Raw genomic sequence first — 1153433 nt, forward strand, 5'->3', positions numbered from 1 at the left:
TTCCTGTCTCTGACAGAATTACAATGTCGTCGGCAAACCTCAAAGTTTTTATTTCTTCTCATGGATTTTAATACCTATTCCGAATTTTTCTTTTGTTTCCTTTACTGCTTGCTCAATACACAGATTGAATAACATCGGGGATAGGCTACAGCCCTGTCTCACTCCCTTCCCAACCACCACTTCCCTTTCATGACTCTCGACTCTTGTAACTGCATCTGGTTTCTGTACAAATTCTAAATATCCTTTCGCTCCCTGTATTTGACCCCTGCCACCTTCAGAATTTCAAAGAGATTATTCCAGTCAGCATAGTCAAAAGCTTTCTCTAAGTCTGCAAATGCTAGAAACGTAGGTTTGCCTTCCCGTGCTTGAAAATTACTTTCCGGCTTTAGCCCAATTGTATGATCTTCTGAGGATAGCAAATTAATTTGTCGAAATTAGTCAAGAAGTTAATTTAATAAAAATTTGTGTAGCTGATGACTGCTTATTTCTGTTCTTCAGATGTGCGTCACAATTGCTGAGTAACAGCTACGAATAAAATTTTAAAGCTGTGCCTTCTGATACATGATGGTCTCCTTGCCGATAAGCTAAGAAAACTGACGAGTTCATTAAGAGTGATTTTGCCAAATTGAATGTCATTTTGCCAACCCTATGACGAATGCTTTTACTGAGACGTGAAAAATTAAAGTACCCCGTTACAAAAGTGCACTCTCCTCATCTCGCAGCAAACGGAAACCACACGTAGAAGAATTAATAAAATACACGCCTCGATCCGTATTCAGTCGCTGGCTCCACTACTACACCACAGCTAATACCAATACTAAGAAAGCTTCACAAAATTATTAGCTAAAACCAAAACTTCTAGCGGTCACAGGAACAGTCAACGAAGTTAAACCACTGAATGAAAATTTTACTGATATATTTCACTAGAAATAAGAAGAAACGTCAGCTGAAAACTTACTAAACGACTTCAACGCACAGAAAACTCTAAAAAACAGTGTGAGCGAACATATCCAAAAGTTTATTAAATCGTTATTTTGCCACAAACAGCACGAAACACCGCTGAAAACTATTAAATTTAATAATTGTATAACAGTGCACAAATAACTTCGTCAGTAATTAGCTTTATAACCGCTACAGCTGCAAATGCACGCCGCAAAATGTAAACAAACTACTAAGGCGCGACGCTTGGTTCAAATGGCTCTGAGCACTATGGGACTTAACATCTGTGGTCATCAGTCCCCTAGAACTTAGAACTACTTAAACCTAACTAACTGAAAGACATCACACACATCCATGCCCGAGGCAGGATTCGAACCTGCGACCGTAGCGGTCTCGCGGTTCCAGACTGAAGCGCCTAGAACCGCACGGCCACACTGGCCGGCGCGCGAGGCTTGGACGAACGACGTAAGCACACTCACGAATAATAGACCAACACATGATATTAGCAAAGCTATGTATCATACAATGCCAGCTAAATCACGCGCGGAATCGTTCTATACTGTACTGCGTTCGTATGTTGAAGTGCACAACGACGTTGATTCAGTAGGCGAATGCTGTTGTATTTTGGTTTTGTACAGGTTTCAAGTGACTTACAATATTTGCCTCTAAACATGTGTATCTCAGGCATATTTCAAAATTTCAAGATTGCAGTACAACAAGTACATGATCTTGGCAGTATTTGTAAGCTGGTTCTTGTCGTCGTCGTCGTCGTCGTTGTTGAGTAGCATGCAGCTCTGCATGCTACTGTATCCTGTGCAGGCGTCTTTCTGAATCTATTTACTGTATTTATCGCTTGGTCTCCTAAGATTTTTACCCCCAACCCCCCTCCTACACACACAGACCAACCCCTCCAACACTAAATTGCTGATCCGTTGATGTTTCAGAATGTGTGCTATCAACCGACACCGTCTTCTGGTCAGGTTGTGCCAGAAATTTCTTTTCTTCTCAGTACCACCTCATAAGTGATACGATCTACCCATCCAATCTTCAGCATTCTTCTGTAACACCACATTTAAAAAGCTTCTATTCTCATTTTCTCTAAACTGATAGCGTCCATATTTCACTTCCGTACGTCACTACACTCCTTACAAATAGTTTCATGAAGGACTTCGTGACACACACATCAAAACACGATGTCAACAAATTTCTCTCCGTCAGAAACACTTTCCCTGTTGTTGGCAGTCTGCGCTTTACATTCTTTCTAGTTCCCGCATCGTCAGTTATTTTGCTGCCCATATAGCAAAACTCATCTACTATTACAAATGTCTCATTTCCTCATCTAATTCTCTCAGCATCAACTGATTTAATTCGATTACATTCCATTACACTTGTTGATGTTCGTCTTATACCCATTTTTGAATGTATATATGTCTTTTATTTTTGAGTCATCATTCTTCTGACTGGTTTGATGCGGCCCCCCACGATTTCCTCTCCTGGGTCAACCTCTTCATCTCAGAATAGCACGTGCAGCCTACGTCCTCACTTACTTGCTAGAGGTATTCCAGTCTCTGTCTTAATCTACAGTTTTTACCTTCTACTGTTCCCTTACTCTAGTACCATGGAAGTTTCACCCTATTGTCTTAACAGATGCCCTATCGTCCTGTCCCACCTTCTTGGTAGCTTTTTTCACATATTATTTTCCTCTCATATTTTGCGCAGAACCACCTCATTCCTTACCTTATCAGCCCATCTAATTTCCTACATTCGTCTGTAGCACCACATCTCTAATGTTTCGAGTCTTTTCCGTTCCGGTTTTCCCACAGTCCATGTTTCACTACCGTACAATGCTGTGCTCCAAACGTACATTCTCAAAAATTTCTTCCTCAACTTAAGGCCTATGTTTGATACTGGTAGACTTCCCTTGGCCAGTGCTAGTCTGCTTTTTATGCCGTCCTTGCTCCGTCCATCATTGATTATATTGCTGCCTAGGTAGCAGACATCTTTAGTGTTATCTACTTCGTGACCATCAGTCCTGATTTTAAGTTTCTCGCTGTTCTCATTTGTGATACTTCTCATTACTTTCGTCGTTCTCCGATTTATTCTCAATTCATATGTCATTTAATATTGTCTACTCATTAGACTGTTAATTCTAAGATCATGTAATGCTTCTTCACTGTCGCTGAGGATAACAATGTTATCAGTGAATCGTATCATTGATATTCTTTCAACTTGAATTCTAATTCCACTCCTGAACCTTTCTCCTATTTCAGTCATTTCTTCTTCGATGCATAGATTGAACAGTAGGGGGCGAAAAACTATATCCCTGTCTTGCACCGTTTCTAATCCTAGCACTTCGTTCTTGGTCATCATCTCTTATTATTTCCACTTGGCTTACCCCCACTTTCCACAAAATTTCGAACATCTTGCTTCCATTATCAGTCGCAACGTCAGAATTGGCTCACCGATGCCTTTACATTTCCTAAAGGGAAGCTGATCTCATCGAACACATCCTCAATTTTCTTTTTCTTTCTTCTGCATATTATTCTTACCAAAAACTTGAATGCATGAGCCGTTAAGCAGATTATGCGATAATTCTCATATTTCTCTGCTCTTGCAGTCTTCGGAATTGTGTGGATGAAATTTTCCCGAAAGTCAAAAGTACATCGCCAGACTCATACATTCTAAACACCAACGTGAATATCGTTTTGTTGCCACTTCCCCCCATCGATTTTGGAAATTCTGATGAAATTTAATCTATCCCTTCTGGTGTATTTGATCCTAAGTCTTCCAAAGATATTTTAATTCAAATGGTTCAAATGGCTCTGAGCACTATGGGACTTAACATCTGTGCTCATCAGTCCCCTAGAACTTAGAACTACTTACACCTAACTAACCTAAGGACATCACACACATCCATGCCCGAGGCAGGATTCGAACCTGCGACCGTAGCAGTCGCGCGGTTCCGGACTGAGCGCCTAGAACCGCTAGACCACCGCGGCCGGCAAAAGATCTTTTAAATTCTGATTCAAATACTGGATGCCCTATCCCTTCTGTACCGACTCCTGATTTTTCTTTTATCGTATCAGATAAATCGTCCCCCTCACAGAAGACTTCAATTTACTATTTCCACCTATCCGCTCGCTCCTCAGCATTTATCAGTGGAATTCTTATTGCGCTTTTATTGCTACCTACCTTGCTTTCACTTTCACCGAAACTTGTTTTGTCTTTTCTTTATGCTTACTCAGTCCTTCCTACAATCATTTCTTTTTCGATTTTTCACATCTTTCATGCAGCCATTTCGTCTTAACTTCCCTGCACTTCCTGCTTATTTCATTCCTCAACAACATTTTTGTACTTTCTTCTTTCATCGATCTACTGATGTATTTCTTCTGTTGCCCATGGTTTCTTCGCAGTACCTTCTTTGTACTTATATTTTTAGTTTTCTTTGGAACTTCAGGGATTGTTCTTTTTAGAGATGCCCATTGCTTATCAACTGCACTACCTACTGAGCTATTCGTTATTGCACTATCTGCAGCCTCAGAGAACTTCAAGCGTACCTCTGCATTCGTCAGCACTCCCGTGTCCCAATTCTTCGCGTATTGATTCTTCCGGACTAATCTCTTAAACTTAATCTCCTCTTCATCACCACTCCATTGTGATCTGAGTCTATATCTGCTCCTGCGTACGCTTTACAATCCAGCTTCATCTCTATTGATCACTAACAGCCGGCTGGAGTGGCTGAGCGGTTCTAGGCGCTACAGTCTGGAACCGCGCGACCGCTACGGTCGCAGGTTCAAATCCTGCCTCGGGCATGGATGTGTGTGATGCCTTTAGGTTAGTTAGGTTTAAGTAGTTCTATGTGTAGGGGACTGATGACCTCAGATGTTAAGTCCCATAGCGCTCAGAGCCATTTTTTTGAGACACTATCTATCAAGAAAAGGATCGAGAAATATGTTACAAATTACTATATACATGGACTAAGTTTCAACACGACAATCGTACACTTCATGCTAAAATCTAGTACTTTCCATTTGTGCTCTAACCTAGCAGGTTCTGTGTTGCTGATAATCGGTGTCTTCTCTACCATTTAACATCTAAACTCGCTTACACATTGACGACGTCAACAGCTCTCCATCGTCACCAAGCAAGTTTCGATAGTTGACATTTGTAGAGACTTAAAAAAAAAAAAAAAAAAAAAAAAAAAAAAAAAAAACAATTTCCACCCGAACAGGCCTTGAAGGTCCAATGGTACCGACCGGCCACCGTTTCCTCCTCACTATATAGGCGTCATTTGATGCGGATATGGAGGGGAATGTGGTTAGCACACCGCTCTCTCTCTCTCGGCCGTATGTAGATTTACGAGACCGAGTACAGATTTAAACATTTTTAAATCCGATGGAGTGGTAGGTAGACGTTGATGTTTATTTAAATACGCTACAAATGGTACGACATACGATAAGTAAGTTCTGACTTCGAAATTATCAGCTCAGCAAGGCTGTGCCAACGAGTCTCTCTCGTCTCCACAGAGTCTAATTTACTTTTTCGATCGAAAATTCTATATGGCAAGTCTCCGATATTTTATCGATTGCTTATCTGATCGAAAAAATTCAGAACTGCATTACAGAACATACAATAGCGAGGTACATTTTACGAGACGTCGCTACTGTGCAGTGTGTGAGTGAGCGAGAGCGAGAGAGAGAGAGATAGAGAGAGAGAGAGAGAGAGAGAGAGAGAGAGATTGTACTGTATGTTATGTGAAATCAGCTGATAGCCCTTCTTTTTGTAAAAGCCTAGCGTCAACGTATAAAAGCATCTCTCTGGAGACTGCGCTTCCTACATAGTGCGGAACCTCACACTCCCTACATTAAGCAAACGACCGCTGGTGGTTAATTGGCAGTGTGATACAACCACCATGTATCTCACCAGATTTCGTCACTAAAAAAAAATTCGTCATTTTCACATACTATAAAGTCACTTCGCAATGTCGCTATGCGAAATCTATTGGTATGGAGATTCGAGAATAAAATAAAGTCTAGCACAACACATTTAGCTAAGTTAGTTATGGTCCCCTCACTACAGACCACAGACCTATAATCGAGAGCATTTTGCCTGAGAGCTGTGGAGCCCCAAGGCGATTGCCAGAGAGCCTGCTGATATTGGTGTGTCGCAAGTGACAGACGTAAACTGGTGGAAGGCAAGGGAGAGGAGTGACCTTCAATGTAACAAGCACAATTCGCTCAGCGGAATGTGAGACGTCACCAGTTCCTGGAATACCAAAATGTGCTGTCATCAATGCTCTTCCTGGAACGCGAACACCAAAAAGGTGCTGACATCAAAGATTTTCTACCAAAATGCCCACTGCTGCCTTACTAACTGTGTATGAAGAAAAATATTTGAAAATTTACAGTTTAGTGGGGATAAAATGGATAAGAAACACCAGCAGCTGTTATAAATTTTCGCCTCCTGCAGTTTCTATTCTGTAATTGGAGTTAAGGTGTTAGTTCATTAAACAAAATAAAAGAATCAAGGAGAAATGACAGCACTGTTTCTTGCACATTAGCTGGACTTATTTTAGATTCTGTGAAGAAATAATTCCGACTCTACACTGAAGTGTGGTCTGCTGGGAATCTCCTGAGAGGTTCTATGCTACACAGAGACATAAAGTCGTCGGACCTTGGGCTTTGAACGGGAAGGCTAGTACCATCCAAAATACCTCGACACTTCTCTTGGGCCACAAACCAGCTGTCTCCGACTTCTCGAATCCTTCACTTCTGTTGCTCGACTGACAATACTGGAAGAAGCTTTTTCCCCAACTTGAAAGCTGCACCCCTCAGAAGTGCGGGTAGTGAAGCGCATGGAGCTGGATTCGACACGCAGTCCAGAACTCTGTTTTAATATCTCAGGAAGGTACAATCCAGTGTCATACTGTTGAGGTCTACGGCTGTGCTTTAATACCGACTGAGTGGTTAAAATACAGCAGTCTTATTCAACAGGTTTAGTATCTTCTTTCTTCTCTAAGTCGAGTGAGATGAAAATTGGAATGGTCGTTTATTAAGATGGTTTCAGATCTACTGATCCAACATGTTCTAATCTTGATGCTGGTTTCATTTATAGTGAAGTCGTCATGGTTAGGACGTTAAATCCTAATCATCGTTCATTCCTTTATTTCTGTATATGCGTGATTGGTGTTATCAGGTACGCTTGTGATTCGACCTTTAAATTCACTCCTTGCGCAGATGAAGGTTTCTTACCGATTTCACAGAAGTTAGTTAAGAATAGAAATGCCCAAATGATAAAGGGTACACTCCAGCGAGAGGAGAAAGGTCTAAGATCACAGTGCCGTCGACTCTGGCCCGCAGTTGTGGGAATGCGTCTGTTATTTAGTGCGCTGTTCCCCAAGCGCTAATGCGACAGCGAATTAAAGTCGCATCTGGGCCACGCCGTTAAGGCAATAACCGGAAACCGCGCTGGCTGTCTCTGCAATTCTCAAGGCTGCCCTCCACAGTCGTTAAGGGCGGCCCAGTGCTCTCTTCACCATTTAGCGACAGCGGCACATCGCAACCACACTGTCCGGCTGGTTTGAATTAAAAACTTGGCTGACTGCACGGAAGCTTCTCAGTTCCGTGTAACTTGTGGAATTTTTGTTGTTGCCGCGTCGCTTTCAAATTTCCTGAAGCGAAAAAAACAAATTTATCATTTTTCTTATATCGTACAGAGTTGCATATAAGTACCTCTGGCGTTTCAGAAGATGACTGCGCGCGAAGAAGACATACAAAAAATACAGGGTGTCCAGAAAAGGACTCCCTGATTTCAAAACTAAATACCTCGAAAACAAAGATCGATAGAGGAATGCAGTAAACGGTATGTTTATTGTGAAAGCTGTAAGAAGTTTATACAGCAGTTTGAAATAATAGTTACAAAAGCTGCTAACAGATGGCGCTGTACGCTGCACAACTCATATCAGCATACATAAGTGAAATAATCGTATGAAAACAATCTTTGCAAACAATCACATCACAATGTTTTCAAAATGTTCACCATTGGCACTACAGAGGTGGCGCAAACGAAGAATGAAACTCGCCATCACATTTCGTAGTGTCTCAACCGAAATGGATTCACATGCCACAGAGATCGCCGATTCAAGCTTGTCCAGCGTGGCGGGATGCTTCGGGTAGACCATGTCTTTCACTGTGCCCCGCAAAAAAGAGTCACAGGGAGTCAAATCCGGCGAATCTGGAGGCCAATCCGTGCCTGCACCAGTAAATTTGGGATATTCGAAAGCAATGACTCGATTCCCGAAGTATTCCACAAGAAACCGAAACACTTGTTCGATCCGATGTGGTCGGGCTCCATCTTGCATAAACCATTCAGTACCTGGTCGATCCTCTAACGCTTGCTGTGTGGCGACAATTTGTTCCGAAATTGCAACGTGACGTGCACCAATGACCGTTTCTCGAATGAACAAAGGGCCAATAATGCGTCTGCTGCATACTGCAGCCCACACAGTAACTTCAGGAGAATACAGGGGTTTCGCTTCACACCAATATGGCTTTTCGGAACCCCAAAATCGCCAGTTTTGCATTTTCACGTATCCATGCAGGTGGAAGTGTGCTTCATCTGTATACCAGATGCAGCCAACATCAAATCCTTCACTATCAATCATTGTGAGCATCTGATTAGCAAAGGCAACCCTTTGTTGCACAGCTCGTACGGGTGCTGGAACGCTTCAAACCAGTCTCAGATGCAATTCTACGGACGGATGACATTGGATTTCGCTGAATAACTCCAGAAACTGTGGCGATATTTTCAGGCGTAACTGCGGTTTGCTTGCGGCCAACATGCCCCACTAGATCGTCAGTTACGCTGCCTGTTCGTTGAAATTTTGCGAAGAGCGTACGAATGGTTTTCGTATCGGGTCCTTTTGGAACATTAAATCGTGCTTGAAAACTTCGCCTTGTTGCCGTAGGACTCTCTCCTAACCTGTGGTACTCTAGCACCAGAAAAACGCGTTGTTCAATGGAGTACATGGTTTTAATCTCTTCCTTCGGTACGCTAACCTCCTTTAACGTTTCAATAGTGGAACTGATCGCTCTGGGCTTCGGATCACTATTTATACTAGGCATTACGTATGGCGATTACAGCGCCATCTGTTAGCAGCTTTTGTAACTATTATTTCAAACTGCTGTATAAACTTCTTACAGCTTTCACAATAAACATACCGTTTACTGCATTCCTCTATCGATCTTTATTTTCGAGATATTTAATTTTGAAATCGGGGAGTCCTTTCCTGGACACCCTGTAGATACATGTCAGCGGAAAGAGCATCTCCCCACGTGTTTAACTCGCATTACACGTGCGCAATATGGTCACTGTGGCTCGGCAGAGTGCCATACTAACGGACACGATTTGACTGGGTTGCCTATCTACAGGCGCGAAGCATTTCGAAGCGATAATATCAGCGGATGATTTGTTTGTATGTTCTGACACGCCTGACCGCTAGTGCACCTAGGCGACTGACAGATGGGCTCTGCCCAATGACACGTGTCATTTTTCTGTATGTCTTGTTTTCAGTGTAGTCGACTTCTGAAACCCAGGAGTTGCTTAAGAATAACCTTACATTTGCTTGCCCTCATTTGAGTCTATATTTTCTTTCCGAGATATTTTACTTAGTTTGTAGATTTCCTGTGCGATTTATTTTTCTATAGTCCGCTTTCGGAAAGACAAGTTTTTGTACTACTCTCGAACAAATGAACGTTTTCAAAATTTAAACCTAGCTACATGTACACACTCCAGAAGTCACTGTACACCACGCGCAGTAACACACTTTGTACTAGTATTAGCCAATTTTCTATCTTACTGCATTCGCATCCTGTACAGCCCTTAATCCATCTGATATTGGGCGGTCGCATGTTCGAATCGTGCCTCGGGCATGGATGTATGTGATATCCTTAGGTTAGTTAGGTTTAAGTAGTACTAAGTTCTAGGGGACTGATGATCCCGGATGTTAAGTCCCATAGAGCTCAAAGCCATTTGAACCTCTGATATTGTTGTCATGATCGCTACAAGAGATACACATTGGTGGCAAGGGAGCTGCCGCACGCTCTCCAAATGTGCCAAACAGGTATTCTGCAGGAAGAACACTGCCTTTGTTCCAGGGATTTATGTTTGTTCCCGGAATATTTCGTTATACTTCCGCGTGGGCTGTACTTTTTGAGATCCTAGCAGCGCGTGTCTCAAATAGTTCGGGATGTTTTGTTGTGCCTGCTTGATAAGGGCCAAAATCGCTGCAACAATGGAGTTGAACGTACTTGCCTCTTGCATGAGGTATCCTTCATAGATGCTTTACTTTTCCCCAAAAACCTTCCAATAAATATGGCTTTCAATAGCATTCCCTGTTACTCATCTTATGTATTTGTCTCATTTTATATCGCTTGTTAGTGCTACCCCTAAATACACTAACGTGCTGTGACTAGCTCCAGTTCTTTCTGTTTGTTACAGGTATTGTCTTCTACTCGCCCACATCCAAAGAGAGTTGCAATTCATTAACGAAATAAAATGTTAGTCCAAAGCTTTCTGCAAATGCCTACAATTTTTGTAAATGGGACAGCCCCATGGTTGTCATCATCATCATCTTGGACAGTTTCCAGCCACTGGCTGGGTCTGTCGGGAACACAAGCCTCTCCATCGTGTTCTGTCTTTCCACCATTCCCCCTCTTCCACCTTCGTCCAGTTCTCTCCTCTTCTCGTCACACATTTCTTCACTCCCTTCACCCATCTATCTCTTGGTCTTCCTCTGGGCCTTTTCCCCTCCAGTTGCAGATCAAACATCCTCTTTGGAATTCTTCCCTCATCCATTCTCTTCATGTGTCCATACCACTGCAGTCTTGATTTTTCCATCCTGTCCTGTACTGGTTCCTCCTTTAGTCTTTCCCTCACATACATATTTCGCAATCTGTCTCGTCTTGTTACACTCAACCTGCTCCTCTGGAACTTCATTTCACTAGCCTGTATTCTACTTTTGTCGCTTTTGTGCATTACCCATGTCTCACTTCCGTATGCCAATATGGGGACAAAGCAGGTTCGGTATATAATTCCCTTGGATTTCTGTGGCACCTCCTTGCTCCAAATAAGCCCCCTAATGCATTTGTAGAACTGCCCTGCTTTTCTGCACCTTTCATTTATTTCCATTGCGTTTCCCCCCTTACTTTCAATCATGCTTCCCAGGTACTTGAAGTTCTCTACCACTTGTAGTTTTTCCCCTCCACAAGTTATATCCACATTTGGCCTATTCTTCTTCCTTGTTGTGACAATTATTTCACTTTTCTTTGCAGAGAAATGCATTCCATATTGTGCTGCCGTTGCCTCCCATACATCTAACTGCTCTTGCACCTCCTTCTCGCAATTTCCCCATAACATCAGGTCATCGGCAAAAAGCACCGCTTTCGTTTTATGATCTCCAATTGCATCTGATACTTGCTGTAGGATTTCATCCATAACAATAATAAACAATAAAGGCGAAAGTGCACTTCCCTGTCGCAGCCCATTTTCCAGCTTGAACCATGCAGTACGTTCCCTCCCCACTTTCACACAACTCTCACTTCCCTCATACATTTTTCTGACTTTTCGTGTTATCTCTTCATCTATCCCTTTTGCGTTCAGCACATCCCAGAGCTTGTCCCTACAGATACTGTCATACGCCTTCTCAATATCTAAAAAGGCCATGATTAAGTCCTTCCCGTACTCATAGTGCCTTTCCTGCAGTTGCCTTACCGCAGATATGAGGTCCGTTGTTGATCTTCCCGGTCTGAAACCATACTGCTCCTCTTGCAGTCTACTTTCAATACTGCTTCTTATTCTCTTCTCCAGGATCTTTTCATAGATTTTTCCACAGTGGCATAGCAGGGTGATTCCTCTGTAGTTCTCACATCTCCTTTTATCCCTTTCTTGAAGATCGGGACTATAATTCCTTTCTTCCAATCCTCAGGAATTCTGTTCTCCTTCCACACCACCCTCAGCACTCTGTATAGCCACTGGGTTCCTACTTCTCCTGCTGCTCGTATCACATCCACTGTTACTTCGTCCCAACCTGGTGCCTTGCCCCCTTTCATCCTCTTTATGGCTTCTTCCACTTCATTCCAAGTTAGATCATCAATTTCCCCACTATTATAATCGTCTGCTGCCTTAGGCTCTCCATCGCTGTTATTTACCCGCTTGGCGGCATTCAACAGATCTTCAAAGTACTCCTTCCAAATCTTTTTGAGCTCATGCATTTCCTCCACAACTCTTCCATTATTATCCATGATCCTCAGGCACTCGCTTCCGTCGTTCCTCTTATTTCTTACCATGGTGTAAGGTACTTTTTTGTTCCCTTCACTGTCCTCTTCTAACATTCTTGTCCATTTTTCCATCCACTACTTCTTCTCCGCCCTTACTATGGTCTGTGCCGCTTTCTTGCTTTCCTTATATTTTATCCTAGCTTCCTCTGTTCGGGTCTGGAACCATTCTCTGAAGGCTTTGTTCTTTCGAAGTACTGCCTCTTTACATATGTTGTTCCACCATGGGGTTTCCTTACTTCTCCTCTTTGTGCTAGTTCTTCCGCACACAGTCTCGGCTGCCTCAACTAGAGCCCTCTTAAAATCTCCCCATTCTTCTTCCACTGTTCTCTGATCTTCCTTTGGCAGCTTCTTCCTGATCAGTGTCTGGTACTGGGTCCTCCGTTCATCCTCTTTCAGCATCCATGTCTTCAACCTTTTCTCCTGTATATCTGTTGCCCTCCTATCTTTTTTCTCTCTGTTTGGCTACCAACAGCCGATGGTCACTGTCTAAGGCCTCAGATGGAATGACCTTAACATCTGTGAGGCTGCTCATCATCTGCCTATCCACTAGTACATAGTCTACTACTGAAGTTTGGGACCAGTCTCCACTGTACCAAGTTATTTTGTGGCTACTTCTCTTCTTGTACCAGGAATTTGCGATCGCCAGCCCATTCCTCTTGCAGAATTCCAGCAACAATTTTCCTTCACTATTTCGGTTCCCCCAGCCCTCTGGTCCCATTATCTCCTCGAATCCTTTCCTGTCTGTGCCAACATGTGCATTGAGGTCCCCTATTATAATCTGATTACCTTCATTTAGCTGCTTTTGCATGTCATCTTCAAATTCCTCCTTCTCCTTTTTTGTACACCCCATCTGTGGGGCATATGCTTGGGTGATTTCAATGCTTTTTCCTTTCACTCGTACTCTGGCTGTTATCATTCGATCATTGATACCTTTCACCTCCTCCTGCAGACCCTCTCTAACCACTATTGCCACTCCATTTCTTCCCCTCTCATTCCCTATCCAGTACAGTTTACATCCTTTACTTAGTGGTTTTTCACCAACTCCTCTCCACCTAGTCTCAGCAAGTCCCAAGATGTCCAATTTCCTCCTTTCCATCATTTCTACAATTTCTTCTAACTTCCCAGTTAGAGTCCTTACGTTTAAGGTGCCCAGTCGTAAACCATCTCGTAATCCTTTTCCATTGCTTGGTCGGTTTCCTTTAAATCCGTTCCCTGATCCGAGGCATGTTCCCTTTTTAAAAGCAGTTGATTATCCACTACTGGCTTGCTAGGCCTATCGCAGCTTGTTGTCATTGTTCCTAATTAGTCCTGGACATCTTTTTCTCTGCCGTATTGCTCGTCCCATCTCTCTTCTAAATAGTTGTCTTAGAAGCAGACTGTAAGTAACTTCCACGGTATTATCACTTTATTCTAAGTAATTTCGTTCATCCTTACTGTAAGGTCCATAATATCACATATTAGGTTAAAGGATCTTAGACATTCGCGACTGGACAGAATCGTGAGTTTTTGCAGAATCATTCTCATCTTTTTTTCTTGTGCGATTCACGACGTATGAAATTGTTTTCAGTGCAATTTTGAAAAATACTCCAAGCAGTCAGAGAACGTGTTAGATGTCCTATAAACTAATAGAAGTGAACTTTTAAAGTTAGCTAACGTAGGAGAGTGAATCACTGACTCTGACGTTGTTATAGCATTAATGACTCCAACTGTTGAAATAAATATTTACAGACGTAGAAAAATTAGTGTGTTCAGCAAGTGTGACAGGAAACAGCTTGGCAAATGGTTGAAATGACTCTGAGCACTATGGGACTTAACATCTTAGTCATCAGTCCCCTAGGACTTAGAACTACTTAAACCTAACTAACCTAAGGACATCACACACATCCATGCCCGAGGCAGGATTCGAACCTGCGACCGTAGCAGTCCCGCGGTTCCGGACTGCAGCGCCTAGAACCGCACGACCACCGCGGCCGGCTGAAACAGCTTGCAGAGAAATTGTGCAGTCAACACCAGCCATTGAAATCTGGGGGCGAAGATGCGTAGTACCACTGAGTAGAATTGAACAGTATTGTACTGACATACATGTGCCGAGCAAGGTTTTGCATAGTGGAAGAAGTCGCCGAGGTAACAAAAGATATTACTAAAACAAAATAGCTTTATGATGGATCCAAGCGAAGTTAAAACCGTGTTAAGAAGCAAAAGCTCAACAAAGCCTAAATGATCGTAAGGTGAGCAACGCGAAAGGTATGTTCGATAAAATCGAAAGTAAAATATTTTAGTCTTATCTAAAAGCAGTATGGATATTTCATAACTTCGCAAAAACTATAAAACGTAGAAATTACTTAAGAGGTCTGCAGCGTGTAAGCAAGTGAGTAAATAGAAGTACATTCAGAAGCTAAATGGGAAAAACCCTTCCCAGTCTGCTACTGATAACGCGAGCACCCACGTAACTGTTTTGTGTCCGGAAAGTGATCTAGCGGTCAACTTGCCCTCACACTTGCAGGCATAATTATCAATGGCATTTCGCTCAATCACTGCTATTGGTATCAAGTTACAGGAGCTGAAGGCAGTTGGAGCGGTTGCAGAGATACAAAAATAAGTCGTAGACAGACTCGAATAAACAGAGAACGCTGATTAAGACCGACACATACAAGATACAAGAAGCTCATTTAGTTAATGTGATAGCGCTGAAATGATAGGCAAGGCTTTCGTATACTGCTCAATTTACACAAGCTTTTGGACTGACAGTCAGTTCTCAGTCAAAGGAGAGAATCACACCCAACAAATGTTGAACTACGAGAAAGCGTAAACGAGCGGGAGAAAAACGACGTTACGGTGGCAGGAGAACTTCAACTGTTACACATGCGGCAGCAAGGATGACTCAGAGTTTCGGTTATAATCGTACTTACGATCTATCGAATTGTCACGAATAGTGAGCAACAAGATTTTCAAATCACTGGATGTCCATCGGGTTTCGGGACTCGGCTGTTAGACAAAGGATGTCAAATTAAACACCTTTCAGCCATCTTTTTTCCAACCTTATTTTATTTGGCAACCCATTTCAGCGTTTTACTACGCCATTTTCAGGCCCTGACCGACATGTAGGAAGATTCTACCTCGGTTGTGGTCGACGATGGGATTTTTGTGGATGCCAGCAGATGATGGTTGAAATGCTCGCCATAGCAAAAATCTGCTAATACCAGTACTGCTGGCCTCTGTTTTGATCACAACCGCGGGGTCTTCCTACACGTCGGCCAGGGGCCTGAAGATGGCGTAGCAAAACACTGAAACTGATTGCCAAATAAAATAAGGCTGTAAACTAGAAGGCTGAAAGGTGTTTAAGATCTTTGATGGATGTTCTCGTTGGAACACTGCCGCAACATGGCACGGAAGCTGCTGGTGCATGTGGTTCGGAGGTGTACCGTACCTGTCACGGAAACGCCAGTTCATTTCTTGACGGAGGTGAAAAACGTGAGACCCAGTGCTCAATTTGGGTGATACTTAATGTCTAGCCTTCCACAAGAGTTGGTATACTGGGCTCGCATTCGGAAGGACGACGGTTCAAATCCCCGTCCGGCTATCGTGATTTAGATTTTCCGTGGTTTCGCTAAATAGCTCCACACAAATGCAGGCACGATTTCTTCGAATGGGATGCCTGATTTCCTTCACCATTGTTGAAAGAATCCGAGCTTGTGCTCCTTCTCTAATGACCTCGATGTCCATGGGACGTTAAACGTTAATCTTCCTCCCTTCCCAAAGAAAGCAGTGCCGTTTACGGACGAAAGAGGGACTGCTATTTGTGGCCAATGTAACTATGTCTGCCACAGCAGTTCTCAAGTACCACTGGGAGGTTCGGTGGCAATGCGCGGGCGCCGCTCAGCGGCCAGGTTCACTTTGCAGGTGCATCCCTGCGCATGAAGCCGTCTAAGTTCGTACGAACACCTGATTTTAACGGAAGTGCTCTCTTCGTGATAAATAGAAACTTCTAGGCGCTACAGTCTGGAACCGAGCGACCGCTACGGTCGCAGGTTCGAATCCTGCCTCGGCCATGGATGTGTGTGATGTCCTTAGGTTAGTTAGGTTTAATTAGTTCTAAGTTCTAGGCGACTGATGACCTCATAAGTTAAGTCGCATAGTGCTCAGAGCCATTTGAACCATTTAAAATAGAAACTTATCAACACAATCAGGCGTTGACTCATAGAAATCGGGGAAAAAGTTCTATAAACCTACGTATTATAATTTGCTGTTCATCGGTTCTCGTCCGCCCTCACGCGCCTATGCTTGATTTGCAAATTTGCTCATTAACTAATTACTGAAATCTCCGAATTAATTTTAGCGTCGAGTGCATCATTTTCTTCAGATTAAAATATTCGAAAATTTTATTGATATCTCTCGAAGGTGAGGCATCACAGGTAATGAAAATCCACGTTCGTTCTATACCCGTAAATGGAAGACGAAATGAAGACGTCTGAAATGCCTGTGCAGCTGCAAGTACTTCCACTGGTGGCCAATAACCTGTGCGCAGACGACGGTCTCCCTGATAGCTCGTACGCAGCGGAGGACGAACGGCGGCAGGCCGTTCCTCGCCGTGCCTTGTCGCCGGGCGCCCTGCGAGCAAACTCAATTCCCGGCCGGGCGAGGGCGGACTAAATAATCGAACAATCCCCCGGCGGGGTGCTGCTCGCTGCCAAATTGAAAACAGATCGCAATGAAATTCCTCGGCGGGACCACGCTTGCACCCGTCGCTGCTCGCAAACCACTTTATAAGACTTCTTAGCGGCACCGTTTAAATTGGATCCGCGCTTTCTTTCTGGTGCTGTTGTCCGTGTCCCGCCCCCCCCCCCCCCCCTTTCTTGCTGCCGGCTGCAGCGGTCGTATTGCCGAAACCGAACACGAAATGTGCCGACTTGGAAAGGAAGTGCGACACGTGTTTATTATTCCGCGACGTCGCCTCGCCCCCTCCTGGATGCTATGCGGCAGCTAACGCATCACTGTTACACAAACTTCTTCGTTCAGTTACGTTTCTTGAACGATATATTTCCCTGACATGCTCCTTGTCGGTATTCAATAATCTCTTTTATTACTATGGAGTGGTTAGGTTGAAGACCTTGTAACCCTCAAATGTTTCTATACGCTCTTCACCGTGCGAGCGTAAAAGTGTCATTATGATGCCTGATCGAAGAGGAAGGTATACAAGAACTCTACATCTACACTTAGCGAGCTACTTTACGGTGTGCGGCTGAGGGTACTCTTCCTTGTTAAATTCGTGAACGGTGTGTGGAATGAATGACTGTCGATAAACTCCGTATTAGCTCTGCTTTCTCGAAATTTCTCGGTGTGCTCATTTCCGGCAACGTGCGTGGGAGACGTGCTCACCTCCCAGTGATACACAGTACCCCACTTGTAGCCAGCTACTGCCACCTGACTTCTTTAACCATCTCAATCTTACCAACCGAGATTGCGGCTACAATCTCAGCAAGGCTTGGGACCCGGCATTGAATGTAATTAAGGAGACTCTCAGCAAGAAGTGTGACTGGCGACCAGGGCGGACGTAGCAAGCACATCGACGCTACGACAGATTCCGACGCCCACGTCTTCGCGACCGCCGGTGCGCGAGCGCGGACGGCGAAGAGAGCGGCCCGCGGGGGAAGGGGATTTAAATCGGCCGCCCACCCTCAGGAGCTCAGTTCGTCAGCGCACCTGACGATGGCGACATGTCTGATCGCCGAAATATTGTGTCCGTTGGACACTATGAACCGACAGTACACCCGTGGGCTGTTCGAGCATCTCCGTAATTGTCTCGCGATCACAGAAACGAATCCGTGAAGAGACACATCTCTCTTCGTTGGAACTTGACTGCCTCCTCTATTAATCCATCTGTGACGGGTCCCATACTAATGAACAATACCCAAGAATATAGCCGCCCGATGTGGCCGAGCGGTTCTAGGCGCTTCAGTCCGGAACTGCGCTGCTGCTACGATCGCAGTTCCGAATCCTGCCTCGGGCATGGATATGCGTGATGTCCTTGGGTTAGGTAGATTTAAGTAGTTCTAAGTGTAGGGGACTGGTGACCCTCAGACGTTAAGTCCCGTAGTGCTCAGAGCGTAAGCCACTTCCTTTGTGAATGAATTACATTAACATTATTTCTATGAACTGCAGTGTAACAACTGGTTTTCCAACTCTTTGTTTTACGTCGTCATTTCACTTTACAGTGAGGCGAAAATGTCGTGGTACATTCCCTAATACCGTGTCGGAGCTCCTTTTGCCCGTATTAGTGCAGCAACTCTAGGTGGCATGAACTGAACAAGTTGTTCGAAGTCCCCTGCAGAAATATTGAGCCAAGCCTCTATAGCCACGCCCTTATAGCCGTCCATAACTCCGAAAGTCTTGTCGGTGCAAGGTTTTGTGCAGCAACTGACCTCCCGATTCTGTCCCAAAAATGTTCGATGGGATACATATCGCGCTAACTGGTTGGCCATACATTCGTTCGAATTGTCCAGAATGTTCATCAATCCAATTGCGAACAATTCCGGCCCGGTGACATGACGCATTGACATCCACAAAAATTCCATCGTTGCTTGGGACACGAAGTCCATGAATGGCTAAAATGGTCGCCAAGTAGCCAACATCCAGAGGACCCTGTCAATTCCATGTAGACACTGCCGGCACCATTATGGAGCCATCACCAGCTTGCGTAGAGCCTTGTTTACAATTTGGTGACATGGCTTTGTGGGGCCTGCGGCACATTCGAAACCTACCATCAGCTCTTACCAACTGAAGCTGGGACACATGTGACCAGTCCACTGTTTTCCAGTCATCTAGGGTTCAACCGATGGCCGTGACCCCAGGAGAGGCGCTGCAGGCGACGTCGTGCCGTTAACAAAGGCTCTCGCGTCGGTCGTCCCCGACCGTCGCCCATTACCGCCGAATTTCGCCGCACTGTCCTAACGGGTATGTTCGTCGTACGTTCCACATTGATTCCTGCGCCTTATTTCACGCAGTGTTGCTTGTCTGTTACCACTGAAAACTCTACGCAAACGGCTCTGCTGTCGGCTGTTAAGTTATGGCCGTCGGTTACTGCCTTGTCCGCGGTGAGCTGTAATGCCTGAAATTTGGTATTCTCAGCACTCTCTTGACATTGTGGGCCTCTGAATATTGATTTCAATAACGATTTCCAAAATGGAGTGTCTCATGCTTGTAGCTCAAACTACCACTCCGTGTGCAGAGTCTGATAATTCTCGTCGTGCGGGCCCAATCACGACGGAGATCCTTTCACCTGAATCACCTGAGTGCAAATGACATAGCCGGCAGTGTACTGCACCTTTACGTCTTGTATACGCAACACTCTAGCGCTCTGTCGCTATCACGTGACTTCCGTCACTTCATTGTAATTCGCTCTGAATGTTTTTATTCGGTAAACGACCGTGCAGAAGTTTACCAAACGCCTTCCTGAAGTCACAAAACACGGTGCCAACTTGAGCGCCGATGCCTACGTCTTTTTCAATCTCTTTAACGAACACCGCGAGCTGGTTTCGCAAGATCTCTGTTTCCAGAATCCGTGTTGATTTTTGTAGAGATTGTCGTTCTCCAAAAATGTCTTGATAATACTATGTTAAATTTCTCGTCACGCGATTTAAAAAGGAACTCGACGTAGTGAAATCGAACTTGACTGAGACAGCCACAGAACAAAACTGAAAATTCTGATGCCTCAGAGAATCTCGAAGTGCGTGAATGAATCACCGTCACCCGTCCAACAGGACAACATTTTTGGTTAAGTTATTGCTTATTCGTATCGTGATAGTCACTCATTCTGAAGGAATTACTTGCAGTGCGCAGCTAGAAGAGTCTGTATAAAAGTCTCCAATAGATTTGATTTTATCCTTCGAAATTTTAAACAGCAAACTAATAATGAAGAAATAGTTGCAGATACTGTAATTAACTGGCAAAATAGTGATAATATAGGGCTGCGCATTAACAGTGGACTTTCTTAATTCCACAGTAACGTTTAGTTTCAGATATTTCGTCAATAACTGTTTTAATCAGTATGGTGGACTCCGTTAACCCTGCGTCTCTCCGTTATCACTTCCTCTCGATTCTCGACATGTACCGGGGCCTTGAAGTTGTTTACACCGACGGCTCGATGGCTGATGGTCACGTAGGCTTTGCGTATGTTCGTGGAGGACATATTGAGCAGCACTCCTTGCTAGATGGCTGCAGTGTTTTCAGTGCAGAGCTGGCGGCCATATCTCCTGCTCTTTAGCACATCCGCTCCTGCCCAGGCGGGTCATTTCTCCTTTGTACTGACTCCTTGAGCAGCCTGCAAGCTGTCGACCAGTGCTGCCCTCGCCATCCTTTGGTAGCGTCCATTCAGGAGTCCATCTATGCCCTAGAACGGTCCCGTCGTTCAATGGTGTTTGTGTGGACCCAAGGACACGTGGAATCCCAGGCAACGAACTTGCCGTCAGGCTGGCGAAACAGGCTACACGGAAACCGCTTCCGGAGATGAGCATCTCCGAAAATGACCTACACCGCAGGATTCTCCGGCTTTGGGAGACGGAATGGCATAACGGTACGCACAAGAAACTGCGTGACATTAAGGAGACTACGAATGAGTGCATGTTTTCCATGCGGTCCTCTAGCAGGGAAGCAGTTGTCCTCTGTCGTCTCCGCATTGGCCATACGTGGCTAATTCGTGGTTACCACCTCCGTCGCGAGGACCCACCTCGGTGTTGCTGTGGCTCACAAATGACGGTCGTCCACCTCTTGGTGGACTGCCCACTTTTAGCCGCTCTGCGGAGGACTTTTAACTTTCCCAGCACACTACCTTCGGTGTTGGTCGACAATGACTCAACAGCAGCTTTAGTTTTACGTTTTATTTGTGAGGGAGGGTTTTATCATGTAATATAAGTTTTAGCGTATGTCCTAGTCCCTCTGTATCGTCCACCCTAGTGGTTCTAGGATGGCGGTTTTAATGTGTTGCAGAGTGGCTGCCTTCTCACTTTTATTCTCATGATCAGCCAGCCATGGCGATCTGCTCTTTTGTTTTGATCTCTTCTACATGTTTCTTGGGCGCCTCTGTGGTATTCTTGTCCGATTTTGTGCATTTTAGTGTTTGTTGTCTTTGGGTCATTTTTGTGGTTTTTCTCCTTTCTCCCAGTTGTATTTTTTTGTATGTCTCTATTATTTTACTGCCACCCTTGTGGAATTATTTGGCACGAGGGACCGATGACCTAGCAGTTAGGTCATTTCCGAATCCAACTTGCATTACATATCGAATTTTCCGAAAGGTGAAATAAATACTAAGAACACGTAACGAAACAGAAATCTCCCCAATATTAATTTTACCAGAAGTGACCGTGCGCATGTAAAAAAACTTAGAAATAAAATAATCAGTCCATTACATTGTAACAGAATTTAATACAAAAAGATATTAAAAGTGTAGGGAACATAACTACAATAATGAAATTTGAACTGAATTAATTAAATACTGCACCCATTCTGAATCGATTGTTAATGTTCACCAAGAAAATTAGCAGAGCCCCACATTGGCTGTGGAACACCATAATATGACAAATACTGATGCGTAAATAAGTGCCGTGCAACACACATGTGTCAGCCTCTACGTGGGCTGTAGACTTCATCATAGAAAACACAACTACTCTGTTCTGACTGGCTGCATCCAACTGACTTAATGACGCGCACTACACGTGCATTTTACTCGTACTTTGGAAAAAACACATTTTTACCCGTAATTTGTGTAAACGTGCAAGAAACGGGAGTAGCGCTCATGGGCTCTGTAATTACACATTTATATGTAGGAAAAAAAGGAAAACAGAAACTGGAAAATTCTGTTTCATGGCAGATAAAACTCAGTACACGTAAATGCTACTAGAATGAAAATAGTGCCGATATGTAAAGTATTCTCGAAAATATATCATCTGCTCTGGAAAGTCATTCTCCAAGAGAAGAGCTTCCTATCACTTATAAAGTCCGATGAACAATCAGTTAGCTGAGGAAACTGGCGTGTCGTCCTCTCACGTTGGCGGTCCATGAACCGCTAGTGCGATCCTCATTAGCAGTTTCTGGTGTAATGGTCGTCTTGCACATGACCACTCATCTAATAAATGCTAATTTTGAAGTGCGATATTTGCAACGTCCTCTTGATCAAAGTATGTGTAGTCTGCGACGCAGACCGAACGTGCTCCACAAACAAACAACTCATGTTGATAAATGTCATAGTCCTCCCCAGCACGAACTTTTTAGTTTCGTATCAGATTATTGCGAAAAGCACTTCATATATCACAGTCCGCAACGTGCTCCAGAAACCGTTCATTTCTTAAATGCCTTGCTTTACAGTCCCAACGTTATAGTGTCGCGATTATTATTTCTGCAATGCTCTTACGAAGCATTCAGCTAGGTATAACTGTCTCTTCTTTGTCCCGACTGACAGCTTTTCACTACATTAGGTTACGACACAGCAAGTTGTAATAGAATCACTGGGATATGTACGTTCATTAAGTTTACAGTTGACTCGGCTCAGTGAAAACTGCCCATTCGGGAAACACCGCACTGTCCGCACATCGTGTCTTACAAGTGCAATTGGTGAGACTACTGTCCACGTTTTGATAGTACTGTAACATGTTTGGATTTAATCGAAACAGTTTGTGCTGAACGAACCGAAAAACATATACTTCGCAGACGGAACAGCATGTTACCAAGTTTTGTTTTTGAGGTATTAGTCCACGAAATGACACACTGTAATAAGTTTAGTTTTTAGTGTCATCGTCCGCTGTATGTATCATAATCGTATGTGCTACACCAAAAGAAAAGTCTCAAAGACTGCGGTCACTATCACACATCTCAGCCGCTCGCACAAGATATGACACTCAGTTTCTCTCGGCTCTTCAAAGACCTTCGTTACCGTTTCACTTGTCCATATTTCATCACATTTTTAAAGCTCGACTTCCCTCGCAGAATATTTTGCAAATTACGATGTTTTTACACTTTTACGCGAAACCACAACTTCAAATTTATAAACAATAATTTGTATTTAGAAACATTTTAAATGCATGCCATGTGGAAACGACAAATAGAAATTCTACAATTTGGCAATTACAAAACGTCTACAAAAGAAACAAAAAAACCTGCGCTTCTGTCGCTCCCTTCAGTGTGAAAGGAGACCGAAAAAATCAAGAGAAGAAAGGAAAAAAAGAAAGAACTACATGGTAGTATATAGTTATCTTCACAAGCAGATAACGCATATATAAAGATTCATCCGATTGTACGAGGCTGTATTTTCTATGTGAATACAGACAGAAGCTATGTATGAACGGGAACCGGGAACTTGTTCATCGAAACTAAAAGCTTACGTTGGCGCCTGTTGTAAATAGCCAGTTTATGTGGTTGCTTGCCTCACTCGTTTCTTTGTCGATGTGCGTAGAGTCGAGATGGCGATTACACTAGGAATAAAACAGTGTATTGCGTTCTCCGTTTCGGCACGTGCAAAAGAGCTACAATCGTACGGCTTGGTTTTCGTCGAGAGTACGACGCTGCAGCTAGAGCGCAAAACATTGGACGATGGTAGCAGAACTCCAGGTCGCCTGTCTCACTGTTCGTCACGTTTTGCGTTCAGAATTGTGGAACGAGTTCGACTATCGTCGGGATGATTGTTTAGCGTCCTGTGAAGTGACGTTGAAAATTCAGAATGATAAATGAAAACTTTGGTCCTTATTATTGGACCATGAGGTTGCAACACTACGGCCCATTACTGTTATATTATAACTTCAAAGCTGGAGGCAGTTCGTATAACGAAATTATTTTTATTAAAACAATTTCACCATAAAGAAGCAGAGCAGTGTTACCCTCTGAAAGGTATTTTGTTGTTTTGACCTTGATGTACCTAACGGAGGTGGCTTATCGAAAGTGAAAGTCAGAATTACGTAAATATTTAAACAGTAAAAAACAATATTTTGCCTATCCACACTGTCCAATTGAAAAAGAAAACAGTCGCCAGCCTAATTAGGCGTAAGAGTAACAAACAATTTTGTTCAAGAAACTAAATATATGTAACTGCAATGGAAAGATCCAACCTATACTTTGTCACACCAAGAGTTCAACGAACTCTGGCACAAGCATATGTTAACGTTAAAGACGGACCTCATAGTCAGAGCAGAACAAAGCTATTCGCATAAGTACAATATATAATGACATAAACTTTTGCCTTCAAGGCTTGGTAAAACTGAATGGTTTCAATAATATTACTATTAAAGTGCACTTTAGGATTATACAATTAAGCATAGATTTTGTCTCACTTTTCAAATACTTTCCTATCTGACATGAAATGTGAATACGGTTCACTGCATAGTTACGTATTGTGCATATATTAAGTCTCTTTCTACTAAATACTGTCCTACGTAGCATGAAAGTTAAATGGAGTTCACTAGCAAACACTTTCTCACAGCCTTTGAATAAAAGAAGTTACTGTTTTCATAGGTAGTGGTCTTTCTGTCAAATGTTATCTAGCACGAGCACAATAGACCAACTGTGGATCCTATTACATTATAAATATGCACTTTCAATACACGAGAGGAACAAGCACTTAGCAAGCATGAGTGTATTACTTCCCACAGTTACAGTTCTCAACCTTTACTGCAGAGAGCCACAAAGTTGACATATTTATAAGATACTGACTGACCTTTTGCAATTTACAACAGCCAGCACTATGAGCATTTACTAAGCAAAACTTTATAACCCTCAGTTTTAAGAAGTAAGTTTGAAGTTGACAGCAAACTGTTTTAATACCTTTTTTTATTACTGTATTACTTTAAATTATATTTTTCACTTTAGTTTTTTAGCAAGCCCACAAACTTTTAATAAACAGTTTTAATGGCAAAATTACTTTGAGCAAACATTATTTACTTTAGCACACTCTTTTGCCACATTAACTTTAACTTTCTTTTTACTATGCTCAAGAGGAATTAATTAGTAAAACACTGGGCTTTAATGTTGTTTCAATAAGGACACTCGGTAAGCAATTCAGCATGGGAAGGACCCTAAGTGGATATGTGACTGAGGATAAATCAAGGTAAGTTTTCATAGATAGTCTTTTTGTTTACCTTATTATTAAAAACAAATAAATCATCTACATGAGCTGATCCTTCACTGTACACTTCTACAATTCCTTGGTTCCATTAAAGTGATTGCGCAACGTGGTGGCAAGTGCATGTTGGTGGGTGGATTTACAAGCGGAAATGCTGAACTCTGTCATTTCTTGGTGGCGATGATAGATACCAATTCCAGAATAGTTCCAGCTATTTATCCATCCATCCGAGGCTTTGGCACATTGGAAAACGGCACGATAAACCTCTTTGGGCTCCAGCACAAAACACAACTTTAACACGAGTGGTTGCGGTCATCAGTCATTACTTACGCGATCTACCTACGCAATTTTTGGCATTCTTCTATAGCAAAATATCTCGGAAGTTTGTCTTCTTGTCTAACCTTCTTACCGTCCACATTTCACTTCCATACAAGGCTACACTCCAGACAAATACCTTCTGAGAAGATTTCTTAACATTTAAATTAATATTAGATGTTATCAACTTCCTTCTTTTTCAGAAATGCCTTCTTACTATTACCAGTCTCCATTTTATATCCTCTTTACTTTCATACTTCATCCATAAGCAATTACTTTGCTTCGCAAATGGGAAAACTGTTCTTATATTTCTAGTATCTCATTTGCTAATCTAATTCCCTCAGTATCACATGATTTAATTCGACTGCACTGCATCATCCTTGATTCACATTTGTTCGTTTTCACCTTACAATTTCTTTTCAAGACACTCTACGTCCCATTCAGTTGTTTTCCTTAGTCCTTTGCTGCCTCTGACACAATTACTATATGCTCGACAAGCCTCAAACGTTTATTTCTTCTCCCTAAATTTTAATTCCCTCTTCAAATTTGTCCTTTTTTTTTTTTTTTTTTTTTTTTTTTTTTTTTTTTTTTTTTTTTTTTTTTTTTTACTGCTGCTGCAGAGCGAATGATGTCAGGGACAGGTTACAACTCTCTCTCTCTCTCTCTCTCTCTCTCTCTCTCTCTCTCTCTCTCTCTCTCTCTCTCATTTCTCCTCCTTCCCAACCATGGCATTCCTTTTATGTCTTCCAACTCCTACAAATGCAGTGAGGATTCTGTGAAAGTTGTAAATAACCTTTCGCTCCCTATATTCATGCCTGCAACCTCCAAAACTTCAGAGTGTAGTGCAGTCTACATGGTCAGAAATGTTCTATAAATCCAAAAATGCTGTAAACGGACGTTTGCCTTTCCTCAGCGAGTCGTCTGGGACAGGCATTTGCGGAACACAAACTGAGCGTCCCCGATATCGGTCTCCACCAGATTTTCCATTCTTCTGTAAATAATTCGGGTGAGCGTCCTGCAGCCATGATTTATTAAACTGATGGTTCAGTAGTATCCACCCTTGTCAGCACTTGTATTCCATGAAATTAGAATTACAACATTCTTCCTGAAGTCTGAGGGTATTTCGCCTTTCTCATGTATCTTCCATACAAGGTGGAAGAATTTTCTCATGACTCACTATCCGAAGGACATGAATACTTAAGGGGATGCCGTCTCCTGCAAGGGCTTTGTTTCAACATAGATCTTCCAGTTCTGTGTCAAATTCTTCTCACAGTATCACGTCTCCAATTTCATCTTCAATAGTTTCACGTACAGGAAACAGATCACATGTATGGAGTTCAAGTAGTTTACACAGATAATACTCTTGTTTATGATGAAAGTTTTAACATATAAAATGTATCAGGTTGTATGGCTGACGAAAAAAAGTGAAGCATCCAGAAGGAGAGGAGGAAATGAAACGAAGTTTCTAGGGTAGAGAGTGTATGCGATGTTACTGCAGTGACCGGAAAATCGAGTCAAATTTGCGATGAACTCGGCACTATAAGCCAATAATCAGTACGACGCTGCACTACTTCTGGCCTGACTGCATCCACTGATTCGTCTGGGAAGGGTATCATGAGCCCTTCATGCTCTCTCCTGAAGCAAGCTGGCTCATACCTGTGTAACTCGTCAATGATATCCCGGATTGCCTTACGAGCTGGTTCCACAGATGTTACGTCAGGGACATATCTGGGGATCTCGCTGGAAAACCGAATATCTCAGCATCACACAGATCGTTCATACGTAAACGTATCATTTGTGGACGAGCATAGTCCTGTTGAAAAATAGCACAACGATACACAGTCGGATGAGAGGTAAACGTGACGAAATAGGTTGTCGTTGAGTACGGTTGCGCCGTCAGAATTTGTCAGTACCACAAGTGACCTGAAGTCATTCCCGATGGCTCCCCACACAATGACCACAGAAGTAACACTGATGTGCTTCTCCAGACTATCGTAAAAGTGGGTCCTCTCCCGGGGTCGCCGCAATACTCGCATGCGATCCATTGGGGGGTAGTGTCAGTATCGTGATTCACGACTGAAGACAATGTGACACCATTCATCACCAGCCCGTGCTGCCCGGTCGCTTCACGACAGCAAACGGAGACGTTCCTGTTGTGCTTTTAACGGTAGCTCTAGAAAATGGTTAAAATGGGTCTGAGCACATTGGTACTTAACATCTGAGGTCATCAGTCCCCTAGAACGTAGAACTACTTAAAGCTAACTAACCTAAGGACATCACATTCATCCATACCCGAGGCACGATTCGAACCTGCGACCGTAGCAGTCGCGCGGTTCCAAACTGAAGCGCCTATAACCGCTCGGTCACAGCGGCCGGCTAACGGTAGCCTACACGTGAGACGGTAATTAGCTAGCAGTTGCTGCTGTTACTAATCTCTGACCAGTGGTGCGGGAGGGGACAGAATGTAATAGATGTCCGTTATTTGTTCTGAAATGGCAGGCTCGAGATTTGAAGTAGCTACTAATTGTTTGGTGCAGAGGACGGCGTCCCTCCATTAGGGTAATAAGACGTCGTTGACCCGGACCTTGACGACGAATAGGCTTCCCCCCACTTTCACACGCAGTCTAATGTCGGGCTACCACAAATGTGGATTTTTTTGTGATTGAACCAGTCGGCCAATAAAATAATGAGGCCCATTTTAAACTCTGCCACGTGCTGATAACGGTGTCTCACACGAGTACGCGGCCTGTTCGTGTTTCACAGTAATCACTCAAGACGTAACGCTGGTCACACCCCTTACATACCCCACCAGACCTGGTAACAACACTCAACAATTGCGGTGGCCGTTCTACTTATCACAGAGAATTGAAAGTCAAGCAATGTTCATATCAACCGATAGTTTGTATGTGTGCGATGTTACATTGACATCGGAGCATGTGCTCTGGGTGATGGGCGTTGTCAGGATGTCTAGATGTTCAGGTTGCACACGTCGAATACCGTGGTTTGTATTATAAACGTGGTTGTTTTGTGTCATGCGGGCCTGCTGACTTGCTTGGTAATAAGACATTCTCTCTACAGCTATTCTGCGTTTCAGTGGTATTCGTAAGAGTGACTGTTAGTGATAAAAAGTATTCGCATCCAGAGATACTGTTGCTGATTGTCACAGACGGTGGTCCTAAGCTGAAAAGAACGTGGTGATCTCAGTTAGCGCGCTGACTTGAAAATGCTGGGAACCTGCATCCCATCCTGTGGTACAGTCAGCGAGGCGCGAGGCGGCTCCAGGGCGGCGGCCCGGGTGCCGCCCCCGCACTTGACTGCGGGAGGACCGCGGATCGTGGAGCGTGGACCGGGAGTGGCAGGCGCGGAAGTCTGGACGTGGCCACAAAGCGCGGCCCAGCAACAGGTGGCTGGAGAATACAGGCAGATAAAAACCGGCCGGCCGGCAGCCGATAGAAGGCGGCTCAAACAGACCGGCGAGGGCTGGCAGAGGCGGGCCCGTATAGCCGCGGGGGAGCTGGCCGGGCCAGAGGCGCCGGCCTCTGCAATAGGCGCACAGTATCTCCGAAAAATAACTGCAGCGTACCCAGGACTGTACCTGCCACGTTCTGAACTACAAATACCAGCTCCTTACAGATTATATAGCACTTATGTGAGGCTACTGCAGCAGTTCAACCTTCAAATTTCGGCCCAATTAGTACCTTCTCTTGTACGTTACATTAAAATGTATTATGCCTTGCAATCTTAATGCCATTGTGATTTTATTCTGTGAACTTGCCCCCCTATGGCTGTTGTTGTTGTTGTGGTCTTAAGTCCGAAGACTGGTTTAATGCAGTTACCCATGCTACTATATGCTGTACAAGCCTCTACATCTCCAAATAACTACTGCAACCCACATCCCTCTTAATGTGCTTGCTGTGCCTATTTCTACGTTGCCCTTTACCATTTTCAGCCCCCCTCCCCACATCACTCCAACGACAAATTCATGATGCCTCAAAATGTGTCCTGTCAACCGATCCCTTCTTACAGCCAAGTTATGCCATAATTTTTTCTCCACAGTTCTCTCCAGTATCTCCTCATTGTATTGTGTTGTATTGTATGTTAACCGGGGACCTAGAAACGATGGAGAGGCTCCGTCCCCGCCGCAGCCGCAGTGGTCCACAACCCCACGACGACTACCGCAGTCCACTTCACCCCTGCGCCGCCCCACACCGAACCCAGGGTTATTGTGCGGTTCGGCCCCCGGTGGTCTCCCCAGGGAAAGTTTCACACCGTACAAGTGTACCCCTTATGTTTGCGTGGTAGAGTAATGGTGGTGTATGCGTACGTGGAGAACTTGTTTGCGCAGCAATCGCTGACATGGTGTAACTGAGGCGGAATAAGGGGAACCAGCCCGCATTCGCCGAGGCAGATGGAAAACCGCCTAAAAACCATCCACAGACTGGCCGGTTCACCGCACCTCGACACAAATCCGCCGGGCGGATTCGTGCCGGGGACCAGGCGCTCCATCCCGCCCGGAAATCTCCTCATTAGTTACATTATCTACTCACCTAACTTTCAGCAGTCTTCTGAAGTATCACATTTCAGAAGCCTCTGTTGTCTTCTTATCTAAACTGTTCGTCGTCCACGTTTCACTTACGTACAGGGCTACACACTACAGACAAATACCTTCAGACAACACTTCCTAACACTTGAAGCTACGATCTTAATAAATTTTTCTCGAGAAACGCTTATTTTGCCATTGCCAGTCTACATTTTATATCCCATGTACTTCGGCGTCAGCTATTGTAATGCCTAAATAGCAAAACTCATCTACTACTTCTAGTGTCTCACTTCCTCATGCAGTTCCCTTAGCGTTACCTCACTTAATTCGACTACATTCCATAAGCCTCGTTTTGCTTTTGTCGATGTTCATCTTATGTCCTCGTTTCAAGACGGTGTACAATCCATTCAACTACTCTTCCAAAACCTCTGCCGTCTCTGGCGGAATTATAATGTCATCGGCAAACCTCAGAGTTTTTATTTCTCTCCCTGAACTTTAATTTCTACTCCAAATTTCTAGTTTGTTTCCTTACTGCTTGTTCAATGTACAGATCCAAATGGCGTCAAAAATATATCACTTCTTCCCTCTCGAGCCCCTCGTCTCTTGTAGTTGTCGTCTGGTTTCTGTACAAGTTTTAAACAGCCTTTAGCTCCCTATATTGCATCCCTCCTACCTTCAAAATTTTAAGGACTAAATTCCAATAAACGCTGTCAAAAGCTTTCTTTAAGTCAGTAAATCCTAAAACGTAGATTCGCCCTTCCTTAACCTATCCCCTACAAGGAGTAGTAGGATTAGTGCTGGCTCACGCGTTGCTAAATTCTTCTAGAATCCAAACGGATCGTCACCGAGGTACCATTCTTTTGTACATAATTCGTGTTAGTATTTTGTAATCGTCACTTTTTAAATCGTTAGTTCAGCAATATTCACACTGTGGCCCCGTAGACTTTCCAGGCGTAGTAACTGATGGCATTCATATCGGATCTCCAGTCGGACACAATATTTGAGCGGTCCACCTAGCCGCCATCTTCAGTTGAGCAGGCCGCCGCACTAACTCGCCGGAACTGACATCAAACGCGTCGCGGTGGCTCCTTTATGCACCGCCCGTGATTCCACCTGGCGTGCGCGAACATAACTGCCCTTTGGCAGAAGGCACAACAGCGCACCGGTGGTGAAAACTCGCGGAAACGACAAATTGATATCAAACGCTGTTGATAGCTTTTGATGACCGAAACAAAGACCGTTTTCTTTTAAGAACAAGCAAAGCAGGGTTCCAACTCTTACTTAAGAGAATCTCTTATCTCTGTTTATAATATAGTCAGATAGCCGAATTTCGGTGGCTTATTTCACTAAATTATCCCACTACCCCGTCGCAGGGGCAATCACTTCTAACTCATCGTACAACATTTTATGTGCTTCAGTAAGACAATGTTTCGGAACTGTGGCGATGGTGCTCCACGCGTCGATCCTGGACCATCCGAACCATTTGTAATATGGGGGTTCCCACAATGGCAGGGGATTTCGTAGACTCCAGACTTCCTCAAACCGAAATAATCCTTCACGGAGTCGAGTCTTAGCTGGCGGACGGAATACACTTCTAATATCAATTTTGCGAGAACTATTCGTGACTTTGGGATAAAAATGGCCAACAACATTAAGAAGCATGCTTGTTTACCTTAGTAAGGGACACCATTCGTTTTACACTTAGACAACTGGATTTCATATCCGAGGATTTATGTCATTTGCATTTGGAAGTTTCGGCGTTGCTGTCTGCTGCATCCTGGAATTGACCTGACAGTTCATCCTGGACAATATCAGACTGGGACCATGCAAATGCCGTCAGTAGGCAATCCTCGAAGTTTTAACACCTTTCTTCTCAGTCGACAATATCAGCTGATGACACCCGTTGACTTGCTGTGATCAGTCTCACAACCAAACAACTGGACGATGCTAAGCTGACAGTATTGGAAAAGGGATTGAATTTTGCGCCTACACCCAGGAATGTTCCCATTAGGGAATTCATTCCCGCCGTTGAACAATCGGTGTCCCAGATTTTGCCGACGGTCTGGCTGATGAAGTTAGGTAAGAGGTCTCGTATACATTGCGTCGGGTGCCATGCCCGCGAAGTTAAGATATTCTCGCGTGAAAGAGCCGCGATCGGGTCCATCAGAGAAGGTCAGCATTTAATAATTATACCAGTACACCACGTAAAAGCAACGGTTCTTCATTCGCGGGACGATTATGTGAGTAAAATGGATCTTTTCTGTCTCGGCATACCGAAGATTACAGAACGGTCCAACTGAACGTATAAAACGCAAGACGCTTTCACTTTCGAAGAAGAGTTCATTACCTGTCGATGTTATTAAAATGTCGACCTGGTGCTGCAGTCCCGCCGAGATTACACTGTTTGCCTAAGGTGCACAAGCAAGGAATTCCTATTCGACCTATTGTTAGCAATTTGGGCGCTCCTACTTACAACTTAGACAAGTAATTAGTATCCATTCTCACTCCCCATGTCGGAAAATGCGAACATCATATTTCCAATTCTCTGCTTTCTATTCAACGTTTGAAGTATGTGTGTTTCGGTCCCACGGACTGATGCTGTGTCTCTTTTTACCAGAGTTCCTCTTGAAGATTCTTTGCCGTTAGTAGGTGAAAAATTGGACGAACAAACAACTAAGCTTTGTTGCCATGCCTTGACGTCGATATTTTTTTTATTTAATGACAATTACTTTGAACAAACTGACGGGCTGGATATGGGGAGTCCATTACCCTCCATAGTCGGCAGTTTGTTTATGGTTAAATTTTGAGGACATGGCACTAAAGACGGCTTTCTTGAAACCAACTTGTTTTTGGAGATATGTCAACGGTGCTTTTATGGTATGGCCACATGGGAGGGATCCTCTGGATAGTTTCCCCAGATCATTTTAATAATCTGTATCCCAATATTACGTTCACGATGGAAGTAGAAAAGGATGGAAAACTTCCGTTTTTAGATCTCTTGGTCCACAGGACGGATGATGGAACATTAGGACACAGTATTCATTGTAAGCCCACGCATACAGATATCTTCAAGCATCAAGTTGTCATCCATCGTACCACAGCAAAGGGGTCCTACGGAACTGGATCATATAAATGCTGTGTTCAAGCAGAATGACTGTACTGACAATCAGATCCGTCGTGCTCTATAGATTGGACCTTCGCGGGAACAAACAGTAGATGCAAGCAAATCAGTGGCATTCCTGCCTTTCGCGGGAAGCATCTCTTAAAAAAATAGGAAGAACTTCTAAGAAATTTGATAATAAAAATGTATTCCGTCCGCTGCTTTGCTGGGCTCATTAAAGGATAATTTGGGTTTGAGGAAGCCCGATGTCTACAAAATTCGCCGCTTTTGCGGGAAAGCCTATATTAGACAAACGATTCGTACGGTCCACAATCGATGCGTGGAGCACCATCGCCACAGACGTTTATTCCAGAGAGAAAAATCTGCAGTTGCGAAATATTGCCTTACTGAAGCACATAAAATGTTCTACGATGGGACAGAAGTGGTTGCCCGTGCGTCGCATTATTGAGACCGTGTAGTGAAAGAAATCATTGAAATCCAGCTATCTGACAATATTATGAACAGAGATAAGGCATATCTCTTAAGTAAGAGTTGGAACCCTGTTTTGCTTGACATTAAAAAACAATGGTCTGTGTTTCGGTCATCAAGAGCTGTCAACAGTGTTTGATATCGATTTATCGTTTCCGCGAGTTTTCACCACCGGTGCACTGTTGTGCCTGCAGCCAGAGGGCAGTTCGCTCATGCGCAGTGGACCTACTGCGACGTGTTTGGTTTCAGTTCCGGCTGGTTAGTGCGGCGGCTTATTCACGTGAAGATAGCGGCCAGCTGGACCGCCGAAATATTGTGTCAACATGGCGATATATTCCGGCTGGAGACCCGACATGAATATCATCAATATTCACATTTCTCAGAACCTGGTTTCTTTGGAATTGGAATTATTACATTCCTGTTGAAGTCTGAGGGTGTTTCTTTTGTCTCACATATCTTGCAGACCAGCTGAAGTATCAGTAGTTCTAAAGAAATTTTCTCTGTTCTAGAAGCCTTGTTCCCATTTAAGTCTTTCAGTGCTCCGTCAAATCTTTCTCGTAGTATCAATAACTCCCATCTCGTATTCATCGGCTTCCCCTTTCCTTCCGCCTTCCAACCATTCTTTCTTAGCTTTGAACTGGTTTTCCTTCTAGATATTCGTACAGCTGCTTCTCTTTCTTCGAAAAGCCTCTTCAATTTTCCTGTACGCGGTATCAATCTTTGCAGTATTTATATATTCTTATGCATCCTTGTAGCTCTCCTCTCGCCTTTCTGCTTAGCCATTTTGTGTCAGCCTCATTTTTTAGACGTTTCTATTTCTATTGGTTGGCTTCATTACTGCAATTTTAAATTGTCTCCTGTCATATCCAAGAATTTGTGCTAGGCCTTTTTTTACCTATTTAATCCTCTCAAAGGTATCCATTCGTATTCTACTGTATTCCTTTTCCCTGATTCAGTCAATCGTTGCGTAATGGTCCCTCTGAAGCTCACATCATCATCATCGTCTGATTCTTTCAACGTATCGAGATCTCCTCTTCTTAATTTCCCACCATTTTGAATTTCTTCAGTTTTAGGCTACAGTTCATAAGCAAGAAACTGTGGTCAGAGTCCACATCTGCCTCTGAAAATGTCTTTCAATTTAAAATCTGGTTCCTACATCCCTGTCTATTCATTATATAATCAACCTGAAACCTTTCGGTGACTTAAGTGCTAGTGATAATGAAATTAGCCTCTTTACAAAATTTCAGCAGGCGGCTTCATATGTCATTCCTTTCCCCCAGTCCATGTTCACTTACTATTCTTCCTTTTCTACCGCCGAACTCCAATCACCTATCGCAGTTAAGTTCTCCTCTCCCTTAACTATCTGAATAATTTCTTTAATCTTATTCTAGATTCTTTCAGTTCAACGCTAATGTTTTCACTATGCTGCTCGTAGCAGCTCACACTCATCCCTGTGCTCTTATTCATTATTAGACCTTCTTCTGCATTACATATATTTTATTTTGAAATTATGAGCCTGTGCACATTTGATTAGAAGTCCTGTTCATCCTGCCACCGAACTTCGTTAAGCTCCGCTACATGTAACTCCAATTTATCCGTTTCCCTTTTGAGATTTTCTAAGCTATCTAACCGATTAAGGATGTAACAATCCACGCTTTGATCCGTAGTATGCGAGTTTCGTTGAGCAGTTCCCGCCAGAAAATCAGAATGAAGGACTACTTTACCTCAGGAATGGTTTACCTCAGAGCAGGTCATAATCATTTAAACATAAAGTAGAGCTGCCTGTCATTGGGAAAAGTAACAACTATAGTTTCTACTTGGTTTTAGCCGTTCGCAGTACCACAACAGCAAGATCGTGTTGGTTGATGTTACAAGGCCTATTAATCGATCAGTCATGCGGACAGTAGGTCCTTCAACTACTGAAAAAGCTGCTTGCCCCTCTTCAGGAACCACATGTTTGTCAGGCTTCTCAATAGATGTCGTTGGACCTACAGTATGGATATCAGTTTCGTTGAGGTGTACAAACCAGCCTGCCATGCCAAGGTCCATGGTTCATGGGTTTTGAATTTGGCCCGGGTCGTTAGGTATCACATATCCCCGACATATTGTCGAGGTAACGCCGTCCAATGTAGGCCATCTCCTGGCACGCGGTCGTCACGCTTGCTGCAGTACTCGACACACCTACTTGGAAAGGAAGCGTGACGACTGTCTGCCAGGGGATGGCCTGAGGATGGTACTGCTACCGAACGGGTAGGCAGTGGGCAAAATAAATAAATCGTTACTGTGGACACTAACATGCACTTTTCCATTACGTATCCATGAATCCATGACCGACCTCGGCCTGGAACTCTTTGTAGTCATCTTACATTATAGTAAAAGGGGCATTACTGTGAAATGTGTTTTAAAATATTTGGAAGCTGCTTACAATGATGTCAAAAGTATAGACTTTACGTTGGGAAAACTGAATTTCCTTTTCTCTACCTGGGGGCCTTGGCTGCTTCTGGCCCACTGCATCTTAATATCTTCACAAATCATATTTATTTTAACTTCACTTCAACTAAAAACTCAACTGGCTGTCCAACGGCCCTTGTCCAACGAATTGGGCCGATCTTTTCTCTCCTTCCCTCTGCCTTTTACTTCACACTCTGCCTCAGACGATGTCACAGAGGTTAACTTATTATTATTATTATTTTCGATTATTCCCATTTAAGAGAGCGTTTGAACTTGAATTTCTTTATGATCATTGTTTATGTTTTTTCTGAGCCCAAATTTTCTTCATGTGTTCACTGTGTTGTTTCTTTCGCTCCGCTGTCCATTTGCATCCTGGTCTCTTCTGTGTTGTGGTGTCAAATTTATGTTTTTTGATGTTCCTGAATTCAGTTCTATTTTCTGCATCGTTTACTGTTATGTGTGCTTGTCTGAGGTCCTCTTCAACTTCTTTTATCCATTTTGTTTTTCCCCTGCCTGAGTTGATGACTTTAAGAATTCGCTTTGAAATTCTGTTTTCATTCATCCTGTGGATATGTCCGTAGAACTGCATTCTTCTTTTCCTTACTGTATCCGTAATCTTGTCTGTGTATTTATATAATTCTGATGTTGGTCTCTTCTTCCAGATTCCTTGCTCTTGTATCGGGCCAAAAATTTTCCTCAGAATTTTCCTTTCTTGTTTCTCTATTTCTTTGATTTTAGTTTGCACACCTATTTGTGTTGTTTCAGATGCATACAGTGCCTCCGGAAGTACGACAGTGTTGTAGTGCCTCAATTTTGCGTTAGTGGATATGGACTTTTTGTTATAATAGTTCCACGTGAGTTTATATGCTTTCTGTAGTTTTTTTATTCTTTCCTCATTGGCCTTTAGGTTGATCCCTGATGGCTGGATGATTTCTCCCAGATACTTAAAATGTGGTACTTGTAAGATTTTCCCATGGGTTGTCACAATAGGCAATTTGTCTTGTGGCACTCTTTCTATGTACTGGGTTTTCTCATATGAAATTGCAGGCCAGTTCTTTGTGCAATTTCATGTAACTGCTCTATGGCGTTAGTGGCTTCTTTTCTATTATTTGTGAGGATTGCAAGGTCATCCGCAAAAGCTGAACACTTCACATTGAATCTATTATCTTTTCTAATGCCAATTTGGATTCCTTTGACTTCTTTTTCCCATGTCCTGATAATTTTTTCAAGAATGATATTAAAGAGTAATGGTGAAAGTCCGTCACCCTGTTGCACTCCACTTTGGATTTCAAATGGTTCCGAGATATCCCCCATAAATTTAGCCTTGGAGACTGTGTCAGTTAATGTTTCCCGAATGATTGCTCTTGTCTTTCTGTCAATGCTGAATTCTTCCAGCGTCTTGCAGAGCGCTACCCTGTCTATTGAGTCGTAGGCCTTTTTAAAATCTACAGAAGTAACCACTGTGTTTCGGGTGTTTCTCGTCTGGAGAATCATTTTCAGATTCCAGATCTGCTCTATGCATGATCGTCCCTTGCGAAAACCAGCCTGGTATTCTCCTATTTGTGGGTCAGCTTGTTCTTCTAATCTATTCATGAGAACTTTTGATGGGATTTTATATGTGACCGGCACGAGTGAGATACCCCTGTAATTATTTGGTTCAGTTTTGTCCCCTTTTTTGTGGAGTGGATGGATGAGTGCGCATTTCCATTCAGAAGGGATCTGTTCTGTTTTCCAAATGTTTAATATGATTTTGTGAATTTTTCCTGTTAATCTTTCATCATTTAGTTTCCATAGTTCTGCAATAATTCCATCTTCTCCTGGGGCTCTATTGTTTTTCAGTGTCTTGATAATTTCTACTATTTCGTTGATGGTTGGCGGTTTAGCGTCAGGATTTGGTGTAGACGTCTCGTAGTGAATATCCTCTGTTGGTCTTTCGCAGTTGAGAAGTTTGTTGAAATAGTCTGCGAGGTTTTGGCAGTTATTCTTCGTATTAGTTTCTAGTGAACCATCCGGTTTCTTGAAGCAAAGATTGGGTGGCTGGTATCCTGCAATATGTTCTTTAAACGTCTTATAAAAATTCCTGGTGTTGTTCTTCTTAAAGTCATGTTCTATCTCATCTAGTCGTCGTTTGTCATAATTTCTTTTTTCCCTCCGAATAGTTTTCGATGTTTGTTTTCGGATCACTATGAATTGTTGCCATTTTTCTGATGTTTTGTGAGTATTGAAGTTTTTCCAGGCATTGGTCTTTTCTTCTATTGCTTGCTCATATATTATATTCCACCACCTGTGTTTTCTCCTTCTTGGGGGTTGACCCAGTTTCATCGTGGATTTGAGGACGTCCACAAGTTCTGTCCAGTTTGTGGTGTTTGTCTGACTAATTTCCTGTAAGATGTTTTCCTTGTTGAGTTTTATGTATTCGGGGTCTGGTCTCAGCACTTTGTTTAGTTTTGGCTTTTTTCTATTGGGTTGTAATCTGGTCTTTATCTGTAGATGATGGTGGTCTGAGTCAAAAACTCCTCTTCTCGTTTTCACATTCAGAATTTCTGCTGTGTTACTCTTGGAAATGGCCACATGGTCTATCTGGAATTCACCCAACATTGTGTTGGGCGACTTTCAAGTATACAGTTTCTTGTTGGGTTTTTTGAATTGTGTTGACATAATTACGAGGCCTAAATTGTCGCAAAAGCTTATCAATCTTTCCCCGTCCTTGTTAGTTCTCTTGTGAGTTGTATGGATTCCGGTGATTTTCCTGTATTTTCTCTCTTTACCGAAGTGTGCGTTAAAGTCGCCTGACAAGATTATTACATGGTGTTTGGCAATTTTGTTTGTCGTCTCTTCAAGGTCATTCCAGAAGTCATCCACTTTCTGGCGGTTCTTCTTGTTATAGTTATTTGTGGGTGCGTGTGCGTTGATCAAGGTATATGCTTTGTTGGCCGATTTGACGGAGAGCGTTGATATACGTTCTGAGGCAGACTGGAAGTCAATGACAGAGTCGCTGATAGATTTGTGGACTGCAAATGCTGTGCCAAACTGTTTCAGTCCTTTCCCATTAGTTTTAACTGCTGGTTTTCCTTTGTAGATCCTGTAGTTGTCTGTATCAAAATGGTTTTCGTCCGTAAATCGTGTTTCCTGGATTGCAAGGATTTTGATCTGGAATTTTTGCAGAACGTCTGTAAGTTGTTTGATCTTGCCCAGTTTGAAAAGAGTATTAGTATTAAGTGTACCGATGAGGTGTCTTTGTTTTGTGTGTAATAATTTCGACGTCGTCTGGTTATCAACCTTAGACGTAACATGATACTCCTGGTCCCCCGGAATCCGATGACCAGGTAAAGCCAGCCTTGCAACTGGTGCCCGGGGTAGTGGATTCATTCCTTGTGTTATCATCATGTTTGGTTTTCAAGTTGAAAACTAACTTGGTGGTGGTCCTTCCGAGGAAAGATCACGAGGAATACGACATGATTGTTGAGATCAACAAGGTTGCTGCAGCCACACCATCTAGGCGAACAGACGCTGACCCCTAACCGCTGGATACCAGGCAGACGTTAGTGGATTTCGGTTGATAGTTTTGGTCCACCCCGGGTATTTTATTTCCCCGGTACCCACCATATCTGGAGAGCATTCCCCTATCCGCCACCTGGGGAGGCGCACGATGGGAGACTATAAACTCCAAACGGGATTATTATTATTATTATTATTATTCCCAAGTTATCAAGAACACCTAAGAGGCAGTCTGTCCCTTGGTGGAATTATGGGTGTCGTTCTGCCCTCAGGGGCACGAAGGCGGAAGTTTTTTAGTCATCAATCTGCTGACTGGTTTGATGAGTCCCGCCACGAATTCCTCTCCCGTTCCAACTTTTTTTTTTTTATCTCGGAGTAGCTATTGCAACATACATCCTCAATTATTTGCTAGATCTATTGCAACGTCTGTGCAAAGGTACCATCGGTGCTCTGTGGATGGAACCCGATGGGAAAGATAACTCCTACCGAACAGGCCTCGGAAGGTCCAACGGTACCGACCGACCTCCGTGTCATTCTCAGCGTACAGGCCTCACTGAATGCGGATATGGAGAGGCAAGTAGTCACCACACCGCTCTCCCGGCCGTTGTCAGTTTTCGTGACCGCAGCCACTACTTGTCAGGCAAGTAGCTCCTCAATTGGCCTCACAAGGGCTGAGTGAACTCCACTTGTCAACAGCACTCTGCAGACCCCGACGGTAATCCACACAAATGCTAGCCGAGCCCGATAGCGCTTAACTTGGGTGATCTGACGGGAACTGGTGTTACCACTGGGTCAAGGCCGTTGGATCGAAAGTAAAGGCGCGGAGAATAATTCCAGAGAGTAATAGATGGTGTTAGCGACAGTTGCTAAGCTTCAGCGGTAATTCGGCACCCGAAAATGAAATATGTATAGCCATTAGAAGGATTTCTAGGCGGAACTCATGACCACCAATAGCAGTTCTACGGGAGCAAAGATGTTTCGTAACTGTGCCGGAGACATCGCTCGGAGATAGACTAACTTTCGTGAGACAGTTAAGGCTGTATCTAGCCGGTATTCAGCTTCCTGTCGTTATCATGCGGCAGAGGAAAGGGCTGGTTTTGATTTCCCTTCTACCAAATTGGAGAAATACAAGCTCTCTCTCTCTCTCTCTCTCTCTCTCTCTCTCTCTCTCTCGCTTACAATTTAAAATCTGTTTCCTACATCCCTGTCTGTAGCTCGTATTCTGCACCAGAGAACCACCTGATAACGTAAAGCATGTTAAAGCACCCTTCAACTTTTTGATGAAACACAGGCGACAGATTATTTCCCAAACCATAGAAGGAAAGGATTTCGGTCTCGATTTTACATTCAAGGAAGGATCGTAATAACCGCAGTAGCTATCGCAGCGTCAGTCTGTGATGTTGCTTCCTCTTTTGGGATACTAAGTTTGATAATTACGTATTGTTTTAAGATTTAAAACAGGATAATCAGCGTTACATAGTTTTCTGCAAGAGCGCAATTAATGTTCAAATTGTTAAACAGTTTAGAATGACGTACTTTATCATCAAGTGATGTATTTTCTATAGTGCAGATCATAATTCATTCCATGGGATTACCAGACGCTTGGGTAGTACAGTGGCAGGTATTGTCGTTGGAAAGTTGGAAGACTGGTGACATAAAACGGGATTAATGTTAAGTTTCAATGCAGTGAAGCTTTTCGAAAGATAACAATAATAATAGTACTTCCTAAACATATTAGAGTGCGGGCTCGCCACGTAAATGTTCAAATGCTAAGACGTAGCACGCGATCGTTGCGTCATCAAACCGGCCTCTTCCAGTGTACTTAACAGAATGAAAAGACACACAAAATGTTGATCCGTGGAATGCGATTGTAATCGTCTTTCGCTAAATAAAACATGATTTATTTTGAACATGTAATTATTATTTCAGCGTAAGATTACAACAACAAATTCTGCAGGAACTTTTCATGTGACGGTCAGAGCAAGAAAAAAGGAGACGACAAAGCAGCGTACTTCACTTCTTACAAAACAATCTAGACTCAAATTTTACAAAGAAATACTGATTATGATATAAATGTAAGCTTTGCACGTGGCAAAAAATTACATCGCTGACTTGGCGAATTGTAATGGTTCGCAACACTGCCCTCTTGAATGGAGGAGAAAATGTCTGTCACAGATTTAGGAAACTTCGTTCAATCACATCATTCTGGGCCTTAACGGTAAGTATTGTTGTTATGGTCTTCAGTCTGAAGACTGTTTTGATGCCGTCTCCATGCTACCATATCCTGTGCAAAGCTCATCATCTCTTAATACTACTGCAACCTACGTCCTTCTGACTCTGCTTACTGTATTCATCTCTTGGTCTCCCTCTACGGCTTTTACCCCCCGCATTTCGCTAAAATACTTAATTGGTGATCCCTTGGTGATTCTGTCAAACGATCCCTTATTTTAGTCGAGCCATGATGTCTCGCAATATGTCCGCTCAATCGAGCCCTCCTTCTAGTCAGGTTGTGCCACAAATTTTGTTTTCTCCCCAATTCTATACAGTACCATCTCATTAGTTACGCGATCTGTACAATTAATCTTCAGCACTCTTCTGTAGCACCACATTTCGAAAGCTTCTATTATCTTCTTGTCTAAACTGTTTATCGCCTGTGTTTCACTTCCATACATGTCTATACTCAACACAAAAACGTGAAACTACGCTTCCTCAGGACTTCAAACGTCCTCAAATGTGCCAGTCATAGCTTTTGTGGAGCCGACAGGGCATGTCTGCATCAATTTTATAAAGCCTTTGTGTGACCCCGACTAGAATACAGACGCCAGATTTATGCATCAACCTCATAATGCTGGAAGAAACATCAAAAAGCCGGATGCAGTTCTCTACGATCGTATTAGGCCTCCAAGGAGCCTAACACGAGAGTCTAGCTTGAGTGCAGAGCCAGGTGTGCCTCCACTGTCTGTTCGCCGCTTCACTTCGTGGTACTCCATCCGTATAGAACTCAGTCTGTTCCAAAATCGCCAGCATCCATCTCCGTTATCCAGTCACCACTGAAACCTCCCTTTCGTAACTGCCCATGGGCAACGAGGCCGTTTGGGATCCGTGCGATTGAGAGCCTCGAGTTACTACAGATAGAGGATATTGTGATCCGAAGCTATGCGTGGAGTAGGCGATCCCCCTCGATACTAAAGAGATAACTTTTTGAACTGAATGGCTACAGGAAGCGTTGCATCCCACATTATAGTTTTAAAACTAAATTTTATGAGTATTTAAATCATCACCAGGATTTTATTAATATTTACACTGATAAGTATAAGCAGGAAGACTTTCCCAGCTGCTCCGTCTCGTTGACAAAATTTGTCTTTAGAATTGGGCTTCCGTTTACTACGTGAAACTGTTCACTACCCTGAGGGCTGCGACGCAGATGGGACACCGTCGTGGCAAGAAATTCATCATCTGCTCAGAGCCCCAAAGTGTCCTTTTTGCTATTGATCAGATGTGCCCTCGGATAGGGTGGTGCAAGAAATCAAGGACATCCTCCTCCTCTTGTAAAGATAAGATAAGAAAAGGAAATAATTTTGTGTTGGGTCGAGGGCACACAGGAATCCGGGACAGTGAACTCGCAGATACGGCAGCCAAGACTTGTTACCTTTCAGCTCCTATTCGCTGTTCAGTCCCCCTACAGGCTGTTACCAAACACGTGGCCTGGAAAACCATGTGTCGTTGAGAGTATCAGTGGCTGTAAGTGAGGAATAATAAACTGCGGTCTGTTAACCTTCACTGCGACTATGGCGTATCTTCTTGCGACCACTGAAGAAGTAGATCTTGTAAGGCTGACAGAGGGACACAGCCCGACGACACGCGTTTTTTTCTTACGTCGCGAACAGCCAGCAGTGTGTCGCAGATGCGGAACACAGCTGTCGATACGACGTATTTCACTTCAGTGTTTTTCATACGACCAGCTGAGGGTAGACCTGGGTCTACCTGCCTTTTATTTTAACCGGTAATGAGGCGAGTTTCGTTCGTATTTTAAGATTCGTGTACTGTCATGACCCGTTCCATAAACATTGGGAGGAGATTTTAATGTATCACAGAGGACCTTGGTAACCCGTTACTTTTAAGTAATCTAGGGACTTTTCAATGTATCTGTGGTATTTTATTCTTGATCTGATCTTGTTACACTGCTGCGTTTTACCTACGTTTTATGGTTGGTGTTACATGAATCTCTGGGGGACTGATGACCTTCGCTGTTTAGTCCCCCTTAAACATACCAACAACCACCACCACATGAATCTCAAAATGTCAGCGCTGTATTTTAAGTGCTTGTTTGTTGATACAGCTTGCTTTTAAAATCTGTCGTTACTCTTCTCTGTATATCCTGCAATGGCGCTCTTTAGCCTCAAAAAACACTAAATAATAATAATAATAACAATAATAATAATAATAATAATAATAATAAAGGTCGCTACACTATGCACGCATTGACTACCAAAAAGCTTTTGATAGTGTACCCCACTCAAGGTTACTACAAATATTGGAAATATACAAAGTAGACCCTAAATTGATACAGTTCCTAAACATAGTAATGAAAAACTGGAAAACCAGACTTAATATCCAAACAAATTCAAATATTATCACATCACAGCCAATACAGATTAAGCGTGGAATATACCAAGGAGATTCATTAAGTCCTTTCTGGTTCTGCCTTGCACTGAACCCACTATCCAACATGCTAAATAATACAAATTATGGATACAATATTACTGGAACATACCCACACAAAATCACACATCTGCTATACATGGATGATCTAAAACTACTGGCAGCAACAAATCAACAACTCAACCAATTACTAAAGATAACAGTAGTATTCAGCAATGATATAAATATGGCTTTTGGAACAGACAAATGTAAGAAAAATAGCATAGTCAAAGGAAAACACACTAAACAAGAAGATTACATATTGGATAACCACAGCGACTGCATAGAAGCGATGGAAAAAACAGATGCCTATAAATATCTAGGATACAGACAAAAAATAGGAATAGATAATACAAATATTAAAGAAGAACTAAAAGAAAAATATAGACGAAGATTAACAAAAATACTGAAAACAGAACTGGCAGCAAGAAACAAGACAAAAGCTATAAATACTTATGCTATACCAATATTGACCTACTCATTTGGAGTAGTGAAATGGAGTAACACAGACCTAGAAGCACTCAATACACTTACACGATCACAATGCCACAAATATAGAATACATCACATACATTCAGCAACTGAAAGATTCACATTAAGCAGAAAGGAAGGAGGAAGGGGATTTATCGACATAAAAAACCTACATTATGGACAGGTAGACAATTTAAGAAAATTCTTTATAGAACGAGCAGAAACTAGCAAAATACACAAAGCAATCACTCATATAAATACATCGGCTACACCACTGCAATTTCATAACCACTTCTACAACCCTTTGGATCACATAACATCAACAGATACGAAGAAAGTAAATTGGAAAAAGAAAACACTACATGGCAAGCACCCGTATCATCTAACACAGCCACACATCGATCAAGACGCATCCAACACATGGATAAGAAAAGGCAATATATACAGTGAGACGGAAGGATTCATGATTGCAATACAGGATCAAACAATAAACATCAGATATTACAGCAAGCATATTATTAAAGATCCCAATACCACAACAGATAAATGCAGACTTTGCAAACAACAAATAGAAACAGTAGATCACATCACAAGCGGATGTACAATGCTAGCAAATACAGAATACCCCAGAAGACATGGCAATGTAGCAAAAATAATACATCAACAGCTTGCCTTAAACATAAACTTATAAAACAACATGTTCCCACATACAAGTATGCACCACAAAATGTGCTGGAGAACGATGAATACAAATTATACTGGAACAGAACCATTATAACAGATAAAACAACACCACGTAACAAACCTGACATCATACTCACCAATAAAAAGAAGAAATTAACACAATTAATCGAAATATCCATACCCAATACAACAAATATACACAAGAAAACAGGAGAAAAAATTGAAAAATACATCCAACTGGCCGAGGAAGTCAAGGACATCTGGCATCAGGATAAAGTTGACATTATACCAATTATACTATCAACTACAGGAGTCATACCACACAATATCCACCAGTACATCAATGCAATACAGCTATATCCAAATATATATATATATATATACAGAAATCCGTAATTATTGATACATGTTCAGTTACCCGAAAGTTCCTAAATGCAATGTAACATACACCGTACAGTTAAAAGGAAGTCACGCTTGATCAAAGTCCGCGTCACTTTCCATTTTTGACCAGACATAACGTCTGAGAAAAGAAAGAAAGAATAATAATAATAATAATAATAATAATAATAATAATAATAATCTGCCTCTCGATTCAGCGGAGGAGCACCTCATTCTTATCAATCCTCGTAGCTTTGAACATCCACTTATAGCACCACATCTCAAACGATTCGATTTTCTGCTTTCAGTCCATGATGCGCTTCCCTACAACGCGGCTTTCCACACGTACAGTCTCACAAGTTTATTCTTCAAGGCCGATATTTGATACTGGTAGACTACTTTTGGCGAATAACGCTCTCTTAACCTGTGCTAGACTGCTTATATATCTTCCTTGCTTCGTTCGTCGTGTTTTATTTTGCTTCTAAGGTAGGAAAATTCTTTAACTTGGTCTACTTCATGGTCCCCAGTTTTGATGGTGTTTCACTACTCTCATCTCTCCTACTCCACAGTACATCCTTTAGTTTACTCTCACTCTACATTTTGTCCTCATTAGACTGTTGCTTCCATTCAACAGTTCCGGCTGTTCTTTCTCACATTAACTGAGGATAGCATCCCAGAATCTAATGACTATTTTAATCCCACAGCGCGAATCATTTTTATTTGCGTCATTGCTCGTTAGATGTTCATGCTTAGTTTTTGATGCGAGCATTTCTTGTTGTTACATTTTGAGTGTTATTCATACGCTTTGTTACTCACTTCCCCTACGATTTAAACTTACTTTTCTGAAAATTTTACATATGTTATTCCATTTTCTTGTTATGAAAAACTGGTTCTACCGTAGATCTGTAAACCTTGTACAAATGTCTTAAGTGTCCTTAAGTTTTGCATTCATTATCATTGGCAAGAATAATAGACAGAGGAATGGAAAAGAAAGTTGACGGTCTCTTAGATGACAATCAGTTTTGCTGCAGTAAAGGCTTTGGGGAGGCATTCCGGACACTGCACGTGATAACGGAAGCAAGATTCAAGAAAACTAAATACACGCTTATATGATTTCCCGACGTGGAAAAAGCGTTCGACGATGTAAAATGGTGCAAGATGTTCGAAATTTTGAGAAACATAGGAGTAAACTATAGGGAAAGATGGGTAATATACAATGCATACAAGGACCAAAAGGGAATAATAACTCTGGAATACCAAGAACGAAACACTTGGACAAAAAAGACTGGAAGGCGGGGATGTAGCCTTTTGCCCCTACTCTTCAGTCTGCTCGTCGAAGAAGCAACGACTAAAACATTCGGTGATGACGTTGCTATCCTTAGTGAGGGCGAATACCGCTTACAGGCTCCGTTGAATGGAATTACGAGTCCAATGAATACAGTGTATGTGGACCGGAAGTAAACAGAAAAAAGAAATGAGAGGTAGCAGAAATGTGAACGGCGAGAAACTTAACATCAAAGTTGTTGGTGATCATGAAGTAGATGAAGTTACGGTATTCCCTACACTGAAACCAAAACAACTAGAGACGAAAAAAGCAAGTAAAACACAAGAAGTAAAGAGGACATTTTTAGCCAAAAGAATTTTACTAGTATCAAACATAGGCATTTGTTGGATGAAGAAACTTTCAAGAATATAAGTTTGGCGCACAGCATTCTATGGTAGTGAATCATGGACAGTGGGAAAACCGGAACAGAAGAGAATCGAAGCATTTGAGATGTGGTGCTACAGATGTTAAAAATTTGGTGGAGTGGTAAGGTAAGAAATGAGGTGGTTCTCCGCAGAATCGGCGAGGAAATGAATATATAGGAAACGCTGACAATAAGAAGGGACAGAGCTACGGGATCTCTGTTAAGACGTCAGGGAATGACTTCGATGGTACTAGAGGGATCTGTAGAGGGCGAAAACTGTAGAGGAAGACAGAGAGTGGAATACATCCAGCAAATAACTGAGGATGTATGTTGCAAGTGCTACTCTGAGATGGAGAGGTTGGCACAAGAGGGGAATTGGCGGGGGGCGAGGGTGGAGGGCTGCATTAAAATCTTACGCGAAGCCAGAAATGCAACCATGGTGCTTCTACCTATCTGTAACCTAAATTGATGGTCACCTAACAAATTGTCTTTTCCAGAATGAGATTTTCACTCTGCAGCGGAGTGTGCGCTGATATGTAACTTCCTGGCAGATTAAAATTGTGTGCCGGACCGAGACTCGAACTCGGGTCCCGAGTTCGAGTCTCGGTCCGGTACACAGTTTTAATCTGCCATGAAGTTTCAAATTGTCTTTTCCTTTATTCTGTGTGTTGTTGTGGTCAGGAACTTAGATGTGTGAGATGTTAAGTTGATCGTGCGATAGTTGTCGCATTTATTTACCCTTGTAATCGTCGGGATTTTTTGTATAATTTCGTCCGATAGTCCGACAGTATATAACCAGCGCAATCGATTCTGCACATTAACTTAAAAAAAAATTATTCAAGAAATTCCGAACAATGTTTTCCATCCTTTTTTTTTCTTTTCCTGATAGAAAACCTTACGGACCCCTCTCAGTCTTCTACTCTAATAGTTCCAAATAGCTAATCGTCCCTTTTTCATGACGTCAGCAGACAATTCTGCACCTCGTAGAGACTCTTAATGCCTCGGAAATACATAAAACTGGAAGTGTGTGCCTGTGGAAGTACCCCATAATATCGACGCCCAAGGGAAATAAATGTGTGGAGAGCTGTGATAACTGGTGAACGTCGGACGTCAGAGGTCGCCATAAATACCGGAGAACGTTCCTGGGTACGACTAAGCTGCTGGCGGACGGGGAGGGCTGTTGAACTCGAATAAAGAAGTCTTATTTTCTTTTTTAGCTCTGTGAAATTTTTACTGCTTATTTTTGAATGTGAGTAATTCACTTTGAAAGTTACGAAGATGGCAGCGTGTCCTATCGAAAAACGTCTGCGCTAATGCGAACTGCGTTCATTGTATGTTTAGATTTGAATTATAGATTTTAATAAAGGAAGACAACAAATCCAAAGGACATGGACAAACACAACATTAAAATGTATTAAGTACAACATGTCAGTCAGCACAATGAAATTACTTGAAAGAAGTAAGTTTCCTGCAACGCTATTTATTTCGGTTTTATTTTTATTTCCGATACTCCGACGTGTCCGCTGTGTAGCAACACTGACGGAAAGAATATTGCAACACCAAAAAATAATAAATGTAGAGTAACTAAATCTCGTGAAAACATTCGTCTAGGTGATATATGTGAACGATCAACATTGCAAGATCACAGCTTAATGTAAGCGCGAGATAAGCCATTGCAAATATGAAATGCTGGTACATTAATTACTGCCAGAATGTTGAATGCAAGCAAGCAAACGTGCTTGCATTGTGTTGTACAGGTGACAGCTGTCAGATTGCACTTGGTCGGTCAATACAGGGACAGTTAATGCTTATTGTAGATGAAGCTTGAATTGTCATCCGACGATGTCCCGTAAGTGCTCGGTTGGGGGACAGCTCTGCTGATCGAGCAGGCCGGGAAAACATGTCGATCCTCTGCAGACCGTGTAACTGTGGACAAGAAGTATATACGCAGGAATGTAAAAGGAAATTGAGGACCTGTTAGATGACGGTCAGTTTAGCTTTAGGAAAGTTAAGATAATGGAAGCATGACTGAAGAAAAATTGACACGTTCATAGGATTTTTCGATCCGGAAAAACCATTCGACAGTGTCAAATGGTGCAGGTTCGAAATTTTGAGATGAATAGGGCTAATTTCCAGAGAAAGTCGGGGCAATACACAGTATGTACAAGAACTATGATGGAGCAATACGTCTGGAGGGCCAATTACGAAGTACTCGCATTAAAAACTGTGTAAGGCATGGATGTAGCCTTTCGCCCCCACAATTCAGTCTTAAAAGAAAGGTTGGGGAGTGCGATCAAAACTCATGGTACGTGAATGATAAGACTTCCTGATGACATTACTATCCTCAGTGAAAGTGCTAACGAATTACAGGACGTATTAAATGAAATGAATAACTTAATGAATACAGATTATGGAGCGAAAGTAAACTGAAGAAAGACGAAAGAAATGAGGGGCTGAAGGAATAAGATTTTACTTAGCGGCGAAATAGGTGGTCACAAAGTAGAGGAAGTTAAGTAATTCTGCTTCCTTCCAAATAAAGTACGAGTGGCATAGCTAGAGGGCATCCCTCAGCAAAACAAGTCTGGAAATGTAAAAGATCGGTCTCAATCTAAGAGAGAAATTTCTCAGAATGCACAACTGGAGCAAAACATGGTATGGTAACAAAAATCATTTTATTTATTTATTTATTTAATTAAATTTTACACGACTAGTTCCGTAGGACCAAATTGAGAAGCAAATTTCCATCGTCATGGTACGTGTCAGTACATGAAATTACAAACTGGAAAGTAATAACAGATAAAATAACATGTTAATGAATCCGAAAAAGACGTCAGGCAATAAGTTTATGTAAACGCAATCAACAGTAACTTGGGAATCAGCTTAATTTTTCAAGGAAGTGCTCGACAGAATAGGAGGTGTGAGCCATGAGGAAAGACTTTAGCTTAGATTTGAAAGCGCGTGAATTACTGCTAAGATCTTCGCATTTTTACGGTAGCTTGTTTAAAATGGATACAGATGAATACTGCACGCCTTTCTGCACGATAATCAAGGAGGTGCGATCAAAATGCAGACTGGATCTTTGTCTAGTATTATCTGAGTAAATATTGTTAACGAGAAAGACAGTAAAGAAGAAAATATATACGTGTATAATTAACAAAGGTCGACAAGAGGTACGCGAATTAACACTGCTTACTGCACGAACCGCCCATTTCAGAGCCAAAAATACCTTTTGAGACTGGGAAGAGTTACCCCAAAATATAATTTCATACGTCATAAGCGAATGAAAATAAGCAAAGTAGACCACTTTTAGTGTTGTACTATCACTTACTTCAGATACCGTTCTAAAAGTAAAAATTGCAGCATTAATTCTTTGAACAAGATCATGAACATGGGCTTTCCATGTGCCGCGGGAGCACTGTAAAAGAAGAGAATCGAAGGTTTTGCGATGCGGTGGGATAGAAAGCTGTTGAAAATTCGGTGTACTGACAAAATAAGAAATGAGGTGATTGTCCACCGATTCTGCGAGGAAAGGAACACTGACAAGGAGGAACGACAGGATAACAGAGCATGTCTCCAGAGGTTAAGGAATAATTTCCATGCTACTAGAGGGAGCTGTAGAGAGTAAAAACTATAGGGGAAGACAGAGATTGGGATACACGAAACAAAAATTCTTGTACTCGTGAGCTGAGGAGGTTGGTACGAGAGAGTGATGAGTTGCGGTCCAAGCAAACCAGTTGGAAGAGCGATGACTCGAGAAAAATGGCCCATTAAACATTTCGTTTCATCTAGTTGACTATGATGGAGGTCCGTAATAGAGCGCCGCCTACCGTTGCCATTCACCACCGATCATCATTACCAGCATCAGTTGACTATTTGCAAGTCCAGGATCGATATCTTCAAGGTGCCTCAGATATGGTAAAGGAACTAATCAGAGGGCCTACGATCAGTATTTGCTGTGGTGATTTAGTACTGTTCGATCGCTTATCTCGTCATATGCAGGAAATGTCAAACTCCTCACATTGCTGTCGATTTATTATTATGGAGTCGGGGAGTAAAGCGAAATAGCGCTGACAGTGCTCTCTGAACGACCGTGGCATTTAACCAGCAACTTACAGGTTTACATTAAGGACAGACTACAAACACGCAATTGCAACGATATTGTGACCGGCCAGGCCGTCGTACACGAATTAAGTCAGATCATTCATGAGGAAGTCGTTATCAGGAGAAAGAAAACTGGTGTTCTACGGATCGGAGCTTAGAATGTCAGATCCCTTTATCGGGCAGGTAGGTTAGAAAATTTAAAAAGGGAAATGGATAGGTTAAAGTTAGATATAGTGGCAATTAGTGAAGGTCGGTGGCAGGAGGAACAGGACTTTTGGTCAAGTGAATACAGGTTTATAAATACAAAATCAAATATGGGTAATGCAGGAGTAGGTTTAATAATGAATAAAAAAATAGGAGTGCGGGTAAGCTACTACAAACAGCATAGTGAACGCATTATTGTGGCCAAGATAGATACGAAGCCCACGGCTACTACAGTAGTACAAGTTTATATGCCAACTAGCTCTGCAGATGATGAAGAAACTGATGACATGTATGTTGAGATAAAAGAAATTATTCAAGTAGTGAAGGAAGACGAAAATTTAATAGTCAAGGGTGACTAGAATTCGAGAGTAGGAAAAGGAAGAGAAGGAAATGTAGTAGGTGAATATAGAATGGGGGTAAGAAATGAAAGAGGAAGCCGCCTGGTAGAATTTTGCACAGAGCATAACTTAATCATAGCTAACTCTTGGTTGAAGAATTATGAAAGAAGTTTGTATATACGGAAGAAGCCTGGAGATACTGGAAGGTATCAGATAGATTATATAACGGTAAGACAGAGATTTAGGAATCATGTTTTAAACTGTAAGACATTTCCAGGGGCAGATCTGGACTCTGACCGCAATCTATTGGTTATGAACTGTAAAAAAAAGTGGTTCAAATGGCTCTGAGCACTATGGGACTTCTGACGTCATCAGTCGCCTAGAACCTAGAACTAATTAAACCTAACTAACTTAAGGACATCTCACACATCCATGCCCAAGGTAGGAATCGAACCTACGACCGTAGCGGTCGCTCGGTTCCAGACTGTAGCGCCTAGAACCGCACGGCCTCTCTGTAGATTAAAACTGAAGAAACTGCAAAAAGGTGAGAATTTGAGGAGATAGGACCTGGATAAACTGACTAAACGAGAGGTTGTACAGAGTTTCAGGAAGAGCATAAGGGAACAACTGACAGGAATGGGGGAAAAGAAATACAGTAGAAGAAGAATGGGTAGCTTTGAGGGATGAAATAGTGAAGGCAGCAGAGGAAAAAGTAGGTAAAAAGACGAGGGCTAGTAGAAATCCTCGGGTAACAGAAGAAATATTAAATTTAATTGATGAAAGGAGAAAATATAAAGTGCAGTAAATGAAGCAGGCAAAAAGGAATACAAACGTCTCAAAAATGAGATCGACAGGAAGTGCAAAATGGCTAAGCAGCGATGGCTAGAGGACTAATATAAGGATGTAGAGGCTTACCTCACTAGAGGGAAGATAGGTACTGCCTACAGGAAAATTAAGGAGACCTTTGGAGAAAAGAGAACCACTTGTATGAATGTCAAGAGCTCAGATGGAAACCCAGTTCTAAGCAAAGAAGGGAAAGCAGAAAGGTGGAAAGAGTATATAGAGGGTTGGTAGGACATGTTCTGAGGCATCAAGGGATGACCAATTTAGTATTGGAAGGCAGCGTGGAGGGTAAAAATCGTAGAGGGAGACCAAGAGATGAATACACTAAGCAGATGCAGAAGGATGTAGGTTGCAGTAGGTACCGGGAGATGAAGAAGCTTGCACAGGATAGAGTAGCATGGAGAGCTGCATCAAACCAATCTCAGGACTGAAGACCACAACAACAACATTCAGCCGTTCCAATGACATCGCTTCAGAACTTGTTCCAAAAGCAGGCTTACTGCAGACACTGCCTTCAATGATCTCGATATCAGCGGGTTGTAGAAGTCCACTCTTTTCCAAACACGACACGGTTATAAATTCATCGTTTTAGAGCCGCCCGGCGCCGGTACGGAGACTGCAGCATCTCGATAGGCGCGGCGGACGCAGCCCGCGCCGGGGTCGGTGCGCCGGCTTAACGTGTGTAATTGGCAATCCTGCGGCGGGGCAGCGAGCAAATACCGCGCCGCGGCACGGCGCGCGGAATTACAAGTCCGCAAGCAGCGCCCCGCGCCACGGTACAGCCGTGGCGGAGAAAAAAATGGGGGCGGGGGACCACGGTGACTGTGTGCACGCGCATGCGCACGAGCACTGTCGACACGCCGCCGATCTCCGCAGAAGCGCTCGCTGTTTCGCGAGTTTGGCTCGGTTTCAATATACTTCACCAAGCTGGCGACGAACGAAACCTTGGACTCGTACTGAATAACGGATTGGTGTAGTGCTGGAAAAACTACATTTTAAGCTGGCATGAGGCGATTCAGTTGAGTAAGCAGTTTTTATAAAGACAATGCAGCTGTGATTTCTAACGTTCGTTGTGGCGCCCATCGGATGAGTCCACATTCTGAAAATCTTCCGAAAGGACTTCAGCTATTCTCCCTGAAATTTTGTGGCCATTTGTCTAATTCAACGACGTCAGTTGAAGGCAGAGTCACGTAAGATGCATATTGTTGTATGTACCGAAAGTGCCCGCATCTCGTGGTCGTGGGGTAGCGTTCTCGCTTCCCACGCCCGGGTTCCCGGGTTCGATTCCCGGCGGGGTCAGGGATTTTCTCTGCCTCGTGATGGCTGGGTGTTGTGTGCTGTCCTTAGGTTAGTTAGGTTTAAGTAGTTCTAAGTTCTAGGGGACTGATGACCATAGAAGTTAAGTCCCATAGTGCTCAGAGCCATTTTTTTGTACCGAAAGTCTGCCGTTAGCGTCGCATTTTTTTCTTTAGAGCGCAGTCGGTGGGGGCTGCCCCCAGAAGTGGTTGTTTGGATACCCCGATGTCGATATGCACCAGGATTTTAGAACATATATTATGTTCGAACATTATGAATTACCTCGAAGGAAACGGTCTACTGACACAGAGTCAACATGGGTTTAGAAAACATCGTTCCTGTGAAACACAACTATCTCTTTATTCACATAAAGTGCTAAGTCCTATTGACAAGGGATTTCAGATCGATTCCGTATTTCTGGATTTCCGGAAGGCTTTTGACACTGTACCACACAACCGGTTCGTAATGAAATTGCTTGCTTACGGAGTATCGTCTCAGGTATGTGACTGGGTTTGTGATTTCCTGTCAGAGAGGTCACAGTTCGTAATAATTGACGGAAAGTCGTCGAGTAAAACAGAAGTGATTTCTGGCGTTTCCCAAGGTAGTGTTATAGCCTCTTTGCTGTTCCTTATCTATATAAACAATTTGGGAGACAATCTGATCAGCCGTCTTCGGTTGTTTGCAGATAACGCTGTCGTTTATTGACTAATAAAGTCATCAGAAGATCAAAACAAACTGCAAAGCGATTTAGAAAAAATATCCGAAATTTGTGAAAAGTGGCAGTTGACGCTAAATAACGAAAATTGTGAGGTCATCCACATGAGTATGTACATCTGCATCTACATACATACTCTGACATCCACCATACGGTGCGTGGCGGAGGGTACCTCTTACCACAACTAGCATCTTCTCTACCTGTTCCACTTGTGGCGTCGCAACTAGTGCGCGATCGCCCATTTGTCTATTAAAAGCTTTACTTCAGAATGTATTTGGGCTGCAATGTAAGCCGGTAGAGTATTATACGGTCAGTAAGGCCGGTATTACACTATCAAATTTCTTTGTCAAAGATTTGATCAAAGATGTGATCCTATATTCCGTCCAATATATTTGACAAAGATCTTTGACGTAGCGCTAGAAGGGGTATAACACTGTCATCAAATTTTTCGTCAAAGTTCAAGATGGCTGACAACAACTTGTTATTTAACCGCAGCAGTTCTACGTACTCCAATTGCATTGTGTGCACATGCGGAAAAGAAGTGTGGGGAAAAAATGGAACCATACATACGAGGTTGACAGTCTTAAAAGTCCTGGGATTACAACTTGATAATAAATTCAGTTGGGAGGAGCACACCACAGAACTGCAGAAAGGCCTTAACAAATCTGTATTTGCAATTCGAGTGTTAGCAGACATAGGCAACATAAATATGAAAAAGCTTGCGTACTTTCATTCCATAATGTCATATGGGATAATATTTTGGGGGTAAATCTTGAAGTCAAACAAAAGTTTTCAAGGTCGAAAATCGTGTAATATGTATTATTTGTGGAGTAAATTCACGGACCTCCTGCAGAAACCTCTTCAAAGAACTGGGTATACTAACTACTGCCTCTCAGTATATTTACTTCTTAATGAAATTTGTCGTAAATAATATATCTCTTTTTCCAACAAACAACTCAGTTCATACATACAATACCAGGAACAAAAATGATCTGCACAAGGACTTAAAAGCACTTACTTTAGTTCAAAAAGGGGTCCACTACTCAGGAACACTCATCTTCAATAATTTTCCAGCAAACATAAAAAATTTAGTTAGAAATAAAGATCAGTTTAAAAGGAGCCTGAAAGACTTACTACTGGCCAACTCCTTCTACTCCATTGGCGAAATTTTTATAGAAACAAATGATGTATTTATTCATACTATTAGTATTGTTATTTCAGCTTAAAAAATCGACATGTTCCACATCCATAAGGATCTCCTCAGCACGGATCTATGGAACGAAAAACTAATCTAATCTGGGTGAAGCCGTGGGTTTTACGATGGCACGATAAAAGCATTCAACAAAACTTGTTACGTGAGCTTACAGTGGAAGACGTCAAGTCGTACATCAATTACTTAAGAATGGATGAGCATACATTTCTGTATGTGCTCAATGAAGTGTATCCTCATATCACAAAGCACAATATTCACTTAAGAACTGCTACATCTTCAGAAGACAGGCTCACTATAACACTCCGATTACTTGCTACAGGAGAGGGTTATGTTAGGTTAGGTTGGGTTAGGTTGGGTTAGGTTAGGTCTCCAATCTTCTTAATCTATTTTTGTATTCAGGGTGCCTCACGTTATAAAGCACCTCATCAGCTTCAGACATCTCTATTAATTTTGTAGTTGTCGGCACACACCAATTGTATTTACCGGCAATGGTTATAAAAACACTACAGACGACAGAACGCTGCAGCGATGCTAGCGCTCCATGTGGTAACATGTCACATTGCAGTGAACAGAAGACAAGCGGTTTCTTTGATCAAATATACAGCGAGACCCTAGATTTGATCAAATATTGGACGACATTTGACAAAGTCCCTATTACACTATCAAATATCTTTGACAAAGATATTGGACAAAGAAATATGATAGTGTAATACCGGCCTAACGCACGAGTTGTGTCCTGCAGATTGACGTCACGACCATCTGTTGCAGCTGCGCGTGTGAAAGCAGTGGAGTAGCGCTGGCAGGCCACTTACATTATACGAAACTAAAAATATTAGTAACTAATAAAGGAATAACCTGAGGAACGTCATATTTGATGTACATCCTTCTGTTGTGAAAAGAAACAATATGTCAAAATCTGAGGTCAAAAATAGTTGTATTTTGGAAGTTAGTAAAATTACATAGAAAAACGTAATTTTCCGACAGTCAAGAAGTTAAATAAATACAGTGATGTAATAATTCACCTTCAGTGACTATGTACGATGATCTGATAACATTTTCAGAGTTCATATATAAATTTGGAAAGTTTTTTGTTTCAGAAAACCTCTGAGACTTTTCTATAATAATAATTTCAAGAATTCTAAGTAAATATGTGTTTTGTGTGTTAGGGTGCGTGTGAATGAGAATGCGTGCTTGAGAGTATGTGGGACGTTCGGAATTATTAAAAATCATTCGTGTAATTCTCTACAGGAACTGGCTAGTGTTCCAACTCTGTAACGTGGGAATAAGTCCGCTAGTGGTTCCCCTGCTAGTGAATGTCGGATGTCCAAGTATGTATATTTATGTATAAGACAGCCAGAACATTCGCGACTACATAATAAATTTCCAGATGTAGAGTAAAGCTTATAGTTCATTTTGTTTTGTTTATTTAATTAGAGAGTTTTGTGTTACTTAATTTGATGACGTCAATGAGCCTAGGGAAGTGGTTGGTGCTTGCTAGATTTTGGCGCGAGTCGCGCCCTGGAAGTGAGTTCTCATTGGTCGTAAGTGCTGTCAGCCAATCAGAAGCGAGACGGTTGGCCGCCTAGCGAGGAGATATAGTTTTGAGTGTGGGAGAGTGTGGGAGGAGTCGCGAGTTAGCTTTGATTGGAGGCGGTTATGCTGGATGTGACTTTTCACATTATGTGTAAGATGAAGTCTTGCGATGACTTCCCCGTTATGGTCTAGTGTTAATGGTATCTGGTAGTGACCAGAAACTGTTTATGAAAGCTTTAGAGTGTTGTGATAATTCGTTCCGACGAAAATCGCGAGTGAACTTTGAATTATATAGCGTGGCGGTACTGAGTTTATTCTTACTGAGTATTTTATGGCGAGCATAAACTTTAACTAAAGACAACCACTGAATATCGTGTTCAGAAGTAATTGGCCGATCATTGACTGTGTTACAAGTAATTGGTTTCGGAATTTGGGAAGGTAAAAGTTCTGGCTGTTTTAGGTATGGTGATAACTGTGAGCAGAAACTTTAGTAATTTTCGTAAGTGTGGGCTGATGATCTTGCATGACGACAATAAAGATCTATTGAAGGTTTAAATTTGAGCTTCATGTTTAAAGTACGAGTGACATCCCCTTTCCGAATCATTTCTTTAAAGAACATAGACAATTTTCAGCAAATTTTACTTATAGCGGCCTCCGGCTTGTAGCTATCAGGTTACAGTTTCCTCAACACTGCTTTTCTGTGATCTCGTAAGTAGCCGCAGTCAGGAGTTTACGTGCGAAGATCTACCGTTGTAAAGAGGTAGGTGAACAAAAATTCTAAAAGAAATTGCATTGCAGCAGCAACGTATAATCCGTCGCAATTGGTGCATCGCACGCACGCACGTAAAAATCCGTCGCACACTCCCAAACAGAACGAGGGAAAAATGACTGCCTGTATGCCTCTGTACGAGCCCTAATCTCTCTTACCTTATCTTTGTGGTCTTTCCGCGAAATATAAGTTGGCTGCAGTAAAATTATACTGCAGTCAGCCTCAAATATTGGTTCTCTAAATTTCCTCAGTAGCGATTCACGAAAAGAACGCCTCCTTTCCTCCAGAGACTCCCACCCGAGTTCCTGAAGCATTTCCGTAACACTCGCGTGATGATCAAACCTACCAGTAACAAATCTAGCAGCCCACCTCTGAACTGCTTCTATGTCCTCCCTCAATCCGACCTGATAGGGATCCCAAACGCTCGAGCAGTACTCACGAAGAGGTCGTATTAGTGTTTTATAAGCGGTCTCCTTTACAGATGAACCACATCTTCCCAAAATTCTACCAATGAACCGAAGACGACTATCCGCCTTTCCCACAACTGCCATTACATGCTTGTCCCACTTCATATCGCTCTACAATGTTATGCCCAAATGTTCGTTAAACTTCGGTTACACGATAAATCAGTCTAATCTAGAAGCCGTAAATTCAACTAAATTGCTAGGTATTACAATTACGAACAGGTTAAATTGGAAAGGACACACAGAAAATGTTGTGGGGAAAGGCTATCCAAAGCTGCGTTTTATTGGCAGGACACTTAAAAAATGTAACAGACTTACTAACTGCCTACACTACGCATGTCCGTCCTCTTTTAGAATACTGCTGCGCGGTGTGGGTTCCTTACCAGATAGGACTGACGGTGTACATCGAAAATATAAAAAGAAAGGCAGCTCGTTTTGTATTATCGCGAAATATGGGAGAGAGTGTCACAGAAATGATACAGGATTTGGGCTGGAAATCATTAAAAGAAAGGCGTTTTTCGTTGCGACGGAATCTTCTCACGAAATTCCATTCACGAACTTCCTCCTCCGAATGCGAAAATATTTTTTTGACGCCGACCTTTATAGAGCGGAACGATCACCACGATAAAATAAGGGAAACCAGAGCTCGTACGGAAAGATATAGGTGTTCATTCTTTCCGCGCGCTATACGAGACTGGAATAATAGAGAATTGTGAAGGTAGTTCGATGAACCATCTGCCAGGCACTTGAATGTGATTTGCAGAGTATCCATGTAGATATAGCTGTAGATGTAAAATCGTGTCAACCGCTCGTCGGAACACTGAGCGGGGAGTGAAGTTCAAAGTTTTATTTGGTGGGAAGTGGCAGTTATTCGGTGTTGTGTTGTAACGGTACAGATATCGATTCGATACTTGAAGGATCGAATGTACCATTATGCTCTTTGTTACATCACAGCGGCATCGCTGACGTGGATACACCTTCGTTCTAGAAGGGAGGGTTCGGCGCCTGGAGATCTTTGGGCGCGGAGTAGTGAGTCCCCTGGCATCCTGCTCCGGGAATCGCGCGTAAAAAAAAAAAAGTGAAGTAGTTTTGTGACACTACGGAATATGATCAGTTCAGCCGGAGCATGCTTACAAGGCAGATTCAGAGTCGAGCATAAAAGGGGAGACTTATAGTCGAACCAGAGTTCGAATGCGAGTAGAACGCGTGTTTGTATGAGCAAAGTTCGAATTTTGAAGCTCAGAATTATATTTCGTATCCGGGAGAAACATCACGAAATGAAAAGGCGATCGTGCCGTAATAAACAGGCTATGGTAAACTCATAAAAACGCATGATAAATCGGTGACTGCAGTTCCAGTGTGAATGCAATCTGAACCAGCAGGAACGTGTTATTTGAATTTAAAATGGAATAAATGAGCTTTATCGTACAAAAGTGTTCACATATTGCAACACCTTCATTATTAGTAGCATGTTTTGGAAGGGATAGAATCGTGGAACAGTGTGTTATAGCCTCAAGGTCAGAACTTCAATTATCGGCACATGTACTTCGGGAGTAAGTTCGTCCTCTATAACTGGGTACTTCGTGATATACGATGCCTAATTTTACTAAGCAGCCAGGCTGCAGCAAGTATTAAATAACTACAGCATATTCACTGAAAAAACAGTAGGGGTGCTTACAGTGCGTACGTGTGCGCCGCGCAGTACTGCAGAAGATCATTCAGTGCACAATTTAAGCGAATTCGTGGACGTTAACACTTGTAATCGGATACATCCGTCGAGCCGCGTCGACGGAAATAGGAAGAACGTGATAACGATCACGAGAAAATGATTAGTACTTGACAGATTTGGCTGTGAAAATTATTAACGTTTTTGTATGAGAATAGCATGTGAACAACGCAGCCCTGGGAAAAAAGACATTTTAGCAGAGTTCATTACTGAAACTGTGTTGCTTTGATTGGTATAACAACCCGCGTTCCCTTCGTGACGAACTTTTACATTTTGCTGAAACATCGCAGCATCTCTACAAACGACACTGTGTTGAAGCTTCAGGTAGCTGACATAGGTCACGACCGTAAAACTAACGCTTCTATCACCTACCGTGGTGAAGAGTAAAGAATATTACGTTAATATTGTACTAGCCAGGCCGCTAACAGCATTTTAGTTCATCTTGCCTTGTAAGTGCTGCAGTCGTCCCAGGCAGTTGACAACGTGCCTATTTCCAGCTACATCGCTGACAAGGCTACAAATGGTCTTCGCAGTACGTGGAACGAAGGGCAGTTCCATACAACATAGCCGCTGAATGAAGAGGTTAATATAACATTTACAATACTATTAGTGATCATGCCAATCAGAATTCGAACACGTGTATATGAAAATTAGCCCTCGTTTCCTCGGTGACTGGACGTGTACGGGTATGGAGACAACATCATGTTTCCGTAGACCCTGCATTTCAGAAGGAGACTGTTCAAGGTTGTTGAAGCTCTGTAATAGTGTGAGGCGTGTGCAGTTGGAGTGTTATGTTACCCCTGATACGCCTATATAGAACTCTGACAGGTGACACGTACTTAAGCATCCCATCTGATCACCTGCATCCATTCATGCCCACTGTGCATTCCGACGGACTTGGGCAATTCCAGCAGGACATTGCGACACCCCACACGTCCAGAATTGCTACAGAGTGGCTCCAGAAATACTCTTCCGTGTTTCAACTCTTTCGCTGGCCCCTAAACTCCCCAAACTTGAACATTATTGAGCATATCTGTGATACCATGCAAGAGATTTCCACCCCTTCGTACTCCTACGGATTTATGGACAGCTCTGCGGGATTCATGGTGTCAGTTCCCTCCAGCGCTACTTTAGACATTATTCGAGTCCATGGTAAATCGTGCTGCTGCACTTCCGCGTGCTTGCGGGGCCCTACACAATATTACGCAGGTGACCAAGTTCTTTTGGCTCTTCAGTGTAAATTAATATCATCGTAAAAATGATTGGCTGTATCTGTAAAGTTCTTTAAAAGTAAATAATAAGTAGGTCGCTATGGCTTTCTGTCAAAATACTAGTAAAAAGCACTTAGTACATTGAAGATTTAATTGCGAGTCTCTCTAATCTAAATGTTGGAAAAAACATTATGTTAGCATGACATATTACCAAGTATCTTTAAGTCGATTGTATTCCGCTGCCTACATCATTCTAAAAGGTTGTGCTGAAAGGCAGTGCCTCCGAATTTTTATATGAAAATTGATAAATTTTAAAGTTTTTTTAGTTTTTTAAATGAAACGAACGTTATTAACATTCTACATCTTTATTCCTCACGTCTATATTGCTCAGTAGACACCATACCGTCGCTGTAGGGTGTTTGACTTTATTGGCGAGCCACAAACTCACCTGTTTGCACCACTTCATCCCTATTAAAGTGAAGTCCTCGAAGGTGTTCTTAAAGTTTTGGAAACAGATAAGAGGGGATGGGCCCAAGCAGGGACCGTATGGTGGACGATCTTCGACAGTGAACCGAAAGTGTCGGATTATTGCATATACCTAAGCCCTCGTGCGTGGTCCGGCGTTGACATGCTGAAGGAGGTGTTCCATGTATGACGAATCTTAGAATTCGTGCTTTCTGTTTTTGTTTCTCTCCATCCACCGACATAGTTATGTTACACACCGCCATGTTTCGGAGCCCTCTAAGAGCACAGGTTTGCAGCTTCCGTCAGCGAAACGGAAAACTCGATCCAGTAATGTGCATGTAATACCTCAACCGATATTGAGAACAAAATAAAAAATTCGGAGGCATTACTTTTCAGCAAGCTCTCGTATCTAATACGTATATCCAACACCTCTACAACAGCAAATCTATAAAAAAAATCTGCAAGTGCTTACGGAACTGAAACATCTATTTGCATGTACGGTTTGGTCAATAAGAAAATCACTTAAGAACCACCTATGTGCTATAACGGCAAGAGATAGAACCAGAAGTGATTGGATCATGAAAAAGGCACACTCTTAGTAACGGAAGGCAGACTGAGCAAACATCAGGATACCTCCATGGCAGTTGTGGACCTAGGGAAATCCATCGACAGTGTAAGGTGGAGTAAAGTGTTGCATAATCCTTAAAATGTAAGCACATATACATACGCTCTAGAATATCTACAAAACACAAGTTGGAATAATAAAATTGGAAAGACGGGAGAGATCAGTTCGTTTTACGGAGGGAACAAGGTAGATTTTCTGCTTATCGCAAATTTTGCTGAACTTTTACCCCAACGAAGCAATGAATTAAGTGAAATGGAATTTCGGTCCAAAAATAAATACCGAAAGGGAACAGATGCCAATGTAAAAAGTTCGGAGTCGACTTAACTTTTGTAGCCGGATGTGAGCGATGGAGGAGACTTGTTGAAAGAATTAACTCCAAATATGGCACGAGGATAAGCAGAAGAATGACGAAAATTATAAAGAGTAGTAGAAAAGAGAATATCAAGTTAACATCAGAAGTGAGTAGTGCAATAAGTGAAAGTATTGTATCCAGGGAGCAAGATAACAAAAGATGGCCGAAGCAAAGAATAACGGAACAGGAGAAGAAAGTTTTCTTCAATAAAAGAGTGTTCTGTTGATGGCAGATATTGAGTCATGAACAAGTAGATGCTGAAAATGAAGTGAAAAATGAATCATGGAAAATTCAGAGAAATAGTATTGTAGGCATCTGAAATGTTGAGCTACTCAATAAAGTTACATACAAAGTAAACAAAGTGACAAAAGTAGTACCGAAAATAATAGGTGAGAGAAAGGAGTTAGTGGAGAACCCGTACCACGAGTAGGTATGGTATAATGGGATACTCCCTGGGACATCCAAGAATAGGTAGCCTGTCAGTGGTAGAAGCAGTGTGATGAATTGAACCAGACAAAGACTACAGAATATTCCAACAAATGGTAGAGGACGTTGTATTTAGTAGTTACGTAGAGAGGACAGGGAAAGATGAAAGACAGCAACAAAGCAGCCGGCTAAGGACTTGAAAAACATATTAAACAAAAACTGCATCTTCCCATTTTCCTGTACTGACTGAAAAGGAGTAGCGAGATTCTTAACGTAGAACCAACGTATTATGTAATCTAAACTGAACGTGGAAGCTGCCGATTCTAGTGATGTCAACGCTTAAAAAACGAATACAATGCTCTCCTGCCCGTAGCTCACCACCTTGAGCACGTAACAGTTCATCTCATAGAATTCCGAGTTCGATTTTCTGACCAGAACTTGTGTAGGAGTGACATGTTCGCAATCCTGACCTGTTGATAGCCGCGCGGAGTAGCGGTCTGAGGTGCGCTGTCACGGTTCCAATCCGCTCCCCATCGGAGGTTCGAGTCCTCCCTCGGGCATACGCGTGTGTGTGTGTTGTCCTTAGCGTAAGTTAGTTTAAGTTAGATTAAGTAGTGTGTAACCTTAGGGACCGACGACCTCAGCAGTTTGGTCCAATAGGAACTTATCACTACGTGACCTGTCGATAGCATTTCAGCAGGAACCGCATTGTACGTCTGGTACACAGCTCTTTTAGACGTCAACAATAGCGCAGTACATTGCTACACATACTAGGTTTTCTTGTTCTGTTGACAGTCATTGTATTCACGTTCCTTGTGGCAAACAATACGTATCCATTTTCAGGATTTCAGGTACATTTGAAGTATGTATATCTCCATTGGGACCCACTGATGATGTGCAATGGCTGAAACTCTGGAATCGCATTCGGGACTGGAGTGAAGCGTATTCCCGTATGGCCTTTCAGAATTTTTTTACTGTGTTTCAGTTCTTTCGCGTCGTTGTTACGGTTTAGATAGTTTCACTAAGAAATAAGTTTACAGTTTAACCCAACGCTAGATATCCTTGACGTACCTTTTATCACAGATCTGATCATGATAATGATAAAACGCGCTATAAATACACCACCTGACAAATAAATGTGAAGCATCCACAAGAGACGGTAGGATATCAATGTAACTTCGTACCCTACACACTATAGGCAGGTATTTAAACGATTGTTGTTGAAATTCTGGCAGGTAGAACTTCCACCAGTGAGCATTAGTGTTGTCACCAGACCTGGTGAAGAATCGAAGGTGCCTGAATTACGTAAGATGTGGAGTGATCACTGTCAAGGACACGGAGATGTCTTGTACTCGTTGAGGCAACTTTATCAGCACCTGACAGGTTTGGAAAGGTGTCTAGCTGTGCGTCTCCTTTTGGCCGGCTGGTGGAATCGTGCAATGTCCGGGCCTGTTTTTGCACAGGGTGGCAACGTGAGGGCAGGCATACCCTACGACAACGTGCGACCACCACAAGGGAGGATCACCGAAATGTGCACCAAGCACATCCTAACCACCTCACATCTGCGTCTGCCGTCCGAGAACAAGTAACACACTCCCTGAAACAATCTGTCACCTCGCACCGTTGATTGGAGACCAGCAGCAGCCACACGGGGGAACTGCCGACCCATGCGTAGCCTCCCATTAAAGCCAGAACACAAACGACTGAGTTTGGGGTGGTGCCGTGACTGGGAAATATGGACTGCTGACAAATGAGATCGCACTGTGTTCAGAGATGAATCGTGGTTCTGCACTACGTCAGATGTCCATCTTTGGCGAGTACGGAGGCTGCCATGGAGAGCTCCCATTCTTCCAGTGTTTTGGAGTGTTACTCCTGGCGTGGCGTCATGGAGTGGGGGAGCCGTTGGGTATAGCTGCAGGTCACAGATTGTAGTGATCTGGCGGCACAATAGGACATCACAGACTCCTTCCGCCATCATGTGTTGCCTCAGATGAGGTTTTTTAAACAGGACAATGCTCATCCACACTCGGCATTTGTCACTTTTGTCACTTTGAAGTGTCTGCATGATGCTGAGGTACACCCCTGGCGATTACGCTCCCAAGATCCCTCTCCGACAGAACATACATGGCACCATCTCAGACACCATCTCCGTCCCAATGCTCGAACCAAAGAAATCTTAACGACAGTTGTAGGCCATCTTACCCCTCAGGAGAGGATACAATGGTTTTATGACACCGAATTAGCGCGTGTACCCAGGCCAAAGGTGATGCAGTGTCATATTGATAAATAAGCTCATACTGCCAGGGTTTTTTTTTTGTTTTTGTAAATTGGACTCAGTTTTGTAATCACAGGTGTAATATCACATACCTTCTCAAAACGTGAAGTTACATTTCGTTTCTCCTCCTGGGTGCTTCACTTCTTTGACAGACAGTGTAGACTAAGGGAGACTGAATAAAAAAAATGGTTCAAATGGCTCTGAGCACTATGGGACTTAACTTCTGAGGTCATCAGTCCCCTAGAACTTAGAACTACTTAAACCTAACTAACCTAAGGACATCACACACATTCATGCCTGAGGCAGGATTCAAACCTGCGACCGTAGCTGTTGCGCGGTTCCAGACTGTAGCGCCTAGAACCGCTCGGCTACACAGGCCGGCGACACTGAATAAAAGTTAGACTACATGATACAGCAATAATTTATAAGTCAACGATACGGAAGATCATTTTGGGTTCCGGAGAAACGTTGCAACACAAGATGAGTCGTTAATCTTATGACTTACCTCAGTAGATGGGCCGAATAAAGGCAATTCTACGTTTGTAGCATTTGTAGAGTTGCTGAAAGCTTGTATTACATTATCTTTTCTACTACTGGCAGGATAATGAATTAGTTTTTGAATTGGAAATATTTTGACTTTTAACTGTGAAGTCAAACGAAATGTTTTTTACGGACGGCTGCCGAACAGGCATCATCAAACATACGTGAAATAAACTTTCTAGTAAATCGAATAGTAAATGTTCTTAGTTTTTTTCTTCTCAGAGGCAAACTCTACCTCTTCTTCCTGCTGCGATGGCAGCCTCGAATACAGCAACCGTAGAATTTGCTAATTGTTGACCACGTCCCCTAATGAAACAAACTCATATTTCGATGTGGTGAGATGAACAGTTTGTCAGATAAATAGACAGGCATTGTAATTCACTTCACGTTGTCTATATTAGCCCAAAATCCAATTTATTAACAAACCTATTACAATAGGAAGAGCGATGAAATGTACGCGTTCTCTCTTCATCAAGACGCACCGCAGACTTCTCTCTTTTCGCTTAAAAAAAGTGACAGTCACAACTCTCTCATCTAACAGCAACTCTGCAGCAGCGCTTCGCTTCCTTGTTTTATCTTACGTGTACCTCTTTGGAAGCATCTAGGAAGTGCCATTACAGCTGCCCCCTGCTGTGGGTTGTGGATTCATGTACATAGCACACGCTACAAAATGTTCTTTTCTTATTAATTTATACAAATTTTTGCATTTTATATTTTGTACGCAGAGGGGCAAGGTGCAGTCATCTGTTTTCATAGCCTATGGACCAGAAACCTTTATATTGGCCATTCAACCATTGGCATATTTGTCTAGTAATCTTTAACATAGTATTTCACTAATGAGTGTCAGCTATGTGGGAACCTCGTTTTTATCAAATTCTTTATATGTCATATATTTTATCAAACATTTTCTTACACTAAATTAAAATCACAAATAAATCACTTACTTTACACATATGAGGAAAATATTACAAATTTTGTTTCGCATCATGTAGTCCTTTTTCACAGTCAGTTAAATATTTATCTTTCTTTATTTACATGTATAACAACTGCGTGTCTCTCCTTTAGTTTGCAACAAAAATTTGCGTCGTCTCTGTTCTTTGTCTTTCTATTGTCGCGGAGTCGTCCGCGTGAGCTGGCGTCATTGTTTGTAGTTCTTTGCGGCTATTGTTTTCCGCACCGCGTAGACCATTATTCCAGCGCGTGATGCAGTGTGATTTACACCTATCTACGAATTCCGTAAGCTACAACGGTCTCCACTGCATCGAGAGGCCGAAGGACCTTACTGGACCAGTTACGTCCGGATGAAATCTTCGTCGATATTTGGGGTGGGGGTTCGCCTTTCAGTTAGCACGTACCTCCATTGTTCCGCTTATTTAACTCGGCACTGCACATTTATTTAACTTTCTGCATTCCAGGCGATGAACCACTTCGCGATTGCGAACTTGAATCGTCGCACAGCACTTTCTTTAACCACTAGGTGGCAACTCCACATATTTGAGCTACGTTGCGTAACTTACGTAGCACTCTTTCACACGTATTTGTACTTTCTAATACGTCTGATGTCGCCTAAGATCCGTTTTCACTGGTTTATAAAATATACTGGAACATATTTTACAGAGACATGAAACAAATAAATGTCTCACCACCACATTTACAAGAAAATCTTATCTATATTCTAATTGTAGGTTCTTCGTAATTAATTTTTCCTGACACCTTCATTTTTACCTCTAAGATTTTTTTTTTAACTTTCAATGAGTGAAGAAATAAGTTCTCAAAATCTTTACAGCTCCTGCAACAAACTGAAAACTGATAACTGATATTATCGTCAATACAATCAAGAGCAATATCAGCACCATACGAGGAAAGGAAAAGCATAGGAATTACATCAGGAACTTCTGTTTAAAATAATCATCTTACTGAAACTTCCTGGCAGATTAAAACTGTGTGCCCGACCGAGACTTGAACTCGGGACCTTTGCCTTTCGCGGGCAAGTTGGTAGAGCACTTGCCCGCGAAAGGCAAAGGTCCCGAGTTCAAGTCTCGGTCGGGCACACAGTTTTAATCTGCCAGGAAGTTTCATATCAGCGCACACTCCGCTGCAGAATGAAAATCTCATTCTGGAATCATCTTACTGCTTCTTATACTAGTGTTTGTTTTCACAAACTATTTTTGCTACTTGATAAAAGGGCAGTTAAAATACTGCTGATAAGTCCGGTTTTGCTCACAGCATAGTGAGTGTTCCTCATATTCCTATCTATGTCTCAAAATCCTTTGTTTAATATTACACAGGATTCTCAAAAATAATGTTAAAAAATCATAACTATTATTTTATTTGAGGTATGTGCATGAGCAACGTACCGTTGGAAAGAGCAAACTCTACAGTTGTCCATGGTTTCCGGGGGTAGCAGCAGTGTGCGCCCAATTCAGTTCTAGTAAAAATGGTGTCGGGGCAACAGTAACCGTTTTGTGTTCTACGTTTTGAGCAGTGCGGATTAGCAATAACTGTTCAGCGCTTCTTTCGTGCTAGGTATGGTGTGGATCCCACTACAGCACAGAACATTAGACGATGGCATGAACAATTCCGAGAAACAGTTTGTTTGTGTACAGTCCACGAGTGTCTGATATAGATGTCGAGCGCATCCTCCATAGTTTCACAAGGAGTCCGCAGAAATCCGTTCGCCGTGCAGCTCGACAACTTAACATGCCCCCGATGTCCGTCTGGCATGTGGTGCGTCGACGTTGACGCATGAAACCACACAAAATTCAGCTTCTGCAAGCTCTTCGTGAAGGTGACAAACAACGAGTGGAATTCTGTAATTTCTTTCTTGGCAAGATGAAGGATGACAGATTTCTTAGACACGTAGTGTCTAGTGACGAGGCAACATTCCAATAAAATGGAAAGGTAAACCTTCATAATGTGAGATTATGGGATACGGAACAACCACATGAAGTTGTACATGAGAGGGACTCTCCAAGATTTAATGTGTTTTGTACAGTTTCACGGGGAAAAGCAGTACGGTCCATTTTTCTTTGCCGAGAACACTATTACAGGAGGCACATATCTCGATATGCTTGAGAACTTTTTTCCCCACAGTTGGAGACTGATTCGGACGACTTCATTTACCAACAGGACGGGGAACCGCCACATTGGCATCTGGAAGTGCGGGAGTTTTTAAACTAAAGGATTATTGAACGACGGATCGGTCGCACTGGACCAAATGATTCAGCCTTACATTACTGGCTTCCGAGGCTGTATGTGATAATTTTTCGTGGGACTTTGTAAAAGACTTTGTGTGTCTCCGTTACCCAGAACAATGACTGAACAGAGATACGCAGAACAGCAGCTGTGGAAGATATAGCTCAAGACATGCTCACTGCATTGTGGGAACAATTTGAATACGACAGTGACATACGACGTGCATCTCAAGGGGCTCGTATTGAACACCTATGAAATGATATGAAAAAAACTTTTTGGGTTTCCCGTTCACCAAAAAACAAAATTCATTGTGTATGTTTATTAGTTTCAGAAATATAGACGTTCCAAATCGGATGATTCTTTTTGATACATCCTGTATTTTTCACTCAGCTAATCACTGTCGAAACCGTCTTTGTATACTACAAACCGATATATATGTACACAGCTTTCATTGCGTTTTATGTTCAGGTTCACTGGTAACTTTGTCTCTGAACATAGCGTTCAAGTGTTTCTATAACGCTAGTTTTTTTATTACTCTTTGAACAACTTGAGCGTAAGTGTTGATTTACCCTCAGATGAGGCTTGCATATCCATGTAAGATAAAAAAAGGAAGCGATGCTTTGCTGCAGAGTTCCTGTTAGGTGAGAAAGTTGTGACTGTCACTTTTTTTTTAAGTCGGTGAAAAGAGAAAAGTCTGTGGTGCGTCTTTCATTGGACATAGCACTCAAAGGTTTACGTAATCGCTTAGGCCATTCCGTGTGTTCATTCACACATACGCATAACGTACAACTCGTTACATGTAATACTTTTGCTAATAACGTTTCAACTACATACCTCTCAGAGTATATATTTATCAGTATTTGATATTAACTTATGCACTCTTTGATAGTGACTTGCCAGGTTTTACTGTGTTTGGGTAACTAACGCTTGTTTACCATAATGAACCTTAACTCACCTTGAGGCTTGTAGTTGCTAGCCATGCAAAGCTTTTGCCATTCTAATCACGTGTACCTAATTTTATTTTTTTCCTTCCTATACAGTACATCAATTTATACAGTACATAGTTTTTCGTATTCACTTTAATGGAGAGATATTTTTCAATATAATAGTGTAAAGTATTGTATAATCGTCATAGATTATCGGTTGTTGTTTTATATAAATAACGTGATTCTTTTTTTGTTGTAAGTAGCTATAGCTAACGTAATATAAATTGCAATTAATTTTAGTAACATCACTATATTCATTACACTGTTTCTCGTAGTAGCCTAATCGATAACATTTGCCTTACGTATTACTTTAGTATAATCGTAACCTTTTTGTAAGTAGTTCTTACCTCGCACGCGTTAGCTCTTACTGCGTAAAAAAACTCTTTTGTATGTATAACTTCTTACTCTGATATATCTTTCTTCTTGTACATAGTCCTAAATCTACGTACGGTCGTATTTGTGAAGTTGATTTTGAAGTGCGTCTCATAATGACGTGGCAAAACGGACATGTCATTAGATAATATGTTTCATACTATCAAATTTTTTGTTACGATACTCAATATACATGTTTATTCTTATGGTTAATACACTGGCTAGCGATACGGGTTATCAAATATACTTTTTGTTCCTATGATTAGTTGTACACGTAACGTGGAAAATTTGCTACTTCATCTGTTCCAGTTTCTAGTAATTTGGTCTTAGGTATGTGTCAATGTTTACTTAATACGGTTTATTCATAGTATTTCCTTTGTGAAATTAAGTATTATTTTGTCATTTTCACTAGTTAATGTTTGAATGGCGCGCTTTGTCTCTTACATCCAAACACTGTTCGTTAAGCAGCGCGGTGACCCGTTGCGTATGTGCTCATGCGAGAATATGGTCACTGCAGACTTTCAAAAGTGAGAAGAGGAGAGGGGAGAAATGTTACCACCCGTGACTCGGCAACTCTTCCTCTCTCGCTGCGCCATGCACAGGCTGCCAGACAGTGTTGTTGTAGTTCGTATTCACTGTTTTCAAAAATGTATTTAACGTACAGTTTGTATATTGGCACTTCGCTCTGAATAGAATAACAAAATTTTCATAATAGGTTTCCAAGAATCTCCGTACTTACCTTGGATTATACCTAGTCTAACTTTCCTTAAGAGATTCACCAATTTGTTTTAAAAATAATATGGATATTTTGCGTGTAGTGAAGCTAGGCGCTGAAGTGCTAGAGATGCAGTGACCTCTTATGTTTAGCGTATAAATTCTTTGAAATCTTTATGTGGATATAACCCATGTATTTTCCCTGTTTTTGAGTTGCTCAATAAGTTGCATCCAGGGTGTGGTGCTCCGTGTATACTGCACGCTTCTGTGTATAACTACTGCCGTTTTTTGTTAAGCTTTTTGTGTTTGGTCAATTAACGATGTGTGCGTGATTGCACCACCACCTGTTAGGACTGCCGTATGTAGCTGGGATGTCGTCGGGACACTTCGAAATTGGGGAGTAGAAATGAAGTAAAAAATTTATTTAAGATAATTGCTTTTCATTCGGACACAGTTAGAAGAACTTGTTGCGGCAGAAGTATTTGGTACACTATTTCTCGGAAGAGTTCATCTTTCTACTACCATTCTTCCAATTCATGGTTGGTTTCAAAAAAGCTCTTCAGATAAATATATCCCTGAAAATAATTCTCGCTTGAAATCATCGCACAATTTTTAGCCAGGTTTAAAATAGTGTTTTCAGTCATCATCCAATCTGGGGTTTCAGATAGTCATCAAATCAAATACTTGATATTTATTAAAAGGAATAGCCTCTTTCTCTAAGTAATCAAATACTTTGGTGTTTCTTATTTCAGTTATCGAGACTTTATTATTCTTCTTCTTCTTCTTTTATTTCAAACAGAGCCAAATGTGGTTGTGGAAACATGAAGCAAATTTCACTGATCGGACTACTGAAAAAAATGGTTCAAATGGCTCTGAGCACTATACGACTTAACTTCTGAGGTCATCAGCCCCTGGAACTTAGGACTACTTAAACCTAACTAACCTAAGGACAACACACACATCCATGCCCGAGGCAGGATTCGAACCTGCGACCGTAGTGGTCTCGCGGTTCCAGACTGAAGCGCCTAGAACCGCTCGGCCATACCGGCCGGCTTGCAATTGTTCTATGCATTCGGAAACGTAGTGTATTTTTAACAATCGCTATAGCTGTGGTCCTGGCTGTAGACCTCTTTGCGGCAGTTAGGAGTCGGGATACATTGTGGCATTCAGTTTTACGGTACATTGAAGAGAACTGATGGATTGATATTGCCTGACAACTTCATAACTTGTTGTTAGTTCTGCAGAAGCAACGAGCAGATCTTCCTGGGTATCTTCTTTAATCACTAATGTAGAAATAGTCTTTGATGTCGCTGCTACCGCAAATCTGTTTCTATGATTCTTCGTAGAAATGCGATGTCTTACATCTGCCTTATCTCCGTGAGTTACTGAGATGTAACACCTACAGATCTCACACAATGCTTCCTGAACCGAACGTCCTTTCTTGACGAAAGACCACTCTTTTGTGCAATCATCCGAAAAGTGACACTATCTATTTCCATCCTTAGGCATTTTCGTAGGCTATAGGTTTATTAGACGGTAGACAGTCGACAATAGTACTGTAGTCATCGAAGTACGCGTCAGTATTCTCTTCACGACCTATATCCCTGCAGTAAAAACTTCAAACATTACTAACTTGAACTCGCTGTTCGTATTACGTTTAGAAAGAAGCTTCTTATCAGATCGCTATGCAAATGGGAACTACCCGATTCTTCCGCGTGGCGCTGCTTAAATAGTTCCAGACCTGTACTACTGGAGAAGTCTGGTATTTTCTCGAATGATGGACCTGAATCGAGAAGGTACTTGCATCGTCAACACAATGCACGCAACATGCAAAGCCACCTGTGAGACGGCCTTGCCAACATGAATTTGCTGACATAAATAAAACTAACCGAGCCTGCGTTTACGTTGTGCGCTAAAAGATGGCGTTAATTTTAGAATTTGGGCCAAACTCGTAATAGTACTATGCAAAATCCGGAAAACGTTGGGTCTTGTTGGGATGTTGGGACAAGAAGGTCCATATCCGTGACGCTCCCTATAGATCAAGACGGATGGCAACTCTACTGCCTGTCCAACGTGAAAAGTAGTTGTGCGACCTATTCTTTTATCATACTGTTTTTTCCTGGCTTGTACCTTTGCTTTCAACGCTTTTAAGACTTGTCTAACCTTTTCTTCTAACGGTCTCTCTTTCTCAGAAAATGTAGGTAAGGATTTAACCTAGTCGTCTATTTTATACTCCTCGTACGTTAATTCGATTGGTGTAAAACCTGCAGACGAGTGTGGCAAATTATTTACTATTTGCTGAAAGGGCGTCACGTATTCAACCCAATTAGTGCGTGTGTTTGGTGTATGAATTCTGATAAATCTGTTAAGCTCACGAAATACCTGTTCTTCTGGGCTTTATCGGGGATAAAAGAAGGATATATGTTATGTGACATGGCAAATTCTCTCGACTTGGCACATGCGAAGTTAGTTGCATTATCAGTCAGAATAGCTTTTGGTTTACCAACTCTTACAAAATATGTTCTCACGATTCACTTGGTTATAGGCCCTGCCGTTAGGGCTTAGTTGGCAACAGCTGCACATACTAAAAAAAAAAAGTCATAGAAGGCTGTTACGTATTTCACTCCTCTCCTTGCCGTCGGAAAAGGTCCTGCGGCATCGACTGATTCGAAATCAAAGGACTTCACTAGTATAATAGGAATGTAATTCATTGAAGCGTGATCTGTTTTTAGTGTCTGGTCTTTATATATATATCTTGAAGACCTGTTGTACTCTACGTCTAATGTTAAGGAAATAGTAGTATGACATTATTTTCTGAGCGTACTTGACTTCACTATAGTGCCCCACGAGTTATGTGTATACCTGACAAAGCTGTCTACATATGCTTCGGGTTAACAAACCCACCAGCTACCAGACTGAGGCGTTCGACAATAAAACAAAAGTCTATTACGTAACTTATAACGTGTTCTCAAGCCTCCCATCGTCAGTACTTGTTAGTTGTTGTCTTATCTTGTTCCATCGAGTATCTTCTTCTTGAAGCTGACTCATTTTTACATAATTTCTCATAATAGGAACTATATGTACCATCGTACATGAGTAGAATCCTGAAGTCGGATGTTTGTTTTTCTAATTCTGTATGTTCATTTAATCGTTTTGGAAGTGTAGAGAGGGCATTTGCCAAAGTATTCTCTCCACCTTTATATAAATTACCTCACAACCGAACTTTTGAAGAAAAAGACACCATCTGGGTAATCTTTTGTCCAATGGCTTACATGTAAGTAAGAATGAAAGTGGTTGATGATCACAATGTACTTTATGATCACAATGTACTTTTGTGTGATTTCCCCATACGATGTACTGGAATTTGCGGAATGTCCATACTACTGCTAGCGCTTCGTGCACTGTTTACCGTCTCCCGCCGGAGGTTCGAGTCCTCCCTCGGGCATGGGTGTGTGGTTTGTTCTTGGTACAAGTAGTGTGTAAGTCTAGGGACCGATGACCTCAGCAGTTTGGTCCCTTAGGGATTCACACACATTTGAACATTTTGAACACTGTTACGAAATAAGCGCCTTCATATTCTGTCAGTGTGTGACTAGTAAAACCGATTGTACTTCCATTCTGATTTTCATTATAGTGGTTCATCTTGAACAGTGATACCCCCAGACCCTGGAAGGACGCATCGGTACTGAGGCAAAATTAGTGTGTCATATCAGGATATACCAGTACTTCAGCGTTTACCAAAGCTTGTTTTATGACATCAAGGTCTTCCTCCAATTTTCTGTCCGCAGCCAGGTGCGGTTTTTCGTCAAAAGATTGAGCAGTGCGTCACTATTTAGTAGTTGGTGAGGCACATACACTTTTTTTTTTTTAATTTGTGGGATAGAAAAGTGTCTGAAGGCGTCTAGTTTGTGTGGAAAAGTTCGAATATCTCGTGCTGAAATAATGTGACCCGAGAAATTAATCTCCTTTCTGGCAATTTCTGATTTCTTTGTCGTATCTTAAATAATTATTTATTAGCTTCGTGCCCCGACACTCCCATTTTCGATCGGTGGTGTGAGGTCGAGGCCGACCGATTGCCGTTTACAGTCTGGCGCTCCTGTCGGTCACTTGTGCAATTTTTATAACTTGATCGGTATTTTGCCGTGTTCTACTCTGCGCATAATTTGGGGCCGCGTTTAACTGACGTTGGTTTATGCCACTCCCATAACCGCTGTTTTCATAACTGTGATATATGCATCGGCGATCATTCCTGTTCCTATACCACTGTTGCCTATAATCGCCGGGACCGCAACAATTATTCCAGCCATCACAGTTGCTTCTTGATGGTGAGCCACAGTACCCTGCATTGTAATTTCTACTATTTCTCTCTTGGAAACTGTTACTTTGACGATTTCGAGTACTGCGTTGCCGCTATACCTCAGTGAGAAGCCTGGAAGTCGCCTATGTTTTATTAGATCCTTGTCATTTATGACTGACCATAGGCCAGGCACTAGTCAACAGATTGCGGCGCCGTCCTACGCGTTTTCGAAAGCGGTAATGCTGCGAATGGAGACCCTAGCACATTTCATTGCGAACTGTCCTGCTTCGCTTTCCTCGCAATTTGTTTTTGGTGAAACTGTTCTGAATAGCTGCGGAAGGCGGTTCGTTCGAACTATCTCTTTCGCTGATAAGTTCGGAACGAATCTTACCGTCTATTCCTTTCATATCACTATTCGTTTTAGCGAGAATTTTATATTCTTTTTCATTTGTGATCTCTTCAACCCCGTCAACGTGTTTTTTTTTCCCTTACGCACTTCTAAACTCCGGTCTCAGCTCTCTCATTTAATCTTTTTACATCCATATTGATACATTCGTACTCAATATTCAAAAAATTATGTCCTGAAGTCAGAAATTCTAAGTCTTGCATGAGTTTTTGTACAACTTTGGGCAAATTTTCGCACGGAGACTTCATTTCAAGCTAGAGCTTGAGCTAAGCTTTCATGTGAGCTTTGTAAACTACCGTGCGCCGTTGCAAGTTCCTCAAATTGGCGTGCACTTTGACCTTGATCTCCACCGCACTAGAAAATGTTTCGTCTAGCTGATGGTAGATAGTAGTAAATTTTATATTAAATTTATTGGTTGTATCTGTCAACTGTATGTTCAAGGCAGTACGCAAATTTTCGCAGTCGTTCCAAAATGTCGTGACGTTTTTTGTCTAAGACCAGAGGGCACATTTGGGATTTTTTTTTTACTCAAGTCTGTACGTAACTCAATATTCATTTGTATTAATTGCTGAAAGCGTTCTTCTATCGTTGATACCTGCAAATGGTATTGTCTTAAGTGCCTGTAGGCTGAGTATGTGTGTGTGTCATTTCCGTTCACCAAATATCGAGATCGGAAAATTTCCTACGCCTGTTGTGTTGTTTCTGTCCAAATTATTTTGAAAATACATATGTCCTATTGGGAACTGTGAATTAATCTCATCGACTGTTAACCACGTGACATCATTTAGTCTAACATTCTGTTCATTCATTGCACCTGAGTTCGGGTGTACATAGTTTTCGATTGTGACATGCCATACTGCTGCGATGAATTCTCATTTTCATTATCCTGTATATTAGGTTCTGATTCAATATTTTCGTGACCACTATTGTTGGTATTAATTTTCTCATTGACATTTGATTCCATTTTTACTGACAGTAAATGTACACACTGTAAATGAATTATTGAAATCAATAGAAACTCAATTGTTGTGGAAAATTTCACTCGTCATGCACATTCGCAGCAAGATGAGTTCTCATTATTGTCACTGTTACATATATGAAAATCGTTTACTACTGCAATGAAAAATCAGCTGTACCATAACACTCGTTAAAATTCTGACTATAGCTCAGATAAAATACGGGGATCGAAATTTTACCTAAATCTTGTACAGAAATCAGACAGTAGTAATAAGAATCGAAGAAAATGAAATGGAAACAATAATTGAGAAGGTAGTGAGACAGGGTTGTTACTTACTCCTGATGTTATCCAGTCTGTTTAACAAGCAGTAAAGGAAACCAATGAAAAATTTTGAACGGGAGTTAGTTTATGGAGAACAAATTAAAACTTAGATTTGCCGATGACATCGTAATTCTGTAAGAGAGATGGAAGAGCAGTTGAATGGAATGAATTGTGAGACAGTGGAGGAATAACTTAGAAAATGGGATACTAAAGCCAGTGTGCTACTTGGGAAGCAAAATAACTGATGATGGCTGAAGTACGAGCGTATAAAACGTAGACTGGCAATACCTAGCGATACATTACCGAAAGAGAAATTTGCTATTGAATACAAATTTAAATATTAGCAAGTCTCTTTGGAACATATTTATCTGGAGTGTAGCCGTGTGTGGAAGTGGAACGCGGATGACAAACAGTTACGAGAAACAGAGGAGCTGTTTAACGTGGTGCTACAGGAGATTTCTGAAGATTAGATGTGCCAACAGGACAACTGACAAGGAGGTACTGAATTGAAATAGGGAGAAGAGAAATTCGTGGCGTAACTTGACTGATCATTTGAAATATTTTTTTATCGAAATGATATGGAATGAGTCATCTTCAACTTTTGTGTCAGTTTACACGGTGTGTATAAATGGTGAGTTTCAGTAGATAGCTAAATGTTCTGTATCTGAAAGCTCCTGAATGGCACATTTACCTAAATTAATGAACATATACATGCAACTATAATTTTTTTCTTTTCACTAGCTACACGTTTTTAAATAAAAATTCGTCTTTGGAACAGGAGTTGTCCAGAAGAAATGATTTTCGGCTTGATATGAAACATAAAGTACAACGTGCAAGACATGTTATTGCACAAAAATGATCAATAGTTTTCGTTGATGCACATTGAACTTCGTTCTGAGTCACTGACAGTTTTGCTAATGAATCCTGAAGGTGATTTTTTCTTCTAGTGTTGTACATATACACATCATTATTCTTCTCAAATTGTGATGGATTTTATATGAGCAATTCATATTCTGAAGGTATTGTTAAAACGCCAAACACCTTGAAGAGGTACCTACAAGATGAACGAGGGTGAATATCATACATTATTCTTGCTGCTGACTTTTGTGCAGTCATTACTTTCTTCAGTTACCTCCAAGAATTATTTGAGAAGACTTGCAGTCATAACAGGGGTCTGTCCTAATAGTCGTCAAGCATTTCTTCTAATGTTTCGGCAGATATTTGCAATTTCATTTTTTTTTTTTTCGGTTTGTAGCTGGATTCATCCGAAACAAATGCTGTTCGTCACATCTTTCATGCGACTCCCAGTGTCGACTTAGAGCATTAGTTTATTTCCCGTTTAAAACAAAATGATATTTAATTCGGAGTTTTACTTGCCCATTAGATTCAGCGGTCCCAGCTTAGTCTAGTGGGATTTTCTTGTTATTGGTACGTCTCAACAGTAAAACATGACTCCAGCAGAGGTGGCACTGCCCTGGCCCACGCTGACTGCTAGCACCACGCAACAGCGCTGCTTAGTAGCTGTCGGAGTACTGCTTATTCTTCGTGCCTTGCTGTCCCAGTTAATACATATCCATAACACGAATATCGCAATTTAAGACCGCTCTGGCGAATGGGATGTAAAATTGCCCTTTAAAATCATTTTGTCTGCAATGGCAAACAAACGGACGATTTCCGTCCACACTGGACGTCGCACGAAAGATGTGATGAGCAGTATTTGTTTGGACTGACTCCGGCCACGCACTGAAATAACGAAATTGCAAATGTCTGCCGAAGCACCAGAGGAAATGCGCCTGAAGACTCTTGAGGCCGTTTCTCGCAATCCCACATCGAACGTAAGGACTTCTGAACAAATTGTAACTTCAAACTTCTTCGTTTGGTATCCACCTGTATTTCATTTTTTCCATTGTGCACAGGCTCTTCTTCTGTTTATCTTTTACTGAGGTAGCCAATATAGTGCATTTTTCTCCTCCCTTCATCTCTAAATCTCATCTCATGCCCTACCGTTGTGAACGCCGTTTTTCCGTCTCTTCGGTCACGTGCGCGGGAGTTTTAATTTTCTTTTTGATTTCTTTGTTTCGGATCTTCTGTCGCCTTGAAACTACACAACTTTTTCACAAAAAATCCATTTGCGCTGGTGTGGATTATGGGCTGGTGGTTATGCAATCGTGGGTTCAGTATTACTAACAATGTATTGAACATGCGTAGTAGTATCACTATATAAAATAGAAATTACTGGGGGAAAACAATAAAATTCTTTGTTGTCCGAATAATAACACGAAATTTTCTCTTTAAAATAACAGTATAGAATAAACATTCTGGCCCTACAACAGGCAGTCAGTACAGCGTTACACGGCACTTCCAGCCGACGGCTTTGAGTAGTCGTGACACTATCAAGTGATACTAAAAATATTCACTTTACTAGGAAATAATAACTAATACAACCACTAACTACTGCTGATTACGTCAGCTACCAACAATGCTACCAACCTACTCACGCTTATGTCTAAATGATCAATAATGCAGTTACACTTATGATAAATCTGTCACGTAAGCCACATTTTCAGCACAATTAAGTGTATCACTGGTTCAATAAAACAAAATCCATGCACGATTCAGGATCACTGTTTACTGAACAGAACCATTGTTGTAATAGAAACAATGCCTGTTCAGTGCGACTTCGTACACAACGGTAAGGAGAAGTGGGCTACAGAGTGATTTGGCAACTGTCGTATTAGGAAATGTGGACAGGAGCAGAAATGTTTAGCGAACAAGTCAACACAATAAATACAAGAATTACTTGATTTGTATGTGTCCAAGTGTAGGAAGGCTCATTAAAAATAATGCAGCAAGAAATAAAGTCCAGCTTTCAATGTCAACAAGGATGAGGCTCTCTGAAGTGAAGCACAAACCATGGTGTCGGAGCAGCGACCAGGAGCCACTGTGTAGTGTCGCGTAAAGCAAAGGCTCCAAGTGACCCCTGTCACTGACGCTGGCCATCCTGTATTGTAGGGCAAGAGGCCAGAGGCGCCGCTCAGCGGTCGTGCACCATAGCGTCTCCCGATGTCGAAGTCTGAAGGAAACCTGCAATTCCATTACCAACTTTGACGCTCGTGGGATGGTTTCGATACATGATACCACAATTTGAACTCTCATTCAATCAGTACAGTTTAGCGCTCAGCGTTACTGACTTAACACAAGTGCTTACTAACATAACATTCACAGTTGTGCAACAGTGGAATCCATAAACCGCCATTACAGAAGGTTCACAAATTCCTGTAGTACAGTGAATTACAGTTGATGATATTTCCTGCATTCAGTTCTGTAGAACACTGTGCTTCGACTTGAACCAAAGGTCAACACTGTACCAACATTAACTCCGAAAGCACTTTGCCTGTGCTCTTTATAATCTGCTGAGGCCGTTACTTGCCTTCGCTGTAGTCTTGTTCATGTAACTGGAGAAGACAGCACCCACTACCTCATTTTGTCGTCCACAGGACAGCCGTCCGTGCTTATAGTTCCCACATCAACTCATTGAGGCCCCTCGGGCTTCTCTCAGACCAGTTTTGTTCGTGCCTCCCAAGAAACTGACTGCTCTCGTGGCGACCAAGCCAAAGCGCCAAACAAATACGGCCCATTGGTTATACCTTGAGGTGGCGAAAGTCATGGGATACAGATACACTCCTGGAAATTGAAATAAGAACACCGTGAATTCATTGTCCCAGGAAGGGGAAACTTTATTGACACATTCCTGGGGTCAGATACATCACATGATCACACTGACAGAACCATAGGCACATAGACACAGGCAACAGAGCATGCACAATGTCGGCACTAGTACAGTGTATATCCACCTTTCGCAGCAATGCAGGCTGCTATTCTCCCATGGAGACGATCGTAGAGATGCTGGATGTAGTCCTGTGGAACGGCTTGCCATGCCATTTCCACCTGGCGCCTCAGTTGGACCAGCGTTCGTGCTGGACGTGCAGACCGCGTGAGACGACGCTTCATCCAGTCCCAAACATGCTCAATGGGGGACAGATCCGGAGATCTTGCTGGCCAGGGTAGTTGACTTACACCTTCTAGAGCACGTTGGGTGGCACGGGATACATGCGGACGTGCATTGTCCTGTAGGAACAGCAAGTTCCCTTGCCGATCTAGGAATGGTAGAACGATGGGTTCGATGACGGTTTGGATGTACCGTGCACTATTCAGTGTCCCCTCGACGATCACCAGTGGTGTACGGCCAGTGTAGGAGATCGCTCCCCACACCATGATGCCGGGTGTTGGCCCTGTGTGCCTCGGTCGTATGCAGTCCTGATTGTGGCGCTCACCTGCACGGCGCCAAACACGCATACGACCATCATTGGCACCAAGGCAGAAGTGACTCTCATCGCTGAAGACGACACGTCTCCAATCGTCCCTCCATTCACGCCTGTCGCGACACCACTGGAGGCGGGCTGCACGATGTTGGGACGTGAGCGGAAGACGGCCTAACGGTGTGCGGGACCGTAGCCCAGCTTCATGGAGACGGTTGCGAATGGTCCTCGCCGATACCCCAGGAGCAACAGTGTCCCTAATTTGCTGGGAAGTGGCGGTGCGGTCCCCTACGGCACTGCGTAGTATCGTACGGTCTTGGCGTGCATCCGTGCGTCGCTGCGGTCCGGTCCCAGGTCGACGGGCACGTGCACCTTCCGCCGACCACTGGCGACAACATCGATGTACTGTGGAGACCTCACGCCCCACGTGTTGAGCAATTCGGCGGTACGTCCACCCGGCCTCCCGCATGCCCACTATACGCCCTCGCCCGAAGTCCGTCAACTGCACATGCGGTTCACGTCCACGCTGTCGCGGCATTCTACCAGTGTTAAAGACTGCGATGGAGCTCCGTATGCCACGGCAAACTGGCTGACACTGACGGCGGCGGTGCACAAATACTGCGCAGCTAGCGCCATTCGACTTCCAATACCGCGGTTCCTGGTGTGTCCGCGGTGCCGTGCGTGTGATCATTGCTTGTACAGCCCTCTCGCAGTGTCCGGAGCAAGTATGGTGGGTCTGACACACCGGTGTCAATGTGTTCTTTTTTACATTTCCAGGAGTGTATTTGCACATATCCAGATGGAGGTAGCATCGCGTACACAAGGTGTAAAACGGCGATGGATTAGCGGAGCTGTAATTTGGAAGCAGGTGATTCATCTGAAGAGGTTTCCGATTTCATTCTGACCACACGACGGGAATTAAGGCTTTGAATGCGGAATGGTAGTTGGAGCTACATGCTTGGAACATTCCGTTTCGGAAGCCGTTAGGGAACTCGATATTCCGAGATCCACAGCGTCAAGAGTGCGTCGAAAATACCAAATTTCAACGTGGACAACGCAGTGGTTGAAGACCTTCACTTAACGACCAAGAGCAGCGACCTTCACGTGTTGTTGTCAGTGCTAACAGACAAGTATCACTGCGTAAAATAACCGCAGAAATCAATGTGGGGACGTACAACAAACGTATTCGTTAGGACAGTGCGGCGAAATTTGGCGTTAATGGACTGTGGCAGCGGACGATACAAGCGTGTGCCTTTGTACACAGCAGGACATCGCCTTCAGCGACTGTCCTGGATTCGTGACCATAGACCATAGACGACTGGAAAGTAGTGGCCTGGTCAGATAAGTCCCGACTGCAGTTGGTAAGAGTTGATGGTAGAGTTCGAGTGTGGCGCAGACCCCACGAAACCATGGATACAAGTTGTCAACAAGGCACTGTGTAGGCTGGTGGTGGTTCCGTAATTGTGTGGGCTGTGTTTACATGGAATGGAATGGGTTCCTTGGTCCAACTGAGCTGATTATTCGCTGGATATAATTCTATTCGGCTACATGGAGACAATTTGCAGCCGCTCAAGAACTTCATGTTCCTAAACAACGGCGGAATTCTTACGGATGATGATGCACCATGTTACCGAGCGACAATTGTTCGCGATTTCTTTGAAGACCATTCTGGACAGCTCGAGCGAAATGTTTCGCCATCCTGATCACCCGACATGAGTCCCAGTGAACATTCATGGGTCATAATCGCGAGGTGATTTCATGCACAAAATTTTGCTCAGACAGCACTTGCGCAGTTATGTATTGCTATAATAGGGCTTGGCTCAACATTCCTGCAGGGAACTTGTAGCGACGTATTGAGTCCATGCCACGCCGAGCTGCTGCATTACACCGCCCCTGCCCCGTTGCCCGACTTGTCAGCTTCTACCTGCAGCGCCCTCTGCCGCTGGCTCAAGTTGAAGCTGCCGCTTCCTCTCGGTGGAGCCGGCTCTCCCTGACTCCCATCTCCTGCAGGCTAGCCAACACGCCGATCGGACAACCTCGGCCGTCACGCCAGTACGTCACCCGTCCCCGTCCCCCTCATCTGCCCTGCACAGTCCGCCGGACTGCTAGCCGCTTTCACCGCGTCATCAGTGCTATCCTCCGGCAGATGAGAGTTCCTAATCGTACTACAGACTCAACCAGCGCCGGCCGGGCACGCTCACGGCGGTCGCATGTCCCGCAGCAGCCGCGCTCTGGCTACACCAGTGGCACATACCAAAGAACATGACCGCTGGCTCCGGGAAAATAGTCGTGCCATTTGACTTCAATTCTGTTCTTACCTGTCTAATGGACTTCACTGTAAGATCAGTACTGTCTAAAAAAAATCCATATATCCTTGATGAATATTAAGTCGTTTATCCACACATGTAACGATTATGGACGACATAGAAATAACCATCCCTGGGGTAAAGAAACAAGTGAATGATTTGAAAGTAAGTAAATCACCAGGTCCGGGTGGAATCCCAGTCAGCTTTTACAGAGAGTACAACACGGCATTGGTTCCTTGCCTAGCTTGCATTTATCTTGACTCTCTCGCGCAGCGCGGAGTCCTAAGCGACTGTAAAAAGACGCAGGTGACTGCAGTATAAAAGAAGGAAGAAAAGAACGAAACCGCAAAATTGCAGACCAATATCCCTAACTTTTATTTGCTGCAGAATACTTGAACGTATTCTCAGTTCGAATACGATAAACTTTCTTGAGACTGAGAAGCTTATCTCCACCAATCAGCATGGTTTTATAAAGCATCGTTCGTGCGAAACTTAGCTTGCGCTTTCCTCACATCATATACTGCGAACTATGGATTCCGATTTCCGTAAAGCATTCGACACGTTTAATAATTCTTTCATAATACGGAGCCACAGCCATAATATATTTCTTTAAAGTCAATACCGCCATTAGACTTGTTTATTTTCAGTGTTACATTTACACTTACACGGTCATGATTTCGGCTTCAAAGTGCCATTATCAAGTGTTTTAAGTGTTATACAGTGCCTAAGATGGCATACTCTCTTTGACCAAGACAATTTGACACTTATCCAACTGTCATTCAGTCAAGATAGTATACTCAGTGATGAAACAACGCAGTAGGCTTTACCAGAAATATCGACCCTTACACAATGTGTCTAATAGTGTATTTTAGATACGAGAGTATGCCATCTTAGGCACTGTATAACACGTAAAACACGTGATAATGGCACTTTGAAGAAATTCGACACTTTGCCCCACTGTAGACTGTTATGGAGTAAGTTCACAGGTATGTGAGTGGCTCCGATACTTCTTAAATAGTAGAACCCAGTATGTTGTCCTCGACGACTAGTGTTCATCAGAAACAGTGGTATTGTCAGGAGCGTCCCAGGGAAGTGTGATACGACTGCTGCTGTTCTCTGTATACATAAATGATATCGTGGACAGGGTGGGCAGTAATATGCAGTTTGCTAATGATGCCGTGGTGTACCGTAACGTGTTGAAGTTGAGTGGCTGTAGGAAGATACAAGACGACTTAGATAAAATTTCCATTTGGTGCAATGGATGGCAGCTAGCCCTGAATGCGGAAAAATGTAAGTTAATATGGATGAGTAGGAAGGTCATACCTGTTGTGTTCGGACACAGCATTAGTAGTGTCCTGCCTGACACAGTCAGGTCTTTGAAATATCTGGACATAACGTTATCAAGCGATATGAGGCGGGACGAGCATGTGACAACTGTGGAAGGGAAGGCGAATGGTCGGCTTCGGTTTTCTGCAAGAATTTTAGGAAAGAGTGGTTCACCTGTAAAGCAGACCACGTATAGGACGTTGGTGCGACTTGTTCTTGAGTGCTACTCCAGTGTTTGGGTTCCGCACCAGGTCGGGTTGGACGAAGACATCGAAGCAGTTCAGAGGCGGGCTGCTAGATCTGTTATCGGCACTGAGATGCTTTGGGAACTCAAGTGAGAAACCCCGCTGGGAAGGCGACGTTCTTTTCTAGAAACATTATTGAGAGAATTTAGAGAACCGGCATTTGAAGCTGACTGCCGAACGATTGTACTGCCGCCAACATACACTGCCCTTAACCCTTCGGTGGGCGCAGCTTTCATACTTCCATGAGTGGGCGCGGTGCGGCATTTGCACCGCAATTAGTTTTACATTTTGAAACATCCCCTTTGAACAATTATACATGACTGTGCTTAAACTGACACACAATATTTTTTAGCGCGACGCAATCTGACTTTCAATAATCCCTACAAGAAATGGCCCTGACTAAATTAACCTATACGCTTCACAAATCACTTACCTCACAAAAATCTTCGTTACTCAAACTACTGCAATACAGCGAGCGCCAATACTGCTAGCTAAATAAAAGATTCAAACTACGGAAGGCACTAACTACTGATAGGCATAGTTAGCAAATGATAGATTTTAGTAGAGAACAAACAATGTATTTACCTTAATAGTCATCATATATATATCAGTTCGTGACAACCATTCTTACAAATGTAGTGTTTCTGATGGACACACATCCAGATTATCCGCTCTCAAAAATCCGCCATCTCACTTCCCCACATCCACCACTGCTGGCGGGTCACCTCCAACTGCGCAACGCTACGCGCTGTTAACAGCCAACTGCCCAACACTACAATAGCCAACAACAATGCAAACCAGCCACAGACTGCACGCAGCACAGCCAGCAGCACAGCCAGTGATTTTCATACAGAGCGCTACGTGGCGGTGGCGTTACCAACATAAGAACCTAAACAGCTTACTTACAATTTTTAACCTAAAGAAAAATAACCATCCCATCAATAATAAATAGGTAAAATGCATCAATTTCTTTTTCCGTAATTTCAGCACTTGCTTTTGGACCTGGCAAAACTTTTAAGGCCACGCGGTATTAGCCGAGCGGTCTCAGGCGCTGTAGTCATGGACTGTGCGGCTGGTCGCGGCGGAGGTTCGAGTCCTCCCTCGGGCATGGGTGTGTGTGCTTTTCCTTAGGATAATTTAGGTAAAGTAGTGTGTAAGCTTAGGGACTGATGACCTTGACCGTTAAGTCCCATAATATTTCACACACATTTGAACATTTGAAACATTTAGGATGTTCTTGGCCTTGCTTTTAGGGGAAGAATGAAGCGGTTCACTTATCGAAATAGTTTCTTTATCTTTTCCTACGTAAAATCGGTAATTCTCTGTTTGTTGTCTCCCCTCTTCAACCAGGTGGTCATGTGTTTCTTCTGTTGACTGTTCGGAGACACTGCTGTGGTTTTCTTCTTCAATAACTTCGTGTTCGGACTCAGATTGATATGAATCTGACAATCCTTGTAATTCTTCTTCTGGCAGTTCTCGTAGTACTTTCTCATAGTCTTCAGGACGTACAGTTAGACGGTGCCTGTCAAATGCCTTGATTTTCTCCATTTCCACGCATTTATGAGACCTAATAAACACAAGTCTTCGTAAAAGTAATATATTCTAGCAAATCAATATCCAAGACTGTAAAAAGTAATGAAAATTGGACATAGGAACTTTGATTCGATTCGAATATACATTATATACTAATATAAAAGAAAGTACGCGGCAAACACACCCCAACCGCAACACTCACGTTTCAAACAACAATAGTGACCAAACTTCTGGAAGCATGAATAGCGCAAATGTAGTAAGTTGTGACATTCGTTGAGAAAAACAAATACGTATCTGGACGTGGACGCAACTGTAATGCTATCTCTGATAATAACAGAAAACTAAATTTTGCGGCTATCTGCCGCAGGCGCGCCCACCAAAGGGTTAAGGAACACAAAGATGAGAGAAATTAGGGCTCATACGGTGTCATCTAGACGGTCGTTTTCCCCTCACTGTATTTGCGAGTGAGACAGAAAGGGAAACGACTGATAGTGGTACAGAGTACCCTCCGCCACGCACTATACTGTGGATTGCGGAGTATCTATGCAGATGTAGATGTAGATGACTGGACCCAAAATTGAACCCCGTGGGATTCCGCGATTTCTTCCCAATTCTAAAATACTCCATCGTTACCACACAGTTAGAATTCTTCAGCGCTACTTGCCGGCTTCTGTTTGTTACGTGTGATTCAAATTAGTTGTTACGCAGTGATGCGTAGACTCGTGCATGACAGAACTACGTGCAGTGCTGCACCTGATCAGTTTTTCGCACTGAAGACCACAACAGGCAACAGTGTATTACTACCATACAGTAAAAAAGAAGGAAGGCCTGCAATGCTGTTGACACGACGGCCCATAAACACGTTTCACGCGAAAGTGTTAAAATGTGGTTGAGAGCAGCTCTGACGTGGGCGCGGGCACACGCGTACAGCGGCGCACGGTGCAGTCGCTGGTCTGTCCCCTGAGACTGCGGCCGTGCGCAGTGCGACGCCCGACGCTTCCAGCCTGCGGTTACTGGCCACGGGGCCGCAACTACTTGCGGCACTGCGTTCCTTTCCGACCGCTGATTGCCACCTCGATTTCCGCCACTGTTCCATCATTTTAACATACCTCATCTACGCCACGCGCAGGGATGCCACCCTAGTTACGCGCATTGGTCCACTGCCTGTGCCGAGGAAATACTTAGCATAGCTAGTAGGACACACACACTGTAACACGGCCGGGGGTACAAATAGGGGTGGGGGACCCTTAAACTGGTTGTCGCTTCTGCTTTTCTAGACCGGCCGCCCTGTCCACGCCACGTACCTGACTATCCGCGGCGGTCGTACTGTTCTGCTTCATACTGCTGCTCGCTTGCCTGAAATTATCTACCGAAATATACAGGCGGGTTTACGGGAGTCACTCAACGTTAAAACATAACACAGTCCTACGTCTGCTATGAACATCTGTATTCTGAGACGATAGGAAATCACAGGTTGCACTGTTTACACTCTAAGTCGTAAATGTTATTCCCAATTGACAGTCTTGATGATTATCTCTCCCCAGTATCGCTTGGACGAGCGTACGCGTACCGAACACGGCGCTGATGATTGTTGATGATGCGAAAGCTGAATAATCGAACGAAAGTTCTTACGCTCGTTACACATACACAGATTTCTGGTACCAGTCCTCCTTGACAGTAGTAATGATATTTTAACACTGTTCACAAAGTTAAATTTACAGTTCACAGTTCTTAGTTGGAGGAGCGTGCGCGTAACCGACGCGGCGCGGTCGATTATTGATAATGCGGAAACGCGATGATCGAACGCACGTCCTCACGGTCGCTACAAGACACTGGCACTTAAATGCTCTCTTTTGTGGTAAATAGTATTACTGATTCACATAAGTTCATTCTTGGAGACCGAACACGGCGCGGATGATTGATACTGTACGGTACGACACGCAACGAGAGGATACACAAATACGTTATCGGCGGCACTGCTCGTCTTTTAATTACTTCTTGACGCACTTTCCTCTGAATCATTTCCATATTTCATCACTTTACTGTAATAGCACTTCTAGCAACACAACTTCCATACTAACAATGCCTCTCACATGCAGAGCTACCCACAACACAACTTAACAGTTTCATGTCCCGTGCTCGACACTACAGACGCGGCTGCCCGCAAAGATACTCCACAACTAAGCCAGCGATATGACAATACGCTTACAACACACACACACACACACACACACACACACACACACACACACACACACACTCTCTCTCTCTCTCTCTCTCTCTCTGTCCGTAAATATGGAATCTGGAAGATGATTCCTAGTTGGTAAAATAAAGGACATTCTCAGTTTCAACAAGTCTCTCACAGTCAAGGAGAACCTCACTACAATTTTCCTCAGAACTAAGGATTTGGAACGCCATTCTTTGCTCGGTCAGGACTGACGCAGTCAAACATACGACGGGTGTTCAACAACGCAACACTGTTCTCTTGAAAGCAGGTTGGTTTCATTCGGGTTTCCTGTACACCACGTTATACCCCACTCGTTTTGGCTACAAAGCCTCATTTGTCAACATAATCTCCGTTCAATGCGACAGCCTTACACCACCTTGCTGGGGGGGGGGGGGGGGGCCCTGTATGTTCGCATGGTACCCACCACTCTACTGGTCGATTCCGGAGCCAATGTCTTGCTGGATCAATAACCTCCTGATAATCCGTGTGTTACCTCCCGCTAATTGCATCCTTCACTGGGCCAAACTGATGGCAGTCGGAAGATTCAAGGTCCGGGCTGCAGCGTGAATGAGAAAGAACATTCCAATGAAGTTTTGTGAGCTCCTATAGGTTGCGCAGATTTGTAAGAGGCCTTGCGTTGTCATGGAGAAGTTGGTTTGCATTTTTATGTTTACGGACACGCTGAAGCCATTTCATTAATTTCCTGAGGCCAGCATAATAGCTACAGGGTTGTTCGTTGCGCCATGAGGAAGGACATCAGACAGTTAACCCCTTCAGAGTCCTAGAAGACAGTCTCCATGACTTAACTGGTTGAAGGTTGGCTTTTTACTTTTTCTTCGGAGAAGAGGTGGTGTGGCGCCACTCAGTGCATTGTCGTTTTGTTTCCGGTTCGAAGTTACAAAGCTGTGTTCCATCACCAGTGTCGATGTTCGACAAGAAATTGTCACTATTAGCCTCGTAACCCACAAGCAATTCTTCGTTGTTCTTTTCGGTTTTCTGCTAGGCGGCGAAGAACCCAGCGGGCACACACCTTTGAGTGATATAACTAGTGGATGAGCTTGTCAACAACACCAACAGAGACGTACAATTGTACGGCGACGTGTTTGACTGTGATCCGTCGATCACCACAAATGAGTGTGTGTGCACGTTCCAGCAATGCAGGTTCACAGCAGCGCGCGGCCGGCCGGAACGGGGGAGATGGGACAGGTTTCCACGACCTTGTTGCTATGACGACAGACGCCTCGCACAACGACGCACCGTGCTTTTATTCACTGCCAAGTCTTCTTAGACATTCTGCAAGTGACTATGAATACGTGCGACGCTCACATTTTCTGATAAAAGAGACTCAATAACAGCTCTCTGCTTGGAACGCAAATTGGTTCCAGACGCAATTTTGAAGGCTACTTGTAGCTCCGCAATCTGCCGGAACCTCATGAAACTGTTGCGGCTGAAGGGGGAATATTCCACAATATCCCACAGCAAATTCCTGATTTTTTTCGAACGAATTTGGTTAAGAACAAAAATGTGTTGCATTACTTATTGAACACCCCCTCGTATTTATGTACTCTAATCTCACTGCCTGTAGCGGTTGTACGTTGAAACGTAAAGTGTACCTGCCCGGCAGAGTCTGTTATGGCATTTAGCCATTTTCCTTACAACCAAGCGAAACTTTTCGTTACCTTTAGTAGCAAACGCGGAACTGGATTGTTCTGGGAGAACGTAACGGGGCACCATTCCTTTCAAGGAGCTTCATTATATTTCAGTGCCACTTCCATTCCATAACATCAATATTGCGAAATGTCCGTGTGCCACAGTTGATATATGTGTATGCTGTTTACGTTTGAATTCTTTATGGTACCACGCAGAAGTACATAAGGACCAAAATGAGACAAAAGGCAGTCTATAACAAATGTAAGTGCCCGGAACTCGCCCACTTTAAACGTTTTCAGTTGGATGCACTTGAGCAACTTTTTCTCTGTTATAAAACAGTGTCAGACTATACTATGCCACTCTGATTAGAAGGGGAAAATAGCCCGAAACAGGTCGTGGTAATAACATAAGACTTCTTAAAAGTATCTGTGTTCCTCCTTGCCAGTCCTTAACTGAGTAACAACTACGGAGCAAAGTAATAATTTTATTTTTTTTCTCGATAAATATTTCACAAACAAAAAAAATTGCTAAAGTTTTGTACCTCTTGCACATCTTCAAAAGCTTGTGAGCCTAAATTCGTGGGAGCAGGAGATGAAAGTGTACATTGAAGAAATTCAGTAAACAACTTTAACGTAGAATAAAAACCGAACGATTGCCAGAACACAGGAATTCGGCTCGAAATTGCACACCCGTGTAATCCAAATTTTCCGATCACCCCAGTGGTTGAATCTTCTTTGGCACACTCTCTACAAAGTGATCTATCCCGTGCTGTTCAGGCCTGCCACCTTCCTGAGGTCATCCAATGTCTAAGAGATGTAAACAGACACAGCAGGGTACTCCAGTCGCTTGAATCCTGCCCCTCGAACGAACGTGTCGACGAAGTGGGAGCGGCGTGCTTACGCAGTATCGTCTCGAACTATGATTTCATCACCGAAGTGCTGATTGCAGTATCAGCTCAGTGCCTCGAACCTGTTGCCCAGCTTACACAGTCAATACTCTGTCTAGGGACGAGAAACGTCAGACATCGATACAAGGCATCTGTCTAAAATATGGCTGATTCACTTGCCTGCCGATCACTTGAGAGAGCGTGTGTAAGACGTGCCTTGATACCTGGCCGCCCCCATCCCGTCTACGATGACTAACAGAAGTAAGATAAATCCGGCACTCGTTAGTGAAGGAAGCCAGATGTCAATCCAAGTTACGAAACGTCATAACAACTAACAATTTGAAATTTCCATATGCCGCTTTTGGATAACGTAGCAAGACATCTCCGGACACGAATGTTCTGTTGTCAACTACTCCTAAAAATTCAAAGATGTGTCTTCTGCGTACAAAGTGATGCTCAAAAGTCGTTTTTCGACGCCTATGTCCGGTACTCATCGAGTTCCTCGAGCATGGAAAAATCATTAAGTGACATATACTCTGAGAGACTCCGTAGCCTACGCAAGTCCATCGAGAGCAAATGTCTTTGCCTGCTCACGGAGGGAGTGGTTCAGCTCCACGATAACGTGCGCTCCACCCGTCTCCGAGGTCACACACGGTGTAATGGCCACAGCTTGAGCATCCGCACTGCAGCACGGACATGCAGCTCTGCGACTCCTCTGTGTTACGTCCACTACGCAAACATCTCAGAGGGAAGCACTTCAACTCGGACAACTAACTGAACGACACAGTGTAGAACTGGCTCCTGTTACAGCGACAGGTATTCCGGAAGCAGGGAGTCCTTCTGCCCTTGAATCAGTGGGGTAGTTGTCCTCAGGCGCCTCGTGATAACTTTTTACCCGTAATGTTGTTAGGTGCCTTTTGTTTCGACCACCCCTCGCAGTTCGCGACACGCCTTGCTTCCCGCGTCGCCCACCAGCTGCTTTGGGGCTACTCTCGCACTAGCGCTTGCATAAGCGACGCGGTTGGCGGCGTGTGTGCCGCTGCTGGCAACGCTCCGAGTTTGGCGGGGCAGAAAATATTCTTCGTGACAGTATAGAAATGATAACGAAACAGGACTTAATTTACATCTCTATACAGTTCTTGAAGGCAGAGCCCAATAAGAGAGTAATAATAGAGTAAGAATAACATATAGAATCGGACCAACAACAATAATAACTTACGGATGTCGCCGAAATAATTTGAACGAAAATCCAGTCAACGGGTCATTTAGTTGTGGAGCGTAGTAGAGTGCGGAACGATGGTATTTGTGGTAAGATTGCTTGGGTAGTAATGAGAGAACGAAATACTTGCTTTTTGAGCACGAGAGCGGAATACTGTAACAACATATATTAAATAAAATAGGCAATTGCCATATTTATAGACCAAGGGAGAAACTATCTTACAAACATCCTATAATAACTCTGTGTTTAATTACACGAAAAGTAAAAGTTGTGCAAAACAGTGACTAGCTTATTGGTGTGAAAACAGCGTAAGGAGGCAAGAAGTTTGTGGACATTCTAATACTTAAATTCAATCTTCGCACGTGTTTGGCCTGAAAAATATTATATGCCACTCGGCATGAATTTTTGATTACGTTTCTGTTTAGTACGGCGCAGAGTTAGTCGATAGGAGTTTTGGAATTACGCCATTTCACCAGTGTCTTTCGGATAATATACGTAGCTACTGTAATTTAAGACATAAGTGAGGTCATGGACATGAAATATCTAATATGGAAAAGGGCATGAAAATTATTATTGCATTGAACAATAATAACAAAAACCTCCAGACATTGCGGGAAAACTTTCATATACAAAGACTCTTTCAGTAATAACTATCGAATCAGTATAAGCAATAACGCAGTTATTATGTTAGCTATTAAAACAACAACAAACAGAAATGTAAAACATAACTAGAATAAATAATTAACCAATGTCTCCAACCCCCCCCCCCCCCCCTCTCTCTCTCTCTCTCTCTCTCTCTCTCTCTCTCTCTCTCTCTCTCTCTCTCTCACACACACACACACACACACACACACACACACACACACACACACACACACACACACCTCAACAACAACATCAAAGGACAAATATCAAACCACACCATAGACACAAACACAAGTTCAACTTAAAGCGAAAATTGCAAATGAAGTGTTGTAATCAATGTGGGTGCACAAACGCTGAAAATCGGCCATCTTGACCGATTAAACACATCTCCAGGACGACACGCGCGTTCTAGGAAAACTTGAAATCGTAATGTCGAACGATAATTTAAACTCGGGAAACTTGTACTGCAAAAGTTGATGCTAACCTGGAGAACAAAGAATAACATGAGAAGTAACATATTTGTAACTACTACATAATGCAATACCATATATATGTAAAAACAGACGTGGATTACAGGATACTGACGATCTTCGCAAATAAAAGAAGCGAAAAGCGGAATGCAAAAAACAAACCATTTTTTAGTCGCAAAGACGGAATATATCGCCATGAAGTCATGAGAGTTTTGTAGAAATTCTTCAGTTCAAGATGACAGTAAAATTCGTTGCCTCGAATCAACATAAATTAATGCATTCTTCCCAGTTATTCAGTACGGCTTCATCACAATGTACTAGTCACATCTTCCACATTACGCAGATTTCTTTTCAGCCAATAAGCGCTGCATATACGAGGAAAAAAGAGTATACTGTGTATCAGTATAATATGGGAATAAAGTGGTGGCTACATTATGTGACCGACCGCAGATAGCTGCCAAACACACCACATCAACATCTATATTCCTCTATGAAGTTGTTTCACTTTGACGATTTCCGAAATCCAGAGTTGCCACACTGCTCCGTATAAATTATTTTAGCGGGGTAAAGGGGAAGAAGGCTAAAAGAATAATTTAACCGGAGTATTCTTAATGTTTTAGTCAACAGTGTAGATTGCATTAAACGTAGTTGAAATGGCGGTCTAATGTTATTCTTGTAGAAAATGGGCATAGCACGCAGCCGGCGGAGAAGGAAGTAATTACATAATAAACTAATTTTTACAATTTGCTTAACAACTTACTTGGAAAACAAGTGGTGAGAACAGTCTTTACAGTACGTTGTAGTAGTAGTAGTAGTAGTAGTAGTAGTAAGAGGTGAAGTCGAATTGCATATTTATTGTGTGAGTATGTTCTCTTCACTGCAGTATTACAATGAAAATTCTTGCTGGCATGAGAGATTCAGGAAACAAAGTAGTCTGAATATAAAACTTCTTGACGGATTAAAACTGTGTGGACTCCTGGAAGAAAGGATTTTGGGGAGATATGGCTTAGCCACAGCTTGGGGGAAGTTTCCAGAATGAGATTTTCACTCTGAGTGTGCGCTGATATGAAACTTCCTGACAGATTTAAAACTGTGTGTCGGACCGAGACTCGAACTCGGAGCGCTAGTTCTACAAGGTTCGCAGAACAGCTTCTGTGAAGTTTGGAAGGTAGGAGACGGGTCGTGAGTCGTGCTTGGGTAGCTGAGATAGCAGAGCACTTGCCTGCGAAAGGCAAAGGTTCCGAGCTCGAGTCTCGGTCCGGCACACAATTTTAATCTGTCAGAAAGTCTCATATCAGCGCACACTCCGCTGCAGAGTGAAAAATCTCATTCTAGTCTGAATACAGCTTATCGACGGTCTTGTATAGGAGTGGATCACTACCACAGGTATAGATCAAAAACTTAGAAATTAATTAAAGAAGCTTTGCCATGAACTGCGTGAAAAATTTCATAACTCTGGGATAAAAACGAATGAGTACTATTTATAAGTTATTAATCAAGAATGTTCCAACGCAAAAAGAAAAGATTCAATGCGGAAATGGAAAAGTGATCTCGAGAGAGTGAGGGGATCATGTAAGCACTAAAACGCAATGCTGTATCTTATTGGTGAAGTGGCTGCAGAAACGTCGTCATTGGTTTGACGATGGTGTTTCGGCAGTGGAGCCTGCTGGATTTTACTGAGTGATAAGTTTGTCTGTTTTCGTACGTGACGTGGGCCCATAGTGGAGCGGGGCCGTAGAGAATTACGGCGTCGCTCCCTAACGCCCGCCATTGCTCAGAGGCAGCACGGCCGGGCTCTGCTGTGCGGCGGCGCAGCATCCGCAGGGGCAGCCGGAGGTAACGACGCCGTAATGTCTGGGATTATGCGGCCTGCAGCTGCCAGCGGCAAGAAGTCGGACAGGCCGGAGCTCCCGCCGACCAGCAAAAACACCAGCCGTCTCTCTCTCTCTCTCTCTCTCTCTCTCTCTCTCTCTCTCTCTCTCTCTCTCTCGTCACGTTACACAAACAGGAACTTCAGACAATGAAGATGAAGTGACGAATATAAACCCTACCATACATGAACGTCACAGAATTCTTATTATTGTATGGGACAGTGGACAACATAGCGCCAGAAATAAATTAGAATAGTCCCAGTCCAACGAAGTTTCTGGGATGCTTCGCTTCCCAGCTTGCTGCGAAATTTGGCTGGAAGGAACAGCGCTTGTGTAAAGGGCCTGATCTGAAAGAGCCCATTCTGCTGCTTCTAGTAGAGACTGAAAAAAAAAGCGAACAACTGCAATATCTTTATATGGTTGCTACCCTTTACGGCTTGCTTGCATTTGTGTTTGAGTAAATATGAGGGACTGAAATGAGCTTAAACCACGAATAAGGTGCAAGTGACAATGAACTAATGATAAGGATTATGAAATAGTTCACAATCTGTAAACTTGAGACTTAACTCTGCTCCAAAATCTCCACATTCTACAGTCAAAGGCTCTAATGAAGATAACATACAATCAGACTTCGAAAAATTCTTGTCTAACCTACTCCAAGAGCTGCTAATAAATAATTATTTTGAACTAGTCTTCATTGTGAGGTAACACAAAAGTAGCTACAATAGCCTTCATGGCAACGTTATCACTGTGGCGTCAAATAAATTAAAAAACATAAAGGTTCACGGCCAGCAATACTTAAACGTAACATCACAGATAATCAGACATAATGTACTGCCAAAAAAACGTCATTGCCCTATTTCATAAGGTGCCCCCACCCCTATCATAATGCTGCTCGCACATGCCATAAGTTCGATTTTGTTAATGGAGTAGCAGTGCGAAACTGTATCGGACGGGTATATGGAACGACGACATTTTCGATACGCAACTGAGGCGCGATAATTTATTCCACCATCAGTTTCGTTCTGCAGCCATTTCAAGTGATCTTTAAGCGCCTTGACCGTCAGGCACTTCGAAATGCGTATTGAAAGTGCTCCATGCCAGAGTCGATAGTGTAATAAAATATCACGAATTCGTGGTTGAGCCGTTCTCGCTTTCGATATGTAATCGAAAGCGCTATTCAACCTCTCTGCACGTAGCTAAGCAACGGCCTTCTTGGCGTCGCGCCAGAGGACACACTCGATCTGTCGCGTCGGCTTAACACCGCCCTGTGTCAGCTTGTGATCGGTTGTTGCCGATCGATAACAGGAGGCAGCTTCTTGTAGTTATGTGGGACATGGACGCTGCGAACAACTGCCGGAACTGAACAGCACATTGAGCCAAAGTCTGAATTGCCCATCTGCCAGTTCACATGCCTGAGAGACCTGACGGCTTCGTGTTACGTCTACTGTTTGTTATCTCCGGGAATAGCAGGAAAGATGGAATGAATGAGCTATATGGCCTTTCTTGGCGACCGCGTTCATGTATACACTGCAGTATTGGGGGCACGAGGACAATTTTGATATCGAATTGATATGGAAATTAATAAAATGATATAATTACCACCACCCTCACACCACGATGACGTCATGTGTTTTCCTCATCCTTCAGGTGGGTCCCCGCCCCCACCCCTGTCCCACCTTTTCCTCTATCGTATTTGTGAGAAATAAGAATTTTGGCGGGAAATCTGAATTTTTGTGGGTATTTCAAAAACGGAGGGAATTTCTTTGTCCAAGGGCTGAGCTGACGTCCCATCCCCACCCGCTCCACCTGGGAATTGGCGGGAAATTAAAAATAGCAGTGCCGTTTCCGGGACTCGAACCCTGGTCCTTCTGGATGGAGTGCCCAAGTGCACCCCCAGCACATGGAAACTGTCCAGATGCAGAAGGTGGTTACATAAGTGTACTGTACTGAAGTTAATATTGGTCGTAATTATGTAATCTTAATTACACAACTGTATGCATAGCCCTACACAACTCAGCTCAAAAATTGCCGATGTTATACAACTGGTGTTACCGCACTGGGAAAAAATTTCACAATACCACTCGCAAAGAGTGGCAGACGTACTCAAACTCTATTCTTCACCTACAAGCTGTTGGCAAAAAGGCTGAAGTAGGAGGTACTATCTCTCTTTTTTTTGGTTGAAATTATCTTCAACTGACGAAATGCTGATGTTGGACAGAGAGGAGTTTGATAAGTGTACCCGTAAGCATACAGCTGAGGACGGCATCTATCACTGTTTACTGTCGGAGTTCGTTACAGACGCCTGCTCGATAATCACTGTACATACCAAATAATTGAAGCCAATACATGCTACTACAACTAATCGAAAAACCTTCGTTTTTCTAATTACACATCGAAACTGCCGTGAAAAAAAAAACAGCACTTTTAATCAACTGGTCATAATACAACACAGGTACTGGAAAAAATTGTGGTTCTAAAATGTAAAACCCCAGTCTTATTTTATAGCTTGTTTGAAAACGCATGAACCGGTTGTCAGTGTATGCGGCCTGTACGTATGAGCTATATATATTTCGCATAAATTCAGTAGATTACTAATAAGCCTGGTTAAATATTGCACTTATTTTTAGGTTCTAATATGACATTTCTTTTGTATTGTTATAGAATCTGAAGATAGTTATTGTATGGCTGAAAGCGGTTATGACTCTGCCATAAGAATTTGATTGCGTCTATAAATAAACAAAAAAAATTCAAAATAATCAATCTCCCACTCCATTGACAAAATGTCGTTTTCTCCAAAAAAACTGTGTTGTTCTGATTGTAAGATTAAATTCTAATATGTTAATTTCTCAAATTACAGAAGTGCAAGAAAAGTGTATTCGTTACTGATGTTCTATCGTTGACCTACTTGTCAGTATGAGTCACCTCCTTGGGTGAACGGTTTTGAAGACTGCGCATCAGCTGTAATTGCTGCAAGCGTTTCAAGGTTGCAATTTGTAGCATACTTTGAGAATCATACGGAAAAACAGTTTACAAAAATATTTCCTAAAATGTATTTCAGTTGTGCACGGATGTTCTCGAACTTCGGATGGCCTGATTGGTGGTACCTAGCACCGAAAGCTGTTGTCATTTGACAAAGTGAAAATGCTTCCGTAGATAAATGCATTTTTTGCCACTGGTAGTGAGATAAGTTTGTAGTTCTGTGCGTATGTTCTACGATCTTCAGTGGAGAGACATGCGCCTTTGTCGAGTCACGATGGATGCTTCGTTTTTCCAGGAATCGGCGGTAAACTGTGGCTAGAACAGATCCGAAAAGTAACTTCAAAGCACAGCAGCCCCGCTGCCGCTAAGATGGCTCGCAGCCACCGAGTGGCCCGCATTTGGCCGCGGGTGGCCGGCCGTGGCCACCCACGCGCCAACCCGCCGCTAGCCGGCCTCCGGATGTAGTGGAAAGCCGCTGCAGGGGCGCCGCGGGCCGCAGCACACAAAACTCAATTCGGCGCGCAGCGTGTGGTTTGGCTCTCGTGCGGACTCCGGGCTGCGGGCCGATCGTTAATGCTGCAAATTCGCCGGCGCAAAGAGTCGGCCCCTCCAGTAACGAGCCATGTTTGAGCACCGGTATCGTATTTATCTCTCGTGAGCCTATCTGTACGTGAGAGCACATCATCATGTCGCACTCCTAACGAACAAACAGAGATATGCAATACCAATTCGGTCTTTCTAAAGATGTGTGTCCACATGCTCTACCTTAAAAACTAGAAACGAAAATTCTGTTGACATTCAAACATTCAAGTATTTACCTAATATCATTTCTGACTCTCAAACGTAATCTCTTATTAATCACTTTAACATTGTCATAGATTATTCCCATATTCAATAAATTAAAATAAGTAGTCATAAAGCTGAAAGTACCCATTCCTTCTAATACATTCTAATACGAAAAAGGGTGCACCACGAAGGGTACAAACAAATGGTCCATTTCAGACGGACAGGATGAATTATTCAAGAGAAAGAGCTTTACAAATTGAGCAAGTCATAAATGCATTGATCAGTCTTTGACACTCTCGCAATCACTTATTCGGCTTGGCATTGATTGACAGTTGTTGTATGCCCTCCTGAGGGATATCGTACCAAATTCCGTCCAGTTGGCGCATCAGATCGTCAAAATTCCAAGCTGGTTGGAGAACCCTCCCCATAGTGCTCCAAACGTTCTCACTTGGGAGAGATCCGGTGACCTCGTTGGTCAAGGTTGGCTTTGGCAATCATGAAGACCAACAATAGGAACCGTCCCTGTGTCGGTCCCTGTGTCCGGGTGGGGCGTAGAATGTCGTCAATGTACTTCTGTGCTGTGCTGTAAGGGTGCCGCCGGCCGGGGTGGCCGAGCGGTTCTAGGCGCTACAGTCTGGAACCGCGAGACCGCTACGGTCGCAGGTTCGAATCCTGCCTCGGGCATGGGTGTGTGTGATGTCCTTAGGTTAGTTAGGTTTAAGTAGTTCTAAGTTCTAGGGGACTGATGACCTTAGAAGTTAAGTCCCATAGTGCTCAGAGCCATTTGAACCATTTGTAAGGGTGCCGTGAATTACGACCAACAGGGCCCTACTATGAAAGGAAATGGCACTCCAGACTATCACTCTTGGCTGTCGTGCCGTATGGCAAGCGGCACTCAGGTTGGTATACCTGTCGAAAAACATCTCCAGACACAACTTGAGCCTGATAGCTCACTGACCGAAGCAGAACCGCTCTGCGAATTCCCGCAAAGTTTCCAGTATTTCTGAGAAACGAGTCCGTACGCGGGAACCTGGCGACATTCGTTTCCCATTTCCCTATACATATATCTCATTGGCGAATACATCTTTAACTTTGTCGTGAGAGATAGGGAACGGATTTACAGACTCCTGATTGGAGGAGCAGTTTGGCCCTTTCTGGGGTCGGCCAGAAAATAATATGCCGGGTGCCTTTCCGAGGTCTGAAAGTAAGATACCAAAAGCTGAGAGAGGTATTCGTATCCAGATTGGTATGGGTTTTCTGATTCGAACTTCTCCTTGTTGATGCTACTCTGAACTCAGCGCTCGTACGTGTTTTTCTCGAGTTCAGCCCTCTGGCAAGTCTTTAAAGTTTCACTTTGAAGTTACGCGCACCCGCGGCGAGTAATCACGAAAACGATGAGATCCGCGATATTCAGCCGCATCACTTCGGCTCAGCCCACCAACAGCAGCGGCCGTAATTCGGCACATCCCGACTTGTCGGCAACCACCTCAGTGGCAGTCATGGTAAGGTGGCATTAGCAACGCACACTCTCGACTTCCGAAATCGCGATATATCGGGGGAAAAGGAGCTCATTCATGATTTCTGTATTTTAGTATTCGAAACTTGATGTACGCCCTTCACGCACTGTTGTGCAAGTTTTTCTGAAATCTGATTCTAGATTGAAATGAGATTCTTTTCGTAGCCATATGTGTTTCCTTTCGTAATAGACTTAACGCATTGGAGATGATCCGTCAAACGACGTTTCTTTCTGATTGTCGGTTTATTCATTGATCTGTTGTGTGTTTCCGTTTGAATTCATACCTTTTCGCGTAATTACATAATTTTTCAATCACTGTTGAAAACTTAATTGGTGTTATTTATGTACCTGGACACCATCTCAATCGTAATTGTTCAGCATCATGCTGTTGGCAACCATAGCAATCTTTTACTTTCTTATGGCTTTTCTTTTTTAATTATGTAAATTCATTATCAAATTGTTTTATAACCTCGACGTTTATGTGTCATGAGTGATTTTTACACACAGTTTGAATAAATATTATTTTAACAGATCAAACTCTGTCACTCAGCAACCATTAAAGTAAATTATTCTATTGAATAATCCTCAACCCATAAGCAATAGGCGAGGCCCCCTGTTGGGTTCAGGAACCTATCAAATAACGTTTTCCGATGTGAGCGGATGTTGTTTTTTTTAAAAAAAAATTATTTTCTCTCTCTCTCTCTCTCTCTCTCTCTCTCTCTCTCTCTCTCTCTCTCTCTCTCTCCGGCTACTCCATTTGCTTCCTGATGTAATCCGTAATCTATCATTCTGTATGATCTTGGGTGGTAGGTTCAGCATCAGTCAAATCTGCACCCACGAAGCACCTGATGAACAAGAGGTCGTGATCATAGCACACAGCTTCTGGGAACTAGTGTTGCAGCCACAGGATACTAGTAACGGGCGCCACTGATCTCCGAACGCCAGCCGTTCAGCTTGTCACGCCATCTCTCTCGTGTTGTCGTCCATTCCACCAGTCCGTTCTCCTAGCGCTTCCTGGCCGCGTTCCAGCTGCGCGCGTAGTATACATGCACCGCCCGCTATATGTATTGCCAACAGAATCAGGCGATGATGGGGTTCGCCACACCAATATGACGCACTTTAGTCCAATGGCCATAAAGCGCGGGTCATGCATCTTACAGAAACACTGTTAGCATGTTGCGCGCCATTTGCGTCGCTGTTACAACGGGCGAGTCACAATTAGTATCGAAAACTGACACGGGAGAAAGTGCGTGATAAGAGAAGGAATAATCTTCCCAGCAAACATGGGTCCGCAAAGCATCAATTTTCAAGATAACGGTGAAATGGTGATTACGAGACGCTAGTGATTGAGTTCATAATATCATTCGGTTATCTCCACCTGACTTTTCATCCATGGACCATCTTAACAGGAAATACAATACTACTTCAGCACGTTACACCCTGTAATTTACTGTGCACACTTATCATTCAAACAAGCATTTCCACCCGTCGTCCTCGCATTTAGATGCAAGTAGTGACCGCCCCGGTTTCTCACGGTTAGGACTAAGTATCAAGGACCGGCCGCCTTGGCTGGCGTAGCGGCAAACCTTTCTCGTGAAACAGCTTTTATACCAGTATTTCTTGAGATTAGTCTTCACATACAGAGAGAAAAACGTGGCGGGGGAATTCAGTTAATCATAGTTCAGCTAATTTTCACGAAATATTTATAAATTATTTACACAAACCTTTGTCGTCAATATTTTTACTAGTGAAAATCGTACCAAAATCCTAAGGTAGTTCCTGAGATTAACCTTGTGTACATGCAGACAGTAAAACGCGGCAGGGGGCATTAATTTATAGTAATATGTCTAGATATATGTAGAGTTTGGTGGAACTCAACGGTTTCTCTGCAGTTGCGGGCTCTGTCTACTGCTTTTCCCGCCAGATACCGCCTCCTGTTTAACTCACCATCTCGTAGCTCTCATCAATGCCTCGAGATGTCACTCTAAACGCCAGTTAAATATGAAACCGAGAATAATAAATACATTACATACTTAACATAGCTATAATAAGGAATGGAATGGAAATGAAGTCCCATGCTTCTTTACAGAGCGTAGGGGAACGATGCGGGAGACCCGCACCGCCTTACTAGGCAAGGTCCTAATGGAGGTGGTTTGCCGTTGCCTTCCTCCGACCGTAATGGGGATGAATGATGATGATGAAGACGACACAGCAACACCCAGTCATCTCGAGGCAGGAAAAATCCCTGACCCCGCCGGGAATCGAACCCGGGACCCCGTGCTCGGGAAGCGAGAACGCTACCGCGAGACCACGAGGGCGGACATAATAAGGAATAGTAAAATGAAAATTGCAGAGATGGGAAAAAGTAAATAACATGTTTATTATTTCGTCATAACTATTAATATACACTTATTCCCCTGTGAGACAAGACAGTCAGTACCTACAGGGAAAAAAATGTTCCCGGTTGACTACGGAAACCCAGGCAGACCCACATGTTGCCAAAGTGCTTTTCGATTTCGCTGCAGAGGTTCCGGGGGGAAACCCTTACACACCCTCCATGCGATTTTCGTATTATTGCAGCCCTGAAGGAAGTCATTCGTGGCCATTGATTTGCGTTGGACGAACTGGTCGACGCCTGGGTACAATCATACCTAGGCAACCGCAGACATTTTACATCTTGTCTCACAGTGGAATAAATGTAGGGTCTATTAATTTTTATGGCGATTACTTTTGAAATACTAAACAGTTCATTTACTTTTTTCTATCTGTCTCGTCTTCATTTGACTGTCCCTAAGTGAATCAGTCCGTTAGTGAAAGCTGTACAAAAATTTCCACAGTAGTTCCAGAAATTAGCCTTTACGTAGAGAGAGAAAAACCCAGCGGGTTACTTACATTTAGTAATATGTACACACACTGCACTCCTCTCCACAGTGAGTTGCGAAGTCTTCCAAACATTTCCAGATAATCTTGCGAACATTGAACCATATCATCAGCAGAGCTGTGCACTTCGGTTTCGATATGAGCCCTGACAGAAATCCGCAGGTCAGACTAAGTTGAAGGGCAAGCTATAGGCTTCGCTCGACCCATCCATCTTCGAACGCATGGGTGCGTTAGCTGTTGTCTTATGTAATTACAAAAATACACTTTAAGAAAAAAGACAAAGACGCATCATAAAGGAAGTGTCCGAATGGGGCGAATATCGGTAGAGATGATATACAGGGTGGTCCACTGATAGTGACCGGGCCAAATATCTCACGAAATAAGCATCAAACGAAAAAACTACAAAGAACGAAACTCGTCTAGCTTGAAAGGGGAAATCAGATGGCGCTATGGATGTCCCGATAGATGGCGCTGCCATAGGTCAAACGGATATCAACTGCGTTTTTTTAAATAGGAACACCCAAAATGGCTCTGAGCACTATGGGACTTAACTTCTGAGGTCATCAGGCCCCTAGATCTTGGAACTACTTAAAGCTAACTAACCTAAGGACATCACATACATCCATGCCCGAGGCAGGGTTCAAACCTGCTACCATAGCGGTCGCGCGGCTCCAGACTGTAGCGCCTAGAACCGCTCGGCCATTCCGGCCGGCTAGGAACCCCCATTTTTATTACATATTCGTTTAGTACGTAAAGAAATATGTATGTTTTAGTTGGACCACTTTCTTCGCCTTGTGATAGATGGCGCTGTAATAGTCACAAACATGGTATCACGTAACACTCCGCCAGTGCGGACGGTATTTGCTTCGTGATACATTACCCGTTTTAAAATGGACCGTTTACCAGTTGCGGAAAAGGTCAATGTCGTGTTGATGTATGGCTATTGTGATCAAAATGCCCAACGGGAGTGTGCTATGCATGCTGCTCGGTATCCTGGACGACATCATCCAAGTGTTCCGTCCGTTCGCCGGATAGTTACGTTATTTAAGGAAACAGGAAGTGTTCAGCCATATGTGAAACGTCAATCCCGACCTGCAACAAATGATAATGCCCAAGTAGGTGTTTTAGCTGATGTCACGGCTAATCCGCACATCAGTAGCAGACAAACAGCGCGAGAATCGGGAATCTCAAAAACGTCGCTGTTGAGAATGCTACAGCAACATCGATTGCACCCGCACCATATTTCTATGCACCAGGAATTGCATGGCGACGACTTTGAACGTCGTGTACAGTTCTGCCACTGGGTACAAGAGAAATTACGGGACTATGACAGATATTTTGCACGCGTTGTATTTAGCGACGAAGCGTCATTCATCAACAGCGGTAACGTAAACCGGCATAATATGCACTATTGGGCAACGGGAAATCCACGATGGCTGCGACAAGTGGAACATCAGCGACCTTGGCGGGTTAATGTATGGTGCGACATTATGGGAGGAAGGATAATTGGCCCCATTTTATCGATGGCAATCTAAATCGCGCATTGTATGCTGATTTCCTACGCAATGCTCTACCGATGTTACTACAAGATGTTTCACTGCATGACAAAATAGCGATGTACTTCCAACATGATGGATGTCCGGCACGTAGCTCTCGTGCTGTTGAAGCTATATTGAACAGCATATTTCATGACAGGTGGATTGGTCATCGAAGCACCATGCCATGGCCCGCACGTTCACCGGATCTGACGTCCCCGCATTTCTTTCTGTGGGGAAAGTTGAAGGATATTTGCTATCGTGATCCACCGACAACGCCTGACGACATGCGTCAGCGCATTGTCAATGCATGTGCGAACATTACGGAAGGTGAACTACTCGCTTTTGAGATAAATGTCGTTACACGTATTGCCACATGCACTGAGGTTGACGGACATCATATTGAGCATTTATTGCATTAATGTGGTATTTACAGGTAATCACGCTATAACAGCATGCGTTCTCAGAAATGATAAGATCACAAAGGTACATGTATCACATCGGAACAACCTAAATAAAATGTTAAAACGTGCCTACATTCTGTATTTCAAATTAAAAAAACCTGCCTGTTAACCAACTGTTCGTCTAAAATTGTGAGCAATGTGTTTGTGACTATTACAGCGCCATCTATCACAAAGTGAAAAACGTGGCCCAACTAAAGCATCCATATTTCTTTACGTACTACACGAGTATGTGATAAAAAATGGAGGCTCCTATTTTAAAAAAACGCAGTTATATCCGTTTGAACTATGGCAGCGCCATCTAGCGGGCCAACCATAGCGCCAACTGGGTTTCCCCCTTCAAGCTAGACAAGTTTCGTTCTTTGCAGTTTGGCCGGCCGGTGTGGCCGTACGGTTCTAGGCGCTTCATTTTGGAACCGCGTGACCGCTACGGTCGCAGGTTCGAACCCTGCCTCGGGCATGGATGTGTGTGATGTCCGTAGGTTAGTTAGATTTAAGTAGTTCTAAGTTATAGGGGACTGTTGACCTCAGATGTTGAGTTCCAGAGTGCTTTGACGCTTATTTCGTGAGATATTTGGACCTGTCACTATCAATGGACCACCCTATATGAGCCCTACTCGCACTTGGCCAGGTTTTCGATACCCAGGACAGTATTTCTTATTGAAGACAGTGGCGTCCTGGAGTCGTGGTTGTTTCGCAAGCCCTCTGTGTTTTCGGAATTAATTTCGCTACATCCTATATTAACCAGTGATGAACGTGGCGCTTTGCAGTCACCGTGCCTCACGATTATTTCCGTCGGTCTCCTGTGGCTGCAGCTACGTAGAGGTCGTTGTTCCGTGGCGCAGCGCTGTGTTAGGCGCGGAGTGCCCGCCCGCTACGGGCAGTGATGCAGCGCAGGAACGCCAGCGGGCGCCAAGAATAGTCGGCGTGCGTCACAGCGGGCCGGCCTGCACTCCCGGATATTATGCCGCCCCCGCAGCCGGCGCCGCGCCGCCCCGCGCCGGCTTCCGGGCCCCTCACGAGGTATTTTTCGCTCTCCGGCCCCTCTCACTTGCTCCCTACGCCTTCCTTCCCGCCGGCATCGGCATCCTGTTTACTGGCCGGCCGGATCTTGATGCCCTGCACACGTTCGGGGTAGATGCGACGCGTTCTGGACCAATCGATGGTACCGTGAGTCGCTAGTCAGTGTTCACTGACACGGCACACTAACCTAGGGTCTGATTACCGTAGGGCGTGATACATGCCAGTAGTATTGTACTTTGTGTTCTCAGCATAAACATAGAGGCACCTATGTTAGCGTAATCGTATTCTACATCTACATTTATACTCCGCAAGCCACCCAACTGTGTGTGGCGGAGGGCACTTTACGTGCCACTGTCATTACCTCCCTTTCCTGTTCCAGTCGTGTATGGTTCGCGGGAAGAACGACTGCCGTAAAGCCTCCGTGTGCTCTCGAATCTCTTAATTTTACACTCGTCATCTCCTCGGGAGGTATAAGTAGGGGGAAGCAATATATTCGAAACCTCGTTTCCTCTCGAAACCCGGACAGCAAGCTACACCGCGATGCAAAGCGCCTCTCTTGCAGAGTCTGCCACTTGATGTTGCTAAACATCTCAGTAACGCTATCACGCTTACCAAATAACCCTGTGACGAAACGCGGCGCTCTTCTTTGGATATTCTCTGTCAACCCGACCTGGTACGGATCCCATACTGATGAGCAATACTCAAGTATAGGTCGAACGAGTGTTTTGTAAGCCACCTCTTTTGTTGATGGACTACATTTTCTAAGGACTCTCTCAATGAATCTCAACCTGGCACCCGCCTTACCAACAATTAATTTTATATGATCATTCCACTTCAAATCGTTCCCTACGCATACTCGTAGATATTTTACGGAAGTAACTGCTACCAGTGTTTGTTCTGCTATGATATAATCATACAGTAAAGGATCCTTCTTTCTATATATTCGCAATACATTACATTTGTCTATGTTAAGTGTGAGTTGCCACTCCCTGCACCAAGTGCCTATTCGCTGCAGATCTTCCTGCATTTTGCTACAATTTTCTAATTCTGCAACTTCTCTGTATACTATAGCATCATTCGCGAAAAGCCGCATGGAACTTCCGACACTATCTACTAGGTCATTTATATATATATTGTGAAAAGCAATGGTCCCGTAACACTCCCCTGTGGCACGCCAGAGGTAGTATGAAGTGCAGTGGCTTATTCTTTAGCTTTTGAATGTGTAAGTGTGGCCCCCCTTCTGTGGTCGGAGAGGGAAAGGGTGTACTGTACATGTATTATACTCTGCAGTTACAGCGTCCGTGTAACTCGGTAAAAGCCAGGATTCCTTTAATTTTTGCATAAATCTTTCAAATTTAAGTGGAGAGTACGCTTTCGTGCAACGACGACTGAAGCTAATTGTTAGGCTGGGGTTCGCACACAGACCGTTCCCTTCGCTATCAATGCTTTCGCCTACTGACACATCGACTTGGCGTGTACCTTCGTTAATAAGCCGTATTTTGTCGTCTGCATGTCCAGCCAATTTCTATAAAACTTTCATTACAACTCTTCGTTTTCGCAATCGAAAATGCATAACGCGAACCTTTTGTTTCGTCTGTATTTGTCGTATTCCTAACAATGTGTGTAGTATATAAAACTGTATGTTGTTCGTAAGGTACTAATGTAAATGCTATAATTTTTCGGTAATCTCACTGTTATATAATAAGCAAATACGGACACAGAGGAGTCAGTTACAAGATCCTTACGATGAAGGTTTGCGCTTAAAGTCGGGAGGACATGAATTGGAGATCTCGGAAACGTTTACAGAAGTACTGTCTCTTCAGAACATTTTATCCCGAAATAACAGCAACGGAAACAAGCTTGTACTGATGTTCTGTCGCGAAAGCTCAAGTGTGTACGGCTATCACATGAAACTGTAGAAGCAGTTGAGCTGCAAGAGCATTGCTGTTTCCAGATTACAGGAAAAGCTCGCGTATGCCATTCAAGTCTGTCGTCCAAATGCACAAATGGAGAGACTAAGGAGGAAAATTAACGACAACGTAAAAGTGTTGTGTTAGAAAGAAACCTACAAAATGCCAATACAGTAGTTTAAATGAAAGCGTAATAGATCGTAGATTTTCGTCACGCAACGTCTGCAGTTTCTTCCTAATCTTTTGTAAATTTCTAGAACGTTTACTCATAGAGAAACAAATGTCCATACCCTCTCTGTCAACTTCATCTGCATGTTTGTTTCCTCAGAACGTGCTTTGCTGTGAAAAATGGCGAATTTTGTGCTGCGAAATTCTCCCTAATGCGCACTGAATATGACGTCAAAAGAACAGCGTACGACATAGCTGTCTTAGTATGCGCCAGATTGCAACTCAACAGTCTCTTCGTATATGTTAAAGCATTCACCGGATTTCGATCCCGCCACATTCTTAAATAATAACAATGAATACGATTTCTGATAGACGCTAAGCTCGAAGAAATGCCAGTATTTTACACGTGTGCTCTTGCGGTATGTAATCGGAATCGCGATTCAGCCTCCTTGCCTGCTCAGCGACCAATCAGAGGGCACACGCGCCGTTTGTCGCATCGACTTAACGCAACCCCGGATCAGCTCTGCCTCGTTTGTTGCCGAGCGATGACAGGAGGTTTGCCATAACGGCAGCAGCTGGTGCTTATGTGGTGCACGGAACATTATTTTCAGTGAAAGTCTGCATTGCCAATGTGTCACTCTACAAGTAGTAACCTCCCCCTTCCTAATCGGCCTACTGGATTGCGATATAACTGACCGTGATTGCATATGCCCAATGAAATTTTACGGTGATGCCATCTTTACCGAAGGAAAATAACGCCGGTTAGTTGCAGGAAAGTGTACAATAGCCTCTTCTGAAGGAAGAATCTGTTCTAAATACTGTTGATAATTTTGAATGGGCGGAGTATAGTGCAATCTCTCAAGGACCGCACAGGGGGAAAAAGGGTACTACGTAATATTTACTACAAAAATCACTAATGACACAAAGAAAACACTGATTAGCAAAAAAGACTTGACGATCGCCAGCCCGTTAGGGCCACGAATTTCCAGGATCGTGAGAAAGACAATGGCAAAGAAATTTAAGCAAATAATCACTGCCGTGGCAACAGAAAGTTGTCACTCTTTTCTACAGCACAACAGTTAACTCGAAAAGAAATGAATCAGAAAGCACTGAAATACTAAATTTTGAAAGTAAAATTGAATGGAGTTACTAGTTAAATGAACGACTGGCTTAATTTAAACTTTGTTACGTAAAAAACTGACCATCCGTAACCTCAGTATAATGTAATGCAAAATTTAGAAAAAGGCAAGCAGTTTCCTTTTCATTATTGAAAGACTGAATTGAATTTACTTTATGCAAACGATCAACTGATTTTACTTTTAAAATAACAACAATAAAATACATATCAAGCTAGCAGAAGTCACTCGCTAAACTAAACACAGAGTAAATGAAATTGCGCACTCTTAATTTGCCCTTATCTTTAGATGTAAGTCTTGGCAGTGACGTTTTACTTTACTTTAAGTGGCCTCTGTTATGCAATACAAGAATGAGCAGTTACTGAGGCAGGAAATTTAGACTAAAACTGGTCATTAGCAAACACACAAAATTAGCAGTAAATAGTTAATCAATTTTTATATTCTTACGACATTTGGTGATTACATGGAAAGGAAAGGGACCCTGCTTGGTAAAAATGTCTTTGGAGAATGACAACACAGGTGCCCTACAAGTTTTAAGTATTGCAGGTTATTATTCAGGTTAGCCATACTTTGTGAAGGGAACGTTGCTGGGTAGTTTATAATTCTTCGCTTAACAGTCTTACGATGTTTTAGTTGTTCGGACGGCGAAGAATGTGTCTGACGACAATGCTGAGCTGCCGTTGTTGCTGCTGCTGCTGCTGCTGCTGCTGCCGTCGCCGTTGCTGTTCGGTGATAGCCCCCAGTGATCTCCAGAGCCACAGATAATTATGGGACAGGCAACAGTTGGAACTGCAGCTTCCTCAGCCCGTCCACTCCTAGCGTGCTCTCAGTACCTGCAGGTTAATGAATCAGGCGCATCTACACTGGCGGATGGTGCGAGCATAGCTGCACACCGAGTCGGCGGGAGCGCCCAACAGACACTTCCGCACTCTTTCATGACTCAAGCTGCTCTGCCTCCTCTCTGCTCGCAAGGCGCCAGAAAGTCTCCATACGCAAAGATAAACAACGTGTAGGGCGGCTGGTTAATTATCGTATTGATAAATCCTTCATTAGCGATAGGAGGAAATTGGAATTACTGTAAATATTGTGGTGTTCAAAGCTTTCCCGGCGTACTGATTGTTCCCTGAAGACACGGAACTGCCGGATATCAGTAACGTCCTGCCACGATATTTCGGCGCAGAGTCTTCTGGCCATCTTCAGGTGAGTGCCACTGTAGTAGTACTGGCGAGTACGTTCTGAGCTCCGCTATTTAAAGCCATACTGAGGTGGCATTGCGCATGCGCTGCTCAGCGTGCGCGTTCATAACAGCTCCGTGCGCTGCGCCTCGCGCCCCCCACGGTGAAAGCTTGGTGTATCGATATGAGGTCGATGTTCATATAACTACTTTGACTACGAAGTTTCTCTATAACAGGATTCCAAGCAGAGTTTAGCTGATAACCGCTATCTCGATTGATGAGAGTCTCGTTGTCAGACAATCTTATTTTCACAGATTCATTGATAATCGAGCTCCAAAAGCTTGATGTATGGGCCAAAATTTTTGTGTCGTTGTAATTCATGGAATGGTCTGTGGAAATACAATGTTCGGCGATTTCGGACTTGGTGGGTTGGAGAAGGCGAGTACGCCGTTGGTATTCCACAATGCGTTCCTGCACAGGTAAGTTTGCAACATAGTAGTCATGGCAGGGGGCGCTTACACCGGATTGGCTGACGTCATTTGACATCTGCCCTATCGTTCGAGCCTCATTCATTTGTCTGCGAGTGGTAGAGGTGATATGGAGGTGGTCTGGGTGCACTTATTGTTCATCCACATCATACCAGACGGTGCTGGGAGCAGTTGCTCGCGTACTCGCTGATGAGGTACGGCCTCTTCTAGTTCTGGCGTGCGGCGTGCGTTGGAGTAACACAGTTACACCTCCTGACGACGGTGAAAGTACCCCTTTCCTGAAGCCGTTCACTAATGCGATGGACTCTGACGTTTTACATCATGATATTGATAAAGGCGACGAGCAGTTTTACCATCACCATGAGATACGCCACACAGAAGCATCATGTCGGTGTATTTTGCAAATGCGTACTCATCCGTGTTGCTCTAAGGATCTCACAGACACGAGAATGAGGATCGAACGAGGTCAGAGAGATAGTACGGGTGTCAAGGGACATCGGTCCCCCTACACACACACACACACACACACACACACACACACACACAGTGGCTAGCCTGTTGCAATACTATCCCGCAAACATATTTTCAAACATCTACAGCACGGAAAGGGTACGGGGGTTCCATTTCAAAATATTATGTACTCACTCCCCTCTGCAAGTCCTAGAAGTCTGTGACGGGAATTTCCGAACACCTTGCATACCGGCGGAAGAACCTGCTATAGTAATCTCATAGGATATTCAGGACGCGGAGGAAGGATGTTAGAAGTCCTTTATTGGTGTTTGCATTATTTCTTGTCACTGCAGGAAATAAACATTCGTGATTAGTGTTTGCTTAATCGCTGGACACTGGTGGACATGTCGGAATGAGAACCGAGCGGCATTTGTGACGTAGCGCAGTTTACTTGCTGCTACTGCCAGTACTATGCGTACGTGCGGCCGCTGCGGTGTCCCGTGCGTCTACATATTGACGATGCGGTCACATATCCAGAACAATTTTACTGACTGTGAGAACGGCCGCGGAAATCAAGGCTCATACGAGGGGCGTCTGAAAAGTCCATGCAAAAATACAAACTACTTACGTGTTTGGGCTAAACTTTATTTTTCGACATAGTCTCCTTTTAGACTTCCATACTTCGTCCAATGCTGTTCTAATTTGTTGATCCCTTCCGAATAAATAGTAATTGTGCAAGTCTGCAAAAAGTTATTAGTTGCTGCAATCACCTCCTCGTTTGAATAAAATCTTTGTCCTGCCAGCCATTTCTTCAAACTGGGGAACAAACAGTAGTCCGAGGGAACCAAGCCTGGAGAATAGGAGACATGTGAAACGAGTTGGAATCAAAATTTTCCATTAATTTTGCGACCACAACTGCTGAGGTGTGTGCTGGTGCATTATCGTGATGGAAAAGGACTTTTTATCGGTCCAATCGCAGGCATTTCTCTTGCAGCTCGGTTTTCAAACGGTTCAGTGAAGATGAATAATATGCACCTGTAATAGTTTCACCCTTTTCCAGGTAGTCGATGAGGACTATCCCTTGCGAATTCCAAAAGATAGTCGCAATAACCTTTCCGACCGGAGGAATGGTCTTCGCCTTTTTTGGTTCAGATTCTCCCTTGGCAACCCATTCTTTATATTGTTCTTTGGTCTCAGGAGTATAGTAATGTATCCATGTTTCATCTACAGTGACGAAACGACGCTTAAAGTCCTGCAGATTCTTCCTGAACAGCTGCAATCCATCCTTGCAACACTTCACACGATTCCGTTTTCGGTCAAGCGTGAGCAATCGCGGAGCCCATCTTGCGGATAGCTTTCTCATGTCCAAATGTTTATGCAAAATATTATGCACCCGTTCATTCGAGATGCCCACAGTACTAGCAATCTCACGCACCTTAACTCTTCTGTCACCCATCACCATATCATGGATTTTATCAATGATTTCTGGAGTCGTAAACTCCACAGGGCGTCCAGAACGTTCAGCATCACTTGTGCCCATATGGCCACTCCGAAAATTTTGAAACCACTTCGTTCTAATCGAAGGTGCAGAGTCACTGTAATGTTTATCAAGCTTCTCTTTAGTCTCCTGAAGCATTTAGCCTTTCATAAAGTAATGTTTAATGACCACACGAAATTCTTCTTCGTCCATTTTTTGGCAATCACTCGACTTCCTTGATTCACGCGAGTGCAAACACAAAGAAATAGACCAATATGGCTGAAACTTGGTGTGCGTTCTTTCCAAAGATGCTACTAACTAAACATGACCTCGATACGCGCCGGTGGTGCCACTCTCTGACTTTGCACGAAATTTTCAAACGGCCCTCATATGAAGCGAGTAATTGGATGGAATCTTATGGTTTCAAACGCAGAAACTGATTGCACCATGTTCTATTGTCTCATCTAGTGGCGTTCTACGGAACTATGGTCAAAGATTTCAATGTGTACCAGGAATGCAGACATGTACGATGTAAAGAAATAAAATTAATTATGTTACATTATTTCTTCGTGGGCGGAATTAGAACTTTCATAGAGTGTACCGTAATACACAGTGTACGTACTTCGATGGTTACCACATCTTAAATTTCATATCTACACTGCCCAAAGCAGCTGCGCGGAGAAGTTTTCTATAAAACAAGCGAAACGGTCAAGAGGAGTGTCAGGCAGCGAAGGTGATTAGCTTTGACCACCTCTTCAGGTGATCCCGATCTACACTGTTGCGCGGCAGGTGATAACTCAGCGGCGGCCACCCCGCAGTTGCGCCCAGAACGAGAGACGCAGCAGCGGCAGCTGCAGGCCGCGAGGCGTGGAGCAGGTAATCCAGGCCGGGCAGGCCAGGGCAGCCGGGGTAATCCCAGCCCATTAGCGCCACGCGCCGCTTTGTCTGGGCGCGGCCGTCGCGGGACCAATTACCCGGGCAATTGTTGGCACCCCTGCAGCTGACACCGACGCCTCCGCCCCGATACCCGCCGTTCCCGCACCGCCGAGGCAGGGCAGCCACCACTCTGTCCTGTCAGAATACGCGGTTATCCCGCTGTTCCTCCAAGCTTCCCTATTTCCCCATCACGACTGTGCAACATTTGCAAGAATGCACGGTGTTTGTTATTTCGGACAAGTGCGAAAGAACTGACACAACGCGGAACCCGCAGCTGTGATACATATTATGTAATTGAAACATAGAAGGTGGAGGAGGGAAGAGGAAGGAAAGGAAAGGGACTAATGATATCGGCTGCATCGGGACTTTGTGGGGAATCAGCGCCGACGAGTGAAAATTTGTGCCGAACCGAGATTCGAACTCGGAATCTGCTGTTTAATAGACAGTTACGTTAACCACTGTGCCATCTGGACAAAGGGTTTATTGCAAATGCTCTGAATATTTCGACATGCCCCAGCCGACTCACATTCCCAGCTAATGTTACCTATCCTCAGTCGCTTTACATGTCCTCCATGTGGTCTAAGTTTAGATTCCTGCTGGAGGTCGAACTAAAGTTACATCCACACCCATGGGCAGTTAAGTCCATACCTTCAGTGTGTATGCACGTTCCATTCGAACACCAGCGGGAATCTAAAATTAGCATTGAGGACGTGGACGAGCAATGCGAATAGGTGGCGCTAAGTGGGAATGTGAGTCGGCCGGGCAGCGACTGTGTCCAGATGGCGCTGTGGTTATCGTAATGCCTAGTAACCAGGAGATCCTCGGTTCGCATCATAGTCTGGCACACATTTTCATTTCGTGATGCTGATTCCGCACGAAGTCCTGATGGAAATGATATCATTAGCTCCTTCCCTTTTCTTTCTCTCATCTCCTCCTTCAGTTACACAATATTTAAAAGAGGGTCGAAATGACAATGGCCCATACCAGTCAATAGAGAGTCGACCCACGTCTGCTTCGGCATCTGCGCAGTCAATGTGACAGATTGCTAACGGAAGGGTCCAGTGTTCACTTCCTGGCCGGGTATGAGATTTTGTCCTTTCAGAAACTGGGTGCTGTGTTGTCCTTACGTTTGTATCGTCATAATTGACATTGCTGTCTTGAGATGACTGTGTGGGCATGCCCCGAAATCTAATAAAAAAAAATACGATTGAAGTATTTTCAACGTATGGTTACACAGCCAACCGGTTACACATAACTGGTAGGTACATCGACATTAGGGGTGTCTTCATCAGAATGAAATTATGTTAAATCGTAATACTAAATTTCTAAGAAGCAATGGTCAGAATTTTCAAGTGATAGTGCACGATAAAGTGCGTCAATGCTTATCGCTCCTTTTAAGAGCACACTCTTCGTGTCAGTCACAAATTCCGTGTGTGTAAAAAGTGAGAACTTACGCAAGGTGTTTCCGCTCTCCCTACTTGGGAGTTTCATGCAACCTGCATCACTTTCAAAAAGCACATGCAAGATTTTCTCATTCTCTCGCTCCCTACACACAAGCTTTTAGACGTACAGAAAAACGAGCAAGACCTTTTTGCATGGAATTTAATGCAGTTAAATTTTGTACTGGGTTAAACTTTCGCTGTAGGCCACAGTTTTCGAGTCATGCAAGAAAAACACGTGTGAAGGTCACTTTTGTACATTTTTCTTGAATAGTTCAAAACTACGGCCTCTAGTGAAACTGTATCCAACTACAGAATTTAACTGCATTAAATTTCCAGCAAAAATGAGCTGTTCATTTTTTCTGTAGGACTAATAGTTTACATGAAGGAAGCGAGAGAATGCGAAAACCAAATGTGCTAATTACTATCGAATTGCTATTAGCTGCACACATGCACTACCTGATCAAAAGTACCTGTACACCTGTTAATGGACTTTAATATGAGTTGTGTCCACTCTTCGTCTTTATGAAGGCCTGAACTCACTGTGGAGATTTTCAGTAAGGTGTCTGAATGTCTGTGAGTGGCAGCTCATTCTTCCTCAAGAGGTGAAACCATAGAGGGTAAGGACGGATTCTGGAGTCTGCAGCGAAGTCATCGTTCTAACTCGTGCCAAAAACTTTCAGGTCGGGACTGAGGGTTCATTTCAGGAATGTTATTGTCCGCATGCCATTGTCTCAGAGAGGTTGCTTATGACAGGGTGCATTGTCATGCTAACTGTTCCGCTAGAGTATGCAGTACGTGACGGTGTAAAATATGTTCGTATCCTCCCCCATTTAGCGTTCACGTAAGTGCAGTAAGGGAAGCACACTATAATCACGGGAAACACGTCCGCACCGTAACTCCAACTCCTGTGTACTTCACTGTTGGCGTCAGGTAACGTTCTCCAACCCGAGCGCTTCCATCGGTTTGTCACAGCGTATAATGTGAGATTTTTCACTCCAAATCACCATCCACTGTCCAGTGGCGTCACTGTTTACGTCTCCTCAAGCGTCGCTTAGCACTGACTGAGGAGATGTGCGGCTAGTGAGGTGTCCGCCCCCATGCTTTTTAACTCCCTATGCACAAGCATTGTGCTGGCAGGACTACTAGCAGCACTTAGGAGCTCATGAGTGATTCTTTGCACTAGATTCATTAGATTTTTCACAACCACCTTCCGCAATGCTCGACGCATCCTACCAGCCAGTGCACGAGTTCGATCTGGTCTTGGTGTAGCTGTGGTTGTTCTTTCGCGAATTAACATAACAGTCACATCACTCACAGTCGAATTCCGCAGCTTTACAATTATTGTGGGCAAGATAGACATGAAGCCCACGCCTACTACAGTAGTACAAGTTTATATGCCAACTAGCTCTGCAGATGACGAAGAAATTGAAGAAATGTATGATGAAATAAAAGAAATTATTCAGATAGTGAAGGGAGACGAAAATTTAATAGTCATGGGTGACTGGAATTCGTCAGTAGGAGAAGGGAGAGAAGGAAACGTAGTATGTGAATATGGATTGGGGCTAAGAAATGAAAGAGAAAGCCACCTGGTAGAATTTTGCACAGAGCCCAACTTAATCATAGCTAACACTTGGTTCAAGAATCATAAAAGAAGGTTGTATACCTGGAAGAATCCTGGAGATACTAAAAGGTATCACATAGATTATATAATGGTAAGACAGAGATTTAGGAACCAGATTTTAAATTGTAAGACATTTCCAGGGACAGATGTGGACTCTGACCACAATCTATTGGTTATGAACTGTAGATTAAAACTGCAAAAAGGTAGGAATTGAAGGAGATGGGACGTGGATAAACTGACTAAACCAGAGGTTATACAGAGTTTCAGAGAGAGCATAAGGGAACAATTGACAAGAATGGGGGGAAGAAATACAGTAGAAGAAGAATGGGTAGCTTTGAGGGATGAAGTAGTGAAGGCAGCAGAGAATCAAGTAGGTAAAAAGACGAAGGGCTAGTGGAAATCCTTGGGTAACAGAAGAATTACTGAATATAATTGATGAAAGGAGAAAATATAAAATTGCAGTAAATGAAGCAGGCAGAAAGGAATACAAACGTCTCAAAAATGAGATCGACAGGAAGTGCAAAATGGCTAAACAGAGATGGCTAGAGGACAAATGTAAGGATGTAGAGGCTTATCTCACTAGAGGTAAGATAGATACTGCCTACAGGAAAATTAAAAACCTTTGGAGAAAAGAGAACCACTTGTATGAATATCAGGAGCTCAGATGGAAACCCAGTTCTAAGCAAAGAAGGGAAAGCAGAAATGTGGAAGGAGTATATAGAGGGTCTATACAAGGGCGATGTACTTGAGGACAATATTATGGAAATGGAAAAGGATGTAGATGAAGATGAAATGGGAGATACGATACTGCGTGAAGAGTTTGACAGAGTACTGAAAGACCTAAGTCGAAACAAGGCCCCGGCGGTAGACGACATTCCATTAGAACTACTGACAGCCTTGGGAGAGCCAGCCCTGACAAAACTCTACCATCTGGTGACCAAGATGTAAGAGACAGGCGAAATACCCTCAGACTTCAAGAATAATATAATAATTCCAATCTCAAAGAAAGCAGGTGTTGACAGATGTGAAAATTACCAAACTATCAGTTTAATAAGTCACGGCTGCAAAATACTAACGCGAATTCTTTACAGACGAATGGAAAAACTAGTAGAAGTCGACCTCGGGGAAGATCAGTTTGGATTCCGTAGAAATGTTGGAACACGTGAGGCAATACTGACCCTACGACTTATCTTAGAAGCGAGATTAAGGAAAGGCAAACCTACGTTTCTAGCATTTGTAGACTTAGAGAAAGCTTTTGACAATGTTGACTGGAATACTCTCTTTCAAATTCTGAAGGTGGCAGGGGTAAAATACAGGGAGCGAAAGGCTATTTTCAATTTGTACAGAAACCTGATGGCAGTTATGAGAGTCGAGGGACATGAAAGGGAAGCAGTGGTTGGGAAGGGAGTGAGACAGGGTTGTAGCCTCTCCCCGATGTTATTCAATCTGTATATTGAGCAAGCAGTGAAGGAAACAAAAGAAAAATTCGGAGTAGGTATTAAAATCCATGGAGAAGAGATAAAAACTCTGAGGTTTGCCGATGACATTCTAATTCTGTCAGAGACAGCAAAGGACTTGGAAGAGCAGTTGAACGGAATGGACAGTGTCTTGAAGGGAGGATATAAGATGAACATCAACAAAAGCAAAACGAGGATAATGGAATGTAGTCGAATTAAGTCGGGTGATGCTGAGGGAGTTATATTGGGAAATGAGACACTTAAAGTAGTAAAGGAGTTTTGCTATTTGGGGAGCAAAATAACTGATGATGGTCGAAGTAGAGAGGATATAAAATGTAGACTGGCAATGGCAAGGAAAGCATTTCTGCAGAAGGGAAATTTGTTAACATCGAGTATAGATTTAACTGTCAGGAAGTCGTTTCTGAAAGTATTTGTATGGAGTGTAGCCATGTATGGAATTGAAACATGGAATATAAATAGTTTGGACAAGAAGAGAATAGAAGCTTTCGAAATGTGGTGCTACAGAAGAATGCTGAAGATTAGATGGTTAGATCACATAACTAATGAGGAAGTATTGAATAGGATTGGGGAGAAGAGAAGTTTGTGGCACAACTTGACTAGAGGAAGGGATCGGTTGGTAGGACATGTTCTGAGGCATCAAGGGATCACCAATTTGGTATTGGAGAGGAGCGTGGAGATTAAAAATCGTAGAGGGGGACCAAGAAATGAATACACTAAGCAGATTCAGAAGGATGTAGGTTGCAGTAGGTACTGGGAGATGAAGAAACTTGCACTGGATAGAGTAGCATGGAGAGCTGCATCAAACCAGTCTCAGGACTGAAGGCCACAACAACAACACCAAAGGTTGAAATGTCGCGGATATGTTACTTACAGTGACGTCCAATGATTGGTTCTTGAGTTCTCCCGACCGACTCATTCTACTATTGCTGTTTTTCCACTTACGACGCGATACTTCCAGAGTGTTAGGATACACACACACACACACACACACACGCACACGCACACACACACACACACACGCAGTTGTATTATGATGACTGATGAAGAGAAAGGAACCTGTTGTGCGTGCAGTTATGCCAACTGCCCTCATGTGTGTGCCTATTCGGGTAAGCATAGCTCGTGTTGTTTGCCCCCCCCCCCCCCCTCCCTGCCCACAACTACCCCAACGCATGACGACGCAACACGCACACTGTGGTAGTTAACTTCTCCGTCAGGAACGGCAGACGGCGAACAGTATCAAGTTCATCAGGCGAAGACGGTCATCTCAGGTACATGTTTGACTGGTTCGTACACAGTTCTGGAGTATCTAGGACATAGATTCGCTACAGTATCGTTATCATGAAATTGAGTGCTATTACTGTCAACGCCATCGATCCCAGTGATCAACTCCTTGAGAGCAATGGCTCCCAAGGGAGCTAAGGTGAGGCTATGACGCTACCGCATGAGTCGTCCTTATTCTGCTGTATCCGCTTAACAGGCTCTTAACTTCTGTAAAGGTCCTTTGATACCGCTTCTTATGAAATGGGTACAGCTTGTTTCGACATCTCTTATGAGCTAACGATCAGGCGTGTCACGTTCCCGTTGGTTTTCGGTTTCGTGCTATTTCCTGCTTGAACCTGTCCTCTCTCTCCTGACCCATTCGCGACATACTTCTTACTTCTGTCCTTGTCTCTGGTGTGACAGCACTTTGCTTATAGCAAGGTGAATGAGTTTTAATAAAATTTTCTAATTTTTCAGCCCCTTGCTATTCTGTGCTGTAACAGCACAGCCTTCTATTCGGGAGTCTACAGACGTAGCACCCAACGGGCATAAACAGCAGTCATATTGAGATGATCGTGCATAATCGTAAAGACACTGCTATATAAATTTCTTAGTAGTTCACTGAGGCCAGGTGGTGTTATCCTCAGATCTTCAGACATTCGCAGCAGCTACACTCGCAGAAAAGGCAGAGACGCCAGGTTCACATTGCTTAACACAGACGAGTCGGCCTTCTTCGAAGTCCTTGCACGCTAAACATTGTTTCAACGAGATAATGCGTCTTCACTGTACGATTTCTGCAGTTTTTCGTAAGTTTCAGTGGTTGTATAATTTGAGCAAAAACGGAATTTCAATGCCCCGTGCTGCTTCTGTCACATCACCTTCATATTTTGGTATGCGAAATGGAAACAGCGTCTGCAAAATGGAGCATTATTACCAATCTGCCTATACGAGAGTACTGCCGCCTATGAACATTGCACATGAAACCCGCTCTTTTTAAATATTCATTTCCCTAAATCTCTTCAGGCAAATTCCGGGATTGTTCCTTTGAAAGGGCATGACCGATTTCCTTCCCCATCCTTCCCTAATCCGAGACCCATCTCTAATGACCCTGTTGCTGGCGGGACGTTAAACATTGATCTCGTCCTCCTCAAATATTCGTGGTACAGACCGCAAACTGTTCCCGAAACTCCAGGGAAAAATCAGTCTCCGTCTTTGTTGATCAGCCCTCGTAGTAGGTAACCCATAAAGAACGCAATTTTTAATTTAATAATAAAACACATAATTTATCTGAAAATTTCTAGTATTTTTATATCAATATGAGACACGAAGTCTGCGATATAACACGAATTAAAATATTGGGTAAATGTCCTCCACGGCATCATCTGCACACATCGACTGTGTGGACAAAATTTTCGACGACTCTAGAGCAAAGTTCGGCCGGCAGATGACACGTCTAATTTCTACCTTGAGTTGAGGGATGCTTCGAGGATTGTTCACATAAACACAAGATTTGACATACCCCCACAAAATTGTCAACGGTGTCAGATCACAGGATCTCGGTGACCTGTTCTGAAGAGCAGCGAATCTTTTTCTCAGCGTTGTTGTTGTTTCAGCGGCAGTTTGGCAGGGCTAGAGCCGCATGTGCTACACATTCAATTCTTGCAGTTGCGACCATAAAAACTGAGTTATCATGTAGCGATAACGATCACTAGTCACTGTTACTGCTTTTCCAGTCTCGTCTTCAAAAGAGTACAGCCCAACTACTTCGCCAGTCCATAACGCGCACCAAAGAGTTACTCGTTCTGGATAAAGACACTTCTCACGAATCCCGCAAGGATTCTTCGAGCCCCACATCTGGCAGTTCCGTTTATTCACATAACCACTAAGCTGCAAGTGTGCCTCGTCACTGGAGATTATTTTCTTACGAGAATCACTATCGAATTCTCGTTTTATTAATACCGAATCGGCAAATGTTCGACGCTTCAGATGGCCCATCTCCTTCAGCTCTTGCGTTAGATGGATCGTAATAGGGTACAAATGCAGATCTTTTGTTGAAATTTGACGCAAACAGCTTCTCGCAATGGCTAACCGTTGAGAGCGGCGGTGAATTGACTTCACTGGACTTGAAGCGACACTCTCTCTGACGAGAACGACATTCTCTGCCGATTGACGAGAACGAGGATGCCCAGGTGATTTGATGTTCACTGTCGCTCCTGTATCTTCAAATTACCTTACCCGTCTCTGGGCAATTGACATATTAGGCGCATTGCGCCGACCGGGAATTAGACGAAGTCTTCGAAAGGTCTCTGAATAGCACTCATGGTACATGAAATGCACATTCAAAATCTGGATGCGTTGATCCGTCGTGTATCTCTGATAACAATACGCACAAATGACAATTGACAATGGAAATCGGTAACCAGAGTATTAACAGACAACAGGAGCTTAAGTTCCAGATACGGTAACCTAACAAACGGAAAGAAACGCTCTATTTAAAATTGCGTTCTTTTTCGAACACCGTGCAGTAGTCGTGGTGTTATTATCATTATTTATTGCTCGTGGGGAAGTCTAGTTAGGTATAGGCAGAGTCAGGAAAAAATCGTTTTAATTTAAGGCCAAATTTGATGTTATTTTTGGGCATATTCGGTGTTATTTTTTTTGCCAAATTCGGTGTTTATCGTTACATTCACTGCGGTTTTTTGCCAAATTCGGTGTCCTCTTTGCCAAATTCGAAGTTACTTTTTGAAAAATTCGGTTTTACTTGCCTATTAGGGTTTTTTTTCATGTACGAATTGTTTTACGCCGAATTCGGTGATTTTTTTTTGGATTGTTTTTCCCAAATTCTGTGCTGTCTTTTCCCAAATTAAGCGTTTTTGGCATATTCCGTGGGTTTCTTTGCCAAATCTAGCGTCGTTTAATTTGCGAAATACGATGTTGTTTTATGTCAAATTTGGTGTTTTTTGCTAAAATCCGTCTTTTTTCGATTTAGGTGGTGTTTTATGCCAAATCAGGTGTTCTTTTTTCGCCGAATTGTACTTTTTTTTGCCGAATTGTACTTTTTTTGCCGAATTGTACTTTTTTTGCCGAATTGTTCTTTTTTTGCCGAATTGTTCTTTTTTTGCCGAATTGTTCTTTTTTGCCGAATTGTTCTTTTTTTGCCGAATTGTTCTTTTTTTGCCGAATTGTGGTGTTTTTTGCCGAATTGTGGTGTTTTTTGCCGAATTGTGGTGTTTTTTGCCGAATTGTGTTTTTTGCCGAATTTGGTGTGGTGGTGTTTTTTGTTGAATTGAGTGTCGTTTTTCGAATTCTGCGTCTTCCCCAAATTATCAGCTGTTTTTGCAAAATTCGGATGCTTTGGGAAACTCGTTTTTTGCAAATTTCTCAATTTGTCGAATTTTGTATTTTTTGCTAAATAATGTTTGTTTAATTCGATGTTATATTTGTTTAATTCGATGTTATATTTGCATAATTTAGTGTTATATTTGCATAATTTGGTGCTGTTTTCCCCGGTTCGGTGTATTTTTGCCAAATTAGGGATTCTTTTTGCTAAATTAAGGGTTGCGTTTGCTAAATTAAGGATTGCGTATGCTATGTTTGGTGTTGATTTTCGCCAAATTTGGCTTTTTTTGTTAAATTCTGTACTGTTTTTGTCGTCCTATCTGACTTCATTACGCGGGAATAGAACTGTTTTTTAAGATGACACATGAACTTCAGCCTCACGGTGATCAGAACTCAAAATGCTGTTTTAACAGCCAGTAACTGTCAGCTACGAATATTAGTAAAATTACATTCTCAGATTTACAAACCGTTTATAATGGAAAACATTGCAAATCTTCGTCACATCTCGTAAAAATCTCTGAATCGCGCTACTTCGCTAAAAGCCGCTAAGTCGCGTTATTTTTCGCAGTTTCGTTTTCGCGAAATTTTCCTGGCTCTAGGTGTAAGCGAATGAATGCCCTAATGATGTCAGGGGAAATAAATGCGCAAATAAGTAGATTCGAAAGAGAGAGAAACGTATTGAGCTGGTGGAGCTACGCCCTATGTGCTGGCTGGCCATTAGGCGGTGGCTCACGTGGGCGGCCGCTGTCGCTTGACCTGGAAGCGCCCGGCTCGCACCTGGCTGCACTCTGAAGGCGCGCTACGTGCTGCAGGCGCGGCGCAGCCTGAATAATGGATGCGGCCGTAATTAGGCGGGGTGTCCCGTCGCGCCGCCGGTCTCGGGCAGGCCTCGGCAGCCAGTCGCGGGCTGTACAGGCTAGCAACCTGCGTAGCTTTGCAGAGGCCGCTGCAGCAAATGCTGGCGTACCGTTCCAAATCGCAGCGGTCTACTGTCGCGGTGGAATAGGCTGCTACACACTGTAGCAATGTGACGGGCAGCACACCTGGCCAGATCGTAGCTCAGCCGGTTGCAGGACTTCCGTCTGCACAGTCTCAGTCCGATGTACAGAGAAGTGGCCACACATTCATCGAGCAACGCGCTCTGTTAGGGAAAGCCCGTCGGGTGGCTACACCTGACGCTGCCGCCAGTACTGCAAAGTGCCCGGTTGGACTCGAGCGTCTGCTCTCCCCCGCCAGCAGTCTTGTTCCGCAGTTCAGTCGTAAGCTCCCCGTACTGCGGAGCTCACCCAATCGTCTTTGCTTCAGCGAGGCCCAGTCGCTGCTATTGCGGTTACGCCGCTGCCTCCGCGGACTCCTTCCCTGTCAGTATCAACCGTTAATCAACTGCACACTGAGACCACAAAAGTCATTGGACTGTCTTATGCACATACGCTGTCGGCGGTAGTATCGCGTACACAGGGTACAAAAGGGCAGTGCATTGCCGGAGCTGTCATTTCTACTCAGGTCACTCATGTGGAAACGTTTCCGACGTGGCTATGTCCCCTCGACGGGAGCTAACAGACTTTGAACGCAGAATGGTAATTAGTGCTAGACAAATCGGACATACGAGTTCGGGAATCGCTAGGGAATTTATTATTGCAAGATCCACAGCGTCAAGAGAGTATCGAGAATCACAAATTTGAGGCATTACGTCTCACCACGAACAATGCAGTTTCCGACGGTCTTCACGATCGATAGCAGTGGCATTTGCGTATAGTTGTCAGTGGTAACGGACAAGCAACACTGCGTGAAATAACAACAGAAGTAAATGAGGCATGTGCGACGAACGAACGTATCCATTAGGGCAGACCGGCGACATTTGGCGTTAATGGACTATGGCAAAATGTGGGACGTGTGACGAACGAAAGTATCAATCAGGACAGTGCGGCGAAATTTGGCGTTAATGGCCGGCCGGTATGGCTGAGGGGTTCTAGGCGCTTCACTCTGGAACTGCGCTACCGATACGGTCGCAGGTTCGAATCCTGCCTCGGGCATGGATGTGTGAGATGTCCTTAGGTTAGTTAGGTTTAAGTAGTTCTAAGTTCTAGGCGACTGATGACCTCAGATGTTAAGTCCCATAGTGCTCAAAGCCATTTGAACCATTTGGCGTTAATGGGCTGTGGCAGCAGACGACCGACGCGAGTGCCTTTGTCAACAGCACATCACCTGCAACGCCTCTCCTGGGCTCGTAACCATGTAGATTGGACCCTAGACTACTGAGAATCGTGGGCTACTCAGGTGAGTTCCGACTTCAGTTGGTAAGAGCCGACTGTAGGGCTCGCGTGTGGCTCAGACCCCCACGAAGCCATAGAGCAAAGTTGTCAACAAGGCATTGTGCACGCAGGTGGTGGCTCCATCATGGTGTGGGCTGTGTTTACATGGAATCCACTGGGTCCTCTGGTCCAATTTAACCGATTATTGGCTCAAATGGCTCTGAGCACTATGGGACTTAACAGCTGCGGTCATCAGTCCCCTAGAACTTAGAACTACTTAAACCTAACTAACCTAAGGACATCACACACATCCATGCCCGAGGCAGGATTCGAACCTGCGACCGTAGCAGTCGCGCGGTTCCGGACTGCGCGCCTAGAACCGCTAGACCACCGCGGCCGGCAACCGATTATTGACTGGAAGTGGTGATGTACGGGTGCTTCGAGACCATTTGTTCCCAAACAACGATGGAATTATTTGGGTGACAGTGCGTCATTGTAAGGTGGCTATCATTTCGCACCTTACAAGCATTCATCCACATACTTTGCCGTGAAGTACAACCATAATAAGATATGATTTGATAGGATGTACATCGTGTTGTTCTCTCAACTAAATAAAGACGCGAAATGTGAAGAAGCAGTCAACCGAACAATTTACATGGGAGAAAGTAATGGCCCAGTGCAGACATTGGTCAAAATTGAATCTTCTCAAATTTTCACTCGATTCTGAAAGCTGTCCAACATATACTGATTATTAGTTCACTATTTAGCCGTCTAGAGGACTACACGGTTAAGTCAGCTACATTCCTTCTCTCCAACAGGCCGTTCCATTCGGACAGCTCCTACCGTTAACCAGAAACGTGAATCATTCCCGTCACTGGCGCTGCATGCCATGCATGCTTAGGCAGAATCATCCTAGAAAACAGGTCACATATATATTTTATCACTGTACTTACAATTAAATGTTACGATTGCGGTCTCAATTGATCGACATTCGACAATGAACAAAGTATCGGAATTACACCCTGCTGACGGTTGTGGCTCTGGAAATAGAAATATCTGTACCATTGTTATGACCTGACATACTCTTCCCTTTGCTGTCACTGTATTCCACGTCAAATCCATACCTTCCTTTGCACACGTCTGAACACAAACACGTACTTTATAAGCCTGATGCCCTATCATGCACCCTATCATGCACCCCCTTCTACTAAGTATAATACTTCGTCAATAACTGATTGCCTACGATATGAAATAATGCTGACCGAAAATCAACGATAGGTGGACATATCTCAAGTTTTTCTTGCGAGTGCTAGCACCGTGTCTTAGAAAGAGAGGTTTAAACGTCTTACAAACCGGCAGATGTTAAAAAAAAGCCAATCCCACAACTACTGTATGTTAGTGTCACAAGCAATCTTGGTTCTACAGGTGCACACAAGTATACAAGTTAAACGCTATATCTGCTTTATAAATCCATGCATACCATTACCTACGAATCACGTGGTTTATCCAGACAAATACCGAGATGGTGATCGTAGGAGTGTATATTATCAGACCAGCAGTTCAGTTACACGTGGCCCACAGTGCAACCTCGTCATAAAATCGCAGAATTTTGAAAGTGATTCGGCTAAGGAGAGTGGATGAAACCGGTTTTTGCAATTCCCTCACGTCGCTGTCGCTAGGTATTTCTCCAGTATTTGTAAAGCATTCTGTCTCGATGCAATGTCAAAGGGTCGGTGATACATCCACCGGGCCATAGGCAGTGGTTGATTGAGAAAGATCACAGACAGTAGACGGTGTGATGTTTGAGGTCGTAAGAAATGTACACTAGCTTTTCAGATCTCTAATGCCACGCTTTCCGCTAGAAATGCTGTCTGGGACTCGGAATCAAGTTCCTCCATTCAAGCACGTACCTGCGTTGGATCCTGTGGAGAAGTCTTTTAATGATTACAGCCACTACTGAACCATATTTCTGACAGTCTCATACCTCGAAACGAGTCACATTTCCCGAATCTGTGTGCTACAGTAAAATGACGGGGAATAGATATAAATTGACCGAATATACACCGAAATGCGGGAAAAATTGAGGAAGTACTTACGTACCTTCTGATTCGTGCAGAAGGATTTGTACATGGGAAAAAGTATGCGACAGCAAGAGGAATCCGAGAAAACGTCGGCATGGAAGCGAAGGGAATCAGGGAAGCAGTCAATTTTTCTCCGTCGAGCAAGCATTATACTGTATGTCTATTGAGGTACCAGTGATACACGCGAGTCTACCACTGTACTTGACGCTTTTCAGGAAGGCAGAGAACCATCCGCGTGTGTTACAGAGCGGACACAGCAAAAAATGAAACAGCCGACTTATGTGTCAGTAATGTTGACTGATTTAAGTACCTCACTATGTTTATACAAGTCCACACGGCAGAACTACTTCTAAAAAAGTCAAATTTAGTAACTGCCTAGTGATAGTTACTTGGGTTTCTGTGTGTGTTATTCCTTAATCGTCGATGTCAGCGTTTATTAAACCACTAAAAAGACAATGAAGTCATTTTTTTTCAAAATCGACATAATTGACAATTGTACCTTCGTATCGAGACATGAGCAGCACCGTCTGGAAATTTTTTTTGGAAATGTGAAATAAAAACTATGTGCTAATTGTGGACTACATGAAAACGCACCCGAGAACATTGAGTTGATTACAGTTATGTAAGGGCTGTGGTACGACGCGCGTATAGAGTGGCAGGTGTTGCTTCCTCACGATCTGAGGTAAGTGCACTTTTTCTGACGAAATGTCCCATTGCTGTGAACTAAGACTACAGTGTAGTTACATTGAATGCGCAACGTCACCTGAAGCAATCCAACTACTGATTAAAAATAGCAGCCAACACCAACAGCAAGCAGGCGGGTGAAGAAGGTTAAGCTAGGATAGTTTTTTTAAATTTTAGAGCGAACAGATATCTGATGTTTCACAGTTAGACACTAGGTAATGGGTGAAGCTCAGAAACACGTAGTGCAATGCTCTTTCATCGCCTGTAAAAACATAGGAATTAATAATACAGGGGCTTCAAAAAGAGTGATCCGATTTCAGAAGACTATTATGTTCTACGTAGAAACTTGAGACAAACTTGCGGATGAAACCAAACTTTAACCGTGGCTCATGTTGTAAGTTATCTATGCCAGCCGCGGTGGTCGTGCGGTTCTAGGCGCTGCAGTCCGGAACCGCGGGACTGCTACGGTCGCAGGTTCGAATCCTGCCTCGGGCATGGATGTGTGTGATGTCCTTAGGTTAGTTAGGTTTAAGTAGTTCTAAGTTCTAGGGGACTGATGACCTAAGATGTTAAGTCCCATAGTGCTCAGAGCCATTTGAACCATTTTTTTAAGTTATCTATTCGTGTCGTTGCTGGTACGGGTGCAGCTAGATCGCTCGATCGCCATGTAAGAGCATTCCTTAACAACCAGCTGCCTCACTGCCTAAGCGATAGGTTGACCGTAAGGAGCGTACGGCTCTCGCATTGTAGCATTGGAATGCTAGGTCGCTTGATTTCAAACAACGTGATTGTCCTTGTGCGTATTTGTGTAAGATTCCTTGAATGTTCCTCACCTTCCAACAACTCTGGGTAAACTGCGACACTGCATAATAGCAGCACTAGCTACAAGAACCCCAGATCTGCTCGCAGAAGTGTGGGACGAATCACGAATCTATCGTTCGATGGAGACCACTATGAGGATTTGCGAAACTATTTGGTTTGATCCTGTAAGTAAAAATGGTTCAAATGGCTCTGAGCACTATGAGACTTAACATCAGTGGTCATCAGTCCCCTAGAACTTAGAACTACTTAAACCTAACTAACCTAAGGACATCACACACATCCATGCCCGAGGCAGGATTCGAACCCGCGACCGTAGCAGTTGCGCGGCTCCGGACTGAGCGCCCAGAACCGCGAGACCACCGCGGCCGGCTCCTGTAAGTAATTGCAAAGTACACTAGTTAAACATATAATCACGAAAACACCACAATTAAAAGAGAGAAGAAAAGCAATTGCTGAGAAACACCGGAAACATTTATCTACAAACCCTACTTGTTCGCTCTGTATAGGAAAGGGGTGTTCTGTGCTGTGAACAGCGGCATAAACTCAAGGTAAAGACAAGCAGTACATGAGACCACGCATGTCTGCACACTACGAACGAAGAAACAAGAGACAGTGTGTGATCTCTTGCAGAGGTTAACGTAACGCCACAAAGACGCCATTTGGACCCTGTTTTGCGGGGTAGCATACTCGGCCGACTGAAAGTGCACAAGGGAGAGACCGAAGCCTCAGCATCCTTGGTTGTGCTACAGAGTGTTGTTTCGATGCTTTGACGACGGTGTCGAGACAGATGTTCGTCATAGGTCAGTTAAAGATCGACCAAGAATAACCACTCCACAGCAGGACTGATATTTGGACGTAGCTGCCGACGAAATCTGAGCACACCTGCAAGGCAATTGGCTGAAGAGCTTGCAACTGCCTCAGGCGTTCACAGCAAGCTGTACGTCGGAAGCTCCGAACAGCAGGGCTGTTTGCCAGGCGTCCAGCCGTATATATCCCGCTCACTCCACCACAGAGACCGGCCTGTTCTGAAGTCGGCAGCATGAAGATTAGGCCACGAAACAACTAATGAATGGATAGATGAATGTCCTCTTCACGTATGAATCCTCCTCCAGTTTGCAAAGTAATTCTCGTAGCACATTTCTCTGGAGAGAACTTGGTAGCCGATACGACCCCAGGAGGATCTTGGAAAGAAACAGGTTTGGTGATGATGGGGTCATAGTGTGGAGAGGCGTCATCTTGCCATACGGAGCCGCACATCTTCGTTACTGGTCGGAGGAACACTGTAAGCGCTCAGAGGTAGAGACGTGATGTACTGCTACCACATGTTCTGCTTTACACAGATGAAGCCAGTCCAGAGTTCTACTTTATGGACGATAACTTTCGTCCTCATCGAACTGTTCTGGTGGATGTATTTCTTGAAGGCGAAGACATCGGTCGCATTGATTAGCCAGCGAGGTCCTTGGATTTGAATACTATAGAACATGCTTGGGGTGAGTTAGGGAAACGAAAGGCGTCCCTCAGCCTCTACCAAGACCACTTCCAGACTTCCTCACCGCTTTTGCTGATGAATGGATTCGACTGCCAAGATAGTTCTTCAGCAGTCTCGTAGAGAGCATGCCACGTCGTTGTGAAGCATGTGTGGCTGTTACAGATAACCATGTAGCCCATTAAGAGCTTCTTTTGGTTCGGAAGAGATTTCACAACCATTTATTTATTTATTTATTTTTCAAATGTGTAGCTTAGCTATCAGAACTTCTCTAACATACTTTTTCGGACACTGCTGTGTGGTCAAGCTGTAGCTTGTTCAGTAATCCTTCCGACATCCTAATAATGCACTATGTCCTCTTTTCGTGATTATGCTTAGATTTTGGATAGTAGTGTACTCCACTGTAGCATGCTCATGCTTCTAAAATCGATGGTTCCTTTGAAAATTAAAACTTTGTTGTCCATTGCGTAAGTTAAAATTTACTTACAGTTTCCATCTTCGTTAATGCAGACGATAGTCTTGCGAAATAGGATTAACATTTTTTAAAGACCCTATCTTATTTGACAATTTACAGAGCCAAACATTCAGTCACAATTTCTTCACGGACGATCAGGAGTCAGCATGATGCACGCTTTTTGTACAGACGGGAAATCGTTAGAAACTCAAGTTGAAACCGTTTTCAGTTGTGGTCAGGTTAAGCTCGGTATTGGAGGAATTTCTTTCAGTTAAGAACGTAATAACAAAGGCGAGTGTACCTGTATTTCCGCCAACAGCTGCAAGCGGTGCCAGTCGCTAGTATCCACGGTACTACGGTAGACGTGTCGCGCTCAGGCCCCTGGGTAATCTCAGCTGGCGCGCCTTCATTTGAGCTCTCACGCTATCGACGTCACATAGCAGCTCGTACCCCTCCCTTTACCCTGCTTCCCTCTCTCCCCCATCAGTCTCCGTCTATAAAGCAAATGACTCGGCTGGGGGTCATGTGGAGCTCTGATGGACTGCCTGCGAGGCCATCCATCAGTATCCCCGTAATCACAACCCTGTTGGCAACTGTTGCCTATGCAGGTTTCGGCGAAGTGCAGCGGCGACAGGTGTGCGAACTCTCTTTGACCCTGAGACGAGGCATTCGCCGTGTGTTTCACTGCTGCATCAGATCGTAGTTCTAAGCACGTTTCTTGAACCATGTCACAGAAAATTACTTCAGACATCCGCCAGAAATGCAGCTTAATGCTGTGTCAGTCACAACTATTATCTCAAATGACCCCCATCCTACGCGGGAGTCCTTTTGTGGTATGATGTGATTTTAGATTACTCTTTAGTTGGTGATACTTACCTTTACTGAGTTATCTTTTGCCGTAATCCGGACGACCAGCTATTTCATAAAGCATCGACAGGTCTTGAATTGAATTAATACCCACGTCCTGCGAATATCAGTTATTCATGCATAAAAAGTTCTCGGTTTACTTGCCGCGTCAAATTTGGATAAAATCCCAAGCCTTCGATGACTACCTCCGTCATCATCGTCAGGGGTAAAACTGACTGTCGTGGACCGGTGAGTCTTCCACTTTTATAAGCAGTGGACCTCTTCTCATGACTGGATGACGTCACGGTGAAAACGGCACGTACAGAGGTGGCGCTTTATCCAGCGTTGCTTGCAGCGCCATCCATCGCAACAGGCGGAGAACTGCGGGGAACGTAAGAAGTCTCCCTCTGCGCTCTTTCTTTATCAACTGCGCGCTTCCATGCATTGCTGAGTGCATATCCGGAGTCTCTGTTGAAATTATTGTTACACAGTGTAATTTCAACTGCTACCCTGATGACAGAGTCCCAATACTTTGAAGCGTGAGCAAGTATTCTTGTTTCATCGAATAAAATCTTATGTTTATTTAACAAACTGTGTTCAGCCACCGCTGGTTTTTCTAGATACCTGTATTTCAGGTGACACTGATGTTCCACACAGCGATCGGCAACAGTTCTTATAGACTTGCCCACATAATTTTTCCCACAGTCGCAAGGAATGCTGTAAATTCCCGGTACTCTCAGGCCGAGATTATCTTTCACGGGTCGCAACATTTCCTTAATCTTCCTGGGTGGCCGGAAGACTGGTCTGTTTCCCTGCCGGCTCAGGACTCTGGCGATCTTGCTGGTCGTTGCACCGCAGAATGGTAGCCGCGCGATGTGTTGGTGCTCTTGATCTGTTCGAACAGCGTCCGTCCTAGGTTTCTTCGCCAGAGTAGATCTGATATCACGATCAGAATATCCATTTTTTTCTGAATACCGTCGTCACATGGTTAATCTCGGAGCCGAGGTGGCCCTTGTCCGAAATAATTTTTTCTCTGTGTACCAAGGTATTTAGCATAGCTCTCGTCTGAGCTCGGTGGTGAAAACTACGCGCGTTTAGAGATATATCTGTATGCGTCGGTTTTCTGTACACACAATGTCCGAGACGTCCATCTGATTTTCGCTCCACCAGCACATCTATGAAGGGTAACTTCCCATCCTTCTCCACCTCCACTGTAAATCTTATGTTCTGATGTATACCATTCAAATGATCAACAAACTGCTGCAGTGCCTCATTGCCATGTGGCCAGATTAAAAATGTATCGGTCAACATACCTGAAGAAGCAGGATGGACACAAGGGAGCACTGTTCAACGCTCGTTCTTCGAAGTCCTCCACGAAAAAGTTAGCTATGGCTGGTGATGGTGGCTAACCCATGGCTGTTCCGTCAGTCATTTCATATTCAGTTCGACAGATAACACACAAAATCGCTTTTGTTACGTGTAGCCAGTATGGGCATCGGTAATTCATCATTTCCCTTACCGTATGTAATGAGCTACTATTCCAGTGTCTGTTATGTATGGTCAAAGTGATTATTAGAAATGATACTGAGAATAGACAGTAATCCACAAAAAAAGTAAAGTATGAAAGGCCTAGCTATACTTGCTTATCACAGCACTAAACAGTTGAAATTTTTCTGCGCAACATACCTTAAGTTTGAAAAAATCATTTTCCTGGGAGTGACGGTAGACAGTTGGCTGGGGAAAGTTCCAGTTCCACGGGAAGAGAGAATCACGTATCACAAACTAATCACGTTGCATTGTTGAGCAATAACAAAGATATTTTGTTTTGTCACATTATATTACAAATGACTTACAAATTAGCGGTTTACTTATGTATTAATTCAAGCTTATAGTGCCTCCTGTCTAATATTCTTACATTTTGTCATTGTCAACAATATGATTTAAGGAATACGCAGCGGACGTAATGAAAGTGACTGTACACAAGAGAAAACAAGGAAAATAGTACATTCTTGAATCGAATGAAGCAACAAATCTTATAGTAACTGATTGGTTAGCGGAACAAGAGAGTCGGACGTCACATTTCTTCTCGGAAAGAGCGGTAATCGGACATCAATGTGGCAATACTGATTATAGTCTTTGACAGTTCCAAGAAGCTGCTAAGATTTTGTCTTCAACTGAGCTCCTGTCGCTGAGGTCTTTGTTAAAAGCGAGGGGTTGTTCGGTCTCTATTATTGTCGCTGTGAACATTAATAAAGTCGTAAAACTAATACTTGCGGTACAATAAATATAAATTCCTGTAGTTCGACAATTCCAAGAGGCTATCCAAGAAACGTAAACTGAAGAGCCAAAGAAACTGGTACACCTCTCTAGTATCATGTAGGGCCCCTGCGAGCACGCAGAAGTGCCGCAACACGACGTGGCCTGAACTCGACTGATGTCTGAAGTAGTGCTGGAGGGAATTGAGACCATGAATCCTGCAGGGCTGTCGATAAATCCGTAAGAGTACGAGGGGGTGAAGATCTCTTCTGAACAGCACGTTGCAAGACATCCGAGATACGCTCAATAATGTCCATGCCTGGGGAGTCTTGTGGCCAGCGGAAGTGTTTAAACTCAGAAGAGTGTTCCTGGAGCCACTCTGTAGTAATTGCGGAAGAGTTGAGAGTCGTATTGTCATTCTGGAATTGCCCACGTCCATTGGAATGCACAATGGACATGAATGGATGCAGGCGATCAGATAATTTGCGTACGTACACGTGTCACCTGCCTGAGTCGTGTCTAGACTTATCAGATGTCCAATATCAGTCCAGCTGCACGCGACACGTGCCATTACAGAGCCTCCACCAGCTTAAACAGTCCCCTGAGGCCTTGCAGGGTCCATGGATTCATGAGGTTGTCTCCATACCCGTACACGTCCATCCGCTCGATGCAATTTGATACGAGACTCGTCCGACCAGGCAACATGTTTCCAATCATCAACAGTCCAATATCAGTGTTGAGGGGTCCACGCGAGGCGTAAAGCTTTGTGTCGTGCACTCATCAATGTTACATGGGTGGGTCTTCGGCTCGAAAAGCCCATATCGGTGAGGTTTAGTTAAATGTTTCTGATGCTGGCACTTGCTAATGGCCCTGCACTGAACTCTGCAGCAGTCTGCGGAAGGGTTGCACTTCTGCCACGATTCTTTTCAGTCGTCATTGGTCCCGTTCCTGCAGGCTCGTTTTTCCGGCCGCAGTGAAGTCGGAGATTTGATGTTTTACCGGATTCCTGATATTCACGATACACTACGTTCATCCTCACTTAAATCTTGACAACCTGCCACTGTAGCTGCAGTAACCGATCTAACAACTCTATCAGACACTTGTTGCCTTATATAGGCGTTGCCGACCGCAGAGCCGTATTCTGCATGTTTACATATTTCTCTAATTGAATACGCATGCCTATAACAGTTTCTTTGGTGCTTCAGTGTATATTCCATGCGATATGAGAGGGAAGCAATATTGTTGGCTGCTGAATTATTCAGATTAGAGAAGACGCCGTAATATTGGATCGCCAATATGGGCGCAGATGCTGCCAGTTCCCTGTGGAAACTGAAGTTCACTATATTGTAACGAGATCATTAAGGGTCTTGCGTTGTATGTGCGTTACAAGTAGATCTTGTACAGTACTTCAAGGGAATTTTGAATAATAACGGTGTTTCCGGTTGAATCATATTGGGTTACTATAATTTACCGGAATTACATTACGGAGATGTAAACATTTCCTGTGGGAGTAGCACGCAGAATTTCATGGAAAAACTGGTAAACACGTTTTCTGGATAAATAAGGCGTACGTAGCGAGGGTCATGGGAGAGCAGTGTCCCTCCCCACATCCTTCTTAAATAAAAAAAAAATAAAAAAAAAAAAGTTGCATCTTGTCCCTGCAGACTGCCAGACCAGACCTAGAGACGTTCCTGAGACGTATGAAGCAAGTGGAAAAGCCTCAGCATCTGTCCGAATGAAATTGAAATTACGTTTTCAATGTAGGATTAGTATTGCTTTGGTAGTCACGAGTTCAGTAATAATGATAACTGGCCTAGAAATCAATCAATTAAAAGGCCAATGAAATTACTCAGTCAATTTATTCATTAAACCAATTTTCCCCGGGTTTCAGAAACAAAGATGGCTCGTCTGAGTAGAGGACCATTGAATGTTGGGGGAGGAGCACTTTGTGTTCACCGGTCAATTAGTCAAAAAAATTCACAAAATGGCGAAAATCTGTGTAAATTGGGAGCCGTTACTGTCAGATTGAAGCTGCAGCCACATCGACGCGTGACACTCACAAAACTGGTGGCACCACAGGGGCACAAACGTGAACATAGCGAGCCCGAGCTGCCCCTCAGGTCGATATCAGAGGAACTGTTTGCATTGTTGCCGACCAGTAATGTTGGCTGTAGCGACATATTTGTTTCGCTGGAGGCACGTTGCTCTGCTGCAACCGAGGTCATAAAACTACAGACACACTCACTCCCAGCCCCATTTCGTTGCAGGTTGTAGTGGGCTTACTTCGTTATTAGCAGTAGTGGGGGAGCTGCCGTCATTTTATTGTACATACAGGGTGAAAAGTATTTAAACCGACATACTCTGGGAGGTTGTAGGGGGACTTCAAAACAAATACTTATCCCTAATGTCATTTTTTCCTATGAGGATTATTTAAGCCAGTGGAGGCCATATTAAGCTCTTCAGTTGTTAGAGGCCGTATTATGCTTTCAGTTGTAGGCAACTGATGTCTACCAGTGTAATAGCGCATTGTCTCTGTTTACCAATGGATCCCTACACCTGGAGTGAGTACACTGATATGGTTGGTGCGTACTACGTAGCACACCAGAACGGGTAAGCTGCACAGCGGGTTTATCAACAACAATATCCTAATCACCGTATCCCGCATCATACGACCTTTGCTGCTGTGTACCAACGTCTGCGTGAGACCGGGTCATTTAGCAGATTACCTGGACAGGGACGCCGTCGCACGGTAAGAACGCTGCGATTTGAGGAAACCGTCTTGCAGCATGTCGAGCGGGATCCTTCAGTCAGCACTTACGCAATTGCACCTAACAAGGGGACGAATCAGACGAATGGACGAATGTAAGAACAATCCTTCGAGAGCAGTTGTTACGTCCATTTCACTTACAGCGTGTCCACAACCTGGAACCAGTTGATTATCCACCCAGAGCAAAGTTTTCGCAGTGTTACCTGGAACAGTGTGAAATGCACCCTACATTTCCATCCTCTATGTTGCTTACCGATGAATCAACGTTCGGGCGTGATAGAGTCTTCAACATGCACAATTCGCATGTTTGGAGTGAGGATAACCCACATGCAACAGTTACTAGCGCTCATCAAGTGCGGTTCTTCGTTAATGTGTGGGTCAGTGTTGTAGGGGAGTGTTCAATTGGGCCGTATCTGCTACCTAGGCCATTAAATGGCAGACACTATTACAATTTTCTCTCCAGAGCATTGCCAGAATTGCTGGAAGACGTCGCGCTCCCTACAAGACAACACATGTGGTTCCAACATGACGTGGCGCCGGCACTTCAGTCGTCGTGTGCGTCGATTCCTGGACCGACGGTTCCCAGAAACGTGGACTGGTAGAGGTGGTGCTGTACCATGGCGTGCTCGATCCCCAGATATGTCACCTCTTGACTTTTTTGTGTGGGGAGAGGTGCGCAATTTTGTTTACGCAACTCCTGTTGCATCAGAAGAGGATCTGGTTGGCCGGATAGTAGCAGCAGCAAGAACAATTCAGGATACTCCTGTGGTTTTTTTCCCTGTCAGACAGAACATGATCCGACGGTGTAACCTTTGTTTACGTGTCAATGGAGGCATGTTTAAAAATCTACTGTAATTGAAATTGGGTTGTGTTAATGTGTTGTCTCTTGGTCATAAAAAAAATGGAAACGTGTTTGTTGGTTTAAATAATTTGCCGCCAGATAAATCTTCCTCTACCGGTTTAAATACTCCTCATAGGAAAAAATGACATAGGGAAAAATATTTGTTTTGATGTCCCCTACAACCTCCCAGAGTTTGTCGGTTTAAATGATTTTCACCCTGTATGTAGGCTTCCATCATACTGAAGCAACGACGTTCGGATCCAGTCAACTTTAGTCAAGCTGTGCGCGAAACAACGCTCCTGACAATTTGGTCCATGATCAAGAAGCAAATACGCTGTTTATATCGCGAGAAACTGTCATTGCGATTCCATCGATGCCAAGACGGTAAGCTTTGTCGCATTGCTCCCGTATGTGTCCGTGTTACGCGACTCCTGATGGCTAATAATTTTCTTTCGTGATTCTCAGTTTACAAAATTCATCCCAGTTTCTGCGATTACCAATCTCTAGCGATTAGATGAGATATCATTGTTTCTAGTTCGTCCTTTTTTTTGTCATGTGTGTTTCGTCTCTTACAGTGAGCAAGCAGTTCGTCATATACTGTAGAACTGTGAGTTGGTTAAATTCCATTCTTTCTGCCAGACTATTCACATTTACGTCTTTTTATGTCTAATATATTTAAATTGAATTAACTGACGGTTACTGGTCTGCAGTTTTCGTATTGTACCCATCATTAATTGCGTCATTTATCCAGGCAATGGACTCCGCTGCTGTAGGTTAAGAAAGGCTGATGTGTCAACAATTCAGGCAGCAAATAAGAAAACAGCGACAGGCAGTGTGTCTCATTTCACTACGATAAACCTACAGCCCGAAAACAAAACAAACAATATCGATCTATTAATTCAGTGTCACTTTGTAGGACATTGACTACTAACAAGCCTACGCAAAGTTGCTTTCCGTGAAGTCTCGAAATAATTTAGTCATTCATCATGCGAACTAACGCGTGTTCCCCCTCCCCCACCCCTCGCAGATCAGATGCTGGATATTCTCTTTCTGGAAATCATTTTATCATATTGAACAATCGGTTGACAGTACACATATTCCGTAGACAACAACCGCCAGGTTGCTGTTGCCGCTATAGCAGTTACTAATTTTTAAAGAAGTGTAAGAAGCGCACGAGGCTCTTTCTGTCTGGGATGGCGTACTGACAAGTGAATGCTTACAATATCACGAACGCGCACGAGGCTCTTTTTGTCTGGGATGGCGTACTGACAAGTGAATGCTTACAATATCACGAACGATGTGGAACTGTGGTCAGTACCGCACCGGTTATCCGTGATTTCCCTAAATTAAAGGAACTACCATGTAGGTCTTTAAAATAAAGACGCGCCTGATTTCGTTCCATATTAACCTTCAACGCAAGACAGTCTTCATTCTCTAGAGACCTTTTCGTCGAAGCTCGTCGTCGACGGGGCGTTAAACCTTAATCCTTCTCCTCCTCTACAATAATCATTCGGCTTTGGGGATAAAACATGATGAATTTATAACTTAAATTAGCGTGTATCGATAATTCTGAGACCTAAAACGTTTACAGTAGCATTGCATGAAAAGCAAGATACTGAATGTTCTGTTAAGGTTTAAGAGGAGAGTAAAATGCTTCCTAAAGGAAAAGGAGAACTGCTAAACAAGTATCTAAGTGGCTACGCTAGAACCGTTCAGACAAATTAATAACAAAATTATACCAATTACCGTCACTCTTTGGCATTGCGTCAGCGGTACAAGTGAGCTTGTTTGTTACTTACGTCTCATTATTTGTCATATTGGTAAAAGACGTTATGATGCCCTTATTTACTGTAACGAATGTCGGAGTGTGCAAGTACGAAACACTGGGTTTATTATCGCCACATAGGTAACACCACACAGTTGAAAATCATCGTAAAAGGGACTGGACTATGTACTTCTCTCGTTCCATAGTTTGTCGATTGACACATCACTTGTGTAGATTGAAAAGATTGTATGATACATCTACATCTACATGATTACTCTGCAATTCACATTTAAGTGCTTGGCAGAGGGTTCATCGAACCACAATCGTACTATCCCTCTACCATTCCACTCCCGAACAGCGCGCGGGAAAAACGAACACCTAAACCTTTCTGTTCGAGCTCTGATTTCTCTTATTTTATTTTGATTAGCATTCCTACCTATATAGGTTGGGCTCAACAAAATATTTTCGCATTCGGAAGAGAAAGTTGGTGACTGAAATTTCGTAAATAGATCTCGCCGCGACGAAAAACGTCTTTATTTAATGACTTCCATCCCAACTCGCGTATCATATCTGCCACACTCTCTCCCCTATTACGTGATAATACAAAACGAGCTGCCCTTTTTTGCACCCTTTCGATGTCCTCCGTCAGTCCCACCTGGTAAGGATCCCACACCGCGCAGCAATATTCTAACAGAGGACGAACGAGTGTACTGTAAGCAGTCTCTTTAGTGGACTTGTTGCATCTTCTAAGTGTCCTGCCAATGAAACGCGACCTTTGGCTTTGTAATGCGGTGCCAGAACGACAGAGCGGTCTGTAAGTCATATTCAGAGCTGCATTCCGATGGTACTTGATAACCGCAAATTTTTCTGCGGCTGCCCTAACCATTAGTAGATATTTCTGTACTGGCACTGAACGCATATTTATTGGATTAGAAAAACCAAACACAGGTCGAAACTTTTTTTTTACAGCCCAAACTCGTACCACAGTAATCCCTGCTTTGTCAGCTCAAGAACGTCAAAATGGCTGATTAAGAGTTAGATGCTGTTGAGTTGAAAATTGGTTAATGACTTTCCCGTCCGTTGGAAGCTGAAAGTGTTAAGGATGTGAGGGTCTGGCAGTGGTAAACTACTAGGCACAGACTGAGAGAAATTGAACAATTTTTTTTAAGGACCATAAATTTACAACAAGACACGCTGATAACCTGAGCATTTTTAGTTTACTCATACTGAGTATGAAGGGGCTACCTGTATTTACTTTCTTAGGAGAAGAAAAACTTCTTAGCTAAGATCCCAATGAAACACCGTATTGTGGATGACCGGTTTCGGTATACTATGTTACCGTCATCAGATATTCGTACAAGATGTTTGTAATAACCTGTGCGAAGATCTAATGGCGGTAACATAGTATACCGAAACTGGTCATCCACAATACAGTGTTTCATTGCGATCTTAGCTAAGAAGTTTTCCTTCTCCTAAGACTGAACAATTCTAGTAAAGTAATACAATTACTGCACTGTAACGCTCCAAAATCAAAATATTTCTAAGGCGCCGATATGGAACAATATGAAAGAATTGTTTAAATGCGCCCAACACAAGTAAATACACCTCACGCATACGATGTTTCTATCTCTGACCAGAATACAAAATAGTTTCAGAGACGCCAAGAAGTAACTGTATCATAGAATTACCTTAATGGCCGCAAAAACAACTCAGGCCACTTACCTGAATCATTTTTAAAACATCAGTAATGCAAAGTAATTCAAATTACAACACAGGTTTACCGACGAAGATGTCCAATGGCTCGGCCTGAAAATACGATCAGAGGCCGGTATTTACATTCGACGTAGGGAGACAAACGCCATCCCACCAGTTTTATATGGCCCCCAAACAAAAACATAGCAACGTTAACATACGTAAAGGAGAATTTTAAGTAAATACGTAAGATAAGGTTCCATTCTCCCCCCTTTTCCTTTTACCGTTTAAGAACGCAAATGAATTTACCAAATCAACCGAGTGCCACTTCAAAGGATAAAGCATCAAAACAGCCTAATCTAAGATGCCACCTAGACAGTGCATAGTTACAGTTACTACAAACACCAGCCGTCCGCTGCGGCCGACCGGTTCTAGGCGCTTCAGTTTGGAACCACGCTGTTACTACGGTCGCAGGTTCGAATCCTACCTCGGGCATGGATGTGTGTGATGTCCTTAGGTTGGTTAGGTTTAAGTAGTTCTAAGTCTAGGGGACTGATGACCTCAGATGTTAAGTCCCATAGTGCTTAGAGCCATTTGAACCATTTCTGGGAATGACTAACAACTACTGCACACGTATAATAATTTGCTAAGGTGATGCTCGAGTCAATTTACAACAGATGTTCACTCCGCCATTAGCCTCGTTGCAGACTCCATGCCTATGCAGTAATGAGTTGCCAGCTCCCTCGGGCTCGGTAGACCTCTGTTCCATATCATAAAACACAATACCTATTCGGAAAGACAGCTGAGCTCCAATAGCAATTGGAGTAACGTACACTACACTAAAATTCTGACAGGCTCTAAAAAGACATAAAAGTAGGGCCGTTACATCGAGAGAACTCGCTGGAGGCGCAACAGATCCACTTCTATCTATCCAACAGTTACCTGTCTCGTACATCTACCCGGAAATATTAAGGGGCTAGATCAAACAGTTTTTTCAAACCAGTGAGTGCAGTCGTTAGAGGATCAAGTCGTTATTCGTTGCAGAAGATCTTTCCACAAAGTTTGAATCACAGTATTTCTCCTGCGAATGCGAAAATATTTTGTTGACTCCCACCTGCACAAGGAGAAATGACTATCGCAATTAAATAAAAGATATGAGAGCTCGCTCGCGGAGATTTAAATCATTTATTCCATGTGCTATTACAGAGTGGAACTGTTGAGAAATTCTCTGAAATTGTTTCTGTGAACAATCTGCCAGGCACTTGAATTTGAATTTCAGGGTAGTGATGTAGACGCAGAATCAGAGGTGTCTGTGCCGCAGTACCGTAAGTGTAGCAACTAGTGGTAACCTTCTTGGCAGGTTTACGTGTCCTAGATACTGATTCCAACTATACTAGTACAAATGGTTATAGAAAAATTATTTTAGAGAGATCTCCAGCAATCGCATGAGGATTCCCACAGACCCAGATATGACCATTCCGACGCTTAAAGAAACTGCCACATATTCCTTAGGCCGCTTCTGTCAATAAGAGGCGTATGTAGGAGATAACATCGGTAGTATTTTATTGTGAAAACAATCTCCGTAAGACGAATAAAAGTCTTTCTTTCTTGTATCAGCACCTTCTGAAGACAATAGCGCACCATCTGTTTCTAAAGTTCCCTCCAAACAATTGCTAGAGCTGTGTCCATAAAACATGACAGAGTATGTGTATTGCTTGAAGGTGCATTACTGTAAGTCTCTATGATGGATTCTCCAAACTCGTGTCTTGACGCATAACGACTTCAGTCGTCAGAATCGCCAGATTGAAGGATTTCCTGTTTTACGAATGCGTGGCCAAAGTATAGCAACGGTACTGTATTGTTGGTGTCTCGTGTTAGGAAATCAATGTTTACAGATACGATGACGCTTTTTCTGTTGCTGTTCGCACCACCGTGACACACAGTCATGACACTGATCCACTGCCAGATTCCTAACGTCACATATAAACAACAATATTAGATAAGGCACGTTGATGATATGGACGCAGAAGCGGATCACAAGTTGTCTACACTGACTAACATGTTTCTTAACAAACACTCTTCCATTGTGTGATTAATAAGTTCTTCAAATTTCGTCATAAAGGTCCTCAGTCACGTCATATTCCCCTTACCTCACTTTATTGTAGAGTTTTGGAACACAGTTGTTTATGTAAGCGTATGTGAAACTGCTGTTTCATAGAAAGCAGCCTCGAATCGGAGAGAAGCGTATGTGTTACACGAAAAACACTTTCCGCTTTCAGACGCCTCTTGGAGTGTGCAGGTAGCGCCACTGGTATTCACACTGTTTTCCATGAATTATTGGAAGGCTACACTAAAAGCACACTGTTGCTTAGCAACCAATTGCAAAATCACTGATCGCACGCTATGACTGACGGTAAACGTTCTAGAAAAAACAGCGTGCGGTTCTCGTTGGAAAGATCCACTAGACGTCAGAAGCGAAGTCTACGTAGGTTGTAAGACATTTATATTTGCGTCTACATTTCCGCACTCCACAGTACGACCTGTTTGCGGGGGGTTACTGGTTACGGTTTATGTAAATGACAGCATCTATGGTGATAGCTGTTTGAGACTGCCGTAAAATTAAACTACAGTTTACAGAGAGACGTTATCAAAAGAGTTCCTTTAATTTTCTGCCGCTAAACACGAATTTCAAGTTGATAGTGCATCGTACGTGTACTGTAACCTCCCCGCACAAATTAAAGAAAATAATTAAATGAGAATGGACATCGTGCTAAACGTAACCTCCCAGTAGAAATAAAAGAAAAGTCTGTGATAATGAAAACGAGCCAAATATTTGGTCCCCACAAAAATTATAGAATAATAATGACCCAAATGTAAACTCGACACAAAAATTGAGAAATGAAATTTAATCATTAAACCGACAATAATAGGGCAGCATCGCTGACCTTAGGCCCTGTGCAATAATTAACCTGATAAATTGATTCTGGGAGGAAAAGCATAGGAAATATTGTTTCAATTGGAATGATTCTTTTCTCAAAGACGATTGCTTTGAAAACAAAATTATTATTGGGGCATTTCTTGAACAAATTAATTACAATTAACATACATTACATTATCAGATGTGCGCAATGCTGCTTCATTACCTTATTTAACAATATACCTCGTCCCGAACCATGACCAGAGACCCATGTCGACGCCCGCCGACTCCTCACACACAACTTCCTACTCGCAATTGAACTCTCGCGCGGTCAAGCGCAGACTAGCAACGATAAACAACTCTCTGGTCAGAGATTCTGTCATGCCTCGCCATCGCTGGTACTGAATACATACGCGTTTCAGTACGTACTAAAAATTCGCATCATTCTGCTCCCCACATTGAACGTTAAGTCCTCTTAGAACTGCCAGAGCAAGCTGATTCGTTTTAAAATATGAGGACGTACATACTACCTCCAATACGAAACCGCCATGAAAGTACTGCCATCTTGAAACCGACCCTATTTATCTGATGCTGTGTGTTAAAGGAAAATTCTATCTACAGATACAGGTATATCAATAAGTAACATGTACGGGAATTTCATGAAAGTTTTCATACAGTACGGCATTTGTGCGACATTCTGGTTTGTTAAATAGCGTTGTAAATCACACCCTTCGTAGAAATTTCTACTGAGCTCCAGTGAGAGACAATGAGGGTGGAGTTTACTAACAGAAAAATCAGGAAATTATATATGTTGCACGGCAGATGAACCAGTGCGTCTTAGCAGCGTTCTTATTGTATTTATTTATTTGCAGTTTTCTCTAATCACTCGCTTCTCTGCTTTTGTTCCAGCAGAAGAGAATGGCGTCATGTCGACCATACCGGACAGACCCGTGGAGTTGTCACACTTCACCAAACTGTGCGAACAGCGTCGCAAGTTCCCGGTGCTGTACAAGGTCGAGTTCCAGGTGAGTCTCTCAACTGCGTGCTGGCTTCTAATCCTTATAATTTTTCACTCTGCTGCGAAGAGGGTGATCAGGCAGTGGATATGGTGTTCCCTGTAGCAAACTTCAATATATTGTTAGCGACAGGGAGAGCTCTACGTGCAGAACGGGTCTTATTGATATTTGCTATTTTCTTGTTAGCGCTAAACAGCAGCAAGTGAAAAGTTTCAGGTTACAGCTTCTGATCTCCACAGATGCGAAACGCAGTGACATTCCAACTGGCCGGACATACACAATGTGATTTTTCCACCGTGTACAAACTCTGGGGATTGATAAGTGAGAGGATACGGATCGAAAGAGATCTAATGAACTTACATCCAGAAATGCATGGTTTCCATGGTAGAGACCATTTATTCAATAGTATTTTGTTACACAGGCTGCGGTCTAATACCCGTTTTAGTATGCACCCACAATTGCAGTATGTATCGTTTCCTCCTAGAGGGTGGCACTGTTCCTGTTACGTCATGCCCTAGCGCACTCACCTGCCATAGTAACTGGTAATGTTGTGTCCGATTCACTTCTCTTGCTGACTCACCTTGTAGTGGATTTGATACAGCGTTGTACACAATGGTTCCGATTCGAGCGGGCAGAAAAGTTGTATCAGGAGACCTATCCCCTGTTTGCAGACGACCGTGTGGAACATTCTCCATGACAATTGTTACTACCCTTATCACTTAAAGCGTGTGCAGGGCTTATTAGCGACATACTTTCAACATCCGAAGCAGTTTTGTCACTGGTTTCTTCACCAGGCAACCACGATTCCGGGATTTGTGTTATCCGTCTCATTCACAGATGAGACTACCTTTACGCTGAGTGGTATCTGCCGGCCATTGTTGCCGAGCGGTTCTAGGCGCTTCAGTCTGGAACCGCGCGACCACTACAGTCGCAGGTTCGAATCCTGCCTCAGGCATGGGTGTGTGTGATGTCCTTAGGTTAGTTAGGTTTAAGTAGTTCTAAGTTGTAGGGGACTGATGACCTCAGATGTTGAGTCCCGTAGTGCTCAGAGTCATTTGATTTTTTTTGAGTGGTATCTTTAGGTTTCACAATAGTTTGGGATAGTATGCAGAACCTCCGTGGTATGACGACAGCGTATCATCAGCATGGGAGCAGCCGGAATGTGTAGGCCGGGGTAATGGGCGACCGTGTTTTTGGACCAGTCATCCACCCACGTCGCGTAATAGGCCGAAACTATCGGCGGTTCTTGCGGGTGACTTTGCCTCCCTTGCTGGAAGAAGTGCCATTGATGATTCGAAGGGTTATGTGGCTGTTATGTGATGGTGTTCCAGACCACATCGCCGCTGACGTCCGGACACAGCTTCCCTGGTCGATGGTTCGGACCAGGGGGTCCAATTGCATGGCCTGCTCGTTCATCGGATCTCAACCCGTGCGATTTCTGGTTTTGGGGCCATCTCAGAAGTATCGTGCATGCAGAGCCCATTGCAGATGTGGAGACACTGGAGCAGCGTATTCATACTGCCTTTAACGCTGTTCGTAAGCAGTGTGGCCGATGTGAACGTGTGAGACAGAACATGCTACGACGCATACAAGCATGCGTTGAGGCACATGGAAACCATTTGCAGTATATACTGTAACTGCCGCTGCATGGTATAGTGCGTATAAACCGTAGTCTGTGTAACAATGTATGATTGAATAAATTTTCTCTTGCATGGAAACCATGCACTTTCGGACATAAGTTCATTAGACATTTCTTGTACAGTATCCTGTCATTGATCAATGCGTACAGTTTGTGCACAATGGAAAAAATTACCCTACATATCACACTACGTGACTCTTGTCTTTCATTTCTCATCATTGAATGGCTGATGATGCAAAACACATAGGTAACAGCGATTGTACAAAGAATACACAAAGAAATAATTTACATATACTTTCAAATTTTGAAAAAGCGGAATTGTTCAACATTGAAAACCCCTAAGACGATTTTCAGCATTATGAATTATGTGTTACTAGTTGCTTACGGTGGAAATAGCGCCTCATCCCGTGATTCTTCAAGTTTGTGGGTGTTTTCAGCCATGTTATCATTTGTTGTACCATAAAACGCACCCATTAGTCTACGAAATTTGCCTGTCACCCTAATAGAGTTGTAACATAGTAACTAAAATACTTATCAAAATATGTATTGTTCAATACAAAAGCAGATAAAATGATTCACGGCAAAAATAGTGTCCTTCAGTAGGAGAAAGCTTTTAAAATTCCGTTAAACTGTGTCGTGCACAGGCTTCGGTGCATCGGCTGGCGGAAGAAAATTATGGCTGTGTGTTAATGCGCAAATCAGCGTCCATCCGCTTGCATTCAGCGTAATTGCACACGTAAATCAGTGACGTAATCGTTCAGCACATAATCGCTACTGACGTAATCCCCCGTTGATCAACACGCACTGTTGTATTAGCAGAGCCGCTCGCAGATTCTGCTTCAAATCGTTATATCGGGAGCTTTCCAAGCTCACAGAACATCAATTATTTATGTATGTATCTTTAGTTGACACACGATTTTGAACAGTGCAAACAGTCACAGACAAGCATGTAACACCCTTGTCTTAGTCTTATGATTGCATTTCTGCACTGTTTTGTTTTGTTTAAACGTGCCTAAATGATAGGGTGATTGGCGTAAAGAAGACAATTGAAACATCTATACGTATGAAGATGAACTTGAAATTATTAACAAACGTCATACTTCAATAACTTAGAATATATGTGACATAAGAAGTTAGGTAGGGAGAGGAAAAGAAAGAAAGGAGAAAGAAACTCCGTGAAAATGCCGAATCGATTGCGAACTATAAAATAAACTAAACAAGAGTCTGTTCGTAAAAGTGGAATAAGTGTAGAGGTAAATTACACGGTACTCGTAACGCCTGCTCATCGGCAAAAACAAGGCTCGCTACTAAATGTCTCGAGGTGTGTGTGTGTGTGTGTGTGTGTGTGTGTGTGTGTGTGTGTGTGTTTGATAGAACAACGGTGAGAATTGCTGCTACATAGGGAGATTCTGAGGCAGGTGCTAATTGACAGGATTGCTTCCGAAATAACTTTTGACGGTATTTTATGGAGTCTGTGGGAAGGTAGGGAAACCAGGGACACTAAAATAGTGTGCTGTACATTCATTGAGAGTAATGGATGTTCGAAACGTGCAGTACCCCTGCACCTGGAAAAAGGCCCCATTCTGTTTATGAAAATACTCCAGTAAAGAACTCTTATTGATTCCCACTGAGCGAAATGGCCCAGTGTTTACTGGAGCATGATGGTTAACATCACATTCTTAGCCAAAAACTGTCCAACACAGATAGCTGTGGGTGTAGGTGCAATGTCTTGGTGGACGAACCAGTCTCCTGTCTGCCACAAATTAGGTCTTTCTTGACGAACACTGTTGCACTATCTACTTAAAACGTCCAAATAAAAGTTATGATTGATGGCCAAGCTTGCGAGAACAAACCTTGAATGAAATAACACTTTGGCATCAAAAAAGCAAATCAGCATTGTTTTGATGTTTGATTTGACTTGACGACATGCTTTTTGATGGCGTGATGGTGATGCCTTCCATTGGCTTGACTGTTGCTTTGTTTATTGGTCGTAACCATAGCACCATGACTCTTCAACTCGAAGTTCCTTTTGATTTTCACTCAGGACCCGACGAATAAACTTGACAGCAACCCTTTTCATTCCCTAATCTTCCGTTAAAATTCGCTGAATCGAGCTCCAAGATAATCCACTAATCTCTGACAGTTGATCAATTGTCTGCCTACATCTACGTGGATACTCTGCAAATCACATTTAAGTGCCTGGCAGAGGGTTCATCGAACCACCTTCACTATTCTCTATTATTACAGTCTCGTATAGCGCACGGAAAGAACGAACATCTATATCTTTCCGTAGGAGCTCTGATTTCCCTTAAATTGATCGTGGTGATCGTTCCTCCCTACGTAAGTGGGTGTCAACAAAATATTTTCGCATTCGGAGGAGGAAGTTGGTGATTGGAATTTCGTGAGAAGATTCCGTCGCAACGAAAAATGCCTTTCTTTTAATGATTTCCAGCCCAAATCCTGTGCCATTTCAGTGACACACTCTCCATATTTCGCGATAATACAAAACGTTCTGCCCTTCTTTGAACTTTTTCGATGTACTTCGTCAATTATATCTGGTAAGGATCCCACACCGCGCAGCAGTATTCTAAAAGAGGACGGACAAGCATAGTGTAGACAGACGCCTTAGTAGATCTGTTACTTTTTCGAACTATCCTGCCAATAAAACGCAGTCTGTGAGCTCAAGCTCTCGTATTTTTTTCAATGTTTTTGTCGATTCATGCACCTGATGAAACGCCCAGAACGAGGCTCGTCATCATCCGACATGTTGCCATTTTAAAATCGAGCAAACCACACTTACATTTGAATTTTTCCCATAGCGTTATCTTAGTAAGCTGTTTTCAACATTAAAACAGTTTCAGCAGCATTTTTACGGAGAAGAAAACAAAATTTCACAGCTGCACGTTTTTCACTTGAACTTGCCACCATAAAAAACGAAACAAGAACAAAACAGCGCTAGCAAAAGCAATCACTGTAGATGAAGAGAACAAGCCAGGTTGACAACATAGGCGGCACTGAAATGTCTAGCGGCAGAAGTGCGAACTACACAAGCTACGCCCACGCCATTGTCATTCCAGTGTTCCCTCGTACTGTGAGCAAATTGGCTTTGTTTCTGGCTCTGAACGCTATCTCCCTAAAGGGCTCCATAGCACTACTAAAGTCGCCCATTTACAGCCCAACTTTTCGGCCGCACCCCTCCAGCTGAGTGGGTCCACGACCCCTCTGACTGTGTGTGGGCACATTGCGACTGCATGGTTGACCCTACCTGCCTGCGCTAAAGGAGTGCGAGATGGTAGGTAGCGGTCGCAGCAAGCGAGTCCATCAAGTCCACAACAAACCATGACACCCAGAACACGGACCCAACTGCCTACAAAATAGCCAACACAAAGACGAACGTGTCGAGATATTGGAAGGGGGTGGGGGGGGCGGGGGAGGGGGCGGCCTACTGGTCAGCCTGTTTATGGGAGTCTTAACATTGGCGTTCCCAACAACTAGCAAACCGCTCTACCTGTGTGCCTGCTTGGAAGCGGATGGAGTAGTCTCCCGTCATAGCGTGAATGAGAGAAGCCAGACGGCCAGTCTCTTCATTGACCCTCTGACTCGAGTGACACGAACCCGTTACCACCCAACACTCACCGTACGGTGAGCCGGATCAACCGCTTTGGGTGCACTGGAAGGTGTCTCACCATCAGAGCCCGTGGGCAACACTAGTGACACCTGGGGTTAGCCATGTGATGAGCCAGATTCTCCATAAGCGCTACACCCCGAGGCGACAGCCTGAAGATGGCTGACCATAGCCAAAGGCACCTTCAGCTGTTTGTAAACTGCGCCCAGCTATCACAAAGCACGCACACATCCTATCCATTCTAGCACGACTAACTTAAGAAGTAAACTGTAAACGCACGCAGCTAAAGCCAAACATAAATCTGTTATGCTCCTGACGTGTCACCTGTGGAAGCTGACACTGCTGAACTGTGTACCTGGCCACTCAAAGGAAATAACGACTGTGCTGAAAAACATGCACAGCATATATAAATTAAACTACGAAGAAAACACAGAAAAAACTAAGTGCATAATACTGGTGCGTAGGGAACCTACCACTCTGTTGGTTGTTTCATGTCCCTTTGCACCTGTACTGAAAGAGGCCTCGAAAAATTTGTAGCTAGTTTATGCCAGTTTTTTCACTTCTATAGTCAGAGTTATTCTGACTGCGTCGTCGAATTCAGTTTTAGTTGTTGCTGTTGCTGCTGCTACAGATTGTCGGGGCTGTGTCCTACTCTTCATGGTTTCGTTAATCCCAACAAAACACACCTTTTGTTTCGAATCCACGTGGCCTCTTTCCTAGGAAAATTATGATGGAGAATGTCTTACTGTAGCGTGGTGAAAGTTCTGCCGTTATCAATCAGTTCGAAACAGTATAATGCCCTGTCGAGTGCAGTTTCATTTCCACCTTCACACAGAAAGAAGGAACATTTTCACCAGACGGTATTGCAAATAACGTTTTCTAAAAGCCACAGGAGCATCCTCATTTCGACACAGTATTTTTCAAAACATTGTGACATAGTTTAAAAATATAAATAAAGAGGGCAGGTCGCCTCCAAGGTGCCAGAGGCTAATAAATACATCCATTCAGTAGCACACAAAGATCCTGTGTCGTTTGTCGGAGGCTGACGTATAGGAAACCACTTTCCGTCCCACTTTATTTTTCACCACAGGGCGAAATCTCAGTAGAACCCTGTGATCAAACGTGATTCCTCACTTTGTATAATTTTGTGTGTTTTCGAACCCTGCCGTCGACGTGTAGCAACATGTACCATGATTGGTCTAAATGAGCTTTTACCATTCTTCGAGCGTCCATTGATTTTTCTCACATCTAAATACACCCATTTCACCGTTGACATGATTGCACGAGTTACGTTGCGTGTTACCAGCACGAACTCAGTGTCCCCGCACACGGCATCCACCGAGCGGGATAGCGCAGTGGTTAGAACATTGGACTCGTTTCCGGGAGAACGATGGTTCAAACCTCCGTCCTGCCGTGCTGATTTACGCTTTCTGTGACTTCCCTAAATCTATTAAGGTAAATGCTGGCGTGGCTTCTTCGAAAGGGCACGGCTGTTTTCCTTCTCCATCCTTCCCCAATACGAGCTTGTGCTCCGTCTCTAATGACCTCGTTGTCGACTGAACGTTAAACACTAATCTCCTCCTCCTCGACCCCGGAATCCAACATAGGTTAGATCTAGTGCGGTGATACTTCGATTATCTTTCTGTGCTAACTGATCTTCGTGCAACTTAACATTTCAACTCTGTAGATATCTACGAGCGCTGTTGTTTTTGATCGCGCTCTGAAAAATTTGTAGGTATTCCACATCTTTGCCTACGCAATACGATATGGTATGAACTTGTTCTATCTCCGGTGTAAGAGTAGTAGTAAAGTTTCACCTATAACCACGAAAAAATAAAGTTAGTTACTCGATTTTTGTTCGGTCGTTCTTACTTGTCTGCATTTCGGGTACACATTGAAATCCCAGCTCCACGGTACCGTAGCAAATAGATAGAGAAGCCAGAACAAAACGGAGTAGCCCACTGATACCGTCAACTACAGTGCGGTAATTTGTTTTAAACGGCGACGGAGATTTTGCAGCTGGTCAGGCCTGGCCAGACGTCTAAAGAAGCCAACTCCGTGGCGACCTCACGTACACTGCTGTGGCGGGTCTGCTACTGTGTTGAATAATTTCAGAAATGTTCGGGTTCTGTAAAAATTTTGAAGTTTTTTTATTCCTCTGGTGAATCGACCTATTAGGGGTGTAACATAAACATATACCCATATTATAAATGTTCCAGCGAAAAACTCACTTTGCTCAAAAATATGCGATCTGACTGTGTACTGCCGGCCGCTGTAGCAGAGCGGTTCTAGGCACTTCAGTCTGAAACCTCGCTGCTGCTATGGTCGCTGGTTCGAATCCTGCCTAGGGCATGGATGTGTGTCATGTCCCTAGGTTAGATAGGTTTAAGTAGTTCTAAGTTCTAGCGGACTGATGACTTCAGATGTAAAGTCCCATAGTGCTCCGAGCCGTCTGAACTATTTGACTGCTCACAACAACAATCAACTTCTGCCTCTCCGGGCAACTAATAAAGCCAAGGGTAGCTAATACTCCACTAAACTAAGAATTAATAACTCGCCCACCTTCATACAGCAATTGCTAATAAAAAAACCAATATCGCGTAGTCACACACTGTCAATATGTAGAAAGGGAACGACGAATTACTTGCGCAAATTGATTCTACGTATAACTTATTCCGTTAAAATCGATACATTCATTGTGGCTCGTAATACTTTATTAATAACTTCCTTTAAAACGAAATCGTATAATATTAATGGCAACAATTTCGACTATCTGGCACCACTCAAACAATACGTCAGTCAGGGATGTATACAGAATAAATCTGATAGAATACAATGAATTTCTTGTTCTTTATTCATTAGGAAACATCGGCTGGTTATCATCGCCGCTTTTCTTGTTCCGCAAACACTGTTGTGCGCCACCGTTGTATCTTTATTGATCTTGCGGAAACTCGTCCTCCGAGTTATGATGGTATTCGGCGGCTTTATAGTCTAAATGCAACAGTTCCTAACAAGATGGTGGTTGTTGTTGTTGTTGTTGTTGTTGTTGTGTTCAGTCCGAAGACTTGTTTGATGCGGATCTCACTCCTTCTCTCTCGTCAGCAATCCAGTTCATCTCAGAATAACTGATGTTACTAACATCCATTTGAACCTGCTTCCTGTGTTCATCTTTTGGCCTTTATCAACAATTTTTCCTCTCCCCCTTTGCTTATAAAAACTCAAATGGTGATCACTTTATATCTCGGAATGTCTTGCATCAACCAGTCATTTCTTTTACTCAAGTTATACCAGAAATTTCTTTTCTCCTGTATTCTGTTCAATGGCTCCTCACTAGTTACACAATCTATCGACCTTATCTTCAGCTTTCTTCTGTTTATCGTTCGTGTTTCCCTTTCGTACAGTGCTACGCTTCAGACAAATACCTTCAGAAAACAATTCCGACACTTAATTGTACATTCGATATTAACAAATTCCTGGTTATCAGAAACGGTATTCTTGCTGTTGTTATTGTTCATTTAAACATGATCTGTAGGAAGGGGAAGGAAAGGGGAAGGATGGGTGGGAAAGCTTGCTGGCTAGCCTCACAGAGCATTGTTCTAATGCAGTGGCGAAAGTTGAAAATTTGTTCCGGACCCGATTCATCGCTTCTCACGAACGGTTGCCTTAACACATTCGGCAATTCGGACACGGTTCCTGACCGACTCAAATTTCCAGCTTATCGCATACTGCAATGCAGCGTCCCTCGACCATGCAACTCACTATTAACAAATCCTGATCCCTGTAGGAGTTAGGATGATAATTGTGCTTTCGTACTGAAACAAACGTCGAGGAACCGTCCCCCTGGTTTTTTTTTTTTCAGAAATATGTGTATTTGAACGTTCTCTCTTCTGTCGGACATGTGACAGAACAGACACCTCTCAAATGTATACAGTTCTACAATTTATATCCACTCTACTTCGCCCATCATCGGATATTTCGCTGCGCGATTCGTACATCATTTCCTAACCTAATCCTCCCATTGCCACCTGCCGGCCGGTGTGGCCGTGCGGTTAAAGGCGCTTCAGTCTAGAACCGCGTGACCGCTACGGTCGCAGGTTCGAATCCTGCCTCGGGCATGGATGTGTGTGAAGTCCTTAGGTTAGTTAGGTTTAATTAGTTCTAAGTTCTAGGCGACTGATGACCTCAGAAGTTGAGTCGCATAGTGCTCAGAGCCATTTGAGCCATTGCCACCTGCTTTAATTTGACTACATTCCATTAGCCGTGTTTTCATTTTGTTAATTCTCATGTTGTATTCTCCTTTCAAGACCCTGTTCATTCCGTTCAACTGCTTTTCCAAGTTCTTTACTGTCCCAGACGGAATTGCAACCTTATCGATAAACAGCAAAGTCTTTTATTTCTTCTTTCTGATTTTTTATCAAATTTCTCCTTGATTTTCTTTCCCACTTGCTTGTTATACGGATAGAAAAATACCGGGATAAGCGACAACCACCTCCTCAACAACTGATTTCCTTTCATGCCCTTAAATTTATACAATTGCCGTCTAGATACTGTACATGTTGTACTACTTTTTATCCTTGCTACCTTCAGAAATTTAAAGTGTGTGTTCCTGCCATCAATGTAAGGAACTTTCTGCAAATCTACAAATGGCATAAACGTAGGCCGTTCCTTAACCTATCTTCTAAGATAAGTCAGTATTGCCTCGCGTGTTCCAAAATTTCTCCGAAACCAAACTGATCTTCTCCGAGGTCAAATCCAACACTTCTCTCATTCTTTGGTAAATAATTAGTGTCAGTAATTTGCAGCCGTGAATAATTCACTGATAGTTGTGTAATATTCACATCTGTGAGAATCTCCTTACTTTGTAATTGGAATTATTACATTCTTCTTGAAGTCTGTGGCTAGTTCTCCCGTCTCATTCCTCTTGAACTATGAGGGTAGTGTTTCTGCCTCATACATTTTGCACAAGAATTAGGATAGTTCTGTCATGGATGACTGTTACAAAAAAATTAGTAATTTTGAGGGAATGTCGTCTGCTTCTGGGGCCTTGTTTCGGCTTAGGTCTTCAGTGCTATGTCAAGTTATTCTGGGAGTATCATGTCTCCCATCACATCTTCATCCATGGGCTCTTCCCTTTCCTCAAGGTGTTTGAGAATTCCTATTTCAGGCTTATAGTGCTTAAAGAGGGTCTAGTACACTCGAGTTGAGAAAAAAGAGAACATCTTGAACGACAAGAGATCGGACGTTCAAATTCACAGGACATGTACGTTAGTATGTTCTGCAGAAGTGATTAGCATTTCACTCATTTCGGTTCAGCATGTGTTCAGATGCCTAGTAGGAACAGGGTCCGCCACGGTTCCTGATAATTTGTTCCATGCTTGGTGACATCGACGCGTATAAGGCGCGAATGGCGTCCTGTGACTGAGCCACCCACGTTGCACTCCCCTGGTTCCAGTGTAATTTTCAACTGTGGTGACTGGCACTGGGTCACAGCACTGTACCTGTCGTATGACCATTTTTTTTTTCGTCAGTCTTCTGACTGGTTTGATGTGGCCGCCCACGAATTCCTCTCCTGAGCTAACCTCTTCACCTCTTCATCTCACACTAGCACTTTCTGGATGTATTCCAGTCTCTTTCTTCCTTTACAGTTTTTGCCCTCTACAGCTCCCTCTAGTACCATGGAAGTCATTCCCTCATGTCCCTCCGCCAAACACCGTTGGGTGGCTTGCGGAGTATAAATGTAGATGTGGATGAATACATGCCCTGTCATCCTGTCCCTTCTACTTACCAGTGTTTTACATATATTCCTTTCCTCTCCGACTCTGCGTAGAATTTCCTCATCCCTTACCTTATCAGTCCACCTAATTTTCATCATTCGTCCGCAGCACCACATCTGAAATGCTTCGATTCTCTTCTGTTCCGGTTTTCCCACAGTCCACGTTTCCCTACCATGCAATGCTGTACTCCATACGTACATTCTCAGAAATTTCTTCCTCAAATTAAGTCCAATATTTGATATTTGTAGACTTCTCTTGGCCAGCAATGCCCTTTTCGCCATTGCTAATTTGATTTTGATGTCTTCCTTGCTCCGTTCGTCATTGGTTATTTTGCTGCCTAGGTAGCAAAATTCCTGAACTTCATCTACTACGTGACCATCAATCCTGATGCTAAGTTTCTCGCTGTTCTTATTTGTACTGTTTCTCATTACCTTCGTCTTACTTCGATTTACTCTCAAACCATACTGTGTACTCATTAGATTGTTCATTCCGTTCAGCAGATCATTTAATTCTTCTTCACTTTCACTCAGAATAGCAATATCCTCAGCGAATCGTATCATTGATATCCTTTCACCTTGAATTTTAATTCCATTCCTGAACTTTCCTTTTATTTCCATCATTGCTTCATCGATGTACAGATTGACCAGTAGGGGTGAAAGGCTACATCCTTGTCTTGCACCCTTCTTAATACGAGCACTTCGTTCTTGGTTGTCCACTCTTATTATTCTCTCTTGGCTGTTGTACATATTGTATATGACCCGTCTCTCCCTATAGCTTACCCCTATTTTTTCCAGGATTTCGAACATCTTGCCTCATTTTACATTGCCGAACGCTTTTTCCGGGTCGACAAATCCTAAGAACGTGTCTTGATTTTTCTTTAGTCTGGCTTCCATTATTAACCGTAACGTCAGAATTGCCTCTCTCGTGCCTTTACTTTTCCTAAAGCCAAACTGATCGTCATCCAGCGCCTCCTCAGTTTCCTTTTCCATTCTTCTGTGTATTATTCTTGGAAGCAACTTGGATGCATGACCTGTTAAGCTGACTGTGCGATAATTCTCGCACTTGTCAGCTCTTGCCGTTTTCGGAATTGCGTGGATGATGGTTTTCCGAAAGTCTAATGGTATGTCGCCAGACTCATATATTCTACACACCAACGTGAATATTCGTTTTGTTGCCACTTCCTCCAATGATTTTAGAAATTCTGATGGAATGTTATCTATCCCTTCTGCCTTATTTGATCTTCAGTTGTCCAAAGCTCATTTAAATTCTGATTCTAATACTGTATTCTTTATCCCTTCTTCTATCATATCAGACAAGTCTTCCCCCTCATAGAGGCTTTCAGTGTACTCTTCCCATCTATCTGCTCTCTCCTCTGCACTCTTAATGTTACCGTCCATAGCTCGTGGTCTCGCTTCCCGAGCACGGGGTCCCGGGTTCGATTCCCGGAGGGTTTGCGATTTTCACCTGCCCCGAGATAACTGGGTGTTTGTGTTGTCCTCATCATTTCATTATCATTCATACAAGTGGCAAGATTGGACTGAGAAAAGGTTGGGAATTTGTACGGGCGCTGATAACCGCGCTGTTGAGCGCCCCACAATCCAATCATCATCATCGTCATCATCTTCATCATCATCATCTTCTTCTTCTTCTTCTTATTCTTCTTCTTAATGTTACCACCCTTGCTTTTAATGTCACAGTAGGTTGTTTTGGCTTTCCTGTATGCTGAGTCTGTCCTTCCGACAGTCATTTCTTTTACTGTGCCTTCAAATTTTTCCTGCAGCCATTTCGTCTTACCTTCCCTGCACTTCTTATTTATTTCACTCCTCAGCGACTTGTATTTCTGAGTTTCCCGGAACATTTTTGTACTTCCTCCTTTAATCGACCAATTGAAGTATTTCTTCTATTACCCTTGGTTTCCTCGCAGTTTCTTTCTTTCTAGCTATTGTTTCCTTCCCAACTTCTGTGACTGCCCCTTTTAGAGATGTCCATTCGTCTTCAACTGTACTGCCTACTGAGCTATTTCTTTATCGCTGTATCTATAGCTTTAGAGAACGTCAACCGTATCTCGTCATTCTTTAGTACTTCCGTATCCCACTTCTTAGCGTATTGATTCTTCCTGACTAATGTCTTAATCTTCAGCCTACTTTTCATCACTACTACAGGGTGATCTGCGTCTGTGTTTGCTCCTGGATACACCTTACAATACAGTATGTGATTTTCGAATCTCTGTCTGACCATGACGTAATATAACTGAAATCTTCCTGAATCACTTGGCATTTTCCAAGCATACCTCCTCCTCTTGTGATTCTTGAATAGGATATTCGCTATTACTAGCAGAAACTTGTTACAGAACTCAATTAGTCTTTCTCCTCTCTCATTCCGTGTCCCAGTCCATATTCTTCTGTAACCTTTTCTTCTACTCCTTACCCTACAAGTGCATTCCAGTTCCCCATGACTATTAGGTTTTCACCTCCCTTAATATACTGTATTACCGCTTCAGTATCCTCATACACTTTCTCTGTCTCTTCATCTTCAGCTTGAGGCGTCGGCATATGTAGCTGAACCATCGTTGTCGGTGTTCGTTTGGTGTCGATTCTGATACGAACGACCCTGTCGCTGAACTGCTCACAGAAACACACTCTCTGCCTACCTTGCAATTCGTAACAAATCCTACTTCCGTTATACCGTTTTCTGCTGCTGTTGATATTACCCTATATCATCTGACCAGAAATCCTTTTCTTTTTTCCATTTCACATCACTGACCCCTACTATACCTGTATTGAGCCTTTGCATTTCCGTTTTCAGATTTTCTGGATTTCACCATATCCCACACGTTTTCGATTTCCCATAAGTCTGGTGATCTGGGGGGCCAAGGCGAAAGGCTGACATCCTGTGACACCAAGAAGCACGTGTTCGTGCAGCAAGATGTGGTCGTGCATTGTCTTGCTGAAATATGACATCTGGGATGTTATGTAGAAAGGGAATGACTGCGGGTCGCAGGATGTCATTCACGTGGTCACACGGGTCACAGTGCCCTGGACACGCACCAACTGTGATTTGTGGTTGTACCCAGATGAACGCCACACCATAAGGCGTTGAGTTGGTGCTGTATGTCTCGTGCGAATGCAATCACTGTGATGCAGCTCCCCCTACCTGCGGTGAACCAAAACGCGGTCATCATTTTCAAACAAAAAGAACCTGGATTCTTCCGGAGACACTATTGGTACACTATCTGATGCCATTCCTGTCCACAGTGACGTCGTTCCAGACACCATTGCCATCTAGCATGTTTCTGCACATTCGTCAAAGGTATGCGGAGAAGTGGACGACTCGCACGTAAGCCATACCGTAATAAAGGACAACGGACCGTCACCGCTGTTAGTATAACATGTGTTACACTGTTGCATCAGAGCCGGCCGGGACTGCCGAGCGGTTCTAGGTGCTACAGTCTGGAACCGCGCGACCGCTACGGTCGCAGGTTCGAGTCCTGCCTCGGGCATGGATGTGTGTGATGTCCTTAGGTTAGTTAGGTTTAAGTAGTTCTACGTTCTAGGGAACTAATGACCTCAGAAGTCAGGTCCCATAGTGCTCAGAGCCATTTTGTTGCATCAGAGCCGAGGAGGAAACAGATCTTTCCTGCAATTCCATCGGATGAGGTGTCGATCTTCTCTGGGGTTGATCTGGGTCGTCCGGCCTGATCCATCTTGTCGTGTTCTGCGGCTTTCCGTGAAACATTCTACACAGACTCGTATCACTGCCGAAACATTTCGTCCAAGACAAGCTACGGTTTCGCGGATGGATGGGGTCACATTCTCTCATGCCAATAATGCACCCTCTTTCAAACTCATTGATTTGACGGTACTGTTAGCGCATACATCTGTGAGGCAACCTGTACGTCTGGTCATGTCACACTGATCCATTACCTTCGGTTTACAGCGACAACGAGAACCGCAGGCACATTTTACCGGTAGGCGGTGTTCCGCCGCGACATCGATGTTAACATTGACCGGCGGGCCGACATGGTTCAAATGCTAATCATTTCTGCAAAACGCACCAATGTACGTGTCCTATGAATAGGAACGTCGTATCTCTAGTTGTTCAAAGTCTTTCGTTTTTCTCTGAACATCAGTCTGGATAAAATTTTCACAAGCAACCCTTTTCGCGAAAGGTACCATTTGTATATACAATAGTCTGAAGATCCGATCGTTTTCGAATTTCCCGTTTCCCGCTACGCACGCAAGCAGAGGAGAGGGCGCCATCGTCAGTCCCTGTTGTAAATGTGAAATCACGTTCGATGTTCGTGGGGCTACAACAACGGCTGCAGGAAACTGGTAGGATGTCGACTAGGTGAGTTGACTACACAGCTCCACGGAACTCGCAGCACTCGCGGCTTTGGAAGGACGCCTTCCGTCTCGTAGAAGAGAACCCGACAACGAGTACCCTAAACACTGCCATTGTAGTGGCAGAGCCCGCAGTTCCGAGCTCATTGTCTCCGCTGTGTGCGTACAGTGAAGCGGGAGATTTGAAAGTGATCCGATATCTGAATTAGAAGTTAGTATAATAATGCGTTCAAGTTCATTTTCCTTGTACAGTCCCTCTATGCATTTCTTCCACCTTCAGCCTTCCTATCCTTGTTTAGTACGGATTTTCTGTCTGAGCTACCTTGATATTCATACAGCTCCTTCTCTTTCCTCCAAACGCCTCTTTAACTCTCCTGTAGGCGATATCTATTTCTCTCCTAGTGAAATATGCTTCCTAATCCTTAAATTTGTCACCTATCCATTCCTGGCGAGCAGTTTTTCATTTCCTATCAGTCTCGTTTGTTAGACGCGCATATGTCCTTTCACTTCTTCATTGACTGCGTTTTTATATTTTCTTATTTCGTCAGTTAAGTTCAAAATCTCTTGTGTTATCCAAGGATTTCTACTAGGCATTGTCTTTTTATCTATTTGGAACTGCACGCATCAAAAAAAGTTTGGCGTCTCCCCAGTTCCCAGAACTCCTGAAGATAGACGTTGACTGTGGATATTGTATCTCAGACACAGTCTCTTTGACTGTTAAGAGATGTCACTAAATCCGCCCAAAGATGTAAACAACCACTCATGAGCAGCGCCTATTAGACGGAGAGGGTCCGACAGCCGATCACTTCCAGTTATTCCACCAGAAAGGAGGTACATGACTCGTGTTATCTGTAGTTCAACCATACCTAGACAGTAAGTACCGTGGTTCGATCGCGTCCGCATTGTTAATCTGTGCCAGGAAGGGCCCTCAACAAGGGAAGTGTCCAGGCGTCTCGGAGTGAACCAAAGCGATGTTGTTCGGACATGGAGGAGAAAGGCTGCTACTGCAGTGGATGACCGCTGCATACGGATTATGGCTCGGAGGAACCTTGACAGCAACGTCACCATGTTGAATAATGCAGCCACAGGATGTAGTGTTACGACTTAAACTGTGCGCAATAGGCTGCCTGATGCGCAATTTCGCTTCCGACGTCCATGGCGAGGTCCATCTATGTAACCAGTACACCATGCAGCGCGGCACAGATGGGCCCAACAACATGCCGAATGGACTGCTCAGGATTGGCATCACGTTCTTTTCGCCGATGAGTGTCGCATATGCCTTCAACCAGACAATTGTCGGAGAAGTGTTTGGAGGCAACCCGGCCAGGCTGAACGCCTTAGACACATTGTCCAGTAAGTGCAGCAAGGTGGAGGTTCCCTGCTGTTTTGGCGTGGCATTATGTAGGGCTGACATACGCCGCTGTTGGTTATGGAATGCGCCGTAACGGCTGTACGATACGTAAGATCCATCCTCTGACCAATAGTGGAACCGTATCGGCAGCATATTAGCGAGGCATTCCTCTTCATGGACGTCAGTTGGCGCTCCCATCGTGCACATTTTGTGACTTCCTTCAGGATAATGACATCGCTCTACTAGAATGGCCAGCATGCTCTCCAAACATGATCCCTACCGAACATGCCTGGGATATACTGAAAACATCGGTTTATGGACGACGTGACCCACCAACTACTCTGAGGGGTCTGTCGCCGAATCGCCGTTGAAGAGTGGGACAATCTGGACCAACGGTGCCTTGATGATCTTGTGGATAGTATGCCACGACCAATACAGGCATGCATCAATTCAAGAGGACGTGTTTCTGCGTATTAGAAGTACCGGTGTGTACAGCATTCCGGACCACCTGTATGGTGGTACAACATGCAATGTCTGGTTTTCATGGGCACTAAAAAGGCCGGAAATGATGATTATGTTCTGTACGGAACCGATGTGATGCAAAAGCTTTGCCGGCCGTTGTGGCCGAGCGGTTCTAGGCGCTTCAGTCTGGAACCGCCCGACCACTACGGCCGCAGGTTCGAATCCTGCCTTGGACATGGTTGTGTGTGATGTCCTTGGGTTAGTTAGGTTTAAGTATTCTAATTTCTAGGGGAATGATGACCTCAGATGTTAAGTCCCTTAGTGCTCAGAGCCATTTGAACCATTTGCAAAACTTTTTTTGATGTGTGTAGTTGGCATATAAACTTGTACTAGTGTGGTGAGTGTTGATTTTGTGTCCATCTTGGCTACGATAATACGTTCAGTATGCCACCCGTAGTACCTTGCTCGCTCTCTTGTTTCCTTATCCATTGTTAGACCTGTTCCAGCTTTACCTCTGTTTGATTTTGTATTTATAACCGTGTACTTACCTGACCAGAACTGCTGTTTCTCCGGCCACCGAACTTCAGTAAGTTCCGCTATATATTTCAACTTATTCATTTCCGCTTTCAAATTTTGTAATCTACCTATCCTATTAAGGGATCTAACATCCACGCTCTTATCCGCAGAACGCCAGTTTTGTTTCTTCTGATAACGATGTCCTCCTGTGTAACTCCCTCCCGGAGATCCGAATAGGGGTCTATTTTACCTCCGGAATATTTTACCCAAGAGGATGTCATCATCTTTTAACCATACAGTATAGCTGCATGGCCTTGGAAAAAATGAGGGCTGTAGTTTCATCTAGCTTTCAGCCGTTCACAGTACCAGTACAGCAATGCCTTGTTGGCTGATGTTACTAGCGCAGATCAACCATCCAAACTGTTGCCCCTGAAACTACTTCACAGATAACTCACCGCTATTGTTGCTTTGTGGTGCGGATTTCTGTGTTGCCGAGGCTGTGCTTCATGGAACATACAAAATGATAAATGATTTTCTTCCCACTTGCCCCTCTTCTCCCATCACTTAGCAAACATATTTAATAAATCATTCTAGTTTTACATGTTGAATTAATGCACTGCCAGGGAATAAAAAGGCGAATGTAACCCACTATTATTATATTGTATTTATTGTCGAGTCCAATATTTTCATTAAAGTTTTTAAGTAAATAAAATATCTGCCTATGGAGAAAGTTGGCGTCGCATTTTATTAGATATCAATGATCAGGCCAAGATGATTACAAGTAGTATAATTATTTGGCAACTTAGATATACTATCGTTTCATGGTAATATCGGTTGCTCCCTCTTCTTTTGTGCCATTTTGTAGCGTTACTTTGCCTGACATTCTGAGTTTACATTTCGAATCGAGTACAATCTGCTGATATGAAAACGTTTAGAGAAGACCGTCAAACTAGGCGTTCGGGCTTACATCAACGGTTTTTCGATCCATTTACGTGATTGACAATTATCACACTTTTTGGAAAAAGCAGGTTTTTATGCTAGAATTGTCTTTCTGATGTAAGATTTCGATGTGTTTGTGATTCATTCTCTCCCCAGCAGCAGCGAAGTCGGACGTGGCTGATGGTCGGCGGCAGATGGCTCGATGTTGTCTTTAGCCCACAGCAAACACGACACACTTTGGTAGAGTGCCTGTTTCCTTGTGCGTTTGCTCAAGAGCGTGGGCGCTTTCTCCCGCATTTCTCATCACATTGGAATCGCTTCTGTACGTTACGATCCACACTGACTCCCTAATCACGGTAGCCGAGATGCAGGAAGGTGTGAACTCACTTGTTTTCACAGTCGCTTGCTACCTGCTAGGGAATATTGCGTTGTGTAACGTTACACGGTTTAGTTATTATGTTACATATTTCGAACATTAACAGTAGCTTAATGTTACGAAAGCCAGATTATAAGTTCTGTCTTCATTTTGAAGACAGTTATCATCCATACGTGCTTGCATGACCTGATTATAAAACTACTGCATGTTTTGATTAAGAAACCAATGTTCTTTCTTAAATTATTTCTGAATTAACTATACGCAGACATAAGACTCGATCGTGTGGATGACGTTTCTTTTTTTTTTTTCGTTTAACTTACGTTACAAATAAATTCTTGCAAGATCAAACACCGTATAATCCATTGTCATAAATGAAATGCATGTCTATTTTTGATCCAAAAAGTTCGATTGTGAGCTGACAGTTTGGAAGATGGAATTTGAAGGGTTGATTGAGTAACGTTGGTTATTAATTTGCAATGCCTGAATTGAGTAAATGGTTCTCCAGTGACTTTCTCATGGGAATCATTACGAAAAGAAACATAGTAACATTGTTCTCTCCCCATATAGTAACTACTGAATAATAGTTCTGTCAGATTAGTCACGATTTTTAAAGAGATTGTTAGCCATCTCGATCGGCTGCGGAAGATTATTAAAACTTACAAACGGAAGGCAGGTGACTGACAGCGCGCTACAGCTTCAGGCGACAAACACAAGGACGATGGTTCAATCCCGCGTCCGCCCATCCTGATTTAGGTTTTCCGTGATTTCCCTAAATCACTCCAGGCAAATGCCGGGATGGTTCCTCTGAAAGGGCACGGCCGACTTCCTTCCCTATCCTTCCCTAATTCGATGAGACCGATGACCACGCTGTCTGGTCTCCTTCCCCAACCAACCAACCAACAAACACAACAGCAGGTATTGCTACGTTAGCGACATCTGTGTTGCTGCCTGTCTTTCGCAGAAACTGGCGACGTTTGAATTCAAACGTGTTTGAATCTTGTCGCTGCATCACGCGCAAAAGAGAGCGACAGCCACGTGTCTTCTCAGCAAAGCAGTGGAGTGGATGCGACGACAGCTATGAATTACTTAACATCGGATTTTAAGAAAACTGTTCGGTAAAAAAAAAAATCATTCTTCCGCATATTATAGCTTGATATCTTTAAACGATAAAGGTCTGAATTTATTTTCGTTATTCCTCATAGTGACTGTGCTAAACGAAATTTTTAAGAATTTGCAGAGGTAAAATCACATTGCATAGACTTTACGTATGGTTCATTTAAGGTCATACGTTATTGCATATGAAATGTAACCAATATATCTAAATTGTATTTAAAGTTGAGACCGGAATGATCTCTTTTCTCTTTCTTGAGATATTGGTTGTTATATACGCGGACTGGTCGCTCACGGCGCGTCCGAACCTTTCCTGCGCTTCGGGACTCAGTTGGTCGTAAAAATGGTCGTATCTCATAAACAGTTCAAGATATCGAAACGACAATTTCTGGAAATGACAGCACGCAGAGGGGACTATTTTATCGTATGATTAACACTCGATACGTGTTTGTAAACGCGTGAGCAGAGCGGAAACAAGACTCCCTATAAATTACACCATGAGGTGATGTCCCAATACTCATAGGCAAACAAAGAGAGAGAAACCGGTAAACGGGGTATCAAAGTGACCAGCGTGGGGTCTAGTTTTGTATGAAAATATTTAACTGCTTGAAAGTAATCAGGGTAATTAACGGAAACTTAATTAATGAGTTGAGGGAAAATTGAAATATTTCACGAAAAGCTGCTGCCAAGCTACATAAATAAAGTGTCAAAAATTTCATCTGTTCAAGGCCTAGCTATTTTGCACTTAAATACCGCACCAATCTACCTTTTTAAGTGTCTAAAAGGCTTCCATCGAATCAAATAAGTTAGGCAACCAAACGAGGAGTCGGTAAGATCATGCTTTCTGAATAAAATGTGAAAATAAAAAAAATGAAAGAAATCAGTAAAATATTTTATGAAATGATTTGTGTAAAAGAAATAAGTAGATCAGAGAAACGTTCTACGTGATTTTGAATGATTCTCGAAATCCTGAATAGAAAATGAAGTGCACCAAACGTTTCCCTAATAATTTTCATTTGATACTTTTAGACAAATCATTTCACAAAACGTTTCACTTTATTTCAAAAAATTTTGTATGCTTTGCTTTCAGACTATTTAGCTTAATTGAAACTCTTCACCTTACCACTGACTGCTGATGAATTACGTTCGCAACATCAAATAACTGTAAAATTTCACGGTTCATTGCAATTTGTTAGGAATTTAATGTGTGTGATATACTGGGGTATGTGTGTATACATTTAGAGGTAAAGTACTTTGGCAGTACTTTAAAAATATACTTAGCGCCGTAGCGTAAACACTATACATAAAACTTAGTACACAGAACTGTAACTGAGTCAATTAAAATATAAGAAGTCAATTAAAATAATAGAAATTAACTGGGATCGAACCTAGGACCTTTAATTACTGCATGTAAAGCTAGCACTACACCACAGTTAGATTACGCTCAATGGTATCAATCTGGTATCTACAGTAGTCAGTCATTCTTCCACCTATATTGGCTGTTAAAAGTTCTTGGTCATGTAAAAAATATCCCTCTTTAATTTATTGATGAGATAGTCGAATTCTCCTCTGCTCATTCAAGCATTTACCTGTATGCGAGGAATTTGTTTGGTGATCTTCGTAGCTGATGATGTAAATCATGATATTCTCCATGGAGATTCTCCCTTTGTAAATTTCATGCACAGCATTCCTTTTCGGTTTATTTTCTTAAGTAAGCCTAATTCTGTAGCCTTACTCTCCAGCTACAGTATTCTACAGGTTAGGGGCGCCGTTTTATAGAAACAACTTGTTGCCTCTAAGCATCCATCTTGTAGCGCGACATGGTCGCTCGCGCGCAGGACACCCGAGCTTTTCGCCCGATGCTGCTGCTTGTCGCTGGAGTGTCGCGTATCCAGAAGTCGCTCGCTGTCGGTCGCTTCTGTCGCTCACATAGGACACGGCGTTAGAGTTAAACGTTTCGTTCGCATGTTTGTCACTGCAGGTGGAGAGCTAGCTCAACAGGAAAGGGTGGCGCAGGAAATCGTAGTGTAGCTCATCTATGGATGATGAGGAACTTAAATTGAACGAATTGTTAATTGTAACCGATTATAAGAGACAAAACCAGGACAATTCGATTCACAAGCAAACCATGATCTGAGCCATCCTGACACATGTTACGGGCCTGCATCAGTCTCTTTCCTTCTTCCTAGTTCCTGAAACTTCACATAGATCTCTCATAGTGAAAGAGCTCCTCCAGTAAAAGAACTCTTACACTGAAATAACAGTGGTATTCCAAGATCTACACTACTGGCCATTACAATTGCTACACCATGAAGATGACGTGCTACAGTCGCCACATTTAACCGACAGGAAGAAGATGCTGTGATATGCTAAAGATAAGCTTTTCAGAGCATTTACAGTACATTGGCGCCAGTGGCGACACCTACAACGTGCTGACATGAGGAAAGTTACCTACCGATTTCTCATACACAAACAGCAGTTGACCGACGTTGCCTGGTGAAACGTTGCTGTGAAGCCTCGAGTAAGGAGGAGAAATGCGTACCATCACGTTTCCAAATTTGATAAAGGTCGGATTGTAGCCTATCGCGATTGCGGTTTATCGTATCGCGACATTGCTGTTCGCGTTGGTCGAGATCCAATGACTGTTAGCAGAATATAGAATTGGTGGGATCAGGATGGTAATAAGGAACGCCGTGCTGGATCCCAAAAGCCTCGTATCACTAGCAGTCGAGATGACAGGCATCTTATACGCAATGTAACGGATCGTGCAGCCACGTCTCGATCCCTGAGTCAACAGATGGGGACGTTTTCATGACGACAACCATCTGCACGAACAGTTCGACGACGTTTGCAGCAGCATGGACTATCAGCTCGGAGACCATGGCTGTGGTTACCCTTGACGCTGCATCACAGGCAGGAGCGCCTGCGATGGTGTACTCAGTGACGAACCTGGGTGCGCGAATGGTAAAACGTCATTTTTTCGGATGAATCCAGGTTCTGTTTACAGCATCGTCATGGTCGCATCCGTGTTGGCGAAATCGCGGTGAACGCACATTGGAAGCGTGTATTCGTCATCGCCATACTGGCGTATCACCCTGCGTGATGGTATGGGGTGCCATTGGTTACACGTCTCGGTCACCTCTTGTTCGCATTGACGGTACTTGGAACATTGGACGTTACATTTCAGATGTGTTACGACCCGTGGCTCTACCCTTCGTTCGATCCATGCGAACCCCTACATTTCAGGAGGATAATGCAGGACCGCATGTTGCAGGTCCTGTATGGGCCTTTCTGGATACAAAAAATGTTCGACTGCTGCCTGGCCAGCACATTCTCCAGATCTCTCACCAATTGAAAACGTCTGGTCAATGGTGGCCGAGCAACTGGCTCGTCACAATACGCCACTCACTTCTCTTGATGAACTGTGGTATCGTGTTGAAGCTGCATGGGCAGTTGTACCCGTACACGCCATCCAAGCTCTGTTTGACTCAATGCCCAGGCGTATCAAGGCCGTTATTACGGCCAGAGGTGGTTGTTCTGGGTACTGAATTCTCAGGATATGCACCCAAATTGCGTGAAAATGTAATCACAAGTCAGTTCTAGTATAATATATTTGTCCAATTAATACCCGTTTATCATCTGCATTTCTTCTTGTTGTAGCAATTTTAATGGACAGTAGTGTAATTTTCGTATTTTTTTCCAGCATTTCCAATTTCACAGATGAATCCTTCGATAATCTGTTTCGTCGTATTGGCTTTTTTCTTCTGATTGGATCTCGATCCCCAAGCCTATAAGATTTGTAAATAGATTTTAAATCATTTTTGTTCCCCTCGGTGACTCTTTTCAAAATATACGTGTCACTTGTTTGCAAAATATCATTTCCCTAGAAGAGGAGGAGGAGACGGAGGTGGAGGAAGAGGAGGAGGAAGAGAAAAGGTGGGGGGCGTTCGTCATGTGAGCAGGTCTTGTTATTTGTTGTTTACCGCATGTGCAATAAGAAATGGGGCTGGAGAGTCAGTAAGACTGTTTTCGTCGTTCAGAAGTCAGTGCGTTTGTCAAGCAGAACTATGATTCATTCGCTGGTACCGAATAGGATTTTTCTTTAATGTGAGGCACTGAACCTTGCGATAAGCTGAATAATTAGCGTCTCTAGTTCCAAAATCCGGTATCAACAGCCAGTAAAGCAGTTTTCTGACGACGTATTCGTATGGTAGTGCCATTTAGTCACACTGAAAGAGGGAGCGCGACAGCGGACGCATGTCCAGCAATTTCTCTGGATAAATTTCTACAACTGAGAACGTACATACAATAGGCGTTCCTGCCTGAAACATTGTCTTCGAAACAGAATAAAAGTAGTCCCAATCCCTGTATTGCTCCCAACGGTTTTGGGATGTGGCGGTAAAATCTATTGTGTCGTATTTCTCTTCAGACTTGTTTAAGGAACAACGTTTCGACCCTCTGCTGAAGACCTGCCGTCAAGGCCACCAGTGGAATCCCGCGGTGCCCGCAGAGGGACCGAAACATTGCTCATTGAAGACGTTTTAAGTGTAACATGACGTCGCTCGAGGGCGCAGAAGATTTTGCCATTGATAAAAAATGCCACGAGAACTCGCAATCTTTTTCTCGGAAATAAAATAAAGTGGAAATCGTCTGCGAAATGTTCTCATGTGGAAAAGTATTTAGCTCCCTTTCGGCTTAGATTTGGCTAATTGTAACCGAGTTCTTCATTGTGCCCTATGTAAAACAACCTGCCGTGAACAGCAGGATAGGAAGTAACATCTTGTTAAAAACTTTTTTCTTTAAATAAGTATGTTGTGTTTCCAATTTCCCTTCCACTCCAACCGCCTGTTTCCCTTATCGACTGTTCAGAAGAAAAACATGGAACCTATAACCGAGTAACGAAGCTGGAAGAGAGAGATAACAGTAGCATTATTGGTATTTGTTTTTATCGGCCACTGAGTTGCTGACGCAGGCGGACTAATGGGGGCAGTTGCCGTTCTGTTGCCGTTCTGCGTGTTCGCCACAGTCGCCGCAGAATCCGGCCCTGGGCGCCGTGGGCCAAAATACACGAGTTCGCCGGCAGGAGCGGGACGGCCGGCAAATGCCCAGGGCAATTAGTGATGGCTAAATGCGATTACGAGAGCAAATGAACGCGTCGTGCAAACGAGGCGAATTGGAATAATTGCGTTTATAAAGTCTGCGGGACGCGGCCGCTGCTGGCGCAGCACAGCGCAGCCTGGGCCGACAGAAGGCAAGAGACAGAAGAGTGCGCAGTGAACCTCGCCGCGCCGTGCTGTGCTGTGCGGGTGCCGTCACTGGCGCCAGTGTGTGTGTGGCGCCAGCACGCCGCCGCGTCCCTGTCGCTGTCCCCGTCCCTACGCGCAACAGGCTGCCGCTCAGCTGCGTGTCGGGGTCGCCAATCTCGCCTCGTAGATCAATAGTCCCGCCGTGGCGCCGCCACCCTCACGTGCCACCCGACCACTGATTCACGTCTCTGCCGCCAGCACTCTCTGATCAGGTGCCGGTTATAAAAGATTGGTGTGGGGGGGGGGGGGGGGCAGGAGACACAAAAGTTCCGACAATGCGAACTCCGTCGTTAATTGGGTTGTCAGGAACACAGTCGTATGATTAATTAGGACAGAAACAAATTGCCGGTAGCTAACCCTTTAAGAGTTTGGACTATCAGACCAAGTGTGTGACTGGAAGGAAGAGTACCTAGATAACAGAACGGAGCATGTCATTCTCAATGGAGAGAAGTCGCCCGAAGAAAGAGTGATTTCAGGTGTGCCGCAGGGGAGTGTCGTAGGACCGTTGCTATTCGCAATATATATATAAATGACCTTGTCGATAACATCGGAAGTTCACTGAGGCTTTTTGCGGATGATGCTGTAGTATATCGAGAGGTTGTAACAATGGAAAATTGTACCGAAATGCAGGAGGATCTACAACGAATTGACGCATGTTGCAGGGAATGGCAATTGAAACTCAATGTAGACAAGTGTAATATGCTGCGAATACATAGAAAGAAAGATCCTTTATCATTTAGCTACAATATACCAGGTCAGCAACTGGAAGCAGTTAATTCCATAAATTTTCTGCGAGTAGGCATTAGGAGCGAATTAAAATGGAATGACCATACAAAATTAATCGTCGGTAAAGCAGATACTAGACTGAGATTCATTGGAAGAATCCTAAGGAAATGCAATCCGAAAACAAACGAAGTAGGTTACAGTACGCTTGTTCGCCCACTGCTTGAATACTGCTCAGCAGTGTGGGATCCGTACCAGGTAGGGTTGACAGAAGAGATTGAGAAGATCCAACGGAGAGCAGCGCGCTTCGTTACAGGATCATTTAGTAATCTCGAAAGCGTTACGCAGATGATAAACTCCAGTGGAAGACTCTGCAAGAGAGACGCTCAGTAGCTCGGTACGGACTTTTGTTGAAGTTTCGAGAACATACCTTCACCGAAGAGTCAAGCGGTATATTGCTCCCTCCTACGTATATCTCGCGAAGAGACCATCAGAATAAAATCAGAGAGATTAGAGCCCACACAGAGGCATACCGACAATCCTTCTTTCCACGAACAATACGAGACTGGAATAGAAGGAAGAACCGACAGAGGTACTAAAAATACCCTCCGCCACACACCGTCAGGTGGCTTGCGGAGTATGGATGTAGATGTAGATATAGATATAGAAGAGGGTTCGTCCGCAACGCCTATGGCTTGTAGCTAATTGGAATGACGAGTTTGACCTCAGCAGGTGTTACAACAATACTACTTAATGCTTCTTCCGCTAGGAGTCAAGATCATCTGTTATTGGCAGATAACGTTTTTCATTCTTTATACGTGAAAGGATTCAAATTACAGCATTCGCTCTTTTGGAAACAGAATAACTTCTCGAAATGTTTTGTTGCTGCTCATTTCCTCGGAAAGGGTTATCATACGAGAGGCTTTAAATAAGTAATGAAATAATTTTTTTCCTGAAAGCAGATTGGGTTTTATTTGGGTTTCCAGCACAGTACATTACTCCACATTCTTTTGGCTACAAAACCCTATTCTTCAACATAGTCTCTGTTTAATGCGACGACTTGGATCCCTTACTGGAAGGGCCTGTATGCCCGTATGCTACCACTCCGCTGGTCGACGTCGGATCCAACGTCTCGCTGCATCAATAACCTCCCCATAATCCACGTACTGCTTCTCTCTGAGTGCATCCTTCATCGGGCCAGGTACATGGAAGTCGGAAGCTGTAGGATGCGGGCTGTAGGAATGACACTCCAGAAACGTTTCAACAGCTCATCTCGGGTGCGCAGACTTGTGTAAGATACTGCGTTGTCGTGGAAAGCGAGAAGTTCGTTTGCATTTTTGTGGCGACGAGCACGAATCACGTGGAATGAGTGTGTCCGCACATTCCAACATTGCAAGAGTCACAGCTGTGTGCGGACGGCTAGCACGCCGAAGATGGGACAGCTTTGCACGACCTTGTTGCGACGATGACTGGTGCCTCGCCTAATGACTCACCGAGCTTTTGATCACTGTCAGGTCCCTGTAGACATTCTGCAAGGCCTATGAATAATATCTATAATGCCCTGATTTTCTGCCAAAAGAAAATGACAGCTCTCGGCTTGAAAAGCTCGTCCATTACAGACGCCATTTTGAAGGCTACGTATAGCGCCGCCACCTATCGGAACTTCATGAAACTACAGACGCTGAAGCGGGAAAATTTCACGATGTCCCACAACAAATTCCGCATTTTACAGCGGAAACTATCTGCCAAAAAAATGTGTAGCTTTACTTTTTAAACGCTCCTCGTATTTATTTAGACAGTGATACACTAATCCAGGTTTTGCTTACGAACGAGAAAGAACATCGCTGACGGAGCACTCTCAGAAACTTGGTACGTTGACAGAACATCTTGTTTATTTGTAACATTAATAAAATTACCTCAATTTCAAATCACAAGTAATAATACAGAATTCACAATTAAAATTTAAAAAAATGGTATCGCCAAAATGTTGAGGGGGAAAAAGCCATGTTATTTATAGTTTTTCACAGAGCTCTTGCTCAGCCTCCGCGGAACACTAGTGTTCCACGCAACACAGTTTGGGAAACACCACTGTAACCGCAATATGTCAAAATAGAAAGCAGTACAACGATTTTATGAAGAAGGACCAATACGTAACGGAGAACAGAAACAAGCAGATATCGATGAAGTGGAAGGACAAGAGAGACTTCGTGAGGATCAGCACATTCCACGACGCTACATTTCAAGACGTAAATTCAAAGAATGACGTCGAACAAAAGCCAAGTGTTGTCATCGAATTCAACGAAAATATCGAGGCTTTGGTAGGAGCGTTTCCCAGTTGCAAAGAAACCAAATGGCCAGGAGTAGACTAAAAAAAAGTTATCAGAAAATTTTTCATTTATTGGAGGTTTCATGTTTCAATGCACATGTTTTGTAGGGGGAAAATACGGCGACGGAAAAAGCAGTTTCGAACTCACAATAGCCGGCCGCTGTGGCAGAGCGGTTCTCTAGGCGCTTCAGTCCACAACCGCGCTCCTGCTACGATCGCAGGTTCGAATCCTGCTTCCGGCATGGATGTGTGTGATGTCCTTAGGTTAGTTAGGTTTAAGTAGTTCTAAGTATAGGGGACTGATGACCTCAGATGTTAAGTCCCATAGTGCTCTGAGCCATTTGAACCATTTTTTGAACTCACGATAACCTCGAGGGAGCAGTTGAACATACCCTATCCAGAAGAAGGGCCGTCAATCGGACGCCAACGAAGAACATCAACTCGTCTTCAAGGAAAACATTTCCGAGAATGTTTGCCAAGCACAAAAGAAAGACCATCAAGAAGGTTTGGAATATGGCGGAGGAGATGACTTCGGAAACAGACATCTTGTTCGTTAATTTCCTCTCCTTGCAGCACTGTGTTTCAAAATATTTTGCACAGAAAAGGACCTGTAATTGTGTGAAAATCTAATTTGATTTTCTTCTCTAACAAGTTCTATTCCTTCCCAATTAAGTTTACTTTTGTTCTGTAATCTAAAATAAACAGAGAAATATCTTAATGAACGAGCAAGGCACTTGGCGGGACTACTCCAGTGAGCGCCAGGGCAAAGAAATTCCCATGTAAGTTGCTAAACGCCCTTCATTTTATTCTACTATGATCGATTTCAACGCCTCAGGCTCCATCACCGGATAGAGGAGACGACCCACAACTGAGACGCATAATAAATCAGTGCAATACATAATACAATTAAATTAAATATTTTGTATGTTCGAAAAAAGTCATTGCTGTCTTCTGGCCGCAATGAATCAATGATCTCGACGCTCATATCAAGACAATACATGGATTAAGTTGTGTATAGCTTCTGACAAGTGAAATTTATGAAGTGATGTGTAACTCCCGTATTGGTAATAGCCACAGCCAGATGCAATCGCGTGTCCTGTTTCAGAGGAAACCTCTCAGCCTGCAAGATCCGGGCAACTAAAAAGGGTGTTAGTATTGGTAGTTCGGAGCTCCAATATTTCGCGCATCGACATGGCTGCAAAGGTGGGGGAGAAAGCCAATGTGCACTTCGTGTGCCTACTGGGTGGAGTCATTCCACACTTGAGCGGGACCTTCAGGATGCCTTCAAGAGTACACGTGCAGCCAATTGCAGGTGCTGGCTCACGTCGATACCACTTATATGTGTCAAGAGATGCTCGTCGCTGGTTTCGAGCGGCTATCAGAAGTGGTAAAAGATTACAAGGGTTGCTTGCGAGATGTAAGCAGAGCTCACCATTTTTCAGCATAGTAGACAGGACCGATTCCGGATCTCTGGCTCAAAGCCAATTGGAGGGTGTGAATCAAACGGTTCTGCGACAGTGTAGGCTGCAGATTCTGTTACATGCACCATAGGGTGGTGGGGTGTCGGGTTCAACTAAATAGGTTAGCAGTCCATTACGCGCAGGAGGCTGCTACACGGGTAGCAAGGGCTGCGTGGCCTGGATGGGGCGGTTTTTTAGGTTAAAGGGTATCGCGGAAACATAAAAAGGGTTTCAGTCTCAAAGGGTGCAGTCCGAACGTAGGAAGAACGTAGATCTAAGAACCATCGGTGTAACAGTTGTGAGTTGTCGCAGCTATCTTCGGAAAGTATCAGAGCTCAAAGCGCTAATAGAAACCCCTGACGCTCTTATTGTTATTGGCACTGAAAGCTGGCTAAGACCGGAGGTGAGTTCGGCCGAAATTTTTGCGAAGGACCAAACTGTGTTCAAAAAGGATAATCTAAAAGCAGTTGGCGGTGACGCGTTTATTGGAAGTAGTTTATCTTGTAGGGAAATTGAAGTAGGTAGCTCCTGTGAGTTAGTGTGAGTAGAAGACATTCATGGCAACCGAAATAAAATAACAATTGGATCCTTTTACCGACCTCCTAGCTCAGATGACACATTTGTGATTTTTGAATTCAGTTTGAAACACGTACCCAACTCACATAATTATAGTTGATGGTGACTTTAATTTATCCTCGATTTGTTGGCGTTAATAAATGTTTAAATCCGAAGGTACGAATAAAACATCATCAGAAATTGTGCTAAACGCGTTCTCTGAAAATTATTTCGAGCAATTGGTTTCATGAGCCCACTAGCATAGTAAGTCGTTGTAAAAACACGCTTGAACTCTTAGTAACAAATAATCCTGAGCTGATAACGAGAATCAAAATGGCTTCAAAGGTTAGTAAACAAGGGGTTGTCGTATCGAGACTGTATACCGTAGCTCCCAGAAGCTCCAAAAATAAACGAAAAGCATATGTAATCAAAAAAGCAGATAAAAATTCGCTTGACGCCTTCTTGAGGGACAATCTCCACTACTTCCCAATTAACAATACAAGTGTAGCCCCGATGTGACTTGAGCTCAAAGTAGTAGTATAGATAGCAATTGAGAAATTTATACCAAATAAATCGACAAATGACGGAACTGATTTCCATGGTACACAAAACAGATCAGAGCTCTTGCAGGAACAACGAAAAAAGTATGCTAAATTTAAATGAACGTAGAAAACCCAAGATTGTTGATATTTTGTAGAAGCTCGAAGTTCAGCGCGGACTTCAACGCGAGATGCATGTAATAGTTTCCACAACGAAACTTTGTCTCGAAACCTGGCAGAAAATCCAAAGAGGTTGTGATCGTATGTGAAGTATGTTAGCGGCAAGACACAATCAATGCCTTCTCTGCGCGATAGCAATGGAAATACTATCGATGACAGAATTGCTAAAGCAGAGTTACTAAACACAGTCTTCCGAAATTCCTTCACCAAAGAAGATGAAGTACATATTCCAGAATTCGAATAAAGAACAGTCGCCAACATGAGTAAGTTAGAAGTAGATATCTTCAGAGTAGTGAAGCAACATAAATCTCTTAATAAAAGGTAGTCTTCCGGTGTAGATTCTATACCAATTAGGTTCCTTTCAGAGTATCCTGATGCAATTGCTCCGTACTTAAGTCATATACAAACGCTCGCGCCGGCCGCGGTGGTCTCGCGGTTCTAGGCGCGCAGTCCGGAACCGCGCGACTGCTACGGTCGCAGGTTCGAATCCTGCCTCGGGCATGGATGTGTGTGATGTCCTTAGTTTAGTTAGGTTTAAGTAGTTCTAAGTTCTATGGGACTGATGACCACAGCTGTTAAGTCCCATAGTGCTCAGAGCCATTTGAACCATCTGAACCAACCGCTCGCTCGACGGAAGATCCGTAACCATAGAGTGGAAAGTTACACAGGTCACACTAACATTAAATAAAGGCAATAGGAGTAACCTACTAAATTACAGGCCCACATTCTTAACGTCGATATGCAGCAGGACTTTGGAACATTTGTTGTCTTCGAAGATTATGAATTACTTCGAAGTGAACATGGATTTAGAAAACGACGTTCTTGTGAAACACAACTAGCTCTTTACTTGCACGAAATGTTGAGTGTTATCGACAAGAGATTTCACATTGATTCTGTATGTCTAGATTTCCAGAAGGCTATCGACACTATACCTCTCAAATGACTTATAATCAATTTGGATGCTTATGGAATATCGTCTCCGTTATGCGACTCAGTTCACGGTTTCATATCAAAGAGGTCACAGTTCGTAGTTATTGATGGAAAGTCATCGAGTAAAACAGTAGTGATTTCTGGCGTTCCACAAGGCAGTGTTACAGCCCCTCTGCTATTCCTTTTCTTTATAGACGATTTAGAGGCCGGCCGGTGTGGCCGAGCGGCTCTAGGCGCTTCAGTCTAGAATCGCACGACCGCTACGATTGCAGGTTCGAATCCTGCCTCGGGCATGGATGTGTGTGATGCCCTTACGTTAGTTAGATTTAAGTAGTTCTAAGTTCTAGGCTACTGACGACCTCAGATGTTAAGTCCAATAGTGCTCAGAGCGATTTGAATTTTTATTTAGAAGACAATCTGAACAGCCGTCTTAGGTTGTTTGCATTGTCGCTAACTGTGTAGTACGTAAATTCACTAACACAAATTGCAAAAGACTGCTGAAAAGATATTTGCGTGGTGTGAAAACTGGCAATTGATCCTAAAAAATGAAAAGTGTGAGGTTAGCCACATGTGTGCTAAAAGTAATCTGTTAAACTGGACGATAAATCAGTCAGGTCTGAAGGCCATAAATTCTGTTAAAGAGCCAGGAATTACAACTTAAATTGGAAAGGACACACAGGAAATGTTATGGGGAAGGCGAACCAGCGACAGCGTTTTATTAGCAGAACACTTAGAAGACGCAACAGATCTACTAAAGAGAATGTCGACTGCACGCTTGTCCGTCGGATTTTGGAGTACTGCTGGGTTAACGGAGTACACCGAGAAAGTTCAAAGAAGGGCTGCACGTTTTGTTTTATCAAGAAATAGGGGAGTGTGTGGCACTGACATGATACAGGATTTGGGGTGAACATCATTGAAAGAAAGGTGTTTGTCGTTGCGAGTGGATCTTCTCACGATCAGTCACCAACTTTCTCCTCCGAATGCGGAAATTTTTTGTTGGCACCGACCTACATAGGGAGAAACGATCATCATACAAAAAGGGAAGTCAGAGCTCGCATGAAGAGATATAGGTGTTCGTTTCTTCCGGGCGCCGTTCGAGAGTGGAGTAGTAGAGAAACTGTGAAGGTGGTTGGACGAGCATCTGCCAGGCACTTCAGTGTGATTTGCAGAGTATCCACACAGATGTACATTAACCTATCAGTATTGGCAAGACGTTTATGCCTTAACTTAATAAAAAATCCCGTTTTATCTTCTAGCCCCAAACATATACACATACATCTGTGCGCCGAAAGCCATCATACGGTGTGCGGGAGAGGGTACTTCTGATACCATCATCATTTTCCCCCTCCTCTACTCCATTCACTAACGGTGCGTGGGAAGAAAAAATGTTTATAAACTCCCGTATGAGCCCTGACTGGTTTCTGTGGCTTTCCGGCCGTGCTCATTTCGCGAGACATGCTTGGCAGGACGTAATATGTTTCCTTACTCTTCTTCGAAGGTGCGCTCTCGAAATTTCAGCCGCAGACCTCTCCGTGACACAGAACGATTCTCTTGTGGCGACTGCCACCGAGATTTTTGAGCGTCCTCATCACACTAGCTCGCCAACTAAACGATCCCGTGATGAAACGTGTCGCTCTTTGTCGAAATTCCCCAACTTCTATAATAATCGTACTTTGCACTGGTAAACAGTGCTCAAGAATTAGTTAAGCAAGTGTCTGTAAGCCACTTCTTTCAAGGAAGATTTAAGTTTTCTAAATGTTCCTCCAAAAAGCTTCAGTCTGTCATCTATTTTTCCTACAATTAACTCAGTGTGGTCATTTCACTTAGGGTATCTCCGGGCAGTTATTCGTAGATATTTTGCGAATTTTACTATTTCCAGTAATGTTTCGCCAATAACGTAATCGAAGAGTTACAGTGTCAAAAACGCAGGACTACTGAGGTAATTACTATGAAACAATTTATTATTCTGTAATAAAAGGAACAAAAACTTACCTGTCACTCAGTTTAAACTTATAAGTTACCATTGGGAACCATCTACTATTAAAATGTTGAAGATACCTATAAACCGCAGATAACCATATTTACCTTATGCCATTACATCACATCAGCAGGACACATCCGTGACGGGATTAAACGTGCTATCATGCATAGTACGTGATCTCAAACGTTGCAGGCTAAAATTAGATGTTCTCCTGGGACGTCATGTGTAGGATGTATAAAGTAGTTACTAAAAATATCATTGAGACGCCCTGCTAAACCCGCAGGACAGGACAGGTAGTTTATGTTGTGGAAAGGGGCCAAAATAAGCTGCAGTCAGTTACACTCTAACATAAAACCTTTTATTTGATCAAACATTACAAATGCCAAGAAAAATTTTAAAAAAACACAGCTTTAGTTTTGGAACTTAATTAGCAGCTGCAGCTGAAATCGAAACTTGATCTCAGGAACAATTTTCTATAAACGGATTTTTGTGTGTGTCTCCCAAATGCGTCAAGTGAAGTATCGCACAGTCATAAAATTATTCGTTGTGCAGATTACCAGCGGAATTTGAACAAAAGTTAGTGAAAGTTAGTAATGCACTTATATCGTTTCTTTCAACAGCTAAAAACTGGCAGTACACGTTAAAACTGGTCATTCTTCCCTGGCTTTTCCACAGTCGAGGATTCGGTTTTATTCAGTGCTGTGCAGCAGACATATGCTCGCTTTCAGAAACTTCATATTCTTTTGCATGCCAGTATATGATGCCATGAGATTTCTCCCGTTGAGAAAAACTTTATTTGCTTTCGTTAAGTCTACTTCGACTGTGTTCCAGAGAAAAAACTGAAAGTAAGCCATGACATCTGGCCAGGCTAAAGAATTTTTCTTAGAGTTTATTGAAGGGACGACTTGAAGTCAGCTCGCTTGTATAATGTGTACTGTGCCTGCACGGATTCTTAGATGACAATGTAGATGAGAGCTACTCACAAGTTCACTTTAACTTTGAAACGAGGCTACCCAGTGTTTCGTGGAGCCGTCGTCGCTCTCGTTTCAGGCAAATGCCGGGATGGTTCCTTTGAAAGGGCACGGCCGATTTCCTTCCCAATCCTTCCCTCACCCGAGCTTGCGCTCCGTCTCTAATGACCTCGTTGTCGACGGGACGTTAAACACTAACCACCACCACCACCACCGTCGTCGCTCTGTTTGCCGGAGTCTGTACCCAAGGCAGGCTGACCGCGAAGCTCGTGTACAGCGTGGGTTGCATAACGCAGGCTTTGGTGGCGCTCTAGCATCGTGGAGGTTTCCACGCCTGGATTGCCACTGGCTTCCCCGCTGAACACAATAAATCCGAGGTCCCGTGCAGCGAGATCCCGGATTATAACTCGATATTTCTAAACGATAATGTGCGTGCCCCAAGGGAACAGAAGGATGTATTCACTGATGTCTGTAAAGATTTCAGTACGTTGTCGTTATTCGATCAGAAGTGGATCGCAGGCGGAGAAATGTCATTGATGAATCATGAAGCAAATCAGTACATCGGTCTTTCGTTATTTGCCCTCCGGTTTTCTTCTTCTTCATAGCTCTCTTGTTCCGTTTCTCTTTATTCCCATCCGCATGTTCCCCAAAAAGACCTACCCCTTTTCTCCGCCTTCGTATTTTGCCTCTAATGTCAGTCAAGCCACTGTTAAATGTTGTAGCTGCAAATTAGTCGTTTAAGAAGTTGACTTTTAGTGTAGGTAGTTGTTTTTCCTCTGTCGCGTCACGTACTGCAGGGAGTTTTCTTCTGCATATTAGAGTCCCACACGTCAAAAGGTAATCTTTCGTCTAAGTACTATCTAAAATCAGAAGATACATAGGAAGGAAAAAAGTAGGTTTTCCCTGGTTTTGGAGCAATAGCGCAACTACATTTGGTAAATAGTGACGACAGAACAGAACAGGCGCTTCACATAAGGTATTTCACCTCCACTAACATCAGTTGAAAGTCATAGTGAGACCATCTGTTGAAAATTCTTGAGAAAACAAAACTGAGCACCAGACCAACACTACATCCAAGATGTAGGCATGGAAGATTACTCAGTTCACAGATTCACTCGATGAGATTCCTCACAGCTTAAACACTGTTTCTGAAAAGTGAGTTCCGCTTTTGAAATTACTTTTTTATTGAATTTACCAAGCTGAGGATGCTTAGTGTAACACCTCCGATTTATGTATCCCGCTCGATCGGGATCTGAATAGCAGCCCACATAAATATTAATTAATGTGACCGTGTACCTAATGGGGCTGGCAATCGGATTTGACTGCTACGTAGTTGTTACATTCCATTTTGTCCTTCTCAAATGCTGTAATAATGAAATGTCTGGTGACAAGAAGAACGCCAACACAGCTTCACAAATCAAGACCTATATTCGTCTCAAAAACACAAGAAAAAGGAGACAGCCACTGCCTTCGTCATACATATTTAATTACGGCTAATCTCAGCACAGGCTTCTTCGTTATTCATTATTGTCACACGCAAATTCAATCACTGCAATCCAAATGATGCCGGCGCGGTAGACGCGAAACCACAAATATCGACACAGAAATATCACTGATCACTCTCGTAATTATACTTTTTCACTTTCCCGTATTATTCTAACACAAAGGGGTTAAACCGCGGCGATGGCCACTCCCTTTGTCGGTAAAACATGCATTACATCAACAGGCCTCCACACGGCACGGCCCGCAACCTGGGAACTGACTGACTCAACTCTCACTCGTTCTCGCAACCCGACACTATCGATTGTTTGCCCTTTCGACCTGTGCCGAGTGCAAACTTATAGTAAGGGCCTACGGACCCCTTACATTAGTTATGAACGAATTCGATGAAGACTTTTATTTTATAGCTGCCTCTTTGAAATCCCAAAATGTAAACTACAACCTTACTTATTGCTGACATACTTTCTCATTTGTTTGCGAATAGAACAGGGACTCCGTGGTTTGGGAATGTTAATCTTACAGCTGCGGATGTTCAGTTCCCACTAATGAATTTAAAGACTCTGGAGCAACTCGTAAAATGCCCAAGAAAACTTCTTCATCAGGGAAACAGAGTCCAAACGACTTATTTCCCGATTTCAATGTTTGATATTGCGACCATACCACCAATATCAACGAATGTTGCATAATTGGTTTCAGGAATATTGCCATTCGTTGAATTTGATAATATCAAATGAAGCAGACATCATACTAAGTAAATGATAAAGTCGATCAAAACGTGGGGAAATTCAACGCCGCTCCTCCGTCTTCGTTCACCGGATGTCTGCTGAAGTTCAAAACCACTAACGAAAAGACAACAATAATCTTCATATCTCCATTCTTCGATATCGTAATAAAATGACATACATCGCCGTATATTGTTTTTATAAGTTAATGAAACTTACGATTTCGTTTACTTCAATTTGAAATAAGTGCAACTACTCTTTACAGATGAAGCTCCTGTAAATTATAAAACTTTCATCAAAACTCCAGTAGTGGTTTTCATGAAAACACTAACTTACAGTAACTGGCGAACTGAAACCAGTGATATTGCACAAAAGTCAGTTGACACATTCTGTTGTACTGTTTGAAGTCTTAACGTATTCTTTGTTAATATTTTTAATTACCAGGTGCGCTAGTTTTTCATTTTCACTTTTTGGAGAGACTGTCATTGTTTTTTTTCCTTTTTTAGCATCCCGTCAATAAAGAGCTCATCAAAAAGCAGCAACAGCTCAATTGAAATATCACAAGTTCATCGTTGATAGCTAAGCAATAAAGTATCTACAGAGACAAGTAATGTCTGGCGCTGTACAAATTACACCCAGTTCTGTGCAAGTGTTAACACATTATTCGAATGCATAGCCTCGGCGTCTATTACGTTAAAAACCAGAATCTGTCGCTACCAAGTCCTACCGTGCTTGGTGAAGTAATCTCAGTTGCATTACACCTAATTTGTGCCATTAATGTTCATTGCACCACACAATGATGTAGACTTTGGAATTCATTCTAGTCTTAGTCATTTAACAGTTAATTTGGGTAATATAAGGATGTTTAATCTCCTAAAAATTCATGGAATAACCCGTCAGATCTTGACAAATCAGCATAGCGCAAAGATTGGTGTACTGCTTTTAATGTAGAGTACTTTATTGTTGTGCACTTTACCAAGAGAAAAATGGTATTAACGAATGACAACTAAAATCAGCAATGTCATTTTAGAATAAAGTGAGTAAAAACAAGATGTAAGAGGGCTACATTTGTTCCTTTGTACATAAAGCAAACTGAACGCTCGATACGATACTGGAAACCGCAGTTTGTCGATAACGAAGATTTTCTACAGAATACTTTGACGGTCTATGCTGGAACACTGTTTAGTTGTGTGACGCTGTGATCATATTGGACCAACAGCAGGAATGGAGGGGAAGAGAATCGTAACGGGTTTCTTTGATTTTCCGAAGGCGTAACAGAAATCCTGAAATATCGTAGCTAGCAGGCACTCGAAGAGTGCAACACAGAAGTGCGACTGCAGAATTCTTGACTGTAACTGCGAACACATGAGGCACTAGTGAGCGGTAAGAGTAGTGCCGAGTTACGAGGGGAAGGCGACAGTAAGTTATGTAGAGAACTACCGAGGAGTAATTTCACGGGTTGGACTGCAGCTGTGGCCCCGGCTCGTCCTATCCACCACAATCGGCTCCCCGCGCCGAAGGCAGCTGCGGCCACGTCGCGTCTTAGGAGCACGCTGCGCCTCCTTAATGGAGCCTGCCCGCTCAATCAAATCACGCTGCCGAATGGAGCGGTTACTGTTCTAATCACGGCGGCGCGCGCAGTGCTGAGCGACAGTCAGGAACACATTCTCTGAGGCACGCAGCTACCAAGCTCCTAGCACAGAATGAGATTCATTCTGAAAATAATGGATCCGCTCTATGACCCAGTATCTCGTTCATCATTCACATTCGATTAATGTTGTGAGACTGTCTTCATTTTCTTCATTAAGCACTTAAAAACAGTGTGATTAATATATTCCACGTCTCAGTATTTACAGTTCAGGCTGTCTGTTCTGTGCAAAGGACGTCCGCGTTCGCATACAAAACCTGAAGATCCTCCGCAGTATAGAAAGTTCTCTGGCAAAACAAATTGGGGATTCGGAAGAACTCTGTAAGTACAGCTTAATAGTGTCTTTTTTTCAAGTCTACAGTCTTCAGACTTGTTGGAGGCTGTGCTCCATCCTACACAGATCTTTTCATCTCTGTATAACTACCACTTTCAATGTCCTCCCTAATGTGTTTGGCATGTTGTAGTCTTGGTCTACCTCAAATGATTCTCCCATTCTCCCCATCTACTGCCGCACGCAGTTGCAGTTCTCCCACTAACCTATCACTTTTTCCGGCAAGTATTTTCCATGGACTCCTATCCTCACCTGATCTTTTTGGTACAACTTCATTTCCTACTTTATCAGTCTACTTTATTTTTATAATTCTTCGATAACACCATATATCAAATGCCTTTTCTCTTTTAAATTCCGTATTTCTGATGGTCCCTGTTTCACTTCCATGCTATTTTCTGCTCAAGACTTTCACTTTCAGGAACGATTTCTTCAATTTCACATCGATATCTCATACCGATAGAGCTATTTCATAGAAGTCAGTTTTCTTCAATAGTGCCAGCCTACTCCTTATATCTTACTTCATTGGGCTATCCTATATTATCTTGTTTTCCAGATCAGACAAATTTTTTCACTTCCTTTATTACTGTGTTGGTAGTTAATCTCATTCGTGCTATCTTTTCTCACCTCAACTCTAAAGCGACTTTTAATGAAACTGTTATCCATTTCTTTCAAATCATTTTCAAGTCTTCATTCGATCCCAAAAGAAAGGCGACATCTGTTCCCTTAAATTTTATTTCTCTTTCGAAATTTTTACGTTGTTCCACCTTTATCAGTACAACTTGTGTTTCATAGATATTATAACGAACATAATTTGTCAGCCTGTGTGCTTTACCACCAATCTACCAACGACTCTCAACATTCTGTTGGACATTATACTGTCTAATACTGGATCCATACAACCTGTAAGGATATTAAAATTTTTCTTCAGTCTGCCACCATTATTAAGAACATTGTTTCTGTGGTGCCGTAGCACTTCCTGAACCAAATCCATCTTCCCCCACCAGGTCTTCACTATTTATTTTTAAATTTATGTATATTATTACAGTCAGCGAGACTTGTCAGACACATACTCCCATAATTTTTACATATACTTGTATCACAGACAGTGATACAATGTTTTTCTGGAAATCTGATGGTAGTCACCCGTTTCATAGATTTTTTTATACACATTAATTCGTAACAAAACTTTTTGACTTACTTAGAGTGGTCACAACAACACTGTTTGACTTACTTAAAGAGTAGTCAATGCAGACATCTCAAGATGTTAGCAACAAATCTGAATCGTAGCAGTAACAAATCTGAATTCGTTCATATGACTGGCATGTAGGGAGCTGTCGTTTCTTCCTCCTCCTCCTCCTCCTCTTCACCATTCTTTCGATTGGCTGGCAGCTCTCCATCTGGATCTATCAGAAAATAATTTCTTCATTTTTGCATAATTAAAGACTCCTGCATTATGTATAACGTTTCTTAAAAATGACAATCGTGATCTTCCTCGTGCTACCTTCCCTTTTAATGTTCCTTCTAGAAAATTAAAGAACGGCTTGTGTAGTGTTACATGACCACTCGTGTCTTATTCTCTTCATTGTTGTCCTAAAATGACCTTTCTTCGCAAATTCTTTGGATGGTGGTTTTATCTGTCCACTTTAACAGGCGTCTCTAGCACCGTACCTTAAATGTTTCAAGCCATTTCATTTAATTTTTGCAGCCCGCATCTCGTGGTCGTGCTGTAGCGTTCTCGCTTCCCACGCCCGGGTTCCCGGGTTCGATTCCCGGCGGGGTCAGGGATTTTCTCTGCCTCGTGATGGCTGGGTGTTGTGTGCTGTCCTTAGGTTAGTTAGGTTTAAGTAGTTCTAAGTTCTAGGGGACTGATGACCATAGCTGTTAAGTCCCATAGTGCTCAGAGCCATTTAATTTTTGCCTGTTATCCATGTTTCACAGCCATACAGTGCTACGTCCAAACGCAGCTCTGAACGACTTTTATCCTCACTTTAATATTTATGTTGTTTAAACATAGCTCTTTCCTTTATGAACGTTGCTTTCGCTTCTGTAACATTTTGACTTCTGTCTTCTTCAGCTTTTATCTTCAGTTACATTACCCCCTGTTTATATGGTTTTTGGAGGACATGATTATTTTTATTTTTTTTATTTTTCATGTTTTCCTCTTCTCTTACTACTATATTCATAACGTCTGAGAGTCTTTGGTGACTTCTTTCATGAAGAGCTATTGCACCTATGGCATTCGCGAAACTAGTAATCGTACTCTTCCTCTGTTTATTCTGGCGCCTGTACAGTACTCTTAACACTATTTACTGCGTGTTCTATGCAGATATTGAATAGATGTGACGATAGATTGCACCATTGTCTAACGCTGTTTGTTTTAGTTTCTTTGTGTGTTTCTTATCTTTGCTATTGCTGGTTGTTTTTGTATATTTCCGTAATTGTCTTTTTATCTCTAAACTTTAATCATCTTCAGAATTCCCAGTAGTTTGTTGAATACTTGAAAATGCAGTACATTTTCTTGAAGTCTACAAAAATTGTATAAATTTTCATGTTGATGTTAAAGCTTTCTTCAGTTGTACTGTGAAGGCGTAGGATAGCTTCTCTTGTGCTTCTGCATTCTCAGAACCCAAATTGGCCTTTAGCTCAATTGGCTTCAGTTTTGTTCTTGAATAGTCTGTGTACTGTTCTTGTTAATATTTTCGAACCGCGAATTAGAATGCTGGAAGTCCTGTGATTTTCACATGTGGCTGCTATGTTATGTTTTGGAATCGTTGTCATCACGATTTTCTTAAAGTCTTCTCGAAAAACACCAGTTTAATTTGTATTTTGTATCCGGAAAATTTAGTATCAAATAGACACATCACAGATACAGATGATTTACTGCAGTGAGATGATTTACATGGCGGCTTCTCCTTGATTTTTAGCTGTAGTCAGTAGGGAAGTGTTGCTACCCAATCGTAGGCTAGTTTTCTGAGGTCCGCCCAGAGTATTTAAATTCCTGAGTACCCCCTCCATCAGGGACATATTCCCCTATCCGCCATCTGGGGAGGCGCGAGAATGATTTCAGCGTCAACAACTTTTTATATTTTTGGAATCGTGAGCATAATTGCTTTCTAAAAACCACCGTGTGTTTGTGTTTTTGTAATTTAGTGTTACCTTTTTCCACTGTAGATGTTCCGCACGATAGACTCCTATTTGAAAAGTGCAGCTTGTGGGGCGGCGGGTGGAATAATTGTATAAATGTTTTGTATTTATGCTGTTTGCCGTTCTCAACACTGGCTCTCTAACTACAATATTGGCAACCAGAAAGTGATTAGCAAAACGTGAAGCCTGTAATTAGAATTCCTAGTGCCCACTTCATCTGAGAAATACATTTATAGCTACAGCTTATAGCTCTGAGGAATTAGGAGATTGTCCGGGATTCATAATCAAAAACCATTCTCTCTAAAATGTTCACTACATTCTGAAAGTCACAGCCCAAAAAGAATCCACACAATCCAACTAACAGAGCAGTTCAGAGTCTAATGCGCTGATGCCACAATAACTGTTCAAATTAAATGTTTAAGTGAATGCTCGCCATAATTTGATGATGTTCATCAAACGCCACGCTAATAATGGTAGAATGTCTGTCCTGTGGCGGCACGTGAAAATACGACAAACACAAACTAAAGATAGATCAATAACGTCATCCCAAAATTAACACTTCACTCGAAAACGATTTCATGGTTACGCGTATCCCGAGTAACTTATTACTGAATCCGAGGCTGTTTATATCAACGATACCGACGCGAAGCGACTCCCGGCACAGGTGGTGCACTAATCAGCGTCTGGAGAGAACTGGGGCCTTCCTCTTCACGCAGCTTTCTTAATATAAAGCCGCGGTGCGGACGGCTAAGGGAACGCCTGATCAAATCTGCTCTCCCAACTAGCCGCTGGGCTAGTAATGCACCACTTCAAGTTATCGAATAAATCATTGCTTCCTTTGCTGATGGCGGATGAAGCTCTCAATTTAAATGTGCGATCAGCACACAGGTAAGTAATGATAATAAAAGTCTGACGTGGCTAAGTCAAATATTTTGGGCGAGATAATTAATTTAATTACACTACACACAGTAGACGAGCTCTGAACTTGCCCTTTGGAGATACGCTATCGCTACAGTTTTATAGTTACTCAGTTGAAACTTCTCACATCTTTATGATTATAGCGGATCTTCCTTCTACTTAAATTTAAACATCCTAGCTTTATTTATTCGCTTACTTAATCTATCTTGCTTCCTTAATTTTTAAGATAAAAACCAGAAAATCATGAATTTCAACTAAAATTTTAATTTGTGAGATCCAGAATATTGTTTCTACTAAATTATTATGCAAAAGGAATCTAAATACAAATTTTTAAGTTTCTAGCTCTTTTCTGTTGCGCCAATGGTTTTTACAGAAAAATGTCCAAATTTCGAAAATGGTTAAAGTTATTGAACTGATATCCAACACACATTGATTTAGTATTACTCCTGACTTGCTAGAAACGTTAAGGTTATTGACTTGATTTTTAAAGTATTTTGCCACATTTATGATGTCAGAGCGGACTGGCTGGCACACAATGGAAAGACTGATGTGAATATTATAAGGCGTGAGTAGGCTGCTTCCCTACATCACCCTCTACTTAATTTTTTTGAATGTAAATGAAACAAAGTTAATTACAAAAAAATGGCTCGGAGCACTATGGGACTCAACATCTTAGGTCATTAGTCCCCTAGAACTTAGAACTACTTAAACCTAACTAACCTAAGGACATCACACACACCCATGCCCGAGGCAGGATTCGAACCTGCGACCGTAGCAGTCCCGCAGTTCCGGACTGCAGCGCCAGAACCGCTAGACCAGTTAATTACAAAAAGGGAAGCAAGAGTACAGGTTAACTCTCTATGAAAAATTAAAATTGAAATGTAAACATATAGAAATATTAAAAGAAAACTTATTACCTACTTCAATTATTTAAATTGCCGGGATGTTCACTGCCCCTCAAGCAACATTATCACTCAAAATTTAAGCAAAAATCAATAAAACACTTTGGCATACATATTGCCTTAGACAAACACAAAAATATGTAAAATTATGAAAATCTTAAATTCATTAAATTGTAAATATTTTTTTTACATACATAAATTCAAAGAAAATAACACGGTTATTCAAGATATATAAACAGAAAATTATATCTTAGCAGTCTTTTCTAAACCTAAAAGGAAATTTCACAAACCATGACAATTTCATTTTTCCACACGTGGTTGTAGCCACTTTGGCTGGCGTTCTACACTTCCATTCACAAGGGTAGAGGGGGGGATGTTGCTATGGTGTGCGTCCTTCACGTCCACTCTAACTTACATGGGGAAAGGGGAGGGGTCTCTATGAGTGGTGTCCAAGTCACTCCACGCTTTCACTCAACTACCAGGCTGCCATTATCTGGTTTGTCCTGTAGAACAAACAAAAAGAGTGCCTCAGACTCTGTTCATTTAAAATCTAAGGGTGGGTCACAATGAAATGGGGATATATATACATTTTATCATTCAATATGTTGCTGGAACAAAGTTAACAGAACTTTTTCAATTTTACTCTTGCGGTTACTTAACTGTCATAAAATCTGTAAACAAATGGCTCAAAACGCCGTTAGTCACCTACTAGAGAAAATTTATGCTCAAGGCATACAATCATGAATCCTATTTAATCTCAATTTATTATTTCTGGGCCAGAACACTGAACCAATGCTCGGTACATTCTTGATACATTTGTATTTTATTTACTTAGCTGACTCATCTTCGGTTACCTTATTCTTAGAGATAGTATGAGTATATTTGATTAGTAGTTGTCTTCTCAGCTTCTTTGTACATGTGAGTAACTTGTGGTAATAGTACAGTTCTGAGTGTTCAAAACACACTACGTTTAGTTGACTACTAAATCCACTTATTGGTCTTCTGCTGCTGTGTCAGTTCCACATCTGCAATTATGTACTTACTTACTTTGCTAGTGTATGAACTTAAGTAATACTCACTCCATTAAAATTTAAAGCATAGGATAGCACATTTATTTCATATCTATAGTGTATTGCAGCTGATCAGTTTGCTCACGTTGCAATCTATTTCCACTTGATTGGATGCTGAAACCACAGGTAGTCTCTCTCGGCCTACCACCAAAGTGCATTAAGTAATTATGGCCGAGCGTAATGCTAAATTCCTTAAACCTATAGGACACCGCGAGCTGCTCTGTCTCATCTAACATAAGGGTACCTATGATCGCATTCACGCCTCCAACTCATAACCTCAATACGTGTAGGTGTGTCCTGTCACACACTACACCAAATAACGGCCAGCTCCAACCTTATAAATATTTCAAGGACGTGTCCTTCACGTCTCAACCACAAACACTGTTCAATTCTATTACACTTACATTCCTTGCTACACAAGGTGAGTTCATTCTTACAACTTATCTGCATATTTTTCATAACACTAAGCAATTTCTTTTACTATCAATTAGTTAGCTCTACAGCATACAATAGGTTTCACTGCCACTTCAGATCCTACTTGTACACGAATTTGTGTATCTTTTTAAATAACTGTTGGTGGACCATTTCCAATAAAACAACTACTATGTACTTATAATATTACCAGGGTTCTATACATACTTGTTACTCAATTACCTTTGTATCTTAATTACATCATACTTCTGTGTTGTTTATGTCACTGTTAGGTTTGTTACATTTGGTATCTTCTTCACTAATCGGTGGATAGAATGGTTACAGAACTCGTGGCTTGATAGCCATGACGGAAAATTTTTGTATTGCAAAGGAGGAGTCGAAACTTTGGTGGATAGGAAAGATGAAGATAGAGTGAGACCTGAAATGGGAAAGAAGATCTCACCGAGCTGGGACTGCACAGCTGCCACACTGTGTAGAGGTTACAGAACAACCTCCTCCCTACAGAATTCATTCACTACCTATGAACTTCTTTAGGTCGATCACGTCCCTGAGACCGAATAGCTTTTTACTCTTAGGGTACTCTAGCCTATATGTATTGGCATGTGGTTTTCCTATGATCCTGAAAGGTCCTTGGTATTCGAACATGAATCTCTTTGTTTCTGCATTTATTTTCTTTGATTTTTCCTTGGTTTTGACAAGGACTAACTGACCTATTTCAGAACTGGTGGGTACAGCTTTTGCGTCATGACGCTTCTTTCTTTCTAATGTTCTTTTCCTTATATTTGCCCTAGCCCTTAACTTCTTTTCGTCTGTGGATATTTGCGTTAGAATAGGGAATTCTACAATATCTGCAATCACATTGTGTGGTTCTTGGCCAAACATCAATTCGCAAGGCGCAAACCCAGTTGCATCATGCCTTAAGTTGTTAATTACATTCTCAAAATACTTCATGTGCTCTGCCCAACTTGAGTGTTTCCGAGCACAATAAGTCCTGCAAAGCCTATTCAGTTCTCTCATAATACGTTCACTCATATTTCCTTGGGAGAAATAAGCAGATATTTTCAGATGTTTCACTCCGGTCTTATCCAGACATTCTTTAAATCTATCAGAAGTAAATTGAGGCCCATTGTCTGAGAGCAAATTCCTCGGAACGCCAACGATCACGAAGAAATCTTTTTCGGACTTTTCTACCAACGTTTTTGCATTTGCTCTTTCAATTGAGTATAGCTTAACATATTTACTAAATCCATCCACAACAACAAAAACATGGGTGCACCCACCTCTCCAAGCAGGAAGAGGGCCAAACAAATCACAAGCCAGTAATTCTAGGGTTTCAGTTGGCTCTACTGAATACATATCCCCTTGTATTCTGGTGTTAGCAGCACGGACTTTCTGGCACACTACACAAGATGCTAGACGCTTGGCAACACGGCGGTACATGTTGTCAAACACAACCTTATCTTTTAATTTGGCAATGCACTTCTTTGCACGGTAGTGTCCATACCTCAGGTGTACATAGTCGATTAGTAAGTCTACATGTTGTGAGGGAAAGCACAGCTTCCAATATGAAACTCCTACATTTTTCCTTCTAAACAGAATACATTTAAGCAGACAATAGTATTGCGAAACCTTAGGATAGTTCGCATTTCCTAAATAGCTCTTCACTAATTTCAGCTGGTCTTCTGCATTCTGCTCACGTCTCAAGTTCTTAATCACCCTCTTTAATGCACTTTCTTCCTTTACTTCGCGCAACGCAAACATTCGTACTTCACTTAGGTCTGTTGCTGTAATTCCCGCGTCATCACAGAGCTCCGCACTTCTAGATAACCCATCAGCTATCAGATTGTCTTTCCCTTGAATATATCTAACCTCAAGGTCAAACTGCTGGAGATACAATGGCCATCTTACCAAACGAGCATTCCTCAACTTACAGGTCTTCAAAAGGTCAACGCCTTATGGTCACTGTAAACAATTATCTTGTGACCTAATAGATACTGCTCAAATTTCTGTACCCCAAATACAATTACCAGTGCTTCCAGTTATGAGATGCCATAATTTCTCTCTGCTGCCTGTAAAGATCGACGCGAAAGTTATAGTCTTGTGCACTTCTTGTTCATTCTCTATTTCTACTTGGAATATCTCCACAGCTATACCATAGCCACCAGCATCAACAGACATACAGAATGGTTTTTCAATATCAGGATGATGTAAAATAGAACTGTTAATTAAAGATTGTTTAAGCACCTCGAACGCTTGTTGGCATTCTTCTGTCCAAACCCAAGGGGTATTCTTTTTCAGCAGGAGGTGAAGACAGGGTGCATTAAAAGCCTGATCACTAACAAAACGCCTATAGAAGCCGAAAAGACCGAACATCGATCTCAACTGCTTCTTGTTTCTGGGAGCCTCAAATTTTTCAATGAGTGCTAGCTTGCCTGGGTCAGCCAGAATATCTTTTCCACTTATCATATATCCCAAGAAACCTATTTCCTCTTTAACGCACTCTGTCTTTTCAATCTTCAGTTTCATGCGACCTCTCTCAATAGCCTCTAACACTTCCTCTAATAAAACTATGTGTTATTCCCAGGTAGGAGTTGCTATTAACAGATCTTCTGCGTAGATTGTTATCTTATTACTTAAGGCTGGTCCTAAAACATGGCACATCCCACGTACGAAGGCACAAACAGAGATATTAAGTCCGAAAGGTACCACACGGTATTGGTAACAAACTCCTTCGTACAAGAAAGCTGAGTACTTCCTTGAACTTTCCGCCAGTGGCAAAATCCAATATACACACGTGATGTCCATAGAGGTTAAGAATTTTACTCCCCGAAATTTTTGCAATAACTCGTCCATGTTCTGCGGTCTATCACTTTCCCTAACCACTATTTCATTCAACCAACGAGCGTCCAAGACTAGTCTGACACTCCCGTCTCTTTTTGGTACAACAACAAGAGGATTATTGTACTCACTGACCGCCTTTTCAATCACACCCCACTCTAGCATTCTCTGTATCTCCTTTCGAACCGCCTCCTTCCTAGCTACATGTATTTGGTATGGCTTCCTGAAAAACACTTGCCCAGGTTTCACCTTTAATTGACATTCATAGCCTTTGACCACGCCAGGTCGATTTGAAAATACCTTTTGATGCCTTTTTAAAACCTGTCTCAGTTCTTCCTTCTGATTAGCTGAAATTTTATCGATTTCCTGCAATTTAGCCTCTATTTTGTCCAAAATAATTGCTTCTTCTGCTTCTTCTTCTTCTTCTTCTTCTTCTTCTTCTTCTTCTGTGTTTAGCTTACTTTTACTAAGATTAACACCTTCGTCCCAATATCTCCTATTTTTCAGAACTCGTATAGGCAGCTCCCAAGTTTCATCATTAGTTACTACATGTTTATCAATGAAAGGTACCGTAATTACTCCGGTTATCGGCAAGACCAGTCTTAACTGGCTTCTTTCAAAGTCAACAACACTATGATATTTCGACAAGAAATCTATGCCAATTAAAACCTCAATACAGAGATTGTTTACAATTAAGCATGGATGATCAATTAAATTACCATTAATATCAAAGGGCAGTAAAGCTTCTTGCTTTACCGTTTTTGACACCTTGCCAGTAGCACCAATTATTCTTAGTCCTGATACCCTCATTACGGTAAGCTTGTCTTTACTAGGTAATGCATCAAAGGAGGACTGAGATATCGCACTCACCTCACTTCCACTGTCTAAGAGACAACGTACATTGATACCCAACATATTCACTATTATTATAGGGTGTCTTATTCTAGGTTGTACAGGTGGTTCCTCAAACTCATCCAATACTTCCTTTTGGATTTGTCTCCAACTAAAGTGATCGACATCTGTCTTTATTACATTTAGGTCAAAGTGTGTAGGGGTTTCCTGAATTACATTTACAGCTGCCTTTTTCAGTCGGTCTATTAATTTTCAAATCGAAACACCGCACGCCTTCATTACATTTAGGTTGCTGAACATGACCCAAATTACTGTAGTCTGAGCGATTCTTCGCCTCCAGATCGGGCATAACACTAGTTACAGCTAAACCACTTTCACTATTATCGTCGGGTCCCTTCTCCAGTGACAACTGGTCGCAGCTACTGGGTTCATCGACCCCAAACAGGCTATCCTCTACATTCTCACTTACCTCCTGTCCTAAATCTATTAGTACAGTATCAACATCCTGCACAGGCGCTTTAGATAAGAGCACACCATCCTCATCGTAAATATAAGCATGAACTACTTCTGCTTCTTCACCTGACAATTTAGTATTTTGTAGCTCTTCCCTACCATTACACTGCTGCGCCTTCTCTTTCTCTTCCCACTTAGAAAGCGTCTCTAACACGGTATCTATCAAATACTGTGAGTGGTTTAATATTTTTGCAGTATCATTGGATGCTACCGACCCATCATCCACATGTTCAGTCTGAGTATACTGATCTGTCGTACCAATTACTGTAAACACTGGCTTAGGAAAAGTAACCGCCTGGTGAGCGCCAGTGTCCTCATAGACGGGAACTAGTTTTCCTGCCTCGGCCTACTACTATTTCCTTTATTTCCATTATAGTTAACTGGCACAGCATTGCTTTCCGCACTGTTGTTTACCTGCATAATTTTGTTCGGAACAAAATTACTATCATTTGGATGCCATTGTTGGTTCTGATAATTATTTCTCCAATTCCTACCTCTCTTAGGATAGCGAACATCAACTGTTCTGATGTTTACATTGCCATTCTGCTCGTTCTTAAAATTACTACTAGTGTTATTACCATTTCTGTTATTACGTGCTTGCTCCTCATTGGCAGCAACACGCTCTACACGTTCCAAATACTCAATGAAACGATCAAGATTGTCTCTAGGGGCAGATATAATTCTAGTTTGCCAATACCATGGCAGTTTGGCTTCAAGACCTAGTATTATCATTTCAGGTTTTAGCTTTTCGGCCAAATGTGACAAACGTGAGATCCATGACCTGACAAACTCTTTAATAGATTCCTTGCCTGCATTGAAGCGTTTTCCACTCCAAAATTCTCTCAACACTTCATTTTGCTTATTATTAGACCAATACTCATTAACGAAAGCTGTTTTAAATTCCGCTAATGTTTTACACTTCAACATAACATCAGCTGACCAACGCATGGCGTCACCCGCTAAATGGCTTCTAATAAATGAGATTTTCTCTCGTTCAGACCAAGTTGGTGGAATCACATCTTCAAAATCGTTCCAGAAATGTAGCGGTTGGATATTTTTATCTTGATCGAACCGCAAGAACTGCCGACACCCGATAAAAGCGGCGTTTGCAGCTACAACTTGTTGCATACTACCATTACCAGAAGTTACTGAAGCTACTTTACTCGCAATGTTAGCAATGTTGGACTCTAATTTATTGCCCATTGCCTCAAACCGGTTATTAAAATTGGTTTGGCTGGCCACAATCCTGTTATTTACCTCAATTATATCAGATTTTCACTCAGCTGTCATTCTAGCATTACGGGCTGACATTTTTCCATTACAGGCAGCTATTGCTTGTAATATTACATTTAAATCAATAGCCCCAGTATCTTAGGGTTGCTCACTAGCTGGCTTTTTATCCCACTCAGGTGACGAAAAACTAGCTCCAACACCAGAATCATCAAAACTAAATGACACTTCTGATTGATCAGTCATATCTAACTCCTCCTTTTTAAACTCTACCATCTCTGATGACCGTTTCATTTTTAATTCATCAGAGAAACTATCATCCAATAACTTAACACTTTCTGATTTCTGCTTTACTACAGGGGTCTCTGCAATTGAATCGTTGCCCTTTTTCACACTACTGTCAGGAGACAATAGTTCGGATTTCACTTAACATTACTATTTTCATCCATATTTACACTTGAACCGTTGTCTGGATTTACAGTTCCTTCAACAGACATAGGTCCTGATTTAGGTTTAACTTCTGTTTCTTTTTTCGGTTCCATCGCCGACAGTCTTTTAGTGCAGGTTAGTAAAAGTTTTAACAGCTTTTCACTTAACTTAATTCCTTCTGCACGACGTATGGCGTTGCCGGCGCGGCGTACCAGGTTTACTGATGTGACGCGGCACGTTGAACTTCAGACGGCACCTCGACAACTGCTGTGTTGTGGGCGTAGCCCGCAACAGCAGACGCGGCTCCGGTCGCTCCGACGGATGACTGCGGTGTGGCGAGACTGACTTTTCGCGATGCCAGCAGTGCAGCTACACTCAGCGCCAGCTCTGTCAGTCCAGACGCGTTATTAATCCAGTTGCGTCGTCCACATGCACACGTAACACCGTCTATCACTGTTCCATTGCTCAGTTGCGTGTCCCATTTCACTTCCTAATCCGAATATTTAAAAATCACTTTCACTTTTACTCAGTTTGTTTCCCGGCCGAGCCGGCCGTGCGGTTAAAGGCGCTGCAGTCTGGAACCGCAAGACCGCTACGGTCGCAGGTTCGAATCCTGCCTCGGGCATGGATGTTTGTGATGTCCTTAGGTTAGCTAGGTTTAACTAGTTCTAAGTTCTAGGGGACTAATGACCTCAGCAGTTGAGTCCCATAGTGCTCAGAGCCATTTGAACCATTTTTTTCCCAGCCGATTAGCAACATATGTGGGGCGGCGGGTGGAATAATTGTATAAATGTTTTGTATTTATGCTGTTTGCCGTTCTCAACACTGGCTCTCTAACTACAATATTGGCAACCAGAAAGTGATTAGCAAAACGTGAAGCCTGTAATTAGAATTCCTAGTGCCCACTTCATCTGCGAAATACATTTGTAGCTACAGCTTATAGCTTTGAGGAATTAGGAGATCGTCTGGGATTCATAATCAAAAATCATTCTCTCTAAAATGTTCAATACATTCTGAAAGTCACAGACCAAAAAGAATCCACACATTCCAACTACCAGAGCAGTTCAGAGTCTAATGCGCTGATGCCACTATAACTGTTCAAATTAAATGTTTAAGTGAATGCTCGCCATAATTTGATGATAATGTTCATCAAACGCCATGCTAATAATGGTAGAATGTCTGTCCTGCGGCGGCACGTGAAAATACGACATACACAAACTAAAGATAGATCATTAACGTCATCCCAAAATTAACACTTCACTCGAAAACGATTTCATGGTTACGCGTATCCCGAGTAACTTATTACTGAATCCGAGGCTGTTTATATCAACGATACCGACGCGAAGCGACTCCCGGCACAGGTGGTGCACTAATCAGCGTCTGGAGAGAACTGGGGCCTTCCTCTTCACGCAGCTTTCTTAATATAAAGCCGCGGTGCGGACGGCTAAGGGAACGCCTGATCAAATCTGCTCTCCCAACTAGCCGCTGGGCTAGTAATGCACCACTTTAAGTTATCGAATAAATCATTGCTTCCTTTGCTGATGGCGGATGAAGCTCTCAATTTAAATGTGCGATCAGCACAAAGGTAAGTAATGATAATAAAAGTCTGACGTGGCTAAGTCAAATATTTTGGGCGAAATAATTAATTTAATTACACTACACGCAGTAGACGAGCTCTGAACTTGCTCTTTGGAGATACGCTATAGCTATAGTTTTATAGTTGTTCTGTTGAAACTTCTCACATCTTTATGATTATAGCGGATCTCCCTTCTACTTAAATTTAAACATCCTAGCTTTATTTATTCGCCTACTTAATCTATCTTGCTTCCTTAATTTTTAAGACAAAAACCAGAAAATCATGAATTTCAACTAAAATTTTAATTTGTGAGATCCAGAATACTGTTTCTACTAAATTATTATGCAAAAGGAATCTAAATACAAATTTTTAAGTTTCTAGCTCTTTTCTGTTGCGCCAATGGTTTTTACAGAAAAATGTCCAAATTTCGAAAATGGTTAAAGTTATTGAACTGATATTCAACACACATTGATTTAGTATTACTCCTGACATTCTAGAAACGTTTGTTGACTTGATTTTTAAAGTATTGCGCAACATTTATGACGTTAGAGCTAGTTACAGCGGACTGGATGGCACACAATGGAAAGACTGATGTGAATTTTATAAGGCGTGAGTAGGCTGCTTCCCTACAAGCTCTTAGACCAGGGAACACCTGAACAGCAAACGCCTGAAGGTCGCTTCTACTGACACCTGATGTATACTTGTGAACAGGTAGCCGGTGTCCCTTGCCGGACGAGGCGAACTGTGAGGACGAATATATTTCCGCCCCTCGTCGAATTTGAAGTTAGAAAACACAGAGGACAAACTCATTTGGACTGGGATGGGCTTGTTTGATCGAACTACTGAAGGATTTTTCCCCTGGAGACCTAAAACTAGACGACTTATCAAGTCAAACTCCAGTGTCTTGACTGCTGCACTGCTTGCCATCTATAAAACAGCTTTAAACGTCTGATCACAAATGAGTCACTGTGTTAATTATTTGACTTATAAAATGTAGGCAAGAAAAAGTTTTGTAAATGTTTGAAATTATGTGTAAAGTTTGCTGTAAGTCGCAAAGTCCTCTCATACTCAATACTGGACGAATAAAGTTCCGATATTTGCGCGCGATCGTTTACGCTGTCACAAGGTGAACGTACAGTTTAGGATTTTAGTATTCGCCTGACTGTGTTAAAAGTTTAGCATCAGATTAAACCTCTTAATGACTGGAATTTGAAAGCATTTTAAATTTTTAAACTCGGTTAAAAATTACGTGAAGCAGTGAAAATAACATTTTTGTTGCTTGTGAAAGCCCTCAACTGGTACTGGATTCTGAGATAGTGGTTTAGTAACATGGATACTTGACAGATTCGTGTGCGTGAAACAGATTTTTTTTTTTTCGTCTCATTCGTCGGATTCCTAATGGCTTGATGCAACCCGTCCAGATTTCTCTCCTTTACAGACGTTTTTGTCTCAGATCAGTTTTTACATCCAACTATTACAGTGATTAGTGTTATGTAGTTATGTCTTCCACGTGTGAATTGTACATTTCCCTCTAGTGCCACGAAAGGACCTCTGCTTATGAATTAACACATGTTGAATCAAATTATCCTTTCTTCTACTCCAAGTTTTCCACATATTCTTATTCTCTTCGAACCAGCAAAGTGTCATATAGCTGTAAAAGTAGTCACCGCTTGCGCCATAAATAGTTTGGGTTATTTCAGTATTAAATTTTTTTATCTCGCTATAAGAAACGCATACACCACGTTTGTTCCAGTTTTTATTGTATATTACTTTTAAGAGATGCCTTGTTACACTATTTTTGAGTAGTAATTTTTTAAACATAAATTGTTATTTTTGTGCACATAAAAATACTTATTGGTAATCACAGAACGTAGGGGCTGATAGTCGAGAATATTACCGACCAATGAGGTGTTGCAAAATACTGACATGCGTTGTTGGCAATAGAAAGAAAAGGCTGCTATAGACTTATCTCGGTTAGAGCAGTTGACCTTTCGGAGAAATGAGGACAACAGGAGGCAATATTGACTCTGCGACGTACCTTCGAAGATAATGAAAGGTAAAGCTACCTTCATAGCATGTGCATATTTAGAATCAGCTTTTCGCAATGCTGGCTGGACTGTAGAAATTAAAATTCTAAATGTAGGAGAAATAAAATGGATAGTGTCTTGAAATATAAATGAAATTAAAAGAAAGGTAATGCAATTTACTCGAATTACATCGGTCGATACTAACGGAAGTACAATAGAAAATGAGAAAGTAGAAACAGTAGATGAGTTTTGCTGTTTGGATGTAAAAATGACAGACACTCTGGGGAAGCTGCGTTACACCGGTGTCGACATTGTGAACTGATGTGAAAACGTTTGCAGCAAGGGCTGTTATAGCGCGTAGAATCACATAATGGCGTCACAGACGAGTGAAGAAACACAAATTCCACCTGTGCGTGCACGTGTGTGTCATCAGACTCTGGAGTTGATCGGGCCGACGACAAGCGCCAGATATAACGTGTGCCGAGCAAAGCGGAGAAGAGAAGAAGGCCGCCATTGTTTGCTGCCGCGTCAGCAGCGCGCCTGTTCGAGTGGGGCGGCCGCCTCCTCCTCCTCCTCCTCCGCCGCCGCGAATATCATTAGGCCAGGCCGGCCTGCGGGTGTGCAGTGCCGCGCCGCGCTCTGACGCAAGCACAAGCACGCCCGCGTCACCATGGAGACGCAGCCCTCCTCTCCACCCCCTGCCCACCACCTGCTAATTTATTCAGGTCTCTAAACAATCCCCGTCTCGCAATTGACCCACAACTCATGCGTGTACGTGCAGTGAGTGGGGAGGGGTTCCTCGCGCAGGTCTTGTGATCTCTGTTTTCATCTTTGGTTTTGGTACGTATCCTGGAGTAACTGGCGCCGAGGGCAAGAGAAGTTGTATAAATTTTCATCTTTTTTTTTCATCAGTCTACTGACTGGTTTGATGCGGCCCGCCACGAATTCCTTTCCTGTGCTAACCTCTTCATCTCAGAGTACCACTTGCATCCTACGTCCTCAATTATTTGCTTGACGTATTCCAATCTCTGTCTTCCTCTACAGTTTTTGCCCTCTACAGCTCCCTCTAGTACCATGGAAGTCATTCCCTCACTTCTTAGCAGATGTCCTATCATCCTGTCCCTTCTCCTTATCAGTGCTTTCCACATATTCCTTTCCTCTCCGATTCTGCGTAGAACCTCCTCATTCCTTACCTTATAAGTCCACCTAATTTTCAACATTCGTCTATAGCACCACATCTCAAATGCTTCGATTCTCTTCTGTTCCGGTTTTCCCACAGTCCATGTTTCACTACCATACAATGCTGTACTCCAGACGTACATCCTCAGAAATTTCTTCCTCAAATTAAGGCCGGTATTTGATTTTAGTAGACTTCTCTTGGCCAGAAATGCCTTTTTTGCCATAGCGAGTCTGCTTTTGATGTCCTCCTTGCTCCGTCCATCATTGGTTATTTTACTGCCTAGGTAGCAGAATTCCTTAACTTCATTGACTTCGTGACCATCAATCCTGATGTTAAGTTTCTCGCTGTTCTCATTTCTACTACTTCTCATTACCTTCGTATTTCTCCGATTTATTCTCAAACCATACTGCGTACTCATTAGACTGTTCATTCCGTTCAGCAAATCATTTAATTCTTCTTCACTTTCACTCAGGATAGCAATGTCATCAACGAATCGTATCATTGATATCCTTTCACCTTGTATTTTAATTCCACTCCTGAACCTTTCTTTTATTTCCATCATTGTTTCCTCGATGTACAGATTGAAGAGTAGGGGCGAAAGGCTACAGCCTTGTCTTACACCCTTCTTAATACGAGCACTTCTTTCTTGATCGTCCACTCTTATTATTCCCTCTTGGTTGTTGTACATATTGTATATGACCCATCTCTCCCTATAGCTTACCCCTACTTTTTTCAGAATCTCGTACAGCTTGCACCATTTTATATTGTCGAACGCTTTTTCCAGGTCGACAAATCCTATGAAAGTGTCTTGATTTTTTTTTAGCCTTGCTTCCATTATTGGGCGTAACGTCAGAATTGCCTCTCTCGTCCCTTTACTTTTCCTAAAGCCAAACTGTTCGTCACCTAGCGCATTCTCAATTTTCTTTTCCATTCTTCTGTATATTATTCTTGTAAGCAGCTTCGATGCATGAGCTGTTCAGCTGATTGTGCGATAATTCTCGCACTTGTCAGCTCTTGCCGTCTTCGGAATTGTGTGGATGATGCTTTTCCGAGAGTCAGATGGTATATCGCCAGACTCATACATTCTACACACCAACGTGAATAGTCGTTTTGTTGCCACTTCCCCCAATGATTTTAGAAATTCTGATGGAATGTTATCTATCCCTTCTGCCTTATTTGACCGTAAGTCCTCCAAAGCTCTTTTAAATTCCGATTCTAATACTGGATCCCCTATCTCTTCTAAATCGACTCCTGTTTCTTCTTCTATCACATCAGACAAATCTTCACCCTCATAGAGGCTTTCAATGTATTCTTTCCACCTATCTGCTCGCTCCTCTGCATTTAACAGTGGAATTCCCGTTGCACTCTTAATGTTACCACCGTTGCTTTTAATGTCACCAAAGGTTGTTTTGACTTTCCTGTATGCTGAGTCTGTCCTTCCGACAATCATATCTTTTTCGATGTCTTCACATTTTTCCTGCAGCCATTTCGTCTTAGCTTCCCTGCACTTCCTATTTATTTCATTCCTCAGCGACTTGTATTTCTGTATTCCTGATTTTCTCGGAACATGTTTGTACTTCCTCCTTTCATCAATCAACTGAAGTATTTCTTCTGTTACCCATGGTTTCTTCGCAGCTACCTTCTTTGTACCTATGTTTTCCTTCCCAACGTCTTTGATGGCCCTTTTTAGAGATGTCCGTTACTCTTCAACTGTACTGCCTACTGCGCTATTCCTTATTGCTGTATCTATAGCGTTAGAGAACTTCAAACGTATCTCGTCATTCCTTAGTACTTCCGTATCCCACTTCTTTGCGTATTGATTCTTCCTGACTGATGTCTTGAACTTCAGCCTACTCTTCATCACTACTATATTGTGATCTGCGTCTATATCTGCTCCTGGGTACGCCTTACAATCCAGTATCTGATTTCAGAATCTCTCTCTGACCATGATGTAATCTAATTGTACTTTAATAATGATTTATTATCCAAAAACTTTGAATAACTATTTTACCCACTTAGCGGCTGAATTACCAAAAATGCTGAAACACACTGAATAAGAAACGAAACAGCAGTTTTCGTAGTTATAGCTTAAAAATTTCGTTAATAGCGACATACTTTCAAAAGGTCTTTCAGCCTCCTATTTCATCCCCTTAGGGGTTGAATTTCAAAAGAAAGTGAAATAACTATTATGTTTCGTTCCTAACAGAGGAGTCAAGTACAAATTTTCATAGTTTGGTTCAAATGGTTGTGAGCACCATGTGACTTAACATCTGAGGTCATCAGTCCCCTAGAGCTTAGAACTAGTTAAACCTAGTTAACCTAAGTACGTCAGACACATCCATGCCCGAGGCAGGATTCGAACCTGCGACCGTAGCGGTCTTGCGGTTCCAGACTGAAGCACCTAGAACCGCTCTGCCACCGGCCGGCGGCGAAGATTGTAGGAGAAGACAACAGACTGAGTACAGTATGGATATGCAAATGGATGGAGATGAAGAGAGAATAAAATAGCATGTAGCGATGTATCAAACTAATTTTCGGACTGAAGAAGAAGAAGAAGAAGAAGAAGAAGAAGATGATGATGATGATGATGATTAAAAAATCTCATGCTTGCATAATGAAATCTTTCCATAAAACTTTAATCCCCTATTTCACTCCCATAGTTGTTGAATTTCGAAAACCAGGAACGTACGTGTTTTTTTTTTTTTTTATTTCTAACCGAGAAGCCAAATTCAGATTTAATTTTCACAAGTATGGCTTTAAAAATGCTTTCATGGTGAAATATTTGATAAAACAACTTAATCGCCTACTTCGCCACCTTACGGGATGAAGTCCCAAAAACGCCCACACACACATTTTTTATTTGTAACCGAGAAGACAAATATAAAATTTTCATAGATGTAGCTTTAAAAATGCTTTAACATTTCTTTAACAATAATTCAAGCTAAGAAAACTTTCTCCCACTTTTTCACCCCTGTAGGAGTTAAATTTTATTTCTGACTGAGAAACCAAATAACGATTTTTGTAGGCCTAGCTTCCAAATTGCCTTAATAGCGACATTTTCAAGTAAACCTTTCATCTCCAATTTCGTACCCTTAGGGATGGAATTTCGAAAAATTCGTTCTTAAATGACGCCTAAGGTATACGATCAACCCCCTCAGTAAATTTCAAGTTTCTTTCCTCAGTAGTTTGGGCTGAGCGATGATGAGTGAGTGAGTGAGTGAGTGAGCCCGTCAGCCGGAACATTGAATTATGCTGTGCTGGGGTGGATGGTCTACATGGGAGCACGGACCATGACAGCAGCGGAAGTTTTCTGCAGTAACGGGCTCTTTTCCTACCCTGAAAACGAAGATGCAAAAAAGTTGAAACTGTTCACGGAATCTCGTTTCAATTCCAGAAATACAGCGGCTTCGATGTCAGCAACAGATTACGGCCAGTATCCATTAGTCTGCTCGAAGTATGAGCGCGCCGTTACGTGCGGCGCAGTAATTTGTGGGGAGCTTAATAGCGGGTCGTGTTGCGTGTCGCGCGGGGCCGTTGCCTGCTCAGTGCCGTGACGGCGACCTGTTGAATATTCCTATTTGCATTCCTTTTATTAGCTGGAGTTATTGTGCAGATCAACAGGTACACAGTAAAGCGTGAAATAGAATGCAACCCCAATAAGTGCGCCCATCAGCGGAGTCTGTAAACAGTCCTAACCAGTTACAGAATGTCAGGTCACTTTCAAAATCAGTAATACACTCCTAGCGCAAACTTCGTGTCCAATTGAACACGGGGAATGTGAGGTACTGCCGGACATCTATTATGTGGCTCAAATGGCTCTAAGTACTATGGAACTTAACATCTGAGGCCATCAGTCCCCTAGACTTCGAAGTACTTAAGCCTAACTAACCTAAGGACATCACACACATCCATGCCCGAGGTAGGATACGAACCTGCGACCGTAGAAGCAGCGCAGTTCCGGACTGAAGCGCCTAGAACTGCTCGGCCGCAGTGGCCGGTAGCCATTTTGTCTTGGGACTTCAGATATGTGATTAGCTTTTGGAACTCTAGTTTTCTGTACATCCACATTCCAATAGATCATGGAACTAAATCTGCTGCTATATCTTCATTTAGTAGGTTTTATAGCTTCAGATGTAACTGTACGGGTTATTTTATTTGTAGTCGATTTCGGTGTTACATCACGCTTTCTTGAGACCCCTCTACGATATGCTTTATCCACATGAGGCCCCTGGTATTCTGTCAGCCGAGTAAAAACCTCGTCGTGAGTAACGTTCCGATAGCTTCCCTAATCGCCATCTTTGCCATAAGATGACAAGTAGGGCATTTGTCGAATTGTTGTTTCCAAAAGCCACAGTTAGTTGGGTGACAAACCTCGAGGTTTTTATGACTTATTTAATGACACTGACAATTTTCAGCAACAGTACATTGAAATACGAAAATAGGCGTGGGCATATAAACCAGATTTTGTTGCAGTTACTTGAGGATTGGTATTTTATTGATATTTTTGACGCTCGAGTATGATTTTTGTTTTACTATTATGTCACTTTAACTCACACCTAAACTTCCAGATGCCAGACACTCAGAACGGCACCAAATGTTGTGTGTCGATAGAGAATCAGTCAAAACACGGATTTGGTTCGTGCTGTGTGCTGTCGTCCAGAATAACATGGGTAAATGGTAATTAAAAGTAATACGGAGTATAGGATAATCGTATCTGTGAGGAGATTTCTGGTAGGTGAGTTGGTAGTGTCCGAGGTCGTTCCCCGAGTTGCAAATCCATTGATAACGGATTTTTTTAAACAATTTATGCTTCAAATTGTTGTATGGGAGAGCATTTTTCTGACATGTAGATGGACGCTTCGGAGTTTGTAGCACTGTTCTTTTGGTAGTCTGCTTTTGCTTCATTAGTTGAAAGTAGCGAACCTTTAGAGTTCATTTTTGTACATATGTGTGGTATTATCTATACAAATGTACGCTATAGGTTTGCTGCTTTCAACTAATGATGCGAAAGCAGACTGCCAATAGCACAGTGATACAAACTTCGAAACGTCCTTTTATATGTCAGAAAAATATTCTACCACATAACAATTTCACGGGTAAACTATTAAAAAAAATTCGCCACCAATGGGCTTCGTTCTCGAGACCTTTGGTACGACGACCTAACACTCTGTCAGAAATTCCATGCCAGGTCCTCATAGATACGCTTTTCCTGTACTCCGTAGTTATGGTGTTACTTTTAATTACCATTTACACATGTTCTACTGGACGACAGCGTACAGCACGAGCTAAATCAGTGTTTTGGTTGATACTCTATCGACACACAACTTTTGGTACCGATCTGAGTGTCTGAAATCTGAGATCTGGAGGTTTGGGTGTCAGCGACGTGCTACCATACTAATGACCCACTGGAACGGTTTAATCATTCGTATGATGCCTGCAGTAGTCTACATGAAGTGCTTTAGAAACAAAACCTCAAACAGAACGCTTTCGAAATATTTGCCATCGCAGAAATTTGGTGACCAGCCACAGAATGCTACTTACACTACTGGCCATTAAAATTGCTACACCAAGAAGAAATGCAGATGATAAACGGGTATTCATTGGACAAATATATTATACTAGAACTGACATGTGATTACATTTTCACGCAATTTGGGTGCATAGATCCTGAGAATTCAGTACCCAGAACAACCACCTATGGCCGGTATAACGGCCTTGATACGCCTGGGCATTGAGTCCAACAGAGCTTGGATGGCGTGTACAGGTACAGCCGCCCATGCAGCCTCAACACGATACCTGAGTTCATCAAGAGTGATGTCTGGCGTATTGTGACGAGCTAGTTGCTCGGCCACCATTGACCAGACGTTTCCAATTAGTGAAAGATCAGGAGAATAATCTGGCCGGGGCAGCAGTGAGACATTTTCTGTATCCAGAAAGTCCCGTATACGACCTTCATCATGCGGTCGTGCATTATCCTGCTGAAATGTAGGGTTTCGCAGGGATCGAATGAAGGGTAGAGCCACGGGTCGTAACACATCTGAAATGTAACGTCCACTGTTCAAAGTGCCGTCAATGCGAACAAGATGTGACCGAGATGTGTAACCAGTGGCACCCCATATCATCACGCCGGGTGATGCGCCAGTATGGCGATGACGAATACACGCTTCCAATGTGCGTTCACCGCGATGTCGCCAAACACGGATGCGACCATCATGGTGCTGTAAACAGAACCTGGATTCATCCGAAAAAATGACGTTTTGCCATTCGTGCACCCAGATTCGTCGTCGAGTACACCATCGCAGGCGCTCCTGTCTGTGATGCAGCGTCAAGGGTAACCGCAGCCTCGTTCTCCGAGCTGATAGTCCATGTTGCTGCAAACGTCGTCGAACTGCTCGTGCAGATGGTTGTTGTCTTGCAAACGTCCCCATCTGTTGACTCAGGGATCGAGACGTGGCTGCACGATCCGTTATGGCCATGCGGATAAGATGCCCGTCATTTCGACTGATAGTGATACGAGGCCGTTGGCATCCAGCACGACGTTCCGTATTACCCTCCTGGACCTACCGATTCCATATTCTGGTAACAGTCATTGGATCTCGACCAACGCGAGCAGCAATGTCGTGATACGATAAACCGCAATCGCGATAGGCTACAATCCGTCCTTTATCAAAGTCGGAAACGTGATGGGACACATTTCTCCTCCTTACATGAGGCATCACAACAACGTTTCACCAGGCAACGTCGGTCAACTGCTGTTTGTGTATGAGAAATCGGTTGGAAACTTTCCTAGTGCCAGCACGTTGTAGGTGTCGCCATCGTCGCCAATCTTGTGTGAATGCTCTGAAAAGTTAATCATTTGCATAGAACAGCATCTTCTTGCTGTCGGTTAAATTTCGCGTCTGTAGCACGTCATCTTCGTAGTGTAGCAATTTTAATAGCCAGTAGTGTAAAAACTGCGTAGGGTACAAATTGTGCAACAGTGTAATAATAAACTAAAGGTGAACAGCTGAAACCAGCACGGAGTAACTTCACAGCTTGGGTTTGATTGCCGTTACCACAGACTTACCCAAACTCGACTGCAGAGGAATTTTTTGTAGCTTCCGTAGGGTACTTTCCGGATGCTGTATAATGGACATGGACCGGGAGGCAGGTGTTCAGACGCATGTGGCGGCTTTAATGGAGCGCGCCAGGAAGTAGATGCAGGGCGCGGCCTGGCCGCACGCCGCACAGTTTTCCGGAGCGCCTGCTGAATATGCAAACCGCGCCACGTGGCGCCCCGGCCAGCCGGGCCCGTCCCTGTAGCGGGCCTGCCCTGGCGCCAATACGCGGTACGCCGCGAGATTGCCAATTACGCGCGTTAGCGGCACGGGCTGAGGGCGCCGCCACCGGCCTGCAGCACCATCTCGGCCTCAAATGCTGACACGAATCACTGTCCGTGGCTTCCACTGAGTAGCGCCCTCCGCGAGCCGGTGGTGCCACCAGAAGCGGCTATGTGCCGTCCCAGGGGCTTTAAAAATCGAATCGGCTCCTGGCATTCAGGCTCGCTGTAATACTGAAGTACTTGACATCACTCACTTACCAGAGCCACACCTTGCTTTTAAACGTACACGTCTCACAAACATGAAGTTTAAACTATTGTAGTCTTCAGTCGGAGGGTTTTTAAAGTGCGTCTTTCAGAGCACTTTACAAATTATGATGCGGAGTTATATGGCATTCTGATGGCACTGGAGAGAGTTCACAGACCTCACCGTACGTGTTGTCTTATCTGTTCCGACTCTTTTAGTGCACTGCAAGCACTATACTGTGTCTGGTAGATCCGCTGATTCAGCTCATCCGTGACTCCTTACAGCGGTTCCAACACTGTGCCAAGGAGGTGATCTTTTGCTGGGTACCTAGCCACATTGGGATACAGGATAACGACAAGGCCGACAAAGCTGCCAAGAATGGATCTACATCCATCTACATCCATACTCCGCAAGCCACCTGACGGTGTGTGGCGGAGGGTACCTTGAGTACCTCTATCGGTTCTCCCTTCTATTCCAGTCTCGTATTGTCCGTGGAAAGGAGGAGTGTCCGTATGCCTCTGAGTGGGCTCTAATCTCTCTGATTTTATCCTCATGGTCTCTTCGCGAGATATATGTAGGAGGGAGCAATATACTGCTTGACTCCTCGGTGAAGGTATATTCTCGAAACTTCAACAAAAGCCCGTACCGAGCTACTGAGCGTCTCTCCTGCAGAGTCTTCCGCTGGAGTTTATCTATCATCTCCCTAACGCTTTCGCGATTACTAAGTGATCCTGTAACGAAGCGCGCTGCTCTCTGTTGGATCTTCTCTATCTCTTCTATCAACCCTATGGTACGGATCCCACACTGCTGAGCAGTATTGAAGCAGTGGGCGAACGAGCGTACTGTAACCTACGTCCTTTGTTTTCGGATTGCATTTCCTTAGGATTCTACCAATGAATCTCAGTCTGGCATCTGCTTTACCGACGCTCAACTTAATATGATCATTCCATTTTAAATCACTCCTAATGCGTACTCCCACATAATTTATGGAATTAACTGTTTCCGGTTGGTGTCCTGCTATATTGTAGCTGAATGATAAGGGATCTTTCTTTCTATGTATTCGCAGCACATTACACTTGTCTACATTGAGATTCAATTGCCATTCCCTGCACCATGCGTCAATTCGCTGCAGATCCTCCTGCATTTCAGTATAATTTTCCATTGTTACATCCTCTCGATATACCACAGCATCATCCGCAAAATGCCTCAGTGTACTTCCGATGTCATCCACAAGGTCATTTATGTATATTGTGAATAGCAACGGTCCTACGACACTCCCCTGCGTCACACCTGAAATCACTCTTATTTCGGAAGTCTTCTCTCCGTTGAGAATGACATGCTGCGTTCTGTTATCTAGGAACTCTTCAATCCAATCACACAATTGGTCTGATAGTCTATATGCTCTTACTTTGTTCAATAAACGACTGTGGGGACCTGTATCGAACGCCTTGCGGAAGTCAAGAAACACGGCATCTACCTGGGAACCCGTGTCTATGGCCCTCTGAGTCTCGTGGACGAATAGCCCGAGCTGGGTTTCACACGATCGTCTGGGATAGTGTTGTCCATCCCGTTGTACGCCACCATCTCATTTTCTGACAGATGCGTCATGCGTCAGTTGGAGACTGAATGGTTGCAGGAGACAGATAACTGCGTCTGCGTAAATCGACCATAAGGCTTGGCGGAATTCATGTCAGCCTCACCGCTGGAAGGAGGTTTTGCTTACCAGACTGCGCATCGGGCGTAGCCCTTTCACACGTGGCTTCCTCCTCAGGCGGGAGGATCCACCACTCTGTGAAGTATGTGGCGTCCCACTTTCAGTTCAGCACACTGTGGCTACATGTGTCCTATATACTGATATTAGGGCAGCCCTCGGTCTCGCTGGAGATCTGCCCACCATCCTTGCAGATAGCGATGCCAGTGTTAAGAGTGGTGAAATATTTTGAGCCGTCAGGCCTCCTCCGTAAATTGGTGGGAAAGGGCGGCAACCTTCAGTACGCTATAAACTGCTCCGCATGTGGGGACAGACTTCGACCCCACCCATGAGATTTTTTAATCATCATCATCATCTTCTTCTTCTTCTTCTTCTTCTTCTTCTTCTCCAGTCCGAAAATGCTACTTCATTCTCTCTTCATCTCCATCCATTTGCACGTCCATACTGTACTCAGTCTGTTGTCTTCTCCGGCCGGAGTGGCAGAGCGGTTCTAGGTGCTTCAGTCTGGAACCGTGCGACCGCTACGGTCGCAGGTTCGAATCCTGCCTCGGGCATGCATGTGTGTGATGTCCTTGGGTTAGTTAGGATTAAGTAGGTCTAAGTTCTTGGGGACTGATGACCTCAGAAGTTAAGTCTCATAGTGCTCAGAGCCATTTGAACCATTTGAACAATCTTTCCCCTCCGCACACTTACACGCATCTCCTTCCGTTACCAAATGGACAATTTCTTGATGAGTTTGGATGTATCCAGTCAACAAGTTCCATTTTTAGTCACGTTTTGTTAAAAACCTGCCTCGACGCCGATACAATTGAGAACCTCTTCAATATGTATTCAATTTACCCATCTAATTTTCACTATTATTCTGAAGAACTTTCAAACGCTTACATACTTTTGTTATCTGAACTGCTAATCGATCATGTTTACTCCCGTACAAGGTTACTTACACGACAAGTACTTTTAGAGAAGACTCCGTAATACAGGGTGTATCAAAAAGAATCATCCGATTTACAAAACAACTCATAACTTTTATGTTATTTGAGATGTGTGCGCGAACAACGTACTGTTGGAAAAAGCCAACTATAGAGTTCTACATGGTTCCCGATAGGCAGCATCAGTATGTGCCCACTTCAGTTCCAGCAAAAATGGTGTCGGGACAACAGAAAGCATTTTGTGTTTTACGTTTTGCGCAGTGCGGACCAGTAATAACTATTCAGCGCTACTTTCGTACTAGGTATGGTGTGGATCCCCCTACAGTACAGATCATTAGACAATGGGAGGATCAGTTCCGAGAAACAGTTTGTTTGTGTAATGGCAAATTGCCGGGCCGCCTCCGAGTGTCTGACATAGACGTCGAACGCACTCACCATTGTTTCACAAGGAGTCCGCAGAAATCCGTTCGCCGTGCAGCTCGACAGCTGAACATGCCCCCGATGTCCGTTTGGCCTGTGTTGCGTCGACGTTTACACGTGAAACCACACAAAATTCAGCTACTGCCAGTTTTTCATAAAGGTGACAAACATCAACGTGTGGAGTTCTGTAATTTCGTTCTTGGCAAGATGGTGGATGACAGTTTTCTTCGACACTTAGTGTGTAGTGACGAGGCAGCATTCCATTTAAATGGAAAGTTGAATAGCTATAATGTGAGATTATGGGGTACGGAGCAACCACATTTGTACAATATGAGAGGGACTCTCCAAGATTTAAGGTGTTTCCGCAGTTTCACGGGAAAAGCTGTACGGTCCATTTTTCTTTGCCGAAAACACTGTTACAGGAAGCACATATCTCGACATGTTTGAGTACCTTTTTCCCCACAGTTGGAGACTGATTCGAACGACTTCATTTACCAATAAGACGGGGAACCGCCACACTGGCATCTGGAAGTGCGGTAGTTTTTAAACCAAAGGGTTATTGAACGACAGATCGGCCGCACCAAATGATTCAGCGTTACAGTACTGGCCTCCAAGGTCACAGGACGTGGCTGTATGTAATAATTTATTGTGGGGGTTTATAAAGGACTCTGTTTATGTGCCTCCGTTACCAACAGCAATGAATGAACTGAGACATCGCGTAACACAAGCTGTGGAGGCTGTAACTCGACTCGTGCTCACTGCGTTGTGGGAACTATTTGAATCGCGCATTAACATATGTCGTGCATCTCAAGTGGGGCGTATTCAGCACTTCTGAAAACGTATGAAAAAAAAAATTTTTGAGTTTCCCGTTCATCAAAAGACAAAATTCATCTTATATGTTTATTAGTTTCAGAAATATAGACGCGCCAAACCGGATGATTCTTTTTGATGCACCCGGTGTACATTACTTTGGTATCACCACGTTTGCCCTTTTCAGAAACTTTTTTGCGATTTTGTATTTTATGTTTCTTTTTTATTTCTGCCGTCGTCAGTTACGTATTTCTCCCAGTAGCAAATTTAATCTTGTTGTTACCCTCAGTCCGAATCTGATTTGATGCAGCTCCCCACGACACTCTATCCTGTGCAAGCCTCTTCATCTCCTAATAACTACTGCAACCTACATCCTTCTGAATCTGCTTACTGCAGTCAAGCCTTGGTCTCGCTCTACAATTTTTACTCCTCGACCTACCCTCTGATGGTAAATTTATAATCCTTTGTTTTCTAGTCAGTCTGTGCCATAAGTTTGTTTTCTCTCCAATTATGTCGAGGATTTCCTCATAACTTACCTGATCAACCCGTCTAATACTCAGGATTGTTCTGTAGCGCCACTCGTCTTGTCTGAACTGCTTATCGTACACGTTTCACATTCATTCAAGGTCACTCTCTCTTGACAAAATCAGGCTTCCTAACACTTAAACCTATGTTAGATAATAACAAATTTATTTCTCTCAGAAATGTTTTCCTGCTGTAGCCAATGTTGCATTTTACATCCTTGCTTTACTGACCAAATACCAAAACTCAGCTACTACGTCTAGTGAACTGAACATTGATGATGAACATGGGTATGTCGTTCCATGCTGATTCAACACTCAGCCAGAGTTCAGCGGTCAGTAGGAGCCGCCATTCCCAGGCTGGAAACTACTACTGATCTGTCAGAATACGTGCCTAAGGACCTGTGGTGTGTCGTTTGACACAAGTAAAACAAGGTTAGTTACTAATGTACTGATTTTAATGTTAAATATATATCTCGTAGCTGTGGCCTCACTGATGATCAGTTGCTGCGTAGGCCACAGTGGAATCTGTTGTTCTCAGTGGCACTCTCACGGCCCCCCGCCCATAGGTCGCTGTACTAGCCCCTAGCGTAGGCTGGCGGCTTGTGGTCTGGCGGGTTGCCGCAGGCCGGTCCGCAGGCGCTTCCCCTGCTGCAAATCCGCTGCGAAGGAGACGAGACCGCGGTGCACGTGTGAGTGACGCACACGTCGCCCTGAGAGTTCTCTGTCCCTCTCTGGTCATTGCTCGAATTGTCCCATCAAGGTGGACCGCAGAGTCGGGTGCCGTGATGTCTCCTATCGTGATGTACGCTGGTTCTGTCCCGTTGGTTTGGTCGGCCCCCTAGTCCGCAAGAAGCTGAAGTGTCAGAGCAGCTCGTGCCTTGAACTGGAGTGGTGTTGCTGGACCCATGGAGCACCCACCAGTCGCAGCTTCTGTCCTGGACTCCGACATTAGTTGTTCGTGGTTACGGAACTTCTGTCAGTACGCCAGGCAGTGAGAGCATGACTGCTAGAGTGTGATGGAATGGAAATGAGCGTTTGGCGTCATTGGCCGGGAGGCCCCTCGCGGGGCAGGTCCGGCCGCCATATCGCAGGTCTTATTACATTCGGCGCCACATTGGGCGACCTGCACGCCGGATGGGGATGAAATGATGATGAACACAACACAACACCCAGTCCCTGAGCGGAGAAAATCTCCGACCCAGCCGGGAATCGAACCCGGGCCCAGAGGACGGCAATCCGTCACGCTGACCACGCAGCTACTGGGGCGGACCTAGAGTGTGATAAAACTGGAACAATCTTAAACAACATATTACAATACATCCTAGGCTGAACGAAACATGCCACTGATGCTACTGACAGACTATCTCAAAGCTAGCTGGTCTGGGTATTCACATTGAACTGAGGAGAGGCTATGCTGTGGGAAGTCATTCGTAAAGACTGAACTGGTCCACTTTATTGCGAGTGGTTGGTGGTCTCTGGCCTACTACGTTTGTTTAATCAGTTTGTTCCAGAACCATAAATGCTCCCCTCGGTCATGATAGACGTTGTTGCAATCTATCTCGTGTATCCTCCTTAATGTTACGAGAACAACGCAAGCAGTTCGGTGTACGCTTGTCTTAAACATTTCCACTGAGCTCATTCGCACACCCTCACAGAAATGACCAGTCGCGTATATTATCGTGATTGTCAGGGGATTGTTGTCATTAACAAAATTATGTACAGTTGCTGAGTTGGATGTTTAATCAAGAAATTGATTTGTTAAATATCTGGCGGCAGGTGTTGGGAGGCTGTGGAAACGTTGGCATGAGTGGTTGGCGCCTCTAATTACCTTAATTGCAGTTGACACAGAGAACATCATTATCTTGAAAAATGGTGTAGAAGTTATTACCAAGCGATGTATTTTCATTTGTTAGCTATTTTTATGCCCTCCTCTGCAATTAATATTCTTTGTAATTACATTTCTAATTAACTCTCCAATTGTTTACATCGCACAGTTTTCCTATTTTCAGAATTTGAGGCCTTGTTTGTAAGTTTTGCATATGTGGTTAGATAAAGCACGAGATTTGTACTGTCGTGGAATGTTAGTAACCGGATCCAAACTGTAATTAATTACATAACTAAAATAGTACAAGAGACATTATTTTAATTAAAGTTCAGATTGATTTTATATTTAAAACTACAGACAATACTAAAAAATTTATGCAATTCTATATTGTATTTTATACCTTATTCGGCTGTAACATCAGTTCAGTCAGTCAAAGAGATCTGCGAAGTATGCCTGTCAGTGTTTTGTTAACGTGACGAGTATGCAGTTCAGTTGTCAATAAATTTTGTGGAGTTGGAAACTGTTATATTCTTTCATCAAATGAACTCCAGGCAATAGAAAGTTACGTTAATGTAACGATGCGAGAAGAAAGTTTTAGTACTACCAAAAAACACCTCTCCAAACTCCACTATATGATAAAATGTATAATTTGTTCTTCTGCTAAAACTGATTTCTGTCTCCTCCACAAAAAATCCAGAGTAGTAACTAGTCCATTAGGTTCTCGTGCTCTGCAGCTACAATTATTAGTGTTTGAAGCTTTGTACATTTAAAGGGAAAAGTCAGCATGTTAAACTTAACTCCATTCAAACTGATTCTAATAACAATTCCCACATATACGATAAAGGTATCATGGAAAAAAAGTCAATATGTGATGATTACTGTGAGGGACGATGGCCTTCGGCGCGTTACAGCTTGTGACCAGATATTCGATAGCGCAGCTTGTTTTAAAAGGCGTCACACATTGTGCCTATGATCAGTCATTATATGAAAAGAGAAAAATGAAATTTCTATAGTAATCAAAGATAGATGAATCTAAGTCAAAACATAGCAAAAACGTGAATGAAATGTGTCGGCGGTTGCGAAAAAAAACGAATGTCACTAATTTGTGACAGTACATGCATCAGGAGAATCTTCAACAATGGTCTTCGTGCTGATAGTTCTTGGTGCTCCAGAGGCCGTCGCACCGTGCGTCTGGATGCTTGTCTTGCTGTCAACAAACAGATACTTCCCGGCTAGAGGAACTCGAGTGCCTGTGCATAACTGCATGGTTGAGCGAACAGCGTAGCTGTCATCTCGAGCGCTAGTCGGTCACTGCCTGCATAGTCTCGAGCATCTCTTTCCTGAACTGATTGATTATATTCGCATGACAGAAGCAATAACGCCGAACGATAAAGTGCAGCCTCATTAAGCCACAATTCTGCCACGTGCTGGTAGATATTTCTCCTCTTTACGCAATGCGTAATACGAGGGATGGAGCTTCAATAGTGGAAACTATTTATTTACAGCTCGTACAAAATAGATACGTATATCAAAGTTTTACCGACCTTCAAAGTAGTCACCAGCACAGTGTATAACCCGTTGCCAGCGCTATGGAAGCCGTAGGATACTCTTAGCAGTGCCAGTTGTGTTGACAGTTCGAGCGGCGCGGTCTATTGGCCGACAAATTTGTAGCAGTTCAGAAGCGAATGCCGTCAAGTGCTTCCTTCAGTTTAGAAATAGAGTTGAACTTAGGAGGGCTTAAGTCAGGGGAGTGCAGTAGGTGGTATAGCACTTAGCAACCCCATCAGTCAAGCAAATCAGTAACAGCTTGCACTGTACGAGCTTGAGCATTGTCCTGCAAGATGATGGTCAGGTCCTGCAGAAAGCGTCATCACTTCTCTCTCTAAGCTGGTCGTAGGTTGTGTTCCAAAAATGAACAGCATAAAAACAGAAGTGATGACACTTTCGGTAGGACCTGACCATCATTTTGCAGGACAATGCTCAAGCACGTACAGTGCAAGCTGTTACTGATTTGTTTGACTGATGGGGCTGCTAAGTTCTATATCACCTACTACACTCCCCTGACTTAAACGCTCGTGTGTTCAACTAGATTTCTAAACTGAAGGAAACACTTCACGGAATTCGCTTCAGAACTGCTACAAATTCATCGGGCAATAGACCCCGCTGCTCGAACTGTGTACACAACTGAAAGTGCTGAGAGTATCCTACGACTTCCACATCGCTGGCAACGGGTTATACACAATGCTGGTGACTACTTTGAAGGTTAGTAAAACTTTGAAACACTATCAATTTTCTACGAGCTGTAAATAAATAGTTGCCATTAAAGTTCCAACCCTCGTACCGTCTTCTCAGAATCTAATCCCAGATGCGATTTCCGAATGAGAAACTTTCATTATATACAGAATACAGCTGGCATTGCTTTTATCTACTCTGTAGGTCTGCACTGAAATGTTAATCATTTACATATCCAGAGGTGTTGTACACTTCATGTCAATTTGAGGTTTGCTTCATGCCGCCTCCAAGGGGTTGCAGTTTCAGTGCCCTACTTTGTATGTTTCACGTCTAGATCACACAGATGTTAACAACATTTTGGCAGAGCTGTCTTCAGATGCCAGTTTAACATAGAAAGTAGAGTCGACTAAGATATGCAAATTTAAGTGACTCCTTGTTTTACTGGCACGTTAAAACACCTGAAGGAAGATACCTATTACGGTGGTGAAATTGACTATATTACTCTCACATTATATTGGGATTTTTCTTTATGTGGGCTTGTCCCAGGGCTGCAATGCTAACTCATGATTTTCCAGTTACTTTTGTTATTACCCAGCAGCTCGGTGTCCTTCCATAAGTTTCTCTCAGGGATAGAGTTAAATGCGCCATTTTTTGGCGATACGTGTCTTGCTTTCTTTCATGTGTGAGAAAGAAGTGAGAACGATTTGAATTACTTATCAGCCGACAGTGTCAAAACTGTTTCCCAAGAATGGTCAACAACGTGTACGGACAATTAACAAAGAAAAATGTATTTTAGCGAAAAGGGAAGTAACGTATTCCAGTGACCACCTCTGGATTAAGTAAATGACAGAACTTCGGTGTAAGTGTACGGATGCCTTGTAACTATTGTTTTTCTATTCGAATCATTCGTTCTTAATTCAAATTTTTCGAATTTTTCTTCCATGAAGACATGGAACGTCTTTCATGTCTACGAAATTTGCTGCTGTGGGATCAGCTGTGTTTCTCGGGCATCAAGGTGAACTGTAGCGGCACTTGGAGCTACAGTCCGATCCACGTACGATGGTGGTCCGCGCATGGCGACGCCCAGACGAGGATTGTAGTGTTGCCGCTTTCAAGCGCCTGGTTGAGATACGGGCATAGAAGGGCGTTGAGCTTGAAGAAAGAGTGTATCTTGGAAATTATGTCTCGCGCTTGCTTCTGTAGAATTTATCGCTTACCACCATCATCAGACGTGGCAACTCCCAGCAAACGGAATAAAAATAAACTAACTGGCTTGGATCAAGTTTAATGCTCGCAAGATTTGCTACCACGTTCACAGCAGAGCGCTCACAACGTTACTAAAATCTCGTTGGCAGTCATCATGCCAGGTATGAAGAAGTTGCCTTACCTCGACCGCTGTCGCTATAGCCAAGGAGCCGCTCCGCGAGGGACTGGCCCTGCTGTTCGTGCGCTATTGGCTTCGTCCGCGCCTCGCCCCGGCGGGCTGCGATATTTCTTCCCGGCTCTATAAGACAAAATTCTCGCGTCACTCGACTTCTCGGGCGCCCGTCCTCTCGATTTCTCACTCTTAGCGTCCCTCCCTCTCCCCTGCAGCTTCTTCTCTCCGGCAAGTGAATCGAAGCGAATCACTTGATAGGGGAGCGAGGGGGAAGCAGGGCGAGGCGGGGCGAGGCGAGGCGAAGCGCTGCCCGCCGCACGAGATAGCGCCCGCTCCATACATCTCCACGGCGCGGCGTGGCACGACAGGGCTTGGCGATGCGCCCACTCGGAACGCCGGATAACGCACCCCGATAGTCGGCCCAGGCCGCATTCGTTCTCTTCTTCGGTAGTCGGTCGTCAACAGAATTTTTTCCACTCTCCACAGACCGTAGCTCTCATGACAGATTTATAAACCCATCTGTCACCGTCAAGACTTTCATTAACACGGATATTGTAAATATTCTTACATGAGTGTATGTCGATAGATGAGGAAAGTAAAGCAGAAATCAGTCAGCTGGCTGATTCGAGTGTCAGTTTTTCGTCTTATTCGTGGTGGAAATGGGGGTTGAAATGGGGTTGATTGCAACCATCCTCTGTCGTGGGGAACGGTGCATCCATCATAACATGGAATGCGAATAACGATACGATGTGATACTCTCCTCAGAACTCTTACAGTCTCCACAAACGGAAGGGAAACAAATGGTCTCGAGCCACCTACTTGGCCGGAACGTGACCCTTCGTATTTTTGCTCTTGACACCCGCAATCTGATCGGGTCGTCTCCTCTATGTAAGCTGCACCATATACTTGGATCATTACTTTCGTTAAGCACGACTAAAATCGGGTTGAGTTGTCCAAAAAAACCTTTTTTTGTTACCTCATGTCGCCACGACTTATATTTTCTCTTTTGTTCTAAATCTGGGTTAGCCATGTTTGCCCTTTATTCGACAGATGTTGCTGCATTTATTTTAAAATACCTTGAGGAGTGTTTCTGCTTAGCACTTGCGGAAGTTAAACAGCGCTTCGAACCCTTTCCGTGACACACATTATTTATTTCAGATTCATTCAGTGGCGAAGTTTTGATTTCTGTTAGCCCAAAAAGATTAATGTAAAAATTTACAAATAAATAAATATTTTCAATTACTTGCTAAACATTTTCTCATGTGCAACCCGCACTACATTACTAAAACGCAATTAAAATGTGTAAAAATTTGTTTCTTCCTCCGATTTAGGTCTGCATCCGGATGCACATTTCTAAAGACACTGATGGCAGACGGTATGGCTTACACTATTTAATTCGCAAACTGAGCGAGGCGAAAGTTAATCACAGTATGCAACCTACCACGCCTTTATTTCTCTTATTCTACGAGAAATGTACGATGGTGGCTGAAGTGTTCTTCGAATACAGGTCGTCTCCATTTACCCTGTAGGGTTTCTTGAGAACAACGTCGCTTTATTATTATTATTATTATTATTATTATTATTTTAAGTTCCCATTTATATTCTCGACCAACTCAGTCAGATTTTATGGTATTACTTTATTTTTCTTTCTTTTGCTATCTTTGATTTTTGTATCAATAGTTCAGAAGTTTTTTAATTTATTTGTGTCAGATAAATTATATAGTTATGTACCGTGTCGCCCCTGACTTGGAATATGGAATACCATAACAATACATTGTTGGACCTCTTTGGATATAGGAACGAAATTATTTTGTAGTAATAACACACAGAAGACACAAAATAACTTTCCTTAATGCCATTATCCTCGTTCATAACATTATGCTCTTCCATTCAAATGGATTTCTTCTCTTATAAAAATGATAAGTACCCCGCTACTTTCATATGCAATCTTGTGACTGTGGATGTTTGATAACGGCGGAACAGTTAACATAAAGCATCTTAATGCTTTCAAAGGCAAACTAAAATTCCCTGGCTTCGTATTCGTTTCGTCGAGTGGGAGACAAAGGAATGCATTGACGTACAATAATGTGAAACTTTGCCTTACTTTATCGTAGGTGGTAAAATATATTTAATACTTCAATATCGATATCATTTTTTACTACGTTGGAAGCAAAAAAGCTCACTAAAAGTTGCACATTGGCTGTATTGATCTATTATAATTCTAACAGCCGATGTGTAGGGTAATTTGATGATGGTACCATGCTATAGTGGTAAGGATTCCAAACGCCGGAACAGGTTTCTACAAATCGTCCCGTCTTGGGTGCAGGATACTTGTAAACGGATACTTTCCGGTTATTTCGCCTTTTTATGGGCGTTATCTTCCATTTTGTACAGAAACCAGATGGCAGTTATAAGAGTCGAGGGGCATGAAAGGGAAGCAGTGGTTGGGAAAGGAGTGAGACAGGGTTGTAGCCTCTCCCTGATGTTATTCAACATGTATATTGAGCAAGCAGTAAAGGAAACAAAAGAAAAATTCGGAGTAGGTATTAAAATTCATGGAGAAGAAGTAAAAACTTTGAGGTTCGCCAATGACATTGTAATTCTGTCGGAGACAGCAAAGGACTTGGAAGAGCAGTTGAATGGAATGGACAGTGTCTTGAAAGGAGGATATAAGATGAACATCAACAAAAGCAAAACGAGGATAATGGAGTGTAGTCAAATTAAATCGGGTGATGCTGAGGGGATTAGATTAGGAAATGAGACGCTTAAAGTAGTAAAGGAGTTTTGCTATTTAGGGAGTAAAATAATTGATGATGGTCAAAGTAGAGAGGATATAAAATGTAGACTGGCAATGGCAAGGAAAGCGTTTCTGAAGAAGAGAAATTTGTTAACATCGAGTATTGATTTAAGTGTCAGGAAGTCGTTTCTGAAAGTATTTGTGTGGACTGTAGCCATGTATGGAAGTGAAACATGGACGATAAACAGTTTGGACAAGAAGAGAATAGAAGCTTTCGAAATGTGGTGCTACAGAAGAATGCTAAAGATAAGGTGGGTAGATCACGTAACTAATGAGGAGGTATTGAATAGGATTGGAGAGAAGAGAAGTTTGTGGCACAACTTGACTAGAAGAAGGGATCGGTTGGTAGGACATGTTTTGAGGCATCAAGGGATCACAAATTTAGCATTGGAGGGCAGCGTGGAGGGTAAAAATCGTAGAGGGAGACCAAGAGATGAATACACTAAGCAGATTCAGAAGGATGTAGGTTGCAGTAGGTACTGGGAGATGAAAAAGCTTGCACAGGATAGAGTAGCATGGAGAGCTGCATCAAACCAGTCTCAGGATTGAAGACCACAACAACGACATCTTCCATTTATAAATAGAACCATTCAATGCACCTAGTGTAAATACTAAGTCATTCAGCATTTCCTTACAGTCATCTATTGATCATACTTTCGTGACGACAACATTATTAGCGAACAATTTGATAGTGCTGTTGATACTCCGTGGTGAATACTTCATGTACACTGAGAAGACTAGTTTTCCTGTTGCGTTTCACCTGACACAGCCGATGTTATTTTAGACTCGGTTTAACATTCTCCGGCCGCTTTAACATACTGGAATCTGTTATTCAAAAATTCTTCGAGTCTTTCGCACATGTCTGCATGTACTTCGATTGGTCGTATCTTGCTTATCAGATGACAATGATATTTGACGTGGAACACCATTCTAAAATATAGGGAAAGCTCGTACATTAAATAATTTTTGGTGATTAACATACCGTAATAACTTTATTTCCTTTGGAAAGACTTCTCATCCCCAATGAAAAATTCGTTTCGAAACAACCCGGTCATTAGATTCGTTGTGGAAAAAAATAGCTTATAATTATTGCTGACGTAATACTCACGTTTTTCCCTGCTCGAAATCATCCATACCACTCATATATATCGAGAAATTGCACGGTGTATTCGCAGTTTAGCTTCTATGACACTAGATGGTGATTTTCATTGGCTGACACCTGAATCTGTATGCGTTCCTACGCGCAGTCGGCCTTTGAAGTCTCAGTTTTGTAAGTCGCCTGTTGGCGTGTCACCTAGAGCACGGATGTGGTTTTTAAACGTATGTAATACGTAGAGAGAGAGAGAGAGAGAGAGAGAGAATGAATTTTAAAAAGCAGTGAACTAAAGAAAACGGTACCATCAATTATACTGACAATATCGGGGAATGTATAATACAAAATGGACAATAGCCAACATGTGCTAGCTCGGCTACAGTAACGTGATGCTACCTATGAACACATGACTATTTTTCCACCGAGATTTCGTTAATTAAAGCATATGCTTCAAACATAACCACTGCCGTCCACAAATTGGTGGTACCTTGTTTACATTTTTGTTAGCGCTGTTTTACATTATTATGCACGTATGACAATACAGCACATGAACCTTAATCACTAGCTGATTCTTCTGTGGTGTCATTATCTATGTGCTAAGTAGAGCAATGGGGCGACGAGAAGCACAGCATGCGTGAGAGAGAATTATTTTGTGCACTGGTTTACTGTAAAGATAATTATCTAAGAAGTCATTCATTGCGTGTCAACACTTAATTTGTTCGCCTGGTACACTCACATGATTGTAGCTGACTTAATTTAGGCGACGAGGTTTCGTAGTCTCATTTCATTTACTACCAACAAGATGTTTACTGAATACAGCGTCACTGAGCACTAAAATTAAACTCGCGGGTCGAAACAAATCCCTGTCCGTGCTGATGATAACTATCACTCTATAATAACCTCTGTGCAAAGAAGATATCCATTGCCGACCGACTTCTTGGAAATAGGTACTTATCATCAAACTAATGGACTAACACTGTGCACTTCTAAATTTGTATTCCCTTTGTTTCATGGTGATATATTTCCCATCGCGAATTATTAGCATTAATTGAAATGTAAGCAAGATACCCGTAAGCTGTAACTGGTGGCTCTTAGCAATGTAATTAGGTGTATGGTTGTTGGGATAGGGTTCAAATCATTAAAGTGTGTCGATGTTTTGACAGCCCGCATCTCGTGGTCGTGCGGTAGCGTTCTCGCTTCCCACGCCCGGGTTCCCGGGTTCGATTCCCGGCGGGGTCAGGGATTTTCTCTGCCTCGTGATGGCTGGGTGTTGTGTGCTGTCCTTGGGTTAGTTAGGTTTAAGTAGTTCTAAGTTCTAGGGGACTTATGACCACAGCAGTTGAGTCCCATAGTGCTCAGAGCCATTTGATGTTTTGACAACATATACGGTAGAGCCGGTCGTTGTGGCCGAGTGGTTCTAGGCGCTTCAGTCCGCTGCTGCTGCTGCTGCTGCTGCTACGGTCGCAGGTTCGAATCCTGCCTCGGGCATGGATGTGCGTGATGTCCTTATGTTAGTTAGGTTTAAGTAGTTCTAAGTCTAGGGGACTGATGACCTCCGATGTTAAGTCCCTTAGTGCTCAGAGCCATTTGAACCATATACGGTAGACTTGTAACAGTGAAACTGTACGTTATATACAAGACGTAGGTCCTTCATCGGTCTTCAGTCGTAACTAACTGAAATTGATTTATCCTGCATGAAAGTATGAACAAACAATGGCGGCATCTGGAGAAACGCTACTGCGAAATCTTGCCAATTCTGTTTTTGTTGATGTATAGGAATGGGCCGTTTAGTATCGTCAAACATTTACTTAGGACGTCTATTATTTTACTGAAAACCACAATAATAAGTAAGAATGTACGATTTTAGTGAGTGAAAACTGAGAAAATACTTGTTACACAATAAACTGAAAATTGCCCTGAATCTGATGTGCGATCACATTAAACATCTACAAATTACGGTAAATAATAGGTCACTCATTTGTTACCATTTCTTGTTTTCAGCTGAAACATTGCTAGGCGCATGTCTGTGAAATGTGACTTGAAGTGCGACTGAGTTTATTTGGAAATGCTTCGACCTTCAATTCTAGAGTGCAACGTAAAAATTTAAAAGTTTTCGTCTGCTGAACCAGCACTATCATAAAAATCCCTGGAAATATTAATGTTCCAGCACAGCAATCTTGACCGAGGCCCTAAATATGAATCTGACTGCTTAATGAAATGCTGAACTTCCTGCGACAGCAAAGTTCCACCGCACCGGGCGTGAGTCGCAGAAGCAGAGAACACTCCATCGCAAAACTAAGACCAAATTAATCACGCTGCTTTACTCTTTACATTAACTGATTAAAATTAAGACAACAGCTTCGTAAATATAATCACTTGTTAAAAGACACAAATGTCTCCAGAAAATGTGAGCTATATTCGTGACAAAAGTTACAGCTAGTGCTGCTTGTATGGTTACACTCGTGACTTTTAATAGAATAGATTACCGGCATATCAGCAAACCCATGGCCCAATGATAATCAGGTCAGTTTAGAAAAGGCACAAAATTACGACTGCTGAGAAACAATTTTTTGCAAAACAACGGATGGCTGTCGACGACACATCTCGCCCCTATTTTCCCCTAACTATTGTGGTGCTCCTCCGCTGTATCTTATTGGTCAGCGTGGCGGATTGCTAACCGAAGTACTAGTGTCCGATTCCCGGCGGGGTCGGAGATTTCCTGCGCTAGGGAACTGGGTGTTGTGTTGTGTTCTTAGTTCGTATAGCCGTAACTGACATTGCACTATTGAGATGGCTGTACGAGCACGTCCCGAAAGCTACAGGGTGGCGATGCTGCGTGGCGGCTCGTATGTTCTTATACATGCAACAGATTGCCACAAAAATGAATGATAGAAACATTTTCCTCCCACTTGCTGCCCTACTCCCACCACTCAGCAAACGTTTGCAAATACGCTATCCTAATTTTGCGATTAGAACTTATACGTCAGGCAGGCTTTTTTGAAAAAGGGTTGTACTGCAGCGTTACAGTAGTAGTAGTAGTAGTAGTAGTAGTAGTAGTAGTAGTAGTACTTAGGCCCAGCTCAGAGTGACAGCTACTTCAGGGTGAACAAATCATAGCAAAATAAAAAAATGTAGAACATAAAATGTGATACCTTTCAAATGCATGATATTACAATGCTGCTTCTTCTTACTAAACAGGCAGCAGCAAGGTGGGATAAAGAATAATGCACACTATAATGAGAACCGAATTCCTCACATTTTTTATAGTTTTCACGAGCGTTTCTGACACCCAGAAGGCGAACGATCAACGTCAATTTAAAAAAAAAAAAATAGCTGTGGCTGAATCAAAAAAGTATCTCATTTCACCAAAATTGAACTTGCTGAATTTTTCAGTTCAAGAAAGTTAAAACGCTAAAAACACTGGCGGTAAAAAATGTGGTACTACCGACCATTGTGTTCGGCTTGTGGCGTGGTGCATCGCACTTACAACTAGAGCAACAACTGATATCACAGTGACACAACCGTTTACTACAAGGACAGCCGCGATCCAGACGGCTTGTAGCATACATTCCACTGAAACCAAACCATCATCATTTACGATTTCAGTTGCGTCAAGCGAGAGCTCATTGGATGCCAGGGTGGAGGGGTCTTGTGTTTTCTAATGAAAGCTGGATCTGCGTCGGTGTCAGTGAAGCCTGTGTGTTGGTTAGGAGGAGGTCAGTCGAGGGCCTAACATCAATCTGCCTGCTTGCTAGACACACTGGACCTACACCTGTGTAAGTAGGCTATTTAAGTTTTTATATCAGTAGGTTGTTTAAGTTTTTATGTAAATAGGCTGTGCTCTGTATGAAAATCACTGACTGTGCTGTGTGCAGTCTATAGGTGATTAGTATTGTTCGAATATTCGCTATTGTAGTGTTGGGCAGTTGGATGTGAACAGCGCGTAGCGTTGTGCAGTTGGAGGTCAGGCGCCAGCAGTGGTGGATGTGGAGAGAGAGAGATGCCAGAGTTTTGAGAGGTGGACGATCTGGACGTGTGACCGCCAGACAAAGGAAATTTGTAAAGATGGATGTCATGAATTGATATATATATATATATATATATATATATATAATGTTGTTGTCTTCAGTCCTGAGACTGGTTTGATGCAGTTCTCCATGCTACTCTATCATGTGCAAGCTTCTTCATCTCCCAGTACTTACTGCAACCTACATCCTTCTGAATCTGCTTAGTGTATTCATCTCTTGGTCTCCCTCTACGATTTTTACCCTCCACGCTGCCCTCCAATGCTAAATTTGTGAACCCTTGATGCCTCAGAACATGTCCTACCAACCGGTCCCTTCTTCTTGTCAAGTTGTGCCACAAACTCCTCTTCTCCCCAATTCTATTCAATACCTCCTCATTAGTTATGTGATCTACCCATCTAATCTTCAGCATTCTTCTGTAGTACCACATTTCGAAAGCTTCTATTCTCTTCTTGTCTAAACTATTTATCGTCCATGTTTCACTTCCATACATGGCTACACTCCATACAAATACTTTCAGAAACGACTTCGTCACACGTAAATCTATACTCGATGTTAGCAAATTTCTCTTCTTCAGAAACGCTTTCCTTGCCAGTGCCTGTCTACATTTTATATCTTCTCTACTTCGACCATCATCAGTTATTTTGATCCCCAAATAGCAAAACTCCTTTACTACTTTGTCTCATTTCCTAATCGAATGCCCTCAGCTTCACCCGACTTAATTCGACTACATTCCATTATCCTCGTTTTGCTTTTGTTGATGTTCATCTTTTATCCTCCTTTCAAGACACTGTCCATTCCGTTCATCTGCTCTTCCAAGTCCTTTGCTGTCTCTGACAGAATTACAATGTCATCGGCGAACCTCAAAGTTTTTATTTCTTCTCCATGGATTTTAATACCCACTCCGAATTTTTCTTTTGTTTCCTTTACTGCTTGCTCAGTATACAGATTGAATAACATCGGGGACAGGCTACAACTCTGTCTCACTCCCTTCCCAACCGCTGATTCCCTTCCATGCCCCTCGACTCTTTTAACTGCCCTCTGGTTTCTGTACAAATTGTAAATAGCCTTTCGCTCCCTGTATTTTACCCCTGACACCGTTAGAATTTGAAAGAGAGTATTCCAGTCAACATTGTCAAAAGCTTTCTCTAAGTCTAAATATCCTAGAAATGTAGGTTTGCCTTTCCTTAATCTATTTTCTAAGATCAGTCCTAGGGTCAGTATTGCCTCACGTGTTCCAACATTTCTGCGGAATCCAAACTGATCTTCGCCGAGGTCGGCTTCTACCAGTTTTTCCATTCGTCTGTAAAGAATTCGCGTTAGTATTTTGCAGCTGTGACTTATTAAACTGATAGTTCGGTCATTTTCACATCTGTCAACACCTGCTTTCTTTGGGATTGGAATTATTATATTCTTCTTGAAGTCTGAGGGTATTTTGCCTGTCTCATACATCTTGCTCACCAGATGGTAGAGTTTTGTCAGGACTGGCTCTCCCAAGGCCGTCAGTAGTTCCAATGGAATGTTGTCTACTCCCGGGGCCTTGTTTCGACTCAGGTCTTTCAGTGCTCTGTCAAACTCTTCACGCAGTATCGTATCTCCCATTTCATCTTCATTTACATCCTCTTCCATTTCCATAATATTGTCCTCAAGTACATCGCCCTTGTATAGACCCTATATATACTCCTTCCACCTTTCTGCTTTCCCTTCTTTGCTTAGAACTGGGTTTCCATCTGAGCTCCTGATATTCATACAAGTGGCTCTCTTTTCTCCAAAGGTCTCTTTAATTTTCCTGTAGGCAGTATCTATCTTACCCCTAGTGAGATAGGCCTCTACATCCTTACATTTGTCCTCTAGCCATGCCTGCTTAGCCATTTTGCACTTCCTGTCGATCTCATTTTTGAGACGTTTGTATTCCTTTTTGCCGGCTTCATTTACTGTGTTTTTATATTTTCTCCTTTCATCAATTACATTCAGTATTTCTTCTGTTACCCAAGGATTTCTACTAGCCCTCGTCTTTTTACCTACTTGATCCTCTGCTGCCTTCACTACTTCATCCCTCAGAGTTACCCATTCTTCTTCTACTGTATTTCTTTCCCCCATTCCTGTCATGTTCCCTTATGCTTTCCCTGAAACTCTGTACAGCCTCTGGTTTAGTCAGTTTATCCAGGCCCCATCTCCTTAAATTCCCACCTTTTTGCAGTTTCTTCAGTTTTAATCTACAGTTCATAACCAATAGATTGCGGTCAGAGTCCACATCTGCCCCTGGAAATGTCTTACAATTTAAAACCTGGTTCCTAAATCACTGTCTTACCATTATATAATCTATCTGATACCTTCTAGTATCTCCAGGATTCTTCCATGTATACAACCTTCTTTCATGATTCTTGAACCAAGTGTTAGCTATGATTAAGTTATGCTCTGTGCAAAATTCTACCAGGCGGCTTCCTCTTTCATTTCTCTCCCCCAATCCATACTCAGCTAATACGTTTCCTTCTCTCCCTTTTCCTACTCTCGGATTCCAGCCACCCATGACTATTAAATTTTCGTCTCACTTCACTACCTGAGTAATTTCTTTTATCTCATCATACATTTCATCAATTTCTTCATCATCTGCAGAGCGTATATATATACAAGAGGACGTTACACCTGGTGTTATGGTGTGGGGGGAGGGGGGCGATTTCGTACGACAGCTGGAGCACACTCGTAGTTATCTCGTACACCATGGCTGCTAATTTCTACATCGGTCTCGGGATTCGACATGTTGTACTGCCATTCATGGACGGCATTGCAAGAGGTGTCTTCCAACAGGATAACGCCCGCCCACATGCCGTTGTTGTAACCCAACATGCCATACAGAATGTCGACATGTTGCCTTGGCCTGCTCTATCACCAAATATATCTCAAATCGAGCACATACGGGACATAATCGAAAGACAACTCCAGCGTCATACACAACCAGCGTTAACCGTCCCTGTGTTGGTTGGTTGGTTGGTTTGGGGAGAAAGGGGGCAGACTACAGGGTCATGAGCCCCTCCATGTATTGACCAGCCTAGTGCAACAGGCATGCATCTCCATGCCACAAACTGACATCCGGCACCTGTACGACAGAATATATGCACGTCAACATGCTAGCATTCAACATTCTGGTGGTTACACTGGTTATTAATGATTCAGCATTTTACATCTGTAATAGCATACCTCACGCTTACATTGACAAGCGATCTCGCATTGTTAATCACTTAAATAGTTTACCTAGACAAATACATTCCCAAAATTTCGCTACTCCACATTAATTATTTTTTGGTGTCGCGATTTTGTTCCGTCAGTTTGTATTTAACACAGACGTCATAACAGGTTTCCACCTGTAGTGGCAACTTGCAACTTACATTAAAACTTGTGACTACGTGGGCTTCCCTGGCATAGTAATTCTTGGTACTCTCGACGGGTCTGCTGTCGGATTTTAGGATCTCGGCAACAAAATCGAGGAGACTGTCTACATTGAAACACATTTGTTAATGCTATGATAGCAGAATGGTTGACTTGGGTACGTGACGTTAGCTCTCGTTGCTGGGTAACAGCGGCTGTTGTGGCTAATTTAATAACAAGGTAATATGGAGGGGGAGAGCTGGTCTCTGGATGGGGCAGTCATTCCGCGACTGGAGTTCCACTCGGCTGCGACGTTTCAATCGCAGCTGACAAATAGCCTTTAGTCTCTCTCTCTCTCTCTCTCTCTCTGTTTCTGTCTCTCTCGCCGGGCCGCACCCCGCGCTGCACCAGCGCACACCAGAAAACCAGACTGTAGCTCATTAGGCGACGCCGGGCCCTCCAGCGCTGGAGTGTGCTCCAGGTTCCGGGCGCCTCGCCCGCTCTCGGCTCGCTTTGCTGATCATCGGACAGCGGGCAAGGTCGCGCACCCCGACCCCTGGCGCTCTGTCTGCTCCTCTAGAGGGAGAGCCAGCAAGCAGGAACGGTGGCGAGGGGTCTCAAAGCGTCTCTAACAAACAGCGGAATCCTTTCGACAAAAAAGTGTAGGCCTTGAAGCGCTGACGTGTATTTTAAAGGGGTAAGAACCACTTTTAACGCCGACACCATTATTTTGCGTAATAAAGAAGAAGGGACAGAGAGGTACATGCATTCTTAGATGACGCTTCTTTAGTGCGAGAAAATACTTCCGGCTTCATTTAGTCACTGCGTGCTTTTCTCTTAACCTGTCACCAAACATACAATTCAAATAACGTTCTGTGGAGGTATTCCATGAAAGACAACATTTTTCATTGATCTTAGGATTATTTTTGTTGGTAATACATTGTCAGGCACAATATTTTACTTTTCAGCTCCTTTCGGAGTTAGCACTTCATTTTCGAATACGATATTGGCATGCACTGGTAGGACGTCAATATGGTCTTTGGAAGTGGAGTTGTAGCCGCGAAACGAGTTGGGATACAACAGGTAAAGAATAGTGGCTGCAAACGTGTAATATTTCTGCCTTAGTCAGCCATCATATTAGGTTCAAATGGCTCTGAGCACTATGGGACTTAACTTCTGAGGTCATCAGTCCCCTAGAACTTAGAACTACTTGAACCTAACTAACCTAAGGACGTCACACACATCCATGCCCGAGGCAGGATTCGAACCTGCGACCGTAGCGGCCGCGAGGTTCCAGACTGTAGCGCCTAGAACCGCTCGGCCACAACGGCCGGCCATCATATTACGCTCCAAGAAGCTGTCCCCAGAGCAGTGGAGATGGAAGAAGTATATAGGTGACGAAATGTGGTATGAGGTGCCTGTGACAGATGTTTGATTCGGTACCATTCGTGAGAAAGACCGCTCTGTGATTGGCTGCTGTGTTCGGAGCGAGGGCGCCAAACGTTAAAGTATAGTTCTTATTATTAGTTAAACTACACATTGGAATGACTTCACTTTTTAATATAAATATCTCTCAACAGCTGACTATCAATAAGTCATTTTAGAATTATTAAAACAATTTAAATCAAAAACAAAATATTGACGAAATTGCAGGCGAAGCACTTCGGAAGCCTTCGGGCCACGCCTTTTCTGGTATGGCGCGCAAAGTGTTTCGGGCTGTTCGTCACTCTGCATTAGGCAGTCGATATGTAGAGTCATGTTGTCTGTGGAAGGATGTGTTTGCCAGTATTGAGTATTAAAAGATTCATTCCGGTAGTCATGAGGCACAGACACGTGCCACAAATAGTATAAAGATACATTTTCGTAAACATTGTGTTTGATCATGTACTCTGCTGTATCAGAAGGTGTTGTATTAAGATCATATAGTCTTCTCCTGTGGCTATATTAAAATACGCGAGTGGCATCCCAAAGAAATGGTACATTATTTCAGAACAGAACCTCGCTAAAAGTCAGTTTCAGCCTCAAGATACGTAACCTACGATCTGCGTGCTGTTTTCCGCGCTGGGGACTTCAACTTGAAGACGGCTGGTTAGTGAACTATAACAGAATCTTCGTATTCCACACAGTGCAGTGTAAACAACTAGGCCCCTCACGTGTACTGCATGCACAGAACTAATGTGCTCAGTGACGCGTCATCTGCAGTAATCCAGAGGAGGTAAAGGAGGATGATGGTTATTAACGCCAACAATTAATTCATTCTTCCTTTCTTGCCGTAAACGATGTATTAGTAGAAATTGACTAAATGTCCCTAATAATTTTTCGTGGAGATACATTCCTATAAAAAATAGTTTTCTGTTGAGAGCAAGTCGCAGCTGAAGTAATCCATGTTTCTGAAATAAACCACTTACAGCGATATACGAACTTTCACAGGAACACGACCGGTTTCATCATGTCAAATCACATCTTCATGTATATATAAGTCAGTAAAAAAGTTTAAACCCTGATATGGGAAGACTCAGCCTTCTCAAAATAAAATACTGTTTCCCGCAATAAGCATGGCGTCATAGTTCAGAATGACTGACACGTTAAAGGCGCGTTTAATGCATACCAGGAAGCGGCATACAACAACCCTCAAACCACCTCGCCGTGCAGGGCGTGACTGCTAGTCATTGTGCTCATGTGTGAAACAGAGGCACTATCGCCTCCATACACATAGCGAGGAAAGTCACAAACATTTTCGCCCGTATCAAAATATTGTGGGAATGATTCAGCGTAAAAGTCATTAAAAATAGACTAGATGCTACGACATTAACAACAAGGCCATTGTTTGACTGCCAGATCGTTGACCCTGGGCCTGTTATATGCATCGCCCGGATCTTGTTCGGGTACCGGTGTAAGACAGACCACAAAACCATGCGCACTGTTGACCGTGGAATGGCCAAGTGTCGTGACACTGCACTGTGCGGGCCACTGGGTGCGTGGTCATTTACAGCTACAGCGACCACTCCAATGACTACCACCGAGGTAAGACGACATACTCTTCAATGTGCCACGCAAGCTCACTCGTATTTTAGAATTTTTCAGTTTCTCTAAACCATTTAATGACATCGAGCCTGTCCTCAGACACTTTTAGGCAGTGATTCTCAGTGCAGCACTGCAGTTGCTGGCTTTCATATGAAACAGTTTCACAAACAACGCACGGTCTCCCATCTCGATAGCCACTCTGTTCACTCATGGTATGGCTTGTCAAATGACAGGTCTTCAGCCCTAACTGACGCCTCTTGGATCTTTATATATGGCATGTTACCCATCTTACCTTACGGCTACTTCTGTTTTGTTTTTTTTCAAAATTTCGAACATCTTGCAGTATTTTGCATTGTCGAACGCTTTTTACTGGTCGACAAACCACATGAATGTCTTGATTTTCTTCAGTCCTGCTTCTATTGTCAACCGTAACATATTAACTGCCCCTCTGGTGCCTTTACCTTTCCTAAAGCCAAACTGATTGTCATCTAACACATCTTAAAATTTCTTTTCCATTCTTCTGTATATTGTTCTTGTCAACAACTTGGATGCATAAGTTGCTAAGCTGATTGTGCGATAATTCACTAACATATCAGCTCTTTGCAATCTTCAGAACTCTGTGGAGCAGTGAAAACGTGTCTAGTGGTCAGATGAATCACGTTTTGCCGGCCGCGGTGGTCTAGCGGTTCTAGGCGCGCAGTCCGGAACCGCGCGGCTGCTACGGTCGCAGGTTCGAATCCTGCCTCGGGCATGGATGTGTGTGATGTCCTTAGGTTAGTTAGGTTTAAGTAGTTCTAAGTTCTAGGGGACTGATGACCACAGATGTTAAGTCCCATAGTGCTCAGAGCCAATCACGTTTCTTGTTACACCAGACCAATGGTTGTGTCGGGTGTGCCAGATTCCTCTGATCTGAACCCATAGGGACACCTAATGAAACTGTATCGTCCCAGTCTAAAACATCCATCATATACAGATTGTTCCATTGATAGTCACCGGGCCAAATATCTCACGAAAAAAGCATCAAACGAAAAAACTACAAAGAACGAAACTCGTCTAGCTTGAAGGAGGAAACCAGAAGGCGCTATGATGGGCCCGCTAGATGGCGCTGCCATAGGTCAAACGGATATCAACTGCGTTGTTTTTTTTAAAAATAGGAACCCCCATTTTTATTACATATTCGTGTAGTACGTAAAGAAATATGAATGTTTTAGTTGGACCACTTTTTTCGCTTTGTGATAGATGGCGCTGTAATAATCACAAACGTATAAGTACGTGGTATCACGTAACATTCCGCCTGTGCGGACGGTATTTGCTTCGTGATACATTACCCGTATTAAAATGGACCGTTTACGAATTGCGAAAAAGGCAGATATCGAGTTGATGTATGGCTATTGTTAACAAAATGCCCAACGGGCGTGTGCTATGTATGCTGCTCGGTATCTTGGACGACGTCATCCAAGTGTCCGGACCGTTCGCCGGATAGTTACGTTACTTAAGGAAACAGGAAGCGTTCAGCTACATGTGAACGTCAACCACGACCTGCAACAAATGATGATGCCCAAGTAGGTGTTTTAGCTGCTGTCGCGGCTAATCCGCACATTAGTAGCAGACAAATTGCGCGAGAATCGGGGATCTCAAAAAAGTCGCTGTTGAGAATGCTACATCAACATTGATTGCACCCGTACCATATTTCTATGCACCAGGAATTGCATGGCGACGACTTTGAACGTCGTGTACAGTTCTACCACTGGGCACAAGAGAGATTACGGGACGCAGATAGATTTTTTGCACGCGTTCTATTTAGCGACGAAGTGTCATTCACCAGCAGCGGCAACGTAAACCGGCATAATATGCACTATTGGGCAACGGAAAATCCACGATGGCTGCAACAAGTGAAACATCAGCGACCTTGGCGGGTTAATGTATTGTGCGGCATTATGGGAGGAAGGAAAATTGGCCCCCATTATCGATGGCAATCTAAATGGTGCAATGTATGCTGATTTCCTGCGTAATGTTCTACCGATGCTACTACAAGATGTTTCACTGCGTGACAGAATGGCGATGCACTTCCAACATGATGGATGTCCGGCACATAGCTCGGGTGCGATTGAAGCGGTATTGAATAGCATATTTCATGACAGGTGGATTGGTCGTCGAAGCACCATACCATGTCCCTCACATTCCTCGGATCTGAAGTCCCCGGATTTCCATCTGTGGCGAAAGATGAAGGATATTTGCCATCGTGATCCACCGATAACGCCTGACAACATGCGTCAGCGCATTGTCAATGCATGTTCGAACATTACGGAAGGCGAACTACTCGCTGTTGAGAGGAATGTCGTTACACGTATTGCCAAATGCATTGAGGTTGACGGACATAATTTTGAGCATTTATTGCACTAATGTGGTATTTACAGGTAATCACGCTGTAACAGCATGCGTTCTCAGAAATGATAAGTTCACAAAGGTACATATTTCACATTGGAACAACCGAAATAAAATGTTCAAACGTACCTGCGTTCTGTATTTTAGTTTAAAAAACCTACCTGTTACCAACTGTTTGTCTAAAATTGTGAGCCATGTGTTTGTGACTATTACAGCGCCATCCATCCCAAAGCGAAAAAAGTGGTCAAACTAAAACATTCCCTTCAAGCTAGACAAGTTTCGTTCTTTGTAGTTTTCCGTTTGACGCTTATTTCGAGAGAATTTGGCCCGGCCACGATCAATGGGCTACCCTGTATATACTGACTGAAGCAACGACTGAAATTTTGTACCAAGGCCAGGATTCGAACCCTGTCTCCTGCTCACTGGGCAGATATGATGACCACTACATTACAGCCGTATAGATTGCTCTCGGTGGCATCCGTCTGAGTGTAAATATGCCGGCCTCTGTGGCCGGTGGTTCTAGGCGCTACAGTCTGGAACCGCGTAACCGCTACGGTCGCAGGTTCGAATCCTGCCTCGGGCATGGATGTGTGAGATGTCCTTAGGTTAGTTAGGTTTAAGTAGTTCTAAGTTCTAGGGGACTGATGACCTCAGATTGTAATTCCCATAGTGCTCAGAGCCATTTGAACCATTTGAGTGTAAATATCTGGTGCCACGCACATCCGGACACCTACCAAGGACTTCTCGAATCGGTGCCAAGCACAATCGCTGCTGTATTGCGTTCCAGAGGTGGACCAACACACTATTATGCAGACGGCCATAAGATTTTGGTTCTTCAGTATAAACAGCCTATTCCAGTTCTGAGTGTAGCACAGTACCTCGAGAATTTTCTTTCACCTTAGTTTGCCCGTCAGGTCAACGCATAACCAAGTAGAATTTGCAAAGTGAAATCCTTCTGACGCAGTTTAACTTACAATTTATCACTCTACTACAGAAGTATGGCTGCTAATACCACCCCCGGACAGGTAGGAATGTACTGTGCAATGCAATAAACATTCCGTTTCCAGCTTAAGAGCTGGAGCCATTTTGGGGACTGTGCTGCCTGTGTAATAACGCGGCTTGATAATATTAAGTAATTACTCAGCGCGCTGAGGCCGCAGTCAACAGCTGTAATGAGATTACATTGGAAAAGTCGCTTAAAGAGTGCAACAGAACGAGATGAAAAGCACGGCTAATTGAGTTACTCGAGAATAATCGCGAGGCTGCTGAAGAGAGCAAGGCAGCCTCTAGCCGAAGGTAACAATGATAAATATTGTTTCAAAAAAATCTACGTAAAACAATGTGGTAGCTAAAAGCAGATTTCATGTGGATTGAAGATACCCGAACCTTATCTGACAACTCGTATCTAAAATTATAGTTCTGATAACAGTATTATCAATTACTTAACAATAATCAAAGTCTTTTGAAAGCAAAATACATGCTGAAAGTTCCAATATTTTATTTATGTGAAGCACATAAGTACGTCAGTTATAATTGTGCCACTTACAGACATTATTAAAAGTGGTTTCAGGCAACAATTCGATCAGTCTTTCTAAAACTGTTGCCTACAAGTAATCTTACCAACATATGTATATTTCGCTCACAAATTACGCATGACTTTGACCGACGATCGTCTTCTTTCAGCCGGGGAGACCTCATATGAACAATCCTTGGTTGTGTCCTTCGCTGCTCCACAGATCTTTATGTATCTGTTCCAAGTTTTCCTCGTTATGAATATCACACAAATTTGCACCTGATCATCTAAGAACAATTCTCCCTAGGCAGCGCAGGAACAGAAGTCTGAAAGATTTTTGTTGTTGTTAATCGCTCTTTTTCATTTCTTAATTATTGATTGTTGTAGCTCCAGTTGCACATATTCACACATGATTAATAGTTTCGTTCATAAGCAGTGATTATCTCCATATCTAAAAACTTAAAAGAATAGTTATCTCTTTAGATGATATAGATAGAAAAATATTCTAAACTAAAGACGTTATAATTGCAACTGCATATTGAAATTACGTAGATCGACACTGTTTAAAATTTGAAATAACGGTACTTCATTACCCACGAGTAGAGAAAACTCACCGTTCTTCAAACAACATAAAATTACGCTTATGAATCCGTTCTATGGCATCATGCATTATATTGAACCCACCATGCAAGATGCAAAGTGAATGGTGAGGAATATGGGAGGTGAGAGGAAATCCTGATACCTGCTTTCTTAAAAATATAACGCGTCATTCATGACGTATGGATTTGCATCCGACACCGTTGGTTCAGTATAATTTTTGATGCCATGGAATATGCTCAGAAGCGTACTCTTGTACTGCTTGTTACCTTTATTGTAAAACTTTGTGTTGTTCTCTTTGAAGACTGGTTACCTTCACTACTCGTTATTAATGAGGTAGTGTTTTAAAAAGTTTATATTCTAAACAATATCAGTCCATCTATACGTAGGTAGAGTTCTATCGTCCGTAACATTAAATATTTTTCTGTCCATGCCATCTAAAGAAATAGCTATATATTAATGTTTTTGCTTACGATGGAAAATAGTAATCCAGAGGGAATATGTGCAACTGAAACTGTAACAACAAATATTTTTAAAAAAATTGAAGAGTTTCGGAACCTCTCGGAGAATGTCATCCACTATATAAATTCCTCTTCATGTAGAAAGTATTACCGTTCTGTTGTCACGCATGCTTAAGACTACAGATAGTCAAAGCGCGTACGGCAAACGCCAGGGTGGTTCCTTTGACGCGTTCGTGTCCGATTTCCTTCTTCTGTGAGCTTGTGTTCCATCCCTAATGACATCCTTGTCGACAGGGCGTTAAAACGTTGTTAAATATGTAGAATTAAAAATAGCTGCTGTAGTGAACAATTATTAGCAGACTAAATTGCTGGCACCACGGATGATGTAGTTTTCCACGTTGTTTGAGGTCATAAACTCTGAAAACAGTCAGAGTCAAATTGTATCTTATCTGAGCAGTGTCTTTGAATGAAGCGTAACGTCGTTTGTCACAGTGATATGAACAAAAGAGATCGCTTTTTCGGCAAAACAATGTGCCACGCTGGTGCCCCGAATTGTGCCAGTGCTTTGAGGAACTTGTGTGTGATGTGTGTGTGTGTGTGTGTGTGTGTGTGTGTGTGTGTGAACGCGTTGCAGTTCAGCACAAAATGAGAGTCCGGGTCTGCTTGCAACGGCAGCTTGTGAGGGGTTCATGAACACCCTGGCCCTACGTCTGCAGCCAGTCAACATTCAGGTATGCGAAGGTGGCTAGCGAATTCAAGTGCGGAGATATCCTTCCCATAGGCAAGGGACACGGTAATTTTTACATATAACACCAAACAGCTGCTATAAAACTGCACTTTGTTGTATCCAATTTTAACTACGGATATTTAAAGCTTTAGATGATACATGCTACATATCCACAAGTGGATATGTGTTTAGCATTGTAAGCCTTAAAGTCTGCCACACGATAACTTTTTGCAGAGCAACAGTTTCATAGCAGCTTTTTGGTGGCATATTTAAAAAATACCTTTTATCGAAAGAGCACAGCATAAAACAATACCATGTCTAATTAATATTCTTAGATCTCCATATTCGGCGCGATATTGACGTCCACTGTAACAGCACCGAACACAATGTCACTTTTAAGACAAGGGTGTCCCAGGAGAAATGGCCAATATTCAGGAATACAACATGAAAGATCATTCGAAACGGAAACGTCTAGTACACAAAGGCTGTAAAAACCATGGCTTAAGAGTTACAGTCTGTGGGTACTGCCTCTGATTAGTAACCATAACGGTCTCGGTCGCGGCATCGGGTCCCGCCATCGCTTAAATTTTGAATAATAATCAGCATTGGCGACCGAAGACTGGTATAACAAATCATTTGTCAACGGCCTTGTCAAAGAGGGCGGAGGAGCGGACAGAGGTTCAGGGCATTCCTTTGCTCCTAAAGGCGGAAGAATCAGCAACGATCAACGGGATGAGGATGTAGTAGGCAATGGAAACCACCGAATTAAAGACACATAATTTATATCCACGGGACATGACGCCTGCAGCTGAAAAAGTGTCATGGTCATCTCTCCACCGGCAAAAGATTCGGACCTTCGGGAGGAACTGCTAAGGGGGAAGTGACCACGAGAAAGAGACTGAATATCCAACGAAGGGATGACGTTCTAAGAGTCGGGTCGTGGAACGTCATAAGCTTGGACGTAGTAGGGAAGCTAGAAAATTTGAAAAGGTACGTGCAAAGGCTCGATCTAGATATAGTGGGGATCAATGAAGAGAAATGTAAAGAAGACAAGGATTTCTGATCAGATGCAGCAATACCAGCAACAGCAAGAAATGGTATAACAGGAGTAGGATTCATTATGAATAGGACGTCAGGGCAGACAGTGGGTTACTGTGAACACTCCAGTGATAGGTTGTTCTCTTCAGAATCGCCAACAAACCAACACCGGATACAGAGAAACTAGTATACTGAACGGGTAATGAATATTTAAAAGGAGATGAAAATCTAATCGTCATGGGGGACTGGAATGCGGGTGTAGGGGAAGGAGTAGAAGAAAGGGTTACGGGAAAATATGGATTTGGTACAAGGAAAGAGAGAGGAGAAAGACTAATTGTTTCGTAACAAGTTTCAACTAGTGGTAGCAAATACTCTGCCCAAGAATCGCAAGAGGAGGTGGTATACTTGGAAAAGACCGGGTGATACGGAAAGTATTCTGTGCGATTACATCATGCTCAGACAGAGATTCCGAAATCACATACTGGATTGTAAGGTGTACCCAGGAGCAGACATAGACTCCGATCACCATGGAGTAGTGATGAAGAGTAAGCTGAAGTTTAAGGCATTAGTCAGGAAGAATCAATACGCAAAGAAGTGGGATACGAAAGTACTAAGGAATGACGAGATACGCTTCAAGTTCTCTAAGATTACAGATACTGCCGTTAGGAATAGCTCAGGAGGCAGTACCGTTAAAAGCATCTCTACAAAGGGCAATTACAAAAGTTGAAAAGAAAAGCGTAAGTACAAAGAAAATAGCTTCGAAAATACCATGGTAACAGAAGAAATACTTCAGTTGATCGATGAAAGATGGAAGTATAAAAATGTCCAGGGAAATTTACAATACAAATCGCCGAGGAATGAAATAAATAGGAAGCTCAGGGACGCTATGACGAAATGGCTGTGTGAAAAATGTGAGTCTTCGGTGAAATTAAAAGCAGGGGTGGTAGGATAACACGTGCAACGGGAATTCCACTATTAAATGCAGAGGAGCGAGCGGATTTGTCTGATGTGATAGAAGAAGAAACAGGAGTCGATTTAGAAGAGACAGGGGATCTAGTATTAGAATCAGAATCAGAATGTAAAAGAGCTTTGGAGGACTTAAGATCAAATAAGGCAGAAAGGATAGATAACATTCCGTCAGAATTTCTAAAACCATTTCGGTGGGGAGTGGGAGGGATGGCAATAAAGCGACTGTTCATGTTGGTGTATAGAACGTATGAATCTGGCGATATACCATCTGACTTTCGGAGAAATATCATCCACACAATTGCGAAGACTGCAAGAGCTGACAAGTGCGACAGTTATAGCACAATCAACTTAACACGTCTTGCATCCAAGATGCTGAAAAGGATAATACAGAAAAGAATGGAAAAGGAATTTGAATATGTGTTAGATGTCAATCAGTTTGGCTTTAGGAAAGGTAAAGGCACCAGAGAGGTAATTCTGAGATTGCGGTTCATAATGGAAGCAAGACTAAAGAAAAATCAAGACACGTTCATAGGATTCTTCAACCTGAAAAAAGCATCTGACGGCGTAAAATGATGCAAGATGTTGCTAATACTGAGGAAAATAGGTGTAAGCTATAGGGAGAGACAGATAATATACAACATTTACAAGTACCAAGAGGGAATAATAAGTATGGAAGACCACGAACGAAGTGCGCGGATTAAAAATGGTGTAAGACAATCAATCCGTACATCGAAGAAGCAATGATGGAAATAAAAGAAAGGTTCAGGAATGGATTTAAAATTAAAGGCGGAAGGATATCAATGATACGATTCACTGATGACATTGCTATCCTGAGTGAAAGTGAAGAAGAATTACAGGATCTTCTGAATGGAATGAACAGTGTAATGAGTACAGAATATGAATTGAGAGTAAACCGAAGAAAGACGAAAGTAATGAGAAGTAGCAGAAATGAGAACAGCGAGAAACTAAACATTAGGATTGATGATCACGAAGTAGATGAAGTTAAGGAATTCTGCTACCTAGGTAGTAAAATAACCAATGGCGGTCGGAGCAAGGAGGAACCGGAACAGACGAGAATCGAAGCATATGAGCTACTGCAGACGAATGTTGGAAATTAGATGGACTGATAAGGTAAGGAATGCGGAGGTTCTGCGCAGAAGCGGAGACGGATGGACTATGTGGCACCGACAAGGGGAAGGGACAGAATGATCGGACATCTGCTAAGACATGAGGGAATGACTTCCTTGTTACTGAAGGGAGCTGTAGAGAGCAAAAACTGTATAGGAATACAGAGATTGGAATACATCCAGCAAACAATTGAGGACGTAGGTTGCAAGTACTTCTCTGAGGTGAAGTGGTTGGCACAGGAGAGGAATTCGCGGCTGGTCGCATCAAACCAGAGCTACAACGTGAGCACTTACCCTGTACGAGAGATGTGTTTCACAGTATCGAAGATGTAATATGTTTTGTACATAGTTCCGCGTAGTCAGCGCGTACACAACTTTCCCACCAGAGCACGCCCCGCTAAGCACAACAGCGCAGGCGCAGCGCTCGTCCGTCTCCGCACTACGAGATGGCACTGTCTTCCGCCGATCCGCGTATTAATATGTAACGCAGCCAATGAGATTGCTGCTAACGTAGAACCTTTTCTCCTCGCGGAACACACTCGCGCAGTGATACCTGAACGCGCGAGGTATTATAACGAGTGTACAGACCTCCGATCAGCCAGTCTGCGTCAGTCTGCATTAGTCTGCAGTCAAGTTTCAGTCTGCGCCTAATAAGATTATCATATTCCTGAACATAACCATGAAGATAAATGTATAGACACTTTGTGAAGTATTAGAGATATGTGAGAATAAGATTAACGTATCAAGACCAAAGGAACTACAGACTGTCAATTGTAAATAGCATCCAGAACCAAATTAAGTTATTTTCAGTCAATCTGCTACTCTAAGCGTGCAAGTGGCATTTCTATCGTCTGACCTTACGGTAGGAGACAAACTCGCCACGATAAGACCAAGAGACATATTGCTGACACTCGCCTACTTCGTTAGAGCGACAAGTCAAATAATCTGATGGTGTGTGTACCGAAGGTCTTACAGTACGCACACCACATAATAGTACTCATAGTTCTTAAGGTACACATTTTAGAGCCTATGTTAATAGACGTTTTTGTTTCGAATGATCGTGCCTGTCATATTTCTCAGTATTAGTCATTCCTCCTGGGACACCCTGTATGCTTACCTTATTGCCATGCCCCTGCTGAAGAGATAACGTGCGCAGTTGCTTTACTTTACGCGGTCGCCCGCGTATAATGAACAAGTAAGACAACGAAAGATCTAACAACGCTGTCGCTGACGAATATCATGAAACAAACGCGCTGGCCATCGCTCACAGTATCAGCTGATTTCTCCGATAAAGCAAATACGTTATCTGTATCTGTTTTCAACCTACAGTGCGCTTCATTCATGAACTATATGTAGAGATTCAAGGCTCCTGGGATAGTTTACTCGTACAACAACTGTCACACCTGATGAGTGGGATGTGCCATTTGCGTGACTAAGAGGTCATTGGATGTTATCTTCAGCATCCTCTTCCCCATGGCAGATTTCAGTTCGTATCGAAGCACACTTCTCTGTACAACAAAGAGAGTCGCTACGCATTTAGGCGATCACTAGAACAGCGCTAATGTTACACATAAGAAACACTTCTATTCAGAAATTGCTGTATGGTTCATGATACCCAACGCTCTTTAATGTACTAGCAGTAAAATTTCCTGAACTGTACATAATGTTTCATCCACTCTAATGCCTAACACCCCACTCATTTTGCGTCAATTTCAATGACAATCTTTTTAAGGCATAAAATTTTTCAACGGCTCTTCGTCTTCAGAAAAATTTCAGTGGAGACTATGAAAGGAGCTACCAAGTACCACAGGTTCTAATGATTTGCTTCGCCGGTACAGCTAGAGTATAATATCTAATAGATACGGCCCCTTGCTGATGATTAACCGAAACATCGCTTTTCCACGGATCGGAAATATAAGATGAATGCTAGACGTCGTTTATACGAATGCCCTGTTTCCGACCCGGAGTTTGTGAAAACATAGTGCCTGGTCTCTGTACGAGTTTCACTCGCAGTATCGAGTTAATTGAATATCGGTTTAAGTGACGGGAAAAATACACGTTTTTTGCAGCTGCTACAAGAGAAGAGAGTTTCCATCTGCGGCTGCGTCCGTACCGCGGGAGGCTCCCCAGGGCACGCCACGGCTTAACTCGCCCTCTGGCTTCCGCCTGCAATCTCTGCGCCGATAAATCGCGGAGCTAGCGGGGCACAGGTGACGTCACGGGCCTGATAACACAGTTACAAGGGCGGCGCCGGGAGCACAATGCCGAAATAAAAATCCCTCCTCTGTCTGCGAGTCGCGCGCGTGCGCTATTGTGGGGCGTGGCGGAAGCTGCAAGGTGGGGGTGGGGGGGGGGGGAGAGGGAGAGGAGGAGAGAGAGAGAGAGAGAGAGAGAGAGAGAGAGAGAGAGAGAGAAAGGGGGGGGGGGAGATGGACTGGCGGCCGCATGTGGGCAGGTGATTTGCAAGTGCCGCGGAACAGATACTGTCTCCAGTTGCAGAGCATTCACGACATTCTTCACAGAAGCTGCGTACGCTTCTGTAGAATCTACATCGTTCTTTGGTAATATACTGGGTATCAGTAACTCAATCAGTGGGTCATGTTCATTCTGGAATTTAATCCTTCCTTTTAGAAAGCGTGAAACTAGTCCAATAACTGAAATCATAAAGTTACTGCGACAGTTGTGCTTTCTCATGTCTATCACAACGCGATTCAGAAATTTATTTTTGTTGCTCTTGCAGTGAACACCCTTTTATCATCATTTCTACGGGTGAATTGTATTGCGTCTTTCCCTGCAGTCTTGTATGTTCTTCTTATCAACGGAAAAAAAGATCTTTATACAGGGGAAAATTACATGGAGATGTTACAGGATGATGCTTCTGTATGGTAATTATGCCTCCTTCATCATGCAGAATTTCATACTCATTTCAAGTATTTGTTTACGTTAAATGAAAACCTAATAAAAAAAGGTTACGATGATGTTGGTTGCCAGAGTCAGGGTACAATCAAAAGTAGTACATTTATGGGATTACATTTTTATTTGCATTAAAATTCCGCTAACAGCTGCTGTTAGTAACTGTGAGAACTGTTATTAAATAAAGATAACGTTATCCAATAATATTTTCTAGTATTATATTACATAAGTTCTTTACTTTGTAGCTGAGTTCAGTTTACACGAGGAAGAGATTTTTCTACGGGTTCAGAATTTTTCGCCCAAAACTTTTTATGATGCACAAAAATTTCTAATGTGTATTTGACCCATTGCTTCATATTTCTGAAGGTGATGGAGTTCATTAAGATCGCCGTGTTTATGAGTGGGTTTACAGCTTCTTTTATGTTTGTTGCAATTGATGGTTTTGTAAATTGATTCTATGTGTAATAACTGACATGTCGAGTGTACCGAGTGTGAAAGTTTCTGCCAGTCGAGCCCATGCTTTTTCTTCAGCAAAGTTTTCAAGTGGCTTTACATATGACCAAGTCTACCCTAATTTCTACTGCCATTCTCAAATACAGTATGATTTCTTATGCTGACTGGAACTGCTGTGAAAGTAGGCAAATATTTCTGCATACTGTACAGTTTTCTCTTGAGAGAAGGTGAACTTCTTAGCCAAGATGGCTTCTAAATAATTTTTATTGTCGATAACTGGTACCGGTAAGCATGGTTGCCGTCTTCAGATCTCTGTGAAAGGTTATTACGTGCCTCTTCCGTCACTTGTACGAGTGCTTTTCCTAAAACATTGCCATATGTGTGAGGAACGAAATCAACGATTTATTCTAGTGGTGCCCTGGATGCAATGAAGTGCAGAGTAGTCTGTGGCATGGGACACGAGCATTTGTCGTTTTAGTCTGTATATTTTGGTTCCAACGTAAACGTGCCGATGCATCGTTCATCGCGTCCCTCACATACCCAACAACGTTTTAGAAAGAGTACTTGTGCAGTTGGTAGAGGAGACATCAAGATCTAAAGATGGTAACCATGACTACAGAAACCGGTAATCAATAATAAAGGTTGTTTACAAATGATCTTGGCTAAGAACACCTTCTCTCATATAATTATTACAGGTCGCTCCGCGGTTTGAGGCGTCATGTCACTGACTGCGTGAAGGTTCGAGTTCTCCCTCAGGCGTGGGTGTTTGTGTTGTTGTTAGCATAAGTTTGTTTAAGCAGTGTGTAAGTCTAGAGACAGATTACCTAAGCAGTTTGATCCCTTAGCCAATTCACACACATTTGAGCATTTGAACAGGTCGTTCCCTTACAGTTCCAGATCCAGATGAGTAAACTACTGGCTGCGGTATTTGTTGCGCAGTCGCTCTGAGGTGACATCCATTCGCAGCTAAGTTAATAAATCTCCAGAGTGGTGCTGGCCCAGGAAATGAACTCGTTACTTGAAATGAAACCGCCTACTATTACTTGCACTTGCACAGTGTGTAGGGATTATCCTCCATGAGAAAGGATTTTGTTGAGACTTTCGCAACAAGTCATTATCATTGAAGGATTTCGTTAATCATTGAAGGAGTCGTCTCGAGTTAAGACACGAGCTCAACAGGGATGGTGATAATTACTAGCATGTGGAAAATAATCGCTACCTATACATAGCGCCAGCTTCCAGTTCATCATAGATGTTTGGGAGATATTACCGGGTCCCACGCTGCTCTTAAGCGACTGAATGAGCAAAAGTGTGTTGTTACCTTCAGAAGGTTTTGACTTTTGTGGTCGAATATGTTCCTTGCAAGTATCGGTACTGCAGGTCATGAGACTGAAGTACATTGATCACCTGCCCACTTACGTGTTATCGTTCATAAACTTCTCAATTAAATAAAAAGAAACGTATGGATCTACTCGCTCATAGAGCCAGAACGTTAGCGTTGGAATCTCTTTCATCTTCGAACTCATCACATGTTTGATTTAGTTGCCACGACTGTTTTTAGTTACGTTTTGTTTGAATTCTACACACGCGGAAGTCTTCCACAGAGAAGGGTTGTTTAGAACCTACAAATTGACCTGTCCAGAATAACCTTCCGTGTCTGCGTCCATCCAATTTCACTGCTTCCAGCCAGTTGGCACAATGCAGTAAATACCTTCGAGGATCCATTTACGTCCGTGCAGCGTGTTACCCACAGCCGCCCTCTGTAGTCACACAGCTTTGCTAATCCGGCCACCCCTCCCAGCATTTCGTTGTGTAACTATAAACATTGCTTATTTGAATTATAGACGCCACGCCTGAAATTCGATAAATCGTATGAAACATTGCTCTAATAAGTTTTCTAATAGGGAGACTAGTGGTAAATTGTTGCACAGTCCACAGAATCGAACACTATGGTGCTCCTCACACCACTGTAACACGATTCTCGCTCCGAGACACGGACAGTTATACTGCTGAAAGATCACATCGCCGTCGGGGAAGACATCAAGCGTGAAGAAATGCAGGTGGTTTGCAGCTGTTAGTCTGTCTTCGATTACTATTTAGTCTCATGCATAGCGTAATACGGCTCCCACCAGCCCGCGTCCGTGGCGCGTAGCACTTTTCGAACCGCCGTTTACCTCGACGACGGCGTTTGTGGAGACGACGATAGACCTAGTGTAGCAAAAATGTGAATCACCTGAAGAGCTGAGACGTTTCCATTGATCGACGGTCGAATCCCGATGGTTCCGTGCCCCCTGCAGTCGTAACTGACGAAGTCGTTGGGTCAACATGTGAACACGTAGGGGTGGTCTGCTGCGGAGCTCCATATTCAACAATGTACGATGAACTGTATACTCCGAAACGCTCGTGCACCAGCAATGTGCTCTTTCTGCAGATATGCCACAGATCACAATCTATCCTATTTTACAGAGCAGACAAGCCACCGAACCCCAAATTCCGTGAAGAGTCGTGGACATCAAAACATTTAGCGTCGTTTGGTAATTTCACTATCCTTCTACCTGTTTCCGTAGATTTTCACAACACTAGCACGTGAACATTCGACCACCTCGCCATTTCCGAGATACTTGTTCACAGGCTCTGTGTAATAATAATCTGCGTTTTGTCAAAGTCGCTTAACTCAACGGATTTTTGTATTTGCAGCCCATATCTTCACTAGGGTGGGCCCCCGTCCATGTCTGCTCCGTTCACATACTTTTACTACCGCATCTCGTGCCCACATCGCTACCAGGCGGTATTTTTGTATTTGCAGCCCATATCTTCACTAGGGTGGGCCCCCGTCCATGTCTGCTCCGTTCACATACTTTTACTACCGCATCTCGTGCCCACATCGCTACCAGGCGGTATTCGGCGTCGTGGTGGGTAGTGGTTATAATATTTTTGGCTGATCAGTAAATTGGTCAGCTTTCTCATTCCCCACACTCCCAGCATGGCCCTTGATCCACCCATGTGGTATCCCCATTCGCTTCTGTGCAGTTTTGATGCAGCAGCAATATCTGTTGAGTATTGAAGGTAACACCTCCATTTGACCTCACCAACTGATGTCAGTGTTAACACATCGGAGTGGCCTGCACTCTTCCGTTCAGCAATATGATACGCATACATGGTACTCCCGCGCATTTTCTGATGCGACATTCGGTTGTCTCATTCTTTTCTTATCGCTTGGAATACATGAAGTACTTCCTTGGTTAAAGGCGCTGCAGTCTGGAACCGCAAGACCGCTACGGTCGCAGGTTCGAATCCTGCCTCGGGCATGGATGTTTGTGTGATGTCCTTAGGTTAGTTAGGTTTAACTAGTTCTAAGTTCTAGGGGACTAATGACCTCAGAAGTTGAGTCCCATAGCGCTCAGAGCCATTTGAACCATTTGAACTTCCTTGGCCACCTACTATCCGTTCACATTGAAACGTCCCCTTTGAACAATTATACACGACTGTCCTTAACCTGACACACAATATTTTTAGCGCAACGCAATCTGACTTTCAGAATTCTCTACAAAAGAATGGCCCTGACTAACATTAAACTATACCTTTCACAAATCACTTACCTCACAAAAATCTTCGCTGCTCAAGCTACTGCAATACAGCAAGCGCCACTACTGCCAGCTAAATAAAAGATTCAAACTACTGAAGGCACTAACTACTGATAGGGATAGTTAGCAAATGAAAGATATTAATAGAGAACAAACAATGTATTTACCTTGATATCATCATATATAAATATATCAGTTCATGAAAAATTACAAAACTCCGCCATCTCTCTCCCCACATCCACCACTGCTGGCGGCTCACCTCCAACTGCGCGACGCTACGCGCTGTTCACAGCCAGCTGCCGCTGCCCAACACTACAATGGCAGACAACAATGCAAACTAGCCACAGACTGCACACAGCACAGCCAGTGATTTTCATATTGAGCGCTACGTAACGTTGCCAATAAGAAAACATAAACAGCCTACTTACATAGAGAAAACATAAACAGCCTACTTACATAGAGAAAACATAAACAGCCTACTTACATAGAGAAAACATAAACAGCCTACTTACATAGCCCCCATGCTCCCCACAAAAATTTTTACAAATGGTGTTGGGCACTGGCCAATACAGATTTGACAAAAATTTTTCACAATTACAGTAACAAAGATATAAAATGCGCACACTTATTGATACATTGTTGGTCAAAAGCTAAAAATTTCTCACAGTCCATAAAGACAGTCCACATTGTTCATCACAGTGAAACTGCCGTTTCTTTTCTCAAAGTCTGAGCAGTAAAAGACAATGCACACAGAAGTAGTGGATTTCCATGCAGTCTTGAAGAAGTAGTGTTGTCCTTCCAATGGAAAGACAGTGCTGACTCTTGACATGCTGACAGGTAATGGGCCACAATGGAGCAAACCCACAGCAGAGTCATTCGAAGTTTTGAAGAATATTGGTAGGTAGGTCATCACAGAGCAGACCCACTGGAGTCCTGGTAGAGATTGTGGTATTGGTGGGCCACCAGAGGTGCAGACCCACTGTAGTCCTTGTAGAGATGACCAGCAGCCATCTGTTGCGATTGTGCAGGTGCACATTCACCATCGAAGAGTCTTGCGGAGAATATAGCAAGTCCATAAACCATCACTTGTGCACTCACAAAGTTTTTGGAATTGTCCTTAGAACCAGCAATGCTGTTATCCAGTCCCTTGCAGAATTATTAACAAACGTGCAAACACTAACAGTCCCTACTTCTCACATATTGTCCATGTACTATGACCAACAGAAACGTGTGCAGTGAAATGTAACTTACATGTTAATAATATCATGAACTGGTGACAATTACAATTTTATAACATAAGAATACAATAACAAAGGTACAAAATACATTATTAAAAACATAACAATACAGATAACATTTGTAGTAAAACAGGCTTTACAAAAGAATAGAAATAAACATATACATCAATGTTACAGGAATTATGACATAAGTACATACATAGATCAGAATAATTATTGAAACATCAACTTTACACATGAGCATTAAAACAAAACAATAAACAATGTCTAAACATCTTTACAAAGTAAATAACACATTATTAATGCCAATTGTATTTGAGGATAACAGTATTCCTCATCATAGTGAATGTAGCTTAATATTAAAAGAAAAAATTCTATGAAATTACACAGAGACAGGAAGAAAACAAATACACAAGGGTACACACACACATAGTGGGATAACACCAATAGGAAAGGACAGGGTTCGTTTTCAGTGTAACATTTGGTACTGCAGTCCAACCCAAAACTTCATATATCTTTCTTCTTATTTCATCCTTTGTTTCCACCAAAAAAAATTCTAACTAAGCATGCTTTCTGTGTTTATATGTTCACACATCTCTTACCTCATTTTTATTTTCCATTATCTTATCTCATCATTTATTTCCAAGAAAATCCTACCTAAACCTGTTTTCTCAATGCATTTCTTCCAATTCATCGCAACTCATTCTCTTAGAGGCTACCCCCTCTTAAGCTAACTTAAATCTACTGAGCTCAGATGCTAAACTAAGGGACGAGGCAATGCAGCATCACATAACAAATCAACACAAACAGCAATGCAAAAAATGCAAATTGGCAAAGCTAGCAGCATAAATGAGCAAAAGTCAAATTCAATAACACTATGCCTGGCAAACAGCAGCAACTTATACCTAAACATGACATAGCGCAAGCAGAAAAAATATTACACTAAACAACAATGCAGATAAGGGAAATGTATCATCTTAATGTCTATGTAATTAAAGTGGTGCACCACAACAACTGATTGTAAAAAGAAATATTACCATGTACTTGAAAAGAAAATTATAGATGCAGTTACTGGTATTAGTCCCTTCTTATTGTTCTTTCCTTTGCAAGTGCTCCTTTTTTAAAGAATGTGGATCATAAAATAATTATTTAATAGATCTGTTGACAGAAAGTGTTCACATTAGCAAATGCATTTTATTTTATAAAAGCAATGCTGCAACACAGCTGGAAACCAGATATCAAGTGAAATAAGCAATTACGCAAACCAAAGCATAAAAACATCATTCAATAGTCATGTGGCATTTCGTAAGTCAGTAGCTCTCAACTCTCATAGAAAGACACTTGTCATAATCAGGTGTGCAGATGTACGAATATTTCCCATCAATTCATAAGCATTTCAGCAATTAGCACAAAGTGCGAGTAATCATATGTTTTCAAGTAACGAGGGTGTCGCATTAGCGATGAAAGGTACACCCTAATGGCTTGTTCTCCAGGTGTTTTCCTGTGCTCTGAAAGGCACGCGCTAATGGCTTTTTCTCCAGGCGTCTGACACAGCTGGGTGCCCACGACGCATTATGTGTAGGTGGTCCGTTAACTTTCTTACGGAAATATTTACGACAGCAGTTTCCGCTACAGAGACAGTCGCATATAAAAATATTTCACAGGTCAAGAATTTGCGTTACAAATCTGTAGAAACAAAATGCTATTGATATAACAGTGTCCAAAAAAAATTTTCGTCTGCATTGTAATACATTCACGAATATACACACACATTTCATAACTCTTAAAGTACGATTCTTGGTTTCCAACAACCTTTTCATAAATCAGAGTCCCTAACCCCTACTCCTTATTCCTTACCTTATTACACATATACATATTCATATTCATCAACACGTCTTCAATATTTCATCATAATAGCTACATAGCATAATCAGATTCCTCATATAGCATCAGCTTATTTATCATAAACATACCTCAACAGCATAGTACACATCGTCGTCGTAATAATAACATCATAACACTTCAGTCAAATCTCAAAATCGTCGTAACTTCCTCCAATAATTTCAAAACGTAAAAAAAATTCTCTGCTCATTTCAATAGTGTCATCTACCTCAAACGTACTTTAAAATCATGCTCCCTTACCAAATATATCATTCAAATCTCTCATAGTATCACAATGGTTCCGAAAAAATATGAACAGTTTACAAAGTACAGACAAAATACAGTTTCATAAGTGTGAAGTTATCCAACTGTGTATTTGCGTAAACATGTGTCACTGATGTAGTAAAATAAATGTTTGTCTCTCTCAGTTAAATGATCAGATAGCTGTGTAATTTGTGTGTTAGAGAAATATAGTACCGATGTGTAAAGTTGTATAAGCAAATACCATATTAGCTAGGGTTCCTTGTGGTTGCCACACACATGGTACACAAAGTAAGTGTGTACCCCCCTGAGGATTAATGTAATTATACCCTCAGGTGTTACAGATTACAGCAATGAAATGAAATGTATCACTGAAAACTTTCTTTGTAATTCAAAAATCTTTAAAAATAAATGTTTTAAGTACAAAATTAATCACTGAAATGCGTGTCCTGTAGCGCTAAATGTGCATATTGTTGTAAGATAATCTCTGTGAAAGTGTCGTAGTTATTTTCCTCCAAAAGCTAAGTTCTGCAGAAGCCAATGTACTTACCTCATGATAAACAAAAGTGAAATGCTTTGCGTAGAGATATCTTAGTTATTACGCTTATTGTTGTGATGATGAAAGTACTGTGCTGTAACGTATTGTTGTGCTATGGAAAAGGCTGTCTCCTTGTAGCTATACCACAAAAGTTACTAATAAAACATGTTTTGATTTCCAGAAGAATTCAGAAAACTGTGCAGATATAAAACAGATACACCGCAAAAGCAACATTGTAAATTGTCACTCATTAGTAGCGTCGTGATAAAAATCGTGTAGCTGTCACATAAACTAACCTCTGTGTCATCTGGTATCTTTCAGAAAGCACTTTAAATTCAGAATGTATTTTCAAATAAACCAAAATGTTGCATTAAAATCTCATTAGCAGTACTGGTAAATGTTCTAAGTATGTGAGCCTTATAGTCGTTACGTAATCGTGCAACAAACAAGCAAGAATGTACACACACAATAACACTGTGACGTCTGTTTACTATAACAATGCATTCGTCATTTCTGTTTAAATAAGTTCTCTTGGTTCTTGATTGGATATTTAACTTCAAACATTGTTGCATGGTAACAGTTTCTAAAGCATACTAGTAACGTGAAGTGAAACGTTTTATGGCAAAGACAAAGTTAAAAGGCAGATTATCTGTCAATAAATGGTTTTACATGAGAAATGTGGTGTAAACCTTTACTCTTCCTAGTACGCAGAGTTTCAACTTCAACGCAATTATCATGTGGTATACGTCGGATTCTGTAAGGTCCATTGTAAACTAGAAAGAATTTGTGACTCAAGTGTTTCTTCTTATGTGACAATGAATGAGCTTTAATGAGAACTTTCTGACCAATATACAATTTCTTTGCATTTGCTTTACCGTGTAGTTTTCTCCTTTTGTCTGCTGCAGATTTTATATTTTTAAGAGCCAAATCAATTATGTCTTTGTGTCGAAGTTTACGTGTATTCGGGAAAGGTACAAGCTCTCTGATTCTGTTCGGTGGTTCTTCATTCTTCAGTACAAGAGTAGGTGGTAAAGCAGTGGAGTCGTGAGGCATTTCATTCAGCACGTTTTGAAATAAGTGTAAATATCTGTCCCAATGCTGATGCTTTCTGTGACAATAAAGTCTGCAAAGCTTATTGATTTCTTTCATAATCCGTTCAGACGGGTTGCAATGTGGTGAGTACAATGAAATAAAAACAGGTTTGATTTTATGGTTGCGAAGCATGCGTGACCAAACAGCAGATCTGAATTGCGGTCCGTTATCTGAAATGACTTTACTAACGTGTCCAACTTCACGTAAGAAATTTTTAACAAAGGCGTTGGATACAGACCGTCCAGTGGCTTTACATAACGGAGTGAAAGAAACAAATTTTGAAGTAAGTTCAACAGCGACTAGAACGTACGAAAATCCATTGGATGTTCTGACAAGCGGTCCCAAGAGATCAACAGCAGCAAATTCTTTTAATTTAGCAGGAATAATAGGAAACAACGGAGCACGATGTGAGACAGTAGATGGTTTCGCCTTTTGACAAAGTTTACAAATAGACAAGACTCTTCGAATTCGCTTTTCCATATTGTTAAAATAACAAGTCGTTCGAAGAATATGATAACATTTTCGTGGGCCAAAATGTGCGTAGCTGAAATGAATGTACCAAATGAGCTTATTAACAAAATCGTCTGGAATGCAAAGTACCCATAGCTTGTCATCAACAGTGCAGCGTTTGAAGAGTATGTTGTTTCTAACCAGGTAATAATGCCGAATCTGTGTGTGTGTCTTTTCATGCCATTTGCTCTTGATGTCTTTCCAAATCGGATCTTTATCTTGTTCATGAGCAATGTCCTTTAAAGATGTGGTGATGAAGTTTTCAAAGGCGACTTTCTGAATGTAAAGAATACTGAAATTTTTCTCGAGGTTGCCTTCTGTGGTACTTTTCTCAAGCCCAGCCGGTGCGCGTGACAGTGCGTCCGCAACAATGTTCTCCTTGCCGGGAATGTAGACTATTGTGAAGCGGAATTCTTGCAGAAACAATGCCCAACGTTTTAACCTGTCATGATTTAATTTTGAAGACATAAGAAATTGTAATGCACGATGATCACTGTATACTTTTACGTGCTTACCAGAAAGAAAGAAACGGAATTTGTTAAATGCCCAAACGATAGCTAAAGCTTCTAATTCAGTAACGGAATAATTTTTTTCAGATTTTGTTAGCACTCGGCTAGCAAAAGCAATGGTTTTCTGAACGGTAGTGTCATTTTCTATGGCTTCTTGAAATAAATGGGCACCAAGACCGACTTTAGAAGAATCCGTACTAAGGCAGAAATCTTGTGACAGATCAGGATGAGCTAGTATTGGCGCGTGAAGTAACGCTTCTTTCAAAGAATTGAATTCCAACTGTGCTTGTTCGTCCCAGTTCCAAATAGTATTTTTTCCAGTGAGAGAACAAAGTTTTGGTGTAACTAGAATTTGCATATTCAGAAAACGACGGTAAAAATTTACGAGACCTAGAAAACTGCGGACTTGTCTTTTTGTGGATGGAACTGGAATGGCTCTGATTGCTTCTAACTTTTCAGGATCCGGCTGAATGCCTTCAGAAGAAATAATATGTCCCAAAAACCTCACCTTTGACCTACCGAATTCAGACTTTTCCAAGTTAACTGTAATTCCAGATTCTGCAAAAATACGTAACAGACTGTTGAGGATGCGATTATGTTGTTCCCATGAAGCTTCCGCTATTAGAATATCGTCCACATATAAGGTGATGTGACGTTTTAAGAACTCAGGTAATATGGAATTTAGCCCGCGAATAAATGCTGCTGAAGAAATGTTCAAACCAAAGGGAAGTTTCCGAAACTGATAACAAACGCCGAAACAAAGGAAAGCTGTGTATTTTCTGCATTCTGGATGAAGTTCGATCTGATAAAAGCTGGATCTGAGATCAATGGAAGACAACACTTTTACACCATTAAAATTTTGAAGAAGTTCTTCCATCGTCTGCGGCCTGTCTGTTTCAGGAATAATGATAGTATTGATTTGTCTCGAATCTAAGACAAGTCTGATCGATCCATTTTTCTTTTCAACAACATGTAATGGATTGTTGTATGAGCTTACTGCAGGCTCAATAATGCCCTCGTCAAGCATAGATTGTATTTCTGTTCTAACACGGTCCCTATAATGTGCTGGAATTACATATGGTCTAACACAAAATTTAGTATGCTCACGAACACGAAATTGGTATTGAAATCCCTTGATTGTTCCTGTTTTATGAGTAAAAACTGTGGAATGTGCTTGTAAAATCTCAAAAAGGTCCTGCCTATCAGTGTCATTACAATTCTCAATTGTTTGAATTTTATTCTGAATTAACTTATTAATGTCAAATGCGCCGTCGATATCATCCCTGTCAGTACTTGCAGAGTGATTGTTAGTGTCTAGTTCCGTAGAAAAGTCCGAACTGTTGTCTAACAGAAGGTAAAGCCGATTAATTTCCTCGTCATGGTTTGAGACCCAGTCTTCAAATTTCAAAGTTATTGACTTACCTTCTTTCTCTAAACTTATTTCAGCATCGTGAAAGCTTAAGATTGCTTTGTATTCATTCAAAAAGTCTACTCCCAATATAATTTCCGTCGACAATAATGGAACAATAAGAAAGTTTATAGAGAAGCTGTGGCTTTGACAAAAGAATTCTAAATTGGTTTGCAGGCGTACATCTACACTTTTTCCAAAGATTGCACCTTGTAATTTAATCTTACGTAACGGAAGTGTAGGGCAATCGTTCGATTTGTTACATTTGCTAAAGGCTGTTTCACTAATTACTGAGATGGGACTGCCAGAGTCAAGTACTGCCGTAAATTTTACGTCATTTACTGTAATGTGAATCACAGGATATGCAATATTGTTATGTTTTATGTCGTGTTCCTGGAGTAAGATGTCCCTAATGTCTTCCATTTTTACGTAATTACTAGCTACGGCAGCTGCGTCGTTAGTGTCATAAGAACGTTTTGTGGCTGCCATCGGTGTGAGTCATTGCCTATTGTCTCTTTGTTGGCGCGCGTCGTTATTGGGATTTGGAAACCTAACTTCTACAAATTCACCGTGACGAGAGGGCCCTGCTCTGTTTGAATCCCGCCAGTTCTGATGCAGTTCAGGTCTATCGTTACGATCATATCGTCTGTCGTCATGTCGGTAGATGCCATAGTTTCTTTCTTGTCGGTCACGTGGTGGAGAATTTCTCCCTGAATCGAAACTGCGCGCTGGACCGTTGCGTCTAAAGTTATTCTGTCTCCCCTGATAATATTTATTTTGGTTCCCATATTGTCTGTTTCTCTGATTGTCTCTGTGATAGTCATTACCACGGAGAGGTGATCTTTCCCTGTAGTTATTACTACTCTGCCAACGGTTGTCATACGGGTGTTGTCTATTTTGGTCACGATTTGTGTTGTGAGAATAGCCTTGTCGTGTCCAGTTATTACTTCTTTCATCGCGGATTTGCGACGGATGTGACCTGTAATTGTTGTGTTCCTGGTTTCGCGTTCCGCGATTGTCAGTGTCAATTTCTAATTCTTGTAACAGTCCCTGAAAAGCTTCAATGTCGTCTTTGCAACGTCCTGCTAAAATAATATGTCGTAAATGTTTAGGCAGTTTGATTAAGCAAATGCGGATGAGTTCTGAGGGGCTGTATGGGTTTGACAGGTATTGATTCTTGTGCAACATGTCTTCAAAATATTTCACAAGACTGGAAAATTCAGATTGTTCGAAGTGTTTCATCATTATGATGTTATGTTTTACACGGTCTTGTGTAGCTTGAGACCAATATGCTGAGAGGAAGGCATGGTAAAATTCTCCCTCACTGTGGCAATCGTGAATGACCGATCGCATTCTTACAGCTGGTTCATTCTCTAAGTAGCCACACATAAATTCTAATCTGTGTTCTAACGACCAGTTGGGAGGAAAACAATGAGAGAATTGATGGAGCCATGCTTGTGGATGAATGTCGTTGCCAGAATTCTTAAATGTTTTGAATTTACGTGTAGTAATGAACAGCTTATAGTCAAAATCATCATGTCGGCGAGTCGCATATCGGTCATTGTTAGGTCGTGTCGGCCGTTCCATCTCAAAATTCGGTGCACATTGCCAATTTCTTTCATAACTTCCGAAATGCCCTGTGTTATTATTTTGTGTCTGTTCCGTATTTGTATGTCCCTCTTCCCGTATTGGGGCGCGAGTGTCCTCAGAAATACGTAATTCTTGTACTACTTGTGCCAACTGATCTTGCACTTCCCGGATTTCTCTTTTGTACTGTGTATTGATTTGATTTTGATTTTGTTTGAATTTTCTAATTTGTTCATACTCTTCAGTGTCCATGAAAGCTACAGGTGTTGTGTCATTCAGATCATCATCTACCTTTGTAGATAAGTTAGTGAACTGATCTGAAAGTTCGGCTACTTTATCCGATAGTGAAATCATTTCCTCTCTATGTTTTTCTGAACCAAGTTTCAGAGTGTCCACGCCATATGAAACGTCCCCTTTGAACAATTATACACGACTGTCCTTAACCTGACACACAATATTTTTAGCGCAACGCAATCTGACTTTCAGAATTCTCTACAAAAGAATGGCCCTGACTAACATTAAACTATACCTTTCACAAATCACTTACCTCACAAAAATCTTCGCTGCTCAAGCTACTGCAATACAGCAAGCGCCACTACTGCCAGCTAAATAAAAGATTCAAACTACTGAAGGCACTAACTACTGATAGGGATAGTTAGCAAATGAAAGATATTAATAGAGAACAAACAATGTATTTACCTTGATATCATCATATATAAATATATCAGTTCATGAAAAATTACAAAACTCCGCCATCTCTCTCCCCACATCCACCACTGCTGGCGGCTCACCTCCAACTGCGCGACGCTACGCGCTGTTCACAGCCAGCTGCCGCTGCCCAACACTACAATGGCAGACAACAATGCAAACTAGCCACAGACTGCACACAGCACAGCCAGTGATTTTCATATTGAGCGCTACGTAACGTTGCCAATAAGAAAACATAAACAGCCTACTTACATAGAGAAAACATAAACAGCCTACTTACATAGAGAAAACATAAACAGCCTACTTACATAGAGAAAACATAAACAGCCTACTTACAACATCAGTACAAACGCTGTTCCACCCATTTCATCTTAATTACGGGCATAATTAAGTTTTTCATTGCAGTAGCCTCTTCCCTGATCGATTTTATAGTCTTCATGCCTCTCGAAGTGAATACCGACATGCATCTCCCACTGATCGCTGACCATCTCTCTGGCAGTGAACATTTTCCACATGTGAAGTCCATATCACACTGACATATGACAAGATTGGTAATACACACCAATAATTATTTTTCAGTTTCAGACGTAATGGAAGCTATTTTTTGAAAACTTGGTTCACTTTAGCAAAATCAGTCCACGTCATTTTTACTTTTAGGCTCATTTCTTTTGCTGTCCCTCTAAGAGCAGTACTCGTATTTATCATTATTAATAAACGTCAGTGGTCAAGAATTTTGTGGATTTATAAAATCGAGTTGCAAATGCCCGGACTCTGAGAACATTTTCAGTGAATAAAGGAATATTTTCTGTCAGTGAAATTAAAGCTTAAGTTTAATTTCGTGGACTCTGCAAGGACAACACATTAGTTAGAAATATTTAGCCTTGTAGTTAGTGGAGAGTATCGATTGTTGTCTAAAAAGCCTTAAAAATATTATTTCAGTACCACAGCTTCATGATGTGAAAAGTATATCACCACTCGTTACCAATGGAAATAAAAATGAACAGCAACTCGGAGTACGACTTACAATGCACTCTGCGTGCACCAAACCGAATACGGGAAATGGAATATGAACTAGGCAGCATCGAAAATCTCGTTCTCTCGATATTTGTTAGTTTAATAAGAATACTACAATATTTGTGACCTTTTCAGTTTTGAAATCAATTAGTGTGAGTGCCACTCGTAATAGCTGGTAGCAGATCGCTTCTTTGGTCTAAAACGTCTCAGAAATGTCCATGGTCCCGTGCAATGTCTGTGCGCATACCTCTTTCTTGCCGACATGGCTCCCAGCCCGGCGGTGTTAATTATTCGACTTACTTGAAAACCGACCTCCCTCCTCGTCCGCAGCGTTAATGTCGTTAGCTCTCGTCTCGTTGCAGCTGATATTGCTCTGTGCTCCCATGCCAGAGAGTTGACTTTTCAGTGAGTTTTAAAAGTTTCAGTAGATCGTTGGCTTCACGGTTTTGCTCGTTAACTGCAGAGCAGCGCACCGGGCGAGGCAACTTTGTTTGCGAAGTCCAGTAAGGACACATTTTGTAAGCCAAAGTGGCAGTTCGCACCCGGTTTCGTGTTGCTTAATTTCATTGTACTGAAGGAACACAGTTTCATCAATTAATTGTATTCAAGCGTAGAATGCTATGTGCGTGACAACTCCTTTTTATATTTTTCACCAGTTCGCAATCCTATCCCAAAAAAATTACTGACACCTCCCCAAAAATAATAGTGATTCCAAAAAGTTCTTGTATGAAATACAATTATAAAATTTTACGTTTAAAAACTGGTTTTTGCGAAGATGTAATTAGGTGATGCTTATCGAATTAGACTGAGAAATGAAATGTCGATGAGTTTCTTTTTCTCTCTCTCTCTTCTCTTTGGGTAGAAAAATAATTCACGATTGCGAAAGTGAAGAGGGTATTATAGACAGACAGCCAATAACAAGAAAAGCATTTTTAAAGGGAAGGCAAAGATATTAAAATCTCTTTTATATGTATTATAAAGCTGGGAAGTACTTTCTGAACGTAATTATAGAGGGCAGCATTTTACGGAGGCGAATCGACGAGATAAGTAGTACAGACAAGAAGAAAACAAAAGCCTTTCAAACTGATGTTACAGAAGAATACCGAAGTTTAGATGAACGGGTACTGAATATAACTGAGAGGAAAAGAAATTTAACTAAAGGAAGCTATCGACAGATAAGACACTTCCTGTGGCGTCAAGAAATAATAAATTTTGTAATAGGGGAAGTGCGTGGTGGCAAAAATTGTAGAGAAAGTCAAACGACTGATTGCGGTAAGCAATTTGAAATAGGAGTAGGTTTCGTTAGTTACGTAGAGATACGAAGTTCGTACAGGGTGATCAGTATGGAGAACTGTATCAAAGCAGTCTTCGGAATGAAAACAACTTGAATTTTTTGAGATTACTATACTGTAATATTGTTGATACTCTTGTGCCGTTCAAGCTTGTGGAGAATGGGGAATTGAGGCGCACAAAATGCTTCCACGTTTCTGATTCAAAACTGGTTTATCAGTTTATAAAAGCAGGTTTCACAGTATAATAGCTATATTCTGCCAGTGTCTAGTAGTTTAAATAATTCAATTGGCAAGTAAGAATGCTATTGTCATAAATCATTCAGCACCTGTACCATCCCCATTGTGTACATTCTGTTTTTTGCTTTGCGCCTGTTCGGCGAGTGTTGTATACATCCAGGGAAAAGCGTGAACAGGGCATTGATAATTAAACTACCGCTATTTGAGACGGCCCCCATGTAAAACGAGCAATAGTAGGACAACGAAACTTCGTGCAAACATTTGTAAGGAAATGCGGAAGAGAAATAACGAATAAACCATTGAAAGAAACATATTTTAATTTTCACATGAGAGGCTAACATTTGCTACTTTCGTACGATGTTTAGGTTCCAGCTAATTGTGACGCTCATCTGCGTCCACAACAGCCTGGAATCGCACTAGAGATAGCTCTATTGCTGCCCCAAACTTCTTAGACGCGATGTTTGCTACCTCCCTCGCCATGCTCATCTTCAACTTCCACAGTGTGTTAAGGTCCCGTTAATAACCACCGTCCTTCATGTAACGCCACAGCCAGAAATCACGCGGGTTCAAATCTGGTGATCGTGATGGCAACGCAGTTAGGAACGATCAGTCTATGAGTTGGTTTCTCCCAAACCTGTTACGGAGTAGTAGCGATCTTTAATTCGACGATACTCGGGAAAAGCAGCAGTAGTGTTAACATCATTCCTATAAAGTTAGATCTCCAATGGTAAGTAGTTTTCCGTCTACATTGGACCAAGTAGCGAAAGTTTAATTACGAGGGTTGCCCAGAAAGTAATGCACTGCATTTTTTTTTCTCATCCGAAAACAATGCCACGAATGCGAAACGTTACATATCCATTATTTGAAGTCTCCTGAGTGAGCGCCCCAACTTCCCGTCACTTTCACCAGCTAGCTGCAGGGCAGTTTCAAAATGGCGTATGTAGGCGATGTAGTTACAAGTGACCAGCCGTCATTGAATTTCTCACTGCAGAGAAAGAACCTGTGGGGAATATACAGGGTGATTCAAAAAGAATACCACAACTTTAGGAATTTAAAACTCTGCAACGACAAAAGGCAGAGCTAAGCACTATCTGTCGGCGAATTAAGGGAGCTATAAAGTTTCATTTAGTTGTACATTTGTTCGCTTGAGGCGCTGTTGACTAGGCATCAGCGTCAGTTGATGCTAAGATGGCGACCGCTCAACAGAAAGCTTTTTGTGTTATTGAAGTGAATCGACGACAGTTGTTCAGCGTGCATTTCGAACGAAGTATGGTGTTAAACTTCCTGATAGGTGGTGTATTAAACGTTGGTATAAACAGTTTACAGAGAATGGGTGTTTGTGTCATTTCAGACAATAAAGTTTTTGGTCCCTTTTTCTTCGAAGGTGCTACTGTAACTGGACTACAGTATCTGGAGATGTTAGAGAATTGGCTGTTCCCTCAGCTCGAACAAGAAGCACAACAATTCATATTTCAGCAGGATGGAGCGCTACCACATTGGCACCTATCTGTCCGTAACTACCTGAACGTCAACTACCCGAGGCGATGGATCGGCCGCCAGGCAGCCCGTGACAGAGCACTTCATCACTGGCCTCCAAGAAGCCCTGATCTTACCCCCTGCGATTTTTTCTTATGGGGGTATGTTAAGGATATAGTATTTCGGCCACCTCTCCCAGCCACCATTGATGATTTGAAACGAGAAATAACAGCAACTATCCAAACTGTTACGCCTGATATGCTACAGAGAGTATGGAACGAGTTGGAGTATCGGGTTGATATTGCTCGTGTGTCTGAACATCTCTGAACTTGTTTTTGAGTGAAAAAAAACCTTTTTAAATACTCTTTGTAATGATGTACAACAGAAGGTTATATTATGTTTCTTTCATTAAATACACATTTTTAAAGTTGTGGTATTCTTTTTGAATCACCCTGTATACTAACGCTTGTGCACAGTCTATGGGGCATCTGTTGACGTGAGTACAGTTAGTCGCTGGGCACAGAGGGTGAGCCATCAGAAGGCGGTTCGGCGGAGCCCCACCATTTGCATCGGTCGGGGAGACCATCTATGGCAGTCACACGTGGTATACATGACCTAGCCACGTCAGACTTCCACTTGTTTCGGCCATTTAAGGATGCCATTCGTGTAAGAGATTTTGAGGACGATGAGGAGGTGACTCACACAGTGAAGCACTGGCTCAACCACCTGGACAAGGATTGGTACCGACAGGGAATGCACCCCCTTGTTTGCCGCTGGAGGTTAGGCCATAGAACGGGATGGACATTACGTGGAAAAATATGATGTGTAGATAAAACACCATTCTTCCGTGTGTGTAATTCTCATTATGTTCAATAAAGAATTGATGAAGAAAAAAATGCGGTGCATTACTTTCTGGGGAACCCTCGTATAACCATTCTTTGTTTTGTAACGGCTTTTGCCAATGCATCTGCAAAAAGATCTTTGCGCGAAGCATACAATAACTACCACCGCCATACTTACCGAAAGATCTTGCCCAGAACACGAGAAAATTCTAGTCCGCCGTGAAATAGCTAAGCAGATCGAAGGTTTCTATCCAGTCACTAGTTGATCTGTCTGGTGGGGCAACAGAAGAGAGCAAAAAGAAATTGGCGTTCTTAAATGTCGCGTTAAAGAAATCGTTCACGGGCGAAGACTGTACAAATACAGCCTCGTTTGACCATCGCACAGACTTCCGTGTAGAGGACGTTGTAATACGAATCTGTCTGGAAATCTGTATTTAGCTCCTGTGGAACCCAACTGCAGAGGTCATCGGTCCCTAAGCTTACACACTACTTAATCTAACTTACGCTAAGGACAACAGCTCACCCATGCCCGAGGGAGGACTCGAACCTCCGGCGGCGGAAGCCGCCCGTGCCGTGACAAGGCGCCAGAGACCACGCGGCTACCCCGCGCGGCTAATAGCAATCCCTGCCTGAGAGAAGCACCTGAAAGAGTTGAAAATAAATAAGTAGCCATTCCCGGATGGAATCCCAGTTCGGTTTTACAAAGAGTACTCTACGCCATGTTCCCCTTACTTAGGTCCGCATCTCGTGCTCTAGTGGTCAGAGTTGCTGCCTCTGAATGGTGGGCTCCCGAATTCGATTCCCGGCCGGGTGAGGGGTATTCTCCGTCAGGGGACTGGATGTTTATGTTGTCCTCATCATTTCTCATTATTGAGGAAAATGGCGAAACTTGACAGTGAGAATTTGTACAGGTGCTGATAACCATACCATTGAGCGCTCCACAAATCAAAACCACAACCACCATCCTTCCTTAGTTTATTCCGAACCTCTCGCCCAGTGCAAAGTCCCAAGTGACTGGAGAAAAGTGCAGGTATACAGGGTGGTCCATTGATCGTGAACGGGCCAAATATCTCACCAAATAAGCATCAATCGAAAAAACTACAAAGAGCGAAACTCGTCTAGCTTGAAGGGGGAAACCAGATGGCGCTATGGTTGGCCCGCTAGATGGCGCTGCCATAGGTCAAACTGATATCAAGTGCGTTTTATAAATACGAACCCCCATTTTTATTCCATATTCGTAAAGAAAATGAATGTTTTAGTTGGAACACTTTTTTCGCTTTGTGGTAGATGGCCAAGCCACTTCTACTGAGAATCAATATTCTTTCCTAGAAATTTTGCATTTGTTACACAGTCTATGGAGGTGCCATCTACATTTAATTTAACATTGTCATTTTTCCTCTTCAATCTGAAATTCATGGCGTTAGTTTTCTGTGTGTTCAATGTCACTTTATTGCTTATTGACCAATCACAAACTTCCCTGAGAGTTTCATTTGCTTTCTCGTCTTTTTCATCATACTTCTTGCAACAGTGGCTCAGCACGGGAGACTACTCTCCTTTCTACATCCATTCTCGTAGGGAACGCGGCAACAATGTTAAATTCCTCTGTCCGTGCTGCAGTTAATCTAATCTTACCCTCACTATCTCTGTTGGAGCGATATGCAGGGCGTGGTAATATATTCAGAGTGTCATCATTTAAAGCCGGTTCTTGAACTTCTTATGTATGCTTCCCCGCTCTATTTTACGTCTTTCTTCACGAGTCTGTCAGTTCAGTTCTTTCAGCGTCTTTGTGACTCTTTCCCGCGGGTCAGGCAAAAATGTGACTATTCGCACTGCCCTTCTCGGTATAAGTTCAGTATCCCCTGCTAGTCGTGTCCCACACAGTTGGGCAATATCCCAGACGAGGTTGCACGAAAATTTGTATTCAGTCTCCTGTGTAGATTAATTGCATTTCCATAGTGTTGTTCCAATGAACCGCCGCACTCTGCTCTCTGCTTTATCTACGATTGTCTGTGTGATCGTTCCATTTCATATTCCTACAAAGTGCTACACCCAGTTAATTGTATGAGTTGACCGATCCAGATTACGATTCGTTGATACTTTTTTTACAGAACTGTGTAGTACATAGTTTTAAGTTTGTGAATACTATAGCAAGTTACACAACTTTGGACCATATTGAAATTTTATCAAGGTTTAACTGAATATTTGTTCAGCTTACCTCAAACTGTACTTCGATGTAGATAATTGCATCATCTGCGAAGAGTCTAAGGTTCCTATTAATATTCTCCATGTGTTGTTGTTGTGGTCTTCAGTCCTGAGACTGGTTTGATGCAGCCCTCCATGCTGTTCTATCCTGTGCAATCTTCTTCATCTCCCAGTACCTACTGCAACCTACATCCTTCTGAATCTGCCTAGTGTATTCCTCTCTTGGTCTCCCTCTACGATTTTTACCCTCCACGCTGCCCTCCAATACTAAACTGGTGGTCCCTTGATGCCTCAGAACATGTCCTACCAACCGATCCCTTCTTCTAGTCAAGTTGTGCCACAAACTTCTCTTCTCCCCAATCCTATTCAGTACTTCCTCATTAGTTAAGTGATCAACCCATCTAATCTTAAGCATTCTTCTGTAGCACCACATTTCGAAAGCTTCTATTCTCTTCTTGTCCAAACTATTTATCTTCCATGTTTCAATTCCATACATGGCTACACTCCATACAAATACTTTCAGAAACGACTCCCTGACAGTTAAATCTATACTCGATGTTAACAAATTTCTCTTCTTCAGAAATGATTTCCTTGCCATTGCCAGTCTACATTTTATATCATCTCTACTTCGACCATCCTCAGTTATTTTGCTCCCCAAATAGCAAAACTCCTTCACTACTTTAAGTGTCTCATTTCCTAATCGAATTCCTTCAGCATCACCAGACTTAATTCGACTACATTTCATTATCCTTATTTTGCTTTTGTTGATGTTTATGTTATACCCTCCTTTCAAGACACTGTCCATTACTTTCAACTGCTCTTCCAAGTCCTTTGCTGTCTCTGACAGAATTAGAATGTCATCGGCAAACCTCAAAGTTTTTATTTCTTCTCCATGGATTTTAATACCTACTCCGAATTTTTCTTTTGTTTCCTTCACAGCTTGCTTAATATAGAGATTGAATAACATCAGTGAGAGGCTGCAACCCTGCCTCACTCCCTTCCCAACCACTGCTTCCCTTTGATGTCCCTCGACTCGGACTCGCATTCGGGAGGACGACGGTTCAATCCCGTCTCCAGCCATCCTGATTTAGGTTTTCCGTGATTTCCCTAAATCGTTTCAGGCAAATGCCGGGATGGTTCCTTTGAAAGGGCACGGCCGATTTCCTTCCCCATCCTTCCCTAACCCGAGCTTGCGCTCCGTCTCTAATGACCTCGTTGTCAACGGGACGTTAAAACAACACTAACCTAACCCTCGACTCTTATAACTGCCATCTGGTTTCTGTACAAATTGTAAGTAGCTTTTCCCTCTCTGTATTTTACACCTCCCACCTTCAGAATTTGAAAGAGAATATTCCAGTCAACATTGTCAAAAGCTTTCTCTAAGTCTACAAAGGCTAGAAACGTAGGTTTGCCTTTCCTTACTCTTTCTTCTAAGATAAAACTGAAATGCTAAACACCTTTCTCCAAAGCTGTTTCACAGAGGAAGACCGCACTGCAGTTCATTCTCTAAATCCTCGCACAAACCAAAAAATGGCTGACATCGAAATAAGTGTCCAAGGAATAGAAAAGCAACTGGAATCACTCAACAGAGGAAAGTCCACTGGACCTGACGGGATACCAATTCGATTCTACACAGAGTACGCGAAAGAACTTGCCCCCTTCTAACAGCCGTGTACCGCAAGTCTCTAGAGGAACGGAAGGTTCCAAATGATTGGTAAAGAGCACAGGTAGTCCCAGTCATCAAGAAGGGTAGTCGAGCAGATGCGCAAAACTATAGACCTATATCTCTGACGTCGATCTGTTGTAGAATTTTAGAACATGTTTTTTGCTCGAGTATCATGTCGTTTTTGGAAACCCAGAATCTACTCTGTAGGAATCAACATGGATTCCGGAAACAGCGATTGTGTGAGACCCAACTCGCTTTATTTGTTCATGAGACCCAGAAAATATTAGATACAGGCTTCCAGGTAGATCCTATTTTTCTTGACTTCCGGAAGGCGTTCGATACAGTTCCGCACTGTCGCCTGATAAACAAAGTAAGAGCCTACGGAATATCAGACCAGCTGTGTGGCTAGATTGAAGAGTTTTTAGCAAACAGAACACAGCATGTTGTTCTCAATGGAGAGACGTCTACAGACGTTAAAGTAACTTCTGGCGTGCCACAGGGGAGTGTTATGGGACCATTGCTTTTCACAATATATATAAATGACCTAGTAGATAGTGTCGGAAGTTCCATGCGGCTTTTCGCGGATGATGCTGTAGTATACAGAGAAGTTGCAGCATTAGAAAATTGTAGCGAAATGCAGGAAGATCTGCAGCGGATAGGCACTTGGTGCAGGGAGTGGCAACTGACCCTTAACATAGACAAATGTAATGTATTGCGAATACATAGAAAGAAGGATCCTTTATTGTATGATTATATGATAGCAGAACAAACACTGGTAGTAGTTACTTCTGTAAAATATGTGGGAGTATGCGTACGGAACAGTTTGAAGGGGAATGATCATATAAAATTAATTGTTGGTAAGGCAGGTGCCAGGTTGAGATTCATTGGGAGAGTCCTTAGAAAATGTAGTCCATCAACAAAAGAGGTGGCTTACAAAACACTCGCTCGACCTATACTTGAGTATTGCTCATCAGTGTGGGATCCGTACCAGATCGGGTTGACGGAGGAGATAGAGAAGGTCCAAAGAAGAGCGACGCGTTTCGTCACAGGGTTATTTGGTAACCGTGATAGCGTTACGGAGATGTTTAACAAACTCAAGTGGTAGACTCTGCAAGAGAGGCGCTCTGCATCGCCACGTTTCGAGAGGGTGCGTTTGTGGATGAGGTATCGAATATATTGCTTCCCCCTACTTATACCTCCCGAGGAGATCACGAATGTAAAATTAGAGATGTTAGAGCGCGAACGGGGGCTTTCAGACAGTCGTTCTTCCCGCGAACCATACGCGGCTGGAACAGGAAAGGGAGGTAATGACAGTGGCACGTGAAGTGCCCTCCGCCACACACCGTTGGTTGGCTTGCGGAGTATAAATGTAGATGTAGATCTAGATAAGTCGTAGGGTCAGTATTGCCTCACGTGTTCCAACATTTCTACGGAATCCAAACTGATCTTCCTCGAGGTCGGCTTCTACCAGTTTTCGTGTTAGCATTTTGCAGTCGTGGCTTATTAAACTGATAGTTCGGTAATTTTCACACCTGTCAACACCTGCTTTCGTTGGGATTGGAATTATTATATTATTCTTGAAGTCTGATGGTATTTCGCCTGTCTCTTACATCTTGTTCACCAGATGGTAGAGTTTTGTGAGGACTGGCTCTCCCAAGTTCTAATCGAATGTTGTCTACTGCCGGGGCCTTATTTCGACTCAGGTCTTTCAGTGCTCTGTCAAACTCTTCACGCAGTATCATATCTCCCATTTCATCTTCATCTACATCCTCTTCCATTTCCATAATATCTTCCTCAAGTACATCGCCCTTGTACAGACCCTATATATACTCCTTCCACCTTTCTGCTTTCCCTTCTTTGCTTAGAACTGGGTTTCCATCTGAGCTCTTGATATTCATACAACTGGTTCTCTTTTCTCCAAAGGTCTCTTTAACTTTCCTGTGGGCAGTATCTATCTTATCCCTAGTGAGATAAGCCTCTACATCCTTTCATTTGTCCTCTAGCCATTTTGCACTTCCTGTCGATCGCATTTTTGAGACGTTTGTATTCGCTTTTGCCTGCTTAATTTACTGCATTTTTATATTTTCTCCTTTCATCAATTAAATTCAATATTTCTTTTGTTACCCAAGGATTTCTACTAGCCGTCGTCTTTTACCTACTTAATCCTCTGCTACCTTCACTACTTCATCCCTCAAAGCTACCCATTCTTCTTCTACTGTATTTCATTCCCAGCCTCCTTGTCAATTGTTCCCTTATGCTCTCCCTGAAACTCTGTACAACCTCTGCTTTAGCCAGTTTATCCAGGTCCCATCTCCTTAAATTACCACGTTTTTGTAGTTTCTTCAGTTTTAATCAACACTTCATAACCAATAGATTGTGGTCAGAGTCAACATCTGCCCCTGGAAATGTCGTACAATTTAAAACCTGGTTCCTAAATCTCTGTCTTACCATTATATAATCTATCTGAAACCGGTCAGTATCTCCAGGTTTTTCCATGTATACAACCTTCTTTTATGATTCTGGAACCGAGTGTTAGCTATGATTAAGTGGTGCTCTGTGCAAAATTCTATCAGACGGCTTCCTCTTTCATTTCTTAGCCCTAATCCATATTCACCTACTACGTTTCCTTCTCTCCATTTTCCTACACTCGAATTCCAGTCACACATGACTATTAAATTTTCGTCTCCCTTCACTACCTGAATAATTTATTTTATTTCATCATACATTTCTTCAATTTCTCCGTCATCTGCAGAGCTAGTCGGCATATAAACTTGTACTACTGTGGTAGGCGTGGGCTTCATATCTATCTTGGCCACAATAATGCGTTCACTATGCTGTTCGTAGTAGATTACCCGCATTTCTATTTTCCTATTCATTATTAAACCTACTCCTGCATTACCCCTATTTGATTTTGTGTTTATAACCCTGTAGCCCGCATCTCGTGGTCGTGCGGTAGCGTTCTCGCTTCCCACGCCCGGATTCCCGGGTTCGATTCCCGGCGGGGTCAGGGATTTTCTCTGCCTCGTGATGGCTGGGTGTTGTGTGATGTCCTTAGGTTAGTTAGGTTTAAGTAGTTCTAAGTTCTAGGGGACTGATGACCATAGATGTTAAGTCCCATAGTGCTCAGAGCCATTTGAACCATAACCCTGTAGTCACCTGACCAGAAGTCTTGTTCCTCCTGCCACCGAACTTCACTAATTCCCGCTATATCTAACTTTAACGTATCCATTTCCCTTTTTAAATTTTCTAACCTACCTGCCCGATTAAGGGATCTGACATTCCACGCTCCGATCCGAAAACGCCAGTTTTCTTTCTCTTGATAATGAAGTCCTCTTGAGTAGTCCCCGCCCGGAGATCCGAATGGGGGACTATTTACCTCCGGAATATTTTACCCAAGAGGACGCCATCATCCTTTAACCATACAATAAAGCTGCATGCCCTCGGGAAAAATTACGGCTGTAGTTTCCCGTTGCTTTCAGCCGTACGCAGTATCAGCACAGCAAGGCCGTTTTGGTTAGTGTTACAAGGCCAGATCAGTCAATCATCCAGACTGTTACCCCTGCAACTACTGAAAAGGCTGCTGCCCCTCTCCAGGAACCGCACGTTTGTCTGGCCTCTCAACAGATACCCTTCCATTGTGGTTGCACCTGTGGTGTCACCGCCAGACACCACACTTGCTAGGTGGTAGCTTTTAAATCGGTGTCCGCCGCTCGTGGTCTCGCGGTAGCGTTCTCGCTTCCCGAGCACGGGGACCCGTGTTCGATTCCCGGCGGGGTCAGGGATTTTCACCTGCCTCGAGATGACTGGGTGTTTGTGTTGTCCTCATCATTTCATCATCATCCAGGAAAGTGGCGAAATTGGACTGAGCAAAGATTGGATAATTGTACGGGCGCTGATAACCACGCAGTTGAGCGCCCCACAAACCAAACATCATCATCATCTTTAAATCGGCCGCGGTCCATTAGTATAGGTCGGATCCGCGTGTCGCCACTGTCAGTGATCGCAGACCGAGCGCCACCACACGGCAGGTCTAGAGAGACGTACTAGCACTCGCCCCAGTTGTACAGCCGACTTTGCAAGGAACGGTTCACTGACAACTACGCTCTCATTTGCCGAGACGATAGTTAGCATAGCCTTCAGCTGCATTTGCTACGACCTAGCAAGGCGCCGTATCCAATTGATATTGAGATTCTATTAATGTATCATCAAGAGCGATGTTCTACAAATGTGGATTAAAGTTAAGTATTCCAGAAGCTACGTACTTTTCTTTATAGCATTCATTACTTAGCCTGTTTCAGACCTCACGCCAGCCTGCGTGAGTTTAAGCGCGTGCCTTTCGGCTTCCTCTCATTGTATCTAGGCTGTCTTGTCTAGACGCAACAGCACCTACGGTACGACTATCTGTATCGCTGAGGCACGCAAGCCTCCCCACCAACGGCAAGGTCCATGGTACATGGGTGGGGGGCGGGGGGGGGGGGGGAGGAATATTCTCCATAAGGTCATTAATATATAACACATACCGCAAGAGACCGAGCACACTTCCCTGGGGAACACCCGAATTTACTTCTACATCTGTCGAGGGCTCTCGATCCAAGATAACATGTTGTGTCCTTCTTACCAAGAAATAATCCGCAGTTCGTGGTCTAGTGGCTAGCGTTGCTGCCTCTGGATCAAGGGGTCCCAGATTCTATTAGCGTTGGGGATTTTCTCTGCCCGGGGACTGGGTGTTTGTGTTGCCCTCATCATTTCATCATCATTCGTGACCGTGGCTCCATTTGACTGCGTAAAAAAGAATTGGACTGTGTAAGAACTGGGACTTTGTACGGGCGCCGATGAACGCGCTGTTGAGCGCCCCACAAACCAAACATCATCATCCCTACCAAGAAATCCTGAAACCAGTCACAAATGTCGCTTGATACCCCGTACGATTGTACTTTCGGTAATAAGCGTAGATGTGGTGCTGAGTCTAATGATTTCCGGAGACCGAGGAATACTGCGTGTACCTGACTGCCATGATCCGTGGCTTTCTGTACGTCATGTGAGAAAAGTGCTGGTTGGGGTGAAGGTCATCATTCCGTTAGAGGTACCTCATCACCTTTGGGATCGCAATATGATCTAAGATCCTACAACAAATAGATGTCAGACACATTGCACAGTCGTTTTTTGGATCGCTTCCGTTACCGTTCATGTGGACAGGCGTTATCTGTGCTTTCTTCCATCTACTGGGCACGATTTTCTGTCCAAGGAATCTATGGTATAGTTAAAAGAGAGGCTGACTCAGCAGCAAGTTGAATACAAAATCTGATTGAGGTTCCATAGAGTCCTGGACCTTAGTTCAATTTTGACGATTTCAGCTGTCTCTGTGTCACTGACATTATCCTTCCCACCGAGAACAAATGGAAAGATTTTAGCGCTAGCGGAACGCACCCGTACGTTCGTCTCGGAACGTCTTTCTACTTCTGGCTGTTCATTTGCTTCGCACGAGAGATAGCGTTCATTTTACAGTGCTCCCCCCCCCCCCCCCGCCCCCCACCCCCTTTCCCGGCCGCGCCTAGCGTCGTGTCTGGGACGCGGCTGAGGGGTTATGGCAGGTGCTGACAAAAGGGCTGGCGCTCCCTCTTCGCAGACCCGAGCTCGGCACTCATTTCCGTCGCTAACTCTGCAGGTAATTGCGCCAGCCTGGTCTCCAGCGATGAAACACTGCAGGTCTGCTGCTACTCTGCAGATCGCGCACTCTCTGACGCTTCTGCATATTTTAAGGCATGCGCTTCCTTTCTGAACTTCACATATTTCCCTGCCACTGCAGCCTGTTATTTCTTGCCTAAGGTACGTACAGGCTACCAAAGAAGTACTGTATTGCCAGATTAAAGGACTTACTCTTGCGAAAATGAAATTGGGAAGCAACGGAGATATGCGGTATTATGGAACTTAAAATTGTCGTCATAGATATCTTCTTAAATCAGATTTGTCACAACAGAGTAATGTGTATTGTTGTTTTACATCCACGAAATAAACAGAGTAGTTTATCAAGAGAATTAATGCGCAGAAGACCCATTAATTCGTATAGTATGCGACTGCAGATAACGATGTTCGTTAACACTGTATGAACATAGTGTAATATAGAGTTTTGAAGTAAATTTACATTCGTACAAAGATGAACTACTCTGTTAATGTATCTCTCCAAGTGTGTGTTTTTCATTAAACAAAGAGAAATTTTCGGTAGTAGAAATATAACCGTTTACAGAATCTTATCACTGCTGGTTACCTCTCTTACGAGGCTAGTAGTTAAATAAAGGTTTCTCCTGACATGGCGTGAATAACAGTTTGTTTGTGTGGCCATCCTCCGCAGCAAGCATATAAATACATGTTTTGCAAATCAAACTGCCTTTTCCTGCTGCTAGTTACTTTATTTATCCCATACGCATTTCGCCTTCTCCTGAGGAAACGCAGATCAGCAAATCGTAAGTAATTACTTTTTTACAAAAAATCGCGAAGTGAACTGTTTGATAATCTATGATTAACAAAACTGTATCGTTATAGATTCCACTGATGATGCCTTAGAACAGGAGAAGGCGAAACGCATATGGGATAAATAAAGTAAATAGCAGCAGGAAAAGGCAGTTTGATTTGCAAAACAAAGGTTTCTCCGTTAACGATATTTTCAAGTTTCAACGAAGTTCACGTAGAAACTGTTATTGTTATAATAACGGTTTTCTGGCTACTGATGGTGGAGGTCGATGATTACAGAAGTAGATGTTACATCTTCAGTTGCACAAGAGACAAATGTGTAAATAATCCAATATTAAGCAGAGATATAAGAATAGAACTGACCAAAAAATACGAATGTGGTACCTAGGAGAGATGCGGAAGTTTATTATGTCTCCGTTGGTTTGGATGTAGGGGAAGAGTCTATGCAAAGTCGAAAAGATTATTAATTAGGTGCGGATGTGGTGCATTTTATCTGTGGCGTCGAGAAGAGTGAGGGAGAATCTTTGGCGGAGGAGCCGCCGTGGCGCTGCCGGTTGACCTAGTTGCTCCCTTAGCTGGCAAGTAGAAGCTTGCGCTCCGTAACGGCCTACACGTGCGGCGATGGGCGGCGTCTGAACCCACATCCTGCCGCTTCTGGAGTACGCTGTAGCGTAAGGATGTGCAGATTTTCTATCGTTTTCCACGGATCTAAAAAGAACTAGATTAGTGTCTTTCACATGTAAAGGATAAACTTTTATACACCAAACAATGATAAAACAGGATCTTGTATTGATTTTTGCGGTACACCAGTAGTGATTTCGGGCCATTTTCAAGAGTGTGAATCATCATTCACATTCCGTATAGTTGTGTACGTTAGCTGTCACGATGTACTGCTGCAAAATACGTTTTCAGCTACTCCGTTTTCTGCATGTTCTTTCTTATTCCTTTTCAGTAATGATGTACCACCTTTTGTTACAATGTGCTGGCTACGTGGTATGTAAGGCATCCGCCAATAAAAGAGGATGTAAGAAGATAGCCACAACAACAGTGTCTCTTCCCCCGGTATTCACGTATACAACAGCTTGTCGATCAGTAACATACACTACTGGCCATTAAAATTGCTACACCAAGAAGAAATGCAGATGATAAACGGGTATTCATTGGACAAATATATTATACTACAACTGACATGTGATTACATTTTCACGCAGTTTGGGTGCATAGATCCTCAGAAATCAGTACCCAGAACAACCACCTCTGGCCGTAATAACGGCCTTCATACCCCTGGACATTGAGTCAAACAGAGCTTGGATGGCGTGTACAGGTACAGATGCCCATGCAGCTTCAACACGATACCACAGTTCATCAGGAGTAGTGACTGGCGTATTGTGACGAGCCAGTTGCTCGGCCACCATTGACCAGATGTTTTCAATTAGTGAGAGATCTGGAGAATGTGCTAGCCTGGGCAGCAGTCGAACATTTTCTGTATTCAGAAAGGCCCGTACAGGATCTGCAACATGCGGTCGTGCATTATCCTGCTGAAATGTAGGGTTTCGCAGGGATCGAATGAAGGGTAGAGCCATGGGTTGTAACACATCTGAAATGTAGCGTCCACTGTTCAAAGTGCCGTCAATGCGAACAATAGATGACAGAGACGTGTAACCAATGGCAACCCATACCATCACGCCGGGTGATACGCCAGTATGCCGATGACGAATACACGCTTCCAATGTGCGTTTTCCGCGATGTCGCCAAACACGGATGCGACCATCATGATGCTGTAAACAGAACCTGGATTCATCCGAAAAAATGACGTTTTGCCATTCGTGCACTCAGGTTCGTCGTTGAGTACACCATCGCAGGCGCTCTTGTCTGTGATGCAGCGTTAAGGGTAACCGCTGCCATACTCTCCGAGCTGATAGTCCATGCTGTCGCAAACGTCGTCGAACTATTCGTGCAGATTGTTGTTGTTTTGCAAACGTCCCCATCTGTTAACTCAGGGATCGAGACGTGGCTGTACGATCCGTTACAGCCATGAGGATAAGATGCCTGTCATCTCGACTGCTAGTGATACGAGGCCGTTGGGATCCAGCACGGCGTTCCGTATTACCCTCCTGATCCCACCGATTTCATATTCTGCTGACAGTCATTGGATCTCGACCAACGCGAGCAGCCGGCCGCGGTGGTCTAGCGGTTCTGGCGCTGCAGTCCGGAACCGCGGGACTGCTACGGTCGCAGGTTCGAATCCTGCCTCGGGCATGGGTGTATGTGATGTCCTTAGGTTAGTTAGGTTTAAGTAGTTCTAAGTTCTAGGGGACTTATGACCTCAGATGTTGAGTCCCATAGTGCTCAGAGCCATTTGAACCAACGCGAGCAGCAATGTCGCGATACGATAAACCGCAATCGCGATAGGCTACAATCTGACATGTATCAAAGTCGGAAACGTGATGGTACGCATTTCTCCTCCTTACAGGAGGCATCACAACAACGTTTCACGAGGCAACGCCGGTCAACTGCTGTTTGTGTATGAGAAATCGGTTGGAAACTTTCCTCATGTCAGCACGTTGTAGGTGTCGCCACCGGCGCCAACCTTGTGTGGATGCTCTGAAAAGCTAATCTTTTGCATATCACAGCATCTTCTTTCTGTCGGTTAAATTTCGCGTCTGTAGCACGTCATCTTCGTGGTGTAGCAATTTTAATGGTCAGTAGTGTATTTGTGTTCGCAGACATTAACAACACTTACGACGAGGGCGCTCACGTTGGCTGCTACAATCAATCGCCACTGTAGGTTTAGAAATTTTCGTCACGGACATGCTGTTAGTAATCACTGATTAGTGATATATTCTTAGTAAAATCGCAGTTCCATTACACCGTCCAATATTTTGTAATTACGCGATTGTCTCGTAAGTATTTTTATTCCATGATAAATGACTGAGGGCTTCGTTTACGGACCTTTCGCTTTACGGTTGTTAGTCTTGTGCTCAGCGACTCACAGTGTGCTCGACATCATGCACCTGGACCCATGTCCGCTGCTGTACTTCAGAGAGTCGTCCCGTGGAAAGTACCGAGCGCCGAAGAGAACAGAATGTTTCTGTGACTCGTGTCGCACTTTTGCATTCAGTTCTCCTTTCGCTCTATGTAAAGAGTGGAACAGCTAAGGTCGCACGCCGGCGCCGCTCGCTGTCTGCGAGTCACACGTCGTCTGCCCCGTGGTCTTAACAGAAGCGCTGGCGGCTTGGCGACGGCACCCGCTGTTGCTAAGCGCCGTGCAACGACACCAGCGCAGCAGCACGCGTCTCTGCTCGGCAGCTAGCTGTCTGCCCGCACTGTAGTAAAAGCTACCACACACAAAGTTACAGATTGACGCCATTTTTAATACAGAGAGCGCTACGAGAAGTTACAATGTTAGTATTCAAACAGGCAAGTACCTAGAATAAGGTGACATTTAGACATGTCATTATGTGAAATATAGGCGTGCGCCCCTGCCCAACCATTAGTTTTTGTATATGTGATGTCTGTCCTTTCGGACGTGCCCGATAGGGCACCACGTGTATAATTAAGGCAAGACTGACCTATGAACTCTTCAGTGCAGATGCATACCACACTCGAACTCTTACGGGAAACGGCGAAACGCCGTGAGTAATGAGGATAATTGGCAGGGGCTCTACGTCAGTAACGTGTGGATAAATGGAGAATTTGGGTGTGACGAGAGGCGTGATAGAGTATTCCGTGTAGTCGCGATGATCACCGTGTCCGAATGGCTTAGTGGTCAGAGGATCTGCCTGGAGAGTAGGACACCAGGCACCGAATCCCCGTCCGACACAAATTTTCGACGTTCTCCATTGATCAAAATCAGTGGCCGATAACAGTTAAATATCACTTAATTCCATCGTCTATTTGTTTGTACCAAATAAAAATCGGCAAACAGCCGGATTCTTTTTTCAAAATCTCGAAGACTTGAGTTGCTGTACACACTCCACAAAAAAATCACGGAATCCAGGTATTGATGACTTCGGTTTACATGCAACTGTGTATCTGATCATCTATACATGGAGTGCAGTCCTGATATTAAGTTCCTCGCTATTATCATTTCTGCTACTTGACATTGTTGTGTGTGTTTGTGTGCGTGTATACTAAACCGGGGACGTAGAAACGACGGAGAGGCTTCGTCCCGCCGTAGCCCTCAGTGGTGTGGTGGGATCCGCATCAGGTGAGACTGAGGGATGACATCGAAAAAGTACAAAGAAGGGCAGCTCGTTTTGTATTATCGCGAAATAGAGGAGATAGTGTCACAGACATGATACGTGAATTGGAGTGGCAATCATTAAAACAAAGGCGTTTTTTGTTGCGACGGGATCTCCTCATGAGATTTCAATCACCAGTTTTCTCCTTCAATTGCGAAAACATTTTGTTGGCACCCACCTACATAGGGAGGAATGATCTTCATGATAAAATAAGATAAATCAGGGCTCGCGTGCCGTTCGAGAGTGAGACGGTAGAGAGACAGCATGAAGGTGGTTCATTGAACCCTCTGCCAGGCACTTTATTGTGAATAGCAGAGTAATCATGTAGAAGTACATGTAGATGGTTCACAACCCCACAACAGGCCACCCACCTCACCGCCACCCCACACCGAACCCAGGGTTATTGTGCGGTTCGGCCCCCAGTGGACGCTCCCCCCTCCCCCCTCCTCCCCTTCCGCCCCCCTCCCCCTCCCCCCTCCGCCCCCTCCCCCACCACCGTCCTCCTCCCCCCTCCCCCGCCCCCTCCCCCTCCCAGACGAATCTGACCCCAAATGTATGCGTGGTAGGGTAATGATGGTGCACTCGTACGTGGAGACAGTGTTCGCGCAGCATTCGCGGACATAATGTAACTAAGGCGGAATAAGGAGAACCAGCCCGGATTTGCGGAGTCGATGGAAAACTGCCTTAAAAACCACCCACAGACTGGCCGGCACACCGGACCTCGCCACTTACAGGCCGGGCGTCTTCGTGCCGGAGACCGGCACGCCTTCCCACTCGGAAAGCAGCGCGTTAGACCGCGCGGCTAGTCGGGCAGGCATAACATTCCTGTACTCAATACACAGTTAATTTCATCCAACAGATCCTGCCAGTCTTCAAAGATCCCGTAAATCTCTTTGACTCTCACTAGGGATACCAATGTCATTAGCGAATCTTATCATTGATATCCTGTCACCTGAATTATAACCTCATTTTCAACCCCTCTTTCATTTACGTCATTGCTTCTTCGATGTATAGACTGCAGAGGAGTAGCGAAAGCTTGCATCTCTTACAACTTTTTTAAACCAGTCTTATTGTTTCCTTTTGGTTCTTGAACACACGGTATATCACTCACCTTTCCCTACAGCATACTCTTATTCTTCTCAGAATTTGCACCGTTTTACATCGTCGAGCGCTTTTTCCGGGTCGTCAGATCCTATGAACGTATCTTGATTTTGCTTCAGTCTTTCTTTTGTTATAAAGCGCAACGTCGCAACTGCCTATGGTAGCTTTACCTTTGCTAAAGCCAAACTGGTCATCATCTAGCAGATTCTCTGCTTTCTTTTGCAGTCTTCTGTGTATTATTTTGTCAGCAAATTCGACGCATGAGCTGTTAAGCAGCGTGTCAGATAACTCTCGCACTCGCCTGCTTCGCTACCTTCGGAATTGTGTGGATCATATTTATTTCTGAAAGTCCGATGGTTTGTCACCAGTCTTATAGAATCTACACACTAGCATGAATATTTTTTGTGTGTCCATCCTTCGGATTGAATGTTTGAAGGACTTCGGCCGTTCAGTTATGTAATAAAATGGAATACTTCAAGCTGTCCTTTCGATGTCATTGTTACCAGTTTCGGTAATTTACTCACCACCTTCAGGCCTTAACTGAAGCTGAGGCGCTGAACTCAATCTTATACACGATCCCATTAGTGATAGTTGTTGGCGGCTGACGGGGTCGTGTATACGACTGGAGTTCATCCCCTCAGCGTCAGTTGAGGCATGGAGACGGTGTGCTGAATCACTGACATTGGTAGCCATACAACAAATAACATCGAAAGGACAGCTGCAGGTGTTCCATTTTATTACAAGTTTGGTAGTCGTTAGATTACAAGTTCCCCCAATGACTTAAGATATTCCGATCGAATGTCATCAGTCTCTTCTGCCTTCATTGATCTCAAGTCTTCCATATAGATTCCAATTTCTTCTATAACGTCATTAGCCAAGTCCTCCCGCTCATAAAGACCTTCTATGTGCTCTTTCCACCTATCCGCTCTCTCTTCTGTAAAAATGCAAGTGCCATTGCACTCTTCATGTTACCACTCCCACCCAAGGCTGTTCTGACTTCTCTGTGTGCTGAGTCAGTCCTACTGACGATGATTCCTTTTTCGATTTCTTCACTTTTTTCCTGCAGCCGTTTCGCCTTGGCTTCCCTGCACTTCCCATTTATTTAATTTCTGACGGATTTATATCAAGTTTCACGGACAGGTTCAGATTCATTAGGGTTAGATGTAACGAAGTTATCTTGGTTTTCCAGAAGGTAAGGATTAATTAAGCGTAATACAATTAATGACGATGTTATTAATACAAATATAATGGCATCCTTGAATGTGAAATATGAGTGAAATGGAATTTGACCAATAGGAATTCATTCTTTTAATCCCATACAAATTCCTCTTCTTAATACCAATGTTCTACTTGCATCAGGAGTAACAGTAGCATGAGCACATCTCACACTTGCAGAATCTAATCACACTCAAGCATTACTAGGACCAAAACAAAAAAAAGTCCGGTAAACGTGGCTTCTAAAATGCATCCCTTAGGAGCTATGAGCACTTATTCATCCTCGCTCGTGTAAAACACGTCTCCTCTATTGAACAAGTGCTCTTGCCTCTTAAGATACACATTTTAGAATCCATGTTTACTGGACTTCTTTTTTCTGATTTGGTGTAAGGATGCTGCCCGTAAAGCTTCTCTTTTTTTGAAGGGGGGGGGGAGGGGTGCGGGGGACACTCCGTATAAACACGTGCCGTGTCGGCGGCCAGTCGCATCCGTCGTTCCCTCGACGGCTGTACACAGCTTCCTCGCTCGCGACTACTGCCGACCGCGCCTCACGTAGCAGCGCAGTGCCAATGACAAACAGCCCGTCGCGTCCCACACGGTACCCCGCCCTCATCTGCTGGCCGTTATTAACGGCCACCGCCATTTCAGCTACCACTAGTCCAATTCAGGACGCTGTTCTTATTACAAGACGCCAAGGACAGTAAATTGCTCTATCATAGGTCGTAGCAAACGGCGCCTTTTTTCTTGCTCCCCTGTACCTCTGATTCTAGCGGCATTGTCCAAATTAAAACCGTGAATCATGGCGGTTTTTCTGCTTTAAAGCTCCGCTTTGCTGATATACACACATCAAAAAAAGTTTTGCATCACGCCGGTTCCCTGAGCTCCTGAAGATAGACGTTGACTGTGGATATTGTATTACAGACACAGTCCCTTTGACTGTTCAGTGATGTCACTAAACCTGCCTAAAGATGTAAACAACCATGCGTGAGCAGCACCTGTTAAAAATGTTCAAATGAGTGTGAAATCTTATGGGATTTAACTGCTAAGGTCATCAGTTCCTAAGCTTGCACACTACTTAACCTAAATTATCCTAAGGACACACACACACACACACACACACACACACACACACACACACACACACACACACACACACACACCCGAGAGAGGACTCGAACCTCCGCCGGGACCAGCCGCACAGTCCATGACTGCAGCGCTTTAGACAGCTCGGCTAATCCCGCGCGGCAGCGCCTGTTAGACGGAGGGCTCCGACAGCCGATCAGTTCCAGTCATTCCACCAGGAAAGAGGTACACGGCTCGTGTTGTCTGTAGTTCAACAATGCGTAGACGGTCAGTACCGCGGTTCGATCGCGTCCGCATTGTTATTTTGTGCCAGGAAGGTCTCCCTACAAGGGAAGTGTCCAAGCGTCTCAGAGTGTACCAAAGCGATGTTGTTCGGACATGGAGGAGATACAGAGAGACAGGAACTGTCGATGACATGCCTCGCTCAGGCCGCCCAAGGACTACTGCTGCAGTGGATGGCCGCTACCCACGGATTATGGCTCGGAGGAACCCTGACAGCAGCACAATCTTGTTGAATAATGCTTTTCGTGCAGCCATATGACGACCTGTTAGGACTCAAACTGTGCGCAAGAGGCTGCATGATGCGCAACTTAACTCCCGACGTCCATGGCGAGGTCCATCTATGCATGCACGACACCATGCAGCATGGTACAGATGCAACAACAAGCCGAATGGACCGCTCAGAATTGGCGTCACGTTCTCTTCACTGATGAGTGTCGCATATGCCTTCAACCAGACAATTGTCGGGGTTGTGTTTGGGAGTAACCCGGTCTGGCTGAACGCCTTAGACACACTGTCCAGCGAATGCAGCAAGGTGGAGGTTCCCTGCTGTTTTGGGGTGGCATTAAATGGGGCCGATGTACGCCGCTGGTGATCATGGAAGGCGCCGTAAAGGCTGTACGATACGTGAGTGCTATCCTCCGACCGATAGTGCAACCATATCGGCAGCATATTGATAAGGCATTCGTCTTCATGGACGGCAATTCGCACCTCCCATCGTGCACATCTTGTGAATGACTTCCTTCAGGATAACGACGTCGCTCGACTAGAGTGGCTAACATGTTCTCCGGACGTGAACCCTACCGAACATGCCTGGGATAGACTGAAAATGGCTGTTTATGGACGACGTGACCCACCAACCACTCTGAGGGATATACGCCGAATTGCCTTTGTGGAGTGGGACAATCTCGACTAACAGTGCCTTGATGAACTTGTGATTAGTATGCCGCAACGAATACAGGCATGCATCAATGCAAGAGGACGTGCTAGTGGCTATTAGAGGTACCGATGTGTACAGGAATCTAGACCACTTGCTCTGATGGTCTTGCTGTATGGTGGTACAACATGCAGTATGTAGTTTTCATGACAATAAAAATGGCGGAGAGAAGTTTATGTTAATCTCTATTTCAGTTTTCTGTACAGATTCCGGAACTCTCTGAACCGAGGTGATGCTAAACTTCTTTTGATGTGTGTATTAAAGGAACAACCGTCCTTGTCGGCCGAGCTAGTGAAATTACTGAAATGAAATGTATCAGACATGTACCCAAAAATCCGTGTGCAGTGCATAATTGACCAGCCAGTGTAAAAGGAGGCGGGGAGTACTATGTTGTTAGTAGAAATGCAGTTAAGAGTAGCGTGGGTCGATTGGGGGCTAGTCGTTGGATGCTATCTGACTAACAGATCCATTTGACTAATTTCAACCTTTCTAAAGCTGCCCAACTGTAGGTGGTGTTATTGTGAAGTGGTTCGAGAAGGATCAGGCAGACTTGTTATGTTGACAAACAGGGACCTCCGAAAATTACGGTGGGTGCCCGTAAAAAGCAGCATGAAATAACCGAAAGAAATCGCTCGTTAGGCCAGCAGGGCTACCAATTGTCCAGCTAGCACAACGACTGTGCGTGCGTAGGGACTAAGAAAGAACTGCGTACAGTGGTCGAGCCACTCCTAATAAGGTGCACATGACTGACCCTTGAATTGGCGTAAAGAGCGACGCCGGTGGACAGTGTGATGTGGACTCGTGATCATACTGTACCCTATGGCCAAGCGATGGAAGGATTTCGGCTTGTCGAATACGTAGACAACGTTACCCATTTTGAAAAATGAAGAAACTGCAGAAAAGTTGCTTAGTTCACAATCTTTTATTGGGTACATGACCGGTTTAGGAACAGTTACAGTTCCATCATCTGGTGTAAAAAATAAAATCACTTAATCATCTGAGGTCATCCTCACTCCAATGTTTTCATGGAACCAAAGGTTACTTTACCTATTGTCGTATGCAGTGCCAACATTGAAGTAAGGAGGAGGTGGTGGCTATAGGGAGCGGCCATAGGTGGTCCCGATATTGCAGTTCAGAAAACGCTAATGCGGGAGAACTTCAAGATGTTCCACAGCATTGTGTACTGCGTACAGTTCAGGGACGTTTCTGAGACGGTGAGCCATTGTATGATGCATCTGTGAGACAGCTGTTAGTAGAAAATAATATTCCTGAAGTCGACAAGTCTGCCCTAAGTACCGACATCTACCAAATAAGTACACTGAAGAAGCGATGACGGAAATGAAAGAATGGTTCAAGAGTGAGATTAAAATTCAAGGTGAAAGAACACCAATGATAAGATTCGCTAATGACATTGCTGTCCTTAGTGAGGGTGAAGAATGTTTACAGGAAATGATTAATGGAGTGAACAGTGTAATGAGTACAAAACCTAGAATGGAACTAGAACGAAGAAAGGCGAAAATAATGTGAAGTAGCAGAAAATTGGTGATCACAGAGTAGATGAAGTTGAGAAATTCTGTTACCTAGGCAGCAAAAACCCCATAACTGACGAAGCAAAGAGGACATGAAAAGCAGACTAGCACTGGCAAAAAGGACATTCCTGGCCAAGAGAAATCTATTATTCTCGAACACAGGCCTTAATCTGAGAAAGAAATTTTTGAGAATGTGCTTTTGGAACAAAGCGTTGTACGGTAGTGAATCATAACTGAGGCGAAACGGAAATAAAGAGAATCGAAGCAATTCAGATGTAGTGTTACAGAACAATGTTGAAAATTAGGTGGAGTGATAGTGAGGAATGATGAGGTTCTTCACAGAATCAGCGAACAAAGGAATATGTAGAAAACACTGACTAGAAGAACGGACAGAATGATAAAATGGCTCTGAGCACTATGGGACTTAACTACTGAGGTCATCAGTCCCCTAGAACTAAGAACTACTTAAACCTAACTAAGCTAAGGACATCACACACATCCATGCCCGAGGCAGGATTCGAACCTGCGACCGTAGCGGTCACGCGGTTCCAAACTGAAGCGCTTAGAACCGCACGGCCACACCGGCCAGCAGAATGATAGGACGTGTGTCAAGACATCAGCGATCAACGTCCCTGGTACTAAGCAGAACTGTAGACGCCCCACAACAGCAAGTGCCAAAGTGTCGTCTGCACGTAGACCAACGTCGACCAGATTTGCACTTCGATCTCTGGGATGAATCTGAACTTAGATTTAGCATCAATGCCCAACATCACTACCTTCTATGGTATCAGTTCTTGCAGAAGAACAGGTTGCCAAGCCTCCACACACATTTAGAGACCGCACTGTAAGTATCCCTAGCAGAATTCAAGGCGTCATAAATGCGAAGGGTGGACACATTCCATATTAATACTCATTAGACGAATGGAAAGACTGGTAGGTCGATTTATGTTCCCCGCTAAGTGTAAGGGCACGCGAAACAACACCGATGCTACTGCTTACCTTATAGGAAAGTCTGAAGAAAGGTAAACCAGCGTCCACTGCATATGAACATTTAAGCAGTGGAACATGAGTTAAATATAATACGAAGCAGACGACGTCACTAGCCGTATGACACTGCTAAATTCGAATGAAATGAAACTGGAAAGAATGGAAAGAACATGCTGCTGCTCGAGTTCTTTGTGCTACATTGTACCGGAAGGAGTAGAAATCAGTTTCACATAACGGACCTCAACACTCGTTCGAGAGACTAGTTACACACATCAAAACAGACCCCTTGAAGACTGTTTCATAGAATATCTATCACCAGCCACCGAATCTGAAATTTCTAGCCCAGCTATTAGCACAACTACGCTCTGCGGACATTCGGATTCCCCCCCCCCCCTCCCCCCTTCTCTCTCTCTCTCTCTCTCTCTCTCTCTCTCTCTCTCTCTCTCTCTCTCTCTCTCTATCTCAACTTTTCCCGCTGATCATTTTGTTTCGTTTTTTAGAATCTTAATAGATATTATTTGTGCGTGTGTAATTTCCGCAAAGTGTTCGTACCGAATACTATGGGGCAACTTGTGAAGAGGTCGATGGGACAATGTGTTATACCTTTGATTACCTGGGTTCAAATGGCTCTGAGCACTATTGGACTTAACATCTTTGGTCATCAGTCCCCTAGAGCTTAGAACTACTTAAACCTATCTAACCTAAGGACATCACACAACACCCAGTCATCACGAGGCAGAGATAATCCCTGACCCCGCCGGGAATCGAACCCGGGAACCCGGGCGTGGGAAGCGAGAACGCTACCGCACGACCACGAGCTGCGGACTTTGATTAGCTATGAGCCTTTGACTAACAAGGGACACTGCTGCAACATTTTCCTGAAATTTGTTATCTGCAGTTGGGTGAGCTATAATTCCAGTTACAGAAATGGAGAATCGTTACTGAATAACCTTTAGCCGTCAGACTATGAATTAATCTTCAGTGAGACTTCTATTCGTGAGTGCTTAATATTGGTAAACTAGTAACCACAACGTAAGCTGCATAGAAATGCATCCTGTTGTATCGAAAGTCTTCTTAATATTTCTCAAATTACAAGGTAATGTTGAACTCGATCAAATTTTCAACCTAGTTCAGTGCTATTGATGTCACAACAGCGTCACTGAGACATAGGCCTGTAAATCTGACGTCCAGGACACGGGTTAATGTTAGTGAGTATTTTTCTAAGTCCACGGATTGTAGCTCGATCGCCATCAGTCTTCGGCCTTTCTTTGAAAAATGTCTAATCCTTGCCCTCCTCAGACTTGGTTCTGTGTGTGTTCAGCTTACAAGAGCGAGTTCTTAGACTCAAGACTCTTCATGCAAATTGCAATTGCGCTTTGTTTTGTCTGCCAGATCGTCTCGGTGGCAGTTTTTGGCTCCAGTTGTTCTAAGTATGTTTGGCTGTTTCTCCAGACGCTTTCGTTGATAGCGGCTTTTCTCCAGACGGCGTTCTGTGGTATCCATATGAAATAGGAGAGAAGGAATTGTGTTATTCCACCAGCAGATGTTGTCCCTCCATTATCTGCCTCCATGCACACCATACACAGGTATTATACCGTTTCGGTACACGTTTATGCCATACAAGGCATATTATCTATAATTACACCAGAATGAACAAGCTGAAGCGCTGATCAGAATTGTTCCAGCGACGTAATCCTTATCCTATTAGATTTTCTACTAAAGGCTTAACAAAAATACTCATTTCATACTTTTTAGCAAATGAAACATATGTGTTTTAATTTCACGCAATCCGTAACAAGTCAAATTAATTGAGATAAATAACGTACTCCGGTATATCGCTGTAATGGAAAGCGTTAAATATTCATCAGACGAACCGCCCTGACACAAAGGCAGAGGCAGAAATTCCAACACTTGCAGAATATTCCAACAACGATGGTCAGCAATGATGTAAGTCTTCGCGATACAGAAGTAAGTTCATACCAGTGTCACTGTGTGCAAGTTGGTCACCGGTCTGTCACCTGCGTCGTGCATTGCCGATGCGAAAAAAAAAAGTTTCATCTGCGACAGAAGCCCTGAGTGAGGTGAACACCTCGTTTGACGTAACATGCATGTTACCTGTTTTCGACGTGCTGCGTTCTGTAAGTGTGTTTGCGCTATGCTCTGAATAGAACAATAAATGCAGAGCGTCAGAATTGTAGTAGAAGCAGCAGCAGCGGCGGCGGCAGCATAGGGAGAGCATATAAAGACTCCCAGCTATGGTTAATACTGGTAAAATGGAGTGAATCCGTCTAGCCCCGGACCTTGGTATAGTTTAACGCGGCCTTGCAAATATAAGCGATTAAATCACCCACGCAAAGAATGTTTTAATATTGATAAATAATACTTATGTCATCGGTTTCTATTCCTGGTGTGCTTTAAACATACACTAAGTTCAGATTTCATTCGTTGTAGCGTGACAGATGTAGCACTAGTTGTGTTATATTTACCTTGCAGTGTTACACCACCCAATTAATGTCTGTTAAAAACTGAACACAGCATAGTGCAGACTGCAGCTGCTTCTGTAAACGCAATTAAATAACAATCGCCATTATCAAATGGTTCAAATGGCTCTGAGCACTATGGGACTCAACTGCTGAGGTCATTAGTCCCCTAGAACTTAGAACTAGTTAAACCTAACTAACCTAAGGACATCACAAACATCCATGCCCGAGGCAGGATTCGAACCTGCCATTATCAATGACTTATTTCAAGACAATAATACGGCCACGCAATACACCCTGCGTTTATTGGAACGTAACGGCAAGTTTCCATGTATGACTAGAACAGCGACAGGCATTCGTTAGAAATGTCGTAGTTCTAGAAAATAAACATTACTCATTCGTGACATGTGGACGTTCAAAATGTTTTCTTTCCATTTTGTTACGGCTAAACCAGAAAATGATATGAACATTAAAATACGTGAACCGATAAGCATATATTTTTATATGTCGTAAGACAATTTAACACACATTATTATGAGGTTCGTGATGTTTTCGACAGCCTATATCACTGTGCCATTCCTGTCCATTTTCAGTGAAAGTCTCCAACTTGTGAATGTCCTAACGTGTTTCCGAATAGTCAATATAAATTGGGAAATTGAAATCATTTGTAATTTATTTTTTGGACAATGTTGTTCGCTGTTTAGTAACCTGTTCATTAAACCTAGTACAATGTAATATGTGCAAATCGTGTAATGAGAGACGGCTGGTTCGTTTTTGATTGTTTCTATCCTATCGCGACGGATGATCTCTGCGTCACAGTTTCCGCCGATTCTCTTGTGTCCGACTAAGTTGTTCCCAGGTCACAATAAAAACTTGCGTGTCATGATAAATATTCTGCAAGTTAATTAGTGGGAAATAGCATCTGGTCCCTACAGCAAATAGCCGACAACGTAGGTTCTTCATCTGAAAAGGTTTCAAAACTTGCCTCGCTCTGCAGCGCCGCCGGAAAATTCAAGTTGGACGGTGCCGTGCCTATCACGATACGGTCTGTGATCTTCCTGTCACCTTACCAGTGTACCGTGTAAACTTAGCCCAGTTATGCGGTATTTCGCTTTCGTCTCGCTTGCAGTATTGAGACGTTCGTGGCAGCTTTCCACGTGAATACAAGCGCTGCCATCGTTGTAACCTTCAGTGCATTCATTTGACGTAAAAGAGAAACACAAAAAGTCCTCCCTCCTTTCACTCGATATGAAGGTCGTACTTTTTTCAAGTATAAGAACGACTGGTAGTTTTATTCATGGAGTAGCGTCATTACAGATATAATATTTAAATATAACCAATTAGTTACAGTACTTCTTTTACAGATACACTATCAGTTCAAGCAAGACTTTTAGGTACAGATTAAAGTTCTGGCAGAAGATCTGCAAAAGCCATATCGTTGACGCTTTTCTACGTCGTTATACGGTTACAAAAGATGGCGATTTCGTTCGACTGCACAGCCCAAAGACTGGTCCGGCGGACTAATATCTTTACCAGCGAACTTTGAAGTGCCTAGGAGTGCGATTTAAATACTCACTAAATGAGTTTCTTAGACGGTGCTTGAGGTGCACCGAGTTTTAACTGACAGAAGTTGCACTTGTTTCCAATGAACTCATATTTTGCTGTAATTGTTTTCAACAATATTGAGCTCTCAGATTCGTCTCTCTGTATATGGACTCAATCAGTGTAAGATACTTTAGTACATCATCTTGAAGACAAGGTGGAGATTAGCCTTCAGTCGGCAGTTCCATCGCTCTTTCCTCTCTCTCTTGTCCTTTATCCCGTATCGTCATGGAGTCGGCATTTTGTTACTGGTCTGTCGGTAGTAGTGGTGGCAGTTTCCGCCGTCCCATCCCCTCCTTCCCCCTCAGTATCACCCCCTCCCCCACCGCCCACTCCCCAGAACGGAACGTGTGCGCCCCAAGTGTCAGCTCATAGTATTGTCCCACGTGGAAGTGTGCGAACGTTTTCTAATATTTGTGAATCGAGCTAGAGAGATGGGACGTGGGTAACAGCCCGGTATTCACGTAGTCTTCTGTGGTAAACCGCCCAGAAACGACATGCAGGCTGTGGAGCACACCAATCCTGCTCGTTAATCAATTATTGAGTGATTAATGTTGCAAGATCATAGGTTAAGGCTATGTGTGAGAAAAGCCTTTGCAGTTGCGAAATTCTGGTAAGTTAATAACTGTTATAACCACGAAAATGTTGAATTCAAGCACCCAAATGCCCGTGCAGTGTGTCAGATGTCAGTATGTGGGACTGAGTTCCAAGCCAGTTGCACTTGTGCGGTCATTACAGGCACAGTTAATGCTGGTCATGGATTCGATCCGTAACCAGCGGGCCTCCCCCGACTCCCAGATTCGGCTTGCTAACGCGCAGATATTCAGGTGGATCAGTCATCAATTCCATCAGAAACAGCAATTTTTGGCAGCCTTTAGAACAGTAAAAGAAAATTATATTCCAAGAAAATTATCGCTGCCGCGAAACATAGTGAAGTTCTCTCCAAGGGGGAAAACTTGGTCGCAGGTTCGTTTGAAGTGGTTAAAAATACTGAGTATATAAAGAATTAAAGAAAGGAGCACATCGCGACAAGAGATAAAGGATACGGGAATATTATATAAAACCGCAATTGCAGCGCATAATTTAGCTAGTGAGTTAAGAGCTCCTATAATCCAGCTGATCTTGAGTTTAACGAGACCGCAGACGACAGGGAAAGTCATAGCCTCTTGTAGAGAAGCTGAGCCAGTGGTACGGCGTGGTAATTAAGGGATAAGCGCTCGACGATAACAGCGTAATATGCACTGCTGCGATCTACTTTTACGGCGGGGCGGTAAAAATTCTTTCTTCTAAAGGATGATCTCTTACTGTTAGCTCCGCTTGACGATGCACTGCCTCTGGCATGCCCTTTTTCATCCACTCAACGCCAAATACACACTTGCACCCAAACGTCCATGTCGGAAGTTATATTCCTACTCTGTGTCGTAAGTTCTGGCACGTAAAATTTTTTATGCTCTGGCGGGACAGTATCCAATAGCTCACGCCACGACAGCCAAGCGAATACTTAAGAAAATCAGCCTGTGCCGTATCTCCCAGCCACTAAGACATTTAAAATGACTCCATGTAAAACATGAGTGAGTGATCAGTATACTTGGGGGATGGGAGGGAAGGGGGGGAGAAGAGTGCGAAATAATTTTTAATACAATAAGATTTTTATGATCAGCAATTTTAATTTCCTCAGCGGTTCTTGTACTCACTCATTTTCCTGTTTTTTGGCAGCCACCGTCAGGTGGATTTGGGAAAACGATAACTTTCGCAATTTGTCTGTTCGTTTTCCTTTCAGACTTATTGCAATTTTGACTGCGTAGTCAATTTCAAGTGTTTTTACAATAACCGCATACATTTCACCGTTCATACCTTGTCACAACGTTATTACACCAAGAAAAGTCGCAAGGAGTGTACTATCGATCGTCAACGTACGTGATGAGCTACGTTTCATCACGTCAACTTCACTTACGTAGTATACGGGATGCAGAAAAATATCGAAACACTGCCATAGATGCCTGGTTAAACATAAATGAAGACGTTAGAGAAGCCTGCAGGTTTCACTGTTGTATGTAACAACGAACGGCACGGCGCCTACGCAATGCCCTCAATACGTTGCAAGTGCCTGTCATAGTCAGAACGATGTTCTGTGCAGTTGTGACTAGGATATGGCGGAGCCAACTGAATTGTAACGTGGGTAAATTGTTGTTACTCGTATGATGGGGGTACTTCCGAACCAAATTAATCGAAGTGTACGGCGTCTCAAGGACACCGTATCGAAGATTTATACCACGTACATAAAAAAAAAAGCGGAGAAACATCATCCGCTAAGTCATGACGCGGGTGAAAGTGTGTTCTGAGTGATCGCGACAGACGAACACTGAAGAGGAAAGCTGCGTAAGCCACTGCAGAACTGAATGTCGCACTCTTGAACTCTGTTAACACTAAAACAGCGTCAGGGAGAATGAGATTTTCACTCTGCAGCGGAGTGTGCGCTGATATGAAACTTCCTGGCAGATTAAAACTGTTTGCCGGACCGAGACTGGAACACGGGACCTTTGCCTTTCGCGGGCAAGTGCTCTAGCATCTGAGCCACCCAAGCACGACTAACGACCCGTCCTCACAGCATTACTTCTGCCATTATCTGGTCTCCTACCTTCCAAACTTTACAGAAGCTCTCCTGCGAACCTTACAGGATATTGCTGGGACATGGATTAGCCACAGCCTGAGGGATGTTTCCAGAATGAGATTTTCACTGTGCAGCACCTTTGCTTTTCGCGGGCAAGTGCTCTTCAATCTGAGCTACCCAAGCACGACTCATGCCCCGTCCTCACAGCTTTACTTTTGCCAGTATATCGTTCGCAGGAGAGCTTCTGTTAAGTGTGGAAGGTAGGAGACGAGGTACTGGCAGAAGTAAAGCTGTGAGGACGGGGCGTGAGTCGTGCTCGGGTAGCTCAGATTGAAGAGCACTTGCTCGCGAAAGCAAAGGTCCCGAGTTCGAGTCTCGGTCCTGCACACACTTTTAATCTGTCAGGAAGTTTCAGCACGAGGGAGTCTCTTAAGCAGAGAACCGCAGAGGGAGCGGGAATTCCAAAACCACTTATCAGTGATGCAAATGCGCGTATCAGAAGACAGTGGTGCCAAAGCCATGAAACGTGGCTATGGAACAATGGAAGAATGTCGTTTTGGCGGAGGAATCTTACTGCACATTCTTTCCAACTTCTGACCGAGTTTGTCTCAAGAGTGAACCACGGCGAAACTTCGGCAATGATTTCGACAACCATATCGTGGTATTCCATGGATCCCATAGATACTTTGCAAGTTCACCTTACAGTCAAGGATCGTGTGACCATTTTGGCGCATCAGATCCATCTTACAGTACTACAGCAGAGCCGGATGGCGGCAGGGTGGCTACGTTGTTCAAATGGTTCTAATTACTATGGCACTTAACATCTGAGGTCATCAGTCCCCTAGACTTAGAACTACTTAAACCTAACTAACCTAAGGACATGAGACACATCCATGCCCGAGGCAGGATTCGAACCTGCGACCGTTGCAGCAGCCCGGTTGCAGACTGAAGCGCCTAGAACCGTTCGTCCACAGCGGCCGGCCGGCTACGTTGTCAAGATGTCTAATGTCTAATGGCTGAGGGTTGAGGCAAGGGCGCCAGGCGAATAAAGGCTGAGACGGAAGCGGCTGTTAAAATCAGTACGCCATTTTGTACTTGTACATCAGCACTGCGTCGATATGGGGAGGCGACCACGCCTGCAAACAGAGTGCCGGTAGCTGGCCAGGCGGCTGTTAGTGCGAGGGCACATGAGCGGCCGAAGCGTGCAGCGAAAAGAAGTACCCACCGCGTTGCCATGAGGCAGCTACTTTGTCCGGGGTCGACCCGCTGCTCCTAGACACAAGTCTGTCTGCTGCAGTGAGCCGGGAAGCCCCGCCGCGCTAGGGCACCAAATGTGCAGGGCGTACCTGGTGCAGGAAGTTGCTACAGCGACACACTCTCGAACTCGTAGCTCCTTCTGGAGGCTCCATATAGCCTGCTTACCTGGCATAGCTCCTTCGTCCTGATAGACTGCTGGGCTGTGAATGATTCTGCTACGAAATCGATAGCTATTTACCGGGGGTAGGCAAAATAATGTGACCTCCTGTAGTTACTTGGGAATGGTTTATTAATAAGGGGTCGGAACCTCATTTGGACGTAATACAGCAACGGATCTTCTTGGAATACTGGCATGCAATGATTGTATAGTCTCCAGTGGAGTGTTGCGTCACTCTTCGATGGGAACCGCTTTCAACTCTTGTAGTGACGAAGGAGGCGGCAATCTGGGCTCCGGAGACTACGCTCCAATACCGCTCACAAGGGTTCGATAATGTTCAAGTCCGTGGACTGTGCTGGCTAGGGAAGACGCTGCAGTTCAGTTGCATGCTCCTCATACCACGATTGTACTGTCCTTGCTGCGTGAGTGGGTGCATTATCGTCCTGAAATATGGCGTCATTGCTAGAGAACAACATTTGAATCGTGTGTGCACCTGATCACCTAAAACGTTCACATATTCGATGGCTGTAACACGGCCTTTGAGAGTAATGATAAGACCAGCAGAATATCATGATATGGGTGCCCACACCATCACACTTCGACCTCCATGCCTAACCGTTGGGATCAGGCAATCAGGATTGGAGGCTTCTTTTGGCGTTCTCCAAACGTAGACCCGGCCCGATGTTGGAAATAACGAAAACATTGACTCGTCGGACCATATGACGTGTTTCTAGTAATCAGCAAATCCAGAGCAGGCCGCTGTGGCCGAGCTGTTCTAGGCGCTTCAGACCGGAAACGCGCTGCTGCTACGGTCGCAGGTTGGAATCCTGCCTTAGGCATGGATTTGTGAGATGTCCTTCGGTTAGTTAGGTTTAAGTATTTCTAAGTAGTTTCAAGTCTTGGGGACCCATGACCTCAGATGTTAAGTCCCATAGTACCTAGAACCATTTGAGGAAATCCAGGATTTATGCTCCTCCCACCATGTTTTACGCTTCTTTGCGGTGGTTGTCGTCACTAATGGTTTCGGTATAACAGTTCGTCCACGAATAATGCGCTTTATAGAGTTCGCGGCGGACAGTGCCGATAGATACAGGGTGTCGAAGATAGCTATTGAGCTCCACAGTCACTTTAGCCTCCGTAGTTTTGTGTTGTTTTGTCACAATTCGTGTTAGCGTACGACGACCTCTGCCATTTAGTTTTGATGTGTAGGCTGTCATGACTGTTGAAACATTTGCTCTTGAAACATTCAACAAGTTTGCTGTCTAGGTTACTGATGCTCTAGCTAATCGGGCGCCCACAATCTGCCCTCTTTGGGACTCTGTCAAGTCTTTCATTGCACGTCGGCCTCAGACTCTGACTGCAAATACGAAGTGTGCACTACTCTTCAACAACCTGCACTGATGCATAGTCTATACTCAACACGCACAGTCCAGCGCGACACTTGCCTCACCTGCGTTGTTGACCCTCAAACGAAACCATCCCATTACTATCACTTCTCGCATTATTTTGCCTATCCCCTGTACTTCATGTAGCAGCGCAACCGTTACGCCAATGCACCACTTCTGGTCACGTAATCGCCAACACCACCGAAACCTGATGATGGAGAATTCCCCTCGCCTATGTCGTGCATTACCGCTGGGATGGAAGTATACACTGAGCGAGCCCAGCCCACCCCGCAATAAATCAATATTATTATTGCCTCAGCCCGAATAAGGACGCACCGTGCTCACCAGCTACCGGCGACTAAAGCAATATAGCACAGAACCTTCTTACATTATTTATTCATTTTATTCACCGCATGTCGATACATATAGGAAGATTAGAAAACTAGTATATTTCAGCATTCAAAGCTCTCCAGCATAACACCAGTGACAACAGCTATATGCAGATATTAAGGTCTTTGATGTATTTTATCACATCACTCGTTGCTGTCAGGAAACTTTCGAGAGGACCCTTGCAGGCACGTGCGGGTGATATTCATATAACACGAGCAACTGTATGTTTTTCTCCACCAGAGTCACACGATGGTGATGAAAATTTTCCCCACTTGCAGAGCGTGTCTGCACATCATCTACGGCCCGTTCCGATGCGGTTCATGCGATCCAAATTCCTAGAGGCTGGTCGAATCCAGGGGGGGGGGGGGGGGGGGTTTCTTCTGCATGCAAGGCAGATCCAGGAATTGTGGAGGACAGTTTTGTTGTCAGCAGTGTTTACATTCACGATTAGTATTGAATTCAGTTTCCTGTGAGAGTCCTGGCTGGAATGACCTGATCTCAGTCCTTTTCGCTCCGCAGAGAATAAACCATTCAGTACTGGAAGGTCGTTGTTCTCGGCAATCTTCTGATATTCCCGCAGTAGCACACTCTTCCGTCTACGATCAAGAGGTGCAATGTTGCTGAAGATAGATAACCAGTATGTGAGAGTGGACCTTATTAGTCCAGGAGCAAATCGCATGGCCTCGTCAAGTTGTACGTCTACCTTTTCTACGTGTGGACTATTAAGCTCAACAGGCGAGCAGTACTATGCTGCGGAATGTATCATCCGACTGTTGCCACCCGAAGTGTGTCTGCTGACGACTCCCAACGGGTGCCACCCAGTTTATGAAGAATGTTGTTTGAGCTAGCTAGATTTTGCCACTAAAATGGCAGCAGCCCTACAGTACAGTGTATGTTCCCCAACGGGGATGCTGTGTTCCAAGACGGAGGGTGGGGGGGGGGGGGGGGGGGCGCTATGTGTACACAACTCGCGCCGTTCAGGAGTGACTTTGCGAACACAAGCATTAATTGTCGCGATTCCACCGGCCGTCAGTCACCAGATATCGCTATTACTGAGCTTTAGTTGTCTGCTTTGAAGAGACGGACGCGTGTCGCTATCTGCCTGCACACTTCGTTATCTTAATTTGCCACTTTTTTGCAGGAAGAATGACAGAAAATTTTCTTCAAAACTATGTAAGACTTGTGTTTATCCATTCCGAGATGACTGGAAGCGGTTTTAATCCCAACGGCTTTCCTACATCACATTAGTCGTGGTAGTGTGTTCTGTTCTTGGTGTTCCCATATTTTTATCCACCAGCATGGAGAGCTGCATCAAACCAGTCTCAGGACTGAAGACCACAACAACAACAACTCTGTATGTGAAACATGTGTTACCTCTGACGCTAGAGGAGGCATGAATGTCACATATGATCTCATTAGAGACGTAACTGTGGTCCTTTTGCATAGCTAGGGGCAAGCTACGGGACTCTTCCACTTCAACCTGTCGGCGATTAAACATGTCTATAGCTATGCCAGGCGTTACAAAACAAGTTGGAGTGATTGTGAGATTGGAGTATTTGAATGTTTTCCGAAGTTTTAAATCTTTCCGTCGGACAATGATGGAAAGATCGCCCAGTGAGAGGATTTACTAGAGTGCACATGTCCATTAGCTTTTGAACATGCTGTGAAATGCTAGGCTGGGAAACCGTACGTAGATGTTATCTCAGTGTAAATTTCTACAGTACCAAGCTAGCAACAGTGAGGTCGAAGTTCCACTCAGATACACTGTGTAAAATGTGAACACACATCACAGATGAAAAATTTATAACCTCGTTTTCTTTACATCACATCCATTACGTAAAAGTAAGACCTGCGCATAATTCAAAATGGCTCTGAGCACTATGGGACTTAACATCTGAGATTATCAGTCACCTAGAACTTAGAACTACTTAAACCTAATAACCTAAGGATATCTCACCAATCCATGCCCGAGGCAGGATTCGAACCCGCGACCGTAGCAGTCGCGCGGTTCCGGATTGAAGCGCCTAGAACCGCTCGGTCACCGCGGCCGGCGTGCATAATTCATTTGTAAATGTACAGCTACAGTTCTGATTCAAGGTAATGGTACAGACAAAATCAATGATCAGTGTTACCATGTGTTGCACGTTAGTAGTCAGCTATTTCCATAATTTATCGTAGTTTAATTTGCTGTTTGCGAAACAGTTAACTCAGTGATGTTGCAAACTATCAATTTAACATTGTATAAGAAATAATTGAATATTTATGTTTCAAATTAACATCAAATGAACGCATGCTCTTGAACCGTTCAGAGAAGATGTCATTCACGTAAATCGGTCAATAGGCTCAGAAATTGTAAATTTTATACTGTAGAGATACGTCACTGGTGACACCGTGGTTGGAAGGGAAGGAGTGAAAGCGGTAGCCAGTGACTGGGTAGGTAGCTGTGACAGCGGGGGAACACAGGGTTGAAGGGCTGGGCGAGGGTTGCTGTTTGGGTATGGGAAACGAGACTTCTTGCTTGTACATGTTTCAGTGAAGGCTACGTGTAGAGTTCCTGGGCGGTATACAATTACTTAAAAGCAACAAGATTTTCGAGAGAATTGAGAGTTAGATGTTGTCTCGAAGTATTTTGCAGTTTGAACACTGTAATTGTCGTCAGGTGTCAAGAGGAAAGGAGTAAGAGGTGTAGAAAATGAAACTTGTTCATTATTTAATAAGATGTCGGTGATCTTCTAGCTTGCGTTGCTATTTCAACATTTTGTAGCCGCAAAAAGACTACTCTTTTTTTATTTGAAAGTACAACCTCGTCTATTTTTAATGAATCACATTGGCTCCATCAACTTTAATTCCTTTTACGCTGCAGTCAACAAATTCTACAAATAAACTTCACGCATTTTAAGTTGAAGAGAAGAACTGTTTCACAAATGGTTCAAATGGCTCTGAGTACTATGGAATTTAACATATGAGGTCATCAGTCCCCTAGACTTAGAACTACTTAAACCTAGCTAACCTAAGGACATCACACACATCCGTGTCCAAGGCAGGATTCGAACCTGCAGCAGCGCGATTCCGGACTGAAGCACCTGGAACCGCTCGGCCACATGGGCCGGCTTAGGAGATTTCTCATAACTTTTTTCACCTCAGTGTATATTACTGAACCACTATTCCAGAATCTGAATACAGTTGCAGGCTGTGTATCTAACGGCTTGCAGGGGCAACAAAAACTTGATTTTTGATATTTCTCGTAGCTATAGACAAAATTTAAAAACTTAAAATGCTGACATAATATACTTATTAAGAGGTAAAATCTTATGTTAAAATTTCAACACAGTAAGACAAGTAATACAATTAGAAACTGCGTGTTTGTCTTTAGGCAGCACACATTGAATCAGAATACCGTAAAAGTGGCCATAAATTAAAAAAGTTAGGAGTCAAAAAGTTTCGTTTGATAGGCTGGCTAGACTAATGATGGGACTATTGAATCCAGGTCCTAGAATATGGAAATCTTTCGGATGAAATGTGTGTATTCAGCGAAATACGATCGACATGGTTGAAAATGAAGGCTATTTTAGAAAGTATGTATGTTATTATGAACAACTTGGTCTTTTTTTTAATTAATTTCTTACAGGAATGCAAGCAAAAAATGTAAAACGAGATAGGTTTTAGATTTCACGACACTCCGGCTTCTTCTTATTTCTGTCTCTAAGAATGTACTATCATCTTCGCGAATCAGCATTAAAATCCAGATAATAGCCGCAACCCCGGCTATGAGCCATCTTTTTAAGAGACAGCTGCAAAATGCCGTTATTTACACCGAGAAAATATAACTGGAAATTTTACGCCATTGCAACGACCAGGTTTTATGTCAAAAGAGTGCATACGGTACAATACGCCTACAGGAGTCCATAGACTCTTAGTCCGCGGACCGCACGTAATTTTTCAACAATTTTACCAATGGGCTAGCTGTCTAAAGGTGCACAGGAATGAACAAACAAGTTAAGCTTTGCCCGAAAGTCTTTTCGCGTGAAAAATGTTGAGAATGTGTTCTGGAGACGTCTGGCAACAATTGATCCCTCATTTAGTCCCTGCGGAAACCATCTCCGAGGAAAGTGAAAACTGTGTCGTCGAAAGCTGTTAGCCTTGTGGTTTCTGCTGCAGAGGTTTGCAAGAAATCAGATGCTGAGGATAGTGAAGAGGATACAAATGTCGGTCAGGAAGAAGATGAAGCAACAGGAAGCACAAAGTGGAAGAAGATGAAGACTTATAAAACTTTCAATTTTTGTTACTAATCTCTCTTTTCTGTAATGAAGACAGTAACAGAGACAGTTTCATAATAAAGTTTAACATTAAAATTATAAATGTTCACGGAAACCCTTTTTTTGTTCGCTTCATTATTTTTTCCCAGATTCTTTTCGCCATATTGACTTTATCAATTTTGGTATAAAAGTCGTTCTTAGAAGGATCATAAACCCCATCGTACCCATTTTTGACCCACTTAGAGCAGATTTTTAAATTTTTTGCCAGGGTTTCAGGGTTCTGGCCCACTGTGCAGCGTCACCGAAGGCGAGCATGTATCTACTAATTGAGTAGGGACTTCCAATAAGCTTTACACATAATACTAAACTTTTACGAAATTTTTTCTCACTGGCCCCGCCACAAAACGGCGAAAGGAAGAACATTAATCACTCACTATACTTTAACTGATCATCCGGTCAAACTTCAGCATCCGGAATGAGACTTTAATTTGTTACTTGTTTACCTCCAATTCTTTTCGCAGACAGTTTGCAGACTGTATCCACATATAACACTGAGAGTGACTGGACAGTTATATCACTGCAAGACACATAGTTCGGGAGATACAACGTCATGTACGTTGAGATGCGTGTAAAGGTAGCTTTTGCTTAAAATGGAGCACAAATTACTCAGACTACACTAGTCCAGCGTGTGACAATGAGAACATTTAGCGACTTGTAACTAACTGAAACGTCGTTTGAAACTGCAGGCTTCTCTCACATGCTTAACGCAAATATTTAACGAATAACCCATTTCTAAAGTAATCAGGGGTTCGAAGATGTTTCATTAATGAGAGTTCGATACATTAAAGAATCGAGGGATTCCAGGTATTGCAAAAAAATTGGTAACGTTGAAAATAGCGGTAGTTGGAAGCTTGCCGTGCTGTAGTGGTAAAAAATGATGCTACGGAGGACGTCCTGTCGCACGAAATCGCAGAGCGTTCATCATCACCCGCAGAGGCGGCAGCAACAGCGACAGAGGGCAGGCGTACTGGCTGCCATTGTACGGATCCTGGCTTGCTTCCAAAACCAATCACGTTTCGCCGCTTGTAATCCATTGCTCGTGTCTCACGTTTTTGCTCGCCTCCATTTTGGCCAATATTTCTCCGCTCTCCACGTTGGCATCGCCTGGCTCTGAAACATATCGCTGTGCAGTGGCTACACCCATACTTGGCAGTGTAGCCTTCATCGCTGTTGGTCCTAAATTTGCTTGACTGCGTTTGCTCTTCTGTATTCAACGTGCACGTAATCAAAGAAGAGCAAGTTTTCTTCACTACTGATAAGGAGACGTTTCCAGATATTAATGGAGTATTCTGATTCGGAATACTAATACAGACTTTGATATCTGATGTTTTACTCTTGGACAGAAAGACGTTATGCTTTCAGTGACTTGTTGATTCCATTATCACCAATTTGGATGACTCCGTGAACCTGACGAATACGAGAAAGTCATCTAAAAATTATACACGATCATGGACTCAGAAAAATACTCTTTACCAATCTTTCCACGCCATTGTCTCGTGGGTTAAGTTTAATTTGCTCACTCTTCTATACTCCTTCACATAATGAAGTATTTGTCTTGTCCTGAATTTACTACGAACTGCGGTTTTTTTTTAATTTTACACAATCAGTTGCGAACATTCAAAATTAAGTTTCACGATTATATTATTTCTCCTAGCAATACTATTATCGGTTGCACCTCCCAAAAATCGTTATCCTGTATTATCCTTTCCGATTGCTCTGCTTATAGGATTTCATTCTCTTTTTTTTCCTACTACTTAGGTTTTCAATAATTCCTCCACACTTCGTTCCCATAAAACTTCATAAATTGTTGTACGCATATTTGCATTTCATACATCCAGTTTCAGAGGATTATGTAGTTCCAAAGCATTTAGCAGTTGTGCTTCCGTTGAACTTCTATATTTTCCTCCGTTTCATTATTTAAGTGCTTATTGTTCATCTTTATAACTAATGCATTCCGTTTATTAATGCTCAATCTGTTTTCGTGCAGATTATTATCTGTTTTCCGTTTAAGGTCTCAAGTGCCTGTGGTGAACTGATAAATATCTCCATTCTGAAAGGTCTTCATTCCTTTTTCTGTCATGTATCTTAGCGTCCCCTAATTGTTCCTCCATGTTAAAATGGATTAAATGCCGCAACTCATAGACAGCCGGATATCAGCCTTGTCCAACGCGTTTTGTGTGGTGACCTGTCTCGCTATAGCGTGTCCACAACCTACGGATGACAGATGGAGATTCATCAGCATGTGCAGTGACAAGACGGAAAGCCCATCTTTTTTGTATCAAACACAGAGCTCTTGCAACATGTATTGCATTAAGATCTCGCATTGAATGTGCTTGACTGAATACAAAGTCCCCAGATGACAACCGACAGCTGTGTACTTCACTAGAAAACAATGGGTCACGGTTACTCACTTGCCTGTCAGAGATCATCTGACACTGTAATGCATGACACAACCAATGACACCGAGTGATTTTAATTTTTACATACACTGAAAGCGTAGATATCAAGCCAGGCTATAAGACTTCACATACCGCTTGTATTGAAATAGACTTCTGACTAGGAAATTAGCACAAAGTTTTATTAGCTTAGTCTTCGACCCAAGATAACACGCAATTTCGTGAGAAACGTACATCCACATTTAATAGTAAAAGAATCCGTACATGATTCAAGTCAAACTGTATCTGTAAGATTAATGAGCAATAAAAGGCTTCTGCTAAGTGAATAAATCAAACAAGTTTGCTTCAAGAAATTAACGAGATACTTTTGGTTCACTGGTATTGACGGAAACAACCCACTGGAGCCTTGGACTCGTAATAACAGTCATGACGACAAAAAATGCAGAACTATAACAGAGAGGAAGAAACATCTTTAAAATTGAGCATTTAGAATGTTAAAACACCAGTTTAAATAAGTGATAAAATCTGGCTATCAAAACACGGGAGGTAACAGTTATACACTTTGCAGCATTTGAGTATTAGAGCAAATATGCATTACAAGAGTTAGGATTAACCCATTAAGTCCCAAATTAATTTTTTTCAAACTGAATTTTTTATTCCTTAATTATAATGTACATAGTGTATGAACCACAAAAGTACAAAAATACCAAAAGAACATTTATACATGCAGATATAAATGCCGTCCTCAAAATAGGACGCTGGAATTTAACAGTATCGTATAGCATACTAAACTGTATTCAAGTCTAAACTATTTATTTTTTGTGAAATGGTACAAAACACTTCACACACAATGTTACACGGTATTTAACACACATTGTTTTTGGTTTGCCGTTGCATTTAGCTCTTACACATCTTGTTTGCGTGCTTCTTTTGTCATATGACCAATTCCATCAAACCTGATGTCTGGTATCACTCTCATCTGACTTGATGGGTATTCCATTGGACGTCCAATATTCGGTCTTCCAGTGTCCAATTTCAGGTATGTAACTGTAACAGTACGCCTGAAATCCAGTACTTCAAAACGGCAGGGTGTTGCACTTGTGTCTTCTTATTTGCTTGTCTACTGTACCGCATAGCTGCTCCCAAAGGTTCAACTTTGTAAAAATTTGTACCAATTGTAGCGCATCTGTTGTCGTGCCATCGAGCAAATAAGATTTCACCACTCCTGTCGAAATGGTAGTCATAGTTTCCTCGAAATGTCTTTCTCAGTTCGTTGCTGCTCAGTAGTGGACAGTCACCAACTCGATTCTCTCTGACAGTCCCAGTTGCTCGAAAATCCAAATTTCTCAGATGAATCAGAAGATCTCTACTAGTGAAGAAATTGTCAAAGTACACAGAACGAAGGCATGACTACATTTAGGACATCATGTTGCGGTGTGAAACAAAATCATTGAGGAGGTCACAGCAAGAGACTAAAGTCTCTCATACGACACCACATAAAGCCGTCACCAAAGATCTGGCGATGTATTCATATAAAGTTACTGCCGTGCAACAGTTACATTATATGGACCATCCGAAACGAATAGCGTATTGTGAATGGTTTCAGCTGTTTGTTAACCGACATTGAACAGGTGTTTTAGATCGAACCTTTTTCACTGATGAGGCTTCGTTTCATCCATCCGGCTACACTAATTCCCAAGTTTCACGAATTTAGTCATCAGAAAATCCACAAGCCTTAAGAAAATTGCCATTATTTTATTAACAGTTGCAGATTTCTCTGACTTACTATCTGTTGTGAATTTATACGCATTCTTCCCATTGTAACGTCACCAAGCGAGGACAGTTGATTGAAAACTCTGTCACCTAAATGCTCCCAACTTCTTACTAACACACAGTCTCACTTTCTCAATATCTCCAGCTTCCTCGAAATACATCTTTTGCACTTGTCTGTCATTATTTATACGCTCTATTCTACAGTTAGTCCTATACACGTAAGTCACTACCTTACTAATTACTACGTTTTCATACTTACTCTTAAAAAATATTAGTTTATCCTTAATATCATATTGCCGAAAAGCCGGGGTCTGTATGGCTTAAGAATCAAAATGACCTGCTGTCTTCTGTCTTCCCACCATAATTAAACGTTTCAAAAACTGTGTCCTCCACCGTACACATGTAGCCCAACCGAATAGCTGTCGCAGTAGGACGTTGACGGCGACTTCATCACCTCCTCCTCCTCCTCCTCCTCCGACGACGACGACGACGACGACGACGACGACGACGATGTACAAGAGTAAGTCACTCATTATCCGTAAAGTGGTTACAAAATTTTATTGCAATCAAACTGGAAACTTACAAGAACATCTTTCGACATAGCCTGCTTCCGTTTCAACGCACTTGGTCCATCGTTGTACAAGTTTCCTGATGTCCTCATAAAAGAAGGTCGTCGGTTGAGCTGCGAGCCAGGAATGCACCGCTTCTTTCACTGCTTCGTCCGAGGCAAATCGACGGCCCCTTAATGCCTGTTTGAGTGGACGAAACAAGTGATAGTCAGAAGGGGCAAGATCGACATTACGTGGAGGATGATCCAATACTTCAAATGTGACTTTCTGGAGCGTTTCAGCAGTGTGGGCTGCAGTATGCGGACGGGCATTGTCGTGCAACACCACAACACTTTTCGACAGCAATTCTCGGCGGTTGCTTCGAATTGTAGGCTTTAGTCTGGCAGTTAGCATCTCACTGTAACGTACATTGTTTACTGTTGTGCCCCTTTCCCCATAATGTTCCAGTACTGGACCTTGTGCGTCCCAAAAAGCCGTAAGCATCAGTTTTCCTGCGGACGGTTGGGTCTTGAACTTTTTCTTGCATGCCGAATTTGGATGTTTCCATTCCATACTCTGCCGTTTACTCTCCGGCTCGTAATGATGGATCCATGTTTCGTCAACAGTAACGACCCTGTCTAAGAAGTTGTCCCTTTCGTTGCCATAGCGATCCAAATGTTTTTTTTCAGATGTCCAAGTGCACTTGTTTATGCAACTGTGTGAGTTGTTTTGGGATCTATCTTGCACAAACTTTATCAAACCCAAGTCTGTTGTGGATGCTTTCGCAGGCAGATCCGTGAATAATTTGCAGACGATGTGCCACTTTGTCAATAGTTAATCGTCTGGGTAAGAGAATCATCTCACGTGAACGCTCAATGGTTTCTTCATTTGTGGCGGTAAACGGTCGTCCGGCTCCCTCACCGTCAGGAGCACTTGCACCAACATTTCGGAATTTTTCAATCCATTCGTAGACAGTCCGTTGTGGCAAAACACTGTTCCCGTATTGTACCGAAAGTCTTCGGTAAATTTCGGCCCCTGATGGTGCTTCCGACCACAAAAAACGATCACTGAACGTTGCTCTTCTTTGGTGAAAATAGACAGCGGAGCAGCCATGATTAACAGCATTGCAGCGATAACGAAACTAACGTAGCAGCTTGAAAACTGCAGAGATATAACAACAAATAAACAAAGCATGCGTCATCAACGTAAAACGACAGTACTACCAAAATAAACAAAAATCTAACTAAATTGCGGATAATAATTGACTTACCCTCGTATCCCAGACCAGGTGGGTTGCCACTATTCGAGCCCGATTTATATGGCCGATCTTTCTCGATATTACAGTCAATTCCGATATCTATTGTTCGCAGATAATTTATTAAATTACTACCTTGCCGAGTGAAAATGAGAGTAATTATTCATTTTTCCAACGAGACAACGCTGCTGCACATAACTTGCACCAGTCCTTACGTCTTTTAGATTAAATCTTTGGAGACAGAGTAATTATGAAGCGTCTCCGGCCCCCGTGCTCGCCGGGGCCGGAGGCTGTTTCCTTTGGGGTGCGGGTAAAACATTTGTGTATCAAAATAACCCAAAGACAATAGATGAACTGAAGTCAGGATAACTGAGTATTTGCATTTGATTGCACGTGCAACAGTGGTAAAGATGCTCACAAATAAATGTATAAGTGTTGAACTACGCCTTCAGGACAGAGGAAAAGCTTTCCACCCCATCCTGTGATATTAGTGAGTGCAGTGTATTTGTTTGTAAATATTATAATTAACTAATTTCGTTCTTGTAACGGTAATAATGTTGAATCCCATCTCCCAGCATGACTGCATCCACTAACCATGAGTCCCGGTCCCTCACTTACGTAGGAACATGAATGTGCTGCCGACCCTAGGTGCCTCGCAAGGCGAGACACGCGGAGCTCGCCCCTGCATAGAGACTTTGCGGATGCACTGTGCATTATTCAGTGTTTGTCATTCGACACACACAGAGAGAGAGAGAGAGAGAGAGAGAGAGAGAGAGAGAGAGAGAGAGAGAGAGAAAATGTTGTCGCTCACAGTAAATCAAACTGATAAACATACACATGTAATATTAACCATGAGAAACAGCAGTCAGTCAATGTTCAGTAGCAGTTATCAGGTGATCCACACAGACAATTTTAAGCGTAAAGTTCTTACCAAATACGCTTTTCCTCTACGATCGTCCTGGACTAGAAGTTTCATAAGCCTCCATGTCGTGTGCTGAAATTGATCCACTTTGGCTAAGTTCGTTCCTAACAAGGGAACCTCCCCATCGCACCCCACTCAGATTTAGTTATAAGTTGGCGCAGTGGATAGGTCTTGAAAAACTGAACACAGATCAATCCAGAAAACAGGAAGAAGTTGTGTGGAACTATGAAAAAAATAAGGAAAATGTACAAACTGAGTAGTCCATCTGCAAGATAAGCCACATCAAGGAGAGTGTGCGATCTGGAGCGCCGTGGTCTTGTGGTTAGCGTGACCAGCTGCAGAACGAGGCGTCCTTGGTTCAAATCTTTCCTGGAGTGAAAATTTTACTTTCACTATTTTCGCAAAGTAATGATCTGTCCGTTCGTTCACTGTAATAAGTTTAGTGTCTGTGTTTTGCGATCGCATCGCAAAACTGCGCGATTACTAGACGAAAGGACGTGGCTATCCAATGGGAACCGAAAGTATTTGATCGCAACGTCATAGGTCAACCGATTCCTCCACAGAAAAACACGTCTGATATTTTCTATACGACACGGGTGACGGCATGTGCGTCACGTGACTGGAATATGTTGTCGACCCACCTAACTTGTACACTTGGCGAATGGGTCAAGAGATTCTTCTACCTTGCCCGATTTAGGTTTTCTTGTGGATGTGATAACCACTCCCAAAAAAGTGATGAAAACATAAGAGTTTGTCATATAAACTGCAACAAATGAATGCTACAGTTTCACAGTCGCACAGTTTTGTCTGTGCTCTGTCAAAACATGTTTTTAACGTTTTCAAATTTTTCCGTGTGTAGACCGCCAAATCCTGCATAGGTCCAAGCAAATCTGAACATATACTGGAATTTTGGAGTGCGAAGTTGATTTTGTGTGAGTGCCTGAACTTTGATAACTGTTTGAAAATAAAAAATTAAAATTTTCACTCCAGGGAAGACTTGAACCAAGGACCTCTTGTTCCACAGCTGCTCACGCTAACCACGGGACCACGGCGATCCTTAGCACTGATTATCCTTGATGTTACATATCTTGCAAATGGACTACTCAGTTTGTATATTTTGCTTATTTTTTTCATAGTTCCACACAACTTCTTCCTGTTTTCTCGATTGATCTGTGTTCAGTTTCTCAAGGCCTATCCACTGTGCCAACTTATGACTAAATGTGAGGGGGGTGCAATGGGGAGGTTCCCTTGTAAGGTGCTTCTCGAAATTGAGAGCCAGACCTGGACTGCGGGAACTGCCCGGAAGGAGGAGGCTCCATGCAGTACTTTCCCATTCGGCTACAACACGGAAGCGATTAGCAGCAAGAGCCTCTAGCCCACCACCGGTGTGTAAATGACCCACTTCACGCAAGCATGTGAGTCACTCAGCGAGCGTGACTGACCATCGAAGCACCAGCTGCCTACTCGTCTTCTACACTGATGGGCCAAAACATTATGAGCATCTACTTGACAGCTTGTTTGTCCGTCTTTGGAACGAAATACATCACTGATTCTGTGTATCAGGGATCCGACTGTTTGTTCGTGGGCTTGTGGAGGAATGTGGCCTTAGAGGTCTACGCACAAGTCGTGTAATTCTCGTGAATAATGCGCCGCTGATACGTGTAAGCGATGATGGCGCCCGATAACCACTCAGATGGGTTCCATATGATTTCCTTCAGACGAATTTGGTCTCCGAGACATCAAAGTGGTTTCACTATAATGCTCCTCAAACCACTGTAGCACGGTTCTGGCTCCGAGACCCGGACAATTGTACTGCTGAAATATGACACCAAGAGTGAAGGGACGAATGTCAGCGTGTCTTCGAGTACTACCGCAGGTCCTACGTAAGCGCTGGTGAATGTCTCCCGTAGCGTAACACTGCTTCCACGAGCCTGCGTTTGTGACGCGCTGCACGTTTCGCGCCGCCGTTCACCTCGATGACGGCGCTTGTGGAGACGACCAGCGACCTAGTGTAGCAAAAAATGTGATTCACCAGAAGAGCCGGCACGTTTCCATTGATCGATTCTCGAATCTCGATGGTCCCATGCCCACTGCAATCGTAACTGACGATGTCATTGCATTAACATGTGAACAGGAAGGAGTAATAACCTAACCCAAGTCAGCTGCAACATTGTACGATGAACGTTGTGCTTCAAAACACTTGCACCGGCATTATGCTCCTTCAGCAGAAATTCCACAGATCACCTTCTGTCCTACTTTAAAGAGCAGACAACCCTCCTGATCCCACGTTCTGTGAAGAGTCGTGGACGTCGAACCATTTAGCGCCTAGTGAAAGTTTTACTGTCCTCCTACCTCCTTCCGTCAATGCTCACGTCAGTAGCACATGAACATTCGGCCACCTTCGCCATTTTCGAGACACTCGTTCACAGGCTCTATGTAATAATAATAATAATAATAATAATAATCTGCTCTTTGTCAAAGTCACTTACGTCTATGGATTTCTCCATTTGTAGCCCACATCTTCACAAGGGTGATTACCTCATCCGTGCCTGCACCGCTTACACTCCTTTGTTATCATGTCACGTGCCCGCAAGGTCGCCAGGCGGTTTCGAACGTCGCGTTGGACAGTGGTCATAACTTTTTGGCTTACCATTGTATGTTGTTCAGAATGCTTCACTGGAAGTATTATATATCTGGACGAAGATGTTGGCGAATTAATCACACCTGAAAATGGGAAACAAGTGCTGAAACTGGTAATTTGAACACTGCAATTTTTAAGTTATCTTGTAAAGAATAAACTAATATATATATGACTGTAGCAGAAATGAGATTAACTATAACGAGGACATCAGAATTGGTAAATAGATAATAGATGAAAATAAGCAATTCTGCTACAATGGAAGCATAATAACGCACAACGGACGAAATAGTGAGGGTTTAATTAGCACGCTGTCACGGAGCATTCCTGACCAAAATAAATCTACTAGTATGCAGTGTAGTCGTAATTTCAGAAAGAAATTTCTGAGAAAGTATGTCTAGAGCACAGCACTGTATGGAAGTGAATCATGGAGTGTGGAATAGCCAAAGAAGAAGAGAATGCAAGTGTCTGAGATGTGGTGTTATGGAAATATGTTGAAAACTACATGGGGTGCTAAAGAATGAGGAGATTTTCGGACAATTGGCAAAGAAAGGAACGTACGGAAAACACCGTCAAGAAGAAGGAAGATAACGCGAGGATGTCTGTTAAGACATCAAGGAATAACCTGCTTTGTGTCCGGGGGGGGGGGGGGGGGGGTTGCGAGAAAATCTGTAGGTGAAGACAGAGTTTGTAACACAGCCAACAGAAGATAATTGAACGTTGGCGCCCCGTGAAACAAGTCAAAAGACTGAAGACCGAAAGAATGAAGCATGATTTCGCAATAAGTTATTACACTCGTCTGTGTGCTCTTGGTTCGCACAACGTCGACAGACAGCACGTGATAGATAGAATGGTCTCAGCGTTTAGAAGTGCGTACAGGCTATCACTTGGTATTTTGCCCACGATATGGGACTGGTCACAGCTGTTGGCCTGTCGCATGTGGTATACGACGGTCGCCCCACCCCCTCCGTCTAACGCTCTTTTTACGGCATCTTTACAACTTGGCCGTAAAAAACGTATCCGTAGCGTGAGGATTAAGCCGTAGTGGGGTGGCTCGCGGGCTGACCGGGAAGTTGCGGCCGCTCGGGTCTTTAGTGGTGCCGTGCCTCGATTAAGGGCCGAATCGATAGCTGTCTGGCGCTCCGGCAACAGCCGCCCGCACCTGCCCGCAATACACCCGGGACTTTGCTGGCAAATTGTGCTAGACAGCGTTCTCACTTGTAGCATACGGCTGATACTCTCCCCACGGCCCAAACTATGCTGAATCATGTTCACAGGTTCACATTTTCTGGACACTCGTGAAAAAAAAAACTTTTGTCGCCATATTAAAACATGCCTTAGCGGAATTACGCTGCAGTTAACGCACTGGATCCACGTAAGAGCGGAGCTTAAATTGATGCCGTGGTTCATGTCTTATGATCGGCAGCAATTTCACTCGGTGAACGAAATACTTTGACGCAAATGCAAACTGCTCATCGTGAAGCACCTGTCCGATATTTATCAAAATTTTGTGGCGATGTTGATCACATAACAACTTTTAAACGATTAAATCTTCATTCCAGTCGTAACTTACAATGAAGGGCCAAAAGAACTGGTATAGGCAAGCGTATTCAAATACAGAGATATGTAAACACGCAGAACACGGCGCTGCGGTCAGCAACGTCTTTACAAGACAACAACTGTCTGGCGCAGTTGGTAGATCGTTACTGCTGCTACAGTGGCAGGTTATCAAGAAATAAGCGAGTTTGAACGTGGTGTTATAGTCGGCGCACGAGTGGTGGGACACAGCATCTCCAAGGTAGCGATGAAGTGGGGATTTTCCCATAGGACCATTTCAGGAGTGTACTGTGAATATCAGGAATCCGGTAAAATATCAAATCTTCGACATCGCTGCCGCCGGAAAAAATCCTGCAAGAACGGGACCAAATACAACTGAAGATAACCGTTCGACGTGACAAAAGTGCAACCCTTCCGCAAATTGCTGCATATTTCAAAGCTGGGCCATCAACAAGTGTCAGTATGCGAAACATTCACCGAAACATCGATATGGGCTTTCGGAGCCGAAGGCACAATCGTGCACCCTTGATGACCGCACTACACGAAACTTTACACCTCGCCTGGCCCGTCAACACTGACCTTGGACTGTTGATGACCGGAAACATGTTGCCTGGTCGGACGACTCTCGTTTCAAATTGTATCGAGTGGATGGACGTGTTTGGGTATGGAGACAACCTCGTGAATTCATGGACCCTGCATGCCAGCAGGGGACTGTACATGCTGGTGGAGGCTCTGTAGTGGTGTGGGGCGTGTGCAGTAACAGTGACATGGGACCCCTGATAGGACTAGATACGACTATGACACGTGACACGTACGTCACGCATTCTGCCTGATCAGCTGCATCCATCATGTCCATTTTGCATTCCGACGCATTTGGGCAATTCCAGCAGGACAATGCGGCACCCCATACGTCCAGAATTGCTACAGAGTGGATCCAGGAACACACTTCTGAGTTGAAACACTTCCGCTGCCCACCAGACTCCCCAAACATAACATTATTCAGCATATCTTTGATGCCTTGCAACGTGATGTTCAGAAGAGATCTCCACCCCCTCGTACTCTTACGGATTTATGGACAGCCCTGTAAGGTTCATGGTGTCAGTTCCCTCCAGCACTACCTCAGACATTAGTCGAGTTCATGCCACGTCGTGATGCGGTACTTCTGCGTACTCGCGGGGGCCCTACACGATATTAGGCATGTGTACCAGTTCATTTAGTTCTTCACTGTATTTCCACTATCAGACAACATTATGAAGTCCGACCTCCTCATAAATACACTCTTGCGTTTCTTGTGGCATGGAAGCAAGCGGCATCCGCATGCCATCTTCAGAAATTTCTTGACAGGCATGGAGGACGTGCTGTGTCAGGTCATTAAGATTTTTGCCTGTAGGCTGATATGAATGTATGTGTCGTCCTACCACATCTCGCAAGGAACCATCACCATCTCGACCTCTTATTTTAAGGAGAAAAAAGTACGCTTGGGAGATACCCGCCCCAGCAATCGACCTCGCGCGAAAAAATGGGCCATAATTTTGACAGCAAGCAGTTATGACCTTCTGAAACTACGGCTTTCAAACGCTCCGACCCACTATTGTCGCTTGATGCTCTAGTTCAAATGGCTCTGAGCACTATGGGACTTAACATCTGTGGTCATCAGTCCCCTAGAACTTAGAACTACTTAAACCTAACTAACCTAAGGACATCACACATATTCATGCCCGAGGCAGGATTCGAACCTGCGACCGTAGCAGTCGCGCGGTTCCGGACTGAAGCTCCTAGAACCGCTCGGCCACCGCGGCCGGCAATGCCCTAGTCCAAAGTACTGTACGGTGGAGTAAGTGGTTGTGAAATTCTGTTTCGACCTTGATAGTATGCTTTGTTCATTGTGTCAAAATGCACGGTTTCCAACCTATAGCTGGTGCTTGAGCTTTCGTTTCCTTGAAGAGTTATTTTGATTCACAAATGGAGTGTAAAGGGATGAAATGAATTAATGTCATTGAAATAGTAGCGTAGCGTTATTTAATTATTGACATCGTTGCTGTGCGTTATTTCCTTTGAATTTTATAGCTGACACTGTTAAAATGAAGTACGTTTACATGAGGTGCACTATTCTTCAACTTTATTGGCGTGGTTAAATTCCAAAACAAAAATCAGTAACTTCATTCCATTATCATTCTTCAGTTGCTTAGGTTTATTTACTTCGATTTTGATGCGTATATATAGCTGAAGAATATTAATACGAAAATATTGTTCAAATAATATTCAACGTGTGCGCGGGAGAGGTTGACATTCTGCGTATCCGCGTCACTCATTTTTCGCTCACAATAACAGATGTCCTGGAACAAAATTTCAAAACACGTTAGGGGGATGTGTCCACTTCCCTCCTCCTCTTCCCTCGTCTTGGACATTTCGCGAATAGGACGACTCTGGTTGTCACCCCACCTGAACATCTAGAATGTCATAAGTGCGTACTATCAGAATTATGGCCTCTAAAGTTTCGTGCGGGATCGATTATTACTGGATCTGATATCTTTTAAATGCCCTTTTTTCTCTTTAAAGTATGAGGTCATGTTGGTAATGTTTCCTTGTCAGACATTCATTACGGGTGAAAGGAAATTGCGGTGTTAATTGCAGTGAGGAGCCTTACACAATCTTCTGGAGTATGCCATTTTGCATGATTCGGTAAAAACTTCATAGGAAATCACGCTTTATTTTTCGGGTCGTCAGTCTTTTGACTGGTTTCTTGAGGCCCCAGGGTGATTTATTTATTAGAAATGCCCCCAGTATCGGTCTTCACCTACAGACAGTGCTCTCTACTGCCCGTCCAGATTTACAGTTGTTGCTTTATCTCTGGATGAACTCCTGCAGTCAGTGTAGTACAGCCAACTCTTAGTGCGACCTGTCGATATGATATTCTGATGTCACTAACTCTAATGATACGACCTTCTTGACTCGGAAAGATGGCGATAAGAGGCACGTGACTTCTTCTGCGCAAACTACATTGCCATTCCCACCGGAACCAGTAACGCTAGACACGACCAGTAGCCATCATGATCTCATGCCGTTCTACATAAGTAGGAATGACTTCTTGTAAACTGAAATGAATCTCGCGTGATGTTGAAATTTTAATCGACGTACCCCAGCCGCATGTCAATAATGTAGTATCAGTTTGATAACGATCGGTGTAACACTTTATTACCACGAGTGTAAGTCCTTCTCACTGGGGAGACATCATGGGAGCCAAAGAAGCAACTAACGCATTCTTGTAATGGCCTGGGACAAAAACAGCTGAAACAAATAGGAAAGCTCTCCCCCCCCTCTCCCGGCCCTGCGGGTCCGGGAATTAGAATAGGCATGAGGTATTCCTGTCCATCGTAAGAGGCGACTAAAAGGAGTCTCTCACATTTTGGCTTTTATGTGATAGTCCACAGTAGGGTTTGACCTCCCTTTTTCAAAATTTTCCCGAAGAGCGAGCCAATTGGGGAAGGGGGCCAACATGTTGCATAGTGTCCATTATGCACTGAGACCTCATGCATCCTTCGTCGACGTGGATCTGCACTTCCGCTCATTCTCAAGCTGTTGGGCGAGGTCACTCGCCTGGGTGCGGTTTCTTCCATCCTCTGTGCGGTATCGTTTTCTGCGCTGTCGACGATAATGGACTTCTTAGCTCGTTTGCCCCCGATATCCAGCACGGTAGCCAGTCCGTTGTGGTGGGGCCACCATGTACCCCGTTGGATGTAGCCCCCTGACCACACAGGGATTGTTCTGCTGATGCCTGCGCCGTTAACTCCCCGCGTATGACAAGGAGTAGATGCCCGTACCCTGGGGCATTGGGACTCTCGACAACGGCCCTCCAGCCAGGTGGTCTCTGCTGCGGCTGGGTGGCGCCCGTGGGGAGAGCTCCTGGTCAGAGTGCGTGGCTTCAGGGCGGATGACACGCCATGAATCGTAGTATTTCATCTCTTGCTGGTGGTCAAACACCAGCAGTGTCTAAGCAGTCAAGGTCTAACTTCAGTGCTAAGAAATATGACCACAAATCGTTCTCTCCCCCCCCCCTTCCCCCCCCCCCTTCCCCGGCCGCACCGTGGGAGGAACGCCAGACGCAGTATGGTAGCGAAGCTTATTCGCCCCGGTACCTCGTATGTACGAGAGTTGATAGTGTCTTTCTTGTCAATGAAACCTCAGTTTTTTGTGGGGCATTTAGAAGACAAGTTTCGGTAGGTGGAGGGCTTGTCCAAAGTGCGGTCAGGGTCGGTCTTGATAAAAACAGCATTCTCTTCCCAGTCAGCAGTAGTACTCGCCTGTGACAAGCTGGGAGATGTTTCTGTTTCCATCACGCTCCATAAGAACTTAAATATGGTCCAGGGTATCATATTTCACCTGTCGGGATTGTGGACGTCCTTCACATCCCAATACTCTGCGCCCCGCCTCCCATCTGTGTCAACTTCGGAGAGCACCGTTTGCCTTGTTCACCAGACTGCAGGATTCTCCAGAAAGAACCCTGGACCAATTGACTTACTGTGCTGCACATGTTAGCCCTGTATTTAGCCATATTTGTAATTTTACCTTTACGAATGATCAGTATCCTGAGCGGTTAAAGTACTCAGTAGTAAAGCTCGCTTTATAAAAAGGGAGAAAGGGATAATGTAGATAATTTTAGACCTATCTCTATGTCATCAGTGTTTGCAAAAGTTATTGAAAAGGCCGTGTATGTAAGGATAATTGATCATTTTATATCACACGATTTGCTATCAAATAACAGTTCGGCTTTAGAAGGCGTTTAACAACAGAAAATGCTATATTCTCTTTTCTGTGTGAGGTACTGGATGGACTAAACAAAAGGTTTCGAACGCTTGGCATGTTTTTTTTCTATTTAACTAAGGCATTTGATTGTGTTGATCGCAAAATGTTGCTCCAGAAGTTGCACCGTTACGGAATACGGGGAGTAGCTCACAACTGGTTCATCTCTTACTTTAACAACAGGAGGCAAAAGCTCATTATTCAAAATGTTGACAACGGCTGTGATGTGGGGTCTGAGTGGGGTACTGTTCCTTATTTGTGTAAATGATATCCCCTCTAGTATTACGGGTAACTCTAAAATATTTCTGTTTGCTGATGACTCTAGCTTGGTGGTAAAGGATGTTATGTGCAACATTGGCTCAGTTTCAAATAGTGCAGTTCATGACGTAAGTTCATGGCTTGTAGAAAAGAAACTAACGCTAAATCACAGTAAGACTCAGTTTTTACATTTCCTAACACGCAGTTCAACAAAAACTGATGTTTTAATTTCACAGAGTGGGCATATGATTAGTGAAATTAAACAGTTCAAATTTCTAGGTGTTCAGATAGATAGTAAACTGTCGTGGAAAGTCCACATTCAGGATCTTGTTCGAAGACTTAGTGCTGTCATTGTTGCTATTTGAACGGTATCTGAAGTGAGTGATCATTCGACACGAAAATTAGTCTACTTTGCTTATTTTCATTCGTTTATGTCGTATGGTATTTTATTTTGGGGTAAATCTTCCCATTCTAAAAGGATATTTTTGGCTCAGAAACGGGTGGTTCGGGCAATACATGATGTGAACACAGGTCGACAAGAGGCTCGTGAAATTACGAGTCTGGATCTTTTGACGTTGGCCCCTCAATATAAATATATTCCTTACTGTCACTTCTTGTTAACAATATTAGCTTATTCCCAAGAATAAGCAGCTTTCACTCGTTTAATACTCAGCAGAAATCAAACCTGCATTTGGATCTGACTCCCTTAACTCTTCTGCAGAAAGCTGTGCAGTATAGTGCTGCATCCATTGTCAATAAGCTACCGCTCGAATTCAAAAATCTTAGCAGTAATCCACGCGCTTTCAAATCGAAACTGAAGAGTTTCCTCATGGATCGCTCCTTCTATTCTGTCGAAGAGTTCGTTGAAAAATTTAGCTGATTCTTGTTGTATTGTTGATTGCGTTTACTTAAACTTATGGACTGACTTTTTTAAGTTTCATGAACATTTATTTTTATCTGTTATTACTTTTATGTTGTAATTTCATGTATTGACAAGTTCCATGACCTTGGAGATTTGCATCTCAATTTGGTCCTACGGAACTTGACGTGTAAATAAAAGAAAAAAAAAATACACTGAGACTAAGAGAAAATATGAGAGGCTACATCCTGTGCATATGACGTCAACATACGCCACCGCTACGACAACGGTTCTAGCATCTTCTGTTCTGCCACACTCAATTGGTTCTCAGTGCCATCAGACTCCACCTGCCCCCTTGATGGTGGGGCAGTTCCCTCCCCGTTGCTCCTGCACAACCTACTTTAGGAGCAACGCACCCGCCCCCTTCCAGCCATGGGGGACGTCACTCCCCACTTCTCAACCTGAGAAGTGTAAGTCTTCTTCGGCTCCTCTCGCAGGAAGGGATCCCTTGGGTCACTCCCTTCCCAGGTTCCTACCAGTGGCAAAGCTGACACCTGCCAGTGGGTGAAGCAACCACAGGTAGCTGGTCGTAGGACGTTGTGGTCCTCGTCAGTCCCTGAGACTGCATCAGTGAAACACTCCCAGGCAGACAAACCTAAGGAGCAGTGAGATAAACCTAAAAAGAAAAAGACTCCCAAGAACTAAGGCACTGTAGTGGCACCCACACCACCACTACCCACAAGCTCTGTGTCTGAAGATGAGATGGAGATTCTGGCGTACGCTGAGGACCCATATCTACCTGGGCCTCGAGACACAATGGATGTCAATCGCACAGGTGCTCACCTGGTGGCAGCAGGTGACCCTGAAACGTAGGCAGACTCACTGGGTGTTTCATGCCTTCCAAGTCTCACGATGACGTAATCCTCCAGTGGAATTGCGGCTGTTTTTTCCACCACCTGGCTGGGCTACGGCATCTGTTAAGCTTTACACCTGCTTTCTGCATTGCCCTCCAGGAAACTTGATTCCCGGCAATGCGGACCCCTACCCTCCGTGGCAGAAGTGACTTTCGGAGTATGGATTCAGTACTTGATTTCTCGAGATCATAAGAAGGCAAGGGGTCAGTGAATAGATTATTCCCATGGATGTTATAAAATCTTGACTGCAGTCGTCTCCGCCACTTCTGAATTCTGATATCATTCTCATAAACGTGGATCTATATTTCGAAATGGTCTCCTGAGACACCCCCAAAGAAGCGTCTTGTAAAGTCTTCAATGACAGATTGGTGTGAAAATCAGCTTGATCGTTCTGGCGCTGCTCTTCTCTGGACCTTCTGTAAGCCCTAATGATACGAGCCCCAGCAATATTCGATCGAAAGAGGGATTTGTATGTACACTGCCTTCTTCATGGGTTTCTTCCAATGGCTGGCAGTTTGGCATCTGCCGTATCAGCGATTAGCTTATGTGGTTGTTCCACTTTAAAGACAAATACTTCGCACGATTCGTTGACAGGCAGTGTACCCGACGTTTCGAGCTTCAAATTAAGGCGACTTAGATGTTTCTGTAATCAGTTATCCGCCATCATCTAGAGACAGCAGTCACAGTCATCGCGGCATGCGTGGATCGTACAGAATGAATTTTTATTCCGCAGCGAAGTGTGCGATGATATGGAATTTCCTGCCACATTGGTGTGCCGGTCCAGGACTCGAAACTGGAACTTTTGCCTTTCACGTGCCGGCGCTATACCGATTGAGCTATCCAAGCACTTCAGGAACTGCCCTCGTGAGTCGTGTGAAGTTAGCACCCCTTTTTCGAGAAATATACATTTTTTTCAGAGTTCTTGATAGATATGGCATAGTTCTAGAGTTCTTTGTACAAAATTTCAATAGTTCTGCAGAATTTAGCGACGAAAACAACAATACTCGAAAAAATTTTCGCATCGAAAACGTTCTTTGGCAATTTCCGCAAAATGTAAATAAGTACAAGAGTTCAGAACACAGTTCTGAACAGAGCTCCAAGAGTTCTTTCGAAAATCCAAGTAACATTTTTTTGTGCAGCTAATAGTTTACGAGATAATTGCATTTTAATGAGAAAATCTTTTCACTTACTGTGAAGTTGGCACCCTTTTTTTCACAAATGTATACTTTTTTCAGATTTCTTGATAGATATGCCATAGTTCTAGAGTTCTTTGTACAAAATTTCAATAGTTCTGCAAAATTTAGCGACGTAAACAATATCCGAAAAAATTTTCTTATCGAAAACATTCTTCGTCTATTTTCGCAAATTGTAAATAAGTACAACAGTTCTGAGCACAGTTCTGAACAGAACTCCAAGAGTTCTATCGAAAACCCAATTAACATTTTTTTGTGCAGCTAATAGTTTACGAAATAATTGCAATTTAAGGAGAAAATCTTTTCACTTACTGTGAAGTTGGCATCCTTTTTTTCAGAAATGTATACTTTTTTCAGATTTCTTGATAGATATGCCATAGTTCTAGAGTTCTTTGTACAAAATTTCAATAGTTCTGCAAAATTTAGCGACGTAAACATTATCCGAAAAAATTTTCGTATCGAAAACATTCTTCGTCTATTTTCGCAAATTGTAAATAAGTACAACAGTTCTGAGCACAGTTCTGAACAGAACTCCAAGAGTTCTATCGAAAACCCAATTAACATTTTTTTGTGCAGCTAATAGTTTACGAAATAATTGCAATTTAAGGAGAAAATCTTTTCATTTACTGTGAAGTTGGCACCCTTTTCTTCAGAAGTGTATATTTCTTTCACAGTTCTTGACAGGTATGCCATAGTTCTAGAGTTCTTTGTACAAAATTTCAATAGTTCTGCAGAATTTAGGGAAGAAAACAACAATACTCGAAAACATTTTTCTATCGAAATCATTTTTTGTCAATTTTCGCAAAAATTAAACTGGTACAACAGTTCTGAGGACAGTTCTGAACAGAACCCCAAGAGCTCTATCGAAAATCCTAATAACATTTTTCTATGGCGATAATAGTTTGTGATAAATTTATTTAATGTGGGAGACACTTTCTCTACAGAAAATATAAATATATTCGTACAACAGTTCTGATGACAGTTCTGGACACCACGTGAAGAGTTCTATCGAAATTCCTAGTAGAATTTTTTAGTGCAGGTAATAGTTTAAGAGGTAATCGCAACTTAATTAAGAACCCCATAAGAGCTCCTACTGTGAAGCTGGCACCCTTTTTTTCAGAAATATATATTTTTTCAGAGTTCTTGATAGATAAGTCATAGTTATAGAGTTCTCGGTACAAAATTTCAATAGTTATGCAGAATTTAGCGAAGAAAACAACACTGTATAACAAAGCTGATTCAGGAACCCTTTCCTTTTGATACAATTCTTCCTGTTGCCACAATAAATCACTTGTGCATAGATTCCAACTGTACTGATGATTACAAAAATACAACCATTGACCAGCGGCGCACATTTCTTGCAGCGTTGTGCAAAGCATTCGGCTTATCCGCTGTGAAAATACCACACTTAACGCTATTTTAAAATTTACGGTGGATGGCTTCCGTTTATCTACAATGTCAGCATCTATCGAATTATCTTCATGCAAACGTGATGCCTGGATCACTCACTTCCCCTTTTAGGTACGGAGGAAACTAGAGTTCAGTCTTGTGGAAGTCAAAAAAGGAAATGTGGGCAGCCCTTCTTTTACTGATAGCAAACTCTAGAGAAATCTCCACACTTGTTTTTCTTCATCATGCCAACAAAAGAAAAACTCTCTGTTCATAGCTCTATTATCATTCCAGTACTAGTAAACCAGTTGTCCGCTTTCACATTTCGACCTGACTGATATATAGGTTTACACAGTCACAGAACAACATCAAATTGTTTATTGCTCTGTTGGTAAATCCTTCTGGTTGCAACACAGCGTATATTTCCAAATTGTACAGGTAAAATACTTAAGAATCCACACTTAAGAATCCATACTCGTTTGTTTTGATTGATACATATTGGCGAAAACTGTACCTTCCACAGAATCCTTCCAGCTTCTTGCCTACTGTAACATTTTCTCCAAGGGTGTAAGATTTGTGGTAGTTGCGTACAAACACAGTAAATATTTCCCGAATAGCTGTTAGCTTGTCTAATTGTCTCCTTTCATCACGAATAGCGCGACTGTAAAATCTAAGTCTCTCCAGAATAAATTTGAAACGTTTTATGTTCGTTTGCGAGGTGAAATTTTTCAATGCCATCACCATCAGTTCCACACAGATCTTCCAGGCTTTATCTGTTACTTTTGTTAACAACAATTAAAAACAAGAGACTGATGAAGGCTTTCAATTCAATATCATCTATTGATTTTACCCCTCTCTCACGCTGAAATGAGGCTTTGATGCTCTCAAAATTCTGATTGGAATACAAAACTACAATAGACAAATATCGTTATCTATGAGGTAATTACAGCATCACAAATGCTGCTTTGGCTGCACCTATTGGTACAGGTAAATTTCGAATAATATTATGCTCTTCGAACAATATGCTTCGAATTTCTTCAACATTATCTAGTACTTCCCACTTAAAATAATAAAATTCCTATAAAACAACGCAACCAGGCGCAGTGTATTAATCTGATATTTGACGTTCAGACAGCGGACACTGACTATTAAACAGTTCAAACAGAATTTAAGTGCAGTTTACATTCTGGATTAGCTTTGTACTAATTACTACGTTGATAAACAAATAAACTAATCGCTGAAATGAAATACGAAAGGGCACAGTGGATAAAAACGAGCAATCGGCTCATATCTCATCAAGAGAGCATTAGCGTCGATACTGAATCATACATACAACAATGAAAGGCACACATGAAGTGTATATTTTTAGAATCAGGAAGAACCAGATGAATTTTATCACGTAAAACAGTAATTGTTTTGAACTCTCATGACATCCAGGACCCACTAACAGCTAAAAATATGCCCAGGACCCTCATGGATGAAAGTTATATTGCAACATCACCAGCCGCTAGGATACATAAAAACATGTGCTGTGTGTAACGAATAAATTTGAAATTGATGTCGTTAATATTGTTGCAAACATTTGTTCTAGTTAGAAAGGAAGTGTGGAAGTTTGATGAGTTACACTACAGGGAGAGTTAAAAGTCTTTACAATGTATAGAAATGTAAGTATATTTACTGAATATATCGTACAAACGAACTAAGTAGTATGTTTAAATCCTAATTCAATACATGACTGATAGAGGTGTTATAATGTTGAGGGGATACAGTATTAAAGTTAATAAGAAGTTCGAAATTTGTAAATAAGAACCTCGTTTATTTGGTCCTCAATAATCCGGATTTCCGGTTTATCCGGATTCATATTTTGTGTCCCTTGGTATTTTTCCCTTTTTTTTCTTATAACACGAAGATGTGTAGTCGGTGAGGTACATAGGCTGCTTATCACCAGGCCGGTAACTTAGTCTAGTACTGAGTGATAAGGAACTCGGAGTGTGTGAATGACATTGTTTCTCAAGTATTGTACATTAATATAACGGTGTATTGATGCCCATCAAGTAAGTTGCATAGTAACCACGCCAACAGCACTCCACCACAGCTCATTGTACCTCTGGTGCGATTCTCGACAGGTGTGACACCATCTGGTTAGTGGCGCGTGTGAATGTATCTGCTCTCTCAGCCATCTGTTTGTTTTGCACTGACGAGCCTTCTCTCCTTGAATCATCTAAGCGTGCACATCCCACGCTTCCACCTACAGTTACTACAGTCAGTCTTAAGAAGGTGTACTGGCATTTGTATAGTGCTGAACATTTAGACTTTTTGTATTTAGTAGAATATACATCCGGTTTTCGATTTTCGGTTTTCCAAAATAAAAGTGAGAATTTACGATCGTACTCATAGCTGTACTTCCAGCAGTACTTCATCTCCTGCGTTCCCAATTTCGTAGAAGTTGTCCTACGAAAATTGCAGAAGAAGCACTCCTGGACGAAAGGATATTGTGACGATATTCTTTGGTCACAGCCTGGGGTTAGAGACCCGGTCCGGCACACAGTTTTTATCTGCCAGTAAGTTTCACATCGGCGCACACCCACTGCAGAGTGAACACACAATCTATTTCATAATCTACTGGCAGCATAAAAATGTTATGAGGGTTTTTAAAAGAACTCTTTCGGTGCTATCCAGAACTGGCAGCAAAAGGGTTGTGCCAATTTATTATTATGTAGACCAAGTGGGTCTCTCGAAAATGCTATTATCTCATTAACTGTTATCCCCACAAAAAATGTTATTACAGTTGTCGGTAGAACTCTTAGGGTCGTATTAAGAAATGCCGTCAGATCTTTTGTACGAATTTATTACTTTTACATGACAAAAGTGAGTCCCACATTAATTATCTCATATAAAGTCATCGTCACAAATAATGTTATTATAGTTTTTGGTAGAACTCTGTGGGTGATATTCAGAACTGTCATCAGAACTATTCTACGAATTTTGCTATATTAGATAAAGTGAGTATCAGATTAAAACAATTATTGTATAAACTATTATCGCCACAAAAATGTTCTTATCATTTTCAATGCAACTCTTCCGGTGCTATCCAGAACTGCCAACAGAACTGTTATACAAATTTATTTTTTCCAAACTGACAAATAATTTTTTACCATACCAAAATTTTGCCGTGTTATTGTTTTCTTCCCGAAATTCTGTAGAACTATTCGTGTTTTGAGCAGGGAAATCTAGAACTATTGCATATATATCAAGAACTGTGAAAAAAATTTATATTTATCGTAAAAGGGGTTCAAACTTCACGGGAAATGCTCATAAGCATTCCTTAATAATGGCAGTTACTACGTAAACAATTACCTGCACAGAATATATTACTAGTTTTTTCGATAGAACTCTTACAATGCTATCCAGAGCTGGCATCAGAGCATACGAACAGACATATTTTTTTTTTTTTTTAGTAAGAGTGCCCCACAATCAATTACCATACAAACTATTACAACCACAAAAAATGTTATTATGATTATAGATAGAAGTCTTGACGTGTTAACCAGAACTGTTCATCAAAACTGTTGAACGAATTTACTTTTTCTGTGGAGAAAGTGGGTCTAACATCAAAGCAGTTACCGTATAAACTATCATCGCCACAAAAAGATGTTATTAGGATTTTCGATAGAGCTCTTGGTGTTCTGTTCAGAACTGTTGTACGAATTTACTTTTTGCGAAAATTGACAAAAAATGTATTCGATACGAAAAATTTTTCGAGTATTGTTGTTTTTTTCGCTAAATTATGCAGGACTATTCAAATTTTGTACAAATAACTCTAGAACTATGACATTTCTATCAAGAACTCTGAAAATATATATATATTTCTGAAGAAAAGGATTCCAACTTCACAGTAAGTGAAGAGGTTCCCTAATTAAATTGCAATTATATCGTAACGTGTTAGCTGCACAAAAAATTGTAATTATGGTATTCTATAGAACTATTGGGGTTCTGTTCAGAACTGCCCTCAGAACTGTTGTCCGAATTTACTTTTTGCGAAAATTAATAACGAATGTTTGCTATACGAAATTTTTTTCGAGTATTGTTGTTTTCTTCGTTAAATTCTGCAGAACTATTGAAATTTTGTACAAAGAACTCTAGAACTATGCCATATCTATCAAGAACTCTGAAAATAATATACATTTCTGAAAAAAAGGGTGCCAACTTCACAGTAAGTGAAAAGATTTTCTCCTTAAATTGCAATTATCTCGTAAACTATTAGCTGCAGAAAAAAATGTTACTTGGGTTTTCGATAGAACTCTTGGAGTTCTGTTCAGAACTGTGCTCAGAACTGTTGTACTTATTTACAATTTGCGAAAATTGACGAAGAATGTTTTCGATACGAAAATTTTTTCGAATATTGTTTTCGTCGCTAAATTCTGCATAACTATTGAAATTTTGTACAAAGAACTCTAGAACTATGGCATATCTATCAAGAAATCTGAAAAAGTATACATTTCTGAAAAAAAGGGTGCCAGCTTCACAGTAGGAGCTCTTATGGAATTTTTAATTAAGTTGCAATTACCTCTTAAACTATTACCTGCACAAAAAAATTTCACTAGGATTTTCGATAGAACTCTTCACGTGGTGTCCAGAACTGTCATCAGAACTGTTGTACGAATATATTTACATTTTCCGTAAAGAAAGTGTGTCCCATATTAAATCAATTTATCTCAAATCATTATCGCCATAGAAAAATGTTGTTGGGATTTTCGATAGAGCTCTTGGGGTTCTGTTCAGAACTGTCCTCAGAACTGTTGTACAAGTTTAATTTTTACGAAAATTGACAAAAAATGTTTTCGATACGAATATTTTTTCGAATTTTTTTGTTTTCTTCGCTAAATTCTGCAGAACTATTGAAATTTTGTACAAAGAACTCTAGAACTATGGCATATCTATCAAGAACTCTGAAAAAAATATATATTTCTAAAAAAAAGGGTGCCAACTTCACAGTAAGTGAAAAGATTTTCTCATTAAAATGCAGTTATCTCGTAAACTATTAGCTGCACAAAAAAATGTTACTTGGATTTTCGAAAGAACTCTTGGAGCTCTGTTCAGAACTGTGCTCAGAACTCTTGTACTTATTTACATTTTGCGGAAATTGCCAAAGAACGTTTTCGATACGAAAATTTTTTCGAATTTTGTTGTTTTCTTCGCTAAATTCTGCAAAACTATTGAAATTTTGTACAAAGAACTCTAGAACTATGCCATATCTATCAAGAACTCTGAAAAAAATATATATTTCTGAAAAAAAGGGTGCCAACTTCACAGTAAGTGAAAAGATTTTCTCATTAAAATGCAATTATCTCGTAAACTATTAGCTGCACAAAAAAATGTTACTTGGATTTTCGAAAGAACTCTTGGAGCTCTATTCAGAACTGTGCTCAGAACTCTTGTACTTATTTACATTTTGCGGAAATTGCCAAAGAACGTTTTCGATACGAGAATTTTTTCGAATATTGTTGTTTTCTTCGCTAAATTCTGCAGAACTATTGAAATTTTGTACAAAGAACTCTAGAACTATGCCATATCTATCAAGAACTCTGAAGAAAATGTATATTTCTCGAAAAAGGGGTGCTAACTTCACACGACTGCCCTCGTGGCTTTACATCCTTCTAGCGGTGGTAGTCCGGCAAGGTAAGCCGAAGAACTTCTGTGAAGTTGGGAAGGTAGGAGACGGGCTAGCGGCGGAAATAAAGGTGTGAGGGCGGGTCGTCAGTCGCGCTTGGATAGCTCAGACGGTAGAGCGCTTGCCAGCGAAAGGCAGAGGTCCCCGGTTCGTCTATCGGTCCGGAACCAAGTTTTAATCTGACAGGAAGTTTCAAACCAGCGCAAACTCCACTGCAGAGGGAAAGTTCATTCAGGAAACAGTGATAGTAATTGTGTCCAGAATTGTGTGAAGGAGGTACTTGTGACGCTATTTTATCCTAAGCGTGAATATCCAGAAACTGTCGTGTGATGCCTTTGAAGTCGACGCTTGGGTTCAAGACGTTGTAAATAGGCTGTTTAGGTTTTTATGTTGGTAACGCCACGCAGCGCTCCGTGTGAAGATCACTGACTGTGCTGTGTGCAGTCTGTGGCTGGTTGGCATTGTTGGAATTTCCACTATTGTAGTGTTGGGCAGTTGGATGTGAACAGCGAGTAGCGTTGTGCAGTTGTAGGTGAGCCGCCAGCAATGGTGGAGGTTTGGAGAGAGATGGCAGAATTTTGAGAGCTGACGTTCTGGACGTGTGTCTATCAGAAAGAGTAAACTTGTAATACTGGATATCATGAACTGATTTTATATATACAGGGTGTTACAAAAAGGTACGGTCAAACTTTCAGGAAACATTCCTCTCACACAAATAAAGAAAAGATGTTATGTGGAAATATGTCCGGAAACGCTTAATTTCCATGTTAGAGCTCATTTTAGTTTCGTCAGTGTGTACTGTACTTCCTCGATTCACCGCCAGTTGGCCCAACTGAAGGAAGGTAATGTTGACTTCGGTGCTTGTGTTGACATGCGACTCATTGCTCTACAGTACTAGCATCAAGCACATCAGTACGTAGCATCAACAGGTTAGTGTTCATGACGAACGTGGTTTTGCAGTCAGTGCAATGTTTACAAATGCGGAGTCGGCAAATGCCAATTTGATGTATGGATTACCAAGGGGCAATAGCCGTGGCGCGGTACGTTTGTATCGAGACAGATTTCAAGAACGAAGGTGTCCCGACAGGAAGACGTTCGAAGCAATTGATCGGCGTCTTAGGGAGCACGGAACATTCCAGCCTATGACTCGCGACTGGGGAAGACCTAGAACGACGAGGACACGTGCAATGGACGAGGCAATTCTTCGTGCAGTTGACGATAACCCTAATGTCAGCGTCAGAGAAGTTGCTGCTGTACAAGGTAAAGTTGACCACGTCACTGTATGGAGAGTGCTACGGGAGAACCAGTTGTTTCCGTACCATGTACAGCGTGTGCAGGCACTATCAGCAGCTGATTGGTCTCCACGGGTACACTTCTGCTGAATGGTTCATCCAACAATGTGTCAATCCTCATTTCAGTGCAAATGTTCTCTTTACGGATGAGGCTTCATTCCAACGTGATCAAATTGTAAATTTTTACAATCAACATGTGTGGGCTGACGAGAATCCGCACGCAATAGTGCAATCACGTCATCAACACAGGTTTTCTGTGAACGTTTGGGGAGGCATTGCTGGCGATGCCTTGATTGGGCCCCATGTTCTTCCACCTACGCTCAGTGGAGCACGTTATCATGATTTCATACGGGATACTCTACCTGTGCTGCTAGAACATGTGTCTTTACAAGTACAACACAACATGTGGTTCATGCACGATGGAGCTCCTGCACATTTCAGTCGAAGTGTTCGTACGCTTCTCAACAACAGATTCGGTGACCGATGTATTGGCAGAGGCGGACCAGTTCCATGGCCTCCACGCTCTCCTGACCTCAACCCCCTTGACTTTCATTTATGGGGGTATTTGAAAGCTCTTGTCTACGCAACCCCGGTACCAAATGTAGAGACTCTTCGTGCTCGTATTGTGGACGGCTGTGATACAATATGCCATTCTCCAGAGCTGCATCAGCGCATCGGGGATTCCATGCGACGGAGGGTGGATGCATGTATCCTCGCTAACGGAGGACATTTTGAACATTTCCTGTACCAAAGTGTTTGAAGTCACGCTGGTACGTTCTGTTGTTGTGTGTTTCCATTCCATGATTAATGTGATTTGAAGAGAAGTAATAAAATGAGCTCTAACATGGAAAGTAAGCGCTTCCAGAAACATGTCCACATAACATATTTTCTCTCTTTGTGTGTGAGGAATGTTTCCTGAAAGTTTGGCCGTACCTTTTTGTAACACCATATATATATGTATATAATTGAGACCTCTCGTGGCAAAACGCCCAGCTGGAACACGTAACAAAGATGCACAGAAATCTCTGGAAGGAGAAAGAGAAACAGGTAAATAATTAGACGGTCTCTTACAACAGCTAAGGCCGGGGGGCTGCGCTGCCTAAATAATCGGTAACCTTCTTCATAATAATTATGATTGCAACAGGCGTTTACCAGCCATGGTATTAGATTGAAGCTGCATGTTTTGGCTAAATTTCTTGTCGGTGTAACTTTCTGCAAACATCTAAAATAAATTGACTGAATTGTCACGACATAGAAAATTAGCTTGAAACGTGCAAGGATGTTTGAGAGGAAAAATGATAGTGCAACGTACTCGTATTTCCAAAAACTAGAAAACCTAATTCTGGTCAAATTGCCAATCTTGAATAGTTTGCTATTGAAAATGAACATGATGAAAGGGGAACGTGTACTGATCACCACCAACAGATCTAGTATTGTCGGGATCAGCTCGGTTCTGATGGATGAAACGCTTCTGAGCTACTGACCAAAGAGTCAGATACGATGCAGAGCAGACCAACTATTGAGATAGTCGGCATCCACGGTAAGTGCACTAGCAAGGTGTGGCTCTTTACGATACTCATCCGAGAAACTTCATCAGTCGTCGGTGGAATCAGAGCCCGCACGAACAACAATAACAAGTAACTGTTTGAGGTTTCGAGTCCCGTGGCTGCGAACTCCGGAAAATCTGTGTTGGCTTTTGTGCGCGTACATATTGTCTGACGAAGTTAAAGGAAGCCAAACAGTCCGTGCTGCGCGAGCCTAACTTGTGTGTTTCATTCGCCAAGTACCTGAAGACTTCTGTGCCCTTCTTTATTCGGAGCGCCCAAGAGCAGGCGAGCAAGCCACTATGTGAGAAGGGGATGGGTGAAGGGGAAGAGGGGAGAGAAGTGAGGGGAGAAAGAGCAGGAGAGGCGGCGGCAGGGGCAGGTAGCAAAGCGACAGAGGGCCGCGGGTTTACGCGGCGCTGTGCTGCTGCTAATCGAAAGCACGGGCTGCAGACTTAGTTCCGTGGCGCGAGCCGTGCTCTGCTGAGCACTCGTGTTCTCAGAGGACCGCCCCGGAACACCGTAATTAACATTCTCCCGACCCCAGAGGCCTGCCGCTAAATCTGAGCAGGATATATATATTGAGCGGTTTATTTGCATTCGGTATTATGTCCCCACTTTGCTTGTTAACGCCCCTCATCCGGCTGCGACCTCGTGGGCGAGATTTAAGCCATTCTCCTATGTCTACGTCGTTTCCGCAAATGGATATTTCCCTCACGTTCTAATTACCGACTTAGTAACTTCTTTCTCAGTTGGCTCTCTGAGTGTTTTTCGTCTGGTCTCCCAATAGTACTACGTACATCATGCGCAATCAACGCAAACTTCGTAGACGGGATGCACCCACATCATTTCTCCCTCTGCTGATACGAGGTGTAGAAGTATGAAACCGAAATTTGGTTGCAATAATTATACGTCTGTTGTTTGAAACTGATAAACAATATTTTATTGGAAATAATCTCCAATGCTATTCATACATTGCCGGCCAGGGTGGCCGAGCGGTTCTATGCGCTACAGTCTGGAACGGCGCGACCGCTACGGTCGCAGATTCGAATCCTGCCTCGGGCATGAATGTATGTGATGTCCTTAGGTTAGTTAGGTTTAAGTAGTTCTAAGTTCTAGAGGACTCATGACTTCAGCAGTTAAGGCCAATAGTGCTCAGAGCCATTTTTATTTATACATTTATCCCACCTCTCCGGCAGGCTATGAGTGACACACCAAAAAAAAAGAAGTTTTTTTTGAAGTGAACCAGTCAGTGAGCCACTTTCGTACATTTTCATAAGAATTGAAGCGTTGTTCAGCGAGAGCGTATCCCAGTGATGCAAATAGATGATAATCGGACGGAGCTAAGTCTGAAGAATAAACCGCATGCCCTAGTATTAACCAACTGAACATCTCGATCACTTCCCTGACCCATGTTGCTGAGTTTGATGGGGCGTTATCATGGAGCAGTATGACTTCTTGTTGCCTTTTCCCAAATTCCGTTCATTTTTCAGGTAATTCTCGATTTAAATCGATCATTTGCTGTTGGTAGCAATCAGTGTTAAAGGTTTCACCAGGTTTTAGTAGCTCGCGATAGATGACACCCTTCTGATTCACATAACACAGAGAACTGTCTCCTTTCCAAATCGATTTGATCTTGCAGAGGATGTGGATTATTTGTCTGGGTTTACCCATGACTTACGACGCTTAGGATTCTCAAATTATATCCATTTTTATCACCTGTCACTATTCGATGGAGAAACAACTTTCTTTTGTATCTGACGAGCAGCATTTCACAAGTGGTCTTTCGATTTGCTTTCTTTCTTTCTTTCATTCAGTTCATGCGGAACCCATTTTCCCCTCATCCGCATCTTTCCCATAGCTTTCAACAGAAGAGAAACGGCTTTCTACGGCACTTTCAGTCGTTCCGCGAGTTCCTATTGAGTTTCAGTATCATCTTCATCCAATGAAGCCTGTAATTCGTCGTCTTAGAACTTTTTCGGTGGTTTCCCTCGCTCGTCGTTTCTCACGTCAAAATCACCAATTTTGAATTTTTTGAACCACTCGAAACACTGTGTTTTCCCAAGAGCATGTTGGCCGAAAGCTTCGACAAGCATTCGATGCGATTCTGTAGTAGTTTTCTCCAAATTGATAACAGAAAACGAATGCTGTCCGCAAATCGTAATTTGTAAGCGCATAACTCGACATGTTTACGGGTTTGAAACAGATGTCGATGTAAGGAACTTGGGTTACTATGTGCCGACATTCGTCGTCAGCCGTTACAGGCAGCAGATGCCGCTGCAGACGCGGTCTCACGGGCCTTACACTGACGGCTAAACCATCCATAGGAAAATTCCGGTTTCATACTACTACACCTGGTAGATCTCACGTGAAAAGTTCAGTTACACGATGTGCACAGACCAATGTGTCAGAGTATGGGACCAACTAGCATACGAGTATAAGTTTAGTGGTAAACTTCGAGAGCCTCACATATTCTATAAATATCCGTAGCTGCATATATTGAATCTATAGAGATCATTAAGATAAAGTCCGAGCCACGTCAGCACGTCGATCATCACCTTCGAAGGAATTAAATGACTCATTTGCCTCATTTTCGCATCTTTTTCATTATTTTTCGGTTCTTAGTTTACCAGTTACTTTCCTTTTTTCAAATTTCCATTTCTGAGACAGTATTCTGCACGAGTTCTCCCGATGAATTGGTCGATCGGATACATTCAAAGCAGCAGTAGGAGTCCTTGTACTGACGTTCTCCAGTAGGAGACATTGCTCTATATCCTTCGAAGGATATGCATAATTTGTCACTTCTTGAAGTTTGAACGCCAATACACTTGCACCTAAACTGACTATAGATGTAAATTCGCCATTACAGTAGAGTTTAAAGAGATTTAGTTGCACCTATATCTTCTGTTCCAAAAGTGACCATTTTCTGAATGAGTTTAGACGCTTTCATGCCGACTTCTGAAGTGCAGACTCTGTATCGCTACTCTCAGCCAGATACATCCCGAAGTATCAGTTTACCACTTTCCTACTGATCGGAACGCCATCTATTCCAATAAAAGGATTTCTGGTTTATACAACTGTTCCTTTAGCAGCACCGGCGGTGTTGTTTGCGGCAATTCTCAATTTGTTTCGCTCACACCAGTGCTGAATCGTGTATAGAGCTGCGGTACATTTTTTCTTATGAGTTCTACAATCTCCTTTAATTACTACGGGGGAATGCAAATATGCTAGCGAACATTGCACTCTGATGTGTCTTTTCCAGTAGTGCGTTGATCACAAGATCCCACAAGTCAGGAGAGAACTAAGACTACTGTAGATTAACTTCTGCTTGTCATTTGATTGTTGGCACACTGCCGCAGCAGTAGTCTCTGAAATACTTAAATAAAAACTAGTGTGATTTCCGTTGACTTACCTTCGCAGACAAAGACGGCCACCAGAGATTATCGAGGGCTCCGGTGATGTCTGTTGGTTCAAATGGCTCTGAGCACTATGGGACTTAACATCTGAGGTCATCAGTCCCCTAGAACTTAGAACTACTGAAACCTAACTAACCTAAGGACATCACACACATCCATGCCCGAGGCAGGATTCGAACCTGCGACCGTAGCGGTCGTGCGGTTCCAGACTGAAGCGCCTTTAACCGCGCGGCCACTCCGGCCGGCTGGTGATGTCTGTTACGATGGCTACTGCGTTATTCACAGAAAATCAACGATTACAGTCGTTTGATTTATAGCGTCGTCGTACGAATTTTCCGTTCCTGAAACGAAGCTGTGGTAGAAGGATTAAGTCTTTTCAGAGTAAACTCAGACAAGAAATGCCTCCGCTTAAAAACGTCCCCATTGTTGGAGACACTTCTCCATGCAGCTTAGAGAAAACAGATTCCATCACAGCAAAAAACTTCTTTATTAGGCAGCATAATCAGAAAGAATCTACAAAGACAAGTATAAATGGACATCTAACGATCTTCTTCATAACATTCAGTCAGCGAAAATAACATACAACAGTACTGACATCTGCAACTTTTGTAATCCTATCTTCCTCAGTTGCGTTTAATATTACGGCATACTGATAATTTTTACTTAGGAACCGTCTGACAGAAACTGAATAAAACACAATTTCAGTGCCACACGCGTTACGCCTTTACTTTCTGCAAGGCATCGTCAGTGGCAGATTGCGTGGACGATTTCCTACATATTACGCTCCTGTTGCGTTTTGGATGTTGTTCTTATAAATGCCGATTTGCGGTTTTTTTTCCACATTTCACAGCACTATGAACTGAACACTTGTTTCGATACAATGTTTTGGTTTCTGAAATGTGGGGAAAAAACCGCAAATCGGCATTTATAAGAAGAACAACAACACCAAAAATGCAACATGAGCGTAATATGTATGAAATCGTCCACGCAATCTGCCACTGATGCTGCCTTGCAGAAAATAAAGGCGAAACGCGTATGGCACTAAAATTGTGTTTTATTCAATTCCTGTCAGACGGTCCATAAGTAAAAATTGTCAATATACCGTAATATACAACAGTTTTTAAACGATACAGTAGTTTGCGTCACAGAATATTGACGTAGAGGTACTGAAATCCAGCACATAACATTATCATTCTACGAGAAGGAAACCTCTTATTATGGTACTTCCTTCACGGGCTTGAGGGGTAGAGACCAATTTTATATATATGGTGAACCAGCTAAGAGTTGTATCGCAGATTTTCTCTGGTCTTTCAGCAGATATTTGCAATTTCTTTTTTGTTCAATGTAGATGGAGTCGTCCCAGACAAATATTGCTCATCGTGTCTTTCAAGTGACTCCCATTGTCGACGGAAAGCGTCAGCCTGTTCGCAGAAACTGTTTTTACAACAGAAATTTACGTCCTTACACGATAGAGCGGTCCCGGATTAGTCTGTTGCGATGTTTGTTTTATCGATACATATTAACAGGAACAGTAGACCCGAAGAATAGACAGTACTCTAGCAGCTAGAGCGCCGCCATTGCCCGCGCTGGCTGCTACCGACAAACATGCAGTGCTACTGAATCCTTGTTAATACACATCGATAAAACCAATATCGAACTAACCTGGGAGCACTATCGAATAGGCACGTCAAATTCTGATTTAAAAGTAATTTTCTTTGTACTGGGAAACAAACAGACGTTTTCTGTTGACACAGGGCGTCCCATGGCATGAAAGACGTGACAAGCAGTAATGGTTTGGGGTGACTCCAGCTACACAATGCAGAAACGAAATTGCAAATATCTGCCAAAACACCAGAGAAAACGCGCCTGGCGACTCTTGGGAGAGACACCGGATATGTTGAGAGGCACCCACATGCCTTGCTCATACTGTGGCATCAAGCAGTCAGGCCTGCAAGATGAGTGGTCTGCCAAGCGAGTGGATTCATTCTTACTTATCGAGTAACATGAACTCTAGTACTCACACTTAAGTTACAAGTTATCCTCCTATATGATTAATACGCAACGGAAACACGCATCTGACTATCAGTAATTTACAGAACTGTGACTGTACACTATGCACTGGCAATACCACATTTTCTTTTTGTCTTTTATTTAACGGCTTTTGTCAACACGTGGCCACCGCACTGAATATGAATGGCGCACACATTATAAATTCGGGACATTATGACAGCATACAATTCGAAGGAAAAGTCCACCAATCTTTTTATTTTCACTATCTTATTTATTCCGATAAATTCTCTAACCTAAACACACAAATTCTACAACCTACAACAATAACACATGAGAAATTCCGCCCAGTGGGCATGGCTTTACAATGGTGAATCTCTATATTATGGTCTCGTAATTATTTTTAACGCTACAGTGCACTTTCTGGATAGGATGGTGGATCTTTTATTATACCTCACACTTCGACTCTTACAATCATCATCACTAAACTATCCTCCAGACCGAGCAGTACAGAAGGAACAAGCATAACCCACTAATCTTTTGAAACTACCTTGCTACTCTCCCATGCAAACCACACATACCCAAATTACATGACATACACCACACTACAACATGAAATACTACACTAAATAGTCACAACACTATCACTTTCAGCTTTCCCACTTCAATTAATATCTATCCCAGTTTCACACGACACTGCCCCACTTCGTAATTCTACTTTCCTACTATGAACTCTGGAGATATTTGCACGTCTTCCTGTGCAATGCAAGCCAAGTGGCGTTGCTGGATAGACGGCCGACTCACCTTGATTCTCTCTCAGAGTTTAAATCTAGTGTAACACGGAATCATATCTCACAATTTAACATTAAGAACATCACACACGCGAGTCCTCAACTGATACCATGGACGAGTACTTCTCTTTATCCTTTGTCTCATACACAGATTGAGACTCACACAGTACTCACCACGTGGAAGTACTCGTCTCTAATTTCAAGTCCTGCACACGCCATTTCTTAAATATTTCAACTTATGGTACACATGCTATTTCTTAAATATTTCAACTTATTGTACACACGCTAGTAATTCAGCTTAACTTAAGCACACGGAAGTATTTCAACTTATTGCTACACGTGGTTTCATTGTGACCGTTGGTCACTTCCGAAGATTACTACAATCCCATTAATATTACCTGCCTGACATTTAATTCTCCCCACAAAAGTTCCTGAAATAGAGAAATTAATATTTCAAACTACTCTTAAATATTCCACATGCATACCATGTCTCCACTCTTTCGTCATTACGGAGCACAACTAAAACAGGTCTTAACAGTACAGGGTCCAGCGGCAGAGTGCTGAAACATGGCCGTTCTCTAGGTCCTCTCCCATCTCTGTCGAGGTGGGGGAAGCACCTTGCTATCGTATTGGTCAGCCACATTTCAAGCGCTCAAAGCTCTGGTAAATTTCATCTCTTTGGTCCCACCAAAGGTGGCCAAAGGATCGACTCAAAGATGATCATATATTCACATTCACTATCTGCGGTTAGCAGACGACCATACATTCATTCATTTCACAGATCTCGCCAAACTGGATGTAGGGATTTACTTTGTGGGAGTGCACATGTGATCAATTAAATAAATAAATTGTCATTCTTTCCCACACTGGTATCCGGCTTTGCTGTATTAATTGAAATTGAGTTATTTTACAAAAAAAATGTGTTGTTCTGGCAAAAATAATGAAGTATGTTGTACCTATTTTCAATGTCGGGCGGTACTGTACCCTTTCAATGTACATCGGAGTATAAGTGCAGATATTGCGATCATTGGTACCTTAAAATGTGTAAACGTGCTAGTTGTTTTTCCCGTGCGTTTAACAGTCATGGCACGTCACGTAATTTATATGGCGGAATGATTTCTGCACCGTAATTACTGCAACACTAAGTGGACTACGCCTGTCAGTGTGGACTACTCGTTTGTGTCCCTGTGCCCACATTCAACACCTGACCTGCTCTCCAGGAGCAAATGAGTGTTAATTCCCCTTATACTTGGAGGTACTAACCAATCTAAAAATACACCACTCCTAATAGCTTGTCCGAAAATGGAGTTGATAGTGACGTAATGTAGTTCAGCTACTGTCCCCACTCACCAATAAAAACAATTTACCATCGACAGCAGCGTCACTGACGACTGTGATACGTTACAAGATTCTATAACCTTTGTTAGGCGAGAACGATTGCCTTTAGTTAATAACCTTGTGAGAGTGTTATGCGCCACCACATTTACAACGAAGAACTTTTATATGCTCGAGTTTACATTTTTGCTGCTTGCTTATTTAATTTTGACTTACGGTAGGTAATACTAAAGGACAACTTTGACAGATTTATAAATGAATTAATGATTAATGTTTCCTTGTTTTATAGAGCTTGATAATGGAATAACGTAGTCACGAAACGTGTTGAATTAAACAAATCACACACATTCGACAAATGGTGCGTAATAATTTCTGTACCGGTTGCTCGTATTCGTTTTCTGTGTCAGCGGTATACCCAGTTGAGGTGTCTGTCAGCACGATAGTCTTCATCTATGTGCCTATTTTGCAGTTTACAGTTAACTATTTGGCAGAAGCTCATAGAACCACTTTCGCCGGCCGAAGTGGCTGTGCGGTTCTAGGCGCTGTAGTCTGGACCAGCGAGACCGCTACGGTCGCAGGTTCGAATCCTCCCTCGGGCATGGATGTGTGTGATGTCCTTAGGTTAGTTAGGTTTAACTAGTTCTAAGTTCTAGGGGACTAATGACCTCAGAAGTTGAGTCCCATAGTGCTCAGAGCCATTTGAACCATACAACCACTTTCAGACCGTTGCGCTCTCCAATAGCACGTGCGAATATTGAACACCTAAATCTTTCAGTTCGATAACTCATATTTTATTACGATAGTGATTTATCTCTAAGTGGAAGAGAGAGAACAAAATATTTTCACATTCGGAGAAGAATGTTGGAGGCAGAAATTTCGTAAAAAGATCCGGCCTCAACTATAAACGCTGTTGTTATAATGAGCGGCACCCCAACTTGTTTATCATATCCGTGACATCCCTTCTTCTATTTCACGATTATACAAAACGAGAGGCCCTTCTTTGAACTTGTCACATGTCCACTGTCAACGCCATTTGGTAAGGATCCATAGGCGCAGCAGTATTCCAGAAGAGTTCGGACATGTAGTCCAGGCAGCCTCTTTAGCAGATTCATTGCTCCTTCTAAGTGTTCGGCCAATAAAATGCAACCTGTGGTTCGCGTTCCCATATAATTTTCTATGTAATGGTTCCAATTTAAGTAATTCGTAATTATAATTCCTAGGTATTTAGTGAAATCGAGAACCTTTAAATTTGGGTGGTTTATCGTGTAACCGAAAGTTAACGGATTCTTTTAATACTGTTATGGACCTAATAATTTTCGTTGTTTCGAGCCAAATGCCATTTTTCACATCATGCGGCTATGCTGTCTACATCATTTTGAAATTCAGTTTGATCTTCTGATTACTTCACTAGTTAGTAAACGAAAGCGTCATCGGCAAACAATCTTACGGGGCTGGTCAGACTGTCTCCTAAATCGTTTGTATAGATTAGGAACAGCAGAGGTCCTGCATCACTTCTTTGGGGAAGCACGTGCCGTCCACGTTTGACAGAGCCGCAGCATGATCGATATCTACGATTTTTGAGTCAAAGGAACCGTGAGCCGAGTGCTCCAGAACTCAGTTCAACGTTAGAAGAGACTACAGGACGCCGCGTATCGCATCCGACTGTTTGGAGATGTGCATATTGTGGATCTTCATCACCCGAGGACAATGGCTGTCATCGCATAGCACACGCCACCACTGTCGACACGGTTACGGACGGCCAAGAAATCGTGCTGAATGGACATCCCAGGATTGACGTCGGATGTTTTCTAAGCACAAATCTCGGATCTGTTAGTACTCCGAAAATCGCAGACAACGTGTTTGGAGACTATCTGGAAATATCGAAAGCCTACAGTAGTATCTCTAACGGGTGAAAAACTGTGACGAGACAGTGATGTTCCGCGGTGGCAGTAAATGGACCCACCGTACACCTCTCGTGGTTGTTGCGGGCAGCCTCACTGCTGTACGGTACAGGGACGAGATACTGCAACCAGTGTGGGACCGTATCGCCAACGTTATGGTGATAAATTCTTCATTGATGACAACTCGCGTGCTCATCATAAAGTCCTTGGGAGCGCTACCGTTCAGCACTCTAGGATCGCCAGTATTGAGTGGCTCGCCTATTTCCCGGACATGAATCCAATTGAGCGTGCTCAGGCTGGAATGAAACGAGCTGTTTTTGGACGTCGACAGCGACCTATGCGGAATCGCCATTGAAGATTGAGATAATTTGGACTAGGCCTGGCTTGATCATCTCATCAATAGTATTCAAGCCTGCATTCGAGGAAGAGGATCTATTTTTTTATATGACTGCGCACTGCTGCTTTGCAGAGCCACTGAAGTGACTAGCCGGGCATCGGGCAGTGGGGTGGGCGTGTCCTCGCCTCGCTTGTTGACGTGACTCATCGATGAAAGCATACACGGTGCCGTGCGGGTAGCCACCCATTGTCCCCGTTCGTTCAACGACGAGCGGGCGCGTATTTCTCCCGGGGTGCGACGCGCGTGTTCAGTTACGAGAGCTGCCGGCACTTTGTGGGCCGCCAGCGACCGAACACGGCCGTTTTTAAGAAAATGCCTCGTGTCCAGCACTGCAGTTTAAATTAATAGCCACTTCTGGCTCTATTAAGTTCGCGGTTCTCGGGCCCGCCACTGGGTCACGTTGTGCAAATCCCGCAGATGTTACTCAAGGCAACTTGCCGATATATTCTGTAGATTCTAATGATTCAAGTGGTTGCTCTAACTGCCTGCTACGAGGCAGCAACGGCTGTTGTCCACACCATTTCCATAAGTCTCACATGAGCGATGAATTTCTTTCCAGACAGAAGCGCTCCCTACTCGAAACTGAGGTGAGGCAGGTAATTGTACGGCACATCCAGAAGACTTTCATGGAATTGTACTCTGATGACGGAAGACTACGCTCGTAGAGGAATTAAAATGTTACAGGAATGAATCGTAAGACATTAAATTTTAAGATATAAAATTGCTGACGAAGACCACAGATTGGGTTCTGTTGATGGAGGCAAAAACACTGTCACAATCTATTCCTTGAAAACGTCAACGATAAAAACGATTGACTATCATTGAGGTATAAGAAGGGTAGGTGGCGCTACTGAATTAAGCTGTATATTGCTTTGAAGCCGGCGCCGCCATGTTAGTAGCCCCTAAATAATAGCAGACTACTGTTTACAATTGCTTCCTCTTCTTAATTTCTGGTGTGTACTTAAAACAGTTGTTTTAAATACTAGATCTTATAGTGCTTCCGTGGATAACAGTGTCAGTAAGGCATTTTCGGACGTTTTTCCGGTCTGTTTGATCCAGTATTACGATACATTGACATCGTTAACATAACTTTCTTTTTGTTACACCTTTAGAATAACCAGGAAGCGAAGTATGTGATGTGAAAAGGCTGCTTCCGTAATCCAACAGTTTCCTTAATACAGAATGACGGAAATGATGTTTCGTATATGTCCCCGAAAATGCTGGGATATTTTGATATGTCCGCACGGTTGGTAATATTTCCTTCTCACAGCGTTCAACCAGAGCGCTCTTCTGGTTGTATCGATAGGAAATCGAAAGTCGTATTACATAAATAAAGTCACTACAGCAATAGTAGCCAGTGCAACTAAAACTTATGTACATAAAGGAAAATAACGCTTGAACAAGTCTACTTACAAATGAAATGCGCTTCCTTTACACTTTAGACTATAAGTAGAACGACTAATACACCTGTAAATGATACAGGCTGGCATTTTTTTATCAAATACTTCCAGCGGATCTAATGTTTGGGTCTACTAACATGTGATGTCATGACAACTTTCCGTATTATACCACCACGATAATTACACAAAATTGTAAGGCTGATGTATTAGCATGAAAAAGATCATCATCAGTCGTTGTTGAAGCGTGCTGTTGCACACTGCACCCTGCCCACTACAGTTTTACTAATGCAGCGAAAACTGATGTCGAGAGAAAACATAGCGTTACCTGTTGTAGATTAAAGTAGCCATTGAACAGACATCTCGTCCAGCCCTACGCAGCAAAAACGCCGTTTAATAAAGCCGTAATTGCTTCATTATCTCGGAAGACGAAAATTTTAGGATTATTAGCCACAGAACAAAATACTTTATTTATATAACATGATATGTTAGAAACGTAATCGCAATAACTCCATCATTTATGAAATATTGAATCCCTGCACACAACTGTGGACATCCTGTGTTTGAAAAGCACATTGTATAGAGTAAGATTTATATGGAACACGGACTGCTCTAAGCTCATCCTCTCTGCAAGCCAGTTGATATGAGCTTCAAATGTTTTCTAACAGATCATTATTTCTTCAGTAATCGTTTATCGCTGTGATCTTTCAGAATTACATTCAATGTAGACGCAGCTAATTGTAAGTTATTTCTAACTACCACCGAGGACTGTAAATCTACACTCAAAAATAAGTCAAAGAACCAGTTTCCACATCAGCCATCACAGGTTCAAACATAAACACAGAAGGACACAGCTCCAAAAAGCGTAAAGGACTCCGTCAGCGCAATCAAAGCACGGACTGCCTCCCTCGAGGCGGCGTCGTTAGTGTGCCGGGCTACCATCATGCACTCTCCAAACTGGACACGACAACTTTAATCATTATCTTCATCTTCTTCTTCTTCTTCTTCTTCTTCTTCTTCTTCTGTGGCGGTCAATCCAAGGATTGGTTTGCAGTAGCTAGAATGGCAGCTTGTCTCCATTCTGTGCGTCTTTCAGCTTTTCTGTTCATTTCTTTATGGGTGTTACATCCCACATCTTTCACGATTTGATCCATGTACCTCAGCCGTGGTCTTCCTTTTGGTCTTTTTCCCTCGACATATCCCTCTATGACTGTGTTCAGGAGTCCTTTATGTCTTAATAGATGGCCTGTAAATTGCACTCTTCTTTTTACAATGAAACTCCAGAAGCTTCTTTTCTCACCTGCTCTTTCCAGAATCACTTCGTTTGTGACCTTATCGATACATTTTATTTTGAGCATGCGTCTATAGCACCACATTTCAAAAGAATTTAGCTTCTGGTCTTCCTCTGTCCCGAGAGTCCATGTCTCACACCCATAGCATGCCACACTCCACACACATTATTTCAAAAATCTTTTCCTGATTTCAAGGCTGATGCTCTTAGATGTTATGATATATTTCTTCTTGTTGAAAGCAGCCTTTGCTTGAGCAATTCTACTTCTCACTTCTGTCTTGGTCCTTCCATCCCTGGTAATATTACTGCCCAGATAAGTTCAAATGGTTCAAATGGCTCTGAGCACTATGGGACCTAACTTCTAAGGTCATCAGTCGCCTAGAACTTAGAACTACTTAAACCTAACTAACCTAAGGACATCACACAAATCCATGCCCCAGGCAGGATTCGAACCTGCGACCGTAGCGGTCCCCAGATAAGTAAATTTATCAACTTGTTCAAGCAGTTCATTGCCTACATGAACTTGGACTTTCACTTGATCTTTTTGTCGCATGCCATTACTTTTGTTTTTGCTTTATTAATTCTCATATTATATTCTTCCCCCATAACTTTATCCATTCTATTCAGTACGACTAAAAGATCTTCTTCACTTTCAGCTAGGACAGTTATATCATCGGCATATCTTATCATATCTATTCGTTGGCCATGAATTACTACATCTGTCTGTGAATTTTCCCTTAATTTTTTCAGCGCCTCTTCAATGTATAGGTTAAAGATATCATGGCGGAATTCCAGACACTGTCATTCGCGCTGCCCTATCTCGCTAGAAATAATAGATGAAATTAATCGTTGAATTTCGTTAGTCAAGCAAACCAGTTGATGTGTAGTCCTCCTAAGGAAACAAAACCACCACGGAGAAACATAACTTTCCATACACAAAAGGCAGTATGGATATAAACTGATTCTTGCCAGAGTTGGGCTCTGACACAACTACGATTCGGTGGTTTTGGTACAGTACATTAAGGGGTAGAAAATTATAGGATTAAGGGAGTTTTCGGTGGCATTGATAGGGAAAGAAATATAAATGAATGTCTAAGGAGAAACGAATAGCCATTTGGTTGGTTGGTTGGTTGTTTGTTTTGCAAATTTTGCATATACTTATTTTGCATATCAATAATTGTTTGCCCATTCTGCATTTTACATCCTTACAGTATAGAAATAGCATTTTATAAGTAATAATAATTAGTTAATGACGTAACTTTTGTGCTTTTTTGTAACCAAACCAATTACTTTCTATGCAAATACATTATACATGCACAAACGTAAAAGAATCTGTGTGATTGTTGTTATTTTGTACTCAAAAAAATGGTTCAAATGGCTCTGAGCACTATGGGACTCAACTGCTGAGGTCATTAGTCCCCTAGAACTTAGAACTAGTTAAACCTAACTAACCTAAGGACATCACAAACATCCATGCCCGAGGCAGGATTCGAACCTGCGACCGTAGCGGTCTTGCGGCTCCAGACTGCAGCGCCTTTAACCGCACGGCCACTTCGGCCGGCTGTACTCAACAGACCGTTATTTATCATGATCAAAGGCAAGAGTCTCTTGTTATTACTGATAAATGCGAAAACGTTTATGAATAAAATTAATATGTTTTATACACTGAAGAACCAAAGAAACTTGTACACCGGCCTATCACCGTGTAGGGCCACCACAAGCACGCAGAAGTGTCGCAACATGACGTGACACGGACTCAACTAATGTTTGAAGTATTGGTGCAGGGAATTGACACAATGAATCCTGCAGGGATGTCCATAAGTCCGTAAGAGTACGAGGGGATGGAGATCTCTTCTGAACAGCACGTTGCAAGGAATTCCAGATATGCTCAATGATGTTCATGTCTTGGGACTTTGTTGGCCAGTGGAAGTACTTAAACTCAGAAGAGTGTTCCTGGAGCCACTCTGTAGCAATTCTTGCACGTGTAGGGTGTCGCATTGTCCTGCTAGAATTGCCCAAATCCGTCGGAAAGCACAATGGGAATGAATGAATGCAGGGTATCAGACAGGATGCTTACGTACGTGTCACGTGCCCGAGTCGTATCTAGACGTATCATGGGTCCCACATCACTCGACCCGCACACGTCCCACACCATTACAGAGCCTCCACCAGCTTGAATAGACCCCGGATGACATTCAGGGTCCAAGGATTCATGAGGTTGCCTCCATATCCGCACACGTCCAACCGCTCGATACAATTCGAAACGAGACTCGTCCGACCAAGCAACATGTTTCCAGTCATCAACAGTCCAATGCCGATGTTGACGGACCCAGGCGAGGCGTAAAGCTTTGTTTCGTGCAGTCATCAAGGGTACACGAGTGGACATTCGTCTCCGAAAGCCCACATCAATGATGTTTCATTGAATGGTTCGCACGCTGACACTTGTTGATGGCCCAGCATTGAAAACTGCAGCAGTTTGCGGAAAGGTTGCACTTCTATCACGTTAAACGATTCTGTCACGTCCAACGATTCTCGTCAGTCGTCAGGATCTTTTTGCGGTCGCAGCGATGTCGGAGATTTGATGTTTTACCGGTTCCTGATATTCACGGTACACTCGTGCAATGGTCGTGAGAGAAAATCCCCATTTTAACGCTACCTCGGAGATGCTTTGTCCCATCGTTGGTGCACTGACCATAACATCACCTTCAAACGTACTTAAATTTTGATAACCTGCCATTTTAGCTGCAGTAACCGCGCCAGACACTTGTTGTCTTACACAGGAGCTGCCGACCGCAGCGCCGTATTGTGCCTGTTTACGAATCTCTGTATTTAACTACGCATGTCTGCGCCAGTTTCTTTGGCGCTTCAGTGTGTAAGTTCAACGAAGTATTGAAATGATGTTATATATATAATGTTCTGTGTTTCTTTATTTTTTATAGGTAATTTGTTTTTCTAGTACTGTATGATTAATCTACATTTTTTAAATTTTTATTACATTATTTGTTTCACACTACAAATTAACAATTTTCCAATAAAATCTGAATTAAACATTAACGATTTCAGTTTTGCTTTGAAAACTTTTTATGTAACAGACAGGAGAATAACTGTATGGAGCAAAAATGTTGTGTAAGTTACACAGCGCTTTGTATATCCTCACTCAGTTACTACACAGTTTGTCGCTTCCGGTTTCTAGGGGAGTTCTGTAAGACACTGATCGCAAACTCCAAGCAAAATGGAGTAAAGCCTAATAGGTATGCAACACGCCTAACGTACATGTAATGCGGCTACGACCTTAACTGACTTCCTTATGACAGTCTACGGCAGTTCCACAACTCGAATTGTTGCTGATTACAGTCAGTAAGCTTCAACACTGAAGCCGGTACTGGAGAGACGAGAGAGGAAATAACGAGGTTTTCGCAGTTCCCGCGATACGTGCGGCCTCTCGGTCCAGCGCAGCCGAAAACCCCGGCGGCTCTGGCGGCGGCCCTACATGAAATGTGGCGCGGGTCGCCGCGTGGCGTAAAATACGGCAGTTTTAAACTGGCGGCGCCACCACCGCCAGCGCGGGAGAGCCATACGTCCGCCGCCCCGTAGGCGGAGGTCTCCCTTCTTCCACCTCTTCCTGCTTCTGCAGCCCCTCGTCTCCTATCCATCCTTCTCTCTCTCTCTCTCTCTCTCTCTCTCTCTCTCTCTCTCTCTCACACACACACACACACACACACACACACACACACACACACACACACACACACCTGGCACGTTTCATGTTATAGTACACACTATAGCTAATGGGAATAAAACACACTATATAATATTTGTCCAGTTTTTATTGTTAGAGAGATGCATCTGTTAGAATATAGCTCAAACAAACATGCACAGGAGGAGTTAAGCAAAGGTAAATCATTAACCTGGCAAATATCTAAATGGGTAAGGTACGTCGACCATGTTGGCCAAGAAACATGACAATTCATGCTGTTCGATCTTCCAGGGAAAGTAAGGTTCGCATTGTTTTGTAAATTAACCGGGGAACTAGAAACGACGGAGAGGCTCCGTCCCCGCCGCAGCCGCAGTGGTCCACAACCCCACGACGACTACCACAGTCCACTTCACCCCTCCGCCGCCCCACACCGAACCCCCAGGGTTATTGTGCGGTTCGGCCTTCAGTGGACGCCCCCCCCCCCCCCCCCCCCCCCCACAGACGAGTGTCACCCCAAATGTTTGCGTGGTAGAGTAATGGTGGTGTACGCGTACGTGGAGAACTTGATTGCGCAGCAATCGCCGACATAGTGTAGCTGAGGCGTAATAAGGGGAACCAGCCCGCATTCGCCGAGGCAGATGGAAAACCACCTACAAACCATCCACAGACTGGCCGGCTCACCGGACCCCGACACAAGTCCGCCGGGCGGATTCGTGCCGGGGACCAGGCATTCCTTCCCACTCCGGAAAACCGTGCTAACTGGGCGGGCTAAGTAAGCTTTAGATAACATGTCAGACGACGACTAGAAAGTACTGGGACCACGTCACACTGTAAGAATATACTCACTCTTGTAGCCAAAGGAACTTCTTCCAGAAATGCTGGAAGCTTTTCTTCTTCTTCTTCTTCTTCTTCTTCTTCTTCCTCTTCTTCTCCTTCAAGGAAGTGTAGATAATGGAACCTTGTAAGACGACACGGCAACACAAGAAACTCAGTCAGCTATCCATGACACAACAACACACGGATACACAGAAGCTATTTTGAAAATGTCCCTCCTCAGTTGCATGGGTTTTCGTCGAACCACACAAGTGAAACTAGCGTCACCTGCCAACAGCATTAATTGGATTATTCGGCGACTTCAAACTAACCAACGACGAAATTCCAATCATCATCTCCTTCTCGACGCTGACGAATGAGCTATAAATGATAACGATACAGGCCGTGAATAGGGTAATATCAGGAATTTTCTTGTATGTGCAGCATCGAGACATGCCGAAATTTTGTTTGTTGGATTACTTTCTACCCAGTGAATAATGTCTGCTACGTAACCCACACACTGTTCATTTGCACAGTCAGATGAAATACGGAGCATTTTCAGAAAGTAGGTTTTATATTTTTTAGCAAAAGTGTCTTTAAAAAGAGTTGCAGAATGTTGCTGACAACTTGTTGACAATTTTTCCATGTAATCGCCATCCCGTTCAAATCATGGAGTGAGCCGTAGCACAGACTTCTGTACACCTTCCTCCATGAACTCTCTCAACATCGCTTTTCCCATTGCGGAATCTCTTTCAGCATCTACTCGTCGGTTGATAATTTAATTCCACGCATGTGTTCCTTCAAGGAGGTGAAAAGATGATAATCTGAAGGCACCAAGTCAAGGAAACAGGGGGGAGGGGTTGGTTCAAACAATCCCAGCCAAGTGGGTCCAAGAGCGCCATGGTAGCTGAGAGACAAAGGGCGTTGCCGTGCAACAAGGATACTACTCTCGTTAGTCTTTCGCTCGTTTTGAATGTATGAATTTTTTCAGGATCTCAGAATGCCGTTTTGTATTGATGATCTACCCATGCAGCAGTAATTCGACAAAATTATGCCCTTTCGGTCCCAAACCATTGATGTCATGATTTTTTTTGCCCAAATTGTGATTTTGAATTTTTTCGCAGATTCGACACTGTGGCGAGCGTGTTTTCGACTCAGGCCTTTAGTGAACCGCCTACGTTTCATTTCGAGTCAAAACAAATCTCAAACAATCCTCGCCTTCCAATCAAAGTCGCTCAAGAAACTTGCGGGTGCTACTGACTCGACTTTTCTTGTGCTGCTCTGTCTGCTGTTTTGGGATGCACCTTGCGCACAGTTCCCGGTATCTCAGCACTTTTTTGGGTGTCTCTTCTCGTATGAGAGAGTCCCGGAAAAATCGCCGAAATTGCATCCCTTGTCAGTCGGCGGTCTTCACGAACAGTTTTCACAAATTTTTGCACCAACTCGTCAGTGAAGACGGGAGATCTTCCACGCCTCTGTTCGTCGTGAACATTTCTTCTGCCTCCACTAAACTCCATACACCGCTTAAACACACTATGTTCACATCATCTTCATCGTAAACTACTAGTTGTTATTCCTTCTGCGAGTAGGAAGACGATCACAGCACGTGGCTCGCACTTGGCTAGATTTCTTACAGACATGTTTCACTCAACTGCACACTGCAACGTGGACTTAAGTGCTACCATGTGCCTGCGATGCTCGCTGTGATCGGGGAGACCCCCTTTACCACTCTAGTAACAGTACATATACTTTCTCAACATGCCCCATACAACTGCTAGACGCTGCATTAGATTGAAGCAGTTTACTAAGAAAATGAGTGAACAATCTTTAATGTGACAATCTGTGGTTAGTAAATCATGTGCCTTGTTCTTTACAAGCAGCGGCACCTCTTCCAATATTAAACCGCCACACTGGTACTGTATCGGCATGCCCAGCATTTTTAAATTTATGCGACATACTTATGTAATACAGAATGAATTGGCCAACAAATCAGAATCAGAGTTGAAAAATTGTCTTAAATAAAATGAAACGCAACTTGAATTTCAAATCAAACATGACAGTCGATAAATAAACCCATAGCAGCTATTGCACCAATACGCGAAATGAAAACTTATCTTTTTAACCAACTGCATCTCTGTAGCCAATGAAAATTGGGCGCTTGTTACATGGAATTTGTTACCTGGACAAGTTTACACTATCACCTCGTAAAATATTTGCTACTCCTCTTGAACCGCCCTGCATATCCAGGAAAGTAAACATATGGGTGTGCGTTGTCGCAGAAGTTTGTGGCAGCCGTTCTCCCAAAGGGCGACAGCGGTGAGTGCCGCTGTTGTCGAGTTACCATTAGATCACATTCCACACGTGTTTTGTCACTAAAGTTCTCCTCGACTGCTCTTACCAGTTGCACACCAAAAGTATATCGAAACAAATAAAACCGTAGATGTGCGTTTGTTCAAAATCTTAAATCTACGCCGATTGCTTTGAAATTTTCACACAACGTTGTATTTAAATACGCGCCTTTTTTATACATCTACTGGAGAGCCATTTAAATATACGTATAAATACGTGTTTAATATAGAAAGGGAAAACTTTGTAACAAAAAATTTCGAAAAGTACTTGACCGATTTACTTCAAATTTTTACATGTAATTTTTTTAAATGTACTCTCTCTCTGAGTACTATGCGACTTAACTTCTGAGGTCATCAGTCGTCTAGAACTTAGAACTAATTAAACCTAACTAACCTAAGGACATCACTCACATCAATGCCCGAGGCAGGATTCGAACCTGCGACCGTAGCGGTCGCTCGGTTCCAGACTGTAGCGCCTAGAACCGCACGGCCACCCCGGCCGGCTTTAAATGTACTAATAGACAAAGACAGCATTGTCTGGGTATTCATTTTACCAATTCTCTATTACAACCGAAAACTAAAAATGAGCTGTGTTTGTTGTGTAATGTCGAAGATATTTCATATCCATGTACTCGTATTCGTGAAAATACCTTTGAAGTTATGAAACAGTCGTACACAGAAAAATACCTACAGTATGCTGGGCAGTTTCTGTACATTGGGCGCAACTGCTCTGCGTGTCTACAAAGCGATTCTGTAAACGTATTTGTGGCAGCGCCTCTTCAGAGCTTTATAGTAGTTTTCGCCTATAGCCGTTTCACTTCTCAGTTGAAAACTACCCAAAGCGCTACCAGGCGTCTGCGATTTCCTTAAATTGGCTCCGCTGTAGGAGTGTCTTATTACTAAAGAATAAATGTACTCGTGTTTAAACTTAACGCACAATGCGGCATTTTTCACACATCTCGGTGTATATGACGTCATATCTCCAGAACTTTGTGCCGTACCGGGATATAATTTTGTAGGTGCACTTAGCGGAATATGTGGCTACTGTCTGCGAAATTCATTACACAGAAGAAACAAACTTTCACGCGTCTCGTTGTTTACGTCATATCTGTTGAACTATGAGAGGTAGTTGAGCCCTATCCCCACAGCGATTATTGCCTGATAGTAGGGAATATGTGAACCAAATTTGGTTGAAATTGTTCCAGTGGGTTGGGAGGAGATGTGAAATACATACATTCACTCAATTCATGTCAAAAACTTATCGAGATGTTTGCTAACAGCGTTTCCCTTTTACATGTTGTATACACATTTATAACTTATATCTACATCTACGTCTACATGGTTACTCCACAATTCACACTTAAGTGCCTGGCAGAGGGTTCATCGAACCATTTTCATACTACTTCTTTACCATTCCACTCTCGAATTGCGCGTGGGAAAAAGGAACACCTAAATCTTTCCGTTCGAGCTCTGATTTCTCTTATTTTATTATGATGATCATTTCTCCCTACGTAGGTGGGTGTCAACAAAATATTTTCGCATCCGGAAGAGAAAGTTGGTGATTGAAATTTCGTACATAGATCTCGCCGCAAAGAAAACCGCCTTTGTTTCAGTGGCTGCCACCCCAACTTACGTATCGTATCAGTGACACTCTCACTCCTATTGCGCGATAACACCTAGGTCATTTAGGTAAATCAGGAACGGCAGAGGGCCTATGACACTACCTTGTGGAAAACTCGATGATTTACCGTCCCTCACTACGAACTGTGACCTCTCTGAGAGGAAATCATGAAACCAGTCACACAACTGAGACGATACTCCATACGCACACAATTTGACTAATAGTCGCTTGTGAGGAATGGTATCAAAAGCCTTCTGGAAATCTAGGACTATGGAATCGATCTGAGATCCCTTGTCCACAGCAGTCAGTTTCTTCAAGCTGATTCATAATGTTCGAGTACAGTATATGCTCCAAAATCCTACTGCAAATTGAGTTCAGTGATATGGGTCTGTAATTCAATGGGTTACTCCTATTTCCTTTCTTGAATATTGGTGTGACCTGTGCTACTTTCCAGTCTTTAGGAACAGACCTTTCGTCAAGTGAGCGGTTGAATATGATTGCTAAGAAAGGCGCAAAGGTGTCTGCATACTCTGAAAGGAACCCGATTGGTATACCATCTGGACCAGAAGACTTGCCTTTCTTAAGTGATTTGAGTTGTTTCGCAACACCTAAGATATCTATTTTTATGTTACTCATGCTTACGGCTGTTCTGGTTTAGAATTTCGGAAAATTTACTTCGTCTTCTTTCGTGAAGGAATTACGGAAAACTGTATTTAGTAACTCCGCATTAGTGGCACCATCATCGGTAACATTTCCATCGCTATCGCGCATATCCATGCGTATTATAGAAGTGGATATATATATGTGCTTCCATAACCTGTTTGAATATAATATATGTAGGTTTATACAATATACAAAAGGGAAACGTTAACAAAAATCTCGAACAAGTTCTTAATATGGATAAAATAAGTGTATTTTAAATTCATATGTAAACTCAGGCTACCTATGTTTTTAAACAAAAATATACAGTTTTTCTGTTAAAACAGACTACAAGAATGAAAACGCTGTGCTTTGCTCCGCTGTGAATATGTGCCGTTTTCTTTTCTTTCTCGCAGTCCATTTTAACTACGATAGTACAGCATGTAAAGCACTAGAAAGATCGTTGCTCCGATAGTAATTCTGTCTCATTATTTATGTTTTTAAACAAAAATTGTATACACAACAATGTGTTGTTTTGTTTTCTTTCCCGCAATCTGTTGTATTTATGGCTTACCTCCTTATGATTATAATGCTACTACGGAATCCGACTTTGCAATAAGAATAAACAACTCTGAAGATCAGACAGAGGGGAGTAGTAGATAGACGGAGAAAGGGGATGAGGAAATTAACACAGAGAGGGGGAAGGAGGAGACGATTAGACAGAGAGAGATGGAGGAGGAAGAGGAGGAAACATACAGAGCAGGGGGGAAGGAGTTGGACAGAAAGAGAGGGAGGAGGATGAGGACATACACAAGGAGAGGAGGAGGAAGAGGAGGAGGAAGTGGACAGAGAGAGGGAAGATAGGAGATTTGGACATATATCCAATTCCCATACGTATTTAGAAATTGTGAATCGTTGCAGGATTCGGTAGTAGCTGTATAAACAAATGAAGCCGATGTCATAGCTTCGCAGTTATTAAGCGTTAAAAATCACTTGGGTGCGTCAGAAAATTAGCCTCACTGTCCGCTACATCTTAACAACAACCGCACATACATGCATGTTTACTCTTACTGGGTACAGGGAGGCCTGCGTCATCTGCCCTGGCTTGCAAATCGTCACGCAATTTCATCGGGCACAGTGTAGTTAACTGAAGCTCTCGTCCGTGCTCTGCTGAGTTTTGCGTGACATTACGACGTGTGTGTGACTAGCCACAGTAATTATGTAAATTGGCCAAACATGACACGCGCGGAACATCAGTACACGCAAAGCAATAATGCGTTCTGAGTCTTTGCCATTGAGAGTTCTTTGAGCTCCTTTGTTGCTGCGATTCCAAAACCAGAAATTTTAGTAAAGCAGTTTTTGACAGGATAGGACGCTGGATGCGGCCTTAGGATGGGGAAGTCTTCGGAGAATGCGTGGTACTATGCAGGGCGTTTGTGTATTGTGCGCGTCAACTACTTTACGAGGCACTATGAAATTGGGTTTAAAATAAAGTATTTTATATAAGTCGTCTTAAGTACTTTCATAACTCTTATAATTTTGAAGTAATACGTCATAACGGCAATGTTTGGGGCATTTCAGTCCCACGGAAACGAAGCTAGAAGCACGCAATCTCCTGTTTATCTCCGTTTCCTAACACTAAGTGCAGGAATATGCCTAAGAATTCATGTACTTCTTTTACTATTAACGTCTGGACTGTGTATTTACTTCATTTTCTATGAGGTAGCGGAAATGTGACACTTCTGACGCCATTCTCAGTTAGCAAGTACTTTGTATTCAAGTGTCTAATGTAACCTATACAAGTAACAGAACGTACATCCTCGATCCTGTGGAAGTAGATATTCTGAAAAAGTGGAACCTTACAGTTTTCGAGCAACAAATCGTATGTGGAACGCAAGTGGTGGAACTGTTCCGACATATAATTGCGACAGTAGTGTGATATCAGAAATAACAGTAAAATGTTAGTGAAATGGTACGGAGTCTGGATGTGCGAGTCGTAAGGTGCTGGCCATACAAGAACCAAACATTTCATACTTTTATTATTATTTTTCTTTTATTCTCAATGTCTAAAAAATGTGATTCCCCAAACATAACAATCATTTAAAAACTTGCTACAGAATCACTCAAGACGATCAACTTTGGTTTAGAGAAAGAAAATCTTTTGAAAGATTAACGCCAGAAACATTTAAGGAAATAGACATTTAAAAGACAATCCACCCAGAGCCGCAATCGATGAATCTCATTACAGTTTCGAAAGAGTGTCACGAAGAACTTTTAATGCAGGCGTAAGAATAACCACAACTGAAATTTAAATTTTTTTTTTTTTTTAGATTCTAAAAATATTTAATTCATGAAATCTTTTAAATTCACTAAGACAACAAAAGTTAACAAGCTAGGAGGATTTTAAGTGATTGATTAACACAAACAAGAAAAGCCTGCACTAATCAGATTCGCACTGTAGTTAAAAGGGAGCTGAAATTTAACACATTAACTGTTGTATTTTTGAATGATGGAACAACAAATAATACAAGGCGTGAGTAATCAACGAGGATATTTCCTCTACAAGTGAAGACAGAAAACAGAATAACACAAGTTCACCGGCTGGGCTAGCACTGCCACTGGCTGGTTGTATACGGTGGCTGGAGTGCCGAGTAGTAGAAATCTAGACGAGGGCGAAACGAATGGTGTGGCGTCGAGGTATAAGCAACAGTGTAAAGTCCAGGACGCGACTGGTGGAGTGAAGTGCCGCATGCGCTTGTAAAGTCCTGCCGACGTAGGAATATGCCCGCCGGCGATGGCGTGGCACCGCGAAACTGGTGCAGTACTGTGGTGCGGCTGTTTGATGATGGCCGGGCGTTGCGAAGTTACCACGGAAGCAGCTATTGGGTTGGTGCATAAGTTCGTAGCGTTTTTCCTTAAGTTTAATGACATACACATGATACAGACTTTAGTCATCATTAATACATTCTCCTTCACTATTTACAACAGTCTGCCAGGAATGGGTCACTTTTCGATCCGTGACTGTAGAAATGATGTTATGAATCGAAGAACTTGTTGAGCTTTGTTCGCAGTGCTTTTTTATCTAGAAAAGAAGCTTCTTGAAACTTATTCGATGTTGTTGTTGTGGTCTTCAGTCCAGAGACTGGTTTGATGCAGCTCTCCCTGCTACTCTATCCCGTGCAAGATTCTTCATCTCCCAGTACCTACTGCAACCTACATCCTTCTGAATCTGCTTAGTGAATTCATCTCTTGGTCTCCCTCTACGATTTTTACCCTCCAATACTAAATTGGTGATCCCTTGATGCCGCAGAATATGTCATACCCGCCGATCCCTTGACAAGTTGTGCCACAAATTTCTCCCCAATTCTATTCAATACCTCCTCATTAGTTCTGTGATCTACCGATCTAATCTTCAGCATTCTTCTGTAGCACCACATTTCGAAAGCTTCTATTCTCTTCTTGTCTAAACTATTTATCGTCCATGTTTCACTTGCATACATGGCCGCACTCCATGCAAATACTTTCAGAAACGACTTCCTGACACTTAAATATATACTCGATGTAAACAAATTTCTCTTCTTCAGAAACGCTTTCCTTGCCATTGCCTGTCTACATTTTATATCCTCTCTACTTCGACCATCATCAGTTATTTTTCTCCCCAAATAGCAAAACTCCTATGCTACTTTAAGTGTGTCATTTCCTAATCTAATTCCCTCAGCATCACCCGACTTAATTCGACTACATTCCATTATCCTCATTTTGCTTTTGTTGATGTTCATCTTATATCCTCCTTCCAAGACACTGTCCATTCCATTCAACTGCTCTTCCAAGTCCTTTGCTGTCTCTGACAGAATTACAATGTCATCAGCGAACCTCAACGTTTTTATTTCTTCTCCATGGGTTGTAATACCTATTCCGAATTTTTCTTTTGTTTCCTTTACTGCTTGCTCAATATACAGATTGAATAACATCTGGGAGAGGCTACAACCCTGTCTCATTCCCTTCCCAACCACTGCTTCCCTTTCATGCCCCTCGACTCTTATAACTGCCATCTGGTTTCTGTACAAATTGTAAATAGCCTTTCGCTCCCTGTATTTTACCCCTGCCACCTTCAGAATTTGAAAGAGAGTATTCCAGTCAACATTGTCAAAAGCTATTCGATAGAGAGTGTAAAAGGTGAAAATTTGAGGGCACAAGATGAGGTGAATAAGGTCGATGCTGAATGACTTCCCAATCCAACTCCTGTGTAGTGATTTTTGTCAGCCTAGTAGAACGCGGGCGCTATCGTGTAGTAACAGTAACATCACTTCACGCTGCCTCCCTGATCGTTGTTCTTTTATTGCGTCTGCAAGACGTCTCAGTTGTTGACAGTAAATACCAGCAGTGATGGTTAAACCTCGGGGAAGCAGCTCGTAAGACAGCACACTGTCGCTGTTCCACCAGATGGATAACATTAACTTTTCTGGATGCGCGCAGGTCATTTATACGGGAAGTTGCTGCTGTGTTGGGGCTCAACCATTCCTTTCTTTTCCTTATGTTGGCATAAAGACACCATTTGTCGTCACCAGGAACCATACAGGGTAGGAATGGTCGGTATTGTTCACGATCCAACTGATGACGAGCAAGCAGAGATACACATAAGAACACCAGTTGATTTCTGTGATTTCGGTTTAGAGCATTCGATGCCCATACACATTCTTGAACCTTCTCCATTGCTTGCAAATGTTGCGAGAGGGTTGAATGATCACAGTTCATCAGATATGTCAGTTGTCCATTACACTGACGTGGATCATTGTGGATTAATGCTTGTAAACTATCTTGAAAGCTTTCTTGAACGTGGAGAGTCACTTACGTCGAAACGATACTCCTTAAAATGACAAACCCGTTTTCTTGTCGTGCTCTGCCCTGTGACATTACCGTACGCACGGCGCAAATATTTCTGGCTGTCTGCGCTGCTGTCACACATCTACTGATCTCAAACAGAAGAGTATGTAGGAAATGTTCCGATTTCTCCACTTGGCATTACATTTTGTAGCGTCAACAAATTTACTCACTATCTCCAAATGACAAGTGAAAACTCAAATAGCAACAGTTAACTACAAAAAAAGGTCACTCGATAAATAAATCCATAGCAACCGGAATACCAACAAGCAAAACAAAAGCACAACGAACTTACGTACCAACCTAATATGTGCAAGGGCCACGCATGCGGTACCTAACGGGGAGGCGTTGCACATGAGTCGGGAAAGGCTGGCCGTCGGCTGTGTGACGTGTGGCCGAGTGGCAGCTGGCACTGACGGTACCACGTCAACCAAGGTAACATTACTGACTTCAGTGAACTGAAGTGAACCACCCATCAAACAGTTGGTTGGTTGGTTCAGCTCAGACTCTAAAACATACGCAAGATGAACATTAGAATTATATAACAAATGCAATTTGCAGATCGCGTGCGGGTGCTTACCCTCGTGGTAACAGAAACTGTGCCTGTTTAGCCCACAGAGCAAATAGACAATTTAACACACAAATATTTCAGAATAATTTCGATTGCTGATCATTCAGAAGGAAATACAGATGTAATTATAAACAATCAACGCACGACTGTAACAAATACGAAAGATAATAAAAGTTTCAACCTTTGAGCGTTCAGAATAAGCCACAGATACATTTAGTAAAGAAACAGTCGCTATACTTAGTGAGGTAATAATGGAACTACGGCCGGCCAAAATGTGTACCCCTTTACAACAGTCTTAAAAGTACTCAGACGTGTTCAGATTACCAAGCATGCCGAACCATCTTAAAAATTGAGGCCAAATAATAACCACTAGCGAGGCCTACACACACACTGTAGGTATGAACCCGACAAAGTCTCACTTAGCAGCTTTCCGCAAATAGCATGTAACACTTAATCCCACGCAAAAAGTGTGCTTTAAGGTGGCTATTTTTTTGATGATGTTACTGTATGTGTTAATACTTGTAAAGGAAAATGACATATTTCAAGAATTGTGGTTAGAGAAACAGTTGTTAGGCAACTGTGTCTGCGATGGCAGCATTGTGGAGCTGTCGAAACTTTGACACTCAGTGGTGAATAGCTGCGGTGCACAGCAGGCGGATTTTTCGTTCAGTGAGTGTACAGTGTAACGCATGGACGCATTTTTGGAAGTAAGTGGTTGGACAGCGTACGGACATAAAAAAGGTTTTAAAATTAAGAACAGGTATTATTTGATGCCGGACGGAGTGGCCGAACGGTTCTAGGCGCTTCAGTCTGGAACTGCGCGACCGCTACGTTCGCAGGTTCGAATCCTGCCTCGGGCATGGATGTGTGTGATGTCCTTAGGTTAGTTAGGTTTAAGTAGTTCTAAGTTCTAGGGGACTGATGACCTCAGCAGTTGTGTCCCATAGTTCTCAGAGCCATTTGAACCATATTATTTGATGACGTAAAAATTTATTTTTATTTTTCTAGACTTGTATTTTTGGTGCTCTTCACCCCCGTCACGAAACCTGTCTTCGGACTGAAGGCAACAGCAACAACAACATACTTAAGTTAAGCTGTGGTCTCCCTCTACAACTTTTAATCCCCACAACTCCCTCAATTACCAAAGTTACAGTTTCTTGATGCCTCAGGATGTATCCTATAAACCGTTCCCTTCTTTTAGTAAAGTTTTCCCCAACATTTCTTCTTTCCCGCATTTGGATTCGACTTTCCCTACAAGACTGAACTCCAGATTGTACATCTCCATGACAGTAAAACTGAGATGTTTGACAGTAAAAGACTGATAGAAAAACAGAAGTACAAAACCCATCGTAGATGCCTCATGAAAATACCTTTCCCGGGTTGTAGGTAGTTCCCACAACAGAGCAGAAAATGGTTCATTATTCACTTCGTACCGTAACAATGAACCAACTAATAGGCAACACACGGCCACATTAACTATGTAACTACTACTACTACACTGCTGTAGGGCCTACAATGTGTTATTAGTGTTATTATTATCGATACTATTGTTATCAGTAGTAGTTGTCAGACACACAGCACTGGCAGCTTCAAGTGCTCCAGTTTCTGCCAGTTCAGAAGTAAGGGGTCAAGCAATCAAGTGATTTGCAAACAGTGGGCCTAAATATAGCGCACACCTTTTAATGTGGTTGTTTTTTAAATGGGGATGCAGTGTGTGGGTGAAGTAAGTGTCGCTAGAGAGAGTAGTGTTACAGAGGCAGCATGTTTCATAACGCCAACTAAGGACAGTTAGCTGTCTTTTCTTGAGAATTGCAGGTATTATTTATGATGCACTGAGAATTGCTTCGTCAGTCTATAAAAATGATTAGAAATAAGCAGTGTCAATTGTCTCATTAGCTGTTAGTTCGTGGTTCAATAAAACACTTACCAAACTAAATATCATTTCTTTCATTTTCAAAACGAAAGTGTTGAAAGAAAATTGTTTCTCACTCTAAAGTTTCGTGAAGCGCTTATGTTCATGGTAATATCTGATTGTACTTACTAGTGTTGTCAGAAAGGTGAAAAGAAAAACGTTCAAATGTGTGTGAATTCCTAAGGTACGAAACTGCTGAGGTCATCGGTCCCTAGACTCACACACACGTTACACTAACTTATGCTAAGATGGAACCGCGCGACCGCTACGGTCGCAGGTTTGAATCCTGCCTCGGACATGGATGTGTTTGATGTCTTTAGGTAAGTTAGGTTTAAGTAGTTCTAAGTTCTAGGGGGCTGATGACCTCAGATGTTAAGTCACATAGTGCTCAGAGCCATTTGAACCATTTTATGCTAAGAACACCACACACAACTATGCCCGAGGCAGGATTCGAACCTGCGACCGTAGCGGTCTCGCGGTTCCAGACTGCAGCTTGGTTCTAGGCACTGCAGTCTGGAACCGCGAGACCGCTACGGTCGCAGGTTCGAATCCTGCCTAGGGCATGGATGTGTGTGATGTCCTTAGGTTAGTTAGGTTTAAGTAGTTCTAAGTGGTCTAGAAGTAGCCATAATCATACTCATAATCAAAACGTCTTCGGTCCCGGGTTCGATCCCCGCCACTGTCTAAATTTTGATAAATAATCAGCATTGGCGGCCGAAGACTTCCGGCATAAGAAGTCAGCCTCATTCTGCCAACGGCCTTGTGAAAGAGGGCGGAGGAGCGGATAGAGGTTCAGGGCACTCTCTTGCCCTAGGGGTGGGAAATTGCCCCTAAAGGCGGAAGAATCAGCAATGATCAACGACATGAGGATGCAGAAGGCAATGGAAACCACTGAATTAAAGACACGGAACGTGTATCCACAGGACATGTGGCCTGTATTTGAAGAAGTGTCATGATGATCTCTCCATTGGCAAAAGATTCCGGAATAGTCCCCCATTCGGATCTCCGGGAGGGGACTGCCAAGGGGGAGGTTACCATGAGAAAAAGATTGAATAATCAACGAAAGGATAACGTTCTACGAGTCGGGGCGTGGAATGTCAGAAGCTTGAACGTGGTAGGGAAACTAGAAAATCTGAAAAGGGAAATGCAAAGGCTCAATCTAGATATAGTAGGGGTCAGTGAAGTGAAGTGGAAGGAAGACAAGGATTTTTGGTCAGATGAGTATCGGGTAATATCAACAGCAGCAGAAAATGGTATAACAGGTGTAGGATTCGTTATGAATAGGAAGGTAGGGCAGAGGGTGTGTTACTGTGAACAGTTCAGTGACCGGGTTGTTCTAATCAGAATCGACAGCAGACCAACACCGACAACGATAGTTCAGGTATACATGCCGACGTCGCAAGCTGAAGATGAACAGACAGAGAAAGTGTGTGAGGATTTTGAATGGGTAATGCAGTATGTAAAGGGAGACGAAAATCTAATAGTCATGGGCGACTGGAATGCAGTTGTAGGGGAAGGAGTATAAGAAAGGGTTACAGGAGAATATGGGCTTGGGACAAGGAATGAAAGAGGAGAAAGACTAATTGAGTTCTGTAACAAGTTTCAGCTAGTAATAGCGAATACCCTGTTCAAGAATCACAAGAGGAGGAGGTATACTTGGAAAAGGCCGGGAGATACAAGAAGATTTCAATTAGATTACATCATGGTCAGACAGAGATTCCGAAATCAGATACTGGATTGTAAGGCGTACCCAGGAGCAGATAGACTCAGATCACAATATAGTAGTGATGAAGAGTAGGCTGAAGTTCAAGACATTAGTCAGGAAGAATCAATACGCAAAGAAGTGGGATACGGAAGTACAAAGGAATGACGAGATACGTTTGAAGTTCTCTAACGCTATAGATACAGCAATAAGGAATAGCGCAGTAGGCAGTACAGTTGAAGAGGAATGGATATCTCTAAAAAGGGCCATCACAGAAGTTGGGAAGGAAAACATAGGTACAAAGAAGGTAGCTGCGAAGAAACCATGGGTAACAGAAGAAATACTTCAGTTGATTGATGAAAGGAGGAAGTATAAACATGTTCCGGGAAAATCAGGAATACAGAAATACAAGTCGCTGAGGAATGAAATAAATAGGAAGTGCAGGGAAGCTAAGACGAAATGGCTGCAGGAAAAATGTGAAGACATCGAAAAAGATATGATTGTCGGAAGGACAGACTTAGCATGCAGTAACGTTAAAACAACCTTTGGTGACATTAAAAGCAACGGTGGTAACATTAAGAGTGCAACGGGAATTCCACGGTTAAATGCAGAGGAGAGAGAAGATAGGTGGAAAGAATACATTGAAAGCCTCTATGAGGGTGAAGATTTGTCTGATGTGATAGAAGAAGAAACAGGAGTCGATTTAGAAGAGATAGGGGATCCGGAATTTAAAAGAGCTTTGGAGGACTTAGGGTCAAATAAGGCATAAGGGATAGATAACATTCCATCAGAATTTCTAAAATCACTGGGGGAAATGGCAACAAAACGACTATTCACGTTGGTGTGTAGAATATATGAGTCTGGCGATATACCATCTGACTTTCGGAAAAGCATCATCCACACAATTCCGAAGACGGCAAGAGCTGACAAGTGCGAGAATTATCGCACAATCAGCTTAACAGCTCATGCATCGAAGCTGCTTACAAGAATAATATACAGAAGAATGGAAAAGAAAATTGAGAATGCGCTAGGTGGCGATCAGTTTGGCTTTAGGAAAAGTAAAGGGACGAGAGAGGCAATTCTGACGTTACGGCTAATAATGGAAGCAAGACTAAAGAAAAATCAAGACACTTTCATAGGATTTGTCGACCTGGAAAAAGCGTTCGACAATATAAAATGGTGCAAGCTGTTCGAGATTCTGAAAAAAGTAGGGGTAAGCTATAGGGAGAGACGGGTCATATACAATATGTACAACAACCGGGAATAATAAGAGTGGACGATTGAGAACGAAGTGCTCGTATTAAGAAGGGTGTAAGACAAGGCTGTAGCCTTTCGCCCCCTACTCTTCAATCTGTACATCGAGGAAGCAATGATGGAAATAAAAGAAAGGTTCAGGAGTGGAATTAAAATACAAGGTGAAAGGATATCAATGATACGATTCGCTGATGACATTGCTATCCTGAGTGAAAGTGAAGAAGAATTAAATGATCTGCTGAACGGAATGACTAGTCTAATGAGTACACAGTATGGTTTGAGAGTAAATCGGAGAAAGACGAAGGTAATGAGAAGTAGTAGAAATGAGAACAGCGAGAAGCCTAACATCAGGATTGATGGTCACGAAGTCAATGAAGTTAAGGAATTCTTCTACCTAGGCAGTAAAATAACCAATGACGGACGGAGCAAGGAGGACATCAAAAGCAGACTCGCTATGGTAAAAAAGGCATTTCTGGCCAAGAGAAGTCTACTAATATCAAATACCGGCCTTAATTTGAGGAAGAAATTTCTGAGGATGTACGTCTGGAGTACAGCATTGTATGGTAGTGAAACATGGACTGTGGGAAAACCGGAACGGAAGAGAATCGAAGCATTTGAGATGTGGTGCTACAGACGAATGTTGAAAATTAGGTGGACTGATAAGGTAAGGAATGAGGAGGTTCTACACAGAATCGGAGAGGAAAGGAATATGTGGAAAACACTGATAAGGAGAAGGGACAGGATGATAGGACATCTGCTAAGACGTGAGGGAATGACGTCCATGCTACTAGAGGGAGCTGCAGAGGGAAAAAACTGTAGAGGAAGACAGAGATTGGAATACGTCAAGCAAATAATTGAGGACGTAGGTTGCAAGTGCTACTCTGAGACGAAGAGGTTAGCACAGGAAAGGAATTCGTGGCGGGCCGCATCAAACCAGTCAGTAGACTGATCACCAAAAAAAAAAGTTATAAGTTCTAGGGGACTAATGACCTCAGAAGTTGAACCATTTTTTGAGGACTCGAGCCTCCAGCGGGAGGGGCCGCACCAGCCGCGACATGGCGCCTCATATCGCACGGCCACAGTAAGGTTGAGAATCACTGTTCTAGATGGTTACTCCTACGTGTTTTACGGAAGTTATTATTTCCAGCGATTTGTCAGTAAAAATGTCATTTTGCTCTAGAGGATTTATTCGCCTACTTACGTGTAGTATGTTGCATATACTTTAGTTCATTGTCAACTGCCAGTCCTTGCATCATCCATCAATCCTCAGCAGATTTGCCTGCAATTCGCTACAGTCTTATAGACAACTGCATCACATACTAAGTCTCATTATGATTCCGACGTTTCCCACTTACGGTGTAAACAGTAACAGTCGTATCACATTTCCTTGGTATAATCCTGAAATTTCCTGCACGTCTGTCTTACTTTGTTGCGTTAAAAAGAGACGAGTTTTATTTGTGAAGAAGCCCTGAATCGAGCCGAAAATGTGGTTCTATACTCGGTATGCTCGTATTTTTTCCTCCGCTAAACGATAGTGTAGCGTTGTATCGGACACCTTCCAGAAGTTAAGGCACACAGCATCAACCTGAGGCTGTGCGCTCTGGATCTCGTACGCCACCAGAGCGAGGTGAGTCTCACAACATCTCTGCCTGCAGAATCCATTTTTATATTCTTAGAGGAGAATTTCGTTCTCCAAAAAAGTCATAGTATGTGAGCATAAAACATATCCCTTAATTCTATAACTGAAGCCAGCGATACAGGCTTATAATCATGTGCATTTGTCCCATGGACTCTCTTGAAAAGTTGGTTAGCTCTTACTCACACCACTAGCAGTGAGTTGAGGCATTATTCTTGATGCAGATTTTATCTGGAAAACGCTTTTCGTGTGCAGAACAGATGAAATGCTCAGTTAAATACAACGGAGCACGCAGAGATGATACTGACATACAAATTAACGAACTGAAGTAGCCACCTGGAATACCAGTGGCGACCCCCTTATAAAGAGCAGCTGGATCTTTCTGCCTCATAGCGGAAACTATGTGAGAGGCAGACCTGTAACGCAAACTTAAAGCGCAGAGCGGGCACAAATTTGCGCGCACACCGACCGTCGAAGCGCCTATTTCACGAGACGTTGAGCGTGACACCAGCCAAAGTTCCGGGCAGCTGGTCAACGACTGTGGCATCAGCCAGGCTTAACGATTCCATCGCTGTCCGTGACGCTACGTCTCTTCGTAAGCCCTCACCACCACCCGACCATTTCCACAGGCTTCCGAGAACACTGTTGCTTTCTGTCATGGAAAATGTGGCTTCATTTGAGTATTTCAGTGATCTCTTGTTCCTTGGAGTGTCAGAATTTTGTTCCTGTAGATAAATTAAAATTTTATATGCAATTATATGATTTACATTTTCTTCTCCTAGCTTGTTACCGAAGAGACAGCAGAACAGAATTAGCGATCCGCTGATGATACAGAATAGTGTATTGGTTCATGGGCATTTGGTGGACCTAGGACTCAGAAACTGGAAAATAATCGTTCATTTACTTTTGTAACTATGAATCACTGATGTACTCCACAAGGGAACAATTCCAAGATACCACAAGAATGTTTTCCCAGACTTCTGTTTTCTTCGATTGGTACTCAGCAGCTCACAATTCATTGTTTTGGCAAAGGATTCACAGACCCCTCTTTCAGACTACTCCCGACCGTTTGGTTCTTAAATAGCGCGTGTGAAACATATACACATTTTTCCGTGCGAAGTGTTATTTCTCTCATTTTATTACGATCATCACTTCTATGAAAGTGAAAGCCAATCTTCGGAAAAGAAAGTTAATGATTGGAATTCCCAGAAAAGATCTCGCCGCAAGGATTGACGTCTGGGCTTGCCCATCATATTTGTGCCATTATCTCCCGTATTTCGCGATAATACAGAACAAGCTGCCCTTCCTTGAGCTTTCCGATGTCCTCCATCAATATTATCTGGTAAGACCCCCATACCGCGCAGCAGTACTCCAGAAATGGACGCACAAGCAGCTCCCCTACTTGACTTGTTGCATCTTATAAATGTTCCGCCAATAAAACCTTCCCCAACAACATTTTGTGAGAGATGATTCCAGTTCAAGTTGTTCTTTATGGTAATCCTTAGATATGTGTTTCCGTAGATAACCTATAAATTTGTGCGATTTATCATGTAACGGAAATTTAAGGGAGTTTTTAGTATTGCTGTGGAAGACATCACAGTTTTCATTATTTAGGGTCAATTGTCATCTTTAACCATGTAGATATCTTTTCTAAATCATTTTACAATTCTTTTTGATTTCTAATAACTTTACTAAGCGGGAAACAACAGCAGTACCTAGCAAGAATCAAAGACTAGTGTTCAGATTGTCTGCTAAGTCGTTTATACTGATTAAGAACAGTTAGCTGTTGGGACTGGTAGTTTGAATTTCTAAAGTAACCATTAGAATGATTTACCATGAGCACCGAGATATGTTGCGCTTTTATATTACTCTGCTCTGCTGCTACCACTATGCTTCCCCTTCTCGTCTTCACTTTTAGAAGCAGTTGAACTCTTACTCCACAGTTCTCGGCTGACCTAACTTTTCCGTGGAGTTATGGCAAATAATCACAGTGATGTCATCAGTATATGCAATGCCACTGTCATTGAATGGACTCTGTTGTCGTATTTTTTTCAGTGATTCGATTTTGTGATATTAAAAAAAAAAAGTTTAAACATCCAGCCCTGTGGGCAAGTTTTTGTGATTTTCCTTGTTAATTTCCCACGGTACTACCCTGCCTTGTCAGTACTGGAAACTACAGTAGAGAAATCATTACCTTACGATGTGCAAACAGAGCAGGCCACCACAAACTCTGAAAGGTTCTGCTTACGTCGATCAAATTTTCCAGTTTTCCACTTATGTTGTCAATAACATTGATGAATCAATTAATCGCATCGTCTGTGGTCTTGCCTTTCCTAAGTCTGGTTGAGACTTCACCAAATCCTTAAAAATTTCTATGACTTTGAAATTTGTTGCACAGAAGTTTTTCTTGGATTTTTCCTAAAGTAGCTTAACAAGCAGTGTTCCCAGGTATTAGGTATTCTTCATTCTTGCGCATTTTTTTTCGATCTTCCATTACCTACTCATGAAGCACAAGAGACGCACATGCTAAAATATGCAGTCGCTTACGTGTTTGTTTGGCCTACTACATCGGCGTATATTGTGTCAAGGCTCGGTGCCTTGCCTCTCCTGAGCTGAGAAACGACTACAGCCACTTCTTTCTGCTCAAATAGATTGACTGCTTCTTCTTCCGCTTAATACGTTTGCATAATTGTCCTGAAATTCGTTCAGCCTTAATTTTCCTCGTCTGTTGCGTCTTTAGAGAGTAGCATCTCAAAGAACTATCCGGCAGAATCGTTCCACTTAGCTGTCACGGAGTTTTCACGTTTCTTAATGGTTCATAAAGTCTAAGATGATTTACCTTTATCAGTTAATATTTTTTTAAAGTAATGAGCTATGTGTTTAACTGTAACTGAATTTGTACATAACCATAGTTCAGTTTTTGTCCGCAAGATTAAATACCTATACTATTTTTCTTGCAGTAAGATTTTTTTTGTAGTCGCCTCTGTTGTTCCAGTCACCCCTCACGTATTTTATTTTGTAATTCTCTCAGTGTTCTTTGGAGTTCTTCCAGCTCCGCACTCCACACTGTTTTAGGCAGTGAGCTGAGTGTTTGGTAGGAATGGTTTATTTTTGTGCATTTTGAGTAATTTTAACTAAGACCTCTGTCATTTGATTTCCATTCATCCGCATTTCGTAAGATCGTGAGATACATTTGATGTCCATTCTCCCTGTAATAAACCGGATTTTCATTCTGAGTGTAGTCCTAATACAGACACGATGAGACGCTGGCGCAGCTACATATACCTGAAGATGATACAGAGAGATGGAAACTAGTCATACTGTAAAAATATGCAAGTGAGACTTGAAAATAAACGATTTACAAAATTCTTTTAAAGTGCACAGTCACTATTTTAAGGTTGTGTACAGTAAAAAACTGTTCTCTCACGAGCCTTAACGAAATACCTAAGCCCTTGTTCTTAGCGTAATACCTTACTACTTCTAGTACATACTTTTTGTATGACATCTAGCACCCCTAGTGGTATCTGTGAACTGCCCAGGAATAACAGAGATAACAGCGCATCTTACAGGATGGGCGAGTCTGGTGTCGGTCTGTCAGCTTTATATAGTGTCCTGTCCTCCACTATTGTGCTAAGCTTTAGATTGTCCACATAATTCCTCTACATATGTCTTCTGACGTTCGCTTTTGTGCATTTTGCAGATACCTAGTGGTTTTTAACATCTCGACCTATCGCAATCGTGGTGAAAATGGCTAGAACGTGGCCGCTTTCGCATACGTTGCTATTACGTGTACAACAAAGGTCTCACATTCCGCTCTCCGCCTCCCTCTGGTACGTAAACAGTTTTTCCCTGGTTGACAGAATACACTTCCTTCCTTTTCTTGTGCATTGAATGCATTTCCATTGCGCCGGTCGTCCGGAAATATACGTATCCTATGACGAGAGTGGCCATAATACGTACAAACTGCTTTAAACAACCGTGTAAGCTGCCCTAGAGGGAGACACAGGTGTAATCAATGTACATCCTTAGCAATAGCTATGGCATGACGGACATAATTCTTCTTTCTGATGCCTCCTTTAAAAAATCGTGTTTCGTTGCAATATGAGTTATATTTTTCTCACACAATCATTCTGCTATCTCCTCTGGCTGTATATCAATACCTAACTGTAACTTCATTTGTATAGGTACCTTTGTGATTGTTACCGAAATAAAGTAAATATATATCGGACCTTGCTTGTCGTATTGCTTTTTAAACTGATTCAGGATGTATGGAAATTTGACAAAATTGCTCCATACACTCCAGTAATAAATGTTGTTTTTAGAACAGATGCAAAGCGGAAAACAGACTACTTTCGCGTTAGGTTCAAAAATGGTTCAAATGGCTCTGAGCATCATGGGACTCAACTGCTGTGGTTATCAGTCCCCTAGAACTTAGAACTAATTAAACCTAACTAACCTAAGGACATCACACACATCCATGCCCGAGACAGGATTCGAACCTGCGACCGTAGCAACAGCGCGGCTCCGGCCTGGAGCGCCTAGAACCGCAAGACCACCGCGGCCGGCTTCGCGTTAGGGATTTTACTTATTACGAATAAATAAATATTTTTAAAATGTTTTTTGATACAACACACATTTATTTCGGATTAAAAAGTATAAAATAATGTCTCCTAGTCCAATTAAGATAGTTCTGCAAACCTATTATTATGAATTTTTAATAACTATGAAAATACTTGTCACTTTTGTGGCGATAAAAGTGGGGCGCATGCAATAGATAGTAGTTAAGTATACTATTTATGCATCAGTTATGTACTGTATGTGATCCTCCTTCATCTTATAAGCCGTACAAACTGATTATGGGGTTCGGAGCGTCTAAGGAAAGAGTAGAAATGATTTTAAACCTTTTACTCCAAGATAAAAAGTGTTATATTAAAAATTCATTTTTATTTAAATAAATTACTTTTTGCTTTTTAGTCCTGTGTGTGTGAGAAATTATTCAGTCCAACTACTGATGAGACTACACCAGAGACATGAGGTAAATACCACATTTATTGAAGTTTCTCTTCACTTGAGTCAACAAATAAATTGTTTGCTTCACTGCATATTGCTCGAGAAGACTGAAGGTAAAAATTAGAGACCTTAGCGTTCACACGGAGGCTTACTAGCAACTTCCTTCCCTCCCGTGAAATATTCGCGCCTGGCAGAGGAAAAGGCGGAATTGGTAGTGGCACACGAAGCACCCTCCGCCACACCCCGGGCAACAAAGCGAATTAATATTGCATTGACATCCAGTTCTGAGTTATGCCGTACGGGTCCTGGCGGTCTTAAAGCCACAGGAATTTGTATTCCAATCTGCAAGTGACACGCGTGCTGAATTTGGTAGAAATTGCTTCAAGCGTGACAGAGGTGCACCTGTAAATCGGAAGAATTGTCGCTGACTCTTTCTGCAGCAGGTACTTTACTCACATTGCTCCTGCAAGGGCTGCGACGCAACCTGCAAAGCACAGCCGTCGTGCAAATACTCGCGGTGATCAGCGCTATGCTTCTTCGTTACCCAGTTCTCATCCATATCCTCACCCCTATTGCAGGTAAGTGGTTCTTACACCCACATTATTTTATTACCATCCAGTCCCGGGCTATTTTTAAAATTTCAATTCTCTATCTCAACGGGAAGTTAGTTTAAAATGAAATGTAAAATCTGTACCAAACAAACAGGCGGAAAAAAAGCTACCAAAAAAACGTGTTAAAAACTGAAGACGCTGCTGCATTTCAGTTGGTTGCTTGTTTATGGATCAACGAGTATAATGAACTGTCAACTACAACACAATATTTAATGAGCAAGTGAACTTCTGTGATCTGCTGCTTCAAAGCAGTGCACAGACTAAACAGCTTTCTCCAATATCTTGTTAGTGAAACCAGCAGGTGATTTAACAACTGTCCAACAATTTAAAAGTCAAGTAAAACGGCATTCCGCCTCCGCAAAAAATGACATTGATCTTTATCGTATCCTAATCTGCTACCCAATCCTAACACTGAGAATAACTGCTATTGCTTCTCACTAAGTTAAACTGTTGAAGTGCACCGCGATTTCTTGATTCTGCTGTTAATAATGTTCAGAGTGGAGGTTTACAGCATATAACATGTGTCTTTCATATAGACACGGTTTATAACAAGACGTTGCTTGATTACATTGTGAAAACTATTATTTGCCTTCATTGGAACTGCTTCCCCAAATCTAGTTGAAGTTTCGCATGCGTATTAATCTGACCAAAGTTATTGGGACAACTTCTTCTTTTTTTTTAGTGATGTTAAGTCCCTTTATTCGGTACGAAATCAGTGGCACTAACTACAGGGAAACAATTTCAAATACAAATGCACCAGTAAGGTTCACAAACATACTCACCTGTAGAAAAGGTGAAGCACTGTTGCCGTCAATCATTTTCAGCAGGATTAATTTCGCAGTAATCTGCTCTTGCATTATCTGGCACTGCTGTGACAGGTTTCCGCAATCTCTAATACTGCCTTCGCGTTAAATTATTCTGGTTATCGTTTTAACCCATTTCCTGCACTAGTAATCGGAGAGTATTGCCATAGAAGCACATTATCCTTTCAGAAATTATCGTCGAAAGCTCTCTCAAATTAAGACCTCCCATTGAATCGCTCATTTCTTGCAATTCTGAATCACGCTGATCGACAGTTCTTTTCTGTCCCATAGTCATAGTAGTAGTTTCCCATCTAGGTCACTTTTATTAGGATTCCATACCTCCACCGGTAAAATGGAATCCTAAGAGGATCACTTCGTTGTCCGTCTGTCTGTCCGTTTGTTAAAAAGACCTTTTTATTAGGAACGAATAAACTTATAAAGTTGAAATTTTTGCCCCATATTAGGTTGAAGTCAGTTACATCTAAAGATACGGCCATTTTATGTCGAATATTTTGATAGTCCAAACACACTTACCAAAACCTAATAGGTACTTTTCGTTGATCTATAATCATGAAATTTGGCAAGAAGCAGTGTTTCACAGTACAGGTAAAAGAAAACATTCAAAAAGTTATAATTTGTAATTATATCGTAAGAAACAATTTTTTTTTGTCATTTTTTTATCCGACTGTCCGTCTGTCTGTCCGCCCGTCTGTTAAGACCTTTTTTTCTCAGTAAAAGCTAAACTTACCAAGTTGACATAAATGTCTCATACTAAGGTCTATAATCCCTTGGTGCTGTAATAAATGTAAGCTCCCAAGTCAACGCAATCAAAAGATATGCCTATTTATCTCACATATTTTGATACACGCAAACTCACTCATCAACACCTGTAGGGTACTTCCCGTTGAACTAGAATCATGAAATTTGGCAACAGGGCAAGTAAAGGGGAAAAATAAGGATATATTACGACTATAAATCAAGAGGCAAAAATTGACGAGTTTCTACATTCCAGTAATGGGTGAACTGTTTGTATGCATAAGTAAGGTTGTACGGAACCCTGAGAGCCCCAGTCCTCCTCACACCTGGCCAATGTTTCCTTTCTCTGTGCGCTGTACAACAGTTCACGTTTGCGTTTCAGATGTCACACATTCCCGTATCGCTTTTCAATATTGCTTAACTGTCCCCGGAAGCTACGTCTATTTTTCCAAAAACAATTTTTTTACAGACTAAAATCATTTAGTTATAGATTCGGTTAGAAACTATCGTATAGCGGAGAAAGTACCAATTTTTTATCATGCTTTTTGCCGGCCGGAGTGGCCGAGCGGTTCTAGGCGCTACAGTCTGGAACCGCGCGAACGCTACGGTCTCAGGTTCGAATCCTGTCTCGGGCGTGGATGTGTGTGTGATGTCCTTAGGTTAGTTAGGTTTAAGTAGTTCTAAGTTCTAGGGGACTGATGACCTCAGATGACAAGTCCCATAGTGCTTAGAGCCATTTGAACTATTTTATCATGCTTTTTGTTTTTTTGTCCAATCGGATCTGTTTCTTTTAGCATTAAGATTCATTTCTTGATTAATTTGTGCCTACTTTTTCGGTATGATTCCTAATTTTCTACAGTTTTCCGAATAATATTGTGTGTTCGATATATAGCAAATCAGTAAGTTAAGCAGCACCCGGGATGAATCTCCTATAGCAACAGACCAAAGAAGAGTGAGAGACTGTGATACAGGTGAAGCTTGAAGTTCCTTTTACGCTGTTACTGTTGCTCACATGTTAGAATCATTTACTGTCGAATTTTTCTTAAACAGCATTTCTCTTAGCAACAATTAAGACTACATCGCTTAGCTAGATTCCGATTCTTTCATGTGTAATATTTATAATCCCTTCTACACATGGGTGCGTGATTATAATTACTTATTCCTAGATACTGTAAAACAATGAGCGTTTTCTCAGATAGTATCTTTGGATTGTGAGATAAGCGAGAAAACAATGACACTGACAAAATTCTAAAAGCTACAGTCACGTTGAGAAATACATTTCGACTGTATCTTCAGGTATACTGTTACAGTGTGAAATGCGGTTTGATGAAACGCAAAAGGAAAGAACCTGATGTTAGACGTCGAAATGTACTAGGAAGTCGAAAGAAAGTTACTGCTCTAGATGGTATTTCTGACACAGAATTCTGAGTAGCAGCAAATTACAGGATTCTTTTTCCTATTCATCTGCATTAATTTACATTTATCTATATTTAGAGTTAGCTGCCATTCCTTACACCAATCACAAATCCTGTCCAAGTCATCTTGTATCCCCCTACAGTCACTCAACAACGACACCTTCCCGTACACCACAGCATCATCAGCAAATAGCCGCACATTGCTATCCACCCTATCCAAAAGATCATTTATGTAGATAGAAAACAACAATGGAGCTACCACACTTCCCTGGGGCTCTCAAGATGATACCCTCACCTCCGATGAACACTCACCATGGAGGACAACGTACTGGGTTCTATTGCTTAAGAAGTCTTCGAGCCACTAACATACTTGGGAACCACTCCCATATGCTCGTACCTTAGTTAGGAGCCTGCAGTGGGGCACCGAGTTAAACGCTTTCCGGAAGTCAAGGAATATGACATCCGTCTGATACGCTTCATCCATGGTTCGGAAGATGTCATGTGAAAAAAGGGCGAGTTGGTTTCGCAGGAGCGATGCTTTCTTAAGCCGTGCTGATGCATGGACAGCAACTTCTCTGTCTCCAGGAAATTCATTATATTCGAACTGAGAATATGTTCGAGAATCCTGCAACAAACCGATGTTAAGGATATCGGTCTGTAATTTTGAGGATCCTGAATACTCCATTGACACAGTCACGTCGATTAAATATTTAGGCGTAACATTGCAGAGCGATATGAAGTGGGACAAGCATGTAATGGCAGTTGTGGGGGAGGCGGATAGTCGTCTTCGGTTCATTGGTAGAATTTTGGGAAGATGTGGTTCATCTGTAAAGGAGACCGCTTATAAAACACTAATACGACCTATTCTTGAGTACTGCTAGAGCGTTTGGGATCCCTATCAGGTCGGATTGAGGGAGGACATAGAAGCAATTCAGAGGGGGGGGGGGGCTGCTAGATTTGTTACTGGTAGGTTTGATCTTCACGCGAATGTTATGGAAATGCTTCAGGAACTCGGGTGGGAGTCTCTGGAGGAAAGGAGGCGCTCTTTTCGTGAATCGCTACTGAGGAAATTTAGAGAACCAGCATTTGAGGCTGACTGCAGTACAATTTTACTGCCGCCAATTTATATTTCGCGGAAAGACCACAAAGATAAGATAAGATAAGAGAGATTAGGGCTCGTACAGAGGCATGTAGGCAGTCATTTTTCCCTCGTTTTGTTTGGGAGTGGATCAGGGAGAGAAGATGCTAATTGTGGTACGATGTACCCTCCGCCACGCGCCGTATGGTGGATTGCGGAGTATGCATGTAGATGTAGATGTACTTGGTAAACGAAGAAAATCACAGAAATATAAATCACTCAGCATGGTGGGAAGTTGCACTAAATATCCATATGATGATTCATTTTGTGACAGAATTTGACGTAATATGTATAGTCGAATTTTTATGGCGAAGTTCAGCCGAGGAGGACATAGGACGCAGGCCTGCATCGGTTTGAGTACGCCGGCCCCCTCAAATATTTAGTGCTCCGTGACGGCTTAGCCGTGAGTGCCGGAGGATTCTCTTCCGCAGCGCGTAGCGGGAATGTGTGCTGCGGTGGAAGTACCGCCAGATAGGCGCTTGCGGGTAATGTTCTGTGGCTACGATTCCCTGCTGCAGGGGAAGTTGCCGCCTCTGTGGAAGGTAATGGCCGGCCGCGGCAGTTGCCGCTCAGGCGGAAACGTCACAGCGCACTCTGGAAGGCGGGCTCTGGTCTCTTTCAGGGTCTACCGCAAACCCCAAACTGCCACTGCAGGCGCTTCCAGTGAGGGCCTCAAGACTACGTTGCCGCAACTCCCACGTCATACTGGCAGGCACTCAAGAGTGTATGCAAAACTTATTAGGACACGTGTATAGCAATATACAAGCCCAGTGTTCAGCGACAGAAGTGCGCTCGCTCTCTCTCTCTCTCTCTCTCTCTCTCTCTCTCTCTCTCTCTCTCTCTCATTAAAACTGGACGTAGAGTCTAGCCAAACAGCTGTATCTTCTATACACATTAGTGGACAATATTAACAGGTGGGTAACATACACTACTGGAAATTGAAATAAGAACACCGTAAATTCATTGTCCCAGGAAGGGGAAACTTTATTGACACATTCCTGGGGTCAGATACATCACATGATCACACTGACAGAACCACAGGCACATAGACACAGGCAACAGAGCATGCACAATGTCGGCACTAGTACAGTGTATATCCACCTTTCGCAGCAATGCAGGCTGCTATTCTCCCATGGAGACGATCGTAGAGATGCTGGATGTAGTCCTGTGGAACGGCTTGCCATGCCATTTCCACCTGGCGCCTCAGTTGGACCAGCGTTCGTGCTGGACGTGCAGACCGCGTGAGACGACGCTTCATCCAGTCCCAAACATGCTCAATGGAGGACAGATCCGGAGATCTTGCTGGCCAGGGTAGTTGACTTACACCTTCTAGAGCACGTTGGGTGGCACGGGATACATGCGGACGTGCATTGTCCTGTTGGAACAGCAAGTTCCCTTGCCGGTCTAGGAATGGTAGAACGATGGGTTCGATGACGGTTTGGATGTACCGTGCACTATTCAGTGTCCCCTCGACGATCACCAGTGGTGTGTGTACGGCCAGTGTAGGAGATCGCTCCCCACACCATGATGCCGGGTGTTGGCCCTGTGTGCCTCGGTCGTATGCAGTCCTGATTGTGGCGCTCACCTGCACGGCGCCAAACACGCATACGACCATCATTGGCACCAAGGCAGAAGCGACTCTCATCGCTGAAGACGACACGTCTCCATTCGTCCCTCCATTCACGCCTGTCGACACCACTGGAGGCGGGCTGCACGATGTTGGGGCGCGAGCGGAAGACGGCCTAACGGTGTGCGGGACCGTAGCCCAGCTTCATGGAGACGGTTGCGAATGGTCCTCGCCGATACCCCAGGAGCAACAGTGTCCCTAATTTGCTGGGAAGTGGCGGTGCGGTCCCCTACGGCACTGCGTAGGATCCTACGGTCTTGGCGTGCATCCGTGCGTCGCTGCGGTCCGGTCCCAGGTCGACGGGCACGTGCACCTTCCGCCGACCACTGGCGACAACATCGATGTACTGTGGAGACCTCACGCCCCACGTGTTGAGCAATTCGGCGGTACGTCCACCCGGCCTCCCGCATGCCCACTATACGCCCTCGCTCAAAGTCCGTCAACTGCACATACGGTTCACGTCCACGCTGTCGCGGCGTGCTACCAGTGTTAAAGACTGCGATGGAGCTCCGTATGCCACGGCAAACTGGCTGACACTGACGTCGGCGGTGCACAAATGCTTCGCAGCTAGCGCCATTCGACGGCCAACACCGCGGTTCCTGGTGTGTCCGCTGTGCCGTGCGTGTGATCATTGCTTGTACAGCCCTCTCGCAGTGTCCGGAGCAAGTATGGTGGGTCTGACACACCGGTGTCAATGTGTTCTTTTTTCCATTTCCAGGATTGTATATCCTGATAACGCGGGAAATACTGGAGAGAAATAAATGAAAATATTTATGTATATAGTTTGTGTGACACTCATTTCTACAAAGCAAGAACTCAAACGCCGTTGATTAGCATGAGTCCAATGTGGTCCAAATCACACGTTGCAAAAGGGCTTTGAAAACGTGGTTACTACGGTGCGTAGTCGCCTCGAGCAGACACGCAGCGTGCGCAACGAGTGACCATACTATCAATAAGCGAGTTCAGCAGAGCCTGTGGAATTTGCACCCACTCCTCCAGAACGTTTTTTAACTCCTAAATGGTTACATGTAAAGTGAAGGTGGATGGAGGGGAAAGGAAAGGAAAGGAAAGGAATTACTGATTTTTCCTTTCCTTTCCTTTCCTTTCCTTTCCTTTCCTTTCCTTTCCTTTCCTTTCCTTTCCTTTCCTTCCTCCCCCCCCCCCCATCCACCTTCACTTTACATATAATGTACCACAGCTGCGGATGCCGCGTGGTATTTGTTCTTTCGGAAACATCGGAAAGAACAGACACCATGCACTCATATCCTGAATGGTTCTGGGTGGGGGTGGGGTTTTGTAACTGTCCTCCCAAGAACACCACAAGCATGGTCAATAGGATCGGGTCAGATGATTTAGCTGGCCAAGCCGTACGGCGAATATCCTAGCTTTGCATATATTCATTAACCTTTGTGGATTTGCATTGTCGTCCATAAAAACTAACTGAGGGCATTTAGCTCCCCTGAAAGGTCGCCCATATGACTGTAGGATCTCCCGCCTGTATCTCTGAGCAGTCACGGAAGCATGCCAAACACGTGGAGCGGTGTGTGGGTATCATGCATCATCCGTGCCCAAATCAGCACACCTCTGCCACAATATGCATCCCTTTCCTAATATTTCGGAGATGGTATCGTGTCCCACCTTCCCCCCAGATGAAGACTTGGCGAGAATCAGTTTGTACACTGAATCTGTACTCATCTGTGAAGAGAACATAAGTCCAATGAAACTGTGCCCACTGTCTATGCTGTGTGCACCATTGTAAATGCTTCTTTTGTGGGAGGAGGTGAGTGGGATGCGCACGGACTGCTTCCTGGCGCACAGCCCTGGCCCATATCGCCTTCTGGTAGCTATTTTCCTGGAAACCGATGCTCCTGTGGCAGCAGCGACGTCACGGTAAGGTTGTGTGGCTGTAGACGTACTCTGGCGGTTGGCTGAAAGCATCAAATGCCGGTTGTCAGTGGCCATTGTGGCTCACGGGCGACCTTATCCTGGTTTTCTGGTCACTGTCCCACTGCTTTTAAACTGCTTCCACAAATTCGAGATGACACTTGGCGTTACATCCTGTTCTCTTGCAACCTGTGCTTGGGACTGTCCAGCCTCAAGCGCATCAGCGTTTCTCCAATTCAAACCGTCGTATTAGCGACGATGTACACTCATTCCACATAAGAAAATAGCTATAAAACAACAATCACTATTATACTGCAGAGTGAACATAGCTGCGCGGACTTACTTACCACCCTCTGGCGTTGGGCCACTCACACTAATACTTAACCTTACCTCAACAACGCCAGCGCCACACTGTTTTTATGAATCACCCCGCAGCCCCGGTTTTGTGTGATTGTTTCGGAGAAAATGGTACCCATCTCTTAATTTTATCCACCAATGTAGCTTGCTGGCGTGGGTCTGAACATGCAAGCTAATCTCAGGAACTGCGCTAGGGATTTGGATCCAATTTTGCAAATTGATACAGTGATTGACGAGGAAGGTTTTTGTATATGCTTTATAAATATTTCGTACAAATTGTCTAAATTATGGTGAATTTATGTTAAATCGTGAAAACGATGCCCCATTGCTACCTATCAAACAGCCGCCGTAACTCGATGGAGCAGTGCACAGCTTACATCGTGAAAGTTGTTTAAAAATAATGATACCCAGTTACATACTGTTGTGCTGTACACGGTGGCCAGAAAACAAAACACGCTATGCTACGCAAGTTCAAAAATGGTTCAAATGGCTCTGAGCACTATGGGACTTAACGTCTTAGGTCATCAGTCCCCTAGAACTTCGAACTACTTAAACCTAATTAACCTAAGGTCATCACACACATCCATGCCCAAGGCAGGATTCGAACCTGCGCCCGGAGCGGTCGCGCGGTTCCAGACTGTAGCGTCTAGAACCGCTCGGCCACAGCGGCCGGCTGGTGTTTGTAGTAACGGTAACTATGCACTGTCTAGGTGGCATTTTACATTAAGCTGTTTTGATGCTTTATCCTTTGAAGTGGCACTCGGTTCATTTGGTAAATTCATTTGCGTCCTTAAACGGTAGTAGGGAAAGGGGCCAAATTGAACCTGGCCGTAGATCCTTAACGCTACCTGTACGAAGGCAGGTAAGGTCGCTTGTTACACTTATACTTTGACTAAATACTATGTACTTCGGTTCAGCAGGCGAAATTCCACCACTGTCTATAGATACTTCTAAATGCGTCTATCACTGATCTTGGAGATTCACATCCTGAAGATAAGCAATAATCCGACAGCCCCCCCTTTCGAGGTTTATTTGGACTATACGCATTTAAAGTAGCTAAGAATTTTAACTTATTTACGCATTTTCTCTTTTTTTATTCTTAGCACCCTTTCACTACTACAACATTCTTTTTCCAATATTGAGTCTAAGGCTGCTGATTATAAATTCGCATCATTACATACACTGAATAGCAGACTACTTGAATGGCGTGGCACATGATTCACATAGTTCGATCATTCTACATCAGTGTCACATATTTGACCATTACTTGGTAGCTGTTCTCAAAACCATCCAGTGAACAGTTTCTGTAAAGGATATTTACACTTCCTTTAGACAGTAACATGGTCATCATCGTAATCAGGATTTCTCTTATCAAGTGATGTGGCTTCGTCAGGTACTGTGTTCAGCTACGTTTACGACTTCTACTTTCGTGTCAGTTTTATTTCATCCGTCTGGCAGTCTTCTTTTTGGTCTGTCTGTCTATCTGTCTCCGGGACTCCATTCCAGCACCGCCGACATGGACAGCCCATGGCCATTTCATAGTGGATGTTTTCTCCATGTTGTCTTTGAAGTCGGTAATTTATATAATGGCCAACGGCCTTGTCGCAGTAGTAACACCGGTTCCCGTCAGATCACCGATGTTAAGCGCTGTCGCGCCGGGCTAGCACTTGGATTGATGACCATCTGGTCCGCCGAGCGCTGTTGGCAAGCGTGGTGCACTCAGCCCTTGTGAGCCAACGGAGGAGCTACTTGAGTGAGAAGTAACGGCTCCGTTCTCGTAAACTGACATACTGCCAAGAGAGCGGTGTGCTGACCACATGCCCCTCCATATCCGCATCCAGTGACGCCTATGGCCTGAGGATGACACGGCGACCCGTCAGTACCTTTGGCCTTGCAAGGCCTGTTCAGACGGAGTGTAGTTTAGTTTTTTAATTTATCTAATGTATACTGTCATTTTTCGTCTTTCGTCTTTCCTTCTATATCCCAAAACAGATCTCTCTGGGCCTCGCTGTTCAATTGCAAGTTTCCATCTTGTACATTCGTGAACTGTTCAGGTGTAACAACCATAGGCCAACATGGGAAGGACACACTGATCAAAACTATTTTTTTAAAATTTTTACTGCCGTGTTGGACATTAACATAGTTGAACTTCTTCCAAATGCTTGCCATCTTACCTTGATAGGTGGAAAGATTTCAATTTTATTTCTCCAGGCACATTTACTAACTGGCCAAAGTAGATTATTCTCTGACAGTGTCCAGTAGTTTATTTTTGAGTTTCTTGCAGTGTCCCATTTATTAGACGTAACTTCTGTCTCGGAAAGGTTTATCTTCAGTCCTACTGCCTGACATTCCGAGGCGAGATTCGATACGTTCCTGTCTTGACGAAAAGTCAGGCACCCCATCCCACCCAACTGACACGGTAAATCAACCGATCTTAATCCGACAAAACGTCTTAAACTATTTGGGCAAACGAAGAAATCATCATCCACGCAGTTTGGTACATCTACGGCAGTTATTTCATCCATACGTGGTATGCCACAAGCAACTAGAGAACTTGCTTTCTCTCACATTGTAGTGACGGTATTAGGCGATATTGGAGCTATGACTGCTGGGAATATTCTTATTCATTCATTGGGAACCGTGGATCAACTAGCCTACTGAAACCACAGAACTTAATCTTAACTAGTTAAGTTCGAACATATATACAGAGGGGTCCAAAAAAATGTATCCACTGTTTAAAAGTCCATAATTGGAAAAGTAATTGACTGAGTTGTCTCATCTTTGGTAGTGTAATAGTTTGTAGTTCCAGCAATCGCCACACAAGCGTTGTATTGCGTTGTTTTGTTTTGTCGTATGATAGTCGCCCGATAGTCAGTGTTTTGTTCTTAGTTGCACCCAGTTATTCGAGTAAACATGGCTGGCGCAAGGCTTACATCTGATGAAAGGAAGTCAGTTTTGAAGTAGTATTTTAAGTACGAAAACATTAATGAGGTTCAATGGCAATGGCGAAATGAGTATCAATCAGAGCCACCGCCACGTTTAACGATTCGTCGCATTCGAGAAAAATTTGAAGCCGAAGGCTGTGTTAAAGATGTACACAAACAACGATCTGGACGACCTGTAACAGTAACAAGTCCAGCTAACTCCCGTCGTGTGTTACAAAAATTCACTCGCTCAACACAGAAGTCTGTGAGACAGTGTGCCCGTGAAACTGGAGTGAGTCGCTCAAGTGTTAGGCGAATTTTGAAGACAGCAAAGTGGAAGTGCTACATCCCACGGTTGCTACACGCAATGAACGAGGACGACCCAGATCGTAGAATGGAGTACTGCGAGTGGTTTACTAAGATGGTGCGCAACGATGAAGAGTTTGCAGAGACGATTGTGTGGTCTGATGAGGCACAGATCAAACTCAGTGGTACAGTAAATCGCCACAATTGCATCTACTGGGCCGCCGAAAATCCGAACGTCCATGTAGACAAAGCCGTGAGTTTGCCAGGAGTAAATGTGTGGTGTGGGTTGTCTTACCGGGGCTTGATTGGGCCATTCTTCTTTGACGGCACAGTTACCGGTGAGCTGTACGTTCAGAAGCTTCAGACATCCAATTTACCTGCCATCCGAGGCTTGTATGGAGACGGAAGAGTTTACTTTCAACAAGATGGTGCCCCAGCCAGCTACCAAAATCGTGTTAGGCCGTATCTCGACGAAAATCTACCAGGAAGATGGATAGGACGTAGAGGTGCTGTGGAGTATCCATCACGTTCCCAAGACCTAACTCCTCTGGACTTTTACCTGTGGGGAACACTAAAGGACGTCGTTTATCAACAAAAACCAAGCACATAGGATGAACTTCCAGAATCCATCGTACATTCATGTGCAAATATCCAACTGAACACGTTGCACTCAGTAGTTCGTGCTGCACTTCAGCGGCATCGTTTATGTGTGGATGTTTCTGGTGACCATTTCGAACACCTACAGTGATATCTTTAAGTTGGACTTTAAGCTACACTTTCACCAAAAATGAGACAACTCCATCAACTGTTTTGCAAGTTATGGACTTTTAAACAGTGGATACATTTTTGAACCCCTCTGTGTCTGTGTGTGTGTGTGACTGAAAGCATCAAATGCCGGTTGTCAGTGGCCATTGTGGCTCATGGGCGACCTTACCCTGGTTTTCTGGTCACTGTCCTACTGCTTTTAAACTGCTTCCACAAATTCGAGATCGCACGCTAAGGCAACAATGCTAAACACACGCTTCTGAAAAAGTTGAATAAATATATTCTGCAGGAGTTGATTACATCACTAACCTCTAGCAGATGCCCGGCGTCATATGAACTCTAAGACAGAACAAACGACGCACCACGAAGTATCTGAATGGGGTGGAAATTGATAGAAGTGATATACATGTACAGTCAAACAAATGGTTACAGTTTCAGAAAAAATTGATGATTTGTTCAAGAGAAAGAGCTTCACAAACTGAGCAAGTCAATAATATAATGATGCATCTGTGGCCCATATGCAAGCAGTTTGAATGATAGAGCTGTTGGATGACCGACCGAGGGATATCGTGACAAATTCTATCCAACTGGTGAGTTAGATCCTTATTGCCTCGAGCTGGTAGAAGGGCCCTGCCCATAATGCTCCAAACATCTTGTTTTGTGGAGAGATCCGGCTATCTTTCTGGCGACTGTGGTGTTTAGCAAGAACAAAGACAGGCAGTAGAAACTCGCGATGTGCGGACGGGAATTATCTTGCTGAAATATAAGCCCAGGGTTGCTTGCCATGAAGAGCAACAAAACGGGGCGTAGACTATCGTAGATGTACCTCTGTGCTGTAAGGGTGCTGCTACGAAGTGAAATGGCACACCAGACAATTATTGCTGGTTGTTGGGAATAAAGGTGGACGACAGTAAGGTTGGTATCCTACCGCGTCCAAGCCATCTTACAAGTTTCGATGATCATCGGGGCTCAAATCGAAGCGGGACTCATCAGTGAAGACAATTCTACTCCAGTCAGTGAGATTCCAGACCGTAGACGTGTTTGTTACATCGACATGCTGCCATTATCTTGCATTGATTTCCGTCTTCGTACGCTAACCGTTAGTTTTGGACCCAAGACGTGAAACAAAGGCGGTTGCGTAAAAACCGTTTTTAATATATATTTTTTTATCTAAAATTTAATAACCTCTCTCACACCGGCCTGATTTAGCTTCACTGATCAGGGTAGTAAAAACATGCGTATGTTAAGGGAATTTTCATTCACAAAGCAGGCTTATTACATTCACACAGTTCAATACTGTTCTGTCCTGATTAAATTCAGCTTAACTTAAATTCCATAAGGCAGTGAAGCAACTTCGAAGTCTCGGTGCGACGAAAATTGTCAGCCGATCTCCTGAAAACATTTGTAATAATTATTAACTTTCGGTGATCACATGGGGAAGACCGGAGATCTGCTGGTAAGACCGTGTTAGCCTATTTATTTGAAGTAACTAGATATCTTGAGCATACAAAACGGCAGGTTCTTCCAGTGTAAATCAGACGTTCCCCACTGATCCCGTGCAACACAGCGTAGTAAGCAGACACTGTCAATAATAATCAGTTAAATAATACGCGAACACACTTACTTTAGTTTAGTTCATGTATTAAATTCCTTCTGGTACAGAATCTCATCAAGATGGCGACTAGCTCAACAATACATACATATACATCCTCCTCCTTTCACGGCTAATCGGCAAGATCTCCTTCAATCTTTTCATTAGAGAAAACGTAGATAGCAGGGAAGCTTTTCCATGGAGTAAATGGACGCTCCAAGGAATAATAGGGCTTGAAACTTCTTTGCATTGATAATCATCGTATATTAAAGTTTAGGAATCTGTAAGATAAGAAGAGATATTTCGAGATATGTACTGAGTTATATAATTTATATAATTTCTGAAAATATCGCGGAGAGACCGCTGCAAGAGGCTTTACACGTTTTAGAAACTAGTGTGGTTTCTGTACAGTGGCAACAGTTTGGATTTGTACAATGTTTAGTCGTGGTGACTTTGCTATGGTCCACAAGGCAAGAAACTTTTAACTATAGGTCATGGTGTCGAACTTGGCTGGTCAAAGTGCAACCTAATCCACACAGAATACCTTTGGAATAGGCGCGACTCGTAGTTAAAGGACCTGAGGCGGAGACGCCTCAAAAGATAAATTATATTTTTAAATATGACAGAATTTCTCAGCAATTCGAATATCTCTCACGTCAATTTAACAATAACAGTCAGCGTTTTTTAGAACAGAGGCATCGAATTATGTTCTTCAAACAAATAGTAGCTAGTCCAAATGCTGCGACATGAAATGTTGCTTTGCTTCATGTAATAGAGGTTAGAGGGCGCGGCTTCTGCAGTGAAGCTCTTATTGGCTTCTAGAAGGCTGATCTAGCTGAGCCTAAGGGAATCTTACAACCTCCACACGATTTTCGCGTCCTGCTCTTACAACGAGAGGATGATGACGAGTCGCTGAACCTCCTTTCTCGATACCCTCTCTCTCTGTACCTCCCACTTGTGGTTTAAAGTGTCGTTAATCGACGTTTAATTGTGACTTTTATTTCCGACATTGGCAATTGTATTCATTGTAGTAGCAGGATGCTACATCTGTAAATGCTAGAGTGCACAAAAATTCGGTAATGGGTCGCCGTCTAGGGAGAGTTTCACGAACGGCACGAAACATGTCATTCCTCTCTGTTACAAACAAGTTCCTTACTTTCAAACGGCGTTTGTTTGCAAAATGTATTACTCCTCGCAAGTTCGTTTTTTGTTTCTTGAGGTGCGTTTCAACAGTTTTCACAATGTAGGTTAGGACGGAACGAAAAGCAGATATTTTGAGAGGTAACTGAGGGGAGCGAAAACGTAGTAGGCCTCTCCGGGCATTCGGGAGTTTGACCAGATTGGTAAAAGCTTTACAACCTCCCCCTGTACGGAATCCGTAAGCCACAACTGATGTGGAAAGACAGGTGTTAGTGCATATTGCTCTAGGACACAACTGACAACTGCTCACCTTGCTAAGTGGACAACAAAATCAAGTGTGAACACATTAAGTAAATTAACGAGAACAGGTAAAATAAATAAAAATTTCGAGTTTATTAAAACATAGAGGAGAACCTTCCCTATATATTAAGCACTTTAAGAGTACCAGAGAGGACTATTGCAAGTTACTAGTTTGGAGCCCATAATAATATGACATGTCCGAGTATTTCGGCTTACATAAACTACTGGCCATTAAAATTGCTACACCAAGAAAAAATGCAGATGATAAACGGGTATTCATTGGACAAATACATTATATTAGAACTGACATTTGATTACATTTTCACGCAATTTGGTTGCATAGATCCTGAGAAACCAGTACCCAGAACAACCACCTCTGGCCGTAGTAACGACCTTGATACGCTTGGGCATTGAGTCAAACAGAGCTTGGATGGCGTGTACAGGTACAGCTGCCCATGCAGCTCCAACACGATACCACAGTTCATCAAGAGTTGTGACTGGCCTATTGTGACGAGCCAGTCGCTTGGCCACCATTGACCAGACGTTTTCAAATGGTGAGAGATCTGGAGAAAGTGCTGGTCAGGGCAGCAGTCGAACATTTTCTGTATCCAGAAAGGCCCGTACAGGACCTGCAACATGCAGTCGTGCATTATCCTGCTGAAATGTAGCGTTTAGCAGGGTACAAATGAAGGGTAGAGCCACGGGTCGTAACACATCTGAACTGTAACTTCCACTGTTCAAAGTGCCGTTAATGCGAACAAGAGGTGACCGAGACATGTAACCAATGGCACCCCATTCCATCACGCCGGGTGATACGCCAGGATGCCGATGACGAATACACGCTTCCAATATGCGTTCACCGCGATGTCGCCAAACACGGATGCGACCATCATGATGCTGTAAACAGAACCTGGATTCATCTGAAAAGATGACTTTTGCCATTCGTGCACCCAGGTTCGTCGTTGAGTACACCATCGCAGGCGCTCCTGCCTGTGATGGAGCGTCAAGGGTAACCGCAGCCATGGTCACCGAATTGATAGTCCATGGTGCTGCAAATGTCGTCTAACTGTTCGTGCAGATGGGTGTTGTCTTGCAAACGTCCCCATCTGTTGACTCAGGGATCGAGACGTGGCTGCACGATCCGTTATAGCCATGTGGGTAAGATGTCTGTCTTCTCGACTGCTAGGTCGTTGGTATCCAGCACGGCGTTCCGTATTACCCTCCTGAACCCACCGATTCCATATTCTGGTAACAGTCATTGGATGTCGACCATCGCGAGCAGCAATGTCGCGATACGATAAACCGCAATCGCGATAGGCTACAATCCGACCTTGATCAAAGTCGGGAACGTGATGGTACGCATTTGTCCTCCTTACACGAGGCATCACAACAACGTTTCACCAGGCAACGCCGGTCAACTGCTGTTTGTGCATGAGAAATCGGTTGGAAACTGTCCTCATGTCAGCACGTTGTAGGTGTCACCACCGGCGCCAACCATGTGTGAATGCTGTGAAAAGTTAATCATTTGCATATCACATCATCTTCTTCCTGTCGGTTAAATTTCGCGTCTGTAGCACGTCATCTTCGTGGTGTAGCAATTTTAATGGCCAGTAGTGTATTAGGTATAAAGATTTATTTTATCTGACAGTCGTTTTAAATGTTGTGTCGTAGGAATTGCTTCAGAAAGTCAAATGATAAAATAAGATCATGAAACAATAGATATTAGGCTCTTCTGACGTTCATACCTTGTTGGCAGATATTCCGACAGTCATCACAGCAACGCACTGGCCATAGCAATACGGACTGAGCCGGTGCGCGGCCACATTTGCTTTGGAAATGTATGTCACTGCACTGCAATTATGACGTTATATGTACAGGGGAGTGCAGAGTAAACAGTAGGTGGGACTGGGAGCGTCGACTCAGGGCAGGCCGGCTGGTTTCTGGCGACTGCTTGCACAATGGGCGGTCCCCACACGCCGCCGGCCGTATTAGCCGGATGTGATTTAAACTGTGTGCGGCGCAGTGCGTCTCTCTCGTTAGTATGCGGCCGGCGGCCGAACCTCGTCCTCTGCATCGCAGCCGCGCCCCGCCCGCATGGCCGCCCCATCCTCCCCTGTCTTAACCCGCTGCGGCTAATAAAACTGCAACAGGCTTCCCAAACGAACTGTTGTCGCAATTATTTTCTTTTCCTGTTGTCATCAGTTTTTCCAACTGCTGGAATCGGCTCTCCTTGTCTTCCAATATTGAATTACTTGTTTCTGCAGGTAACTTGTTCACGTATTGCAGTTTCTGCTAGCCGCTTCGACTACTTCCACTAAACGGGAGGTCACAGGATGTCTTCGTCAGAATTTGTACAGGCTGTTCAGCTATTCCCGTTACAAATTTCGAGGACTTGTAAAGTTTGTTGTTGTTGTGGTCTTCAGTCCTGAGACTGGTTTGATGGCAGCTCTCCACGCTACTCTATTCCGTGCAAGCTTCTTCATCTCCCAGTACCTGCTGCAGCCTACATCCTTCTGAATCTGCTTAGTGTATTCATCTCTTGGTCGCCCTCTACGATTTTTACCCTCCACGCTGCCCTCCAGTACTAAATTGGTGATCCCTTGATGCTTCAGAACATGTCCTACCAACCGATCCCTTCTTCTAGTGAATTTGTGCCACAAATTCGTCTTCTCCCCAATTCTATTCAATACCTCCTCATTAGTTATGTGATCTACCCATCTAATCTTCAGATTTCTTCTGTAGCACCACATTTCGAAAGCTTCTATTCTCTTCTTATCCAAACTATTTATCGTCCATGTTTCACTTCCACACATGGCTACACTCCATACAAATACTTTCAGAAACGACTTTCTGACACTTAAATCAATACTCGATGTTAACAAATTTCTCATCTTCAGAAACGTTTTCCTTGCCATTGCCAGTCTACATTTTATATCCTCCTTACTTCGACCATCATCAATTATTTTGCTCCCCAAATAGCAAAACTCCTTTACTACTTTAAGTGTCTCGTTTCCTAATCTAATCCCCTCAGCATCACCCGACTTGATTTGACTACATTCCATTATCCTCGGTTTGCTTTTGTTGAGTTTCATCTTATATTCCTCCTTTCAAGACACTGTCTATTCCTTTCAGCTGCTCTTCCAGGTCCTTTGCTGTCTCTGACAGAATTACAATGTAATCGGCGAACCTCAAAGTTTTTATTTCTTCCGCATGGATTTTAATTCCTACTCCGAATTTTTGTTTTGTTTCATTTACTGCTTGCTCAATATACAAATTGAATAACATCGTGGATAGGCTGCAACCCCGTCTCACTCCCTTCCCAACCACTGCTTCCCTTTCACGCCCCTCGACTCTTATAAATGTCATCTGATTTCTGTACAAACTCTAAATAGCCTTTCTCTCCCTGTATTTGAACCCTGCCACCTTCAGAATTTGAAAGAGAGTATTCCAGTCAACATTGCCAAAGCCTTCTCTAAGTCTAGAAATGCCAGAAATGTAGGTTTGCCTTTCTTTAATCTATTTCCTAAGATAAGTCGTAGTGTCAGTATTGCCTCACGTGTTCCAGCATTTCTACGGAATCCGAACTGATCTTCCCCGAGGACGGCTTCTACCAGTTTTTCCATTCGTCTGTAAAGAATTCGTGTTAGTATTTTGCATTCGTGGCTTATTAAACTGATAGTTCGGTAATTTTCACACCTGTCAACGCCTGCTTTCTTTGGGATTGGAATTATTATATTCTTCTTGAAGTCTGAGGGTATTTTGCCTGTCTCATACATCTTGCTCACCAGATGGTAGAGTTTTGTGAGGACTGGCTCTCCCAAGTTCTAATCGAATGTTGTCTACTCCCGGGGCCTTATTTCGACTCAGGTCTTTCAGTGCTCTGTCAAACTCTTCACGCAGTATCATATCTCCCATTTCATCTTCATCTACATCCTCTTCCATTTCCATAATATTGTCCTCAAGTACATCGCCCTTGTATAGACTCTCTATATACTCCTTCCACCTTTCTGTTTTCCCTTCTTTGCTTAGATCTGGGTTTCCATCTGAGCTCTTGATATTCATACAAGTGGCTCTCTTTTCTCCAAAGGTCTCTTTAATTTTCCTGTAGGCAGTATCTATCTTACCCCTAGTGAGATAAGCCTCTACATCCTTACATTTGTCCTCTAGTAAGGGCAGTGAGTAAATAACATTGCGAGCTGGAACCGATTTGTTGCAGGTATTTGAAAACATATTGATAATGCGACGACTTTTACAAGTAACTGATTAGGAGTGACCCAGTACATCACTTGTTCTACAGTTCCACTCATTAATGGCCAAAGAAATTGCACGTGTACTTGTTGATGGTTCCTCTTCAACGCCCCTTCGGGTGTGCGGTGTCTTTTAGGAGCACCACAGTCGCACCTGCTGATGATGAAGGTACCTTTTCTCGAAGCTGTCGCGTAATTGTGGCGAAAGGGGCATCCAACGGAGATGGGCGTGGAGAACGATCTTCCATTAACTTGAGCTTCGCCACTCAGAACAATCATGTCGGTGTATTCTGCAAACTTGTACTCAACTACGTTGCTCTAACGCACTCACACACCCTTGAGTGAGGCTCGAACCAGGTCGGAGAGGTAGGACAGACGTCAAATGACAACAGGTGATATGACGTAACCGACTCGTACCACAACTGCCCGGTTGCATAACTTCCTAGCAAAATGGTTCAAATGGCTCTGAGCACTATGGAACTTGACATCTGAGGTCACCAGTACCCTAGAACGTAGAACTACTTAAACCTAACTAACCTAAGGACATCACACTTCCATGCCCGAGGTAGGATTCGAACCTGAACACCCTGTATTTGGTGTGATTAATGGTAGTTTGCTGTAAATGTGGAAAAATGTCACTTAACGCAGATAAGCAGGAGAAATAGCCTTGTAATGATCTAATGCAGTATTAGTGATGTGCTGGCTGACACAGTCACGTCGACTGAATGTTTAGGCGTAACGATGCGAAACGACGTGAAGTGGAACAAGCGCGTATGGTCGTTTGTAGGGATGTAAATGGTCTACTAAGGTTCTTTGGGAGAAATCTAGGAATGTGTAGAACTTCAGTGTGATCCGTTCTTGAGTACTGAATTTTGAGGAAGACATTGAAGCAATTCAGAGGTGTGCTGCTAGATTTGTTACCGGTTCTATCAGCACTCGATTATGACTGTAATTAATGAAAAGCCACTCCATTTGCTCATATACAGGGTGACCGGACGCCGGCTGAATAGCTTGAGAGGATGCAGCAGGGCAGGTTGTGCTGAAAAATAATTGTTGAGAAGAGAAATTTGATACGTTGCGCAGTTTCTGAGTTAATTAGCATTGAAGTTATTCAGTCAGGTCGTTGCGCAAGCGCAAATTCAAGTGGTCTGCCAGAGACCGTGTAGCCAAACGTGTTGTTCCCTTGGTTTCCTAAAAACTAATAAGAAAGATATACAAAAATTGGACATGGGACGGTAGTAAGGACTGAACCGGATTCAAAGGCTGCGTAGTCTCGTGCGCTACCATCTGCGCTCCGAGAACTAATATATTATGTGGCGGGCCACTTGAATTTGCGAGCACAACAGCTTGTTTGGCTAACTTCAGTGCCAATTAACTCGCGAACGGCGCAACGTATTCAATTTTTTTCTTGCCAATCATTCCTTAGACACCCAACCTTCCAACACACTTGTAGGTCTCTGACCACCCTTTATGCTGGACTCGACCGGTTTGGATGAGCGGGCCGTAACAGGTGGTGGGTTTAAATAAATTACAGGGTGCACATATACCGTTCGGGAACATGATCAGTTATTCACATCAATAAAAAGTTTTGTATCACCCCAGTTCCCAGAACTCCTGATGATAGACGTTGACTTTGGATACTCTATCACAGACACAGTCCCTCTGACTATTCAGAAATGTCAGTAAACCAGCCCAAAGATGTAAACAACCATGCATGAGCAGCGACAATTAGACGGAGGGGGTCCGACAGCCGATCAGTTCCAATCATTCCACCAGGAAGAAGGTACATGACTCGGGTTGTCTGCAGTTCCACCATGCCTAGACGGTCAATACCGATGTTCGATCGCGTCCGCGCTGTTACTTTGTGCCAGGAAGGGCTCTCAACAAGGGAAGTGTCCAGGCGTCTCGGAGTGAACCAAAGTGATGTTGTTCGGACATGGAGGAGATACAGAGAGACAGGAACTGTCGATGACATGCCTCGCTCAGGCCGCTCAAGTGCTGCGTGACCTCTACCGACGTATTATGGCTGGGAGGAACCCTAACAGCAATGCCACCATGTTGAATAATGCTTTTCGTGCGGCTATAGGACGTCGTGTTACGACTCAAACTGTGCGCAATAGGCTGCATGATGCGCAACTTCACTCCCGACGTCCATGGCGAGGTCCATCTGTGCAACAATAATACCATGCAGCGAGGTAGTGATGGGCCAAACAACATGCCGAATGGACCGCTCAGGATTCGCATCACGTTCTTTTCACCGATGAGTGTCGCACGTGACTTAACCAGACAATCGTCGGAGACGTGTTTGGAGGCAACCCCGTCAGGCTCAACAGCTTAGACACACTGTCCAGCGTGTGCAGCAAGGTGAAGTTTCCCTGCTGTTTTGGGGTGGCATTATGTGGGACCGATGTACGCCGCTGGTGCTCATGGAAGGCACCGTAACGGCTGTACGATACGTGAATGCCATCCTCCGACCGATAGTGCAACCATATTGACAGCATATTGGCGAGGCATTCGTCTTCATGGACGACAATTCGCACCCTCGTCGTGCACATCTTATGAATAACTTTCTTCAGGATAACGACATCACTCGACTTAGAGTGGCGAGCATGTTCTCCGACATGAATCCATCGAACATGCCTGGGATTGATTGAAAAGGGCTGTTTATGTACGACGTGACCCACCAATCACCCTGAGGGATCTACGGCGAATCGCCGTTGAGGAGTGGGACAATCTGGACCAACACTGTCTTTATGAACTTGGGGATAGTATGCCACGACGAATATAGGCATGCATCAATGCAAGAGGACGTGCTGCTGGGTATTAGAGGTACCGGTGTGTACAGCAATCTGGACCATCACCTCAGAAGGTCTCGCTGTATGGTCGTACAACATAGAATGTGTGTTTTTCATCAGCAATAAAAAGGGCGGAAATGATGTTTATGTTGATCTCTTATTCCAATTTTCTGTGCAGCTTCCGAAACTCTCGGAACCGGGATGATACAAAACTTTTTTTGATGTGTGTATTTATTGCTCAAGATCCAAACATTGTACAGATGTCATACATACGTCAGTTTGAAGAGAAACCCTGAAAGGTATTTCTTTTCGTGTATACCGCCACAGCGTAGTTTGGTAATTTGCCGATTGTCAGCGCTAGTCGTAAACATGGCGAGTTCAATTGCGGAGCGAGCTTTCTGTGTTTTGGAGTTCAACAAAAACGAGTGTGCTACAGCTATTCAACGGATGTTTAGAACCAATTTCGGTAGGAAGCCATCAACAACGAGGGCCATTTACCACTGGCACAACAAATTCGTTATGACGGTTTGCTTATTCCCCCGCCAAACAGAAGCGGACGCCTCAGTGTGAGTGAAGTGAATATGGAGCGCGTACGAGAGACATTCGTAAGGAGTCCAAATAAATCGGTACGTCGTGCATCCTGTGAACTTGAAATGGCATCAATGATAGTGTGGAAAGTCGTGCGACAGAAGCTGTCTGTGAAACCATTCAAATTGGACCTGGTGCAGAAGCTCAATGACGACGATAAAGACAAACGTTTTGAGTTTTGTTCACAGTTGCAACAATTGAATGAGGATGGGTATGGCATTGTTGATGGCTTAATTTTTACCGACGGAGCCACTTTTCACACTAATGGGAAAGTGAACAGGCATAATTATCGAATCTGGGGTACAAAGCATCCACACATGCATTGAATTTGAGCGTGATTCCCCAAAGGTAAATGTTTTTTGTGCCTTGTCACGTTGAAAACTATATGGCCATTCTTCTTCTCCGAAAGCACTGTCACTGGATGCTCCTACTTGGACGTGGTGCAGCAATGGCTGATGCCTCAGATGCAATCGGACTCTCCAATCATCCTTCAGCAGGATGGGGCTCCACCCCATTTCCATCGTGAAGTTCGTGGGTACCTGAACACGGAGCTGCCGCATCGATGGATGGCCGTGCTACAGAAAGAGACAGCTGTTTCATGAAATAGTCTCCCCGACCATAGCAAGAATTCGATTACCGTATTGAGGTCTGCCGTGTCCCTCATGGTTCGCAGTTTCTCTTCAAAATGCAATATGTATGACCTCTGTTTATGGATCCGTGGTCTAGGGGTAGCGTCTTTGATTCACAATCAAAACGTCTTCGGTCCCGGGTTCGATCCCCGCCACTGCCTAAATTTTGATAAATAATCAGCATTGGCGGCCGAAGACATCCGGCATAAGAAGTCAGCCTCAGTCTGCCAATGGCCAAGGGCGGAGGAGCGGATAGAGGTTCAGGGCACTCTCATGTCCTAGGGGTGGGAAATTGCCCCTAAAGGCGGAAGAATCAGCAATGATCAACGACATGAGGATGCAGAAGGCAATGGAAACCACTGCATTAAAGACACGTAACGTGTATCCACAGGACATGTGGCCTGTATTTGAAGAAGTGTCATGATGATCTCTCCATTGGCAAAAGATTCCGGAATAGTCCCCCATTCGGATCTCCGGGAGGGGACTGCCAATGGGGAGGTTACCATTTGAAAAAGATTGAATAATCTACGAAACGATAACGTTCTAAGAGTCGGGGCGTGGAATGTCAGAAGCTTGAACGTGGTAGGGAAACTAGAAAATCTGAAAAGGGAAATGCAAAGGCTCAATCTAGATATAGTAGGGGTCAGTGAAGTGAAGTGGAAGGAAGACAAGGATTTCTGGTCAGATGAGTATCGGGTAATATCAACAGCAGCAGAAAATGGTATAAACAGGTGTAGGATTCGTTATGAATAGGAAGGTAGGGCAGAAGGTGTGTTACTGTGAACAGTTCAGTGACCGGGTTGTTCTAATCAGAATCGACAGCAGACCAACACCGACAACGATAGTTCAGGTATACATGCCGACGTCGCAAGCTGAAGGTGAACAGATAGAGAAAGTGTATGAGATATTGAAAGGGTAATGCAGTATGTAAAGGGGGACGAAAATCTAATAGTCATGGGCGACTGGAATGCAGTTGTAGGGGAAGGAGTAGAAGAAAAGGTTACAGGAGAATACGGGTTTGGGACAAGGGATGAAAGAGGAGAAAGACTAATTGAGTTCTGTAACAAGTTTCAGCTAGTAATAGCGAATACCCTGTTCAAGAATCACAAGAGGAGGAGGTATACTTGGAGAAGGCCGGGAGATACGGGAAGATTTCAATTAGATTACATCATGGTCAGACAGAGATTCCGAAATCAGATACTGGATTGTAAGGCGTACCCAGGAGCAGATAGACTCAGATCACAATATAGTAGTGATGAAGAGTAGGCTGAAGTTCAAGACATTAGTCAGGAAGAATCAATACGCAAAGAAGTGGGATACGGAAGTACAAAGGAATGACGAGATACGTTTGAAGCTCTCTAACGCTATAGATACAGCAATAAGGAATAGCGCAGTAGGAAGTACAGTTGAAGAGGAATGGACATCTCTAAAAAGGGCCATCACAGAAGTTGGGAAGGAAAACATAGGTACAAAAAAGGTAGCTGCAAAGAAACCATGGGTAACAGAAGAAATACTTCAGTTGATTGATGAAAGGAGGAAGTATAAACATGTTCCGGGAAAATCAGGAATACAGAAATACAAGTCGCTGAGGAATGAAATAAATAGGAAGTGCAGGGAAGCTAAGACGAAATGGCTGCAGGAAATATGTGAAGACATTGAAAAAGATAAGATTGTCGGAAGGACAGACTCAGCATACAGGAAAGTCAAAACAACCTTTGGTGACATTAAAAGCAACGGTGGTAACATTAAAAGTGCAACGTGAATTCCACTGTTAAACGCAGAGGAGAGAGTAGATAGGTGGAAAGAATACATTGAAAGCCTCTATGAGGGTGAAGATTTGTCTGATGTGTTACAAGATGAAACAGGAGTCATTTTGGAAGAGATAGAGGATCCAGTATTAGAATCAGAATTTAAAAGAGCTTTGGAGGACTTACGGTCAAATAAGGCAGAAGGGATAGATAACATTCCATCAGAATTTCTAAAATCATTGAGGGAAGTGGCAACAAAACGACTATTCACGTTGGTGTGTAGAATATATGAGTCTGGCGATATACCATCTGACTCTCGGAAAAGCATCATCCACACAATTCCGAAGACGGCAAGAGCTGACAAGTTTGAGAATTATCGCACAATCAGCTTAACAGTTCATGCATCGAAGCTGCTTACAAGAATAATATACAGAAGAATGGAAAAGAAAATTGAGAATGCGCTAGGTGGCGATCAGTTTGGCGTTAGGAAAAGTAAAGGGACGAGAGAGGCAATTCTGACGTTACGGCTAATAATGGAAGCAAGGCTAAAGAAAAATCAAGACACTTTCATAGGATTTGTCGACCTGGAAAAAGCGTTCGACAATATAAAATGCTGCAAGCTGTTCGAGATTCTGAAAAAAGTAGGGGTAAGCTATAGGGAGAGACGGGTCATATACAATATGTACAACAACCAAGAGGGAATAATAAGAGTGGACGATCAAGAACGAAGTGCTCGTATTAAGAAGGGTGTAAGCCTTTCGCCCCTACTCTTCAATCTGTACATCGAGGAAGCAATGATGGAAATAAAAGAAAGGTTCAGGAGTGGAATTAAAATACAAGGTGAAAGGATATCAATGATACGATTCGCTGATGACATTGCTATCCTGAGTGAAAGTGAAGAAGAATTAAATGATCTGCTGAACGGAATGAACAGTCTAATGAGTACACAGTATGGTTTGAGAGTAAATCGGAGAAAGACGAAGGTAATGAGAAGTCGTAGAAATGAGAACAGCGAGAAACTTAACATCAGGATTGATGGTCACGAAGTCAATGAAGTTAAGGAATTCTGCTACCTAGGGCCGGCCGAAGTGGCCGTGCGGTTAAAGGCGCTGCAGTCTGGAACCGCAAGACCGCTACGGTCGCAGGTTCGAATCCTGCCTCGGGCATGGATGTTTGTGATGTCCTTAGGTTAGTTAGGTTTAACTAGTTCTAAGTTCTAGGGGACTAATGACCTCAGCAGTTGAGTCCCATAGTGCTCAGAGCCATTTGAACCATTTGCTACCTAGGCAGTAAAATAACCAATGAAGTACGGAGCAAGAAGGACATCAAAAGCAGACACGCTATGGCAAAAAAGGCATTTCTGGCCATGAGTAGTCTACTAATATGTAATACCGGCTTTAATTTGAGGAAGAAATTTCTGAGGATGTACGTCTGGAGTATAGCATTGTATGGTGGTGAAACATGGACTGTGGGAAAACCGGAACAGAAGAGAATCGAAGCATTTGAGATGTGGTGCTACAGACGAATGTTGAAAATTAGGTGGACTGATAAGGTGAGGAATGAGGAGGTTCTACGCAGAATCGGAGAGGAAAGGAATATGTGGAAAACACTGATAAGGAGAAGGGACAGGATGATAGGACATCAGCTAAGACATGAGGGAGTGACTTCCATGGTACTAGAGGGAGCTGCAGAGGGCAAAAACTGTAGAGGAAGACAGAGATTGGAATACGTAGGTTGCAAGTGCTAATCTGAGATGAAGAGGTTAGCACAGGAAAGGAATTCGTGGCGGGCCGCATCAAACCAGTCAGCAGACTGATGACCAAAAGAAAAAAATGACCCCTGTACAATGTTTAGTTCTTGTGCAATAAATAATTGAATATGTCCCCGAACTTTATGTACTCCCTCCATTTATGAGCAACTGGAGCCGCCTTTGGTTAATTTAATATACAATTGTGTAACAACAGCGTTCTCCTAACATGGAGAAAGTAGTAATACTACAGAAATGCTCTATGAACTCGAACGTGAGGCCCTGGAGGGAAAAGAACGTTCTTTTCGTGAAACACTGTTGAGAATGTTTAGACAACTAGCATTTGTGACAGACTGCAGAAGGATTATACTGCCACCAGCGGTCATACATATCGCGTAAAGACCGCGGAGACAAATATATGGGGGTCGTATGGAAGCATATTATAGCCAGCCGTTATTCCCTCGTTCCACTTGTAAATGGAACAGGAAGACAGGACGACCAGTGGCACAAGGTACATTCTGCCATGGAGAGTATGTTCGTGCGTGGAGACTATTCAGATACAGACGTAGATGCAGTACTGATCTTGTTAGTGGTAATGTAATAGCTTCTGGATGCCTTAGCGTATTTTCAACTAATTTGTCCCTTCTTCTTATACAGACTTCCACAACATTCTGTCGTCGCCTGTTCACACAACAACCACTTCTTTTTCACATCCTCCGTTTGTTTAACTTGTAACATCCTCTTATAACATCACGTTCCAAATGTTTCCAGTTTATTCCTTGCCGAAATTGTCATGGTCCATATCTAGCTTACAAACAATTCTGTACTCAGAATGCCCACTTTCAGGAAACTCCAATCATTGCTTGACAATATTTGATACTGCAGACCTCTCTTGAAATTTCTTGTCATATAAAAACTCTGTTTCGGACCAAGTACCTTGCTTTTTGTGGGAAATGCTATTAGCACGTGGGATATCCAGCCTCGGCTCCTGCCTCATTCTCACAGCTTCACCTTTCTTCTACCTTCCAAACATCACAGATGTTCTCCTCTCTTCTATACATTCTGATGCAGCGAGTTACGCCGGAAACATTCTGTTAAGTCTGAAGGTGGGAGAGAAATATCGGTGGAAGTAAAGCTGTGAGGACGGGATATGAGTTGTAACTAGGTAGCTCAGTGTAAAATAGTTCACGTTTTCGTGGCCTCTTGTTTCGCATTATCTGCTGCCTTTCGTACCGGGAGCCTTGATTTACGTTTGTTTGATAATTTTTATGACCTTTCGCCAGTAAAAGTGGCTGGCCTTGTCAAAGATCCATCCTCTATGGCCGCCGCCGGCACCAGCAGTGGAGGATGGATCTCCAACAATGTCAGCCACTCGTACTTGCGAAACGTTATAAAAATCACTAAACAAACGCCGACCGAAGATCTTGAAACGAAACCTAACGTCATAGCTTAAAACTTCCGGGCTGGTAGGCCGTGGTCGATGTATAAAACTCTCCCTTGACGTTTCGTCACCGCCTGCGGGAGACGTCATCCGAGGGAAAGCGGCGAACTGCAAAGAGAACTCCAGGAAGCGCTGATTGTATCCGTGAGACTGGCTGGAAGAATGTACGGTCCAGTCAGAAGACCGTCCAGAACACCTGCCCACACATTGATACGAAATTTGTGTTGGAATCCCTGGACACGGTTGGCATGTGGGCTTTCGTCTGTCCAAACATGGCTGTTTTGAGAATTGCCAACACAATCGCTAGTAAATTTACATTCAGAATGCGCCGTGGAGACACTAAGTTCTTGTTCATGCAGCGCCGCTGAAACTGCGTACGAACTCAACGCTTGGTGGAATAATGGCTGGCATTAGTGACCCTGTCCTTTAGACTTGATACGGATGTAGTTGTTAGTCAAGCGGAACATACTAGACGGCGGTTGGAGCAATCGATTGCGCAATCCATTGCACGCGCAAGCGCTCGTGTACGCCTTGACGGATTCTCTTCAACGTGATGGAGTATGACTTCTCGAAGTTCGGGTGTGCGGCGTCTCCATCGAGTATCACAGTCACGCATGCTGACAGTGAAGGTACTTCTTTCTCGAAGCCATTACCTAACAGGGGCGGTAAGGGATGCGACGAACTGGGACTTTGTGGATAACGATATTGATAAAGGCGACGAACAGCTCTTCCATTACCGTGAGGTTCGCCATACACAAGGATCATGTCGGTTAATTCTACTAATGTGTACTCAGCCGTGTTGCTCTAACACTCATAGGATCGTGAATGAGGCTCGAATTAGGTCAAAGAGATAGGACAGACGTCAAATGACATCAGTCGAGCCGACGCAGGCAGCCCCTGCCGTGTCCACCCTGTTCCATACCTACCCCGTAAACGTATTTTCAAACGGTTGTAGCACGGGAACGGTACTTTTCGGGACAGGGGTTCCAGTTCAGAATATTGTCTACTCAGACCCATCTAGAAACCCCAGAAGTTTTTAAGGACAATTTTAGAGCACTTTGTGTTTACTGAGTTTTGCAGCGATGGGGAGGGCATCAGATCACTTAATTAACATAATACCAACAACAGACAAAGTACGTGTTGAAAGGTGGCTACACTGAGTCACAGCGCGAGAGATTGCGCCAAAGATTATTATTCCGCCGCCTCCACTGGTGCAGTAGTAGTTCAGAGGTTGCCGAGGGCAGTAGTTCTTGAGAGGATGTCGAGTGCAGTTGTTGTTCTTTTGGGCGAGAGTGTAGTTGCTGTTCGGTTGGTGTAATGTATAGATGGAAGATGTTGCAATGATCACGGTGTATTTTTCGTCAATATATACTGAAGTAAAAAAAATTATTTCACATTTCTTTAATGACAATGCCTCTTGGTCACAGGTTCAGTAAACAAAGCACCTGGCACGTGTTTATGTATTAGACTTGTAATTCTGGATTCTATGTGAAATTATAGTATTTCTGGTTTTTCAATTAGTTCATTGTAAATGGTGGTTAAAATATCTTGTATTGAGGAAGAACCGTGCCAGATACATGTACGTTGAGTCACACTACCACGCACAGAACAGTTACACTTGTTCTTTGTTGTTTCGTAGCTTTTATAGTTGCAGGGAACTTAATTAATCAATTGTGTTAACGGAAGTTTCTTGTCATTCTTTATTTTTATTTTATGCAGTCAGATTGCTTGCTAATACTACTGAGGGCGAACCGGTTACGAGACCGTAGGAAAATTTCAAGAACAAAGGCCTTAAGTAATGTGCGAACTTCAAATGAGTAAAAGCTGAGGACGGTTAACGCAGAATATCATAGTTTCCTAAGGGAAACTGGTGCCACGCGGGGATCCGCCCTTACATTTCCGTTTCTGTTGGAAAGCACGCACCATTTAGGGAGACCTCGCAGTCCCTACGGATGACGGAACTCGTCCACGGTAACGTCACACGACGCTTTGTGCAATGCGGCATACTGTGGTTGTGTAGGCACGGAGATAGTATACAGGGAACGTGGGACCGCGCGGCGCCAGCCTCAGCGTTTCTCGCTGACGAGACGAGGCCAGCAGAGAGCAGCGCACACACACACCGCCCACCAGCCTGTGTGGCGCGCCGCGACGTAAGCCGGCGAGTGCGGCTCGGGCTGTCTGCTTATGCGGGTGCACGTCGCCCACGGCCGCAGACTGGGCGGGCAGCTCTCGAGTCTGTAAGGGCGCGGCATAGCGCGACAGCCAGCTGATGTGGGACTCGCCGGACAAAGGCTGCGTACGTGATGTACGGGATACCGCGCGCGGAAACCTTGCAAACTTTTTGAACTTCCTCGCAGACCGGTTTCGGTAACAAGTATTTCCATCATTAGTCCCAGACTAAACACTCTCGAAATCCGCCACATGCTGCGGTCTGTGTCCAACCGGGGTGCGAATACAATGCGACCAGTCACACACACACAATCTTCTTTCCCTACAAAACACAGTTCTGCAACCAATAAAGGCGTCCACTATGTGGAAATGCATCAAGGTGGATTATATCTCACCTGCGTCTAGCGAGACGATATGTACTAACCATGAACATTGCGCGGAAAAAGACGAAACGTGATTCAACAATTAAAGTTGTTAGGTCTTAACAACATTTACCGTTGCGGCGGCGCGGTTCCTTCCGTCCCTTTGTACGAACCTGCACCTACCTGTGAACTTTGTCTCAGCATATCATCAGTAGGGAAGCCGAGCGAAATGTACTGTACTGGCTGCAATTAAAGTCACTAATCTACGTTTCGGGAGGAAGTTTTCACACGAAATGAAAGGCTGGAAATTTTGTCCTTAATTAATATATTCTGAAACTTGGGTGAACAAGTATCACTGCCAAGCCCGTGCTACTCTTAACACAGTCACTCACAATCCCTTTCACTCACGTTAGCAAGTTTATGGTGTTGCATTTCCCGAAAACGTAATAGCTACAAAAATACGGATTGTTTTTGATTGAGAATGCTCGCCAAATATTAAGTCTGTCGGTATCAAATGCCGTCACAGTTTTTAGCCACCGACCTACTCAATACGCCACGCGGAATTTATGTCTTTTCGCGTCACAAAATTCACTTAAAAATTCCTAAATTTCTACATACCCATCGGAATAATTATGCCGTCACTTTCCAACACTTTTGATGTATGCTAGATCCGGCAACTTATCATTTCCATCGGAACTACTACTGCACACGTCCACACTGTTTCATGGCTAGGCTCCCACTCTTCTCTAGAATACTCTAAGTCTTCTGTACCAGCAGAGAAAGGCGCGTGAAGAATATTGCTTTCCCATTGGTCCGTTTACTCAACAGCCAATAGCAAAACAACATTCTCCCGAGTCAGTCCGCGCTTTTCATCAATAACCAATCGCAAAATAGTAAACCTTGTAACAGGTCCATGATTAAAGAATTTGTTGCTAGCGCACTCGAGCAGATGTAATTTCGATAGATTGCTCACGTGCTGCCTGCGATATGTAAGCTATAAGAGAATCTCGTACCAGAGAGCAGTGTTGTATGTAGTAGGAACTGTGTAGGAGTAGGTAGTTGCTAGCTAGCTGTCGTGGGTGTGGAGTTGGCTGGGCCGGTCGTGGGATCGATGACGATGCCTGAGCGTTGTAGTATAACGTAAAAGCAGCCTCGCGCGTATTTACTATTGTTATATCAAGTCCCATGTAAATGTTTTTTTTAAAAAAATCTCTTAATAATAATCTTTCTTATAAAAATTAACTTTTGATAATCATTCATCTCAATTTAAAGAATTTACTAATTTCTCCAATCCATGGTCATCCCGATTATTGCAAAGAAAAATCAGTAGTTTCTTTTTATACATGACAAATCTATCGGCCAGCATTGCACTGGGCTGTGCCAGAAAAATTTCTTATAGGAGCAGATATATACGCGTTATCCGGCGACCTTATTGAGGTAAGAATTTTCAATTTATTCATAATGATCTTTCAGGGCCACGACGCAGCACTGCTGACGTCCAAAATTTACCGGTTTAAATTCAAAGTCAATTATTGAAAGGTTATAAGTGAGCCACAATTCTATTGAGAGATAAGTCACATTTTATAATTGGTAGGTTACGGAATTTCTTATTGGGAGGTTACGCTGAATGTGAATTATATAATTATATTTTTTACTGTTGGGAGGTTGTTATAAATATTTTTTTTTATCTGTGGGGATCGTACGGGGAGGTTACAACCTAACAACTACACTTCTTACCGATTTAATTATCTAATATGCTGAAGTTTTGTTTATGCATAAAGTTATTTACTATTGTTATTTATATCTGAATTAACGTTCCCTTTACCATAAACTTACTTTACAAATCTATTCTACTAAAATCCCCTTTGTCCACATTCATACTTCTCCGAAATGTTCCCACACTAAATCCCACTACATAACTCGTTAAACAATAATCTTCATATTAACCTTAAACCACACTCACGCATCATTCATGCTGCTAAAACACATTTATAACATTTTACATACCCAAAAAGACATAATAACACTTTATGAAAATACTAGAACAGTTTATGAAAAACATTCTATTACTTTAGTGCACTCTAGTGGGCACAATCGAAACTAAACCACAGTCCCCTATCCAATACTGTCCTCTATCGGCTGATACATAAACTACGTGCGCGTCCAGACGCGCGTCACCATCTGTCACTATGCAGCTCTCAGACACATCTCCCACTTAACCGCCTCCAAGGCAGGATCGGTATACGGCGCTTCGCCTCACCGTGTCTTCAGTATAACGCTTCTGCATTTTGCAAAATGCCCACACTAAAAAATAGACATTTTATTACTGTAGTAATATTAATTTGTATCGAGGAGAATGCCGAAACTTCTTAACAGGATAAAATTGTCTGCCAAGCAGAGAGCAGAACCTCGGACCTCTGCCATTGGCGCGCAAGTGCTCTGCCGACTGGGCCATCCAATCACAACCCCCCCCCCCCCCCCCCCCTACACGGAACCGTACTTGTGCCAGTATATCATCTTATACCTTCCAAACTTCCCAGAAGTTCTTACCTAGTGAGACTATATTCCTGGAAGAAACGATATTGGGGGGAAACGGCTTAACAACAGCCAGTCTGGCACAGTGTTTTAATCTACCAAGAAGTTTCAGATCAGCGCACAATGCACTCCAGAGTGAAAGTTCATTCTCGAAACAATCCCCAAGAGAGTGATGTTTTGATAAATGTATGTGGTTTCAAGTTGTTAACTTCGCGTTGTTCGTAATGTTCAGAGGTGTTAAAGAAGAGAGGATTGCTGTACTAGTATGCGAAACTTACGAACGTTAGATCCATTTCAAGTAGATTTATTTATTCACTTTCTGAAGGCCCATTAATCGAAGGAAATGGGCAATACATACAGATTGGATGGCGAATGTAAAGAACTCACACAGCATTTTATTACAAAAAATGATTCAAATGGTTCAAATGGCTCTGAGCACTATGGGACTGAACATCTGAGGTCATCAGTCCCATAGATCTTAGAACTACTTAAACCTAACTAACCTAAGGACATCACACACATCCATGCTAGGGGCAGGATTCGAATCTGCGGCCGTAGCGGTCGCGCGGTTCCAGACTGAAGCGCCTAGAAATGCCCGGCCACTCTGGCCGGCCATTTTATTACATTTTTTGAAAGCGGCTTCCACTGCATTTGACATCGACTGAAAGGCTCGTGTGATTTAGTACTCCAGTCCTGTGGCATTATCAGCTGTCCATTTCACTGTAACTACTGGGTCCTAAATCATCAACGATGTGCAACTGCGAATTTTAGTAACTACTGTAGTCGCTAAATCTGGCCAGTCATTCGATTTATGTAAGTAGTCAGGCTTTCGTGGCCATTGTAATTGAAGGTAAAGTCTTCGGGGTTGTTAGGGGGTGTCATTATTTCTTCTGTATTATCGACTTTCGACTCCTGTGTTGGACTTCCTTCAGGATCTTGTGGTGTCCACTATAGATTGAGCACTGTCAGAGACCTTATAAATGGTTGTTCCCCAGCGCTTTTGTTGGAGAGGTGGGATTTTTGGCTCCATTGGTTGGCCATTTTATTCCCGCGCTAATGACGAAGAAGGGGGTTATTGGCTAAAACTCTAGTGGGTAACTTTGGTGGGCCAACGTTATTCATTATAAAGAGATTCTACTGCACTTACGCTGGAGGAGGAGGAGGAGGGGGAGGAGATAGATAAGTGTTTAACGTCCCGTCGACAACGAGGTCATTAGAGACGGACCACAAGCCGGAATTAGGGAAACATAGGGAAGGACATCGGCGTGCTCTGTCAAAGGAACCATCGCGGCATTTGCCCGCGTTAGCGTTCTTCTTTCTTAATACGTTCTTAAACAGTCGTCTCCGTTTTGTCTATATACACTTCGCCGCAGCCACACGTCGTTTCTTAGACACCCGCAGTGTGGAGCAGTCAGATGCATCCGTTTTCTGTCGGAAAAAGTGTTTTACTTTTTGACTGAAGAAAGTGGTCTGAATTCAGTTTTTCCGTAGAATTCTGCTTACATCCCAGAAACAAATGGTAACTTAATAGAGATAGAAAGCAGTTCCTCGTCGTTCCTATTAGCGTAATTAATATTTCCCTTAAAAGCCCCGTCTATGGACAAATCGTCACAGCCGTTGGCCTTCAGTGTCTTCGTTAAAAAATCCGATTCCAAGCTGTTGTCATCGCTGATACCGAAGGCTCGTGAAGACAAAGTTGTTGCAGTGCTCCCCCTTCTTCGGCATTACCGCGGGAATACTTCTCTTACTGTCCAATGACAATGGCTCACCAGTGGTAGCCACAAGATTTCTACCACGTAATCTCACTTCTCAACACAAGTGCGGAAAAATCCCTTTTGCAAGAAAAGGATATACTGGTCTCAGACAGCGCTTAATCTACAGTGACATCACAACATCCTGAAGATGATCCCATCAGTGGGGTAGAAATGTCGATCGTTGGAAGAAATATGTCGCGGCCTAACGACCCATCGCTTCCCACGCCCGTGTTCCCGGGTTTGATTCCCGGTCAGGGATTTTCTCTGCCTCGGGATAACTGGGTGTTGTGTGTTGTCCTTAGGTTAGTTGGATTTAAGTAGTTCTAAGTTCTAGGGGACTAATGACCATAGCTGTTAAGTCCCATAGTGCTCAGAGCCATTTGAACCTAACGACCCAGAAGATTTTAATTCCATTCTATTTATAACTTTCTTTGTCATGCTTTACGACGTCTTCATTTCCTACTGTATCAGTACACCTGCCTGCTAAACACCACTTTTAAAAGGCATTTAATCGGTCATTTCTGCCTCTCCCTGCCACATTTTGCACCCTTACAGAACTGCGCTTCAGAACAGCTTTTCATTGAATTCTGTTTCGGGTGTACAAAATTTTGTCTTTTGATGTTAGCAGCCGTTTCTTTTTACAAAAAAATTGTGGAATACTCGCTATTACATATCGCTTGGATCTTGCTTCTTCATACGGTCTACTTCTGAGGTAACATAATTCATCCATATCTCCCGGAGCCTCTTGTCCAGTTTTAACATTTATGCGGTTGTAGAAAGTCCGAAAAATCGCCACTGAACGGATTTATTTATCACACAACGCGTCTCTCAAGTATCTTCACCTTCATGTGTCTTTAGATGCACACCTGAGGATGGAAAATATCTTCCGAAACATGTGAAAAGGAATAAATCAACTCGGTGCCAAATTGCGTCCTATTCTTGTCTACGGAAACGTTTAACGTTTAGCCATCCAGCGTGCCCACCTGCTTTGTGCATATGCTTAGTTCTGTTCTTGGCTGTTCTTGTGTGTGTGCCAGTCACGGACGTCGATTAGCAGGAAGACGCTTAACTCAAGCACCAGCATTTCACGTAAAAGGCTTACGGCGCAATCAGAAGTCATCTGAAATGCCTCATTAGAAAGCTGGGGGAGTGTAGATGTAGAATAATATATTAAAGAACTTCATTTGACTTGTTAATTTGAAGGAGGCAAAAAGAAAAGGAATTGCCTCCCATTTACACTTAGCAAAAGACGGTAACAGTAAAAGCTGACAAATTACGGATACTCACCACCAGTCGCCTTGTCCCTCGCGCTGTTCGCTAATGGAACAGCAAACGAGGGAGAGTGGCGGTTGTTCATCAAGTACGCTCCGCCACACACCGTAAAGTGGCTTCCAGAGTTGAGCTGCAGTTGTAGAATCACACTGTAGATGTCAATCAGAACCACTACTGCTGTATTTAAAGCACGTTTATTACGCCACAGCCCGGCTTCGTTCTAAGCGAACATCTTCAGTTGACATCGAATGTTCACCAACAGCCTTCGTAACTAATTGTCATAAAGTGGCAGGGATGTGTCGGTGTAATTACTTAAAAACTGGCGAAGTGCGAGTAGCACTGGCCACTGAGGATTCCGTGTAAACTTAATTATGTACATAGACAGTTCCTCCTCTCTGGGAATAGAGAATTTCAACGATGTTTGCTTGATATCGATACAGGCAAGATATTGGTCCTGGGAATTTCAAGACCGTATCAAGATCTCGAAAGTACTTCTTCGGATTAGCCTGAACATACTAAAAGAAGCAAGCAGGGAACGTCAGCTTTTATATGTAGCGAGAGAAGATTTAGTAAAAAAATTTATTTTACTTACTAAAACATGACTACAACTTACGTTTTACATTTGCATGCAGTAATATTCGTCTAGTATACTTTTCACGGATGATCAGTGCAATGTATGTTGAAATGACAAAAATATATTTTTGTGTGTTATAATTACAATTTAACAAGTTTCAGATTTTTTATTTTACATGTAATGCGAAACCTTGCTTCTTGCTTTCATGATTCTAGGTTCACAGGAAGCATGCTGTATATTTTCGTGAGTTTTCGAGTTTCAAAAAATATGAGACATAAATGACCGAATCTTTTCATCGCACTGACTTAGAAGCTTAAATCTTTCGCACAGACACCGCCAAGGGGCCGTAGGCGTTAATATGACCTAAATTTGAATTTGACACGCCAGACGGTTCCACAGAAAAGGTTGCTTTAACATAGAACAGACAGACAGAGAGCCAAAACAATGACAAAAATATCTATTTTCGTGTGATGTAATACAAATTAACCAATTTCGAATTTTTCCTTAATCCTGTACTATGAAATCTTACTTCCTGTCGAATATTATGATTCTAGGTCTACGGAGGTACCCTATAGGTTTTGATGAGTTAGTTTGTGAGTTTAAAAATATGTGACATAAATGGAGCTATCTTTAAATTGCATTCACTTTAGATTTTTACATCGCCAATGGACGATAGACCTTAATATGTGACATAAATTTGAACTTGATACGCCAACCTGTTCCAGAGAAAAAGGGTCTTAAACAGACAGACTGGCGAACAGACAGACGGATAAAAAAACATAAATACTTTTTCGTGTTATATAATTACAAATTAAATTAGACTTACAGAAAGCTTTTGACAATGTTGACTGGAATACTCTCTTTCAAATTCTGAAGGTGGCAGGGGTAAAATACAGGGAGCGAAAGACTATTTACAATTTGTACAGAAACCAGATGCTAGTTATAACAGTCGAGGGGTATCAAAGGGAAGCGGTGGTTGAAGGGAGTGAGACAGGGTTGTAGCCTATCCCGATGTCATTCAATCTGTATATTGAACAAGCAGTAAAGGAAACAAAAGAAAAATTCGGAGTACGTATTAAAGTCCATGGAGAAGAAATAAAAACGTTGAGGTTCGCCGATGACATTGTAATTCTGTCAGAGACAGCAAAGCACTTGGAAGAGCAGTTGAACGGAATGGACAGTGTCTTGAAAGGAGGGTATAAGATGAACATCAACAAAAGCAAAACGAGGATAATGGAATGTAGTCGAATTAAGTCGGGTGATGCTGAGGGAATTAGATTAGGAAATGGGACACTTAAGGTAGTAAAGGAGTTTTGCTATTTGGGAAGCAAAATAACTGATGATGGTCGAAGTAGAGAGGATATAAAATGTAGACTGGCAATGCCAAGGAAAGCGTTTCTGAAGAAGAGAAATTTGTTAACATCGAGTATTGATTTAAGTGTCAGGAAGTCGTTTCTGAAAGTATTTGTATGGAGCGTAGCCATGTATGGATGTGAAACATGGACGATTACTAGTTTGGAAAAGAAGAGAATACAAGCTTTTGAAATGTGGTGCTACAGAAGAATGCTGAAGATTAGGTCAACGGGAAGCATCCTAGAGGTTTCAATGAGCGAGTTTTCGAGTATCAAAATATATTACATAAATGGGCTGTCTTTCGATTGCCCTGACTTAGAAGCTTAAGATTTTTGCATCGGCAAGGGGACCATAGATTTTAACATGTGACATCTGATTTGATACGTCTAGCGGTCCCTGAGGAAAAGGAGTCTCGACAGACAGACAACATAGAGTGTCTATAGGGGCTCCTTTTTTACACGTTGAGACACGGAACCCTAAAGGCGGCACATTTCTGCCACTTTGTGAGAATTAGCTACGCAGAATGCTGTTGTAATTGCTGAATGTTATTTAATGCTGGGAGAAAATTCCAGAGAAACGGAAGGCAGCAAGAATTATGGGCATGTGAATGAAAGGATATTAAAAATAATGCTCAAATTATAGAGACATATCCATTTTAAATGCTGGTTGTAAAATCTTTTCGTCTATCATTAAAAAAAACTCAAGAGATGAACCCTGAAGCTTTCGTAAAGGCGGGTCCAGTGCTTCTGAAACATTTGTTCTAAAGAATTGATTAAAAAGAGAAGATAATTCAACAAGCCACTGTTTCTGCTCCTCCTAGACTATGATAAGGTTTACGATAAGGTAGTTAACATGAAATTAAGCCAAGTGCTGACTACAATGTACTTTTAAATTAGGCTAATGTTATTAAATCACGGTACGATAACTCTGAAACTAATGCAAACGAAGAGTTGTTATCTGTAGAACAGGGACTAAAAGAAGGTTGTGGTCTTCCACCAGTCCTTACGTATGTAATCAACAAATTTTTAAAATTATGGAATTCTAAAAACGCTAAGACGGTGTACCATAAAAGGAACAAATTTATTTATACTCTTTTATCTACGGACGATCAGGATCTCGTAGCAGACAGTGAAAGTGCTTTTCAAGGTATTTTAATTAAATTGTATATTTTACAAACTTATCGAGTGGCTATATCTTTAAGTAAAAGTAAACTAATGGCATTGGAAGTGAAACACATAACAAGAGCAAAAATAGGGATAAAACTTAAGATAATAGAACAGATAAATTTATTTAAACATATCGGGACAGGCATATCTGTATTAAAAAAACACAGAGTTAAATATACAAAAATATAACACTATAAACAGATGTTTAAGGAGGTACCTTGGCAGAAATATGAGAAAAGAGAGAACACACAGACTTCGCATCTTGGTGGCTAAACCTGTTCTTATTTATGGTAGTGGACACATTATAGCCGGCCGGAGTGGCTGTGCGGTTCTAGGCGCTACAGCCTGGAACCGCGTGACCGATACGGTCGCAGGTTCGAATCCTGCCTCGGGCATGGATGTTTGTGATGTCCTTAGGTTAGTTAGGTTTAAGTACTTCGAAGTTCTAGGGGACTGATGACCACAGAAATTAAGTCCCATAGTGCTCATGGCCATTTGAACCATTTTTTGACACTTTACACTAAGAAAAGAAGAGCAACAAAAAATTGAAGCAGCTTAGATGAGGTTTCTGGGGATATTTCTTGGACTAGCATTAAAAGAGAGTGCGTAGTGAAGACGTAATACAATAACTAGATGTGAAAACCAAAGTGGTAGATGAGATTAGGCACTACCAAAAGAATGTTATGGTGACATAAAAGAAGATTACCTGAGCGCCCGCGGTGGCAAGGTAGGTGGAATATAAGATGACCAATTAAGTGACAACTGTTCCATTGAACTTCTTTGATTGGAAACGTGCCAGCACCGACGCCTTGAAATGATGATAACGGAGAAGGTGGAGGAGGAGGCCTGTTGGTGAACTTTCAGCGGCATCTGGTTATTGCTCTTAACTGAGTTTCAAGAGCAAAATCGGATGATAAGTACTATGGTTTATTTAGATTCGTAGGGGGGGTATGTATTTGCGTACCGACTGAATGTTACTTGAGACTGTTCTCACGGTTGGTAGCGTCAGCTGCGCTGTGAATCAGAGCGAAGAAAAAACGTAGCCATCCTGAAGGCACCTTGCTATACGGCTGCGTGCCTTACTCCATCGAATGTTATTTCGTATTAACTTGCTACGTCACAAGACCTTTTTGGATGTAAATGAAAAAAAATTAATTATGTGCGATAAATGTTTCTGAATCACATGGGGTCTTTATTGCATGTATCGTGTTCCATTTTAAAACTGCTTGATGTTACGTACCAACAGCAATCTCTAAATCCATCATGATTCGAAACTGGTTCGTTTCTGGAGCATCGTATTTCAGCGGTTCATTGTGATTGTCTTAACTGAAATAAAAGATGTCCGTCCTCCTCTGTCATCAGTATAGAAGCAACAAAGCACTGAAAAGAAGTATTGCGTTTACTTCACTCACTCAAGTACGCAACTAGACAGCCAAACCTAGACCTCGTAATTATCGTCTGCAGCTATAAACAAAACAACTGCAGCCACATTTCGTCAATCGCCAGTTAACTGTGGCTAATTTAAGCTCGGACACAATTTAAATTATGTTAATTCTGCTCCACTGTCAAATTTAATGCCTTTAAATAATTCCCTATTTCTATGAAAGAGCTGAACTGTTGTATTTGGTTGTGAGATTAGTATCGCATGCGGTACTTTGCGCGATACTTTTGAGCAGTTAATGGTCAGCAATAAGTATATGTTTTCTATTTTTTTGTTTTGTATACGAAAATAGACCATACAACTCTGAAGACTTCAGGTTGACCATGAGCCAGCAAACAAATCGGAATCACACAAGTTACATAAAATGTAATCAAATGATAAGTTTCGTAATTAAACCTTCCTGAAAGTGCAAGGGTATTTTGGAACGACTTTACCAATTTATTTTATCAAATTCTTGACATTAAGTAGTAGAAAGCGTTACTAATTCAGGATCTTAGAATATCATGAAAACGACAATGTATATTTTCCTTTTCCCTTTAGGACCTGTGGAACAAAATAGTAGGAGCAGAATCACATATAATAATGAATGCTCTGCGTTCTTAAGATATCAGCTAACGCAATATATTCTCTGAACCACAAAATATGAGATTGTATAATCAAACATTATGACGGCGCTCCCTCCTTTATATAGAGTTATCTTTATTAAACCGTTTGTGATGATAAAATTTCGAAACATTATTTTCTGTAGGTACTCCAAATCTTGAACACGTTTGCATTACCGTAGTCTCCAGATTGTTAGGAAAAAATACAAGTTCTGGGAGATAAAAAAATTGAATATCAGAGCGTAATCAGAAATTTTAGGGACAACAGATGGCAGCACTAGTATTCAACAGATACAGATCAACCCTAAAGTTAAACTCTAAAGTAGGATAGAGGTAAGAGGATATACACAAGATAATACTTCTTACTTGGTCTTCACCTTACGTTCTTAGTAAAACAACTAAAAGGCGAGCGAGGTGGAATCTAAATAACAAGACAGTTAATTCCCATGTATCTCGCCCTAGAACACGTAACAGCAGAGATTTACATAAAATTGTCAAGCGTAGCAGAAGCGAAACAAAGAAACTGTATTGAAAAAGCTAACTGAAAACCGTGCTTAGGAACTTCAGATAGTAAGTCACACTTATCGTCCGACGCTAAAAGTGGTGCATTGATAGAAGAGAGAACATGTTCTGTGTTTCCTGCTGCGGTGTGGATAACAGGTGCATCACAGCGTGCGATTAAAACGTGCAGCACCTCGAAACGTACTCCAGAGTTGGAGTCCTCGGGACAGTACGATTCTTGTGGGTAACACGTCTGCACATAGAGCCACCATGAAATCTGGTGGTGTGTGCACCAAATTCTCCGTCGCGTCCAGTCGTAGAGAAATTGTGCTAAAAGTTTGACCAAAGCCGCACAGAAATGGAAGATACTCCTCTGGGAGGTCTATATTTTGCTTCATTTGACTTTCATATTTTTGGCAAGCTGAAAGAACACCTCGGGGGAAAAAGAGATTTTCCGACGATGAGGACGTTCACACATCTGTTCCCGAATGGGTCCATCACAAAGGACCGGGTTTCTATCGTCCAGAAACTAGGTGATCTGTAGAGCTTTCCGACCTTGTTTGCAGAGACTTAGAGAATACGTTGAAAAAGTCATGTTTCTGAATCACTTTGAAGTGTAGTGCAGCGTTCACTAATTGTTACTTCTCCTTCCATAATAACGTGTAACTTCTTTTTGAAGTCCCATCTTGGTAGTTAGAGATCATAAAATTTTTGCTACCTCTTCTTTGCAATGCTAACATCTACAATAAGATCAAATCATTGGTCTCGCTCTCGGTATGAGCTTTTTGTTGTTTCAAATTCTTACTTGGCCTTCATGTTTTAGGTTTTTCATTGTTTTTCTTCATTGCTACGGCATTGTACCGAAATGGCCCGTCTAATAAAGCACCCGCCTAGTCCTCCTCTATTCATTCCCCATTTGACCGAGACGCTAGAGTTGTATAATCTGAAAACAGATTCAGGTCCTTTTCAACCAACGTATTTCAGATTTTACGTGGGTATTGTACACTGAAGAGCCAAAAAAACTGGTACATCCCCATAAGGTAGTGTAGGGCCCTCGCGAGCGCGCAGAAGTGCCGCAACACGACATGGGATGGACTCGACTAATGTCTGAAATAGTCGTGGAGGGAATTGACACCATGAATCCTGCAGTGCTGACCATAAATCCGTAAGAGTACGAGCGGTTGGAGATCTCTTATGAACAGCACGTTGCAAGGCATCCCAGATATGCTCAATTATGTTCATGTCTGGGGAGTTTGCTGGCCAGAGGAATTGTTTAAACTCAGAAGACCGTTCCTGGAGCCATTCCGTAGCAATTTTGGGCGTGAATTGCCCTGCTGGAATTGCAGTCAGAATGTCCGTCAGAATGCACAATGAACATGCAGGGATGCTGGTGATCAGACAGGACGCTTACGTACGTTTCACATGTCAGAGTCGTACCTAGACGTCCCATATCATTCCACCTGCACATGTCCCACACCATTACATAGCCTCCATCAGCTTGAAGAGTCGGCTGATGACATGCAGTGTACATGGATTCATGAGGTTCTCTCCACATCCGCACACGTCCGTCCTAGCGGTATAATCTGAAACGAAACTCGTCCACCCAGGCAATTTGTTTACAATCATTAACAGTCCAATGTCGGTGCTGACTGGTCCAGGCGAGGCGTCAAGCTTTGCGTCGTGCAGTCATCAATGGTACAAGAGTGGGCCTTCAGCTGCTAAAGCCCATATCGATGATGTTTCGTCGAATGGTTCGCACGCTGACACTTGTTGTCGGCCCAGCATTGAAATCTGCAGCAATTTTCGGAAGGATTGCACTTCTGTGACGTTGAACGATTCTTTTCGGCCGTCATTGGTCCCACTCTTGCAGGATCTTTTTCCGGCCGCAGCGGTGTCGGAGATTTGATGTTTTACTGAATTCCTAATACTCACGGTACACTAGTGAAATTGTGGTACAGGACATTTCTCATTTCATAGCTACGTCGGAGATGCTGTGTCCCATCGCTAGTGCGCCGACTATAACACCACGTTCAAACTCACTTAAATCTTGACAACCTGCCGTTGTAGCATCAGTAACCGGTCTAGCAAATTCGCCAGACACTTGTTTTCTTACATAAGCGTTGCCGGCCGCGGTGCCGTATTCTGCCTGTTTACATATCTCTGTATTTGAATACATATGCCTATACCAGTTTCTTTGCGCTTTGGTGTAAATACGTTCAGTCTAATGTGGATTGGTTCCATAAGCATTACACTGCTGCTTTCCGTCTTTGCCAACTGTCTATTTCGGCAGTGAGCTCGTTGAGGGGGGTAGGAAGTCAAACGGGCTACTTGGAGCAGGAGAGGCACCACAAGACATTTTAATTTCCACTGTCTATTCTTTTACAAATAAATTCATAAAACTTTGTCAGCATGGCCAGGAAGGATTGAGAATTCACACTCATAGGAGTGGCAGTTCGAAAACATAACGAAATGAATTTTTTTTTACATGTGAAATTTCATCATTTTTTTCACCTACTAATGGCAGTATTTGTTTCTATAGGTACACTTTTCTTCATAAGTAAGGGAGAATCTTCGATGAATTTTGCACAGCATACAAACCATACTGAAAGGTGTATGGAACTGGAATTTTCCAAATCTGTTAAAAACTGTTTTAAAAATTGGGGTAATTAACTATAAAATTTGTTTTTTTTTCTAAACATGAAGTTTAAAATATAACACTTCATTCGTTATTTCATAAATTAAATACATTCTAGAGTTTCATACACATGTGAGTATGGTATGTATGCTGTGCAAAATTCATTTAAGAATCTCTCTAACTTATGAAGAAAAGTCTACCTATAACAACAAATGCAGCCATTAGTAACTGAAAAAATGATGAAATTTAACACGTAAAAAAATTATTTTGTTATGTTTTCGAGCTTCGACTGCAATGAATGTGAATCCTGGTGTCTGACAAAGTTTTATGAATTTATTTGTAAAATTATAGACACTGGAAATTAAAATTTCCTGTGATGCCTCTCCTGCTCCAAGTCGGTCCGTTTGACGTCCTAACCCCCCCCCCCCCCTTAAGATCTTGGACGTGTATCCAAAAGGATTAGGGTCTTATACCAATGCGGGCTTTCTTATAAAGATTTTCTGTAGATTTCCCTAGAGCCGGTTCAGTAAAATGCTAAGGGAATTTTGTTAAAGAAGGCCACGGCCGATTTCTTTCCATATCCTTCTTAACTCTAAACTATTGATCTGTCTTCAGTGACCTCGATATTACGAAAACGTTAAGCTTCTTTCTTTACCCTATGCGCTAGACAACACACTGTACCCCAGCTTTCGATCTTTCCTTCTTTCTTTCCGTGCTCTCAGATGTCATTGCTGTGAACGGAACGGTTATTTCTAAAAGTGAACGTTCAGTAATCTCGTTTATTCAAACAAAATTGAGACCCAGAGGGAAGGAGAAAAGTAATTATGAAAAAAAAAGAAGCAGACATGGCTGACGCTGTCGGCGGGACACTGGAAGACGAGGGCGGTGGACGGCGGGTAGCGGCAACAGCAGGCGGCAAGGGCAGCCTTACAGAGCCGTTTGGTGGCGCTCGACGCCAGCCGGCGATCGATAGGCACTCAAGGGAAATGGTCCGAGTATCCGTATTATCTATATTAAAGGCTGCCGTCTGCCGCCCGGTCGGGTCGCGTCGGCTCGGCGACTCAGATAAAAATAATTTCATTTGGGCCCTGGTCGATGGAAACTTGCCTCTCATCCACTCTTTTATTTTTACACACTCTCGGAAACTTCATTCGCTTCTGCTTCAGTGAGTGATTCGGGAAAGGATCAATACACCGCGATTTTTATACTAAACAGCGGAGGTAGAAACACGGTGAGGTTGATACGCAGAGCACGGAATAGTAGTATTACTACACAGTAGGAAATTGTAAAAAGTATACTGACAAGTAGAAAATACCAAAAACTTTCTCCTGACTTTCTAGCGGTTCTAGGCGCTACACTCTGGAACCGAGCGACCGCTATGGTCGCAGGTTCGAATCCTGTCTCGGGCATGGATGTGTGTGATGTCCTTGTTAAGTCGCATAGTGCTCAGAGCCATTTGAACCATTTGACTTTCTAGCAAATAAACATTTGCAATCATTCCATGACTTCACATGTATCAATAAAGTTTAATTAGAGCGGAAGATATTAATTACACCTTCCAAATTCTGTTTCATTCAACCTCCTTCTACCACACATAAAAAGCAATTTATTCCCTTATAGCAGATGATACTGTACGTATTACTTTAAAAAAGTTGGGGACGCTAAATTAAATGAACCACCGTACTTCCCAAATATGTTCAAATGGATCTGAGCACTATGGGACTTTACTTCTGAGGTCATTCCCCTAGAACTTAGAACTACTTAAACCTAGCCGGCCGCTGGTGGCCGAGAGGTTCTAGGCGCTTCAGTCCGGAATCGCGCGACTGCTACGGTCGCAGGTTCGAATCCTGCCTCGGGCATGGATGTGTGTGATGTCCTTAGGTTAGTTAGGTTTAAGTAGTTCTAAGTTCTAGGGGACTGATGACCTCAGATGTTAAGTCCCATAGTGCTCAGAGCCATTTGAACCATTTTGAACTTAAACCTAACTAACCTAGGGACATCACACACACCCATGCCCGAGGCAGGATTCGAACCTGCGACGGTAGCGGTCGCGAGGTTCCAGACTGTAGCGCCTAGAACCGCTCGGCCACCCCGGCCGGCTCCAGATATGTAATTGAGTATATTTTGCACTAGAAGTTAGATAAATTGTGACTTCATTTATTCCATAGGAGAATTCATTTCTGACTACTTTGCGTGAGAACAGGTACGCACTTCAAATTTCCGTCCCCAGGCACCAGTATCGAAAAAATTTCCAAGATAGGTTGGCGCCAACAATACCCAGCAGAGTTCATAGGTTTTGGCAGGTGTATGGTGGCCGTCATCCAACAATAAAGTGATGTAGTCTTTCCTACTACCTACAAGGTGAAGCTAGAGAGCTTGCACTGAAAAACCAGTGTGGCATTTCACATCCCAGTATCGCGAAACTACTAAAAATTGTGGTTGTTACTCTTATTGTTATTATTTATGTTAGTAAACCATTTTACACTAGAATTATTTGCGTTTCCAGACTCCTTCCATATCCAGTATAAGCCGGCCAGAGTGGCCGTGCGATTCTAGGCGCTTCAGTCTGGAACCATGTGACCGCTACGGGCGCAGGTTCGAATCCTGCCTCGGGCATGGATGTGTGTGATGTCCTTAGGTTGGTTAGGTTTAAGTAGTTCTAAGTTCTAGGGGACTGATGACCACAGATGTTAAGTCCCATAGTGCTCAGAGCCATTTGAACCATATCCAGTATAATCATTAAAGTATCATATTTTTAACATTGTAACAAACAAAAAAATATTTCACTTTTGTTTACATGACACTTTTCCTGTCAGTGATAAGTGAACGGGTCAAATAATTAGGAACTTTGATAAACGAGTTTTAGAATAAAACGAATTGAAGCAGTTTCTAAAGAATGAGTTAATTTTCAAAATAAGCGACAACATCAAACTTTGCATGTCTTAAGCTATATACTTACGAACTTCATCAACATTTTATGAATTGTTTCTTTCGGTATTTACTGTATATGATAAAGCTTTTTTACACTCAGGGTGTACGGCAGTATTAAATTTCCCACATCTGCATAGTGTTCTGCGTCCACAACACTTGTATCTTTAATTTGGCTGCTCAATTCTGAACAACCAATGATTCTTGCCATCTTATCTCATGGCAGTGTGAACTTTGAATTTAGGTCCAGTGATTCTCCCGTTAACGCTCTTTCTACGAATTATTTGGAGACAAAGACGTCTTGTGAAGTTCAGTAGAGGATTACTAGACTGACCGAGTATTCTGTGGAGGGGCCATACATTTACAGTTGACGCATTGAGGGCCCAGATGAAGAAATTCCACCTTTTCCTCGCATGATAAGTAACTGTAAACCGGTCATGTGCATTTACAACTCCCATGTGATCATTACACTCAGCAACGCACAAAGTTTGACAAACTTCGATTATCGTTTTTTTCTGGTTGCTCCATGGCCTGCTTTCCTTCCACCATGACCGTAGATGCAGTTAGTCGCAGTTTTAACAGGATTTCCTCCTGTTTCATTTTCTGACATATCAGAATCAACATCAGTTTCTACTTTTGCAGATCAATGAGGAGGAAACAACAACAATATTTACAGTGTGTTTTTATCATTCTCGCCATCACTTGCTTCCAATGTATCAATAATTTCTTGTCTGATAAGCTCCTAGAAAGAACTACCCTTGTTCAGTTATTATAACCAGTCTTATTATAATGAGTATGTTATATGCCGCTGGCAAAAAAATGTCAGACTTAATCAACAATAAACCAAAGCATAACAATGAACAGAAATTGTTATAAACTTTGATATATATCAAAATATTATGTTTAAATATTGCGTTACACGTTTTGGGATTTAACTAAGTGTAAGTTAAGTGACTGAAAATTCTCGTTATACGATATCAAGCTTACGTTATGAAACTAAAAGATATAAACTCTGAGTTTAAGCGCCATTGCAGGCAAAGGTTACAACAGAAATGTCTTGTTGTGTGTTCAGTTCATTCATTATATGCCTGTTGTACAATAATAAACATGTACCAGCTGTACCTGGCAGGAAATCCTGCCACTACTATTAAATTAGCTAACGTCATTTTCATAAATGAATGACCCTATATCCGACGTACTCTTCACGAGACAAATCAGCAACTGTATTGATATTTAAAACAGTTTCAAAATGTCGTTTTTTTACAGTATAGTTGCACATTTTAACGCAGTGTGACTAGGTTTGAGCTCTCTGGATCATCTTCAGATCTCTGCATTTACGTCATCAACCCGAATACCATTCCACATCTGTAGTTCCGATACAGACACGATGCAACTAAACAGATCCGAAAATAATCCACGGAAGTTGAAACTAGTCAAACCATATGAAACATGTGGAAGTGGAACTGAAAATTAGCGATATTTTAAAATCGTTTTAGAATAGAACCAAATAAATCTAAGAGGAATTTTTGCGTGCAGTAGAGCACCACTGATATTTGTAGCACATACAAAAGTGCCTCAGAGATTGGTTGAGTCCATTCAGTACGCGTTCATTGCCTGCCTAGAGAAAGGGTAGACATTAAGTTTTAATTATCACCAGGAAAAACAGTGTTAGGTAATTATCTTTCCGGTTATCTGCAGGTATATGCCTACTGTCGTGGAACACAATGAAATCCCCGCACCACAGTACCGTAGCATGTCGCTAGAGGAGTTAAAAAATGGTGAAATCCGTTAATGGAATATCGTGTGGTAATTCTTATTCTGCATTTGAAACGGAACAGCGCTGCAACAATCCAGCCTGGACTGATTGAAGTGTACGGCAACGACGCACCGTCACTTGGCAAAATGATTAGGTGGCGCAGACTCTTCCAGTGTGGTCAAACAAGTTCTATAAATGTCGAAGAGCGGAGAGACAGATCATCTCTCTGTGAAGAACCGAGAATCACAAGAGGAGAAGAGACTAGCATTACGAAGGTCGCCGCCCCCCTGGTTCAGTGACAGCTCACACTCGTTCAGAAAGCCTGCAGAACGGAAGCAGCAAAGGAGCAAAGGACATCGAAACAATTAAGGTTTATTGGAGCTTATTGAATGCCTTTGGTGACAGACGTAATGATATCTGCAGTTCATCTTTCACGTCCAGGTAGACACTATACTGAAATTTTCTGGCGGATTAAAACCATATGATACAGGGCTCCAACCACGAAATTTTCCTTTCATAAGCAGTGCTCTTACCGCCTGAGCTACATAGGCACGACCCACGACACGGCCTCACAGGTTTAATTCCGCCAAGGCAGGAGGGAGATAAAGGCGTAAGCAAAGTTTTGGGGTATGTCGTAGATAGTTCTGTCGGTAAGAGCATTGCGATAATGCAGCAGGCTCTTCTAAATAACTTCATTATCCGCCAAATCACAATTGAAGAAAGCTGGGCGTAGCACTCTGCGAGACCAAGGAGCAAAACACACAGTGAAATCGGCATCGCAGATAAGGCGAAAGTCCCAGCCGTCATCGGGAAAGGTAATGGTCTCTTCTTCTGCACTTCGTGTATAGGTAAACTGCAAATTCCAACTTCACATGCAGAGTTCTTCCCGTATTTTCCTAGGTCATAGAGGATCTCTTCTTCCATCTTGCTTATAAAGCCTTGCCTGTTTCGGCAATTATCTTCATTCATTTTGTTAATACGTTCTTTCCATTTTCGTACGTAATTGTTCACGCCTCCTCAAAATTATAAACATTAAATTTTGCTCTTCTGTCTTCATTACATATTCTGTCTGATCTTGAGCATATTTTAAACTGTCTTAAAAGCCTCATTTCCACCGTTTGTATCTCACTCGTGTCGTCCTGTGTAGGCACCCAAGTCTCCTTCCCATACATTAAAACTGTCGTTGTCATTACGTAGTAAATTTTGGATCTTTTGTCCTTTCTTGTCTTTTTATTCAAAGTTCTGTTTATAGCACTACTAATGTGTTCGGAACATTCAATCTTAGAGTCTGTTTCTTGATCTTTATTGTAATTTATAGTTGCTCCTAGATAGCAGAAACGACAGATTTATTCTGTGAGTTTTGTGTCGATCATTATCTTTGAACAGACTGGATATTTTCCTTTGAATGCCATTACTCTTATTTTAAAATCCAAAATTTCTAAGTTATATTCTTTAACAGTTTGTTCAAGTCTCTAAAGAAACTTTTGAATATCATTTTCTCTTTTTTGTGTGACTGTAAGATCACTCGCAAAAAGTAAAACTTCTATGCTTGATTATGATTTACTTTCTGTTTTCCATTCATTTACGATATGGTCGTTGTATACGTTAAATAATGTGGATGAAATGCTACATCCTTGTCTTAGTCTCTGAGTAGTCGTTATGCAGTCAGCTGTTTGGTATATTCTTTTTAGTATGTGAATTAAATGGTGAGGGTGTCTTCGTAGACTCATAATTTCCCATAGTTTGGGTCTGTTTACTTTACCGAAGGGTTTTTTTAATTCGCTAAGTGCAATATGAGTTCCTCACTTTTGTTTTAGAGTGAACTTACCAGTGCAAGAAGATCTTTTCTAAAAGTCAGTTATTATTTTAAGCCGTTCATAAATTGTCATAGAATGTACTTCATAGGTGGCGTTGAGAAGGCACCTACAGTTATCGCAGTTATTTCTTTCATCTTTATTAAATATATTACTTTAGCTATAGGCCATGCAAATGGTACGTCACTATTATTCCTACTATCATTTATTTAATGTAACATCTCCTCCCTTACTTTATGAATTTAGTGATTGTTCGGTCTGGGCAGTGAGCTTATGGTTTTCTTTCTTTCTTTCTTTTAGTGCTTGTCTTAAGGTCTTAACTTCAAATTATTTAGTCTACTATATTTGTCTTTTGCACTTTTGATCTCAATGCCCCATAAATCTTTGTAGTAGTTTTTCCACGTTTAAAAATTAATTATATTGAATCTTACCATGTCATTTTCTATTGTATTAAGTGTATTTAGATGTTTACTATTTTGTAGACTATTAATTGTCGCCCATGAATATCATATTGCTTATTTATTACATACCTCTCCCAAGCTTGTTGAACTATTGCAGTTAAAGGTTTTGTTTGATTTCTCTTTTTTTATATTCTTCCTAATTGTATGGAAAAGGTAATTTTAGGTATTTTTATATGCTGTTTGTTTCCCTTTGATATCTTGGTATCTCCTGACGGAGTTTCTGGAGGCCGTGAAGATGAAGCTTATGGAAAGCAACACAAGGAGGTGTCTTTGCTCCTCCTGTGTAGGACATAGCCACACATACTGCTTCTTTGGATAATTAAATTTTCCCTCACCCTCCAGTATTATCCTTACACGACGTCCAGTGACTTCGTCCCCTTTCCCGATATGAAGAAACTGTTGGGTGGCAGGGAGTTCCAGAATGACAACGAGGTGTCTTTGAGGTCGAATGTTCACTGAACAGCCAAAATCCAGTCTTCTACAACAAAGGTCTCCTACAATTCGTCCGTCGTTGGGAAAAATGTGTCGCGTTGAAGGTTGAGTATGTAAAGATGGACTAATACCCTCGCGAAGTTTCTTGGTCGCAGCTCTATTTTGTTGAGGTGATATACTACACCTCGTACTGGCACATCTGTGTAATCCAGCATGCCGAATTTCCTGTTTCTCATTAATAGTTTTGACGTGTAATTTTAATGGTATGTGTCCTTTTTTAAATCAGCTGTACTGATTACCTTCCAACCAAAGAGCCTACGACAGTGTTCGATTTAATGGCATGTGTAATTTCGTATATCAGCTGCCGAAGAGCCTACGACAAATGCGTTGAGAATGTCGAAAGAAAAGTTGTATCAGCCACGAAGTCTGTGTTCTTAGCCACGAGTTGTTAGACGTTGGTGAGTTGCTGACAATGTCCAGCGCAGCCCCTGAGTACGAACGGAGTATGCTGACCCGCGAAACAGGCGCAGCAGCTGTAGGTGCTGCAAGGCGCGGGTGTGGCTGCCGCGGAAAACTAGGTTCTACGTGAGCCCTGACTTTGTGCGCCACGACATCCCAAACGTGCTCTCTGAGAACTATAGTAAACGAATTTACACGTGAGTTTATCAAGTAGACTCTCACCATTTTCCTCAAACAGTAGTAGCATATTTCAGGATTTCTGCCATGTTAGTGAAAAATTCCTTGTCTGATGGGGCAGCTGTCCATCATGATGGTATACTAGTCGATAGTGACGCTGGGTACACCATCTATAGCGTCTTTTGTAAAAATGCAGAACCTTGTGACCCCCAGGTGACCATAGCACAATGCTGGAGCACTAGATCTTCGAATTCAAAGTATGACAAATAGTACGTGACAAGCATAAGTAAGCATATTTCATACAAAGATAATGTATTACATTCAAGTGATTCCTTAAACGCTTGATTTCCATATTTTTACTTTTTTTTATTATACACTACTAGCCATTAAAATTGCTACACCACGAAGATGACGTGCTACAGACGCGAAATTTAACCGACAAGAAGAAGATGCTGTGATATGCAAATGATCAGCTTTTCAGATCATTCACACAAGGTTGGCGCCGGTGGCGACACCTACAACGTGCTGACATGAGGAAAGTTTCCAACCGATTTCTCATACACAAACAACAGTTGACCGGCGTTGCCTGGTGAAACGTTGTTGTGATGCCTCGTGTAAGGAGCAGAAATGCGTACCATCACGTCTCCGACTTTGGTAAAGGTCGGGTTGTAGCCAATCGCGATTGCGGTTTATCGTATCGCGACATTGCTGCTCGCATTGGTCGAGATCCAGTGACTGTTAGCAGAATATGGAATCGGTGGGTTCAGGAGGGTAAACCGGAACGCTGTGCTGGATCCCAACGGCCTCGTATCACCAGCAGTCCAGTTGACAGGCATCTTATCCGCATGGCTGTAACGGTTCGTGCAGCCACGTCTTGATCCCTAAGTCTACAGATGGGGACGCTTGCAAGACAACAACCATCTGCACGAACAGTTCGACGACGTTTGCAGCAGCATGGACGATCAGCTCGGATCCCTTCTTCTAGTCAAGTTGTGCCACAAACTCCTCTTCTCCCCAATCCTGTTGAAATACCTCCTCATTAGTTATGTGATCTACCCATCTAATCTTCAGCATTCTTCTGTAGCACCTCATTTCGAAAGCTTACCCTTGACGCTGCATCACAGACAGGAGCGCCTGCGATGGTGTACTCAACGACGAACCTGGGTGCACAAATGGCAAAACGTCATTTTTTCGGATGAATCCAGGTTGTTCTGAAACTTCCTGGCAGATTAAAACTGTGTGCCCGACCGAGACTCGAACTCGGGACCTTTGCCTTACGCGGGCAAGTGCTCTATCATCTGAACTATCGAAGCACGACTCACACCCGGTACTCACAGCTTTACTTCTGCCAGTATCTCGTCTCCTACCTTCCAAACATTATAGAAGCTCTCCTGCGAACCTTGCAGAACTAGCACTCCTGAAAGAAAGGATATTGTGGAGACATGGCTTAGCCATAGCCTGGGGACGGTTTCCAGAATGAGATTTTCACTCTGCAGCGGAGTGTGCGCTGATAGGAAACTTCCTGGCAGATTAAAACTGTGTGCCCGACCGAGACTTGAACTCGGGACCTTTGCCTTTCGCGGGCAAGTGCTCTACCATCTGAGCTACCGAAGCACGACTCACACCTGGTACTCACAGCTTTACTTTCATATCAGCGCACACTCCGCTGCAGAGTGAAAATTTCATTCTGGAAACTCCCCCAGGCTGTGGCTAAGCCATGTCTCCGTAATATCCATTCTTTCAGGAGTGCTAGTTCTGCAAGGTTCACAGTAGAGCGTCTGTAAAATTTGGAAGGTAGGAGACGAGATACTGGCAGAAGTAAAGCTGTGAGTACCGGGCGTGAGTCGTGCTTCGGTAGCTCAGATGGTAGAGCACTTGCCCGCGTAAGGCAAAGGTCCCGAGTTCGAGTCTAGGTCGGGCGCACAGTTTTAATCTGCCAGGAAGTTTCCTATCAGCGCACACTCCGCTGCAGAGTGAAAATCTCATTCTGAGATCCAGGTTCTACAGCATCATGATGGTCACATCCGTGTTTGGCGACATCTTGGTGAACGCACATTGGAAGCGTGTATTCGTCATCGCCATACTGGCTTATCGCCCGGAGTGATGGTATGGGGTGCCATTGGTTGCTGGCCGGGCTGGCCGAGCGGTTCTAGGCGCTACAGTCTGGAACCGCGCGACCGCTACGGTCGCAAGTTCGAATCCTGCCTCGAGCATGGATGTGTGCGATGTTCTTATGTTAGTTAGGTTTAAGTAGTTCCAAGTTCTAGGGGACTGATGACCTCAGAAATTAAGTCCCATAGTTCTCAGAGCCATTTGAACCATTTTTGCCATTGGTTACACGTCTCGGTCACCTCTTGTTCGCATTGACGGCACTTCGAACAGTGGACGTCACATTTCAGATGTGTTACGACCGTGGCTCTACCCTTCATTCGATCCCTGCGAAACCCTACATTTCAGCAGGATAAGGCAGGTCCTGTACCGGCCTTTCTGGATACAGAAATGTTCGACTGCTGCCTGGCCAGCACATTCTCCAGATCTCTCACCAATTGAAAACGTCTGGTCAATGGTGGCCGAGCAACTTGCTCGTCACAATACGGCAGTCACTACTCTTGATGAACTGTGGTCTCGTGTTGAAGCTGTATGGGTAACTGTACCTGTACATGCCATCCAAGCTGTGTTTGACTCAATGCCCAGGCGTGAAAATGTAATCACATGTCATTTCTAGTATAATATATTTGTCCATTGAATGCACGTTCACTATCTGCATTTCTTCTTGGTGCAGCAATTTTAATGGCCAGTAGTGTATTTTTCATCCTACATTTATCATCAGCATCACGTAGGAAAAAAACTTAAAATATAATATGAAACTCGTTCTTTCACGAAATGGTACTTGGTTATTTCTGGTTTAGTATTAATGCCCATCGGCTTCGTATTAACAAATTCCATGACGGATGGAAAAGAAGAGGTGGATCAGTCCCATAGCTCTATGTTTAGTTTGTGGCTGCGTATTGAAGGCTGTGGCGTACCGAACCTTTTTACAAGATGCCGTTACTGTGGAAGGTTACGAAAGCATATACCATAGTCCAGAGATGCTTCAGCACATACCGGATTTACTGCAATGCAGTGTTGACTATAACAGAAGGTATATTGAACATTTTATATAAGAAAGAGTATCATGTCGTACCCTGATATGTGCGGGTTCTGTGTGTTTCTCATAATGAAAGTTGGAAAAATGCTTTCTATCATGGAAATTGAATCATCTCCCATTATACATGTTGTCGCAGTCATGGTCTCTGCGGCTGGTCCCGGCGGAGGTTCGTGTCCTCCCTCGGGCATGGGTGTGTTTGTCTGTCCTTAGGATGATTTAGGTTAAGTAGTGTGTAAGCTTAGGGACCCTTAAGTCCCATAAGATTTCACACACATTTGAACACATTTATACATATTCCAGGAGTAATGTTCAATACTGAGGAGTGCAACAGCAACGATCATTCGAAGCAATAGTCTAGTAAACATGGGCTCTGAAATACAAACCTTAAGAGCTATGAGAACTTGTTCAGTAGAACAGAAGTGTTTCGCGGAAGTGAAGATACTTAAGTTCGTATAGCTCTTAAGGTACGCACTTTAGTGCTCGTGTATACTGGACATTTTTTTCCTTGTTGTTCGTACTATCACCTCTCAAAATACGGAAAGCAAAGAGCTCACGTCCAAATAACATAATTTTTTTATATTCTGTATGTTTGGAACATGTCCTGAGAGTCGGTAGTATATTTTTGTTATCGCGGTTCATCGTAGTGCGTGTGTAGACGTTCCTCAGGAAGACTGAACGGGAACTGTGATTACTGTGAGCAGGCATCTTGTTCTCATTATTTTGTCTTCGAATCTAATTGTCGCTATGTCCGCTGCAATAAAAAAGGATCGACAGTTTCAGACGCATGGTAGCAGTTTGCAAATCGTTGCAAAACGAAGTCAGTCACGTACTCAGAGAAGATATCCACGTCAAACTAATTGCTGTCTAATAATGTGTTACGTCACGATCTCTTAAGTACACTCCTGGAAATGGAAAAAAGAACACATTGACACCGGTGTGTCAGACCCACCATACTTGCTCCGGACACTGCGAGAGGGCTGTACAAGCAATGATCACACGCACGGCACAGCGGACACACCAGGAACCGCGGTGTTGGCCGTCGAATGGCGCTAGCTGCGCAGCATTTGTGCACCGCCGCCGTCAGTGTCAGCCAGTTTGCCGTGGCATACGGAGCTCCATCGCAGTCTTTAACACTGGTAGCATGCCGCGACAGCGTGGACGTGAACCGTATGTGCAGTTGACGGACTTTGAGCGAGGGCGTATAGTGGGCATGCGGGAGGCCGGGTGGACGTACCGCCGTGGGGCGTGGGGCGTGAGGTCTCCACAGTACATCGATGTTGTCGCCAGTGGTCGGCGGAAGGTGCACGTGCCCGTCGACCTGGGACCGGACCGCAGCGACGCACGGATGCACGCCAAGACCGTAGGATCCTACGCAGTGCCGTAGGGGACCGCACCGCCACTTCCCAGCAAATTAGGGACACTGTTGCTCCTGGGGTATCGGCGAGGACCATTCACAACCGTCTCCATGAAGCTGGGCTACGGTCCCGCACACCGTTAGGCCGTCTTCCGCTCACGCCCCAACATCGTGCAGCCCGCCTCCAGTGGTGTCGCGACAGGCGTGAATGGAGGGACGAATGGAGACGTGTCGTCTTCAGCGATGAGAGTCGCTTCTGCCTTGGTGCCAATTATGGTCGTATCCGTGTTTGCCGCCGTGCAGGTGAGCGCCACAATCAGGACTGCATACGCCCGAGGCACACAGGGCCAACACCCGGCATCATGGTGTGGGGAGCGATCTCCTACACTGGCCGTACACCACTGGTGATCGTCGAGGGGACACTGAATAGTGCACGGTACATCCAAACCGTCATCGAACCCATCGTTCTACCATTCCTAGACCGGCAAGGGAACTTGCTGTTCGCACGTCCGCATGTATCCCGTGCCACCCAACGTGCTCTAGAAGGTGAAAGTCAACTAACCTGGCCAGCAAGATCTCCGGGTCTGTCCCCCATTGAGCATGTTTGGGACTGGATGAAGCGTCGTCTCACGCGGTCTGCACGTCCAGCACGAACGCTGGTCCAACTGAGGCGCTAGGTGGAAATGGCATGGCAAGCCGTTCCACAGGACTACATCCAGCATCTCTACGATCGTCTCCATGGGAGAATAGCAGCCTGCATTGCTGCGAAAGGTGGATATACACTGTACTAGTGCCGACATTGTGCATGCTCTGTTGCCTGTGTCTATGTGCCTGTGGTTCTGTCAGTGTGATCATGTGATGTATCTGACCCCAGGAATGTGTCAATAAAGTTTCCCCTTCCTGGGACAATGAATTCACGGTGTTCTTATTTCAATTTCCAGGAGTGTATATACAGAATGTTCACATTGCTATCTTAAGCTGTGATTAAACCACTAACAAGCTTCGCACAAATATATGACCAATAGAGCTAGGCATCTCGAACATAACTTCACTGAAATATTTTAGGCGACTTCTTTATGTTCGAAGCGCGTAACTATATTTGTTATATCTCTGCAAGAAGGTATTGTTAGTGCATTAATCAGTGTGAAGTTGGTACTACTTGCACCGCTAATGAGAATGTTATATGTATCTAAGCGATCGAGACATAATATATTATTATATTATAAACGTTTTCAAAAATGGTTCAAATGGCTAATAGCACTATGAGACATAACATCTGAGGTCATCAATCCCCTAGAACTTAGAACTACTTAAACCTAACTAACCAAAGGAAATCACACACTTCCATGCCCCAGGTAGGATTCGAACCTGATACCGTAGCAGCTGCGTGGTTCTGGACTGAAGCGCCTAGAACCGCTCGGTCACACCAGCCGGCCGTTTTCATACATTACATACTTCCAGCTGGCAGTGCGTCCGTTTTTACAATTCTGTGAGACTCCTTGACATTGTTGCCAGCCGTCAAGCCATCATGATCTTCGCTTTGTGAAAATCGCTAAAATCAGTGAACAAGAAATTATCCGGAAGAGAACTCATATTTCTATATTCTAAGCAGCTATGCACGTCACACGCATTGCACATGAAAGCTACACCCACAGTAGATGTTCAGCCAGATTTTTATGTACCCTTTCAATTCTCAGTGTTTCCATTTCTTTGCTGATCTCCGTAGTTAGTGGATATGTTGTCAAGATTACAGATATGTGTCGCCTGATGGTTGCCCCGCTGCTCATTAACAGCTGGGCTCTTACTCATCGGAACAAAATCAAAACTGTTTATAACTATTCTTCCGTTCCTGTACGTTGTCTGAGTTAACGGCCCCATATCGTTCACATTATTTCTGCTTCGCTCGATCATACCCTCCGTACACTCATACTAGCCGTTCGGGGCGCTGTATCATAGAGCCATTTGTTGTTGTTGTGGTCTTCCATCCTGAGACTGGTTTGATGCAGCTCTCCATGCTACTCTATCCTGTGCAAGCTTCTTCATCTCCCAGTACTTACTGCAACCTACATCCTTCTGAATCTGCTTAGTGTATTCATCTCTTGGTCTCCCTCTACGATTTTTACCCTCCGCGCTGCCCTCCAATACGAAATTGGTGATCCCTTGATGCCTCAAAACATGTCCTACCAACCGATCCCTTCTTCTAGTCAAGTTGTGCCACAAACTTCTCTTCTCCCCAATCATATTCAATACCTCCTCATTAGTTATATGATCTACCAATCTAATCATCAGCATTCTTCTGTAGCACCACATTTCGAAAGCTTCTATTCTCTTCTTGTCCAAACTATTTACGGTCCACGTTTCACTTCCATACATGGCTACACTCCATACAAATACTTTCAGAAACGACTTCCTGACACTTAAATCTATACTCGATGTTAACAAATTCCTCTTCTTCAGAAACGCTTTCCTTGCCATTGCCAGTCTACATTTTAGATCCTCTCTACTTATGGGCCTCATGATGTACTCAAAAACTAATACTATTCTTGACCGCAGTATTTCTGTTATTCTGCCTCACAGGTTCCGGTCTTACGCCATTCTCAGAGGTTCTACGAGAGAAATAATGAAAAGAATCGTTAAAAAATTAGTACAATTGCATGAAGTATACAACGTAAAAACGGAAGCAGCAAACACACTGTGAAAAAATTGATAAAATTACGTGAAATACACACCTTAAAAATGCCGTAAAAAAGCAAAGCAACAACTTACCAAAATACACTACTGGCCATTAAAATTGCTACACCAAGAAGAAATGCAGATGATAAAAGGGTATTCATTGGACAAATATATTATACTAGAACTGACATGTGATTATATTTTCACGCAATTTGGGTGCATAGATCCTGAGAAATCAGTACCCAGAACAACCACCTCTGGCCGTAAGAATGGCCTTGATACGCCTGGGCATTGAGTCAAACAGAGCTTGGATGGCATGTACAGGTACAGCTGCCCATGCAGCTTCAACACGATACCACAGTTCATCAAGAGTAGTGACTGGCGTATTGTGACGAGCCAATTGCTCTGCCACCACTGACCAGACTTTTTCGATTGATGAGAGATCTGGAGAATTTGCTGGCCAGGGCAGCAGTGGGACATTTTATGTATCCAGAAGGGCCCGTACAGGACCTGTAACATGCAGTCGTGCCTTATCCTGCTGAAATGTAGGGTTTCGCAGGGATCGAATGAAGAGTAGAGCCACGGGTTATGACATCTGAAATGTAACGTTCACTGTTCAAAGTGCCGTCAATGCGAACAAGAGGTGACTGAGACGCGTAACCAATGACATCCCATACCATCACGCCGGGTGATACGCCAGTATGGCGATGACGAATACACGCTTCCAATGTGCGTTCACCGCGATGTCGCCAAACACGGATGCAACCATCATGATGCTGTAAACAGAACCTGGATTCATCCGAAAAATGGCGTTTTGCCATTCGTGCATCCAGGATCGTCGTTGAGTACACCATCGCAGGCGCTCCTGTCGTGATGCAGCGTCAAGGGTAACCGCAGCCATGGTCTCTGAGCTGATAGTCCATGTTGCTGCAAACGTCGTCGAAATGTTCGTGCAGGTGGTTGATGTCTTGCAAGCGTCCCCATCTGTTGATTCAGGGATCGAGACGTGGCTGCACGAACCGTTACAGCCATGCGGATAAGATGCCTGTCATCTCGACTGCTAGTGATACGAGGCCGTTGGGATCGAGCACGGCGTTCCGTATTGCCGTCCTGAACCCACCGATTCCATATTCTGCTAACAGTCACTGGATCTTGACCAACGCGAGCAGCAATGTCGCGATACGATAAACCGCAATCGCGATAGGCTACAATCCGACCTTGATCAAAGTCGGAAACGTGATGGTACGCATTTCTCCTCCTTACACGAGGCATCACGACAACGTTTCACCAGGCAACGCCGGTCAACTGCTGTTTGTGTATGAGGAATTGGTTGGAAGTTTTCCTCATGTCAGCACGTTGTAGGTGTCGCCACGGTCGGCAACCTTGTGTAAATGCTCTGAAAAGCTAATCATTTGCATATCACGGTATCTTGTTCGTCGGTTAAATTTCGCGTCTGTAGCACGTCATGTTCGAGGTGTAGCAATTTTAATGGCCAGTAGTGTGTGTGTAATACATTCATATGTACAACCTAAACCGAATTTGTCAAAGATGGATATAAAGTATCTGATATACAGTACTGACGAACTGTATACGCAAAATATTAGGTAAAGCAGAACACAGAACTATATTGTAGTTATGAAAGTCATATGTATCAAAATTTGGAAGCGTTGATACAGTTAATTAATGTAATATAGTATTGAATGACAAATAATTTTAACAAATATGAACTGTGGGGTTGCTAGTCCCCCATCGGGCGCCTCCCCGGGTGGCGGATTGGGGAATGCTCTCCAGATATGGGTGGTACCGGGGAAATAAAATACCCGGGGTGGACCAAAACTAGCACGGGTAGGGAAGACTCGTTAAGCCATGGTGAAGGCAAATCCCTAGTGGTAGAGTACCCCAAAATCAAGACTCCTGGTCCTCCAGGTTGGGGGTTGTGCAGAGGGCTACCAACCCACTCATGTAAAACAATGGCCGGTCAGGACACTCAAGGTATGCCTCGGAAACAAGACAGAATTTACTGGAACAGAAATTGGCGAAGTTACAAGGATTTCTCTTTTGGCTCGTGGATTGTCAGAAGTCTATACCGCCCAAGAAGCGCACAGATACTAATAAACGAACTAGGAAAATACAAGGTACAACTGGTAGCGCTCCAAGAAATAAGATGGCAGGGAACGGGATCAATGAAAATAGGAGACGGGACAATAATGTATGGAGACTGCGGTCAGCGCCATGAATTTGGAACGGGCTTTTACATTCATAAAACAGCAATTGACACAATAAAGGAATTCAAATCAATTAATAACCGAATATCACACATTACAGTTCAGGCTCAGTGGTTTGATATTACATTTATAAATGTTCATGCACCCACAGAAGATAAGGAAGATGACGTGAAAGAAGAATTTTATAGTCAACTGGAACAGACATATAATTCAATAAGTAGACATAACGTAACAATAGTGTTAGGAGACTTTAATGCCAAAGTAGGAAAAGAAGAAATCTACAAACCAACCATTGGGAATTACAGCTTACATGATGAAAGTTCAGAGAATGGTGTGCGACTCATAAACTTTGCAATGGCAAATGGTCTCACATTAAGCAGCACAAAATTCCAACACAAACGCATTCATTTAGGGACATGGATATCACCAGATGGAAAAGTAGTGAACCAGATTGACCATGTCGCCATCCAAAGACGATTTCAAAACAGTATTAAAGACGTTAGAACTTTTAGGAGAGCAGATTGTGAGACAGGTCATATGTTAATCATAGCTCAAATGAAAATAAAGCTAAAAAAGAAACAAAGTACAAATAGGGTTGAAATTAAAAGGTACGATGTAGAAAATCTGGCAGAAGAAAAAATAAAAGAAAACTTTAGGAAAGAAATGGAAATTAACCTATCGGAATCTAGACTGACACATAGTGACCAGCAAGACGTGGAAAGTAGATGGAGACACCTCAGAAACAGTATTCAAGATGTAGCTTCCAAAACTATAGGTAAAAGAAAACGAACTAACAAAATCTGGTTTAATATAAAGTGCCAAGAAAGAGTACTGGAGAGGCAAAATGCGAGGAAGGCATGGTTACAAGACATGGACAATATTACACTAAAGGAGAGATACTACAAAATCCGCAAGGAAACACAACGAACTCTAAGACAAGAGAAGAGAAAACACTACAACAACATGGTAAGAGAAGCGGAGGATGATTTCAAGCATCACAGAGCAAGGCAGATGTACCAGAATATAAAAAAGTCCTTGGGAAAATTCACTAAAAGGGAACAGTTTGTAAAGGACCATAATGGGAAAATACTTACAAACAAGAATGACATACAAGAAACATGGAAGACATACTTTACACAGCTGCTCAACTGCAATGATCCACAATATTACTTTACATTTGAAGAACCAGATACAGTTGATATACAAGTCACCACACCATCAGTAAATGAAATAAGACAAACAATAAAGAAATTAAAGAACAACAAGGCCTGTGGGGAAGACCAGGTATATGCTGAGCTTTTAAAAAATGGAGGACCACAATTGGAAATAGAACTACATTCCTTAATTGAAACAATTTGGGAGACAGAAAACATACCGGCCGATTGGAAAACTGAAATTATATTCCCCATCTTTAAGAAGAATGATCCCCTCGTCTGTGATAACTACAGAGGAATTGCCCTACTCGATGTCACGTATAAAATTTTGTCGATGTGTATACTACACAGACTGATTCCCATAACCGAAGAACTGATTGGGGACTACCAATGTGGTTTCCGCACTAACAGATCCACTTTGGATCACTTATTCACATTGAGACAAATAAATGAGAAGGCATGGGAATTTAATGTAGATATCCATATTCTATTTATAGACTTCAAGAAGGCCTATGATAGCATACACCGACAGACACTCTTAAACCCCATGAAAGAATTTGAAATACCATTAAAATTAATCAAATTAGTTAAAATGTGTTTGGAAGAAACCATATGCAAAGTTAAGACACCTGCAGGAGAGACTGAAAATTTTAAGGTGTACACTGGACTGAGACAAGGGGATGCCATCTCACCTAATCTATTTAATATTATCTTAGAGAAGATTGATAGAGAATTCACCAAAACTAATCCACAAGGGATACAACTGCAGGGACAGAACATTACTAGACTTGCTTATGCAGATGATGTAGCCTTAATAAGCACTTCAAAAGCTGAATTAATCAGGATGATGCAAAATTATTACAAAATAGCTGAGTAAGCTGGACTTCATGTGAATGAAGAAAAGACAGAATATCTAGTCATAAGTAAAAAACTCCAAAAGAATACACCACTGACCGTAAATGGTCTCACTTTCAAGGCAGTTGACCACTTCAAGTACTTAGGGAGTCTTTTTAGCAGAGACAATAGAGCAGAAATAGAAATAGACGCCCGCCTAGCAGCAGCTAATAGAACTTTTTACAGCAGTATCAAAATTTTAAGGATGAGATCACTTAGTACTGAATTCAAAATCCGTTTTTATCAGTCAACTATTGTACCAGTAGCATTATATGGATGTGAAGCTATTACATTCAGGAAAAAAGATGAAGAAAAACTGTTGATATTTGAAAGAAAAATACTAAGAAAAATATTTGGACCAATCTTCGATGAAAATGTCATGGAGTGGAGGATAAGGAAAAATGAAGAACTACGGGAGCTGTACAAACATAATACCATTGTGGAAATGTTAAAGAAGAGAAGACTGAACTGGGCTGGTCATGTAGCAAGGATGCCAGAGAACAGACTACCCAAAATAGCATCCATTAAGAAATTAGAAGGAAAGAGAAGAAGAGGAAGACCTCGAATTAGGTGGATGGAGAATATCCGGGAAGATGCAGCTAGGATGGGCATCAACTCTGATTGGACAACAATTTCCCTGGATATAAATAATTGGAAGAGGCTCGTAGAGCAGGTGTATGGTCGATAAGGCCTTAGCCACGTGTAAAGCTAAAAAAAAAAATGAACTGATACAAGGAGTTCAGAGAAAATTACCGGTGCTAGAAGACGTCAATAGCGATGCAATTACAATAAGTGAACATCTAGTTGTTCAATCATATTAATTACAGAAGATGAGAAATTTCGCATTCAGAAAAGCATATTAAAAAGTTCTAATCAGTATGTTGGAAATCTAGATCATAACATAAAAAAATTCTGAAGTTACACGCAAAATGCTAGCCTTATAATAAACTATTATTTTAAAAACTTTATATGTATATGAATGCTTCACCCACTGTCCCTGCTGTCGAGACATCTTCGCGGGTACCGGGCGCGGTTGGGCCACCCTCTCCCCAAGGGGAGTGGCGGGTTGGTTCAGCGGCATTCGCGGCTCACGAGGCGGAGGGTAAATGTGGAGGCTGGCCGTGTGGCATCGCCCGCTCTGCCTGTGAGTGGACATGTGGCTGCTCCTTCAGCAAGGTCAGAGCAGGCGCACGGGGGGAGAGGTTTATTAGTTATTGGGAGCTCCAACGTTAAGCGGGTGATGGAGCCCCTTAGGGAAATAGCGGAAAGGTCGGGGAAGAAGGCCAGTGTTCACTCTGTCTGCTAGCCGGGGGTCTCATCCGAGATGTGGAGGAGGCTCTGCCGGCGGCGATAGAGAGCACTGGGTGCACCAAATTGTTGCTCATGTCGGCACCAATGACTCCTGCCGTCTGGGTTCAGAGGTCATCCTCAGTTCGTACAGGCGGTTGGCGGAATTGGTGAAGGCGGAAAGCCTCGCTCGCGGGGTGGAATCAGAACTAACTATTTGTAGTATCGTTCCCAGAACCGATCGCGGTCCTCTGGTTTGGAGCCGAGTGGAAGGCTTAAACCAGAGGCTCAGACGATTCTGCGGAGATCTGGGGTGCAAATTTCTCGACCTCCGCTATCGGGTGAAGGAATGTTGGGTTCCCCTGAATAGGTCAGGCGTGTACTACACGCCGGAAGCGGCTACAAGGGTAGCGGAGTACGTGTGGAGTGCACATGGGGGTTTTTTAGGTTAGAGAATTCCCTCCCTAGGCCCGACAAGACGCCTCCCGAGACGCGGCAAGATAGGAGTAGGCAAAATGCAACAGGGAATAACAATATTAATGTGCTAATAGTAAACTGCAGGAGCGTCTATAGAAAGGTCCCAGAACTGCTCTCATTAATAAACGGTCACAATGCCCATATAGTACTAGGGACAGAAAGTTGGCTGAAACCAGACGTAAACAGTAATGAAATCCTAAACTCAGATTGGGATGTATACCGCAGAGACAGGCTGGAGAGTGAAGGGAGAGGCGTGTTTATAGCGATAAGAAGTGCAATAGTATCGAAGGAAATTGACGGAGATCCGAAATGTGAAATGATTTGGGTCAAGGTCACGGTTAAAGCAGGCTCAGACATGGTAATTGGATGTCTCTATAGGCCCCCTGGCTGAGCAGCTGTTGTGGCTGAGCACCTGAAGAATAATTTGGAAAATATTTCGAGTAGATTTCCCCATCATGTTATAGTTCTGGGTGGAGATTTTAATTTGCCGGATATAGACTGGGAGACTCAAACGTTCATAACGGGTGGCAGGGACAAAGAATCCAGTGAAATTTTTTTAAGTGTTTTATCTGAAAACTACCTTGAGCAGTTAAACAGAGAACCGACTCGTGGCGATAACATATTAGACCTTCTGGTGACAAACCGACCCGAACTATTTGAAACAGTTAACGCAGAACAGGGAATCAGCGATCATAAAGCGGTCACTGCATCGATGATTTCAGCCGTAAATAGAAATATTAAAAAAGGTAGGAAGATTTTTCTGTTTAGCAAAAGTGACAAAAAGCAGATTACAGAGTACCTGACGGCTCAACACAAAAGTTTTGTCTCAAGTACATATAGTGTTGAGGATCAGTGGACAAAGATCAAAACCATCGTACAATATGCGTTAGATGAGTATGTGCCAAGCAAGATCGTAAGAGATGGAAAAGAGCCACCGTGGTACAACAACCGAGTTAGAAAACTGCTGCAGAAGCAAAGGGAACTTCACAGCAAACATAAACATAGCCAAAGCCTTGCAGACAAACAAAAATTACGCGAAGCGAAATGTAGTGTGAGGAGGGCTATGCGGGAGGCGTTCAATGAATTCGAAAGTAAAGTTCTATGTACTGACTTGGCAGAAAATCCCAAGAAATTTTGGTCTTATGTCAAATCGGTAGGTGGATCAAAACAAAATGTCCAGACACTCTGTGACCAAAATGGTACTGAAACAGAGGATGACAGACTAAAGGCCGAAATACTAAAGGTCTTTTTCCAAAGCTGTTCCACAGAGGAAGACTGCACTTCTCACGTCCGTCGGCCGTCGTAATTTAAAATATTATTATTATTGTTGTTATTATTTTTTGATTGTTGCCGACTTACGTGGTGGGCCTTGATAAAAATGATATTTCACTCAATTTTGATTTACGTTTAGATGCTTTTGTGAAGTTCTCCTTTCTAACAATATTAATCTTAAATTATTTATTGGAATAAACTTTTCATATTAATTTCCTCGGCTAGTCAGTTCACTTTAAAGCAAGAAATCTTTAGTTATTAATTACAATTGCGGCCCACACACGCGCGAGAGTGTTTTTTCTTACCTCCGTTAACCATTGCCACGTAGTCGGAGTCCTGGCTCTGGCTGTCGGCTATGGTACTGAAAATAAGAATCTTAAAACTACGTATTTCTGCAACTTCGTGCGGCTGTGGAGAAAAATTATCATGATGTTAATTGCGGGCGAGTATTTCACTTCCGCTAATATCGCCACGTAATGGCGTCGTTGGCGGCATCGGCCGCTGCGATTGTTGAGCTGTAAATTACTTGAATGCCGGTTAATTCAAGGAAGGCGGACATGAAATCGGGATCACTTCTTACAAATTAAAAGTGCACAATAATATTAAATCAATGTATTATCTGCTTAAGTCATACAAATATGCCTACATTTGCCAGCACTCGCAAGATGTCTGTCTACACACAACCAAGACAAGAGAAGAAGACGACTAAAAGATTAACAAAAGAGCGTATCTTGTCGTCTCTTTAGATCACTTTGTTATATTTCTTTGCATTCGAAACTTAGACAGAGAAATTATTGTTTTACGGCTACATGATAAAAATATATTATTCAATTTTTAAATGTCTCTTCTTTATAAATACTGTTTTTTAGGCTTTTCGTAATATAGCACTGGGGACGCTATACACTGTAGTTCCTTCTCTAGATTGTCGTACTGTTGAGAAAATGGTAAATATAGAAATAGACGACAGAGGGATAGAGAAACAATTAAAATCGCTCAAAAGAGGAAAGGCCGCTGGACCTGATGGGATACCAGTTCTATTTTACACAGAGTACGCGAAGGAACTTGCCCCCCTTCTTGCAGCGGTGTACCGTAGGTCTCTAGAAGAGCGTAGCGTTCCAAAGGATTGGAAAAGGGCACAGGTCATCCCCGTTTTCAAGAAGGGACGTCGAACAGATGTGCAGAACTATAGACCTATATCTCTAACGTCGATCAGTTGTAGAATTTTGGAACACTTATTATGTTCGAGTATAATGACTTTTCTGGAGACTAGAAATCTATTCTGTAGGAATCAGCATGGATTTCGAAAAAGACGGTCGTGTGAAACCCAGCTCGCGCTATTCGTCCACGAGACTCAGAGGGCCATAGACACGGGTTGACAGGTAGATGCCGTGTTTCTTGACTTCCGCAAAGCGTTCGATACAGTTCCCCACAGTCGTTTAAAGAACAAAGTAAGAGCATATGGACTATCAGACCAATTGTGTGATTGGATTGAAGAGTTCCTAGATAACAGAACGCAGCATGCCATTCTCAATGGAGAGAAGTCTTCCGAAGTGAGAGTGATTTCAGGTGTGCCGCAGGGGAGTGTCATAGGACCATTGCTATTCACAATATACATAAATGACCTTGTGGATGACATCGGAAGTTCACTGAGGCTTTTTGCAGATGATGCTGTGGTGTATCGAGAGGTTGTAACAATGGAAAATTGTACTGAAATACAGGAGGATCTGCAGCGAATTGACGCATGGTGCAGGGATTGGCAATTGAATCTCAATGTAGACAAGTGTAATGTGCTGCGAATACATAGAAAGATAGATCCCTTATCATTTAGCTACAAAATAGCAGGTCAGCAACTGGAAGCAGTTAATTCCATAAATTACCTGGGAGTACGCATTTGGAGTGATTTAAAATGGAATGATCATATAAAGTTGATCGTCGGTAAAGCAGGTGCCAGACTCAGAGTCATTGGAAGAATCCTAAGGAAATGCAATCCGAAAACAAAGGAAGTAGGTTGTTCGCCCACTGCTTGAATACTGCTCAGCAGTGTGGGATCCGTACCAGATAGGGTTGATAGAAGAGATAGAGAAGATCCAACGGAGAGCAGCGCGCTTCATTGCAGGATCATTTAGTATCGCGAAAGCGTTACGGAGATGATAGATAAACTCCAGTGGAAGACTCTGCAGGAGAGACGCTCAGTAGCTCGGTACGGGCTTTTGTTGAAGTTTCGAGAACATGCCTTCACCGAGGAATCAAGCAGTATATTGCTCCCTCCTACGTATATCTCGCGAAGAGATCATGAGGATAAAATCAGAGAGATTAGAGCCCACACAGAAGCATACCGACAAACCTTCTTTCCACGAACAATACGAGACTGGAATAGTAGGGAGAACCGATATAGGTACTCAGGGTACCCTCCGCCACACACCGTCAGGTCGCTTGCGGAGTATGGATGTAGATGTCTAGCTCATGATGAATAGTGGATCATTAGATCTACGCCAAATCTTGAGATCATGTACAAAATATTATTTCGGTTATTTTATATTCTCAGGTAAATGACTTCATGTGATTGGAGATGACAAGATTTGAATGCAAGTAATTTGCTCTGGTAGATAAAGGAGTAGGAGGTCAGCGTACAGTATCTGCTTTAACGACTAGAGATAAGCACAAAGGTTGTAAGACGTAGTACAATGTGAGCGTACCGTTAAACGCCTAGCAGTATTATATAACAATGTTCAACTTATCACAGAACCAGTACTATATAGTATACCAAGCTAACAGCATATAAAAGTAGGATGTGTTGTTGTTGTGGTCTTCAGTCCTGAGACTGGTTTGATGCAGCTCTCCACGCTACTCTATCCTGTGCAAGCTTTTTCATCTCCCAGTACCTACTGCAACCTACATCCTTCTGAATCTGCTTAGTGTATTCATCTCTTGGTCTCCCCCTACGATTTTTACCCTCCACGCTGCCCTCCAATACTAAATTGGTGATCCCTTGATGCCTCAGAACATGTCCTACCAACCGATCCCTTCTTCTGGTCAAGTTGTGCCACAAACTTCTCTTCTCCCCAATCCTATTCAATACTTCCTCATTAGTTATGTGATCTACCCATCTAATCTTCAGCATTCTTCTGTAGCACCACATTTCGAAAGCTTCTATTCTCTTCTTGTCCAAACTATTTATCGTCCATGTTTCACTTCCATACATGGCTACACTCCATACGAATACTTTCAGAAGTGACTTCCTGACACTTAAATCAATACTGGATGTTAACAAATTTCTCTTCTTCAGAAACGCTTTCCTTGCCATTGCCAGCCTACATTTTATATCCTCTCTACTTCGACCATCATCAGTTATTTTGCTCCCCAAATAGCAAAACTCCTTTACTACTTTAAGTGCCTCATTTCCTAATCTAATTCCCTCAGCATCACCCGACTTAATTAGACTACATTCCATTATCCTTGTTTTGCTTTTGTTGATGTTCATCTTATATCCTCCTTTCAAGACACTGTCCATTCCATTCAACTGCTCTTCCAAGTCCTTTGCTGTCTCTGACAGAATTACAATGTCATCCGCGAACCTCAAAGTTTTTATTTCTTCTCCATGAATTTTAATACCTACTCCGAATTTTTCTTTTGTTTCCTTTACTGCTTGCTCAATATACAGATTGAACAACATCGGGGACAGGCTACAACCCTGTCTTACTCCCTTCCCAACCACTGCTTCCCTTTCATGTCCCTCGACTCTTATAACTGCCATCTGGTTTCTGTACAAATTGGAAATAGCCTTTCGCTCCCTGTATTTTACCCCTGCCACCTTTAGAATTTGAAAGACAGTATTCCAGTCAACATTGTCAAAAGCTTTCTCTAAGTCTACAAATGCTAGAAACGTAGGTTTGCCTTTCCTTAATCTTTCTTCTAAGAAGTAGGATGCAACAGATAAAAGCATACTGAAAATTTTCTGTGATATATAGGCCTTCAGAGATGCACAAAGTAAGGCGCCAATATTTATTTATTTACTTTTAATACTTAAAAGATGTTAACTGGTGCCATATTATATATAATCTGGACGTTGTGTTACGCTGAGCTAACCATGAAAAATAAGATGATCGCTCATTATATTAACTAACAGGTTCTGCACAAAAACGCTGTCTAATAACAAGTGTATCATGGAAAATACTGCAGTTATAACGCCGTACTGACCCATTGGTGACTTCAAAAAATATTCCTGATCTATGACGAATAATTAACATACCAGTATAAATTGCTCGCTGTCAACTGACAGAGGGAATACACAGACACGGTGAACACATGTATGCATCGGACTGCACGTATTTTATGTAGCAAAGGCTATAGATGTTTTGAGAACAAACTAAAGAACCAGTCCTTGGATAAATATGGTCGTTCATTTAATATATTTAAAGGTGGATTTTTCCTATTACAAAATATATAACTGTTCTAGCGTATCATGGAGTCGCCCTTTAGGTGCATTACGTAAAATTTTAAATTCTCGTAAACGTCATCAATAGTATGATTATTGTGCAGTAATTGCTTTTTAACACTACCTTCATTTCTGTACTGCGTATGTTTCCTAAATCTCCTCTTGTATGTCCTACCCGTCTGCCGCACGTAAAAGCTTTCACAAGCGTTACATCTACATGGATACTCTGCAAATCACATTTAAGTGCCTGGCAGAGGGTTCATCGAACCACCTTTACAATTCTCTATTATTCCAATCTCTTTCCGTACGAGCTCTGATTTACCTTATTTTATCGTAATGATCGTTCCTCCCTTTGTAGGTCGATGCCAACAAAATATTTTGGCATTCGGAGGAGAAAGTTGGTGACTGGAATTTCGTGAGAAGATTCCGTCGCAACAAAAAATGTCTTTCTTTTAATGATTTACATCCCAAATCCCGTATCATTTCTGTGACACTCTCTCTCCCATATTTCGCGATAATAAAAAACGTGCTGCCTTTCTTTAAACTTTTTCGATGTACTCCGTCAGTCCTATCTGGTAAGGATCCCACACCGCGCAGCAGTATTCTAAAAGAGGACGGACAAGTGTGGTTCTAGGCCTTACAGTCTGGAACCGAGCGACCGCTACGGTCGCAGGTTCGAATCCTGCCTCGGGCATGGATGTGTGTGGTGTCCTTAGGTTAGTTAGGTTTAAGTAGTTCTAAGTTCTAGGCGACTGATGACCTCAGAAGTTAAGTCGCATGGTGCTCAGAGCCATTTGAACCATTTTTGAACGGACAAGTGTAGTGTAGGCAGTCTCCTTAGTAGGTCTGTTACATTTTCTAATTGTCCTGCCAATAAAACGCAGTCTTTGGTTTGCCTTTTATTTATTCTGTTTACCCCTGAGCTTTCACATTTATCGCGTTTGGCATCGATTGACTGACGTAAATTGTTGTCCTCGTTTTACTGGTTTGTAGCTCTATCTGTACGTTCAGTTTCTTTAAAACGGTTCACTGGCCCCTCGATAAAACTGCCATTATACTTCGCCCGTTTCTTCTTTCTTTTCAATCTGATTAAATGGTTCAAATGGCTCTGAGCACTATGGGACTTAATTTCTGATGTCATCAGCCCCCTAGAACGTAGAACTACTTAAACCTAACCAACATAGGGACATCACACACATCCATGCCCCGTAGCGGTCGCGCGGTTCCAGACTGTAGCGCCTAGAACCGCTCGGCCGCCCCGGCCGGCAAATCTGATTACCTAAAGAAGCCGAAGTCATTAATATCATTTGAGTGAGCTGAGACTGTAACATATACCAAGAAATGCCATGTGGATGTGTCGATGGGTAACTTGACAGTGTTAGGTAGATCAGAACAGCCGGCAGTATCTGTTAGCTTCCCTCGCGAAGATCGCCACGCCATCCGCCACTGGTTCCGAAGTTTGAGCTGCGGACGTGGGATTCCTCGAAAGGCTTCGGTAAACTTTCACATCGACTGGCGAACTCTGCTTTCGCAGGAGTTAGCGCCGCCTCCGCTCCGCCCACGCGCCTAACACGCTGTCGCACCTCGCGGACCACTCCGCCGCCCCCAGGCGGTGATCGGGAGGAGGAGGAGGAGGAGGAGGGGGAGGAGGAGGCTGCTGCTGCGACAGCGAGCTGCCATTAGTCTCGGCTGGCGCCGGCCCCGCTCGATACGTTAACCACCGTTACTTCGCGCAGCACCGAAACCAGCAGGTGTCGCGTTTTTCCCACATTCTGGCGAACCGTATTCCCCGCTCACAAGCTGCCTACAAGCGAAAAAAACGCCTATCTCATCTACGAAAATATGAAATGGTGGTCCCATATTTCTTAATTTACTAGGAAAATTACCTTTTTTTTAAAAAAAAATCATGATACATGGAAACTCCCTTTGACAACAGGATATAGGAGTGTGACCCTTTGAACGGGTCTGACTTGATTGCACGATTCTGGTGTGGAAAGGCGGCTAAGTATGTAACATACCATTTATCTTTCAAAATTTTTACCAGTAGCATGTATCTTCTTTAAATATTAAACACTGCCGCGCGTGATTAGCTGAGCTGTCTAAGGCGCTGCAGTAATGGACTGTGCGGCTGGTCCAGGCAGAAGTTCGAGTCCTCAAAAAATTGGTTCAAAGGCTCTGAGCACTATGGGACTTAACTTCTGAGGTCATCAGTCCCCTAGATCTTAGAACTACTTAAACCTACCTAACCTAAGGACATCACACACATCCATGCCCAAGGCAGGATTCGAATATGCGACCGTAGCGGTCGCGCGGTTCCAGACTGAAGCGCCTAGAAGCGCTCGGCCACTTGGCCGGCGTTCGAGTCCTCCCTCGGGCATGGGTGTGTGTGTTTGCCCTTAGCACAATTTACGTTAAGTAGTGTGTAAGCTTAGGGACTGATGACCTTAGCAGTTAAGTCCCATAAGATTTCACACACATTTGAACATTTATTAAACCCTGAATACAATCCACTCCGATTTCGTAAAGTATACCTTTACAATCCAGCAAAACTGTGGTAAAATAATTAAAATTTTAAATTCCCCTACTTACATCGCTTGATAAGGCTCATAAATTTTAATAATACAGAACACAAAACACAGCGTTGTAATGTCTGCCCCAAACAGAAGTTTCATACATTACTTCGACCAGAAGGGCTAAAGACACAGACTTTATACCCAAAACCAGCTTTAGTCACCAAATTCTCAATCAAATTTAACAACAAATTAAAATGAACTCTCACGGTAATCAGATTGTCTAACTACAGTAGGACAGTTTCAAATACTTATAGCAAATAGCAAAAAAACTGTTTAATATATTCACTCACTCACTCACTCAGCCGGCCGAAGTGGCCGTGCGGTTAGAGGCGCTGCAGTCTGGAACCGCAAGACCGCTACGGTCGCAGGTTCGAATCCTGCCTCGGGCATGGATGTTTGTGATGTCCTTAGGTTAGTTAGGTTTAACTAGTTCTAAGTTCTAGGGGACTAATGACCTCAGAAGTTGAGTCCCATAGTGCTCAGAGCCATTTGAACCATTCACTCACTCACTCACACACACACACACACACACACACACACACACACACACACACACAAAATATGAAGACAATAACATACTTCTTTAATATAATTTACTTTTTATAGGTATCTCAGTATCCTGAAATCTCTCTTCCAGTATTTCTTGAAAGTATAGCAAGCCCCAATCAGTTTAACATACAAATTTGTTCTTGAATGATAGCACTAATAGCCAAGACATCGGGCACCGCGAATTCGCGGGCCCCATGTGCAAGTAAACCGACGCTATCCGAAAAAATCTCCACGGAAAATACATGCAATTATTTCCAAGTTACAAGCACTATATAGTTCAAATACCAGAACTCTACTCATTCATACGTTGAACTATTCTCTCAACTGAGGGTGGAAAAATTGGGAAGTGTTGCCGGTGCACGATTTTGTGCACAAACTGACCGCTCGATTATATCCCAAAAAGTTTGATGGGATTCATGTCGGACGTTCTGGGTGGCTAAATCATTCGCTGGAATTTTCCACAATGTTCTTCAAATCAGTCGTGATTAATTGTGGCCCAGTGACATGATACTGTTGTTTGGGAACGTGAAGTCCGTGTATGGCTGCAAATGGTTTCCAAGCAACTGACCTTAACCGTTTACAGTCAATGATCGGCTCAATTGGACCATAGCAGACAGTCCATTCCATGTAAACGGAGCCCACATCATTATGGAGCTACCAGCAGCTTGCACAGTGTCTTATTGACAACTTGCGTCCATCACTTCGTGTGATCTGCGCCACATTCGAACCCTACCAGCAGCTCTTGCCCAGCTGGAGTCAGGACTTGTGTCACCGTTTTCCAGTTATCTAGGATCCAGCCGATATGGTCACGAGCCCAGAGAGGCGCTGCAGGCGATAGCTGTTATCAAAGACAGTAGCGTCAGTCATCTGCTGCCACAGCCTATTAAAAAAATGTTCAAACGTGTGTGAAATCCTATGGGACTTAACTGCTAAGGTCATCAGTCTCTAAGCTTACACACTACTTAACCTAAATTATCCTAAGCACACACACACACACACACACACACACACACACACACACACACACACACCCATGCCCGAGGGAGGACTCGAAACTCCGCCGGGACCAGCCGCATAGTCCGTGCTGCAGCGCCACAGACCGCTCGGCTAATCCCGTGGGGAATAGCATATTAACGCCCCATTTCGCCGCACTCTCCTAACGGATACGTTCATCGTACGTCCCTCATTGATTTCTACGTGTATTTCACGCAGTATTGCTTGTTGTTAGCACTGACATCTCTACCCGAACGCTGCTTCTCTCGGTCGTTAAATGAAGGCCATCTGCCACTGCGTAATGCTTGGTGAGAGGTAATGTCTGAAATTCGGTACTTTCGGCGCACTCTCGAGGCTGTGGATCTCGGAATATTGAATTCCCCAACAATTTCCGAAATGGAATGCCCCATGCTTCTAGTTCCTATTAACATTTCGTGTTAAAAGTAGGCTATGTTAAGGGGGTACGTTGATGAAAAACACACACCGTTTCAAAAATGCACCAAATCCACAGTTCTGGAGATAGGGTAATGAAATTTTGTACCACGCTTTACATGAAAGTAACACATTTACATATAAAATCCTTTGATTTAATATATTCGACTTTTTTTAATTGAAATTTGAAGTTTTATTTTCAAAAAATAATATACGTTCCTTTTTCTCGGAAAGTATTCAAGAGATTTGTACAAAAATTTCTTTGTTTCATCTCTCTATATGTTGTAAGCTTCTCTCATGTGGTTTTTTGGAATGGGTCAAATAGGAGAATTTTCATGATTTTTTAATTATAGTTCCACAAGTACAATTTTAAATTCATGCAAAATTGCAAGCACTTTGCCTCATATCTCAGAATGCAATCATAATTTCAAAATTTGCTCTTGAGACAACGTTTATTAGGTTTACAGAAATATGTGTACAAAATCTCATTATTGTAGCATTCATAGAATCTGAGGAAAAGGCACATAAACTTTAAAAAACAAACTTTTCAGGAAACGCAATTTAAAGTTCAACCAAACTTTTTTCCTCATGGCACTTCAGAAGGCCCACAATTGTACTCTGGGTCGTCTTTCCCTTCAAGCCTTCTCTTCTAGTTTCTTCTGGGCTGTCTTCTTTCCTTTACCAGGTCTTTAACTGACTTTTCAGCTGCAGAGACGCGCTGTAAATCTATTTTTCTCAGGGTGTCTTAAGTAAAATCTTGTAGCCCATTCTTTCTAATACCTTCATCCTACCGACTTTTCCATCATTAAATACATAACTGCACGATAAGTTGCAATTCTGACAACTGTAGCAAATGCAAATGTGTTTTTAGGGCATCGTTTCCGTATGAGATTATAAGATACAAAGCATAGCCAAAGATGATCTATAAAGCCAAAATGTATGTATCACGGCCTTCTAAATGTATCCCACACACGTTTGCTTGAAAGTAATACACAGAATCGCTATTCACTGAGCTGGTATTGAAGTGCTCCTTCAAAACGAGGGCGTGGCAGGGAGGCCGCGTTACACTTTTAATCAATTTTCAGGTACTTGAGATGCGATTTCAACATTGAAACTGTGGGAACTTATTCTCCGTGAGTTGTACTGACAAATAAAAAATAAATCGAAAATTGACATTTTTGGTCAGTTTCATCATCGCCTTAATTCGCTCTGTGCGACCATAATCACCTCGGAAACCTTTTCATATGAATTACCTGAGAACACACGACAGCTGTGCCAGTGAGCTGCCCTTTTACACCTTGTGTACTCGATAGTGGCGCCATCTTATATGTGCATTTCGTTACGTCATGTCTTTCCTCACCTCAGCGTGTTTACGATAAATTATACGACAGTTCCTTCGCAGAGATTTCTCGAAGTGAACATTAAACTCTTCAAACAAATAATAAATTTTCCACGCTGTCGTTATTTTCTCGCCCCGAGATTGTCTGTGATATACGAAAATTTCGACACACTATTAACAAACAGTCAAGGAATTAGGTTTTTGGAAATGATGCAGCTAAACATCTGTGTGAAAACACTCCATTTCTGTAGACAGAAAGGCCCAAACTAAGCTCCCAGATACTAGCTACGAACTGTACATTCTAGTGCAGAATATTCACTAGATACTGGCGATTCAGAAAAGAAGCCTTATTTCTGTATGGAAATTGGAGATTCTGAGTACTGGAATTTACAAATATTGACACTCTGTCAGTATACTGTAGTCATTGTTTTGTCATTCATCTAACGCCACTGAAAGTTTGCAAAAGCTCGGCTAACAGTTACGCTGCAACTGATCACAGAACACAAGCTGATAAAACAATGCCTCCCTGATCAATTCACGCTGTGTAGTGCTCCCCCCCTCCCCCCATACAAAAGCTTTTTTTTTTCACGCTGAGGAATATTGCCTGTTCCGGATATATGGTGAAAAATCAACCCTTTCTGCTACAGTGGAAAATACTGTAAACAGAAATCGAGGTAATACCGAGACAATAGTGACATGAACAATGAACATACTTGGCAGATATTTGTCTGCAGCGGTCTGTACACAGAGGCGACTGGATGGGTTAATACCAAAATGCATTATGTGTGGAGAGGAACTTCTACAAACTGCTAACTGTAGCACTAATCTGGGCCTCGAATTTTGTTCGGCGCCTGCAGCTGGAACAAATTTTGATTATACACCTTACTCTCTGGCGCACCACTCGCTCGTCTGCTCCACGCCTAGAGTTCATCATTATTGCGTTTCGATGTTTTGGTGAAATTCTAGAAAACGGTATTTAGTATCAATTCAAGAGTTACCTTTACAAAAGATTACTTGTAAAATAGCCTTTCCACAGAGTCCGATATTTTTTACAAAAGTACGAGTCTTCAACACACTACTTTCTCAAAAATCTGAAAACTCTGTTGCCCAGAAACATTATTCAGAAACGATGTCCACCGTGTGGCCGAAATTTGCATTTTCTGGAGATATTTCCTGTTAATACTACTGAGCTAAACCTTCTGCAATACGCGTTTGTATTGCAAAGGCCTTGATGGCTGTCTGTTTCTGTTTAATTCACCTCTGACAGATGTAAATTAAGCGAGCCATTCCAGTTGTAACAACAGGAATAGTAGGATGTGACTGGAACGGCAACGTTTCTGAACTGCTTGCGTGCTTCTTTCATGACAATGTACTGCATTTGACTGACTGCGAACAAACGTAGTTGGGAACTATGGAGATCGACATGAAAACAGGATGCAAAATATCGTGAGAGTCTACGTACGTACTACAGTGTAGCAGTTAGTCTTTCAAATAAACTGGATTAGTCTCGTATCTATGCATCAGCTCATGAAAGAGTGCTGTGAATACGACAGAGAAGCATTCACGTGGTTTCTGCACCCACCCTAACGTCGTCATATCGACGTTAAAAAATTGCATTTGTTCTAATGTATGTATAGCTTTCTCCTGGTTGCCGAAGGGTACCCTTTTCCGAAGTGTTGTGTTATGGGTTCGTAGGAGGAATGGATGAAGGACTGTTGCGCGAGAATCATTAGAAAGCGAGCCGGTGCCTGGGCCGTTGACAAGAATATGTTTCCGCGGCAGAAATGGTCCAGAGGTAGCGTCTTTTACCAGTAATCAAAACGAACAGAGTCCCAGATTCGACCCCTGTCACTGCTTAAATATTTAATAAAAATCATGAGCAACGGCTGCCGAAAACTTCCAACATAAGAAGTCATCCTCCTCCAGCGAATGACATTGTCAAAGAGGGAGGAGGACAGGCCTGCAATTTAAAAAAATATCTTGATTATCTCTCCATGGGCAACAGATTGCAAATTAGTCCCCCATTCGGATCTCCGGAAGGGGAGTACCAAGCGGATGTGGAAGGTAACAATGAGAGAAACAATAGTCGAAAAGGTAACTTCCTACGAATCGGAGCGTAGAACGTCAGAAGTCTGAACATGGTAGAAAAGCTAGAAATCTGAAAAGGAAGTGCAAAGGCCATTGAAGCGAAATAGAAAGACGAAAAGGACTTCTGGTCGGACGAATATAGGGTGACATCAACAATAGCAGAAAACGGTAAAATGGGAATAGGATTCTTTATGAATAGGAAAGTAGGGCAGGGAGTTGGTTTTTTTTGGGGGAAGAGACCAAACAGCGAGGTCATCGGTCTCATCGGATTAGGGAAGGACAGGGAAGGAAGTCGGCCGTGCCCTTTCGGAGGAACCATCCCAGCATTTGCCTGGAGCGATTGAGGGAAATCACGGAAAACCTAAATCTGGATGGCCGGACGCGGGATTGAACCGTCGTCCTCCCGAATGCGAGTCCAGTGTGCTAACCACTGCGCCACCTCGCTCGGTATTAGGGCAGGGAGTGAGTTGCTATGAACAGATTCAAAATGGTTCAAGTGGCTCTGAGCACTATGGGACTTAACATCTGAGGTCATCAGTCCCCTAGAACTTAGAACTACTTAAACCTAACTAACCTAAGGACATCACACACGTCCATGCCCAAGGCAGGATTCGAACCTGCGACCGTAGCTGTCGTGCGGTTCCAGACTGAAGCGCCTAGAACCGCTCGGCCACACCGGCCGGCGCTATGAACAGTTCAGTGGCAGGGTTGTTCTAATCAGAATCGACAGCAAACCAACGCCAACAACAATACTTCAAGTAAAAATGCCGGCTTGGTAAGCGGAAGATGAAGAAATGAGAAAATATATGATTTCAAATGTGTTTTTCTGTGTAAACATCGATAAAAGAAAATCATGAGGCACTGGAACACGGTAGCAGGAGAAGGTATAGAAGACAGAGTTAAGGCAGAATATGGGCTCGGTAGTAGGAATGAGAGAGGAGAAAGACTAGTAGAGTTCTACATAAATTTCAGCTAGATTTAACGAATACACTGTTCAAGAATCACAATGGTACCGGGTACTTATAATTTAACTTTTCCTACTCATCACGTTATAACACGGAAACTAATTATCGTACGAGTACCAAACTTGGTAGCATTAATGTCAAGGACTTGGGGAAAAGAAATAATGCAGAGACAGTTCAGTTAAAATATTTTTAATGTGCAGCTACGGTACATCACACAATTACGTACCAGTACCATTACTGCTACAAAAGGGGCTCAGTATGGCGCCCTCCCGTGCGAATCTCAAAGCGCAGGATTGCATGCTTTACAGCAAAACGAAGCATGTCTGTCGGTATTCTGGCTACCTCTCTTGAAATGCTGTGCTTCAGGTCAGCACATGTGTAAATGTTCCCCTGGTAAACCCTGTCCTTCAGGTAGCCCCACAGCCAGAAACCAAAGGAATGAGATCAGGTGATCCTGCCGACCAAACATTTGGAAACGATCGGCTGATAATTCGATCGTTTCCAAATGTGTTTCGGAGAAGCAGGTGAAATTCACGAGCGATGTGCGCTGGGGCTCCATTTTGCACGAAAACATTTGAATGCAGTTCGTCTCTCTCCTGCAGGGCAGGAATGACATATTGGTGAAGCATATCACAGTAAGCTGGCCAGTCACACTGAACGTCTTCGGCCCTTTAGCGCCAACCTGTTCAAGAAACAAGTGGCCTGTGATGAACGTACCTGTGAAGCCACACCATACGGTGACACGTTTACATACAGGGGAACTTCATGCACTGTGACTGAAGTTGAAGATCCTCCAAGCTCGGCAGTTCTGTGTGTTCACCTCACCCGTCAAATAAAAATGTCTGTCCTTAGGATGATCCAGGGCCAGCCTTCGTCAACTTCAGTCCTTGCGAGAAAGTGGAGAGCAAAGTCAATACGTCGCTGTGCGACCTATGGTGCAAGCTTCTGTAAGATATGGATCTTAGTACGGATACCATTTGAAAACGGTTCGAAGCAATTTCCGTACAGTGGACCACAAGATGTCCAACTGTCGTTACACAGTACGCGCACTGCCTGACGATCGGGAATTGGGTGCAGTGTTGTTTGCCACAGCAACAGCGATTTCGTCAACCACATGTGGTGCAACCGGTCATCGGCCTCTTCCCGGAGCGGCGCCCAGTTCTCCAGTTGATTGGAAATTCTTCTTCATGCTCTTTACTGCAGGTGGAGAAAGAGGACACTTTCGCAATCCTTTCAGCCGGCGAAATTCTCGAAGTGCAGCTACAGCATTAGCGGTGTTTTGATAACAGAACTTCACCAATAATGCCCTGCTCCTTTTGTCGAAGCTCATGTTGACATCTCAACTGGTCAGTTGTGTGAGACTATGAATCACGATGACTGATCACGGCATCTGATGGCCATAGTTGGACGGTGACGCTGTGACGCATGGAAATCGTGCACCCCGTTCTCTGCACATTAATACTACCAAGTTTGGTACTCGTACGGTAATTAGTTCCCGTATTATAAAGTATTAAATAAGGAAAGTTTAATTATAACCACCCGGTATACTGTACACAAATGAAAGGCCCAGGGACACAGGAAAATACCAGCTGTGTTATATCATGGTGAGAGATTCCGAAATAAAGTACAGGATTTTAAAGCGTACCAAGGAGCAGATGTAGACTCAGACCACAATTTAGTGATGATGAAGCATCGACTGAAGTTTAAGAGAAGAACCAGAGTGGAAAGGATTCATATACTGAAGTACTGAGGAATGATAAGATGTTTTGAAATTCCCTAATAGTGTCGATATTATGATAATGAATACCATAGCAGACAATTCATCTGAAGACAAAAGTACGCGTCTGAAAGGGGCAATTACAGAAGTATGACAAGCAAACATAGGTACAAGGGAGGTAACTGCGAATAATCTTTGGGATATAGAAAACTCAAAACAATTTCCGGTGAAATTAAAAGTAAGGGCATCAACATTAATGGCGCAAGAGAAATTCCACTGTAATGCAAGGAGGAGAGAGCAAGTGCATGGAAAAGGTTACGCTGAAGGCATCCACGAGGCGGAAGAACTATCTGATGGCGTGATAGGAGAAGTGGGAGTCGATGTGGAAGACTTACTTAAACTAGTATTATAATCTGATTTTAACAAAGCTTTAGAAGATTTGAGATGTAATAAAGTAAAAGGAGGACATAGGATGGCTTTTTAACGTAATTAAGGGATGGAGCAACCAAAGCACTTCGTATGGTGGTGTGTAGAATCTATGAGACAGGAAACATACAAATACGAAAATTATCATCCACACAATAATGAAAATAACAAGTGCAGGTAAGTGCGACAACTATCGCAGAATTAGCTTAACATGTCATACATCCATTTTGCTAAGAAGAATAACATACAGAAGAAAGAACACTGAGGATCTCTTACATGACAATCAGTTTGGCTTTCACGAAGCGAGGAAAACCAGAGATGCGGTTCTCCTGTTAGGCCTGACAATGGAAGACAAACTACATAAAAATCAATAAATCTTCATAGGCTTTGTCGATCGAGAAAAAGCGTTCGACACCCTGAGAAAAATGGGTGTAAGCTATAAGGAAAGAAGTGTAAAATAGTGTATGTACAAGAACCAAAAGTCCATACGAAGAGCTGGAATGAATACTCTTAAAGAGTACAGAGTATGGATTAACAGTTAACCGAAGAAGTACAATAGCAATGAGGAACAGCAGAAATGACACAATCAATACGCTTTACTTCAAGAATGGAAACAGTGAAGAGGACAAATTTAGGGAATTCTGCTTTCTTGGAAGCAAAACTACACAAGACGGACGAAATAAAGAACGTAATAAGTAGCCCAGGCAAAGAGGATATTCCTCGAAAAATCAGTTATTATTAAACATAAGCCTGAATTTGCAGAAAAAATTTCTGGTAACTTACGTTTGCAGTATAGCATCATATGTTAGTGAATAATGGACTGTGGGAACACCGGAGAAAAGAGAACCTTAGGGTTTGAGACATGGTGCTATTAAAGGATTCTGAAAATTAGAGGAACCGATAATACACAGACGGAAAAAAGATCGCAACACCAAAAAATAATTAATGTAGAGTATTGAAATTTCGGATAAGCGTTCATCTAGGTGCCATATTTAATTGACATCACAAGTTAATATAAGCGCTAGGCAAGCCATTGCAAATGTGAAACGCTAGAGCGTTGAAAGTAAGCATGCAAACGTGTTTGCACAGTGATGTACAGTTACCGAATGTCAGTTTGTGGTTTGGAGTTCCATGCCTGACGCACTTGCTAGGTCAATACTGAGACATTTAATGCTGTTTGTGAACGACGCTGGTGTTGTGGTCCGGTAGTGTCCCATATGTTCTCGGTTGGGGACAGATCTGGGGATCGAACAGGCCAAGGAAACATGTCGACAGTAATGTAGACATGTAGAGCATGTTGGGCCACGACAGTGGTATGTGGGCGAGCGTTACCCTGTTGGGAAACATCCCTTGAAATGCTGTTCAAGAAGGGCAGCACAACAGGTCGAATCACCAGACTGGCGTACAGTTTTGCAGATAAGGAGCGTGGGATAGCCACGAGAGTATTGCTGCTGTCATATGACATCACATCCCAGACCATAACTCCAGGTGTAGGTCCAGTGTAACTAGCAAGCAGGCTCTCAACTGGCCTGTTTCTAGCCAACACACGGCCATCACTGGCACCGGGGCAGAAGTAAATTTCTTCATAAAGCACAACAGTCCTCCACTCTGCCCTACAATGAACTCTCAATTTTAACACCACTGAAGTCACAAATGGCGGTGGTTTGGGGTTAGTGCAATGCATTCTACGGGGCCTCTGGCTCGGAGCTGTCCTTGAATAGCCGATTTGTAACAGTTCAATGTGTCACTGTGTTGCCAGCTGCTGCTCGAATTGCTGCTGAGATGCAGTACGTTGCACCAGAGCTATATGCCGAAAACGATGGTCATCGATCTCGGTAGTACCACGTGACCGTCTGGAGCCCGGTCTTCTTTCATCCGTACATTCTCATGACCACTGCTGCCAGCAGCCTTGTACAGTGGCTACATTCTTGTCAAGTCTTTCTGCAATATCGCAGAAGGAACATCCAGCTTCTCGTAGCCCTATTACACGACCTTGTTCAAACTCAGTGCGTCGTTGATAACGGCGTCTTTGTCGCCTTAAAGACATTATTGGCTAACACAACTCAACACGTCCAGTCTCACAGGTAACTAATGCTCATGACCTTCACAGTGTGTATTTAAAGCAAAACTTGATTTGCATCCACATAGTCGCGCTACTATGGCCACTTTTATGCGATTGGCGCGGAATACGAATAGACATCATCTTTCAGATGTAGAAATACGCCTACTAACTTTCGTTAATGTCGCACAAGTCCTCCTTGGTTTTAGGTTGTTTTTTTTTTCATCCGACAGTGTGTAAGGAGCGATAGGACTCTCGGCAACACTGGCGAAGAAAAGACCTAATGTAAATCACCGACGAGAAAAAGGGATAATAGTATATGAAATTCTGGTCGTATGTAAAGTACACAAGCGGCAAGACGCAGTCAGTACCTTCGCTGCGCAGTGCCGATGGTACTGTTATCGACGACTGCGCCGCTAAAGCGGAGTTATTGAACGCAGTTTTCCGAAATTCCTTCACCAGGGAAGACGAATGGAATATTCCAGAATTTGAAACAAGAACAGCTGCTAGCATGAGTTTCTTAGAAGTAGATACCTTAGGGGTTGCGAAGCAACTCAAATCGCTTGATACGGGCAAGTATTCAGGTCCAGATTGTATACCGATTAGGTTCCTTTCAGATTACGCTGATACAATAGCTCCCTACTTAGCAATCATATACAACCGCTCGCTCACTGATATATCTGTACCTACAGATTGGAAAATTGCGCAGGTCGCACCAGTGTTTAAGAAGGGTAGTAGGAGTAATCTATTGAACTACAGACCTATATCGTTGACGTCGGTTTGTAGTAGGGTTTTGGAGCATATACTGTATTCAAACATTATGAATCACCTCGAAGGGAACGATCTGTTGATACGTAATCAGCATGGTTTCAGAAAACATCGTTCTTGTGCAACGCAGCTAGCCCTTTATTCGCACGAAGTAACGGCCGCTATCGACAGGGGATCTCCGGTTGATTCCGTATCTCTGGATTTCCGGAAAGCTTTTGACACCGTTCCTCACAAGCGACTTCTAATCAAGCTGCGGGCCTATGGGGTATCGTCTCAGTTGTGCGACTGGATTCGTGATTTCCTGTCAGGAAGGTCGCAGTTCGTAGTAATAGACGGCAAATCATCGAGTAAAACTGAAGTGATATCAGGTGTTCCCCAGGGAAGCGTACTGGGACCTCTGCTGTTCCTGATCTATATAAATGACCTGGGTGACAATTTGAGCAGTTCTCTTAGGTTGTTCGCAGATGATGGTGTAATTTACCGTCTAGTAAGGTCATCCGAAGACCAGTATCAGTTGTAAAGCGATTTAGAAAAGATTGCTGTATGGTGTGGCAGGTGGCAGTTGACGCTAAATAACGTAAAGTGTGAGGTGATCCACATGAGTTCCAAGAGAAATCCGTTGGAATTCGATTACTCGATAAATAGTACAATTCTCAAGGCTGTCAATTCAACTAAGTACCCGGGTGTTAAAATTACGAACAACTTCAGTTGGAAAGACCACATAGATAATATTGTGGGGAAGGCGAGCCAAAAGTTACGTTTCATTGGAAGGACACTTAGTAGCTGCAACAAGTCTACTAGAGAGACAGCTTACACTACACTCGTTCGTCCTCTGTTAGAATATTGCTGCGCGGTGTGGGATCCTAACCAGGTGGGATTGACGGAGGATATCGAAAGGGTGCAAAAAAGGGCAGCTCGTTTTGTATTATCACTTAATAGGTAGGAATGATCATCAAAATAAAATAAGAGAAATCAGAGCTCAAAGAGAGAGGTTTAGGCGTTCGTTTTTCCCGCGCGCTGTTCGGGAGTGGAATGGTAGAGAGATAGTATGATTCTGGTTCGATGAACCTTCTGCCAAGCACTTAAATGTGAATTGCAGAGTAATAATGTAGATGTAGATGTGATACGACATGTGTTAGGACATAAGGCAATAACGTCTGTGGTACTGGATGAGACTGCAGAGGGTGAAAACTGTATGGTAAGAGAGAGATTGGATACGTGGAACAAACACTGAGGACTTGTGTGCTGCTGTGAGATGAAGACATTGGCACAAGAGAGGAAATCGTGTCGCGCCCCCTCAGGTCAAACAGAAGATTGACGACTCAAAACAGTGATGTAGTAAGAACCCTGGACGTGATTGGTGACGCATACAACGTAGGAACTCCGATCCTCCGAACACGGTGGCTGTCTTTCCTAGAAGGACAGGACCATGCGGCTTATCTCGTAAGTGGAGTGTCTCCAAGAGCATGACCAAGAGTACAAAGTACCATGCAGCGCACTTCAAAGGACATACATACACTCATACATAGATACACACGCGCACACGTAATACGTATGCTTCCATACACATGCAATAAACTCAGCTTTTTCTCTGGGACAAGGATAAGATTGTCCGAGAAATAAGCCAAAATCTTTTCAATCCCATACCTCAGATCAAGGTTTTTGAGAGACTTACGTCGGTTATGAGACGAATGTTTGAACTGGAAGTACCACTGCAAGTACTATCATTGAGTATTTATTAATGTCTAGGGCAATGGACAGTATTTTTGCAGAAATAAAGTAAAAGCTGTACAAATTCTCCAGTTCCGACAAAAGTAATGGCTGATCTGGTTGATCCGTAATCCGTCTGTTCCCAGCTGGACACCCCTCTGCCCTACGACCACCGCAGCTAGTAATTTGCTGAAAATAATCACCGGTCTCTTTGATGGAATGAATATCAAAATGGTTCAAATGGCTCTGAGCACTACGGGACTTAATTTCTGAGGTCATCAGTCCCCTTGAACTTAGAACTACTTAAACCTAACTAACCTAAGGACATCACACACATCCATGCCCGAGGCAGGATTCGAACCTGCGATCGTAGTGGTCGCGCGGTTCCAGACTGTAGCGCCTAGAACCGCTCGGCCACCCCGGCCGGCTGAATATCAAAGACACATCTATTCCATGCAATAGATGTTCAGGTTGTTTTTACCGCTTGAATCCTTCGCAACGCTCTCGACTACTCTAAGGAACATTGCTTACGGCGTCGTCCGCTATATAGGCCCAAATGCACGGAAACGCTTTTACCTTGAGCAGCTTCTGTACATGCTACAAATGGCAGTTACTCTGTATAGCAGCACAGTGGCGTTATAACGTGGAATGGCAGCGCAGAAATACATGGGTAACTTTGTTCTCGTAAAAAGCAACGACTAGAGGCGCTAGTGTAAGACTACTTTGATGACGGTAGTTGGATAACAAAGCTTTACTGTGCTAAAGTCGATTCTCCAGAGAAGAATAAAGTTATATTGTGAGAGTCCGTCGTTGCTGGTATGAATCTAGTATGCACTTAAAGCAGTCACGAATGCGTTCGTGTTTATTGTGTCGCCAGTTAGCTCATCTGTACATAATCGTAGTGACAAAGAAGTTGTTAATTCCAGGCTGAAACTGTTTAAAATTAAATACTGTACTTTCTTTTGCATGTTCTAAATGTGCAGTTAGTACTGTATATCTTGCAATTTTTTTTAGCGGGGTACTAATGATGAATATAAATTTTCATGACTGTTGGAGTATCTTGTATGCCTCCTGCAATAACGGTCGACTGCAAAAATTAGAAAATCACAAATGAGTTGTAGGCGGTTGTGTTCATCTCGCGTCCTGTGCGCAGACTTTAACTTACCTACAGGGACGTAAAAGGATTCATTGAAGGGAGTTATGGACAGGCAGGGTTGCGAAGCTCTATTCAACACGTTTTCCAAAAACTGTCTTGAGTAGCTAGATTGACAGCCCACTCGTAACTGAAGTATTTTAGACCTTGTAGCTACAAATAGACCTGACCGTATTGACGGTGCAATATACGAGTAGAGACGGGAATGAGAGATAATGATGTCATCATAGTGACGATGGTCACCAAAGTTAATAAACGAGTCAAGAAGGCTAGGAGAGCAATTTTCCTAGAGAGAGCAGGTAAGCAGTTGCTAGCATCCCACTTAGACAATTAACTGATCTCATTTGGTTCCATTATGACTGACGTAGCGAAATTGTGGGCGAAGTTTAAACAGGTTATAAATCTGTAAAAAGATCGATGCACGAAGCATACAACTACCATCGTCATACCTTAGCAAAGGATCTTGCCGAGAACCCGAGAAAATTGTGGTCGTACTTAAAATCGCTAAGCGGGTCTAAGGCTTCTATCCATTCACTCGTTGACCAATCTGAAGTGGCAATAGAAGATAGCAAAATTGAAGTTAACTTTTTAAATTTCACATTGAGTAAATTGTTCACGCAGGAGAACCATTGAACAGACTCCTGTATGGAGAGCGTAGTAATAGGCATCCCTGGCGTAGAGAAGCAGCTGAAAGAACTGAAGACAAGTAAGTTGGCAGGTCCGGATGTAGCCCCATTTCGGTTTTACATAATGGCCCAGAGAACTGTGACAGGACAATATACGGTTAATGCTGTTTGGCCAGCAGCGTGGGCAGCAATCTGGGGTTGTTTGCTGACGATGCTTTGGTGTACGGGAAGGTGACGTCGTTGAATGACTGGGGCAGGATACAGAATGTGTAATTAGTGTGATGAACGGCCCCTAGCTCTAACTGTAGAAAAATGAAGTTAGTGCAGATGAATAGGAAAAAAAAATCCTGTAACGTGCTGCCGGCCGGAGTGGCCGTGCGGTTCTAGGTGCTACAGACTGGGGCCGAGCGACCGCTACGGTCGCAGGTTCGAATCCTGCCTCGGGCATGGATGTGTGTGATGTCCTTAGGTTAGTTACGTTTAAGTAGTTCTAAGTTCTAGGGGACTGATGACCTCAAAAGTTAAGTCGCATAGTGGTCAGAGCCATTTGAACCATTTGAACCTGTAACGTGCTGCTTGACACAGACAGGTTGATGAAATATCCAGGCGCAACGTTGCAACGCCATATGAAAGTGAACGAGCATATAAGGATTGTAGTGGGGAAGACGAATGGTTGACTTCTGTTTATTGGCATAATTTTAGGAAAGTTTGCCTCATCTGCAAAGGGGACCGCATAAAGAACACTAGTGCGACCCATTCTTCAGTAAAGCTTGAGTGTTTGGAAACCCACCCAGCGAGGTGGCGCAGTGGTTAGCACACTGGACTCGCATTCGGGAGGACGACGGTTCAATCCCGTCTCCGGCCATCCTGATTTAGGTTTTCCGTGATTTCCCTAAATCGTTTCAGGCAAATGCCGGGATGGTTCCTTTGAAAGGGCACGGCCGATTTCCTTCCCCATCCTTCCCTAACCCGAGCTTGCGCTCCGTCTCTAATGACCTCGTTGTCGACGGGACGTTAAACACCACTAACCTAACCTTTGGAAACCCCGGAAGGTCGGAAGACATCGGAGCAATTCACAAGCGGGCCTCTGAAGTTCTTACTGGCAAGTTCGAACAAGGCGCAAGTACACACATCAAAAACAGTTTTGTATCACCTCGGTTTCGAGAGTTCCAGAACCTGTCCAGAAAATTGGAATAGAGATCAACATAAACATCATTTCCGCCCATTTTATTGCTCATGAAAACCGCACATTGCATATTGTACCACCATACAGTGACGCCTTCAGAGGTAGAGCTCTACACACCGATACCTCTAATACCAAGTCCCTCGTCCTCTTGCATTTATGCATGCCTGTGTGCGTCGTGGCATACTATCCACAAGTTCATCAAGGCACTGTTGGTCCTGATTGTCCCACTCCTCAACGGCGATTTGGCGTAGTTCCCTCATAGTGGTTGGTGGGTCACATCGTCCATAAACAGTCCTTTTCAGTCTATCACAGGCATGATCAATAGGGTTCATGTCTGGAGAACATGCAGGACACACTAGTCGAGCGATATCATTGTCCCGAAGGAAGTCATTCACAAGATGTGCACGATGAGGGTGCGAATTGTCGTCCATGAACACGAATGCCTAGCCAATATGCTGCCGATATGGTTGCACTATCATCGGAGTATGGCATTCACACATCATACAGCCTTTACGCTGCCTTCCATAACCACCAGCGGCGTACGGCGGCCCCACATAATGCCACCCCAAAACAGAAGGGAACCTCCACCTTGCTGCACTCGCTGGACAGTCTGTCTAAGGCGTTCAGCCTGACCGGGTTGCCTCCAAACACGTCTCCGACGATTGTCTGGTTGAAGGCATACGCGACACTCATCGGTGAAGAGAACGTGATGCCAAACCTGAGCGGTCCATTCGGCATGTTGTTTGGTCTATCAGTACCTCGCTGCATGGTACTGTGGCTGCAAAGACGGGTCGGCATGGACGTCGGGAGTGAAGTTGCGCATCATGCAGCGTCTTGCGCACAGTTTGAGTCGTAACACGAAGTCCTCAGCTGCACGAAAAGCATTATTCAACATGGTGGCGTTGCTGTCAGGGTTCCTCCGAGCCATAATCCGTAGGTAGCGGTCATCCACTGCAGAAGTAGCCTATCTCCGATGTCCGAACAACATCGCGTTGGTTCACTCCGAGACGCATGGAAATCTGCCTTGTTGAGAGCTCTTCCTGGCAAAAAGTAACAATGCGGACATAGTCGAAACGCGGTACTGACCGTCTAGGCATGGTTGAACTACAGACAATACGAGCCGTGCACCTCCTTCCTGGTGCAATGACTGGAACTGTTCGGACCCCCTCCGTCTAATATGCGCTGCTCTGCATGGTTGTTTACAACTGTGGGCGGGTTTAGTGACATCTCTGAACAGTCAAAGGGACTGTGGTTGTGATGTAATATCCACAGTCAACGTCTGTCTTCAGGAGTCCTGGGAACCGGGGTGGTGCAAAACTTTTTTTGATGTGTGTACTATGGAGATGATTCGGAAACTCAAATGTGAGGAATGCTATTGAGAAAGTTTAGAGAATCAGCATTTGAATGTGACTGTAGACTGGTCCTACTGTCGCCAATGTACATTTCGCAACGTGTACTAGGGCTCGTGCAGAAGTGTATAGAAAGTTGTTTTTATCTCGCTCTGTTTGCGAGCGGAACAGAAAGGGAAGTGACTAGTAGCGGTACAACGTACCCTGCGCCACGCAACGTACGGTGGCTTGTGGACTACGTATGTAGATGTAGACAGAGAACGGCGCATACACCACACATGTTAGTAATATGCTTCAAAGACGTTTCAATTCGTGGCTTTACGAATGTTGTGAGACAACCTGGAACTCGGTAGTAGCTAACGCACACTGTCAATCGACAAATCTTCCTAGAGGGTGGACAACCTACTTCCTATGGATCAATCGGAACGAAAATAAAAGTACATCTGAACCGATTTCTAGGTTTTATTCAACCCTGTCATTTGTTAGGCATATTTACAGACCTCTGAACCACCGTTCTTAAAAAGGGACTGTACCCCAGGTCTTCAGTGTTAATGCAACCGACGCCTTTTTGGATTAGAATGTTTAGTCACAGTAAATCTGCTACGGTCTAACAGGTCACTTCTGAATGACGCATGGTGTTTGTCTGATGTAGACCTTAGAATATTGATAAAATGTTCTGTAAACGTTCGCGGGAAAGACTCGGAATCAAAGCCGGCATACATCGATACATCCTTTTCAACATAGTAACTAATGTGTGTGGCGCACGATTATTTTCGACATATGCGGAAAAGGTCCAGAGTATGCACAATGTAGAATTCTTCTGTGCGCTCCGAAGATACGCGCATGGTCAGGAAAAAACAGAACACTTTGAACGATTAGAGATAGGACGTTCATATTGACAGAATACGTACATTAGTATGTTCCGCAGAAATGAAATGCACCATGTCAGTCCGCTGGTAAAAGGTCAACATTGTTATAGCGGCGCAAAACTGCCCACTGGTAAAATTTTCCTTTGGCTCTCGTGGTCGCTATAAACCGAAGGTAATGGATCAGTGTAACTTGAGCAGACGTGCAGGATGCCTCGCGGACGTATGCGCGAACCGTACCGTCAAACGGGAGGATAAAAGAGGGCGTATTATTATCATGAGAGATTGTGATGCATCCATCCGGAAAATTGTTGCTCGTGTGGGACGAAGTGTTTCGGCAGTGCAATGGGTGTGTGCATAATGGTTCACAGAAGGCCGTATAATACAAGGTAGGCCAGGCCACATCACACAGGCCGCCCCCCCCCTCCCCCCCCCCTCCCCCCGCCATACACTTCAGTATTGGCCCTCGTGACGTCATCCAGCGCGTTATCCATTGTCGGAGGGGGGTTCCTGCGACGACGCACTGACAGTTCGCACTGGTTCCGAGCATGCTCAGTTAGGGTCATGGCAACAGACAGCCCAGGTCATTCCATTCAGATGGTTCCTGCCTCCTGAAAGAAGGTGTTTGCGAGCTGAACTCCGTGTGCCATCGTCAAGTACTGACTTAATGGTAGGCTGGAGCATCCTGTCCCAGTACAACATCCATATACTGCACTGGCTACAAATTATCTTCGAGGATGAGGATAGTCGTCTGACAGCCGTATACGATAGCGGCCCAAAACACAGCTGACTCACCATTTTACTCAACCGCTTGGATTGGAAGCAACTATGTACTAATGAACGTCTCAGGGGTGCATACTCTTCTGCAAGGATCACCATGTGCCAGACGATCACTGCTGGCTGGCTGGCTCTGAGCACTATGGGACTTAACTGCTAAGGTCATCAGTTCCCTAGAACTTAGAACTACTTAAACCTAACTAACCTAAGGACATCACGCACATCCATGCCCGAGGCAGGATTCGAACCAGGGACCGCAGCGGTCGCGCGGCTCCAGACTGTAGCGCCTAGAACCGCTCGGCCACTCCGGCCGGCTACGATCACTGCTCATCGGGGAAGAAAATCCCACATGTATCCAGTTTTCACTCCATGTTTTCCATTGCCCATCTTTATCGACCACAACGGGTGCTGGAGAGTTTGTACTGCTGTGTACATTTGATGCCTGGAGACAACGTGGATCGCGTGTAAATGGTTGCGTACTGCCTGAGGTGATATGGCTGTTCCAGTTACGTCTAAGGAGACAGAAGAGAAGTAAGAAACAAACAAAGTGACTCTACAAATCATGAGGATGGTGGGAAAAATTTTTGGAGCTAGTTAGCTATTTGATGAACTATCATTTCAGTTTCGTGCAGTTTTTGTACTGGTTGCTCCGTTTTGTGAATTTTGCACAGAATGAGCAACTCTCTGGATAACTACGAAAGATTCTCAGGCTGCAAGAGACCATGAAGATTTGCACAGACATCTTCCTTAAGCTCCTCCGCTAAGAAATAGTCAACCCTTTAGCAGAATCTTTACGATTTTCTTAACAATGGCGTAGGCTGTACTGGTGCACACCCACCCTCTCGCTTTCCCGGCAGAGGGAAGAAAGCAATGAGCATCATTTGTTACTAAAATATGGAAACTTCATAAAAAGATGCAAATTGTACTTGCAGATCGGTTACAAATTTTATAAGCCGCATAATCATAGTGGGATAATTGTCTTATTTAATAGAGCAAAAACCAGCTTGAATATTACACCAGTAGCGAAGAGCAACTAGCTGCAACGGAGAATGCGTCCAGTTTCTCGATCATACTGATATCCACCGAGAAAGCGTGACCTAGGGCTCGCACCGGCGAGATGAATATTTCCGGACGACCTAGGTACAGTATAACCAGGTGCGTCTGAAAATACCAGGTATAATCCTCAAGCGAGATAATTTTACCAGTGGACATTTCGCTGGTTTTGCTGTACCGGTTTCTCCGGTCAGCATTTCGTGTCACATGCACATCACAGTCAGGTCCGATACTTAAATTAGTAAGCATATTAAAGAGTTGGATGCTGGCTGATGTGCGAGCGCTGCCTGTCATTCTCTGTTCCATATGTTCGAGCAGTTTGTAACTTTTTCCAGAAGAATACTGTTTGATTACATAGCGCCTCCAGCCTCGCGAAATTTCGGCGCCACAGAATATTTGATAAGTTTTCACATACAGAACAAACAATAGCGAAATTAAAACACACATCGCATTATTGCAGTAATTGTCTGTGCGGGAAACTGTCGATTCTACACAGCTGATTTCACCTTGTTTTTAACAGGATGTGCAATGAAATTTCGATGCTCAATTATTCTGTCAGTTTTGCTTCTGTTTACGGAATCCACCTGTTGCTACATGTCACACACACACACACACACACACACACACACACAAACAAACAAACACACAGGAACAGTTATTTTCAACGTGAGCAAAAATTATGTAAAATGATTAAAACTCAAAAATTCATCTTTTTGGGCATTGTTTTTTCCTTTGACTCTTCGTTTAGTTTGAATTGAAATTACGACTTTATTCTGTTTTTCATGTGTAAAATTTCGTTACCATGCACATGTAAAAATGTATAAAGAATCTTGTGCCATACATAAACTTTGCATACTGTAGTCATACACAATTTCTGCACCGTGTACGTTTCTCAAATTTTCGATAATCAGCAAAATATTTAATCTACACCAATTTCAAAATGTAATGAAGAAAAAGGAACTAAACCAAGGAAGTAAAGCCATCTTATCGGTATCAGCTTCGCTAAATGTCATTGGCTCATTACTTGAATCACTACGTTTGGAAATAACTCACATTTAAAGTTCCAGATGAACAAAATGCAGAAACTTCTCTTATATTTTTAACTAAAAAGTTTGCTTCTATTCTCCTGCATATATGCACACGTCCTTAATTTCCTGCTACCCTTGTGATTTAATTAGTTTAAAGCAAAAGTGCTGGCGTTGTCCAGGCACTGTACAGGGTGATTTTTTTTCCACCGTTTACAAACTGTGGAGATTGATCAATGAGAGGATACGAAACAAAACAGATCTAATCAACTTGCGTCCAGAAATTCATGGTTTCCATGCTAAAGACTACTTATTCAATCATACTTTGTTACAGAGACCGCTATCTAAAACGCGCGGTACCACGCAGCCAGATACATTAAGCATGGTTTCGTCTTATAGTGCGAGGCGGCTCCTCATAATCATGTCTTAGCGCCCTCTCCTGCCACAGTCACTGGTAATGCTGTGTCCTATTCACTTCTCTTGCTGAGTCACCTTGTAGTGGATGTGATACAGCGTTGTACACAATGGTTCCGTATTCGAGTAGAGAGCTTGCCGGCATGGTGTTTACTTATCAAAAGGCAAATGGCAAAGGGTGGCGGGCAGCAAAGTTGTATCAAGAGACTTACCCTCGCTGACAACCACCATAGCGTTCTATGTTTGCGACAGTGTTTCGCCCTTTGTCTGAGGCAGTAGTTTCAGGACGCATGAAATCATGATGGACGTACCCGAATGTCTGGGCACCAGACTTAGAGAATAACGTGATTAACACTGGAAGGCGACCGCCGTGCCAGTACCAGGCAGTTGGACCGCCGGTACAGGGTACGCTAGACAACCACGTGGAACATTCTCCATGACAATTGCTACTAGCCTTATTACTTACAGCGTGTCCAGGGCTTACTAGCGACGGCCTTTCGACATTGGGAGCAGTTTTGTCACTGATCTCTTCACCAGGCAACCACGATTCCTGGATTTGTGTCACTCATCCTATTCACAGATGAGGCCACCTTTGTGCGGAGTAGTATTTTCAACTTTCATAACTGTCATCTGTGGGATAGTATGCAGTATAGGAACAGCGAATCATCAGCATCGGTGCAGCCGGAACGTGTGGGCCGGGATAATTGGTGACCGTATTTTGGGAGCAGTCTTCCTCCCACGTCACCTAACAGGCCAGAAATATCGGCGTTTCTTGCGGGTAACTTTGCCTCTGCTGCTTGAAGAAGTGGATTCGAAGCGTTATGTGGCTGCTGCGTGACGGTGCTCCAGTCCACTTCGTCGTTAATAGCCAGACGCATCTCAATCATGTCTGCCCTGGTCGATGGATCGGATGAGGATTCCAGTTGCATGGCTTGCTCGTTCACCAGATCTCAACCCGTGCGATTTCTGTTTAAGGGGTCATCTCAAAAGTGTCGTGTATGCAAAACCCATTCCAAATATGGAGACACTGGAGCATGGTACTCATGCTGCCTTCGACATTGTTCGGATGCAACGTAGCCGATATGAACGCGTGAGACAAAACATGCTACGGCGGGTACACGCATGCCTTGAGGCACATGGAAACCGTTTTTAACACATACTGAAACTGTGGCTGCATGGTACAGCGCGTATTAGACCGCAGCCTCTGTAACAGTGTATGATTGAATAAATGCACTTCCGGACATAAGTTCATTAGATCTTTTTCGTTCCGTATCCTTTCATCAATCAATCCCTATAGTTTGTACGCGGTGGAAAAAATCACCCTGTATGTAAGTTAAATTTAGCAGCTAAATTTTAAATCATAATACGTGCTATAACAGTATTAGACTTAATAAAAGCAAGTCTTCTGGTCCTGACTGTATACCAATTAGGTTACCTTCAGAGTATGCTGCTGCATTAGCTCCATACTGAACAATCATATACAACATTTCGCTCGACGAAAGATCCGTACCCAAAAAACTGGAAATTTGCACAGGTCACACCAATATTCAAGAAAGGTAGTAGGAGTAATTCACTAAATTACAGGTCCATATCATAACGTCGATATGCAGCAGGATTTTGGAACATATATTGTGTTCGAACATTATGAGTTACCTCGAAGAAAACGGTCTATTGATACACAGTCAACATGGCTTTAGAAAACATCGTTCCTCTGAAACACAACTAGCTCTTCATTCACATGAAGTGTTGAGTGCTATTGACAAGGGATTTAAGATCGATTCCGTATTTCTGGATTTTCAGAAGGCTTTTGACACTGTACCACACAGGCCCCTCGTAGTGAAATTGCGTGCTTATGAAATATCGTCTCAATTATATGGCTGGATTTGTGATTTCCTGTCAGAGAGGTCACAGTTCGTAGTAATTGACGGAAGGTCCTCGAGTAAAACAGAAGCGATTTCTGGTGTTCCCCAAGGTAGTGTTATAGGCCCTTTGTTGTTCCTTATCTATATTAACGATTCTGGAGACAATCTGAGCAGCCGTCTTCGGTTGTTTGCAGATGACGCTGTCGTTTACCGACTAATAAAGTCATCAGAAGATCAAAACAAACTGAAAAACGATTTAGAAAAGATATCTGAGTGGGCGAAAAGTGGCAGTAGACCCTAAATAACGAAGAGTGTGAGGTCATTCGCGTAAGTGCTAAAAGGAACTCGTTAAACTTCGGTTACACGATAAATCAGTCTAATCTAAAACCCGTAAATTCAACTAAATAACAAAGTATTACAATTACGAACAACTTCTATTGGAAGGAAGACATATAAAATGTTGTGGGTAAGGCTAACCAAAGACTGTGTTTTATTGGCAGGACACTTAGAAATTGTAACAGACCTACTAAGGGGACTGCCTACACTATGCTTGTCCGTCCTCCTTTAGCATACTGCTGCGCGGTGTGGGATCCTTACCAGATAGGACTGGCGGGGTACATCGAAAAAGTTCAAAGAAAGGCAGCACGTTTTGTATTATCGCGAAATATGGGAGAGAGTGTCACAAAAATGATAGAGGCTTTTGGACTGGACATCATTAAAAGAAAGGCGTTTTTCGTGGCGACGGAATCTTCTCACGAAATTCCAGTCACCAACTTTCTCCTCCGAATGCGAAAATATTTTGTTGGCATCGACCTACAAAGGGAGGAACGATCATTACGATAAAATAAGGTAAATCAGAGCTCGTACGGAAAGAGATTGGAATAATAGAGAATTGTGAAGGAAGTTCGATGAACACACTGCCAGACACTTGCATGTGATTTGCAGAGTATCCACGTAGATCTAGAATTTCCGGACAGAATCGATGTGAAGCAGTGAGGGTAATCCCTTTGGTACTAACGTATCGGATTCGCTTGATGTTTGGGTTATGTAAATGCGAGGACTGTCTAATGATCTAGTTGTTTCACATAATGTATAACGTGAACTTGAGGGTGCATAGAACTTTATGAGGAGAACGGCGACCACATTTACTTCATGTTTTCAATTTAGGTCTCAGAAAGTCTCCCACCAGAAGCAAGTACTGGGACGACCAGTGGGTAACTGGGTACCAAGTCATTCCTCAGTTACGCGATACGCAAACATTTAGAAAAACGTTCGCTTACTTTCACATGGATAACACTGGTCCTGTAAATTTAGATACGTAAGTTCAAATAAAGTATAAAACAGACAAATAGTAACCAGCAGAAAAGTGCTCCTATCGGAGCACCAAAAATGCTAATCAGACTGACTGACAAGTGTGTCACCAGAAGCCTTATTCTACCTTCCTCTGCACCTTTAAAAATATCTCCAAAAATTTTGGAATGTGAACATATTGGCGCTTTTTTTAAAATGCGACTCACCTCAAACTCTCACAATCTCCCCTAACAGTAACTCAGTCACATCGCCTAGTTGATCACTGTAAGTTGATCTAGCCCGTCCTGTCCCAGTTGCCCTTTCTCGCTCACCCTTTCTGTCCAACTTATCGTCCTTATCCATTTGTGTGTGTCTCTCCGTCACTGTCTCCTGTGTCCCACCCACAGTCCCCATCGTTCTGACCAACTACTACAGTCTCCTCTCGCTATCATTACCTCCCCGTTGCTCTCTCTTACTGCTGATGTCTCATTCCTTCCTTCCTTCCAAGAGCTGCTGTTTCTTTTCACTGTCTCTGTCTCCCACACCAACGTTGGCATTGTCATGTACTCCGCCTCCGATTATCAATGGCTCCCACCCAATTCCACCTCCTCTTTATTCCTCCCCCCTCCCCCCCCCCCCCCTCCTCGGCACTGTCTTCTTCACTCTTTTTTTTAGCATTGTTTTGTCACTGTCAACTACGTTCCATTGCCATTGTACCCTTTCTTTTTCTCACCCTGTCACTGTATCCTCCGCTCTTTCGATAACACAACCACTGTCTACTATCTTCCAGTACTTATTACCTTCCCGCCTTTTCCCCACTGCCACTGTCTTTTTCTCTCCCAGTATAAAAAATCGCAAATATATGCGTATGCCAAAATTTTTGGGAAAAGTTTTTAAGGTGCTTGGGGAGATAGAATGAGGCAGCTGGAACCCTACTTTTCAGTCAATCTTTTAAATAAACAGGAACATATTCGCGCTTTCGTGCTCCGATAGGAACATTTTTTCGCTGGTTCCCTTTTCTCTGCTGCAGCAAGGCACGTAACTCATTTGAAAAGAAATGTATTGGTCAGTAAAATTTAGACAGTTTGCTCGTGTGAAACTGAAATAACACCAAACTAATTTTCCACGTCAGACCTGATTTTCATGACAGACAAATTTACACGAGCTTCAGTACTACAATGTGGGGTTTCCGAATGATAACGGCTACACTTTACAGCCTATTTGTCCGTGCTACGTCACTTTATAAACTACGTTTTCTGCTCACACCGGATTGTGCGTGCGGTTTTTACGTGTTCAGGTAGAGTAACTTTGAACCTTTATATCTCGGAAACTGATAAATATATGAAGAAAATTTTTAATGTTGTTAGAGATCGGGATCTTAGGAATACGTCGTAAAAATTAATGCCATTTGCTATACATAGCCGTCTAGGACTCCGCGCTTGAGTTTTAATACCAAAAACAAAGGGGTTTTTGGGGTGTTTCTCGATAATGGATAAAGATTTTTGAAAACGGGAAAATGGTTCTTCTAGATAAGTACCTAGAGAATACGCCGTTAAAATTTGATCAATTTGCTGCCATTTTGTATGGATTTCGATTCATACTGTATTTTAGGTGTAGAAGTCGGGTAACTTTGAACCTAAGTCTCTTGGGAACGGATAAAGATATCAAGAACATTTTCAACTTTGTTCGAGATTGAGACCTTAGAAATATATTGTAAAAATTACAGCCATTTGCTTTGCACAGCCGGTTTGGAATGCTCGTCTGGGTGTTGGTTCGCTGGTGACGGGAAAATATAGTAAAAAAACATTTCTGTCGGGTTTTCCGAGGAACCGTGCACGAACTAGTCGTACCTCCGTAAGTCCCATCAAGTTCACTGTAGACCACATCAAATGCAAAAAAGAATCAACCGATTTGCTCCAGTTTCCTAAACAGGAGAAAGTGCATAATATTCCTAATATGGCCTTGTGCTGTAGGACAGCGACACTAAGACGATCCCTCTGTTGCGCACACAAATGGTCCCCAGTGCAAGGAGTAATCAAAATACTTGACCGTATCTTTTTACCACCAATAAAACCTCGAGGTATGAGCAACGGGAAATCTCGTTTTTATGAGCGGCGCTTTGAAACGTATTAGGTACGCATGCTGTCGCGTGCATACCGATTACTTTGGACCATATTTGCAAATGCAAACTTGTAGTGTAGGAGAGGTCATCGGACAATAAATGTTTAACCACTATTTTAAAAGAACTTGCTTCTTGCACTAAATACCAGAGACCGGTTATTTAAATCTTATTGGTTGCTGAAATCTCTTGTACTTTAAGCAATACGTTCATTTACTTTCATTAACAAACCACAACATTTTACATTTGAAATCAAGTAAACTTTGCAGTGAAACAAATACAAAAACGATGTTAGGTAAGATTGATAATAAATATGAAAACACCAACATTTACGATAAATTAAAAAATACAAGATATCCAAAGTTTATCAGTTAATTTCAATCATTTAAAAAAATGAGCTATTAAATAGCAAACAGGCCAACCGCTTTTACAGTTAGTATAAATCGGGCATCTCGTTTCCAAAAGGAACCCTGTTTGGATGACGGCAGACTTCACCACATAGTAATAGCGCCTGCAACACAGCAACTATTAAGCACTTAAAATAATGTGAATAAAATATTTCTAACCTTGAAACGAGGTAATTGGCAAACTTCAAACAAATAATTAAAGTTACTAAAAATGTTTACTATTTAACAAGAAAATGAACGAAATATGTTAATTAAAAAATCAATTAGAAAATTTAAATATCGATAAACAGCACACCTAAATCACTTGGCTTGCTCCACTCTTTAAATTTGAGGAAAGGTCTTTTACTTCGCGTTATTACACGTTCACTGAAGTTAACTCTGTGTCCGGTAACCTGGATGGCGGAGCTCACACAATCCTACTTTAACACGTATATTTAGAGCAGGCTAGTGCTTCTCAGTAATAAAACTCTCACTACGTCCTCCATCGCTAGTGCTGTAATTTAATTACCATATACACCAGCCACACCTAGAGGCTGATCCTAAAGTGACTGCGTGTCACACACTACAGGTAATAGCTTTCACCATAATCCATATCTGTAACGGTGCTTTCAATAGTAAACAAACAGCAACTGCATTTTCCGAAAGCGTGATACACGCGTGTAACTACTCCGAGCTAGCACGCGCCCAGTGCTAACACTGACGAGGAGAACAAGGCAGGAGCCATCGACCGATTTCCCAGAAACTTTTCACAATGGAAGAGGGATCGAAATAAGCGAACACGTATGTCCGCTTATCCGCGGATACACGATCTTGTCAGAGAATACGACGGCCGACGTTTCCGCTGTCATATAAATGCCTTTTAGGAAGCGATGAGTTCGACCGAAGCTATGGCACAGTAACTAGCGCCGCGGCTTAGCATTTTCGCGCCCAATGTTCTAAACCCGATTATTGTCTTTCTTTTTCCGTTTACCTCACCAAGTCCATAGAAGATTATTACACGAATTTTTCTTATCTAATTATGGCATACAACAGCGTTACATTAAGTGTAAAATTACAACTGGGTTTCACAATAAGTGTTATACCTTTACTACGTAATTATCTATAGTATTTTCAGGGGTTATCATGTTTTTTTTTTTTAATTCTCATGTTCTTATAGTTCAGTCTTATGTAATTAATTCTTACGTTTCATTCTTGTGTTTGTTTTTCAGGGAGATTTCGTGCATTTCCTTGGATGACACCGGTCGTAGAAACATTGAAAATATAGAAATTCCTAACGCCATGAGCATTGTGCAAACTCAGGTTTGCCACAGCGACGTTTCTTCGGATCAATATCACTCGTGAAAGAAACGTTGTTAACGTTGCTGAATAGTCCATGCGTTGGCAATAACTCGCGGCAAACAACGCATAACGGATCACTTTTCGAAAACTGGTGCTTTCAATTGATTATGAATCAAGATGCACTACAGGAAGTTCACCGAACGCAACTTGAAATAATTTTATCATTCATTTATGGTTCTTTCTTTTAAATTCGTTCACCTGAGACACAATTATTAAACAAATAAGTACAATGTTGTTTCAAAATGCATTGGAAAAGATTCTTCTAGTAATCTTCTACGGACATGTGTAGATAAATGAAAAAAATTAAAATCGAAGCAGTAAGCTGATATCGAACACGGGACCCAAAAGTGCGAAGGCTCAACAATACTCGCAATTTCACAGCTTCGGTTACACTTGTTAGGCACTAGAAGGCTTATGAACTACATTAGAAACTTTGACCGCCGTTTTCTCAGAAACGACTGAGCATCTACGGATAAGCCGAGACATGTTTTCGCTTATTTTGACCGCTCTTTCACTGAGCGAAATTTCTGAGAAATGTGGTGAGGGCTCTCTCCGTGTTCTCGTCGCGAGACACAGTGTACTTCGTTTAGCCCGGCAGAACCCAACAGCGGTGCATACGACCGCCAGCGCACGGGGTACACGACACACGGCCCGCGGTCTGTGGCTAGTTGCACGGCGGCTGCACTACTACTACCCACACGGAAGCACTCGCTCCTCGGTGTCACTCTCGCCTCAGTTCCACTGTACTCGTCATTTTAAAACTAGCAGCGCCAGAGTTCCTCTAGCAATCACAACTCGGATTTGGCGCGAGATATCGAACCTAGATAATCACGGAAGCAAAGTCGGCTGCGCCACGGCTCAAACACTATACACGGATTGCAGTTGTTCCAAAGAAAATGCCTTTTACATACTGCAATCGAAATCTTTATTTTTATTTATGCACCCAGACGCGTTCCGCTTTTTTTACAAGGCAGCTTCAGTGGGTGTCAGGTAACTTCTAATTCACTGCATCAAAGCAAACTGCTTTTTCTCATCTGGCAACCAGGTGGACATCTTACAGTTCACTGTTTTCGTTACACATCACTGTAACTGCCATCCTTTTAATATACACGGATATTTGGGGTACACATGATGCGGTGGCCGGGAGGGGGGGGGGGGCGGTGACTGTTTGGCGACAAGTGGAGTACCGCTCACCTCTTACGTCAACCATGACAAATCCGAAATTAACCACGCCGATCCCACGTAGATGCGGGACAAAGGCGAAAGAACAAGGCAAAGAAAGAGAAATCATGCACTAGTGATGCGGCGGAATCTGAACAGAGGAACACTACACAGCATTACCAGGATATCTACGAACGCTGTAGTGGCGGGGAATTAGCGTGTCAGGTACACTCAGAGGGACGAGGGGCTCGGCCTAAGCCTGCAGTCGGTTCGTCAATAAAGTCACGCTTCGCCTTATCTGGGCAACGAAGGCTTGACTCGGAGGCTGCGGTAGCGAGTGGAGGATTTTGGCAAGCGAGTGGCGCTACAACTGTCAGTGGGCTGTAACTCCAGGAGGGCGGCCAGCAAGGAGGTGCGCCCGGGTAATCCAGTCGACGGCGGAGGCCGTGGCGCCGGCTGCAGCGCCGTTCACACTCCATTTAGCGGCGCGTGAAGAACGAGCAGCTGAGCGCGTCTCCCCAAATTATGCCCGGCCGCCTGGAAAATTGCCAGCGCCTGGAGCTGGAGGCTACCGCGCGTGCCGAGGGCCGCGTCAGGGCAGCCCCGACGGCCGCAGCCACTGGCTGGCGTCGCCTGCCCGGCGTCTGAGACTTGACTTCTCCGTTCCGTTCTGCTACGTTACTCTCCAGTTTACACCGATATTCAGCCCGTATTTAGCAGATGATTACATTGTAGTAGCACAAGTGGGAAATAATGTGCCCTACACGATAAGCAAGTTCAGGGAAGCTTAAAGAGGAATGCCGTAAAGCTTGTCCGTAGATGAATCTGATGTAGTGCGAATATTTGACCGTTGGAACGGAAAAATAAAATAATTTGGAGGAGAATGGCGAAGTAATTGCAGGTGTGGGAAAGCCAATATATCTTGTGGTATCACACTACTGGCCATTAAAATTGCTGCACCAAGAAGAAATGTAGATTATAAACGGGTATTTATTGGACAAATATATTATACTAGAACTGACATTTGATTACAGTTTCACGCAATTTGGCTGCATAGATCCTGAGAAATCAGTACCCAGAACAACCACCTCTGGCCGCAATAATGGCCCTGATACGCCTGGGCATTGAGTCAAACAGAGCTTGGATGGCGTGTACAGGTACAGCTGCCCATGCAGCTTCAACACGATACCACATTTCATCAAGAGTAGTGACTGGCGTATTCTGACGAGCCACTTGCTCGGCCACCATTGACCAGACGTTTTCAATTGGTGAGAGAACGTGCTGGCCAGGGCAGTAATCGAACATTTTTTGTATCCAGAAAGGCCCGTACGGGAACTGCACATGCGGTCGTACATCCTGCTGAAATGTAGGGTTCCGCAGGGATCGAACGAAGGGTAGTAACACATCTGAATGTAAGGTCCACTGTTCAAAGTGCTGTCAATGCGAACAAGAGGTGACCGAGACGTGTAATCAATGGCACCCCATACCATCACGCCGGGTGATGCGCCAGTATGGCCATGACGAATACACGCTTCCAATGTGCGTTCACCGCGATGTTGTCAAACACGAATGTGACCATCGTGATGCTGTAAACGGAACCCGGATTCGCCCGAAAAAAATCGCGTTTTGCCATTCGTGCCCCCAGGTTCGTCGTCGAGTACATCATCGCAGGCGCTCCTGTCTGTGATGCAGCGTCAAGGGTAACTGCAGCCATGGTCTTCGATCTGATAGTCCATGCTGCTCCAAACGTAGTCGAACTGTTCGCGCAGGTGGTTGTTGTCTTGCAAACGTCCCCATCTGTTGACCCAGGGATCGATACATGGTTGGACGATCCGTTACAGCCATGCGGATATGATGCCTGTCATCTCGACTGCTAGTGATACGAGGCCGTTGGGATCCAGCACGGCGTTCCCTATTACCCTCCTGAACCCACCGATTCCATATTCTGCTAACAGTCATTGGATCTCGACCAACGCGAGCAGCAATGTCGCAATATGATAAACCGCAGTCGCTATAGGCTACAATTCGACCTTTATCAAAGTCGGAAACGTGATGGTACGCTTTTCTCCTCCTTACACGAGGCATCACAGCAACGTCTCACCAGCAACGCCGGTCAACTGCTGTTTGTGTATGAGAAATCGGTTGGAATCTTTCCTCATGTCAGCACGTTGTACGTGTCGCCACTGGCGCCAACCTTGTGTGAATGCTCTGAGAATCTAATCATTTGCACATCACAGCATCTTCTTCCTGTCGGTTAAATTTCGCGTCTGTAGCACGTCATCTTCGTGGTGTAGCAATTTTAATGGCCAGTAGCGTATTTAATAAACAGGGCACAAGTAATGATGATGTGATTATTTAAGCACGAGCTGTAACAAGGGCAGTGAACTAGCTTCTGTTCTGTATAACATAAATATGTGAAGGGCAGTGCAGAAGAGAATGTGTAAGAGAGTTGCTTTGTACAGAGCGAAAGCCTAGGACGTTAGCAAAATTTAAAAAAATAAAGAAAACTACTTGCCGTTGAGTTGGATTACGTAAGACGAAGCGCAGGCTGTACTTGGATCGATAGCATTAAAAAAAAATGACGTAATCTGGCAAAGGCTGAAAATGGATAGGGATATCCGTGACGACATTCAACAAAAACTGCTCGTGTACGAGGGCTGCCAGAAAGTAATGCAACGCATTTTTTTTCTTCGACAATTCTTTATCGAACATAATGAGAATTTCACACACGAAAGAATGGTGTTTTATCTACACATCCTATTTTTCCACGATATCTCCATCAGGTTCTACGGCCTTCCTCCAGTGCGAAACAAGGGCGTGTACGCCCTGTCGGTACCGATCTTTGACCTGGTGGCGGAGCCAGAGCTTCACTGTGTGAATCATCTCGTCTTGAAAATAACTTCACGAATAACATTCTTTAATGAATGACATCAGCTCGCTGCAATATGTCAGGTGTGACAGCCGTGGATAGTCTCCCCGACCGCTAGAAATCGTGGAGGTCCGCCGAACCGCCTTCTGATGACCTCGCTCGCCGTGCCCAGCGACTAACTGTACTTCTGTCGACAGCAGGTGCTCCATAGACTTTGCACAAGCGTTGGTGAATATTCTCCGCAGTTTATTTCTCTGCAGTGGGAAATTCAATGACGGCACGTTGCTTGTAACACACATCACCTTCAGACGCCACTTTGAAACTGTCCTGCAGCTACGCTATCTGCCGCAAGTGACGGAAACTTGGCGCGCTCACTCAGTAGACTTTAAATAATGCATATGTAACGTTTCGCATTCGTAACATTGTTTTCGCCTGAGAAGAAAAATTCGGTGGAATCTTTCAGGGCAACACTCATAGGTTGGCCATGTAAATAGTATGAATGAAGACAGGATGATATATAGGATACTACAATGGATACCATCCAGGCGGAAGAAAAGGGATCGCCCACGTTACAACTGGCAAGATGATGTGGAGGAAGCAGCGGAAGCAAATAATACGATTGTGTCTGGGGCCAGAGAACCGGCATCGAAAATAGATAATCAACAAGAAGAAGAAGAAGAAGAAGCCCAAGCCCATTCTTTACCATTACACGATAACTCTGTAACATTTCACTGTATTTTGAGCTAAGCGAGATGCAGTGGGAAAATGTATGTTGGCTTCGAGATTTGTCGGTGATTCTGTTGTCAATTGACAGCCTGCCACAGATAACATCAGGAGATGCAGCTTGAACATAAAAACACATTTAAAGTTCTTGCCAATATCCTGTAGCTTGTCGTATTTGCTCATGGGGAAATCCTTCCGTGCAGACAATTTGGCACAAATGTCTAGTAGGATTGACTGTATTTTGAACTTGTCGTTGTAAAAGGTTTCGTTAATAACACTCTACGAAAGAAAATCGTTGTTTTTTAATTTAACTTATCACTCGACTTCAAAATCACTTGTATGGAGACACCTTCATCCCTTTCCAGCTAATAGGAATGCACATGCGTCGAGAAAAAACATATCACTCTGGCATACCCAATATGGTGGCGGGAAGAATCATATCACGAAGGTATGTTTGGAAAATGATTGCTAAGTTTATCACCATTATTTCCCAACTTGTGCTGACAGGGCACTGTGGAGTACAACAAGGAGTGTGCTGCTATTCTTTCTAAAGGTGATCATGGTTTAGTATTTTTCCTTTTTGGTTTGTAGAAATCACAGTGTTGGGGCGAGATTTAGGTACAAAGGAAAACTATAGTCCACGATAATTGTGGAAAATTGTAGATTGAGGCAAGATCACCGGCCGGTAAAGGATTTGGCAAGGGTCGTTGGCCCAGTGGCGATCCCACGTCAGCACTAGGATTTCTGTCGGTAACTTTGTAACTTACCAAGTGTAATTTTCTTTAATATGAATGAAATAATAATAAACTTTACGATATCGCTGAATGAAGACTGATCTGTGGAATGGACACAGAACTCGAATTGTCGTGTGTAGTGTTGTAACTGCAAGTGGTATGCTTTCTCTGTGTTACTGTCAGCAAACTTTACGCGAATCGATCGGGCAATGCAACTCCCAGTACCAATAAAGAAATACAGCCACTGCATAATACATTCAGCCTCTTAAGCACTGAATCCTAAGGCCCTGTTCAAAACTAATAACTTCGGTCCCTGTACACATAGCAAATAAATTAAACTGTCTTACCTCTAAAGCAGCAACGGAGTAACGCAATATATTCTGGTCTCTCATAAAAAAATATGAATATACTAGCTACAGGCTCAGCAGTGTGCAATGCTGTCTGTAATACTTGAAGTGCACATGAAATTCATTTGGCTGATAAACGAGAAAATGTAAGAAAATCCAACTTCTTCGAAAAACATATGACTTGGACTGGGAGGTGGTAGTGGTATGGTGAAAACACTGAATTTTTTTAGCAAAATTGTATTGCTAGTTAAGTTTGACTTTTCAAAAACATCAGGCAACTGAAGTTACATTACTCACAATTGATTCACAAACAATGCGATTTAAACAGCAAGTATTATCTAACTTCGTTAATCCAACATAAATGCAAATCATCAAATTACATATAGCTCTGTTAACAAATCTTAAAAGCACTATAAAAATTAAATATTTAACTAGCCCCTTTATCAAAATCGTTTACCGAGATTCTGGGGTTGGCTCTGCGGTGGCACGCATTCACCGATCCACATTATCGACACTATCACAGACATTCATCGTTTTTAGTATACTAGTTTCGTTTTAGTTTATTAATATTCTTGTCTTATTTTGGTGCCACATACAAGTGTGACCCAGTATACTCCTTTCACAACCAGATGTTTTTGATGTTTTTTAAGCGACACATACAGTGAGCCCCAGTATACTCCTTTCAACTTCTATCACTTCTGGTAATGTTTGTTAATGTGAAGGATACCGAATTGCACCATCGTTGAGAATCCACGATTAGCTGTCGGTCCCCATTGTAAGTTGCTGAAGTAAGGCAATCCAAAGATTGGAAGAGGGCAACGGAATACCATCTCACCAGGAGCCTCTTTAGTGCGACGTTGGAAAACGCCAATGGTGTTTACAGTATTCGACGCACCACGTATTGTCTACCATGCAACGCCAATATTGGCTGCTAATAGCAACAGGGGCGGCATCAGAGGTACTGAGTGGTGAGCATAGCAGGAGGCTGAGAGGGTGTAGCTGAACTGCTTAATCGACGAGTAACACAGCAGTGCTACAGCGCTAATGGAGTTGGCATAAAGCAGATCAATGGCAATGACAAACAATGCAAACATTGCATTAAGTCTACAACAACAGTTACCGAAGCTGAAATTTCGTCATACAGGAACCCGAGGGATTTCGCATAGTGAGAAAGAAGTGGCAGATGAAATACTAGCGTTTCTGCAAGAAGTGTGAGTGAAAAGTATGGTGTCGTGTACGCTCGACTGTGCTGACAATGTAGATGAAGAATACGGTGATGACGATACAAGGTTCAAACAATTACATTGGAACAGGTGTCGAGCCATGTAGTTCATCATCCTTGTCGGACAGGGAGCCACAATCCCGTCTCCAGTGAAACGTAGCAAGGACACTCGTTGTCCAAGGCGCGAGCAAACACCATAAATACGTACATGGAAGATCATCCTCGGCATAGTAAAAAAAAGAAAAAAAAAGATTACGAACAGATTTAGAATAAGTCCACAGCAATATGATTGTGTAGTTCGTAAGACGCACTTGCTCCAAAAACTAGTAGTAGCGCGTTTCAAGGATGCTCGATATAATTTAGGGATATACATGATAGTGACGTACTACGTTATGCACTTCAAATTGCTCTCGACTTTGTATATAGTAATTTCGAGAGCAGCGGTGGATAGTTGTATAACTTCAAACAGTGATACAAAATTGCTAAATGTAAGATAACAAAATGTTGGGTGGAAAGTTATTCATTGCGTTGCAAGAAGTTAGAGGTGCTCTGCACCCAAACATTCTTTCTCCTGTGCTTGATCTTGCAAGGGCAGCAGGGAATATTTAACTGCCGGCCGGTGTGGTCGAACGGTTCTAGGCGCTTCAGTCTGGAATCGCACGACCGCTACAGTCGCAGGTTCGAATCCTGCCTCGGACATGGATGTGTGTGATGTCCTTAGGTTACTTAGGTTTAAGTAGTTCTAAGTTCTATGGGAATGATGACATCAGATGTTAAGTCCCATAGTGCTCAGAGCCATTTGAACCAATATTTAACTCACAGCAAGCAAGAATGGGGAAAATGGGCATAAGAGTGGGACTACTATGGTATGAGCACTGCTTTTGGTCAGTAGCTGGTCAAAATAACTTGCTTTTGCTTGATTCCTGTTCTGCGTATAAAAATTACCCTTCTTCAGAGCGAACGATCCCTCCTGAAAATCGTGCGAAATTGTAATTCATACAACATGGATCCACTCGACAAATTCACCTCTTGATGATTGTGCTTTTCGACCTGTAAAACATATTATTGCACTAACTGTAGCTACGCCATAAAGGATAGCCAGTTTCACGATAAGCTCCTGGACAGACTGTTCTACGTTCGATTGCATACCATCACATTCCATCAGTTCTCATCACCTCATCACCTCATTACACCAATATTATTTTAAATGAATTCCTAAGAGTGGGTACCTAGCTGAACGTCGTACATGATTTGTGACTCCTAAGGAGTTCGCTTTCATTCTTAATGGTGCGAACGTTTGTGATCACTGTGGCGCACCATTTCCCATTCGATGTTCATGGTGCAACTTAATGGTTCATTTCAAGATTTTTTGGGTGTTGACGATGTCCATTTTGTGAAGTGTAATACGTACACCCCCCATAGAATGTGGATCCCTCCGTCTGCCGGGCAGTCATTTTCTCTTGCCCTCCTGATGCACATGGTGCTTTAGCCTTGCTAAAGACTGGACTTTCGACGTCGCACTCAAGCGGTTTCTTGTCAGTAGGGCCATGCATACTAAAGCAATGTGTTGTTCAAAAACTACCGTCGACTTGAAGAATGCATTATTTTTTTATTTTTACAGAATATGACTACCATGTTATGAGAGTTGCACGAAATTAGCATTCGTGAAGAGCTGCATCGACCAAGGCTTAGGATTGAAGACGACAAAACCATTATATTCTGTTTCCTTTCCAGAACAAAACTCGTCGTGTACGTAGACCATATCCATCCAATGAGCATCAACATCGGTATCCGTTGCATCTGACGATAGACTTGTTGTCAGTCGTAGCTAGACTGAAATACTAACTCAGTCGTTCTTATATAGTTACCCTTAATACTTTATTATACAGAGTGCTGTGATATTCCTCTAGTAAGACCTTACTTATAACTTCTCCCAAGCGAGATAATTCGACATCTCTATTTATTTAGCTCTCGGCACAGAGCAAAGGGTTTCTGTGTGCGCAATGCGGGTCCGCGCCGTACATTTTTCGTGAAAACGTCAGGATAAAATCATAAGTGTTTCGTATTAATATGTAATTTAATTGCAGTTTCTGTAATACAATAGTTATAGAGAATCGTGTTATGGTTGCAAAATAGATAACTCACAAGTTTATCACATGCAGCGTCGGTTGACAACACGGCGATATTTGGTTGTCGCCATACATACACATCCCACGCTGTCACATTACTATCTATGTCGATATTATCACTGCTACCGGTACTGCCTTCCAACGACGCCTGCACATCATCCGTAGACGCCACTGACAGCTTTATGCCCGATGAACCAGTTACGTAATCGCTTAGAGCCGTTTTTTCATTTCCTTTTCGACACGGCTGTAGTTCACATTCGCTCGGTACTGGACTTCGTAGGCCTTTTGGTTTCCTTTCGATGCGAGCGTTCCTCCGACTTGCGTTTTCTATAATTTCGATGAATTTACGAATTATATGAGGCAACATCTTTCGTTGTTTTCAACTAAATATCGATTCTCACTTATATTCCGGAGAATATTTTTATCGTCACACTTAGAGTCCTTGTAGTGCTCCGCAAGTTCTTCACAATGTCCTCGCTAAATGCATTTCCACGCTACACCAGTTTCAAATTTTATGCGAAGCTAGTTCGTAATATTCACGTGGATGCGCCTACACTAGTATGACGTCTTAGGCAAAACAAATGCTGCGTGACAAACGCGTCCAAATACAGTGTCTCCGTCGTGAACTCAATCACTGTTTACGCATTAATAACCTCGAATTTGTAGCCATTCGTATCTGACGGTATTTCGTCACACAAGAAAGTTAGACCGACCGTCACTCTAAACAGTATATAGACGTTTTCCCGTCAAAAATTGTTATAGGGAAATTAATAGTTCCAGAACTCTGCCCCGGCTATTAGTAACAGAAATTTCTTCTTCACGATGCCGTATTTAAGTACGGCTTAAGGATTTTATTATGTTAGTGACGGAGAAGTTAATCATGTCATGGATTATTTCTCTGCAGCGACAGAGCTAATGTGGCACTATGCTGGTGCTGGTACCTTATTTATTTCCCATTGATTTCGCACGCTCATTCAATTTGTTTGTAATTAATTCCTTTATGTATTAACTGTGATAACGGTAATATAATCATTACTGCTGTACCGAAGTTAACACTGCACAAACGAATACGCGGCTACGCGATTAGCATAACTGATGACGCGGAATCATGTACAGAAGGATCCACTGCACTGCAGTGCGTTGGTTGGAAGGCACGTTCAGGTAATTATCGGGTGTGAAATCTATACCACTCCCTCGTGTAAACGTGTGATACAGCCTTTCCGAAATGTTAATCAAACTTGCTGAACTGTTAACATCACCTTTACCGAGTGAACGAGTAAATCCGAACACAATGTGGGGCATTAGTTGTAATCGGATTGCGTCTCGTATTCGACTCTTTTTTTTTCGGACAATGTTGAATAATAATACGCCGTGTATACAACAGACTCCACAAAACATTTTGTCTGAGGTGGCCTCGGGTTTGTAAACGACGTGCGCTACTTGATTTGATCTACCTGGTTACTCTGTCGCGCTCCGACCAACAACGGAATCTAAGCGTAGCCAAACATACCTTCATGATAAGATTCTTCCCGCCTCATATTGGGTATGCCAGAGCATTCCTATTAGCTGGAAAGGGAGGAAGGTGTCTCCATACAAGTATTTTTGAAGTCGAGTGATACGTTAAATTAAAAAACAACGATTTTCTTTCGTAGAGTGTTATTATTAACGAAACCTTTTACAATGACAAGTTCAAAATACAGTCAATCCTACTAGACATTTGTGCCAAATTGTCTGCACGGAAGTATTTCCCCACGAGCAAATACGACGGGCTATACGATATTGGTAAGAACTTTAAACGTGTTTTTATGTTCACGCTGCACCTCCTGATGTTCTCTGTGGTAGGCTATTAATTGACAACAGAATCACCGACAAATCTCGAAGCCAACATACATACTCCCACTGCACCTCGCTTAGCTCACAATACAGTGAAATATTTCCCGAGTTATCGTGGAATGGTAAAGAATGGTTCAAATGGTTCAAATGGCTCTGAGCACTATGCGACTTAACTTCTGAGGTCATCAGTCCCCTAGAACTTAGAACTACTTAAACCTAACTAACCTAAGGACATCACACACATCCATGCCCGAGACAGGATTCGAACCTGCGACCGTAGAGGTCACGCGGTTCCAGACTGAAGCGCCTTTAACCGCACGGCCACACCGGCCGACAGTAAAGAATGGGCTTGGGCTGCTTCTTCTTGTGGATTATCTACTTTTGATGGCTGTTCTCCGGCCCCAGACACAATCGTATTCTTTGCTTCCGCTGCTTGCTCCACATCATCTTGCCAGTTGTAACGTGGGCGACCATCATAATTAGGCCTTCCATTCAGCCTGTTCCCTGGCTTAATTGTTTGTTTTCCTGCCTCTCCTAGGATTTCCCATGCTTCTGTAAGTAAATTATTGAGCGATCTAACCTTTTGGCTCGATTTAGCAGTAAATGCTGATTAGTCAAAAATTGTAACACACTCATTGAAAACTTCGTCACACAAGCATCCTAACCACTGTTCTGAAATCTCTCTTTAGATTACCAGAATCACTTTAGGCTATTTTTCTCCTCTGTCTAGTGTCCACCCGAGGTGTGTTCAACTACCCTAAATACAAAAGCATATCAACTAACTCAAAGAATTCTGTTTCTGAAACTTCCTGGCAGATTAAAACTGTGTGCCGGACCGAGACTCGAACTCGGGACCTTTACCTTTCGCGGGCAAGTGCTCTACCATCTGAGCTACCCAAGCACGACTCACTACCCATCGTCACAGCTTCAGTTTTGCCAGTACCTCGTCTCCTACCTCCCAAACTTTACAGAAGCCCTCCTGCGAACCTTGCAGAACTAGCACTCCTGAAAGAAAGGATATTGCGGAGACATGGCTTAGCCACAACATGGGGGATGTTTCCAGAATAAGAATTTCTGTTTGCAGTTTGCTTTTCCTGAGTTCATTATAAATTAGTTTCAAACCCACAGTGCAACTCGTGCTATAAAATGACCCATTCGTTATAGAATATTAATGTGCAGTTGGCTATATGCAAAAAGTGCACCACCATCAGCCAATTGAAAGTGGTTCAAAAACATGTCATTAACGTGTATTCGCAGATTATTGAATTTTGATGAAATGATATTTCCTTCCTTCTTTCTTTCTTCATCCTTCTATTCTGAATTTATGACTGTCATGTTGAAGTCTCATCGAGGCGTTAGCAGTGATGACAGAAATCTTGCGCACCCTAACGTAGACGGAATAAGTGATTTGTTAAAGAGCTATTAGTGTAGATTTTGTTGAAAATGGGTAAAAAGCCTTCTGAAAAATTTGTTGTTTCAATGTAAATTAGGAATTCACAATCTTCACTCCATTGAAAATGGTCCATTATGTTATTTCGATTTGTAAAGCTAGCCTGATCCTATGGTTGGCTGAAATCCAATGTTTACATAGGCGGTTGATGGTAAATTCACTTACACATACCAGAATGGTACTTAAGTATTTAGCTTTTTAGGTCTTATGTTTCTTTTTCTTTCTTTCTTTCTTTCTGGTGAAGTGGAACAATAAAGCGTTATTACTATTCTCGGAATTTTCGTCAGCAGATATTCCATAGTTTATTTTTTAACTTTCCTATCAACATTATTTTTTATTTAATAATCTGAAGGTTACTCTGTACACCAATGACTAGTTTCGGATTCAAATAAAATTATTCTTCACACTTATTCTGCTTAAGAGTAAGTCGTAGATTAGGACAGTTTCCACAAGCCAGTAAAAACTTGCTAAGTTTTGTATCATTTTTTTCTTGCAGCCTTAATCATTCCTGCAGAAACAGCATCGTCCCAAGGTCCTTTTACTTTTTGCTTGCCTCGAAAGAACTTCATTTTGACTCTCACAGCATTTGCGTATTTCAAAATGACGTCCTAGCCCGATCGCTGCTGTAAACGACATCTGCCCCGAGGCTAGTAATTTGAGGAGCAATCAAAATCTATCGTATTATCCTCACCACAATGTGATTTCACCACGGCCCGATTATGTGGGTAGTGTTAAAGGTCGCAAAATACATGTGCCCAAGCAGAGCTTTCAATTCTAGAGTTGTATACTACAGTTCAACATGTATGTTAGCGGAATATACACTGCCTGACAAAAATTTTGAAGCGCCAAGAAGGGGAAAGGAGGAAACGAAATGAAACTTCACAGGTTGAGAGGGCACGCCACGTTGTTTCATCGATTACAGTACGGAGTCAAATTAAAAAAAAAAAATATGCGATCAAGACTGCTTCCAGTTTATTTATAATAATTATAGATTGCTGTTTCCTATAATAAGAACTATGTTCTTTAAAGTGTTAAACTTTACAAAGAACTTGGCAGTATGAGCCCACTTGTCAGTATGCCGTTGTAACCCCTGTGGCTTGGATTCATGCACCGATGCGATTAGGAAGGGTGTCTAAAGCCGTGGTAACCTCTCCTCGGCCAAACTAGCCGACAACTGCTCTAACTGGTCCTTGAACTCCTTAACACTGGCACTGGGACGTAGTTTACATCCGATCTAGTCACACACATTTAAGTTCGCAGGCTTCCCCAGCCAGTGACATTTGGAATGAAACCATTTGGGGTATTAGGTCGACTCATTATAAACACTAAAGCAAATATTTTTTAACTGTCGACGTTTCGACCACCCTGCTGCGGTCCTCTTCAGGTAAATTGATATCCCCGAATAGAACCACTGCAAGTAGGTCGAAACGTCGGCAATTTAGTTGCTGTAGTGTTTACAGTGACTCGGTCTAATATCTAAAACTATTTTATTCGAAATAGCTGCGCACACGTTCTATCGAGGACAGATCTGGGTATCTTGATGGCACGAGAGTACCTGAACGTCATGCAGACAGTTCATAGCGACACGTCACATGTGTTGGACGAGCATTATCCTGTTGATAAATAACACCACAAAAATTTCACGTAGAAGACGGTGTAATTAGATGAATGACGAACACCAATTTCACTTCATGAAGGTTTATTCAGCACTTGCAAATGCAAAGAGCGCGGAGCGAACTGCCGCCTACCAGAACACATACAGTATATATACAGCTACAGAACATACCAGTACAATGATGCTTGACATTTGTGGGTACTTCTAGAATGTACTTGAACCGAATATAGAAATTAAAATTGTGCAGTCCTGGTGAGTTTTGAACTCACGGCCCTCCATGCAACAGTTTATTATCATAGCCACTACACCACGGTCCTACACAACTTCTTCTGCGACATTGCTCATTCCTTACGAGAACAGCGTCTCGGTGTTACGTCCTACTAGGCCGGAAACGAGTCATCGGTCCGGCATACTCCGACTCCCGATGACTGATGCTCCGCCTGACGGTGATCTTCTTAGTACTTCTTTTGCTGATACGCTCTTCGTCACCTTTCCCCTTCTGCCTGTCGCTGGAGTAGGATTTCAGGATCCTTGTACCGCTCCGTTCGAAGGACGTGGACTGTATCTCTGATCTTTCGTCGTCTTGTGTCGGGGTTGAACTCTTCAACTACATACTAACATCAGACAACTGTCTTACAACCTTATAAGGTCCAAAGGAGCGCCTGAGGAGCTACTCAGAGAGACCAATCTTCCGAACAGGAGTGAAGATCCAGACGAGGTCACCAAGCTGGTAGACAACAGGGCGGTGGCTCGCGTCATACCTTCGGCGATCGTTTTCTTGAGCCTGCAGCGTGCGGAGTCGAGCTAACTGCCGAGCTTGCTCAGCTCTGGTTAACACCTGGCCGATGTAGTCGTCTTCCACGTCATCAAGATGTAACGGAAACACAGTGTCTATAAACCAGAAGAACATAAACCAGATTTTCAGGTCTATTTACATCACATACCGAAAATTCATGATAAAAAAAATATAGTCACAAAAATCAAGAATTATTCTTCCTATAACTGTAATAATCTCAACAATAGGATTGGTTTTAACATCAACTTTAATTTCAGTATATGAGAAGTAACACATGAAGTTGGACGATGTCGTGACGTACCGTTGTGCTGTTAGAATTCCCTCAGTCAATACCAGTTGTGGACTGAAGTCATACCCGATGTTTACTACACCATGAGGAGTAACACGGCTCTGCCTCTCTGACACACAGGAAGAATGGGGCTTCTCCCCAGGTCGCCTACATATCCGACGACGGTCAGCAGGGACAGTGCAGAACCGCGATTCATCGTTGAACACAGTGCGACGCCATTCATCGGCATCCACGCTTCCTGGTGACGGAACCGCTGCAGACGCAGCCGTTTGTGTTGTGTTGTTAACGGCAGTCTGCGCTTGGTACGGTAATCCTCTAATCCGGATGGGGCTGTTCTCCAAATAATGGTGCGGGATGACGCAGAATGTTGCTGAGAGTCCATTACTCTCTCTTGAATAATAGGCGCGGTTGTGAAGGGGTTAAGATATGCTTGGTGCAAAGTACAGGAATTCTCCCTTGTTCCGGTCAGACGTGGTCGGTCAGAATTTTGATGACGAGTGAGCCTGCTCTCATGGTCGCGTGCAGTCCAACATCGGGCCACTGCGGTATCCGAAAGACCTACAAATCTGAATACTATCCGAGGCGACCAGCTGTCCGAATGGATATACACAATGAGACTCCCCCCGCCTCCTTAAAACGTTTTCAGGTGCTGATAGCTGCCCCACAGGAGCACGCGCATCTCAGAGTCCTTCAGAGTGATCATTCAATATCCTATGCTGCTCACGTCCCTTAAATACCCTATCACGCCTGGTAACAACTAGAAACAAGAACAAAACTGATGTTCTCTAGAGGTCGTTGTACCTGTCGCAGAGAATTGCACCTCTAATCATTCACATACGCACTGATGGTGTGTACGTGTACGATGTTAGACTGACATCTGGCTGTGCCTTCTGGGTGCCTCACTTTTCTTGTCAAGCATCGTCGATATGTAACTATTTCTGAGGTTATTCCAGTATGACTGACAGACAGACAGAAGACAGATTTCAGAGTTTGGAGGTAGGCGGATGTCTCCATTTCGAGCAATAAGCTTATCTATTCCGTGAGGTTCCGTGACGAAGTTGCTCGCATTTCTAGTTGTCTGGTATGCATTCTTCTGTGTGGTATTTCGAAAAGCGAATCCCAGGCTCCTAACATGAGCAAATACCCTGTCCGCAAATTAGGTCACTTGTCAAAATAGAGTGAAGATTGCAGTGATCAAGCACCACGGATATCCAGAAGAACCATCTTATACATTGTTTGTACGTACTGGTAGAGAACGCGTTTGCAACGGTACAGGAAAACTTTAAATTAAGCAGCAGTGCAGACTTCTACGGTTAGTATTTACATCCTCGGTGATAGTGTCTGTATAGCCACTGGGCGGCTGTGTAAGGGGTGGTCCCGTGCCTGACTTTTCGGCTCTTCCATAGACGCAACGAAGACGTCACTCTCTTCTGTTGCAGATTGTCGAACCTCTCCTTCTGTTACCAACCGTCATCGCTGAATCTACTCCCTTAGTCGGTACGTTAACTATCGATCTTATCCCAAATATTACAACACAACTTATTATTGAGGATGTAAATTCAGTCCGTGAAAGTCTTCATTGCTGAATCAAAAACCTTTATGCGGCGGACGTGTGGAGAAAAGCTAAACTTTAGCATGAACACGGAATATGAAACCGTGTTTACTTAGTTATTTCAACTTGCTGCCGAGACACTTCGACAACATCGAATTTTCTGCGTGTATAAGACAATCATTTCGACAGCATTGCATCCATCAAACGAAACGCGATCTGATCGCTGTGAATTGTAAATTAACGGAGCTGCAAGTTTCGCTCAGTAAGTTGTTGTGTCGAGCTGTTCGGGACGAGATCACACCGAACTATGGAAAGACACTGGTGTACAAAACTTGGAAACCAAAGTAACTTTCATATGAGGCGCCACTGCCAAATAATACAGCTCTACAAAACTTGGACCGTACATAAAAAGAACTGCTACAGAGTAGTATAGAAGGTAAATGAGATAAATACGGAATGAGACGAACATGTATGACACTTTCATTCAAAGACAATAATTACTCAGCAGTCACCGCGATTTATAATGATTCCTTGGACATTACAAAAGACGGGACATGGTAAACATCTACTTGCTACAGTGACCGCTTCAAACATCTACTGTAACAATTAGATATCTACTAAAAACAATACTGCTGGCCCCCCTGCTTCGATCGCAAGCGAGTTAGTTTATTCCTAGACGTCGGTCAGGGAACTGAAGATGGCGTAATAAAGCGCCGAAACTGGTTGCCTAATAAAATAAGGTTGAATATTGACGGCTGAAAGGTGTTTAATTTGACATCCTATATCGAACAGCCGAGTTCCGCGACATACGGGGACTACCACAGGTATTCCTTAACAACGTCATGAACAGCACGGGAGAACGTTACAGGGCATGCAGTGCCGTCCGTGGTGGTTGTGTAAACTACACTACTGGATTAAAATTGCTACACCACGAAGATGAAGTGCTACAGACGCGAAATTTAACCGACAGGAAGAAGATACTGTGCTATGCAAATGATTAGCTTTTCAGAGCATTCACACAACGGTGGCGACACCTACAACGTGCTGACATGAGGAAAGTTTCCAACCGATTTCTCATACACAAACAGCAGTTGACCGGCATTGCCTGGTGAAACGTTGTTGTGAGGCCTCGCGTAAGGAGGAGAAATGCGTACCATCACGTTTCCGACTTTGATAAAGGTCGGATTGCAGCCTATCGTGATTGTTGTTTATCGTATCGGGACATTGCTGCTCGCGTTGGTCGACATCCAATGACTGTTAACAGAATATGGAATCGGTGGGTTCAGGAGGGTAATACGGAACGCCGAGATGGATCCCAACGGCCTCGGCAACGGCATCTTATCCGGATGGCTGTAACGGATCGTGCAGCCACGTCTCGATCCCTGAGTCAACAGATGGGGTCGTTTGCAAGACAACAACCATCTGCACGAACAGTTCGACGACGTTTGCAGCAGCATGGACTATCAGCTCGGAGACCGTGGCTGCGGTTACCCTTGACGCTGCATCACAGACAGGAGCGCCTGCGATGGTGTACTCCACGACGAACCTGGGTGCACGAATGGCAAAACGTCATTTTTTCGGATGAGTCCAGGTTCTGTTTACAGCATCATAGCCGGGCGGAGTGGCCGAGCGGTTCTAAGCGCTACAGTCTGGAACCGCGCGATCTCTACGGTCGCAGGTTCGAATTCTCTCTTTTGTAATGCCCAGGGGACAATCATAAATTTCGATGAATTCAATGTCGTTGTTGCAGTTCTTTCTATATAGGCTCCAAATTTTGTAAAACTATGTTACGTGACAATGACAGTTCCTGCGAAAGTTATCGTTTTTCAGTTTTTCACACCAGTATAGATTCTGTAAGAACGACTACTGTACAGAAGAAGTAGTTCAAAAGTTTGTAAATGAGTAGCTGTAGTCTTCGTTATCCACGTTGTAATGCCCATAAAACCGAAGTGCCCACGGAAGTACCATTGTTTGAGAAACACACAAACCTAGCTTAAGCTGCGTTGCAGAGTGGCGCCGTACATCGAGTCGATCGGCGCACTGCCTCGCGAAGTGGAAGGCACCTCTGGGAGGCGTCGAGCACACCGCCTGAGGCTCAGCTTCCCCCAGGGATGGACGAGGGCGTATCAGGGCGCGCGTCCGCTGGAGAGGAAAGCCCTGTTCCGCCTGGCCCCTTGATGGACTGACGTCGAGGGCCAATTAAGGCGGCGCCGGGCGCTCCGCGCCGCGTCAAATACTGCCTCGCAGGCGACAAACGAAAGCCGCCCTGCCCACCCACGCAGTCAGCCATCCATCCGCACGTCCAGCGCAGCCAGGCCAGCCACGGCCAGCCGCCCTTCTGGTCTCGACACCGATGCGCTATAAAACGTGCCGCCTTTATTAACCGCTACTTCAGTCGCGCCACGGCGCGTATCGGATTCCGATGTACTCGTATATCGTCGCCAGGCGCTCCTCCCCTGGTACGCTCCCAGGTACACGCTGCCAACTCGGGCACGTGTGCTGCCAGTGTTCGAATTGTTTAATGCGTAGACGATTCGCGGCAGTGTTGGATACCTGCAACCTCTACCCTACTTTTCGATTCTATAAAGAATCGATCTTCGACGCAGAAACTAGCTTCAAACGTCAGATTCCTTCACAATCTTCACGAATCTCAATGTTGACGACGTCATATCTCCTATGTGTCGCACATTCGTATAACGTGCATGGGGGCCTAACTAAAAGAATAAACGAATAAATGCAATAATTTTAGTAGCTGCGTGACCGGTTTCGAAGTCTCGTAACCGGTTGGCCCTGACTAGTGTTAGCACGCAATCTGACTGCATAAAATAAAAATAAAGAATGACAAGGAATTTCCATTAACACAATTAATTAATTGCGTCCCCTGCAACTATAAAAGCTACGAAACAACAAAGCACAAGTGTAACTGTTTTGTGTGTCGTAGTGTGACTCAACGTACATGTATCTGGCTCGGTTCCTTCTCAATACGACAAAATATCTTAAACACCATTTACAGTGAACTAATTGAAAAACCAGAAATACTATAATTGCACATAGAAACCACAATTACAAGTCTAATAAATGAACACGAGCCAGATGCTTTGTTGACTGTACCTGTGAGCAAGAGGCATTGTCATTAAAGAAAACTGTAACACCTTTTACCTCATTATATATTGACGAAAATTTTCCATTACACCAGCATCATAAATCAAAAGCCCATCTCCTTTCTCAAATACACTGTGACAATTGCAACTTCTTCCGTCTATACATTACCCCAACCGAACAGCATCTACTCTCTCACCCAACAGAACAACAACTGCCCTCGACATCCTCTCAACTACTACTCCACCAGTGGAGGCGGCGGAATAATAATCTTTGGCGCAGTCTCTGGCGCTGTGACTCAGTGTAGCCACCTTTCAAACTTTACGGGTACATTTAGTGGTACATTTCAGTACCGTCTGCAAAATGTGTTGCGGATAGAGTTAGTAATAAAGAATTAACAAACTAACACATCATGCCTGTTACTCACGTTTCACTTCATTAGCGAAAACGTAGTAAGCAATAAACTCTCTTCTTTAATAATTTTGTGGGGCTATCAGTGAGCAACAGTTTCAAACAAGTTTGAAATTATGTCTGAAGTTTGTTGGAACTCTCTCCTTCTCACCTGCTGGATAAATATACTTGCCCGCGAATGTCAAAAGGTCCCGAGTTCGAGTCTCGGTCCGGCACCCAGTTTTAATCTGCCAGGAAGTTTCGTATCAGCGCACACTCCGCTGCAGAGTGAAAATCTCATTCTGGACACATCCCCAGGCTGTTGCTAAGCCATGTCTCCGCAATACCCTTTCTTTCACGAGTGCTAGTTCTCCTCGGTTCGCAGGAGAGTTTCTGTAAAGTTTGGAAGGAAGGAGACGAGGTTCTGGCAGAAGTAAAGCTGTGAGGACGGGTCGTGAGTCGTGCTTGGGTAGCTCAGTTGGTAGAGAACGTGCCCGCGAAAGGCAAAGGTCGCGAGTTCGAGTCTCAGTCCGGCACACAGTTTTAATCTGCCAGGAAGTTTGATATCAGCACACTCTCCGCTGCAGAGTGAAAAACTCATTCAGATGCTCAATAATGTTCATGTCTTGGGAGTTTGGTGGGCAGCGGAAGTGTTTAAACTCGTAAGAGTGTTCCTGGAGCCACTCTGTAGCAATTTGGGGCGTGTGGGGTAATGCATTGTCCTCCTGGAATTGCTCAAGCCCGTCGGAATGCACAATGGATATGAATGGATGCTTACGCACATATCACCTGTCAGAGTCGTATCTAGATGTATCAGGGGTCCATATCACTCCAACTGCACACGCTCCACACCATTATAGCGTCTGCACGGCTTGAACAGCCCTCTGCTGACATTCAGGGTCCATGGATTCTCCATAGCCGGCCGAAGTGGCCGTGCGGTTAAAGGCGCTGCAGTCTGGAACCGCAAGACCGCTACGGTCGCAGGTTCGAATCCTGCCTCGGGCATGGATGTGTGTGATGTCCTTAGTTTAGTTAGGTTTAACTAGTTCTAAGTTCTAGGGGACTAATGACCTCAGCAGTTGAGTCCCATAGTGTTCAGAGCCATTTTTGATTCTCCATACCCGTACACGCCCATCAGCTCGATACAATTTGAAACGAGACTCGTGCAACCAGGCAACTTATTTCCAGTCATCAACAGTCCAATGTGGGTGTTCACGGGCCCAGGCGAGACGTGGAGCTTTGTCTCATGTAGCCATCAAATTTACATGAGTGGAGCTTCGGCTCGGATATCCCATATCGATGATGTTCCGTTGAATTATTCGCACGCTGACACTTTTTGATGGCCCAGCATTGAAATCTGCAGCAATTTGCCGAAGTATTGCACTTCTGTCACGTTGAATGATTCTCTTCAGTTGTCGTTGGTCCTTTTCTTGCAGGATGTCAGTGATTTGATGTTTCACCGGATTCCTGACTTTGACGATACACTCGTGGAATGGTCGTACGGGAAAATCCCCACTTGACTGCATCCTCGGCGGTGCTGTGTCCCATCGCTCGTGCGCCGACTATAACACCACGTTCAAACTCTCTTAAATCTTGATAACCCGCCATTGTAGCAGCAGTAACCGATCTAACAACTGCACCAGACGCTTCTTGTCTTATAGAGGCGTTGCCGACCGCAGCGCCGTATTCTGCCTGTTTGCATATCTCTTTAGTTGAAACCGCGTGCCTATACCACTTTCTTTGGCTCTTCAGTGTGTGTAGTGTGGATAATTTGCGTGTCGTGAGGTATGATGCCCCAAGATATGTACATAGATTCTAACTTGAATACTTGCCTTACTGTGTTAAACGTCTTAATAAGTAGATTGCCAGTATTTTAAATTTTCAAATTCACCCAATAATTTTATGAGATAGTGAAATTCAAATGCCGACCAGAGTGGCCGAGCGGTTCTAGGCGCTTCAATCTGGAACCGCGCGACGGCTACGGTCGCAGGTTCTAATTCTGCCTCGGGCATGGATGTGTGTGATGTCCTTAGGTTAGTTAGGTTTAAGTAGTTCTAAGATCTAGGGGACTGATGACCTCAGCTGTTAAGTCTCATAGTGCTCAGAGCCATTTTGAAATTCAAATTTTTCTACCCCTGGAAGCCGTTAGGTTGGTAACCAGCAAGTGTAAGTTAGTATTCGCAGCCGTTTAGCGATGTTATGTGAGAATCCTAAGCGTTCCTTGTCCTTTGTAGGCGAGGAAACAATAGCCGTTACTGCCAAGGATTTTTCCGTCGTAGGATGATTGAAAACCTAGTCCACTGACACAGCTGAACGTCTTGAACGAGAGATAGCGGTTTCTGTTTCGACAACTGACACCAACGACCGGGAAGGCGGTATTGTAGCCTCCAGTCATCCCTCACCCCCCACTGCACCCCACCCCCAGCAGTAGGCTTCAGCTGGGACGGTGTTCAGTCATCTTCAACGGGTGACTGTGTGGTGCGTAATTTCCAGCCCGAGTAATCGGTGTGATATTCCCTGATGGCACGGTGACTACCGAACTGTACGTGAAGGTTTTGGTAGATGATTTCATCCTCATAATCCAAGGTGACCCTGATTTCGACAAGACGTGGTTCATGCAAGACGGAGCTCGACTCCAACGAAGCAGGAGAGTGCCGGATGTCCTGGGGACCGCATTCTGGCTCTGGGGTACCCAGAGGCCATTGGCATGGGCCTCTCCGGATCTGAACGGATGTGACTCCTTTTTGTGAAGCTATATTAAAATGTTCAAATGTGTGTGAAATCTTATGGGACTTAACTGCTAAGGTCATCAGTCCCTAAGCTTACACACTACTTAATCTAAATTATCCTAAGGACAAACACACACAACCATGCCCGAGGGAGGACTCGAACCTCCACCGGGACCAGCCGCACAGTCCATGACTGCAGCGCCGTACACCGCTCGGCTAATGCCGCGCAGCAAGCTATATTAAAGCCAAGGTGTATAGCAATAAATCCAAAACCATTGCTGAGCTGAAAACAGCCATTCAGGAGGTTATTGACAGCATCGATGTTCCGACACTTGAGCGGGTCATGTACAATTTCGTGATTCGTCTGTGCCACACCATCGCCAATGATGGTAAGCATATCGAACTTATCTGTAGTGACGTTTACATGTTGAATAAAGTGTGTGCACGCCGTAATTTGTGACTAATTCACGTTTTCTTTCAAATAGTTCAATAATTGTCATTTTGTAGCTGGAAAATATCTCGAAAACTTCGACCGCCATTTTTCCAGAAACGATCGAGTATCTGCGGATAAGAAGAGAAACGTATTTGCTTATTTTGACTCCTCGTTCACTCGGCGAAGTTTCTAGGAAATCGGATGATGGCAGTTGCTGTGTTCTCCTCGTCAGCAGTTAACGTCGAAGATTTTGTAAGTAACGAAAAGGGTTTTCCTCACCCTGTCTGGCTGTCAGATCTACTTGAGACGTCTCTCCCTAAAAGTCAGCGCCGTTGTCAGCTTCTGTGGGTCCAGGCCTCGCGCGCCAGCCATACTCGTGCAGCAGGCAGCGTCGGCCCCTACACGCGGACCGTGTGCCACGCCTCACGTGCGACACTGTGGGGTGGCTTCCGCAGGCGCGCCCGCTGTGGTAGGCGCGCGCTGAATGACGCCGAACGCTGCCTTATCAGCGCCACCCTCGCAAATAGTGGCGCCTGAATGGCTGCTGAGCCTGTGTCTACATTTCGCCGCCAAAGTTTACAGAGGCAACTTCCCCTCGCTGTGTGTCGCCGCTGTCCAGGCCTACGCCGCTACTCCCAAGTTGGTGAATAGTGTCACTCAGCCGCGGCGTGCTTCGCCACTGTGCGGCCTTCGCAACAGCGGCAGGGCCTGGCACCCATCTGCTGCGATGTCACCGTGTGTTTGGCGTTCCAGATAATCGACCACGTGCCGCCTCATTGTGCTCTCTCTGCTCCTACTGGAACTACACGAACGGGTCGACCGATGCCGTCACTGTTGCCGACAAAGCTGGATGCGTCAAGAGTTCTGTCACGATGTGCTGTCCAGGTACCTCCGTTTCTTATTTTGCTTCTAGAGAGGGAAACCGGTCTCTGCCTTAACACCGAAGCAACATGCGGATTCTGTGGGAGAACAATAGAGAAAATCTGTCTCGAAAAATTGTACGAGAACATTAAGTGAAAAACAATAATTGAGGCACACACAGATAAGTATAGCTACTGCACTGCTGGTTGCTGTGAACAGAGCTGTGACGACAGGCTACGTTAATCAGACAAACTGGCCAGGTGCGAGCAGGACTCGCGCACTGAGGCATCCTTATAGACTTAATTATGTACATGCACAGCTCATCCATTCCGGGAATCGAGAATCTCGACAATTTTTGCCTGTTATCGATTTTGATACTGATAGGATACTAGTCCTATGGATTTCAAGACCTTCGAGAATGTTTTAATTTCAAGACTGAAGTCGGAATACAAATGACAAAAGAAATATTTTTTCGTGTGATATGATCAAAAAATTAACAATTTTCTGATTTTTCTCGTTTACTTGTACCGCGAAATCTTTGCTTCTCTCCAAAGTTAATGGCTCGCTGTCAACGGGAAGTACTCTGAAGGATAAAGGGGTGAGTTTGCGACTATCAAAATATGTTACATATCAGGGCGTGTCTTTTGACTGCATTGAGAAGCTTGAATTTCTTACACTGCCGTTTGACGGTAGATTTGAGTTAATGACATAAGTTTCAACTAGGTACATTCGTGACAAGGAGGGGGTTTTGAGATACAGTGACGAAGACGACGACGACGACGACGACGACGACAACACTAACACCAACAAAGTGGTCCTATGAAGGTTCGGTTTCTACCGAACGAGATACGGAACCCTAAAAGACTGAATAGCATCATACAAAAGTGGTCTGAAGCCTTTAATAAATATAGAAAATTACGTCATTTGCGATCAGAAAAGAACGAAATGGAAGACAACATCCAATTTCCAAAACAGTCGTCGTTCTCGATACATTGGAGGAAAGGGCGGGTAAGTATAACAGCTACTGGGCTGTGTAGGACGGACTGGATTTTTCCTTGCATTCGTGTATTGTTCTGGTCATTATTATATAAGCATGCAATATCAAAGATTGTCTCAGAAAAGGAATGTACACAGATCCTGCACTCCAGTATTCGAAGAAAACCGTAATGGGCATCGAAAAATCCTTTGACAGTTAAGGTGGAATTATTTCCAGTAACCGAAATTGCAGTAATACCTGTGGAAATACTGAGTAAATCTTACTGTCCATTCTGTTGCAGTAGTAGGCCGAGGAAATAATGAAAGCATTGGAAAAAAATTGCAGAATGAGAGCAAAAGGGGAAGAGTTAATTCCAATAGCTAAGATTTCCAAGCAAGCTGATCTCTCTCTCTCTCTCTCTCTCTCTCTCTCTCTCTCTCTCTCTCTCTCTCTCTCTCTCCCTCTCTCCCCCTCCCCCCCTCCCCCCCCTCCCCCCTCCCCCTCCCCCCCTCCCCCCCCTCCCCTCCCCTCCCCCCCCTCTTTTATGCTGCCGTGAGAAGTCCGCTGTTTTCCATGATTTGGCAAATTTCACTTTATTTTAACGTTTCGGCCGTGTGGAAGTGTGTGTTGGCCCTTGCTATTCATGTTGCATGTTAATGACGTTGCAGAAATGTCAACAGTAACAACAAACTTTTCGCAAGTAATGGAGTTATTTATAATGAATCACGGTCTGAAAGAAGCTGCAAAATTCTTTGGTCAGGTCTTGATAAGATTTGAACAAGGTAAACAGACTGGCAACTTGCTTAAATAGTTCAAATGGCTCTAAGCACTATGGGACTTAACAGTTGAGGTCATCAGTCCCCTAAACTTAGAATTACTTAAACCTAACTAACCTAAGGACATCACACACACCCATGCCCGAGGCAGGATTCGAACCTGCGCCTAGAACCGCACCACCACCGCGGCCGGCCTTGCTTAAATGTCCAAAAATGTAAAATGTTGCGCTTCACAAAACGAAAAACCGTAGTATCCTGTGGCTTCAGCATCAGAGAGTCGCAGTAAACTCATGTAAATGCGTGGATGTAATACTTTCTACGGACATGAAATGAAATGGAATGAACATACGGTTCAGTCGTGAGTAAACCAGATAAGACTTCGGTTTATTGGCAGGACTCTTGGGTAATGTAATCACTTGTTAATTACACGTGTGATCCATCCTAGAATATTGTTCAAGTGTCTGGTACCCGTACCAGATAGGAATAGCGGGAGATATTGGTGCACCCCCCCCCCCCCCTGTGCTTAAATCGAAAGAACTGCGTAGAAGGTGAGCCGAGCATCTCTTTGGAGACTTCCGGCACTGAAAGCCATGTGATAAATAAGTAATAATCCAAACTGTCCTCGTTTAGGGCCCTTATTTTGTCTGTCGGAACATTCCTTTATGGTGAAAATGATCGTTCTTACATTTCAAGTAGTGACAGGTGCATATTTAAATGAAGAAACCTGAGAAAGTGTAAGGCTGAGCAATTCCAGATCCCTTGCATTTTCGCCATCAAAAATTGTTCTATCTTCTCTAGCGAACAGAGATCTCTTTATTCCAAAAACAGTCACGGTGTCCCAAAAAATTTGTGCTCGTCCATTCCTGATCAACTTCCTCAGCTCAGATCAAGACTGAAAGAAGAAGAGAGTAGAATGACTTCGGAAACTGAAGCGTCATTGGAGCATGATTGTTTCTTAGTGGTTTGCTAAGTGTGGTTTGCCGAAATACAACAGTCCTAACAAGGGAACCTCCCCATCGCACCCCCCTCAGATTTAGTTATACAGTGGATAGGCCTTGAAAAACTGAACACATATCAGTTGCGAAAACAGGAAGAAGTTGTGTGGAACTGTGAAAAAATAAGCAAAATATACAAACTGAGTAGTTCAACGGAAGATAGGCAACATTAAGGATGATGGGAACGCAGGAGTGCCGTGGTCTCGTGGTAACGTGAGCAGCTGCGGAACGAAAGGTCCTTGGTTCAAATCTTCCATCGAGTGAAAAGTTTAATTTGTTATTTTCGGTTTATGTGACAAACTCTTATGTTTTCATCACTTTTTTGGGAGTGATTATCACATCCACAAGAAAACCTAAATCGGGCAAGGTAGAAGAATCTTTTTACCCATTCGCCAAGTGTACAAGTTAGGTGGGTCGACAACATATTCCTGTCATGTGACGCACATGCCGTCACCAGTGTCGTATAGAATATATCAGATGTGTTTTCCTGTGGAGGAATCGGTTGACCTATGACCTTGCGATCAAATGTTTTCTGTTCTCATTGGAGAGGCACGTCCTTTCGTCTACTAATCGCACGGTTTTGCAATGCGGTCGCAAAACACAGACACTAAACTTATTACAGTGAACAGAACGGACAGATAATAACTATACAAAAATAAAGTAAAATTTTCAATCGAGGGAAGACTTGAACCAAGGACCTCTCGTTCTACAGCTGCTCACGCTACCACGGGACCACGGCGTTCCTAAGCTCATGTTGCCCATTATGATGCTTATGTGGCCCATGGACTACTCAGTTTGTATATTTTGCTTATTTTTTCACAGTTACACACAACTTCTTCCTGTTTTCTCAATTGATCTGTGTCCAGTTTATGAAGGCCTATCGACTATGCCAACTTGTAACTAAATCTGAGGGGGGTGCGATGGGGAGGTTCCCTTGTAAGTAACGAAATCATACTTCCGCTTGATGAGAACTCCGAGAACATTGTTCAATAAAATGTTTGTTATTCATGGAAATTTTCAGAACATATGAAAAACACGACTCTTTTTAAGGTCCTCTGTAGCAAATCAAACATCTCCTTTGACAAAATCCTGGTTACGTACTTGATAGAAGGGCGCCAGGTTTGTTTAACCCGCAGGATAGTGTCACGGGGTGCTGAAGAAACTGAACTGGCAGACTCTTGAAGATACACGTAAACGATCCCGAGAAATTCTACTTACGTAGTTTCAAGAACCGGCTTTAAATAACGACTCTAGGAGTATACTACAGCCCCCTACATATCGCTCCCGCAGGAGTCCTGATAGCAAGATTCAGTCAATTAGAGCACGCACAGAGTTATTTAAACAATTATTCTTCCCATGCTCCAACGTGAATGGAATGATAAGAAGCCATAATAACTGGTAGAATGTGGGTACGCTCTGCCGTTCCCTTGACAGTGGTTTGCAAAGTATGAGTGTAGAAGTAGATGTGGATTGCGGACGGAGCAGTGTCGCTGTGGAGAGGGCGCCGCTCGGCGAGTTCGCCACAGCCGAGGGCAGCTTTCGGTTTTTTCCCCGGCCCCCGGGGGCTTCGGCACGTGGGAGGTCATGCGTGGCCGCGCGTGACCCAAAGCCACGTAACAAGCCGGCCTCCGGCCGCCGCCACGGTCTTTGGACTCGATATGATAAAGCGCCACACAGCCTTTGAGTTCCCTGCTGCACGAGCCCGGAACAAATTGCGTGTTTGCGTGGCAACGCGTGTCGGGTGCTGTCAACGCGACAGCAGATTCACTGCTGTGGGGAAAAGATCAGGGAATGTCCCAGTGAAGAGTGTGTTTATTGCAAGGCGATAGTGACTTCCCGCTTTAGGTCATTAATGTTGACCATGATTGCAAACCCACAGTCTCAGTCAAAAGTCAACACCCTCACCCGCCGGCGAGTTGTGGAAACTGTGGAGGACTCACATCTCGCTCTCCTTGGAAAAGTCTTTGCGAATTGTCATAAACTTCTTATGACCAGTCAAGGGATTACCAGTTTCGTGTGGTTTACTATGATGAGTGATTCTATTAGCATTCGTTGTGCTGGTGATGTTATGCTTCAGAGCAGAAATAAAAGAAACATAGACCGTGAAATTGAATTCCATCGCATCGCTTCTTTTCGAAAGGGGTCACAGGATACGTCAAGGTTAAAGTATCTACTCATCTGGAAGATTAACATCAAATATGTCACATGCACAACCTGCTTATAAGGTTTTGGAAAGAATGAAGATTTAATGAAGGACATTGGTGAACATTATAGTAATATGGAACTAGTACTATCACCATTCCTATCCTCACGTGACAAAGTCTGCTGATGAAAATTAGCCCGCGGTTCTCTAGTAGTTTTCTTTTTCCATTGTGTGAGACATGGAGCAAAAGAAGTATTAATATCGCCATTTTACTCATTATGTAACATGCTCTCGGATTTTTAAGAGCAGCATTATTGGTTAACTGAGTAGGTGAGTTAAAGAATTTAAAAAGGGAAATGGATAGGTTGAAGTCAGACATAGTGGAAATTACTGAAGAACGCCGGCCATTGTGGCCGAGCGGTTCTAGGCGCTTCAGTCCGGAACCGCGCTGCTACTACGGTCGCAGCTTCCAATCCTGCCTCGGGCATGGATGTGTGTGATGTCCTTAGGTTAGTTAGGTTTAAGTAGTTCTAAGTTCTAGGGGACTGATGACCTCAGATGTTAAGTCACAGTGTGCTTAGAGCCATTTTTTTGAACTGAAGAACGGTGGGAGGACACCTGTACTTCTGATCAGCTCAGTGCAAGGTTATCAACACAAAATTAAGTAAAGGTAATGCAGGAGTAGACCTAATAATTAGAAAATAGAACTGCAGTTAATTTACAGCATTAATGGAGACAGTTTAGTTGTCGGTGGCTGACTAGAATTCGATAGTAGGGAAAGTGAGAGAAGGAAAAATAGTATAAGATCATGGCGTGGGGAAAATAATGAAAGAGTCGCCTGTTAGAATTGTCACAAAGCATGATTTAATAATCGCTGACACTCGGTTTAAAACTCATAAAAGAAGGGTGTATACGTGGAACAGACCTGGAGACACGGAATGAGGTTAGGGCAGAGATTTAACAACCAGATTTTAAACTCTAAGACATTTCTAGGGGCAGATGTGGACTATGATCGTAATTTACTTGTTATGAACAGCAGGTTGAAACTGAAGAGATTGTAAAAAGGCAGAAAATTAAAGATATGGGGCCTGGATAAACTGGAAGAAGCTGAGTTGGTTGAGAATTTCAGATGGAATACTAGACAAAGATTGACTCAAACGGGGGAAGAAAACTGGTAGAAGAAAAACGGATAGCTTTGAGACACGAAATTGTGAAGACATCAGAGGATCACATGGATAAAATGAAAAGGCCTGGTAGAAATCTTTGGATGACACAGGAGAACCCGAATTTAATTCACGAAAGAAGAAAATGAAGAGTACAGATGGCAGGCTAGTACTAAGCAACGAAGGGGATGCTGAAAGGTCAAACGAATATGTCGAGGGTCTCCATAAGGAAAACAAATAGTAAATAGGTGAATGCGAGGTGAAGAATTTGACAGAATACTGAAAGACCTAAATGAAAACAAGGTTTTTGGAGTAGATGACACTCCTCCAGAAATAATGAGATACTTGGAGGAGCCAGCCTTGACAGAATTATTACACCTGGTGTGCAACGTACACGAAATAGGAGAAATACCCTCAGACTTCAAAAAATATATAATTATTCCAATTTCAGAGAAGGCTGCTGCTGACGTGTGAATATTACCGAAACATCAGGTTAATAGTCATTACTGCAAAATAGACACGAATTATTTGCAGAAGCATGGAAAAATTGATAGAAACCAATCTCGGCAAATATGATCTTGTGTTCCGAAGAAAGGAGGAAGACGCAGTCCTAGGACTTATCTTAGAAGTGATACAGGCACGAAAAGAAGAACTAATAATGCCATTTTACACATCATGCAGCGTGCTCTTGGATTTTTAAGAGGGCGCATACAGACGTATTTGCCAGTACTAGAAATGCTGGCGAGTAGTATTGATGACCCCAAAAATCCTCAATATTGTGAATATATACTGAGCGTAAGAGATTGAAGAAAGGAAAACCTACATTTATAGTATTTGTACATTTAGAGAAAGCTTTTGACGATGCTGACTGGTCTCAAATTTTGAAGGTAGAGGGGATAAAATCCAGGGAGTGAAAGGTTATAAATAACTTCTCCAGAAATTGTGTGTCTACTGACAGGAAAGGGAACCAGCAGTTGAGAAGGGAATTAGACAGGATTCTAGCCTATGCCCGTTGCTTAAAAAATGCTTAATTTGGAAAGGGAATTAAAGTTCAAGAAGAAAAAATAAAAACTTCAGAATCTTCCGATCACACTCTAATTCTGTAAGAGCGGCAAAGAACTTGGAAGAGCAAGTCAACGGAGTGAAAAGAGCTTATAAGATGAAAATCAACAACAAATAAAACAAGGGTGATAGAATGTAGTCAAATAACATCAGGTGATGCTGAGTAAATTAGATGAGGAAATGTGACACTAAAGTAGTAGACGAGTATCACTGTTTGGGCAGCAAAATAGAACTAGAGAGAGGAGGTATGAAACGGAGACTGGCTACAGCAAGCAAAGCATTTCTGAAAAAGAGTAATTTTTTTGCATCTAATATAATTTAGTTTTAGGAAGTCTCTTTCTGAAGACATTTATCTGTAGTATAGCCTGCTATGAAAGTGAATCGTTGACGTTATGCAGTTCAGACAAGAAGAGAATGGCAGCTTTTGAAATGTGTGCTGCAGAAATATGCTGAAGATTAGACGAGTAGATCGCTTAACTAATGAGGAGGTTCTGAATAGAGCAGGGAAGAAAGGAACTCGTGGCACAACTAGATTAAAAGAAAAATTTCGTAAGGGAAGAAAGTGAGGTGAGTAAAAATTGTAAAGGAAGATCTAGGTGCGATTAAGATAGGTGTAGGTTATAGAAATTATTCATAAAATATGGCTCTACGCACTATGGAACTTAACATCTGAGGTCATCAGTCCCCTAGACTTGGAACTAATTAAACCTACCTAACCTAAGGACTTCTCACACATGCATGCCCAAGGCAGGATTCGAACCTGCGACCGTAGCAGCAACGCGGTTCCAGACTGAAGCGCCTAGACCCGCTCGGCCACAGCCGCAGAGAGTTACTGAGAGAGGAAGGGACTTGGACGGGTAGAGTAGCGTGGAGAGCTGCATCAGACCAGTCTTCCGAACGAAGACCAGCGAAACACCGCTACCGCTAACGAGTACTGCCTTTCTTACAGCGTCTTCCTCTGGAGCTCGCATATCGTTACTGCGACGGTCTCACAGGAGCCAGTACTGATCTGTAATAAAGATACGACGTGCCTTACAGTCGATATGAGCAACAATGCTTGGCATTTAAACTTGACAACTACGTAGGAAGAGTAGTACGTCAATGAAAACCAGCGTCCGGGACAGACTGGAACGTCGGCGCATTACAGTTCGGTCTGACCCACACTACCCACATCGCCCTTTGCCAGAGCTCTTCAGCCATCCGCCAGCCACAGCCACGGCCCGCCTCGTGACACAGCAAAACCCTACGATTTGTTGCCGGTCTGCACGTCTCCTCAGCCGTAAACAAAACCCTTGTGCGGTATTCACATCGTTAGTGCGACTACAAACTCCGGATCCACCGCACCGGACGTTTTACTAGGTTCACGATTTTACACAGTGTCGGAACAGAGACTCTACAGCGTTGTTAAAACAATATTGGTGACTGCTTTTGCATGCTCTTGACAAAGAGCCTGCTTTTACGGTGGTAACCAATCCTTGGTCTGGTTAACGAGATACACATGTTCCGGCGTAGCAATTTCAACGTAACTTGGTTCACTTGAGTTACGATACGAGTAAAATAATGCTGTTGCGATTAGACAACCCTACAACCCTAGCACCCTTATTGGTGGGGTGTACTTCTAACATATCCACCTTCTGATTAATTAATTAAACTTCACAACATTTATAGAAATCGATTAACTTAATAATAAGTAGCTTTCAATTTAAATTACCTGTATAACGCTGTCTACTTAGCTTTTATAACGGAAATAACCACCATGTTGCAGAAACTGTACATTGGGATGCATAATCCACTTCCAGATAGTCCGGAGGCCTCAACATGTGAGGATCTGGCGTTTTAAATAAAAGTCAACTCCAGAAAATTTTCGTTTTGACAAATGTATATTTTCTCAAAGAACATCCCTCACACAACAGTAACACAACCTGAACTTTTTTTCCTTTCGTCGGTTTAACAGGCAGCACTGTTGACATACTTTCTTGTCATTACACGTTCTTTTGGTCTCATTGTTTTCAGAATAGATTTATCGCAGGTACAATTAGAAAGTTTCATTAGCAAATATTCTGTCAGCGCAGTTTTTAACCAAAGAAATGTCCGTTTATTATAAATATAGTTTCAGGTATTGGTTTTTAGGTTCCGAGGCGAAAATAAAGCGAATGCCGTTAACAATACTTGACAAAAAATTACACATTTCTTATTAATTACTGAATAACTTAGTTTCGACAAAATCTCATAAAGGTCATATGTTTATATCGGAAATTTGTAGAAGGTATACAGGCATTCTGAGTCTGGCATGATTCCGTAAAATTGTCGTGATACCTTTCGAATTGCATTTACATGAAATCATCGAATTTTAGTGATTCATTGACTAGTTACAAGCTACAATTTGATGCGAACGTTGACACGATATCTTCACTTATTGTTTTCAGAAGTTAGATAATTTTCCGATAACCGTTATCAAAAAATGGTGCAAATGGCTCTGAGCACTATAGGACTTAACTTCTGAGGTCATCAGTCCCCTAGAACTTAGAACTACTTAAACCTAACTAACCTAAGGACATCACACACATCCATGCCCGAGGCAGGATTCGAACCTGCGACCATACCGGTCGCGCGGTTCCAGACTGAAACGGCTAGAACCGCTCGGCCACTCCGGCCGGCTTAACCGTTATCAAACTGCCTATTCCGAAGTAGTGCATTATTGGATAATTACAGATTCTGACTAATTACTTTTATCTTGCGGACTAGTTAAGCTAATTAGTTATACTACATCGTGTACATAATGTATGCAATAGCGTCTGATCATAGATTATGAAGCAAGAGATGTTTCATTACATACTATGTTCTGTGTAATGTGGATCGGATAATATACAGAAAAGCTATCTGTGCGGTATCGAACAGTTCATAAAATGTCGTTCACTATGTCCTATTACAATGTTTGAAGGGGGTGGCGTAAAAACAATCGTAAACGAACTACGTTAGTGTAGAAGAGACACATACTTCATTTCTTTGAGCACCGTAGATAAGACATGAGTTTATGTGCACTAACACGAATCCGTCACGTGATTATGCGTTCACGACAACAATTGTCAACCTTAATGTGGAACAGAAACGAGTGAGGTATCCAGTCATAAAGATATTTCCTCGCATACCCAGTGATGTAAAGAACTTAATTGATACTAAAAACTAGCTTCGAACATAAATAAGTGCAGTCTGTTGTGTGATGTAGAGAATTTAATATATACTAAAAAGCAGCTTCAAACATAATTTAAGTCATCTCTGTTTTTTGTGTGTGTATGTGTGTGTGGAGGGGGGGGGGGGGGAAATTGGTGCAGAGAGAGACAATGTGCAACGACAAAAAAGTAGCTCAAGGCAATCATCGGTCTGCATGTTGCCATACTTTTCACTGTGGTAACGTACTGTAATTGTAAAACTGACTAGTCCCACATCATATCCAGAGACCGTAATTATGACCCATGGAACATACGAATAACCAGCTAAAGCTGAGATTAGTCTTCTCCTAAACTTCGCTTCTGCTAGCTTCCAATGATGATGGTCATCATGTAATTCGGCTACTTGTTAATCAACTGACACACGTGTTATCCCGAGAGTATCTTGTTCTCTATCATTTTCCATTTACCACATGATTGTTATGAAATTTAAGTTCACACGGAATACGTTCGATAGCACAGAGACGCTACTCAGGAGTACGATCAATAATCTCAATACCAGAACGGCATCGGCATACGTTTTTGTGGCGTGTCATATCACGGGGTGAGGTGGCGCCCAAGTTGACAGACCAAAGTCGTATTAAGAAAGGACGCACACGAAGCACAATCACATATACAAGCCAGTTGATGGTACACACATTAACCTGTTATCGGAAAAATACACACAGATTGTCTGCCCATTGAATGTTCGCTCAGTACTCCACAAATTCATCACTTTCAACTATTATTTCTAGGTTACAATTTGTATAACACCCAACGCGGATTTAAATTATTGAGAAAGTGTCACAGTTCACACAGCAAATCCGGAATTTGGCACATTCATCTTTCCGGTCCGTTAATACTTTCCGACATTCCACGATCTTTTTAAGACCGCGATAGCTCAAAATTAAAACATCTATTCTGAGCTGAGGGGTAACACGAAACACGGGTCCGAGCCCCGAACCCTATTGCCTCCATTACGCACTCTGCCTCGCCACACACAATATGCACGAAGGAATTCTCTTCTGATTGGCTGGGACCGATCTTAACCAATGAACTTGCAGTTAAGATCCTCTCTATCCCGCGCCTTCTGCCTTGTACCATAACTTTATCGATATTTCTTTACATAAATTTATTAAGTAATTAGTTTCGGAACAACTAATAATAGCAAATTAAATTCTTCTTCACATAACTAAAATATCGGTGTACGTTTATTGTGTGCTCAATACCGTAACCTGGTGTATTACAAATCTGGAGCGTATGCGTGCGTCAGGTATATGGTCTCAAGGTCACATAATACACGCAATCATACACAGTTACGAAAATTTGTTTGTCACATATACTGTACACCATTCTTACCCCTTTACTCGCTCAATAGTTTGTATTATTTACCATGAAATATAAGGTTAATAACAAACAAATATTCTTTTTTAAAATCAAATAATTTACAGAAATCTGTTAATTACTGAAAAGCTAGATATACCATCGAGATTTTTTTACGAATTATTAGCAATACTTGCAGTTTTACAAGAAGTTACTGGTTCATGTGAGCTTTAAATTCTGCATTTTAGTGTGTTTCCTATCTCTAGCAGCATGTCAAATAGAAGGTTGAAATTTACAATGATGTTAGCCATTGCCATATGAAAATATTGTACACAGCTTTATTCCAGTCGGTCTATGCAAAAGCGCTGCATTCAGTTTACAGTAACGTACGTAATACATCAAAAAAGTTTTGCATCACCCTTGTTCCCAGAACTCTTGAGGATAGACATTGACTGACACAGTCCCTCTGACTGTTCAGAGATGTCACTAAACCTGCCCAAAGATTTAGAGCCGATCAGTTCCCGTCATTCGACCAGGAAGGAGGTACACGGCTCGTGTTGTCTGTAGTCCAACCATGCCTAGACTGTCAATTCCGCGGTTCAATCGCGTCCGCATTGTTACTTTGTGCCAGGAAGGGCTCTCAACAATGGAAGTGTCCAGGGGACGCGGAGTGAATCAAAGCGATATTGTTCGGACATGGCGGAGATACAGAGAGACAGGAACTATCGATGACATGCCCCGCTCAGGCCGCCCAAGGGCTACTGCTGCAGTGGATGACCGCTACCTACGGATTATGGTTCGGAGGAACCCTGACAGAAATACCACCATGTTGAAACATGCTTTTCGTGCGGCCACAGGACGTCGTGTTACGACTCAAACTGTGCGCAACAGGCTGCCTGATGCGCAACTTCACTCCCGACGTCCATCTTTACCACCACGACACCATGCAGCGTGGTAGAGATGGGCCCAGATACATGCAGGATGGACCGCTCAGGATTAGTATCACTTTCTCTTCACCGACGAGTGTCGCATATGCCTTCAACCAGACAATCGTGGGACGCGAGTTTGGAGGCAACCCGGCCAGGCTGAACGCCATAGATACACTGTCCAGCGACTGCAACAGGGTGGAGGTTTCCTGATGTTTTGGGTGGCATTATGTGGGGCCGACGTACGCCGCTGGTGGTCATGGAAGGCGACGTAACGGCTGTACGATACGTAAATGCCATCCTGCGACCGATAGTGCAACCATATCGGCAGCATATTGGCAAGGCATTCGTCTTCATGGACGAAAATTCGCGCCCCCATCGTGCACACCTTGTGAACGACTTCCTTCAGGGTAACGACATCGCTGGACTAGAGTGGCCGGTATTTCTCCAGACATGAACTCTATCGAAAATGCCTGGGATACTCAAAATCGATGACGATAGCGACATGTTCAATCGCCGAAATATTGTGCCCGTTGGACATTATGGACCGGCAGTACACCCGTGGACTGTTTGAGCAAGAAATACGCCGGGAGAAGTTGAAGGATCACATGCCTGGGATAGATTGAAAAGGGCTGTTTACGGACGACGTGACCCACCAACCACTCTGGGGGATCTACGCCGATTCGCCGGTGCGGGGTGGGACAGTCTGGACCAACAGTGCCTTGATGGACTTGTGGATAGTATGTCACGACGAACACAGGCGTGCATCAGTGCAAGAGGACGTGCTACTGGGTATTAGGATACCAGTGTGTACAGCAATCGGACCACCACCACCTCTGGAGGTCTCGCTGTATGGTGGTACAACATGCAATGTGTGGTTTTCATGAGCAATAAAAAGGGCGGAAATGATGTTTATGTTGATCTCTGTTCCAGCTGTCTGTACAGGTTCCGAAACTCTCCGAAGCGAGTGATGCAAAACTTTTTTTGATGTGTGTATTTCGTCGCCTATGTGGTAAGAACAGCCCTGTGCTGGAGCTGCAGGTTGCTAGCAAATAGTTGGCTCACGTGAACGAACATTGCCACGCAAGAGACCTGTCTCGCCACTTGTCTGAAGCTAATTTGTGACGGATTTTGTGAGGGCGCCATATGAGGTTAAGTCACGTTCTTCTCTGAAAGTGTTTGTCTTTAGCCCTACCTTACATGCAAGTGAATCTTACGAAGCGTTTGAAGGGTGGTGTTACAGAAGAACGCTGAAAATTAAACGGGTACTTCGGGCAACTAAAGAAGAGTTCTTGAATCGAATTGGGGAGAAAAGAAAGCTGTGGCAAAGGTTGACTAAAAGAAGGGAGTCGTTGGTAGGATGCATCCTGGGACATCAAGGAACAGTAACCTTGGTAATCTAAGAAAATGTATGTGTTAAAGGGATAAAACATCGTAGAGGGGTCCAAGAGGATGTAAAGTGCAGTCATTGTACAGAGATGAAAAGGCATGCACAAGATATATTGGCATGGAGAGCTACGTCAAATCAGAATGAGATTTTCACTCTGCAGCGGAGAGTGCGCTGATATGAAACTTCCTGGCAGATTAAAACTGTGTGCCCGACCGAGACTCGAACTCGGGACCTTGCCTTTCGCGGGCAAGTGCTCTACCATCGGAGCTACCGAAGCATGACTCACGCCCGGTACTCACAGCCTTACTTCTGCCAGTATCTCGTCTCCTACCTTCCAAACTTTACAGAAGCTCTCCTGCGAACCTTGCAGAACTAGCACTCCTGAAAGAAAGGAGTCTCGGTCGGGCACACAGTTTTAATCTGCCAGGAAGTTTCATATCAGCGCACACTCCGCTGCAGAGTGAAAATCTCATTCTGGAAACATCCCCCAGGCTGTGGCTAAGCCATGTCTCCGCTATATCCTTTCTGTCAGGAGTGCTAGTTCTGCAAGGTTCGCAGGAGAGCTTCTGTAAAGTTTGGAAGGTAGGAGACGAGATACTGGCAGAAGTAAGGCTGTGAGTACCGGGCGTGAGTCGTGCTTCGGTAGCTCAGATGGTAGAGCACTTGCCCGCGAAAGGCATAGGTTCCGAGTTCGAGTCTCGGTCGGGCACACAGTTTTAATCTGCCAGGAAGTTTTACGTCAAATCAGTCTCTGGACTGAGGAGGAGGAGGAGGAGGAGGAGGAGGAAGAAGAAATCAACATTTCTGGTTGCTAGCTGCTACAGTATAGCCACTCGAACACTCGCTAGGAACTGCTGTATCAGCGACATATTCTTTTATTAAGATGGCGCTGTGTATTCTCTCTCTAATTGTTTTGAGTAGCCGTATTGATTGTATTCTCATCGAATTTTTGCATTATTTGAGTGTGAAAGTGTTGGATAAACAGCAGACGACGCTGTTGGGCACGAATATCGCACGCCACAGCCCGGAACTGCAGTCTGTCATGTTCTACGGGTGGGTTGTTCCAGGCTCGAAAAGCTATCATTGGCTTAATATGGAATTCATAGCCCAGCCTCGCAACTTGGACCAACTGTGCTTTGTCTCTGACATAGAGAAGTGTACGAGAAGTTGCATTCGGCGCCTCCCCGCCCACAGTGGAGTCGGAGTCGATATTTGGAGTCGGGGGATGAGTGAGATTCAAACCGCGCACAAGTGTGTGTGTGTGTGTGTGTGTGTGTGTGTGTGTGTGTGTGTGTGTGTGCGGACGCCCGCGCGCGAGCGCCAATAGGTGAGATTGGAAGGTGGAGGCGGGACGTGAAGTGAGGTTGGCGAACAAATGGAATAGAAGAGATGAGAGAGAGCAAGAGCATTGAGAAGTTCAGGGATGTTCAATTTCCGTGCAGTGAGTTTGGGGACGGATGAAAGCTACTGCGCAAGCATTTGCGATTAGTCTCATTTGCCATTTCCATTAATCACTCCAGGCGATCTTCGCGAACACTTAATGAGGCATCGGGGCGTCCTGTCGTGTAAATTCAGCCGTACAGCGTGCTTCACTTCTGAACCTTGTTTAATACTCCATATCTGAAATGGAACGAGCTGCTCAATAATAAGTAGTGAAGTCGTAACAGTAATATTATACTGGAACTAAGATGTGGCTGTTTATGGCTTTAGTCTTCAGGTTTTTTTTTCTCGTTTGAAGCAACCTATCACGAAATCCTCTCTTATGCCAGCTTATTCTTCTCAGTGTAGCGCCTACACCCTATGTTCTCAATTATTTCCTATGTGTATGCCTCTCTCCGTCTTCCTCTACAGTTTTTACCATCTACAACTCCCTCGAGTGCTATCAAATAATAAGTATTGCAATATCGTTGTTGTAGAGCAGTTTAGGATCGCTCTTTTATTATTTATCTACGAACAATTTCTGTGTTAGCACAGAGCAACATCCGCCCACGCAAAGTACACCACAAGATATCGCTGTCTACCACACACCCACACTTAGAGTGAGTAGAACCACTGGCTGGTGGTGTCGGCTGGATAATTTGAATTGCTTCCGTATAGGTTTCGACTTAGTTATCGCTGTCACCACCAGTCTACAGTAGTTAGTTCCAACGCTGCCCCGTGGGGCACAGGGCTCCTAACGTAGGTTCCAGGTACCTCTAATGCACACGTTCTGCCCCTGTACGAGTTATTTGGTCGTCCCTGCCCGCGAGTGTGTAGCCTATGCCGCATAGTCACGAACGCTACAACTTGGCGGCCTGTGCGACAGCTGTTTGCGCAACCTTGCCCACTGCTGGCTGCGAGCGTCTGGCTACCCGCAGCCTACACTACTGGTTGGTTTCAAAAAGTGCCCTGGAAGTTTCAACTTGTTTACCCCCTCGCCACCAACACCACTTTAGTATCAGACGATGATTTCGATTAGCCGCCCATCACAGATATCGATATGGAGGAAATAACAGAAACACTTGGTTCAAAAATGGCTCTGAGCACTATGCGACTTAACTTCTGAGGTCATCAGTCGCCTAGAACTTAGAACTAATGAAACCTAACTAACCTAAGGACATCACACACATCCATGCCCGAGGCAGGATTCGAACCTGCGACCGTAGCGGTCGCTCGGTTCCAGACTAGCGCCTAGAACCGCACGGCCACTCCGGCCGGCCAGATACACTTGGGCAGCACGCCATGACCACAGTTCGCTCCAGTGGAGTGCACCTTCGCAACTGCAGCGACGTCATGTGGACGCATCCAGTGTCCATTAAGTGACTCTGTGGGCTCACACTTCTCCCTTAGTCCCGCTGTTTCATTGAAGCTTTCGACATGTGCCATTGATTAGTATAGTGAATGATTTTTCCTGTGCTTACGTTTGCAGTTTGGATTGCTCCTAAGACTGTTTTTGAATGATTAATACCACTTTTACTACACTCTGCATTTTGCTTCTAGCTAGCCATTCAATTCGTCAACTGCACCATCATCGACCACAGGTAATTCCGTCATTGCAGATGACGCGGTAATCATCGTGACGAGACAGACTACCTTGCAGTTGGCCTAAAATATGTACCACATGTACTTCAGGCTGAAAATTAACGTAACGCACCACATGGGGATTACCATCACCATCTGTGCCATCATACAGGCATGCCGCGTAATGTCAACCATAATAGTTCATGTGGCAGGCAGCACGTCACACATCTTTAGCCCGCCTTAAAGTTGCACACGGTTCTATACGGTAGGCGTATTTTGGATCACAAACCTATAAAGTCAAAATCTGTGACCCTTTCGCCTCGTCTTTCATCAGATCGGTAACCTTACTAAAATAAAGAACAACTGCCTTCAGTCATAATAGTGATTTTATTTCATTGCACTATGGGGTTCGTCTTCAGGTGCTTTGACAATCTACATTTTTTTTCTGAGATGTTGTCACCTAATATGAATTGCAGTCTTCCACCCAGTAAATGAAGATGTCTGTCTCCACATAAAGTAGTGTTCTGCTGTCCGCAGACTACGAACTGAGAAAGTTCCAAGTCACTTATAAGGATTTTATTAACTCTAAACTGCCAACATAATGTCTCTTCTAACACACAAAATAACTGATCCACTGCCCGATACTGAGGCTCATAATAAGGAATGAAAAAAGGAAAAAAATATTGTTGCCGTTATACAACAAAATGGTATCTCTAGACAAAGACGGATGTTCGGCGTTGACAGAAAAGTCAAACAACAAAACAGATACTCGGAGGCTTCTTGATGAGCGCCCCGGTGTAGGAGACTATGTAACCTTACTGGATGCTTGAGGACGTAAAGAGTTGGGTCGCGGTGTGCTTACACGGTGGACTACCCCGCGGTTGCTGCGACGGCACCGGTATAAGCACCTGACCGATGGTGAGCGGAAGATCTCAGATGCCGGCACAGGCGGCTTTCTCGGTGTGAACGCCTTCCGAGTCTCGGTGCGGGGCTGTAGAGGACGCCCGCTCCAGGGTACAATGCGGGCTGTTTCCAGTCACGTGTTGTGCCGAAGAAGTTAGGTCCGTGTACACCGCGATCTCTTGGTGGCGCAGGCCGGCTGCTGGCCGTCGATGAGCGCTGCGCGTACAGGAGGACCTGCAAAGCTGACCCCTACTCGGTCCGGGGCCCGCTTTACAAGTCTTTTGTTGAGCGGGTGGTCGGCGTTGTAGGCGCACGGCCTAGTTTTATTACTTTCTGTCTTCAATATGAGTTAGCGTAAACTCAGAATGAAAGTAGTACATCTGGAGTTTTGATACTGGTAAGTCACATAAAAACAAGCAGGTTTCGTGAACTGTATTGTAACTGTAGGCATCTCTGTAGCCACTAATTCTTCGTGTAAGATGGTAGCACGTTTAAAATTCGGCTGGGAAGTAAATTGTATCGCCCCCAAAACCGATCCCAACGATTGACTAATTTAATTTTACAATATTTTTAAAATTTTTCCCTTGTGTTGCCAAATATCGCGTTGTTCATTAATTTAGAAACAAAAAAATTTCTCAAATGCACAAATGTAAATGGTCTTTTGCATGTCTTTAAATCTATGTACTCTTTCAATCAGGGGCTCTGGTTAAATTGGTAAATGTGAGAGACGCTAATCAGTTCCATACCCAAATTCAGACATTGCTGGAGGTTCCTGTAATGTATAATGTATCTCTTTTTATTCCCCAGCGTTGTCATCAGCATGAGAAGGAAACCACGTCGCGAAACTTGATGCTCTGGGTTTATTAGCAAATAGCTGTGCTTGTCACAAAAACTAGTGGGACACACCTCATGTATCTCCAAGACATATCCTACACCAGAATCATCCGCCACTGTTGAAAAACCAATTACATCATTTTCAGCACGAGTTAGCTACTCAAACCCTCTGAACGGTGGCTACAGGGAATTTCAGGAAGGGCTGGACCAGGAGCTTACAAACCTTCATTCACCTTTTCCTTACACTGTTTTATCGACAACTAAATTTAACAATTTACTCAGTGATTAAATATTTTCGACAAAATGGTCACCAATAAATTTTACAGTATTAATAAATACGCCATAAATTGAGAAACAACCAATTAACATAGAACACACTTAAATACCAATGAAAACAAATCCGGTTAATTTAATCTTCTATAAGAAGCTGGAACAGATTTTTATCATAAAAACAGGCCTTAAGGCTTCGACCCCGTTACAGAACAAACCAAAGTCTAAACTTACCATAGTATAAGCATCAAGGCGGAACAATTTCCGGTATATAGAAACTCGTCAGTACGTGAATATTACGTTGCCATTAATGAACAGGATAATAAGATCGCCAATACAGCTCCCACATAGGGAATTTTAACGTACAGGGAGAACGAGGTAAACAGTGGTCCCAATAAAGGCATACAAACTAATGGCCAAGTTATTTATTGATCTCTTGATACATTAGTACTAGCGGACTCTTGGGCTGCTTGGAATCTAGTGGCTGAAGCGAAAATATCTGAAAAATATCGGGTAAGTAATTTAACTTATATTCCGGAAGTACCAGACGAAATGGCGTGGCTTAGTCTCAAGGAACACGGAAACTCTAGCGCGAGCACAACTCGTCCGCCTCGTAGTCTATTCCGTTCGGCCGGCAAAAAAAAAAAAAAAAGAAAGAAAGAAAAAAAGAAAACAGGAAAGGGAATGCATAGAGAAAGTTCGCCACGGATACGCTAACACCAGTCCGAGCTAGGACTAATGCAGTCGTGAGGCGGCTACATGGCACACAAACCACAGATTAGTAAATTGAAACAACAAAGATCAGATATAACAAACAAGAGCCCACTAGACAATTTATCGTAGTAAATAAATGAAACTGCAACCAGTCTCTTTTTTCAAATAGTTTTTATTATTCCATGAACCGGTTTTCGAGCCTTTTGAGGCTCATCATCAAATGATTTTCCGGAAGTTACGTATCTGTTTCAAACATAATGCTGGGTGCTGGCTCTGTGACAAGAAGATGGAACTTTGGAATTGTTTGAATACATCTGTAAGAGGCGGACATCTGAGTGTATGCAATGCCTTGCATATGCAATTTTCCATTCATGAGGTATCTGATCGCCTTTCAAACATTTTTCAAAGAGCCTTTCCAGAATCTCTCAAAGAATTGTGAATGCAGCTTTAATCTGCTCAATACTGGCATTGCCTGGTCCCGGAGCTTTACCAGTCTCTCTTTGTTTCACTGCACATACTACTTCATCACGACTTGTTGCTGTACCTCATCAGGCCCCCCACTCTCCTGCCCCAATCTTCTGAAGCTTTCATATTTAGCTCTTATCTTCTTGTAACACATCCTGATAATATTACAACAAATGATCCATACATATTGTCCTAACCTGCCCGATACCTCAACTGTATACAATTCCCTTTCCAAATATCTATTTGCAGAACATACAGATTGAATAACATTGGATATAGGTTACAATCGAATCTCAGAAAGATTACTTCCCTAACATGTTCGTCGACTCTTACAACTGCAGTCCGGTTACTGTACCCCTTCTACCTTCAGAGAGCATATTCCAGTCGTTTTCTCAAGAGGTTTCTATAAATCTACGAATACTATAAACGTAGGTTTGCATTTCCTTAGTCTGTCTCCGAAGATAATACATAGCGACACTATTGCCTCGCAAGTTACTACTTTTATGTAGAATCGAAATTGTTCTTCCGCGATCGGAAAATGACTGTGTAATATACACTTTCGATCGCAACGACCTTGTTTGCAACTGTAATTACATCGCTGGACATTAAAACTGCAACACCATGAAGGCAGCATGCAACACAAATCAAACTGGCATTAAGTGTAGTACATTCCTGAAATCGCAAGTAACTGTTTCAGCGCAACCGCGCAAAGTAGGTACTATGGGCGTTCAGTAAGTAATGCAACACATTTTCATTGAATTCCTTTTGGCGGAAGAGCAGAGCATCGTAGATGTTCAAACGCGCTTGCAGAAGGTCTACAAGGACCTGGCAGTGAACAAAAGCACGGTGAGTCCTTGGGCGAGGCGTCTCTCATCATAAAATGCACCCGCAGACCTGTCCAATCTTCCTCGTGCTGGTCGGTCTCGCACACTCATTCGAGGTGATCGACAGATCACGAACAAACACCTCGCTGCACAACTGGAATTCTCTGCTGACTCACTCGTCCACCAGATGGGGTACTCAGAGGTGCTACTCACAGGAAATTGAAGAAACGACTTCAGCGTTTTGGCACAGATACGCAAATGAACTTCTCTTCTACATGACAAGGCAAGGCCTCACGCAAGTCTGCCACCCCAGGAGGAGCTCACAAAACTTCATTGGAATGTTCTTCCTCATCCACCCTACAGTCCTCATGTCGCACCTTTCGACTTCCATCTTTTTGGCCCACTGAGGGTTGCACCCCGCGGGAAGCAGTACGTGGATGATGGGGATGTTAGCGTGGGGAGTAACATGGTGTATTGGAATTCTGAATAAAACCGACCAGCTTTCAGGAACAAAAGTGATTACTTACTGAACGCCGCTCTTAATAGTACGACCACTTATAATCTGAATATAAGGAAAGATTAGTCTGTGCAGGGGATTATTCATTCTCATTGATCCACGAGTGTCATTCGAATATGGAATAGATGACTTCGAAGACTGAACACTAAACAGGGCCTCAATAGCCCTATATTACAAGCGAAGAAGAGGACTGACCTGTTCGATCGACCTAGCGGGATCGTCAACCATTTAAATAAAGTACATGAAGGCAGAAAATGAGATTTTTGCAGAAATTCAAGTATCCACATGGGCAGTGCAACTTCGTCTGGGGCACCGTGGACCTCAGCACGGGAACCATTGTTGCGGCTTCTCTTGATGCCCAATGATAACAATGGCACGTGTGGAATGACGTCCCGCATCAGAAAGGACGTATCAGTGTGTGAAGGCTCTAACGAGAAAGAACATAGCAAGATTTCTTTCGTCATCGTCATCGTCACACGGGACCAGCACAAGACGAGGTGGTCTCGGGGGTTCACATAGCCGGTGATTTGGACAGCAACCGTAAGTTTCTGGCGTGTTAAGCCAAGTAGTACATGTACTATCGTCGAGGTCTTTCTAACGTTATCTTTCAACAGTATAACCAAAGACCGTAAACTGTCGAGCATTCTCTCCTGACCTACCCGGCCAGTACATTCTCCGAATCTCTCGCACATTTAAAACGTTTGTTCGTGGATTGCCGAGACCCTGGTAACGCCACCGCTCGCCAGTCACTTCGGCTGATGAGCTCTTCCGTAGAGTTGAAGCAGCAAAGAACGATAGACCGGTATCAGTCATCCTAGCTCAGTTCGATTCAGTGCCTCAATGTCAAAATTACCTATATGGTAGACAAGGTATTCATTCATTCTTCTTATCTGGTGCTTCATTGAATACGGTCTCAGTCCATTATCTAGAGTGCATCGCTACAACATCATAATATGAAAATATTTAGCCACTAATTAGTAAGTGAAATCAATTATTGCATTGTTCGGGATATAACTACAGTTAAAATTGTAATGCGCTCTCAGAAGCTCTTCTCAGTACACTGTGACGAAAAAACATTGAACAATTTGTAATACGAGGGGCGTTCTATATGTAATCCAGTACACTTTTTTTCTGAAACCAAGTCGGTTTTATTCAGGCTAGGAACCCAACGGGTACTCCTTTAGTACCACAACTGGTGGATGAGTACGTCAGCACTACCATCTGAGACGTCCAGTTGTGCAAAGAAGTGTTTGTTTGTGATCCGTCGATCACCTCGAATGAGAGTGTCCACAAATTCCAAAAATGATGACAGACGCCTCAGCCAATGACTCATCACGCTTTTCTTGACTTGCAGTTCTCCGTAGATATTCTGCATGCAAGCACCTATTAACGCCTGCGATTCTCTGGTTTCCGCCAAAAGAAAGTCAGTGACAGATCTCTGCTTGGAACGCACTTCCATTACAAACGCCATTTTGACGGCTACATACAGCGCCACCACCTATCGTAGATTTATGGAACTATAGGAGCTGAATCGAGAATATTCCGCGATGTCCCACAACCAAACCCGCATTTTTTCAGACGAAATCGGGCGAGAAAGAAAAATGTGTTGCTTTACTTGTTAAACATTCCTCCTGTCTTCAGTGTTTAAAGTTTGATTCACTTGCATACAAGCTTCTTTCGGGTAGCTAATCATTTTTCTCCAAATTTTGGTTGTAACCTAACTCCTCATGGCAACTTTCGCTAAGATCTCACGCGAAATCGTACCTGGAGGGTTAGAAATTTAAGATCTTCAAAGTGCGACGCACTGTTTCTTTTCGTAGTACCGTAACTTTGTTATAACTACGATAAACGGTAGCTTACGCCCTCTGTGTGCTTCTTTCAACATTCATTGCTAGGATTGTAAAAAGTGATGAATTTTTCTCTCCCAAGGAGGAAGTTAACAGAATGTACGGTCACGCCCTGCAGACTTCACCGAAACGTTTAGCTGTTTTTGGTGCGGAGGCCGGCCACGCGACCTTCAGTTACAAAAGACAGCTACTTGCCTTGCCTTCTCCTTGTCACGAGCACCTGCATCCGCTTAGTTGGGCCCGTGTATATTTGTACACTTGACAAAATTAAATATTTTTCGCGATTTACGTTACGTAAAATTTATTGAACTTTTGACCGGTGTTTCTAATGTATGTTCCTAATTTGATAACTCACTGCATAGTATCTAATTTTATCACTAAAGTGCAGAATTGATTGGATGGTTCGATACACGATAGAACACTGCCTTAATCGTCGCAGGAAGTAAAATATGAATGCTTGGTGAGTGCTCTTTCGGAAAGAACAGACACCACTTATTCATATAATTGATTCGCCTCGATTGGCAATGAATCCACCACCCTCACTACGGATGCAAAATTACGTTCGAATTCCTGTGGGAATCTCAAAGTAGCGAGCATGGCAGACATGGACAGGGATAGGTGGCGCTAGGTACAAGTGTGGGTCAGTCGAAAGCCGTGCCGAGATAGTCGGCGTAATTGTGATAAACACTGTGTCCGGATGGCGCAGTGGTTACCGCAACTGTTTAGTAAGGAGAATAATCCTGGGTTCAAATCCCAGTCCGAAACACATTTTCACTCGTCGCTGCTGAGTCCTCATATAGTTCCAATGTAGCTGACATAAGTAGTCCCTTTCCTTTAATTTCCTTTCTCCTCCTTTCCACTCTCCTACTCACTAAGGTACCTTAGGTACATTTCCTGTGCGTTTGTGGTTCCAATCAGCTTCCGCAACAGCGCAACAGACTCGGTGAGATTCAACAAGAGCAGTGACCACTTGCCGTAAGACTTTTCCTGAACAATAGAACTAAAACTACGAAGACGGTCGCGCTCACACTCAAGATGTATAAGGCGACTTTAATTTAATTGTAGCACATTCGAGGCCAATGCAAAACACTATTGCACAACGTGACTTAAAAAGTTTACCATATCATATTAATAATTACTTTTAGATAACTCGGTCAAGAAAATCTAGTTTAACTGGAACATATATCTCAGCAAATTTAAATGAGAAAGGCGACCATAGAATTAATTAACAATTCTTTAGCTCTGATGGAGAGTTCAGCACCGTATTCTTATGATGTTTGTGATGAAAAGGTTTTGTCGTAATCGTGAACTTATGATAAATACTTGTACATTCAGAATTATCACTTAATTTACTTGACTAAAGGAAACCGGAAACTTGTTGTAACCAAGAATTTACAGGCACCCAACTTGAATTACTCTATTTTCCGAGGCTCTCTCAGATATTTTCTAAATTCCGACAGAGCTCTCTGACAATTCTGAAAAACGGTTAACAAAGGTAAGAACTGCCTTGCCTTGAGTATGTAGATAATGAGGTGTTGCTTCTGAGACCAAGTAGCTGATGACTGACGTCTTAATATCGCAGTATGGGTGACCATTATTACAACAAGCCCTTGTGCTTCGTTAACACCATTATGCTTTTGGTAGAGCCACGCAACGTTGCCATCTGTTAGTTCAGAAAATCTTGCATTCTGCAACTTAAATAACAGACGAATTTTTCCTGTGATCTGCTGCTGCCATTTCCGATATCAGAGCTGGTCGCACTAATTCTGAATCCTCAACTTTACTAATACGAGTAGGAACGCTACGCACGTCCGCACCCTCTGTCCACCGAAAGGAAAACCAATGTGAATGCCCTCGTTTACAAAATGACAGTTAAACTATTAGCATTTATTTCATTGCATATCTTCATTCAGATACGTTGCGTTACGTCACTTTCTAGGAGTTGTGGCCTTCTCAGATACGAGCGTACCATTATTATGAGAAATTTATTGGGCAATTTCATTTTATGAAGTATGTAACATTCTGAATATAAATTTAGGTTACGATACATGGTCTATGAATCCAAAAGTGAGTTTAAAATACAAGCAGAACCACAATTAGTGTGATACCATCCCACCAGTAAGAATTAACATTTTGCTACGATTTGTTGTGGGTAGAAAATCTTATAATATCACAGGAATGTTTCTCATATTCACTTAACAGAACAGCGCACGACTTGTGGCTTGAGCGTCATGAACACCGGTGCTTGAGGATCAGAACTGTGTAGTAGTTCCGCTGTCTGTCACACTCGCAAGGACCAGTTCCACGTTGCAAGGGGAAGGGTGATTTTATCCAGCTGGCCTGTCTATCTTCTTAAATGGATGGTTGTCGGGGTCGACGAGGCCGATTTCAAAGGCGAGTAATTCTCACACGACCGCCGGTGTTTTGCCATATACGTTACAGAAAAACTTATGAAAGGCCTAGCAAGAAGAACGTTAGTCTGAACAGACATCGTCAAATGAAAATACCTACCTTCTGCAACTGCTGCTGATTGGTGGAAGATCTGATCTCGCGCAGCCGTTGGGAACTCGAAATAGCAGTCGGCCGCCAGCCTTCATGGGGCTGAAGCGGCGAGTTGTGGGCCCTCTGAAGTGGAGTTTGTCTTTTAAAGTGGTTATTATTTCAGAGGTCTGGAGCCAGTGATTCTTGGCGATCTGCGAGGCTTATTTTCCTATGCGGTGGGCCTACAAAGCATTTGGAAGTGCGTTCCCGTGCGAGGCCGCGGAATTATGCTGAGTCACTTTCCTAATTTTCTTCGTTAGAGTTACGGATTAGTAAACGTTGACTTGGGCTCTAGAAAGAGGCCTCAGAGCAGAGCTTGGAACCTTTAGCTAGATGGAAGCGGTGTTCGGTTTAAGTAACGGACTTAGCTAGCGTTAATTGGTGCCAGTACACTTCTTTCTGTGCAAATTTGAGTCTGGTGCTTTTTGTATGTAACTCTCTCGCAAATGACTTTAAACTGTGTTCCTACTTCAGTGCTCTGAAGATTATCTCCGCAAATCACTGAGAGACAGTTGGAGGATGTGTACGAACTGTTAGCGGTGACGTATTTCATTCTAATGGTCAGATCCCGGAATCTTTCCAGGAAGTAGATAGTTACATCGTTTTTAATTATTGACTTTGGAGTTCTGAGAAGTTTAATCCTGCGCCTCTGGTCATGAAGAGGCTGGTGATCCTTATTTAAACAGATTGGATCCTGTGACAGTTGGGAAAAATTCGTGAATGATGTAGAAGACCATGTATGCGGTAGACAAGACTTTGCCTAAAAATTATTAAAGAATTTAAATAAACCAGAAAGACAGAACACACAAATACACGTGATAACACGTGAAGAATGAACTGTACATTAGAAAAATGTTTTGTTTAACCCGAAGGCAGACTTTTCTACTAATCCTGATGATATGACTGGAGAATTACTAAACAATATTAACTTATTTGCCGTGGGATAGTTAGAGGCAGTAATAAGAAAACAAAAGAACAGAAAAATCACCAGGACCAGATGGCATAAAATAAAGAAATGTGAAGAATGGAGCACTTTCGCTTAAATTCTGCCTTCTTTATCTATTAAACACTTGCTGGCTTGCAATGAAGAATGCCGATATACGGTTAGTGAAACTGTTTCGTCTATATTTAAGAAAGGAGAAAAGAAATAAACCCACGAACCACAAAGGTTTAGGTATATTAAACTATAAGTTGATATTTTAAATAACTTAGTAGAGTCACCCTCCCAAGAAGTACAGAATTGTTTTCGAAAAGGCAGAGCTTGTATTGACAATGCATTTACTTTGAAACGGCTAACAGACGAGAGAAGGAACATAATTTGTCCAGATATCCAGAATTTTTAGATTTAGAGAAAGCCTGTGATAACATAGACAGGCATGAGCTATGGGATATAATGGCTATTGGGGGCTACCCTTAATACATACTAATGTGTATGATAAGTTTACATAACGGCACCTCCTTCAGACTCACTTCATCTGTTTAAGTGGGGAAAATGTAGTTATGAGTCGGGGACTAAGACAACATTGTATATTATCATTCACACTTTTTAACATTTATCTGGATGATATCCTACACAGATGCAAGGATTAAGAACAATATAGAGTTAAATTAGGGTGGAACGCATAGCGCTGAAAATAATCTACAAAGAGCTATTTTGCTGCAGTCATGGACTGTGCGGCTGGTCCCGGCGGAGGTTCGAGTCCTCCCTTGGGCATGGGTGTGTGTGTGTGTGTGTGTGTGTGTGTGTTTGTCCTTAGGATAATTCAGGTTAAATAGTGTGTAAGCTTAGGGACTGATAACCTTAGCAGTTAAGTCCCATAAGATTTCACACACACACACACACACAAGAGCTATTTATTTACTGCATAAGATTTTGAAAGGACATAACTTTAAAATTTCTGCCTCAAAATCAGTAACTACGGTACTTGCGGGAAAATGCTCAATAACAGCAAAAATTATTTTGGCTAACATAATTTTAGAACAGGTTCAACATTTTAATAATTTACGTTTTGAAATCTCGTATGATTACCATAAAGATATAAATACTAAATTAAGGAGATACTGAAAACAATGCTGACCGAAACACAGCTCAAACTATACAAGATGGTGGCAGTGTCGGTTATTCTACGTGGCAGCGACACTTGTGCATTAAGACACAAAGATCGCTGCTACATACAACCAACAGAAGTGAAATTCATTGGGGCTCTACTGAGATGTATACACACTGATGAAATAAAAACCAGAATATACGAATTCAGTTACAAATATTCGCAAATAAGGTTTAAAATGGACGAATATAGAATCAAATGAGGAGCATTTAGAAATAATGGACAAGACAGGGATTCTGAAAATGGCACTTTCATACATACCTGTTGGCCGAAGGGACACACGAAGACCAAGACAAAGGTGGAGTGAAGCTGGAACAGGTCGAAGGCCTAATCCCTGAAAGGATGTAGAGAAGGACGTGGAGGAGGAGGAGGAGAAGGAGGAGGGTGCTGATGGAGGAGGGGGAGGGGGGTGGCAGTTAATAGAAGTAATCTGTCCCGGCAGTAAAAATTTTTGATTAAATCGTGAGAGCTGTACATGGCGTGATTTGTTTCGCATTCTGCACGTCGCTGAGAGAGTGTGGATTCTTCCCATGGTCGATGGTGTGATTCTGAACGGCACAACGTGTGCAGATAACGCGTCAGTGGTATCACAAAATGTAGCTGTATCATACAGAACAGTACCTCCTCGAACATGGACTGAGCTAGAACCGGTCGTATGTAATTATTCGGACTGAAAATACCCCAATCCGTCTCCCTTAAATTTACTGCGCCCAGAAAGTTTAAGATAACTGAAACTAGAAACACACAACTTTTTCCTCATTACATTCATGCATGCAAGTAATTACCCAAAAACATGAACGTTACAAATGATCACCGTTTAACCCAAATCGAAAAGATTACCACTGATAAAATATTTTCCTAAACAAACTGAACAACTCGTGGCGTGTTTCTGCCTACTAATGTGGTTCAAATGGCTCTGAGCACTATGGGACTTAACTGCTGAGGTCATCAGTCCCCTAGAACTTAGATCTACTTAAACCTAACTAACCTAAGGACATCACACACATCCATGCCCGAGGCAGGATGCGAACCTGCGACCGTAGCGGTCGCGCAGCTCCAGACTGTAGCGCCTGGAACCACTCGGCCACTCCGTCCGGCCCTACTTATGTAATAGCGGATAATGGATAGCACACAGACTTCATCGACACAGCATAATAATTCGTACGAGATTAAATGCAGAAGAATAAAGCATGCAAATACACGTTAACACTTGCAAACTACATAAATAAAGAGGCGTTGGAAATTAAAAGCAAATGAAAAGAAACAAAACTTGTTAACTCTTATCTCATTAGTATTCGTAGCTGTTGTTTGCAAAACTGACTGCGTCGGAAATTAGTGGGTTTGCAAAGTTATTATGAAAAGAAATAATTCAGTGAATGAAACCATATTTTATTTACTGTCCTGAATGATACTGAAAGCAAAGTTGAATAGCATTTCAATATGACAATTTAGAATTACATAAAATGAATAACAAAGAAAAGTTATTGTTTCTGTATAAAGAGTTTCTACATCACTGATTAGAACAATGTAGTTCGCGGTGTCTCTTAGACAATGATCCTTCAAAACAGTTTCCACTTCGTTAATGCTGTCGGCGAGTCGTCGACGTGCGCGTTGTTAGGCCACGGTCTCTGAGCGCGTAATCTAGAAACTGGTATTGTCTTGCTGAGCTCCTTGATCGTGGCCGCCTCTTGCGAATATAACAGAAACGCTCTATGTTCGCAGAACTGCTCCCAGTTTTCGTATCCGCATGCAACGGAGAACGTAAAATACGGTTCTTTCCATAACGTTTGTTATACAGTCTGGCCATTGTTTTAAGATTTATGCTTTACGATCGCGGCGCGTCACTTTTCGCATTATATCCGTCCCCATTACGAAAGTAAATGAAGTCAGTTGCATAGTAAACCATCAGTCCGCTGTTTAAACCGAACAATCCGTGCCGTGCACGACTGTCTACGTAATCATTGCAATCGCGTGGCGATCGACACACCGTACGTTCATTGTTCACGTTATTTGTATCAGTATACAACACGACAATGCAATACCATATTTCCTGTTCCATTCCATAGTCCGTGGTACACACTAAACAGTTTGTGTTGACTACAATCGAAAATAATTTCTTCACAGCGTGCGCACAGCTTTTACCCGTCTGCTTATCGAAGCTTCATGCTCAATGAGTCATAATGCAGTTCCAGAAAATGATCAAATCGACATGTAAAGCCACTAGTTCTTTCAATCGCGGTACACATCGAGATCATAAATGTAACACTGTCCAAACACTGATATTTTTCACCGGCCAGGAACACAATGCGTAGCAGTACACGCTCTGCAGGGCAATCACCTCTACTCTTTATGTTCTTCTCACTCCAGATTCTCTATTGATGTTTTCCCTGTCGACCTATCGACGTGTTCTACACCGCTTATACAGCTCGCTTCACCCAACTTGCACTTTAAAAGATTCTGATTATAACGATTCACAGGTTTCCGCATTACCACAGTTTCACAGTACTCTGCTCGTGGGAAATAAATTCAAATAACATGTTAACAAATAAGAAAGCATGCAACATCAGAACAGTTGAAAATGACAATCACGTTCACAACAATGACACTGCGTAAACCAAGACTTAAATTCACAGAACTTATGCTGAGATAATCTTTTCAATGTATGATGAAAGTAAAGCAGGAAATAAGTAAAAGAAACTATAGAAAGAAAGAAAGAAAAAAGTCTATATCGGTCTGTAGTGCTGCCTTCCCTAACGGTAGCTCGGATGACGGACGAAAGGAACGTTTCAAACTGTATTATTTCTGCACAAATTAGGCCACTCTCTGGAACAGGTAAGTAGCAGTCCCTGTCATCTAGTAATAAGGGCGTTATCCAATGTCGATTCATTGCGTGGCGTTTCTCTGTACGACACCAGAATTATTGTGAGTTATATCTGTGGTTGTCCTTGAGAGGGTGTGAGTTGAATACGAGTGGATACTTGCACACGACTATATTGAATGTTCGTATCCTCCCGACGGCATTTTTCCTAATGAATGAAATGGATGGTACGTACCAATCTAATAGCAGCAGCAGCAGCAGCAGCAGTCACCAGAAGGCATTCTCATCACTTTATCCTGCTGGGACACATCACACTGTTAGTGTACGAATCTCATAAGTAGCTACTTTCTGCAGTATTGCTTCCTTGCAAGTGGCACAAGATCTCACTGGCGCAGTTTCAAACGACGTTAGATTGTTTTGTCTCGTGATCTGTATAATTGCTCTATTGTGACTTGTACATCATGGAAGGTATGGAAATTCGCAGCAATATTGTTGGCGGTATCAGGTACGTGATGTACCATAGACCTGTTAGTTATGTAAAGGATATCAGTGTTTTGTTTTACTATTAAAAAAATAAAGCAGTGCAGTAGGTATAATCCTTCCCAACCACGTTGCTCCCTAAGCAGATGACTCCGGGTATTGGTTCTTCATGGCTGAGGTTCATCCATATTTTGACTTGAAATCAAAATTACTAGTTGTATGTTAGACTCTGAGGAACACCTTGTAATATAAAATAAACATCTCGTGTTACGATTGAGTTAAGTAATGTATGTTAGGTATTACTGGGAATTGTGGACTGCCTCAACACCCCGACTACCGTATGAGACGCTTCCCTCAAATCAGTGTAAATCAGGTTAGCGCCGTTAACACAACTGTAGGCGCCTAGGTCAACTAACTCAGCGGAATAATTGAGTTGTTTAATTAGACTTGTTTAGCGTGTGGCACGAGTTCATTTGCAAGAACTTTGAAATTAACCACACACTGGCAAAACAGGTAATGGTAAGGTCAGCAGGAATGTAAACTGCTGGACAGTAACGAAATTACAACACTTCTAAGTGGTCAAACTTGTGGCATTGAACCAACGCCACGTAAGTACGAGCAGCATAGCGCACATTATTAGATATACACTAAACAGGGAATACGTTGACTGATATTCAGATTAGATTAATTGACCTTTTTTTAACTTTTGCCATATTTATATTAGTGAACACAGGGGCTTGTATAGAAGGATTGGATACTATTTAGTGCAATAAATTTTCTAAAATGCAGAGAAAGTAATTGAAACATTGTAGGTGGTCAAAATTAACATGGAATTGGGAATACATTGACCAACCTATTCTTTCACCACGACTGTCAACTACCATTCCATTTGTGGACAATATTTCAGAAATACAATGAAAATTTGACCACTTATAATAAATACACTGATCTAAAATTTTCTTAAGTGCTTTATTAACCCTCATAAAAGAAAAAAAATCCTAGTATAGTACATAAATCAAACAGTCTGATTCATTATCAAAAATACAAAAATATAAGTATAATGAAAGGTACTAGAATGGAGTACCAGACACATTCACTATGTGATCAAAAGTATCCGGACATCTGGCTGAAAATGGCTTACACGTTCGTGGCGCCCTCCATCGGTAATGCTGGAATTCAGTGTGGTGTTGGCCTACCCTTAGTCTTGATGACAGCTTCCACTCTCGCAGGCATAGGTTCAATCAGGTGCTGGAAGGTTTCTTGGGGATTGCCAGCCCATTCTTCACCGAGTGCTGCACTGAGGAGAGGTATCGATGTCGGTCTGTGAGGCCTGGCACGAAGTCGGCGTTCCAAAACATTCCAAAGGTGTGCTATAGGATTCAGGTCAGGATTCTGTGCGGGCCAGTCCATTACAGGGATATTATAGTCGTGTTACCAATCCGCGACAGGGTGTGCATTATGAACAGGCTTCTCTATCGTGTTGAAAGATGCAATCGCCATCGTTGAATTTCTCTTCAACAGTGGAAAGAAAGAAGGTGCTTAAAAATGGCTCTGAGCACTATGGGACTTAATATCTATGGTCATCAGTCCCCTAGAACTTAGAACTACTTAAACCTAACTAACCTAAGGACATCACACAACACCCGGTCATGACGAGGCAGAGAAAATCCCTGACCCCGCCGGGAATCGAACCCGGGAAGGTGCTTAAAATATCAGTGTAGGGCCGTGCTGCGATAGTGCCACTCAACACAACAAGCGGTGCAAGACTCCTCCATGAAAAACACGACCACACCACATCACCACCGCCTCCGAATTTTTCTGTTGGCACGACCCACGCTGGCAGATGACGTTCACTGGGCATTCACCGTACCCACATCGTCCATCGGATCCCCACATTGCGTACCGTGATTCATTACTTCACACAACGTTTTTCCACTGTTCAATCGTCCAATGTTTATACTCCTTACACCGAGCTAGGCGTTGCTTGGCATTTACTGGCGTGACGTGTGGCTTATGAACAGCCGCTCGACTATGAAATCCAAGTTTTTCTCACCTCCCGCCTAACTGTCATAGTACTTGCAGTGGATCCTGATGCAGTTTGTAATTCCTGTGTGATGGTCTGGACAGATGTCTGCCTATTACACATTTCGACCCTCTTCAACTGTCGGCGGGCTCTTTGCGCATCACCGCTTCTTCTCCCCGCACGCAGCCCTCGCTACACACGGTCAAGTCAGCAGCACTGCACTCTCTGTCTACTCTGTCTCCCTCCTCTGCTTCCTTGCCGTTTCCCGCACCTCTACGGGGTCTGAATTTTTGTAGGGATATGGAATCTATGCACCCCATCTTCTTGTGTTCGCAGTAAATCTGTCAGTCAACAGACGAGGTCAGTCTGTACTCTTTTGTGCTGTACGAGTCCCTTCACGTTGTCGCTTCACTATCACATCGGAAACAGTGGACCTAGGGATGTTTATGACTGTGGAAATCTGGCGTACAGACGATGACACAAGTGACGCCCAATCACCCGACCACGTTCGAAATCCGTGAATTCCGCGGAGCGTCCCATTCTGCTCTCTCACGATGTTTAATGACTACTGAGGTCGCTGATACGGAGTACATGGCAGTAGGTGAAAGCAAAATGCACCTATTATGAAAAACGTATGTTTTGGGGGAGTGTTCGGATACTTTTGATCACGTAGTGTAGCTGAAAATTTAGTTGAGCATAATACCTTAAATTTCACCCATCGTAAACATAAATTCTCATTTCAAAACACCCGATGTAGTCAGGACTAAAGTTATTCATTCTTTATTTATCGAGTCGGTATCTGGCACTGGGAAAACAGACTTCATTCCTCGTTTCCGAAGATATCCGACGTTATATGAAGGGCTTATTTCAATAGTGGTACAAGTCCATTACCGCCACTTTTTTGTCTATAATGCTTCTGAAATTAATGAGCCAAGCAAACAGAAAGATAGGTTCAGCTCTATCAAGAAGCCATATGCTTGAATATTTCTGGTATCTCAACTGCAGATTTTTCAGCGCTCATATAACTTTAGGACCCTGTATCTCAATATGAACAAAAATGAACTTGTACCACTACTGAAATAAGCCCTTCATCTGTTGTACCTGAAACACTGCCTGAACCACAACAGCTTGCAATTTCAGCAATATATGACTGACATTGGTTGCAGGCAAATTAACAATTACAAATGAGCCTTCGTCTATATATCGATGGTTAGTGTATGTATTCCTTAGTCCCGCACTGTCATGGGCATCAAGACTGTTTAGTAAACAGAGAAATCGTAATAACTGGCAGACAGATCTATGTGAATACAAAACTAATCAGTGGTCTGTTCTGAGAATTAATCGAGTAACATACTTGGTGCAGTTGGAAACACGGAAGGCTTTTCAGTTAAATGATACTGGTGGATTTTGTACAAGCAGATTTTAATACACATTTTCTTGTGCAGTTACAAATCACAACAGGTTCGCCAACTTTTTCACAAGAAAATCGTCACTACATGGCGCCACCAAGAGTATGCTGATGGAAATATACAACCAAAACTCCCAACTGACAGCCAGCACAGAGCCTTAAAACTTTTGGTGCGTGAGTGGTCGAAGTAACCATGGCGGTCAAAGTACACAGAGTGCACGGTACTTCACAAAAATTGCGGAATAATTTTGTTCATCCGAAATGGAATGTGCCCTGAAATATATTGTGCCCACATGTGTGGTCGTGTTCAGAGGATCGAATGCGAGACGCATTCCTACACTACCTTTCGCGCTTCCCAGTCAACCCTCACTCAATACTTGATCATGCAAATTCCTTTCCCAGACTAATGGTTTCTTCCGGCATAGATGTCACTCCTGTTGAAGAACAGCTTTTATATGAGAGCGGAAAAAATGGCTCTGAGCACTATGGGACTCAACTGCTGAGGTTATTAGTCCCCTAGAACTTAGAACTAGTTAAACCTAACTAACCTAAGGACATCACAAACATCCATGCCCGAGGCAGGATTCGAACCTGCGACCGTAGCGGTCTTGCGGTTCCAGACTGCAGCGCCTTTAACCGCACGGCCACTTCGGCCGGCGAGAGAGGAAAGACATGACACTCAAGTGACAGACATTGTGCAAGACGGTTAGAAACTTCAGGTCTACATTTCAGTAGACCTCTCTTGATAGTTAAGGGAATAAAAAAAAGACATACAAATTTATGCTCAGTAAAGAGTACTTTCCGATATTCTCTCATTTCTGCTTGTTTTTGGTTGACCTTGGAGTAGGAAAGTATATCTAGATAGTGGCCCGATGTTCATATCAGATTCATTTAACATAATAACAGGCGAGCTACAATACCGACAGACAACACGAATTTTTGAAGATCATTCCGAAACATAAACGTTAGTAGCCAGCCAAGTGTACTGTTAACGGGCCGTCTATGATGAAGCTATTATGAGTACAGCAAATGCTGATGATAAATTGACGCATCAACAACGATTCGGCTTCAGGTATAATGGGCGATCAAAAAGTTTCCGTTCGAAGCCCATGCAGTCCAGAATCGCTATGTCATTTAGGCAAAAATCGCCATCCAACCGACGCGTTAGATTGAAGATACCCGTTTGGTAAAACACCCTGTCCTGCTGCGTGAAGAAGTCCGTAATGCCTGCTGCTCATCCTCGACCGAAAGGAATCGTAGACCCTTCAAGCCCTCTTTCAAGGTACCGAAGCCGTGATATTTGCATCTGGAGAGATCAGGACTTCAGGGCGGGTGCTCGAGTGTCCCCCACTTGAGGCTGGCCTCCCAGGTTAACGGCGTCTTGTGTCGAATAGCAATCAGCAAGGGACTTGACACACCATTCTACAATAGTCGTTTTCGACATACATGCTGCCCCATACACAGTCTTCATTCTCCGATGGATGTGTACCGGTGTGGTTCCCTTGGCAGCTAAGGAAAGAATAACAGCACGTTGGTCCTGTTTGGAAGCATTTTGTAATAACTTCGCGAACAGTTTACATTTCGGCATTTACCATACGCACGTCGGAAAGACACGACTGCCACGCTAGCTCCGTGCTTACATGTCGGTGCTTATATACGTGCATAAGTGCATCGGAGCGGCGGTATGTTGTACATGCGCTGCAGTGACGCCCTCAAATGGAAGTTTTTCATCACCTCTTTCTGTAGTGGTGAATATCTGTGGCATTATTTGTTATTCTAGGATACCATTATCGTCAAACCTGTCTGTAATTCCTACAGAAGAATCTGCGTTGCCTCCCTTAGGAAACTGGCGGCTGCTGCGACAGAAAAGGCATCCAGTCACTAAGTTTAACCTAATAAAAGATACATTTACCGATACTTGACTACAGCAGAGTCTGTACTAATCAGGGTAAACGCAAGGAACAGAATAGGGAATAGAGCTAAACTTTTGGCCATGTAGCTAATACATGCAACGAAGGAAGGAAGAAAGATTAGGTCATCGTAGAAGTGGAGTGGGATTTAACGTCTCATGGGCGATGACGTCATTAGAGACGGAACATGCTCTCGAATTGGGGAAAGATGGAGAAGAAAACCAGTATTGTCGTTTTCGAAAGTGATCATTAAAGATGGTGATAAGCTCCGATAGGACAAGGAAGAGGAAAAAGAAATTCTCGTATCCCTTCTTAACATTCACATTTAGGAAAACTTCGGAAAAGATCATTCCGGGTGCTCGGAAAATGATATGAACCACAATGTTCCAGCTTGATAAGCACTACGTCACCTCTCTTGATGTGCAACGTGAACCAGCTATCGTATTACTTTCGATACGATAGCCGTACTGGAACAACGTGCCTTTTAATCTGAGATGCTGTACAGGGACAGGTTGGGATTTTCCAGTGGATGAGGAAATACATTATGACAGTCGCTTGTATTGTATCGCACTGGAGCCCATTTAAAGCTTCTGTTCCAAAATTGATAATGTTAACTTTGTTAGAGTATGCATTTGTCTAGCTGTGCAATAAATGCTCCGCCGTGCGGTTTGAGGCGTCTTGTCATGGCCCACGCGGCTGCCCCCGTCGGAGGTTCGAGTCCTCTCTCGGTCATGGGTGTGTTTGTATGTTGTCCTTAGCGTAAGTTCGTTTAAGTTAGATTAAGTAGTGCGTAAGCTTAGGGGCCGATGACCTCAGCAGTTTGGTCCCATAAGGCCTCACCACAAATTTCCAATAAATGCTCCGTTGTAAGCTCACATCTAGCTCTCTAGTTTCCATTCAGAATGAATTTTGCTCTCTGCAGCGGAGTGTGCGCTGATATGAAACTTAGTGGCAGAATAAAACTGTGTGCCGGGTCGGGACTCGAACCTGGGCAAGTGCTCTACCGACTGAGCTACCTAAACCAGAAAGCGGTATGAGGACGGGTCGTGAGTCGTGACGCTGGGCTTTACGGGCAGATCGTGAGTCGTGCTCCACTACCTTAGTTGGTAGAATGCTTGCCCTTTAAAAACAAAGGTACAGCGTTCGAGTCCCGGTCCGGCATACAGTTTTCATTTGCCACGAAGTTTCTAATCATCCTGTTTAGCTAGTTTGGTTATGTGTTCAATTAGTTCTTTGTACTAACAACATGGAATTAATCAGTTCATAGGCTACTTCATAATATTCACACATAAAAATGGCTCCATTACAAACATTGACCTATGTTTCTGTATGACATTAAACTTACGTACTTTCAGAAGGAAAATAACAATGTAAATTTTTCGCACACCAGTTCTGAGATTTAAAAAAGTTTTTTTTTTTTTTTTTTTTTTTTTTTGGCATAGCAGATTTTCTCAGCAGGAACTAGTGTAGAATGCTATCTGTCGAGCGTTTTGACTCAGTAAGGAAATCATTTAAATTGTCATAGGATCATTAACTCCTCTTTTAAAGCTGAAATTAATTTCATTGAAGAACAACGAAGATTATCTTTTCTTCTGGCGTTATAATTCAGTCAGTCATTGTTCCATTTGACGAGGAATAAATTATTTTCAAAAATTTTCTCGAGAACCCACATCTGCTGATACTGATGATCAAAAGCCTAATTCATTAAAAATTTGTCTACGTGACTTACTCGCATACTACCTTTTTTTACACGCACACAGTTCTCTCTCTCTCTCTCTCTCTCTCTCTCTCTCTCTCTCACACACACACACACACACACACACACACACACACACACACACACACACACACACTCGTACTAATTGTGTTTGAAGTAAATTTTACTACTATCGACTCAATTCTTTACAAGAATGCTCAAAGATTTGTGTGGCTCCACCTCACTCCTTTCTGTGTCACACTGTGGCCGATGCATGGTGGAAATACTTTCTATTTATAGAATTATGAATGTTATTGCTGTTCTGAAACTATAACTGATTGTTGATGACGAATTTCATAAGCGACAAAATGTACAGTAACACTGCAGTCAGTGAGCCAGACTGTTTAAAGAGTTGTCTACAAAAGGCTGTGTGATGGACGCCACTCGTCATCCCTGTTGCACTCTTAGGCGTAACAAACATTTCTTTCTCCAATGATGAGTTGTCCCAGAATAAGACGCCATAAGCCATCTGGGAACGAAATTAGGAAAAGTAAATTAACATTTTTACGTTTTTATCTCCTAAATCTGATATCTGTAACGCAAAAGTTGCAAAGGTATGACGTGTCAGTAACTTACATAAGCAACAGGTAACTTCCACTCCAATATCAGTATAAATATCTAATAATTTGGAATACTCTGTTTAATTTATTGATTTACCTTCATGCACTATTTGTAATGGTGCGATCAGGCCTTGCGCAGTAGCATTACTGAACTGTATGTATTGTGTTTTATTTGTTTTCAATGACAGTCCATATGCAAAGATATTATCTATGAATAGTCAAGAAAATAATATTTGCATGTTCAGATGTTGAAGTTACTCAAACAAGCTTGCTCGTATTAGACTGACGGAAAAAAATCGCAACACCAAAAAAGTAAGTAAGGTAGAGTAATGAAATTTCGGGAATACATTTGACTAGGTAGCATATTTGGCTACAATTGCAAGATCACAGATTAATTTTAACGCGAGATAAGGCATTCCAAATATGAAATGCTGGTACGTTAATAACCAGCGTAACCGCTAGAATTTTGAGTGCAGCATGCAGCCGGCCGGTGTGGCCTTGCGGTTCTAAGCGCTGCAGTCTGGAACCGCGTGCCCGTAACGTCGCAGGTTCGAATCCTGCCTCGGGCATGGATGTGTGTGATGTCCTTAGGTTAGTTAGGTTTCAGTAGTTCTAAGTTCTAGGGGACTGATGACCTCAGATGTTAAGTCCCATAGTGCTCAGAGCCATTTGAACCATTTGCAGCATGCAGATGTGCATGCATTGTGCTGTATTAGTGCCGGCTGACAGGTCGTGGGTTGCAGCTACATGCCTGTTGCACTTCTCTTCAATACAAGGACAGATAATGCTGGTTGTGGATGACGCTGAAGTTGTCGTCCGACGAAGTCCCGTATGTGCTCGACTGAAGACAGATCTGGTGATCGAGCAGGCCCGACATCCTAGAGTGCATACTGGATTATAACAGCGGTACGTGGGTGAGCGTTATCCTTTTGGAAAACGCCCCCTGGAATGCTGTTTATGAATGGCAGCTCAACACATCGTTTTGCCAGACTGACATGCAGATTTGCAATCAGGGTACGTGAGATAACTACAAGAGTGCCCTTGCTGTCGCACGAAATAGCACCCCAGATCTTAACTGCATGTGTATGTCCATTGTGTCTAGCAAGGAGACAGATCCGTTGAAAGCCCTTAACTGGCCGCCTCCTATCCAACACACGTCCATCACTGGCACCGAGGAAGAACCAAATTTCATCAAAAAACACTATAGATCTCGCCCAGACCTCCAATGAGCTCTCTTTTGACACCACTGAAGTCACAAATGGCGGTGATTTGGGGTTAGTGGAATGCACGCTAAAGGACGTCTGTCTCGTAGTTTTATTTGAAGTAAACGATTTGTAACAGTTTGCTGTGTCACTGTGATGCCAACTACTGCAGAAGCAGTCAATGCGCCAGCGCCACACGCCGAACACTGCGACGGTCCCTCTCGGTAGAGCCACGTGGCCGTCTGGAGCCGGTCTTCTTGCCACTGTACATTGTCGTGTCGACTGCTGCCAGCAATCATGTACAGTGGTTACATCCCTGCCAAGTCTTTCTGTTGTATCGCAGAAGGTACACCCAGCTTCTCGTAGCCCTGTTATGCGACCTCGTTCAAACTCAGTGAGGTGTTGATTGTGGTGTCTATGTCGTCATAAAGGCCTTCTAGTTTAATATCAACTCACCAGGTCCAATCTCAAAGGTAACTAACGCTCACAACCGTTACAGCGTGTGTTTAACGCAAACCTGATTTGCATTCTCATAGTGGCGTTACTAGCGCCACTTTTATGCGACTGGCGCGAAACTTGAGCAGTAGGCCTAATCACTTTTCAGATGTAGAAACACACCTACCACTTTCATTTATGTCACATAACTCCTTTGTTGCAACTTTTTTTACGTCATTGTATTGCATCGTGAGCAAATGATCCATTCTCGGTGTTCTTGCTTGTCACTTTCGTGAAATAGAAATTTTCTTTCTGAAAGATGAATCATTACAAGTTCATAATTCCAGAGGGCATTGGCAAATGAATATAGACAAACAGGTATAAGAGTTTTTTTTTCTTCCAGTAATGGCAGAAATGGTTTAGTTTAAGTACAGGAGGAAGCCAAATGATACAAAGGGAATGTATACAGAGATCAACGATCATGTTCGCACCTACAAACGGTACTCAGTCTGGATCACAATTTACTGAATTACTCTCTAAAGTACCATTCAATAAATTTCACTCCACAATAAATATTCATTAGTGTCCTGTGAGGAGAGTCTTGTAAAGACTAATGACGAACGACAGCAGGGGATAGAGGGATAGCTGTATTAAATACTGATACGTTGAGTATTATATCTCTTTTTTTCCACTGCGTATGTTTTCATTTATACGCCTCCTCGAATTGTTCAAGCCGACACTAAGTCACACATCAGAGAGGTTAACGGAACAGCTTCGAGCAGGCGACCGACGGTGGCACAAACGATGGTGGTCTCTTTGGTAGAGTCTTACACGGAATAAATAACTTTGTTGACGTTGTCGAACATTATTCTATCCCGTTTTGCATGTGACACAGGGTTTCAGTTCAGCGCTGTGAAGCGTTTATTTAAGTCGATCGTCAATGTAGATTCACGGGTCGAACTGAGAATACGTAAGAATATTTGTGAAGTCCTCTGCATTATTTATACGAACAGTGGAAGTGTTTCATCTCTCAGAAATACCCAAGGTGAACATTAATATAACCCACGAACTGCAGGGACAGATTCCTAACTAGGAAGGAAAAAAGCTCCTATGACCATGTGTCCGGAAATACATCGTTGCCACGGTAGATGACAGTTCCTCCGACCATTTGCCGTGTGTTTCTTGTGTGTCTAAGGTGATAGCAATAGTTGCGGTCATATTGCAGGGTACATATAATCGTAATCTGGCTCACACCATGTTGGCGGGCCACTTGCCTGGTGCTTGTACTAGGGTTCGTCTCAAAATCCTGTAGATCCCAGCTCTCCAAATCTGGCGTATGCACAGTCCGAGACCTCCCTGCACGTCTGAAAGGACCCATGATCACAGAAACCTCCAAAAAGGGGTTGAAATGTCATGTGACGTGATTGACGTTCTGTGATGGTGCTTGTTTTAGTATAGCCGTGCTGCCTCTCGACCATTTTCATCTGTGGCCGTACACACACAAACACACACACACACACACACACACACACACACACCAGCTCGGCTTGTTCCCGGCATGAACTCCGAACAATTGTGCTGCTTACAGTACCCTGCGTCAATTACACAGCCTGCAACCCACAAGGAACACAGGGCACGTGGTCAGAAAAACTGTCATTCGTCAGCTCCACATACCGTGGCAATTATGCTTTTCCGGACACATGTTCATCGGACCTTTTTTCCTACAGTTCCAGTCAAGAATCCGTCTCTGCAGTTCTTCGGCGTTATTAATGTTCACCCTGTATGCACTGAACTCCAAAGGAGTATTCCTTCTAGTGGATGTGATAAATGTACAATGCAGAACAGTCAGATCTATTTACCTTCTGATCATAGATTATCTAAGTTTGGCGTCCGCCCCTGGCAACTGAGTGGTAGCGAGACGGAATGTCATACCTAGCGGCCCGGGTTCGATTCCCTGCTGGGTCGGAAATTTTCTCCACTCAGGCACTGGGTGGTGTGTTGTCGTTATCATCATCATCATCATCATCATCATCATCATCATCATTTCATCCTGATCGACACGCAAGTCGCCGAAGTGGCGTCAACTCGAAATACTTGCACCAGGCGAACGGTCTACATCTACATCTTCATTTATACTCCGCAAGCCACCCAACGGTGTGTGGCGGAGGGCACTTTACGTGCCACTGTCATTACCTCCCTTTCCGGTTCCAGTCGCGTTTGGTTCGCGGGAAGAACGACTGCCAGAAAGCCACCGTGCGCGCTCGAATATCTCTAATTTTGCATTCGTGATCTCCTCGGGAGGTATAAGTAGGGGGAAGCAATATATTCGATACCTCATCCAGAAACGCACCTCTCGAAACCTGGACAACAAGCTACGCCGCGATCCAGAGCGCCTCTCTTGCAGAGTCTGCCACTTGAGTTTGCTAAACCTCTCCGTAACGCTATCACGCTTACCAAATAACCCTATGACGAAACGCGCCGCTCTTCTTTGGATCTTCTCTATCTCCTCTGTCAACCCGACCTGGTACGGATCCCACACTGATGAGCAGTACTCAAGTATAGGTCAAACGAGTGTTGTAAGCCACCTTCTTTGTTGATGGACTACATTTTCTAAGGACTCTCCCAATGAATCTCAACCTGGTACCCGCCTTACCAACAATTAATTTTATGTGATCATTCCACTTCAAATCGTTCCGCACGCATACTCCCAGACATTTTACAGAAGTAACTGCTATTAGTGTTTGTTCCGCTATCGTATAATCATACAATAAAGGATCTTTCTTTCTATATATTCGCAATACGTTACATTTGTCTATGTTAAGGGTCAGTTGCCACTCCCTGCACCAAGTCCCTATCCGCTGCAGATCTTCCTGCATTTCGCTACAATTTTCTAATGCTGCAACTTCTCTGTATACTACAGCATCATCCGCGAAAAGCCGCATGGAACTTCCGACACTATCTAATAGGTCATTTACATATATTGTGAAAAGCAATGGTCCCATAACACTCCCCTGTGGCACGCCAGAGGTTACTTTAACGTCTGTAGACGTCTCTCCGTTGAGAACAACATGCTGTGTTTTGTTTGATAAAAACTCTTCAATCCAGCCCCACAGCTGGTCTGATATTCCGTAGGCTCTTACTTTATCAGGCGATAGTGCGGAATTGTATCGAACGCCTTCCGGAAGTCAAGGAAAATGGCATCTACCTGGGAGCCTGTATCTAATATTTTCTGGGTCTACCCGACGAGAGGTCCTAGCCACACTACATTTCCATTTTATCTAAGTCTGGCTACTTAATTGACAACTGAGAGAATATAATTTACTGCAACAGTATCATAGTGACTAGTCAAACAGGAAATCGCCCGGCAAACTCTCGAAAAAGAAGTTGTGCTCAATTCTTCGAGACTGTGGGACCGTTCGATAGAATGAATAACAGAGATATAGCGCTGCAGTTACCAGAGAACGTTCGTTTTTTTTTCCTACTGGGTTATCTTGCATTATTTTATGTATACCGTACAATGTTAAATTAGCTTCGCAATTATGCGTTCCGTTTTAAAAAATTGTACTCATTCTATGAAGTATATGACAGACATAAGTAAACTGTTTTGCGATGTCGCTCCTGTTTTCACGAATAATTTTGTTGTAGTACTATGCGTTTTGTATTTTACAATTTTATCACATTACCAGAAATCTTTACCAAGGAAACTTGCAAAATTTTCATTGTAGATTGTTTGTCTTGTTGCAGACCGCCTGCAAAGTGGAAACGCATTCTTGCCGGCACGCCATGAAACCCGCCAACAAGGAGAAGAATCAGAACCAGAAGTGCATTCCATGTGAGTATGTAGCACATTAGCTGTACCGAAGCTGAGCGGCTCTATTTGCATCTATGGCTATCAGGCTTTTGGTTGTACCTTGGTTACCACCACGGTTCAGGTAGTTGAACTTCAGTATCAGTCCGGACGGAAGGAAAGTTGGAAACGATGAACAAGGACCATGGTCGAGCCTCTTCCAGATAACGTGCGAATTCTCTTAAAATCGTCGCAGATGTAGAGCTTCTTTGGGAATGTGTATGAATTAGCTGCAATATCTTGACATATTTCTTGAAAGAGTGGAGTAATTTTGATTTGCAGTGAGACATGATAGACTGGCGGACGTCGTGTGATTCTTTGATGATTTGCAGTAGTAGTAGATACTTAATGTATATGTCGAGTGCGGACGTCTGCTAAATTTTGTGGCACACTATAAATCTATTACTGACGTCGAGACAAGAAATAACTCATCTCTAGTAAATAACCAGTTATTGAGAACTTGCAGTTACTGTTAATAACCGGGCTTCTGCAATCATAGTCGTCCACAAGGGGAGGCAAGAGGGTGCATTTGCCCTCCCCATCCACCTCCCCCCTCCTGGAATGTGGAGTAAAGAGTTTCTGTGATACACTTAGCGGATAACCATCAATTCCTTGTGATTTTCAATGATCAGACAGAACCTTATGACAAACCCGTCCAGGCGACAGTAGCGTCACTGACGAGGAATGACAGCTGGTCACACACACACACGGTGCATCTAGTATCAGCCCGCGTGCTGGCCATGTGTATAATGGGGATGGCCCGGCTGCACAGCACGAGCTTTTTCGGAAACTGCACGACTTGTCGGTTATTCGATGAGTGTTGTGGTGTCTTCAACACGTGACAAAACCAAGGTGAAACGTGGTGGAACTATCATCAGACTTCAATGCCAGGACGAGTACAAGTGTGTCTGAACGAACAGTGCACCGAACATTCCTAACGACGGACCTCCGCAGCCATGCATGTGCCAATGTTAACACCACGATATCGGCAGCTACGAGCGAAATGTGCACATGACCATCGGCACTGGACATTGGCGAAATGGAAGAGCGTTGCATGATCTGATGAATCCCAGTACCTTTCTTCATCGTGCCGATGGGAGGGGTCGAATCCATCGACTTCCAGGGGAACAGCTCCTTGACAGACAAGCTGGCGGTGGCTCCATTATGCTATGAGAAACATCCACGTAGGCATCCAGTGGAGCTCATGCAACGCAGCGTGACGACCAAGGAGTATCGTACACTGGTTGTATATCACGTAACGCCTTAATGACGAACAGTTTTCCCGACGCCAGTGGCACCTTTCAACAAGACAACGCGTCATGTCATAAGGCCAGGCGTGCGATAGAGTGATTCGAGCAACATAGTGACGAGTTCCAATTATGTGCTGGCCCCCCCAACTCGCCAGATCGAAATCCGATTGAACACATCTTGGATGTGATTGAATGTGGCGCCAAAGCTCATCGCCTCCTTCCCAGGAATTTATGGGAAGTAGGTGACTTGTGCATGACCGCGTGCACAAGTAGTGCTAACTCCCTCCAGCGACCTACCAAGCCCCATTGCTTCCATGCCATCACACGTCGCTTCTCTTTTCACTGCCTAAGGTGGGCCTACCGGCTATTAGGTAGGTGGCCATAATGTGGTTGATCAGTGTAGTAAGTGCTCAGTATCACCTATAAAATTTCGTTCTTAAACCTTAAAGTTTCTTGAAACTGACCAACTCATTTACATAAAAAGAATGGCAACTTTAGAGTCTTGACTCCTCCCCCCGCCTCTGAAAAATTTCTGCAGACATCCAGGTCTGCAATTGGCAGTTTTTAAAATAACTGCGTAATACTGCGCGCGCCTTGTCTGTAATGTGCGTATTCGGGTTTGCAGTAATCTAACCATAAAAATAAGTACACTAACCTATAATATTCGTACTTATCGTGAAATAACTGGCTATTTTCGTAGAGATATAAAAGTGAATCCTAGTATTCTTGACACGTACAGCCACTACTAAAATGTACGGTTCATGTGCAAGCCTGAGTTACATAGAACTTATTCATAATCCTGCACAAAAAATGTAATAATTTTTAGTTACGCAGGATAACCTAAGTTCGACTTTATAAAAGCTCTCATTTCGGTTGTCCAAGTAGTTGCCACTGATAACGAAGAACTTCGAGGTTCAGCCATATGTTAACATATTCCACTACTTAGAAAAAGAATTAAGTAAATGATATTTGTGCGGGTAAACGTTGTTTAACTTTTTAATTGGCGTGAATTTTCAGTGTTCTGTTTTATGTCCACGGGTGACTTATTAAAGAGTTCTGAGCTAAAATAAAGCCCTATTTTGAGTACCTGTAATTGCTCTTAATTATCTCGTGTTGGAATCTCAAATTAGCCCTTTATTTAGTAACGAACGTTAATGAGTAGCATATGCAGATAACTGTAACACGCTACAGACTTTCCCAATATTCTGTAGAGCGCTTGATCGTCAAACCAGCAATACGAATTGACTATCCGCTTTTGTGATGAGGCACTTCACAAGCTTCAGAAGCGATAGACGAAAAGATTGTCTCTCTAGACAGAGCGACAAGCGATACATATGAATGAAAAGGACGTAAACGTTGACGATGGTTGTGTAGAACCGTAGTAATAATTATACTCACGAAGTATGGATGACACTACATAATAAGGCTAGCACCTTTTGACATGTCGCAAGTTTGATGCAGCTTTAATGCGCCGGCACCTTGAAACTGCATTTTTTTCCTTGCACATAAATTACAATGCAGAAAATTTTTTTTGAATAAAAGTAGTCCCGGCTGCAAAATTGTTTTTATTAATAGCAATTACACGTTTCGCCCTTGTGAGGCATCATCAGATTATGTAAAAATGTAGCAGAAGCAGCTTCATTCGCCAATTGCCACAGCAGGGCATAAAATAAGAATAAATATCATATGGCTAATGCATCCACTCGTCAAACGCCTTATCAGAAACGAAAATAGTGTGTGTTAAGGCCAGTTCATCATGGTTTGCGCAGTGTAGAAACATAGATACAACATGTAAGCTGCCAGTTAGAGAGCGTTCCGGTGAAACAGGTCTGCTAAGAACTGGTAGGTTAGGTTTTGCTGTAGTGCTTAGCACACTCGCTTCACTGGAACACTTGCAGTAGCTTTTGCTAGCACACACATTTCACCAAACGCTCTGTACATGTGTTTCTACGCTGTGTACACTTTCCTGATCTGATCTTAGCATACATTATTTTCGGTTCCGATAAGACTTTTGAAGAGCAGATACCGTATCCACATGATTTTTATTTTATATCCTGTTGTGACAAGTGACGATTGAACTTTCTTCAGCTACATTTTTACATAATCTGATGTCTTACAAGGGCTAATTACAAACTGGACAGATCTGCAACCAACTTCGGATCAGTAACAAGCTGCCATCAAGGGATAGAGTAATATTTTATTAGTTGTAGCGCAGTTCTTTTCTTCGTTTCTGTTTCTCCACTAGATTTTGTTTTTAGGAAAGGCTTTTTGAAGGCAACTTGTCATTTGCATTTGATTAACTAAGAGCATCACGCCAAGATTCATCAGATAACGACAGCAGGAAATATTGTGTATTTCGTTTGCAGAAGTTCCTCTAACGTGCAAAAGATTCAATAGGCAAAGGGCAACTGGGACACAGCAGGTAACTGAGGCAGATGATCACCATGTCCTGTACTGAATGTCATTGCTGAATACCTATCCACACTGACACAGAGTTGGTCAAGTAGAGCGTCACAAGTTTTTGTAATGTATGCCAAAGAGTTTATTATTAGAGGCAGGTTATGACTTAACGACGTGAAGAAAGTTCTGTGTTTCTGTATTACTGTTTTGCAGAGTTAATATTAAAATCACAACACTGTACTACTGTTCTTTCTTACCTTTTGAGGTTACTCAAAGCAAGAAAAAGATACCTAAAAAAAAACATTAATACTGCTCTCTGGGTATCTATAAATACACAAAATCACTATTTTCAGTGGAGTTGATTCTAGTGCTGTAATCTCAAATACCTTTGCTAATTTACAAACAAAGTCTAACATCTTGCCATCTGGGTTTTGTTTTATATATATATATATATACAACTTCTTCCATGGTTAGGAGTAGTTTTACCGAAGGAACTTGTAAGCTTAAAGTTCGTAGTTTTTAAGTTTTGTAGGTAGTCATTAAACACCCAATGTTCACACATGCATAAAACTGACATCTCTTCAGTCTCCTGTATGGAGTACACCAAGTTCATCTTGTTAGAATGTGTGTGAAATCTTATGGGACTTAACTGCTAAGGTCATCAGTCCCTAAGCTTACACACTACTTAAACTAAATTATCCTAAGGACAAACACACACACCCATGCCCGAGGGAGGACTCGAACCTCCGCTGGGACCAACCCCACAGTCCATGATGCAGCGCCCAAGACCGCTCGGCTAATCCCGCGCGGCGAGTTCATCTAATTTCTTTAATAGTGACTAGACATTATGATCTCCGAATTTTAGAGCATAACTATATTTTTTTTTAAATTTAGTGACTTAGACATTATGATGTCCTAATTGTAAAATATAGCTATAATTTTCACTTATTTCATCACCTTTCGTGAAAGATGGTGCTCTAAAAAAAGACATACCAGTTTGGGCGTTACAATTCTTACTATAGTTTATAAGCCATCTAACAAAGGTGTCTGCTGATTGTTTTGAGTTATTGACTATTATTTTATACATTTCTCTAGATATTGAAGACTTTCCATCATAATTTAAGTGAAGCTCGTGATTTCTAAGCATGGATCCGTCTAAAGCACTTGCAGGCTAACAATTCAGTGTTCGTATATTTTTATACAGACTGTTAATTTTTACTTTTATCATTTCAGTCAGTTTGTTTACCCAAGGCATGAGGTTCAGAGCATATCTTTGGCTCTCATGTATGTGAGCACCTTCGTGTGGTCTAGATTCATAGAAGTGATAACGTTTTCTGGCTGATCTGTAGCAATGTCAGTAGACACAGCATAAATAACAACATAATCACCAGAATCGAGATTTTCCGCAAGATTTAGCCAACAACTCCGTCACTTCATAAATCTGGGTACTTGGTTTCACAAGCCCAGTAGTTTTACGCCAGGTTTTGTGTTCGAAACTTTCTGGGCTCATTTCAGGCTGAGGTTATCTCCAAAGATCAGAACTTTCTTTGCTTTTGCAGGTCGTTTCTGATCAGCGACAGTATTTACAATAGAACTACTACCATTTTGTGCGACCATGAATGCCGTCACACAACTTTATGGACGTTGTACTTAAACGATGGTGGGCTTTATAATCTCGAGAGCGTTAGCTCTTGAAATATAAACGTAAAAAGTGAAAAACACGTTAATATACAGTAATTGAAGTAATTACGTGTTCTTAAGTGTATTGTGCATCACAAAAGCACGGAAGGAAGGAAGCTTGAAACAGGGTAACAGTGTGGCACCACTTAGACATACCTGACTGCGTGAAAACAGTTTTCTAGATCTGCGTCAAAAGTGCAAAATGGTCAAGTGTCCGTTGAGGTAACTGCCGCAATACGATGCCGATGCTGCTGATTTTCGTAGTGTTGAGTTCAGGTAACTGTCTTTTTTCATTTATTGGGAGATCATTTTTTTCAGCACACTGAATTTATTTACTTGATGTGCTGGTAATACTGTAGCTGCAGTAACTGTAGAAACTGGGTCCCTAGCACTGCACTCACGGTTTCTGTTAACTGTTAAGCTTTTCTTAACCCCATTAACATGGATCGTTAAACTGAATACCAATAATTTTAAGTTGTCTATTTCTGAAATTTAACCAGTAAGTACCGTATATTTGGTCGGATAAGATGACTTTCAGATAAGACGAGGTATATATTTTCGTCAAATGCATATAGTTTTGCTGTATGGCCGTCCTGTAAGACAATCTCTAAACTATCAAAGGCCTGTAAATTTAGTCTAGAACAGCGACCATCTGGATAATGACCTTGGGTATTTATAAAAGCGTCGTATTGACATTCAGTTTTGCGGACGTACCCGTTCTGTACTACTAAAACAATTAGTACGACTGCACACGTCATAAAGCAAAAGCCTCCTTCAGCATTGTTACGGTTTGGCTTGTAGAAGCAGTGCCGAATAACTAACTCATGTGTACAGTTAACAAGTATTGCTGGAAGTTGTATTGTGTGTTCACAAATTTTACGCCGATTAGGCTCACAGTAGAAATTGCTTGAAGTGTGTGGCTAATGACAGAGCCAACAAAAATAAGGAAATAAGAAGGAAGATTCAAATTAAAGGTCATAAAACAGGCCAAAGAACGCAGCTACGGTGCTGCAGCAAGGGCTTTCGACATAACAGAGAGGATGGTAAGAGATTGGCGAAAGAATGAAGATGCCGTTAAAAAAATGACAATGAAAAAGTGTTCTATGAGGAGAGGAGTAGCTTGCTGGCCAGCAAAACAAGCGTTGCAGAACGGGTACGAGAACAGAGGCAGAATTGTTATGTTGTTACAAGAAATATAATTAGGGCTTATGCATTGAAGTGTGCATGAGTCAATCCAGAGCACGGCAAAGAATCTAAAGCAACAGTAGGTCGATTCAGTCATTTCGTGAACAGAAAAAAATCTGGTAAGACAACAGAAAACAAAAACTGCGTAAAAATTACCGAAAGATCTTGGCCATAAAGTTACGAGTTTCCGTAAATTTGTTATTTATACGAGACATAAATGCAACTTTTCACCCTCTCGTAATGGAAATATGGATGAAACACCGATGAACTTCGACATGATAAACAACAGAACTGTGGAAACACGTAAAAGCTGTTCAAGTCTGAATTACAAGCCGTGAGAAGACCGGGTTTACAGTAAAATTATTATGCATGGCAGATGGAACAAACTTAAAATCTATGGTCATTTTCAAGCTGAAAACCATTCCTAAACTGAAGTTTCCAACAGGTTTTCTTATACATTTTCACAAAGAGGGATGGATGGACCAAAATGGTCTAAAACTCTGGATGAAAAATATGTTGCAGAGTCGACCAGGTGCTCTACGGAGTCAACCAAGTTTTTTTGATATGTGATATGTTCTGTAGTCCCATAACTGAGAACCAAAAATCACAAAGTACGAACAAATACACATATTGCTGTTATACCGGATGGTCTGACTCTGATGCTACACCCTTTAAACCATTAAAGACCTAATGCGTGAACAATGGAACAATTGGATGAGGAATGGCGAAAAGTCGTATACGAAAGGTGGAGCTATGCGGGCTGCATCACTTGATGTTTTGTGTGATTCCACGATCAAATCATGGGAGAAAGTGAAAGTGGAAACAGTAATCAAATCCTTCAAGAAGTGTGGAATTTCCAAGGCTATGGTAGGCATTGAGGCGATCTGTTATGGAATACTGACGACGAAGCGGAATTCCATTCACAAGGTGCAGAAGAGATCCATATGACGAGGTTCTCTGTAACGAAAGTGAGGTTGTACTTGAGATGCTGTTTTCCTTAGATTTTGATGATAAGGATTTTGCAGCGTTTTAAGTGCAACTGTTCAGCGATTTATTTTATTTTATAATGGCCTTAATTATTTTATAATGGCCTTAATTTATATAAAATTTCAATCTGTGTTGTATATCTGCCGTACGAAATAATCCCGATTTTTTGATTCTTCAACTATCGTCTTATGTGCCGATGTATACAGTAGTTCACTGTTTGCTTAAGATGATTGGTCTCCACTATTTTTATTGTTGTTGCACGACACAAATTAACACACTGAATGTACCTGTTTTGGTTTCCACTCTCACATTCGTTAGTTACATTTCGTTGTTTTGATTTGGATCTTGTGATTTCATCTGCATTTTCCACTTTGACTACGCAAGTGGCACAATTCTGCCGCTGTTTTATGGTGATCACAATACGGGAGATCACCATTTTGCAACTGTGACACAGATCTAGAGAATTGCTTACAAGCAGTCGTCATGTTTGTGTCAGACTATTCCGCTACTTCATCTTTCCTCCATTCTGCTATGGTTGTGATGCACAATACACTTAAGAACACACAAATACTTAAATTACTGTATATTACACATGTTTTCCACTGTTTACTTTTGTATGTGAAGACCTAATGGGCTCGTTAATACAGTGTCCGCCATCTTCTAAGCACAGTACCCTTTTCTCGCCTTCAGTTGCAGTATGGTGTAAAACAGAATTAAGATGGAATAAAAGCCCACTGAGCTACAACTACCTCGCCTGGTACAAATTTCTTCATTTCATAACGGATTTTAAATAGTGCTCTTTCTACAGCAAATTCGGTCATACAGGTATGGTGCATACGTCAGTTGTGAAATACCACATTCTTACTGTAATAAAAAAATAACAAAAACAAAAGGTGGTCTTACAATTGGATTCAAAAGGGCTATTAGTTTCTAACATCCATATAGGCCAGATGAACAATACTGGCAGTACGTCAAAACGCACTTAGAAGCGAAAACCTATCAAACGGAAAACGGATTCTTCATTTTACCGTGGCTGACTAATACTTCCTACGCACAAATAGGTAGACAGTCCTCAAGCCCTCTAGGGTTTCAACCGATCAACTACTGCCGCACCCAAAAGTGAAGAAGTGATTTGTATCAGAGCTCCGAAATTTGCTTAGTCTCTCTAACTGTTGATGAAAATAAGATGGATCTAATGGCTCTGAGCACTGTGGGACTTACCAGCTATGGTCATCAGTCCGCTAGAACTTAGAACCACTTAAACCTAACTAACCTAAGGACAGCACACAACACCCAGTCATCACGAGGCAGAGAAAATCCCTGACCCCGCCGGGAATCGAACCCGGGAACCCAGGCGTGGGAAGCGAGAACGCTACCGCACGACCACGAGCTGCGGACAATGAAGATAAGAGATTTGTGCAGGCAATTAATACGCTGTTGTGCCAACTATGTAATAGAATGCACTCTAAGTGGAAATCAGTCTACTTCAAATCACCAAGCACTGGAAGGGCAATTCTAACAGAACTGAATCGTATTTGAATGTTCAGTGTTTTTCTGTAGCTAAAGCTTCCCTATAAGCGAGGTAAGTTCTAGGTGAAAAAGTTGTAATTACTTTTATGTAGAAAGCAGTATAAAATTTAATTGAAAGCAAATTTTGTTTATTGTAAGTCTCACCCACAGCGCTTTATGTACCTGAACTTTTTTGAAATCTCACTTCACATCGAACGACGGACGCTGCACCTAGTGGCCCGAGTACAAGCTACTATTTGGTCATTCTGCACAGGTGCAAGAGTTTATCTTGATCTATAACGATCCGCGCTGCGACTAGTGGGCCAGATTTTTACGACTGCTCACTCTAGAAAAAGCATGCTGAAATTCACATCATTTCCAACTATGAAATTTGCTCTACAGTCTGTTCCAATTAATCAGCTGTAATTGATCCATTCTGGGTAAAAGTATCTCCTATTTCAGAATGAGAAAAACAAATCAAGGGGGGGGGGGGGGGGGAGGAGTTGGGTGGGTCTGTATTGCACACTCCTGAATTACCTTCACAGCGCGATACCAATGATAATACACTGAAGCGCCAAAGAAACCGGTATACGCATGCGTATTCAAATACAGAGATACGTAAACGGGGAGAATACGGCGCTGCGGTCGGCAACGACTATCTAAGGCAACAAGTGTCCGTTGCAAATGTTAGATAGGTTACTGCTGCTACAATGGCAGATTATCAAGATTTAAGTGAGTTTGTACGTGTTGTTGTAGTCGTCGGCGCACGAGCGATGGGACACAGCATCTCCGAGGTAGCGATGAAGTGAGGATTTCCCGTACGACCATTTCACGAGTGTACCGTGAATATCAGGAATCCGGTAAAACATCAAATTTCCGACATCGCTGCGGCCGCAAAAAGATCCTGCAAGACCGGAACCAACGACGACGAAGAGAATCGTTCAACGTGACAGAAGTGCAACCCTTCCGCAAATTGCTGCAGATTTCAGTGCTGGGTCATCAATAAGTGTCAGCGTGTGAACCATTCAACGAAACATCATCGATACGGGCTTTCGGAATCGAAGGCCCACTCGTGTACCCTTGACGACTGCACGACACCAAGCTTTATACCTCGCCTTGGTCCGTCAACACCGACATCGAACTGTTGATGACTGGAAACATGTTGCCTGGTCGCACGAGTCTCATTTCAGATTGTATCGAGCGGGTTGAAGTGACGGGTATGGAGACAATCTCATGAATCCATGGACCCTGAATGCCAGCAGAGGACTGTTCACGCTGGTGGAGGCTCTGTAATAGTCTAGGGCGTGTGCAGTTGGAGTGACATGGGACCCTGATACGTCTACATACGACTGACAGGTGAATGTACGTAAGCATCCTGTCTGATCACCTGGGTCCATTCATGTCCATTGTGCATTCCGACGGACTTGGTGTCAATTCACTTCAGCACTACTTCTGACATTAGTCAAGTCCATGTCACGTCGTGTTGAGGTTCTTCTGCGGGCTCACGAGGGCCCTACAAGATATTAGGCAGATGTACGAGTTTCTTTGGCTCTTCGGTGTATTACCGAAGACAGTGCCACTAAAGTGGGGCTACTGAACACCGCTTTCAGAAATTCTTTCATCAAAGAGGACAAGTAAATATTCCAGAATTCGAATGGAGAACAACTGCCAACCTCGTCGGAGGTTCTAGTCCTCCCTCGGGCATGAGTGTTTGTGGTGTCGTTAGCATAAGTTAGTTTCAGTTAGATTAAGTAGTGTGTAAGCCTAGGGACCGATGACCTTAGCAGTTTGGTCCCATAGGAACTTACCATAAATTTTCAACTATTGCCATCATGAGTAACTGAAAAGTAGGTATCCTCGGTGTAGCGAAACAGCGTAAACTACTTAATAAAGGCAAGTCTTACGGTCCAAACAGCATACTTATGAGGTTTGTTTCAGAGCATGCTGGTGCAGTAGCTCCATAGTTAGCAACCGTATGCAACCGCTCGCTCAACGAAAGATCCGTCCCAGAACTGTAAACTTGAACATGTCACACCACTACGCAAGAAAGAAAATAGGAGTAAGTCGCTGAATTAGACCCATCTCACTAAGGTCGATTTGCAAGAGGCTTCTGGAACATATACTGTGTTCGAACATTATGAATTACCTCGAAGGTGACGGTGTGTTGACACACATCAGTACGGATTCAGCAAATATCGTTTCTGTGAAACTAGCTCTTTACTCACACGAAGCATTGAGTGTTGTTGACAGGGGCTCTCAAAGTGACTCCATATTTCTAGATTCCAAGAAAGCTTTTGACAATTGTTCCTCACAAGGGACTTTCAATCAAACTGCGTGGCCATAGAGTATCGCTTCAGTTACGCAACTGGATCCCTGAAAGGTACGTACCAATCGGTGGAAAATCGTGGAGTGAAACAGAAGTGATATCCGGCGTTCCCCTTGTTAGAAGCCCTATGCTGTTCCTAATGTACGTAAATGATTTAGGAGATAATCTAAGCAGCCCTGTTAGATTGACTGCAGATGATGCTGACCCTACCGTCTAGTAAAGTCATCAGAAGGCTACGGACACTTGTAAAATGACTTAGACACAATATCTGAAAGGTACAAAATGGGGCAGTTATCTCTCAATAAGGAAAAGTGTAAGCCCGTCCACATCAGTACCAAAAGAAACTCTTAAATTTCGATTACACGATAAATCGCACACATATAAAGGATGTGAGTTCGACTAAATATCTAGATATTACAATCGGAAACAACTTAAACTGGAACGATGACATAGATAATATTGTTGGGAAGGCAAACCAAAGACTACGTTTTATTGGCAGAACACTTAGGAGATTCAACAGGTCTACTAAAAAGACTGCCTGTACTACCCTTGTTCGTCCTCTGATACAGTATTACTGTGCTGAACCAGATAGGATTGACAGAGGACATCGAAAAAGTTCAAAGAAGAGTAACTCCTTTGGTATGATTGCGAAATAGGGGTTAGAGTGTCACGGATAAGATCAGAGACTCAAGATGGCAGTCATAAAAACAAAGTCAGTTTTCCTCGCGGCGAGATGTTTTCACGAAATTTCGATCACCAACTTTGTCCTCTGCATGTGAAAAATTTTACTGTCGCCACCCTACGTAGTGAAAAATGAACCTCATAACGAAAAAGAGAAATCAGAGTCGTACAGAGAGATTTAAGTGTTCATTTCTTCCACGCGCTGTTAGGGAGTGGAACGGTAGAGAAACACCTTGGACGTGGTTCGAAGAACCCTCTTCTGGGCACTTACGTGTGAACTGCAGAGTAGTCATGTAGATGTAAATGGGTTGTTGATGCCTATATTCTCCACAGAATGTTCGATCAAGGAGTATGTGGAAAATACTGACAAGGAGGAGGGACAGGCTGGCCGCTGTGGCCGAGCGGTTCTAGGCGCTTCAGTCTGGAACCGCGCTGCTGCTACGGTCGCAGGTTCGAATCCTGCCCCGGGTATGGATGTGTGTGATGTCCTTAGGTTAGTTAGGTTTAAGTAGTTCTAAGTCTAGGGGCCTGATGATTTCAGATGATAAGTCCCATAGTGCTTAGGGCCATTTGAACCATTTGAAGGAGGGACAGAATGATACGACGTGTTGAGATGTCAGAGAGTAATATCACCTGTACTAGATGGGGCCGAGGAGGGGAAGACGGAGATCGATGTATCCAACAGGAAGGTGAGCACGTTGAATGCAAGAGTTATTGTGAGATGAAGAGGTTGGCCGGGAGAGGAAGCAGTGGTGGCCGCATCAGACCAGTCAGAAGAATGGTGACCCACTACACTGCCCCTCCCCACACCATCCCCCACCAAAAAATATCATTGGCGAGGGTAGAGACTGAGGCGGAATTGAAATGTAAATTTTCCCAAAAATCAATGAATCCCGGCCAAAGTAATAGTTATGCATACTGCGTTGTTTTGATGGCTAGTTGTTAAGAATGGTGCTCTGGAATAATGTATACAAATAGGAAAGTCAAATATTGTAAACTAAATTTAAAGAGTGTTCATCTGTAGCTAATCCGTTAAAAGAATATACTAGTTCTGACACTGCAATCCCCTATAAGGTTGATAATATAACAGCTACGACAGCAACACGTGGTGTGGGTAGGCTTGTAACTAATTAAAAGCAAGAACTGCATGCACTACGTTTAGAAGGGTGATGAAACTTCCACATCATCTTTCTGATTTAATCTTTCGTCTAAGTGGCATTGTTGGGGTGCCTTGGCAAGAAGCACGATAAGCGCAGACATTGTCTCTCAACACTTCTGGATGAAGTTCACCATCTGTGTGGTGGAAGTGTTGTGGCGTGATAGTACGTCTGCAGTGACGTTAGCTCAGATTATCACTAACGCAGGTAATGTCGAAGACAAGACCTGATCATAATGTACGAAGCCTCGAACCACATTACGCGGACGTGTTTCGTGGAATTGTCACTAGTTACTTGGGACGATTTCTTTTAAAGGTTTATTACCCACTCACAGTATCACTAATTCCTAAAAAAGAGTTTTGTCTAACCCTGTTAAGCCTCTATATAAATATAGTTATAAAATAAACGTCCTTTCTGACAGTAATAATTTTTTTTCTTTGATTAGTATTCTTACATGCAGCAGCTGGTAAATTTGAGAAGCAGCACTTTTGTCAGGTTACCTTTCATTCGGAAAGCTGAACAACTGTGTGAGACTTATAAATTATAGAGTGCAGCAAGTAGTCGTCCTGTTTAGATTTTATTATGCAAATGCTGATTTCGGCTAGTAGCTAGCCATTCTCAGTGCTAAAATACAAGAAGTACATAGTCAGATGTTATAATAAAAAGTTACAACCAATGGCATAACTTATATGGTCTGTATATTGCATACCGCTATTTTTTATTACCGATACATGTAAGTCCCTGTTGTTCGGGCGTCAATCACATTTCTTTGAACACTACTGTATACAGAAAGTAGGCTGTGTGGAGAATACATTGGTTGGTTGCTTGGCACCCTCTATATGAACTACGTACATAATATTTAAGGGAAGTAAAACACTATCTGACGTTGCTTAGATGTTTAAAGAATAAAACTGACTCACAAAGAATGAACCTGGAAATTTTCTTATATATTTTTTCTACATTTACCGGCAAATATGAAATACGTTGGGCAGCAATGTAAAGAATTTTACTTATGTTTTATTTTATGAAATTCCCATGTAAATTTGAAGTGTTTTACTTTCCTTAAATATTACATACGTAGTTCATTTAGAGAGCGCAGTACAACCAACCGATGTGTTCTCCACACAGCCTACCTTCTGTGTTGTTGTTGTTGTTGTTGTGGTCTTCAGTCCAGAGACTGGTTTGATGCAGCTCTCCATGCTACTCTATCCTGTGCAAGCTTTTTCATCTCCCAGTACCTACTGCAACCTACATTCTTCTGAATCTGCTTAGTGTATTCATCTCTTGGTCTCCCTCTACGATTTTTACCCTCCACGCTGCCCTCCAATACTAAATTGGTGATCCCTTGATGCCTCAGAACATGTCCTACCAACAGATCCCTTCTTCTGGTCAAGTTGTGCCACAAACTTCTCTTCTCCCCAATCCTATTCAATACTTCCTCATTAGTTATGTGATCTACCCATCTAATCTTCAGCATTCTTCTGTAGCACCCTGGAAGAACCCTGGAGATACTAAAAGGTATCAGATAGATTATATAATGGTAAGACAGAGATTTAGGAACCAGGTTTTAAATTGTAAGACATTTCCAGGGGCAGATGTGGACTCTGACCACAATCTATTGGTTATGACCTGTAGATTAAAACTGAAGAAACTGCAAAAAGGTAGGAATTTAAGGAGATGGGACCTGGATAAACTAAAAGAACCAGAGGTTGTACAGAGATTCAGGGAGAGCATAAGGGAGCAATTGACAGGAATGGGGGAAATAAATACAGTAGAAGAAGAATGGGTAGCTTTGAGGGATGAAGTAGTGAAGGCAGCAGAGGATCAAGTAGGTAAAAAGACTAGGGCTAGTAGAAATCCTTGGGTAACAGAAGAAATATTGAATTTAATTGATGAAAGGAGAAAATATAAAAATGCAGTAAGTGAAACAGGCAAAAAGGAATACAAACGTCTCAAAAATGAGATCGACAGATACTGCGTGAAGAGTTTGACAGAGCACTGAAAGACCTGAGTCGAAACAAGGCCCCCGGAGTAGACAATATTCCATTGGAACTACTGACGGCCGTGGGAGAGCCAGTCCTGACAAAACTCTACCATCTGGTGAGCAAGATGTATGAAACAGGCGAAATACCCTCAGACTTCAAGAAGAATGTAATAATTCCAATCCCAAAGAAAGCAGGTGTTGACAGATGTGAAAATTACCGAACTATCAGCTTAATAAGTCACAGCTGCAAAATACTAACACGAATTCTTTACAGACGAATGGAAAAACTAGTAGAAGCCAACCTCGGGGAAGATCAGTTTGGATTCCGTAGAAACACTGGAACACGTGAGGCAATACTGACCTTACGACTTATCTTAGCAGAAAGATTAAGGAAAGGCAAACCTACGTTTCTAGCATTTGTAGACTTAGAGAAAGCTTTTGACAATGTTGACTGGAATACTCTCTTTCAAATTCTAAAGATGGCAGGGGTAAAATACAGGGAGCGAAAGGCTATTTACAATTTGTACAGAAACCAGATGGCAGTTATAAGAGTCGAGGGACATGAAAGGGAAGCAGTGGTTGGGAAGGGAGTAAGACAGGGTTGTAGCCTCTCCCCGATGTTGTTCAATCTGTATATTGAGCAAGCAGTAAAGGAAACAAAAGAAAAATTCGGAGTAGGTATTAAAATTCATGGAGAAGAAATAAAAACTTTGAGGTTCGCCGATGACATTGTAATTCTGTCAGAGACAGCAAAGGACTTGGAAGAGCAGTTGAATGGAATGGACAGTGTCTTGAAAGGAGGATATAAGATGAACATCAACAAAAGCAAAACAAGGATAATGGAATGTAGTCTAATTAAGTCGGGTGATGCTGAGGGAATTAGATTAGGAAATGAGGCACTTAAAGTAGTAAAGGAGTTTTGCTATTTGGGGAGCAAAATAACTGATGATGGTCGAAGTAGAGAGGATATAAAATGTAGGCTGGCAATGGCAAGGAAAGCGTTTCTGAAGAAGAGAAATTTGTTAACATCCAGTATTGATTTAAGTGTCAGGAAGTCATTTCTGAAAGTATTCGTATGGAGTGTAGCCATGTATGGAAGTGAAACATGGACGATAAATAGTTTGGACAAGAAGAGAATAGAAGCTTTCGAAATGTGGTGCTACCTTCTGTATACAGTAGTATTCAAGGAATTGTGACTGACTCCCGAACAACAGGGACTTACATGCATTGAGAATAAAAATTAGTGGTATGCAATATACAAACCGTATCCTTTATGCCATTAGTTGTAACTTTTAATCATAACATCTGACAATGTACTTCTTGTATTTTAGCACTGAGAATGGCTAGCTACTACCCGAAATCTGGATTTGCATAATGAAATCTAAACAGGACGGCTGATTGCTGCACTCTATAATCTATAAGCACTTTTTTGATAGAGTAAAACACGCATTAGTGGCTTTCTGAAACATGAAGATGGAAAGCAAATGACACTTCCTGATTATTACACAGGCACACTAAAGATTAATGGCAGATAGTGTATCGGATCGGAGCTGTTTTTGTCTTTTGCCATATTGCTAGACCAAGGACGAAGCCAGAAATTTGTCAAAAAAGAAGGGGGAGGGGGGTGATCCGCTATGTTACAGAGCACTTTACTATTACAAAGGCTCATGTTTTTCATTTATTTTAAAAACACATTTATTTTTTTAATTTTATGTCCATAATTTGCTTTCGGGAGGCCCAAGTAGAATTTCGTACATAAAATTAAACAAAAACTTTTCTTAAAAAAGTGTTACATGTACTCACAGTAATATATACACACCCAAATGCACAAGTAAATATTTCGTATTTGGCAATATAACTTCACTTTATTGCCAAACAAAGTATAATACTAATATAATGTATTTCTTTTCTGCTAACAAAACACAGCTCATATTTCTAATATAACGTCCAATATCGCACAGCAGGAGAATCTTAACGTTCGGTTGAACGGCTGGTAAAGTTAAACGCGTTCAAATCTCTTTTAGCAATAGCCATCTTTGTCATACTACAATACTGTATTTAAATTTACGACTAATCTGATACCAAGTCAGATATCCTTCAGCACATCAAAGCTTCCCACGTTCGTCAAATCAATCTCAAATTTTACAAAAGTATCTTTCACTTCATTAAAATTCTTCAGTTTCCATAAGTGATGAAGAACTTCTCTTCTGATTATTCTTTAAGCAGCCAACTTGAAATTATAGGGAGCGAATTTATTTGTAAAACGCAATATACAAATATTATGAGCTACAATTTTTGGAACTTAACGATAATTTACGGATTGATTTCAACTAGACTTACAATGTATGCTAGCCCACAAATGAGTTTATATTTATCTATGGTAATATGGTTGTACAGTGTTTGATGCCAATAAACTTCTCTACGGTGCACAACATACGTACATTACTGTTTTACGACGTTCATTTACAAACATGTTAGAGTTGTGGCAGTTAGACTCACTGTTCCAAAAAAATTAGTAAAACTTGAAGACGTGATATATCGCCGTTACCCAAATGAGCCATCTTTATGCACAGAGACATGGTACAAAATGACGATCGCTAGACGACTTCCAATATAAATTGATAAACTACGCATATTGTCGAAATCTTACATAAACCAACATTAAAATTTAATACTGTCTATCTGAGAAATAAATAACTATTCCCCAAATCAAGGTAAGTACTGTTACAAAAGTAATGACATTATTTTTATATGATTGTTTCTATAACTTAAAAACCTTACAGTTTGGAGATAACAATATAACATTTGGAGAAGCTTCAGTTATTATTATGGTATTGCAACAGTTAAATAGATTTTGGGTGAAAGGGGGGATTGCCTCGGGAATGCAGGGCGCAGTCAGACCGGATGAATTCAAGCAATCCACCGAAAAAATCTTTTAGAAACGAATGAAGTGTAGGATGTGCTGCCGTCACATACCCCTTCGGCTCTCCACAAACCGCTGGCCATCGTTCCGTATCGGAGCTCGTCTTCATAATTCAGCATCGTCCCGGTAACCAGAGTGGACGATATTTCGCCATTTATGCTGCTAACAAGTGAGTTTGAACAAAATTTTTAAAGAAATGCAACCATCGCCGTTTGGGCGCTATTTTTATTAACCAACGTGATATTTTGGTGACACAGGCAAATCCAAGTGTATTTTATGAGCTGATTTTAATTTAATGTTATTTGTGATCATGTTTACCTCTCCGCTGCCTTGTGAAATACTGAAACATTGCACCCCCAAAGTTCTACAGTTTCCAAATAACAACTCCAGTACTAACATAACCAGCTTCAGATAGGTAATTAGGCTGTTGCAGTAGTGCGTACATATTTTTGACTTATCGTAACTCGAGTGGACGAATCGAGATCGGTTTTTCCTCATCTTTCTTGTTACTAACTTACCGTTATACACTACTGGCCATTAAAATTTCTACACCAAGAAGAAATGCACATGATAAACGGGTATTCATTGGACAAATATACTAGAACTGACATATGATTAAATTTTCACGCAGTTTGGGTGCATAGGTATTGAGAAATCAGTACCAGAACAAAAACTTCTGGCCGTAATAACGGCCTTAATACGCCTGGGCATTGAGTCAAACAGAGCTTGGATGGCGTGTACAGCTACAGTTGCCCATGCAGCTTCAACACGATACCACAGTTCATCAAGAGAGTGACTGGCGTATTCTTACGAGCCAGTTGCTCGGCCACCATTGACCAGACGTTTTCAGTTGGTGAGAGATCTGGAGAATGTGCTGGTCAGGGCAGCGGTCGAACATTTTCTGTATCCAGAAAAGCCCGTACAGGACCTGTAACATGCGGTCGTGCAATATCCTGCTGAAATGTAGGGTTTTGCAGGGATCGAATGAAGGGCAGAGCCACGGGTCATAACACATCTGAAAAGTAAGGTCCACTGTTCAAAGTGCCGTCAATGCGAACAAGAGGTGACCGAGGCGTGTAACCAATGGCACCCCATACCATCACGCCAGGTGATACGCCAGTACGGCGATGACGAATACATGATTCCAATGTGCGTTCACCTCGATGTCGCAAAACACGGATGCGGCCATCATGATGCTGTAAACATAACCTGGATTCATCCGAGAAAATGACGTTTTACCTTTCGTGCACCTAGGTTTGTCGTTGAGTACACCATTGCAGGCGCCAATGTCTGTGATGTAGCGTCAAGGGTAACCTCAGCCGTGGTCTCCGAGCTGATAGTCCATGCTGCTGCAAATGTCGTCGAACTGTTCGTGCAGATGGTTGTTGTCTTGCAAACGTCCCCATCTGTTGACTCAGGGATCGAGACGTGGCTGCACGATCCGTTACAGCCATGCGGTTAAAATGCCTGTCGTCTCGACTGCTAGTGATACGAGGCCGTTGGGATCCAGCACGGCGTTCCGTGTTACCCTCCTCAACCCACCGATTCCATATCTGCTAACAGTCATTGTATCTCGACCAACGCGAGCAGCAATGTCGCGATATGATAAACCGCAATCGCTATAGGCTACAATCTGACCTTTATCAAAGTCGGAAACGTGATAGTACACATTTCTCCTCCTTACACGAGGCATCACAACAACGTTTCACCAGGCAACTCCGGTCAACTGCTGTTTGTGTATGAGAAATCGGTTTGAAACTTTCCTCATGGGAGCACGTTGTAGGTGTCGCCACCGGCGCCAACCATGTGTGAATACTCTGAAAAGCTAATGATTTGAATATCACAGCATTTTCTTCCTGTCGGTTAAATTTCGCGTCTGTAGCACGTCATCTTCGTGGTGTAGCAATTTTAATGACCAGTAGTGTAATTAATTATCATAATAGCATAAAGCACAAAAGCAATAAACGGCAGCACTTGCGTTAAATTCATCTGCAAGTAAGAACTGAGCAGATTGTCAACAACCGAGCTCAAGTAAGGTCAACAAAGTAGAGCAGTTGATCTTGGCTAAAGTATGAACGGGGGAATAGCCGCTAGGACTGTTGATGATCTTGTTGACTATTGAAAGTGCGTATTTTCTTTTTTCCGTATCACTGAAAATAAAAATAGCTTTAAATTTGACCGCATGGCAACTAGATCGCAAGGAATTTAATTTCGGCGATAGCGGGGTCCTTGGACAGACTCATTCCTCGAGTGTTTCTTTCACGATAGGACATTCTGACCGCGATGTTTCCACATTGCTACAGTGTGCTGCTCCTACTGAGGTACCTCTTTCTGCTTCTTCCTCTTCTCTGCTCTCCACTGGAGATTCAAGCCGACCACGACATTTTATTCCGGTGTCGGACAGCGATTTGCTGTCAGAGTGGTTTTCCACGGCAGGGTGAAGGACCCCAGCCGCTGTAGGGCGCGCGGATCGATCTGTGGCAAGCCTGTCTCACGGGCTGAGGCGTTAATTGGTGGCGACAGGGCTGGCGCGACCACGTGCGGGTAGGCAGACTAACCACGTTAATCCTGCGCCCCAAACTGCGTTAACGCCGGCCCGTGTGGTGGCGTGTAGAGAGGGTTGGGCGAGCTGTTGTGGGGGAGCGGGGGGGGGGGGGGGGGCGGGGGCGAAAATTAGTGCCCGCCTGTTGCCTGACGGCCTGCGGGCGTTTGTGCGATCATCAGAGGCTTCCTTCTGAATTTGCTGCACAATGGGGGCTGCTACAAACAGACACACGCGGCTTTCGGTTTTCCTCTTCATGTGCCATACAAGAGGTCGTCGTGCGTGAACAAACTAAATATTGTTGTTGTTGTTGTTGTTGTGGTCTTCAGTCCAGAGACTGGTTTGAAGCAGCTCTCCATGCTACTCTATCCTGTGCAAGCTTCTTCATCTCCCAGTACTTACTGCAACCTACATCCTTCTGAATCTGCTTAGAGTATTCATCTCTTGGTCTCCCTCTACGACTTTTACCTCCACGCTACCTTCCAATACTAAATTGGTGATCCCTTCATGCCTAAGAACGTGTCCTACCAACCGATCCCTTCTTCTAGTCAAGTTGTGCCACATATTTCTCTTCTCCCTAGTTCTATTCAACACCTCCTCATTAGTTACGTGATCTTCCCATTTAATTTTCAGCATTCTTCTGTAGCACCACATTTCGAAACCTTCTATTCTCTTCTTGTCTAAACTATTTATCGTCCATGTTTCACTTCCATTTATGGCTACACTCCATACAAATACTCTCAGAAACAACTTCCTGACACTTAAATATATAATTGATGTTAACAAAATTCTCTTCTTCAGAAACGCTTTCCTTGTCACTGCCAGTGTACATTTTATATCCTCTCTATTTCGAACATCAGCAGTTATTTTGCTCCTCAAATAGCAAAACTCCTTTACTACTTTAAGCGTCTCATTTCCTAATCTAATTCCGGCAGCATCACCCGACTTAATTCGAATGCATTCCATTATCCTTGTTTTGCTTTCGTTGATGTTCATCTTATACCCTCCTTTCAAGACACTGTCCATTACGTTCAGCTGCTCTTCCAAGTCCTTTGCTGTCTCTGACAGAATTACAATGTCATCGGTGAACCTCAAAGTTTTATATCTTCCCCATGGATTTTAATTCCTACTCCGAATTTTTCTTTTGTTTCATTTACTGCTTGCTCAATATACAGATTGAATAACATCGAGGATAGGCTGCAGCCCTGTCTCACTCCCTTCCCAACCACTCCTTCCCTTTCACGCCCCTCGACTCTTATAACTGCCATCTGGTTTCTGTACAAACTCTAAATAGCCTTTCGCTCCCTGCATTTGAACCCTACCACCTTCAGAATTTGAAAGAGAGTATTCCAGTCAACGTTGTCAAAAGCTATTACTAACTCTAGAAATGCTAGAAACGTAGGTTTATCCTTCCTCAACTTATCTTGTATGACTTGTCGTAGGGTCAGTATTGCCTCACGTGTTCCAACATTTCTACGGAATCCAAACTGATCTTCCTCGAAGTCGGCTTCTACCAGTTTTTCCATTCGTCTGTAAAGAATTCGTGTTAGCATTTTTCAGTCGTGGCTTATTAAACTGATAGTTCGATAATTTTCACACCTGTCAACACCTGCTTTCTTTGGGATTGGAATTATTATATTCTTCTTGAAGTCTGAGGGTATTTCGCCTGTTTCATACATCTTGCTCACCAGATGGTAGAGTTTTGTCAGGACTGGCTCTCCCACGGCCGTCAGTAGTTCCAATGGAATGTTGTCTACTCCGGGGGGCCTTGTTTCGACTCAAGTCTTTCAGTGCTCTGTCAAACTCTTCACGCAGTATCGTATCTCCCATTGCATCTTCATCTACATCCTCTTTCATTTCCATAATATTGTCCTCAAGTACATCGCCGTTGTATAGGCCCTGTGTATACTCGTTCCACCTTTCTGCTTTCCCTTCTTTGCTTAGAACTGGGTTTCCACCTGAGCTCTTGATATTCATGCAAGTGGTTCTCTTTTCTCCAAAGGTCTCTTTAATTTTCCTGTAGGCAGTGTATATGCCTCTACATCCTTACATTTGTCCTCTAGCCATCCATGCTTAGCCATTTTCCACTTCCTGTCGATATCATTTTTGAGGCGTCTGTATTCCTTTCTGCCTGCTTCATTTACTGCATTTTTGTATTTTCTCCTTTCATCGGTTAAATTCAATATATCTACTAGCCCTCGTCTTTATACCTACTGGATCCTCTTGTGCCTTTACTATTTCATCCCTCAAAGCTACCCATTCTTCTTCTACTGTATTTCTTTCCCCCATTCTTGTCAATCGTTCCCTAATGCCCTCCCAGAAACACTCTACGACCCATGGTTCTATCAGTTTATCCAGGTTCCATCTCCTTAAATTCCCAGCTTTTTGCAGTTTCTTCAGCTTTAATCTACAGTTCATAACCAATAGATTGTGGTCAGAGTCCACATCTGCCGCTGCTAATGTCTTACAATATAAAACCGGGTCCCTAAATCTCTGTCTTATCATTATAAATATTAACAGGATTGAATTTCGCTCTCCACTCACTGGTTGTGGTCGTTCTGCAAAAGCTCGCAACTGGCCTTCAGGGGGCGTTACTGTGTTATTAGTAATTACACTACGACATCAAAAGCGTGAGGGCATCCCTAAGTAATACGGTAGGTAAAACAAGAGGCGGATCTGCCGTATGAAAGGAGACTTGGAGTACTGTGTTGTCAGCAGAGAAGCACTAACAGCAGGATGGACTGCTCAGGAGAGTTCAGAGACTTCGAACGGGGACTCGTCACTGGATGCCACTAGAGAAACAAGTCCATCAGGAACATTTCAACCCTCTCAAAGTTGCCCACGTCGACTGTTCGTGATGCGATTGTGAAGTGGAAACTCGAAGGAACAGCCACAGCTAAACCGAGATCAGCCAGACTTCGTGTATTGATGGACAGGGAGCGTTGCGCATTGCTGTTGGAAAAAAAAATCGCATTAAATCAGCCGAACGAACCACTCGTGATTTCCAACGCTCTGCGAGCAACCCACCACAATCTGTGAAGGATTTGAAAAAAGAATGGCGTACAGTGATCTATCAGCTCTTCACAAGCCACACATTTTTTTTAATCAATGCTAATAGACGTCTGAGATAATGCAAAGAGCGACGGCACTGGATACTGGATGACGGGAAAAGAGTGATTTGAGTCATCAGTCACGCTACACCCTGTAGCAGTCCGATGGGAGGATTTTGGTTAGGCGAATACGTGGAGAACTTTGCATGTAATCATGTGTAGTGCCAGCACTGAAATTCGCACATGGTTTTTTTTTTTTTTTAGGCTAGGCAGTAGTGCGAGGTGTCCTGATGAACACTCACCAGTCGACGTGCAGGCAGGGAAATCAGGACGCACTCAGTCTAAAGACACTTCAGCTATCAAGATATTAGCAGTAAATTTTGAGACTGTTCGGAATAAAGTTCCTGAATTTACTGCCCTCCAGGAAGCGTGCGGCGCACAAATTATTCTCGGAACTGAGACCTGGCTGAACCCCGAGATAGGAAGTTCTGAAATATTTAGTGAGGGTTGGAACGTGTATCGGAAAGACAGATTAGACACAGTAGGAGGTGGTGTCTTCATTGCAGTTGACAAAAATATTGTGTCTACTGAGGTCGAAGTAGAGTGTGATTGTGAAGTTATCTGGACACGTTTAACAGGGCTAGTGGAAATAAAGTTAATTGTGCGGTGTTATTACCGGCCACCAGGTTCCACCGTGACAGTTCTAGAATCAGTCAAAGGGAGTCTACATTCTGTATCGCAGAAGTACCCGGATCATGCCAAATCAGCCGGAGGCGATTTCAACCTACCTAGTATAGACTGGGGTGTCTATGGATTCATTACAGGTGGTACAGACAAGCCGGCGGGTGAATTGCTTTTGATCACATTATCCAAAAACTTACTGGGAGATGAAGAAGCTTGTACACGATAGGGTAGCATGGAGAGCTGCATCAAACCAGTTTCAGGACTGAAGACCACAACAACAACAACAACAACATCCAAAAACTGTCTTGAGCAGCTAAATCGACAGCTAACGCGTAATGGAAATATTTTAGATCTGGTAGCCACGAACAGACCAGACCTCATCGACGGTGTCAGTGTTGAGACAGGGATTAGTGATCATGATGTTGTCATTACGACTATAGTTACGAAAGTTAAAAAGTCGGTCAAGGAGGCTAGGAGAGTATTCTTACTAGAAAGAGCAGATAAGCAGTTGTTAGCATCCCACTTAGTAAATGAATCGACTTCATTTACTTCCCGTACGATGGACGTGGAAGAATTATGGGCAAATTTTAAGCACACTGTAAATCACGTATTGGACAAGTATGTGCCGAATAAGTGGGTTACGGACGGAAAAGACCCACCGTGGGTTAACAGCGCAATTCGGAGAATGCTCAGGTAGCAAAGGCAGTTGCACTCGCGGTACAAGAAAGATCGGGAGAATGAGGACAGGCAAAAGCTAGTAGAGATTCGTGCTGCTGTAAAAAGAGCTATGCGCGAAGCATTCAACCGCTACCACCGTCATATCTTAGCAAAAGATCTTGCTGAAAAACCAAGGAATTTCTCGTCTTACGTAAAATCGGTAAGCGGGTCGAAGGCTTCCATCCAGTCACTCACTGATCGGTCTGGCCTGGCAACGGAAGACAGCAAAACGAAAGTTGAAATTTTAAATTTGGCATTTGAGAAATCTTTCACGCAGGAGGATCGTACAAACAAACCGCCGTTTGAGTCTCGTACAAATGAAATGGGTGTGAAATCTTATGGGACTTAACTGCTAAGGTCATCAGTCCCTAAGCTTACACATTACTTAACCTAAACTATCCTAAGGACAAACACACACACCCATGCCCAAGGGAGGACTCGAACCTTCGCCGGGACCAGCCGCAAAGTCCATGACTGTAGTGCCTTAGACCAGGTCTCGTACAGATTCCCGTATGGAGGACATAGTGATAGACATGCCTGAGGTTGTGAAGCAGCTGAATGGGTTGAAAATAAATAAATCGCCAAGTCCTGATGGGATTCCAATTCGGTTTTACGGAGAGTACTCTACTGCATTGGCTCCTTACTTAGGTTGCATTTATCGCGAATCTCTTGCCCAACGTAAAGTCCCGAGCGACTGGGAAAAAGCGCAGGTGACGCCTGTGTATAAGAAGGGCAGAAGGACGGATCCTCAAAATTACAGACTAATATCCTTAACATCTGTTTGTTGCAGGATTCTCGAACATATTCTCAGTTTGAATATAATGAATATCCTTGAGACAGAGAAGTTGCTGTCCATGCATCAGCACGGCTTTAGAAAGCATCGCTCCTGCGAAACGCAACTCGCCCTTTTTTCACATGATATCTTGCGAACCATGTATGAAGGGTATCAGACGGATGCCATATTCCTTGACTTCCGGAAAGTGTTTCACTCGGTGCCCCACTGCAGACTCCTAACTAAGTTACGAGCATATGGGATTGGTTCCCAAGTATGTGAGTGGCTCGAAGACTTCTTAAGTAATAGAACCCAGTACGTTGTCCTCGATGGTGAGTGTTCATCGGAGGTGAGGGTATCATCTGTAGTGCCCCAGGGAAGTGTGGTAGGTCCGCTGTTGTTTTCTATCTACACAAATGATCTTTTGGATAGGGTGGATAGCAATGTGCGGTTGTTTGCTGATGATGCTGTGGTGTACGGGAAGGTGTCGTCCTTGAGTGACTGTAGGAGGATACAAGATGAATTGGACAGGATTTGTGATTGGTGTAAAGAATGGCAGCTAGCTCTAAATAGAGATAAATGTAAATTAATGCAGATGAATAGGAAAAAGAATCCTGTAATGTCTGAATACTCCATTAGTAGTGTAGCGCTTGACACAGTCACGTCGATTAAATATTTGGGCGTAACATTGCAGAGCGATATGAAGTGGGAAAAGCATGTAATGGCAGTTGTGGGGGAGGCGGATAGTCGTCTTCGGTTCATTGGTAGAATTTTGGGAAGATGTGGTTCATTTGTAAAGGAGACCGCTTATAAAACGCTAATACGCCCTATTCTTGAGTACTGCTCCAGCGTTTGGGATCCCTGTCAGGTCGGATTGAGGGAGGACATAGAAGCAATTCAGAGGCGGGCTGCTAGATTTGTTACTGGTAGGTTTGATCATCACGCATGTGTTACGGAAATGCTTCAGGAACTCTGGTGGGAGTCTCTAGAGGAAAGGAGGCATTCTTTTCGTGAATCGCTACTGAGGAAATTTAGAGAACCAGCATTTGAGGCTGACTGCAGTACAGTTTTACTGCCGCGAACTTACATTTTGCGGAAAGACCACAAAGATAAGAGAGATTAGGGCTCGTACAGAGGCATATGGGCAGTGATTTTTCCCTCGTTCTGTTTGGGAGTGGAACAGGGAGAGAAGATGCTAGTTATGGTACGTGGTACCCTCCGCCACGCGCCGTATGGTGGATTGCGGAGTATGTATGTAGATGTAGATGTAGATGAGGTCGTGTTACCGTATGGAGGTGTTTTACGGGGATAGGGGGTGGTCCCCCTATCGCGCATAACAAGAGACTTAAGGCGGAGCGTACAGTAGAGGAACAGTTCAGTGACAATAAATGTCTGTATCAACGTGGTCAACGCATCCTGTCATAAAGCAGCATCTGTGCAGTACTGGTTTGTGGACAGCAACATTCCTGAAATGGATTGGCCATTCCAGGTCCCGAACACCTTTTGGGTGAGTTAGAACGTCGATATCGCACCGACTCCAGCCTTCAACATCAGTACCTTCCCTGGTTTCGGCCCGACATTCCTCCACAGACAGCCAGACACTTCAGCGAAAATCTCCCCAGGAGAGTTCAAGCCGGCATAAAGGCCAAGAGCGATCTACATCTACATGGATACTCTGCAAATCACATTTAAGTGCCTGGCAGAGGGTTCATCGAACGATCTTCACAATTCTGTATTATTCCAATCTCGTACAGCGCGTGGAAAGATCGGACACCTATATATTTCCGTACGAGCTCTGATTTCTCTTATTTTGTCGTGGTGATCGTTCTCCCTATGTAGGTCGGTGTCAACAAAATATTTTCGCATTCGCAGGAGAAAGTTAGTGATTGAAATTTCGTGCGAAGATTCCGTCGTAACGAAAAACACCTTCGTTTTAATGATGTCCATCCCAAATCCTGTATCATTTCAGTGACACTCTCTCCCATATTTCGCTATAACACAAAATGTGCTGCCCTTCTTTGAACTTTTTCGATATACTCTGTCAATCCTATCTGGTAAGCATCCCACGCTGCTCAGCAGTATTGTAAATGAGGACGGACAAGCGTAGTGTAGGCAGTCTCCTTAGTAGGTCTGTTACATTTTCTAAGTGTCCTGCCAATAAAACGCAGTCTTTGGTTAGCCTTCCCCACAATATTTTCTGTGCGTTCCTTCCAATTTAAGTTGTTCGTAATTGTAATACCTAGGTATTTAGTTGAATTTGCGGCTTTTAGATTACACTGATATATCGTGTAACCGAAGTTTAACGAGTTCCTTTTAGCACTCATGTCGATAACTTCACACTTTTCGCTATTTAGAGTCAATTTTCTCACCATAGAGATATCTTTTCTGAATCCTTTTGCAATTTGTTTTGGTCTTCTGATGACTTTATTAGTCAATAAACGACAGCGTCATCTCCAAACAGTCGAAGACGGCTGCTCAGACTGTCTCCCAAATCGTTTATATAGATAAGGAACAAAAAATGGCCTATAACACTACCTTGGGGAACGCCAGAAATCACTTCTGTTTTACTCGATGACTTTCCGTCAATTACTACAACCTGTGACCTCTCTGACAGGAAATCATTAATTCAGTCGCATAACTTGTAACACTAACGTGACGTGAAACACGCTAATGTTACCCTCTGTTACCATGGAGATCGGCTCCGTAGTTTAATTTATTTGGTATAATTCTCTCAATTGCTGCCGATACTATTTCTCTGAATTCAAGCCACATCTGGTCTACTTACATCATTAATTTGGAAGGAGTGGAAATTGTCTCTCAGGAAGGCATCACGTGAATTTTTATCTGCTTTTTTGAATAGGTATGTTTTTCGTTTATTTTTAGAGGATTTGGGGGTTATTATATTCAGTCTCGCTATGACAACCCTGTGTTCACTAATCCAACCCTGTTCTACTCGCCAATAGTGCGTGGGAAGAATGGTTGTCGATAAGCCTCCGTATTGGCTCTAATTTCTCGAATGTTCTCCTCGTGCTCACTACGCGAGGTGTATGTATGTGTGTGTGGGGGGGAGGGGGGGGGAAGTAATATGTTGGCCGACTCCTCCTATAAACTGCCCTTCCGAAATTTCAATAGCAAATCTCTCCGTGATGCGCAACGCCGCTCTCGTAACGTCTGCCAATGGAGTTTGTTTAGCATCTCCGTAGCACTCTCTCGCCAGCTAAGCGATCCCGTGACGAAACGCGCCGTTGTATCTTCTCTATCTCCTCTATCATTCCTACCTGATGGGGATCCCAGACAGATTAGCAATACTCAAGAATCGGGCGAAGAAGCGCCTTATAAGCCATTCCTTCGTGGGTAGGTTACATTTCCTTAAGGTTCTTGCGAAGAATCTGAGTCTGGTGTCTGATTTTCGCACTATCTGTTTTATATGGTCATTCCACTGAAGATCGCTCTGGATAGTTACGCCTAGATATTTTACGGCAGACGCTGTCTCCAGCTGTCTGTCAAATGGTTCAAATGGCTCTGAGCACTATGGGACTTAACTTCTAAGGTCATCAGTCCCCTAGAACTACTTAAACCTAACTAACCTAAGGACATCACACACATCCATGCCCGAAGCAGGATTCGAACCTGCGACCGTAGCGGTCGTGCGGTTCCAGACTCAAGCGCCTAGAACCGCTCCGCCACTACGGCCGGCCCAGCTGTCTGTCATCAGTAGTGTAGCTGTACAGTAGTGGATTTGTTTTCCTATGTATGCGTAATAAATTACATTTATTTACGTTCAGGGTTAACTGCCAGAGTCTGCACCATTCATCAATTCTCTGCAGGTCGTTCTGCAAATTCTCACTATCTTCTGGCGTTGCTACTTTGGTACAAACGACTGCATCATTTGCGAATAGCCTCAAGAAGCATCCGACGCTTTCTACTAGATCATTTATATATATTGTGAACAGCAACAGCCGACCGGTGTGGCCGTGCGGTTCTAGGCGCATCAGGCTGGGACCACGTGACCACTACGGCCGCAGGTTCGAATCCTGCCTCGGGCATGGATGTGTGTGATGTCCTTAGGTTAGTTGGGTTTAAGTAGTTCTAAGTTCTAGGGGACTGATGACCTCAGATGTTAAGTCCCATAGTGCTCAGAGCCATTTGAACCATTTGAACAGCAACAGTCCAGTCCTATCATACTTCCCTGTGGTACTCCGGATATTACCTTGACATCTATCGTATCAGTCCCGTTAAGAGGGACGTGTTGAGTTCTATCTGCAAGAAAGTCTTGAATCCAATCGCAGGTCTGCTCCGATACACTGTAAGCTCGTGCTTTTTTCATTAGACGGCAATGCGGGACGGTGTCAAATGCCTTACTGAAACCAAGGAACGCGGCATCAACCTGAGCGCCGTTGTCCACTGCGCTGTGGATCTTACGGAGGAACAGAGCGAGCTGAGTTTCGCAGGATCTCTGTTTGCGGGCTCCATGCTGTTTTTTATAAAGGAAATGTTCATTTTCCAAGAACGTCATAATTCTTGAGCATAGAACATGTAAGATCAGTGTTTAAGGTCTCGTTGGGCGTCGAGACCAGAAGGGGCTGAATACAAGCCCGGGATGGGGAAGACCGTCGGCTGCATCCTTTTCAAAAGAACCTTCCCGGCATTTATCTTAAGCGTAGAGGGTAACCCCAAGAAATGTAGACGTAAAACGTACAGAAAGTGGACAAAATATGCAAGCACCAAAAACATAAGACTAATACGGTGTAGGAATCCTGTTGGCATTCAAAACGCCTTCTAGTCGACTCGTAGTGGATAAATGCAGATCCTGTATGGTTTTAAATTTACACACACTTCCTGATAAATAGTGGCCAGTTGAGGTAACGATGATGGAGGCGGGTAGAGATCATGTACCCTTCTCTCCAAAGTAGGCAACATAGGCCCAATAACATTGAGGTACAGTGACTGTAGCAGCCAGGAGAGATGCGACAATTCATCCTCCTGTTCACAAAATGGCTCCTGGATGACACGAGCTTCTTGAGCAGGGGCCTGTCGTCTTGGAACACAGCACCACCATTGAGGAAGAAACCACAAATCATAGGGTACACCTGGTTAGCCAAAATTGCCACATAAACCTTGACAGTAATGCGATCTTGCAGAGTAACGGTGGGGCCCATGGATACGGTTGCCGAAATCACAACCAAACCCCGCCATGCTTTACTCGTGAGACATAAACACGGCCAGCAGTGGGAAACCGTGTGAAACAAGACTCGACCGACCAAATGACTTTCTTCCATTTCTACCAGGGTCGCGCAGAAAGTAATGCACCGCATTTCTTTCTCTGCCAACAGCAGTGGTAAGAATGCGAAGCTTTAGATATGCAACATCTGTATTTTCCGGAGTGCGCGCGTAAATTTTCCGTTTCCTCCGACAGACAGCGTAGCAACAATAGAGCTTCAAAATGGCGTCTGTAAGTAATATACGTTACATGCAGCGTGTTGTCATTGAATTTCTCACCGCGGAGAAAGAAACTGTCGGGAACATTCTCAAACGTTTGTGTGCAGCTTATGGGACATCTGCGGTCGACAGAAGTACGGATAGTCGCTGGGCGCAGATGGTTAAGCTATTACGAGAAGAGGGTTCGGCGGAGCTCCGTGATTTGCAGAAGCGCAGGGACAGCCCATGGCTGTTACACCTGACAAATTGCAGCTTGCTGATGTGATCATTCGCGAGGACCGATGCTTAGCTATTCGGCAGTTGACGCTGAAGCTGTCAGTCAGAAAAGAAAGTGCGGGTGCAAATCAACCGTTCTCTTGATTACTCAAAAATCTGTGCACAACGGGTTCCGCGCTGTCTTAGGGTGAAACACAAACCTCTCAGAAAAAATAATCGATCTGATTTCCTGCAGCTTTCTGAAGCTGAGGGGGGAGGCTTCTTGTCTCGGATCGTGACAGGTGATGAAACCTGGGTTCGAAATCGATGTAATGACGTCGTCCGCACTCCCCACAAAAGAAAAAAATTCAAAGCAACTGCTTCCATCGGTAAGGTCAAGATCACTGTCTTTTGGGACTGTGACGGTGTTACACTCATTGATGTGATGCCAAGAAACAGCACCATTAATTCTGGAGCATATATGAACACATTAGCTATAAACTCAGGGGGCGCTTCCAGTGACTTCGGCGTCGTAGCAACCCTTATGATTGGACATAGCGCTCGACCTCACACAAGTTTTAGGACTTCGAAGTGTTCGTGAAAGACAATTTGAGGAGGGCGAAGAAAAGATTCGCACAGTGAAGAAATGGCTGTGTGTCCAGAACGAGGAGTGACACCGACTGGGCAAACATACCCCTGTGTCTCACTGAGGGAGGGTGATACAACGGGGAGGAGAAAAGGTGGAAAAAATAGGGAGTATAGAAGAAGCATCACTCATTCCTGTGTGTACGATTCATTGTGTTCAATAAATAATTGCTGTAGAAAAAAATGCAGTGCATCGTTTTCTGGGCACAGTACACGTTTTGTGGCTTATTTCCTGTTACGGTCATTTTCATTACTCATGAGTAGTTTTGGAATTCCAGATCGCCCTCCCATTCCTTTCTAATGCTGTTCCCTTCGCGTTATGTGGCGTTGGCAAGGTTCACGAGAGCGACATTCATTTCTGCAGTGACTTGCAGCTGTCGTCCTCTTATTTTTCGTCACAGTCCTCTTCAATCACCTTCGATCAGAACCAGTCAACACACACTTTCGTCCGCGTTGTGACTTATCGGATGATGTTTCTTGACTTCCACAAGGCGTTCGATATAGTTCCCCACAGTCGTTTAATGAACAAAGTAAGAGCATATGGACTATCAGAGCAATTGTGTGATTGGATTGAAGAGTTCCTATATAACAGAACGCAGCATGTCATTCTCAATGGAGAGAAGTCTTTCGAAGTAAGAGTGATTTCAGGTGGGCCGCAGGGGAGTGTCGTAGGACCGTTGCTATTCACAATATACATAAATGACCTTGTGGATGACATCGGAAGTTCACTGAGGCAGGATGTTCACTGAAATGCAGGAGGATCTGCAGCGAATTGACGCATGGTGCAGGACATGGCAATTGAATCTCAATGTAGACAAGTGTAATGTGCTGCGAATACATAGAAAGAAAGATCCCATATCATTTAGCTACAATATACGAGTAGTAGGTCAGTAACTGGAAGCAGTTAATTCCATAAATTATCTGGGAGTACGAATTAGGAGTGATTTAAAATGGAATGACCATATAAAGTTGATCGTCGGTAAAGCAGATGCCAGACTTTCATTGGAAGAATCCTAAGGAAATGCAATCAGAAAACAAAGGAAGTAGGTTACAGTACGCTTGTTTGCCCACTGCTTGAATACTGCTCAGCAGTGTGGGATCCGTACCAGATAGGGTTGATAGAAGAGATAGAGAAGATCCAACGGAGAGCAGCGCGCTTCGTTACAGGATCATTTAGTAATTGCGAAAGCGTTACGGAGATGATAGATGAACTCCAGTGGAAGACTCTGCAGGAGAGACGCTCAGTAGCTCGGTACGGGCTTTTGTTGAAGTTTCGAGAACATACCTTCACCGAGGAGTCAAGCAGTATATTGCTCCCTCCTACGTATATCTCGCGAAGAGACCATGAGGATAAAATCAGAGAGAGTAGAGCCCACACAGAGGCATACCGACAATCCTTCTTTCCACGAACAATACGAGACTGGAATAGGAGGGAGAACCGATAGAGGTACTCAAGGTACCCTCCGCCACACACCGTCAGGTGGCTTGCGGAGTATGGATGTAGATGTAGATGTAGACGCAAACAGATCATACGAGCGCTAGAAATTTGCCTTCGTTCGAATTCACTTGGCTCCGACATAATGCACTCTAAACTACACAGAACATTGTTCTCATCACGACCGGCACTTGCCACGTACTGAGGACATTGCACAGATTAGATTAGATTAGAGTAGCACTTGTTCCGTAGATCACGAATACGACACTTCGTAATGATGTGGAACGTGTCAGGTTAATAAAAGGTGTCTATACAAGATATTACAGACATCTAGCAGCGTGTTTATTACTCATAAATAGTTTTGTCTGTGGTACACATTTAAACATGCCGACACAAGATATTGACTTTACTCACTGACTCGATCAGTTACACACACACACACACACACACACACACACACAGTTTTTAGTCACAAGATGAAATACAGTTCTAACAGCCCATAATTTGTAGACTGAACTTTTGTTATTTTTATTTATGCCAGTGCTCATCTACGGATCGCTTGTGCCTCAAAGTAATTATGTTGGCGCTTTATTTCATGATCAATCATGATGGATAAGTTATGGAAGTTCTGTACAGAGAATAAGATCGTAACAGCCACAATATTGTCAATAATCGTCGAGGTTTACCTAGAGAGAGAGAGAGAGAGAGAGAGAGACAGACAGACAGACAGAGAGAGAGAGAGAGAGAGAGAGAGGGAGAGGACAGAGAGTTAGTTATACAATTTTTGAATGCTGTAACTAAACGTTGTTAAATAAGAGATCGGTACTTGGAGAAGCATGTCAAACTACTTGTGAGGACGGACGGTAGTCAGTGAGCAATGATCAGACGACGACGTTATCGGTAAATAATTAACGGGAATATGAAAAACAGGCCTCCTGTTTGTATACGACGATGGGCTGCATCAAGTAGGGATTCGCGAGCCAGATTAAGGAGCCGAACGCGGCAGCCATTCTCCCGAGGAGGATGAGGGCTGATAGAAATTAGTTGCAGAACTGTGAGTGTCTTCAGGTGGAGGCATTTGGCGCATCACTGAAGTTACCAAAGTTCACCACCTTAGAGCGTGTTGAACCACATGCTAGTGCACATCTGTAAGTGTGGTGTCTGTTCTTTCAGACGTATCCGAAAGTACAGACACCAGACATATAAATACACTGACGGAAAAAACCGTACACCAAAAAATAATTAATGTCGATTAACGAAATTTCGGAAATACGTTTGTCTAGGTAACATATTTAAGGATTGCACGATCACAGGTTAATGTAAGCACGAGATAAGCCATTGCAAATGTTAAATGCTGTTGCATCGATAACTGGTGTAACCGCCAGAATGTTGAATGCAAGCAACCAAACGTGCATGCGTTCTGTTGTACAGGTGCTGGATGCCAGCTTGTGGGCTGGAGTTCCATACCTGTTGCACTTGGTCGGCCAATACAGGGATGGTTAACGCTGTTTCTGAATGACGCTGGACTTGCCGTCCGATGGTGTCCCATATGTGCTCGATAGGAAACAGATCTGGTGATCTGGTCAAGGCAACACGTCGACGCTCTGTAGAGCATGTTAGGTTTCGACATCGGTATGTGTGCGAGCGTTATCCTGTCGCAAAACGGCGGCTGGAATACGGTTAGTGGATGGCAGCACAACAGATCGAGTCACCAGAATGGCTTGCGATTGTGCAGTCAAGGTGCCTGGGATAACCACAAGAGTGCTCCTGCTGCCATACTAAATTGCGCCTCGGACCATAACTCCAGGTTTGGGTCCAGTGTGTGTCTAGCACGCAGACAGGTTGGTTGCAGGCCGCCAACTGACTTCCTCCTAACCAAAACAGGGCCATCAGTGGCACCAAGTCTGAAACTGCTTTCTTCAGAAAACACAATAGACCGCTTCCCTGCACTCCAATAAGCACACCACTGAAGTTGCAAGTGGAGGCGGTTTGGTGTCAACGAAATGCACTCTACAGGGCATCTGGCTCGTAACAGTCCTTAAAGTAACCCGTGCGTAACAGTTTGTTGTCTCACCGTGGTGCCAACTATTGCTCAGATTGTTGCTGCAGTTGCAGTACGATGCACCAGAGCCGTACGCTAAACGTGATGGTCTTTCCTCTCAGTCGTGTTACATGGCCATCCGGTGACTGGTGTTCTCGCGATCGTACCTTCCCGTGACCACCACTACCTGAAATCTTGTACAGTGCCTACGTGCTTGCCTAGTCTTTCTGCAGTATCACAGAAGGAGCATCCAGCTTATAGCCCTATTACACGATATCATTCAAATTCAGTGACGTACTGATAAAGGCGTCTTTGTTGTCTTAAAAGGCAGTCTTGAATAACATCAACTTAGAATGTTCAGTGTCAAAGGTAATTAACGCTCACTACCATTACAGTCTGTATTTAAAGCAAACCTGCCGGCCGGTGTGGCCGAGCGGTTCTAGGCGCTACAGTCTGGAGCCGAGCGAGCGCTACTGCCGCAGGTTCGAATCCTGCCTCGGGCATGGATGTGTGTGATGTCCTTAGGTTAGTTAGGTTTAAGTAGTTCTAAGTTCTAGGGGACTGATGACCTCAGATGTTAAGTCCCATAGTGTACAGAGCCATTATTTTTAAAAGCAAACCTGATTTGCATCCTAATACTGGCGTTACTTGCGCCACTCCTGTGCGACTGGTGCGAAATTCGAATAGACATCATCTTTCAGATGTAGAAATATGCCTAACAATTTTTTCTGAAAATTATTTCGAGCAGTTAGTTCATGAGCCCACGCGAATAGTAAACGGTTGTGAAAACACACGTGTCCTCTTAGCAACAAATAGTCCTGAGTTGATAACGAGCATCAAAACCGATATAGGGATTAGCGAACACAGGGTTGTCGTAGCGAGACTGAATACTGTAATCCCTAAATCCTCCAAAAATAAGCGAAAGATGTACCAATTCAAAAAAGCAGATAACAATTCACTTGTCGCCTTCCTGAGAGACAATCTCCACTCATTCCAAATTCATGATATAAGTGTAGACCAGATGTGGCTTAAATTCAAAGAAATAGTATCGGCAGCAATTGTGAGATTTATACCAAATAAATTAACAAACGACGGAGCTGATCCTCCTTACAAAACGGGTTAGAACACTGTTGCAGAAACAACGAAACAAACCTGCCAAATTTAAACAGACACGAAATATATCTACAAGATTGGCGATCTTTTACAGAAGCTCGAAATTTAGCGCGGACTTCAGTGCGAGATGCTTATAACAGTTTCCACAACGGAACTTTGTCTCGAAACCTGGCAGAAAATCCAGAGAGATTCTGGTCGTATGTGAAGTTTGTTAGCGGCAAGAAACAATCAATGCCTTCTCAGCACGATAGCAATGGAGGTACTATCGAGGACAGTGCTGCCAAAGCGGAGCTGCTAAACACAGCCTTCCGAAATGCCTTCTCAAAAGAAAACGAAGTAAATATTCCAGAATTCGAATCGAGAACAGTTACCAACATGAGTAACGTAGAAGTAAATATCCTCGGAGTAGTGAAGCAACTTAAATCACTTGATAAAAGCAAGTCTTTTGGTCAAGACTGTATACCAATTAGGTTCCTTTCGGAGTATGCTGATGCATTAGCTCCATACTTAACAATCATATACAACTGTTCGCTCGACGAAAGATCCGTACCCAAAGACTGGAAAGTTGCACAGGTCACACCAATATTCAACAAAGGTAGTAGGAGTAATCCACTAAATTACAGGCCCATATCGTTAACGTCGATATGCAGCAGGATTTTAGAACATATATTGTTTCTCCTCCGAATGCGAAAATATTTTGTTGACACTAACCTACATAGGGAGGAACGATCACCAAGACAAAATAAGGGAAGTCAGATCTCGTACGGAAAGATATAGGTGTTAATTGTTTCCGCGCGCTATACGAGATTGGAATAATAGAGAATTGTGAAGGTGGTTCGATGAACCCTCTGCCAGGCACTTAAATGTGATTTGCAGAGTATCGATGTAGATGTATGTTGCACAACACCTCCTTGGTGTTGCGATGTCTTTCTGGTCAGTGTACGTACATATATGCACCTTCACGGTAGCTGAGATCTTCTGTGAGGATGCACTCACTCTTCCGAACTATTGTGAGACTCAGCTGAATAGTTCCGAGCAAACACAGGGAATAATGAACGGAGGACACTACATCTGTAGTGTTCGGCATGTTGGAATTTGGGCTGGATGGGAGGCGGACTCGAATGCCCGAAGTAGTTAAGGCAACCGTTCCAGGGCAGTGAAGCTTCCGTGTCTCCCGGTCCAGCACAAATTGTCACATGTCACCGTTGCATTTATGCAATGCCCATATGTAACTGAGATCTGAAAATTTGTTTTTCAAATGCTCGTAGTAAGCGATTGTCGTGATTGAGATGAGCAGCTACTACTATTTGTGATACGTCCTTCATAGAAATCTTATAGTTGTGGCGCCTCTGGAACACCTCACAGCTGGCTCTGATCACACGCCTCCCGACTGGTTGTTTGGAAGAGTCACACGTTCAGTTCAGTGGCCCTAATCGCCAGCTAAATGTGCCGTGCTGAAACTGTGCTGTGGCACCTTCCACTCGAAGGAGGGAAAGTTCCTCTTGTTGCGTGACACGGTTTGCAAAAAATGGTTCAAATGGCTCTGAGCACTATGGGACTTAACTGCTGAGGTCATCAGTTCCCTAGAACTTAAAACTACTTAAACCTAACTAACCTAAGGACATCACACACTTCCATGCCCGAGGCAGGATTCGAACCTGCGACCGTAGCAGTCGCGCGGTTCCAGACTGAAGCGCCTAGCACCACTCGACCACTCCAGCCGGCGACACGGTTTACAAAAAGGAAGTATTAAATAAAATATTTTCTCATGAGACTGGCTAACGGATTAGCAGAATACGTTCAGTTTATTTGGATTTTGCACATACAGATTTCAGTCATTGATCCCATGGAGTCAGTGACCTGCTATAAGCCTTCATTTAAGATCGTTTGTCTGTTACACTGCTCACATGGTGTCTTCTTCGCTCTCCACAACCAAACGTATGACTACTTTTAGAATATTTGTTTACGAAATATAACGGACGCCAATACGTGTGTGTGTGTGTGTGTGTGTGCGTGTGTGTGTGTGTGTGTGTGTGTGTGTGTGTGAGAGAGAGAGAGAGAGAGAGAGAGAGAGAGAGAGAGAGTGATTATTGTGTGACTGATTGACAGCATGTTAATTGTGTTTCTGTGCCAGGAAAATATGCACTGATGATTGTAGCACAAAACTCCACTGTACAGCCTACTGGAACATGAGCTTGAAAAACTGACACAAAATAATGGGGAACATTAGCAGTGTGTTACTACGGTTTCTGACCAGGACTTCACTGACATCAGCATTAGCACTTTTTATCTTCAAGGCCATTCTGGGAGTTCAGCCATGCTCAGCCAGTTGTGGCTGTTAATGAATGTGCACTTTACAGGAAATCCAGGTACTGCACCCCTCTGCCCCCTCCCCCCTTTTCGGCAGTCGATTGCTTACAAGATCAGCTGAGTAACTTTTTTTATTGCTGGCCCCTTGCAATCACTTTGAAATAGTTACAGAAAATACACTGCATGTAGGTGCTTAAGTGCAGTATTCACTGTACATGTGGGACTGTCTGTGCAGTATGATGGAATATGTAGGGAGGAAGACAACAGACAAATACGACACGTGTCCTACTCCTATTAACATTTACATGTTAGGTCGAAAAGTGTGTCTAGTAGAGATAAATGGTAATGCAGTCCTAGAAATAACCTCATGGTGTGGGGCGGCGGGTGGATTTATCGTTATATAAAATGTTCCTTTTATTTATTTAATGCTGTTGTTTGCTGTTCTCAACACTGGCTCTCTAACTACAATATTGGCAACCAGAAAGTGATTAGCAAAACGTGAAGCCTGTAATTAGAATTCCTAGTGCCCACTTCATCTGAGAAATACACTTATAGCTACAGCTTATAGCTCTGAGGAATTAGGAGATTGTCTGGGATTCATAATCAAAAACGATTCTCTAAAAATGTTCACTATATTCTGAAAGTCACAGCCCAAAAAGAATCTACACAATCCAACTAACAGAGCAGTTCAGAGTCTAATGCGCTGATGCAACTATAACTGTCCAAATTAAATGTTTAAGTGAATGCTCGCCATAATTTGATGATAATGTTCATCAAACGCCACGCTAAATAATGGTAGAACGTCTGTCCCTCGGCGGCACGTGAAAATACGACATACGCAAACTGAAGATAGATCATTAAAGTTATCCCAGAATTAACACTTCACTCGAAAACGAATTCATGGTTACGCGTATCCCGAGTAACTTATTTCGGCATCCGAGGCTGTTTATAGCAATGATACCGACGCGACGCGACTCCCGGCACAGGTGGTGTGCTAATCAGCGTCTGGAGAGAACTGGGGCCTTACTCTTCACGCAGCTTTCTTACATATAAAGCCGCGGTGCGGACGGCTAAGGGAACGCCTGATCAAATCTGCTCTCCCGACTAGCCGCTGGTCTAGTAATGCACCACTTTAAGTTATCGAATAAATCATTGCTTCCTTTGCTGATGGCGGATGAAGCTCTCAATTTAAATGTGCGATCAGCACACAGGTAAGTAGTCATAATAAAAGTCTGACGTGGCTAAGTCAAATATTTTGGGCGAGATAATTAATTTAATTACACTACACATAGTAGACGAGCTCGGAACTTGCTCTTTGGAGATACGCAATAGCTATAGTTTTATAGTTGTTCTGTTGAAACTTCTCACATCTTTATGATTATAGCGGATCTCCCTTCTACTTAAATTTAAGCATCCTAGCTTTATTTATTCGCCTACTTAATCTATCTTGCTCCCTTAATTTCTAAGACAAAAACCAGAAAAATCATGAATTTCAACTAAAATTTTAATTTGTGAGATCCAGAATACTTTTTCTACTAAATTATTATGCAAAAGGAATCTAAATACAAATTTTTAAGTTTCTAGCTCTTTTCTGTTGCGCCAATGATTTTTACAGAAAAACGTCCAAATTTCGAAAATGGTTAAAGTTATTGAACTGACATTCAACACATATTGATTTAGTATTACTCCTGACATGCTAGAAACGTTTCAGGTTATTTACTTCATTTTAAAGTACTGCGCAATATTTATGACATCAGAGCTAGTTACAGCGGACTAGGCTGGCACACAATGGAAAGACTGACGTGAATTTTATAAGGCGTGAGTATGCTGCTTCCCTACAATGGGACAAAAATGTGTATCTAAAACATTCAGGCATTGTTAAACTGAAAGATCCGTATTATGCCTTATCAATTGCAACAAATAGATTGTGTCATTGACTGCCGCAAGTAAAAGGAGCATGCTGTGAACTTGTTGAGTATTTGTGCAACAACAGTGTAAATATAGAGCAAGTGGAGCAATGCATCAGTGTTTGTATTCCACCTGTACCGAAGTGTGTCAGTACTGGTACACTAACTGTAAAATCAGTGGAGGCTGAACTTACTGAAGGAATGCCCATCTATGTAATTGCACCTATAGGCTTCAGTACAATAAAGGCTTAATTCAATACATATATATAACAATTAATTGGACAGTACTGTAAAACTGAGTGATTTTATGTAAATATGTCTGTTTATAAGTGAAAAAAATGTTTTATAAAAATTGTTTATGTTTGCTACCATCTTACAACTACTTTACTGGTGAAAGGATCAAATAAAAACACAGGTATAGCAAATTAACTCTTGGTTTTTCAGTAACAATACATTTTCCAAAATAAATAAATGTTGCAGAGATACATTATTCAAAGAGAGGAGGGGATTGATTTTATATAAATGATCAATTAATATTGATTTTTATATACAATATTTACAGCATCACACACTATACATGATTACCAGAGATACATTATACTATGAAAGGATGGGGTGTACCCGTGGTCTAGGGGTAGCGTCTTTGATTCATAATCAGAACGTCTTCGGTCCCGGGTTCGATCCCCGCCACTGCCTAAATTTTGATAAATAAACATCATTGGCGGCCTCATTCTGCCAACGGCCTTGTCAAAGAGGGCGGAGGAGCGAATAGAGGTTCAGGGCACTCTCTTGTCCTAGGGGTGGGAAATTGCCCCTAAAGGCAGAAGAATCAGCAATGATCAACGACATGAGGATGCAGAAGGCAATGGAAACCACTACATTAAAGACACGTAACGTGTATCCATAGGACATGTGACCTGTAATTGAAGAAGTGTCATGATGATCTCTCCATTGGCAAAAGATTCCGGAATAGTCCCCCATTCGGATCTCCGGGAGGGGACTGCCAAGGGGGAGGTTACCATGAGAAAAAAATTGAATAATCAACGAAAGGATAACGTTCTACGAGTCGGGGCGTGGAATGTCAGAAGCTTGAACGTGGTAGGGAAACTAGAAAATCTGAAAAGGGAAATGCAAAGGCTCAATCTAGATATAGTAGGGGTCAGTGAAGTGAAGTGGAAGGAAGACAAGGATTTCTGGTCAGATGAGTATCGGGTAATATCAACAGCAGCAGAAAATGGTATAACAGGTGTAGGATTCGTTATGAATAGGAAGGTAGGGCAGAGGGTGTGTTACTGTGAACAGTTCAGTGACCGGGTTGTTCTAATCAGAATCGACAGCAGACCAACACCGACAACGATAGTTCAGGTATACATGCCGACGTCGCAAGCTGAAGATGAACAGATAGAGAAGGTGTATGAGGTATTGAAAGGATAATGCAGTATGTAAAGGGGGACGAAAATCTAATAGTCATGGGTGGCTGGAATGCAGTTGTAGGGGAAGGAGTTGAAGAAGAGGTTACAGGAGAATATGGGCTTGGGACAAGGAATGAAAGAGGAGAAAGACTAATTGAGTTCTGTAACAGTTTCAGCTAGTAATAGCGAATACCCTGTTCAAGAATCACAAGAGGAGGAGGTATACTTGGAAAAGGCCGGGAGATACGGGAAGATTTCAATTAGATTACAATTAGATTACATCATGGTCAGAGAGAGATTCCGAAATCTGATACTGGATTGTAAGGCGTACCCAGGAGCAGATACAGACTCAGATCACAATATAGTAGTGATGAAGAGTAGGCTGAAGTTCAAGACATTAGTCAGGAAGAATCAATACGCAAAGAAGTGGAATACGGAAGTACTAAGGAATGACGAGATACGTTTGAAGTTCTCTAACACTATAGATACAGCAATTAGGAATAGCGCAGTAGGCAGTACAGCTGAAGAGGAATGGACATCTCTAAAAAGGGCCATCACAGAAGTTGGGAAGGAAAACATAGGTACAAAGAAGGTAGCTGCGAAGAAACCATGGGTAACAGAAAAAATACTTGGTGCAAGGAGGAAGTACAAACATGTTCCGGGAAAATCAGGAATACAGAAATACAAGTCGCTGAGGAATGAAATAAATAGGAAGTGCAGGGAAGCTAAGACGAAATGCCTGCAGGAAAAATGTGAAGACATCGGAAAAGATATGATTGTCGGAAGGACAGACTCAGCATACAGGAAAGTCAAAACAACCTTTGGTGATATTAAAAGCAACGGTGGTAACATTAAGAGTGCAACGGGAATTCCACTGTTAAATGCAGAGGAGAGAGCAGATAGGTGAAAAGAATACATTGAAAGCCTCTATGAGGGTGAAGATTTGTCTGATGTGATACAAGAAGAAACAGGAGTAAGAATTAAAATTCAAGATGAAAGGATATCAATGATACGATTCGCTGATGACATTGCTATCCTGAGTGATGATCTGCTGAACGGAATGAACAGTCTAATGAGTACACAGTATGGTTTGAGAGTAAATCGGAGAAAGACGAAGGTAATGAGAAGTAGTAGAAATGAGAACAGCAAGAAACTTAACATCAGGATTGATGGTCACGAAGTCAATGAAGTTAAGTAGTTCTGCTACCTAGGCAGTAAAATAACCAATGAAGTACGGAGCAAGGAGGACATCAAAAGCAGACTCGCTATGGCAAAAAAGGCATTTCTGGCCAAGAGAAGTCTACTAATATCAAATACCGGCCTTAATTTTAGGAAGAAATTTCTGAGGATGTACGTCTGGAGTACAGCATTGTATGGTAGTGAAACATGGACTGTGGGAAAACCGGAACAGAAGAGAATCGAAGCATTTGAGATGTGGTGCTATAGACGAATGTTGAAAATTAGGTCGACTGATAAGGTAAGGAATGTGAGGAGGTTCTATGCAGAATCGGAGAGGAAAGGAATATGTGGAAAACACTGATAAGCAGAAGGGACAGGATGATAGGACATCTGCTAAGACATGAGGGAATGACTTCCATGGTACTAGAGGGAGCTGTAGAGGGCAAAAACTGTAGAGGAAGACAGAGATTGGAATACGTCAAGCAAATAATTGAGGACGTAGGTTGCAAGTGCTACTCTGAGATGAAGAGGTTAGCACAGGAAAGGAATTCGTGGCGAGGCGCATCAACCAATCAGTAGACTGATGACAAAAAAAAAAAAAAAGAAGAGAGAGGATGAGACAACAGGAACTGATCACCCACTACAGATTATATAGTATTTACGTTGTTTAGGGACAAGCACCAGCAGATGAAGAAACCCCCCCCCCCCCCCCCCCCCCACACACACACACACACACACACACACACTCACACGTAAAAGCAGACTCTGTGTGTGTGTGTGTGTGTGTGTATGTGTGTGTGTGTGTGTGTGTGTGTGTGTGTGTTAGGTAGGTGGCCGACATTATGGCCACCTACCTAACAGCCAGTTGCCCGCCTTTGGGATGGAAAACAGTGGCGACGTGTTATGGCATGGAAGCAGTGAGCCCTTGGTAGGTCGCTAGAGGGATTTGACACAACATCTACACATACAAGTAAATTCTGGGGAATGGGACGATGAGCACTAAGCCACATTTAATTGGCTTCAGATCGGACGAGTTGTGGGGGGTCAGCACATCACCTGGTCAACTGGAACTCACCACTGTATTCCTTGAACCACACACCTGGCCTTATGACATGGTACATTATCTTGTTGAAAAATACCACTGCTGTCAGAAAACATGATCACCATGAAGGGGTGACACTGTCTGCAACCAATGTGTGGTACTCCTTGGCTGTTATGGTGCCTTACATACGCTAACTGGACCCATTCATGCCAACCTGAACGTTCCCCAGAGCATAATCGAGCCACTGCTAGCTTGCGCATTACAGGTGTTGAGGAGCTGTTCCCCTGGAAGATGAAGGATTCACACCATCCCATCAGCATGATGAAGAAGGTATCAGAATTCTTCAGACCATGCAATGCTCTGCCATTGAGCCAACTTCCAGTGCTAATGGTCATGTGCCTACTTCAATCATTGTTGCTGATGTTGTGGTGTTAACATTGGAACATGCATAGGTCATCGACTGCAGAGGCACATCGTTAGGAGTGGTCAGTGCACTGTATGTTCAGAGATACTTGTTCTCTGCCCATCATAAAAGTTTGATATTAGTTCCACCACAGTTTACCGCCTGTCCTGTTTTACCTGTCTACCCAGTAGTAATGGGGATTGGCTGCCAATCCCACAACGCCTGTACATGGTTTCACCTTGTTTTCGCCACGAGTTGAAGATACTAACCACAGCACTCCTCGAATACCTGACAAGTTGTGCAGGTTCCGAAATGATCATGCTGTGCCTCTGGGCCATAACAAGCTGCCCTCGGTCAAACTCAGATGGTCGCGTACCTTCCCCATTCTACACGTGGACAGCACACTTACTAACACTACATGCATCGTGCATGATACTACATACATGGTGCAATCATTCCCCCTACAGGTGATATTGCTATTGCCTGGTAGAGTTTATATCGATATTAGGTCAGTGATCATAATGTTCTGGCTGATCAGTGTATAATAATATACAATATGCAAGCGCACACAGTTTGCAGTAATTCACACACACACACACACACACACACACACACACACACACACACACACACACACACGCCGCTCAAGTGAGTAGTGTGAGAGTCCCAATCCTGTCTGCACAGATGAAGCATTTGTTGTCATTGCACAACAGACTGAAATTAAGTTGCAATGCAGTATCACCTGATAGCCCCATGACGAAAAGACTACTTGCTGCACTGTATGAGGAAATTCAACAACACCTAGCAGACACTCATAGTATTAAAAGACGAGAGCCTGTTAAGGCAACGTGATGCATACCCTTCTTGTGACTCTGGGTGGCGCCTGCATCTTCACAGTATGCACACATGTTTGATCTAAGCCCTACAAACTCAAGCCATTTGCCTCATCTTACATTAGGCCAATAACCTTCTTGTTCTGAGGTGCTACACCATAAGGTTTATCGTAACATGTCCAGGTATGTTGAATTCCTTGGAATTGTACCCAATTACTTAAAATGGGTCAAAACCTTTCACCCTGTAGATGAAAAGGTCTGTATCAATGGAAAGTAACTTGATATCAGCAAAGTTTGATTTTTTTTTTTTTTTTTTTTTTTTTTTTTTTTTTTTTTTTTTTTTTTAGTGGTATTGGGACATATGTCGTTTGGATAGCTCCAGAACACAAATACCGATATCAACAGTAATCGTTGTGAACTCCACTGAAACCTTAGCCACCACCACAGTGACTACTCCTACATTAAAGATTGCAGCCCACTTAAAACTGGCCTGACGATGTAATCTCTTGCGCCGTAACAAATATCCCAAGGGTAAACCAAATTAATTTGGCGACGGTTTCCAACATTTAAATATTTCTTTTTTTAAAGAAAAAAATTATGTACTGTGACCATGGCTTCACTATTTTAGTGTCAAATAAACATTTAAGTTAAATTATAGTCACATTCCTTATGACAATTATGTCGGAATATGGTTTCTAACATTTCCACAGTTTTGCCAAAAACTGAATTATTCATTAATTTATAAAAATCTTTATCAAAATCACAAGAGCCTTCCGTAGGACCAAATTCAGGAGCAAATCTCCAAGGTCATAGAACGTGTCAGTACTGAAATTAAACGTAAAAGTAATAACAGATAAAAATCAAGTGTTTATGAACCCGAAAAAGTCAGTCCATAAGTTAAAGTAAACACAATCAACAATACAACAAGAATCAACTTAATTTTTCAACGAACTCTTCAACAGAATAGAAGGAGCGACCCATGAGGAAACTCCTCAGTTTCGGTTTGAAAGCGCGTGAATTACTGCTAAGGTTTTTGAATTATTGTGATAGCTTTTTGAAAATTGATGCAACAGTATACTGCACACCTTTCTACACAAGAATTAAGGAGGTCGAACCCAAATGCATGTTGGATTTCTGCCGCGTATTAACTGAGTGGAAACTGCTTATTCTTGGGAATAAACTAATATTGTTAACAAAAATGACAGTAAGGAATACATATATATTGAGAGGACAAAGCCAAAATACCCAGACTCGTGAACAGGGCTCGACAAGAGGTTCGTGAACTTATACCACGTATTGCCCGAACAGCCCCTTCTGAGCCAAAAATATGCTTTTAGAATGGGAAGATTTACCCCAAAATAAAATGCCATACAACATAAGCGATGAAAATAAGCAAAGTAGACTAATTTTCGTGTCGAATGATCACTCACTTCAGATACCGTTCAAATAGCAAAAATGGCAGCACTAAGTCTTCGAACAAGATCCTGAATGTGGACTTTCCACGACAATTTACTATCCATCTGAACACCTACAAATTTGAATTGTTCAGTTTCACTAATCATATGCCAATTCTGCGAAATTAAAACGTCAGGTTTTGTTGAATTGTGTGTTAGAAACGGTAGTAACTGAATCTTACTGTGATTTTGCGTTGGTTTATTTTCTACAAGCCATGAAATTAGGTCATGAACTGCACTATTTGAAACCGAGCCAATGTTGCACACAACTGCCAAGCTAGTGTCATCAGCAAACAGAAATGTTTTGGAGTTACCCATAATACTAGAGGGCATATCATGTATACAAACAAGGAACAGATGAGGCCCCAAAACTGATCCCTGGGGCACCCCCCACCCCCACTTGACTGTACCCCACTCAGACCCCACCCCACGTCACAGCCATTCTCTACACTGTGAATAATGACCTTTTGTTGTTCAAACGGCTCTGAACACTATGGGACATAACAGCTGAGGTCATCAGTCCCCTAGAACTTAGAACTACCTAACCCTAACTAACCTAAGGACATCACACATATCCATGCCCGAGACAGGATTCGAGCCTGCGATTGTAGCGGTCGCGCGGTTCCAGACTGAAGCGTCTAGAACCGCTCAGCCACTCCGGCCGGCCCTTTTGCTGTCTGTTGCTACAGTAAGAGTTGAACCAATTGTGAGCTACTCCCCATATTCCGAAATGGTCCAACTTCTGGAGCAGTATTTTGTGATCAACACAATCAAACGCCTTAGTTAAAAAAAAAAAAAAAAAAAAAAAAAAAATAGCGTAGCATCCGAGACCTTTTGTTTAACTCATCCAGTATCACATAGAGAAAAGAGAATATAGGCTTTTCAGTTGTTGAACGACTTCTAAAGCCGAACTGTACATTTGATAACAAATCGTGTGATCAATTATCGTACATACACAGCCTTTTCAATATCGTTAGCAAACACTGATGGCATAGATAAAGGTCTAAAATTGTCTACATTAACCCTTTTTTCCTTTTTATACAGCGGCTTTGCTACTAAGTAATTTAATCGTTCAGGTGACTGACCATTCCTAAAGGAAAAATTACAAGTATGGCTAAATACAGGGCTAACATGTGCAGCACAGCACTTTAATATTCTGCTAGGAGCCGTGCGGGTATCTGTGCGGTCTTGGGCGCCTTGCCACGGTTCGCGCGGCTCCCCCTGTTGGGGGTTCGAGTCCTCCCTCGGGCATGGGTGTGTGTGTTGTCCTTATCGTAAGTTAAAGTTAGATTAAGTAGGGCGCAAGCCTAGGGACCGATGATCTCTGCAGTTTTGTCCCATATACCTTACCACAAATTTCCAAAAAATATCCTGCTAGGCACTCCATCATATCCATAGGAGTCCTTAGTCTTCAGTGTTTTAATTATTGACACAATCTCCCCCTTGTCTGTATCACAGAGGAGTATTTCAGACACCAATCTCTGAAAGGCATTTGCCAAGAGAGTTACATAATTCCCCGTAGAAACTAAATTTTTATTTAATTCACTAGCAGTGCTTAGAAAATTATTGTTAAATACTGTACATACATCCGATTTTTTTTCCCGAGGGCATGCAGCTTTAGGAAAGCTGCATCAAACCAGTCTCAGGACTGAAGACCACAACAACAACATATCTGATTTATCAGTAACAAAAATATTTTTACTACGAACTGACTTTATATCGTCGACCATGTGCTGCTGATCACACTTCCTTCACCACTGACGATATGGTTTTAATTCTATCGTCTGAATTAGCTATTATATTTACGTACCACATGCTCTTTGCCTTCCTAATAACATTTTAAACACCTTACAGTACTGTTTGTAATCGGCTACTGTAACTTGATTGTGACTACTTGTAACGTTTTGATATAATTCCTTGACGAGGTTAGAAAAAAACTCTCTATTTCTGTTGGATTAAGTGTCTTACATAGTTTGTAATTATATATGACATTTGTTTGAGTACAAAAGCCTTTTGATAAAATTTGTGCATCATGGTCTGAAAGGCCATTCACCCTGTTACTAACAGAATGTCCATCTAGTAATGAAGAACGAATGAAAATATTCTCTATGTCTGTGCTACTGTTTGCCTGCACCCTAGTTGGAAAAAACACAGTCTGCATCAGATCATACGTTCGGTGTTAACATCACTGTACTCCTTCAGCCAGGGATGCTGCTCTAAGGAGATGGCATAGTTAATTCTAAGAATTTGCATCCCCAACCTGAGATACTGCTGGAGGTTCCTGTAGTGTAGAATACACATCTGCTTATCCTTTAGCGATGTCATCAGTTTGGGGATAGAACCATTTTTCGAAACTAGGCGCTCCAGACACATTGCCAGTCACTGTGCTCATCATGCAGTTCGATGGGACTTCCAGGTCTGTCCCAGGACATATCATCTACCAGCATCATCAGCCGCATTTGTGCATATCTGGCGTCCATGTAAGTTTGTGTAGCCAGAGATTCTCTTGCCATTTAGCGCTAAGGCTAGGGGGAGGTGGGGCTGGAGGGACGCCACATGGGGTTGATGGCGGTAGAAATTTACAATTCCCAGGAAATGACGAAGTTCATGGTAATCTGGGGAGGAAGATAGTTGGCAAACGAACTCTGTGTGATCAGGGTTGGTCAAATACCAGAGGCATTCACAATGTGGCCTAGGAATGTCACATCGATTTGTTGAGGTTCACACTTGTCATTTTTATCATGATACTGTTATCAGCTAGCGTAGTGAGAACTTGTTTGAGGTGAGACGAATCAGTGTTTAAGTCAGCTGAGAATATTAATATGCTGCCGAGGTACGCACAGCAAAATGACAACTTGAAGAGTCCTCTGTCAGTAAACCATCGCCACATGTGGGCTGCATTTTTTGAGTCTGTATGGCATACAAAGGAACTCAAATAGGCCAGAAGGTGTGATTATAGCCGTCTCACAGATGTCCTCAGGGCATACAGGGATGCGTTGGTAAACTTTCTTGCAGTCAACGATGCTAAACACTGTAGGAACAGCGAGGTGGTGAAATCCTTACTGATAGCTACATGGTAATTATCTATGATGGAACGAGCATTGAGGGTGCAATAATCACACACAGTCTGCGTAAACCATCTTTCTTGGGAACGAAATACATTGGTGATGCCCGGGTTCCCGGGTTCGATTCCCGGCGGGGTCAGGGATTTTCTCTGCCTCGTGATGACTGGGTGTTGTGTGCTGTCCTTAGGTTAGTTAGGTTTAAGTTGTTCTAAGTTCTAGGGGACTGATGACCTCAGAAGTTAAGTCCCATAGTGCTCAGAGCCATTTTGAACATTGGTGATGCATAGCAACTGTCTGATGGACGTATTGTGCCCATCTGAAGAAATTCGTCCACTGCGACCTTTGTCATATGGAGATGATCAGTGGGTAGTCTGCGAGGGCGTTGACCCACCAGGGGCCTGGGGGCTGTGCTGATTTGGTGCACTATTCCATTCTTAACTGCAGATATAACAAACAAGTCCCAAGGAGAGAGGCGCTGAGAGGTGGTGCGCAATGTGCAAGCTAGTCACTAATCTATAGTATCTCCGAGGGTGCAGCAGGAGCGTCAAGCAACTAATGTTGGCACGTGGTCAGTGCAGGTCTGTGGGCAATGGCAGAAGGAGAGGAATGCATACACCTGAGGAGGTGGCTTGTCTCAGTTTCTCAGCCACAGGGATGCAGTGGAAACGCATTTTATTGTCATTCAGGAGTTGCGTTCGAGCTGCATGAGTGTCCAAGTGGAGCTGCTAAATGTCGTGGATGAGTTCAGTGTAAATGATGCACTGTTGCAAGCACTGCCCAGCAGACGATCATTGAGTTCCACGATCCGGTCGCAGGTTGGTGTCCTCGTGACACATTGTTAAGGTGACTGGATCGCAAATTCCCTTGACAAAATATCTGGAAGGTGAGTGAGTTAACCCGAACATGTGGAGTGAGGAAACAAAGTGTAAGGCCAGAAACAAATTGGCACAGAGAACTGGTTCACTCACGTTAGCAATAACGAAGGTCCAAATGAATGGCGAGGCGAATCAGAAGTAGAATGTGCGGGAATGAGAACCACTAACAGGAATGACAGTCATTGGCGGCCTTCAGTTGGATCTGCGGCCTGTTTGACGTTGGTAGGGACGGTGAAGGTGAGTAAGTGCTAAGCTGAGAACTGGTGTCAACGAGAAGGTGGAGGCCACTGTTCTGGATGAAGATATACACTACTGGCCATTAAAATTGCTACACCAAAAAGAAATGCAGAAGGTAAACGGGTATTCATTGTACAAATATACTATACTAGAACTGACATGTGATAACATTTTCACGCAGTTTGGGTGCATAGAGCCTGAGAAATCACTACCCAGAACAACCACCTCTGGTCATAACAAGTCTTGATACACCTGGGCATTGAGTCGAACAGAGCTTGGATGGCGTGTACAGGTAGAGCTGCCCATGCAGCTTCAACACGATACCACAGTTCATCAAGAGTAGTGACTGGCGTATTGTGACAAGCCAGCTACTCGGCCACCATTGACCAGACGTTTTCAGTTGGTGAGAGATCTGGAGAATGTGCTGACCAGGGCAGCGGTCGAACATTTTCTGTATCCAGAAAGGCCCGTACAGGACCTGCAACATGCGGTCGTGCATTATCCTGCTGAAATGTAGGGTTTTGCAGGGATTGAATGAAGGGTCGTAACACATGTGAATGTAACGTCCACTGTTCAAAGTGCCGTCAATGCGAACAAGAGATGACCGAGACGCGTAACTAATGGCACCCCGTACCATCACGACGGGTGATATGCCAGTATGGCGATGACTAATACACGCTTCCAAAATGTGTTCACCGCGATGTCGCCAAACACGGATGCAACCATCATGATGCTGTAAACAGAACCTGGATTCATCCGAAAAAATGACGTTTTGCCATTCGTGCACCCAGGTTCGTCGTTGAGTACACCATCGCAGGCGCTCCTGTCGTGATGCAGCGTCAAGGGTAACCGCAGCCATGGTCTCTGAGCTGATAGTCCATGTTGCTGCAAACGTCGTCGAAATGTTCGTGCAGGTGGTTGTTGTCTTGCAAGCGTCCCCATCTGTTGATTCAGGGATCGAGACGTGGCTGCACGATCCGTTACAGCCATGCGGTTAAGATGCCTGTCATCTCGACTGCTAGTGATACGAGGCCGTTGGGATCCAGCACGGCGTTCCGTATTACCCTCCTGAACCCACCGATTCCATATTCTGTTAACAGTCATTGTATCATTCGTCGCCGGCGAATGCTGGTTTACAAATCACTTGTCAATGTGGACGGCACTCTTGGTGCTTCGACATCTTCTGCTAAGGGTAAAAAGAACGAAGTAAGGGGAGTAGGTAAAACTACTCAATTTGTTCTTATTCATGGGCCTACTTTATTTTGTGGTGCGAAGTTAAATTTTTCTTTAATGAAAGTTTCTTCTTCTTCCAGTTTGGGTAACGGATGGATAACAGTTGCTTTCGTTGCTTGTAACAATGCAGGGAGAGCCGGTTTGGAATCCTTTGAAACTCGTGAAATCTTGGCTTACCGTACTATACCTGTTTCTGAGATTATTATTGCTAGTGAGGGTTCCGCACGGGAGTTTGTCTTTGTCTTGTCGTAGACGTTGTAAGATAAATTCCGATTGTAGTATTCAGTTATGGGTGAAGGCTAGTGGTCCTTCTTCTTTGGAAGATTGTAGCATTGTGGGTGATTGTACTTTATATAATCATTGAAAGCAGTTCTCAAAATCGGCCCTTTTAAGGGCCACAAATACTACACATTGATGTTGCCAAAAGCCGAGAAGCGATTCTTCTTGGTGTTTTAGCTCTCTGGGGCACTCTGGGATGCTCTCTGGGGCACTCTGGGATGCTCTCTGGGGCACTCTGGGATGCTCTCTGGAGCACTCTGGGATGCTCTCTGGGCTGCTCAATGATGTCGAGCACAGTCTCTGATTGGTTGTCTTCTTTTTGGCGCGCAATTCATGTCGCAATACGATAAACCGCAATCGCGATAGACTACAATCCGACCTTTATCAAAGTCGGAAACGTGATAGTACGCATTTCTCCCCCTTACACGAGGCATTACAACAACGTTTCACCAGGCAATGCCGGTCAACTGCTGTTTGTGTATGAGAAATCGGTTGGAAAGTTTCCTCATGTCAGCACGTTGTAGGCGTCGCCACCGGCGACAACCTTGTGTGGATGCTCTGATAAGCTAATTATTTGCATATCACAGCATCTTCTTCCTGTCGGTTACATTTCGCGTCTGTAGCACGTCATCTTCGTGGTGTAGCAATTTTAATGGCCAGTCGTGTATATTCTGTTGTTCAAAGAAGCGTGATGTGTTGAGGAGTACGAGACGTTCTCGTGATGATCGAGGCAACTTATGCGCCCGACACAGCCTGGGGCACCTCTCGGTGGCTATGCACCAAGTTTGGCTGCTGGCAGTGCTGTCGGCTATTGCATGGGGCATCCCCTGGCATGTGGCGCAGTGGGGGCCACAATGTGCCAGTGTGGGTGTTGACCGTGCTGCCTGCAGTGCCGTCAACATCGGGCGGGTTCGGAAATGCTCGGCGGCGGTCGTAGGTAGCAGGCAGACGCGTTCGTGGTGATACTGCGTCGCCCCCCACACTACTATTGTTGCCATTTATGATTCGTTGTCGATGTTGAATAAGTGCAAAAATTCGATCAGCCAGACGAAGACGAGCGTTCAGCGGTTGATAGCCACTTCCTAATGCCACCATTTGAACTTGAGGTAGGTTGTTCAGCCACTCAAAGCGCCTTTAAGGCCTCGTTAGACGTGAGATGCGGGTCGATCTCCATGAGGAGGCGCTGCCACAGTTGGGATGGTATCTTGTCCTGTTAATGTTCATCGTACACTCCTGTAAATGGAAAAAGGAACACATTGACACCGGTGTGTCAGACCCACCATACTTGCTCCGGACACTGCGAGAGGGCTGTACAAGCAATGATCACACGCACGGCACAGCGGACACACCAGGAACCGCGGTGTTGGCCGTCGAATGGCGCTAGCTGCGCAGCATTTGTGCACCGCCGCCGTCAGTGTCAGCCAGTTTGCCGTGGCATACGGAGCTCCATCGCAGTCTTTAACATTGGTAGCATGCCGCGACAGCGTGGACGTGAACCGTATGTGCAGTTGACGGACTTTGAGCGAGGGCGTATAGTGGGCATGCGGGAGGCCGGGTGGACGTACCGCCGAATTGCTCAACACGTGGGGCGTGAAGTCTCCACAGTACATCGATGTTGTCGCCAGTGGTCGGCGGAAGGTGCACGTGCCCGTCGACCTGGGACCGGACCGCAGCGACGCACGGATGCACGCCAAGACCGTAGGATCCTACGCAGTGCCGTAGGGGACCGCACCGCCACTTCCCAGCAAATTAGGGACACTGTTGCTCCTGGGGTATCGGCGAGGACCATTCGCAACCGTCTCCATGAAGCTGGGCTACGGTCCCGCACACCGTTAGGCCGTCTTCCGCTCACACCCCAACATCGTGCAGCCCGCCTCCACTGGTGTCGCGACAGGCGTGAATGGAGGGACGAATGGAGACGTGTCGTCTTCAGCGATGAGAGTCGCCTCTGCCTTGGTGGCAATGATGGTCGTATGCGTGTTTGGCGCCGTGCAGGTGAGCGCCACAATCAGGACTGCATACGACCGAGGCACTCAGGGCCAACACCCGGCATCATGGTGTGGGGAGCGATCTCCTACACTGGCCGTACACCACTGGTGATCGTCGAGGGGACACTGAATAGTGCACGGTACATCCAAACCGTCATCGAACCCATGGTTCTACCATTCCTAGACCGGCAAGGGAACTTGCTGTTCCAACAGGACAATGCACGCCTGCATGTATCCCGTGCCACCCAACGTGCTCTAGAAGGTGTAAGTCAACTACCCTGGCCAGCAAGATCTCCGTATCTGTCCCCCATTGAGCATGTTTGGGACTGGATGAAGCGTCGTCTCACGCGGTCTGCACGTCCAGCACGAACGCTGGTCCAACTGAGGCGCCAGGTGGAAATGGCATGGCAAGCCGTTCCACAGGACTACATCCAGCATCTCTACGATCGTCTCCATGGGAGAATAGCAGCCTGCATTGCTGCGAAAGGTGGATATACACTGTACTAGTGCCGACATTGTGCATGCTCTGTTGCCTGTGTCTATGTGCCTGTGGTTGTGTCAGTGTGATCATGTGATGTATCTGACCCCAGGAATGTGTCAATAAAGTTTCCCCTTCCTGGGACAATGAATTCACGGTGTTCTTATTTCAATTTCCAGGAGTGTACATCACGTGATACAACTGCTCCTCGGGAGTACGTCACAACCGCCGTAGGAGCATCGTTTTCGCTGTCAGGTATTTGTCGCTGGGAAGGGGTGCGAGAAACATGTCAGTGATGGTGTCTGCTTGGCTGTCCGGGTGGCTGACCAGAGCGACGTATTTCGTGTCGTCGGTGAAGATAGCGTTCGCGGCGAACACCTTTCCACGATAGCGAACCAAAGCTGAGGGTTATCAGTTCGGAATGGCAGCAAGACTGTGCACGCAAGATGTGTGTGCAACGAATCTTGACGGACAGCTGATGTGGCAGCTGGTAGTGCAGCCTGCTGCGTGAAACGCGGACCGAACGTCGCACGGCGCGGTCCGGTGCGTGTGAATGACACACGGTTGGAAGATTAAACTCGTGAAGCACAAGGTATACTGTTCGTGTTCGCTGTTGCCGAAGAACGTGTAATAGCGTCATGATTCGCGAGGTTCGCGGCGCAATTGGTGCAAGAAGGCCACATTGACGGAACGGAGCAAATGAATTCGCATGAATGAACAGCACACGGAAGTCAGTGTCATCAACTGTAGAAATTGCGGTACGTAATTATGACGAATAATAGAGAACATCGTAAGTACGGAGAACAAAACACACGACGCGATATACAGTATACGAAAATGTACAACCGCTTGCTATGAAGTCACAGACCCAACTGCTGAGTCAGAGAGAATCTGCATTGTACTTCTCGCCGGTCAGTGTTAGTGCTCTACGCACATCGTCTACATCGTATGCTCCGAATATTCGTAATTCATCTTCAGTCCAACTTTATAAGCATGATGTAAACATTTCCTTCAAAAGTGTTATTTGACTGACGTTTCAGTTCAAAAATGGTTCAAATGGCTCTGAGCACTATAGGACTTAACTTCTGAGGTAATCAGTCTCCTAGAACTTAGAACTACTTAAACCTAACTAACCTAGGGACACTACACACATCCATGCCCGAAGCAGGATTCGAACCTGCGACCGTAGAGGTCGCGCGGTTCCAGACTGTATACCAGGTAAACGGTTTTTTCTTCGAAGTAGTGTCCCATACCTCATAAACTATACATACTGACGTCAGTTAAGAGCTCGAGTTTCGTCAGAAGTGCAGTTGACGAATTTTGGAACCCATTACATTCATTTTCAACAACTTCTTTAAAATTTTGTGATTATTAATATGCTGTAGTTACCGGTAATGGTATTAACTAAAGATGTGCTGGGTTGATACACTATGAAATGTTATGTTCACAGTGGACGTACCACTCGAAAAAAGATAGTGCGAAATGCAGCATAATGTGTAACAATTGGACCTTGCCCTGCAGTAGGACAGGCGCTAAGAGCAGAGAGAAATAATATCTTGTTTTTACCCACCAAGAAGAAAGATGCTCCCCATCAGTACAGAAAAACCATGTAAAATTGTATAAATGATAATCCATTTGCTATTTGATCATTAATTTTATTTCCTCTTTGGAACTACTGCAATTTCGACTCTAGCCATTTTCAAGTGCTTGGGGAGATACATTATTAATCTTCCGAAATTACATTGTGTGTGTAACATATTTCGAAAGAATAATATTGAATCTACATTTACATCTTCATCTACATCTCTACTCTGCAAACCACCGTGAAGTGCATGGTAGAGAGTACTTGCATTGTACAGTTATTAGGGTTTTTTCCCCGTTTCATTCATTTAAGGAGCGTGGGAAGAATGTTTGTTTGAATGCCTCTGTCCTTGCAGTAATTATTCTGATCTTATCCTCACGATCCCTATGTGAGTGATTAGGAGTGGACTTTAGTATATTGCTAGAGTCATCATTTAAAACCGGTTCTTGAAACTTTGTTAATAGACTTCCTCGGGATAGTTACATCTATCTTCAAGAGTCTTCCAGTTCAGTTCGTTCAGTATCTCTGACACACTCCCACGGATCAAACGTGCTGCCCTTCTCTGTATGCGTTCAATATCACCTTTCAATCTTACCTTGTGCGGGTCTCACACACTTGGACATTATTCTAGAACCCCTCGCATGAGTGATCTGTAAGTAATTTGCATTGTGCACTGCCTCAGCACTGTACCAATAAACCGAAGTCTACCACCTACTTTATCCGTGACTGAGCTTAGGTGATTATTCAGTTTCATATCTCATAAAAGGAGGTTGTATACATGGAAGAAGCCTGGAGCTACTAACAGGTTTCAGGTAGATTATGTAATGGTAAGACAGTATTTAGGAATGACATTTCCAGGGACAGATGTAGACTCTGACCACAATCTATTGGCTATGAACTGTAGATTAAAACTGAAGAAACTGCAAAAAGGTGGGAATTTAAGGAGATGGGACCTGGATAAACTGACAAAACCAGAGGTTGCACAGAGTTTCAGGGAGAGCATAAGGGAACAATTGAGAGGAATGGGGGAAAGAAATACAGTAGAATGGGTAGCTTTGAGGGATGAAGTAGTGAAGGCAGCAGAAGATCAAGTAGTTAAAAAGACGAGGGCTAGTAGAAATCCGTGGTTAACAGAAGAAATATTGAATTTAATTGATGAAAGGAGAAAATATAAAAATGCAGTAAATGAAGCAGGCAAAAAGGAATACAAACATCTCAAAAATGAGATCAACAGGAAGTGTAAAATGGCTAAGCAGGGATGGCTAGAGGACAAATGTAAGGATGTAGAGGCTTATCTCACTAGGGGTAAGATAGATACTGCCTACTGGAAAATTAGAGAGACCTTTGGAGAAAAGAGAGCCACTTGTATGAATATCAAGAGCTCGGATGGAAACCCAGTTCTAAGCAAAGAAGGGAAAGCAGAAAGGTGGAAGGAGTATATAGAGGGTCTATACAAGGGCAATGTACTTGAGGACAATATTATGGAAATGGAAGAGGATGTAGATGAAGATGAAATGGGAATAAGCATAATACTGCGTGAAGAGTTTGACAGAGCACTGAAAGAGGTGAGTCGAAACAAGGACCCCGGAGTAGATAACATTCCGTTAGAACTACTGACAGCCTTGGGAGAGCCAGTCCTGACAAAACTCTACCATCTGGTGAGCAAGATGTATGAGACAGGCGAAATACAATCAGACTTCAAGAAGAATATAATAGTTCCAATCCCAAAGAAAGCAGGTGTTGACAGATGTGAAAATTACCGAACTATGAGTTTAGTAAGTCACGGCTCTAAAATACTAACGCGAATTCTTTACAGACGAATGGAAAAACTGGTAGAAACCTGTGGTGTCACCGCCAGACACCACACTTGCTAGGTGGTAGCCTTTAAATCACCCTCGGTCCGTTAGTATACGTCGGACCCGCGTGTCGCCACTGTCAGTGATTGCAGACCGAGCGCAGGTCTAGAGAGACTGACTAGCACTCGCCCCAGTTGTACAGCCGACATTGCTAGGAATGGTTCACTGACCAATATGCTCATTTGCCGAGACGATAGTTAGCATAGCCTTCAGCTACGTCATTTGCTACGACCTAGCAAGGCGCCATAGAATTTGATAATTAATATTGTGATGCTTGTACAATAACGAGAGATGTTCTCCAATTGTGGATTAAAGTTAAGTATTATATCAACTACGTACTTTATTTGCTACTATTAATTCCCTTAACTGTTCCAGACCTCGCGCCAGCGTCCGGCCATCCTGATTTAGGTTTTCCGTGATTTCCCTAAATCACTCCAGGCAAATGCCGGGATGGTTCCTCTGAAAGGGCACGGCCGACTTCCTTCCCCATCCTTCCCTAATCCGATGAGACCGATGACCACGCTGTCTGGTCTCCTTCCCCAAACCAACCAACCAACCAACCTGCGTGAGCTTAAGCGCGTGCCTTTCGGCTTCCTCTCATTGTGACTTGGCTGTCTTGCCAAGTCACAACAAAACCGACCTGGGGGAAGATCAGTTTGGATTCCGTAGAAATATTGGAACACGTGAGGCAATACTGACCTTACGACTTATCTTAGAAGAAAGATTAAGGAAAGGCAAACCTACGTATCTAGCATTTGTAGACTTAGAGAAAGCTTTTGACAATGTTGACTGGAATACTCTCTTTCAAATTCTGAAGGTGGCAGGAGTAAAATACAGGGAGTGGAAGGCTATTTACAATTTGTATAGAAACCAATTGGCAGTTATAAGAGTTGAAGGGCATGAAAGGGAAGCAGTGGTTGGGAAGGGAATGAGGCAAGGTTGTAGCCTCTCCCGGATTTTAGTCAATCTGTATATTGAGCAAGCAATAAAGGAAACAAAAGAAAATTTCGGAGTAGGTATTGAAATGCATGGAGAAGAAATAAAAACTTTGAGGTTCGCCGATGACATTGTAATTCTGTCAGAGACAGCAAAGGACTCTGAAGAGCAATTGAACGGAATGGATAGTGTCTTGAAAGGAGGATATAAGATGAACATCAACAAAAGAAAAACGAGGATAATGGAATGTAGTCGAATTAAATCGGGTGATGCTGAGGGAATTAGATTAGGAAATGAGACTCTTAAAGTAGTAAAGGAGTTCTGCTATTTGGGGAGCAAAATAGCTGATGATGGTCGAAGAAGAGAGGATATAAAATGCAGACTGGCAATGGCAAGGAAGGCGTTTCTAAGGAAGAGAAATTTGTTAACATCGAGTATAGATTTAATCTCATGACGGACATTTGAAATCCATTTGGTTTGCGTACAGCAGACATGTCAAAAATTTGTAATACAGTTACAATGATTTTTACATTAATAAGTAATAGCAATACAATAAATAATAACACTATAAGGGATTTCTTGGAATGTTTAACACATTTTATCCAGCTCAAATTTCCAGTTTGTCCTGCATGAATTCATCAAATGAGTAACATTTCAGTGTCAGTACCTCATATAGCTTTCTTTTAAGTGTACCTGAATTCATCGGCATCAACTTATTCCCTTGTAATTTATTACGAATTTTCAATCCTATGTGTTGAGGGTCCCTGGGCATACAGTCTGAGGCAGTGGGTGGGGAGTATAAAATTTTCTTTGTTGTGAATGGACAAAATGGTTTCCCTCAAATAATTCATGTCTGAACTCTCAAGCTGCTGCAACTCCGATTGTTAATACCGGTGCAGTACTATTGACATATATTTTTTTGTTGATTTGTACGTACCATGCGTGTATATTTCATGGTTATTCGATATTTTCCGTGTAACTCATTTAGTGGCGTGTACTGAACTTCTCGGACCGGTAAGCAGTTAGAAAAGAATAAAATGTCATTGTTAAATCTGAAATTACCTTATTTGCCACACTCAATTTTGTGGGCTATATACAGTTTACAGTTTTTGTGTCCCTTGTGTGTCAACCAGTGATGGAGATCATTGGTGTCAACAGATTACCTCAGTTAAGGTACTAACTGCAGGAATAGTCAAAAGAAATCCAAAAAAGAGTTGTACAGTTTCTCAGTATGCAGTTAAACTTAGAGTCCATTTGGCAATAAAATTCGACAAATCACGGACACTTTTACGTCACGTAACGCCAGCTGTGATCTTAAGCTTGGAAACCAAAAGGAAACAGATTCTTTTTTCCAATCTTTTATGGGTTTTGCGCAAATTCCGGGCAACACTGGTTATAGTGGTCAAATTTTTGTACATCTAAAGGTTACAGAAATAAGAGTAAAATGAATCCACCTTAAAACTGCCCCATCGCTGTGTCGAAAAATTTTACAGTAGAAGAATCTTACGTACAATTTCTGTTTCCAAGATTACCGCAGCGTTATGTGTAGGACGTTATGTTACCGAATCTTCCATATATCGGCCATGAAGACCTTTCCTATATTCTTTCAAATCCGCCATGTTTGGTTTTAAAAATATCTTGGGATTAATTTGTGCTAAAGATTAGCTGATGCCGTAAGCTCTGACTCGAAGTTGTATTAAAAAAAGGCGTCAGTGAGAAGGAAAATACCTGCAAAAGCATACATTATTTTTTAATGTGCATGCCAAATTTCATGATGGTGTTCAAGTGAGAGGGCTTTAGAATTGTTATTAAGTTGTAATAATAATATTTTATTTAACATCGAATGATTCAGGTTGCAATTCTTGATGTATAATACAATAATACATTCTTTTGAATACGTCATTGATTAACAAAATGATTAGGCTACACATAAAATGTCTTGCATAACACAATTTTTCTGCGCATTTCTTATTCTGCATGTAAGTATGATAGTCTTCTAATGTGCAAAATAAATTTTGTAACAGGAATGTCTTCAGCTGAAATTTAATCTTCATTGTGGGAAGGGTCATAACTGTACTGGGCAGTGCATTCACTAATTTTAAACCTGCATGTTGCAAACCTTTTCGTAGAGTGCCGTTCCGTGGCTGCTGATACAAAATTTTTCTTTACTTTTGGTGTTTTACTGATGCAAATAAAAAAAATACGTGGGGCTGTAGTCCATTAAAAGTAAAATGGCTTTTAGGGTGTACATGTTTACTACAGTTAGCACACCAGTTTTTGGAAACAAGCTATGGCATGATTCCTTACGTTTTGTTCCACAGATTGTGATCATGATTTTTATTTGTCCCGTAAATTACCTTTTGTACAGGTGTATACTTGTAATATAGGACAGGTCATTTTGCTTGCATCTAGGCAATACACACATAATAGGCAATACAGTAATAACATACAATAGTTCACACAATATGTATATAGTGCTAAATGATTTACATTAGAGTTAAAAAGATGTTTTTGTGAATCTCATATTGTAGGCCTACATGAGTAGTTTTAATGCTAGTTTAGTTCCTTACACTTATCTGTAATTCAAGCTTCTCTTATTGTGCATAACGTTTATTATTCACAATATGGACGTTTCCTCACTGTGTGCTCATGTAATCAAAACACTGTAGAATTATTCTTCTATCAAAAGTTTTTTTGGGAATGCTGGGAACATTATATCAGTTTTGAGGTTTTGTAAGTATCTTGACAATGCTTGTATTAATCTTGTACCAATGTATTAAGGTTCATTGTCAAAATTCTGAAGCCTGTCTGAAATGTTCCACCATTCCATGTTACCTTGTGTTATGAAGATGAACAGTTATAGAGGCCTCCAATTTTGTGGGATCTCGTAATGCACTTATAACACTCTTGAGATATATACAGAGGAGGAGATGTATACATTGATGGAGTTGTCAAAATATTAAGTTCTTCGAAAAGAGTTTCTACAAGATTCTTTTTGCTTGTTTTGCAGTATAATTCGAATGACTTTCTTCTGTAGTGTGAATATTCTTTTCATCCCTGTGATGGTTGAGTTCCTCCATACTGTGATCCAATATTGCATGTATCGTTCAAAAAGTCCATGACAGAAAGTGCATGAGAGGTGTTGATGTGTATACCGAGCAAGTTGTTTCACTACAAATATCACTGAGCTTAGCTTGTCAGATACAGTATTGATCTGCTGCTTCGAATTTAGCTCAGTGTCTACTGTTATGCCTAAAAATGTAGCTGAAGTTACTGCTCGCAGTTCTTTTTAACCTAGAAAAACATGTGGATGTAGGTTCGATGGCTTAAATGTATACACTAAGATTCTGTGTGTAGAGATAAGCACTTTAATGATCAGCTTGGTATCATTATACATAAACACACAGTGACTCCAATTCAAATGTTTGCAATGGACTGAAGGTCCGCGTGCTATCTGTCGCAAACCTCAAAGATGGCAGGAGCAGTACGAACATCTGGGTCTGTAGGTAGGTCCCATGCAAGTCATTACTGATGGGCGAGGGAGGAAGGGGAAGGAATGACAGTTCTTATGCCACACAAGTGGGCGTAATAAGTGACCCGGATCATCACAATTGGTTGGTGGGGGGGGGAGTGAGAGGAATGGTGACAGTTAGGAGGCCTGTAGCATCGATGAAAGAAGAGATCACATTGATCTCTGCACCTGGGGGAAGATGTTTGATGATAGAAATGGAAGAGGTGGGAGGGATGTTGTTTGAGTGGGGAGGAGCATGAAGGATGAAAATGAAATTGTCACATACCTTTAGAGAGATGTCATCCGGGGCAAAACGGGACACAACTGTTTGGAAGGTGAAAGAGCAAAAAGGGAAATGGGAAAATTGGGTGAGTCGTGAGGAAGGGGAACACTCGCCATCAGGGGTTGGACTCTTGGCAGGTTGGAGATGGAGCCAGTGCCGAGCAGGCATCTGGCAGTAAGACATCGGTGTCGTTGGAGACCTCATGCGGTGATGTAGGCAGCTCGACGGGGACAGGCTTGTCTGCAACTGAAACGGTGAGAGGTCGGTCGTGTAGGAGGATGTCAAATGTGTTCATTGCACACGTTAACACTTTATGTGGGCTGGGCATTGTAAAGCTGCATGCACTGAGCCATTGCGTAACATCACATAATTGAGCTTGTCTAGTTCCTTGTGGATAAACAGAGCCAGAGTGGAGTGAGAACCGTGAGGCGACACACACTGTTGAGATATATGGGAGCACACCTGCTCTACTAGGTGAGGGAGTCCAGTGTCTGCAAGCGAAGGTAAGTCCTCGGCAAACTGGACTGGAAGGACTGATGGTTCGCCATACAATATTTCGGCCGGAGAAGCCTTGAGGTCCTCCCTGAAGAACACACGGATGCCCAGGAGAACTCTAGTAATGCGTCAGACCACAAGGAGTTGTGGCACATGAGAGCGGCTTTTAAGGTCCAATGCCACCGCTCCATGGGGCCATTATTTTGGGGGTGGTAGGCAGTAGTCTGGAATCGTGCCACCCTACAGAGCTCGCATAATTTGGAGAAAAATATAGATTCAAATCGTCGGCCTTCATCTGTTGTCACATAGGATGGACAGCCGAAGCAAGAAATCCATGTGGCTATGAAAGAATGAGCAACAGAGTCTGCAGAAATGTCCACCATGGGGATAGCCTCCACCAAATAGGTCACCTTTATGATAATTGACAAGATGTATCTATAGTTTTGTGAGGGGGACAGTGGACTGTCCGAATCGAGTTGTACATGTCTGAAGCGACCTGGAGGTACATCAAACCTGCCAGTATGGGGACACGTGTGCCTACCGACCTTGGAGACCTTGGAGCATTGGCATGCAACAAATGCTCATGTCCAATCACAGCACTGAGCTTCAATTCCAAGCCACACAAAGCATTCGTAGATAAGCCTGGTTGTGGCCTTGATGCCTGGGTGGGTGAGGTTGTGCGTTGTGTCGAAAACCTGTCATCTCACAGATTATGTGATGAGTGGGTGAGGTGAACCAGTTGAGACATCACGCTTGACCCATGGAACATGCGAGGCTCAATCTTAAGAGCCATGGAACTGTCTGTCAGTAATTTCATGATTTCTGCATCATGGTGTTGCGCTCGGGCGAGTCCATCACAGTCAATGACACTATCTATGGCAGAAATGCAGGAGAGACAATTGACCACGATGTTGTCTGCTCCCCATATGTGGCAAAAGTAATTTGTGTATTGAGCAATAAGGTCCATGTGGCAAGACCAGTGGGGAGGGGTGCCACAGGTGGTTTGCGTAAAATGTCTGAGGGGGACGGTGGTCGGTGAAGACCGTAACGTCTCTGCCCTCTGTGTCTTCACGGAAATAATGTATAGCCTCATACACAGCAATTAGCTCCCAGTCAAAAGCCGACCAATTCTTCCAGGAGGTTGATAACTTTTTTGAGAAGAAATGTAGGGGTTGAACTTCGTCTCCAACGTGCTGTTGCAGGACGGCCCCCATTGAAGAATCGCTGGCGTCCGTGGTGACGTAGATTTTGGCGTCTGCGATTGGATGAGCTAAGGTGACAGCTTGTGTGAGGACCTGTTTCAAATCCGCAAATGCACTCTCCATTTCCTTGGTCCACAGCCCTTTGCTTGAGCCTGTTGTATGTGGGCCTGACGGGGCATCTGTCAGTGGTGTTTGTAGTGACGCAGCCTTAGGGATGTGGTGACGGAAGAAGTTAATTATCCCCAAAAAATGACGCAAATCATGGTATGTTTCAGATGGGGGTAGCTGTCAAACCAGCGCATCTCTGTCCAAGGTGGGTCTGATACCTGCAGCAAACACTTTGTGGCCAAGAAAAGTGACTGAAGTGCATTGGAGTTGCGATTTGTCCTCGTTGATTATCACACTGTTATCGAATAGGATACGAAACACTGTCTTGAGATTAATTTCATGTTGTTCTGCTGAAGATGGAAAAAATTATAGTATTGTTGAGGTATGCATCGCAGGATGCTGCAATGGCATCTGGTTTACTGATAAGTAATGTGCCTGAGTCGCAACAGGTGAAGGTAACTGCTGTTGGCTGTTGAAAGACCACATGGTGCAGCAACAAAAGATGATACGAAAACAGTTTGGAGCACTTGGCATCGGGGTCACCATTGTGGATGTAGGTATGACGGGTTAAATGAATACGCTAAGATTCCACGTGTAGAGATAAGCGCTTTAATGATAAGCTTGATATCATTATACATAAATGCACAGTCACTCCAATTCAAATGTTTGCAACAGACTGAAGGTCTGCATGCTGTCTGTTGCAAACCTGAGAGATGGCAGTCCAAAGATAGGTCACTCAACCAATTGCATGCTGCCACAAATATCTGTGTGTTCTTCCTTTTGAGTAGTGTTGAAAACTATGTACATAGGTTCATTTCCTGATTAATGATTAGATCATTGTCCACCAACCAGGTGTTATTGATTGATATGAAAGTGTTTTTCTCAAGTGCTGCAAAGTTGTTGGAAAGATTTAGCACAGTAATATCGTCTGCATACAGTATCTTATTTCAATTTTCATATGTTTCTTAGGATCATAATCTTCCCCTTTTTGTATATAGGTACTATATTAATTAATTTAAGTTGATAAGGAAATATTACTTCTTGGTGTAAGCAGTTGGCAACATCCAACAGTGGTGTGATTAGTTCTGTTGCCACCTGCTTGATTAGGTAGTTTGACACTTAGTCATATCCAACAGACTTTTTCCTCTTGAGCTTTTGTATAACCTTTGTCACATCCTCTTGAGATACCGGTTTCAGGAACATTCAGTGGCTTGGCTTATCTTCCTTGGTTATTGCAGGCATGCTTTAGTCTGTAATGATTCTATTACTCACTTTCGCCCTTTCTATTTCATTTGTTTTCTGTGTATATTTTCTGTTGCCCCTATCTCAGGCTGTTTTCATCTTATTTGTTGATTTTAAAATAATCTCACTAATTTATTTTGCTTTTTCTTGTCTTGTCAAATGTCTGTACTTCTTCTGGTGCTTTTTGTAGGTTTCAGTACTTCCCCCTTTTTCATCACTCTTAAGGCAGCCTTCCATGCTATTATTTCCTTCATTATCCTTTGCTTGTTTTGGAGAATTTTTCTTTTCTTCTTGGGTTTTAGAAATGCTGTATTGAAGTAACATGTTAAGATTTCTTGAAAAGCATTGTATTTTTCATCTGTTCCCTGAGTTTGAAGAATGACTGTCCAAAGCTATTTTTTCAACACACCGTATGTTGATGTTTTGTTGGTTGAAAAGCCTAACATCTCTTTCTACATATTTGCCTTCTTTAGTGAGTTTAGATTTCCATACACTTGACATATTGTTGAAAATAATCAGATGCAGGTGAAATCTCAAGCAGAGGTGCAAAATCGCTATTGAGCGCCTAGTGACACGGTGAGACCACAGCCGGTGCATCACCCGAAACGTGCGCGGCCTCGGCGTGGTTGATGCAAGTCTCCCTTCGACCGGCACAGAGGGGGGCATGTTAAATGATGGACTGCTCTGAGGAGGGGGCAGTCATGCATGTGGACCCCAAAACTGGACAGCCGCGTGGTACATGTTGGGGTGCGGTAGAAACTCGGGCGAGGGGTTTCTGGAATCTCGTGCTGGAGGAGCATTCTGTCGAGTGTAGAATGCCGTAGAAGCGTCTGCACTGATGTTTACATCGCCCGGTGTGGTGTGCTGGCGGAGGTTAGGGCCGTCTGGCCGGTCGAAGCAAACACTGGAGAGACGAACACTCCTTCTGTATTAGTAGCACACGGGGTAAAGCATTGCACTTCACAGTCGAAGGTCTATTCTGCGGTCGCAGCGTCCTGCACTGCCAGAAGAACTAACAGTTGCGACATTGTCTATTGGTGGGAAACCAGTGATACACAGCGAACGAATGCAAGGTATTTTTGCGACTCGGTGTCACCAATGTGGGTATTCTGGCTATAGCGACTAACCACACACAGAAAACTCCAACTGCCTAAGACCAGGCACTTTTATTAAGGTTCATATAAATACACAAAACACAAAGAAAACAATACAGAGAATCATAACACGAACATCATAACCCAACTCTCCTACAACAATCCAAAGAACGAGTCCCAAAGACCATTTACTCTGCACTTCACAGGTGGCAGTTACTGGTGCTCAATGGTCAGCACAAGCATCTCCTCAAATTTTTTTCTTTCTTTTTTTATCTTTTCCCATGTCAATATTTAAATCAACACGTATTACACGACCTTTCATTTTGTTTTTTCTAGTAGGTTGTACTTTTTTTTTCTTTTTTGATGTAAGTATTTATTTTGCCACTTTGTAATTGGTACACACAGGATACTCGGCTCTTTGTGCACAATACCTGTAATTTCAAAATCTTTCTCTTTACTTTGGGTAAATTTTTGTGTGTATCAATTATACTGCAATCATAACTCTTGGCAAATATTGCTACTCCTCCACCCTCACATTTTGATCAGTGGAAATTATTCGCAAGAGCGTAATCTTTCATAGTAACACTACACATTTCAATCTCTTTTAATCCATGTTCACTTATACCATTATGTCTGGTCATGTTCCATTAGTAAGTACTTCTAATTCAAATTTTTTATTGTTCCCATATTGTGCATTTCCATGCAGAATTCTGAGCTTTATTTCTTTCTCCTTATTGATAAGTTCTCAGTTCCTATTTGGTCATCATGTTCACATTTCTTGCTACTAATATTTAACTTCCAATTTTTTTTTTCTTGGCTTGACTGTACCATAAAAAATCACTGGCCTGAAGTTGAGATGCCATCCTTTTTCGTACAGAAGTTCTTGTAGGCACTGTTTGGGGTAGCTTTTCTTTTTGCCTTTTTGTGACTGCTGCTTGCCGTTGCTCATCAGCTTTGTTGGTTTTGTTTTTTGGACATAGTCCCAGTGAAATATGTTGTTATTCTGCAAAGGGTTCTGTGTTTTTAATTTACTGTCTTCTTTTCTATTGAGGATATGTTACAATTCAGCTCAGTCTCATTAGGCCTAGCTATTTGTTTCTGCCCTACATCATTGGGTTTGTCTATTGGATTAATTTGCAGTGACTGTAAAAATACTTGTAGCTAATCAGTTAATTTATGGCAACACAGTATTTTAACTAAGCAAAGCAAGTGAGCCAATATTGGCAGAACTGAGGCATTGTTAGCTGCAGACAGATGAACGGAATGAGTTAAAACAGATGGGGAATCAAAGTGAGGACAGTTGAGTCAGCAACACCTTGCTCACACACACACACACACACACACACACACACACTTGCTTTTCAGCTGTACTGCATATGTGAGTCCATGGCTCATTTCTTCAAAAAGGCCTCTGGGTGTCAACATACTCTAAAATAATTTTATAGCTCCACCCCCTGGTGCCTGTAATTTTCTAGTGAACCAGTACATGAATTGGCAAGCCACAATACATTCATGTAAATGAACTTTTTAAATTGGTACCTTGACTCATTCCATATCCATGTATGTTGTTCTCATTGATGGGATTTATGGAAAAAAGAATGAATGAATGAGTGAGTGAGTGATTATGCAAAGATAAAGAGATCTACAAAGAATAGACTGTTGTGGAGAGTTGCATCAAACCAGTTTTTGGATCGAAGACTACATCAGTGTTATACTACATTCAAAATGTGGATTACATGAAGAGACTTCGTATAAAGGATGAAGATTTGGCTAATAAATTTTGTCTTCCAATATACATGTCTCAAATTTATATTGTGGCAAGTAATATTTACCTATTAGAAATAAGTTTATGCAGGAAATGGAGAGGGGAGGACAAAAACTGGTTTACTGTTTTAGGGCTGATATTTCATTTTCTCTTTAATTTTGCTTTACTGTGACACATGTAAACTAGATTTAGTTAATATACTCTTAGTTTAGTAAACTCTTGAAGGAACTGAGCTGTATTTGATACCAAACATAATCACTCTTTCAGATGACTACAACCGAGTGGTCCTAGATCAACTGGATGATGTTCCAGATTCGGATTACATAAATGCCTCATACATAGATGTGAGTACAGGTACTTAGTATGAAAGAACAAAAATATTTTGTCTAATTATTGTGTTATAAGCATCATTTGTTGTACGTATCAGTTTCAATGCACAGGGAAATAATGGCTGTTGCCAAATGGAAAAAAAACTGGTGGCTGTGCCTGATCATTCTGCTGCAGGCGATATTTTTTTGGCAAAGATGCCACCTCCATCCTCATTACATCATCCCCAAGCCAAAACTACCTCTGGTACATTGTCTTCCCCTTTTCCCTGATTTTAGTTGTAGCATCATATATTTTTTTGTCTATTATTGACACTGGACAAAGTCTTCTGCACAATTTCTTAATTTACTGGTAGAGGGTGAAGACTGAGTAGTTTCACAAAGGAAATAAAATCTGCTTATTTTCATTCATATATTCTAGCCTTTTTTTAAAAATCTTTGTGGAGTATCAAGATTGCATGTTGATTTCCACAGTATGGGATATTTTTAGTGCTATTCATTCACTGGCACCTGGACGCTTATCATCTGTTGTCTCAAAATTATGCCAATGTAATGTCTGGGATTAAGAAATGAAATTGTTACAGAGTGAGAATATTCCATTCTAGAGGAGATACGGTGTTTATTGTGAAAACCCAAAATAACATTTGTCAAATGTCTTCAGCGTCATTTTTAATTGATCTGCTTCTACACCCATATCCTGCAATCAATTTTGAAGTGTGTGGCAGAGGGATTGGATTGAACTGAGTTGGGTGAAGAGACCAAACAGTGAGGTCATCGGTCTCATTGGATTAGGGAAGGGTGGGGAAGGAAGTCAGCCATGCCCTGTCAAAGGAACCATCCCGGCATTTGCCTATAGCATGTGGCAGAGGGTACTTTCTCATTATATCATGTATTAGGTTTTCTTCTTAGTCAGTTCATCTGACAAGGATGGAAAGCTTGAATGCCTCTGCCCACACAGCAGTTAGGCAGGTCTATATGCTGTCTTTTGGAGTGATATTTTGGGGGCTATAGTGTATTTCTAGATTCCTCATGTAATACTGTTTCTCAGTCCTTTTTGAATGGGATTTTGTGGGATAGTTGGTGTTTAACTTAAAGTGTCTGACATTTCAAGTTTTTCAGAATTTCCATATTGCTTACCCATTAGTCAAACAAACCTGTGACCATTTGTGCTGCTCTTCTTTCTGCATGTTCACTATTGCCTGTTAGTCCTACTTTAATGGCCCCACACACTGGAACAATATTTTATGACAGGTTAACGTGTGTCTTTTGTAAACAATTGCATTTGTAGAGTTCCTACATTGTCCCTGTACCCTACAAATGAAATGAAGTCTGCCATATGACCATGGTAATCATTTGTCAGTCATAGTGGAATCCTGCACTGTACTGAGCGATTTTGGCATGCAGGAAGTGGATGTAGTACAACTCATATCTTCCATCATGATAAAAGTGGTATGATGAATTTGTCATAAATGTCAGTATTGCAGTAGTTTTTTTATATTCATTTCTAATACATTTTAGCCTATAATCATTTTAAATAAAAGTAGTCTCTCAATTTATGTAAATCATATTCATCTGTTGATTTAGGTCTGGACATAGCTAAATGCTTTTGTAGTTGATGTCTCACACGTACGAATCAAAGAATAGTACTCATTTAACCAGTACCAGTACTTAATGTTTGTATGTGTAAATAAATTCCGCAAAACTTAGTTTGCATTTTGTACCACTATAATGAGGCTAGGTAGCTCTGTTGGCAGTTGCTACACTGTGAATCCAAAGTCTGTAGTTCAACCCCCAGGTGAACTTAGGTTGTGGTTTTTTTTTCACTCATTGTTATTTCACCTTTGGCAATGATTTGTCAAAACTGAAAATTACAACAGTTTGCACTTTGGATAAGAGCGCATAGTGAACTGTGCCACTCCCATTCCCCCTTCCCCCCCCCCCCCCCACCCCCCCACCCTCCAGGTATCTGGCTGGCTAAATCAGTTAGAAGATCAAAGAAAGATTAAAGCAAACCTCTTCTGATAAGATTATGCCTGAGATAGCAATGTAGTGTTCACACCAACCTCTATTTTGCCTATGAGGATAGCTATAACTTTCATTACCAATGGGAAGCTGTGCATCATAGGTGTATAGTGCATATTTTGTGTATTTAAATTTCAGTAATGACGCCCAACACTTGTAGTATTTTTGCAAGTTTGTCTTAGGGTACTTCCCTTATAATTTGGTGTGCACTTCCTTATTCTACTTATATTGCCAATGATTTAAAGTAAACCTCCATATAAAGCAGATCTGTTGATATTAATTATTATTTGAAACTGTCTCTTCTATATCTTGACGGACTTTGGACACTAAAAATATATTCCATGCTAAAAAGATGTGTTCTTTATATCTTATCCTGAAATTCAGCATCCATGCCATATCCTTAAACTGTCTTAACAGTTCTTGGATACCAAGCATAGTGGAGCAGTAGTTAACGTACCAAGCTCAACCTTTGGAGGAGTGTGGTTCAAATCCCTGTCTGGCCATATTTTTCTTTTTTCTTTCTTTGTTTTTCTTTTTTGAAGATTGAATAATGTAAATTCTGGGATGGTTCCCTTTGAAAAGGATGTAATAGATTCCCTTCCCACCCATTGTCCTATCTGAATTTGTGCTCCATCTCTTATGATCTCTTTATTGACAGGATGTTAAAACATAAGCATCCTTCCTTCCTGTTCCTGTGCCACATTTCACAAACTACAAAAGAAACTTGCCCTTCATGATGCACTTCCACTCCAAACATAAAAGTTCTACCACATCCCCCTCCAAAATTATGATCATTTGTTATTGTGCCCGTTATTGAAAATATCCTTCCCTTATGTCGCTCCCAACATTGCATCTCCATTCATTGGTATTATCCTACTTATCTATCCTTTGTAATCTTGTGGTTAATCTGTATACTGTCCCAGCTTGTAACACTGCTCCCCATAGGTCATAACACAGCAAACTACTTTCGATTAGATTTTCACCACTATCTCTTACTCCATCAAAATCAGGGAAACTTAAGGGAACAGTCATGTTGTCCACCAGGTCTACTGTAACTATTGTGCAGAAATCTGTGTGGACATGAAAACCATCTAGTGTCCACTGATCGTAGAAATAAACAACTCGGTTGCAACAAACCCTGCTCATTACAATTTGGTACCAAAGCTGCTTTATAACTTGCGTCACCTATGCCCATAGCTCCTCCTCCCCCTTGTGTCTAATGATCACGTTTTTGAGGAAATGCTAAACCTTAATTCTTGTTTTGAAGGTAATGATATCTTGGAACCACTCATATGACAATGGCTCATTCAGCAGGTTCAGTACATACAGCAGTTCTACTGTCTGATTCCTCAATCTCTCCTTTTGTCCCTGTTATCCTACCTCTGCTTCTAGTCCTCCATCCTTCTATTTCTGTTCCAGTTTCATTACTTTTTGTTGCTGGTTTCATTTCTCCTTTATAAATCTGTTTATCCAATGAGTGTAACATACCGATGATCTCCTATGTGTTATATCTGCTGCATGCCTCCAATAAAAAGTTGTTGTTTAAAAATTTTCATACAATTCAACATCAGCTCAGACAAATAAGAACCTGTTACACAGATGACATATTATTGCTACATAGGTCACAAAGTTCTGTGTTACATGTAAATTTTCTACTATGAAGTGATGTTGATGATATCTCTTACTTATTTCTTGATTTTATTCTTTTGTTGCAGAGCTTGCTCAAACCAAATGCATACATAGTGTGTCAAGGTCCAACAGAGGTGACAGTGACTGACTTCTGGCGGATGGTGTGGCAGGAAAATGCCTGCTGCATAGTTATGCTCACAAAAACATTTGACTTCATTCGAGTAAGTGAGAGAGTAGCCTTAAGCAGCTCCTTGTGCTGTAAAGTAAGGGAGATGTCAGGACATTAGGCCTAAGACGTGAGTGTTTTGTGACAGTGGCAACTTCACTGAAAAGTTATTGGGGCCTTAAATGCACAGTTTTTTTTCAGTGATTTGAGAAAATATAATTCTCTTCATGTGGTTATTTACCTTTTTTGTCTGTGTTTTAAACTAGAAATGATATGCACATATAAAAATAAATGGAAATGTCGTGTGGCTAGGGCCTCCCGTCGGGTATATAGATTTTTGTGAATGTTTTTTTCGTAGCTGTGATTTTTGTCACTTAATTGATTGATTGCTTTATTAATCTATGAAACAGACCATGTCATATGGATTTCGTTATGTAAAACATTGGAATTTTTATGGCTTAAGATTAATTGCTCATACAGGAATTGGCAATGATTTTTTTTTTTAATCTAATTACTTTTTTTTTTTTTACAGTCTTTGTTAATTAGTGTTTCTATGTACACATTATAAACAGTGCTTCTTCTAATAGCTAACCTGTTTTTAATTTTAGTACTCCATTGACATGTAAAGACTTTTATTTTGTAAATGATCTTTCAGTTTTGTTTTGAAAGAGTAGATAGTATCTATGTCCTTTATTATAGCATTGTATGCTGAGCTTTAACTTTGTTTTTTTTTATGTTCAGATGCAAATTGTAACTGTTTATGGTTTCAGAATCATGTACTAAGCCATTTTTAACATAGTGGTCAATATTTTTTTTGGAATACATAACACTCTGAAAATTATATTCACAAGGCACGGTTAATATTTCCAGCATTTTAAAATGTTTGAGGCAGTGATCTGTTTTTCCAGTTTTGGTCATTATATCTATTGCTCTTTTTTGCAGTCTGTACAGCCTGAATATTTATTGTAGTCACTCCCCAAAAAATTATGCCACAGCTAAAAACTGAATGAATATAAGCAAGATACGCTGACCTGATACATGAAATATCGTATATTGATGTAAAAATTCGAAGGGCATAGCGTGCTGGAGGGATTCTATTACGAAGTATTTTTACATGTTCTTCCCACAGTCAAATGCATTCCCACAAATTTTATGATTTCCACACATTGTATAACTTCATTATTTATTTTCAGGTTGTTGTAATCTGGCTTTTGTTTCTGTAAAAGTTTGTAGTGCTTACTTTCTTTAATTAAGAGTGACTTTATCATTTATTGCCCATTCGTATATGCTGCTAAATGTTTCTTCAACTTTCTATCTTAGTGCTTCTAGTGATTTGGCAGTGATCTGTACATTTGTGTCATCTGTGAACAATATTATTTATCCATGCTCCACACTTTGTGGGAAATCATTTATGTAAATTAGGAACAGTACTGGACCCAGCACACTACCTTGCGGTATCCCTATATTTATATATTTGGGGTCAGAAGAATGTTTTTCAGTATATTTGGAGCTACTTGATGTATGTGTAATCTCAGTGATCTACACTCTGTTATCTAGATATGACTGAAATCACTTGTCCAACCCCCCCCTCCCCCCCAACCTTTATTCCCAGTTCATCTAGCATATTTAATAGTATTTTGTGATCAACTGTGTCGAAAACTTTATTTAGATCAAGGAATAATCCCCTTATCCCCTGATTGGAAACTGAACTGGTCAGTGGAAAGGAAGTTGTATTTATATCATAAGTCTATCTTTTACCGTGCTTTCTATTATTTTTTCAGAGCAAGAGATTGGTGAGAGAGGCCTATAATTTTCTATATTTTCAGTGTCATATTTTTTGAAGGGAGGCAGTAATTTAGCATATTTTAAGTAGTAAAGGAAGAAGGATTTATTTATAATGAGAGACCCGAGTTTCTTCTGGCATACACAATTTTCAAACAACTTATGGGAATTCAGCCAGATAGTATTAACAGCAACCGCCAATATTTCAGCGAGAGCACACCTTGCCATTTTCAAGGCAAACTGCAACGGACTGGCGATATACAAGCAAATTTAAAACCTCGGTTCTCGGACTAATGCAGAAAAGATGAAACACACACACACACACACACACACACACACACACACACACACACACACACACACTGAATACTGGTGCCACCAAAGATCACCAAAGTTGGAGATATAGATAATGAGACTATGAACTAGCAGGTGAGACTCTGTTCCTCTGTTTTTTGACTAAGGAAAGAGCAGGATTCCAAACAGAGTTTAAACAAAAACCTCCATCCCTGTTTACAAGGTTGCTCGCTAATTTAATCTCAACTGCCTCCTTAATAACACTGTCCCAATAGCTGGACGTGCATGCCAATATCTCAGTGCTGTTGTATAACATAGGGTGACCAGTATCCAACCTATGTTTGGCAAAAGCAGATCTACTTGGGTACTGTAATTTTGTGTGCCTTTTATGCTCAGTACATCGGTCCTCCACAGTCCTGGTAGTTTGACCAGTATATGCCATGCCAAAGCTACAAGGAATGCAATATACACCTGCCTTATGCAAACAAAGATCATCCTTAATGGAACCCAAAACCACTCTAATCTTAGATGGAGGTTGGAAAATGCATTTCACATCATATTTCCTTAAAATAAGACCGATCTTAGAAGTGCTTCCTTCATAAGGCAAGAATGTGTCAGAATCAGCATCATCATCAATCACCTAATGCACAGTTGGTCGATAGTGCAATGCACGTTCTGTCTGTCTTTCACTATAACCATTTTGAGGAAATGTAGTTTCAAGATGGGACAGCTCAGCTGGCAAAGTCTCAGTGTTGGAAATGACATGTGCCCTGTGTACCAAGGTACGATGTACCCCTTCACGCTGAGCCGGATGGTGACAACTATTAGCCAGTAAAAACAAGTCAGTGTGAGTACGTTTCCTGTAAACTGCATGTCCCAATGATCCATCATCCTTCCTCCTAACCAAAATGTCAAGAAAGGGAAGGCAACCATCCTCTTCCACCTCCATCGTAAAACAACTGTTCAGGTGGATCGAGTTCAGATGTTCTAGAAAGGCATTCAAATTCTCCCTACCATGAGGCCAAACAACAAAGGCATCATCCACATTCTGAAGAAACAGGTAGGTTTCAAAGGTTATGATTCCAATGCACTTTCCTCAAAGACTCCCATAAACAAATTTGCAATGACAGGAGACAATGGACTACCCATTGCAACTCCACCTGTCTGTTCGTAATACTGGTCATTGAATAAAACGTAGGTGATTGTCAACACATGCCAAAAGAGATTAGTTAATTCGGCACCAAACCTAACCTCAATTAATTGCAATGAATCAGACAGAGGAACACGAGTGGAGAGAGAGACCACATCAAAACTTACTAAAATATCAGATTCATTCAACCACAGTCACTCCAAAAACATAAGAAATTAGCTGAGTTCCTGATATTATGAATACACGAACCAACTTGTGGACTCAACAGAGAAGCAAGATGCTTGGCTACACAATATGTTGGTGCACTGATATTACTCACTACAGGTTGGAAAGGAACCCCTTCCTTATGTACCTTTGGAAGGCCATATAATCTAGGGGGAGCAGCACTATAGGTGTTAAGACTCTTGATAGCGTCCTGCGACAAACCACTTTCCTTCAGGAGGCTGTTGGTCTTTCTCTCAACAGTTTTTGTGGGGTCAGCATCGATTCTGCAATACGCCGAGTCAGATAATAAATGTTGCATCTTTTGTACATAATCCTGTTTGTTTAAAACAACAGCGGCATTGCCCTTGTCCGCAGGTGAAATAACAATGTCAGGATTAACTTTGAGTGAACATAAAGCAGCCCTCTCTGCTGCTGTTACATTACTCTTCGGTGGACGAGCCCTAGTTTACACATGGCATGCATCCCTCCTAACCTCCTCTGCAGCGTCAGGAGGAAGTTTGCAAACTGCCTGTTCAACTGAACTAATAAAATCACTACCGGCAAACTCTTTGGTGTGGGTGCAAAATTTAAACCCTTCCCAAGCACGGATAAGGTTGTGTCGTCAAAAGATTTCTCTGTGAGATTTATCACAGAACATCGACATATAACATCAGATTCCGAGTGATGAAAATGCTCAAACTTTTCCAAATGCCAGGTAGTGACAGAATTGTATTGCCAGTCTGCTTGAGTCGATGAGGCACTGTCCAACCAATCTCAATGTTGGGACATGATTTTCATCACAACACCTCAGTAAGCACATTGCAGTCTAACTTGACAGCTATGAAATTTATCCAACTTTTGAAAACACCGATACATTTCCTCCCCATAAGTAAACAATGTGAGACCTGAGTTTCTCCTGGCATATACAATTTTCAAACAACTTTTACGGGAATTCAGCCAGGTAGTATTAACAGCAACCGCCAATATTTCGGCGGGAGCACACTCCCGCCATTTTCGAGGCATATTGCAACAGACAAGCAATGTACAGGCAAATTTAAAACCTCAGTTCTTGGTCTAATGCAGGAAAAATCTCACACACACACACACACACACACACACACACACACACACACACACACACACACTCTGAACACTAGTGCCACCAAAGATGACCAAAGTCAGAGATATCGATAGTGAGACTATGAACTAGCAGGTGAGGTAACATTGCCTCTGTCAGCTAATGCTGATGGTAGGCTCTCTATACAGTTCTTAATCAGACAAATTGGTACTTCATCCAAACCTGCTGAAATTTTGTTTTTCTGTATGTGAATTGCTTTATAGACTTCCTCCTTTATGGTGGGCAGTAGTACCATTGAACATGTTATACATTTGTTTAGCTTTTTGAGATAAAGGGCTGTTCAGAGTTTTTCCTGTAATTTTGTAACTATGCTGCTAAAATAGTCCTTTATATGGCTTGCCATATCTTTTGCCTCTTTTATTCAATTCTCTTTGTATTTGATTTTTATGTTTAATTTATTCATCTTTCTGGTACCTGTTTCCTGCTTACAATCTTTTATACTGCCTTGTTTTTGTTTTCAGTAGTGAGTATCTGTTTGGAATTATGAGCTTTCTTTGCTGCAAGCATCACTTTCCTGTATGTTTGCCTATACCATTTATAAAAATGTGAGAAAGATGGATTAGGTTGGCTGTTTTTAATGGAACTGAATACTGCAGTGTTTGAGATGATTTCTTGTTGCCTTTCGTTGCCCATTGGTTTTGTTCTACTGCAGATAGTGGACATAATACTTTAGGCAAACTCCCTTCAATTTTTAGTTTGAACAGAGTCATGAAGTTTTTGAATTTTTCACTTGCATGTACTTCTGTGTATACTGCTTCCTATGTTTGAGCTGCTATTTGTTTGATCTGTTATTCTTGTTGCACTATTAGCCATTGACACTAATTTGAAACACCGAGTTATGCATAAGGAAATGTTACAGGTAGAATCAGGATATTTAAGTCAAATGGAAAATCCAGAATGGAATGTAACAATATTGTGGAAAGGAAAGTTGTTACTCACCATATAGCAGAGATGCTGAGTCGCAGATAGGCACAACGAAAAGAGTCGCAAATAAACTTTTGACCAATATGGCCTTCGTCAAAAATACACACACACACACACACACACACACACACACACACACACACACACACACACACACACACACATATATGCTTGTTCACGCAAACGCAACTCACATACACATGAATGCAGTCTCTAGCAGTTGAAGCCACACTATGTGGCTTCAGTTGCCAGAGACTGCGGTCGTGTGTGTGTGTGTGTGTGTGTGTGTGTGTGTGTGTGTGTGTGTGTGTTTTGTCTATTTTTGATGAAGGCCATACTGGCTGAAAGCTTATTTGTGACAGTCTTTTCGTTGTGCCTATCTGCAACTCAGCATCTCTGCTGTGTGGTGAGAAGCAAATTGTTATATTTGAGACTCCATGTACGAGGATGTTGCCCTTTGGAGTTGATATCATATGAAGAACTTGATTTAGTTTATATAAAACGATATTCATATCTCTGGTAGAGATCTGTATAAACATAAAATAGTTAATTTTTTACCCTTGTCTTGGTCCCTTAATTCTCTTGCAGTTAACTCAAAATGTTTCTCGTCACTGATTGCACATAGATTACTTCTAATATTATATGGATAATTTTGTTTCACATAGGTACAACAACCTCCACACTTTATAGATATTCCACTCATGTTATCTAAAGCTTCAAGACATCAACATGAACACAAAAAAGAAAGAAAACATCCTAGTTTCAATATGAATCATTTTTCATATTGGAGTACAAATGTGTATTTTCTTTCTTTTTTTGTCTGCTTGTCGATGACTCAATGCTTCTACTTTCTGGTGAGTGGTATCCTTTACTCCTAAAATATTTACATTCTGTCAGAACTTTTCTGCCATAATCACCCTATACCTTTTTTTTTATTTTGAACATAACAATCTTTATATGTCTGTTTCAACTGAAGTCACAGTTTATGTAATTGTTTTTAGAGTCCCTTAATTTTCATCTAGTGCCTCTTCTGCCATTAATTATTTGATCAATAATTCAGACTTCTTACATCAGATAAATACCAACAGTGATGAAGATAACATAATAAACTTTCTAGAACAGAGCACCCATAACTCATTGATCACTGCATCAAGTAATTTTCCATTAGTAGTACAGTGAAGGAATTTGTGAGAGATGAATCACTGAATTTTTATTAATGCCATTGTCAAACATAGGTACTGCAGAATGAAATAATTATTTGACCTTCAACAAAGAAAAAATATCAGAAACCAGTTTGTTGCAGGAAGTGAGTAAGATTTCCAATGCAATTGATGTATTGAGGCATGTAGTACTTTAGGTGATGTCTTGAGGAGTTGTGATCTGTATATAAAAGGCAACTGACTGATTCACTCACTGTCTCATTATTGGTTCAAATGGCTCTGAGCACTATGGGACTTAACAGCTGAGGTCATCAGTCCCCTAGAACTTAGAAGTACTTAAACCTAACTAACCTAAGGACATCACACACATCCATGCCCGAGGCAGGGTTCGAACCTGCGACCGTAGCGGTTCCAGACTGAAGGGCCTAGAACTGCTCGGCCACACCAGCCGGCTGTCTCATCATTGCCCATCCCAAACCACTAAGAACAGAAACTTGAAATTTACAGAGAGGGATGATCTTACATTGTAGATGTAATTTAAAAAGGGATTTTTTCAGTTTCATCCCTAAGGGTGTGAAATAGGGGATGAAAGGTTTTTGAAAATATATCACTATTAAGGTAATTTTGAGGCATGTCCTACAAAAATTGGTATTTGGTTTCTTGGTGAAAAATAAACAAATACATGTTACAGCATTTTCATAAATTTGATCACAAATGGGCTGAAATAGTTGGTGAAAGTTGTTTTTGAAAATAAATCATTATTAAAGAAATTGTAAGGGTTTTTTAAAGCCACATGTATGAAAATTGGCATTCGACTTCTCAGTTCCAACTGAAAAAAAAAATGAATTTTAGTGTTTCTGGAAATTCAGCCACTAAGGGAGTGAAATAGGGGACGAAATGTTTTATGAAAATATGTCTCTGTGTTGCTAGGGAACATTTGTTGTGAACGAGGGGGGGGGGGGAGACAGAGACAGAGAGAGAGAGAGAGAGAGAGAGAGAGAGAGAGAGAGAGAGAGAGAGAGAGAGAATATGAGTTAAGAGATGAAAGTTTCTATGGAAGTATCATTACATGAAAGCAAAAAGCATGATTAACAGAAGCCTGGGTCTCCAGTCTCCAGAACTGCTCTCTGGTCATAAATACATGCAGAAAAGACCATGCCTCTATGGCATTAATTAATGTGAAAAGTTTAAAAGCCGTTGCAATTTATGAACAACTTAAAAATTTGATTAAAGAAAAACAAAATATGTGCTGACCATACAGTCTGCGTGAGCGAAGCAGTAGGCACTAAGCTGGTCATCAATAATAAGTAAAACGGAAAAATTGTAATCCTCAGTGACTGGACTTACAAAGTACTGGAGAAGGTTGCTGTAAAGGAGCAAAGACTTAATGTGACAAAAGTGATGTCAGATGTTGTACAATATATTGAACAAACTGTTTATGCAATCACAGCTCCACTCTGATTACTGAAACTGGACAGCCAAACCAAAAGGACAATCTTGATACCTATAATTATTCCAGAGACAGCATTAATATGATGTAAATGATGCCAAGACCATAGAACATGATGTGACAAAGATATACCAGGTGTACCGGTATGAAATGAGCGTTAAGATACAACTGTGTTGATAGGGAACATTTGTTGTGAACGAGCCTTAATGTTTTGTTTGTTTTGTTGGTATGACATCTGTCAAAGATATTTAGTATACATCAAGTCATTGAACAAACAACATCATATGTTTCCATCGTGTTAATAATGTCAAATTTTGTACCAGAAAGTGATGATTTGCGGAAAGCATTAATTTTTTGTTTTCATTTGAAAAAAAGTGCTGCAGAGTCGCATCGAATGCTTGTCGAGGCATATGGTGATCATGCTCTATCAGAAGCAACATGCAAAAGATGGTTTCAATGGTTCAGAAATAATGATTTTGATGTAAGAAATGAAGAACGTGGAAGGCCACCAAAAAAGTTCAAAGATGCCAAATTGCAAGCAATATTGGATGAAGATGATACTTTGAGTCAGAATCAAATGGCAGCAATGCTAAGTGTTGCACAGCAAACAATTTCTAACCATTTGAAAGCTATGGGAAAGATCGCATTCCTCAAGGTCCTCCATAAGCCAATTGGCCACAACAGCTTCCCATTGCCACTCCATCAGTCTGTTCATAGTACCGATCATTGAACAAAAAGTAAGTGGAAGTCAGCACATGTCAAAACAAATTTGTTAACTCGACACCAAACTTAACCTCAATTAGCTGCAATGAATCAGAGAGAGGAACGCGAGTGAAAAGAGAAACCACCTCAAAACTGACTAAAATATCAGAGTCATTCAAATGCAATCCCTGCAATCGATGTAAGAAATCTGCAGAGTTCTTATGAGGTGTTCACATCTACCTACTAGTTGTTGTTGTTGTTGTTGTTGTGGTCTTCAGTCCTGAGACTGGTTTGATGCAGCTCTCCATGCTACTCTATCCTGTGCAAGCTTCTTTGTCTCCCAGTACCTACTGCAACCTACATCCTTCTGAATCTGCTTAGTGTATTCACCTCTTGGTCTCCCTCTACGATTTTTACCCTCCACGCTGCCCTCCAGTACTAAATTGGTGATCCCTTGATGCCTCAGAACATGTCCTACCAACCGATCCCTTCTGCTGGTCAAGTTGTGCCACAAACTTCTCTTCTCCCCAATCCTATTCAATACTTCCTCATTAGTTATGTGATCTACCCATCTAATCTTCAGCATTCTTCTGTAGCACCACATTTCGAAAGCTTCTATTCTCTTCTTGTCCAAACTATTTATCGTCCATGTTTCACTTCCATACATGGCTACACTCCATACAAATACTTTCAGAAACGACTTCCTGACACTTAAATCTATACTCGATGTTAACAAATTTCTCTTCTTCAGAAACGCTTTCCTTGCCATTGCCAGTCTACATTTTATATCCTCTCTACTTCAACCATCATCAGTTATTTTGCTCCCCAAATAGCAAAACTCCTTTACTACTTTAAGTGTCTCATTTCCTAATCTAATTCCCTCAGCATCACCCGACTTAATTCGACTACATTCCATTATCCTCGTTTTGCTTTTGTTGATGTTCATCTTATATCCTCCTTTCAAGATACTGTCCATTCCGTTCAACTGCTCTTCCAAGTCCTTTGCTGTCTCTGACAGAATTACAATGTCATCGGCGAACCTCAAAGTTTTTATTTCTTCTCCATGGATTTTAATACCTACTCCGAATTTTTCTTTCGTTTCCTTTACTGCTTGCTCAATATACAGATTGAACAACATCGGGGAGAGGCTACAACCCTGTCTTACTCCCTTCCCAACCACTGCTTCCCTTTCATGTCCCTCGACTCTTATAATTGCCATCTGGTTTCTGTACAAATTGTAAATAGCCTTTCGCTCCCTGTATTTTACCCCTGCCACCTTTAGAATTTGAAAGAGAGTATTCCAGTCAACATTGTAAAAAGCTTTCTCTAAGTCTACAAATGCTAGAAACGTAGGTTTGCCTTTCCTTAATCTTTCTGCTAAGATAAGTCGTAAGGTCAGTATTGCCTCACGTGTTCCAGTGTTTCTACGGAATCCAAACTGATCTTCCCCGAGGTTGGCTTCTACTAGTTTTTCCATTCGTCTGTAAAGAATTCGTGTTAGTATTTTGCAGCTGTGACTTATTAAACTGATAGTTCGGTAATTTTCACATCTGTCAACACCTGCTTTCTTTGGGATTGGAATTATTATTTTCTTCTTGAAGTCTGAGGGTATTTCGCTTGTTTCATACATCTTGCTCACCAGATGGTAGAGTTTTGTCAGGACTGGCTCTCCCAGGGCCGTCAGAAGTTCCAATTGAATGTTGTCTACTCCGTGGGCCTTGTTTCGACTCAGGTCTTTCAGTGCTCTGTCAAACTCTTCACGCAGTATTATTCTTATTCCCATTTCATATTCATCTACGTCCTCTTCCATTCCCATAATATTGTCCTCAAGTACATCGCCCTTGTATAGACCCTCTATATACTCCTTCCACCTTTCTGCTTTCCCTTCTTTGCTTAGAACTGGGTTTCCACCTGAGCTCTTGATATTCATACAAGTCGTTCTCTTATCTCCAAAGGTCTCTTTAATTTTCCTGTAGGCAGTATCTATCTTACCCCTAGTGAGATAAGCCTCTACATCCTTACATTTGTTCTCTAGCCATCCGTGCTTAGCCATTTTGCATTTCCTGTCGATCTCATTTTTGAGACGTTTGTATTCCTTTTTGCCTGCTTCATTTACTGCATTTTTATATTTTCTCCTTTCATCAATTAAATTCAATATTTCTTCTGTTACCCAAGGATTTCTACTAGCCCTCGTCTTTTTACCTACTTGATCCTCTGCTGCCTTCACTACTTCATCCCTCAAAGCTACCCATTCTTCTTCTACTGTATTTCTTTCCACCATTCCTGTCAATTGTTTCCTTATGCTCTCCCTGAAACTCTGTACAATCTCTGGTTCTTTCAGTTTATCCAGGTCCCATCTCCTTAAATTCCCACCTTTTTGCAGTTTCTTCAGTTTTAATGTACAGGTCATAACCAATAGATTGTGGTCACAGTCCACATCTGCCCCTGGAAATGTCTTACAATTTAAAACCTGGTTCCTAAATCTCTGTCTTACCATTATATAATCGATCTTATACCTTTTAGTATCTCCAGGGTTCTTCCATGTATACAATCTTCTTTCATGATTCTTAAACCAAGTGTTAGCTATGATTATGTTGTGCTCTGTGCAAAATTCTACCATGCGGCTTCCTCTTTCATTTCTTAGCCCCAATCCATATTCACCTACTACGTTTCCTTCTCTCCCTTTTCCTACACTCGAATTCCAGTCACCCATGACTATTAAATTTTCGTCTCCCTTCACTATCTGAACAATTTCTTTTATTTCATCATACATTTCTTCAATTTCTTCGTCATCTGCAGAGCTAGTTGGCATATAAACTTGTACTACTGTTGTAGGTGTGGGCTTCGTATCTACCTTGGCCACAATCATGCGTTCAGTATGCTGTTTGTAGTAGCTTACCCACATACCTATTTTGCTATTCATTATTAAACCTACTCCTGCTTTACCCCTATTTGATTTTGTGTTTATAACCCAGTAGTCACCTGACCAGAAGTCTTGTTCCTCCTGCCACCGAACTTCACTAATTCCCACTATATCTAACTTTAACCTATCCATTTCCCTCTTTAAATTTTCTAACCTACCTGCCTGATTAAGGGATCTGACATTCCACGCTCCAATCCGTAGAACGCCAGTTTTCTTTCTCCTGATAACGACATTCTCTTGAGTAGTCCCCGCCTGGAGATCCGAGTGGGAGACTATTTTACCTCCGGAATATGTTACCCAAGAGGACGCCATCGTCATTCAACCTACTAGTAGGCTCAACAAACTAGCAAGATGTTTAGCTACACATATGTTGGAGCACCAATATTAGAAACAATAAGTTTCAATGAGACAGCCTCTTTATGGACCTTAGGGAGGCCATATAATCTAGGTAGTACAGCACAGTAAGAATTAAGACTCTTGATAGTCTCCTGTGACAAAGAACTTTCCTTCTTTCTCTCAACACTCTTAGTAGGGCAGCACCGATTTTGCGATACACCGAATCAGAAAGTAGACACTGCATCTTTTGAATGTAATCATGCTTGTTCAAAACAAAACCGTGGCATTTCCCTTGTCCACTGGTAAAATAACAATATCAGGATCCATTCTGAGTGAACATAAAGCAGCCACATCAGCTGCTGTAATGTTACACCCATAAGATATTTGAACATTCAATTCGCCAGGAAAAGTTAAGGTCTCACATTGTTTACCTCTACGGGGAGGAAGTGTATAGTTGCTTGCGGATGTTGGATAAACTTTGCAGCAGTAGAGTAAGGTTGGAATGTGCATTATCGTTTTTATTGAGGTGTCGAAATCATAGTGTGGTTCCAACGTTTGCTAAGGTTGTGCATCATATTACTTCTCATGCCGCCAATCACATCAAGCTGCGTGTTGGTTTAGCTCTTGTTCATGAAAGGACCCACTATACTCACCGTCAATTAGATTTTGTTTCTAAGGAATTATTTCAGCTTCATTTAATGATGTGTCCAATGTTTCTGAATTTTCTTGGGATTGGGTGGATGGAGCCTCTTGGTCCCAGTCTAACTGGGAATTTCAATCTGTAACTGCTCATGATTCGGCAAAGTTTGAACGTTTGCTTGGCTCAGTGTCTAATTCTAATTTTAATTTTCGACGTTCTCTGATCAATCTCACAGAAAAAATGTTTGACGACACAGCTTTGTCCCTGCTGGGAAAAGATTTGAAATTCACACCAACGACTAAGAGTTTGCCAGTCATTGATTTTATTAGTTCTATTGAATAGGCTGTTTATAAAATACCTTTAGAGGCTGTGGAAGAGGTTAGGAGGGAAGCTTGTCGTGTGTTGACTGGAGCCCGTCCACCCAAGTGTAACATTACAGCAGCTGAGGCGGCTACGTTATGTTCACTCACAATGGATCCTGATATTGTTATTTACCTGCAGACAAGGGAAATACCACAGTTTTGTTGAACAAGCATGATTACATTCAAAAGATGCAGTGTCTACTTTCTGATTCGGCGTATCGCAGAATCAGAGCTGACCCTACTAAGAGTGTTGAGAGAAAGACTAATAACCTCCTGAAGAAAAGTTCTTTGTTAAAGGAGACTATCAAGAGTCTTAATTCTTACTGTGCTGTACCACCTAGATTATATGGCCTCCCTGAGGTCCATAAAGAGGTTGTCCCATTGAGGCCTATTGTTTCTAATATTGGTGCTCCAACATATCATGTAGCTATACATCTTGCTAGTTTGTTGAGCCCACTAGTAGGTAGGTGTGAACACCACATTAAGAACTCTGCAGATTTCTTACATCGATTGGAGGGATTACGTTTGAATGACTCTGATATTTTAGTCAGTTTTGAGTTGGTTTCCCCTTTCACTCATGTTCCTCTCTGATTCGTTGTAGCTAATTGAGGTTAAGTTTGACAATTTGTCAAACAAATGTGTTTTGTCATGTGCTGACTTCTACTTACTTTTTGTTCAATGGTCATTACTACAAACAGACTGATGGAGTGGCAATGGGAAGCCTGTTGTCACCTATTGTGGCCAATTGGTTTATGAAGGACTTTGAGGGACGTGCATTGGAGTCGGCGACCTTGAAACATGCGTCTTTTTTCAGAAATGTAGACAATACTTTTGTTGTTTGGCCTCATGGTAGTGAGAATTTAAACCAGTTTTTGGAACATCTGAATTCAATTCACCCGAATATTCAGTTCACTATGGAGGTGGAAAAGAATGGATGCCTTCCCTTCCATGAGGTGTTGGTCAGAAGGAAGACTTGATGGTATGTTGGGACATTCCGTTTATAGAAAGCCTACTCACACTGACTTGTATCTGTGAGCTGATAGTTGTCACCATCCAGCTCAGCGTGAAGGAGTAATTCGTATCTTGGTTCACAGGGCCCCCGTTATCTCAGGCCTTGAAAGTTTGGCAGCTGAGCTATCACATCTCGAAGTCACCTTTCGTCAGAATGGTTATAGTGAGAGGGAGATCAAATGTGCGTTATGCTATCACCCTTCTGTGCAACGGGTGAGTGACAATAGCAACGAAGTGGCACCTAAGTCTACAGCCTTTTCGCCTTACGCAGGAAGCATTTCCAACAGGATTGGCCGTATTATGCGGAAATATGATGTGAAATGTGTTTTTCGACCACCTTCTAAGATTAAGGCCCTGTTGGCGTCCGTAAAAGATGATCTTGGTTTGCATAAGGCTCGTGTCTACCGTATTCCTTGCGGTTGTGGCATGTCATATATTGGTCAGACAATCAGGACTGTGGAAGACCGGTGTATTGAGTATTGAACATAAGTGTCACACAAGCTTACAACAGCCGAGCAAATCCACTATTGCAGAACATTGCCTTGACACTGGTCATCCTATGGAATACAACAACACGGAGATTCTGGCTTGCACGTCCAGCTAATGGGATAGTGTTATTAAGGAAGCTGTTGAAATCAAACTATCAAGCAACCTTATAAACAGAGATGGTGGATTTTGTTTAAATGCTGCTTGGAATCCGGCTCTGTGTCTCATCAAAAAACAGGAGGACAGAATTAGTGCTACCTCACCTGTTGATTAATAGTCACTATTGATATTTCTGATGTTGGTTATCTTTGTTTGTGTTGACACTTGTTCTGTGTGTGGTATCTTCCTTATTTCTCCTTTGTGAACCGAGGTATTAAATTCCCTTGCACATTTCTGCCTCCTTGCATTTGTGCCTTGAGAATGGCAGGGTGTGCACCTGTTGAAATATCGGTGGTGGTCAACGTCACCCGGCAGCTAACCCGTAAGTTATTTGAACATTCAATTCACCGGGAAAAGTTAAGGTTTCACACTAACAAGCTGTCCATCCGCTGCTAAACTATGGCCAAGAGACATCTGGACTAACCAGTTGCTGGGCATGCAGCACAACATTATGTACTTGACTTTGACTGCTTCATAATCTGTACCATCTGGATTTCTTCCACCAACATCATCTTTTCTGAACTGTGCACGTGGAAAATCTCCCTGCATTGTAAACTTCACTAGTCCTTTCCTTCACCTGCCTAACATCTTCCCTGCTCTCATTCCAGTCCTACACATACCTTCTTTTCTGCCTGTGCACCTACATAGCCATTTATCTATCTCTACTTCTCTCCTATCATCTCTCCCCCTCCACTCACCATACCCCCCCCCCCCCCCTTTTCCAGGTTGCTCTGCTCCACACAGCCACCCAACACTTCACCTATCAACCCACACTATGCTGTCCCTGCAACATCCCTGCACTCTCCCATATGCAGCATTAGCATCTTTCCCCATCCCTACCCCCTACCATACTATCCCTCCCAGTCTTTCACCCCACATCTCTTCTGCAGCCCCACTTCTCACCCCAGCAAAGATGGATGCTCATCTCAGACACAGTTGGGTCTTAGCACATGATGACAACAATGGCTGGCTTAGTGTGTGTGTTTTGTTTCGTTTTGTCTATGACTGATGAAGAACTTAATCCGAAAGCTTATAATATCTAGTAGTCTTTTTGCAGTGTGTCTGTTTACCAGTAAATGCATCTTCTGTGTAGTGAACAGCATCTATCCTTTTCATATTGTTGTTATTCCATGCTGAATTTTCCTTGCTTGATTAAGTTAAAGGTTGGATCTAGATGGAAATAGGAATGAAGAATATTATAAAAGCAGCTTGTACATAAAGATAAGAATCTCCAAACTTTCAAGTGGTAGCTGATGTTGGATCAGCACTGCTTCAGAAGTTTACAGAGGTAACTTCCTCTACAACAGTGTTTCGTTTCAAGCAACTACTTGACCTGAGCTTATGCCCCAACCAATTGTGTCACATCTACCTCATTTTATACATCCTCTCCTCTTCCTTACCTGCCATCCTCATTGCTCCCATCATTTCTATGTTTTAATTATCTTCCCTTTCCATTTTTCATTCATGTTTTGAGGCTTTTCTGTTTCTCCCCTTCTGTTGAATGTTGTTTAACTACTTATTGTTGTTTATGTGCTTGTACATTTTTCATTCTCTGTTGCTGCCGATTTTTGCCTTGCCTTAAATTTGTAAGATGTTTCTTACCCCTGGGTTATAAAATCTCACCTCTACCATTTGCATAAAAAGAAAAGTCTTTCCTGCTTTCATCTCATCTTCTGCTACCATTTCATTGTTAGTTGATTTGTTATTCTGTTCTGATGTGTTTCCCTTGACTCAGGTGTATGAATGATTTTCCTGTGGAACTGCTGAATGTTACAATCTCTCTGGTTGTTCCTTCACCTTTGCCAGATGAAGGAACCCTTGGTTCCAAAAGGCAAAAAATGTATTATTTCTGTCATCACACGATAAACACAAGTTTTAAAAATTTTTTTCATAGAATCTTGTTTTCACATTTCATGATCAACTTTCTTCCATTAAAAAGGGAAGTGACATTGTAGTAGTATAGATTGTTCTCCTGTGACACAGTTTTAGTCCTGTAGTAGCTCTCCAGGAATGAGCTACGACTACTGCTTCTGTTGTTATCTTATGTTGTAATATGAAGATACACCATTTCACATTTCCAGCTCTCTAACACTGCAATAAGCTTAGTTACTTTGCAGTTCCATTACTTTGCTCAGTTTTGATCACACTACATGAAAGAAGGAGATAGCCAATTACACAATACAGAAAAATTAAGTCTCAAATTTTCAGAAAGAAGAAATTTCATTTTGAATCACAAATGAAAAGAATCAGTACTTATCCCTTATACTGCACAATGTGAAACATGATGGCATAGACTATAAAAAAATGAAAAGAAGCGTCAAATTATTCTCTTTGTTGCCTTCTGTATTTCCCTAAATCTTTTTGATTCTTATAATTTGTGTTAACATCTGAATTATCAGTACAGAGTATGCTACTGGCATATACACTCCTTTTGCTTCCTTAGATAAACATAAAACTTCATTTTAGTGTTATTTCATAATTATGCACATCCACTATTGTAATATGTTTCACAAACATTTGAAGATGTACACTTAGTCTGCTATCAAAAAACATTCCTGCTTGCAAGCTTACGGTATTGTCAACAGGAACTAAAGTGTTTGCTGCAGTAGAGAGAGAGGAGAATTTGTCTCATTTTGTTAATGAAAACATTCTGCCTGAGCAGCACTAGCGTTTCATAGACACAAAAGGGAATATTTTCCAAGAGAAACTTTAGGTGGTCAACTGGTGCTATTCTCATCCTGACTGGCATTCAAGTAGTGTCTGTATCAACAATAAACACAGCTGTCTACATCAATTGATCAACAAAATTTAACTAATATAGTCAGTATTTTCTTTAGTTTCATTTTACGTTCTGTTATACGTTCTTCTTTTTAATGCCACCCATTCAGATTTATGAACGACTTCAAGAAACTTTTTGGGATAAGATTTTATATACCTGGTCTTTTGAATGTAGTCTGTAGTATATAACTTAGTATTACATCTTTAGTACATATGTAAGTTACAAGAACTATTTTCTTCCTCTCCAAGGCTCCGAAGTCTCAGCATCAGGACTGGTGGATCAGGCCTGTTGCTGGTGGCAGGTAAATACCTGGATCAGTGGCTCTGCCCAAGCCATTGTTCACACATACCATCCATGACAAAATTCTGTTCTAATCTGCCACTTGAACCATGCAGCTTCCCTGCATCAATCTCTATTTCTGCCAGCAGGGATACTAAATCTCTACCCTCTGAAAAGGCGACAAAGGGCCAAAAATGGTCCAGGTTGAGCCATTACCTCTGTTGCAGGACTGGCAAGGGTGCAAGATTCCCCAGCAACAAATCAACCATCGAAGCATACCGACACATCTTGTTCTGCCAGACTGGTGGAAGACAGCAGAGCCTGGGGTGGTCAGGTAGGGGTGAGGACTGTGCCACTGGCAAGCCAGGGAAAGAGTGCACTGGTTCAAATTCCATGAGCTCCACAGTGGTAGGCATGGGAGATAGTCCCACTGTCTCTCTGTTCCACAGTCGAAGTAGGATGGTGTCGGGCACAGTGGGGGCAGTAGCGGATGAGGACGCTGTGAGAGTCTCTCACTGGAACACCACCAGCTGGCTTGGAGATGGAGGCGTTGAAGGTCCAGCAGGTCATGCCATCCCTGCTGCCAGCTGAAAGACCAGGCCCAGACTATTTTCATTGTCATCATTCTCTCAGACACTGATGATTGTCCCTATTCTCAATTACAAATACATTTCATGTGTTTCATAACAGCTGTAGTCATTGCAGTGCATGCATGTGTGTCCAAATGAACGTTAAATCATTCTTTTTAACAGCACAAGCAGTGTTTTGGGGACGAGATTTGTGATGAAGAAAGGCCTAACAATGGAAATTCCTCCTCAGTCTAGCTATCTTCATTGTCAGTTGTCTCTGACAGAAAATCAGCATCTGAGTCTAATAATTTGCTTACAGATTTGGTATAAGAATTCTCAATAATATATTAAATTTCTTCATTAGTGACACCCCACTAAGATGAATTAACTCCAAATTATTATTATGGTCAAGTAAAATACTGTCTAACTGATGACGCAAATAACAGCAACAACACATGAAACATGTTTGATAATTACGTGATAATATGAAGCATGCAAATCTATCTGACAATCCATATACCACCATTCAAGGCAGCAATTATTGACCAAAGAAAAATAGAATGCAATAAAACAGCAATATTCTAAAAAGAAGTTGAGCCATGTTTCAATTGACATCTCCCACTGTTCTATGTATAATTCATGAAATTATGAAAAGACAGAAAACTGTGGTACACCATTGTTGAAAGTAGAGGATTTTTAGAAAATCCAAACGGATTTATTTATCCCTGCTGCCTAGTTTTACAGGTCTGCAAAGGATCTATCAATGTGCTCTTTCTACCTATGCGCCGTCTTTTGTGTTTAGCGTGGAATTCCTTTGGACTCTTAATGTTAACACCCCCGCTTTTAATTTCACATAATAAATACCAAAGAAACCATTTGCAACAGAAAGGAATGGACATCCCTGAAAATAGCAGTCATGGAACTGGACAGACAAATTTGGGCACAAAGTGGCTGTGAAAAACTTTGGACAACAGAAGTAATACTTCAACTGAGAAACAAAAGGAAGGAAATACAAAAATGTCAGAAAAAGATAGGAACACAGCACTATAAGATACTTGGAAATGAAAGCAACAGGAAGGGAAAGAATCCAAAGCAAATTGACTGCAAAAAATGTGGGAAATCGAAAAGGAATGGTCATCAAGAGGGCAGATTTAGCATACAGAAAAGATTATTTTACTGTATGCTAAATCTGCCCTCCTGATGACCATTTCTTTTTGATTTCTCCAATTTTTGTGCAGTCTTTTTGCTTTAGCTTCTCTTGTCTTCCTATTGTTTTCATTACCAAGTGTCTTATATTGCTGTGTTCATATCTTTTTCTGACATTTTTGTATTTCCTTCCTTTTGTTTCTCAGTTGAAATATATCTTCTGTTGCCCAAAGTTTTTCACAGTTACTTTGTGCCTAAATTTGGCTGTCCAATTCCATGATTGCTGTTTTCAGGGATGTCCATTCCTTTCTGTCACAAGAGGTTTCTTTGGTATTTATTATTACAATATCTACAGTCTCAGAGAACTTCAAACACACATTGTTGTTCCTCAATACTTCAGTGGTCACTTTTTTGAGGCATGAATTTCTAAAACTTCTAGCTACTCTTCAGACTTAATTTAGTAATGTTTTTGTTTCTTCTTTTGCTGGTGCCTCTGTCAAAATTTCTAGTGATGTCTTTATTTCTTCCTGTCATCTTTTTTTTGCTTTCTTTTTCCTTTCATAAATATTTTCCTTTTATGATAGTTGAAAATTGTGGAAATCTGCGTGTCTAATTTTGTGGCTACATAGGCTCCAAAATTACAGTCGTAGTGTAAAAATTTAGCTAACGAATGATAGTCGCTCACCATTTTTCTAAGATGAAGAGAAAGATCTCATTTTCAGATTAGATTGACTGAGTTTCAGTAAACCTGTGAAACTGTTTGCAGAACAATTGCAACACTTAGTATGAAATTGTAAATATCTGAAGTGATTGTGTTACCATAACAGACAGAAGATAAGAATTGGGGATTATCAGTTTGAGGGACAGAACAGAAGAATTTAAACATTAGTGGCCAGAATGAATGGACTTTTCTATACTTAGAAATGGCTCTATAGTGCCTAGTACATGGAATCCAGAAAATGACAAAGATTAGTGTTTAATTCCTCATCGAATAGATGAGTCAAGCTAGCGTGTTTTAAAAACTGCAATAGGAGGATAACTGGTAAGAAAGAGCAGGCTAACTGACAGCCTATCAGTGTGAAAGGAGAGTAGGAAAATAAAAGAATTATATTTCAAAGTGGTAAGGACTTGTATATTTCAGAATATGAAAATAAATTTGAGTAGCAATATTGTATTTAAAAAATAGATGTGTTGAAGGTTATGAAGGTAATAGAAAATGACAGTAAATGATGTGGAAAGGATATCAGTGAGACATTACCTCATTTTAGAGCTCAAATTGAGAAAATCACAGTCCTGCTGAAATATTTTATTGAAGCATTTAAGTCCAGGCTGTTACTGAGTGATGAGGGTGTGCATCTAAGATTTTTTAAAGTAGGAGATGGAGACTGTCCAGACATGTTTGCAGACAAGATCGGTGGGATAGTTACAAGAGATCACAGCTGGAAAAATTCTTGATATGAATGTGTAAGAATTTGATACCAGAATAGATACATCTTCCACAGATATGTAGCTTCAGGGAAGAGAGCATTTGATATGAATGGGATGCTTGCTGCCAGCGTTTACGAGGTCTGTCTAAAAAGTATCCAGCCTTTGATTTCCCTCCACAAAATAGAGATGATAGTGCAGCACCTCTGTACACAGTAAAGGAAGAGACCTTTATGCGCATGTGTGAATTTTGTCCCCGCCTTCCGGCCTGTCAGTTCTGGGCTGTCAGTTGCTGCCTCTCGGTCACTGAGTGAGGTGCTACACAATGTGTCCATTGGATTACCGATTCTCTCAAGATGACTGAATGTGTTGAGCAAAGATATTGCATCAAATTTTGTCAAAAACTTGGTGATTCTCAAAGCGAAACAATTAATAAGATTCAGCAGGCATTTGGAGAAGATGTGATGGGTGTAACACAAATTAAGGAGTGGTTCACCCGATTCAAAAATGGCCGCACATCAGCAGAGAGTGACCAGTGTTCTGGCAGGTCCTGCTAGGAGTGCAACTGTTGTTGAGAGGGCACCAAATTTGGTGATGCAGATCATCATTTGACTGTGCAGGAGATTGCCCAAGAGGTTGGAGTGAGTAAATATTCTGCACATGCAATTTTGTGTGATGATTTGAACATGCACAGAGTGGCTGCGAAATACGTGCCCAAGTTGTTGTTGCTGGAGCAAAAAGACCTCCGTTTTGACATTGCACAGCACCTTCTGGACACCACTAACACTGTTCCTGGGTTTCTGAACACTGTGATAGCTGTAGATGAGTCATGGGTGTATGAGTATGACCCAGAAACAAAAAGACAATCATCACAATGGAAGCATCCTGAGTCTCCAAGGCCTAAGAAAGTGCAGCAGGTGCAAAGCAAAATCAAAGTGATGCTGACTGTCTTCTTTGATGTCTGTGGAATTGTGCATCATGAATACACACTGGAAGGACAAACAGTGACAAAGGAGTACTATCAAGGTGTTCTCCAGAGACTCCATGACGCAGTTCGGCACAAAAGACTAGACATGTGGATGGAAAAAAACTGGCAACTGCATGATGACAATTCCCCTGCACATTCATCCCACTTGATCCACAATTTCTTGGCCAAACATGGAATTACAGCCATTTGCCAACTTCCCTACTCTCCAGACATGTCTGGTTGTTTCCAAAATTGAAGACGCCACTGAAAGGATCCTGTTTTGAGAGTGGAGAAGAGATAATGCAGAACATGATGATGGAGCTGAACACCATTCCAAAAGAAGACTTCCAGAGGTGTTTCCAGCCGTGGAAGGATCGGTGGACTAAGTGTGTGCAAGCACAAGGGGTCTACTTTGAAGGGGATTAGGGTCTCAAACCTGTCAGGTATTCAAAATATTTTTTCTGGCCAAAGGTGGGATACTTTTTAGATAGCCCTAGTAGGTATTGTTGCTTGTTGGTTTGTTTCATGTAGATGTAAGTTTATAAGTGAAATTCAGTGAAGTAATCAGCCAGAAAGGTTACTTGGAGTTTGTAGAAGGATAAGAAAAAATTCAGTTGGGAAAAGGAGATCACCTATTTTCAGGAAACGGATGAGCTGTTTTTTTATCATGAGTCCATCCCACAAAGATTTCGTTAATGACTTTGTACCAAGACAAGGGGGTACACAACTTTGGAAGTCAACAAAAATATTTTTTATGTGGCACATGAAATGCTTGGAATAGGATGTGACATTCATGGTCTCATGGCAATGTTTTTTATATCTGTACATCAAAGGTGAAAAAGCCAAGGGTAAAAATAAAACTGGCTAGTGAATGAAAGTTCTGTTTGGAGACTTTCAGGTGAATATTGTGAGAGGTAATGTCAAGGTGCTGAGAAACTATGTTTATATGGTGGCTTGTAAAGAAGCAGTCACATTAGAAAAAAATTATGTGCTTTAAGCCATAGTAAAACTTTCATGTTGTCTAATGACTATCAGGTTTGGTACCAAGTACCGTCGTCAGGTTATTGCCTGGTGCAGTCATCTAGCTTGCTTACCCAAGTAGGTGTGTATATGACACACCTATCTGAGCAGGCAAGCTAGATTACTGCACGCCAGAGGATGACCTGATGATGGTACTTGGTACTGAAACCAGAATCATTTGACAAAATAAAAATATGAAGATAGACCACTTTTCCGAAGATAGACCACTTTTCCGAAGATAGACCACTTTTCCTGATTGTATAGGTGGTTGTTCCAACTGACAGTATGTTTGGAATGTGTAAGAGATTGCATCAGTGGTGATAAGACAGTTAGTTGGTGGGAAGAGGAAGAGGACGGGAGTGAGTTTGAACTGCTCCGCTTCCTGCTAAGTCCTGCCTCATTTTTACTGTCACCTATCCCACCTACCATATGCTACTGACAAAGCATGCAGCATACAGCTTTAATGGAACATCACATCCAGAACTACTTATGCTATCAGCTGATGCATTTACTAAATGACTTTTTACACAAAAGACACAAAGATTGGGGTTGACACCCTCACAACATATGGTCATCAGAACACATCTGAAGCCTGAATAATGAAAGGTTGGGGAAGGAAATTTTCTGTTCCATTTGAAAGTCATCATCCCACATGTGCCTCTTTAAGCAATGTAGGTAATTCGTGAATAACCTAAATCTGTATTGAAAACTTATTTGAAATGCCTTTCTCTCAAAAGTGAGTCCCGTGTCCGACCACTGCACCTGCCTGTTCCTTCCCCATCAGCCCCACCCCCATCCCCCTCCCCTGCCTTTTGAGTCTGATATTATCAAACTGACAAAGTCCAGTAATGAACACAAACTGTTCATCTTGAGAACATCCATTACCTGATTGCTTAACAAGTACAACAGGATGACTCAAGAATCCTGATGGCTGCTGTGTCTCACAATCCATTTGGATTCTCTCATCTAATGTCAGATCCCCTTGTCTCCAGTTACAGATTTTCTCCAGTTACAGATTTTCTCCAGTATATTTCCCAGTTATTTTGTCTTCCTAGACCTAACCACATTAAGGTACATACATACTAGGTTATTGGAAATGGAAATGCCATGTGGCTAGGGCCTCCCGTTGGGTAGTCTGTTTGCCTGGAGCAAGTCTTTTGAGTTGACGCCACTTCAGCGACTTGCGACCCAGCGGGGAATTGAACCTAGGCTATTAGGCATGACATTCTGTTACTCTGAGCACTTAGCTACCAGGGGCAGACACTAGGTCAATTAAGGCCAACAAATGACAGAGACTGGATTTGGCCAAACATGGGTTGCCAGTGCATTGATATTTCACTTGTCATCCACTCCAATGGAAGAGCTCGGGGTCAAGGGATTCAGCCATGTTGAATCGAAGTTGGCTTTGATAACTTGCTGACTTTGATCCAGTTGCGTAATTGTTACAAAGTAGTGTTTCAGTTACAATTTCACTGGCTGATATTATTGGGAAAGAAGAGGATTTAGCAGTCATTGCAAGTGCAGCATTTATTTTACTGCAAGAAGCTGATCATCAGGAAAAGAAGAAGAAATGACAGTGATAGACACCTCTCTTTTAAATGAGTAGGCAGCTGTGTGGTTGAACAAGCTTGATGTCTGACTTTAAAGCTGAAAAGGAATGTGGGCTATTTCAGAATTTTTTCCCTAATGAACACAATGGATTTTGGATTGGTACTGAGTTGTGTAGGCCCTAAAATTTCCAAATATAACATCTCTTTTATGAGAGCTGTACCTGCAGCAGAAGGTTAATAGTCACTCCCAATTTTTTTGTTTTTCTTTATCATTTCTGGCCAAGAGATGTCAGTAAAGACACAACTTTCTTTTTCACACCATGCATATCACTTTCTAATATCTAAGTTATTTTCCTCCAAGCGTTTCAGTTTGTTTTTATATTTGCAGCTTGTAGGGGGCTTCCTTCCATAATAAAACTCTCTCAGCTTCAGTGCCCTCTCCATATTCCACTCTATACTCTAGTATTCTTAAACAGAATAAATATGCACCTTTAGTGAGAGCAGGCAATGCCTGCAGGGGAAATGATGACTGTTTAAATTAACTTTTTCATGACAGCCATAAATCACACTCAGAAGTTCTGTTAACTGTTTTGCTCTTGAATTTAATGGCGAACTACTGTAGTTGAAACTGTAAATTCCAAATATCATCGTGATGTTCTTGATAAAGAGTGAAACCAGTCAATAAAACAAACTAAGCGTGACATGTGGCTGTCCAGAAAAACTTAAATACTCACCCATTCTAGAAGAACGACAAATTGCTACTGAACCAATGTACATCCAACCCAACATCCACAGGAGGGGAGAGGTCGTAGTGCTAACCAACCACCAATGCTTTGATGTTACCACCAACACAACAAACTGCAACCAACATCAGTGGCTTCATTGCCACTAATTTGCTGCTTGTACACACTATACAAGTCTTGGCCAACAAAGCAGTTGGCTGTCGTTTGCTGCCCTTTGCTGACCTTCATTGGCCTAGTATGCATGCTCCTTTAGTCATATTTATTGTTTTATTTATCATCCATACCCCTACCCCAATCAGACAACCCATTATCTAATACTTCAATTGTATCACATATTTCACTTGCCATTTTCTTTTCTTCCTCTACATCCATCTTTATTCTTTACTACACCCAAACCTTCTGTCAACTCTGTACTGAAACTGGCTCAGTGCTTACTCCATTTTATCAGATGGCTTGAAATTTCACAGTATATGCAGTAAAACTATGTCAATAGAAAACTGTATCATGTATGATTTAACTTCCAAAATATGAACATTTGAATGACACCTGTTTTATTTTAGGTAATGTGCATGCAGTACTGGCCTGCTGCAAAGGATAAACCAGAAGTGTATGGACAAATATCCGTGTCTGTTGTGAAGGAAGAGGAGTTGGCCAATTTCCACATCAGGACTTTCAAGCTTGTCAGAAAAGCTGAAGGAATGGTGAGTTATGACATTAAATGCTTGCTCCATCCCCATTCCAGAAATCTTGTATAGTAAGTTATAACATTCACTTATTCTGGTAAATTTTCAAGATATTATTTGAACCAGTAACTTTGAAGACTGTTGTACCTGCAGGTTTGAGAAATTCCTGTGAAAGATGGAAATATTTTCATGAACAACTAAGTCAAATAGTTTAAATGTGATCTCAAGAGTGATGGTAAAGCTCCTAGTCTTCCTAGTACAAAATATAATCTCTTACAAAAGTTAGCAAACAATTAAGTGTTTGAACATTAGCATCTTTAAAGAACTACTACTCTTTCATTAATATGCAAGTGACAAATTTTGCAACGAACACTTAATACAAATTAAATATTGTTTTCCAAGTTGTGTTTATATCATACTGTTGAGAGCATTGTGTTCATGTGTCACTGCAATTTTATGAAGCTATTTTGTAACTTGAATCACAGCTAAAACACTGTGGATGAGTTCTGGACTAGTGAGCAATGACACTGTGGCTGAAGTGTCATAAATATGTTAAGTACAGAGTACATATGCATGCTAATATTATTATGGCTTCTTCAGTGTTAGTTTTGTAATTGCTGGGAACTGTTTTTTCACCATCAGTCTTGTGACTGGTTTGATGCAGCCTGCCACTAACTTCTCCCCTGTGCCAATCTCTTCACCTCAGAGTAGCACTTGTAGCCTACATCCTTAATTACCTGCTGGATATGTTCCAATCTCTGTCTTCCTCTACAGTTTTTGCCCTCTACAGCTCCCTCTAGTACCACGGAAGTCAGTCCCTGATGTCTTAACAGATGTTCTATCATCCTGTCCCTTCTCCTTGTCAGTGTTTTCCACATATTTCTTTCCTTTCCGATTCTGCGCAGAACTGCCTCATTCCTTACGTAATCAGTCCATCAAATTTTCAACATCCATCTGTAGCATCTCAATTCTTCAATTCTCTTCTGTTTTTTTCCTACAGTCCATGTTTCACTACCATACAATGATTTGCTCCAAATGTATATTCTCAGAAATTTCTTCCTCTAATTAGTGCCTATGTTTGATTGTAGTAGACTTCTCTTGGCCAGGAAAGCCCTTTTTGCCAGTGCTAGTCTGCTTTTGATGTCCACCTTGTTCTGTCCATCATCGGTTATTCCTTAACTTCATCTACTACGTAACCATCAATCCTGGTGTTAAGTTTCTCGCTGTTCTCATTTCTGCTTTTTCTCATTACTTTCATCTTTCTTCGATTTACTCTCAGTCCATATTCTGTACTCATTAGACTGCCCATACCATTCAGCAGATTATGTAATTCTTCTTCACATTCACTCAGGATAGCAGTGTCATCAGTGAATCATATCATTGATATCCTTTCATCTTTAATTTTAACTCCACTTCTGAATCTTTCTTTTATTTCCATCATTGCTTCTTCGATGTACAGATTGAACAGTAGGGGTGAAAGACTACATCCCTGTATTACACTCTTTTTAATTTGAGCATTTTGTTCCTTGTTATCCATTCTTATTATTCCCTCTTGTTCCTGTACATATTGTATATTACCTGTCTCTCCCTATATTTTAACCATGTTTTTCTCAGAATTTCGAAAATTTTGCACCATTTTACGTTGTCGAACACTTCTTCTAGGTCTACAAATCCTATGAATGTGTCTTGATTTTTCTTTAGTCTTGCTTCAATTATCATTTGCAACATCAGAATTGCTTCTCTGGTGCCTTTACCGTTCCTAAAGCCAAACTGATAGTTATCTAACACAGCCTCAGTTTTCTTTTCCATTCTTCTGTATATTATTATTGTCAGGAACTTGGATGCATGAGCTGATTGTGTGATCATTCTTGCGCTTGTCAGCTCTTGCAGTCTTCAGAATTGTGTGGATGATATTTTTCTGAAAGTCAGATGGTATAATGCCAGACTCCTACATGCTACACACCAACATGAATGGTTGTTTTATTGCCACTTCCCCTAATGTTTTTAGAAAGTCTGATGGAATGGTATCGGTTCCTTCTGCCTTATTTGATCCTAAGTCCTCCAAAGCTCTTTTAAATTCTGATTCTAATACTGGGTCCCCTATATCTTCTAAATCGACTCCTGTTTCCTCTTCTATCATATCAGACAAATCTCCCCCCTCATAGAGGCCTTCCATGTACTCTTCCCACCTATCTGCTCTCTCCTCTACACTCTTAATGTTTCCAACCTTGGTTTCCAAAGGTTCTTTCACTTTTCTATATGCTGAATCAGTCCTTCTATCATTTCTTTTTCGATTTCTTCACATTTTTCTTGCTGCCATTTCGCCTTAGCTTCCCTGCACTTCCAATTCATTTCATTCCTCAGCGACTTGTATTTCTGTATTCCTGAATTTCCCTTAACATTTTTGTACTTACTGCCTTCTTTCATCCATCAACTGACGTATTTCTTCTGTTACCTGTAGTTTCTTTGCAGTTACTTTCTTTGTACTTGTGTTTTTCTTTCCAGCTTCTGTGATTGTTCTTTTTAGAGATGTCCATTCCTCTTCAACTGTACTGCCTACTGGACTATTCTTTATTGCTGTATCTACAACCTTAGAGAACTTCAAGTGTATCTCATCATTCCTTAGTACTTCCATATTGCACTTCTTTGCATATTGATTCTTTCTGACTAATCTCTTCAACTTCAGCCTGCTCTACATCACTACTGCATTGTGATCTGAGTCTGTATCTGCTCCTGGGTACACCTTACAATCCAGTATCTGATTTTGGAATCTCTGTTTGACCATGATGTAATGCAACTGTAATTTTCTCTTATAACCCAGCCTTTTCAAAGTATACCTCCTCCTCTTGTGATTCTTGAAGAGTATTCACTATTACTAGCCTCTCATTCCTTGCCCAAGCCCATATTCTCCTGTAACTTTTCCTCCTACTCCTTCCCCTACAACTGCATTCCAGTCCCACATGACAGTTAGATTTTCCTCTCCCTTACGTACTGAATTATCCTATCCTAATGTACTTTCTCTATCTCTTCATCCTCAGCTTGTGACGTCGGCATGTATACCTGAACTATTGTTGTCGGTTTTGGTTTGCTGTCAGTTCTGATAAGAATAGCCCTGTCACTGAACTGTTTACAGTAACACACTCTCCGCCCTACCTTCCTATTCATAATGAACCCTGCTTCCGTTACACCATATTCTGCTGCTGTTGATATTACCCTACACTCATCTGCCCAGAAAGACTTGTCTTCTTTCCATTTCACTTCACTGACCCGTACATTATCTAGATTGAGCCTTCACTTTTCCGCTTTCAGTTTTTCTAGCTTTCCTAGCACATTCAAGCTATTTCCATGTATACCATTAAGGTGTTGGTGGAACTCTAGCAGTTTGGCCCTGCCATGTGGCCAAACTACAAATATCAAATTTACCATGGAGATAGAAGAGAATGGAAGCTTACCCTTTCTGAATATCCTGGTCACAAGAAACATGAACGGCATGCTGGGACACACGGTGTACAGAAAGAAAACACACACAGACCTCTATCTTAATGCCAACAGCTGCCACCACCCAGCGCAACGCAATTCTGTACTCAACACCTTGGTGCACAGGGCCAAGGCCATCTGTGATAAGACAAGTTTGCCAGGAGAATTGCAACACCTAAAGAAAAATGGATACAGTGACACACAAATAAGGAGAGCTCTGAAGACTGACCACAAGAAGAGAGAAGAGAGACCGGATGAAGACGAAGCAATGGGCTGTCCATTCTTGCCATATGTGGGTCCTCCAATGGTCAAGATCGTGAGAATTCTCAAGAAACATAAAGTGAAGACAATTTTCAGTGCAGCGGTAAAAATCAAAGACCCTCTCGGTTCAACCAAGGATCCACTAGATCGGATGCGAATGTGGGATGCAATATATAGGACAGACACAGTGTTGCATCTCACAGTGCTGCAATGAACACATCAGTCATGTACGCTTAGATCAGACCAACAAATCTGCTGTGGCGGAACATAGTATTGACGAGAAGCACACCTTCGATTTCAAGGACACAAAGAAAATATGCAGTACAAACGGATTTTTGGACTCAGTAATCAAAGAGTCCATAGAAATATGGTTACACGACAACCTAATCAACCGCGACAGTGGCTGTCATCTCAGCACGGCTTGGGAGCCTGCAATCAAGAAAATCAGAGATGAACGTTCCGTTCCACCAAGGACCACAGACAGAGCAGACAGAGAGAGATGCCGGGACACAAACCCCGCACACGCGTCCACCTCACCACCGGCCGCTCCAGGCGCATCGGGCGATTCCGTGGGCACATGACTGGCCGGCAACGGGAAGCAGAGAGCAGTCCAGCAGAGATATCAGTCTGCAACCGACAATATCCTGACACTCCACCTGAAGATAATGGAGACGCATTCCATCAAAATGTCGCTACGAGAAGACAATGATATTTAACTGACGAAGAAAGCCTGCACACACATTTAGCCAGTTAAGTTGTGGTCATTCCTATATAAAATGCTGAGCAGTGAACCAAATTAGTTGATAAACAATGTGTATTTCAAAAATTGCTCTGTCTTTGATATTGTAGGATTTACCTGTGGTGGAACTGGAGTGGGTGTTGTTGGGTGAGTGTAAGGAGCAGGTTGTACAATGGGGATGATTGCGTAGTTAACAGCCTTTGGATAGGGGTAATGATTTTGGAATGTCATAATGTTTGACTAAGATGTTACGAAGGTTAAGAGGGCAGTAGTAGACAGCAGTGGATGCTGTGAGGAGGGTATCAGGAACAGATCATCTCACTTCAGGGTTTGACTTGAGACAGTCCTGGCCTTGGTGGAGAAAATTATTGATCTATTCAAGTCTTAGGTGGTACTGGGTGATAAGAGGTTCTCCAGTTCCCCCCCCCCCCCCCCCCCCCCCCCCCAATTTGGAACTGTATTAATGGGAAATTGAGAAAAGGCTACTGTCTGGGAACTTTATTTGTCAGTAAGATCTGTTGGTTAGTTGTGGGAGAGGAAAAACTTGGAAGAGATTGTTAGTGTAGGTACCTGGGGGAGGGGGGTGTTTCACTGGTGGAGCAGATGTGTTTGCCATAGATGCGTAGGCTGTAGGGAAGGGAGAATTTGTGGCAGGGTTGGAAGGTGTCACAGTGTAGGTATTTTTGCTAATAAATTGACTTTATACAGACTGATGTTTAGATGCAGGCATCAGAGAGGTGTAGATCAACATCAAGGAAGGCAGCTGCACAGCAGTTTATGTAGGTGTTACCACAACTAAATTGACTGAAAACATAATGAGAATAGAAGAAATAAGAGACAACCACACCCAGTTGCTACACATGTTCTCCAGCAGTGGAAGTCAACCTGGTTCGTACCACCCACTAATGAGCATTCCAACTTCATGGTGGGTGGCAGACAGTATAGATTTTAAAAACATTTTCATTAGCTTGTCATAAAAATTTTAATTTAAATTGTTTGGTAAGTAGTTATTATTAAATGCTTTAACTTGATGTAACTCTGCTATACAATTTTATAAAGTTAAATTCCTTCCTACCTTATAAATCTTATTGCTGTGGAACAAGTGGGTGGTTGGAAAATTTTGCTGCTAACAATGATGCAAAAGTTGGCGATAGGTAGAAAAGGTTGACTGCCCCTACTCTGCAGTATGACTCAAGGGACCTGAGTACTAACTATACTATACTGGTTATTTGGATTATCCCACCAAATACTCATTCCCCTGAACTCTGTGGATAGGAACTTACCACCAACACATCCATGCATCCCAACACCCTCCTGGCTTAAGCTCAATTAACATGTTCCCCATCTCTCTCTCTTTTTTAAAAAATTATGCTATATGAAGAAAACACACACAAACACACACACACACACACACACACACACACACACACACACACACACGCGCGCGCGCACATGCTGAGGGATGGATGCTAATGCAAAAAACGAATGTGCATACTTCGTAGAGGAGGCATTGAGTGGGTGACAGCAGATGAACCTATTATATGTCCTTCAAATTTACAAAAATTTGCACACCATTGTACTTGGTTAACTCACACACATGTGGCCTCTTTCATCTCCGTGAATGGTGATATCATATCAGGTGTGTAGTGAGTGGGGGGGGGGGGGGGGGGGGGGGGGGGGGTGTTTACAGAAGAGACTTATGGCAGAATGTGTGGAGGTGGAGGGTCTAACATAACCATCCCAGCTCATCAAACCATTTCTAACACAACCAGTTCCAGAAGCACAGCATGTTTTACATTTTTGGAGGTGATAACTTCGCTGCAGAAAGTCTTTGGTCACTATCAGACGTACACCAATTAATCTGTTAACAACACTTGTTTATTTGCCACAACTTTCAGGCACCAGAACACACCAGCTAGTTCTCCAACCGCTCTCCTTTTCACTCTCCTTCTAGCCTTTTGACAATGTGTATTTATACATCTTTTAACAATTACGTTCTTTGACATTGTTATGCAAAAACTGACATTACGGAGTTTTTGTGGAAATTAAAATGAATACAATGGTAATGTTTATTTACAAAATTAATGATCTTTTACAAATGTAATTTTGAAACATACATACAGTTAACAATTAAGTTCTTATTATTCAGTACAGAACATTCTCAAATATCTCTACATAATTTAATTAATTATGCAATTTTATGAAACAATTTTGAGCTGGTAATATTTCTACAACATCAAAATTACAATTGAAACATACAAAGTGACTTTTTACAACATTTGAAGGCTAAAATGTGGAATAACTATGTACAACCCAAAAGCTTTCAATCGTGCTACAAAAGATTAATGAATTGTTCTTCTAACATTATTTATGATACAAATTGTCTTTCTGAATCAGGTTATGTCTCCAGTTTAATCAAATCTTTTCTAGTTTTCATAATATGTGAATATTGCACCGAATTTCTCTATATATTGTTCCAAAAACATTAATTATGACTTTAATTACAGATTTTTAGTTGGTGCTTTCTGTAAGAATATATTGTCCTGACTTGCAAAGATACACAAATGTTAAGATTTTCCAAAATTAATGGTTTACACAGTAAGTTGCATTATGGTAAACAATGAATTTTAACAAATTGAATTATTATTACAAAACTGGATGAAAAAGGTTACTGACATTTATACACTATTAACACTGATTCCAGAACTTCTTCTTTCTCTTCAAAACATCCCAAAATTCATATCAAAGTGGTAATGACTTATCCTAACTTTACATCACTTTAGCTGACTAAGAACATACATTAATTGATGTGTGACACAGTTTAACATTTTCATTACAACTATTTCACAAAGTGTCTTTATACACTACCCACTTCTGTTTTAGTGTGTATCGCATACTACGAAACCTGCTGTGTTGGGTCCTCCACATGACCCAATATAACCTGTTTCATTACAGGGGGAGGGGGTAATTGCAAAGTAGGAATGTGAGAAGATGCTTTAGTGCTATCTATAAGAGAATATAGGGTTATGGCAAGGACAAGTTAATGGGCTGAGTTGCAGCATCGTGAAGCAGTGCTGAAAGAGAAAACAGAAGAGGAGAGAAGCACAAAAATGGGGAAAGGACTATGACCAGCTGGGTGTGAGTAGACACGTTGGAGGTTAGAGCGGGAGCAGGTTCTTCCCTGCAGAGGATAGGTGCTGCAGAAGGTTGTGGCCAAGGGGTTTAAGGGAACAAAAATATGGTGCAAGGAGAGATCCCCCAGTTCTGAAACTCTGGTGTTGGTTGGGTGAATTCAGATGGCTTGGACTGTAAAATAGTCAGTGAAGTAAATTACACTGTACGGTGTGATATACTTGGCAACTGGTGGGTCCAGCTGTCTCGAAGTCAGAGGTTGGGAGTGGCCATTGCTAAAGACAACCAGCTCGTTAGTGCTCATACCCACATAGACAGCTGCACAGTGGTTGCAGTGAAGTTGGTACACCACATGGCTGCTTTCACTGGTAACACTTCTTTGATGGCGTAAGGAATGCGTGTGACAAGAGTGGAGTACAACTGTGGTAAAAGAATGTGTGGGACAGATCTTGCATCTAGGTCTTTTGCAGGGATATAGCAGTAGGTTAAAGGGTTGGGAACAGGGATGGAATAGGAGGGATGGAATAGGGATGGTCAATGATACTGCACAGATTGTTTGAGTGGTGGAATACCATTTTCGAAGGAGTGGTGAGGATAATGGGGAGGAAATTATTCATTTCAGGGAATGACAAGAGCTAGTCAAATACCTGGCAGAGAGTGTGATTCTGTTGCTCCAGTCTTACGTGGTTCTGAGTCTGAAAGAGGGCACTCCTTTGTGGCTGGACAGTGGTTATGTGATGGACGGCAGGTGACTGGGGAGACAAGGCATGGGAGATCTTTTTCTGAAAAGGGGCCAGTGAACTCCTCGGCATATATGTAGAGAGGCTAATTGTCCAGCAGGTATGATGACCACAGTTTCGAGTTTGATGTGGAGTTACTGATGGAGTGATCGAAAAGGTGGGGTTTGACATAGAGGAAGGTTACTTGGTGGACTAAATAGGACAAACTGAAGCAAACTGGGGAGAAGCTTTTCAGGCCCTGGGGAATGTGGATAGTGTTTCCTCATCTTTGGTTCAGATCATGAAGATGACATGAATAAATTGGAACCAGGTGAGAGTTCTGGGATTGTGGGCAGCTAAGCATGATGTCTCTAGATGGCCCTGAGTTTGTTGGCATAGGATTGAGGTACAAGTGTGCCCATGGATGTACTGCAGATTTGTTTTTGGGTGCTGCCTTCAAAGGGCAAGTAATTGTGGGCGAGACTATAGTTGGTCATGGTAAGCAGGAGGAGCGTTGTAGGTTTGGAGTCAGATGGGCAATGAGAAAGGTAGTGCTCAGTGGCAGTAAGGTCCTGGCCATTTGGGAGGCTAGAGCAGCCGAAGGAGACATTGACATTTACTAGCCTGGTGTGACGTGGTAAAGGGACAGGAACTGTGGAAAGCTGGTAGGGAAACTGGTTGGTGTCTTGACTATAGGAGTGTATGTTATGGATAATAGGCTGAAGTGCTGATCCCCAAAAGCAGATATTCTCTCTGTGGCAGTGCACTATCCAGCCACAACACAGCATCCTGGGTGGTTGGTTTTATGGGCTTTAGGAAGCATGAGATGGTACGAGTGCAGGGAGTGATGAGGGTTCAGGAGGGATTTGGGAGGAGAGGGGGCAGAGAGAGAGAGAGAGAGAGAGAAAGAGACACATGGGAGAGGTTTTGGGAGGAATGCAAGGATTTGAGAAGAGACTGGAGATCCCGCTGTGGCTGGGGTTGTAAGTGGCCAAATCCAACAGCTGCCGGAGTCCGTCCTCCAGGTAATCCCTGCAGTTCAAAATCACAGTGGTGGAGCCTTTGTTGGCAGGTAGGATTGTACGGTGAGAATCAGTTTTTAGGTTGTGGATTGAATTTCTTTCTGTAGAATTTGGAGAATGATTTGAATCTAGAAAATGACACTTAGGTGAAGGAGTAAACTGAGTAATGCAATGTTCAGTATTGGTTTTGGGTTGAGTCTGAATGGTAGGGTTGCTGATAAACTGTTTCTGCCTTAGGGGCCATGATAAGGGGAGAAGGTCTTTAACAAGTCCAGCATCATTGAATTTGCGAGTGGGCCAAAAGGTGAGGCCTTTGGAAAGGACTGATAATTTAGTGAGACTGAGACTTTGAGATTACAGATTTACAACTGTGTTGCAAGTCTGTTTAGGCTTTGGATTCTGTAGGGCTTCAGGAGGTAGTTTCTGAGAATGTAGCATTGCTCTTATCCCTGTAAACGATGTAGATGCAAGACCTGTCGCATACATCCTATTACTACCTAATACTCCACTTCTGGCACAAGCATTTACAATCTCATTAAAGTGACCATGTGGCCTGCCAACTTAACTGCAACCACTATGGGGCAGTCTATGTGAGCATGGCCACTAAAATGCTCTCTATTTACATGAAAGGCCACAGCCAAACTGTGGCCAAGAGACAGCTGGATCCACTAGATGGTGAAGAGGACATATAACATGGTGTAGTTGTCTTCAACAACTGCTTCACAGCACATGCCATCTATATTCTGAATTGTGCACCTGGTAACTGTCCCAGCAACATATACTTTGTTCCTGTAACCTTCCTGGCATAGTTCTTAGAGTCTCTGTCCTCTATCTGTCTCTATTGACTTTCCCTGTTCCTGCTCCAGCCTCACACATCTTCTATCCTCTGAGTTCATCTGCGTAGTCCTTTCCGCATCCGTGCTTCTCTCCTTTCCCCCTTTTCCCCCTCCCCCACCCATATATCTGTAGATATTAGCAAACACTTCCTGGATTCGGGGAGGCAGGCAGTCCCTGCAGGGGTCATGTGTGGTAACGGGGGAAGGTAATGTAGCTGACCTCTACTACTAACATTGTCAAATCCAATAACCAATAATTAACTTAATTAAAAAGCATCATTTAATAATTTCCTTTCCCGTGGGTGCACATCTTGCACGATGTTGAAGAACGGCATATTTTATTTTAAGTACAAAATTTTTGCTGCATCATTTATTTATTTACTGGTAATGATACAAGTTACACGATTAGCTTGTTTTGACATTTTGCCATTATCAAATGTTTGTTTGAAGGTGATGATATAGGTATAATATTGTTCCTTACATCTATGTTAGTCTATGGCACCGTATGCTTACGTCTTAGCTTTTAAGACGTGGTCCACATGGTATCTTTGAATAAATGCCAGTTGTCTTTTTTTATGATATGAACATGTTATTTATATGTTTACTTTGTATTTGGGTGCCCTTGTAAAGCATTTTTGACAGCTTCAACTCCAGTGATGATACATGTTTACAATGAAAATTGTGGTTTGTGAAAAGTCAGTGGTTACATTTAATTTTTCAGAGATAGGATTTTTACAATTTTTTACATAAATTAGAAGTGATTTATTGGTTTGTGTGTCTTACAATGATTTACATATAAAACAAAGATGAGGTGACTTACCGAACAAAAGCGCTGGCAGGTCGATAGACACACAAACAAACACAAACATACACACAAAATTCAAGCTTTCGCAACAAACTGTTGCCTCATCAGGAAAGAGGGAAGGAGAGGGGAAGACGAAAGGAAGTGGGTTTTAAGGGAGAGGGTAAGGAGTCATTCCAATCCCGGTAGCGGAAAGACTTACCTTAGGGGGAAAAAAGGACAGGTATACACTCGCACACACGCACATATCCATCCACACATACAGACACAAGCAGACATATATGTCTGCTTGTGTCTGTATGTGTGGATGGATATGTGCGTGTGTGCGAGTGTATACCTGTCCTTTTTTCCCCCTAAGTAAGACATATATGTCTGCTTGTGTCTGTATGTGTGGATGGATATGTGCGTGTGTGCGAGTGTATACCTGTCCTTTTTTCCCCCTAAGGTAAGTCTTTCCGCTCCCGGGATTGGAATGACTCCTTACCCTCTCCCTTAAAACCCACTTCCTTTCGTCTTCCCCTCTCCTTCCCTCTTTCCTGATGAGGCAACAGTTTGTTGCGAAAGCTTGAATTTTGTGTGTATGTTTGTGTTTGTTTGTGTGTCTATCGACCTGCCAGCGCTTTTGTTCGGTAAGTCACCTCATCTTTGTTTTATATATAATTTTTCCCACGTGGAATGTTTCCTTCTATTATATTGATTACAATGATTTACCCTTTTTTATGATGTCAATAAAAAATTTTAGGCATTTTTTGTGTTTAAAATCTGTTTGTTGGTTGAATATGTCTTCTGGGTATTTTTCTGTACGAGTGTAAATTTCCATTTCCTCAAAAATTTTCATTGTATGTCCTTTAAGTACTTTGTGAAGGATTTTCAGGGAATTTTCAATATTTTCTGCTCTATGTTCTTGGCTTTTTAAGTGCAAGTAAAATGTAGATTGGTGGCTTTTGCGGTTTTGTGTGTGTTTTTTACATCTGATTCTGAAATTCTTGCCTGTTTGTTCAACATAATATTAACTACAATCATTGGAGGAAATCTTGTAGAAGTCTGGGTTTGGAAAAGTGGAGCTATTATTTTCAGTTAATGATATTTTGACTTTCAAGTTGCCGGCCGGTGTGGCCGTGCGGTTCTATGCGCTTCAGTCTGGAACCGCGTGACCGCTACGGCCGCAGGTTCGAATCCGGCCTCGGGCATGGATGTGTTTGATGTCCTTAGGTTAGTTAGGTTTAAGTAGTTCTAAGTTCTAGGGGACTGATGACCTCAGATGTTAAGTCCCATAGTGCTATGAGCCATTTGACTTTCAAGTTGTTATTCAGATGAAATGTTAATTTTATGTTTGTTTTCTTAAACAAGTTGTTCATCTTCTCCATTATTTGCCCTATTTATGATGATGTAACCTAGGTAGGTTTATTTGTAATATTTCCTTCTCTTTTTAATATTATTTCTTTACATATGCCATTTGTTTTTGATTTTGTAAACTGTTCCTGTAATTTTAGCTGTATTTCCTAAGTATTTCTAATTCATAATCTCTAAATAGTGTATCACTGAGATTTTTTCAAGTGTGTGAAAAATTGGCATGGTGATGTGATTTTGGATTGAGGTTCATGGTTGTTAATTTACTTTGCACTTCTACATCTACATCTACATTTATACTCCGCAAGCCACCCAACGGTGTGTGGCGGAGGGCACTTTACGTGCCACTGTCATTACCTCCCTTTCCTGTTCCAGTCGCGTATGGTTCGTGGGAAGAACGACTGTCTGAAAGCCTCCATGCGCGCTCTAATCTCTCTAATTTTACATTCGTGATCTCCTCGGGAGGTGTAAGTAGGGGGAAGCAATATATTCGATACCTCATCCAGAAACACACCCTCTCGAAACCTGGCAAGCAAGCTACACCGCGATGCAGAGTGCCTCTCGTGCAGAGTCTGCCACTTGAGTTTATTAAACATATCCGTACGCTATCACGGTTACCAAATAACCCTGTGACGAAACGTGCCGCTCTTCTTTGGATCTTCTCTATCTCCTCCGTCAGACCGATCTGGTACGGATCCCACACTGATGAGCAATACTCAAGTATAGGTCGAACGAGTGTTTTGCAAGCCACCTCCTTTGTTGATGGACTACATTTTCTAAGCACTCTCCCAATGAATCTCAACCTGGTACCCGCCTTACCAACAATTAATTTTATATGATCATTCCACTTCAAATCATTCCGCACGCATACTCCCAGATATTTTACAGAAGTAACTGCTACCAGTGTTTGTTCCGCTATCATATAATCATACAATAAAGGATCCTTCTTTCTATGTATTCGCAATACATTACATTTGTCTATGTTAAGGGTCAGTTGCCACTCCCTGCACCAAGTGCCGATCCGCTGCAGATCTTCCTGCATTTCGCTACAATTTTCTAATGCTGCAACTTCTCTGTATACTACAGCATCATCCGCGAAAAGCCAGATGGCAGCATAAGAGGAATTCACACAGCCATGAAATAAAACCCACCCACCTCCCCAGGGGTCGTAACCCTTGCAACCCACAGAAGAGAAAGATGCTTCAGTAGCTGATAAGAAATTTTTTTTAGGAAAAGGATCTTTATTAAGAATGATAATATACAGTAATGTCACCTTGTACTTTAATATAATTTGCTAACACACCATCAATCTTGGCCCAAACATTAATTCTTTCATTAGCATTAACACGTCTCCTGTTTCTTGTATATAATGAAAATGGTTTATCAGTATGTACAACGCCTATACCATAATTCATATCACCTTGTACACCAATAGAAAAGGTACGATAGGAGATAATGTTTCTGTCATAGTACGATTCCAATCCTTGTAATGGCTTATCACTACCTCTTACTATAGCAAGTGTTAACCATGAATTACCACGAACAAGTTCTGTCGTAATACATGAAAAGTTACTCTTGCATCCAACAAATGTAATAGGGCCAGTGAGTAGCTCTTCTTGAGAAACATTATTAGGAACAAAACTAAAAGTGTCCACTGTCTTGTACACTGGAAGTCTGCTCCTCCTCATGTATGTTCTGCGGCGGTACGGCACACGCCTTACACGCAAGTGTTAACCATGAATTACCAGGAACAAGTTCTGTCGTAGTACATGAAAAGTTAATCTTGCATCCAACAAATGTAATAGGGCCAGTGAGTAGCTCTTCTTGAGAAACATTCTGTGTGAATTCCTCTTATGCTGCTGTGTAAGGCGTGTGACCTTGAAGCGGACTTAGCCGCTGAGCGAGGCAGCCACGCAACACGGTGCCTAGTATTACTAGCACCATGTTGCTGGAAAATCAAGATTGTGCAACACTTATAAGGCGCGCTGGCGCTGTGCGCGCTGGTGGGGGGCAGGAAGTACATCCTGTTCTGAGGCAGCAGCAGGCTCATTCGACTCGAGGCACATGGCATGGCCTGTGCACTGGGAGTCTGCTCCTCCTCATGTATGTTCTGCTGCGGAACGGCATGGCTATGTGCTCCGTGCGGCTGCCTCAAGTCGAATGAGCCTGCTGCTGCCTCAGAACAGGATGTACTTCCTGCCCCCCCACTAGCGCGCACAACCCCAGCGCGCCTTATCAGGGCCTGCTGCTGCCTCAGAACAGGATGTACTTCCTGCTCCCCACCAGCGCGCACAGCACCAGCGCGCCTTATCAGTGTTGCGCAATCTTGATTTTCCAGCAACACGGTGCTAGTAATACTAGGCACCGTGTTGCACGGCTGCCTTGCTCAGCGGCTAAGTCCGCTTCAAGGTCACACGCCTTACACAGCAGCATAAGAGGAATTCACACAGCCATGAAGGCAGCCGAGCAACACGGTGCCCTATTACATTTGTACAAGACAGTGGACACTTTTAGTTTTGTTCCTAATAATGTTTCTCAAGAAGAGCTACTCACTGGCCCTATTACATTTGTTGGATGCAAGAATAACTTTTCATGTACAACGACAGAACTTGTTCCTGGTAATTCATGGTTATTTCATGGCTGTGTGAATTCCTCTTATGCTGCTGTGTAAGGCGTGTGACCTTGAAGCGGACTTAGCCGCTGAGCGAGGCAGCCGCGCAACACGGTGCCTAGTATTACTAGCACCGTGTTGCTGGAAAATCAAGATTGCGCAACACTGGTAAGGCGCGCTGGCGCTGTGCGCGCTGGTGGGGGGCAGGAAGTACATCCTGTTCTGAGGCAGCAGCAGACTCATTCGACTCAAGGCAGCCGCACGGAGCACACAGCCATGCCGTACCGCCGCAGAACATACATGAGGAGGAGCAGACTTCCAGTGTACAAGACAGTGGACACTTTTAGTTTTGTTCCTAATAATGTTTCTCAAGAATGGTTTATCAGTATGTACAACGCCTGTACCGTAATTCCTATCACCTTGTACACCAATAGAAAAGGCACGATAGGAGATAATGTCTCTGTCATAGTACGATTCCAATCCTTGTAATGGCATATCACTACCTCTTACTATAGCAAGTGTTAACCATGAATTACCAGGAACAAGTTCTGTCGTAGTACAAGTCCATCCACACATATACAGACACAAGCAGACATATTTAAAGACAAAGAGTTTGGGCCCAAACTCTTTGTCTTTAAATATGTCTGCTTGTGTCTGTATATGTGTGTGTATGCGAGTGTATACCCGTCCTTTTTTCCCCCTAAGGTAAGTCTTTCCGCTCCCGGGATTGGAATGACTCCTTACCCTCTCCCTTAAAACCCACTTCCTTTCGTCTTTCCCTCTCCTTCCCTCTTTCCTGATGAGGCAACAGTTTGTTGCGAAAGCTTGAATTTTGTGTGTATGTATGTGTCTGTTTGTGTTTCTATCGACCTGCCAGCCCTTTCGTATGGTAAGTCACATCATCTTTGTTTTTAAATATACAACATTAATGTAATAGACATGAACCCCAAACTGATATCACATCATAATTCCAATTTTTCACATACATAACATTGAAATGAGAAGTAAAAACATAAATAAACCTACTTATGTTACAATACCATACGTAGGGCAAGTATCAGAAAAGATGAACAACTTGATTAAAAAAACAAACATGAAATTAAACAATGAAAACTCCAGATAGTAATATCAACAATGTAGGAATGGTTTTTTATGATTTACAGTACACGTATTTTGAATGATTTTTTTTTCTGTGTTTTTAGCATCCACGCTAATGCAAAGCCACTCAGTTTGTTTGCTGGGTATTCACTGCGTGCCTGCCAGTTCAAATATTTATCTACATTTAAACCCAAAAATTTGATTGAGTCAACGTCTTTTATGTCTTGGTTGTTTTGAACAATCTTAATCTCCTCACATTTTGACTGTTTGGTTTTGAAGTGCATCATGCGAGTCTTAGACATATTCAGATTAAACCCATTTAGCTAAAACCAAGTTTCTAAGGTACTGAGGGTATTGATCACAGATTTCGGAATTTTTCCCAAATCCTGATCTTCAACTAAGACAAAAGTATCATCTACGAACAGAACTGATGGGAAGCTGATATTTAATGGTAAGTCATTAACATAGAAGAGAAATAGGACTGGGCCTAATACGGAGGCTTGTAGAACACCCTGATATATAAATTTTTTCCCCTAGTCAGAAAAATAATGTGTAATTTAAAGAGATGCTAACTCTGTACTTCCTGTTTGATAAGAAGGATTTAAGCCATTTTAGGGTACTGCTGCTAATGCCATAGTTTCCAAGTTTGTAAATAAGCAGCACCTTTGTGGTTTACAGAATCAAACACCTTTGTGAGGTCGCAGAAAATTCCTGCATCTTATGTCTCTTATCTAATGATGTACTGATTTTCTTAATGAAATTGTTCACTGCATCTGTGATGTTTTCTCCTGCTGAAAACCAAATTTATTGATTAGTATACCAGAATATTTTGCAATGAAGTCTTGGATTTTGGCAACGGCAAGTTTTACAAATATTTTAGATATGACTGGGAGAATTGAGAGAGGACAATAATTTCCCATGCTCTCTCATGATCCCTTCTTGAAGAGTGGTTTAACTTCAGCATATTTCAGAACCTCTGGGAAACAGCCCTCTTCGAAACATAGATTCATTTTTTGAGTTAGTGGGTTTGCAATTTTATTGTGTATAGCTTAAATAACTTTGTTGGGTATTCCACCCCAACCGGTAGAAATTCCATTATAGACATGTAGCATTGCTGGAGTCAAAGCCGCCAAAAAAGCTGTCAAAAATAACTTTACAAGATCATGCTAATAAAAAGTAAATATAAAAATAACACTATCATATCATAACAAAAAGACAATAGACATTTACCATTCAAGATGTCGTATGGACCACGTCATACAAACTGAGACATAAGCATAAGGTGCCATATGTATTCATAGACTAACATAGACATAAGGAACAATGTTATATAAGGTAATGTCATCTTCACATACACACTTGATAGCAGTAGAACACAGAAATGAGCTCATCGTGTACCTTGTATCACTATGAGTAAATAAATAAATAGTGCAGCAAAAACATGTACTTAAAATAAAATATGTCATTTAATTCCTTGCAGTTCTGCCCTTGGACTTGATAATCACCTGGATCTGGTTAGGGATTGAGTCTACAAGGCTGTGCGGGTATGCCACATCCATGTTAACCGATTCACTGAGGATTTGATTGTGCAGTTCCACCAAGATGCAGAGGCGCTGATGGCGGCATTTTACCCGCTGTTCCAACATGCTCCACAGATTTTCTGTGTAGTTCAAATCAGGTGATTTGGGCATGCCAGTCGAGATGTAACAGAATGTGGAGGTGTTAAGAAAACCAGCCACATATTCTTCCAGCCTGACGATCTTTGCTGGTGTCAGCTTTATGTGCCTTTGAGGTGACCTACTCCAAATGTTCGTTGCATCTGGTTCCCATCCCAATATTCTCCCACTACACATTGGGATGGACCTTCACTCACTGCCCACAACAATTCCTGGTGTCTTTGGAAGCAATTTTGATTCACAAACTGTGAAATGCGTCTTTGGTGTCTCAGTCAGGATCTTTTTTTGGTGACAATTCCAATGTCGTTTTTCTGGGCCACCATTGCTTGTAGACGTGTTGAACACTCGCGATGAAATACCAACAAATCCAGCAAATTCAGACCCTGTATGGCCGTTATCATGGGCAAATATGATTGCCCCTTTTTGCCTCTCTGTCATGTCCCGTGTTTATGCACAGTGTCCACTTGAAATATAAAATGTCTCACTGACTGCTATTGCTGTATGCTCACATAGAGGCAGTGTTTGAGCAGTTGAGCACATGACTCCAGCATTGCACCATCTGTAAAGGCTTAATGATTCATTTGTGTACACACAGAGGTGACTGATTGTTTGGTTGGGGTGTGTGTGTGTGTGTGTGTGTGTGTGTGTGTGTGTGTGTGTGTGTTTGTTAGAGGTCCATGAAGATTTTGACACTAGTGATGTTCCCAGACACTGTTCAGACTGCCTGTGATGGCTGTTGAGTTAGAGATGTTGCCGATTACCTGTATATCTCATTTTGTGGTTAAAAATGAATTGAAACTTCCTGGCAGATTGAAACTGTGTGCCGGACCGAGACTCGAACTCAGGACCTTTGCCTTTCGCGGGCAAGCGCTTTACCAACTGAGCTACCCAAGCATGACTCACGCCCTGTCCTCACAGCTTTAATTCTGCTAGTACCTAGTCTCTTACCTTCCAAACTTCACAGAAGCTCTCCTGCGAGCACTTGCCCGTGAAAGGCAAAGGTCCCAGATTCGAGTCTCGGTCTGGCACACAGTTTTAATCTGCCAGGAAGTTTCATATCAGTACACACTCAGCTGTAGAGTGAAAATTTCACTCTAGGAAGATGAATTGTTTGGCACACAAGACATCGACAGACGCTCTAGAAGAGCTAGTTGCCCATCAGGCTAAAGGTGTAGGCATTACTTGTGATTTTGACTTGGTAACAGGCAGTGTGGATTGTGGCATTCATCCTGCTAGCTTTTATAGAGCCTGTGGTGTTGCCACTCGATGCTTATGGATTTCTGAGTATTTGATACAATCATTAGCATGCAGATGACTGTTGCACATTAGTGTAAACAGAAAACATTTGCAGCAACATCTCCAAAACAATGTTCATCGCATGGCAGTTTGAACACTGAATCTGAACATCACTAGTGTCAAAACCCTCAAGGACCCCTAGCAGGGAAAAGGCGCACGTATGACACTTTCATCACATACAAAAGTGTTTCTTTTTATTTGCTCTAAACACAGGTTTTGCACTGTGTGTGTGTGTGTGTGTGTGTGTGTGTGTGTGTGTGTGTGTGTGTGTGTTGGGGGGGGGGGGCATACATGTGTAATTCTTAATTGCACTAGTCATCTCTCTCTTCCCCTTAATCTATCCATAATTTTGAGTCTGTCCTCATCATCTCTAAATTGAAGCTGGTACAGTGCTTAACAATGTATCACCTCTGACCTACACTCTCTTACATCACCCCTTTCATCTTGCCCACTCTCTTTCTCACTACGGGAATGCTTCATCATCCTGCAGTCTGAGTGAGAGCATTCCTTATTTTTTCACCTTCTCCAGCATATCCTTTACCCCTCTCCAACAATGAAACTATTAGTTCTGCAAGCTAGGTAATGAGTCCCTTTTATATGTATCTGTCAACTGTACTATGTCTGCTGAAGGTAAGTACTTGACAGCAATAGTGTGTCATAATTTATTAATGTATTACTAATTGGCACATGACTACATTTATATAAGGATAGAATAAAATTTTACTTTAATGTTGCTTTTATAGGAAGATGAGGAACGGCAGCTTCTCCAGTTTCATTACACGGAATGGCACAGTCATACTTGTCCTTTTTCCAATGCCATCCTGGAATTCCGACGGAGAGTTCGTGCTGTAGTAGGACCACATCAACAGATGAAGAATGGTCCTATTGTTGTACATTGCAAGTAAGCACTTTTTTTTCCAGTTTAAGTTAACTGTTTAGTTTCACATCTAACAGTATAGTCTCACCCAAAATCACCTTTTTATTTTTTCCTGAAATTAAGAAAGAATAATATTTGTTAATCAAATTCAGTAGGAATTATTAAAATGTCTTCAGACTACTAGCAATACCAAGTAGTTAAACATATCAGATTACACAGGCCAATGATGTGAAAACTTTTTTGCTGAAAATACCTTATTATTATGTTTTTTTACGGTGGGAAATCCAATTATGATACTTAAAAAACTGTATCACCCACCATTTCTTCACATTTCACAGTTAAATTTACTAAATTAAGCGATTATTTAAACAATTTAACAGCTTTTATGTAGTTAAAATAATTTAAAAAGTAAGTGTAATGGATGTAGATAACACTGGTAGTATTTCTGAAAAACATTTTCTGGCAAAAAAAGGTCAATTCTGTTTTTGTGTTAACAGATGGTGTTTTGTTTACTGTCAACCTACCCTCACTTCCCCATTTCCTGTACATGTGCTCAGTACAATGTCTAATAGTGGTTGTAAAAGCTCTGCTGACAATTTTTGTTATATTTGTGGTGAATTTGTGATTAAAAAACACCAAAGAAACATTACAGCCTTTCTGAAAAAGGTTTATCTATCATAGTTTGGATCTAAACTTGGTAATCAAGATAAATCTTGGGTGCTGCATAAAGTATGTTATGTATGTGTTGAAGATCTAAGAAAATGGTCCAAAAAGGAAAAAAAATCCTTTTGATTTGCTGTTCCTGTGATATGGAGGGAGCCAAGAAATCATTCGATGGTTGCTACTTTTTGCAGTGTTGACATTACTGGTCATAATTCAAAAAACAAGAAGGTAATAACCTACCCTAACCTACCGTCTGCCATCCTTTCAGCAGGGCATGGTGTAGATTTGCTGGTTTGTGACCCACCAGATGACCTAAGTATCTCTGCCAAAAGTTTCCACACCTTTCAGAAGCTAAACTAAAACAAGGCATCTTTGTTGGACCTGATATTAGAAAATTGATGTTCGATGTTAACTTTGAATCCACAATGACCTTAAATGAGAAAGAAGCATGGGCATCATTCAAGCAAGTCGTTACAAAGTTCTTAGGACATGAAAAAGACCCAGAATATCTATTATAGCTACAATGTTAAAGAAGTTTAAAACTTTAGGATGTTTAATGAGCCTGAAAGTTCAATTATTGAACAGTCACCTTGATTACTTCCCAGACAATATGGGAGATGTTAGTGAGGAGCAAGGAGAGTGTTTTTGTGAGGACATTATAGTGATGGAAAAACGCTACCAATGCTACTGGAACACCATCATCACGAGGGACTACTGTTGGTCACTTTACCGAGAAGTTCAGCAAGCGACTCATCATAGAAAAAGCTAAACAAGAAGCTTCAGTAAAAAAAGAGAAAGAAAATACAAACCAATTCCAGCTGACAAGTGAAACCTCTATTAACACACATCATTGTTTTAAGTAGCTTACTGTAAATACAAACCATGCTTATGTTGTAAGAAAGTGTTTCATTAATTTCCCTGTTTACCGTATAGCATAGGATTTTTATACTATGTAATAAAAAGTATATTGCTTGAAAGCTATGGATTATACAAAAAAACTAAGGCTAAATTTGGATTCAGCTCATAAAAATCTTCGAAGATCAGCTGTCAAAGTAAAAAAAGATTTTCAAAAAAAAATTTTTTTTTGGTCTGTGTTATTATCCAAGATGTTTGCTGCTATTTTCAGTACTTGCCCAGTGGCTACAAAAGAATTTCCTAATGTCATTTAGCAGCATAACAAGGTAATCTCGGTTGTTTCAATTTAAGTAGCTTCTTTTCTTGCACTACCCCAGAATCCATGTATTTCTGCAACAATAAAAGTGCTAACGTCACCTATTTCCATTCCAAAATTACTTTGTTGTGCACAACGTCTGGCTAACTCGACTGTCACACATTATTGATATTTAGCATAAACTGCTCCTTCTTAACCATATATGTTCTTCCATGTGAGATTGGAAAGTCATGTGTGTAAAACAAACAGTGGAATTATTTTAAGTGCCACTGACACTATAGTTGAGGTATTGAGTGGTTGACATGCACATAAACACAAATGAAATGATTTCCTTCCTCATAGCTAGCAAACTAAAAACAAAACACACACAAACAAACATGGCTATGCTGTCCTGGCTTGGCAGTCTGACAGGTTAGTAGTCTTATCATAATAACAACTCTGCTTTAATGTCTGCACAGCCTTTTACATCAACTTTACCACTAGGGTTAGGCATAGAACTTTCCTCTTCTCTGCTTCTCTCCTTTCTTCTCCTCCCAGCACAGCCTCTCGATGCTGCACCTGGCAGCACACAATCCTGCCTGTGTACTTTTGCAGATGACACTACACCATTTCCATCCACATCTACCGTGCTCGCCCTCCCAAATCTTCCACGCATCTCCCCACACCAAATTGGGTGAGGCATGAGAGTAGTTTGGCAGCTTTTTTTTATGCACCCACAACAGCAATTTGCTATTTGAAAGAACACTCTTCTATAATGTCTGCTCAAAAATCTACCATAGTTTTTCCCTTTGTAAATGACAGTTGATAGACTGCTACTTGTTTTCCTATGATAACTTTCCCCTACAAACACATTACATGTACAGTTATATCATTGAGCCCTACAGTGTGTTTCAGCTCCTATGAGACTTAAGCAAAATTGTAACAAGATGAGTAAGACGCAATACATGAAAATGAATCTCAGTCTTTCAAGAAAAAGGTACATTAATTTTATGTAAATGTCTATGTAGAAGAAAAGTAAAGTGTGTGAATGTAGTTGAATGAAAATGGATGGTGGAAAATCACTTGAAACATCAATCAATAACGAATGCCAAGAATTTACTCTCCACCCTTATTAAATATCTCATTTGTATTAGCTTTTTGCATAAAGCTTTTATCCCTTTTGCCAGGGCTTTGACTACTTAGCCTTTTGGCTAAGGGACGTTCTACCCACAGCCCTTCTTACTCCTTCCAAAGTGATATTCCACCACCCGCCTTCCCCTCTTATCAATCTAGAAAAATCTTGATTTCTCGTGCAACACCCACTCCAGCCCTTTATCACACACCATTGTGGAATACCCAGTTGCAAGACTTATTCTATGCACCCACACAGCACATTCTGTTGAAGTCTCATCATGGGAATTTGCTCTCCTGTCATAGGTAGGGACATGTGCCAGCTCTACTGGATTCTCGTACAGATTATTTATTTATTTATTTTTTTAAGGACATGGACTACCATGCAGCTGTTCTCTAGAATGAATGGTCACCTTCAAACTGGGGCCAAGAGTGAAGTTAAACACCCCGTGGTTGGACACATCTCTGAGCATGTGTGTTCGACTCCAGTGGCTGCTAAACAAATCATGGCATCTGGATCCTTCCTTCACATAGCACCTCTGAACTACTTACATGGATATTGTTCTTGCAGTTGATCTTGCCATATACATAACCTCATTTTTTACTAGGCCCTGTCCCGAACCCAAACAACGCTGATCCAATGCCAGCACCCCCCACCCCTGTGCTCTTGGCACAATCTCATTCTTCCCTCACACCCTCTTCTATGCAGTCTCATACTTCCTCTGTTCTCTCTTCCGTTCCATCTTCCAAGTCATTGTGCATTTGATTAGTTTAATTTGTTGTTGTTGGGGTCTTCAGTCCTGATACTGGTTTGATGCAGCTCTCCATGCTATTCTATCCTGTGCAAGCTTCTTCATCTCCCAGTACCTACTGCAGCCTACATCCTTCTGAATCTGCTTAGTGTATTCATCTCTTGGACTCCCTCTACGATTTTTACCCTCCACGCTGCCCTCCAATACTAAATTGGTGATCCCTCAATGTCTCAGAACATGTCCTACCAACTGATCCCTTCTTCTCGTCAAGATGTGCCACAAGCTCCTCTTCTCCCCAATTCTATTCAATACCTCCTCGTTAGTTATGTGATCTACCCATGTAATCTTCAGCATTCTTCTGTAGCACCATATTTCAAAAGCTTCTATTCTCTTCTTGTCTAAGCTATTTATTGTCCACGTTTCACTTCCATAAATGGCTACACTCCATGCAAATACTTTCAGAAATGACTTCCTGACATTTAAATCTATACTCGATGTTAACAAATTTTTCTTCTTCAGAAACACTTTCCTTGCCATTGCCAGTCTACATTTGACATTTAAATCTATACTCGATGTTAACAAATTTTTCTTCTTCAGTAACACTTTCCTTGCCATTGCCAGTCTACATTTTATATCCTCTCTACTTCGACCATCATCAGTTATTTTGCTCCCCAAATAGCAAAACTCCTTTACTACTTTAAGTGTCTCATTTCCTAATCTAATTCCCTCAGCATCACCCGACTTAATTCAACTACATTCCATTATCCTCGTTTTGCTTTTGTTGATGTTCATCTTATACCCTCCTTTCAAGACACTGTCCATTACGTTCAACTGCTCTTCCAAGTCCTTTGCTGTCTCTGACAGGATTAGAATTTCATCGGCAAACCTCAAAGTTTTTATTTCTTCTCCATGGATTTTAATACCTACCCCAAAATTTTTCTTTTGTTTCCTTTACTGCTTGCTCAATATAGATATTGAATAAAATTGGGAAGAGGCTACAACCCTGTCTCACTCCCTTCCCAACCACTGCTTCCCTTTCATGCCCCTCGACTCTTATAACTGACATCTGCTTTCTGTACAAATTGTAAATAGCCTTTCACTCCCTTTATTTTACACCTGCCACCTTCAGAATTTGAAAGAGAGTATTCCAGTCAACATTGTCAAAAGCTGTCTCTAAGTCTACAAATGCTAGAAACGTAGGTTTGCCTTTCCTTAATCTATCTTCTAAGATAAGTCATAAGGTCAGTATTGCCTCACGTGTTCCAACATTTCTACAGAATTCAAACTGATCTACCCCGAGGTCGGCTTCTATCAGTTTTTTAATTTAGTTATTTATATATTCTATTTATAATTATCGTGACATCTCACTATAATGTGGAATGAGTCAGTTTTACAATTATTTTATGTTTTCTCAGTGAAAAACATTCCAATATCTTTACATGATTGTCTTTATATATAATATATGCAGTGATTTATACTCAGCTATCTTTCCTCTCTCTCTCTCTCTCTCTCTCTCTCTCTCTCTCTCTCTCTGTGTGTGTGTGTGTGTGTGTGTGTGTGTGTGTGTGTGTGTGTGTGTGTGTCTCTCTCTCTCTCTCTCTCTCTCTCTCTCTCTCTCTCTCTCTCTACCGTTGCACATTCAGATAATTTTCTGTGGAGTAGGAGTTTTCAAGAAGATATGATTTCTGGTGTTATTCTTCTTGGATATGCAGCCTAATAATGTAGTCATTTTGACACAATATTTCAATGGATCAATTGGACTCCACCATCAGCTGAATATGCTCCCCCGCCATGCATTGTTGAGACCTTTGTAGTGTCTGAGGTCAGTGCACTGCCAGTCGGCTCACAAAGCACTTGGTTATTTTAGTTATTGATCACTAGCGCGCATAACAGTTGTATTGTGTTTGTTCAGGCGTAGTGGTGTAAGTATTTTCATCATGAGTAAACGGAAACATACAATGTTAACTCTCAAAGAAAAACTGAATGCTTTGAAGTGGATAGAGAATGGTGAAAATGTATCTAAGCTGGCAACAGAAGTGGGTGTTGGTAAAACAACCATTTGTGATTGGAAGAAGAACCGAGTGAAGCTTGAACAGTCCTGTGCGATGTCTTTGGGAAAAACACTCAAAATTCGGCAGTCTTTGAAACAGTCTCAGTATGATAAAGTGGATGAAGCTCTTTTCCTTTGGTTTACACTGAAAATTCTTTTGATTGATAACATGCCATCTCACACCAGCACTGAGGAATTATGTGATGGAGAAATTGCGCCGAAGTTTTTGCCGCCGAATGTTACACAACTTTTACAGCCGATGGACCAGGGCGTACCGCAAACATTAAAACTGATTTACAGAAATCAATTTTTAAGAATGCTGATCCAAGATGGCAGCATTCCTTTAGTGGACAAAATAAAAAAGACCAGTGTAAAGGATGTTGTCTATTGGGCCACTGAGATATGGCAGAATATTTCAGAAAATACTCTGAGAAAATCATGGAGAAAACTGTGGACAACTTTTGAATTTCAGGACAACTTAGTCGAAAATGAAGAGGAAAATCTATACAAATGATACAGACAACCCTGGATGTGAAGAAAGCTAGTGAAGGAGACGTAGATGAGTGTATGGCAGCAGATGGGGCATCTGTGGAGAACCTTACTGATGCTGATTTAGTTGCTGCTGTGACTCGAGACCAGGAAGAAGTGGACTGCTATGACGGAAGAGGCAATGAGCCTGAAAGCGACAAAGGAGAGTTGGTGCCACACAGTGGTGTAGCAGAAGCCCTTGACCTCACGCTGCATTATTTGGAGCAACAGCCCACTACTACACCTGCTGATTTGATGTTTAGGAGATGATGGCGCAACTATGCGTCATATAACAGACTGTCTTCATGATGCCAAAAAAACAATGACTGAGTTTCTGTCATCTAAAAAGTAGGGATAAAATGTCCACTGTATTTTAGTAAGTTTGACAGCTTTTCTTTCATTGTTATGCATTGTTTAAACCTAATTTTGTCTTGCCAATTTTTCTAATACATATTTACTGTACTGTGTAAATTAAAATAGTGTGTGTGTACAGCAGTTTACCACACAGTTTTCCATATTTAGACTAACATTACCAGAATTCAGATTAGTGGGACTCTGCTGTATTTTCTCATAACTCACCCCCCAGCCCCAGCCCGAGTTGGTGTACAGGCCCCAAATTAGGATCTGTCTGTTTCAAAGAACTACAATCTCTGTCTCCCCCATGATTTTTCAGTATCTATTTCTTTCAGTTCTTGGAATTATCAGGGTGCTGCTGTCTTTTACACTTACAGCTCTAAAACTGTGAACAGAACAGGTTATATTTTTACATCTTCCATCAGTTAAGAACACCATTCATTGTCAGGAACATGTTTTTATGGCAGAGCTGATGGCCATTAACATAGCCCTTCATTTTATTAAAAGGGCCTCCCTTGACCTCCTTTTAATACATGGGGTCTCAGGAGCAGTTGCCACACCGTTGATCAATATTATTCTTATGACCCTGTGATATCTGCTATTCATGAGGTTCTTTCTGACCTTATACTGCCAGCTCAGCTGTCTTTCTTTGGGTCTAGCCAAACGGGCTGACTGTTTGGCGAGAGAAGTGATTACCCACCCCCTGTTCGCTTTGATCATCCCAGGTGTGGATTTGTTGGTGAACTAAGGCCTCTGCTCATTCAGCAATATAACAAAATTTATTGGGCTACGGCATCCTCTGGTACACTCTGCACTATCAAGGAAACTACTGCTGCATGTCACAGCTCCTTCCATTCTTCCCAGAAAGAATCCACCATGTACCTCACATCCACATTGGTCATACTAGACTGACGCAAAGTTCTATTTTATGTCAGGAGCCACACCCACATTGTAGTCATGAGCCCTTACCAACAGCCACTCATATCCTGGTGGACTGTCCCCATGGTTTATATTCTCAGATGTAATGTTTCAAACTACCTTCAAGGCGGGGCGAGATGATTGGCGGGGGGATGGGGGGGGGGGGGGCCTCTCCCACCACATACTAGGTCGTGAAGTCCCTTGACCCTCCTTCCTTTGCCTGCTGCCTCTACCATCCCTTCTTTCCTTTGTTTTAATTGTTTTTAAGTGGTTTTCCTCTTTTTCTGCCTCACTCTGTTTCCTGTTGCTGGAGTATCACTTTCTTGAAAAGTGGGTGCTGTCCTCCTCGTTAACTGTCAGCTTATGATGGATCAGGGGTAAGATGTCTGTGGGAGGGCCTACTCTTTTGCATACAGAGCCCTGGGGGCACCCACATGTGGTCTTAACTATTACTCTCTTCTTTTTAATTATTGACTGTCCAAATGATGTCCATTACAATTTTAGCCTTCTCCCTTTTACTGTTCTGAATGTCTTGACAAGAAGGCTTCTTCATTTTGTAGATGTCTTAGGCCTTAATTACATTGGTTGGGGTCGGATGTTGGAGGGGTTTCTCTTAGCACAATCAAGCCCTGGGAGACCATTTACCTGCTCTAACTTACTTGCCAATCCTATTTGTATATTTTTACTTCTTTATAAATCATTTTTTAGCTGTGGCACCAGTATTTCCTTCAATGGCTTGGTTTTACTACACTTACATGATTTTCTCGTCAGATGAACATTCCTGGTAGATGCCACTACCTTGAACCCTTGCTTGAGAGCTGATGCTGGCATTGGTGTTTAGCCCCTTACCCCCAGTTGATCAACCAGCCACCCAACCATTAATTCCTGTAAATTTGTTTCAGATACAGAGATCAACTTTTCTCTAATCATGAAAGGCAGTTGCACCTTGAGGATTCTCAGAATATCGTGATGAGACATCATATCATCCTAATATTGTGTTAACATACTTCTCAGAGTAATGTCTCATACTTCCTTTCTAAAAGTTAAATGGTTCTGGATTGGATAATTCCTTCCTAAAGTATTCTTGTTCCCATTTGTCTAATAAATGGTCAGAAATGATCTATCAAATTTGTTGAAGTACAACAGTATTCTCTCACCTGTGTAGCCCAGAGTGCAGATTCACCATGACTGTATCCACTGATAAACACTATTTTCTGGATGTCTTTCCACAAACATGAGGAGACACATCAAGGAAATAGTTTAGAACTACCTGTGCTTAATTAAATTTTCTTTCCTAAGCATTGATGGGTAGTTTGGCACAGCACTCACAGCATATTGCCAGTTTTGCAACAGTTGAATAGCTGGCTCATAGTGCTCAGACTGTGTATGGCTAGATTCCAGTTATCATTTCAGGTTCAGGCACCATTGATCGAGTGTTGCACGTGACGCCTTTTACCTCAGCTAATTCCTAACTAACCAAATCTGCTCACTCCTTAATGGTGTCATACCACTGTGAGACATCTTTCCCTAATTGTTCTTTAATATCATGCAGCTCATTCTGTACTGTAGTAGCTGAACCACATATTTGTTAGATATGTGATTAATTGTGCCACGAATTTTTGCTATGAATTTCCACTGCAATTTGTTCATCCTTGCCAGAAGTCCATTTCACAAATTTGGTTACAAATTGTTCTCCCTGCAACTTGAATTACTCCTTAAGTTTTTTCTCTTGATCTATGAACTTGTTACTCTTTGATAACTGTCAAACAGTTTCAGACAGTGACACCTGAGGTTGTTTTATTTCACCTACCTCATCAGTCACCATTCTCATTGCTTCAGGTAACCCCACCTGAGCTTATCTTAATTTGATTATTTCCTTCCACAGTGCAGTTTTGGTTTCAAAAATCACCTTCAGCAAAGTGGCTTGGTTTTTAGAAATTTCCTTCACCAAAATACTAGCATTGCATAGCCATGATGCTTATGTTATATCTCATACTGAAAAGTAAAATATGTATTTCCTTAAGTGGTAGAATCTTCACCAACAAAGTTTTTATCTCTGGCAATCCTCAACCCAGTATTTCCGGTGCATGAAATGGAAAAACAAAGCATACAGTGATACAAAGAACATTTTTACAACTTACTGTAGTCCTGTCACTTTTGCCATTTTAATATATTATTACAAGAATATTATATTAAAACTGGAATTTTTTATGAGAGATCTATATACACTTTTTACCTCCCTCCCTCTCTCTCTCTCTCTCTCTCTCTCTCTCTCTCTCTCTCTCTCTCTCTCTCTCTCTCTCTCTCTCTCTGTGTGTGTGTGTGTGTGTGTGTGTGTGTGTGTGTGTGTGTGTGTGTAACCCCCCCCCCCCCCCCCCACACACACACACACATGCCATATCTCCCACACCCCCTTCCTTCCTCTGTAGCTCATGATGAGTTCAAATGAATGTCAATGCTTTGCCGATCTTATTGTTACACTATTAGATATGTTCTTTTTTCACAAGTTTTAATTGAAATAATATGCCAAAGATTGCAGGCTCTAATGTACACGTCCATCATCCACCAAACCATTACCATATCACTCGTATTAACTAACACATTAAACATGTATATATTGAAGTATAGGAATTTTCTAACTGCAACAAATTTGTGAACAGTTCTCATCACAATGGTTACATGTATTAAATGCAGTACTTATTTTAAGATATCCATAACTCCAACATGTCCTTTGTCATCCAAATAATAGACCAGAGTTCTAAACATGAGTCTGTATCAGAGCAAATCATTATTCTTGCATTTTGTTGCAAGAAGCAGTGGAACAATTGAACTGTGTCACCGGTAAAATACACCTTGAGTGCTATGTACACACATTAAATACATTGACAACTTACATGAAAATATAATTTTGAGCTAGTGTAGTCTCACGCCAGTCGAGCCACAGTGCCAGTATAATGTAATTGGCTGACACAATATGTATCATCATTATAAGATCCACCACAGTTGTAATTCTTTTTATTTTTTAAAAATATGACATGATCAAGAGAAACATGTGGCAATATAGTCATGCAGGTGTGTGTGTGTGTGTGTGTGTGGGGGGGGGGGGGGGGGAGATTTCTTCCATTACTTGTCTATTAACATATATGCTTTCTCATGATACTCTGCCTCAGTTATGCAGCTACAACCCTGAGGGAAATGCTTCTAGGTTATGTCATTTTTTCAGTGTCTTCTATATTTAATTAGAGATATGTTAAAAAAACTGTAAATACTTTCAAACGTTCTCAGTAAATCTGTAATAATTTTATTCTGCTAATACGTGTTTTATGATTTTATGCATGAACAGTGATGGAGGAGGACGGTCTGGTGTTTATCTGGCAGTAGATTCAAACATGGAACTTGCTGAAGAAGAAGACTGTTTTGATGTGTTTGGCTACTTTAAGAAACTCAGGCAATCCAGGAAAGGTCTCATAGAAACTTTGGTAAGACACAACTTCTAACTTTTAGTTGATTTTTTTGCCATTTCCATGATGATGAGAACTGCTACTTTGTAGTTTCCCATAATTGCTATTATCATATACTAAAAAGTTTTTCACTGTTAATTTTTAGCCATGTTGAATGGGGAAGAAAAGTGCAAAACCACTTCTTCTTTGGGAACATGAAAAACAAATACTCTTGTTTAAAAATAAAAACAGAGGAGTTAGTTTTGATTGTGCAAAATAAACAGTTCCAAGCATAAGTTGCAGTAACTAGTCTTGGCTTGTATCTCCCTCCACATCATTCAAAATCTGGCTGCTTACTTTCCCCATTGCATATTTCTCTCCGCTCTTTCTCTTTCCTCTTTTGGAGTTATTTTGATACTCCTGGTACTCCTTATGTTCAATTATGTATGTCCAATAGTCTATTAAAATTTATATCTTCTTTCTCATTTAATTAGCTATTTTCAGTACACGTTTAACATTTTCCATTCCTCTGCATGTCCAGTTTCATATAGAGTGAGGTAGTGCTATATTTAAGGCAAAGGACTCCTATTCAGTAGGAGGGAAATTAAAAGCCTACTTCAGCAGTTAAGTTCATGATTTCTATAAATCACCTTAGTTAAAATCTTGGGTGGGTTCTTTGAAAAGGATGTTGGCTATTTCATTCCCCTTTAATGTGTAACCCACACTTACACATCATTTTCAGTGAACTCGTTGCCAACAGGACATTAAGCCTTTATTTTTCTTACCTTCTTATAATTTTTAATCTGTTTGGTGTTCTACTCATACTCCCAATCATTCATTTTCATTCCCTTGCCCTTCCTTATTTCCAGTAACTTGTCGTTACAAATTAATGTTAGAGATGATAATGCTGTATAATAATTTTAAGTATTAATCTCTTGCTTTGGAACCTTGACTGTTGCCTACTTCTCTGTTATAGACCACAAAGTACTTTTCTCATTGTCATGCATTTTTTGAGTGTGAGCTGCTCTTTCTTCTTTCTTTTTTCTACCTGTGCCACTTAGAATAATAATTTTGATTTCAAAATATAATATACGCATCAATTTTTAGCACTGCAACAGTGTAAATTTTCAGAAACTTGGCTTTGTTCTCTGCTGTTGTGTCTGCACTTCCAGTTTTATTTAGTTATTTTGTTGTATATAAAGTTATAAATACAGAATTGTTTAAATTGTAATACATAAAAAATTTAATAATGAGCAATAAAGTCTACTGGTGACAGGAGGAAATTACATTCTGCAATGATTAGAGTTCCTTGAAAATTAGATTCACTATTAAGAAACTATGTTATGCATTTCAGTATGCCTCTTGACTCTTATCATGTGGTGAGGTGAATAAGTTGTAATTCACATTATTACACATGTTTAAGTACAGTACCAAAGAAATGTGTAAATTCAAAGATAAAATTATCAAAAAATAGTTATACAGCTATGGTCTCACAATGTGTGATAGCATTTACATACTGGATTTTTTACCTAACTTTAGAACACATTTCACTGTTCATTAATTAAATAAGCTCCATGTATTTCAGATTGAAAAACATTCTGTGTTGCAAAGTTATTTGAAATAACTTTGTAATTCATGCTGTTTTTCAATCTGAAATAATTCAAAATGGCTGCTGTACTGGCTGCCTAGAATGGAATGGAATAAATTCTAAATCTGTATGTCTTAAAAATTGGGTATGATTATATGACAGTGGTTCCAACTGCAAACTAACTCTTCCGACAGACAAGTTGTACATCTAAGTCTACCTCCGTACTCTGAAAACCCTGTGAAAAGTGTATCACATGGTACTTCCAATTGTAACAATTATTAGGGCCTCTTCTCATTCCATTCACATAAGAGAAGAATGATTATTTAATTGCCTCTGTGCTTGAATCTGATCTTGTCCTCATGATCCCCTTTGGAGTGGTAAATCAGGATTTTTGGTATATTCCTATATTCATCAGTTACAACATGTTATTCAAACTTTGTAACAAAGATTCCTCAGGATAGTTAGCATCTGTCTTCATGTGTCTGCCAGTTCTGTTTCTTCGGCATCATTGTGACACACTCCCATTGGTCAAACAAACTTTTGACCATTCATGCTGCCCTTCTCTGTTTACATTCAGTACTCCTCATTATTATATTCGGTATGGATCCTACATACTTGAATGGGGGTGGCTCAAATGAGTGATTAGTAAGCAGTCTCCTTTGTAGATTGGTTTTGTTTTCCTAGTATTCTGTCTATTAACCAAAGCCTGCCACTAGCTTTACCTGCGATTTAGTGTATGTATTGTTCCTTTCTATATCCCTACAAAGTGTTACACACAGGTATTTATATGAGTTCATCAACTGCAATTGTGACTTGCTATTGCTGTAATCATAGCAGTAATAGAGTACTATGTTTTTTTCATTATGTGAAACGCATAACTTTACATTTCTGAACATTTAAATCAATTGCCAATCTGTGCACCACTTTGAAAGCAAGTCAAGGTCTGACTGAACATTTGTACAGCTCTTTTGTGAAAGTACTTAATTATAGATAAAAGCAGCATCTGCGAAAAATCTCATGTTAGTATTAATATTTTCTGCAAGGTCACTAATATAAAACAATGCACAACATGAACAGCAAGGGTCTCAAGGTATTTCCATGGAATATGTCCAAAATTTCTTCTGCATCTGCTGATGACTCTCCATCCAAGATAACAGGCTGCATCCTCTCTACCAAGAAATCCTCAATCTGTGACAAATTTCACTTCATACTCCACCCCACCCCCCTCCCCAATCTCCCAGACAATCATATTTTTGATAATAAGTGTAGTTGTGGTACTGAGTCAAATACTTTCAGAACTCAAGAAGTACCACATCTTTCTAACTGTCTTGATCTGTGGCTTTGAAGAGCTCATGTGAGAAAATCACAAATTGGGTTTCACATGATTAATGTTCCATTTTCATTGACATGGAGGTCATTCATACAAAGATGCTTCATTATGTTTGAGCTCAGAATATGCTTCAAGACTCTATGACAAATTGATGTCAAGGATATTGGGAAGTACTTTCATGGATCACTTCTCCTTCCCTTCTTGTAGATGGGTTTGACCTGTGCTTTCTTCTAACTACTGGGCATGGTTTTTTGTTTGGGCTATCTGTAGTAAATTGTGATTAACAGAGGAGCTAACTCAGCTGCAAATTTGGTGTGGAATCCGATAGGGATTCAGTTTAGTGATTTCATATGTAAAGATTTTTTTAAATTACCACTGCCAGTCACTAAACCTTTACATATTTCTTGAGGCAGCCACAGTCGAAAAATAGTCAAAATGGCTTCAAATTCTTAGTGATTTCAGCTTTTTCTTGGCACCACAGACATTAATATTTGTATCGCACATCTTTGCTGTAGTACTGAATTAAAGTGGGGCAATACCCTTGGATTTTCTATTGTAAAGGAATATTTGAAGATAGAACTCAACATTTCTGCTTTTGATTTGTTAGCATCAACTTTAGTCCCTATTTCATCCATGAGTGCCCACAGACAAACTTCAGTACCAGTAACAGCCTTTACATATGACCAGAATTTCTTTGAGTTTCGTGAAAGAGTTTCTGATAGTGTTCTGCTACAGTAGTCATTGAAGCTTCCACACATTGCCTTCTTGACATCCAGATGCATTTCATTCAGCAGTTCCCTTTCCACAGCCCTGTGCTTTGTTTTACATCTATTATGCTTAGTCTCTGTTTCCGTAGAAGTTTCTGCACACTGACTGTACATAATGCAGGGTCCGCCCCATCATGAACTGTTCTTGGTACATATTTATCCAGTGTATGATCAACTATTCTTTTAAACTTGAATCAGAGTTCCTGTATATGGTTCTGTCCAGAGCTAAAAGTGCAAGTTCCTCATTGAGGTGTGATACTGCTGCTTCTTTATCTCATTTACTGAGCATAGAAATCTTTCTAATTGTTTCAGTTGCCTTCTGTAGTTTATTAACCAGTGTTGCTACAAATGTATGGTCACTGATACCAGTTTTCATGTGGACATTCTCAAAGAGGTCAGGTCTATTTGTTGCTAAGAGATCTAATATATGTTTATCATGAGTGGACCCCTGATCAAAATGTAGGTAATTCTCAGAGAAGACATGTGTAATGTTCTGCAGGACACCTTGTCACACCCACCACTTACCAATTTTCCTAGTTGGTTGTTGGATAATTAAAAATCTCTGCCAATGATTTTAGTACGATTGGGGATTTATGTGCTTGTCAATTTAAGTTTTCTCTGTTATTTTTATTACATTTGGAGGTGAGCGAGAGAAGGATCCAGTTATAAGTTTATGCTCAGCATTGATACCAAGTCTTACCCCAAGAATCTCACATGTGCTTTCTGTTTCAATATCGATGGATTTGAGTTTCTTGTGTACTGTGACAAATACACTTTGTCCATTTACTGTTAGCCTACCCTTTCAGTATATGCTTAAAGTTTTGCTCCAAATCTCACTGTTGTTGTTGTTGTTGTTGTTGTGGTCTTCAGTCCTGAGACTGGTTTGATGCAGGTCTCCATGCTACTCTATCCTGTGCAAGCTTTTTCATCTCCCAGTACCTACTGCAACCTACATCCTTCTGAATCTGCTTAGTGTATTCATCTCTTGGTCTCCCTCTACGATTTTTACCCTCCACGCTGCCCTCCAATACTAAATTGGTGATCCCTTGATGCCTCAGAACATGTCCTACCAACCAATCCCTTCTTCTGGTCAAGTTGTGCCACAAACTTCTCTTCTCCCCAATCCTATTCAATACTTCCTCATTAGTTATGTGATCTACCCATCTAATCTTCAGCATTCTTCTGTAGCACCACATTTCGAAAGCTTCTATTCTCTTCTTGTCCAAACTATTTATCGTCTATGTTTCACTTCCATACATGGCTACACTCCATACAAATACTTTCAGAAATGACTTCCTGACACTTAAATCTATACTCGATGTTAACAAATTTCTCTTCTTCAGAAACGCTTTCCTTCCCATTGCCAGTCTACATTTTATATCCTCTCTACTTTGACCATCATCAGTTATTTTGCTCCCCAAATAGCTAAACTCCTTTACTACTTTAAGTGTCTCATTTCCTAACCTAATTCCCTCAGCATCACCCGACTTAATTAGACTACATTCCATTATCCTTGTTTTGCTTTTGTTGATGTTCATCTTATATCCTCCTTTCAAGACACTGTCCATTCCATTCAACTGCTCTTCCAAGTCCTTTGCTGTCTCTGACAGAATTACAATGTCATCGGCGAACCTCAAAGTTTTTATTTCTTCTCCATGAATTTTAATACCTACTCCAAATTTTTCTGTTGTTTCCTTTACTGCTTGCTCAATATACAGATTGAACAACATCGGGGAGAGGCTACAGCCCTGCCTTACTCCCTTCCCAACCACTGCTTCCCTTTCATGTCCCTCGACTCTTATAACTGCCATCTGGTTTCTGTACAAATTGTAAATAGCCTTTTGCTCCCTGTATTTTACCCCTGCCACCTTGAGAATTTGAAAGAGAGTATTCCAGTCAACATTGTCAAAAGCTTTCTCTAAGTCTACAAATGCTAGAAACGTAGGTTTGCCTTTCCTTAATCTTTCTTCTAAGATAAGTCGTAAGGTCAGTATTGCCTCACGTGTTCTAGTGTTTCTACGGAATCCAAACTGATCTTCCCCGAGGTTGGCTTCTACTAGTTTTTCCATTCGTCTGTAAAGAATTCATGTTAGTATTTTGCAGCTGTGACTTATTAAACTGATAGTTCGGTAATTTTCACATCAGTCAACACCTGCTTTCTTTGGGATTGTAATTATTATATTTTTCTTGAAGTCTGAGGGTATTTCGCCTGTCTCATATATCTTGCTCACCAGATGGTAGAGACTTGTCAGGAAGGGCTCTCCCAAGGCTGTCAGTAGTTCTAATGGAATGTTGTCTATTCCCGGGGCCTTGTTTCGACTCAGGTCTTTCAGTGCCCTGTCAAACTCTTCACGCAGTATCATATCTCCCATTTCATCTTCATCTACATCCTCTTCCATTTCCATAATATTGTCCTCAAGTACATCGCCCTTGTATAGACCCTCTATATACTCCTTCCACCTTTCTGCTTTCCCTTCTTTGCTTAGAACTGGGTTTCCATCTGAGCTCTTGATATTCATACAAGTCGTTCTCTTATCTCCAAAGGTCTCTATAATTTTCCTGTAGGCAGTATCTATCTTACCCCTAGTGAGATAACCCTCTACATCCTTACATTTGTCCTCTAGCCATCCCTGCTTAGCCATTTTGCACTTCCTGTCAATCTCATTTTTGAGACATTTGTATTCCTTTTTGCCTGCTTCATTTACTGCATTTTTATATTTTCTCCTTTCATCAATTAAATTCAATATTTCTTCTGTTACCCAAGGATTTCTACTAGCCCTCGTCTTTTTACCTACTTGATCCTCTGCTGCCTTCGCTACTTCATCCCTCAAAGCTACCCGTTCTTCTTCTACTGTATTTCTTTCCCCCATTCCTGTAATTGTTCCCTTATGCTCTCCCTGAAACCCTGTACAACCTCTGGTTCTTTCAGTTTATCCAGGTCCCATCTCCTTAAATTCGCACCTTTTTGCAGTTTCTTCAGTTTTAATCTACAGATTGTGGTCAGAGTCCACATCTGCCCCTGGAAATGTCTTACAATTTAAAACCTGGTTCCTAAATCTCTGTCTTACCATTATATAATCTATCTGATACCTTTTAGTATCTCCAGGGTTCTTCCATGTATACAACCTTCTTTCATGATTCTTAAACCAAGTGTTAGCTATGATTATGTTGTGCTCTGTGCAAAATTCTACCAGGCGGCTTCCTCTTTCATTTCTTAGCCCCAATCCATATTCACCTACTATGTTTCCTTCTCTCCCTTTTCCTACTGACGAATTCCAGTCACCCATGACTATTAAATTTTCGTCTCCCTTCACAATCTGAATAATTTCTTTTATTTCATCATACATTTCTTCAATTTCTTCGTCATCTGCAGAGCTAGTTGGCATATAAACTTGTACTACTGTAGTAGGTGTGGGCTTCGTATCTATCTTGGCCACAATAATGCGTTCACTATGCTGTTTGTAGTAGCTTTCCCGCATTCCTATTTTCCTATTCATTAGTAAACCTACTCCTGCATTACCCCTATTTGATTTTGTCTTTATAACCCTGTAGTCACCTGACCAGAAGTCTTGTTCCTCCTGCCACCGAACTTCACTTATTCCCACTATATCTAACTTTAACCTATCCATTTCCCTTTTTAAATTTTCTAACTTACCTGCCCGATTAAGGGTTCTGACATTCCACGCTCCGATCCGTAGAACGCAGTTTTCTTTCTCCTGATAACGACATCCTCTTGAGTAGTCCCCGCCCGGAGATCCGAATGGGGGACTATTTTACCTCCGGAATATTTTACCCAAGAGGACACCATCATTATTTAATCATACAGTAAAGCTGCATGCTCTCAGGAAAAATTACGGCTGTAGTTTCCCCTCGCTTTCAGCCGTTCGCAGTACCAGCACAGCAAGGCTGTTTTGGTTATTGTTACAAGGCCAGATCAGTCAATCATCTAGACTGTTGCCCCTGCAACTACTTAAAAGGCTGCTGCCCCTCTTCAGGAACCACACGTTTGTCTGGCCTCTCAACAGATACCCCTCCGTTGTGGTTGCACCTACGGTACGGCTATCTGTATCGCTGAGGCACGCAAGCCTCCCCACCAACGGCAAGGTCCATGGTTCATGGGGGGGGGATCTCACTGTTATCAGTTTTATATTGTAACCAACTTTATAGGTTTATGTGTCTAGTATTGTATGCTCTGCTGCTTTTTAGGAGCGCTTTAAACTCTGGCACTTCCATTTAGGGCAACTCTACATTTCTCAACCCAATGACGCAAGTCCAAGAAGTCATAGCATAGCTACTTACAGAACCTTCAAAGTCCCCCCCTCCCCCCCCCCCCCCCCTGCCCCACTCAATTCATAACCAGGGACCACGATCAGTCCTGGGGTCAGCAGTACTGCAAATTGTGAACTTCATTGCAGCTTCATGAGCAGTTCTGTTTTTCTCAACCTTCTCTGCCAATTGCTGGAATAATCAGAGTATGACTTCAGAGTCTAGAGGACAGGCACCATTTTTCGCAACATTCACTAGAATCTGCAGTTGGTTGCAACCTGTTACCCTAGTGGCTGCCGTAATAGTGTCTAACGTGCTGAAAGAGTCCCCAGGCATACAGTGAGTTCACCTGGTGTTCCTTCCCATCCCATGTGCCACAATAACTAAATCACAGGTGTCAGTTTACTGCAAAATACATTATGCAAAACGCTCATACTCTCCAAAAATTCTTAAAAATGTACATTTATTTGCATTTATGTACACTGAAATTCAGAGTAAACAGTTATTTGAAGGAGGTCACTACTGCTAAAATTTAATAAAGCACAAATATTGATTACAACTTATGTCTTAGTACATAATATGTTTTTCGTGGTCACAACATATGTAAATACACAATATATCATGATACGTACTTGAGTTATGGTACAAGAAGCAAGAAAAATCTTATTTAAATTTTATGTCAAGTTGTTGCAGTTCAAATTAGGTTGGTCACAGCATCTCAGAACAGATGCAAACTCGACACTGGTATGTATGATATATGATGTGGACACACTTTTAACCTTGTCGCACTCTATAGTGCACTCAGGATCTCTGTCATTACTATTGCCTGGCCAACCTACTATAACTCAGTGTCTTCTTTGAGGAAGTCTTTACAAAGTGATAATAAATCCTTTATCAGCTGATTCAGACCAGCACTAAATTTAAAAAATATGACTACCTCATATTCTGATCCCAGTTCACCCTGCAATACTTGGGCAACACCTCCAGCATTAGAACTACCAAACAACAAAACTTACTTTCTCTTCACTGGTTTTTCTGCATCATTACTTTTTTCATTTCATGCCCAAAGTTTGATGTGCTTTGTCTACACCTACAATCCGTTTGAGACTCATTTGATTCTAACTCAAACAACAGGTCAAACTTATTTTTCAAGTTCACCAAAAGGTGTCAGAAGTAGTTGTATGCCTATTCCTTCTTGTAGCTGGTGCCACTTCCCACCCTTCTTTACACTTCTCTCTCCCAAACTATATTCTTATCTGTACTGCATATCCTACAAAAGTCCTGAAAAAGACCCATTTATTTTCCCAATTCCCATGCCACTATGGTCGCCCCAATGGAAAAAAACTACAGTCTCCATCATACCATACTCTAGAACTGAGAGTTCTATGTAAGGTTAGTCACTTTTCACGCATGGTAAGTAATAATTATTTAAATGGAATTTATTCATTAAACTACTAAACATCAAAAAACAAAAATTTAAAAATTTGGCTTGTACGCAGTTCTGTGTAAACAGACTAATTGCACAGATCTGATGAGTTAGACAAATTTAAATTTACTCTACCTACCTGAAATATGATTGATTGATTGATTGTTTGATTGATTTTAACAGGAGAGCTAAAACAGCTTAGGTCTGACTCGCCACTGCCCGCACCGAAACTAGGTTTATTGTGCGATATTGCTCCCTGTATATCTAGTAAAGCCAAGTAGTGCCCTTAAATAGTGCAAGGAGTCCCTCTACCAGTTTTTTGTTAGACACAATTTCTTCAGGTCTAGTTGTCCGAAGATTCTGTATCTTTTACTCTCCAATGCTGTGCATTCAAAGATTAGGGGTGATGCAGTTTCTTCATCCTCATCACAGATCCTACTTTTAGGGTCATCTTCCATTATAGCCATTGTGTGTAGGTGTTTTTTGAAGTTCCCATGGCCAGTCAACAGTCCAGTCATGAGTTTGATCTCTTTCCTGTACAATTCCAGGATTACAGAGCTTCTTTTAAAACATGGCTTGGGCATCATTATCTTACCATGTTTTTGCTTATGGATCTTGGTCCAGTATCCTGCATGCTGTTTCCTAAGCCAGTTCCGTAGTTCTAATTTGATCATAGCCTTGGTGATTGTCAAGACAGGTTTCGGTCCACTAAATGGGTTCGGTCCACTAATTGGAGTTCTTGCCCCCATCCTAGCCAATCTCTCGGCTTGTTCATTGCCACAGGACCCTGAGTGACCAGGTACGCACACTAGGTACACCCTGTTGCTTCCCCCTAGCTCCACCAGAGCCCTGTGGCAATCTGCAACAATCTTAGATCTTGTTGCAGAAGCTGCCAATGATTTCAGGGCTGCCTGGCTGTCTGAATAGATGTAGATGCTACGGTCATTGTAGCACCTACTCATATTCTCCTCCACACATGCCCTGATTGCAGTAATTTCAACTTGGAATACAGAGGCCAGTTTCCCTAGAGAGATGATGCTCTCCAGTCTTGGCTGAACCCCGTACAGCCCTGACCCAAGGTCTTGATCTGTTTTTGACCCATCGGTGAACCAAACGATGTCCCCCGTACGGTGTCGAACTATTTTCTCCCAATGTTCCCTGCTTCCAATTATTATGTTGTAAGGCTTGTCAAAGCAGTTGGGAGATATTATATAGTCGGCGGCGATATCTATATTTACCTCACTCACTACGTTAGTGTGTGATTCTGGATATCCGAATGAGACCCAGCTTTGTTAAGTCTGTATGCCCCAGCTGCTGCCTCCATCTTAACCCAAAGGTGAAGTGGAGGCATATCCAGCATGGCTTCCATTCCAGCAGTTGGTGTGCTGCTAATTCCGCCCGTTATGGCTAAACAGGCCAATCTCTGCACTTTAGCAAGCTCTTTAGCAGCAACCCGCTGTTCTACCTCCTTCCACCACACTATGGCCCCATAGGAAATCCTAGGTCTAACCACTGTGGTGTATATCCAGCTCATACCCCTGGGGCTTAGGCCCGAGTTTTTGCCACAAGCCCTCCTAGTACTCACTAAAGTGCTTTTTGCCTTGGAGCAGATACTCTTAATATGAGGGGTGCAAGTTAGCTTCTCATCCGAGGTTACCTCTAGGTATTTCACTATCCCCTTCACAGGTAGAGTGTCATCGAAGAGCTTTAGATTCCAACTTGCATACTGAATATGTCTCTTCATAAATGGCACCACAACAGCCTTTTTAGGATTAACTCTCAGATCCTGTTTAATGCACCATTTTTGCACAATGTCCAATCCTCCTTGTGCCATATTCCTGACTGTGTCAGTGAATTTGCCAAGTACTACTGTGACAAGGTCATCTGCGTATCCTTGGTAGAAGCATTGTCTGGAATTTAGTTCCTCAATGAGTTCATTCACCACTAGGTTCCTTAATAGAGGAGACAAAACTCCTCCTTGTGGGCAGCCTCTAGTGGTCTTAATTACCATCTTTTCATTCATCATGGTAGCCTCTACCTTCCTTCCACTAAGCATGGCTGTGGTCCACCTACATATAGTGGTCCTCAGGTCATGCACCTCTGCTGCCCTTACCATGGAATCGAAGGTTGTGTTACTAAAGCCCCATTGATATCCAGGAAGATGCAGAGGGCTATTTCTTGGAAGTGAAGTGCTTTTTCCACCTTCCCAGTGAGTTGATGGAGAGCTGTCTCACATGATTTACCTGGTTGGTATGCGTGTTGGTTCAGGTGTAGAGGGACCCTACTTAGCCTCCTCTCCCAAACATATACATTAACCAGTTTTTCCAATGTTTTGAGAATGAAGGAGGACAGACTGATTGGTCGCATATCCTTGGCCTTGGTATGATCAGTTCTCCCCGGCTTTAAATGAAGACAACCTTCACTGCCCTCCAAACATTGGGAATGATTCCTACTGCTAAGCTAACCCTGAATAGCCTGCATAGGACTTATAAGATTTCCTCCTGCCTGTTGCAGGAGAGCTGGAAAAATTCCATCTGGGCCAGGTGACTTGAACGGTTGGAATGTTCCCACCACCCACTGGATTTTGTTGAAGTTCATGCACTCCTTGGCCGATTCCCAGTGCCTGAGAACCATTGTCTCTCTGGGGTCACATAATGGTCTGTGTTATGTGGCAGAGCATATTGAGGAAAGTGAGTTTTGAGGAGCAATTCCAGCATCTCATGTGCTGTCTTTGTATATTCCCCATCCTCCTTCCTCAGCGTAACTCCTGGATTAGTTGGTATTCTAGTGAGAATCTTGTGAAGTCTGGCTTGTGCAGCCGTGCCTTCCATTTCCTCACAGAATGTCTTCCACGATACCTCCTTTGCTCGTCTTATTGTAAGATTGTAACTGACAAGGGCCTCACGATATTTAGCCCATTGTCCTTTACGTCTCGCAATATTAAACAGTCTACATACCTGTTTTCTTTGCGTTTCCAATTTGTTATTCCACCAAGGAACACTCCTATTTGTGCACTTCCTGGTGATTGTACAGTTGTTCTGATATGAGCTCACTATGGCTGCTGTTGGATAAGCAGCTGCCAGCAGCAAGTCGTATACTCGTAGCTCACTTATTTGTTTAATAGTTTAATTCTTAATTTCTTTGCGTGTTTTTGGGTACTTGCATTGTTTAATTCATACATTTTGGCCATAGTATAGTATTTGAGGGTTGTAGCACCACGTTTTAGTACCTGAATAGTATAAAATCGCGTAGTCTCCTTCTGCCGCCGAGCAGTATGTGCAGTGCGCAAGTAGCAGCATTACTGCAGTTACTAGGCAGTCTTGTATTTTAATAACCGTTAAAATTCTGTGTCAAATTGTTTGTGCTCTCTGTAGATTAGTTCAGACATTCTTTGCACAACAGTTTTTAGCATGGATAGGGACTGCGACTGCTGTGTTCAGATGCAGGCTGAGTTGGCATCCCTTTGCTCCCAGCTTCAGGCAGTGTTGGCTTCGGTCACATAGCTTGAGGCTGTTGCCAGTGGGCATCACTGTGAGGGTCCAGATGGGGGTTTGTCGGGGACGGCCAGCTCGTCCCACGCATCCCCCGAGGAAGGCCTCTCCAATTTGTATGATGAACTGGTTTCAGGCTCTATCTCCGGCTGATACTGATTTTCAGCCGGACATGGCTGCTTGTCCTGTTTCAGAGGTTGCCCCTCAGTCTGCAAGATCCGGGCGGTCGCAGAGGGTGGGCTCACTGGTAGTTGTGAGCTCCAATGTCAGGCACGTAATGGGGCCCCTTAGGGATATGGCAGCAAGAGAGGGGTAGAAAACCAATGTGCACTCCGTGTGCTGCCGGGGGGAGTCATTCCAGATGTGGAAAGGATCCTTCCGGATGCCATGAAGGGTACAGGGTGCACCCATCTGCAGGTGGTTGCTCATGTCGGCACCAATGATGTGTGTCGCTATGGATTGGAGGAAATCGTCTCTGGCTTCCGGCAGCTATCTGATTTGGTGAAGACTGCCAGTCTTGCTAGCGGGATGAGAGCAGAGCTCACCATCTGCAGCATCATTGACAGGACTGACTACGGATCTTTGGTACAGAGCTGAGTGGAGGGTCTGAATCAGAGGCTGAGATGGTTCTGCGACCGTGTGGGCTGCAGATTCCTCGACTTGCGCCTTAGAGTGGTGGGGTTTCAGGTTCCGTTGGATAGGTCAGGAGTCCACTACACACAGCAGGCGGCTACATGGGTAGCAGGGGTTGTGTGGCATGGACTGGGTGGTTTTTTAGGTTAGATGGCCTCGGGCAAGTACAGAAAGGGCAACAGCCTCAAAACGTGCGGGGCAAAGTCAGGACATGTGGGGACCAAGCAGCAATCGGTATTGTAATTGTAAACTGTCGAAGCTGCATTGGTAAAGTACCGGAACTTCAAGCGCTGATAGAAAGCACTGAAGCTGAAATCGTTGTAGGTACAGAAAGCTGGCTGAAGCTAAAGATAAATTCTGCTGAAATTTTTACAAAGGCACAGATGGTGATTAGAAAGGATAGATTGCATGCAACCGGTGGTGGCGTGTTTGTCGCTGTTAGTAGTAGTTCATCTGCAGCACCTCCAGGCTCTGTGTTACTGCCATCTTTGAGATCTTTTAGAACCCTGACAGTGACCTGTGAGAACCCTAAAAACAGTTTCGGGTCCTGCTCTCGCATCGCCTTCAGGGACTTCTCACCAACCTCCACCACCAGGGTTCGTCCTTCCAGAGCAACCTTCTGGTTAATCACTCTCCAGTCTTCTGTCGGGACTTTTGGGTTCCGGGGCTCTATTTTCCCGAACAGAATCTTGGGAGAGACTTCCTTAAGTATCTTGGGTACCCATAATGATATCTTTGCAGTCTTAAGAAGCTCCACTGCCATCTTGACCAGCAGCTTCGCATCTTCCCACGGGGATATCATGGGCACCTTGTCCTTGAGCCATTCTACTGTGTGCAGCCTCTCACAGACAAAAATGAGTGCACCATGATCTAGATAGACCCTCCTGAAGTTGGGGCCTGGGCCAGACTCCCCCCAATCTTTTCAAAGAGGGCCATCTGTACTAGTTCCTCCTGCTGTGAGGTGATGGCCACCAGTGGATAACCTTCCTGGATAACTGCCATCCTAAAAACGGAGACTGCAGTGCTATAGGTCTGTTTCCCTATTTCTTGCCTTGGTTTTTTCTGGACTCGCTTATCCAGGGAGGAGGGAGTCTTTGATTCCTCCCTTATCTGCTTACTACTTGTTTTTGACGTTGTGGGGGTCTGTGTGTCCTCTTCAACCTGAGACAGTTTTTTCCTGGAGGTCTTGGTTTCTAGTCCCTTTACTTCCCTCCACTTGTGTTTAGGAAGCCATTCTTTTCGTTCCTTTTTCCTCTGTTCCCTGAGTAGCTTCCTCCTTTGGGCCCCAGACAAGCCTTTGATCTTAATCTGGTCTAGCTTCTTGGTTACAGTTCCCACTTCTGGCTCAGGTCTAGACCCTGATTCAGTAGTGGAAATGTCTTCCATCAGTTCATTCCCAGATGTTTGAGTATTTGAGGTCTCAATTTGCCCATCAGTTACTTTTTCTTTTTCTGTAGTCGTGTCCATGTTGGTCCCATGAGATTTGGGGATCTAGTAGGTCCACACCACGAATACCTCACACGGTTAAGGCTAATTACTCATGGAGGTCGCCCGTTATCCCTGAGGCTCCGTTTGCGACACATCTTCCCATGTGCCACGCACCCTTCAGCACGGATTGCATCACACCTTGGGTTGGGTCAGGGAATAGGGTAGGACTAGGAGTGGATAGGGAAGATGGGACATTGTGGGACACTCTTAGTCTGATCCATCAGCTGAGGCCTTTCCGGCATTAGGTCCTCTACCTTCGGCATAGCCCTCAGCTTCCTGTGGATACGCAAGCCACTCCACTCGCATGGACAGTGCATCGTCAAGGTGGTGTCCCCCGGAGAGGTACCTGAAATATGAACTAAAGAATAAAGTGAGAAAGTAACTGGTGACCAGTGACCTCGTATATCAAGGACTGATCTTACAAACTGCTTCCAATAGATCTTGCCCCTTGCAGTTTCCACTCAATTTGATGTAGTTTTCCTGTGATCTGTCCTCCCACCTTTGTTCACAGTCTTCCCTGGTAGCACTTTGCCTCTGGCTGAATTAAGTTGTTTTAGGAATTCCGAAATGTGCTTTTTCCAGTTTAAATTCTCATTAATATAGACACCTAAGAATTTTGAAGTTTCCACCCTGTTTATTATTTCCTCCTTGTGTGTTATGCTTATCATTGGTGTAGTATCCCTAGATGTGCAGAACTGTATACTTTGTGCCTTTTTTGAAGTTGAGGGTGAGACAGTTTGCAGAAAGCCAATCAATGATTCTTTCAAGATCATTCTGTACCATTTCTTCTGTTCCTGTATGTGAGTGTGGGTTAATTGGAATGCTGGTGTCATCTGCAAAAAGAACTAATTCTGCTTGTTGTATATTATATGGAAGATCGTTTACATATATGAGGAACAATAGTGGACCTAAGATTGAGCCTTGGAAAACCCCATACATGATTTCTTCCCAGTCAGACTAAGTCCCCAGACTATATTGGTTGAATTAATTACTACAACATCCTACATTCTTTTGGTTAGATATGTCATTACCCACTGGTTGGCTATATCAACATTCCTTTAAAACTTCAATTTATCCGTGAGAGTAAACATGTAAATGGCATTTTCAGTAGAACAACTGTTCTCAGATCGAAACCGTGATTTTCTGAGGATGTTATTGTTTGTCAGGCATGGTACTATTCTAGAATGCATAATTTTCTCCAAAAATTTGGAAAATGATGTCAGCAGTGAAACAGATCAGTCTTCATTGACATATCTCCCATCACCTTTCTTAAGGAAAGGTTTGCAGCGGCATACTTCAGTCTCTCTGGAAAATGCCTTGAGTTAGTCATGCATTACATATCTCAGATAAGACAGAGCTTATTGTATGGGAACAAGTCCTTAGTACTCTATTGGATCACCATAAAAACCAAATGATCTGTTATTTTTGTGAGAATCTATGATTTTTCTTAATTTCAGAAGGATTTGTTGGTGATGCATTCATTTGATTGAGTTTTGTGAGAGTTGCTGTTACTTATCTCTTGACCTGTTTGTCCATATACTTCCTACTATATTGAAGAAATGAGTATTAAATATATTTGCTACCTGTGACTCATGATTTATAGCCCTTCCATGCAGATCAGTACTGATGTTATTCAGTTCTGTGGCTGGTTGTCCTGTCTCTCATTTAACCAAATTCAATATAGCCTTATGTCTGTTGTTGGAATTTCTGATTTCTGACATAATGTGCATGTTCCTTGACTTTTAATAACTTTTCCTAGTAATTTTGTGTAGCTTTTGTAGTGTCTAACTACTGCATGATCTCTACTTGTTTTGCCGACAGATGCATTTGCCTCTTCCTTTCACATGATACTCTAACCCTCGAATGATCCATGGTTTCTTACATGGTTGTTCACTATCCTTTCTTGCTAGTTATGCTGTAAGCTATTTTCAAATGATGATATGAATTTATCATGGAATAGATTAAATTTTATGTTAGCATTTGGTTCATTATAACTTTCATACCAAGTCATCTCTTGAATGCTATTCATAAAAACATTTGTCCCTGAGTCATTAATTATTCTAACCAACTTCCATTGAAGAGTATCCATACTGTTAGACACTATGTTATGTATCCTAACTAATTGTGCATCATGATGAGAGAGAGCATTTGTTACTGGGTAAACAGTTATTTTCTTGCACTGAACTTCACCAAAGAAAACATTATCAATTAGGGTTCTACTGTCTTTATCTCCTGTGTTGGAAAGTTAATTATGTAGATCAAACTGTAGAATCCAAATAAGGTTTCCAGATTTCCAGCTCATTTTTCCTTACAGGATTCTTTAAAAAATCTACGCTAATGTCACCACAGTTACGCTAAAGTCACCACAAACTATTAACTGCTTTCTGCTGTCTGACAGATAGCATAGTAAGGAATCCAGGTTCCACATAAACAGTTCAAAATTCCCCATTGGGGATCTGTAGACAGTTATAATTAAAACTGAACTATTTTTCAGTATTAATTAACAAGCACAGACTTCTATGTGATGGTCACTGCAAAATCTACTAATCTCAATCTTTTTGCACTTGTGTTCTGTCTTAATAAATGTAACATATCCTCCTTTTCCCACATTAGTTCTGCAGAAGTAAGCTAGTGTTCTCTTTTATATTTAACTTACATAACCTTGCAGTTATGTGGTGCTCAGTTTGACACAGAATGTCCTCTCTTTTTCTTTCTTTCTTTCTTTCTTCTTCTTCTTCTTCTTCTTTTTCTTTTTCAGAGCTCTCTACATTTTTCTGACAAGAAGCTCTTCTACCTTATTACTCAGCCCTCTGATATTTTGATGAAATAAGCTAATCTTACTTTACTGTGCATTCTTAAGCACTTTGTGGGGCTTGTCTGTTATTTTGACTCTTTTCAAAACAGTGTGCCTGAATCCTGATTCTAACCCCAAAAAGGTACCCCTCTTACACCAGTAGCCACAGGGATCTTTCCCTCAAATTTTCAGGTGTACGCTGTGCCTAGTACATCCACATCTCCCAGTTGTAGCAACAGGCACTGCACTCATGTGTGTTTCCATTTCAATCAGCAACATCTTGCTCAACTCAGTGTTCACATGGTTCATAGCAATATGGGCCCTAGGCTGGTCATGGCACTGCATGACCTCCACAAAACTGACATTTGTGTATGTAGTTGCTACCCTTATTTCATCCAGGTCACCACTAATGCTGTAATTTCTAACCAAGTTTTCCCCACTCCACCTACTACCATAACCTGATTGTCTTTGCCAAAATCTTTGCACAAATTCCCTACATCATCTGTCACCTGGCTAAGGTTAGCACTTGAATTCACAATGCTTGTAACCTGGCACCCTGTTCCTAATTTGTCCTGTACCAACTCACCTACACCCCTCCCATGGCTACTACCCAGCAGCAAGACTCTCTTCTTACTACTCTCTTTTAGTACCGACCTACTATGAGTTTCTTAACTAGAAGTGTGCTGCACCCTGCTGTGACCCACAGCTAGATGAGGGTGCCCTCTCCTACTTCTATCAAGTTAAATTTATTTGCTATTATAAGCGAAAATGTAGATGAAGATATTGAGGGGCTATTTCCCTTTCACCCATTGCTTGTTACCTTTACCCAGTTCCCTTGATATTTTTCTCACTTCCGCATATCTAGTTCAAATTTCATGTGTTGTGAGTAGCATCTTTGGGAATTAAGACTTAGAACAATACCAGAGAAGGAAAGTTGCTACTCACCATATAGCGGAGATGCTGAGTCGCGATAGGCACAGTAAAAAGATTCACACACTCATAGCTTTCAGCAATTAAGCCTTTGTCAGCAGTAGACACACATACTCAAACACATGCGCACACACACACTCATGCAAACACAACTTGCAAACACGTCTGCAGTCTCAAAGAGCTGAAACTACACTGCAGATGTGTGTGCAAGTTGTGTGTGCGTGCAAGTGTGTGTGCACGGGTGCGGGCACTGCTGACAAAGGCTTAATTGCCAGAAGCTATGAATGTGTGAATCTTTTTATTGTGTCTATCGTGGCTCAGCATCTCCGCTGTATGGTGAGTATGATCTTTCCTTCTCTGGTATTATTACATTCCATCCTGGATTTTTCATTGTTTCGTTTTATGAATAAGAGAGACAAAGATGTTTCGCAGTTGCTATCTGAGCCCATACTTTCACAGAGATCTTAACATTACGATTGGACCCAACAGACTTTTATGGGATAGTTACACATAGTTGTTACACATTAGCTCCCCACCTGCAGACTTTAAGATACATAAATATTATGCATTTGATGTTGAGGATCAGACTATGTAGGGACTAGTTGCTCATAGATGTTACCATTGTTATATTTAATCCCTCATTTTCACAAATATCTTAACATTCCGATTGTACCCTGCAGACTGGCAATTTTTGGCTGAGGTTGGTCTTATAAAGTCTTATGGAAAGAGATTTGTTGATTTTGGAAACAACGTAATATTTTAAAAATTGTCTAGGTTAAATTTTTCTATTCCAAATGGACTTACGCTAATGCAGTAAAGAGTTTTATGAAATGTTTTCTGATTATTAATTTAGAAAAGATTATTGAACTATATTATGCATCCACTTGAGGACTAACCTACTTACAAATATGGCAGCAATGATTAGCTCACTATGTATTGCTTATGACAGACTGTAGTATTAACTTCAGTTGGCCATATTTTCTTATTAACTGAGCTTATAGAAAAACTAATTATGCATTTAAATAGGCATACTGAAAACAATTTATTGAATAATAAATTTATATAAAACTCAGGCTAACAACATTCTGAAATATTCACGTACATACTACATATTTCTTGACCATTTTGTTCCTTATTCCTCACAGCCACATGGTATCTTCAAGCTATCTCAGTCTGATATAGTTTATCTGTATCAAATATTATGATATTATGTTGCTGTTGCTTGTTTGACTACTCCAGTACTGGATTTGTAGTTCGACTTTCTAAACAAGTAGAAAGTGATCTGTGATCCCTTCGTGCTCCTCTGTATGTTCTTACATCTTCTATGCTCTTCTTATGCTTAATATCTACCAACATATAATCAATTTGATTTATAATTTTCCTGTCTGGTGATTTTCAATTATGTTAATGAATCTTCTAAGGGGGAAGATTGTCTAGCTGATTATTATATCTTGAGCAGCCACAAAATTGATTAGCCTTAACACATTATCATTTGATTTCTCACTTAAGCCCACTTTCCCAGTATACATTCAGTATATACTCTCCTGCCCAACCTTGACACAAAATTTCAAACTAAAATTTTTATGTTTCTGTTACTCACTCCTTCCACTGCTTTTTCCAGTTCTTAAAAAAACTTGTCTGTTTCCTTTTCTTTACTCACTTCTGTTGGGGCATTTGCCTTTGTAAATGTCATGTCCCTGTATTTGTGTTTAATAGTGAAACATGATAATCGTTTACTAAATTTTTTGTAATGCAGTCACATCAAGTTTGTATCTCTCTATTTCTGATATTACTTCCTTAGTAGTTACTAGTCTGTATAAACTTTTAGTATTGCATGTGTCAACTCGTATAACAGTTCAGTAACCAGTCTTGTCTTCTGGGGTAACAAAATGTTCCAAGCCTCATGTATGAAATGTCCCCTGATTGTGTTGTGGGTGCTGTAGAGGGTAAGCCCAGTAGTGGAGATGCCAAGTCACTGCTTCTGAGCCAGCAGCATTTGTAATCATTGTTTTCTCTCCTAGAAGAGCGGGCTTCACCACATCCCCAGAGCCCCCCCCCCCCCCCCTCTCCTTCCCCCCTGCCCTACTCTGTGGGGTAGATAAAAAAGGAGGACAGATGTTTTGTTGGGAGTCACACTTTGAATCCTCAGTTGAGACCTGTCTCCATAGATTGAAATTACCAGTAACTAAGCTACCACCAGTATAACTCTTATCTACATTGGAACACACAAACTTTCCTGCCCACATGGACAGTGCTTTGATAAAGTGATGCCCCCTGGTAGAGAATAATAATGGTGTGCTTTACTTAATTATGTTGGAAAAGAAACCCTGTTGAACAGGACTGTCTTTGTTTACTACATGAAAACGTAAACAACAGTATGATTGTAACTTGACTTTACCACGTTTTCACATTTTCTTGAGTAATGTAGGAAAATGTGAAAATTTTGATAGGAATTTTAAAACACACACTAACACACACATTTATTGTGTAATCTGTGTTGAAGCAACTGTTACTGCAAGTTGCAGTATATAAGTTCTCTTTAATAATACATAAAACTTGCATTTCTCCTTGGTGCAGTACGGCCAGAGAAAAGTCTGTACATAATATAGAGTTAAACCTTACATATGCATAGTGACATTAATACAGATTATAACATATGATTGCTATAGACAATAAAACAACTGATAAGAAATATGTATGACAATATTAATACAATTACCTACACACATGTTATTTCAGGTATTTCACAGTATTTAGTTATATCTGAAAACAAAGATGATGTGACTTACCAAATGAAAGTGCTGGCAGGTAGACAGACACACAAACAAACACAAACATACACACAAAATTCAAGCTTTCGCAACAAACTGTTGCCTCATCAGGAAAGAAGGAAGGAGGGGGAAAGACGAAAGGATGTGGGTTTTAAGGGAGAGGGTAAGGAGTCATTCCAATCCCGGGAGCGGAAAGACTTACCTTAGATATGTGTGTGTGTGCGCGCGAGTGTATACCCGTCCTTTTTAAAACCCTAAGGCAAGTCTTTCCGCTCCCGGGATTGGAATGACTCCTTACCCTCTCCCTTAAAACCCACATCCTTTCGTCTTTCCCTCTCCTTCCTTCTTTCCTGATGAGGCAACAGTTTGTTGCAAAAGCTTGAATTTTGTGTGTATGTTTGTGTTTGTTTGTGTGTCTGTCGACCTGCCAGCACTTTCATTTGGTAAGTCACATCATCTTTGTTTTTAGATATATTTTTCCTAACTGGAATGTTTCACTCTATTATAACAGTATTTAGTTAGGTACATATGCTTATCAGGATAATAAAATGATATATGTAAAAATAAAAACATACCAGGTCAGTTAATACAGGATGAATCAAAAAGAGCTTTACAAGTTTGAACGATATAGAAGTGTATTGAGATAACTTACAGAATCTTTAGATGTCGTTTTGTAGCAAACACCTCAAGTTGGATTCAGATAGTGCGTCAGCACCCCATTCTGCCACCAGGAGTGCAAAATAGTGCACAGCTAAAAAGGTACTTTCTCTGGTGCAGAGTATGCCCACAGTGTGTTTGGTTTCATGAAACAAACTCTGAAAAAAACTGTTTGCCATGAATTTTGCACCGAATATGCTAAAGAACCTCCAAACAGGCCTACAATTTACTCTTGGCACAAGAACTTTTTTGAGATGGGTTGTACACTGTGACATGACAAATCAGCAGGATGTCATCATGTTGACAATTATGCTTAACAGCTTAGGGAGAGCTGTGCCCGCGGTCCACAAAAATCCACATGAGATGCATCTCGTGAGATTGGCATTCCACAAAAGATTCTTTGTTGAGCACGGAGTAGATTCTTACACATGAAACCATACGGATTCACAATGGCGCAACACATTACAAATGCATATAATGTTGCTCATGAGGAATTCTGTGCAGAAATGTTGCATTGGATAGGGGATGACAAGACATTCCTGAACACTATCATCTCCAGCAGTGAGTCAACATTTTATATCAGTGGCATGATAAACACTCACAACTGCAGAATATGGGGCAGCAAAAATCCACATAGAACCCTGAAACACATTGATGACAGCCCCATAGTTAAAGTGTTTTGTGCTCTTAGCAAATTGAAAGTGTATGGCCCTTTCTTCTTCATGGGGGAAGCTATCACAGGTATTGTGTATCTAAATAGGCTTGAAAACTTCTTAAATCCACAGACTGACAAAGATGACCGAGTTGGAATGCTTTACTACCAGCAAGATGGTGCACCACCTCATTTCCTCAAGGAAGTTCGAGGTTTCCTTGATAATCGTTTCACAGGTTGATGGATTGACAGTGAAGGGCCAATCATATGCCCACCTCACTCCCCAGACTTGGCACCACTGGATTTCTTTCCCAGGGATTTCATTAAAGGCCATGTATACATTTCTTCCCTACAAAACAATTTAGCTGACAGGAAATATCAAATCCATGCTCCCATTGCACAAGTTATGTCCGGTTTACTGCAACGAGCAGGACTGTCTTTATTTACTGCATGAAAATGTAAACAAGAGTATGGTTATAACTTGGCTTTACCATGTTTTCACATTTTCTTGAGTAATATAGAAAAATGTGAAAATTTTGATAGGAATTTTAAAACACACACTAACACACGAATTTATTGTGTAATCTGTGTTGAAGCAACTGTTACTGCAAGTTGCAGTATATAAGTTTTCTTTAATAATACATAAAACTTGCACTTCTCCTTGGTGCAGTGTGACCAGAGAAAAGTCAGTACATAGTACGGAGTTAAACCTTACATATGCATAGTGACATTAATACAGATTATAACACATGATTGCTATAGACAATAAAAATTGATTACCAGTGGGACTGATAGAGAAGTTCCAATGAAGAGCAGCGCGTTTAATCATGGGTCGTTTAGCTGGTGAGAGAGCGTATCGGAGATGCTAAACAAACTCCACTGGCAGATGTTACAAGAGGAACATTGTGCATCACGGAGAGATTTAGTACTGAAATTTCGGGACAGCACTTTACAGGAGGAGTCAGACAACATATTACTTCCTCCCACATACATCTCGTGTATTGAGCACGAGGAGAAAATTTAAGAAATTAGAGCCAATGCAGAGGCTTACCGACAATGATTCTTCCCATGCACTCTTTGCGAGCGGAACAGGATTGGAAGGATCAGATAGTGGTACCGATGGTACTCTCGTCCTCACACCATTAGGTGGCTTGCGGAGTATGTTGTAGATGTAAATGCAGATGTTTGCTGCGTAACAAGTGGTAGTCGTATCGAACCAAAATGACACTTGACACTTTTACATGAAACTTGAGGTTGTTCGCTACAAGATAACACATCAACCGAGTCTGTGAGTTCTCACAATAAATTCCTGTATCATTCCAAAGTTATGAAGTTATTTTTTATTCACCTTGTACAAGAGGTAATTTTACATTACAGTACTTCACTTCATTTAGCGATGAATTTATTTACAAAGTAAAACTTATGTTCCATCAAAAATAACTTCTACTTGTTTCTTTCTGTATCAATTTGATGTCAGTAGGAGACTAACAGAAATAGTTTTCCATTACCTTCATCCTACCGGTTAATATGATTTATCTTGTGTGTAGGTTCATAGAAAGGAGACTGCAGTGAACACCCATGAAAGGTAATTTTGTTAACTTTCAAACAGTGAAAAGCTCAGGTTAGAATTTCAACAGTTTTGAAAGGAATAGAGTGCTAGTCATCACAAAGATGTCATATTGAGTTGCTAGCTTTCTGTTAGAGATGACTATGTGACTGAAAGGAAGACAAGACAGGAGAAGATTCCCACCAGAAGCATATACCATACTTTAGTCAAGAGGCAAGGCCGAGTTCTGAATTGCAAGTGACCTTATTCCATGTTAATATATTGTAAAGTAATTAAATGACTTCTCCACTCTATCTTCTTTGCAGGACCAGTATAAATTTGTTTATGATACGTTGGAAGAATATATTGTTTGTGGAAATTCGTGGTTTCCAGTAAAAGAACTATCACAGCGGCTCAAACAAAAATCAATGAAAAATCCTATCACCAAAATGAATGAATATCAGAGAGAGTATCAGGTGAGCAGAATATTGATTTCAGTAGGTATTCCTGTAATCAATTTTCACTAAAATGCTACAACTAATATTAGTTACCAATTTTAGCTATATTAACTGAATTTATAAGGAATAACATTGCATCAGTTGTTATGGTAATGCTTATGAGTGGATATTATAATGGAAACCCTCATTGTTTATTTCTTGACAATATTTGTTTTAGTTGATCTGCAAGCAGACACCCCGTTTCACAATAGGTGATTGTGCAGGTGGGCACAGAGGTGACAACAGAGAAAAAAATCGGGATGTTCTTATTGTGCCACGTAAGTTAACACGCTGAAAAAAGAATTTGAGAAACACACAGATTTCAGTTAAACTTACTGACCACACTTTAAAACTCAAAATACAGATAAACATGGATGTTATATAAGAAATTATATGAATGTATTGTGAGAGAGAAGGACAAATCATAATTTAACTTAAATGGAAAGAGGAAATTTGAGAACCTGTAATTTATGCTTAATAAATAAACATATGTTCCCACATATAAATGTGTGTGCAATCCAATCTACTTGAACATTTTAAGGAAGTTAATCTGTACCTTTGCTTCTCTATTATTTTATTAAGTTATTAGTTTGTAGTAAGAAAGGAAAATTTAATTAAGAAAAATAAGAAATTATGAAAAACTGCACCACATGGATTATTTGGATTTTTTGCAGTGTGTGGGTAGAGTGACACCAAATGAATATTCTCATCTCATCTTTCATGTGATGCCCAGAGTCGATGGAATGCATCAATTTGTTCCCTATTACAAACAAAATTATTTGTAAAGAAACATTTTACATGCCCATTCAATAGAATGGCCCCATATTAGTCTAGTACAACATGAGTTTTATTGATATGTGTTAACAGGGACAGTGAAACATGAAGAATAATCAATACCCCAGCAACGACAGCGTTACGGCAGTAGCTACGGCGGTAGCAGTCAGTGTGGACCAGGGTGGTGCTTTCGTTGCTGGAGTCCTGGGTATTCTTTGTGTTCCACTGCTCCTGTTAATACATGTTGGTAAAATGAATATTGCACTAGACTAATTCAGGGCCACTCTATCAAATGGTAACATAAAAATCCACTTTAAAAATCATTTTCTTTGTAATGGGGTGCAAACTGATGCTTTCCCTCAACACGGGGCATTGTGTGAAACATGGAATGAGCAGTATTTGTCTGAGCAAAAATGAAATTGTAAAAATCTGCCAAAACACAAGAGAAAATGCAGCTAAATGATTCTTAGGAGGAACACTGTTTATAATTTTTTTTGTGTCCAATTCTTAATTGCACTATTCATCTCTCTTCTCCTTAATCAGTCTTTACTTCTCACTTTGTCTTTATTATCTCTGGATTGAAGCTGGTGTAATGCTTAACAATGTACCATCTCTCTGGTGTCTTCCCTTTCTTGTATATACTGCTCGTCCTAACTACAGGTGCGTCTCTCTCATCTTGGGGTCTGAATGACCTGCCTTTCCTATTTAAATTTCCCCAACCCATCCCTCTCTCCTCCCCTACAGAGGAACTGTTAGTTCCAAAAGGTAGGTAGTGGCTCCCTTTTACAATTGCAGGTATCTACTGGTGGTACCATAATTTATTAATTCCAGTATTATAATTTCAACTTGTCACAATCATTCAAGTTTTAGGCTAGCTTGGCCTGTTCTATTGGCCATCATTTCTGTGGTCTTTCAGGGTCTTTCCTGCCGGTAGATTTATAGCTTCACCTTTTGATAGGAACCTGGCTTTTTGGCATACATGAAAGATGTACACAAGCATATCCTATGCACCATTACTTAGGTCACTGTATGCTTTTAATTCCTTGTGTGTGTGTCTTCATATTGGAAAATTGTTGTATTGTGCCTCTCATCTGGTAGGACCTTCTGACTGTTGTCATATCATTCTTGCTGCTTTTAACAGCTAAAATAAAACTAGATGTAATCTGTGCACTTCTTCCTTTAAATTACATTCAGTTCCTTTTGTAATGACCATATCATCAACTTATAAAATTCAGTATTGTATTGTGCCAATTTACAAATAGAATTTGATCATTACTTCAATGTTCCACTCCTTCAGGAACTTGCCGCACAAATATTAAAAGGTGTAGAAGATACACAGCAATCTGACCTCATCCTTTTGTGAGCTCATTCAGTCATTCATTGTGTTCCATAGATCCCATCAAGAAGGATAGCCTTCAGGGATGTGGAACAATGGAAGGTATACAATAACATGAGACTAGGACATCGTAGAAACTTAAATCTGTTTACTGTATTAATAATAAAGTATCGCTATGCTGATTAATGCTAATCATGCTTATGCCTTGTGAATCTATCAATTGCATTGGTGAGAAACTTCTGCTTTGAGAGAAAGTGCTGCCTCCTCAGTTTTGTTACATTAGCTCCTGTTTATCTGCTATTAGTAGCTTAATATTTTCTTGATTACAGTGGTATTTTTCAAAGAAAATATTTTTTATATTGTAAGTTCTGTTCGTAGTGCATCATAACTTGTCATAAAGCTATATAATAATCACTACTGTTTGCCATGTAGCAATATACTGAAGTATTACATGCAACTGAAAAAGGCAGGACTACAAAAGTTGAAGGCAGCAAAAAATTGGCTAACAACCTGTATATTAGTAAACATGAAAATAAATTACAATTTGGAGTGTCGTCAAATCTGAGTTGGGAGTAAAGAACAATTGCTAAGAAATTGTCCAAATAAAAATTAAAAATTGATATAATTATAGATCCTTTTCAAATGTCAAACTATTTCAATGAGTTCTTCATAAATGTGGCAAAATCAGAAGTAGATATCACTGCCCACCAGGACAAGGTAGATGTCAATTTTGTAAATATAAAACAAAATGCAGCCCTTAAAACATTCAAAAGAATTATCCCAAAAGATGTGGAAGATGCTGTAGTGTCTTTAAAAACAGGAAACCAACTGGGTGGGATGAAATTCCAACCATTGTGGTTGAGGCTGTTTATAACATCATTTCTCATCCATTGGTTAAAATTATTAATCAGCCATTTGAGGAAGGAATTTCCCAGATGTGTTAAAATATGCTGAAATAAGACCATTGTCCAAGAAAGGCTCACTAGATGACATGGGAAATTACCACCCCATTTCCCTGCTGCCAGTTTTTGCTATGGTGATAGAAAGGATTGTTGCAAAACATCTTGAAAACTTTCATATAGAAAACAATATTACAGTTAAAAATCAATTTGAATTTCAAAGGGGAAAAATACAATAAATGCTATCAGGGAATTCACTGAAAAGATAAGCTCTGCTTTAGACAATGGTAAAAAGGCCACAGTTTTTTTTTTTTTTTTTTTTTTTTAACCAAAGCTTTGGACTTAGTCAATAGCTTACTACTTCTACACAAGCTAGAGAGGTATGGGATCGTGGACAGGGCATTGCAGTCATTCAAATCTTATTTGTCAGAAAGAAAACAGAGAATTATTCTAAATTCAAATGGAAAAAAAAAAGAATTCTCGGACTGGAAAAAGGTTTGTGCAGGAATTCCACAGGGCTAAATTTTAGGGCCTTATCTTTTTCTGCTGTACATAAATGATTTACCTTTAAACATTGATGTTCACTCTGTTTTATTCTCAGATGACACCTCAGTTTTAATTGAGAATGACAATTTAGAACAAATTCACGATAATGTGGAAAATACACTCCTGGAAATTGAAATAAGAACACCGTGAATTCATTGTCCCAGGAAGGGGAAACTTTATTGACACATTCCTGGGGTCAGGTACATCACATGATCACACTGACAGAACCACAGGCACATAGACACAGGCAACAGAGCATGCACAATGTCGGCACTAGTACAGTGTATATCCACCTTTCGCAGCAATGCAGGCTGCTATTCTCCCATGGAGACGATCGTAGAGATGCTGGATGTAGTCCTGTGGAATGGCTTGCCATGCCATTTCCACCTGGCGCCTCAGTTGTACCAGCGTTCGTGCTGGACGTGCAAACCGCTGAGACGACGCTTCATCCAGTCCCAAACATGCTCAATGGGGGACAGATCCGGAGATCTTGCTGGCCAGGGTAGTTGACTTACACCTTCTAGAGCACGTTGGGTGGCACGGGATACATGCGGACGTGCATTGTCCTGTTGGAACAGCAAGTTCCCCTGCCGGTCTAGGAATGGTAGAACGATGGGTTCGATGACGGTTTGGATGTACCGTGCACTATTCAGTGTCCCCTCGACGATCACCAGTGGTGTACGGCCAGTGTAGGAGATCGCTCCCCACACCATGATGCCGGGTGTTGGCCCTGTGTGCCTCGGTCGTATGCAGTCCTGATTGTGGCGCTCACCTGCACGGCGCCAAACACACATACGACCATCATTGGCACCAAGGCAGAAGCGACTCTCATCGCTGAAGACGACACGTTTCCATTCGTCCCTCCATTCAAGCCTGTTGCGACACCACTGGAGGCGGGCTGCACGATGTTGGGGCGTGAGCGGAAGACGGCCTAACGGTGTGCGGGACCATAGCCCAGCTTCATGGAGACGGTTGCGAATGGTCCTCGCCGATACCCCAGGAGCAACAGTGTCCCTAATTTGCTGGGAAGTGGCGGTGCGGTCCCCTACGGCACTGCGTATGATCCTACGGTCTTGGCGTGCATCCGTGTGTCGCTGCGGTCCGGTCCCAGGTTGACGGGCACGTGCACCTTCCGCCGACCACTGGCGACAACATCGATGTACTGTGGAGACCTCACGCCCCACATGTTGAGCAATTCAGCGGTACGTCCACCCGGCCTCCCGCATGCCCACTATACGCCCTCGCTCAAAGTCCGTCAACTGCACATACGGTTCACGTCCACGCTGTCGCGGCATGCTACCAGTTTTAAAGACTGCGATGGAGCTCCGTATGTCACGGCAAACTGGCTGACACTGACGGCGGTGGTGCACAAATGCTGCGCAGCTAGCGCCATTCGACAGCCAACACCGCGGTTCCTGGTGTGTCCGCTGTGCCGTGCGTGTGATCATTTCTTGTACAGCCCTCTCGCAGTGTCCGGAGCAATTATGGTGGGTCTGACACACCGGTGTCAATGTGTTCTTTTTTCCTTTTCCAGGAGTGTATAATGGGAAACCTAGAATTTTGGTTTCAGCAAAATGGATTAAGACTCAAGGTCACAAAAACACAATTAGTGCAGTTTAGTGCTAAAACATCATCAGCATCTCCCATAAAAATAGTGCATGGTGATCAGGAAATGACTGAAGCAAGTTACGTAAAATTTCTAGGTCTAAATCTTGACAAAAATTTAAATTGGAAGGACATGAAACTTCTTAGCAAACAAACTTAACAGCCTAGCTTATGTGATGAATGTCTTATCTGGTTCCACCTGTATGGACACCAGGAAGATAGTCCACCACAGCTACTTTGAGACTATAATTCGATATGGAATAATTTTCTGGGGAAACTCCATGAACAGCTCAAGATTACTTACACTTCAAAAGAGAATAATAAGAAATATGTGTTTAGTCCAAAAAAGAACATCATGTTGCCCATTATTTAAAAAATAAAAAATACTAACCATTTCTTCACTGTACATATACGAAATTTTTATTTTCATCTATAAAAATCAAAACTCCCTTGACAGTTTTCATTTCAACCACAATTACAGTACTTGTCACAGACACAGTTTCAAACTTCCCTCTCATAATTTGAAACTTTATGCTCAAACACCATTGTACATGGGATTAAAAATTTACAATAAATTATTATTAGTCGTAAAGCTCGCCAACATGGAAGACGCTAAGTAAAGATGGTTCACTTCTGGGGCTTCTTATTCTTCTTGTTTGCCCACCAGGTCTTCATTCTTTGCGAGAATTCAGCTTTTCTTTCTTCGCTCCATTTTGTTCCAGTTCTCGGCGCTTTTGTCTCTGGTTTGACCTCCCATTTGTCAACTTTAAGTCTGAAATTGTTTCTTTTGTTCATGTCTTCAGTAGTAATGTTGGCTAATTCCAGATCTTTCTTTACATTTTTGATCCATTCTCCTCCATTAACAAGGGATGCTACATATCTTACTATTTTTTTTGTAGGTCTGTGATCGGGAAGTCTCATTATGTGGCCATAGAATTTTAGACGCCTCTTCCTCATGTCTATCTCTATGTTAGAATATTCTTCAATTTTAGAATTTTTCTGTAATCTATACCCCTCTTTGGTCCATCTTGGTCCCAGAATTTTCCTAATGATTTTCCTTTCCTCTTTCTTCAGGTTTTCCATATCTGTTTTCCTTTTAAGTGTCAAGGTTTCGCTGGCATATAGCATTATTGGTTTAATTACCGACTTATAATGTTTAATTTTTGTATTTATAGATAGACATTTTTTATTGTAAATGTTTTGGACCAGCCCTAGACCCCTACGAGCTTTTAATATTCTTTCTTGTTGTGAGTATTTTTCAGAAATTATCTCTCCTAAATATTTAAAGTATGGTACCCTCTTAATTTCTCCATATTTGGTTTGTAACTTAGAAATTTCTAGATTTGTTGTTGTAAACACCGTTTTCTCAAAAGATATTTGTAGGCCAACTTTTCCTGCACACTCTTTTAAGGTTTCTATCTGTTTGACTGCCATTTCACTAGAATCTGCCATTATTGCAAGATCGTCTGCGTAGGCTAAGTAGGGGATTTGTAGGTCATCTTTTTTGGTTCCCAATGATATTGGTTTCCAGTACTTTTCTTTTTTGAGTTCTTTTTCCCATTCTGCCATGACTCTATCCAGAACTAAGTTAAATAACAGAGGTGATAATCCATCACCTTGTTTAACCCCAGTTTTTATCTCAAATGATTTTGAAAGTTTTCCCATGAATTTCACTTTGCATTTTGTATTTGTTAATGTCTGCTCTATGATGTTCCGTGTCTTCTTATCCAGTCCTTGTTCTTCAAGAATTTTAAATAGTGTGGGTCTGTGAATTGAATCATATGCCTTTTTAAAGTCGACAAAGACATATACTGTAGGCTTCCTTCGCATTTGTCTCATCCTTGTAATCAATTTCAAGTTTAAAATTTGTTCTGGACATGATCTGTTTGGTCTGAAACCAGCTTGGAAATCTGAGATTTTGGGTTCTAGCAGTTTTTGTGTTCTTTCAAGAAGACAAGCTGATAATATCTTGTATGTGACGGCAAGTAAGGAGATTCCTCTATAGTTGTTCACATCCAATTTATCCCCTTTTTTATGTAACGGATGTATTAGGGCACATTTCCAATCTTCTGGTATTTCTTCAGTAACCCATATGTTTTGAATAATTTTAACTAGCTCATTTCTTGAGTTAGACCCTAGACTTTTGAGAAATTCGGCTACAATTCCATCTTCTCCTGATGCTTTGTTATTTTTGAGTTTGTTTATGTGTTTGATAATTTCTTCTTCAGTTGGCGGTACAGAGTCTTGCTGTTGCGGGGCTTTAGTGCTGGATATTGGAAGAGCTTCTGTTGGTTCTGGACAGTTTAGTAGCGTTTCAAAATATTTGGCTAATTCTTCACAGTTTTCTTCGTCGCTTAGTGCCAGATTCCCATCTGATTTCCGAAAACAGACATTTTGAGGGATATACCCTTTAATTTGGTTTGAAAAAGTTTTGTAGAATCCATGCGTATTATAATTTTTAAAATCTGCTTCTATTGATTCCAGTTGCTGAGTTACATACTTTCTCTTCTCTTGTCTAATAAGTTTATTTGAAAGTTTCCGTGTTTCTAAAAAGTTTTGAAGAGTTTTCTCATTTTTATTTGAACTGTACTTCGCAAAGGCTTCTGTACGAACTTGAATTGCCTTTTCGCATTCCATATTCCACCATGGATGTTTGTGCTTCTTCTTCAGTGGTATTTGCTCCGTTGCTATTTTTGTGATTTTTTCCTTGAAAGTTTCCCAGTTGTTTGCGGGAGAATTTTCCCATTTTTTAATTGTTTCTGATTCTGTTAGTTTTTGTAGGTCAAATTTTGGGATTGCTGGTGGAATTCTTGGTGTTTTCCTTCTTGGGGTGAATTGGACCCGAACTCTTGTGAGATAATGATCTGAGTCAATATTTGCACCTCTCCTAACCTGGATATCTCTGATCTCTTTTTGGAAGTTATATGAGTTGGCCACATGGTCAATTTGAAATTCTCCCAATTGGCTTATAGGGGATCTCCAGGTCTTCTGTTTTCTTGGTTTCTTATTGAACGACGTTGAGCTGATTTTCATGTTGAATTGTTGACAAAGTTGGATTAGTCGCATGCCATTTTTGTTGGTCAATTTGTGTGCTGGGTATAGCCCAACCGTCTTCCTGTATTTCTTTTCTCTGCCAATCTGTGCATTGAAATCTCCAAGAAGTATTTTGACACCATTCCTCGGTATCTTTGACATTTCAAGTTCTAATCGTTCCCAAAATTTATCCACATTGTCTAGGTCCTTTCTATTGTCAACGTTGCAGGGTGCGTGAACATTAATTAGGGTGTAATATTTATTCTTGTGTTTCAACCTAAGAAACATTAGTCTATTGCTAATAGTTTTTACAGATTTTACAAATTTAACTGAGGATTTTTCGACCATAAAGGCCATACCAAGCATGTTTGCCCCTTTACCAATTTTTCTGTCCGTTCCACTTTTGAAAATTCTGAAGCCATTGTAGTCAGTGATTTGATTATCAGGAAATCTGGTCTCTTGTACTGCTAGGATTTGGATTTTCAGCTTCTTTAATTCTTCTGTTAATGTGTATAATTTTCCGGTTTGTATTAGTGTCCGTATGTTTACTGTTCCAATGTAATCTTCATTTTTGGGAAGTTTTCCAGAGTGCTCCGATCCACTCACAAGTCGTGTAGGTCCGGTCTCCCCAGAATCCGATAGACCGGTTGCCACCTTTCTGCTAGGTGGGTGGATTTCACCACCTGGGGTACTTTTGTTATTACATACACGAACCATGATTTTACTTGTAATTGTATTTTGGTCTGACATGTGCCAGTTGGTAGGATCAAGGTTGTGGAGCCTTGAAACACAAATCAGCCGCCACTAACATATGGAACAGACGCTGTCGGGAAACCGCCACTGACATGTGGAACCGTCGTGCCCTAGTTTGCTAGTTTTGGTCCACCCCGGGTATTTTATTTCCCCGGTACCCACCATATCTGGTGAGCATTCCCCTATCCGCCACCTGGGGAGGCGCCTGGTAAGAGACTAGCAACTCCCCCAGGATTTACAATAAATTAAATAACACAAATTTGTTAAATATGGAGTTTGACCCACTAAAGAGATTGTTATTTAATACACTAGTGGAAAAATGTTATTATTCAATTGAAGAATTCATGCATGACAGTTCAGCAATTTGAAAAGAAAAGAAACAATAAAAATTATGTATTGTATAATAAATAGTTAATATATTGTATAAATTGTATTGCAAGCTGCAAAATCACCATAAATATTCTATATGTTCTTGTTAAATTGTTCATGTGTAAAAATGCAGAAATATCTGCTGAAATACGTTAATTATTATAACTTTTTTTTTAAGTAATGTGATGTGACTCCAGTACAAAAATTTCCGATTTGTAACTGTATGTTATGAGACGAATAAACTATATTCTACGAAAGTGAGATATAGAATATTTATACCCATTTCTCTTTTTATGATGTCATTCACAAATTATCTTCTGTCATGATTTTACTTCTTCATGACTTCCAATGAATTATAAGTGCCTATAATGTAACAATCAACACTGTACTGTTGAGAAGAGTTCATTTTCCCCCCCCCCCCCCCTTCTTCTTCTTCTTCTTCTTCTTCTTCTTCTTCTTCTTCTTCTTCTTCATCTGCTTCCCATTGAACTTGTATAGCCAAGCTATATTTGCACACGGACAAGGATGATCCAACAAGAACTTGGGAAATTGGAACTACACATTGATCTTTTGATGATGGCCATTTGAAAGCATTAGCAGGACCATGAGGTTTCATAAAGCAGATGGTTATATCTTGCAGCTCATGTTGTTGTTGTGGTCTTCAGTCCTGAGACTGGTTTGATGCAGGTCTCCATGCTACTCTATCCTGTGCAAGCTTTTTCATCTCCCAGTACCTACTGCAACCCACATCCTTCTGAATTTGCTTAGAGTATTCATCTCTTGGTCTCCCTCTACGATTTTTACCCTCCACGCTGCCCTCCAATACTAAATTGGTGATCCCTTGATGCCTCAGAACATGTCCTACCAACCAATCCCTTCTTCTGGTCAAGTTGTGCCACAAACTTCTCTTCTCCCCAATCCTATTCAATACTTCCTCATTAGTTATGTGATCTACCCATCTAATCTTCAGCATTCTTCTGTAGCACCACATTTCGAAAGCTTCTATTCTCTTCTTGTCCAAACTATTTATCGTCCACGCTTCACTTCCATACATGGCTACACTCCACACAAATACTTTCAGAAACGACCTCCTGACACTTAAATCTACACTCGATGTTAACAAATTTCTCTTCTTCAGAAACGCTTTCCTTGCCATTGCCAGCCTACATTTTATATCCTCTCTACTTCGACCATCATCGGTTATTTTGCTCCCCAAATAGCAAAACTCCTTTACTACTTTAAGTGCCTCATTTCCTAATCTAATTCCCTCAACATCACCCGACTTAATTAGACTACATTCCATTATCCTTGTTTTGCTTTTGTTGATGTTCATCTTATATCCTCCTTTCAAGACACTGTCCATTCCATTCAACTGCTCTTCCAAGTCCTTTGCTGTCTCTGACAGAATTACAGTGTCATCGGCGAACCTCAAAGTTTTTATTTCTTCTCCATGAATTTTAATACCTACTCCAAATTTTTCTGTTGTTTCCTTTACTGCTTGCTCAATATACAGATTGAACAACATCGGGGAGAGGCTCATGAGAGACACTTATTACCTGTCCCACCCACCAGTGACTGTCATACACACAAGAAATAAAGTGGCTCTCACTACAAAGCCTTCTAATGTATACTGTGGTCTCTGCATTTCACATGCAGTAACAGGCTGCATTTAATGGAGAACCGTTCTTGTATTATATGGGCCACTCAGGGATGCAATCCAGTAGTGACTTGATTGACTTCCAACCACAGGCTTCATACTAGACCACTCTTCTCTCTTTTTTAAAACAGAATTCCCCTAATGCACTTTCATTTAGAATTAAGAGCTTCATGTTTGTTACTAATGTTGATATGGCATGTACAAATCCAGTAGCATCTCTTACAGCATCAACAGCTTCATGCTGGAGATTAAATCTTTTTGCAAGATGTTTACAGGGACCTCCTATCACATAAGATGCACTTTTTCCATGACCTGATGCTGAAAATTTCCATTTTTGTCTTAATTCCTGTAGTACAGTGTTGAGCAGGCTCATAAAGCTGAAAGTGGTTTTTAAAATGAGATGCTGCACCATCAGTCAAATACACATGTTTAGGAAATGCGTGGCCTCTAGATGCTATGTCATCAGTTATCATGCTGACAGTGTAGCATGCATGTGCACTGCCATAAATGAGATCATCACTGACAATAGCAAGACAGTATGATGTCCCAAGGAAGTGAGCAACACACATGATTTTTGATAATATGCCTGTGATGTGATCCAGTGGTAACTTTGAATTTCATTCTGCAAAACAACAGACCAATTCTCAGCAAAGCCAAAATGAAGAGCTAGTGTGGGATGTGGTTGATTTTACTTCTGCTATGTCCTGTCTGTGGAACCTCCAGATATGATTGTGAGCTATTCCTTTCATGACCCAATGCCTAACCTCTGTAACAAACTTCTCTGGCTCTGCTGTCTTCTTCACCAACTCTCCTCCCTCCCATAACACACAGGTTATGTCATTATCAGTATCCTGAAGGTGTAATGCTTCAACTGTCATCACCTCAGCAGCAGGACACATTGCACACTTCTGCAATCAACATTTATCTTGTAGCTCTTGACATATGCACAGAAGCATCAGGTTTAACAGACAAATTTCAAATTAGTGCAGTAAATACATATGCATACTTCCTTCACTGGCTGGTATTTTGCCCATTTCAATCATAAGGAGTAGAATTTTGTGAGACCAATTTTTAAATTCTGGTTCTCCTTTTTCATTAGGATCATTCTTATTGATTTTGTCACATTTCTTTTTTACCTTTTTAAATTTTTCATTAACAGAGATAACATCAACCTGGTTAGGACTTTGCCTGCTGCAATCTTTATCATCCCTCAGGAACTATTCCAGAGCCACAGTAAGAACCTGGGCATGCCCAAATGCCTTTCTTATTCTTTTTTTATGAGCTTTTAAAATCAAGTAATGTGAGGAAGTGGGTATGTATTCGGTAACTGCTGCTTAGAGTAGCTACCTGGTATCAGTATCAGTAACTATACCTTCTCAGTACAGGTGGCTGCTGAGATAGCAGTATTTAGGTTTTGAAACCATACATCACATTTCGTGCCCATATCACTGTCTTCAGGTTCTGCACAAAGTGTCTGCATTATACACTTCACAAAGTTTTGAAGATGTTGCCTATGTAATATTTGTTTTCTTCCCTCTTTTTTTTTTTTTTTTTTTTTTTTTTTTTTTTTTTTTTTTTTTTTTTTTTTTTTACATACCCACTTTCTTCTTGTGCTTCTTACCTCTTTCCTGGAAGTTTAAGGGGAGGGGGGGATATAGTAAGGGCTTCAACAGAAATGCTAACATTCAATGCGTCAACAACTTCACACCCAGGAATATAAACATCTGCACTGTCTTCTTCAGTTTCACATTCGGTTGGTCACTGAATTTCTTCTTTTAGTGCACAGTGCACTGTGGATGTGATACTAACACCATTACTTGAGGACCAAGGTATTTCTGGAATTACTCTGACAGATTTCCAACAACTGTGAAGCATTTTTCACTTTCCTGAAACACCACCCTCTTGTGTCTTTCTTTCATAGTCCACACACATCACTCTTTCAGCACAGTGTTTCCTCACTGACATTGTATCTAACAGAAAGTTCAAACCAAACACAAAACTTGATGCAGAATGGTTTATGTGCAAGTTCTTACTCATTTGTTATAAATATAAGTGTGCTGGAAACAGTGTTGCCAACATGCATATTGTATGCTAGAAATTCAGTGATGTGAAGCATGCAGAATGTTGAAAAATATTTCTCACTAGTAACATATTAACCAAATAATATTTTCTGTAATTCTCAAAAGTTTCAGATGGATGTTTTTGAGTAAATAATTCATAAAAACTTGTAAAAACGCAATTTTTTACACATTTAGTAATAAATATTTACTTAATACAGATAACTGCAGTAGAGAATATTCTGTTTATAGTTACATCAGTAGTATCTGGTAATATGACAGAAAAGACAGCATTCTGTGACTTTCAAAATTATAAAAAAAACTTTAAGTGGAAAAATTTAATTAAATTTTGTATTTTCATCTAAAATTTGTAAGTTAAAGGAAGTTCATAAGTTTGCAGATGTCGACTAAATTTCAACACATTAAGAGGGAGCCTTAATGCAGAACATCTGCCAGGTTTCCAATACTTTTGGTTTATTTGTTCTTTCTTTTTTGTTTTCTCCCCTCCCTCTACTGTTTTAATAGTTTTTTTCCAAGCGCTGTACCATTTACAAAAATTAAGATAAAATGAAAATACTTTATTTCTTAACACTTAAGGTACAGAAGTCTAATATATATTTTTTCCAGAAAACTTAATGACCTTGAGTTAATATGACCTGTATGGTTTGAGATGAAATCACACTGTTAGACTTTAAGGCATTTGGCCAAAGCTTTCTTCAGCAAAGAAAACACACACACACACACACACACACACACACACACACACACGTACACGTATAATGACACAAGCAAGCACACCTCATGGACATATGACTGCTACCATTGGCAACCCTGATCAGAATGCGACTGTCACATGAATAGCAATCTGTAGAGGGGCAGGGTAGAGGGAGAGGTAGCAGATTACGTATGGGGGGAGAGAAGAGCACTGTCTGGCAGGGCATGCTAGGACTAGATGGTGGCCTGATGAGACTGCCAGGTGCAGTTTCAGGAAGTGGAATGTGGAAGAAAAATGGGGAGCAGAAGAGGAGAAGCAGGGAAGGCAAAGGACAGGTGCGTGCATTGGCAGAGGGTGGCACATAGTGACTATAAGGAGACCTGAAAAGGGAGGAGGTGATATGACAAAAGGGGCAGAAACTATTGGGTGGAGGGCTAGGGAACAGTAGGTTACCATAGGTTGAGGTGGGGATAATTTTGGGGGTCGAGAATGTGTTGTAAGGGTAACTCTGATCTGCACGATTCAGAAAAGCTGTTAGTGGAGGGGGGAATTCAGGTGGCCCAGGTTGTGAAGCGGCCATTGAAATCAAGCACGTTATGTTCAGCTGCATGTTGTGCCACTGTGTGGTCTACTTTGTTCTTGGCCACAGTTTGGTGATGGCTGTTCATCCTGGTGGACGGCTGCCTGGTGTTCATACCAATATAAAAAGTTGTGCAATGATTGCACCAGAGCCGGTATATGTCACCTGAGAAAGCAGTCTCGCATGGATGATTTCAGATGTTCTTATACATGTGACACACTTTTTTTCATAGTATTAAATTACAGTCACCATGAATCCAGCATTTTTGCAATTCTGGAAGATGCAGTCGTGTCTCCAGTAGCAGCAACAAAAGCTGCAGCTGGAGTGATTGTAGGAACTGCTCAAACAGGTTGAGAATTCCTCCATACTCGATGATGATGATGATGATGATGTTTAGTTTGTGGAGCACTCAACTGTGCGGTTATCAGTGCCCATACAAATTCGCAATCTTGACTCAGTTCAATTTTGCCACTTGCACGAGTGATGATGAAATGATGAGGACAACATAAACACCCAGTCGCCAGGCAGTGAAAATCCCCGACCTGGCCAGGGATTGAACCCAGGACCCCGTGATCCAGAGACAGCAACGCTAGCCACTAGACCACAGCTGCAGACTCCATACTCATGCCACACTGATAGCGGACCAGGTGGTGGCAGAGAAGCTTTAACTCTTGTCATCCCTATCACTGTTCACCAGTTTTGACAAGGCTACGGAAAGTTGAATTACCTGCACTGGTTCTTGTTGCACTGACAGTTAAGGCATATCATCAACCCAGTTGACAAGGCTGCTTTCTTACTGTGCAGCAGTGTGAGATTATTTGAAACTAGCTTTCTTATGATGTAGCAATGTGCAATTATTTGAAACTATGCAGAATTTGAAGCCGTCTACAGACCCTCAGAAACTTAACTACGATAACTTTGTCAGTTACTCCTGCAGTATTTTGGTCATCGAACCCATGTTGTCTGAGACTTGGATCACTGATCTGCAAGATCTTTTCGCTTAAGTGCCTGTTTGGGTGTCTCCATTGTGTTACTTTTTATGTGGTCTTGCTAGGCCTTGTCCATCCCTTCTTTAGCCAAAGTTACAAAGATTGTTGAAAGACATAAACTTTCCGTTATTGGTAAGGGATGTACTTTTCAGCAGCTTGCAAGTGGCAGTGTTAGATGTGCATGGCAAATATCCCCCGGAACCCTGTGGGGTGAGCTGAGCCACCGTGTGTTGATGCTGTTGATGATTAAAGTCCAGTGATTTCACAGTGCTATGGCCATCTGTCTGCATTGGGCTTTGCGAGTATGTGTCAATTGTAATGTAATCCCCTCTCACATTTTACTTTGGGTTGTTTGTGTCCCCCTCCTTCCGCACCTGTTTCAGCTCAATCGGCGGGCTGACGGTCCTACCCCAACTGTCATTTGATACATGTCCAACAGGACTGCCCACATATAGAGACCATGTGGGGCCTGCCACATTTCACAAAAGTTTATGACAGTGAGCCTTGGAATGCTTGTTGGAGGCCTACTGTTTTCCCTAGACTTGAAGGCTGATTCCAAGGTCTTGCAAGCATCTCCCCAACGTATTCTGCTGTCATTGGTACTGGACGGGTGACAATCAAACTGATTAATGTAGATAGTTGCAGATAGTTGCTGCCTAGCATTGTAACGGCCACTACATCACATTGTATCTTTTAGTAAATAGTGCATGCATTTGAGGGGGAAGTTCTCCATCACTGCCCATCATAAGAATGTGGAACGTCAGTTTATGTTAGTGGTAAATACACTGCTGGCACAAAATATTTTTGGTTTAGACACATTCTCTGTTTCTGTCTTCCAGATAATTGACAAAGTACATTTAGTGTCTCAATCAGTCCCCTTTCAATATTTGGGATCTATGGCCATACACCCAGATGTTTGAGAATATCTTGGGTTGGGCAGAAAATTTCGAGGCACACATCTCCCTTAAGCCATCAGTGATACCTAAATTTTTCGTCCCCAACCTATTCCCTTTGCCATGTGCAACAAGTTCAAGGGCAAGTTGCATCATTGGAAGGACCTCGCTATTGTTTCTTTTATTTTGTTAAGTCAGTAGGCCACCCCTTTGGAGGTGCTTCAGAAGCCAGATGGCACCATGGAATTTTGCAGTGATTTTAAACAGTCAGTCACTGTGCAGTGAGGCACAGACTCATATCAATTTCTGCACCCAGAAAAGATGTTGGTGAAGCTGTCAGGACGCTAATATTTTTCACACATAGACTTGTGCAATGCATACCTGCAGTTTCTGTCGGGCACAGCTTCTCAGCATTTCTTGGTGCTCAAGGGCCCTTTGGGCTTTACCAGTTAGTTCACTCACTTGCCTTTCAGAATTTCATCTGCATTGGGAATGTATCAATGATATTTTGAACAGTTGATTCAGGAGATTTCCTGTTGTGTAAACTACCTCAGTGACTTCTGAATAAAGGAACTCTAACAAGATAGGAACATTTACAAAATCTGCAGATGGTTTTTCAATACATTCTGGAAAATTTCCTTGGTTGCAAGGTGGAAAAATGCAGTTTTTTTTTTCCTTTCCAAAGGTGTATTTTTGGGAGATGTGCTTAGCAAAGATCTCTGTGTGTTGTTCAAACTCTTTGAGCCCCTGTAGATTGAATTGCACATAAAGTTTCATTCCATCTCCTGGGGTTTAGAGCCTGACTTGTTGTCAAGCCACTGTGGGCTTGTACACCTTATGTACCTACCGACAGTGATGATTCATGTTGTTGTCACATCTTGTATGGTTAGTAAAAGGAGAAAAGCAGATACTCCAGGAAAAAAAAGACTGCTGCTCCTCCTCTCTTGATTTTATCTTGCACTTTGTACTAAGCATTTTCAGAAAACTGTTATGAGCTGCCTTTATATTGGGAATGTTAAAACATATTTGATATGAAGACTTGTGTTTTGAGGAGTTTACAGCCTCAATCCAAATATTCTCAGAAATTATAAAAGGAGTAACTAATAAGGTATTCCTTTACTTTATTTTTAAATGTATGAGAATTTCCAATTTCCTTTCTGGTGTCTACTGGTGATCTGTTTATGACTTTTGTATCAGAGTATTAAACTCCATTCTAAATTCTAGACAAGAATATGTATTCTGCATGGAAAATGTTTGTATGTCACTTATTGTGGTTGTGAACCCCACAGATCATCATAAATGTACTATTATTATGAACCACAAGTACTATGAGGGTGTAAATGTTTCATCATGTGGATGTAATAACCCCAAGATCCTTTCAGAAGTTTCTGTGAAACGTTCAGTCACCAATTTCATATGATATTCTAACTGCTGGAGAATGAACACTGTTTTGTTTGTAGCTACAGAAGATTATGCCAGAGGGCTATATTGAGAGAAGTTGTGATAACAATATTATCTGCAAGTTGATACAGTGAGAGCAATTTCTGTGTGAAAAACAGGCAGAACTGAGCATTTTGGCTAACTTATCCACATGCTAGTGCCTGCTAAGTTTGTTATTGTTGAAATGCTTAACTTGGATGGTTTGTTAAGCGTAACATGCAGGACAAAATACAGACTAAATAAATGAACACCTAGTAGGATTTGGTTAACAGTGAAAGATTTCTTTCTTAGTCATAATTGCTGCTGTGGAATACGTGATAAGCTCTACAAAACCAGTGTCTGTTATGTGCCTGCTAATGGCCTTGTACAATACAGGCTGTACATAACTGTTAACAACAAGTGGTATGTCAATTCTCGTACATCATTTCTCATTTGATAGTTTAGAATACTGATGCTAATACTCCAGCAGAGATGGAAGCCGCAAACCAGAAAAGTGGCATTTTGTTAATGAATGGTCCCAGAGACTAGACACAGCATTGATGAATCAACAGTGTCTCTGTGTGTCCTCACTGTTTACAACTGTACTTCTCTTTGGAGAATCATTGGATGAAACTGCTTTGGTCTGCTGATTTCGGTATTCGGCACCACATCTGGTAAAACTGTGCAAACTATGTCTGTATCTTTGTCCAGTGCTGTGTCAGATACTGTACTTAACCATTGAGATGCCTGGGAATTTCACATATAGATGTCATTCTCTTTGAGCGCTACTTCTGGTACATGTAAACTAATTTTATTTTTGTACTAACTTTATGTGAAATTGTGTGATTTTAGTCATTCTCTTAGTTATGATACCAGAAAGATGAAGTACTTCCATCACCTTCAACATTATATGTAATTATCAGTGAGAGTTGTGAATGTACATTGGTTTAATCCTAGGTTTTAGCACCATTTTTACATACAATATGTCTAAAAGAAGAATCAAGGTTAGGTTAATTGAAATACACATTTGTCACTATTCGAGTGTATGTCATATTATGAAATTTTTTATAATACGTTTCTTGTCTGTTACAGCTGATAACTCAAGACCTTACCTGACATCTTTTCAAGGAAACAACTTCACAGATTACATTAATGCTGTGTTTGTTGATGTAAGCTTCTTACAATATTAATTATAATACAATAACTCTCTCTTATGTGTTTTGGGGAGATTTAAAATAGTTAAATACATATGATTGTAAGCTAGTGCAAAATGTTAATTACAGGAAATATTCAAAACATTGTTTATGCTACATACTTTCTGTGATCCACATGGAATGTTGTCATATGAAACATCATTTATCCATAAGATTGAACAAGTGCTTGAATCGATGATAACAAGCAACCAGTAGAACCTATAAAATTTGATATTTTATTGATATATATTGTATCACTATTCCAGAATGAATTTCTGCTATGTAGTAGAAATTGCTCTGATATGGAACTGTCTCATAGATGGAAACTGGACTCAAACCCAGGGGCTTTGCCTTTCATAGGCAAGTACTCTACAGACTGAGCTACTCAAGAATCAGTCAAGACCCATGCCCACAACTTACTTCCACTAGTACTGCATCTCCTACCTTCCAAACTTCACAAAAGCATGGAAGGCAGGGGATGAGGTACTGATGAAAATAAAGCTTTGAGGATGGGTCATGAGTTGTGTTTCAGTAGCTTAGTCATTGGAACACTTTCCTACAAAAAGTGAAGGTCCTAGTTTTGCCCATTCTGGCGCACAGTTTTTGTCGATCAGAAAGTTTTATATTTCTATCATCTTAATTGTAAGGGGTACAATTGTATGATAATGATCTGCAATGTTATTGCCACTGCAGGGCTACACAAAACCGAGAGAGTATATAGTGACAGAATGGCCTCTGAAACATACACTTGGAGAGTTCTGGTCACTGGTATATGATTATGAATGTTCCGCAGTGGTTGTGCTGTGCGTTCCTCCCCATAATTCGGTGAGTAAAATTATTGTTGTGAAAAAAGTAAAAACAAATCCTTATTGGACATAGTAAAATACCAAAGTGTTATGAAAGATAAGCAGAAATGCTACTTACTTTGGATAGAAAAAATTATAATTAGGCATATTCTATGAATCTCATAGAGAATAGTTTTTAGAATGAGGAAATAAGTCAAAATGTACATTTAATTTAATTTAAGTGTAATACAGTGTTATAATTTCATTTTATTGTACTAGAGTGCTAATTGTAAAGGGGAACCATTTTAACAAAACTCAATAGTACTATTTATAAAGTTTTACAGTAGAGGTGTTTTTTAGCTGTATCCAATATCACTGATTAAAAAAATGGAAAAAATTAATGCTGCTCATCCATGTTGAAAGGGGTAGATGAAAGAATAATTGTAGTTCATCAGTAACAGTCTTTATTGAGGAAAAAAGTTACAGAATTACAATTTTTTACAAAATTCAACATATCCACATTTTCATGCATATTTCTTCTATATTTTATTAAACTAGGTGTTATCAATATGAATTCTAAGTGTTTAAATTCAGTGGGCTATATTACATTTTGTAAATAATATCAGAATAAGAAGTTAGCAGTGTGCTCCCTGCCGCTGTTGGATAAGCGGCTGCAGCAGCAAGTCGTATACTCCTAGCTCACTCATTTGCTACATAGTTTAATTCTTAATTTCTTTGCGTGTTTTTGGTACTTGCATTGTCTAATTCATAAATTTCTGGTGTATTATAGTATTTGAGAGTTGTAGCATCGTGTTTTAGTACCTGAATAGTGTAAATTCGCATAGTCGTTTGTCTTCTGTTTTTGTTTTGAACGGCCAGTGTCGGTTGGTCACAGTCAGTGTGCTCCCTGCCGTCGTTGGATATGCAGCTGCAGCAGCAAGTCGTATACTCCTAGCTCACTCATTTGCTACATAGTTTAATTATTAATTTCTTTGCGTGTTTTTAGTACTTGCATTGTCTAATTCATAAATTTCTGGCGTATTGTAGTAATTGAGAGTTGTAGCAACGCGTTTTAGTACCTGAATAGTGTAAAATCGCGTAGTCTCCTTCCACCGCCGAGCAGTGTGTCAGCAGTGCGCAAGTAGCAGCATTACTGCATTTACTAGGCAATCTTGTATTTTAATAACCGTTTAAATTTTGTGTCGATTTGTTTGCGCTCTCTGTAGATTAGTTCACACGTTCTTTGCACAACAGTTTTTAGCATGGATAGGGACTGCAACTGCTGTGTTCGGATGCAGGCTGAGTTGGCATCCCTTCACTCCCAGCTTCAGGCAGTGTTGGCTTCAGTCACACAGCTTGAAGCTGTTGCCAATGGGCATCACTGTGGGGTTCCGGAAGGGGGGTTTGTTGGGGACGACCAGCTCGTCCCACGCATCCCACGATCGGACTACGACTGTGGTTGCTCGGGATACTGCCCGCATTGAGGCTGATCCCTCACCTGTGGTAGAGTGGGAGGTCACCTCAAGGTGTGGCAGGGGGCGAAAGACATTCCGGAGGGCTGAACGGAAGGCCTCTCCAGTTTGTCTGACGAACCGGTTTCAGGCTCTGTCTCAGGCTGATACTGATCTTCGGCCTGTCATGGCTGCTTGTCCTGTTCTAGAGTTTGCCCCTCAGTCTGCAAGATCCGGGTAGTCGCAGAGGGTGGGCTTACTGGTAGTTGGGAGCTCCAATGTCAGGCGCGTAATGGGGCCCCTTAGGGATATGGCAGCAAGAGAGGGGAAGAAAACCAATGTGCACTCCATGTGCATACCGGGGGGAGTCATTCCAGATGTGGAAAGGGTCCTTCCGGATGCCATGACGGGTACAGGGTGCACCCATCTGCAGGTGGTTGCTCATGTTGGCACCAATGATGTGTATCGCTATGGATCTGAGGAAATCCTCTCAGGCTTCCGGCGGCTATCTGATTTGGTGAAGACTGCCAGTCTCGCTAGCAGGATGAAAGCAGAGCTCACCATCTGCAGCATCGTCGACGGGACTGACTGCGGACCTTTGTTACAGAGCCGAGTGGAGGGTCTGAATCAGAGGCTGAGACGGTTCTGCGACCGTGTGGGCTGCAGATTCCTCGACTTGCGCCATAGGGTGGTGGGGTTTCGGGTTCCGCTGGATAGGTCAGGAGTCCACTACACGCAACAAGCGGCTACACAGGTAGCAGGGGTTGTGTGGCGTGGGCTGGGCGGTTTTTTAGGTTAGATGGCCTTGGGCAAGTACAGCAAGGGCAACAGCCTCAACGGGTGCAGGGCAAAGTCAGGACATGCGGGGACAAAGCAGCAATCGGTATTGTAATTGTAAACTGTCAAAGCTGCATTGGTAAAGTACCGGAACTTCAAGCGCTGATAGAAAGCACCGAAGCCAAAATCGTTATAGGTACAGAAAGCTGGCTGAAGCCAGAGATAAATTCTGCCGAAATTTTTACAAAGGTACAGATGGTGTTTAGAAAGGATAGATTGCATGCAACTGGTGGTAGAGTGTTTGTCGCTGTTAGTAGTAGTTTATCCTGTAGTGAAATAGAAGTGGATAGTTCCTGTGAATTATTATGGGTGGAGGTTACACTCAACAAACGAGCTAGGTTAATAATTGGGTCCTTTTACCGACCTCCCGACTCAGCAGCATTAGTGGCAGAACAACTGAGAGAAAATTTGGAATACATTTCGCATAAATTTTCTCAGCATGTTATAGTCTTAGGTGGAGATTTCAATTTACCAGATATAGACTGGGACACTCAGTTGTTTAGGATGGGTGGTAGGAACAGAGCATCGAGTGACATTATACTGAGTGCACTATCCGAAATTACCTCGAGCAATTAAACAGAGAACTGATTCGTGGAGATAACATCTTGGACCTACTGATAACAAACAGACCCGAACTTTTCGACTCTGTATGTACAGAACAGGGAATCGGTGATCATAAGGCCGTTGCAGCATCCCTGAATATGGAAGTTAATAGGAATATAAAAAAAGGGAGGAAGGTTTATCTGTTTAGCAAGAGTAATAGAAGGCAGATTTCAGACTACCTAACAGATCAAAACGAAAATTTCTGTTCTGACACTGACAATGTTGAGTGTTTATGGAAAAAGTTCAAGGCAATCGTAAAATGCGTTTTAGACTGGTACATGCCGAGTAAAACTGTGAGGGATGGGAAAAACCCACCGTGGTACAACAACAAAGTTAGGAAACTACTGCGAAAGCAAAGAGAGCTTCACTGTAAGTTTAAATGCAGCCAAAACCTCTGAGACAAACAGAAGCTAAACTATGTCAAAGTTAGCATAAGGAGGGCTATGCGTGAAGCGTTCTGTGAATTCGAAAGTAAAAGTCTATGTACTGACTTGACAGAAAATCCTAGGAAGTTCTGGTCTTACGTTAAATCAGTAAGTGGCTCGAAATAGTATATCCAGACACTCCGGGATGATGATGGCATTGAAACAGAGGATGACATGCGTAAAGCTGAAATACTAAACACCTTTTTCCAAAACTGTTTCACAGAGGAAGACCGCACTGCAGTTCCTTCTCTAAATCCTCACACAAACGAAAAAATGGCTGACATCGAAATAAGTGTCCAAGGAATATAAAAGCAACTGGAATCACTCAATAGAGGAAAGTCCACTGGACCTGACGGGATACCAATTCGATTCTACACAGAGTACGCGAAAGAACTTGCCCCCCTTCTAACAGCCATGTACCGCAAGTCTCTAGAGGAATGGAAGGTTCCAAATGAGTGGAAAAGAGCACAGGTAGTCCCAGTCTTCAAGAAGGGTCGTTGAGCAGATGCGCAAAACTATAGACCTATATCTCTGACGTCGATCTGTTGTAGAATTTTAGAACATGTTTTTTGCTCGAGTATCATGTCATTTTTGGAAACCCAGAATCTACTATGTAGTAATCAGCATGGATTCCGGAAACAGCGATCGTGTGAAACCCAACTCGCTTTATTTGTTCATGAGACCCAGAAAATATTAGATACAGGCTCCCAGGTAGATGCTATTTTTCCTGACTTCCGGAAGGCATTCGATACAGTTCCGCACTGTCACCTGATAAACAAAGTAAGAGCCTACGGAATATCAGACCAGTTGTGTGGCTGGATTGAAGAGTTTTTAGCAAACAGAACACAGCATGTTGTTTTCAATGGAGAGACATCTACAGACGTTAAAGTAACCTATAGCGTGCCACAGGGGAGTGTTATGGGATCGTTGCTTTTCACAATATATATAAATGACCTAGTAGATAGTGTCGGAAGTCCCATGCGGCTTTTCGCGGATGATGCTGTAGTATACAGAGAAGTTGCAGCATTAGAAAATTGTAGTGAAATGCAGGAAGATATGCAGCGGATAGGCACTTGGTGCAGGGAGTGGCAACTGAACCTTAACATAGACAAATGTAATGTATTGTGAATACGTAGAAAGAAGGATCCTTTATTGTATGATTATATGATAGCGGAACAAACACTGGTAGCAGTTACTTCTCTAAAATGTCTGGGAGTATGCGTGTGGAACGATTTGAAGTGGAATGATCATATAAAATTAATTGTTGGTAAGGCGGGTACCAGGTTGAGATTCATTGGGAGAGTCCTTAGAAAATGTAGTCCATCAACAAAGGAGCTGGCTTACAAAACACTCGTTCGACCTATACTTGAGTATTGCTCATCAGTGTGGGATCCGTACCAGATCAGGTTGACGGAGGAGATAGAGAAGATCCAAAGAAGAGCGGCGCGTTTCGTCACAGGGTTATTTGGTAACCGTGATAGCGTTACGGAGATGTTTAACAAACTCAAGTAGCAGACTCTGCAAGAGAGGTGCTCTGCATCAGGGTGTAGCTTGCTTGCCAGGTTTCGAGAGGGTGCGTTTCTGAATGAGGTATCGAATATATTGCTTCCCCCTACTTATACCTCCCGAGGAGATCACGAATGTAAAATTAGAGAGATTAGAGCGCGGACGGAAGCTTTCAGACAGTCGTTCTTCCCGCGAACCATATGCGACTGGAACAGGAAAGGGAGGTAATGACAGTGGCACGTAAAGTGCCCTCCGCCACACACTGTTGGGTGGCTTGCGGAGTATAAAAGTAGATGTAGATGTAGATTACTAAATTTACAATTTTTTCATTAAGTTAACCCATGAACAGAAGTTTCCACCATAACAAAACCTGTTTCTTACGTCTTAAACACATTATGACACTCTAACTGAAGAACATCCAGGTTGGAATAATGACAGTATTGTGAAAGAGGGTAGATTGCTACTCACCATGTAGCATAGATGTTGAGATGACTCATGATCTCAACTATATGGTGAGTAGCAATCTGTCATTTCCAAAATATTGTTGAAACTCTTACTGATACTTTCAAGTGACAACTAAAGCAATACTATGTTTTAATACAATATTGAATTTAATGCTGCATGAAATTCAAAAAATACTGAAAAACAGTCCTCTTTAATGTAAAGGTTCGTGATAGTTTTGCAATTTTGTCTGTAGCATCATTAGCATTGCCTTGTACAACTTTTGAATAAAACACAACACTTAACTTTCCTCTGAATCACTTTCACAATAAGACATCAACTTCCTCATGTCATGAGCCTTATTTGTGCTTACATGATTCACTGATGAAAGTTGAGGTGCTTCAGACATCACAGAACACCTTCTCTTTCCAGGTTTCAGCACCTCAACGTTCATCGGCGAAGCAAAGTAAGTATTTTGAAAAAGGCTTTGTGCCCTGGTCTTAGGGCTTCTTACGTAATGCAGTACTCTTGCCTCAGATATCTTAAAAGGAAATCCAGCTTTGATTATAGATTTGGAGATTTATTTCATACCGTAGCTGTACCAGTCTTCACCCCAAAATGTAACCTCATTAAACATTCACAAAATGTCATGATCTTCTGAGGCCAGAGTGATTGTTTTGTGTGTTCTTAGTTCTGTTTCAGTAAGGGCAAAAATCCTGTCGGGAGGCAGGTAGCTACACCCACATACAGGGAAATAATGCGGAATTCCTTTAAATACCCTTGAGTGTTCAGTGTAACTCATAAGCATTGCCATCATGTGGAGTTTTTGTTTTGGGAGTGAGAAGAATGAGAAAATAATCTGAGACTAAGATTTTTGCACACTCTTTCATCAGATCTTGTTCTAAAGAATTTAAATAGTCTCTCTCAGCTGATGCAATTTCATTTGCTCCCTATCCTTAGCCAGTCTCAAGCTATGTGTAGTTAACTACTTCGTGTGCTTTCTTTTCTGAATATTTTAATATCATACAGTTATACCAACAGACCCGTCTGGAGTAAAATATTTCACCAATAGGCAGTTTGGGTACGTGTTTATTCTGCTGGTGGTCAAAACAAATTGTCACAGTATTGTTTTATTTTCGTTTAAAATATTGAAAAATCTTTTTGCCTTTATATTGTGTAACCATAGTCTATTCTTATATTATTATTATTAATATTATTATTATTATTTATTATTATTATTATTATTATTTTTTTAATTTCATGTCTTGAACTGACTTTTAACTCTACAACAAAGTGCACACAAGCTGAGCAGCTGTAAGTTTAAGTTTGAGGACTTCCAAAAGCTCAGGTTGAAACATTTTTATACTTTGAAAGAGAACAACCTAAACTCAAGAAACATTTGGCCGTTCATGCATTTTTTTAAGTTTTAACCCTGGTGGAAGATATGACCATTTAACTTTATTTTTAGAGCAATGAGAAGGCATTTATACTTACATATATCTTTCTCAATGAACTACATCTGCTCTTCACCCCTTTACAGCAGCTTGCAAGCTCATCCACCTAAATTCTCCTTAGTAGTACACCTTCCAGCTTACATCTTTTGGCTCTGTCTGTAGACATTCCTGGAAAAAATATGTATGAAATAAAAGTAACCTGTTCCAACAGTTATTTTCATTCTACAAACTTTTTGTTTAGGCTGTAAAAGAAATCAGACTTACTCTGTTACTTTTCTGAATGTTGAGGTACATGTTGGAATCCCTCACCCTTCTTCTTCTCTTATATGGTAGGAATCAACAATGGAAACTCCAGGTAGGAATGTCAACGATGTAGGAATAGACAGAGTGCTACTTACCATAAAGAATACATGTCAAGTTGCAGACAGGCACAATTAAGGGATACTCACAAATGGCTTTCGGCCATAGCCTTCACCAGTAAAAGCAACACACACACACACACACACACACACACACACACACACACACACACACACACACAAAGAAAGCAACCCTCATGCACACGTGACTGCCAACTCCCACGATCTTGGGCCACAATGCAGTGGAGGCAGGGGGGGGAGGGGGATGAACACTGTTTGGTACAGTGTGCTAGACTGCCAACAGGCGCAGTGTTGGGAGGTTGTGGGACAAGGAGGTGGCGAAAAAGGAGCAAAAGAGGAGAGGAGTGGGGAAAGATCGGCAAACATGTTGGTAGAGGGCTGCAGATAAACAGGATGGGAGATGAGAATTGGGAGGATATGGTAGAACAGAGGGGTGGAAACTGTTGGTTGCAGGTTGCGGGCATGGTATGTTGCTGTAGGTTGAGGCCGGGATAATTATGGAACCAGAGAATGCATTGTAAGAATAACTCCCATTTGTGCAGTTCAGAAAAGCTGGTGGTGGAGGGAAGAATCCAGATGGCTTGGGTAGTGAAGCAGCCATTGAAATCGGGCCGGGCCATCTGTGAAGGCAGTCATGTCATTTACCAACTCTGCTCCAATAATTACACAGCTTTTTATGTTGGTATGACTGCCAACCAGCTGTCCACCAGGACAAATGGCCACCATCAAACTGTGGCAAAAGCAAAGTAGACCACCCTGTGGCACCGCATGCAGCTGAACATATCACACTTGATTTCAATGGCTGTATCACTACTTGAGCCATCTGGGTCCTTCCCTCCGCCACCACCTTTTCTGAACTATACAGATTAGAGTTATACTTACAACATATTCTCTGCTCCCATAATTATCCCGACTTCAAGCTATGGCAACATACTGTCCATACAGCCCCAGCCAACAGCTTCTACTCCCTCTGTCCTATCATCTCCTTCCCATTCTCATCTCCCACTCTGTTTATTGGCAACTCTCTGCCAACACATCCCCCTGTTTTCCCGATTCCTCTCATTTTTTACTCATTTGTACCCATCTCTCTGCCCCACAATCTCGGGATGCTGTACCTGTTGGCAGTTTCACAGATTCCACCAGACAGTGTTCATCTCTCTCCACACCCATGCACTACTATTCCCCTTTCCCTTTCCCTCCTTCCCCTTACCATCACCCTCACCCTCACCCTCACCCTCACCCTCACCCTCACCCTCACCCTCACCCTCACCCTCACCCTCACCCTCACCCTCACCCACTGCCTCCAGATTGCTGCTTGCATCCCATGTGGTGATCTATTCCAATCCAACATGCTGGAGTTAGCGGTTTTTTTGTGTGTGTGTGTGTGTGTGTGTGTGTGTGTGTGTGTGTGTGTGTGTGTGTGTGTGTAACAATCTGTCTATTCCTACATTGTTGCTCATATGGTATGAGACTGACACAGATCTTTGTCTACTTTTATCATTCCCCTTCCTTCTTTATCTTTCAGGAAAATTCCCTCTCATGCATCATATTAAGAAATTATCCTGTTCAAGTTTTGTCTCAGCCACATAAAGGTTGTCTCTAAAATGTCAATCATTGAAACACAAACTTCTGGCTCTGCATGTTGTTTACTGTTTTGTTTCAATGTGTTTATAGTCTGTATTTAGATCTTCATTTGAGGGTGCAGTTATGCACTTCTTAATCTTTTGAGATTGATGACTCATACTTTCTTCCTCTTTTCACCTCCTGGGATGTTTTAAAATATTTTGAATCTTCTAACGTAGTACTAATGTCATCCAACAGGAACATTAGACAATAGCTACTAATCTTGTATGAAACAGTGACAGAACGTGAAAGAGAGTTGGACAGGAGAGTGTGCATTTTGTCTAAGAAAATGCTTAGCAGACAGCTAATTTATCTTGTAGAATGTTTTGTGACTGCCCAACAATACACAGATTTGAATTAGTTAAATTTTGTGGTATCTTGAAAAATGAAGATGTCAAGTTTTGTGCAAATTATCTTTATTTAGGTGCCATTTACAACTGCAAATATTGTCATATTTTGCTAGCCATGTGTGAGGCTCATATTAAAGTACCAGAATTTGTTAAAAAATGATTTAAAAAAAGATGGCGTTTGTTGAGTTTCGTTAAAACAGTTCTCAATTATAAAATAACCCAAAACATTACATTCAAGTATTGTCTGTGACAATACTCTACAGTGGTGCAGGAAATGTTGACCAACATAAAGTCCTTTAATTCACAAAATGGATTCACATTTTGCCAGGTTCAAGTCCCAGTCTGACACAGATTTTTATGTATCACAAACAGGTGATTTCAGTCTGGATTCACAAAATGTGAATCGATTTCGTAATAGTTACTGCAACTGTAATTCTCAGAACATTGTCGGTTTCTTCATACATACATACATACATACATGCATGCATACATGCATGTGGAACCATGTATCTGTCTCCTATCTGTACTAATATCAGTCATTTGAAGTCATCATTTGTAGGGGTGGTTTTAATGTTGTATTCATAGTGTTCACTATTTTTTGAGTAGAGACAAGTACTGCTAATGAAAAAGTAAAATTGTCATCAAAATAACAAGTTGTAGGATTAACACTATATTCTTATAATACGTTTCCATATTCTGCAACTATTGTCTGTTCAAACCTACCTGTCATTTTACACACATCAAAAAAAGTTTTAAATCACCCCAGTTCCGAGAGTTCTGGAACCTCCAAAAAATATTGGAATAGAGATCAACATAAACATCATTTCCGCCATTTTTATTGCTAATGAAAACCACACATTGCATGTTGTACCACCATACAGCGAGACCTTCAGAGTTGGTGGTCCAGATAACTGTACATACCGGTACCTGTAATACCCAGTAGCACATCTTCTTGCCTTGATGCATACCTGTATTTGGTGTGGCATACTGTCCACAAGTTCATCAAGGCACTGTTGGTTTAGACTGCCACATTCCTCAATGGCGATTCGGCGTGGATCCCTCAGAGTGGTTGGTGGTTCACGTCGTCCATAAACAGCCCTTTTCAATTTATCCCAGGCATGTTCGACAGGGTTCATGTCTGAAGAACATGTTGGCCTTTCTAGTCTGGCGATGTCATTATCCTGAAGGTAGTCATTCACAAGATGTGCACAATGCAGGTGCGAATTGTCATCCATGAAGATGAATGGCACGCCAATATGCTGCGAATATGGTTGCACTATCAATTGGAGGAAGGCATTCACGTATTGTACAGCCTTTACGGCTCCTTCCATTACCACCAGCACGGTACATCGTTCCCACATAACGCCACCCCAAAACAGCAGGGAACCTCCACCTTTCTGCACTCACTGGACAGTGCATCTAAGGTGTTCAGCCTGACCGGGTTGCCTCCAAACATGTCTTTGACGATTGTCTGGTTGAAGGCATATGTGACACTCATCGGTGAAGAGAATGTGATGCCAATACTGAGCAGTTCATTTGGCATGTTGTTGGGCCCATCTGGTTGCAAAGATGGACCTCGTCATGGACGTCGGGAGTGAAGTTGCGCTTCATCCAGCCTATTGCACACAGTTTAAGTCGTAACATGATGTCCTGTAGCTGCATGAAAAGCATTCTTCAACATGATGGAGTTGGTGTCAGGGTTCCTCCGAGCCATAATCCATTGGTAGCACTCATCCACTGCAGTAGCAGCCCTTGGATGGCTTGAGTGCAGCGTGTCATCGACAGTTCATATCTCTCTGTATCTTCTCCATGTCTGAACAACATCAGTTTGGTTCACTCTGAGATGCCTGGATACTTCCCTTGCTGAGAGCCCTTCCTGGCACAAAGTAACAATGTGGTTGTGATTGAACTGCAGTACTGACCGTCTAGGCAAATTTGAACTACAGACATCATGAGCCGTGTACCTTCTTCCTGGTGGAAAGACTGGAACTGATTGGCTGTTGGACCCCCTTCGTCTAATAGATGCTACTCCTGCATGGTTGTTTCCATCTTTGCATGGGTTTATTGGCATCTCTGAACAGTCAAAGGAACTGTTACAATACCTACAGTCAACGTCCGTCTTCAAGAGTTCTGGGAACCAGGGTGATGCAAAACTTATCTTGATGTGTGTATTATGTTGAATTAACAAATTAATAATTTACTTTGCAAACCTTACAATTGTGTACTGTGACTTCATTTACAGTGCAATTTCTCACATCTTGAGAAGAGACAAGAGTAAATCAACATTATTATATTATTCTCCCAACTCGTGTTATTTGCAATCAAGTAGTAATTGTTGTTGTTGAAACAATGGTCTGGTGAGTTCTGGTTCAAAAAGGAATTTCAGTTTTTTTTTTTTTTTTTTTTAAATTTTATAATACACTACTGGACATTAAAATTGCTACACCATGAAGATGATGTGCTACAGATGCAAAATTTAACCGACAGGAAGAAGATGCTGTGATGCGCAAATGATCAGCTTTTCAGATCATTCGCACAAGGTTGGCACCAGTGGCCAACCGATTTCTCATACATGAACAGCTGTTGACCAGCGTTGCCTGGTGAAACGTTGTTGTGATGCCTCGTGTGAGGAGGAGAAATGTGTACCGTCAAGTTTCCGACTTTGATTAAGGTCGGATTGTAGCCTATCATGATTGCAGTTTATCGTGTTGCAACATTGCTTATCCGCATGGCTGTAACAGATCGTGCAGCCATGTCTCGATCCCTGAGTCAACGTTTGCAAGACAACAACCATCTGCATGAACAGTTTGATGATGTTTTGCAGCAGCATGGACTATCAGCTCGGAGACCATGGCTTTGGTTACCCTTGACGCTGCATCACAGACAGGAGCACCTGCGATGGCATACTCAACGATGAACTTGGGTGCACGAATGGCAAAAAGTCATTTTTTCGGATGAATCCAGGTTCTGTTTACAGCATCATGATGGTCGCATCTGTGTTTGGCGACATCACAGTGAATGCACATTGGAAGCGTGTATTCGTCATCGCCATACTGGCGTATCACCCGGCGTGATGGTATGGGGTGCCATTGGTTACACGTCTCGGTCACCTCTTGTTTGCATTGACGGCACTTTGAACAGTGGACATTACACTTCAGATGTGTTACGACCCGTGGCTCTACCCTTCATTTGATCCCTGCGAAACCCTACATTTCAGCAGGATAATGCACGACCGCATGTTGCAGGTCCTGTACGGGCCTTTCTGGATACAGAAAATGTTCGACTGCTGCCCTGGCCAGCAAATTCTCCAGATCTCTCACCAATTGAAAACATCTGGTCAATGGTGGCCAAGCAACTGGCTCGCCACAATACGCCAGTCACTACTCTTGATGAACTGTGGTATCGTGTTGAAGCTGCATGGGCAGCTGTACCTGTCCATGCCATCCAAGCTCTGTTTGACTCAATGCCCAGACGTATCAAGGCCATTATTACGGCCAGAGGTGGTTGTGCTGGTTACTGATTTCTCAGGATCTATGCACTCAAATTGTGTGAAAATGTAATCACATGTCAGTTCTAGTATAATATATTTGTTCAATGAATACACGTTTATCATCTGCTTTTCTTCTTGGTGTAGTAATTTTAATGGCCAGTAGTGTATTACTAAATGAAATGTCACAGGCTATTAGGTTGCGTCTTCTGCCCTTTATTCATTCCATCCACATCATCACATTTCATCAAGCATATTCAGACAACAGTAGGCATAACTCGCAACCCCTCCTGCCAAAACCTTTACACCAAAGAGCTAACTTTAAATTTACTCTAGTTCTATCAACATTAACATTTTGATAAAAGCAAAAGAACTTCATTGATTGTACTTATCTTCTTATCTTTTAGTAATAAATTGCATTACATACAAACATACTATAATACAGCTTTTCCACAAGAACTTAATCTGTGATGAAATGACAAAGTATATAAATGCTTCTTGAATTAGCATCATTTGGGTCCATGCTCAATTCACAGAAGCATTGCGTATTGATTTGTGGATGTGCTCAATACAATTGAGTTAATGGTAATAATAATAATAATAATAATAATAAGTAACAAAACGCCAACACATTATGTTCCACATGAAATATTAATATATCTTGGACTTCACTAATATGATGTATCATGTTGTTTATTAAAAATGCTGTGGCATTCACCAGTTTCATTCCACTATTCAAGTTCAACTTAGCAAAAAAGTTCCTCTAACTCAGTAGTAACTGAAAATATGCAGAATGAACTACTTTAATTTTTTAATCACCTATATCCCTGATCATGTGTACTACAAACATAACTGATTAATTCTAGGCAGTGTGTTTTCTATTCAAGATTGTGGTCTATCTTTAATCCCCAAAACTCAACCCTTTCTGCTTGTTATATTTCATTGTATTAAGAGACTATTATTGTAACTTGTGGGGTTCTGTGAGAAGCATTGAACTGTATGTATGAAATCTTGTTCAAATTCTGTGATAATCCAAGTGTCTTGAACCATCTATTGATTTTTTTCATTAGCTGTGTTTTTAGTAAGAAGACTGGTACAACGTTTTATTCTTATCAAGTCCTACAAGGTCGAAAATTGTTACATTCACACTCTTATATAGTCAGAGTACTACACACTTGGAGTAGTCATATTTAGCTAACAATATGAAAGCTACCTTAGTTGTCAAAGTAATCTTTTGCAAGAGACTATCAGTCTACAGTTCGGTATGTACTCGGTTCTTAATTTCAAGCGTTTTTTCCTGTTGCCATTTGAAATTAAGTTCTTGTTTCTTCAGATTATGTATTGCTCTATGTGTGAGATATTTGCATTATATTTCAGCAAACATTTCCATCTTTTTGGCCAGAAGGGAGGCATTCCAAAAAATATGGACCTGTTTTTACAATTGATCATATTTCACACAATCACTACACGAACATCAAGACATGGGTATTCCGCATTAATAAGAAGGTAATAACTATTTTTATTCTCACAGATCTAGACAAATCTGTTCATACTAATTGATACTTTTGATATTTAATTTTATGAAAAGTTATTAACTTTGCATGTACTTCAAATGTATTTATTTTTCTTTTTTAAGTAATGTAAGTGGCCTAAATCTGATTACAGTAGCTTCATGTCATCTTTGAATCCTTCTGATGTCATGAAGTTCAAAAAAGCTCCACAGTGCTATGCTCCTTGGGAATACATGGTTTGTTACTGCTGTTTGTAAAAGAAAATATGTTTCTAAACAGCTAACATACAGGCCTGTTCCCATCTCCATACATTAGTAGCAACTATTTTCTAGTGGCATGAAAATGCATTTTAATAAATATATAATGACTACAGATCATTAAAGAAAAAGATAAACCCCTTATCTCTGCAATATAAGTTTATTTTCAATACCCATTCAGTGGTATGTTAAACCATTATCTTCCTTCCTTCCTTCCCTCCCCTTTTATCAGTATCCATTCAGTGCGTGATCAGTTACCATAAATCGTAAACAGTAAAAAATGATAAACATGTAAATAGCATCTGTGTACTAAATTCTCAAATTGGACATTGGTGATGACAACAACAGAAAGCATAAAATAATAACACTCAGATAGTCAGACTGTTCTATTTTGTAGAATAAATAAAAAAAAATGAACTAAGGTTTTGAAAATGTGTTTGTGTTACTTTCCTATTATCTCTACTTTCAAGATATTGGGAGCATATTCAGAGTGCTATGTATTTACAATTGTTTGCTTTTCTATTGTAAGACTCTTGTTCTATATTTTCGTTTCATCAGATGCTACAAGGTTGTTTCCATTTGTTGACATCTCATCTGGGGCTTTATTAGTAACATCAATCTACAAATTCAGTATCAGAGGAAAATGCTAGTAAATCTTCTAACACAATGACTACTTGATAACTGAAACTAGTCAAAGAAAAATGTTGAAAGCTCAACTATGTGTATAGTGCTGCTAACTGTACAGTGTCTCATAAATGCATGCGGCATGAGGAAAGGGCCTTCTGCATATGCATTTGCGCATTTGTAAGAACAACAATTGACAAGATGTCTATCATGAAACATCTTTACTTCAGAATATTGTTAAGAATTTCAAACTTTTTCTTTTCCTCTTGGCTGTTATTTTCTTGTGTAATACAGATCCCAATTTCAGTCAGGATAGGTAGTACTTTCTAAATTTCACAACCAAACCAAAGAGGGAATTAAAATGTTTACCTATTACAAAGCATTCAAAAGGATGTCTTTTTGCTCATTGTAAATTCCTTAAATACTCTGCAGGAAGCTAGAAATATTCTATGTCATGAAGTTACAGGATTTCCCTTAAGCATTAAACTATAATGCAACCAGTCCTTTGGAGGACCTTTAAGGGAACCACTCATGACATAGATAATAGTTCATGTAGTGATTCTAAATGAGTTGTCTATTTTTGTGTACAGGGTGCAGATTCTGTATGAAGTTAAACGATCTAGTTGCCTGTGGGGCTCTGTATGGATTTGTGTGCAACATGATGTTTGGACAGTTTTACTTTTTAGAAACCTGATACCGATTCTTTGTATACTACTATTCTGAGAAGCTCTACTTTTCCTGACATGACACACAAAGATGGGTGTATGGGTGTCATTTTCCTACAGGACAGTGCACCACTCAACTTGCTATCCAAAGGCCCATGATTTCTGAATAATTCTTTTCTAGTCTCTTGTGGAGAGATAATGCTGGATTAATGAACTGCTTCCATGTTCACCTTACCTTTTTAAGGACTGGTTTGTGCAACTCAAATGAGAATCTGTTTAGGTCCAATTACACTGTATGCTGTGAAGGGGAGCTCTACAAAATATTTCTCTTGAATATAGTGTGTTTTTTAACTTATGTTCCAGTAAAAAGGCTGTACCTTTACTCCATGTTTCAAGATAGACATACTATACATAGTTTTCATTATGTTTTTATGATATGCTTGTATTATAATATTATTTATGTCTTTAACATCATCATTAACTTTCTTCTGCATGCATCTTTGCTTTCTTCTTTGAAATAAAGGCATTGATAATCTGAATGAATTCAGAATGTCTTATTGAGTCAAGCTCTTTTGAAGTTAGAAGCATGCTATTGTGCTAACAAGAAGTATTTGTTTATAATTTGAGTAACTTATTAACTGCTGCTTAAAAATTTAATAGCATGCTTTGTGTGTACATAGGACTGTAGAACAGGTCACAGGCCCGCAGTTGTTATCACTGGACAAGAAAATAGAAAGGTAGGAGAAAATACTTGCATATATCTTATGGATATATTTTATTTTTTCATCTTTGACAGTTATCATGAGACTAAAATGTAATTACTATCATAAGAAATCTTAAACATTCTCACTTACCTGCTTAGTTTTATGCAGAATACCTTTTTTTTCATAATATCAATGATGCTAAATAAAGTTAACTGCAGTTGTAAATTTAGAATGGTCAGAATACTGAAAATAACAATTGTAAACTACTTGTTCAAAATGATAATAGCTACAGCTTTCCTGTAAGTACTCACTTCAGTTCATAAATAGAAGAAAAGGCCCTTCTACCAATCTGGTTTGTTTGCGAATTTGCATCCTGCCAGTGCATTACCAATTCTTTGTGTAAGTATACTTCTTAATATACCCTTATGCGACTGAGCTTCACTGGTACTTCACTTACACATCCTAGAAGAAACACTCAATCAGTTGTCATATAGTGTCCATTAAAAACTTTCCTACCCAAAGCATTAGCTTTCTTTAATAATGCTGTTTTATCCAAACTGTGTCAACAGATGGGCTATCTTTGACAGCTTTGGAAGCATACTCATCCTGCCGTCTTTTGGACTGTCATGATTAATTTCTTTTTACATGCATTCCTGATGCTGTGAATTACCAGCAGCTTCAAAACAGATCAACAGGCACTCAGTTCTGTTTGCATGCATTGTAGCTTGCAACCACTGTCTGCCACTCTCTCATAAACTGTAGTGTAATGTCACTACAGTCTGCTTCTCTCTCTCAAAGAGGTGATTTATGATTGTCTCTGAAGTGCACGTCACTTAAATATAGTGTAGCTGTCTCAAAGAATGTACACAGACACATGCAGCAAGTCTTTTAGGTGATACATATATGCTATACATGTAGTCGTATCATCATCATCATCATCATCATCATCATCATCATCATCATCTGCCATTCGACATTCACTGCTGGCTAAAGGCCCTTCCAAGAATTCTCTCTGAGTTAACAGTATCCAGCTACATGTGTCCAAATTGTTCCTGTATGTTTTATAATGTCATATACCCACCTACTCTTATACCTTAGAATCCAGCAGACAACTTCATGGTCCATCCACTACTAGCATCTATTTGCATCTCTCCATTGATTGTTGAGCAGCCCTCAGTTTTTGGTGAGCTATCTTATTAAAGGTCACAGGTCAAAATTTGTAATATACACCCAGACACATTGAATGCTTCTTTCTTAAAACTTAATTCAGTTCACCAAAAGAAATCCAGATTATTTTTACCCTTCTGTTTATTTATTTCGAGACTGATCTGTTTACCGTATTTACTCGAATCTAAGCCACACTTTTTTTCTGGTTTTTGTAATCCAAAAAACCACCTGCGGCTTAGAATTGAGTGCAAAGCAGGCAGAAGTTCTGCAAAATGTTGGTAGGTGCAGCCCAACTAACTTTTGCCGTCGAATATATGTAGCGCTACACAGGCATGCTTTGTAGGCACAAAGATAAATACTGGCACCAAAACCTCTGCGTCAATAAATAAATTAAAAAAGAAAAAAGTGGAAGATGAGCTTTTTTTTCTCCGCCCCGAGTTTCGACCACTGCATTTTCATACATTATCCAACAAAGTAAATACAAATTCCGTATTGTTCATCTTCGAATGTAGCAGAATTTCAATGTACTACAAAAATTTGACTGGCAAGACTGTTTGGGATGTTTGTCAATATGGGCAACTCTACGTTCTGAGTTTTTTTCCTACCTGTGAGAAGAGATGGTTGCTAATAGGAACCTGATGAAACGTGAATCACATGCAGAATTCTCTGCACCATAAGAATAATACGAATATAAACATTTTGCCATGTATTCTTTCGTGTTTGCTGCTATCTCATTTAAATCCTGTCTGCCTAATAAACTACGAAACTACAGTGAGACAATAGCAAACGCGGAAGAATATACGTATCGTGTCATGTTTATATTTGTATTATTCTTATGCCTAATAGTGATACAGTCAGAAATGAAGCATGGCAACTGACTAGATTTTTAAATCTAAGATGACTAATTTCTGTGCAGAATTTGATGAACTAAAGAAGCGGCCACAAAGATTTTCAAACGGAGAAAAATTTTTGCCTAACTCTCGTTCAGAACATGTTCTATCATACGCAGTCTATTATTTGGTTCTTGTTGATCATTATCAAAGAAATCAGCAGTGTAAGTAACAACAAATAGCAGTCTCTTGCCATTGTTTCGCTAATGAGACGATTCCTCTTTTTTTTTTTTTTTTTTTTTAAATTGTAAGCGGTGGTAGTGCGCACAAAAGCAAGCCATGCCGCGAGCGGCGACAGGCCTTAAACACGCACTATCAGAATGCGACAAACAATGCATAACACAGTACAGTAATGCATTTTCAGCTTAGAGGGACGTAAACCCCTATAACAAAGAAAACGGCACTTATCAGATGAAAGCAAAATAAGCAATCGATTCAAACCAGACGTAGCACGTGAAAAAGGGTACCCGTATAAATACGGATGGAGGGCCTGACACATAGCAATGGATACCTGGTAAAGCTTAACTGCTAAGCTTATGACTCGAACCAAACTATTGTAGCTGTATCGTCATTCATTCGATCTAAATTGTGTCTCATATTACAATGGAACAACTTTATTTCGATTTGGAGGTGCGGCCTAAAACTTTTCTCTCCCCTTGAATTTCGAGTCTCAAATTTCAGGTGCGGCTTAGATTCGGGAATTTTTTTTCCTTTATTTCGAGTCTCATTTTTCAGGTGCGGGTGACATTCGAGTGTGGCTTAGATTCAAGTAAATACGGTAGCTCTTTAGGCAAAAAATCATAGATTGTTTCCATGACCTCGTTACTAATTATAACAAGTTTCTTCTTCATGAGTTTGTTTTACATTACCTTAGTTTTATTTTAACTGATACATAGACTGTCAAGTTCTTTCAACCATTATTTGAAGTTTATCTGCACTGGCCTTCCCATGAACCATGGACCTTGCCGTTGGTGGGGAGGCTTGCGTGCCTCAGCGATACAGATAGCCGTACCGTAGGTGGAACCACAACGGAGGGGTATCCGTTGAGAGGCCAGACAAACGTGTGGTTCCTGAAGAGGGGCAGCAGCCTTTTCAGTAGTTGCAAGGGCAACAGTCTGGATGATTGACTGATCTGGCCTTGCAACAATAACCAAAACGGCCTTGCTGTGCTGGTACTGCGAACGGCTGAAAGCAAGGGGAAACTACAGCCGTAATTTTTCCCAAGGGCATGCAGCTTTACTGTATGATTAAATGATGATGGCGTCCTCTTGGGTAAAATATTCCGGAGGTAAAATAGTCCCCCATTCGGATCTCCGGGCGGGGACTACTCAAGAGGATGTCGTTATCAGGAGAAAGAAAACTGGCGTTCTACGGATCGGAGCATGGAATGTCAGATCCCTTAATAGGGCAGGTAGGTTAGAAAATTTAAAAAGGGAAATGGATAGGTTGAAGTTAGATATAGTGGGAATTAGTGAAGTTCGGTGGCAGGAGGAACAAGACTTCTGGTCAGGTGACTACAGGGTTATAAACACAAAATCAAATAGGAGTAATGCAGGAGTAGGTTTAATAATGAATAGGAAAATAGGAATGCGGGTAAGTTACTACAAACAGCATAGTGAACGCATTATTGTGGCCAAGATAGATACGAAGCCCACACCTACTACAGTAGTACAAGTTTATATGCCAACTAGCTCTGCAGACGACGAAGAAATTGAAGAAATGTATGATGAAATAAAAGAAATTATTCAGATTGTGAAGGGAGACGAAAATTTAATAGTCATGGGTGACTGGAATTCGAGTGTAGGAAAAGGGAGAGAAGGAAACATAGTAGGTGAATATGGATTGGGGGACAGAAATGAAAGAGGAAGCCGCCTGGTTGAATTTTGCACATAGCACAACATAATCCTAACTAACACTTGGTTTAAGAATCATGAAAGAAGGTTGTATACATGGAAGAACCCTGGAGATACTAAAAGGTATCAGATAGATTATATAATGGTAAGACAGAGATTTAGGAACCAGGTTTTAAATTGTAAGACATTTCCAGGGGCAGATGTGGACTCTGACCACAATCTATTGGTTATGAACTGTAGATTAAAACTGAAGAAACTGCAAAAAGGTGGGAATTTAAGGAGATGGGACCTGGATAAACTAAAAGAACCAGAGGTTGTACAGAGATTCAGGGAGAGCATAAGGGAGCAATTGACAGGAATGGGGGAAATAAATACAGTAGAAGAAGAATGGGTAGCTTTGAGGGATGAAGTAGTGAAGGCAGCAGAGGATCAAGTAGGTAAAAAGACGAGGGCTAGTAGAAATCCTTGGGTAACAGAAGAAATATTGAATTTAATTGATGAAAGGAGAAAATATAAAAATGCAGTAAGTGAAACAGGCAAAAAGGAATACAAACGTCTCAAAAATGAGATCGACAGGAAGTGCAAAATGGCTAAGCAGGGATGGCTAGAGGACAAATGTAAGGATGTAGAGGCCTATCTCACTAGGGGTAAGATAGATACCGCCTACAGGAAAATTAAAGAGACCTTTGGAGATAAGAGAACGACTTGTATGAATATCAAGAGCTCAGATGGAAACCCAGTTCTAAGCAAATAAGGGAAAGCAGAAAGGTGGAAGGAGTATATAGAGGGTCTATACAAGGGCGATGTACTTGAGGACAATATTATGGAAATGGAAGAGGATGTAGATGAAGATGAAATGGGAGATACGATACTGCGTGAAGAGTTTGACAGAGTACTGAAAGACCTAAGTCGAAACAAGGCCCCCGGAGTAGACAATATTCCATTGGAACTACTGACGGCGGTGGGAGAGCCAGTCCTGACAAAACTCTACCATCTGGTGAGCAAGATGTATGAAACAGGCGAGATAGCCTCAGACTTCAAGAAGAATATAATAATTCCAATCCCAAAGAAAGCAGGTGTTGACAGATGTGAAAATTACCGAACTATCAGCTTAATAAGTCACAGCTGCAAAATACTAACACGAATTCTTTACAGACGAATGGAAAAACTAGTAGAAGCCAACCTCGGGGAAGATCAGTTTGGATTCCGTAGAAACACTGGAACACGTGAGGCAATACTGACCTTACGACTTATCTTAGAAGAAAGATTAAGGAAAGGCAAACCTACGTTTCTAGCATTTGTAGACTTAGAGAAAGCTTTTGACAATGTTGACTGGAATACTCTCTTTCAAATTCTAAAGATGGCAGGGGTAAAATACAGGGAGCGAAAGGCTATTTACAATTTGTACAGAAACCAGATGGCAGTTATAAGAGTCGAGGGACATGAAAGGGAAGCAGTGGTTGGGAAGGGAGTAAGACAGGGTTGTAGCCTCTCCCCGATGTTGTTCAATCTGTATATTGAGCAAGCAGTAAAGGAAACAAAAGAAAAATTCGGAGTAGGTATTAAAATTCATGGAGAAGAAATAAAAACTTTGAGGTTCGCCGATGACATTGTAATTCTTTCAGAGACAGCAAAGGACTTGGAAGAGCAGTTGAATGGAATGGACAGTGTCTTGAAAGGAGGATATAAGATGAACATCAACAAAAGCAAAACAAGCATAATGGAATGTAGTCTAATTAAGTCGGGTGATGCTGAGGGAATTAGATTAGGAAATGAGGCACTTAAAGTAGTAAAGGAGTTTTGCTATTTGGGGAGCAAAATAACTGATGATGATCGAAGTAGAGAGGATATAAAATGTAGGCTGGCAATGGCAAGGAAAGCGTTTCTGAAGAAGAGAAATTTGTTAACATCTAGTATTGATTTAAGTGTCATTTCTGAAAGTATTCGTATGGAGTGTAGCCATGTATGGAAGTGAAACATGGACGATAAATAGTTTGGACAAGAAGAGAATAGAAGCTTTCGAAATGTGGTGCTACAGAAGAATGCTGAAGATTAGATGGGTAGATCACATAACTAATGAGGAAGTATTGAATAGGATTGGGGAGAAGAGAAGTTTGTGGCACAACTTGACCAGAAGAAGGGATCGGTTGGTAGGACATGTTCCGAGGCATCAAGGGATCACCAATTTAGTATTGGAGGGCAGCGTGGAGGGTAAAAATCGTAGGGGGAGACCAAGAGATGAATACACTAAGCAGATTCAGAAGGATGTAGGTTGCAGTAGGTACTGGGAGATGAAAAAGCTTGCACAGGATAGAGTAGCATGGAGAGCTGCATCAAGCCAGTCTCAGGACTGAAGACCACAACAACAACATCTGCACTGGAGGTAAACAATGCAATGTCATTATCAGAAGAAGGTGGTTCTGGTACGTTACATTAACATCATTCCATCTTTTTTCTTCAAGTTTAGGGATCTGGTGACTTCACCCAAGGCTGAGTTTTAGTGATATAGGATCTCCCTGATGGATACTTCTTGAGACTGTAGTCATATATATATATATATATATATATATATATATATATATATATATATATATATATGTGTGTGTGTGTGTGTGTGTGTGTGTGTGTGTGTGTGTGTGTGTGTGTGTTATCTCCGATGCAGGCCTCATTGGCCACAAGCTCATTTTCTGACAGTCTTTTTGTTGTGTCTATCTGCAACTCAGCGTCTCTGCTGTATGGTTAGTAGCATCTATCCTTTTCATAATACTCTTAAGTATTTTTTCTTGTGACATTTGTTTCTGGTTATTAACCCACTGTCCAGCATAACTGTAAAATCTATATTGTACAAAGATATAATTAGTGACATAAGCAGAAAAAAGCGTGTCTTTTCCATATTGATGCGTGTAATCTTCAGTTTACTGGTGTAGATTGAATTGGTGAATTTTTTTCTCAAATACTGTTTGTGTATGTCATTGAAACTGATGTAAAAACATTTTCAACATCTATGAATCCCTGGCAAACTAGTAATTGATATCTGTTGTTTCATTCTATAATTTTGTTCTTTACATGAAAATGGTACATAAATGAAAATGTGTAGATGTGTTTCTACATCTGAAAGATGATGGCTATCCAAATTTCGCAGCAGTCTCATAAGAGTGGCATTCATAGCACCACTATGAGAACGTAAATCAGGTTTGCTTTAAATACATGCCGTAATGGTTGTGAACATTATTTATCTTTGAGATTAGACATCGTGAGTTGATGTTAGTCAAGAATGCCTTTAAGGTGATAAAGACACCATTATCAACACTTCATTGAGGATGAACAAGGTCGCGTAATAGGCCTACAAGAAGCTGGTTTTTCCTTCTGCATTATGCCAGAATGATTTTGTAGGAGAGTAGTCACTCTACATGATTGCTGGCAGCAGTGGGTGAGAATGTATGGTCCAATTCCCAGTCAGTACATTACATGTGAAACTGTAGTTTCCATCCGAGATAAATATTGGGTTGTTTATTCAATATGTATCTGCTGTTCGCCATGTCGGACAATATATTTTGGGATTCAGATTGAATGCTTGTTTCATATTTAATGAAGCATGCCTAGCATTACTTTTTTCTTTAAAATGCAATGTTAAAATCACTACAAAGCACTATCTTCATATTTATTTTAATATTTGTCCAAAAATACAAACCGTTGTATTTTTGTTAATGGTAGGACTTCAGTGTTGTAGTGTCCCTAAATCCCCCCATAATATGATAGTTGTTATAGAGTGATCAGTCTGGTTGTGATGATATGAAGCCGCCTAATTTGAACACGAAAATATTGATCCAATATTCCTTTCGTATTTAATATTAATCATTATGGTAACATCCTAACTTTGGTTATTTCAGCCATATACAGTCTGAAAACTATGTTTGGCCTAGGTTCAAAATCATAAAACAGTTTTTTATTACACTGTGCTGGCTTTTGTGGTCACTGTATACTGCAGTTAAAATTTCTGGGCTGAGAGGTCGTGCTTAATACACTTAACTATTCCCAAATGTTTCATATCTGCCCTGACAGCAGTAGATATCATCTGAGGTAAAACAGAAACTGCATGAATGTTTCTGAGGGGCCGCTGCATTTATAAAGCTGTGCGGAGAGCACTGCCATCTGTTATGTGGTAATGAGTGGGTGATTATCTATAGCTGGTGCCATCATTCTCAATTAGAAATAATTGATTGTCACTGTGCTGGCATAAAGTCGGTGTCCTCATTTTATCTAACTTAATATCTTCTTCTTTTCTATTAAAATTCTAATGATGATTGTGAATCTCTGTCATGTGCATATGATACTGCATTGTCTTTGCTGAAACACTTGTCTTACTGAATTTTGTTTCATAGTTTCCATGTCAGAAAACATTTTCTGCTCTGGCCAATTTGTCAGTATTTCCCAGATGGCAGTCCCTTTTCTGTTCAGCTAACAGGGTGTGACCAGTCCTTTTTGTGGTTCCAGTTGTGCTGGTTTGCTTCATTTTGTTTCTTTGTTGATTGTTGTCTTTGGTGTTGACGTACTTGCTTAAAAAAATAATTAAAAAAAAAAGACAGACGCACAGTTGCATTTCACAGTCTTTTACTTTCACTGTCCGCACCCCCCTCCCCCCCCCCCCTCCTCCCCCAATAATACACAGTTATATATATGGCCAGTGCACTATTGTTTAAACTTTCGATAAGCCTTATTAATAGTTTGCAGGCAAACCTCCACATACTGCTACAATAGTTTACTATTGAACATATACGAGCAGTAGAAAGCTAACCACAAAGTTCACTGTTCTTGAAGAATAAAAAGGTACATATGGAGCAGACACTGTCATTGTTTTAACACATGGCCCAACAGTGGAACACATATTTCACAGTTAAGTTGAAGCATTGTTGTTGTTCTAACCAACACAGGTTTCTCGTTTGAAATTCGGACGTGGACTGACTGTCTCGGGACCAAAAATTGGGCCATTACATATCCTCACAATAATAGGTACTGAAACTACACATTGTTTGAAGTTAAATTTACAGAAAATTTGACTCATTCTACTTACTGAATACATTGAAAAATAGGTTCTTTTTAACAGTTTCTTCTACTACAAAAGTTAGGCCAAATTATTTGTTAAATCATGAAATTAACACACAATACTTTTGACAAAACTGAAATTCATGTGTGATATAATTAAGGACTGGCTTTGCTAACATGTTTTTGAAGAACTAAATAGGTACTTTAAGGTTATTACTAATTCATCTTCCAAATGTTTACAATTAGTACAGAATTTACATTTGTTTATACATCAACATTAGAATTTAAGTTACGAAACAATTACTGATTTCACCGTATAACAAGAGATACTAACTAGGAACAGTCAAAATAAATTAAAAAATCTGTTACATACATAAATTTAGCACAAAATCAGGTCTGGTGTTATGTTCTTTAAAACTGAGGGCCAAACTTTCTCTTTTATGAAAATGCAGATTATACTCATGTATGTTAATGGCAATCAGTTAAAAGAGAAAAAAAATGAATTCTAAGGCGGCAGATGGCAAAACAAGAGGGGAAATAAAAATATCTCACCTTGCTTCATCACATCACCTCCCATTGGACTGACCAGATAGGTGTTGCAAATAGCTAACTTGGCAGTTCAGTGACAGTGACCCCATAAATTGAGTTCACAAAAAAAAAAAAAAAAATTGCACAGGAAATCTTATCAAAACTACAGTACATATGTCTTTTTAAATTTATACTTATATGAACTGGCAATATGAAAATCCCCACACAAAATATTTCCATACAGTGCATTGTACAGTGCCACAAAAGATCACGAGTTATGCTTTTAACAAAATTTTGCATCTTCATCATAAGTGCTATCCTTTTTGGGTAAGCAAAGATTATGTTTAAAGATACATATCATTTTATAAAAGTCCTGTCTTGCTTAACAAAAAATTAATACCCACGGGTAGCAAAGAAGTCAAATTACACTGTACATTTCAGTTCATGTTTAGACAAAAAATTTCAATTGTTCAATGTTTAGTCATTTTCACAAGCACTTCCACTTTTTCAATTAGCTTTTACACATCTTCTCACCAAGTTGTCCACACCTTCAACAGGTCCAAGTGGCAGTTAGCAAGGAAATGCACTGCGATCAGTTCCCTCGTAGGTGGTTCTCCTTTGCCACAGTACATTGGGGGGGGGGGGGGGGGGGGGGGGGGGGGGGAATACCCTACTTGAGTACACTTACTTTTTACTTCTAACTTAATTCTAAGAAAATAATAATTACCACTAATGGTAAATGATAGTCATTATGTCATAAATAAATACATCACAGATACCCTACTTGAGTACACTTACTTTTTACTTCTAACTTAATTCTAAGAAAATAATAATTACCACTAATGGTAAATGATAGTCATTATGTCATAAATAAATACATCACAGTTCTCATAACATTACAATAACTAGCACTAAAATTGACTATAATGTGAAAGTTGTGGACTAGCAAAAATTTTAAATTGACTGTGCATTGCTCTACCAAGCATTACTCTGAGTCATAACTGTCTGAAACTGGTTAAACTTGAAAGATTTGGGTCTCTTTCCCATTTGCAAAATAGCAAGAACTCAAGATGTGCAGTAGCATATGTTTACTAATCATTACATTATGAAAAAAATAGTGTCACCATCACATAACTTAATTACTAATCAAATCAATATTTAGGTGATGGAAGTTGTACAAAATCATTGCCCCACTTCTCTACTCAACTGAGCACCACTCTCATTCCACCAGAGAATTAAATCCTCACAAAATCACTAAATGGTACCAAATAGTTGACCTGTCAGAATATTCACGTGAGTTTAGCAGCACAGTTATCAGTTAATCAGCAAAATTACCATTCTTTGTCCCAGTATTACCACTTTAAGCTCATGATTCCTTAGAATACAAAGAGAGGTTTTTCAGATAACGTATAGGTCCAATGATGCAGCATTATATGATTAAAATATTGCTCTTTCTGTTAAGCTCTCATTCCCAGCTGCAGTGTCATGAATTGCATAATAGATACTGTACCCCAGGTTGCCTAGTTCAAAAATAGATCCTCAATGCAGTTTCACCACATTTGTTTGTATACAGTTATTTTTTCCATACTCAATCATGTCTGTCAGCTCCACTATTTTACTTACCTTTCTTATCTTGTTAGCTAGTGGAGTGCATGCTCAGAAAAAAATCCTTACTGCAGAGACAGGCTTCCTAACCATTAAGACCCTAACATTATTCATTGTTTAATTATTTCATTATTACTTCATTGACTAATAAATAAACATCTACTCTGCTTGTCTAATGCTCAGTTGATTCTCCTGAAAAACACTCCACAGTAACAGATCCTTATGCTAAGACAAACTTAACTCTCATTACTGTTTAGACAAAATTATCAATCAGAAAAACTATTATTTCACTGCACCCATCAAATTGCTTGATATTCTAATCTGAAGTGAAATATACCTACAAATTTTGCTTAATCTTTCTACACACATAACTCCAGGCAACTATGTTTAAAGTTGTAATTCCTTAATGTTAGAAAAGGCTGTACCATGTCGCACTTCTATAGTTACCTCCATATACTGATTGCACTGAACACAAACACTTCTATTATACCCCAATTAATATTATGATCTCATATTTAAGATGGTTTTTCCTGCATATAGCCTCTGCTCCTGCACCCATGAGCTGATTACTTCAGATGTTAATTATCCTTCACACATGCTGACACCTTTCATTTTCTGTTTACCTTACCTCTTTGATATAAATTCTTTAATCATGGTACCAATTTACTTTCTTCCATCCTCTTTTAACTCCATTACTTCCAACTAGCAAAACGTAATATACATATACACACAGATAACACTAGAGAAACCTTTTCTACAGTATTTTTATACTAAAGTATCCTACTGTATAAAATCACATGAAAGTAGAGGATAGAACAATTCTAATTCTCTTATAAACTTTAGATAGAACAGGAGAAGAGTTTGACTGTCTCAGGAAACATGAAAAATGAGATAGACAGCTGGGGTAAGCATTATCGCCACATAATGAACCCAACACAGAATGTTGAACCCCCTACTTGCCAATTGCACAGGAAATTAGTCTCAAATATTGCATCAATGCTGAAGTTTTGAATCGCCAACAAATTGCACTCCAACAGCTGTCTTGCCAATTCCTGAGTTAATAGTACCTCTTGTTTCACAGTCCTTGATAACTTACCAGTAGCATCAATAATTTTTATTCCAGAAACATGCATCAGTACTATACCCTCTGTGTTCTTAATATATTCAAAATTTGCCTGTGAAATGCCATTCAAATCACTACCACTATCCAGTAAACACTAAACATGTATACCTTGAACCCTTGCTGTTATTACAGGGTGCCACACTTTGTTTTTACTTAGCATGCCATCTTCTTCATACAACAAATCCTCATTAATCCTCTCCCTGTAAAAACTATCATCCTGCTTACCAAAATGGTTATCAGACACAATCAAATAACATATAGCAGGGTCCTCTTCATCAGTACCACTCTCAAACGCTAACTCTCCATTAGGCCTATATTATCCTCCTCTATTATTTCTTTACTTAACACATTGCCATCATTATCAATTATAAATTCAAACACCTCATCCTCGTCACTACTGCATTCATCGTTGCTATCATCCTTACAACTGCTGTCGGAATCAGACCCACTTTCACTTTATATTTGCTTTAGATTTTGTACCTCTTCCACCTTTTTCTCCATTTCATTCAATTTTGACTCTACATTTTCATTTAATTTTTCCAGTTTTTCCTCTACCACCACTGCACACTTGCTTTCTACTTCCGTTTCTAAATCATTTTTAATGTGACCGATTGGGTTCTCAAGTTTAACTCTACTTTCAGCACAAAATTTCTCGGAAGCTTTGACTTCATCTTTACACTGTTTCTTGGAAGCCTCCACCTTCCTACTATTGTCATCACAAAGTTTCTCAATCTCTTCTACACATTTACTACTCATCAATGTTAATTTCTTGTTAGTATTCTGCTCTACTTTGTGTTTTCATCACACTCTTTCCCTTCTGCCTCAACCTTCTTATTTAATTCTGAAAGGCTAGAGCTAACTACCTTAATTTCCTTTTTAATTTCTTTCTTCAGTTCATCTTTTAGTCTAGCCATGTCAGTTCTTATACTACTAATGTGTACTTGCACACTACTGATGTTATTTTCAGCCGTACTATTATCTTCTTTCATACTCATCTTACTCAAAATACTCATAATTTGCATTAACATCACTTCCATATTTCCGTCTGCTGTAAACTTTTTTGCTGACTCTCACTGCTAGATTCCTCCTCTTTAACCTTAACAATCTCACACACTTCAGTACTGTTTTCATCCATTTTGCTCACATCACCTCACAATGTAGATGACGTTTTTATCATTTCATCTACAATAGGACTTTCATCCCTATCATTCAAAGTTAAATTCATTACTGATTTATAATCTCTTTCGTCTACAGAACCAGTCTCTTGTTGTCCCTTGTAACCCATCACACAGCCTTGTTGGTTAAGGTCACTCATTATGTATCACTTAATATAAAACAGCTTTTGCAATGATTTACCTTTTTTTTAATCACCCCTCTGCCGCTACTCTGCTGTGGTTCTTGCTGTTGTCACCTGGATCAGCAAGGCGTCTTGTTTATCTCCGGTCAGCTATGTCCACATGCATGCTGATTGGCTGCTCCTGTACTCAGTGTCCGCTTCCATAGAACCCGCTTGCTGATTTACTGCAGCACTTTCTTCATTATGAAGCCCCAGTGCTGACTTGCTGTATCATCCCTTCCATTTAAATTCCTGTAAACCGCTCGAGTTCACACTTCACTGACACAGTTAGTGAGTTCTAGTTTACTGTGCCCACATACAATAGTACTCACCCAGGGTACCACATGTGATGGTTTGCTTCTTTTCATTTCTTTGTTGATTGTTGTCCTGTTGTCCTCAACCCCCCAATGAAATGAAATGTCGTGTGGCTAGGGCCAATCGTTGGGTAGACCGTTCGCCTGGTGCAGGTCTTTCGATTTGACGCCACTTCGGCGACCTGCGTGTCGATGGGAATGAAATTATGATGATTAGGACAACACAACACCCAGTCCCAATAATACACAGTTACATATATATGGTGAGTGAACTATTGTTTAAACTTTCCATAAGCCTCATTAATAGTTTGCAGGCAAACCTCCACATACTACTACAATAGTTTACAATTGAACATCTACTAGCGTTAAAAACATAATCACAAAGTTCACTGTCCTTGAAGGATAGAAAGGTACATATAGAGCACACACTGTCATTTTTTTAATACATGGCCTAATAGTGGAACCCTTATTTCACAGTTAAGCTGAAGCATTGTTGTTGTTCTAACCAACACAGGTTTTCCATGTACAAATAGAGTGAGGAAAAAATGACTTCCTTTCACTTCTTTGAAAAGTCTTCTGACTGGTTTGATGTGGCCTGTCACGAGTTCCTCTTCTGTGCCAACCTCTTCATCTCAGAGTAGCTCTTGCAACCTAAATCCTCAATTATTTTCTGGAGGTGCCCTATCATCCACTCCCTTCTTCTTGTCAGTGTTTTCCACATATTCCTTTCCTCTCTGATTCTGTGCAGAATCTCCTCATTCCTTACCTTATTAGTCCATCTAATTTTAAACATTCAACTGTAGCACCATATCTCAAATGCTTGAGTTCTCTTCTGTTCCAGTTTTCCCACAGTTAATGTTTCACTACCATACAATACTGTGCTCCAAATGACATTCTCAGAAATTTCTTCCTCAAATTAAAGCCTATGTTTGATACTAGTAGATTTATCTTTGCCAGGAGTGCCCTTTTTGCCAGTGCTAGTCTGCTTTTGATGTGGTCATTGCTCTGTCTGTCATTGTTTATTTTGTTGCCTACGTAGCAGAGTTCCTTTATTTCATCTGCTTCGTGATCATGGATCCTGATGATAAGTTTTTCGCTGTTCTCATTTCTGCAACTTCTCATTCCTTTCATCTTTTCTCATTACTTTCATCTTTCTTCATTTTTAATCTCAGTCCATATTCTTTACTCATTAGATTGTTCATTCTATTCAGCATATAATGTAATTCTTCTTCACTTTCACTCACGATAGCAATGTCATCAGCAATTCGTATTGTTGATACTCTTTCATCTTGAATTGTAATGCCACTCCTGAATGTTCCTTTTATTTCCATCATTGCTTCTTTAATATAGAAATTGAACAGTAGGGCTGAAAGACTACATCCCTGTCTGACACCTTTCTTAATCCAAGCACACCGCTCTTGGTTGTCCACACTTATTATTCCCCCTTGGCTCTTGTACATATTGTATATTACCCATCTCTCAATATGGCTTACCCCTGTTTTTCTCAGAATCAAACACATTGCTCCATTTTACATTGTTGAATGCTTTTCCAGGTCAACATACCATACGAATGTGCCTTGATTTTTCTTTAGTCTTGCTTTTATTATCAGCCGCAATGTCAGAATTGCCTCTCAGGTGCCTTTACCTTTTCTAAATCCAAACTGATCATCAAGTAGCAGATCCTAAATTTTCTTTTCCATTCTTTAGTATAGTATTCTTATCAGCAACATGGATGCATGAGCTGTTAAGCTGTTTGTGTGATAATTCTCACACTTTTCAGCTCTTGCAGTCTCCGAAATTATGTAGATAATATTTTTCCGTAAGTCAGGTGGTATGTCAGCAGAGACATACGTTCTACAGACAAACACCAATAGTCGTTCTGTTGTCACTACCCCCAATGATTTTAGAAATTCTGATGGAATGTTATGCATCCCTTTTGCCTTATTTGAACTTAAGTCCTCCAAAACTCTCCTAAATTCTGATTCTCATACTAGATCCCCTATCTCTACTAAATTGACTCCTGTTTCTTCTTCTATCACATCAGACAAATCTTCCCCCCTCATAATGGCCTCCAATATACTCTTTCCACCTATCCCCTCTCTCCTCTGCATTAAACAGTGGAATTCCCATTATACTCTTAATGCTACCACCCTTGCTTTTATGTCATCAAAGGTTGTTTTGACTTTCCTATATGCTGAGTCAATCCTTCCAACAATCATTTCTTTTTTCTATTTCTTCACATTTTTCATGCAGCCATTTCATCTTAGCTTTCCTGCACTTCCTCATTATAATGGTAGCATAGCAACGTAAGTGGTGTTCTGTCACCTTAAGACATATATAACAATAGTATGTAGTCATAGCAAATGTTCTAGTCCTGTCTAAAGGCCGCTTACAACACTCATGATTTCTACTCTTGCAATTGTGTTTTGTACTTCAGATGTTATTCTAGCTTTGGTAATTTAAGCACTTAAACACAACTACCTCCTTAACAACTGCTAGTGACCTCAGATGCCGCGTAATGGATAAAGCTCGGTCAAATGTAAAGTTATCATATAGTCTTAGTTGCAGCTTTTCTTTTTTGTCAAACTACTTCTTGTGAGTGATAATAATACTGAATAACATGCTCACCAGCCAATATGACAAATTGATTGACGTTATTTAACAAATTCACCAAATTTGGTCTTTACTATATTTTGCTTATTATTAAAACTTTTTCTCTTTTACTAATTTCTATCACTGAGGGAACAGGCTAATGCACGTAGATAGCTGAATAATGACTGCTTTCAGAATTGGTCACATGCACACACTTAGAAAGTTTTGGTCCATGAAAACAATGCTGGAATGACAGTAATTCCTACTTTTGTTTCTGAAGGTAAGATCAGCAACACTGCCTCTGAAAACATGTATTATACACAAGCAACAGTATCAAAATGATTGCAAAAGATTTTTTTATACTTGGTTTTCCTCAGTTTTATCGAAATAGTTACTTTACGTATTCTTGGACAGAAGGTCCCAATAACCAAGTTCACTCACTAGGTAGTATTGTTATTTACTTTATTTACTTTCAAGGCAATCTACAGTTCCCCACATTTACTTTAATGGTTACACTTGAGTGATCATTTAAATTTACTTCACAAGAAAACACTCAGTTGCACAATAATGTTTTACACCAATGGATTCTCAGTTTCATTCTCTTTAGTAGAGGAAAGGAACCCTACTTGGAACACTTTCGATAAAATGAGTAGTTTTGCGTTAAAAAAAATAAAATGTTTATTGAATAAAACATGCAAAAAATTGTCAACACAGCTTGCATACAGAACTATGGACAGTGAATTTCAGTAGTGTCATTGTGAGCACAGTTGCTGGAGATTTAAGTGCTTTGAAGGCACGTACTATTTTGCAGCAATGGAGATTATTACTTGTCTTCATGGCATCGAATTATGCCACTTATACCATCATAAATATGAGTTCAGCTGGGTATCTGCGGCAGTTGAAGTAATGGATGCCTTAAACCATTTCACATCGCCGGCTACTGTGGCCGAGCGGTTCTAGGCACTTCAGGTCAGAACTGCACTGCTGCTACTGTCACAAGTTTGAATGCTGACTCGGGAATGGATGTGTGTAATGTCCTTAGATTAGTTAGGTTTAAGTAGTTCTAAGTTTAGGAGACTGATGACCTCAGATGTTAAGTCCCATAGTGCTTAGAGCCATTTGAACCATTTCACATCCAGGAACCACACTCGTTGCAGACGTAATTTTATATCTCCTCTAAAGCATTGCAAACTTGTACCTTAGAACTTCCCCTTCACTCACACCTGTTAAGCAGTTAAACTTTGGCTTTGTTTAAACAATACTGGAGAGTACAGTGAGTGTCAGCTTTCATCACCTGCCTCAACAGTGTCTTGTGCCTGTCTGGCTCACTCCACTTTTCCCCTCTCCCACCCACTTCCATTAGTAGCAAAAAATTTCCACATTTTCCAACCTTCCAGAATATCGGTAAATCCCTACTGGTTTTCACCTATATTTAACTTTAGTCCTAAGCTGGTGTTGACTTCATTTTACAAACAATTATGCATAGTTAAATAAAAGATACTTATTGTTACTTACATAACATTATAAACATTTGTTAATTACATATAAACATTAAATATCACACAGTCAAGAAGATTGTCTTCTGCAGACCCTCATATACACTGCATACTGTACAAATCTCATTCTTTGCTTCATTAGTGCAAAGTCTCTTGACTCTAAAAAGGTTGATAGTGTTACACTATTTATTTATTTCTCAGTGACTTGTATTTCTGTATTCCTGAATTTCCCTGAACATTCTTGTACTTCCTTCTTTCATTAGTCAACTGAAGTATTTCTTCTGTTACCCATGGTTTCTTCACAGTTACCTTCTTTTTACCTCTGTTTCTCTTTCCAACTTCTGTGATTGCCCTTTCTAGAGATGTCCAATCCACTTCAACTGTACTGCCTACTGAGCTCTTCCTTATTGCTCTATCTGTAGCCTTAGAGAACTTAGTGTATGTCTCATCATCCTTTAGTACTGTCAATACCACTTCTTTGTGTATTGATTCTTCTGAACTAATCTCTTGAACTTCAGCGTACTCTTCATCACTACCACATTGTGATCTGATTCTATGTCTTCTCCTCAGTACCCTTTACAATCCAGTATCTTATTTTGAAATCTCTATCTGACCATAATATAATCTAACTGAAGTCTTCCCATATCACCCAGTCTTCTCCTAGTATACTGCCTCCTCTTGTGATTCTTGAACAGAATATTCGCTATTACTAGGTGAAATTCAGTTAGAATTAGAGAATTCAACTAGACTTTCTCCTCTCTCATTCCTTGTCCCAGTCCCATATTCTCCTGTAACTGTTTCTTCTGCTCCTTCCCCTACAACTGCATTCCAGTCCCCGATGACTATTAGATTTTCATCTCCCTTTATGTACTGTATTACCCATTCTGTATCCTTATATACTTTCTCTATCTCATCATCTATAGTTTGTAACGTTGGCATGTATACCTGAACTGTCATTGTTGGTGTTGGTTTCCTGTCGCTTCTGATAAGAACAACCCTATCACTGAACTGTTCACAGTAACACACTCTTCGCCCTACCTTTCTATTCATAATGAATTCTATTCCCGTTGTACCATTTTCTGCTGCCGTCGATGTTACCCTATCCTCATCTGACCAGAAATTACTCATCTGAGCAGAAATCCATGTTTTCCTTCCATTTCACTTCACTGACCTCTACTATATCTAGATTGAGCCTTTGCATTTCAGTCGCGCAGGGTAGCCAAGTGGTCTAGGGCGCCTTATCACTGTTTGCGCAGCTCCCTCTATTGGTGGTTCAAGTCCTCCCTCAGGCATAAGTGTGTGTGTTGTCCTTAGTGTAAGTTAGTTTAAGTTAGATTAAGTAGTGTGTAAGCTTAGGGTTAAATGACCTCATCAGTTTGGTATGATAAGACCATACCACAAACTTCCAAATTTCCTTTGCATTTCCCTTTTCAGACCTTGTCCTGACTCGTACAGCATTATCCTTTTTGATTATTCAGTATTTTTTTCATGGTCATCTCCCTCTTGGCAGTCCCTTCCCGGGGATCCGACTGGGGGCTATTCCAGAATCTTTTTCCAATGGAGAGATCATCATGACATTTTTTGTTACGGGCCACACGTCCTGTGGATACACAATATGTGTGTTTAATGCAGTGGATTCCATTGCCTTCTGTGTCCTCATGCCATTGATCATTGCTGATTCTTCTGTCTTTAGGGGCAGTTTTCAACTCCAAAGTCAAGAGAGTGCACTGAACATCTGTCTACTCTTCCGCCCTTGACAAGGCCACTGGCAGAACGAGGTTGACTTCTCATGCCAGAAGTCTTTGGCCGATAATTCTGATTATTAATGAAAATGTAAGCAGTGGTGGGTTTGAACCCAGGACTGAGGACGTTTTGATTATTTATCAAAGATGCTATCCCTAGACCATGGGTATCACTTAGGTGGTCTTTTATTGGCTGTCTGAAGCACTCGTTGTTCAAAAATCTCCATAAACAAGCTGTAAACAGTTGGACTAAGAGAGCTGCCCATGGCCATCCTGTTAATTCGCTCATAAAATTCATTGCTGTACTGGAAATAGGCTGTAAGAGATAGTATCTAAGTAAAATTACTGTATCAGTAATAAAAATATCCGCTATATATAGAATAGCTTCATTCACAAGAATTATTGTAAATAATGACACAGTATCCACAGTAACAAGAATATCACTGTGGTTCACATTCTGGTCTTTTAATTGTTCAATAAAATGCATTGAGTTTTTAATATAATTGTCATTTCTGCCGATGTACAGTTGCAACAGTGAGGCTTGACATCTAGCCGCGTCATGGGTGGAAGGCCCTATAGCTCTCACATTTGGTCTGTCTAGGAGGATAAGTTCTGCCTGTAGAGTTATTCCTTATTGTCTGAAGAGGAAGAAGACACTTTTGGTTGGTAATTCTTAAAACTTTTGTGAAAAGATCTTTCTAAAGTTTTTTTGTAAGTACTCTAATCCAAAACATCAATATTTTCCATAATAATCTTCACTCTTCAATACAGCTGTGGCATTAACTTTGTTAGTGGTAAGGACAATGATGTTTTTATCTACATTGATATCTCTCAGTGCCTTCCTATTTACTTGTAACACATTTCTGTTAGGTGGCTTCGATTTACATAATATTCTAGCCATTTTTGCCCTAAGTCACCAGCAGGCTGTTTTTAGTAATGTCACAGCAATGTTACCTCTGTTAGATGAAACTGGCTCTTCGCCTTTAGTTAATTCTGTAACAGACAAGTTAATAATGATTCAAGAATTGTCAGCAAATAGTGTTTCTGGGCTGTTTTTCTATAAGCTATCAAACTCTCTCTTCTGTTTATTACTTAACACTTCTGCACTGACTTCCATTGTCGTAAATGTTACCACTACACCCTACTCCAGTCATAACACTATATTTCATTACTGATACATAAATGGATTATCCACTCTCATAACATTGCTAGTTCCATGTGGTTGTGTATGCAATGAGATTGTGCTGAGCAAAACATCCTTCTCACTTCAGAGATTCTGGAACAGTTGAAATATTGTGACATCGTAGCAGGAAAGCGAATATACACAATTGTGTTGTGCAGTCCCATGTCTGGTGCCACTGGGCAGAGCTAATAAAATTTGTGAGTTAATTTATTTACAAGATGAGTTGAATCAAGAAAAATGACACTCTGGTAAGGAGGTTGAATCGAGCAAACGCTCCAAGAAGAGAAAAAGCCAGGACTATTGAAGGACAATGGCCACAAACTGCGAAAATTTTCCACCAGTTTATTAACAAAGATTTGGATTGCTGTGGAAAAGAGTTGGCCATTTATAGGGTTGAAATTATCTTTAGACCTACCAAGAAGATAAAACAGCCCTTCAGAACAGCAAATGTCGTACAGCATCCACACCCCGAAAATACCATTTAGTTGTGGGAAAGTGCACATGGGAACCACAAAAAGAAGTGATAACAACCACTTAGCTGAACACAGAAGAAACTTCTATCTGGAACTTGCTGGCTAATAGACTATAGCAGAACACGTTTTCTGAGATGAATCCCACAAAACAAAATTCAGTGAGACAGACATTTTAGCAAAAGCAATGCAATATCATGTGTGCATGTCCTAGTGATTCACTAACACTGTAATAATACGAATAGAAAGTAAGAAGGTGATAAGTTAGACACAATATGTATGTTGACTTTGCAGCAACAGAATGACAATAGCTTTCTTTTAGTCAAGAATGATGGTGCCAGTCAGAGAAAATCGTGCAGTCAGCATGATGTGACAAATCATGGTGCCTTCTGCGCAACTTTATAAACATAGGGGGTTCTTGAGCATTTGATACAGTTGCTGTTTTACCTCCAAACATGTCTACTGCCATCAGAGACAAAATATTTGGGAATAATTATATATATCGGCCACAGCTTCTCACCCACAACTTTTAAATGACGTTCAGTTTTCTAACGTACTCCATCCACGATTTGTTTACAACAGCTAATATGTCTTTTTAGTCCTATGTACAAAGAAGTTAAACTTTCTTAGTATTTCTCCATTTTTGTTCCATCTGAATGTGAAGAATTTGAATGCGTCACTAAATTTTAGTAATTTTGTTCCGTAATGAAGTTGTTTTTTAATCTTTGATGTGAATGTGAGTCTTCTCTTTCAATCTTTGCAGCACACTTTTAAACCATTAACAATTAAGAGTGCCCCATCATTATACATGTTTCCGATATCTGCCATGTCCTAAGAATCTTTTAAGGAAGTCTAAGATTGCTTGTACAATTTTCTTTTTATTGTTAATTACTGCCCATGTATCGTCTAAATAGATAAAATTTGATGATCACCGTACATAAGTTTTCATGATTCAGGAAACTCCTGGGCTGAATAAAAACATGTAATGGACTGTGTTGAGAGCTAACTCATGCTGCATTGTTCTATCTCAATGAAATGTTCTACACTGCTGCTCATCCTACAACACCAGGACAGTGTAGTCAAACAGTACAATGTAGATGTGTGTGTGTGTGTGTGTGTGTGTGTGTGTGTGTGTGTGTGTGTGTGTGTCGTTTATCTCAGTATATTCTTTCATGATCTTGTTATTATTTATTTGAAAGTCTTGCCACTCTTTAGTAGCTGCCTTATTTCATTTGATACTTCTTATTTTTCTTTCATCATGTCTTTCCTAAATTTCACTAATTCTTTAAGTTCATTTGCAAAATACTTACCCCCTTCCTCATTTTCTAAAATGTTGAAGTAGAAGTATTTCCTGAAGTTTTCGCAGCAAGTAGACTATTCCATCATCTTTCAGGCATGCATTTGGGATAGTATTATTTCTTCTTCTGATATTTCGGCTACTAACATAACAGCCATCTTTGGAGTGAATCATTGGCAGAATAACACTTGACACAGTACTGTGAAGTAAATTTGCTTGCATCAGAGAGAGAACACTGCAAGCACAAAGTCAGTGAATACATAGTGCTTATGAATTATGTGGTTGTTTTTTGGAATGGTTGGCTCCTGTTGGAAAGTCAGGGCATGGAGATTTGGAGTGATAATTCATCTGAAAATGTAATAAGTGCTTTCATGGTTTGTTGAACTGGAAATCCTTGTCTCCGCTGAGCAGGCTGTCTGCAAATTGTATTTCTGCAGGTTCCTTGACCACTGAATCCCAGTAGGGTTTGACTGTGGCCAGTATCTTTATTTTTCTCTGTAATCCATGGAATGGCCAGTGAAAATAAAATGTTCATCCATTACAGATTTGTTGGGCTATAGAATGTGGGTGTATTTCTGTTGTTTGTTTCACTGTTTTTGTACATTGTGTGTTTGTTCTGTGTACCTTCTCCACATTGACAGGGAATTTATACCTTCCTTTTGTAAAAGCAGATGATTAAATTATAGTTCATAGAGCCTAGAAGAGTTGCCATCTTGCCTGGTGGGAAGCAGATCGTACCCACTTTATGCTTTTTCATTATTTTGGCATCTTTTAAAGAAACATTTCCTACATGTGGTGTTTTTGCTTGCAGAGCTCTCTTAATTGGATGTTTTGTATGTCCATTTTTATTGAATACCTCTTCCAAGTGTTCCAATTCAACCTGTAGGCTGCCAGTTTCAGAAACTATATGAGCCCCATGTATTAAAGTTTTAAGTACCTTCATTGTTTGCAAAGGGTGATATCAGCTAGACACTTAAAAGTACATATCAGTATGGGTGGACTTACAGTACACACAATCAATCCTCCTTGCATCAAAATAATACATCCTAAAATGATAGGCAGGCATTTATTTTCTCTTACATGGTAAACGTGATACTTCCATGAATGGAGTTAAGATTCTCAAGCCACTCCTTCAATTTGTCCTTACATGGAGCCAAATCATGATTATGTCATACACATGTTTCCAACACTGATGGTTTTAAAACTATGGAGTTCAGCATTTTTTCATCAAAATCCTTCGTAAATAATTTAGCTATGATGGGTGAGAGAGGGCTATCTGTGGCAACACCAACAATGTGTTCAAAACATTGGTTATCATATAAAAGGTAAGAGGAGGGTAGCACATGCTTGAATAATGCAGTTTTATCTTCCTCAAACTTACAGCTAATCAACGATAAAGAGTCAACAATGGGTATTTTAGTAAACAAGTACACAACATCAAAGCTAACCAATAAATCAGAAGTATTAAGTTTCAAAGTTTTTCCAACCATATAATTTGTAAGCACTGTGGATTTGATGACACTGTGCTTGCTTTGTTTTGATCTTAGATGCATAAAATTTTAGCTAAGACTGATAGTGTTATGAGTCTTAAACACTTAAGAAAGTGAAGCTCGTAGCAGTTTCAGTCAGGCCTTGTGTGTTTCTGAATGTCAGAGCTGGGACATGACCGTGCATTCCGAGTATCTGCTGACAGATTTCACAAGTCACTATTGTCATTTAGCAAGCGATACATCGTTCATTGTATGACTCGTAATGTGTTCAAGGATACAGGGCTGCAGATGCTTACTCACCACTCTGTCTCACAGAGCGAGGTGGCACAGTGGTTAACACACTGGACTCGCATTCAGGAGGATGACGGTTCAATCCCGTGTCCGACCATCCTGATTTAGGTTTTCCATGATTTCTCTAAATCGTTCCAAGGCAAATGCCAGGATGGTTCCTTTAAAAGAGCACGGCTGCCTTTCTTCCCCATCCTTCCCTAATCCAATGAGACCAATGACTTCATTGTTTGGTCTCTTCCTTCCATCCCAACCCAATCACTCTGTCTGTAGTGATGGTTTATGAACAGCCCATATGTACTTTTTTGTCTTAAAGCAATATATCAAGATGGATACCATATGGATACTAACAGCTGTTTAACAAGCAACCACCATGTGGAAATAAATCAAGATGACAAGAAAGTATTCAATGAGATTACCATTTGCACCCACAGTTGTTATTTCCTTGTTTGTTGTTAAAATCAATCCTTTTTATAACAACAGAAAATAAATAATGTTTTTGGTTAAGAAAATAGTATATATCACTGTGATCAATATAAACTGTATATCACCCTGTTCACCACTTCTGACAAAGCCACAACTGAATTACATGTCTCTGACATATTAATTTTAAATCTCTGAAGTATTGTGTTTTGATCCCTCTAAACCTGTCTCGCTTTGACTCCAGAGACACTGTTAACGCATTCTGGTTCTCTGTGAGCACTAAGTAATCTGCAAGAAATAAAGTTCTCTTATCTGTTTGACAGTGAAACTATAAGCCACTTTCTTTCCATTTCTTTTCAGACAAAAGATTATTTGTTTTCATTGAAACTAGGTAATAGTGTTACTGTATATATTGCATTACAATTTGAGAATGTAAAAAGAGTTGCACCAATTCAAAGCCACACTTATTCAGACTGTGTTGAGAAACACTGCATCTTATTCATTTGTTGACAATTTCTTCAAGTGCAAGCAGACAGGGTTGCAACTTAAATTGCATGTTCTATAGTTAACAAAAACCGAAGATAATAATAATTCTTTGGGTTACAGTAAGGCCCCCTGGACATTACGTCTGTCTGCTGAAGACGGCTCATTGAATGTAACCCACTGCTTTTATCAAGCTATGTCACAGAGAAAAACATTGAGCTGCACATTATGGATGCATAAGTTTGTAAGTTATATAGTGAGAAAAGGAATTGAAGACAGCATAGAATATGAAGAACTATGCACACCAGGAGACAGACAGGTCTTCAAAGTAGGTTTCCCATTCAGATTTCTCAAGGATACAGAACAATAAGAATTTTGGCCACAAGGAGTAAGAGTAAGTGTTGGATTCTTTATTTAGTGTAGTGAAATGATGTGGAAAAATTGCTTAGGGACAAAATAAAAAAATTGTGTTTTATTAACACATGAACACATTTTACATTCAGGCTATGTATACAGTCTTGTTGCCAATCATCAGCCATAGATTATCATTCCACAGAGGTCTAATGCAGTCAGCACAAAGTCTGGCATGCACAACCATACACATTGGAAAACACTGTGTTCACATTTCTCAGACACTCCCACTTGAACAAGTATTTTTCAGATACTGAACACTACAAATCACAAGTTAGACCATAATGTTTCACCAACTTCTGAAACTCGCCTTTCTTCAGAGGCTAAGTTAGGAGATATGATCACATTTCTTCTGTGCATAATTTATGGTTACACTTTCCTGCTGTTGATGACCTCTGATAAAGTGATGCTTTATGTCTATAAGTTTGGATCTCACGCCGGTGAAACTATTGTTGGCAAGCTTCATTTCTCCCATATTATCACAAAATATCACAGTTGGTTTTATTTTTGTATGAGATTTTATTTCACTCATCAGTGTTCTGATTGACAGAGCTTCATGAATAATGGGGGATAAGGCCATGTATTCAGCTTCCACTGTGTGTCTCTTACATGATTAGGTTACCAATCTTCCCGTTAGTTTAAAGCAACTTCCAGTGATGTAGTGTGTGCTTTCCATCTCACTTTCCCAGTCTACGTCACTGTACCCTTATATATTGTCATTTCCCGTTTCAGAGTATTTCAGCTTATAATCAGTATTCCCTTTAAATATCTGAGTGTTCTCTTGGTTACAATCCAATGTCTTTCTCTTTGTTGAGTACAAAACTTAGTTAAGGCATTTGTGGCAAATGCAATGTTTCCTCTAGAAGTGTATACTAAGTACAGTAGACTTCCTACAGCTAAATAGGCTACATTTTCATTAAATTTCTTGTCCCCATCAGTTATTAATAGTTTTGTACCATTTTCTGTTGAGATGGAAATAGGCGTTTAAACTACCATACCAAAATTTTCTAAGATTTTTCTTGTAACAGAGATAGATTAATTCATAATTCTTTTCCATTTGTATTTCTTGGGATCTTCTTGCCTAAGTACTGCCCAACTTCACTTTAAGACATGCATATTAAATTCTGACTGTAACTGTTTTTTAAGAAAGCTCATTTTATTCTCATTGTTCGTCAAAATAAAAAAAATAAAAAAAATCATCTATCCATATGACCATGATCGTAATTTCTTCTTTGCTTCTTTTATAATACATTCTTGGATCTGCTTTTGTCTGTGACGTTCCCAGTTTTATCGAAGTTTTATGTAAACATTTCTTTGAGCAATGGCCACGCTGCTTTAATTGGTACATGCCTTTCTTCAGATGCCAAATTTTCCTTTTCCTTCAACTTGGTCTTTTAACTTCATCGCATGGGATCACATATATTTCCTCACCCAGCTTTAGGGAGAGCCACCTGTGAAACAACACACCATGTACCAGCTGTTATGTAAATACTGTTCAGCCTAACCAAATTATCAATTAGGGATGAATAGGCATACCAGCTGTTATGTAAACACTGTTCAACCTCACCAAATTATCAGTTATGATGAATAGGCATAGGCAGAGGGTGTGTACTAGCAACTTGAAATATCATGTTGCAGAGCATGCTCTACAACATGATATTCATGACCTAGATGCGTGCTTCACCACACGCGCCACCTGAATTCTTCCCCGAAGGCACCAGTTTCTTAGAACTCCGCAGGTGGGAACTAGCACTAGAACATGTCCTTGGTTCTCACTATCCATTTGGCCTTAATTTACATTAATTTCTTTTGTTTCAGCATTTCTTCACTGTAACTACTCTTTGTTTCACTCTGTTTTAGTTTTCTACATCTTTCATTGTCCAACCCATCTATTTTTCATCCCCCCCCCTCCTCTGTTACGTACACTGCACTTAACTTTTCACTCTTATTAAATCATGCATGATGTTTAAACTGTAATCTCTGTCTGCATACGACCCTGTCTTCTACCTTTAAGCTCTCAAGTTTTCAAATCTTGTCCTATGCAGGCCCCAACAATCAATTTTTCTTCTCATCCTGCAGTTCTGGGTGGCATTCCCAAAACCTACCCCTTGCCATATACATCTCCAGTCATTTTCCTTCACCTCTCTTCCTTCCCCTTCAACCCTTCTGCCTGGAGGAGGAGACCCTGGCTCTGAAAGCTTGCCAATGGCAATCGTCTTTTATGTGTGTGTCCTGCTGCTGCTTGGTGAGTAGAGTTTTTATCTATCCAGTTAAGTAATTTCCGTCCAGACAGGCTGTTTTCACATCCATTTCATGAATTAATAGGTCTTCCCTTACTGCAAGAGATAAAAGGTAACTTAATGACGAATATTATGCCACTAGTGAGAAGGTCTCATGATAATCTATTCCATGAAGGACATGGCCATGAAGACATTCAACCTCCAATTCAGCTCTGAGGTTGTGAAATCGCCCAATGTCAAGGTAGCATTGTCATTCCCTGACCAGCTGTGCAACAAGCCATCAAACTCTCACCTCAAGGGGTGAAGCAACCAGCTACACAACCAGTTGGCCGGAAAGGACAGAAGGAGTACTCCCATGAAGAGTTTCTATGTCCCTCCAGCCAGCCAACACACATCTTCCTCTAACCAGAAAGGCTAAAAGAAGTCCACCAAAGGCAAACATTCTTCTCCTTCGCCGACTCGAAGATCCTCTTCGGCGGTGTCACCACATGATACCTTAGCCTGCCCGGCCTCCATGCCACTGGTGCGCTCCACCAACTGGTTTTCAGTATTGGACTCTGCAAACTGACTGCACAATCAAGCTGACTCTTCTGTGGACCCCATGGAGGAGGAGCCTCATGCTTCTGTGCCCTGTAGTAGCGACTCTTCACAGGCTGTAACTCGGCAGCTGCATGGGAGACACCCCTACATCTCTTTCTCATCATGACTCTCCTCGAATGGAATGTTTGCTGCCCTCTGTCTCACAAAGAGGATTTATGGGTTGCTTTTAGCATTGCAGCATCCCCTTGTAGTCTGCCTTCAGAAATGAAATTGCACCCTCACGACCATTTTGAGCTTTCACATTTCTTCCTGGTTTGTTTTGACCATCCCTCTGAGGTCAGCATCCCATCTCATGGGGGCATCATGCTGCTCATTCGGGATAACATTCATAGTCAACGCATCTCCCTGACTACCCATCTTCAAGCTGTTGCAGTTCACCTTTTTATTCCCCATCTGACTTTTTCCCTCTGTTCCATTTATGTCCTTCTGTCATTCGATGTCACCAGGGCAGACTTCTTTCAGCTTATTGGGCAGCTATCTCCCTCATTTTTGCTATTCGGTGACTTTAACGAGTGTCATCCCATTTGGGGTTCTCCCAGAAACTGTTAGAGAGGTGCCCTCTTTGCTGATCATCTTAATCAACTCAGCCTCTTCTGCCTTAACACTGGAGCACCCACTTTCCTTTCCGACTTCTCACACACCTATTTCCATTTGGACCAGACAGAATACCAAAAATCATTTATGTTCCCGCTTGGGTTTGCCATCTGAGTTATTGGCTGTTTTAGAAAATGACATGTGGACTGTAGAACACATTTTACTTTTTATCTGCCAAAGCAATATGGCAAAGGCCATTTAATTTTTAGTTTTGGACCTCAGTTTCTGTATGGTGTCTTTTTAGCCCTTTCTCCATGTCCCTGTTTGTAGCTGTCTTCTCTAATGTCACTTGGGACTGATGTATGGTCGTTTTTTTGATTCCTCTCTGTCTTTATGTTCTATGACTTGGGTGCATATGAGCCCAGTTGTTTTTTGCGCCCTAAAACAAAAACAACACCACCACCTCACACTGTACATCATTCTTCACATAATTTTCCATTCTAGTCTCATATTCTTCAATAAGGCCATATGTTGTCTATTCAAATGTCAAAGTCTACTATGCCACAAGAAACCTTTTGCAATATAAACAGGATGATTTCAGGTCTGAGCAATATCTTGAACTGTATTTAATTTGTAAATACCTTTTACTTAGTTGCAGTAGCTACAATATTGCCACAAGAGTCAATAATTTTGGCTCCCTCTATAGAAAAGATAACCTTGCTACCCTTCTATGCTATTTTGCTTACCAACAGCAAATTGGTTTCAGTATTCTTCACATAATGTAAATTTTGAGCAGTGACAATTTGTTTCTCCCCATTTACCAGAAAATTAAGATCAAACTTTCCTGCAAATTCACCCATCAGCTGTGAAAACTCCTATGTCAGTCGTTGAGCAAACATCATACAAAACTGATGGAGCTTTAATAATATGCACAGATGCTCCTGAATCTAGAAACCAATTTGCATGATCAGCACTTGCTTCACTAAAAAATTAAAAAACAGAAGATGCCTTACCTTTATGAGTAGTTTCTCTCTCAGGGATACTAGAATGAACATGCTTCTATTCATTAATATTCAGCCTTTTGTTACACTGTGATGGAAAAATACCCAATCTTCTGGCATCTGAAACATTTTATTGCTTTCTTCGTGTATTCAGAATGTAAAGCCGATGCTGCTTCTATCTTTGGTTCATAAGAAACTGCTCATTCTTCACATCCTGTAGAATCTTTACCTCCATACTATCTGCTGTAAAGGGTATTCCCAAACTTTTCAAACCCTTCATGTTAGGTGAAGATTTAACTGGTAGCCCAGCCAACAGTATAGTTCCAATCCATTCTTCCGGAATATCAAAACCTGTATTCCTCAGACAGTTTGAGACAAATTATTTTATTCACATGTTTGTCCATGTTTTTGCACGTGTTTAATGTGTTATCTGGTTAAACCTCCACATTCAAATGTGTTTTTTAGTTTGTCCCCTACCTCCTTTGCTGATGTAGCCTTTTCTAAGTGAACATAATTTTCTGGAGCAATCAGAAGGATTAATTTTGGTTTCACCTTCTGATCCTTAGCAGAAGAACTTGATTCAGTAGGTTTCAATGTACCATTTATGATGTCCGACAAGTCATCCAAGTTCAAATATGCCTCAATGTTAAATTTCCAAGTTGCATAATTCTCACGCCTACAAGCCACTCTATTTGAAGTATCTGTGTTGTACTCATATTAACAGTCACTTTTATTCACTGTGCACACGTTATACAAACTTCTATGCGCTTTTGCACAAAAACACATGACTGTGAAATTTATTATTTCACTTTATTCAGTTCTGGACCCATAAGCTGTCGGATCCTTTGATTAGCGCAGTGAAGTGACATGGAAAAATTGTTTAGGACAAAATAAAAATGTGTATTGTATTAACAGATGAACACATTTTACATACAGGCTACACACATGCTCTCATTGCCAATCAGCAATCATAGAATATCATTTCACATAGCTCTAATGTACTCAGCACAAAGTGTCGTATGCACAACTATACAGATTTGAAAATACTTTGTTCACATTTCTCCAATTGTAAGGAGACTTCACTTTCAGACAACACACTACAGCAAAGGAGCAGAACTACAGTAAACATACAAATATTCTCTTATGGTGCATAGAAGTCTTTAAACAAATGCAATACCATTCATACCAATGGTACGATGTCATTCTCCTCACAGAAACCTTTCGACGGAAGAGTATACTATAAAAGAGTACTACAGATTTCACTCTTTTGCGTGTCATACCACAGGCAGGCCAGAAGGATGATTTTCCATCTTCTTCAAACTGTGCCTAGAGATGAAAAAACAATTATTGTTAAAACAAATCATGTCACTATAATAGACGGATGTGCTCAAACACAGATGATGGTAGATAACAAAATTGAAAGTATAACAGAGATATTACCACAAACAAAGATCGACAAAAGAGTAATTTTTGCTGATGATCTCAACACAACGATAGACAAACCAAATATTGAAACAGAACAGATGCTGGAAACACTTGGAAGAGGAGGATATGATCTCAACAACAAACCTGACCGGAAAACATAGGTAGCACCCAATGGAACCAGTGCAACGGACCTCATGTTATTCAGAGGTGAAGGCATAAAGCCAATTAGTCAGAAAGGTCTCTGGACATCAGTGGTAGTGACCAATAAGAAAACACATACCAGTCATGACAACTTTTGAATGTAATCAGATATTACCAACAACTAAGCTTAAGTCAAACTGGATATCCAGGAAATCAGACATAGTGAAGTTAAAAGAAAGCCTAGGAAAATAAAAAGAACGAAACATCTCATATACTTACACCAGACATTGGAAGCAGTGGAACTATGCCCAGTGACTGCAATCAAGTCAAACAGAAATGAAGTACAGGAAATCACAACCATGGCCAACAAGGAGTGTTATGATGAACATCAGAAGATGCTGTCAGCACTATACCAAGCCAGAACCACAACACAATAATACGACCTATCACTATATGCTAAGCATAGGTCATACAAAACACTAATAAAGAAGAAGAAGGTGGACCACGTAGAGGAACAGGCTAGATGACTAGCAGAACATGCTCAAAGAGGCCAATTCACAGCATATAAGAAACCCAGAACACCAGCAACAAAAGGAATCTCAGTGGACACATGGAAAACTGTTTTGTAGCCATCCTAAACCTCCAACACAAGAAAACAGCCTGTGAATACAGTTAACAGAAATAATAGAAAGTTGCATCCCTATAAGAAGAGGACAAGAAATACACCATGTGATAACAAAGGCAAAAAACAAAAATGCTTCAGGGGCAGACAGCATATATACAGTACATCTCAAGAAATCCATCACATGGTGGATGGCTACTGATTGGAACTATTTAACAACTGCATGAAGATAGCAAAAATACCAGAACAATGCACAATCAAAATCCATATCGTACGAAAAGGAGATACCTCTGACCCAGACTTATATAGAGGCACAGCATTCGAAAACACATCTTTCAAAATTTCCGTGGAAATATTAAGCAGCAGGCTTACTGCTGGAGTGGCTACCCAAATACCAGAAAACCAAATTGGTTTCAGAAAAGGAAGAAGTGTCCTACATAAAGCAAACTGTTTAATAGAGCAAGTGCAAAACACCCTAAGACATCAAAGGAAAAAATATTTTGTTGTTTTTATAGACTATAGCAAAGCCTTCAACACTTTTAACAGAGAAACACTCACCCAAAAACTCAACATGTAATTGGCAACACACACAAAATAATGAGACACATAATATGATACAAGCACATCCAAATATGATATCATCACGTACAAGAATTCAACTCAAACAAAGGGAGTGCTACAAGGAGACCCAATCAGTCTAACACTGCTCAACAATCATGCCAGCAGACATCATGAAGGTCATCATGGACAGCTCAACGACAATCCTTTTTTATGTGAGTGACATGGTAATATGTTCAGAATACAAAGAAGAGCTACAAAATGTGCTAAACAGACTCACATCAGGGGCTGTGGAAAATGACCTACAAATAAACTGTAGCAAAACCAAACACATGATTTTCAGAAGAGGTGGTAAACTCTCACCGAAGCGAGAGATGAATCCAGCAACCAAATGAAAACTTCGTGTTCAATTAACGCTGAAAGATCTTGTGCAAAAAAACCTGCAAAAAAGAGCAGTGTCGATAATAAAACTAAGACTAGAGTAACGTAACTTAGATTTTTATTTGTATTTGTTTTTTGTATGCATTTTCATTAACAATAATACTCTTCAGTTTCAGCATTTCATTGACAGAGTGCAGAAACTTTATTTAAATTCCTTAAAGTGTTTATTAATGGTTCTGTCTACAGTTGCGGTATTTATTAGGCAACTGGATTTGAATCTTATTGGTTTACTTTCAAGCCTGGCCTGCTGAGGCTGCACTGACAGTGCCTGATCTTATTAATGAACATTGAGTGGCAACACATGCTCTACAAATGTTTGCAGGATGACTGCCACAATTCACAAGTTTGAGTTTGAGTTGTTAACAGATGTATATGGATTGTGGCATTCTTCCTGCAAACATTTGTAGGGCATGTGTTACTACTCAGTGTTTGTTATTAAGATCAGGCACTGGCAGTGCAGCCTCAGTAGGCCAGGCTTGAAGATGAATCTGTAAGTGTCGAAACTAGGCACCTAATAAGTACTGCAACTGTTGACAGACTCATTAATAAATTCTTCAAGGAACAATAATACTGTCCAAAGTTTCATGCTGATTAAAAGATTCTTTGCATTTAATGCCAACATTTTCTCTGGAAATAAAGCAAAGAAGAATTGGAACCAATAATTTTCGTGTGTGTAAATAAGTGGTTTAATCACTTGTCATCTTTGGAAATTCTTTACCTGATGGAAGTCGATATCCATCATAATTGGAACTGGATATCCATCGTAATTGGCAATAGAGTCTATTTAATTTTAATATAGAAACTAATTATAGTTTCCTCTCTTTTTGTTAATTGCAGCTTTTATTTACATATTTTTATTATTTGTGTCTGGAATAAAGTGACAGTTAGATAAACAAAGCCTGTCTTCAGTTCTTAGTTTTCAGTAAAGGATGCTGTAAGTCATTTTCCATAATAATCTTATCACAACATATGAGGAAGCAGAGGGAAATTATGGCAGTGAACATCATTGTACTACAGAATGAATTTTCAGCCTGCAGCGGAATGTGTGCTGACAAGAAATTTCCTGGCAGATTGAAACTGGCTGTGAGACCACGATTTGAATATGGGACCTTTGCCTTTCATGTGCAAGTACCATACCAGCTGAGCTAACCAGACACTTGCCTGTGAAAGGCAAAGTTCTAGGGTTTGAGTCCCAGTCCAGCACAGTCTTAATGTGCCAGGAAGTTTCAGCTTTCTATTATTTGAAAAAGGATATCAAAACAAGTTAAATAAGATATTTGAAATTAAAATGTATAGTTTTATACATTGCAGTTTAGATAATGTTAGCCATGTGTCAGAATTTATAATTTCAAATTGGTGTTTTGCAGATTGTTTCACTGACTGAGCTGATGGCAGGTGTGAAGGCTCCTCCAAAGACAGTCCAGCTTTTTCAGCTGACCTGTTGGCCAATGGGCCATAAAGTTCCAACATCAACCAACTCATTAGTTGAACTCATGAATATGGTGGAGCGATGGAGGCAGAGGACAGACTATGGGCCTGTTGTTGTTGTTTCGCAGTAAGATTCTTAAAACTATTTCCATATCTCTCTCTCTCTCTCTCTCTCTCTCTCTCTCTCTCTCTCTCTCTCTCTCTGTGTGTGTGTGTGTGTGTGTGTGTGTGTGTGTGTGTGTGTGTGAGTGTGTGTGTGTGTGTGTGTGATTTCTCTTGGTTTTTTTTTTTTTTTTATGCTTGCATTTACCTGTGCATATACTAAATAAAAGACGTGTGCATGTACTTATACATTACTAAAAATAGCTCACTGCATTTTCCATAGTAACAAATCCAATTCCTCTCTAAAAACTTTTCATGGTGTGCTGAATTGTGATCTATGGGATAGAAGGAAGTGACGTGATCTGTAACAGCTTAAAAGTTTCCTGATATAAATGATTATCAGAAAATTATTGTGGGACTGGAAATTGATGTAATTATACATTTTATAGACGCGTAAATGACAAAAGAATATTTTGGATTGTGAGGCTCATTTGCAAGAAGAATCAAAAAACTTCATAGTTGACACATTTGAAAGTAGTCACTTAACTTTGCTTTATGCAACAAGCAGATTCATCTGTTAGGTGGTCACCTTATATTCGTATTAGTTGCCATATATTAATTTCAACATTTCTCAACAATTCTAACAATAGTTTATTTAATAACAACAGTTTTATGAAAACACACCTTGAGAAGTGAAAGAAGGTATGGGCCAAGCTAATGACTTTTATGGAACCCTGCCTCCAATGAAATCTTCACTGATATCAGTCTGTTTGAGTGGCACGTAACACTGTACATCATAAACAATTTAAAACAGTTTCCTTGTGACTTGAGTTACAGTGATAAAACCTTGTGTAAAATTAGATGGATTTTTTGCCTGTAATTTCTGAGGGTTGTGGAGGTATAGATGCTGGTCATGCAAATCATTCCTAATGGAGGTCTGATCCTGATTGAGTACATGTAGTGGTAGATGTTCTCATGAACAAGTTTTCCTAAGTGACTTAACACTCCATCTGTCAACAGTTTTGTAATTTTTCTGTATAAAATAGTGGACAAGTTTTATTCAATAACAGGAATAGCTGTAAGAATTATGTAAAAGAAATGCATCATGAAAAGCAAAATCTGAAGTTAGAAGTGATTGTTAATTAAAATTTAAACAATGGAAAATTCAGGATAGAGTGTAACACTGTTATGAAAAGGATAGTTGCTACTCACCGTATCACCATATAGCGGAGATGCTGAGTCGCAGATAGGCACGACAAAAAGACTGTCACAAAATAAACTTCCAGTCAACAAGGCCTTTGTCAAAAAGAGAACACACACACACACACACATACACACACACACACACACACACACACACACACACACACACACACACACAAAGAAACAACAACTCTCACACGTGACCACAGTCTCTTGCAGCTGTTGTGTTTGTGTGTGTGTGGTGGGGAGGGGCGGTTATTTTTGACGAAGGCCTTGTTGGCTAAAAGCTCATTTTATGACAGTCTTTTTGTCATGCCTATCTGTGTGACTCAGCATCTCCATTATTTCATAAGTAGCAACTATCTTTTTCATAATGTTGTTAATTAACTTTTATCACACATAGTGCAGGAAACATGGGAATTGCGTTCTACATTATAAACACAGGAGAAAAGGACTGATAAAGTTTTTGGGTGTTTGTAACACCATATACTGTTGAATGACGATTGTTTTGGACTCCTTTGATGCGGCATCAAAGAGATGCCCATCAACTGTGGTGCACTGGGCAACAACATTGGACACAGGCGTATCACCACATTGTCTTTCCAGACTAATCCCAGTTTTGTCTAAAGCTTCACAGTGGACATATCCATGTTTGAACACTCTGAGAATGATCATTAACAGATTGTGTTCATCTTTGTCATCTTGCAACAAGTTTACATACACAAGGTCGTGAGCAACAGAAAAAGATTACACAGAAAAATAGGGACTTCCGACATGCGAACTCTATGCGCCCCTTAGCTGGAGGGTTAAGGTTACGGCACAGTACATCAGAGTAAATCCTATCAATAGTGACTGAACCTGTCTCCCACTATCACTTATCCCCCCGGGGGGTCCACAACTCTTCTGTGGATACGTGCATAGCGAGCAAGGGACCCCGAGCTAATGTGGCCCTCCTTCCTTTCCGGGCTGCGTACCTTCCTTTTCCGCATCCTTCCCCATCCCCCATCTTCACCCCCACCTCCGCCTCTTTCCTTCCCTTTTCTCCCCTCTGGGAGTATGTTTTGTGCCTACGTCCGGAGACGGACGCTCAAAAATGTAACACATTCTTCACTTTCTCTGCTTCCAAGTCTTTGTCCTTCTCTTTTCCTTACCTCTTCTCTTTACCCTTTTCTCCGCTGTGGCGGTTGAGACCTTTCTCCTTTCCTTTCCCTTTCTTTGTTTTTCCCTTTCTCTTTTTTCCTCCCTGTGCGTGTCTGAAGGCCGACCCACGCATTTCCATGCGTAGCCGGTGACGGGGTAACGCGTAATTCCCCACCCCGGGTAGACAGGTAGGACATGTACGTACCTCCTGGTAACGGCCAGGCCCAGGGAGGGGTGATTACCCAAGCTGTTACCTTCCGAAAGTGCCGATTGGTCCCTCCGTCTGTTCCTCGGGAGGTGTGACCTGAGGTGTGAACAATCACCTGAGGTGTGAACAATCACCTCCCCAACAAGGGAGGAGCGTGCCATCAGAGACGCCAGTAATCATGGGGGATACTTCCACAATGGTTTCCTCATCTTCTACTATGTCTGCTCACAAGCGTAATTTCAATGAGTCTCAGCCACAGACAGTTCTTCCATCATTGCCACAGTTCCTTGTTGTTTCTCGGTCTGATGAAGGTCACGACTTCTCCAAGGTCAACCCTTTCATTATTCAGAAAGGTGTCGACGCAATTGCGGGTCCTGTAAAGTCTTGTTCCAGATTACGAAATGGCACCTTGTTGTTAAAAACAGTCTGTGCCCTCCAGGCACAAAAATTGCTGCGTACTTCACTGCTACACACCTTCCCTGTCCGGGTGGAAGCACACCGCACTTTAAATTACTCACGTGGGGTCGTTTATACACGCTTCTTGGAGGGATTGTCCGATGAGGAAATTCAACACTACCTGTCTGACCAGGACGTAACGGCTGTTCATCGAGTCAAGAAAAGGGTTGACATGAACATCGTTCCAACCCGTACTGTCTTCTTGACATTTAACAGAGTTCAACTCCCATCGAACATAAAAGCGTGCTATGAGATAATTTTTGTTCGCCCTTAGATCCCAAACCCTACGCGTTGCTATCAGTGTCAGCGGTTCAATCATACCAGCCAGTCCGGTTCCAATCCGGCCATATGTGTTACGTGTGGCACGGATGCCCTTGAGGGTGCTTGTCCACCTCCATCCCCTCGTTGCATCAACTGTATGGGTGACCACGCTGCTTCTTCTCGAGATTGCCCCAGTTTTAAAGACGAAAAGCTCATTCAGGAAATCAGAGTGAAGGAAAAGGTGTCAACCTTTGCTGCTCGAAAATTATTCGCCAGTCGAAAGCCCACTGTGCCTCAGACAGGTAAATACAGCACTGTCCTTGCCTCTCCTTGGCCAACAAAGGAGGCAGCCACGCAGACTTGTGATCTCACCTTTAGTGCCACGGTCGTCAGATCGGCCAACTAAAAGATCACCCGTTCAACCTCCCAACTCTTGCCTGCTCACTCTATGACTCACCCTTTATCAGGTTCTGCTAAATCTCGAGCCCAAAAGTCAGACACCTGGACTTCCAAAAAAGAGCCTACTCGTGAAGATTTTTTACGTACCTCAACTTCACAACCATCGGTTCCTCCTTCATCTAAACACCCTGTTTCCAAGAAGGCTAATAAGAAACCCAGTTCCTCTCCTTCGCCCTGGCGTGTCTCATCTACAGCACCACCTGGCGGTAGCCGCCCTCGGCCGTCTTCTGTGTCGCCGAGGCGCACTGCTGGCGGCCGATCACCCGCCGTTAGCTGGTGGCAGGAGCTGCTCCTGAACAACCTATGGATCAGGATCTTCTGCCTTCGTCTGAGTGCCATTCCACGCTGTCGGTCGCAAGCTCTGAGCAGTCGTTTAGTTGACGGCAACCTTGGTCACATTCTTCCATTTTCTGTCCACCCTATGTCCGTTATCCATTGGAATATCCACAGTATTCGAGCCAATCGGGATGAATTGACGATCCTCTTATGATCCTACTCGCCAGTAATCTTCTGTCTTCAGGAAACAAAGCTGCATCCCCACGACCGCTTTGTTTTCCCCCATTTTCAGTCAGTCCGATTTGATCTCCCCTCTGTCGAAGGCACTCCAGCACATGGAGGACTCATGATTCTTCTCCATAATACTCTCCATTATCACCCAATCCCCGTAAACACTTCCTTCCAAGCTGTCGCTGTCCACCTTTCCTTTTCTGGATACATATTCTCTCTTTGTACTGTATACATTCCACACCAATGGCACGAGCTGATCTCCTTTCATCTTCTTGGCCAGCTTCCGCCCCCCCTATTTGCTGGTTGGGGACTTCAATGACCACCACCACCCTCTTTGGGGATCTCCATATCCTTGTCCGCGTAGCTCACTATTGATAGACATCTTCCACCAAGCGGATCTTGTTTGCCTCAACACTGGGGACCCTACATTTTTGTCTGCCTCCACGACAAATTTCTCTCATTTGGACCTTTTGGTCGGTACTGTTCCGCTAGCTCGGCACTTCGAATGGTTTGCCCTTGCTGATACACACTCGAGTGACCACTTTCGATGTGTTCTTCGATAGCAGCCACAACTGCCATATATGCGCCCGCAACGCTGGAAGTTTTCCCAAGCCGATTGGACACTTTTTCGTCTCTAGCGACATTCGATGACCGCCACTTTCCTAGTGTCGATGATGAGGTCACTCATATTACAGACGTTACTCCTACAGCTGCGGAACGTTGAATACCTCGCACCTCCAAATTGCACTGGCGCCCCCCAGTTCCTTGGTGGAACGAGGCATGCCGTGATGCAATACGTGAGCGGCGACGTGTTCTTCACGTTTTCAGACACCATCCTACTTTGGCCAACTGTATCCGCTATAAGCAGTTCCGTGCACGATGCCGTCGCGTGATCCGCGATAGCAAGAAGGCAAGCTGAGACTTCTTCACTAGCTCATTTAACACCTTCACTCCCTCCTCGGAAGTTTGGAGTCGGATTCGACGGTTATTTGGCACGCCTAGTTTCTCCCCAGTCTCTGGGCTCACTGTCACGCATGATACATTAGTGGACCCTGTCACAATTTCTAACTCATTGGGTCAACACTTTGCTGAGATTTCGAGCTCTTCAAATTACCCGCCAGCATTTCTCCCGAAGAAACGTGCAACGGAAGTGCGACCTCTTGCTTTCTCCTCTCAAAATCGCAAAAGCTATAATACTGTTTTCTCCATGCGGGAACTCCAACATGCACTCTATCTTCTTCTCGCTCCTCCGCCCCAGGACCGGATGGTATCCACATCCAAATGTTGCTGCATTTATCATACCATAGTCTGCGTTACCTCTTTCGCCTTTATAATCAAATTTCAACGGACAGTACTTTTCCCAGACGATGGTGGGAAGCTATCATTGTTCCTGTTCTGAAACCTGGAAAGGACAAACATCTCCCCTCTAGCTATCGCCCCATTTCTCTCACGAGTAGTGAATGTAAGGTTTTGGAGCGTATGGTGAATTGCTGTTTAGCTTGGTGGCAGGAGTCCCACAGTCTTTTAACACCTGCCCAATGCGGTTTCCGAAAGCATCGTTCTGCAGTTGACCATCTTGTTGCTCTCTCCACTTATATCATGAACAATTTTCTCCAGAAACGCCAAACAGTAGCAATATTTTTTGATCTGGAGAGAGCATACGATACCTGTTGGAGGACAGGCATCCTCCGCACACTGTTTTCTTGGAGCTTTCGAGGTCGGCTACCCCTTTTTCTTCGCGAATTTATGGCATAGTGCACATTTAGAGTGCGGGTGAACACTACTCTCTCCCACACTTTCTCCCAAGAAAACAAGGTACCCCAGGGCTCCATGGTAAGTGTTGTACAGTTTGCCATTGCCATAAATCCAATTATGGATTGTCTCCTTCCTGATGTTTCGGGCTCCCTCTTTGTGGACGATTTTGCGATCTACTACAGCTCTCAACAGATCAGCCCCCTTGAACGACGTCTTCAAGGATGTCTCGATCGCCTCCACTCTTAGAGCATCGAAACAGGCTTCCGCTTTTCTCCCAGTAAGACCGTTTGTGTTAATTTTTGGTGTTGTATGGAGTTTCTTCCACCTTCCTTACATCTAGGACCTGTCAACCTTCCATTTTCGGACGTCGCTAAATTCTTGGGTCTTATGTTTGACAGAAAACTGTGCCGATCCTCCCATGTTTCCTATCTTTCGGCTCGCTGTCTGCGATCCATCAACACCCTCCGTGTCTTGAATGGTACCTCCTGGGGAGCGGACTGATTGGTCCTTCTCCACCTCTATCATGCCTTAGTGTGCTCGAAATTGGACTATGGAAGCATAGTTTACTCCTCTGCTCGGCTGTCTATTCTTCGTCGTCTCGACTCTATCCACCACCGTGGATTACGTTTAGTGTCTGGAGCTTTTTACACCAGCCCTGTAGAAAGCATTTATGCTGAGACTGCTGAACCTCCACTGTCCAGTCGGCGAGATGTCCTTCTGAGTTGTTATGCTAGCCTGCTAATCCGGCCCATGACATTTTTTTCGACGCCTCCTTGGATTAGGGTATGCAGGCCGCCCTTCCTCCCTCCTACCACTGGGAGTCCACTTCCGTCAACTGCTCCATTCTCTTTCCTTCCGCTTTCCTAAAACTTTCTTGACAACTGGGGTACAGACTGCCTTGGCTCCGTCCCCAGACCTGCCTGCTCCGTGACCTTTGTCACACTTGTTTATCGTCGGGCATTTGCTGCTCTATGTGCACAAAATAAGGAAGCCACATTTATTTACACTGATGGCTCAAAAACATTGTTTGGTGTAGGGAGTGCCTATATTGATGGCGACACCCCAAATCGATTTCGGCTTCCCGACCAGTGTTCGGTTTATACTGCGGAGCTCTACGCTGTTCTCCAGGCTGTCCAATACATCCATTGCCATCAGCGGATGCAGTCTGTTATATGTTCAGATACTCTCAGCTCTCTCCTCAGTCTCCAAGCTCTCTACCCTGTCCACCCTCTGGTCCACCGGATTCAGGACTGCCTCCACTTGCTCCACTTGGGGGGCGTCTCTGTGGTGTTCCTCTGGATCCCAGGACACGTTGGTATCTGTGGAAATGAGGCAGCCGATATAGCGGCCAAGGCTGCAGTCTCTCTTCTTCAGCCAGCTATTCGCATGATTCCCTTTGCCGATCTGCGGAGTGTTTTATGTCGTCGTGTTGCTCTTTTATGGGATGCACATTGATCGACACTTCCCAATAAAAAATTGCGGGATGTGAAAGCTCTTCCCTGTGCTTGGACCTCTTCCTCCTGAACGTGTCATCGGGAGGAGGTAATTTTAACTAGAATCCAGATAGGGCACTGTCTTTTTAGTCATCGACATCTTTTAAGCGGCGATCCTCCCCCACTCTGTCCCCACTGCTCTCAGCTGTGGACAGTAAGACACCTTTCACTTGAGTGCCCCTATTTTATTCCGTTACGTGCACGTCTACAGCTGTCGCCTGATATATCTACTTTTTTAGCAGATGACACGCACTCAGCCGATCGCGTTCTCAAGTTTATTAGTGCCAGTGAGATGACGTCAGTCATTTGACGCTCTTTTTGGGGACAACCAAACCCCTTCTATAGTGGTTTTTTAAGCTTTCCTTCTGTTTTTAGTTTCTCCAATTTTTTGAGTTTCGTTCCCATTGCCGCTGGTTTCCAGTTTCATTTTTTTTTACCTTTTCCTAAGTCACCGACCAGACACTAATGACCGTAGCAGTTTTGCGTCCAAAAACCATACCAAAAAAAAAACTATCACTTATTTACATTTGAAGGACTAACAAATACTGTGAAAAATGTTACTAATGACTAAGTTCCCATTATATTTGGTGTAATTGGATAGATAAAAAAATCTACTCACCAAGCATCTACAGAGTAACACACATATAAAAAAAAGGTTCTACTTACCCAAGCTTTCAGGGCCAGTGGCTCCTCCTTCCAGCAGAAGAGTTGAAGGAGAAGGGAGAGGTGTGGAGGGAAAGGAACTGGACAGGTTTAGGAAAAGTGGTAGAGTTTGGAAAAGACACCCAAAACCTGGATCAGGCAAAACTTACTGGATGGGATGAGAAGGAAAAATAAAATATACATAAAATACTCACGTATAGCAAACTTCTGTGTGGCACATAGAATTACGCAACAGAAAATGCTATGTATACTAACTTTGAAGTTTGTGCTCTTTCTGTCATTGAAGTACACACATTTTAATGCAAACAACCACAAACACCTCCAAACTCATATGCCAGTGACCTGCCTTGGTCACAACAAGTGTAAATATGAAAGTTGATTCTTGGAGGTAGTGAGAGGATTAGGGGTGTGTGAGAATATGGCAGAGGAAATTTGTGCGTGGACTAGGTTTGTGTGGTAGTGTTTGACAGTGAATGCTCTTGTAAGACTTTAAGCATACTGGGCAAAGGAGTTCTTGCCACTGCATAGATGCTGTCCATTGATGGCCAGGCTACATGGAAACGATTTGTTTGGTGTGGAAATGATGACAACTGTCAAAATACAGTTAGTGTTGGTAGTTAATGGGTTTAATATTGTCAGAGGTGTAGGAGAAAGTCAACATACAGGAATGTGACACATTGGTTTGAGGAGGACCAGGTGACTTGGATGGGAGAGAAGGTGTTGAAGTTGTGGAGCAATAAGGACAGGGTATCCTGGACCAGGGTTCAGAACATGAAGATATCATCAGTGAATCTGAACCAGACAAGAGGTTTGGGATTGTGGGAGTCTAGGAAGGTTTCCTCTAGATGGCCCATAAACAGGTTGGCATGGGAGGGTGCCATGTGGGTGCCCGTGGTCGTCTCGAGAAAACCTTCCTATTTTTCTGGAAAACTAAACACCTTATCTGGTTCATTCTCATTGATGATACTTCAATGGCATGGACTCTAGACCAAGACACTCTATCCTCATTGTTTTAGAGCCTCAACAGCTTCTTTCCCACCCACATCACCAGGTCCTCCTCAACCCAATGTGCCACCTTCCTGAACGTTGATATCATCCTCTCTGTTGGCTCCATCCATATCTCTGTCCATATTAAACCCACTAACTGCCAACACTACCTGTATTTTGACAGTTGTCATCACTTCCGTGCCAAAAAAATCTCTCCCATGTAGCCTGGCCATCAATGGACAGCATATATGCAGTAATGAGAACTCCCTTGCCCAATATACTGAACGTCTCATAAGGGCATTCACATACAAGCACTACCACACACAAACCTTGTCTACAAACATATTTCTCATGCCATATCCTCATGCACCACTAATCCTCTCACTATCCCCAAGAATGAGCTACAAAGGAGTGTCTGCCTCATCACCCAGTATCACTCTGGACTGGAACAACTGGGCCATATCCTTAGCCTGGCTCTCAATTACATGTAATCATCCCCTGAAATGAGGAGCATGCTACCTAAGATCCTTCCCACCCCTCCTAAAGTATTATTTCAATACCCACCCAACCTGTGCAACATCCAAGTCCATCCCTGTGCCACCCACACTCCCAACCCCTTCTTGTCCCTGCGGAAGACTCAGATCTAAGCCCTGCCCTGTCCACCCATCTGGCACTTCCTACTCCAGTCCTGTCACAGGCTTACCCCATCCTATCAAAGGTAGGGCCACCTGTGAAAGTAACCATGTCACATACTAATTGTGCTGCAATCACTGCACAGCTTTTATATCAGTATGACAACCAGCTAGTTGTCCACAAGAATGAATAGCTACCACCAAACTCTGGCGGCCAAGAACAAAGTTGGCCACCCAGTGGCACAACATGTGGCTGAGCACAACATGCTTGATTTCAATCACTGCTTCACATCCTGGACCATTTCTACCACCACCAGCTTTCTGAACTACACAGTTTCCTTGCAATGCATCCTTCACTTCCTTATCTCTCTTGTTCTTAGTCTCCGCTAACATAAATTTCTCACACGCTCCATTCAACAGTTCCCTTTTCCCCTGCCCTGCTACCTCCTCCCAGTTCATTCTTCACATCACTTTCATTGTACGCCACTCCCCAGTGGCTCCATTGCATGTGGATTACTTCCCACACCAGTGCACCTGCCACCCATCCCTCCTTCTTTCCTAGCTGGTTTACTGGCTCCTTCCCTCTGAACTGCTAGGCATCACCTCTAAGCCATCTTCTTGCCTCCCACCTCTCTCCCCCTCTACCCATCCCACCTGACACAACACCCACCTTAGTCCACCCACCGAACTGGAGTTGATTATTTTCGTAGATTAAAACTCGAATTTTCCTTTTTATTTTCTTCTCAAAAGTAACTTGTACACAATTAAAACAAAACTGTGACTCCAACTTCCAAAACAAGAGCCTCCAATCCAAAAGAGAAATACCTTGTTTTAATAACTAAAAAACTGATACATTTTGGCATGCTTTGTGTGACCTTATATAGCGACACTGTGTGTTCAAAAGCATTCCAGAAGATTATAACTTTTAATTGCAGTGCTTTATAATTTATACTTCTCTTCTTAAATATTCATATATTTTTTAGAAATAGCAATTTTAATGCTACAAAGTGAACTCTTTCAGAAAACAAATAAATTTTAGTTTTTTAATTGAAAATTCTGAATTAAATTTCTGTTTAATAGTTTGTTTAATGTTAAAAAAAGATTATTTTCTTGTAATATACAAACAGAAATCTACAATCTCTGCAACAAAAATGTAACTTGAAACATTTTTAATCCAAAATTTGATCTTCCCTACATCTTCGAGCGTTTTATTAAACACTTGAATTTGACTGAAAATATTGTGAGATGTGTAACAAAACTGGCTCAAAAATACATTTGAAATGTGGTATCAAACACTTTGTGAGTAAGAGTTTAGACTATCCCAGGTGCATTACAACATACTCTCAGATTTTTTGAAAATCCTTACATACACAAAAGCCACAATTGGAGAAAACAGGGAGTCTGAAGATTAAAATGCAGACTCAACCTATGCCATCGAAAAGCATTTACACTTACATAAAAAGTGGTGATTTTGCATTATGAGTGGTTGAGCCAACATTTTAACTTTTGAATTTAACACAACCGTAATCTTGTATGCATCATAGATAAAGTGAAAAAGGGCATTCTAGTTGTTGGGAGCATGGTGTGTACTTCAGAAGCAGCTTCGTGGAGAGAAAAATCCAATGTGAATACTGTGTGTATTAGAGAGGCAATTGTCGACCAGGCAGAGGAGATCATATTGAGAGCAAATGCAAGAATGATTTGCAGTCCACAGCTGAAAACACCATCAACAAGTGTCATCTGGAATATGAGACTAATCTCAGCTACTTCCAGAGACTGCTGAAATTGGTGAAGACAGCTAATTCCACTTAAATGTTCTCAGCACACCTGTAGATTTGTAGCATTCTTCCAAGTACTGGTGTTTGTCCCATGGTGTAAAGGCCAGTGTAGCATCTACACCCCGAGGCCTTGTGGACTCTGTGAGAAGCCTGATTATAAAGTGTGAGGCCTATATTAGAGGGTGGAGACTTGTTGAAGAAACTTGAATAAATCACACAAGCACTATACGCCAAAAGTGATCACTTTTTTGTAGGTTAAATGAAATACCATGACCCCAAGATGATCTAAGGAACCAGTTCTTTAAAGCAGATACAATACTTGGAAAGTTATGGGTAGAACAAAAATAATGAAAAGAGTGTAGTTGTCCTGTCTACAAAGGAAAATTAGAGTAAAAGATTGTAGATTTACAAATTTCTTTACATTGGTAGAAGGGAGTTTTAGGAACAACGTACTAAAAATCATGAGGTGGGCTGTGAGCCTTGAAAGGGGAGGAAGAGGGGGGGGGGAGGTTGTTTAAAAATTGGCATTTTTATGTTTTTCTTGAATAACTTGAAAACTGTCGATTCTAGGGAAAATGCTCACAAGTAGAAAATTAAACTAGATTAAATTTCCTACAAAAAAATGCCCTATTCATTGTTCCCAAGGACCAATAGTTTGTGTTGCAGGGAATGGAAAAATCACAAATTCTTAAAAATAGTATTTTAATCGTGTAAAATTAATGTTTAATTTTAAATGAAGTAGGTTAAGAACAATATTAAATGTGTGTACCACTCGTAAGTGCAGCAGAGTTGTATTAAACCTTTCAGAACTGAATTTTTATGGAGGGCTGAATATTTTTTTTAGTGCTCTAATGTTCTTATATGGTGTTTAATGATTTTACAAACATGATCATACACATATAAATGCCCCATTTTCAAAATATACTTTTTACAGAATTATGTGCATTGAGTCTGAATCAACACTGAAATCATTGTAGACAAAAAACTTTATTTGCAACATGTAGCTCATCTCAGTTCACATATAATCCTTACTTTTTATTTACGTAACCCTGCAATGATGCTTCATACACTAAGCAGCCATTTGCAGTACATCTGTTCACATTCCAGGCTGATGTGCAGCATCCAGTGTAGGAAGCACAAACTTTATGGGATGCAACCTTTCTGTCGCTTCAGGTCTAACAGGCTGTTGAGTACCATAATTCCACACAGAATCTGCCAGGACTGGGGTGTAAGAGGATGGGAGTGGGGGAAGGACAATGGTCACCTGAGGGGAGGCAGGTCATTGGTTTGTGGTCACGCACTTCCCTCCTTCATATGCCTGCAAACTGATGAGCAAGCAAATGATTCCATATTCTGTCTACCCAACTACGTCACAAGTAGCAGGTACAGGGTGTTTAACAAAGTTATACCAATGCTTCCACACGTCATCTTGTGAAATATTAGCGACGCAGCCTGGGAGTGTTAATTTTCCACAAAATGTGTTAACACTGCATGTAATATAGATCTGAGTTAGGAATAATACTAATGCAAGAAACACATATTGACAGAACCTATGTAAATGTGTTCTGCACTGTTAGAGAGGAAATTAATCATTAGTTGTCCTTTACAATAGCTATTGCGTTTTTTGGGAAAGGCAACTTTACTGACCATGAGTGCTGCTCGCTTTTCAATTTACAGAGAGCCTATATCTCCCAAGCATTTCCTGTTCAGTTCTCTTACATGAGCAGATAAAATAACGTTACTGAGCACATGTTAATATAGTGGAGTTAATTTCAGTTTATTAAGTCAGTGATTATTTGGAGTTGTTAGCTGTTATATAAGAATGCTCAACAGCTGCAGCTGCCTAGTGTCTACCAAATCAAAGAACCTGCTGCAAATGTAACATACCGTCAATATGTACTAGACAATGGCGTTTTCATTATCCCCACAATCAGTGGTTGGAATACTTTCCACAGCTTGAGGGGTACCAAATTCATACACCTAGCCACAACTCTCTCAACATGTGAAGAGGCCATATGCTTAAATTGGCTTCTTCAGCAACAGAAGTAGGTTGTGTAAGTGTTACAGGACATCAGATATTTCAACATAAGTCAAACAATGCATTGCACCAGGTTAGTGTTCTAGACTTGAATGTGATCTGACATATTCACACCCATCTTGCAAGATATGCTGTGAATGTGTGCTAAGTGGCTCCACTCAGTGCAGCCCACTCTTCAAGTGCCAGTAATCCCAGAATGGAAGAGATTTATGCAGTGCACCAGTAACACAATGTTGAGAGAAGGTCATTCACGAATTCACCTACCTATGACTACAATGTGGTTATAGGCATTACAATAAACTGTCAAAAATAGTCGTCAGCAACATGCCACATTTATTAATCCAGTCCCTTTCCCAGCACTCATAGGTCACTGACAACATCACACTTACAAATTAAACACTTCTCAGCCATTGTTTACAAGGAAATATTCTACTTAAAGCTCGCTTAACAACTCCAAATGAGTGCTCAGTTAATAAACTCAAAATAACGCCATTATATAAAAATGAGCTCATTGAAGGTTTGTCTGTTCACTTACAAAAAATAGACAGGAAATGTTGGAGAGGTACAGTCTCTCTGCAAACTGAAAAGCAAGCTCCACTTACAGTGAGAGGAGTCACCTTTCCTAGAAGAATGCTTCAATTGCCATACAGGAGAACTAAAATTCAATTTCCCCTCTAGCGGTGTCAAACAGTGTGCAGAAATTTATGTGGAATTTGTCTATATGTGTTAGTATTATTAGTAACTCGTGCCTACATTCATATTAATGCACTTAGTGGAAAATAAACACCCCCAGGCAGATCTGTGTACTGTGTCATCAGCAAGGCAAGCAGCAGGGGAGTCGATATAGGTTTGTGAAACCCTCTGTAGTTGCTTCATGTGGCATAGTGGGGTAGGCAGAATGGAGACTCATCTGCTTGCTCTTTAATTTGTGGACCTAAGAAGCAGGGAACTGTTGCCCTGGCGCTCTCTCTCTGATCCTCACCCCAGTCTGCCAACATTATGCAATTTATACTTTAACATGGCTCCACTGAATGTAGATGTGGTACACACATTTAATAGTCATTCTTACCCCCTTTCATTTAAAATCAAACATTAATTTTATCCATTAAAGCACTATGACCAATAATTTGCAATTTTCCATTCTATGCAACAATCCTAGAGAAAAGAATAAATAGGACCTTCTTTATAGGAAACAAGCTGTGAGTGTCTGTCACTTCCTGGGTATTTATTTATTCCTATCGTCTATTAGCCCAACTCCTCCTCACCCCCCTCTCTCTGTCTATCTTGTCCGCCCCCTCTCCCTGTCTATCTTGTCCACCCCCTCTCTCTGTCCACCTCTTCCACCCTCCACTCCCTACCCACCTCCTCCACCCTCCACTCCCTGCCCATTTCCTCCTGTCTGCTCCCCCCCCCCCCCCCCAATCTCTGCCCATGTCCTTCTGCTCTCTCCTGCAGAAAGCCAGCATTATGGTTTTATTATTGTGACATGAAGCCATAGTTCCCACCACTGATGAGTTGTTTTCAGTGTTTGCTATTCGGGCAAATGTATTCCCACTGTATGGAGGCACCTTTGTGTGTTGACTGTGGACCCCAACTCCTTGAGGGTAGCCCCTGTGTTCCACTACCCGTGTGTTATAATTATCATAACTATCAATTTCATGCTCACCAGATTACCTGGCCTAGAAGAAGGAAAAGAATATACAGGAGTATAAGTCCCTTGATCAATTCTCCTACACTGAGGCTCATCAGAAATATGACCATCTTCACCCTGTGTTGATGACATCTAACATTGCCTCTGTTATGTCCTTTCCCCAACCTCCCTCTTCCAAACTACAGTCCTATCCCCCCTCTCCTCTCCTCCTCCCCTATGGTTCCCATGCCCTCCCCTCTGCATGTTGCTCCCCCTCTTTGGCTGGAAAAGTGTCCCCCTCTTCAGTGTTCACCAGTGGTGGACTTCCTCCAAGGACCTACCCCCTCCCTGTGTCTCCCAGCCTGTTGCCACAACTTGACTGCGGGACCCACTGTCCACATGCCCCTAGGTTGCCTGCTCTCTCTCTCTCTCTCTCTCTCTCTCTCTCTCTCTCTCTGTGTGTGTGTGTGTGTGTGTGTGTGTGTGTGTGTGTGTGTGTGTGTGTGTGTGTGTTCCGGATCTTGCAGAGACCTGCTCTCTCTCTCTGTGTCCCTGTCTCCTCGATCTATAAAAGGCAAGAAAAAGAAATCTCAGGACAGGGCCCCTCCAGTGCTCCCACAGATGCCATTTCCCACTAACAACCTGAGTTCTGACCTCCTATTTGTGGGTCTGCAGCTCGTGGGCTAGTGTTGCTACCTCTGGATCACAGTGTCCTGGGTTCGATTCCTGGCCGGGCTAGGGATTTCTCTGCCTGGGGACTGATTGTTCGTGTTGTCCTCATTATTTCATCATCATTCGTGACACTGGCTAGATTGGAGTGTGAAAAAAAATTGTACTGTTAAAAAATTTGGACTTTGTATGGACGCTGATGACTGAGCAGTTGAGCACCCCACAAAACCAAACATCACCACCACCATCTTATTTATGGATGTCACTTGTCCTTGCCGATGATGGATGGTGACTTGGCGGCATGATTGGCTCCAGCCCATTCACCTCCCATTTGGATCCCTGTTCATGCTTATTCAATGGAACTGTAATGGCTACTACTCTCACTTCATGGAGTTGCAATCCCTTATTTCATTTTACTTGGCAGCTTGTATTGTTCTCCAGGAATCTCATTTTACTGATGCTCACTCATGGACCCTTCTTGGATTCCGTGCTTTCTTTCTGAACAGGGTTGGCCCTTTGACAGCTTTCAGTGGTATTTTCACATTGGTCTGCATGGACATTGCTAGTACATGGATCCAATTTTATACCACGTCAGAAACACTTGTTGTCTGAGTCCACTTGGACTCTGCAATCATGGTTTGTAATCTCTATCTCCCTCCTACAGAGCACCTACACCTGATGTCCTGACTACCCTCCTTCAGCAACTCCCCCATCCCTTCCTCCTCCTTGGGGATTTTAATGCCCATCACCCTTTGTGACGCAGTTCTTTTTTGCTAGTTGCGGGTTCCTCATTGACCAATTTCTTATGGACTGTGACTTGTGCCTTCTCAATGATGGTTACCCTATTCGTTTCAGTGCCGCATATGGCACTTTCTCTACCATTGATCTTTTGTTCACTTCCCCTCTCCTTCTTCCATCCATACACTGACCTCTGTGATAGTGACCACTTCCAGTTGGTTCTCTTTTCACCTCCCAATGGCCAGGTTACCTGCTAGGCTTTCCATCATCCCTCTATATACCTTCCAGGTCATGTTTACATCTTCCTTGTCGGGTTGTATTGATGAAATCATTCAGAATCTGTCAATTAAGATAATTCATGCCACCAGCATTGCCATCTCCCACTCAACAGCTTGTTCCCTGGTGGAGCAGGGCCATTGCCACTGCCATCGGTGAGAACTGTTGCACCATGCAACATTTTAAGCAGCGCCTATTCTGCACTGGTCATATCATCTTTAAATGTCTTCATGCCAAAGCCTGTAACTTAATCCAATAGAGAAAGTGGATGTTTTGGGAAAGCTTTGTCTCCTTTCTAGGTTCTTCTGTCCCTTTATCATGGATGTTGGTCACACTTCGCAACCTCCAAAGTTGTTAGTGACAGTCTTCTATTCCGAGCCTTGCCCTTCCAGGCAGCCTTTGTACAGATCCATCAGTTCTCACCGAACAACTCATGACCCATTTTGCGATGGCTTCAACATCAGCCTCTTATCCAGCTGCCTTCTGGAAACAGCGGGCTGAAACTTCCCACTTATGTTTTACCTGTTGTCGGGTGGAATCCTACTGTGAACCTTTTACTAAATGGGATCTTCTTCTGGCCTTCTCTTATTCCCACTATTCAGCCCCTGGCCCTAATTTCATCCACAACCAATTGCTTCAACTCCTCAGTCCTCCACAAAAAGATATGTGCCTCCTAGCATTTTTCCCTCTCAGTATAGAGACAGCCTTGTGGTTCCTGCCCTTAAGCCCAGCAAGGATCCATTATCCCTTGATAGTTACCAGCTAATGTCCTTTGGAAGTTATTTGAATGGATGGTGGCTCATCAGCTCATTTGGGTCCTCAAATCTCAGGACCCATGATCTCCTTACCAGTGCAGCTTTTGGGAGGGATGGTCTCCAATTGATGATCTGCTTTGATTTGAAATGGCAGTTCGAAAGGCCTTCTCTCAGTGCTGCCATCATGTCACAGTTTTCTTCAATCTTCATAAGGCCTACAGCACAGCTTGGTGCCATCATATGCTGCTTAAAATCCATGAGTGGCGTCTTTGGGCCCCCTCTCAATATTTATTCACCAGTTCCTGTCCCACCAGTCATTCATAATTTGGGATGCACTGTTCTCAGCTCTCCACAGACCCAGGAAAATTGTGTTCTGCACTGTTCTGTATTAAGTGCCTTTCTTTTTGTCATCACTATCAGTGGACTTGTGGCCTCCGCCAGATCATTTGTCACCCCTGCTCTGTACATGCATGATTTCTGCATTTGGGCTAGCTCACACTCAGAGGCCTCCATGGTGCCATCCAACCCACTTCCATATGGACGCTCTCCAGTTTTCAATTCACTCACCTTAAGTCAAGGGTGTGCATTTCCGTCACCATACTATGGTCTATCCTGATCTAGAGCTCTACCTCAATGACCAACACCTGACCGTGGTCCCCCAGATCTATTTCTTGGGTCTCCTTTCTGACAGCATATCATTCTTCTGAACATTGGCTGTTTTGGTAAACTCGGTGTTCACTTCCTTGCCTGTAGCTCCTGGGGTATGGATCATTCTACTCGTCTCCACCTTTATTGGGCATTAGTTCTGTTTCATCTGGACTATAGTTGTCAAGTTTATGGATGAGTTGCCCCTTCCACACTGCTCCTATTCGCTCCAGTTCTTCATTGTGGTATCCGTTTAGCCAACAGTGCCTTTCACAGTATCTCTGTTGATAGTCTTCTGGTCGACAGTGGAATCCATCCTCTATTCGTCTGTGGTCCCAGCTCATGGTTTTCTATGCCATCACTGCCTGCTCTTCATTTGCTCACCTCCTTCTGCTCCATTCCTTTTACCGCTTCAGGACTTTGCCCACCCACTGCCCGCCCTTCGGGGGGGTTTACCATTTGGGCTCCACCTCACTTCTCTCCACTGCGATTTCCATCTCCCTGCCTTGTCTTTTTCACCACATTCTCTCCTGGTTAGTTCCTTTGGTTATTTCCCCGGCCCTGGATTTGAATGGACCTCTTCCAAGGTCTGAAAGTCTCCATCACTCCAATGATGTTCCATTGTTTGTCCCGCTGGCTGTCACAGCAGTTTCAGAATGCTATTGTTCCTTACACTGATGGCTCTAACACACCAATCATGTGGGATATGGTTTCACATCTTCTGTTGGTGCAGAACACCATCTCTTGACTGTCATGGTAGGGTCTTTGCTGTGGAACTGATGGCCATCTATCAGGCCCTCTGCTTTATTAAACGGTCATCCCTCACCTGAATTTTGTTATATATAGCTGAATGAATGGCCAACAGGCCAGGCTTGGTGGTTTTTCCTCCACTCCTTGATATCTGCCATCCACAACCTCCTCACTGATCTTGGTAGTGTGCTTGTTCAATATATGCAGCTTTACATAGATCCCTTTTTGCTCAATCATGAGCTGACTTTTGGGATCTATATGCAATAAGGAGACTGTCACCACATGGCCTCTCCCAGCAGGAATGTAACATCCTCTGCCAACTTCTTATTGGCCATATTACATTGACACATGGTTTCTTTACTCCGCAGTGAGCCACCCTCTCTCCCCTTTGTAGTGTGAGGCCCCCTCATGCTAATCCATATTTTGCTGGACTCCCCCACCTTTTGTCCCTTCACCCTAAATACACCCTCCCACCTTCCTTGTCCTAGGTGTTAGCGGACGCCCCTTACATGGTTACATCTGTCTTTGGCTATCTTCACTAAAATTGTTTGTCTTCTCATGTTTAAGTACCTGAATTTCCACCTGGAACTGGAGTACCTCAATTAGTGTTGGCATTGGTTATGGAGGCCTTGCCCCCACACCAGTCAGGCTCTTCCCCCCTTTTCCCTGTGTGTTGTCTGGTCTTTTGTGCAATTTTGTTTCCCCTTTTGTTGTGTCTTCTTTCCCTGGTGTTGTCCCCGTTGTTTTATGGTCATGCTATGGAGTGGGGATCGGGAAGTGTCGGTGGCAGTGCTGGTGCCCCAGTGTACATAGCGTCTCTGGGGTGCCCCTGCTCTCGCCATTGCCCCACCCTCCCCCTCCTTTTTTTCGTACTCTTTCTGCTGCCTCCATGTTTCTTTTATCTCTTTGTTTACCCTGTTTTCCTTTTCCATTGAATGGACTGTTCTGTTTGTATTGTTTGTCCCTTGGTTTCTGCCACCTTAGATCATGGAACTGATGACTTTGCTTTCTGGTCCCCTCCCCCAATCAACCAACTGACCATCTGCCAATCTTCTCCTTCCCCCTCTGTCCATCTGTTCCCTCCTACCCTCTGGTTTTGTCCATCTCATCCTCCTCCCTCTCTCGATCCATCCTTACTTCCCCGGCTCCCTTTCCATCTCCTTCAATGCCCACTCCCAGCCCATCTTTTCCTGTTCCTCTCTCGGTCCATCTCCATTGTCCCCTCTCTGTGTGCATCTCCTTCCCTTATCTGTGTCCATCTCTTTCTTCCCCCTATCTGTCGGTCCATTTCCTACTCCCCTTTCTCTCTCCACCTTATCATTGCCACCACAATAGGAAGTCGTTGGTTCTTACCCTTACAGAATTCCTTTCCACGTAGTAAGTAATATGTGTACTAAATTTAGTTCAAATCAATCCAGGGGCTTAGGAGGAGCTTTTTGGCTATGGCCTTGTCCACGTATGCACATGTTATGTCTTTTATGTGTGTTTAGCGTAATTCACACATATTACACCTGTAACTGTATCGAAATTCACCCTGGGGTTTCTTCTCACACTGCTCATTGTTTATTATGTCAGATCACTTTAACTTTTTGTCATACTGTGATATATTTTTGTTGGTACATTCAGCCGCACATGTGGATACTGCCCACAAAATGTGTTATGAACAGAGTTAGCAGAAAAGAAGTAAAATATTTAAATGTAATGCATCTCATTGTTTATGAAGTTGTATCTCCTGAGCTACATGTCATACAGTGGTATTGCAAAATGTATTGTGAATGGAGGCATTAGTAAAGAAATAGTCAGTTAAAATGGCATGCCTGATACAGCATTTTTACTGCATGAACAGTGAAAATGTAGTAAGTGATAAATTTTTTCCTTACATCATTTCAAGGGGGTTTCTCACAAGAAAAAGTTTCATAAAGGGATTCTGGTCCTAGCTGCTGGTGATGGTGGTCATGTGTGCATGAGATGTGCTTGCTTGCATGTGTTATTGTTTTGTTTTTTTCTAACAAAGGCTGCAACTGAAAGCTTATGTGAAAGTGTCTTTTAATTATCTCTGTATGCAACTTAATGTCCCATCTTTATGATAAGTAGCAGTCTATCTTTTCCTTACATTGTTGTTTTCATAAAGGTTTGAAATTATATGTAAAGTATGTTGCAAGTCACTAACTGCTCTCATTTTCCAATACTGACTGAATATATTCTGACTATTTTCGTTTCATGAGCTAAGCTACTTTTTCACCCCCATCTTATTGATAGATAAGTGGTTCTCACCCTCACAGTGATTCTTTGCAGACAGTAACTGATATGTGTACCAAGTTTGATTGAAATTGGTCCAGTGTTTTAGGAGGAGATGTGGAACATACTTACTTACGTATACACATACACCCATTTTTATAATATGTATAAATTTAATGTATTTTAATATTGTTCTGCCCCCTCGCACCCCACCCCCCTGCCTCACTCCCCAAGCCCCCCATGAATAATGTACCTTGCCGTTGGTGGGAAGGCTTGCGTGACTCAGCAATACAGATAACCATACCGTAGGTGCAACCACAACGGAAGGATATCTGTTGAGAGGCCAGACAAACGTGTGGTTCTTAAAGAGGAGCAGCAGCCTTTTCAGTAGTTGCTGGGGCAACAGTCTGGATGGTTGACTGATATTGCCTTGTAACATTAACCAAAACAGCCTTGCTGTGTTGGTACTGCGAACGGCTGAGAGCAAGGGGAAACTACAACCATAATTTTTCCTGAGGGCATGCAACTTTACTGTATGGTTAAATGATGATGGCATTCTCTTGGGTAAAATATTCCAGAGGTAAAATAGTCACCCATTCAGATCTCTAGGCAGGGACTACTCAGGACGAAGTCGTTATCAGGAGAAATAAAACTGGCATTCTACAGATCGGAGCACAGAATGCCCGCTTCCTTAATTGGGCAGGTAGGTTAGATAAATTAAAAAGGGGATTGGATAGGTTAAAGTTGTATATTGTGGGAATTAGGGAAGTTTGGTGGCAGGAGGACCAAGACTTTTGGTCAGTTGAATGCAGCATTATAAATACAAAACCAAATAGGGATAATGCAGGAGTAGTTTTAATAATGAATAAAAAATGGGAGCATGGGTAAGCTACTACAAACAGCTTAGTGAATGCATTGTAGCCAAGATAGACATGAAGCCCATGCCTACCACAGTAGTACAAGTTTATATGCCAACTAGCTCCGCAGATGATGAAGAGATTGAAGAAATGTATGATGTGATAAAAGGAATTATTTAGATAGTGAAGGGAGATGAAAATTTAATAGTCATGGTGGACTGGAATTTGATAATAGGAAAAGGAAGAGAAGGAAAAGTAATATGTGAATATGGAATGGGGGTGAGGAAAGAAAGAGGAAGTCATCCGGTAGAAGTTTGCACATGGCATAACTTACTCATAGCTAACACTTGGTTTAAGAATCATTTGTATATGTGGAAGAGGCCTGGAGACACTGGTAGGTTTCAAACAGATTATGTAATGGTAAGACAGAGATTTAGGAACCAGGTTTTAAATTATAAGACATTTCCAGGGGCAGATGTGGAGAGGATATAAGTTGTAGACTAGCAATGACAAGGAAAACCTTTCTGAAGAACAGAAATTTATTAACATTGAGTGTAGATTTAAGTAAACAAGACTCTCACTAATCTGGCCCTCAGTAATCTGGTGCACATCCAAAAACACTTGCACAATGAATTACCATGTGCAACAATGTTTAGTTAAACAATGCTTTATATACTGTATTTGAAATTGTAACTTTCTTCACAGCTCAGAAACATGTCTTCTAAAAGGAAACATGTTATGGTACACTTCAAGCATATACCGTATTTACTCGAATCCAAGCCGCACTTTTTTTCCGGTTTTTGTAATCCAAAAAACTGCCTGCGGCTTAGAATCGAGTGCAACGCGGAAGTTCTGAAAAATGTTGGTAGGTGCCGCCACAACTAACTTCTGTCGTCGAGTATATGTAGCGCTTCACAGGCACAAAGATAAATACTGGCACCAAAACCTCTGCGTCAGTAAATAAATTTAAAAAAAGGCGGAAGACGAGCTTTTTTTCTCTGCCCTGAGTTTCGACCTCTGCATTTTCATACATTATCCAAGGAAGTAAATACAAATTGCGTGTTGTTCATCTTCGAATGTAGCAGCATTTCAATGCACTACGATAATCCGACTGGCAAGAATGTTTGGGACGTTTCCCAATATGGCCAACTCTGCGTTCTGAATTTTTCCTACCTGTGAGAAGAGATGGTTGCTAATAGGAACTTTTATGAATTGTGAATCATATGCAGTATTCTCTCCACCATAATAATAATTCGAATATAAACATTTTGCCATGTATTCTTTTGTGTTTGCTGCTATCTCATTTAAATCCCGGCTGCCTAATAAACTACGAAACTAGAGTGAGATAACAGCAAACGCGGAAGAATATACATATCATGTCATATTTATATTGGTATTATTCTTATGCCGAATAGTGATACAGTCAGAAATGAAGTACAGCAACTGATTAGATTTTTAAATCTAAGATGACTCTAATTTCTGTGCAGAATGTAATGTACTAAAGAGGTGTCTGCAAAGATTTTCAAACGGAGAAAAATTTTCGCTAAACTCTCGTTCAGAACATCTTCTATCATACGCAGTCTATTATTTGGTTCTTGTTGATCATTATCAAAGAAAGCAGTCTCTTGCCATTGTTTCGCTAACGAGACGATTCCTCCCTTTTTTTTTTTTTTTTTTTTTTTTTTAATTGTAAGTGGCGGTAGCGCGCACAAAAGCAAGCCATGCCGTGAGCGGCGACAGGTCGTAAACACTCATTATCAGAATGCAACAAACAATGCATGACACAGTACAGTAATGCATTTTCAGCTTTGAGTGACATAAACACCTATAACAAAGAGAACGGCACTTATCAGATCAAAGAAAAATAAGCAATCAATTCAAACCAGATGAAGCACGTGAAAAACGAATTGTACCCGTATACATACGGACGAAGCGCCTGACGCATAGCAATGGCTACCTGGTAAAGCTTAACTGCTAAGCTTATGACTCAAACCAAACTACTATAGCTGTATCATCATTCATTTGACCTAAACTGTGTCTCGTATTATAATGGACCAACTTTGTTTCGATTTGGGGGTGCAGCCTAAAACTTTTCTCTCCCCTTGAATTTCAAGTCTCAGATTTCAGGTGCAGCTTAGATTCGGGAAAATTTTTTTCCCTCGATTTCGAGTCTCATTTTTCAGGTGCGGCTTAGATTCGAGTGCGGCTTAAATTCGAGTAAATACGGTATACCAATGCATCTTCTTTAGTCTTTCTCTTCATCTTCTTCTTCTTCTTCTTCTTCTTCTTCTTATTGTGTATCCTGCCTTCTTGAGAGCTCTTGTAAAGAGACACGATACATCAAGTTCCGTAGTGGTGTAGGACAATCAATGAAGCTACACAACAGTTAATAATTTAACTTGTGAAACTGCCAGTTCATTGGAATTTATGGAGAGAATAACACTCTCATACTCTCATGCTGTCAGCAAACTTTGTGTAGCATTTTGTGTGTGTAATGGGCCTTACTACTACGCAAATCATTCTAATGAATTAATTAAGCTGCTTTACAGTGTCGCTAGGCAACATAATCAACAAGGTGATATGTGTCTCAATTAAAACTGGACCTCGATATTTTGAATAAACTTTCGGTTCATTTTTTGTCAAAATCAGCACTTGTCTCAAAATTAATTTCCAACTTCGTGCATTAGATCCAAACGCATTTGCAACTGTTGTATGCGATTTACTGGACAGCCTGATCATGCATTAGCATGTAACATATTTCAAATCTAGCGCGCAGGTTTCAGTTTTCCCTAATGAGCTAAATGACCCATTTGTAATAATGTGATGTGTCTATCTCACATAAAGTTTAAATGAAACTGGATTTACTATCCATTTGGGTCAAGATCACTAAATAAAATTCACCACGTAGGTCAGCAAACTGTACACACACACTTTTAGCACTGTAAGTGATAACTCATCTCAGAGTAAAAACCGCACATAAATTCACACTTTTTTATGCATACAAAATTCAAAACACCTTTATATTAAACAAATAAATTACAGCATGTAATTACTAACTAAACATTTCCAATTCTGAATAAACTTCAAGAACTTGTATTTCATAATCAATAAAATTTTATCGCCTGAGAGAAATTATTAGTTTGCTAAAACGGATTCAGATTACAGTCAACTCGTGTCTGGGCGATGATGTCATGAATCGACACTTGCTCAGAATGAATAAAATACCAGTACTGAAAAATACTGTCCATTGAGTAATTTACTGACTTTTATAACAAATTTGGAACCCCTTGCATCGCAAGACAGAAACTCGAAATTTTAGGCAAGTTAATTTGAGGTTCTTCGCAGAAAGCCTTTGTTGCCGAGTTCAGTGTTGGACTAGTAATTATTTATGACATTAAAAAGACAGTACTCAACAGTACTATTGTTCTTTTGCAATATTTATGTTGTCAAAAGCAGTGTGCGATGAAATTGTTATATCGAGTGGCAAAAGAACAATAGTACACCACAAAAAGAAAGAGAAACATGGTGAACAATGTAAGGAAGGTCACAACGCAAAGTTGTGCTCACATGTCAGTAATAAAGCGGTAGTGTGACCTCCAGAGCAGATGAGAGGAAATGAAGATCAGCAAATCATCCCACTGATGATGCCTTAGAACAAGAAAAAGGCAAAACGCATCTGAGATAAATAAATGAAGTGGCAGCACGAAAAGGCGGTTTTATTTACAAAACAATTTTTCCCCTCCTGCAAAGGATGGCCACGCAAACAATTTGCATATGCATGCCTGTACCAGTTTCTTCGGTGCTTCAGTGTATAAATAACACATTACACTACCCACATTAACATACCACATTACAGTGCAATAATTCTATATACATGTGTGATATTGCATATTAAATACTGTAATTATCAGATTCTTTTACTTTACACATACAAAATCAGATGTCATATTCCGTAATAAGATTAGGACTGAATCCACATCACAAACATTACATCATCAGATGTCACACATTGCTAAGTGTACTGCAGCTTGACAACTAACAACAGCTGTTACAATGTTGTCAAAGATACCCACATATCCAAAAATTGCAGGACTATAAATAAGAGAAGTGTAAGGCACATTACATACATATATTGCCGATGTGCCATACTTAGTTGCTGTATTATGTATTGGGTAACCAGTGACCGAAAAACACACTTGAGGGTGTACAAACAAATGTAATAAAATCTTTTAAACAGTATGTTAAAATAATATATTTAATAAGCACAAATTTCATGAAATATTGAAAGATGAAACAATCTATTGATTTCTGACATACCAAACTTAACAAATGCTTGTTGTACAGGTCATCAGTGCCTGAAGGACAAGAGTAATGCATAAAAGTACAAATTCCATAAATATTTTAAAATTATATTATCAATGGCGCACCAATAGAATTCTCTTAAAGCAGATAGCTTGTACATACAAATGTGTGTCTATGTGTCTGGCCTATATATTGCCAAAATGGGTAAGTAGTGGTAGTAGGTACCAAAAAGAGAAAGACTGCCAATATATAATCAGTATTCATTTCTGAGTACATCTTATTGGACCCATAAGGATGCCAAAACGATCCTCTCAAAATCATGAACATGCATCTTCCATTAAGCAGATACATAGTAACATACCACATTATTTGAAAAAATGTATGGAACCAAATAGCAAAATTAGAGAATGTCATTCCAGAAATATTTAATGACGTACACTGAGTAAAAATGAGTCAATGCAGACTACATAATAAAATAATGAAAGTGCCAACTAAATTAGCTTTCAATTCCATTTTTTAAATATGTAGAAGGTACCAAAAGGTAAAAATCTTTTTAATATCTGTCAACCAATATAAAATGTAAGGCAGGGCAGCAAACAAATGTCACCTGTGACAAGAAATGGAGGAACCTACAATGGGTGCATCAGGTAATTCATGACATAAAGAAGTAGAAGTAGTAGCAGTAGTATAGTAGTAGTAGCAGCTTTATTCATCCATAGATCTCTTTTTACAAGGATATAGGACATGTCAAAGTATTTACGAGTTTAGACTAATTTAAAATGAGCTAATTTGTATACACATACATTTACAGACTTCTAGTTAGAGACAAACATTAGATTTCCTACTTGTATACAATACTTTTTTTACAAACAACTTGCTAAATAATGTAATGCCACACTGTTCACTCGTAACTCACTATCAGTCACTGCACGCACTATACACACATTGTTTCATAACACTTCACTCACTACACACACACACACACACACACACACACACACACACACACACACACACACACACACACACACCGGTGATCTCTGGGCCGTTTTTTGTACCGCAACTTCCCATTTGCTATTTAGATAAACTGAGTCAACATCCCTCTATAATGAGTGAGTGAGTGAGATATTGAGCTCAGAAAGAGGAAGAGGTGTTAGTATTGCGCTATGCATAGCTTGAGAGTAAGATTTTATAGAAAAGGAAAAATGAAGGAAAAAAATGTAGTGCAAAGGTGTTTTGTGGAATGTAGGATAAGTAATCCTTCAATGTATTACATAACAGGTACTTTTTAGCTGCCTTTTTAAATAAGTGTATATTTGCAATTCCTTTAATCTCTTTTGGTAATTTATTGTGCATTTTTGTTCCTTGGTAGATAATGCTGTTTTGAGTTTTATGTTTATTTCTTCTTGGTGAATGTAAGTTGAGTATAGCTCCTGTTCCATGGTCATAGACAGAGCTGTTTGTGCAGTAATTACCAATGTTATTTTTGATATGTACAACTGACTGATACATGTATTCACACAGAGCAGTTAAAATCCCTAGTGTTTTGAACAGATCTTTACAATGTGCTCGACTACTATTTTTGGTTATTATCCTTATGGCTCTTTTCCGGAGTTTGAAAATTGTGTTCATATTTTGTGCATTTGTTCCCCAAAAAGGAATGCCATAGCTAAGAATTCAGTGTACATACGAACAGTATGTAACTGAAAGACACTGCATGTTATTTATTTATTTATATCCCATAAATCCAATACTGTGAGGCATTCGCGTGGATGTAGGACATGTCAGAATTATTACAAATAATACAAAAGGAATACATAAAAGTACCTCTTGCAAGAGGATATCTGGTATAAGACAAAGTAAACATTAATAGGTATAGAAAAAATTACATTAAAAATATGGTAGATCTTAATAGCTAAATGAAATACACAGTAATGTTAACCGTGATTGTGAGTATCGTAATGCACAATAGCACATCAAATTAGTAAATGAAAAAATCAATTACAGTTAACTCTACTGAAATATTCTTCTACTGAATAGAAGGAATTATCTAATAAATACTGTTTGAGCCGTTGTTTAAATTTGGGAAGCTCTACACTGATTATAGGATTCTAAGGGCATAACATGCTGATGACATTCTGTTTGCAGGTACCTTTTTGTGTTCACACCACTTCAGTTGAGAATTAATATTCATTCCTAGAAATTTCGCATTTGTTACACAATCTATAGAGGAGCCATCTACATTTAATTTGACATTGTCATTTTCCCTCTTCTCACTGAAATTCATGGCATTAGTGTTCTTTATGCTCAATATCACTTTATTGCTTATTGACCAATTGTAAACTTTCTTTAGAGTGTCATTTGCTTTCTGTGCAAGGAGTTCTCTTGTTTTCTCAGTGAATATAATATTGCTCTCATCAGTGAAGAGAATTTTTACACCACGAGTAACACTACTGGAAAAGTCATTTATGTATATCAGAAATGGTATTGGTCCTAATATGCTACCTTGCGGAACCCCTATATTAATGTATTTTGGTTCTGATAAGTGGTTTACTAAATGTTTAGATCTGTTTGAAGTATGTGTTATCTCTGCCCTTTGTACCCTATCTGCTAGGTAGGATCAAAACCAGTCATTAGCTACCCCTCTTATTCCTAATGCTTCTAATTTATTTAATAGAATCTTGTGGTTGACTGTATCAAAGGTCTTAGAAAGATCCAAAATATGTCTGTGACACACTCAACTTTGTCAATACATCATGTGACCACTGGTATAGAACTTTTAAGTGTTACAGGGTTTAGGTTAGCATCTCATTTTTGTAGATCAGAAATGGAGAAAGGAGGAGTTGCCACATTCATCAGGAACTGTCATAAATTTAAGAACATAGACATTCATAAATTTTGCCTAGAACAGCATATGGAAGCATGTGCAACAGAATTAGATTTTCACAAAAAATCTTTCATAATATTAAGTGTATATCGAGCACCTGCAGGTAACTTTAATCTGTTTGTAAACCACCTTGAAGCTGTACTGGCCCATTTAACAACCAAAAACAAAGAAATAGTGGTTGCTGGTGATTTCAATGTAGATTTCCTTAAAGACTCTCCCAACAAGAACCTATTTGAGTTAGTAACACTATCATTCAACTTAATTCCCACAGTAAAGTTCCCCACTAGGATAACCACTTGCTCACAAACAGCCATTGATAATATCTTTATAGAAAAGTCAAATGAACAAAATTATATTACAAAACCAATAGTCAATGGCCTCTCAGACCATGACATGCAGTTCCTTCTGTTAAATGTTAATACTGAACAGGATATAAAATCTGTTAAATCTGAGCTCAAGAGGGTAATCAGTAAGCCAAAAATTGATTATTTTAGGACACTCCTCAGAGACATTCACTGGACTGATGTTTACAGTGCTCATGGCATGAATGAAAAATATAACATTTTTGCTAATAAAGTGCTTATCTTATTTGAACACTGCTTTCCCCCAAAACTTACCAAGGTTAGAGCAAAGTCTACAAAGAAGCCATGGATTACTCGAGGAATAGGGGTATCTTGTAAAACAAAAAGAAAACTGTATCTGTCAATCCGAAACATTTCCAATGTTGATGCTATAGCTCATTATAAGAAATACTGCAAAATATTAAAGACTGTAATACGGATGTCAAAGCAAATATATTACAAGGAAAAGATAGTCATATCAGATAACAAAATAAAGACAATATGGGATATAGTGAAGGAGGAGACCGGTAGAACCAGACATGAAGAGCAACAAATAGCATTAAGAGTAAATGATGCATTGGTGACAGATGTGTATAGTGTTGCAGAACTTTTTAACAAACATTTTATAACTGTTACTGAAAAGATGGGGTTGTCAGGTTCGGTAGATGCTGCTATGGATTACCTTAGACCAGACATTTCAAGTAACTTCCATAATATGAATTTGACCCTCACTACCCCAACAGAAATAACGTCCATCATAAAATCTTTAAAATCAAAAACATCTAGTGGGTATGATGAAATATCAACAAAGTTAATTAAAGAATGTGATTCTGAGCTAAGTAACATATTAAGCTATCTGTGTAACCAGTCGTTTATCAGTGGAATATTTCCCGAATGGCTGAAATATGCTGAAGTTAAGCCACTGTTTAAGAAGGGAGATAAAGAAATAGCATCAAATTTCCGTCCAATTTCACTGTTGCCAGCATTCTCAAAAATTTTCGAAAAAGTAATGTACAGTCGTCTTTATAACCATCTTATCTCAAATAACATACTGTCAAAGTCACAGTTTGGATTTCTAAAAGGTTCTGATATTGAGAAGGCTATCTACACTTACAGTGAAAATGTACTTAATTCATTAGACAAAAAATTGCAGGCAACTGGTATATTTTGTGATCTGTCAAAGGCATTTGACTGTGTAAATCACAATATCCTTTTAAGTAAACTAGAATATTATAGTGTAACAGGAAATGCTGCAAAATGGTTCAAATCTTATATCTCTGGCAGGAAACAAAGGGTGTTATTAGGAAAGAGACATGTATCAAGCTATCAGGCATCATCCAACTGGGAACTAATTACATGTGGGGTCCCACAAGGTTCCATTTTGGGGCCCTTACTTTTTCTTGTGTATATCAATGACCTTTCATCAGTAACATTACCAGATGCCAAGTTTGTTTTGTTTGCTGATGATACAAACATTGCAATAAATAGCAAATCAAGTGTAGTCTTAGAAAGATCAGCCAATAAAATATTTGTGGACATTAATCACTGGTTCCTAGCCAATTCTTTGTCACTAAACTTTGAAAAAACACACTACATGCAGTTCAGAACTTGTAAGGGGTGTCCCAAGAGTATATGTCTAACATATGATGACAAGAAGATAGAAGAAGTGGACGGTGTTAAATTCTTGGGATTACAGCTTGATAATAAATTCAACTGGGAGGAGCACACCACAGAACTGCTGAAGCGTCTTAACAAATCTCTGTTTGCAATGCGAATTTTGTCAGACATAGGGGATATAAAAATGAAAAAGCTGGCATACTATGCTTACTTTCATTCCATAATGTCATATGGGATTATTTTCTGGGGTAATTCATCAAGCCAAGCTAAAGTTTTCCGGGCACAAAAACGTGCAGTAAGAATTATATGTGGTGTGAACTCAAGAACATCCTGCAGAAGCCTGTTTAGGGAACTAGGGATACTAACTACAGCTTCCCAATATATTTATTCCTTAATGAAATTTGTCATTAAAAATATATCACTTTTTCAAACCAACAGCTCAATTCATGGAATCAATACTAGAAATAAGAATAATCTTCACAAGGATTTAAAGTCACTTAGTCTTGTACAAAAAGGTGTGCATTATTCAGGAACACACATTTTCAATAACTTGCCAGCAGCCATAAAAAGCTTAACAACCAATGAAATTCAGTTTAAGAGAAGCCTAAAGGATTTATTGGTGGCCAACTCCTTCTACTCCATTGATGAATTTCTTAGGAAAACCAACTGATTTGTATATAAGTACAACATAACTTCTGCACAATTTCAGTGCAGTAATGTGTTCACTGAAAATTTGTGTGTGTGTGTGTGTGTGTGCTTGTGTGTGTGTAAGTGTGTAAGTATAATCTAACTTCTGCACCATTTCAGTGCAGTAATGTGTTCATTGTAAATAAGTATTACAGTAGTTGTATTACATGTTTCTTACCTTATAAATAAATAAAAAACTTTTTTATTTTAAATTCAGTGCAATAGTATTTGTAAAATGACTCTTAGTGTTCATTAAAAAATGACGATCATTCCACTTGGGACCTGTGGAATGGTACATTAGCTTATTTGTTTTAGTTGTAAATATTTGTCATGTATTGTTGTTTTTCTGACATGTTCCACATCCTGGAGGACCTCCTCACTACGGATCAATTGGAATGAAAGTAAATCTAATCTAATCTAATCTAATAGCATCAGGTACTACTACTACTGTGAATTCTACTATGGCTGACTCTGTATTTTTGCTATTTCAGAAAACAACCTGTGATTTGCTTAAAAGATTGTATTTATTTGGGTAATTCATTAATCTGTCTTTCTTAATTGCTTCTCTCCCTCCCTCCGTCCCTCCCTCCCTTTTTTTTAATGGTGACAGCAGGGAAATGGGCTGGTACTATGTTATCATAATATAACATAAACCAAAAACTTAAGGGGTCAGTGCAGTATAAATTCAAAAACCAAGGAAATGTGATGTAGAAAAATGAGGCTGCATAAAAGTAAGAATAAAACTGAAATATGAACTATGCAATATGTAACATCATACTTGTTAAAGGAGAGTCTGTGAAAATAGCTATGCAATATTCATTGCAACATACATTATTGTTGTATACATACAGATACCAAAACATTTTTCCCAAAATCATATCTATGCATCTAATATTAAGCAAAATATACGTTAACATGTCAAATTATTTTATGTGTTGCCATGAATTTTGCTTTATATTAGGTGCACGGACATGATTTTGAGAAGTATCTTTTGGCAGCTTTATGTATCCATAATGTATGTTGCACTGAATATTGAGTATGTATGTACGCAGTTTTCTCTTTAAAAAGTATGATGTTAATTTTTGCATAGTTTTTATCTTACTGTTATTCTTACTTTTATGCAGCTTCAAACTCTGTGCTGCAATCCTTCAATTCATAAATATTCATTTTCATTTTTCAACAGCACCTTTTTTCAGTATTTTGGATTTATATTGCACTTATCCCAAAGGTTTTTTGTTTATTTTATATTATGCTCACAGAATATGCTTTACATCATGAATTACCTGGTGTATCCATTATTGGTTCCTACATTTTGTATCACAGGTGAAATTTCTCTGTTGCCCTGCCTTGCATTTGATATCAGGTGACAGATGTTAAAAAATGATTTTTGTCTTTTGGTACCTTCTAAATATTTGAAAAGAATGGCACTGAATGTTACATGACACCTTGTTTCTTTTATTAAGTAGCCTGTATTAGCTCATTTTTTACTTGATGAAATAATTTTCACACCACATTACCTAACTATTCCTACTTAGTTCCATACTTCTTTTTTCCCAAATAAAGTTATGTATTACTATGTATTTGCTTAATGGTATACATGATTTTGAGAGGCTTATTTTGGTGCCCTTATGTGTCCAATATTATGTATTCAGAAATGACTGATGATTTTTTATATATAGACACAACCTGTTGGCCTCTCCAGTAAATTCACCAAAATTACACCACTTTCATCTGTTTCTGGCACATCTGCTTGAGTTTCGGTGTTGCTTCCTTCTTCCCATCACTGACGAGTTGCTTTATGATCCAAGAGTTTTTCCGAAGACCTAAAGAGAGAAATTGGAGGAATTACATTCCAAGCTTCAGCAATCCAATGAATGACACTTAAAACATCGATTTTTTTAAGAGCTTGCACAAAAACTACTTCAGCATCAATCGCACCAGATAAGTATTCCAGCAGCTTGTGTCTGTAATGTTTTTTCACCACCTCAAGAACATCTTGCTCCATCGGTTGACATAGAGGCATTACGTTTGGTGGAAGAAACACAACTTTGATATCCCAAACCTGTAGATTATCTGGGTGAGAAGAAGCGTTGTCCACAAGTAGTAGTGCTTTTCGAGGAAGTCCATTTTCCTCCATGTATTTTTCTACAGCTGGAACAAACTCTACCTGGAACCACTTTTTGAAGATGGCACCATTCATCCATGTCTTAGACTGATTCGCTTAACACAATGGCAAAGGTTTATCAGCTGGTTGCTGTCTAAATGCTCTTGGTTTTTTTGGAAGTGCCAGTTAAAATGAGGCACAGTTTATGATTGACAGTAGCATTACTGCATGCAAGGACAGTAAGTCTTTCTTTGCTTTTTTTTTATATCTGGATGCCGTTTTTTCTTGTTTAGAGGCAAGGAATTTTGTTGGCAACATTTTGTAATTCAACCTGGTTTCATCACAGTTGTAAAGTTGATCGCCAGTATAACCTCCTTTGTCAATGATTGTGTGCAGTTTCTTCCTAAAATCAGTGATAGCAGCTTCATCCTTGGATAGTGATTCACTGCTGTTGGCGATTTCACGAATACCATGCTGCTTCTTGAACCGATCCAGCCAGTCATCACTTCCAAGGAATTCTCACTCCTTCCCGTCAATCAGCTCATAAAAAGTCATCACTTTTTGACGAAGTAGAGGACCTGAAACTGGCACACTTTGGCCCTGATCTGTTCATTCCACAAAAACAAGGCCTCTTCTAACTGAGGATATGCATCTTTTCTCATTGTTTTTCGAGATTTCTCTGCGCTGCCTGACACTTGGATGTGACAAAATTTTTCAATTTCTGATCGATTTGTCTTCCAATCAGTAATCGTACTCCTACTGACGTTCAAATCTGCAGCAACTTTCGTGGGTGGCTCACTAGCAACAATTCTCTGCAAAGCACAAAGCTTTTGTTTCAAGAGATCACATTCTTCTTTTGTTCCGTGTCCATAGTCCATTCAGCGTTTTTTTTACCGACACTGACTGATTCTTTTTTGGTTTTTGGCCACTTTTATCTCTGGGCATTTTAAAGCATGTAGTGCGAGTATGAAACATTAACACACACACACACACACACACACACACACACACACACACACACACACAAAACTTGGCAACACTTGAGACGCACTAGGCAATGCTTTTGACTTTTGGAACCAGGCTGTGGCAGAAATTGAATGAAAACATTTGACACATCTATCCCCTCTCTCCTGTCCGACACCAGCCCACGCAGCAACACAACAGTGCATTGTACGTTCATTGTCAATTTGTTAAATGCTTGGCTCCGTCTGATGTACCGACAACAGGCGGAAAGTGTTTGGCGCCGCACTCTCATTGTCAGTTTCAACAGGGCTATGTTACACTGCATAGAGCTATACAGTACTTCCAAGGAGTTCCATTAGATGACAATGACATGAAACCATGCAGTACGAACAAGAAACATTTTAAAACTTCAACCAACACATGCACAAATTGATGACACTTGGACTTGTGACATGCGCCAGTGCACTGATTAGCAGTACACTGCCGAAAACCACCAACGAATGCATGGCTACAGGAGCAGACAAGTTGAAACTTGTTAAATGTCAGTCTAGCTAGCCAAAAGCATAGCTGCGAGATGTGTCAGACAGTGCCAATGTGAGCCGCAAAAATCAGAAAAATTTGTTTGGATGAAGTGGATTTTGGATAAACGCAATTCAGATAAACAGGAATTTACTGTATTTAGAGACCGTGGGTCCACACAAAAACAAAATTTTAATATTATTTGTTTCAAAATTTGGAGCAGGAGCATAAATCTCATAACAACCTATGTCTTCTACTGGGCTAAAGCCCTTAACAGTCAAACAAGCTTTAAAACGTTGCTTTTCACCAGCTGTCTTCTACTTACATACCTATCTGTTCTTTAATGGAATAATGCCAGATGGTAGCTCAACAAATTTCCAACTATCACGATTCTTCAAATAGTTAATTTTTTCCTTCATTGCAACCATCCATTCAGCTATCTCATTAGAATTAATAGCTTCATGGTACAATAATGGTTCATCTTTTCTTCCTCACACAATATTTGTTAGGACTTCTTCAGTATAAGCCATCCCTTCAGAACCCACAAGTTCCTGATTACCTTCTGTTAATAAAGGCAGCTCTCCCAAATTTTTATTCTGATTTTAGGAACCATAAAATTCCTGTTTAAAGCTTGAATATTCTCTTTTACTTTGGATTGCATCTTCAGTACTTACAAATGATAATGCTCCTTCATTGTACAGTTCAATAAATCCTTTCTGTTCTCTGTTTTTGGGAGAGAATTTGGCACTAATTTTTTTTAAATATAAAGTTCCTAGATTCCACAACCTGTTTTGTTCCTGGTATCCAGATCCTGTATACATGGCCATATAGAGTGCGTATAATTAGATAGCCATTTTTGCCCTCGTAGATGATTTAGAAACATTTGCTTTGGCTGGGTATGTGAAAGAAAAATTTTCACATCCTGTCACATGTAACTGTTGTACACTAGGCTTTCTTCCTGTCCACAACACACAAAGCATTTTTTGGTTGTTGTAGTTATTTGTAACACAGTTTCCTATGTATGCTGCAGTATGAATCAACTCAGTCCAAGAACTCATTCATAAATTCCTCCTTAGCAACTGAGACCTTACCATATCCATAACATTCTGTTTAGGTATTCAGCTACATCATTTTGCTGTGGTTTATGTCATAGTTACTTCATGCTGAATTACTTCAGATTCATAGAACTGCAACTATTAGTGCTAACAGAATACTAGGCTATTGTCAGTCCAGATTCTTTTTAAATATTTAGAGAATAATTTCTCTATCTAAATCATCCATTTCTTTAATTCTTTAAACATTTCTCCCATATTTTCTGAGAAACACACAATATGTGTCTGCTAGCATCATCCATGATACTCGTTAAATATGTATTGTCTCCGAAACATGGCATGCTCTTAGGCCCTACAAGATCACTATGAGCAAATTCCAAAGTGGTTGTCCTTTCCTCCAAATTTTGTATTACAGCTTTTGGAAATGGTCTTTGAGTCAGTGTACGCACCAAACAGTCATCACACAGGTGTATTTCATCTTTTTGTCTAATCCCAGGATTATTACCTTCTTTTTATCATGTTGTCAATTATACTCTTACTTACGTGCATCATTCTATGATGTCAAAAGCCTAACGATTTTGTGTCCAGTTCATTACTTCTCGATATGTCCATCGATCTTCTGTCATCAGCACAGGGCTTCATATTTACGTAATATAAACCAACTTTCTGTTTAATTTTAATTAGAGAGTTTTTCAAATTGATTGTAGATCATGCAACACTATTTATTATAAATAACTTTTATATCATTTTCTGTGAGGTTTTGGGTTACTCCTATTTCCTTTCTTGAATATTGGTGTGACCTGTGCTACTTTAGGTACAGACCTTTCGTCTAGTGAGCTGTTGTATGTGATTGCTAAAAATGGTGCTATTGTGTCTGCATGGTCTGAAAGGAACCTGATTGGTACACCATCTGGACCAGAAGACTTGATTTTCTTAAGTGATTTGGGTTGTTTCAAAACACCTAAGATATCTACTTTTATGTCTCTCATGCAAACAGATATTCTGGTTTCGAATTCTGGAATATTTACTTAGTCTTCTTTCATGAAGGAAGTATGGAAAACTGTATTTAGTAACTCTGCTTTAGTGGCACCATCATCGGTATCATTTCCATTGCTATCGCGCAGTGATGGTTTTGACTGTTTTTTTGCCAGTGGTGTACTTTACGTACGACCAGAATCTCTTTGGGTTTTCTACCATATTTTGAGACAATGTTTCATTGTGGAAATTATTAAAAGCCTCTTGCTTTGACATCTACACTAAATTTTGATCTTCCATGAAACTTAGCCAGTCTTGAGGATTTTGCATTCTTCTGAATTCAGCATGCTTTTTTCGTTGCTTCTGCAACAGTGTTTTGACGTGTTTTGTGTACCATAGTGGATCAGTCCCATCTCTTATTAACTTATGCGGTTTGAATCTATCTATTGCTGTTGATACTGTATCTTTGAATTTGAGACATATCTGGTCTACACTTACATAATTAGCTTGGAAGGAATGGAGACTCTCTCTTAGGGAGGCATCAAGCAAATTTTTATCTGCCATTTTAAATAGATATATTTTGCGTTTATTTTTAGTGGTTTTGGTTGATATGGTTTTGAGCCTCACTACAATGACCTTGTGTTCACTAATCCCTGTATCCATCATGACGCTCTCTATTAGATCAGGATTATTTGTGTCTAAGAGGTGTGGTGTGTTTTCACAACTATTTACAATTCGTGTGGACTCGTGAACTAATTGCCCAAAGTAATTCTCAGAGAAAGCATTTAGTACAATTTTGGAAGACGTTTTCTGTCCACCACCAACTTTGAACATGAATTTTTGCCAACAGATCGATTTTAACTGCATGAGTGGGGTACTTATTTGTAATGAGATTCAAGGTTTCTTTGAACTCTTCAGCTATTATATCATCTGAGTTGGAGGGGGGGGGGATTATTATTTTGGTGCGGCTGTTGAGTATAACCTCTACCCACAGTAATTCGCAGGAACTTTCTATTTCAACTTCACTACAAGATAAACTACTACTGACAGACACAAACACACCACCTCCTACTTTATTTAATCTATCCTTTCTGAACACGGTTTGCGCCTCTGTAAAAAATTTCAGCAGAATTTATCTCTGGCTTTAGACAGCTTTCTGTTCCTATTGCGATTTCAGTTTCAGTGCTTTTTATCAGAACTTGAAGCTCTGGTACTTTTCCAACACAGGTACGACAATTTACAACTACAATACTGACTGTTGCTAGGTTGATTCTCATTGTTTCTTTGCCTTGTACCCTTTGAGACTGGAGCCCTTTTTGATCTTTCCTGAGACTGTCTAATCTAAAAAATGGCCCAGTCCAGGCCACACAGCCCCTGCTACCCGTGTAGCTGCCTCCTGTGTGTAGTGGACACCTAACCTTTTTAGCGGAACCCGAAATCCCACCACCCTATGCCGCAAGTCAAGGAATCTGCAGCCTACGTGGTTGCTGAACCATCTGAGCCTCTAATTCTGACCCTCCACTCAGCTCTGTACCCAAGGTCCGCAATCGGTCCTGTCAATGACGCTGCAGATGGTGAGCTCTGCCTTCATCTCGCTAGCAAGACTGGCAGTCTCCACCAACTCAGATAGCCACCAGAAACCAGAGAATCTCTTCCAATCCATAGCAACACACATCATTAGTGCCTACATGAGCCACCACCTGCAGTTGGCTGCACCCTGTACCCTTCATGGCATCCGGAAGGACCCTTTCCACATCTTGGATGACTCCCCCCGGTATGCACATGGAGTGCATATTTGGCTTTCTTCCCGTCCTTAGCTGCCATATCCCTAAGCTGCCATACCACTCACCTAACATTGGAGCTACCAATGACAAGCAATCCCACCCTCTGCACTTGTCCAGACCTCTCAGGAAGACCAGCCGCTGCCGCAACAGGCAAGGCCACCCTTACTGGCTCAGAAGTACTATGAGCAGTGTGCAGTACCTCAAACCTGTTACGGAGGCAAAAGGGTACAGCCTTGCGGCCATTACCAACTTTCACTTTCCACCCAGGGATTCACGACCCTGTGATGGTTCGCCAATCACCGTCAGGCAAGTGTCACCAGCAGGGACATCCAAATCCGAGGGTGCAGTGGCATCAGAGATCCCAGGTGATGCCACGAGTTCCAGATGCGCCAGAGTGCTCACCTCAGGTGTCCCAATGTCACTGCGGCCCAGGGCAACAGCCTGGAGTCTGTTGACCAAAGCCAACATAGCTTCCAGCTGTTTACGGACGGTGGCCAATTCCCCCTGAATCCGTACACAACAGGCACAGTTCCTATCCATCCCTAACAATTTTTTTTCCTCTCTTTTATCTCACAAGTTGTTCAAAACACACAGATGACTGACAACTATGCGAATTTACACTACACCGGTATTAAAATGCGATGCCACCACTCTCAAATACTACAATACGCCCAAAATTTGTGAATTAAACTATGCAAGTACCCAAAAACACGCAAAGAAATTAAGAATTAAACTAGAAAACAAATAAGTGAGCTGAAATTGTGACTTGCTGCTGGCTGCTGCTTTTCCAATGGCGGCATCTGTTGCCAGAGTTCCAAATCCAGTATTAAAATTATGGTTTAAAAAAATACAGAATAAGCCTTCTTAACCTATAGATAAGCAGCAACAGAATCCAGACTCCTCTATATGATGGGTAGCAATCTATCCTTTTTACAATCATGTCATTATAAATGAAACTATGCACGAGATTATAATATGACAGCTTCTAGAGTGCCTCACTGGCACTTGGAATCATTATCAAGCAAGCAAGAGAAAAATATCAAATGAATTTATAGATGAAGCCCATGTGAAAATCTAATGGATTACTTACAGAACTTTGATGGGGTCTGAGGAAGAAAGGCGGCAGTGTTCTCATAAAGACCTGTTGAATAAATCTAGAGAATATACTTTCTTCACAAGAAGAAGAACGAATTCTGAGGGAGAGTGGGAAGCAGAGGAAGCAAACTCAGCACATTGGCTGAAAATAGTCCTCTGACATTGTTTCACCACAGAAAACCTTAATAGAATCCATTCTATCAATCATTGTATTAATGTCAGAATGATAGATAATTTATTGCAGAATAGAAAGGCAACTACAATTGCTTAGTAGTGGAAAAGTGTTAGTGGTGGAAAGGTTTAAGGACCAGATAAGACACCTATAAGATTCTACAAAGACTATAAGATTATGTTAAAGAATCTGCTTCTCTTCTAGCATCAGTTTATTTTAGCTTGCTGGAGCAGTGAATGACAGCTAACAACTGGAAAAAGGTGCAGTTCATTCCCATTTTCAAGAAGGGTCATAAAACAGATGTTCATAATTATAGGCATATGTCACTGATGTCTATTTGTTGTAGAATTAAGTAACATGTTTTAGCCTCAAGAATTATGATGTTTTTTGACAACAGAAATTTCATCTATAAAAATCAACATGGATTCCACAAACAGAGATCTTATGAAACTGAGCTCGCTCTGATTCATCATAAGAATCTTAAGGAAATGTAGCTCATCCACAAAGAAAGTGGCATATGTTTGACTGAACCTTGAGTACTGTTCACCAATCTGGAGCAAGATGGCCGTGATTGTAGAAGTGTGCAACTCTAATATGAGAAAAAGTTACAGTTATGTGCTAAAAAACGGAGTTTGCGAGAATTGTAATGTCGAAATAACAAATTTAAGAGAATTAGTCAACACTTTAAAAAGCGAAATCACCACACTCAAGAATGAAAATCAGTAACTACAGTCGAAGAACAAATCAAGTGAAGTGGCACCTGACAAAAGGTACAAATTGTCCGAGTGGAAAGAAGTGAGACACAAAGGTAGGACTTTAGCTGGAAAAATAACAACGAACTTTGCAACAGCAGTTACATTTACAGATAAACAAATACGGTGTTCTGCAGTCCAGTGACAGTGTTAAAGACAGTGTAAATGATCCAGGCCATTCAAAAGACAATGCACTGAAAATGAATAATCACTCTGAGTAAAATGATGATAAACGGGAAACATCAGGTAAAAAGAACAGTGTGCTTTTTTTAACAGACAGCCATGGCAGGAATATATCTAGTATGTTTCAAGAAATAAATTGAGACATAGCAGTGACCAGTGTTGTCAAACCTGGAGCGGGAACTAAACACGTTTTAGACACTTGCATTTAAACAAAATCCACGCAAGAAAATGACTTTGTCATGTGCATAACGGGATCAAATGATGTTGCGAAAAGTGAAGCAGATGTTTGCATAAAAGTGCTTCAGAACTTTCTAGAAAAAAATAAATCAAGGAATACAGTTGTTGCTACAGTGCCTCATAGGCATGATCTAATCTATAGTTCGTGCGTTAATAAAGAAATTCGAAGAACAAATATTAAAATAAAGAAACTGTGCTTTTTAAAATAAAGAAACTGTGCTCTGAAAAGGCAAATTGTGCTGTGGTCGATATAAGTAAACTGCAGTGTAACCTTCACACCAGACATGGGCACCACCTAAACTATGAAGGGAAAAAGTTTGTGTGTGAACGTGTCAACAAAATAACTAAAGAAAGACTCACACGGAATAAAACAATCTATGAAAGTAGCGGTTTGAGTAATACCTGGAATGTACGTCATTTTTTAGTATAAAAGTCGGTGAATTGGCAGGTAATAAACCTCCTGTACTTGAACTAGGTGCTAAAAGCAACATTCAAATGAGAAGAGTGTTCACAGACAATAAACATAAATCTGTTACTCTGATGTAAACGAACATTCGCTGCATTAGGAACAAAGTATTATAATTAGAACATTTTTGCGGTATTGAAAATGTTGATGATGTTTGTATCTCAGAACATTGGCTGACAGAAGATCAAGTACAATATTTTGTTCCTCAAGGGTATGCTGTTGGAGACATTATGTGTAGAAGTGAAAGAAAGACTGGAGGTGTTCTAATATTTGTTAAAGATACTATAATGTTTACCAAAATAGATGTTAGTTCTTACTGTGCGGAACTAAATGGAGAATTTAGCTGTATAAGACTAAATGCAGAGAATACTATAATTGTTAGCTTATATACATCACCAGGAGGAGATATAAATACATTTTTCAAAAGATTTGAGCTGCTTATGAGGAAAATATTAAAATCTAAAATAAAACTAATTATCTGTGGTGATTTCAACATTGAAATGGCCAACGGTGATGAACGTGTTACTAGAACATTTTTTTAATATCTTAAGATCACAAAATTTACAATATACAAATTACACACCAACATGGGATAATGAATGCATGGATAATAGTATAGTAAATTTTTCTAGAGATATGTATGATGTCAGACTTGCCAGTAGAGCCCTAGCTGATCATGAACCATTGATTTTAACATTCTGCTGTGATCATTTGCCTAAATCAGTCAGAATCAAGTCTAATGCCACGTGCATAAGGGGGCAGAAAGATGAATATATTAATTTATTTATTGATAGATTGTCTGATGTTAACTGGGACTGTATACAACACACAACCTGAGAAGGGTGCTAGTGAAATGGTGTTTAACAACTTCCTGAAAATACTCCAGAGTTATGGTACTCCTGCTCACCTGCTTCTTATAGAGCTTATCAAAAACGTAAAAAAAATCTACAAAGACAAACTGTCCTTGGCCAAAAAACAGGCATGTGAACATTACATTGAATGTGCTCCCAACAAATGTAAAGCAGCATGGGACATCATCAACCAATATAATTCACAAAGCCATACACAAGATGCAATGCTAGTCCCAGAAGGAGTAAATGATTACTTTCTAACCTCAGTGAGTTAGCTGAAAAACAAAATCAAGCAAAATGGCACTTGTGCACTAGATCATCTTGGTGCTGTGCTCCATAGGAGGTATACTTTCCACTGGAATGTTGTCATCCCAGAGGATATTGTAAAAGCTGTGGCAAGGTTCACCAACTCCAAAAGTATGGACTGTTATTGGTTTTCTAACTATGTAATGAAAAAAATAATACACCTTATCAGTCACCCTCTTCCTTTCATTTTTAATATGTGTTTAGAATGTGGAGCTTTCCCAGATGCACTCAAAACTGCTAAAGTGATACCAGTCTTTAACAAGGGAGATAAGCATCTGCCCCAAAACTATTGACCAGTTTCTATTGTCCCAATTTTCTCTAAAGTTTTTGAATATCTAATGTACAGTCAACTAAATAACTATTTTGAAAAGCATGACCTCCTCTCCGACAGACAGTTTGCATATCAACATGATAAAAATACCACTACTGCTGTCACTGAAGTTGTTAACCAGGTGTTAACTGCATTTGAAAATAAGGATCTAGTATCAGTTGTACTTTGTGATCTTAGCAAAGCCTTCGACTGCATACCATTTAACACCCTACTTGCAAAACTGAAATTTTATGGCATACAGAAACCATCTTTAGATGTAATCGAATCATACTTAAGTAACAGGAGACAGTTTGTATCAATTAAAAATAGATGCTCCTCACTGAAGGAATTTTGGACTGGAGTGCCTCGGGGCTTGGTCCTAGGTCCTTTTCTGTTCATCATTGCAATTAATGACTTACTTTACCCTGTAGGAGCAAATTCCAATGTGTGTTATGCAAATGACACATCACTGCTCAATACACACCATGACACAATAGAACTGCATCAGGCAACACAGGAAAAACTAGAACTAGTAATGAATTGGTTTTCTTCTAATGAACTCCTATGTAATCCTGATAAAACACAAGAACTAATTCTGGGTTTAACTACAGCTGTTGAAAGCAAATCAGTAAAATCGTTAGGATTCCACATTGATTCAAAATTAATCTGGGAGGAACATATTAGCCATATCTGCAAGAGAATAGCAAGAGTGTGTTACCTCATCTGGAGATGTAATCACTGATGAGTATCTAAAGGTGATATATTTTGGCCTGTTTCAGTCACACATTTCCTACGGCATATTGTGATGGGGACATTCTTGCTTTGTCAGTGATATTCTGAAAATTCAAAAAAAAATTAATCAGAATAATGAGCAAAGTTAAGCCCAAAGAACACTGCCACCCCCTCCTTATCGAGCACATGATATTAATTGTTGTGAATCTATACATCTTGGCCGAGCGGTTCTAGGCGCTTCAGTCTGGAACCGCGCGACCGCTACGGTCGCAGGTTCGAATCCTGCCTTGGGCATGGATGTGTGTGATGTCCTTAGGTTAGTTACGTTCAAGTAGTTCTAAGTTGTAGGGGACTGATGACCTCAGATGTTGAGTCCCGTAGTGCTCAGAGCTTATACGTCTACACAGCACTGCTTTATGTCAAAAGCAACTTATATGAGTTCAAGACCAGAGAGAACATACATCCCCACTACACCAGAGGCAAGCCGGACTTCGACATACCAAGACAGAGACTCACAAAGACTGCAAACTCACACAAAATAATGAGTTTAAAACTCTTCAATAAACTTCCAGCATCTGATCGGTCACTGACCAGTAATATTTTCAAACGTAAGATTTATGACTGGTTACTCAAACACCCATTTTATAAGATAACAGAATATTTTGAAATAATCATTGACATCAGTACATAAGAATATTTCTAAAAGAGGTGGAATTATGGTGTAAAAACTTTACTGTGAAGTTATTGTTAATTGTATATTTAATGTTCAGACCTATTATACTGTAAGTGGTCAATGGTGAATAAACTGAATACTGAATACGTACCACATAGAGCTGGTAGAATAGATGGAGAAGATCCAATGATGAGCGGTGTGTTTTGTCACGAGAGAGAGTGTTACAGTGGTGCTGAACAAGCTCCAGAGGGAGACATTACAAGAGAGATTATGTGCATCAAGGAGAGGTTTTCTATTGAAATTTTGAGAGAGTACATTCCAGGAAGAGCCAGACAACATTTGTGGTAGCAGGTGAATAATAATATTGAAGTATGTTCATTCCATATTTTACAAGAGCCTGAAAACTTATTTTTTCTTTTGCAGTCAGCTAAATAGCGGTGGAGAACATACTGACCATATTTTCCAGTGTGTAAGTCCACTTTGTCTCTCTCCTCTCTCTCTCTCTCTCTCTCTCACACACACACACACACACACACACACACACACACACACACACACACACAAAATAATAAATAAAAAAATAATAATAATAATAATAATAATGAGTTGATAGTCTCCCATCGGGCGCCTCCCCAGGTGGCAGATAGGGGAGTGCTCTCCAGATATGGAGGGTACCGGGAAATAAAATACCTGGAGTGGACCAAAACTATCAACTGAAATCCACTAACGTCTGCCTGGTATCCAGCAGTTAGGGGTCAGCGTCTGTTCGCCTAGATGGTGTGGCTGCAGCAACCTCCTTGATCTCAACAATCAAGTCGTATTCCTCATGATCCTTCCTCGGAAGGACCACCACCAAGTTAGTTTTCAACTTGAAAACCAAACATGATGATAACACACGGAATGAATCCACTACCCTGGGCACCAGTCGCAAGGCTGGCTTTACCTGGTCATTGGATTCTGGGAGACCAGGAGCATCATGTTATGCCTAAGGTTGAGAACCAGATGATGTCCAAATTATTATGCACAAAACAAAGACACTTCATTGGTACACTTAATACTAATACTCTCTTCAAACTGGGCAAGATCAAACAACTTACAGAAATGCTGCAAAAATTCCAGATCAAAATCCTTGTAATCCAGGAAACACGATTTACGGATGAAAACCATTTTGACACAGACAACTACAGGATCTACAAAGGAAAACCAGCAGTTAAACCTAATGAGAAAGGACTGAAACAGTTTGGTACAGCATTTGTAGTCCACAAATCTATAAGCGACACTGTCATTGACTTCCAGTCTGCCTCAGAACGTATATCAACACTCTCCGTCAAATCGACCAACAAAGCATATACCTTGATCAGTGCACACGCACCCTTAAATAACTATAACAAGATGAACCACCAGAAAGTGGATGACTTCTGGAATGACCTTGAAGAGACGACAAACAGAATTGCCAAACACCATGTAATAATCTTGTTGGCTGACTTTAATGCACAATTAGGCAAAGAGAAAAAACACAGGAAAATCACTGGAATCCGTACAGCTCACAAGAGAACTAACAAGAATGGGGAAAGATTGATAAGCTTTTGCGAAAATTTTGGCCTCGTAATTATGTCAACACAATTCAAAAAACACAACAAAAAACTGTATACTTGGAAGTCGCCCAACACAATGTTGGGTGAATTCCAGATAGACCATGTGGCCATCTCCAAGAGTAACATAGCAGAAATTCTGAATGTGAAAATGAGAAGAGGATTTTTTGAATCAGACCACCATCTTCTACAGATAAAGATCAGATTACAACCCAACAGAAAAAAGCCAAAACTAAACAAAGTGCTGAGACCAGACCCCGAATACATAAAACTCAACAAGGAAAACATCTTACAGGAAATTAGTCAGACAAACACCACAAACTGGACAGAACTTGTGGACGTCCTCAAATCCACGATGAAATAGGGTCAACCCCCGAGAAGGAGAAAACACAGGTGGTGGAATATAATATGTGACCAAGCAATAGAAGAAAGGACCAATGCCTGGAAAAACTTCAATAGTCACAAAACATCATGAAAATGGCAACAATTTCTAGTAATCCAAAAACAATCATTGAAAACTATTCGGAGGGAAAAAATAAATTATGACAAACGGCGATTAGATGAGATAGAACAAGACTTTAAGAAGAACAACACCAGGAATTTTTATAAGACGTTTAAAGAACATATTGCAGGATACCAGCCATCCAATCTTTGCTTCAAGAAACCGGATGGTTCACTAGAAACTAACACAAAGAATAACTGCTAAATCCTCGCAGACTATTTCAACAAACTTCTCAACTGCGAAAGACCTACAGAGGATATTCACTACCAGACGTCTACACCAAATCACGACGCTAAACCACCGACCATCAATGAAATAGTAGAAATTATCAAGACACTGAAAAAAAAATAGAGCCCCAGGAGAAGATGAAATTATTGCAGAACTGTGGAAACTAAATGATGAAAGATTAACAAGAAAAATCCACAAAATCATATTAAACATTTGGAAAACAGAACAGATACCTTCTGAGTGGAAATGCGCACTCATCCATCCAGTCCACAAAAAAGGGGACAAAACTGGACGAAATAATTACAGGGGTATCTCACTCGTGCCGGTCACATATAAAATCCTATCAAAAGTTCTCATGAATAGATTAGAAGAACAAGCTGACCCACAAATAGGAGAATACCAGGCTGGTTTTTGCAAGGGATGATCATGCATAGAGCAGATCTGGAATCTGAAAATGATTCTCCAGATGAGAAACACCGGAAACACAGTGGTCACTTTTATAGATTTTAAATAGGCCTACGACTCAATAGACAGAGTAGCCCTCTGCAACACGCTAGAAGAATTCAGCATTGACAGAAAGACAAGAGCAATCATTCAGCGAACATTAACTGACACAGTCTCCAATTTAAATTTATGGGGGATATCTCTGAACCATTTGAAATCCAAACTGGAGTGCAACAGGGTGACGGACTTTCACCATTACTCTTTAATATCATTCTTGAAAAAATTATGAGGATGTGGGAAAAAGAAGTCACAGGAATCCAAATTGGCATTAGAAGATAATAGATTCAATGTGAAGTGTTTAGCTTTTGCAGATGACCTTGCAATCCTCACAAATAATAGAAAAGAAGCCACTAACGGCATAGAGAAGTTACACAAAATTGCACAAAGAACTGGCCTGCAAATCTCGTATGAGAAAACCCAGTACATAGAAAGAGTGCCACAAGACAAATTGCCTATTGTGACATCCAATGGGAAAATCGTACAAGTACCACATTTTAAATACCTGGGAGAAATCATCCAGCCATCAGGGATCAACCTAAACGCCAATGAGGAAATAGTAAAAAAACTACAGAAAGCATATAAACTCATGTGCAACTATTATAACAGAAAGTCCATATCCATTAACGCAAAATTGAGGCACTACAACACTGTCGTACTTCCGGAGGCACTGTATGCATCTGAAACAACACAAATAGGTGGGCAAACTAAAATCAAAGAAATAGAGAAACAAGAAAGGAAAATTCTCAGGAAAATTTTTGGTCCGATACAAGAGCAAGGAATCTGGAAGAAGAGACCAACATCAGAATTATATAAATACACAGGCAAGATTACGGATACAATAAGAAAAAGAAGAATGCAGTTCTACAGACATATCCACAGGATGAATGAAAACAGCATTTCAAAGCGAATTCTTAAAGTCATCAACTCAGACGGGGAAAACAAAATGGATAAAAGAAGTTGAAGAGGACCTCAGACAAGCGCACATAACAGTAAACAATGCAGAAAATAGAACTGAATTCAGGAACATCATCAAAAAACATAAATTTGACACCACAACACAGAAGAGACCAGGATGCAAATGGACAGCGGAGCGAAAGAAACAACACAGTGAACACATGAAGAAAATTTGGGCTCAGAAAAAACATAATTAAGCATCATAAAAGAATTCAAGTTCAAACGCTCTCTTTAAATGGGAATAATCAATAATAATAATAATAATAATAAACCCCGTGGAGGCCCGGGAAAAGAATAGGCCTCCGGTATGTTCTGCCAGTCGTAAAAGGCGACGAAAAGAACAAACCACTAATAGGGCTAACCCCCCTTATAGTGTGATTAGTTGGTTCAGGACAGAACTAATGAAGCCTCGGAGAAGCGCTGTCATGGTCGGGGATGTGCTTGAATCCTATGCCCATCCACAATGGTAACGACACTGCTAGCCACACGGAAAATGATTTAAATCCAAATAGAGGTGTTTTGCAGGATATGCTTCCTGCAACCACTCTAGAAGGAAAACAAAGACAGTGGATGAGATGGTCAGATGAAGTTAACCGACACCCCATGTTCTGTTATTACCAAGCAACAAACTTAGGAACAAACACAACTGGATACAGATCACAAGTGTACACAACATTTATTACCAGATACCCAGAAATAAAATTTTTAACAGAACAAGGACTAGCTGATCAGGTCCGTGTAATAATCAAAAATAACAGGATACCCCAGTCAGAATTAGAAAACATCAAACAACAAGTACAACAAATACTAGAACACAATAATGTGCAATCAGAAGAAGAAGAAAATACAGTAATGGACTCAAACATCCCAGAGCAAACAAAGAACAACACGCATCAGTTAAACAATCAGAGGAAAACGAAATCTTAAGACAGCCACCAGAACAAGCACAAATAGAACATGAAGTGACACACATGTTAGATATAGAAGAAAAATTTCAGCTGACATATATAGAATACAAAGACACAAATACAGACATTAGACCATTCTTGCATAGACCACCAAATAACCCACAAGTTGAAACAACAATAACAACTATCAACACAATCATACACAACAAAATAAATGAAAATACAACTACGGAAGAGTTACAACTACTGATTTATATAGGAGCACTCACTACATTAAATATACACGCTAGGCAGAGATCAGAACCAACCAACACACAGAAGAAACCCACAAACCAGCATGGCAACACAGGCTACAGATCAGAATAGAAAAACAGAAAAGACATCGGACAGCTAACACAATTTATAAGAAATGAAATATCAGACAAAAAATGAAAAAGGTTAGGTTAAATCTCACAACAAGAAGCGATAGAGCAGTTAGATGAAAAGAAGCAGAAATTACAAGCATTGGCCAAACGACTTAGAAGATACAAAAAAAGTGAAAATAGAAGGAAACAAAACCAAACATTCAACAAAAATCAAAAGAAATTTTACCAGACAATAGATAACACACACATTAAAATAGACAATCCACCGAACATAACAGACATGGAACACTTCTGGAGCAACATATGGTCAAACCCGGTACAGCATAACAGGCATGCACGGCGGATACAAGCAGAAACAGACACATACAAGATGATACCACAAATGCCTGAAGTGATAATTTTGCAACATGAAGTCATCCAAGCAATTAATTCTACTCACAATTGGAAAGCCCCTGGAAAAGATAAAATAGCAAATTTCTGGCTGAAGAAGTTCACCTCAACACATTCACATCTAACTAAATTATTTAACAGTTACATTGCAGACCCATGCACATTCCCTGATACACTTACACATCGAATAACTTATCTGAAACCTAAAGATCAAGCAGACACAGCAAACCCAGCTAAATATTGCCCCATAACATGCCTACCAACAATATGCCTACCAACAATATACAAAATATTAAATTCAGTTATTACACAGAAATTAATGACACATACAACACAGAACAAAATTATAAATGAAGAACAAAAAGGCTATTGCAAAGGAGCACGAGGATGTAAAGAGCAACTGATAATAGATGCAGAGGTGACATACCAAGCTAAAACTAAACAAAGGTCGCTACACTATGCATACATTGATTACCAAAAAGCTTTTGACAGTGTACCCCACTCATGGTTACTACAAATATTGGAAATATACAAAGTAGATCCTAAATTGATACAGTTCCTAAACATAGTAATGAAAAAGTGGAAAACCACACTTAATATCCAAACAAATTCAAATAATATCACATCACAGCCAATACAGATTAAGCGTGGAATATACCAAGGAGACTCATTAAGTACTTTCTGGTTCTGCCTTGCCCTGAACCCACTATCCAACATGCTAAATAATACAAATTATGGATACAATATTACTGGAACATACCAAAACAAAATCGCACATTTGCTATACATGGATGATCTAAAACTACTGGCAGCAACAAATCAACAACTCAACCAATTACTAAAGATAACAGAAGTATTCAGCAATGATATAAATATGGCTTTTGGAACAGACAAATGGAGGAAAACAGCATAGTCAAAGGAAAATACACTAAACAAGAAGATTACACATTGGATAACCACAGCGACTGCATAGAAGCGATGGAAAAAACAGATGCCTATAAATATCTAGGATACAGACAAAAAATAGGAATAGATAATACAAATATTATAGAAGAACTAAAAGAAAAATATAGACAAAAACTAACAAAAATACTGAAAACAGAATTGATAGCAAGAAACAAGACAAATGCTATAAATACTTATGCTATACCAATATTGTCCTACTCATTTGGAGTAGTGAAATGGAGTAACACAGACCTAGAAGCGCTCAATACACTTACACAATCACAATGCCACAAATATAGAATACATCACATACATTCAGCAACAGAAAGATTCACATTAAGCAGAAAGGAAGGAGGAAGGGGATTTATCGACATAAAAAACCTACATGATGGACAGGTAGACAATTTAAGAAAATTCTTTATAGAACGACCAGAAACTAGCAAAATACACAAAGCAATCACTCATATAAATACATCGGCTACACCACTACAATTTCATAACCACCTCTACAACCCCTTAGATCACATAACATCAACAGATATGAAGAAAGTAAATTGGAAAAAGAAAACACTACATGGCACGCACCCGTATCATCTAACACAGCCACACATAGATCAAGACACATCCGGCACATGGCTAAGAAAAGGCAATATATACAGTGAGACGGAAGGATTCATGATTGCAATACAGGATCAAACAATAAACACCAGATATTACAGCAAGCAAGATCCCAATACCACAACAGATAAATGCAGACTTTGCAAACAACAAATAGAAACAATAGATCACATCACAAGTGGATGTACAATGCTAGCAAATACAGAATACCCCAGAAGACATGACAATGTAGCAAAAATAATACATCAGCAACTTGCCATACAACATAAACTAATAAAACATTATTTCCCACATACAAGTATGCACCACAAAATGTTCTGGAGAATGATGAATACAAATTATACTGGAACAGAACCATTATAACAGATAAAACTACACCACATAACAAACCTGACATCATACTCACCAATAAAAAGAAGAAATTAACGCAACTAATCGAAATATCCATACCCAATACAACAAATATACAGAAGAAAAAGTTGAAAAATACATCCAACTGGCTGAGGAAGTCAAGGACATGTGGCATCAGGATAAAGTTGACATTATACCGATTATACTATCAACTACAGGAGTCATACCACACAATATCCACCAGTACATCAATGCAATACAGCTATATCCAAACTTATATATACAACTACAGAAATCTGTAATTATTGATACTTGTTCAATTACCCGAAAGTCCCTAAATGCAATGTAACATATACCATACAGTTAAAAGGAGGTCACGCTTGATCAAGATCTGTGTCAATTTCCATTTTTAACCAGACATAACGTCTGAGAAAAAGAAGAAATAATAATAATGTCAGAAGAAATAATAATAATAATGTCCCTATCATAAACAGCGCTATGAGCTGTTCAGAGGCAACCTCTACAGTAAGTTCCAATTAAAATGTTCTTTCGCCCTGATTTCTAATCATCAAAGTTAATTGCTGCCCACGAAAGTGGAAAATAACCTCACCACTTGCCTCGTGATTTTGTCGACATTATGGGCAGCACACAAACAGTTACTTATGTGAAATCTAAGTGATCCAGGACAGTGTACAGTACCTGCGAGTCCACTTCCCACTCTTACCAAACACGCATTTAATAGCAGCCTGGCTGTGATGTCATCTGAGGCAGAGTATAATCCGGCCTTTGACTGATACATACAGATTGATAGGTGGGTGCAAAGTGTGTCCTCTGCAGTTAATCAGGTTTTTCCAGTGTTATGTTATGTTACATAATTTGCCAAATATTTTTTCTTATGCCTAAAATAAAATTTTGCTTTCTGTTTTTCTCCTTGTTATGTTATAATACTACTGTAAACAAAGATTTGCTATTCTATTCATTGATCAATGTCAGCTGATGATCATCATTTTGCTCCCTTAAGATTTTGCATACTTTCTTCAAAGCACTTTCCTCCTTGAGCTCATTATGACCAATTTGCTTGCTTCATTCCAATCTGCTTGTGGAATTTCTAATTCCCTGCATAACTCAGCATTTCTTCATAGCCCATCTGCTACCAGATTGTCCTTCCCTTGTATGTATTTAATCTCAAGGTCAAACTGCTGAAGGTTCATAGCCCACCTGGTTAATCCTAGATGTCCCGGTTTGCAAGTTTTTAAAACTGTAAGTGCACTGTGATCACTACAGGTTATCACCTTGTGCCCTAACAAGTGATGCTCAAACATTTTCATATCAAACACAATAGTCAGTGCCTCTAATTTCAAAATTCCATAATTCTGCTCAGCAAGTGAAGTGAATGACTCAACAATGCATTGTGTTATGTACCTCTTGGTCCCCTTCTATTTCACCTGGACCACCTGTACTGCAATCCCATAACTACTTGTGTGAACTGAAATGCAAAAGGGGTTCAAAAAATCTGAATGATACAAAAGCAGACTACTCATCATAATGTTCCTTAATTCTTCAAAAGTGGTCTGGCACTCTTTAGTCCAAACCCAAGGGGCTATTCTTTTTCAACAAGTGGAATAAACAAGGTGCATTAAACAATGAATCTATTTCAAAGTGGTGGTAGAATTTGAATGAACCAAACATTGACCTGAGATGCTTTTTATTTCTGGGCACTTCAAACTTTTCGGTGACTGATAATTTGAAAAGGTCAGGTAATATAACTTCCCTGCTAGTTTCATTGCCCAGGAATTTTGTCTCTTACACACTCAATCTTCTCTAACTTGCACGCGTCCAGTACTAATCTAATATTTCTGTCATGTTTACGCACAACAAGAAAAGGATTCTTTTATTTACTAACTGCTTGCTCAATGACACCCCATGCCAACATAAGTTGAATTTCTTTCTTAACCGCTTGCTTTCTTGAAACATGTATCTGATATGGTTTGTTGAAAAATACCCTGCCCAGATTTAACATTCAAATGGCACTCATAATGTTTAACTTTCTCTGTTTATCAGAAATCTGATTTGTTGTCTTTACCTTTGCCTCTCTCTCTTCTAGTTCCCTACCACATTAGTATCTTGCACATTATTACTGAATTCAGAATCTTCCACCAAGTATACCTTATTCCTTATTGTTCTAATAGGCAGCTCTCATGCTTCATTATTACTGCCTGTATAATTTCCAATAAAAGGTTCTTTAACTACACGAGAATCAGGTAATGTTAATACTGAGTGGCTCTGGTCAAAATCAATCCTTCCTTGGCATATTGTTAAGAAATCTGTGCCAATTAACATCTCAATACTTAAACCAAGCACAGTTAAACAAGAATGGTGTATTATTATGTCGCCTTACCAATTGGTATCAAAGCTCCATGCTGTATGGGTCTAGAAACTTTTCCAGGAGCACCAGTTATTCTTAAACCATTCACTTTCATGACAGTTAATTTATTCTTATTAGGAATAGAATCAAAGAACACTTGGGACAAAGCACTAGCTTCACTGCCACTATCAAGAAGACAACACACTATTACTCTTAAGATGTTAGTTTTTATAATAGGGTGAGTTATTCTGGTTTTAACAGGTTACTCAATAAAGTCTTCTAATAAATCCTTTTTAATCTGTTTCCAGCTAAAGTAGTTTTATTCAGCTCCAAGTACATTCACACTTAGATTCACTGGGTCATCAATCTCTTCTGTTCCAACTATCTTTTCCAACCTGTTCACCAATTTTAAATCAAAGCACTTGACAACTTCCCCTACTTTTGTTTGCTGCACATCAGCTAAACTACACTCTACCTTTGAGTGACTGTGTCCCTGCACAAGATTGCTATATATAACACTATTATCATCATTTAAAGTTTGTGGCAAGTCAGTACAGCTAATAGGTTCCTTGACCTAATTATTATTGGTACCCCCTTCATCCATTAATTCCTCCTCTTCAAAACCTTGCAAAACTTCCTCTGCGTCCTGTACCAAAACCTTAGCCTTCATATTGCCATTATTGTAAAAGATGTAAGCCTTTATTTCATCTTCATCCTTATCAGATTTAAACCTGTTAACTTGTTCCTCCCTGTTATCTGTAGTGTTTCCTTTTCCTTCTTGACCTTTTTTTTTTTTAAAAAAAAAAAAAGTCCAAAATGCTGTCAACTATATAAGCAGGAGGTTTAGCATATCACTGGTACTGTCTGTTCCCATTTCATCATCCCTGTTATCTATTTGCGTGTGCCGACTGACTGTGGTATGTTTTTTTTTTTTTTTTTTTACTGGCTGTGTTACTGCTTGTACCTTGTGAGCGCCAGTTTCCTCATAGGTGTGACTTACTTTCCCACATGCGACCTGTTGTGGTCATTCGATACAGAATCAGATAGGGTAGTACTTGGCTCTCCATCTTATCTCAATGATAAAATCACTTTACCTTCTAGTCCCATTATAATCATTTCTGTCAGGTGTGACAGCCATTAGACCCACTTTCTAGAGAACTCTCTTACTGACTCACATCCTGGAGCAAACTTTTTACTACTCCAAACACTCTCAAAACATTGTTTTGTTTGTTGTGTGACCAGCACTCATTAAGAACTGCAGTAGTAAATTCGGAAAGAGTTTTGTATCTAGTGAGTGCATCAGTTGACCATCGCAAAGCATCTCCTGACAAATGACTTCTTATGAAATAATTTTTTCTAATTCTGACTTTGCAATAGGCAAAACATCCTCAAAATCATTCTAGAACTCTAATAGGTGAATTTGTTTGTCTAGATCAAAACATGTAAATTGATGACATCTGATGAAAGCTGCATCAACTGAAGGAACATGTTGTAGAGTAGTATTACAAGAGTTATCAGAGATTACTCAATTTTCTGTGTTAGTAATACTAGTATTTAGTCCCTCTGCTTGTAGTTCTACTGCTTCCGCTCTGTCAGAATTTCACAAAATCCGATTTTATTTTCTTAATATATTTATGACAAGCATGAACTCTAGTAGTTACTTCTTCAAATTGATTAGAGCATAGTTTGGATTCATTGCCTACTCTTTCTGACAACCTTCCTTCCATAAGTTCATCTGTGCCTTTGAAATCTCTGCTAATTTCGGCTTTGAAAGTACTATGCAATTTAGTTAGCTGTTCCCCTATTTTTACTTGCAGATCATGGTGGTCAGAATCAATTTTATAATTTAAACTATTCAGTTTTGAGGTCATTCTTTATTACTATCCTGTAGTTCTTTAGTATTAGCTGCAGTCTTACTATTCAGTTCTTTATTATTATGCTTTAGTTCTTTATTATGTGATTCATGTTTAGCAAACAGTAATTGCATCCAGTTTGGTGTTCTACTTTGCCACTTAGCATTACCACCAATTTTAAAGGAGTATGTAGCATTCCCTGACTTGGCTGAATTTCAGAAATATTGAAGTCAGTCTCATTATCTGATAAGTCTACTAATTCTACTTTTTCATTTTTGACCTCAACTTCTTTTACCTTGTCATCAGAAAATGGTTCTAACTTTGCATTAACACTGAGCTTTACTCCTGATTCTGGATTTATTACTTTGGCAGAACCATCCTCATTAATTTCAGTTTCTTTCAGTTTCTAAATCTGAGGATTCATCGTCAGAGAGTGGTTCCATCTTAACTTCACATTGTTCTTATCAGTACATTCCATTTTCAATAGCCTGTTGGAAGCAGTTAACAAATATTTTAAATATTCTTGACTTGACTTAATTGCTTGACCTCAACAAGCAATGCCAGCATGGTCTACTGGAAAATGGTATGTGATGCATTGCAATGTAATGCAGGCAGCAGCAGCAGCAGCAGCAGCTGTTTCAGTGAGGATGGCCTACTGTTGTAGCTCCAGGGGAGGTCTTGGCACCAATGAGCATGTGCAGCAGCTTGTAGGTAGCTTGCAGGTCCACACTGCTCTATGATGATACACCATCTTCTTCTAACATCAGCACAGGTGGTAACTGTGATCTAGTGTTGTCTTATTCACCCCTCTGTCACAATCAAAGTTACTGGGGCTAACATTCACAGTTTATTTTCCACTTTTGTGGTGAGCTATTAACTTTGATGATTAGAAGTCAGGGCGAGAGACTTATTTAGTTGGAACTTACTGTAGAGGTCACCTCTGAACTGCTCATAGTGCTGTGTATATTAGGGACATTATTATTATTATTATTATTATTATCAGAAATATTACTATGTTTGTGTGTGTGAACTTTTACTGAATATGTTAATCAGATAGAATTCAAAACTTTTACTTATAGTCATAGCTCCTGACCCCGCTGATTAAATAGCTAGTAGGAACATTTACTTTCAATGGGCACAATGAGAATGTGGACTTGTAGACTGGAAATTATGGTCAGTAGTTTCCAGGCTGTTGTAGAAGACTATGATGAACAAATTCAGTATTATTAACCCACTGCCCCACAAACAGATTACTTCCTCCCACATCAATCTCGTGAAATGACCGTGATAAAAAAATTAGAGATATTATAGCTAATATAGAGGATTACTGTAAGTCATTCTTCCCATGCGCTATTCATGAGTGGAACAGGGAAGGCAACTCTTTGTGACAGGTAGAACATCCACAAGAATGCATTAGTGTTGTTCATGTTTAGTTTTCTTAACAGGTCTGTTAGGATATATGTCGTTGTTGTTGTGGTCTTCAGTCCTCAGTCTGGTTTGATGCAGCTCTCCATGCTACTCTATCCTGTGCAAGCTGCTTCATCTCCCAGTAAATACTGCAACCTAAATCCTTCTGAATCTGCTTAGTGTATTCATCTCTTGGTCTCCCTCTATGATTTTTACCCTCCATGCTGCCCTCCAATACTAAATTGGTGATCCCTTGATGCCTCAGAACATGTCTTACCAACCGATCCCTTCTTCTAGTCAAGTTGTGCCACAAATTTCTCTTCTCCCCAATCCTATTCAATACCTCCTCATTAGTTATGTGATCTACCCATCTAATCTTCAGCATTCTTCTGTAGCACCACATTTCAAAAGCTTCTATTCTCTTCTTGTCCAAACTATTTATCGTCTATGTTTCACTTCCATACATGGCTACACTCCATACAAATACTTTCAGAAACGACTTCCTGACATTTAAATCTATACTTGATGTTAACAAATTTCTCTTCTTCAGAAACGCTTTCCTTCCCATTGCCAGTCTACATTTTATATCCTCTCTACTTCGACCATCATCAGTTATTTTGCTCCCCAAATAGCAAAACTCCTTTATTACTTTAAGTGTGTCATTTTCTAATCTAATTCCCTCAGCATCACCCGACTTAATTCGACTACATTCCATTATCCTCGTTTTACTTTTGTTGATGTTCATCTTATATCCTCCTTTCAAGACACTATCCATTCCGTTCAACTGCTCTTCCAAGTCCTTTGCTGTCTCTGACAGAATTACAATGTCATCGGCAAACCTCAAAGTTTTCATTTCTTCTCCATGGATTTTAATACCTACTCCGTATTTTTATTTTGTTTCCTTCACTGCTTGCTCAATATACAGATTGAATAACATCAGGGAGAGGCTACAACCCTGTCTCACTCCCTTTCCAATTACTGCTTCCCTTCCATGTCCCTCGACTCTTATAACTGCCATCTGGTTTCTGTACAAGTTGTAAATAGCCTTTCGCTCCCTGTATTTTACCCCTGCCACCTTAAGAATTTGAAAGAGAGTATTCCAGTCAACATTGTCAAAAGCTTTCTCTAAGTCCACAAATGCTAGAAACGTAGGTTTGCCTTTCCTTAATCTAGCTTCTAAGATAAGTCATAGGGTCAATATTGCCTCATGTGTTCCTATATTTCTACGGAATCCAAACTGATCTTCCCCGAGGTCCGCTTCTACCAGTTTTTCCATTCGTCTGTTAAGAATTCGTGTTAGTATTTTGCAGCCGTGACTTATTAAACTGATAGTTCGGTAATTTTCACATCTGTCAACACCTGCTGTCTTTGGTATTGGAATTATTATATTCTTCTTGAAGTCTGAGGGTATTTCGCCTGTCTCATATATCTTGCTCACCAGATGGTAGAGATTTGTCAGTAATGGCTCTCCCAAGGCTGTCAGTAGTTCTAATGGAATGTTGTCTACTCCCGGGGCCTTGTTTCGACTCAGGTCCCTCAGTGCTCTGTCAAACTCTTCACGCAGTATCGTATTTCCCATTTCATCTTCATCTACATCCTCTTCCATTTCCATAATATTGTCCTCAAGTACATCGCCCTTCTATAGACCCTCTATATACTCCTTCCACCTTTCTGCTTTCCCTTCTTTGCTTAGAACTGCGTTTCCATCTGAGCTCTTGATATTCATACATGTGGTTTCTCTTTTCTCCAAAGGTCTCTTTAATTTTCCTGTAGGCAGTATGTATCTTACCCCTAGTGAGATAAGCCTCTACATCCTTACATTTGTCCTCTAGCCATCCCTGCTTAGCCATTTTGCATTTCCTGTCGATCTCATTTGTGAGACGTTTGTATTCCTTTTTGCCTGCTTCATTTACTGCATTTTTATATTTTCTTCTTTGATCAATTAAGTTCAATATTTCTTCTGTTACCCAAGGATTTCTACTAGCCCTCGTCTTTTTACCTACTTTAGCCTCTGCTGCCTTCACTACTTCATCCCTCAAAGCTACCCATTCTTCTTCTACTGTATTTCTTTCCCCCATTCCTGTCAATTGTTCCCTTATGCTGTGCTTGAAACTCTGTACAACCTCTGGTTCTTTCAGTTTATCCAGGTCCCATCTCCTTAAATTCCCACCTTTTTGCAGTTTCTTCAGTTTTATATAATGTGTGTGAACATGCCAGACGTTGAGTGGTTAGGTGTAGGACATTGAGCTGTTGTGTACTCTTGTGACCCGTATTATCAGCAGCTAATAATATTTGAAAGGGGCCTCATTGTGGGATCCCATTTGGCTGTCTGGTTGAATCATGCAATTTGCATATTTCTGGGCCTTTTTGATGTGACAGTAGCCCAATGTTGGACTGCATGAGCATGGAGGTGTATTTGTCATCAAGGTTCTGGTTGACCATATCTGACCACCACAAGGGAAGAGCACCATATTGTGCAGCAAGCATATCGCAACATCTGTGCCTGCCATCCAAGAACAAGTAATTGACTCCCTGCACCATTGGTTGGAGACTGCAGCAGCTCGACTAGGGAATTACCTTCCATTCTGTAGACTGCCATTAACACAATACAGACAGCTGTCTTTGGAGTTGTTCCAAGACAGGAAGCATGGACTGCTGATGAACAGCTCCACATTGCATTCAGCAATGAACCACAGTTTTGCACTACCCCAGATGACCATTGTCAGTAATTATGGAGGTGACCTGGGGAGAGGTCTCATTCTTCCACTGCTTTGGAGAGGCACAGCGATGTTACTCCTGATATCATGGAGTGGGAGCCATATCGTATGACTTTATATCACAGCTGGTGTTGATTGTCAGAATTCTGATGATATAACAGTATGTCAGACACACCTTGCATCATCATGTGTTACCATGTGGTGTCACTTTTCTATGGAACAATACTTGTCCACACGTGGTGCACGTCTCTGTGAACTGTTGGCATGATGTTGAGGTACTATGGCCAGCAAATTCCCCAGATCTGTCTCTTATGAAATGTTTGAGGTGAGCTACAAGGTATAAAGAAGTGGTTACAATAGTTGTGGCCCAGTTTTCCTCAGAAGAGGATAGGGTGACTTTGTGACAGCTTTCCCAACCAAATTATTGCATGCATCGAGGCCAGAGAGCATTCAATATTGTACTGATAACTGGGTTCATACTGTCAAGTTCTTCATAGATTTGACACAATTTTGTAATCTATGAATGATGCAACGGGTCTCTAAAGAGACTGCCAACACTATGCTCGTGTTCCTCTTCTGGAATATTGCTGCACAGTATATCATCTGTACCAGGTGGGATTGAGGGAGGTCACTGAAAAAGTTGAAAGAAGGGCAGCTTGTTTTGTATTATCACAAAATAGGGGAGAGACTGTCATGCATATGACACGCAAATTGGGCTGGCAGTCATTAAAACAAAGGTATTTTTTGCTGCGGCTGCATCTTTTCACAAAACCTCAATCACCAACTTTCTCCTCTGAATGTAAGAAATATTTTGTTGATGCCAGCCTATATAGGGAAAATGATCATTGTAATAAAATAAGAGAAACTGGAGCTTACACAAAAAGATTTAAGTGTTCATTTTCCTTGCTTGCTGTCCAAGAGTGGAACGGTAGAGAAATAACATGAAGGTGGTTTGATGAATCCTCTGGCAGAGACTTAAGTGCAAATTACAGAGTAGTCATATAGATGTTCATGTGGCTCACATACCCTCCCACCCTTTGAAGTTTCATCTAGTTTCTTCTCCCCTTCTGGGTGCTTCCCTTTTCTTGTATCAGGCAGTGTATATTAAAATTGTCTTCTTGGTTGACCATAAAGTGTTAAATCAACGTTATTCATAACTAATATACATATCAGGACCCACCCAGATAGCCATATGTGTTAAAGCACCACTTCTGGAATGGGGAGTGCATGTGCCCCAGATCAAATCCGCCCACGGGTTGGCAACGAGGGCCAGCCTGAAGTGGTTTTTCAGGCTGGTACCAAGTTGTGCCTCAGTTACATGATTTACAAACTTTTAGAAGAAAAGTTTTGCTCTCTTTCACATGAATAACATTTTGTGCAGACAGGTGGGGTACACATACTGTATGCCAGGAGAGGGGGAGGGGGGGGGGTGGTAACAACTTGTTGACAGGAAGGGCATCTGTCCTCTACTTAAATTAACCATGCCTCATCTGTTAATAACTGTGTTGACGCTGCACTGGTGTGGGACAAAGGCACAAGAAAATGAACAAGAGTGTATATATATATGATAAAAGGTATGGATTCTCATAAGTAATCCATTATTACTCAAGATCACAAAAACTGTCGTATAATTATGGTAACTGGTTTCTGCTAAACCAGCTAGCCATCTTTAGAGTTGAAGTTTTATAGAAAATTGCATGTGAGGTAGATTAGTGTGACACAACCTGTCATTATAACAAAGTTTACACAAAGTGAGAACATACCAAATATGACTAACACTGCTGTGTCTAATCACCAGGCCAATAGGAGACACTCCGACAACAATAAATTATGTACTTATGCTTAACAGTAGTCATGGGCCAACCTTTTTGCACATGTACGGCTCAATGAATGTTAATATATCTAAAAACAAAGATGATGTGACTTACCAAACGAAAGTGCTGGCAGGTCGATAGGCACACAAACATACACACAAAATTCAAGCTTTCGCAACAAACTGTTGCCTCATCAGGAAAGAGGGAAGGAGAGGGAAAGATGAAAGGATGTGGGTTTTAGGGAGAGGGTAAGGAGTCATTCCAATCCCGGGAGTGGAAAGACTTACCTTAGGGGGAAAAAAGGACAGGTATATGTGTGGATGGATATGTGTGTGTGTGTGCGAGTGTATACCCGTCCTTTTTTCCCCCTAAGGTAAGTCTTTCCACTCCCGGGATTGGAATGACTCCTTACCCTCTCCCTAAAACCCACATCCTTTCGTCTTTCCCTCTCCTTCCCTCTTTCCTGATGAGGCAACAGTTTGTTGCGAAAGCTTGAATTTTGTGTGTATGTTTGTGTTTGTTTGTGTGTCTATTGACCTGCCAGCGCTTTCGTTTGGTAAGTCACATCATCTTTGTTTTTAGATATATTTTTCCCACGTGGAATGTTTCCCTCTGTTATATCAATGAATGTTAAAATACATATGACCTAAAAATATACATATCTACTAGGATGCAGTGTGTCATTATATCATTGCAAGGTTGAAACCATATAATTCTTACCCAAATACGTTAGAGCATTGTCACATTGTACAGTAACATTATATTAGCCAGTATCCACATACGAAAAGAGCTTATCACAACTGGTGGACAAATTTATCCCTGTCACATAGCACCAATGCAAAACAGAGTAAAATGAAAATGCCCATGTCAGAGCAGGCAGAACACTGATTGATGTTAGGTGCTTGTGGCAATTTAAGAAAAACTATGTGCCACCAGGTGGCATTGCAGTTATAATATATTAACTAAAGCAGAAAAATAACTGTGGAAACTATTATGTGACATAGGTATACAAAATGTTATAATAATAATAATAACTGTAACTAAACAAGTAGAAAAGTCCCAGATAACGACAAAGTGGTAAAATGCCCCTAGAGGGCATAAAATTTTGATGTAGTGTAGTTCAGAATAATGTAACCAACCTAAAGCATTTAAGTATGCACTACAAAAGGATATAAAAACGTAAGTAAGTGAAGACTGAACCTAAGACCCATTTGTTTTATCATCAGAATTTAAGATAATGCCATAGGTGATCCAGAAACATGGAATAGACTGCATACCAGCATTCATAAGAACAATGTTCACATAGTGAGTATTATGTAGTTCAAAGGCACTTGTAAAATTTGTGTATCTTTTAAAAATGACTCATAGTACATAGCCTACCTGAATTACAAGTCTTCACAGCATTCCATTCACCATTATACATATGAGGAATCAGTCCAGGGCATTCCACATCCCCTAAACTATACTCAAAAGTCCCTCCTGATGTTTCATTGCCCACAGTTGGCAATGGAACATCAGGAGGAAGAATTTCTACTGTTCAACCATAGCCTCTTAGCCCAGAAGTTTTAATTAATGAAGACACTAGCAATGAAAGCCTACATGTTATGATAATGAAGAAGGGCTATGGGTTAATGGAACATATCAGAAATGCTTTCATTTAACAGGTGACATCATTCTTTTTGCCTCTAGTGCAGATAAACTTTAAACAATGAATGAAAAGAATTAATAGAATAAGATTGGCCAGAAAATCAATTATAATAAAACTAGACTGAATAGGGTATTCCAAATGAAGCTTCTATGTGGATGAAACAAGAAGTTTACGATTAGTATACAAGGTGTACCATCAGCAATGGTCAGTATTCATTCAAAGAAAAAAGTCTGGTTAACACGGGCTCTAAAATGCATACCGTAAGAGTTATATGAACACTTATTTACCTCTGATGCTGTGAAACACTCTCTTCTACTGCTCATAGATCTTAAGGTTTGCATTTTAGAGCTCAAGTTTACTAGACAGTTTTTTCTTGTTTTTGTCTATATTACCTCCTCCCAAAATATGGGAAGCAAAGAGCTTGCGGTAGAAGACATTTGTTTCACAAATACTGAAAGTGAAGTAGTACTCGCATCTCTTAATGTGTGGATTTTAGAACCCATGTTTACGGGACTTTTTTTGCTTCAAATAATGACTCCTGCCATATCTCTGAATGTTGACCATTCCTCCAGGGACACCCTGTACTTTACCAATTCTAACTTAGCGTAATAAAACATAAACTAAATTATATATAAAAACAAAGATGAGGTGACTTACCGAACAAAAGCGCTGGCAGGTCGATAGACACACAAACAAACACAAACATACACACAAAATTCAAGCTTTCGCAACAAACTGTTGCCTCATCAGGAAAGAGGGAAGGAGAGGGGAAGACGAAAGGAAGTGGGTTTTAAAGGAGAGGGTAAGGAGTCATTCCAATCCCGGGAGCGGAAAGACTTACCTTAGGGGGAAAAAAGGACAGGTATACACTTGCACACACGCACATATCCATCCACACATACAGACACAAGGCTTGTGTCTGTATGTGTGGATGGATATGTGCGTGTGTGCGAGTGTATACCTGTCCTTTTTTCCCCCTAAGGTAAGTCTTTCCGCTCCCGGGATTGGAATGACTCCTTACCCTCTCCTTTAAAACCCACTTCCTTTCGTCTTCCCCTCTCCTTCCCTCTTTCCTGATGAGGCAACAGTTTGTTGCGAAAGCTTGAATTTTGTGTGTATGTTTGTGTTTGTTTGTGTGTCTATCGACCTGCCAGCGCTTTTGTTCGGTAAGTCACCTCATCTTTGTTTTTATATATAATTTTTCCCACGTGGAATGTTTCCTTCCATTATATTGAAAACATAAACTAAGTGTGAGAAAACCTTCCAAAAACTGGGGCAGGTTAGCAGGAAATCGAAAACTGCCTGGAAATTACTAAGTGAATTCAGGAACTGACAGCAGTAAAAGAAATTATTACAATTGTACTGAAAATGAAATGGAAGCAAGTAGGAGATTAGCCAGGTGAATGGATACTAGGTGAGCCAAGGAAAGGCTTTTGTGGATTTCAAAAAACAAGAAAAGATCAAACAGGTAGATAATATTAGGAAACATGGAGGAGCAGTGGGGGTGTCTAAGCTTAAGACCATACTGCATGGAGAAGACAGAAGAAGCACATGAAATAGTTGCGCTACCGACGAAGATAATGATTGACCATATTGTTCACTTAATAGTGTAAACATTAGTTTTACTCTTCTTAGCACTGTTTTAATGTGTATGTTAATATTTAACAGTTGTTGATTGCATTGGAACATAGTCTGCAAAAATGTACCTTATGGTGTGCTAGAGATTATCTCTGTAGTGCTCTTAAATTTGAATTAAAGTATATGTCGTACTATAGACTTGCTTTGTTTTTCTCCAACAGGGATGGACGAAGCAGATGTGGTGTTTATTGTGCAGCAAATGCTTGTATAGAACAGGTTATACAGCATGGAGAAGTAGACATTTTCCAGGCTGTCAAGACTGTTCGTAGGCATCGTCCTCAACTAGTAGAAAATATGGTAAGGACATAACAATGTATGGTCTGTTGAAACACTTTAAGACTTTGTGAACCAGAATTGGTTGACAGCATTTTATTTAAGCTTACTGGTTTGACTTCGGTATTAAAACTTGTAACCTGTCACCTACAGTATCACTCAAAAGAATTTTGTAGTTAAACTAGTAGTTTGGTATGTGTGTTTATCTATACACAAAATCCAAACAAACTGGTTGTCAGACAGAAGATTGCTTGACCTCGCCATAAACACCGTTTTCAAGGGGTTTGTAAGTATTTTGTAAAATGGGAAGAGGGCAACAATTCTAATTACATGAAGCAGGTCTAATTCTAATACTTTTACTTACTTTCAGCTATGCCTAAAAGTAAACAATATCCAGTAGATTTTAGACAAGGTGTCTTAGTAGCACTGAGTCAAGGCCAAACTCAGTCCTTTATCACAAAGGCGTTTGGCATATCACAACAGCTTGTGAGTGTCTGTGCCTGTCTTCAGAAAAAAATGATGATGATAGAGAACAATGCCCAAAGTAAACTGTAAAATCAGAAACACCTTCAGCAGCCCTTTGATGAACAGAGAGATCGCATTGTTGAAAAAGAGGTCTACGCATCCCAGTTTCTGAATGCTGGCGCCTATTCAGACCACTACACATGAGGTTGGATTCTTCCTACACGTCAGTCAGGGGACCTGAAGATGGCATAGTGAAACACTGAAACTGGTCACATAAATAAATTGCATTTGAAATATAGATGGCTGAAAGCCAAGAAGAAGATAGTGTCATCTCATACCTGACCCCAAAAAACCAGCCCAGGCAATATATAATAATCTGCAGGTAAAACGCAGGGTGAAGGTCCATATTTCAGCAGCTAAACATCACTTAGCAGCTATAGATCCGAATGGCAGGCAAACTTCTCAAAAACTTATGATAGTGCAAAAAATAAGGTCACACTGTAGATTGCTAAGAAGTGCACATTGTGAACCACTGAAGCCTGGTCAAAAATTTTATGGAGTGATGAAAGCAAGTTTAATCTCTTCTCCCCAGATGGGATCCAGCAGGTTCGATAGCCAACAAACTAAAGTAATGACAGAAAGTGCCAAATACCCACCTTGGATCATGGAGGAGGAAGTTCTGTAGTGTAGATCTGTTTCTTACAAAATATCGAAATTTGTGGGGTAAGGGATAGTCCAAAGTATGAGGAAACAGTAACAGACCACATGATATGTCACAGAAGATAAAACATGCCTAATAATTGGCAGTTCTCGCTTGAAAGCAATCCAAAGCATACTTCTGGCCATGTGAAGACAGTTCTGAAGCAGCACTCCTGAAAGAAAGGATATTGCGGAGAAATGGCTTAGCCACAGCTGGGGGGATGTTTCCAGAATGAGATTTCCACTCTGCAGCGGAGTGTACGCTGATATGAAACTTCCTGGCAGATTAAAACTGTGTGCCGGACCGAGACTCGAACTCGGGACCTTTACTTTTTGCGGGCAAGTGCTCTACCATCTGAGCTACCGATGCACGACTCACGCCTGGTACTCACAGCTTTACTTTCATATCAGCGCACACTCCGCTGCAGAGTGAAAATTTCATTCTGGAAACCTCCCCCAGGCTGTGGCTAAGCCATGTTTCCATAATATCCTTTCTTTCAGGAGTGTTAGTTCTACAAGGTTTGCAGGAGAGCTTCTGTAAAGTTTGGAAGGTAGGAGACGAGATACTGGCAGAAGTCAAGCTGTGAGTACCGGGCGTGAGTCGTGCTTCGGTAGCTCAGATGGTAGAGCACTTGCCCGCGAAAGGCAAAGGTCCCGAGTTCGAGTCTCGGTTGGGCACACAGTTTTAATCTGCCAGGAAGTTTCATATCAGCGCACACTCCGCTGCAGAGTGAAAATCTCATTCCAGTTCTGAACCAGCACAAACTGAAAGTATTCCAATGGCAAAGCCAAAGTCGAGGCTTAAACCCCATAGAACAGTTAGGAGTGAACTGGATAGACTTGTTCACCAACAATACTGCACCAACAAGGAGACTTTCTGCAGAGACTGTGTTAGCAGTGGAAGAAGATTCCTGAGGCACAATTGGCCAAACTCGTGGACTTGCCACTCAGGTGTGCTGCAGCAATGCACACAAAGGGCTGTGCAACCAAGTATTGAGCGAAGAATATCATGGGTCAAGAGTTCATTACTGTTTTACTTCTGTTTGGTTTTAACAAAATATGTTTGAGCCTATGTAATTTGTTCATTGTGTTTTATTATTAATGCAAAGATTAGAATTGTATAAGAAGGGTAAGAAAATTAAATACACATTACAAAGATTTAGTAAATAAGATCTTACAATTAAATTTTCTTCTAAAGAATTCGTTTTCTGAATTTATTATCTGCACAAAATTGAATTATCAACTTCTGTTCTTTCAGTCATGATCTGAGGCCATTCTTGATAATCTTAAATGCATTGAGAATATCATGCATAAAGTTAGGTAGAATAGCTCTGCATGCCATCTCAGTATCAAGCAATGACACAGTGGTGTGGCACGAGCTTTTTTCGTCATTGTGTAATCACATTTAAACCTAGAAGTATTGTCACTATAAAAATCAAACTTTTATCCACCATTCAGGGTCACTTGCTATGTGATTTTATATATTTTTCTTGGAAATGCCAGTTAAATGGCTATCAACAATATTATGAATCGGTTGCCCATATATTTATTAACACCCTGTACAATGTTCCAGTGACTGGAAAAGTAAAAACACAACTGGAGCGAAGCGATACCCCGTGAATCCAGAGGAATGGACATGTCCATGTCCTGGAGGGGGAAGGCACAGAATTTTATGTCCGTAATTGTACTGCATGGACGCTAAAGGTATATAATAAAATTCTGATGATGACTGAGTGAGTGAGAATAAGCATTTTTCACTGTCCATAATAATAAAAATAGTTTAGTTATGTTACCCAAGAAAATTGACTTATCTGAAGTCATAGACAAAGAATAATTTACTTATAGGTCTCACCCTTCATTGAGATCATAAGGATGGTTGACAAAGCTCAGAGCATGCCACTGGTGGTGGTTGTTGAATATTGTTGGAGTAATAAGCTGAAATGGTCATTTATTAATCAATGGAAAGTCCAGGTTTGAATATCAACAATATTATGAAGAGTATAGATTGCTACTTGCTGTAAAGGTGACACACTGAGTTGCAGACAGGGATGCCAAAAAGTATGTTACATATAAGCTTTCGGCAAAAGCTTTCTTTAGAAAAGAAAAACACTTGCACATTGACACAAGCAAGCACACCTCATATACCCAAGATTGCTGTCTCCAGCCACATTGGCCAGAATGCAACAAAAGCTTGTTGAATGGTAGCATCAGTCCAGAGAGGGCATAGGGAAGGGATAAAGGGATACCAGAGTATGGATGAGGGAAGAAGAATTGACACTTTTGAATGTTGGGCTCCATAAGGTTCCCTTTCTGTGCAGCGACCGTGGAATATAAAATTATAAAGAATGTAGCAACCAGTCGCGTAAACATAATTTATTTATCTTGTTGCAAATCAATTTCGACTGATATCAGTCATCATCGGTGCATTTTTCTAACCAATACATGCCATAGGTAGAAGTACTGTCCTTGACTTCTTGACAGAAATCTGCCAAGGACAGTACTTCTACTTATGGCATGTATTGGTTAGAAAAATGCACTGATAATGACTGATATCAGCCAAAATCGATTTGCAACAAGATAAATAAATTATGTTTCCACAACTGGTATTTACATTCTTTATAATTTTAAGAAATTAAACACTCTAGCGGAGATTGCAGGGAGTAGAGTTGGCAAACTGAGGCTGCCAGGTGCAAGGTTTGGTGATTGGGGGGGGGGGGGGGGGGGAGTTGTTTGGTTGGTTTGTGGTGTAAAGGGACCAAACTGCAGGGTCATCAGTACCTTGTGGTGGAGGGAGAGGCAAGGAAAAATATAAATGGAAAGGAGAGGAGTAGAAAAAGGGAAAAGACTGACAGGTGCGTTGGCTGAGAGCATCAGACAATTAAGATAGGGGGCGGCAAATAGTGAGGAGGTAACAGGATAGAGGGTGCAGAAACAGTTGCGTAGAGTGCGTGGGGCAGAAGGTACAGGAGCTGACTGTAAAATGAGGCTGGGATTATTGCAGGAGCAAAAAACGTATTTTAAGGGTAACTCCTATCTGCGTGACTCTGGCAAGCTGATGGTGGAGGTGAGGATGCAGATGGCTTGGGTTTTGAAGCAGACTTTGAAATCGAGCACATTGTGTCGTAGTATTTCCCACTTTGCTCTTGAGCATTCTTCCCGGCAGACAGCTTGTTGGTAGTCATACCAATATAGAAAACTGAGAAATGATTGCAGCAGAGCTGGTATATGGCATGGCTGCTTACACAGGTGACCTGACCTCTGATGGGGTAAGATAAGCCTGTGAAGGGACTAGAATATGAAGTGCTGGGTGGGTCTTGCACTGGGTTTCCACAAGGATATGATCACTGTGGCAAGGGGATGGGATTGGAAGTGGCATAGGGATGGGTTAGGATGTTTTGAAGATTGGATGGGCAATGGAACTCCACTTTAAGAGGGGTGGGGAAGATCTTGGGTAGAATACACCTAATTTGAGGCAGTGATGGCAGATAATCATTAATCATACCTGGAAATTAGGGAAATCCTACCCAAGATCCTTCCCGCCTTTCCTGAAGTTATCGCCCACCCAGCCTATACAATATCCTAGTTTATCCCTATGCCACTCCCAGTCCCAACCCCTTACCACAGGGATCGTATTCCTGTAGAAGACCAAAGTGCAAGACCTGCCAATCCATCTACCCAGCACTTCCTATTCCAGTACTGTCACAAGCTCCTCTTACCCCATTAGAGACCACACCAGCTGTGAAAACAGACATGTCATAAACCAGCTCTGCTGCAATCATTGCTCAGCATTTTATATTGGTATGTCTACCAACCAGCTGTCTGCCAGGAAGAAGGGCCTAGGACATAACATGCTTGATTTCAAAGGCTTGTTCACAATCCAAGCCATCTGCATCCTCCTTTCCACCATCAGCTTTCCTGAGCTGTGCAGATGGGAGTTACCCTTAAAATACATTTTTCAATCCTGAAATTGCCCCCGCCTCAACCTACCATCCCAACACCTTCCACCCAACTGTTTCTGCCCCCTCTATCCTCTCTCTTCCTCCTGATTCACATCCCCTCACCCTCACTATAGATTGTTCTCTGCCAGCGCACCCACCGGTCTTTTCTGCTTCTCTAATCTTGTTCTCCCACACCTTTTTTTCACCTCCCCTCCCCCAATCTTTCTCCCACAGCTTCCTGACATTGTACCTCGTGGCCTTGTTCTGCCATCTCTAGTCCCTGCACACTGTGCCAAGCTGCACTGATTCCTCTTCTCCCACCTGTACCCTGCTATCCCTTCCCCTCTCCACTTCAGATTATCTCTCCCAATTGATGCATTTCAAATTGCTTTCTGGTCAGAGCAGCCAGAGGTAGCAGTCATGTGCTTTTTCGTGCCTGTGTGTGTGTGTGTGTGTGTGTGTGTGTGTGTGTGTGTGTGTGTTTCTTCTTTTGAAGAAGGTTTTGGCTGACAGCTTAGTTTGTAATAATCATTTCTTTGTGCTTCTCTGCAACTCAGTGAGTCACCTGTACAATGAGTGATGATCGACCCTTTTCATAATTGTTGATATTCCAACCTAGACTTTCAGTTGTTTGATTAAACAACTATGTCAACCTATAACTCCCAATAAGGTTTGACCACCATCAGTGACACACTCTGTGCTTCGTCAACCCTCAGTTTTGTGCCTCCCTCACTTCTGGTCACTGGAAGTTTATACAAGGGGTTAACGAATATATCGGAAACTCCTGGAAATGGGCAGAGGACTTGAAAGGAAGCGAAAATGTTCGTATGTACATACAGTCAATGTGGTTTCATTTTCTCACATACTTTTTTTTTGTTACATGTTTGCTTCATATGTGTGTTCTTGTTTTCAGATTTCCATCTTGGTTCTACAGATATTTTTGTTTCTTGATTCATAAATGATCTATAACACAAGTACCTAAATGCCACTTCATAGAATGTCTTACTCGCTCGCATATTCCAAGCATCTGCTAAAATCCTTCCTGAACATGCTGGTGAAGAATGGCAATATTCGTAATAGGTCTTCAGTGCAGTGTGTCCTTTAAATCCCCTCCAAAATAAAACTCCTGTGATTGAGATTAGATGATGAATCATGCCAAGATGTTGCTGTGTCAGGAATTATCCATTTATTAGGGACATGCTGATTTAAAATTGTGCTTGTGTGCGGAGCAAAATGAGATGGTGCCATATTGTGAACCACTCATTCTGTAGTGCAACATCTCCCCGCAAAACATTTAATGTTCCATTAAAAATACACTGTGTGATGCTCCAATCAGTGTTCTGTGGGAAAAAAAGGAGGGTCAGTTACTCTGTCTCCAATTATGCCATCTCATACATTAGTGCTAAACTATTGTTGATGTCTTGTTTCCAAACTCCAAAAGGATTCTCATCCATCCATACTGGGGTGTAACATTGCACACCTCATACATGTCACTCAGCTTTGTGTGTGTGTGTGTGTGTGTGTGTGTGTGTGTGTGTGTGTGTCAGCTTTATCTTCCAACTAATTTTCGATTAACATTCTTCAAATTAATTGCTGTTGTGGACCTTCTATGCAGTATGATTAAACCATGCTGTGTGACCTCTCCTTGACAGTTGGGGATGGGTGCTGAAAGAGAACTCCAATCTATTTAAGCAACTGAAATGATGTAATCAGATTTGTGATAACTCCTCTGCATTATAACAGCAAAATTTCCACTGTACTCTTATTTTTACAATGGCAGATGATGCAGATTGCTCATGAGTTGCATCTCACAGCAAATTGTAATGTGAATATACATGTTTTGACAATTGAGAGCAAAATGACAGATCTCAAGTATGATCTTCAACTGTTTAGTCATTTACATTCTTACCAGTGTCCCCTTCCTGCGTGACTTGCAAGGTACCACCAAGCTACAATGCCAAAGTATAAGCAAGCCTACCAAGCAGGTGGATATGTGCAATCACTATCATGCCTTGTCAATGTCCATAGCTGGAGGCATTCGCACCCCATCTGCATCTAAAAATAGCATGTTAAGCAAAAGTGTGCACAATGAATTCCCTTGTCCTTAAAAACTACCTAAACTTCATTTTTGAGTTCCCACAAACATCTTTGGTCAATCTAAGAGGATGGAAGTGTAACTTATTATTCCATAGAATCCCATATTACACTGCAGATCCCCTCGCTGAGAATGACAGATGTCAGGTAATCCAGTTTAGTTAACTAACATCTCATAACATTAAAGAATGTACTCTTTCAATAACAGTAGGTTTTTTCTTCATTTCACTTAACATTATTTCCAGTCCTTAAAGTCCATTTAGAGAGCATCCAATCTTATTTTTGAAAATAGATCTTCATACATAATTCAGCTTGTTTGGACAAAGAATAGAATTACACGTAATGTACTTTGTTCAAAAAATTTGTTTATGCCATACTCCTTCATTCAGTACATTCCGTAATGCAGTAAACAATTTTTCCATTTTCGGTTTTATTGATATTGGTCCCTTTCTATTATGAGATTGATATCTCAATCTCCCCCCCCCCCCCTTTCCCATTCCATGTAGAATATGAGAAATAACTGAACTGTTTAATCAGGTTGTATCATAACTGCCTTTCTCTTTCACTCATAAATTATTTCGTATGAGAGCATAAGTTACACCAGTTTTTTTTAAAAAATGTTTAGCTCTAAATTTACCATAAGGTATCAGTGCTGACATTTTCATTTACACCACTTTCTACAAGTTCATTTCTCAGATCTGTGGTAAGTCAAATTTGTGCCGAAATGTGTATGCAAAGAATCATCTGTGCCCTATTTTGGCGAACATCCTGACACTGACTAAGTCACTCTACAGCATCTTATCTCTGTAAAAGCTGTGGTTACACCTGTTTTGTGGGTAGATACTATGTAAATCCCTTATTATTTTTTCAATGTTATTGTCCCTCTATTCACCCCTCTACAAAAAAAGAGGTGTGGGTCATTCATTCTGGGGATCCACCTGACCCCTGGCATTGACCATTCATTCCAAGGGTCCACCTACCTTCTACCTCTCCAGTACTACACAAAATTGGATACACCCTATCTTAAATATTTTAACAACATGCACGGCTTCTAACCCTTACCTTTAAACCCCCCAATGACAAAGTATCCCCATAATGTATTAACTCTATCCAGTCACTCCAATGTGTATTTCCTGACTCCTCCTTTTATAACTTCTACTTGTTCTTCTTGCTGTGTTATAAATTACCTTCCCATAAATACTATTTGTTAATTAATTGTTCACCCAGGATCTACCCACAACCGATGGATTATATGATTTATCTTCCTTTATTATCAAAGCAATCACATTCTGCCTGCACCAAAAACCATGCAAAAGTTTAGTTTGCAATAAGTGATAATATACTCTATTCTTCATTTCTTGTGACAAGTTCTTGCACTTCATATTATTATATTCTCAAGTTCTGTTGAAAATAATTCTGAATTTTCTCTTAAAAGATAAGACACATTTACTTAATACCTAGTTAGTCCCTTGACTGTATGACCAGAGATGTAATACATTACTTTAGTCTTTTTATTGGTTTTTCAAATCATTTATTCACTAGCACTCCCTCTTCAAAGATAACTTGAGTGTTCTGTATTACTTTCATTCCTCATTTTTTGGAAACCTCATTAGTGCTCTTTCTCCAGAGAAAATAACATGCTCAGCTACAGCAGCCATAATTTGCTTGCCAAACTATCTCTGTTTTTTCACTTACATGTTAGTGTGTGATACTACCCATCACGTAAAAAATAGTCTCCATTCCCATCCAATTCCCCATTCTTTGTGACATGGCTAACCTGTATTTCCATAAAACAGGTTGTCTGTGTCAGTTTACTGCATAATTGTTTCATTGGTGAATGTGTGTTACTGCTCCAAGCTATTATGTATTAGTAGGTTGTAATTACCATGAAGTTCTGTGTGGAAAAGAAGTGCTTCAGCAATAGAAACATGTGAATGTGGAAGGAGGAACAACACATTACATACTCGTGTCAGAGAATTAAGAAAAATGAGAACTAAGGATGGGTTTGCTAGGATCAAACAAACAAAGAAAGAAGATACATCCTCAAAGATGAATTCTCACTGATGGGTTCTTCATTAAGACACCAGAGGATGTAGTGTGGTCAGCATTACCCTGCATAATGGTCTTATGTTTGTTTCAGCCATACAGACTCCAAAAATTGATGCTAACATACCCCTGCGGTATTTATTTATTCATCTATTGTATCCCAGACCACTTTTACAAAATCTTTAAGGTTACAGTAAAGAGAAAACATAAAGCAATACAATACACGGCAGTGAGAGAAGTGAAGATCAAATAAAGTAAAATACAGAAACACAGAAAACACTGTTCATTTAAAAGAGATGGTATGATTCTGTCTGGAATTACAATCTTTATATCCCATGCGAAGCCTAGTACATTGCAGCTTGTCATTGTCTGTTACTAGGTCCTGTATCATGCAAGGTTCATCCAATTTCCTGCAGACTAGTAGGTGTTATGGTCTTGCAGTTCTCCAGATTCACAGAGCTGGTCTGTACTAATAGAGCCCCATTTCTTCAGGTGTACTTTGCATCATGATACATCCATTCTTAATCCATTCTTAATCTATTCAAGGCTTTCCACATCGTGTATGAAAGTTTGAAGCCAGCTGTAGGTTCTACCTTGGAGCTATTCCCTGGTCTTCCTGGTTCCAGTTTCACCACAATTCTTCTCATCATGCTTTAGGCGGTGAAGGGGTTGGATCAGTTGTCTGTAGAAAACACTTTGTTGATTTTTTTTTTTCATTTTTTTCTATTTTTTTGTTTTATTTTATTTTATTTTATTTTATTTCTTAGTGGGGCAGTTCCAGACATTGGATGCCAGGGTTCTGTTTCTTGTTTTTGTTTCTCTATTTCAGCTGTTTTTCTCCTTCTGATGTCTGGAGGGGCTTTGCCCATAAGTTGGTACTGCTGGTTTGTGGGAGTTGGGCGGAGGCAGCCTGTTATGATGCATCCTGTCTCATTCAGAACCATATTTACTTGTTTTGCATGGGTGGATTTTTATCATACAGGTACTGTGTTCTCTGCTGTGGAGAAACATAACACTAGAGCTGACTTACGGAGAACTGTGGGTTGTCTCCCCATCTACTATTTGTAAGCTTGTGGGTGACATTGTTCCTGACACTCACTTTCATCTTTGTGTCCAAAAAGTGATCCCTGAAGATGAGAGCGTGGTCAAGTTTGACTCCAAGATATTCTGGTGTGTCACAATGAGAGAGGTGCTGTCTCCTCCATGTTATGTTGAGTTTTCTCCTGGCCTCTGTACTGTGCTGGTGAAAAGCACAGACTTGGGTTTTTGCTGGGTTTGGCTTGAGATTGTTATTGTCGTAGTAGTCAGATACATTCTCAAGCACTGTTCTCAGTTTTCTTTCCACCTCTTCAAATGTTTTGCCCTGAGCAGCAATGACTGTATCATCTGTGTAGATGAAGGAGCGAGCATCTGTACTAATTGACTGGTTACTGGTGTATACATTGCACATCAGTGGGGCAAGGACACTATCTTGGGGTAGTCCATTTTTCTGAGTCCGCTGTTAGCTCCTCTTTGTCTGCAGCAGGCACTGGTTGAATTGCACCAGTCAATAATCCTTTGTGGGTTATATATTTGATATTAACTTATTATGGTTAATGATGTTAATAAAACCTGTACCTGTCATTTGTTTCCATTCATAGCCATCTTCTATGTGCTGTGTGAGGTTCAAAATTTGTTCACAGTGTGACCTTCCTGGGTGGAACCCCACTTGCTCTTTAATAATATTCTGGTCTACATGTATGGAGATGCGGTTGAGGATCGTTCTTTCTAGGACTTAATGGATCTGGCAGAAGAGGGAAATGGTCAAAAATTTTTGGGATCTGTGTGGTTCTCTCCATGTTTTGATATAGCTACTATCTTTGTCTTCTGCCAGATCTTGGAGCATCTCATGTCAAGGACCCATTTGTTCGTCATAGCTAATAACCACTGTCGGTAGCAGATATAAGCATTTTTATTTGCTCTGGGCATAGATCATCTAGTCCAGCAGCAGCAGCTTTACTATTCTTCATTAGAGAGATGGAGTCTTCTAATTCTTCCAGGGTAATGGTTGTGCCTAGATCAGCGGTCGTCAAACTGCAGCCCGAATCAAGTCGTAGCGATCAGAGTCTGCGTTATGAATTTTGAGACGGAAGTAACATGGATTTGTGAATGCACGTTATAGAGACATTCATCTTCAAATGTGATACTTGCTTGCAGCAAGGAACATTATATTAAAGATCTTATCATACAGTGCAATGAGTAGAAGAAAACTGACATTCAAATCATATGTCATATTGTCTCATATTGAATAATGCTTTAAAACAAAAGTACCATTACTTTTATTAACCAATTAACCAGCCGTTCACACAGACAACACAAGTCTTAGTTATGCAAAGCTGTGCTACGAATTTGGGGTCGCTGAGGGTGCAACGATCTGAAATAGAGAACAATTGACACGAAGTGGTCTGAATGGTGCTGATTTTTAACGATCACTACATGGGGGCCAGCTGCCAACTTATCACACCCTTACCACAACTAGTCTACTGAAAACTTGCAACATACCAATTTATATAGCTTACCAATTAATAATAAGATTGGTACATATGTGGCCCAAGGTGTCATCCCTCAATTTTAATACTGGCTCTTGAGCAAAAAGCTTTGACAACCACTGGCCTAGATGGTCTTCTCATTGAGTGACTCTCCAAAGCTTCTTTCTTGTACGTTTGCTGTTGTTTCTGCCATTGAGTAGGAGCTGATGTGCTATTTGATTTGGTGTGACCTTACATGGATTCCGAGTGTTAGTTGGTGGGTTATTATTGATGTTTTTAAGAAATTGCCAGGCCTTTCAGCTATTATGTTTCATATTTAGATTTGTGAATAAGTTACACCATTTTGCTCTTCTCGAGTCTAATATGGCCTGTAGGAGTTGTTGTCCTGCCACACTTGTTTCTTCTGAAAATGGGTTTCTCTCAAAAAGCTATAGGTAATGTTCCAGGAGAACCTTTGAGTTTCACGTTTGTTTTGGGGATCACGTCTAGGTTCTGCACCTCTTTGTCAAGTTCTTCAGTGAATTTGTCCCACTAGGAACATTTAAAATTAAAGCACCTTTTGAATTGGGTGGTTGCTTGTTTAACAACTTCTTCTACCAGACATATTATGGCTTAATGTTGTGTACATGGGAGGGGTTCCTGCATCCTTCCTGGTTTGATGTGCAATGTGTTCACTGTTGAAGATGTTATCAGGATAGTATCTGTGGTTTCACCTGCTGCTGTTAAAGGAAGATGGAAGTTTGGTATTCTGAATTAATTTCAGTCCAGTTGAGTCAGCCCAGCTTTCAAGATCCTCTCTGGTTTTGTCTGTGTGCCTGTACTTTCAGGCTGAGCTATGGCAGCTGAATTCACCCATTACTAATTTTGTTGGCTGTAACTCAAAGTTTGACAGTTCATTGAATCTGGCCTCTCTTTTCAGTGAATTTGTACAGGATTGTATCTCTACAGTCAAGATTTCAATGTCTTCTTGAGATGTCAGTTCTGCACATATAATGTTTAATTCAGTTTTGGCAAAGAGTGTGCTGCTGTATTACCTATGTGGTCTTTCAATTACTAATTCCATTCCGTGGACCTTTGGTCTTCTATTGTTGGGGCCACTGTGGGTCTCTTGAACTAGTAAGGGATCACAGTTGTGTCTTTTTCATGCTTCAGTGAGTAATACCTCTTTTCCATATGAGAGCCCTTCAATGTTCATGGATATCAACGAAGTTGACTTTGATAAAAGCCGTTTGGTGGTGTCTTGATGTTGAAAGAATTTGCCATTAAGCAAAAACCTAATGTTGCCCAGGGTACGCCCGGTTACTGTCATGATCTTCGAGGAGGCTCCTTTCGTATGGTGAGCATGAAGGTATGGAGTGACAACACATTTGTAATTCATTCAGCTGTCTTCCTTACAAGTAATTTATTCTGTTGCCACTCTCTCTGCCATCCTCCATGATAATGCATCATAGTGTAGGATAATTAATATGTCATGTATATGCCTATCCTGTGTCATTATATACCATAACAGTTATGGGATGGGTTGTGTTCATATGAGAGGTGTCCACTAAGCAAGTTTAACTACTTTATTAAAAAAAATACACACAGTTTATGATGTTGAAATAATTTTATTGACATTGTTCAGTGCTTCTGTTACTTTTCTACATAGTTGCCATTTATTTCCTAGCATTTTTGGTAATATGACACAAGTTTTTCAAATCAGTGTTGCACGAGGTAAGGTCCTGTATTATATCCTGTACCTGTAACTAGCTGTTCACTGTTGATGTGACTTCATCATCAGTGTTGACGAGATTACTTCCAAGATGACCTTCGAGCTTGGGGAACATGTGAAAATCACTTCGGGCAACATTAGGTGAATATGGAGAATGTGGGAACACTTTAGTTGGATCTTCTGAGCTCTACCTGGGTCATTCAAGCTGTGTGAAAATGAACATTGTCATGAAGGAAGATAACTTTGTGAATCAAAAATCCATGACATTTTCTTGTGATGACTGCTTGTGTACTCCACAAGATGAGCACAGATCCTGACCTGGTACAACACTGGTTTGGAAAAACTCGTGTCACGGTACAAAAAATGCTTGAAAAAACATAGCACCTATGTAGAAAAGTAGTAGAAGTATTGTATAATGTCAATAAAGTTATTTCTACATGATTAACTGTGTGTAATGTTTTATTGGATGCCCTTCATATTTCCTTATCCATTTCTTATATCAATGAGAGAACTATTTTAAGTCTTCCTGTAGTGGGACAGTGACTAGTCTAACATTGTGGAAGATAGATTTAGGTTACACAGCATGGGATGGAAAGGGTAGAAGAAACTGTTCGAGAGGAAATGAAATGTGAAATACTGAAACAGTTCATTCGGATATGTGGTGGCTGTCGATCTGCTGAATCTTCAAAGGTCACAGATTCCTCTGGGGATTTGAATTTCCATAATATGTCAGTATTAAATAAGCATTTCGCTTGATCCACTCTGGGATCTACAAGAAACAAAGCTTTAAAAAAAATTGCTTGTCTCTTTCTGTATATTTAAATTATAATAATACAATGTAATCAGTACACTCCAGGCACTTTTGAGTCTATATGAGGGCCATTAATACTTCCATCTTCCTAGCCCAAAGAGTCATACAACTTCAACAGTGATAGGAATATGCTCATTTGTATTTAAACAATGTTACTAGATTCTGAATGGGCTACTCAGATCCAGGGAAATGAGTCCTTAAAACTACACAAAATGAACTATTAATAAAATGAGTCTCAGTTTGGGGCTGTTTACAGCTCACCTAACTGGGTGCACAGCAGTCTGTATTCCACATAGGCTAGGTAATGTACCGATGAACCTCTGCATATTCACCTCATAGCCAGCTGACCAGCTGCTGCACTTGAAAGAGGAGCTGAACTGTTTTTGTGCTCACCATCTGCTGCAGGGATGCCATTGGAGATCACTGCTGCAACTGTAGTCTTGAAATTACCACACAGAATTCTCCCATGTCACCAGTGAGAGTCTTCTTCACAGACGTGCCAAATGTTACTTAACTCTTTAACTGCTCTGAACGTGTTAACGTGCGTGTCTTTGCACCTGTCCCTGTGTGCTCTGAAAGTGTTTATGCGGGCCACCAGTCCTCTTAACTGGTACTCTGAACATTCATAGTACCAGTTAAGGAGGACTGGTGGCACGCGTAAACACGTTCAGAGCACACAGGGAGAGGTACAAAGGTGCGTGCGTTAACATGTCCATAGCAGTTAAAGGGTTAAGCACGCAAATATCTGTCGCTGTTGACCCTGTTGCTGTGCTCAACTAACCTCCTTCACCCAACTCTTTATAATTGTTAACACTTCTTCAGTCTCCAGTATCCTAAAATTATTTCATGAACGTTTTCTTCTTTTAGCACCTCTAATTCACATCCGGCACTGCAAAATGATGTGTATCCATGTTGGTTGGTTATGGTGTGATACACTCCATACACAGTCTGTCATCCGATTGCATGTGTGTCAACTTTACCTTCCAAATAATTTTCAGTTGCTGTTCTCAATGTTAACTGCTGTAGTAGACTTGTTACACTGTGCCACTAAACCATGCCATGTGACTGCTTCTCCTTTGCAGTTATGGTGGGTGCTGAAAAAGAGCTCTGATATATTTAAGCTACTGAAATGATGTAATCAGTTTGCAACAATGCTTCTCTGTGATAACAGCAACATTTCCACTGTACATGTACTTTTACAGTGACAGGTGATGCAAATTGCTCATAAGTTGCAACTCATAATAGATCATATCATGTATGTGTAAGATGCTTTGACATTCGATAGCGAAGTGACAGAATGACAGTTCTCCAGTATGATCTTCAGCTGTTTGGTAATTTACACTCTTGTCAGCATCCCCTTTTCTCTGAGACACCCAAGGCTCTCCCAAGCCTCACTCAATGCCAAAGCATAAGTGAGCTACCCTAGCAGATGGAGACATGCAGTCACCTTGAACATTGTCAATGTCTGGAGCTGAAGGCTTTTGTACTCAATGTGTGTATAATATGTTAAGCAAAAGTGCATCTAGTGGAATCCCCACACAAAACTATCTATACTACATTTTCAGTTTACACAAACATCTTTCATGGTCTTAAGGGGATACAAGTGTAACATGTTATTCCATAGAATCCCCTATTACCCGACAATACATGACTGTTGTGAAAATTCTGTGGTCTGTTCCTGGTAAACTTTGGTTCAACAGTGAATAGTATAGCAAACAGAAGGTGTTGCTGCTGAGCACACATCTCCAGTAACCAAGAAGAGAAAGCTTCTCTGGATTGAAAATCTGTCTCAGTAATGCCTTGCACTCTTTTAAGGTGGTATGGATAAAAGGGTTGCACTCCATGACACTTTCCACACTTTCACAAGACTCGCATTCTGTTTTTCTGTTATTTCTCTGTTACTGCTGCCATTACTGTCCTCAGTATCATGAAGTACTTGGCCTTCTAAATCAACTGTTCTAAAACTGTTTGGTCTTCCACTATGAAATGGCCTTTTCTCAAAGTAATGCTCTGTTCAAAAATCATAACAGGAGAAGTTAAACTTGTTAAAGGCAGATGGATATGGGAAGATTTCAGTTAAATTACACCATGGTCAGACAGAGATTCTAAAATCAGATATTGCATTGTAAGGCATGCTCAGGAGCAGATACAGACTCAAATCACAATTTAATAATGATGAAGAGTAGGCTGAAGTTTGAGACCAGTTGGGAAAAACCAGTGTGCAAAGAATTGGAATACAGAAACATTAAGTAATGAAGAACAGATATGCTTGAAGTTCTCTGAGACTGTAGGTATCATGATAATGAACAGCTCATTAGGCAGCTCAGTTGAAGAGGAAGGACACTCCAAAAACGGAAGACACAGAAACTGGAAAGAAAAACATAGGTACAAGAAAGGGAATTGAAAAGAAACCATGGGTAACAGAAGAAATACTTCAGTTTATTGGTAAATAAAAGTAGGAAGTATAAAAATTTGCAGGGAAATTCAGGAATACAGAAATATAAATCACTTAGAAATGTAATAAATGGGAAATGCAGAGAAGCTAAGGTGAAATAGCTACCTGAAAAATGTGAAGAAATCCAAAAAGAAATGATTGTCAGAACTGACTAACCATACAGCAAAGTCAAAACAACCTTTGGTGAAATTAAAAGAATGGGTGGTAACATTAAGAGTGTAATGGGAATTCCACTGTTAAATGCAGAAGAAAGAGTGGATAGGTGGAAAGAGTATATTGAAGGCCTCTATAAGGGGAGGAAAGGTAAAGGCACCAGAGAGGTAGTTCTGACATTGTAGTTTATAATGGCAGCAAGACTGAAGAAAAATCAAGACACGTTCATTGGATTTGTCAGCCTGGAAAAAAGCATTTGACAATTTCAAATGGTGCAAGATGTTTGACATTCCGAGAAAAATAGGAGTACACTATAGGAAAAGATGGGTAATAGACAATATGTACAAGAAACAAGAGGGAACAGTAGGAGTGAAAGATAAAGAGTGTAGTGCTTGAATTAAAAAAGGCGTAAGACAGGGATGTGGTCTTTAACCCCTATTGTTCAGTCTGTACATCAGAGAAGCAATGATGGAAACTGAAGAAAGTTTCAAGCAGAATTAAAGTTCAAGATGAAAGGGCATCAATGATGACATTGATATCCTCAGTGAAAGTGAAGAAGAATTACAGAATCTGTTGAATGGAATGAACAGCCTGATGTAGCAGTTCACCTACCTTGCTTTATTTCTTCATTTGTTGTCCTTGATGTCGACATACTGCATTGCTACACTGGCTGAAATATGGCTTATGGATTCCAACACTGACTACTGTAAATTATGTGGCTGACAGGTGCACAGTTGCATTTCACAGTACTTCAATTTCACTGTTCCCAACCCTCTAATAGTACACACTTATATGGCCAGTACACAATTGTTCAACTTTCGATAAGCCCCGCTAATAGTTTGCAGGCAAACCTCCACATACTGCTACAATAGTTTACTATTGAACATCCACGAGCAGTAAAAACATAACCACAAAGTTCACCATTCTTGAAAAATAGAAAGATACGTATGGAGCAGACACTGTCACTGTTTTTACACATGGCCTAATTGTTTAACATTTATTCCACAGTTAAGTTGAAGCGTTGTTGTTGTACTAACCAACACAGGTTTCTCAACTGAAACTCGGCCGTAGACTGACTGTCTCGTGACCAAAAATCGAGCCCTTATATGTGATCACAAAATAGGTATTGAAACTACACGTTGTTCGAAGTGAAATTTACAGAAATTACAATTAAAACTTGTTGTTGTTGTGGTCTTCAGTCCTGAGACTGGTTTGATGCAGCTCTCCATGCTACTTACTTCATTCAATTAACTGAAAACATCGAAAAATTGTACCTTTTTAACAGTTTTTTCTACTACGAGGGTTAAGCCGAATTATTTATTTAAATCATGAAATTAACAAATATAGTTACACAAACATTACTTTTGACCAAACTGTTAATTACTTTGGAATTAATTAAGGGCTGGCTTTGGTAACATGTTTTTGAATAGACCCAAATAGAGCCTTTAAGATTACTGTTAGTTGTTCCTCCCAATGTTTATAATTAGTACAGAATTTATATTTGTTTGTATGTCAACAATAGAATTTAAGTTATGAAACAATTACTGATTTAGCTCTATAATGAAAGATACTAACTAGTAATAGTCAAAATAAATTAGAAAACCAATTACATACATAAAACTAAGCACAAAATTAAATCGGTGTTAAATTCTTTAGAACTGAGGGCCAACCTTCCTCTTTTATGAAAATACTAGTTACACTCATGTATGTTAATGTTAATTAGTTAAAATTGAAAAAAAAAACGAATTTAACTGGCAGATGGCAAGTCAAGAGGGGTAGTAAAAATGTCCCAGCTTGGGGTTGGGTTGCTTGGGGGAGAAGACCAAACAGCGAGGTCATCGGTCTCATCGGATTAGGGAAGGACGGGGAAGGAAGCCAGCCGTGCCCTTTTGAAGGAACCATCCCAGCATTTGCCTGGAGTGATTTAAGGAAATCACGGAAAATCTTAATCAGGATGGCCGGACATGGTATTGAACCATCATCCTCCCGAATGCTAGTCCAGTGTGCTAACCGCTGTGCCACCTCACTCGGTATATCCGAGTAATGAGAACTAGCAGAAATAAGAACAGAAAGACACTTAACATCAGGATCGGGGGTCCCAAAGTAGATGAAGTTAAAGAATTCTGCTACCTAGGCAGCAAAGTAACCCATGATGAACATAGGAACGTGGACATAAAGAGCAGACTAGCACTTTCAAAAAGGGCATTGCTGGTCAAGAGAAGTCTACTGCTACCAACACAGGCCTTAATTTGAGGAAGAAATTGCCGAGAGCCTAAGTCTGGAGCACAGCAGTGTGTGTTAGTGAAACAGGTACTGTGGGAAAACTGGAACAGAAGAGAATCAAATCATCTGAGATTTGCTGCTATAGAATAATATTCAAAATTAGGGGAACTGTTAAGGTAAGGAATGAAGAAGTCTGCGGAATTGGCGAGGAAAGGCATATGTGAAGAACACTGACAAGAAGAAGGGGCAGGATGTCAGGAGATGTGTTAACACATCAGGGAATAATTTTCATGGTACCAGAGGGAGCTGTAGGCAGTAAAAGGTGTAGAGCAAGGCACAGATTGAAATGCAGCCAGCAAATAATTGAGGGCATAGGTTGCAATTGCTACTCTGAGATGAAAAGGTTGGCACGGGAAAGGAATTCATGGTGGGCCGTGTCAGACAGTCAGAAGACTTATAACTCAAAAGAAATCAATTCTTTAACTGAACTTGAGTTATTACATCAATATAATGGAAGGAAACATTCCACGTGGGAAAAATTATATATAAAAACAAAGATGAGGTGACTTACCGAACAAAAGCGCTGGCAGGTCGATAGACACACAAACAAACACAAACATACACACAAAATTCAAGCTTTCGCAACAAACTGTTGCCTCATCAGGAAAGAGGGAAGGAGAGGGGAAGACGAAAGGAAGTGGGTTTTAAGGGAGAGGGTAAGGAGTCATTCCAATCCCGGGAGCGGAAAGACTTACCTTAGCGGGAAAAAAGGACAGGTATACACTCGCACACACGCACATATCCATCCACACATACAGACACAAGCAGACATATTTAAAGACAAAGAGTTTGGGCAGAGATGTCAGTCGAGACAGAAGTGTAGAGGCAAAGAAGTTGTTGAAAGACAGGTGAGGTATGAGTGGCGGCAACTTGAAATTAGCGGAGATTGAGGCCTGGCGGATGACGAGAAGAGAGGATATACTGAAGGGCAAGTTCCCATCTCCGGAGTTCGGATAGGTTGGTGTTGGTGGGAAGTATCCAGATAACCCGGACGGTGTAACACTGTGCCAAGATGTGCTGGCTGTGCACCAAGGCATGTTTAGCCACAGGGTGATCCTCATTACCAACAATCACTGTCTGCCTGTGTCCATTCATGCGAATGGACAGTTTGTTGCTGGTCATTCCCACATAGAATGCATCACAGTGTAGGCAGGTCAGTTGGTAAATCACGTGGGTGCTTTCACACGTGGCTCTGCCTCTGATCGTGTACACCTTCCGGGTTACAGGACTGGAGTAGGTGGTGGTGGGAGGGTGCATGGGACAGGTTTTGCATCGGGGGCGGTTACAAGGATAGGAGCCAGAGGGTAGGGAAGGTGGTTTGGGGATTTCATGGGGTGAACTAACAGGTTACGAAGGTTAGGTGGACGGCGGAAAGACACTCTTGGCGGAGTGGGGAAGATTTCATGAAGGATGGATCTCATTTCAGGGCAGAATTTGAGGAAGTCGTATCCCTGCTGGAGAGCCACATTCAGAGTCTGGTCCAGTCCCGGAAAGTATCCTGTCACAAGTGGGGCACTTTTGTGGTTCTTCTGTGGGGGATTCTGGGTTTGAGGGGACGAGGAAGTGGCTCTGTCTTTCAACAACTTCTTTGCCTCTACACTTCTGTCTCGACTGACATCTCTGCCCAAACTCTTTGTCTTTAAATATGTCTGCTTGTGTCTGTATGTGTGGATGGATATGTGCGTGTGTGCGAGTGTATACCTGTCCTTTTTTCCCGCTAAGGTAAGTCTTTCCGCTCCCGGGATTGGAATGACTCCTTACCCTCTCCCTTAAAACCCACTTCCTTTCGTCTTCCCCTCTCCTTCCCTCTTTCCTGATGAGGCAACAGTTTGTTGCGAAAGCTTGAATTTTGTGTGTATGTTTGTGTTTGTTTGTGTGTCTATCGACCTGCCAGCGCTTTTGTTCGGTAAGTCACCTCATCTTTGTTTTTATATATGAGTTATTACATAATACGACAGTCAGTAATGAGTGTGGGAAAGGAAATGAAGTATCAGTTTCACATCTCAAACTGCGCACACAAATGGTCGGAACTGGCAGCACAAATACATACGGGAATAGCTGTATAGAAATGAAGAATGTAGGAATAGACAGACTGCTACTTACTGTAAAGAAGACATATTAAGTTGCAGACAGGTGCAGTTAAAACACTCTTACATAAAGCTTTCAGCCCCAGCCTTCATCAGCAAAAGAGAAACACACACCATTCATACATACAAGCAAGCACACCTCATGTACACATGACCGCCAACTCCAGTGTCGGCCATGCACTTATTGACACTATCATCATTTCATTATTGCCTTTCTCTTTTGCAGTAAGGCTCTCACCTTTACAGATTTGGAAGCCATGCAGTATCGATCTCTTCTTACCTAAAGTGCATGTAGAATTAGTTGCTACTTTTGACGGTTCAATACGGAGCAAGTGGAGGGAATCATAGTTGCCATCATGTGCTGAGCACATCAGATGGTGATGATAATGCCAGGCCTGTTTGGTGCGGAACCTGTCAGGCTCCCTAGCTGGCATGAACAGCAAGCCGCGCAAGCTGGCCGATCTGCTATCTTTCTCAAACAATTTTAAAGAAACTATTCGGTAATAAACTCTGATTTTCATAAATCTTATAGCTTATTTCATCAGCTTCATGATGAACTGCCTACCTTATTGATAATGGCCATAGTTATTGGCATATTCAATATCGGGTAAACTACTGCATGAAATTCTTAAGGTTTGCAGTGAAAAATAAGGCTCGCACTGAATTTGCATTTGCTGCATGTTACATCACATGTTACTGCTTATGAAATGTAGATAACATATTGAATTATTCTTTAGATTTGGAAAGATATCACTAACTGTCTCCAGTCTTGAGAGAATGGAATGTATGTGAAGAGTACTCTGTCACAAATGCATGCATCAGTAAAAAAGCCAGAATGAAATATTTACAAATCCTTTGTATCTCATTAACGGTCTGAGATATCGAAACAGATTTTGGCAGATGATAGCACATAAAGGGGAGTTTATTTTCCCATACGATTAATATGTGAAACTTCATATTCCATGATATTAAAGCTACTACAGATTTTTTTTTTTTTCAGTGACAATTTTTAAGAACCATCAACAGCTGGTGAAATTAGAATTACTGTGAGTTTTGCAACAATATAAGTGAAGAATTACATGTTGATTTTTATTCTGAAAACTGGCTTTCTCATGTGCTGCTGTGTTTTGGCAAAATAAGCAGATTTTAACATTGTCACAAGAGAAGTTACATATTACTCAAAACTCGTCACAGTCCTCACAACAGAATAGTATGTGCATTGTCCACTACTATTGTCAAAGAGTATTTTGCAACAGAACATTGTCTTCACAACCATTGAACATATTTTTGGACGACAACTTTTAACGTGAACCTCATGTTCAGATATGCTGGATTGTCATTATCAATGCGACACCAATACAGAACACTTGTGCTTCAGTTTCAGATCACTTAAACGCCAGAAAATACCACTTTACAATGAGAGGTGATGAATGCAGATTTGCATCTAACACGCGACACCACGTGGTTCTGTTTATCCACAGCATGGCAACAGGGGCACTTTACCAACTGAACCACTGGTGGTGTGGTAGGAAAAGCCAGCTCGCTACTAGTGTTGGACAACAGCATCACGTCCCCCCTCCCCCCCCCCCCTCCACCCTCCTCTCCAGTGAGCCAAACGTCAATAATTGCAACTAATTTTAAATGGACAATAAGGCTCTCTGGCTTGTATGTCGGTAATCTTGTGAATTCTTCTATGTTCCAACACCATTCCAGTAATCTCATATGCAACCATATAGAACGGGCATTTCCCTCCCCTTCAACGGAAGAAAAACACACCCCGGGGGGGAGAGGAGTTGTACATATAAAAGAATTTTAATGTTACAATGTTTTGAAATACATTTTCACACTACATAGATACTGATAAAAGATAATGACCACTGCCCACCGTGATACTAAATGCCACCTGACAGTATTGTGGCCTTGTGACACAGTAAAGGACATGAATGGGGAATCATTATAGTGATGACACAGAACACAAATTGGGAATTCCTTAAGTGACCTACTTGAAAATGTCTAAACTGGTCAGCTGTTCATGGGCTACCTTTGTGAACATGTGCCAAAAGGGGTTGAAGGATTGTGAAACAATAAGTGGGTGACAAGTCGTCCAAGCCTCATCAGAGACCATGGAGTCGGAAGCTTACCCCATTTTTTTTTACGCACATGCATGGTGTGTATTCCTCTGTCTGGTTTGATGTACGGTCTGCCATGACTTCCTCTCCTGTGCCAACCTCTTCATCTCGGAGCAGCACTTACTCCCAGCATTCTCAATTATTAGTTGGATATACTCCATCCCTGTCACCTCCTACAGTTTTTATGCTTGACAACTCCATCTAGCACTATGGAAGTTATTCTGTAATGTCCTAATTCATGTCCTATCATTCTGTCCATTCTTCTCCTCCTCCGTGTTTTCCATCTATTTCCCCCTTTGCCACTTCTGCGGAGGACATCCACATCTCTTATTTTCCCAGTACACCTGATTTTCAACTTCCTTCTGTAGCACCCCATCTTATATGCTTTGATTCGCTGCTTTTCCAGTTCCTAGTTCACATCTATACAATACTGTGCTCAGATGTACATTCTCAGACTTTTCTTCCTCAAATTAAGGCCAATGTTTCATAGCAGCAGACATCTTTTAGCCAGGAAAGCCCTCTTTGTCTGTGCCAGTCTGCTTTTCTTATGTTGTCCTTGCTTCATCCATCATAAGTTACTTTGCTTCCAAGCTAACAGAATCCCTTTACTTCATTGATGTCATAGTCTTCAATTTTGATCTTATGTTTTTCACTAATCTTATTTCTGCCACTCCCCATTGCTTCCATCTTTCTTACTCTCAATCCATATTCACTGCTCAGTAGACTATAAATTCCATTCATTATGTCCCGCTGTAAATCTTGCTCACTGTCACCCAGTGTAGCAATGTGATCAACAAATCTTCTCCTTCATATTGTCCCCCTGAATTTTAGTCCTACTACTGAACCTACCTTTTATTTCTTGTGGAAAAATATGGAAATGTGTCGTAAGGTCCTATGACACCAAACTGCTGAGATCATCGGTTTGTAAGCTATCAAACTACTTAATCTAACTTACGCTAAGGACAACACAACACACACACACACACACACACACACACACACACACACACACACACACACACACACTCTCACAGCAAAGACTTGAACCTCCGACGGGAGGAGCCACGCGGACCGTGACAAGATGCCTCAGACCACACGGCTACCCCACGCGGCTATTATTTCTTGTCACTGCCGCTTTGATGTATAGATTTAAGAGTGCTTGAGGGGGAGGAGCTGCATCCATGTCACATAGCCTTTTTAATCTAAGCATTTCGTTGTTTTGTCTTCTATTCTTATTGTTCCTTCTTAGTTACTATGCATCAAGTATATTACCTGCCTTTTCTAACAGCTTATTTTTCTAGATTTTGAACGTCTTGTGCCGTTTTACAGTGTCAGGGGCTTTTCCTAGCTCTGAAAATTCTATAAAGCAGTCTCAATTTTCCTGAAGTCTTGCTTCCATTATCAAGTGTTAACATCAGAACTCCCTCTCTTTTACCTTTCCAAATGTCAAACTGATCATCATCTAAGAGATACTCAATTTTTTTTTTCCATTATTCTGTGTGTTGTTCTTACTAGTAACTTGGATGCATGAGCTTTTAAATTTATTGTGTGATAGTTCTTGAACTTATCTGCCTTTGCTATCTTTGGAATCGCATAATGATATTTTTCTGAAAGTTTAAAAACGTATCTCTAGTCTCATACATTCTACATACCAACTTAAATAATCGTTTGGTTGCCATTTCCCTCAATGATTTAAAAAATATCAAGGGAATGTTTGTCTATACCTACTTTGAATACAAGTCTCCCCAGGGCACTGACAAACTCCGATTGTAATGTTTGATCCCCATGTCTTCCAAGTAGATTTCCATTTCTTCTTCTATCAGCAGATAGTTCTTCCCCACCTAGAGGCCTTCAATGTATTTTTTTTTCCATTTATTCACAATTCCTATGAATTTGAGAGTGTAAATCCACAAGCAAATCCACTTGATGGCATTGCTTTTAAATTCACCAAAGGTTGTTCGACTTTTCTATATGTTGAGTCATCCCTTCCAATGACCATTTCTCTTTTGATTTCTTGATATTGTTCCTGCAGTCATTTTGTCTTAGCTTCATTGCTCTTCCCATTTATTACATCCCTAAGAGACTTATATAGCTGCACTCCTATCTTTTTCTTTGCATTTTTATATATCTCCTCTTTTCCCCGATCAACTGAAGTATTTCATTTGCTTGCCAAGGTTTGTTGTCTTCCTTGTACTTGTATTTTTTGGGCAGCTTCTGTGATTGCCTCTTTTAGAGAAGTCCACTCCTTTTCAACTGAACTTCCTGTTGTGGTATTCATTATCACACAACTTATGCCTGCAGAGAGCTTAAAACATACAACATTACTTCCAAGTTCTTCAGTATCCACTTCTTTGCATGTTGATTCTTCCTAATGATTGTCTTAAGCTTCACCCTACCCTTCATCATTACTAAACTATGGTCTGAGTTTAAATCTGCTTTGAGTGTGCCTTACAAACCAGTATTGATATTGAATTCTCTTGTCTGTTCCTATGATGACCAATAACGTCATCAATTATGGTTGTAGTGTGTGTGGAATCATTGATATTGGACTGTGGATTATTGGAAATGTGTCACCTGGTTGCATGAATTGCATTTCTTCCTACATTATTCAGTGGTTGTGCCCAGATATACCATCATCTGGCCAGTGGCTGTTCAAAATATGCAGTGCATCACAGATACATTCTGATACTGGCAGTATTACGAGAGAGGGGCATTTATCTGGGCTTTCGTGGCATTTGTGGTAGTAATTGAAGTCACAGTGGCCGGCTGGTTCTAGGCACTGCACTCTGGAACCGCGCGACTGCTATGGTCGCAGGTTCGAATCCTGTCTCAGGCATGGATGTGTGTGATGTCCTTAGGTTACTTAGGTTTAAGTAGTTCTGACTTCTAGGGGACTGATGACCTCAGCAGTTAAGTCCCATAGTGCTCAGAGCCATTTGAACCATTTTGAAGTCACAGTGACAGCTAGATGAATACTACTAAAGACCACCAGCAACCCTGCATGCTTGATATGATTTGTCAGTATCAAATGATCTTACACAAAGCCCAAAGAAATTCTAGTCATGTGTAAAGGCTGTTAGTGACACCAAAGTTAATGTCCAGTCACTCGTGAATGAGACAAGAACTGAAATTTAGGGTAGCAAATCAAAAGCTGAAATGCTCAGCTCCATCTTCAAATGTTCCTTTCCAAAGGATAACCCGGGAGAATTGCCTGATTTAATCCTGATACAATTGAAAAGATGAATGAAATAAGTGTTAGTGTTATTGGTGTTGAGAGACAGCTGAAATCATTAAAACTGAACAAAGCTCCAGGGCCCAATCGAATCCCTGTCAGATTCTGTACTGAACTTGCAGCTGAGCTAGCCTCCCTTGTAACTGTTATATATCATAGATCCCTTGAACAAAAAACCAAGCCCAGTAGTTGGAAGAAAGTGCAGATAACATTCATTTATGAGAAGGGTAGTAGAAGTGATCCGTGAAACTACTGTCTAATATGTTAACACTAATTTGTTGTAGAGTCTTGGAACATACTCAAATGTAATGAGGTATCTTGAACAGAATGATCTCCTGCATGCCAATCAGCATAGATTCCAAAAACATTGATCAGGTTATAACACTACTGCTCCGCTTGTTATACTGGCATGCAGTTAACCTTGTGATGACAAGGTTTATTTCTGTCACAAGGCAGCCACGTACAACACTACTGGGGTAGTAAATTTGCCTAATATGTCCTAGACTTGCAGTGGATGTTACCTTCTGTGAGGAGTTTAGAAGTTTGACCGAGTTTGCCTAATGGAAAAATTGGTATTGAACCTTAATTTCATAATAATAGCTGTAGGTAGACAGCAGAAAGAGATAATTTTGCAAGAAGTAACAGCAACTGATTACTGTTAAATGAAATAGTTATACAGTCACCAACCTAATTAGGCATAATAATGTGAAAAACTTTATTTGTAAAGAATCTACTTTTCCTAATTCGAAATGAACTTTCATTAAATACTGTTCTGTGAAGTGCAATGAACATACCCAATCAGACAAATTACACAGTGAATATCTGCAGTTGTCACTTTAGCAGTAAAGCAGTTACAAGATTTGCAAATGAGCCTTTTCTCTTGTTTAATTTAATCATTACTTTTGCCTTTAACTAATATAGTCTAAACTTGCTCTTCACAACCCACACAAGACCAGGTAGCACATGATAATAGTGAAGTACAATTAGTACACACATACAAAATCGATAATGAGACACAGCATACAAACCTTCTACCTTTGATTCTCAGTAATCACTTCAAGATTCATTAACCAGAAACCTACTAATCTGATTTATCCTCATTATTTTGATGGAAAAGAAATGTGGTCCCACAAACTATCCCTTTCATTGTAACAACAAAACTGAACACACTTCCAGAATTATGTAGCATTAAAGTAGAATTGGGTTGCTCCTACATCTGAGATCATCAAGCTTGTACTAATTTTAACACTATGATTTTTAGAGTTTTTCCCAAATTGAGAGCACCCTTTTACAGCCATGTATTAAATCCGAGGCTATTCCATTCCAATTGCAATATTGTAAGTTTCGCTCAGCATCTGCGCTGGTTAGTCATCAGTTACTTGCTACCGACCGACTACTGTACCCTCACACTTGCCACCCAGACTGAGTGCCACATCCACCTTTTCCTAGGGCACCAGCTCACTTCCCTTGCATAGGGGAACTACTTTGGGTTTCTCTTTATATAACACAAAGTCCCTATGCATGAACCAGTTATTTCATAGTTGCTAGCAAACATATTTTTAAAAAGCTCATTATTTAAACATATTAAGAAGTCAACACAAATGTACATAATTAAATACCGCTACCCTCCAAATAAAACAAAGAACCTAACTTGCAAGGAGTGAACATGTCACACTACCTTTCCACTTCTTTATAGTAGATTAAAGACATTTCATAATAAAGAATATACACTTGACATTATGCAGGATTAATCAGTACAAGTTATTAACAATATTGATTGTAGTGTTACAAGGTGAACCCCAACTTGCACTTTTCTCACATGACATATTGAAAGTTTTGGACCACGGCAGTCAGGTAGATGGAGTATGATTTCTTAAGAGTGTTGACTCAGTACCTCATCTACATTTATTGTCAGAAGTACAATCATATGGGATATCAAGTGAAATTTGTTACTGGATTTAGGATTTATTGATACAGAGGACACAGCATGTTATATTGTATGTAGAGTCATATAAGGTGAACGTCAACAAAAGCAAAACGAAGATAATGGAATGTAGTCAAATTAAGTCGGGTGATGCTGAGGGAATTAGATTAGAAAATGAGACACTTAAAGTAGTAAAGGAGTTTTGCTATTTGGGGAGCAAAATAACTGATGATGGTTGAAGTAGGGAGGATACAAAATGTAGACTGGCAATGGCAAGGAAATCATTTCTGAAGAAGAGAAATTTAACATCGAGTATAGATTTAAGTGTCAGGAAGTCATTTCTGAAAGTATTTGTATGGAGTGTAGCCATGTATGGAAGTGAAACATGGACGATAAATAGTTTGGACAAGAAGAGAATAGAAGCTTTCGAAATGTGGTGCTACAGAAGAATGCTGAAGATTAGATGGGTAGATCACATAACTAATGAGGAGGTATTGAATACAATTGGAGAGAAGAGGAGTTTTTGGCACAACTTGACGTGAAGAACGAACCGGTTGGTAGGACATGTTCTGAGACATCAAGGGATCACAAATTTACCATTGGAGGGCAGTGTGGAGGATAAAAATCGTAGAGGAGACCAAGAGATGAATACACTAAGCTGATTCAGAAGGATGTAGGTTGCAGCAAGTACTGGGAGATGAAGAAGCTTGCACAGGATAGAGTAGCATGGAGAGCTGCATCAAACCAGTCTCAGGACTGAAGACCACCACCACCACAACAACAACAACAACAACAAAACAACAACAAGAGTCGTCATCAGATGTCGAAGTAACTTTGGGTGTGCCTCAGGGAAGTGTTTTAACAAGATAATAATAAGTTGTCTCTTCCTCTATGAATAGATGATGAATGCAGCTAGCCGCTAACTTTGTGTAATGTCTTGTCTGTATAGACGTGTATCTGTTGTCTTTAAGACCCTTTCACCTTCACACACAAATCTATACAGTAATGTAAGGGCCTCCCGTGTCTTGGCTGATCCGTGATAAGACAGGCGAAAAGTTATACTAATGGAGGATTATTAGTATTATCTCTATTTTCATTCGCTCTCTCTCTTTCTCTCCTTTATCTACGTACAGTTTTATTATAATATTTCATTACGTGAAATCAGCCAACTAGGATCTTTGGTGGAGTCCTTCGTCTTGGTAATCAGCGGCTGGCTTGCTGTAAGAGATCTTCACATTTATTATTACTGTTGAACACTGTATTCAGTCGGGAGAATCAATCGTGTGGACAATTTGTTCCTTTTACGAAAGATTGCGAATTCCAGATGTGTACGAAGCCTTTTTGGACGATTTAACACAGACTCAGTGATTCCAGGCTCTCTTTGACACAGCTGAAACTTCCCCACCAATTACAGGGCCAACGTGATCATCAAATGGTTCAGAAAAAAACTCATTCGTTCATTCACTCCGGAACAAATAGTCACAAACCTTATTTATGAAGGAAATTGTGTATTAAATCCATCTCCATTACATGTCCAGATCTCCGGTGATTCCACGTCTTAATTATTTTCTGTTTACACTCTCTTTCTATTCAAACAAACCGCTAGTGGCACAAAAGTTAATTCGCTCGATTTAGCGAGAAGAAAAATCAGAATATGTATCTCTCAGAAATACGTCAATCCCTCAATCCCTACTCCAGAAGCTGTCCTCATTACCACTCTAACAACCATGGAGAATGCATATATGCATCTCTGTTATTTCAAAGAATAAACGCGCTAGAAAATACTTTGGCGTCGTCTAGCTGTCGGCGCATATGTTACGAGAAAATCAGATCAGATACTTTTCCAAAGTGAATGAATGTGGATGGTTTGATTGACAATGATTAATTGGTGCGTGGTAGAGGGTATTTTCTGTGGGGACGTTACAGTGTGTCGGGGTCCTTGCTTTTCATGTTGTCTATGTAAATATTAACAGTAACCTCAGACTTTTTGCAAATGACAGTTCTGTGTAGTGAAATGCTGACTGAAAGAATAGGCATAAAAATTCAGTTCAGTCCTTGATAATACTTCAAACTGGTGCAAAGACTGGCAACTTGATTTAAATAGTCAGAAGTGTAAAATTGCGCACTTCACAAGAAAAGTAATATGCTATGACTGTATCAGTGAGTCACAGAATCAGCCAACTCCTTCAAATAGGTGAGTGTAATGCTCTGTAGTGATATGAAATGGCATGATTATATATGCTCAGTCATGGATAAAGCAGGCTGTAGACTTTGGTTTATTGGTAAAATACAGGGAAAATACAATTAGTCTGCAAAGGAAATTGCAACCCATGTGGAATATTGCTCAATTATGGGGGACCCATTCTAAATAGGACTAATAGGATATTCAACATATACAGAGAAGAGCAGCACGAATGAGGCATGGGAGAGTTTTCTTTCAAAATTTGACAGTTTGCTAATTTTAATATGTTTCTAGTTAGTCTGGATATACATTTGCATTTCAAACTACAAATCTTCCAAAAGTAAGGAAATTATGAAGAAAAATATTAACAGTGTTGTTGTAACTTGAAAATTAATTTTCTAAAGGTGACGGATATCAAGGAAATTAGAAAATATACTGCATTCCTTAAAAATAACATCTGACCCATAGATACATATAATAAGGGAAAGGCAACCACTTACCTTCAGCAGACTGACGCGTGGAGCACAGAAACACATAATAGAAAAACAGAATTCACACTATCTTTCAAGCAGTGGCCCTTTTTCCAGCAATAGCACATACATTCATACACACAAAATATCACAGACAGTGAGGAGGCACAGTGGTTAGCACACTGGACTCGCATTCAGGAGGACGATGGTTCAATCGCGCGTCCGGCCATCCTGATTTAGGTTTTCCATGATTTCCCTAAATCGCTCCAGGCAAATGCCGGGATGGTTCCTTTGAAAGGGCACGGCTGACTTCCTTCCCTAATCCGATGAGACCGATGACCTCGCTGTTTGATCTCTTCCCCCAAACAACCCAACACCTAAACACACACTCCCATGGCGCTGGTGGTTGGCTTTCCGTTATATTACTCGTACTTATTGCACCCTCCAGGAATTTCCTTTATTGTTATAAATCTCAACCATAAACTTAGTGAATTAGCTCACAGGCTATAACAATTTTCCTCAAGTATTGAAGCAGAAAAACATTGAATTGGTGACCATTTTGACTTAACTATGAAGCAGTATCATTCTTTCCTCCTAAATGAAATTTGATTCATACTCTCCAAATTGGTACAGAGCTTATTTTTGTGTGTTTTACATTTTCTGAAATGCACTTTTTTTTAGTTTAGCAAATTTTGTTTTGCCTGCTCATCACATGTGCTCCTCAGTATATCACCAAAAAGAAATGCATTCAATGAGTATAATTTAATTTTACTGAATAGAAATGAGTTTGTTAGGATTATTATGTAAAATAAGGGAAAGGCAACTACTTGCCTATAGAGGAGCAGTACATGAGGCACAGAAACACACAACAGAAAATAGCATTAACACTGGCTTTCAAGCACTAGCTCTCTTTCTAGCAGTGGTACATCCATTGACACAGTGACCCACTCATTCACACATTCCCATGGCCACAGCAAGACTATTTATTGATATTGGATTATTTAAATTAGTTGCCTGAACTGACAGATGTGGTAGATAATGATACAAGGAGGGGGTAGTGGGAAACAGGCAAGTGTTTTGACAGATGAGTTCATGGTCGCACAAGTAGGTAAAAAGAGTGCAGAGGATCCTACAAAAAGAGATGTAGGGAGAAGAGGTGGGGTTTGGGGGTGCAAAGGGGAGTAAGATAAGATGAAAAAGGGAAAAGGAGGGGATAGGGGTTGAAAAGGAGAGGGAGAGGGCAGTGCATTATCTACATGGAGAAGGAGTGGTCTGGTCACGAGAGATTAGGGAAAAGACAAGGTTCGGCAGTGAAAATAGGTTAGTGGAGGTTTTTGTCAGGGGGATTGCAGGAGCACAAGATGTGTTGGAGAACCAATTACCATCTGGGAAGTTCAGAGAAAGCAGTTTTGGAAGGGAGTGTCCAAATGGCCTGTGCAGTGAAGCAGGTGTTGAAGTGTGAATTTGTGTTGCCCCACATGTTTGACAACTGGATGGTGAAGGGATGGGTAAGGATATTCTGTAAGTTGGGTTGGAAGTAGAACGCTACTTTGGGGAATGTGGGTAGGATTTTGGGTAGGATACGCAACATTCTCTGGACACGATGAGAGGTAGTTGAAACCCTAGTGAAGGATGTGGTTGAACTTTTTGAGGCCAGGGTGATCAGAGGAGTGCTGGTTGATGGTTGGTTAACTGGTTTACTGATGTCACAGGAGAACGTGATATGGGTGACTTGTTTATGGGTGAGCTGGATATGATATGGTCTGTCAGAAAATATTCTGGAAAGGTTATTGCTATATTTTGACGAGTCCTGCTTTCCACTGCAGATGTGGCATCCACAGATGACGAGGCTGTAAGGGGAGTCTTTTTAATGTAGAATGGGTGACAACTGTCAAAGTGGAGGTTATGAGAAATTTATCTTCTTCTGTAGATGTCCTGTAAACAATTTTTATAAGTTTCTTTTGTATCCTACCATCATTTCCTGCCATCTTTCGCTCCTTCATATCTCAAATGGCTTCCTACACCTAATCTTGCATTGAATCTGGAATGTAATTATTTTTATTGTTAACTATTTGTGTTTATGTTTCATCTTGTGAGCTACACAGACATTTAAGGAAATCATCAAATGCTTTTACAGTATTCCTCCATTGTTAGTTATTGTGCTACCCCCTCTTACTGGATGAGATTTGATAAATTTGTAACACAAGCATCTATTTGTTTTCTTTATTCTCATGTCACTCTTAAACATTTCTGCCCTGAAATTTTGATTATTGCTTCTCACATTGTCTGAAATAAATTTATGAATAGTTTTATTTCATTCATCTAATTCTGAGATGTTGCTATCATTGTCCATGCAAAACTTGCACTTTCACTTTGATAGTTGCCTTCATAGACACACACAAGAAGGAAGACAGCCCAAGAGGGGACACATGCCTCCACCCCCCCATCCCCCCCCCCCTTGGAATCTGGAGTACAGAGCTTTTATTCATTAGAATTCTCTTACACCATGGAAAACCATCAGTTCTCCAAAATATAATAAGTTTTTTCAGTTTTTTGTGTGAGTTATAAAAATTTAGTTTCTGTGGTATGGTACATCTCAAAGTTCCCCAGTTCATTTATATCAAAATGACAATTTCATATACTTGTCCCTACCCCATGGAAAAATATCTGCGGATACCCTTAGTTCCTTCCTTTATTTGAGCCATATATTCTTCTTCCATTTCTTTACCTGCAACATCTTTTGCTATTTGTGTAAATACCTTTGTAAACAAATTACCTATCTTTCTGCTGTTGATATAATCATCTGCTGCATTTAATTTGTTCTGATATACCTCTTTATTCTTAAATAAATTCTCATAATCTACTTATCTTGTTTCCTTTCCATCCATTTTTACTCTGGATCTTATGAATCTAGTATGACTCCAGATTTTAAAATGAATCAGAACTGTCCAAACCCAACATATTTCTTCATTGTTTGATAAAACTGTAAATTTTATTTTTAGTTTCATTTGGTCCTTGCAAGTTCATTTTCTGTTTGTTCTGTAACTTTTGTCCTGACATTAAAGTGAACCAACATTATTTTGTCATTTGATTTTCTATCTGCCACTTACAATATTCTGATTTACATGTTGTGGGAACAGAAAATAGTGGACCTTTGTGGAATCACTGGCAGAAATCTGGAGTTGAAATAGAAAGAATAAGACTGCCACTAAGAAAGATAATGAAATATTTATAAAAACATGAAACAGAATCTTGAATACATTACAGAGAGATGAAATAATAGTGAAAAATTTTAACTGAACAAGAACCAAAACGAAATGGGTTAGACAGAGGGAAAGTCTCTAGAAATGTGTTGTCTAAATGGAGAGATTGCAAAGCAACAGAATATTTTATAGTATCATATAACAGAGGAATTTAGGGGCCCAGAACAAGTAATGTGAAGGAAGTAGTAGTTTCACTTCTGTTCTAGACAACATTCCAGATAATCTAGCTCTCAAACATGACATGCAGTTCTGTGTCAGTATTTGATTCCAGCAGAGCTCTTTTGTTGAAGAAAACAGCGTCACCCCCCCCCCCCCCCCCCAACCCCCTCTGCTTATTGCTTCATTTAACTTGTGTACTCATGCTTCTGAAATAGCGGAGTTGTTTTCAGTTTAATTTTCATCTTTGTTTAGTTTGTGATTAACCCCAAAATTCTGTACTCCCCAGATGGGATTGCTCTGCCAGTAAAAGCTGCGCACTGACTTGGGAATGATAAGCTCGTGATTCCCAAGATGTAGGTTGGTCAACACCAGCTCTGAACAAGAGAATTCTCAGCTGTGAGAGATTTTTAAAATTCTCATTTATTTGTTTCTAGGTACAGCCTTAACATAAACCCAGTAGTTGGCATCTATGATGTAACACTCCATCACACTATCAGTTGTAAGATGATGGTGGTAAAATGTAAAATTGAATGTTGTGATCAGGACTATGCATATAGAAAGGTAACTTACTTCCAGAAATCTACCAGTAAATACTGCATGGTATCATAGTTATTGGGATAGCTGCAGAAATTATTTTAAATAAAATGGCAGAACTTGTCTAAAAAGTCACTGTTTTGCTGCACAACTATGCCCAATCACTTAACAGCAGTTACGCATTGTTGAGCATCATATGGGAAGTACTGAACTGATAATATTGTCCCTAACCTTCCACTGCAACCTGACACTCATTAGCTAGAGCCATGACACTTTCCTAGAAAGAAACTATGTCAGTCGCTTCTTGTCTTTGCCTGTCCCTGCCTCTTCAAATCTCCTTGCTGGCACTAGGAAGGCTATATTTCTGCATGGATCTGAATCATTGTTTAGCCATGTTGAATACTATATTAGGACACCAAATGTTCATGAAATTTGTTGGACAAATAAATTATAGTGGAGTATCTGGTATTGAAAATGTGTAAGAATGGCTTAACTATAATGATCACGCAGAAACTCTTCCATGGTCAGTTAAAAATAAAATTTTTCTTGAGAGGCTCCATTCTTGTTCGAATGTTTCAGTTGTTTCTCTCAGGTGTACATTTTTATTTTGTCAGACCAGTCATTACTTTAGGTAAATTTACTGTTATGTCACTATATACCTGATACAGATTTTTTTCTGTTTCCTAACAGACGGAGTACAAGTACTGTTATGACCTGGTGCTACATTATGTTCTACACTATCTAAACAAGGACATGAAGGAGAAAAAGTGAGAATGTGAGCAGGAGAAGCTCTGGTTCGTGGAATTCGGGCGTGGCTCTGCACTGCCACCATCATCGCCTGACAACTCACCGACATGGGGCGGAGGTGGTGCAGGAAGTGAGACAGAGGGTGGTGTGAGCAAGGATCGCTGGTCGTGTTGTTCGTGTCGACAGGTGGTGTCACCGTGCTGTGCCGAGACAAATGGAGCACGTGCCCGAGACCGCACCCCACAGCACAAATCGGCGGCTTCAACACCGTTGACTCCACAGCCACCACAACTGCCACTGCTTCCCCCACAACCTCCACCTGCTCAAAGTGCCTCAGGTCCTGTGCCTTTCCCAGTGGCATGGCCTCGCTACTCTGGTAGTGTTGTGGCGGGTACGTGTAATCTCGCCGGTTACGATCTGTTCTCACCCTGGGATGACCATCCACCGCCTACTGCCACTGTATCGGTACCAGTCCCCAACCCAGCTCCTCCCCATGTTCCTATCCCTACCCCTGCTCCTGCCAAACCAGCACCACCAGCAGTGAAGCCGCCACAACCACCTCTGTTGCCGACTCCACCACAGCCGGATAAAAAAAAAGATCTTCCAAGTTACTTTTTCTATGGCCCACAGCGCAACAAGCCACGTGGTTACCGGGTTAATGGTGGTTCAGGTGTCTCCTCTGCTGGTGGTGTAATAAGATATGCCAGACGCAGTCTAGCTTCCGTCACCGAGCCAGCTGCACAGGCGTTCTCAGCACCCGCAGCTCCTGCAAGTGGCCCTCGCTGGCTTGCAGATGCTGCTGTAGTGGGTTATGGTGGTAGTGCTGGACGTGTCAGTGAGGCAGTGGCTATCCCACCACCCTTGCGTGGCAGGGGTCGTTACTGGAAACGGGGTCATAACCGTGCAGCAGCAGGCCGTGCCGGCATCTTCTGTAAGGCTGGCATATGTGTTGCCAGTGTCAGTCTACCTGATTACCGAGAGAGGGTGCCGTGCACGTACGATGCTTGTCGTGCTGCTGCTGCTTGCACTGGTAATGTCAGCTCACGTGATCTACAGACAGGTGTCACCCCAAATGGCACACGTATACGTGTTCAGGTGGAGATCAATGCCCGGCCTGAGGATTACCACCGTGAGGTCTTAGCTGCACCCACTGAGGCATTTCCAGTCAGTGATGCCATGGCTGCAGCTGAAGACCGAGCAGTTCGCAGAAGACGCAGCCCAGGCTTCTCCCGCCGCGAAGGCAGCAGTTGTGCTACAGACGCCCTTCCTGCTATCCATAAATTGGCAGTCAGTGGTGGTGGGAAGGAAGGCGGTTCCAAAGAGCTCAGTAGCAGTTCAGGTGTGACAGGGAAGTCTCCCAGCAAAAGAGGTCGTAGTTTTTCCGCTCCTGGTGGTGGCAGCAAGCCATCTACTGGTGGTGAAGAGGAAACTGCAATCTCCACTGCTGCAGGAAGCAGCAGTATTGGTGAATCTGTTGTTGCTGCTGCTGCTGCTGCTGCAAAAGACCTGCCATACATTGATAGTGTCTCCAGTGAGAATGATGTTGTGTTTGCCGGTGAAGTAAGTGAGCGCACACTGGCTGGAGATTCGGACAGCATGCCTGAGGATGAGGATGAGATGGGTGATGAAGAGGGTGAAGAAGAAGAAGATGAGGAGGAGCAAGAAGAAGAGGAGGACGTAGAAGATGAAGATGTAACTGCTGGCAGTAGATACTCAGTGTGTGCAGAAGACAATCAGGAGTGGCCTTTTGATACAGTGGCAGCAGCACAGCGAACACACAGTGAGCACTATCTGGATGGTGCAGTGGAGCACTTCCCTGGCACTTACAAAAGTGCAGAATGTGTCCGGTATATTTATACTGATGGTAGTGGTAGCCTTGTTGCCCCTTCCCTGTTCCCTGATGAGCCATCTAGCTCAGTCAGTGATGAGAGTGAGTGTACACAATGTTACAGTGACCATCCTATCCGTGAGTTCACGAGAGAAGCACGTCCTGTTACTAAAGCACGTTCTGAAGGTGGCATTGTCATGGCTGCCGGATCACTGCCACTGGCTGGTTACTGTGCAGAATGTGATGAGCTAGTAGTACTGCCTGCTCCACTCACACCGAGGGTGCATCGTGGTGATATTGGAAGCAGCAAAGGCCTGCTGCTGACTGATGATGATGTTGATGATTTTGAGCTGGATGATGATGAGGAGGAGGAAGAGGGCACTGAAAAAGAAAAAAATGGCAATGTTAATGGTGAGGTCAGAAATAATGATGGCAGTGATGTCACCAGGACTGCTCCTGAGAAAACAATCAATGATGCTGATGTCAAAATTCAAAATGCATCTGTTGCCACTCCAAAACCTGTTCCATCTGACATGAGTGGAGCAAACAAACTAGAATGGGTACGATGCCTTGAAGATCGTGATAAGGTTTCTGATAGTAGACAGGGTGACTTGGAAATGAAAGTTGTGGGTGATGCCATTGTCATTTCAGCTGCAAGACTGACTGGTGGCCGCCAGAACTCTAACGAATCAGGAGCCTCTGTTGCTGACAGGACAGCTTCAACTTCAGTAAGTGGGAGTCAGGAAGGAACACCATCTTATAAAGCACCAAAAATAATTGGGACTGGAATTGCAAGAACAACTTCACCAAGAACACAGAGTGGAGATGGTGTTCAGAATGGTGAGTCTCTTATTGTTGCAGGAAGAGCTTCTAGACCACGAACTCTTGAAGGACTCCAGTGCTATACTAGTAACAGTGGACCTAGAGGAGTCTCGGGTATGGTTGGAACAAGGACTACTTCAGAAGTTGCTCACAATTGCGAGTTGCCTTGCAGTGACACTATTGCTCGCAATAGTGATCTGCGTTACAGGGAACAAATGAATTGCTTTCCATTCTGACAGTGGATTTTTCTTTTTTCTTGTGTTTCCTCTTGTGTGGTGTGCCTGGACAGAATTGCTCTGCCTGACCTTCAGACATTTGAAGCGACAGTCTGACTGTATGCATGGAGACATTTTCTGAATGAATAGCGTACTAAGTCTGTTACTTCAACAAATCACGAGATTCCTTTGGCAGATATTGTATTAAATGTGAAAGTATGATATGTGTGTCACAGAGATCATATAAAGATTGATGGTTGTGACTTTGGATTCGCTGTCTTGATATTGACAGAACATTTCATTACAGGTTTCTGTGCACAAACGATTTTTTAAAGTGCATTTTGAGCATGAATTTTGTGGATGGTGAAATATATATTCGTGTGCCAGTGAAACTGTTTAAAGTTGCGCAAGACAGTACTATATGATTTTTACAAACATTACTGACTCAAATCATTTTAAGAGGTAATTTTTTTTATTCTGTGCAAAATATTTGTCATGACTCAGTGAATGTTTGTAGCAGCATTTTGAAAATTTGGTTTCTTGGAAAACAAAAAATATGTTGTGTGTTGAGGAGTGTAAAACTTGTAAGGAATGAAGTGGTACTCTCTTTTCAGAGCAAATTCCAAATTCTAATCATTCTTCTGCCAGCATCTTGCATCAGTTTGTTCATATTAAAAAAAACTAATTTTCAGGTATAAAAACAAAAAACTATAAAAGGAAAAATCAGTTATGTTAGATTCATAATGAAGAACTGTTGTTAAGTACAGGTGTTGAAAATAATAAATCTGCAAGAGGTGAATGATATGTCTGTGCTGTTAGTGCCTTTCCTGTTTTCATTCTGCCATTTAAATCTTGCACATGCCCTAAACCAATTAAGGGACTGCTTTGAATGCAAAAGGGTGAACTGCTAAGTGACTCTTCAGAGCAGTTATAGACAGCACGTCTGGTAGAATAATGCAATGAGGACCAGCTGTTACACTTAAGTGATTAGCCAGCAATTTTGTGGGGTGTAGGTTTCCTTTATACGTCATTGTGAAGAAGTACTACTATCACTTGTTTTTCCTTAATCTTATTTACACTGGTTCTAGTTATATGTTTGAACTGAACTTGAGTGTAAAATGTGTCTGACCAACTTCCACATTTTAAATTCCTTGAAATAGCGTATTTTAATATTAACTAGAAATAAATATTGGTATATTTTTACGTAAAAATGACAGTAAATGGATGTGACATTTTTTCATCACATCCTCCAACGTTGACTTGAAATATAATACATTGTAATTATAATCTATTTTTAATATACATAGCCATCTTCAAGAATTATATTTCAGTACTTTATTAAACATCTATACATGGAATGTTGTTAATGACACTAAAAAAATGAGAGAATCTTACAGCTTTGAAGGAATATATGAGCTGAAAAATGTGGTCTAATGACATTTGCAAATTTTGCTGTGAAGACAGTTATATATATATATCAACACATTCAGTACTTGGAAGATTGTGTTTTAACTAAAGATGCACTTAATCTGTTAAACTTTTTATTGCATACATGACCTGATCTTTTACCATAAAAACGTATGTTGTTTCTCTTTGCATCAGTCATAATGTATGTAGAAGGAACACACTTCTTGTTGGTGATTGCATCACATATGACATGCGTATGTTTAGGAGAAAATATCTGTGAATTTCATACTGGGATGCCATTTTCTACTACTTGATATTGTCCTGATCGACATAAATCCAAATTTAGGTGTGTCAACAAAATCAAATTTGTATTTGCTTCCTTATGTTTTACAATTCATTTCAAACATAAACACATAGGTATGTGAATCTCAGAATTTTTTTGTATGACCACTGGAATAAGTACAAAGGTAAATATAACCAGTTAAACTATGTGACAGGAATGTGAATAAATGTATGTGCATTCACATGTTGTTATGTACTGTTAAAATACAAAACTACAAATGCTGCTGCTTTTGTGGGTAGATGATATTGTTTCAATAATTTCCTGTAATATATAAAAGTTAAAGTGAAATAATAATACTGTTAAATATTTAAATATATTTCAGATTGAGAAAATATTCTCATTTCAAAAATTACATTTATTCCATATTTAAATGTTGATATTTGACTGCATTACTGCATGCTAAATGTAATATAATTTGAGGCATTGTAATAATGTGTAGCCTGTTGCATGTTCCAATAATACTGCTGCATATTACTTTTAAGTTTCACTGTGGAATTTGCTGTATATTTCTTGTATTGTGCATTGTGTTCCAATTTGTGGAATCACAGTGGTGCGAATCTGAGACGGAATTGGCAGTGTATTTAAATTCTTATACCAAAAGTGGTGTGACTCAACTCTGTCATTGTAAGCATAATTTCTTTCTACAACAATACTTTTTTGTTATCAAATTGCTAAACTTCTAAATAAAAAGGTTAAACACTGGCAGAGCATTAATAATAATAAACACTACTGTGATTTTGAGAATGAAATGGTGATAAGGCAGAGTCATGTATGTGTATTCAATTGGCTTCCTGAGGCTTTGGCAATGTGAAGCTACTGATTATATAGCTGGCAATGTATACAAGCCTTCAGTATATTGTTATTCTTAACAGCATCTAAAACAAAAAAATATGCAGCATAATCAAAGTCCACTCCTTAGGATGATGCTGACAGAAACAGGCTCTGTGAGAGAAGTAGATGGTGTATTAATTGAAGGTTGTGAGCCTTTTAGCCAGAAAATCCATATTTTTCCATTACTGGCACTGAACAAAAAGATAAATACATTTTTGGGCTTTTCTCATCTTTCTCCATTGGCAGATATTATTTACTTTACCAAATATGTCAATCAGGTGTTAAAAAAAACACAATTTTATATACAAAACATCAAGTTTTCAGGGTCCAACAGTTTAATATATATGTCAGCTTAGCTTTAATGAATCACATGGTCAATATATCCCAGCAGATAGACAATCATATTTGTGCATAGTAACAAGAGTTAGAACTTGTGTCTCTTTGTTACAACACTCTTCACATGTCCATTTCTTTACATTCTCCATTCTCTACAGAACAAGTGGTAACTACATTTATTGTACCTACCTATGTGTTCTGTTTAAAGTGTTTTCAAATGCTTCCAGGATGAGTTAAAAACTTGTTAATGAAGCTATTTTAATATTAGTACATTATTGTTACATAGCAAAGTATCCCTTTTGTCATTGCAGTAATAACGAAAAGCAGGAAAAATTCTACAGCATTATAATGGCAGAATTTGATTTTGTTTAATCAGCATGTGCCTCAGTTGTGCATTGGAACTATGAATGACCTGCCTTATACCAGAAGTATGTGCTCAGAATTAATGTCATCATTGTTCCAGAATGCCATGTGAGCCCCTGTAAGACACAAATCCATATATGATGCCATTTTCAGAAGTTTTCTTCTTCCTAAACTTGCAATTCTGAGTGTTTTTTGGAATTTTTATACCTTGTGATCCAAATGACTGAATTTAAATAAAATGTTAATGAGCAGGAAAAACTAAACCGTGTACAGAACCTCACAAATAAACGTTCTTTATGAGAACAACCACCTGTGATGCTGGTTAGAGTGCCAGAAGACTCAGTTTCCTACACATTGTTTGTTATGCCCTAAAAATGAATAAGCTTGAATAAATTATATTAGTAAAAAAATAATGAGTTTTTTGTGTGTCATGTGACTTATTTGCTATTCTACCCAACATTAAATTTATCTCCATGCAATATGAATGTGTTCTGAACTGATCTTACAAGAAAACGGATTAAGCACATCTTCCCAGTATCATATCGCACCTTCCTTGCCCAGACATTGCTGAGGATCCACTTTGGTCCATGATCTTTCCACTGCCATTGACAGTGCTCTGAACAGGAGCAAGGCATGACACGTCTTGCTCACCAGTGTCGCAGATGTGCACCACATGTTTGAAGTCAGATCATCTGATGGGATGGGGAAACAAAAGCAACATAATGCCTGAGTGTAGCTCATATTATTTTGATAGTATGTGGGAGTGATCAGGTAAGACATTGTTCTGTTGCAGGTGCAGGTAATCTATGGGATTCTTTAGGTAAACAGATGAAGTATGTGACTTGAAAGCAGTTTCCTGTATAGTTCACCAGTAAAAGATGATAGGAGACATGTTAGGGACTCCATTGCATCATGTATGATCACACCCCAAATGAGAGTAACACTCTGCTTGCCTTAATGGTATCCTTTTTACAACTGGGATGCATCAAATTGTATGGTTTTCAGAGTCCTTGTACCCTGCCATTAGTGTGTACCAACTGTTCATCAGTCAGATGACCTTTTTACATATTTGGTGTGAGTGATAGCGTTATTGTGTCAACATTAGTATCTATTTTCTGTAATGTGCAGTGAGCAGAGATACAAGTGTCAAAAAAAAAAAAAAAACCTCAAGTGGACATTAAGTGATTGAGTTCTTTCATTTTTTTAGTATATTTTTTGACAAAATTATAAGAGCATTGCACAGTTCTGAAATTGGTTTTGACGAGCCACAGTGGCTGAGCCAGTGGTCATGTTCAGACTAAGTACACAGCTGTAGCTAATTTCCTTTGTCTTGTGATTAATAGTGGAACACAATTTTAACATCGGAACAGAAATCACCTTAAGCATGTACCTTCAGTCTTAAGATGACCATTGGTTGGTTGAAACATTATAGCATTGCGATATATTCCTGTGATTTCATTGCAGAAATATAAAAAATAAAATAAACATGATTGAGGCACGATGACGTCTGCACCCCCCCCCCCCCCCCCCCCCCCCCATAGAGAGGAGGTTATTCTGGTTGGTTGATTGGTTGGTTGGTTGATTCGGGGAGGGGGGACCAAACAAAAGGTCTTTGATCTCTTTGAATTAGGGAGGGATGGGGAAGGATTTCAGCCATGCCCTTTCAAAGGAATCATCCTGGTATTTGCCTGAAGCAATTTAGGGAAATCACAGAAAACCAGGATGGCTAGACATGGGTTTGAACCATTGTCCTCGCTCGGTAGGTGATTATGAATGGTTTGGTTACTCACCTGTTATTGTTGAGTATCATTTAATTCCAGGTGATTTGCTACATTTTAGCTGTCAGTCTGCTGTTACCGTCTACAGTAGCTGGTGCTTACTCCTACACTGACATGATGTTGCCCATGCTAGTTGGATTTAATGGTGACAATTGTAACTGAATTGAGGTGTTCAGAGAGAACTCTTGTCACAATGGCATGTAAAAAGCTCAGCACCTGCACGAGACTGGACAGTATCTCATATGTTGAGCACCTGTGGCCTGGCTTCAATTGAATGTATTGATCTCTCTCACCTTACCCAACATGAACTCGACTTTTACATGGCGTACCAGTACCAAGCTTAAACCATATCAGTGGTGTGAAACACCCAACTATTCCTGCAGCTGAACCTGCTGGTCTGTTCTCTCTCGAACACAGTAGCTGTCTCATACTCAATTGCTCATGAGTGTATATTGCAAATGCCCAGATGAAATGATATGGGTGTGTAAATACAAAAGGAATTAATATGACAAGTTGCCCATACTACACAACAATGTGTCAGATGAAGGACAACGTACAAATATTTTTATATATATGTGGCAGTGACAGTTTTCCCACTAGTCAAGATACTTGTGGTAACACTGACATGGTCACATATTGAAAGCAGAGTCTGCATGACCTTAGAGGATGAGTAATCCTTCTGTTGGGTGTGATCTGACTATTAATCTTGCCCACCCTGTCTTGACTGTTGTGCCAATGGACAGTAAATGGTCTGATGACGTCCTCACACGACACACGAAACTATACCATTTACTGTGTGACCTGAGTGTTTGCTCCATCAGAGCAGCTCTCTCTAAGTCATTTGCTTGTGAGTGTATTTGTTGCAAGTGTTATTATTCTTCATAAACCTGCAAAAAGTTTTCCAAGCGTCCTGATGACATATTCAAATAATAATGTATTTTCTTGTTGCATGTAATTTGTCATTATTGTTGCTAGAAAAAATGTATAGTCTCTTTTTGTGCAGAGTAACAACAATAATGTGGGTCACAGCATGGGATAAGTCTTTTGTGTTGCCAATACATAACTGAATTGTATGTCAGACAATGGAAAATCTGGGCTGGAATATCAATAATATGAAAACAATGTGTTGCTATTAACAGCATGGAGGAGACACTGAGTGGCAGACAGGTACAGTGAAAAAAGGCTGCCCTTCATCGGATGTAGACAAGACAAGACAAAACCAAACAAATCACACACACAGTGTGGAGGGATTTAGTGGGGACAGAAAAGTTGTCTGCTAGGTGCAGTGTCAGGAGGTTGTGCAGGGGGTGTGGGGAGGGGTGAAGGGGAGATGGAAATGAGAGAAATGGAAACAAATATGCAGGTGAACTGTTGAATTGAAGATGTGTATAGGGCTGGAGAGGGGAACGGGAAGGGGATCAGTAGTTGGGGAAAAGGGGCTAGTGAAGACTGAGAACACGGGGTTTATGGGAACAAAGGATATGTTGAAGTAAGAGGTCCCATATGCGAAATTCAAAAATTCGGGTGCTGGTGAGAGGAATCCAAATGGCACAGGCTCTGAAGGAGTCATTGAAGTCAAGAATATCGTGTTGAGGAGCATGGTAAGCAGGGAGTGGCTCAACTGTCTCTGGCCATAATTTGGCAGTGGCCATTCATGTGGACAGACAGCTTGTCAGTGGTCATGCCCACATAAAGTGGGACAAAGTGATTGCAGCTAAGTTGATAGATAACCTGGCTGCTTTCACACATAGCTCTGCTTTTAATGTGGTAGGAGATTCCAGTGACAGGACTGGAATAAGTGGTAGTATGAGGTTTTATGTGACAGATCTTGCATCTAGGTCTTTTGCAGTTATATGAGCCATAGGGCAGGGGTTGGGAGCAGGGGCGGAATAGGGATGGACAAGGGTGTGGCAGAGGTGTGGGAACACTGGGAGCATATTTTTCATTTCAGGGCAACAGTGAGAGGTAGTCAAACTTTGGTGTAGAAAGTGGTTCAGTTGTTCCAGTCTTGGGTGGTACTGAGGCAAGAAAGGTGAAGCACCTTTGTGGCCAGACAGTGGATATGTGGGGGATGGTGGATGACTGGGGAGACAAGGCAAGGGAGGTATGTTTTTGGACAAAGTGCGGAGGCTTCAGTGGGACCCTTGGTATATTTGGAGAGGGACTGCTCATCACTATAGATATGAGGACCATGCGTGGCCAATCTGCCTGGAAGTGACTCCTTGTTATGGAATGAATGGCAGCTGTCAAAACTGGGGGTATTGCTGGCAGTTGGTAGGTTTGATATGGAGAGAGTTACTGATGTAGCCATCTTTGACATACAGGTCAACACTTAGGAAGAAAGAGTACTGGGCAGCAGAGGACCATGTGAAGTGAATGGCAGAGAAGTTGTGGTTCTGGAGTAAGGTGGATAGAGTGTCCTCATGATTGGTCCAGATCATAAAGAAATCTCAATGAATCTGAGCCAAGTGAGGGGTTTTAAGATTTTAGGTAGTTGGAAAGGATTCTTCTATATTAGTTGGGAAAGATTCCTTTATATGGGCCATGAACTGATTGGCATTTGATGATTTCAGCTCATGCACATTGCTGTACGATGAATTGTTTTGTAGGTGATGGTGTCAAAGGAGATGTTATGTGTATGATGATTTAGTTGTTCATGGTGATAAGGAAGAAGAATCTGTCAGGCATAGGGAAAGGTAATGTTCAGTGGTGACAAAGCCAGGGAGATTAGGGATGTTAGTGCAGAAGGAGGAGTCACTGACACTGATGAGCAGGAAATGTGGAGAGTCAGTAGAAGGAATGGTTAGTGTCTTTTATATAGGAGAGAAGGTTACAGGTAAGAGGCTGAAGATATTGATCATCAACAGCAGAGTTCTTAGTTCTTCCTCTGTGTGTGCGTGAGGAGGGGGGGGGGGGGGGGGGGGGGGGAATGAAACGGCACAATGCAGAATCTGGGTATTTTGTTTCTGTACTTTAAGGCATCTAGAAGGTAGGAGTATGGGGAGTGGTGGTGTTGAGGAGGGTGATAGATTCAGAAGGGAGTTTGTGGGATGGACCTAGGGATGTGAGAAACAATGGGGGATCCTGTTGGCTTATGGTGTGGGGTGTCCGTGGCACGGGCATGTAGATGGATGTATCTGTCCCTCCACCAGGTAATGTCTGCAGTTCGTAAACACAGTGGTGGACCCTTTGTCGGCAGATAGGATTATAAGGCTGGGATAAGTTTTGAGGTGGTGTATTGTGTTTCTTTTTGTGGATGTGAATTTGGTATCTATGTTGAGGGATTTGGTGAATGATGGTGAGACAAGGCTAAGCAATTCTGAAAAGTTAACAGCACTGACTTGGGGAGAGGAGTGAGGATGCATAACATTTCGATGAAGGAGTAAATTGAGTAAGGCAGGGTTCATTATTGGTTTTGGCTTGAGTCTAATTAGTAGAGTTAGTGGCAAAAAAGTTTCCTCTGAAGTGATCGGGAGAAGGAGAGGTCTTTAACAAGCCCAGCATGATTGAATTTGTAGGCTGGGCAAAAGGTAAGGCCTTCAGAAAGGACTAACACTTATCTGGGACTGAGGCTTTTGGAGAACAGGTTCATGATCATGTTATGGATCAGTTTAGACATGAGTTCTGTAGGTATGCAGGAGGGAGTTTCAGCATGTGTGGCAAATGTAGTATTTTTGGAAGGCAGGATTTTGTGGTTATGAGGGGATGTGTGAGAGGTTTAAGGAGGGCTCCTTTAGTGGTGGTGGATAATTGTAGTCCAGGTGGGAGAGGAAGACGAATGGATTGGACAGCGTTTTGAAGTGGCATTGTGTGAGCTCTAGTTTCTGGTGTGCAAAGGCTTTCAGTGTGGGAGGTGAGATGCAAGACATTGGGATTGCAGAGCTGGAGTGTTTTACAGAAGGAGTAGAGTCAGTGCAAGGAGGTTCGGTCCCGATTTGTATGGTTTTGCAGGATTTGATTGGTGAGGGCTATGGACTGGCAGGCTTTGCACAGCTAGAAGGCATTGTGGAATGGGAGGATTCCATGAGCTTGGCAACAACACAGGAATATTCTGTATGATTGAGTTCTGGCTAGAGGTAAGGACACTTTTCAGAATTTGTGCAGATGGTATGAGCAAATATTCGCTGTGGAGAGTAAAATATATGTGAAAATACATAAAATTACAAAAAATATCTGAAAATATCACAAAAACACAAACTAGATGAAATGTGGGGCCTGTCTGCCACTCAATGCCTCTGTGTGGTTGGTAGCTATCTATTTTTTCATATATAATTATTTATTTACTTTATTTATTTTAGAGTTCAATGCATCCTTGATATGTATATATCACTAGCATGTATAACATGTCAGATTATTATAGTAATAACAATATATGAATCATCATAAGCTCACAACTTGAATCATATGTAAATAGATATACAAAAAATGAGGTCCTAGTGTGCTCTGGCAATAAATCGGATAACTGTAGTTATAACAGTCGTGCTCTATGAGAAAAATCGCGACATAGCAGTGACTAGTATAGTGAAATCGGGAGCGGGATGTAAAAATGTTGTATACACTAACTCTCAGATGAAATTAATGCAGGAAAATGACTTTATTGTCTGTATAACGGGTTAAAACGACGTGGCAAAAAATGAACCAGAGGTTTGCGTGAAAACAATGCGCAATTTTCTACAAGCTAATAAATGCAGAAACACAGTAGTTGCCACACTGCCTAATAGGCAGGATGTAATTTATAGTTAGTGTGCAAGCAAAGAAATTCAGAAAACAAACATTAAAATAAGGAAACTGTGTTCTCAATATGCTAAGTGCAATGTACAGGATATAAGCAAGCTGCATCAAATTCTGCACGCGAAGCATACAATGCATTTGAACTATGAAGGGAAAAGGTTTTGTGATCATTTTAGTGAAATAATTAAAGAAAGACTTCTAAGGAATAGAACAATCTATCAGCTTCCTGTACATCTTCCAACAACAGCGAGTGGACTCAACCTGCTAGAGCAAGACAACCACCATCAAGAAGTGAGGATTTTTACTTGCCACACATGAAAACATCACCTCCATAGTTCATCCCAGAAGTGTTCTTCAGATTAAAACGAAAGGAAGGCAGAGACAAATAAAGGTAAGTGATGAATCAGATATGACAAGCAGAAACCCCAAGTTTATAACTATCCATCAAAATAAGCAGTCATTGTAAAACAAAATTAATGAGCTAGAGGAATTACTATCGCATCAATTAAAAGAAGTATCTGTAATGTGTTTTAGTGAACATTGGCTAACTGATGAGATGTTAGCAATTACAAGTATACAGTGTTATTTTATGAAATCTTGTTTCTGTAGAAAAATATCTACACAGGGAGGAACATGTGTATTTGTGAAAGACAGTATCAACTATTGCTGCCTAAAATCTCTTGAAAATTTAGGAAAAGAAGACGATTTTGAAATCTCTACTGTATAACTTGACAGTATCAGGGACCTAAACAAAACAGTTACACTATGTGGAGACTTTAACATTGACTTTAACAAAGTTTCAAACGATAGAGATGATCTTATGGCTGTTTGTGCAACACACAACCTGCTCCCAATTATAAATTCCCCTATTAAAGTTACAAGTGTATCCAGCAACACTATTGATATGATACTGATAAAAAAGGAAAGCCATGAATATGCAGCTAGAAACTTCAACACAGGCTTCAGTGACCACTATGCACAGCTTCTGGAAATATCTTCAATGCTGAACTTAATTAAACAAACAGAAACAATAAAAATAGGAAGAACCTTCAGCCATCAAAATATTGAATACCTTAGGAATTTACTAAAGAAGGAAACATGGACTGAAATGTACAGATACGAAAACACAGATGAAAAGTTAAACATATTTTTGGATATATTTACACATAATTTTAACATGTCATTTCCAGCTAAAAATCAGAAAATTAAGTGTAGTAGACTTAACAGAAAAAATTGCTGGTTGACAACAGGTATAAAAAAGTCATGTGCTGAAAAACGAAGATTATATGAGATCTCCAATGAATTCCTTGCATATTTCAAGAATTATAAAATGATACTTAAAAAGTGATCAAAGAAGCTAAAGTAATGGCAAATGACTGCTATATAAATAATGCCAATAACAAAATGAAAGCTGTCTGGAGTATAGTGAAACAGCAAACTGACAATGTTTCTCCTTAAAATTCCAATATTAAATTGAATTTTAATGTCAAAGAAATTAATAATCCTAAAGAAATAGCAAATGTGTTCCATACTTATTTTGGCAATATAAGTGAGCAATTAATTGCTGAAATCAAACCTTGCAATATAAACTGCCCTGTATCATCTGTAAATACTAACATAAATCCTACTTCAGTGTTTCTATTCCCAACAACCCAGAAAGAAGTCCTGTCAGTTATCAGAACTTTAAAAGTCAATCATTCCACTGGAATTGATGGCATCCCAGACAGCCTTATTAAAAAATGTGGAGATCTCATTAGTGAACCATAAGCTCACCTTTGTAATAGTTCCTTTCAAACTGGAATTTCCCCATCATGCCTAAAAACAGCTAAGTTCAAACCACTGTTCCATAAAGGTAAAAAGGATGAAGTGGCTAACTACAGACCCATTGCTCTACTATCTTTATTCTCAAAAATCATAGAAAAAATTTTTCAAAGAAGAGTAGTAGATTTTCTGGAAGAGCACAAAATACTCTCCACAGCACAACATGGTTTCAGGAAAGGCCGGTCAACTGATACAGCAATTTTTGAACTGTTAAGTGAAGTACTTCAGACACTAGATAATGGCGAAAATGGCATTGTAATATTTCTATATCTCTCTAAGGCTTTGATATCATGGATCACATAAAACTATTGCCTAAGCTTGACAACATGGGGATTAGAGGAACATCTAACAACTGGATAAAGTCATACCTAAGCGGTCAAAAACAAATGGTTGAAGTGCAACATCAAAATTTCATCTAACTCACTCAACACTATTCAAACTATGAAACCATTAAATATGGAGTGCCACAAGGTTCCGTTCTGGGACCTCTTCTATTTCTGTTATATGTGAATGACCTAAACAAATTCTGCAGGAATGTCATCCAGTTTGCTGACGATACAAGTGTGCTAGTGAGAGGGAAAGAAATGGAAATGCTTCAGAAGTCTATGACAGAGACACTGAACAATATTGGAAACTGATTCAGTCACAACAAATTGGTAATAAATGCAAGTAAGACAGTGGGACTAAATTTCTATAATGTGAAAAAAGGTGAGCAAACTGTTCAGATTCAGATATCTGACAAAGACCTTCAGAATGTAGACAACATGTTCTTGGGAGTATGGCTCCAAGATAATCTTAAATGGGTGATGCATATTGAAAAAGTTTGTAAGAAATTAAGCACTACATGCTACTTAATGAGAATATTAGAAGGGTGCTGCAACAAAGATTCTCTGAAAACTGTGTATTATGCCCATATATTCGCAACGGAAATATGGAATTATTTTCTGGGTTAACTCTTCCCTTAGCCAAAAGCTCTTTAGGCTGTTGTTGTTGTTGTTGTTGTTGTGGTCTTCAGTCCTGAGACTGGTTTGATGCAGCTCTCCATGCTACTCTATCCTGTGCAAGCTTCTTCATCTCCCAGTACCTACTGCAACCTACATCCTTCTGAATCTGCTTAGTGTATTCATCTCTTGGTCTCCCTCTATGATTTTTACCCTCCACGCTGCCCTCCAATGCTGAATTTGTGATCCCTTGATGCCTCAAAACATGTCCTACCAACCGATCCCTTCTTCTAGTCAAGTTGTGCCACAAACCTCTCTTCTCCCCAATCCTATTCAATACCTCCTCATTAGTTATGTGATCTACCCACCTTATCTTCAGCATTCTTCTGTAGCACCACATTTCGAAAGCTGTTATTCTCTTCTTGTCCATACTAGTTATCGTCCATGTTTCACTTCCATACATGGCTACACTCCATACAAATACTTTCAGAAACGACTTCCTGACACTTAAATCTACACTCGATGTTAACAAATTTCTCTTCTTCAGAAACGATTTCCTTGCCATTGCCAGTCTACATTTTATATCCTCTCTACTTCAACCATCATCAGTTTTTTCCTCTCCAAATAGCAAAACTCATTTACTACTTTAAGTGTCTCATTTCCTAATCTAATTCCCTCAGCATCACCCGATTTAATTTGACTACATTCCATTATCCTCGTTTTGCTTTTGTTGATGTTCATCTTATATCCTCCTTTCAAGATACTGTCCATTCCGTTCAACTGCTCTTCCAAGTCCTTTGCTGTCTCTGACAGAATTACAATGTCTTTAGGCTACAAAAAAGAATTATAAGAATAATGGAAGGTGAAAAATGGAACAAAACCTGTAGACCACTCTTTAAAAAGCTAGATATCCTCCCACTTCCATGTATAGATGTGTATGAGGTAACTGTGTTTGTGAAAAAAATATTGAATGGAAAATCCTACTCTCTTCCAGAAAAATGAAAATATCCACTCCTATAACATCAGGCAAAAAGGAGACTTTCATCTAGAGCCCACCAACACCGCCCTGAATGAAAAAGGAACCCTGTATTATCGGGAAGTTATTTATAATAAACTTCCCCCACAATTTACATCAATAAATGACCTGGCAAATTTCAATTCAACTGCTAAGACATATTTGAGTCATCACTGCTTCTATAGCCTCCACAAGTTCCTTCAGAAAGTTTACTAATGATTTGTGTCTTTGCCTTTGTGATGTATCATATAAATTTACTAGAACTTTAATGATTTACCATGTATATGTTACTGTAATACAAATATTAATCTGCCAGTACAGTACATGCTCTTTCTGCTTTAAAATATCCACTCTTTATTTTTGTACAATATTTGCTCTGTATATTGTAACTCAGTGATCATTTAATGTAGAAATAATGACATTCATGCAAATTTAATATTATATTTTGTTATACGTTTATTTGTCCTACATCAGAATGTACTATTTGTGTACTATATGATTACCAGGACCAATAAAACTCTACTCTACTCTGCTCTGCTCTGCTCTACTCTACAAACAAGTTAAGGGTTTACACTGTAATTCACATATAAAATGATCTGATGGAATTACATTTTCCTGGAGAGATGTGAGTCTCAACTTTATCTTCTATAAGGATAGAAGCATAGTAATGAATTAAAATAAAATGTTCTGTCAATAAGTGGGATACCAGTGTTACGTAGATAGATTATCAAATAATGCTCAAAATTAAATGCAGTTCACAGAGAATTACACACTGTCCAAAAATTCCTGTAAAGAATAGAAAGAGATATTTTAAATAAATATCAAGTTTCTTTTTTTCCCAGATCCCTAGTGATGGATTTGACTTGAACTGGAAGTTTATTGTATGCCTTTATGTTGAAAAACATACTCCTTTCTGTACAAAGATGAGATTTTTAAAATCTTTGTTAAGATTATGTTTACTTCTTGTATTGTGATCATAATGTGCAATGTTTGTTTTATAAATTGTGTGATTAAAAAAAGGAAAAGGAATTCAGCAATCAGTCACAAATCTTATCTGTATGTTTTCACAGATATGTATTTCAGCTACTGAATAGCTGTCTCCAGTGCATTTAAACTGAGTCAATTAGAATCTGGCTATGTATGTGTTAAATCATGTAGTAACATATTGTTATAACCTTGACAAATCTATTCAACTCAGTTTAAGCACACTGAAGATAGCTGTTCAATAGCTGAAATCTAGGTCTGCAATAAAATACAGATTGGATTTGTGACTGGTTGCTGAATTCCTTTTCCTTTCTTAAAATATACCACTGTTATTCTGCACAACAGTTCTGATGAAATCAAAGTTGTATGGTTCTTGTTGACAAAGCACAGAAGTGAATAGATGTGTTGACATGACATGGAGAGCACCCCACCTGTCTGAATAAGTTTCTGCAAGAGCATCTGGTGTGGAATCTGTTACGAATTCTGATGAACCTCTTCTGTGTCATAAAGACTTTTTTTCTTGTGACATGAAACCATGTCATAAATGAATAGAAATATGCAAGGTATGCAGCTTTGATTGTTTCCTAGTCACAAACAGAAGCAAAAGAGCAAATATGTAAACTGACCAGTTTAGGGTGTTATTAATGTAATCTCAGGAATTTGGAAGGCTCAACTATCAATATTTCTTTGTCACCACATCTTATTTCAACATCCTCCTATTTTTTCTGTGCTGTGTGAAACTGAATGTACTGAGTCTTGTTGGCATTGAGGGAAGTGATCCAATGTAGTGCTTCTCTGATTGTTGTTGCTTAATTTATCAGTCATAATGGCTGTGTCATCTGCCAATTTGCAGGTGAAGTGTACCTTTTGGCTCATACATCCAGCAGGTCATTGATAGAGATTGATAATAGTGAGGGACCAATCATTGAGCTCTGTGGTACTCCATATTTCACTGTGCTTCAGTCATATCAGGCATGAGCTACTGCAGAATATTCAAACCTGCTTTCAATAATCTAGATATGATTCTAGTCCCTTCTTTACCACTTAAGCCATAGTGCTCAGCCTTCCTAAGTAGAATTTTGTGATCCACACTGTTGATGATTTAGAGCAGGGGTAGTCAACCTTTTTTACCTACCACTAATTTTTGTATCTCTGTTGTAAAATTTCCTGACCACCCACCAGTTCCACAGTAATGGTAGTTTCTAAAGTATGGAAGTAACTTTACTTTATAAAACAGAGTTACAGAAAGTTAAAGTATATAATAATAATAATTACTAACCAAATATTTTACATCAAAATTTTATGAAAACCTAATTAGAATGTTTTTAAAATACCTGCCATACACCCTGAAAGCTGGAATGTCGACAGTGGGTAGCATGGACTAGGCTAACTGCCATTGCTGTAGATAGATCACAAAAGGTTCCAACTAGTGACAAGAGTTTCTCAGTGAAATATAAATTGTTTTATCAAATATTTTGACCTCCTTAGTTAGCCACTATCTGCTGTAATCATACAGATTGTGACTTTTTTAAATTCTGTTAGGAAACACAGCTTCAAACTGGGCAACACATTCACTAATATGAATAGGATAAATTTGCCATTCACATTCTGTTAAATATTTCAACTTCTGAAAATGCCTGCTGAAGGCTGCACAGGTGATTAATCTAAAGGATCTAATGATACAACTGCTCTTGTTAACAGAGTTTACGTAATGCATGGTCAGCAATTGCCCATCATGACCATTTATTTATTTATCATCATCCCATTTGTGATATAGGGTTTGTCAGGATACATTTTAACAACTATATAACATCTTTACACAATTTTTTTCTATGCTGAATTCATATGAATCTATCTTATGCTTAATACAATATACAACCAATAAGCATTTTTATAACATAATCTATTATGTACTTGACAGACCTAGTCCTTGATGTTGTGATTTCATTTTTCACATTTATGATATTGTATATTCTTATACAGTTGAAATTTGTCTTAAATATGCATTAGAAAATCCGTAAATATCTACAAAAATTCTGGCAGTCCGGTTCGTAATTGTCATTTTATTTATCCCGTAGATTATACATTGTGTGCAGAGAAACACATGATGATATAGGACAAGTCAAAAATGGAGATGAGATGATACATGGTTAAAATGATTATGGCAGATATCTTTTAATGATTTAAGAGCTCACACAATACCTGTGTAATGCCAAGGAACATAAAAGTGTATAGGCAGATATTTTGTGAAAAATTCAGAATTGCACACTAATTCTAAATAAGTTCGCAATATTAAGGGTAAGAAACATATATGTAAATAACATTGAAATTCAAAATTACCATATGTGTTTAAACATCCATTAATAAAGTAAAACAGTAAGCGTGACACACTTCTGTATTAAGGTGTTCAGGTTTACATACAAAGTACATAACATGGACAGAACAAATTTTTATGTTTCAAGATATTCATCTATACCACAACAACACTTTTTCAATAAATATTTATGGACAGCAGTTTTATATTTTGAAGTGTCTTTTATTGTTTTAATGTTATTAGGTAGCTTATTGTACAATCTGTTTCCTGTTTGCAGTTGTCCATTCTGTTTTAGTGCTGTGTACGCATGCTGAATATGTATATTCTGCTGTCTCCTTGTGTTAAACAGATGGATCCTCTGGTTAGTCAGTACAAGACTGTTGATATTTTCTAAGATTTTCCTAAGATATATTATGACATAGTAATGGAAGGATGTGAAGTTTCTTAAATAAGGGCTTGCATGAGCTCCTTGTGACAGCATTTTCTGTGGCTCTTACAGTTCTCTCTTGGCAAATAAAACAACTTATGCTGGCAGATTCATTTCACCAAAAGATTATGCCATATTGCAATAATGATTCTGCCTGGGCGAAGTATACATTTTTTAGTCTCTCTTGCAATGTGCAGCCAGAAAGAATTTTGATGGTGTAACAAATGGTATTCAATTTATTTGTAATGTATGTTGCTTGAAGGATCCATCTTAGATCCATATTCCAAGAAATTTTGTAGAGCTTACATTTTCAAGGGTACTGCTACATAATTCTGTTTGGTGTTAGTGGACATTTATTTTGCACTGTGTGTAAGTGCATTGTAACAGTTTTTGCTGTGTTTATTACTAAATTGTTTCCAGATAACCGTCCAGATCTCTGAGGCTGCTACGGTCGCAGGTTTGAATCCTGCCTCTGGCATAGATGTGTGTGATGTCCTTAGGTTAGTTAGGTTTACATAGTTCTAAGTCTAGGGGACTGATGACCTCAGATGTTAAGTCCCATAGTGCTTAGAGGCATTTGAACCATTTTTTCCCAAATAACCAGTCTGAAATGTGGGTGGTACACTTTTTAATCTTATGGAATAATTCTTCTCTGGTCGTTCCTTTTATTATCACATTGGGTCATCTGCAAATTTTATGTATTTATGATGTGGACTGGTCGATTCCAAGTCATTTACAAAGAGTAGAAACAAAATTGGTCCTAGAATGGAGCCTTATGGTACACTGTACTTAATGCTCTGATTTTCTGAGCAGTAGGACTTTATCTTGTTCCCTTCTTGGATAGCAAGCTCAACTACTTGCTCTCTTATTTGGAGATATGATTTGATCCATTCATAGGCTGGACCCCTAATACCTACAGATTCAAGTTTCTTAAGCAAGATATTGTGATTCATGACATCGAATGCTTTAGAGAGGTCTAGAAATACGGCTGAGGTATGCTCTTTGCTGTCTATTGCATTTACAGCTTCATTTAGGAATGCAAAAATGACAGTCTCAATAGATTTAGATTTTTGGAATCTGTGTTGTGTATTTGAGATGTGATTTTTTTTTCCTATGAAAATGATTAGTCTTCTATAATAGAGTTTCTCAATTATTTTGGAAAAACCAGATAGTAGTGAAATAGGCCTGTAGTTTGATACTTCTGTTTTTACACCTTTCTTGAACAGAGGTTTTACTTTTGCTGTCTGACATAAAACAGTTACAGATGTCAACAAGTGGCCTGGCAATGAGGGGAGCACATATCTTCAAGATGTAGTCAGGGATATTGTCATTGTAATTTGGGCTTCTGGTCTTTGATTATGACAAGTATTTCCTTTTCATTGACGGGGTATAGAAAAATGGATTTGTTATTTACATCTGAATTGATTTCTGGGGGTACACTGTAAATTTTGATTTATAAGATGTTTGGCTATCTGTGTAATGTAGGAATTAATTTATTTGCAATTTTTGTAGGTTCAGTTATCACAACTGACATTTCCATTAGGCAGTTAATATTATGGAAGTCTGTCTGTTCTGCTGCCGTTTCCTTCCTTACAATATTCCAATTCTATATGTCTTTCATCTTATTGGTGGAATTTTGTGTGTGTGTGTGTGTGTGTGTGTGTGTGTGTGTGTGTGTGTGGTGAGAGAGAGAGAGAGAGAGAGAGAGAGAGAGAGAGAGAGAGAGAGGTGAGAGAGAGAGACATTTGCCATTGTTTTTGTTTGTTTGACAACATTTCCGAAGATCTTTTTCTAGATTTTGTAATAAGTATCAAATTCAGGTGATGTGAGTTGTTTGTACAATATGTGTAGTAATCTTTTTCTGTTTAAGGATACCAGAACCTAGAAGGGATCCATTATTTTTTGTTTTCCTTGTGTATAGTTTCCTCTGTGTTGGAGGGAAGCACAATTGAAAATATTAGGAAAAATTACAGATAAATTTATTGTATTTTCCATCTGTATGTTTGCAGTTATAGGTCTCTTTCCAGTTTTCTTTGCTCAAGTAATGGAGAAAGTGATTTATATTTTCATTACTGTATTTTCTACTGGTGGAAGTTAGGCAGTGTTTAAATTGCAGCTCATTTTCCGTACTCAAGAGTTTTTGTGCTGTGTGATCCCCAAAGCCTGTGTTTTGTGTTTCTACATTTTAATTCATTTCTACATTTATAAATACCTGATCAATGGTGGTAGATGAAATCTTTGTGATACACGTTGCTGTTTCTATGGTAGATTTCATGATAAATGTTTGCAAGAGATTCAGTAATTCATTCTTTTCATTGGTGTCCTTTGCAAAGTCAATATTAAAATCACCGCATAGACTAACTCTTGTGTTTCTATGTGTTAGTCTGTTACATAACTTTTTAGGAAAGTATATGTGCAGTTCCTTGTCAGTCTTGTGGGAATGTCATCAACTGCCTTCAGATTACAAGAGCTCACTAAATTCTCAGTATCTGTTCAGTCATTATTACAAGTAAGAAAATTTACATTAAAATCAGCAAGCATGATTATTTCTTTGGTTTTAGAGAACAGGTGAGTTAAAAGTGATTCTACTTGCTTGAAGAATATGTTCAGCTTCCCTGAAGGAGCTCTATTCACAGCAGTCACATAAATAGGCAGTATGTTAATAAGGACTTCAAAGCAACAACCCCCAAAGTGTTGATCAACACAATTTTTTACATCCATAGACTTATATACCAGTTCTACATTATTTACATGCATTATCAATACATCTTTCTCCATTGTATTTCTAATATGATAAGCTGCTAAGTTGTACTTATCTACGTGCATAATTTCAACCCTTTGTCTCATATCGTGTTTGATAAAATAGGACATTGTCCTTTGTATCGCAGTCATTAATGCAAACAGACAGCAGGTCCAGTTTGCTTCTTAGACCCATTATATATGCACAAAGTTTGACAGTCTCTAAACTCTCTGATCTCATGGCACTGTTCTTTGTAAATTGCAATTAGTGCTTAAATGGAGTGTATTTACAGTTATAGTTAGGTTAGTCCAGGAACTGAGGCAGGGTACCAAAAATTCTGTAGAGTTGTGCATTTCCTAATTTTTGTGCTGCTTCTGCTTGCCTATGGTACTGTTGATGATGGTGGAGGTACATCAGGTGGTGAAAGATCTTGAACTGTTGAAAATTGTAGAGGAATCATTAATAATGAAGGGTCTTGGGCTAGTGATGAAAGCTCAGCAGCCAATGAAGATTTGAAACTACTGCTGATGAAGGCAGGGGCCACTGCTGTTGTGAATTTGATGAGTGCTTATTGAGATGGCAAAATCACTGTTGCTACACCTGAAGATTGCAGTAATCTTTCTATTGATTCTTCTGCTGTTTGCACAGATATAGTTGGACCCTCTATACCCACCACTGCGTGCAGATAATTGGAACACTGTTTACTTTACAGGTTGATAAAACAGCTTTTGTTGGTTCAGCACACATGGTTTCTTTACCACTTTCATTTCTGTGCAGGCCATATTTTATAAAGTGCTCTTGTACAGATCTGTCATCTGGTATGAAAGATGCATTAGGAAATGATTTAAAACTTTTTTGATATCTTCTATTAGTCTTTGTGATTTCAATATCACCACACAGTTTTCCTGTTAAGTCATCTCCATGAAATTGCTGTAACAGAAAACTTAATATATAGTTTATTTTGAACTTTCAGCCTGTAAAGAGCTTCCATAGTATTTCAGAGAAACTCCTGATTTGACAGTATCAATTATATCAAGTTTTCTTCAAGTATTACATAAAGTTCTGGAGATTCGTTTTCCATCTCTACCATCAAAAACACATATTTTGCAATTTTTCTCCAATACACATTTACATATATAATTTACTTTTTCATACACTTTCGTTTGAGGCTTATTACTGCCTTTACAATCACCAGTTTTTCTTTTCATTAGTTCAGATTTACAGTATTTGTGGTCTACAAGTTTTACTGTATCCAACACAAATTTCTCTATTTCATGCACTAAATGACATGCCTTTTTAGGCCTTGGTTTTCATGCTGCACAGTCTCCTACCATGATTTGTGTTAACACTGATTTTGCATTCTATGATTAACTTTCTGCTGCTGAAACTTCTTTTCTGAGTGAGTGTTTCTGCCGTGGATTCTTCCAACCCAGCACTAAATTTTATGTCCACAATTTTCTGGCAGTTAGTGTGCATTAAAGCACATTCATATGGCAGATTTATCATAATTAAATCTGTCAAACAAGACAGGTGAGCCCACACATACCAGTTGAAATATTCAAACACCTTGTGGGTGTTGGAGAAAACAATTCCTTTATTCCCACATATATTTAGCAATGACTTAATACTACACACATGAATGAATTGTGTAGACATGAACAGCACGGAATAACTAACAAAGGCTAAGTCAAAGAATGACTATATCACTGCACGTAAATTAACACTTCACGGAATGTTTATGAAGCACTGTACACTTGTAGGGATCGATTGTCAGAAATAGGTCACTACATGACTCCCCCCTTTAATGCTAATGATACCACAGATTAAATTTCACACGCCGTCCAGCTCTTGTAACTACTTCTTTCTTGAAACCGGGCAGTGCGTCACGTGTGTCAGTGGTTGTGTCATGGAGTGGTGTAGTAGTCATCGATGTCGGTCTTGGTGTTGCAGTGATTGATGTTCGCTGAGCATTGTGGTGTTCATGGGGTACAGGAACACATCCTGTAGCTTCTCCTGTCTTCTCTGGTTTGTGTTCAGTGGTAGCTGTGGTGTCTGTTGCGTCCAGAAATGCAGGCTTGATACGGTCCTCTGCAACTGTGGTGGGTGTACCGTTAATCATTATGCGGAAAGTATGGGTATCCCTACTGACTACCAGATATGGTCCATCATATGGTGGCTGCAGTGGTTTACGCACAGTATCATTGCGTAAGAATACATGTGCGCACTTGTCTAGCTCCGCAGAAATGAACAAGTGTCTTCCAAGCTGGTTTCTAGGCATTGTTGGTCTCAATTGGCTTATATGCTCTCTTAATCTTGTGGCGAATTCTGAGGCTGTGATTGTATCATTTGCCATGCTGTGCAGAAATTCTCCAGGTGGGCGTAACGTTTGTCCATACACCAGTTCTGCTACTGTTGCTTTCAGATCACTTTTGAATGACGTTCGTAGACCCAAAAGTATGATAGGTAGTGTCTCTGTCCAATTCGGTGTTGCGTGACATCTCAGTGCTGCCTTTAACTGTTGATGAAGATGCTCAACCATGCCATTTGATCCGGGGTGGTATGCCATGGTGCGTATGCGTTTCGTACGTAATAACGTAGCCAATGCTTTGAAAACGTAGGCTTCAAATTGTCCTCCTTGATCAGTTGTAATTCTCAGTGGAATTCCAAACTGGGCAATCCAACCACGAAAAAATGTTGGAGCTATAGTTTCTGCAGTGATGTCCTTCATTGTAAATGCCTCAGACCACCTAGTAAATCTGTCAATCACCATGAGGCAATAACTGTAGCCTTCCGATGTCGAGAGTGGGCCGATGATGTCAACATGCACATGGTCAAAACGCTGATTTGGTGGAAGAAATGTGCCTAATGGTGCCCTGACGTGCTGTGTGATTTTATTCCTCTGGCACGCCAAGCATTGCTTCACAAATGTTTTACAGTCTGTGTGCATACATGGCCATACAAATTTTTGTTTGACCAATCTGAGTGTGGCTCGTACTCCTGGGTGTGACAGATTGTGCATTGATGCAATTGCCTGTATTCTGAATTGCTGTGGCACAAATGGACGTATCTTTCCTCTTGCTAGGTCACAGTTCAACTCAATGCTTGCTTCAGGAAATGTCACAAGCTGTAGCTTCAATCCTTTCTCTTGTTGCAATAGATCATGCAACTCACTATCACATTGTTGCGAATGCGCGAGGGCGTCTTAATCAATGGCCTTTGTCACTGCTTCCACCTGTGCGATGTCATCTGCTACTGTGGACACAGCTTCTATGCGAGAAAGTGCATCAGTAGGAACATTTAGCTTCCCTTCCACATACACAATGCTGTTCATTAACTGGCTGATATAATCTAAGTGTCGCAGCTGCCTGGGCGATGCTTTCTCTGGCTTTACCTTAAAGGTATAGGTAAGCGGTTTATGATCTGTGTAAATCGTGAACTGTCACCCTTCTAATGCGTGTCTGAATTTTTTTACTGCTGCATAAGTGGCGTACAGCTCACGGTCATATGTTGCCCAACGTTGCTGAGATGGTGACAACTTATGACTATAGAATGCAATGGGCTGCCATAATTGATCAATTTGTTGCTGAAGTTCGGCACCAATGGCAGTGGATGAAGCATCAACCATGAGAGCGAGTGGAGCATGCGCGACCGGGTGTGCTAATTGTGCGGCCTCTGCTATAGCTTTTTTTATAGCGTGAAACGAAGTGTCCGCCTCGATAGTCCAATGCGCACTGTGGTTAGGTTTAGGGATCTGATAGTAAGCTCGAGCTAGATCAGTGGTAGAAAATATCGTCTTACCGTGAACATTTGTAGACAAGTCTTCTATATGTGGAACTGGGTACCGGTCTGGAATGGTCCTTGCATTGAGTTGGCGATAGTCACCACAGGGGTACCATCCATTCTTCTTTTTAGGCACGATGTGAATTGGGGATGCCCAACTGCTACTAGAAACTCTGCAGATACCTTGTGACAGCAGGCTGCGAAATTCCTGCTTTACCACTTTTAGCTTTTCGGCTGTTAAATGTCTAGGCCGAGCGTGAGTTGGCGGCCCTGGCGTGGTCAAAATGTGGTGGATGTTTGTATGCTTGACTGGTGGGAGAGTAGGCGATTGCTGTGTGATCTCGGGGTATCCTTTCAGTAATCGTATATATGGTGTGTCGCCTGTGACTGTGCGTACCTCTAGTGGTGTGATACAACGGACTTTTCCTGTTTTACGCAGACTAGTAGTCAAATCTATTAGTCGCTAACGTCGCAGATCTGGCAGTAAGTCGCAGAAGGACAAAAAATCTGCTCCGATAATAGGCTGTGATATAATTGCTACTGTAAATTGCCATTCAAACACACGGCGTAGCCCCAAGTTAGGGAATAATGTTACTCGACCGTATGTTCTAATTTTGGAGTCATTGGCGGCGAAAAGATAACAGTCATCGCAGCTCTGGCGTGATAGGCAGTTTGCTGTATATGCAGACACTTCTGCACCTGTATCGATGAGAAACTGTAGTTTTGTTTCGCGGTCTGTCACAAAAAGTCGGCGAGTGTTTGCACTGGAAGTTATCGCTGCTACGGTGTCTGCTTCATGTTTCCACTTGCAAGGAGGTGTACACTTTCGTGCATCATTACCAAATGTCTTGCGGTACCAGCATAAGTTCTGTAGTGATGGTGATCGATTGCGACTTCATGACCGTCGGCGGAATGGCCGTTGGCGGTTGTGCGTTGTTTGTATTGCAGCTACCTGTGCGGTCAACTCTGCCAGTTGTGATTGTAGGGAGACTAGCTTCACTGTGGGTGAATTTTCTTGTTGTGGCGTTAATGTTGAGACACTTTATGTGGGATACATTTCAATTAACCTGTCGGCCGTTTGTGCCAGTGTGTTTAAATTGCCTGCACATACCGTGAGAATTTTTTGAGTATCTGACGGCAGCCGAGACAACCATATATTTCGTAGCACATCATTAGTTACATTGTTACTTGCCAGTGTGGGCCAACGTTGTAAGAGTTGTGATGGAGTGCGATCTCCGAGTTCTTCAGTGCGCAGTAGCTTCTCTAGCCGTTTTTGCCTCTGATTGTGACAAACGCATTATTAATGCATTTTTAATGGATGCATAATGATCGGTATCCAGTGGTGTGGCTAGGATATCTTGTACTTCTGCTCCTAGATCTTCTGTAAGTGCTGCAACCACATAGCTGTACGTAGTTCCATCCGCTGATATTTGTGTGAGGACGAACTGGCTTTCTAACTGGGCAAACCACAATAGAGGATTATGTAACCAGAATGGTGGAGGTTTTATCGTCACCCTGTTAATTGCACTGCTGGCTTCATGTTGAATTGAGACTGGCGAATCGGTCATTATCGTGCTGAAACGAGCGCGACGGGGCTGGCACGGAAGTTACAAACGTGAACGTTGTGGAACTTCGTTAAACGCTGAAGCTGACGCGGATGTTAACGTAGTTCGTCGGGGTCACCAAAATGTGGATGTTGGGGAAAACAATTCCTTTATTCCCACATATATTTAGCAATAACTTAACACTACACACATGAATGAATTGTGTAGACATGAACAGCACAGAATAACTAACAGAAGCTAAGTCAAAGAATAACTATATCACTGCACGTAAATTAACACTTCACGGAATGTTTATGAAGCACTGTACACTTGTAGGGATCGATTGTCAGGAATAGGTCACTACAACCTTTTATGACTTTTTTTTCATACACTATACAGTTTAAGTTAATCGGGTTCAGAAATTGAATATTGTGATTCACTTCTATATATACACACACCACCGTTTTGACAATCAATTACCTTATTGTTGGACTGTATGTCTGGTGTCTTAAATATTGCTCTTTTAGCATAGGTGACTGTGTGTAGGTATGTTCAGCATATTTTTGTGTTTATATGAAGTGTTGCCTGTTCCCACACTTGCAAAAAATAATAATTAGTTGGGTATGCCTTTCTGTGAGAACACAATGTTTGTTGGATTTAATTTGAACAAGTTTAATCACAGTTGTGACAATATTCTTTTTATTATATAGCTATGAAGAATGTGTTGGCTCTTGATGGTGAAGTAAGAAGATAGATACCCACTGGTGATGCCCCGGCTTTGGTGAAATGTCTTAAATGAAGAAATATCATGTTCTTGCAAGAGTAAAGAACCATTTGATTGCATTTATGTTGTTGATATTGATAAAGGAGGTATATAATGCAACCAATGCTGGCACATAGTGTACTTATCTCAAATGGCATGAAGAGGATTGTTGAGATTAACAAGCTTAAAAATTACAGATCATTAAGATAGTCATATTATCTCACTGCATGATTGGTCTGAAATGTAACACAAGACGTTTGTGTGAATTATGATGATCAGGAGCTACTTTTTCACCTCTCTGCTCATTTCATGCCAAATTGTGGTGATGAACATTTCTTCCATCAGCAGGATTTTAAATGACTATCTCTGCTCTGAATTCTTCAACTCTAGAGTGTTAAAATGACCTGAGCTACTTTTATAGTCATTTTTATATTGAGCAACAACTTATCCTCAAACTGTTCAACATGCTGCAAGACAGAAGGGAGTATAGGTGTCAGCAATGGAGGACAAGAAGGGGCTAATGCCCTCCTGGAATTTGGACATGTTTTCAGCCAATTTTGATTAGGTATTCTGTAATAATCACTATGTCACTAATGCTACCAAAGCCATAAGCATCTGCAAAGGAGGCAAGGAGGGACATTTATGTCACTAATGCTACCAAAGCCATAAGCATCTGCAAAGGAGGCAAGGAGGGACATTTGCTCTCAGACAGATTATGGTGTGCAAGTTTCTCATTTGTTTCAGAATTAACACTTACAAAGTGAAATGTAACAGCTGAAGTTTGTAACCAATACTTGAAATTCATTTTTCTGTAAAATCTAGTGATAATATCAACATAAGTAAATCTGCTGATGCACTCATTGTATTCTATGTGGTGAAGTGGCAGTGTGAATGGTAATGAAAGCAAGGCTACATGTTTTCATACATAAGACAGCCTAGTTATCTAATCAATGCTGCTATTATCACCATGTTACTGACAGATGTTCCTTTACAAAGGAAAACCCAGGAGAACAGCCCAAATTTAATCCTCATACCACTGAAAAGATGAGTAAAATAAGTATCAGTGTCAGTGGCATTGAGAAGCCCTGATATCATTAAAATTGAACAAAGCTCCAGGGCCCAATGGAATCCCTGTCAGATTTATACTGAATTTGTGGGTTAGTTAATCCCTCTTCTAACTGTAATCTGTTGTAAATCCCTCGAACAAAAACCATGCCCACTTCTTGGAAAAAAGCTGAACACACCTGTCTACAACGAGGGTAGTAGAAGCGATCCATGTAACTACTCTTGAATATTTTTGACATCAATTTGTTGTAGACTCTTAGAACATATTCTGAGCTCAACGTAATGAGGTATCTTGAACAGAATGACCTCCTCAATGCTAACCAACATAGACTCTCAAAACATCAGTCATGTGAAACCCAACATGCACTTTTCTCACATAACATACTGAAAGCTTTGGATCTAGGCAGTCCAGTAGATGCAGTATTTCTTGATTTCGAACATTTGACTTGGTACCACATGTAAGGTTATTGCCAAAAGTAAGACCATATGGGGTATAAAGTGAAATTTGAGACTGGATTGAGGACTTTCTGGTAGGGAGAACACGGCATGTTATCTTAGATGGAGAGTCATTATCAGATGTAGAAGTAAATTCGGGTATGCCCCAGGGAAGTGTGTTGGGTCCCTTGCTATTTATGTTGCATATTAATGACCTTGTAGACAGTATTAATAGTAACCTAAGACTTTTTTACAGATGACACAGTTATCTATAATGAGGTAAACATCTGAAAGAAGCTGCACAAATATTCAATCAAATCTTGATATGATTTCAAAGTTGTGCAGAGATTGGCATCTTGCTTTAAATGCTCAGAATTGCAAAATTGTGCGCTTCACAAAATGAAAAAAGAAACATAGTATCCAATGAGTATAATATAAGTGAGTCACTGTTGGAATCTGCCAACTCATACAAATACCTGGGTGTAACACTTCATAGTAATATGAAATGGAATGATCACATAGCTCCAGGTTTGGGTAAAGCATATGGTATACTTCAGTTTATTGATAGAATACTGGGGAAGTGCAATAAGTCTACAAAGGAGATTGCTTACAAGTAATCGTGTGACTGGTTGTAGAATATTTCTCAAGTGTGTGGAACCTGTACCAAATAGGTCTAACAAAGGATATCGAATGTATACAGAGAAGGGCAGCACAGGTTTGTTTGATCCATGGGAAAGAGTCACAGAGATACTGAAGAAACTGAACTGGAAGAGTCTTGAAGATAAATGTAAACTATCCCGAGAAATTCTATTAACAAAGTTTCAAGAACCGGCTTTAAATGTTGATTCTAGAAATATATTACAATACCCTACATATTACCCACATAGAGGTCATGTGGATAAGATTAAAATTATTACAGCATGCACAGAGGCATTCAAGCAATCATTCTTTCCACATTCCTTATGTGAATGGAACAGGAACAAACCTAGTAACTGGTACAATGGGATGTAACCTCTTCAATGCTCCTCATTGTGGCCTACTGAGTATAGATGTGGATGCAGAAATGATCTGTAGCACCACAAATGGTGGATAAAGGTTTGAATGTGGACCTGGCCAGAAATAATGCATTCTGAATGCTGTTAAAGAAAATACAAATATATGCGCATGGCACACCATCATAGCATTTGACACTTCTGATAGTACCATACAGAGAGTACTCCACAGTCAGCTCCTGTAACCATGTCATTTTCTGGCTGAGCACGACCTTTCACTTGACAGTCACTGAATGTCATAGAACCTGTGTTTATGATTTACACAGGATTGTTGATTCGTGTGTAGTTGGAAGCTGTGCATCAGTATAACAAATGTATGTGTCATTAACCAGTATAAATACTAACCGGTTTTAGCAGAGATATGCACAGTCTGGTAGCACCCACTACAATTCAAGGACCAAGTTGGTCATGACCAGGTAGTGATGGGTCAACAAGCAGCTGACACCTCATAGGTCTGCCCCCATTGCCAGACCAGCTAAGAGTGATACGTCCAGCATCTGTAGACTGGCTGCGGTAGCGTTCTCGCTTCCCGCGCCCGGGTTCCCGGGTTCGATTCCCGGCGGGGTCAGGGGTTTTCTCTGCCTCGTGATCACTGGGTGTTGTGTGATGTCCTTAGGTTAGTTAGGTTTAAGTAGTTCTAAGTTCTAGGGGACTGATGACCACAGATGTTAAGTCCCATAGTGCTCAGAGCCATTTTGTAGACTGGCTGCTGTGTGATGGATGAGCCACTTCTAGGTGCCAGGTGCTCTACAGCATTCTGCCTCTTTTTTTTTTTTTAGGAGGAGGAGGAGGGGGGGGGGGGGGGGGGGAGAGGGGCAGTGCTTTTGTGTCCAGTGTGGTATGGTCCTCTGTCCTCCACAACCTAGACAAGTGTCACTCACAGGGACGAGCTCTCCTTCTGGGTCCTGACGTCTCCATGAGGATTCTGGTAGACTGGTGTGCTGGTGTCAGTTGTCGCAGATCGCCACGCTATACAAACTACTCAGGCACATGTAACTGAACAGTTAAAATAAGTGTCAGCAACAGAGGGAAGGACTTCACGACCAGACAGGCCACCAGCAGTCAGCACAGCCTCCACGCCACACTGCCGACGTGCCGTGATGGTTGCTTCATCACACTTCAAATGTTGATGCACAAGGTGAACAGGAGTGTTTTACCTTCCAATTCTGGGCCACTACAATTTGGTGTCAGAAGTCCTTGGCCGGCAGCTGCTGCCAGCAAACTCCATACATTGTACAGCATCATAAGTGAAGAGATAATTTACTTTTGATTGTCTTCTTGTTTTGATATGTAGAGAACATGAGAACCAAGCAAGAGATTCACCGCAGTTTGGGGCTAACTTTTGTGCAGCCATTAGCATGAGCCGATCTTTCTCAGTTCTGTGGTAATATTAAGGAGTGATATTTGCAACCCCTGAGTTGTAGTCAGTGTAGCTTGATAGGTCATTCTGCACCTTGTACGGAGTCAGTGGCAGTAATTTTATTTTAATCATCATAGGTATGGTCATGTGGCTAGATAATGCACAGAGTCAAGATGGGTCATGATGAGACATATGTTGTAACTGGTGTATCAGTGTGTAAGCTACTGATTGTTGCTCTGTTTTCCTTAGTATGTACTGGAGATTAAGGCTCTGCAATGGCAGATTCTAAAGCACAATAGTGTCACTGGACAAGAGGCTACACAGTTACTGCTTAATGAGGTACCACAATTAAGGGTGGATAAAGGAGACTTACTTGGTCAGCTCGCAGATAGCGGTGAACTGTTAGTGTTAGCCAGACAACCTTCTCCTCTAGTAGATCCAGCCACTGCCAACTCGATCATGCCGTTGTCTGGGAAGTTGGCTGTAAATAGAGTGTCTAACAGAGATGATCTGCAATTAACAGCTAAGACTGGAACTTAGCTGCAGTACCAGAGGCTATACCAAATAACACGGTTACTATTCATAGAGGAAGTGAAAACCTATGTCAGCTGTGAAGACCAGTTAAGAAACAGACATTTAAGGAGTTAGAGCAAGACCTATTAAATGAGATAAGAAACAGGACAATGTGAAAAGATATAGAAAACATAATGACGTGAATTTCTTTGTGAGCAGATTAGCTTATCTGTGATTCCACTAAACTATGGGTTTAGTTCATTCTGACATTACTTTGTGAAGTGTGATCATAAATTAGTGTGATTGTAAGAATTGCTACATAACTTAAGTTTTGTTAGTGTTGTTGAGTGATTGTGCTGTTTAGAGTAAATTATTTCATTTTCACTGACTTGGCAATCATTTTAGTGCCACCATACAGTGAAGGTATATGCATGCAAGGTTTTACATAATAGTGCCAAATCAGAGCCCTCAAACTCTTCAGTCACAATTTGTTCATGTCCTTATTGTTGATCTACAGGAATTTACTGGTGCAACATCCCAGCATAAGGAGTTGGTGATCAGTGCCTTGTACACTCCTCTTCTCTGTCACCAGCACATTATACAGGGTTATTACAAATGACTGAAGCGATTTCACAGCTCTACAATAACTTTATTATTTGAGATATTTTCACAATGCTTTGCACACACATACAAAAACTCAGAAAGTTTTTTTAGGCATTCACAAATGTTCGATATGTGCCACTTTAGTGATTCGGCAGACATCAAGCCGATAATCAAGTTCCTCCCACACTCAGCGCAGCATGTCCCCATCAATGAGTTCGAAAGCATCGTTGATACGAGCTCGCAGTTCTGGCACGTTTCTTGGTAGAGGAGGTTTAAACACTGAATCTTTCACATAACCCCACAGAAAGAAATTGCATGGGGTTAAGTCGGGAGAGTGTGGAGGCCATGACATGAATTGTTGATCATGATCTCCACCACGACCGATCCATTGGTTTTCCAATCTCCTGTTTAAGAAATGCTTCTGCTTTAGCCTTTTCCATAAGATTTTCCAAACCGTCGGCTGTGGTATGTTTAGCTCCCTGCTTGCTTTATTCGTCGACTTCTGCGGCTACACATGAAACTTGCCAGCACGCGTTCAACCGTTTCTTCGCTCACTGCAGGCCGACCCGTTGATTTCCCCTTACACAGGCATCCAGAAGCTTTAAACTGCGCATGCCATCGCCGAATGGAGTTAGCAGTTGGTGGATCTTTGTTGAACTTCGTCCTGAAGTGTCATTGCACTGTTATGACTGACTGATGTGAGTGCATTTCAAGCACGACATACGCTTTCTCGGCTCCTGTCGCCATTTTGTCTCACTGCGCTCTCGAGCGCTCTGGCGGCAGAAACCTGAAGTGCGGCTTCATCGGAACAAAACTTTATGAGTTTTTCTACGTATCTGTAGTGTCTCGTGACCATATGTCAATGAATGGAGTTACAGTGAATTTATGAAATCGCTTCAATCATTTGTAATAGCCCTGTAGTCATGGTTGCTTTACATTATGCCAACATGCATTGGCAAATTCCACATGTACATCTCCAGCCCCCTTTTCTGCACAATTTAATCGCCACATGCAAACACATTTTTCCATTCACAGCCTAGACATTTGGCAGTTTTCTGAGGTTACATTCATGTGTACATGACAAAGCCATTGTTGACTGAGGAGTGTGACCTCGTGATAGAGTAGGTGGGCTCTTCTGTACTTCATCTGTGGACTAAAACATATCAATCAGTTGTAGAATATGCAATTTTTCTGTTAGAAGTGAAATTTTTTTTGATATGCTTACTCAAATGGAAGCAGTGAGGTGGTTAGCATACTAGATTCACATACAGAATGATGGTGATTCAAATCCCAGTCTGGCCCTACCGATTTATGTTTTCCTTGGTTTCCCTAAGCTGAATAATGCAAATGCCAGGATAGTTCCTTTGGATAGGACACAACTGATTTCCATATTCATCTTGTCCAATATGAGTTTTTGCTCTGTTCCCAATGATGTTGATGTCAAGAAGATGTGAAACTCTAATCTCCTTTCATTCTTTATTTTCCAATGCCATTCTTAATGCAGAAATGGAACTTTGAGTTCTTAAGGCCACTGTTATTGCTGTATAACAATGTGTCATACTGTAGATATGAAGACACTCTTTCTGTAATCCTATGCTGTTAATGGTTAGTTCTACAATAAAGATTGAGTACAGTTTTAGAAAGGTTCATTTACATGATTTTGGGATGTGGGTTAGACTTTGTCAACGACCCAAAACAGCTTGCATCACACATCCCACATCTGTTCAACTTGAATTATTTCAATCAATATTAAGAAATAGAAGACACGGAAATAAATGGATAATGCCCATTAATGTATAAGATTTCCATTTCTGTATGCAATCAAAGAATTACACACAGTGTGACAGAAGTAATTCTACAAACTTTTGTTATTGGTGGAGTATTTCTCGCACCAAAAGAAAAAAAAATAATTTAAATATAGATCCAAAAATCCTTCACCCATGAGTTAGTAACAAAAGAACAATTTTCAAAATCTCAAATCAGAAATGAAAAGGACATGTTCTATGCTTGCTCTACCGCTTATATACTTTTTGGATCATGGGCCACTGCAAACTTTCGTGTGCACCTGAATGGTGTTAAATAGTTCTGAAGGATTCTACAACAAATTGCATCTCTGCTTTAGGAAGGTCTGCTTCATTAATCAGTTGACTTAAGTGGCTCCACAGAAAACACTACTGTAGCTGCCTGGTGGTGACAGCCCACTACAGTGTAGAGGTTGAGGTTTGGTGGAGGGTGAAGATGATGGTGCTGGCCGGTGGTGGCTAGGAAAATGTAGCTGCAAGATGAAACATTTTTATTCAGCTTGTGCTACAACATTCATACTGCGATTACACAGTGGCCATACCCATTGGGCCTGCGGCATGGAGGCCCCACTGAGTGCCAGCTGCTGGCAACATGTCTGGCTGTGATGTCTGCGCCCAGCGTTGCTGACATTTGGTTTGGCTGCTCAGCAATATGTGTCCCACATTGCACACTGTGGTGGCATCTGGCAAGTGCCAGTGGCACATCCATTATCTGGAATTCTTGTGGAGATGACGGGACAGGGAAGAAGAGCGTCCTCCAGTAGGTGACATAGGTGGGTGCTGGAACACTCATCCAGGTGGCAGAGAACAAAGGGCCACACTGCCCTGGACACAAACCACTGCCCCCATGGCAGAAGTTTGGCTGCTGCTGTAGAGATCCTGAGAGTGATTCATCCAGTGCACATCAGGAAGTCCACTGCTTGTTGACCTGTCACCTGGTGGTGACTGGTGTGGCCCTCACTTCTTAGGAGGAGGGGGGGGGGGGGATGCTTGCTGCCAGACTACTCATATCTCTGCTAAAATAAGCGAGTATTTATAATTGTTAATGAGATGTCTGTTATGTGAATGCACATCTTCCAACCACATATGAAGCAATATTCTTGTGGCTCAACAATGTAAAAATCCCCTGGCCCATCCTAGCTGACCTTATGGTAAGTAAACAGGCCTGGTAATAAAATCAGCATACCACTGCCTCAGTGCCTGTCGGCTCCTCTGGTTCTAACACACCTGTTGCAGAGCTGCTATTTCCACTATTTCCACAATAGTGCCCAAAATTTAGCAGTGGCACTACAAACACCTTCCACCTTCAGAAAGACTTGCCTCATGAGCCTCCACCTGTGTCTAGTGTGTAACAAGACTCCATGTACAAGAACACAATATATATTGTTTACAGTTTCCTTCGTAAAATTACATGACTTGAAACACAAAGTTCAGTGGCTGCACATTCACTACACAGTTCTTGCCCACTGACTGTTGCAAATACATCCTTATTTGCCCTTTCATACATCAGTGCATTGATCTTCCACTTTTATTGCTAACTACTTAAATTACTTTACCCCTTATAACAACATATCACAACTACTAACACCATTTTCCACTCATCATACCATTATGACTCTTCACCATTCAAGCAACCAACAGTGGTGAGCCAACAATTTACTCAGGGCTCTATGCCCAAACCTCTGTGTTCCACACATCTGCATTTCACACATCCATTACATTTGCTTTTACCTTTATTTGTAACTTCCTGGGCTATTTTATGTACATGTAGTCAATCAGTCTAGCATTCACAATAACGAGTGGCTTTCCACCAAGACAGAGGAAGGCTGCAAGACTGCTGCACATGTTGAAGCATCTCCTGTGCCAAAATTCATCCCTCTCGCAACTTTATTAGCTGATTCAAGGAAAAGATTATGCCAGGATCTTTCATCAATGTGGGTCAAGTTTTGGATTGGGAGGACCTCTAATGGCTTAGCTGGCCAGTATAACCGTATAAACGAAATGTTTAACTTGGTCTCTCCTATAACAGTGGAATGGCAACCCTGCATTGTCACAATCTGTTCTGTTAATTATTAATCCACTGTCATGCAGTTCCAGTCATTTAGCTCCTGCGAGCCTTCCCTACTTGTAGCAGTTGTTTGACACCATTACAGTATCATCATCATCATCATCAGTTATCTGCTATATTAGCAGGTCCTTTGCCTCTCCATTTTCTGCGATCCATTGCTTCCTTCTTAAGGCTGCTGTATGTTGTACCGTCCATCATGTCATCCAGTATCTGGAATCTCTTCCTTCCTTGCTTCCTTTTCCCTTCTACATAACCTTCTAAAACTGTTTTTATCAGTCCGTCATTCTTTCTTAATATATGCCCAATCCAATTTCTTTTTCTTCTCTTTATTACATCTAGTAACTGCCGTTTCTCTCCCACTCTTCTCAGTACCTCTTCATTTTTTACTCTGTCCATCCAACTTATTCCTTCCATCTTCCGCCATGTCCAGATCTCAAAAGCCTCCAGCCTTTCTCTGTCTTTTTTCCTCATAGTCCATGTTTCAGCGCCATATAGAAGAACACTCCATACAAGACATTTTATGAGTCTCTTTCTGAGTTCTCTGTCCATACCGCTGCAGAAGATTCTCCTTTTCTTATAAAACGCCTCTTTTGCCACAGCTATCCTTGTTTTAATTTCTGTGGTGCACTTCCAGTCGGTGTCTATCCTGCTTCCAAGATACTTAAAATTTTGCACCTGTTCTAGTTTTTCTCCATTCAGCACAATTTTTAGTTCCTTATTTCCTCCTATTGCCAATACTTTTGTTTTATTTGTGTTAATTTTCATTCCATATTTTTTTCCGTTAGTTGCAATGGTGTCCACCAAATCCTGTAATTCTTTTTCCCCTGTGGCTAGAACGACCATGTCATCAGCAAATCTCAAGCACCCTACTCTTCATCCTCCAATTTCTACTCCTTTGTCATCTAATGAGCTTTGGTCAATCATATTTTCCAAGTACAGGTTGAAAAGAGTAGGTGATAAACAGCATCCTTGTCTTACTCCTTTCTCTAGTCTGATCCAGTTTGTACTTTCTCCTCTCCTCTCACTTTACAGTATCATTCATGGAATAAAACCAGTGTGACTTTGCTTGTTGGAAGTAGGTTCTTGGCTCTAGTCCACCACATGGACATGTACTGGCTGTTCATCTTATCTAAATACAACTGTATTGCACATTTATCCATGCCAGTCTGATTTACCATGGTTGATGAGACTATAGCCCTTCCTCTCTGGCAGTACTGGAGTTCTCCCGATGACCATCATGGCATGCCCACTCCATCCTCTGAGGTCAGCAATACTTCCCTGCCTGCTGAATCTCTCTCTGTAACAGCTCATAAGACACATGCAACTTCCTGTACTCACCCACATCTCTTTAAACAACTTCTTGCTTTCTGCCTCTCACTGTAGCCCCATAAATATATCTTCCAAGCTCTTTGTATTCTTATGTGTCTCCCATGCATTTAAAGTTAGCTCCAGCATCCATCGATGACTGGTAAGAACCACATCCTCTTGTCTACTGAAAAGCACTCCACTCTCTAATGGCCATACTTGCAGCACCCCCACTATATTTCTGGTGAAAAAGTGAAGCACAGCCATGACATAGCTTCCCCCAATCTCTGTGCCCACAGTGCAGCAACCCGGGAACAGTGAGCTGCAATCATTCCTCCTCCCCCCCCCCCCTTTAGAAAGGTATGTTGTCCAGTAAATACAAAAAGGAAGACTTAATTACCTAAATGATATGCACCAAACACAAAATAGCAATACTTTCACAACCAAATTTGGGTACTCTTTCATATTATAGCTTTCTGTTGCTCACATGATAGAATCCCAATTAACATTACATTCATCTTAATCCCTCAACTATATACAACATAGTACACAATACTAAATATCATATCCTATTTAATATCCTGTCATATTTCCTAGCCTTCAGTCCATATGGATTTTCATGTGCAGGCCATTCAACTTTCTTGCTCTCACTTTTCTTCCTAATGCCCTTTTCCCCTGGTGGATGGCAATACTTGTACTAATGCATCCAGGGTGCCTTGAAACAGTCCCAATGTCCAACAGTAACTATTGTTGTGCAAGTCTGTAATTAATGTTTGGTGTTAATTGATGACATTTCAGTTACCTGATATGGTCCCTGGTACTTAATTTTTTGGTCTTACCCTTTGGGATATAAGGGCTCGATAACATTACCGATTGGCCTACCATATGGTGTGGTAATTTCTCCATGCTATTCCCTATCTGCCCTTGGTATTCCACAGGTTTGGTGTTTGCCCTTTGAACATGTCTCCTTAACTCTCTCAATACTGTGGTAATTTCCCCATGCTTTTCCCTACCTGCTCTTGGCATTCCACAGGTTTGGTGTTTGCCCCTTGAACATGTCTCCTTACCACTCTCAATGTTTTGGCAGAATGTTTAATAGACTCACTGTCCTTGCCAGTTTTTGGACTGACCTTGTCAAACTGAAAAGGCATCTTCCTTCAGTAAACCACATTACATGGAGAGAGCCCAGAACTAGTGTGAACCTTCAAATTATATGTGACCACAACAGGTGATACATATGTGTCCCAGTCATTATGGTTCAAGCTTACATAGTAACTAAAGATCCTACCAATAGTATGATGCCTGAGTCCCATCCTACCATTAGTTGGCACGTACAGCACATTGATGCTTAATTTCCAAATCCGTAGTAAATGACATAATTCTTTTATCAAATTGGACATAAAGCTCATCCCATGGCCTATGATTATGGTTTCCTCCACACCATATTTGAGTGACCAGCTGTTGAGCACCACTGTTGCTGACACCTTTTAATTAGGCATGGCAGTCATTTACACATACCAAGAAAAGATATCGATCATGGATAATGCAAAACGGTTCACTGCAGAAGTCTGCTTCAATGGTCCCAAGCCATCCAACCCAATCTTTTGAAAAGGTACTAGCTTATGGCTCGTATCTGTTGCACATATTATATTCAATTTCTCATCTTCCACCAATAGCATTCCACCACTCTTTTATTGTTCTACACCCTCCATGGGCAGGCAGCATGTGATCATTTGGCTCCTTCAGGACTTCTTCTTCACCTTAGTTGGCACTACCACAGACACCCCCAAACTTGTTGCTTTACATAACAGGCTGTCAAATGAAATGAGCTGCAACTGTGTTGTGCACAGCTTGCAGTCAGTATCAGTCTGTTGTCCTGCTTGCCACTGCGTGAGGCCATGACCCACTGCCTGTGCCTTTCTGCTTAAACTATCTGTGTTCCCGTGTTTCTTACCAGGTTGATGCACAAACACCTATTTGAACTCACCCAGTCTTACTGCTCATTTCGTGAGCTTTCTAGAAGGATGATTTAGCCCCAACAACCATTTAAGAGCTGCATGGTCAGTTATCACACTAAATTTCTTCCCACATAAATAACACCAAAAATACATAATCCCACTCTATTCATCTGTCAAGAAGTGTCTGCTACAGGATATTCTTTACCATTTACCACCTGACCCAAAAACACATCCCATTGCCTCATAGGAAGTGTCATATGAAAGCACAAATTCTTTCTCGTAAGCCGGAAATGTTAACACTGGACTCGATGTTAATGCCTTCTTCAATTCCTTGACTTTGTCTTGGCATTCCTTTTGCCAATAGAACCTTATGCCTTTCTTCGTCAACCCTTTTACAAAATTCCTATTATAACGGTAATGTGCTAAACAAAAAACTGATTGTAATTCTTTGTTATTCCTAGGAACTGCAAAATCTTTCACTGCCTGCACCAACCTCAGGTCTGTCTTAACTCCATCACTAGTTATTATCCCAATCATGCAACTTCCTTCAAAGCAAAATGGCATGTAACATGTTGCACAAAATGTTTCGACAACCTCTCATAACCATGGAATATTCTCCATCACACCCTTTGCAAAAACAGTTATATCACTGACTTATAGCATAAATTGCCAAGGTTTCAGCCATCTTAGTACCCCATCCAATAACTGCTGAAATGGTATCCTTTGTAACTTGAATGGTATCCTTCAGTCTTGACAAATGACCCCAGAGGACTGAGTATGCTGTCTTTGGTTGGCTCTCAAGCAATACCTGTAGCTGATGGTACCCACTCCTAGGATCCATGGTAGAGAAATACTGGCACTGTCCCAAGTGTCAATAGTCTCAATGATAAGAGTTGTGTGAGAAAAGTAATGAGACTGTTTTTTTTTTTTTTTTTTTTTTTTTTTTTTTTTTTTTTTTTTTTTTTTTTTTTTTTTTTTTATCTACCAAAGTTTTTTTTTCCAAACAACAATATTGTACCTTAAAAGTAATTCCCTTCAGCAACTATACACTGGCAGAGTCATTGTTCCCAGTCTTGGTAGCAGTGCTGAAATGCTTCAACTGTTGGTCACAGTCTTTTGAATGTTCCCCAGATTCCCAAAATTATGTCCTTTTAAGACAGTTTTCAATTTTGGGAAAAGAAAAAAGACACAAGGACTCAGATCAGGTGAATTGGGATGGAGGGGGGGGGGGGGGGCTGTGCAGCAGCAGGAATGCCTTTGGAGGTCAACAGTGCTGTAACTGATGTGGTCATTTGACGTTGGGGCACTGTCATGATGCAGCAGCCACTTGTATGCAATGTCTGTCTCAATCGATTCAGCCTTTACCTTAGCCTTTCAAGGACATCTTTGTAAAACACTTGGTTGACAGTTTGTCCTGAAGGAACAAATTCTTTATGTGCAATACCCCTACTGTCAAAAAAAGCAAATCAGCATTTTATTGATCTTTGATTTGCTCATTCAAGCTTTTTTTGGTTGAGGTGTCTTCTCAGTGTGCCACTCCTCACTTTGCTGCTTTGTCTGAGGATCATAAGCAGAAATCCATGATTCGTCTCAAGAAGATCAATGCACATGTTTTTTGGATTGCCCTTCTGTTCAATTGTGAGGTTTTTTGGCACAAACCTTTTGCATGTGAAAATTTTTCACTCAATATTTGATGTACGATGATAGTGTTTAAGTTTAACAGGTCACCCATCATCCGTACCATTAAATGTTGGTCTGATCCCACAAGAGCTTGCACTAATTTGATGTTTTTGTTAGTTTCTGAAGTTGGAGGTCTCCCTGAGCGAGGTTTATTTTCAACATTTTCTTGGCCGTAAAAAATTATTTGTGCTGGGGAAAAATTTGCACTCTTGATAAGGAATGTTCCTCATAGGCCTGTTTCAACTTTCCTAAGATCACACACATGGATCCCCCTAGTTTAACACTAAACTTGATGGCAGAACCTTGTTCTAAATTCTGCTGTTCTGTTTTTGTAAAAACACACACACACACACACACACACAAAGAATCTACACCAATGGCACTCTCAAAAACCGTCTGATGACTGTATGGAGCTGAAATTTGGACTGAGCATCTGGAAGGGATGAATGGGCCAGTCTACATCAGTAGAACAACCCTGTGTTTCCAGAAGATTGCTTGCAGTGTTCCCAGTCTCATCACTTACTCAACCACTTCATATTTAGTATTGGATACACATCTGACACTGACTTATGGTTAAGATGTCTGTAGTCACAGCAGAACCTATATTTCTTAGATCCATATGGTGACTTCTTCAGCATTACAATCCCATCACTGCCCCCCCCCTCCCCCCGCCAATGGACTAGAGCTTTCCTCTATTATTCCATGTTATTCCATCTAGTTAGTAAAATCTTCCATAAATGGCTGCAAATACTATGGTATATGATATACTGGTGCTTCAGTGCCTGTAGGAATCTGATTGTGTCACAGGTGTTGCTACCAATGGGCCTTGAAGAAAAAAACAAACCATCAAACTCCAATAACAGGTTTTCCTTTTCCACTATTTCATTACCCATAGATGGTCTACCTTCGTACATAATGCAGTGTTAGTTGTGGCCTCCATCTGACCTGGTGTACACTTGCCATTTTCCAATCATCCTCCTCGAGGATATCTGTTGATAGCTTGTGCTGTACTTCTAATTCTGAACCTGTAAGCTTTATTACAGGAACTATATTTAATATGTAATGGATGTAATAGTGTATTTATTTGTGAATGTATATAATTGACTGTAATTTAAATGTATTGACAGCAACGACGAAATGGCAGTAGCTGTGCCGTTGTTTATCTTTGCGTACGGAGAACCCCTGTCTCACTGTGAGCAGAGAGGAAGCAGTGCAGCTTGAGTTATGAAAGAGTGCGGAAGTGTTCTTTGGGCACTCCCACAGACATGGTGTGCAGCTGTCATCGTGCCGGTGTAGCCGCCAACTTCGTTAACCCATGATTATTGAGAGCACGATTGGAGTGAACAGGTGGAGGAAGCTGCAATTCTAACTATTGCCCATCCCATAATTATCCATGTCTTTGGAGATGACTCATGGACTAGAGCTTTCCTCTATTATTCCATGTTATTCCATCTAGTTAGTAAAATCTTCCATAAATGGCTGCAAATATTATGGTATATGATATACTGGTGCTTCAGTGCCTGTAGGAATCTGATTGTGTCACAGGTGTTGCTACCAATGGGCCTTGAAGAAAAAAACAAACCATCAAACTCCAATAACAGGTTTTCCTTTTCCAGCAGCTCAACATTGTCATCAGCTACATTCTTCATCACCTACATGACTACAACATCATAAGACTGTTAACTGACAGATGTACCTAATATTGTACAGGCATTACCCAGTGGCATTTCTTTTACAAAATTTGACTAACTTTCTTGAATAATAACCTGAAATAGTTAAAACTTGTAGGACACCTGTGTTACCATTGTCCTCAGACATTATTACCAAGCAGTCCTTTTCCTTTCCATGCAGTCACTAAGTACCATAAAAATATGAAAATTGAGTAACTATTTAGTAACAGTTTTGTTTGTTTGCTAATGATCAGTTTCAGCCTAAAGTTTGCTACCTCAGTAACTGTTCATTCCTATAGTGCATAACAGAGGTTCAATGAATTTGCAATTTTGAGCTTAGCGAGTGACTTCTGCTGGCTTGGCATGTACTTTATTGTTCTTATATTAAAAGTAAAATCAGTTGCTCCTTTGCTTAAAGTAAATTAATTCAATATTTCAGTAATTAAAAGTAAATTGCTTTCCTTTTCCAATTTTTGCAAAGAGTTAATCTGTGGTTGGTTACTAAAAATCATTTTTTTATGTAAGAAAGTTTCAGTTGCAGTCAGTCATTTGTTGAACCAGCATATTTATTTAACTTTTCCAAAATGTAGTACTTTAGATGAAATAACTGCAAACTTAGTGCTTTCTGATTCATTTATTTTCTTGTGAGTTGTTGCCATTACCTTTCTGAGGGTTGTGAATATTCAGTGCCCTGATGACTATTTAATTATCCTTTTCTTGCTAATCAGTATTTTTTTTGTATTAAATATTAAGTGGTACCCTCTTTCCCCCTGTGTGATTCATGAATGACTGCACTAAATTCCACCCATTTCAAAATTATTATGACTATTTAAATTAGGTTTAGATTAGTCCTTCCTTTAGAAGGGTCTGTTGTACACTTTTCCTTCTCCTAACTGGTATTATTTTCCTTCGGTATTAGCCTTACTGACTGTAAAATTTCATTAGGCATATGCAGTCATGGTCAATTATGTTGCAATCCAGTAGGCTGATTATGAAGGGGGAGGTTACACACTTTCCCATCACCTTGCCCTTGTACACATACAATGCTTCTTCTCACAAAGCAATGTGATGTGTCCACCATCTCATTTTCTGCAAGTGGTTCTACCAAATACATCATATTCACATGTCATTCTGATTACACAACCACCCGGTGCAGTGCAGCACAATATCATGTGAATTAAGCCTTAATGTTGTTTGCAGTTCATGTGAAGCACCCTTTAAGGTGGATGAACCTTCTGACAGTATTTTGCTGGCAACAGTTCCCATGTCTGGAACATTGTCCCTCAAAGTTCAACCCCATGTTGCCAAAAGTAAATTTTGGCATGCTGTGTTATCAGAAAGTCTAACCTTAAGATCATACAGTAAACTTCAATTACACGAGAACAACTTCACATTATGTCCCCAACTCAATGCAAATTATAGCATGGTGAGTTCAATTTCCTCCAGCCTACAGAGTCCACACTTGCCACTGACATGTGCACTCATGTGTTCAACAAAAGTTCATGCTTCATGCCTCTCACGACTCCCACTATACCACATTCTGCCTCTGCACATGTACTTAAGGCATCAAAATTTACTAAGGAACCTGCTTGGCAGGGTTGGGGTTCCCTCTTATGTTTAACACTTGTCTGTTTCCTCCTTGCTTACTCTTTCCATCCCTACAGTTGCATTGATGATTTCCAATCACACCACATGTACTACAGTGAGACTGCTGACATCGCCTCTGAACATGCCGTGTCTATCCACATCTATAGCACTTTATGCTAGCAGACAAAAACCTTGAACTGTGTTGTGTTACCATTGCTACATCAGTTCCCTCAAATGCTGCAGTCAACTGGACTTGCAGAGTATAAGTCGTCCAGGGCACCTATCCTAATCCTTCTGGACATATTGTGTGCCAGGCCCTCAGCTTCCCGAAGTATGACTGTTCGCCTCATCATTCCCCCCAACTCATACATTAGCATTGTGATCTACACTACTGGCTATTAAAATTGCTACACCAAGAAGAAATGCAGATGATAAACGGGTATTCATTGGACAAATATATTATACTAGAACTGACATGTGATTACATTTTCACACAATTGGGGTGCATAGATCCTGAGAAATCAGTACCCAGAACAACCACCTCTGGCTGTAATAACGGCCTTGATACACCTGGGCATTGAAACAAACAGAGCTTGGATGGTGTATACAGGTACAGCTGCCCATGCAGCTTCAACACGATACCACAGTTCATCAAGAGTAGTGACTGGCGTATTGTGACGAGCCAGTTGCTCGGCCACCATTGACCAGACGTTTTCAATTGGTGAGAGATCTGGAGAATGTGCTGGCCAGGGCAGCAGTCGAACATTTTCTGTATCCAGAAAGGCCCGTACAGGAACTACAACATGCGGTCGTGCATTATCCTGCTGAAATGTAGCATTTCGCAGGGATCGAATGAAGGGTAGAGCCACGGGTCGTAACACATCTGAAATGTAACGTCCACTGTTCAAAGTGTCGTCAGTGCGAACAAGAGGTGACCGAGACGTGTAATGGCACCCCATACTATCATGCTGGGTGATACGCCAGTATGGCGATGATGAATAAACGCTTCCAATGTGCGTTCACTGCGATGTCACCAAACATGGATGCGACCATCATGATGCTGTAAACAGAACCAGGATTCATCTGAAAAAATGACGTTTTGCCATTCATGCACCCAGGTTTGTCGATGAGTCCCCCCTTCGCAGGTGCTCCTGTCTGTGATGCAGCATCAAGGGTAACCGCAGCCATGGTCTCCGAGCTGATAGTCCATGCTGTTGCAAACATCGTCGAACTGTTTGTGCAGATGGTTGTTGTCTTGCAAACGTTCCCATCTGTTGACTCAGGGATCGAGATGTGGCTGCACGATCCGTTACAGCCATGCAGATAAGATGCCTGTCATCTCGATTGCTAGTGATACAAGGCCGTTGGGATCCAGCATGGCATTCCATATTACCCTCCTGAACCTACCAGTTCCATATTCTGCTAACAGTTATTGGACCTTGACCAACGTGAGCAACAATGTCGCGATACGATAAACCACAATCGCGATAGGCTACAATCTGACCTTTATCAAAGTCGTAAACGTGATGGTATGCATTTCTCCTCCTTACATGAGGCATCACAACAACATTTCACCAGGCAACACCGGTCAACTGCTGTTTGTGTATGAGAAATCGGTTGGCAACTTTCCTCATGTCAGCACGTTGTAGGTGTCGTCACTGGAGCCAACCTCATGAGAATGCTCTGAAAAGCTAATCATTGGCATATCACAGTATCTTCTTCCTGCCGGTTAAATTTTGCGTCTGTAGCATGTCATCTTCATGGTGTAGCAATTTTAATGGCCAGTAGTGTGACATATTTGGTCCACAAATTTTTCCAATCCCACTATGCTGCTTTGTTAAACTACTCAGCTGATCATGAAAAAAAAATTGTGCTATTCTGTTTCTTATATCCTTTCAGTAGGTCTTGCTCTAAATCCTTATATATTTGTGTGTTTCTTTACTGCTTTGCACAGCTGACAGATTTTTGAATCCACTATCAACCATAACTTTGCTATTTGCAGTAGCCTAACTGGTCCTGTGAGTGACTTTCAATTTTAGCTACTACTTGCAGATCATGAAAGTTAGAACAGTATATCCTCAGTCAACTTTCCAGTGATTGGTAGTATCAAGTTGGCTGTGACTGGCTTTACTAGAGGAGAAAGTTGCATAGCTAACACTAACTGTTCATCCCTAGTTGCAAGCTGACCAAATAAGTCTGTTTTATCCACCCTCAATTGTGCTACCTCATTAAGCAACAACTGTGTAGCTTCTTGCCAATACTCCTATGTTTCACACTCTGCTGCTGCATAGCCTTAATCTCTAATACACAGTAAGCAAAACAGAACAACAAGCAACAGTAGCTTATACATCAGTTACAACCTACATCTCATCATGACCTACCTTGACCCTGTGCATTGTCTAGCCACATGACCATACCTATGACAATTAAAACTAAACTACTGCGACTGACTCTGCACAAGGAGCATAATGACCTAGCAAATTGCACTGACTGCTTCTCAAGGGTTGCAAATATTGCACCTTAATATTACCTTGTAACTGGGAAAGTACAGTTGGGAATAATGGCTGTACTACATTTCCCCTAAAATTGCGGTGAATCTCCATCTTAGTCCTCATGTTCCCTACACATGCAAACAAAAAGACAACCAAAAAGCAACTATCCATTCACTCACTCCACTGTGTGACAATACTGTATGGTATGTGGAAGCTGGCTCTGCTGGCACTAGCTGCTACCCAAGGACTTCTGACACAAAGCTATAGGTCCACGATAAGAGGCCACTGCCATGTTGATGCTGAGGTGTGGGGAGGGGTGAAGATGGAGCTGGTTGTGCTGGCTGCTTGTGGCTAGGAAAACACAGCTAGAAGATAAAACACTTTTGTTCAGAGCTTTTTATATGTACATACCGCCATTTGGCTGTTTTACTGTTTATTAAATACTTGTGTTTATTTTAAGTTCTTAAATAAACAATAAAACAGTGAAATGGTGGTGTGTTCCTTTAAAAAATACTGTATGACTGTTACTCAGCAACATCAAAAAGTTTTGCTCAACTTGGGCTACAAATTTATAGTTGTATGGTGTGGAGAGCCTGATGACCATGGTGGAAGCTGGCTGTTGGCGGCCTGTCTAATTATGAGGACTACGTCCAGTGTTACTGACATTATTTTGCCTGCTTATGACATGTGCCCCAGTAGTTTGAAGTGTGTCAGATGTGGCAAGTACCGGCGGTGAGTCAGTCTACCAGAATTATCATGGAGACCTAGGGATCCAGAAGGAGTGTTCACCCCTATGGGCAACGATGGTGGATGCTGTAACACTTACCCAGGTGGTGGAGTGCAACATACCACAGTGGACACAAATTACTGCCACCCCCCCTCCCCCCACCTCCCATGGCAGAAGTTCAGTTGCTGCTGTAGAGAGCCTGGAAACAGCTCATATGTCCCATGGCAGCAAGACTGCAGTTGGTGGACTTAGCCCTCTGAGCTCATCTGGCAAAGGTGACTGTTCCATCTGGCTTCAGCTGCTTGTTGACCCATCACATGGTTGTGACTAGCTTATACAGCTTAATGACACATTTATTTTGCTGATACATGGCTTCTAACCACATACAAATCAACACCCCTATGGGCAAAAGATGTTAGAACCCGCTGGCCCATCCTGCAGTTGCGCTACACTTCTGCTATGTTGTCAGGATTGCAACATACAGCTTGGCCTACCTCATGGTAGGTAAACAGGCATGTTGATGGTCAGCATGCCATTGCCTCAGCACCTGTCAGCTGCCCACAGTTTTTAATACAGACACACCAGAGCTGTTATTTCCACAGTATTTCCCAAAATTTAGCGGCAGCAGTACACTTCAAATGAATTAGGGGACTGTACTGACCATGGAACTGGTCCTCTATTTCCTGTCCACTTGTCATCAAAGATATCATCCAATGCATCACACCTGAAATATGCTGGAGCCCTGTCATGCTTTCCCAAAATTTCAGGAACTCAACCTGTAGCAAATATGGAAAAATTTTCTGTATGAAGTCCTTGTAGACAGCATTTGTATGATATGGTGGTAGAAGATACAAACTTATCTGATACTGAACTGCAATGACAAGTTTCACATAAATATAGTGTGAATTATTGTACTGATTGTCAAAATTTACTTTTCCATCTCTTCCAAGGACTGCCTCAACTGTAAATAAGACTGAAACTGGCAGTTTGAGGAGTAAATCATAAGCACAAGTTCTATCACATTCAGTTAATGTCAGGTGAAAGGTCTTGCTCAACCTGAAAATGACTATGGACTCTGTACCACATGATATGATCATGTGTCATGGGCTTATACCTTTATCTTCTTTAACAGTATACAGACTGCATTCTCTCTGATCAGGTGTACAGGTAAACCTTTGTTTGCCTTGATCTACAATTTGTGGTGCTACAGATCAACTCCCAGTATCATGGTGTTGATGGTGGTAAATAACAGCAAAGGTTGGATGACTCGGCTGTTTTCTCTGTGAAAACATGTTTTCATACAGCCTTTCTTTCATTACCATTCATGTGGGCATACACCTACCTGCTCATAAAGTGAATATTCAGTCATGGTTAATCAGATCTCTTATCAAGTAACTCACTGCTACACACAAGAAAAATTCAAGACAGGTTAACTTCAACTGTACATATACATCAAATGTTAATGCATCGCCCTACTACCACTTCATCATGTAGAATATACTGAGTGCATCAGCAGATTGACTTTTGTTGATATTATCGCTAAAGTTTCTAGCAAAATAAATTTTAAGTATCAGTCACAAATTTTAAGTATCAGTTACAAACTTTAACTGTTGCAGTTTATGTTTACAGTGTTAAACTTAAGCTCTCACCATAACTAAAACACGAATGTTTGTCAGACATATATCTTATATTGACCTTTATTTTTGTTTTGGTGTAAGAAAACTGCCTCCCAAAGTTTATAAAACCATTTCTGGAACAGCAGCAGATGGCATTATAATTCATTAATAATTTTTTAAAGTTTGTTTCCTGCTTTTTGTTATTTAGGATTAATCAATGGCACTTTATTACTTGATTTTTTTATACCCAATAGGATAATCTCGATTGCCCTGATGTTTTTTATTTAAATTTTTAGTGTCGCCCTTATCAATATTGATATATGAATGAAAATACAGTTCATGAATATTTGCTGGCTTTCTTTCCTAATCTCTGAATCTTTGACATTTAATGGATTAAATTAAATGATGATATTATTTGCATACATGCATACTAATTATAGTAACCAACCTACAAGAAATATTTAGTGGATAAATATCAAGCCTAATAATAAGTTTTGCATATCCCACGTAACACTGAGATGCTGAAGTATTACATATCTTCAAACTCACTGACTGTTAGACGAAATGAAACTAGTAGAATCATGGGGCTGTGTCGTCCTTTTGAAAATTTTCTGTGCATGGCTGTCAAAAGGAGGCATTTTATGGAAGTCCATTATTAATTAAGAGATTAGACTTAGCTGGCACCTGACCTAATCATTATTTCTCCAAGAAATTTTAATTCGTAACCATTGTCAGTAACAACTTCAGCAATATTCTCTGAAAGCTAATGAGATTTCAGTTGATAGATGTTTAATGTCAATTATTAATCATTAGCTGTGGGTTGTTAATTACAGAGGTTGATTAAGGTCATTTGCCCTCCCAGGGACTTTGGGGGAGGCGACGAACTCATGCCCATAGCAGGCCACCAGAGTGGGGATGCAATTGGGCAATTTTCTTGAAGAAATCATGGATGGAAGAAGGCAGTGACCAATAGTGAGCACTTGCACTAAGTAGGCACATAGGCAGTTAGTGTGATTTGATTATCAGCCAGCTGGTCAACATCTCCCTTCCAGTTTCTGCCTTCACTGGGGACATCTGGAAGCTGCATTTGGTGTGTCCACCCATGCATATCATTGCAGGTGTAGCTGAGTGTGGATGAGGAATGGCTTCTGGCACACGTCTTGCCAGCTGTAGAGCAAAGAGCAGCGTGGGTCCAAGTGGTTGCTGTGCAGGTGCTAGTGCCATAGCCACACCTTTGTTGAATTGTCACTGAAAGCAGGCTTACATCACTCAATTGAAATGATCTCGTTAGTGCTGCCTTTTCTGATAATGCAAGTGTTTGTTCCTCTTGATATCACTTCATACAGGACAGACTGAGAAAGAGTGATAGATACGTGTACAGCATCAGCCAGACATGTGGCGAACTCTTTGAAAATGAACTGAGGGTGTTGTCCGTGGCATTGTAGGTTTTGTGGGCATAGTTCTCAGATTTGCAGCTCTGTTTTTTGGAGAAAACTACTGTCATCATTGGAAGACTGGGCTGTTGGTCAAGACAGTGTGATGAAATCACCAGGTACTTGCAGCTGTTCACTGAACACTAGTTGCAGTGGAGCACAAATCTTCTTTTACAGCTGCTCAGAGATCAAGCAGAGCCCACAGCAATGTATCAATCCAGGACTCTTTTTGCCACTTGAGAATAGATTTTAGTGGCTGATGTAAGGTCTCACCATGCCATTACCAGCTGGTTGGTAACTTGTGGTATGAATATGGTGGCTGCCAGAAAGGCAAGCTTGAACATAGCTCGGGCCATCAACATTGTGTTAAAAAGACCATGCCTGAGTTTAGGTCAGGCCACAATTTTCTAAATGCACAGGCCACCTGTTGCTCAAAAACTGGGCTCATTTTGTATGACAACAATGTACAGCATCTCGCTACCTATCCCTCAAATGAATGGTGGTGCCTTCTGTTGTCAGTTTCTATAATTACTTGAAAAGCAACATTAGTGAATGTAACAGCTGCTGTCATGAATGGCTGAGCCAATATGATTGCATTGACTTAATTTTGTGCATGCACCCATTAGATTTCACAGTTTGCTGCAATTCTGCTACAAATACGTGATGTTTGCTGAGCTGAGTGAGCAAGAAATTTTGGAAGCGCTCACTATTTCTTGGGAACAATAATTATACCTCCTGCTTTCATTATTTTAATATTTGTAGTCTTTAAAAGAATGAATGTAAATATGAAAAATAAATCTTGAAGTTTGGTCTCTTTTTAGTATGTATACTCTTGAATATAAATCAATTACATATGTACCATAACACTTTAAGTAATGGCATAAATGGCCACCTTTCTAATACTGGTCTCTGAAGTGTTAAATAGTTCATTGAATAGTAACCCCTGCAACTGATGACTTTGGATCATGGTAATAGTAAGAGGAAACCCCTGACGAGAAAAACAGATGCTCACAAGTACCTTGGCGATGAACTCAGCTGTGGTGTCTGGTAGTGATATGGCTTCTGGCCACCTGGTATAATGATCAGTGACTGTTAGTAGTTGATGGTGACTGTCTATACTAAAATGTGCCTTCAGTAGCGGAAAATCCTGAATGTTTGTGTGCATATACTGTGCAACTCTGTTTCTCTGGCATGAAACGCAGGAGTGAGCCCGCACACAGCTGTCTGGCCAGACCACTTTGCTTGCTTCAAGTCTGACCATTGCTTTGATGTCAAGTTGTGACATGTTGTGAATGCCACTGAAGACTTCTCGGCAGTGTTTCTGCAGGATTAGAGGCTGTAAATGATCAATGCTGTAGTCACACCACATTTCATTTGCAGATCCGTCACACTGTATGTGTGTCAAGTAAAGTGAAGTAGGTGCTCTGTAAAAGACATACTGTTATATGAAAGCTTCCATGAGCTGGCTATCTGTAATCACTACCCAGACCACCACTGTTATGGTGGCTTTATTTCTTGATAGGCAATCAGCCTTTGCCTTTGATGTGTCAAATACCTGTTGTAAATTGTGCCACAAATTCTGAGTGTCGGCACTGATGTGATGAATAAGTTCAGTTGGCTGCATAGAACAGAAATGGCTTATAGTCTGTAAACACTCCTAAGTTTTGGCCCTCTAAAATGGATTGGAAATATTTAATGGCTTGGCACATGGCAAGAAATTCTCTGTCTATAACACTCCATTCAGTTTGCACTTTTGTAAGATGCTGGAGAAAAATTCCAGAGGCTGCAAGGATCCATGGATCTGTTGCCATAAGACAGCACCCACTGCTACCTGGCTAGCATCTACAAAACGTCTGATCGGTGTGCCAGGTTTCGGATGTGTTAGCAGTGTTGCCTTCAATAGTGCTATCTTAATATCTTCAGATCCTCTAGATGCTTCCACAGACCACTCAGTTTTTCTGTTGCCGGAAGTGTTTTTCCAATGAGCATCAGTATATGACAGTAATAAAAGTTCACCATGCTAATAAGTTGTCAAAGGCCTCTGTATGTAGTAGGGCACAGCATATTTTGCATAGCTGAAACCTTTGCTTGCTGTGATGCTAATCCAGTGCAGGAGACACATTTGTTTCACAAGCTTTAATGTTTACTACACTGAATCAGGTGTTCATGTTGTAATGTCCTGACTCCTGAACCCAGAAAAGAAATCTTTACTTGTGCAAACAACTATTTCTAGGCGTTAATGAGGATACCAAAATCATCAAGTGCTTGAAAGAGTTGACATAAACGTTGTAAATATTCTTGCAAGGACTTAGAAAAATTCAAAATATCATTGAGATAGCAAAAGGCAAATGATAGACCATGTAAAATACATTGCATGAATCTCTGCCAAGCCTGCATGGAATTTTCTAGTCCATATGTCATACAATTGTAATGATATAATCCAAATGGTGTGATGATGGCTGTTTTCTTCATTTCCTTCTTGGCCACTGGAATTTGTGAGAACACCTTATCACAAGCAATGGCACTAAATACAGGTGCACCCCTAATTGCATAATTAAAACCAGTGGTGTTTGTTACTGGATGGCAGACTGATTCACGCAAGCATTTAATGCTCAGTAATCACCACATAATCTCCGTGTACCATCCTTCTTTTCCATCATGTGGAGTTGAGATGCCCAGTCACTATCTGATGCAGAAATTATGCCGATGGTATCACCACCACATGTCCAATGCCTTTGAATGTGGCACAAAACCTTCCCGCACTGATATTACAGTGTGGCGTGACCAGCGCCACTCAGGTGTCGCCCTCTGGTGATGGCCACAAGGGGTGGCCAGAGCCAGCTATGTGGAGAACGGCTGCAACCAGAGAGCAACACAGAAGAGCGGAGCTCTGAACTGCGTCAACCTGCTATACGATGTGTTCTGGACAGACGATGCTTTTGGTCGTTACTGGTGACACCGTGGATAGTACCAATCATTAACCTTTTTGAGTTATAGTGAGCTGTGGCAATTGGAACGGTCATCACCTAGGGATCTGAATACTGGGAGTGTTCTATGTGGCTCAGTTGTGGCATATATTTAGTTAAGAGAACTCTGCAGAAGGGGGAGACCAAAAACTTGTCATGCTACACAAATGTACTGTATTCAGATGGTTATTTTCATGTCCTTTCCAGAGACAAATTCTGATGGTTGTTTTTTTTCTTTTGTAACTGTTTGCATTGAACAAAGATAGATGAATCAGGAATTGCAGTAATTTTGATAGGATGAGCACACATGTTATATTCACATCTGGTTGTAAAGTTTTCTTGCCTAAGGTACCACATTAAACTAAATTAAACATGTCATTGTAAACCTTTTTACATATTGCTTTCAATCAATTATTTTGTGTTTTTAAAAGTTGGGGTATAAAAAAAAATTATGCTTACAACTGTTGTATTATGCCTACCGCTTCACCCCCAGACCTTCGACTTAATGCTCTGTTACAGAAATGATGCCTTATGCTAACAATCTGTTCATTACATTTTGTGCTGCTGCGAATTTCTCTCAAGGCACACAATGTGCATAGCAAAATACAAGCTGCCTGGGCATGATCTTGATGTGATGCTGTCTGTATGGGAGCATTTTCCCATGCTTTAACTGCACTGGTCAGTACAGGGAACTCATTCAATAACTGTGCAAAGATAATGTCACTGGAGATGGTACATAGTTCACCTGTCACCGATACATATGATTGCTTCTCATATTCCACACACATGTGCAGTCCTCATTTGCTGAAGAATGAAACTTATGGATCTTTTGAACACACCATGGAAATCTTTGTGCAGTCTGGAGTGGGCTGTGTGCACTTTTGGCCAACTGGAACCGTCAGCATGACAGATAGAAAATTATTTATATTAGCACTCATTTAATAGCAATTAATGAGGTCCGGCACCATTTGAAAAATCCTAGAAAATGACTGAGCCACTGCCTTTAGCAATGACAAACTTTCACATCAGCATGAAAGGGGCACAGAAATGTAATGAAATCTCCAATTCACTGTCCGTGTTAATTTGGGTATTGTTTGCCACCCTCAGATTATGGCATTTGGTTGATGTTGGTTCATAGCACAGGTGGCATAGAAAGAACACTCACTTCTGAACCGGAATCTGCAACCAGTATTTCTGTCTGAAGTAAACAACCAGTCAGAATGTCTTAGCACTGCCACAGAGCTTTGTTGCACTGTACACTTTTTTTTTTTTTTTTTTACAGGCAGTGTTCATCTGCATGACAAGTGTGGCCAACCACTAATGCTTGTCATTCTCATTTGGGTAATTGCACAACACTGCACATTGCCTTGCACAGCATCCAGACTTCTTGTGCAGCCAACACTTTGTTAGTCTTTTTACATGGAGCACTTGCTCACTTGCTCTGCCATCACAGTTCTGTTCTTTCTACACACAAGTTTTGTTTGTATGTACTAGCCTGTGTGTGAACTGCTGCTGATGGCAGTTGCAGCATCTTCCTCATGAAGTCATATGATCTGGCTGCCGTAGCATCTATGGAGGTTATCAAGTGTGTTCCAGGACCGAGAGTATCTTCATTGGTCAGCATGCTCGTTCCAGGACTGCTAGTAGAAGCTGAAGACATTTGATCACAAAAATCATTATCTTCTAGGTAATTAGCCATAATGTTGGCCTTCCTTGCTAGACTGTTAAGGGCAGGTTAGTATCTGCCACCAAAATAGGACATATTTTTGCAGGAAGTTTGTTAAGCCATGTTAGATGTAATGCAGTTTCTGCCAGATCTTTATGTGCAGATAAACACAGTTCTCTCAGCACTTCAGTGGTATCAATTGCATGTAAGTTTGATTTGAAAGCAGATGTTTCAAATGTCTATGTTGCAGCAAGAAGTAATGTTCGATCAAAGCATCTTTCACATGAGTGTATGATTGCATGATTGCTCATGTACAGGTAGCACATTTTCAATGCTTTTTATGCCATCATTGCCTAATTGTGCCAACACTGACACATACTTGTCAAAGTCACTGTGCACTTAGTGTTTGTGAAAAACTGAAGAAACCACAAATAACTGCTTATTGTCCAGACTGGTGGGAGTTTCACATTACCAACATTCAGCAGAGATGAAGCATTTTTGCAGATCTAGATTGGTGTGCAAACTCGATACCACATTTGTAGTTGGAGTTGCAGTGGGTGGGGTAGAGAATGACGTATGTTTTTTCATTAAGTGATGTTGCAATTCGTGTTGATGGTGTCTCCATTGTCATGACAGTGATGATGCTGACTCAGTTATTAAATTTTTTGCATTTTCTAGTCAATATTTCAAATAAGTAGGCCTTAAGATTTGCTATTACCCTAACCACAAATGAGGAAATGATGTATGATAAAACATAATAAGGATTTACTGGAGATTTATACACTTTTAATAGATTGCTAGTAACATACAAACTTTGAAAGGCAACAAACAAAAGTGAACTGAGAGAAAGATAATCACTTCATACAACACTTACCGTTGCACTTAGTTGACTGGCTGATCTCATGCTAACCACATCTTCACAATTCCTTTTTTTCCTTACTAGCTAAACCAGTAGTCATGGTATTATTATTCTTTTAGACTTCATCCCTATCATCATGTTCATTTGTAAGCCTACTCTCATTTATTAACTTCTGACACTCCTCCAATATTATGTCAATTTCTTAGTCATCCATGGCATTGGATATGCAACCCTTTTTGACTCCTTTATTATAGATTCATTTGAGATTCTGCTCCATGGAGTGTGGATTCACTGCCCAAGTATGGACATTAATGTCCCCTTCTGGAGTGAGAGCTTAACCTGCACTCTAAGACAAAAAATGGTCCAACTCTGGTACTTATACAAGCAGTTATTCAGCTTGGCATTGATTGACAGAGTTATTGGATGTCCTCTTGAGGAATGTCGTGCCAAATTCTGTACAGCTGCTGCATTAGACTGCCAAAATCCTGAGAAGATTGGAGTGCCCTGCCAATAATGCTCTAAATATTCTCAATTGATGGGAGATCTGATGACCTTTCTGGTCAGGGTAGTGTTTCACAAGCAGAAGAGAAGTAGTAGAAACTCTCGCTGTGTGCGAATGAGCATTATCTTGCTGAAATGTAAGCCTAGAATGGCTTGCCATGTAGGGAAACAAAACTAAACACAACATTGAATTTAATAAACATTGTGCTGTGCCGTAAGTCACTAAGCTATCACCGTTCTTCCCCATAACATAAACCTCACCCACTTCATCATCCTCACGTACCAGCATGTACTTGCTTTGAATTCTGTACCATGGAAAATTTTACTATCTCTGGTACCTTCCTGGAAATAACTTTCTGAGTAATTGGGAAACTTCCATAGCATTACTCTCATGCTTGCTAAAAAGCCTGCTTCTCCAATGCATATAAGTTTCTCTGCTTTGGTCCCCTAAATGTTCACGTGTGGAAGTGAATGCTTTAATTAATTTTTTAGCAGACACTACTTGCAAAAAATTGCAGTTGTGAAACCAGACACCATTAACATAAAATTGGTGTGTTATTGTCTGCAAGAACCAATTGTGATACAAATTTGTAGATCAACATTTCTTAACAGACGCACTGCTGTAATCTGCATTGATCATCAGTTACTACAGTTCACTGTTCTTGGAGCATTGGCAGTCAAACTGAATTGAATGACAACAGTAAATTGTACTGTTAGCTCCCTCATGCTGAATCAGCAGAAAACAGAACACTGGACTAAAATATTAACTACCGATGAGTATCTGTCCATTTGTAATGCCAGTTCAGTTGTGACTGCTCCTGGCTTCAGATGAACTCCAGCATATTATCCTCATGCCAGAAGAAACAATAGCAGTTTTTAGGCATGTCAGCTGGTGTTGATGCTGCAGCCTAAACTACCAGCACTGGCCCACTGTACTGCACAATTACACACCAGATGTTTGCTGCAATGACTTCATTGCATTTTCTGTGTATGCACATAGGGAAATTTCTTCTTATCATGCCCCTCTTGCCACTCCACCAGTGGGTTTCTCATGGTGCGACCACAGTAGTATATATTAAAAAAAAAAAAGCATGAGTCATGCAATGCTTTCACATATTTAGCACTGAAAATGTTCAAACTACCTGCCATATTGTCATAAATAAACCAGCAACTCTTAGTCGCTCAGTTCTCACCCTAACTGAGGACACCGACAAAAGACTGCTCTGCTCTCTTCCTCCTCAACTTAGTCATGTGACCACTATGTGAGTCACATTAGCTCTTAACTTCTATACCACCATTTAAAATTATTTACAATTTTGGAAAATAAATGATATCAAACAAATAAGATACAATTTTACATTACAAACAAATACAACAAATAAGATACAATTTTACATTAGATTTGCATTCCAATATTATACAGATTAATTTCCCATACAGCTAAATTTATATCTTTCATTTAATTAAGAGTGGCAACTGTTGAGTGGTACTTAAGATGGTTAGTGAAATCAATGTGAAGTGAAGTAGAAATTAGAAAATAAATGAAAAACTTAGTTTAGTTTAGAAGAATTACACACTGGGAAACAATGGGTACAGCAGCAGTGACAGAAGAGCCAATGACCATGAAGTCAGCACGTTGAGGAGAAGCCATCGCCCTCCCCACATAAGCGGATGCTGTCAATTCAGCCATCAGGGCATCGCCCAAATGGCTCATGTGTTTCTCAGTTGTCACATGTGATCAAAGGCCCTCGCCTACATTCCAAGAGCTGTCGATTCAGCTGCCAGGGCATCACCTGACTGGCTCACGTGTTTCTCAATTGTCACACGTGATCAAAGGACCTCGCCTACACTTCAAGAGCCAATGACCGATGTTAAGAAGATTCTATGAGAAGCTTTTCAACATGACAGAAGAGGCAATGACCGTGAAGTCGTTCACCTCCAGTGAACTAAAGTGAATAAATACACGAGACGCAGTGGGCCCGACAAGAGCAGTAGTTTTCAATTCAGTTTCGGAGCTGAAGGCCGTCATGCAGGAAGAGGCTACAGCATACACAAAAGCACCTAGTCCGCCGCTGTGATGGAATAGCAAGCCGCAGCCTTGCCGCCAGAGGACTGATTTTTACGTACCTGGGTGACTCGTGAGGACGGGAAGGAGATGGCCTCACATCAGTAGTCACCTGTGAGCTGGGATGAAGATTTGACAGCCGAAGACTGGCAAGCTTGAGTCTGTTGTTTGAGTCCAGGGCACTGGCCTTCCCCTGTTGCGCCGCTCCGCTGGCCGATGCACAACACTGTCACACGCAGCCGCTTAGAGAAGAGAAACACTGGGACGCCACATCCAAGGTATCACGGCGCATCTCCAGTCAACTGGGCGAGATGGTGACATGAGATACACACCGCCAGGTGTAATCAGATGCTGCTGCAGCAGAAGGCTTCGCAAATGACACAGCTGCCCCTCTCCCAGCCAGAAGTAAGGAAACAGTTGTGCAAAACTTTCAATAAAAGTTATCTTCTGTAAAAATGCTGTTTCATTCTACCTCATACCTGAGCCAAGGAAGAACCCACCCTGCCCACATGTTGTTAAGAGAGAAAAAGTAATTTATTTAGTGTTTTGACCCTGACATAATGCTTTAGAATCAAATGCCCTTTGCAGTAATGCTCATCCTGACAATTGACTAGCATCAAAAGAGAAAACCCAGTTACATTTAGTGTCAGAAGTGTTACATTTGGTGTCAGAGAAAAAACCCTTGGCTCAATATGAGGTGTGCATGACAGTCACTAAAGGTCCACAGTTAGCATTGTTTAATGTGTGAAAGGATAGAGGTTTGCATAGCAGTCATAATATTTTCTTTATTTAGAAGTGTATTTTCTCTTATAATTTTAAGAGTTGGTCGAAAATATTTAAACATCTTTTTCAGTGTAACTAATAGTTTGTAAAATGATGACACGAAATCATACTAAGTCAGAGTCAGCACCACAAGCGGTTTCTACTGAGGAAGCTATTCAGAGTTTAGTTAATCAAATAGTACAGCTTAAAAATGATAATAATACATTATTTAAACAGTTGTGTGAGGTTAGGCAAACCGGTTCAATCCCTCCCACCCTAGATTCCTCAGCAGCAGCCTTGGTAACTCCTTTTTCAGGTAAACCTGGTGAGGACATAACAGCCTTTTTTGATGATTTAATAGCAGCTGCAAAGTTAGGATCGTGGTCAGATGGACAGCTCTTACAAATGACAAAGTTAAGATTGATAGGAGAGGCTAAAGCACATGTATTATACCATGAAGAATTACGGAATGCTCCAACATTTGAGAAATTGAAGAAAGGATTACTTAAACGTTTTCAAAAACAGAACAGCTGTAGATTTTATAGGGAAAAATTAAACACTATCACTCAGAGGCAAAACGAGTCATTATAAAGCTTTGTAGATGGGATTAGAAAAGTTAATATTAACGCCTATCAGTTGACAACTAGTGATAAGCAAATAAAGTTATTTTACAAGAGGCAGAAGATAGAGCTCTGGATACATTTTTACGTGGGTTACCTCCTGAAACGTCCCGTCGTGTCAGGGCAGAGTTTCCTAAAAATTTTGCGGAAGCTGTATCTGTGGCGACGGCTTTCGAAGATATAGACATTGCCACCAGATACAAGGAGAAGCTAAATGTATTTTCAGCAGGATTACGATGTTTTAGGTGCGATGGACAGGGACGTATAGCAAAAAACTGCAGACAACCTCAATGCACTAATTGTCAAAGAATAGGGCACACATTCAAGGAATGCAGGTCTAAGAAAGTTTTTGGAAATAGAAATCAGTTAAACTCAAACGGGAATGTCGGAGCCGCCGCCAGGCTTTCCCAATAAAATTTCATGCCATTAAGGCGAATGTGAAGGCGGAATGCTGGTTATCTGCTACCATACAGGATAAAAAGGCAAGGATACTGGTGGATACAGGCGCAAACGTATCAATAGTGAGTAATGAATGCATTGGAGAAAAGAAATATGACCCTCCAAGGTATAGATTGAATGGGGTAGGAGGCGGTACAGTGAAGTCACTAGGATGTACATCATTGATTTTCTATATTCACAGTGTACAATTTCAAGAAGGTGTAGAAGTGGTAACAAAGGTAACTGATGGGTACGAAGTGATCCTAGGGCTGGAGTTCCTGAATAAACATCACGCTAAAATTGACCTCAGACAGCAAACTGTAGAACTTAGTGGAATAGTGTTTCAGCTAGGTGACACCGCTGCAAAGGGCCCGTTGCCGCAAGATTTCCCCAACCAGAAGGCAAAATCAACTACACTGTGTGCAACATCCTTGAAGGTTGATTCACGGGATAAGATACCATTTGGCTCAGTAAAACTTTTCTGGATGACCATTGACCCTGAGGTACCTACAGATACAGTGTGTCTAATAGAGCCATTAGAGGAAAATGAGGAACTAGATGTATCACATTGTTTTGTACGTAGAAGTGTTGTACGGGTTCAAGACGTTGAGGGAGAAAGAAAAGTACTGGTACATATTGACAATTTTGGAGTGGAGGACAAAGAGTTGCATAAGGGAATATCAGTAGCTACAGTCAGTACTTTTGAAGAAGAAGATTTCATTGGGTCAGATATTACTGATGGTCAGAAACCAGATGCCTATAAAGCCGCATCATGCCAGAAGATTGAGCATTTGAAAGGAAATGATAGAGACATGATAGAAGCAGTTTTAGTTGACTTTAAATGCGAACATTTTTAGGTTAGGCTTTACCGTGACTGTTACTGACATTAAATGAAACAACAAGTTTACTGTTACCAGTTTTAGTTGAGTTACAAGATTTATTTAATGCAGAAGGTCCACTGCCAGCAACAGATATCACACAGCATAGGATCCCAACAGGAAATAGCCCCCCAGTTTATAGGAAGCCTTATAGAGTTCCGCATCACTTACAGCCAGTACTGGATGAATTTTTAGAACAGCATCTAAAAAATGGAATTATAAAATATTCTGATTCGCCTTATAATTCAGATATTGTAATTATTCCAAAGAAGTCTCCCGACAGTACAAAACAATATAGATTTTCTTGTGACTACAGACACCTTAGCAAACAAACTATCTCAGATGTGTACAGTACAAAACAATATAGATTTTGTTGTGACTACAGACACCTTAGCAAACAAACTATCTCAGATGTTTATCCTCTTCCAAACATTACAGATATCTTTGGCAGTTTGGGTAACAGTAAATACTTTTCAACAATTGATTTACATAGCGGATATCATCAATTGGAAATTGCACCTGAAGATAGGCATAAAACAGCATTTTGTAGCCCTGGAGGCCACTGGCAATTTAAAAGAATGCCTTTCGGTTTGAAAAACACACCAGCAAGGTAGGAGATGAGATACTGGCAGAAGTAAAGCTGTGAGTACCGGGCGTGAGTCGTAATTCGGTAGCTCAGATGGTAGAGCACTTGCCCGCGAAAGGCAAAGGTCCCAAGTTCGAGTCTCGGCCCGGCACACAGTTTTAATCTGCCAGGAAGTTTTCAAAGACTACTCGATGGAGTATTGCGAGGACTCAAAACTCAGCAATGTTGTGTATATCTAGACGATATTATTGTATTCTCCAAAAACATTAATGAACATGCTGTGTGTCTGTGTAACATTTTTCAGAGACTTAGAAAAGCTAAATTAACATAAAATATGGAAAAATGTAGTTTTGCATTGACAGAGGTTACATACCTAGGGCATGTCGTTAGTGAAAAAGGAATTAAAACAAATCCTCGAATAATTTTGGCAGTTAAGGACTTCCCAACACCACAATGCGTTAAGGAAGTACAAAGTTTCATTGATCTTGCGTCATATTACCAAAAATTTCATAAACTCACAGCAATGCAAAATTGATGCCAATGTTATGATGCGACATGCCTTAAAATTAAAAAGTCAACACAAAACTAAAATTATAATGCTAGGAACGGGTATATCTGGAACCTTTGTGTTGGTGTTTCTGCTTTGTACAGTTTTGTTTTATTTAAGACGAAAAAATAAGCCCAATAATAATATACCACTTCATCAAATCCCTGTTGACTGGATACCACACTCTTAACTGGTGTACTTCAGCGGTTACTTTTGAGCATTAGTGTATTAATTTTGTTTATTGTACTTCAGTCTTTATTAAACAGTCTCATGCTAAAATAAACAATACTGTACAATAGATATTCTTGCATTAATATAGGTTAGATTAAACAGGTGTTGCTATGTAATTTTCCAAGTGAAAAATCTAGTTTTGTTTATTCATTGTCATCAAGATTTGTTACACTTATTATAACGATTTATGTGTGAACTATGTGATTCATGAGCGTACAGTGCTTCAGTAAAGTGATAACATATTTTCAACATACTTAACGTGAAGCGTGTTTAATCATCTAAGTCGAGAGTTTTCATTGCTTGTGTTAGTGCTTTTGCTGTGTGAAGAGTGGAGGAATTTCGAGTGGTAAATTCGAGGGCGAATTTCTCCGAAGAGTGGAGGAATGTTAACTGGTTCTTAAGATAGGTTCGTGAAATCAATGTGAAGTGAAGTAGAAATTAGAAAATAAATGAAAAACTTTGTTTAGTTTAGAAGAATTACACACTGGCAAACAGCAGGCAGAGCAGCAGTGACAGAAGAGCCAATGACCATGAAGTCAGCACGTTGAGGAGAAGCCATCGCCCCCCCCCCCCCCCCCCCCCCACATAAGCGGATGCTGTCGATTCAGCCATCAGGGCATCGCCCGACCGGCTCACGTGTTTCTCAATTGTGATCAAAGGCAATCGCCTACATTTCAAGAGCCAATGACCAATGTTAAGAAGATTCTTTGAGAAGCTTTTCAACATGACAGAAGAGGCAATGACCATGAAGTCGTTCACCTCCAGCGAACTAAAGTGAATAAAAACACAAAACGCAGTGGGCCCGACAAGAGCAGTAGTTTTCAGTTCGGTTTCGGAGCTGAAGACCGTCATGCAGGAAGAGACTACATTGTACACAGAAGCACCTAGTCTGCTGCTGTGATGGAATAGCAAGCCAGAGCCTCGCCACCAGAAGACAGAAGTAAAAGGTATTTGAAGACTGATTTTTACGTACCTGGGTGACTCGTGAGGATGGGAAGGCAGACGGCCTCACATCAGCAGTCACCTGTGAGCTGGGATGAAGATTTGACAGCCGAAGACTGGCAGGCTCGAGTCTGTTGTTTGAGTCTGGGACACTGGCCTTCCCCCCACCGCGCCGCTCCACTGGCCAACGCACAACACTGTCACACACGGCCGCTTAGAGAAGAGAAACACTGGGATGCCACATCCAAGGTACCACCATCCAATGCATGACTTTGTTCTCAATAATTAAACGGGCCACCGCACGAGGCGCGTCTCCAGTCAACTGGGCGAGACGGCGACATGAGATACACACCGCCAGGCGTAATCAGCCGCTGCCACTGCCGCAGCAGAAGGCTTCGCAAACGACACAGCTGCCGCTCTCCCAGCTGGAACATCCAGTAAGGAAACAGTTGTACAAAACTTTCAATAAAGGTTATCTTCTGTAAAAATGCTGTTTTGTTCTACCTCATACCCAAGCCAAGGAAGAACCCACCCTGCCCACATGTTGTTAAGAGAGAAAAAGTACTTTATTTAGTGTTTTGACCCTGACATAATGCTTTAGAATCAAATGCCCTTTGCAGTAATGCTCATCCTGACAATTGACGAGCATCAAAAAAGAAAATCCAGTTACATTTAGTGTCAAAAGTGTTACACAACTGCAGGGAGTTAGTCATGTTCATATCTATGGGGAATTTCTCACTTCCAGCCTTGCCTCTCAATCTTTCTTGAAAAACCTTAATCCTACTCCCAACATTACCACGGCTGAAGCCCAGGCTATCCGTGATCTGAAAGCTGACCGATCCATTATCATTCTTCCGGCTGACAAGGGTTCCACGACTGGGGTACTTGATCGTCGGGCGTACGTGGCTGAGGGACTGCGTCAGCTTTCAGACAATGCTACATACAAAGTTTGCCAAGGTAATCCCACTCCTGATGTCCAGGTGGAGCTTCAAGGAACCCTCAGAACCTTAGGCTCCCTACAAAACCTTTCATCTGACTCCATGAAACTCCTGACCCCACCGACACCTCGCACCCCTACCTTCTACCTACTTCCTAAAATTTACAAACTCAAACATCCCGGCCACCCCATTGTAGCTGGGTACCAAGCCCCCACAGAACGTATCTCCTCCTATGTAGATCAACACCTTCAACCCATTACATGCAGTCTCCCATCCTTCATCAAAGACACCAACCACTTTCTCAAACACCTGGAATCCTTACCCAATCTGTTACCCCCGGAAACCATCCTTGTAACTATTGATGCCACTTCCTTATATACAAATATACCACAGGTCCAGGGCCTCGCTGCAATGGAGCACTTCCTTTCATGCCGATCACCTGCTACCCTACCTAAAACCTCTTTCCTCATTACCTTAGCCAGCTTCATCCTAACCCACTTCTTCACCTTTGAAGGCCAGACATACCAACAATTAAAGGGAAAAGCCATGGGTACCAGGATGGCCCCCACATATGCCAACCTCTTTATGGGTCACTTAGAGGAAGCCTTATTGGTTACCCAAGCCTGCCAACCCAAAGTTTGGTACAGATTTATTGATGACATCTTCACGATCTGGACTCACAGTGAAGAAGAACTCCAGAATTTCCTCTCCAACCTCAACTCCTTTCATTCCATCAGATTCACCTGGTCCTACTCCAAATCCCATCCCATGCCACTTTCCTCGACGTTGACCTCCATCTGTCCAATGGCCAGCTTCACACATCCGTCCACATCAAACACACCAACAAGCAACAGTACCTCCATTATGACAGCAGCCACTCATTCCATATCAAACGGTCCCTTCCCTACAGCTTAGGTCTTCGTGGCAAATGAATCTGCTTCAGTCCTGAATCCCTGAACCATTACACCAATAACCTGAAAACAGCTTTCGCATCCCACAACTACCCTCCCAACCTGGTACAGAAGCAAATAACCAGAGCCACTTCCTCATCCCCTCAAACCCAGAACCTCCCACAGAAGAACCCCAAAAGTACCCCACTTGTGAAAGGATACTTTCCAGGACTGGATCAGACTCTGAATGTGGCTCTCCAGCAGGGATATGACTTCCTCAAATCCTGCCCTGAAATGAGATCCATCCTTCACGAAATCCTCCCCACTCCACCAAGAGTGTCTTTCTGCCGTCCACCCAACCTTCGTAACCTCTTGGTTCATCCCTATGAAATCTCCAAACCACTTTCCCTACCCTCTGGCTCCTACCCTTGTAACTGTCCCCGGTGTAAAACCTGTCCCATGCACCCTCCCACCACCACGTACTGCAGTCCTGTAACCCGGAAGGTGTACATGATCAAAGGCAGACCATGTGTGAAAGCACCCACGTGATTTACCAACCGACATGCCTACACTGTGAAGCCTTCTATGTGGGAATGACCAGCAACAAACTATCCATTCACATGAACGGACACAGGCAGACTGTGTTTGTTAGTAATGAGGATCACCCTGTGGCTAAACATGCCTTGGTGCACGGCCAGCACATCTTGGCACAGTGTTACACCGTCCGGGTTATCTGGATACTTCCCACTGACACCAACCTATCAGAACTCCAGAGATTGGAACTTGCCCTTGAATATATTCTCTCTTCCTGTTACCCACCAGGAATCAACCTCTGCTAATTTCAAGTTGCCGCCCCTTGTACATCACCTGTCATTCAACAACATCTTTGCCTCTGTACTTTCGCCTCGACTGACATCTCTGCCCAACCTCTTTGCATTTACATATGTCTGCCTGTGTCTGTATATGTGTGGATGGATATGTGTGTGTGTGTGTGTGAGTGTATACCTGTCCTTTTTTCCCCCTAAAGTAAGTCTTTCCACTCCCGGGATTGGAATGACTCCTTACCATCTCCTTTAAGACCCACATCCTTTCGTCTTTCCCTCTTTCCTGATGAAGCAACCTTGGGTTGCGAAAGCTTGAAATTTGTGTGTGTGTTTGTGTGTTTTTTATTGTGTCTTATCTACCAGCGCTTTCTCGTTTGGTAAGTTACAGCGTCTTACATTTCTGAGTATGAGTCACCACTGATTACGTACATCGTACCAAAGTGTCCAATGAGATTTCTGCGCACACCGCCTGAATCTCATTCCAAAGTGTGTCCAGGTTATGTGGTTTATGTTTGTACATCCCATCTTTAACTGTGCCCCATAAGAAGAAATCCAGCGGCGTGAGGTCTGGAGAGCGTGCAGGAAACTTGATTGGTCCCTTGCGGCCTATCCACTGGCCTGGCACATTGTGATCCAGGTATGCTCGTACGTCCCTATGATAGTGCGGCGGGACGCCATCTTGTTGGAAATAATACTCATCATTATCATATAATGTATGAATGGCAGGGAATATGGAGTCAGCAAGCATTGTTAGGTACGTTTCTCCAGTAACAGTATCTTCAAAGTGGAAAGGCCCAATGAGTCCCCTTGCAGACAAACCACACCACACATTTACACCAGGCAAATTCACAGCTTTTTCAAGTGTAATGTGAGGATTATCTTCAGCCCAGTACACACAATTGTGCCTACTGACAGTTCCATTGAGTTTGAATTGGGCTTCATCCGACCAAATTATGCTACCCATAAATCCCGGTTCACGCTTCACCGTCTCCTGAACCCATTCACAAATTTCTAACCTTTGATCCGGATCGTTGTCACTTAGCTGTTGCACCAGCCTTGGAATGTACACATAAAACTTGCCTTTCTTCAGAATGCATAGCACACTACTAGCACTTACATTACTATCACGTGCCTCTTGCCTTGAAGACTTTTGAGGCGAACACTGAAACAGTTCCAAGACCGCAGTTGTGGAATCATCACTTGTAGCTGTACGAGGTCGCCCTGATCAACCTTTCTGCACATCACACACTGTTCGATGAATTTTGAATTTGTCTTGTAGACGTGTAATTGTTAACCTTGAAGGTGGTTTTGTACCATACTCACTTCTCCACTGTCTTCGAACCGCAGATACCTTCTCAAACTTCCAGTACCACTTAGTTATCTGCTTCCACGCTTCAAAGTTCAAACGCACGTCCGCCATGTTTCAGTTACTTCCTTGCCACCTGTTGAAGAAACATAACATTACTTTCTCACAGATATTTAACCTTGGATTTCAGCCTTGCATTGTACCTGGAATTTCTTGTTTTTGTTATTGGATTTCTGTAATCAATAAACTTGCCCTTGTTTACATGTTATGATTTGTATAGAGGCTGGACAGAAAAGTATAGTGCAATGCAACATTTCCACAGCTGACTTCATGACAGGATCCTTCCTCCTGACCTAACACAGCCAGCCAAAGAGAGTGCAAGTGCTCCCAGATTATCCATAGTGTCATTCATTTAACCAGCACATTCTCCATGCCAGGCATCAGTTGAATATATGACTAAGCTACTCCAGTTTAAATAAGGAGTATCAGCAACTAGGCAAAACTACCAATCTCCAAGCCATAAGTTACTCCTGTTGGCAAAGGCTTTGAACTGGATCTGCCAAGGTTAAGCCACCCAGTGGGTGCTTTCACCTGATGTTACAACTTGTCTCTGGTGGTGCTGGTTTGAAGTGGGGTCTGTGCACTTCCCAACAGCAGGACTCTGCTGCCTGGCTTGGCAATATGGCCCAGAGTCGATCGCGGTCCTCTGGTTTGGAGCCGTGTGGAGGGTCTAAACCAGAGGCTCAGACAACTCTGCGACTATAATGGTTGCAAATTCATCGACCTCCGTTATTGGGTGGAGAACTGTAGGGCCCCCCTAGACAGGTCAGGCGTGCACTACACACCGGAAGCAGCTACTAGGGTAGCAGAGTACGTGTGGCGTGCACACGGGGGTTTTTTAGGTTAGAGGGACCCCCCCTTGGGCAAAACGATAAAATACCTGACGGCTTACCAGAGAGGACATTATCATCGTTGATAAAGAACGTCCGTCCTCAGAGACCAAAAACAGGAAAAGTTAACGTAATATTGGTAAACTGCAGGAGTATCCAGGGCAAGGTTCCTGAATTAGTATCTCTTATTGAAGGAAATAGTGCGCATATAGTATTAGGAACGGAAAGTTGGTTAAAACCGGAAGTGAACAGTAACGAAATCCTAGACACAGAATGGAATATATACCGCAAGGATAGGATAAACGCCAATGGTGGAGGAGTATTTATAGCAGTAAAGAATTCAATAATATCCAGTGAAGTTATTAGCGAATGCGAATGTGAAATAATCTGGGTTAAGTTAAGTATCAAAGGTGGGTCAGATATGATAGTCGGATGCTTCTATAGACCACCTGCATCAGCAACCGTAGTAGTTGAGCGCCTCAGAGAGAACCTGCAGAACGTCGTGAAGAAGTTTCGTGATCATACTATTGTAATAGGGGGAGACTTCAATCTACCAGGTATAGAATGGGATAGTCACACAATCAGAACTGGAGCCAGGGACAGAGACTCTTGTGACATTATCCTGACTGCCTTGTCCGAGAATTACTTCGAGCAGATAGTTAGAGAACCAACTCGTGAAGCTAACGTTTTAGACCTCATAGCAACAAATAGACCGGAACTTTTCGACTCCGTGAATGTAGGAGAGGGTATCAGTGATCATAAGTCAGTGGTTGCATCAATGACTACAAGTGTAATAAGAAATCCCAAGAAAGGAAGGAAAATATATTTGCTTAACAAGAGTGATAGGGCACAAATCGCAGAATATCTGAGTGACCACCATCAAACGTTCATTTCTGAGGAAGAGGATGTGGAACAAAAATGGAAAAAATTCAGAAACATCGTCCAGTACGCCTTAGATAAGTTTGTACCGACTAAGGTCCAAAGCGAGGGGAAAGATCCACCGTGGTATAACAATCATGTACGAAAGGTACTACGGAAACAAAGAAAGCTTCATCATAGGTTTAAGAGTAGTCGAATCATAGCTGATAAGGAAAAGCTGAACGAAGCGAAAAAGAGCGTAAAGAGAGCAATGAGAGAAGCATTCAACGAATTCGAACATAAAACATTGGCAAACAATCTAAACAAGAACCCTAAAAAGTTTTGGTCATATGTAAAATCGGTAAGCGGATCTAAATCCCCTATTCAGTCACTCGTTGACCACGATGGCACCGAAACAGAGGACGACCGAAGAAAGGCAGAAATACTGAATTCAGTGTTCCGAAACTGTTTCACTGCGGAAAATCGTAACACGGTCCCTGACTTCAGCCGTCGCACGGACGCCAAAATGGAAAATATTGAAATAAACGATATCGGAATGGAAAAACAACTGCTATCACTTAGTAGCGGAAAAGCATCCGGACCAGACGAGATACCCTTAAGATTCTACAGTGATTATGCTAAAGAACTTGCCCCCTTTCTATCAGCAATTTATCGTAGATCGCTGGAAGAACGTAAAGTACCTAGCGACTGGAAGAAAGCGCAGGTCGTTCCCATTTTCAAGAAGGGTCATAAATCAGATGCAAATAATTATAGGCCTATTTCGCTTACGTCAATCTGTTGTAGAATAATGGAACATGTTTTGTGTTCTCGTATTATGACGTTCTTAGATAATACAAATCTCCTTCATCATAACCAACATGGATTCCGCAAACAGAGATCATGTGAAACTCAGCTCGCCCTATTTGCCCAAGAAATTCACAGTGCCGTAGACACTGGCGAGCAGATTGATGCCGTATTCCTGGACTTCAGGAAGGCATTTGATACGGTTCCGCACTTACGTTTAGTGAAAAAAATACGAGCTTACGGAATATCGGACCAGGTTTGTGATTGGATTCAGGATTTCCTAGAAGAAAGAACACAACATGTCATTCTTAACGGTTCAAAATCTGCAGATGTAGAGGTAATTTCGGGAGTACCGCAGGGAAGCGTGATAGGACCTTTATTGTTTACAATATACATAAATGACTTAGTTGACAACATCGGTAGCTCCGTGAGGCTATTTGCAGATGACACGGTTGTCTACAAGAAAGTAGCAACATCAGAAGACTCGTACGTACTCCAGGAGGACCTGCAGAGGATTAATGCATGGTGCGACAGCTGGCAGCTTTCCCTAAACGTAGATAAATGTAATATAATGCGCATACATAGGGGCAGAAATCCATTCCAGTACGATTATGCCATAGGTGGTAAATCATTGGAAGCGGTAACGACCGTAAAATACTTAGGAGTTACTATCCAGAGCGATCTGAAGTGGAATGATCACATAAAACAAATAGTGGGAAAAGCAGGCGCCAGGTTGAGATTCATAGGAAGAATTCTAAGAAAATGTGACTCATCGACGAAAGAAGTAGCTTACAAAACGCTTGTTCGTCCGATTCTTGAGTATTGCTCATCAGTATGGGACCCTTACCAGGTTGTATTAATAGAAGAGATAGACATGATCCAGCGAAAAGCAGCGCGATTCGTCATGGGGACATTTAGTCAGCGCGAGAGCGTTACGGAGATGCTGAACAAGCTCCAGTGGCGGACACTTCAAGAAAGGCGTTACGCAATACGGAGAGGTTTATTATTGAAATTATGAGAGAGCACATTCCGGGAAGAGATGGGCAACATATTACTACCGCCCACATATATCTCGCGTAATGATCACAACGAAAAGATCCGAGAAATTAGAGCAAATACGAAGACTTACAAGCAGTCGTTCTTCCCACGCACAATTCGTGAATGGAACAGGGAAGGGGGGATCAGATAGTGGTACAATAAGTACCCTCCACCACACACCGTAAGGTGGCTCGCGGAGTATAGATGTAGATGTAGATGTAGATAACTTGTGTCAGCAAGTTCACTGCTGCCAGCGGCCACTGCTGCTTCAGCATACTGTTGGCGATATCATGGGCTTCTCCATAACCAAAACTTCCCACACATGCAACCCTGTAGCTGGAACTAGCCACCCTGTATCATAAGTGTCAGAAATGTCTGCATTGCAACACAGCATAATGCAAGTCTTAAAAAACTCAAGTGTGTTCTTTTCCAGAACATTTGACAACTGTCTCCATGCCCTGGGATGAAGAAACCCATCTCTTTTCTCCAAAGTGGTATTCCAGCCCACACCCAACCTATTCAGTATCTCAGAGTATAACCTTACAGCATCTCTGCTTCCAATCACACACTTCAAAGGTAATTCTTCCCCAAGTCCTGTCCCTTACACTCACACAACACCTAGTCATGCAATCCAATGACAGAAATTCCCTATCAAATATTGGTAGGACCACATGTGAAAGCAGCCATTATGCCTATCAGTTGTGCTGCAATTAATGTGAAATCTCTTATGTACTTACAACATTCTGCATAAATGACTATCACCTCCTACGTCCCATCACAATCTCAACCATCAATTTTGGTGACCATGTTTGGGCACAACAACAATAACTGCAAAAGCTGCTGCAGTACTCATGCACTCTGGATCTTTCCTCAGCACCAGCTGCTTTGAAATGTTTAGGTGAGAACTGCCCCTCCAGAACACAAACACAAATCTCATAATCCCCCTGGCCCAAACCTCTATAGTCCCACCTTCAGCTGACCCTTCATATTTTATCTCCCCTCTTTCCTATCTCATTTCCTCCATCTCAATCCCCTCCTTCTTGAGATTCGTCTTTTCTGTCTCTTATACTCTATCCATGAAGATTATGATTATTATCAGTATCAATCCAGGCATCTCTAACGTTATTCAGAGCTGCTTTTCTCACCTCCCATTATAAGAAAGATGGTTTGGTTTCTTATCGTGGTATATGAGTGACATGCCTCTTTGTTTTTAGGCAATCCCCAATACCTCCCACTTCTTTACCTGAAAGAGGAACAAATCATTGAAACATCAATAACACAGAGCAGCAGTTTGGTAAAAAAAATTAATACAAGTGAATAATAGTAAGGTACCTCTGTCATTCCACAGCAATTTTTCCACTATAATGTAATTTTTTTCTGTGAAAACCTTACATTAAAACTTTGCATTGGTTAATACTAACACTGTATCCTCATTTTGAGCTCAGTATCTCACTTATTATGTAAAGATGCTGACTCAGGCCTTCAAGCTAGCATGTGGGGAGTTTGATACACAAAATGAAAACCAAAAATCATTGCTGTAGTCTCAACACAAGCTGAGTGCGAGTGCACATTTGTGTGGGTGTGTGTGTGGGGGGGGGGGGGGGGGGGAGGGGGGGGGGGGGGTTTAGAAATGAATAAATAGTGAAGCACTAAGTTTTTTACACTCCAAAATAACTTGCAAACTAAAGATAAACCGAATGAGGCTGACAGTGATTAACAGACTTGCCTTATATTTTGTTGGATGGAGGTTCTAATCCATGCCTGGCCATCTTTACTCAAGTGTTCCATGGTCCCTTAAATTGCTTCACGCAAATGCTGAGGGGTTTCCTTTTATAAGTCCATGGTCAGCTACCTGCCCATCTTTGTCTAACTAGACCACTAAGTATGTAAATGCCTGTATATACGAAATATAATTTTTGTTCTTAATCTGTTAATAACATGGCAAGTCCAATACTGCTGTAAAAGTGATCCTATGACCAATACTACTACCACTCTAGTCCAAAATTGTATATAAATGACATTTGTTACACCACAAAATGTATAATATGAGATAAACTGGGCACCACTACAATGTATAAATCATTATTTTGTCTCTATACACTAAATAAATGTGAAAACCTCCTTCGTCTGGAGCTCAGAAAGAAACATACATAATCCATAGTACTTCCAAATGTTGATCATAGTGGTATTACTATGCGAGGACTCTCAGATAAGAGCCACATTGCCTGGAACTGGTGATGAAAACTGCTGTATATACAATGATCAGCCAGAACATTATGACCACCTACCTAACACCTGGTATCTCCGCCTTTGTCACAGCAACCAGCAGCAGTGCATTAAATTATGGAAGCAGTGGGGCCTTGGTAGATCACTAGAGAGAGTTTGCACCACATCTGTACACAAAAGTCATCTAATTCCTGTAAATTCTGGGGAGGGGGGCAATGAGTTCTGATGCCACATTCAGTCACATTCCAGATGTGTTTGATCTGGTTCAGATCTGGTGAGATAGGGGGCCAGCTCATCAACTGTAACCCATCACTGTGTTCCTCTAACCACTCTTATCACACTCCTGGTCTTGTAACATGATGCATTATCTTATTGAAAAATGCCACTGCCATTGGGAAACATGATCATCATGAGGGGTTTACATGGTCTGTAACCAGTATAAGAGGCCCATCGTTAGGAGTGTTCAGTGCACTGTGTGTTCAGACACACTAGTACTCTGCCCAGCATTAAAGTCTGGTATTAGTCCCACCACAGTTTGCTGTCCTGTTTTACTAGTCTGCCCAGCGTGTGACATGCAACATGTGTAATGCGGGGTGACCGTCTAATGCCACAATGTCTAGATGTGGTTTCCCCTTGGTTTCGCCACATGTTGAAGACATTCACCACAGCACTCCTCAAACACCTGTAAAGTCATGCAGTTTCTAAAATGCTTGGTCCAAGCCTCTGGGCCATCATGATCTGTCCTTGATCAAACTCATGTAGATCATGTGGACTCTGTAGTTTATATCTGATATCATGAAGAAGGAGTGATAGGTTTATAAAATAAACTTTGTACTTTAATTAGTGAATTTGATAAAGTACTGTGTACATATGCTGCCACTTTGTGTTGCTATCTCAACAGCTTTTAGCTAAAAAAAAGTAGTTGGATTTTATAAAAATAAACATTTTAATTTGAAACTATAAACTAGTATCATCTAGTGTTGCCAATTTTATTGACTTCAACTACTTATATTAATTTAATGCTCCAGCTAACAAGCTCTGCAAATAAATTTATGAAATTTTGCACCCAATGAAGTTATTTTTGAGCCATAGACATTATTTCCAATCCAATTGTGAGCTCAAGTACTGCACCCAGGGTGTCAAGTCTCAAATGAATGTATAATTTGTTCAGCAGATGGGGTTTCAAAAGTCTATCAAACTTCTCCCCTGTTCCTTATACAGGAATCCCTGTACTGGAACAACCTTTTTTCATGTTCACTATATTTGCTATGTCACTATTTTTCTTGTCACAGCTGCTGACAATTTTGAAATTACCAAAGTTATTCAAATTATTGTTTTTCTTATTAACATTATTACTATTGCTATTATTTCTCCTGTTCTTGTTATAATGTCATTATAATTGTTGTAATAATGGTTATTAAGTAGTTAAATGTGGGAAACATGGAGAACTGTATTTGTCAAAGAAGGTTGAGAAAAACTAAAAATTAAAAGTACATTAAACTGAACGTCTGAAAACTTTAGGACCAGTTACTGCCAATTCTATTAACATTTTATCAATCAATTAAACAGCTACATGTAACATATCTGATATTATTATTATTATTATTATTATTTTTATTACAATATTAGAAAGCCTAATTGTCCATAACATCAAACTAAATGCTTATGCACTGAGAACATTAACATTCTTGTCACATTTCTGACTGAGATGTCTTGTAAACACCACTGGAATACCTGCCATGAATATTTAACAGCTGTCACTCCTTACATACAGTTATGTTGCATTTAGTACTCAGCTACTGACAGAATGAGGGCCCAGTGTACAAACGAGAAAGGCCTTCAACAACTACCCATTGCCTACAGCTGCTGGTGGTAAGGTAAGCATTATAAATGAATTGAAATAATTGCAGGAAAGCTGTCTGCAATGAAGAAATGTGAACAAGGTTTCTATATTAATGTTCATTCTAATACTTGGAAAGTATAATGAGATTTATTTTTTCAGATACAATCAGCAAGCAACATGCAGTTTTCATTATTTGTGAAAATACTTATTGTCTCATTGATCTGTTTTCATGTTCAAATAGCTGAAACAACTTTTAGTGACTTTGAAGGAGCTGCAATTTCAGTTCCTGACGATACATTAAACTGGTTTCAGGTATGTTATCTTGTTTTAGGCAGTCCACTTCATACCATATATAAGAAATGTAGTAAAAAAATTTCTAATAAGCATGTTTTCAAATTACTTTGCATATATTTCTTATTAATTTGCATTAAGCTGAAATGGTATAGCCAATGGTTTTATCAGGGTGGAAAAGTTCTTCCTGAATTTTATACTTGTGTTAAATATTTATGAAAACTGTGTGTGATTGTGTGGTATAGGTTAAGGAAGATTCTTCCATAACTAACTGTCCATGAGTGTTTCCTTGCCTCACTGCTTCTTTAACTGAGCTGCCACTACATCTCTTATGATTTTGATACTAAAAACATTTTAAAGACCTCTAACATTGTTTGCTACCTTTCTTTTGATCACTTATCTCATACTAAGGAAATAGAGAATAGATGAGGAAAAAGTTGCAGCTACTAAGATAATATTCTATTATTGTAACTACAATAAAAACATTTGGAATTAGCAGATTTCATTTCATGGTGCTCTTTACACTGCTCTTGCCTCTAGTTTCTGAATTACATACTATTCATGTGAACACTCAATTCTTAGCTACGGTATTCTGTTTTGGGGAACAAATGCACAGAATATGAACACAATTTTCAAAATCCAGAAAAGAGCCCTAAGAATAATAACCAGAAATAGTAGTCGAGCTTATTGTAAAGATCTTTTCAGAACACTGGGGATTTTAACTGCACCATGTGAATACATTTACCAGTCAGGTGTACACATCAAAAATAACATTAGTAATTACTGCACAAACAGCTCTCTCCATGACCATGGAACAAGAGCTAGACTCAACTTACAATTATCAAGAAAAGATAAACATAAAACTCCAAACACCATTTTCTACCACCGAATAAAACTGTACAATAAATTACCAAAAGAGATTAAAGAAATTGCAAAAATACACTTATTTAAAAAGGCAGCTAAAAAGTACCTGTTATGCAATACATTTTATACATTGAAGGATTACTTAGATAAAAGAGAGTAGGGGTTTGGTAAAAAAATGTTATACACATAAATAATAGTAATGATTATAAAACATTCAACATTCCACATAACACCTCACACTATGTTTTTTTCCCTTCTTTCTTCCTTTTCTATAAATACTTACCCCCAAGCTATGCATAGCACAACACTAACACCTCTTCCTCTTTCTGAGCTCAACATCTCACTCTTTATAGAGGGACGCTGATTCAGTTTTTCAGGATAGCAAATGGGAAGTTGTGGTACAGAAAATGGCCCAGAGATCACTGGTTTTTGTGTGTGTGTGTGTGTGTGTGTGTGTGTGTAGTGTGTGTGCAGTGACTGATAGTGAGATATGAGTGAACAGTGGAGCATTGCATTATTTAATAAGTTATTTGTAAGAAAAAGTATTGTATACCAGGAGTAAATCTAATGATTGTCTCTAACTAGAGGCCTGTAAATGTATGTGTATACGAATTATCTTATTTTAAATTGATCTAAACTTGTAAATACTTTGACATGTCCTATATCCTAGTAGAAAGAGATCTATGGATGAATAAAGGCACTACTACTACTACTACTACTACTACTACTACTACTACTACTTACCTCTCTGCATGTGACTTTTAAAACTGATGTGCCATTCCATTTTTATTCTCATTTGCAGGGCAAAATGATCTCATTGTGGATATTGCTGAACTATTTAAAATGATCTCGATTTCCAAATCCTTTTTCTTACCGTGTTAAGTTGCTTTATGATCTGTACTTCTGTGGTATTCAGCTGAATACTATTTATTATCTATCTCCGAAACAGCTTGCAGTTTTTTATTTGGTTACAGTTATTCTCTTGGGTACTTGTGGAGTATGTATCACTGTGATATTTTCAACAAATGATACAAAAATTACTAGCAAAGGGGTCTGTCAGTCATGAAATTTGTTTTATGCACAAGATATTTTAGTGTTTATATCCCATACCTATGGGAAAATTACACACCTTTCCTACTACTGAACTGGCACTTCTGTTATATACATTTAATATCACACAAAATATTGCTTAATTTGCATTAGGCCTACTTACATGTTAAAATCACAAGTTTTATTCCTCTAGCATTCACTGTTACAACTTTTTTAAGACAGATTTTTGTGGAATTCATTCCTAAGTAACTTTTATTACATTTTGAACTAAAGAGTGAAACCATAGGTTGAGGAGAGTGGAAACTTTAAATTCTTAAGATTCCTTTAATTTATCACAGCATGATGAGAAACAGAAATTATTCCACTGTACCAATTTTTGAAATTTCAATCCTATTTCATTTGTAAGTTAAATAAACACTGAAATCCTTATTTGATTTACTTGTTAAAATATAGTTGTTCTTCACTTAGGTTGGACTATTGAAAACTATGTTCCTGTTGTTGGTTCTTCAGTGGATAAATGGTGCTCTACCATTAGAAATTTCACTTCCACTTGATAAATTTGCCTTGCCACAAAGTGAGAAGTATAATACAGATGATGAGAATACTTTTGCTACAAAGGTGCGTACTACACTATTAATATTCATTGACTCCTTGTCTTGACATTATGAAATACTCTAGGTGCAGTATTACTCCCTTTATTTTCTTTTAGCTACACACAATATTTTCTCTTATTTGATCTCAGCATATTTATTATTTCCCTTGTTTATACTTTCATCTTTCTTAAAATGCTTTTTTTTCTTATTTCCAACTTACCATCCTCATTTATTGTCAAATTTCTTGCTTCAATACTTCTCATTTACAGGTTATGCTATCTTGTGACCAGTACTGATGTTCTCCTCTTGAAAAATGCCACCACTTCCATGATGATAATTTTTTGTTTTGATGGCATTTTTGTACCACCTGTTCTTCTGGTATATGTGTTTTGACAGTTAATGATAATATTCATATTCTAACAATTCTTCTTTGACAATTTTACAGGCTGCTCTTTTAGAATGGTGTGTTAATAAGCACAATGTTCAAAATCTTCATCAAATTTTGTTGGTTTGAGAGATTTTCCTTCAAATCTGGTCTCATGTGCAGAAAATTTTTACATATTTGTCTTTTTTGCCAATCATGACTAATTACAATACATGACATACTTTGCTTTGCTAACTCTGTTATCTTCCTGTAGACGCTATCTTTTCCTCCTCACTCCTCTTTCGTTCCTATTTCTCAAAACTGGGTAAGACAGTGCAGTAGTTCAAAAATTGTATTTGCAGACAGATTTAAGTTTCAAGAGGCTTCCTTAATAAGTTGAGAGGAATGCTGGGATTGTTCTTTCGATAAGGAACAGCTGATTTCCTTTCCCATCCATGTCCACCCCCAAGCTCATGCTCTGTCTCTAATAAACAGATTATAGATGGGACATTAAATTCTAATCTTCCTTTGAATCCTCTGTCTTTTATCTAAGGCTCAAACAGCTGAGACCTGAAGCTGGGAGCAGCAAGTTTAAGAATAAGCTAGATAAGTGAACTGTGGTCAAACATGCCAGATCATGCAGGGGCTAACATATCAATGAAAATAATTGGTTTTTGAAACTATAGCAGAATTGGATGGATAAATGCAGTGGCAAGAGAAAACACATATAAAAGTTAAGGAAAAGTGCACGCTTTTGGAGCCAGTGGCTCCTAATTCTGGGAGAAGGTTTGAGGGGAAGGAAGAGGGATGAAGGAAAAGGAGTGGTGAGGTTTAGGATGTGGGGAGAGCTATGGAAAATATGTCCAGAACCCTGGATCAGGCATTTCTTACTGGATGGGATGAGAAGGAAAGACTGAAAGAGCTGACAAAAGGATTGAAACGTAACTTGTGAATTCATTTCACTTATCTTTTAAGCTGTTGTTCATTTGATGTTGGGGGCTAACTGTGCATTGAACCAAGTCCATATTTTAAAATCTTGTTGCCTGGAGCTTCAACAGCACTCAAGCTTTGAAATAACATAGTTGATACTGAATATTAACTAAACTGTTTCATACAATCAAAAAATTAAATTTTATACATTCAGGTTGTATGGAGTTACATCACAGAAGCATGCTAACAACTCCCCTTATTTGGCTTGCACCACATTCCTTATATAATTTTACAAGAATGTGTAGCCAAGCACGACACATGCCCCGTCCTCACAGCTTTACTTCGTGTTTGGGTAGCTCAGTTGGTAGAGCACTTGCCCGCGAAAGACAAAGTCCCGAGTTCGATTCTCGGTCCGGCACACAGTTTTAATCTGCCAGTAAGTTTCATATCAGTGCACAGTTGGCTGCAGAGTGAAAATCTCATCATACACCTTGATGGGAATAAATCCCACTCAAAAGTGAAGATTATGCAACTCTTTGGGAAATATAACAGCATCTGGATGAAGTGTTCTGTTGAAAATGTAAGTGTAGAGCCTCAGAGGTCACTCTACAGAATAGAGCAATCACTCATGGGTGGCTGATGCATCACTCTTCATTTGGTCACACCCTACATACCATGATATAAGTTACATCTGAATGTTTCTGCTAAACTTACACAACTGATTTCCAGAACATCCAGTGTAACAAGAGCACCATGTGTTCAATCCATGTGATTTTGAATAGTTCCAATAGCCTTTTTAGTGTAAATGTTTCCAGAAAGTAGAGCTGTTGAACGACTATAGACAGCGTTGTAACAATCAGCAGAAAAACAAAAAATGGCAGTTTGGACAGCACAAACGGTAAAAATCATAATACGTTTGGACTTGTCCACCAGAACCTAAGAAGCTTGTACAAGAAAGACGAGATTCTCATATCAACACAGGACATTGAAAAATCTAATTATTTTATGTCTGAGATCTGCTACTTAGCAAAGGTTGCTCACTATTAGTGCTGGATCATCCCACTCTCTTTTCTCGATCAGAACACATGACTTACTTTTATTGCAACTGATGATGCAGCTAAAATACTGTGATTCAGTTGTGCCTATAAACAAAAGACTTACAGCTGATGCAGTCTCATCTTTTCCAAATGATATTTAACAACACCAGAGAGAAATTGGCAACTACATTGAAATCTCAAGGGGATCCCAATTTATAGGCGCATTATGAGCTGTATACACAGTACCATTATTTGTCATGTGATGCCAAATGCATGATTATCTCTGGCCAAAGACACCATTCTCAATTAAAAGTAATCAGTCATTATTATCTTGGCGCAAAGTCACCATCCATTCTCTATACAGCTCATACGCATTTATAATTTTGGACCCAATTGAGCTATTGATGCAGTTATCAATTTGTCTCTGAAGATGTCTCCTGCAGATGGGAACAATGTTGGTAATTTATATATCGAATATAGTCTCTCAGTTCAGAAATTGTAACTGAAGTAAACATCAGCCATGAAAGCCATATTATCCAGTCTAGGGAGAAATAGATGGAATGTGATTGTATGAGGACATTTTGGTATTGATTTTGTAGAGGGTATGGGTATGCTCTGGCAGAGGATGGTGGATTGGGGTTAGTCAGAACCCACTCAAATGTAGCAGAATCCCTTTATCAATTTATTATAAGCTCAAGCCTTCATCTGGCAATGAGTGAAAGGTGGCTCTTGAAACATGGTAGTGAAGAATTGAATTAGGGCTCTGGCCACTTCTATGCTCAGTGCGGACCTGGTGAGGTGTGAACTTGTGCAGTCCACGACCCTGAGTAATGATGAGCAACATTAGGTGCTGATGTGGCAGACTGTCATTGTATGGGGTTAGTGTGGAATTTAGAATCCGGATGCCCATAGCAAATGATGGGCGCAGATGTCCAAGGAGCAAACCCTGGACTGGCAGCTGGCTACTGGTGCTGGTGAAGTACCCCAGTGGTTCAGTGGTTTGGAGGCATCAGTTTGTCTCTTGGGCCATCAGGCAGTAGCTGGTCCTCCCAGGATGACAGCAGAACAGCAGTGATCTCATGGTGGGGGCTGACACAATGACAGTTAATGAGCCAATCAGTTTCTGCTTCAACATATGCCCAGCCTGGTTGGACAGTCAATATTTATTTGTCTTGAAACATGTTTTTTAAGGTCCATGGCTGCAGAAGTCGTGTATGCCATGTATCAAAGTCTGCCTGGTTTTGGTAATCATCCAGGTACGGACCGGTAAGCAGATGGCATCAGCTGGAAAAATGCTGTTGCGCAACACTGGGTCTGCATATTTCTGTAAGTGACCCACTTTACTTCATCAAGCCCTTCTGCCTGGCTTGTCATTACATTCTTCCCCTCTTTGATCAATTCAGCCCACCAAATTCTTCCTGTTGCTGCATCTGGCACTAGTTAGTTCTCTACTGTTCATTGCGGACACATATGATTAGTCTTTGGCTCACATCTTTACATGTCAGTCTGTAACACTTAAACAGCAGCAACAGATACCCAGACACATTTGGAATCTCTCTATGGTTTACATGGTTGCAGTCACTGGCAGTCCCTGAAAACCAGCACTAATTCTAAGAACATATACCCAGGATGTATCGTCACACTTATGCCACAAACATTTGACTTCCCTCATACTTCATTTGCTGCTCCCTGCACCACTCTTTAAGTTGTCTCACTGAGGGATCCATAACTCTTATACACTCTGTTTGGCTGCTCTTTCAAACCATATTATGGAATAGGTGTGTGGGAATTTGGAAGGCATCCTTCTACTAACAAACCTTCACAGCCACCCTTTTCTGTGAATTATCTTCCTCAACTCTATACAATGAATCACTTTTTGTCTTCGACCTAATTATGCTATCCTTCACATGGCACACTATCCTAATGAACTATCCAGCCTTGGAGCTACATTGTGAAAAATAAGTACACGTGTTTGGAAGGAAGAGTTTAGCATAAATTGTTTACAAAAATAAATCTATAATAGTAACTACAGTCACATTTCTGAGCATAATGATCAGAGAATTACCACTTAAGCACTGAAATTCATCTCTCTTCCCCAATGGACCCAACCAGTGTGTTGTGCTACATGAGCTCTGCGATAACACTGACTTATTTACTCATACTTAACCACATGTGCTTTTCCAGCTACAACCTATATCCCTTAGTACAGCTTACACTTTCTCTTATACCTGATATGATCTCCCATTATGCTATACACTGGGTTGGACTGTTATTTAGGCAGATTTTCTGCTGTGATCCCCACTGAACTTTGAGGGACAATGATGTCACAGTCAATGATCCACATCACATTCATGGTATGTCAGTGGTTTGCTATGCTGCTTTAAGCCAGTGTCACACAATGTAAAGACAAAACCCAAAATGTAAATACTGGTGCAACACTGATCTATGATTTACTTCATTTATGCTGTACCATGGTTTACAACTACCTCACTAGAAAATGGAATAAGCAGGAGTGTGGCACATAAACAGAAAGTAAGAGGAAGATTCCACACATGACTCAGACATTCTATGGTCGTCGAATCATATATCTTCTAATGTAGATCTTTGAGATCTAACTCATAATTAACATAACTCATAATTCACATATCAATATTTACAACAAACTATGCCTACAATTATGCATTACCTACGTTAACATTTACATGTATACTCTGAAAACCACCATGAAGTGCAAACCACCAGAGAGTACATCCCATTGTACCGGTTATTAGGTTTGTCATTCATGTATGGAGCATGGGAAAAATGATAGTTGTAATACCTATGTGCGTGCTGTAATTATTCTAATCTTATCCTCACAATCCCTCTGTGAGTGTTACATAGGGGGTTATCATCATTTAAAATGGGTTCTTGAAACTTTGTTAGTAGACTTTCTCAAGATAGTATATGTCTGTCCTCAAGAGTCTGCCAGTTTAGTTTCTTCAGCAGCTCTGTGACACTCTCCCAAGGATCAAACAAACCTAGGATCATTTGTGCCACCTTTCTCTCTATACATTCAACATCTCCTGTTGATCCTATTTGGTACAGGTCCCAAACACTTGCACAATATTCTAGAACTGGTCATATGAGTGATTTGTAATCAGTCTTCTTTGTAGACTGGTTGCACTTCCCCTGTATTCTACCAATAAACTAAAGTCTGCAACCTGTTTTACCCACAACTGAGCCTCTGTGATCATTCCATTTCATATCCCTACAAAGTTTAACACCCTGACATTTGTATGAGATGCCTGATACCAACAGTGAATCATTGGTATTACAGACACAGCACACTACATTTTTTGTTTTGTGGAATGCACAATTTTACATTTTTGAACACTTAAAGGAAATTGCCAATCTTTGCACCACTTTGAAATCTTGTCAAGATCTGACAGAATATTTATGCAGCTTTTTTTCTGACAGTACTTCATTACAAATAATTGCATACCTGCAAAAAGTCTGAAGTTACTGTTAATGTCTGCAAGGTCACTGATATTCAAAATGAACAGTGAGGGTCCCAACCCACTTCCCACTTCCCTGGGGCACACCGAAAGTTACTTCTAAATCTTAAAATGACTCTCCATCCAAGATAACATGCTGTGTCCTCACTATCAAAAGGTTCTCAATACACTCACAAATTTCACTTGATACCCCATATGATCATGCTTTTGACAATATATTGGTTGAAACTTCCCTGATACTCATAGCTTTCGTCATCTCAACAACACATTCTCCCTGCACTGCCTAATGTAATACCCTGTTTACCACCATATCCCACCACATGATTTGGTGCACTGGGCCATATGACTTTGTATGTTGCTTTATGTACACACAACTGGCATCATTGGTTTATCCTTTGGGCCCTTCCCCCTGTACCGCAACGTAATGTATATCTGACCCAGGAACAACAGATCCAAGGGACCCACAATGGAGGATGGTGGATAGAGGTTAGTCAGAGCCACTCAGTTGTTGGAGACTCTCTTTATCAATTTATTACAATCTCAAGTCCTTATCTGGCAGTGACTCTAAGGTGGACCTCAATCAAAGGTCCATATAATATTGAAGTATTGTAGTAGGACACCAGCCGATGCTGTGTTCAGTGTGGGCATGGTGGGGCATGGCCTTTCAAAGTCAGCAGTCCCGGCCATGGGCGAGCAAACTCAGGGTTGATGTGGCAGGCTGTCACTGCCTGTTGAGTGCTGGACACTGAGACCCACCTAGCCATGGCAACTGATGGGCACAGATGTCCAAGGAGCAAACACTGGAAAGGTGGCCGGCAGCACGTGGCACTGGTGAGCATTCCAGCACAGTAGCATGGTGGCTTGGAGGGCCTCAGTTAAGCTCTTGATCAATGGGGCAGCAGCTGGATCCCCTTGGTAGGCAGTCCTGTTAGGATGATGGTAGGACAGTGTGACCTTATGGCGGAGGCAAACACTGTGACAATTGATGACTCAGTGAGTCACTGCTTCTATGGATGGCCAGTTCACATAAAAATGAGTTTGTTGCGATTGTGTAGTTGCAGCAGTCATGTATACCATGTGCAAAAGCAATGACACCTTTGGTAATCAAGCAACCACTGTCCAGCAGGTGGACAGTGATGCTAAGTTAACACTGTGGCACAATGCTGTGTCAGTGCACTGTTGTAAGCGAACTGCTTTATGGTGTCAAGCCCATCTGCCTAAGCTCATGTGGTGACAATGTGATCTTGGATAGTTCTGATGGAGGGCATCTAGAGTTACTGATGTTCAGATTTGGTTTGATCCCACACCAATATTTCCATCAACATTTGGACGTAATGTAACAGTGAGTGATTGTTTATTTCTAAATCCATGTAATAAATTACTTATATGACCAAGATTGGCAAATGGAAGCAATAAAGCATCCCCAAACTGGATTACCCATCTAGGGAAAAGCAAAATCTCACAAAATCATAAAAGCTGACTCAGTTACCACATTAAAAGAGAATTTACAGAATGAACAATGGGAAGAATTTGACCAAGAACGTAAGAAATTTAATTCTTTCCAAAAATATTCCTACAACATTATGAATCCAGCTTTCCTTTAGAAGGGGTAAGGAAAAATTACTGTCGAAGCCTAGAGATAGGATGGTTAGTACCTAAAATCAAAATATATGGTGCTAGGAAGAGAGAGCTTTATTTAATGCAGAGAACTAGCTCTGATCGAGCCATGAAAATGCATTATAAGCAGTATTGAAAAATTCTTCATAGTGTTATCTAAAAGGCAAAAATACCAAGAACAAAGACAGTTTGGAGCATTATTAGCTTTGAAATGCATGAACTCAACAAGACAAATTATACTGAACTCCCAGATGACAATAGCAGTGAGACAGATAATATGAAATTCAATCACTGTCCACTAAATTCAATGAATTATTTCTAACAGTAGCTGAAAACACTGTGGACAAGAAGTGATCCATCAAAAGCATATAAACTACACATAACACAGAGATTTTATAGTATGCCACCAGATATCAGTTTTGGCAAACCATAAGTAAAGGAGATTATTAGCTCACTAAAAACAGTAATGTTTCTGGCTATGATGGTAGCTTGGCCAAAGTACTAAATTGTTGTGTGGACCTCTAAGCACTACCCTTGGTTTATTTTTTATAACTAATCGATGCATCATGATGTCTATTCCCATGCTCTCAAAAATCTGTTAATCTTCTAACAAATCACTTTGGTTTCAATAAAAGCTACTCTACTGGGAAATAAATACACATTTTAATCTCAGTTCTGATTAAACTAAATAAGAAAAATCATCCATGGTCTTGCCAAATCCTTTACTGATTGTGTAGATCATAGGATTCTGCTAGTTCACCTCCATAGCTAAGTGGCCAGCATGTCTGACAGCTTTGTGGACAACCCAGGTTCAATTCTTGGTACTGCTGGGAATTTTTCCTGCTGGGAGGATGGAACAGGGGGCACTCAGCCTCATGCTGCCAACTGGGGAGCCACCTGAATGAGAAATAGCAGCTCCAAGATCTGAGTTGGATGGAGTCCTATCTTAACAATGGAAAACAGAGGGACACATTAACAAATTATAACATAAGGTTAAATCAGAATTGAGAAGTACTAAATATGGTATGCAACAAGGTTCTTTACTTGGCCCACTCCTGTCCTTGGTCTACATAAATGATATACCTGGTACATAGGGGGCCGCTTCAACAACTATAATGTTTACTGATGACACAAGCATATTGATAAAGTACCCAAACATACCCATGAAAGGTGTAATCTAGGAAATTATGAAACAAGATTACAGCTGGTTCACAGCAAATGGCTTATCCTTAATGTTGCAAAAACTCATAATACAAATAACAAATAAAAATTACTTACAGGTTTGAGTTATGCATGTGTGACATATATCAACGAAAATAATCAGTTTTTGAAATATTGTGTAATTGGATAGAAAAAAATCTGCTCACCAAGTGGTGGCAGTAGGAAATATATAAAGGTATTGAAATTTCAAGCTTTCAGAGCCAGTGGCTCCTCCTTCTGGCAGTATAGCTGAAGGGAAAAGAAGAGGGGTGAAGTAAAAGGACTGTTGAAGTTTAGGGAATGTGGAGAGTTCAGAAAAGTTGCCCAGAACCCAGGGTAGGGGAGAATACTGGTTGGGAAGAGAAGGAAAGACTGATTCTTGGGGACTGCACTGGATGACACTTGAAAACCTAAGAGCTTGAAGTTGGAAGGTATGGTAAGGCCCAAGACAGAGATTATTGACAAAATACTGAGCACAAATTAAAAAGAATGGAAATCTAAGTGCATTGTATGAGAAAGAGTTGGGGGGAGGATGGAATAGCCAGACCAGAAAATAAGAGATATACAAAACTAAAAGGGAGCAAAGAAAGGAATAGTTATTGAGAAGAAATGCTGTGACCAAATAAATTAATTCAAATTAAGGCCAGGTGGATGGTGAGAACTGAGGACATGTTATAATTCTATATTTCATTTTTGGAGTTCTGAGAAATTGTTGTCTGGGGAAAAAAATCCAGATGGCATGTGTGGTCAAACAGGTACTGAGGTCACGACTTTCGCATTGTAAAACATGCTCTGCAGCAGGATATTGTGTGTTGCCAGTATACAACCTCTGCCAATGTTAAAGGCCAAACAGCGTTTACATTACAGCTGCCACTCCCCTCCTCCTTCCCTTTCAACGTCTCTGCCACTGGTTCTGAAAGCTTGCAAATTTCAGTACCTTTAAATTCAGTACCTTTATATGTTTTTTCTCCTGCTGCTGCTTGGTGAGTAGATTTTTTTTTATCAATCCAATTACATTATGATGAAAGACTTATTCCAATAGCTTATAATATCCAGTAATCTGTTTTTCAATGTGCATGTCTGCCATTAAGTGCCTCCTCTATTTGGTGAGTCGCAATCGATCATTTTAATGTATTGTTTTTATTACAGGTATAGATGTAGAGATTAATGGGCATACTTTGTTCGACACTCCATGTGTGAAGTTCCTAGGCATCCAGATGTGTAATAAATTTAGGTATCTGAGCACATTGATAAGTTACACAAAAAGCTCAGCCTGGCCTGCTTTGTACTTATAAATCTCTCTCATTGTGTTGGCTGCAGAGAGGATTGCTGGCATATTTTCACTCAGTACTGTCCTATGGCATAATCTTCTGAGCCAATGCAGCTAAGATGAAAAAAGTATTTATTCTGCAGAACTTTGCAATAAGGATATTGATGAAGGCTAATAGCTGAACATCTTGCAAAAGCCTGTTTAAGTATCTCACAATTCTTCACTTGTGTGCCAATATATATACTGCATAATGATATTTATAGTTAGTAATGAAAGTGAATTTAAGATGAATTCTGCAATTCACAGCCATAATACTAAGATTAAAAATTTGTTTCAGAATGTATCCCTCTGTAGGGTTCAGAATGAAATTTTATGCTCTGGTGTAAAAGTATATAAAATGTTTCTGACAGCTAAAAGGTAAGAAATTGGAAATACACAAAAGTCGAAAAATGATGAAATAGAATACCTTGTTAGCTACTATTTCTGCACTTTATTAGATTATTTACACTTGGAGATCTTGTAACTCAAACTTATATGCTGATGATATCCAGTTCTACGTAGGTGCCAGCCATTAAAACATTGCTGATGCCACATTAGGTGTGAATGACAATCTTTGTTGAATTTCCCTATTGAAAAAAAGCCTGAGTCTTAACTAAATGCTAAGAAGTCACGGGCCTTTCTCACATCACACTGAAAATTGATCAGTGCACAGTTTTGTGAAACAGTCTCTCCAACACTGGCAATGCCTTTGCATAACACTGTGTCTTTCTCCATCTCCTTCCACACTTCAGCCTTATGACTATGGAACAAATTCTCCTCTAATTTTTGTCTTATCCAAAACCACTCTGCATTCAAGACAAGATTAAAACTTAACTTTTTATGATTGGTATAGCATTTCTCTGCTGTTTTCTTTCTGTCCAATAGAAAACCAATATCTGTGTCACACTGTATCCTATCTATGCTTTTCTCATCCCATTCTATTTCTATTTGATTCATACCATGTCAATTGTTAACTTAACCCACAATTTCTCATTCTTCCTCTGACTGGTCAAGTTTTCCACACTGATTCCTTCTGTTGTCATACATTTCTGTTGTATGTTTCTGTCAGATGTCACTGATCACATTTGACAAGAATGTAATGAGAAAATTGCTTAATGTTAATAATAATAAGCCTATACCAATATTTCTTAAATCCTGAATATTCATTAGTATGTATATATTATTATTATTATTATTATTATTATTTCTTTCCTTTCTCAGACGTTATGTCTGGTTAAAAATGGAAAGTGACGTGGACTTTGATCAAGCGTGACTTCCTTTTAACTGTGTGGTATATGTTACATTGCATTTATATATAAAAACAAAGATGAGGTGACTTACCGAACAAAAGCGCTGGCAGGTCGATAGACACACAAACAAACACAAACATACACACAAAATTCAAGCTTTCGCAACAAACTGTTGCCTCATCAGGAAAGAGGGAAGGAGAGGGGAAGACGAAAGGAAGTGGGTTTTAAGGGAGAGGGTAAGGAGTCATTCCAATCCCGGGAGGGGAAAGACTTACCTTAGGAGGAAAAAAGGACAGGTATACACTCGCACACACGCACATATCCATCCACACATACAGACACAAGCAGACATATTTAAAGACAAAGAGTTTGGGCAGAGATGTCAGTCGAGGCAGAAGTGTAGAGGCAAAGAAGTTGTTGAAAGACAGGTGAGGTATGAGTGGCGGCAACTTGAAATTAGCGGAGATTGAGGCCTGGCGGATGACGAGAAGAGAGGATATACTGAAGGGCAAGTTCCCATCTCCGGAGTTCGGATAGGTTGGTGTTGGTGGGAAGTATCCAGATAACCCGGACGGTGTAACACTGTGCCAAGATGTGCTGGCTGTGCACCAAGGCATGTTTAGCCACAGGGTGATCCTCATTACCAACAAACACTGTCTGCCTGTGTCCATTCATGCGAATGGACAGTTTGTTGCTGGTCATTCCCACATAGAATGCATCACAGTGTAGGCAGGTCAGTTGGTAAATCACGTGGGTGCTTTCACACGTGGCTCTGCCTCTGATCGTGTACACCTTCCGGGTTACAGGACTGGAGTAGGTGGTGGTGGGAGGGTGCATGGGACAGGTTTTGCATCAGGGGCGGTTACAAGGATAGGAGCCAGAGGGTAGGGAAGGTGGTTTGGGGATTTCATAGGGATGAACTAACAGGTTACGAAGGTTAGGTGGACGGCGGAAAGACACTCTTGGCGGAGTGGGGAGGATTTCATGAAGGATGGATCTCATTTCAGGGCAGGATTTGAGGAAGTCGTATCCCTGCTGGAGAGCCACATTCAGAGTCTGGTCCAGTCCCGGAAAGTATCCTGTCACAAGTGGGGCACTTTTGTGGTTCTTCTGTGGGGGATTCTGGGTTTGAGGGGACGAGGAAGTGGCTCTGGTTATTTGCTTCTGTACCAGGTCGGGAGGGTAGTTGCAGGATGCGAAAGCTGTTTTCAGGTTGTTGGTGTAATGATTCAGGGATTCCGGACTGGAGCAGATTCGTTTGCCACGAAGACCTAGGCTGTAGGGAAGGGACCGTTTGATGTGGAATGGGTGGCAGCTGTCATAATGGAGGTACTGTTGCTTGTTGGTGGGTTTGATGTGGACGGACGTGTGAAGTTGGCCATTGGACAGGTGGAGGTCAATGTCAAGGAAAGTGGCATGGGATTTGGAGTAGGACCAGGTGAAACTGATGGAATCAAAGGAGTTGAGGTTGGAGAGGAAATTCTGGAGTTCTTCTTCACTGTGAGTCCAGATCATGAAGATGTCATCAATAAATCTGTACCAAACTTTGGGTTGGCAGACTTGGGTAACCAAGAAGGCTTCCTCTAAGCGACCCATGAATAGGTTGGCGTACGAGGGGGCCATCCTGGTGCCCATGGCTGTTCCCTTTAATTGTTGGTATGTCTGGCCCTCAAAAGTGAAGAAGTTGTGGGTCAGGATGAAGCTGGCTAAGGTGATGAGGAAAGAGGTTTTAGGTAGGGTGGCAGGTGATCGGCGTGAAAGGAAATGCTCCATCGCAGCGAGGCCCTGGACGTGCGGAATATTTGTGTATAAGGACGTGGCATCAATGGTTACAAGGATGGTTTCTGGGGGTAACAGATTGGGTAAGGATTCCAGGCGTTCAAGGAAGTGGTTGGTGTCCTTGATGAAGGATGGGAGACTGCATGTAATGGGTTGAAGCTGTTGATCTACGTAGGCAGAGATACGTTCAGTGGGGGCTTGGTAACCAGCTACAATGGGGCGGCCGGGATGATTGGGTTTGTGGATTTTAGGAAGAAGGTAGAAGGTAGGGGTGCGGGGTGTCGGTGGGGTCAGGAGGTTGATGGAGTCAGGTGAAAGGTTTTGCAGGGGGCCTAAGGTTCTGAGGATTCCTTGAAGCTCCGCCTGGACATCGGGAATGGGGTTACCTTGGCAAACTTTGTATGTGGTGTTGTCTGAAAGCTGACGCAGTCCCTCAGCCACATACTCCCGACGATCAAGTACCACGGTCGTGGAACCCTTGTCCGCCGGAAGAATGACGATGGATCGGTCAGCCTTCAGATCACGGATAGCCTGGGCTTCAGCAGTGGTGATGTTGGGTGTAGGATTAAGGTTTTTTAAGAAGGATTGAGATGCAAGGCTGGAAGTCAGAAATTCCTGGAAGGTTTGGAGAGGGTGAACCTCTCTCCCAATCCGAAACCTCTGTCCTATCCAAAGGTCTCACCTTCAGCCCCACTCCCAGATTCAACCAAACAGCCCTCGTCAAAGATTTACTGTCCTACACTCGTACTCTCTGCTGGAAGTATCACTTTGCCACGAAGAAAAATGATCCTAATCCTACTCCTAATGATCCGACTCCTCAAGACACCATCCAAATTGAACCCTGCCTGGAACAGTTCCGTCCTCTGTCACAGCGGGACCCACCTCCTCTTCCTCAAAACCACAGATTTATTGATGACATCTTCACGATCTGCACTCACAGTGAAGAAGAACTCCAGAATTTCCTCTCCAACCTCAACTCCTTTGGTTCCATCAGTTTCACCTGGTCCTACTCCAAATCCCATGCCACTTTCCTTGACGTTGACCTCCACCTGTCCAATGGCCAACTTCACACGTCCGTCCACATCAAACCCACCAACAAGCAACAGTACCTCCATTATGACAGCTGCCACCCATTCCACATCAAACGGTCCCTTCCCTACAGCCTAGGTCTTCGTGGCAAACGAATCTGCTCCAGTCCGGAATCCCTGAATCATTACACCAACAACCTGAAAACAGCTTTCGCATCCCGCAACTACCCTCCCGACCTGGTACAGAAGCAAATAACCAGAGCCACTTCCTCGTCCCCTCAAACCCAGAATCCCCCACAGAAGAACCACAAAAGTGCCCCACTTGTGACAGGATACTTTCCGGGACTGGACCAGACTCTGAATGTGGCTCTCCAGCAGGGATACGACTTCCTCAAATCCTGCCCTGAAATGAGATCCATCCTTCATGAAATCCTCCCCACTCCGCCAAGAGTGTCTTTCCGCCATCCACCTAACCTTCGTAACCTGTTAGTTCATCCCTATGAAATCCCCAAACCACCTTCCCTACCCTCTGGCTCCTATCCTTGTAACCGCCCCCGATGCAAAACCTGTCCCATGCACCCTCCCACCACCACCTACTCCAGTCCTGTAACCCGGAAGGTGTACACGATCAGAGGCAGAGCCACGTGTGAAAGCACCCACGTGATTTACCAACTGACCTGCCTACACTGTGATGCATTCTATGTGGGAATGACCAGCAACAAACTGTCCATTCGCATGAATGGACACAGGCAGACAGTGTTTGTTGGTAATGAGGATCACCCTGTGGCTAAACATGCCTTGGTGCACAGCCAGCACATCTTGGCACAGTGTTACACCGTCCGGGTTATCTGGATACTTCCCACCAACACCAACCTATCCGAACTCCGGAGATGGGAACTTGCCCTTCAGTATATCCTCTCTTCTCGTCATCCGCCAGGCCTCAATCTCCGCTAATTTCAAGTTGCCGCCACTCATACCTCACCTGTCTTTCAACAACTTCTTTGCCTCTACACTTCTGCCTCGACTGACATCTCTGCCCAAACTCTTTGTCTTTAAATATGTCTGCTTGTGTCTGTATGTGTGGATGGATATGTGCGTGTGTGCGAGTGTATACCTGTCCTTTTTTCCCCCTAAGGTAAGTCTTTCCGCTCCCGGGATTGGAATGACTCCTTACCCTCTCCCTTAAAACCCACTTCCTTTCGTCTTCCCCTCTCCTTCCCTCTTTCCTGATGAGGCAACAGTTTGTTGCGAAAGCTTGAATTTTGTGTGTATGTTTGTGTTTGTTTGTGTGTCTATCGACCTGCCAGCGCTTTTGTTCGGTAAGTCACCTCATCTTTGTTTTTATATATAATTTTTCCCATGTGGAATGTTTCCTTCCATTATATTGATTACATTGCATTTAGGAACTTTTGGGTAATTGAACATGCATCAATAATTACAGATTTCTGTAGTTGTATATATACGTTTGGATGTATCTGTATTGCATTGATGTAATGGTGGATAGTCGTTGTTCTGTTAAAAATTTTAATTCTGGGTATCTGGTAATAAATGTTGTGTATACTTGTGATCTGTATCCAGTTGTGTTGGTTCCTAAGTTTGTTGCTTGGTAATAACAGAACATGAGATGTCGGTTAACTTCATCTGACCATCTCATCCTCTGTCTTTGTTTTCCTTCTAGAGTGGTTGCAGGAAGCATATCCTGCAAAACACCTCTATTTGGATTTAAATCTTTTTCCGTGTGGCTAGCAGTATCGTTACCATAGTGGACGGGCATAGGGTTCAAGCGTCGTCCCCGACCATGACAGCGCTTGTCCGAGGCTTCATTAGTTCTGTCCTGGACCAACTAATCACACTAAAAGGGGGGTTAGCCCTGTTAATGGTTTGTTCTTTTCGTCGCCTTTTATGACTGGCAGAACATACCGGAGGCCTATTCTTTTCCCGGGCCTCCATGGGGTAATTATTATCATCATCATCGTCGTCATCATCATCATCATCACTATCATCATTGCAGTTATAAATTGCTCATGTACCATACAAACTGTAATGTTTACTCATTGAGGAAGTTTGGTTAGACGTAAGAAAGTACCTGAAGGCCTTAATCTTGGCAGGTGAAGTAAATGCAGTAATAAACAAACAAATAAAATTTCATACTATTCTAATATATACCTGTATATAGATAGCAGTTACTAGATTGTGTAAAGTTACATAAATGCTGTGTTAAAAATTAAAAGCAGCAATTGCCATTTCATGCTATAAAATACTTAAAACACTGAAATAAACCAACATTTTAGCCTAGTTACAGCAGCATTCCTCAGGGAAATACAGATTAACTGTGGACCAGACTCTTGTCTATATCGTTTTTGTAACAGTATCACTAGACCACCAACGTCATTTTTATTAAATATTATTTGGTCTAAAATAACATTGGTGGGCGTTAAAAAATAGGGAGGGGATATGTGGCATGTTATTTGTAGTTTCTGTAGCTTGCTGGAAATTGGTAGTCTTATACTAATCAGTGATAGTTTCCTATGGGCCATGTTTTTCCGCTGTTAGTAGTGGAGAGATGACACATGTTGTGCAAACATTGTTTGTTTAGCTGGTCGCAGCAGAGTTCAGTGAGACTGTGCCCTACAATTACATCTGGTCTGTCATACCATGACTGCTAAATGCCTGTAGCCATCTACCCTGTTGATATTGTCAGGCTGCTTCAGTATTTTGATTACCTCTCTTATTTGCCATCAGGCAATGGCCTTGCTGCAGTGGATACAACGGTTCCCTTGAGATCACTGAACTTAAACGCTGTCAGGTGTGGTCGGCACTTGGATGGGTGACCATCCAGGCTGCCATGTGCTGTTGCCATTTTTCTGGGTGCACTCAGCCTCATGATGCCAATTGAGGAGCTACTCGACCGAATAGTAGTGGCTTTGGTCAAGAATACCATCATAACGACCAGGAGAGCGGTGTGCTGACCCCACATGATAGTGACTTCGCATTGATGTCTTGGCCAACAAATTCACCTGATACTAATGCAACATAACTGGGACACTATCAATTGTGTGACCTGCACATAGACATCTGGTGCCACAAACTTACCAAGGACTGTAAAATCCATATCATACAGAATTGCTACTGTATTCTACTTGGAAGATGGATCAACCTTTAAGCAGGACGTGATGTTTTTACTTATCAGTGTATGTTATTTATACACCGAAGTTATGCTTCCATATTACATAAAGAGGAAAAGTTCTGAAATATGTCTGTGGGCGATATGCATTCATGTATATTTCATGATTATATATCTGATTCACTGCTGTTTTACACTATGTGACCCCAGACAGAATCTTAAAGTTATCTGTGGTATTCAGCCATGTAGCATGATCTTTGGTCCCTAAACATGGTGACAAATGAACTGGCTCATTCTCGTGACCTGGTTAAGACTTTCAGCAGCACAAATAATACACAAAATGCACTTCATACTTTTGGCGTACTAGGCATGATCAAAAAGTAACAGGATTTTTTAAATTTTTGTCGGATTTATACATCCGTTTTTCAAATTTTTTTATATTTTTTGTAGACATTTCTCTTGTATGTTTGTATTTTCAACTATTTTGAATATAAAGTTTATTGTTGACAGTCGAAAAAGTTATAACTGCTTTTGAGTGCTTGGCATATTTTCACTTTCCGAAAGATGGAACAAAGAATTTGAATTAAATTTTGTTTGAAAAATGGGAAAAAGTGCAGCACAAGATTCAAAATGTTGACTGAGGCTTTTGGTGAATCTACTAAGACAAGATTTTGCAAGTGGAATGAACGTTTCAAAGAGGGTGGAGGAGATGTGGAGACGCTGACTGCAGTGGACACCGTAGCACATCAATTGCTGATGACTTTCTTCTGAAATTGTTGAATTTTGACCAAAAACAACGTTACATAGACATTGCTCAGGAACTGCTGAATGAAGTTGACAATGAGCCAGAATTTCTAAAGAAGGTTATAACAGGTAATGAAACATGGGTATATGGGTATGAAGTCGAAACAAAGGCCCAGTCATCCCAATGGAAACTGTCTGAAGAGTTAAGACCGAAAAAAATTCGACAAGTTTACTCACTTGTGAAGGTTCTTTTCACTGTTTTCTTCTGTTGCAATGGGATAGTACATTATGAACTCCTGCATTTCAGAACATTTTTACATAATACCTTTCTCACCCTTATCCACAGCTGCAGTAGGGGTATCTTACACCCACTGCACTTCCTTTTCCGTCTGCCCATTACCCCTCTATATCCTCTATCTGCTTACTACACCTCCCCTCCTCCCCTCTCTCTCTGTTCATCTCTTTCTCCCCCTCTCTGTCCATCTCTTCCTCCTCTCACTTTCTCCATCTCCTCCTTCCCTCCTCTTTGTCCAGCTCCACCTCACCCTGCCCTCTGTCCATCCCCTTTTTCCTCCCACTCTCCACCTCCTTCTCAACCCTCTCTTGCCCATCTCCTTTCGACCTCTCTCTCTCTCTCTCTGTCCATCTTCCCCTCACCCCTGAATCAGTCCATTTCCTTCTCCTTCTCTCTCTGTCCATCTACTCCTCTTGACTTTCTCCATCTGTCTCCTCCACCCCCTCTGTCTGTCCATCTCATAACACACACGCACGCACGCACGCACGCACGCACGCACACACACACACACACACACACACACACACACACACACACACACACTGAGAGAGAGAGAGAGAGAGAGAGAGAGAGAGAGAGATCCTCATTGTATGGACATTTACATATACATCAATTTCAAAATCCTTTTTAAAAATGCTCCTAGACAGTGGTTTCTGTTCAAGGGGCAGTGAACTACGGAGCAGTATGGCACACCAAAATTTATATTTCTCATCTTCGATTTTTTTACAGTTAACTTCTCCATTCTCATACTCAACCTCTGAACACTGTTGTCTATCCTTTAGGTTTGATTTTGTTAAAACCATCAGCTTCCCTCTGACACCATTTTTTGCAAGTTTTTTTAAGAGTGTACCATGATGGACTCTGTGAAAAGATTTTGATAATATAAAAACACTCCCGTTGTTTGGGAACTCATTTATTTTCTCTATGATACTGTGGACAAACTGTATTGCTGCAGATAGGGCTCTCTGATCGCTTCTGAAGCCATGTTCAAAGTCATCTGTGATATTACTTGTATTACAGTGCTCCACTATACTTTACAGCAGGATCTTCTCTATTACTTTGTTAAATGTTCCAAATCTCATGCCACTTTCCTTGTTGTTGACCTCATTCTCAGTGAGGATCAGCAAGACACATTTGTTGACATTAAACCTAAAAACAAAATACAGCTGCCATCCTTCTCATGTCAAATGTTTCCTCCCACACACCCTTGTCATTCGAGGTAAAACATATTCGCTCATATGCAGATTCTTTACAGCAGTGTGACACCATTCTCACCTCAGCTTTCACTGTACATAATTATCCCAAAAGCCTAGTTCAAAAGCAGATTTCCTAGGCAATCACACCCAGTCCTAGTTATTCACACACACACACACACACACACACACACACACACACACACACACACACACACACACACACACAGAGAGAGAGAGAGAGAGAGAGAGAGAGAAATCTAAGTATACGCTTCTTGTCACCAGTACTATCATCCTGGACAGAACCTATGCTCCTTCTGCACCTGTTTCCCTACCCTAAGGCAATCTAGACTCCTATCCCCATGACAGTCCCACTGTAAGACTTGCCCAGTGTACCCTCCTACCACCACCTGCACTAGGCCTGTAACTTGCAAAACATATACTGTCAAAGGGAAAGCCACCTGTGCAATGGCACATTTTGTGTACCAGCTATTATGTAAGTATGACTACCACTAAATTATCAGTTACAATGGACAGGCGTAGACAGAGGATTTATGCTGGCAACATGCAATATCCTTTTGCAGAGCGGGCTCTACAACATGACGCCACACGTGTCATCTGGATTTTCTCCTCTGACACCAGTTTCTCAGAACTCTGCAGGTGGGAGCTGGGTTTGCAAAGAGTGATTGTTTCTTCTCACACAACTGGCCTAAATTTACCTTAATTTCTGTGGTCTCAGCTGTCCTTTCAGTAAAAATTTATTTTCTTTGCTCCCTTTCATTTTTCTATATTTTTATTTTCCAACATGTCTATTGTAACCATCCCCACGTGTCTACCATCTACAACACAATTTTAGCTTTCCACTCTTATTGACTTTTTCATGGTGTTTTTTCAGTAATGTGTATCTTGCATGCTAACCTATCTCCTACCTTTAAGTTATAAGATTTTCCAATCTTGTCCAGTACTTGCATCAACAATCAGTGTTCCAGTCTCTTCTCATCCAGTAAGACTCCCATGACCCGGGATTTTGCGCTACTTTTTTGTAATTCTTCCCATTCCCTAAACCTCATCAATGCTTTTCCTTCATACCTCTTTCTTTCCCTTCAGCCCTCTTGCCAGATGAAGAGCCACTGACTCTGAAGGCTTGTGCATTTCCACATCTTTTGTGTTTTCTTCTGCTGCCACTTGGTGAGTAGACTTTTTTTTTTCAATACATATTACATTTTCAAACACTGATTATTTTTGTTGACATATCTGTTAGCTAATGTGTTCTGCTTTTAGTCTCCTATGTGATACTGGTATTTGCATTTTTGTAGAACTCTCTACGTGACTCCGAATTGATCAGTCTGTGCAATCTAAAAATGTTCTCCATTCTTCCTTTCAGCCTTTCAATTTTATTATCTAGTACTAGTTTTGTTTTCAAAGGCTAACTTCTATAGACATTTATTTTCTTTAGTGGGGTAGTAATATCTGCGTTCCAAGCTAAAAGTTCTAAAAGCATTTTGCATTCTGATTCCCAAAATTATTGTCTCAGATTTCTTCTTAGCATAATAATGCTGAGGTCCTATAATATTCACTTATGCTTCTATTTTTTGCTTTATTTCAATTCTTTATTGTATTCTATCACTAATGCCTGACCTTAATGACCAGAGATATGTTGATTTACAACATTTAAGGACACAATATTTTCATAATTGGTCATCACATGATGTACTGAGCTGTTGCATTATCACATATCCAAGTGGGCATATGCCCAAGTAAGCAGTTGACTCCTTAGGATAGACTGTAATTCCCATAATGTTTGCTTTCCTGGCTGTCAAATAATGTACAGATATTTAGTTGTCCAAGTTTGATGACATTTACAATTTTGCATCCAATGTTTAGCGTCTCCAAAACACTATCCAAAACTTTCAGGAAACCCTCAAAATTTTTAAAAGGGACCCTAAAGTTTCCACCTGGGATGCTTTGGCCAGCTTCCCGAGAGATTTCTCTCTAGTCCAGGGTGTACTCATATATCCTATCCCCAGTGCCCTGTATGTTTGTGACTCTTTAGCAAACCAGGCTGAATCTCCTGAACAGTACTGTGCTTCATTCTTCCACTGCTCCCGTCTTCCAGTTGTTACAATTAAAGGTTTATTGAAGCAGCTGGAAGATATTGTATGATCATCCAAAATTTTCCTGCCCATTCAAGATAACCCTATCACCCTATTTCCTATATTGTTCTCTTTAAGGTATTTTTTCCGAAAGTATGATTGCATCTGCGAAGCAGATTAACTTCACCATGACCAAGCCTAAAAGCGTAATTGTGAACCAAAAAAACAATATTGTTGTCTCTTCCATGAGTCCACAGACAGCACCTGTTGCATCCCTCTTGATTGCACTATCTGTGGCACTGTCTATGAATGTGCCACACTTTAAGGATGTTCTCCACACACATATATGCAATACTGCTTGCAACGTATAGACACAATAAGTTCATACAGGAACTAACAAACTTTGACATCGCACTGCTGCCACCGATGAGGCCCTAGCAGCAACACACAAGCATCTCTGCACACCAGGCAACAAACAGCTGGACACGGTCCTGTCTCCCTCGCTTGGGCTTGGCCCCTACCCCCTCCCTCCAGCACACACCACACCAACACAGATGCTGCCAGCTGCCAAGAGCCACCTCAAGGTCAGTAAACCACAGCAATTTTCAGCACACATGCATGTGCCTGTACTGTTTGTGATGGAACCATGTATTGTACAATAACAATTGATGAACTGCCAGTTTGACATAAAACATGGCATTTAGGCCCAGCAGATCCGCAACTTGCCAAAAACACGGGCAACAAACTCCTTCAGCAGGAATTATTTGCCCTCTAGATAGTCTCTGGGCTTTCAGGATCAAGCTCATTCCTAAGAAAAATGGCTCTACCATATTGTGCAGCAATTACAGGGTCCTCAGTTCTCAAACAGTGCCTTGAAGCTACCCCGACATACTGACTTTAGGCACCCCCCACAGCTGCTACAATTTTCAGCTTTCTTGCAGAAAGATTTGAGAAATAATCAGCGATGATATTATCAGGACCGTGCATGTGTCAGATCCCCCGTCTGCTGGCATTAGGATGCAAGTGGAGGAAACGTCGTGGGATGGCAGTTGTGTATGGATTGTGAATGGCATCGACCAAGCACTGTAAATATTGATACATTAGGACTCCAGTGTCTTCACTGAAATAACACACAGCAAAGTAAACTGCGAGCAGCTTGTGGTCAAATGCTGACTATTTCAAATGCGAGGCTGAGAGTTTCTTGGAGAAAGTGGTTGTGGCACACCATTAACAATCTGTTAAAGAACTGCTCCAATTGTAGCGTCACTTGCATCTGTTGTAAGTGCCAATGTAACAGTTTGTACCAGGCAATTTCTAGCACGGCAGAATTGTTCCATCATTTCTGGTATCCAAAGTAATTTTCTTTTCCTGTGTTTGTCTTTCCTTTCCAAGGTATTTGCTAGCGGGATCTGTCAGCCAGGTGCTTGTGGAAGGTGTCAGTGATAAAAGCTGAGGATCCTGAGGAATCATCTTAGATCATGGTATGTTTCCAGATGAGGAAGATCTTGTGCCAGCAGTGTACATTCAGTTGTCAGCTTGATGCCACTGGCATTAAGTGTGTGCCCAAGAAAGGTGACTTCCATCAGTTGAAGTTGTGATTTTGCCTCTTTACTGACCATCCCACCATCCTTCAATGTGTGCAGCATTTTCAGCATACATATTTATAGGTAGGCACACTTGCAACCAGTCATGCTGAAAATTGTAGCAGCTATGGGGGGTGCCTAAAGTCAGTACGTTGGGGTAGCTTCAAGGCACTGTTTGAGAACTGAGGACCCTGTAATCGCTGCACAATATGGTAGAGCCATTTTTCTCAGGAATGAGCTTGATCCTGAAAGCCCAGAGACTACCTGGAGAGCAAATAATTCCTGCTGAAGGAGTTTGTTGCCTGTGTCTTTGGCAAGTTGCAGATCTGCTGGGCCTAAATGCCATGTTTTATGTCAAACTGGCAGTTCATCAATTGTTATTGTACAATACATGGTTCCATCACAAACAGTACAGGCACACACACATGTGCCTGAAGCGGCAGGTCAGGAGTACTGTTAACAGATACTGCATGCTGTGGTTGACTGACCTTGAGGTGGCTCTTGGCAGTTGGCAGCATCTGTGTTGGTGTGGTGTGTGCTGGAGGGAGGGGGTGGGGCCAAGCCCAAGCGAGGGAGACAAGACCGTGTCCAGCTGTTTGTTGCCTGGTGTGCAGAGATGCTTGTGTGTTGCTGCTAGGGCCTCATCGGTGGCAGCAGTGCGATGTCAAAGTTTGTTAGTTCCTGTATGAACTGATTGTGTCTAACATTGCAAGCAGTATTCCATATTTGTGTGTGGAGAACATCCTCAAAGTGTGGCACATTCATAGACAGTGCCACAGATAGTGCAATCAAGGGGGAACGCAACAGGTGCTGTCTATGGACTCATGGAAGAGGCAGAGACATGGTGAATGAGTGAGGACTGTATGACATAAGACATCAGGGGAGAGCTGGTGATGTTGCAAAAAGTTGATTTTAAGGACTGATTCTACCATATCAGTAACCAGGAATGTCCATGGACATTGGAATGTGTCTGACAGGTGGATAGTGCATATGATAGTGCTGTAGACACTACTGTTGGAGTCGTTGGCAGCCTGGAGCATGAAGGTGGTTGTAGGCTTGAAAGTCAGAGATGAGGAATGTGGAAATAAGCTAACACCAAAGCCTATGTTGATTAGTAGATATTGATCTGATGCTCTGTCCAATATCAATAGATATCCATGGGCAACAACTGAGGTGGGCACGTGTGTGTTTGATATTCTGGTGGGTTGGAGGTGACTCAGTGAGATGTAGTGGACTGGAGTGCCTATTGTGACCCCCTTGTGGAGTTTGGGTACTCAAAAGCGTCGAACATTTGCATGCAGCATCAATGAATTGTGAATGATACCAGCAGGGAGCAGGGTCTGGAGCTGGTGTGGATTTTGTTACACAGTTGCCATGTATAGCTTTGGGTGCTGATAGGTGTTGTTGAGCAGGCAGTGAGGAGTGCTGTGGTCTGTCGTCATCATGGCCCTTCATGTCTGGTCAGCTACATTTGTGCTATGTGGGGATGGACTCACCCCACATGCATCACTGAGTTGATCTTGGGACATTGTTACTTTTTGCCTATGGCAAATGACAGTGAACATTCTGTCAGCCATAGCCAAGTGCCATCAAGTCAGCACTGTCTCATTCATGATCATGGTGAGCTGTGGATCTGTTGATAGCTTGATTCACCACAAGACCCCAGCAAGGTGTCTAATGTAAGATCTGGATTGGCTGAGATGCAGAGGTGGTACCAGATATGTGACAATATACTACCACACATGACCTCTTGAAGTTGCTGTTCCTGCATGTGGTGTTTCCTTGGACGTATCATATCTATTCTCCACCAGAGGAAACTTTACGATTTCATATGGCCTGCCATGTGGATGATGAGATCAGATACATATACTTCAATTGCTAATTGAACATGCTGGTTATCTGAAAAGTGCTCTCAATGATCATGAACCACAATCTCATGTTCTTGGTGTCAAAAAGCGGTAGTTTGAGGTGAGCAATGGCTGAACATATCAATGTGCCAATAGGCACACAATGTCTGTGAAGTGTGTGAGACAAGGTGGTTGTTGATTGTTCATGCACAGTTGGTTGCAGCGTGGCGAACTGTGAATGTTGGAATGTGTTGCATGGGGCAGGAAGATGTAGGTGGCATAATGGCACTGCAGAGATGATTAGAATCAAGAAGGCACTTAAAGGATTATGTGGAATTCACTGGATTTAAGTTAACTGATGTTCATCATATATCACCATTGTTGATGCAGCATTGTGATACTGTTAGATAGCAGTAATGAAAATGAATTATTTGTGCACTCAGCTTTTATAGTCAGATTCACACACTTTCCACAATGATCCTGTACAGCATTTCTGTGAGTGGCATCCGTTAATATAGGTATGGTGCCCAGTGATGTGGTGTATGACGGCCACATTATCACTACACAGTAAGCATGATTGAGTTTGGAGACACATTTGAGTGTATTCATGGTTAATATGCGGTCACCAATGTAGGAAGTGAGATGTTACAGTGATAGCCACCGATAGAGATGACACATTCTTTATTAAACAACACACTTCAGTCCGGTCAATGAACGATGGCAGTCCACAAATGTTGAGGCACAGATAGGAATTGTATTACTGATGATTCCAAATGACAATTGCAGTATGCACATGTGTGAGCTTTCCGCTTAAGAAAAGCATATATCCTGCAAATTATCTCTCTCCCATGCTCCTGCTGCCGAGATGGTTCCTTTGAAAGGGCACGGCCGATTTCCTTCCCAATCCTTCCCTAACCCGAGCTTGCGCTCCGTCTCTAATGACCTCGTTGTCGACGGGACGTTAAACACTAACCACCACCACCACCACCTTGCTCCTGCGTAATTTCTCTCTTACCACCACTATCAGCGATGACAACTTTCAACAAATAGAATGGAAATTCACCAAACAACTTGCTACAATCATGTCTAATGCTTGCATTACCTACGGCATTAACAGCAGAGCAATCACAGTGCTGCTGAATGCTCATTGCCTTTTAAAGAGTGCTTGACGTAGGTGCGCAGAACAAGACTAAACTCGACCACCATCGTTCGTGACTCCAACTGTAGTACAGAACATCTAGTCAAGTACATTATCCAGCTTGCATTGTCCCAAAGGCATACCACACCACTCGTTCCAATGATGTTCAGTTACTCTAGGACAAATGTCCCCACATGTGTGCTTTTGTGCAATAAATATATTTTTCCTTAATGATGAATTACCCCAAAATATGATACCATATGAGAGCAGTGGATGAAAATAGGTATAGTAAACAAATTTATTGGTATGTTTACTGCCAAAATTTCCAGTAACACTGATAGCCTAACTAGATGAAATGAAATGTTCAGCAGATCATCAATGTGTTTCTTCTGGTTCAATCTGTCATCAGTACACACATTCAAAAATTTTGATTATACTGCCTTAGCTACAGACTTCTGTTCAAATTCTGTATTCATTAATGGTGTTATGCCATTTACTGTACAGAACTGTGTATACTGTGTTTAATTAAAATTTAATGGGAGTCCACTTGCAGTGGAACAGTTAATAATTTTCTGAAAGACATTCCTTGTTTGTTGGGTGTGATTGCTATACTTGCATCATCAGCAAAAACAGCTAGCTTTGCATCTTTGTGAATATAGAGTGGCAAATCATCAATATATATTAAGTCATCAATATACAGGGTGTACTACAAATAATCACGTGACTTTAAAAAAATCGTAACTACACTACTGGCCATTAAAATTGCTACACCAAGAAGAAATGCAGATGATAAACGGGTATTCGTTGGACAAATATACACTGCTGGCCACCGTAAATGCAACACCCTGAAGGAAGCATCCGAATCAAGTGAAATTTACACCATGGGTTTGCAGCGATGAGATATGCAACTGATTAGAATTTCAGAGCAGACGCACATCACGCGCGCCTGTGGCGCCACCTCATAGCGCCATTTAAGGCTTGGCGTTTTCGACGAGTGTACGTTCGGCACGTGTGTTTACCTTGTGGTTGTTTCACAAGACGGTCAGTTAAGTCTCGTAGACAACAGCGAACATCGTTTGATCAAGTATCCAAGTTCGACAGAGGAAGGATAGTGGCTAACCGAGATTGTGGATTATCATACAGAGAAATCGCTAGTCGTGTTGGACGAAACGAAACAACTGTAATGCGGATATGTGACCGTTGGATGCAGGAGGGTACAACAGACCGACGTGGTCGATCGCATTCACCTCGGTGCACCACTGCACGTGCTGATAGGCAAATTGTGCGCATGGCAGTGACGGATCGCTCAGTGACATCCCGAACCATAGCACAGCACATTGCGTCTGTAACGCATCATCCAGTGTCTGCGCATACCATTCGACGCCGTTTACAGCAGAGTGGTCTGTCCGCAAGACGTCCATTGCTTCGTCTACCATTGACGCAGAACCACAGACGTCTCCGTCGCCAATGGTGTGATGACAGACGGATGTGGACGGCAGAATGGAATGACGTTGTCTTTACTGACGAGGCACGCTTCTGTCTGCAGCACCACGATGGTCGGATTCGAGTGTGGAGACACCGTGGAGAGAGGATGCTGGACAGCTGCATTATGCACCGCCACACTGGTCTTGCACCGGGTATTATGGTATGGGGCGGTATTGGATATTACTCTCGCACGCCTCTAGTACGCATTGCCAGTACTTTAAATAGCCGGCGCTACATGTCCGAGGTGCTGGAGCCAGTTGTCCTTCCTTACCTTCAGGGCTCGGCCACAGCCATATTTCAACAGGATAATGCGACCACACGTGACACGCATTGTCCAAAGGTTCTTCGTCAATAACCAGATTGAAGTGCTTCCCTGGCCGGCTCACTCTCCGGATCTTTCGCCGATAGAAAACATGTGGTCCATGGTTGCTCAACGAGTGACCCAGATTACATCCCCAGCTGCCACACCAGTTGATCTTTGGCAACGTGTGGAAGCTGCTTGGGCTGCTGTACCCCAGGAACACATCCAACGTCTCTTTGACTCAATGCCGAGACGTGTGGCAGCGGTGATCTCCAACAATAGCGGCTACTCTGGCTACTGATTCTGGCAGGAACCACATGTCACAGACGTCTGTAAACGTAATAATTTGATACTTGGTCAACATGTTATCTACAAAATAAATTTTGTTGTGCTACCTCTTGTCTTTCTTGGTGTTGCATTTACCGTGGCCAGCAGTGTATTATACTAGAACTGACATATTCATGCAATTTGGGTGCATAGATCCTGATAAATCAGTACCCAGAACAACCACCTCTGGCCATAATAACAGCCTTTATACACCTGGATGGCGTGTACAGGTACAGCTGTCCATGCAGCTTCAACACAATACCACAGTTCATCAAGAGTAGTAACCGGCGTATTGTGATGAGCCAGTTGCTCAGCCACCATTGACCAGACATTTTCAATTGGTGAGAGATCTGGAGAATGTGCTGGGCAGGGCAGCGGTTGAACATTATCTGTATCCAAAAAGGCCCGTACAGGACCTGCAACACACGGTCATGCATTATCCTGCTGAAATGTAGGGTTTCGCAGGGATCGAATGAAGGGTAGAGCCACGGGTCGTAACACATCTGAAATGTAATGTCCACTGTTCAAAGTGCCATCATTGTGAACAAGAGGTGACCGAGACGTGTAACCAATGACACCCCATACTATCACGCCGGGTGATACGCCAGTATGGCGATGACGTATACACGCTTCCAATGTGCGTTCACCGCGATGTTGCCAAACATGGATGCGATCATCACAATGCCGTAAAGAGAACCTGGATTCATCCGAAAAAATGTAGTTTTGCCATTCGTGCATCCAGATTCATCGTTGAGTACACCATTACAGGCACTCCTGACTGTGATGCGGTGTCGAGGGTAACCGCAGTCATGGTCTCCAAGCTGATAGTCCATGCTGCTGCAGTCGTCGTCAAACTGTTCGTGCAGATGGTTGTTGTCTTGCAAACGACCCCATCCGTTGACTCAGGGATCAAGACGTGGCTGTATGATTCATTACAGCCAAGCGGATAAGATGCCTTTCATCTCAACTGCTAGTGATACGAGGCTGTTTGGAGCCAGCACAGCATTCTGTATTACCCTCCTGAACCCACCGATTCCATATTCTGCTAACAGTCATTGGATCTCGACCAATGCGAGCAGCAATGTTGCGATACGATAAACTGCAATCGCGATAGGCTACAATCCGACCTTTATCAAAGTCGGAAACGTGATGGTACGCATTTCTCCTCCATACACAAGGCATCACAACAACGTTTCACTAGGCAACACTGGTCAACTGCTGTTTGTGTATGAGAAATCGGTTGGAAACTTTCCTCATGTCAGTACGTTGTAAGTGTCGCTACCGGCGCCAACCTTGTGTGAATGCTTTGAAAAGCTAATCATTTGCATATCACAGCATCTTCTTCCTGTCAGTTAAATTTCGCGTCTGTAGCATGTCATCTTTGTGGTGTAGCAGTTTTAATGGCCAGTAGTGTATTATGTTATTTGAGATATATGCAAGAACAATGTACTATTGGAAAGAGCAAACTCTCGGTTTGTACATGCTTCCCAGTAAATGGCAGCAGTGTGTGCCCACATCCGTTCCAGTAAAAATGGTGTCAGGACAACAGAAAACATTTTGTGTTCTACATTTTGCACAGTGCAGGTCAATGATAACTGTTCAGCTTGACTCTTGTACCAGGCATGGTTCAATCTTCCTACAGCACAGAACATTAGATGATGGCATGAACAATTCTAAGAAACAGGTTGTTTATGTAAAGGCAAATTGCCGGGCCATCACCGAGTGGCTGACACAGACGTCGAATGCATCCACCATAGTTTCACAAGGAGTCCACAGAAATCCATTCGTCATGCAGCTCAACAGTACAACAGCTCAACATGCCCCCTAGGTCCATCTGGTGTGTGTTATGTTGACATTTACACATGAAACCATAACAAAATTCAGCTATTGGAAGCTCTTTGTGAAGGTGACAAACAATAACGTGTGGAGTGCTGTAATTTTGTTCTAGGCAAGGTAGGGGATGACAGTTTTCATGCATGCTTTGTTCTTAGTGATGAGGCAACATTCCATTTAAATGGAAAGGTGAACCATCATAATGTGAGAATAGGGGGTACAGAACAACCACTCTCTCCAAAGTTTAATGCGTTTCGTGCAGTTTCACACGAAAGGTGTATGGTCCATTTTTCTTTGCCAAGAACACTGTTACAGGAAGCACATCGCTTGATGTGCTTGAGAACTTTCTTTTCCCACAGTTGGTGACTGATTCGAATGACTTCATTTACCAACAGGATGAGGCACTACCACACTGGCATCTGGAAGTATGGGGATTTGTAAATCAAATGATTAATGGACAATGGTTCGATCGCACTGGACCAAATGATTAAGCCTTACACAACTGGTCTCCGAGGTCACTGGACCTGATTTTATGTGATTATTTCTTGTGGGGGTTTATAAAAGACTCTGTTTGTGTGCCCCCATTACCAACAACATGAATGAACTGAGATGTTGCATAACAGCAGCTGTGGAAGCTGTAACTCAAGACATGCTTGCTGCTGTGTGGGAACAATTTGCATACTGCATTGACATACACCCTACATCTCAAGGGGGGCATATTGAACACCTATGAAAAGATATGAAAGAAAACTGTCTGGGTTGCCCGTTCATCAAAGAATAAAATTCTTTGTATACGTTTATTAGTTTCAGAAGTACAGATGTACCAAATTGGATGATTCTTTTTGATACACCTTGTATCTTAAGAACAATATGAGACCCATGAGTGAACCCTGTGGGACTCCGTCTTGATACCTTTCCAGTTTCAGAACTCTGCTGATTTTTGCATCGTATGTGAAATGTTTAATTCAAACTTCTGCACTCTCCCAGTTAAAAATGATTAAATCATTTGTACACTGTCCCACTGATGTCACAATACTTAAGCTTATGATTTACACTATCAAAAGTCTTTGGGAGATCTCAAAAAATCACAATGGATGATGTTGTTCAGAACTTTGATGAAATATTAAAGAAAGAATATATAACATTTTCTGTCGAAAAGCCTTTCTGGCATTTTGCTAGTACTTTATTCTTACAAATATGTAAAGCTACCCTTGAATACTTTTTCAAGAATTCTAGATAATGCTGCCAGAAGTGATATTCGGGTGTGGGGGTAGTTGTTGGCATCAGACCTATCCCCCTTTTGATGCAATGGTTTAACAATATCAAACTTAAGGAAAAATGCCCTGTTTCAGTGAAATATTACATATATGACTGAGAATCCTATCTATTTCTTGGGAAGTCACGTTTAATACTCTGTTAGACATCCCACTAATTCCATTTGAACTTTTACTTTTGAGCGAGTTTATTATTTCAATGTTATCAAATTGAAGATGTATTGCCTCTTCCACTGATAGCCTTGCCTTTACTAATAAAAATCTGGATCTCATTTTCTCTTAAACATTTAAAATATTTGCCAGGTGTGAGCAGGACTTCCCCACTGAGGATTCCATAGAAACTTCATTGTGTGTACAGACAGTTCATCCATTCTGAGAATCAAATATATCAAAGATTTTTGCATGTTATTGATGTTGATAGTGGCAAGATATTAATAACAGGGATCCCAAGAATTTTGGGAATGTTAAATTTTGCGTTTGAAGTCACATAACAAAAGACAAAAGAAATATTTTTTCGATAGTATGACAATGCGAGCAGCAGCTGGAATGATGGCTGTGTAGTGCTGGAATGGGAACAGGGACGGGGCTGGACTGCGCAATTCAGAAAAGCTGGTGTTGGTAGTGAGGAATCATATACCACAGGCTGTGAAGCAGTCATTTAAATAAAGGATATCATGTTTGGCAGCCTATTTAGCAACAGGGTGGTCCACTTGTTTCTTGGCCACAGTTTGTCAGTGACCATTCATGCAGACGGACAGCTTGTTGGTTGTCGTGCCTACATAGAACACAGCACAGCGTTTGCAGTTTAGCTTGTAGACCGTATGACTGTTTCCACAAGTAGGGATATGTGATGTTAGTGACCAGACTGTGTAGTGGTTCTGCATGCTTTATTTATTTCGTTTGGTGTCCTCAGTTTTGATATACTGTGTTGCTACACTGGCTGAGAAATGGGTTGTGGATTCCGACACTGACTACTGTAAATGATGTAGCTGACAGATATACAGTTGTGTTTCAGTCTTTTACTATCACTTTTCACAACCCCCTTATAATACACAGTTATTTGACCAGTGCACTATTGTTATAACTTTCGATAAGCCTCATTAATAGTTTTCAGGCAAACCTCCACATACTGCTACTATAGTTTACTGTTTAACATCTATGAAAAGTAAAAACATAACCACAAAGTACACAGTTCTTGAAGAATAGAAAGGTACATATGGAACAGACACTGTTATTGCTTTAACACATGGCCTAATTGTTTAACACTTATTCCACAGTTAAGTTGAAGCAGTGTTGTTGTTCTAACCAACACAGGTTTCTCGTCTGAAACTTGGCCATGGACTGACTGTCTTGTGACCAAACATCAGGCCCTTACATACATGAAACTAAGCATAATATTAGATTTGGTGTTATTTACTTTAAAACTGAGGGCCAACCTTTCTCTTTTATGGAAATGCAGATAATATTCACGTATGTTAATGGTAAATAGTTAAAAGCAACAAAACAAATTTAAGGAGGCAGATGGCAAATTAAAACTATCCCAGCTTGCTTCATCACAACTGGAGTAGGTGGTGGTGGGAGGACTTATGGGACAGGTCTTGCATCTACGTCTATTATGTGGGTATGAGCTATGAGGTAGTGGATTGGGAGCAGGGGTTGTGTAAGTATGGACGAGTATATTGTGTAGGTTTGGTGGATGGCGGAATACCACTGTGGGAGGGGTGGGAAGGATAGTGGGCAGGATATTTCTCATTTCAGGGCACGACAAAAGGTAGTCATAGCCTTGACGGAGAATGTAATTCAGTTACTCCAGTCCTGGGTGGTACTGAGTTACGAGGGGAATGCTCGTCTGTGGGCAGACGGTGGGACTTTTGGAGGTGGTGGAAGACTGGAAAGATAAGGCACGGTAGATTTGTTTTGTACAACATTGGTGTGTGTGTGAATTCCTAAGGGACCAAACTACTGAGGTCATCGGTCAAAAGTTGGTGATGACTTCAGTGAGACCCTCAGTATATTTCAAGAGGGACTGCTTGTCACTGCAGATGCGATGACCACAGGTGGCTAGGCTGTACAGAAGGGACTTCTTAGTATGAAACGGGTGACAGTTGTTGAAGTGGAGGTATTGCTGGTAGTTAGTAAGTTTGATATGGTTGGAGGTACTGATGTAGCCATCTTTGAGGTGGAGGTCAACAGCAAGGAAGGTAGCTTGTTGGGATGAGTAGGACCAGGTGAAGCAAATGGGGAAGAAGTTGTTGAGGTTCTGGAGGACTGTGTATAGAGTGTCCTCACCTTCAATCCAGATAGCAAAGATATCAATGAATCTGAACCAGGTGATGGGTTTAGGATTCTGGGGTTTTGGGAAGGATTCCTCTAGATGGCCAATGAATAGGTTGGCGTAGGATGGTGCCATGCAGGTGCCCATAGCTGTACCCCACATTTGTTTGTAGGTAATGCCTTCAAAGGAGAAGTATCCTCACCCGCAATTACCTGTCCCATATATCCACTCACCACCATCTACTCCAGTCTGGTCACAAACATCACATATCCCATCAAAGGCAGGGCTACCTTCGAAACCAGTCATGTGGTCTACAAGCTAAGCTGCAAACATTGTGCTGCAATCTATGTAGGCATGACAACCAGCAAGCTGTCTGTTCACATGAATGGCCATCAACAACCTGTGGTCAAGAAACAAGTGGACCACACTGTTGCTGAACACACTGCCAAACATGATATCCTTCATTTCAATGACTGCTTCACAGCCTGTGCCATATGGATCCTCCCCACCAACACCAGCTTTTCTGAATTGCACAGGTAGGAACTTTCTCTGCAATACATCCTTCGTTCCTTTAACCCTTCTGGCTTCAACCTTCTTTAGTCACTGTCTTCACCCATCTAGCACCTTCTCTGTTCCCATTCCAGCACTACACAGCTGTCATTCCACCACCACACTCAGTATTTTTATTTCTCTCCTTACTCTCTACTCCCCCCCCCCCCCCCTCCCCCCACCTCCCGACCTCTCCTTTGCCCTCTGTCTAACCTGCACCACTTCACTGTCTGCCACCCCCACCATGCTATCTCTCCCCACCCCAGCCTTCTCATTGTCCCCAACCAGTCGCCACTCCCAACATGCACTGGTGCTGCTGCTCGCAGTGTAGTTTCTTCAGTTACCTGAGACTGCATTTGTGTATGTGAGAGTTGCGTTTGCATGAAAGAGAGAGAGAGAGAGAGAGAGAGTGTGTGTGTGTGTGTGTGTGTGTGTGTGTGTGTGTGTGTGTGTGTGTGTGTGTGTGTGTGTGTGTGTTGATGAAGGCCTTAATGGCTCAAAGCTTTAGTTGTGAGAGTCCTTTTGTTGTGCCTATCTGCAACTCACCATCTCCACAATATGGTGAGTAGCAACTTTCCTTCTCATAACATTGTTACAGTCCATCCCGGATTTTCCATTGTTTGAAATATTTTTTTCGTGTAATATAATTAAAAATTAACAATTTTCAGATTTTTTCCTTTCGTTGAATTGTGAAACCCTGCTTTTTGCCAAATTTCATAATTCTAAGTCAATGACAAATACCCTGTGGATTTTGGTGACAGTTTGTGAATATCAAAATAAAATGGCCACGTCTTTTGAGTGCATTGACATAGAAGCTACACATTTTTACGTTGCCACGGGGCGGTAAGCTTAAATATTTCACATAAATTTCAACTTGGTATGTGCACCTGTTCCTCCAAAAAAAGGGTTTTGAACAGTTGGACAGAAAGGTAGACAGACAACAGATAACAGATGGACAGCAAAGTGATCCTGTAAGTGTTCCCCTTTTACTAATTGTGGTACGGAATCATAAAAACAACTATTAAAAATATTTCAACTTCTGACTTTTCGTTAATAAACTTTTCATTATGTTTGATGGTAATACAGTCTGCCTGTGCTTCTAGTAGCTCTATTTCCGTTTTGACAATACTTGAGGTGGTGATCTTAGATTTCTGGACTTTTTAATAACTTTCCTTAATATAGTACAGTAGTTTTTATAATATTTGACTGTTTTGGGGTTATTTCTCTTTCTTGTTGTAAGATACACATCTATTTTCTAGTTACAAGGCTTTTTATTCATTTACTAAGCCTCAGTGTTTTACATGGTTTCTTAGAATTATGTCACTGTGTTTTTTAAGGTAACTGTTTGCAAATATACTCCAAAATCTATCATAAAAGAAGTTATATTATAAATTAGCATCGGGTTCATTGTACACCTCATACCAATCGAACTGCTGCAAGCTTTCCCTAAAATTTCCAATTGTTAAATTGTTAACTGAATGCATTATTTTGGAGGGCTGTTCTGCATTACTCTATGGAGCTATGTCACATGCTGCAATTAGCTGTGCATCATGATCAGAAGGACCACTCTTAATAGGCTAAATGTTCATTTGATTAAATATATCTTGGACTACAAAAATATTATCTATTAGTGTGCTGCTTTCCCGTGCTACCCGAGTAGGAAAACGAATAACTGAGACCAAATTGAAAGAAATTAGTAGTACTTCAAGGTGATTTGTCCTATCAGACTCTTTCAAAAACCCTACAAATGATAATCTGCTTCCCTTTGTCTGACCCATAGCACAACAAATAATTCAAGTTTTTCAGAAATAGTTTTTTTGTTTTGCTGTTAACTGCCTAACTGTAACTATTTATTCTGCAGCCCTTACTTTCAGATAGATTTAACCTAAAAATGCCTAAGGTAATCAGTATAAATCACTGAGAGACAACTAGTTTATATTGTTGAGCAGATAGGAAAGATTCCTCTAGAAGTACCATAAACGAGTTTGCATAGAAAGGTACCAAATGAGTACCCATAGAAATTTCACAGTTTTCCCGCAAGATTTACCCTTTAAAGAAGAAATACATGTGGGTTAGAATATTGATGGGTAATGTTCTATGGCTCTGCAATTCATGCCTATGATGGTTGTACTCTTGTCAGCAGAAAGATCATATTGGTCTTTTGGGAATTAAAATCTGTGACACTGGAAATATATGGAGTAGTTTTGTTGAAACAAATTGAAATCAGGTTGTGAGATAAGGAATTCCTATGTTACCAAAGGGTGGGTAGATGGAAGAGAAGCGGATCATGATCGGGGGGAAGTTAAATTAGGTAACATGCAAAGGTGTGCTTCTGACTGACCAAGGAAAACAGTTGTTTTAAAATTTAAGCAACAGTTGACTGTTCATTTAGTATTATAAGAAATTATGCAGCTAACAGTATAAGTGTCCTCTTTTTTAATACTTCAAAATATTTCCGATAAATGATGCCTAGTTATTTTAATTATCACCAAGTCATTCATTTTTTATTATTTTTAAAGACCTCAAAAATATTTTGCAAAAAAAATCAGTTTTTACTAACTCAGTTGCATTTGCAACTTTATTACTTTTTTGGTGCAACAGACTTTGATTGGCCTTTTTGTCTCTTGATGCCTTACTTTTTAAGATAGACTGAATACAAGAGAAAAAAGGATATTTGGTGCAAAGAGAAGAAAAAATGTAACTTTTTTGTTCCAGGGAATGTATCTGCTTGAGCCAGTGATGTCAAAAGGATCCACTGTGGATGAAACACACATAAAACTATATCAAAAATCTTTTTACAGTTTGCAAAAGGCTATTAAATTTTTTGTTACATTTAAAAGAATTATTTCAGCTTTATGTCTCACCATTTATGAATTTGTAATGAAAATGTATTATTTCTGGTATGGATAGGAATCAATATTTTAGTTCGTTACAGTTCATTCTGCACAATAGCTTTAAGAAATGTACCAGTATTTGAAAAATCATCTAAAGAAATATAGAAATTGTATTTTTTTCTGCCACTGTTTCCCCAATAAACCAAGTTTACTAACATCCTTCAGCATGTTGTTGAACTATAAAATGAAGATTGCATTAATCCCATTAATTTATAGTTCGCTCGTGATGACAATGGTATCCATAGCAGTCAAATGTCTGAAGATATTAATGAGATAATCGCCGTATAAAAACTTTTTCTTTCGAACACTGTCATGCTCTGGGACACAATCACAAATGGTTTTGGATTACATTGGAAAAATGAAGTCTCAAGTAAATATATCTTAAAACCTACAAAATTTTTGTGAGTTCAGTTGAATTAAGTACAGTAAAATAAAATTTGAAATATATGTGGTTAATACCTACTGGTTATGGCTGGCATGAACCATGTATACTCCAAGATTATCAGAATGTGATGAAAGATTTTAGATTTGATGGACATGTACAGACAAATGATTACAATTTCAGAAAAAATGTATAATTTATGCAAGAGGAAGAGCTTCACAAATTGAGCAAGTCAATAATGTGTTGGTGTACCTCTGGTCCTTAGGCAAGGAGTTATTCAGCTTGGCACTGATTGACTGAGCTGTTAGATGTGCACCTGAGAGATATCATGCCAAATTCTGTCCAATTGGCGTGTTAGATTGTCAAAATCCCTAGATGGTTGGAGGGCCCTGCAAACAGTGCTCAAAACATTCTCAATTGAAGAGAGATCTGGTAACCTTGCTGGCTACAGTAGGGTTTGGCAAGCTTGAAGATAAGCAGTAGAAACTCTTGCCGAGTGTAGGCGGTCAATAACTTGGTGAAATGTATGCTGAGCATGGCTTCCCATTAAGGACAAGAAAACTGGGTACAGAATACCACTGATGTACCATTGTACTGTAAGGGTGCCATGGATCACAACCAAGGGTGCTCTGCTATGAAATGAAATGGCACCTCAGACCATCACTCCTGGTTGTCAGGTTGTACGATGGGCGAGTATCCCACCACTTTCTGGGGTGCCTCCAGACATGTCTTTGGGCTGGAATCCAATTGACTGGAACAGAATTGTCTTCAGTGATGAGTCTCACTTCGAATTGAGCCCTGATGACTAGTGAAGATGTGTCTGGAGACAGCGCAGACAGCAGTGGGATACCAACCTGACTGTCGCCCACCATATAACCCTACAACCAGAAGTGATGGTTTGGTGTGTCATTTCTTTTCGTAGCAGGACCCCTTTGGTTGTCACATACAGCACCTCCATAGCACAGTGGTATGTTGACAGTATTCTAAGCCCAGTTTTGTTGCCCTGTGTGGAAAACCATCCTGGGCTTACATTTCAGCAAGACAATGCCCACCCATACACGGCGAGAGTATCTGCTGCTTGTCTGCATGCTGGCCAAACACAATTTTAGCCACCACGTTTGCTGGATCTCTCCCCAGTTGAGAACATTTGGAGCATTATGGGCACGGTCCTCCAAACATCCTGGGATTTTGATGATCTAACATGCCAGTTGCACAAAATTTGGCAGAATATCCTACAGGAGAGTTTCCAAGAACTATCAGTGCCAGGCTATATAATTGCTTGCATATGGGTCAGAGGTGGGCCAGCACATTATTGACTTTATCAATTTGTGAAACTCTTTCTCTTAAATAAATCATCCATTTTTTTCTGAAATTGTACATGTACAGACAAACAAATGATTACATCATATCTACCAATTTCTGTCACATTAAGATAATTCCTTTGTGGTGTGCTGTAGAACTGACAAAAGTGTTTACAATTTTTAAGATATTAATTTAAACATTTATTTTTTTCCTGTTGTAGGATCTGAAGATGAGCAATGTAGGCAGAAATCAGTTATGATTGTGTCATAGAATGTATGAAATAAAAGGAAGTTCACAACATGTCAGTCACTCTCCTCCCTTGACGGGATGTTTTTTTTTTTTTCCAAACAGCATATAAAAAGTTGACTGGCCAGTCAAAGTTACAGCCTCAGTAGAATGAAGTGAGCTGGATAAAGAGCACCTTGACCCCTTCCTTTTCTCTTTATATTTCCTCACTTACTAATGGCATTAGAAAACAAATTATAATTGCTGTTTACTCTCTTTTTCTAATAACTTAAATACAGAAATTTGGAGAAATAAAATTCCTGCAAAACTAATGCATAACATAAATGAGATAATCTGTTGCACATTTTAATACAAGTAATTCTTCTACTAAATTTCAAACATGGTGTTTAAGTTTGCACAATAGTTTAATCAGTGCTATGAAGACCAGTTTATCTCAACAGTTTCAAATTGGTGCTACCATCAACACTCATTCTGTGGACACAACAGTGATTTTAGTGAGCTGTTAGTGAACTCTCTCAGAATAAATATGCATGTTTACAGTAGTGCAATGTTACTTGAAAAGATATTTATTTAGTTTGATTCAGTTAAGGTAGGTAGTTATGCTTTCCATGGACTACTTTTAGGTGTATATTGATAATATAGAACACAAATTGCTTTCCAGTATACCAGAATGCTACTATTTATTTAGGGATTTAAGTAACAAACAAATTTAGTTTGATAACAGAATAATGTATGACTTTGTAGTTATGTTTCACTGCATGAACTACAAGAACCAATTAAAAAAAATTTTGTTTTTAAAAAGAAGACTGATTAGTCCAGGAGTTTGCTTTTGATTTCACATTTGCTACCTTTCAGGCTTTTTATATTACAAGTTAAGTGATCAGAGATTGTTACCATAGACAGAGCATCTACTAAAAGTGCACACACAGTTTTTTTACAGACATGCTTTTGCCACCATCACTCATCACTGAAGGGCACATCCTGCCTGACCAGCAAGTTTTACTGCAGAGTTGCCTTACCTACAGTTGCCACTCAGGGACAGTGGGTAGTCAAACCAGCAGATAGAATGAGCACTCTGGAGAGCTACAGCACAACACACAGATGATTCAGAACAGGGTTATTGTAATTTAACCCAACCAAAAAAACCATGAGTTTTTATTGATGGAAACCATTCACTGTCACAAGAATTTATTTTATTAATATTGCGTTTTAACTCTTCTTGCACTATAAGAAGCATAGTTAAATAACATTTGCACTTCCAGAAAAAAAAGCTTTAGCTTCATGTAGAATTGTAATGATGTATAGTACGATTTAGGCATTTTGGAAACATGCAAAAGTTAACAAATCTTAGCTAATTTATCAGCTCTTCTCAAAATTATTTCTTAATTTTGACTGAAGAAGCTCATATATGCAGAAGATTCTCTCAGTGGATGCAGTGCTGGCAGGTCAAGAAATGAGGCTATTTACAAAGATAATAAACCCACACTGATAAGTTTTCTTTTTTTGCTGTTTTCAGCTCCATTATCTTCCACCATTTGTGTGTATGGAGCTGCATTACAGTCACATCAGAAAACATAGTGGCAGGAAAACAATCAGTACCAGCAATCCTAAAAGACTTCCAGTCTACTCTAGGTGCATCTCTGTGAGCCACTTTTCTGCAATTTCTTCTTGTGCAGCAGTTAATCTTCTCACTCTGAATTGTTATGTTCTTAGAGTGCCACATCAGGACTTTCTACAAGACTTATCCATGGTTCAACAGCTTGACAAATAATTTGCCAGTTTTTTTCCACTAATAAAGTAATTTTAAGAATGGGTTATGGTTTTGAATAAATTATTCATAAGAATTTAAACTGAACTACTTCTTTGTCAATACAAAAAAAAAAACAATCAAACCAAGAAAACACAACTTAACCCATTCAAAAAACTTGGGTTTTCCTCATCCCCATTTCAGAACCTGAAGAATTTTAAGGTATTGCTTACATACCTAATGATGACACTGTGTGTAAGATCCGCAAGGGACTGACAATGCATGATATGAAAATTGTATTGTCATGCCACAAGATATGCGCTATGAGAAGTAAAAGGGGTGCAGGAAGAGGAATCTGCCATACACAGATGCATAGTACGAGTAGCGAAGTCCTTGTGGTAAATACCAGCCGTAGTGTGGTACACTGGCCAATGCTGGAAGTTCAGGATTTAGCATCAGCACCACCTCATGTACCTACATGCTGCTGCCACTTCTCCTGGTGTGGAGGATAGTATCAAGATGTTCAGCCATCTGGGCAATAACAAGAATGAAATGAAATGATCATATGGCATTTTTGGCTGGGAGATCCATCTGGGGTTGTTGGCCCACATAGTGCAAGTCTTTTTATTTGATGCCACTTTGGTGACTTGTGTTTCAACGATGATAAAATCTTCAACCTGGTCGGAAATCGAACCTGGGACCCCTACATGGCAGTCATCCATGCTGACCTCTTAACTACACGTCACACTGGTCACAAATGTGACAAGGCTTGCATCGAAATGACCGCTTGGACAACTGAGATCCTTAGTTCTAAACATCAAATGCATGCTGGGCTAATACAATGTAAAGAAACTGACTATGACAGAACACTGTCACCAGCTACAGCTTGAATATGTATGATGAGACTTGCTTCTGGTCCAGTCCCCAAAATGTGGGACAGCATAATAAAGAAGAAATTATGAATCAGATTAGCAAGTAGCCTAATTAATAGGCAGGATGACAACTAAGAAAATAGTTGGGGGGGCTGCACTCAGCAGAGGTGGCATGCTGCAAGTTCAGTAACAGTAGAATCAGCAGGTCTTAAGTATCTTTCTGCATCCAGAGGTGACATTGGACATCAATGTGGATGGAATGTTGCATCACAGCTCCAAAGCTCAGGGCACACACTGAAATCCGAACACTTGTGACCATTAGGACTAATTGGATAAAGCAGTTGATTTTAGATTAGCACAGAAAATTAACTCATTGGGTGAACTTGGAAATCTTTGTTGTATAAACATTAATCTCAGATTATTTTGATGTGAAATGGAATCAGCACTGACCAGCAATATTTCACATATCAGCCAAGTTCAGTTGCAGCTGCCGATTCACTGCCTAGTGACAATAAAAAAGAATGAATTTTGTTTGCCATAAATACAAGTTGAAAAGAAGTAAACAAAAAAAGAAGTACTGGTAGCTGTTAAATTACCACACTAATAACAGTTTATAATTTTTTTGATCTGTAGTGTTATCTTAAGGAGAATATTAGTGACATAGTAAAGAGCTGGTAACATCTGTAGTCATAAGATTTCTTGGAGATGGTCCTTAATTAATTTGAAATAGTTTAAAGATCATTTGTAGGCCCTGGACAGCACAGTAAGAAAGCGAAACTCAAATAATTTGCAATGAACAGTTAGATGGGAGTTCAACAGCAAACTGTACTGACCACCTCTTTTACAGAAATGTTTTCTCGGCTTGAATAGCAGTAACTATGCACTTCATATTAAATTCTAGGTAAGTCAGTGGTCCCAGGAGGACAAGACTGTAACAACTGAATGCAATGGAGACTGTTGCACTAAGTGAATTTAGCCTGAAGGTGATCACAAGCTGATCAAAAGTGGTTATGGCATTGTGAAATGTTCATGTAATTGTGTAGTGCAATATATAAAAAATAAAGGAGCATAAGTTAATCTGTCTCCACAATAGTACTTGTATGTTGTTTATTCCTAACCCCCGTGGCTGCCTGAAATTTTATGGCCACAAAAAATGGTACAGTCAAACATGACACTATGACCTTTGAAACAACACCATGAACCTCTGAAACACTGTCTCATTTTAGTCTACACAGAAGAGTAGACTTGTACCTTTATGTTAACACGATATTTAAAAAACGGATCTGTGTGAGAGTAGAAGTCTTTTGTAATACATACAAAGTTATCACTGTTCTGTTTAAGACAGTGATATTATCTCATTGTTACTTATTCTAGGACTTATTACAATTTGCAGAAGAAGGAAGTATTACTGCACCATCATATCTGCAACTGATTGTTTCACACAGCTTTCTCAGTATGTAGCCTTGTGAAGCACATGAAGATTTTAACGCACTGCCAGAAACAAAAATGTTTTTTTATGAACACATGAAATGATTTATTTTGTAATTCCCAAATGCAATCAGAATATTCTTTTTTTCAACATTACGTAAGTATTATCGCTTGCTAATCTTTTAAGTTTATTTCGGGCACTGATTAATTTGGTAAAACAGTTCATATCCACCCCACACAAAACTACCAGTAATTGCAAATATCATGCTCTTCAAATGGAATAAGTTAGTGCATTAACACTGAATATGTGACGTGATGATTGCAATCAGACCATGAAAGAAGTTTGTTGAGGCACATGATTCTAATCTGGCTTTCCCACTCTTCATGATGCCCCTTTACTCCCCTAATCAATTAGATCACCTTGAGCATAAATCCAAAATTGACTTAAATTCTGTGTCATATTTTTTGCATTAAATTTCTGTCATTGAATGCTCAGAAGTTTTTAATGACCTAGAAATATCGCATCACTGGGAACTGTTGGTATGAGGACAGTATAAATTCAGTATTCAAATTAAAGAAAGACATTCCTTAACATTGAAGGAAATGTAAATGAAATTTGAGGCAAACACATGTGACACTGCGAATTTGGAGTGGGTCTGATGTCGTGCATGGGTGACCTAACTGCTAAAACCAACCGCTTGCAAAAAGCGGCGAATCCCGTGTCTGAAAAATTTTCTGAACAGGCACACTGTAATCGTAATAAAAGTATGTAGTGCTATATATATAAAGTACAGCATGTTCCCCTGAATGTTAAAAGAGATACACGATTTTTGCTTCCGTTATTTGTAGTTAGGGTAGGCTCCCTACCTCCCAGGGCAACCGAGAGTGCTAAAACACGGCTCCCTGGACTCGGGTAGGAGCGCCGGCCCCGAATCGAATCTGCCCAGCGGATTAACGACAGGGCTGATGTGGCGGCCAGCCTGGATGTGGTTGTTAGGTGGTTTTCCACATACCAGTAGGTGAATACTGGGCTGGTCCCCACGTCCTACCTCAGTTACACGACTTGCAGACATTTGAGACACGTTCATGATTTACGCTAGACACCGATAGTTAGGTACAGTGATTCCGTACCACAGGGGTGGGGGGGGGGGGGGGGGGGTGTACGGGGTGGTGGCAGGAAGGGCATCTGGCCACCTCTTCACATTAACCGTGACAAATCCGATTGTAACAGTGCCGACCCTGCGCAAACTATGGGATAAAGGCTCAAGCAATAAAATAGAATTTGTAGCTAGAGTAGGATAGCACTGTCGCGAAAAGCGGCCTGCCTTTTATGAATAACAAGTCTGTTCATCACAAAATTTGCAGAATATTGCTGCACAAGGAGTTTTTACTCCTATTCTCGCTAGCGGGAACAGTTACGGGGCTTTAACTGCTCATATTTACGTCACACAGAGCTGACAGTTGCCCACATGTTGCAGCCGCTAGCCTGTACAGTCCATCTCGACATCCATTACAAGCTAGCTATTACAGATCACGTCAAAAAGTAAAGTTCATCAACATGTTCAAGTTTAGACTTGATGGTAGAACAAAATTATGCTACACGCATCATAGGACTTTCGAGAACGAGCACACTAGCACACAAGCACAAGCAGGGCGAGGGTGGGGGAGGGGGGGAGGGCGAAGATAAACTTACTGAATGGAGTAAAGGCACACTGTGGCTGCCCTTAAAACCACTGACAGGAACTGAAAACAGGATCGCAAAAACAACTCTATCTGAGCTACAATTTCACTACATTAGCGATCACCTGCCGTTATTCGAATGTCCTATTGCTTCGCATAGTGAGCTATGTCGTTTGGCGTTAGCGCAGGAGCAGACATCAGCCAACGATCCATGGTAACAATGAAAAATGTCCGTTGTAGTGTGGTACAAGTTCGTAGTAATGCACACAAGAACTTGTAAACAAAACCCTTGCACCAAACTGTAATACATAGTTGGTTACTAAAGTGAATTGCGATATAGGAAAGGTGGGGCTAAATGAATTATTTCAACTTTTTGGGCCCCGAAGAGGTAGTAAAAATTTTACTACACTTGTTAAATTGAAATGGTGAATGGATAGTAGTTTAAGCTTTGCACAGTAAAGTTACATTCCTTCAAGAGCTATTCTTCCTCACTGTAGAAAGCAGTATTTAAACATGTTCAAATGTGTGTGAATTCCTAAGGGACCAAAATGCTGAGGTCATCGGTCCCTAAACTTACACACCAATTAAACTAACTTAAGCTAAGAACAACACACACACACCCACGTCCGAGGGAGAATGCAAACCGCGCGGCTGCAATATTTTAAATGATGATAAAACAGAAAAATTAAAAATTTGTGGGGCTACTTGTATCATAGTAAACTGTCACACAGTAATTCACAATAATGATGATTACACTTTTTTAATGCCACATGCATTGCCGGCAGCGAAATTGTTACGACCAGCAGCCCCCATACAAATTTCCGGAAACCACACTTTGCGCTTATCACTCCTGATCCATTCCCCTTTCTTCACAGGTGTAAAGTCGTAATATTTGATATTTCAGAAGCCACGTAATATTTGATATTTCAGAAACCACCAGCTTCAGGTGATTATGAAGATGAATGCTCCACTGTATTTGAAGGTTCCTCTTGAACATCCAGAGATTTCTGCAACCTTTGACCTTCTTTCTTTGGGAGTTTTCAAAATGCAGTTGCCTCTTCGCTCTTGTAGATTACTTGCACGTATGGTACTGATGCTTTTCGTTGGGGTTGTCAAACTAGAAGAAAATGATGGAGATGATTTTCTTGAGTTATGACTTTCTGACATTCTTGATGGATTAGAAAGAGTTGCAGGGCCTGGGTTTACTTCTGATTCTGTGGTAACCACGGGATAGATAATTCAGGAATGTGGACGGTGGGATAAATTTGTGTGATAATATTTTGTTGCGGCTGAAGGGGAAATTTCCCGTCCACTCAAATCGCTTCACAGCATTTTCTACATTAGCACCACGTCTCAAGGTGACGTCGAAAATTTGATCAAAAACAAATTTTATAACGGAGACTGAGGGATTATTGCGTGTAAATAGGCTACAGGAATAATTTAATAAAGAAGAAATAGTACTCATTACATACCGATTCGGAAAACACGAAGACTGATTCACATAGCCCAACTTCCTTATTATTTCTTAAAAGTAATCAGTTGCTCATATTTAAAACGGATGTCAGTAATTGTTCTGTTGACCTACCTGGTAGATCTTACATACCTGGTAGCGGAAAAATTTATGACTAGCATTCACATATACCAACAATAGACCTTATTTTAAGCAGACTTCTTATACTGCATGGAGGATTGTTATTAACACTACTGTCTTGCCTCCTCTATTTCCTTCTTGATCATTGTGTCTGTTTTAAAAATATCTGGAAAAACCTTCCTGTCGCTTGTGCACGACTTGACTAGCAACGGTCCTGTAACATAATGGTGTCCGAACTCCGCACGCAGGATAAGAAGTAGAATATTTTCATATTTCTATCCACATAGCCCTGTGTTTCAGAAAGCCCCACCCTACCCCACATATTCTTCAAAGATTCGGCACCGAGCGAGGTGGCACAGTGGTTAGCACACTGGACTCGCATTCGGGACGACGACGGTTCAAACCCGCGTCCGGCCATACTGATTTAGTTTTCTCGTAATTTTCCTAAAAACTGCTTCCGGCAAATGGCAGAATGGTTCCTTTGAAAGGGCATGGTCGACTGCCTTCCCCATCCTTCCCTAAACCGATGGGACTGATGACCTCGCTGTTTGGTCCCGTCCCCCAAACCAACCAACCAAAGATTAGAAAACACAAAACACACGCAATTTTATGTGAGTTACTTCACTTTAAAAAAATACTGCTCAGTCTTGCGTATCCAATCCTAAACCGAATTATTTTCAATACAGCACTACTAACAGTTAATTTTCCCCCGAAAAATAGGACAGTGCGGTCGCAGGGCCCCTGACGTGTGCCCGTATGTAAACACGAAATGTAGGAAGAGGGAGGAAAGGGGAAGGATGGTGGTAATGCAGTGGCAAAGTTGAAAATTTGTGCTTGACTGAGATTCGAACCAGATTAATGTAATAATTGCAGCTCCTACAGCCGTCCTTAAGACGTTATTTGTTATTTGGCTATCAGTGTCGTTGCTTCAGTACACCATCGTCAGGCCTTAACTGACGCTGAGTCGGTTAAGTCCAATCGTATACACGATTCATTAGTGGCCAACACGAATGATCTGGTTTTCGCAGACTGCTGTAAAAACGATGTTGTGTCTCCAGTCGTCAATTACCAACTGACTGGAGGAACATTCAACATATTTTTCTTTTGAATGTTTCTTCAGACTGTTGGTAGTTGATGGTTGGAGACACAACATCGTTGTTATAGGTAGTCTGCGAAAACCAGTTCATAGGTGTTGGCCACTGATGATTCGTGTATACGGCTGGAGTTAACGGACTCACCTGCGGTTAAGGCCTGAAGATGGTGTACTAAAGCACCGAAACTTGTAGCCATATAATAAATAACTTCGTAAGGATGGCTGTACGCGTTACATTTTATTACATCAGCGAACGGCCGAAGTCCCTCAAATCTCCAGTCAGAAGGGTGGACATACAAAAACGAACCGGATTTATCGATTCTCAAGAGCAGTTGCCTTCACTTCTTCGACCATCTGGGCACGGTCCGTAACCGTCTCAAATTTCTAACTTACTGCACGCTGCAATGCACCATATTCTAAACACACTACTCGCAAATCCTGATTGCCGTAGGGCTTCGGACGATATACATCCATTCACACTAAAAAAATGTCGAGGAGCAGTCCCCCATTTCTTCAGAAATGTATATATTTCAGTGGTGTTTCTTCCGTCGGACATCTCTGACAGAGAAGACACCACTCAAACACAGTGCCAGAAAAAAAATTAGTACACCTGGAAAGACGACATCGGTTTTGATCCGACGACTGCAAGCTACCTTGCGGATAGTAGCTGGGTTTCAATGTCGTCCGCCAAAAGACAGCGTATTGGCATAGCTACCAAAGTGCCATCTGTGTCGGTCCTTTAAAAGGGAATGCTCATGGCCAGAATGTTTAGTGTGGTGCAAACGTGTGAAGCGAGTAGGTAACCATACCACGGAGATGCGTTCGTGCTCGCTGCAGCCACTGAGTGAGTTTGAAAGGAATAAATTTGTGGCCCTCCAATTTCGGAATGGTCCTTTCAAAGAAATGCCACACACGTTGGACGTGCTGCATCAGCTGGGCAACGTTGCTGGTACCAGTGGTCACGTTGTAATATACCTAATATACTAAGACGTAATGAAAACTTCGATTCCCTGACATCGTGTAGTACAATATCTCACTTTAAAAGATTGGTATTATGGTGATTTGTGAATTTCATAAAAATGACACTAAATTGGAGACTAATTAGCAGACACTATTACAAAATAAAACAAACGACGATGTACTTCAACAAACTATGGCATTCATTTTAGTTATGGGAAAGACTTGAATTAGTGAAAATGGTAGGAATAAAATATATAGTATTAATCACCAACTGTAAATATTCAAATAATTGGACTTTTACGAATGTAGTTTACTCATTGAAGCAGTCGTTCTGTCGCTTGCAAATGAAGACACATATTGTAAAACGTAAATTTAGGATGAATTCTGTAAAGAACATTCCTTCTTAATGACTTTATTAATTAAACTTGTATCATTGTAACCAGATATATGCCTAATTATAAAATTCTAGGCATCTGTTACACATTCTGTCAATCAAAACTTGTTTCGTTTTACCCTCTTAGCTTCAATTATTGTTAGGAATGTGTGCCATTGTGTAATTAGCGTGTATTAATTAATTTTGTGAAGTTGAAAAAAATGGCTCTGAGCACTATGGGACTCAACTGCTGAGGTCATTAGTCCCCTAGAACTTAGAACTAGTTAAACCTAACTAACCTAAGAACATCACAAACATCCATGCCCGAGGCAGGATTCGAACCTGCGACCGTAGCGGTCTTGCGGTTCCAGACTGCAGCGCCTTTAACCGCACGGCCACTTCGGCCGGCTGTGAAGTTCATTATTGTACTCATATTTAGATAGAATTTTCACATTTAAAAACATTTTACATCATAAATTTCAATTATTATTCAATTCTGTAATTTTAGGCGTATTATTCTGTGTAATCAGAACATCTTAGCTTTGGAACTTTTAATTGGAAATACGATTAAAAATATGTTGTCATTATTAAGTAATAATGGTCCAAGTGACTAACCATTGTTTAGAATATATAAATAGGGAAGCAGCGAGACTGCTGGGTCGGGCAGTTTGAGCTGATATCTCGAAGTGTAACCTGTGTTAGTTACTTTAATATTATTTCACTAAGATTTAAAGTTGTGAAAAAGTATGTTTCTTGATTTGTGAACGAGTCAGTTGTTTTACGAAGACATACTGTACAACTCGGCCTGTTTGCAATGTGTCGTTATGGATTTGATCAGCTGTTACGAACGGAAGAATAAATGTTTAAAAACTGGAAACGATCACTTTCACTGTAAACCACACACATAATGAAGATCCAGGCAATCTACGAATATTTCAGTTATGTGGAGAGAACTTTCGTTTTAACCTTCTACTTATGATTCTAGATAACATCAGACGACATGCACTTTTGATAAGTCAGTTCATCTGTCTTCGAAGTTTTGAGGATTACCTTACCGACGAGTAGATAGTAATTAAGTAGAAGTGTTAAAAGGTGAACATCCCCACACCTGTAGACGAGGTTCTGGACACCCAAGAAGCACAGACGGCTGCCTGGATCGTCGTATTGTAAGAACAGCAGTGGCAGATCATTCAGCTAGCACACCACAGAAAGAGAGCTTATGAGCCTAGACGTGTCAATACGAACTGTTGCGAACCGGTTATTAGCAGTGGAAATATAGGCACGCACACATCCAGTCCGTGTTTCACTAACGCCACAGTATCGATGTGCATGGCTCGACTGGTGCCGTCAGAGAATCACTTGGAAGATGGAAAGGTGTGCCGTGGTCTTCAGCGATGAAAGCAGATTCTGCCTGCACGAAAGTGATGGTCGTCGGCACCTATGACATAGACTTGGTGAGCACTGTCTAGTAGAGTGCATTCAGCCAAGACACACTGGCTCCACCCCAGGCTGTATGGTCTGGGATGTGATATGCTACAACTATCCTTCACTTCTGATGTTTCTGGAGGGGACGCTAACCAGCGCTCGGTATATGCAGAATGTTGTTAGACCCGTTCTTTGCCGTTCTTGCAACAGGAAGGCGAGGTGTTGTTCTCACCAGGGGCGGATCCAAGATCTCGGTCGGGGGGGGGGGGGGGGGGGGGGGCAAATTTTTTGGTACCTGCCTTCCAAAAAATTAATTCCAAGTAAAATCAGTAATACTCTATACGCGCGCCCACACACACACACACACACACACACACACACACACACACACACACACATATATATATATATATATATTATATATATATATATATATATATATATATATAATTCTGTTTTTAGTTTAATTGTGTATCGATATGTGTTAAGTGTGTTTAATGAAATAAATTACTGCATTACCTAAAACATATTCTTCAAAGACGACACGTGCACTTGAAAAACTCTGTGTTTGTCTGCTAATGTAAAATAATCTATAAAAATGCTAATGTTCATTTGTTTCCATTCTTAAATCTTCGAAATTAGTTCACCAATTGCTTTCATTTGACAGAATGTTGCCATCGAATTCGCGCATGTGTTTATACGCAGCAATGACGATACGACTGCGAAAAGTTATAATAGGGTATTTGACTGTGTTCAGGAAATCATCTTATATTGTTAATTACGTCATTTTATGCTCATAATAAGCTGTTTTTTCTCATGAATGTAAATACTAACAATAAGGAATTTCTTTCTTTCTTCGTGTAAAAAAAAAAAATAAAAAAAAAATGCAAAAATATAAATAGAATGAAATTTAATATTAAATATGTATATTCACAATACTGCTCTTAAATATCAAATTCTAATCTCCTTTTACGCCCACTTTGTGAAAATCTTGTAATTACTTTTTCTACGTCTACAGGAATCTGGTAATGAATATGCATAAGTGCAAGACCAAGGAGGCGGTTTTCATTCATCGATGCTCTTAAATAAGCAGATTCTTCCTTCTACTCCGGCAGTTTCCGTGGCTATTTGCAAACACCAGTTGTTTTTCTTCAAGATTTGACTTCCGAAATAAGCAAACAGTTTAGAGCAAAGCCACAACTCTGTAAGTTCTAACACTGTTATGAAATTCATGCTTTTTTTCAGATTGCGATAGAAGCATACGCTTAGTACCTCAGAATAAATTATATTGATGAGGAAAACGCATCTTCCTCAGTCTTTGGCAGAGCTGCCCTCTGCACTTTGGAGAAAGAGAAATGAATCTGAGTTTTCTAGATTTCAGTATCTGTTTGAATCTGCTGACCGTAACATTTATAGTCTTACCGTACGAGAGAATGGATTGTGAATGAATCCACAAGACGTTATTTTCGTGTGCATTATTACATTTGGCCAATTATTGTTTGTTCACATTCCGCATCAAAAGTGAGAAGAAAGCCAAAATGGGGGAGAAGCGTTCATCCAAATCGAAAACGTGCAATTGCAGAACAAAAGGGACTGTCGTAAGGCTCTCACTATTTGCAACTAATGGCAATATTTTCAAGTATTCCTTTCGGTGTTCATCGCTTAAGTATCAACACCATCTCTTTGCAAATTGCCACTAGAAACAAAATCTTACATACGCACTGCGGGGAAAGTGCTAAAAAAGGGACACAGATCGCTCATGCCTTAGCAAATATTATCATTTTATTCTTAAGTATAGTTGTTTCTTTTGTAGTTTATTCGCTAAATGGAAGAGGTTTCAAGGTCTCTTTTTCAATTGTTACATCAAACTGCGTGCCATTGTTTACATCTTCGACTTCAAGTAAAACATACTAGATAGGCCGACGTAATCAGCCCCTAAAGCAGTCTGAAAAAAAAAAAGATCGGTCACGCACCGGGGGGGGGGGGGGGGGGCGGCAATTGCCCCCATTGCCCCCCCCCCCTTTGGTTCTCACAAGATAATGCTTGCCCACACACTGCACCACGTGCAGCCACTTCCCTGGCCATCACATTCTACGGACTTGTCTCCAATAGACCATGTGTGGGATGTGATGGGACGAGAAGTTACTCGTCAGCCAACTCTTACACAACTACGTGAACATATAGAGCAAGCGAGGCATCATTTGTCCCAGGGCAGTGTTTGCCATCTGCACGACAGACTTGATACCAGGGTCAGCGCCTGCATTGCCGACCGTGGAAGCTACACCACGTGCTAATATGCGTGTTTCGGCGTGGGTCGATACCTCAGAACCGCTTGTGCTATTGCTCTGTAAATGTATCATTTCATGTACTCCATATGCACTGTCGCAACACTAACTCTAGAAGAAACTGATAACTTTAAAAGGGTGCACCAATTTTTTTCCCGGCTGTGTATATACGAGGGTCGTCCACAAAGTAAGTTTCGTTTTTATTTCTATTCGCGGCAGCGCTACGATCGCAGTTCAGGGCATACGCGGCAGTTACTCTGACTCAAGGAGAAGACATGTACGCCATTTTCAGATCGCTGCTGCCGACGTGTGCTTTGTAGTGCTTCTTTATAATGTCAGCCGTAATTGAAAATGCCGCCGCGTGTGACGTTAGATCTGTGATTCGTTTTCTAAATGCAAAGAAAGTTAAACCAAAGGAAATTCATCGGCAAATCTGCGAGGTTTACGGTCAAAATGCTATGAGTTATTCAATGGTTAGAGGATGGGTCAGACTGTTCAGTGAGGGACATGATCAAGTGCACGATGAAGAACGAATTGGACGTCCGTCTCTGGTTACTGATCAACTGGTTCACACAACTGAAGAGAAGATTAAACACTTAGTGCCCTTGCTATTGAATTTCCGCAAATCTCACTATCACTAATTCATGAAATTGTTATTGAAAAACTGAAATTTCGAAAACTTTGCTCACGTTGGGTACCAAAAATTCTTACTGAACAACACAAAAAACAACGGATGGCCAGTGCACTTCAGTTTTGACACGCTACAATGAAGATGGCGATGGTTTTCTTTCTCGGATAGTCATCGGGTATGAAACTCGAGTGTCGTACGACGCCCCTGAAAGAAAACGGCAACCAATGGAATGGAGGCACACTTCATCCCCAAAGAAAGGTTAAGCCTAAGCAAATCTTGACACCGTTTTTTGGGGACAGAAAAAGCATTTTGCTGATTGATTTCTTACCAAGAGGCCAAACAATCAATGCACATGGTTACACGCAGGTTCGAATCCTGCCTCGGGCATGGATGTGTGTGATGTCCTTAGGTTAGTTAGATTTAAGTAGTTCTAGGTTCTAGGGGACTGATGACCTCAGAAGTTAAGTCCCATAGTGCCCAGCGCCATTTGAACCACATGGTTTCTGCGAGACCATTAAGAAACTGCACCGCGCAATACAGAAAAAGCGCCGAGGGTTACTGTCAAAAGGTGTTTTTCTTTTTCACGATAATGGCCGACCTCACACGGCGAATGTGACCAAACAACTCTTACGGGAATTTCACTGGGATGCGTTTGATCATCCTCCGTACAGCCCGGGCCTCTCTCCCAGTGACTTCCATCTCTTCTTACACCTAAAATCTGTCCTTGATGTTCAACACTCCAACGATGAGGACGAGCTGAAAGAACATGTTACCACATGGTTGAATACATAGGCGGAAACCTTCTCTGAAGAAACAAGTGCCTACAAAATTTCGGAAGCTATGTAGAAAAGTAGTTTAACAGTTGTAGATTTTTGTACAATAAATTTTTTTTTCTGTCTCTGTACACGTTTGTTTTATATAGCCAAACGGAACTTACTATGTGGACATACCTGCTACATGTGCTGTACGGATTATGCAGAAAACGCGTCCAATTTTCCCTGTGTACCTTTAGCGCTAAACTTGATAAAACTGTGTGCTTTCAAAAATATCCTTACCTTCGTCAGGGAAGTAATTGGCAGAGATCATGTAAGGCGACCATATTTCTGGTAGTCGAAGCCGGGACGAATTTTGTAACTTCTCGGAATGCACAGTGCTCTATAATTGTTACTCTTTACAAAGAAAAAGTAAAACATAATTACCTTCATAGTTACTGTATAATTACAATACACTTACATCTTAAAAGTTAGTAAGCAGGGCAAAACCCATTTGAGAATTGCAGAGTTGGATACAACCTAAAAAAAGTGAATAAAGAACCTATTATCTGTGCTATACGTCCTACAATACTCATACCAACGAAATACACATGGAAGCGTTAGGTTTACCACTACGCAAATCCACCTCAGTAATACGAACCTCGGTGTAAGTATTACCAAGATCTCGAACTTGAACGCATCATGAAGTAGGCCCTGCGAACGCCTTTCATAATATAGCGAGACATAGTATGTTAGTTTAGAGATACGATACTGAAATAAAGTACAGATACCTTTGCAATGCTAGAAATGTAATGAGTTTTATGTTGAAGTCTCATATGGGCGATAATTTGATTCGATTTCTAAAAACAGAAACATTTAGGCGTCTCAGCAGAACCCGATGGGGACAGGAGGACTGAACTCAAAAACTCGGAACTGTCCTCGCCAAATCGGGACGTCAAGTCACTTTAGTTTGTATGAGTCCACAGTAGTTATAAGTGTTAGGATTTAAGGTTTATTATAATTTAACGCGACAAACTCACCGAAGAAAAGTTATGCAAAAACACACCTAAGAAGACTTCAAATGTTCACCTAATCGAGCCACCGTTATTTAAATTCCTCATGCTGTATCAAGATTATTCCAGGCGCTTGTCGAAGTTTCTGATATTGAAAGTGTGATCGGACTGAGAGTAAATCGAAGGAAAACAAAATTAATGGGAAGTACCAGAAATGAGAAGAGCGAGAAACTTAGCATCAGGATTGACGACCAACAAGCAGATGAAATTGAGGAATTCTGCTAATTAGGCATCAAAATGACCTGGGACGGATGGAACAAGGAGGATTCAGAAGCAGACTAACACTGGCAAAAGAGTATTCCTGGCCAAGAGAAGTCCACTGGTATCAAACATAGGCCTTAATTTGAGGAAGAAATTTCTGAGAACGTACTTTTGTAGCACAGCATGGTGAAACATGGACTGTGGGAAAAACAAAACAGAAAAGAATCTAAGGTTTTGAGAAAGATGAAAATTACATGGAGTGATAAGGTGAGGAATAAGGAAGTCCTCCGCAGAATCGGCAAGGAAGGGAATATATGGGAAACACTGACGAGAAGAAGGGACAGGATGGTAGGACATCTGTTAAGACATGAGGGAATGACTTCCATGGTAAACACTGAAGAGGAAGATAAAGATCAGCAAATAATTGAGAACGTAGGGTGCAAGTGCTATTCCGAGATGATGATGATGATTGTACAGGAGAGGAACTCATGGCGGATCGCATCAACCAGTCAAAAAGAGTGTTAAGTCAATAACAAAATGACGGTCACGTCCGTATCTTGCCCAATATCAAGCTGTGTAAAACTAGACCTGATTGGATAAATCAGTTGATCTTAGTTTAGCACAGAAAATGAACTCGGATCAAACTGAGCTCGGAAATCTGCGTTGTGTAAACATTAATCTGACGCTATTTAGCTGTGAACTGGAATCAGACCTGACCGGCAATATTTCACATATTATTCAAGTTCAGTTGCAGCTGCCAGTTCACTACCTAGTGACAGTAAAAAAGAACGAATTTTATTTTCCACAAATACATGCTGAAAAGAAGTAAATAACAGAAAAGTATTGGTACTTGTAAAAGTTCCACACTAATAACAGTAATAATATTTTTGGTTTGTTGTGTCAACTTAGGAGGATATCGGTGAAATAGTAAAGAGCTGGTAACATTTGTTATCATAAGAATTCTTGGAGATGGTCCTCAATTAATGTGAAATACAGGGTGATTCAAAAAGAATACCACAATTTTAAAAATGTGTGTTTAATGAAAGAAACATAATATAACCTTCTGTTATACATCATTACAAAGAGTATTTAAAAAGGTTTTTTTTCACTCAAAAACAAGTTCAGAGATGTTCAATATGGCCCCCTCCAGACACTCGAGCAATATCAACCCGATACTCCCAACTCGTTCCACACTCTCTGTAGCATATCAGGCGTAACAGTTTGGATAGCTGCTGTTATTTCTCGTTTCAAATCATCAATGGTGGCTGGGAGAGGTGGCCGAAACACCATATCCTTAACATACCCCCATAAGAAAAAATCGCAGGGGGTAAGATCAGGGCTTCTTGGAGGCCAGTGATGAAGTGCTCTGTCACGGGCTGCCTGGCGGCCGATCCATCGCCTCGGATAGTTGACGTTCAGGTAGTTACAGACAGATAAGTGCCAATGTGGTGGCGCTCCATCCTGCTGAAACATGAATTGTTGTGCTTCTTGTTCGAGCTGAGGGAACAGCCAATTCTTTAACATCTCCAGAGAGTGTGGAACGAGTTGGAGTATCGGGTTGATATTGCTCGAGTGTCTGGAGGGGGCGATATTGAACATCTCTGAACTTGTTTTTGAATGAAAAAAAACCTTTTTAAATACTCTTTGTAATGATGTATAACAGAAGGTTATATTATGTTTCTTTCATTAAATACACATTTTTAAAGCTGTGGTATTCTTTTTGAATCACCCTGTAGTTTAAATGACTTTTGTAGACCCTTGTCGGCAAGGTAAGAAAGCAAAACTCTAATTATTTGCAATGAACAGTTAGGTATATGGAGTTAAACAGCAACAAGTAATGGCCATCTCTTTTACAGAAATGTTTTCTCGGCTTGAATAGCAGTAGCTATGCAGTTCATATTAAATTCCAGGTTTGTCAGTGGTCGCAGGAGGACAATACTGTGACCACTGACTGCAATGGATGAAACGTCCCTTTTGAAAAATTGTACAAGACTGTGCTTAACCTGACACACAATATTTTTAGCGCAACGCAATCTGACTTTCAAAAATCCCTACAAAAGAATGGCTCTGACTAACATTAAACTATACCTTTCAGAAATCACTTATCTCACAAAAATCTTCATTACTCGAACTACTGCAATACAGCGAGCGCGACTACTGCCAGCTAAATAAAAGATTCAAACTACGGAAGGCACTAACTACTAATAGGGATAGTTAGCAAATGAAAGATATTGATAGAGAACAAACAATGTATTTACCTTAATAGTCATAATATATATAGCAGTTCATGACAAATTACAAAACTCCGCCATTTCTCTCCCCACATCCACCACTGCTGGCGGCTCACCTCCAACTGTGCAACGCTACGCGCTGTTCACAGCCAGCTGCTGCTGCCCAACACTACAATGGCAGACAACAATGCAAACTAGACACAGACTGCACACAGCACAGCCAGTGATTTTTATACAGAGGTGGCGTTACCAATAAAAAAACCTAAACAGCCTACTTACATAGCCCCCATGCTCCCCACAAAAAATTTTACAAATTGTTTTGGGCAGTGGCCAATACAGATTTGAAAAAGTTTTTCATAATTACAATAACAAAGAAATCAAAGGCACACACTTATTGGTACAATGTTGTTCAAAAGCTAAACTTTCTCACAGTCCATAAAGACAGTCCTAATCGCACATGACAGTAGAATAGCAGTGTTTTTCTCAAAGTCTGAGCAGTAAAAGAAAATGCACACGGAAGTAGTGGATTTCCATGCAGTCTTGAAGAAGTAGCGTTGTCCTTCCAACGGAAAGACAGTGCTGACTGTCGACATGCAGACAGGTCATGGGCCACAACAGAGCAAATCCACAGCGGAGTCAGTCGAAGTTTTGAGGAGTATTGGTGGGTAGGTCATCACAGAGCAGACCCACTGTAGTCCTGGTAGAGAGTATGGTATTGGTGGGCCACCAGAGGTGCAGACCCACTGCAGTCCTTGTAGAAATAATGGTATTGGTGAGTCAGCAAAGGTGTAGACCCACTGTAGTCCTTGTAGAAATAATGGTATTGGTGGGCCATCAAAGATGCAGCCCCAATGTAGTCCTTGTAGGGATGGCCAGCAGCCATCTGCTGCGACTGTGCAGGTGCACAATCACCATCGAACAGTCTTGCAGAGAAGATAGCAAGTCCATAAACCACTACTTGTGCACGCACAAAGTTTTTGGAATTGTCCTTAGAACCAGCAATGCTGTTATCCAGTCCCTTGCTGAATTATTAACACACGTGCAAACACTATCAGTCCCTACTTCTCACATACTGTGCATATATTATGGCCAACAGAAATGTGTGCAGTGAAATGATACTTACAAGTTACTTAATATGATGAACTGGTGTCAATTACAATTTTATAACATAAGAATACAATAACAAAGGTACAAAATACATCATTAAAGAACATAACAATACAGATAACATTTGTAGTACAGGCTTTACAAAAGAATAGAAATAAACATGCATATCAGTGTTACAAGAATTATGACATAAGGACGTACATAAAGATCAGAATAACTTTTGAAACATCAACTTCACATATGAGCATTAAAACAAAACAGAATAATGTCTAAGCATCTTTACGAGATAAATAACATAGTATTTGAAAAATTCTACAACATAAATCTTATTAGCTAAACACTTAAAGACAGGAAAACGACAAATACACAATGGTACATACACACATAGCAAAATAATACAAAAGGAAAGGACAGGGTTTGTTTTACTTTCCAGAATAATGCAGAAAAACTGTGCAGATATAAAACAGAAACACTGCAAAAGCAACATTGTAAATTGTCACTCATTAGTAGCGTCGTGATAAAATCGTGTAGCTGTCACCTAAACTAACCACTGTGTCATCTGGTATCTCACTGAAAGTACTTTAATCCAGAATGTATTTTCAAGTAAACCAAAATGTTGCATTAAAATCTCATTAGCAGTACTGGTAAATGTTCTAAGTATGTAAGCCTTATAGTCGTTACATAATCATGCAACTAACAAGCAAGAATGCACACACACAATAACACTGGGTCGTCTCTTCACAATAACAATGCATTCGTAATTTCTGTTTAAAAATGTTCCCTAGGTTCTTGATTGGATATTTAACTTCAAACATTGTTGCATGGTAACAGTTTCTAAGTCTGACAATGCATACTAGAAATGTGAAGTTAAGAGTTTTATGGCAAAGACAAAGTTAAAAAGCAGATTATCTTTCAATAAACGGTTTTACATGTGAAATGTGGTGTAAACCTTTGCTCTTCCGAGTACGCAGAGTTTCAACTTCAACGCAATTATCATGTGGTATACGTCGGATTCTGTAAGGTCCATTGTAAACTAGAAAGAATTTGTGACTCAAGTGTTTCTTCTTATGTGACAATGAATGAGCTTTAATGAGAACTTTTTGACCAATATACAATTTCTTTGCATTTGCTTTACCGTGTAGTTTTCTCTTTTTGTCTGCTGCAGATTTTATATTTTTAAGAGTCTCTCTACAATTACGCGCTAGCAATAAACAAAATCTACACTAATTACACAAACTACAAGAAAAAAATCAGAAGATTCCAGTGAGGTATCCTCGGCTAAGGGTCGACATATGAGACGTCCCTTTTGAAAAATTGTACAAGACTGTGCTTAACCTGACACACAATACTTTTAGCGCAACGCAATCTGACTTTCAAAAATCCCTACAAAAGAATGGCCCTGACTAACATTAAACTATACCTTTCAGAAATCAATTACCTCACAAAAATCTTCATTACTCGAACTACTGCAATACAGCGAGCGCCACTACAGCCAACTAAATAAAAGATTCAAACTACGGAAGGCACTAACTACTGATAGGGATAGTTAGCAAATGAAAGATATTAATAGAGAACAAACAATGCATTTACCTTAATAGTCATAATATATATAGCAGTTCATGACAAATTACAAAACTCCGCCATCTCTCTCCCCACATCCACCACTGCTGGCGGCTCACCTCCAACTGCGCAACGCTACGCGCTGTTCACAGCCAACTGCCGCTGCCCAACACTACAATGGCAGACAACAATGCAAACTAGACACAGACTGCACACAGCACAGCCAGTGATTTTTATACAGAGGTGGCGTTACCAATAAAAAAACCTAAACAGCCTACTTACATGGAGAATGTTGCACTCTGTGGCTGTAGTCTGAAGGTGATCACAGGCTGATCGAAAGAGGCTACGGCACTGTGAAATGTTCATATAACTGGGTAGCGCAATATATAAAATATAAAGGAGGACAAGTTAATCAGTCTGCACAACAGTACTGGTATGTTGTCTACTCCCCATGGCTCTCTAAAATTTGATGGCCACAAAAGCAGTGCAGTCAACAGTGACACCATGAACCTTTGAAACAACACCATGAGCCATAGAAATACCACCATGAACCTTTGAAACAACACTTTGAACCATTGAAACAACACCAAGAACCTTTGAAACAACACCATGAACCTTTGAAAGACTGTCCCATTTTAGTCTGCACAGAAGAGCAGACATGTACCTTTAAGCCCACACGATGTTTAAAAAAAAAATCGATCTGCGTGAGATTACAACTCATTTGTAACCTTCCGTTTGAATGTTAACCGAAAATGCTCAACAGCCATAATGACTGACGTATTCCTAAGATATACAAAGTTATCACTATTCCCTTTAAGATAGTAGTATTATCTCATTTTTACTTATTCTTGGGCTTATTACCCTTTTGCCAGAAGAAGAGGGAATTACTGTACCATAATGTCTGCACCTGATGTGATTCACAGAGCTTTCAGTTGTGACTCACATGAAGCATGCAACGCATTGCCAGAAACGGAAATTTATTTTACTAACACATGAAATGATTCATTTTGTGAGTCCCAAATTCGATGAGAACATTCTCTAGATTTCAGCACTACATAAGAATTATGGTGTTGTTTCAATGGTTCATGGTGTTGTTTCAAAGGTTCATAGTGGTGTTTCTATTTTTTTAAGTTTATTTGGAACACTGATTGTTTTGTAAAATCAGATATTCTAATACTGTCAGACGAGAACTGGCTTGAAAAATAGTTGAATGAAATTTATAGCGTACTCTGCATAAGATGAACATAATAAAAGTAAAACAAGTGTAATGGAGTGTAATCGAATCAAATAATGTGATTCTGAGGGAATTAGTGTAAGAAATACAACGCTGAAAGTAATAGATGAGTTTGGCAGCGAAATAACTAACAACATCAGAAGTGAAGAGGATGTAAAACGTAACTGGTGTTATCTGAAGATTAGGTGGGCAGATCGGATTTTAAAGAGTCGAAGAGGGAAGAAAAGTAATTTAGCGCACAACGTGATTTAAAGAAAGGATTCGTTAAAAGGACACATACTGAGACATTAAGACATTGCTAATTTGATAAGGGAAGAAAGTCGGGGGGGGGGGGGGGGTGAAAATTTAGAAGGAAATGTGTAATGACGTGGAAATGGTTTACGCTAATATGAAGGGAATTGTACGGGATAGACTAGTGTTGAGAGTTGCATCAAACCAGTCTTCGGAATGACGACGACAGCTTACAACTCTGAAACATCTTGGGTGCTGGACGGGATTCGATCCTCGGACCTTTGCCCTTCTTCTAGGAGTGCTAGTACCGCAATGTATACAGAAGTTGGCAGGTGGAAGAGAAAATACTGGGCGGAGCAAAGCAGTGATAGGGGTGGTTACGAGTCGTGTTGGTGGGTTGGTTGGATTAAAAGAGGGGGAAAAGGACCAAACTACGACGTGATCAGTCCCTTGTTCCGAATAAAACAATGCCACAAGTGTGAGAATAAAACAAACGAGACTGACTACTTAAAACGGAATGAAAGGAAAAATCACAAGAATGATGAAGGGCAACAAACATTTAAATGGACAAAAGGGGACAAGAAAACCGCAGACACGCAAGAAACAGGATGAAGAGATTAAATCAACAAATCAGATTACCGTGGCTGGCTGACCATGAGAATAAAAAAGGAGAAGCCAGCCACTCTGCAACACATTTAAACCTCCACCTGCTGCCTCCGGAGGGCTGAACGGAAGGCCTCTCCAGTTTGTCTGACGAACCGGTTTCAGGCTCTGTCTCAGGCTGATACTGATCTTCGGCCGGACATGGCTGCTTGTCCTGTCCCAGAGGTTGCCCCTCAGTCTGCAAGATCCGGGCGGTCGCAGAGGGTGGGCTTACTGGTAGTTGGGAGCTCCAACGTCAGGCGCGTAATGGGGCCCCTTAGGGATATGGCAGCAAGAAAGGGGAAGAAAACCAATGTGCACTCCTTGTGCATACCGGGAGGAGTCATTCCAGATGTGGAAATGGTCCTTCCGGATGCCATGAAGGGTACAGGGTGCACCCATCTGCAGGAGGTCGCTCATGTCGGCACCAATGATGTGCGTTGCTATGGATCGGAGGAAATCCTCTCTGGCTTCCGGCGGCTATCTTATTTGGTGAAGACTGCCAGTCTCGCTAGCGGGATGAAAGTAGAGCTCACCATCTGCAGCATCGTCGACAGGACTGACTGCGGACCTTTGGTACAGAGCCGAGTGGAGGGTCTGAATCAGAGGCTGAGACGGTTCTGCGACCGTGTGGGCTGCAGACTCCTCGACTTGCGCCATAGGGTGGTGGGGTTTCGGGTTCCGCTGGATAGGTCAGGAGTCCACTACAGGCAGCAAGCGGCTACGCGGGTAGCAGGGGTTGTGTGGCGTGGACTGGGCGGTTTTTTTTAGGTTAGAAGGCCTCGGGCAAGTACAGAAAGGGCAGCAGCCTCAAAGGGTGCGGGGTAAAGTCAGGACATGCGGGGGCCAAGCAGCAATCGGTATTGTAATTGTAAACTGTCGAAGCTGCGTTGGTAAAGTACCGGAACTTCAAGCGCTGACAGAAAGCACCGAAGCTGAAATCGTTATAGGTACAGAAAACTGGCTGAAGCCAGAGATAAATTCTGCCGAATTTTTACAAAGGCACAGACGGTGTTTAGAAAGGATAGATTGCATGCAACCGGTGGTGGCGTGTTTGTCGCTGTTAGTAGTAGTTTATCCTGTAGTGAAGTAGAAGTGGATAGTTCCTGTGAATTATTGTGGGTGGAGGTTACACTCAACAACCGAGCTAGGTTAATAGTTGGCTCCTTTTACCGACCTCCCGACTCAACAGCATTAGTGGCAGAACAACTGAGAGAAAATTTGGAATACATTTCACATAAATTTTCTCAGCATGTTATAGTCTTAGGTGGAGATTTCAATTTACCAGATATAGACTGAGACACTCAGATGTTTAGGACGGGTGGTAGGGACAGAGCATCGAGTGACATTATACTGAGTGCCCTATCCGAAAGTTACCTCGAGCAATTAAACAGAGAACCGACTCGTGGAGGTAACATCTTGGACCTACTGATAACAAACAGACCCGAACTTTTCGACTCTGTATGTACAGAACAGGGAATCAGTGATCATAAGGCCGTTGCAGCATCCCTGAATATGGAAGTTAATAGGAATATAAAAAAAAGGGAGGAAGGTTTATCTGATTAGCAAGAGTAATAGAAGGCAGATTTCAGACTACCTAACAGATCAAAACGAAAATTTCTGTTCCGACACTGACAATGTTGAGTGTTTATGGAAAAAGTTCAAGGCAATCGTAAAATGCGTTTTAGACAGGTACCTGCCGAGTAAAACTGTGAGGGACGGGAAAAACCCACCGTGGTTCAACAACAAAGTTAGGAAACTACTGCGAAAGCAAAGAGAGCTTCACTCCAAGTGTAAACCCAGCCAGAACCTCTCAGACAAACAGAAGCTAAACGATGTCAAAGTCAGCGTAAGGAGGACTATGCGTGAAGCGTTCAGTGAATTCGAAAGTAAAATTCTATGTACCGACTTGACAGAAAATCCTAGGAAGTTCTGGTCTTACGTTAAATCAGTAAGTGGCTCGAAACAGCATATCCAGAAACTCCGGGATGATGATGGCATTGAAACAGAGGATGACACGCGTAAAGCTGAAATACTAAACACCTTTTTCCAAAGCTGTTTCACAGAGGAAGACCGCACTGCAGTTCCTTCTCTAAATCCTCGCACAAACGAAAAGTGTCTAAGGAAGAGAAAAGCAACTGGAATCACTCAACAGAGGAAAGTCCACTGGACCTGACGGGATAACAGTTCGATTCTACAGAGTACGCGAAAGAACTTGCCCCCCTTCTAACAGCCGTGTTCCGCAAGTCTCTCGAGGAACGGAAGGTTCCAAATGATTGGGAAAGAGCACAGGTAGTCCCAGTCTTCAAGAAGGGTCGTCGAGCAGATGAGCAAAACTATAGTTCAAGAAGGGTCGTCGAGCAGATGAGCAAAACTATAGACCTATATCTCTGACGTCGATCTGTCGTAGAATTTTAGAACATGTTTTTTGCTCGCGTATCATGTCGTTTTTGGAAACCCAGAATCTACTCTGTAGGAATCAACATGGATTCCGGAAACAGCGATCGTGTGAGACCCAACTCGCTTTATTTGTTCATGAGACACAGAAAATATTAGATACAGGCTCCCAAGCAGATGCTATTTTCCTTGACTTCCGGAAGGCGTTCGATACAGTTCCGCACTGTCGCCTGATGAACAAAGTAAGAGCCTACGGAATATCAGACCAGCTGTGTGGCTGGATTGAACAGTTTTTAGCAAACAGAACACAGCATGTTGTTATCAATGGAGAGACGTCTACAGACGTTAAAGTAACCTCTGGCGTGCCACAGGGGAGTGTTATGGGACCATTGCTTTTCACAATATATATAAATGAGCTAGTAGATAGTGTCGGAAGTTGCATGCGGCTTTTCGCGGATGATGCTGTAGTATACAGAGAAGTTGCAGCATTAGAAAATTGTAGCGAAATGCAGGAAGATCTGCAGCGGATAGGCACTTGGTGCAGGGAGTGGCAACTGACCCTTAACATAGACAAATGTAATGTATTGCGAATACATAGAAAGAAGGATCCTTTATTGTATGATTATATGATAGCGGAACAAACACTGGTAGCAGTTACTTCTGTAAAATATCTGGGAGTACGCGTGCGGAACGATTTGAAGTGGAATGATCATATAAAATTAATTGTTGGTTAAGGCGGGTACCAGGTTGAGATTCATTGGGAGAGTCCTTAGAAAACGTAGTCCATCAAAAAAGGAGGTGGCTTACAAAACACTCGTTCGACCTATACTTGAGTATTGCTCATCGGTGTGGGATCCGTACCAGATCGGGTTGACGGAGGAGATAGGGAAGATCCAAAGAAGAGCGGCGCGTTTCGTCACAGGGTTATTTGGTAACCTTGATAGCGTTACGGAGATGTTTAATAAACTCAAGTGGCAGACTCTGCAAGAGAGGCGCTCTGCATCGCGGTGTAGCTTGCTCGCCACGTTTCGAGAGGATGCGTTTCTGGATGAGGTATCGAATATATTGCTTCCCCCTACTTATACCTCCCGAGGAGATCACGAATGTAAAATTAGAGAGATTCGAGCGCGCACGGAGGCTTTCCGGCAGTCGTTCTTCCCGCGAACCATACGCGACTGGAACAGAAAAGGGAGATAATGACAGTGGCACGTAAAGTGCCCTCCGCCACACACCGTTGGGTGGATTGCGGAGTATAAATGTAGATGTAGATGTAGAAGCACTAGGGTGGAGGACACAGAGGGAAACGGACATGCGCTAAAACCTAGATCAAATGATAAAATCCATCCTCACGAATAAAACGTAAAACTAAATCAGCTGACGAGGCGTTGCAGATAAAATTAGCGGCAAAGAGTCCGGTAACCCAAGATTTCGTCGCTGGGCAGTCAAAGTGGGTCAGTGCACCAGAATATGGGACACTGTCAACCGGGCGCCGCACCGACACTCAGCGGGGATGGTCTTCATGGCGCAGGAGGTAACCGTAGATCACCCAATCAAGGTCAATGCGAAGCCGGCAGGGGACAACTGATTCCCTGCGAGAGGCCCACATGGAAGACTTCCACACATTCGTAGTCTCCTTAATGAAACGCAGTTTGTTGTGTGTACTGTTATGCCATTCCGTCTCGCAAAGCCGGAAAACCCTGCGGCATAAGTCAGAATCCAGGTCAGGTTCAGTGATGCCTAACTGCAGAAGCGGTTTCCGCATAGTCTGTTTGGCCAACCTGTCAGCAAGTTCATTGCCTGGGATGCTGATGTGTCCTGTGGTCCACAAAACACCACTGAACGAAGGGACCGGTCCAAGGCATAAATGGACTCCTGGACTGACGCTACAAAAGGATGGCGAGGGTAGCACTGGTCGATAGCTTATAGGTTGCTCAAGGAGTCAGTGCACAGAAGAAACGATTCCCTGGGGCATGAACGGATATACTGAAGTGCATGAGAGATAGCCACCAGCTCTTCAGTGAGTACACTGCAGCCATTGGACAAGGAATGCTGTTCAAAATGGCGCCTGTGGACGTAGGCGAAGCCAACATGACCATCATCCATCGAGCCGTCGGTGTAAACCACTTCAGAGCCCCGAACATGTCAAGAATCGAGAGGAAGTGACAGCGGATAGCAGCAGGAGTAACTGAGTCCTTAGGGTCTGTGGTCTAGGTGTAGACCATGGAGTGTAAACGGACGGACTTGCTTGGGGGGTGGTAAAGGCAAGGACTCCAGTTCTGACAGAAGGGATTGCACATGAACCGCAATTATTAGCCCTGACCTGGGACGCCGATGTGGGAGATGAACTGCCGCTGGTGGAAAAAGGAGAGGGTAATTCGGATGCTCAGGAGAACTACGAATGTGTGCAACGTAACTAATGAGCAGTTGTGCACGTCGGATCTGCAGTGGAGGGACTCCAGCCTCCACAAGGATGCTGGCCACCGGACTTGTCCTAAAAGCTCCTGTCGCTAGGCGAAGGCCATAATGGTGCACTGGGTAGAGTACACACAACGCTGAGGGCGCCGCCAAACCATAAATCCGACTCCCATAGTCAAGGCGGGGTTGAACAAGGCTTTGTAGAACTGCAGCAGAGTAGTGCGATTGCACCCCAGTTGGTGTTGCTCAGGCAGAGGAGAGCATTGAGGTGCTGCCAGTACTTCTGCTTAAGTTGACGAAGGTGAGGTAGTCAAGTCAATCGGACATCGAAAACCAGTCCTAAGAATCGATGTCTCCACTACAGCGAGTGGATCGTCATGAAGGTAAAGTTCTGGTTCTGGAAGAATGGTACGACACCGACAGAAGTGCGTGACCCACGACTTAGCGGCCGAAAACTGGAAGCCGTGGGCAGGGGTCCACAGTGCCGGGAACCACGTTTCCTGGAGGACAATGCAGAAAGCAGGTGTAAAGCTAAACAGTTGCTGTAGCTCAGCCAGGCGGTGGAAAAAACCGACGCAATTCCAGTGGAGGATGTCATCGTCGTGAGACTAGGAAGGCATGGAACATTCAATGAGACAGTTTACGCCTCAGGGTCTCCTACTGCCACCAACTTTTGACCTGAGCAGTCTACATCCATTGTGTCTCTGGGTCCGGCGAGATCTAGGTCCTCAGCATATGCCAGAATCTCCACTCCATCCTCAGACGCAGAACTTGTAGGTAGCAGTGATGTGGGTGCCAACGCAAGTTCCTTGTTCTTAGGGGTCTTCTTTTTCGATTTCTTGCAGGTTCCTTGGGTTTCTCTGGCTGGGAGGACTTCACTGAATCAGTCTTTGGGACTGAGGATCAACATGAAGCCCTACAACCAGCTGCTTTTGGGCTCTTCAGCCGTTGGCGGGTAACACCTTTCCCACTAGCAGAAACCTGGGAAGGGAGTGACCCAAGGGACCCCTTACTAGTGAGAGGAGCCGAAGAAGCCTTATGCTGCTCTGGCTCAGAAGTGGGGACTGAAATCCCCGATGGTTGGAGGGGGGGGGAGGGTGTTGCTCCCAAAGTAGGTGTTGTGGGAGGAACAGGGAGAGAAGTTCCCCCCACCAAGAAGGGGGCAGGCGTAGTCTCCCAGTCCTGAGAAATGACAGGAATTCGAGAAACTGTTCTCGTAGCAATAGCGTATGAGGAGGTCATAGCCACAGGATGTAGGCGCTCAAATTTCCTCTTAGCCTCAGTGTAGGTCAGTCTGTCCAGGGTCTTATATTCCACGATTTTCCTCTCTTTCTGTAAAATCCTGTAGTCTGGTGAGCAAGGTCAATGATGCTCTCTGTGGTTGACACAGATGGGAGGCGGTGCACATGGAGTACTGGGATGTGATGGACATCCACAATCTCGACAGGTGGGGCTGGAAGTACAGCGGGAAGACATATGGCCGAACTTCAAACACTTCAAGCACCACATTGGGGGATGGATATATGGCTCGATGTCACAGTGGCAGACCATCACCTTGACTTTCTTGGGCAATGTGTCACCCTTGAAGGCCAAGATGAAGGCACCGGTGGCAACCTGGTTACCCCTCGGACGCCGATGGACGCGCCGGATGAAATGAACACCTCGCCACTCTAAATTAGCGCGCAGCTCGTCGTCAGACTGCAAAAGAAGGTCCCTGTGGAATATAATACCCTGGACCATATTTAAGCTTTTATGAGGCGTGATGGAATCAGAAACATCCCCCAACCTGCAACAAGTGAGTAATGCCCGTGACAGGGCAGAGGATGCTGCTTTTATCAAAACTGACCCAGAGAAAATTTGGACAAGCTGTCCACCTCCCCAAACTTGTCCTTCAAACGTTCCATAAAAAACTGAGGCTTCATGGCCATGAAAGTTTCCCCATCAACTGTCGTACATATGAGGTACCGGAGGGAATAAGCTTCACTGCTTTCCTTAGCCTGGCATTCCCCCAATGGTGTGGCCAGGGAGAGGAACGACTTGGGGTCATATTTCTTAGCATTAGAGTTAGACTTTGCCCGCTTAGAGACTGCTGGCGGCGGATCACCAGCAAGAGATGAAGTACTACGCCTCATGGCGTGTCATTCGGCCTGATGCCACCCACTCCGACCAGGGGCCCTTCCCACAGGCGCCACCCAGCCGCAGCAAAGGCCACCTGGCGGGATGGCCATTTCCGGGAGTCCCGATGCCCCAGGGTGACAGACATCTACTGCATGGCATACTTGGGGAGTTAACGGCGCAGGCATCAACAGAGCGTTCCCTGTGTTGTCAGGGGGCTACAACCAACAGGGTACATAGCGGCCTCAACACAATGGATTGGGTACCGTGCTGGATATTAGATACAAAGATGTCCATGGTCATCGTCGGCACAGAGAGTGACACTGCATAGTGCATGGTGGAAAACGCACCCAGGAAGGTGTCCTCGCCCAGAAGATCGAGAATGAGCGGGACTACAAGGTGACAACGAGAAAGTGGGCTAAATATCTCAATGCACGATGGACACGATGCACCATGTCAGGCGCCCTTCCCCAATTGGCTCGCTCTTCGGGAAAATTTTGAAGAATGGAGGTCAAACCCTACAGGGGACCATCACATAATGGCCGAAATGTGTGAGACTCCTTTTAGTCGCTCCTTACCGGGCCTATTCTTACCCCCAGACCCACAGGAGGGAATAGTGTTTGGATAACTCAGTCGATCGAGCACTTTTCCATGAGAGGCAAAGATTCCGGTCCGAGTCCCAGTATGGCACACAGTTTTAACTTTTCAGGAGTTGTAAATCAGCGCAAACTTCGCTGCAGAGCGAAAATTCATTCTGTAAATTTATTTCTTCATTAAATTTTAATTAATTCCCAAACTAGCATCTTTGTTCAGTTGGTTTACATGTAGGTGCTTTGTAAGCTGATATATAAATGAGCGGAATAGACACGACTATGGAATTTCTATGTAAGAGACCAATATTTTCAGTCGGTTACGCTAAGAGTCCAGCGGAACAGGATAACGAGCTCACCGGAAACGGACACAACGCAGCCTAGTTCGTAAAGAACAACAACGTTTACTTCTGTCGACTCGCGAAAATAGTCGCCACAAAGCAGGCACGAACGCCAGCATCCGGCAGACCGGCACTCAACGTCTTGGGTCTCACAACATCCGGCAGCTGCGTCTCTGCGTAACTCAGCACTCGTGCTTAGTGACTGTTATTCATGGGCTTCTTCCCCGTCAGTTCTATGCAACTACTGCTCATTTCGCAAGTTTTCCTTCGCAGTTATTGTCATAGTTGTGCAATACAACAATGCAAATGCTGTCAGTGTCTCTACGCCCCGTTTGCTCATTGGCCGCATCCTCTTTGCGCGTAATGGAAGGGATAGTATCAGGAATGTGGTCTTGATTTAAAAAAAAATCTGTGACGTTAGTAGATTTGTGTCGCTGAAAACGGTTAGATAATGCTCACCAAGTCTGCTAAATAATGTTTCTTTACTTCGACGATTCGTGCAACTTTGCCTTCTAAATAGTATGGTTCCGTTACTTAGCATCTATAAATGTAGCAGTTTTAATTTTTAAAGTATGATTTTTATCTTGCGTAATTTGTCGGCTTCTTTTGTACTATGTAGCCCGCCTATTCAGCTTAACAATAGAACACCAATATTCAAGAATGGCAATGGGAGTAATTACAGGCCCATATCATTATCGTCGATATGCAGCAGGATTTTGGAACATGTGTTCGAACATTATGAATTACCTCGAAGAGACTGACCTATTGACACATAGTCGAGACGGATTTAGAAATCATCGTTTTTATGAAACAAACCTAGCTCTTGATTCGCACGAAGTGTTAAGTACTGTCGACATAGGATATCGAATTGATTCCGTATTTCTAGAATTCCAGAAGGCTTTTGACACGTTACCATATAAGCAGAGTGTAATCAAATTGCGTGATAATGGAATAGTTATGCGACTACATTCGTGATTTCCTGTCAGAGAGGCCACAGTTCGTAGCGATTGACAAAAAGTCATCGACTAAAACAAAAGAGATTTCTGGCGTCCAAAAAAATGGTTCAAATGGCTCTGAGCACTATGGGACTTAACTTCTAAGGTCATCAGTCCCCTAGAACTTAGAACTACTTAAACCTAACTAACCTAAGGACATTACACACATTCATGCCCGAGGCAGGATTCGAACCTGCGACCGTAGCAGTCGCGCGGTTCCGGACTGCGCGCCTAGAACCGCTAGACCACCGCGGCCGGCTTCTGGCTTTCCTCAGGTAGCGTTATAGGCCCTCTGTTGTTCCTCATCTATATATACGATTTAGGAGGCAATCTGAGATGCCATCTTGGGTTGTTTGCTGATGATGCTGTCGTTTATCGTCTAGTAAAGTCATCAGAAGATCAAAACCAATTTCAAAACGATTTAGCTAACATATCTGTATGGTGCTAAAATTGGAAATTGACTCTTAAGTAACGAAAAGTGTGAGGTCACCCACATGAATGTTAAAAGGAATCCGTTAAACTTTGGTTACTTGATAAATCAATCAAATCTAAAGGCCGTAAATTCAACTAAATATCTAGGAACTACAGTTATGAACAACTTAAATTGGAGTGAACATATAGAAAATGTTGTGCGGAAGGTGAGCCAGAGACTGAATTTTACTAGCAGAACGCTTAGAAGATGCAACAGATCGACTAAAGAGACTGTCTGCAATACGATTGTCCATCCTCTTTCGGGCTACTGCTGCGCGGTCTGGGATCCTTACCAGATACGTTTAAGAGAATATATCGAGAAAGTTCAAAGAAGGGCAGCACATTTTGTATTATCCACGAAATAGGGGAGAGAGTGTCACGGACATGATCCAGGGTTTGGGATGGAAATCATTAAAACAAAGGCGTTTCTCGTTGTGGCGAGATCCTCTCACGAAATTTCAATCACCAACTTTCTCCTCCGAAAACGAAAATATTTTGTCGACGACAACCTACATTGGGAGAAACGATCATAACAATAAAATAAGGGAAATCAGGCCTCGCACAGAAAGATACAGGTGTTCGTTTTTCCCAAGCGCATTTCTAGTGTGGAATAACAGAGAATTAGTGAAGGTAATTCGACGAACCCTCTTCCAGGCACTTAGGTGTGATTTGAATAGTGGCCATGTAGACGTAGGTATAGAAAATGAAAAGCCTTTCTTCCTTTATGTCGAACCGAATCTTTATACTGGTATCTTCATTAACCCCTTCCGCGCCGCTATCCCTCTGCAAGCAGTTTCCTCATTCACAGTAATCCTTCAACACCCAAAAGAGGTTTCTGACACCCTAAAACAGTTAGTTCCTTACGTGCTAACCTCTTTTTTCTGTTAGTTCATTATTTGCTGTTTTCTTGTCATGGAAATCTGCATTTGGTCACGTTTACTACATGAGGTTTTGAGAGATATTCGGATTACAAGACAGAAGAAACCGTTTAGCACAGGATTACTCTAAGTACGTACATGAAATGAAGTCCCATGCTTCTTTACAGAGCGTAGGGGAACGATGCGGGAGACACGCACCGCCTTATTAGGCAAGGTCCTAATGGAGGTGGTTTGCCGTTGCCTTCCTCCGACCGTAATGGGGATGAATGATGATGATGAAGACGACACAACAACACCCAGTCATCTCGAGGGAGGAAAAATCCCTGACCCCGCCGGGAATCGAACCCGGGACCCCGTGCTCGGAAAGCGAGAACGCTACCGCGAGACTACGAGGGCGGACAAGTACGTACATACATACATACATACATACATTAATACGTGGGTCATTCAATAATTAAAGAGACAAATCGGTCTGGAGAAAAAACGTTTATTTTTACAAAACAACACTTTTTCTACTTTTCAGCAATCTCCTTGAACATTTTTGCACTTGTTCCAACGGGCTACAAGCTTTTTTATTCCGGCTGCAAAGCCTCTTCCCACGTTATGCCTCCTTCAGTGCGCCAAACAAATGGAAATCACTAGGTGCTAAATGAGGACTGTAAGGGGGATGAGGCAGTACCTCCCAGCCCATTTTGTCGATGGTTTCACGGGTTAGTTGGCAACATGAGGACGTGCGTTGTCTTGCTGGAGAATCACACCTCTCTTCTGGAATCCATAAACGTCTCCCCCTCATGGCTGGCTTCACCTTGTTTAAAAGCAAGTCCGAGTAGTATTGGCTGTTCATTGTATGCTGCTTTTCGAGGTAATTACAAAAAACTGGACCTTCAACATCCCAAAACACCGTCAACGTGACTTTTCCTGCTGATGCTCGAGTTTTGAATTTTTTCTTGACGGGTGAGTTAGTGTGCTTCCACTCCATGCTTTGTCTTTTTGATTCTGCCTCATAATAATGAACCGAAGTTTCATCACAAGTTAAAATTTTGTTGAGGAAGTGCTTACCTTCAGAAGTAGGTAGTACCTCCCAGCCCATTGTGTCGTTGGTTTCACGGGTTAGTTGGCAATATGAGGACGTGCGTTGTCTTGCTGGAAAATCACACCTCTCCTCTGGGATCCATAACGTCCTCATGGCTGGCTTCACCTTGTTTAAAAGCAAGTCCGAGTAGTATTGGTTCTTCATTGTATGCTGCTCTTGTAAAAAACTGGCCAGATGAGAGGAAAACACGAACACTAAGGGCTCTGTACAGACCTAATTTTCTATATAGACAGTTCGTCCATTCCGGGAGTAGAGAATCTCGACAAGTTTAATCTTTTATCGAGACGTATAGTGGGAAGATATCGGTTCAGGGGATTCCATGACTTTCGAGAATGTTTTAATTTCAAGTTTGAAGTCGAATTGTTAATGATAAAAGAAATGTTTTTCGTGTGATATAATTACAGATTAACAATTTTCGGATATTTTCCTTTAGTTGCAATGTGAAACATCGCTTCTTGCCAAATTTCATGATTCTAGACCAACGGGAAGTACCCTACAGGCTTCGACGAGATAGTTTGCCAGTATCAAAATATGTAACATAAATGACCGTATCTTTTGGCTGCATTGACTTAGAAACTTACATTTACTACACCGCCAAGCGGCTATAGAGCTTATCACGTGACATAAATTTCTACTTGATACGTCTACCTATTAATGAGAATAAGAGCGTAACAGACGGACAGCCTGACAAATAACAACTACCAAACATTTTTTGTGTGGTATAATTACAGATTCACAGTTTTCGACTTTTTCCTTTTACTTGTACAGTGAAATCTTGCTTCTTGCCTAATTTCATAATTCTACACCAACGGCAATTACCCTTTAGTTTTTGACCAGTGAGTCTACGAATATCAAAGTATGTGACAAGTGGCCATATGGTTTGATTACACTGACTTAGAAGCTAGCCTTTATTTTACCACCGAGATACCACAGACCTTAGTATTTGCAACAAATTTCAACTGGATACGTCTACTCGTTCCTGAGAACGAGGGGGCGTAACAGACAGACAGCTAGACAAACGACCTGACAACAAATGACAAAAATTTTTTCGTGTGATAGTTACAGATTAATAATTTTCGGATGTTTTCCTTTGGTTGTGCTGTGAAACTTTGCTTCTTGGCAAATTTCATGATCTCAGACCAACGGGAAGTATCCTGTAGGTTTTGATCAGTGGGTTTTCAAATATCAAATATGTGACATAAATGGTCGTACCTTTTGACTGCATTGACTTAGAATCTTTTATTTCACCGCCAAAGGAACATATACCTTAGTAAGTGAAATAATTTCAGCTCGATATGTGTACCTCTTCCCGAGAAAAAAGATTTTTAACTCTCCGACAGACAGACATACAGACAGACGGACAAACAAACAAACAAAATGATCCCATAAGGATTCCGTTTTTACTGAGTGAGCTACACCAAGGATACCGAGAAAAATATTTAATAATCTGAGGAAGCAACTCTGTTTCGGAAAGTAGTAGCTTTCTTTCTAATTTGCTACGTTAAATTTAGCTGGCGTAGGCACACCAAGTATTAAACTGTATAGTGATAGTAATTATTAATGGCTACCTTTATTCGTTTCGCATCTCCTTCTTGAGATGATGTGTGAGACAATGAATGAATGAATGAGCAGCTTATTTGAGTATTTTTTAAGAGTAGCAGCCACAACTGAGAAGTAGTAACTCATTTGTAATTGACGTTACATATTTAATGACCTTTTCGTGACGAACATAATTATTTACGAGCTACGACCATTCAGTTTAAGTTCTATGTAGCAATCAATACTGAAAGGTGACGATGCACAGAAGTATTATAAGATTTTGAAAATTTCTCCAAGCTTATTTCTACTTACCGAATAAATCTAAGGAACAAGAACATACTTGTAGATGCATAAGCTGTATGAACAGTTCGATGCCTCATCAACTAAAATTAATGAAACGACACATTCATTTCCAACAGTTTCGGCTGAGTGATACACAGCGTCTACCTCTACAATTCCAAGACATTCACGTAGCTGTAAATGTAAAGAACTTTGAGGGTCCCAATGGCATTGTATTTCTGTCAGAGACAGCATAGGACTCGGAAGAGCACCTGAATGGAATGGATAGTGTCTCGAAAAGAGATTATAATATCAATACGAAAAAAAGGGTACTGGAATGTTGCTGAATTAAATCAGTTGATGCTGAAGGAATTAAATTAGAAAATGAGACACTAAAAGTAGTATATGGGTCTTACAATTTGGGTACTGAATAACGAACGATAGCAGAAGTAGAGAGGATATGAAATGCAGTCTGGGAAAAGCAAGAAAATTAGTCCTGAAAACGAGTAATGTGTTAACATATAAACTATTACATAAAGACAATATTATGAAATGGAAAGACTGCTACTCACCATATAGCGGAGATATTGAGACGCAGATAGGCACAAGAGAAAGACTGTCAAACAAGTAAGCTTTCAGCAAGAAAGGCCTTCATCCAAATTAGACAAAACACACACACACACACACACACACACACACACACACACACACAAACGCGCGCGCGCACGCACAAACGCAACTCATATACGTGTGACCACAGTCTCTGGCTGCCAAGGCCAAGCTGCGCAGTGAGTTTCCTAACGTTGTTACGAAAAACCTCGAAAAATTCTTGATTGGTTTAAGTTATATTCTTACACGATATTTTTTAACACTCAGTCGGACATGGGCCACATTTTTTTTTAAACGATAATATTCAGGTTTTCTGTTAAAACTGACTGTGAGAAAGAAAATGTCTGGCTATGCTGCGAAAATGTCCGGTTTCGTTTTCTCGCAGCCAGTCTTAACAACGATAGCAGGGCATTTGAGCAGTTAGCCAAGTTGTTTCTCTCACATATATTCTTTCTCCTCGTACATAATTTTAAACAAAAATTTTACACTCGACTACCTGCTGTTCTGGGGTCCTCTAAGTTATAAGGAAACTGTAGTTGTGGCTTTTGGGCGTATGATTGGAATACTAATAAGGAATTCGAATTGTAAATTTTATAATCCTACCATTTTGCAGATTAAAAATTGCTTAATACTGTCACTGAAGCTACTCACCTCACAGACCAAGCATCAGGACACGTCTCTCATGCCCTCTATACGAATGATCCCAACCGATTTACTTATTTCTTTTATGCGACTTCAATTCTCAATCTAGTTTTCGTTGGCTGCAGTACTATACTATGCTCTAGGTCAGCGAGATGGTGGAAGAGGAAATGGACAGAGAGTGGGGGAGGGGGGAGGGGAGCAGGAGGTGGGCAGAGAGGTGAGGGGAGGTCGAGAGAGATAGGGGAAGGAGGAGACTGACTGAGAGAGTGGACAGGAGATGATTTACAGAGAGAAGGCGAGGAGGAAATAAACAATGAGGAGGATTGAGAAGAAGATAGAGAGAGGGGGAAGAAGGAATTCAGGATGTATGTTCATTTCCCATACATGTTTAGCAATTGCAAAAAAATGGTTCAAATGGCTCTGAGCACTATGGGACTCAACTGCTGAGGTCATTAGTCCCCTAGAACTTAGAACTAGTTAAACCTAACTAACCTAAGGACATCACAAACATCCATGCCCGAGGCAGGATTCGAATCTGCGACCGTAGCGGTCTTGCTGTTCCAGACTGCAGCGCCTTTAACCGCACGGCCACTTCGGCCGGCTAGCAATTGCAAAGAATTACCAGATTCGCTAGTCAAGTTTTAAGTTACATATCAACGAGTAATCACTTTGAAGATAAGTGGGTGGGTAGGAATTGTAGACATAGACAATGGCCTGAATTCAATAAGCAGTTCAAGTGCATGGCGGTTGCAATAGATATGTGGAGAACGTGAGGCTGACACTGGATAGCTACCACAGACAGCTGCTTCATACCAGCCTTCGGGCTGAATACCACAATAATTTATAGGAACAACAGAAACTAAGAATAAACAAGGTAATCGAGGAGAAACTATTCCCGAAATTTCCAAATAAAATGGTTGTTTTGGATGAGAAATTCATTAATTACTCAAAAGAACATGCAAAGTAAACTACGTGGCTATTTCAGGACGAAATATTTTTCCATGAATTCTGATTTTTGCGCTCTGCATTGCCCAGGGGGCCTTTCATTATCGCAGGGACAATGTTACCACACGCGTAAACCGCCGGACAGGACAAACACTAAGTGTCTGAGAAAAGACCGCCACGTCGCCCCCACAGAGCGACTATATGAGACGATCAATTGACAGTCAGATCGCCATCGGCTGCAATGTGAGGCATCGGGAAAGCGTTTCTGCTAGAACTGTACGGAGACAAATGCTTCGCACAGTCTTAAATATCCGACGACTGAATTATGTCGCAGTGTCTTCCATGACTTCTGACCACTCGACGTATTTTTCAGGGTGCTGGCTCTTCGGTGCGAAAGGGCCTCTGAAGGGCGACTACTAGCAGTATAACAGATACATACAGAGGATACGTTATGACTTAAAATCTAATCAGAAAATAGTGCTTAATGAATTATGCTATTAGCAAGAGAAAGGTGAAGAATGGTACTGAAAATTATTAGACACGAGGAGTGATTATAGAAAGCAATTGAATCTCCTTGTACTGAGTGATATAGAATAAAAAAATGTACTTTGTCTGAAGAGATCATAATACTTCGTAAAAAGGGAAATTTTTACGGGAGAGAAATCTGGAAAGCTAAAGAAAAGAAGGTATATCGGGGTTAAGATCCCATCAATGATGAGGTCATTAGATCGGGAAGATGGGGGAGGTGGAAAGAAGGGGATGGGCACAAATTCGAATATGACACGGATGAGGGTAGGAAATCGGCCATATCCCATCTAAAGGAACCATCCTGACATATTAATCGATTTAGGGAAACCACGGAAACCTACTCCTTCTGAATGCTATTCCAGAGCGCTGAGTCCTGTCACTCAAACATTATAAAGAAGGAGAGCTGCACATGAGACACTCTTGTAACATAAAATGGACAGATGTTAGAATGAAACAAGCACGTCGCATTAGTGTGACCACGTCACCTCCCGTGTTCACTACATTTGAAGTGATTTCTCTTCGTTTAACATTCTGTAGCGAAATATTATCGGATGATATGAGGCGAGAATTCCTCGTCCGTGACATGAGTTAGGCCCCACAAGAAAATTTTGTGATATGTTGACTTAAATTTTCAGCTAGATGCCATTGTTTACACTCTGTGTGTCTCATTCAGTACGAGTATTATAATAAATTTCATTCTGGAACAGTTTTTAAACACAAGTTTTCTTGATTTAAAAACCTTCTTTTACTGCTGATCTATGTTGTTTGAAGATGTATACTCTCTGATACATCGACTGGTAACATGCTCGTCAGTATGTTACTACAACGTGTATTGAAATATTACAGGACTTGCGTTCTCATAATAGGCAATAAATTTATTGTTATTAAAACACGGATTGTAGCTGCTATTTTTAATTACATTTCACACACACACACACACACACACACACACACACACACACACACACGGTATAAACATCATAAATAGAAGTTAGTATCGAACATACACTTCGTGAGGTTGGCAACAAATAGATAAACATACCAAAGAAGATGAAACACGTAATGGAGTCGCAATATTTACGCCGTGAAAAGCAGTGTACGACGAAATAGTTGTATCGAGTGACGTAAGAACAATAGTCCACCACAAAAAAAGTGAGAAACATGGTTAACAGAGTGTGGAAGGCGAGAATACGAAGGTGTGATTATCTGGCAGTGATTAAGTGGTAGTGCGACCTCCAGACCAGATGTGAGGAAATGCAGATCAGCAAATCGTAAGTAATTATTTTTTTACAAAAAATCGCGAAATGAACTGTTTGATAATCTATAACTAGCAAAACTGTATCGTTATAGATCCCACTGATGATGCCTTAGAACAGGAGAAGGCGAAACGCGTATGGGATAAATAAAGTAACTAGCAGCAGGGAAAGGCAGTTTGATTTACAAAACAAGTATTTATATGCTTGCTGCGGAGGATGGCCACACAAACAAACTTGTTATTATATATGTTCATATGTGTGTGAAATCTTATGGGACTTAACTGCTAAGGTCATCAGTCCCTAAGCTTACACACTACTTAACCTTAATTATCCTAAGGACAAACACACACACCCATGCCCGAGGGAGGACTCGAACCTTCACCGGGACCAACCGCACAGTCCACGACTGTAGCGCCCCAGACCGCTCGGCTAATCCCGCGCGGCAAACTTGTTATTCTCTATCCCTTCTGCCATATTTGAACTTAAGTCTTCTAAAGGTCTTTTAAGTTCTGTTCTAATACAGGATCCCTATCGAATACTGTTTCAGCACTTTATAGACATAAAAGAAGAGCTAAGAGATGTGTAGAAATATACTGACGCGGAAAAAAATCGCAGCACCAAGAAGAAGTGCCGCGACGTAAACGAAAGTTCATAGACGGGTTTCTACATCTGACGGATGATGTCTCTTCCAATTTCACAGCAGTCGCATAAGAGCGGCGGTAGTAACATCACTGTGAGGATGCAAATCAGTTTTGCCTTAAATACACACCGTAATGATTGTGAGCGTTAGTTACCTTTGAGATTGGACGTTGTGAATTTACGTTAGCCAAGAATGCCATTAAGGCGAGTAATACGCCATTACCAACACTCACTGAGTTTGTACGTGGTCTTGTAATAGGGTTGCGAGAAGATTGATGTTCCTTCTGCGATATTGCAGCAAAACTTGGCGGGAATGAAGCCACTGTACATAATTCCTGGCAGTGGTGGTCACGAGAATGTATGGCCGCTAGAAGACTGGACTCTGGATGGCTAAGTGGCACTACTGAGAGGAAAGACCAACGCGTTCAGCGTATTGCTCTGGCGCATAGTAGACTGCACTTGCAGCAGCAAAAGGAAGGAAAATTGGGTTTAGCGTTCCGTCGACATCGAGGTCATTAGAGGCGGATTACAAGCCCGATTGTGTTAAGCATGGGGAAGGAAATTGGCCGTGCCCTTTCAAAGAAACTTTCCCGGCGATTTAGGAAAATCACGGGCAACCTAATCTGAATGGCCGAACGCGGGTTTGAGCCGTCGTCCTCCCGAATCCAGTGTGCTAACCACAGCATCACCTCGCCCGGTCTGCAGCAGCAATCTGAGCAGCAGTTGACACCACAATGACACAACGGATTGTTACAAATCGGTTACCTCAAGGACAGCTCCGAGCCAGAGGCCCTGCAGTGGACTATCTACTGGATCCAAACCAATGCGATTTGCAATTTCAGTGGTGTCAAGCGAGAGCTCATTGGAGGGCAGGGTGGAGGTCTGTTGTGTTTAATGATGAAAGCTGGTTCTGTCTCAGAGCCAGTGATGGCAGTGCGTTGGTTAGGAGGAGGCTGGTTGAGGGCCTGCAACCAACCAGTCTGCTTGCTAGACACACTGGACATACACCTGGAGTTATGGTCTGGGGTGCGATTTAGTATGACAGCAGGAGTACCCTCGTGGCTATCCCACGCACCCTGGCTGAAAATCTGCACGTCAGCATGCTGATTCGATCTGTTGTGCAGTCATTCATGAACAGCAGTCCAGGAGGTGTTTTCCAAGAGAACAGAGGTCGCCCAGATATCGCTGTTTTAACCCAGCCTGCTATAAAGAGTGTCGACATATCGCCTTGGTCTGCTCGATCACTGTTTCCAATAGAGGACATGTAGTGCATCATCAGACAACAACTCCAACTTCATCCACAAACAACACCAACCGTCCCTGTATTGACCGACCAAGAGGAACAGGCATAGAACTCCATCCCACGAATTGATATCCGGCACTTGTACAACACAATGCATGCACGTTTGCATGCTGCATTCAGCTTTCATGAACTCACGATACCTAAAACAAATTATAGATAAATAACAAGCAAAAACGGGACTAAAATACACACACATCAAAAAACGTTTTGCATCACCTCTGTTCCGAGAGTTACGGAACCTGTACACAAAATTGGAATAGAGATCAACATGAACATCATTTCCGCCATTTTTTATTGCTCATGAAAACCACACATTGCATGTTGTACCACCATACAGCAAGACCTTTAGAGTTGGTAGTCCAGATTGCTGTACACACCGGTACCTCTAATACCCAGTACCACGCCCTGTTGTTTTGATGCATGCCTGTATTCGTTGCGGCATACTATCCACAAGTTCATCAAGGCACCGTTGGTCCAGAATGTCACACTCCTCAACGGCAATTCGACGTAGATCCCTCAGCGTGGTTAGTGGGTCACGTCGTCTATAAACAGCCCTTTTCAATCTATCCCAAGTATGTTCGATAGAGTTCATGTCTGGAGAACATGCTGGCCACTCTAGTCGAGCGATGTCGTTATGCTGAAGGAAGTCATTCACAAGATGTCCGCGAAGACGAATGTCTCGCCAATATGCTGCTGATATGGTTCCGCTATCGGTCGGAGGGTGGCATTCACGTACCGTACAGCCGCTACCGCGCCTTCCATGACCACCAGCGGCGTACGTCGGCCGCACATAATGCCATCCCAAAACAGCAGGGAACCTCCACCTTGCTGCACTCGCTAGACAGTGTGTCGAAGGCGTTCAGCCTGACCGGGTTGCCTCCAAACACGTCTCCCAGGATTATCTGATTGAAGGCATATGCGACACTCATTGGTGAAGAGAACGCAATGCCAATATTGAGCTGTCCATTCGGCATGTTGCTGGGCCCATCCGTACCGCGCTACATGGTGTCGTGGTCGCAAAGATGGACCTCGCCGTGGTCGTCGGCAGTAAAGTTGCGCATCATGCAGCCTACTGCACACGGTTTGAGTCGTAACACGTCGTCATGTGGCGGCACGAAAAGCATTATTCAACACGGTGGAGTTGCTGTCAGGGTTCCTCGGAACCTTGGGCGGCCTGAGGGAGCTATGTCATCGACAGTTCCTGTCTCTCTCTGTATCTCCTCCATGTCCAAACAACATCGCTTCGGTTCATTCCGAGACACCTGGACACTTCAAATGGTTCAAATGGCTATAAGCACTATGGGACTTAACATCTGAGGTCATCAGTCCCCTAGACTTGGAACTACTTAAACCTAACTAACCTAAGGACATCACACACATCCATGCCGGAGGCAGGATTCGAACTTGCGATCCTAGCAGCAGCGCGGTTCCGGACTGAAGCGCCTAGAACCACTCGGCCACAGCGGCCGGCCTGGACATTTTCCTTGTTGAGAGCCCTTCCTGGCACAAGCTAACAATGCGGACGCGATCGAACCGCGGTATTGACTGTCTAAGCATGGTTGAACTACAGACAACACGAGCCGTGAACCTCCTTCCTGGTGGAATGACTGGGACTGATCAGCTGTCGGACCCCCTCCGTCTAATGGCGCTGCTCATGCTTGGCTGTTTCCATCTTTGGGCGGGTTTAGTGACATATCTTAACAGTGAAAGGGACAGTGTCTGTGATACAATGTCCACAGTCAACGTCCATCTTCAGGAGTTCTGGGAACTGGGATGATGCAAAACTTTTTTTGATGTGTGTAGTAAATTTATATCAAAAGTACATACTGCTGCAGTACTTTCATTCAAAACAACTCATATAAGCAGAGATACAAACTGAAATTTACGTTACAGTAGCTTTAGACATACTTACTTCCACTGTCAATGATCTCTTCAACTGATCACTATGTTTGCGTATATACAGGGTGTTACAAAAAGGTACGGCCAAACTTTCAGGAAACATTCCTCACACACAAAGAAAGATAATATGTTATGTAGACATGTGTCCGGAAACGCTTACTTTCCATGTTAGAGCTCATTTTATTACTTCTCTTCAAATCACATTAATCATGGAATGGAAACACACAGCAACAGAACGTACCAGCGTGACATCAAACACTTTATTACAGGAAATGTTCAAAATGTCCTCCGTTAGCGAGGATACATGCATCCACCCTCCGTCGCATGGAATCCCTGATGCGCTGATGCAGCTCTGGAGAATGGCGTATTGTATCACAGCCGTCCACAATACGAGCACGAAGAATCTCTATATTTGGTACCGGGGTTGCGTAGACAAGAGCTTTCAAATGCCCCCATAAATGAAAGTCAAGAGGGTTGAGGTTAGGAGACCGTGGAGGCCATGGAATTGGTCCGCCTCTACCATTCCATCGGTCACCGAATCTGTTGTTGAGAAGCGTACGAACACTTCGACTGAAATGTGCAGGAGCTCCATCGTGCATGAACCACAAGTTGTGTCGTACCTGTAAAGGCACATGTTCTAGTAGCACAGGTAGAGTATCCCGTATGAAATCATGATAACGTGCTCCATTGAGCGTAGGTGGAAGAACATACTGACGAAACTAAAATGAGCTCTAACATGGAAATTAAGCGTTTCCGGATACATGTCCACATAACATCTTTTTTTTTTATTTGTGTGTGAGGATTGTTTCCTGAAAGTTTGGCCGTACCTTTTTGTAACACCCTGTATAAAGAAACCACATGTTACAATAACAACTATCACGTAGCACTATCTTTGCGCGTATTGCTGCTTTGAATGGAGTAACTACATTCGTCGAAGTGCCTCAGAGTACCAATAGATGTCTATATCTTGTAATAGAGTAGCTGGTTTCAAGCGAAAGGCACAGGTAGTTCAAAAGAAGTTAATAAACTGGTGCTTCCAGGCAAAAACCACTGGTACCCAAAGCGTTAATTGATATCAAACACACTGCATTGTTGTCATCACATATTTCAGACCTCACTTCAGGGAGCCTGTTTTCTTTAATATTCCCTGTTTTCTCCCTTAATCATGAAACTAGGGCGGGCTGTTGTAGAACTTTATTCTTTTCAGATATTCCAGAATGCGGGACAGAGTAAATTCCAATAGGGAAACGGCCGCTTACTTTGACAGAAACGTTCAATAGGCAGGGAAGACGCGGAACTGCGAGAGCAAGTGTGGTATTTGCGGTCGCACCGCCGACTTCCGGCCGCTGTGGCGGATGCGCTGATTGGCGCTATCGGTCGCGTCCAGAAATCTGCGGTTCCCACGGGACCGCGCGGCAGCTGCGTCATCCGTCGTTAGCCTACTGCGCTCGTAGTGATTAGCGCCTGCCGTAAAGAGTAACTGAACGACGAAGGCGATAAATCACCAGAGCAGAGGTTCCGAAACCCACACGCCTACCCTAGACAAGGTCCATCCGGAGGTGGCAGGCTCCGCCACCAAATTAGAGGAGACACAGTTTAACGTGACGTTATTGGAAAGTATTAACCAAAGATTGAACGCATTAACAGTAACGTAAGATTCTACGTGGAACTAGTTACATGGCTGTTGACAGATGTAGGACAAGGAGTGGGTAATGCTATACGGAGAGTCTTTGGAAGATAGAAGCACTCGATTTTAGGGCGAAGTGTAACTTCGTGATGACCTTAGCTTTTATACAGACTTCTCCATTTCACTTCACTTCCTCTTTACTTCTAGAATTCGCTTATTATCGAAACTCGTGCTTATTTAATACACTGACGGAACAAAACAATCGCAGCACGAAGGAGAAGTTGTACGACATAAACTAAAGTTGATAAGCGTGTTTCTAAATCTCAAAGTGCTAGCAGCGCCACTCTGGGAATCCAAATCAGGTTTGCTTTAAACACACGCTGCAACGGTTGTGAGCATTAGTTACCTTTGAGATGGTTGGCTGTGCGGTCTAACGCACGGCTTTCCGGGCGGGAAAGAGCGCCTGGTCCCCGGCACGAATCCGCCCGACGGACTTGCGTCGAGGTCCGGTGAGCCGGCCAGTCTGTGGATGGTTTTTAGGCGGTTTTCCATCTGCCACGGCGAATGCGGGCTGGTTCCCCTTATTCCGCCTCAGCTGCGCTATGTCGGCGATTGCTGCGCAAAAAAGTTCTCCACGTACGCGTACACCACCATTACTCTACCACGCAAACATAGGGGTTACACTCGTGTGGTGTGAGACGTTCCCTGGGGGGCTCCACCGGGGGCCGAACCGCACAATAACCCTGGGTTCAGTGTGGGGCGGCGGATGGGTGAAGTGGATTGCGGTAGTCGTCGTGGGGTTGTGGAGCACTGCGGCTGCGGTGGGGACGGAGCCTCTCCGTCGTTTCTAGGCCCCCGGTTAACATACAATACAATACATTACAATACCTTTGAGATGTATTTAAGACAACAGAGGCGCCATTATCATCACTTAAATGAGTTTGAACAAGGTCGTGTAATGGAACTACGAGAAGCTGGATGTTCCCTCTGTGATACTGCAGAAAGACTTGAAAGGATGGTAACCGTTGTACGTGATTGCTGGCAGCGGTGATCACGAGAATGTACGGTCTCAAGAAGACCGGGCTCCGGAAGATCTCGTGGCACTAAAACTTGCCGATCTAACCATAGAGATTCATAAAGGGCTCTTCGAGTGGTCAACATAATCCCTGCACACACCGTAAAGGATCATCTTCGATAACAGTCTCTTTCCACAATGGTTGGGCCCCAAAGTCGTGTTCCACGTTCCCTCCAGATGCGAATCCGTCGAGAATCACTGTCCAGACCAAATTAGGACTCATCTGTAAAAGAACATTCATTGTGTTGTGTCCAGCCACTCGTCTAATATAGGGTGCCTACGAAACATGCTTTCTGGGGTCGCAAGACAACAATTGAAGCAAATCATATTAATGAATTTTTATTACAGTAAGATAAATGACAATACTTAACTCTGAAATACAGAAGTGTCGCAAGCAAAGGGCGACAGACAAATAAGAAGTTTCTCCAGTATATACAATTCGTAATACAAGTGAAACAATACAATTCATAAATCACTGCTGTACCGTTCTTAGACTGCCTACCCTACAAATCGCAAACTGGGCTGCAGCCAGGCGGAGCGGCGCTTATGTTCTCATCGCGTAGAGGGCACCGCCGTCTCGTCGTGGACAGGGGTCAGTCAGCGTGCAATTGGCTGACGCCGTCTCTCAGCCCTGTCTGCTGTTGTGTTGCTGGGGGCGAAGTGCCGGCGTTTGACGTCACGCCGGAGTATCCCCCCCCCTCCCCCCAGGCGACGGACCGTCGTCGTGTAGGCAGCGCAACAATGGCGGGGGGGGGGGGGAGGGGGCAGGAGTGTGGGTGCTGCGCTGGACCCGAAGCTGTGGCTGCAAGGGACGTCAGACTTCCGGTCGTACCCCACCATCCGGCCTTCGCTCTGACGGGAACGTCCCTCGGAAAACGACGTGTCCATCTCCTGAAGCCCATAACAAGATGTCGTAGGCATTGGCTGCTGCGGCTGGGGCGGGTCCAGCTGCATCGGTCGGACGAGAGGAGGCGGAGGCGGCGAAGGCTCCGTCTCCAATGGAGTCGTCCCGTGGTGTAGTGATGACACCCTCTGGCGGCTGTTGTGTCCGTGATGTCGTCGGGATCCGTGAATCTGGGGGGAGAGACACAGAAGGATCACTGTGCACATGACAGTGGCGAAGTTCATTGTGATTTTCAGCGCTGCAATCCGTCGGGGCCTGAAACGGGATACATGCAACCGCCAAGTCGACGAACGATCCCGCCTCGCGCCCACCGTCTGCAGCCGCTAGAAACCCTATAAAACGCAGTATCATGTGGCGCGAAGCGATAATGGCGGCCGTCCTTCGGCGCCGAATGCTGAGTAGGGTGGAGCACTGTCCGATGGCGGCGGCCGTGAAGCGATTTCGCCGACGATGGTCCATCTCGTGGGTGCCGACGATGTGAGGCGAGAAACAGTTGCAAGGCTTGATCCCTGCTCTGCGCGGTGGAAGTTTGTCCATCTGCTGCTCGAAAGTTCTCACAAAACGTTCCGCTTCGCCGTTTGACTGTGGAAGGAACGATGCACTTGTTACCTGTTGTATGCCACTGCGTTCACAGAATATTTCAAATTCATTTGACGTGAACTGAGGGTCGTTGTCAGACACTATGACTTCAGGCAAACCTTCGAGGCAAAAAAATAAGAGGACAACACCTTAACTGTGCTACGTGACGTTGTCGAGTTCATAGACACAGCAAAAGGAAACTTTCTATATGATTCAACCACGATTAACCAACGAGTGTTCCAAAAACGTCCCGCAAAGTCTATGTGCACACGTTGCGGTCGCGAATTAGGCCAAGTAGAAAACTGTTGTGTCGGAGCGGACTGATTTTCCGCACATGCGTGACACTGTGTCGTCATCTGTTCTATTTGGGTGCCCATGCCCTGCCACGTACAGAGTCGACGCGCTAACTGTTTCATACGAACAATCCCCCAGTGTCCTTGGTGAAGTAACTGCAACACTTCTTTTTGCAAAACTTGAGGCATCAACACATGTGACTGTCCACTGTCATTCTCAACAAGAATCACATCTTGCTGTATAGCGAGACTATGCCGACGTTCGAAGTATCGGCCCACTACAGAGTTCCTGATGCTATGCAATGAGCGAGGCCAAGATGTGCGAATGTTTTGCAGCAAAATGTTCAGATCTAAATCAGCTTCAGTGGCCTTTGCAATTTTCCTATAGTTCATAGAAAAAGAAGTGAAGCAATTCAGAATCCTGAGCATCGATGTGACAGCAAGATGCAGCAGAAGCATCACAGAGTGTGTCAGGGCCAATCGGAAGACGAAAATGCGTCCGCATTACCATATTGAGCTGTCGGACGATAATCTTTAAGGGGTATTGAGACAACAACAAAGCCCATCTTTGCAATTTTTGGGCAATTCGTACCGGAACAGGCTTCGGCGGATGAAACAAGGCTGCAATGGCTTGTGATATGTTGTAAGTAGGCTGTTTAGGTTTTTTATATTGTTAACGCCACGTAGCGCTCTGTATGAAAATCACTGGATGTACTGTGTGCAGTCTGTGGCTGATTTGCATTGTTGTTCGCTATTGTAGTGTTGGGCTGTTGGCTGTTAACAGCGCGTAGCGTTGCGCAGTTGGAGGTGAGCCGCCAGCAGTGGTGGATGTGGGGAAGTGAGATGGCGGATTTCTGAGAGCGGATGATCTGGACGTGTGTCCATCAGAAACAGTAAGAATGGACGTCATGAACTGCTATATATACTATGACTTTTGAACACCATTAAGGTAAATACATTGTTTGTTCTCTATCAAAATCTTTCATTTGCTAACTATGCCTATCAGTAGTTAGTGCCTTCAGTAGTTTGAATCTTTTATTTAGCTGGCAGTAGTGGCGCTCGCTGTATTGCAGTAGTTCGAGTAACGAAGATTTTTGTGAGGTAAGTGATTTGTGAAACGTATAGGTTAATGTTAGTCAGGGCCATTCTTTTGTAGGGATTTTTGAAAGTCGGATCGCGTTGCGCTAAAAAATATTGTGTGTCAGTTTAAACACAATCACGTATAATTTTTCTAAGGGGACGTTTCATATGTCGACCCTTAGCCGAGGATACCTCACTGGAATCTTCTGATTTTTTCTTGTAGTTTGTGTAATTAGTGTAGCTTTTGTTTATTGCTAGCGCGTAATTGTAGAGAGAATCTCCTTTGTAGTTACAGTCTTTCATTGTTGTACAGTAAAACAGTTATGGCATGCACGTAGATTTGCACCAAGTATTTCGCAGCTGCGCTTGGGATTAACTTGATATTATTTTCAGTTCTATGTTGATGTGTTTTCTTATTTTTGCTCTTCAAATTGTGCTTTTCTGTGTTATCGTGCGAAATATTGTGACAATTATGGCGTGTGAAAAACGTAATACTAGGCTCCAAAGTAAACTGAGAAATGACAGTGAAGACGAAAGCAGTGTGTTAGCGCCACCGAGTAATGAATTAACTAATGTTCAATGTAGTAATTTGGTAATTGTGCATAGGGAAATGGAGCGGGCTGCAAATAATGGTGTAGACAGTAAAACAATTAGTGAACAGGGAAGCATTATCGATCGATCGGTCGGCAACAGCCCGCCTCAGGAATCGGGAATGACAGGACACAATCTTGCAAATACTGCAGATTCAGGTTTTGGTTCCTCACCGTTTTCTCAAATAAGTCAAGACACATTTTCTGCTCGTCAAAATGTGAATGTTGCCGGTGCAAATGCACTGCCGAAAAGCGTAGAGGAACAGATTCCAGACACAAATACATTATTATTGCAATTAATGCAACAAATGAAACAAAATCAGAGACAAACTCAGCAACAAATGGAACAAAATCAGAAACAAATTAAAGAAACGCTTCAAGAAACACGTGAAGATTTAAATACTGAGTTACATAAAATCGAATCGAAATGTCAAAAAGTCTGTAATCACGTAAAAACACAAATTTGTGAGCATTTCCAACCTATTTTTTCGCGGCATGAAAATACATTACAGAATCACGAAGCAGCCATAAAAGAACTGCAAACTATTGTTCATGAAAATCATGAGACCTTGCGAGCTAAGATTGACTCAGTTGCATCTACCGATTCGGTTACGCAACTTGCAAAAACTCAGGATAACTTAAAGGACACAGGAGATACGATTTCAACACAAATGGACACTCTGAAACTTGGTTCGGAAAACCACACTGAAGAAATAAGTTCACTATCGGAGAAAGTAGCCGAACTTTCGGATCAGTTCACTAACTTATCTGCGAAGGTGGATGATGATCTCAATGACACAAGACCTGTAGCCTTCACTGACACAGAAGAGTACGAACAAATTACGAAATTCAAACAAAGTCAGAATAAAATTAACACGCAACACCAAAGAGAAATCCGGGAAGTACAAGATCAGTTGACACAGGTAATACAAGAATTACATATTTCAGAGGACACTCGCGCTCCAATACGGGAAGAGGGCCATAGAAATACGGAAAAGCCACAAAATAATAACATAGGGCACTTTGGAAATTATGAAAGAAATCGGCAACGTACACCGAATGTTGAGATGGAACCGCCGAAACGACGTAACAATGACCGATATGCTACTCGCCGACACGATGATTTTGACTATAAGCTGTTCATTACTACACGTAAATTCAAAACATTTAAGAATTCTGGACACGACATTCATCCACAAGCCTGGCTCCATCAATTCTCTCATTGTTTTCCTCCCAACTGGTCATTAGAGCACAGATTAGAATTTATGTGTGGCTATTTAGAGAATGAACCAGCTGTAAGAATGCGATCGGTCATTCACAATTGTCACAGTGAAGGAGAATTTTATCATGCCTTCCTCTCAGCAAATTGGTCTCAAGCTACACAAGACTGAGTAAAACATAGCATCATAATGATGAAACATTTCGAACAATCTGAATTTTCCAGTCTTGTGAAATATTTTGAAGACATGTTGCACAAGAATCAGTACCTGTCAAACCCTTACAGCCCCTCAGAACTCATCCGCATTTGCTTAATCAAATTGCCTGAACATTTACGACATTATTTTGGCAGATGTTGCAAAGACGACATTGAAGCTTTTCAGGGTTTCTTACAAGAATTAGAAATTGACACTGACACTTGCGGAACGCGAAAACAGGAGCAGAACAATTACAGGTCACATCCGTCACAATTCCGCGATGGCAGAAATAATAAATGGACACGACAAGGCTATTCTTACAATGTAAATCGTGACAAAAACAACCGTTGGCAGAGTAGTAATAATTACAGGGAAAGATCACCTCTCCGCAGTAATGACTATCACAGAGACAATCAGAGAAACAGACAACATGGCAACCAGAACTATTATTATCAAGGGAGACAGAATAACGTGAGATGCAACGGTCCACCGCGCAGTTACTATTCTGGGATAAATTCTCCACCACATGACCGACAAAAAAGAAACTGTGTAAACTACCAACAAAACGGCAGACGTGAATTTCATCAGAACTGGCGAGATTCAAACAGGGCAGGGCCTTCTTGTCAAGGTGAATTTGTAGAAGTAAGGTCTCCTAATCCCAATAACGACGCGCGCCAACAAAGAGACAGAGAATGACTCGCACCGCATGCAGCCACGTGCGGCGGCTGGCTCAGCGAAAAATAACATAGACGCTAACCTTGAGAAAAATTTTAGCATTCCTTACCGACGTATACAACATGATAATTGCTTTGAAGTTGAAAGTCTGCGCACTAGAAAGGGTAAAAGATTGCACCACATTTCACATGTAAAACCGTTTATTGAGAGATAATCTGCTTTTTAACTTTGTCTTTGCCATAAAACTTTTCACTTCACATTTCTAGTATGCTTTGTCAGACTTAGAAACTGTTAACGTGCAACAATGTTTGAAGTTAAATATCCAGTCAAGAACCTAGGGAACATATTTAGACAGTATTTATGAGTGCATTGTTATAATGAACAGACGACACAGTGTTATTGCGTGTGTACATTCTTGCTTGTTAGTTGCACGATTACGTAACGACTATAAGGCTCACATACTTAGAACATATACAGGTACTGCTAATGAGATTTAAATGCAAGATTTTGGTTTACTTGAAAATACATTCTGGATTTAAAGTACTTTCTGTGAGATACCAGATGACACACTGGTTAGTTTATGTGACAGCTACACGATTTTATCACGACGCTACTACTGAGTGACAATTTACAATGTTGCTTTTGCAGTGTTTCTGTTTTATATCTGCACAGTTTTTCTGAATTATTCTGGAAAGTAAAACATGTTTTAGTAGTAACTTTTGTGGTATAGCTACAATGAGGCAGCCTTTTTCGTAGCACAACAATACGTTACATTATAGTACTTCCTTGATCATGGTAAGATACGTAATAACTATGATATCTACACGCAAAGCATTTCACTTTTGTTTATGATGAGGTAAGTACATTGATTGCAGCAGAACTTTGCTTACAGAGGACGATAACTATGACACTTCCACAGAGATTATCTTACAACAAGACGCACAGTTTAGCGCTACAGTACACGTATTTGAGTGATTAATTTTGTACTTAAAAACATTTATTTTTAAAGATTTTTGAATTACAAAGATACAAAGGTTTTCCATGATATATTTCATTCCATTGCTGTAATCTGTAACACCTGAGGGTATAATTACATTAATCCTCAGGGGGGTACACGCTTACTTTGTGTACCATGTGTTTGGCAAGCACAAGTAGCCCTAGCTAATATGGTATTTGCTTATACAACTTTACACATCGGTACCATGTTTCTCTAACACAGAATTACGCAGCTATCTGATTATTTAACTGAGAGAGACAAAAATTTATTTTACTACATCAGTGACAGATGTTTACATAATTACACCGTTGGATAACTTCACACTTATGAAATTGTATTTGTCTGTACTTTGTGAACTGTTCATATTTTTTCGGAACCTTTGTGATACTATGAGAATGTCGTATTTGGTATGGGATCATGATTTTTAAAGTACGTTTGAGATAGATGATACTTCTGAAATGAGCAGAGAATTTTTTTTAGGTTTTAAAATATTCAGAAAGCTACGACGATTTTGAGATGTGACTGAGGTGTATTATGATGCAATAACGATGATGTGTATTATGCTGTTGAGGTATGTTTACGATCAATAAGCTGATGCTATATGAGGAATTTGATTATGCTACATATTTATAATGATGAAATATTGAAGAATGTCGACGAATATGTATATGTGTAATAAGGTAAGGAATAAGGAGTTGTGGTTAGGGACTCTGACTTGTGAAAAAGGATGATGGAAACCAAGAATCGTACTTTAAAGAGTTACGAAATGTGTGTAAATGCGTGAATGTATCACAATGCTTACGAAAATTATTTGGACACTATTATATTTAAAGAATTTTGTTTCTACACATTTGCAACGCAAATTCTCGACCTGTGAAATTTTTTATATGAGACTGTTACTGTAGTGCAAACTGGTGTTGTAAATATTTCAGTAAGGAAGGTAGGTCACTGTAAGCACCGAGCTGCGCGACAGTCGCCTGGAAAAAAAGCCATTAGTGTGTGCCTTTCAGAGGCACAGGCGATTATCCTCGCTATTGACATTTCTTTGTAGAAAGCATCGCAAATACGACACGCCCAAACTTGAAAACATATGATTACACGGTGGAGCTCTTAATTTATGATATTTACTGAAATGAAATGATGAGAAACATTTCACGCCTATTGTCTTGCTAGTTGAAAGATTGTTTACTGCATTATGAAATGCCATATGGCTAGTGAATGACGTTTCACGCCTTGCTTTGCCTATTTTGTTTAATATCTAGTTTCTAGCTGCACTGCAGCATTGGTTACAATAAAAGTTAATGGATGTACTAATACAGATATTTTATGCCTACAGATCCAGTAAATAATAACTTTATGATGTACTTAAAAAAAAACGAAGGAGCACAAGAAGACATTTCCCCGTCACAGGACTTGCATACATAATTTTCTTTTCTACTACTTGGTAATATTTCTTGTAGAATAACTTGTAGCGCACCACTTTTATTACATAGGCATTAAGATGTGAATAGACATTTCCCTTATCTGCATTGTTGTTTTTACTGTAATATTTTTTCTGCTTGAGCTTTGTCATGTTTAGGTATAAGTTATTGCATCTGCTGCTGCTGTTTGCCAGGCATAGTGCTACTAAATTTCAGTTTGTATTACTCTGCTAAGCCAGATTTACTACTGATTTATTTTTCTTGTTGCTGCAGATTGGCTCATATTAGTGATAATGTTGCATTTGCTATGCTAACTTATATATATGTATATTGCTGCTTGCTTTGCTAATTTGCATTTTTTGTCATTGCTGTTTGTGTTAATTGTTTTGTGCTGCACCATTGCCTCGTCCCTTAGTTTAGCATCTGAGCTCAGTAGATTTAAGTTAGCTTAAGATGGGGTAGGCTATATAAGAGAACGAGTTGTGATGAATTGGAAGAAATGCATTGAGAAGCTATAACAAAATGGTTTGGCCAAAAAAAGTATTTTGAAAGAGGATATGAACAAAAAAGTTGGGTTTAGGGACAACAGGTTTAGGTAGGATTTTCTTGGAAATAAATGATGAGGTAAAATAATGGAAAATAAATAATGAGGTAAGAAATATGTGAACATATAAATAGAGAAAGCAAACTTGGATTGGATTTTTTTGGTGGAAACAAATGTTGAAATAAGATGAAAGATCTATGGAATGAAATTTTGGGTTGGACTGCAGTACCAAATCTTACCCTGAAAACGAACTCTGTCTTTCCTTTTGTATTATTCCGCTATGTGTTTATGTATCCTTGTATATTTGTCTTTTTCCTGTCTTTATGTGTTTAGCTAATAAGATTTATGTTGTAGAATTTTTCAAATACTATATTATTTTCTTTGTAAAGATGTTTAGACATTATTTATTCTGTTCTATTTTAATGCTCATGTGTGAAATTAATGTTTCGAAAACTATTCTCATTATTTTATATATTCACTTATGTCATAAGTCCTGTAACACTGATGTATATATTTATTTCTATTCTTTTGTAAAGCCCATATTACTTCAAATGTTATCTGTATTGTTACGTTATTTAATGATGTATTTTGTACCTTTGTTATTGTATTCTCGTGTTATAAAATTGTAATTGACACCAGTTCATCAAATTAAGTAACCTGTAAACATTCATTTCACTGCACACATTTCTGTTGGCCATAGTATATGCACAATATGTGAAAAAAGAGGACTGTTAGTGTTTGGATGTGTGTTAATAATTCAGCAAGGGACTGATTAACAGCATTGCTGGTTCTAAGGACAATTCCTAAAACTTTGAGAGTGCACAAGTGATGGTTTATGGACTTGCTATATTCTCCGCAAGACTCTTTGATGGTGATTGTGCACCTGCTCAGTCGCAATAAATGGCTGCTGGCCGTCTCTACAAGGACTATAATGGGTCTGCATCTTTGAAGGCCCACCAATACCATTATCTCTACAAGGACTACAGTGGGTCTGCATCTTTGATGACCTACCAGTACCATTATTTCTACAAGGACTGCAATGGGTCTGCACCTCTGGTGGCCCACCAATACCATAGTCTCTACCAGGAATACAGTGGGTCTGCTCTGTGATGACCTACCTACCAATATTCTTCAAAGCTTTGACTGACTCTGCTGTGGGTTTGCTCTGTTGTGGCACATTACCTGTCTGCATGTCAAGAGTCAGCATTGTCTTTCCATTGGAAGGACAACACTACTTCTTCAAGACTGCATGGAAATCCACTACTTCCGTGTGCATATTCTTTTATTGCTCAGACTTTGAGAAAAACACTGCAATTTTACTATGATGAACGATCAGGACTGTCTTTATGGACTGTGAGAAAATTTTAGCTTTTGACAAACATTGTATCAATAAGTGTGTGCATTTGATTTCTTTGTTATTGTAATTATGAAAATTTTTTTCAAATCTGTATTGGCCACTGCCCAAAACAATTTGTAAAATTTTTTGTGGGGAGCATAGGGGCTATGTAAGTAGGCTGTTTAGGTTTTTATACTGTTAACGCCACGTAGCGCTCTGTATGAAAATCACTGAATGTGCTGTGTGTAGTCTGTGGGTGGTTTGCATTGTTGTTCGCTATTGTAGTGTTGGGCTGTTGGTTGTTAACAGCGCGTAGCATTGCTCAGTTGGAGGTGAGCCGCCAGCAGTGGTGGATGTGGGGAAGTGAGATGGCGGATTTCTGAGAGCGGATGATCTGGACGTGTGTCCATCAGAAACAGTACATTTGTAAGAATGGACATCATGAACTGCTATATATATTATGACTTTTGAACACCATTAAGGTAAATACATTGTTTGTTCTCTATCAAAATCTTTCATTTGCTAACTATGCCTATAAGTAGTTAGTGCCTTCAGTAGTTTGAATCTTTTATTTAGCTGGCAGTAGTGGCGCTCGCTGTATTGCAGTAGTTCGAGTAACGAAGATTTTTATGAGGTAAGTGATTTGTGAAACGTATAGGTTAATGTTAGTCAGGGCCATTCTTTTGTAGGGATTTTTGAAAGTCAGATCGCGTTGCGCTAAAAAATATTGTGTGTCAGTTTAGTGTTGGTCAGAATAGGTAAAGAGCAAAATGTCTGAGTACGTTCAGTTTTGCTCAGCTGTTTGAAAATCAAATAATGTAAGAGATTTATCAGCACAGTAATTCATTAATTTTTCTAAGGGGACGTTTCAATATTACTAAGTAGAATTTTCTGACATACAAATAGTGGTGGAATTTGGTGACACCATATACAATAGCCAATGCCTCTTTCTCTACTTGTGAATGGTCACACTGAGCTTTGGACAACACTCTCGTTATCACCAATTCTGTGTGAAAGGACTGCACCGATTCCGTAAGAGGAAGCGTCAACTTGGAACACAACTGGTTTGTCAGTATCTAAGTGAACTAAGCAGCGATCACTGAGCAATGTAGATTTTAACTTTTTGAAAAGCTACTTGACACTCATCTGAACAAACAAAGGGAACATTCTTGCGACGCAAACGATGCAGTGGAGCTACAATTTGTGCAGTATTCAGTATGAACCGAATGTAATAGTTAATAGTTCATTAACCGACTGCAGTTCTGTGACAGGAACTGGCAAGTCACGTATGGCTAACAAATGTGACTGAAATGCATGTACACCTTGACTGTTTATGACGTGACCAAGATACTGCAGCTCAGGTTTAAAAAAAATCACACTTGTGACTTACGAATTTTGGTCCCACTTCCTTGGGCACCCACTTCTTTAGACTACCCCTCCCCCTCAATTACCCCTCCTCCCTTGTCACCAACACCAGTGTCAACCATATCCAGTTTGAATAATGTCTCACGTTCTTTCGGCTCGACAGTAGCATCCTTGTTCTCTTCCCCTCCTCACCATTTCGTGACCACTGTGTTGTGACTTCCTTGGTTGATGGTGCTGGTGTGAGGAACTTTAGGGAACATTTACGTGATGTTGTTACAGTTTGTTACAACACCACGCAAATGTTCCCTAAAGTCCCTCACATCAGCAGTTACAGTTTGTCACACCGAGCGAGGTGGTGCAGAGGTTAGCACACTGGACTCGCGTTCGGGAGGACGACGATTCAATCCCTCGTCCGGCCATCCTGATTTAGGTTTCCCGTGATTTCCCTAAATCGCTAAAGGCAAATGCCGGGATGGTTTCTTTGAAAGGGCACGGCCGGCTTCCTTCCCTAATCCGATGAGACCGATGACCTCGCTGTTTGGTCTCCTCCCCCCCAAACAACCCAACCCACTTTTTTTTTCTTTATTGTTATTTTTATACCTGTTACAGGTAGGCCATCAGCGGCATAGTATGCCGCTCTTTGGCTACAGAGAAAACAAAAGATGCAATTGAAGACAATATAGAATAAATATGGTGGATATATAAATGGAGACATACACTTTTAAAAAACATGGAGCCGGTCACAGGCGTAGAGTCCAAGATAAAATTTGTTCAGATACATGGACACACACAGAGCGAAAATCGTCACACGCGAACGTTGGAGCACAAAACGAATAACACTGGAACACTTGAGAACGAATGACGTCACACAGAAAAACACGAGGCAACAATCTCTGGCGCGAATGATCACTGAGCGTGTACGAGTCCAGGAGAGAGGAGGAGGGGGGTGGGAGAGGGAGAGGAGAGAGCAGAGATGCCAAGGGCAGAAGAGATAGGGGGAGGAAGGAAGGGCGGAGGGGGGGGTAGGGGAAGCCCGGGGGAAGAGGGGTGGAGGAAGGGGGGATGGAGGGAGAAGGAAAGAGAAGGGAGGGAGGGTGCCCAAAGGAAAAAACACAGGAAGGGGGAGGGGAAGATCAAAGTTGATAGGAGGGGTAGAGGGAGGGGAGGAGGGCATCATCAGGGAGGGGGAGCCGGTGGAAGCCACCTTGGGAGAGGGTAAGGAGGGTGGAGAGATGGAGACCGGGTGGGATGTGGGAATACAGGCATGGCAGCGGGCGGGGGTGGGAGAGGATGGGTGAGACAAGCGGGTGAGGAGGATCGAGTTTATGGGAGGTGTAGAGGATCCGTATCCGTTCGAGGCAAAGGAGGAGGTGGGGGTATGGAATTAGGTCATACAGGATCCGCATGGGGGAGGGGAGACGGATGCGATATGCGAGGCGGAGAGCATGGCGTTCAAGGATCTGAAGGGATTTATAAAAGGTAGGGGGGGCTGGAGATCCAGGCCGGATGGGCGTAACAGAGGATAGGGCGGATGAGGAATTTATAGGTGTGGAGTATGGTGGAGGGGTCCAGACCCCACATATGGCCGGAAAGGAGCTTGAGGAGATGGAGTCGGGAGCGTGCCTTGGCTTGGATTGTCCGGAGATGGGGGGGGTCCAGGAGAGGTGATGGTCGAGGGTGATGCCAAGGTACGTAAGGGTGGGGGAGAGGGCGATAGGACGGCCATAGAAGGTTAGATAGAAATCGAGGAGGCGGAAGGAAGGGTTGGTTTTGCCTACAATGATCGCCTGGGTTTTGGAGGGATTGACCTTGAGCAACCACTGGTTGCAGCAAGCGGTGAACCAGTCAAGATGGGATTGGAGCAGGTGTTGGGAACACTGCAGGGTGGGGACAAGGGCAAGGAAGGCGGTGTCATAGGCAAACTGGAGAAGGTGGACAGGGGGTGACGGCAGCAGCATGTCCGCTGTATAAAAAAGGTACAGAAGGGGGGAAAGGACGGAGCCTTGGGGCACAACGGCGGAGGGAAAAAAGGTGTAGGAATCCATGTTATGGATGGTGACGTAGAAAGGATGGTGGGAGAGGAAGAAGCCGATCAGACGGATGTAGTTAATGGGAAGGGCGAAGGTTTGGAGCTTGAGGAGGAGACCGGAATGCCACATGTGGTCATAGGCACGTTCGAGGTCCAGGGAGAGGAAGATTGCAGAGCGATGGGAATTAAGCTGTTCGAAAAGGAGATGAGTGAGGTGAAGGAGAAGGTCATCGGAAGAGAAGGACGATCGAAAGCCACACTGGGTAACGGGAAGGAGGCGGTGCTGGCGGAAATGCTGGTGGATGCGTCGGGTGAGGATGGATTCCAGGACCTTTCTGAAGACCGAGGTAAGGCTGATGAGACGGTAGGAGGAGACAGCAGATGGCGGTTTACCGGGTTTAAGGAACATCAGGATACGGGAGGTTTTCCACAGGTTGGGGTAGTAGCCGGTGGACAGGACCACATTGTAGAGCCTGGCCAGGGTGGAGAGGAAAGGGACAGGAGCTTCACGAAGGTGGCGGTAGGTGACACGATCGTGACCAAGAGTGGTGTTGTGTTTTGTGAGGAGTGTAGCAATGAGATCCTGTGTAGTGATATCGGCATTGAGTTCCGTGTGTGCAATGTTGTCCAAATACTGGAAACCAGGTGCGAGGGGAGGGACAGAGGTGTCCTCAACCCACAGTTTGTTACAATATATATTACTACTCGCCTCCATGTTTTATTTAAATAAGTACATTACAAGGCAGAAACTCCTTGTTTGGTACAGATGTACCATGAGACATTACATGTTGTTTGCGTTGAACTTTAATAGTGGGCCTCCATGTGATACAATGTGAACACTTATGTACCAATGTACACAAATATAATGTATTTATCACGCAAAATAAACATTTCAGCTACCTTGATCCCTATCACACCACAGATGGCGTTGTGCAGACTGTGATGTTTCTCAGGCGATCTTTGGAAAATCGTTTCATCTATGTGCATTACAGTTGTTCAGACGCAATAGTGTGGCGCATACCTGTTTATTGGTTAGCAGATTTCATGTAACAGCTGTGCTATAGGGTCCACAAATGACAGTCTGCAACTTATTTAGGCGTTTTAGAGAGATGTTCTCACTTTTATTAATGATAGATACGGGCTATATGACCAGATATGCTTTCTGAAAAGCATTTGTGTTTCATACCAGTCTGATGCCTTTTGACACATAAATAAGGTTAAGAATCATGGTATTTATACACTATTTTTTATAGTTGCCCTGCTTCTTTCTTTTATGATTTTTACTTCTATTGTTTATTCTAGTTTTCGTATTTGAAAAAGGCCTAATGTAGAATTGTGGGTTGTATAACTATTTTAATGTGATTCTGTCCATTTTAATTATTCGGGAGTTGACATCTGGTTTTAAACTTTCTTTGCTTTTTGCGTTTTAATTTGATTGGGAAACTGTTGAGATTGAACTTTATATATACATGGATGGACATGAGAAATGAAAGGTTGCAATAAATTTTTCATGTGTGATTATTACTTTATGTATGAAATATTCTGTTGCAGATTAATAAAAATGAATTTCTTTGAATATACCAAAATAATTATTCAAGTTTTACTTTTATTCAAGTACTAGAGCTGTTTGTGCAAGAATGAAAATATTATTGTCCATCGAACTTAGCAACCCTTTGCACGTTGCAGCGGATTTTTTTTTAACTTGATATATCCCGACTAGCTTTGAAGCATAAGACTATCTTTACCATATGAAAATGTTTTCTTTTTTATATTGCTAAGCCCTCATGAAAATTATCCAGTTTTAAATACACTTTACGATATGTTCTGAATTTATCACTTTTTGAATGAAATTCACAAAAGCTGCAGCTTGTATCCACCAATGCACAAGATAAAATCTACTCTCTCTTTTTATTCTGCGTCTGGAATGCTGTGAAAAGAAACACTTTATTATTTTCCTTCTCCTCTACCTGTTATTACGATTGTATTTTTAAATCTGCCACTGCTGCAGACTGCTCGCTCGCGGCGCAGCTGTGCTCCGCACTGACAGCAATATCCAAATTTCTTAAATAAAATGGGTAATGTCTGGTGCGAACTTTGCAGTAATTGTGACAAACAGATTTTACTAGACAAATATATTTTAACAGAAACAATTAAAATCTTTACACACCTTTTACAATCTTATGAATTATGACAAATGAAAGCTACCTAAGAGGCTAAACCAAAGTCAAGGGTTCCTCTCCCATTCAGTCCGTGCAGAAGACAAGCGATTCTATTATTTCTTTTTCTTTATTGTGATTTCATTCCCCTGCCCCATATGGGCAGGAGAGAGCTGTCAGCGGCACAATCCGCCGCTCTTCAGCCAAATGACATGACAACTTAAAATAAGAATAAAATGTTACATACATACGGCGATAAAAAAGGGAAACTTAAAACAGAATAATGGCAGAAAATGGAGGTAAAACTAGACTAACATGGAGACGTTCATGGAGAACAGTTAAAAAAGTCACCAGAAAGTTCAAAAACACAGTTGGCGATTCTTAAAACACAGAGAAGACACTGAAGAGACATGCACAGGTTAAAAGTCGGCCACAGTATTAAAAACACTCCAGAACAACACACTTAAAACCCACTCGGAGCACACACGACGAAGAATAAAACTGCCAGATGGGACCTGCTGAGGGAAAGGTCAGAGAGGATGGAAAAGGAGGGGAGAGCATGGGGCAGCAGAGGAAGCGGTGGGATGAAGGGAGGAGGGGCATCAGCGGGTACACAAAAAGGCAGGAGACACGTGGGGCGGGAGAGGAAGAGGGAAGACAGGGCAGGAGGGAGTGCAGGCACACTGAAAGGGGGCACAAGAGAGGGAGGGGGAGTAGGAGGGGGAAACCACTCATGAGGAGGGAGGAGGAGGAGAGGGAGCACTGAGGAGGAGGCAGGAAGATGTGGTTAGAGTTGGTAGGAAGGGTAGATGTCAGGGCGAAGCTCATCATCCGGGAGGGATAGATGGTGGAAGTTGCGTTGGGAAAGGAGATGGAGGGTGTGGAGATGGAGAGAGGGTGGGACACAACGGTAAAGGCGCGGCAACTGGTTGGGAGTGGAGAGGAAGGGAGACACCAGGGGGTGAGGAGGTTGAAGGCGGCAGACAATATATAGTGTGCGGATGTGTTCAAGGAAAAGGAGAAGGTAGGGGAAGGGGATGAGGTCGTAGAGGATGCGTGTGGGGGATGGAAGGCAGAGGCGGAAGGCGAGGCAGAGCGCATGGCGTTCGCGGATTTGGAGGGCTTTATAGAACCGGGGAGGGGCGGAAATCCAAGCTACGCTGGCATAACAGAGGATGGGGCGGATCAAGGATTTGTAGGCGTGAAGGATGGTGGAAGGATGCAGACCCCACGTCCGGCTGGACAGGAGTTTCAGGAGGCGGAGGCGGTTGTGAGCTTTGTTTTGGATGGCAGGGAGATGGGGAGTCCAGGTGAGGTGGCGGTCGAGTGTGAGGCCAAGGTATTTGAGGGTAGGAGTGAGGTGGATAGCACGGCCATAAATGGTGAGGTAGAAATCATGGAGGCGGTAGGAGCGGGTGGTGTGATTCTATTACAATATATTGCCTATTTATATCTTAACTAATTCTTGTACAGTTTTTGTCATTTCTCATTACATATAGTTTCTTCTGTGGCGGGTTTCACATCCTCCACCACAGATAGTATTTCACGCTCTTTGAATAATCATTTACAAAAGCAAAATTCATAATTATCTTTTTCCTCACAAACTTAAGTGTCCTTTTGAAGTTCAGTTAACAGGAATACATATAAATTATTTGTTACGTTGAGCATTATACATCGGAATATTCTTTTAACTTTCACTTTGGATGCGTGCTGCCAGAGAACGTTACACTATGAAATAAACAATCAAACGGCGGCAGCATCATTCAAAAACTTTACCATGACTGTGGCTCCAGCCAAAATAAAAATCATCCATTTCTTTGGCTGCTTCTTGTGAAAAGCACTATGTTCACAGTTGCCTTCATTGTATGACTACGTTCACAGTGGCTCCAGTGCAGCAGGAGTATCGCGTTTGTGGTGTGGTACGGTACACACGAGGCGCGAATGCCTCGGTGATTGATGCCGGAAAGAGGCCGTCGCCATATGGCGGCGGCGCCCGGCCGTCGCGGCTATCGGACGCCGAGATAGCGCCATTAGTCGATTCGTCGAAACGAAGTCGGCGCCTTGACGTAATTGGCTCCGTGCAGGAAACTATGAATGAGATCGCTCTTGGCTGATCTGCACCCAAAAAGGTCGACGGTTATTAGCAGACTGTCAGTCAGCCTAACGAATCAAATGGGCCGTCATGAATATCACTCTTCAAGACTGGGGTTCGCTCACCACTCTGAAACCCATACCGCAATTTAACTCTTTCGGTATGATTGCGCTGCCAGGCTATTCAAGACACTGTCACTTCCATACTACATATGTAATTTCGGCGGTGATGACTTATGATCCTTTCAGTGCAGATGCACACCAAGCTCGAACTGTTACGGGAATCGACGAGATGCTGCGAGTAATAAGGCTCATGAGCAGGAGCACATCAACATTGTGTGGTGTAAGAATTTGGGGCTGGCGGGAGGCGTGTTGCGGTAGTCCACGCAGATGTGGTGACCACTGTGTCCGGATGGCGTAGTGGTTCAGCGCATCTACCTAATAAGCAGGAGACCCGGGTTCGACTCCTTATCTGGCACGAATTTTTATCTTGTCCCACTGATATAATTCAATTCCCACTTGCAGCTAATGTCTTCAATTCCTTCGTCTCTTCACTGTTCTTCCAGTCTGCGGGGCCAGGCTCCACTTGATGTTTTGTTGCTCTCATTTGGCTTTACTCTCCTGCCCACTGAAAGTGTAACCCCCGCGAGGATAACATACAGCAGTCGCCAAGGTGGCATGAAGTGTTGTACATGTTTGGATATGCAACTGATTAGCGTTTCAGCAGAACTGCACAAAGCAGGTAGGACTAACGCCATCTACATTGTGTGTATAAGGAATGATTAGGGAGTGGGTGTCCCACCCAGTCATCAGGTTGAATGTTGTATGCTTGTGAAAAGATCGCGTTATTCTTCTTCTAAAACAGAGAAACGTCTATCGGCTGGTGATGAAATATGATAGCATCAGGGATGTGGTCCATCGAGCCTGCAGACTAACGTTCCGCGATGATGTGAGCAGTCTCTGTGAGTCTCTTCATGAGATTCTAGTTGAAGTAACCTTATCTCAATATCTCTGGCACCTCAATTTGCAATGAAATTAGTAAATTCCCTTAAGTATAAAAAGGGTGAGCAGCTGCGTGCGTTCATGTCAGCCACAATTTACGAATTTTTCAATTTTTGTGCTAAACTTGTCTGCATATGGTCGGATTCAGATGCACTCGTTCAAGGTCCATTAAGTTTTGTTACTTCTCTTTGTCCAGTATTCATGTTTACAATGTCTCAGTTCCATTTTCCACTGTATATGTCCTTTCCTTTCCCTCATGGAAAAATAAACTGTGTGCGTAGCAGTGGGAGTTAGAGTAGTCTGCTACTGTGACAACATGGCCAACTTTAGTAAATGCTTGGTTGGTAGCTAAGAGGTTTCTGTTTGCCTTGGGTGAACCTTTTGAGAAGGTTGGCACAATACAGTAGGCCTGTTTTCTGACCATGTCTGTTGAAGGGATAAAACCCAGTTTTGTGAGAGGAACTCTTCACTGTTCGCTTGTTAAGGTCGGTTGCTCGTAGAACAGTTTAGTTAATGTTTGAATTCTGTAAGCTTTCAGTGTAACTGAAGCTCTAATGCTTTTCTCCCATAGCTTCATAGGCAGTTAGCTTGTGTGACGAATTTTATTTTAATACAGCGAGTGTTGAATACCATGAAATTTAGGTGATTTCGTAGTCTGTTGTTTGATTCCATTGGTCATTTGAAAACGTGGAGGTATGTAGCATGAGTAACGATTGAGGTCAAGCAGCTTCTCACTTCTCTGGCAGTGAGTGCGTGCACATTATATGATACCACTGTGATTTTGCCGCTGGGTTTTCAATCAATGTCATACTGCAATCGTCACCATCAACCCTATCCCAGCACCTGGGTACACAACATGGTCACCTCTCGTTGGAATAGCCGGAATTCGGGAATCAGCCGTTAGATTCGTGACGTGTTTTGGCTGCTGCACACTACTCCTCTTCGGCGTCCCTGACGTTGTCTTTCAACAAGATAATGGAAGACCGCACCTTCATCTATATCTACATCTACATGATTACTCTGGAATTTACAATTAAGTGCCTGGCAGAGGGTTCATCGAACCACCTTTAAGCTACTTCTCTATCGTTCCACTCTCGAACAGCGCGCGGGAGAAACGAGTACGTGAGTCTTTCTATATAAGTTCTGATTCCTCTTATTTGATTACGATGATCATTCCTACATTCGTAGGTGGACGACAACAAAATATTTTCACTCATTGAGGAGAAAGTTAATGACTTAAATTTCATGAGAAGGTCCTGTCGCAGTAAAAGGCGCCTTTGTTTTACTAACTGCCATCCCAGTTCGTGTATCATATACGTAGCACCCTCTCCCTTATTTCGCAATAAAACAGAACCAGTTTCCCTTCTTTGAACTTTTCCGCTGTCCTCCGTCAGTCGTATCTGATGCGGATCTCAAACCGCGCAGCAGTACTCCGCAAGAGGTCGAACGAGCGTAGTGTAAGCAGTCTCTTTAGTAGACCTGTTGCACTTCTAAGTCTCCTGCCAACAAATCACAGTCTTTGGTTTGCTTTCCCCACAACATTATCTATGTGATAGTTCAGTTTTAAGGCATTCTTCTTTGCAGTTCCTAAGTATTTAGTTGAGTTTACAGCATTTAGATTTTTGCGATATATGGTGTAACTGAAATTTAATGGCTTTCTTTTAGTTCCCGTGTGCATGATTTCACACATTTCATAGTTTATAGTCAATTTCCACTTTTCGCACCTTACAGATAACTTGTCTAAATCATTTTGCACTTCGTTTCTGTGTCGTTTATGTAGATTAGGAACGACAGAGAACCTAGAACACTGCCTTGGGGAACGCCGGATATTGCTTCGGTTATACTTGATGACTTTCAGTCTTAAGTTACCTTGCCTCTGCTTGACCTACCTCTACACAGCGAATTTTCGCCTGCTGTACTGGCCAGCACGTTTCCCATATATCTCACCTACTGAAAACACCTGATCTCTCGTTGCTAAGAGACTGTCGCGCCACCGCTCGCCAGCCACCAAGGTTGATCAGTTGTGGCATGGAGTTGAGGCGGCAGAGAATGGTTGGTTGGTTTGTTGGGGGAAGGAGACCAGACAGCGAGGTCATCGGTCTCATCAGATTAGGGAAGGATGGGGAAGGAAGTCGGCCGTGCCCTTTGAAAGGAACCATCCCGGCATTTGCCTGGAGCGATTTAGGGAAATCACGGAAAACCTAAATCAGGATGGCCGGACGCGGGATTGAACCGTCGTCCTCCCGAATGCGAGGCAGAGAATGAAGTACACAGCCGACCGGTGTGACTGAGCGATTTTAGGCGCTTCAGTCTGGAACCGCGCGACCGCTACGGTCGCAGGTTTGAAATCTGCCTCGGGCATGGATGTGTGTGATGTCCTTAGGTTAGTTAGGTTTATGTAGTTCTAAGTTCTAGGGGACTGATGACCTCAGATGTTAAGTCCCCTAGTGCTCAGAGCCAGTCGAACCAATGAAGTACACATATTTGACATCCATACCAGATACACATTGGACCTGAAAGCTGAAAATCTGGCCAACATTTCATAGTCTGTTCCAATATGATAAAAATGGCTATAATGAGGTTTCTGATCATTCTGATAATGATTATGAGAAAGATTATTACATCAACTTCAAAATGGTGGACTCAATATGACGAAAGTAATCTGGAAAAAAATCAATTAATGAAGTGGACAAAAAATATTTTCGGTTAACATTTATATTGTAATAGTAAACTTTATTACAAAACTTTCGTTTTTATCACAGTAAACGTGTATTAGTAACAAGAATTTCTTCATTTTGTTTAAATTGAAGGTGGAGAGGGGAGACAGGAAATGAAAAGGAAGGAACTGATATCAGCTGCATCGTAACTGTATGCGGAATCAGCGGCGAAGAGTGAGAATGTGTTCCAGACCAATATTCGAACACGGTATAGCCTGCTCACCTAGGCATTTGCCTTAACCACTGCGTCGCCTGGTCGCGGTATCTGTCGCCCTTGCGCAGACTGTCTTGGCTCGCCTCTCAGACGACCCACGTTCCCACCCAGCGCCACTTATCTGTAGTTCCCGACAGCGTCCTCCGTGGTCGCTAATTTCAGATTCCTGCAGGAGGTCGGACGTAACTGTGCATCCGCAACGAAGATGGAGGATTCATCGCTCATCGAGGCCAGTCAATTGTGTGGATGCGTGGCATCTGTTCTTTCAGCGCCGAAGCCCAATTACCTCACATTAGCGAGCATCGAGAACGCGGACAGCGATTGCTAGTAGGTGGCGCTAGATGGGAATGTGGGTCGATCGAGACAGTCTGCGCAAGGGCGATAAATGCAGCGTCTGGGTGGCGCAATGGTTAACGTGACTGCCTACGTAAGCAGGGGATACCGGGTTCGAATTCCGATCCGGCACATATTTTCACCCGTCGCCGCTTATTCTGCATATACAGGGTGGTCCATTGATAGTGACCGGCCCAAATATCTCACGAAATGATCATCAAACGAAAAAACTACAAAGAACGAAATTCGCCTAGCTTGAAGGGGGAAACCAGATGGCGCTATGGTTGGCCCGCTAGATTGCGCTGCCATAGGTTAAACGGATATCAACCGCGTTTTTTAAAAATAGGAACCCCCATTTTTATTACATATTCGTGTAGTACGTAAAGCAATGTGAATGTTTTAGTTGGACCACTCTCTTCGCTTTGTAATAGATGGCGCTGTAATGGCCATAAACGTATAACTACGTGGTATCACGTAACATTCCGCCATTGCGGACGGTATTTGCTTCGTGATACATTACCCGTGTTAAAATGGACCGTTTACCAATTGCGGAAAAGGTCGATATCGCGTTGATGTATGGCTATTGTGATGAAAATACCCAACGGGCGTATGCTATGTATGCTACACGGTATCCTGGACGACATCGTCCAAGTGTCCGGACCGTTCGCCGGATAGTTACGTTATTTAAGGAAACAGGAAGTGTTCAGCCACATGTGAAACGTCAACCACGACCTGCAACAAATGATGATGCCCAAGTAGGTGCTTTAGCTGCTGTCGCGGCTAATCCGCACAGTAGTAGCAGACAAATTGCGCGAGAATCGGGAATCTCAAACACTTCGGTGTTGACAATGCTGCATCAACATCGATTGCACCCGTACCATATTTCTGTGCACCAGGAATTGCATGGCGACGACTTTGAACATCGTGTACAGTTCTGCCACTGGGCACAAATGAAATTACGGGACGATGGCAGATTTTTTGCACGCGTTCTATTTAGCGACGAAGCGTCATTCACCAACAGCGGTAACGTAGACCAGCATAATATGCACTATTGGGCAACGAAATCCACGATGGCTGCGACAAGTGGAACATCAGCCACCTTGGCGGGCTCATGAATGGTACGGATTTTGGGAGGAAGGATAATTGGCCCACATTTTATCGATGGCAATCTAAATGGTGCAATGTATGCTGATTACAACGTAATGTTCTACCGATGTTACTACAACATGTTTCACTGCATGATAGAATGGCAAAGTACTTCCAACGTGATGGATGTCCGGCACACAGCTCGCGTGCGGCTGAAGCGGTATTGAATAGCATATTTCATGACAGGTGGATTGGTCGTCGAAGCACCATACCATTGCCCGCTCGTTCACTGGATCTGACGTCCCCGGATTTCTTTCTGTGGGGAAAGCTGAAGGATATTTGCTATCGTGATCCACCGAAAACGCCTGATAAACATGCGTCAGCGCATTGTCAATGCATGTGCGAACATTAAGCAAGGCGAACTACCCCTGTTGAGAGGAATGTCGTTGCACATATTGACAAATGCATTGAGGTTGACGGACATCATTTTGAGCATTTATTGCATTAATGTGGTATTTACAGGTAATCACGCTGTAACAGCATGCGTTCTCAGAAATGATAAGTTCACAAAGGTACATGTATCACATTGGAACAACCGAAATAAAATGTTCAGACGTACCTACGTTCTGTATTTTAATTTAATAAACCTACCTGTTACCAACTGTTCGTCTAAAATTGTGAGCCATATGTTTGTGACTATTGGGGTGCCATCTATCACAAAGCGAAAAATGTGGTCCAACTAAAACATTCATATTTCTTTAAGAACTACACGTATATGTAATAAAAAATGGGGGTTCCTATTTTTAAAAATACAGTTGATATCCGTTTGACCTATGGCAGCGCCATCTAGCGGGCCAACCATAGCGCCATCTGGTTTCCCCCTTCAAACTAGACAAGTTTTGTTCTTTGTAGTTTTTTAGTTTGACGCTTAATTCGTGAGATATTTGGCGCAATCACGATCAATGGACCACCCTGTAGTCCCGTTGAACCTCATATCATAGGTTCCTTCCATTTCCTCTTCCTTCCATTCTCCTCCCTACACCTTCAATTTACACGACGTGTATCGCAGCTGCCGATTGCACGCAACCTCTGTTCCTTTCGACATATCCGGACGAACAGACGTCACGCGTTCATACAACTTCTTAATTTCCTTCCTCTTGTGCTTGTTGTTCTTCATCTTGATTTCCTTCTTCACCTTCTTCCTCACCGACATGTCCATCTCTTCATCCTCAGCATCTAATTCTTCGTAATCCTCTGCAGCACTTATCATGGGGCAACAACTTGCGACGGCAAGGTTTTTTCTTTCCTCTAATATGGTTTCCGCATAGAAATATTAGGATTGGTTGTTCCTTGAAGTACTCAGAATACATCGTCCTTATTTTTCACGCCAGAAGAGTTTCGGGTAAAGCTTAGGCGATATTACATTTATAATTAGTTTTTAGATTCATGCTCATCTTCCGACAGCCGATTGATTGTCCGGTCCGTGGATCAACAGTCTATGGATTCCTGTTAGCATTTTGTACCATTTGTAACCTTTCACATAATGCCTGTCTGTTGCAATGGTGTAGCATCGAAATTTGTCGACCTCAATTCTACGTCCGCTCGACATCAACGAATTTTGCAGCTGCCACCTAAAAATGGCTCAAAGACGGAGAAGCGGCTATTAGCTGAATTTTAAGGCACATTAACGGAGATAATAGTACGTACTTAAGGATGGAATAGAAAAGAACACGGGATGTCGTGGAATCTAAAACTTGTCTCTGTTTCTGCTCGCGGTGTACTTTTTTTGCTTGCATTCCGGTAAGAAGTTAATTAACAAAACCAATCCTTAATTACTGATTAAATAATGAAGTAAGTGTGCGTAATTAAGTAAAAACCGTCTGGAATAGCCATCATTTAAAAAAAAATCGATCTGATTTTACTGAACGAAAATATTTCGTCCGAATGACGCACTACAGCCCGGCTAGTTTGGCGCGCGGCTCACAAATGAATACAGGGTGGGAACTGAAATTCAGTCTTCGGAAGGAACAGCTGGTAGCTTCTGAGACCGCGATTAAATAGCCAAACTGTCAGACGAAACCTCTTCACTCCGAAAATTTTGTATGACTTTTTCGGGAGTTAGCCCACTATGCAACGCCAAGCCAGGTTAGAGCAATTTTAGGTTACATAGGTGGTAGCTTTGTGTACTAATTCTGCTTCAAATCATACATAAATTTAATCGTGTGTCCTTGCTAGTATACTGTATACCCAAAACAAGTAAAATTTCGTTACTTACTGTCCTTCCCGGTACTGCAATTGCAATGGACTGCTCTTTAGGTGAATTTCTGGACGATTCCTTCAGTTACACAACTACTACTACTACCTACATCTCTTGAACCTGCTTACTAGGTTCATCTCTTGGCCTTCCCCTCTCCCCTCCCCACACCTCCCTCACCCTTGACGTCATGTCAATCAATCCCTCCTTTTAGCCAGGTTGTGCCACAAATTCCTTTTCTCCCCATTTTTAATCAGTTCCTCCTCATTGGTTACATGATCTAGCAGCCTAATTTTCTGCATTCTTCTGTAGCACAACATTTCAAATGCTTCTATTCGCTTCTTGTTTAAACTGTTTATCGTCAACGTTTTACTTCCATAAAAAGCAACGCTTCAGACAGATACCTTCAGAAAAGACTCCCTAACACTTAAATCTATTTTTTTAACATTGTTACAGGAAAAAGGTCCCTCGTGGTCTCGCGGTAGCGTTCTCGCTTCCCGAGCACGGGGTCCCGGATTCGATTCCCGGCGGGGTCAGGGATTTTTCCTGCCTCGAGATGACTGGGTGTTATTGTGCCGTCTTCATCATTATCATTCATCCCCATTACGGTCGGAGGAAGGCAATGGCAAACCACCTCCACTAGGACCTTGCCTAGTAAGGCGGCGCGGGTCTCCCGCGTCGCTCCCCTACGCTCTGTAAAGAAGTATGGGCCTCATCATCACAGGAAAAAGAGCCATCTTTATAAAATTGTAACTTATCTAAATACAGATGAAGCCTGCATAAATGGACCCGCTACAAGCCAACGGTTCCTATGGTTATCAAGAAATGTAGGATCTGAAGATGGTCTCTTAGAAGATCGAAATAAATAAACAACTTAAATGCGATCACGACAGAGAGTACTGACATAATTTAAATCTGAATTCGATGTTAACCAATTTCTCTTCTTCAGAAATGATTTTCTTGCCATTGCCAGTCTACCTTTTATATCTTCTCCACTTCGGCCATCACAAGCTATTTTCTACCCAAACAGCAAAAGTAATCTACTTTTAGTGTCTCATTTCTTAAACTTATTCCCTCAGCATCGCGTGATTTAATTCGTCTATATTACCCTTGTTTTGCTTTTGTTAATGTTCATCTGAGATCCTCCTTTCGAGACACTGTTCACTCCGTTCAACCGCTCTTCCAAGTCCTTTGCTGCCTCTGACAGAATTACAATGCCATCGGCAAACCTCACAGTATTTATTCATTCTCCCTGAACTTTATTCCTTTTTTCAAATTTTTGTTTAATTTCGTTCATATCTAGCTCAACTGTAGAGATTGAATAACATCGTGGATAGGCTACAACCCTGTATCACTCCTCAAGTACTGCTTTCCTTTGATACCCCTCGACTCTAACTGCCGTCTGCTTTCTGTACGAGTTGCATACAACCTTTCGCTCCCTGTATTTTACCACTGCTACCTTCATAATTTCAAAGAGGGTCCTTAAACTTTCATAAACTAAGGACAATGTCTCATTCTTGTCAGAATCACGAATTATATAAGTCAAACGAAAAAACAGAAGCGCGCCAGGAATCTCTGCCGTCGAATCGCGAAACCAATATGACAAAGATTCAACGGTTCAGATGCCCTCAATTTGAATTAGCCTGTTGTTACTGAGTCTTCGCCGAACTGGATCTTCATTCCTCTGCTTGGGGCCAGTTGTCGGCTGTCATAAGTACGCCCTGCAGCGTAGGTAATTTTTTTAAGGTACATAATATTAAAAGCGGTTAATGTAAGGCATGCAAAAATATAAATTGTATAGAACTGTATGCTGATGCACGCGATGAAATGAATGAGCAATGGTCCTGAATGAAGCTGTTCCTTGGGGTAGCAGACAGAGGTTGGGCGGTACACGTGAGAAGTCAGGAGATTGGTGAGGTAGTTCTGCAAAGGGCTTCAATGAAGATCTTATTGGTCAAATGTACGGAATGTGCAGAACTTCCGAAGGTTTCCCAGGATTTCTTCGAGGTGTGGGAACTTAATTAGCCGGTAAAGGACGCGTGTGGAAGAGCGTTAAGTGTCAGGTGGATAGCATGACGCACAATAAGCTATAAAAATGACAAAATGTGGGAAAGGCAGAAATGCAAGCAACGTAGGCAGATGTAAGGATGGTTTAATTAAAGCTTTCGTAGGTGTGAGTGAAGGTTGAAGGGTGTTGTCCCCCTGTTGCATCTGTTAGCCCCGAGTAGTCACATCCATCAGTATTTTAGTGTTTTAATAAGGTCCTCGGTACGTGACGCCGAGGAAAGGGATTTGCAGATAGGTTATATTGGACTATACATTTTCTACGTGCAATAATGAAAACGTCAGCACGTTGAAACAGAAATTCACTTTTCCTGTTTATTCTTTGTAAGTTAAGTGTATGATACACGTAGACGTGTCATTTGAATTGTTTGCTCTCACAATATGTATACAAAATGCCTCACAATGTTATCACGGAATACTATTTACATACGAAACAAATCTTTGCCATTTTTTCAGTTTTTTCATGTACTCAAATGTTGTTGCACTTCAGCACGTCGCCTAACCTACTGACAGCAACTTGTTTCCATCCCTTCTTTTGTTAGGATTTACACCTAACCACTCGACCCACCTGCTCCGTCCCCTCCATCTAGGTCATTAATGACATTAGTGTTTCTTGGATTGATTTAAGGTAACAATGGAACCAGACCCAATGTGTCCGTGTCGATTCGTTCCTCCTGAGTAGCCGTCCTTGGTCTTAAATTTCTGAATTTTCTGCACAGAGTTGCGAAAAGATAATTTCGTTGTGAAAGATACGTCGTCTGTGAGACGTCCGAGGCACATCATTAGAGAGGATTGCTGCAGAACAGGATATTATTGAAGGAATGAGTGAAGTGACTTCTTCGCTTTGACAAGGGATTGACTGATGTGTAACCGAAGCAAACTAGTTGTGGACTCGCTGTCTGCATACTGACGACTAAAGTCATTACGATAATATGTCTCTAGTGCTGAAACAAAAAAGGAGGACCCTTTACAAAGTCATCGCTGTTGCCGAATCTTATCCGGCGAGAATAATAAAAAAAGGCTATAAATCGGGCTAAGACATGTGAGGAGAGCTGAGAAACCGCTCGCTCACGATGACAGCGCGCGACAATAAAGAGATTACGGCACGTGGAAGATATCGCCAAGTCAGTAAAGGCGGCCTTAGCCAGCTTTTCTGAGACTTCATCTACAGTTTTATGCTGAAAGTGCAAGTCAGCTTTGAATTCAAACACAGTCAAAACGCAGAAACAGACATTTTCAGTAAAATGGCACAATACAGAAACACTTCTATTTAACTGGAAATCGTACGAGTATTTGTCAGTTTATTCCGTTATCATCTTGTAGTCCCAGAGCAACGAGGAAAATAACACAAGAGACACAAATGAGGATACGGACAGGTCACTGAAATCGTCCTGCATTGAAAATAGTAAAAATAAAATAATAAGGGACGTAAATTAATACACTTCAAGAGAGCGAAGTTCAACAGCTGCCCAATTCGGCACATTCATATCATAAGTAACCTACAGTAGAAAAAATCTGAAGAAAGTCCGGTGACAGGCTCAGAGCATCCTCACTGCCAAGTACTTGCAGTGGAATAAACAGTAAAAATCGAGTGGTATGGCTGGTGAAAAGCAGGACGACTTTTGCATTCTCAATATGTTGCCTGAAGTAAACCATGATGCTGCTACTGGATTGGTGGAGGCTACTGTTATCAGAAACAGAGTTGTATTGAGTGTCATCGATTTCCGTTTTGTTGACTATGCAAGTCAGTTTCTTCCTCCTCCTTCCTCCCCTCCATCTCATCTTCCTCAACACTTGTTTTAAATTGTGTTTCGATTGTTGTCATCCGACGGGACTACTATGTCGGTTACCAATTCTGTCGTCTTCCACACATATTTTCTTGTGCTTTCCACTTATTGTTATACTCCTCAGTAAGATCACTGACAGAACTAGAGCCCTTAAGCATCCTAACAACAATATTCGTATTGACACCGCTAATAAAATCTTAAAAAACTAATTAAAAGCCTCATTACACTTGCTAGTAATACAGAAAGATCTCTTACCTACTACCCGAGTTTCACTGGTATATAGCAATTACCATTGCAATTTTTCTGTAGTATTTTATCTGTCTATTCTTGACTTATCTGTTCTAGAGTGAAACCGAGCGAGATAGTGTAGTGGTAGACACACTGGACCGGCTTTTCAAGTCCCCGGTCGGCCATCTAGATTTAGTTTTTCCCTAAATTTCATAAGACAAATGGTGGAATGGTTCATATGAGACGAATACGGTTGTTTCTCTCCCTCTTGTTTTGAATGCTAGCCTGTGCCTCGTCTCAAATTGTTTCGTCACCGACTGGACGTTGAAGCTTAATCTTATTTCCTTGCTTTCTTGAGAGAATTTCTGGTAGTACCACATACTTTGGAACCTAATGTCTTAATTACACTCTGAGTTCCGTCAAGACCAAATGCAAAACCACTACTTTCTGTCTCGGTAGGATTTTAAGGCAGGGTATACTGTCGTCGACGGGGAGTGTTCTTCATAGACAATGGAATCGTCAGGAATGCCTCATGGAAGTGTGACAGGACCGCTATTATTTTCTACATACATAAATGATCTGGACGATAGGATGCGCAGCAATCTGCGGTCGTTTGCTGATGACACGGTGGTGTACGGAAAGCTGTCGAAAATTAGTGGCGGTAGGATGATGCAAAATGATTTAGACAAAATTTCTATTTGGTGTGATGAATCGCAGCTAGCTCTAAATGTAGAAAAATGTAAGTTAATGAGGATGAGTAAGAAAAATAAAGCCGTAACGTTCGGATACAGCATTAGTATTGTCCTTCTTGACAGAGTCACGTCGTTTAAATATCCAGACGTAACGTTGCAAAGCGATATAAAATGAAAGGAGCATATGAGGATTGTGGTAAGGAAGGGGAATGGTCGACTTCGGTTTACTGGGAGAATTTAAGGAAAGTGTGGTTCATCCGTAAAGGAGACCGCATGCAGGACACTGGTGCGACCCACTGTTGAGTACTGTTCAAAGAGTTAGGGATCCGCACCGTCGGATTAAAGGAAGAGGTCGAAGCAATTCAGACGCGGGCTGCTAGATTTGCCATCGGTAGGTTCGATCGACATGCGAGTACTACGCAGAGGCTTCGGGAAATCAAATTGGATTCAAATGGTTCAAATGGCTCTGAGCACTATGGGACTTAACATCTATGGTTATCAGTCCCCTAGAACTTAGAACTACTTAAACCTAACTAACCTAAGGACAGCACACAACACCCAGTCATCACGAGGCAGAGAAAATCCCTGACCCCGCCGGGAATAGAAACCGGGAACCCGGGCGTGGGAAGCGAGAACGCTACCGCACGACCACGAGATGCGGACAATCAAATTGGAATCTTAGAGGGAAGGCGACGTTCTTTTCGAGTAATACTACTGAGAAAATTTTGTGGACCGGGATCTGAAGCTGGCTGCAAAACGACCCTACTGTTGCCAAGGACAACGAATATAAGGTACGCGAAGTTAGGGTTCATACGAAGGCGTACAGACAGTCGTTTTTCTCTCGCTCTGTCTACTAGTGGAACAGGAAAGTGCCCTCCGCCACGCACTCTATGGTGGCTTGCGGGGTATCTATGTAGATTGTAACGATCTTTTTTTAACTTTATTTGTTTAGATTATGTTGAATGAATGTCTGAACTGTGGAATGGATACTGAACTCGAATTGTCGTGTGGCGAGTTGTAACTGCAAATGGTGTGCTTACTTTGTGCTATTATTAGCAAAACTTCACAGGAATTGACTGGGCAATGCAACTCCCAGTACCAATAAAGAAATACAGCCACTGCAAAATACATTCAGCCCCTTAGGCACTGAATCATCTGGCCCTGCTCAAAACTGATGACTCTGGTCCCTGTGCACATAACAAATAAATTAAATTGTCTTACCTCTAGAGCAGCAACTGTGGAACGAGATATATTCTGGTCTCTCACATAAAATATAAATATGCTAGCTACAGGCCCAGCAGTCTGCAGTGCTGGCCATAATACTTGGAATAGACATGAAATTCTTTTGGCTGATACACGAGAACATTTAAAAAAGCCGACTTCTTTGAAAAATGTGTGTCCTGGACAGGGAGGCGGTTCCCTGCTCTGTTTTGGGATGGTATTATGTGGGACCGACGTACGCTGCTGGTGGTCATGGAAGGCGATACGTGAATGCCATCCTCCGACCGATAATGCAACCATATCGGCAGCATATTGGTCTTCATGGACGACAATTCGCGGCCCCATCGTGCACATCTTGTGAATGACTTCCTTCAGGACAATGACACCACTCAACTAGAGTGGTCAGCATGTTCTCCAGACATAAGCCCTATCGAACATGCCTGGGATAGGTTGAAAAGGGCTCTTTATGAACGACGTGACTCACCAACCACTCTGAGGGATACACGCCGAATCGCCGTTGAGAAGTGGGACAATGTGGACCAACAGTGCCTTGATGAACTTGTGGAGAGTATGCCACGACTAATACAGGCATGCATCCCTGCAAGAGGACGTGCTACTGGGTATTAGAGGTACCGGTGTGTACAGCAATCTGAACCAACACCTCGGAAAGTCTCGCTGTATGGTGGTACAACATGCGAAATGTGGTTTTCACGAGCAATAAATAGGGCAGAAATGATGTTTATCTTGATCTCTATTTCAGTTTCCTGTAGAGGTTCTGGTACTCTCGGAACGGAGGTGATGCAAAGGTTTTTTTTTTTTTTTTTAACGTGCGTATATTTTCAATTTACGTTATGACAAATAAACATTTGAAAACATAGATTTTGCAAATGTTTCTGAAAATAATGTGGACGGCAGTAACAATAGTACCGATCCGAGGGTGGCAGAATCCGATTCTCAGAATGTGAAGGCAGAAGTTAATACGCAGGTACAAGTAATTGAAAGTGCCAAGCAAATACCACCTCCCGCCGTAAATTTACTCAATAAAATTGCCGAGATGATAAGCGAATGCGATGAAGCGCTTCTTCACGCATAAATTCTACATTAAATGAACGCTTGTTTCACGCATAAGCAACACCTTTTCTGAAATCTCTTGGCAGGTGAATACTACTCTTGCGTAGAGAGATTTAGAACTAACACCACAAGTAAATAATACCTTGACTGAACGTGACAAATAGTTGTTCACTAAAATTTCCGCTCAGATAAATGAGGAATTAGTAAAAAAAATTGAACACTGTTTTAGGAACAATAGCATCCGAAATTACCAACCTAAAGGAGGCATACAAGAATTTAAGGAAGCCGTTTCCAAATTATCAAAAGATGTGGAAACAATACAATCAGCACAGAAGGCGATGGAAAATACGATGCATGAATCAGTGCAACGTGTCAACAGCCTGTCTGTAGAACCAGAAGAAATGTTGAAAACCCGGCTAGACGTGCACGGTGAAAAATTAAATACTGAATTCAGCAAGTGACTTGAGCAGAAAGACAAATCGCCCACCGATAAAATAAAATCAAAGTGGAAAGGCGCAATAAGACGCGCGGAGCGAAGCGATGGCCGAACTCAGCACGGCAAAACAAACGCTCCGCTCGGAAATAGACCACGTAAAGCACATCATACATTACGAACTTTCACAATAGCGAGACGAAGTTTCGTCACAGGTGAAAGAAGTGCGCCGCGCGGTGGAAACAATACCACAGCCGTCACACGAAGCACCGACTATCGATACGCAAATGAAAGATGCATACAGTGCAGGGCGATAAAGCCCAGGACCATACGTTGAGGAGTATCAGCCCGTAAACCCCGAAGTACAACAATCGCGTGTTGAGGTGGGGGCAGGTGCAACCTTAACAGAGATCTTTCAGGAAGAAAGCCTAGTACAACACCTACAATTTCAGGTCTTTATCCCGGACAAAAAACAAGTCCATCCTGTAATTTTTATACGTTCATTCGGCAACGTATTTCCTAGGTAATGGAATGAGAGGCAGAGAATACAATTCATTGCCTCACATATCCAAGGAGATGGTGTTATGGTCTACCAAAGCCGCAGAGAACAATTCGGAAAGGCTTTTTTGCCAAGAGCTGGTCAGTGTGCGTACGAGAATGCCATAGAAAACAGGTCTTCAGCCCACAAATTTACAACCCAAAGCAGGGTGGACTGAGAAAGTATTTCGAAAAATACATTAATTTAGCGAGGTACAGGGATGAGCCGGTCGTGCATGAAGCTGTATTACGCATCTTGAAGACGAAGTTGTCTGTGCACATAAAGGAAAAGACAACAGCCCTTGAGTTTGACCGATACACTTTTTGTCGGTGCTCGATACAATTGTTTTAACAAGAAGATGTGAAAAGTAACACTGACGACAATGGCTCACAGTCCGCGAAGAAGAACGGACGCTGGCACAGTAACAGCCGTAACGGCGCGTCGCGGAGTGACGGCGGCATACCCAAGTGGGACACGCAAATCAGAACAACAGTGGTGGTCCACAAAGCGGACAGACATTCTTTCAAAGGCAGAGACGAAATAATAATCGGTACCAACCTGGTTATCAAAATAATCGAAACGGGAACCGACAAAACAACAACAGGAATCAAAGTCATAATAATCAGTGGTCGCAAAATAATCAAGGGAAAGGTAAGCCCGTAAACCAAAACAGGAGTAAATATAATCAGGACTTCCGGATAGCTGAGCTGGTTGAAGCGCCACCAACAACATCCAGGGCGTCAAATTAAACGCGACTATATCGAGCTCCCTGGTGGCAGTAGCGGGACGGAAGTGGGGCGATAGTTTGAATGAACAGATAAGCATGCTCCGATATAGCGATGAGACTGAAATCCATCAAGAGCTATTTAATGAGGTAGACAACAATATTGAAGATCCCTCGGAGTACATATAAGCCGCTGTTCTAAGCAGTTGTGGGAGATATTCCCACGACTTTGATTTTAGATACTGGTGCTGGCAAAAACGTGATAGAAGCTAATTTCTATAACAAAATAGCGCAGTCTGTAAAGACTCCGCCTTCTCCAGTTGAAAACTGCTTGATATCTGGTAGTATTGGCGTCAGAGGCCAGGCTCTTACATTACAGGTATGAGTATGAAGAATTTAACCGTGTCCTGTCTCGTAGGCAAGGAATTCATATGGGAACGGAACTTAGAGATAGGCCCCCTGCATGGGAAATGCCATATAAAGTTAGAAGGTGAGAAATTTGTTTTCAATCTGATAAAAATAAAAGCGGAACACAGCAGACTGTGCCAAGGAATACAAGTTAAAATTATTATGAACAGAGTGCTGTGAGTACAAGACTATCCACAGTACACGAAGCTTGTGCCTGTACTAGAGAACAGTGGGCAAAATGAAATAGATTCTTCGCTCATACGATGCGAATTCCAATGAGGCGAAAAACTTATCGGACGAACAGAAAACGGAATTACGTTTGTTACTGGAGAAATATGTCCCGGTATTTTCACTAAAGCCCAGCGTGATTAAAGATTATGTTTACCGGATGGAAGTCGTACCGCATAAAACTTAATTGCCAAGCAACCTATACTGCCCGTGGTCCAAACGGGAGACTGTCAAACAAGAGCTCCAGAAAATGATACAGTGGCGTATTATAGCCATCCCTTTCACCATATAGCAGCCCATTATTAGCTGTGGGCAAGGCAGGCGGATGGATGCGCCTTGTTCTTGATGCCCGATCTATCAACAAAATAACTGTTCCGGTAAGAACCAGGCCAGAAGTTTTATTATCACCCAAAGGGTGTCTGCCCAGCTGTCAAAATATTTTGTCTTATATATTTTATCTGCCACTTCATATTGTGGATGTATACATTTTTTGAAGTTTCGGGCTGAACCTGTCATACAATGATTTGCATGATGAAGAATGTGAACCAGTGTACCAAAACATAAATATTATCAACAGTATCAGAAGCAGTAATGATATTTTAGTTTTAAGCATTTGCCGAATTAAGTAATAGTTTGGAAGATTTCTATGTGCTTACATGGAGGAAAGGAAAGGCAAATCTACATTTCTAGCATTTGTAAACTTAGAGAAAGCTTTTGACAATGTTGACTGGAATAGTCTCTTTCGTATTCTGAGGGTGGCAGGGGTAAAATACAGGGAGCGAAAGGCTATTTGCAACTTGTGCAGAAACCAGATGGCACTTATAAGAGTCGAGGGTCATGAAAGGGAAGCAGTGGTTGGGAAGGGAGTGAGACAGCCCGCATCTCGTGGTCGTGCGGTAGCGTTCTCGCTTCCCACGCCCGGGTTCCCGGGTTCGATTCCCGGCGGGGTCAGGGATTTTCTCTGCCTCGTGATGGCTGGGTGTTGTGTGCTGTCCTTAGGTTAGTTAGGTTTACGTAGTTCTAAGTTCTAGGGGACTGATGACCATAGATGTTAAGTCCCATAGTGCTCAGAGCCATTTGAACCATTTGGGAGTGAGACAGGGTTGTAGCCTCTCCCCGATGCTATTCAATCTGTATATTGAGCAAGCAGCGAAGGAAACAAAAGAAAAATTCGGAGTAGGTATGAAAATCCATGGAGAAGAAATAAAAACTTTGAGGTTTGCCGATGACATTGTAATTCTGTCAGAGACAGCAAAGGACTTGGAAGAGCAGTTGAACGGATTTGATAGTGTCTTGAAAGGAGGATATAAGATGAACATCAACAAAAGCAAAACGAGGATAATGGAATGTAGTCGAATTAAGTCGGTTGATGCTGAGGGAATTAGATTAGAAAATGAGACACTTAAAGTAGTAAAGGAGTTTTGCTATTTGGGAAGCAAAATAACTGATGTTGGTCGAAGTAGAGAGGATATAAAAGGTAGACTGGCAATGGTAAGGAAAGCGTTTCTGAAGAAGAGAAATTTGTTAACATCGAGTATAGATTTAAGTGTCAGGAAGTCATTTATGAAAGTATTTGTATGGAGTGTAGCCGTGTATGGAAGTGAAACATGGACGATAAATAATTTGGACAAGAAGAGAATAGAAGCTTTCGAAATGTGGTGCTACAGAAGAATGCTGACGATTAGATGGGTAGATCACGTAACTAATGAAGAGGTATTGAATAGAATTGGGGAGAAGGGGAGCTTGTGGCACAACTTGACCAGAAGAAGGGATCGGTTGGTAGGACGTGTTCTGAGGCATCAAGGGATCACCAATTTAGTATTGGAGGGCAGCGGGGAGGGTAAAAATCGTAGAGGGAGACCAAGAGGTGAATACACTAAGCAGATTCAAAAGGATGTAGGTTGCAGTAGGTACTGGGAGATGAAGAAACTTGCACAGGATAGAGTAGCATGGAGAGCTGGATCAAAGCAGTATCAGGACTGAAGACCACCACCACCACAACAACAACAACAACAACATGGAGGTGTGTTTATCTTGTCAAAGGTGACTATGTATTGCGAAAATATCTCGCTGCAACACTAGAACTGCGAAATATGAAAATGAGGAGTGAGTATTTTGTAAAAGAAAGGATTATTTTCAGCTTTAGTTACACAAACTCTAGCAGTCTGAGACGTTTATTCTGGAATATACTTATGTATAAGTCATTTAAAGTATAGTATAAGGGAAAATGACGAACAAAAGCCAAATGAGAACTACAGCTATGTTTTTACAATTTGTTGCCTAGTACCAACACAAACAGATGAACTGTTACTTGCAGCTAACTGTGTCTAGAGAAAGAGACTGTAATATTCAGTGTAAATAGTTAGCTTGTGATAAACATTTAAGTTTAATCTCTATGGTATAAATATGTGATATACATTGAATACTGACAAAGAACAATTAGTCAAACCTGGTAGTGAACTGTATGTTAACAGAGTGCATTCTCTGGTCGTATTTGTGCTATATAGAGTGACACTAAATTGAACTGAACATTTATTGAAGGGAAGATATACAGGCCAAGCAATAACTACACTCTGACTATAAATATTAGTATGTGGGCAGTACGAAAGATAGCATTTATAGTTGATAAGTCAAGCGAAAGCCATTACAAGGTGATATTGAACTGATATTTCAATTTGTATGCAAATATTTGTGTGTGTGCTCACCTCTTACTTATTTGTTTCATATGAGTTGATATGAATTCTATCGTGAAATAGAGGTCTGCTATGCAAAAGTATAGTGACACAATTTAATCAGCATGATCCGTTATGTGGGAAATGATATGAAACTATGAGTTATGTGAGTTTATGTGGAGCACGAGTTTAGATTTTTGCCACATTCGATTTCGGAGGCATACGTTAATTTCGTGATCTGCACTGTTTGGATATTGTTTGTGCTTTGCTCTTTGGCAATCCGTAGCTATATAGGATTATTTCGTGGGTACCAGGTAACATGACGATAACCTAGATAATGGTACTCAATCTGTGGAACATAAAGAGATGGAAGAAAAGAATTTTGTGAACTTCAGACCACGAGCAATGCGTTGTAACAAACACGGCTAACATACCAAAAATACACGAGCGACACTTTACTCATGTCATGTATGCCACTTGTAAGAAAGACAAATGTAAAAACTATGGTAACTAATTTGTACAGGAAGTAAATGCGACCCAGGGAACAGACAGACTTGTGTGGGTAAGAAAAAGGGACTCAATTATTTGTGAGTCTTTTTACACGTGAAGATTGCGATGTGAGCTGGTGTACAATGTTCGCAGTAGGACACTCGAGCGAGTGACGTTGTGAATCTAAAACGTACAAAGTAAATGAATGTTACGTAAAGTGAACAGCTTGTACGTCGAACTCACCAGTGTGAACTGCATGCCAGACAATGCAGTGAGAAGTTCTGTGCACATGACTTGCTTTCGATGTGTACACGCACGTTGACACGTTGAAAGGTCTCTGTTGGATTCCTGTCCTTTCAATTTCTTAACTCTGTTGTCATTTACGGAATACATGCCACTTCTAAATTTACTGTGGTGTTTCTGACTATCTGGGAGGAGACTGAGCAGTGTAATGTGTTACTTTTACACATAATCACGAACGATCTGTCACACTACTACACTTTAAAACACAGTTTATATGTAATTCATGTCCCACAGTCTCATACGAAACCTACATACGCTTTCTTTTATATATTGTATATGATAAGATACTGTCATCCCCCTTCCCTTCTGTGTGAAAGGATGAATGAGCAAATCTATTTCTAGTTGTATGCTTGATGGTAGCAGACAAGCCTGTCTGCTAGAGAACAGTAGGACCAACGTCGGAACAGGTAGCTACGCTTTCTAAAAGCAAAGAGGTTTCTATTCTTAGTATGGTCCTGTCTGTCCCTTATCATGTTGGTATAGGAAGCTGCCTCTATGGTCACTTCCATTTGTATCTGTGAGGTACCCTCAGTAGGGGCCCACGGCAGTCTGTCCACGAGGACAACGGATTTCTTAAGTTCAGCCTAACTGGAAATTTAATCACCTTTGTTTCAGGTTTAGATCTAAAATATCTTATGTTATATTAGATTGCAACTCAGTGTAATTCGAGTGTGAATTTCAGAATATCTTCCAGTAGTTGCTTAGTCATTACTTTGTGAGCAAAGTGGAACCATGTGTTGATGATCCATAACTCTAAGATCATCAATCTTAAATGCGAATGTGTGTGAGATTATAACGTCTCGTCTTGACAATATTTTTCAATATAGCAACTTCTCTTTATGTTCAACCCATGTGGAGTGTACTTTGTGAGACCAGTACCACATGCTTATATAATTGTTTGACCCATCAGGTTAATAGTATGATGATAGTAACCAGTTGAGGTTTTTCTTTTCGATGCAATTTATTTTAATTCTCAAAATTATTGTGGAGTTACACTCTTTGTGTAAACCAAGTTGACCACGTGAAGCATGTGGTGTAATCATCAAAGTAGCCCTCAGGTATTCTTTTCGAGAAGATTTCACAGACAATTAGTATGAATTTAGTATACCAGTGTGTGGTAATTTCATGACAGACAGGATTGTGCTATGACCGTAACTTCTTTGGGTGAAAATTGAATCGGTTGGTTATGGTTAATTTCCTCTTGCACATGTTTCAACGATCTTCGTGTGTTATTTTATGAATGCAGTGCTGTATGCAGTCTCCCAATCTTGGCTCCATATTTGATGTGTTCTGTAAGATTACAACTCACATTTTCACAATCCTAAATAAGGCACCAGTTTAGTTATGAATCAAGTTTAATATGCTGAAATTTTAACGGTACAATGATCAATGTTAAAATAAATGTCTAAATATAAACTGATTTATTTCTTTTTATTTAAATTCTATTTATATATATCACCAGTTGTCGTAAGATGACTATTAAAAGATTATAATTAATGTTAGTCTGGTTGGCAATTTGGTAAACTGGACTGGATACCTGGTGAAACAGTTGTTCAGTAATGCAATGATAACTTCCCCAGATAGCTCACAGCTTTTAACCCGCTTTTATTATCTTGAATATCAGCACCGCTCTCAGAACAACTTAATGCATCAACATTACAACGTGTATCCGCACACAAAAGTGACTTAGTGAACTAATAAAATATATTATTGCACTGGCGAGGTAATGGTCTAGTAAAAAACCTCCTCGTCAATAAACAAATACCGCGTAAAAGTGTGATTAATTGTCGCTGCACACATTCTTTGCCATTATACACTGAATGAATTTTTTTAAGTAACAACTGTAAGCACTGGCTCTGTGGAGAAGTTCTTGACATGCGTGTGGTGAACACTGAAAAGCATGAACGAGTGTTGTTTGTTGACGAATTCAACTAAGTTTGAAAATACGCTATGATATGTAGACAGTAGTGCTAACTACAAACTAGTGAGAACTGACATTCCCTAAAGATAGACCTGGATCGCAAGAACAATACACAAGAAAGAAAATAGTGAAAGTGAACACTGTTGCACTAACCAAATTTTTCCCTAGGGCAGCTTTGCGATATTTAACTAAGTTCTGCAGAACTGATACTGCTTTGCTTTGATTTTCATGTATCAAAGGCGGCAGCCAGTCGCCACGTGTATGGGGCATGCAGGAGTGGGGGGTGTGGCCAGCCGCCAGACCCACTCACACACATTCCAGCTGCGATAGCTGCCCAGCTGGGCAGCGGGTTTCCTGGAATCGCTGCCAGAGGTCACCGCGCGAGCAGACGGGTTCGCCTGCTCTTCAGCAGGCAGTCGCAATTGAGGAAGTGTTGTGATGTGTCAATCAGACACGCCGCGCGTGTTTCGTAGCTGTGGACAAGTCCATCAAGATTCTCATAGGAAAAATCAGTAAAAAGACGAAAGATCAAAAACACACAAGAAACTCAGAAAGAACGTACGTTTGAAAAATTGTATTTCTCTGTGTCTACTAAAATTTGTGGAATTTTCTATAAAAACAGTTTTAATGTATTTGAACAAACTTTAAGAACAAATACACAAAGACAATGAAATGTAAAGTGAATGTACTGAACATTTTGTCTAAAAAGAACTGCCATGTGGACAGTGTGTATAGCTAATAATTCTGCTGGAATACGATGTTTATTTACTCCTCTGTAACACAGTGTACACTAATCTTACCACAGTTGAACCCTTGTTCTGTATTTCTAGAGACAAAATAAGAAGGGCTACGTGGGGTTTCCTACCGTGGGGTTTCCTGCAAGGGTGCAGCAGGTAGCGAAGCTGTCCCGAGCAACCGGTTCCGTAACGAGGTGTTTGCAAACTGAGCCTCCCCCACTGCTTGTCTATCCCAGTCGCTCACCCTCAGTGCAGGAGTTGTCACCGTTTCTCAGACAATGTCGTCGTCGATAGCTTTCGTTCCGTGCGTTTTTCTATACGACTTCTGTTCTACGCAGTGTACACGATGGAAGTGATAACGACAACGAAAGGGAGACCGTGTCTTATCAAGGATGGTCATCGCTACCGTATTTATAGGAAAAATGAAGAATATACGAACTGGATGTGCGTCAATTATGAATGGAGTAGGTGTAAAGGTCGTTTATAAATTGCATATGGTGAAATCGTTGCTCAACAGCAACATTCTTCTCCACCTGGCAAAACAGATGTGGAGATAAAGAAAAGACTACATAATTGCAGAAAAAGAGTTCGTGAAGAAAAGACAGTACCTGTAGCCCAAACCTTTAAGCAGGAATTTTAAGATTTGACAGATAAAGGATTAGAATTCGTGAAAATATTCCGAATTAAGACAGCTCCAAGATTCAATTGTGTAAGGCGAGAAGAGGAGCTATTGGGACAACACAGAACCCTGGCTCTAGTTCGGAAATTCACCTTTTGAAATTAACGGAAGGTAGTAGTTTTTTGAAGATTGATGATGGCTCTGTTCCAGGCAAGAGACTTCTAGTATTTGCTTGCGAAGAAGCAGAGAAAATCCTTTGTGACAATGGAACTGTGCTTATGGATGGGACATTTGACAGCTGTTCGAAACAGTTCAAACAATTGTACACAATCCATGTCGACATCGGAAGTACAGATGAGGCAACTAAGATATTTCCTGTTTTATTTGCTTTGCTGGCAGACAAAAGTCAAAATTCATACGAAAGACTTTTTCTGGATTGAAATCTAAGATGCTTGGGTGGTCACCAAAAACTGCAGTGCTAGATTTTGAAATGGCTACAATTAAAGCAACGAATTCAGTGTTCCCTGAACCACAACTTTCCGGCTGTAATTTTCTCTTTAACCAGTGTCTGTGGAAGAAGATACAGGGACTGGGATTAACGGAAGACTACAGGGATAGGGAGGAAGTGCGATTGTTTTGTCGCATGTGTGCTGCAATTTCACATCTTCCATGTAACACTATCGATGAAGCGTGGATTTTAATAATGGAACAAATGCCCAATGGAGACAAGATCACAGCATTTACAGACTATGTGGTTGATCAGTGGATGGAAAATCCTAATATATCTATTGAAATGTGGAATGGTTTTAAGCAACGACACAGAACGACGAATGCTGTCAAAGGTTGGCATAGAAAACTGAACTCCTCAATAAATCAGAAACATCCAAATGTGTACTTTCTAATTCAGTGGCAGAAGGAAGAGGCAGTGAACGCTATTTTTGAAATTAAAAAAGATTCCATTGGGCTACCTCTTCAAAAAAGAAAGAAAAGGTACACAGATCTTGACAAAAGATTAAAAGACATTATGAAAACAAATGAAGACTCTGGAGATTTAAAAAGGTGTTAAAAATCTCTAGACTTTTTACAAAAAATTGAATAAGAAATTACGTTTCATAAGGAAAAAAGGTCTTCAATTTGCTATTGTAATGTTGAACAACAACAGCAAAAACAACAAAAACTAAATAAAATGAAAAATGAAAGAAAAAAAATTTTAAACATGCCTATGTGCTACGTGCATAGCCAGTCCTAAGCCTGGATAAAATGTGAAGGGATGTTCTTATTTTCATGTCAGTCGGAAAGTTCATGGTTACGATATTTATTTGTAGTCGGAAACACGAGCGTCACCACGGAGGGGGTCTAGAGGTCGAAAAGTTGGATGATAAAAAATTTACCGTGATGTTCTGTGTGAAAAATTCTGGAGTTTGCAGTGGGCCTTAAAAATATTGATATTTCAAAACGGTATGTGTAAATCAAGCACACATTTTACCAGCATCAATAATTTCGCAAAGTTAACTTGGCGATTCTGGAGTTTCGTCATATATGTCATACGAAACTAATTATTTGTATTTGGTGGATCTCATTCACAAAAGTATGCTTTTAACGGTATTTCTAAAGTTCTAATGCAAAATTCCCCTCCCATGAACCATGGACCTTGCCTTTGGTGGGGAGGCTTGCATGCCTCAGCGATACAGATGGCCTTATCGTAGGTGCAACCGCAACGGAGGAGTATCTGTTGAGAGGCCAGACAAACATGTGGTTCCTGAAGAGGGGCAGCAGCCTTTTCAGTGGTTGTTGGGACAACAGTCTGGATGATTGATTGATCTGGCCTTGTAACACTAACCAAAACGGCCTTGCTGTGCTGGTACTGCGAACGGCTGAAAGCAAGGGGAAACTACAGCCGTAATTATTCCCGAGGGCATGCAGCTTCACTGTGTGATTAAATGGTGATGGCGTCCTCTTGGGTAAAATATTCCGGAGGTAAAATAGTCCCCCATTCGGATCTCCGGGCGGGGACCACTCAAGAGGACGTCGTGATCAGAAGAAAGAAAACTGGCGTTCTACGGATCGAAGAGTGGAATGTCAGATCCCTTAATCAGGCAGGTAGGTTAGAAAATTTAAAAAGGGAAATGGATAGATTAAAGTTAGATATAGTGGGAATTAGTGAAGTTAGGTGGCAGGAGGAACAAGACTTTCGGTCAGGTGAATACAGGGTTATAAATACAAAATTATATAGGGGTAATGCAGGAGTAGGTTTAACAATGAATAAAAAAATAGGAGTGCGGGTAAGCTACTACAAACAGCATAGTGAACGCATTATTGTGGCCAAGATAGACACGAAGCCCACGCCTACTACAGTAGTAAACGTTTATATTCCAACTAGCTCTGCAGATGATGAAGAAATTGATGAAATGTATGATGAGATAAACAATATTTTTCGGGTCGTGAAGGGAGACGAACATTTAATAGTCACGGGTGACTGGAATTCGAGAGTAGGAAGAGGAAGAGAAGGAAATATAGTAGGTGAATATGGATTGGGGATAAGAAATGAAAGAGGAAGTCGTCTGGTAGAATTTTGCACAGAGCATAACTTAATCATAGCTAACACTTGGTTCAAGAATCATAAAAGAAGATTGTACACGTGGAAGCATCCTGGAGATACTAGAAGGTATCAGATAGATTATATAATGGTAAGACAGAGATTCAAGAACCAGGTATTAAATTCTAAGACATTTCCAGGGGCAGATGAGGACTCAGACCAGCATCTATTGGTTATGAACTGTAGATTAAAACTGAAGAAACTGCAAAACGGTGGGAATTTAAGAAGACGGGACCTGGATAAACTGACTAAACCAGAGGTTGTAAAGAGTTTCAGGGGGAGCATAAGGGAACAATTATCACGAATGGGGGAAAGAAACACAGTAGAAGAAGAATGGGCAGCTCTGAGGGATGAAGTAGTGAAGGCATCAGAGGATCAAGTTGGTAAAAAGACGAGGGCTAGTAGAAATCCTTGGGTAACAGAAGAAATATTGAATTTAATTGATGAAAGGAGAAAATATAAAAATGCAGCAAATGAAGCAGACAAAAAGGAATACAAACGTCTCAAAAATGAGATCGGCAGGAAGTGCAAAATGGCTAAGCAGGTATGGCTAGAGGACAAATGCAAGGATGTAGAGGCTTATCTCACTAGGGGTAAGATAGATACTGCCTACAGGAAAATTAAAGAGACCTTTGGAGAAACGAGAACGACTTGTATGAATACCAAGAGCTCAGATGGAAACCCAGTTCTAAGTAAAGAAGGGAAAGCAGAAAGGTGGAAGGAGTATATAGAGCGTCTATACAAGGGCGATGTACTTGGATAATATTATGGAAATGGAAGAGGATGTAGATGAAGATGAAATGGGAGATACGATACTGCGTGAAGAGTTTGACAGATCACTGAAAGACCTGAGTCGAAACAAGGCCCCAGAAGTAGACAACATTCCATTAGAACTACTGACGGCCTTAGGAGAGCCAGTCCTGACAAAACTCCACCATCTGGTGAGCAAGATGTATGGGACAGGCGAAATACCCTCAGATTTCAAGAAGAATATAATAATTCCAATCCCAAAGAAAGCAGGTGTTGACAGATGTGGAAATTACCGAACTATCAGTTTAATAAGTCACAGCTGCAAAATACTAACTGGTAGAAGCCGACTGGTAGAAGCCGACCTCGGGGAATATCAGTTTGGATTCCGTAGAAATGTTGGAACACGTGAGGCAATACTGACCCTACGACTTATTTAAGAAAAAAGATTAAGGAAAGGCAAACCTACGTTTCTTGCATTTGTAGACTTAGAGAAAGCTTTTACAATGTTGACTGGAATACTCTCTTTCAAATTCTAAACGTGGAAGGGGTAAAATACAGAGAGCGAAATGCTATTTACAATTTGTACAGAAACCAGATGGCAGTTATATGAGTCAGGGGCATGAAAGGGAAGCAATGGTTGGAAAGGGAGTGAGACAGGGTTGTAGCCTCTCCCCGATGCTATTCAATCTGTATATTGAGCAAGGATTAAAGGAAACAAAAGAAAAGTTCGGAGTAGGTATTAAAATCCATGGAGAAGAAATAAAGACTTTGAGGGTCACCGATGACATTGTAATTCTGTCAGAGACAGCAAAGGACTTGGAAGAGCAGTTGAACGGACTGGACAGTGTCTCGAAAGGAGGATATAAGATGAACATCAACAAAAGCAAAACGAGGATAATGGAATGTAGTCGAATTAAGTCGGGTGATGCTGAGGGACTTAGATTAGGAAATGAGACACTTAAGTAGTAAAGGAGTTTATCTATTTGGGGAGCAAAATAACTGATGATGGTCGAAGTAGAGAGGATATAAAAGGTAGACTGGCAATGGCAAAGAAAGCGTTTCTGAAGAAGAGAAATTTGTTAACATCGAGAATATGGCTCAAATCGCTCTGAGCATTATGGGACTTAACTTCTGAGGTCATCAGTCCCCTAGAACTTAGAACTATTTAAACCTAACTAACCTAAGGACATCACACACATCCATGCCCGAGGCAGTATTCGAACCTGCGACCGTAGCAGCAACGCGGTTCCAGACTGTAGCGCCTAGAACTGCTCGGCCACTCCCACCGGCAACATCGAGTATAGATTTAAGTGTCAGGAAGTCGTTTCTGAAAGTATTTGTATGGAGTATAGCCATGTATGGAAGTGAAACATGGACGATAAATAGCTTGGACAAGAAGAGAATAGAAGCTTTCGAAATGTGGTGCTACAGAAGAATGCTGAAGATTAGATGGGTAGATCACTTAACTAATGAGCAGGTATTGAATAGCATTGGGGAGAAGAGGAGTTGGTGGCACAACTTGAGAAGAAGAAGAGACCGGTTGATAGGACATGTTCTGGGCCACAAAGGGATCACAAATTTAGCATTGGAGGGCAGCGTGGAGAGTAAAAATCGTTGAGGGAGTCCAAGAGATGAATACACTAAGCAGATTCAGAAGGATGTAGGTTGCAGTAAGTACTGGGAGATGAAGAAGCTTGTACAGGATAGAGTAGCTCGGAGAGCTGCATCAAACCAGTCTCAGGACTGAAGACCACAACTACAACTACAACAACAACAATACAAAATCTGCTATTTATTGAATCTTTAACTCAACTAAACAGAAATTTTACTTGGTAAATTTCTTACATAACATGGTCACTCGTCGTGTGAAGCTTTCAGAATTTTTGGTGAGGAAGGCGGAATGAGGACTCAGACAGCTGGTTGCCCACTTTTCTGTCAGAGTCTTTTAAACACGATAATATTTGCCTTTATTGTGCTCCAACAGGAGCATTTTTCAGCTGATTATTATGTAGTTCATTTTATAAAGATGAAATTCCAACTAGATGAACTTTGGTGGAGTCATCTATATTACGCATCGAATTTTATCGTGTGTAGACATCAAGAACAACACTCCAGTTATCGAGACTTTAAACGCCGCATCTAACCATAGGAAAATAATCTATAATTTCTTTCAGATGAACACGCCCATTGTCGCGTAAATCTTTATCTAATTACTAACAGTAAACCCGACGTTGCCCAGATATTTATTCACCCCAGTTTTGTGTCAGTTCATCCCCTCTTCCCTTACCTCTTTCGTCCATTTAGTCCTATCTCGTCTCTCTATCCACCTCCTCCTTCCGCCCATCCATTTCTCTTTCCGTCTCCTCCATCTGCCCCCTCTCTCACAACACTTCATCTACCTCTCCTTCTCCATCTATCTTTCCGTCTCTGTCCACCTCCTCCTCCGCTTTTTGTAATAGTACGTCAAATTCACAATGACACCTCTAATTTATGTATTAATTACAGTGTTCCATTAGTCATTCACCACCTTCCCCCTTTCTCTGTTTACCTGTTGCTCCCTCTCTCTTTTAATCTGCTATCACTTCTCTGGATGCACCTCCTGCCCCCTCCACACCCACCTCACGTTCTCCTCTCTCCGTATATCTCCTCCTCCGCCTCCGTCATGCTATCTCCTCTTTCTCTGTCTGTGAAAAAATATGTATATCTGCCAACTTTCATGCTGATTGACGAAACGATGTTGAATTTATTTAAAGGTAGGCCAACCCCCCGCCATCCAGCTTACGTTGGCTTGTATAAATGCCTTCACCACGAAAACATTCATACATGAGCCAACTCCCAAGCTGATCAGTCAAATGGTGTGTAATTCTGTTGTAAGGTACCCTCCGCAATGCACCGTATGGAATTCCACGTAGACGATGAGGTTCCACTTGTTTTGAAGATCAAATGTACAAAATTTCATGAAGATCGGAGCAACACTGTGGCTTTTGTTGAAATCCGTAAGTAACGTACCCACCACCATGCACTGAACGAAGTTTTATGTAGACAGTGACCTTCCTCTTCGTTTGGGAAATAGGGATTCATTTTTATACACCCCGCTCGCTCTATGCCGACTTAATTGCGAAACATAAATAATAGATTTGGGGCTACATAGTTATTAAATAATAGCAACGAGGTCACGAGAGCAGTCACTTTCGGTGTCGTAAAATAACGTTATACCTTGTAAATTATCGCGACACAAAATGAAGATGATAAGCAATGTGGGACTTCCTTCCGTTTGCGTTTGAAACACTCGGAGAACTCCTGTGTGGCGAGGAGGGAAGGAGGGGGCAGCAAGGGGAGCCTCAATCCGTTTTGCTGGGCTGGGCCTCAGACAGGTTTAGTGCGCCACTGCTCGTAGGAAACCCCACGACACTATAAGAAGCAAGCGTTCAAGGGGCAATGAAATGTAGGGACGTAGAACCACTGGCTCTACCCCCCCCCCCTCCCACCCCCGCCCAATAATATCGCTGTCCTACCACAGGGAGGACAACTGTATCTTTGCCAGATCAGATTTCAGTTAAACGCACTCTATGCCCAACGCATTGTGCATGAGCTGCGAGAGTACAAGTAAGTGAAGCGAGTGCGGGAGATTATTTATCGTCGCAGTTACCACGCCTGCTCCCCACTACTTACGGAAGTGTTGCTTTTTTGAATAATTAATAAAATATGCCCCAAACGTTTTATTGATGCTAAAAGACATTACGAAAAAAATTGGTTTGTGTAAAAAAATCTATAATGTAAGAAGAAAAGGTCATAATTTAATACAAAAATGTATTTTTATATTTCTCATATAAAGAATGTTCCAGAGATATGTTTGTATATCGAAACTTGTTAAAAGATGTTCAGTAAAGCAACTTGAAGGCAGGCGCCGTAATTTGTTTTGACTGTACGAAAGCACGAGCTATGCGCTCTCTCTCTCTCTCTCTTTCTCTCTCTCTCTCTTTCTCTCGTTTTTGATTGCTGTCTCATCAAATATAAGAGTTGCTCTGGTATCTGTAACTTCTTTTGGTTAAATAATTACGTTAATTTAATGATAACAGCCGTGTTTGAATCAAGAAACATCCTTTCCTCTTTCATTAATGCCACATCTCAATTTATTATGTTGGATTTTAGAACTTTTTCAGGCTGCAGCGAAGGAGAGTTGCCCATGACTTGTTTGGTGGCCACAGCCGAACGCTACTAATGTTCAATCGGCATTTACTTTATCAAACTTTTATTTCAGTGGCCCTGAGATCTCTGTTATCGATCGTTTCTATCAGTATCCGGCCAAAGTATTACGCAAACTGGAATTTTGAGATAGTTCACTGGCGTCAAACCAATGCCGTCGGGGTGATGGGAATCTGATGCTGGTTGGTGGACACAAATTCTCTATTAAGCAAGCAAAAATTTTCTACGCACTATTTTACAATTTCAGAAACTTTGCTCCCAACAAACGTGATTAAAAAGTATGATAATATATTTTTTTTAATACCAGTAATATTATTACTAAACAGTTTGGCTACGTGACTTGTATCGCTGTTGTAAGTCACTGGAAGGTTAAACAATTTTTAAACTTTTATAACAATCCAAATTAAAGATGATGGACCATATACATTTGGCATTGGTCTGTGGAAGAAGGTTTTGTAGTAAATGGCTTAATTGTGTTTGAAATTTAGTTTTGTGAGTACAGAACCGTCATATACACCTAAGACAAAAAAACGACGCACTTAGTAGGAATTATCCGAATAGGACGGAAATCAGTAGGTATGATGCATATGTAGGGACAAACAAATGGTTACATTTTCAGATAAATTCGATGATTTATTCAAGGGACTGAGGTTCACAAATTGACTAAATTAATAACGTGTTTGTCGTCTTCTGGTTCTTATGCAAGCAGTTATTGTCGGATGTCGCCATGAGGGATATAGCGGCAAATTCTGTCCAATTGGTGCTTTAGGTCGACAAAACCCTGAGCTCGTTGGAGGGCCCTGCCTGTAAAGCTCAAAATATTCTCAACCGGGAAGAGATCTGGCAACCTTGCTGGCGAAAGTAGGGTTTGGAAAGCACAAAGACAAGCAATAAACTCTCGCCGCGTGCGGGCGGGAGTAATCTTGCTGAAATGTCAGCCCAAAATGGCTTGCCGTGAAGGGCAACAAAACTGTGAGTAGAACATCGCCGGCGTACCACTCTAGCTAAGTATGGTGTGGATAACAAAAGGGGCACCCCAGACCATCACTCATAATTGTCGGGCCATATGCGGGCGACAGCCACGTTGGCATCTTTCCGCTGTGCAGGGCACCTCCAGACAATTCTTCGGTCTGGCCCCTGTGGCCGAGCGGTTCTAGGCGCTTCAGTCCGGAACCGCGTTGCTGCTACGGTCGCAAGTTCGAATCCTGCCTCAGGCATGAATGTGTGTGATGTCCTTAGGTTAGTTAGGTTTAAGTAGTTCTAAGTCTAGAGGACTGATGACCTCAGATGTTAAGTCTTATAGTGCTTAGAGCCATTTGAATTTTTTTTTTTTTTTTTTTTTTTTAGTATCTCGATGACTAGAATAGAAATGTCTTCAGTGATGAGTTTCGCTTCGAACTGCCCCGGACAACTATGGGATACCACTCTGACTATCGCCCGCCATAGATCTGGCGACGGGGGGTGATGATCTGGTGTGCCATTTCTTTTCATAGCAGAACGCCTTTGGTTGGCATCCGCGGCATTCTTACAGCACGGCGGTACCTCCACAATTATCTACGCTCCGTTAAGTTGCCCTTCATGGTATGCCATCCCGGGCCAGTGGCGAAGCATCCATTAAGGCTCTAAGCTGAGCCTACCCAGAAAATGACAATATAATTCGTCCCAACTGAGTTTAATCCGATCTGACCATATACCCTCGTAAATGTTTTCAAATAATTTACTTTTGAACTTCGAATATGCACCCGCCAGTACAATGTATCACTCCTCTAGCTTTGCAACCAATAGCAGCTCCGTAATTGTAACGAGCATGTGCAGTAAGCCCGTTTCTTACACTAGGCGGACTGTGGTTTTTACAGCGTGGATACGGTTTCTGAAAGCTGGCATTTGCTTTTTATCTTCTTATCGCCAGCAGGTAGATACACGCCTAACTGCAATGACAAGTCCTTAACAGACAGTATTACTTCGCCTCGTCTAGCGCGCTAGCAGCAAGCCGGGAAGAATGTGAAACCATTAACTCTTAATTTTAGTGTTTATTTAAAGACTAAGAACAAGAAGACTTTCATAATTCACAGAAAATAAATTTGAATGCATCATTGGATGTTGTTACAGCATGATCGAAAAGAACCTATGTAGTTTGATTGTTTTTCAGATTAAAATTTACTTTTTTCAAACATTGGTAGTTCTGTAGCGTGTCTCAAGTTTTCATATCAATAGTATTAGACATTCTTATGGTGAAACCTGGAACGTACATTTTGTAGTTAAAATATAGTAAGTAGTGGTAGTGACTAACTGATCAGTGAAGCATATTTCGGTATACTCTATCACGTGTGAGGTGTCATCGTCAATTTTTTTTTATTGTGGTGTCTAAAGAAAAACTGTAAGTTGTCTAATATTTAAATCATTATCTTGTAAGCGTGGTATTGCTGACTACCTCAAACTGCCATGGAAGAATTCATTTCATCACAAGATCCACTGAGTGTTTTCAACTGAAAAATCTGCATTCTTCTCTCATCTTTCGTTGGAAGATAAACTCCTGGTGAAAGAATGAAAGCCAATATCTAGTCTACTAGAAAATTTTATGGAAAATTTGTGAGACGTTTCCAAACACAGTGGTACAATTCAAAACCGTGGTTAGATGGCAGCGTTATACGGAACCATCCTTTTTGTTTTTATCTTTCGCTATTTGGAATGGGTAATGATGATTTTGAATGGCGTATGTGGGGAGCAGGCGAAGAGAATCTACAAAATTTCCTTTCGAAAGCTAAAAAGCATGAATGTTTCGTTTCACATACCACAGCAGCGGCTAAATACAATCAGCTAGGTACGGTGAGAACTGATCATATTCTTTCAGAAGCCACGCGCCTGGAAACTTGGGTGAACATAATGAGAAGGTTGATCGAAACAGAAGTATAATGAAGAGATTTATTTCGACTACCTACTTTTCAGAACGGCGAGAGTTAGCTCTTCGAGATCATGACGAATCTGAGATGTCAGCGAATAAATGAAATTATTTGTAACTTTTGGATTTCTTGCCAGAAGAAGAACCATACCTGAAAAACCATTTAACCTCCGATAGAATATTTAAAGGCATTTCCTCCGACACACACAATGAGCTAATGGTTTGTATTACAGATGTTGTTAATGAACAGATTTCAAGTGAAGTTAAAAATAGTCCTTTTATGTCAGTGCAAGCCGACTAAACAACGGATTTCTCAACTAGAAGTCAAATGAATGTAATTTTTCGTTTTGTAAGTAACGAATAAGGAGAATTACAAGAGAAATTGTTAGGGTTTATGACATACGCAAAGACCGGACTGCATAAGGCAAAGCCACTGTTTTCTTGTAAGTGCAAAGCAGTTATAATACCGATAAAAATAAATTAATATCGCAAACATATGATGGCGGCAGCGCAATGCTGGGAAAAATTACGGTGTCCGTTCTAGTGTGAAACAAGAGTATGCTCGTGCTCTATCTATCCAGTACTACGCACATCTGTTGAACCTAGTCCTCCTCTATGCTTGCAAAAAAATTACGCAAGTAAAACTTTTTGCGGCAAATCTATCAGGATTTCACGCATGTTTTAGCCGTTCCAGTAAAAGAAGTGAACTCCTGGGGGAAAGGGAATGTAAACTACCACTTCCATCTGAAACAAGGTGCAATTTTCATTCACGCGCTGTAGAAATCATTATTCTTCGCTATACAGACCTGATTTAGTGATGTGATAAACAATGAAGGGTGGGATAATTCCTTACATCAAGCAACTAGGCTAAATAGTATACTGGATGATCAAACTTTTCTTTTTCTACTGCAGCTGTACAATTCGATTTTCCAACATACAGGTGTCTTGTTTGACATTTTATAAACTAAAACTGTGGGTCTAAGACGCTGTAAGTTCGGAATTGGCAACTGAATTAAGACTGTTGAAAGACTAAGATGTGAGGAAATTATTCTGAAATGCTTAGTGGAAGCTAAGACCCTTATAAATTCGGTAGGAGTACCTGAAACTAATTTTAAGGGAACAGAAGCAAGTATTCAGAAATTGAAGTAGTAGTTAACATAGAAACTAAATTCCAGGATTTCGGTGAAACAGATTATACAGAACTTGTAAATGAGAAAAAGTTCTCAGGTTATAGTAAGCCAAACAATTTCCCGATACATGAAGTAAAATGTATCCTTTCTTTGACAGTGAAACACTGCGTAACGTTCTTTATAAAAAGTTTTGATGTTTTTTGTCTGCCAAGGAATATGCAATGCGTAATGTTTGTCTTACGCAAATTTACCGTGTGATGTGGTGTTGAGCAGATGGTGTGCTTGATCAGTTTTACTGTAATCCAAAGCAAATTAAACAAATTATTCTGGAAAACCAGTATGCAATGAGTATAATGAAATCAATCCCTGTGAAATTTACTCAGTCTCGTGAGCACCGAGTTCTATGGCCCTGTGCAATAAACTGATAAAATTTCCTATGCAAATAAACAATGAAATAAATTTTCCTTAGCTCTTGAGTCGCAACGGATGTAATATTGGTATGCTGTTCTCTCCACACTAGGCACAGAAAATATTCAATCTTAGCACAGCTTCATACAAATAATATAAGTAGATTGGTTGATAAACGAATAACCTTGCAAAACTTCATTAATAATTTTGGATATTGGATCAGCGCTGTGCAATGTTTCCCGCAATGAACATGTTAAAAACATTAATACTTTTCTGATCCTAGCACATTAATATTTTTCGGCCACTGATTGAAAAATATTTTCTTTAAAAAAATATTCATTGGATTTAAATAAACACGACATGGAAGAGGATGAGGCACTGATAAGGGGATATGCTAAGACCGAATGCTTCTGATTGAAAATTGTATTCAAAATAAGGTTTCACCCTCACACAATCTGATATGAAACATTTTACATTAACTTCAAAATCAGTGAATTTTTCAACTGTTCTACAATTATCACTTACTGTCATAATTAAAAACACTATAACTGTTACATGGCAAAGGTCTGAGATCGTTTGACAAAACAGATTTTAAAATTTAACTTCGCACTATCAGCTTTACAAAATACGCAAAGTATTGCAAATCTGGTGTACCTAATCAAACTTCACCTTAAATCTGATGGAAAATACTTGGTTCCTACATTCAAGAGCCAATACTATAAAAATTAGCGGACTCCACACTGCATTGCTGCATAATTCAAAATAAATATATAAAATTTCATTAATGTATATTGATTCTTAAAAAGAAGAAGACAGCAACCAGCCACTATTAATACTGCTATTTATTTAAGTAAATAGCGCCGTAACCGGTTTCGCACTTACAAGTTCATCATCAGACGGCTGTTCACGAGATTTACAGGATACACTTTACATAATCGTCAGTTTTCGACTATTATTCTTCCAACGTGGCGAAATATTCTTGGTGCGTAGGTCACCAACACACCAAGAATATTTCGCCACAGTGAAAGAATAATAATCGAAAACTGGCAATTATGTAAAGTGTATCTTGGAAATGTCGTGAACAGCCGTCTGATGATGAACTTGTCAGTGCGAAACCGGTTACGGCGCTATTTACTTAAATAAATAGCAGTATTAATAGTGGCTGGTTGCTGTCTTCTTCTTTGTAAGAATCAATCTACATTAATTGTACACAGCCACGGTCTCGCCATGTCAGCTTTAGACGAAAATAACAAAATTTCGTTCCTTACAAATGTGTCCCAGTTGCTTTACTTTTCAGTTACAGTATCAATTCATCACTTCATTTTATAAAAACTGTATTACGCCGCGTCCATAGACCAACCATTAATTTCTCACAGCTAGCTACTAGCTTTAAGCATTACATCCTACATACGACAGAGTGCTACGGCAACTGATCCTCTCCGCTCGGCGCTCCGGGCGCGCCTACTTAACAATCGATTTTGCACTCAGGCAACATCTTTGGTTCAGTGGTGTAAAAAATGCCATCTCTTTTACATATGACAATCGTTTCAGATCATTTTTCATTAATGTTTTTAACATGTTCAGCAAGTTAATGCCCGCCCGCACATGGCGAGAGTTTCTACCGCTTGTCTTCGTGCTTACCAAAGCCGACCTCGGCCATCTAGGTCACCGGATCTCTCCCCTACTGAGATCTTTGGAGCATTATGGAGTGGGTCCTCCAACCGTCTAACGATTTTGACGGTGTAGCGCCAACTGGACAGAATTCGGCACGGTATCCCCTAGGACGTCTTCCAACAACTTTACCACTCAGTGCCAAGCCGAATAACTGCGTGCTTGAGCCGAAGCGTTATTGACTCGTTTGATTTTTTAAACTCTTTCTCTTGAATGAATCATCGAATTTTTTCCTGAAACTGTAATACACTACTGACCATTAAAATTGCTACACCACGAAGATGTCGTGCTACAAACGCGAAATTTAACCGACAGGAAGAAGATACTGTGATATGCAAATGATTAGCTTTTCAGAGCATTCCCACAAGGTTGGCTCTGGTGGCGACACCTATAATGTGCTGACATGAGGAAAGTTTTCAACCGATTTCTCATACACAAACAGCAGTTGACCGGCGTTGCCTGGTGAAACGTTGTGATGATGCCTCGTGTAAGGAGGAGAAATGCGTACCATCACGTTCCCGACTTTGATATAGGTCGGATTGTAGCCTATAGCGATTGCGGTTTATCGTATCGCGACATTGCTGCTCGCGTTGGTCGAGATCCAATGACTGTTAGCAGAATATGGAATCGGTGGGTTCAGGAGCGAAATACGGAACACCGTGCTGGATCTCAACGGCCTCGTATCACTAGCAGTCGAGTTGATAGGCATCTCATCCGCATGGCTGTAACGGATCGTGCAGCCACGTCTCGATCCCTGAGTCAAACAGATGGGGACGTTTGCAAGACAACAACCACCTGCACGAACAGTTCGACGACGTTTGCAGCAGCATGGACTATCAGCTCGGAGACCATGGCTTCGGTTACCCTTGACGCTGCATCACAGACAGGAGCGCCTGCGATGGTGTACTCAACGACGAACCTGGGTGCACAAATGGCAAAACGTCATTTTTTCGGATGAATCCAGGTTCTGTTTACAGCATCATGATGGACGCATCGGTGTTTGGCGACATTGCGGTGAACGCACATTGGAAGCATGTATTCGTCATCGCCATACTGGCGTATCACCCGGCGTGATGGTATGGGGTGCTATTGGTTACACGTCTCGGTCACCTCGTGTTCCCATTGACGGCACTTTGAACAGTGGACGTTACGTTTCAGATGTGTTACGACCCGTGGCTCTACCCTTCATTTGATCCTTGCGAAACCCCACATTTCAGCAGGATAATGCACGAGCGCATGTTGCATGTCCTGTACGGGCCTTTCTGGATACAAAAAATGTTCCACTGCTGCCTTCGCTAGCACATTCTCCCGTTCTCTCACCAACTGAAAACGTCTGGTCAATGGTGGCTGAGCAACTGACTCGTCACAATAGCCAGTCACTACTCTTGATGAACTGTGGTATCGTGCTGAAGCTGCACGCGCAGCTGTACCTCTACACGCCATCCAAGCTCTGTTCGACTCAATGCCGAGGCGTATCAAGGCCGTTATTACGGCCAGAGGTGGTTGTTCTGGGTACTGATTTCTCAGGATGTATGCACCCAAATTGCGTTAAAATTTAATCACATGTCACTTCTAGTGTATCATTTTTGTCCAATGAATACCCGTTTATCATCTGCATTTCTTCTTGGTGTAGCAGTTGTAATGGCCAGTAGTGTAATTTGTTTGTCTGCACATCTATATCGCACGTACCGATTTCTGTCCCTTTCGGATACTTCCTTCGTGGTGCGTCGTCTTTTTTGTCTTAGGGTGTATATTGTTAACCGTTGAGAACAACTGACAACTATGAATTACACGATCCATAAAGTCTAAAGACACCCGTGAAACATGCTCCCACAGGGGCGAGACGCTGGTTGTGAGGTGGTCACGCACGCGTCTGGTGCGCCTCATAGCGACAAGGAAGCCCGCCGACCCGTTATGCGCTCATAGCAACCTGCTGTGACGTAACTCCCGCTGTTATTAGCAGTACGCGTGTCGCGGCAGACCAAGGAGCGAGTCAACAGGTTGCTTGTCCTCTGTGGATTCCTTGAAGGACTCTCTACTACTTTGAAACATCAGTGCTAGAACTAAGAAATGCTTCTGCACATCCTGTTGTTCCCGCTAATCATGGAACTGATCAGAATAAAAATGGAAGACATGTGGTAAAACCTTTGCTCTTTCTTTCTCACCTTGATTTGTTTGTTTGTTATTCAAGTGAAGCCAATGGACTTTTATATATCGACGAGTCAGCTAACGATGGGGAGACGAATTAGATATGATCTTGTTGGTGATTCCATGTGGCCAGTCGATTTGTTCACATAACGGCAACAACCTAAAACTAATATTTAGTGAATGATTTAAAGACGAAACAAATGTTATGGTTCAACATCTTGTCGGCGTCATTATAGTCGACTACAAGCGCACATGGACAAGAGCGGTGGAAAATTAAGATGATAATCAATCGAAGGAACAATACCGGATTCATCAAAGATGATTTAGAGCTCATAATCGTCAGCTGGAGATTTGAGTCTCGATCGTCTTTTAAGACAAGCCTCCCGACACATTGCTTTTACACGTGGTTAAAAAGTACACTGCGAGTATTCCTGCTCCGTTTGTCGTCCACCCGTCCACCCTGCCGCCTTCCCCACCACTTAACAATGATTTGTAACTGTGTTACGTAGCCTAGTATCTTGTTCTTGACAGTGATGCTGACAGCCTGTTGCAATTATTCCTGCTCTTGTAAATTGAATACTTCAATACTTCTCACATGCTAGAACGAATCTAAGCGAATTTAAAATATTCTACAAATTAAAGTTGTTTCCTACAGCAGCCTGTGATGGATGACGCTCTGAAACGTTAGTAAAAATATTAGTATAAGAATGTGACAAGCTCGGTAAAGAAGCCAACGACTGTAATGAGATTGATCAGTACTTACCTGTCCAGCAACGAGTTCCGAGAGGTGGAAGCTTTGTGAGAAATGTAAATGTAGTTTATATAAAGGCTTGTATCGAAATACCATCATCTGATTCTGATTTCGTGTGTAGAGTAAGCTGAAAATGACACTTGAAGATGTAAACACTAGTAACAATGATCCAAGAAGTCCACAAATTTTAGGATACTAGCTGTGAAGTTACGACCCACACTTGCAACAGTTGCTGCATCGTCGATATGCTTTTGGATCCAGAATCTCCAGTGTCCTTCGCGGCCATTTTATTCTTCTCTTCCTGAAGTGAAGATTATTCCTCGAAGACTTCCTTCTAGGATCAAGAATGATGTAATTTTTCAAACATAATTTATGAAGGTATCATCATATTTTCAAGATTGTTGCCGATTTGATGGCTGTTAAATACAGAGGACATTATGACGTCTGATGATTATCAGAGGAAAAATTCGACTTCCATATTCGAATTTCAATGAATACGGCTGTTGCGAACGAATTGGCAGTTCATACGCAGGGTACAGTGGAGTCAAAGTGAGTTGGCATTACAGCAGCCTCTTTTCGTATCATTTACGTATTGTCTAATTTTCAACTTTTTGCTACAGTGAGACAAGGGTAGGCCTCTACAAAAACCTGGATAAGTTACGGACCTTATAATCTCGTGATCGATATCTTTTTGGAAGTAAATATTTTGACTTTCCGTTAAGGTGTTAATAAACTGTATGATACGGACTATAAATAACGGGTTGGGTCCAGTTCTATCCATTTTTATAAGGCCGATCAAATAATATCCGTTCCAAGGTCGTACAGTCCAGAATCCGTGTGCCAATCAGGCAAAATCGCTGTGAGTGTTGAGATAATCGTCCCACCGATGCACCTGATTAAAGATGACGACGACGGTTTGTGGTGCGCTCAACATTGAGATCATCAGCGCCCGTATGTTCCCAAGCCTAAGGCGCTGCAGTCGTGGACTGTGCGGCTGGTCCCGGCGAAGGTTCGAGTCCTCCCTCGGGCATGGTTGTGTGTGTTTGTGCTTAGGATAATTTAGGTTAAGTAGTGTGTAAGCTTAGGGACTGATGACATTAGCAGTTAAGTCCCATAAGGTTTCACACACATTTGAACAATTAAACAGTTTCCAAGCTTTCCAGTTCCAATCTCGCCGCTTCCCGAATGATTATGGGATGATGAGGACAACACAAACACCCAGTCCCCGGGCGAAGAAAATCCTCGATTCGGCCGGGAATTGGACCCGGGAACCCGTGATCCAGAGGTAGCAACGCTAGCCACTAGACACATCTGATTGAAGATACCCGTTTGGTAAAATACCGCGTCCTGCTGCGTGAAGAAGTCCGTTACTGCCTGCGGCACGCCCTCTTCCGACAGAGATCATTGACCCTTCAACACCTTTTTCAAGGGACCGATGGCCTGACATTCGCTTGAAGAGGGGTCAGAACTATAGGGTGGGTGCTCGTGTGTCTCCCACTTGTCCGTAATGGATGAGGCTGGCTTCCCAGATCGACCGGCATTTTGTGTTGAATCGCGATCAGAACGGACTTCGCGCACCGTTCCGTAACGGTGGTTCTAGACACGCATGGTGCCCCATATACATTCTTCATTCTCCGATGGATGTCTGCCAGTGTTTCTCCTATGGCAGCCAGCACGTTGGTCCTGTTTGGGTGCATTTGCTAATAATGTCGCCATAGCTCACGTTTCCACATTTACCCCACGCAAGTCCGAAAGACACGAACGCCGCACTAATCCATTGCCCACATGACGGCGTATGTACACTCGAATCCACATCGGAGTCGCGCTAAGTTGCATATACGCTGCGGCAACGTCCTCAAACGCAAACTTTTTGATCGTCCTTTAAATTTCAGCTTGAATGGCGTTGACAAAAATAAATGAAAAGAATGAAATGTGCAGGTCACAATATGGTACAAAATTGTCCACTTGACGAGTGCAGAATGAATTCTGGAAACATCCCCCAGGCTATGGCTAAGCCTTGTCTCCGCAGCATCCTTTCTACTTAGTGACTTTTTTAATCATTGCTTTTTATGTACTTGCGGCCTAGTTTGCATTCCAATATTAAGACCATCCTATCCCAGAATGATCTAAATCTGTCGCAGGGAACTGCGAAACTCACTACATCACGGATATGATCACTGAAAGAAAACAATTATAAGACATTGGAAAGTCCCCGTTAGAAGACATACAAACCGGTGAAGAGTTGTTTGTTTCTTATCTGACAGAACACCTGTCATTTAAATACGCACACAGCAGATGCTTCGAAGCCACTTCATGTGTGTTGAGCAATTGTACTGTAAGTGCGTCATCCAACAGCTGTGTAAATGATTGTTCACTACTTCATTCGTTGTGTAATACCAGATGTAAGGTGCTTCCGACTACACTTCCGAAAGTGAATCATTGCAAACTTTCAAACAATTTGATAATATATTTACGTCTGAAAGATTTACTACTCGTGACTTTTAACTTGTTTTCTTTTGACACTGCGTTTTTATCCAAAAACCATACTGCGGTATCTTCATAGCATTTGTGGAGACGGAGAAAGTCGTTGCGACTATAAGATAGAATAAGACGTTCGAAATCGTACGGCTGATGGGGAAATGAAGAAAATGAGTGATCTGAACTATCTCTACTAGCCAGATGGAACTATTAAAAGTTAAATATTAAATAAGACAAATGAGTGTTAATAAGAGTTTAATTTAGGGTCACACCTAATCGCTAGCACTGTTTAACAGTGATGAAATTAAGTGAAATAAAATTTCTCAAGACGAATAAAAATACAAAGCAACCAAATTCAAATGCTAAAATTTGCAAGCTACGTAATCTTTTTGATGGAAAGTAAGCGGGCGTATAAACTGTAATGAATGGTACGGGTAGAGTACTTGATGACAATGAACACTTCATCACTTAGTTCTGTATATCTTTGACAGATATTCTAACTCGAATTGCGATGAAGAATGACAAATGGAGAGTAGAAACATGATTAATATTAAAATCGAACAAATATATGTAGTAGCTGTAAGAAGCGAAAGCAGTACATTAGTTATCTAAGGCAAGCGAGGACATACGACGTAGACTAACACATGCAAAGAAAACTTAGTATATCAAAAAACTTCTACTGGTATTAAATATTGACACAGAATCGAGAAATGATTCCCTGAAAATGGACTATACGCACGCTATAACATGGAATCCCGCGAGGGAGACGCTGAGGAGCGAAGGAAGAGGTGACCGCCGAAGATATTGAGTGTGCCAGTGGTATAGAGATGAAAAGATTAACACATAGGAGAATGAGCTGGAAGGCAACATTAAAAAAAGAGTCGAAAAAACCGTGCCTTTTTACAAATTTCTTTCCAGTTCTAGAGATTTATTTAAGCAAGCCAAAAAGTTGGCTGATGCTATCAATTTTTATCTTCAGTGTTCCTCTTACTGGCCTCCGGCTTCCTCTTTAGCCACGCTATCACTCGCCGTTCGCTGTCCCTCTCAACCACTCTCCGTTTCTCTCACTCAGAGGGCGCTGACAGCGAAAGCGGCAGATCCGGGTTCGAGACCCAGTTCAGTACTGTCTCCCACGGGGAGTTCCGCGTCAGCGCCCATTTCACTCTCAGGTGGCAGACTTTACTCTCATCTGAACGTTGTTCCTCATTTACCTACTATCCAGTCGTCAACATGTATGACTAAAAATCTATTTTACAGGTAACTTACTCACTCAACTTTATCCAGAAAGTCTGAAAAGGCATCACCATTGCTGCAGACAAAATGCAGAAGAAGAAAGAAAAGGAAGAAAGAATAGCAAACAAACAGGAAAATCCAGGTTCTGCAGTGAAAATAGAAGACGCAACTACATGTATGGTCAGCATTTTTATTTTTTTGGTGTCTGCTGACTTCTCTAAATCACTTTAGCCGCTTCTAACGAAATCTAATGCCGAATCTTGCAAACTGACTAGGTGATCTTGTCCAGATAGCCTGTGTACAAAGACAATCAAAGCTTTCCCAGTACAGTTAGAACTTGGTGGGTGAACTTAATGCAGTGGTCCCCAACCTGTCTTAGACGATTACACCTGAGTGCAATATTAGCTAGTAACCCCCACCCCCCTTCCCCTACAGTATCACCAACTTTAGCACCGAACTAAACTGTAGAGTGATAAACTTTTCTTATAACACTTTGTAACAACCCACCCGTTACTTATCTGGTTTTGGCGTGTGTGCACCCTAGGTAATTGACTAACAGATCAACAGAGAGTGCAAAACTGCCGCAATGTCAGATAACGCAAATAAAGTAATAAGGCCCTGTAACTCCTGATTGAACTGCGGTGGCAGTGTTGACATTAATTGATTCAGAATTGATCCCTTTTAATTAAAAATGGGTGTACATTGATGTTATATTCAGCTATTGAACACCAGGTGCAAATGTTGAACATAAAATTAATTAAGAAAGTGAATTGGGCTTTCAACTACTTGATTGAAAACACATGCAGTCGATTAGCACAAATTTATTTTAACTCACGACCTTCAATCATCACATTTCATGACTCTCCTAACAGGCAGTGGTAATAAATTGCATTTGCGTGGAGTAAAGCGCGATAAATAAAAAGTAATTCCTATCGACTGACCCAGGCGTAATGTGGAGTGCGAGAAGAATTCTTCAATACATGGCCCATGAAACCCTCATGGAAACTTTGCCGACGTGATTCAACAAATTAATCAGTGGCCCACCTCAAGCCGGAGCGGGTGAAACATCACTGAATTCAGCATGGCGTGGCGTCGTCGTTGTGCGGACGTCGGCCGACCTCGTGGTGCTGCAAGGCTGCACTCGTCTATTCACTCCTAGCTATCCTGCTCAGTACATAGCTGAACGAAAACTTTCTATCTCCAAGCTCAATCGTTCGGGAAAGAACGCCACGTCGGCACTCTAGGCAAGCTGGGAATGGAAGACTTCTACGGAGACTTCTGCCAGTCTGCTCTTCGCCTTGGTTTCCCCTCCGGCAAAATCACTTACGTCAATTGCAGCGCAAGCCGCGTTAATTATGTGTCGCTTCCCAGCGCCGACCGATGCCTGATCTGGGAAGTGAACAAAGTCCCACAAAATTTCCCTACCTCTCAACTCCTGCTACTTAGCTGCTCCTAGGGCACACATCAAGGTTAGCATCTGCACAAAACACCAATTTTTCCGGAATTCTGACTCCCAGGAGAGTACTTCAAATTCCTTGGTCCTATGTTCCCATCGAAGGCTGGCGTATTTCACTCTGTCACTCTTCACCTGATTTACTTCAGACTTTGCGGACCGTGAATTCAGCATGAAGTTGCTATAGTCACAAACACGCATATTTTGGCCTCTGTTGACTGCTCCACCGTAGCTTTGCGCGGCTTTCTCGAGTGTTTCACTGAAAACGGGACGATGGACAATTATCAACAGGCGTACAAGTTCTCCATCTGCTTCCCGGTACACCAGCATGGGGTCAACCACCCCCCCCTCACTATCACTCATCTTAAGGCAGCTGGAGGCCATGCCCCGTTACCGCTTTCTCAGAGTTTGCGCCATCCCGTCCTAAGCTGCCTATTGTCGGTTCCCTTCGCCGCTCCCTAGCCCAGCCGTGGTCAACTCTGAATACTTCCTTGGGATAAACTAGCCTCCAGTAAATTGACGCGTTTCCACAAAGTTTTCATGTCATGTGAATTACTTTAAAACCATCACCCAACATTAATTATTCCAATACGTCCACACTACACCCTCTGCAAGATGCATTGTGCCTTGTCAGTCATTTTTGTTCAGCCCTACTGTTCACTCAACGTGAGTTCGGTGATCTTTAATGACTTGATGTAAGGGGCATAGTTCTTGCCATCTTACATCTTTTAGTTTTAAAATGATGACAGCTGAATGATGTTTAGTATGCGTGTGCACGTGCCCGTGGAAATCTATGACGAAAGAATTCGTGGTGCATCACAAGTGCTACACACAACTCCTCCTCAGTAAAGAAATGTTACTATCCACAGTGAGGGTACACACTTGTTTCAAAACATGCTTCCCCTGTATTACTCCTCTTCATTGTGGCACTTGCTTGACCTGCACACTTCAACCCCATTTAAAAACAAACACGTTCAGATGTGTGCAGCATACTTATTGTTTCTAAATCAATTCAAGGCTGTAATCCTTAATTCTGAACTGGCAAAAACTTGACGACTTCAGACTGTTAATGCTTTGTTTCACAATGTAGCAAAAAAAATACATCAACAACTTGCCATACAATATAAACTAATAAAACAACACGTTCCCACATACAAGTATGCACCACAAAATGTACTGGAGAATGATGGATACAAATTATACTGGAACAAAACCATTATAACAGATAAAACAACACCACATAACAAACCTGACATCATACTCACCAACAAAAAGAAGAAATTGACACAATTAATCGAAATATCCATACCCAATACAACGAATATACAGAAAACTTTGAACATAGCTGCTAAGGTTCAGTGACTTTGTCAGAATTATATTGGAACAAATAAGCCCTCGGTCACAAATATTAAGTCAAAATTTGTGACCAAGGGCTTATTTGTTCCAATATAAAATATACAGAAGAAAACAGGAGAAAAAATTGATAAATACGTCCAACTGGCTGAGGAAGTCAAGGACATGTGGCATCAGGATAAAGTTGACATTATTGCAATTATACTATCAACTACAGGAGTCATACCACACAATATCCACCAGTACATCAACGCAATACAGCTACATCCAAACGTATATATACAACTACAGAAATCTGTAATTATTGATACATGTTCAATTACCCGAAAGTTCCTAAATGCAATGTAACATACAGCGTACAGTTAAAAGGAAGTCACGCTTGATCAAGGTCCGCGTCACTTTCCATTTTTAACCAGACATAACTTCTGAGAAAGGAAAGAAATAATAATAATACAGTGTACAGTACTATAGCAGCCCTTACGTAGTTACTGCTGTGTCGTGCTGTCAATTGATTCATTTATTTGCTTCGAAGCGAGTAATGAAGCAATTTCTGGACTACTGCAGGTTCTATCTACAACTTGGAGAAATTTTCTTCAGATATTTAGCATTTCTCCCGTGTATGTCTCACCTTTATCGTCAGCGATGTACAGGACAAAGTTCAACATATGGACTGTGTTAGGAACCTTTAACCTCCAATGCATTAATGCTACTAATTCAAAAAAGGAATTATTGATAACTTATATAACCAATATTAGAGTCTTACAAAATTGTGATAATGGTAATGCTCTTTCGAAAATAATTTAGTGTCACGCAAACAGAATCGAATCGTTTAGTTATTATTGCTCAGAAAATTTCATTTTACCCCTCAGGGATAATTACCCCCAAGCTGGGAATCACTGGCCTCACGGGATCCTTTGGGTTAGGCATGCAGCCTGAGATGCCGCTGCGAGCAGATGCTTGTCTCAGCCAGCGGGGAGCAGCAGTGAGAAAGCTTATTGTGCATCTTGTAACATTTATGAGAATAAACTTATTTTTATAACAAACAATGTTGTGTTCTTGTACTTGATTTGAGTGGCAATCGCTGTACTCTGAGAACTCAAATGTACAAACGCAACATTAGAGACCTGCAAGTGAACTGAGTACAGTCTCATCTCTCGGAAAATAGCAAACGGCTTCAGGTCACAGGAAGTGAAAGTAACTTTGCCTACAAGCAACAAATTGCTGCAGAAATTAGCACGCACCTCATGCAATAAGTCAGGAAAAAATATTGTGGAAAATGTGTAACGCGTAAACGCTTAAAGCGGAGAATCGGTTATCACCAAACAGTAGGAAATCCCGTCGAAATAATATGTAATTTCACCATTTTTTTCTTTTAACATGCGACAGAAATCGTTTAACACAAAAACAAACAAATACACTTATTTTCTACAGTCGCTTTTTTTTTTCGTTGGATGGAACAACGTTACAGCTACTGTTGCTATTTCACCGCTCGTCTTTGAATGCTGCCATCACTAAATCCCTTCTCTGTTTCCGAATTCTGTGATAAGTATGTCGAAGATTGGTATCGAAATGAGCAAATTTTGTGTCAAATTTTCTCATGTTTTTTTTTGTCTTTAAATACATGTACTCTATTACTCTACCTTTTTATGCCGAATGGCAAAAATATATGGAATGGCAAAAATGTTCAAATGAGTGTGAATTCCTAAGGGAGCAAACTGCTGACGTCATATGTCCCTAGACTTACACATTACTTAAACTAACTTACGCTAAAGACAACACACACACACACGCACACACACACACACACACACACACACACACACACACACACACACACACACACACCTATGCCCGAGGAGGGACTCGAACCTCCGGCGGAAGGGGCCGCGCAATCAGTGACATGGCGCCTCAAACGGCGCGACCACGCAGTGTCCTATAAATCGTCTTAGAAACGAATCGCCGTTACACTTACTTCCGTTCTGAAGTTGGATAAACAATATCAATCTTTTGCAAAAAGTTATATACTGTGTATAGACTTTCAATGTACAGTATTTACGTACAACAGTAAATTTTAGCAAGAAATCGAATTACTGTGCTGTAGTGCAGTTGGCGAAATGGAAAATACAGTTTAACACGAGCCTCTTTTAACATGAAATAATGTTTCGTGTTGAAAGATTTACATTTTATTAAACCCATGGGAATACACAAAACTTGCTCAAGATATTACAAAGGACTCAGTTGTAGCAATTTTCACTAGACGTACTCAATATGTCTGTTATTACGTATACCACTAATTCATAGATTCAGTCGCAGCCGTAGATGCAAAAAACACTGGACACTCATTTAGAAGCTTAGAGGGACGCGTTAAGAAAGTCCATGGCCCCTATAAATGTCAAGTAATTTATTTCATAGAGTATTTAGAAATCTATATATAGACACAAAAATCATGAGAAACTGACGAACTTGAAAATGAAGCGCTTAATTCCACCTAAAATATTTCGATTGTTTTTAGTAACTGTAGCATAAAGCAAAGATTTGGCAAAAACAACGACGATGTATGGAATTGAGCAACTTGAATACAGCCCAACACATTAGTCACGTGCCTCGTTAACGACCTTCTTGTACGTTGTTAATTTTTTTATTGGAACCGGATACACCAAGACAATCATCTCAAGTCTCTGCCTCTAAGGCCAAAAAAACTACTTTTTAAATAAGCAAAATGGAGATGCACACACTCGCGTGCAGACACACAGCAATGACGTGAAATCCCACTTTTCCACATGCAATATCCGGTATACGTGGGTATTCGACTACACGAGGTGCAGTTATATAAATTTTTAGTCTTCCGCGCTTTGCTCCAACCTCTTTTGGTCATGTCTCTGACTTCAGTAATTAGAGCCCCTGCTGGAACGCATATGTCTTCCGTACGATTCTTTCCTGCATTCAATGCCAGTTGCTCGGCCTCATTTCGAATAATCCTAAGGTGCTCTTGGTGCATACAAATAATACTTCAGTCCAGTTTAGCAACTCCTTCTGTCCTGTGCCAACAACTGACGTTGAATGAGATTTTCACTCTGCAGTGGGGTGTGCGCTGATATGAAACTTCCTGGCAGATTAAAACTGTGTGCCGGGTCGAGACTCGAACTCGGGATCTTTGCCTTTCGCGGGCAAGTGCTCTACCACCTGAGCTATCCAAGCACGACTCATGACCCGTTCTCACAGCTTGAATTCTGCCAATACCTCGTCTCCTACCTTCCAAACTTCACAGAAACTCTCCCGCGAACCTTGCAGAACTAGCACTCCTGGTAGAAAGGATATTACGGAGACATGGCTTAGCCAAGGCCTGGGGGATGTTTCCAGAATTCATTCTGCACCGTAATCCGGCTTCGAGCTTCGGTCCGGCACAAATTTTCATTGTCGTCATTCCATTATACAGCTGATGCCTGTCCGTATTCGTAACTGCGAATTCATTTCACGTACTTTATGTATGTGTCGCGGAGAGATGTCTCACGCCTCTGTAATCCATGACCTGGCCAGGGCTAAATACGCTGACGTACTGCTTGCTGCCCATCCAGTACTGACTGTTTTACTGACATCAGAATAAGGTCTGAAGACGACCAATCACGTGAAACGCGTCCTACTGCGTCCCCCGAGGCGATAGAAGCACTCGCTCTTTGGCGCAACGGCTAGCTCTATATGAATTGTTGACCGACATACCACGTTGTGTATCGGATCAGTACTCAGATTACATTTTTGAAAAACTGAGAACTTTTAATTTCTATGCCACAATGTCTACCCATTTATTTACGTTCGGGTTTCACTGTGGAGGTAACAGAATATCACAGGAACAGCAATACAGCTACCCAACATTTTTGTCAGTAACTTCAGCTGGATTACTCTGAAAGTCTCCGAATTGAGAAGCAGCGGGAAGGCATAGCTGGTACACGAAAACTGGCACCGAGTACTAGACTGCTCATTGTCGCCCACCAGTTGTCACCTATTGTTTTGAAGCTGTTGTGACTGCGCTTTGTATTGTCGGTACGAAAGCCGTTGCGACTTGTTTAAGACGTGTCAAGCAAATATATCTGCGAGATGTATCCACTTCAGAGAAAAATCGTAATAGTGAGAGAGTACGTGTCTAGCGGTTCATTTATGAAAACCTTTTTTTGCAAAGAAATTTCCTGGCGTTTCCGTACTAAAAAGAGGAGCAGTATACAGGATTTGGTGACAAAATGGCGTACTACAGGGTCAGCCTGAAAATGCAAAATAGAACCGAGCCCCGTCCGTTCGAACATCTGCTGTGATTGCGGATATTTGAGCACGAATGATCGAGAGTCGACACTCAAATTGTAGCAACACGTGAATCTTTCGTGTAAGTCTTGCAACGTGTTTTACACTATTATGGGGTTCAAGTCCTATAAAATGACATGTGTCCAAGAACTTAAGGAGGAAAATAAGGCAATACGTGGCTAGGTGAAACAATTGAGAGTGGGTTGCTGGATCTGCTGCTGTATTTCAGGAAACAACCCCTATACGATTAATGAGGAACCTCGACAAGGTAAAAACATCGGAGCCTGGTGTGCCGTGTCAGGAAGTAGGACTGTAGGACCTTTATTTTTTGAAACAGTAGACGGTGCTGTGTATATGCGAATTTTTGAGAAATGTTATGCACAAGCGGCCCCTCATGATTGCAAGTATGCTCTCTTTCAAGAGGATGGGGCGACCTGAATCTCACGAATTCATGAAAGGTTCACAGAAGAGAGACCAGTCAGCAAAGGATTGTGGCCGCCGCGTTCACCGGACCTCATCACTTGTGACTTATGTGTTGGGCAGTCTAAAGGGCAAAGCATAACAAATAACCCATTAACATTAGAAGACTTGAAGAACAATATTCGTCCTGAAATTACGAGATGTGACTCAGCAGATTTGCGCAAAGTGTATATCAACATGTTAGGGTGCACTGAAGCACAAGGTGGTGATTTTCAGGACCTAATGTACTGTGAACCAGATTAGTTCGGTAAATATAGGCCTTTGCATTAGCTTATTTGTTATTTCTTTATTATGTAATTACGTGTTAAATGTTTATCTACACCGAGGTGACAAAAGTCGTGGATTACCTCCTAATGTCGTGTTGGAACTCCTTTTCCCCGGCTAGTCAAGCAACTCGACGTGACACGGACTCAACAAGACGTCGGAAGTCCCCTGCAGAAATATTGACTCATGCTGCCTCTTAAGCCGTCCATAATCGCGAATGTGTTGCCGATGCAGGACTCCGTGCACGAACTGACTTCTCGATTATGTCCCATAAATGCTCGATGGGATTCATGTAGGACGATTTGGGTGGCCAAATCATTAGCTCGAATTGTCCAGAATGCTCTTCAAACCAATCGCAAACAACTGTGGCTCGCTGACATCGCACATTGTCATCCATAAAAATTCTATCCTTGTTTGGGAACGTGAAGTCCACGAATGGTTGCAAACGGTCTCCAAGAAGCAGAACATAAACATTTCCAGTCAATGATCGGGTCAATTGGGCCCATATAAACACGGTCCACGCCATTATGGAGGCACCACCAGCTTGCACAGTGCCTTGTCGACAGCTTGGACGATGGTTCAAGGGATCTGCGCTACACTCGAACCCTACCATCAGCTCTTACCAGCTGAAATCGGGACTCATCCGTTCAGGTCACGGTGTTCTAGTCAAGGGTCCAACCGATATGGTCACGAACCCAGGAGAGGCGCTGCAGGTGATGTGCTGTTATCAAAGGCACTTGCGTCGCCGTCTGCTGCCATAGCCCATTAACACAATATTTCGCCGCTCTGTCCTAATGGATACGTTCGTCGTACGTCCCACATTGATGTCTGCACTTATTTCATGCAGTGCTGCTTTTCTGATGTAACTCTCAACGCTACGAAAACGTCGCTGCTCTCTGTCGTTAAGTGAAGGTCGTCGGTTACTGCCTTGTCTGTGCTGAGAGGTTATGCCTGAAAGCTGATATTCTCGGAACACCCTTGACGCTGTGTGTCTAGAAATATGGAATTCTCTAACGATTTCCGAAACAGAATGTCCCATGCGTCTAGCCCCAACTACCATTCCGCGTTCAAAGCCTCTTAATTGCCGTCGTCCGGCTATAATCACATCGAAAATCACTTCACATGAATCACCTGAGTACGAATGACAGCTCCGCTAGCACACTGCCACCTTACACTTAGTGTACACGATATTACCGCCATCTGTATACAGGGTGTTTCTGTGAGGGCCTGCAGAAGTTTAACAGCACATAAAGGATGCCCCACTGAACAATTTGAAGTAGGGAACCTGGGGTCGGAGAAGGAGTGATAGGAATAAAACCACATTACTGTGTACTTTTTTTATTTCCATTAGTTACTGTTAACTGCAAGTGCCATCACTGACACAATGAGCGTACCACTTGTACTGTATCTTACAAAATGCACTGAAACTGACGGCCGTCAACCTTAATGCAAGCATGACACAGGCGAACAAGATTCTGACCCACGCTGACAAATGTCTGTGATGTCTTTCGAATCACATCACAGGCAGCTACAATTCTGGCAACTACACTACTGGCCATTAAAATTGCTACACCAAGAGGAAATTCAGATGATAAACGGGTATTCATTGGACAAATGTATTGTACTAGAACTGCCATGTGATTACATTTTCACGCAATTTGGGTGCATAGATCCTGAGAAATCAATACCCAGAACAATCACCTCTGGCCGTAATAACGGCCTCGATACGCCTGGGCATTGACTCAAAAAAGAGCTTGGATGTCGTGTACAGGTACAGCTGCCTTTGCAGCTTCAACACGATACCACGGTTCATCAAGAGTAGTGACTGGCGTATTGTGACGAACCTTTGCTCGACCACCATTGACCAGACGTTTTCAATTGGTAAGAGATCTGGAAAATGTGATGGCCAGGGCAGCAGTCGAACATTTTCTGTATCCAGAAAGGCCCGTACAGGACCTGCAACATGCGCTCGTGCATTATCCTGCTGAAATGTAGGGTTTCGCAGAGATCGAATGAAGGGTAGAGCCACGGGTCGTAACACATCCGAAATGTAACGTCCACTGTTCAAAGTGCCGTCAATGCGAACACGAGGTGACCGAGACGTGTAACCAATGGCAGCCCATACAATCACGGCGGGTGATACGCCAATATGGCGATGACGAATACACGCTTCCAATGTGCGTTTACCGCGATGTCGCCAAACACGGATGCGACCATCATGATGCTGTAAACAGAATCTGGATTCATCCGAAAAAAATGACGTTTTGCCATTCGTGGCCCAGGTTCGTCGTTGAGTACACCATCGCAGGCGCTCCTGTCTGTGATGCAGCGTCAAGGTTAACCGCAGCCATGGTCTCCGAGCTGATAGTCCATGCTGCTGCAAACGTCGTCGAACTGGTCGTGCAGATGTTTGTTGTCTTTCAAACGTCCCCATCTGTTGACTCAGGGATATAGACGTGACTGCACGATCCGTCACAGCCATGCCGATAAGATGCCTGTAATCTCGACTGCTAGTGATACGTGGCCGTTGTGATCCAGCACGGCGTTCCGTATTAACCTCCTGAACCCACAGATTCCATATTTTTATTTATTTATTTATTTATTTACATGTCAAGTTCCGTAGGACCAAATTGAGGAGCAAATCTCCAAGGTCATGGAACGTGTCAGTACATGAACTTACAATATAAAAGTAATAACAGATAAAAATAAATGTTCATGAACCTGAAAGAAAATTAGTCCATAAGTATAAACAAACGCTATCAGCAATACAATGAGAATCAGCTTAATTTTTCAAGGAACTCCTCGACAGAATAAAAGGAGTGACCCATGAGGATACTCTTCAGTTTCGATTTGAAAGCACATGGATTACTGCTAAGATTTTTGAATTCGAGTGGCAGCTTATTGAAAATGGATGCAGCAGTATAGCGCACATCTTTTTGCACAAGAGTTAAGGAAGTCCGATCCAAATGGAGGTTTGATTTCTGCCGAGTATTAACCGAGTGAAAGCTGCTTATTGTTGGAAATAAACTAATATTGGTAACAAGAAACGACAATAAGGAATATACATATTGAGAGGCAAATGTCAAAATACCCAGACTCGTGAACAGAGGTCGACAAGAGGTTCGTGAACTCACACCACTTATTGCCGGAACCGCCTGTTTCTGAGCCAAAAATATTCTTCTAGAATGGGAAGAGTTACCCCAAAACATAATACCACACGACATAAGTGAATGAAAATAAGCAAAGTAGACTAATTTACGTGTCGAAGTACCACTCACTTTCGATACCGTTCGAATAGTGAAAATGGCAGTATTAAGTCTTTGAACAAGATCCTGAACGTGGGCTTTCCACGACAGCTTACTATCTATCTGAACACCTAGGAATTTGAACTGTTCAGTTTCACTAATCATATGCCAGTTCTGTGAGATTAAAACGTGAGGTTTTGTTGAATTGTGTGTTAGAAACTGTAAAAACTGAGTCTTACTGTGATTTAATGTTAGTTTATTTTCTACAAGCCATGAACTGAAGTCATGTACTGCACTACTTGAAACCGAGTCAATGTTGCACACAACATCCTTTACTACCAATCTAGTGTCATCAGCAAACAGAAATATTTTAGAGTTACCCATAATACTAGAGGGCATATCATTTATATAAATAAGGAACAGGAGCGGCCCCAACACTGATCCCTGGGGCACACCCTGCTTGACAGTACCCCACTCAGATCCCACATCACAGCCGTTATCAACATTGTGAATAATGACCTTTTGCTGCCTGTTGCTAAAGTAAGAGGTGAACCAATTGTGAGCTACTCCCCTTATTCCATAATGGTCCAACTTCTGGAGCAATATTGTGAGATCAACACAGTCAAATGGCTTTGTTAAATCAAAAAATACGCCAAGCGTTCGAAACTTTTTGTTTAGCCCATCCAGTACCTCACAGAGAAAAGAGAATATAGCATTTTCAGTTGTCAAACGACTTCTAAAGCGGAACTGTGCATTTGATAGCAAATCGTGTGATATAAAGTGATGAATTAACCTTACATACACAGCCTTTTCGATAACTTTTGCAAATACTGATGGCATAGAAATAGGTCTAAAATTGTCTACATTATCCCTTTCTCCCTTTTTATAAAGCGGCCTTACTACTGAGTACTTCAATCGCTCAGGAAACTGACAATTCCTAAAGGAAAAATTACAAATGTGGCTAAATACAGGGCTAACATGTGCAGCACAGTACTTTAATATTCCACTAGACACTCCATCATAACCATGAGAGTCCTTAGTCTTCAGTGATTTAATTATTGACTCAATCTCCCTCTTGTCTATATCACAGAGGAGTATTTCAGACGTCAATCTCGGAAAGGCATTTGCTAAGAAATGTATATGATTTCCTGTCGAAACTAAATTTTTATTTAATTCACCAGCAATGCTCAGAAAATGGTTGTTAAATACTGTACATATATCTGATTTGTCAGTAACAGAAATATTATTACTGCGAACTGACTTTATATCGTCAACCTTGTGCTGCTGACCAGACACTTCCTTCACAACTGACCATATGGCTTTAATTTTATCCTGTGAATTAGCTATTCTATTTGCATGCCACATACTTTTTGCCTTGCTAATAACATTTTTAAGCACCTTACAATACTGTTTGTAATGGTCTACTGTAGCTTGGTTGTGACTGCTTCTAACATTCTGATACAATTTCCGCTTTGTTCTACATGATATCCTTATCCCACTAGTCAGCCAACCGCGCTGTCCGTTACTGCTAGTACCCCGTTTAGAATGTTCTAATGGAAAGCAACTCTCAAAGAGCATGAGAAATGTGTTATGGAAAACATTGTATTTATCATCTATATTATCGGCACTATAAACATCTTGCCACTCTTGTTCCTTGACAAGTTTTGAAAAACTCTCTATTGCTGTTGGATTAACTTTCCTACGTAGTTTGTAATTAAATACGACATTGGTTTGAGTACAAAAACCTTTTAGTGTTAAAATTTGTGCATCATGGTCTAAAAGGCCATTCACCCTTTTACTAACAGAATGCCCTTCTAGTAATGAAGAATGAATGAAAATATTGTCTATGACTGTGCTACTGTTCCCCTGCACCCTAGCTGGAAAAAACACAGTTTGCATCAGATCATATGAATGTAGGAGATCTACCAACATCCTTTTTCTTGCACAATCATGTACAAGATTAATATTGAAGTCACTACCTATAACTACTTTCTGGTACTTCCTACAAAGTGAATCAAGAACCCTCTCTAGCTTAAGCAAAAATGCTCTAAAGTCGGAGTTAGGGGACCTATAAACAACAGCAATTAGAAGTTTAGTTTCACTAAATTCAACTAATGCTGCACAACTTTCAAATATCTGTTCAGTGCAGTGTCGTGATACGTCTATGGACTCAAATGAAATACTGTTTTTTCCGTACAGAGCCACTCCCCCACCCCGCAAGGAACTCCTTGAGAAACAGCCAGCTAATCTGTAGCCTGGTAAAGGAAGTCTCTGAATTATCAAATTATTTAAGTGGTGCTCTGATACACAAATAATTTCAGAGTTAACATCTATTAACAGTTCACTAACTTTATCTCTAATACCTCTTATATTTTGATGAAATATGCTAATTCCTTCTCTACTTGGAAACATTACATCCTCTGGAGGTGAGCCCTTCGTTAGAGGCACTTCCTTTAAGCAGGTATACCTATCAGCTGACTTCAGTCTAAAAAAAGGTGCAGCTCTAACACCAACTACTACAGGAATTTTTCCATGAGTGATACCACTACCACCACCACCACCCACTACACTGTCACCTATGAGCTTAGCCAGCCTCCCCTTCCCATACCTATTGAGGTGCAGGCCATGCCTAGTGAAACCCCATCTACTGATAGACCCAACTGGCACCACTGAGATGTGATCCATGCCCTCCGCCATCAGTGCCCTCCCCAGCCCCACATTAACGCGCCTAACAGCCGCATTAAGGTGAGGCCGATCATGACGCTGAAACAGTTGCACGAAATGCACATTAGTGCCATCAGTTTGAGTAGCTATCTTAACCAAGTCACCACTGACATATTCCCCGTCCCTATCGAGACTGTTCCCTGCTCCACCCACTATCACTACCTGATCCTCTTTTGTTAAATTCTTGCATAACTTCCCTATGCTTTCAGTCACCTGAGCCAACCCTGCACTAGGCTTCACAATGCTGGTGAACTGGTACTCACTCCCCAAACTTCCTGTAACTGCTGGCCCACACCTCTACCTAGCAGCAGAAGCTTATTTCTGCTAGACTTTGCAACTAACGTAGGCCTCTTAATTGCCGAGGACTGCTGCAAGTTACCTACATCTACGGCTACACGAGGCTCCTCTCCACTCAACAGTCATCGGATCTCGACCAACGCGAGCAGCAATGTCGCGATACGATAAACCTCAATCGCGATAGGCTACAATCCGACCTTTATCTACATCTACATCTACATCTACATTTATACTCCGCAAGCCACCCAACGGTGTGTGGCGGAGGGCACTTTACGTGCCACTGTCATTACCTCCCTTTCCTGTTCCAGTCGCGTATGGTTCGCGGGAAGAACGACTGTCTGAAAGCCTCCGTGCGCGCTCTAATCTCTCTAATTTTACATTCGTGATCTCCTCGGGAGGTATAAGTAGGGAGAAGCAATATATTCGATACCTCATCCAGAAACGCACCCTCTCGAAACATGGCGAGCAAGCTACACCGCGATGCAGAGCGCCTCTCTTGCAGAGTCTGCCACTTGAGTTTATTAAACATCTCCGTAACGCTCTCACGGTTACCAAATAACCCTGTGATGAAACGCGCCGCTCTTCTTTGGATCTTCTCTATCTCCTCCGTCAAACCGATCTGGTACGGATCTCACACTGATGAGCAATACTCAAGTATAGGTCGAACGAGTGTTTTGTAAGCCACCTCCTTTGTTGATGGACTACATTTTCTGAGCACTCTCCCAATGAATCTCAACCTGGTACCCGCCTTACCAACAATTAATTTTATATGATCATTCCACTTCAAATCGTTCCGCACGCATACTCCCAGATATTTTACAGAAGTAACTGCTACCAGTGTTTGTTCCGCTATCATATAATCATACAATAAAGGATCCTTCTTTCTATGTATTCGCAATACATTACATTTGTCTATGTTAAGGGTCAGTTGCCACTCCCTGCACCAAGTGCCTATCCGCTGCAGATCTTCCTGCATTTCGCTACAATTTTCTAATGCTGCAACTTCTCTGTATACTACAGCATCATCCGCGAAAAGCCGCATGGAACTTCCGACACTATCTACTAGGTCATTTATATATATTGTGAAAAGCAATGGTCCCATAACACTCCCCTGTGGCACGCCAGAGGTTACTTTAACGTCTGTAGACGTCTCTCCATTGGTAACAACATGCTGTGTTCTGTTTGCTAAAAACTCTTCAATCCAGCCACACAGCTGGTCTGATATTCCGTAGGCTCTTACTTTGTTTATCAGGCGACAGTGCGGAACTGTATCGAACGCCTTCCGGAAGTCAAGAAAAATAGCATCTACCTGGGAGCCTGTATCTAATATTTTCTGGGTCTCATGAACAAATAAAGCGAGTTGGGTCTCACACGATCGCTGTTTCCGGAATCCATGTTGATTCCTACATAGTAGATTCTGGGTTTCCAAAAACGACATGATACTCGAGCAAAAAACATGTTCTAAAATTCTACAACAGATCGACGTCAGAGATATAGGTCTATAGTTTTGCGCATCTGCTCGACGGCCCTTCTTGAAGACTGGGACTACCTGTGCTCTTTTCCAATCATTTGGAACCCTCCGTTCCTCTAGAGACTTGCGGTACACGGCTGTTAGAAGGGGGGCAAGTTCTTTCGCGTACTCTGTGTAGAATCGAATTGGTATCCCGTCAGGTCCAGTGGACTTTCCTCTATTGAGTGATTCCAGTTGCTTTTCTATTCCTTGGACACTTATTTCGATGTCCTTATCAAAGTCGGAAACGTGATGGTACGCATTTCTCCTCCTTACACGAGGCGTCACAACAACGTTTCACCAGGCAACGCTGGTCAACTGCTGTTTGCGTATGAGAAATCGGTTGGAAACTTTCCTCATGTCAGCACATTGTAGGTGTTGCCACCAGCGCCATATCACAGCATCGTCTTCATGTCGGTTAAATTTCGTGTCTGTAGCACGTCATCTTCGTGGTGTAGCAATTTTAATGGCCAGTATGTAATTCCATCTCCGTATCCAGTAGGGTCTCATACACAAGTGACTTTAGATATCTCCATAAGAAATAATGAAGGGGATTCGGGTCAGGTGACCTCGCAGGCCATGGAATAGGATCTCCCCTTCCAATCCAGGAACTGCAGCATTGAGATGGTTGCCGACATCCACACTGAAGTGACGTGGCTATTCGTGCTGTTGGAAATACCACCACGATCAGATCACGCAGCGTCAGTACTCATCACTATATGGAGGAAATCTAGTCGATCAATCTATTGTTGAGCCACCACTGACATAATGCGACCCTTGGTGCAAACACAACCATTTCATGGACCCTCTGTGCGTGATGTGGGTGCAATTGTTTTTCGTGGAGCATTCGAGACACGCTAGTATGTGCAGCGCCCATTCCACGTGCAATACGCCGAGTGCTTGTAGCTTCGTCCGCTGCAACACGTTCCAGCACGTCCTATTGCAGATCGGGTGAGCAAGTGGTTTTCAATTGCCAGGTTCCTCGTTTCTTCTTTCCAGTGAACCAGTCCCGCATTCGTCGATCGAGAGAAATAAACACTCGTCGTGACGGATGATGCCTGTTACGAAATCGTTCCCTGTACAGCCTTTCAGCAGCGAGAGCTTTGCAGCGTATTTCCCCCAAACGCAGGGTGCATGTCCGTGAGTTCTGCGAAACTGCACCAGTGGTGCCGCTCCATCGTATTGTACTGTAGGTCTCTGAAGAAGACTGTGCGTAGAATCGATCTGTCGCAGATTCATAGCAATTTCTGGCATGGGACAACGTAAATACGATACACAAAGCCACCTTATGTACAAATAAACTATCACCAACTGCAACATAGTCGTGTATACAAACAGTGATGCAATACTGTCAAATGTTTTTTATTCCAGTCTTTGATCACAATATCAATTCTTTAGACGATGACCGGTTTCAGTCCGTAATGACTATACTCAGGTTTTTTTTACACCATGTCCTAAAGTGATAAGGCCATAATGGCATCGTCAAAACATACAAATATAATCAGCACAGTTGCAATAATCACTATGTGGACGATGTGGCCTATTCTACACCTTATTTTATATCTATATGACGATGCTGTGCTGATTATATTTATATGTTTTGACGATGCCATTATGGCCTTGTCCGCAGCTCGTGGTCTCGCGGTCGCGTTCTCGCTTCCCGAGCATCGGGTCCCGGGTTCGATTCCCGGCGGGGTCAGGGATTTTCACCTGCCTCGAGATGACTGGGTGTTTGTATTGTCCTCATCATTTCATCATCATTCATGAAAAGTGGCGAGATTGGGCTGAGAAAAGGTTGGGAATTTGCACGGGCGCTGATATCCGCGCAGTTGAGCGCCCCACAAACCAAATCATCATCATCATCATCATTATGGCCTTATCACTTTAGGACATGGTGTAAAAAAGATCTGACGATGGTCATCGTCTAAAGAATTGATATTGTGATCAAAGACTGGAATAAAAAACGATTGACAAAGTAAACAAAACCTAATTCATGACTTCCTAGTAATCAGTATCGTCGTCCTTGTTTCCTTGCAAGAAATAAAGAATTTTCTTGTAAATAAACGGCATAGTATGTGTAAACTTATACGCATGTGAGAGGTAAATAAGCTGGAAAACGGTAATGCTAGGCAAAGCGATAGACAAGTTTACTTCTATATCTCCTTAAGCTGGCTTCTCCAACACCAGTTTCCCTACCTCAAATTGTTCCGCGGAGCATTCACTGTGTCCTGTACATTTTTGCACTCTCTTACGGAAACATCGTGTGTGTGTTTGGTTCAAATGGCTCTGAGCACTATGGGACTCAACTGCTGAGGTCATTAGTCCCCTAGAACTTAGAACTAGTTAAACCTAACTAACCTAAGGACATCACAAACATCCATGCCCGAGGCAGGATTCGAAACTGCGACCGTAGCGGTCTTGCGGTTCCAGACTGCAGCTCCTTTAACCGCACGGCCACTTCGGCCGGCGTGTGTGTGTGTGTGTGTGTGTGTGTGTGTGTGTGTGTGTGCATATCGCTATCCCACGACTTACGTCACTTCAGCGTATTTGTTGTATGTGCTCGAGGCGGGCAACAACTCGTGCGTAACTAGCAAGCAGTCTATACTCGGGGCCGGCTTTTTGTGCGACACCTCGTAGACAGAAGGAGCTGATTGGCGAGTGCCTGTGTCCTGACACCTGGCGTTTGCGCGGGTGAAGTTGATGACGCAGACGCTGCAGTCCGAGTAATGTCATAACGCCACACCAGTTAACGCAACTGGGCGCCTGTATTTTCGCCGCGTCTACTTGTGCAGGCAATCGGGAACAGACGCAAGTTAGTGCCACAGGTGGCAGGTGTGGGGATGGGGAGCGGGACGCTAGTGACGTCACGGCTGCAGGTGGCACACTTTCAGCTATTCGACGCGGAGAGAGCGGTGCGCAGTCGCTACGATATGCACTCCAGGTTGCTCCAGGCCGGCGATCTAGCGCGGCCAGCCAGCCAAGTCGGGCAGAGCAGCGCAGCGCCTCGTGCGTCAGCTCCCTGCCGCAGGTTTCCCGCGTGCGTCACGGGTCTGCGACCGCCGGAGAGCAGCCGGCAGGTTACCGGCAAACCGCAACAGGAAACGGCTTCACTCTCTCCTTCCTCGTCAATACTCTCTATTTCGAGATGTTCTTCGTGGTTAACACAATCATTCCTACATCCGCATCAGGGGAACAACTGCGTCAGAAACACTGCAGTTCCATTTTGAACAGTATCAAGATCATTATCTTGGCAGCAACAGTGAGGTCAATAGCAAAAACGCATTCGTATAATAAAATTAAACTGAAACGAACGTCTTAGTTAACACACTAAATTGTGCATCACAATTTTAATCTGCATGTACGACACACACACACGCACACACACACACACACACACACACACACACACACACACACACACAAACCTCAGTTAATAAAATATTCCGGGCTATTATGCGGTGGTCGAAAGGATTTCACTTTAAAACCCGACGTTTCATTCCATCTGTAGAGGACATTTTCAAGTGGGATCATAGCTTTATTGAATGTCCGATTCACACTCTGGCTACGCCTGCCAGGGTGTGATTCGGACAATAAAGCTACGATCCCCCTTGAAAATGTCCTCACCAGATGGGGACGAAACGTCGGGTATTAAAGTGAGATCACTTCGACCACGGCATAATAGCCCAGAGAATTTTATTAATTGTGACAATTCCGCCCGTGAAAGTTTACATTTTACAAACACAAACCTAGCCCCTGTAATACATCCCATTACAAAACAATGGATGAAATGTGAAATGAAGTGCTTTTGCTTAATTCTTCGGAAGGCCAATTGTTCGGAAGTGGGCTGCAGCACAGTGACAACAGAAAGAGTATATATAGCGTTTCAGTTTCCATTAAATTTAAATTCCAACTTGATTAAAGTGGCTCTCTTACCCGGTGGTATCATTTTAATGGTTCCGTACCTCAGTCCGTCCGACTTTTGAAAATATTATTTCTCAGGAACGGGTAGAAGTATCAAGTTGACATTTGTCACATATTAACGTCTACGGTCGCCTGGCGACGTAAAAAAGTGAAGTTCCTAAGTCAATGCAATCAAAAGATACGCCCACTTGGCACATGTTTTCATATTCACAACGCAAACTCAGACATCAAAATCTACGGGCTCGTTCCCGTTAAGGTAGGATCATAAAATTTGCCGAGAAGCAAGGTTTTGCACTACAAGCAAAGTAAAAAAACTCTGAAAATTGTTGATTTGTAATTATGACACACGAAAAAAATGTTTGTCATTTGCTACCGGAATCTGTGTCCGTCCGTCTGTTAAGACCCATTCTTCTCAGGAACCGATAGACGAATTAAGATGAAATTTGTCGCACACTGAGGCCAATAGTCCTTTGATGGACGGAAAAAGTGAAACTTCCAAGTTGAGGCAATCGAAAGATTTTGTCATATATTTAGATGCTCGCAAACTCACTCACTAAAAATTTATTGGTACCAACCCTTGACGTAGTCATGAAATTTGGCAAGAATAAGGGTTTCATAGTACAAGTAAAGGAAACAATCCGAAAATTGTAACTGGTAATTGTATCACAAGAAAAAATATTTCTTTTGACATTTGTTATCCGACTTCAAAGTTGAAATTAAAACATAATTCTGTAACGGTTTGGAACCCCTGGGACCGGTGTCTTGCCAGATCAATGTTGATAACAGGCAAAATTCGTTGAAATTCTCTATTCCCGGAATCGGTGGACTGTCTATAAACATAATTAAATTTGTCATTGCGCAAGTCCTACCCACACCTGGCCAATTTTTCCCCGTTGTACTCAGATGCAGAGTCTTTACTGGGGGGCAGAAAAGTTTGGTGGCGGCGAACCATGACATTGTGACATACAATGCAGCAGAATAATGTGTGTTACACAAAGGAACACAGTAATCGGACTTCATGACAAGAATTTTAGATTGCAAAGTTCGACTTGCGAAAAAATGCAAGTGTGCATGCAATGGCGCATGGACGGCGCGTAATGGACAAGACACCAAACCCATAGCTTCCCAACGTTGTTAAAAACTGAAACATGAAAAGAGGCTTTAAACGTTATTAGTAAAGAATACTAGTGCATATTATAATAGCTACAAACATAGCTCAGGTTCATTACTTCTATAACTAACGATAAAATTACACAGAGCAAGAAAATGGCGTTTTTAGGTTTTGCAAGATGTGAGGCAAGAAATTCATAGGAAGGAGGCTGTGCTTCTTTGTTTAAAAACAGATGATAACCGAAAATCAAACACAGATACATGCAGTTCAACGATGTTAGTTATGTAGGACCTCAAAATGGTCAGATCGCTGACCTTACTATATACATTAATATACATTCTTACCGAGTTCCAGTAAGGTGTAGCGATTTTGCAGTGTACACCTGAAACGCTATGTTAATTAGCTACATCCACACCTCTCGCCTATTTTTGATTCCAACACAACAATACTCTACGTAGTGCAAGTAGCAATCACAGAAAGGTGCAGGAAATTGGTGTGAAATACACTCCTGGAAATGGAAAAAAGAACACATTGACACCGGTGTGTCAGACCAACCATACTTGCTCCGGACACTGCGAGAGGGCTGTACAAGCAATGATCACACGCACGGCACAGCGGACACACCAGGAACCGCGGTGTTGGCCGTCGAATGGCGCTAGCTGCGCAGCATTTGTGCACCGCCGCCGTCAGTGTCAGCCAGTTTGCCGTGGCATACGGAACTCCATCGCAGTCTTTAACACTGGTAGCATGCCGCGACAGCGTGGACGTGAACCGTATGTGCAGTTGACGGACTTTGAGCGAGGGCGTATAGTGGGCATGCGTGAGGCCGGGTGGACGTACCGCCGAATTGCTCAACACGTGGGGCGTGAGGTCTCCACAGTACATCGATGTTGTCGCCAGTGGTCGGCGGAAGGTGCACGTGCCCGTCGACCTGGGAACGGACCGCAGCGACGCACGGATGCACGCCAAGACCGTAGGATCCTACGCAGTGCCGTAGGGGACCGCACCGCCACTTCCCAGCAAATTAGGGACACTGTTGCTCCTGGGGTATCGGCGAGGACCATTCGCAACCGTCTCCATGAAGCTGGGCTACGGTCCCGCACACCGTTAGGCCGTCTTCCGCTCACGCCCCAACATCGTGCAGCCCGCCTCCAGTGGTGTCGCGACAGGCGTGAATGGAGGGACGAATGGAGACGTGTCGTCTTCAGCGATGAGAGTCGTTTCTGCCTTGGTGCCAATGATGGTCGTATGCGTGTTTGGCGCCGTGCAGGTGAGCGCCACAATCAGGACTGCATACGACCGAGGCACACAGGGCCAACACCCGGCATCATGGTGTGGGGAGCGATCTCCTACACTGGCCGTACACCACTGGTGATCGTCGAGGGGACACTGAATAGTGCACGGTACATCCAAACCGTCATCGAACCCATCGTTCTACCATTCCTAGACCGGCAAGGGAACTTGCTGTTCCAACAGGACAATGCACGTCCGCATGTATCCCGTGCCACCCAACGTGCTCTAGAAGGTGTAAGTCAACTACCCTGGCCAGCAAGATCTCCGGATCTGTCCCCCATTGAGCATGTTTGGGACTGGATGAAGCGTCGTCTCACGCGGTCTGCACGTCCAGCACGAACGCTGGTCCAACTGAGGCGCCAGGTGGAAATGGCATGGCAAGCCGTTCCACAGGACTACATCCAGCATCTCTACGATCGTCTCCATGGGAGAATAGCAGCCTGCATTGCTGCGAAAGGTGGATATACACTGTACTAGCGCCGACATTGTGGATGCTCTGTTGCCTGTGTCTATGTGCCTGTGGTTCTGTTAGTGTGATCATGTGATGCATCTGACCCCAGGAATGTGTCAATTAAGTTTCCCCTTCCTGGGACAATGAATTCACTGTGTTCTTATTTCAATTTCCAGGAGTGTATCCATAGGTCAATGCGAGGAAAAATAGAAGAAAGGCATTTGTCTGCAGTGTAGCCTTGTCCAGAAATTAAACGTGGCCGATAAGCTTTTGAAGTGTGGTGCTACTGAACAGTGCTGAAGATTAGATGGATAAATCGTCTAACTAATGACGAGTTACTGAAAGCCAATTCGTGGCGTAATTTGACTAAATGAAGGGTTCGGCTGGTAGGACACATTCTGAGATATTGAGACACTTATCACACTAGTGGAAGATTAAAAAAATAAATAAAAATTAATAGGCTACCTGCGAAAGTGTAGAAATAACAACTGCGTGGGTAACTGACAGAGAAGGGTAAGGCCAACGATTCAAAACACCGTGCTACGGTTAGACTAAGAGTCACGTGCCAAATATGAGAACTATAAGCTCGTAACTGAACCTGACTAAGTACCGGTTCGCTATTTCAGGGAAGATACAGATGTTCATTCTCCTAGTTCCTAACGGCACTGACATATAGATCTACGACTATAACGCTGCGAGGGATAAACAATCAGTAATGGTCGTTTCTGAGTGCATTGTCAAACAGGAAAGGAGCAACTGTCCCTGGAGACCAGGCAGCGACTTAACAGGTCTGATTGCGGGAATAATAACATGCGACGCACAGCCCGCAATGGCGGTACAGTGTTGAGGAAACAGAGAACAGTGTAGGATTTATCCAGAACATCCTACACCTCGCTGTGTTGCTACTCCTGTAAGATCAGTGAGGCATAGTTAGCTTTTGCGTAATGTCCTATAACTTCCCTGGCCATGACGAAATTCACACGTACCAACCATGAAGTCTTGATCCAGTCAGCATTTGTGGGAACATCGTTTGCCCAGTTACGAAAACAAGCTGAAATAATATGGAACACAGAATTTCAAGGTGACATACCATACCTCTACGATCGTCTGTACACACGATCGTAGCAGAAGGAGTCTACAGGTTCAAAATGGTTCAAATGGTTCTGAGCACTGTGGGACTTAACATCTGAGGTCATCAGTCCCCTAGAACTTAGAACTACTTAAACCTAACTAACCTAAGGACATCACACACATCCATCCCCGAGGCAGGATTCGAACCTGCGACCGTAGCGGTCGCGCGGTTCCAGACTGAAGCGCCTAGAACCGCTCGGCCACAACGGCCGGCAGTCTACAGGTCATAAACTGTTATCGAAAACAATCTGATCGTAAGTGTATGAACCAATGATTATGACAGTGTACAAAGACCAAAGGAAAAGAATGTAGTTGAAGAAAGGAGGACAAAGTTAACTTTTGGTCGGAAGGCAGGAAACCAGCACATGTAAACGTGTTCGTATACCTGGGCGTATGCAAAAACACTTCTACACTGACGCTGCTCAGGCCAATGATGCACTCAGCAAAAATCGTAATCCCCTGACGTTCTAGAAAGCGAAAAAAACTTTGCGGAAAATTTTGTTTGTAGCGTGACAACACATCGATCGGAAACTTTGACACAGCTGAATGAGGCAAATGTGCAATTGGAGACAATGGAAATGTTGTGCTAGCGCCGGATACTAAATATACTGTGGACAACTGAAAGAACAAATGAAGTTAACTGAGAAACAGATAAGAGGGACGTACTTCAACGACAGTAATCAGCGAGAGCCGCAGTAGTTGCATTGGACATTTGCTACGTCACTCTTCTAGGTGCACCGCTCTAATAGAGGGGAAGTTAGGGCGGAGAACGACACAGCGAAGTCGAAACCTGAAATTTTTAAACTGCTTCAAAAGACACAGCCTTTGTTGGCAAAATGTGAACGTCAGATAAGATTGCCATTAGACCACAACGCTGCTCACAAACTCCACAAGTTGAGGAAGAAGAAGAGGATAACAACACACCCAAAAAAGTACCAGTTGCAAGATACATTTTTCGTTGCCGACTAGTTTAGCATGGATTTTTTACTAATAAGTGGGTAAAAAAAATAGCGTATCAGTTTGCCGTAGCAGCAGTCGTAAAACTATTGGTTTTTTTAAATAAAATTTTTTTTAAAAAAGTGGTTCAAATAGCTCTAAGCACTATGGCACTTAACATCTGAGGGTATCAGTGCCCTAGACTTATAACTACTTAAACTTAACTAACCGAAGGACATCACACACAACCATGTCCAAGGCAGGATTCGAACCTGCGACCGTAGCAGCCACGTGGTTCTGGACTGAAGCGCCTAGAACCGCTCGGCCACAGCGGCCGGCTTTTTTTTTTTTTTTTAAAGAGTAATGTTTATTGGTATATTTTCCATTGCTCTGAAATGTTCAGTTATTAAAGTCACTAGGAAAAGCGATCAGTGCTATATTAATTACAACAGCTATAGACTAGCACAAACCGATAAGAACCGGTACAGCATTGCCGAGACAATGTTACTGTTGCATTGCAGAATGGTACTACTCTTAGTTTGGAAGTATTTTACAAAGTGCGATAACAGCAAAGTACAACGCTCCTCCATCTTTAAAACATTGAGAACTGAAGGAGGTTCGACGGACTTATGACATCATATAAGGAGAAAACATCCACATTATTCCTTGGAAGAGAAGGTAAATTTGCATGGTACACCTAAGATGTTACCGACGTGCTATAAACTTGGGATTATGACTGATCGCTTAATTTTGTGGTTACTTCATGGCGGAAAATTGATGCCATGCAATAAGGACAATGCAGAGAAGTTCTCAACTGGTGACCTCTCACTCTCGCCGTCGTCGCACCCGTCTGCTTCACCTACACATTGTTTGCTGGAGACAGTGAGATCGATTTCTGCCGCATTGTCGACCCCATATGGATTGTGATCTTCTACTGCTTCAAAATTAACATGAACAGTCTCGACCGAAAGAAACCTTTATTTTTGCGGTTACCGGGTCCGGTCAGTTTTTGACCAATTATTTTTGACCATCATTTCTGACGGTGAACGGAGCAGGCGTTACGACTCCACGAACGTCAATTGCTCGAGGTCTGAAGATGGTCAAAAACTGACCGAAACCGGTAACCACAAAAATAAAGGTTTCTTGCGGTCGCATCTATGTTCATCTTAAAGTACTAAAAGAAACCACTGTTCTCCATTCCCACTACTTCATTAGAATTTTTCAGTCATTGTTCAAAGTCTACGTTCATTACTGAAAGTAATAGGAATGAGAAACCCAAAACCTGTTATTTCAGAAACCTGTTATTTCAGAAACCTGTTATTTCAGAAACCTGTTATTTCAGAAACCTGTTATTTCAGAAACCTGTACTACGCCAGGTTCGAAATGGGCGTAGACCCGCATGCCGGAAGGCGGCACAGGCGTTGGGCGACCTCCGTGGCGGGAACAGGCAGACGCGCCGAGCTAAGCGCTTAGCAGGAAGCGCGTGACTGGCGCGCGTTGCTATGCGACAGAGCGCGGCCGTCACGGCGGCGCAGACGTGTCCTGGCGCTGGCCGTTATCTGACACCCGAGCAAACACCGGCCCACTGTTACAGGCTTCCGCCAGCTGTGCCGGCCCTCCCACGTGAACGGCGAGCCCACGCCCGGTGGTACCGGCTGGCTTCGCGTTACATTGTACTCATTTCGGAAGAGAAATCAACACGGTATACTGAGACCGAGGGTAATAGAAGTGCAGGAGCAGTATACTGTATGTCTATCGCAGGCACGAGTTATGGAGGCATGAGTCAAAAGAGAAAACTGATTTCAGATGGTGCATGATAGTAGCAGTTTAGACAGTAGCCTATTCCTTAGTTGGTGACAATCAAGAAAAAATACAAGCCCCCGGTACCCGTTGTGGTACACCTTATTTAAAATACTGTCAATGTCAAAAGTGGGAACTTTGTTGGCTCCAATTAACTTCGTGTAGTGGAAGAGGCATAGAATTCAGTGCAGACAGGGACTGATTATGTATCACGTATAATTGGCGTCCATATCAATTCTCTTGAAATAATACCAAATGTCATTTGAAACACTCATTTTATTGGAAAATTGTTAATTCTACCATTCGTTTACTGTCACATGCCAGAATTAAACAAGCAAAATAAATATGACTGTTCACCAACGTGTATAAAATATTTCACATCACCTAAAATAAGCAGTCTTTCTTCTCGGATGCTGCAATTATCTGTTTGGCTTTGTTTCGTTGAAGAAAGAAACAAAGCCAAACAGATAATTGCAGCATCCAAGGAGAAATCTTGGGAAGACTTAGGAAACAGGTTGGAGACATTGGGTCAAGCTGCTGTAAAACCATTCTGGAGTGTAATTAGCAGTCTTCGAAATGGAGGTAAGAAGGAAATGACAAGTATTTTGAACAGGTCAGGCAAACTGCTGGTGAATCCTGTGGATGCCTTGGGCAGATGGAGGGAATATTTTGAAGAGTTGCTCAATGTAGGTGAAAATACGATCAGTAATGTTTCAGATTTCGAGGTACAATGGGATAGGAATGATGATGGAAATAGGATCACATTTGACGGAGTGGAGAAAATGGTCAATAGATTGCAGTGCAATAAAGCAGCTGGGGTGGATTAAATTAAGTCGGAACTCTTCAAATACAGTGGAAGTTCAGGTCTTAAATGGCTACACAGGATAACTGAAATGGCCTGGGAGTCGGGACAGGTTCCATCAGACTGGACAAAAGCAGTAATCACACCAATCTTTATACATGGAAACAGAAAAGATTGTAACAACTACAGCGTTGTGGGTAAAATCTTCTCAGGTATTGTTGAAAGGAGAGTGCAAGTGTTAGTTGAGGACCAATTGGATGAAAATCAGTGTGGGTTTAGGCCTCTTAGAGGTTGTCAGGACCAGATCTTTGGCTTACGGCAAATAATGGAGAAGTGTTATTGTATTTATGCTTTATAGATGTAGAAAAGGCATATGACCGGGTTCCTGGGAGGAAGTTATTGCCTGTTCTACGGGATTATGGAATAGGAGGCAAACTTTTGCAAGCAATTAAAGGTCTTTACATGGATAGTCAGGCAGCAGTTAGAGTTGACGGTAAATTGAGTTCATGGTTCGGAGTAGTTTCAGGGGTAAGACAAGGCTGCAACCTGTCTCCACTGTTGTTCATATTATTTACGGATCATATGTTGAAAACAATAGACTGACTGGGTGAGATTAAGATATTTGAACACAAAATAAGCAGTCTTGCATATGCGGATGACTTAGTTGTGATGGCAGATTCGATTGAAAGTTTGCAAAGTAATATTTCAGAGCTAGATCAGAAATGTGAGGACTATGGTATGAAGATTAGCATCTCCAAAACGAAAGTAATGTTAGTGGGAAAGAGATATAAACGGATTGAGTGCCAAATAGGAGGAACAAAGTTAGAACAGGTGGACGGTTTCAAGTACTTAGGATGCATATTCTCACAGGATCGCAACATAGTGAAAGAACTGGAAGCGAGGTGTAGCAAAGCTAATGCAGTGAGCGCTCAGCTACGATCTACTCTCTTCTGCAAGAAGGAAGTCAGTACCAAGACTAAGTTATCTGTGCACCGTTCAATCTTTCGACCAACTTTGTTGTATGTGAGCGAAAGTTGGGTGGATTCAGGTTACCTTATCAACAAGGTTGAGGTTACGGATATGAAAGTTGCAGATACTAGTAGATTGGGAACAATGGCAAGAGGGTGTCCATAATGAGGAAATCAAAGAAAAACTGAGAATGAACTCTATAGATGTAGCAGTCAGGGCGAACAGGCTTGGATGGTGGGGTCATGTTACACGCATGGGAGAAGCAAGGTTACCCAAGAGACTCATGGGTTCAGCAGTAGAGGGTAGGAGGAGTCGGGGAAGACCAAGGAGAAGGTATCTGGATTCGGTTAAGAATGATTTTGAAGTAATAGGTTTAACATCAGAAGAGGCACCAATGTTAGCACTGAATAGGGGATCATGGAGGAATTTTATAAGGGGGGCTATGCTCCAGACTGAACGCTGAAAGGAATAATCAGTCTTAAATGATGATGATGATGGTGATGATGATGATCTAAAAACCAGCAAAGAGGACTTCTTAAAACTCTCCTGAAAACCTCCGAAGAACTCTGAAAGAGTGGCCCACCGCTTCCGTTAACATATGGCACCCAATTAACGTAATACGAGGGGCGTTTGAAAAGTCCGAGAGATGGCACCACCGGCGCGTATAGAGGTCATGTTTAGTTAGTAGCAGCTTTGGAAAGAACGCACACCATGTTTCAGCCATATTGGTCTATTTCTTTGTGTCTGGCATTCGTGCGAATCAAGGAATTCGAGTGATTGTCAAAAAATGGACGAAAAAGAATATCGTGTGGTGATTAAACATTACTTTATGAGAGGCAAAACGCCTCAGGAGACTAAAGAGAAGCTTGATAAACATTACGGTGACTCTGCACCTTCGATCAGAACAGTTTATAAGTGGTCTCAAAATTTTCGGAGTGGCTATATGGGCACAAGTGATGCTGAACGTTCTGGACGCCCTGTGGAGGTTACGACTCCAGAAATCATTGATAAAATCCATGATATGGTGATGGACGACAAAAGAGTTAAGGTGCGTGAGATTGCTAGTGCTACAGGCATCTCGAATGAACGGGTACATAATATTTTGCATAAACATTTGGACATTAGAAAGATATCCGCAAGATGGGTTCTGCGATTGCTCACGCTTGACCAAAAACGGAATCGTGTGAATATTACAGATTAGATTAGATTAATTATTCATTCCAGAGACCCATAAAAGAGGGAATCCTTCTGGGTGTGGAACATGTCAGATAAACACATTACAAAAATGTAATTAGAAAAACTTGAGTTTCATTAATTTTAATGAAACTCAATGAGGATAATTTTAATGATCCTCATTCAAACAGTAAAATGATGTACATGAATTAAATTTAAACTTCTAATATTTAAGGGTTTAATACTTACATCTGCTTGTAACCTCCCCCTCACTTGCCGACCTTAATGACAGTGAAAAATGAAACCGCGTGTACCTAATGGGAGTTTTGGAAAAGCAATCGTCACCGAAGTTAATCTGTCGGTAAAGAGGGAGGAAAGGGTTACATCTAAATGAAAGGAAATGTGCTAATGAAACTGGTGGAAATTAATTTTGAAAAGGGGTAAAGTTAATAAAGAAGGTAAATGTGCAGCCGTTACGTTAACAATTAACTAGCGGTAATTAGGTATTTGAGATTTGGGGGAAATCACGGTCGCCAGTCCTAAGGACAATTACTATAGTAACTGAAAAAGAAAGGTTATTACACATATAATAAACACTAGAAGCGTGGCAACTGAAGGTTGACACGTGTAGTGTGAAAACTGAAAGTTTGTCAGAAGTAATAAATTTCGCTACACTCTGACTTAATTTAGCAAAAGAATTAATAAAACCGGAAAATCGAAAGTTAATTTAGTGACTGAAGTTAATAGTGAGCTTTCTTTCTGGAGCACATCGAAATCCAGTAAAATACGGTTAGTCTTGGACTACCTCAACAATCATTTCAAAAGCAACTTGACTCTACGCAATTTAGAAATAAGAGATTTAACTTTGATCTTGAATTAAATGATTCTGAACAATTAACAATAGTAAAATGTAGTACGTACCAAGCTGAGCTGCAGTCACAGGTAAGCTAAAATACGGTAACAAAGCTCGCACTCTAAATTTGTGCTCGTGTAACCTAAATATTGTAGCCAGCTACTGAACTTTGAAATTAAAGCAGTGAAATCTAATTATATTATTTTAATGCTGGCGTTTGAATTTCAACGACACTCGGGTTCATTTCGGAAAAGGAAGGGACCCTGCTTGGCAATGCAATTGGGACAATGAGCAACAAAGGTTCATGCTAAGTTGCTGTAATTTTGCGAGGCAAATGGAACAATTTGAAAAGCTGAGGTCTGCCATACAGTTCTGAAACTTTACGTGCTTTTAGTCTTCCTTGTTGGTTGATTGAAGGTTTGAAGCCGTCGATCGAGGAGGTGGCGACAGTCACTCATTGTCGGCCGTCGCTGTTGCAGAAGCTGGATGTTGGCGCGCCTTCTTCTCGACACGGTCACCAGGCGAAACGGGCTCTTGATGTGCGCCAGCTAATGCTTCCCGTCCGCGACACCATGTCAGAAACTATCATCGCGAGTCGAGCGCAATTACATGCTGCCAAACCCCGAAAGCGCGGCAACTCGCGGGAGCGTCACACAACACCTGCTCCACTCGCTACTCCCGCCAGACCCTCACTCCCTCTGTTCCGCCCGCGCTCCACGCGGCAGAGTTAACACTACCAAAGACCCTACAAACTTTGATTCTTCACACGACCTATCGATGTAATCGTTCGATAGCAGTTTTCCCTAGGCAAGACCCAGCGTAAAAATACAAATAATATTTACGAAACAAACCAATTATACATCGACATAAGTGCATAAATATATATATACAAACAGTAAAACAATTACAATGTATAAAGAGACAGAAATGTCATATCTTGAGGTAACAAAACAAGGAAAAAAATAATAGTACAATAGATGGAAATAGGAGGATATGCATTTCCGGCGTTACACGTGCCCCACATTGTCTGAGGATGTTCGTGTAACGTAAACAGACTCAGAAAATGTCCCAAAAAAGAAACAGCGGAAATGCATATGCTCAAAACATCAACAAAATTTAGCATTCGTCTAATTAATCATAAATCAATTTTTAGACCATAATAATTGAGTGGGGACACTCCTAATCTTATTCCACTCTGTCATCTTGCACAAAATAAAACAGGTTGACAACATATTAAAATTCATAGAAGATATAGAAAATGGTTTAGCTATTCCAAAATCATTAAAATTCGTAACACTATGAGAAATGGAATACTATTTGCAAAATTAATCAGAGTACATGGTCATAAAAACAGGTAGATCAAAATACGCAAATTAATAATTAATTACATAGAATACACATTTTTACATAACCTTTTCATAATTAATATCTCGTCATGAGATTCCACTTAACGCTAAACAAGAAAATAATATTCAGTAGATCGAAAAAAAACATAAATATTGACAGCAGAATTCTTTCACATCAGCTGTCCGGGAAGAAAAACTATTCCGCCTTTCGTACTCGCAAGTACAAAGAATGCCGACAGCGGCACAAGAGCCAACAGCGGCACAAGAGCCGACAGCGGCTCGCCTCGCCAGTATTGTTGCGCCCGCGTGTGCGGCACGCTTGATCTCACTCGCCCTTGTGACGGCGTTTCCAGAACGTCCGTTTCACTGAATTCTTTAGGAAAAACTCACTCCCGAGTAATCTCAAGGAGTCCCTTAATAATATCACAGTGGATAACTCAACACTGTCCATCATCACACGCATGTACTAGCCTGAAACTTAAAACAGCGTCTAAGTACATCGGCAATGACTAGTAAAACACATATTCATGAAATCTTACAGCTAGTTACAAAATCATATTTACGTTGCTTAATCTACTGTGACTCAGCTGAAAACTTAAATTAGCAGCTTGGATTTTTCAATTGATAAATAATCACTCTCTCTTAAATCATTTAGTCAAAATTAATTACTTATTAATTACAACTTCTTTAATGACCTCTAGGTCAGGCAAAAGCATCGCCACATGGCACATCCTTAAATCTTACACTCTATATCTACATACTGTACAAATTACCCTTTGTGTGGTATTAATCGATCCTAGGTTGGTACAATTTCAAATCTACTATATTTCGAATACCTAATAGCTTTCCAGAGCTTGGATACTCTAAGCAATAAGCATTTGTGTGAGGTATACCAATGACTTTATATGGTCCATTATAAACAAACTTAAATTTAGAGATTTCATTGTCTATCTCGCTCGATTTCTCATGAGCTTTTACAAGTACTAAGTCTCCGATCGCAAACTTAGCAAAACGCGCTTTAGCGTCATGACGACGTATGCGAGCATCGGCTTTAAGCTTCATTACTTCTCGCAAACGATCTTTTTTCACACCAATACTAATGTCAATCCGTGGAGGGAATTTGATTATCTCTTCCACTAAACTTTTACTTCTGTCATCCAACAGGATTTCCTCTGGAGAAAATCCCGTAGATTCATGTCTCAAGGTGTTCATAATTCTCTCAAATACTGCTACATATTTGCCCCATGCCCTATGGTTGTGATGGCAATAGGTACGGCACAGTCGGCCTAGCTCGCGCATATACCTCTCAGCGGGATTCCCAGCCGGACAATAAGCTGAAATATGGATCACCTCGACCCCATTACTTTCCATGCCTTCATTCCACAACTTAGAAGTAAATTGTGCCCCATTGTCTGACAGAATCGCCTTGGGCTTACCAATATGAACAAAATAATCGTTCACCAGCTTGCTATAGACCGCTTTGGCTGTAGCTTTCCTAATCGGGTATAGTTTGATGAACTTGGAAAAAGCTTCTAGCACTACTAAAATGTAGGCAAAGTTTCCTGATGACTTGGGCAAAGGTCCGTACAAGTCCACGCACAGTAACTCAAAGGTGTCGTTAGGCCTTATACTTTGCATAGGACCACGACTCGTACAGTTGGTAACCTTCACCTTCTGACATAAATCGCAAGTTTTCACTCTGTCAGTAACTCGTTTTAACATGTTGTTGAAATGCACTACTTCACTCAGCTTTTCCGTACATTTCTTTGGTCCACAGTGACCATACGCCAAATGGTAGTAGTCTATTATTTCCGTGACGTATTTGGTGGGCCAGCATACCCGCCAAATATTACTATCTTCACCCTTACGTATGTACAAGATATGATCGTATATCTTGTAATACTTCCTTAATTTCTCTCCTTCTGGACTCTTTTCATCATATCGGGTTTTCACCATATTTAAACAACCATCCTCGTTCTGATGACGACGTAGATTCTTACAGATGTTCATTATTAATTTACGTCCCTCAACTTCTTTAAAATAGTACAATTTGACCACTCCATCTGCCTCATCTTTCAATAGACCTTGATTAGACTCGGGCAACCGCGACAGCGCATCCGCTACGCAATTGTCGGTCCCTTTTACGTAACAGATGTCATAGTTAAATTGCTGTAAATACAGCGACCACCTAGTCAGTCTTTCGTGAAGTAGTTTACAATCCTTCAGATAAGTGAGCGCCTTATGGTCCGTATGAATAATCACCTTACGGTCCCATAGGTAACCCTTGAACTTCTTGAATCCCCACACGATAGCGAGACACTCTTTCTCAGAAATCGTGTAGTTTCGCTCACTTTTTGATAAAGTTCGACTCGCGAACGCTATCGTCCGGTGTTCCTTATCCTCTCCTTTACCAACTTCTTGGAACAGTTCTACCCCCACCCCGTAATTCGACGAATCCGTTCCCAGATGGAAGGGTAGCGATAAATCAGGATGAAATAGTATGTTAGATCTTAACAACTCGTCTTTTAATCTCTCGAAAGCGGTCTGACACCCGTCAGTCCACACAAACGGAACATTTTTGCGTAAGAGGTTATTCAAATTTTCATCATTAAACACTTGTCCTTTTACAAATTTACGGTAAAATCCTGTGAGCCCTAGAAAACTTTTTAACTGTTTCCTAGACTTGGGTGGAGGACAATTCCTTATTGCCTCTAGTTTCTCTGGGTCTTTCGTAATACCAGCAGTGGTAATTACATGCCCTAAAAATTTCAGTTCCTGCTTCACAAATTCGCATTTCTTTAGCTTTAGAGTCATTCCGCCACGGCGCAATGCTCTAAAAACTTCATCTAACAGGTCACAATGGTCATGCCAAGTGGCATTGGCCAACAATAGGTCGTCAACATATACAGTTAATCTTGAACTCAAAGCCGGTCCTAGCACTTTATCTAGGGCCCTGATGAATACGGACACAGATATATTAAGTCCAAACGGCAGTACTCTATACTGATAACACCTGCCCGCAAACAAGAAGGCGGTGTATGGCCTAGATTCTTCTTCGAGTTCTATTTGCCAGTAACTAGCTGTCAGATCGAGGCTAGTCATGAACTTAACGTCATGAAAACGTTGCAAAATCTCCTCCATACTCTCTGGTCTGTCTGTTTCACGTTGAACGACCCTATTCAACGTGCGTGCGTCAATCACAATACGCACACTACCATCCCGTTTTGCTACAATGACCAAACCGTTATTGTATGGACTTGTACTTCTTTCAATCACTCCCCATTCGATCATCTTATCTATCTCCCGTTGCACTGCTTCCTTTTTGGACAGAGGTATAGCATACGGTCTCACGAAGAATGGTTCGTGCGGAATTACATGCAACTTGCATTTATATCCTTCCACAAGACCCGGTTTGTCTGAAAACACACTCTTATTCCTCATCATCACTTCATACAGGCCTCGTCTTTGTTCGTGTGTTACGTTTGACATACCGTCTACAATACTTTCCAATTCAGTTTCTACACTATTGTCAGTGCCGAGATTCCTCACATTACAGTAGTTCAAATTCATACCTACATCAATACCATTCGGCCAGTTAACAATGTGTATAGGCTGGTATTGCCTATGCACACCGTCTCCTGCCTCGTCAAAGCTAACTACTATCGTTTTATCTAGTGACATACATGTCAAAGTTTTGCTTTCGCAGTTAATCACTGCAGGGTACTTTAATAGCCAATCTAATCCGATAATTACTTCCGTAGTTAAGTCTGGCACGACGACAAACTCTTGTTCAAATCGTGCCCCACATATCTCGAAGTTGACAAAAATCTGTTTTGTGACCGGTTTACTGGCCTTCCCAGTAGCACCGATAATTTTCACTCCTGTTACTGGCATAACTACGATGCCAGGTCTGTCTTTCAGTAACTCAAATATTTTCCCAGATACAGCACTCAATTCTGCACCGGTGTCAATCAACACGTTTAGTTGTAGGCCGTGCATATTAGCAGACACTACTATCTGTCTACACTTGTCCTCGACTGTTTCTTTATTTTCCCACAGTAAATCCTTGTCTATATCCAGGTCATTCCAGAAAAAACCATCCGGCTTTGATCCCAAACCCGGTTTATCTGGCGGCTTTTTCAGCCTCTGTTCACATACAGTTTTAATTTCAACACGTCTGTCCTGAGGCTTAGTCTGTAGCTTCGCCTCCAATACCGAAACCTTTTCCTGTAACTCGTCAACTAGTGAGTGTTGCTTTGCTATCAATTCACTAATTGTCACCTTCGTTGATTCCTCTTTAATCAGATTGATCTCATCTGCCAATCTACCTGGAGGAATGTGCCCAGTCGCATCTGAAATTACTTCCTCTGGATCTGCGCAACCCACACTGCTACCGTCTGACCGCATAACGTCAGCTCTAACCTCATACACGCTGAAATCTATGTGCTTTTCTACCAATTGTGTCCGGCTATCACTAAAATTTTCGTAATCTTTCCCCTTAATACTCTCGCAATGTTTAAACTGGAGGTTTGCGTCGGATGGGTCGGCTACTTCTACCACTATAACTTTCGGTAAAGTCTGCCGGTTAGGGCCAGAACTTTCCGTTACTCCTTCAACATCTAACTCCTGCGGGACGAAACACGACGAATCTTGCTCGTGCTGCCCATTAACATCAACTATTTCTGGTAAAGTCTGCCGGTTAGGGCCAGAACTTTCAATCACTTCACAAATACTATCTTCCTGTGGGACGAGACGCGGCAAATACTGCACGCGCTCCCCATAAACACTTCTCCCATACAGACCCCTATAATCTCTTAGTTCGTCGTATAAGCGACCGAACTGCCTTAACCAGACCTCATCCCTCTCTGCATCCCCTCGCTCGATGACGGACCTGTTATCCGACATCTGATCTTCTCTCAACAATTGCGAATCATTCCTAAACTCAATCTCCAGTTCCGCTGTGGGTATTACAGCTGCCACTTTATAATCGATTTCCGGAACACTACTTAAATTGTTCTCACTGACAGTGAATGTACTACCTACTGCCGTGTATACTGCTGATCTACTACTTGTGGGCGCACTCCTTTCTCCTAACACTGGCACACTCTCCCGCCGTTGATTATTCCACACGGAATTTTCATAACGACGACACCTGGGTTTTCTCTTGTTATTGGGCCGCCAAAATTTCTCCACGCCCGGTCGGCCCCTCGCCGGCGCGGCTAATGGTTTCCCTGTCTCGTCCCAGCAGATACGCTCCCCGGATGCTGCTGAGGCGGTTCATCACACCCTCTGGCGTTATTACTATTCTGTGAGGCCCGTATCACGTTAGTACGATACTGGTTTCCGTCATTCCTGTTATTATTTGCATTGTACCGATTGTTATTACGGTCCGAACCATTATTGTCATTGCTGCGGTATGCATTATTCCCATGGTTATCGTTGTTATGGTTGGGGTGGTACCCGTTGTTGTTACCACGGCCTCTACCACTGTCGCGATTATTGCGCCAATTGTCCTCGTCCTCAACTCTTTCCAGGAAATCATTGATTGTCCTGTAATTGCTTCCTACGTAGCGTTTTGTATCATCTGGAAGCTTCTTGTAGAGTTCCCAGACTATTTCGGATTCCGTGCGGCGATCACGCAAATATTCCAACTTGCGGATCCAGCCCTCACAAAACGCCTTCATCGAGCCGCGCGAATTCGCATCGAAAGGTCTCGATACGACAAATTCGCGCCAGACACTTTGCTGTTTTTGCTCCGACCAGTATTCAGCCAGAAACAAATTTTTAAACTCGTCAAAAGTCAGGTTCGTAATGTTGAGGTTTAAGCCCCAACGCTTGGCATCACCAGCCAGCACATCAATAACCGCATTAATTTTTCTCTCATTAGTCCATGATCTGGGTAAAACTCTTTCACAATTTTTAATGAAATCCGTCGCGTGTATACCGCCTTTTTTCAAGGGGTCGAACCGCTCCTCTTTCGTCAACAATTCCGAACTATGTGCACAGATTGGCACATAGCTCTGTTTTTCGTCAAGTTTCTTTTCTAATTCCGACACTCTCGTAATTACTTGGCAAGTGGTTGTCGCAAGCGTTTCCACTTCCCTCTTTTTCTCTTCGCAGGTATTAGCCTGCTCCCTCACTTTAGTGTCTACTTCGGACACTAAAGCCTTTAAAGTTTCCACCTTCTGTTGATCCTCTTTTTTCACTAATTGAATTTGTTCCGTCACCTTATTCTCGATGATCGGAGCAACTGCTTCTCCTACACTTTTCTCGATTCTGCTAATTTCAGAATCAAAACGAGTATTTATGCTCGCAATTTCCGCCTGAACGCCTATCATTTCCTGTTTAAGATTACCGATTTCGGTATTAATTACAACAATATCTTCTTTGATTTTATCAACTTTTGTATTAACAACTCCAACATTGTTGTTAACAACATTAATAGCTTTGTTCTGATTGTCTAGCTTTCGTTCAATTTTTTCAGACTGAGCTTCTTGCTTGGCAGACAGAGCTATAATTTCTGCCGATTGACTCTTGATTTCATTAATCAAAACATTCAATAAATCAGTTAAATTCCCGGAGACTACCGGTTTTACTTCCGTAGCTGGTTCCTCTATATATGTTCCCCCGTATTCATCATCAAGGGGTACAGATTTGATTTTCGCTTCCGATTCCGAAACATTTTCTAAAGTTTGGAATTCCATTTCTGCTCTTTGTTGCGTTTCGGCGGTCGCGTCTTTCATGCTAGCCGCCTGCCCCTGAACAATGGGAACCGCCGTGCGCGTTTCCCACTGTTCGACCGATTGTTCCGTATCGAAGTCTACCAAATTTTGGTAATTGTTGCCTTCACTCATTTCAATAATTTTCAATATAAATGCCAAACCTCAAATATAATTAGGATTACTCCCACTACTTATTCTCGCTGACGTAACGGCCTGTACGTAACCAGTACTTTGTTACGATATTTGCACAATGCAAACTTCGTGTCCAGAACAACCTCAAAATTGAAGATTGTCCTGTCACCAGGTCGCCACGTGTAACCTCCCCCTCACTTACCGACCTTAATGACAGTGAAAAATGAAACCGCGTGTACCTAATGGGAGTTTTGGAAAAGCAATCGTCACCGAAGTTAACCTGTCGGTAAAGAGGGAGGAAAGGGTTACATCTAAATGAAAGGAAATGTGCTAATGAAACTGGTGGAAATTAATTTTGAAAAGGGCTAAAGTTAATAAAGAAGGTAAATGTGCAGCCGTTACGTTAACAATTAACTAGCGGTAATTAGGTATTTGAGATTTGGGGGAAATCACGGTCGCCAGTCCTAAGGACAATTACTATAGTAACTGAAAAAGAAAGGTTATTACACATATAATAAACACTAGAAGCGTGGCAACTGAAGGTTGACACGTGTAGTGTGAAAACTGAAAGTTTGTCAGAAGTAATAAATTTCGCTACACTCTGACTTAATTTAGCAAAAGAATTAATAAAACCGGAAAATCGAAAGTTAATTTAGTGACTGAAGTTAATAGTGAGCTTTCTTTCTGAAGCACATCGAAATCCAGTAAAATACGGTTAGTCTTGGACTACCTCAACAATCATTTCAAAAGCAACTTGACTCTACGCAATTTAGAAATAAGAGATTTAACTTTGATCTTGAATTAAATGATTCTGAACAATTAACAATAGTAAAATGTAGTACGTACCAAGCTGAGCTGCAGTCACAGGTAAGCTAAAATACGGTAACAAAGCTCGCACTCTAAATTTGTGCTCGTGTAACCTAAATATTGTAGCCAGCTACTGAACTTTGAAATTAAAGCAGTGAAATCTAATTATATTATTTTAATGCTGGCGTTTGAATTTCAACGACACTCGGGTTCATTTCGGAAAAGGAAGGGACCCTGCTTGGCAATGCAATTGGGACAATGAGCAACAAAGGTTCATGCTAAGTTGCTGTAATTTTGCGAGGCAAATGGAACAATTTGAAAAGCTGAGGTCTGCCATACAGTTCTGAAACTTTACGTGCTTTTAGTCTTCCTTGTTGGTTGATTGAAGGTTTGAAGCCGTCGATCGAGGAGGTGGCGACAGTCACTCATTGTCGGCCGTCGCTGTTGCAGAAGCTGGATGTTGGCGCGCCTTCTTCTCGACACGGTCACCAGGCGAAACGGGCTCTTGATGTGCGCCAGCTAATGCTTCCCGTCCGCGACACCATGTCAGAAACTATCATCGCGAGTCGAGCGCAATTACATGCTGCCAAACCCCGAAAGCGCGGCAACTCGCGGGAGCGTCACACAACACCTGCTCCACTCGCTACTCCCGCCAGACCCTCACTCCCTCTGTTCCGCCCGCGCTCCACGCGGCAGAGTTAACACTACCAAAGACCCTACAAACTTTGATTCTTCACACGACCTATCGATGTAATCGTTCGATAGCAGTTTTCCCTAGGCAAGACCCAGCGTAAAAATACAAATAATATTTACGAAACAAACCAATTATACATCGACATAAGTGCATAAATATATATATACAAACAGTAAAACAATTACAATGTATAAAGAGACAGAAATGTCATATCTTGAGGTAACAAAACAAGGAAAAAAATAATAGTACAATAGATGGAAATAGGAGGATATGCATTTCCGGCGTTACATGCTTTCATTAAATATATCATTCAGATCTTTGCTAGTTTCTTGGCTATTACAACCAAGTATTGTCAAAAATTAAAGTATAATAAATTTTCATTAAAATGATCTACTGCACTTGTTGAGAAACTCATGGATGGAATAGAAGGAGTTGGCCACCAAAAATTCTTTTAAATTATGTTTCAATTGTGCCTTGTCTGAAACTAAACTCTTAATGGCTGCTGGATGGTTTACAGCTGTTCAAGAAGAATCCGCAGGCCTTTAAGCATCGTTTCGTCACTGTGGATGAAATATGGATACATTACTATACTCCTGAGACCAAACAACAATCTAAACAATAGGTTACCGAGGGAGAATCTGCACCAAAAAAGGGGAATACCATTCCTTCAGCCGGAAAAAGTTATGGCGACTGTATTTTGAGATTCGCAAGGGATAATCCTCATGGACTATCTGGAAAAGGGTAAAACTATTACAGGTGGATATTACTCATCGTTACATCGTTATTGGACCGTTTGAAAACCGAGCTGCAAGAAATGCGCCTGCGACTGGACCGCAAAAAACACCTTTTCCATCACGACAATGTACCAGCACACACCTCAGCAGCTGTGGTCGCAAAATCAATGTAAACAGTTTTCCATCTCGTTTCACATCCCCCCTATTCTCCAGACTTGGCTTCCTCGGACTACTATTTGTTCCCCAATTTGAAGAAATGGCTGGGGGGACAAAGATTTTATTCAAACGAGGAGGTGATTGCAGCAACTAATAGCTATTTTGCAGACTTGGACAATTCCTATTGCTCGGAAGAGATCAACAAATTAGAACAGCACTGGACGAAGTGTGTAAGTCTAAAAGGAGACTATGTCGAAAAATAAAAAAGGTTTACCCCACTCAGGTAAGTAGTTTCTATTTTTGCACGGACTTTTCAAACGCCCCTCATACAATATTGTCTTACTAGAAACATTGTCAGTTCCCGACTTTGTGTTTTTGTATGAAATTTAGCCCAAATTTACCTCCCACTCTATAAATGTCTACGAATAACCAAAACTATGCACCTACAAACTGTTATCCAACTTAAACTCGTATGCTAATCATTGACTAAACAGAACCTAATTTGAACTGAATTGTAACGTCTGAATACAACTTGTCTTATTATTAAACGCGCAACTGAAGTAAAACAATTACCTGGTTCCAATCAAAATTTCCATTTATCTCGCGTCCTGTCAACATTGCTGCAGATTTCTCGAGAGCACAAGAGCAAACAGCAAGCAGGCAGCGGTTAAGCGAAGATTTCTGTTTTTGAATAAAGTTTCCAAGCAATATTCAATCTGTTGCATACCACATGGTGCAATCGTAATGCGTAATGATAAACGTTCTTTAAACAGTGGGACGCGAAAAGTAACTATTCCTATGAAATGATATTAAAAGACAACGATTTTTGAATGAAGTATGTATTCAAAAAGACAGAGCAAAACTTCCCGTCATCTTCACACTTAATGTTGTAGAGATGGGCAAACTGAAACACGTAACTGTTTCGAAACAAATGAAACAGTACAATGTAATGTTTCGATACGCTGTTTCGAAACAGTGAAACAGTTGGTGTTTTGTAATCTAATAAACCTAGACATTTTATCATCTTGAATGTCTACTGTATAGATATGTCCATATGAACACAAATGAGGTGCGAGAGCGCTAATCATATCGCAGAAAGTATGAAACTATCACTTAGGCGTCTTGGCAGTTTCGTATTTCATGCAGCAAATGCGCTGCTTTCGTGTCGTGTGACTTTCATACTTTTCAATTGGCTGAGGACAGCCATAGCTGAAGACAGAAGAACCATCACGAACGGAACTGGAGGTGGGAGCGAACTGCAGAAACAACGGATATGGTACTGGGATTCCCACATTCCGCTAGAATGGGAATATACCCATCCTGCTAATTCCCATGCACACAAAGGGAATCATTGTGGATAATAGGCACAGTGACTATAGACTCACAAATAATGCCAAATAATTCGAATAAATAACAAAATATAAGAGAAAAATTTTTGTCTTTCAAGGTGTTTCGAACCGTAACTATAAATTCACCATGCTTCCCAGTCCTTCCCGTTCACCATTACACTATCAGTGATATGTCAAACAGATTGCTTGCAATTATACCTACATTAAATTTATGTACATGTATAATAGCTGTCACTCTACGCCTTTTTTTTATTCAAAATGTTCTAGGCTTACTTGCGCTTCTTAATATGATTACTGTACTTGAACAGAGAAATGTATGTCATAAAAAAAGTGTAATTTAACTGAATGATTTTCACATCTTTATTATTTTGAATGTGAATAGTATACGTTGTTTTATTGTTTGGTTAATGGTTATAAAGCAAATATTACGCCATTTCGGAATAGGAGAGTCATCTAGAAACGAAGCTTTATTTTCGTATATCTTAAGCTTCATGCTATTGCTTGTCAAAACGATTTCGACACTCTTGAAAGTGTTTCACGAAGTGGTATGTTGTGTTTCAGTACCTGTGCCGAGCCCGAATCTCGTCCGACACAGAGCGGAATGAAACATCACTGTTTCGATACAATCAGTCCGTTCCAAGCACAGGTGGACTGAAACAGCTTTATTTTGAAACAACGATACAGTTTGTGTGTCTGGCTCGAGATCGAATCTGGTCCGGATATCCGAGACAGGGGCGGAATGAAACACCACTGTTTCGAAACAGTGAACCACAGCCGTTCCGAAACACTGAAACAGTTCCACGTATCGATACACTGTATCGAAACATAGAAACAGTGGCCAAGTCTATAATGTTGGTCGGAACAATACCATGCTTAACAAAGTGAACAATGACTTAAAAACGCTACAACGTTAACAGAGAATTTCTATATAAACCAAACAGCTTATGCATTTTGTATGTTAGTAGAGGACTCAGGGAAGCGCGGTGGTCTCTCTCTCGGGTCTGACGAAATGAACGAAGTTAACTAGCTGACAATCATTCCAACAAACTAGCTGCGCAATGCTGTAGTCTTATCTCAGTCTTCTTCTCTTAAAAAAATTATTCAAAATTAATATTCCTTTCGCCTTTCAATATATATATAATATTCATCCTTTTTGTCCTTTACAATATTTTTTCATGTAATAGATACAATCACAAGTGAACACGGTACTACAAAATACGTCCGTCACCTACCACACTGCAATTAAAGTATCAAACTGAGCAGAGGCAAAGACTGTGACATAACAAAATCAAAGATTTTTTAACAGCAACATAACTTGCTCTCTGTCTGATGTGCACATTAACCTACAAAAATCAAAATGATATGCCCACTTTACAACATCTGACTCGATCCTACTGTATTTGCAGGTATGGGTCAAGCAGTCTCTTTGAACACTGAGTGATCGAAGGTAATCATGAGGATGTAATTGAGGAGGAAGGGTAGGACCACAATCACAATAATTGGAAAAGACCAAATTCGACTCCTAAAATGCGATATATTCTGCACTAAAGATTTACAAGGTGTCAGGAAACGAACATTAAGCACTGAAATTGGGAGGAAAGAGTGCAATAGTGTTCAATATCCAGTTCGTATGTTATGAAGCATCAGTGAAAATAGGAGTTACACAATTGTAATGAATGAAGCTCCTATAAAGTTGAGACGAGCGAAAAGGAGAGAGCAACTGTGGAGTAAAATGGCGCGTTACCTAGCCTGTAGGCCGTGGTATCACACAATGTTACGCCTAGAGCTGCTGGCAGATGTGGAGAATTGATATAGTCAAAGACATTTATATCTTTGATTTGATATAGTGTTGATATCTGTGATCTGACTTTTTTAAACTCCTTGTAATGTAAGTTCAGTAACGGTAAACTTTTGTTCCTGCAGCCGTTAACAATCAAGGCAAAAAGGAATTACGACATGTAGCTGCCAGTGGACATAAATTTATATCAATCGTGCAAAATGAAAATTTGTGACGGACCGGAATTCGAACCCGAGCCTCGTGCTTACTATACGGATGATGTGGCAACTGAGCCATCCACACACACTGGTCATCGCAACTTAGCGACTACCCCAGCATGTCTCCCATCAGACACAAATCCTCGACTTATCCGCACACTATTGACATATTGCCCCTGCCCATCATCCTCATTAGTCGCGGCGTTCGCCGATTTCCGTAAGTGTTCGAGAGTGTTTTGCATGTGCACTGAAAGGATCACTGGCCAGTTTCGCCTTAATTACATATGCCAACTAGCAGCTACATGTCGTAATTCCTTTGAGTTTTGATTCATAATGGCTAAAGGGTGAAAAATGGTGTCTGTTCTTTCGGACATGTTCGAAAAGACAGGCACCACATACAGTATGTAACTAAGGCGAGACTGGCCAGTGATCCCTTCAGTGCAGATGCACACCACACTTGGAATCTTACGGGAATCGGCGAAACGCCGCAAGTAATGAGGATGATGTGCAAGGGCAATACGTCAACAGCGTGCGGATAAGTTGAGAAATTGTGTCTGACGAGGAGCGTGCTAGAGTAGTCCGCGCAGCCGCGATGCCCACTAGCAGCTACATATAGTAATTCCTTCAACAGTATGTTGTGTTGGAATCACTGCTTACTGCTGACAGTTGCCTACGAGGTCCTCTGTGTTGGACGCTACGTGTTGCCTGCTCCAGGACACGGACCAGAGTGAGGCTAAGTGGTCCTGGTGGTCATAATCAGATACTCGATCCCATCAAGAAAATAGCACCCTGTCAGGGCGGGTACAATTTTTGTACAACCACCCTAAACGGCCGTTGCTACAAAAAGCTATGTCTGTCTTATCAGTGAGTTCTGAGGGAGGTTTCCAGATCGGTTAGGCTGCCATTACCTGGTTTGTCTTAAACGCGAATTACTTCCCACTAATGGATTTCTACGCTCCTGGTGTCCTTCAGACCAAGGAGATTCTCTGCCACCGCCGTCTTGGTGACCACCAATTATTACTGCTTGAAAGGCGTTGTCTTAAAATTAACGTGCCCCAAAATTGCTCCTGTACAGAGAGAGAGACTAATGGCGAGTAATATCCGCCCCTCTCTCTCTCTCTCTCTCTCTCTCTCTCTCTCTCTCTCTCTCGTTTCGGGCAAACACAGAAAACCTAGAGACAGCGTCTTTTGTTTTAATTTAATTGCCTAGCAAAATAAATTTGTTATCATAGGTCCATACGTACCTCCATTCCAGCACAGAAACTTACTTCATATATGAGAGTAATGTGGTAAGGGCACTGATGTCATTGTCAATCTGAAGTATCAGGGAAGCACTGACGGAAAAAAAACTGGAACACTAAAATAAAAAAAATTAACGTAGAGCAATGGAATTTCGTGAGTACTTTTGCCTACGTAACATATTTATGTGATTAACATTACAGTTAACATTGCAAGATCACAGGTTACTATAAGCGCGATATAAGACACTGCAAATGTGAACTGCTGGTATAGTAATAATCACTGTAACCGCCAGGATGTTGAATGCAAGTGTGCACACGTTCATGCATTGTATTTTACAAGAGCCGGATGTCAGTTTATGGGATGAAGTTCCATGCTTGTTGTATTTGACCGGCCAGTACAGGTCATCTTGTAGATGACGTTGGAGTTGTTGTCCGATGATATTCCACATGTGCTCGATTGGAGTCAGATCTGGCAATAGAGAAAAATGTTTGTGAAAGGACCAAAATGCTGAGGTCATAGGTCCCTAGACTCTCACACTACTTAGACTAACTTCTGCTAAGAACAACACACACACTCGTGCCCGAAAGAGGTTCAAAAATGGCTCTGAGCACTATGGGACTTAACTTCTGAGGTCATAAGTCCCCTAGAACTTAGAACTACTTAAAACCAACTAACCTAAGGACATCACACACATCAATGCCCGAGGCAGGATTCGAACCTGCGGCGTAGCGGTCGCGCGGTTCCAGACTGAAGAACTTAAAACCGCTCGGCCAGAGCAGGCCAAGCCAACATGTCGACACACTGTAGAGCATGTTGGGTTACAACAGCGGTATATGGACGAGCGATATCCTGTTGGAAAATACGGCGTGGAATGCTGTTCATGAACGGCAGCACAAGTCGAATCACCAGACTGACGTACAATTTTGCAGTAAGGGTGGGTGCCCTTCAGACCATAGCTCAAGGTGAAGGTCCAGTGTGTACAGCAGGCAGAGAGGTTGGTTGCAGGCCCTCAACTGCACTACGGCCATCACTGGCACCAAGGCACAACCATCTACCATCAGGAAACACAGCAGACCTACGTCCTGCCCTCCAATTAGCTGTCGCTTGACATCACTGCAATTGCAAATGGCAGTGGTTTGGGGTCAGTGGAATGCACGCTGCAAGGCATCTGGCTCGGAGCTCTCCTTGAAGCAATCGATTTGTAACAGTTGTTTGTGTCACTGTGTTGCCAGCTGCTGCTCAAATGGCGGCTGCAGACTCAGTGCGACGCGCCAGAGCCATACGCCGAACGCGATGCTCTCCTTCTTGGTTATGCCACGTGACCGTCTGGAGCTCGATCATCGTGCGACCATAAATTCGCCTGAGCACTGCTGTTGGCAATCATGTCCAGTGGCTACATACCTACCACTTCTTTCAGCAGTATCGCAGAATGAACATCCAGCTTCTCGTAGCCCTGTTACATGACCTCGTTCAAAGTCAGTGAGCTGTTGATTTTGGCGTTTTTGTCGCCTTAAAGATATTCTTGACTCATGTATACTCACAATGTCCAATCTCAAAAGTAACTAACGCTCGAGACCGTTACAACCTTTATTTAAAGATAACCTGATGTGTATCCTCATTGTGGCGCTACTAGACATCTTTGAGACATAGAAACACGCCTACCAATTTTTGTTTATGCCGCTCAACTCGTCCTTGATGATGCGATTTTTTTTCCGTCACTGTACAATCATCGTTATGCCAATGAAGCTGTAACGTCGTTTACTCGTGCCGTTACAATAGCGATGGGTTGTCGGAGAAGTAATTATTCGATCCCGCTTTCAGTCTGGAGAGTCGTTTAGTGTGCTTTATTTGCTGTGGTAGTCGCCGGAATGGACCAGGGCAAGAGTGGACTGAGAAGAGCTCCGCTCCGTATGGCTACTTTCTACAGCCTGAGGTGAGCTGGTGGAGGACTGTAATTTTACCCTAAAACGATAACAGCCTGCCACTACAGTCTAAAAAAATGGCTCTGAGCACTATGGGACTCAACTGCTGTGGTCATCAGTCCCCTAGAACTTAGAACTACTTAAACCTAACTAACCTAAGGACATCACACACATCCATGCCCGAGGCGGGATTCGAACCTGCGACCGTAGCAGTCGCACGGTTCCGGACTGCGCGCCTAGAACCGCGAGACCACCGCGGCCGGTCACTACAGTCTAAAGGGCGTAAGAAGCTCCCTAGCAGTTACAGTGGGCTGTTTGAGGACGCTACGCGGGCCTACCCCAGCCGGTCACGTAACGCAATTTTGTAAACGTTGTCATGGCAACGCCTCCGTGTTGTCACAGATCTATAGACGGGTGTTGTTTTCGCGTGCAGCCACTTGCGCTTCGCGTTTGAAAGCTGGCAACAGCGCTGCCCAACTGGCAGTGGCCATCCTACTCAGTCTCGACTTACAGAAAATGTTTTCATTGCATAGTGTAATGACGGTGTCTCCCATCAGCTCACATTACTTATCTAGTAGCTCGTTTACAAAATATGGCTACGACTGCTTATTGTTTCCCCTTCATCTCGTGTATCTTTCTGGATATCCTCTTCTGCTCCACTCGCTCAACATATCCGCACGTGTAGACGTGCTGAACCTATGAGAACGTTTGCGGTCGACACACACACTAGCTTTCTGTACTTGCAGTGCACATAGGCTAAGGAGTCAAAATTTCGAGACTTTATGTAAGCTCGCGATAGCTAGCAGAACGGCCGTGAACTCTCGTGCTAGGAAGCCAGGTGATTGAGGAAGGGATGGAGGAAAAAAATTAGGGTTTAACGTTCTGTCTACGATGTCATTACAGACCGAGGACAATCTCGGGTTGGGAGAACGAAACTGCCTGTGTCATATTGGAAGGATCGATTTGGGTAAAACACGGACAAACAAACCAGCTGATTAGACAGGAAATCTAATGCCAGTTCACCTCCTACCCTCCTCGCCCCCCCCCCCCCCTCCTGTCCCAGCCAGAGTCCAATTCTCAACTGCACCACCTCTCTCCACTGTAGTCTAAATGTCCGAACGGCTGTCTTTTCGAGACAGTCATACAAACATTACAGTGTGAAATCAAATTACAGCAGCAAAATTTCGGAGATTGCTCAGAAATATTTTCTGAGCATTTTGGTACGAGGGACGCGTGGTCTCCTGTGACTCGTTTATCGTCGTCACCATCTCGTACAGCCTGCAGCCGCTAGCCGGGTTTGTTTGGAATACAGGCCTCTCCATCGACTTCTGTCTTCTCATCACCTCTGTATGTCTACCCTGATTCATTTTCTCCCTTCTTTCCAATGCAGTCATTCGTTCCTTTCAGTCACCTATCTCTCAGTCTTTTTTATCTTTATTAAATATGAAATTCCTCCAGCTGTACTTAAGATTTTTTATTTACTTCGCTTCTAGTTTCGACGTTGCGTCAACACCATCTTCAGGCCCGTACACTTTGCTCAAATCAGTTGTGTGTGGCCGAGTCTAGAAGTGTGCGGTGAGATCAACACGCGCTCCACATGGATGGCGGGCAGTAACTAGTGTGAAGTTTAAACCAGTGGGTCAGAGACAGTAAACAGATCTGTTACCAGCTGTGTCCCACCTTCATCCAGTTTAACTATGGATGTACCAAGATATCTCAGTCTTCCTCTTGGACTACTTCGCTTCCCTTTCATCTCGTGGATCTTTCTGGGTATCCTCTTCTCCATTCGTTCAACATGTCCATACTATCTAAGCTTTAATTTCTCCATAATATCCTGCAATGGTTCTTCTTTAAATAATTCCCTGGTCTTCTCATTAGTTATTCCTTAGAGAGCAATAACGTAAATTTGATTTATTCGTTTTCTTACCCCAGTTACTTTTTTTCTATGAAAATGTCTTCACAACAATAAAAAAGTCCTGTAAAGTGCACTTAACGCAACATGCTACACGAAACACAGAATAGCCTACTATGACGTGGATGTCGTGATTGCGAGAACGGCGTAGCGTCTTTATGCCGCTCTTCCACCGCATTCATGAACGCTAACATGACGTACACATTGGCCAACTCTACTTCACTGACCATCAATGTTAATGTACAACTAACAGAGCCGCAAAAGAAAAGCCAAGACAGAAACGAACAATAATGCCACAACGTTGTCCACTTTCCTTGCTGATATGGGTAAGCTGTGGCGCCGAAAAACAATTTTCATAAGCATGGACTACTAGCATAATAGTTCCAATCTGGAAAGGAAAAGGAGACGTGAACGATTGCTCGACCTATCGCCCTATTCGCCACCTCTGGCATACTTTAAAGATCTTTGAACGGGTACTTGATAGCAGACTCGGAATTATTGTTTCTGAAACACCAAACCACTGTGGATTTGCTAAGGGATGCAGCACCATCGATGCTACCCATGCCACGCGCCTTTTGATGGAACAACACAGAGAGAGACAGAAGAGTGTACACATGGCATTTCTAGACCTAGAAAAGGCTTTCGATCGTATCCCACACGATCTTATTTGGCGAGCTCTTCGCTGCCATGGCGTCCCTAAAGAGTATGTAAGCTGGGTGCAATTTTTGTACCGTGATTCTACTAGCGTTGTTCAGAGTCCTGCTGTAATTTCTCCGCCCTTCGATATCACTGTGGGTGTTCATCTGGGTTCTGCCCTTTCACCATTGCTATTCATCCTTTGCATGGATATAGCAACAGCTGACATACATCCCTGGACCATTCTTTATGGAGATGAAGTGGTACTTGCCGACCAAGGCCATCCTGAACTCCAGCACCAGGTTCAAACGTGGAAGGACAGACTAGCTGAAAATGGATTGCACCTCCATGTCTAGAAGACAGAGTACCTAGAATGAGGCTCCCAAACCAGAGGCACCATAAGTATCGGCGAAGAAGACCATGCATATTAAGTACATACGGTCTGTCGTCACCGCCGACTGCGACACAACTCTTGATACTCTGATAAGGGTGAATGCAGCTTGGCTCAAGTGGAGACAGGTCACCGGAGTCCTCTGCGATAAAAAGATGCCCCAGTATCTAAAGGCAAAAGTAAATAAGACCATGGTACGCCCAGTAGCAATGTATGAAAAAAAAGTTACACACCATGGACATGAAGATGCTTCGATGGTCCATAGGGCTGACACGATGTGAGCACGTAAAAAATACAGGGCTATTACAAATGATTGAAGCGATTTCATAAATTCACTGTAGCTCCATTCATTGACATATGGTCACGACACACTACAGATATGTAGAAAAACTCAGAAAGTTTTGTTCGGCTGAAGTCGCACTTCAGGTTTCTGCCGCCAGAGCGCTCGAGAGCGCAGTGAGACAAAATGGCGACAGGAGCCGAGAAAGCGTATGTCGTGCTTGAAATGCACTCACATCAGTCAGTCATAACAGTGCAACGACACTTCAGGACGAAGTTCAACAAAGATCCACCAACTGCTAACTCCATTCGGCGATGGTATGCGCAGTTTAAAGCTTCTGGGTGCCTCTGTAAGGGGAAATCAACGGGTCGGCCTGCAGTGAGCGAAGAAACGGTTGAACGCGTGCGGGCAAGTTTCACGCGTAGCCCGCGGAAGTCGACGAATAAAGCAAGCAGGGAGCTAAACTTACCACAGGATGGTGCTCCACCGCACTTCCATCATGATGTTCGGCATTTCTCAAACAGGAGATTGGAAAACCGATGGAACGGTCGTGGTGGAGATAATGATCAGCAATTCATGTCATGGCCTCCACGCTCTCCCGACTTAACCCCATGCAATTTCTTTCTGTGGGGTTATGTGAAAGATTCAGTGTTTAAACCTCCTCTACCAAGAAACGTGCCAGAACTGCGAGCTCGCATCAACGATGCTTTCGAACTCATTGATGGGGACATGCTGCGCCGAGTGTGGGAGGAACTTGATTATCGGCTTGATGTCTGCCGAATCACTAAAGGGGCACATATCGAACATTTGTGAATGCCTAAAAAAACTTTTTGAGTTTTTGTATGTGTGTGCAAAGCATTGTCAAAATATGTCAAATAATAAAGTTATTGTAGAGCTGTGAAATCGCTTCAATCATTTGTAATAACCCTGTACAGACGTCCGGCAAAGGTTTGGACGGCCACGTCCTGAAAAGCAAGACAACTCAGTTGCAAAAACAGCGCTCCATATCAACCCAGGAGGAACAAGGAAGACCGGCAAAGAGATGACTGACAACGTCAGCGGAGACGTGCACGTTGTTGGCGTAAGATCAGAAGGTGTCAACGACAGGGAGAAATGGAGGAGATGTAGCAAAGCAGCAGAGCCCGCAAGTAGGGATTAATGCTTGGAAATAGAGAGAGATAATCGGTGCGTGTGTTGTACAATGTGATGACAAAAGTCGTACGGTATCTCCTAATATCGTGTTGGATCTCCTTTTGCCCGGCATAGTGCAGCAGCTCGATGTAGAATGGATTTAACATGTTGTTGGAAGTCCCCTGTAGACACAGTGAGCCATGCTGCCTCTACAGCCGTCCATAGTTGCGGGAGTGTTGCCAGGGCAGGAATTTGTGCTAGAACTGATCTCTCGGTTATGTTCCATAAATGTTCGATAGGATTTAGCCAGGCGATCTGGATGGCCAAATCATTTGACTGAAATGTCCACATGTTCTTGAAACCAACCGCGAACAATTGCGGCCCGGTGTATCACATCGTTGTTTGGGAACATGAAGTTCTTGAATGAATGAGAATGGTCTCCATGTAGCTGAACGTAAACATTTGCCGTCAATGATCTGCTCAGTTGGACCAGAGAACCCAGTCTATTCCATGTAAACAGGGCCCTCACCATTATCGAGCCACCACCAGCTTGCTAAGTGCCTTGTTCACAACTTCAGCCGATGGCTTCGTTGGGTCTGCACCACACTCTAACCCTACCATGAACTCTTACCAAATGAAATCGGGACTCATCTGGTCAGATCACGGTTTTCCAGTCTTCTAGGGTCCTACCGATATGGCCACGAACCCAGGAGAGGCGCTGTAGGCGCTGTCGTGTTGCTAGCAGAGGCGCTCGCGTCGGTAGTCTGCTGCCATAACCCATTAACGCCAAATATCACCACACTGTCCTACCGGATACGTTCGTCGTACATCCCACATTGATTTCTGTGGTTATTTCACGTAGCGTTGCTTGTCTGTTAGCACAGAGAACTCTACTCAAACGCCACTATTTGTGGTCGATAACTGAACGTCGTCGGCCACTGTGTTGTCCACGGTGAGAGATGTTTTTTGTTGTTGTGGTCTTCAGTCCTGAGACTGGTTTGATGCAGCTCTCCATGTTACTCTATCCTGTGCAAGCTTCTTCATCTCCCAGTACCTACTTCAACCTACATCCTTCTGAATCTGCTTAGTGTATTCATCTCTTGGTCTCCCTCTACGATTTTTACCCTCCACACTGCCCTCCAATGCTAAATTTGTGATACCTTGATGCCTCAAAACATGTCCTACCAACCGATCCCTTCTTCTAGTCAAGTTGTGCCACAAACTTCTCCCCAATCCTATTCAATACCTCCTCATTAGTTACGTGATCTATCCACCTTATCTTCAGCATTCTTCTGTAGCACCACATTTCGGAAGCTTCTATTCTCTTCTTGTCCAAACTGGTTATCGTCCATGTTTCACTTCCATACATGGCTGCACTCCATACAATACTTTCAGAAACGACTTCCTGACACTTAAATCTATACTCGATGTTAACAAAAGTCTCTTCTTCAGAAACGATTTCCTTGCCATTGCCAGTCTACATTTTATATCCTCTCTACTTCGACCATCATCAGTTATTTTACTCCCTAAATAGCAAAACTCCTTTACTACTTTAAGTGTCTCATTTCCTAATCTAATCCCCTCAGCATCACCCGATTTAATTTGACTACATACCATTATCCTCGTTTTGCTTTTGTTGATGTTCATCTTATATCCTCCTTTCAAGACACTATCCAATCCGTTCAACTGCTCTTCCAAGTCCTTTGCTGTCTCTGACAGAATTACAATGTCATCGGGGAACCTCAAAGTTTTTATTTCTTCTCCATGGATTTTAATACCTACTCCGAATTTTTCTTTTGTTTCCTTTACTGCTTGCTCAATATACAGATTAAATAACATCGGGGAGAGGCTACAACCCTGTCTCACTCCTTTCCCAACCACTGCTTCCCTTTCATGCCCCTCGACTCTTATAACTGCCATCTGGTTTCTGTACAAATTGTAAATAGCCTTTCGCTCCCTGTATTTTACCCCTGCCACCTTCGGAATTTGAAAGAGAGTATTCCAGTTAACGTTGTCAAAAGCTTTCTCTAAGTCTACAAATGCTAGAAACGTAGGTTTGCCTTTTCTTAATCTTTCTTCTAAGATAAGTCGTAAGGCTCGGAATATTGAATTCACTAACGACTTCCGAAACAGAATGCCCCAAGCGTCTAGGTCCAACTACCATTCCGCATTCAAAGTCCATGACTTTCCGTCGTGCGGCCATAATCAAGTCTTAGTCCTCTGCACACAAATCTCCTGAGCGAAAATGACGGTTCTACCAATGAACTGCCGTTTTAAATCTTGTGTACGCGATACTATCGCCATTTGTATGTGTGCATATCGCTATTCCATTGTTTTTGTCACCCCTATTGTAGTGTTTGTTTGTGGTTTATAATGATGAGAGCAGTGGATGGTTTTAACTCCCGGTGCTGGCACATACCCGATTGCTCTCTAACAGCAGTAGGGGACCCGCCGAGATCAACGTTCCTATCCGACGCGCGTTTTACCGTCAACACTTTCACAGGACCTCACTTTACTGCGGAGACGTTTGGACATTGGTGTTGAAACTGGCGATCAGGAACTTTACTGCACCACCTCTCCATCCCCTACGGTCCAGATACTGGCAGTGAAAATTTCACCCACTACCGGTATTCGAATCGGAATACCTCGGAGTCGAGCGCCACTGGACAGGCGTGTGTTACCGACATCGGCTACGGAGTCGGGTATCCAGCAGGTGTTTTGCCTATTCTGGAAAAATACCCACCCTTTGTGCACTCCCAAAACTACTTCTTCAACTGTCAATTTCGGCCTCCTTCAAAGGAGGGCTATGAGCAAGGAAGTCCCGAATCCGGCCACAGATCTGGCAACCAACTGACAGTGCGGAGCTTTATGGAATACCTTTCGGAAGTCAAGGAACACGAAATGCCTCCCCCACAAGATCGTTATACGATGGCAGTGGAAGGAATAAGACAAAATTGCTTCGTTTCAACAATTACCAGGTCAGTTTTGAGAGCTCCTGCAACTGATCTTACTTCATCTACATCTAAATGTACATCTACATGGATATTCTGCAAATCACACTTAAGTGCATGGCAGAGAGTTCATCGAACCGCCTTCACAATAGTTCTCTATTATGCCAAACGCGAACAGTGCACGGAAAAAACGAACACCTACATCTCTATGAGCGAACTCTGCTTTTCCGTATTTTATTATGGTGATTGTTTCTGCTATGTAGGTTAGCGTAGACAAAACATTTTCGCATTCGAAGGAGAAAACTGTTGACTGAAATTTCATGAGAAGATTCCACCGCAACGAGAAACGCCTTTCTTTTAATGATGTCAACCCCAAATCCTGTATCATGTCAGTGACACTCTCTCCCCTCTTTCGCGGTAATACAAAACGTGCTACTCTTCTTTGAACTTTCTCGATGTATTCCGTTAATCCTATCTGGTAAGGATCCCAGATCGAGCAGAAGCAATCCAAAGGAAGACAGACAGCGTAGTGTAGGAAGTCTCTTTAGTAGAGCTTTTGTATCTTCTAGGTGGTCTGGCAATAAACAGCAGACTTTGGTTTGCCTTCCCCACAAGATTTTCTACATCTACTTTCCTAAATATTTTATACAGATAATGAACAGCAGACTGCCTATAACACAACTTTGCGCAACGCTAGAAATCACTTCTGTTTTCCTCGCTGAATTTCCGTCAGTTACTACAAACTGTGACCTACCTGACAAGAAAACACGAATCCAGTCACATAACTGAGACGATACTCCATAAACACACAATTTAACTAGAAGCCGCTTGTGTGGTACAGTGTCAAAAGCCTTCTGGAAGTATAGAAATACGCAATCAATTTGAAATCCCTTGTGAATAGCACTCAACACTTCGTGTGAGTAAATACCTAGTTGTGTTTAACAAGAAGCATGTTTTCTAAATCCGTGTCGACTGTGTGTCAATAGACCGTTCTCTTCGAGGTAATTCATAATGTTCAAACACAATATATGTTCTAAAATCCTACTGCATACCGACGTTCATTACATGGGCCTGTAATTTAGTGGATTACTTCTACTACCGTTATTGAATATCGGTGTGACCTGTACAACTTTGCAATCCCTGGGTACGCATCTTTCGTCGAGCGAGCGGTTTTACAAGGTTAAGTATGGAGTTATTGCTTGAGGATATTCTGAAAGGAATTTAATTAGTATACATCCATTTGATAAAAATATTTCACATTATTTGCAGGACGTTGATAATCCTGGAAGAGACTCTTTTGTGAAAATTAACTACAGAATTTCCCATGAGATATCTGTGCACTTGAAGCCATTTGCTGAAGATGATTTTACTAAAGAATGCTGTGTAATAGCGTCGGACGGGTTGTGCCTACAAAGGGTCCGCAGCTACAGTCCGTATCACTTTCTCAAGCCACTGTAACGCGTCGAATTGAAGCTGACAATGAGTATTAAAGATAGTGTTGAATTTTCTTTGTCTTTGGATGACTCTCTTGACTTGTCAGACACATCGCAATAGTTAATTTTCATTAGGACAGTAAACAAAATGATGAAAGTTCGCGAGGAGACGTTAGATGTCACCTCGACACAACAACAGGTCAAGACATGTTCGATGAACTTGAAACGGTTGTAGAGAAGTTTGGTCTGCCTTGGGAATTTCTGACTTCCGTAGCAAGAGACGGTGCTCCAGCTATAACTGGAGAAATCAATGGTTTAGTAGGGCACGTCCAAAGAAAAATGAAGTATCATGATGTCCTGGTTATTCCTGTATATTGCCTGATCCATCAACATCATTTGTGTTCCAAAAGTGTAAAAAAGAATAACGTAATGAGCTTGGTTGTGACAATCGCTAATCCTGTTCGATCAAAAATATTCAATCATCGCTCGTTGAAAGCGTTTCTGGACGATGCCGGTTGCGAATATGGAGGTTTATCTTATCACTGTGAGGTTCACTGGCTCAGTCGTGATAAAGTTTCGGAGAGCTTTATGGAACTGTGACAAGAAATATAGTTATTCATGAAATTGAAGGGAGACAGTCTTCCTAAGCTGTCGGATGATAGATAGTTTTGTCATTCAGCATTTTTAACTGATGTGACAGGCCATTTTCGCAAATTGTGTGTTAACACAATGAAGGCATTCCAGATGAAACTGTCGCTCTATGAAAGGCAGCTGGAGGCTAGCCATGTCTCTTACTTTCCGAAACTGTCAGCATAAACAAACGTTGCCGTTGCTTTAGATTTTGCCGGCCGAAGTGGCCGAGCGGTTCTAGGCGACCGCTACGGTCGAAGGTTCGAATCCTGCCTCGGACATAGATGTGTGTGATGTCCTTAGGTTAGTTAGGTTTAAGTAGTTCTAAGTTCTAGAGGACTGGTGACCTCAGATGTTAAGTCCCATAGTGTTCAGAGCCTTTTTTTTTTTTTTTTTTTTTTCCTGCAGATTTTGGAGACTACACAGAGCTTTTAAGAAAATTGTGTACTGAATTTGAAACAAGATTCACTGATGCTACGCGCTTGGAAACAGATTTAGTAATTTTTGCTACTCTGCACTCTATGTACGTCGTTTCTGTAAGCCACCCTCTCCAAATGGAAATCATAGATCTTTAGCGCGATTTAGAATTGAAAGCGGTATCAGAGCAGAATGACTGTAAATGACTTTTACAAGCATTTCTCACTGGTGCGTTACTCGAAACTTTGTAAACATTCAGCACGGATGCTTAGTCTGTTCGGAACGACGTACAACTGTGAGCAGTTCGTTTCCCTAATGGAACAGTGTAAAACACGACTGAGATGCTCCATATCACATTATCATTTGAGATTTGTTTCGAGACTTAGCTGTGCTGAATCAACCATTCCGAACACCGAAGCTCTTAAGCAAAGAAAGGCAAATAGCAGCAATAGAAAATTGAGGTGGACTAATTTCGTGTATTTTCTTTGTTATTTAGTTTCCTACTTTTGTCTTCCAGTTTGGCGTCACCAACTAACTTTAGTATTTAGTACGTATTTAAATTAATTTTGTCCTTTATTTACTGGCAATATTTTCTTGGATTGGAAAATCTGTTTGGTATTAAGACTAGTGTAATAAGCGTGTGTGCCGGCCGCGGTGGTCTAGCGGTTCTAGGCGCTCAGTCCGGAACCGCGCGACTTCTACGGTCGCAGGTTCGAATCCTGCCTCGGGCATGGCTGTGTGTGATGTCCTTAGGTTAGTTAGGTTTAAGTAGTTCTAAGTTCTAGGGGACTGATGAACACAGATGTTAAGTCCCATAGTGCTCAGAGCCATTTGAACCAATAAGCGTGTGTGAATTTCGAACGGACCGAACTGCTGAGGTCATCGGTCCCTAGAC

At 41.9% G+C, this 1153433-nt stretch overlaps 1 protein-coding gene across 1 annotated transcript; it reads left to right on the forward strand.

The window, feature by feature from the left end:
* Nucleotides 1-146573: 146573 nt before the first annotated feature.
* Nucleotides 146574-868709, forward strand: LOC124615859 (receptor-type tyrosine-protein phosphatase kappa). Its single transcript, XM_047144018.1, has 15 exons — nucleotides 146574-146682; nucleotides 540442-540529; nucleotides 610296-610372; nucleotides 614092-614226; nucleotides 639931-640071; nucleotides 659816-659973; nucleotides 670839-670974; nucleotides 695601-695750; nucleotides 695950-696049; nucleotides 714489-714565; nucleotides 715283-715414; nucleotides 729309-729437; nucleotides 766356-766543; nucleotides 832625-832760; nucleotides 868590-868709. The coding sequence occupies exons 1-15, from the start codon at nucleotides 146584-146586 to the stop codon at nucleotides 868668-868670; spliced, it is 1827 nt and encodes a 608-aa protein (XP_046999974.1). The 5' UTR covers nucleotides 146574-146583; the 3' UTR covers nucleotides 868671-868709.
* Nucleotides 868710-1153433: the final 284724 nt, after the last annotated feature.

This window comes from Schistocerca americana, chromosome 5, assembly GCF_021461395.2.
Source record: "Schistocerca americana isolate TAMUIC-IGC-003095 chromosome 5, iqSchAmer2.1, whole genome shotgun sequence".
NCBI classification, from domain to species: domain Eukaryota; kingdom Metazoa; phylum Arthropoda; class Insecta; order Orthoptera; family Acrididae; genus Schistocerca; species Schistocerca americana.

Bases quoted from the DNA above. Each gene is read 5' to 3' on its own strand.
- LOC124615859 (XM_047144018.1), top strand. From the start codon at position 146,584: ATGTCGACCATACCGGACAGACCCGTGGAGTTGTCACACTTCACCAAA. The intron at 610,373-614,091 runs GTGAGTACAGGT...CTTTTGTTGCAG, and splicing joins TAAATGCCTCATACATAGAT to AGCTTGCTCAAACCAAATGC. The intron at 614,227-639,930 runs GTAAGTGAGAGA...GTTTTATTTTAG, and splicing joins AAACATTTGACTTCATTCGA to GTAATGTGCATGCAGTACTG.